The following is a 1,153,433-nucleotide window of genomic DNA, read 5'->3' as shown; positions in this document are numbered from 1 at the left end:
TCAGCCCATGAATTCAGCTCATGAATACTGCTAAGCATATCCCCTCCCCACCACCGGGTATTTTACTAACTTCCAGTTTTGGGAGGTTTTCTGGCTGTTTAGTTTCAAAGTCAGCATTAGAGCTGTTGCAGAGAAATGCCTCCACAATCTTGCTAGAGAAGATTTTTACTTATAGGGTAAGGAGAGAAGGAAGAGCATAAGACTGTATGTAAACTCACACTTGAAACTTGTATTAACAGAAGCAATGCTGATTTAGGCATGCGATTTCCCATCCTAACATCTTCAACAGCAGAAACCAAATATCCGACTTTTCAAAACTTCCTGTGTGTGGATGTTTCCTGTTGCCTACACAACAACCAGACGTAAACATGAGGTAAAACCAGTTATCAAAGCTGTGTTATACCCCTTACCATAAGTTTCACAGTGGATACAGAAGATATTGATAGGTAGGGATAGGGTCCAAAACTACATGCTATGATCACATTTCAGTAATATAAGATACTTTGAGTTCTCCACAAAAAAAAAGTTGTATCTACTTAGAGAAAAGTAGTAAGCTGCAATTCTTTTCTATAGCAGGATTTTCTGATAAAACAAGTGTGTGATCAGGTCACCTGCTCAGGGAAAAGCCAGTGTCTTACCACACACCTGCAGCTTCCAGGAGGATTCAAAAGTAATCATCAAACAACCAAAATTTCATAGGGTTGATCCACCCCACTGACCAGGTTAAATCTGGCCCTATTAGAATCAGTAAGCATGCACTCATTGGCTTCAGTATGGCAAAGATTTTACTTCAAACCTTCAAGGCATTTTACTAATATTATTCCATGGCCAAAATGCAACTCTCGAGGCTCTGTGGTCACCCCACCTTGATTGTCTCTGCTCTACAACAGAAACACAGAATTCAAAATGAATCTGCCTTTAAAATAACTTACCCTTTCCATCAAGTTACAAAGAGGCATCATATTTTGGAGGCTGTCAGAGTCTAAGAGACCCACAAAATTTATTGTACCAGGATGCTGCTGGTGTTAGTTCTTTTTCTGACACCGTCTAATGCAGGCTGCAATCCATCTTCCTCGGTTGCTTATTCCCAGCTTTATGTTTTGACAACTAGGTGCCTTTTCTTTCATCAACAATGTATCACCCTATCCTACCCAAAGCAGTAGCATAATGAATCCTCCATAAGACCACCCTGGTAAAATACTTCATAAAAGTTGCTTTAGGTTTCCTAAACAAACTACAGCACAATGTTCACAGATTCACTGGGTTGGAAAAGACCTTCAAGATCATTGAGTCCAACCCAGCCCTAACCTCAACTAAACCATGGCACCAAGTGCCACATCCAGTCTGTTTTTAAACACATCCAGGGATGGTGACTCCACCAACTCCCTGGGCAGACCATTCCAATACTTTATCACCCTTTCTGTAAAAAACTTTTTCCTAATATGCAACCTATATTTCCCTTGGCACAGCTTAAGACTGTGTCCTCTGGTTCTGTCAGCTGCTGCCTGGAGAAAGAGACCATCCCCCACCTGACCACAGCCACATTTCAGGGAGTTGTAGAGAGTGATGAGGTCACCTCTGAGTCTCCTTTTCTCCAGCCTAAACAACCCCAGCTCCCTCAGCTGTTCCTCACAGGGTTTGTGTTCCAAACCTCTCACCAGCCTCGTTGCCCTCGCTCAAGCGTCTCAATGTCCTTCCCAAACTGAGGGCCCAGAACTGGACACAGCACTCAGGTGTGGCCTCACCAGTGCTGAGTACAGGGGAAGAATGACCTCCCTGCTCCTGCTGGCCACACTATTCCTGACACAGGCAGATGAGACAGAGTAGCAGTTTCATTACTGTACCTTTTCTGCTCGGTTTGCCTGCTTCACGATGCCTGAAGAGGTAATAAGCAGCAATATGCCACAAACTATACTGTGGTTGCAAACAGATGCCTGCATTCATGAAAATAAATGCACCAGTGACAGGATACAGATTATATATGAAAACCATCTATATGCATATATTGGGCATAATGCCAATTACTGCAAACCACAGCACCACGTAGTTATGTGATAATTCATACACACATTTTAGTATCTCCTCTTATCCTAACGTTTCTTGTTAAGGTGCAGAATTTACTGGTGTCTTCTCCGTACCACACAGTTTAGTAAAAGCAATTTGGCTGTTCACTTGCACATGGAAGTGCTGCTGCTGCTCCCCACTTCACCCAGAGTTGCCTGTGTTGTCCCTTTCAGCTGCACGTAACAGCGAGAAATGTTAGAGCATAAAAAGCAGACAGACAATGTCTATAGCATCCTCAGTAGATTATGAGTCTAGTTGGGCTCATACAGATGTAAGTCACATGAGAGCTGATGATTCCACAGACAGGAAGAAAGCTTTACTAGGTATGGGGCAACCAATGTCCATCATCTCTGGGCTATCCCAGGTGGCCTAATAATTCTTGTCACATCAACTTTGCAGTAACCTTTATTTATTTCTCTTTATGACCATTAAAAGTAATTTGTAAACTACAATTCAGAATAATGTTTTTAAGATTTCATTATGATCTTTGAATAGTAGCCTATAAAGAAAGAGTACAGGACCTCCAAAGAGGGGGCCTGTTTATTCCTGTAGGATGTTACTAATAGTCTCTGTGAGTGACTACACTTGCATTAAACAGAGCCTCTTACTATAAAGGAAAAGATAGTATTCCTTGAGATTATCAAAAATTATATCAAATTTCTGCCCGTAAGAAATTTAAATTATAACCACTTCTAAAAAAAAAAATAGAAAACCATCAACACCCCACCACACGCACCTTTAATGAAAGAAGAGGTTTGTAACTGTAATACCTCAAGTAGCAGAAAGGTTAAATAATGATATTATAATGCTTAGGTTTTTGAATACCATTGTATTTGAAAACCATCAAAACCAAAAACTTTATAGAAAAAGTGACATGAAAAAATAGATCAGCACTATACACTATCTGTATGAGCACAGAACAGAAGTAAAAATAATCAAAATTAGCTGACTCAAACTTCAAAATGTCTGTTCTATACACTTCATTTTGAAGACTTTCCAAAGATAAGCCTTGAAATGCAATCTCACCCATGAAATTGCAAGTAACTGCTGTTATCTCCCACCATGTACAACTGCAGACCTGATTTTACCTTGTTTGCTATACTTGTGATGAATGACTTGATGTCCAGATTAGTTGGGCAACTCTTCTGACAGGGGGCATCTGCACACTTTAGGCATCTACAGGAATAAAAGAAAATGTGTCAAGGAGACATGGAATACAAGTGCTCCCAATAGCATAAGGTTTTCAAGTTAGCATGCTAAAAGATAAGTCACAAAGCAATAATGCATAACATTTTCATAGAATTTCTAAAACCTCAAAGCACTACATGATCATTATTGACTGTCATAAACACAGATTAGTTATGTTTTGTTGAAGGCAGAGGGTACCATTTACACACACACAGACAACATCTGTAGAAGTATTAGGCAACCCTTGAATTACAGAGAAGTAATGTTTTCCCTGGAATCCATGATTGCTAAACTGACCAGTTCATTTTTCTATTTGAAAAAATCTGTGTTGTGAACCTAAATTTATTAACTAAGTTCTGGAAGTCTCATTATGGATTAAATGCTGAATGTTGGACAATCAGATATACAAAAGCAACAGTATTTCCACAAAGGAAGGAATTACTTTTACTATATGTCCAAAGAATAAGAATAGCTGCTGAATTTTCAAGTCACTTTTCTTTGAATTTCCTGTGATAATTCTGTGACTTCTGAAAACAATTCAGTAGTCATATATACTCCCAACCAAAATCCCTAAGACATTTTCCTGTAATTTCTAATGACAAAACCTAACTAAGTAATAAGGTGACAAAACAACCTAAGTAATAAAGAATGATTTTCTGTTTCTGCATAGTCATACACAGAGGTGTAATGATCTGGTTGCTTGCACCAGTCCCATCTAAGAATTAAGTCCTCAGGACAGTCTACAAAACTTGCATTAAGCAAACCTTAAAAAAAAGATAAAAGTCAGCTGAAGGAGTAAAATGGCTCTCTATTAGGCACAAAGGTATTAGTACACAGCCTTGGTTTTATTGATCAATGATTATCGTAGGTCAAATGCCTCACTACTTGTCTCAGAATTCATTAGATTATTCCAGATGCTCTTTTGCTACTGCTTTAGTAATATTCAGAACTAATGCAAATTGTGGGTTTAGCAATCTATGGAAAACGAAATAAAATTGGTTTTTACTTTTTATTTGAGCTCAGATACTTACGTTAAGTTCCATAAGCCTACCCTAATTATTGTTATTCAGTGCTAGGTAACAACATTGTGGAACTGGCTGAGACAGTATTTTTAAACAGAAAAGCTGCAAGTGGCCAGTGGACTATATACAAAGAAATGAAGAGTCCTTGAAAGAAAATAAATGACTGGAATACCTGCAGCAAAATACTGTTCAAACTTTTTCAATCACACACATCAGATTTTTGTTTTGTTTTGTTTTCTCAGTTAAGGGTGGAATATGAGAGAAAGGAAAATCTAGTTAAGTAGAAGATTAATTAGCCTTTCATCTAATTATTCATTATTATCTAGCTGGGTATTCCGGACAATATGGCACCAGCAAAATTTGAAGGCACATGAGGTAGTGGCTTATTGGATTTCCTCACAAGACTAGCCATGGAAAAAAGGACATACCAGAGGATATACCTAAAGTAAACAGGTCTCACAGGCTGCAAAAGACAGGAAACCTGCACAAGCCAAACCTGGGTTCAACACCACACTGGGTTACTAGTTCAGCAAGGTGGGATGTCAGAAAAGCACCAGCAGGTTTAGCTGTGGCAGCTGAACACAACACTGCCCAGCACCACCTGTGACAGGTACATGTTAAAAAGGCCTTAACAAGGAAAGGTGGGACAGGGGGACCTCAAAAGGTTGAGAACACTGAGTCATGAGAATGCTTTTAGCATTCTAAGCAGACAAGAATTTCTTATTTGAAAGAAAGAAAAGTTCTAGTACTAGAAGCCAGCAAAAAAGATGTGCTAGACAAAATAACACCAGTATGAGGGCTCAGTTGAGCAGTTTGCCTGTGTAGGCAGTAAGGAAATAACAGAACCCAAAAATCATACAATTAAAAAAGATCCATTCAATTAAGACTTTTCACTTTCCTCAGTGTGGTTTTCTTTAAAATACAACAGTCCTGTATTCAGAATCAGAGGAAGCACACTGAACATAAAACACGTTCTGTGGATATATATAGAACAATCTCATGTCAAAACTACATGGCACCTGGCAGGATAAACTGTGTACAGATTACTCGTTCAGACTAGCAAGCATCTTTACCAAATTATTTCTCTTTTGATTTTTGAGCTGCTTCACAAATAACAGCTGTTGAAAATGTCAGCTACTGGGAGGGGCAGGTAATGCAAACTTGAATGTGAGCTTTGGGAAGGAGGGGAGTGTGTCATGAATATGCCAGTCCAGACTTTTTCTTATAATAATACCATCTTCCAGGCACTCTGCAGACTAAAGTGCACCAGGCTGCCATTAATCCCACTTATCACCATGACAGCTCAGTAATTACACTCCTGCTATAGCTAGGTACTGTAAGGTACTGTAGTCCTAATAAAACATCAAGCACTGTGCTGAATGCATGCTGGTGAGGTGTTTTATTAAACTTGGGGGGTTGATCATCAAGTGACATTAGTGTTGACCTATTTTTCTATCTGATAATAAATTATCCTTTGACCATACCATCATAGGTATTACAGAGTGCATTTACCGTACAAAGGAGCAAAGGTATTGCATTCTGGCAAATCAGGCAAAAAGAATAAATAAAGTAGTAGAGTTACACACCAGAAAGTTATTACATAAATTGCTGCAAGTGATTGATCCTTTCAAAAATCACAGGCAAGATACCCTGCTTAAGGAATACATGAGCAATTTCCACAAGCTTCAGTTCCACATGCATATACCCCAATGGAGAAACATTAAGTATTATACTTCCTTTCTTTTTCTTCAACTGCCCTCCTACACCCTGAGAAATTTCACCTTTCATTTTACAAGGCTATTTTACTACTATGATTTTGGTTCAAAATATTATAAACAAATAAGAAATTTAGATTAAATGTTTCTAATTCACCTGTTAGCTCCGAGCAAAGTAAATGAAGAGGTGCATTCTCACTACTAAAAAAAACTCAACATTCTGGACTACATATGGACCTGTGCTAATTTGAGAATATCTATCTCACCATTTCTTAGTAAAAATGTAGGAAAAATCCTACCAGCTATCAGAAAACACCCTATATGATGAACTTTTCTCCCATTGTTCATGGAACTGCATCTCCTTTAGAAACACATAGGCTGTTTTGAGTCTTATAAGACACTACATTGACTTCACAAGAATCTTAATTTCCATATAAAAGGCAACACCACAGTCTTTGCACTACAGAAGATAAAAGGAAGCCATAGCCAACACTAATTTTCAGTTAATAGCTTTTGTTGTACAGTTGTTGAAATATTACCCAATATTTTATTTTAAAGTTAAAATATCTGACCAACAGTCCCATTTCCAGCTATATGCCAGCTAACACACTTTTGCTTCTAAACAAAGAAGGGCAATTTATTTGTATTGTTACCTAAAAATGAAGCCAACAATTGTCTATATACCTGGCAATAAAATCACCTGAAGTGCAATCACATGAATGCTGAAAAGCCAGGGTGAAACAGATAATCTGGAGTAGTATTTCTCAACAAAATGTAGCTGATAACCCATCAAATCTTTATGTATCACAAAACAGACCAAATAACCTTTATTATGGTTACTGTTGGCAGAGGTTTAGAAGCAAATTGAATCCTAATTCATTTATGCAGGTTTCTGCAGGACATAAACAGTCATTTTGGAAAAAAGGCTGCCAATTCTATTACTTGTAGAAATTTCAAAAACTCCATCCACTGCTCAGAGAAATAGTATGTACTTCCTGAGGCCTTGGTCAATTAACTTTAAGAGAATGGTAAAGCTAATTGCACCCAGTAAATAAGAGGTCAGTTTGAGCAGGAGACCCAACTTTGACCCAACCAAGGCTCTTCTTAGTTCCAAGTCTCTCATGCCTCTCTAAACACTGAGCTGGGGACAGTAAGCACTGAAATAAGAAAGCTGCATGTTAGGAAGAAATGAATCTATTATTTCTAAATAAATCTAAATCCCAAGTTGAATGGCCCTTGCCTTTGATGGCAAAAGTGAAAAGCATTACACAGATTTTTCTCTTGAGGTTAAATCCTTTAATTACTTATGGCTAATCCTGTAGAATTTAGGCTTTCTTCTCCCCATTTGGTCATGCTTCTTACTGCACTAAAAGAGTGTCAAGGACAAACCTAAACAGAGATTTGGATGTATATAGACTCATTTAAAAAAGGTAAGGGAAGCCAGGATAAAGATCCACTACTTAAATGGTAAGCCATTGGAGACAATCTACTGCTGGCAGCTGAAAAATAAAAAAATTAAAAAAAAAAAGTGCCATTATTTTCCTAATTAAAAACGAACAAACAAACAAAAAACCACACACCCAAAACTAACATTCACAGAGAAAAATCCCATGTCCTTTTCTCTTTGCGTTCACTGCATTTCACAATGGATAGAAGAGGAGAAAATGATTATAAAGTAATCAGGAGATGTTTTGCCAGGTTTAAATACCAAAACATACAACAGTTGATACATGGGTTTGATGAGTACCAAAGACAAATGATACTTACAGGAATATTCCAAGTCAAGAAAACAGAAAAAGGCCATCTGCAAGGCCAAAACTCTGCTGTGTAAGTACAACGTGACAAAGACAACAAAATCTTAAATTAGAATCAACTATGGAAACGACTTTGGACTACAGAAAAAACAAATCTAATTGCCAAGAAAAGCCTCTGAACACAAAGGGCACCAGAAACTCTACAAAACACAGCAATGCAGACAAGTAGATATCCTGGTCCTGGATATGTAATACTGGGTGAAAGATAGTAGTCTTTTAGGTTACATTGCAAAATGACATGTGAAAAATTATATTTGTGAAAAACGTCTGGCCTGTGAGCATTGCATAGGAGCCATAAGAAACAAATCATTCAGTACCATGTAAATTGGAAAATCTAGTTCATATCTAAAGAAAGAAGGAAAGACTCTCACATTGTCACTGTTGCCTCTTCAGTCACCTGAAGTCTTGTAAGCCTTCTGCAGATCCATTAAAAAAATGGCACTACTTCTCTCTCAGTAAGTTCATCTGACTAGAGGAAGTAAATTTTAAATAGAGGCTTTCTACAAGATTAGAGACAGACATGGCATTGCTGCTGGCAGTACAGGACGTGTAAGGGAGGTGCTTTTTTATCAAAAAGAAGAAATGATCAGAGTTGAAAGTAAGCCTTCAGACACAAAAACCTCCTACCCTAGTGCAGAATAATGGCACTTACAGACAAGGTTATTTTTGGACACTTAAGAGGTGGTGAATCATATGGACATAGGCTCCAAATCATTCTATTCATCAATGCCTCATCTTTCCCTTTTCTTCTTTGACTCTCTACACAGCCATAATTCTTTTCTCATCTACTTCTGAATCCCCTTTGAGTGCAGGAACTCTCCTCTCCTCTTCGCTTCTGCTTGGCTGTCTTTCTGTTTTCTGTAGTCTTTCTTCCCCATTCATCTGAAACTTTTTCACTTCTCTGTCCTGTAACTTTTTGTCATCTTTCACCATAACTTCATTTTAATGGACAATGTTGGTAACATAAAAAAAGAGCCGGTGTCTGCCATCGGGTATCTATGACAGTGGTGTAGGAAAGTGTGCACCAGTCACTCTACAGTCCCATCTTCTGAGTTGTTGTCAACTAACATCCAGCCCTTCAAAACCTCCATTTCTGCAGTAAAGCTGTCATTGCCTAATGCCATGTCTTCTGCATACTTTGGACAGCACTATCTTGGTCTGTGATCATGCACACAAATAGAGCCTAGCAGAGGAGAAGTAGGTTTGAGGAATTTCCTCTTAACCCCTTGATGAGGAGTGAGAACACAGATGGCCTCTGTCCACACTGCATGGTGGGGACCAGCCTGCTCCACGTCAGTTCACAGGAAGTTATATTCTCCTTAAATTCCTCCTGTCATTTTACTGGGACAAAGGATTTTTCACAAATCATTTTGCAACATAACCTAAAAATTGCTGCCTTTCACCCATTTCATTTATATAACTTGTATATCATTATTTTAATCATATTTCTCCAATTTATAACATTGCTGAATAAAGCTGTTACATAAATTAGAGGGATTAAAAATAGAAAACATGGTTCTGCTTACAGAATATTGTAGCACAAAGCATGCATATCAGCTCATGCCAAATCAGAAAAACTGTATCATCCTTTTGGCATATTGGAAATCAATTTTTTTTATATTGATGGTGAAAATAATTTCAACCATCCATTACAGCAATGTTAATTCTAAGGATGGTCCCCTTTTCTTATTTCATAGTAAGCATTAAGAAAATGCTGTGTTTTCGACAGTATTAATCCACATTCAAAATTCATTAAATTTTCCCCAAAAACCTGTCTAGTTAAAGGCTTTATTGTTACCAACAAAATATATTTATTTAAATCCTAAAGTTTTTAGAGTTAAAAACTCAAGTACTTAACCCAAGTACAAAACCCAAGTACTTAAAAGTCAATCTGCAACTTCTCTGTTAACACTCAGTAAATTTCACACTACATATTAATTCGTATTTTCTCAACATCATAGTAACACAATATAGTTTCCTGCTTATGATAATAAACTTGATAGTACCCATACTACTCCAGTAGTGCAAAAGACACACAAGAAACCCACTTGTTGAGAAAACACTGATAATACCTATTTAGACCTCGCACTGTGCTCTTTGAGTCCTTGAAAGCAGCACTTTGCCCGCCAAACCAGCCACTCGTGGCCCAGCCACACCTCGCCTTATGGAGCTTTTTAAACGGGTACATTTATGTTTGCCACAACAGTGATCCCTTTCACATAAGAGACAGCTGTTACACGATGTTCAATATCCTTTTAATCCTCTATAGACCGCAGACAGAAAGGTTGACAGAACTGACAGTTTTTATTATGGCTTGTCCTGTACACAATAATCTTCTTTCGCCTGGACTACTCTCCCAGAAGTGTTACAGATTTTTTGACTTATATCAAGTCTCCTTTCTAGGGTTTTTAGGAAACAAGAAATTAGTTTTATGTGATATGATTCTTGTCCTGTGAAAATTACCTTTCCAAAACATGAATCACCTGTTGTCTGTTTATCTTAATGTCAAGAAAACTCATCTGGGTTCACTTCAGGAAAGATATACTTTACAAGTATAGTCAAAGATGTTTTTTCTCCCAAAATGCCTTCATCATCTATGCACATCATCCAAATGCCACTCTGTTCAATATATCATTAATATCAGGAGCACAAATCTACCACTTAACTTGCATTGAAAATCTTGATTAAATTTAAGAATTACATATATAAACAACCTATGACACAATATAACCTAACTAAAATGCATTAATTCAAAATTTAAGAAAATGTTCTCAATTAAAAACTACAAACCCAGAAGAAATGGATTTCCTCACTACAGCACCACAATCTGTCTTGCAATTTAGGCATGCCAGCAATTCTACCAAAATCAACGCAAGAGTGATTTAAACAAAGAACTTTTGTGGAAAACTAGTCTTGGGAAAGGCAGTAACAGCATAATGAGGTAAAGCTTCCCTTTTTAGGATCTGAGCACTACAAAATTCTCCACCTCTCTCTTTTGCATCACCCTGCGATTATCCACAAACCTGGCTGAATGCTGATCTAGAACCCTGCCTCACAAGTCAGGCTGTACTGCTCTCTGCACACAATGCATTACCACCATTTCCCAGCTCATGATGCTAATATTAGCAAGGGGTAGGAATGTGTGAGAAAAGGAGAAAGAGGGAAAAAGATCAGGAGGATTTTAACTTCGTTGGTGTCACCTGAACATTTGACCCTACATGAAGCATAACCTGGAAGCAGGCAAAAGCACAAATTAAATCACTGAATTTCAGATTAAAAATAAAAACTTCCAAGGTTCCAACTGCTCTTGTTTTCAGATTTGTAGAAACAAAAAAGAATTATCAGCTTTGGCTGCTACTACAGTTCAGAGCTCCAGAGAAAATTGAGAAGTCCGTCACCTTTCCACTGAGAACCTGATAAAGATACTTCTTCTTCCAATGGAGGAGATAAGTCATTGACCCCATCTGACCACCTTTCTCCAAGTTTTAAAACTTGGAAAGAAAGGCAGAGTTTCCTTAGTAAATAAAGCTCAGTCCTTCCAGACAGTGAACACTCCAGTTCATTATCAGACTGCTTAACTGTGCTCTATTTTAATATATGTAGTCCCCAGTGGGACCCAGTCAGACAATTCAATTGCTTATAATGAAAACGCTCGAGCAGCTTCTCATGCCAGCCTCATGCAAGTCTTCCAGAAGTGAGTTTCCAGCACTCCAGTGTCCTCACTCTTCCTCACCTTAAAATTGCTGCAGCTACAGAATTGAGGACCATGTGCCACTACTCCAGTCTTTTCCCTCTTCTGGAAACTGCAAGAATTCAGCAGAGGATTCTAAGATTTAATATTATGTCTAGAAATTGCACTTGCACAATGACTGTCTTTCATCCTCTTTTCCAAACGGAGAGGTTTGTCTAAGATACCTTAATAAGTGATCTGTAACTTTCTAATATGCTCTTCAGAAAGAAGGAAATCTGCCTGCTATTTCAGTTCTGATTTTCTATGCTGCAAATAATTGGTACATTTTTTAGTCACAAAAAAATAATGTTACCCTGTTTGTAATATATAAGCCTATTTTGAAAAAGGTAGGATTTTCTTACATGCTTTGGTGTTCAAGATAATTATTTGGCTCTGCTTTTCTACCTTGAATTTACTCAAAAAGTAAAGATTCTAAACCAGCATCCCCTCAGCAAATTAAAAGAGCTTTATGACACAATTACAGGAATCACAGAGGGAAACTAGAGAGGTGAGCACAGAGTAAGACAAACCCTAAACAAATTACATTAAGTCAATGTTGTATTCTTTATACTTCTATATTTAGAAATAAATATATATTTACTTCTATATTTATCTTGAGTTTAAAGATATAAGTAACACTTTAATAGTAGATAGTTGAAAATTCAGTCTTAATGGTTTGCAAGAGGGAAATACACTAAATCATTAAACTAACTGATTGGTCTTTAATGCACTATATCCAGATTTTGCTATAATCACCTTCACTAGGAAAATTTTTGTAACATTCATTCACTCATACTATGATAATATGAATAAATGACATAACTGAAAGTCACTGTCCAGACTTCACATTATGTGAAACCAATATATAATATAATTTTATTTTAGCTGTGCATCTCTTCACCTAAAAAATAGAAAAACAAACAACAAACCAAAACTGAATCAAAGCAATAAAAAACCTCATGAAACAAACTAAACAAAGCAAACAAACACACAAACATATATGGGCAGAGCCTTTCTGTAACTCACCAAATAAATTTAACATCTGACATCCTTGGTACAAGGCTGCCTCACAGAAGCACCCCACTGTATACTTGTACCTTTTCACAGTTGCATTGTCCCAGTGTAGAAATCCCCTACATGCAAACTACTTAATTGGAGAGAGCTGCTCAAGCTTTACAGTTTCACCAGGCTACATGGACAGAAGGCTGGACTACATGACCCAACAGGTTTACATAATCTCTGCAATTTCTCCTAGTATGCTGGATAATGGTTTTTCAAAATGGCAAACTTATGTCTGCTTATATATCTACAGCTGAGGTTTCCCACAGAGATAAGCAAACCCTAAAAATTTAAGAGTTCATGTCTGTCTCAAGTTATTTAGGACTAGAGGAGTGACATGAGTATTCATTTTCTGTATAAATTAAATCCTTATTTTAAGCACTTTACCAGGCACCCCAAAATTAGGATAAATAAAAAGGTCTGTAGTTAATAGTATCCAAAGGATTTAAATATGAAATATATACAAGGATTTTCCAAGTATAACCACATAAAAATCTTTTAAAAACAGTTTGATTTCTGAGCACTACAGCATGGCCTCTTAGGTTAATGTATGTTGGCAAAGAAAATTCCATCTACTAGCTAAACATAGAAAATACTCTGGACTCTCAATGTCAAGAAGGCTTTGGGAGCGCAACTAGAGAATGATCAGTGTTTGCAAAAATAGGACAAGTATTTGTTGCTAAAAAGAAGGCACAAAAATCTTGCATTTAAGGTTTCACCTTTACAAGCTAAGCATGGAGAATTTTCACATCCTTTTTAAGAAGATTATATAAAAGAAAGTATTTGTCACATTTTCTCCCATACTGAAGTTAATGGCATAGGAATGAATACATTTCCTGTGATGGCTCAGCATTTAAGTGCTGTCTGGAAAATATTAATAGAAATGTGGGGTTCTTTTCAGAGAAACACAGCTTTAAGAAATTTTAGCATGCATAAAGAAAATCAGTAATCTGTTGGTTTAAGATAGTTTGAGAGATCACTTGAATTTCTGGCATTGTTGTTCTTTGTACATGCTCAAATTGTTAGACCTACATCAAATACAGCAATCCCGGGACTGTAAATGTAGTGTGGCTGAAAAAGCACACTTTTCCCATTTCCCAAAGGCAATGCATTTTCAAAAACCTGCTGGAAGGATTTAAATATTCTCTTTTGGTAGATAGTTTTGCTTCCTACAAATGAGCAGATGTCTGCCTTTTGGCAATTCTCTTTTATGCAGTTATTTGAAAACAATTACAGAAAAATATTAAAATTTATATATAAAAAAATACTTCACAAAGATCTGCATTTCTCAGACTAGTCACAGATATATTTCAGAAAGGAATCAGTACAAAATGCTTCTTCTCCTCCATCCACCATTAGTACCTCCTCTACACAAAATTACAGAGTACACATTACCAATTCCCCAACTGTTCCTGCATCCCAGAATTAGATGCTCTGATTTTAGCACTGCTCCTTCTAACCCAGAAGCATTAGTTTTATGAATGCATGGTAACTTCCAGCATTTCATACCTCAGGATTTACAGGTTCATATGATGCAGCCCTATGATACCAACACAGTCACAGCTGTAGCTTACTTACCAGTGCCTCTCTTCCTTAACACTGAGGGCTGCCAATTGTTTCCTTTACTCCAGGTGAATGCCCAAGACTGCTGGCTGCAAACTCAGACAGCTCTTAATAAACTTCTCGGCAGTAAGAATCCTGAAGCTCTGTACCCATGCCCACAAATTAAGTCAACAAGAAAACCTCCCTGACAGCTACCAGTGTCAGTCTGCTCCATTCCTGCATCCCTGGCTCCAGGATGTCAGGAGGCAAGCCTACCTATTGTTCCCCCTGTCCTTGGCCAGGGTCTGTTGACAGCAGAATACATTCCAACTTGGGGTTACTCTAGACCAGTAATAAAATCAAGTTTTGATTATGAATGATGCTGCTGCTTTATCAGATTCCTTTCTGTCAGGACTTTCCTGGTTAGCAATTTTAAAAGCAGTTAGCTCACTTTCATGAAGGTATCTTGATACTGCCTTCCAAATTTTAAGCAGGAGAAGGAAAGATGCTTTGTGTTAGAATCCCACTCCAACCTCATTTCAGATATATTCAGGGGCTGTATTTTCAACAATGGGCTGGATGGTGTTAAACATTGTTCAGTCAAGAAATGTTCCCAAAGATACTACAGCTACTTAGGTTTCATCTTCAGCCTCTGACTGAAGTCAGTCAGTTCAACAAAAAATATCAATATAAATTCAAACCAACACTTGCATGTTTGTTGTGCTGTCAATATGTGTTCAAGTACAGAACACGAAGCAATGGAACAAAGGATAACAAATGCAACTAAAGGGTGTCACTTCTAATTTAGTCAATGCAATTTGTTTTTCTTTTGCAAGCCTAAGTTAGCAGAAAGATAGAATTATCCACTCTTTAATTTCCCATTTCACTAAGTATGTGAAATGTACTACTAGTCACCTTATCACTGCAAACAATTTCTTGGAAATAACCTCTACTTATTGTTTCCTACACTGTAGCAATTTTTTGCATAACCACATGGGATATTTTTCCAATCATAAGAAGTCTGTCTATTTGGAAATGAAGACAGGAATGAAGAACAGTAAAAGCTCTACTTTTTTTTCATCCCTTCACATCCTTATCCATGACCAGCCTCTTCAGCCCCTTCAAAGAGCGGGAGCTTTTCAGTGAGACAGGAGTTTGACAGTTATCACTCAAAGAGAAAAATTTTTGAAAATTTAAAAATCAATTCCCAAAATGCAGAAAACAATTCAACCAGAGTAATTAAGAGCAGAGTTCCTTACAGTGTTTTGGAAGAGCTCTCTACAAATCCATTTTGCTGTTTTACACATGCTAAGATCCAGCAACCCAAGTTATACTCTTTTGATTACAAAGCATGACCGGGCAAAAGTCTGTCCACAATTCAAAACAAAAGCAATAGAAATATGCAAAATATATTATGCACGGCAATACAACCTTCTCAGTTTTCAGCGAAGAGGAGGGAGTGACACTGCTCTGGAAAATGCTCTACTGATAGCTCAGCATGATCTTTCCTAAAATATACTTGAATATGTTTACTAGCACTGTGCAAGATGATGTACTAGCAAAAACAGTTAACACTGAAGCACGAATGTCAAAACAGACTAAGAACATTATGTGATACATTATCCTTTTTTTATTGTGTTTGTTCACTTGCTAATTTGCACGATTCAGTAATTCATAAAGGAGTCTCCCTATCATTAGTGCAAATTAGTAATTTTCTAGCACATAGTTAAAAATACACATCAAATTTTTACTATACATTGCATGTTTGTTGCCTTTGAGAAGATGAAAAAATATTACATGGTCATATGAAATTCTTGGGTGATTATTTTGAACCTGAAAATAAATAGCTCTACACAACCTCCTGACATATTTCTCAACATCAGCCTGGTGGGAGTATATCACTCACCAGCATTTTTCTGCTTAGCATGAAAATATAAAGCTATTTTTTTCTGAATAGCTCCTGATCGCACCACTATTCACATATTTTAAACTGAAGTAATTTCTTCACTGGATGAATCCTATTACTGCCACACCAGTAACATTATAACTGTCCTAATCCTTCTCTAACACACGCTTTTCCCATAGCATAAGCCTAAGTCACTGCATAGAGATAAATCTCAAATAGATGCAGGTTCCGTGAAAAAAATTTAAACATCATATTTTGATTTTAGATTCAGCCAAAAAATCATTCAACCATAGTTCACAGTATTGTTTTGCACGCACCATCATTTCTGGAGGAAGAAGGGTTCATAATACATCTGCCTCATTACTGAGGTCTCTGTACTATTTACACAATACACACACTACAAATAATATTATGAACGTTTTAACTAAGTTTTATGTTCCAAAAGAACAAGCAAACCAGACTTATTTTCAGATGTTGTGATTTAGTGTTACCTTTCTATTAAGACAAAAAAACTAACAGGTTCCAGCATTTTTAATATTCTTACAATATATGTAGCACAAGGTGTGGGACTCAACCCAACTCAACCAGAAGAGTTGAAATTAGTTTAGTCGTCAGCCATGAATTATGTGTGACAAATGCCCTCAAGTATTCTATCTTTTTACATAGTCAGTTCATAATGGCTCTTGCTAGTATCTATTAAATATTTTATGAATTTATCATGAATATAAAGTATGACATTACTACCTTATGCTTGGAGAAATAAGAAGATTCAATTACTGACACACTGTATCCAGGGGTGGGGAAATACAAGTGGGAAAAATGTCGATTAAGAAAACAAAAACCCAAAAGTAGCAAGCATTACCTAAACACAAACACCTTGCTAGGCCAAGCTTTTCATGCCAAATCTACTCCAAGTGGCCAAGTGCTTCAGAATGCTACAGTCACCAATTCTGGGACCAGTACTTACAGCACAGAAACTGACAGCTCTGTTTCAAACACACTAATGTTAAATTTGCTGATTTTTAAGAATGTCACATTCTCCTTTTAAACAAAAGCAGGTATTTGAATCATATTCCAAAATGCAAATGTTTACATTTGCATTGTGGTTTATGAACATGTACACTGTATTGTTCTAAATCATTATATTGGTCCATCTTGGATTATGTGACACACTTACTTCTGAGTACTGTTTTAACACAACTGGTCTGAATTTTTCTGCCCAGCTACTAACTGCTATTTCTTTAATAGAGACCAGCAGGTTTGTTTTTTTTTTGTAGACTCAGAACCCAGGCTTACACCATAACCTACAAATAGATGACAACTTGTGCCTCAGTAACCAAGAGACAATAGCGCAGATACCTGAACCAAGTATCATGGATCAATAAGCCACTTTTCAAAATTATTATTTTGTAAACCATGACTTCTTGCTAACATAAAACTTATCTGCATTGTGACTCCTGTCATTAGTGCTCATCCTGAAAATGGTCTGTTACAGTTTTGAATGCAGAAATCTAGTTCCTTAAAATGTAAGGATCTTTGACTTGTTTTGAGACATCTCTGCTGCCCAAACCTCAGCATTGTTTGGATCTGCCATCCTTGGGGAAGTGGACCAGATGAAAGCAAAGCCATAACCCTTCACTTTGCATCTGGAAGTAATAAATCTAGGTCAGTGCCCATAACCACATGAAATAATTAGCTCTGCCCATTTCTTATTCTGACAATTAATTTAGTATAATTCAGTATAATGTTGAAACATTTTGTGTTTGCTCATAGAGACTGTGAAGTGTCCATCATTGGAGGTGTTCAAAACCTGGCCAGACACAGCTCAGTGCAATCTGCTCTAGACAACACTGTTCTGAGTAAGAGGATTGGACTAGACAACCTCTCTATGTCCCTTCCAATCTCAGTGACTCTGACAGTACAAGAGATAACTAAACCATCTGCTTGCAGGTCATTTATCCCTGCCTGCCCTCCCAGGATCCCTAGAGCTATGCCAACCCCCACCAACACAGAACTCAGACAAGGCAATTTCACTCCTGTACAAGAGACTGTGTTTATCTGCCCACATTTACGCAGGCAGTCGCCCTAAACAAAGCACCTGAGCACCTCTCACTCTTGCTTTGTACTCCTCTCCCCATCCAAGACAATGAAGCATTATTTCAGTTTTGACAACACAAGACTAAGGTACAGAATACTTTGGCAGTTTTCAGCAACCTGCAGCACAGAAACCACTTGCATTCCAGTCTCCAAGACAATACCAGAACCACCAAGTTATCCCTCATTCCTGGGTGCTCCACTGGATCAATAAGTTCAATGATAATGTCTTTCCTAAGTTAATGAGAGCTTTCTGAAAATTTTTATTTAAAAGCCATAGTGATCAAGAGAACAAGTCTCAATCTGTTGCTCCAAGAAAACAAAATCATGATCCCAGGATGTAAATGAGAAATCTGTCTTTAACTTCTGTGTCCCACAAAGCCAAGTTATAGCACCATTGTCACAGTAAGGGTGGCTGCGACAAACTGAAGCCCCCTGACTTCAGGGCAGAGTGTGGCAAAAATAAATAGGAGCAAGAGCAATGGTTGGCACCAGGAAAACGACACTTTAATAAGGAATAAAAAAAATAGGAACTATGCCCAAAAGCCAATCACAGTAACCCAAGGAACTCCGTAGGGGACAGCCAAGCAAAGACAAGAACAAAGGAGAGTACAACAATATATAACCTTAGGGGAGAGACATTCTGGAAACAAAACCATGTAAGGAACACAACTAACCAATACAAGAATCAAACTTGGATCACTTAAGATCTAAAGCTCATGGGAGCAGAACTCAGGCTTGTCCCGAGTTAAATGAATGTTTCCCAGGGCTTAAAACTGTGGCTCAGCTTATCAGGGGTGAAATCCGGATGACCCTGTGTTTTAGTCAGGCTGACTCCCACAAACATTTTTGCTACTTCTACTTTTATTTGTTCTGAAGAGTGAAGGCAATTCAGGAGTTACCTGGAATTTAGACTGTCACTGAATATCAGCAACTGTTGAGTGTCAGATGAAGAATTCTTATCACAGATATTAATATGAAGAATTCTTGGCACAGACATTAATATGACAGTAAAAAAGAAAAGTTTTATTTTTAGACTTCTGTTGGAGTCTTCTACTGATTAGACATTTTAAAAGGCAAAATAACTGGTAAACAGAACCAGTACATTTAGAAGTCAGAGATTCAGTCCCTTAATGACATTTTTGAAATCTCCTTTGCTAAAAGAAAACGCCTTAATAAATAATGTCATGTTACATCACCTTTTTTTCATATCATACATTTGTGAATGAACACTGACTGGAGCACCAAGGTAATTGTATTTAACATTTGCATGAAAATGAACTGAAATACAGTTATTAAAAAACCCCTATATTTATACATGTCAAAAGAAACAGTTGTTTTCTAGTATAAAATCTCATGGTATAGAATATATCTTTTTTCAACTTCTGTTAGATACAGATGAAGTCCCAACAGTAAAGATCGGCATTATGCCATATAATAAACTATTTTTTTTTCTGTTTAAGGTGGCAGAGGTGTAACTTGTAAGACATTTCAAGTCTCTAAATTTTGCTTTTTTTGCTCAGAGAGTAGTATAACCAGCACTGTTACAAGCCCACGAAAATTTTGAAGATATGCCAAATTCCTGTTGTATTAGTTTAAGTTTATATTTAGTATTTAACACTTCCAGAAAACTAAATAGTTTTATTTGTATGGTTCTTCAAACAAAAAGCACAAAGTATGTTTAAAATTACTGGCAAACAGGAAAGACTGGATATCTTTACCCATTCAGAATATGCAGTTCACTTTACATTGTCCTCCACTACTTCTAAGCGCAGCAGCAATTACTGCAATAAAGAATATACTCTCACACTAATGAGAAATCCTACAGAGGACTTTTTGAAGTCTTTCCCTTAACGATTCTCTGATCAATTCACAATAGTAATCATACAGGGATTATCTAGTAGGTTGTACATCAGTTTCATGAAGAAAATAAGGTATAATTTAACACATGTACATACTGCATCATAACATTAAATAATTGTTTTATTTTACATCTAAGTTCTGGGGCTCAGTGTTTTGGGATTGTTTTTAAGGAAAAAACACAAAACAACCTGAAGATTAATTCATGTTAAAAGACTACATTCAAAATATGCTGAACAAAACAGTGATCTGAACACTGTGATTACCACATGGAATAAAATTATTTAACCTGCTCAAGTATGTCACCGAACATATCAGAAACAGTATTAAAATGAAGCTGTCATCTTTTTCAGTTAAATAGGAATTCTAACAATATTCAGGTTTTTTTCCAGAGAGTAACACAAATGTTTTCCAGCTGTATTAAACACTTCAAAGACAAATTCTGAATGGTGTCTGAATTTAATGTTAGGTAACTTTCTTGCTACACTGTTGTCTCTCAGTAGTCACTACACACTAATATAAGAAATAAGGATCTCTCGTGTGGATGAAATACAGTATGTCTGAGGGGAGCAAGCATGTGCATGTGTGTTTAAAATAGAATGCACAAATCAAATGTTTTATTTGGATTGGGGCTGGCACAAATCAGTAGCTAACAAAAGCATTACTGCTATCCCGAGGCTGCAGTCTGTAAATGAACAACTTTGAAAAGAAACTTCCACTCTCACATGTCATATAAAGCATCCATCTGTCTGATGCACACTTAGTGAAACTGAAGTTTGACTATGGTAGCTAATTCTATTGAATGACTCCAAAATTATTCAATAAAAGGGAATTCATTAGAAGGAAACAAGACCATTCTACCTAATGAGACTTAAATTCCCTCAAAATACTTTAGCAATCTCTAAATTAAACCATCTGTGGTATTAAGAGGCTCAGGGATGATGGGCCTCATAGTTCCCCTATTTTTAGCCAGCATTTTAAACAAATCTTCCTGACAGAGCCACACTGCTCTGAAAAGCAACTAAACTCCAGAGAAGAAGCTCTCCTGCCTCCAACCATCAGTCCCTTCTGAAAGTGCCTTTTAGTGCTACAATTTCCAAAGTACTTTCAGCCTACAGGCAGCCAAGCTAAGTGACAGAAGTGTTTTAAACTTGCACTACCAAGCGAGCTGCAAAGTCTGTTTTAATGAAACGTTGCACTAAGAGAGGGTAAAGTCTCTGAGAATGTCCTTATGAGGAGTAGTCTGAGGCTTCTGCTGTAGGGAAGCCTCAAATTACAAGACATTATATGTAGTCCAGAAGAAATGCAAGAAGCTAAATTTTCTGAATTGAGCTTTTTGAACTGTTCCTGACATTAGCAACTACATTATAAATTAAAACTTTGACTTATAACCTGGTTGAAAATAAAAACCACCAAAGAAAACAACCCAACAAGCCAACATGCTCTTTTGATTCATAATATATAATGTAAGCCTACCTTCCCTTTACATTTTTTCTCACCTTTTAAAGCATCAATCCTAGTGTTAACAAAAAAAAAAAAATATAATTAACACAACAGAAAGTTCTTGCCAGCTTTCTCCTGCTCCAGAAAAAGCCAGGTGATGCAGAGGATGCTTATAGGATGCTCACAAGGTTACCAGATCCAAGTCATAGAAGAACCCAGGAATTACATGAGCAGCTTTTCACTTGAACGATGGTCCCTTACCTTGACTGCCCAGCACGACAGCTGTGCTGTACTGCCCCATTCAGAAGAGCAGCATCACCCTACCAGCAAATTAAAAATCACTGGTGCTTATAAATCTCTCTAAAATAGGTACATGCACATCTTAAATGCTGCCCAAAACCAGGCACTTATACTGGTGAGTGGCATGCAGGCACATAGTGCATGAGCTTCTAAAAAGTTTGCAGGAAACCAATGCAGTTATTCCCCCTTCCACAAAAGAGTAGGTAATATACAGACTTCAGTGCTAAGCATTTATCAAGACCAAAACCCAAGGAAATACAAAAACCAGAATATTCCCAGATATAAGTCAGATGTATGAAACAAAAGCTGCTGCCAGTTAACAGAAGATGCAGACTGAGTAGGACTCTGTACCCCTCAGTACATGAAGTGACTTAAGAAGAGGAAAGTTCCTCCCAAAAGTGGTTCTCTTAAAACCTCCAACTAGGCTTGGAAGAATCTGGAAGCTGGACAACTATTTAGCTCCAACTGTACATACTTTTCATATCCTTAGTACATCTTCAACAGGGAAGGAATTGTCCACATGCAATTCTCACACAGCCAGTCCTCACAAACTTCACCTGCATCCTACCCTAACACAGCTAGACCTGCATTTCTAGGTCAGTCACACATAAGATTCATCCTTCTTCAGCCATTTGTCCAGAACCAAATTGTGGTGCTTCAGCCTCTGCTACACAAAGTAGCACATGAAACTTTGTCCCAGAGTACAGAAAACACACATTACTTACAACACTGAGTAAAGAGATGTTTTCCAGATCTTCTAAAATGAGAACCACATGTATTGCTCATACACATATAGGAGTGGAACAGACCATGCATCCACTGTAATGTCTATCCAGCAAGCAAGTTACAACCTTGCCTTACTTACAGGGTCTTTTACTCTATGTAGGCTTAAATGATATGTATCAGGATGATAAAGTGAATGCAGTAGTCCCCAAATGTATATCTAATTCAAGTGCAAAATAGTTTAATCCTAATATTTTTATTTTTTCAAATTATTACAGCATTCACTAGTTTGACAATATATACAATAAAAAGATTTTTTAAAAAATTAAAATAAATAATCAAAAAATGTCAAGATCCTATCAGTAGAAGAAACAGATAATTTATTTTAAAACACAGAGGGAAGAAAAGGAAGAAAGAAGCTATCAGTAGCATGAAATGCCATTTTCATACTGCACAAGTACTTTGGGTTAATTACTGGTAAGGTGGTTAGACTATTCAAGTTTTAATCAACAGAGCCCCACTCTGCAGCAGATGCTAACATCTGTAGAAGTTTTACCTCCTTCAGGCATTGTAGCACCTGGAGAAGCCACAGGGAAGGTAACATGGAGTCTTCTTGACATTATTGCAGCAGCTGTCAACTCAGGAGGAGGCATATTCTGACTTGCACCAGACAGCAGCTTTGTACAAACCCACACTCCCTCTTATTAAATACAGTCTATAAGCAGCACTAGGAAATCTGTACTGAGAACAGACTTGCCATATGAAAAAAATATCAGAATTTAGTGAGAAATACTTAAAGCTTTTAATTTTGTCACATGGGTATAGACCTTGATTTGGCAATTGTTTCATGTGCAGATATACCACTAACAAAATCATACCATTCATGGTGATGTTGTAACTCTTGTCTAACAGCGCAATATCTTTGATTTAAACACATAGATTTAACAGGACTGTTGTTTAAAACCACAACCAAAAAGCTGAAAAATATTTGTTACATGAACTTATTTTCATGACTTCTCTTTTAAGTGGGTCTGCTAACTGTAAGCAAAAAGGCACTAATGAAAAAACATTAGTACAAGAACCCAATAAAGATATACTAGACACTACAGAAAATTGTTCATCCTTCACCAGTCCAATCTTGGAACAATGGACCTACAGTTTATTCCTGTTTGAAAGCACATCCCAGTTGCAAGATGAGGATCATAAACTTCCCAAAGTGAGTTATACAGCTATAAATACAGCAGGATCAGTACAAAGAAAGAACTGCAGCCCTTCCCATGTGCAGGCGATATCACAAACACAAAAAACAACAAGCAAAAGCTTAAAAACATTAGACATGTATTCATTAGGATTTCTTTTACAATGGTATACTAATAAAGATGATCAATTTTCCAGGTTAGATTCCCATCCAATTTGTCTGCATGGAAATAAATGTTAATATTGGCAAACGACACTGCACCAGCAGCAAAGGTACAGAGCAGTGTCATCACTCCTAGGTTTTCATTTGCTAGTTACTCAAATCCTCTCCAAAGGCCCAGCATTCCAGTATACATTAATGAGAGAGGGATTTTCATCAACAACCTGCCCAGGAATATCTGGAGTAACAAGAAGTAAAGAAGAACTTATGTTTCTCCCAACTTCAGAATACCAGAATGCTATGAAATAAAAACAGAGCAGAAGGCTGGTAACTTCAATATGTCTCCCAGATCCACTGCAATAGCAGCATAGCCTAGCATGTCTCATAATATTTAATAATCTTGCTGAAAATCAGTGCAGCAAGAACAATCTTCCTTGTTCTTGCAATAAAATGCTGTTAGGCTCTTCCTAGCTACAGAAAACACTCTCTGAGTATTTCCACTGTGCTACAATAACTAACTTGAATACTAAAAAGGGCAGTACTAATGCTATGTACTAATATAACTCTGAACTTCAAAATTTTATACTCTTACAAGTCAATCTACTTCTACAGGAAAAATAAACCAGATTTCAGACTACTGTTCCACAAAAAATCTGTAGACATTAGGATTTTTAAAAGATTTTCTAGAAGGTGAGAGCAGTCTTTCAAATGTAAAACACACTTATGACACTCTACAGCGAAGATCAACTTCTTTTCTTTATCTCAGTCTGTAAACATAGGTAAGGCTGACAATTGTCACTATTATAGTCAATCACCCATTGATCTCAATAGGGAAATGCAAAACTAAAGAGAGATAATAGATTTTACAGATTACTGTATTTGTAGATACCAGTATTATTTGCTCAGTACCACATTATCATATTCAGCTCATGTGGAGGTGACAGACACACCCCTCTCCCTTTTTGAACACTGCTTTACTGTACTATTTCACTCATGGCTCTGCAATGCAGAGAATATTTCTGGATCTGTCTGCTACAATTCTCACTCTTCAGTGCAGACTCCACTTCCAGTCTCTGTCCAGAAGATCCAGTGAGATGATCACTTATTAAACACATCCATACACCACACATACTATGAACTAATAACACATACACCTAAAGCAATTGCCAGGCCTTATAGAGCCTCATGCCAGTGATATCAGTGGGAAGCAGCATACTCAGCTCCCAGTCATTCCTTACACATTCAAATCTCCACGTATCTCCACAGCAGTCTAAAACAGAGATGACATTGGGATGGCTCCTATCATAAAATCTCTCTCACATGGTCCAGGGCCAAGTAAAATATCCAGAAGAATTATTTTGATGGCTTGATGCTAATACTGAAATTATGATATAAAACAATGTGTTAGAAGATGTGTGTATCTAAAACTCAGAAAATACAAAACTTAAACTCATTTTACTTCAAAGGAGACAAAGTCAGTTACCCAGGCAGACACCCAGTTATTGCTCTACTCTCATCTGAAGATTTTGAATCAAACTATTAAATCAAGAAGAGCAAGAACTCAAATACGTCCAAGGCAGGGAGATGCTTGGGGGTTCTTGACGGATATGTAATTTTTAACACGGCTCTTAGACTCTCTGTGATTACCCTCTCCCGTTCGCTTACACTTGTGAAAAACAGAAGCTTTGGTATACAAAACAGAGAGATGTGAATGGGTACATAAAAAATACTTGTAGATACACTCTAAGGGGCCTTGAAGTCTAAACTGAACCCAACCGTCCGAGATGATATCCCCTTGAGCTGTTTCTAATTCACCTCAACACAAACAGAACTAGAATGATAACAGTTATCTTGAGAATTGCAGTATATCTACTTGCATTGCCACACAAATCAGAATTACCTTTCCTCAAATCACTCAAGTGATTTTAATTACAGGGTTAGGCTTGAAGATACAGAAGAAAGATAGGCTCTACTCACCATTCCAAAACTTTAGAGGTATTTTAAAATATCCTACTTTCTAAATATTACATTCAGCAGTATAACCTCTCATTCAGAGAATTAGCTTTTATTTTGACTGCTTGATCTTTTGTTTCATTCAGGCACATGCTACTCCTCTTCCATGAATTCAAAATACAAGTATTGAAGCAGCATTTTTGACTGCTGTTTCATCTTCAAAGGCAAGACTTGGGCTTTGAAGACCTACAGTTAACTAAAGCTGACTTCCTCAACCCAACTTGGATATTCAGGCTCCTAATACACACTAAATGAATGGACAGAGTAGGTAGGGGTATATGTAAGAGAGTCTCAAAAAACCAGCCAAGATAGTAGCTGCTGAGAGCTTACTTGCTAAATATCTGACAGAGTCAGAGACAAACCAGACCCACGTGTCTCCTTTACCAAAGCTTATCACTATGCACTTGCTCATGATGAAATAAATTTAAGCTCTGCTTTTCCATCTGAAAACAGAAAAAAATCACAACAGTTTCACAGCAACCATCATCAGACGACCAATGTTCAAGGCCTAAACTATGAAAGTTCTAAATTCAGGCACTTAGAAATCAGGAAGAGCAAGGGTTTGAACTCACATATTTAACACGTGAAATACTCCATAAATCTCTAGCCTATTGGCTTTTGGTATTTGAGAGTTTCTAAGCTCCCTCTGTACATCTGTCTTGGTTAACCTGTAGGGACTGAATCAACATGGAACAGGAAGAGCCCATTTGGAAGCCTACTGCAGAGGTCAGTATTGAGAAGCTCTTATATGGAAGTGCAGCCTAAGTACTCTGGCAGCCTTTAGGTGCTCTCAGGCTTTAGGAAGGTAAAGTGGCAACTCCTAAGTGACTTTAATAATTCCCCTCCACTGTCTCATAATTACCAGGTACTTTATCTGACCTGGTAATCTAAAAGATATTCTCACATGTTCTCAAACCTCCTCAATATAAAAACTGATTAAATAATCAGTCCATTTCTTTGAAAAATACTATATACTGTATATTATAGAAAAATACTATAAACTTGAAAAATAGATATATTTTGTTGAACAGATGTGCACCATTTCAAAAATCCCATTTCCAGAGAAAGAAGGTCCAAATGGATACTTCTAAGGATGCAAACTAGATGCTGTATTCAATAAACATATCTATTTCTGCTTAGAATGATACAAAGCACTACAGACACTGTTTTGGTGCTATATATGGTACATTACTCATTCTGAGAAATAGCTGAGTATTTTACAAATGGAAGAAAATAGCTACTTGCACATACATTTGTGATTCAAAGCCTTCATTTAAGCAATGATACCCCTCCATCTAAAGTATGCAATGGTACATGCTTTTTTATAACAGTTCTTTACGTACAATGAGAAAATCTAAATATACAACGTGTTTATAGCATATCAGGCAGTCTTTCTAGTACATCAGCCTGATGCTGATGTTGGACAAGCACCTGACAGACATCAACCATTCCATCATTCATTAATATATATATATATATATATATATATATATATATATATGGAGCTTTTAGAAAGAGACAGATTATCTTCCTATGGAGACCAGCATAGCTTGACTGTACTGATGGATGCCCAGTTTGACCTCTAAATCTCTGGGGAGCATTTCATAGCAAAAAAAAATTAAAAACTGATTAAGTATATTGTTTCCTCAACCAGACTATAGAAGGTATTTAAGGAATAAAACAGCCAACTTTTGTATGTTTATATTACTCCTAATAGTAAAAATTATAAAATACATTTTGACAGACTTTTTAAATAAGTTGTTACTATTGGTAGCAATTTTTTTTTCTCTCAACTGTTCACCTACAGATAGGCACAACTGACAGGAAGGATTCTGACATTTTCATAATGCCGTGAAATTTGAAAAAATCAAACTACCACCACTATTATTACAACCTCTCAAAAATCCAGTGTATCCATGATCCAGAACTTGTAGTAGAGTACAAGAAAGCATGCAGGCTTTACATACTTCCACGTAAGCATCTTTTAGTTTTGAGGCACAGAAAAAGCATGCTTAGCCTGATCTGAATTGCTGCAGTGTTCTTGTTAAAAATCACCATCTGTCAGAGATTATCCTGTTTTACACAGAGGGAACATGCATTAATTATTAATCCTACTCCTCACAGAAATGTACTCACACAAGATCAGGACTATCCACGGTGTTACAGGAGTATTAATGTTCTTAGTAGGTAGTCTCTGGATGAAACTCGGGATTGATCCATTGAGAACTTCCAGCAAATGAGCTGCTTCAGGGCAGGTCACTGGCCACGTGGCAGGGCATCATCTCAAAAGAAGCAACAGCTGAATTCCTAGGGTTTGAGTCTGTTTCCATGAGCCAACATAAATATAACATACAGTACAGATATTACATTTACTGACACAAGCACTGTGGCTCTATTCTGTGCACACACTGAAGCACATGTTCATGTTTAAGCACAAAGAATTTGGCTTCATTTAAAATTTAATGCAAGAGCAAGAGCTCTCTCAGTGTTGGCCAAAGTGCTCAGGACATTGCTGAGTCTTCCACGTGTGCTGAAGGAAGGGATTTCTAGCTGTAAAGCAGCACACTGATCTGCCAGATCTGATGTATCCACCATGAGGATCTGAAAATCGGCAAAATAAGAAGATAAAGAAAGCTTATCACAGATCTTAGTGAAGGACAATGAAAAGGGTTCATTTGTCCCTAAGGAATTCCTTAATCACTTAGGGAAGCTGGTACAGATCACATTTCTGCTCTAATACAGCTATCTGGCATTGTTTGATGCCAATATTTTATATAATATTAATATACAATGCCATATATTGCCTTCAGTTAAAGCTTCATTACTGCTGAGCTTATTGCCTTGGTCAGGGATGAGCTGACCAGGCAAATCATTCCATCACAAAATAACTTCTTGCAGGCTCTTGCATTTCAATGAGGAAAAAAAACATTAAGAAAGACTAAGACACTAACCAAAGGAATTGCAGGGCAGGGGGAGAGAGGGAGTGAGATAAAGAAATTTATATCATATGGAAGTAGCTGGCATGAGACAACTTTTAGTACCAGGCTTTATTTGATGCAAAGGGTGCCAGAACCTCTATCTCATAACAAAGAACAAAACTGAATGTTGATTCTCCAAAAAAGAATTAAGACATTGTCAGAACGTGAAGAACTCTACTGGCTAAACACAAAATATTCTAATACTCCATAAATCTCAAAACTTTGATGCCATTTTTAGGGTTATCTCTTATGTTACAATGTCTGTACCTTTCTGAGCAAGGAAGAGGTTAAAAATCTTGCTTTCTAAAAAACAGAAAATTCTCCACTGAAAAGCTGCCTAAGCTGCCAAGGATGTAGGGATAGTACTCCAGTTGGAACTCATTACAGACAACATAGGAGAGCTGATCCAGCTTTTTATTTACTGTAGAGGCAGAAATGACATGAACATCTTTCTATGTAGACCTAGAAAAATATGTTGGCCCTGAAGCCAAGGATCAGAACATTATCAACCCTGCCAAAATGAAATAGGTTATTTGTTTTTTTAATTTAGTGAGATTTGGCACTGATTTATGTATTTTTCCCTGGAGGAACTATTTATATTCTTCAGAGCACAGATGATAATTGTTAATTTTCAGTGGCCCTACATAAAGAAATACTAGGTTTATTATTTTGAAACAAGAAGACCACAGATTTCAATCTGGTAAAGAGCCACAATTTCAGTCAAGCCATTTTAAGTCTTTTAGAGAAGGTGGAACTTCCGAGGAAAGCTTTTTCAAGTAAGGACACAGCCAAGGTGCTCTCAGTGTCAGCACTTGTGACAAACAGGAAGGGGCATGCAAATTTCACATTAAAAGTTCACTTTCCATCAGGTGAAACGTAACAAAGGACTTCTCCCATTCTCACATGATTCCTTTTTTTGCCAGGATAAAGTCACAGCATGAAGCAAAAAGCGGTCAGTTATGAGAATATAAAAACAACAGGTATCTTGTCCTCTGATGCCATTTCCAGCAACTCACCTGAAAAATGACTTTACTCACCTTTACACACCACCATTCCAATACCACATCCACATATCTGTACTTAGAGGGAATACTACAGCTCAGGTTATATTTCCAGTTCAGATTAGACTGCCTGTGTGTGACAGGGGTCATGAGAACCTGTCAAAGGACCTTCCCAGGACTCTGCTTACAGACCTCACTTCAGAGGCTTAAACTGACCATGCAGCAGCAGAGTGACTCAGTTATTACGCAGGGTTTGACCCTCTGTAACTATACATCCTAATCTGCCTCCCTGGCTGTCAGGGCTGCACCTCAGTTCTCAGGCTGCTTCTGCTGAGAACTTTGACCACTCATCAATCACACAGAGATTGAAGAAAAATATCAGATCAGTCTGGAAAGCTACCAACTTTCCTGCAGCTATTCCATAAACAAAGGAAGAAAGATTACAGTACAGGACTTGGCTCAGTCCCTCTTCACTAGTGAAGTGCTAATGGGACACGTAGGGAACTACTAAAAAGTAACCTGGAGACAAAAAAAAGTATTTTAAAAAAGAAATAAAAGGGGACAAAATTAGCTGCCTAACACAAAAAAAGCCCACTCCTGGTCTCCCTATTAGGATATCTGAAACTGGTCATCGTGGATGAGGGGGAAGAAATCCATCAAAATAACCAGAGATCATACTCTTCCTTGAAAACATGGGAAGAGATCTAAACTTCCTTGCTGTTTTAAAACATCTATCTCAACATGCAGCACAAAATTACCATTATTTCTCTAGTAAATCTAAGAAACCATAAATAAATTGCACAAAAAGCAATAAAATAATTGATGCTACCTATTTTGCAAGAAAATTACTTTTTATTTTTGCTCAATGGCTTGCTTGAGATTTTTATGCAAGCAGTTGTGGTAGTAGGTTGTTTTAGGTGGGTACATTTTAACAGAAGAATCCATCATACAGTTCAAAATTACACTCTTTAAAAAAAAAAATCCTCAACAACTTTATTTCATTTACTTCTATTAAAAATCTTGTCAACACATAGCACTTATTCTAAACAGTGTCTGGGTCATCAGATACACAAAATGCAACATTTGACTTCTCTGATGAACTTCTACTTCTGGGTCACTAGTGGCTCCAGTAGAAGCTCGCTGCACTACCACAGCTACCCACCCTGATCCCCAAATCCTTCCAAAACTGGGAAAATGAACACCTCTGGTGGCTCTAAACCTTTATGAGTTGCTTTCACAAGGCTGATTCCTAACAAAGCATGCCAGGATTGCACCAGATCTTCCAGAAACTCTCGCTAAGCCCAACCTATTTCTTTTGAATGTAATTTATATGAGTTAAATACTACTGCAATAAAATTGCATTACTGTATATAAGATTACTGGGAAATAATGTGGCATCAAATACTGACTTAGCTCTTCAATGCATAAAACTGAAAAAACTGAATGGGGGACAGAGAGAAAATTTTTAAACAATCAGATTTTTCAGCATCTTCTAACAAAGCCTTACTAATATCCATATTAATTAGTGACCTCCTCATACTGCAATAAATATAGTTGTCAGCAAACCACTAAAAAGAGCTACAACCATATGATTAACAGGAGTCTTTCCATGAAGCCAGTACATTAATTACCACACACTTTTCCACCATTATTCATCACGTGGGTAATAAATGAACCATAATATAAGGTTTATTTATCTTGTGATTACTTCTCCCTAGATCATCAGTTGCAGGGGTTTTATGGTACTGCTATATTCCATCAGTGCAAAACCTGAGCAGATTGTGTTGACCCAAAAAAAAAAAAAATTCAGAACAAGAAAGAAACAGAACATTGCTTTTCTACAGACTTACAACTATAAACTACGGAAAAATACCCCAACTACTGCAGCTTAAATCTTGGTGATACAGTACAGACAGACATTTTTAAAATGTTCACGGACACAGATAGCTCCTTCAGAATGTTGCTCATATTTATTCCTTCACAGAAACAGGCTCATCAAGCTGTTCTGTATTTCTGTTCATGAAGTGAAACAAGAACTGAGGAAACAGATTCCTTTTGGAAGCTACTTGCAATTTAAAACAATATTTCAAAATTAATTAAAAAAATTATTTTGCAAAAGAGTATCTGAAAAGTCATAACTAAAATGAGAAAATGCTTTCTTCAATATAATTTACATATATTATAAAATATATATAAATAAATATAATATATTAAAATATATACCTTTTAATATAAATATATAATTATATATATTTATAAATATATATATATAAATAAAAATTATAAGAATGTAAATTGGGGAAAAAAATCAGAGGGTTTCATTCCATTAGTTTTATTTGTCAATGAAGTTTCACTAAACTAAAGTTTCTAAAAAAGAAAGAAAACTTGCCTGTCATAAAAATTTTTTCAGGGAAATTTATCTTTCTCTCAATTTTTAGAATAGTGAGTTATCTTACACAAATAGATTTTCTCCTGGTTGTGGACTTATTTAATCAAGTTTCATTTGCTCATTCTTCTCATGCAATAGTAGCTGCGATGTTTTTCTAAACAGCATGTCTCTGTAAGATTCTTTCTTTAATATTTAAACATTAAAAGCTCATGAATTCTCAGCAATTTTGAAAATCTGGTCATTAGCCACTTATCTAGAACAACAATTTTGAAAGGTTCTTACAGTGATACATAAGTGCAAGTTGCACATCCAAGCTCTCTGTAGGAATTTTTGAAAATCTCAGCCCATGGGTAGGAAAATAAAACCAAAACCACCTCACAGCTCTCACCATTCCAAAAACCTGTAAGCTGCCCTGCAGCCCCCAAAGCATGCTCACTTTTCCTGGTTCTAAATTACAAGGAAATTACGAGGAGCGCCTGTGCCAACTTCACCGCACAATCTGACCTGATCTTCCACCATCATTAAGCCTCAGCAGCTGTCTTGTTTTAACCAGGGTCCAATATCCAGGGCCAAGGATACATTCCATATTATTATACTGCAAACAGCATCTTAACCTCGCTCCACAATTTTTTTTTCCTACCTCTCAGTAAGAATAAATGTAATCAAACATCTCTTTACTTGTCCCTTTTAACAAACCAAAATGGCAGGAAAGAAACCTGAAAATGCCCCATAATACAAGTAACTAATGCAAAGCTCCCTTTTTGAAGGAAGGTTCGTTCATCCTGGAATGAGAGAATAACATTGTGCTTATTATTTTATTAAATTATCACATATTTGTAGACCTGATTCCAGGTGATAATGGACAGACTGCAATACATTTTGGTTTTTAGTCTCTTAACTATTGCTTTTCTCTTTTTAAGCTTTTCTCTTTTTTTGGTCAAGATATAACCATATTTAGCTTCTAATTCAAAGCAGAGCTGTAGTTTATAGCACATAAAGATGTCTGTGGAGCACAAAGTACTGAATCAGAGAAAGGAAAGCACATCCCATCCTACAGTGGTGACATGAGTTATTTGCATAGTTGCCACAAAAGTAATAATTACACTGTAACTCAATAGGAACAATGGTAATTTCACAGTAGCTCATGTTGTTGTTATCACCCTATATCCTGATAACTGTGAAATTAATTTGTGGCACCACTGTATGTGTCAGCTTTAAGCTGTTCCCTAGGTAACATTATGCTACCATAGAGAAGGAATGCTTGGCAGTAAAATGGGTAGCAGCAGATTGATTATACCAAAAGAATCTTCCTTCTACATACAAATAACTTGGCAATCAGAGACGATGATGAGAAAAAAATCCTCCCCACTGCTTTTTTTTCTTACATTTTTTTAATATATAAAAAATAAATAAAAGACTTAAAGGTATTAACTGACTGGTTTCCATCCATTGGAAGAAAGGTAAAATATAATGAGCAAACTACCAGACTATAATTAGTGCCACTGACCCATTGTTCCAACTGCAGCCAAGGTGCAGTATAAAAATGCTGAAAGTTTCCTTTCCCTTCTTGTAGTAATTTCCAATGTTAACCATCAAACTGTAATTTTAAATATAAAAGCAAATAAAACACTAAAACATATTTATGACAGCAACAGTGTAGGTTATGCTTTCAGAAATAATCCTCACTTCATCTGAGTGGTACAGTCCTTTCACCTCCCAACACTCAAAATTATTTTACCCTACTACTGTCATAAAGGATTTCCACACTAAATATAGAAGACAACACTGCCACACAATGCACAGAAATAATTACAAATTTACTGGTGAAAATTCAGTGCCACAATAATTGAAGGTCTGGAAAACATTAAATTAGAAAATTTAACAAGGGAATTAATGAGTGGTTCATAACAATAAACAAAACACCAAGTTTAAACTTTCCAGTCATTCTGCTTTGTACAGCAGTAGGTATGAGGCTTTGGATGCCTAGTTGATAGGCATCCATAAGATGCTATTTATTTTCATGGAGCTTTGATTTCTTTTTTTATTTCTAATTCAGGCCTCCTTGTAGCATTAGAAATGCATACTGTAATGATTCGTTCTCTCACTCTATGTTTGTTTGTCTGCAAGGAAATAGGTGAAAAAAAATCACAGCATGTTACTGACTCAGTGGTTCAGCCAGAGTTTTGTTACTGAAAAAGCAGCACCATCACAGTGTCAGCACTAGTCATCAAAGCAAAGCAAGGTGTTGAGCAGATACTCTCATCCAGGATATCCAGGGACAAGCCTGTTTTGTCACTCTGTGCTTTTGATCTTTATCTCTGATCCTCTTTTTGTGATTGCTGTGCCCAAAACCCCTGACAGGTGATGTCAAATGGGAAGGGGGGCAGTTGCTTTGTTTTGGTTTTTTTTACAATCGGAAAAATCAAAGCTCTGAAAGCAGCTGTAAGAGCCTAAGACTAGTTTGGACAATCCCAAATGTGTATTCTTCATTAAACATTGGCACATACTATGCCGAATTATGTTACTACTGAGAGGAAAATTTTGACCACCCCATACTTAATTATTCATCAGAATGGCACTCTTGATCATTATCACTATTGACCCAGGAATTCATCCTATGTCCTTTGCCAAATCAGCATGTACCCTCGTCCACTCAACACACTCTTCTTTCACTCCCCACTGTGTGAGGCAATTCTCATGCACAAGGACCCTTAAATGCTGACAACATACACAACACACATTTGTAGTCAGCAAGCTCACCATATTAACCGCACGGAGAATCTGTTGGTGCTCTTGATGTTAGTAGGAATTACTATGGGATATCAGTAGCGATTAATCCTCAATTTCAGTCCCATTAATAACTGTCTGCAGTTTGCTTTACTGGACCTGTGCAGGGTCTTGATGCTGAGCACTCTTTTTTTTTCCCCCAAACCTGACACTACTTCTGCCTGCAGGAGCATGGGCCAAGGCTGCTGGTTGGCTGATTAACCCCTGAGCATCTCCTGTGTTCTTTATTTTCCTTTATACATTCTTCACATGTGAGTGTTGAAACAACTCCCACCAGCTAGAACAAACACACCCTCTGGAACAATAAATACTGCCAATGAGAATCAACCTTCCATTTGCTGGATCAATGCTGCCAAAGGCATTCAGAAATGCTTCAAGAAAGGTGTATATATGTATATGTAAATACAGACCTTTGGAAAGCTTTAAGCCTTAGTAGTAATTATTATCTTTACTGTACACCCAAACTTACTACCACAGAGAAAATGTCTGTGAGCAAGAGGTGTCAGATACCCTTCTAAGAATACTAAAAAATGAGAGTGGGGTTTAAAAAAAAAAAAAAAAGCCAGAGATGGAGGAATTTTACCTTTATAATCATAAAATCAAACCAGGTGCAGTACAGCTGGTATTTTTACCTATGATAGCATTCAATAGCCTGTTTGGAATTAACTGATGTATTCTGAACTCTCTGTGGTTCACAAAAGGAAAACCCAATACTGTTTTTAGTATGCACTGACACCCTCTGTTCCAAGACTGCTAGTGAGGCTAAAGATTAACTCCTTAATTGTGAACTGTTTGCTAGTGCTCCATAAGCAGTGGCTGCTCCTCACCACATTTGAAGCATGAAAAGATATACCACGGAGCTGCTTATAAAGCCACTGCCATGGTATTTTAAATGAGTATTTTGCTGAGGACGGTTCAAAGCTGTAAAAATATTAATGTATCTTTAAGACAGTTGCAGTGGGTTGACACCACAGTGCAACAGTGATATTTACTAAATTGGGGAATGTCTTTAAAGGAATGTGAATGCTAGTCAAGAATGAGACCAACTGCAAAAATTCTGATTCCTATCCAACCCCCAGGTCTCTACAGCAAAATGACTACCAAAAATGATGCCTCGACATTTCTGGTTTCTCCCAGCTGCCAAATGGCTGATACATTATTACTTTCCACACTTCAAAAAGAAAGGAGACATTCTGTTGCTATCATGAATATATTTTCAGATAAGATTTTGTTTCAAATATATTCTTCCTGAAAAAATAGGACATTTTTGGAAGAACAATGTTCATAATGTGATCTCATTAATGGAGTACTTCTTTCTGATTTCAGAAGCTACAGCAGGATTTTTTAAAAACGGCATACATGATCTCTAACCAGACAGAAATTGCAATTGATTACTAAAACTACAATGCCATAAATACAGCACCTAAAGAGAAACTTTTTCATATATCTCTAGAATACCATGATATCTCAAAATTAAAATGTAAAATCCTTGCAATGAAACAACATCAAATACATTTCACGAGACAATTGTCGCATACATTCAGCAAGAGTTATTAGCTGGCACGCAAAATCTTGGAATAATTTCCATTGCACTTCCATCCAACTGTAAGCTTGACGCATTACCTTGGAAGAATGCCACGTTTCCCGCTGTGCTAAACTTACTGAAACAAATAGGAAAGCAGCATTGCTGCGTTACATCCCTGCTTTACTATTGTGTAATTGGACCACACTACAGGAACAGCACTTTATATTACAAACATTGAGTTACCATTATCAACTTGTGGCTTCGTGCTCTCAGAACAAAAGCAATGAATTCTTGTTTTACACCAAGAATTAAATGAGTACGATAGAAGAAAAAATATTAAGAGAAGTTGCATTTCAAGGATCTGTTTTCAGTTTTAAAACAAAATAAATTTTATGTGTTATACATTATTATACTAGCAGGAGAAAGAATAGTTAGCAATGCCAATAGCAAAAAAATTACTCAGACCTTTCCAAATTAGAGGTGAAGACTTCATTCACCCAGTGTAGCCAAATAGAATAAAGGAATAATGGAATAAAGGAATAAATATTGATCAAAGAAGCAGGGAGTTAGTTTTACACTTACTGAAACAGATCTATTTAATCTAAAAAAAAAGCAAAAAAAATTCTGTATAGTCCCTGCTAGTTAAAGGCCTTCCTGTAGCATAAAAGGAAAATTTGGGATTTCATCTGCAATTGGGTGAAGAGTGTGTCTCTCTCCTCTCAGGTGCTAACCAGCCTTTCCCTATGATTCTGGCCACAGGAGGGTTTATGCCTAGAATGGCTACATCTCAAATAGTAGAAGACACCTGAAAATGGCTGTGTCTGTGAGCAGTGTGGCCCAGAAGCACAGGGTTTCCACAGCAAAACAGCTGGCATTAAGCCTGACATAACCCTTCCTGAAAAGGACTTATTTCAGCTTACTTCTAAGCTAGTCCCGTAGGCCTGAGCACCGCCGCAGAGCTGCGTGTCCCTGCAGCTTTGTGCCAGGGGCAGCACGGAGGCGCCCACCTGTCCCCAGGAGCGCCCGGAGCAGCAGCGCATCCCCCGGCCGGCACACGCTGCCCCGCAGCCCTCCCACGGGAGGGGACACCGAGGCACCTTACAGGCAGGCCATGACCAAACGTGCGACCCCGCACAGGAGCCATTTGTGCTCGTCCAGCTACCCAAAGAGAGACGCCAGGCCAGATGCTGCTAATTGTGCAGCTGCACCTCAGTGCAGGCTGAAAGATGCACCCAAGAAACGTCTTCTGTTTGGGCTACTGCAGCCACATGGCCAGCAGCTCTCAGCCATTCCACCACAGCTCTCTTTAGTGGAACACACTCCAGCAGTTCTCAGCCATTCCACCACAGCTCTCTTTAGTGGAACACACTCCAGCAGTTCTCAGCCATTCCACCACAGCTCTCTTTAGTGGAACACACTCCAGCAGTTCTCAGCCATTCCACCACAGCTCTCTTTAGTGGAACACACTCCAGCAGCTCTCAGCCATTCCACCACAGCTCTCTTTAGTGGAACACGCTCAACAGACTCAGAATCTCTTTTAAATATAAAACCATTCTTGTTTAAGTCTTTTTAAACAGCTCTGCATAGTTCTTTAATTACAAGAAGAACAATTCCCAGCCCAATTAAATATTTAATCTGAGAAGCCACAAGGGAATACCCTTCAGGACAGAAGAGGGTTAACAACACCAGCAGTTGCCATGCGAGCAAATGTGCAATGGGAAGACGGAGGGGTGGATTCTGTGAGGAACAGCCCAACATGTAATAGCCAGCCAAGAGCCAAGCAAGTCACTGCAGCTCCCTGGGAACAGAAACTGTTCTACACGTGCTCAAGTCTATCTTCTCTTCATTAGAAAAACACATAGATAAGCAGGAAAAGGCACTAGGAAAGCCACTTTTTGCTCAAACAGGAAGATATGTCAGGGAAGATAAAAAGAAAAATTATTTTATAAATATATATTTTTTTAAATTTTAAAGTGTTCCTCAAAGAGTGTTTTCTTGTCTTTCTGGTAGTACTGTCAGATATCAATTTAAAAGTATTTTTCTTCATTTGATACATTACCAATTACAAAGGAAATGCTTGGTTAATACTAATTAATGAACACAAATGTGGAAAAACTTTCAAAGTTTCAGTAAGAAAAGCCTTTGTGGCATTAATCAGTACCAACACTACTATTTGATAGTAGCAATAAAAGTAATTGCCTTTACAAATATAGCAGCCATAATCACTTTATTAAATTTAAAAATACTATATATAGTAATAGTAATCACTAATTTTTAATGTGGCAATACTAGAAATATTAAATACTATTAAAAATAGGAGTTTAAAAAGTAGTCATACTATTTTAAAATAACTTACTTGATTTAAAAGATTATTGTATTGTAATGGTATAGGTTATAAATCAAGTCTTTTGTAAGTATTCTGATGGAAATCACATTAAAATTCTGCCCATTATATTCTGTTCCATATACAGATCAATTATTAAATTCATTTCAATGGGTGCAATTCTATGGTGGTATTTAGAACAGTTCAGGGTTTATTTTACAGAAGAAACCTATTTTTTTTTTCTTCCCAGGGACAAAAAAATAAAACCAAACAAAAAAAACCCCAACAAAACAACCAACAAACCACAAATCACCTTGATTTTTAGTATTGGACAAAGCCAGAACTAAATGCTGAACAACCTAAATACATTGAATACATACAAATTGAAGCCTTTTGGAAATGCCTGCTCCACAAAGAACCTTGTCACTGCCAATACTCTGTGCACCTTACATAGCACACCCCAGGCAGGCAGTCCTGGGTGTTCTAGATGGCAGGAGACGTCACTCGAGAATTTCCTTTACTATCTATTACATCCCTTACATTTGTCTCACTCTGTAAGCAGCTTCTTTGTACAGATTGTTGCCTGAGATCCTAACCTTCCTCAGTCCTGGAGATCCTAGAGATTTAGTAGCCTTGCCTTAGACACTAGCAGTGAAAGCCTCCGGGTGGTGTCCTGAAAAACATGAAGTCTAGGTCCAGGGCTTAAATGGCTGCCCGTCAGCTTTTCAACAGCAAGCTCCAATGAAACAGATTTCTATGTAAAACATCTTTTTTTTCAGAAGAAATAAGGATAGAAAACTGTTTCTGTTAAATTTTGCATCCAATTAGCTAAATGTATGGTACTGGTTCTTAGCAACTATCTTACTGAAAAAAGTCCAATACACTTCACAGACTTACTTTCAATAAACAGGTTCATTCCATTAAAACATTAGATTTAGATAATCTTTTTTTGGTCTCCCAAACAGTCTCAAGTAAATAAACAGGACTTAAATTCAGAAGTTTACACGGAAAGCACAGATTAATTTTGATGGAAGGTAAATACCTTAGGGCACAGCTGGACCCGCAGTTTAATCTCCAGAAAACCCTCACCCCCTTTGAAACACCCCACCTCATCCATTTTTCTAGGAAAATGGATGTTTGCTCTTATATCCAGAAACCACAACAGCCAGTATAATATAAAGCTAGAACTCTTGAGAGGCAGCAGAAAAAAAGTAAGTAGCTAATAACAGTCATTATAACCAAGGGGTTCTAAACACATGTCATGGTTTAATCCCAGCCAGCAACCAAGCCTCACCACTCATTCACACCCTCCTGATGGAATGAGGAAGAGAACTGGAATGGTAAAAGTGACAAATGGAATGGCTTGAGATAAAGCTTAGTAGGTAAATGGAAAGCTGCACATGAAAGCAAAGCCAAACCAGAAATGCATTCACTATGTTACATTGACAGACTAGTGTCTTGGGAATAGACAAAAGACTGTAATTCCCAATACCCTCACCCTTGTTCCCCCTCCATACCTGCCTGGGATATCCCTTGGGTCAGTTGGTGCCAGCTGTCCTGGCTGGGTCCCTCCCAAATCCTTGTGCACTCCCAGCCTCCTTACTAGGGGGTAGGGTGAGGAACGGGAAAGGCCTTGACCCTGTGCAAGTGCTGCTCAGCAATAGCTAAAACATCCCTCTGTTATCAACACTGTTCTCAGCACAAATCCAAAACACAGCCCCAGAGCAGCTGCTGTGAAGAAAGCCAACTGTATCCCACCCAAATCAGCACACCACCATAATTAGAAAATATGATTACTGGCAACAATGAACATACAATGGAAAGACACACTACCTAATAATGCAATTTTGAATGAAGATTGTATTTTTCCCTCAAACCCTTAGCTTTGCTTTGTGTCCTGAACTCCAAAGAGAATGTACTCAAAGACACCCATGGCAACAGAAAGTCCAAGGACAAGACAAAGGAGGAAAAAGGATTACAGTTTTTCAGACTTTTGAGAACTACAGTAAGTGAAAAGAAACAAGTACAAATATATGTAGAATAGCATTTGTAAAGAGAGATTGGTTTCTGACTGCAGACAAAACAGTAGAAATGGCCTTTGTTAAATACATGTGGAATGTGGTACTTTCAATAGACTGCCTACAGATTAAACTAATGATTCCTAAATAAAACAGCATGAGCTTCAACATCTTCCACTAAAACATCTGACTTCTTTGCCAAAGATGCAACACACCCAGCTCCTGTGTGCATTCCCAACTTTCACTATGGTTTAAAATGGTAAAATGCACCTTCTACCTAAACCCTCCAAAGCCCTGCAATATAAAATCAAGCATCAATAATCTATGAAAAGCCATGGCTCATGGCAAAACCACCAGCAAATTTTCTTCACTCGTATCTGTACTTTTTATTAAAATTCATATTTCACAAACCAAAACCTTTTTTGAAGTGTATAGGCTGGTAGTCCATATTGTATACATTATCTCTCTGCCAATCCAGAGCACTTCCTCCTGAATGCTAATGGCCGCGAAGAGCACATTTCAGAAACATTTTCAAACTTTGCATTTTAAAAAGTAACAGAGAGAACCCATGGAGTGAACTCCAGATTCTGTAGTGCAATTTTCTACTCTGCACACGAGTGGCTGTTAGTCACTGAAAGGTACAATGCTGCACCCCCTGCACGCCACCTTTGGAGTCTTTGTAGTAAGCCATCTGTCACAGTGGTTTTCAAAATCTCTTTCACCACCAACATCAGACAACATCTCCTGCAGTTTGTTAAAAACCAAATTTTGACTGTAATCCAATTCTTTTCTTTAAATCACAAATCTAAATGATTCAAAACCAAAACTAGGCTCTCTTCAGTGAAGTGACAAAAAAGTAGGGATTTTTTTTCTCCTCTCCCCTCTGAAATATTTCTTGGGAATGCTACACACAAATACCAGAATGATGTAATTACCATACTGAGAACAGACCCAAAGCATATTTCGGTCACAGTAATACATATAAAAGAGCATATGAGAAATATACAAGATTTTATCAAAAACGTTCATGTAGGATGTTGCCTAAGCACATTTCAGTGTATCAACAAAAGTAGCAATTATAATGCAGTTACCAAATCAATGAATATTATTTATTTTATTTTATTAATATTATTTATTTTACTATATTGCTTCCTATTTTGCTCACAATGCTTTTGTTCTATACCTGTGTTATATACACTACAAGGCATAATTCAAACCTCTGATGTAAAGTAACTGCAAATTTACACTGTGGATTGGAAGAGGAAAAAAATTCAGTACCCTTTCATATTTGCCATTCAGAAACATCATCAATACACTATTTTAAGTCAGTAAAAATTGTATTTGTCAGTTTATCCTGGCCAGGTGACTAAAGGAACATTCAAAGGAAAACAATCTAACTGATCTCGATCTCCTCCCCTGTAATATTTAAATAAGCCAGCCTATCACTGGACCAAAAAATAATAAACATATAACTCATAAATTAAGTAATTATATACAGAATTTTGAACTAGGTCTAGGCAGCAATCAGCTGACAAACTTGGAAATTCATTTCAGTTTTAAAATTTTGGGGGAAAGTATTATGAAGCTGATATTCAACAGAACAGTCTGTATCACAATCAAGCCCAAAACAAGGCACTTTATAATTTTCTTGATTTATACTTGAAAAATATATATGAAGTGATGCAGTCACATTCTTTAGTGCAGAAGTTAGGCATTATTACTAGTTCCACAAAATTTTCAGTGAGTTATACCTGACACTTGAAAAAATAGACTTAACATGTATCAGAACTTTCTTTTTCTTTTTAATTGCAAAAAGAAATATGAAGTTCTTTAATTCTCCATAGAAATGACAAAGACAATGCAAGTTCTAATAATTATCACAAAAATAATTACATTAATGCCATGGGTTCCTATACATGCTTGGTGCTACACCTCTGCAGCATCTGTCTGTAGACAGAAATTATTCCATCGAGGCCAGATCTGAGCAATTCATCTCAAAGGGTGGCTAGCGAGTGACTCAGAAGTTAGTTAGCCAACAAAGAGCACAGTAAAATCGCATGGGCCCAGCTTAACAGTGCTTTGTTAATGCCACTAAACAGCTTCTAGCACATAAGCAGCTTGGTTAGTCATAGTTATCCTCATCCAGGGCAGCCTTGTACTGCGAAGGCATATGGCTAATGCTTCGGTAATGCAAGGGATGTTGGCAATCTGTTTGATCTGTAATGTAAACTAAGAATGATAGTGAAGTTCTGATTTCAAAATGGCACTCAATATTAAGCTCTTATTAGCCACGTGGGTTTTTATAATGGAAGTACTATTAAAAGTTCTCAAGTGCTTCTAACATTATACATGCATTTCTATGCAACACCAAACGTGACTAGAAACACTAACATTTTGCAGCATCTCCTCATCTATAATATACTATTAATAATATGGTAAATTTATAAAATTGTGAAGATGCATATATAGAAAATAAATTCCAAGGAGAGAAAGTTAAACATTCCCTAAACTCCACTGCTTTATGGAATTTTTTGTTTTCACTCTGAGAACACCTCTGCAGTTAATGTTTTTAGGGAATATCTCTAAGCCAAATGCAGTGTAAATAAGGGTCTAAATCAATAAGCCAATCAGTGGCTTACCTAATGAATATGTCTTCTGTGGCAGAGGATGTTTATTTCTTGGTGCTGAGATAGATACGTCAGAGGAACATGAGCTGGTCACCCAAGAAGCAAAGTGTTGTTGCAGTTTGGAAGCAGCACAACATTTTTGTTAAATATGTAAGAAGCAATCACTTGATTTTCCCCAAAAAGCACACCCCAAGCAGCATTCAAGTAATTGCACTAGAGATAAATGTACATACAAAAGACAGCAGAAGAGAAACTTGGACTTATTCCCTCAGGCCCAAATAAACACACAAGGCCAGTGGCCACTTTCATAGCATCATTAAGTTTGGAAAACATCCCTGAGATCATTGAGTCGAGCCTTGGACCAAACACCACCCTGTCAACTAAACCACAGCACTAAGTGCCTCATCTGGTTCTTTCTTAAACACTTCCAGGGATGGTGATTCCAGCACCTCACTGAGAAGCTTTTTGCAATGCTTGACAAACCTTTCAGTGAAAGAGTTCCTCCTGATGTCCAACCTGAACCTTCCCTGGGTCAGCTTGAGGCCATGCCCTCCTGTCCTGTCATCTGGGAAAAGATGCCAACACCCTTGCTACATCTTCCTACACCTTCCTTGCAGGCAGCTGTAGAGAATGGTAAATTCTCTTCTGAGCCTCCTCCTCTCCGGACTAAACCCCAGCTCCCTCAGCCACTCCTCACAGGACTCACTCTCCAGACCCTTCCCCAGCTCCACTGCCCTTCACCAGACCTGCTCCAGCCCCTCAGTGTCTTCCCTGAAGTGATGGGCCCACAACTGGACACAGCACTCGAGGTGGTGCCTCAGTACAGGGGGACAATCCCTGCCCTGCTTCTGCTGGCCACACCATTCCTGATCCAGGCCAGGATGTCACTGGCCTTCTTGGCCCCCTGGGCACACCCTGGCTCATGTTCAGCAGCTGCTGACCAGCACCCCAGGTCCTTCTGTCCTGGGCAGCTTTCCAGACACTCTTCCCCAGCCAGCAGCGCTGCAGGGGTTGTTGTGAGCCAAGAGCAGGACCTGGCCCTTCACCATATTGAACCTTACACCATTGGCCTCAGCCCATCAATCCAGCCTGGCCAGATCCCTGTGCAGAGCCTTCCTGTCCTCCAGCAGATCAACACTCCCACACAGCTTGGGAGTCTTCTGCAAACTTATTGGGGGTGCACTTTATTATTCCCTTTGACCAGACCATCTACAAAGATAATAAACAGGACCAGGCCCAGTACTGATCCCTGGGGGACACCACTGAGGACCAGCTACCTGCAGGATTCAGCAGCATTCCCCAACACTCTGGGCCCGGCTGTGCATCCAGTTCTTAACCAGTAAAGGGTGCATCTGTTCAAGATGTGAGCTGCCAGCTTCTTCGGGAGAATGCTGTAAAGTACTGAAGGCTTTCCTGAAGTAAAGAACTTTGGAATACTGGAATTAAGTACAGACTTCCACATCCCCAGAACATTAAGGATTTATTTTAACAGACAATCTCTGAGACCTGGATCAAATCTTCACTTCTTTGAACTTACTTTCCCTTTCAATGTACCTGAGATTGGTCCTATCTCTCAGAACAGTTCAAGAACAATATAGGAAAGCAAAAATACATTTAACATGACATTTTCACTATCCTTATTTTCTTATACTTCATGTCTGTGTTTCTGTAACTTTAGAGCTCTGTGATGTTTTTTTTTAAATGGGAAATCAAGTCACCTGACTCAGAACTAGAATACGAACCCATATTTGCCACATCTTAGGCCTGAGCCCTAACAAGTTGGTTACTACGTATTTTGTAGTTTGCACTGCAGACTTGTTTTTGTTTATGCATTTAAATTTCCAGATTTTACTCTGCAAACTAATGAATACTTGTGAAACCCCAGAACTTCTTACACTGCAATTTTCTTGGGTTTTGCCCAGTCATAGAAACTATTTTTCAAATACATCTGAGAGTCTAGACCATATTAAAAGAAGTCTGATTATTACTAACCCCAGCTTGCACAGTTGTCAAGACAACAGTGAATATCATCATTAACAGAAACTGTTTCTAGCAAACTGGAAATCACAGTTGAAGCTTCACTCCCTTGTTCATATTATCCAAAACCATGTGCAAATACATGAATGCAAAAGAAAATTCTAAATGAACTTTGGTATCTTTTATACTGATTCAAACAGATAAGCAAACTCTCCCTTTTCAAAGTACGAATAAATATGTTTCAATTTTCCTTTAATAATAAGAAGACTACACAAAAATACTCAGCTTTAATTTTCACTTGCAAAGCTTTCACACGTACTGAGTGTTCACAAGACAGACCATATCTACATCCACCTACGAGTAGGACCCATTTACGTATTAACAGCTCACCAGCCTCACTGATTGCTCACTGCCTTAACCCACCATGGTGTATTACCAACTCAGTTGATAAGTAAGCAATTGTAACACTAGATTTGGAGTATGTTTTGCTTGAAATGCTATGGCTTCGTCACCAGGCTCATGAAACGTACGCTAGACACATGTCTAAAACACATAGTAACATATACACAGTGCTCAAAAGCAATCTACCACCTACTGAGTGGTGATACTCCAAAGGGTTGGGCTGCTGTTGACAGGCTGGAGGAACAGGCCTACGGAAACGACGTTAAAAATAAACAAAAAACCAAACAAGACCATCAGTGTATCCTGCCCCTGGGGAGGAACAACCCCAGGTACCAGTACAGGCTGCAACCAGCCAGCTGGAAATCAGCTTTGCAGGAAAGGCCCTGGGGGTCCTGAAGGACAAGATGAACCATGAGACAGCCCTTGCAGCAAGGTAGAGCATTGCCTGCAGGTTGAGAATGGAGATTCTTTTCTGCTGCCCAGGACTGGTGAGACAGATCTGGAATGTTGTGTCCTGTGCTGGGTTTCCCAGGCCAAGGGAAAGGGGGATGCACAGGAGCAAGCCCAGAAAGGGGGACTGAGGTGATTAAGGGACTGGAGTGCCTACCATACGAGGAGAGACTGATGACATGAGGACATGCAGCCTTGAGCAGAGAAGGCTCTGGGGAGAATCTTATCAAAATGTATAAATACCTGATGGGAGAAAATAAAGACAACAGAGCTAGATAGTTCTTAGCAGTCCCCAGGCAAAGGGCAAGAAACAACAGGCACATGCTGAAGTGGAATTCTGGTTTAAAAGAAACAAAGAGCTGGGAGGGGGGAGCAGGGGCAGTGTTGGTGGCTTTTTTGTTTGAGTTTTGCTGCTGTTTAATGTGAGGATGTTTGCCTAGACAGTCTGTGAAACATCCATCCTTGTTGGACACAGCCCTGAGCAACCTGCTCTACTTGACCCTGCTCTGAGCCAGAAAGATGGTCCAGCTCAATGATCTCCAAAGCAGAGTATGCACAAGACAAGCCATGTCAATGGTAAATATGTCAAAAAATGTTTTCTGTGCAAATAATAAACGTTAAAAAAAAAATTAAGTAGTCTTTATTTCATCCTTACCTGTCTTTTTTTTTAATTTCCATTCTTGGGTGTGTTCTGTAATGCACTTAAAATATTAGGATAGTGGTAATACATGTATAAACATACAAATATGGGGGATGCATGCTCAAAAATATTTTGCTGGTATGCAATCAATAAAATGCAGAGACCCCAGGTTTAGATCATATTCAACCTCCCAGTTTCATCAATTCTGATTCGCTCCCTTGATGACAACAATGAGTGCCTGTACACAAAGTGAACAGATTCAGCAGGAAAAAGAATTCCTGCCAGCCGATGTCTGCTGCTGTCTGAAATTTGTCCTTTTTAAACCCAGTAACTTACTAAACCTTATCTTTGCAATTTGTTACTACCTAATTTGATATTAATAACTGAGTTTAGATTTCTGCCATACTTTCCCTGAAAGTTACTTTATAATTTGAGGAGGCAGGGGTTTCATTATTGTTTCCTTAATTTTAAGACTCCTCAAGGCTACTCTACCCTACTTCTGCAGAGTAAAGGTTACTGTAGCAGTTCACAATCAGGTGTCACCACCTATGAAAAGACTACCAGTGTCAGCACCCAGCTACACTACTTCCTGCTCCTCAAATACTTACCTCCTTGCAGCAGACAAACCAGTCCTCCTTTAAATTCTAGATTCTGATGATTTGGATCCAGATTTTTCTCAGTGATTATGTATTAAAAACAAATTGAGCTGTGTTTAACAGAAGATCAGTGCTTTTACTTATGCAACCTGACATTATAGGTATATAGCTATTATTTTTCTGCCAAATTACTACATAAAATACCCAATTAATTTATCATATACACATTCAAGGTAAGCAAAGCAATAGTCTGTCCATTTATAAGCTCCAATTCAAAAAAACTAATGGATTTTTATTGTTTACTTCAGCTTTGCAGCTGCATTGAAATACAGTAATACATAAAACATTTGGAGTACATTAACAAAATAAGCAAAACATTAACTGAATTGAATGCTTTATGATTTTATGTGCAATCACAAGTAAATCAAATTCCTACAATACCACTCTTTATATACTGAATAATGGCAAACTACTATCAGCTCATTATCTCATTCAAAATCTAAAATAAATGTAAAGTAGAAGTAGAGAAAGTTCATAGGCATTGTAATAATTTCAAAACCCTTCAGAAAGTTTATTTGGCATACATCTATATACATAAACAAGAAAGATAATTTTCATGTAGTCCTTAATTTGAATACTGAAGAGCTGGAAACAGAACAAAACCCTTCCTGGATATTAATATTTGTTTATGCAGAGCACAGTGATACTCATAGACTAGAAGTGTACTGAAACCCATATTAAATTGACCATTTTTCTCAAAGATGAAGTTAAAATGGAAGGTCTCGTTCCAAACAGGAGCACTGGGAAAACGTGTTCATTGTATTTCTCATCTGGCAGACCAGTAGTACCACTCTGGGAAATCAGAGAGGATTTGGGCAGACTGCCCACTCAACTTAAGGCTCATCTGAGATCCACATATATCCACTTAGCTATCCAACTAGGATTTTTTGCTGCTGTTGCTTTCATGAACACATGATTTTAGTGCTTTTGTGCAATGTGCAGCCCGCTCCACAAGCTTCCCTTGTCCAAAGGAGGCAAGCACCTCATAATACTGAGGTCAGCAAATCTATGTCCTCCCATGCCTGGTCCAATGTCCACTCTTGTCATGGAAAGGAAAAGTGAACTTGAATCTATAAAAAGGTACCATTTGAATTACATATGTATAGATAATCTTGGGATCCAAACAGAAAAATGCAGCCACCCAGTAAATGAGACGACTATACAGCAGTTAAAAGAACCCTACAACCTAAAATACCAAGTGTCTTTTACACACATTTAGAAAAGTATGTACACCTACATGCATATACCTCTCTAAACATTTTGCACCTTTCATGTGGCACTCAAGTATCTTATAAAAACACACTACAGTATAAATTGAGTAAGTCAGGTATTTTCTTTGTCTCAAAATAAAAAAGCAGCTAAGGAAACAACCAACCATATAATACTGACTGCAATTAAGAGAATTCCAGCACTGCACAATATCTGTCACTCTTCACAATCAATAACTATTTCTCAGAATGGCTTGTACACCAGCAAAAATACCCAGGATACAAATTTATGAGATAGCAAAGTGCTTTTGCACAGCAAAGAAACACGAGAATCTTCTAAACAGGCATTGTAACAGAAACATGACCTTTGAAATGCCAAAGCTCCCCTTGCCATTCAGTGTTGATCACCGAAGAGCTGTCAGCTCCCAAGTTTTTAAAATATTATCCCTGCTGAGTCATGTATTGCAAGACATCACAAACCTGGACACTGTTACAGGACAGAAGCAACTTGAAATCCAGTTTGTTGGAAATACTAAAGGTAGCTTCATTTGCCAAAAATTCTCCAAATCTCTATTTTAAATCACTCTCCATTTACTGATGCTGCATGCAAGATTTACATACACAGATGACCAACCACCCTGGGAGAAAACCCTAAACATATGAAGCAATACAAGCATAAAGCAAAAATCACTATTATAAAGGTGAATGCCATTATTTTTACAGTTATTTGTAGCAGTGGTATTTGAAATGTTCAGAATACTTGCAGGTAAGAATACCTTTTCAAACAGTCAGTATACATGAGACGAGCATCATGAACATAAGTCATGCAAATCAAGTAATTCACACACATCCATAAATTTAATGGGACGGACACAGTCAAAGCAAAGAGGTGCATTTATCTTTTCAAGTAGATTCTTAGGGGGATTGTTGTTGTTTTCACTTTTTACTGCACTGCTTCAAGCGTAAGAAGTTACTCTGATATCAGGCAAGTGAGATGAAGCACTAAGTTTGCATCATTACATTTTACTATGCAATTTCAAAAGCTTTAAAAGTGAAGCTTATATAATTTTCTGATTCACAGATAAAACTATAAATAACATCTTCCTGATTATTCGCTGAGCTGCTTCAGAAAACCTGTCTTCAATTCCACCACCTTTCAGCACAGTAATCACTCCCTTTTCCAGGCACTATAGCTGGCAAGTTTCTTTGGAGTCCTGTACCCAAATACTCTGCAGTGCAAGTAAGGATGGCAGAAAATTCATCTTCTGATTAATTTTAACCTTTTCTAATAAGTATTAAGTGCAACAATATAATGATATTAAACAAAATATACATCTCTACAACACATAAAGGACCAGACAGATTTTTCACATTCCATTATCAAAACCAAAATCATGTAATTTTGGTGATAAAATCAGAGTACACAGGAACTACATACATAAAAACCAAATTCAATTTAAAGCAAATACAGGTTTGTTCAAACACCATTGTACAATTGCTTTAACACTTACAGAATTTAGATGAACAATATTTTCATTCACTCACAGTTTAGTATAAATATAAAGCAAGGCACCCCTTAAGCATTTTAAATAACAAATTAAACATTTACATTTTTTACTGTGCAGTCAGGCTTAACATTTATGCAGCTTCAAAACCAAAGTACAGCCTCAAGGGAAGCCTCTCCACTGACAAATTAATACCTTAGAGAATAGAGCTGAATGGTGGCAATGAACTCATTTGTTCCCCCAATAATGAAGAATGACTCTTTCTTTACCACATCTGTGACTGTTGCTATGGTGACCCAGACTTACCTCATTGCTTCTCGAAGTGCTCCTCGCTCACTAAGAGTCGTGTGCTTGATGTCATCAAAATTATTTTCCAGTTTCTCACAGTTCTGCAACAAATGGACATATCCATGTAAGGCTCTTAAACAGTTCATTGTACGTGTATTAACAGTATTCAGCATTGCGCAAACAAAACTGATTTATGTTACCTCAATTTATGCATTCTGTTTTAATTACATGAGAGTCATTAAAAAGACATTGAGAACTCAGAATTAAAGTAAACATGAATCTTATTATATGGTTGTCATGGAAATCATCTTATACATTTTCCATAATGAAATTTATAGAATTTTTACTTGTTCTTCCTTAAATTATTTTTTTCATTTATCTCTATATGAGGCTACAATGCTACTATAACACACAGATAGGCGAAGAGAAACTTTAAGTAGCATTTTAGAATTATAATAAAAGTTATAAATTTTGTCCCAATAAAACAGGGAGTGTTGTTGGAACAAACCAGTCATATTCAATTCCTATTCTATTTAATTTTTAAAACACAACAGAAACTGAAAAGATTGTTTACACAGACCTCAACCACAATGTTTCTTCCAGATTAGAAATCACCAATATTTCTAAACGCAATATGAGACCAACAATTTTGTCACAATAAATTAAGCAAAACTTTGATCTATTCTGTAAATTATTACTAAATGTGTGACTGGTTCCATTACTTCAGATCACTGATCCTTTCCCTCTGCCACCACAAAGACAGTAAAATTGATTCAGAAGATGCCGGGAAGTGCAGCAATTTGTGTCTGTGCTAAGTGAGTCTGAAATACCAGCGAACAACAATTCTCTAATCATCTGCAACTTCCACAGTATTTCTATATTCTCTTGAGAATATAAATACAGGAGGCTCTCAGTACCCCTGTTCTCCACAACAACTTTCTCCAATACCAGAAGTTACCTCTGGGAGGCATAATTTTGCCATATGGGTTCAAAAGAAACAAGTTGCAAGCAGAACAGCTCCTATTGCTACCTCGAAGGCAGGATTGCCAGGCTCTATATGTAACCATAATTTTAAAGAAATTATCGGCACTATTATTTGGCCATATTTCTTTCATAATAATAAGTGAATTAATTTTTAAAACCACAACTTGAAACTAGTTATAATATATACAATAAGAGTTACCTATTGTTTTTTATTTGCATTGATTCTTTGTTTTTATAATTACATTCAATCTGAGGTTACAAAAGCATTACTGAAAAGGAAAATATTAAATTCTTGTAAATGACCTAGCAAGATGTTTTAGCTTGTCCAATTAACATTAAAACCATCATTATTTTTACATAAGATTATAGACCTTGTAATACAGTTTTCATGCTTTAACAATACATTTCTGAGCAGAAACATTAACAGAGCCACACATATTTGGATCTTTTGACACCTTTTTTCTCCTTTGTATAAACTACACGTCAAAGTAAGTCTCGTCCCAATTAAGTTAAAGTGATTTGTTTGCTTGTTTGTTTACATTACAATCAGTTGTCCTTTGCATAGCAAAGTCATATTCGAAGAGTCAAAGGGATTACAAAAGAAATATCTAAGCTGTACAATGAAGTATTCCATTATTCAGATCACCATACACTGACGTTCAGCTCCAAGCACATACAGGCAGGCTGGCCATTTAAAATATATAAAAGAAAGCCAAATCAACGATACTAATTAATGAAGGATTCTCTATTCATCAATACTAAGATGCAAGTACCTGTGGAAGAAAAACTAAACCTCCCTTCCACCAGGAAAATAGAAGCCAGAGGAAATATAATTTGGAATATTGCTCCAAGTGCCAATGTTTTAACAATCCTGTGTCACCATGACAGGTTCAGAATATCTAAGCATCACACAATTCATTCTTGACCTTGTGATATAAAGCACATAAAAATGACAGACAATCCAAAGCACACAGATATTTATCAAACACAACTAACTCATCTCAAGATTGCACAAGTTAAAATAACTGGTCCTGTCCATGTAAAAAAATGCTGAAATAAGTTCAGTTGCTATTTGTCTATATAAACCATACTGTGTTAATTGGCTGAAGGACAACAAAGCTGGCCCGTATCTAAAGAAAATACTGTAATTATTTAGCCTTACAAACAAAATACTCCATCTCAACTACACATCCAATATAAGAATGAACAGATGAACAGATAACCCAGAACAAAAAAAAAAAAAAAACAAAAAACCAAAACAAACAAAAAAAACCAACAACCAAAAAAAAAACCCTCAAAGAATAGATGCTGTACCAATTCAACTGGCAAGAAGATGAACTTACTTCTACCATTTCTGAGAACTGTTTGTGGACAGTATCTTTCTCAGCTACTTTCAGCCAAATAGCTCTTATGCAAGGTACAGTAGTTGGAGAGTAAACCATAGAGTCATTAGAAGAAAATGAGCTAAAAACTGAGCCAGAAGCAAATTCATGAAGGAGAACGACCTCATAGGACCATGTCATCAGTTACTGTATTTGTTCTGAACAGAAGAGTAAGAAAATGCTGATCATACCCACTGCTTTTCCACTCATTCAAGCATTCTTGATCCTCTCAGAGGAAGGAGAAAAGGGTGTCTGAAATAGCAAATATAGGCGTAGCTACAGGTGCATAGATGGCACTTCGTATGTCTGAGTGTCAGCTCACATGCAATACTTGTAGATCATCTGAAATGATATCAGTTTCTGAGAAATGAAATTTTAAGCATGAGAATACTCTGAAGAATGTGTCTGGGAAAGAAAGAAACCTCCTTAGACCATGACTACAGTGAGTTTTACATTCTGATGTATTAAATCAGTAGCAAAAAGTGATCTCATTCTATTATCCATGCTACCAAGTAATTCATACGTATAACCATATTACATAGGACAGTGTATTTTGGCCCATAATACATAAGAGATTTAAGTCTAATGAGCAATTCAAGTCCAAGGTGTTTCTTTTTGAGCAGCAGCTAAAGTAAAAAATCAAAATGTAAGCAATGAAAATATTGCTTTTGGTGGCTCACTGCCAAGTGATTTTTTGTGGGTATAGATAGTCTAGAAGTTTTAATTCTATGACTCAATCATTCAGAAGTCTGTATGTTATCATTGTTGGCAGATCTGTAGCTATGCATGATACTAAATTAAATATTCCCCTTGAGAAGTTTGGGAGGAAAAATAAGTAAAGAGTTGCAATTAGGGACATGGTCATTGTAAGTCAAAATACCATTACATGGAAAAAAGCCACATAAGTCTAAATACTGCTTCTTATAGGATTCTAAGATAAATACTTGGAATTCTTTTAACTGTACCAAAAAGCCAGAGTGGTAAGCAAGTATTTATATTTTATCTATAAATAAATGTCTTATTTATCATATGAGATCTTAAGCCTCATGACAACTAGTTAAAAATGGAGATGAAGACTGGATATTCACAACTATCTGTGACATCACACACATTTTACTGGTAAAATGTAAAACCAGAAATGAGAAAGATGAATAATGAGCATATGAAGATGAGCAAGAAGGAAGATTAATGAACAATTTGAAAATCTTTTCCTCTCATAACCACAAAAATACGATTTTTTTTCCTGCTACAATTTATTTTTGTTAATAAAATAAACTGCAAGCCTTGGGAGCAAAGATTATGTGCTCACAATTCTGCATTTTCAGTTATTTTAAGTGACAAGTACAGAGTACTCTGACACTGATTGAAGTAATGTCCTGGTTTAGAGAAAATTTGGGAGAAAACTTCCAAAGGGATCTCTCTAGAAAGCAGATTCAAGCAGCCCCTCCACCAACTGGTTCAGGAAAAGATTTCCTTGGAGAAAAGTGGAAAAAAACTGTTTCTTTAACAAGCAAAGTATCTACAATCATAAAAAATGAATAATAGTAAACAATAAAACCTCTCTCTATTCTGAAGAGATAACCCCTTGTGGGGTGTAGCTCGGCTCGCTCAGTCTCTCAGCAGTCCCTCCAGAGATGGAAAGTGCCCAGGCCCTGGTGGGCCACAGGAGTGAGCTCCCAGGGCTTGGCTGGGGTTTCAGTCCACAGCAGGTTTGAACAGATCCAAGGAAAAAAAAAACCACAGTCTGGGGAGCTTCTCTGCCTCAGCTAGCTACAAACTAAGTAAAAGCAATGGAGAGCTCTGTCCCACTGTCTGTCCATGCTGCAGACACAGTCTGTGAGAGAGAATGCAGAGGAGCAAGTGCCATTTCTGAGCACAAACTGTGCCGCCTTCTTCCCCCTTCACTCTTGGAGCCAGCCTTAAAGGTGCAGAACTTAATATCCAGCTTAAACAAACAGTTAACTGGGGATACAAGCATTATAAAGTCACCCCAGGACAAGTAACCATCTATCTCAAGTAAGAACAGAAATAAAGAAACCCTCTAGTGTTAAATAAAAACCTAGGATATTCTGGAAAAAGTGAGGTTACACTTTTTTAAACCCATCTCTCAACATTCATCAGCTTAGCTTTCTTGCATATATTTTTGTCTTGGATGAAAAAGCCCTTTTTGTTGACTTACTGGAAAAGCAAGTGTTCATTTGGCCCCTTGAGTCAAATGAAGAACTTGGCAGAAGTAGCTCAGAAACCAACAGCAGTCTACTGCCTGGTGTCACCACTGAGGATGTCCCTAAATCACAAAAGCACTGCTGCCTCTGCTCTGCCACGACAGGAGTAAGAGTCATTCTTGAGAAGACTATAACTCAAACTTGTTCACTCTGTGATACAGTAGGGCTAAATATGACCCCACTCCCATTGAAATCAACCATAAATCTTCCAAGCATAAAAAACAAGAGTGGGATCACACTAAGCCATATCTTGCTACTTTAAATCTATCCTGAAATACTTCACAGAAGACTTTCAAAATTACAGATAACATCTCTACACACATTTTGAGACAGTTAAGAAATAAAAACCTTTTGTACTGACAACAGTGTAAGACCTATTCTAAGGCAGCCTGCACCACTGAAGTTGAGTAGATCTCTTATCCTTGTTGCTACACTGCCAAATTAAAAGCCCTACTTGAAATACCGTCTCTATTCCATGAAAGAGGTTTTTAAGGTTAGTACTATGATTACTGAATTCTTGGAATTCATTGCTTCTGCATGGTTTTAGAAAATTTTCTTAGAAAGCTTTAGTAAATCTCGCTTATTTAATGTCAAACATTCTGTGTATTAAACAGAAGGAACGTACAGCAATTGAAAGACAGAACAGCTCTCACCTATTCAGTTCAAATTTACTATTACTACTAAAACAAATTAATTTTTCCCATTTATTTTATTCCCATTCTTTATAATCCATGAGAAAGATTCCTAGAGTATGCTGTGTCAATTTCCAACTCTCTATGCAGACAAATTTAATTTATTCATTTATTAAGTGTATTTGTACCTCGATTTCTGAGTCCTTAAAATGAGACAACCTGGTCCAAATTCTAAAGGATTTACTAGCTCACTCTGATATTTTAACTCATTATGTTTAAGAAGGTAGGTTCCAACAACAGATTACCTAAACTGTTGGGGAGCTATAAAATCTACTGTAAGTACCTACATCCAGGCCAAATTCAGCAGGAAGATTCTCAAATTTTAGTCCAAGAAGTCCTTAGAACTGCAAGTTCCACACATGTTACAAGGGTGACCACATCAGATAGCTCTTTTGAAAACGTTGCCCATACTGTAGAAATGACCTCCTTTAAAAAAGTTGTTACAGAAAAGCTGACTATTTTCAGGGGACTGTGTAAAAAAGTGTAGAAAGATGATTTTCATATTGATCTTCTTATTGATATATGTGAAGTGTTAACACAAATAATCCGTTTTTCCAGAAATGTGAATTATTTCATCAGCAGAAAACTTCAGAAATAAAGAACTTGTGTTTTATAAACCTAAAGCAACACCATAATAGTAATCTAAACTGTAATATATTGCTGCAAGGATAATTATTAAGGGAAAACACAGCTGACATTTTCTGATTTATGCACACAATCAGAGATGGAGTCCAAGGACTGTGACATAATTATCTTCATGCTAACAATTTTTGTAAATCTCTTGACAGAATTTTAGCTAATTTTAAAATGCCTTCTGAAGATTAGCACTTAAAACTGTTGGGGAAAATAGCACAATTTATTAGCAAGGGTATAATTGTAAACCTTCCAAATACTCATTGTGAATATCATTTAGACAGTAACTCCTGCTTTAGCAGCTGGTATATAAGACTCCAGTTTATGGAATCTTGAAACAACAGAGAGAGTAGAATCTAATTAAACAGGATTACATGCCAAAGAAAAATATTAAAAACAGGCTAATAGTCAATTGTTATGAATTTGAAATATCACATCTTTTGATGTGAACTGTGCTTTATTTCAATGAAACCTAAATATTCTTAGCAGACTCCTCTCTTGATTTGGAACAGACTGTCTTTCTACACTGAAACAACACAAAAAGCTAAATGATTCCATTGATCTTCTCTCAATGACTTAAGCTCCCATCTGCTATAGGGTAAAATGACTTACATATATTGCATTTACTCTAATGTTATTCAAGAGCCAATAGCTGAATTCCATACAGGAAGCCTCCTGAAACTGTCTTCATTCAGAGCAAATAAATAAAACTGATGCCATCTGCCAAAGGGCCTTACCTTAAGAGCAATCTTAAAAACTAAACATGTTAAAGGAGTGTTTGATCCTCTCTGTAACATATTACCATCCTTGCACTGTCTGCTTAATAAATTTCTTCTTCCTGTTTGTTGTGACTCATTCTCAAGGGGTTCTTTTCCCAAAAAGTGGGAAAGAGCAGCTTCAAACTGCTAACTGACCAGTTGTTCAAAACAGGAAAACACATCCTTTAAAAAAAATTTAAAATACATACATATCCCCAATATCTGCAGAAAGTATATTGAGCCCTCAGGTATTTACACAACATTTGACTGCATGCCATTCATAATACATGAACATTTGTTATACCATTTTTTATTATATAATACAACCAGACAAGATCTTAGAAAAATATAGATATTAGTACATCCAAAAAAGTAGAATTCCAACAAAAAAACAGCCTAAGTGTTAGTAATCAAATAAAAATCAATAGAAGAATCATTAAATAGAATTGTGGGAGGCTTTAATCAATGCCTTATTAGCATAACCATGTTAATTTTCTCAGGGTTTTTTCAGCAGTATATTAATTTAAGGCACTAAAAATAGCACATATGCAAACTCAAGAACAAGTATCACATTTTCTCCACAAGCCGGAATGTATTGCTAATCTAGGATTGATACTAGGAAATACTGATGTATGTGCTGTTTTCTGATACTATAAGTGTGGAGTTTTGTTAATAATTATTACAGAACTACTACAGTTAAAGCAACTGGAAATTTTGAAGTGAAAGCAGACAATTTGGGATTTTTTTAACTTTTCCCAGTTTAAAATATGGCACACTTAATCCTTGAAGACAGGTAATAATACAGAAGTTAATTACTTGTTAAACATAGTTAACACTTAAGTTTGCAATTTTACTGGGCCTGTGAAAGATGTTCAGTTCAGAGATGGCATTCTGCTAACTTCCTCTTCATGCTGTTTCACGCACAAATTTCAAGCAGCAAATTTATCACAGCCTTCATGTTCACATAAGGGTATGGTATCTTGCTTGAATTCAACCTGCTGTTGTCAGAGCAGATGCAGACACCACGTGTTTTGGCAAGGGATAACACATCAGATAGTAGTGATACAGGGAGGGTGAGAAAAAACATTCTGAAAGGACCAAGCATGCAACACAAAGAACAGTAGACCAAGGAACTCAAAAGAATAAAGAGCTACAAAAGATACGCAAGAAACGAGAGGCACAGCTGGAAATAATAGTGGAGCAGAGAACACAGGTGATGCCACTAACTAGACATGACAATTTATAATGCTCCTTTCTCTTGTGGCTCAGCTTTAAAAGAAAGAAAACTTTTGGGGGCGGGGGAAAAAAAAAAAAGAAAACCCTTGCCTCTCACATTTTCCTCTCTCTTTGCAAAACAAATGTTAAACTTAATCAGCAGATGAATGAGAAGACTTGGCGACAAACTACTGGTCCCTCTGCATCTGAAGGGACACTTGCAATACTGCTTCCCTTTATGGGCCAGGGTTCTGTAGCAGGGAACAATACACACCATGATATCAAAAGCTTCATCTAAATACTGTCTCTTTTTTAATGTGGTTGTAGTCCTGCCTTTTTCCTCTTGGAGAGCCTGGTACTCTCAACATAAATTTACAATCCAATTCTTTAAGAGCATGACGTTTAAATAAAGAGACATGGGCTCTTCACAGAATTTCTAAATATCCTATTTCTACTTGATAGTGAAAATATAACTAATGACTAAGAAAAAAAATATCACAAATTCTGTACTCCTTTCCCCCCCTATTACTTTCACATACCTCAACCCTGCTTGCTTTTCCCTTGGGATTCTTTACTCTGCTTAGGCAAATATTCCATTGACTCATTGAGATTAAATAAAATGAGAGTATGCAGGTAAAGACCGGACTCATATTGAGAATTAACATTTACAGAGCTCATAACCTGGGAGACAAGCAAGAATCTTTAAAATGTAGGTAGAACTGTACTCCTAAGGAACAGATTATGTTCTTGACCTTCAACAAAGAGCATAAGGAAAAACACCCAAGAGCCCTTGCTCTTTTAGAACACAAATGATCAAGAATTTAAGGAATTAACTCCACATATTTGAGAGTACTAACTTAGAGTTAGTTACTAACTCTTATTTTTCATGCATAGCTAAAGAATTATCAAATATTATTTTTTTTTAATTTAAGTTACAATTAAATGCTTAAACACCATCCTGAAACAGTATGTTTGTCTTATGTAGAGGAATAAAAGCAAATTTTATGTAACAGGCTTGCTCCCTTAGCCCAAGATGCCACCTCTCATCTCTTACATGGTACATTTTATTGTCCAACAGCAGTATTTTTCAGACAGACCACAACAAAACATTTCTTTTCATCGTACTGTTGCATCACTATTTAAAAAAAAGTAAATAAAAAATTTCCCAACCAGTTCTGCAGAAGCTAATCTGCTTCAGCTATTTCTCATGGTTTTGCATTACATTCTTCCCAAAAAAACCTGGGTTTGGGAGGGCTAGAGTTAATTTTCTTCATAGCAGCTGCTCTGGGGCTGTGTTTTGGATTTGTGCAAAAAAAAGTGTTGATAACACAGGGATGATTTAGGTATTGCTGAACAGCACTCACACAGCATCAAGACCCAAGTGAGGAGGCTGAGGATGCACAAGGAGTTGGGAGGGGACACAGCCAGGACAGCTGACCCCAACTGACCCAAGGGATATCCCAGACCATATGGAGTCATGCTCAGCACATGAAGCTGGGGGAAGAAAAGGAGGGAGGTTCAAAATGATCATGGTTTAGTGGGCATGGCAGTACATAGTGCAAGGCTGGAGTAGATCATCTTGGAAATCTTTTTGAACTTCAATGATTCTGTGATAGTGTTTATCTTCCCAAGCCTCCATTATGTGCAGTGGAGCCTGTCTTTCCTGGAGGTGGCTGAATACCTGCCATGGAAAGTACTGAATGAATTCCTTGCTTTGCTTGCATGTGCAGATATTGCTTTACCTATGAAGCTGTCTATGTCTCAACCCAAAAGTTTTCTCACTTTTACCCTTCAGATTGTCTCCCCCATCCCACAGGGGCCAGGACTGTGTGGTGCTTAGTTGCCAGCTGGGGTTAAACCACACCGGCGAGGTCATACTGGGGTCCTTCTCTCCTAATCCTACAGACCACATCTTAGATCATGTCTTTCTATTGCCAGTTATAGAAACATGTGCACCACCCCCTTCCACATACTACTAAATTGTGTGCTCCTGATCCTCTCCAACATCTAAAAAACTTACATAAAATAGTACTTAATTCCCTTGGAAAGAGACTGAAAAGATGCTAAATACAATACTAATAGCTGAGGAACTGTACCGAGGGAGTAGACTCATATACAGGATTTGTGACTTCTGGGCTCTAAGCAACCCAATGCTTCTCTCTGGCAGGAGTGGGGAAAATCCCATCCTCGGCTTAGGAGGAGAAAACAGTAACATGTGAAATACTTCAGTGCTGTGACTGAAAGAGTTCCACAAAAAATAATACTAAGATATCACCAGGTATGTGACCAGGTGAATTATCCAGAGAAGAGTATATACATGTCAATTCTGGCTTACCATGTTATCTAAAATTAGCATCAGCATCACACTGCTACTTAAATAATAATGAAAAGAAGCAAAATTGGAAACTGAGACTAAATTTCTTCAGAGGAATAATTGGAAATACTCAATTCACTTGAGAAGTGTCTATCCAAATCAACCAATGTCTATCCAACCCTTGTATCAAGACTTGGTGCAGTTGTTTTACGTGCTTGCATTGTGTTTCAATTTTTCATCACTATCCACAGCTCATGAAAGCCTGAATAGTACAAATAGTAATAATTAAATATTTACTAAATAATAATAAAATCTGAAGTTAATTCATGAACTGTGGACACCATATGCAAACACCTAACAAGATGTTACCTCACCTCTTATGTTTTTAACTATATAACTGAGAAGTAACTGTAGGTGACAGGAGCCATGCCAAGAGAAGATATATAAATGAGCTGACAAACCACATCTCTCCAGAAAAAAAAAAATAAGCTGTAATTTCTCTTCTATTTCCATTTTCTTTGAGATTCAGAAGACATGTCCTTGCTCTGAGATGCCCAGAAAAGCCAAGTATTTAAGCACATTTTATATTAATTGCCTTCTAAAATAGTTAAATGAGCTATTTTGATAGAATTTCCTAATATTTTCTTTCTGTCTTCAAACTACCATCTAGAAAAAAAAAACTGTGCAAAGACAACTATAATTACATGTAACCCTTACTGTGCTTAGCAATGATGGTATCTCAAACCTTATTGCAAAAGAGACAGTAAGACAACAACCTCAGACTCTGTAACATACACCGAGTCAGAAAAAACAAATAGAAGTGCAAAATAAAAAAAGGAAAGCATGAATAAAAATGCAGAAAGACTCACAAAGCTGTTTAAGAGTCAACACAACTATCTATTTTTAAATATCATACATCAAGCCAAGTTAGTCAAAACAAAAGCTTACAGTCATTGCTAAGAAGGCGAAAAGTCATGTCTTGGCGGGGAGAGTGTGGGAAAGGAGCAACAAAGTAGGACAGTACAAACACCTAAAATGTTTTTTGCCTCTCAAAGACATATTCAGAAAATCAGAGGTATGAGGCTATTACAATGGTTGCAGATCCTATGAAGTTATCACCATCTGTTGTGCCATCTATTTACAGACACACAGGCATAATAAAACATTAGGGAAAACTGCTCAAATAAGTGCAATCTTCTTTGAAGACACCATACATGTTTAACAAGCTTTAGAATCTTCCAAAAGAAATTTAAAAAAATAAGTGGCATTGATTTATTTTCTGTAAGAAATTATGTGAAAAAGGACTTTCCTATACACAGAAATGAACAGGGCTTATGTGTAGCTACATCTTTCAACAAGGCATTCAAAAGAGCTTTAAAAGAATGCTGCTGTAATGCTGCTTGTTTATTCACATGTAGCTTGAGAACAACATCTAGGATAAATATATTGCCTCAGGTCTCAGTTCCATTTACTGTGTTAGAGAGAAGAGCTCTAACTACTCAATACCTCACTATCACACTATGCACTCTTCTAGTTCTGTATCTCATTTACTGTCCTTTTTGTAAGGTTTTCACTTCTTCAGAAGCTTTCATGTCTCAATCTGAATAGTTTTCTTCTCCCAAAACCTTCTGGTCTGCCCTCAGACAGCTCAGGCTGCTGTTTTCCCCTTCTTGTCAGTCTCTTGAAAATCGCTATGTTCAGGCTGAGGTGAACAATACGAGCATGCCCCAAAGCACCAGCCAAGCACTTTCCTAACAATTCCCAAGCAATCAGGACCATATGGAGCCAAGAAACACCAGAAGAGAACTGCCATGCAAGACTCCTCAATCTGAACGTGGCTTAGCACTCATTGGAAGAGTCTAATTCGGGTCCCACAAACAGTACTCAAGACATTTGGACCAGGTACCACAGCTCCTGAGCTAATTAAATGAGTCTTATCCAGGCTGGCTCTGACACAGAATTTTCCTCACATTGCTATGGTATTCAAGCCTATAAATGGCTCCAACTATTCCAAGTGAAGGCCTTTTAGTTCCCTGAACACTGCACAGGACAGACCTGACCCTGCTTACCATGTTTAACTTGGAGAGTATGAACAACCCACTCCCCCATGAGCAACCAGTGCTTGACCCAGCTCCCTTAGTACAATCACCCACATTTTTTCAATAAAATGCAATAACCTAGTTTTGAAAATGCTATTTCCAAACAGACAGATTGAATAATTTCTAAATAACACTGAAACTCTTACTTTAAATTATTTTTCCTCTCTGGGAACATATTGGACTTATTAATCAGTCCCCAGTTCCTGAGTGTCACTGCTACTATTGCATACGTGCAAACAGAGTAATAGGAATGAACAGGATGATGCAAATCAAAAAGAAACAAAAATCATCATTCTTTTAACATCATTACCAAATTTCTCCCTTTTCTTCTTGAAGTCATTTTTATCTCTGATTTTTAATTCTTATTCCTATGCAGCAGTTTCCCTGTTTCCCTTGTGTATATACTGTTTGAGCTTTCAATTTTTAATTTTTCTTCAATAGTGCCCTATCTTTTCTATTTTTTTTTTTCATAACTTGGGTTTTTTTATCTCCTGCTCTTATTTCCTCATGCTTGTTTACTTTTTCTCCCCTAGCCCTTACTAATTATTTCATGTCTCTTGGTCGTTTAATTATGTGTCATTGCTTTTCCTTTCTTACATTTTTACATTGCATTCCTTTATTCCACTCCTGCAGCTCTCTCATTTCTCTGTGCTTGCTTAACTATTACCCAAATGGCTCCAAGCAGGACACACTCAAACTGAAGAATAAATAAATTAAAAGAAAAATACTATCTGTGGCCATGCAGTGTTGCCTAGCAACGCCCTTTACCTCTCCACCGCTTTTCTAGAGCCCTGGTGGCAACAGAGCTTTTCAGACTTACTGCTACAAATATATGCAAGATCCTTCTCACACTGTTTGGCCATTCACTGACAAATAAATGCAGAGGAAAACATAAATAAGAAAAACTCCAGAGAAAGCACCAGCAACAGCCCAAGAAATGGCCACCTACTCCGATGCACACTGCCCTCTTGTCTCTAATGTACTCTGTAAAACATGTGCAACTTTCATGCCATTGCTGTTCATTAATACAACTACTGTTACAGTCTTTGAGAAACAGAATGTAAATAAGATTTCTTATGCAATTAAAATGTGTTAAATTCAACCAACTTTTAAATAGTTACTGTGAATGCATTACTAGCTGAGATTCACTGGCATCTTCCGAAAGCTTTACACTAAAAAAAAAAAAAGATAGACTGCAGATTGTATAGGGTAGGAAAAATAGTCCAAGCACGGTCAAAAATGTAGTGGAATTATAAGGAAAATGAAGTTTGTCCCCAAAAATTATGGCTTCAATATTAAAAGACTGTCAATGTTTATTATTTCTAATTACTTCAGACGTGACAGAAGTGAAAGCAAAGTGAATTCTCCCCCAACACTTCTCTTTGAAATGCAAGTCTATGGACTCCGTCTTCAAAAGTTAGAACCAAATGCTCATTAAGTCCACACTTCTCAAAGTATTGATGATTCAGCAGAAGTTAGACTGAGTTTCAGAGATACTAAGCTAGTTTCACCAAGTCTTTTTTTTGTTCACAGCAGTGAAAGACTCCTTTCAACGAGCAACCACCTCTGAGAAAGTAAGTGGATGAAATGATACTTATTCAAGGGACTAAAACTTTAAGGCTATTTGGAGTTTTGGAAGAGGAGTCAAAAACTAGAAATGCTAAAACAAAAGATAAATACATAATGTAGCTAAGGACAAACATATGATGAAGCCTCACAAAATGATGAAAATGTTTACACTGTATTTCTGAAGGACATCAAAAATCAGCATTCTTGATTGGAAATTTTATATATAGCTAAATCAGCCTCAAAGTAATTTGATGTCTGCATAGCACTTGCACCAGTAACAAGTGAAAAGAAAGCAGATCAGAGAGCACATACCATAAAAATGTATTTAACTGCATTAATCTACATCTATCAGCTACAACTTGCTACTTAGTAAAGATCAGCTGAAAATGATCTGCACAAATAAACAAAGGACAGAAACTAACATTCAGGTACACAATTAACCTCATTCCCAAAGTAATGTCAGTAAAAATAAAAGGCTGAAGTAAGATCCATAGAGATAGCTAGAGAGCACAGAAGAACCCACAGATCATACAGACCATAAAGCAAACACAGACACTGCAGAGTCAGGCACTTATATTTAAAATGCTTAAAAAAGGTTACAAAACTTTATTTGGCTCCTGCACGTACATGAATCAAACCCAGTTTTAATTATACAGTCAGATGCTACTTTACATAGAAGTGTTTCATGACTTAGAAAACACAACAGAGAGGGCTCACCTAGTCATTAGCCTTTCAACATTTTGGCTTAGTGTGCAGCCTTGTTTACTGGCCACTAACCAGATCCTTATTTGAAAGCAGACCCATTTTTCCCCATGAACATTTCAGCAACGCTCATCACTATGTATCTGATGAGACTTAAAAGCAATTTATTCTACTCACTATTAATTTTTCCTTTTAACAGGTAGCAATTGGCATAAAGAGTCAAATACCTGAGCATGCTCAGTCAGACCCCCACAGTCCAAAACATGAAAGCAGGACTTCTAGGAGACTAGAAGTGACAACTTGAACAATGACAGTTAACCTCTTGCTTTCACATTCAGTTCACATTCAGATTTTCTTCCCCAGTTCATGGAACCATCACCCTCAGCTGATATTTCTAAATCCTCTTCTTGCTTAATTCTAGACGTTAGGCTCCTAGTCATTCTCATCCTCAGCCCTTGGCTGTACAGCCTCCTAATTGCTCTATTAAATTTATTCTTATCTTTTTTATTCTAAACTTCAGTGTCACACGGTTCTTTATGATGCTCTAGTTCCTTCTGTATTGACACTGCCTGTCGACTTTCTTGTAACATGTGCCTAATATTTATGTCATGCTCATTAATGAAAACTAAATGTTATGAATCTGAAGACTGATCCTTCAAAAAGCTCTGCTAAAAGCCCAGCAGATCTTTTTTAAGCACTTCTCACTCTCATTTCCTCTCTAGCCAGTTCCTTATGCATGCTACTATTCTAATCTAAGCAGATGACACTTCATTATTAATTGGCAAAAATAAAAACCCAAAACACTTGTTAGTGTGTCGCTATTTATCCCTAAGAATAAAGTCCAAGCTCCTCAATCTGAATGTGGCTTAGCACTCTGGAGGAGTCTGATTCGGGTCCCACAAACAGTACTGGAGCTGCATTCTAGCTTCCGTTTTTCTTAATGCATTTAATAAATCTCTGCTTCAAAATTTGTTTTCAAAGTATTTCATGCTGCCAATATGAGACCAGCAGAGAGAGAGTTGCCCATCAATTCTCTATCTTTTAACACATACAAACTGCAATGGCTATTCTTTAATCAAGAACTTGCTCCACTACAAAGCTTGTAATTTCACATGTCAGTTTTTCTGTGATACTGTTATGGATGTTGTTCTGTCCTTTTGACTTCAAACATAAAACACTCCAAGTCTTCCTTCTGACCTGTCTGGGGTAATTTCCACTTCTGCACTTTTCTTCCCATTTAGCCACCTCTTGCTTTATTCCCATTTTACTGAAACTAGGACAACAACTTACAAAGACTTCAGACAATACCTAAGATGTTTAATCTTATCTTCAGACTGACTTTGCTTGTTCTTTTATTTCTTTTAGTTTAAATAGCTTAAGAATCTTCTACTATTTGTTTTAAATAGATGAATAACCTTTTACTATTTGTTTTAATTTTGTTCACCCAGAGTGACTCAACTTGACTTTTGAAAGTTCTCATTTTTCCTCTGTACTTCCTGATTTGCCAATCAATTCAATTTTTTTCAACTACTTATGGGTAATCCTCATAGTCTTAAAATTCTTTTTGTTTTACAGTTCAGTGTGAAACTATTCTTTACATATTGAGATTAAAATTCCAAATAACTTTTGTATATTTCTGTTAATAATAATCTTCTCAAAATTAATGTATTTGAACTGTTTAGCTCAGTTCAGAAGTCTAAACAGTTTTTTTAACTTCTGATTTTGTCTAGAAAACAAATTTGGCAATTCTTCTATAGAATTTATATTGAACTAACTTAAAAAAAAAAAAAAATTGATGAAAATTATATTCTGTGTTTATTCTATGGCTTCATCAATTTGCTAAATTTAGGGGTAAAGTCCATTCAGATTCATACCAGAACTGGTAAGAGTTGATACTGTTTTTAAAATTCTATGTTAGTGTTTCTGATTAAATGACTGGTACAAACAAAGTTTGTCAGTTATCACATTAAAGAATGCTTGCATGCTACCATTATTAGAATCTGTGGTTTACAGGCTGCATTTAAAAAGTCAAAGTGTGTTACAATCAATGACTTACCTCTCTAATAGATTACGATCAATTCTAAGTACAGAAAGTGGTGAGGATAAAAGAATGAGGATGGTGAACTTCAATAAATATAATTTCTGGTGCGTCTCCTGAGAGTTATACTGATCAGTAAAGGAAAGCAGGAGAAAGGGCAAACGTTACAGAAACTCACAAAGGCAAACTATTCCTAAGCAAAGCAAATAAAAAGAAAAAAAATAAACCACAAAACCACAAACAAATAAAACAAAACAAACAAGAAATAAACAAAACAAAATCTCATCCAAAAGAATGTTCTTAGCACTTTATGATCATACCATGCCTCCCCCCAGTAGCCTGGAAAATCAAAATCATAAAAGCAGGGAAACTATGACACATACCTAGAGTAGATAAGTTTCTAAGTAAAAATGAACTGCATAAACAGTGTGGGAATAAACCCAGAAAGTTATGCAAATTTAAGTTAAAAAGGAAGAGGAAAAAATTGTAAAATGATAGTAAGAAAACTGTTCTATATACATGAGAAGTGAGAAGAAAATGAAGAGAAGTACAGATTATGTACAACAAAGCAAATAAGTGATGCAGAATCAACAGCCCTCCCTGCTCTATTTATGAAGACAGCATGGTATAGACATAACTACAACTGAAAAAAAAATATTTTTAGCAAAAACATGGGATTTCAGGCTTAAGCACAGAAAAAAAGAGGGTTGGTAACTTATTTTTTTTTAATCAAACTGATGCAGCTCAGGTATCACTGAATCACCGAAGAACTAACTGAAGCAATGCATGGACCACTATGAATTGCACCCACTAGAAAGCTTGTGGTTCCAAAAGGTGAGAAGGGACAGACATAATGCTTCCCTTTACAGAATGGAATCGGGGAGGAAACAAAACAAAACAGAAACAAAACAAAACCCAAACAAAAGAAAAATTAAAAAAAAAAAAATTTAAAAAAAAGTGAAAATAGATATCATATCCCCAGGCAGAGAAAATGGAGTACATACATTAAAACTTATATTCTGATGCAAAAAGTGCCAACATAGGCATGTAAAACCAATGTTAAATCAATCTTATTTTCTGTCTTTCAGAGGATGAATGAACCCAAGAATAACTGGCAGGGTAGAAGTGGCAAATCTAGAATAAACTTTTTCTTTTCCCCTAAGTATTCCACAGCACATTTTCTTAAGCCAACTAAAAATGTAGACTAGATTAAAAAATACCCTGTGAGTGTGCAACTAATGAAAAAACAACCCCAGGTTGTTTTCTGTCACCAAAAAATAAACCAAATCAAGATGATTTGTGATTCACCCAATACCTCAGTGACTTGGTTAATTAGGAAAAAAAATACTGTACTAATGGTTTCTACTGTCATAATGTTGGGTGAAATAAGGGAAACAGGGAAGGAAGAGATATTAAACATTTCAAAAGGCAAGAAAAGAATTTCAAAATTGATCCAAACTAATGGATCAGAATTTGGGCCATAAATACAAGATAGTAGAACACTTTTGCAGAAGGAACAGCACATGTCTGATAGCTCAGCAGCAAGGCAAACAAATTATTTCATTCTAATTGGTGGTAACTAAGTCCCAGGTGAAAGACTGTGTAGTTTTTCATCATCATTAGAGAAAGATGTAAGAAATTAAAATGTAAAAAAAATTAAAAAAAAAAAAACAAAACAGTTTCAGAAAACAAGACTAGCAAAGAAGATCTGAAAGAAAACAGAGAACTGGAAGCATATCTAACAGGAATCTTCTAATATAAAAGAGTCATAGAATTGTTTGAGTTGGAAGGGACCTTAAAGATAATCTAGTCCCAATATAGCCTACCTGGCCTTGAATACTTCCAAGGATGAGGCATCCACAGACAGACAGATATACAGAGAGATATATTAAAGATTTTACAACAGATTTATACAATAAGTCAACAATCATCAATTTTTCTTCAAGTGTAGTAGAAGATGATACTTTGATCTTCAACAAAGAAAATACAGTATGTCTTTAGGAAAAACTTTACTGCACTGATCAAATACTAACAAGAATGAGAAGTCTCCTACATCATGTGCCATTAGAAATGGGTCGTACAAATACCTGTCAAGAAATGTATAGCTGGATTTCAATCCAGAAATTCTTTTAACTACCCCTCCCAAATCTTTATTTTTATGATTCTATGATTAGATTGATTTCTATTTACAGCCATTGCCAAATTTCAACCTGCTGTGTGCAAACATTATAGCATATTCTTAGCTCACAAGAAATGAGTTTATTATCCTCCCCTTAAGTGATTTTTATCATTCAGACTCAGTTTTACACTTGCTATTTCTTCCTTGCTATTTCTTAACATCTGTTGCTTTATTAACATAAAAATCTTTACCAATCTTTTCTGACTGGAGCATATCCTTTTAAAGCACCTATACAGGAAGTCATTTGGATGCTTCTTAAGTTATTTACTTGATTCAGCAATGTTAATAACAATCCTCTCACATGCCACATGAATAACAGTACTTCAGCTTTTTTTTTTTAAGGAAAGTAACAAAGACGTGAATTACAACTTGACAATTTTGAAATGGAATACAGGTGGCAGGATCCTTAGCTTTACAGAACAAAACATCTTCCAGTTCAGTTCACAATTAAGCAACAGTATATTGAAGTCCTCAGCAGTAGAGGAGAAAAGAAAGTTCTGCTGAGTGATTGCTCCAGATAATTGTTGATGAAGCAGGAATGACTGAGGACAGAAGAAATAACTGCAGAAAACACATACATGTTAATGTTCTGAAGACAGCCAGAACTGCTGGAACAGGGACACAGTCAGAAAGACTTGTGAGAGACTATGCCTCAACGAGGATCTAGGGACCTAGCATCTCTGCATACCAAAGAATCCCCAAAAGATTATTTCTGATGGCTGATTCTCGTGGGAAACCATGTCTATTTTCAACACTGTGTTCAAACAATGTATCAGTTTATAAAACAAAAAAGAAATCGTTTTGAAAATCTCAAATTATTTCTGGGATTCACAGCCAAAAATGTAGATGTTCCTGAAACCAGGACAGTACCATAAGTAAAGAATACTGAATATTGTGATGAGGCAGTTACCTGCTCTGCACCTGAGAACTGGACGTCGTGATAAAAATGCCACAGAAACTGACCAAGAGAAGGTTTTTAAAGCTTCTGGACAGTTCTGTTGCATTAATATACTTTTGCAATCTCCAGTTTGCTACACATCCTTGTGCATGAGGATGTCAGTGGGGTTTTTTTGAATATAACATTATCATAATGTTTTTAAAGACACTGCTTTTTCTGCCAGCCGTGTTCATTCATAATTAAATCAAGCAAATCATTTTATATGCATATATTATTGCATTTTTGATTTGCATAAAAGTAATGGACTGGTACTCAAAAATTTTGTCCAAATATATAGCAAAGTTGCAGATAAACTACAAGCAGGGTCTTGTAATGAACACTTCAGTGCAATGTAATACTGGACAGTGCTACAAGTCCTGCTTAAAATACAGCACTCAGCAAGCTATCCTGCTTCCTCCACACTAAAATTGGTCTCCCAGCTCCTTTTACTTCTACTGAGCAGGTGTCATCCAGGACTTAGATACTATAAATAGATCTGAAGTGAGTAATTACTAACAGGCTAACAGTGGCATGGGATCCTCCAAGAAACAAAGTACAAGCACTTACAATTTCTCAGCCTAAAGCTCACAACCATTTCTAAACAGAATGGAGAGGGCCTTCACTATAGAAGAGGAAGTCTAGTAGAGCAAAGAGCAATCTCGGTTTCAGCATAGGAACTAGCTTACAAAAGCAAAAAAAAAAAAAAAAAAAAGGTTTGAGTAGAAAGTCTGAAGAAAGAGAAGCTAGTCTTGATATTTTTTCTGTTTTCAAAAAAAAAAACAGCGTAAGGAGGCAGCTGTATCTCCATCCAGTAACCACAGGAAAGTATGCAGAAATTCACATCTGAAAAAATATAACACTAAGCCAAAGTTGAAAGTTGACGGTGAAGATGGCTTCTGATTCTCTCTCTATTCTGATTTGCTTAGGTTTAATAAAGGGGAATGAGTTAGACTTACCTAGAATTCAGCACTTTCAGCAGACAAGCATTTTTCATTTTGTCATGTAAGTATGTACAAAACGAAACAATTTGTAACTCTGAAACACTTCAGTTTTGAAATGGTTAAGATCAGAAATTCACCTGGAACTAAATGCTGCTCACTAAATGGTGAATGCTGCTCTAGAGGAGAGGAATCACCCAACACCAAGTAAGAGGAACACCAAACCTGAAGAACTCTGAACAGCAGCAGTTAAAAGGTTAGAGGTGGGTTTGCATAGCACTCCAGAAGAGCCACAGGGTGAGAAGGAACCTTTTGTGCAGCACTAAGAAAGCATTTGGCACAACTTGCCATCATCCAGTATTTGCAATTTAATACACAGAAAATGTGCATAAAACCACTAATTTGTTGCATCCAGGCAAGTTAGGAGCTATTGATATGTTGTAATGAAAACACCTTAAGATATTGAAACTAACATAAAACATAAAATTCAAGGAAATTCATAATATGCATTTCTCTAGAGCAAGTATAAGCAGTATCATATATAAACATGTAAACCACTTTATTCCAGTGAAAGGGTTATAAATGCCAGCATATGCTATCGATAAGAGAAAATGCAGACTAATTAGTTAATCTAAAAAATGCATGAGTAGGAATTTGACTGCTAAATGATTAAACTGGTACATTTTAAAATGTGTATTAATATTTAATTATTGACACTATGAGAAAAGAGAAAATCTCTTGATGTTACTTCTCAGCTCTTTCTGATACTCAGTAACACATGTATTATTCATATGAATAGTTTGTGCATATACAGTCAATCACTAGTTAAATAAAAGAATCATTCTCAAATTCCCTAATCACCTCAATAGATCCTAACGCAATATTTTCCACATTTGGGAATCAGAGCGTTTTATTTAAGAAATCAGTCTGGCCATGATGAATACAGCACAGCTCGAGCAGACATCAGTTCAAAGAATCAGATGTCAAAGTGCTCCCTCTAATGTCCCTTAATCATCACACCAATTAGTGGTTGAATAGTGATGTGATTAAAAAGACTGCTGCTATCCTATACCTATTCAGACTAGTAGAATTCTACATATGTTCTACCAATTAATGTTTGAATAGAGCAGCGATTAGAGAGACATCTGCCATTGTATATCCATTCAGAAAAGAGCTAAACTTGCATATTCATATGCAATGAGGACAAAAATAAATATTTGCAAAGGTAAACTATACGTTTAGATTATAAATATAATTGAGTTGATTTCCTTTAATGAGTGTTCTCTGTTTTATAATATTTGGGATTATTTTTTATTTATAAATATAGAATCTTTCATCAATAGATGTCTGGAAATGGACAAATTATTCACTGAAAAAGCATTTATTCATTAAGGTTCCTGATTTCAGGCCTTTGGTGAATTGGGTTTCGTATCTACTTGTTTGCAATTTGCACTATTTCTGCTTCAATCCATCAGTCATTTGTGAAATGCTAACTTGATTATTTAAGCACAATACATGATTAGGCTCAAAAATCATGTGAACTTTTTCCACCTCACTAGAAGGCAATACTTAGAGTAACACTGATTATGGCTGAGAAAGATCATCTTGTTTACAGATCTTTCTATGCCTTGGACATTTCTACATCCAGAGGTACTTACACACCATTTTTAAAATAATTTCTTTATACAGATGTTTAAATATAGCAATGACAGCCACAGAAATACTATCAAAATGAAAAGCAGTTTGAAGTTTTAGCAAGCTCTTATTAGTACTGTTTTAAGGGAGTACCCTTGTCCTCTGAACGTAAAGAGCAACATGAACTCTTACATCTTGCAAGGAATTGCAGCTCTCATGCTCCATCATTAGCACAACGCAATCTGGTAGTTACAACTTAATGTTGCACAGAAAAAGACAAGGTGAAGAATTTGGTTTTCTCTAATGGCTGGAAAGAATTATAGTACAATTAATGTCTCTTTCCCAAAGTGAGCCCTTGCCAAAAAAAAAAAAAATAAATAAAAGAAAGAAAAAAAACCCAAAACCAAAACCAGGTGAGCATCAAAATTATTTTGTTCATGGAAGAGAGGCTCTTTTTGCACAATGCTGATCAGGCTTAGCACATGTAAGGACAAAGAACAATGCTACAATTATTACTGCCAGAAAATCAATACTGTTACAGGCTATGGCAATTAGCTACAAACCAATTTAAACCCCATTTCCTTTTCACCTTCTTGTCATGTTGAAATACTTCCAGCATTTCCATCTGGAGCAAATGTTACAATTATTTCTAAATGCAGAAACTGAAGAAAATCTGAATACATAGGTGGATCTACATCAACTTCTCAGCTATCCTTAGTAGGTAACTACAAGATTTCATTACCAAAAAGAAGGCTGGACTAAAATATCCCACTGAATTCTCTAGTGAGAAGTCAATTTATAAAACTTGTAGAGGTTAATTTCATTTAAATTACAAACCTGCACATGTACAAGGTAAAACAAAACTCATCCTGTAATGCTTAGAAACCCTATTCATAAAGAAAGGAAATCAGTGTGCTGGGTGTGATGCAAATGCACACAATGTGTGCCCCCAAATCGGTGATCTAAATGTAGGTAAGCATAAAATACACACAGAAATGGATTTACAAAGAGTTGGAAACCACAAATAAAAATATTAATCCGAAGTCTAAACAATCCTGAACTACTTAGGAAAGACATGAAATCAAAGCAAATCCTCACAGTTTCACAGCTGATCCCTTTGCTTTTATCTGTAAATTGATGATCTAAAGTGACCTAAATTTTGCACCCTTCTTTAATGCTTACTATTAGAACAGCCATTTCAAAATTCTTCTACTTTTATTTTCTTCTGTACAACAGAAATCTTTGTTCCTCCAGATAACTAGAGGCATCATGTTTATACCCCTTTTCAGCATGACTCATAAGAAACAAGAGTGTTAATGCTTAGGCAGCAATAAAGAGTTCTCCTACTCTGGTACAAATGTCTGAGTTAAAATTTCTGAAGAAAAGCTGACTAATCTTGCACCTACAGCTATAAATAATTTTTACAGCAACACCTGGTTGCTAACAGAGTAAATAAACAATAGCACTCATTGAAACCATAATTGAACCTTCCTTTAGGAGAATACTTTTCCAATGCTGAGGAAAGATATTGACATTAAATTTCCACTTCAGAACTCATTAAATGGGTAACCCAAAGTGTTTCAGAGCAAGCTAGGAGTTAAAATTTCAGTTTTGTAATTATTCTGAAGAAATATGTAAGTCTGCCATCTGGAAGCATATTAGACATTACAAAGTCACTGTGTGCATTCCTCAGCAGATGCAGCTTTTGTTCAGAGTTTTGAGGGCTGTTAATTTAATTAGTTTTGTATTTTCATACTCCCACCTTCCTTTCAACAGTACTTCTGCAAAGGCAGCATCAGAACAGCTTTTAAAAAATCCAAAGCTATAAGCCAAATTCAGACTTTAAGGAAATGGAAACAAATAAAGTTCATATGGACTTCAAATGGAGCTTGATCTATTCATTAGCAGGCCTACACATTATTGCCAGTGGCTCTTCAGCCAAAACAGAAAATTGTGTTCAATGAATCCTTTTCTACATTAGCTTTCTTAATTTAAGGAGGCAAGGAAAGGATTCAACCATTTTATTTATTTGTTTTTTTTATCCAAACCACTTAACAACAATGATCTGGAGAATGTAAAAGGTCTCTTACTTTTTACTGATGTCTTTTACGTAATGGGAGACCGATAAATATTTGATTTTTCCTGCTATAGTAAGCTAATGGTAAGCTATGTGGTATAACTTACACAGTAAGAGTAAGCTGCATATATCTGAGTGAAGAGAAGTTTGTCAGTTTTAAAAACTACGATCATTTTTACCTATCTAAAAGTAAGGATGATCCCTTCACAGTTCCTTCTAGCACTTCACATTTCTTATAATAGCTTGCAAACCAAATTGTATGATGTTTCTACCAAATACTACATAATAATGCAGAATTAAAACTATCTGTGATGAAAATAGTTACATCTGCCCATGTAAACATTTATTTCTAACTTTTAATCCCGTAACTGTATCCCATAAGCAGGTTCCTGTCAGGGCAGGGTGCTAATAACTGCACAGATCTTCAAGCAGTATTACAGAACTAAAGAACTAACTTATTAGACTGTAAGCCTACCAAAACATCATCCTGAAATATTTGACAATGTTCAGAATTTCTTTCAACTGAAAATCCAGGCAATGAAAATCAAAAGGCAATAATAAGCTGGCAATGAACCCAAATCCATGGTGTTTGCACAGCCCAAGAAGCTCAGACCTTGGGAATCCAGGAATATTTGAGACACCATGAGGTACAAATATACAGCTAAGAGCGAAGGAAGAGCTCTAGACAATCTCTAGAAAACGGTGCACTTTCAAAATCAACAGCAAACATCAAACACTTTATGTGCAAACTGAATACAAAAACCAAGCAAGGCTGACAAGGAGAAGGAGCTCAGGGATAACAAAGAGTGATTTAAAAGCCTAGATGCTTTAGGAAATGTGTGTTACCACACCTACCAGTAAAATATGTCTGTGAATGTTACAGTTTAACTAACCAGGATAATTTACATTGGAACAGTGAATTAGGTTACTACACACATACCCAGCTGCCCTACTGCATGGACACCTGAGCTTCCTAACAAACAGTTTCAAACAGAGGAGTTTACAGCCCAATATTGATTTCAAGTCACCTGAAAACATGACAATGTAAACTGCAGCTGCCCAGAAGCTGCTTGCTAAGAAGCCCAACATTCTCTGCAGCAGGAGCAGACAGTTGTGGGCAGTACCTGCATCAGACATCCCAAAATAATCATCCAAGTTCACAAACAGAAGGTCTTCATGTACTTAAGTTTTTAGTTCACATAACATTATCTAAGCCAATAAATACAAGAAAATGGGAATATCAGCTACAGCAAGAAAGAGATTTTTATAATCAATACTATAAAACAGAAAACTGTACTAAGAGACTGCTGAAATACTAAGGATATCCTGGGTTGGTCCTCCCAGCCAGTATTAGTTGTTCATACTAGATTTTGTGATTTTAAGAAACTGAGGAATTCTGTGGCATTTTTTGTTGGGTTTGCATTTTATTGGGTTTTGGAAGACATAATTACAAACAAAATCAACTTCCAACCTGAATTTCCCTTTTTAGTGGGAGAAGGTGTTTTGATAATACTATGAAAAGAAACCAATATCATTATACCCATAAGGGAACTAGTACTCTACCTGAAAGGTTTCTGAATTTAGAAGATTATGTATGACAACTTGTAGGAAGACAGTAAAAACACTACAAACCTTCTAATCAGATGAGAGATCAAAGAGACAAAAAAAGTCTGATAGGATTAGTCAAATATCACACTGAGACTAGGAATTCAAATACCTAGAGAGAAAATAATGATATCTGATGACAGAAATACAGGAGAGTACAGTTTACAGCAAGAAAAATATTTATTCCAAAATCAAATATTTCCTGAAAAATACAATGCACAAGATTTAAAATCCAGAGTCATGTTTTAATCTAAGCTTTATGTATTTATCCATAAAATAGGTACATATGACAGGCTCCCCTATTTCTGTAGCAAATAGTCTCAGAAAGGACAGTGAAGTGCTGCTTTACCCAGCATGACTCTTGGAAAACAAAAAGAAAAGGAGGAAGTGGCAGAAGAGGCTACCAAGGGAAATCAGGGTGCTCAGCAGGGCTCAGGATGTGATATTTGAAAGGGATCAGACTCCATAACAAAAGGCACAAAAGTTGCATCAAACACTTACTAAAATCACCAGAAATGAAGAAAGTATGGAATGCAATAGATTCTGAAAAGTAAACAGCTCATCACAAAGTAACTTTGCATCTACATGAACAAACTAGAAGCCAAATGCAGCTACTGAAGAACACAAGAAACTCTAATTTATTTCTCCCGCAGCTGTGATTTCAGCCTCAATGATTGTTCCAGATGCAATGATAAACATGTTCCAGATGCAATGATAAACGTGCACTTACTGAACAGTTTTTGTCAGAATTCCTTTTCCACTGCTTCTTGACTTGTTTCTTTGTTGCAGTTGAGTGAAGATTCGCATGTGTTTGTTTTCGGGGATTTAAAGCCAGAATGTTCTGTAGAAAAAGAACAAAAGATATTAAAACATAGATTAAAATTTCTATAAAGATTCAAAGCCTCTTAGATCACACTTTACATACTTATTTACAAGGCTATGTAAAACCAAATGCAATTATTCAACATTATAGCCCAACACCATATTAGATTTGTATTGTCCACGTCACTTAGATGATGAATATTTAAAGACATTTCTAGGATTACTAGAAAACAGAATTATATTTAGTAGTTTTAATAATGCTTTCCATTCGCAGATATTTTTATGTATAACATATAGAAACAAATAATTCTGCTTCACTGTATCACTCCAAGTAACACTTGTAGAGCAAAACAAGCAAAAATATTTTAAAATATCTGAGCAATTTCTGAATCATTCAATTATAAACTCTGACTTCCCCATCAAAATAATCTCCTTCTAAGCTTAGTGAGCTTGATGAGTTAACTCATTTATCTTAAAATGCTTTTACTTGAAAGGACACAAAGAAATCTCAGGAATGCAGCCATAGTAGTGGTATACCACACAGTGGTGGTCTGACAACAGAGGCAGAATGAAGTTTGCAGTGTCTTTCACTATCCTACAGTAACTCAACAAATTAAATCCAATTTTTGGAACCAAAACTCTTTTTCAAATAGTGCAAGTAACAGATTTCTATAGCAAATGTGACCTCATTTATTTCAAGTGTGAAAGGCATCCAAGAGACAGATCTAGACTCAGGTCTGTGATGGAGAACAAAAACAGGCACATTGTTGGTTGTAACTTCTGGAATTAGTTTGCAAGTTTACCTATAAAAAAGCCTTGGCTTTAGCACTACATGTCTCCATGGTGGTGAGTAGCATGTTTTATTCTGTTACTATATGTCAAAGATGTGTGAGACTGACAGAAACATGATGAGTGTGATGTGTTTATGAATATTATATTGTGATTCTACCTAATTTTAAAAATCTGCTTCAGAGGGTGATAACGATGGAACACTCATCTCTTGTATTAAGATTTTATTGTGCTGATTGTGTGGACTTTTTATTTTAAATGTGAAGGAGTCGCTTTTACTTCAACTATTTAATGCCTTACTCTGAACTGATTGGTAATGAAATTTTCACACAAAACAGAAACCTCACCTCTTTGAAAATGCTACCTGCAAACAACAGCATAGTAACTCTCAGCTTGCCTGAAGCACAAAGGTAGAAAGTGAGGTACAACATTCAAAAGACATGTAGACTACATACTGTTGACTTTCAGAAGGAGTTACAGGATATTACTGGATGTGGTCCTGCAATTCCAGCACCAGAGACTCTGCTCCAGTTCAAGGTATTCCCCAGACGAGTACCTCAGGCAAGACAAAGCAACCAAATGCATTCAGTGGTGATTTATGCCCATTTATTTTACCCTTAATTAAAACAGAGCAGGGACATCCACATAAAGGATATCTCAGTGGATACTTAAATTTCTCAGAATGATCTAACTCAACTGTCAGAGCATTATCTGACAGTTGAGTGCCCAAATTATCCAAGCTGGGCAGTAGGTTCTGAATCACATAAAAACTTCAGCAAAAATTTGTCTACTCTCTTTTGTAATTGCTTAATGCTTGGCCATGAATATTATAATTATTTTAGCAAACTGAAATGAATTGCAAATTTCTAGCAATAAACTGTAACAGATGTACTCCACTGGGTACAGCACCAGTTGGTTTAAAACATGGAACAAATGGTGGGGCAAGCCAAGGACGGAAGAATCCCCATATGTTTGCTCCTGTTGGAATTCTGCAGCAGGAGCACGGCTCCAAGCGCAACAGTTGCAGAAATCCAAAAGGACTACATAGCATACCATGTCCCAGAATTAAATCTGAAATAAAACTGGCACAGAAAATACTAAATCACATATACAATATAAAAATTTCTTATATTTACACTACATAAATAATATACTACCTGCCTAAATCTTGGATTGCTGACCAAAGTGGCTGCTCTAGCTAGAGGTCCCCAGTGTTTAAGAAGAACTCAGAAGTTAACTGCTTAAATGGGAAAATAATGGAAATGCTCTTGGGTCAGTTGAACTGTCAGAAGTGAAATTAGTGAGGGTGGTTTCTTCCTATTAATTTCAGTTCCCTGGTTGGCTTTTCACAGCTTATGGCTAGTCAGACATTTAGTAAATTTAACAAATAAATTCAGATGGGTCAGCCAGTAAGTGAAAAATTACTGAGAAGAAAGTTCTAGAGTATGTATTGCAAGTAACAATGAATACACACAACTAAACAAAAATAAACCACCTGCATACGTAAGAAAGAAAACTTGAGACCTCAAATCTCTCAAACACACTGGTCATTAGAGCAGGGGAAGAGTTCATTGGTGAGGAGAATTATTCAGGCACCTGCAATCTTGCTTGTCTGAATCCTGTTCTTATTCTGCTATATAAATACTCATTCTTGCCAGATGAGCTGTTGCTTGATCTCTCTAGATGTTGAAAGAGCAAGACTCAATCTCCCCAATGCAGGATGTGGGTGCATAATGCATCCCTTTTCAAAGTACTATGAACTTTAGATTTCACATTAAGATGCTATTTGTATAGCAATGAAGAACCTATGAATTATATCTTTACAGTTTTACATAACTGGCTCCATTTATTTCATTAATAGTAGATATAAATCCATTATGATTAGAGGCTGCAAATCAGAAAATAAGGATACTTCATTCCAGTAGAAATCCATTGTGGTACTCTGTTGAAGAAAGAAACGGAGCTACGAGTAAGGACACAGAAGTGAACTGAGCCCACACTGAGTTTGTGACTCGTGGCATAGAAGCACAACACGCACAGTCGAGTTAAACCTGCAGCTCTGCACAGCGCTGATGATTATGGGCACCACCAAAGTATTATACTTTCCTTCACTATTACCATAGATTAATTTGAAGACTTCACTTTGGGAAAAAAGCCAAGGAGCCCATCTCTGTGGAACACAACCCAAATATATTTTGCAGAAGACTTCCTCAAATATAATTACCTTAAGGAATTCCTTTAATAATTACCCATGACAATGACTTCTTTCAGGTCTTTTAAAAGACAACAATTATTATAGGCTACAAAATATAGAAGAATGGTTCAATTTCAGAATATATCCTTTTCTAGACATTTGTTATGTCTAACAGATATTGATTTAGGTTGCAAGTATCCTAAAATGCAATAAACTACTCATATGTAATGTACATTGAGAATAACTAGCATGTGTAAGTCATTTTTACAATTTTTAAATTTTGAGAATTTAGTGATCGATGGTTATGTTGATCTGTGCCAACAGCAACATAGCTTTTTATATTAAACTTACCATAAGCTATTCATTAGATGTTTATTGCTTAGCTTCTACTTTAAATGGCATGATTAAGAAGTCTACACAAAAAATACTAGCTCTAATTTTCACTATTATCTATTAATGAAAAGGCTGTAAAAGTTTTGAAACAGCATGTTATATCACAGTGAGTAATTTATCAGGAATTTGAATTAATATTACTCCAAGTAAGTGATTTCAAAGCAGTCATCCAGGATAGGATACACTCTCCAGTTGGGAGTCCTGTCTCTGATACAGCACTTTCAGGTAAATCAAGACAGGTTTGGCACATGCTCTGCAGTGATGCAACATAAATTTCTAAAGACATTTAATTTTGCTTTTAATTTTATTAAAAGTGTCACACACTTTTTATTCTCATCTCATAAAGCCACTCTTCTCCTAAAATCAGAAGAAGCTGTTTCAATTAAATGTGATTCTTAATTAAGTGCATAGTCAGCAAAATAAAATATAAAGTTATGGAAGTACTATGCTCACTGGGAATGCTCCAAAGCCAGTGAGGACTGACAGAGAGGCAGAGAGGGGATGTTGTTAAGAAAAAATGTACGATTTAGAACACAGGTGGGACTGCAGTAACTTTAAGACAGTCATCAAACGTGCTGTGAGTCTAGGAGCCTCTTTGTAAATTGTATGACATTAATTCAAATTTTGAAAGCTTTTCTTTAAAGCACTACAGTGTGAAATGTTTGGCTTTTCTTTTTTCTCCCCAAAAGTAAAAACCTTAGACAGGTATCCTGGTTATGAGGACTTTATCTCTCACTCAAAACAATAAATTTGGAAAAATTCAGTAGTTAAAGATCATTCTTTTTTCTGGAGAGCCTCCTACTGCAACCAATGAGTTGTACCAGGAGCATTTAGTGCTTAGTAATCCTCATATTTGTTACTGCTCATTCAAAGCCAGAACAAGGATCAGAAAAATCTATCTTCAGGCTCTGTCACAGGTTGTGATATTAAAACTGTGTAAAATCCTTAAAAAGAAAAAGTAAATATTTGCTCATTTCAAGGATTCTGTGGACTTCCTGTAGCTTTTTGGGAAGGTTTCCTATGAACAGCCCCAAAACACCTCCTGAAGTTCAGCACAGATCAATAAGCGTACTGCCACAGTCAAGCTGTGGAAAATGCAACAGTTCACACGCAGACACTGACTGGGTATCAAACAAGGTCCCATGTGTCAATCTCCTTGTTTTAGTATACAGATCATTTCCCCAGCCCAGCCCCTGCAATACACAGGCTATATCCTGATTTAATCCAGTTGCTTAACAGAGTCTCCTCAGCTGAACACTTTTATATACGTCAATTAAAATTCGGGAGTAGGCCAGGCATGCTAGGGAATGCATGTGGAGAGCAATTTAACCCACCCCATTCCATTAATCTACCCAATTTCCTTAAAAAGAGTTGTAATCTCCCTCACAGCAAGTAACATTAAATGTATTGCAAGATACATATGGTCACCAAGTGAACATAATGAGAACATATTTATTTTTTCTAAGAGTAATGAGCATACTAAACAATTAATTTCAAAACTATGCAAGTGTTAATTCACTGACAGAAACAAATACCTGGGGCTTTACCACTAATATTTTCTAGTGTATCTGAATATGAAACTAATTGTATAATTGCTATTCAGTCAAAGACTAAAGAACTCAAACAGATGGGATTAGATGACCCACAATACAGAACTTGCTTGAAAAATCACATCAGTGTTGAAGAAGATGACCAAGGCATGAGCTCCTACTAAGATCTAAGCTGAATTGCTAATTCACATTTTACTTTTCACATCTACTGTACTTCTTGGAAAGTCCCCATTATGCATAGAAGTTTCATTACCAAATCAGAAAGAACAAGTTCTAGTCATAGGATAGTTTGTTACACTAGAAGATAAACACAAGATTTCAAAAAATATGTATCTATGGTGTCATGTCTTCCCAAAGCTAGCTCTGTGTTATTTTCCATTATTGAAAGAATACAGGACAATGTTGGGAATCTCTCCTATATGTTATTTAGGACAGAATATCCCACAAATCGATACTTGTGTCAAATGTGTATTTCTTTACTGAAGATCAGAACTGATGAGAACCTTTACAAACAATGTATGTAACCTGGCTGATAATGTATCTTATTCATGAATTCATGCAAAAATATCAAAAAGGTAAAAAGACCGTGCTTTCACAGTAGTTCAGGCCTGGTTTAATTGTGAAGCAACAAAGGCCAGAGAAAGCTTGATGAAATGTGAAATGAGCACAAATGTCAGAGGAAGAATGTGGTCAGCCTTAGGAAAATGCAAGGGAAACCCTCAAGAAATTATTTTTGTAAATTACCAGGTATGTTTTCTGTTAGTGAGACAAACAGCTGCACACATGAGCAAATTCACAACTGACTGTGAACATATTTTATTCCAATATATCACACATTGTGACAGAGTGTAACCCTCTCATCTCTTTCAGTAATGATAAACTCTGCAGGTGGCCCCCTGTCCATGCCTGTGAACTGGCCCTTTATACTACAATAGCTACAAACCCATCCTCAAGGTCAACTGAATAGGAAGATGGGGCTCCACTATTTTGAAGAGACAAGCAGCCTATGAACCAGTGCCAGGAGAGCAGCAGCACTGCAGCCTCTTGAGAGACAGAGATGGAGATGCCAACCTGCTCAGGCCTGACCCTGAATCCCGCTGTGCATATGGGCACAGGGAGCTCAACCCCAGCTGGAAAAACACTCAACTTTTAATCACAAGACAAATTTCTTCTGTGAGCCACACAAGCTCATAGTTTCCAAACAGAGCAAGAACTAAGGCCCATGGATGACCTAGTGATATGCATATGCTACCTGTGCACTGCCATATGCCTTTAACATAGCATTTAAGTGCTGTATCTTCATCTTTACATTTCCACACAGATTTAGATTTCCCCATAAGACAAACTGCTGACAGCAGAACTAACACCTTTCTGGTTTCTTGCATTCCTTACATAGCCTCTAATATTTAGAGAAAGATAATTTACCCTGTGACACTCTCATAGCATACCAGTATCCTAGAGGTGTCGTCCTAGATCCATTACTAGGTACTTAGTGGGATTTTCAATTTTACCACTACAGAATTTCTTGGTTCTCAGATTTTCCTGCTATATGTAAATACTACATCTTAACAAAATGAGCAGTTTTCTAAATCACTCCCACAAAAGTTGGGAAAGTCTTAGTCATGAATATGTCTATGTTAACAAAAGTGCTTTATACTTTATGTACTTTCTGTTACATAAACAAAGTTAATGCATTACACATTAACAAAGTAGCAAAATTACACAACCCTAAGCAAGGTTTACATAATCATGCTGTCACCTTAACTTTAAGACTTAGAGCTTGATTTCTTTAACTCAGCAATGCATTTGTGCTAGGTATTACAGTAAATTCTGAAAGGTTTATTAAAATGAAACCCAGAAAGTGTTACTTGTTTCCCATAGATACCAACCACTCTCGTCTATGGGAAGGGCTCTGGGTGGTAAATTATGCTCCTGGAAACTCTGCATGCTACCTCCTTGACACAACTAATCTCTGCAGAAGTTCCTTGACCCTTACAGGGAAAACCAAAGCAAATGCTCACCCTCCAGGCTTTACTGAAGTATCCAAGTAGTACCAGTATCAGAATCAATTATTCATGCATTTAACAGAAGAAAAAAAAAAATAAAATAAAATAAATATATGCAGCCTAAAGCAGGCTCAAACTTCACCACAACACAGGATCAGTTCTGAGGCTCCTCCAGGGACACCCTGCTCTGTGATAAGATCGCATTTTCACACTATAAACAATACACCACATCCAAAAACGTTAGCTTTTACATAGCAAACTCTGAGAAGACATAGCTGAGCACAGCTCTGGCTGATTTACTCAGCGTTGAATTCACTATATGTATTCATTTGGCTGAATAAAACATTATTTACAGCCTTTAAAAGTAGAAGGTTTTAAAATTTTTTACAGCTATCCTTGTACACATACAGTTCATATTTTAGTATTTTTTTCTCCCTAATTGGACAGTCTTTAATCATCCAACTAACTGTCAAAGTACCAAAAAACCCAGAGCAACTCATGTCACAGCCTTGACTCTTCGTTTCATGACTGCTGTTACTTTAGAAGTAAGCACGTATGGTCTCTAGTCTGCCATACCCACTACACTCAAAGTCACCTTTTTTCATTTTCCTTACAAAAACATCTTCCTCCTTTACAAATCAAAACTTAAACCTTCAGAAAAATATTAGGTTTGCACCACAGGTAGAGCAGAACTTTTGGTTTCCTCAGTATAAAATTGATTTATGTCTCAAATGCTTGCACGTTAAATTGCTCTGTCACATGAGGAATACAAATGTTATTTGGTAACTGCTCACTCACACAGAGAATCATTTATTGAAAGGATCATAGCAAAAAGGATCGTTATCATACACATATATTTACATCTCACTTCTATTTTTCTACAAGACAAACAGATCACAAGACAAAGCAAGTTCAGTTGCCTTTGAAAATAAACTTTGTCAGAATCAAAAAAAGGCCATTGTACCCCCCATAACTGAATCTTTGAATTGGACCCTCAATTGTGAATGTTTCCTTAAGCAAAACCCAAACTTGCATTAGAGACACATCTGTTAATGTCAAGTGAATGCTCTACTAACTTTTGATCAGAGGAGAGAAATTAGCAAAGTTAATAGTGCTTAAGTTTAATTATTGGCAAGATCAGCGGAACTAATTTTAGCTGAGCAAAGCAATATTCGGAGAACTTTGTTAAAAGGTGATTTTCAAAGTCCAATAAATGAACTTGAAATGCAAGGATGAAAATAACAATACACATCCAAAAGATCTAGTACATTCAGTGCTTGAAACAAATGTGAACATTTGTACTTGTTCCAAGATCATGCCAACTATCTATCAGTACTAACTTTCTAAATCTGTTCTGACATGAAGAAGCAGCAAGTAAACCTACCTTCTTGTAACTACTGTGCAAACTTGTACAAAAATTTCAGTAGCAGCTGTTTAATACAATGGTAAAATGCAAAACTGACAATAGGACTACAGATTTTCTACTAACTTTGTGTATGCACCAGAGCATCCTAATCAAAAAGGAAAAAGAGAATTTGCATGTAGAAACAAAACAGAAATGTGAAGGATTTGTTAATTGTATCCTATAAACAGTAAGTATATGTGAAGTAATGTTATAAAATATTAAATGCCTGATAATTGAAAAAAAACCCAAACCCACACCTAATTTTCAAGCAACAAAATTTGACAGCCCATGCAAGTAAGACAAGAGGAAACTGTTGCCAGTTTCTCCTTTTTGTTTTAAAATGTCATTGTCTTCTTTTGCAGAAGATGTTGCCACTTTAAGGAAAGAAACACGACACTCTGTGAGTATATGAGGACTCAAGTGTTATACATGAGTGGAACATAAATTGGTAACAGGAAATATAGAAAATTCCTTGGCATTCTTCATTCTTACAGTTTTGATTTTCAAATCTTACTGACATTAAATACTGATGAATGTGTGGGGAGGAGGCAGAGGTGATACTCTTAAAATAATGAGACAAGGCTGCCCAATCTAGAAACATGCCAGCAAACATTTGGATTCTGATCTATTATACTTTGTCCCATGCTTATAGAGAAAACTTACTTTTAAATACTTATTAAAGAGTGTTGTATGTAGAAGCAGTATTTTCTAATTATTTTACTTATTAAGCAAAATTACATGTCTGCTGTGAGACCTCTGAATGGGGAAGAACTGTTTTTATCATTTGTAAGGTTTTCTAAAATTACAGTGAAGTATTTCTCCTGTAAACATATTGTAATGATTCCAAGTCTGTGGATTTCAAGCTGGATCAAAGTATTGGACTTCAGAAAAAATAAAATTCCCATCTTGCTGGCAGGTCCACATTCTCCTTCCTAGAACAGAAGATAGAAGACCACAAAGCTACCATTCAATCAGGATGGAAGTATTAAAAACCATTTGTTTCAGAGCAGCATCCCTTTGTTTGCTGTTTGTTATGAGCAGGAGCACATACTGCAGAGGAACAGGAAAAGCTGTAACAGAACATTTTTTTAGAAATTATATCAAGGAAAGGCACCTGGGTTACTTTTCTGTAAGTACTATCTTCCTGAATTCCTGAAGCTTGACAGCTTCAGAAATGTGGATTTAGTCTTTACCTCATGGTTTGGGTTGGAAGAAACATTGAAGCTCCAATCCCCCTGCCATGGGCAGGGGCACCTTCCACTACACCAGACTGCTCAAACCCATTCAACCTGGCCTCGAACACTGCCAGAGATGAGGCACCCACAACTTCTCTGGGCCACCTGTTCTGCCTCACCACAGAGACTAAAATATTATAGTTTATGACTTAAACATATTTATGAAAGATTTCTGCCTATTATAGCAGAACAGCCCCTGAATGGGACTCTGAGAGGCCCTGGACTGTCCTCTGATGAAGATTAAGTAACATCTCAGGGATGGGGACATCATATACAAAATACAAGCCTAATACCTTCAGGGTGGAGAAGGCCCAGGGCTATCAGCTGCCAGGCTCACACAGACCCTTGCACCAAAGGGTGGAGGGACATAGGCTTTGGGTGTGTGTTGGAAAGCCTCTGGTCAGAGGCCCATCCTCTGATGTGCAGAGGAGTCCAGCTGAGGAGCCCTTCACCTGGGGGAAAGCTTATCCACAGCAGAGAGGGTGACAGTGACATGGCCCATCAAAGGGCCCCCCAGAGGAGCCCCCAGACCCTGCACCAGAGCACTGCAACATGATGCAACAGACCCTCTGTGTAGCAAGGGACAGTGTCAAACTGGCCCCCTGCCAGGGAGGCCCGTGGGCACTCCCACCTGGCTCACAGTGGGATATAATAATGGTATAATAATCCACGGGATTCTAACCTCTTTGGCATGTGACAACATGGTGCTGTGTGTGGCAGCCATGGCTCTCACCACCAAGAAGACTGGATGCAGGAGAGCAACAAGACATCTTTGAGACCCTTGGATGGAGGTAGGGATGGGTAGGATCCACCTAACCCCTGTCACTCTCCTCCTGTCTCCCCATGCACACTTCTTTTCTTTCTTCCTTTCTTTCCTTTCTTACTTTCTCTTTGCCTCCTTTACTATTAAACAAAATATATCAATTTTTTTTGCACCAACATCTAACCTCATTTGGTTTTAATCTCCTTTTTGGGTGTATTTTGAACCTTCTAAGTTCTTTCCAGTTTATACACAGAGACTTAGCTTTCTTGGCTTTTCTGCATTTAAACTGGATCGTAACACCCTCAAAGTATAGAATTTCTTCCTAACATCTCATCTAAACCCACTCCTTCAGTTTAAAGGAGTTAAACTGAACTTTAAGCCAATTTGCCTTGGCCTACTATAACATGTCCCCCTCCAGCTTTCTTGTAGGCCCTCTTCAGGTACCAGAAGGCTGCCCTAAGGTCTCTCCTGAGCCTTCTCTTCTGAACAACCCCAACTCTCTCAGCCTGTCTTCAGAGGAGAGATATTCCAGCTCTCTGATCATATTTCTGGCTTTCCTCTAGACTCACTCTAAAGAGTCCCCATCTTTCTTATACTGGGGACCCCAGAGCTGGGTGCAGTACTCCAGGTGGGGGTCTCACAAGGGTAGAGTGGAAGAATCACCTCCTTCAACCTGCTGGACACACTTCTTTTGATGTAACTCAGGATACGGTCACGTCATGTTGCCAAGTCATGTTGAGCTCTTTCCACGTGACTTCAGGTCAGCTCTTCCTTTAGCTATTGTTTCCTCCCTTCTCCTGAGTCAGAGCCTACATTCACAGACAGGTAAGCTTTGTGAGTAGAGCAGGTGACTAACTCCAGGAGTGGAAGTTGCACACCCAATTAAGCTCCTTACAGCACAGCTGCCAGTACACCAAGCAGGACACCTTAGCTCAGTGTGACAAAACACCAAAGAGACAGTGGTACACAACCACAACACAACAGCCACAACAGCGGCTCTCTCACCCTCCTGGACCTACACACCAACTGGCAGCCTCTAGGATGGTGGTTCTCAGCATGAAACTCTACCTAAGTTTAACCACTTACCTCAAATACATGAGATCCCTGCTTCCATTTGAAAAAGGAAAAACTGGGGAGGAAGACTCACAAATAATTAGAAGAACAGACACTTTTGGAAAATAGTCTAACCATTACTGGAGTCACCCCTGGAACAAGAAGGCCTCCATCCCCATGTTCCTGCCTTGTCCTGCACAGGATGGGAGGCAAACCTGGATGAGAAGTTGAACTGATTTGCTGTTCAGCTAAGATTATAATAGCAAATCAGAGAACAAACATGACAAGAATGCTGCTCCAGCACTAAAAGGGTTTTATCCCAACTCTCAAGACTTCTTATGTATTTTTCACTAAGGACTAATTGATTGAGTGCACAGAGAACATTATACTGGGAGTTAAAGATGATCTAACTTAGCTTTTGTGTAAATACCTCTTGGGGTTCCTAAATCAATTCATCTTATCTCCTTACCTAGTGCCATGATTTAGCAGCATGCAAGCTATTCTGCTTTACTTAAGAAGCAGTTCTTATTCTACAGTCTTCCAGAAACTCTTTCTTAGCATACTCTATCCTAACAAAAGAGCACTGGCCCTTCAGCACAGTATTGGTTACTGCTGACACTTTACTCAGACTATAGATACTTTGAAATAATATTTTCATTTTTTTCTGTTCTGTATTCATTATACTTCTGCATTTCATGACCAGCATTCTAGAACAGCTTCTGTTGTGGTTATCTTCCTTGCTTTTTTTTTCTCCCAACTCTTTTGTCGCTTTCTCACTTCCATCTGTTTTGAAAAGCTATGTTCGTGCTTACTAAAATCTTTCAAATTTTGCATTTTCAATTGGAACTGAAAAAAGGGCAATAGCAAACACAACTTTAAAATGGAATCAATAAGCCTGGGAACCACGTCTAATCTCCTATCTTGTGTTCCTGTAGCATACAGACATATCCACATGCAAGTGTGTGCATGAATTTGCACAAGGCTACTTTGTCCCTCTGATTCTTAAGTCTGTTGAAATTAACAGGGACATTCATCTCAGCACTGATGAACAGATTTGTTAAGGCTAAAATTAAATCTTGTATTCACCTGTAATTATATTCCAAAATGTTACACTACACATGATCTTTTGAGCACAGATGCTCACACCAATTACTGATAACCATCCATGAGAGTTAGTATATAGACCTAACAAGACACACCAAGAAGGACAGCAGGCTCTAATTTCATCAATAGAAAACCATGGAAAATCTGGTCCTCATTGCCATTTTTTTCCCTGAGCAGTAAATCTGCAGTATTCTTCAATACTGATTTAATTTAGAATTAAGAGTTTTTCTCAATATGATGGCTACACTCTATCTCACAAACCTAATTTTTAACCCTAAAATGTGACATAATATGAAAACCGCTGACACTAATAATTGACTGCTTTATTATAAATAGAATACTTGAAGTTATTTTTAAAATGCCTCATAAATCCACATTAAGTCTACTTTATTGATTTCAGAAAAGTTCATTTTATTTTCATAGTCATAGTCCATGATCTGTGCACTTAAGAAAAAACACTTTTTTCAGTTTTAACTGTCATTGAAATATCCTTCATTTCAAAGATATCAAGAAATTATCACTATTCACTTTCAATACAAAGCCTCTTACATTTCAGCTGTCATTTTCAAAAAATCATACTGAAAATAGTGTTTCTAAGCAGAGTTCAGTTGCAGTGTAATAAGTAATAATTTCATCAATTAGCAGTATTCAGCATCCACTGAGAGTTCTCTCACTATTATTTTATTCATAGAGTCCTTTGTGGAAGTAGCATACTAAAAAGATCCATTTATCCTTCAAGGTTTTTCATAAATGTGTCATACATCTTAGAAAACAATTGGTTATTATTCTTGCTCAATCTAAATAACTATAATAACTTCCAGGTGTAAAACCTCTCTTTATACTTCCAATCTTCTTTACTCCCATTATGGGTCTACATTTTTAATAACTTATTTTAACACTTCTACCTACTTTCACAAATGAATTCTGGAATTTTGCACGGATGCTAGACATGCCTGGATGGAAGGGTAGTCAGCTTATTGTTAAGAGCAGAATAGAGTTGGGTTTCATAGAATGCCCTTCACAGTCAGTGAAAACCCAAGAATTTTATAATGAGCAAGATGCTAGTATATAGATGCTAACAGTGCAACGGCTGGACAGGAAAATGCTGTGATTATTAAATTCAGCAATAGCTTGCTTTCAGTGCATATTTTATTTCTCCTTCCCCATAGATCTCTCCACATACTTATTAGCACTTTTTTCCTCTCTCAGAAGCTCATCCTGCCTTCTGTCTTTTCACTGCAAGAGTGCAAAGGGTTCCCTTCAGAGCACAATATTCTCATTCCTTAATCGACTGACAGAGATGCAGTTGGGCAGCACGAGGACCTCTCTCAAGGCTGGGCAGACAGCCCTGCACAGAGAGCACAGCTCAACAGAACATCTCTGTCTTGGGAGACATGCATCTCCTACACAGCAGCCTGCTTCATTCTCTCCACATTGGCCAAATGTTTTGCTGAGAAAAACCCAGCCAGGACAGTTCATTCCAATGGATGTTAAAATTTAAATAAAGCCACGCAGAGCACAGTTTAAAAAATCACACCAAAAACCAAGGCAAACATGCAGCAATATATTAATAAACTAGATACCACAACAATGTCTCTGCAAATGGCACAAAGTCCAATCTCCATGATAAATATAAACCTAATGACATTGAGTGTGTGACTAATTCTTGAAAGAAGAGTGTCCTTAGGAAGAACACATTAACATCAAACTTTCAAATTTTCCACCTTCTACAGTCTCAAAGTGGTGTGCACAGGTACCTCTACAAAAAAAAACAAACCACACACACCAACAAGACACATAAATCAGACAGGTTGGCTGCCTGGACACTTTGCTCCTTAATTACATATATAATTGTTTTTGAACCTGAAATTAAAATGTCAGAACGCACATGAACAGAAGCATGATTGCCTTTAACTGATGACTAGCATCCCATCTAAATGGAAATATTTAGATTCATCACCTAGATACCTTTTTAATTTGCTTTCAAATAGAGTCACAGGCAAGCATGTCTGCCTTCTCCCATTTGCACTGTTGATGTCAAGTTGAACTGGAAAGGCCAACCATTTCAATGAACTAAAATAAACGTAATTTTAAGGTCAAGTCACTTGTAACACTTCAGGCAGCAAATGTCATACTGAAAATAAAATTGAACCTTGGCTTGAGCAGAGATGAAAGGTTTGGCATTTCAAGGACTTCATTGTGTTTATCACTTTAAATCTACAAATTAAATACCAACATCACATACATTAATATTTATCAAACTAAGAATGCTTTCTGAAATTACATCTTTAAATACAGGAAGCATTATTAAAAACAAAATACTATTATAGGTGGGCTTACTCTTAATTCAAATGGTAAAGTCTCTGCAAGACCTAAAACCACTTAAAATTCCACATTGGCTTAGGGAGGCATCTATGACAACAGTAAGAACCCAGATGTTTCACAGGAAGGTCTAAGTATTTTGACAGAGGAAAGAAGTGAAATTGCCAAACTCAGACCATGGCATGAGAGAACAAGGACATTGAATATGTAGATTATTTCATTTGTGATTTATGATTTGGATAATATTCAGAAAAAACTCCTTTACACATCTTAACATAAACACTCCTCAAACTTACATGCTTTGTCATTTCCTTCTCACTGTGTCTTCTAAGACACAGTGTCTTTCTTTTGTTGTTACTAAGTTTTGTTGTTTTTTTCTACTCCTACTTGAATTTTATGTTCTTTGCCATATGCAATAGCAAAAAAAAAAAAAAAATGGGGTATTTATTATAGTTGTAAGAGTCTATGAACAGAAAAAAAGCAATTTGAAGTTTAAGCTATAGACCCAGTCTGAATTACATGTTATTTCATAAAAGAATATACCTTGCCAATTGAAAAGCAAAACATTCTTATTTCTAAAAAGCATGATTATGAGAAGAAAACCAGAGAATTTAGTTCAATTCCCCCACTTACTTCTTTAGCTGCTTTCTTCCCCAATCACAATTTGACCTGGATATACATGATTTTTTTTTTAAATTTATATTTTGAATTATGAAATTGCATATTGCATTATGGAACTGCATAAAGACCAAGAGGACAAAATGCCCCCCAAGATCTGTGTAGCCAATGTCTGTTGGCACGTTTCATAAACTGATGCTCTGCACATGTAGAGATGCCAGAGATTTATGCTGTGCTGATTTGCAAGAATTCTGCCCTTAGTATAAAAATGACAGCAAATGAAAATGAAAAGACTTTGAAAAACATGCCCACACAAACACCACCCTCTGTGCTTCTGATAAGGCATTTATGGCCAAAGGTTCTTAATCCCAAATGTTTGATTTCTTTGCCAAATCACAAACTTGCCGAAGTCTCATATAAAGGCACAAATCCTGCTCTTCTCAAAGGCGACAGCACAGGGCAGGGAGCACAGTGTGTAACACTGTACTGATGAAATAAAAAAAGGAATAGAAATCATATGCTAATAAGAGGAGGGAGGTTGCCAGGCAACCAGGGAGGGAGAGAAAGCAGTTTTTGATTTGAACTCAGTGCTGTCAAAGGGTTAGCATAGCCAGAACAAACAGGACATATTCAATCCAGCTTGTCTGCAGCCACCAGGAATTTCAGCTTTTCTCAATATTTTAACTAGAAGTGTGTTCCCAACCCAGTGCCAGTTACTTTTGTGTTCCCTGGGTCATTTTACTGACACTGGCAAAATGGTATAGGATAGGATGGACAGCAGAATTCTTCAAAGTGTTAATCTGAAAAACAGCAGCTTGTGTCTTTGGGTAGCACAAACTCCACTGCACGGGTACACCGGCCAGTAGGATGGAGAGCACTAAGTAATCTTGGGTCCAAGCAAATCCCAGTCCATCACACACAGCCACACCCCTCTGGGCTGCACTGAAAACTAGGCAAGTCCTGCCCTGCTGCTAAAACTGCACCCCTTCAAATGCATCTCAAATGCCTGCCTTGCAGTGCTGCACTCTTGTCACAGCCGATCGGCAAAATCCTGCCTCGTGGGCAGCAGCTTCCTACATCAGCATGTAGTTATACTTTCTTCAAAGACGTGACACTAAGCAGAGGAAAGAATGAAATTCCAGTTTGGTCTACAACATAAAATCATTATGAAATTTATTTCTGTAACTAGAAGAAAATTAATTTCAGTTCCTTCTTGTTTTCAGAGTTGCTAACTGCAGTGACTACACGTAAGTCTCAGCCGCAAGAAGGGTGGGAACAGCAGTTCTTAAGTGAAAGATGCTACAAAAAGAGTAAAATTCTAATGATGAGAGTTTAACTCATAAGTAACATTAAAACTCAAAGGTTGAAGAAAAATTAAAAGCATAAGTCAACTTTTTTTCCCGATACAATTATTTTGGAGGGCTTGACTGCTACAATCTAGCAGACTATCAGCAGTAGAGGCAAGACCACACATAATTCCTTGAGCATCAACAGGATTTGCATATAAAACGTGAAAATATAAAATGTTTAATTCAGAAGACTTTCCTTCCTACTTGCCAGATGAAATTTTAACCTGATGAGTAAATCATTCAATTCTCTAAGAGGGACATGATAATTGTGGTTTATAATCTTCCATGAGGTCTAAGCAATCATGCTATAACTGCTGTTCCACTCAGCTAAGAGTTTATTACAATAAAACCACTAGAACAATGAAAAGGCTTGAGAAATTCATTAAGCAAAAACAGCTAAATAGGAAGATTTGTTTTCTCACTGACTGCTTTCAAATGACCTTAGGAAGACACAGCCATCAATCTGGAACAGCCATCTGATCATCACAAGCTATAAAGCAGTAGCATAAAAACATTCTACATAGTAAAGCTTCATTATGGAACTTCAAAAAACTAACAGTTATCTACAAGAGAGAGAGACACTGCAATAACTGGGGCTTTTAAAAATAAAAGTTTAGCCTAGATCAAAGAAAGCTAGCTTCAGTTATTTATTCACATAACCTTTGCCTAACAGTCTTGTGAGCCATGCTGACTTAGTAGTGTTCCCTACTATCTTGCTGGAGGTTTCCTGCTTTTTACAGTATTCTTTATTTTTCAATCCCTGTCCTTCTTCCCACTGTGAGCATGCCAAGCCTAGCTCTCAGACATACCTTTCTACCTGCAGTTTTTCTACTGTTCTTGTCCATTTGCATTGGGAGAAAAATAAATCAGACAAGTGAAACTTGCCTACCTTGCTGTCCCAGCCCATGGTTGCTAACAGCTACTAAGTATATCTCAGGGAATGACAAACTGCCACTGGCTATCAAACCTACTACTTAAAACACTATGGAATTTGCAGGCTGTACAACAATGCTTCTCAAAGCTTAGGAGCACTTCTCAAGTGACCCTTCCATGCAGCAGGAAGCATGGCACAAGGGACTCTGCTTCCCCTGACTGACTCTGGAACCAGCTGCAGCCCCGGAGTGCAGGTGTGCTGCCTGTACCATCAGCTCAAACAGCCATAACCTCATCCCACTTTCATTAGGGCTTTCAGACAGCAGTGTAGAACTTGCTGCTGAAGGAACTCAAAATCAACAAACATGCTGCCTGCTGAGTATTGAAGAACTCCTGGAGCCTCTTGTGCTCTCACTAAGGTCAGCAGCCAATGGGCACAGTCCGGCCCTTAAGAAACATTCCTCTGAACCCTGAAGTAACACCAAAGAAATACGCGGGTGAAATGTATAACTTCTAAAATAAAAATACGTGATTTAAGAGCCATTTATACTTTCTGAAGCTAAAGTAAGAGAATGCCACTATAACTATGTTATGCTATGTTCATTGCAAGTGAAAGTGATACATATTTACCCTGATAATTCTCAGACAATTCCCAATTGCAATTTCAGAGCATGGCTCTAGCCCTTCACACCTTTCATTTTATTCTCACAAGTCAAGCAACAGTGCTGGGGTGGAAACAGCTGTGACAGCACTCTAGGTAGCCAGCTGCTGGTCTAGCAGGGAATTACCCACTCATCAACACCCAATTCGCCTTTAAACATACACAGTCATGTAAGAATGACAACGCTGCTTCATGCTAAATTGTGTTGGGGGCTGGTTTTAATTGCTGAATGTTTCAGGTTTGTGACAGAGTTTTCAGTTTGTGACAGAGTGGCAAAGCATCTCGACTCTGCTGCGAAGAAGCCCTCACCAAGGAAGGGTGGGAGACCTACTTACACTTTTCCCCAGATGTAGTCTGGGTGGCAACGAGCTGCAAAGTATCCACTACCCAAACACCACCGAGTGAAAAGACCAGAGACTGCAGAGCAACACTGGAACGAAGACAAGAAAACGCAGCACCCAGAGAACAATGCTAAACAATGTCATTCGAGATTATATCTGACACTTAACCATTTTGCAATTCACTGATTTCTGAGTACTTGATTTTACAACTTCAAATCTTCAAAGAATCCTGAAGATTGCAAAAGATGTAATTATATATGGTTTATACACAATGATAGTCAGGAATTAGGTGAAACAAAAGAGAAGGCAAAAGAATGGAAGACTTTCTTTCCCAGAGTATCACTGGGAAGTTTACATGAAGCCTATAAACATTCTCTGGAGCTTAAATGTACATTTAGTGATTTCACATCACAAGTTAGAAAGGGAATGCTGCCCTCATAGTGTAGATTTCAAAAATTCTTGTAAAGATTGAGAGAGATAACAAACAAAAATCCAAGGCAAGTCCTTATACCAGAAATCCAGGGTAGGTACTTTCACTTTTAAACAAGCTTTCATTTTGCTTAGAGCATCAGTGTCCAAGGAATATTAGCAGCACACTTTGATAGTTGACTGTATTCAAAAAAAGGCAGTGTTTGGGATTTGTGGAATTGCCAGTAGTTGAGGGGAGAGAGTTGTTTTGTTTCAGTATTTTGGGTGTTATTTTTGTTTTAGTGTTCAAAAATAAAACTGAAGAAAAGCACATATTTAAATCACAACACGCCTAGTCTTCCACAATTTGGAAAGCAGATTTTAGGAAAACAACTATCTATGTAATTTATTCATCTTCTTTAGTTAGGTCCAGAGGCTGAAGCTGCTGGCTAAGCCAAGCAAGGGGCACAAGATTCCTCAGACACAGTTTCCCAGAATTTTTCTTTTGCAAAGTAACTTGGAGAACCATCAGTGATTTTAGCTATTTCTAGCACAGATTCTTGTCTCTTCTTTAACCAATGACATGTCTTTTTTCCAGCCTTAACTATTAAATACATTGTAAAGTAGCACCAGGACTTCAGAGATAATTTTTAGTATTTTATTCCATGAACTTGAATTTGAGATACTAACCATTGAGATAAGTTCCATTAAATCATTGGTTCAGTTTTTATACTGTAGCCAAGAAAGTGACCAAAACATTCAAGTTGTGCTGCCATTGTTCATGTTGATAGACTCCCTCACTCAACAAACAAATTACTGAGACTATTTATCTACAATGAAAGAATTAGCTAACACGCACTGTACCTACTTCAAAGACAAAGATAAAATACATTTTTTGAAAATGCAGTACTTCCTCCCCCCAAAAAATAAAGTCCTATGCAGGGAGGGAAAAAAAAAACCTGACCAACCAACAAAAGCCACACAGGGCTGCAATGCTGCAATTAGATTATCAGTAATTATTGATATATTCATCTGAGAGACAAACCATACAACAGCTAAATGTATTCAAACAGATGGGGGAAGGACAGTACATTTAGTTAGAAGGAGACTACGCTGGTTTTCTTGCTAGTTTAAATGACCGCTGAAAACAAAAATACAGGAAGATACCGACCAAAGTTTCTATCTGAAGCCTCAGAATAAAGCAAACACTAGACTTTTCAAAATCCATCAACTCATCTCCTAAAATATGTAGTACTGCATACTATTACCAACACAGGATCCTACCATAACAATGTTCTTTGAGTCTGTCATAAGTATCTAGAAATGCAAAACAATGCAATACAAGAAATGTTTTGCATTAAAAATTTACAGAAAGTACTCAAAAACCCGAACAACTAAAATCAAACCTTTGCCACAGAAAAATTAACTTTAACACTTGAAGAAAAATCCAAGATTGGCTGCTCTGAAAACACTGAGCTGGTAAAAGACAGTGCTGATTTCATACCACAGTGCCTCCCTAATTGCCAGGAAGACTTCTATGATAGTTCATTCTTCCTGTCCATTCCATGCTTCAGTTTTACCAGAGTATCTGTAAGACCATTACTGGACATTAGTCATGGTTTGAACAGCAGCTCAGCTAGGAAATGGACTGAACACAAAAACTCAATACAAGAACCAATGATAAAACTCAGTCAAAATCGACCTAGGGATGTCTTCAAGTGTGTATTTGTGTATTATGTCTGGGCCTCAATGAACTGCAATAGTTCAACCGAAACTTAATATTTTACACTCCAATGTATACCACAACAAAAAGTTGTGTCAGGCTAGAACGAGACTATCAACCACAACTTCTTTTATCGTTGCTTTTGTTTTACTAGACTCTTCATAAGGAGCTGAAGTTTCCAGCCAAATGTGAGGTCCTGTGAGAGGTGGGAAAATGCTACCTTGAAGTCCAACCTTGCAACCTGGCTAACACCAGCAGGAGCTCACCACGTGTGCCACTGTCACACTCCACCTCAGCTCCGCCTTCCCAAGGCCAGGTCCGGGCCCCACTTCCAGCACCCGCTACGACCTGCAGCAAGGAATGTCATGCAAAAACCTTAAGTGCCACAGGTGAGAAAGCCACTTGCAGCAAGGGTGCTACTCCTGCCCTCCTGTTCAACCTTCCATGCATCTGTTTTGGCCCGAGGAGACTGGGCGCAGTCCGTGAGCGCAGCCTGACCCACGGCGGGACAGCAATGAGCCGGGTCCCGGACAGCTCCGCTGGCCCGTAGGCACCTACGGGACTCAGCCCGAGGCCATCGCCCACGCACCTCAGACCGTCCAGGGCTCAGCAGGTCACGGCTCCCGAGCAGCCCTGCCCCTCAGGAACCCTGCCAGAGCCGGGAGCCCGACCTCGCCGGGAAGACGGGGCTCGGTCACACCCTGCCCTCGAGTTGGCCGGGGAGTGACAGAAGGCGGCGAGGAGAGGGGAGGCGCCGGGCGCCACCCCCTCACGCCCCTCGGCCGGGCGCCGGCCGCGCTCACCGCGGCCAACACGGGGGCAGGGGCACGGCTGGAGCGGTGCGTCCGGCGCTGCCTCGGCAGCCCCTACCCGCAAGGGCTGCGGCTGCCCGGGGGGCAGGACAGCCCCGGGGGCCGGTGCCGGGGCTGCCCGCGGCCAGCCGGCGCTGCACGGCACGGGGCGTCGGGACGAGGCTCCGGGCACCGCCGGCGGGCAGCGGCGAGGCACTTCCTAACGCCGCCAAACTTTACCGGGCGCCGGCGCCGCCGGGCACAGCCCCCTCCCCGCTAGCGACAGCCGCACGTCCCGGCAGGGCGAGTGGGTACCTCAATGTCCACCGGGTCCCGGCTCAGCACACGAGCCATGGTGTCCGCACCGCCTTCCCCCGGCTCCCCGCAGTCCCGGAGTGGAAGGGAGCGGAGAGCGGGAAGAGGCGGAGCCGGCAGCCCGGGCAGCAACGCCCAGGTGGGCGGGCGCCCCCCGCGCCGGGCCGGGGCCGCCCCGCCGGGCAGGGCAGGGCCGTGCCGGGGCCGGTGTCCCGCGGGTGGCAGCGCTGCTGGCCCCATCCCCGAGATGCGGCTCGGCAGCCGCGCTGCCCGGGGCTCCCCACACACCGCCCCGCCGGGAACGGCCCGGGGCCCGCACACACAGCCCCGCCGGGAACGGCCCGGGGCTCCCCACACACAGCCCCGCCGGGATCGGCCCGGGGCTCCCCACACACAGCCCCGCCGGGATCGGCCCGGGGCTCCCCACACACAGCCCCGCCGGGATCGGCCCGGGGCTCCCCACACACAGCCCCGCCGGGATCGGCCCGGGGCCCGCACACACAGCCCCGCCGGGAACGGCCCGGGGCTCCCCACACACCGCCCCGCCGGGAACGGCCCGGGGCCCGCACACACAGCCCCGCCGGGAACGGCCCGGGGCCCGCACACACAACCCCGCCGGGAACGGCCCGGGGCTCCCCACACACAGCCCCGCCGGGAACGGCCCGGGGCCCGCACACACAACCCCGCCGGGAACGGCCCGGGGCTCCCCACACACAGCCCCGCCGGGAACGGCCCGGGGCCCGCACACACAACCCCGCCGGGAACGGCCCGGGGCTCCCCACACACAGCCCCGCCGCTGCACTTCCGCACGGTCCCTGTGCCTCGCCCCAGGGCACAGCCGGCCTCCTGCGCCCCTGCCGCTCTCACTCCCTGGTCGTGGACGAGAAACTGTGTGGGGAGGGCAAACGTCACCCAGGCTGTGTTTATCCACTCATGACAATCCCACAAGAGCAGCCTGGACACCAGGGCTGCAGCCAGCTCTGCTGCGCTTGGGCTCACTCTCCTGCCCAGCAAAGAGCGGTGGACCCTTGCCAGGCTTACATCCTTCCGAGAAGTACCGGCCTGCGCCGTCCCTGAACCTTCACCCTTGTCCCCACAAGGACAGCGACCTCCCCCACCCACTTCGGAGGCTCCTCGCAGAAGCCATCCAGCAGGTGGGAGTGGTGCGCGAAGGTCAGGTCACTGCCTACCAAACACTGCAATTGGTTAACACTAGAAACACAGTATTTACTATATCACGGAAACAAACATTCCCACCGCAACAGGCCTAAAGAGACGGCAAGTATTCTCCATTTCGGGAAGCAGCAACAACACCCAAACCAAACAGCCAACCAAGCACTGTAACATCTGTTTCTACAGTGCGCTTTCATTTAGCCACATCTATGATTCCTCAAAGTAAGAGCACTTTTGTCCCCATTTCACAAGGATAGAGGAGTTTAATCTTTGATTTCTTCCAACGTGCATGTCAGGCAACTTCTTGGGTTCTTCCTCCCCTTCTTAAAACATACTGCAGATCTGCTCTTCATTCTCTTTACGATATTCATTTTATCCAGTTAGCTTTTGTAATGCTCTCTTTAGTACAGCATAAAATATATATATATATATATACGCACATATATATATACATATATATATATAAAGGGCTTCCCACTCCTATTTACTTTACAAAAAGCCTGGAATGCTGCAAGTAGCTTCTGGACACTAGCAACCCTTTGGGTACAGTAGAGAATCATTTTGCCTTTTCCTTTCACATCTCCAGAAATAATGCCTCTCACAGCATGGAAATTTTTCTTTACCTTGTAATTATTTTATTTCTTTCCCTCTCTGTAAATGAGCAGTTTAGAGATGCCTAGTGGAGGAGGGTTTTTTCCCCTTGTAAGATGTGAAGAAATAAGGTTGTGGTCTTTTGTGTCTCAAGTGAGAGCTGTATTTTCTCAAGTCTCTGCTTCAGCACTATTGCATAACAATTCTTGCTGATTACAATCACCCTTGTAAAGCAGCTGAAGTGTTGGCAGGAAAATCAGAAGCAGGATCTCCTTCACTGCTAGTACTTATTTCTAGCAAATCCAAGAGCCTTTGGTTCATTTCACTAATACTGACATTGCTGAGCAGCTCAGTGGTGTGATGCTAGCTAGGGAGTTTTCTAGTTGTGCTTGCTCCTGACCTAAAGCACCGTATTATCTATGCAAGTACATTAGGTGCAAGTCATTTTCACAAGCAATATTTCCATGTACATGAAATAAACTGCTTCATGACCAACCACTTCGAGTTTGCCTCCATTTGTTCTAAATAGAAGAGACTAGCAGCAGGCACTGCACTCTCCATTATACACATCTTCTGTTTTGTTCTGCAAATTATAAATTTTTGGTTAGCCGCATGTAATCTAGCAATTCAGATCAACCTGACAGCTTTAGGATTTTTGACCAGTGAAACCAATAAATAGTGACACCAATTAGATTTCATGGAAGTTGAAATTTTTCCTACAAAAGAAGCAAAACTTACTCTGTCAATACATGCAAGTCAGAGAAAGAGATTCTGAGACCTAACCATACTCTGCTTTAACTCACAGCTCCTCTTTTTTCTGTTCCCATGCTTCTGCTGAGAATCAACTTACTGTCTTTAAAGCATGGCAATGAGCCAGTCTGTATCAGCCTGCTGCTGTTTGCCAGCTTTCCCCAGCAGTTTGGGAGAGCTGGCCTTCCCCTGGGACATATGAACCCTGAATTCTCAGCTGTAGTAAATAGTGCTTTTATCAGCACTGAGCATGTTTACAGCTGAACTTTGTTTCAGGAAAGAAACGGACAAATAGAGGGAGACACAAAAAACAGGCATCAGAATACAAGTATTTAATATTTTCTAAAGTAGCAGTTATAATAAGAGGTGTTACACAGCCCAGATATAGTTTGGGTTTTATTCATTAAGTGCTATGCCTCTGATTTTAATTTTTTTCTCCTGCCAGTAGGATTTTTAAAGCAACAGAGACAGAGCAGGGATACTAAAGACTTAACTTTCGCTTCTGACACAAAATGCTGTTGAGGCTTGGTTGAGTTATAGGCTTTTGAAAAATTGCCATTAACCTTTTGTTCCTGGTACTGTTCAGGTAAAATTTGCTCACATGCCAAAGAAATAATTGCATGTGAACTTTCTCAGAAGAGCTCCAGGCACTCACTGGTACCAGAGCAGCTACAGCCTCATGCTGGGAATGGTTGTCTCTCTGGGAGGGCAAAGGAGGGCAGGACAGCAGACGGTGAGAAAAGCCATGTCCTTCAATTTCAAACGGTTCCAGGAACACAACCTGCAATCTATCTAAAAGGATCCTCCTCCAGCCATTGCAGTAGTTAATATCTATGTTTAAAGGGTAAACTGTAAACTCCAAAAGTTCAGCATTCAAATTCTGGCAGTGATGTATTAGGGAGCCTAGAGATCCAAGTAAGGATGTGTGGTACACGCGGCTCCCCACGTTTTCATCAAAACTTCCCCTCATTCTTGTCAGTTCAAGTACTAGAGAGACAGACATTCCAGACTTTAATTTGCTGTGTAGTTGTACCTTGAACTCAGTGGGCACTCTCTAATCCCATATCATTTTTATTCCAGGATCAGATTCCTCACCCATTGCACGTGATGAAGAGTGATGGTTACAGTCTCACTGCTAGCATCTCCCAACATCTGAATGCCTGATTTAGCTATCCAGATTAGTCATTATACTTAAGCAAGTTCACCTGTCAAATTCATAGGGTTTGGGAAAGGCTGAAGTGAACTCAAATTGCTCTTTTATGTTCTTACTACTTATGACAGTGCAAAGATTCGTCTTTCAGTTGTTCGCTGCTTCTGCCCTCTTAATTTCGCTCAACCAAATTCAAAGCAAAGGTGATATATCCAGTATGCACAGTCTAAGAGAAATGGGATTAGCAAGAAAGTGCCACAAAGAATACAAGCTGCTTCTGAAGGCTCATAACAGTTTCTCAGATTTTTTTTTTTTATTTTTTCCCCTTACACTAAGAGTCATAGTTGCAGTGGTGATGGCTTTTACAGGACAAGGTAAATCGCTGTTAAAGCTGAAAGTAGTGCTGCTGATTCTAGTGTCAGGTTCATCAACATGAGATTTGTGTTGAACATCTTCAATGTATTTGTGTCAAGGAGGAAACAAGTGTATACACATGAAAAAGCTGAAGTATGAAAGGGAGAGGTTGTACTGTACTGTTTCTGAAAAGTGCATAAGTGAAAAGCCATAGAGTGATTGTGCCATCATTTGTCCTCCCCCATAGTAATCCAATATAGAAGGACTTGAATTCAAGACTTAATTTAGGGAAGCTTGTTCTGACTACCTCTCTCAAACAGCAGCACTGATATTGCAGTATGTAATTAAAACTTTGTGCATTTATTCACCAATTTAGGGAAAATGCTCAACTTAAAACATTCATAGCAGTGAAGATGTGCACTGCCTTTCTAACCTGCTTGTTTGTGACTGGATTCACTCTTCAGTGCTCTTCAGAGAAGGCAGCTACACAGGGTCACCCAGGATATGGCACAGTGCAGGAGTACCAATGCTCTTTAGGTGTGAGATACACATAATTACAAATTCTGTTTAGGAGGTAGCTCTGACCATTAGTCAGACATAGCCTTTGGGCATGAAACTGTAAAGCACCAATAGATAAGTAACAAAATGACCACCATGTGGTCCCAAATGCATTTAAAACTACAAATGAGCTGTTCTTTAGTGAGTCCACTAATTTATTCCAGCCATCTGTATCAGTGTAAACAAAAGCTTATCTCCTAAAGTGCTTAATAATTTTTAAGATATAGCAAGGACCATAAGTTTCAATATGATCATCTTGGGGGAAAAAAATTAAGAAAAATGAACCCACATATTTTCACACCACAAAGATCTTGTGATAACTACTATCATGCAATTCAAGAAATACTAAAAAGTAAAACTTGTTCCTGGCATGACATACTTATTCCTATTTAAATTCCACCAAATGTTTCATTAGGATATTTTAGGGGATGGAAAAATCTGGCCATTTTTCCTCCCTCCAGTCTCCAGTGATGACATCTATAGACAAATTCTATATTTATTACTAAGCCTGAGAATTGCTAAATTGATGTACTGGGTTTGTACTGCTCTGAGACTCTTTCTCTGTATGTGCCCAAATTTATTTTCAGGGTCTTAATAGTCTTCTCATATTGCTGGACCTTAGCTAAATGAATAGTCAAGAAATCTGAGTGTTTATAAGCTAAAAAGTGTGCACATTTAGCACAACTGGATACAAGCAATTACAGAGCTCGGATTAATATGGGATTTTGGACCACTAAGCATAAGAGAAAGAAAGCTGTAAGTACTTTATAGGAAGAGTATGTTTGGCTTAATTTTAGAGATTCTGAGCAGCCACTCAGTTACATCCAACAAAATTATAATTTTTTAAGAAAACTAAAATCCATTATAATATTTTTAAATTTTGAAATCCCTTATTGCCTCTGTTGCCACAATCTCATAGTTGTTGTGGTGGAAGGGGTGTCACATTCATCTTTCAGCTCCAAGTGTTAGAAGCAGAGGGTGTTGCCTTCCAGACATATGCATTTCTAGGATGAGGAGAAAAGTAAGTTCTATTTTGAAGGAATAGACAATTTGCATCAAGGCCCAGTACAGGGTATTATTTGCATCTTCTACATTCCTTGTGGCAGCAAGTTTCTGACAAGGGTGATGCCTGTCCTTTGAGTGAGACCTGGTTTGGAGCCATTTCATTGTGCAGCAGTGGAGTAGGAAAAATCATACTGGGCTCACATACAAGTCTTGTAGATATCAACTGGCTGGATGCTGTGTTAACCAACCTTCCAGTCCTCCCTCCCCTGGAAGAAAAGGTGCCCAAGTCTCCAAGAAGTCAGACTGCCAAGCTGTTATAGAATGGGTTCACTACATACCTAATTTCTAGCAGCAGCAAGTATTTCTTCATTCAGGTAAATGTTAGAAATAGTGAATTACTCTTTAGCTTATAATCACAAAAAATTAATTACTTCTGTGCTTGCAATTCTAAAGGGAAGCATGCAATAAGATCAGAGGAAGATCAGCTTCCAATATGGACAGACACCACCGATATATTCACTGAACTATTGACATGAATTCATCCTATCATCAACAGGAGATTTATTTATATTAAGGGATTATGTAGTTTTGTTGCTTTTCAGAGATACTAACATGGTATAAACCAGCCTCCTGAATTATTTACAAAATACTACTAGTTTTTAACTATTGGTCTCTATAGTTGCAACATAACTCATTTCAACTTTGATAGCTTTCCAAATGCCTCATAAAACAAGCATTTGACAAACAAAATGGTTACCGTTCCCTTTTTTAAATTACTATTTTTTAAAGAAAAACTGCCACCAGAATAACATCCTTGAAATGAACTTTGTGTTGTATCATTCTAAAATTAGTAGTTCAAAAAGGAACAAAGAGGTTATGTTTTTCTAAGAGAAATACAGTAACTGATAGTAATTCAATGTCCTTATAAAAAAAAACAGGTAGTCCTTTGTTTCTGCAATACATCCTTTTCTCTCATGGCTGAAATCCCATCCTGGGAAAATGACTGGGGACCCTGTGGACAGGTAACTGGGGTGGGGGTACAGTTAGAGGGAACTGAGGACTTATATTAGCATCTTAACAGGAGTTATAACAGTAGGGAAATCATATGGTAAATCACACTTGCTGCTCCCTGGATGGAAAGTGACTGGCATGACTTGAAACCTGTTCCAGGATGATTCTCCATCACCTCCTAACAGGGATGGAATGGAGGATGAGGCAGAGATGAGATGCCATGGCCAGGCTCTATGGTTCAGGGAGGGGAACTCAATGGTGCTTTTGAGCTGATGAACCACATACCACCTGTCAGCCAGGGGAGATAGGGGAAGATGTCCCACTGCTGAGCCAGCAACTGTGGTGAAATCCCTCTGCTTAGATGAACTTGCATCATTAAAGCCTAATAATAATAATAAAGCTCCCCTCCATCCCAAAGTTCCCCACCTCCAAGGTGGGACCACCCCTCACTGGACATGCACTCTGTATTCTTTTTGACTGTATCTTGAAAAGGGAAATAAGAGAATTTGTCACCAATCAGTAGGAAAGGTATGTTACTGACTAGTCACTTGAGCACCTAAACACAAAGAAATGGTATAAAAGTAAGTCAAGAATGGGGAAGAAGTTAGGGGAGACTCCATTACAACTGCTGGGATCAGTCAACAGGCTGAACCAGTCTTCTCCCCCATAGAATGCCTATTGGTTAAGAATCATATTCTGTGCATTCTGAACATTTTATTCCTCCAAGTATATTTTTGCATTCAGACACTATCATCAACACCCTTCTAACCTTAACCTGTCACAGTTTTATATTAATAGTGCTATTCTGTAAATTGTTAGTGTGAATCCTTTGTGGGCACTGGCAGTTGCTGGCAGCAGGTCACATGCCCAAATGAAGGGAAAGACCTGAGGGGTCTCCCTTACACTGCTGCTGTTTCCCTAGGTCAGTTGAACCACCCTCTGGTCCAGCAGGACTGCTCAGCAAAGGACCCCCCAAATGTGCCACTGACAGACTGGTCAGGCATGAGGGTCTCAGCTTTCCTGGGGCACTGATAGACAAATTAAACACTAAGAATCAAGTAAATCTCCCCACGACTACGGGTTGAGAAAGGACCATCCCCTTTTCACGTGATGCCAGCCTTACTTGGTAATGCCATTGACTGACAGCAGCAGTTTCAGGATAGGTTAGTACCTTTAATAACACCTCCAACTATGCACTGTGACCAAACAAAAAAAAAAATCTGCCAGTCATTGCAAAATCTATTATTAAAGCACTACTGAGAGCACTACAAATGAAAAACCATAGCAAATGATAGGAGCTGTATGCTAGTCTCATCATAAGTCAGCTTGGTAGGCAGGTTCACCAGAGAAGTCCTAGTTTTAACAGAAATGGCAAAACAAAAATAAAGAGGCAGTGCATCATTTCTTGCTTAGAAATGATGATAAATACATTAGATTAGTTGTTCAGCCGTGCTAAAACACATAATAGTTTTATATTCTTAGACACCTTCCCATTTAGGTATTATAGTACACAAAAATCAACATTTTCTCTTTCCATGTTGACTTCAATACATACTGGATTGCCATTAAAACAGCAAAGCTTTCCTCCCTCCACCGGTGTTGTACGTAAACATTAACAGGACTCTGCACATTTTTAACTGCACTCTTTACATTCCTGCAGGTTGCTTCCTACAGAGTCCCTGTGTGGAAAAGACTCATTTTCACTGTCCAGTAACTTCAGCAGTTGTGGCCATACACACAGTGAAATATATTGCTCCTCTTGCAAGATTTAAACACAATTAAAAAACTATATATTGAAAATTATTTTCTAATAGAGGCTATTGTCTTATACAGGTCTTTACAGTGTTCAGTACAACAAACCTCAATTAAAACTTAAATTTTATAATAGTATTTATCAGCCATCAACAATAACAGACACAAGTAATTTACATGAATGCTTTGTTTAAGCCAAGAAATTAAATATTGCTGAAGAAAAATGTTACATATTGCTTTACATTTAATAAAAATTTGCTGTAAAGTAACATAGTACTTGAATGTTATATATTGCTTTACATTTAATAAAAAATTGCTGTAAAGTAACATAGTACTTGGGATGAAAATTAAATAGAAGCCTCCAAAGCACTAACCAGTGCATCTTTTGCTCTCTAGCTTCTGTCACATAGGGCAAAGGAAACAAACACTTAACCAGGTTTTCCACGGGAGAGTTCAAGAAAATCTCTTCCCTACCTTACTATATAGATGACTTTTACCCAGGACCTTTACATTGCACTGAAGAAAGCAAATTCCCACTTATAATCTCAGAAGTAGCTGTAGCCCCCAACTGCTGGTGTAAGATCATGTGTAAAGACTATCCACAACCTCAGCTGTTGACGGGAGAACTGATGCTCAAATAACATAAACGACTTGTGGTACCTCCCTGTGTCCTTGCCGAACTACTAGGCTGATAGCAAGATGGCAAGCCAGTCATCTGTCTTGGACTGCTTTGAGTGAGTTCCTGAAGCTATTTCTGAACCAGTGAAATAGGCTAACTTTACAATCAGCAGCAGTTATTGCCTTCTTAGCAAGGTCAAAGTGAATAGAAAAAATTAATTCCTAGCCAAGGTCCCTGCAAAATATGGGCAAGACATTAATTCACTGCCATCCTAGCCTAAGGTAGCAATTGTCAATAGGACAAACAGTCTGCATCATCATTTTCTCTCTAATTTAATCAAGGTCATATTAGATCACTACATCAAATCAAGCAGAATCAATTTGATTTAAAAAGAATCTGAGCTAAACCAGATTTCTTTTGGAAATTAACCCTTTATAACAAACATTATCCATCAATATACGGCATCTTATTTCCACTGAAAATTACTACTGCTATAGAACACATATCGTGATTTTTTTTAAAAAAACCTTCCCCCACCAAATAAAATAAGATTACATTGTCTAATACCATGCCTAAATTTGTTTGTTTCTTTACTGTGTATTGCATATAAGTCTCACGCTGCAAAACAACAATTTTCACAGAAACTGAAAGATACGTCTGACAAAAAAAGTACTGTATTATGCTGGGTGTCATTTACCTCACACAAATTTAGCTTTTAATAAAAGAAAAAATAAACAAATCATGGATCTGTGGAATTGCCCCCTTCTTACACAAATGAATAAAAGGTTTTATGCCCTTTTGCCTATTTTTCCCTTCTGGTTGATTCTTTTTGTTGAGGTTTTGTTCATGTTTTTTAAAATTATATCCCGTAGAGCTCCTTCTAAAAATTCAAACCAATTATCACTTTAATTGCAGTAGGTACATATCCAAGATTTTAACTGCACAATAATCTATTGTAATGGCAACTGTTAGCTATGCTGCATTCCACCTTCCTGCAGAATGCTTAGGTGGATTACTGCCGTAACAGCCAGCTAGGAAAGTGTGATCTCTACCTGGCTGGGCCACAGATATAGCCCTTTTAGCCCACACAGCAAATTCCTGCTTCAAGCATTCAAAAAATTTGAAAGACCCTCCCGTATGTCTTTTAACACCTACATCAGTGACTTCTATAGCCAAAGCATTTTTTTTAAGCTTGTCAAATACTGACAATGAGATCATATACATATGCATACTTGTAATTTCATGTTTATTGCGGAGAGAACCTATATCATTGTCACTGGGTATTTGTTTTAAGCCTGAAAGGAGCAGAATACTATAGGATTTAAAGAGCCTTTTTATTTTTTAATTTTTTTTCTCAATCACAGAAGAAATTAATCATAATCCTACAAGCAAAGGTATTGTAAATACCGAAATCAACACAGCCTGGCTGAGGAGCTCCCACACACAGAGCCAGAGCTGCAGTTGAACCCCGTTGTAACAGCCTGGCTGGCCCATCTGTTTGGTGTATGCTTGTTTATTACTCTCCCATCGTATCCTCAAACTGCCAGCTCTGAGTTTGGGCTATGTGCTTTGCAAGTACATCGCAGCCATTTAAAGATAAGCTCCCCCCTGCTCCCACTAAAGCCATGGTAACGCAAGTTTCCTCGGATCTGATTTTGCTGTGCTTGAGCAATGTGTCACCAAACAAGTACTACTCACTACAGACGCAGTTGTGGTCTTGCGAGGGACAAGTCATGGCATCAGCAGGATGGATTTGGAAGGAGGCAGACTGCAGCAGAGAGAGACACACCTGCTTTTGTTTCTTCCAGTAAGAATGTTTTTCCTTTTAAGTGTGTTCCTCTATCTCATACTACTAGCACAGAAAGAAATTAAGAGAAGTAGACTAGAAACACTTATGACTAAGTGTGACCTCAGAGTGTTTTGAAATAGGAAGAATGCATTTAGGATTTATGTGCCGAAAGTTCTTTACAGATCTATGAATTTTGGTAAGCTGTATTGTAGGGTTTATTTTTCCTTTTAAAGTAGAAATAAAACACTCAACAAAACTCAAAATGCATAGAATCCCTTTGGTAAGAACACATTTGGTTGGAGGAGAACACAGTTTGCCATTTAGAATTGCTATGACCTAATTTATTTTTTAATATAAAATTTAGGACTCTTATCTATGGATGGTGACTTTTAATTTCAAAATCAATTATGGGGGGTGTTTTATCTATCAGCTATAAGATGTTGTATCTTAGCACCAAGATATTGTAATGAAACACTACTTTAAGATATAAAGATTTTTAAATCACTTTAAATATGAATTTGTAATTTCCTTTTGCCCATGAATGAAGGGAATTTAGCTCTTTTCAAAGCATATCTGCTACAGCAGAATGTCTGTCTAGGTGTTTGATGATAATTAGCAAGAAAATTAGTCTGCTAGAAATATTATTCATCAAAATACCATTGAGTCCTAGGGAGATTGCAAACCCCTGTTGGAAAGTTTCTCAGAGACAGGCTACTTGGTTGCATCAGGTTTAAATCACATGAAGAACTGATTAAAGTCTTTCTCAATTAACTATTGCAAACTTAAAACGTAAACCAGACCTTTCATGGCCCATTTTAAGGGAACATCTAGGTCCAGATTCTCAACTCTGTTAGGGCTGTTTTACTATGCCACAGCAGCCTAGAGGCTGCCAACCAAGCTTATGGTTGCTCTATTCTTCCATATCAAAGAGTAAAGAAAAGTACTCAAAATATGAATCTGTTTGGGCCAAGCTTTAGTACATAACATTTCAATTCCTACTTGAGTAAATGAGCATCTGAAGTTTCTATAATACAGATACCACTTCTGTCATCAATATGCGCACCACAGTAGAGTTTGCAGTTTTTTATTCATGACTTTTTTGAAGTGCCCCAAGCATACCCCTGGGGCTGCATATGCTTCTTTAGTCTAAGCTTTTGCTTTTAATATACCTTTGCCCTGTATTTTTATCCCCTCGCCTTCTCTCCATTCTACCACCTGTTCTTCATTCTCTTTGCTCACTTGCCCATGTTCCATGTGGAACTTCTGCTTTTAACTCTGTCATAGAACCAGGAGCCCTTTGTTTTCTTACTCCTCTGTGATGAACTGTTTATCTTTGAGTAGAAAGTCAAGCTAGTTTTTGTTAACTTTCAAGCAGAGTATAGCTGCTTTTTGCAGTATTTATTTTAGCAAATAATGTGTCTGCAGGACACAAAGCTGACTTTTAAACCAAAGTAAATCTTAGGATGTTAAGGAGAACAATCACCTTCTGTCTGATTGATCCTGAGTCTTAAGGGATAGAATGCATCTGCTATAAATTAGAATTATTCTGCTGCTTAGAGAAAAACCACAGGACTGGAAAATTAAAAAAAAAAAAAAAAAAGGAAACCAAAACTCAAAACCAAGCAGTCTTCCCATAAAGATGCTTTGACCATAATGAAATTTTTCAAACACAATGCAAGATACAAATGGGTTCTTTACACCCTGCATATTTCAGGTGGCTTCACAATTTCCAGGTAAACATGGACAAAAAGAAATATGCTAGTAGTGGAAAATGTTTTTTCTTTCCCCACTTCGGTGGGTAAGCATTTCCTATCAAGTTACTCTAATCTGTGTTGCATTTTATGTCCCATCAGCTTGACTCCTACATCAGGGCCTGAAGTTCATACAGTGTAATCTGCAATAAACTTCTTTTGCTCCATAGGGAACTATAATAATAGGTGCTAAACTGTTGCTAAAAGCACAGGAATTTGGGCATCTGTAGGACTTTCTTCCTTACGATTAGCATGCCTTGACACGATCCTTATTGTTGAAAAGGAGTAAACTAGTCTTTTCTTTAGTAAAAAGGGTAATGAAAAAGCTAAATTGCTTAGGATGTGAAATTAAGCAGCTCAAAAGTCTGCCTGTCTCTGACAAACTCAGTGCAAATCAATTGTATTTTAGAGCTTGACCCAATATTGGTAGGAAAAACCAAAAAAATAAAGTCAAAAGGCAGATTCATCAAAGTGACTTTCAGACATAAATTGTAATAGTTATCAGTTAAAAAGGAGAAAAACTTTGACAACAGGAATAGGCATGAAAGGATAACATTTGATAGCAGAGCTGGTGACATTTTCTAGTTTCTCAAAAGATATAACAGTGTAAATATGAGTGAAGTGAGGAGGAAACATTTTTTTCTATGACCTGTGTATTATGTACAGCATAAACAAACTATTACTATACTCTAAGCAAAGGTATCAGGAAAGATGAAAAAAAGTGAAATCCCAAACTCTTTAAATCAGCTGCAAAACATACCTCTAGAATGAAATTCACTAAAGTGGTAAGATTTCAGCAAAAACCAAAGATTAAAGGGTTCCTCCCCTCACACCAGAAAAAGCCTTTCATCCACCACGGACCCATTTCTGCTCACCTTGAGCTTCATAAGCTTTTTATGCCTGCTAGGCACAAATTGATTTCGTTGAGAGCAGGTGACTTAAATTAGCAAATTTAGTTCCAATTCATGACTAAATATGGAAGGGCCTATCAGAGGCAGTGACTGTTTTGTGTTTGTTGTAATCCCCCCTCACCAGGGGCATAGTAGGTGGGAAATTTCCTTCTTTTTGTAATATGAGAGTTATAGAGGAGGATAAGACTCTTGTGCTTTCCCCTTACAGTCTGCCCCTTGCTCAAAAGGGCCCTGCTCCACAACTTTCATGCAGTGAGTGTAGAATAGAGCAGCTCCATATTCCCGACTCACCACCTCCAAAGTGTGTGTAGGCAGCATTAGGATAGATCCATGTGATTGTGTGAGCCAGGTGAACTCTGAACATCTGCTTTTTGGTGCATTATTCCCAAACTCTGCCCACAGAACCAGTGGGATAATGTGGATCACAGTATTGCTCTATGGTTGTACAAAGATGTAGCACCCATTGATTCTTCCTGCATTTTCTTATGATCTTCATACTCATCACTCTTCAAATTACATGATATAATGGGACCCGTTGTAATCTACTTTCTCTTTTATGTCTGTTTTTACACTCTATAAACAATGTTTGAGAGCCTCTGTTTGCCTTCTTAATAACATAATAAAGAAAACTAAAGTGTGAAATGTTTTTTTAACAACAGCAAGAAGATTATTTTATTTCATAGAATCATAGTATCAATTATTTTACCAGCTGCTTCTTTTAATCCCATAGATTTGGCTATAGATCCACTTGTATAACTTCTACACGGTGCTACCAGAAGCATCCATGGTTTTACCCTGGCTGCCCTTATTGTGTAATAAAAATATGTGATCACTCAAAATTCCATGTGTATGTAAATGGCCCTTATAAATGCTGGTTTTAAGGAGTTTCCCGTGGTATTTCATATGCAATTGTCTTCAAGTCAGTCGAATATCAGAACCTCTCTGCCTCACCTTCCATCTTCCTGCTCTCCAAAGCATTGCCACATGCTGGGTAATTGAGAAGGTATTAGTAAATAATTATGAATGCCCTTTTGTGCCAGCACTTTTCCTGGTTTTTATTTTTTTATTTGAAGAATAGTACAGGTACACTATGAAGGAATGATAATGTTCATCTGGTATTTTTGGCATAAACAGAAAACGTGACTTAAGGCTTTCTGATAAATTCTATAAAATGGATTTCTTGAGCAGAATAATGTGTTATCTATGGGTATTTACCCATGAAAGTAGAGACTAAAATTCTGATTAGACATGTATCTTTTCCAATATATTTCTATCAGTGCACTGATTTGGCAAATATTTAGACCCAAAGGTCAGGGCTGTTCATAAGTCCCACTGACTTGAAAGTTGAATGTCTGCCCAAGATTAAACACAAAGAGGAATGTTTTCCTAAATCAATTTATTTAAGTCTGTATGTAAGTTCTCTGTTCAATCAGGGCCTAAAGTCAGCAACATATCAGGAAAGACAATGAATTTGGGTCAAATATGTGTATTAACAGCCAAAACATACAATGAGACGAATAACATAATTATTACTTGGATTTGGACCAAGATCCTTAAATGTACAAGTTAACCAGATTTTTTAAATTTAATTTCTTTTGAAGCTCTTAGCTTAAATCTAAATGGTGAGATATACGTTTACCTATACACACTGGGATGGCCCCTCCTTGTCTTCTGCTCTGCATTTGGATCTGCTTCCTGGAGAAGTCACAATATTAGCAGGAAAGGCAGTGCCTGCTTGAGTTTATCTGCTAGGATGGTACAGAATATATACCTAAACTCCAGGACTGGGAAGGGCTCTGGACTTCACAAGCTTGGGGCTGAAATCTTTTGTTTTCTGCAGTGTCTTCAAACTGAAGTTTATTTTGAGTTTCTGTATAAAGCAAGTAGAAAGTCATCTGAACAAACACAGGAGATTATGAATCTGGCAGAGCACAATGTAGATCAAAATGGTTTTAATCATTACTCCCTGTTTTAATTACTACTTGACACATTATCTCTATTGTCCCTCTACAAGTCTGTCTTTTGAATGAAATATTAAAGGCGAGTTACAGCTGAAAATATATGCAGTCTAGAAAGAAAATGGCTTTGAACTATTTGAAATGATTTATTGTCCACATTTCTTTATGAATATTTATTTGCCATAGTGAAAGCAATTCAATAAAGAGAAAACATGAGGACCAGTTAACTGAACATTTGCATACTCTAACAGTTAAAAAAAGGGAAAGAAAAATAGTATGCTGCATTAGAATGGTGTTAATGTTTGGTTTTCCTGTTTCCTGTAGTTCATTAATATGCAAGATTCAGATCCTGAAGAGGAGATACAAAAATAGCCTACAAGTAAGTATCCCCAGCCTTTATATATTCCCATTCAGAAGGAAATAAACATGTTTGTTAAGGGATTTTCAAGACCGGGGTGGAGACTATAATTTTTCCTTCCATACTGCTTCAGGTAGCTGGCTGTAAATCATGCTTTTTGCAACAATCATATATAATCTGAGTCCTCATCCTGTCAGAGGTCCCTCATTCCCTGGCACTCCTCAGAGGAGCAGCAGGCATACCGGGCTATCAAAATGAGACATGCTGATTATTTTAGTGTTTAAGCATGTCTATGTACACCAAAACCAAGACCACACACAGAGATGCTTCTTTCCTTCAATCCTCAGTGGAGGAACAGAGTTTTTCATGGTGTGCACTCTCATTTCTCCCTGCTTGAATTAATTTCATCGACCAAAAAGCACTATGTGTTAGACTTGGAATGAACTTTGTTCTTCAGAGCTTCTTAGTGATATTCTGATACCCAGACACAGATGGGGCCTTGACAGATTTTGTACTGATTTTCATGATTCCTTTTCTCTCTCTCTATTTTTTTTTTTTTTTTTTTTTTTTTAAAGCAGGACTGCTGCTGGAGAATTCACATGCAAATGGAGATGTTCACTGGCACTGTTTCACAAGGAGGCTTGGTTGGTTGGTTTTTAGAACTGATAAACTGAAGAGTATATCAAAGAGTATTTGGAAAAGGATAATCCTAATATATAATAGTTCTTTAGAAGGGTGATTACAGTAGTAAAACACAGACTTTGGACAAATACAGAATTCTCTATGCATCAATATTCCATTCTTCTGAGCAAGAATGATAATAGTACTATTTATTTATAGTAATAATTATCATTATTCTCTACCTGAAAGCTAGCTGTGAGGCTAGATCATTAATATTTTCAAATTATTTCACAGTCCTTAACTAGAATTTTCCCTGAGAGTACTAAATATAATAATTTTCTCTTTATGCCTATTTCATTTTCCTTTGGAAAAAACACACTTAATGTGTTTTTCTCTTAACATTTGTCTACATAAGACATTTTAAAATTCCAGCTGTTGAGCTTTGCTAGAAGTTAATGACAGGAAAATTTGACATTATTTTATTTATTGTTTATTTCTTCCTCTTTTGTCAGTCTTTTACCCCCACATAGATATCTCAATATCAGTATCATCTGGGAGCTTGTTACTGCATGTACAAATAGAGAGGTTGAGACCTACATTTGCTGTTTATTTCCTTGCCTGAATTTGGAATTGACAAGTAACCACACACTGGTTCTCTGAAGTCAGAGCTCTCTTGATGTACCACTTTAAATGTATTTTGTGTACAGGGAGTTTAAGTTGCACACAGTTAGATCCTACTCCATAGTACATGCCTGGATTTATTTGTAGATATCTCAAATGTTTTTTTCTTCCGCAGTTTAGCAGGTTCTGCATTTATGGGCAAATGTATATCAGTTACTCACAACTGAAGATACCCAGATCAATTTTCTCTAGTTGTTATCTGTTGGATAGCTAGACTTTAATGGCTGAAATCTACATCTACCAACATAAAAGCCACAGGATATGACACTGGTATCTTGTGGTTCCAATCAGCCTCCTGGTATTATAGTAGTACTTTTATTTAACTGTGTTTCTACTGAGTTCAGCATGCTCTGCCGCACTGGCTGTTTTGCATAGCATCTGCACTGTATATTGTGATAATTGAAAACTCAATACAGCCCGGAGGCACTAGCACAACAGGACAGGAGCGGGCTGGGGCATAACTCAAAAGAATAAGGCAGGCAGGCAGCAGCAAGCAGAGCCAGCCCCAACACATCTCCAGCAGCATCAAGCTGGGTCAGGTGTCCAGCAGCTGGGGGTCCCATGGCGTGGGGCAGCTCTGGGAGCAGCAAAGGCCCAGTCCCATCCAGCCTGGGATGTCCCTCCATCTGCCATCGCTGGGCTGTCATCTGGGAGCACAGACAGAGGACGTCGGCAGAGTCCGAGGCTCACCTGGAAAATTACAGGGACAGATCAAAACCAGATTCATGGCCATGCACTCCACTGACAGTTCCCATCCTGTGCATGCCCTTCCCAGGGTGGTTCCTGTTCCTAAAATGTCATCTAGGCATTAGCAGAGAATTACTCTGATATTTTTCCTAGTGTTTCAGAAGTGTAACATATATAAACAGATGTAACTTTCTATTTGAATGCTCATAATTAGAATTAAAACAAATTATTTAAATGGCTGGAGTAAGCCACAGCATTTCTTTCTATTAGCCTATGTAGAAAGAAAAAATTGCCTGGAGTGTAAAAAGGAGAAAAGAAGAAATAATGACAAAACAACTTGTGGCACAAAGAAGATAAATATTTCTTGCCTGTCCTCTTGGCTCTGTCTATGAAGATTTTGTCCAACAACCTCAGCCAAAACTATTTAGTGAGTGATTTGTGTGTCTGGCTGATGGAAGGCCCAGTTGTCTCAGGGGCAGCTTTGCAGGGTTTCCAGGAAGCAGACAAGTAGGTCTCTGCAGTGGGAGTCACGAGCTTTTCATTTCAGTAGCACACCTGAGCTGAAGGGATGATTCGAAGGAGTTAGATGTGGCCCTACCTTGTAGCAGCACCCCCAGAAAGTTGCTGATGTTAGATTGTCTCCACAGACTGAAGATCAACAGCTTTCCTTGCATCATTTGGCGAGGAAGGAAGGAAGGTGGACTACTCCAGGAAACTTAGGCTGTAGGGCTGTAAAAGTGAGAGAGGTTGAAACATTCCACCCATAGGGGTTCTTCCTTTAAAGTATATATAAGTATATACAAGACTAAACCACCCAGTATGTCTTTATAAGCACACTTAAAACCACCCTGAGGAGCAGATCACACCAGTTCCTGCCCTCCCTGGCATTCTGGCCTTGCTCTCCATTCTGCCCCAGTTTTCCAGCCGCAGCAGTTCAGCTCCCAGCCTCCTGCCCAAGGGCAGGGAAATGCCCTGCCCAGCCCCTGCAGGACACCCACACCATGTCACAGGGCTTCACCCACCACGGGCTCTGTGCCACCTCTTATCCCCAAGCTCTGCTCTCCAAACACCAGTGCCTCTGAGGCACAGGTACAGTGGGTACAAGTGCCAGTCTGGGTATGTGTTCATGTTTTCACCTCCAAAGTTTCTGCTTGAAGTGCGGCCTTTTAGGGCTCTCTTTGGTCTCTGCATTAGGGGTGTGATTATGTATATTTCCTGCTCATGGCATAGTGTTAGTTAATAATTATTTCTTAAGTTCTTTTAAATTGTCTGGCAGTAGCATCTATTATTTTGCACTGACTCTTCTCTTACCTTTTTCTTCTTCTATTTAGTATAAGAAGTCATCGGTGGTGAGCTGATTATAAGAAACTAATTTACATCATCAGTTCAGTAGTAGGACATAGTTCTTAAATCATCTAAGATAAATACTTTTAATTAAGCAAATGTCCTACTCAATTCACTGTGGACAATCCCATTATAATGGATATTACTTCTGCATGCTAAATCTTAATCTTCATCAATACTGAATGCACAACGCAAAACCATTATAAAAAAAAAAAAAAGTAGGCTTACTGTAATATTGCAATTTTGAAGCTGCCAGCTTTTATATTCATTAATATGATGACAACAGACTCCCGGCTAACAAATTTTACTACAGATCAGAATTTTTATCAGATATGTATATGAGATCAAATCTATGCTGGCCTATTATTTGCAGTTTTTATTAAAAAGTTAAATTGGGATTATTATAAACTCTCCTTGGATTCCTTAATAAAAAAAAGAAATTAAAGTTAAAATCAAATGAGATTTCCTGGAAGCATTTTAAAAGGCTGCAACAGCAGTAAAGTCAGCAGGCACCCCACAGCACAAGGAAGTATTTACCGACCAGAAGATGAATGTCTTTTCACCAAGAGTTTAACGGGTTTACTTTATATAGATTTTTGAGACACAGAGAGAGAAGAAAGCAAGAAAAACTCCAAACCAATGCTTTCCTAATTTAAGACGTCATATTACTTCCTGATCAAAGCTTTCAAATTCTGATGTAAATTGACTTCTTATTCTTGTGACCAAAGTCTCCTCTCTTTTCCCCCCTCCCTCCATCTGTTCAGGCTTGGATTTGGAAGTCCCTACTCCAGAGGAATAAAGCCTGATCCCTATTGCTTCAGTTATGGTGTTGAAACCCATTAATATTTCTCTGGCAGGTACCCTGACCCTGGTGCCCTTGAACATGCTCAAAAAAACATAGGGTATTCCTGAGCCTTTGTCCCTGAGAGGATTACCAGGGTTGCCCTGGAGCCAGCCTGAAGGTGCTTTAATAGGTAATAGGGGTGGGCTTCACAGCTGACTTCAAGTTTGCCTCAGGCTGCCCCTGCTCAGAAATACAGATGCAGCCCTTGAAATTAGGGGGTAAAGTGTAGACTCTGTGTATGAGTTAGAGTGGGAATCCTCAGAATCTCGTGGAGGATATCTCCAAATATATCCTTTCCTCACCAGGACAGGTGTCCCAATTGAGGGTACATGGTCTGGAGACATGTGCTGCTTCTGCCACTGACTTCTCTGACCTAGAGAGTTATTTGTCTCTCCCTCTCTCTTTCTTTCCTCTCTAGCCTCTCTTGTGCCTTATAAATTGTCTGAAGGAGAGACTGCAGAACTCTGTGTGGTTTTGCTGTGCTTAGCCAAGTAGGTCCCAGTCTCAGTTGGGTCCTGTGGCTATATCATGGTAAAAGTAAATAAACAGGCAATAGTGGTAACAACAGTTATCTTTTTTGTGTGTGAACAATAGGTTCCTAATGGAGGAGAAGCCTCTTCTCTGAGTTTTTTTATCTGCAAGTTAAAGTCTCTCTTTCCTCACTCAGCTGGAGAAGATACCACTTTTGTAAATCAGACAAAACTTATCACGTAAAGTGGAACACATCTTTGATTATACTGAATATTATCCCATCTGTAATTTACCCTTGCTGCTGCAAAGGACACAACATGATTAAGGTAAGAAATGATAGACTGAACATTATGTGTCAGGATGGTAAAAGATTTTTCCTATCTAAATAGGAAAGAATCATAAAATCCAGTGCAAATACACAAGAAACTGTCTTAACAGATGATAGACAAGCCACCCTGCTGTTGCCTTATTTTGTATCCCTTGCTCAGATTGCTGTGGATGCAGCAATCCTGTAGCCTACAATATTTTTTTTTTTTAGAAACTACGAACTGTCATGATTTTTTAATGATGTGAGTATCCTTCCTCCATAAGTTCATATGTACTGTTACCTGCTCAGTCTGTCATCTCTTCTGCATCTCCCTGGGTGAGTCCAGATCCTGCCAGTGACACTTCTCAAATTGTAGATCTGTGCAGAGCATTTCCCCATAGCTGTTAAAAGCTGTTACTTTACTTAATGACAGTGTTTAGCAGTACCAGCCATCACTCACTATCTGGTATACACCAGATACTCTGCTCAGGGGCAGAGGGGGCATTATGCTGATTTTACAGAGCAGAGAAACAAGGTGTTGCATTTGGCAGCAATTAGTCTGGAACATGAGAACAGGAGAAGGACCAACACACCTTCAGCTCGCATTTTATTCTTTAGTGTGTTACTCCTTTTGCTTCCTCCAGTATTCCCAGTTGCACCCTGCCCTCCTAACAGGATTTCAGAGAATGATCACAGTAGAGCCAAGTGCTTTTGCAATAACACGTTCAGATACTGCAGCAAACAATGTAACTTTCCTAATTTTAAAGTGTGACTTTGCCATGTATGGTGCTTAGTAACTTCTACCATATCTCTGATGATTTCTGGGTCTGCTGCCACTCCCATGATACATTCCTAGCCAAATTAGCATGTGATATTTTGTGCTCGTACTGCAGTGGTAAGGTCTGTTTGCTGTTTCCATATAGATGTATTTTTGACAGGAAGAGCAATTCTATAGGCCCATGATGAAAAGCCCATCAATTGAATTTGTACCTCATTACCATGGCAACAATATAATGCTAATGAAATTGTGACTGTTGAACTTGTTTTATGGAACTCCACAAAATGGGCTTCATAAAATGAGAAACCTTGTTGATTAGTAAATGTTTTAAAACGTGTTGAAAACCTGAGAAACACATGTGCTGTGACTAATTAATCATCCTCATTTAAGATAATATATTGCTCTTTGTATAAGGATAGAATAGTGCTCTCAAAAAATAAAATTTTATGGTAAATCTCTGTTTCTCCAGGTTTTAATATGCACCACAGAAAGACTCGCTCACCTCAGTCCCCTGGTTCACTGGGTCAGTGTGCATAGGTGTGTATTGAGTCATGCAGTTTTTGACACTTATTTAATCTCTCTCAGAATCTGTAAAATTTACTGCTACTGCAGCTGCAATAAACACCTTTCTGCAAGAAAAATGTGGCTTAGTTTATATAAAATTATTCCACAAAAACATATCCTTTTAGATTGTGCCTTACACAGAGAAGGGCTGGTAGTAGGAATGCACTCTTCACTTCCCACCTCCCTTCTTCTTGCCCATTTGGCAGTTTACTGTCATACAGACTCCCAGCACAGAGAGCCACCCCAGCTCTCTTTCCTCAGGACAGCAGCTCTTGCTGAAGGCAGGGTTTGATATGGTGCCTACTTTTAAACAAAAAAAATATGATGAGCACTTGAATTTCCTGGTCATTCATGTCTCTGGACAGGCTTCTGGGGAGGTGCCTCACCTTTAAGTGTCTGGGGCTTCAGTGCCAAGGTTTCTACAGCAGGATTTAATTTTTAGATAGATAATAGGCAATATTCCTCTTTGTTTTCACCTTGGGAATAACAGAGTGTCTCAGCCTATGGAGTCCATCTCCTAATTTGCCAGGTAAATCAGAACAGAAGTTGTGCCAGCAAGCATTGAGCTCAGTGTGCTTTCACCGTGTGGTGTTGTCTAGGTATTTAGTAGAGACAACAGGGGGAATACTGCTCATTTTAGTGAGGTCCTGATCTACATGGCACAGAAGTCAGCAGAAATCTTCACAACATTAGATTTAATGGGCTTTAAATCAGGGCTTTCAAGGACTGTTTCTGAAAGCTCCATGTTTGATCCTATTTGGAAAAGGAAGCTCTGTCTAACATTTCATTATTTCCATGGTTTTTGGGAAAGCAACACACTGAATTTCTGAGTTGATAGAAATATAATGTAATGTAATTTCCCTTAATATATATTTTGCACTGGCTGACAGTTTTATTAAGCAGAAGCAATAATCATCATTATTCAGTGTAATAACCATCTCATTAGAAATGGTCTAATTTTCCCTAATTTTAATTTACCTCTCCGACTAAGCTGTTCTAAAATTACTGAGGTGCCTACAGTTCAGTTTCATAAGACTTCAGCAGAAACCTAAGTCTTCAGAAAGCAACTTCTGACTTATTGCTGCTAAAATAGTGATACGCCAGACCTTTGTAAGAGAAAAGGAAGTACAGAAAATCCAGGTTAGAAAATTGCTATATCACTTTTTATTTCCTTACTGTCTTCTAAGTAGCACTTTCTGCAAACATTTTGCACAATGATAAATTGTACAGTTGCCTTCAAGCCTTGCATCCTTTAATAAAGGACCTGGCTACAGGTCACACCAGAGATTCCTGGTAAGGGGAAGCTGACAAGCAGAACTATTTCTTGGAGAAACAGAGAAGGAGATGAAGACACTGATCAAGTTTCATTATCATCCAATGAAAATAGGATGTAAACTGTGACATCCAGGCAGATTATATATGTCAGGCAAGCAGATGTGAGCAGAAAAATGTAGATGCTAAACCTTACCTAATAGGCTTACTCTGTGGATTATTCTCAATGAGCAAGGCTATATTAAGTGTGGCCTTGTATGTAGCTATAGTTAGTATACAGGATATAAGAAACATAAGTGAATCTGGAGACATTCCCAGCTGTGCTGAAGTTAATGCTCTTTGATATAGTTTGGAGCATCCTAAAAGCACTTTGAGTGTCATATACTTCTACAGACATCATAAGTAGCATTAGGGCATTTATATAGCTTTAGTTCCAAGATTTCAAAGGGCATTCTGTATTCTCTAAAAGTGTGCTCAAAAAATTCTATACTCAAACAGCACTTGTGCATGCAAACTGCTGTAGCAGTTTAGCTACTTGATTTGGTTGAGCCAGTTCTGAAAACACATTTATCAAAAGCATTTTGTTGCAATCACAGTGATAAGTAACCTCAAATGAACAAGGAAGCACTTTGCAGGTTATATTATGAAATAGACAAATTGTCTAAAGGTTTTGTTTATCATCAGATGTTATTCTATGTAGTTCCAAGTAATAAAAAATAACTTCTTTTTGTTTGCTGGGCGTGTTTTAATGTTCCCCTAAAATAACACAGAAAAGGCAGTGTCTTTTGTGGAAGCACTCTACTTATGAAATCTTTTCTCTTTGAAATTCTGAGCGTTTTCCAGCTGTAGTATTCTTTGCTCAGCCATAAGAACACAAAGTACAGCAGGGAAAAGCATTACACTATTATCCCAAGATAATTTGATAGTCCGTAAATCTATTTTCCTGCTTGTGGCTCCAGATATTATGCTCTCATTTGAAGTAATGATTTGCAGTTATTTATACAATTCAAGTTAGTCCACATTGGTTTCACCCTGAACATTTTACCTGCATGGTACAAACATGGCTTATTTGTAGATTGTGCAAGCTAGACTAGATGATTTTTGCAATCCACACTCGATCAGCAGTGCAATGGGATGCCTACTGTAGACAGCCAGCTCCTGCAGGAAGTGGTGCAGTGACTCACTGGCAGCTGTCTCCTGCCCACGTCAGTGGTATCACAGCCATGCATCAGCAGGAGTCTTCTGGACATGTTGAATTCTAAGTTCTGACATAAAACCATAGCTCTGATCTGATGTGGTCAGTAAATAGAGCATGACACTTTCCAGAAGTACTTACCCTGTTTTTCTCTTTTGGCTTCTGTGTGGGATGTGAAAACTCACCTTGAATTCCTCTTGCATTTCTGGAGTTTACCATACCATTCCCCCCAAAGCTGGAAACGAGTGGTCCAGTGCTAAGTGGATTGCTGTTTTACCCCCGATGCACCCACATTTCAGCGTTACATTGTTTGTTTGTAGAATTCACAATGTTAGTGAGTGTGGACACAAGGCTTTAGTTTTGCACAGGCTCAGAGTTCACCTCCCTTACTCTCACTTGGGAGCCTGTGCTGGGATGGGATTTACTAGGTGATGGTAATTTAGTGTTGGCTCGTGACTGGTCAGCAATGGATGGAGCACTCTGTGGTGATGGCAAGAACAAAGTCTCATTTGAATCCCTGGTGATCCTCCTCTGGGAACCCGGGGTGAATTCAGAGGAGCCATGCACTGGTACCTTCCATTGAGCTGCCTGCTCTCCGTGGGCATCAAAATTCCCAGCAACACAAAAGCATAAAATATGGTTTCCACTGTCATACATTCCTGAGTATCACCCTGGTTCATATTTGATATTGGGGAAAATATTAATGTCAAGGGAGTGAATTACAGAAGGGTGCAGTTCTGAGTTGGGGCAGTCAGCAGCCAGGCCAGGAACTTCCACCTCTGCCTACCTGCTTCCCTTATCCTCAGCTGAAATGGCCCCCCAGAAGGTGTCTGAGTGAAGTGTGAAAGATACTGTTCAAATAAAGCAAAGGGGGACAGTAAATATTAAGAAATTATTGTGTCTCTTTGTCTCATCTGTTCATGGTGTCTTGGATACTGTGACAATTCAGTCAGATTGTTTTAAAAAAATAATTCCAAAAACCCCAAACAAATATTTAAAATTCTTCTGTTTTGCTGAAAATCTTTAAAATCTTTTATTTTGAGAGAAAAATGAATACCAACATGTCTTTCCAGGACAGTGTCATTTAAGAACCGCAGCACTTTAAAAAGTGCAAGAATCCCAGTTTACCATCCTGATGCCAGTTTATGATAACATTTATGACATTAATATAATGGATTATGACCTTTCTTGGCTTGTCTGACTGACATTTATTAATATATAACACAGTACTTATCACCTTGGTCCTTCCATAATAATAATCCCTTCAACTTTCTGAGCTGTGTCATCAAAATATGTACTCATAAGTGTTGATCTCATCTCTGGGAGAGTAGCACTAGGAGCTCCTTTTGAGCTTTATGTCACCTAAAATCTAGAGTGAAATTGAAGACCAATTGCAGAAAAATACCCTGTCTCTAACTTTATCACACAGTCTGCATAATGGCCCTTATGATTTTAAATGATTCACTGAGTCCTGTCAAAATGCTGTGCCTTTCTGTGGTGGAAGTTATTGAAGTTCAGAAATGCCATTATTCTGTACAACTGGAGCAATCTTGAGGAAATACACAATAGATGGTGTGCTACACTTACTTACCTTGACCTTCCTATTTTTTTATTTTTTTTTTCTCTTTAATCTCCTCAGGATAGACAGAATAAAATATATTTTTCTTCAATATTTAGAGTGTGAATTTGCTGTGCAACTTGTACCTGCTTTCCTCATGCCCATTTTTACTAAGCAGGGTGTCAAGATAATCTTTTTAGATTAGAAATTTCACATGAATTGTATGTAATAGGTGAAAGAGGAAAGTGAAAATTTTTTATGTTTCCAAGAATTGACCACTTATCAAATACTAATTTGGGTAAGGGGTTGCTCTGAAATCCTGGGTTAGATACCAAGGCCTGTCACAATCCTGCTCTATAACTGTTCCTTCCCTGTTTGCACTGGGCCTCCCAGTGTGCTCAGTGAGCGCCGAGAAGTTCCCTACCATCCTCTGAGCATGGCACTCAGGCTGGGGCTGTTGCCGTGGCAAGAAAAAGATGCTCATGCCTCATGGTCAGGTCTGCTACAACAAGCATTCAACATACAACAAGCAGATCATTCAACTCTATTCAAACGAGGCTGGGAATTGTGTGAGGCGCCTCACAGCAGCAAAGCGGGAACGGGAGCGGGAGCTTGGAGCATGGAGGTGACGCCTGCATCTCCCTGAAACGTGGCAGGCTGTGAGCACAGCCACAACAGCATGCGGTCTGCACAGAGTACAGACCTTCTCATGCATGTAAGGATCCTTCAAACAATAAATATTTAAAAGAAATATTATGTCTTTAAGCCGGCTGAACAATTCCATATGCCTTAGAGTCACACAGAGGTAGGACATTCCCACTCACCATGGGGCTCTGCTTCCACAGCCACAGGCCTGTCTCTGCCAGGAGGGCTGAGGCTCTCCAGCCCTCACTGCTTCCCTGGGGCTACGCACCACTGTCATTCTGGCACAAACATCCCATCTACAGGAATGTCAAGTTCAAGCAAGGACAAGCCTCCAGCGCTGCGAGGCAGCCCTGGCACAAATCTGTGACTACGCTGATACCTCTGTCTTCTCCCCAGTATTTTGTCAAGAATGTGACATGCTAACTTTTTTTTTTGTTCCTAATTATTTTTTTAAAATCAACCAGCACTGTGACAGGGTAGCTGCATGCAAGGCAGGAGTACTGCTGTTCTGTGGGCAGAACAGAGGTGCTCTGGTGCTCAGCTGTCACCTACAAAGCTGCCTTCAACATTCTGAATGAAAATGGATCATCAGCAACATATCCTGGGCTGGCTTTTCAGGCTGGGTGCTGATGAGCAGCCATTTCTATCCCTGGGCCTGGTGATTAGTTTTATTCAGCTGAGAGACAAGTACTTGGACATTTGTCACTGTTTCTTTGAAAAATGTGTGCATGTTTTCCTGGGCTATCAAATGGGACATATGGGAGCTGGATTCCATCTTTCATTAGATCTTGGAAATTGTGTCCTCCTGAGGCAATTAATTAGCATGATGTTCTTGGCTGATAATGTTTGATTTCAGATTTCAGCAGCAACAGATTTGGCAACACAGATTTTGTAAGGATGGTTTAAGTTTAATGGTTTAGATTATTAGCTGTGACCTCCACACAGCTCTCTTCAACCCCTCAGTTTTTTCAGAGTTCCCTTAGGTGTGCAAATCCCATGGTTTCTGTCCATGTCTTAGCTCTGTCTTTGAAATTATATATAACAGCACTTTCCTGCTTCACAGGACATGTGCAGGACAGATTGCACCTCAGCAGAGGCCAGGCAGTGCCCCTGCAATCCTCTGCCACCCCAGCTCCATGATGGAGAAGATGCTCTGCAAAGCTTTTCTTTGATCCTTCCACAGTTTAAGGCAAAATAATTTACAGTAGAAATGTGTCAAATGAACACATTTCTATTTGTTTACTTTCAGTTTTCCCAGTGTAGATAACTCTAGGCTGTACACACCTTTACCTTTGGAAAGGACATGTGGAAAAAGGCTAAATGAGCTATTTGATGTAGGCTCATAGGTAAGGTGTAGCCCCTCAGCTGGTGTCTTCCATGTGTGATCATTTCCAAACCATACCCTTCTGAAATCAATGTGATATACAGCAAAACCACACATTTCTAACCTATGAATACAATCCAGAGATTGGATAATCTAGACTTTTTGCTTTGGTTTTATTACCTCAATTATATTCATGATCTTATATAACAATTCATGGCTAGAAAGCAGTGTTACAACTAAAAAAAAAAAGTTATGCCTTTCTCAAAGGGAGACCCAAGCAAAATACAAAATATCTATCAAGTACAGTAGATAACACATCCTCCAGGAGGAAGAACACATGCTTTTCTTTAGTATCCTCTACACAATAACAGAAGGCTGAATTTTCCAGGGCAATGGACACGACGAGCCTATTTCAGAACACCAAAATGCTGGTGACATTTTATAGATACATTTGTTAGTACTGTTACGAATAAGTTGTGTGTGTAGGGGCTCACTTAAGTGATCATTACTATGTGTGATTTGAACTCACAAAAGGCATTTCACAAACCTGCTTGAAACAGATGTGCTTCTACCCTGCATTTAAAATAGAGTTAGTCCATGGTGTTAATTTAGGTAACCTTTGCAGTCACGAATATACAGTCATGTGTATAATCACACACTTTGTAAGCATGTATGAAAGGCATTAGACAGAAGAAAACAATGAAGATAAGAAGAATATATCACTAAACAGTGTCTGCAATGTTTGATATTCCTTCCAGATACCTCATTCACATTTAAATTGAGTGAGAAAACACAAAACATTAAATGTAGTATTGCCTGTTTTCACTTGATTCAAACACTCTGAGATTGAACTTTGTTTTCATACCTGCCAGACAAACTTCCATTAATTAAAACTAACAAAAATACAAACAGGATAGCTGAATAACTTGAAGCTGAATGTATCCTATATATCCAATTTACTCATGCCATGCTTTTTTAAACTTTCTGCTACTACCCTTATTCTTCCCATGTTATTTTGTTGCAGTGCTTTTTCAGAATCCCTTATTCTTCCCATCAGTTCAAGATCCATTTCCACACCCAGCATTCACCTCCAATGATCTGACTTTCAAACCGTGTCTTTTGCAGACCACCAGGAAGGAATTTGCAGAACACTGGGTGAAAGACAATTATTGTGCAACTAATAAGGCAGGTTGCAATACCATTAAAATTCTGACTTCAGCTTTAAAATGCCTTGAAATCTGAACTGCAGCTCTGCATCCCAAGTTGCACAATTGCACTTAAGTACTGCCAATGATGCTGTGCAATCACAGGCTGCTGCAGCAGCTGACCCACACAGGCACTTTGGACCACTATAGCTTTTTGCTCAGGCTCCTGGTGGCCTGATCACCATTAAGGTTGCAGAAGAAAGCACCAAGCTAAAAGCTTAAGCTCTGCATTACTCTGCTAGTTTTACTTCAGGCCCTCACATACCACTGTCTTTGAAACCACAGGACCTCCCTCCCCATTCAAATATTTAGTTTTGGCCTCAATTTACACTTGCCCTGAAATTATTATCAGATGACAAGGGCAAAGTATAATGCCTAAAAAGTGAATATTTCATCCATCAGTTTCAAAAATTGAGGAGAAAACGTATATTCCATACTCTTCTTTTAAATCACTGATTTGAAAGCATTTGGTGAGTGGTTATCACATCTATTTGATGGGACCAAGAATTTTCAGTTGATGCATGGTTGGTGTGATGGAACTTAAGATCTGCTGTGTGGATGGAAGTATAAGTTTGAAAATTAAGATCCAAAGAAGCTGCATGAGAAAAATCCTTATGATTAAAAATTGAAGAACATTGATCTACGTTATTGACTGACAATGGTAAATCTTTCATTTTACAGGAAAGCTGCTTTCTAATTTGTACACAAAAATCTTCAAAACCATTGGCTCTTTTCTGTACAAGTTTTAAAAATATATTTAACTGGCATGAATATTTTTTGCATGTTGATTATGAGGTTATACTAAGCAATACCAGCATAAAAAAAAAAGAAAAAAAAAGAAAAAAAACCCCATATATTACAGTGGAATTGCTTACAGAGCCAACAGCCAGCCTGAAGGGAGCTGCCCTTATGACAAATGTCCATGCATGATGTAAACCTCCTTTTCAGTGATGGTGTAGTAATTTCCATTGCAAGTGGGTATTACATTTTTAATTGATTCCTAGCAGCAAAGTCTGTAACCTTCACTGATACGTGTCCATTTCACAAGGTTATTGACTTTTGACATATCTTGTTAGATGTGATGATGAGACAGATTTATTTTTTGCGCAGATTGATGTCTATTGATATTACATTAGTTCATCAAGGTTACAAATCGCACTGCATTTACACTACATTTCACATTTTCTGTATAATGACAAGAGGTTTATAATATTCACTCTGGGACATATAAAGTGCCTTCCACCCATCCCTTGGATAAATAATTTAAGAAATTGTTGGGAAATCATACCTAATTAGTAGGATTTGCACTCAATAAGTGCCCTTTGATTTAAATTGTATTTGTATTTTGATAGGTATTGATTTTAGGAGTAGGAGAAATGAATAATACATTTTGCATTTCTCCACTGTTCACAGCAATAATCTGACAGAAATAATGGAGGAACACTCCTGGAAGTGGCCTCTTTGGGGACCTGAGTGCCTTTCCCTAGAAAGCCCACGGGACAGTTAAAGGCACTCCTGTGTGGAATAGCCTGATCCCTTTTTCTCCCATTGATCTGCTGCATAATCCTGGACAAATCACTCAGCCTCTCAAAGCCTCTCCTTCTCCATCAGCAAAATGGAAACAGAATGGTTCCTCATCAGTTCGCAGATGGCCACAAGACATACGGAGAGAAGCAACAGCCACATCCCGGTGGGTACTATGCATATACATATATCTATATATACATATCCTAACTGGCACTGCCACGTGGAGCACGGAGCCAGCAAGTGAGGCTGTCCCATAGCAGGACCACGGTGTCACCACAGACCTCTGAGAGCAGCGTGGTGGAGCTGGGCAGCACACAAAGAGCACAGCCTGCCAGCCTCCTTCTGCACTCAGCTCTGCCAGCAGGAATGTTCTGGTCGGTTTGGCTACTCGCTTTCCTGGGTGAATTGATACAAAACTAATTTGGTTTCCTTTGGATGCTAATCCCTCAGAGTGAGGGGGGAACGAGGTGAAGTTGTACCATGCAGATAAGCTGGGTAACAGGCTGGTATCTTCCCGAGGCAGTGCAGCTCAGCGTGCAGGTAGGCAAGGGTGCTTGCATGAGTGGCCAGGGTTGAGGAACACAGACAGACAAAACATCCCTGAGCTGAAAACAAATCAGAATATATAGGTATTTACAAACACCGATTTCCAACACTTAGCAGCTGTAACAAATGCAGACTTTATGAGATAACCATAATTATAGAAAAGCTTTATTTTTGGTTTGGTTTTCTTTCACCCAGGATGCCAGCTCCGATTTGAAAGGAAAACCATAGGCTCAACTGTGCAACACAATAAACCATGGCATCAAAGCAAGCATCAAAGTGGCCCCTCGGCTGCTGGCAAACAGTACAGTCATAAGAAAAGAGACAATGAAAATACAATAAGTAGAAATAGCGCTTTTTCCCCATAACATAAACACCATAGACATTCTTTTAATACAAAGAGAAGCAGGATCCAATGTGACAGCTTTATATTTGCCAAGTATCTTGGGAGGACTGTAAAATACATCCTCCCCAAACCAAGCCAAAGGAGCAGAACGAGCCAAGATGTTCTCGTCAGAACAAAGACGTCCCTTTTCTTAGGTCTCAGACAGTTAGCAGGATTAATTTTGCTTTTTGTTTATTTAATCATCATCTCTGTTGCATGCTAGCTTCAGCAAGATGTGCCAAAATATCTATTAGTGCCTGTCTATATAGGTGCAGTCCTCTGCACCAAAATCACTTTATGTTTTCAAATAACAGAAATTATATCTAAGACATTTTTTTTAATATATAACTTAAAAAGAGATTCTTAAGTAGACAACTGAGAGCCAGGACTGTGCAACTCTGAAGCAGAGGAATTGATGTCACATGGAAGAGCAGATAACTGGTATGTGTTTGTATCCTCAGCCTCTCACAAGGGGAGATTTCAATAATGTGTAGTGGGTTTCTTTGTGATACTTTTCCTTCTCTTTTTTTTCAGTTATTATTTTACATTCTTTTAGAACTATCACCTCTTCTGTAAGCCCTATATTCATATAATCATTAGTGACATGCAACTTTTCTGTCTTGCCCTTCCACTTTCATGCAAATTTAGAGAAATTGAAGCCTGAAAACCCACAGCTGAGGTGCACAGGAGCAAACAGCTGAAAGCATAAAAATGGGGCTGCTCAAATGTATTTTTACCCTTCTCTCATTAAAGTTTTTGGAGAATTTTTGTGGGAGCCTTAGCCAGTAAAACAGCACCCATCACTTTTAGGTTCCCAAGCAGCAGGGGCACAGGGGAGAGAAAATATCAGATACACACAGTCTTTCTTCTTATGCCTGCTGTGCCCTCCCAGATGCAGTAATTCACCCTCTTTGTATCTTTTCATAAAAGACAAGCAATATTAATTATCCTGAAGTATTTTTAAAGAAGATGAATATTGGAGAAGTTCTTACTTATTTCACAAGACATTCTGCTTTCCATGTAAAATGTAATGATTTTCCATGTAAAATTAATGATTGTAATAAGTTTCATTTTAAGGCAGATCCCTCCTGGGTAACCTCTCTAGTAAAGCCTGATTCCAGGTGAAGCCAACATGAGAACCATATTTGTTTTTATGAATGCTGAAATGGTCCATGAATCTCAAATAGTATTGCACCCTCTGTTTTATAAATATTTTATGTGTTTTTCTTCAGTAAATACATATATTTTGCTTTTTGAATCTCAGGGCCCCTTTTGAGCTGTGTGGCTCTTAGAATGTTAATAGAGAAGTAGCAACATGAAACTGAAAATAAATGCTTTTAACAAACAGGGAAAGTCTATATTTCATCAAGGAAAGTGTGGTTTAAAATAAAACAGACTCCTGCAATGTCTAAATCCTGCATATTTTTTGCAGAGCATGCCACAGCTATTGACATGCTGTTGGTTTTATATGTCCCAGGATGCATGAATTATTACTGTCATTTGACATTTTATATTCCTAGTTCCATAGCCTATAGCAACACTTACCGTCAGCTGTGGCAGACTATAGCAGACCTCTGGCAATGCCTCTTATTGATCAAGCACTGCTCACTGTTTGCCTGCTCAGTAATGCAAAGACATCCTAATTCTCTAAGACAGAAAACCCACAAGTTCCTGCATTTGGGATTTCTAGTCCTTTCAAGAGACCCAAGACACGAAACACAGATTACAGATACCTTCTCCCCCACTGGGAGGCAAACTGAGTTATCTCACAAGCTTTAGGTACTACAAAAGAAAGCACATTGCGTGGCAATACTAAAGAGAAAAGCAGGATGCTAAGGGAATGGTGCTAATCTAACTGGTTATGAAGGGCACCTCAGGAATGAGAGAAGTGTTCTGCTGAGAGCCAGTGGACTTGTGCTGCCAGCTTTATTAACTTCTTTAGAAAGGACCTATACAAAGTAATACAGCAAAAAATTATGTCAAAGGTGCTTGTGCTTACAATTTGAATAAAGATAAATTTGCCCAGCGCTTACTTAGGTGAAATTCCCCCAAGACAGCAAGAGCCTGAGTTCATGTAAATCATAAAACAGAAATTGCAGATCGCAGGGCAGCAGAACATACTGTGACTGACCATATAAAGACCCGGCGCAGCAGTGCCTGGTTTCTGGGCCTAGCAAGCACACCCCCAACACCCTTGGGAGTCAAAGGAAATATGGCCTACTCTTGGCATGGAGTATTACCTGTCAGGTAATGCAGCTCACCACAGCAGCATATCAGCCTCAGCCCCCGCCTCAAGGAGCTGGTTTATCACCTGCCCCCTTCTCCCAGTCCACGCTCTTCCCCCCTCTGATCTGCCTCTCCTCCTTCCAGGGAGCAGCCGTGGCCCCAGCGTGGCTGCCCAGCACAGCCCTCTGTCTGGAGCGGGTCAGCAGGGAACAGAGGCTGCGGCCACCTGCTGCCCAAGGGGCTCCTCAGTGAGCCACCCAAGTGGGAGCACGATGGCCAAGCCCTGACAGTGGTAGGCTCCATGGCCATGTGCCCTTCCCACCCCAGCAGGGCACGGGGGCAGCCAGGAGCCAGCTCTGACCCACACCTGGGACCTCTGCCAAAGTCGTGACAAAGCCAAGGTAAGGGACATGCTTAGCTTGGCTAGCCTGAATCACCAGAGAATTTATGCGAGACCATCTTGGCTTTTGCCAAGACTTCACAGCTGCCCTTCCTCAGGGTCTAGTCCCTGGGGAGTATCCTGGCCCTCTGCCCTGGGCCCTACACAGGCCTCGGCTCACACTCAGGGCACCAGTGCATATTCCCAGCACATATTCCCAGGGCTAGCTGCTCAAACATCCCAGGAACAGCCCACCCACCTTTGCTTGGCTAAGGAGAGGCTTTGATGTGATGCTTGTGTGGTGAGTGTCCATCCAACAGTACCCTATCCAGGGCATTGTGAAGCCCCATTTGGGGAGAGGGCCTGAGGGCCTTCCTTGGTTCTGGGGACTCATCAGACCCAACTCTCAGGGTGATCCAGATGTTGAATCTGACCCCTGCAGCCATCAGATTGTGGCTTTACTCCTCACTTTGGCTGCAGAGACAGTGGCTGCAGTGCCCTCCTGGCATGCTCTGCTGGTCCTCAGGAAAGGGCTTTTCCTGCAGCTTTTGCTTTTTGTCCCACACCTTTGAGCACAAGAGTAAGCCTGAAGCATGGCAAAGGAGTTTTCTGCTTGCATTGAACCTTTCTGTTAATTCTCTCCCGCTGTTTGATCCTTTTGCTTCCTTTGCCTGTCCCACCAGTGTTACTCTGACACGAGGAGCCCCCAGCATGTTTTTTTTTCCTTGTTCAATCTCTTAGAAAGCATCAAGTCATGATCCATTTCCTCCAAACACTGACTGCATCTGCTGCCTTAGCACAATGATGGAGTTGCTTATACAGTCCAAACTTGCTGCAATGAAAAGCCACACCTTTTCAATTTATCCAGTGAGTTTTTATGAACACTTGAAATACAGCAGCACAGCTCTGCACCCGTAACATCTTCAGAGCCACTTAACAGCACAGCCAGAGAGCACGATTCCAGTTGAGCTCAGCTGAACACAGAAGGTGACTTCTGGAGCTGGAGCACTTCATCACTGAGGTAAGACAGGCTGGTGAGGCAGGCAGCATTTGACTTGCAAAGCCTCTTTCTTTGACATCCTAAGAGGGCAGCACGGCTGCACATGAGTTAAACCCTTGCCAGCAAACAAAAACATTTTGCTTTGCCAAAACCTTACAATGGTGATTTTGTTCCTGCCTTTTGATGGCATCAGATTTAAGTGACAGATCCTGTCAGCTCCTCAGCCAGCCTGAAGAGAGCTGGTTGATGACAAAGACCATTGGCATTCATGCAGTCCCACCTCCTTGAATGCACAGTTCCTCTTTGGCAGACTTCTCCCAGGGAGAAGCAAGTTTTCTGCCTCGCCCCTGGAAAAGATGGAAGGTGCAAACTCCAGCAGGCTAAATGCTGCTCTTCTCTGCATCATGAGGCTCAGCCCACTGGCTTCACATTCCTGTGATCAAATATGGCAAAGCAAACATCTGTAACATGCAAACAAACCCCCAAATTCAGACACCTGGTCATAACAAGGACAGGGAGGATGTTTGTGCTGCAGTTCATCCTCGCTAGGGTGGGAAGAGCTGCATTCCAAGCAGGACAGCCGGAGAGACTGTTACAGGCACTACTGGGACAGGACCTCCACAGGAGTGGCACAGGGCCAAAAGCAGCCTTTGATGCTTCATGGCAGTGCAGTATGTATGTAGGTATTTAGGTTTAGAAATATACACACACACATGCTCACCTACACATCATATGTATGTATAGGTGTATGTATATGTGCATGTGATGGTATCCTACATTTTCGGTGCATTTTTCAGCATATCATGTGCATCTGTGCAAAAAGATCACAGCTCCTGTGGATAATTTATCAGCTGAAATGGGAATTTAACAACCATCCAGATCCTTACTTTGGAGTCTTTCAGGGTTTTTTTTCAATTTGGGAAGATCTAATTTTGACTTATTGACATCAGTGCACTTTACTGAGTGAGAAGGACTAACTCCTACCATGGTTTCCTCTGAACCATCATATGAAGAAGCAGAATTATTCCGTTTATGCAAACACAAAATGTAGCAGTTTTAATAAGATCAAATGCCTTTAAATAAAATACTTCATATAATTTGATTTATTTGTAGTCTTGCTTCTAAGATTAAAAATATCTACTGTCTTCCCACGATCAATAATCCAATTTTTAAGGGGCTGTTACTTTCATTATAAACATATAAAAGCAATCCAAGCTACTAAAACCCTGTACACAGACACATTGTAAAAGCCAAACTACTTTTCACCCAGCAGGCAAAAAAAGAGACATAAACAGGTCTGAATTGTTGCAGGCATAAATATTTTAGACAGACTAGAAAAACCTTTGGGAATTTGAGACCATAATTAAGCCCCTTAGCAGACCATTCAGTAAACCCCAGCCTGAAGGACCCTGTGGTGGGTCCCAGTCATGGAGTGACACACTGAAAGGGTGTAAAAAGCAGCACATCCACTTCAGCCAGGGGCTGTTCACCTGCCACTGAACAGGTCACAAAGTCAACAATGGCTTCATAAGTGTGCCATATTCCCTGCTCCTGTGTGCCACATGGTGTGCTTCAGCTGACAGAAGAAAACAGAGAAGACATATTTCTCCTTTGTCTGCAGCCAGCTGGGCTTTCTGCCTCTCTGTTTCTACCTCTTTCTGCCCACCTCCTTCATCCCTCATCCAAGCTCTGTGAGTTTCCTATTATTCCAGACATTTAATCAATTTGTGTTAAACTATTACTGTTGTAGATGCTCTTTCTGTCTTCCTACTGCTCAGTAGGAAGTAGACTTAGTGGTGCCACCCGAACTAATGAAAGTTTATTTAAGACCAGCTCAAACCCACTAAAAATTAAAAAAATTAAAAAGCTTGATCCCACAGACCTGTACTCAAGCCTTCAAACTCCAGCCTGGATTGATCACTGTGGCATCCAAGAAAGTGCTCTTGGCAGACCCCACACTGTCTCAGACACATCTTTACATACATTATTTGCATTAAACAGATCATTATCACTGCACCAAACTACCTTCTGGCCTCATCACATGTTAAAGTTTCAGGACGTGCTTGGGACTGCTCTGCATTGCTGATATCTGTGAAGGTGCCATCCACAGTCACTCCGAGCCAGCCACTGCAGTCAGGCTCACGCAGCAACTTGGAAGTACAACAGTATTTTTAACATCCCAGAAACAGTTACTACTTCATCTCTGTTTATGGCTTTCCTGTAATATTCTTTTTATTCTTTGGTTTGTACAAAGCACTGTGTCTAGAACGTAAACTCTGGCTGCTCAAATCAGATGGGTTATTCCTGCTCAGTGAGGAAAGCCTGGACTTCTTCTTAAGCATGATTTTTAAATTGCACTGATGATGAGGAAAGCAAAGCACAAATTGCGATCAGAGCATTTATCAGATCTCTACTCTTTGTTTGAGGGTAGGCGATGTTTCTGATTACCAGAGGACAAGTGTGCTGCTCTCTCCAAAACACAAAATAAAGATTTACAGAAGATATGCTCTTAGCAGAATTCATTCTCAACAGGTTGGAAATGCTAAGCCAAACTCTTTCAAATCTTATCTTAACCTGGCTTTTATGAAGGCTGAATATCATTGACAAGTCTGCTTTTACTATCAGCAGTAGGACAAAACTTCTCAGGTTGCACTTTCACAAGGGCACTATTAGTTTACTCATTATTGAAGTTTATTGGGCTTTGGCTTTTTATAAGGCAGCAGCAAGTAATTGCAAGGAACACATGTTTTCATTGTCCTCATCTGTAATTGTAAGAGGGTACAATAAGAGCAGAGACAGACACCTTACAAAATAATCTTTGGACTTTGATAAGGATGTATTGATTTCAGTCATCTGGTTATTACTGAATCTTTATATGAAATCACTTTATATGATTATATGATATATTTTATTTTGAATACTTAGCTCCTCTAAATCACAAGCACTGATTTTTTTTTTCTTTTTGTCAGTGGCAAGAAACATCAGCTAGCTCTCCTCTTAGGAAAAAAAATATATAAAAAGAGGACCTACAGCCCAGTGTGTGGCTAGATAGGACATTACTTCATCTTTTGTCACGGTTTGGTAAACAGTAAACCTGCTGAGATTTAGCTGGGAACTGGAGCTTACTCATGTTCCTTGCAGACCTCAGGCCAGCTGAACGTGGATGAACATCAGACAGTGCCTGTGACCAGCAGCAGCTCATTAGGGCAGCCATGGGGCACACGAGCCCCCACAATCTCCTGCTTTTCATTCCCTTGTCTCCTTTTTTTCCCCATTTCTTCTCTTTGTCTGCTATTTCCAGTCACTGCTTTCTGCCCTGTTCCTCCTCTCTTTTCCCTTTGCTCAGGTGTTCTGTCCCGCTCCTCTGCTCCCTTCAGGAGAGGAGAAGTGGGTAATGCTGTAATTTAGTGCTTATTTCTTACCTAGCTGGGATAAGCAGCAAAAAAAGTAAGGAAACAACCAGTATCTTGTTTGGAAAATGTCACAGGTCCTTTTGGACCCTGATTCAATCCCTACAAAAAAAATAAAAAATCCATTGCAATTTTTAATAGGCATCAGATCACAACTCAAGGTACCACTGCTTAAATGCAATAATGAGTCAGCTCGTTCTAGAAGCTGCCGCATACGGAAAACATTACGCCGGTTATTCATGAACAATTCTACAAAATTAATCACAACCATTATTTGGTGAGCTCTGTCACATCAACTTTGCCATTATTCAATCCCCTTGTTTTTACATACCTATTCAAACCCTGGAAATAAAGACATCTATTAACTTAGGCACATCTTTCTGTACATTTGTAAAATGCAGTAAACTCTGGGTTTTCTGCCTTAAGTCAGACAAAGGACAAGGCAATAAGAGCTAACAAGAGTTCTCACAAAAACATTAGAGAGACTATAGTGCTACTATCACTTTTTTAATATGAGATAGGGTTCTACACCTCAGATTTAATGCACACAGAATAGTTGCAAGTACAATGGCATTTGGATAACAACGTTTAGAAACATGAAATTACAAGTGTACTGACAGGCTTCCTTATAGCACAGAAGCTGCTGCTCTTTGTCCCCCACATCCCCTGTGTCAGAAGCAGCCCAATACTAATAAATCTCAAATACACTTTTGAGATTCATAGCAAGGGCTGCAATACCAGGGTGGAATTATAAACATGTCTTAATATTGTTTCTGCGTCATGCTAGAGCACAGACACAGAAGGAAAGGTCTCCTTGCCCTGTTACTGGGCATCATAAATGAAAATACCTTCCTTCCTCTGCCTGGGATGTGATCCCTGATATGTGCAGTTCTAGATGGATGTGAAGGGGGAGGGTCCCCAACTCTTGCTGGAGCAGCTCTGGGCAGAACTGCGTGGCTCTTGTGACCAGTAGAGATGGAGCAAACATGCAGTGCCTTCTTCTAGCTCATTTGGGCAACCAAAGATCTTTTTAGGACACTTACTGTAAGTATTTATGAGTATTTATGTAAGGTAGCAGCAGGGCTTCAAAATCTGGCAGTGCCTAGAATTCACAGGCCTCAAATCTGCTACACAATTAAGATCTGGGGTTAGATTTCTTTTTAGGCATTTACATAACTTCAGAAAGTGCTTTGCTCAGAGCTGTCAGTCAGAGAGGTTCAGCATAATTTCTAAAACATTAGGGAGTTTCACACCCAATGTACAGCAATCTGTTTGGATCCGAAAACTAGAACATGCTGTAGTAAACATTTTTTTTCCTGATCTCATTTCATGTAATTGGGCAGGAAAACAGAGGGATCAGAGGCTTGAATCCTGCCTGGAAGAACAGCAATGGGCAGGGAGGGTGCTGCATGGGTCACAGAACTGGATTGTGACTCCTCAGCTCATCAGACCAATTCCCTCTACCTTTCTTCACCCCCTTCGCAATCTGATGTCCCCAGCTTGTCATTGAGCAGCAAGTTAACCCAGAGAACTTCAGAGATTTGTTTAATGCAACAAAAGCTTTTGTCTTGTGAATATCAGGCTTAAATAGTTTAATGGATATATACACTCTGGAAATCATACTCAGTCTTCCAGAGCTTTAGAGTAGCTCCTTGGAATCCATCAGTAGAAAGGTTGGAAGTTCCTAAAGAGAGAGGTACTTAGCTGCACTTTCTTTGACCAAGACTCCTCTCTCTTATGATTTCCAGTGAGTTCCTGCTCTCATATTCTAAAGGTAACAGCAAATTTCTGGGAAAGAAAAAAATCACTAAACTTTTAAGATTGTATTAGTGTAAATAACATAAGTATAAATATTCACCATAGAAAATAATTTCCTGGCTTCCTCAGTTTCCTTCCATGGAAACCCTCTTACACCACACGGTGCTTTATGTATATGCAAGAGAAAAAACATCCAAGGTGGAGAGCCCAGGGGCCCTGCTGATGCCATGGGGCCCCATCCCTTGGGCTGGGCAGGGCAGAGCCGCTGCCCCGGGAGCTCTGCACAGCCTCCCGGAGCCCCGGCTGCTGCCGCACTGCTCACCCGGGCAGGTCCTGCACAAACCTCCCTCCCAGCAGCGAGCACTGCAGCACTGTCTGTGCCCAGGCACCCCTTGTGCCTCCCTCAGAGCCACAGTACGGCAAAGCAGTGCCCACACTCAGCAGCGCACCCTGAAACGAGGGGCCACGGCATGGGACGAAGCCAGGGGCCATGGCACTGGCCTTGAGCATGTAGTTTTCTGCTGTTTTCCTGGGGGATCAGGTTGTATCTTTTCGTGACAATAATCCTGACCACTGAAGCTTCCTGAGCTCCCAAATGTCCTGGCCCCAGGTGACCCCACCTGGGCCTCTGTGAAACCCTTCCACCCACCACATGCACCTTGTGCTCAGCAGCTCCTTGTACCCATTAACCTTTAGCACCATGCACAGGGCTGTTGTCCTGCCAAGAACTTTTCCTTCCATAGGAGACCCATTTTTTCCCCCTTTTCTCCCTTCAGCTTAAAGAAATAAAAGGAAATAAGGGAAAATAAGGGGATTATGAAATTAAATTTACCGTCTACACACTTCCATGGGGGAAAACATTCTCACCCAGCACCACTTAAACTTCCAGGCTGTTGTAAAGGTACTGTGCTTGACCCTGGGGAGCTGATGGTACATTTCATACTGCCAGCTTACCACAGCACCTAACTCTGGGCAACACTGGAATACTGCAGAGATTCTGTTCACATGTGCCTGCACATACAGGTGCACACCTGACTGCAAAACACAGCTGTATTCTTAAAACAAACATGCTCAAATCACATCATATTAACAGAGTATCTTTTGGCTTGAAAAAAGAGTCACCCATTTTATATCCCTTATCAATCATGATATCTAAATTTGGAGCATCCAGGTATCATACTCACTGATTTCTCAGTCAGCCTCCTGCATTTTCATTTTGACAGTATTTTTCAACCCAAACACTGAGTGGAAGAGCAAGTCATGATCCGACACATTAAAAACAAGAGCAATTGCTCATGTACCCTGTGCAGCAGAGCTGCCATTCCACTGGGGAAAGCCTGGCAGCCTGCAGCTCTTGTGCAGGCAAGATTCCCACAGAGGGGAGCATGATTGCATGTTCCTAACACCATCACACCAGCCTTGCTTTTTGGGGACAGGCTTTTCTGCATGGACAGCACTTGGGTATTTTGTTGTAAAAGAGGATAAATGGCTAAAATACCAAACTTCCCAAAAGCTGTCAATAATAATAAGAATAATAAATCAGCACGTTTTTGTTTTCTATATAAGGGTATGTTGAACTATCAAAGGATGATAGATCTCTCTCTTCCAAAGAGAGCCAGGTGATGGCTCTTCCCATATCTCAGATTAGACTGGGATATTCATATCCTTCCTACTGCTTGTGCTACATATGTATGCTTTAATGTCCTTTTTGAAATGCTGCAAGTGAGGCTCCAATTGAGGTGGCCCAACCCTCAGAGCAGTTTCAGCTGATGCTCATGTAACATCACAAACTCAGCAGGGCTGCCCTGCCTTTAGACTGCTTTAAGAAACTTTGGCTCCCATTTTTCATGCTGTCCCGTCTTTCTCCCACTTGCACCTTGGCACAGAGAGCAAGAAGAGCGGCACAGGCTGTAGCGTGCACGTATGCTTAGTTCCCTGAGCACAAAACAAAGATGCAAGAGCCTGGAGCAAGGATCTGTCCTGAAAGAGGCTGGTATGGAATTTGTCACCAGATACAGGAAGCTGCAGATTTTTTTTGATTTTTTTTTTACATGCAGGAACTCTGAATTAAAATTTCTAGAACAAGTGCAATCTAGTAAAGATTGGATCATCCTTTTCATCATTGTTTTCATCTCCTGAATCCTTGCAAAGGCATTTTGGAAAGAGCTTCTCTGAGAGACAAAGAGGTTTTGTCCTGGAGAGCCACTTCCCAGCAAGGCAGACCTCCTCCTGTCACCCCCAGGCAGCAGATCCATGCCACCCCACGTCCTGGCTTCCCCTGACCCTGTGCCCAGAGGACCCACTGCAAAACACTTCAGCAATTCACACAGGCTTCAGCATCTGCCCGAGTCCAGACATCCAAGCACCAGCAACAGCAGACATTGCAATGTTTAAATTTGCTAACAAATAAAACAAGCATGGCAGCAATGTTCCAAATGAAAGGTAAAACTCACAGTTGGAGCAGGCTTAGGGCGGTGGCCCAGTGCACATTGCAGACTCCATCCTGCTGAGAGGGGACGTGGCAGCTGCCTGTTCCTCTCCTGTGGGGGTCAGCTCGGACCTGCCTGTGGCAGAAGGGATGCCACAGAGCCTGGCCATCCCCATGCCACCAAGGCAAGCCACAGCTGTTCCTGCCATCATTGGCTGCTGCATTATTTCCAGCCATTAAAGCATTGCTCTGCAGGCTTGGATTTTCATGTCAGAATCTAGGAGTTACAGAATAACCCTACAAAACAAATTACATGGCTGAGACCCTCTTTCTCCACTAGGGCAGAAACACTTTTGACCCCCATTTGTCCTCTAGCAGTCTTTTCCTACAGGTGAGTGGTTCACAATGCTTCACCACAATTAACTATGACCATGGCTTTTAGTAGCAATTTGTTTTCAATTACCTCCTTCAGGCAAATCTGAATGACTAGCACCCATTTTTTTCACATTTCTTTCTGCTGCCAAGTCCGTATCAAAGTGCTCAAAGTGCATCAACTGTTGTTGCCGCAATATTCCAAAGAATTCCCCGGTGAAGGCCAGGGTAGCCCAAGCCCTGTGTTGCTTTGCCCAACACAGATCCATGGGCATGGACAGAGATTTCTCCCCAGTGAGAAGTGCAGGTCTTAGTGCCACAGAGCCACCCTGGAGTCAGCTCTGCTGAGTCCAGGGGAAGTGCACACCTACTAACAAAATCACTATTGCCTGGGGCTGCAGTGCCAGCAGGGGAACCCTCGCAGCTCTGAGGTGCTCCCAATGCAAAGGGTGTTCACACAGGCTTGGATACACACTGCCTTCCATCCCTGGAGCATCTCCACCACTCTAAGGTAGCAGGGACCAGATGTAAACTGATCCTAACAGTAGTTCTTTCAAGGTAGGGAAATGAAGAAAGGAAACTGCAGTGCACTGTGGGTCCTAATTGCATTTGCTCTGCAGGCTCTGAAATGTCAGTCAAACAAATATGCCACTGCCTTTACTGCTCTGCAGTTGCCATTTACTATTTTACTGGGAAATTGTCCAGGAAAAGGATACTACCTAGAAGGGACCATTATGCTAGCACTGGAAACCAGCAATATTTCTGAACAACCCCATGGGCCCATTATCTGCTCCTACACTGCGGAAAGACAAGAAGAGCCAGAGCGAGCCAATTTGTGTTTGTGGTAGCAATTGCAGCAGTAGAGGGGATGGAAACAGCCCAGGACCCAGCGGGCACATCTGAACCGCTACACGCTCTGGAGCTGTGACAATTCGCACCAGAGAAGAGCATGATTCAGTGAGTGAAGAAGAAAGAAAAAACCATCTTAAAATGTGTTCTTTTATGAGCCTGACTTTCATTATGCAGCTTTATCAGAGTTTATGAGAATTGGAGTAAACAATATGAAGATGCAGAACATGCCCACTCTCCATCAGTCCACAAACCCAGTAATTTCCAGGACATGCAGAGACCATGGGGCAGATGGGTCTTGCTGAGGTGACAAAGCCCCTTTCCCTGGGAACAGCCCCACTAAAACCATCTCTTTTTCTCTGGCAATGCCCCTTGCCCTCCAGAGAGCTAAGTTCCTGCTATAGGCAGCTCCTTGGTACTTAACTACTACTCTCCTAGACTTGGAGTGAGGGATTGAGATATTTAATATTCATAATCATTCTGAATCACCCCATTTTACCGCTACTTTATTTCTCCTCCAAGTCAAAAATCATAGCGAAGGGTACTCAGCCCGCTTCTACTTACTGTAATTCTCTACCCGCTCCCAACAAAGAAACACAGATTTACCTGGACCAGATCCCATTGACTTCTAAGCAAAGTTCAGTCTGTCTGTCTGTCTGTCCTTCCCTCTCTTCAGGTAGTTAGTCCCAGAGGGTAATTTCAGACCTATTTATAGATTCAGCCCCTGTGGGCAGGTGAGCAGGGGCCGTGCCTAGCACAGGTGAGGAGGAAATGATCCATTGCCAAAAGAGGCAGCTTCCCCCCACTCTAGAAATCACCTTAGCCAGGAAAACCTCTTCCCTTCACACCAGCATGTGTGAAGGCCTGCCGTTTGCAGAAGGTTCAGCAACCATTTCATTTCTGACATTTTTTCATCGCGTTGTCTCTGGCACTGAAAGCACAAGTAGATCAGTGCTCGGTTAAACTCTTGTGTCAGGGCGCCCTGTCCCTGCTACTGGGGCAGCACTAACAAGGCCACAGAGTGTCCTGCAAGCAGGGGACAGGGATGGGGTCACCACCAGCAGTGCTGTGGCTGCTTTTTGGCACAGGGATGGCTGTTCTGCTGTGGGCTAGCAGCTGCATTCTCTGCCTCCCAGGGATGTACACCATGAGCATTTGGTCCTTTCCTAATTCTTTGCATAGTTTTTTTGGCTCTAGGTAAAGTTTCTGCAGATATACAAGCTGAATGAACACTTTTTTTTTTTTTCATTTTAAACAAAACAAGTACTATGTTTTATCACCACTCTCTCTCTGTCTCTCAGATTGGATTTCTTAAATTCACATGGGTTAAGCATTTTCATAAACCATATTGGCTGCAGTAAGCTGCATTTGAATCATCATTTAGAGAAGTGAAGATTTAATTTCATGGTGGAATTAAGGTTGACATTTCCTTTTTATTTACACTACACCAAGGATTAATAAGGTTACTATAACCTTAATCTTTGATAGCTCAACAATAGAATACTCCAGGATTACCGCAAAAGCTGGATTTTAACTCTTTTAATCCCATTATTGTTGATAACCTTATCAACACTGTGCTCCACCATAGAGGTGGAGTGGAAGGATCTCAGACTCTGAAGTTCCTTACCATGGAGCAACACTCATAGTTTAAATAGAAGAGCCAGAGACAATTGCTTGGTTGATGCCTGCAGTGAGGTTCACAGTTTGCAGCAGGGCTGCAATGCTGCTTTTAAGCGCCTTGTCAGAGATCTTTGCCAAGAAAAACATTGGTCCAGTGGCATATGTTGGAGGAGCAATGCAAGGTTGCTCTAATTCCCTTACTTTGTTTTTCCCTCCTCCCATGCGACAACTACTCCAAGAATCAGACTGCCAGTCTGGCAAGTTGAGATCCAGAAACTTACTGCTAATTACCATGTTTACAATTCCCAACCTGTCTGTTGGTGCCAACAATCAAACTGCATCCTCTTGAGTGCACCAAAAGACACTTGCTGGCAGTAGTTTCCTAAGGTTCCAGGCTGGCTACATTAATTACTGTTAACTTAATTTTTGCATATTGAAAAGCAGCTTTAATTAGCGATTCCATGGACCAAGATCATCCTTTTATGAGTTTCAAGGAATAGCAGCTCAACTTATAGACTGCTTACCAACCTATGAGCCTTTTATTTGGAAGCGCAAGTGGTAATAAATTTATATCTGGCCTAATAAATAAAGTAGGCAGAGGTTCAGTAAAAATCACACCAGAAAACAAAAGGTTACACCTTCCCTTTGAATTAAAAGGAAGCTCTAAAAAGGAAGGTTGGATATATTTTATCATTCTCAGTAAACATTTGACAGCACAGAATAAGTGTATTCTGAAGGTATATCACTGAATCAAAGTATTTAATGAATTAAAAAATAAGAACCCATGTAGTCTATGAACTCAGTGAAAGAGACCCCAAACTCAAATAACTGCTAGGCAGACCCTGAACAAAGAGGATTCCCTTTGTGCCCTGTGAGTCCCAGCCTGAGACTGCTGAGGGCCACCTGACTACTCAGTTGTGATCCCCTTTTGTTGGGCACATGCCTCAACCTGGCCATGGTCAGCAAAGCACACAGGGCAGTGCAGTACCTGGGAACAGGCTGCCTGCTAAAGGTGTGTGCCTGGGGCCAAGCCTGCAGAGCCCACCCAATGGCCACATTTCCACACACCCCCCCACTCCAAGAAATACATTTCAAGCTGGAATTTTCCATGGCAATGGGATTCAATCTCCAAGATGCTGGCTTTAAAATGTTGGTCTGTTGATATGAGCTGCACCACACCACCTCTCTGAAGATGTTTTTCTCTGTTTGCTGCCTTTCATGGAGCTAAAAGACAGAGAGCAGAGCTAGCCCAAACTCTGCCCAGATGCAGCTTGGCGTTCCTGGGGTGGATGAGCCACTGGCCACAGCACATGGCTGCTTTTGGTCACTCTGGCAGCATGTGGATGCTGGTGCAGCCAATACCTGTCTGTGCTGAGGCTGCAATCAGTCTCATCTCTTAGGGGCAGTTTGGTGTGTCACAAGCATCTGAACATGGACAGTTTTAAGAGGACTCTGCATTCAGAGCAGCATCTGCTTCTAACAACACTGGTCCTACCTGGCTATGTAAAAATAGGCCCAAGTGTCTGATTTTGGGCCCTTTTTTCTAAAAACTTGGTCTAACTGGTGCCCTAACAGTGAGACTGTCTTTTCTGCCCTGCAGCAGATTCTCCACAATCTCGTCAAGACCCAAGATACCAGCCAACCTCCCTGCTCTCCTGGCAGTGTTTCACAGGCTGCCAGCCACTGCCAGGCTCCTGCCCTTGCACCACAGTCCTGCTCTGTGAGGTTGCAATGGGCTACTAAGGAAAAGATAACCCAGGGCAAGATTCAGGCGTATGCAAAGCAGTGTGGGGTAGGGGAAATAGAGCCAGAGCAGGGAGTAAGCCAAGGAGACAGACACTAAAATCAACAGGCATTTTAACTTACAGGGGAAGAAGGTAAAGAAAATGAATCAGTGCTCCCAGAGGAGGCAGTCTGAATCTACTCTGATCCTAAAGCAAGAGAGTGGAAACAGGCATTTAAGAGCAGTTCATTTATACAAGGCATACTGAATATACCGAGCAAACTACCAAAGGAAGCAATAAACCTGCGTCTTGGAGAATGGTCTAAAAGGAGTTAGATTGGCACTTTAGAGCAAAGAGATATTTGAGGCTGCAAAAGCAAGCAGCAGTGCACGGAGACACGTGGACATAGCTCACATGGCCCACGGTATTGACGTGTTTTCCCTATCCCAGCCTGCTGAGCTTGATTACTTACATCTTGTGTAACTTACATAGTCTAAAGAGAGTCAGCCAATTTCCACTCAATTTATAATTTAGCAAGCAGAGGAGCTCGATTCTTCTAATTTACATAAAACATACATAAAACTGAAAACAAAATAGCTTTAGAGCATATGGGCAAAGTACACAAGAGCCACGGAGGAAACCAGGAGTGAAGAAGGATATGGAGCAAAAGCACTGTCTGGATTGTGCTTTGCTAAGGGGTTCTGAGTACCTTATTTATGATAAATATCTCACAGACAAGCAAGTCTTTATCATCACAGACATGTGCTGGTGAACAATTGGTACACCAAGATCGTAACGCTGAACGGGGCTTTTTTACTGCACCTTTCTTTTTCTAGGTAAGGAAATATTGTTGAAAACCTTCTGCAACAATATGGCAAGACAGAATCAGTGTGTATGAAGGCAGAACTGCCTTGCTCCCATTCTCCCTTGGACATGTCCTTTTCTCATGAAGAAAGGCAGGGAGCTGTCACCCTGTGGGTAAACCCAAGTCAGCATTCCACTTCCTGGGGAGCTGCAATGGGGCTGCGCTCTTGTGACCATTTCTCCTGCACTCCTCCTCCAGGATTGCCGGGCTCTGGCAGAGCCAGTGAAGGCATTCTCTGAGAGGAGACACCACCTGCCAAGTGTGGAAGCTGGTATTCCTCCCGTGGCATGGTAGGCTCCAAATCGTGCCTCTCCTCTCCATTTGCCTGAGGAGTCATCCTGGGTACTAACAATAGACTCCATGGAGGCTGGTGGAGCTCAGGCTGCCTCACCAACTTCTGTCTGAATTCAGTCATTTCCAGTGAGCAATGTATAAATAGATGCTGCCTCATTATTGATGTATATTGTGCAAAGGGTTTAGCCAGGGATGAAGCTTGCCTGCTTTCCTTTTATGGATGAAAAGCGGGATCCCAGAGCCTTTATGTGAGATGTCTGCACATATCAATCAAACCACACCAGGAGGAAGATTCTCTGCTCTTAGTTCCATGTTAAATGGCAGCCACGTGGCCACGGGAACAAAATGCATGTATGTGCATGTGTGTATAGGCACATTTACAAATATGCACAACAAAACGAAATGAAAAAATAATTCTAATGGTCGGAGTCTAATTTTTCTATTCCATTTCAAATCCCAAGACCGGACTGCAGTCTGGGCTACTCTGACACAAATCTCATTTGACATCGTTATAAACCACCGATTTACACTAATGGAAGAGTTAGCCTCTGATTTAGGAGGCAGACCTTAGCGGCTGGCCCAAGCCTGAGCATCGTGGCCCTGCAGCCTGGCTGTAGCGCACTGATACTTGCCGGCTAAATTTGATCGCGAACTCCAGCGAAGGCGAGCTATCGATATTTCAGAAAGCCATTCCTCACACTTCTGAGCAGCAAACGGCCCATCACTAAGAAGGCCAGACCCTTGTCAGCATGAGCTGACTTATATGAAATGAAACACTGACCTCACTGCTAGCTCCAGAGTTAATCTCAGAAGAGAGATTTTATTAGAGAAAGCAGAGCTATTGTTCTGAGCCTCTCTACAGAGCACACGTTTAATTTTTGCATCCAAAAAATGTGAAATACTTAAAATAGAGTTGCATTTGATAAAAAATAAAACCTGAAAACTCTAGCTAGGTATTGTGTGTGTGTGGATTTGATTTGTTTTCCTTGGATTTCTCATCACTCCCATTGAGCATCCCTTCCTCCACTGGAGTTTTTCCTCCCTCTCTACCAGGGAGGCTGGAGCAGAGTGAGCTGCAGCTCCAGCAAAAGAAAACTAAACATGTCTATGTTCATCTCTAACCAAGGGTCTGGACTGGTCCTGCCTTCTTTTCTGGTAAGAATTTACATAGACAGAAATGACGAGCATCTAAACAAGAGCAAAAGTGAGTGGGTTTAGCTCTTGCTTCCTAGAGCAGGACTTGCAGATCCAGTTTTCATCAAGGGGCTCTTTGAACAACTGAAGGCAAATGGATTTGTGTTATCACATGTGCAACACATGATGGGACAGCCACATGACGTCATAACACAACAAAGGACAGTGAGCAGTCAAAACAAAAAGGATTGTACTGAAACCTTGAAAGTAATTATGTTACTGTGTTCTGCATAACTCAGACCCTGGCAAACATGTGGGGAAAAAGGTGTCTTTCTTAAAAATGGAAAAATCACCACCTCATAAGCTGAAGTCTGAGAAAGTTTCCACTGCTCTCCTCTATAGTTCAAGACCTTCAGAAAAAAAAAAAAAAAGAAGAAGGAAAATAAATGATCCTGACATTTCTAAAATAAAACATGTTGAGAAAGAAAATCCCTTCTATCCCCTCAAATATTTTGCATGTATTGTAAACAAGAAGGCGGACAGAAAGGCAGCAGAGGAAAGCAGAGGAACAAGAAACTATTTTTATCATAGTGGTCATTTTTAACAACCATAGCATCAAGATTGTAGTAAGTGTTGCTCTAGTAGAAGAAGCAAGCAATAAACTATGAAACAGAAGAATGTATCATGGCAAATTGATGAAGAGGTAATATGAAATGCATTTTCTTGGAGTAACCAGGTAAGTTATCTCCTGAAGAATGATTCTTAGAGGAAGAGCTTCCAGATGGTAGGAAGCATTAGTGCATCAAGCCTCCCTGCTCTTACTATTTTCCACCTAAATTAAAGAAATGAAATAAATCCTTAATAATGCAGTAATTAGTGATGCCTTTTTATTTGATTTTTTTATCAGTGTCTTAGTAGGAGAATGTGAATATTTGCACAGCTATTACTATCAGATAATCTAAAAGCAGTCATATGAAATCTACATTATCTATGTAAATGCCTCTGTAAGATGCAGTGAGATGGTTCTTTTTTTGGTAACAGGCTGCACAATTGCATGCTGTACTGTTCTGGTTCAGAATGTTCCTCTTTCTCCAATTAGAGAAGACCAGCCCCATGATGATCACTTTATCTTTTATTTCCAATGATTTAGAAGATTTGTTTGACCTGTGATCATTAATAAACTTTGTGGTATTGTCCTGATTTGGTAAGGGAACTTCTAATATTGCAAACAAGGTTATGAATCAGCAATTGTTAATATTAAAGTCTACACTGAAGCTGTATTTTCCCAACATTTCAAGCCTCACACAGTAATGTGAAAGGGGCGTACACTGTGTGCAACTCAGATGAGCTGATACAGAACAACAGGGTGGTGACACCTGACCCAAAAACAGATAAAAGATCTACTTAATCTGCAATACTCTTGAGTAGTTTGGAAAGTGTAGGTTACCTCTTGTGGGCCTAGCCCTTTCTTTCTAGTGGTATAAAGTGCTGAGAAAGTGCTGCCGTTTCAGCCCCATGGAGCTGGGTCGCAGCAGTCGGAGCCCTCCCTGGACGGCTCTCCAGCCCTCCCAGGGTGACTACTGCTTGCTGTGTCTTGGCCAAGTTAATTTAACTTCTCCCAGGCAAGGGCTTTCCTGCCTGGAGGTTGCTCTGTTGCTTTATATCATCCCCACTGGCTAGAGGGGTATTGGGTTCACTGGAAGGAAATGTTTCTTGATAGCCATGCTGCATTTTCTCCGTACATAGCTTCTAGGTCTATTTGCACACACCAGGCTACACTGCTTTCCTGCAGACAGGAGAAATTCTGAACCCCCTGAAATCAATGGAAAATTCCCACTGGTTTCTACAGGAAAATGATTTCAAAAGCAGGCTACTAATTTCATTTACCTATATGGGCATTATTATGTAATTTTGGCTAGGTATGTAAAGTCATATATGTGTGTGTGTGTGTGTGTGTGTGTGTGTGTGTATAAAAATAAATAAATAAATAAATAAATACATATATATATATATATATATATATATACACACCACCTTTCAGCTATATATTCAAGGCTCTTATTTTTCCCATCAATCAACCCACTCTAGTTTCTGGAACATTTCACCTAATTTTTTGTTGTCTGTTTATAACTAGATACTGTTTTTCAGTAAGCAGGAAGCAAACTACCAAACTTGTATGACATTCCAGCCCTGGTTTCAACACTTCTGGTGCATACTTCCAGCGCCACACTGCGATGCCTCCTCACCTACAGTCCCTGGTGCCTCACCCTTCCTCTGCCTTCTGACTCTGAAAAGCTGGGTCACATCTACCTTCTACCATCACCTCTTAGACTCTTCTCTTTACCTTCCTCAGGATCCTGTCTGTCCTTTGCAGTCAGACTCTTTCCACCACCTCTATGAATTCTGGCTTGTTTTTTTTACTTTTAGACTACTTATTTTTGGACTGTCATTTAAATTTCTTTTGAGTCATTGTTATTATCGAGCCAACATTTATAAATAGCTCTATGCATTGCAGGTATGTGATAATCAAGTCCTTTGATTTTTGAGCAATTTGGTTACTAAATGATAGCAATAAAAAGCATGTAATCATCATGGGCATTAGCCCAGGAAATGTTTCTAGCATTAAAGCTTTCAGGAGGTAGATGATGATTCTGGTAAAAATTTATGGTTCTTAATAATGAGTGTTATGATTTACCTTTACAATACTAAATGGTGAGGTGTCATAACAGCTATGGGTAATACCTGGGGGCGATGCTTTTCAGAAAAATAGTAATCTTTTAAAAGGAAGAGAAGAAAAAGCCTTTTGTGTATGTAAAGACGTGATTTATTTTTAAAAGGGCATAAAAATCCAGTTGTGTACATTACGGCTAGTGTGATGTAAAAAGGCAGAGAAAAATGCTAGTTAGCTTATTCTTACAGCTGCAAAGTATGTGTAGAGCTCTGTGGATATATAGGTATTACTGTTTTCAGTTTCCTCAAGAAAACCCTATGAACACTAGAAGCCACCTAAATTGACACGAAAGACAATAACTTGTTATAGGAAGAAAACACACTTCCTTCAAAATCATATGTAGTCTTCAAAGTAGTAAAAACAGTAAAAAGTAAAAACATCTGCATAACTGTACACATCTACATGCAACACTGTGGGCATTTATTTTAGGCAAATTTGCAGCAGCAAGAGGAATCATAACACAGGTCATAAATACGCACTGCAACAGCATAGCCCCTGCTGAGGTGAGTGGATGTTGTGCCTCTGTCAGGTCTGGGAGAATGGGGCTTCTCTACTCTAGCTCTAGTCCCTCTTCAGAGAGGGGTTCCTGTATGTAGATATGTATATTTATTCCATTCAAGGATATAAACATATTTAAGGGCTTTAGTTTTAAATATTTCTGGAAAGAGCACCTGAAGTCCAATGGCAGTCCCTACCACTTAATTTAGGGTACTGCTAAGCAGAGAAACGCTTCACACTATGGGCAGACCCAGGCAGGGCTGTGGCCCTGCCTGCACAGGACAGTAGGGACCAAAACCACTCTTTGTTCTCCCTCTCCCACCACAGGGCACGATGCGCCATTGTGCTGGAGGACACAGCCCTTTGGGCAGCTCCCCGCTCCAGGAAGGCCCCAGCAGGGTGAGGGACAGCCAGTATCACAGTGTCACCTGCTCTGCACCAGGACCGTGCCACACCAGCGTCTGCTCTGCCATCAAGTGCCTGTGCCACTCTGGGGGCCCTGGCGTGACAATGACTTACCTATGGCAGCAGCCTTCGAGGCTACTCCAGCGGAGAAAATTACCCAGAGATATAAATCTTCATAGGATTATGGCCTTTAAAGACAAGGCTAAGTTCAAGTAATTATTTTTGGGGTAATTTTTTAATTCAATTTTCTACCAGGATGCAAAACCCATTTCAAAGCAGAAATTTAGCATTCTGAATTAATTAAATATGCCCTCACCAAAGTAGCTGTTAATGCACATTTGGTGCTGCCACAAACCTCATTCTAAAATGTCCTAGGAAATGCTCATACTGGCACAATTAAACCCCTTTATTTATAAAGTAATTTCTTACTGTGTTCCACTATAAACTTTTAGTGTGATTTTTGCCAATAATGAAACATCATTAGACTACTAGAGGCAGGGAGGTTTTAGAGTTATTTTTTAGCACACTGGATTCGCAATTTCTAAAGCAAAGTAGGAAGTGTAGCATTGTAAAAAATGTCTTTCACTAGGGGTCTAGTCTTTCCCACAGTGAAATCAATTGGGACTTTGCATTGGATACCAGGATTTGGCCCTAAATATTTTGGATGTAACATGAGCAAGCCTGCTTTCCTGAGCAGTCCTGTGGAAGCTACGTGCATTGCCACGATCAGATCCATAGCATGAATAGTCACTACTTGGAGGTCACTTATTCAGAAATGACCCCTTCTGTCCTTCAATGTATATATGTGACAGACCCCTGGAACTGCTAATAAATGGGGGGAGTCTCTCTGAGATCATGTTATAGGGAAACATCATCCAAGAGTCCACACTGAGCATTTACATAACATTCTAGAATCATTTTGGTGAGCATATCCAGTATTTCTCCAACCGGATCTTATACTTTCGCTCTTTTAACCCACATAGCATAGCAATTCCCAAAAGATTTTAGAGAAATCTACAATCATCAAAATGTTAATTTTGACAATGACAAAGAGTACATGCATTAAAAATGCATCAGCCCTGTCATTAAGGCATTATTCAGCAAAACCATCTCATCATGCTTTACAGAGAGCAGCTAGAGGAAACAAAGTATAAGGAACCATTTGCTAAGCTTGTGTTTATGGGTACCAGTCCAATACATACTACACAAGTTACTCAACCAAGCAAAGAGCAAACAAATCCACGCCCTTTATGTGATGAAATGGGAACTTTTAACAATATTCTAAGTCATGACTCAAGGGAAAATGTCAACTAAAAGCTCTGACCAGAGGAAGGTTTGTAATACAAACCTGGATTTTAAAATAGTGTTTCCATCGCTGTTCCTGCAGCACTTGAGAATGTGGCTGTGTTACGGTGCTGAACTGACTGATTTAGCAGCTGATCATGTCTTTTTAAAGCATAATTTAACATTATTTCTGAGGCTGTTGAACATACTAAACTACAAGGAAAAAAATCTGCTTTCAAGTGGTATTAGAGAATCACAAGGATCAGAGTGCTAGCATCAAAGATGTGTCTAAAGAATAACAGATCCACACGTCTGTGTTACAGCGAACACTCCACTCACTACTAAAGGCAACAGACTAAGACTGCTTTGGCAGTTGTTGGAAATTATTAAGTAGAACATTGACAGCCTTTCAATCTCTAAGCAAGAGACAAAGACATTCTCCATCAGCCCACCTGGTGCTCTCAATGATCACCCCACATCTGGCTTGTCCACATTAAAAATCATTCCTAGCCCCATCATAGCTGAGATTGGGGAAGGATGCATTCAAAAACGCTGTCTTATCACAAGACTCCTGGTCTTGCTTTAAAATGGCTTCTGATCTAATTCACTTAAGGCTAAAGGCTGAAATCTGGTCTCACAATTGTGAATACATGGCAACAAGACCTGGGATCATATGGGCATGTGGAGAGGCCTTGAACGGCAAACCACAGGGATGATCACACCCTGCTCTTTTTCTTTGCCAGGCTAGTGGGCAGAAGAGCAGGGAAAAAAGGACTGGAACTATGAATGCTATACCTGGATTTTCCTAAGCACAACATCTGAAAGACTGATCAGGTTTTAACCAAATCCTGTGCCCTGCTGCTGAGACTGGAGAGAAGGACCGATGCACTTTGTGTTAAAGGGATGGGGCATGTCTTGGCCAGTTATGGGAATCAACACTCCCTTAGTTGTGTCTCCCACCTGTCCAGCTGCAAGTAGCATTTGGGGAGTCCTGAGCTCTTGGAAAGGGCACAAATAAGCCACCACCTGAGCTGCAGAGGGGAAAAAACCCCTCAGCTCTGGCCCTGAGCATGTGTCTCAATCTGGGGCCTTAGAAGCTGATAAACACTGCTGGGCTGGAGCTGGTGTGAAGGTGGCTTCTTAATCCTGCCCTCACCAGGTCGCAGGGTGAGGATAAAAGAGCAAGAGGGGCATTGCTTTCATCGAAAGCAACCGGCCTCAAGCTGCTCCCCAGGAGCGGCCGCACCGGATGGCCGAGCCCCTCGGCAGCCGGGGAAGAGGGGCTTTCCCGGGCGCCCCGCGGCCGTGCGGGATGTCCCTCGCCTCGCCAGCACGGGCTGCTCGGCACCTCCCCGCCCTCGGGCAGCCCCAGCCCCGCACGACTCGGCTGCTGCGGCCGCGGGGCCGTGCCCGCCGGCGGGCAGGCAGCCCGGGCTCTGCCGGGGGGCGCGGACGGAGCCGGGGCCGCCGCGGCCCGGCCGGCGGGACCCCCGGCAGGCGAGCCCGGCCGACTCGGCTCCTCCATCCGCGCCCCACGCCGGAGAGGGGAGAGGGGCCGCGGACGGAGAGGGCTGGGGGCTGCCGACCGAGTGCCGGGGCACCGAGGCCGCCCGGACGGGGCGGGAGGCTTCCCCCGGCCCCGGCGCAGCCTAAAGAGCGCTGCCCGCCCCGGCGCAGCCCGCAGCGGCCGCGGCTCCCCCGGCCACCCTGTGCCGAGGAGCTCGGCCAGCCCTGCCGCGGCCCTCCCCAGCCCTGGGCTCGCTCCCACGCACACACACACACCGGGCACCCCCCTCCGCAAGAGACAGGGCGTTCGAGCTCCCCCCGCCCGGGCAGAGACACAGAATGAAACATTGCAAAGCGTAGGAAAAGATGGAAAAGGTGCTACCTTGGCAACTAGAGGAGGTGAGGAGCCAGCTGGTGGGCTGGGGGCGGTCGCGCTGCCTGCCTGCCTGCCCGCCGCCGGTACTCTCCTCGACTACGCGTATTCTTAAGCAATAACAACGTAATCCGTATTATCCACCCAAGAATACCCGTCACCGAAGAGAGTCAGAAAGCTGCTGCTGTTGCTGCTGCTGTTGCTGCTGCTGCTGCTGCTGCTGCTGCTGGAAGTGCTGCACCGGGACAATAAATCCATAACTATAATTCGCCTCTAGAAGAAGGAGAATCCACAAGGGTTGCCGAGCGATCTTGTCCCATATCCAGTGGACGCAGAACCTTCCCACCCTGAGGAAGCGAACGAGAGGAGCAGGCATTTAATACACACACGTACAGTCCCTCTGCTCTCCTGCTCCCTTATTGGAGTGAGCAAGGGCTTGCAGGCGAGGTGAAAGGAAATAAATCAAAGTAAGGCTGAGTTTACCTGGTGATTGCCTGGATTCTTCCTCTGTGCTTCTCTGGTATCCTATTCCCTAGCTGTATGCTCCATCAATTCTCTCTGGGAGCTTGCAGGAGATGTCACACGCAGCAACAGATTCCTGTAAAAGAGATGCACGGTTAAGCACACAAATATTACAAATCTGTTTGCATAGGTGGGCTTGGGAAAGCTCCGATAAAGCAGCAGACACGCCTGAGAGACTTTTCATCTGAGCTTTGGAAATGCATTTTACAAGTCCTGACTCACACTGACTCGATGTGCTACCAAGAGGAGGGAGGGCGGAAAGGAAGGCGATGGAGAGGAGAAAAAAAAAAAAAAAATCAAAGAAAAAAATAGCAAAGGCTCCGATCTCAGCAGAGGCACTCCACTGTCAGGCCTCCTAGCGCCATAAAAATCTAAGGCGAAAAAGGCTTCAAAGTACAAATTCTGCACTCTCCGCTCCCCGCGTGTCCCCGAACGGCGGAGCCCGGTGGCTGCGGGGCGCCGAGCCGGGCAGGCGGCTCCGCGGCGGGCGGGGGCGGCGGCAGCGCACCTCCGCCCTGACACCTGCCGCCGCCCTGCCAAGGTCTGCGAAAGGCGAACCGGGGGAAAAAAATAACAAGAATAAAAGAAGTTATTTCCGAATGGCGCCCGCGGCTCTGCCCGTCACCCGGAGCAGTTCCCTTATCAGCAGCGCTCGTGCCTGGGGGAGGCGGGAGGGGGAAGCTTTGTCTGATGATCTGCCGCGGTGATAATAAACGTTTATTGTTCGCCAACTAAATAGAAAGGATCTCTGCAACGTCATGGCACAGCACACTTCGCCTAGCGCTAAGGAACTTCTCGGTGCTATTTCAGCCCGGCTCCTGATGCTGAGAACAGCTTCCGTGAGTGGTGGGGAGGGGGCAGTGAGATTAGCACGGCGCCGTCCGAACCCGCGCAGAGCAGGGGGACTCCGCACTTCTTCAGCCATCAGCAATTATGCAGCACACACAGCCCTCATTAGCCACTGCACTCGGTGACTGACCAGCTTGTTGATTAGATTCCAACTGAAATTAATACAAGATGCTTGCTTTTTCTATATATTTCTTCCTTAACACGAGCCCTCGTCTCAGTTGACGTATTACCACTATGCTTCCTATGAAAACATACGAGAAGACAGCATTTGTTTTGTATCACAGACTCTTGCTTGAATTTGAAAGAAATGAGAAAAACAAAGAGAGAAAGAGAAAAAAATACTTTGATAGCTACATTACCTTAATTAATTAAAAAATCATTTCCAACACACTCTCCTCTATTTTAATCTAATTTTAGGCGTAATTTCCTATATCCTCTAACACAGCAAGCTTTCAAGTCGTATTCTAAATAGCAGCTGGAAAGTAAATAACAAACACTGTAATTTTTCCCCGCTGTGAAACTGAAGGCTGTAACCCCATTAGCTGGCGTTGGAACTCAAATATCTGATGCAGTGGGTTTCCTTCAACTTGAACAAAAGCCGTTTGAAAAAGTGAAATGCACCGAGTCGTGGCAAAAACACTGTATACTGATACCCTAGACCGATATTCTCTGAAATTGGGAGGCGCTCCACAAATGCATAGAGAATTAGGCAAAAATCCAAACTTTGCGTGGGTTGGGTTTTTTTTTTTTGTTTTTTGTTGTTTTTATGGTTTGGGTTTGTGGGTTTGTTTTTTTGGGTTTTTTTTAATATTAAAGAACGCGGTTCTCGGGGAAAAGCAGCCCCGCTCCGCCGTTCTCGCTGTGTCCATCTGACACTGCCCTTCCCCTCCCCGAGCATCAGCCCCCCCACTGCTCCCCGCCAGTACAGCGCCTGCCGAAACTTCCCGTGGCCAGCCCCGCCGCCGCCGCCCCCCCTGCCCGCGGGCCCCTCAGCACCCGCGGGGACGGACAGCGCCGAGAGCCGCCCGGCGCGCCGCTCCCGGGGCCGCCGCTGCCGCCGCCGGGGCCCTGCCAGCCCCGCGCCCCTGCCCGGCCCGGCCCCGGCGCTCCCGGCCGGCCGCACGCCCTCGGGCAGCGGGGCAGCGAGCCCCGCCGCGCTGCCGCCCCGCACCTTTCCGCGGAGGGCGGGAGGTGCCCGCGGCGGCGCGCCGCGGCACTAAATACCTTTGTTCACCGGCTCCGGAAAGCCATGTTTATCGGCGCTGCCGCCCCGCTCCGCGCCGAAAGAGCCCGGGTGCCGGAGCGCCAGCCCGGAGGGGCCGGGGAAGGGCCCTGGGGGGCACCTCCGCCTCCTCCGCCGCGCCCGCGGAGGGGGACGCGCACACCATACAACACACACACACACACACACACACACACACACACACACACAGAAGGGAGGGGATCGGATGGAGGGAATTAAACAATTAAGCTATCAGGAGCGCAGCTCTGAGCAGAGCTCGGACTCTCCACGAAAAGCAAATTTCATAGGGGGGAATACTGATCCAATCCGTCAATAGAGAGGCACGATGTCTTTTCCTGTGAGAAATTGTTCTGAATTAGGGGGCTCGCTGGTGAAAGAGGGGGACAAGAAAAAAAAAAAAAAAAAGGAAGAAAGGAAGAAGGAAAAAAATATTCATGCCCGCTCAAAGGGAGCCTCTTCTAAAAATCGCTGGAAGATCGCTCCTTTTGCCACCTACCCGAGTAACCACCAGAAATCCACCTCTATTGAAGCGCTTACCCTTTAAATCCAGGTTTCGAGCAGAACTCCAACTGTGTGTAAAGCCAGGGAGTCATCTGATGTGTGATGGGGAATGGGCTCTGGGCAGCAGAAAGCAGCTTTCTCTCCTGGTGCCGGATTACCATGTTAACAAACCCCGTGAAGGGACCCCGGCGCCTCTGGCTGGCCATGTCTCGTTGCTTTCACACATCGGCGGCTGCTCTTGCTTCCCATGTCCCCGGCGATCGCCTCTCAGATGAATGTGGGCTTCCAGAAAAGGAGTCGGGGGGGAGAGGAGGAAAAAAAAAAATCGCCTAATGCAATCAAATCGATCTGATCTACACCATCTGTCGCCTGCCACTACACACAAGCGTTAAAATAGGAAAACGGGAGACACTGACAGCTCAGGAAGGTTGTTCTGCAGAGTTCATTTTTAGCAGAGCATAATTGGGTATGGACAGCATACAGTTACCAAAGCTGCTGTTAACCATCCAGTAGAGGATCCCGAACATGCTAATGGTGGATTAATTGAGGAAGATCTGACGTGCAAGCTTCATAGTCTCTTATTCATGACTTCCCAACGGGAAAGGACCAATGCCGTGTGGGACTATGGTAACACAGAGTCAAAGAGCTGCTAAGAAAATGGCTCTGTGTTCATAGCACCTCTCTCTGATAACAAACATATGTCGACCAGAACCGTTTAGCAGGATGGGGAAAATGAAATTTTCTTAGCCGAGGTTAGCAATTCCCATCGCTTGCACTTAAAGAGAAGTGAAAAATGGTCTGCGGGTCTAAGGTGCTTTCAAGTGCTCGTGTCAGGCTTTGCAGCGAGTGAAAGCAGACGGATCCTGCTCAGATGGGGGGTTAAACCCCAAATTTCTTACTTCTTACTGTGACCAAAGTGCATCCTTAGCAAAGCTCTAAAGAAGTAGCTCTGCTAATTTCATCAGGAATGACGCAAGGTCGTTTTAATGCCAGGAACCCTTTTGACTTTTTCCAGCGGGAATGGCGCTTGAGCAAGACATTTCCGATCACTGAAATTTGACATAATCTCAGATAAATATGTTTGGGGAGGGGGGGGGGAAGGGGGCGGCGAGTGGGGAAGAGACGGAGTATGCATCCAGACCTGCAATCACCCCTGCTGCCAACACTCCAATTTGGTAGCGTTTTCTAGGCTTTCCTGAATTATGAGGTTATAGAGCCTTACGTGTAATTATTAAAGCCATGTATGTACACAAGCCACAGACGCCTACGGCAGCCGCGTCTACACACACCGACGGGGAGACAAAGTGCGCCCGTCGGGATGCTCTCTTCCACTGCCTGATGAATCCATCGCCAGCGGGGAGAAGGACTGCTGGGGCAAGCGAGGGCGAGTTCTCATCCGCCCGCGCCGGCGGAGGCTCGGGCAGGGCCGGAGCTGTCCGCCCGCCCGGTGCTGAAGGGCGACCCGGCCCCGCACACAATGGCCCCGCTCCGCCGCGCAGGGCGCCCGCCGCCTGCCGCCTCCTCCTACAAAGTCTGCGCGGAAGCCCTGACAGTCGCTACAGCAATTAGGAAAGTTCCCCTTCGTTTCCATCTCTACTGTCTGAGTAGCAAAGAATAAGAACGCCAATAATACGAATCCAAGCAGCCGAATGTAAACGTTCCCGTAAACAATTATCGTTTAGGGTAATTCCGGAGTAAACCCCATGATTCTCCTGGAAGTTTGTGTTAATATATTTAAAATAAATCTAGCATTTATGAATCGGATTAGCCTTGAAAACGTAGCCTATAGACAAATCAAAAGCTGTACCCGATCTTTTGTTTCAATATACATTAATTAAGCACTGCTGCCTACCTATACAGCATTCTCGGGTCCCGGCCGCGGCGCCGAGCCAGCGAGCCCCGCTGCCTTTGTTGGCATTTGCGTCCAACTATTGCCCTCTGCAGGTCAAGTCCCAGCCGCGGCGAGCGCTCCGCCGCTGTCGAGCGCTCCGCGGAGCGGAGCTGCCGGGCTCGGCACCACCGGGCCCCTCTTCCGAAAAGATCCAACTTTTGTTGGGTTTGGTTCTTCACCCACGAGGGCTCAGACGTGTTTTCTTTAGGAGGGGCTACGAATGGGGAGAGCCGGCACCAGCACTGCTCAGACCGTCCTCAGCCTCCATTCCAGCCCTGGCCAGGAGACGAGAAGGTGAGGTGCCACTCTGAAGAAGTGTTGTTTTCTTTCTCCCCTTGTCTCCGTAAGACTACGGCAAGCTTCCCAGGCAAACCCTGCCCTTCCCCTGGGTTTGCAGAAGAAGCAGGAAGGACCCAGCAACAAACAGGATTGAGCAGGTGGCGACACTCAGGATTCCCCCGACTCCTCCAGTCGGGCAACTTTTCTTCGGGCACAACTTGAGAGTTTCCTTCTCTCACTCCCTGTCCCAGGGAGACCTCACGGAAAGCCAGGCGGGCTGCAGCGGCGGCTGCGAGGGGACTGCCAGGCAGCAGCCCCTCCCTCCGCCCCAGCCCCTCGCCCCCCAACCCAAAGGGATGCCTCCTGCTGCTGGGGACAGCGGGAACTTTGGGCACCGCCCGGTGCCACTCCGGCAGTCACGCTCTGCCGTGCCTCCGCACGCATCGGCACCGCTTGCACGGTAATGAACAAAATTTCTCTGTACCAGAGGAAAAAAAAAACAAACAAACAACCCAACCAGCCCAGCGTTACGGCGATCTAGTTTGGGTTTCGCTACTTATAATTCAGGAGATTCAGTGCGTTATAAAAGGTGGCCGCTCCCTTTCGTTTTCCCATCACACCTACACACGGGTTTGGAAGGACCCGCTCTAACACCCGCTCTCCGCTTCCTGCCCGGGGTTGACTCCGTGCACACGGGCTTCGGCATCCGCTCGGGAGGCCGGCACGGGAGCCTGTCACGGCTCACATATGACGGTCTTTTCCCGGAGCCGCAGCGAGGCGGGGAGGGCGGCTGGGCTGCGGTCAGGCGGCGGACCCAGTCCCTGCCGCAGGCGGCCCGGGGAGGGGGAGCGGCCGCGCACCCCGCGCTGCCGCAGAGGCGGACGCGCGCCGGCCTTTTGTCTCCCGGCAGCCGCCGCCCATCCCGGCCGGGAGCCTCCGCTGCGCCGGTCCCGCTTCCCCGGCCCCGAGCCGCGCCGGGCGGGAGCGGCGCGGGGGCGTTCCGGGCCCGGCCGGCCCGTCCCGCACCCGCGGAGCCGCGGCAGCGCCGCCCCGGCGGGGGCTGCGGGCAGGCGGGGCGAGGGCGCTGCCGGGGGCTGCCGGTGCCCGCGGAGCGGAGCCGGGTCGGGCCCGGCCGCCCCAGGGCACAGCCCGCCTGCGCGGCTCGGGGCGGAGCGGCGGAGACCCCTGCTGGCCGCGCATGGCGCCGCAGCGGGGCTGGGCCCGGCCTGCCCGAGGAGCGCCCGGCCCCGCCCGGCCCCGCCCGGCCCCGCCCGGCCCCGCCCGGCCCCGCCCGGCCCCGCCCGAGGAGCGCCCGGCCCCGCCCGAGGAGCGCCCGGCCCCGCCCGGCCCCGCCCGGCCCCGCCCAGCCCCGCCCGGCCCCGCCCGGCCCCGCCCGGCCCCGCCCGGCCCCGCCCGGCCCCGCCCGGCCCCGCCCGGCCTCGGGAGCAGCACGGGGCGGGCGGCCCCGGCGGGTGAGAGACGGTGCCACCGCCCGGGGTGGTGGCAGGAGACGAGGGTGTGGGCAAAGCCGGGCAGGGAAAGGAGGCGAGCCGGGTCAGCCACCCCTTCCCTGGCAGGGCACAGTGGATACGGGGTTGCGCCAGCATCTGCAGCCTCCTGTTCCAGCAGCAGGAGCGATCGCCTGCCCTGGGAATGCCCAGGGAATGAAGGCGCTGAAGGCACTGCCAGCAGGGTCTCGGCAGGTGTCCCCTCCAGACGGCTGCGAGGTGGGGGTAGGGTACAGCCCCTGCGCAGAGGCTTCAGCCGTCCTGAAGAACACCCTGTGTGCTGCCTCGCCACCTGCCCCTACTCTCCCCTGCCACCACCCCGCTCTCCCATCCTCAGCAGCCAACACGAGGAGTTTCTCGTTCAATGTTACCCTGACCTGTTCCAGGACTGCTCCTGCATTGGCTCTTGAGAGCAGGGAAGGATTACCTGGAAATGTTAAATAACACCTCAAGTGCGAGGCTGGTGAGATAATCAGGGAATTGAAGAGATTCTGAACTGAGGAGCCTAAAATCCGAAATACACGTGATGGAATTTGAGACAGAAGTAGCCAGTCACAATGTTTTTTCCAGAGCATCACACGATGTTACATCTTGGTGTTGTCCTGGGTTTTACCTGGCTACACTGGACTTGTCTGGACTGACAGTCTGGTTCTCTGGTTTTCTCAGGCATGATAACCCAGCTCACAAACTGATTGAGACCCATTTAAAAGCCTATACTTTCTCTGGCCATACTATTCCCCTTGGAAAACTGTTCCAGAATCTCATGACTTGTCTTAAGATTTCCAGGCTGTGTTTATTAGGGGCCCGTTTATATCCATTTGTTCAGATGCCAATTTTGTCCTTGAACTTACTTAGTTCTGATATTTACTCCCCTCACAGTGTACTAATATTCCTTCTCATAATTTCTTTTGTTTAAATCAATCTTTTCGGTCTTGTCTCATAAGATAGAATCTTCATTTCCCTGATTATACCCATATCCTAGCAACTTATAAAAACTGGGTCATGACCAACACCCAGAAATTACAGTTTTCAAAAGGGTTCATTATTCTATCCATTTTCAGTTTGACCAAGACACAAGTAGGAAGAATGATTAGCATAAGGTCAGACAAACCACAATTCTCCTGACTTCAAGTTCTTTTGTAATCTATCAGGGACATGAGTTCTGAAAGGCTTGTGGTTTATAACTTGGCATTACATCAATGCACATTTATGTACCTATATATCATTTTCTGGAGGGGAAGAATGGCCTTGCAGTTAAGAGGGTACATTAGAAAGCTGGAGACATGGCTTTGAATGCCAGGTCTGCCATAGGCAACAGAGGTAACTTGGCCTGGTCCTTTAGTCTTTTGACACATTTCACCACTTTTAAAATTGGGACAGCAATCTTCCAATTCTTGCCTCTTTTTCTTTCCCATATACTCACCTGCATTTAAGGTCTCACACCAAGCACCCCCTTTCTGGGTACTGCTGGTGCCTGACACTCTGAAGTTGAAATATGTCTGTGACTCTTAACCAGCAGTAAAAAATAGACAATACTCTTATGAAATCTACTTTAAGGGTCTGTCAGAAGAGCTGTTAGTAACCATGCTAGGAACTGGAATTCCTGAGGTCTTCAGCCCATTGATTACATTAAAAATAGTCTATAAACTAAGCCCAGGGAACAGCAGTAAAGCCAGAGACATTTAACTGAAAATCTGCATCCTGGCTTCTGGTTTTCAAGTCTCTGCCTAGTTGAAAAACAAGTCAAATATTTTTATTATTATTATTACTCTTACTATTACTATTACTATTATTATTATTAACTAATTAATTTAAACATAGGTGCTATTTAACACATTTTCTTCACCAGTTTTCAACTCAGAAGGCATTTTTTTAACAGCTAATACTGCAAAGAAACAGAACTAGCCCTTGAGGCCCCAACAGCCCCATAGCTGGAGTGGTTCTGGTAACAACAAATGCTATCATTTCTTCCCCAGCAATCCAAGTACGGAGGGTTGAGACTGAGCACAGAAACAGCACTCTGTTGAGCTGAGGTGAAGCAATGATATTTATGGGAGTAATTATCACAGAGAAAAACTGGAAAAATATGATTACAGCAAATTGTAACTCGCTCAGATATGTTCTTCGTTGTTAGAAATAGCTCAGCTGAGACCAAACCAATATGAACAACAGACTGGGAGTGTCAGACACTGATTCTCTGGAGGCTGATACCATCAGACCCTCTGAGCAGAACATGATCCAGCTTTAGCATATTAGAGAGACTGGTGTCAGCAGCCTGCCTCTCTTCCCAGCCATTGCACTCACTTCAAGCAGCCCAACAAAATGCGAGCTGCTGCGCTCCCCACTGGAACAGCTGGCCTGGAGGTGCTGTCCCTAAAGAGCACTGGCAAGAGAGGCAGCAGCCGCTCAGAGCTGGGCAGTTCCTCTCCACAGCAGCTGCGGCTGGTGGGTGCTGCCGAGCAGGCGGCAGAAGATGCTCAGGTTTTGGAGCGTGGCCGTGTAGGTGAGCAGGGTGACAGGACCATGCCCAGCACCCAGCACTGAGCTGGCACTGCCTTCCCATTCCATTCCTTTCTGGGCTTCTGCTGCTCTGTTCGACAAATGCGCGAAACCTTCGGAGAGCTTCTGGCACGGGTGCAGCCATGGACTAGCCTCAGCCTGTGGGGAGTGAGGAGCACCCTGGCTGGAGGATGGGTTCTGCTGAAGGAACTACAGCTGCCCAAAACCTGTAATGGGGTGTTGAGTGTCAAAGATCTTAGAGGAAATGAACTATAGGCTCTGCAAGCTTGGAGGCTTGTGTTGAAGGAGAGGATATAGCTGAGAAAAGCATTTCTATGAGGCCTGTGTGAAGAAGGGTCTGAACACAGCTTGTGCAGACAGACTCTGTGCCCTCATATTCATGTGAAATCCTGGCTCAATGCAAGTCATCTGCAGCACGGTAAATGTCTTGCCAAGTCAATTGTACTTGGGGAGGGACTTTCACCACACTTTCATGGCTGAGCATTTTACATGTTTCATGCAACTAAAATCTTGCAACTGATGTTAAGAAACTTTTAGAAGCAATAATCAATATGGTGTAAAAACATAAATATCACTTAAAGCAGTCAACTCTTTTCATTTAAATGTACCTACCCCATGGGTCACATGCATCAAAGAAGTTCTTCAGATGTCTTGAGAGCTCTGTAGGTGTTATTGTTGCTCTTGGTCTGTGAGAAGAATTATAAATGCTATTTACCTTTTAATTAAAAAAAATATATTGCAAATTAAAGGCATGCTCTTGCACATCAAAATTTAGTTAGCATCCATTTTTATTGTGCAGACCATGGCTCTCTAACAACCTATTGGGCCCTCAGCCATCTGAACACACATTGCTGCTTCCCTTTTCCCCTATATTTTGGGAATCATGTGCTAGATTTTGTCATATCCGAGGGAGAAAAATTCTGTAGCTTACTGCTAATACTTAAGCAGATCTCCTGCTTAATATTCTTTCTGCTTACAAACCTCTCAAAATATATTGGTGTGTCCTGACAAAGGCAGAGGAGCAGTTTTGGACATTTGCGTGACATACATCTTACTATCTTACGTAGAAAATTTGACAGTGAATGACAGAACACCTTAGAAGGATCTAAGAAGATGATAAAGGCAACAGCTTTCACATGAATACAGAGTCTAGTTCCTAACAGTTACAAGCTTTTTTTATATGCATCCTTGTAATTTGACATTTATAATTCACTGTAGTGCTGAATCTCTGTCATTTCCTCACCATCAGGTTCTCTATACGTGGATGTACATGTCCTTTTTAATTAGTATACCTATTTGAACATTTAATCTCATCTCTCAACCTTATTATGCAGTTGTATATTGATCTGTTATGTGTCAACAAATGCTTTTGGAATAACATATACAGTTCTGTGTTGCTCCTCTCTCAGAACAGGTGCCTGTATCTTCTCTTTTCCTGGTTGTAAACCCATTTTATAAAAAAAAGCACATTAATTCACAGTGGATTTAATAACAGGTAAAAATAAATATCCTGCAATCCTGCAGAGAAACATTAACCCTTGAGATTACATATATACACACACACACAGAGTGAATATTTTATTGTGCATAGCATCTTCTCCATCGGGAACACCTAAGACCTTTTCTGGGCATTGATGCCTTTGCAACACTGATAAACATTAGACCTATTTTATCTTTGGAGAAGCAGAAATATTGCAGAACTTGCTCAAGGTAAGCAAAGAAAACAGTGAGACAGCTGCAGACAGAGCAAGCCCTGAGGTCCCAGCTCCTGACCTGAAGCCCACTGGAAAACACAATCAATATGAAAATCAGGTTGCATCTGCAGGCCCCAGTTCCAGGACTGACCTTTCACTGCTCACTCATCATTTTGCATTAGCAACTTGGGTGGTGCCATGCCATTGCCTGATATTCCTGTTTATTAGTTAACTTAGTTGAGATTTAATTCAATTGAAATGAAACCTTTTCAGTGTGGTGTTAAAACAGGCAATGAAGGACACACCTTTTATTAACGGTCATACTGATGTCAAACAAAGGATTTATTTTAACGTTTTAAATACTATGGCTTTGTATTTGAAATAGGGGGTATTCAAGTGGTTGTACTGCTTAAAGCACAGAATTAAAACTTCCCTTCTACTGGTATTTAAGAAGATATCTTAGGGAAGAATTCAAAGCAAACTTTTTACAGCTTTCAGCTGATCAGAAAAAAAATGTGTTATGTACAAATAACAAAAACCATTTTAAATGCTCTTAATGTAACTTGTGGTTTTGAGTGATAACAGGTTTACATTGAAAACAAAAGCCAGTAGCAGATCAGAAGAACTCTCCCATACAGTTTAGAAGAGTATACAATGGGGATAAAGAGTATTTTAAAGAAAAAGAGAGCAGGCACATGGATGTCAGTTCATACTGTTCAGTGGAAGAGCTGGGAGAGTTACAAGCAACTAGCTCTGTCCTGGCAGCCTCTGACTGGGAACCCAGGGCAGATCCTGCACTGCCTCCTCGAAAGGTTTCCCATTCAGTCATGCAGTATTTTCAGTGGGAAAGGAAATCTGCTCAGGACATTACTTTCACAAATATTGATCTTTATTTCCACTGATATATAAAGCAGCACAAAAGAGATTTTGTTTATGTATTTTTTTTTTTTCCTTGGGTCTCATTATTGGTCTTCAAAGTTCCACTTGGTTTTCACAAGTTTAATACAAGAAATGGAAGAAGCTAAGTTAGTTTTTTCAGCTCTCCAGTCTGAGCATCCTTTTCAAATGACCTTGATGGTGTTGGTTGGCAGTTTACCTCTTTGTATGGCTTTAAATGTCTTCTAAAATACAGTCCAAGTAGCACCTAATAAAAAAATTATTCTTACGAAGAGGTGCCCTGGAAAATATAAATAGCATCAAATAGCATCTAAATATTCCTAAATACAAAATGGAAAGCAAGTGATTAATTTATTCATTTTAAATTCAGAAGAAAATATATGCATCATATTTTATATTTATACTCTCACTGTGCTTATATACATATATATATGTTAATCTTTAAGAACCACACTAGAAATCTCTCCTTTAATATCTGACTTGGGAAAAATTCCTATTCAGTCAGTGAAGATTTTCAGTAAGCAGAAAATGATTAAGGATTTTAGAATACATTGCCTGGGTCAGAAGTGTCTTTGGAAACAAGACAAGTCTGTGAATTTTTAGGATTTTTTCCACAGCAGCTGAATATGAATTGGAGGGCTTCCAAATCCACGAAGAACAATGCATTGCCACAGCTTTACTCGCAAGAAAGCCATGGAAGAGTCCCAGAGAAACAGCCAGAAACACTATAGCTTCATTGCAAAAGTTTATGTAGCTTAAAAAGTAGGGTAAAAAGTCTTTTTCGTGAATGTGAAATATAGTTTTTCTCTGAAGATAATCTGTTTTTTTGATTAAGAGTTCTCTTGGTCCCAAGTCCCTTGTTTTGCTGACTTTTTTGTTTGGTCAGGCTTCCTATTGCCATTTCTGAGATCTGGGAGTGTGAATCTCCACTTCCAGCATCCTTAAGTGCAGAGTTTTTCCAGCATTTTGTAAGCCTAAATCAGGCCACGCAACAAAATTGCCTCTCGCGTTCTGCTTTATGGCAGAGAATCTGTGCTTTGCCCTGAGGCAGGTGGGCTGCCCCCCGGGGATCAAACAGCCAGGCTTCTCAGAGCCCATGCCTTAGCTCAGGTCTGCAGTAAAATGAAGTGCACTTTGTACTTGTGAACATTTACATACAGTGTACGAGAAGTGCTGCAAGAGAAAGTTCAGTAGTGTGAGCCTATGTATCATTCTCTTTGATATATCTCTCCTATTTTCTCATCCTATTACTTCAGATCAGCTCTAAGTCTCATATCTAAACAGTCAGTCCAAAGGGAAAGTGCCTATTTACAGGCTGGATTAAGAGCTTTAACAAAAGGCAAGGCAGAAAGCCATTCATTTACTATATAAGAAAAAGAATGTCTTTGTATTTTATCACTTGCCAGCATCTTCCAAACCTTTCCTTTGTATTGCTCCCCTTCCAAACATAAAGTAGAGTAAGAAATTCCTGTCTTGCAGAATGGATCAAGAAAAGGAAAAAAGCCTATTGTGCAACTTTTCCTTTTTGCCTGTAATAGGTTTAATTTTACTTCACCCCTTAGAGCTTCTGCATATGTGTTCAGCTGAAACCCCACACTGCTGCCTTGTTAGACCTTTTCCCAAGACCTTTTCTATAAGAAGCAGGCATTTGGAAGAGAAGAAGAATGGAAGATGAGGGAAGTGCTGGAATGAAGGAAGGCTGAGTTCCCCAGCCAATCCAAGGACCAGTCCCTGTCCAGAGCACAGGCAAAGGGAGGAGATGCCCCAGACACTGGTGGAGGGGACAGGCAGTGGGCAGAGAAACACTTGGCACAGCAAGAGCTGCAGCAAGAGAGAACAAAGCAGGTTTGGTCCCAAAGGGTCAATAACACAAGCCATGGAGTGAGGGTGGAGGGGAGCAGGGAGCCTCTTCTCTCAGGCAGCCACTACACAGCACATCCTGCCAGCACCTCCTCAAACAAGCACCACAAGAGGTGTACCAAGAGAGGGGTGAAAAAGGATTCCTCCATCTTGGGGGACAAGTTAAGATAGAAAACACTCAGGGGTTAGTTTAGGGTAATCAAAACTTCCCATTTTTGAGATATCTAAATGATTGCTTTAATTTCTTTTTCAATCTATTTGTTTGCTATAGAACTTTTTGAAACAAAATCCATAATTTCCAAATGGCTGAAGTTGAACATTTGTAATTATTCATGAAAACAATAACCCATTTTTATTTTTGTTAAATAAAGAAGAATCAGACTTTCTTCTACAAAAGTGATAAAACAGAAGTAAGAAAGGATGAACTAAAAAACAAGTTTTTCCAATGACATCCCTGAATGGAGAAAAATCAAAGGTGGGCAGAACAGAGTGGAGCCAGAGGCAAAGCATTACTTTGTGAATCTTTATTCAGGCTCATACCCCCAGTCTGGCTAAGGTTTGACCTGGGTGAGCTTACAAACACAAGGTTCTCATTGACCTTTACTCCTTGCAACTTGCCCCAAGCCTGGCTGCACTTTGTGAGCTGCACCAGGGGCTCCACCCTCCAGCCCCAGACGATGTTCGGGCACTGGGGCCCTTTGCCAGCACAGCCCTGGCAGGCCCTGCAGCCCCTCATTTTTTGTACACACTCCTGTGCTTCCTTACAGCTCTGATTCATGGCTCCCTTCCTCAACCCCAGCACTTTACTTCACCTTCTGGCAAAATTCCTCTGCTCCAAAATCCACCCTAGCAGGCAGACTCAGGCAAAATAATTCCCCAGTCTAATGGGCTCTTTGGTGTGTGTATTAACCCAAATCACCTGCCTGAGCCACCCAGGGTGAATGATCCCTCATTACCTCTGCTCTGGGAGATGGATAACACCGTCCTGAAAGCTCAGGGTGGGTTTCATCTCTACAGACACTTCTGTGATAAAACAATTAATCATGTCAGGCAGCATTTTTCATTAGAACATCAGTGTGGGCAGCATATTTTTAATAGCATTCATTTCTCATCGGTGCCTGTTTGCTTCATCTTACTTACATTCCCACAATTAACTGAATTACAGTTTCAGAGACTGAAGGGAATTTCTTCCATGTTCCTCCATTTTTTCTCAATTCATCACACTTGAGGTGTTTTGTTCTTACCTGTAGTATGACACTTCAGCAAGCTTTATTTAAGAGAATCCCTACCCTAGCATGTGGATACCGACCTTGTTGCCACCTATGGCTTGTTGCTGTTGTGGCATTTGATCTCTTGCTCTTTGTCTCATTAGCTGTGAGGCTCAGAGATGCTGGAAGGCCCACGGTATGAGGTGTGGTGTACAGCACATACTCAGTAGAAAAACACTTGACTGTAGCAGAAGGCAACTGGCTTTGGTGGCCAAACTGGTTTCTTCTCTAAAGAACTTCCCAAGGACCTCTCCCAGCTTCCACTAGAGCTGATGCAACATCTCTGGCTTATTCCAGCAGGAGATACACCAATCCAAGATTATGGCTTATTCCAGTAGGAGTTGTACCAATGCAGGATTAAAGCACATCCTTCCTTCTGCTTTCCTCCATTCAAGCATGAAGAGGTACATGACCAATAGGAGCTCCTTCCCCAGAAACAATAAGAGAAATCCTTCATTTTACTCTGCTTTTCCCCTCAACACATGCAGCTTCTCTTTTGCCTTGCTTAAGTCACTTGCCTTTGTACAAAACAAGAGAACTCATCACAGCTTTTAAGTGGTCATAGGCACTGCGATGCAAGGTACTGCATTCCACGTTAAATCAGCTTTAGAGTGAGGAGTGAATACAATCTACCCAACAAATACTTGGTCGTGAAAATTATTAAAATTCATAGCTTAGAGGTGTGAATGCTTCTTTAAGAAAGGTACTTATGTTATCCCCAAAATAGCACCAGTATCATGTGATGTTCCAGTTGCTATGGTTACCACAAATTTGTTATTTAATAGCAAAGAAAATAGATGCACAAAACATGCTAATTATAACTGGTACAAATTTTTCTAAATGTTTTATATGAATATGCATGCATGTTTTATGCATAAGGAATAGGAATGCCCTTTTTCAAATAATTCTTCAAGTTTTTAGAAGCATTTTAGTAACTGGCAGGGAAGTACATTGTATCATTCTCAGCAGCAAAGGAAAAGGAGACTGAAAAACTGAAGATGGGCACTTTGTCTAAAACCATGCAGTTTTCTATTCAAATAGCAGAAGAATCCTGAAAATGCAGGAGGTTTAAATTTGTTGAACCTTGTACTGTCCCAACCGAATTTGCTTTGTTTCTTCTTCTCTTTGCAATGTTGAAATTGCAAAGAGATTGAAGTGCCTTGAGAAACAGGTGCAGGGCCATTTGAAGCAAAGTTGCATTTTATGAAATTGTAATGTTAATATAACCCTGATACAGAAACCAAAGTGTTCCAGTCACTGCCAGAATCAATACTGCTCGATACAACTACAGCCTCGCTCTGCCTGCAGCTCCCGGGCTCCCACCTGTGTGCAGCGGTGCACTGGCTCCGCAGGCTGGTCCCTGCTGCTCCTGCTGCTGCTGGCTCACAGCAGGATGCTCCTCAGTGTGCCCCACTGCTGCAGGCTCCTGCTGCAGGGCCCGGGGGGCCTCTGTGGGCTGCGAGCTCAGGTGGCACTTGGCAGAAGCACAGGCTGTGAGCACAGCATGGAAAGATGCTGCTGTGGACCTGTATCTATTGCAAGGAGAAACACATGGGCTGGCTTTTGCTGTGCAGAGGAGAGATGGAAGGGATATGTATGCAAACAGATCTCCTATAATTCCCTTTTCCTTTCTGTTCTCCACCAGATGCTCCCCGAGGTAAGTCTGGGGGACACAGTGCATGCAGTACTTTGAGTGCTGGAACTGCAAAACTCACCAGCCTGACAGGGTCCTGGGGAGGAACAAGAGAAATCTCATTCCTTTCCTTGGGCAGTCTGCGGCCACGGTGGAAAGACTCTCAAGCCTAAACTAAGCAAAGATATGATGGTGAGTTGTGGGAAGAGAAGTACCAGGCTGATGGCTGGCGCAGGAAAGCTGCTGGCAGCGCTGGCAGTGGCACCATGTGCACAGCCAGATGTTATCCAGGGCTCCGCCGGGTCGGTGCCTCACCACCCAGAGCTGGGCAGCCCTCGCCATCACCCAAATTCCCAGCTCTTCCCAGAGAGAGGAGGGTGGTGCACATGTCTTTGGGGCAGGAGCATCATGAGCAGACTCTGCCGCACTCGGGGGTCATTGCTGAAAATGTCACCACTGTCACTTGAAATCAAGCCCTCTCCTCTCACAGAGGCTTTTATCTCTTCCCTTCCGAGGCCACACCAGCCGTGGGCAGAATTAAAGTTGTGTGCGTGCATTTTGCTGCCAAATGGCCGTACTTAATGGCACAGATCCCGAAGGCACTTTCTGATGCTGCTGGTTTCTCCCTTTCACACCCAGAGCACATGCTAGTGAGCTGCTGCCTTTCAAATGCCGGAGAGTGTCAGCGATACCGACTGAAAAACCCTCTCTGTGGCTTGCTGTCACGCCGTGATTGATATCAGCTGTAACAAGAAAAAATGTTATGGCACTGTAATTCTGCTTGATGCAAGGTAGTCTTTGATCTTTACCATTTTGTGACGATTATAATATTCACTTAGTTTTATAAATAATACCCTTTCACCAGAATCATGTAAAGTGGAAGAAAAATTGGAAACTAAACTTTTGAAACTTCTCTGGTGCAGCTTTTTGGGCTGGTTTCTGTGCTTGCATGTGCATCATAGCAGCAGCAGGGTGGCCAGCTCCTGGCAGAGGCACTGCAGCCAGGAGAGCAGTGAGGGAGCTGGGGGCTGCTGGGCCAGCTGTGACTCCCAGCCTCATTCAGAAGCAGAGGGGAATATTCACCCTGGAATATTCTCTGTAAGGAAATTCACCCAGAGAAATTCAGAGCTGTGGGACCCACACAGATAACAACGCTCACTCACTCATCTGGCTATGGAATGGACCCTCAGACAGGGATGGAGGCTCAGCTCTTCCAGCCTCCCAGGACAAACAACCAATAGCATATGATATCCCCAACATATTTTCTTCAAATTAGAGCTCTTTAGGTGAGCTGGGACTTAGGTTTCCAAGTGTCTTTCTAAAGATTCTAAGAAAGAACTTAAATTGTATTTTTTTTATTGCTTTTTAACTTGAATGGTTATTTGGATGTGGCAAAAATGAGCAAACCCCAGCATCACAGCCATGAGAAAGTGTTCTCATCAGGTAATCATTTATTAAAAGATTTTAACCAGCTGGTATGAATATGATTGTCACTGGAAAATGACAGGGAAATATGTGCACCCATCTGTACTACCAAGCCAGGAAACATTCCACTGTAGGAGTTTTTCCTCATTATCATTGTCCTTCCATACCCAGAACAGTGCACCTGAGCATGACCCTTCCCTTGGCAGGGCCTTGGCATGGGAGCAGAAGCCTCAAAGGGGAGATGCAGCCCCATGCACTCGTCTGCCTTGTGGCTTTGCACTGCTTTGAGCTGCTCGTCTCAGACCATGACCCACACACAGCCTGCAGGGCAGTGCAGTTTTATTTCACCCGAAGGTGGACAGCTTTTCACACAAACCTATTTACAGCTGAGCTCAGGTTTCCAGCAGGGGTTTGCCAGGGCTGTCTCAAAGGGATGGGCACGCTGGCAGTGGGATTTAGCAACCAATGGTACTCTGCCAAATCCTGGAAGATTTTGTGTGGCAAGTACAGGGTGTAACTCCAAGGCCATGATTATTTTCCATGTAAATGTCTGTTTCAGTTTGTGCTTAAATGATTATCTGTCATTGATTTGTGTGCCTAACTACAACTGCTTCAAGCTGTTTTCAATTATTCTGTTCTCAATATGATGCAATCCCAAGGATTAGCCATACCGAGTGCCACAAACCACCTTGCAGCAACAGAGTCATAAACTGAAGAGGATAGAAAGGATTTTAATAGGAGATTAAAAGGAAGAAGTGACTCACTGGATGAGAGAAAAGAGGGAGTGCGCAGGCTTTGACTGCAGGAGAGCTGCTTTGTGATGCCTCTGAGTGCACCGAGGATCCCAGGTTAATATAATAATTCTTCTTTCCTTATCATGCAGGTCTCGGGTAATGATTTCATAATTAGGGGTGTGCTTAAAAACAGGTTTTAAACGAAGCATGTGTTCTGTCTGCTCTAAGAAGAGGCGGCTAGTTGCAGGGTAACATTGCACAGGGCTTGTTTCCTTGCCTGCTAAATTCTCCTTGCAAATTTTATGCTTTTTTCTGTCTTTCTAATTGAAAACCTCCACTTTTGGAGAGAAGCTGCATTTCTCATTGACAGTCCTCACTTTCACTGGGGCTGATATTTTAAGAGTAAACAACGTTCATCTACGGCCAATCCTGTGTCCTCCGGAGGGGGTAACCTGAACTGTCCCAGACCTAGCGCCTAGGTGATACACAACACTGCTTGTCAACAGCTGCTCCAAGGTTTATCAGCTAGGATTGGTAGCATTCCTACAGAAATCAGGATCTCAGAGCACTCCAGTATTTCTCTTTACACATACTAGGAAAAGTCTTCGTGTACTTGGGCTAAGATCCTAACTGTTTCAGAGTAATTAACTGTCTACACTCCTTCGGTAGCCATTTGTGACAGTATCCATCAGCTGGGGAAATGTAACTGAATGTTACTGAATTTCTAAGAACAGACATTAATATTCTAACTTTCAACCAATTTCAATATTTGAACTTTCTGAGTGCACAGTTGAGATGAATAACATGGAGAAGCACACTCAGAAGGATTAAACCCTCTATGGATTCTATCAATACAGAGAGTAGAAAGAGAAGTTATTTGTCTGACATACAAATATATATATATATATATATTTGTAGCAGATAAAATCAAATGTGTTATCACTATCTGCACTCTGCTATGTATATTTTAAAACATTATGAGTGGATAGGTACATACACAGCAGTAGTTTACAAGAGATAAGCATCATTAATTTCCACAGAGCTATATGTTTTCATGGGCTTCTTAACCTTTTAATATTAAGTAAAATAGCAACTACAGCACTATCCTATATCCTTGGGAATATCACAGTTTTGAAACATTTCTCTTTAAAATACAGAAAATGCCACTGCAGTAAAGATTTGGAAAGCCAGGTACACGGTGTAGGGAATTGGGGGTTGGATTGGCAGCTGATCTTCAGGACTTGCCTGATGTGAACTGATCGAAGCCCCAGAGGGAGGCAAAATGCCAGCAGGAAGAGAAGTGCCTGCAGAGCAGGATGCTGGACCCAGTGCCACCTGCCAGGCTGCCCTGGCAGAGCTCTCTACCTGACCAGAGTTTCTGGGCATCAGGAAATCTGGTGACAATGTGGAGCGATAACTCTTCTGGAGACAGCTGTCTCACCTTGTATGAGAAACCATTTCTTCTTCTAGGCCAACCTTCAAAACGCTGTCAGATCACTTAAATCTGCTGAATTTTAAGCAAATTCAAATAAAATATGCCAGTCTCCAAAGCAAAGCCAAACTCTAAATGCCCCACTACCGAATCTATAAGATCAATAAAAACAACAGGGATGTCTGCAGTAGCTTTTTTAGAACACAAAGTAGTTGATTCTAAACAAAGCTTTTGTATAACGAGTTTTCCCTTGGTACATCATATCCTTGTAATCAGTCTTCAATCTCTTCTCTAACTTTCAGTAATAATAAGATGCACTGAAGTTTGCCCAAATGGGAAAAAAAAAGCAAAAAAGGACCAAGCATCCCCACAGGGCAGTGGTGGAAAAGTGTGAAACAGGATGTCTGATGCTCTCCTAATGCTGTATGATAGGGGGAGTGAACAACTATTTTCCAAAAAAGAAAGGTAGCTCAGTTTTTCTGGTGAGGTTCAACACATTACTACTTTTAAACTGAAAAGGAAAATGGGCTGAATAGAAACAATTAGTTGAAGTGGCATGGTAAATAGCTCAGTACATGCTGGAACTCCACCTGCAGAAGTATTTTAGAACCTATCAAGCTATGCTCTTTGACCTTCCATGTACCAGGATTGCATCTTTAGTGTCTTGAAGTTCTCACTGACACTTACCTTTTAAAAGAAATCACCTCATTTTTACACAGTCTGAAGTGTACATTGGTAAAGAAGAATTTCCCGAATGCAGATAAGTGAGCCCAGAGCTGTTTTGACATGACTCAAAGGCTGTTACAGATGTAACAAAAGGAGATGAAGAGATTTCTCTTACCTTGTGACTTGTACTTGCTTATTAAGACACACAGAAAAAAAACCCAGAGGCAACGAGGTGCCAGGGGGCACAGCGGGCAGCAGGGGGGAAAACACACCCTCATGGAAAGGGGATTAGAAACACCTCTCTGAAACGACCCAGGGGTGTGTATGTACAGTGGGTGGATCAAACCTCTGAGTACCCAGCTCACTTCTGCGCTGAGAGAAAGCTGCTGACACCAAAAAAGTGACAAAGCACTGAAAGAGATGAGAGACTGCAAGGGGGAGCGGAAAGAGATGGGATGCTCCTGCTGGTGGGGGCAGCCCCAAGCTGCTCCAGCTGTGGCTCTTGCTTATGCAAAGCTTAAAAGACGTGCACGAGGAGGCTGATGGGGAGGGGGGAGCATGTCTGCTTCCTTCAGCACCTGAAGTTCATCAGTAAATACAGAAACGCTTCAGTAAATACAGACATAGGGCACAGCCTGCAGTTCAGCAGCCTGAAATACCACTGTGAAGAGACTGCAAAAAGGAACGGTCAAAGTGCTATCACCTGTCCGTGTTCTGCACAGCAATGGCAGTGCTGTGGGTACTGCCAAGCTCTCTGCAGTAAATGCCCCTCTGGGGGCAGGCAGAGCTGCTGCCCCAGCTCCTGCCCCGTCCCCTCTCACACCGGGCCAGCGGCCATCTGACATGCCAGTGCACATCATCCTTCAATAACACAGCGATGGGAGTGCTTTGAATTGTCGTGAAAACGCCAGAAATGTCTCAGACTGATGCCCAAATACATGTGTTTAATGAGAATTGGGCCATTTGCTTGAGAAAACTCTTGAATTGAACAAGCAATTTATAAAGCAAAATATTTTATTTTTTTTTTACTGAATTCCTTGTCATTGGAAAGCAGTAGAGAGGCCTCACCTTATCACAGAGCTCCCCTTCAGTCACAGCCCTGGGGCTGCTAGATAGCTCATTCCTGTGATACACTTTAATGGATGTCATTCCTTTTTAATAAGTCCAAACAAAACAGTTAATAAATCCAAAGAGCTTCCTATCAGTATATCTCTAATTCTTGGCTTTCACTTCTTCAGCAGCACTGATCATCTTCTTGAAACTCATGGCATTCTCATAACTCTCCTGAAATAATGATCTGTGTTTCAGGCTTTGATTCAACAGTGACGCGGCTTTTCTGCATGTTTGGCTGCGCAGCGTCTGCCGCTGAGTCACATCTGATTTACACTTGAGATAAACGACATCATCCAGGGCAGCCTCTGACTCTGAGAGGAGCACCCACTAATCCACATTGCCAACAGGCTTTTCTATCACCATCAGTCTGGAGCATGCCAGCCCGCTTTTGGTCTCCATGGAGATTGTTATGAAATATATTAATCCATCATCTGTTGGTTCCCAAAAGGATCTTTGGGGGTTTAGCACCTCCATGGACCTCACACTCCCTGACAGAGGCGATAGCTATGGATTTCTCAGCAGGGATAGGGAGGACTCTTTAAGAAGTGGTCACCTTTGCCATGGCTTAGGGGAAATCTCTGCGAGAAGCTAGCTCTTCCATGTGTATACAGTGAATATATCTTTCACAGTACTTCTTCCCTCTTTTTTTTTTTTTGTTGCCAGGCCTTAACACTGTTCTCCTCCCCCTTTCTGGTGACATTGCAAAATATCCACATTAAAGTGCATTCTCTTAGCAAAGTAAAATGGCAAAATGGTGTATTTTAGGTGGAAGTGTAAATGATATACTTGCAAGAGCTGGTTGAAACCCAGAACCTGAACAACTGTTCATGGGAAAGACAACTATTTCACACCCACTGTAAATGAGAGCATCATCAGGTATCAAAATGTGCCAGAATAGACAAAAAAAAAAATTAAAAAACCTCAGAAAAGTCAGTTGAAATTTAGCAGTACAAACCTGAGATTTCCCAAAGAGGCTGTAGTGTCATGCTAACAGCAGCTGTGACTTGCATTTGCTGGATCCACAGAAACTCCCTGTAATCACCCTTTGCACAGCAACCACCACCAACTGTAGCATCAGTCTGACTGAACCTTCCCATCACAGGAAACTCCCAGCAGTGTCCTCTCAGCTTTAAATTCAAGTTTTGTTAGGGAGTTTGGTACTGAATTTTGAATGTCACAGCATCTGAGGTTGACCACGGAGGCTTCTGATACACCTCACGTGATGAATAAGTTCCCCCAACATATTCTGCAAATTATGCAATATAATTACTGTGATTTCACTTTATAATGTATTTTATTGTGCTAGATCTTATCTTAAAGATTAAAAATTAATAGTTAAAATCCTATTCTCTAGATCTAAGCATCTCTTCATTGTTTGTAATGAAACACTTTGACTCTTACCTAAGTTTTCTGTACAGTCTGTCCAAGAATTCAAGTGTTTCAGTATAACAGGAGTGGAAGATGTTTTGATCTAGAGATTAAGAGGCTTCAAATATTTGCTTAATAGCTATCAAAGCTAATTATTCAAATAAAAATAATAATATAAAAGTTGAGGATAATAAAACAGTAGAATATAAAATAAGTAATAAAAGGGCCTGGGTTGATAAATACCATGCCATATTCTCACACTAATAATATTAATGAAGAGTAACTGCTTATATTATCATAATGTGTATGTGTATGAGTATAATAAAATTCTACCCCATGAGATCTGATTGTGGGCTGAACTTCAAATTATTAGGGAAAATAGGAAGATGGTACATGCTCCTAAAGCCCTACAACATAAGGCAAGAGACAGAAGTGGGGTGCAGAAAATAAATGGTGTCATACACGGGGAAACAGGAGGATAGTGAGCAACAGGATAGGCAGCAAATGAAGAGCTCAGTGCCACTTAGGAAAAGAGGGCCCAGAGAATTTCACTGTGGGATGGGGAGGAGGATGCAAGGTGGCTGCTTGCAGGATGGTCCTCTCAAAAGTGGGAGGAGCTGGGGGCTCCAGTCTGAGCCCCCAGCATGAGGGCAAATGGAGCTGGCATCAGGGTCACCCCAGCTGGCACCACTGATAACTGGAACCAGACTGTGATAGAGCATGAAAAGGAGGACAAATAGTTAACTTTTGGTGCAATGCTGAAAGAGGAGAGGGAACAAGGATGGGCATAAAAAAGGGAGATTGATAACTTAAGAAAATAGTACTTACAGTGTCATTTTAAGTGGGCACCAAAAGCCCTATGTTGCATTTGTCAAGGCTGGATAAAAAATGTGTTGCACTAATTGAGACATGGAAGGTGCTAGTCAAGGGCCTCAGCCATGGGGATGGACAGGAAAGGCAACACCTTAGTGATGCTAAGAAGGAGCAGCCAGTGGGATTATGCCATATCCTGGATGTGAGGACCTGAGAAAGAGTCTGAGTCAAAGATGACTCACAAATTATGGGCCTGAGTGACAAGCAGGGTGGTGAGGTTGTCCGCTGTGATCAAAGAGGGGACTAACAGGGAAGACATGAATTGGGGAAGATTAAAAGTTCTGTCTCTTCTACATTGGGCTTGAGCTGACAGACTGTCGTCTACATGAATTGACAGGGAAACAAGCCCAGAGATGAGGCTGGACCGAGGAGACAGGTTGGGAGCACACAGGTAGATCTGCGAGTTCGTTGTGCAAGGACTGGTTGTGTGTTTGCAGATTAAATTACCCAGGAAGGTGCAGAAAGAGAAGGCAAAGAGGACCAGGTTCTGTAAGATGAGCACAGAAAATAAGACTAGTGACATAGCATAAAATGACACTGAAACAATAAATACACATAAATAATTTAATTCCAAAAGTGCTTTTTGGTTTTGATTTTATCTAATTTTTCCAAATAGAATTTTCCAAAGGTTCATTTGAAAAATATTATTCTTTTTTTTTAAGAAAATGTCATCAAAATTAACGTGATTTCATAAATATGTCAATTTTGACCAAAATCTTATTTTGCAGTGGAAAAATGTTTTAACAAAAACCCCAAAATTCAGAGCCATTTGTTTTTAGCTCTAAACATAGATCCTACTACTGTCAAGTAACATCTTTCATTATCTTCTTTATGTCTCAAACCACATTAAGAAGAGTCTAGAGGTTTCGCTGATTCTGTTGTAATCAATCCTGTCACAGCTGTTATTGGATTTATCTCGGGATCTGAACACTAGCATTTTTCATTGTTTTACATTTTCTTTATGGCTGTACAGCTAAACAGTCAAAAGAGTATATGAAAATCTAAAATATGCTAAAGTGAACAAATATATTCAATGACTATAAAAGTATCTATAAAGCTTTCTTGGGTCCAAGTAAACATCAGAGACTTATTTGCTGGACTTTAATGAAATTCAGGTCTATCCAGGTATGAATTAATTTTACAATTATATCAGAGTAAAGCAGGCCTATACTTACCTGTCTTCATTTGGTATAGAAGTTACTTTAGTTACCAAAATAATAGCATGAAAGTATGGCAGAGCCAAGTAACACCATGAATGAAACCAGGCAAATTCTTACACTGCAGAAACACCCACCCAAACCCAAGTGCCACATGTGCCTCAGCCTTTCAGAGCCCTGTATAAAACTGCTCAGCTGATGCACAGCACCGCTTATAAATCATGCATACAGCTTGTAGGCTTCAGTGCAGTATGGACAATAAAAGGGAATTAAGATGCTTAATGAGGTGAGATGCTTCTATAAACTGGTGTCTGTCTTTCCTTATTTCTCACATTGTCTATATTATTTTCTTTCTATCTTTCATTATTTCTTTGACTAACAAGTATCTCAGGCTTTCCTACCAAAGGATGTGATTAGTTTTTGCATTAGGCATATGCAGAAGATCTATCTTCCCCTTTCAGGTAGTATATGTTCCCTTTCATAACATAACCAGCCTCCCTGTATGTGTTAGACAGGTTTGCATGGGCTAGCTCTACTACTGCTGTGCTATTTCCCCAGAGCATATGCAGCTGGTTAAAATTCCCTGACTAAAGCTGCCCTCCCTGCATGCAGGGGACAGAAGCTGATGTGCCTGGCATTGCCTGTGGCTTGCTGCCCCCTCATTGCCCCTGTGCCATTAGACAGAGTCACATATAATATCATGTCAGTTGTGTCATTAATAAAATGACAAAATAAAACTTGAATTACCACACTCGGATGTGGTTTACTGGAGCATTAATACATTTCTTGGGCTACTGAAGTCATTCAGCCTTTGCAGTCATGGCTCACAATGCACACGATGTATTATTAATGTCCCAGTAAAGCACACCCTGTTGTGTCTTAATGCTGTGGCATAAGATGCCTGGGAAAGTAAACAGCTATGTAAAGCAGAGAGTGATGACTGCTGGAGAGATGAATGGGGGCACATTACGGCTTCGCTCACCGTGCCTGTGGCTCCGGCAGTCTCAGGGATGCCTCGGTAAGGTTTCACTGTGTAGATTCTACAGAGGGTTTTTTTCCTGAGTGTTTCTAAACATCTATTATTTATAAACCACTGCTGCTCTGCATGATACTTCATGGGTAAGTAAGGGAAACATTTCCTGCCCTGAGGAGCTGACACTGGCTGCTCTAGGTGCCATGCCCAGGCTTGGGGCCAGGCAGGGGTGCAGGCAGGACAGGTGTCTGTTTGCAGCCCTGGTCCCACTCTGCCCACCTCCCCACACGGGCCACGCCTGCCCCAGCAGGGAAAAGCCTAAACAAACGGAGGCAGCAGCATCATTCTGGGCTGCTGGCATTTCCATACTGCTTATGCAGAGTCTGCATCTGAGATAAGATGTACCTCTCCGAAACAAGTGCTCAGATAATCTGTATCCTCATGTAATGCGCTGCTATGCCTGCTGCCGCAGCTGCTGCTACACAATTTTCTCCCTCCAAAAACAGCTGTGGATCCAGCAAATTTCTTCGGTGTTGGAGGACAGAAGCAGCGGGTGGGAGAGAGGCAGCCAGGAGGCAGAGATGAAGGGGACAGCCAAGGCACTGTGCAGAGAATGGGAGGGAAGAAGGAGCCGCTGTGGGGAGTGCACTGTGTGCGCTACCTGACACACATACAACCCACATGCTGCCTGAATCAAAGCATCTTTTATAAATAACCCCTGGGAAGAAGGTCTCCACAACGACAGCTGAAAAGATTCAAAGCAAAACACACACGGCAAAGGCGATCCCGTACCTGAATATGAGAATTTCCTTTACTTGATTGACGGTGGCTTATAGATGTCCCCAGAATGACTCAGAGAAGCCTTTTGCAGAAGTCTGGAACCTGAGAGTCAGGAATTCATGAGAAACATGGACAGCCCCCACCTCTGAGGTTGCAGATTCCCAGAGTAGGAGGAAGACCACATCCCCATAGAAGCAGCCTAGGATCATGCCTTTGAGAAAAGCATAAAACCACTGAGACTGTGTTAATCTTATTTCTGGCATATTTTTTTTTGTATTAGTGATTTTGACCCAGTTTTTGAGTTAATGTATAGTCCTTTCTTCTTCTAAAAAAAAAAATGCAAAATGTGGGAAAGGAGTGGAAACAGATGACTACAGTTTGTGAGTCAGTCTGAGAAAGAAACAGCCAGTATCTACATTCAGTACACTTTGTGTATGTCACGGTCTCAATGGGTGAAGCTGGAAAAATAACATCAACTTGAGTTCTGTGACTGAAAAAAAACCCATGGTATTTTCTCAAATCAGATCAGTCAGTTTTTGTCATTCAACTCCAGACAAAGTTTTGCTTCAAGATTGGGGTTATTTAAATCCTTTCCATAATCTTTTCCCCTCTTTCAGTTCAGTTAGGAATTGATAAATACATTTCAAAGCAAAGAGTCAACAGGCTTGTGTTCTTTAAATATCAGAGTGAATTGTCTCAAGGATTTCAAAATTTCTTGCCACCTGCCACTTCCTGGGTATTTTTCATTGGCTAAAATGCGTTGTGTCTCACCTTAACCTATTTTGATTTCCCTGAAATGCTGTCTTCCAAAAGATTCAGTGTTCATCGCCAAAAAAATTTTCAATCTGCCCCTTCCTCTCCCCTTTCTGTGGGCCCCTCAGTGCAGTCCTCCCGTGCTCGACTACCCCAGGTGCCCCTAAGGCTCCCTGCTGGCATTCCAGCACCTCTGGGTCTAAAGCAAAGACTTGGAGAGGAGTAAAGCCAGCGATTTTAGGTGGAGGGGGTAAGAGCAATGACAGCCTGAAAAGGGAGAGGCCTGGAACACAGAGGGGTTATAAAGCAAAATACAGTAAAGGTGTGACCTGCTTGGTGAATAAAGTGTACGGGAAGAAGACAGTCCCCACTCTGTGCTGTAAAACATGTTGTAAAAGAACTGCTGAACGAATGGAATGATTAAATCAATATATTCTTCTCCTATTTATAAAGCCTTTGCTTCCAGTAGTTTTTGAGTTCAATAATGTATGTGCCGTGAGAAATACAGAACAGTCAATATTAACAGCCCTCCTCCAGCTGCAGTTAAACTTATTTTAAAATAATCTTCACATTTTCATATATGAAGTAGATGTTTAAAATTGATCAGAGTTCAACATATTTATATTAAAACAGATCCTTTTTTATCAAGGGGTTGGAGATTTTCTGATAGAGCCATGTCCTTTAGCTATCAATATGTTTTGTCCTTTGATGAGTAACTGCCTTCTACGCAGAGTCTGCATGGAAAAAACACTCTTCAGTCCCTCAATATCCCTGATTTTAACCACTTGTGAAAGACAAACAGCCCACAGACCTTCTGCATCCTGAGCTCACAGAACAAAGTGGCACAGTTCATCCATGTAAAGGGTGCTGGTCAGCCCTCATCCTGACCCTTTAATGAAATACTGCTTCCAAACAGAAAGGCACAGAATAAGTGACATCTGTTAACCTTTGCAGTGTGTTTGTGTGCTGCTATAGCCTAATCTCGGAAAATCAAAAGGGTGTAATTTTTTCAAGTACCAATTTGGCAGGCCCTTACCCCCACTTAACTCCTCTACACACTGCCTGCCCAGGGCAAGATTTCAGTGCTGTCCAGGAAATCTCAGTCTGCTGCCACAGATGATGGGCAACCAACCGCCTGCAACTTCCAAGTTGCCAGGACAAGTTGCAAAGATCACTAAACTCTGAGTGACAGGTGATCGATATGCTGAACAATTAGTATCAAATATACAGTAAATGATGCATAATATCATTGGTGAAAAATGTTCTATTTAGGCAGAATGTAGATTGATGTCAGAAAATGCTCTTTAGTGTGTGGAATAATCAAGTCAACTGCTTGATGGATGTACTATATAGTCTATTTACATAGCTTGGATTCAATACACTTACATGATATTTGCATCAGAAACATATCTATAGTCAACCAATGGGAAAGAATACATGATTTTAGCAACATGCTTATACATTAATAATATTACTTGGCAATCTGATGTTTCAAGACCCAGGGTGAATTACTTATTAAAAACCCATATACAGCTATCTGTCTTTATCTTTCTTTCTGTGTGAGCCATAATGGCCTTGATTGTTTTCAAAATTACATTTGGCCAGGATATGACTGTTACATGAAACCTCTTAAACCAATATCATTTCCCTCACTGATAAAATACATTATACTGCTGGGTGCATTGAGCCAAACCATTAACGAAGGAAGCTTAACCTAACCTTTGTGCTTCTGACCAGCCGTTCAAGCAAACTAACATTTCAGAAATTGTTTAAAAAGTGGAATTGACATGATTATAAATTTTTATATTAAGTTCACTCATTTCTTGGAGCTTCTCCTATCATCCTCACTTTTAATGGTTTGCATTTTGCAGGAGACTTAGTTACTTGGGAAGATACAAGGAAACGTACTCCATTTAACATTGTTTAGAAATGCAGGCACAAGATAAATTAGCTAGATAAGGTCAAATTAAGCAAGGTCCATTTTAAAACTTGAATTCAGGATGCATGAGAAGGAGGAGGAAAAAAAAGATGTGATGGATGTCATGGAAAAACCTGAAGTGAAATTCTTCATAGTAATTGAGGTGCTATTTTAATAAAACATCTCAACCCATGGCTGGTTCTAAGAGGTACAGCTCCCCAGACCTGCAGACCAAGACAACAGAGCTTGTCTGATAGGAAGCAAGTGACATAATGTCAGTGAGAAACACTATTCTCACAACAGCAAACAAAGCCATTTTCTGAAGTTAGTACTCAGCTAGATCCCAGTGCTTCTTCCTCTGTGCTCAGGTGTCCATCATGAGATCTCCTTGCAAGAGATAGGAGACTGACCATCATTTTCATGCTCAACAAGAAGAGCCACAGAACACAAGTAAAGGAAGGCAAGATTTACCTGTAAATACAAACACATAGCTCCTGCATGGCACTTTTTCTCTTTGGGTGTCCAGTGGCTTTAGGAGCAAGGTCATGGTCTGTAAGATCCTGGGGTAATGGCTTGTCCATGGCAGATACCAGTGGCAGAGATAAAAGTGGACCATCTCAGGACCACTAAGCAGGAGAAGGCAGAACTGGGGATCCTGGAAGAAAGGCCATGCAGGTCACTGTACATGCAAAGTGGCCCCACCGCAGAGCGATGCAGTCCTGCCACAGGCATCTCAGCTCACCAGTCTGAACAATTTCCAAAGGAAAAACATTTCAGAGGCTTGCTACTCCTAATTTTTTTCTCTTCCTTTGTTTTTCCTGTTTGTCTGCTCCATTGCCATTCCTGCAAACACTGAAAGCACCAGGCATATTCCCGATAGGACTACGTAGGCAGATGTAAGACAAAGCAACACACTGCTAATTGTAGGGCATGAAAGGTATGCAGCAGTTTCTGTGCTTGCCAGGACAGAACTAATTTTTGTCTATATAGCTGTAGTTTTTATCAGAGCAGATAACCAATTTACAGCAAGTAAAGCACTATTTTCTTACTCTCTGCATGGGAATCTGCTATAGCTCTGCAAGTATTTTGGGAGGCAAAGCCAGAGAAATTAGCTAAAGCACAGCAGTGTCATACAAACACATCTTTAAACCTGGATGCTCAGTACACCATGCTATACCATGGTAGAAGAGGGGATGGTCACATCTCCAGCAGGAGAAATTCCTGCTCCTAAGGAAGATTTCTTAACCTTTACAGCCACCATTTTTTCTTTTCCATGCTGCATCAGCCATCTTTGAAACCAGCAGAAAGAGGAAGGGGAGGGTGGTCTTCAGAGGAGCTGCAGGAGCTGCAGCTCCCCTCCCCTGTATCAGCCCACAGGCACAGACACTGCAGCACAGCTGGGCACCATGTGGCCATGCCTGGCCATCGTCCCTGCACGGTGGCATGCTGCAACAGACAGGGACAGGGAGGTGGCAGGAGGCAACAGCAACAAGTAACAGGCACCCAGGGGAGCAGGGGGTCTCCCTGCAACCAGGACATCGCGTGTAGCTGCCATCATCTGAGGCTAGAAACCACAGGCACTCCCCACACCATATTTCCTTCCATGTTCAGAGGAATTCACCTTCTTACAACACATCAGAGCAGCACCTGATTCCCTCTTTGATCTCTTCCCCTGTCTGGAAATAGTGCTTTGCATCTCAAATCTGGCTAACGGCTCCTGCTGAAATGGAGTGATGCTCTTAGTGCTCTAGTTAGTGCTGTCAAGCAATCTGAAATGGAAGCTGGCAGTTGTCCTTCCAAATGGCTATTGCTATGTGTAGCCCAGAAGTGGTAAGCTAAAAAATCTTTTTGTATTTGAACTCCTTCCAATTTCATTCAGCAGGATACTGGCAGGCCACTTTCTGTGTTAATTATTTCTGTCCTGATTGCCTGGCCACACAGAGCACTGGATCGACAGTATCACACTTCACCATTTGTTAATTCTTCCAGCTGAATGCAGAAAGAAATTGAAATAAAGAAATCTCACCTAAAGAAAAAAACTCCAAAAATCAGGAAATGGGAGAGAAGCTGCCAGTGGAGTCAGAAGATACATGTATCTCCCAGATCGACACCAATACCTCTGTGATTTTGGAAATCTTTAAGAGCAGAAGAGTGACACAGTATATTACTCATTGGAAAACGCTTAATGGGTCTGATCCTGAAATGAATTACACTGGCTTAAATCTGGAATGTCTCCAACAAAGTCAGAGATTAATCAACAAGAACTTTTAATGCTTGATTAGGAAAGACTGCCTCTGCATTGCTGGCAGGTACAAATGAGAGGACCTAGGCATAAAATTACCTCATTGCTCCCACAAATCAGTGAGCTAAATGGCTACATCTTGACATTCGCACCAGCAGTAAATTATTGTCAGGCACAAAAATCTCGCAACAATTAAATGTGGGCGCAAATCAGACTAAAAACCAGAGTGTATTTGAATCCTGTTAACACAAATATTACCTTCTAATGCTCTCCATATTGCCATGTCTTTCAGAGAGCACAATGAACGCAAGAGACAATGTTGTCTAAAAATACCGCCCTGGAAAACTGCTTAGTTGAATTTGCACCAGAACTTTCCTGTCCTTGGCTTCTCAGTAAGACTGCTGCAATTCCCAGCAAGAGAAAAGGAAATGGATATTTTCAGCCAGGGAAGCTGTCTACATGAAGAGGAATTTCTGTTTGTGTGGCACTCAAGTGCAAGTTCTGGCTGTACCTGCAGACCAAGGCCAGTCCGAGAACAGAATTCACACATGCCACAGGTCTGACGTTTTTGCCAACCATCCTACTGGCCATTGAGATAGATATCATGTAAGATTAATCTATTTCTCACACAAGCTAAGATCATCTGTCCTAAACCAAGCAAAATTATGTAAGGTCTGTGGTGCACGCCCTGTAAAACAGCAAGTACGTAGAAAAGTGGGCACCCTGAGCACACACACCACAAACTAAATCCAGACAGAAATGAAACTGCTTCAAAAATCAAAGTCTAATCAGCAGAATTTTAAAAAATAAAAATAATAATAAAAATCCCAAATGTAATTAGACACTTTCAAAACAGAAAAAATTACAAGTATCTTCAATAAATTTTAAAATTAGCATTGAAAGAGTCTACATAAGATGACCCAGCCTCTCTCTGAAGCACAAGCTTCTTGTTTTGACAATGTGTGAAACAAAGTGGTGGTGAAAAATTCATTAACTAGTTAGTTAATGCAAACCTATAGCCCTCAGCTTCATTGCTGTTGGGTTAAATAGGATTTTTTTTTAGAACACAGCTCAGTGTCCTGAAAGAGACCAGTTTACATCCAAGAAGTCATGAATATGTTCTGGCCAAAGCCTCAAGAGACTCTTTTTGGAAAAATCTAATGGAAGTATGCTGCTGGGCTATTGTATCAAGGCTGCTGACTTTTTTGATATTTTTTTGAGATTACCACTCACCACCACTATGGAACTGGTGCTGTTGTAGCAAGGGCACTCCAGAAGTTAATTGGGAAAGATAAAGGGCACGGCAAAGCACCAGGAGCACTGCAGCACGTGGCTTCCTCCCCCTACACTCACACTGCCAACAGTGCCCTTTGAACCAGAGCTTCCTGAAGGAAGTTGGTGTCACAAAACCAGAAACTTCCCTTTTTGGGCCTCTTCTCCTTGCACAGTAATTCCATTGAGACTGTTGATACTAGAATTCTGAGTGGTAATTAATCATGAATTTGTGGTTGCCAGTAAGGAGGAAGGAGCCCATGCTGTCCCACACAGCAGTCTTGTGTCCCCTCTACTCCCAGCCCCAATGGTCTCAGCATGGGAGATGAGCAAATACTTGTGCTTAGCTAATATTAAAAAGAAGAGGAAGGCAGGCTGGGTGGCAGTGGCACAGTGGTGGCAGGAGTTTACCGGTGTCCTGCCACAGGCATCCCCAGCACACTGACATGTCACCCAGCCTCCCTGTGTGGGACACCTCCCTGTGACCCACAGACAGTGTGTGTGTGTGTGTGTGTGTGTGTGTGTGTGTGTGTGTGTGTTGGCCTGTCTGTGAGATGGAGATAAGCTCATCAACGATCCTGTGGTGTCCATTTTGGTTCAGGAGTTTTGTGGATGCTGAGGTTAGAATTTCATCTCTTTTCCCTTCATGGATTTAACTAAATCTCACCCAGGATTTTGAAACATGCCAGGATTAGAGAAAAATCTCTTTAAACATGAGCTTATTTCTGACACCAAAATTTCTCCAGCTGGGATCAGCAGTAACAGCATCAGTTCTAAGGTCTCCATCTTTATAGTGGTTGGTGTTACAGGGCATACAATCTGTGCCTGGGAAGCCTGGGCTTTGCCTGAATTTAGCTGAGCTCTGGGTGCTCATTGTGGTGAAAGCCAGCGCTTAAATCCTCTCAACCTTCAATCCAGAAGTACAAACTGTGTGAGGAGAAACACCATCAACTAATTAGACTGTAAGCTCCCTTCCTCAGAAAATCTTTTTTATCTCAAAGCTTAGGAGTTCAGATGTAACATGATTTGGTCGCTATCATTTAGCAGAGGGAGAGTCTGAGTAAAAAGTAGGTCCTTGTGGAAAACCTGTGTGCACAAACTTAAAAACACCCTTGAAAAATGTAGCCAGGATGATGTGCTGTCTGTTCAGCTTAACTATAGGAAACACATCTCACCCACCAGATGAAATGAAACCATAATGAAAACCTCACTCCTGGAACAGAAAAGAGTTGCAGCTTTACAGCTGCCAACCACAGGTCAGGAGGTTCCACTGATGTCTCACCTGTGCCTTTGCTCCTCTCTGGCCTCCAGCTGCATGGTAACCCTGTCCTGTCAGACTTCCTGGCAATCACTGGCCAATTGGCACAGAAGGGTTAATTGCCATGTCTTAGTGTCCAACAGACCCTGCTGTTCCCAGAGAAAACTGCTCTGGGCACCCAAGGCAAGGTGTGCACGACCAGGTGGGGCCTGTTTCCATAAAAGTGACGCTTTCCAGTCCTTCGCTGTCCAGTCTCTCAGCACAAAAGCCTTTCTTTCCAATACCCTGCATCCCTGTTCTGCTTCCTCCACATCTTGGAGAAAAAAAGCTTTGGCCTGGCAGCTCCACACAGGAGGTCTGTGCTTCAGCCTGGGAGAACGGGAGCAGGTAGTGCAGTGCGTACTGAGCCACTGAAGTCTGGTTCAAACATACTTCAAAGCTTGTGGAAGCCAACAGGGGTCTTATGTATTGCTACTGATATTCACATCAATCTGGAGCACTTTGTCCAAGTCCACACAGTGGGATCTCTACAGAGTTATAAATATTACCCAACTCTCAGGACTCCCACTCCCCTGCTCTAAGTCCTCTTACCATTCCCTGGCTATATCTGACACTCCTGGATATTGTGTCTTACTTTTCCTCAGACTACAATTCACTCCTCCTCTTTGTACAGAAAAAGGAAAAATGCTGAGTTTTGTTTGGACACTGACTCATCTTTTTGTCAAGCTTATCCTTCTTTCCATATTCACATTGGGAAGTGAACTTTTAGACAGGTGGCTGGAGGAGAGAATCCCATCAGAACAGGGCATTGCATCTCTGAAGTCTCATGGAAATTTGGTCACACTGATACCTTTCCAACACTCATTTCTTACCACAGGTTCAGTTCACATCAGCTTCATGCTGCTCCAGCTCCACACATGGCCAAACCAGGTGTCTTTGTTTAAGGGTCCAGGATGTATCCTGCGCCTGGATGCCTCAGAGTCTGTAGCAATGTTCCTATAGTTTTCAGGAGATGAGGAGAAAGCTCTGTGTTCTCATTATATCTGGAGCTAAGCATAAAGTCTAACAGCAGAAACAAAGAAAAAAATACAGAGCAGCCAGTTTTATCCAAATTGTTATAGGCTTTTATGGAATCATAAAGATCAGTAAAATGGTCTTTGTGTAACATACCACAATTCCAAACATAATAAAACTAAAATCAATGAACGTTCTTTAAAATGAGTGAATACACCCACACAGTTCAAATTTCATTGTATTTAGACATGCAATAGATGTTCTGATACATCAACTTTGATTTTGCCTTCCCCTCCTCCTAGATATTCTTTTTATCAGGTTGCCTGTACAAAATGCATTGAACACAGTGGGGGGGGGAGGTGGAAAGCAGTGTTTGGTTTTAAGTATTCATTAAACATCTGTAGCGGTTAATACAAAGGAAGAGTCTTTGAATAAATCTAAAAATTAGGAAATTGTACTTCTGATCTTGACTTCGTCCTCATGCACCAATGAACATATTTTAATTTTGTTCATCTTTATTATGTGTAAACCAAACACTGAAAACAACAACCCTCATCTGCCTGTTATATATCATTTCTAATGACAGGGTACCTTTTGTTCTAAATGCACATGTAAAAAGACTTTCACTTTAATATTCTAGTTCTTGGCTTTTCAAGTTAAAATAGTGCTTTACAAGTGATCTCTACTGATAGTGACATACATTTACATTAGAATTCCAACCTGATTCTCTACCTTTCATAATCTACATAATATCTTTTGTTTTGTTTCAGATTCTTTTCTTGCAGGTTATGTAGATTTGACTGCAGTAGATTTTTCCCCCAAAGAATATCCAAAAATACATGTCTGCATAGCATAAAGTTGGAAGAACTGTTTGTCACAGTCTGCTTAACAAAACAAGTTGTTTTTCTGTTTGCAGATTATCCCTGAGAAGGCATCCAAGTTTTAGAAATGCATTCACTATTTGAAATCATTCTGTGAATTTCATAATTTAGGGCCAAAACAGAATATTAGTTCATTTAGTTTGACCTCTTGTACCATATAGATTACTACATTTCACCCGTGCTCTAAACTCAGAGACTTCATTAGAGTAAAACATTTCAAGTCCTAAGATTAAATTGTGCTTCACTGGTTGGGAACAAGACAGACAAAGCAGCCAGGAATATCTAAACCCCCTGGAATAGCAAAGAATTATTTAGATGAGATATGCCCAGATCATCCCAGCAGGTGAGGCTTAAGTTTAATGAGCAGTAGGACAGAGACACCTGAAGATCATCTTAGGAAAGATGATACTCTGCACCAGAGCACTCACTCACTCTGGTCCCAGGACAATTACAGAAGGATTTGAGTTCCTAATCATGAATGTCTAGTGCCACTTGACACTTCACATGGGGTAGCCTGCTATGCCTGAAAGCAGGACAGCACTGCACCAGCAGGAACCACAGCCCCAGGAGTGCCAGGGGAGGGTGAGAAATGCGAGGCAGAGACAAGGGGACCCTCTGTGACACAACATAGAGTCCCAAGGATGGGATTCAGTTCCACTAGCAGCCCCAGACTTTTTTTCAGTCCGTGGGGCTTTACACTAGACAGCAGAGGAGCTTAGCAAGCTGCTCAGCACCCCGAAATGCAGACACCCCCATTTAGTGAGCTGGCAGACTCCCTGGGCTCTCTTCTCTGATGAGCTCAAATCTCACCCTGAAAGGCTCTAGGGCTTTAGCAGGATGTGAGGATACAGCCCAGCAAGATCTAGGCAGGGGTGTGTGCATGCAAAAACTGCCTTTGACTGAAACCCTGACATACAAGTTTTCATTGCACACAGTGTCTTAACCCAAGAAGTGGAAATGCAAAGGTAATACTGACACCAATGCTGGCAACCCCCCTAAAGCCCATGACAGGACTCACCCAACCTCCCCCCGAGGCTGGCCACCCCCAGCTTCCCCCCAGTCTCCTTCAGCAAACACCTTCTGGTGTGCTTCCACCCAGTGGGTATCTTACCTGGGAGTCTGCCTGCCACAGGGCTTGGTGAGCAGGTCTTTTCCCCTCACTGTTTCCATGCCAAATAGAAATCTCAGGCATCCTCATTATACACCCTCAGCCTCTAGCTCAGGCACATACAATGGGCCTTGGCCATTTGGTCCCTGCCTCTTGTAGGCTTTGACATTTCCTCTCCCTTCATGCCCCCAGGGTTTTGCAGATCTGGCCTGGGAGAGCACAAGAGAATGCCTATTCCTGCTTAAGAAGGCTGGTTTTTCATGGCAGGCAGTCAAATTTCACATTGTCTGTGGAAGCCTAGATGTGAAAATAGTGTATTCTTGCACAGCTCTGCTCTCAGAAGTGCTAAGCAGTGAGCAGCTCCCCATAGCCCCACAGCTATGCATTTCCATAAAAAACAGGAATTGAGGCCTTATCAAGCATTGGAATTCTTTAAATCGTAGGTAAAACTAATCTGTATTCCAATTTGAAAAAAAGCCTCTGAAAGGACAAAACATGCATGTTGATGGCAGAGAAAAAAAATCATATGTCTCTCATTGGGGAAAAAAAATCCAAGAATATTTAATGTGTGAAAATAGGACTCCAGTTATGCTGTTAAGAATAATGAAATCTAGGGTGCTAAGTACTGTACGTGTCGCTGTACAAGTTAAGCTGCCTGAGGCAGTTTTAATTTCTCTAGCCAATTTTTCTTAAATTTTCTCTTAATTTACACACCCAAGTATTCATCACCTGTAGAGGAGGAGGCTGGATGGGGTAAGTGCAGCCAGAGATGCCCAAGGCAGAGGCATGCCTGGGGTCCCAGCCCAGGGGAGCTGGGCACTGGGAGCAGGGCTTGCCAGGGAGCCCTGGAACCACAGCAGAGCCTGGCAGCCACATCCCGGCTCCTCCCAGATCTGCTGGGAGCTGCTCTGCCTCCAGGGTGGTGGATTTTAGTCGCAGGCTTAGCTATTCCCTCCAGCTGAAGAGAAAGGACTGGTCAGCAGCCCTAGTGGGAGAGGGGTGTGCCCCTTACTGAAAGAAACAGCCTCGGAGGGAAGAGGCAGAGCCCAGGGCTGGCTCTGACACACAGCAAAACCACATTCCCTGTAGTTGCTTTCCTTGTCAATAGCAGGATGAAATTAACTTGTCAAAATTATTACATTTGAGAGGCAAACATAATCCAGAATTGGATAGCCACAAACAAGTGACATCAGCAAGATTGTACACTTACCTTGTGGGACTACACCAGACATTTGCTTTTTACTGGCAAAATAAACATTTACCTCTGCAAGTCACTGTAGTACTTGCTGTAATTTTACTTGCCAGGAGCCACTGAGTTTAAGGCAGAAGTCTGCTGCAGTCAGGTTTGCTCCAGCCTCAGCAGCACTTGTCCTGTCAGGACTTGGGAAAGGGCCTTCAGTGTCCTTTGGTCTCCACCTCGTACCCGTGGCAGGAAAATTTTATTTTAGATTTGCAAAATATTCACTGTTTGTGATCTACTATGGTGAGCTGTTACAGTCTGGCTGTGACTCAGAACACGGATTTAAGTGAAATAGTTGCCAGAGAAACAGAGGTAGGTGCTGTGAGACAATCCACAGGTATGCCCTGGGCAGCGAGGGCTGGCAGTGGCACGGTGCAGGATGCTCCATGCTGCTATCAGAGGCTCCCTGGCCAGGGAATGCACAGGGATCAGCCTGTGTCCATGACTTTGGACAAAGCCATGGCTGCTGTGTGCTGCTGCACACAGTCACACTGCAGAGTGCTGCAGAAGGGCCCTGTTGTGCACTCCAGCAGCAGCAGCAATGCTGAGGAGCCCCTGAGCCCCTCTGCCAGCACTGCCAGCACGTGGGGCTCTCATGCCCAGCAAGTGAGGGCCAGCTGTGCACAGCCTGCTCACTTTAACACACATCTCACCTGTCACACATCTCACTGTGTCACCCGACACAGCAGCCAGCCCTGGAAGCACCTGGTGACCTTTCAGCCAGCTCTCCGTATGTAACAGCTACAACCCAACAAACTATCAGCACAGTGACTGAAAAGCCCTTAATTTTCCTCTTTCCTTCTGTGTTTATGTTTCCTCAAACATGCAGGGCAGCCATTTCCACTGAGCTACATTTCAGACATTATTTGGGTTACAGAGCAGTAGCTCTGCTTGCTTGAGTCGCTAATCCAACCTCAGGTGTGGAGATTAAGCCAGAGCCCATTTTTATCACATTCTCTGAAGAAAAGGCTGCTTTTTCTGCACTGCAAAACGATGTCAGTGTCTGCACTGTGCTCCTGATTTACAATGTGCAGGCTGCATCTCTGGACAGATCCTTTGGACAAGGTGCTTTCATCATGTCTTGGGCACAGCACTGGGAGGAAGATCCAGCTTCTTGCTCATCCAGAGGAACAAAATGCACAGCCAGCAAAGGCAAAAGCTGCTCTGCACCCACGCCTCAGCAGCTCCTGCCTGGAATCCTTCTGTGGAGGGGAAAGCTCCTCCCCAGGGGGAAGGAGATCCAACCTTGGACCCTGATCACAACATTCCAGGGTATTCCCTACCAGCCCCCAGCTGCTGCCTGATGGAGGGAGGTGGCAGCAGGACAAGAGCCTAAAAAGGTGTAAACCAGGCCAGAGGACCTTGTGGAAGATGTCCATTCAGCTCTGGTTTTGTACCAGGGAAATTACTGCATTCATTTGCCTCTGAGGACAAAATGCTTGTATCTGTATCCTTCATCTCCAAGCATTACAATTTGCCCAAAAGCCATAGTAGAATTTATCTGCCATCTATATTGTGTTTGGGCACAAACCAGTGCAGAAGACCAGATTTGCCAGTGGCACAGTTTGACTTTCATATCTTTTTAATTTCTCTTGCAGTTGTATCCAAATGGCAGCAAAGATGGACCTCTTCCATATACTAATTTTCCAAACACAAAACTCAGAGCGAAGCAGATTATGTGTGTTTTTCTCCCTTTCAGATCCTCTCTTCTTCTCTGCTCCCATCAGGAACCAGAAAAGATCCTCAGAACTCTGATGGAAAGACAAGACACGTGAGGTAGTATATTATTCTGAATGGAGTTTCTGGAGCAACTAAAGTTTTGAGCTCATCTGCTGCTGTCTCTCTAGCTTGATTCAGAATCTAATTTGTCCAAAATTTCAACCGTGATGAACTTTCCCAAAACAGAAGCAGCAAGCTGCTTCCCACCATCACATACTTGGCCTGTATCCCGCCTATCCATATGCAGCAGATGTAAATATAATTTATTGGCACAAGCAGCTTTCTGCACATGGCATCTTTCTAAGTCTTCTTTAGTATCCATGTGGAGAAATAAATTGTTTTATTGATGCATTTGGAGGCCCCAATAATGCTTCACAATGACCTATAAATGGAGGTCTTTCTTAATATGCATCGATCAATAACTCACATAATTATGTCTCGTATCGTTTTGCTGAATTGTTAACAATTCTAACCAAAGTTACAATGATTCCTTGCAGACAACATAAGTCTTCCAGGAGTCACATTTTGCTGCCTTCTATATATTGTAGACCTGCACAGCTACAGATTTAGTGCAGGCACCAGTTGCATCAGCTAATTTAGGACATGGCCTCTTCTTTGGCGTGCCCAGTCACTGCAAGTGAAGCTTGCAAAGTCTCCTGCCACATTACAAGATGCCTTGGAGAACAGATTGGAGCAAATACAGACAATTCCTTTTTTTCTATCATGTTGAAGTAAAGTGGTTAGTGAGATGGTGCTTTAATCAGGGAGAAGACAACTATAAAGTCAGAATGAAATATTTTCAGTGGTGACAACCTGTCTGGTGGCAATGGGAAATCCTGCATGTCAGCACATTCATTCTTGGCTTTATCCTTGCTCACTGGATGTGACTCAAAGGAAATGCTGGGCTTCAGTTTCTTCATCAGCAAAATGGGGATAATATTTCCACTTATGCAAGTCACTTTAAGTGGAAAGCACTGCATTCATGCAAGATAGCTTTATCGTGCCAGTACACCACAGAGTTTTTTCACTTTCTGCCTGGTACATTTCATAAAAATCCCTCCACATATGGAACAGAACAAGTATTACAGACTTCCAAAAATGTGATTTTTAGGGAGCTGACAGTGCCACTTACATTTGTGCACTTTCGTGTTTCAAATACAGTCATGTTTGGCAACGAAATTCACAATCATCTGGCAGTTTGTACAAAAAAAGCTGACCATACTGCTCCAGGTTTTGCCAGCCTTGTCACAATTGCCCTCTGCACCAGCCCTGGCTGCAGCCTTGGCCGCTGCCTGGGCAGCAGGATGTGGCTGGCAGGCTCTTGATCAAACCCCCAGCTTCACACGTGGGTTTTGGAGCAGAGACACAATGTTTAGCACTTTAAATTCCCCTCAGCAGGACTGTGCTGCAGCATCAATTGTCATTCCATCACTCACCTTCGGCAGATGGAGAAAAATGATGCTCCAGCACCTTGTTGCTTTGCCTCATCAAAGTGGTGGGACCCGGTGCTTCAGGCAAGCTGCAGACCTGAGTGTCCTTCAGCAGCCCCACAGTCCCTCTGCACACACACAGCTCCCCCTCCACCACCACCAGTGGTTTGCTGCTCCTGGCCCAGCACAATGCTGCCAAGGAGGCACAGCTCTGCTTAGCAACTCGCTGTCCTCTTCCCAGTGCAGGCCTTTATTCATGTCAGGAGACTGATAAATGCTTAAATAGTTCAACTTTGTGCCACCCCTCCTCTATGAGCTTGGAACAAGACTAGTCTAGTAGGTGGACAAGTACCATACACGACACAGCTATCAAAGAAAGAAGAATTATATTTTAATTACTGTATTTATCTCAGAGAACACAGTGATTGGTTTTTCTGATGAAAATAAATGCAATGAAAGACTAACAGACTTTTGATAGCAGAACCATTAAATCCTCTCTGTAAATACAGTCTAGATATCTGGGGTGCAATTAGGACAGCAGCACTGAGTGCTTCTCTGGGTAAGTGTACGGATGCACTCTAACCTGAATCTAATTCTGCTCAAAGACCAAGGCAGAGTGATGCTATTTGTGTTGTAATGATTTAGTAGAAATGGGCACCATTATATTTTTAATGACTTTTGATCAACGAGCACCTTGGACTTTCAGTGCCTGCTGAAGACCTGATTGCTTTTAGCAACTCTTTCACAGAAGATTCACCATCAGAGCCAATGCAGAGCTCATGTGTGAAGTCAGACCCAAACAAAGCAGTGGGTATCAGGACAATAGGACACATAATATGAGAGCTTTTCTAGCAAACTGCAAAACTCAGACATCACTATTAGGCATTACTTGTAAAAACAGACCTGAACAAATAATTCAAAATGAATAATTTATTTGATTAATCTTGTCTCTTCTTGCTTAGGGAATATATATAAGCCAATCACACCATCTTGAATTTATTATTCAAATATATTCAGCGACTTTCTTTTCACTATATTTTTTTACTCTATGGATTAATCAGAATATTTAAAATTAAAAATACACAGTTTTTCTATGATTGGCCAGACATGCCACATGACACTACTTTTCTTCTGGGAGCAAGAGAGTGTGCCAGCACTTCTGGAGTAATCCTTATGCATGCAAAATTGAAAATTCAGTTTTGACAAATATTTGCATGTGCATCTTTGGAATTCACTTGCTGCCAAGAAAACTGTCAGTAAAATTCAGCACCTCTTAAATTTGTAAAATGTGAGAACTAAAACATGCATTTTAACATTTGCATTTAATTTTTTCTTTCTGTTTCATCTGGAAGTTTTAGAACATTGTGTTTTCCCTGAATGGATGCAGCATTGCCTACCAGGACTGAGTTACTGTTTTGAGCCACTCAATATCACTTGACTCAGCCAATGGTCTGCTGTCCTAAAAGCCTGTAGTTTCCTAAAAGGGAAAATGCTACGTGCATCACAAACAAGGCCTTCAGAAGTCAGGGTGGTTTTGCCTTGATGGATATGTGCATTATTCCTGTATCAAATAACCCCTCAATTACTGAATGACTGTAATTCTATTGTTAGGAAAAAGCAGATTTGAGAGCAACTCATTAAAAGCCTAAACTATGATGTTAGCATAAAACACAGGTGAAGGGAAAAGTTATTCCACCACAGAAAACTTCCATCTCAGCTTTCTAATTAGTGAAGAGCAGCTGCTAAAGGAGCCCTCACCTGTCTGGTGTGTTACTTTGTGCAGTCTCCCAGTCTGAGGGCAGAGCTTCACTTAGGGATTCCAGAGAACATCTTTTACTGCCTCAGCCTTCAGCTCCATGCTTCTGAAAACATGCTTGTGTGTGTTTGCCTGAGAACCAACACAACTATCTACAGGATTTATGTGTTAATATATCCCTTGGTCTATCTTTAAAACAGCCTCCATATGTTCATATGCAGAGACATGAAAAAAATTTAGGGTCTGTCTAATCTTCAATTACATCTGACCCACTGGTGACTTGGGATGGGGATGGAACTGAGTAAATCCCTGATCACATTTGGCAGAAGTCTTTAGGTGGAAACTCTGCCCATAGAGAGATACTTTTTAATATCCCTTACAGCAATCAAAAGCAGAGCCTGACATAGCCACTGATGTCCTGGCTCTGCAGGCTGCCCCTACTCAAGGCCCCCATGTCCTGTTCTGCTGAGGGCAGCCAGCCCAGCCTGGCCAAAGGAACAGACAGCATACTTTGGGACACCATCAAATAGCAGCCAGCAAAAGCCAGCCCAGAGAGAAGAAGGGTTATCTGCTGGAAAAGGTAAGCAGGAGGATAGCAGCTAGCTCTTTTAGGCCAGCAAGGAGCACAAGTGCAACTATAAAACTGTGGCGGGTAATAGGGTATTAACTCATTGAACAAACAGAGCTGATGCTCCAGTTACCATGCAAGATGATTTAAATGGCTTAATTTACACTTCACAGCAAGCCTTTCCTACTGCAAATCAATAAATTTGCATAGGTTCTCAAAATAATCAGCAACATGCTCCTGCATATATTTTTTAAATAGGTACAAAATTCCTTAATGAAAGCCAGAATCCCATCATAAACTCAGTTTTTAGTTCACTTTCTAGTTGCATTGATGAGAGAATATGAATATATTAGTTAGAGCTAAGCAGCAGCTTTGCAGCACATTTCTGCAGACAGCAGGACCGCAGGTTCCCATGGATCCAGGTGTGCAGCCCCCTCCTACCACCCCACAGTGGTGCAGACGGTGCTTCCTGAACACTCCTGGCCTGAGCAGAGGAAGAAACTCAGCTGAGATACCCTCTGTGCACACCTCTGTGTGTGCAAGGGACAGGCTTGTGGAGAGGGGCCAGACAGATGCACAGAGGTCAAGTTCCAGTAGGAGTAGCCTTTAACCAGATCCAGACACATTTTCTCCACATGATTTCTTATTTCTTGTTCACCTCCTTACCTTTGGTCTGGCTGGGATCAGAAGTAGAAGCTCCAGAATGGCACAGCAAAGCTGTGCTGACAGCAGAGGTGTGCACAGCTCCTGAGAAAGCCATTCCCATCAAGGTACCAATGTGATATTGCCAGTCCGAGGTTAAAAACCTTTGACAGAGGCGTCCTGGCACTCAGGGTCTCCCCTGAGCCAAGGCAAACTTCAGATGTTGTTGAATTATCCCCTTAAATATCCAGGACAGCTGAAGACAAGGCTTTGCACTCGCACAGGCTCTTCTGCTCCCCTGTCGTTTTGGTGCTCCCCTGTACGTGGCCACAGCGAGGTCTGACACCCCTGGACTTGAGAAACTGGCACAAGCTAGTGAGGAGATCTCACAGCCTTGCTGACCCTGGATAAACTCTGCACTGATGGGTCAGTGGGGCATGAAGGGGGTGGTCCCAGGGCATGCAGCAGCAGCAGGGCCAGGTTTCAGCACTGGCTGTGTGCAGGCAAGGTGAAGCTGGGGTTCTGACTTACCAGTCCAGTCTTTCTGTGCTCAGCTGTAAAAAACAAATAACCAACCCTCTAAAAAAACAAATTAAAAACCCAAACAAACACAAGCAAAAAAAACCCCACAACCCCCCCCCCCCCCCAAAAAAAACAACAAAAAAAACCCCAAAAAACCAAAACCATACAAAAAAAAAATCAAGATTAAAAAAGATTGAGTAGGAATATTTCTGTGCTTGTAGCTGTGCAATGACTAAGTGCTTTCAAGTTAATTTTTAAGCAGTTGTTTTTACTCCTCTGCTAAAACAAAAAACAAGGTTTTTAAACAGAGAAACAAAATGAGGGTAGAGGATGGAAAAAAATATGGGCATTCCTGCCAAATGCAAGAGAAGTGTAGGCAGGGCTTTGATGGTTTCACTACTGGAACAGGGGTGGCCTCTTACTCCTCAGGGCCAGGGGATCTCAGGGTTTTCCCTGGGCTTGGCATGAGCTAGCCTCAGGTACTGACAAATATTTGAGCACTCAGGCTTGCTCTTTCCCTTTTCCCAAGTGTGTCATGTCCCTGTGGGCCTCCACCAGGCATCCTGAGGGGCAATACAAACAGCACTCAGGTGTAACTCAGGACCTCTCCTCTCCTTTCTGCCCTGAGTCCTGCCCCAGCTCTGTTCAGGAAGCTGGGGAGCTGGAGCAGGACTCAGATGACCATCATCTCTCTCTGTTGCCTAGGACAGGACTGCTACCTGCCTCAAATCCTGGAGCAGACAGCCCTGGCTGCCACCCCTGCAGCAGCCCTCACTGTCTCTGCTGGGGTAGAGCTGCTGCAATTCCCATCAGCCTGTGCCTTGTAGGACAGAGAGAGGTCTGTGTGTGGATGATCATGAAGGCACCTCTGAAGAACAGCTCAACCCTTCATCTGTGTCCCTGCAGCCCCAACACAGACCCTGAGGTCTCCTCACTCAGACCACTGCTGCTGTCTCTCATGGTTGCAGAGAATCGGTGGATATGGAAAAGAGGCCCCTATTATGGTCACGTTTCCTGGCCTGCTGTCCCTCATTTCTTTGCACTTCTCATGCTTAATTTGTTTTTTGATTTTATTTTTTTTAATATTTATTACTCATGGCAGAATGCTGGGTTATAGTGTGTCAAACTTGCCAAAACTTCAAGCAGATAGAATGATAAAAAGTATCTTGAAAATCATATTTGCCCCTTATTAATTTAATTCTGTAGAAAGGGAAATCAAAGCATCAGAAATTGATTGCTGTGAAACAAATTACAATTATTTCCACACATCCAAATAAATTTACTAATTTTAGGCATCTGACTTGAGGCATTAGATGGAATATGCAAATGTGCATGTTGAAATGATGGCCGTGTCTCTAGAGCTGCTCACTTATTTCTCTGTTCTTACTGGATGCTCAACAGTTTCAGACTGCTACTGAGACAGGCAGTAAATTAGCTGCTCTTAAGCATTGCATGTTAAAAGTATTAGCAAACATGTCTGCAAAGCACAGCTGACAGTCTTAGGCAACCAGCTCTGGCTTAGCCTTTCTAGAAATGCAGACTAATGTCCACTGTCACTTCCCCCAGATCTGCTTCCATTTGGGGCATAGTGGTCAAGCTTCCCTTCACTGAAGCCCTTGGCCCTGCTCTACTTTTTAGAAAGGGAGTGCCCCATGACATGAAATGGCCCCCTTGAATACAAGTTTTCCACATACATTTTACAAAGTGTGCTTGTTCAGCTGTCACACACCTTCACATAAGAGAAGGCATCTGATATTGTTACTGACATACTGCTCTAGTGTGGCTTTTAATATTAGGCTTTTTATAACTCACAGGGATGGCAGAGCAATCTCAAGTAATCAAAATAAATGAAGACAGCCTGAATAATGCATTTATTAAGTCTAAGTAACATACAGTGGACACCTTTTAAAGCATTTTCCAGGAAAATGTGACTCAGGTGCAATATTGATTGAGAAGATAAAGACAGGTGTTTTCAATTCTTATATTATGGATGCAGAGAGGACTTTGATAATGTAACAATCATCTTTTGTTACTTTGCTGCAGTCCAATACAGCTAGAATCAATTTTTCATTGTACTCATTTACTGGAAAAAGGGATAATGGCAAGGACAACACAGCTTTAATAGAAAGAATAAGTCATGATTTAATTCAGATGTTGTACTACAGCTACAAGTTGAAAGATATATTTATATATACCAAAACATACAAAGGAGCCTGCATGCTTTTGAATAGAAGTCATGGCTCTGCATTTCTATTTATTGGTAGTTAGGTGGAATGATGCAGCATTATTATCCTGACAGCAATAAGCAGCAAGAACCTTTTAAAGTGCAAAAAGATAGCTGTAGGATTATGAGCAATCTTTATAGAAAAGCAAAATAAAGGGCAATAGCAAAAGGGCACGTTTAGGTCTTCATTAATATTTGTATTTAAGTAAAAATGACAAGCAGAAAAACCCAAAGAAAGGCTAAGTTCACAATCAATGTAATGCTTTTCTGCACAATTGAGATATTTCTCAAAGATCTCAGGCATTCTTGATAAATTTTGTTCCTATGGAAAGTACTCAGAATGATGATAAAATAATGATTTCTTTTTTTTTCCCCAGCAAAATAGATTGCTTCATGACTTCTTGAATGAAACACAAATCTAAGAGTGATAGTGTTTGGGGCTGGATTAGTCTCCTGGGGTTGCAGCCAGTGTATGAAATTTCATAGTTTTTCCAAGGAGTTCAATAGTGCTCTTCTCTGTAGCGAGACATTGCTGAATGACCCCTGAAAAAACACCCCACAGAATGTGCTTCAAAATGACCACCAAAAGCTGCCAGGAGTTAATAGAGCCTGGAATAGCCCAGAAATATTCTGCATGGCATATTTCTGAGCAGCACTCATTTTGCCAGCCTAAATCTGAATTTCTGCAGACTTTGGAGGAAATCAGGATCCAAGGCCAAGCTTTAGAGTTGCTTTCTACCTCTCTAATAGACCTGCTCTTGAAATTCAGACTCTCCTTTTAATGAGCAACTTCTACAGAAAAGCAGACAAAAGGAACAAAATCCTCTCCTGGAATCTCAGGCTTTTCTCCAAAAAGAGTCTGGTCTAGTCCTAACTCATCGTAAGCTGAGCCCACATTCCTCTCTGAGGAGCAAAGAGAAAAACTGAAGAGTAAAACAAAAATAAAATAAAAATCTGAGAAAAAATTAACTCCTTCCCCAGCAGCAGCAACTTCTCACAAGCATTTCACAGTCTCCTCTTAAGCTGATGGATCAGACTCAGCTGCATCTCAGCTGAAGTGGCTCAGGAAGGCATTCCAGCCTCCAGAGGACATCTGGGATTTATACCAGTGACTCTGCATGGATTTTACACAGCCTCTGAGATGCTGGGAAGCCTTGGGTAAGTCCTTTTTCCCCTTGCCAAATGAGGCACATGCTGGGTTATTAGTAGGCAAGGTGCAGGGCTCTGGTCACTGTAGGATCAGGGCATTTCTGTAGGATGCAGCACACAGAAATGCTCTCTGAAGCCTAAAAGGTGCAACAGGAGAGCTTGGGAGAGTCACAGGTGTCCTGCCAAGCAGAAGCAGAGACACCCCACCTCAGCATAGCTTGATACTAGCAGTCAACAGGGGCACTGCACTGCAAAAGTCTGGGATCCCATACTTCTTGAGGGTGGCCTTAGACTATAGTGAGTTTGCCCCAAAACTGCTAATATTTACAAGCAATCTTAAAGAAAACATTCTTTTCTTTACACTGCCATTTCTCAGCCAGTAAGCTGAGACTTCAGACTTTCCTTCCCAAGTCACAGGACAGGTGCTGTGTGAAACCCTGACCTCCTGGGTTCACTTGCACCCAGCTAGTCTGACCATGCAAGAAGAGTAGAATGGCAGGACCCTGCAGGAGACAATGAAAGCTTTGAGCTGAGCACCACTGGCTGCAGCTCTGCTGACTCCAGAGGGAACTTAGGACAATGGTATGAGCCTTATCCTCCTAGCCTTTGCCTGTGCTGCCATGGAAAGAGAAGCTATTTAATTCGGTTTTTTCTGGGCTGAGAAGGGATCAGTATGTCAACAGTCCTATACAAGAGGGAAAAAATGCAGTCTCAGTGGCTACCCCTGAACCCAACAGGGCCTTTAACTCTGTTCCCATAGCAATCCACAGTGCTAGACAATGAAGAATGATGGCTACCACCTTTTCCTTAGTCACTTTTCACATACCCTATTCAAGGTCCTGAGGCACTGGGAAGACTGAGCTCTTGCTCACTGCCTATCCAGCAGTAACACCTGGCAATAGTGAACAACTTTTCATATACATGATAGAATCATTTTAAGGAAAAAGAAAAACCCACTCTCATCTTCATCAGAAAGGAGATTCCAGCATACTCCATTTCCCCATCTTTGTAGACAAAGCTGCCCTTATGGGTTAACTTTACCTCCTCTTCACTCTCTTTTCCTCTTCCTCCCCTTTCTTTTTCAATTCTGTCTCCATTTTCTTTCTTCTTGCTAAAGGTTTCTTAATACCGATGCCTACTACTTTAGATTCAGATGGTCCACGTAGGTCCCTGTAAAACCAGATCTTTCTTCTTGGTGGGGGAGTGGACATCCAGGTTAGTACTCACCAAATCACATGAACTCAATTTACATTTTTGTCTTAGTCCTGCCTCAGTACAGAAAAAACACTGAACCAGCTCCAATCTAGCAACCACCTGAGCATGGCAAAAGCCATGCCCTTCCAAATGCCACTCTGAGCCCCCAAATGACTCTTGATCCCCCATATAACTGGAGTTAATTTTAAGAAGAAACTTTGCAATAGGAAGATGGGCTAAAATCGTTAAGGCCAGCTTTTCATACCTTGGTTCTGTGCCACTGTGAATGCAGTGAGGTCTGGAGCATGTTAGCAGGCACACTTCTGGGCTCAAAAGGATCCAAGATCGAAACACCTATATATGTAAGGAAGCCAATTTCCTGGCAAGAAAATAAAACTGATACAAAGCACACAAAGGACCCCAATATCAGCGAGAATGTCACCAGCAGTGCAATACATTAAAGAAGATCATTGCAACAAATCAAGTTCCTAAGCGTGACCTTTCCTTTCATGTAGAGAATGGACTGATTCGTTCCCCAAACAATGGAAAACTTTGTGGAGGCTCTGGAACAGATTGCTCTTTTTGCCTCCATTACTCACAGATCAGGCTTGCCACATTCAGCAACAAAGGCAAGGGCTAAAACTCATCTTATTCGTTGTCCACAATTTATGAAAAAAATAATCTAGCTCATAGGAAATGAGGTGCTTCAAGAATTTGCTGAAGTGAAAGCAATTCACTATCAGCATGGAGTCAGCTTCAATATGACTCATCTGATCTGTGCACTACTATGTTATGCTACATTGCTCCATCTAGGAATAATTGGGAAGACTTTCCCAGATTTTTTTACCACTAGGAAAAATGCACTGAGGCTGTGCTGTCTGTGCTATGCCTTGTGTCCCAGATGGCAGCAGGACACTGCCACTGCATTTTGTGGGCATGGGAAGGGCTGTTGTTTTACACATTACAGGCACTTCAGTGACACTGAGCAGTAGAGTCCTGTGTCCTGAGAGGAAAGCAAGATTTCTGCACACATAGCATTTCCTTCCATCCATGTCATACCCATTTTTGATGATTTTTTGTCTGCCACCACTTGGCACTGGTAAAGCATCATCTAAGCATGTAAAAGCAAAGGAAACATATGTAACCCATTCAGAACTGTCAGCATCTAACACTAATGCTTTCTGACTAACAGCTTTAGGAATCCTTCAAAAGGTCAGCAAATGGCTCAGAGCTGTCTGAAACTCCAAGAGAAATCTCTCCAAAGCCTAGCATACACACATCCCACCGGGATCCACATTTGACTCCCTCCCACCATGGAAGCTACAGCCACGTAGTGTGAACATGGCAGCCGGTGCTCTGCAAGGAGAGCCCACATCAGCTGTTCTGTGCAGATACTCCCACACCAAAAGGGATTTGTTTTCACAACACCATTCAGAGTGGGAGATTTCAGGCTCCCAAAGACCAACCCAGTCTGCATACTGTTTCAATAGCACTGGAGAGACTAAAGGAAGATCACCTATAAGACATTGCCAATTGCCCTTTCCCCAAATGATTTTAGTGGAATTTTGTGTCTAGGAGAAGCTGTACTTATAAAGAGATCATTCTTCAAACCGCTTAAGAAAAAGGCATAGAAAAATGGGATGTTCACTTTGATTAGAAGAATAAGTCTTTCAGAGACAAGTTCTCAGGCTCTTGGCATAATCCTAGCAAAAATTCCATGATAATCCATGTTTTTATTCAGAAGACCATTTTCATTGTTAATACATCAGACTTTGCTTTTATCTGACTTATGCTCAGTGATTATAACACAGACTCAGTGTTTGCATATGAAAGAGTAAGAAAGGAGTGAATGCTGTAGTCTGCAGAGGAAGATATGAGCATGGATGAATGTTTGCCTTGGTAAATAGTATTAGAAGTAATTATTTTTAAAAGTATTCAGGTGCATCTCATTTTGTTTCTGTGTAACTAAAAAGGAAGCAACTGATTTGCAACCTGGGATTTGAAAAAGCTGATAAAAAGCCAAAGAATAATTTTTGATGAAGTACTTGTTCAACAGCTGCAGCATCATCCAGTACCTATTGGGCAAGTGCCAGGCTACCTGCTCAATGTCTGGAGATTGATAAAGGTTCAGAATTTGATGAATGACAGATAAAGTAGACAAACAGGCCAAGGGATGATTTCCTTAAAATAAAAAAGTACAAGTTTTCAGTTAATTAAGACTGTGATCATCAGTCTGCGCTTTATTTATTTGTTATTTTAAGGTTTCTCTGAAAAAAAAACCAAAAAAGAAACGGTTCTGAAGGCATTCTGGCAAGTGCCCACTGATGGCTTTCTTGAAAAGAATTTGAATCCAAAGGGCTAAACTCTCAGCACCTCTCAATTTTTCTCCTGGAGAGCACCAGCACTACTTCATCAAACAAGCTGCTTGAATTTGCCAGTATTAACTCATTCTTTGCTTCTCTAATCTTTTTGTTTTCAGTATTGTCAAATAACATAGATGCAGAGAGAAAGATGTAGGATTCTAAAAGCCAGTTTCCTCTGTTACAGCACGTGTTATCCCTGGGGTCAAGGATTGTCTGAATCAATAACACACCAATCTCAGTAGCCCCATTTAAATGGTGAGTCAGTTCACATAATCCAACCACATGTCAGGTGAAAAAGAATGGTTTAGCAAACACTTTGCAGTCATCTGGTTTTTAGAACTTAGTAGTAAATTATTGGATATCAGTCTACTGTTGCAACTATATATCTTTACACAATAGCAATTTTTCTTACAGTTTTCTACTGCTCAGCTGCTTATTCAGTATTTTTATATACCCTATATTTATTTTCAAATACCATTTTAAAATTCTCACTGGAATTTTTCCATCTACAGAAGTTTTAAGGGACTAAGACAGTTCACAAGAACATTTCTCAGACAAGGAAAGCTGATACAAAGAGTTTTGCCATCCCAGTAATTCAGAGCAAAAAATGACATCTCTGGTCCAGTTCTAATTTACAAATAGCTTTTTCCTCCCAAGACAACTGCATTCAACTGTGCTGTCCTAGACATGCATGCTTCTGTTGGGCGTTTTAATACATACACTGGTTAAATTAAACAGAATTAATATATTAGCTATTTAGCACTCCATGCAAGAACACCTGGGAACTGTCAGGAGGGGACCTTGCACTGGAGAGGTCCCCCCCAAAACATCCTGCCCTCTAGCAGGAAAAAGGGGCCAAGAGCACCCATCAGGCACCTCCATCAGACACAAACCTGAATGGCCAAGCTCCCTGCCCCTGCTCTTGGACATGGCCACACTTATATACACCCACAGACAATCACTTAAAGAAGCTTTGTTGTTGCTCAAGTGAGGGGAATGTTAAAATTAGCGGCAGGTGGGGAAGGAAACACAAACAGAGATATTTGGCAGATAAACATTTATTCTAGAGAAAAGGCGAAACTCTCCTTAGTGGGCTAGGAGTCTTCTATAGAAAACAAACAGTCAATAAAAGAAATCTCAAAATATGTCTAAAGTAAAACAAAAAGAATTCCCTGATATCATGAAAGAGACATTGTCTAAAGCTACTTGTATAACTTCCTCTTTCATGGTTTTTTTTTTGGATTACACAGAAAAGATTGCCAATACTTCATTTAGATATTTGTTGATTACACAAATCCAGAAAAGCAGTTGGTGAACAGAATGACAATAACAAACACTTTTTTCAGAACATTCTATGTGTGGTATGGTTTTTAAGATTTCCTCAGTGATCACTCTGAGAAATACATGTAATTTGATTACCATTACCAATGCTCTAGGACAGAAAACCTTACACTTGCACCAGAGCAGCTCTGAGTCTATAGTCTTGGCCAGCACACACACATTTCAGACCTGGCCTTGAGCAGGCAGTGTGCTGTACCTGCATTGCTGGCAGAGAGCAGGCAGGAAAACAATTTCAGGGGAGAGCAGCACCAGCACCTGTGCTCAGGGCTGGGAGCGTTTGCTGCTTCCAAGGAGTGAATGGCACAGGGAGTCAGCTCTCCCATGGCACATTTTGTGTGAGGGCAGGCTTTCAAAAGGTGCCATACACATACTGCACACTTTCTGCCTACCTTGTGTGGTGTAGGAAAACCAAATTGTTTCTTAGAATTGAGGAAATGTAGCCAGCCACCATAGAGGGGCTTCATGCAAGTCAGTGCTGGCTCTCAAAACATGCTTTGTAGCACACCCCATAGGCACTGGACATCTGAAGAAGTGCTGCTTTTTACAGGGATTGTCTTAGCAGTTTCATGGGAAGGAGTAAGCTAAATTAATGCTGTGCTTTTTTTTCTAAGTAGCTGATTTTACAGGAACATGAAATGTCAGGGGAAGCAGTCAATGCCTAAGTTACTGCCTCCCTGTTGGAACTTACCAGCAATGGAATATATTGTGGCACCCTGTCTCAAGCAGGGGGATACCAAAACTGACATTAAATACAATGCAGCATCTGATGAATACTAGGTGAAACCTGGCACAAACATCAAACCATGAAATTTTTCAAAGTTGCACAGTAGAGATAAAATTTGCTATGAATGTTGTGTCTTTAGCATGGATATCTGTGAGTGTTGTTGCATTTGCACTCCAGGTAGGTCACTGCTGTCCTGATTTCCTGCTCATTTTCAGCATCTGTAAATCCTAGAGATTAGGAGCTGCCTGGTAAAGCTATGCTCTTACCTCTCAATTGGCTGCTGTGGAAACAGCAATTACAAGTTAAATTTCATCATGCTTAAAAGTAATCCTCTTTTTCCCTCTGATCTAAGGTTACCAGTCTTAAAAGAAGGCAGCAGCCAATTAGAAATGAAGGAAAGCAGAGCTTCAGGCTGGGACTTACACATGCACTCCACTCCTCCTTGCCCAGGCATTGCTTCTTGGCTCCAATGGCACCAAGAGCACCTTTGCTGGTGGCAAGGGTGGATTCACAGCTGAACCTCAAAAATTTTCCAGAACTCCCATATGGATCTGGACCTCCCTAATGGCCAGAAACTTTCAACAATGCAGTGAATTTCTGGGGGGAAAAAAAATGACAAATGAATGTCTCCATGGTGCTCCTGCTGTGGCAGGCAGAAGAGCAGAGCCACTTGAAGGAAGTGCAGCTTTCCCAAGGGACCAGCGAGGTGAACTGCTCCAAACCAAAGCAGCCCTCAGACAGTTCTGTATGGTCTGGTGCATCATCTTCAGCTTTGGTTTTCAAGTTAAAAAAACAAACCAATTCTCTCCCTTCTCCTGGTTACAAGCAGCAAAAGTGAAGGGCACAAATGCTTTGGTCTCTCATGTTAGCAGGCTGAGGAGACTCAGTTATGGCTTGAGATCTTGCAGTTCTCTTCTGCTCTTCCAGATACTTTTCTTTCCTAAAGCATCAAAAAACAAACTCGTAAATAGCTTCAAAGAACAAAACCATTTAAAACTGTAATTTATATTTGCATTTTGGTAAGTGCATGCATGCCCATTCCTTTGTTAATAGTATTTTATCTTTTATCATGTAAAGTTTTTGAAAATGAAATAGTAAATAGTTATTTCAGAAATATTTTTGTATGGAGCAGTCTGACAAAATATAGGGCTTCAGGCAGATATTCTGCATCCATCATGAAGAAATTTGAAGACTGGGAGAATTTCATATATTTGGAATCAGATCACTGAAGATGATTCTTGTTAGGCGTTTTTAGATGGAAATGCCTCTTGCTGCTTTATGTTTTCTGTCTGCATCTTTAGAAGAGCACTTTAGGAAAAAAAAATGTATATTACTTGCTAAACTTTAAGGAAGAGAACACAGGTGTTTCTTTGGACTGGTCCCAGAGAACAAAAAAATTGAGAACAAAACCCAAAAACCACTTCAGGTGAAAACTGAGCTCTTGAGAAGTTTGAGTGGTGGTGGGATTGCCATCTTACATTTAAAATAACAAATTACAAATCGTTATTTTTAACACCCTGGCAGCCAAACTAAGAACTAATATCATCAGTGGGAACCCAAGCAGAAAGAATAAGTGCTTAAACCGAGGTAACAAAGGCAGAATGAGGAATGAAGCCTCATGATTTTATGTTGGGTGCTAGATTGCAACTCGGCTGTTTGGAATGATATTTTCTTTTCCCTCTCTGCTAAAAACTTCTGTGTACAGTGCAGAGTCATGGCATTCCTAATGGCTGGACTACTTCTGACTTTTATGAGCTTTTCATGAGTATGAGAAAATTTTACTTCCTTGTTCTTATTCCTAAGGCATGTTTAAATATTATGGACTCAAAATTTAACTTTAAAACAAAAATATGAAGTTGTCTCAGTCCTTACAACTTCACTTCTTTACTAGAAGTGTTACATTTGCAAATTTGCCCTGTAAAAGACAAAATGGCATTAAAAACTATCACCAGTATGTATATATGGTATAAATTATTGAACAAAATCTCCCTGCTTTATCAATATCAAGAACCAGCTTGAAGAACAGAACAGGAGGTATATAAAATTCTCTCTTTACAGACTGTGTGGCACCAAAATGTCCTACTGCTTTTCAGAAGCTACCCACATCATTTAATCTCCACATCACTGAGAAAAAGACATAATCTGATATTTGCTTACTTGTGCATCCTGGTTTGTTGACTCTTCTCCAGCTAGACAAAACCAAGGATGAACACATTTCACATGTGAGTTTCATGCTCTGCAAGGAATGAAAGGTCAAAGGGTAGCAGGCAAAAGCTATTTGCCATTCAGTTCTAATTTCCCTCATAAATTATTAAACAATCCCTTATGCATTTCCATCTTTGATAGTCTTGTGGTATAAAGTGTAAGTCAATGGATAAGCTAATTGCAATAAGCAGAAGTGGTATTTAATGCACTGGACACTTTCAACAGCAAAGTAGTTCTAATTAGTGTTTCTAACTGATGTGACAGCAGTTTACAGAGCACCAAAATAGTTCCTCATTTGTCAAGTGGGTCCGAAGCTTATGGCAGCTTTCTGATCATCTCCCTTGCCGCAGGACCTGAAAGCACCTTCAAAAAGCTTTCTCTCATTGATCTTTAGTCAGATGCTGACTGAAAGGCACACAGCTTTGCCAGAAAGAAGATAGATAGATAGATGCTGTACCAGCATGAAAATGTCACTTACTTAATGAAAAAGGGTACCTGTTCCTAGCCCCTCTGTATGCATGTATGTGCACACACAAACATACAGAGCCCAACCCCAGAGAGGCAGTGAAAAGGGGCATTTCTATTCAGTTAAGCATTTGACATGAGTGTAAAGTGCTGTATGCATCAACTTACCACATCAGATCATAAGGCATATCCTTATATATACACAAATGCAGAGATTTTCAAAATTTCATTAAGTAAGCTCTTCCCTTCAGATTTTTCATGATTAGGCATGCAGTGCATCAAGTGAACTACATCATTAATTTCAAAATATCACAGTTTACTTTCCTTGTCTATGATTTCTTCTACTCTATCGATAGTTCAGCTATCATGCTGTTCTCTGAGGGCTGAGGGAGTAAATGATGGCATGTCAGGTAAAGAGCAAGTATTTGCTGAATACAGTGTCAAGAAAGTTCAGAACAGTTTTCTCTTTGTTGCACTTGTTTTATAGCCATCATTAAATTAAATATTGTGGTTAGTTATGGGATAAACTATGACATTTTCCTACATACCTCAGACAGCACTTAAAAGGGGCCATAAAAGCATTTATGATACTTTAAAAATAGTTTTTAAATTCACTGCCAAGCATGTTTGTCAAAAGCCACTCTTTACTGAAACACATGCACTACATAGCAGGAGCTGTGCTGATCCTTTAAGAAGCAGCATTATTTGATGGTACCATGTGTGTACCACAGCCTTACTTGGATGCTGGAGATGCAGCACTCCCTGTGATGAGTGTTCCAAACATCTCCAGAATTTCCCAAAATGAGAAGAGGATGCACAAAGAATTGTAACAAAACAGCTGAGTGGTACACACATCCAGGCTGTCCATCTCTGCAGTGCCTGCACCGCTGGCTTCTGACCAGGCACCTTGGGTTCTGGAGTTGTTCTGGCCATCAAACCTCCTGTGCATCCTTGCCCTGATGCCTTCCACCAGAAGCCCTTCTTTGCTGGATCTCTTGGGAGCAGTGCTGAAAAGCCAGCAGATATTTCAGGAGTGCTAAGCAGAACCTCCACCAGACCATTAAGGGAGATTTAGAACTACTTTTGGCTCTGTGCCTTATTGAGGGATAGCCTGTTCCACTGTTCAGCCTATGTACCTCCTTAAAAAAAAGCTAAATTGAAAGTGCATTATTTGTACCAAATTGGGTACAAACCAGTAAAAAAGAAATACTAATGGAAAAGATTTTGTAGTTATTCTTTTCCTTGAGAAAGAAAAGAGATCTTCACTACACATTTCATATCCAGATTGAACCCTGAAAAGGGCAACTACTCCTTTCAGAGACTTAGAATCTAGAAATGGAGAACTAAAGAAACAAAGAAACCCTGCATTTTATTTCAGCACACCCAGTAGTTTTACATCAGCATTTTTTCAGTCCCAAAGTCATGGTGTTATAAGGAGCTTTTTGGCTGATGTCAACACTCCTTTCTCTCCCAAGGCTTATACCCAGCCTGAAAAAAACCAAAACAAAAACCCAAACAAAATCCATTGCTACTATGAAGGGCTTTGAAGCAAGCACGATGACCAGCTGAGAATTAGGCCCACTGCTGTAGTAGGTGATCACTTCCTCCCTCTAAAGTCTATCTCTGTAGATATTCCATAGTTTTTAAATGCTCAGTTTGACCAGCTGAAGCCACAGTGTCCTTTTAAGTCAATCACAGAGGCTGCTACTCACACATCTCTCCTCTTGCAGGAGGCCACAGCTCATAAAAGTGTGTGGAAGGCGGTATCACTTAGTGTAGCACAGGCAATTAGGAATATGGAAGGGACTGGGTCAGAACACCAGTCAGAAATAATAGAGAGGATGCACTAATTGGAGAAGCTTTTTATTTTATTAGTGCTTCCATGTCAAATTAGTCAAATGTCTTAGGCACTTACTGAGAGGGTGAGCTATGAATGCTGTGTGCCTGCCCAGCACAGAGCCATGTGCAGCCTCCCATCTCACTACCTGCTTTTCCTCTTCTCTGCTTTCTGGCCTCAGGAGCCTGCCTCTCATGCAGTGCCTGTCTGCATCAGCCTGGTCACCTTTCAAAGCAGATGACCTGGTTCACACATGCAAACAATACTTGACTCATTGAGCCAAATCTTAGGTACCAAACCCCACTGGCTTTACAGTCTGGCTTTGCTGCAGTGCAAGGGAGGCAGTGCATCCTTAAATCCATAGTGCTGCAAAATCTGCCCATCCTTTCAACCTTCTACGATAAAAGACAAAATCAGTGAAATACTTCAATAAATTACAGTAGCCAAATTACAAGGCAAAAACCTGGTCTGAGCCAAGTGAGTGTGGAAACACCTAAACCACAGCACAGGTTCCTGAAAGAGGCAGATGAGCTAGAGGTGTAGTCTGTGGTTTACCAATACAGAATTTGCATTTGCACTGGTTTGTTCTAATTTAAGGCATTTTCACGCTGGCTTTCAGGCTAGGCAGAGGATTATCAGTGCCCCGTCTTCCCTTTGAAATTATCATACCAATTTTCTGAAAAATGATCCAGAATACTAGGCAGCTTTGTTTAGATTAAAAAACATTGCTGGAAAACTTGCTTTTGCATGGGAGTGCACTCTCTGCTGCTTCTGCTTTGAAAAGCAGATAGATTATGGGTGATGCAACAGGAGAGCCTGTTTCAGTTTCCACTGCTCTTGTTTATCATTTCCAAAAAGGCCTTGCATCCCACAGGACAGAAGCAGCCAAAGCATCATAGTTTTACTGCAGTTTACAATAGTGTCCTGGAGAGACCCCTGTGTCATGGGGTCCCTCATAGAAGCACTGCTACATAACTTTTGTCTCGCATGCTTTGAAAACTATTACTCTGTTTAGGTCTCTGACCTCTCTTCCAAGTCCCAGTCCTAATTATTGCTCTTGTATTTTCATTTCTGTTATTTGATCTACTTAGTGACTTTTTTCTCTGATGCCATTTTGTGTTGCTCTAGCAAGCCTTCCTATCCTTTTATCAACTAATGTCCTATACTTTCACACTAATTTTTTACTAAACAATAGCTCTCCAGTTTCTTTTGTAGGTCTAGATCTGTTATGAATATTAATAGCTTCTTGCAGGCTCTATTTGTGGGAGAGTGCTGGTCTTTGATCTGTGGCTTTTTCTTGAATACACTAGCATCTCTGCAATTGGGTTTTGGGTCCCTTTTATGTTTCCCTACCAGATTCCTTTCTTCGTTTCCATCTTTTGCTTTTATTGCAGTGTGTTGGAAGCTGTGGAAGACCTTTAAGCATTTTTCTTTATTAAGTAAGCCCTCTTATACTGGCACAGTCTATGGCGATTTCAGCCCTCAGTGTGGACTATTTCTGTACATTCCCTAAAGGCACCAAGCCATTCAGGTGGGAGCATGTAATTTGTTTTGTACTGTAGAATTCCTGCCATGCCTATATGTATTTAGACTACAGGCAAACCAATAAAGTTGTCATAGAAACAAAGCATTTCATGAATAAATCAATTCATAACAAACTTGTAAACTTCGAAGAATCCACTGTGCTTTAACAACACATCTATTATATACAAACACTAATCATGTTTGTAATGAATAACGTGCATACTCTGCACTTGTCCATTTTTTCAGTCCTGTTGGGCATCTTATAAATATTAAGTCTCTCCTGTATGTTGTGCATGTCTCCACAGCAAGAAAAGACGGAATTGGATACTTGCATGATAATGTATCAGCAGGAATTTTTCTATTACTTTTTTGATGTGTGAGGCGGAGGTTCAGTAAACTCTGAATGCCTTTTTTACATGCCAGAGAGGATTGAAAGTATCAGTGCAGTAATTCTTTTTCTAGTCACAGACAACTTAATAGGACTTCATCCACTCTTCCTATAATTATAAAAAAGCCCAGACGATGAGAGCCTGATAAAAGAAGCAGATAATATTGCTGAGAGCTGATAATACAAGCATAAGTTCACAGGCTGAGAAAATCCTACCTTCTTTTACTCCAGTTTGGTCTCACTGAAATACATGCACCTGTGGTGGAAATGCTGCCAGACTTCTCATAATACAGTATTGAAACTTCACTTTGCACATCATGCTTTCACTGGCACCTAGATGAAATGGGTGCAAAATACTACCTGACTGACACAGCACCCTGTTTGCCTGCATGGGAAGGGCCAGGCCAAACAGGACAGAGATTTTTTTGGAGTCTCAGTCTATCAGTTCAAATATTTCAAATGAATTGTCATGCAGTGAGGTAGTACTTGCTGCCAGTTGCACATGTGTTGGAACTCTCAGCTACCAATGCAAAGCCAAAGGAGAGATTTTCAAGTACACCTGTGAGAAACATGCCAACAAACAAGGTGAAGGAAAAGGAGCACATGACACAGGGGAATAAAAGAAATAGCACATTATTCAAGAAAAATAGTTAGCATTCAAACTCAGAGGCTGGGTGTCTCGCCAGTGATATACACACATGATTAAAACTTGGTCCATACAAGGACAGCCTTATGGAGCCCACCCACAGGGGCTCCCAAAGGCCAGAGCAGGTCCCCCCCACAGCACCAGACCTTATTTTCAATCTCTGCAAAGGAAGGGAAACCTGTGGTTTCTGTTACAGTGAAACACCTTTCTGCCTTCTCCATGCAATAGCACTTGTGGAAAAAGATATGGATAATAGTTGTAAGTATCTCTGCCAGAAAACACGTTCCTGAGCAACAAATTGCTAACAAATTGGTAGCAAGATATGTTATATATGGCACATGAATCTGCCAGATGCAAGGTGGAGTCCCAATCTACTGATCCCAGTAATTAAGCAGTAGGTTATTAGTTTAATTTTGTTCTATAACCCATTTATATTATGTAGACTTGATCACAAATACCCTTAACTGTATAGCTACATTTCACTTCAAGGAGTTACTCTGAAGCAGCAAGGGAAACAAATTGGAGCAATATATTTTATAACTACAAGTTCAAAAATGTCTCCTTTCTTTGGAAGTAATTGAAGTGCCTTTTCTAGTTCTCTGGAATATTCATTATTTGCCTTGCAGTTAAGAAAATGTCAAGTATTTATTTTATTATATCTTGGCTATTTACAGGAGACAAAGAAGCTTTCTAAAAAGAAAACTTCAAAACACATTTAGGTGGCCTGTTTCTCTGAAGAGTTTTCCCCTATTCACAATTATCAGGCTGCAAATAAAGAACTTGTCTCACAGACATATGCTGCAGGATGGGCATTTTTTGTGCTGCCTATGCACAAGACCAAAGCTCTCACTGAGTTAGTGCTGACCAGGAATATGCTATAGGAATCATAGCTCGAAAGCAGAAGTCATCTGCTTTCAAATTCAGAGCCTTCTTTTAACTATGTATTTTACAGATATGTTATTTCCACAGAACAATAAATTACCCAGTAATTACGTTCATTTATGGAATCAAATCAAGGCTGTCAACATTTATGCTGGGTAATGTTCTTCACAAACAATCCTCTCTCCTGGCTCCTCTGATTATTTTATGATTCCTCTTGCTTCTTGTCAGTACAGATTAAAGGTAACACATACAGCTGGGAACAAACATAATTTTCCAGCAATAGCATTTTGTTTTCCTTAATAATTAACAAGTGCTGCTGACTAACCTTCCAGTATAAAATGTGCACCTTATCGAAAGGGAGCGGACACAGGTTAGAACAGCTCACTTGGGATATCAAAATAAGAAGTGTGATTAAAGCATTAAAGATTTAGAGGTTGACGTTAAGGGATGAAAGGTGGAATTACTGTAAATATAAAACTGTTCAGCATTAAATGGAATGTGTTACACTTGAAACAGTCCTTCAAAGTGCTAACATTTCGGCATTAATTATTAATAGAAACTGACAGCTCATTTTTAATTTGAGCCTAATGACAAGGTTCCTTAAGAGATAAATACAACACAGTGGCTCAGAGGGTTTGTGGATCTTTTGAAAGGCTCTCTAGGTTGTCTAGACCTTAATCTGAAAATTCCTCATAAAATAACAGTCTGTCCACAGAGGTAAAAGGAAAAACCCAACGATTCAGTGAGTGCCAGCCTGCTCTCTCTTTGGGGACACGTGCCCCACATCAACAGAGTGCCACTGGCAGCACCCCCCACTCTGCTACACATCCAGATGGACATGGAGGAAGTCTCAAGAGTGCACCACCAGCCTTTCATCACCCCTTCCCCACCAGACAAGCTTTGGAAAATGTGTTTAGTTTTCTGAGTGCTTTTCTTACCAGACCACAAACATCATGTTCCCCCATCACTAATCACTTAATGTCTTTTGAGCAACTACCCATCTCCTTTTTCTGTTTGTCATAATTTTGAGTTATATCCTAAAAACAATGAGTTTTAGGACCCAGTTCTGATCCCAGCTCAGTCTCCATTACTCAGGAGTAAAGTCACTGCCATCAGTGATTAGGAGCACAAGACACACACCAAAAAGAAAGTACGGGACCACAGGTCAGCCAGGCAGAAGGACCTTTGCTAAAAACTCCTGGTTTTGCATCACCTTCATTGTTCTGAATAAACTTTTGAAGCATCAGCTATCATTAAAAATACCATTGTTATATTTCTGCTATTGAAACTTGAATTATGATACTCAATGAAAAAAAACCCATTTTAGATCTGAAATAGGATCTATTCAACAATATCTATATTACATAAAGCATATTATATCTTTTGTTAGTAGAAATATTTGTAGTAGCACTCAGCTGCTCCTTTGGGACACTACAACTCTCCTAGGAGTGTGAAGTTCTAAATAATCCATCAGAATGAGGGTCAAACGTAGCTCATTAGCTTTGGCAGGTGTAAAGACTCGTGAGTGACAGTGCACTTCCTTCCAGCCATGCAAACAAACTGCAGCAAGGAGGCTGAGTGAAGATACATTGCCATTGCATTCCTACAAGGGAGGTGGGAAATGGGGGAGATGGAAAGAAAGTAAATGGGGAAAGTAGAGGGCAAAATAAAAAGAAAGGAAACAAATACCCCATGTTTTAGGATATGGCTGAGAAAAATTTGCAGAAGAAAGCAGAAGGAACATGCTGATAGTTTTATCTGCTCTTACTGACACATTCAGAATTCCTCAGGGGCTGGAAAGAAACGAGGCAGTTTGCAAGCTGGGCTTTCACTGTGCACAGGCCTGTCTCACAATATGATAGGAATTAACTTGTGTCTACAAAAAGGCAATATTTGGCAAAGAAGGGCACTGAGGCCACGAGGCTGTCAAATTAAAGGACATTCAGAGAAGAAAAGCACTCATATACTGATTTAATTCGAGCATCAGGATAGAGGAAGGGTAAATAAGGGTAATAATGAAGAAGAGAAATCATTGCTTGAGAATACACTGATTTCACTGCGAAGCCTGCTGACATGAATATTTTTGGGCTTGGCTCTTCTGTTTACTCTGTGCTTTTGTTTTGCTTCAAAGGAATTTGTGCTAGAAGTAGCATGTTAGGAGGATCAAAGTAACAAGATGACTTTTGGGAAAAACATTTATATAAAACACTCAGAACTTGACTTCTGGTGCTATCTTGGAGTTAGTGTTCACTGAGATCTTTTTGGCACACACAGTTCCTATAGCTTATAGGAAATCTGATGAAGTCAGGTGTGTTCCCTATTAGTAGAAAACAATCTAACCCTACCTGCTCATGGTAATGTGCAAGTATTGTACCCAGAGTAATTAAAAATAACATTTGGAAAGTGAGTGGTTTTGGTTTTGTTAAGCTGTCTTACGGAAATTTTGCATGATCTATAACTAAACACCTGTATTCTGGTAAGTGGAAGAGCTGAGCTAAGAAAAGCTTTTCAGTTTATATACAAAATAAAATTGCTAAATTCACCTAAATGAACCATTTGAAGCAAATTGCTTTCCCAGTACTACTCAGGACTATTTGCCATTTAGGAGTTGTTAGAGAAGTATGAAATATACCTAATGAAATACACAGCCATACAAAAGTCAAGGCTTTTTTTATAAGTCATTCTTTAATGAAAGATGAGGCATTTTCTTGTAAAAGTGTTGCCAGTGTGTATATTTCTAAAGCATATTAAGAAATGTACAATCAGAAGCAGCATGCTGTTCTACCTTCTGCTCATTTCCTTGAAAAAGTTCCTGTCACAAATAGAAATGGTATCTGAAAAGACCCAGCGAGTGCATCTTTTCTAGGAAAAAGAAAAGATTTCCTCTTCATTTGAAGATTTGATTCCAGGGATGACAAGGCAGTTTGCAATTTCAGCATGTCTCCTGATTTTTGTAAAAGAAAGGAACAACAGCTTCAAAGGCCCAGCTCCCAAGTATGAACCCCTTTTGTAAATTTATCTCTTGATTTCTAAATATCTGCTTTAATAAGCTGGTGTCAATATGTACATTACACTTGTGCATATGAGGGTCACATATAGGTCTGATTGTTGTCCTGACAGCCTCATCCCATTCCAGCTTTCCCAGAGCCCTCTGGATTCCCTCATCATGTTTTACAAACACACCCCAATCACAAACACAAACTGCATCCTGGGACCCTGCTTCCTGCATGCCAGCACAAGGCAGCTCCCCTACCAAAGGGGAACACCCATATTCTGTGCCATGTTTGGAGGCTGCTCATACAACAGCATGTGTCAGTATTTTCACTAGCTACAAGACAGGATTTAATCTGTAGTCTCTGGCCTCAACAGATGCACACCACACAGAAAAAGCTGTAAGGTAATACCTACACATACTTTGAGGCTGCACAGCCTTCTTCTGCACCAAGTGTACACATCCCATTTTATGACATTTCAAATAAGGGCAGCAAGTGTGGATATTGCACATGTCTTACTACATCAGAGCCCTGTGACATCCTCTTGAGGACTTTCAAGCTAGCAATGTATGCTGTACATTATCTGCCTTGCATGCAGGCAAGAAAGGGTTCCATATCTCTCACCTCTCCTTCCCTCTTCCTAACCTCACAAACAGCTCAACTGAACATCTATAAAAAACAATAAGGTGACTTCAAACAGAAAAAAAGAAATCACAAACTCTGCTTTCAGTGATTGCAACAAACCTTGGCTGGCAGAGACTTGAGCTCCTTCCTGACTTCACCACCATACAGGACAGATTACCACTAGCAAATCTCATATACGCTTACAGGGTAATGCCTCATGCCAAGGTTTTAGAAGACAGCAGCAGCTCTAAGCTCATGAACCAAAGTATTTTATTTTTCTAACAATATATTCATCAATAAAACAAATGTGAAGGGTCATTCTAAAAGCAAAAAGCATTGTGTCAAGATTTCTCATTATTTTGCAGTGAGATCCTCTCCTGTGTTTGGCTTTTTCCTTCTGTGTCTGCAGTGGCTTTCCAAAAGAGGTAAAAGGGTCTCAAAAACTATCTCCTGGCTCGCACTCCACAGTCCCCACTCAAGACCAGCCCTTCAGCCAGCACAAACCTGAGCTACAGCCCCTGCTGTGCTGCAGATGGGGCTTTGGCTCCTGCACTTCGGTGCATGATAGCCCTTTCCAGTACACAATGCTTTATGGAGGCAGCATTGATGCAAACATGACTCCTTGCCCTTTTGAAGGGCAATCTGACACCAATAATTTATACACCTGAAGGAACCATGCTGAAATGGCACCAGGACATTTGTTTGTTATTGTTTCATCTTGTCAAGATTGAAAGATTAGAAGGTGTGCATTTTTGAAGTGGCACACAAAGGGTGGAGTAGTGGGAGTTTAGGAGGCTCTGCCAAGAAGGAATAATGCAAACTGCACGTTTGGAGCTCTTGGCAATAGGCCCTGCAAGTCTCTAGGAAGCAGCGAGACATGGGGAGCGAGGAGGAGATGAAACCAAAGCAAACAAGACAAGTCTAAGCCCTGGAGACCAGCAGGGAGGGGCACCAGGCATTAGCCTGGCAGGAAAGTCAAGAAGCTAAGTTCATCTGCAGTGTTGAAGGACAAGGGAACATCAATGGGAGATGTCCTGGGGACAGCTGAAGGGCTAAAATTTGGGGGTAAAAAATAAATTGAGATAGGACCTATCAAATAGGTGCAGAGGTTAAATCACATTAGAGGAGCTGGTAAGGAGAAAAATGGTCTTGTAAACCACTAGAATCAATAAAACAGAGCTGAGGAGGAAAGATGCTGCTTATAGCAACGCTGACTGAAAAAAAATGAATGGGACAATGAAAACCAAGGTAGAGCTAAGTAAATGTGAATCCCTGCATAAACTGGAAATCCTAGTACATATCTTCTTGAAGAACTGAGACAAAAGTCAGCTCAGCTAGTGTAAACTGGCACAGCTCCACTGAGAGCCAAGGGTACCTTTCCCACCACTGAGAAAACCTCAGCAATGCCTTTAGACTTTTTCAGGCTCCTTGTGCACTGTCCCCCAGTACTTTACTAATTATATCACATACGTGCAGGCACACAAGGCTAACAGAGCTGTCTTACCACCAACCTTAACAAGTGTCCATAAATTGTATTTGAGATGGCTAGTAGAAGTGGCATGAAAATATGAATATTGACTTTTATCCATTACTGACAGATGCTCCCATAGAGAAAAAACTAAGAAGGCTTACTGTGTAATTGTTCAACACAATGATTTACTGTGCAATCCTGCAAAGCTTATCATGTAACTCATTGCAAAACTCCCTGATTTACTGTGAACACAGCAGAGCTTATCACAATGCTTCTGTGGAAAAGACTTGGCACCAGCTTGGGATAGGGTTTCACAGACCATTAACGATGACTGACAGGTTCATTTCAAATGAGTTATAAAAGTTCACTGTACAAAATCATCATGCTTTGTGATATTCAGATATTTTAACTTCAGTGCTGTATAAATACTCCTTTCCACCAAGAAATTACAGAACAAGCACATATGAGATTGGCTTGGTTTACATCTCTCTCGTGTTTTATATATTATCATTAGAGTCAACCTTCACCTTTCCATGGTCTATACATGAAAAATGGAAACACTTCACTTTTTCTTCAGATTGGACTGGGTGAGATATGTACAACCCTTCAACTCAATTATGAAAAGTTAAATGCTCTCAGCTTAGGTAAAATATTTTCAAAATCATAAATCTGCATTTTTGAAGGCTGGGAGACATGTCTATAAAACACTAAGCGTGCATCTGACACGTCAGATAAAGCCCAGCAAAAAAATAATGTAAAAGCCACTTAGCCAAATGTTTGCCTGGTTTCCTTTTTGCTTGGCTGGGCACATTAAACTTGAACAAATAGGACAAACATCTGTTTTTTGTGGAATTCCTATGCTTGAGGCAGTCCTGACAAAACTGGAATCAGGTATTGGCTGCTGCAGGTAAGTGGGGAGACACCATCAGGTTTGTGTGGCTCTGAACCAGTGCCATGCTAGAGCCACACAGAAATAGCAAGTCTGCCTTGCTATACAAAGGCCTGAAAAGGAACAGATTAAAATGCCACTTGAATTACATGGAAAGCATGTTGAAAGTTTAATGCAAAACTGAAGAGGTCACCCAGAAGGTACCACCAGTTCAGGCCTGTCAAATGCACTATCAAATCTTGCATACAGCACAAGACTGACTACTTGCTGAAGCACTTTGCACAAGCCAACAGCAATTTTAAACATCCATTTCCCCCTTCCCCATTTTCTAAACAGTAACCTGGGCTTTAAAAAGATCAAGTCTTCATGTCACATGGCCACACTACAAATTGCACATTATTCTACAGTGGGAAAGCTCACGCATTAATCTTGTTATCATGAGTAAAGGGAAGATCAGGAAATGCTTAATGCCCAATTTATTTACAACAGCCCAGTGCATGTCATTGTATAGCACAGACAGGTGATCTTTCCTTGCATTGTTCAAATAGGTGGATGCTTGCTTTCCTTATACTGGACAAGAGCCAAACCTGCTGTAGCCTTCAGAGGCTTTCAGTGCACACTGTAAAGATGCCCAGCTCAGTCCCCAGTGTATCAGGGCAGGCTGCCTTTCCCACTCCTGCCAGGGCTCAGAGCAGCCTTACAGGAAGCAAAACACAACCCCTGAGAACAAATCAGACATCCCAACAAGATGGGCCTGTAGAAATCTCCCCCTCTTAAACTCTGTTTGGTGCTGATACGAAAAAGATAAAAGTGTGTCTCTGCTGCCATAGCTGTGACCATTCATATTCAGTCAGGTGCGGACTTGGTAAATGGATACAGGCTGTAAAAACTGCAGCTGAAAATGGCATCTGGATGCATCTCATGCATTTGGATGCATCTCAAACTACTCTGTGCTTCTGTAGAAGGGTTTGTTCAGGTAGCCCCATTAACAGCCCACAGCTCTTTAGGCAGTGGGATAAGAGGAAGAGCAAAAGCACGCTCATGGTATGGACACTCACACAGGACCATAGCAAAGAGGAGCTTTCCTTTACAAACAAGCTGAATTCACTACTAAGGTGTTTTTGGATCACACTGTGTTAGCCACAACCACAAGAGGAATCTAAAAGCAATCTGTTTCTAAAAAAAAACCCACCCAGTTTTCATTGTTTCTGTTGCAAAAAAGCAGTTAAACACATTTGCACTATTACAAGCAAAGAACACTGAACCAGCATAGCCACAGAACTGCATCAGCTTTCTTTTTTCAATGAATCAGTGATTTACTTCCATTATTTACACTGGAAAACAGCAGGATTTCCAACTTCTGCAATTAATTTTCAATACTGTAGAAGACTGAGCACCTGATTCACTGACTACAAAGGGAACCAAAGTGCATGTTTCAGTTTAAGCATGTGACAAACTGTTTCAAGCAACCAGGGCCAAGGAAGTGTGCAGTGGTATCTGCTGTAGGTGCTTCCACAGCACCATTTTCCTCCTCATCTGCTAACATGAATCAGTGCTATCTTGCCACTGGACTGGCTGACCTATTAAAAATGTATCTGGACATACAGCTGTACCCTGTGATATACAGTTAGCTCTGTTCCGTCAGATTGATTTAGAGAAAGGAATATGCTTATCTGGAAAGGTAAAAATCACAAGGCAGAAAAGGAACAGCTGGCAAGTCTTAAAGACAAAGGGGAGGCTCTCTTCAGACACTTTTCTTGTATAATTTATGCTGTAGACATTTTACTCTGTCTAATTGCCCCATTTCAATATAATGTCAGTTAATCAATGACTTCTGCATAGCATGGAGGTGAACCCTGGATGCAGAACAAATGCATAAATTTGGTCTGCCTTTTTGCAGGCTCTACTTACAGAGCCTCATCTTTTGCATTTGCTTTCTGGAATTGAAATTTCTTCTCTTTTGACTCATCCCCAGCAAACACCCACGCTCTCCCTCTTTTGAGTCACAGTGTTTTTGTATTTTTAAATCATGATTACACTTCTGTAAAATGTAGATTTTTGAAGTACCTCACCACTGCTTTTTACTACTGTTGTTTTATTATTCTGCTATTTTTATTTGGAAGGTCTGCTTCTCAAACCTCTCCAGGTGGTAAGATCCCAGATATATCATGAAACAAACATTGTGACTTTTTGCCTTGCTTCTAAAGTCTTGATTTCATGCCTTTCTTTCCCTTACTCAATATATTCAACTATACTTTTAAAATGAGAATATATTATCCCAAGTACTTGGAGGGACCCACAGGTTTTTTTAATCTTCTAGGCTAATCTATGTAGAGCAGTTGGAAACAAAAAACATTCAGAGATTATGCCAATCAAACCCCACATGTAAAGGATCTGATTTGGCAGCTGCTTCAGTCTACAACTCTGTGGGTGAAGCCCATATTGTTCTATTACTTTCACACTAATAGTACATTTAAACAGACACACATCCAAATACACTTGTAGATATCCTGGAGGAGAACCCTGCACCTATCCCAGAGAAGCAGGCTCTTTCTTCTTCTTCAAACTTGCCGTATCTGAATCTGGAAAAATAAGTAGAGAATGTTTCATATTTTTTTTAAGGAAAACTGGAAACCCTGCCCAAGCAGTAACTTAACTGAGTGTAAGGCTCAAAACCTTTAGGCAGTTACACTCTGTAATCCTGGATAAGCCTTGTATGGAGTTGGACAAAAATAGAGGGAAACCATTAAAGTGACACTGTTTTCCATATTTTTTTCTAAATGGTGGAGAAATGCAACATAAGGTGCTTTATTTAGCCCATTTCTTTAAATGGCCTACATGTGTAAGCTGTTCTGCTAAATGTATGAAACAACGCCCCAGGTTTCTTAAGAGCTGGATGTTTGTTGAGGAGGTATTTTGGAGAATTCTAACTTGATTCATTCTGCTGCAAATAACAGTAGTTCTTCTCTTGAAGCAATCCATGCAATTTGGAGATACTCATTGTCTAACCCTCTGTCCCAAAAAAAGAAAACTAAGACAAACCCTCCAGCTTCTTCCCAGCTCCCAGCCACCACCACCCCAAATATTTTACCATGGCCTGCACAAAACACATGCATACCAGAAGGCTTGTGTTTTGATTTACAAAGTTCTTGAACAGTAGCTTGGCTTTGCACAGAATAGGTAGACACAAGATCAGGCAGGTGAGCAAGCACCAATTACCACAGAAACCTGCTGGCTGCACAGGACATCAAGGGAGAGCGCAGCCTCAGCTGCAGCTGTGTCAGCTCAGCTTCCACCAGCTGCATCCCTGCAGGAGCTGCATCCCTGTCCCCATGTCTCTGAGGAGAAGTCTGGAACACTAGGTCTGAAAAGCTATTGCAGAACAACTGCTCTAACATATTAAATCTAGCTATTTTTTTATTCTCCTCAGAAATCTTGCCTTTCTGATAAGAAATATGTTATAGAGAAATGGGGCAGGGCAGGTTCCTCCAGCTTAAGTAAACTTTATTAAAGCATTTACTTACCTCAATTAACCCACATCTTCTTCTAGTGGGACAGAGAGGCAGGATCAGGACCAGCCACAAAACAGCTGATGGGGAGAGCAGGGCAGCCTCAAGTCCCAGCATCAGATACACTCTTAGCAACAACACAGGCCTGGGGGCCAAGCTTAGGGGATGTTCTGCAGGTCAGGGTCAAAACCAGATACCCTCTAGAGACTGCCAGCCAGATCCATGCTGCCAGGACAGCTGTCACCCAGCCTGGAGGACCATACCCAGGCCAGTCCACTTCAGCAGGGTGACAGGCCAGGAGCTGGACACCAGCAGCCCTACAGTGCTATCAACAAACAGGGGGCTGTGAAGGGCTGAGCTGAAATTCTGAGACCCTGGAGGGAGTGGAATACCCCAGGTGAGGCTGGTCAGGGGCATTAATATCTATCAGTGCCTCAGGGCACCTGACACCTCATTTATTGTTCAATTAATTTCTGTGCACATTTACAGAAAAGTGGGGGGTTAGACTGCATTATACAATGTGCTTAAAAGCAAAAAAAAAAAAAAAAAAAACCAAAACAAATAAAATAACCAAACAAAAAAACCCACCAAAGCAAACCCCAGCTACCCTAGTGAAAATATTGAGTGAGACTTCTATTAAAAATGCCAGCTGTGATATGGAGCCTCAGAAGAGATATGAAGTTTTATTCAGCATTTCCTAGTTGAACTCAAGATTCTGCTTGGGGAGCTACAGTAGTACACAATCAAAACCTTCTCTTATTTACCACAAAGTCTACTGCATTGTATCACACTGTTCCTGGTATAGAAATTATTTAATATAATTTTTTAGTTGCAAATTACAGCTAAAAATTTTCCATATGCTTTATTCAATACATATTGAAATCTCATGTTAATTGTTCCAAAATAGGTGGAATTTGTCATCAAAGAACAGATCAAGATCCCACTAACTTAAAACAGCCTTTTTCTTCTGCCTGAAAAGAGTAGGACTACCTGGGGATATTTTTTTCTTTTGCCAAAAGAGAGAATGAGACCGATGAGAGTTTGGCTCATCAGGAAGATGTATAATGTATTTTATCTTCAGTTTTTGAGAAAACCCTGTGTCAGAAACGTGTGTTGTAGGTGGAATAAATTCACTGCTGTATAAAATTAGAAATCATTCTGAGATCACATGTAAAACAAACATGGTCAACAATAAGGTTGTTTTAAAAGCTATTTGATTTGTGGTAATATTCTTCTTCTAATACACTACTGTTAGTATTTTATTGATCTCAAAGTTCTTGGTTTTTCAAAGGCTCTGATTAAAATTTTGTCTAAATATAAGAAAAAAAATCTATTGTACCAATTATATGAGCAATCTGATGTCTGTACTGTGTGCCGCTTTACAGGACAAAACAGTAGCAAAAGGAAATAAAAGCCAGTGTCAATCTTCAATGAAATTAACACAATTTAAAGCTGCTCCAGGCAAAACAATGAAATCTGTAATTTATCAGCACTGGATAACATCACCAGGAGAATTATTTAATGATTAACTACAGTGGGCTGGAGCCTGAGGTGAGGTGTATTGGCTTACGGCTGCTCTTGGAGTGTGCCCTGCCTCAGAGCAGAAACACTGGCCACTGCCACTGGAGAATAAAGCCCAGCAGGGCTGTCCTGCTGCCTGGGACACGGCCAGGGTGAGGGGAATATGGAGCTACACCAGCTTTACAAGTGTAGGAGTGCTCTGGACTGGCAATGAAAGCACTGATGCATTGGAACAGCTTTAAATGCAAAACCAATAAAACCACTCACCATGGGAAGGGCAGAAGCTGCTCTGTCACTGATGCAGATTTTATCATTGACCCTTGTAGAAACAAGATTTCACACCAAGTATTTTTCGCTATAAAGAATTGAAAAGGGGAAGGAGTTTCATGTTAGTATTTAATATTGTAACTTAAGTACTGGCAAATTACATTTCTGCGCTTCGTGGAAGCAATCTGCTTCTGTGACTAAACAGATTTTTGTGTCAGAGCTTAATGATGGGGCTCAGAGTGACCAGGGGAAGCCATGGGGAGAGGTGCCACGTTTATCAGCCTCCCACGGGGTGCAGAAACACACAGCATTCCAGAATGGGGGTAAAACAACCTGTCTGTACCCTAGAAATAAGGAAAAGGGGACTAACTATCAAGCTACTGGAATCACAGAGAGGCCAAACTGACGTAACCAAGAGCAGACAGCCTTGGGAGTGACCTAATACGGTTTGTGAGCACACTTGCACCTCTCATCCTTGCACACAGCTGGGTTGCTCAGCTTTGGTGACAATTCCTGGCTGTTCCACTCCCAGCCTCTCCCTGCACATTTCACAGCACCAGCACGGGCAGGCTGAGCCAGCCCAGCAGTGCAGGGTGCCTGTGGTCAGCACCCTGCAGGGCCACCCGTGTCCTGTCCACCCCCAGCACGGCCTCAAATGTTCAAAGAGAGGGCACAGCTCAGCTGGGCAAGGCTGACAGGTCCGTCCCAGCAGCGCCCCTGCTCCTGGGGGCAGCCAGGGGATCCCTGTGCACCTGGAAGAGATGAATTCCAAGCAGTACTTGGGAAAGTCAAAGAGCTGTTGGCTTTTCCATGTGGCTGAACAGCTCCCAGAGGAAGTCTGAGCTCCAGACTTGGCCCTGGCCCTGCCGCTGTTTCTTGGCTCTTGCCCAGGGCTGCTGGCCTGGTCCTGGCACCTCTCAGCTTTAGGACAGGGATTCTGATTGTAGGAGTGTGAGAGACTCCACTAGGACAGAGCCAGAAAGCTTTGGAGTGAGTGTATTTCCTCTCCTGGGAGCAGTACTCCATGAAGCTAGGCCTCTGCATGGCTTTCTATAGCCAATGAGCAAGGAAGACACCTAATTCCTTTTATTGTGTTTTGTAGCCTGAAGACAGTGAAAGTGTTGAGACAGAAATATCCTAGATCAACTTCTCCATCATGGTAATCAAATAGTGCATGGGCTGTTGATTTAATAATGCATTTTTGCTATAGAGATGCTAAGAGTGTGCAAAGTATCTTCATTTTTAAGTATTATAGTCATTGCAATCCATTGGGACATTAGCTATGTGTTACCTTTGTCATTTTGTGTCTGAGTCTTTCACATTTGTCATTTTTATGCACTCTCCAAAATGTCTTCAGACTAGCAGATCCTTTTTCATTGTAACTTCTGGGATGTAGAACAAATGAGAACAAAGTTCTCATTGCTACAATTAACAAAAGTAAGGCTGTGTGTCTCCAAAAGACAACTGTCAGTAATATCTATACACAGATTGTACTATTCTTCCTCTAAGCTTTGCTGCTGATTAAAAGGGTGGGTTTTCTCCTGAAGAATATGTTGTTTTTCTAGTTTGCTATTAGCCTCTGCAAATGACTGTGTGATGCAGTTTTGCGTCTCCAAGCCTACAGTAAATGAGAAACATTTTGTAGAATTTTCTTTTGCTCTTGAATTTTTCAACATGCACATGGGATAAGAATGTAACAAGACTCCAATAGAATTTTATAATTGGATCAAAACACAGTTCACCCACATATGAGCTGGATTGGTTGTGATAGATGTCAGGAGAAATTCTAAGGCAATACTAAAATTCTTTTATTCCATAACTGCCAAATAAAATAGTACTAAAAGCCCGTGAGCAAAAGCCTCCTGGTTTGGCTGGGTTTAAATAGGAAAAGAGTAATCAGATAGTGGATGAGGCATCAGTAAAATCAAATTATGTGAAGCCAAATGATACAATTGCCATACCACCCTTCCTACTCCATTTCTGTTACAGTTCTGAACGCATTAATCATGGCTAGATCATTTGCACCTTGAATCCAAACCAGGTATGCTATCCCATCTTTGGGAATGACTAAAGGCTGAAACCCCTATCAGTGCGTGTAATATCTCCTTGCAGCTCCTCTGGCTGATATTAAGACCTCATCAGATCTGGTCAGCCACCCAGATGGGAATGTGAATGTCTTTCTGGGTTATTTACACTAAAGCTGAAATTCTAACTTGCCTGCTTCCAAGAAGAGGCAGCGATGTTTCTTCAGGGCTCTACAGGCTGGTGCCCGGCCCCACCCGTCCGGCCTGAAGGGTCCTACCGGCCCCACACGGCAAAGCTGAAGCTTCCAGGGACCCCCTTCATCAGCCCTGCCCCACGGCAAAGCTGAAGCTTCCAGGGACCCCCTTCATCAGCCCTGCCCCATGGCCGGGCTGCTGCACAGCCCCGGAGCTGCCTCCTGTCCTCCTGGCACCAGAGCTCAGCCTCTTTTCTCTGCTCCCTGCATCCCCAGCCCTTGCAGCGCTGAGCTGTCCCACACAGCGCCATGTGTTCCGAGCCGGGGAGCTCAGGTGGGCGAGCTCCAGATAACAGCAGCCCTTCCTACACCGGCAGCCGGGGGCTGTGCACCGAGCCGGCTTCCCGGGCGCCGCAGGACCCAGCTCGGAGACACTCGGCTCCGAAAGCTTCAGTGCAGTCAGACAGGCGCTGCCGAAACGCTCCTCTTTCCTCAGGAAACACAAGGAGAAGCCGTGCTGGAGCTCGCGGTGTGCGCTCGAGGCCTCCGGGAGCGGCGCCGGGATGAGCTCAGGCCGGCCCGCGCGGCCTTCCCCCGGCGGGCATGGCGGCGGCCTGACCCCGCTCCCCGAGGACAGAAACAAAGCGCCGCCAGCCCTCCCGAAGCCCCGCTGCAGCCTCCCATTGTTGTGTGCACTGCCTGGATTGTATGTCAGCGATGCAACATAATTAATTAGATTTAGATTAGATGAGAATACATTAGACGCAGTGAGACGCTACCTTTCTGCCTGTCCATCCCTGCAAGAACTGGGCACAGTTTCTTTCCTTATGCATATTCCCTTAATAATATATTTGTCACAAGAATTCTTCCTACACCCATCTGGCATATAGATATTTTTCCAAATTTGTCATTTTTTATGTTCCAAAACCTATTTTACTTCAGATGCTTTCATAATGAAGCAGCAAAAGCCTGCCATAGCTTGATATATGGAGCAGAAATCACATCTGTGCCAGGCTGTTTTCTAATCAGATAAAGCACTGAATACCTGCAGTGCTTTTTCTTCTGGCCTTTGAATAGATGTACCTGAGTGTCTTCCAGTGCTCATCTAGCTTTGCATTCACAACTACTACAAAATACCATTCCTACTTCTAGCTTTCAGCTAATTTCAGTGCTTTTAAAGCAAAAGAAAAAAGAACCATTAGAATTGCCTACTGGTCCCCCGCACAATGCAAACCACGGAAAGTCATTCCGCAACTTGGGCATCAGCCCAAACACTCGTGCTTGAACTAGAGTGTACTCTTCAGAAGGACATTTGCCCTCATTTCTCCTTTTAGTGCTGTCAATCACACCATATAATTTAGGTATCTACTACTAGTGAGGAGTGAAATGGGCAACAGAGTGGGGACTTCAGTGAGTTTGTTCTTACCAAATTTGGGCTCCAGACAGAAGGAGAAAGAGGCGTGATGTCCCATTTTCACTAGCAGTGTAAGTCTGCAGTGCAAGGAACTTCACTTAACAGAGTCGTAGGAAGAGGCTTCTACTTTTCTCTGAGCTTTCACCTGCCCTGCAATGGCCTGGCTCCTCACCACTGCCTGGTTCCTTTGCATGCACTCAAACAACGGGCAAGATGGATTCTGCAGGAGATAATTTCATCTGAAGGCACATTAACTCCCCAGACACACTGTCTGCTTCTCGTGGTACATCCCAGGAGAGGCTTCGTTGGCACAGCAGAGACAGGAAGGCTGATGGTTTGTGGCACTCCCCTATGCCAAATCCCGGGAGAGACTTCCTCCTACTTTGAATTTCCTCTGTTCATATAAAGCAAAAGGACAATCTGAGGCATTGCTCTCAGTATAGTTCAAAACACAGTTTGAAGTGTGAATTTTTCAATATTTGAAGCATTGGCTTTTATGATTTATTTATTGATATTCCAGGACAAGCATCACAGAGTGAGGCTGGTGCCTACTCCAAATATAACAACAATCATTGAATGAATGGTAATATTTTCACAGACACTTTGTCCATTACTATGCAGATAAATTTTGTCTCTGTATAATAACACAAAGATACCAAGATGATAAGATCAAGCATGTTGGAGAAACACTAAAAAAACTCAGCTCTGAACCACAACAGTTCATATTATTTCATTTCTGACAACAGCATGTGCTTTATGAACAGAGCCTGGCTTTATAGTGGGTGTGACTCAGGCATAGGAGGTGTGCAGGGTTTGCTGTCTTTTATCCCTTGAGTCCACCTTGCAATATTGCTGGTATCCGTGTGTAACAGATAGTGTTGTGCACTGGGCTGGAAGATAATAAATAGATGTGAGCTGATGATTTACAGGAGGGTGCTTGGAACTCCTTGAACCACTGGGGAAGGGAAACAGTGCCGGTACAAGGTTGCGCTGTCAACCTCGCAATAGTTTTTCCTCTCTCCCGAGGGCAATTTCTCCAAGATGTAACTTGCTTCCTGCCTCATCATCTGGAAATTCACAAATCAGAGGAATTGTGGTTAATTACTAAAATGGCTGATCCATAGATCCTTAGCTGTCAGAGCCTGGGGGGGGAGGGGTTTAATTGTTGTTTTCCTCTGAAAAGATTCCTCCTAAAGTGATGAAATAATTCACATTAACGAAGATTGCAAATAGAAGACTTTTGTGATTATTTCCAGTTGTTGCAAGAATTGCTTATTTAAAATGCATTGCTTTCTTAAGTGAGGAAACTGAAATTTCTCCAAACATCCAGAATAAATTTAGTCCTAAAACATTCATAACGAAGGATGAATGCATATCCAGGCCACCACTGCATGTGATCTCTGATCATACAGTAGTTAAGTTATACAATCACAGTGATTTATGGTACTAAACTGTGCAGCCTCATATCTGCAGGGGTGTGGGTAAAGGGGTGGAACTCTCATCAATCAAAAGACTATACTTGTTCAGCATTTGGATAATTAAGGCAGACAGTAAAAAAGCATGAAATAATATTTTAGAAAATTAAATCAGAATATCTATTTGCATAGTGTTATTAAGCAATACTGTGCTGAGCCACCTTTTCAAAAAGCTTGCCTAGAAATCCACTTATTATCTTGTAGCACTTGATATATGTGTTCCTCAAATTCATGCTGAAGGTATTTGTAGAGTTCTTATATAATACAGATACTGTCCTCGACTTAAAAAAACAGGATTACAAATAAAGACTGTCTTCTCAGTTTATTCCAAGACATAAACAAAAAAAATAAATTTAAAAGCACAAGCAATTTTAAAGCGCAAAATTCTGAAATTTCACTCATCTTATTGATAGTGCTTTTCTTTCAATTCACCAGTCCCAGGTAGTCAGGCATAATGAGGGGCTAGCACAGGGGAACTGTATTAATCAAACAATGTTCAAAAAAAAAAGTTTAATTAACTGCATATTTTGTAAAAGCCACATTTCATTACTGTTTGTTAGGAAGATGGAAGCATGCACTGGAAACACTAATTCTAATTATTACTTGAAGTGGGAGTTTTTGGCAGAAGGTCAAGGAATAATAGAAGAATGTGTGAATCTGTGCTACTGCATAGCAGTAAGACTAATCATTTGAATACAGCCAGTTGCTTTTTCTTGGACTGTCTGTGTGCTGTTCAATGTTCTGGATGAATCTAACACAATCAGCCTGTTCTCTGGTGTATATCCACTTCCTGCTGACTCAGGGCAGCTTGCCTCTTCTGCCATTTATTAAAATGAAACATTCCTATTAAAACACCATTTTTCAGAGAGATGACTAAATAGATATTAGTAATGACATTATTAAAACTATTTTGTTTAAAATGAACTGTCACACTTTTTTGTTGCAAAGCAACACAAACAAATCTATTTCATTTAGTGAGAGATTGCTTTGAAAAGCTGGATTTCTTTCTTTCTGTTAGAAGATATTGCAGAAGGGATGTGATGTGTGCTCCAGGAAACCTCCAGCTTTTATAGCTATTAGAAAGGAGGAATATTGTTTCTAGTACTCTCCATAGCAAATAATGTATAATTCATGGATTTCATTAACAGGCAAATATGATCCATGGTCTCCAATGTTTATATCTCCTAATAATCTATTAATGGTTTTAAAAGTAAAGGGTAATAGAAACATTTTGTATGAGAAACATTCACTCGTGGCTGTCTGTGTTCTTTTCTAATTGTATAGTATAAGCATGTATAGAATTAAAACAGAAACAATGGGAATTAATTAACCCGTGATTCCCAAATAAATATTTATTGAATATAAGGTCTCATAGCCAATAATTTGAGATTTGCTAGTGAAAAACCCTATTATCATCTGATGACAACATGCCTTAGAGAAACAGTGCTAGGGAATGGAAAGGTACCCTTTGTATAACTATTCTTGCAATTTAGAATTTAGATTTGGAAATAGGATTTGTATTGAGATTTCAGCTCCCCCATCAAACATGGATGGGACAAGACACAAAGAACTTTAACATACATCTCAAAGACTTGGACTTTTTCAGTTCTCTTTTTAACAGCAGTAGATAGATGAGAGTTCATGGGGGTGCAACCTTGTTTAATGTTTTAAGATCAGCTACTCTTCACTTCCATGCTCTATCTGAAACATTAAGAGTTGTCAGTCTGAAAAAATGCCAAAACTCACTTCTTACTTTGTTAGAGCAAACATACAGCAACAGCAGATAATTCCAGATTCTTGGGGGTTTTTCTACTCTGAGCATTTGCTGCTTGCAGGTTTTCATGTTTTGTCTCCAGCTTTCTGCAGCACAACCCCCCAACCTGACACCCCAGCCCTTTGCTGAGCCACTCACCTTTCTCTCTCCACAGGAGGATCTGCCAAGGTAGTGATTCACTTCTGTATCAGAAACCACACAAAGAGAAACAGTGCAAGACATGGCCACATCTGCTCTTTGTTAAAAATTATATTTAAAGTAATGATGCTGTAGGCAAAAATAAACCATTTTAATCAACTAATGGAAAGAAACATCCTGTCAAGGACAGTTTTGATGATTTTCATTTTATAACCCATAAGCACTGGGCAGTATTTTAGACCAGGGTTAAGGACATTTTCTCTGAGTCTGAAGAGTTTGTCTGAGGATAAGGAGAAAAAAATAGTATGTCAATCTCCACAGCATCTCTCTATATTTCTAATAAAAATATTCCTCATATCACATAAATATGAGGAGAATGATGGACTTCACAACATTTATTAACAAATAAATATAGATTTAAAAAAATAAAAAATAAAAAATGCATCTATGATGTAAAAGCCCTTCATTGTACCAGCTATTCCTTTCCTAGAATGCTGATTTCTCAGAGAAATGAGAACAAATTATGTAAGATTGGGAAACACAGGCAAGACGTTGAATCAGCACCTTAGGTCACCCCTTTGTGGGTGATTCTGTGGCATGCAGATCTTGACCATAAGGTTGGGACAGTGCTTTAATCTTCTAGTGCAATGATCTTTCTCAGGCTAACAGTGACTAAAAAGTCAGTATCTGATCCCCACTCTTGTATGTTATACCTCTATTATAGCTTCCTCCCCTTTGGGGCATGGAAGAACACTTATGTACTCATAACCCTTCATGAAATGAGAATTGCCTGAAAGCTATGCTGTGTGAATTTGGGAAGCTGGGTAGTGGATCCACCATGAGTCAAGCAGTTCAGAAAACAGTTTATATGCTATTCATATTGACCCATGTGTGTAGAAAAATATTGTTCTCTTTAGTAGAGGCTACCTGTCAGTAAAAACAACCACAATCACATTCACAATGAAAATATGCCATTTTGCACAACAAAAAAGCCTGTTGGTACATAGACTTCACAGTTCATTACAGATTTCCTTAATTAAATGAATGTAACAAGTTGATTAGACTTGAGAAGCTCTGAGAAAAGTCAGATCCATTTATACTGAAAAGTAGGACTCAGAAATAAATTATTCACAGTTGATTAGACTAAGACAAGCATTTCTCAAACATTTCTCAATACTTCAGAAAAAGCGACATATTGAACTCTATTTTACTGTGAGGCTCAAAATGGCAATTAACAGTCCTAAGCTGCATATAAAACCCAGTATGAACCACGTTTACAAGAACATTGTGTGTGAATCAAATTACTTTATCTTTGGTTTGGAGAACTTAGAAATAATTGCCAATAAGTATTCATGTATAGGACCAGTTTTTTGAAACAAGTTATTTTAATTACTACTAGTGTCAGGAGTACGTGTAGGCGATTTTATTAGACTTAATGTGTTTAGTGAAACTCCCTGAACTGTAGCTGGTTTATTTCTGTAGAGGATGAAATATTTAATATAACTTTATTATTCTTATTTTCTAATATTGTATTTATTTCTAAATGAAATCCCAGCATTTGATGCTTTTGTTGTGTTCACAGAGAATACCAGGATGAAGCACAGCAATGTATTTGTCCTCCAGAACATCTGATCATCGTGTAGACATGGCTTTTGATAGACCCCACTTGTAAAATGCATTCCTTTCAAGCTGCATGTATTTAGAGCCCTTTCCTTTTGTTCCTACACCTGGACCCTGACACAATGATGAGCAGAAGCTCTTCCATGAAAGAATGTGAATGGGAAAAAAAATAGAGAGAGAGGAAAGGTCCCTAAGATGTGAACACCGCAGTCCTGAAAAATGATAGAAATCCTTGGTGATTTTCATTTAGCAGCTCTTTCACTTCTAGCAATATTTTTATCCAAAAAAAGTTCCTTGAACATTCCACATCCAAATTACTAAGAAAATTAATGAAGAGATTATATCAACAAGTCTGTCAGTAAATAATGCTAAGAAGGCAATACCAAGATATTTATACAGGTGAATGATCAAAGAATGATGTTAGACAGCATATGTCTAACAGCCTTTCAAATTACATGACTTGTGGATTTGCTTGCTTTTCTGTTTTCCTTACCCACTGAGGCCATGCACCCAGGCCATTTCCAACACTGCAGTGACAGTCAAGCTACCCAGAGCAGCTGCACAACTCAGGACACTCCAATGCATCTGTCATGGCTGTGGGATGGGCAAGGGCACAGCCTGCCTGACACAGAAATAGGCACTGAGGGGTCACAGGTACAGAAACAGGCACTGAGGGGTCACAGGTACAGAAACAGGCACTGAGGGGTCACAGGTACAGGCACTGAGGGGTCACAGGTACAGAAACAGGCACTGAGGGGTCACAGGTACAGGCACTGAGGGGTCACAGGTACAGAAACAGGCACTGAGGGGTCACAGGTACAGGCACTGAGGGGTCACAGGTACAGAAACAGGCACTGAGGGGTCACAAAAACGGGCACTGAGGGGTCACAGGTACAATGCCACTGTCTCCTCCCTCCTCCAGGAGCAGACTCCTCTGGCCAGCAGGAGGGTTGAAGGAGTAAGGCAATAAAGCAAAACAACGTGGCACTTCACCATCATCCATATTTTTCATCACCCAATTTCAAAGGTATTATCTTGAACATGTCAGTCCCGTGCAAAGGTTTACAGACGTCTGCAAACATTCATACTTCAAGGAGCACAACAGTTATGCACTTTGCTGGTGTGATATGAATTAGCAGTTTCCCACTCTTCATTGCCACAATAAATTGACACAGAAAGAACTGTTGGTATATACAACAACATCAAAGAGCCTGGAATAGAAATAGTGAATTGCAGTTATAAAAATAAATTCCTATAAAGAAGAGAGAAGTGAAAAGGAGACGAATGTTCTAATCTTACCTTCATCATAATCTTATTAGCATTTCTCAGTGAGTAGTTCAAGTAGCAGTCTATACTCTTATGAATCTGTCTCATAAATATGTCAAGTGCAAAGTATAGTTATTTTAATAGTCTGTGTTGGTGGGCCATCATGGATTTAATTAAGAGACAACTAGTGTATGAAATATGACACAAAAGCACCAAACTAAATGGAGAAATGTTTTACTGCAGATTTAAATCAGGGACACAGAAGTAATGATCATCTGGCCTTACAAACCTACCTACATTTAATTAATGCAGACCAGCACAGACCTGTTCATATAGAAAAAAAAAAAAAGGCATTAAAAATAATGATTTAAGTTATACTATGTTATGTATAAAGACATTTGCATTATCTCCAACAGCATTATATTATTCATAAATGTGTGCTGGTTTGTGGCTCTTAAATTAATTTTCAAAAGCTGGAAATGCACTTTGAATAAGAATTAGTAAAATGCTACTTTCAGCTATCTGTTTTTCCAAATTGGAGCCTTTATTAAGATTCCTGCCCTCCTTTGAAGGGTCTCAGAATGCTCAAATCATTCTGTTACAAAATTGTCAATATTCTTCTAAAGTTGCAATGAAAACTGTTATTTTCCACCCAAATCTGCTTTCTCCATCTTTCTCCATCTTTCTCCATCTATTCAAAAAATGAGGGCAAGCTCAGCACTGTGAGTATGCAGGATTAGATGTCTGAGCACTGCACAATCCTTCCTGCTATCATTTTGGTGCACTGCTTTGACTTGATAGAAGATTTGGCAAGATACACTGGTTTTAAGAAGCAGTGGAAGAGCATATATTTTCACATTTAAATTCCTTAAATTCCTACTTATGGGTTTAACACTATTTTAGAAAGAAAGAATCCAATAATTCCATGAAACCATTCCAGTATCTTGAACTGATCTTGCAAAATCATTGACTGCCAACAAAATCACTTGCACTGAAGTTGAAAGCAAGGCTTACTATTGATTTGTAAGGGCACAGAAGCAGACTCTGACAATAAACAGTTAAATATATGCCTGTCTGGCTCTAAGAATTGATACCTGGGTCAACTACAGGAACCATATTTATACATGATTTTCATGTCTAAGACTTTGCTTTTTATTAACCTGATCCAACAGGTACTAGCTATTTCATGTTAACTTTTATCAATTCAAGTGGCTTCCAGTCATTTAGAATAGAATAACCTTTAATTGCTTGGTTGGTGTAACAGGCAGTTAAAGTATTCAAAGATTTTACTAACCTTTTATTACTAAAGGAGAAGAAAAAAGACAGTAGCCAGAAAGCATCATTAAGTGAACTTGGTCCTTATTTTCAGAAAACTCAGAGCTGTGGACTCTAGGTGCTCTCCAAACACCATAATTTGGACTGCCAGGAATGTAATAAAAACTGTAAATTGACACAAAAATGAAAGTACTTGGAAGAAATAAATTCATAACTATTTTTTGGTGAAGAAAACATCAAAGGTTTGCAACTCAGCCTGGAAGGCAAAAATGGATAAAAGGATAGAGCCTATAGTTTCAAAATATTTTTCTCTTTAATGAACAGTTGAAAATATCCATAAATCTCTTCTAGTATCACTGTATTTAAAAAGCAGTCAAGTCTTTTGTGCCTGACATGTTTATAGTAAATCTATTATCATGTGTCGTGTCTGCATAAATTGTCCAAAAGTTCACCCTGTCTTGGCTGTCTTTCAGTATTCATTAGTATTGAAGTAATTTTTGGAGTAAATGAAGGGGAAAAATGCCCAGAAATTGAGATAATGCATAGAAAGAATGAGACTTCATATAACTAACAAGAACAAACAGAGCTTTATTTAACTAAATTCACAGAAATTTGTTTTTTATTGAACTAACCAGTACCTAAGTGTGTAATAAATAACCACAGACAATCAGGATGAAATTCTAAATAATATATGATAAGGTAGCAATATAATCCCAAATAGGTTTTTATATGGAGACCTAACTAATCAAATGGCTCTTGTCACAGGTCTGCTGTGAGCTGGATTTAGCATACCTTTGCACCTTCTTCTCATAGTAAGAATTACAGTGCAGAAACACAATATGAGTCCAAATCTTTCACTTTCTTCCTCAATTAAGAAGACAAATATAACAAAAACGGAGAAAATAACACAGACAAAGATCTGCCATAGCAGTACAGCCTGAAACATGGGGCTGGCTGAAGCTCCTGTCTGAGGGGAGGCACTGCACAGCTAAGGGCTCCCACCTTCTCATGGGACAGAGGATTTGGGTGCTTCCAGCCTCCAGAGTGTGTCCTGGCTTAGCCATCCACTCCATCCAGGATGTTCCCCAGCACCCACAGCCCACCTGTTTCCTCTCCCAGCCTCAGCACTGGGAGGTGTCCCATGGCCCTGCCTTGCAGTGCTTGGCTGTGCCATGGGTGTTTGCAGGAGGCAGCACAAGCACAGCCCCCTTCCCATCAGGGAGGAGGGAACAAACACAGACCTTTCAACTTCTCAACAAACACTATCAAATTCAAAAGCATTCCTCTCAGGAATAATTAGAGGCACTTTGGGTGGCAGAATTAGATGTGTTAGATGTGGAAGCACCTAAACACCTTTTAGGTTCCTTGTAGCACAAGATAATGATTTGATAAAAAGGGCTGAAAATCAAGGATATAATTTTGCTGAGTTACTCAAGTAACAAAGTACTCAAGTAACAAAGAAGTGAATAGGTAAGAAATAACTGTATTGCTTCACTGCAACCAAAGGGACAAGGAAACCCAGAGCTTTTCTAGACTCCCATGGAATCAAACATGAAGATGTGCAAGAAGAAATTTACCCTGGTCTACACTCAACACAATGTGTTCATTAGATTTTAAAATAAGAGGGCACTATATCTCTTTGCCTCAGGGCACAGTTTCTTGTGATTTCCATTAAAAGTCTTGTTGACAGCAGGATTTGTTCAATGAAGTGTGAACATAACAATGGTTTTACAGAGTTTTACAAAGTAACTTACATTCACAGAAAGCTCCCCACACTTCTGTAGCAAAAACAATTTGCAGAATTAAATATTTAACAAACAAGTTTGAGATCTGCAGTGATTAAATTAGTGAGATAATTAGCAAGATATTTAAGGTTAATGTTTATAAGTAGGTTAATTATATCCTTTCCCAAATCTCTGTTTTCATTTCGTTTGACACATGTTGCAATAACAGTGAAAGTGAGGCCACACTTGCAGAGGTGGCAGCCAAGGCAGCATGTGTCACCAAAGGTGACTAAATGCATACTTCTGAGGGAACTTTTCTCCAATATACAGTCTTAGAGCCTTATGTTCTTCCTGTCTCAGCAATTCTCCATCTTTTAGGGTGAATTCCTTTGAATAACACTTTAGATCTGTATAAAGAAACATTTTCTACAGGACTTACGGGATTTCCTAGCTTCAAGGTTTCATATAGCTCTCTGATGTTAATTACAAAAGTCACAGTGTTTAATGCTCTGTACTGAATTTAGTCTACATCAACAGCTCCTGTGTACAAGACTGCAGACCCAAGGCAATGCAGAGAGCTGAAATTCCTTCTGATTGGATGTCAATGAGGTTACTTCACGTTTATGGTAATGAAATGAAGAACAGAGTCTGCTACAATGATCAGCAGGATGGTTGTAGAGAATCAAGAAGGGAATCATGTGCTTCAATATAGTTTTAAAAAAACTATTTAGCAGCTATTTGTGCAGAGGCAACAAGACATGCCATCTGGATTAACTTACATAAAGCTATTCTGAAAACATGTCTCATCACTGCGGCCATGGGCTCTGAGAAGCCAGGGAGCACAGCCATGCATGCAGTGCAGTGCTCCCTGGCCCTGAGTCCAGGCTACAAGCTGATGCTGTTGAAGGGAAAGGTACTGAAGCTTTCCAGTAGCAGAGGAAACATTTTTCAAGGATCTGATCCCCGTTCCCTCTTCTTCCTGATAGAGACGGTACATTTGTCTAGTCCCAGAGCCCAGAACCAAACTTCCCAAACTCTGATGGGACTAAAATCCCTCATATGGGGATGAGACTCAAAATTTCCACCTCTAAAACAAGGGAAGTTGAAACCCAGATATTGTCAAACATTGCAACATTTGATATTCAGAGCTTATTTATACAGCACATGTGATTTGTAACCATTACATCTGCCGGGCACATTTTACAAGGTTTCCTCCTTGCTAAACATACAATGTGTAGTCTGCTGAAGGCCTTCTGGTCCAGCTGCCCTCCTCCAGCCACTGGCAGCCTCAGAAAAAGTTCATTTTTCATTAATTACCAATTTTTGATTCTTCCATCTGGAAAGACAGTTGCTTTTCCCATAGGCTCAGGGCTGCTGGGGGCCTGTTCTCATGTGGGATCCTGTCCCTTGGGGCGAGCGCTCTTGGCTGTCACTGCACAGCAAGGGAGCTCCTGGAGAGGCTGTGCTACTTCTCATTCTAACACAACTCCGGTGTGCCCATGCCCTGGAACTGGGCCCATTCCTCCCCAGGAGGAGAGTGCCTTCTGACACCTGCTTTTGCTCATGGGGACTCATGTCCCAGCCTTCCCTCAGGAGAAGCACAGGCCCAGCCTGCCCAGCTCCTCCATCCCTCCCCTCCACTGTGGGGTCATAAAGCTGTTAGCAGGAAAGCAAAGCACACTCGCCATGCCCCAGGGGAGGAGGGAAGCCAGGACTGTGGGGGAAAACTGGGTAAAATGGTTTGTGTAAAACTTTCTCCAGCTACTATTTTACTGAGAAAAGGATGGCTCTGGAAGTCTTATTCCTATCTAGGGAGGATGTGCTTTTCTATACATCTGCAGCTATAGGAATCAACCTTCTGAGAGAAAGGAGTCACCTTTTAAACTACAGAGAACCACAGCAGTTGATTCTTGGGTTCTGAATTCTAAGAAACTTGCTGCACTATGTTTAAACTTTGTTTTCTGAATTTTTTTAGCTGCAAAATTTGACTCAATGTTGTTTATTTGGTTTTAATTTTTTTTGTTTTATTCTAGTATGGTGCTGTTATTTGATATATTATTTGATCATTTTGCCATACCATTACAAAACATTAATGTGCCCATGCCTGCTGGACACTGCTGATAAGGAGGCTCACAAGACAGGAGCTGGTGCAAATCAGTCTCTGTCCTTTTGAAAAATTAGTTGAAGTAATTTCACATTTTTACTTTCCCAAAGAGACACTGCAGCCATTTCTCTTCCTTTCTTATTTACTGTTCAAACCACTGCAATGTAAACATATACTTCTCTATCCTGCATCCCTACTCCACAGACAAGCCCTCCCCTGTAGTATTTCAGGGGCAAGCACAGAGGTGGGGATGCTCTGGGCTGCACTGCATTTGCACAAGCGACTGCTGTGAGTATACTCGCAAGTAGAGCAACTGATTTTTGAAAGGCAGTTAGATACCCAACCAGTAATTGTGTGCACAATTACTGTGATTACACATGTAATCATGGTCATTGTGCTTTTAAATGATGCATGTGCTATTCTAAAAATTCGCTGCTGTATTACTAAAATTAATGGGAGCTTTGCCATCAATTTAAACTGATGGAGGATCAAACACTATACACTGTGGCAATATCTAAGATATGTCCAAGAGCAAATGCAATTTTTCCAACGCAAATGCTAAATTCTCAGTATATTGAAACAGTAAAAGAGGGATGGAGACATATTTTTTTTAGCATATGTGGGTATATATTCATTATGCATTCATTAATAAATTATCATTTTTGAATAGAGTTCTGGATTTGATTCAAACTACACTGACATCAAGAGAAAAACAGGGCTCTGGATCAAGGCTTCTTCCCCTAATGTTTCCAATTAGCTCAGGTTATAGAGCTGTGCATGCATTTGTCCATGACAAAATCTTGGGCTTTTGACTGTCTTGTCTTTCAAGAGTTAAACAGGATTTTGCAGTGAATACAACTATGCAATACAGTAGGTACAGTGATATGTAGTATTTCTCATCTAGTCTTTGTCCATGTTCTAACAATGTGCATTAAATGTGTTACTATTGTCTCTTTTTCCGATTAGTTTACAGCCCTGTAGTTCCAGCTGTTTTATTCTGAAACTCTAAAACCCTGTCACTAGGGAGTTCTGTGTAATTGCCCATAATATGCACCACATTATCCATTTCAGGAACTGTGCTGAAAGACAGCAGCAATAAGGGGTTTTCTAAAGGCAGTCTGGTTTACACTAATGGATCTAACAGGAAGGAAATGCAATTTGAAAGAAGCTGATGCATATGTTCTATTGTTGAATATAATGTTTGATTTAATTATTAACTGTCTGTGATGGAAAGTCAGATCCTGTTCAGTTCTGCTTACAGTTCGGTACTCTGCTACCAGTAAAAACAGACGAGATTCAGTCTTAGGATTTAGGAGTTCTTTGTAAAGTACTGACATTTAATTGTGCTTTTATAAAATATCAGCTGAGGAACTTCAATTGCACACTTCTTCCATGCAGACTGGCTTCCTTTTATCAAGCTAAATACACAATGTAGAAGCCAAGTCTCTTTCATTTTCCCTTGCATAAATCAGGAGACTCTCAAAGTTAAAAATCTGCTGTAATTATTTAAATAAATATGATCCAAATTGAGTTCATATTCACTGCTGTTCATGACCTATTCATTTTTATTTTATTTTACTTTCATGTCATACACATAGCACTGCAGTCAATCTACTGTATCACTGAGGATGTTCACAATGGACCCAAGTGAATTTTTAGGAAGGAGTTAAAATGTGCTGGCATGACTGTACCTATCCTTCTTTTATCAGGGACAGAGGATTTGGCAGCTCGTTTCAGTCCAATTCTATAATTGGTGTTTTGTGATGTCTAGTAAATTGTTGCATTGTGTTACAAAGGTCCCTAATTCCATGGGTGGGTGTTAACATGCTGTAAGGAATGAATTCATTATGGAGAACTCTTACCTGAAATTCCATTATCCTTTCCTCACCATGGTGACTCCTATCAAACTCATTCATACAACGTAATCTGGAAAGAAATAGGTACTGATGCTAAACAGCTGTATTTTCAGAGGAGCTTAAAGGTAAAAAAATCACAGCTCTTCTGCATGATTCAGACAAAAACAGCAGTTTAACACCACTAGTAAACAAAATAATTGAGCAACGTAATTTCAGTTTTGTATTTTGTATCTGTCTGGTGAAATTATTATCTTTGAAACTATCTTAAACAGATGCCGAACTGCAGCTGAAATTAAACAATAGTAATGATATTGGGAGTGCATCCAGAATGCAGCTTTTGTAAAACATACCTTTCAACAAGTAGTGCACACAACATTAGCTCTGTGGGATGTACCTTACTTTGCAAGCTCCAAAGAGATTGGTTATTTTTGTCAGGAGGGTAATAGAAAGAAATTAAGTTCCTCGGAAATACACCACCATGTCTCAGATCCTTAATTGATTTTGACAGCTTAAGAAAAAGTAGAGACCCTGTCCCTGGCATATTTGCATTCTTGGTGTCAATCAGTAAACTTCAGGCAAAGAGTATGAAAGAGCCATTAGAGCAAAATCCATCTCACATTTATCTGGAGAGTTTTGTTTGTAATCTGTTTTCTGTTGTAAGGATCAGAAGATTTTCTGAAAAATCTCAAAAATTTTGAATATTTTGTTTTAGAGAAATACCTAAGAGCTTAGATCAAAATATATCCAGACAGCTTTAGCCCATGGCTCCCATCAGAGCAGATTTCTGCTGGATCTTTCCTGGGTCAAGAACATCATAAACCCAGTCTTTCGTAGGCTGTTTCATGACTCCTAAAAAGGACTTCTGAAAAGCCTTGCCAGAAACCAAAAAATGCCAAGCTGTTCAGCTTCTTTTTAAAAGTTAACAACAAGCCCACAAAACAGGTATGAGCTGAGGTCAGCTTTTGTTTTGCCTAAAGTTTTCCCTTAGTTTCACTGTTATTCCTACTCCCAATTAAAAGTTTATTGAAGCACTTTGCATACTCTAGTGTATTGAAGAATCAATTGTTGGAGTGAAAAGGAAAACTGTCAGTTCTGAAAATAGCTTAGACTACTCATGTGTCATTATCAGTGTATGCTGAAATATCCAGAAAAACGTGGCTCACACTGCGGATTGCATTATATACTGACACATGTATAAGCAACTCTCTCCCCACTTTCTCCTTCTGAGGCTCATTTTTACAAGAACACATGGTTAGAACTGTGCTTTCTGCCATTGGAGTAAACTACAATGGAGCAGAGCACAAAGGAAATTTATTCCCCGTGTGTGTAGGATCTGCCTGTAGAGCTCAGTGTGAGAATTAATGGCAGACACGTGTAACCAGCACACTGCAGGGGAGGTGGGAAACAGCCTGCTTAATTTTCTTGAATCCCATGACCAGATCTCAGGTAAAACTGTATGTGCTGAGTGTCAGATCATTTGCAGATGACAAATGTGAGGTTCTTCTGCAGGTCCTGCGAGCTCATCCTCCTATCTCAGCTGTGCCAGAACCCATCTGGCCTGAGCATCTCCAGTGCACCCCCAACACACCTGTGTGACCAATCCATCCACTCGTTCTCTTCTTCCCATCTCAACATGCAGCACCCTGCACTGTTCATGCTTTGTCTTCATCCCAAAGTACTGCTCTGTGTTTGCTGGCTTAGGCATCTCCAAGAGGGGGATTGAAAAGGGTCTCAGCAGCTACACAGAACAGCCATGGAAATCATATTCACAGGAGACAGAACTGAACTCACGCAGGTGTTTCTCCATGTCTGCTCTGACTCCTCCAGGCAGAAAAACAGGTGAGTTTTCTGCATGCTAATCAGGAAAAAAACATCTGAAATATGCATCTGCACATGAGCATCTGTGCAGAGTTTCTCCAAACCAGTTCTCAGGTGCATTTTTTCCCCTGTATGGGCCTCTTTTGTACTTTGTTGTGCCAAGAGGCTTATTTTGTATAGGTGGAGAGACCCCTATCCACCAGTCATCAGGGAGTGCTATTAATATGCAACATCTTGAATGCATGAGCTGAATGACAAGCTGGCAGTGTTTGAGAATGTGTGGTCCAAGTTTATGTCTCTCCCTGAAGAGGCGAAAAGCCCCTTCCCAAACTCTCTGCCAAACTGTGCAAGAGATGAAAGAAATGAGAATGGGCAACCTATTTTTTGCTTCTCTTCCTAATGCCTTGACACTATTGTTTCCTTCCCCTGGCCACAGCTACTGTGAATGGCAGATTTCAAATAGTTTGCTACTGACTTTAAAATTTGAAACAGAACAGAAAAGCGAGTTTATTTTTTTAAAAAAATGCTTGTGGAAGACATACGAATTATTTATTAGACTTTTTATACAAAAATTGTCTTTTGGATTCATGTGTCATTCTCTATCCTTTTTCTGAAATGTCCCAACAAAAGTGAATTAAATTGAGGTCCTGAATTGGAGGCATTTTTGCACTTTGCTTTTGGTCACACAGTGTCACCACACAAGGCTCCACTCAGTGAGTTTTTAAGCCTGGAAAAACTTGCTGAGTGTTTTATGTGCCTGAGTATCAAGAAAGGATACCAGCATGTCTCATTATGGATTGAGTTTGATCTAGGAAGAATAAATGGGTGTTTCTTATACTTCTCACCAAGACAGGAAAGGATGCAGAGGGAAGAGAAGGAATCAGAGAGTCACTGTCCCTGGCCTCTAAATCAGCCTGTGGCAGTTCCTAGACATTATGCGGGGCTCAGGAGCTGTACTCTGCTTTGCAATTTAGCTGCATCTACTGAGATGTTCACCTAGGTCCTCCTGCACAAAAAATGTTCTGGATGGTGTTATGACATAATGTAGCAGAACAATGCTGTGGTTTGTTTTCAGCACTGGTACCTTAAACACATATATTTGGTGTCACCAGCTGTTCAGCTTTGTGGTGATCAGAAAGAATTAGAAAAACAAAGGCTCACAGATTAAAAAATTGCTTCTGAGTCTTGTGATAGAAGAACCAGAAGTACCCAGACGTACCCATGTAGTCTAGGAGCAATGTCTACTGTGCAAGCAGAACTGAAACAAGCCCACCCCAAAGATCTTTCCTCGGTACAATCACTCCCACTGAGTCCCTGTGGTCAATCAAGAAGCTGGTTTTACAGTTCTCCATGGCAGTGTGGAGTTAGGACCTGGTTTTGCTGTACTTTCCCAGCCGGCTGGGGCCTCCCAAGCCATGAGTTTCAGACCAGCATCTCCCCAGCAGTATCCTTGCTAGATCCTGGCCTGATCAGCAAACAGCTCCACCCCAGCCTCCACGCAGAGCAGTAACGGGAACAGCAAACTGGGCTTTTCAGACACCAGCTGTTTCCCTGGCATCGCTGCCTCCCTCTCTGCATGTGCCTTTGTCATTCCCTGAATCTCTGCCCACTGCACAACTCTTGGAATCAGTTAAAATGACTTTTGGGATGTTTTCCTCTTGCCTTAAAGGACTCGTGTGCTTTGTTTTTCCCTCAGTCACAGCAAAACATAGAAAATGGTCTACACGGAAAATGTGAAAGAGGGTTTCTATGTAAATTGAAGGTAATGTCAGCCAAATTAATTTGTTCATTCAACGTCTATAGATAATTTTGTATTCCACATTTACAAATTTATATTATTTCTTATGGGGAATCTATTTTCACCATATTCAATTCATTTTTTTAACTGCTCCAACCATTTTTCACCATTCCATAAAGCAGGTTCATTTAGAAATTATGCTTACCAATCACAAGGGAAATTACATCTTTTATTTCTTATTATGAGAGTGAAGTTCTATCCCTTTTTTTGGGAAGATTATGTAGTATCTTACCAAAAGATTCTTTTCGATTCAGGAACAGGGGAAAGTAGGAAAGGGCAGAAAAATGCTGCCAAAGGAGTGAAATTACTACGTACAATTATCAGTTTGAGAAAAAAGCTACAGTTTTTAAAGCAATGTGGAACAAGTACAAATACATACTTCTATAATGTTATGACCTTCCTTAAAATTCATTCATTCAAATTTGTTAAAATTTAGGTGCCTTATTAGGAATCCCATGAAAAAGACAATCTAGTAATGAAGAAGGAACTAGCAACATTGATGCTTTAAATCTAGGAAATACGGATTTTTATCAGCTTGCCCTCAGAAAGAGTGAAGAGATGTTCCAGGATAAGAGATACCTGAGTAATTTAAACTTTCAGGCTGACATATCTCTCTTGTTGAGTACATGTAACCTCCCCAAGATCACAGACAGGTGCTAGGCACAGGTCTTCCATAGAAGAGAAAATCAAAGCTCTGAATCATACATTCAAGGACTTCTCACTGAGAAAGAAGTGAAATAATTTTAAACAAAATTCTAGGTATTGAATTAACACCACAGCAGAACGGATAGCAGCAGCAGAAGCTGGGGGATACCTGGGCTGTTCCCCAGCTATGACCCTGGCTTTGCATAGTGCTGTGTCTGGGATTGGGACAATTCAAGCTGTGCCAGAGCAGGTGTGGGAGTGTCCCTACAAGCAGATGGATGAACCACCTTCTGTGTAGATAGCACCAACCTCTGCCCACTAGAGAGGCCATGCCTGCAACATCAAACATCCTTCCTCCAGGAACACTGTGGTGTTTTCCAGTTACAACCCCTCTGGGTAAGGCCAATACGCTTACAAACATCCCATTCCCTCTGTGAGCCATGGTGGCTTTACAGCAGCAGGCAGCACTGGAGAGAAAACAACTTTTCACAGTTAAAATGCACCATCTCAGCCTCCTGTTCAACTGCCCCCCTGCAAATACCATACATATCTTGGCTAGGGGCTCTTTTAATGACACCAGTTAGACTCCCCTTACCCTGCTGAGGGTATCCTCTGATGCCACTACAGTGGTGAATAACTTCCCCCTACACTGTCAGCAAGCCAGATGTGTATTTCTTCAAAATAATAGAGATCTGAAAATGAAAGGATATTGATTTAGGCCATCTTGTCAATCACAGGAAAAAACAGTCCAATAGGTATAGCATAAAGGGAGTTTGTAACAAAATCTGTTTTTACTTCTGAAGGCCAGCAGATATACGTGGTTTTAATGTTGGTTGGGCGGACTATAAACTTCCAAGCATTTCCTCTGAGACAAAGTATTTGGCTGGGGACAAGCAAGACCAAGAGACTTTCCACTGGACCAAAAAAAAATTATTCAAGCAACAACTTCATTAGCACCTTAGAAGGGCAGCAGCAGGAAAATCTGAGCAATGTGCTATACAGCTGAACAGAGCTTGGCAAGCATCTGGTACCTCTCACCTTGTGCAGATCCCTCAGCCACTGCTGGCACTCATGTATTGCCCAGGTTCCTGATACCTGGTTGTCTTGAGATTCTACTGACACAAAAGCCTCCACTATTTGGATCTTGCTGTGTTGCCCCTCATTCACAGCAGGAGGAATGCTGCCAGCTTCGGGCATGCTGCTCCACTCTGCTGAGTAACCCCAGATCCTACAACCAACAGGCATTTGCTATAAAATGCACAGGGAGGCTGCCCAGGGTCTCACAGTACAGGCCTGCACAGACTCACCCATGGCATGGGACACTCCACAGCCTTTATGTTAAACAGAGCTTCAAAGCTGCAAAAATATTGACACCAAAAAATAGAAGCATAAAAGTCCTTTAATAGCCCTATGCTGCTCTTGCCATGAGATCAAGCTCTTAGTGAGGAAGTGACCTTTACAAAATTATTGTTTATGATCTCTCTGTGTGTGCCAGTATAGGCACAAAGAGTATTCCAATTTATTTAAAAGGTTACATATCAAAACTGAATATGCAGTACAACTGTGTGATCACACTGTAGAGCTTTCACACAGGAAATCCAATCCTTGAGTATGACCTCTAGGCACTGGGGCCAGATTCTCTCACTATTCAAACTAGAGATGAAGAAGTAATACATAGCAAAATAATTTACTCATCCTACATTTCTTGTTTGTAAATTATCTCAAAATCACTCAGAAAATTATCCAAATAATTCCTGGCTTTAAATTACTCACAAGTTTCTTCCAATAAACAGTATTTTAGCTTGTAAAATATTTGAACATGGAATCCAAGGTACTCAATACCCTAGCAAGCCAAGGCTGGTTGTTCTGAAAAATTTGGTTGTCTCAGTTTCAGAACCTGATTCAATTTCTTTTGAGTTGTATTACCCTCTTATGCTACCTTATGCATCATAAACAATCTCCCCCTACCCTGCTGCTTGTTAGAGGCACTGGCTGTGCCTGCTGAGGGAGACAGACCCAGCACTGCCTGTTATCTGCCCTCAAGCTGGCTCCAGTAACTAGGTGGGAAATCACTCCCCTGCTCTGAGAGAATACCTGTGTGTGTGTGTATTTCCTTGCTCCACCAGTAAGAAAGTGCCCTGAATCAGCCATAGGGAATATGCCGTTCAGTTGCCAAGGTAAAAGATGAAATCAGGACACATTTAGTTGAGCAAAGTGCATTGTATTTAAAAATTTAGTAACAATTCAGTAACAAAATAAGTGGTTACACTCCTGTGCACAACAGTGGATGAACTCACAAAATAAAAACTAAACTGAAATTTAAAAGTACATTCCTGGACTGCAATTATCAATGAGGACCTCTCCTCCCCTGCAAGATTAGTAGCACAGGGGGCTGCTAAGGCCAGGTGCAAACCTCGCTCAGGCTGCTCCTCCTGAGCAGCCCCTTTCCCTTGTTCTGGGTGGGAGAGCTTACCTGGCCCGTGGCCTGCTGTGGCCACCAATGTAGGCCACCAGCAGCTTCTCCTCTGAGCCCCATGGATCACAGCTCTGGCCAGAACTGAGCCCACTGCATCCATGGAAGGGTCAAGTGTCCTTCCTGCTTCTCCTTGTTTCTAGGAAGACAAAAGTACCTGTGCCAAACAGGCCCACGTCCTCTCAACTCACCTGCTGGTGTTGGTTTCTCCTCCTGAGATTCTATTGTGTTCCTTAGTAGGAATATTGTTTTCAGCTTCAGTTCTTCCTGCAAGTCAGCGGGCTCTAGATAATGTTTAAACTGGATTCACCATGAGAACAGTTTTACACAAATATCTTATTAGATCTAGGACTTATTACGTGAAGTCAGCTTCTAACTGAAACCACACATACCATTTTGGAGCTGCAATGACAGTCATTGCATGTATGCCACTTTTTCTAAGCTACCCCAAACTATCAGCCTTTGCAATCTATCACCATCCTCATCTTCAACGGTAAAAAATCCAAACAACCACTTTGTTAAAATTATTCTGCTTGGACATTCAGTTCTGCACTGAACTTGGCTGTGATCATGGCCTGACAGCACAAATGAGGAGAAGTTGGCTTCTAAGATTGACTTCATGATGAAGTACAATATTCAATATTTTTTTTTTTTTAAATCCTCAACTGAAAATTGGAGATCAGCACAGTTTCTTATTTTCTTGTATATTCTAATTTGTTTCTGCTTCTTGATGAATCCTGTAATTCACAAGGTAAGGGTTTTCCAAAGTGTTCCATCCAGCTTAAGCCTTCTTGAAGGCCTTCAAATATGCAGTCCCACAGAACAGATCACAAATATCAAGCAGCATGATGTAAAATCCAAATTTCACAATTAAATATATCACTGCAAAATTATTTTCTGCAAGTATATGAAATATCTAGTTGAAAATTTGCTTTTGCAAATATTCATGAAAGTTAATTTCAAGTGCATGTATGCTTGTAGAGAGCAAAGTCATAAGCATGATCAATTTGGACTTAATTTCTGAATTTAAATGAATATTCATACACATTTTCAACTATTCGTTTAACTTCAATACAGACTCATCAGCCTTCATTTGCACCTAGTTTTTATTAGTGCAAATCAGGATTAAAAACACTGAAATCAAAAGTTGAGCATGTCTGAATTCCTTGAAAATCACAATTAAAACAGCCTTTCTTATCTTCAGAATGGAATAAATCCAGCTTTCTTTTTCTAGCTTCATTTTCTATCAAAATTTGAGAATGATTTGTTAACTTTTGAAGTTATTGTTCTGCTGTCAGCTAAAGCTATTTATATGCTTTGATACTAAACATTCCTTTACATAATGGTGTCTCTTCCTCCCAATTCCTTAAAAATTACTCATCCACAATACTTCTTTCCACATTTCCTTGGATTCAGTTTAAATGAAGTTTATAAAACTCTCATAAAATTGTCTATTTCAGGCTGATTTCAAATGCTACCAAATTGAATATTAAAAACTCTTCCACTCATGAAAAAAATTGACAATATCAAGTAAAAGGAGGATTATATTTTAGATGGCAAACTTAAGCAATAGGAGGTCAATGAATTATTGAACCATTTTTCTAAAGAGCAGCAATAGTCATACTTAGGTTACTTATATGCTTTGTGTTCTCATGTGACTGAAGGACTAGTGAGATATAATAATACAGTAAAATTGCATTTTTTAAAAGCTTTAGTCATGGCACTTTTTTTTCACATCTTATGATTTACTCTTTCTCAGTTGGAAGAGAACTCAGTAGTTCCTCATTTTATTTGTATCCAAATTTATCTGGAAACGCTAGGATGACCCCTTCAGCTGTTCAGAAAGATGGGATTATATTAAAGGTCATATTTTTAAAGATATTCTAGGTGAGTTAGAAGTGTAAAGGTCTATTCTCCTATAGGATTCAAAATGTTCTAGCCACTTCTAGAAAGGGCATAAATATGTGACTAATTGGCTCTTTTGACTGTCTCCCTAATATTACTTGATCGGAGCAATGCACAATGACATACACTGAGTTGCATCAAAAAAGCTAACAAATTACATTAGAGCTAATCAAGTTTGTGCTCTATGATATCAAACATAAGTCTTTTCAGAAAATCCAAGAATGAACCTGATGCCCATCATTCTTGAAGACAAACCAATGCTTTCTTCCTTCTTTCCCCTGCAAAGATGAAGAAAAGATGTAGAACATCATCTCTTAAGAATGCCAAAGCACTTTCTGGATGTCACAAATGCAATACTTGCATTTACTGTTTGCATTTATATGGAGCTAATTACTTAACTACAAAAGAATTTTCTGGGAAGTATTTGCAACAAATGACAAATATATAAAATAAAAATAAAAAAAAAAATAAAAAGAAAGAAAAAGGGGTTTCCACTCTTCTTTTATTTTTGAACCATTTTTCTTAGATTATCCTAACATCTAAAATCAATATTTTTCTCTCTACTTATTTTCTTCAGAATCCAGCTTCTGGGCATGTTTTATACAAAGCAAAGTGAAAGGCTTAGCTTTGAAGTCACAGAAAACTCACTGACCAAGTGTATCAACAATTCATGGAAATACATGTGAAGGCATAGACCAGAGAACTGGTACAGATCAGAGAAACTACCTGAGCTACTGTATCAGTTCAGTTTCATTTATTAAAAGGAATTGACAAGATACTCTGTATTGGAGTCTCAGATATATTACTTACAGAACAACAGGTCAAACTTTATGAGAAATTTCTGCTGCTGTCTTTGGAGGATGTAAAGGTCTTACTGCAGGAGGATCATTTAACTCCCCTGAGATAAGACATTCTCATTCCACCCTCTTCACCTTTATTTCCTAGATGATATTCACTCTTGTGCCATAATCAGTAATTATCAACAGTTCTGAAAATACAAACGAAACATGACATTTCCTTAAATGCTTTCCTATTATGAGAATACTGAGACAGTCAATGCTAATTGATTAGCTAAGACATGTCTTAGTGAGGGAAACTGGTTTAACAAGGGTTTTAATTTCAGTTTCAGAATTCTTCAGTGTTCTTTCTTATTCAGCAGAATTTTCATCCTTGTCCTCTTTGCTTTCTCATTCACCCCACAGCCATTTATTCAACTCTGTGGTTGTGATGATTGCTGTAGCTGTTAGTCCACACGAAGAAACTGTTATAGGCACACCAAATGGATGATATGAAAATATACCATTGTGATTCATATGTTTCTTTAGGCTAATTTATATTTTAATGAATTTGGTCATTGGGAATTGAAGTACTTTAGCTTCAGAAATAGAGCTTGTTGAAAACCTTTCACTGAAATACATAAATTTCAAGCAGGTTTTCAGCCAGCTCAAATCACTGTTGAGATCCTTTATTTAGTGAACCAACACTTCAATAAATAAGACAGAGATACAACTTTCGTGTAACAATCCATAATTTGATATATGAGAGATAGGGATAGCAGAAAAAGCCATGCCCACTGGGACAAGCTATTTCTGAGGCGCAATGCAGTTATAAACCACAATCTGAAAATTACTCCAAAATCACTTTGCCATTGTTTTGTTGCAGGAGTAGCTTCTTTCAGAAGCTAATTTAGAGAAATCTGAAAGATGCCATCAAGATTCAATAGACAAGTTCTGGTCATAATTGGGAAACACCAGAGTAGCTCATGCGTCAGACAGAGGCAGGAACAGCCTGATGGGAACACTCCTAAGGTGGGAGTGGTCAGTGTTGAAGCCTGGTGTCACCAGAGCTGCTCTGAGGAAGATTACCCATACCAAAACTCCCACAGATCTGAAAGAACAGTAAAACGAGCATAGTTCTTATGTTAGCATGCAACACAGAATTTTGGTGGCAAAATCCAGAACTCAGATTGGTGAACAGAATTCAGGCACTAATAAAACCACTTTGGGAAGGGGTGTAAGCCTTACCTACACCGGGTGTGACAATGACTAGCCAGTGCCTTCTGAATCCATACTGAGACTTCAAGGCATTCCTTTTCCCTGCAAAAAAAATATTGAATTTGAATTTCACCTAGGCTGGATATAGTCCAATATCTGCAAAATCGAGATTTCCATTGGCAACACTCAGCTACAGGAAATCTGAGCTTTTAAAGAAGCCCCTTGCACAACAGACATTTTGGAGTTCTGGCTCATTAGCTGTGGGTTACTGAGCTCACTGCTGCTGGAAAGCCTGTGCTGTCATGGTCAAGCCAGAGTCATCCGTGGTGGCTGCTGTTGGCTCTTTAAATAGATTACTTCAGTTTGGATGGAAAGAACATGCAGATTTAAGATCACAACCAGGAGAATAGGGAAAGACAGAATGAGATTAAGAGAGATATCACTAAAAAAACCTCACACGCTGAAAACAATGGCAGTAAAATCACAATGACAGAACAATCATTTATGTCATACCAGTTTGAGAGAACATCGATTTAAAAGGTGTAATCAGATCCATTTATTGCAAGGACTAAAAAAATATGGAAACTGTGAAAGTGAATACAAATACATCCTTTGCTGTATTTTAAATCAGTAGCATAGCTTTACCCAATTAGAATGAAATCCATCTTATAAGAAATATCTAATTAGATATGGTAAACTTATTTTATTTTAAAAGAAAGACATTGATGACTCCTAATTACACACATACATGTTCTCTAAGTAAATTACTCATTGTCTAAATCATTACGCCCAACTTGTCCTTATACAACACTGGCATCTAGTGGCCAGCGGCCAGGCTCTGCTCCAGCTGGAAGAGGGGGACGGTCAAGCGCAGGAGTAATAATAAACACCGGGTTTTTTGTTTGTTTAATAGATCCCATTATTTCAGATAACGAAATACTGCATGGATTATTATGCTCATGTTAATTACAGGCCTTTTAGCATCCTAGCAGAAGGCACGAACCGATTGATACTCGGACACTGGGAGAGGAAAGCAAAGCCTATCCACTGCCAGTCCAATGGAAACTAGGGCTGTGCCAGGTGCTTTCTGCCATGGTAGCAGCATCGACACACGTAGTCTCTTTCTGTACCTCCAGATTTGTTCCCTGTAGTCCTTTGGGTGCAGGTTTATCAGTGGGCGCTGGGCAGAGGTGCGGCGGCAGCAGGAGCCCCCCGGCAGCAGTGAGGGGCGCAGAGCCATGGGACACTCCGAGCTGCTCCATGCCCCTCACCTCTGACTGCAGCCAGCAAAGTCAGCCCCTTGGCTTCCTCTCAGCCTCCCAATGGCGCACTGCTGAGAGCCCGGCAGCATGTGCTGCCTCTGACTGCAGCACTAGAGATAAAACACACAGTGAAATAAATAATTACATTTTACGGACCTGCATCCTGGAAGTATTTGCAATTAAGGAGAAACAAAATAAAAAGTGATGTGATGACAACATGCCCTGAGAGCAATGCATCACCATGGCCCTGAGTAACCTGTTATCAGCTGAGCACTGCATTTACCAGTAAATCTTATTTTATGAAAACCAAGAACTTTATATTCTAGAACTAGCTAGAAGTTGTGGATAACAACATTGTGAGTATACACTCTTGCTATAGATATCTACCACAGGCTTCGGTGAAAGCAATGTTTTAAAAAGTATATATGCCTCTGAGATCCAATACTGATCTTATTGGTCCAATATGCAAATCCAAGTAGTACTTCTCAGGTCCTCATTGTAACGGGCTACTCCTATTCCCAGAAAAGCCTTGAGGCTTGTTACCTGAAGTCTTGACAAATCAGACATCATCAAATTGTCAGACTGGCAAGCTATGATCTTGGTTATCTGTGATAACCAAATAAAATTCAGATTCCACCTCAATTCACAGGAATGCAGTACTATTTCTGAGAGTCTACAAATTCTAACATATTCCTGGAAGATCTGAGCCCTTATTTCTTGACAAATATATATCATAATTGAGATCATTAATTAAATTTGGAAGGTCTTTTCTTGTGTTCTCAAAAAAAAAAAAAATCACAGTACATTAAACACAGATTTTCAGCATCATCCACTTATTAAAACTAGTATTGTCTTAAATTTATATTCTCCTGATCAATGACATTATGAAAAGACGGACAGAAAATCTTGTAGAAATCAGCTGCTTTGTCCAGTTTTTTTGGAGGTAAAAGACAAGTCAAGAATTTCATGCACCAAACCTGATCTCTAACCAGTCTGGGATTTTCCCAATTCCCTGCTGCTGGGTCCCACTTACCCGGCTTTTTCTCTCAATCCAGCCATCCTGCACAGGGCTGCACTAAGTCAGCATTCTTCGACTGGCTTGTTCCAGTGATCAATAGAGAAAGGACAATGATTTATTTATAAAGCAGCAATGCAGCACTGCAAGAATTAGTTTTCTTCTGGAAATGTTTCCCAGTTTACACATTGCCTACATAAAAGAATGCACAATAAACTTCAGCATGAATTGCAGTGCAAACTACATTTTAACTGTACTCCTTCATTTGCTTCTTTTTTGGGAAGTATTGTGTGGTTTTTTTGCTCAGCTGTTGGGGTTTTGTGGGGGGGGCGTAGGGGTGTGTTATTATTTATTTATTTATTTAAAGCTTGTTGTGTATTGATTTAGCAAGGAACAGGTAATAGCCATATCAATTTTGTCACAGTGAGATGTACTGGTAGAAAAACAATTTTATAACTAAACAGAAATGGCTGATCTATTAGCTAGTATGAGCTATTCTATTATACATAGATTATAGAGCTGATATATATAAATAACTTAAGCGAGATCTGTATTGTAGATATGCTTCAGCTAACATAGGCAGTATTGTTAAAAGCAAAAGGGCCACATCAGCAGTATAACATACACTAGAAACCAATATTTTGCATAGGAAATGGGATATATTTCTCAGAGTTCCTTATTATGTTGATTATTACATTTGGGAGAAATAACATTGAGTATTATTATGGCAGCTTGAGAAATAACAATGTATCTGAATCTGCAAAGAATACAGCTCGTAACAATCTGGGCACACACTCTGTTTCAGAAAAAGTAAATGTGATAGAAAGTGTGTTTTACATCTTCAAGAAGAGATCCCTCCCCCCCCTTTTTGGGTTGTATGTTTCCTCATAATCATCATTTTGCAATATAATGTCAGAATGAAGCACAAAAGAGAATTTTTTTCCAACAATTGGAATTGCCATGGCAACACCCCAGATCTCAGATAAAGTTTGGTCCTGTACTGATAGTCACATTAGCATTTGTTTTTTTGCTAAGCGCAATACTGCATGTGAAAAGCACCTCAGTCTCTCTAGTTATTTATAAGAAGATGTAGTTTGATTATTTCAGAAATGTGAAATATAAAATTTTGACAGCTCCACAGAAAGCTTCACCCTTTAAAATCATGTCTTTGAAATGACACAAATCACCAGAAGAAAATTAGGTACGGTTATCAATATTAAAAGCAGTTGCATCTCTAGTCTCACGCTGAATCTAAGTAACTGTCCACTGTCCCCTTCCCAGCAGCTCTCAACTTCCCTAAACCTACTCCTCTTTAGTCTTTCAATTCACATACATACATAAAGAAACTGATTAATTCATGCAACATCTACTAAAGAATCAAGGAGACTATTTTTACCAGACTTATTTATAATTGCCTTACACTAATGCAAAAAATCAGTTGAAGATAATGACAGACATTTCTTTTCTGACACACAAAAATCCTATCCAAACTATAAGGAAACTAAAAACCTTGAAATTACAAATATTCTATGCTGGCAAATCTATATATCTATAAAGCATATACATAACATTTAGGATTTATTCAGGAGGTTTTTATTCTGTATCATTACTCTGCAGGTTTGTAGAACAACCTACCAGAAACAAAATACAAAGAAACAACCATGACCATTTGAGTTGAAACTTGATTCCTCTCCAAGCAGAAAACAAAACCAGAATATACTTTTTATCATAGTACCATACAGTTCATATTTCAATCACTGATATTTTCAAATACTTTAAAGCCAAATGCTGTGTTTCAAAAAATCATGATGGAAATATCTACAAGATAATCATTACTGTTCCCAAATAAACTGTCTACAAATAGACAGACTGCCAAATCACTTATTATGAATTTTAACAGTTCCGATGACAAAATAAAGGGTAGAGAATGCAAGATGAGACTGAAATTCTGTTGCAAAAATAAGATTTGAGTGCAAATCACTGGGCAAATGTCATAAACAATAAAAAAAAGCAATTCAAGTATGTGGTCTTGCTATACTCAAGCAGGTACCACATACTCTGTAATAAATACAATAAAGAATGTACTACACAACATTTCCAGCTGGAGAGAGAGTAACTCAAATGCAAGATCTGTGTCTCTTTTCTCTTTATGGGACAGATAGGTAAACAACATTGGCTAGGAAAGGATCTTTCAGAGTCCTGACATTAAACAAAGCAGTCATGGCTGTCATTGGAAAGATCCTGAATCCTAACACTATTTGAGTATTCAGGGTCTGCCTGAAATACATGCTGGTGTTTGAACTGTTACTATTCTCCTGTTCATATACAGATACAACTTCATAGATCCAGGATGTAAAGCTTAACTCCTCAAATTAAAACCCTGACAAGCTGCAATCTATATTTAAGGGCAGAATAAGCTAATGACAAAAGCACGAACCTATGAAAATCAAAAGCCTAGGAACAGATACTGATGGCTGATGTGGGGCTCAATTTCTAAGCACCCAGAAGAACTTTTAAGTCCCTGTTTACTTGCCCCAAGAAATGTACATTATTCTTTACTAGGTATCTCAATACCTTCACACAACAGCATCCTACCCTGCTACACAAGTCCTCAGAGCTAGATGAGGAGTCCTGCACCACTTGTGAGACCAACAACCTCCACAGCTGCAAAATCCTTGGCAGATAAATTCTGCACATCCTGGATGAGGTCCTGAGAAGCCAGGAGCACATGCTGCACTAAAGTCAGCTCACATGTGGTTCCCTTTTAATATTTACTGTGGGATACTAGGGAAGAGAAAGGAACATTATGCTACAATTCCTCAACATCGTTTAACTTTTTTCTTTACCCTAATAATTTCTATCTTGCAGAATGGGCTGTGAGCTTTACAATCATCATTTGGGTTTACCCCTGCTTTAATGCACAAATTCTAAATTAAGAGACCTTTTTCAAGGAAAAGGCAAAGCATTCTGTTAACACACATCATATTGCACTCTCCCAAGCAAAATGTTTACTTTGTGCAGGTAAAAACTGGGACCTTTTTGAAGACATCGGCATACTTTGAATCAGCTTTTGTGTATTTGATATTGTTAGGCATTCCCTGTGATGTGAGGAAAAAAAATAAATTAAGCTATGAAAACTCAGTATTTTGGAGATCATAAAATGAAACAGAAAATTCGGAGTGAGATGGGAAGACAGACAGCAGTAAGACTACATCACTAAGCATCTGGTTTTTTTCACACATTTCCTTGCTGCCCTACAATTTTTCTAGTAGCTCCTCTTTGAAGGGAATAACACATAGGTATCTGTGTCACTGGCAGCTCTATCTGCAAGCAAGCAGTTGTGATTTGCTTATGCAGTGTTGTGTTTTAATAGCCAATTGAAAGCATTACTGAAATCCCATTGCACATTACGATGACTCTTGTTCCAGTAACTAAAGATGTAGTCCCCAGGAAGAGCCATTTGTGTCAGTGGAACACAGCTGCAGCCATAGGGAAGCAAAGGGAATCAGCAGCTTTGGTCTGATTTGAAATAGGATTCACCTCCTTTAAAGTATTTATTTGCAAACACCTTGCACAACATTTTTTAGAGGAGTCTCCATTTTTTCTGTTCTTAATTATTTATTTCTTCAGGTGTTTAGATTATTTTTCTAATCTTTCTTCATACAAATATACCTATTCCTTTTTAAAAAGTCTATCAGCTCTTTTTTTAGCATCCAGTATGTTCATACATGGAAGTTACACACTCAAAAACATATGCCCCTTTTCAACTTGTTCTTGAGCTCTAATGGAGGAAAACCAGAAACCTTTGAAATATCTTTCTTCCTGTGAAAAAAAGTTAGTTTTCTTTTTTTTTTCATTTTAGAAAAACATTCTGGAATGACCATTGGAAGCAATAGTTACTGAAACTGTTTCAAAGACATTTACAAAAGCCATCATATACAGTTACAATTATTTCTGTAGAGAGGCACAAAGATGACAAAAATAAAATTCAAGACAATTCAAAACTCCTCACCTCTTCCTAAAAATCAGGACTATGTTTCTGATGACTCCTTAATTAATAGGTTGGGCTAGGAATCTGCTTCTCATGCTGTCTAAGTTGTGTGTTGTGATATGGAACAGGTCACTCAATCTATATCTGCTGCTCTCCTCCCTTCCTTAGCTGTCTAATTTATACAGTGAAATATCAGGACAGACTACAACGCTGCTGCCAACACAGCACATAGGAAAATGAGACATGATCTTTTAAATATAGTATTCATTATAACACTGGCACTGGAAACATTTTACTCTTTTACAATGCAAATAAGCACATCTTAGTTATGGAGGTTACATATACAGATGTCACAAAAGCACATTTAAAGACAGGCAAATATATGAAAAATCCCAGAAGAATCTGAATGAAGATTAAATTTCATGGGGTAGAACTCTGATCACAAAGGACATTTTCTGCACAGTGCATAATGGAGGGTACAGTGTATTCATTTATATTCCTCAAATGTTTACATTTTCAGTGTTTACAGTTTCAGTAATTAGAAAAGAAATTTGGATGTTAGAGTTTACATAAATAACAAAAACCATTAAGATGCCTTTTTCTTGTGACTTTTTTTTCTTTTTATCTGCTTCATAATGTTTTAATTTCCTTTATACGATCTCAAGATATTAAAGTCCAAATCACCTAGCTATATTGCTGGCAAAATAAGTCATATGTCATGCTCAATTTTAGAGTCATTAGCTATCTGTAGACATTGTCTTATGCAGTGGACTTAAAAAACCTAAAGAGAGAAAGACAGAATATATCTGAGGGTAAAAAGCCTTTGTGCGTGTTGATGGGAGCATACGGAAGAAACCAGCAAGAACAGTGGATAATGGAAGATTGCTAGTGCAGGTAGTGGGCTTATCTATATGACAAATTGATGAAGAATGAGGAGGAAAACTATGTTGATTTAATGCTGGCAATTTGAAGCATAGGCTGCACAGCTGTTTCAGACAGAAATACTAAGATAAATTCAGAAGCAACCCCTGCTCTGACAGATTAATAAAAGACCAGGAATTATTTGAGCTTCTTAGAGGAAGGGATCACTAAAGAGCCCTTCAAATACCCAAGATATTGCACATAAGAATAGAAGAACAGTTCATCCAGCCTTTGCCTGTCTGTTATCAAGAACATGCTTTAAACTGAGAGTAAAGCTTTTCTAGCAGATATGAAAAAATACATATTAGAAGTTAAAAAGTAAAGAACCAAGTGAACACCTGCTACTGATACAGTTTTAGGAAAAAAAGCCATTAGTAGAGCCTTCAAACCGGATACCTAGTAAAAGGTTTACCTAACATAAATTTTTAAAAAAGCTATATTGGGTTCTCTGTTTCAACACATTTTTTTAAAATTATTACATGCAATAGGAACATTTATCCAGGTAAAGTGAAGATACAGACTTTTTACACTTCAAAAGTCAGACAAATCAACTCCATGTAAACATTTTCACCAGTGCTTTAAACATGCCTGTGAACACTGAGCCCTTCATTCTCTGGTCAAATATGAAAAGGCTCCTTCCCCTGGTTCTGCCAAGGGTGTACTACATGTCCTGCATGCTCACTGCTGGCAATGTAAGTCTACACAGTCATTTCAAACTTATTTTAGCACGTTTTACTGAACAGCCAGCCATGCTTCCTAGCTAGATTTCTGAAAGTTTGATTTACTGGCATTATTGTCCAGCACTATCAGAAAGGTTACACTGCATCAGCAGAGTTTTCCACTGCTCTGATCCAGAACCCTTTGGAAAAATTATATGGATTAATTCACAAACCAAAGGATCAGAACTGACAGTCAGTTCTGTGTTAGGAGAGAAGTATTTGTCCTATGGAAGAATACTTAGAAGTGTTAAGACGGCAAGGTAGCATTAAAAAAAGTAAAAAACCACCCCAAAACTTAAAGTAAGTACCTTTGGTATCCCTCCCCTCCTCCCTCAAAAGGAGGGAATACTTCAGTGGGATGGCTCACTAATGAATTATTCACAGAAAGGTAGGGCTTTCTTTCCCAGAGGTTACAGCAATATCAAGTGAAAACAAGTCAGTTTGCCAAAAAACACCAATGGTGTAGAACATTTCAATGGATGATGACACAATCACCCTGCTAATGATGTGAGCTCTTTTGGTGAGTGTATCTGAATTACATTTCTACAAAGGATGCCAGGCATTACCTATAATTTGATATTTAATTTTGGGAAAATTTAAACATTCACAAGCTCCTCTAAGCAAATTCTAAAGCCAGGTTTTATGTTTAATTTATCAGTATTGCCTAAGCTTATTATTCATCATACAGTCCTCTTCCAGCACTCTTTATAGAGTACAAGCCCTTTAAGCAATAATTTTAATACTAAAATGACTTAAGTTGTAAAAATGCCTACCACCACCTCATCTCAGTTCTGGAAACAACTCCTCAAACCTCAGTTCAACAGATAGTCCTAAACTGTGGGGAAGACCACAGGTCACAAATTGTGACTTACTCTCTGATATTTGGGTTGGGCCTATTTTTCTTATAGTCCCTGTAGATATGTTAGAGAAAATGTGGTATTTAGGATGCTTTTTGTTAAGCTGTTGGTTCTGATGGTCAAAAAGAAAATTCCTTTGTCAAGAAACCTATTGGGAAAAGATCTGTTCTGAGTTTTTTCACCTCATTCACAACACCACCACTTAAATACAATTTAGAAATAAACTTAATTTTTCTAAATAGATCGCAATCCACAACTTAATTTATGCCTAGTGCTAGTAAAAGGTCTAAAGCACCTACCTTACAGGATAAAATTTGAAATTCATCCAGTGGACTTGATTCTTATGTGAAAATCTTTGTAGACTCATGTGTGTTCTTCACAGTCTTTCTCATTCTCAAGAAGAAAGTTAAGATCACTTCAGAGTTCACTGCACTCATAAGTCAGTGGGAGGGGAATCTCACAGAAACTCCATGTCAATTCTGCACCTATATTAAGTTTTGGTGCATTGTATGAGAAAATCTTAGCCTACAACTGAAATTTATATTTGTGCAAATCTTGATCTGCCCAGTATGCATGAAAATTAAATTACAGGCAAGGAATTAAGAATAATTTCTAGACTGAGCCATGGTCAGATACTTAAAAAAAAAAAAATGTCTGATGCTACCTAAAGATCCAAATTGTACAGAAGTGTTCCAGCCCAAAGTTGGGATAAACTTTAGGATAACAGCATAGGGCTTCAAAACTTTGTTGCCCTCAAGAACACATGGTCTCTGGGGAGGAGTGTGTGCACTGCCTGCAGCACTGCCAACACCAGCAGTCCTGTGACAGCCGATGTCTATAACCAAAGCTGGAATCAGTCAAGCATTTATTTGCAGGTACAGGAAAGCTTTCCTTCAAAAGTTGTTCTCAAGCTTCAAAGTACGACTAGTGCACCTATAGCCAGTCCTTCTCCCTAATCACTGTGTATTTGCTGTCACATAGTCAGATATGAGACTTCATAAGCCAGTATCTTTCTGGCCAAGGAATTACTAATCGCCATCCTTCACTCCATCAAACTGCTTGGATCTTGGTTGTGATGATTTTTATTAAGCCTGTGGACTTATTCCTACTACATAACCTCCAATTCTCACCACAATCAGCACCAATGCCTGTAACGAAGACAGAATAACACATTTCATTATCTTTAAGGCAATACATTTAATCTCTGAACAGTGACTACATGTTATTCTTAATGGTTTGTTTCTTGAAGCTGCTTGCTTAAGGCTGACTAATTTTATCATGTTTAATATCCAGTGCAAGGTTTGGCTCTGCTTGACTTTAACTCACCTTACTCCTATCCTTCTCTAACTCTTTTGCGTATGCCTGTCAGTCCTCTCTGCAATCTTTTTCATTTTGCTAATTTACTTTTAATTGTTTGGCTATTGGTGCAGTTAAATTATTTCTACGCTTTTTCCTTTGTTCCAGGTATTAAGGCCAGAGAGTGTGAAAGCTTCTGAATAAGGAAGTTCCAGACCATTTCCGCATTTAAGTTTCAGGGCTTCTTTGGTAGATTGATTCACACCTGTAGAGTATCGAGCTTTGAAATCCTCAGTTACACACAGATTTCTTTTCCTCCTGTCGTTTAATTTTATCTGAACCACATATCATACATTCCTCAATCGGCTCATCTAGAATATCTTCATTACTTAAATGAAACCTTATTGATGAAGTTAAAAAACTGTCAGCTATTATCAGCAGAAATAACCAGTACTATCAACATTTGTTCTCCAATTTATTCTGAAGAAGTTAAATACTTCCATATGCAGGGCTGCCCACCCATATGGTCACAACTCCTAGTAGTACTTAAAAGCTTTAACCACGCACAGAATGTTAAAACATAAAATTCTTTAAAAAGATCCCTTTTAATATGCAAATTCAACCCTACAATATCCTACAGACTCACAAAACTAATAAAATTTTTCTATCATTCTCTTACTTTGAGGTGGTTTTGATTCAAACAATATAGCTACACTAAAGCTATTAATTTCTTTAATCTGCCTCATAATTTAATATTCAATTCTACCTTTTGTGATTACCATATCAGTTTTCTCACCTGTTTTTCCACTACATGCTTGTAATCCATCCAACCATTAAGAATTAAGAATCATAAAGGCTGGAAAAAACTTCCAAGATCAAGTCCAACCTGTAACCTAATGCACAATGCCCACTAAAACCTATCTCAGTGTTATACTACTTGAACTGTTTCTGCTGTCAGCTCCATCATCATTGGAAAACACTTGAACTCTTTGACTTGACTTTTTCTGTTAACGGGAGATAGGTTGGGCAGCCCAAATCTGTCTTAGCCTGTTTCTTGGCTTCAGACTCATTTTGTCTGTCATGCCAACTTCAGCTGCCCAGAGGCAGATTACTAAAGCTATTTCCTATTTTCAGTTTCTTCAGAATGCAGCAGTACATACCATTACCTACCTTTTGATCAACTACGAGATAATTTGTATCCATCCCACTCTGCATTGTGGTTACCTAAAAATTGACTTATTCATTTTTTAAATAGACATAATTTTGTTTTAAAATCATTTGCATTTCAGGCCATACTTTTACTGGAGACTCATTCCTCCAGCTTCTGTGCTGACCTGCATGCTACTACATAACTTAGCTTTTTTTGTACTAAAAAATAATGAGCAAAAAATTATTTCTTAATTAGATTATATTTTTAAATATGTTGCATAACCAGGGGACTGTTTAAATCTTTTTTCATCTGGGTTTAAGTTCATAACTACCATGTTTACTTTTATTGTTTCCTTTCACTTCCTTTCCTTACTCCTATCATGTTTCTTTGTTCAGTGTGCATGTAAAATTAAAGTTGAAGCATCCTCAAACCAGTAGCATATTTTCATGGAAACCTTCAGCTAATTTGCTGTCTCGTGAGTAACCCGAATTGGTTCTGCTAAAGCACAGGAATTAGGAATCTTCTTGGGGTGTGCTCCTAAAGCCATCAAAAGGCACACAGATATCAAAGCAGATTTGCTTCGATCTACTCAATGACTTTTTAGCAGAGGGAACAGCTGAAGGTAAGAATGACTGCAGCACTGTATCCAAAACTCTTCTGTATTGCCTTATCAGCATAGGGCTTCAAACAGAATCCGTACAGCTTATAGGAAATTATATGTGATATTTTTGGCAGAGTGGGAGCCAAATATAAGTCTTCCAAGTCTTGTATCATTTCTCCTGGTGGGTTGAAGGGCTTTCTGAAACACAGAGATACAAATTCACATGAAGGCACTCCTAAAGTATTCAAGCCTGCTGAAGAGCTGGAGTAATTCCCAGCTGGTTCAAAACCAGATGAATTTACCACTGAGACCCTTCTCCCAAGACTCAGCTATTGATTCTGGTCTCAACAGAGTTTGCCCATCTTAGATACACTCTCGAAGGTGCTAGAATGGTTAAACTGGAATTTCTCTTAAACAAAACCAAAGGTGCTTTCAGAGATGTTGCATATGGAAAATGTACCCTTTCCAACAGTTGTGCTCTGTTCATTGCTTTTTTCCTCATGTGTATCACATGAGAACAAGAAAAATCTAAAATTCTAATCTGTTTCAATAGTTTCATATACAGTTTAGAAATGTGAACAATTTGGTAGCATAAATCATTAAGCCAGTTTGAAGAGAAATTTTTACAGAACACCAAAATAACTATTATAGTAAATATGGCCACAGGCCACACATATAGAAATGCAATCTAGCAGATGGTCATTTGCTGTCTTAAGTGATATGGCATACAGAAAAGAAAATATTATTCTGTTAATGCTTCAGAAGCTCAACAAAGCCAAAATAGCATGCAAGTTTGCTTCACGGAAAAGAAAAGCACGATTACATACTTAAGGCAGAAGGAACTGACCTCTCTCATATCTGAACTTTTCCAGAGTATGGAGTAGGTTAAGTGTAAATATTGTACTACATGCCTCTTAAGTTCTTGTATATTCCTTCCTATAGTCTTCCTTTTTGAGGTCTACAACATCCTTCTAGCAATTGCTTATCAGAAAGATGGATAAAGAAGAGAAATTTAAAGTATTTAAGCTTTCATGTAATATGATAGGGATTTATTTCTTAGGAGCTGGGGAGGTACACCTACTCTCCCCTGCAGTTTCATCTTGCATAACAGCTTTTCAGTGGTAAACAAGTACCAATGCTAACTACAGAGCTCACTGCAATTCACTAGAACACAGTATTTCAATGACACAGTCTAGCCACAAACCTCATTTTAAACAGAAGTTCTCTTGCAAATCCACAGGGTCAACATCATCAGTGCATTGCTATCACATCATCCCTAAGTGAAAATTCTGTTGGATATAATAATGATCTAATTAATCCCATTGTTTCCCCTCTAAGACACAGACCAATCTGGTCTTTTTCATTTTCTCACAAAAGAGAAAACTGCAGGAAGCAAATGACTGCTTGTGCTGCCACTGTAAATCACATCTGCTGGGATACTTCCTTCCCATCTGATCTAGAGCTCTCACAGCTGCAGTCTGACCATACTGTCCAAAGTCACTCTATTCTTGTACTACATCATGGTATGGTCTTGAAATTTAAATTGTTTCCCTTGCTATTCTTTTCCAGAATTTGGCAGTAGTTCTCAGCATCTGGAGACAAATACGTCTCAGTTTTCAAGACACAGAGCCCACAAAATTGTACACAGTGCAAACACACTAAGACAAGCTAAGGGGAAATGAAAAAAAAATGCCAATCTACAAAATTACTGAAGTCTGCTCCTCTGTGCACTTGTTCTCATGCAAACACTTGCTATATAGCATTCCTACCAAATACATCACATGCCTTAGCTAATCCCAAGCATGTCATGCAGTGGTAAGGGAACAGACAGTAGCTGGCTTGTTGCTTTTTGTGTGTTCTGAGCAATGGCAAATAAATACTCTGTCACTTTACTGTCCACCAGAAGCAATAGATATTTTTAAATAATGAAGATATTTGGGGGGATTAAATATAAAACTAGGGCACGAGTGCCCTAATAGTTGTTGACTATACTACCAGTTTTATATGGATGTACTCTGGCTGGAAAATTTTGAGGTTTCCTGAGAAGTTTTGCCTAAGGAGTAAGAGATCAAGGCACAATGTAAAAAACATTCATTCTTCTATAAATCTATCTCAGCTCTTTTTGAGATTTAGGCATATCTCTTAATGGTGTTCAAACTATTTTGAACTATTTAGCGACTTTTTAACAATTAAAGTTAGGAAAGGAAGAAGATGTCACAGGGAGGAAGAATCTTAGACCAGTACAAGGGCTTTTCCACATATTAATCTTTGCTAAGAAAACTATCCTAAAGTACTGTAAACACAGCTGTTCCCATTTTAAGCTTGACACCTATGTTGGGTAAGCTCAGTGGTCATAAAGGACCCCAATATCTACTCCTTTGTATTTCTAAATTATTCACAAACCTGCTTCCCAACCAACCAGATTGTCTGATAAAATAGATTGTTCTTTGGTCACTTCTGAGTCTCACCAGTTTCCAGATTTTTAAACAACCTCCAATATTAACTAAAATGCATAATTTGTTTGCAAGGACTTAACAACAGCTCTTCATACACTGAGAACAGTTTATTGCCTTATAGATTACAAAAATAAAAAAAATAAAAAAAATCAGTCACAGTCTGTGCAAATGACAAGAAAGTTATCCATGAAGTAAATCCAGAATTTATACCCAAAGACACTTCAGGTACCCTGTCAGGCTATCTGGATTTTCCTTCAGCTCTGGCAGATTGTAATTGTTTACTTAACCTGGATATTGATTGTAGTTAGACTGCTGGCTCACTTCCTTCAGCTGCAATTCTCATTTTGGCAGTTTCACATACATCACTTAAAATTCCTCTCTGCAGCCATGCTGTTCACATTCTTTCCTCTGGGTCATAATTACTAAACATGACCATATTTTTATTTCTGCATTATGATGATGGGTTTTTTTTAAATTTTCTGATCTTTGTGGAACAAAAAGTGGAAGCTTTTAGCAAGAATGACCTTGAATCACCATCCTATACAGTTAGTACTATACAGAGTTTTATGGAAGAGCTCAGTTAAAAGTGAGAGATTCTCCAGCAGTGTAGCTGCAGTATGAATTTTCTACATGCTTTATGACTACCTACATACATGTATACCTTTATAGACTTTTTATCAATTAGTATTAAACTGTTAATTAGGTTGCATATTCTTTCAAATTTTATGTCAATAGTTCATATGTGAATTTGAAAACTGAAAAAAAATCTCCTTTATAAAACTTTCTTAGTAATCATCCTGGTAGTAATAAACTAAGGCAAAAAGCACACAAATTTACTATCTAAAAAAATAAGCCTATTAAAACATCATGAATATAGAGCGTTAATTCAACCACGATGTGTCTTCCGTATTGGTCTAAGAACTCTCACCCACCACAAATGTACTTAGGCTCACCTACTAAAAAGTTTTGAGGATTACTGAAAGCATGTGAACATTAAAGATTGCCAAATCCATATAAAGCAATTCTATAAAGGCTAATTAACTTTGAAATGGTGGCAAAACCTGTGCCTAAAACGTCAAAAAATGATCATCAGTTTGCATGATGTTTTCAGAGACATTACACTGTACCAGACAAAATACAGAATTCTTCAATGTAAATGGATTACAAACAGACACTTGTAAAGAAATAACATTCATATCAACCACTGTCACTTTTCTTAAAATTTATTTAACAAGCAGGACTACACCTGGTCATTGATAAACAGGATAACTGAGGTCCAGTATTAATCCAGTAAACGCTTTATCTAGAGCTCCAAACTAGGCATGAGAAAAATTAACAATAGAGAGAACTCTAATTCCTGTATCAAATTAACTCAATAAGCCTTTATATATGTGTAATATATGAATATTTTTTGCATACTTTCTGACATACTTTCTAGTATTTCACTTAGTACATTTCATACAGTATGGATTGCTAAATATACAGTTCCTCAACAAACAACGACAGAAGCATTTATTTGAAAACAGGAAACCATTTTTTCAGCAGAAAAGATAATGCTGTATTAGAACAGATAGACTCTATTTGACAATATAAAAGTATTATACTCCCCTCACCCTCTCCAAAAAATCAATGCTTTCATATCTAATGAAGCTTGAGAACTGCTTTTAAATATTGTAAAATACATGAAACCCAATAGTGCTTCACCTGGAATATTTTTATGTCTAAAATTTGGCAGTAACATAACTTAAAAGGATAGCACATCTCCAGATATTGATCAGGGCTTTGTACAGCTGCAATGCCATAAAAATGATCTGCAGCTATAAAAGAGATAACATGATTATGAGTACACTGCATTGTAATTTCCTTTGGGCAGTCAGAAAGGAAAAACAGTCTGATAGTCCCTGAGAAAAATAAGCTTGCAGGATATCCACCATCTGATAGATGAATCATTTTACAATATTCCAATTAAAGAATCTTCCAAACTTCAATTAACAACAACAACAAAAGTAACCCAAGAACTTAACAATTACCTTTCAACCACAAAACAAGAGGCAGCTGAAAAGCTAAGCAGCTCACAATGTAGAGAGCTTTAATGTCGCAACTTCCTTGCGAGTTCAAGCACAGAACATAAATAGTTAACCTTATTCTGAGCCATTAAATGGAGCTTACTAAAAAGCTTGCTCTAATAAATGGTATGATATGAAGGTCAGCCCTTAATTCACCATCAAAATATCTTCTGGGTGTAAACATAATGACTTCTGCTTATGCACTACACAACCCTGACAAGAATGCTACTTGACAATCCATTTCAGACCTAGAAAAACGTTCTCATTTGCGTCAAGGTGCTGAATGTCAGCAGATTCACTAACACGCTTATTTGCACTGCAGTGGTGGAACAGAGTAAAATACCATGAGTCCTCCATACCCCGCTGCTGCCTGGCTAGGGAGATGGTGAAATAAAACAAGATTTAATCCTGTCCATATCACTGTGCAGTTGGTGAAACTTGACAAGTCAACATTAAGTATTCAAAGTGGTATTGTGGCCTAAAGGGATCACATGCAGCCTGCACATAAGAGCAAAGGAATAGCTTGGTTCTGCTTCGGCGTTTGTAAATTTAATTTGTTCAAGGAAAAGCAACTCTGGAAGGGATTACTAGCTAGGATCAACACTCTTACCAAAGAAAAAGAGAAAATGCAAGAAGGAATAATATTGACGTTTTTGTAATACAAAATAGCTTTTTGGGCTTAAGTGAATAAATAAAATTTGGAGGCAATTGTAGCTCAACACCAGCATATGAGAATATTCCACTTCCTGAGTAGGAGGGCCTGGGAAGCTTGAGTATTTCATGGAAAATATATAGGAATTTAGAAGACGCCATATTTTACTAAATGTTAAAAATCTATTTAGCAAAATATTGTCAAGCATTGTTTTGGCGCAGTAAGTGGGGCAACGGCATTCATGGCATAAAATCATCTAATATATTGACTTTTAATTATTGCCAGGATCTCATTCCACAGGTTCAGGAAAGGTTATCTGCAGTAAAATTTGTAAACCCTTGGTGCCCAGGAAACATGGAGCCTGTGAATATACACAAATGGAAATGAAGAAAAACCAAGATCTATAGCAATGCACTTCCAAAATAAAAGTACAAGAGAAACCTGCAAAACCCCTTCGCTAAGTGTAGCTTTGTATTTACACTATCTGTAATATCTTTGAATAAAACAATTATTCAACTATTTAAAGTAATCTCTGATCCTATAGCAGGAAATGAGCACAAAATTCCTAAGTCTGTAAAATGTCCTTTTTGGCAAACAATGCAGGGGAGAGGTGCTGGCAACGACTCTGGAACTCAGCATGGGTGGGAAGGTGCACTGAATATGTATTTGTTTACTCAGCCCTTTCAATAGAAATTAGGGACAGCTGGGGTAGAGGGTGGGGAGGGCAGTTGAAAATGATCAGAGAACAGTCTCATATTTTGTTTTAGCAGGGGTCCTTTTGATGATTAAGCCTCCAAATGACTGTTAAATGCAATGCATATTTTTCTAGAGTGAAGGACAATGAATACCTTTTCCTTATAGATTGATACTTCAAATATAAAGCACAGAAAGATAAGCGCTGCCAGCAAGGAATCTAAAAATATGTCTTCTTAAGCTTGATTAATGAGCTAATAAAAAGGTATAATAAGAAAAAATCCAATTAAAGCATCTTGTGATATTTCTTTCAAACACAAATAAAGAATCCAAGAACACGGTAAAACTTTGAAAAATTAGTATGATTCAGACAACAGCCTCAGTATTCATGCCTACAGTACATCAATTTTATACTTTCTTTGACTGGCTGTCCTTTATTTATCATCTCTGATGTGTATTGTCTGAAATTATGATCCTTGATGAGTTTTATTTTGTTATTGCCTCACAAGCATCTGAATTTAAATACAGACATATTAAAATCTCGGGCATTATACAGGTTATAGGTACTTTGTTCAGAAAACCTGCAGGGCTCTAGCAGAACATGTGGAAATAAGGGCAAAGCCAGTGGAAACTATATACTATCAGCTACATATAAAGTCAGAAAACAAACCAGCTACACTTCTCTCTGATGGACAAAAGACAGAGTAGAAAATTTATATTGTAATAGTCACTTTTCATCAGTCTTTGGTACCTGAAGGTAATCAGAGGACACGGGAGCAGCGACGATACTGGAAAGGAACTGTAAAAAACACAGAGGGAGGAAGAGCAGGAGATTTGACGCCCGATGAGAAGCTCCTGCAGCACAGGCCCCAGCAGGCCCCTTGCAGCGGCTGGAGGCGGGCAGCCCCCAGCGAGGGCCCGTGGCAATCTGCGGGGAGAGCAGCGCTCCAGAGAAACCCCGAGCTCCTCAGAGGAGCAGAGCTGAGGCACAGCAAAGAGCAGGAAGGCAGGGGCAGACTACACAGGGTCGGGAAGAAAAGCCTGGGCATCTCGTACCAGTTGTTATTTTAGTACTACAGAAACTGTTTATGTTCACTTACTGAAAGGTCTCAGCCACCAGCGAGTGTCCGAGGCTCCAGGACAGGCGGATCCCATCTCCCTCTGCCGGCGGCTCCGCGCGAGAGACGCCCTGCAGCAAACGCTGCTGGCACCTCAGGCGTGGGGCGGGCCGCTGCCCCCGGCTCCTCAGGAATTTTAGAGGATTTTCTAAACAACAATTAAAATGTCTTAGTAAACTCTCTCTAATTAGGCAGACGTAGTCTTTATCTCTTTGCACAGTTCAGTGAACATTCGGTGTTTTTTATTTTAATCCCTTTATTTCAAGTTGTGGTTCAGGACTTCGCTGAAAAGCGTGAAATATCAAATGCATTTCCCCATCAGCTGCCAGCAGTGGTTCACCAAGGAATACTTTCCAAAATACTTTCGTTTGATTACGGGGTTTTGCCTTTTCTAGTTTGACAGCAAGGGAACCAAGATACACAAAGGCAATGTTGTATGTGCCTGTTTAAGAACCCGCCCACGATTCCTGAAATTTACATTAACAACAAAGTTGACTTCAGCTATTTCAGGCGGCGCCTGGAAAGACGTGCCCCGTTCCCCACTGAGCAAAGGCGGGCCTCGGTGAGGAGCCGGCCCCGCAGCGGAGCTCCCGCGTCCGGCACAGGCGGTGTGAGGGAAACGCTGAAGGGCACGGCAGCTCAGAGCTGCCTTCCCCTGCCCGGCCCTGGCCCCTGCAGCCAACAGCGCCCGCCATCCCTTCAGTTCAATACTGGCAACTTCGAAATTACACAGTTCCGATGGTTTTGCTTTTGAAAAAAAAAAAAAAAAAAGGACAGCTTTACTGCTTTTAAATGTTTGGTGTCTATCTCCCCGCTGTTCTTCTTATGTAGAGTGGTGTCACTTTGTTCTCACAAGCACATTTCTGACACCAAAGTAGTCCCTGGCCTCAGCAGCAGGACACACGCCTGACCCCAGGGCGAAGGGGTGCAGAGGGGAGCAACACAGCGACTGCCCAAGAGAAGATGTACGAGAGGAAAGAGGCAAAGCAGCGACGCGTGGGTTTTGGCTGCCGCCCCGGTGGCGCCTGCCAGGGGGGCAAAAAGACCAACTCGGAGAGCGCAGGAAAGAAAGCCTGGGTACGTCCCTGCCGGGCCCGGGGGCTGCTAAGGGCAGAGCCGGCGGCTGCCTGGGAGGGCACGGGGCTCTCCAGACCGAGGCACTGCATACACTTTCCAGCGGCTCCGGCCAGCGGCAGTCCCGGGGACGGCTCGCCCAGTCCCCCGGCAGCCCCGGGGGCGGCCCGGGCGGGGTCCCCCGCGCCGCCACGAACACGCCTGTGGGCGTTGAGCCGCCCCGTCCCGCCTCCGCAGAGGCCGCAGTCGCAGTCCCCCCGCCCGCTGCCCGGGCCTGCCGGCAGGCTCTGCAGCTCCCGGCCCCGCTCGCTCTCAGCCCGGCCCGGTGGCGCGGCCCTCCCGCCGCCGCTTCCACTCCTGCGCACTGGGCGCGCCCCCCGGGCCGGCCGCGGCCAGGGGCGGGCGGGGGAGCCGCCAGTTGCGGTCCCGCGGGGAGCGGCTGTGGCGGGGCCGCCGCCCGCGCTCGCGGGGCAGGATGGAGGCGGAGGGCCGGCTACCGGGGCCGCCGCTCCCAGCCGGCGGGGAAGGGCCAGGGGTCGACTCGCATCTCGCTGAGGGTGCCCTCGGCATGACCCGGGGACCGCTGCTCGCCGCCGCCGACGTGCTGGAGCTGGACGATGAGGAAGACGACCTGGAGGTGTTCAGCAAGGTACGGCAGCGCCCTCCGCGCCGGGGTTGTCCGGGCGAGCTCGCCGGTACTTTGCCCCAGCGGGCGCCGGGCGAGCCGGGGCGGTGCGGTGGGCCGGGCCGAGCCGGGCCGGGCCGGGCCGGGCCGGGCCGGGCGGCGATCGCGGGCTCTGCCCGCCCGCCCCTCGCACGCATGGTGCTCCCCGGTGCCACCGGGGCTCCGTGACGGGCCAGGCTGCCCGAGGGCGTGGGGCCGGCCGGGGCAGCGCTCGGCGGTGCCCGTAGTCCCGGGTGACTTCTCGGGCACGAAACGCGGAGTCGTTGCTTCGGACCAGCAATGCGAGTCATGACTGCTCTTACCTTAAATATGCCATCTAATCTGGACTCGCTGTACCCTTATCAGCACTTACGTTCGTCAGGTGCCATATATGTATCTGTAAATTAAATAAACAGTCGTGTTTAGTAATTGCAGCTGTGTTTGAATGTGAATAAATATTTCCAAGTTTCACTTTGAGTTTTCTTTTAAAAGATGAAGTCTCACACCTTCATATAGGAGATTTGAAAAGATAACATCTGAATTTTGATGAAGAGAATAAAATAAACGTAACTGACAATGTATCAGGGTCCACGTTCAGAGAGCACACAGGTACATGTGTGCCAGTCTGGCTGATAGTGCTGGTTTTAATTAAACCAATGAAGGGGGGATATGGCTTCCACATATATTGTTTCTCATTTAGTCCTGATTTAGGACAGGTTAAGACAAGACTTACCTCTTGTCTCCTCAGCAGTTAAAGAAGAGGGCATGTCATGGATCTATTTGCCTTATCAAGGCAGCATCTAAAATAAAAGTGCACACAGAGAGCTAGGGTGGAAAAAATATATACGGGGCTAGGGTGTCATTCACCATTTGAGACTTGTGAAGTTCTGTGACAGAATGTGTGCCATGGGAGAGAAATAGCAGTTACATTTCCGATCTGAAAAAGTGACAATGTATTTCTATTCAGTAGGACAGATTGTCATAGGGAGCAAATGTTTGGTTTTTATATTTCTGTAGGTGAGAAACACTGTTGTGGTATGTATGAATACAACTGTTGGAATAAGGACTTCCTTCTTAGGAGTTATGTATTTAAACTCTGACTATAATAGAATTCTTGAAACTCATGGCTTTTAAGGCCAGAAGGGACTCTTAGGTGGTTTAATAAATAGTCTGTAACATGCAAGAGATTAGGCTAAATTTCACTAAGTTACCTGTATTTTTCTGAAGCATAACTAGGGTTGAGCTGATTTATATTTTCTTGGAAAGCACCAGTCCTGATTTGACATAAAAAGATGAATGATTCACTGAACTTGCATGCAAAAGCAGTGCTAAAATATAATTTTAGTTGCTTATGCTCACTTTGCATCCATTTCCTTTTATGAGTGAAGTTCAGGCAGTTCTCCATGAAGGTATCTGCATATCAACACAGTGGATTGATGCTTATGCTGCTTGCTTGTCAAGAGCAATTCTCCTTGGGAATAAAAGATAAAAACAAGTGGAGTAGATACAAGTTACTGCTGCTTTATAGCAAATATTGAGATCTTTACATTTCTACCTGGATTCATGCCAAATCTTTTTACCTGTATGAAATCTTAACTGCTATTAATGCATGCTACATGATAAGTTATTCCTGCAAACAAAAAAAATTGTCATATTATATGAAAATACAGCTTTCCTTCCAAAGCTTGAATACCTGCATGTAGTGGTTGTATATATCAACCAGAAATTCATAGTTTGTTTTCAAGTGCAATTTGAGATTGATCTTCTGAGCTGTTGAAAATCTGTGAGGTTGTTTGGGCTTTACACCCTATTTATTCATGTTCCATATATTCAAAGGAATCTGACAGGCTAAATGTAGTTTACAACTAAGTCTTGTAAGACTAATTTTTCCATAACATACTGTTCCAGGACTACCTTGTTTTAAATTGCATCTTAATGGGGCTCCTCATGCAGTGTCAGTAAGGCAGTGGTGTTGCCTTTGCAGGCCAAGCAGGACAGCAGCAGCCACGCAGAGCTTGCTGCTTGCCACTCTCGTCAGCTTCATCTTTCTCTGTCAAGGCAGTGCAATGTGCCAGCTAACAAAATGGTGAAAAATGAGATTCTTAAAAATTGTCAACCTCAATACCCTGAGTTATTACTCAGAATGTAAACGCTGGGCTTTTATTTTACAAAAATCCATAGGTGTTTAACCTGATAGTGTTATAAACCATTGACCTGGTATCCTCTAACATATCTCAAACATTACAGACCAGCATCTTCAGCAGCTCTGATAAAGCATTTCATGATGTGAAGTGCATTTCACTTTATCCTAGTTTCCACTGCCACTGAAAAAGTTCTGAATTCTTTTCAGCAGAGACAAATTCTGGGAGCGGAGTTGTGAGTCACACAGATGGAATGTTTTCACCCTGCTTTCTTCCTTTAGCTTTGGAGTACTGCCTGTATCACAAATATCCATTCAGTTATCTTTTGCATTTGTTGATAACTGATATGTAGCATTGACAAAGCTGTCAGCAGTTTAGTTAATACTTAAAACCTTTAGCACCTCTGCTTTCAAACTCTGTTTCACAGTGTTTGTCTGCATTTTATAATTACAGAAAACTTAATGATATTTCTGAAAAATATGTATATGCCACTTCAGAATTGCATAGAGACTAATTTTTCTTCAAGATTCATCTTCAAGTTCATCAAGGATTTGAGACAGAATAGTTTACTGGCAAAAAAATTTACTTATAAATCAGACATCCTGAATATCTTTGCTCTTTGAAGAATGCTCCAACATCCAAGCTATTCACTTACAAGACAAACTCGGCCCCGTGTTCTTTATCTCAAGACCTGTTTTTGGATCCTGGCTTCAGATTATTGCAAGCTCTGGATCCTTGCTGGGCGGTAGGGATGGATGGATGGATGGATGGATGGATGGATGGATGGATGGATGGATGGATGGATGGATGGAGCACAGAGGTAACCTTGGGTCAAGGACCTATGCTCTGGGAGGGAGCATTGTTTATACAAACCCCCAGGCTCAGTGTCTTCTCCAGAGTTGCAGTCTCAGCTGTGTCTGTCTCAGCCTGTTTTGAGGCTGCTCCAGCTGTGGGAGTGTTTTCTTCCCTTATGTATTTTGGAGTGTTACTGACCAGTTGCAGTCAAATGTGAGGCTCAGATAGGGTAACTGCAAGTGTTAGAAAAAGGACACCCAGAAAAAGGCCCTCAAGCTGCTCATTGATTTTCTATCTCTTTGATCTCTTGGCCAGTAAATTAAAAGGCATGAACCTGTTTGTGGACTGGCACACACAGCTATGCCAACTGCTCTGTCAGGAGGGAAGGGGCTTGGAAAGGGCTACTGCAGGTAGGTGGGGAGGGGCGAGGTGTGGGAAAGGACATCATTTTCTGGGACAGGACCTTGATGCTCTTTGCATGGATGAGGAGGAAGAAGGTTACACAACCCAAGGGCTAGAAGAATTGTCTATTTTTCCTGTGCAACAGAACTCCTGCCCTCATCTGTATGAACACAAAAACATAGTTCCAACCACAAAATTACAGCTGTATAGAAAGTTGTCATGGTTTTTTTAACTGTGTTTCTGTGATGACATCAGACTTAGGTCACATGGACTTCAAGAATTACTGGAAGTAAACCTGAACTATCATGAGGATAAAGAGACAGATGCTTGTTTAAAACTGGTCGTATTCATTCATGTGCATGTGAATACTAGAGCTGTATTAAACAAAACCAAAGACTTGCTTATTCTGTGGATTTTTATTGCCCATATTTTGTTTCTCAAACCACATATTCATAAGTCCTTCCACATAAACATATACTTTCAGACACCTGCATGAATAGAGCAAATTTTAGTAGCAGCCTGTAAGAAGGAATGTAACATTAATATATTAATGCCCCATGGAAAATGAGAATATGAAACACATTTACCTTGATCCAATTTAGGCCTTGCAGAGTCATTACTCCTCAAGTTATATGGCCATTTAAGTCCTTCCTTGCATGCATATTTCTTTCCCTGGAAATTTCCCATTGCCTCAGCACTTTGAATTGCATGGGCTGCTCTGAGCTAGCAGTCCTCATTCTTCATCTAGACCATGGGCAGCCGGGGTGAGTGGGCTCTGGGAACAGCTCTGTTTATTCTGCATGACTCAGGATAGTGCTGGCTGTATAGAAACCATGTAGAAACACACTGGGTAAAAGTAAAATGACTGACAGGTGTACAAGGAAGCCACTGTGTAATATTTAAAGTGTTGTCTTTAGTCTTCTGTGTTGCTTTTGTCTCCCTGTTCAAAGAACTGCATGTAAGCGATAGGAGGAGAGCTGGTACATGAGCACTTTCTGGGCATAATTCCTCATGTAAATGTCGCTCCCATATTTGTGGGAGTACATTGATAAATCCAAAGAAAAAGAACAAGATAAAGTGTTCCTTTCCAAAGAAAGTTCTGATCCAATTGAATTCAAAGGCAAAAAGCAACTCTCACCCAGTTCAGCAGCTCTACAGTAGGGTTCTCTTCATTCCTGTGAGGTCAGCCTTGGGATGGTGCTGTGACTCCAGTTAGTGAGGACTCACACACACCTTTCCAGTCCTGGAATTTGAGCAGTTTTCTCTTAAACTACATCTCTGTTCTCCTTCCTCCATAGTTAACGAGGCACTGGAGAGGGCAGCTCTTTGCCACTCATAGTCAGTGTAGTCTAACTCCCTTTTTAGAAAACTTCTAGAAAATACATTAATTTTAAAATTTGTTATGGAAATAATTCTTTGCATTGCATATATTTAAAAAGCCATATACAGTATTTGATATTTAAAATATAATGATTTCTTTCAATTTATTATTTCTAAAGATTTATTAATTTGTTACACTCTTTTATTAGTAATTTGAGTTAGAAAACTCAAGTCATTTTCATGATAACTGTATCCTTCAAGATTCTAGATTAGTGGATCTTACCCAGACTTGTATTTAAGGAAGAAAATGAGACGTCTTGCCTGTCTCCAGTTTCCACCTCGTTTCTCAGCAGACGGAGCACCACTGAATACACTAGCAGAAGCAGTTGCTATGGGGACATATTCTTACAGAGTTGTGTAGAAGTGGTCAGTGCTATCAAAAAGTGGTTTTCACTCCAGCAAAACAGTGGTTTGACTTTTTTTTTAGAAATGAAGCAGCAAATTTGTACTGCATCTTTACTTACTGTTTTCCTTAAAAAAATAAAAAAGGGGTTAATTTATGTACCTGTAATTGTTTTCCATTTCAAATTTTATTTTAAAATAAATGCAAACTGAAACATCCAATTCCAGTAAAAATTCTGATTTGGATTTTGCCTTGTTTTTTTTTGAATCATCATTTTTTCATCTATCCTCTTCAGGTAATTAGAGATAATTCAAACATCATAAGTCCTCAGTAACTGGCTTCTAACAATTTTAATAAAACTGTAAGTACCCTACACAATTAATGGGTGCTTAGTTCATAACTAATTTTACTGTTCATAGGCAAGTTCTTCTAGCTATGCATAACATTCTTCTGAAATGGTAGTATTTTGTTCTTTCATCCTTTTTAGAATAAATCCCATTTCTTCCATCTTCACCAAAGCAAATACTGATTTGCTACATACTACATAATTTTATCTGCTCCCAGTTTCATCTGTTCTATGACATTATTTTAAAGCTTGCCATTTTAGCATCGGAGATGTATGTTTACAAAGATTGTTGATATGGATGTCCTCGTGTCTTATCTGTAGGATACGTCTCTGGCTGAGGTAAACTCATTCAGTCCTTCAGTGCCAATATCCCCCTCATCAATGATAAACCAGTATAAATTTGAAGATGGGCCAGAATTAAGAGATCTCTTCATTACAGTCGATGATCCTGAAAGCCACATTACAGCCATCGAAACATTTATTACATACAGAGTAGTCACAAAGGTAAGTATCTGTTCATGGTTTAATGGCTTACTTTGATAACAATTAGCATTTTCACTCTTCTTGCACATCATTCTCTGGGATATTACTAAATTTAAACTTTAATTTTGCCATGAGACAACTAAAACTGCATGAAAATGTGCTATATAATGGGAAAAATTCAGTGTGAGTCTGCATACACAGATGCTTAGATTATACATGCTTAGATTCTTTATGCTAAGAAAATAGTTAATAATGATTAGTTAAAAATTTAAATAATAAATAGTTAATAATTCTTCAATGGCAAAATGAGTGCTGTGAGGCAATAATGTTTTCTAATAATGTGATTTTAGCAGGAACAGGAAACAGCCAAAGGACTGATCCCCTTCGAAGACACTATATTAGTACAAGTATTGATGACTTTTGGATCACTTACAGGCTACCAGTCTTACATCTTGCATAAAAATTGCCTCCTACAAGACAAAAGTCTTTCAATTCCATTCTTTTCTAATGGCAGCATCCATTAACACATGGATGATTGCTTCCCATGTGCAGTTGCATGCGATTTCTGGGGAAATTGCTGCAATTCTCTAATGAAATAGTATTAGGAAACAATTAAGTGTATTTTTAGTTGTCCTGAACGTAAGTTATTTACAGGAAATAAGGAAGAAAAGTCAGCCTTGTGAGACCAGTCAGGTCTTCTGAGATTACCAGTAAATCTTCTACAGGCTCCATTTCGAGAATTGCGCTGTTAATTTATTTTATTTTGAGTTATTTTTAAAAGATACATTTAAAAACACATTTTCAAATGGGAATTCTTCATCTTTAAATAAGAGGAGATATCAATTCCTCATAAAATATTTAATGAGTAGGAAGAGAGCTATCTTTGTTAGGTTGCTAGCAATAATTTTCACTTTATGCTTGTTTCTGTAGACGAAAGAACATTTTTTCTTCAGGCAAGTATGAAAGGGCTGTGAGGTGGATTGCTTTTGCTTTTTCTATCTCTTCTATCCTTTCTTATCATATTTAATTTGGAGTGCTGGTTGTTGATGATAAAGTAATAGCATTCCTCCCACGTACCTTGAAAAATTTTTATTCAACCCTCAAAAATGTTGAGATTACAAAAGCATGTTTTGAGGTTTTTAGAATTTACTTGCATTGTGTTATAAATCTCTGTGCAACAATGAATGCTAAATAGCACACGTTAATGAAAACATTGGCTCTTTGTGGCTTGCCTCCAGAAGACAGAGCAGTGCTAAAATAAATCTCACGGTCTGACAATTTTGTAATCTGTAATAAGCATTTTTTGTAGGCATTAAAGGTTTGTTGGCAAGTTCTAACAGGGGCTGCAAAACTGGAATTGATGATGGGCCGCAGAATCCATTAAGCAGTGCAGGAAGTGTTATTGCTGTGATATGCTGAAGTTTTCGTGTTTTGAATGTGAGGATTATTGAGCAATGTCACCAGGTCCCAAGGACTTGTGTCAGCTCTTTGGGCTTTGTTCAGAGTAGATTACTAATTAGTTTAAAAGAAGTGCCCTTAAAGTAACGAACATACCTGTGATTGCTGAAAGAAAAATGCCACGCTAAAGTAATTACTGCAATTATTTGGAAACATTGTGGTAAAATAATCATTATACTGCACAAAGTGCAGCTTATTGCTCGCATTTTTTTTTCCCCAAGAAAACTTTGATGTGTTGCTGAAGTAGGATGTGTTAACTTTTAAAATAATTGACCACTGTTATTTAAAATAACAGCAAACCAGTAACGGGGATGAAATAGAACATATGCATTCCCTCAAGTAATGTTTTCTCCAAAATCTAAAACTTTTTTTTTTTTTTCTGGTATTGTAATCTAAACCTGTTTTTTCTGCTTTTGGTTTTCAGACAACCCGTGGTGAATTTGACTCCAGTGAATATGAAGTTCGAAGACGATATCAGGATTTCCTTTGGTTGAAGAGCAGACTTGAAGAAGCACATCCAACACTGATTATTCCTGTTTGTTTGCTAAAACTTAAGTTATTTTTATTTGTTTATAAGATGGCTCCGGTTTTATACAGAGATGTTTGAGGTCTTTCTTCAGCTTCTGAAGTATCACAAACGTTAAGCCAACCTATTTTCCCTAGTTTTGTATGTATGTGACAAAAAATCACATAAATGTATTTCTTAGGTTTTTAATTGTGGCATTTGAAGTACTTTGCAGTAATTTATGTCCTTTCTTAGTTATGCTTGTCTGCACTGGATATTACAAGAAAAATGGTATACCTTAGTTGAATATGGTAACTTTATATAGCTTTTGGGTTGTTGATGGATTTTACAAGGTATATCTATGCTTTTTAGTAAGCAGAAGAACTGTTGTAATACTCTGAATATTATGCAATTATACAATATATTTCTTCTTTTTTTCCTTAGCCATTGCCAGAAAAATTCATAATGAAGGGAATGGTGGAACGATTTAGTGATGAATTCATTGAGACTCGAAGAAAAGCATTACATAAATTTTTGAACCGGATTGCTGATCATCCAACTTTAACTTTTAATGAGGACTTCAAAATTTTTCTTACTGCACAAGCCTGGGTAAAATTTTATTTAGTTACATGAAACCACATGTTGTGTTAGTAGGGTATATCAGGAGCCTCCCTGGTTCAGTATTCAGTAGTGTCATCCCATGGCTTGTTACAGAAGTGGCAGAAGCAGGCAGGGATTCATGGAATATTCATAACTTGAGATAACCATTTCTTCAGTGGTTTTGGTAATCATGCACATGACCATAAATACAGCTGTACCTTCCAAAGTTGTTTTTGTTTCTGCATTTTGGATTTTTGTTGCAAATTCATAGTATTTCAACTCTGCATGTTTTTTGGTACGCATATGTTTCCAAGATTATGAGGAAAATAGTGGTTTTAATTAATTATTGTTTTTGCATGGCACTGTGTTTTGTTTTTTTAATTAAGTTTTACTAATCTCTTAAAAGAAAAATACAGGCTTTTCCTGCTGCATTGTTGTAAAACGTGTCCAGTTGCAAACTGGAGTTCTGTACTCAGAAAAGCCTGCCTCTAAATTTCAGCAAAGTTTATTCTAGTAACATATAAAAAGAGTTAAAAAATAGATTGTTACTTCCTCTAGTAGGAGCACTGTCTGCTTTTCGCAAAGACTTATTTCTGCAATCATTACCTCTGCTTTCCTGTTCAAAAAGCTAAATGGCAAACTAGCTAACTCACCCTGAGGAGTGAAGGGGTGAAGGTTCTTCAACCATTCTTTTGTTATACATGGCATGCTTGTGTTTGCTCAGGAAGGCTTGGCTAATAAATGCACAGGACAGGGATGGTTCTGGCATTGATCTAATAATGATAAGATTTATACATTAAAAAGGCAGGTTTATGTATGTAGTTTTATTTAAAAAAAAAAAAAAAAAAAGAAAAAAAAGGCACTGTTTATTTTTTTCAGAGAATTAACAAAAGTACCTGGAAATAAAGAGAGCTTGTTCTGTCTTTAGGAACTCTCCTCACACAAGAAGCAGGGTCCTGGTTTGCTGAGCAGGATGGGACAGACCGTCAGAGCTGTAGCATCCTCAGTAAGAGGAGCAGTTAAAAATCGCCCTGAAATGTTTACAGAATTGAACAATTACATGGAAACATTTAGTCAGAAAATAAACTTACTAGATAAAATAGCTCATAGGATTTACAAGGAAGAAAGGGGTAAGTAGAAAACGTGTCAGTTTTATTGATTTAAGTAATTAAAAAGTAAATTAGTTTTCATTGTGGCAAACAAAATATGCTTTCCAGCAAGCAAGGAAAAAGGGAGATTTCTATGTTTATGTTGTGGGTTTTTTATGGTCATGTTTTTGACAGACCCTCAAGTTTGATTAATTTTTTTTTGATAGGATGTTTTAATATGTCATTCAGCTACTTATAAGGAACTTAGAAGAATACTTTAATGTGCTCTTTGGAAAGCTGTATGGCCTTTGGTTTTTAACTTTCAAGGGAATGTAGTTTTCTGTGCAATCTCATAGTGACAAGAGGCTATGTTGATTCCAGGTCTCTAAACATCTCTGTTCAATTTTGTTCTGTACCTTTTTTCCATTGACAAAGTAGATTTTAATTATTTAATAGTTTTACTGTTGGCCATAATTTTTGTCATGGCAAACTGTGCCTACTAAAGTTTTCCCAAGAAGGATGGCTTAATCTGATTTTTTTCCTTAAGCAGGGCAACACTACTGGAATTTTTGTGATACAGGGAACATTCCTGCTTGCAGTACCTTAACACGGGGGGTTGATTACATCTTCCATAGAGGGCTTTTTTTTTGTCCAAATAATCTCAAAGTAAACATTACACTCTTTATGTCATATGATTGCTTTCATCTTTCTTAGGACATTTCTTCATTATAAATTCAGTAGTGACAAAATTGCATTTTCAGTGCATGACCAATGTGTTTGTCCTGTGAACTGCAACTTGCCTGTATTTAGCTGTACCAAATGGCACAGTGATTTGTGGGCCTTCTGTCTGTTTATGGATTATCACTTGGTCTAGAAACATAAGAAAATTAATTAATAAGATACCCCTGTGTTTAAATTAATAAAAACTACTGAAGGAGGTACCTGCTGAGCAGGAGTGAACTTCAGTGTTTCTTCTGAAGCTTTTGGGACATAACAAAGCTTCTAGTTTTAATAACTGAGACTGTATTTGGAACATTGCTATTATCAAGAACCAGAGGAATTCAGGGCAGTAGAAGTCAGCAGGTCAGACCAACTGCTGTGGCTCCTGTTGCTCTGTATGAAGACTGTGAAGTAATGCAGGTCATTGGTGTCTGAAAACAGCTCTTCAAGTCTACTCGAGTATGTGTGTCATTGTGAAATGTCTGGGGCGTTTTTGCTGATAGATTTCTCAAAGCTACTTAATTACATCAATTGATTAGTTCGTTCATAAACAGTGAACTGGAGTTTACTTACCTTGGTCATTTGAGCAAATTTAAACATTAGCATCAGTATCTTGTTTGGTTCACAGTAAATACAAAGTTGCAATTAGTGTCACTTAGACCTCTGTTAATGAAGAAAAGAATAATAGGTGTATATGTTCCTTTTAAGACTATTTTAATGAAATGAAGGAGTACGGCCCCATCCACACACTGTGGTCAGCTTCAGAAGAAGACATAGCAGACTCCCTGAAGGGCATTGCCAGCTGCATCGACCGCTGCTGCAGGGCTACAGAGAAGCGAATGGCAGGGCTCTCAGAGCACCTGCTGCCCATTTTACATGAATACGTTCTCTACAGTGAAATTCTCATGGTAAGGTTTCCTGAAGGACTCTTTCTGGCTCAGTATCGAATTTGACTTAGTCCAATGAAAATGTCCAGGAGAGAATCTGTGGCTGATGAAAATGACTTTACAGTCCCTGTATTTACTCAGTACAAAGCGTGCACAGCATACGATACCTGAATGTTATCAGGAAATCCAATTGGTCCTGTTTCTCTTGCTAATCAGGTAAGAGGTGCCCCTTCCAAATAAGAAGAGCTTGATAGTTTTGCCTGACAGGCAGCCCTGAGTAGCTGTGCTATGGTGTCTAGTTTGCAGTCTTCAATGAGCTCTGCATTGTAGCAGTGAGGGTTTGGGGACAGCAGCTGAGAAAGACATGAACTCATTGAGTAACAGATTGTGTGTGGGAAAAGGAGTGGAGAGGTTTTTCCCTTTCTAGGAGCTCTTCCTAAGTATGTTTTCTTTTTCCAGAACAGCTGGGAACTTCCAGTCCCTGCGCCATTACATAAGCATGTGTTAGTCTTTGCCACAAGCTACTGCTCTCAGTTCCCTTTATGTATGTATTTTTCTTAGACTTAGAGAGGAAGTAAAAAATCAGACTCCAGAGTTAATATAGTCAGTGCTGGTGGATAATCAGCATAATTAAGTAACTGAATTCAGTATGTCATAATTCCCACTTAGCTGCCTACAGAAAGCAGAACATGTGTACAAACCCCTCTTTGTCTAGGTTTTGAGCAATGCCAGCTGCAGAATCTGTTCTTGTCTTCCTGCTGGGAACCCAGCTCCTGGTTTCAGTAGGGGCTGCAAGAGTCTTACAGTCCATGAGTAGAGCAAGACCCAAGTTAACTGAGCCTTTGGTGGCACTCTGCAGGGTATTGCTACTTTTTCAGTAAGGCTTAGCTACTGAGAGTTAGGAATTCCTGCTGCAATGACTGCTGTCTTTAAAACAAGCTTCACAGGAAAAGGGGCCATACAAAATGTCCTGTATCTCACAGGCCTCATTATTTGCTGCTGGATGGAGGTAGGTACTGCATTGCTTAAAGATCTGAAGAGATTATTGTCGTAGCAATTGCAGGTCATCTCCCTCACTTCCAACCTTATTTTTCAGAATTTCTGTGGTTTTTACCCATAAGCAATTTTACTCTTCATGCAGCTGAGGAGATGCTGCCTGCCCATTGCCTACCCTGTGGATGTCACCCAGTAGTAACACACTTCAGAGGTGTGTTTAACCCCTCATTGCAGGGACCTTGGTGCAGTGGTGCCAAGATCACATGCAAATGTGCAGAGGTGTGATCTAAACAATACAATCCTTACATTTTCCAGTGTTGAGAGTTCAGCCTCTAACTGGGAAAAGAGTTGAATTCATAGCTAAAATATTTACATCTGGACCAACCCCTTCCTAACTGACCCACAGAGCAAATTTGCTGTCCCTCAGGGTAAAAATTACAGCAATAATTAGTTATGGGTCCATATAAAATATTTGTGGGTGGCAAGCTACCATTAAGTATTATACAAAAAACTTGTAAAAGTATAATAATATGTTTTAAAAATAAAGTGCCTTTGTTGGCCACTAGAATTCAGCACTTGCCTATAGACATAGCACATTAATATTAAAGTAATTGATTTTGTCTTGTAATTTAAAGTGTATGTGTGATAAATGTTGCCAGGCAGTCATTAGAAGTTTTAAAAGAGGAAAAAGAAAGGAAGAAAGAGAAAACATTTGTATTATGAAGAAAAGCTGTTCCAGACATTTGTTTTGCTTCTGTGCTTCCAGCTAAATATTTTCTGTATTTATCTAACCAAATGATTCCAAGCTATTAATGAGCATTCATCTGTATTGCTGATCTGTTGTTCAGAAATGCTCGAAGTCAAGTCTACCAATTTTTTATAGTGATTACCTGTTCAAAAAGAAAATTGAAAAATTATTTGAAAATTAAGCTCTTAAATTATTCTATCATGTTTGATAAAGTGTCAAGATTTCAGAGAGAACTCAGTCAAATAAGAGAGCTAGAGAAGGTAGAGCTGCTTGTGGCCTGTGCTGTTTCAACATGCCCTATGCTAGAGGTGAATACTGAACATCTCTGCAGAAGAAGCAGTAAAACCAGTTGTGGCAAGGTAATGTAAAAGAAGGTTTTGAGATTTGTAATTATGTATGTCCTGCTTCTGATTTTTTTTCAAACAGACAAAAGCCTTGCAACATTTCTGCAAGATAAGCATACCTGAGTGTGCTTTTACAGATCAGGAAACTAAGACAAAGAGACATTTGTAAGGCTTCATCAAAGTCTCAGAGCAAATGAGCATTAGAGATTGAAATTTAATCTGTAATACTGTTCCTGTTTTGTAGTTTAACAAGTAATATTCCTTCCCCTTTCTAATTATTTTTGACATTATGCTAAAAACCCAGTACCTGATAAGACAGTTTCAAAGGAGGTAAAAATTACATATGCTGAAAATAAGCACATATATTAATGGCAGAAAAGGTATCATCCTATAACTTTTATCTGATTTTTCTGATTTTTTTTTCTGATTTGCCAGAACTATATTTGGCACTTACAAATTTAATATTAAGGATTGAAGTCACTATTTCAATAATGCTTTGTATACCATTTCTAGTCATTCTACTTTATATTGTAAATTTTACTCAACATACTTCTGTTCATGATATTTGGCAAACTCATGTTGCTGTTTTTAAATGAATATATAGTAAGTTAAGCTGATACCAAGTAAACTGCTGTAGCAGTTCTGCTCATCCAACTGGCAGTGATATTGTGTATGGCAGATTCTTGTGGTACTGATTTTGGATTTAGAAAGATTATTGAAAAACCTGTAAGATAAAATACAGTCTTGGAAAAATAAGTCTTCATGATTTTAAATTTTTTTTTATAAAACATGTATCATGTCAAAATTATTAAATGGTGTAATTCTATGATCTTGTTTATCAAATAGTCAAGTTGTTTGATGGTTTTCTGAAAGAGCTAAAATTCGCTCTTAAAAGCTATGTACTTTCTTTTTTTTTTTTTTTTCTTTTCATACTAAGGGTGTTTTGAAAAGGAGAGACCAAATTCAAGGCGAGTTGGATTCCAAAGTTGATGCTTTAGCCAGTAAAAAGACAGAAAAGGATCAGGTGAGTATTTTCAGAAAGCTGGGCCGTATTGTAAGAGCGGGAGACGCACAGTAGAGGGACATGTGTTCCCTGAGGCTGTGTGCTGGGACTGGGTGCTGTCTCTGGTAGCTCTCTGTGCCAGCCAAAGGCATCACAAGAAAGAAGCAGCGCCTCTGGAGCTGTGCTGCTGGAGGGAAGGGCTGGTCGTGGTGGGTGACCACTGGTCTTTGTCAACACAGACTGTACCACAGCTTATTTTTAGCTTTTCTGTTTGCTTCCACACTTGGAATTAAAGGAAAGTAACAGTTGCTGTAATGCTCTTGTAGCTGCTGCTTCATTGATGTAGGAGAAGTAGAGGAGGTGATTAGAATCAACAAAGCTGTTCATTAAACTTATTTAAATTAAAATGTTCTGCATTCTGTTCTTTCATATTTCTGTTTTTTCTAGTTGAGCCCAGTGATATTTTTTTTTTCTCCCAGTATGAAACTTTCATTCATTCTAGTGAAATCAGACTGTAACTGATACCCCATGGGGACAGGCATCCCCAAAACCACCAGCAAGGCTCAGTAGCCAATTAAAAACAACTTCTGGGAGGAGAATCAGCATTTTTAAAATTTTTGATTGTTAAACTCTCCAGCCTAAATAATGTCCTTTTAGCACAGTATTAATACCAAGTGTTATACAGTGTAAATAATATATAAAAATGACTATTAACTTTTTAGTACATCAAAGGAGAAAATCCTTAACATTTCAGATACTTTTTATTAAGCTTATTGTAATTAGTTTCCATGTGAAGATGAGCTGTTTAGATAGTTTTTGGCACTTGAAATGCATATTTTCATTTAGGTGAAATAACTAATTAATTAATTAATTTAGGTGAATAACTAAAAATATATTGCTGATTTCTGATATCTACAATGGCTATGGTATATTATGTAACTGTTTGCCTCTGTGTACTGCAGTGGGACATTAAGTCAATATCTCTAGTTTTGGGGGTTTTTTCCTGAAGTGGAAATTTTGTTTATTTATTGCCTTTGTGTTCTGTAATTTTCTTTTGTTTCTCTACTTTCTTTTCTGTTTTTCCTGTCATTTTTCTGTAGTTTAAAGCCTGAAGCTCTTACAAAATGAACAGAGGATGGTGAGTTGGAGAAGCCCCCTAGGCTGGGAGTTGGGTAGCCATGGCAGGTGCACTCAGTGACGAATTCAGCTCCATACAGCTTGTTTAGCAGCCAGACTCGTTTACTGTAGAAAAGACACCAATGCAACCTTTTAGGATGCATTTCTGTTATAATCTGATGGAGTTCTGAGACAATGTGCATGCACTCCCTTTTCCTGAACTGTTACAAATAAAAACAAAGAATATTTGTATTTTAGCACAGAATGATCATTCCATGTTGATTTGATATCAACAGTGGTTTACTCCATCATGAGATGTTTGTACTTGCTTCTAGTAAGATTTTAAAATCAGTTTGCCCAAACTTATTTTTTTCACTGTATATATGTTTCCATATCTGCATTTACAGTTTGGTAAAGGCTTTGGACACTGATTACTCAGGTGTTCAGATTTTGCTTTATCTTTCCAGCCCCTCTATTTCTTATTAATTTCAGAGAATCCTGTTCTTGAGAGCCTGGTACTCCTTACAGTCTCAGAAGAGCAGTAAAACAGATGTCTGTTAGTCTAATCTGATAATAAAATCCTGTGTTCTCTAATTGAGTGGCAGCTGTATCCTGAAGCCTTTTTCTTAATTAGAAGCTGAAGCCTTTTTCTAGTAAGGATAGTTTGGCAACAGAAAACGGTGTACTGTTATTTTTAACCATTCAAGTGACTTAACTATTTTCTTGGTATTTTTTTTACTATGTTTTAACTTTTATTATGAGTTGAAATACTTTTCTGACAATTCTAACCAGACTTACTTCATAATGAAAGGTGGTCATAACACAGGTATGTTGCTGGAACAGGTGTGAGACACCAAGTTTGGGTGTATTTGCACATGTCTATTCCTAAGCTGAACTCCTGTAGCTTCTAATGATCTCATAGATGTCAGATTGAACTTGTCAGTGCAATCTAGTAGCCAGAACTTCTGCTGACAATGAGTGGCATGAACCTTAATCTCATTTGAAGTACGTTTCCACCACAGAGAAGGAGTCTCAGACTGTCATTAGAGCTGATAAAAGGTTGTGAGATATTTAGCACTGGTCATGGCAAACAGGAAATGATTTAATGAACACAAGGTTGTACAGCAGAACAATGCAAAACATCCCTAAAGGTCGGTGCAGATGAAATAGGCTGGAATTGTAAATTAAACCTTATGGGACATTAGGCTCATCAGCTGATAAAAAATAAGTTTCCTTGAGCTGTGTTAGAAAGCTGCTTGTGGTGCTGCTACAGAAGCCAAAACCTTGGTTTTTACTCCAAAATTTGGTCCACAAAGGAGGTGGTTGTTCAGGGTATGGATGATTTGAAGACTGATTTTGGATGCAGGCTCTGACAGAGAGATTGGGCAGGACTTTGGTACCCTCCTGCTTATCTAGACATTTCTTGCCTCCAGAGCTGCGGCTGTAAAGATAGTGGGATATGCTGCTCCATGACTCCCACACTCCATCCTGGAGGTTACACAGAAATGCTAGTGTATCTCTCTATGGTTTGGGCATTTTTAATAGTTTTAGTCTTGCCACTAGGGCTGATAATAATTCTGAAAAAAGGTTGGTATAAATGTGCTCTGACAGAGCGAGATAAGCATTAAATGCCAATTTAAGGATTCTAGTGTTTAGGCTTGAAACTGAGTAGTAAAGAGATGAAATGCTGAATTTATTACATTCTGAATATATTTTGTGTTTTAACTCCAGGCTAAAAAGGAGTTAGTATCACCAAGCTGTAGGATTAATTCATGTAGCAGATAGAAATTCGTGCTATTTTGCATAGTGAGATAGTGTAAAATGCTGTGTCACTTACCATGTAATTTGGCTATTGGACCAGGTCTCTCTGGCTACAGTCACATGGTCCATGTCTGCTAACACTCTGCCCTAGCAATGCCTGGCTCCCACCTTCCTGTGCTCTGGTCCCATGTCTGATTAGTCCTGTGCTGGCCTCTGGCCATCACTTATGGGATATTTCATTTCTCACACCAGCTGCCTTAGTGAGATCAGTGTAAGAAAATGGATTCAGAATCCTGTTTAATTTGCAGGATCAGTTGTAACAATTTACACCTTGTAAATGAGAAACACACTAGGTAGATGTTTTTGTTAAGTCCAAGCCATTCTTTCATTTCTGCTGTCATGGCAGCTAAAGAGAGTAGCACTGATGAGTTATTTCAGTTTTGAAAAAGTAGACCTTGAACATCTCTACTTGACACGTTGACATGCGGCATAATGCTTCCTTTAGACCTTGAGTCCAACCCTTGCCTTAATACAATATGTGGTTTCTTTGGGGTTTTAGAGTGGGATGTTTAAACTGCATATCCAGGCACAGTTGTTGTCCTGGCTGAGGGAAATTGTGAGAAAACCTCTGAATGGGGTCTCTCTAGAAAGCAGATTTAAGTGGACCGTCCCCCAACTGGTTCAGGAAAAGATTTCCTTGGAGAAAAGTGGAAAAAACTGTTTATTTAACAAGCAAAGTATCTACAATCATAAAAAATGAATAATAGTAAACAATAAAACCTCTCTCTATTCTGAAGAGATAACCCCTTGTGGGGTGTAGCTCGGCTCGCTCAGTCTCTCAGCAGTCCCTCCAGAGATGGAAAGTGCCCAGGCCCAGGCCCTGGTGGGCCACAGCAGTGAGCTCCCAGGGCTTGGCTGGGGTTTCAGTCCACAGCAGGTTTGAACAGATGCAAGGGAAAGGAAAAAACACAGTCTGGGGAGCTTCTCTGCCTCAGCTAGCTACAAACTAAGTAAAAGCAAAGGAGAGCTCTGTCCCACTGTCTGTCCATGCTGCAGACAGCACAGTCCAGAGCAGGATGCTGGGGAGCGAGTGCCGTTTCTGAACACAAACTGCATAAGCAGAACAGTTGGTTTGGGATAAAGCATCATAAAGTCACCCCAGGACAGTTGTATAACAGAGTCTACCTGTCCATATCATGTTCTGACTACAGTATGGAAGAAATTTGTAGTTGCTAGAAAAGGCTGGAGAAAAACAAACGGTAAAATAACTTACTTAAAGTTAGAAAGTTATAAAGAACGAGGTCAGGGGAATTTGCTGCAGCCAGGACTTCTAAGTCAGAGAAGTTCTTTATGTGTGTAGACTAGTGCATTCCCATATAGAAACTTTCTGCAAAAGCAGGGAATGGATTCAACTGTCTTTCCTACGCTAAATCATCTTTAAAATGTCATCACTTTTGGTATTCTGTGTGCATTCATTTTTTGGTATTTGAAGGACAGGCAATTAGCATTGAACATGGTCAAAATACCAAATCCAGTTGTCTGTAATTCCTTTAAAGGTAATTCCCCCACGATTAAACTTTGGATTAACCTTTTCATTTTGAATGCAGTTGGTAGTTGAAATTACACTTGTCTGTAGCTTGATTAGTGGTCTAGCCAGATAACTGAACTTGGGCTTTTCAGTGAAGTAGAATTTTTTTTTTTTTTTCCCCATTAATAACCTGTATTTCATTAATCTAGAAATGTGGCAAAAAAAATCAGTGTCAAAATCAAATCTAACTAAAAATGTATATTATTGGCTGTGGATAACATTGATTCAGATGAAATTTTCAGTTTAAGTAGCTAAGCAGTTCTTGGCTTCTTTAAGAGCTGAATGGGATCCAGGTTCTGTGACCATTTCAGGCAATGTTTGATGATTCAGTTTGTGGCTGATGGCAGCATCACTGCTGTTGCACTTGATCACTGTATTCCCCTGCATGGTCCAAGCTGGTGGCTGTGCACCCAGACTTTTCATGTCTTGCTGTGAGTTCTGGTGTTTCTGTGTTCTACCAGGAGTGTAAACATTACTTAAAAAATCCTGGAAGTTAGTCCTGGAATCCTGAACTTCTTATCAATGAAAACACCAGCTCTGCAGAAAGCAAAAGCAGCTATCCCACTTTACACTTTACTCTTGAGGTAATGAGGAAGAAACTATTTGCTTTATGGCAGAATATAAGGATGAAGAAGAAATGTATGGAGCCTGAGTTGCAATGGAAGCAATTCAAGGAATTAAGTTTCCCTGCCTGATCCTCCTTATTTTGGTGGTGTTTGTGCCTGCCCTCCCTCCTGCTGCAGACAGTGGCTCTGCAGTCCCATTCTGCAGCAGATGATTTTGCACTGTAGCCACAGGAGATGTACCTCGTTCTGTAACCTGGTGCCAGCCACAACAGACACAGCTGATTAGTAAATGACAATAGGTAACCGAATTACTGAGAAAACCAGAAAAACTCATTAATAAGACAAGGCTGCTGTCCACTTACTCCCATTAGTTGGCAAGTCAGTTTATGCATCTACAGTAATGAGAAGCAAGTAATGTCTGTAGAGTAGCCCTCAAGGTTTTGGGTCCTGGATTACTGTAAAAGAGTTTCTTCTCCGTAGAAGTTCTTCCATTTAATTTATTTCTCTGCTTCTGTGTTTCTTCTTCCCTCATATGGTCACACACAGTTCAACAAGAAAAGATGGCAATGTGACAGGCAAGAAACCAGAAAGTTTGTGATTTTGATTTCTGCTGTCTTCTCCTCATTCTGTTTTCTCCTGTTATCAAAGATTATGTCAGGATTTTCTCATTTTTTCTAGCCAAATCTAATTTGTACAATTGATTCTGCTTTAGTAAAGCCCTCTATATATTTCTTTTTGATGCATTAATGTCAAGTGCTAGTGAAGAGGTGCCAGAGTCTGTAACTTCTCAGTGAACAAAAATATCTCCAGGAACACTTTAATTCTGGTCTGTATTTTATGTTATTAATATTTCAGAAATTTTAGTGACTTATTAATTAAGAATTAATTTTATCTCTGGGGAAATACTTTTTTTGCTGAGTTAAATACAATCTTGGTTCTGCAGTTCTCTTCATCTCTGCTAGAGTCAATTGATTTCAATAATTTTGAAAATGGTGATTTTGCTAATATTTTTTAATGTTTACAATTAATATTTAGTTCTCAGAAGAGATTGGGAAACTTGAAGACAAAGTTGAACGTGCCAATAATGCTCTGAAAGCAGATTGGGACAGGTGGAAGCAGAACATGCAGTGGGATATGAGATCGACATTCATTAATGTGGCTGAGAATAATCTCCGTTATTACGAAGAGGTAAAACTCTTTCTCACAAAAATGTTATCTTTTCATTATTTCTGTGAAGAAGTCCATGGGTTCTCTGTAAAGAGGAAATTTTATATTTTAGCTGAAACATTTGGTAACTTTGGAATCAGTTTCCGTGGGAATAGTGAGGCAGTTACCCTGAATTTGACAGATTTCAAGCAGAATATATTTTATTGTGCCCAAGTTGTTGATCCTGAGTTCATCATCGACAGAGGGCACTCTTGTTTTACTAACCACAACAACTTGGAACGTGCTTTTCAGTTCAATGTCAGCTGCTATATTTCAGTTTGGAAACACTTTGCTGTGAGAGCATGAAGAAGCATTCTGGAAGGCTCAGACCTGTATGAGGAAAACCTTTAAATACGTTTCCATCAGATTTTTATTTTCAGCTCAAATGCCAGAGGTAATATTCTTGGTGAGAATTTCCAAGAATATATTCTAGGAAGTAGAATTTGAAAACATATAACAAAATACATTAAGCAGTCTCTGAAGTTTCCTCATGGGTAACACAATGTTGATTGAAATGTGCATTTTGAAAATATCCCAAATGTCTGAAGTTTTAAAATAATTTTTCCTTATTTTGGGGGGAAAAAATGGAATGCACTGAGCAATCTATTAATCATAAATTAGTCATTTTCACAGATATATTTTGGTATCTGTAACTTCGGTCCTGTAGTCTGAGCTTTTTCTAGATTGTGCATTAGCCAGTGGCAGTGCTCTGATTTTGCAAATCATTTTGTTAAAACATGGTTGAAAAGACAGAGCTCTTGATCATCAAGTCTAATTAATTAACATGCAGTCTGTGAGATGCATGGACATTGACAATCTGTTGTTACATGTTAAGATCAAAATATTTTCAGAAATCAGCCAGCAAGCTTTTGGCATCCTCTAACATTGTCTTCATTTATTGATGATCTCTGACTTCTGTAGCAGCAATAATGTATGTTAAAACAATGCTGAATATATTAGAAAATTTTCTTTGTGAATGATTAGCTAAAAGGTAAAAATAATTATTTGGTTCTTTTTCCTGTCTAGAAATGCCTTTTTGCTGAATTAGAAGCTTAATTTAGAACACCAAAGCTCATACCATATATGAAATTACTATTCTGAAGCCACAAACCTCAGAAAATTATTCAGCTGTCTCTGTATCTGACAGAGGTTCTTCTTAAATATCCTCTGAAATGCCAGACAAATTGGTTTATATTGAGACACAATATTTTGTTGGTGCTTTCCTTGAGTATTGAAATATTCAATAAATGGTTTTCCTGTTAGATCTTTGTAGATCCACATTTTAGAAAAGGCACCTTATCTTACTACAGCAGTTGCAATAATAAGCAACATTGTGCCAACTATCACTTCTTGTTTGCAAAGTGAGCACTTACCAACTTTTTCTGTTTTATCAGAAAATCACTATCTAATCCTGATATTCAAAAGAACTTGATAAAGTTAATATTTTGATTGGGAGTTTTGACCTAAAATAGTTTATTCAAGACCCATGGTTAATGGTGATGGTTAATTCATAGAGAAATAATTACTGATCACTGTCAGAGGCCCTTGTATCTCAAACTACAATTGTGTACTCCTGAAAGCAGCAGGAAAAGAAGCTCTGGCATCTGCTCCTACTGTTTGGGAGTGAAACTCCAGGAAGGGAATCTCAGAGACCTGAGAAGCAGAATATTATTTTTTTTATAAATAGTAGGAAATATAGTAGTTTCAGTAGGAAAGAGAATCCAATCTTAAATGTAATAGTTTGAGTCTGACTCATTAAGCTCATGCACAAACACAGAGTCTGTTACAGTGTTTTTTGCTTGTTTAATTATTACTTGCTTCATTAGCATTCTTTCACATGTCTGAAGTTACTCATTCAGACTTTTGATGCACCATTTGATGCTTACTAAGCCTCTTCTTGCTCTAACATCCCTCATGTTATTTCCTGCTTTTTCTGTTCCCCAAAGCATGTTCTGTGCATTTTCCAAGGCACCATGGTTGCTATGAATGTGATTCGGTTGCCCAGTTCTTCTATCCAACTCCTATGAGGAATCATCTTCTGCTTTCTCACTTTGTGTCTACCTGCTTCTCATCCTTTCCACAACTTCCCCCACCCCTCAGTTAAACTATTCTTGCCTCTCAACAAGCAGTGTCCCATTCTCTTCTCTTCAGCAGCATTTCACTGTGCTTCTCATTATTCCTCTTGCTGACTGCATTTCCCAGGCATACAACCAAAGAAGGAGTCATTTATGTTCACGGTCATTCTCTGCTTCCCTTAAATTTTGGGAACCACAGAGAGACAGGCATTTTGTATTTTCTGATGGCTGCTGCAGTAGAGAATGCAGTCCTTCAAAACTGTATCAAACCCAAGCCAGTGTGGTCAAAAACAACATAGCAGCACGTCAAAGTACAGTAAAATTTCTAAAATGTCATTTAATCTTTGTCACAATTTGGGCAAAGAGTATTACATTTGTTTGGGTTTTTTCTTAATTGTAGTTGCCTAAGGATTCTGCTGTCAAACTTGTCAAGCATCACTTAGCTAGCGTAAAAGAGTATGTCTTCCTTAAGCTGAATTACTGCTCACATAAGTGTTACTCTAAAAGTGTTACCTGTAATTATGTTTCTGCAGATTTATAAATTTAAGAGTTATTCCTGTAGTCTTCCAGTTCATTGGGTATCTGCATTCATTATACTCTAATAAGAATTGTTCCTTTATTTCTATAGCTGTTTTGTGTCTCTCAATGCTGTGGTAACAAAGACATAATAAAAGCCCAGTGTTGCAGATTTACAGACTGCTCCTGTGCAGGCCTATGAAAATGAAAGCTTTCAAGTGACAATGCGCAAGCTTTGTTATAATGTATTTTAAATCATTAGGAGCCAAGAATTACTATGACTGACCAGTCATTTGGTATTCCTGTAGGTGGTCTCAGTGGTTCATACAGTTCTGTACTTCTTTTCCTCTGAAAAATAGTTGAATACATCCTTAAGTCTCTCCATATTCCACAAAATCCTAAGTCCAAAAAAATACAGTATTAACAGTGAGAGTAAATACAATGCTAAAATAATGAGGACTTTCTGAAACAATATGAAAAGGTTTTAATTTTTAGAAGTTCATAAATTTACTCCTAATTCTGAAGTAAACAGTATTTATTCAGCACATGTTAACACTATACCACTTATTTTATTCCTTTTCATCAGGCCTTAGTCATGACACCATTGTCTGATAGCTTAGTCCAGAAGATGTATCTGCCAAACAGCTGGAATCACAAACTGTCCACAGGGTGGAGCTTTCATCTGAGAAACTGATTGTCACCATGAATATTTTCATTAATTTAGAAATAGATGTTCTAAAGATGCAGCATTACTAAACCCAAAGCAGGATACAGTTAGTGGTGGTGCTGGCAGTGCTATTTAGCTGGCGGGTTTGAAGTGTTGCTGCTGCAGACTAGCAGAACTAAACCAGGCACTATTGAACTCTGGCTTCAAAGAGCAAAAGCAATTAAACATATGCTACATTTGTCCTCTTTCTCATGTGTTTAGTATAGCTAGTATATATGCAGCCAAAGAATTTTTGATATCCTGTTCTTTTCAGGAAAATCACCAGAATAAGTGGCTAGATTTTACAGCCCAATGCAAAGACTAGTTAGACATTGTAAATCCAGCAAATATACCAGAGTTTGGGTTTCCACTGCTTGTTGGGTACTCCAGGAAATGCAGGCAGATTGGTGTTTTTTCCTAATCTGGGTTGCTAATTAGTTTTGGCATTGAAAGAATGTGGTTTTTTCTTGAGCGTGGATGAACATTTCTTTTAAAGTACAGCATTTGATTTTATTTATTGCATGTGAAATTAATCCTGTTAATCCCTTGCATCTTAATCAGATAATCTGTTACCTTTGATGTAGTCACATTCTTGTTGGTATTGGCACACCTTACTATTTTTCACGTATATAAATAATTTCCTGATTTTCTTAAGTATTTCAAGTACAATTTAGTATATTTCTGTGACCTACATTGTTGTACAGGAATAAATTGATCCAAAACATTCATTAGAGCAAAACAATACTTGTTCCCTATTACAGTAACTTGCCTCTAACTCCAAAGCCCTTGTGTACTTCTCAGTTTTGTAAAAGCTGTAGAAAATAGATGAGATTTGTTATTTGCCCTAGAGGCCTCTGCAGTGATGCACTGAAGCAGTTATTTGGACATGTAGCAGAAAGTTGGCTGCTCCTGCGTGCTGATCTCATCCCATGCTTGGGAGTTCTGCTACCAAACTTCAGGAGATTTTCAAAAGCTCCCCTGTCTGAGCCTCTTTGTCCCTGTGCATCTCACTTCAAAGGCAGATCCATCTTTGAACCCTCATTCGCTTCAGCCTGTAAATTTTTTTTAAAATAATTTTGGGAAGACGTTTTTTAGAGTGCAAATAACTATTTCTGTGCAGTCTAGCTTTTGTTTCCATGCACACAGAAATAATGAAAATATTTTTTGTTTCTCTCAGACACAAACAAGACTCCATTTTCAGATTCTACTCCAAAAAATGCCATCATAAGTGCTATTTCTAAGGTATCAGCCACATATAACTGGGAACATGGCATGTGACACAACTGCTTCTGCTAGCATCCTTACTACATGTTCCATTTTTATATCTCCTTTTTCATTATATATGCAATTGTACTATATGAAAAACTTTTTGCTGCTTTTTCTAAGAATGATGTTGCAGAATAGGTATGTGTCCTCCAGTAGTAATCAGAATATTTTAGGTAAAGTAGCCTTATTTAAGTTCCTGCTATTGCATTTTGTGTATTTAGGCTTTTTTATGTTTTCCATTGGGCTTTTACGAGTAATTGGATTATGAATTTCAATCCTGGGCAAACACATTTAATTTCCTCAGTTTGGATTTTCTGGGGTTTTTTTTCCTTTCTGTCTCCTTTGTGAAAACTGGCTGATCCTCTATTTAGATCTCCATTTTCAACCTCCCAGGAGACTGGAGTAAAATCATTCTGTAATAATGTTGAAGTATACATCACTAACAAAATGTCGTTTATGCAGTTCATGCTTCACAATATGAAAAGCTTGAGCCTAAGGCACAGAGACCTAGTTTAGTTTTGGTGTGGTTAATTATAAAATTTGTCAGCTGTAGCAACACTGTGATGTCTGACAGTGAAATGAGCCAACATTGCTCTTACATTTTGAAAAATGTGTTTTGGTTATATAAACAGGGATAAATGAAAAGCCAAATAATTTGTTTGAGAAAAAAATGCTTTGCATCTTTGTCTGGACAGACTTCAGTAGATCATATCTATCTGGTTAAGCAGTGTATTGTGATTGCATTTTACCATGTACAGCTTGCCTCTGTGTTGAAAAGATAACACAAAGCCATTTTTACATTGCAGTCTGTGCTGATACATGTATTTTAATTCACATTACTGAAATTACAGAATAACAAAGCATGGACTTATGTGGTAATTAAATCAAACTGTGTCTCAGAAAAAAATCTGTCATTGCCAATGAAAGACCCTTCAAGAAAAAATGATGTTTTCTTGTACCACACCTAGAAAAAGCTTAGAACAACAGCTGCACCTTGCAGCTTTCTAGGGTGGTAATCCAGGCTGGGCTCTAACAGAAATTGATGAGTTTGAGTGCCACAGTGAAGACACATTGCTAGCAGCTGCCTCACTGACATTTCAAAACCAAGAGGCCATGTTCCAGCTCAAGCCTCTCAGACAGACTCAGCTGCCACAGTGTCACATGAAGTAGGGGAGAATCTAATGATCAAACTTAAAGCCTTTATACAAAAGATCAAAAAGACCTTTTAAATCAGAAACCAGTTTTCAACAATTCAGTTCACTCTTCAGGCTGGCAGTATCTTCAGTTTCTCCCTGGTGTACCATTTCAAAATAAGATTTCTCCAAAAAGTCAATGAAGAAAGCAAATTTCCACTTGAATCTCACCCTGTTAGTTCTCTCTTTTTACAGTAATTCAAATCTTAGATATACTCTGAACAGCAGCATAATGTTGTTGTGTGCAATAGCAGCAGAATTTACTTGGGTCTTTTGTCAGCAAGATCAGAAGAGATCATGGCATCCATAGTCTATGGGGCAAAATGTGGATAACAGGAGTGATCTCTACCATGCCTGATAATAGCCAAAAACCTGTGCAAAAATAAGCTCATACTTTTTCTTGGTGATCTTTTAGTTCAGTTGGCTGTTGTAACTGCTTTCATTGTCTTGCAGACCCACATGTTCTATTTTCTCATGTCTTCAGAGACAAAGCTACTGCTGACTTTTTTTTTTCTTTTTCTTGTTATTTTGTCACCCTTAATTTTATGGGTATCCCTGTTTCTGTATCCTTGTGTTATCATGGATTCCCCCAGTCTCCAGTCATTCTGTGTGTATTCTTTGTTTTTCTCTTTGAGCTTATATTTAACACTATCAGATCCTCCCACTCATCTGCTTACACACAGACATGCACCAGGACCTAGCTCTTCAGTGTAGTATGATTAAATCTCCATATTTAATGGCAGAGTTTGGAAGTCATTCACAAGAAATGTCTAATGGAGTTAGGTGGCTGCAAGTTCAAGCAGGGTCATTTCCACATCTCCTAAGCAATGACAGATGGAGACGAGGTGTTTCAATGAGCCGGGCTTAGCAAGTTGCTGTGGCTTAAATAGTCCATGGCAAAAGATTTCAGTTAGGAAATAATGCTGTTTTCAGGGCACTTATTTAATTCAAAGTTTAGGTAAATAGAGTGTGCTGTCCAGGTTTTAATATATATTTCCTGGGAAATTTCAGAAGACTGATTTATGGTGCATAATAAGGTTTCTTCATGAAAAAAAGCTGTGTAGAGTAAGTACTAAATTGGATGCATTGTCAAGAACAATAGGTATGAATTTATAAGTCAAAATTTTGTAAGAACATTTCCATTCCAAGGGCTTTTTTTCAATAGCATCAGAACAAGAAAATTATTTCAGCAATTTGTCTGTCCTGTTCAACTGGCAGACTTGAAATAGTAGAAACCTGGTGCTTTTGGTAACAAGGATCAACACACTACAGGATACCTTGTGATAGCCTTGCCATGGCTCTCAACACTTAATTTATGATTTAAAATGGCTTGCCAAGCTGCCAATACTCATTTAAACCAAATTGAGCCAAAGTCATTTAGGGGTTTTATTTGTTTTGTTTCTGGGGTTTTTTTGGTTTTTTTCATTTTACTGCCTGCAGAATTGATGCTTCAAATAAAAAAAAATAGTTTTTATAATCGTAAATGCATTTTTCCATAAGCTGAGAAATACCACTTGTAAGGATAACAATTTCCCTACTACCAGCCCCTCCCTTTCTGGTTCCATTTCTTTCCCACTACTCTGGGGAAAAATGAATCCTCTCCTTATTTAGGAAAAAGAAAAGGTTTAATTTAACTTGGAAGGAAAATTTGGTATACATTAGGAATCCACAGGGATTACAAGGAAACAGTGCCCGACAATGTGCTTTCTATTTGGAAGAGATCTTTGCCTGTAACTAAAGGAAGAGATTAAAGAAGAGCATAATTAATGTTAGCATCTTCCATGCTACAACATACAATTACAGTGCTCACAGTGTGTGCTTGTCATTATGTAAAATTGACCTTTACAGCTCACTCAGCATGTTAGCTAACATTTTGCATATCACTGAGCTGCCTAGGAAACCTTATTTTGATCTCACGTACAAAAGCAGCTTGTGACAATGTGTATGTATTCTGCTGGTTTTTTTACTCATTTTCTCCTTGGCTAACAGTTTACAGAAATCTCTGCTGTGCTCATATGTATGTCTTTGGATTTTTTAAGTGCCTTGCTACATGGGAGTCCTTCCTGACATCTCAAACAGTGGATCTTCATGTGGATGAGGATTCTGAAGACAGGCCTTGAGTAATATCTCTGCTTGATCACTGCCTTTTCCATGCAGTTTCTCCCAACCAAAGTGCTTTATATGAGATCGGATACATTATTAAACTTAATTGTCAAAATTAGTGAAATGCAAGAAACCAGCTTATTGAACACTCAGGTATTCTAGCCCTGAAATACATTTTGAAACGTGCTATATATTGCTTTATATTGCTTAGCTCTGATTTTACATATTTTTATGCATTTGCATACAATTGTTTTCATAAATATTGTGTAATTTTGATATGAAGTATTTTAAATATGTAAAAATAGCTCCATTTTAATAAAAAGTTGAATAAGGAAAATTTGTCATCAGTCTGTATCCTAGTCTTTTTTAGAAGTATTTTGGTATTTTAGCATGCTTTTTAGATTCATTTTCTTGAGTAATTTCTTGTAGAATTACATCACATAGTCCTCAAGGACTAGGACTTTAGGAGTATTTTAATAGATCTTGCTAGTTGCCCAATGGCAACATAGGACATAAAGATGCCAAACATGTTCTGTGAGATTAATGCTGCTTTAAAGGGTTGCTATTTAGTTTTCAGTTTGCAGTATTTATATGTTTATTAGAAATCTTCGACATTTTTTAAAGGATAAAGAAAAAAGTGACAGTTCATGAAACACTGTTTGTACAGTGATACCATTAGTCACAGCACTGATCTGCCAACACAAGAACTTCCATGTGGAATTTGTAGGGTGAAACTCTGCTCCCATGGCTGACCCTCCTGTAATCCTTAACTTCTTTCCTCTCTAGACAGTCAATGTGGAAGAGAAGGGGTTAATAAAATAAGAGGTTTGCATTAAAATGATCAGCTGATTCACTCATGCAATATGCATTAAAGTCTTCCACTCACTGAATGATTCCACCCAAAAGGTCCTCCAGTCTGCAGCTGTAGTTTCTGCAGTTCTCCCTGGTGGTTAAGGTCTGAGAAAGCCACAGGCTTTACATGGAAAGAATGAGGTGCAGGAATCAGAGACAGCCTAACCAGGGCTCTGGCCTTGTAGAAGAGCAGGGCTTCAGCCATCACCTGCACCTTCTGTGGTTGCATTTTGTGGGCTTGCTCTGGTCAGTCACCTAACGGCTGCAGGGGACAATGCCAGAGCACATGGCTGCTGCTCCTGGGTGGCTGTGGACCTGTCTAAGGTGGGCAAGGATTTGGTGGCTTTGATCTTAAAAAATGCATATTGCAAGACCTGGAATATCAGCATGACCTTTTCAGCAATGGTAGGAAAAGTGCTCTCATGCTGCCCCCATGAAGTAGTAGTGAAAGCTCAGCTCTTTTTGTTTTGTTTTTTTTCATCTATGAAGTGTCAGTTAAGATGCTCCTGAAATCCTGCAGGGAGCATGCATCTCTCCCAGTCTGGACAACTCCCCATGCAAGGTGAGTCTGTGCTAGGAGGCCAGTGCAGTGCTGAAGAAGCCTCACAGGGTGTTCTCCAGTCATGGCAGTGGATCCTTGCCAGAGGCAGGGAAGAACTGTGGCTGAACTGTGCTCTTTTCCCCTGTGCCTTCCTGATGATGTTTTTTAACATGACAGCTTCTATCAATGTGCTTAATAGCCTTAATGGTTTTCCCTTTTTTTTTTTTTTTTTCCATCTAAACTCATAGGATTTTCCATGCTGAATATCAATGAATTCCACAATTTGTATGTAGGAAAAATCAATTAATTTTGTGATTTCCTAAACCAGCTGCCCAACAACTTCAGGTAATGCCTTCTGCCTGTTAAACTGTGAGAAGAGATGAACAACTGTTTCCTATTTGTCTTCCCTGTGCCACTCAAGAATTTACAGACTCCTAGTGTGTTTTCCAAGTACTGCCTGTTTTCCCAGAGGAAAAGCCAGAGCTTAATACCATATTGTACAAAAGGCACTTCATATCTGTGCTCATTCTTACTGCTTTTCTATGTATCTTCTAGTTCTGCTGCAACCAGTGTTCAAAATGCAGACACACCAGAAATGTACATGTTGTCATAATTATGCTTTGATTTTTGTCATCATATTCTTAATTTATTTTTTGAAGTACCACTGAATGCTGAGCTGCCATTCCACAGAACTGTCCACAGAGCTATTCTGAAGGTTACTGAATAATTTAATATCCATCAGTGTGTATATATAGGAGAATTGGCTTTTCCCCAGTGAGCATTTATTTGCATTTATTAATACTCAATTTAGCCTGCTGTTTTTAGCTCCTAATCTCTCTGTAGTGTACAGTTCTATAAACAGGATTGCAACAAGACAGACAGCAGTAACACTCTGAATACCAGACAAGTGGAGGTTCAAGGTTTTGAGTTTGAATAGGCTTACTGGAAGGATAGAAGTACTTGAGTGTAAGCAAAAATTACTACCATGCTGCTAATTCAGGCACCTCTAAGGACATATAATGTCTGGTTAGCTGAGATGGGGTGTGCCAATGTGTGTTGCATTGATTTTACCTGCATATTCTGCTGGACTAGAACATTGTTACCTGAGACAATTGGAAATCAGAAGCACCACTGAACAGTTTGCATTCTTGGTAGAAATGTTCATTATATTCATTATATTACATTTTATTCATTTATTATATTTATTTATTTATTATATTTATTTTTCATGTATTTTTCTCTTAGCCCATTGCTTATGGGGGAAAAACTTTAGCAGTCAGTTTTATAGAGGTCACTTCTTGTGACCATGTATTTATTTTCCTGATTTTTTTTAGTAGCTCTGTCATCATGTAAAATAAGGTCTATTGTTAAATACAATAAAACATTGTCCTTTTTTTTCATGCAAATATTTCTGAAACTTACAACTTTAGAAAGTCTATTGCATATTTAGACTTATTTCCAAAGATTTTTCTTTTATTGAGTCTTACCTTCCTTAGGCTTATGATTAGGAAGTGCTTAAACTATTTGATTACTGAAAATCAGTCTGCCTCTTACTGGAATTTTATGCTGCCTCTGTGTATGTCAGTGGTTCATATCTAGGGCCCATAAACAGTGCATCTCTCTCTCTCATTAAACTGAAAACATATGAAAAGGAAAGAATAAAAACCTTCTCTGGTACCTAACAGGGGAGATGTCACCAGAGCAAATTCCTGCCAGTAAAGGTGAAACAGGGATGTAGGTAAGAAATCAGTGGCCCTAAGCACTGAATCATTTTAAAGGGTTGCCTGATAACAGACTCTATCACTTTACAACTGATCTATGGCAACCTGCATGTCCAGAGAAAAAAGAAATAAATACAGGTTCTTCTGCCTCTGCTTCTGCCTATGCCTAAAATAGTGACCATTCAAAAAGATTTGTGTGCTATGTATTGAATTATTTTCATTTACCTGATGGCTACGGGCAGGATATCACTTCTAGTATCACTAAAATAGGGATAGTGCTGGCATAAATTAATCATGAAATCAACCTTCGATCAGGAGCTTTGCCAGGCCATGAGGAGTATCAAGTAGTTTTCTTTCATATGTCTAAATCATATTTTAATATCACTTATCAGCACTGCCCACTATTTTGGACAAATAGTCCCTTGCAACTTCATAAAGAATGGATGAGGACAGAGGTGTGTGTAATAGACTACTCTGGTTTAGATTTACTCAAGGGAAATGGCTAAATAACCCCTTTTCTAACAAATGGAGGAGCTCCTACCTGCCAGCTGTGTGACTGACTTGAGTGAGTAGAGGACGAGATTGTAAAACCTTTGCAGAAAGCACCTGGACAGCAAAACATTCATAAAGCACTTCATAGCTTTGCAGCTTTTACTTGTGTGGACCTGCTGTTAACTGGCTGTATGTCACATAGCCATCATCTTTACTCTAGTCCTGCCATCACTGTGGAGAGAGAGAAGCCTTATCTATGCAATCCCACAGAGGCTTCTTACTGATTACAGAGTGATTGAAAGAAGTCCTGGCCAACATGATGAACCATAAACTTCACAAAATCCACTGTGCTGCATTTTCAAGCTGCACCACTGTTTGGATGCAGCCCTCAGTATTGATGCCACTGCCTCACTGGGACGAACAGAGAGGCAGCAACTCACCTGAACCTGAAAGGGACAGACACAAACTTTCAGCAGATTTGGGAGGTTCTGGAGACCTGAAAAGTGAGGATACATCCTGGTTTAGGTAAGATACACAACTGAAGAAATTAAGAACAGTAAGAGAATGTCCTTATCTAAAATATAATTGGAAAAAAAATATCAAAACCCATTGTATTCATTTTCCTACAGGCAGAAATTCTTATTTGAGGTTAAAATTTTTGTACCTAGACTGTGACATGACTGATTTTTCAGCAGGAATAATTCATTTGATAGTTGTATTGCTTAGAAGTTTACTTAAGGAATAAGCATTATTATGTCTGCATTAATATTTAACCAAAAGTTACCAGAAAGTCATTAACTCTTAAAACTATACTAACAAACTTCCTTGGAATCAAAGCAATAGTGAATATGTGATGTGGGGAAGATTGACTGTTCTTTAAATAATTTTTATAACACCATGGCAGCACAAAGAGCAACTGAACTGCTTTTTTGAATTAACTTCTTTAATCAAAAAATAAGTAGCTGCAATGTTACAATATGATTTTCTCCCTTTTTTTTTTGCAAAAGTGAAGCATCTCACCAGGCTCCTTTTGCAAACAAAAGCAAATATGTTTTTTTTTATTTGTACCCTGGAGTGTGTTCATTTAAATAATAAACTAAGCCTTCACAAGGAGGTATAGAAATAGGATGTAAAATGAGAACTGAGCAAGGTGCTCTGTACATGTACAACTGTCACAAAGCTCCTCACTTCTGTTTTTCTCCACTCTCAGACTCTCACACTCAGACTCTGACACTGCATTATTTGTCAGGTTAGAAGACAAAGCCAGAGCTGCTCTGAACATCAGGACCTCCTGCCCACGAGCCTGTAAGAATTGCTGGGGCCTGACAAAGCTGGTACTGAGCCCTTAAGGCTGGCAGGGTCTGTAAAGGAGCAGCAGCTCACTGGAGTTTCAGAATCACTACTGCTTTTCCATCTCTTTTCACTGCTTGATTCTTCAATAACACAGCACAAGAGTCCAAATTTTCTATCTAATAAAAGGTTAAAGAGGGAAGTTTCTGAGGGTCCTTTTAAACCTAGAAAATATTTTAGGAGTCTATGAAATAGAGTGGAAATTGACAGTAATTATATTATTAAGAGAAACATTATTAAAATTCAGTACATCCTCTCCTGCTTTTGTCCATCAGCAATACCTTTTGCAATAAACAAAATAACCTGGCAGGTACTCAGCTGATACAAAAGTAAATCTAATGCAAGGTTACAAAAAGATTTGTAATTTGGTTTGAGAGAAGATACCTAAATAAGAATAGCTCTTCAGAGACTGTGTTCATTCACTGACAGGACAGGACAAATTTTATAAGTGAATTAATTATGACAGCTTAACATTGTAAAATAAGTTATTCAGTATTTATTGGTGCATTCCAGATGTTCCTTTGTTCCTATGATTGCACCTGTTTTGTTACTATCTTGTTGTAGGAAAGAAAATTAATAGAGAAGTATAAAAGAGGAGGCGCTAAAGCAGAAAATTCTACTCATTTCTAATCTGATGATGATTGTGCACTGTGACATGCCATTGTTAAAAATAATTTTAATTCTACAAATACAGTTGTGCCTCATTTTCTCACATATGGGTACATCAAATGAAAAAATATACTTCTGCAAAAGCTGAACCTAGAACATTTTATTTCTATTAGCCTTTGCTTCATGTGTGAGTTTTTGCAGAAGCAGAGACCCTCTCAGTACAAATGATCACCAACCCTATCCAGAGTATCTAATACAGAATGGCAGTACTGGGTCAACCTGGCAAGTCTCAGCCAGGTTCTTGCAACCAAACAAAAAACCTATCTGGTTACAACACAGAGACACCACCCCTGGCATTTTTTACCCATTTTTCCCCCTTCCCATAAGGGCTGTAAAGCCATTTCTGCCCCTGGTTCCTGCTCAAGCGCTGAGCACCTGGCCCAGGTTTAGTAAGGACTTCCAGAGCCATGCTGGGACAGTGCACAATGCCCGGACTGAGGAGGTGGCACGAGTAGGCATGCAGGGCTGGGAGCCAGGCACACGCTGGGCAAGGGTAACTGCTTTTCTCCTGGCCACCCCACTGCTGAGAGATGCTGAGCAGCAACAGGAGGAACTGCACTTTGTCTCTTACTCAGGTTCTGGGAGTGGCACAAAGATAACTGGCATCTGTCACTTGGATTGCAATCTAGACATAGATTTCAGAATATAGAAGATCAGAAAATAGGATGAAAAGAAAGAAATACCTTGGATACAATTAGAAGGATATTTGCTTTCATGGTTTAAATTATATTTAGCTTAGTTTTTAACCCTTAACTTGAAACGTTCCTACATTATATGGCTTGCTACCTACACTGAATGTGTATGTGAAGTTTGTGAGGGTTGCCATGGGAATTCTGGCTTCCATGCCTAGAAAATCATCTGCAATTTGACAAAGCTCATCAATGCTATTGCTATATATGTTCACTTTCCCTTAGAAGCATTTGTCTTGTGGAAGACCTTTATGGAAAATCTTAATATTTCATCTCTGCTTTGTAATATGTAGTCTCATTTATCAAAAGTATTTCTTCAGGGTTTTGAAGATTTTTCCTTTGGAGTTCCTCTCCAGTAACATGGCTCCAGATGTTAGACTGTTCTAATTCATTATTTGTGGTACAGCTATTTTATTAAGTTATTAGTATTCGTTTTAGTTTTAAAAAAAAGTAAGATCAGAGCAGAAATTAGTCTCTGAGTAATTCTAAGCATTCAAATGTATTTATATGGTGCCTCTTGGGTTTTGTGGTTTGTTCATTCATTCTGAGATACATGAACATTCTCAATATGATTGCTGACCACACCATCACCATGCTCTGATCCAGGATCCATGGAAATGAATGAAGAGTCAAAGACTGTCTCCCAACTGATCAACATTCAAATTATTTGTATTTGGGGAGAATTTGCTCATTGAAAAGAAATAGGAGCAGAAAACTATAATTAGTATCTTGACTTACTCCTGTATTTGGCAGTGACCACAGTCTTTCTGCCACCTTTTTCTAAAAGGTTGGAAAGTGATTTTCTGGGGGAGGGAGTAGCATTTTCCATTGTTTCATATAAATTATCTCAGCTGTTCTTCAACAGCAGCAAAGTGTTTAGAAGGGAAGCAATAAAGTCTTAATTATAGGGCAGTGTAACAGCTACAAATGCATATTCTACTGCTACATGTTCTTCAGAAGAATGTAATCAATTCACACTGTTTTTGAATGATGTTTCATATTGTCATCTTGTAAACAGATCTTAAAATAGCCAGTTTATAAAGAAAGCCAAGTCTCTATGAGAGCTTTTCTTTTTTCCCAGTTAATCATAAAAGAATAGGGGGAGCCTGGAGGTGCAGCAGCTTTGATTTTGAACCCCCTACTGAAGTAAAAGAATGCTAATAATTTGAAAGTGGGTTTATTTTTTTTTTAAGAAAAATGTATAGACATTAAACAACATACACAACTAAATGTAGTATGTCAGAGATGAACTTAAAATGGAGTTTCTGTAAAGCTACATCACCATGACTTTGTTCATGTAGTGAACAGTGACACATTGTTTTGGATTTCAGTAAGAAACATGAAAACAGAGTTGACAGAATTCAGTCTTTTCAGAATTCGTTGTGTTCTGTATTATTTAACTAGTGACCAGTGGCTTCTGACCCACACTGTGAGGTCCTGTTGAAAGCTCAGATCTCTTGAGAATTAAAATATAATCTTGGGTTTTAAACATGCCAGCAAGTGAGGTTGATAATGTACTATCAGTGCAAAACCTAATTAATGTTTCATTACAACAGATTTTGAGAAAAGCTGCAAATCCCTTGCCATGGAGATGGAACTGTCCAGAATATATGTCAGTCTTTGGGGTGAACTTTGAACAAGCTGGATCAATGGATAAATCACAGTTGTAACAGCTCTGTTTCAGTATCTGCAGCAAGATAATTACTACTGTCTAGTGAAAAAAAGGATCCTGAATGAAGTCCAAGGGAGTTACATCATCCCTCTGCTCATCCCTTTTGCAGAGACATGTCCACTTGATGTAGGGGCTAAACACTGGTGCACATGGAATAGTTCTACCCACAAGCCAGTGGCACAAAGATGCCATTGAGCCAACTTTCAGTTGCTGAGGCAGAGCTCCATTTTGGATTGTAAGTCCTCTCTCCTTTGCCACTTGCCAGCAAACTTGAGCAGAGCTGACAAAAAGCTGATCAACAAACAGAGAGTTTCCATATCTGCTATGAGTGCCATTTGGTATAGTGAGAGCTTCTCATCTTGGACTCCCACGTCAAAACTTCTGATGAGACTCCCTGTCCATCTTATCTAATACTTCCTTGCAAGGATATGTTCATAGTATCAGGGGAAGAAGGTGTCCCTGTTTGGGGAATACTGTGTATTTTTAAACTGTAAATTATTGTTTCAAAGTGATCACTATTAGAATAAACTATACATTGCTTTGCCTTATCTCTGGAAGCTGCTTAGGACACGGTGATACCCCCACCCTGTGGCAGAGGGCAAGAAAAGCTTCTCAGTTTCCTAAGTCTTCAATGAAATATGCATAGTAGGAAGGAGAAAGGCTGTCAAGTCTCTCGGCCTTTTCTGTTTCTTAAGTTTTATCATGTACTTCTGCAGCATATGGGTATAACTAATTACATTTTCTGAGCAGATGTGCAAGAGATGGATTGATATGCCAAGGTTGGTAAATGTCCAATGAGGAGGCAACTGGTCTGCCCATGACAGATTTTGTAAATGAGACATTTACGGAAATGACGAATGTAAAACATTTCATTTTAATATGTTACTCCTGAGGTTAAAAGAAGCCCAAGTCCATTGTCAACAGGACAATGTGTAATATGTCCCCATTTCTATTTTAAAAAAAAATTTGTTTCAGAATCTGTTTTGAATACAACAGGGTTTTTCAGCTTCTTTCTTCTCTCCTGTTTTCTACTTACTGTTGTAAAAGAGAGGTCAATAGGAACGCATTTGGAAGAAAAAGAAAGTTAAATTCCTCTCTCACACAAAAATAGAATCTAAAAAAATGGGGTTTTTTGAATATTAAAATGAAGAGGCAACTGATGAGACTAATGAGAATCTGTACACACTACATCTGAGCAGAAGAGCAAACCTGGAATTAACATTGTTGCTCCTTGATGCAGTATGTCAAAGCAGGTCTGACTGACCATTCAGATGTCATCAGTGGCATAGCAGCTAAAGCTGCTGAATGTGTACCCAAAGCACAAAAAAAAGCCTTATGGATTCTTTCCTTAATACACAATCCTGTTGTCCTTCTTCAGTATTAAGCTGTTGATAAAAGTCACTTTGCAAAATAAATAAGACATTATTCGATATTAAAAATGGCATTTTTCTCCAAATATTACAGCCCTTTTGTAAATCAGCACCTCTGATCATGTAACTCCCTTAGCCAGATCTAGATATGTTCCCACCTGGCTGACTCTAGGGGGTCTTCTTTTGTTTCCCTCATTTTGTTTTTAGACAGAGCTGAAGGAGGTTTGGGAAGTTTGTGTATTCTCTGTAGAGAAAGAATTAAAGATGAAGAGTATTTTGCCTCTTGATGTGACTCAGAGTTGTCACCCTTTTTATTTCCCCCGTTAAGTCTCTTCATTATTATTCACATAATTCAAATCTTTGTATTCACCTTCTCCAGTTTTCAGGTGCTTTTCCTTCATAGTTAATTTCTTTCTTCATTTCAAAATTCTTCATTTCCCTCTGACACCATGTAATATTTATTACATCAGTGCTAAAGCTGCATGAATAATTCATCAACTATTTTTCTTTCCCTATTCAAGTATAGTCCGTAATAATTCACTTGAAATATTCATTATTTGAAATGTATTGCTGAATAATTTTTGCAAATAATTCTTAGTCTGTGTATTGTCCAGAGGTGCAACCAAAAACCCAAGTGACAAAACCAACTTTCATCCAACCATCCCCTGATGGAAGCTCTTCTTCCTATGCAATGTTTAGTGCACTGGCTCAAGATGTCCCCACCTGCAACTGGCTTCTTGAAAATGCTCCTCAACGTTCACTTCACAAGTTCTGATGTAGAAGAAAATACCCACCAAATAAGTGAATATTTTTTAGGCTGCTTGGAAATGAAGGACTTGAGAGTCAATGGGCTGTCATGCTCTCTTCATTCACTTACTGCCTTTGCTCCTCAGCACCATCAAACAGCATAGGTTACACCAAGTGACAAGTTTCTTAAAAGTTCACAATTTACATTCTTCTCTGTGAGGGCAGTGAGGCCCTGGAATAGGTTGCCCAAAGAAGTTGTGGATGCCCCATTCCTGGAAGTGTTCCAGGCGAGGTTGGTTAGGAACCATGGTCTAGTGGAAGGTGTCCCTGCTATTGCAGAGGAGCTGGAACTTGATGATCTTTAAGATTTCTTCCAACCCAAATCATTCTAGGGTTCTATGATTCTACATAGCCAGAGATAGCGCTGATATAAAGTGCAACAACAGTGCTGGGGTTTCCCTTGCAGCACTGATCCTGGACTGAAGACATATAAACCAGAGATTTCACTTATATTCAGCCATGTATTTTTCAGCCACCTGTAGCAGCCAGGGTGTTGTGACCTCTCTCTGTTTACACAGATAAGGGATACCACACTCTGGAGAGTGAGAGGCTGAGCTTTCAGGAGTTTGAAACCTGGTGAGATCAGGAGGTCACATTTCTACAACTCATAAGCAGGTGGCAGTGCTTTCTTGGCTGCTTTGGCTTCCTGATTGAAAAACTGGTGCCAGAAATAAAAACGTGACAAGTTTTAGTAGTTTATAGTTGTTTCCAGTCATTTGTGTAAGCACCTGTGTAAACACTGCAATCCTTAGATTGTCAGCTTTCAAGGCTCAGGTATGTTTCGGTTTTGTTGAGAAAGCATGAACACAGCAGCTTCTGCCCTGAAGCTGGAACTCCTACTTGCTACCACAGTGGAATTAATATTTACCTCTGCACAGATATTTTTGCTATGTCTTAATGTGCAGGCTATTTGCATTTGTAGCAGAAGCAAATACTCACTGCAAACTCAGGGCTACGCCCTATAAAAGTGTTACCTATAAACTGCAGTAAAGCTGTTTGCAAAATACTGTCAGAAGTTAGTTCTCAATGACATTTCTCTTGCAGTGAGAAGGTTGCTTTTAATTTAATTTCAAATTAAAAGTTCAATCATTTACTGCTTAATATTCCCAAGGTAGCACTAAATGAACATTAAGCGATATAATGGCTGCTGAGGTCCCTGACCGAATCGTAAAAGGAGGGATGGGGGCAATCTTTCAAAGCATCAGGGCTTGGTCTGTGCTTATGTCAGTTTTCCATCTCCTCCTTTGATTAGTAATGCTAAGCTGAGAGTGCTGACCCTCAGGGTTTGCTCCTCTTGAGCAACAAAATTGGAAGTGAAATGCGTGTGGCAATCTGCTGCAGTCTGAGAGCAGCCAGCCATTCCTGTGCTCTGCAGAGGCTCCAGGACTGTGTCCAGGGCAGCAGGGAGAGAAGCACTGAGAGGGTGAGACAACATGTGTCTAAGGGAGCTGTGCTTTGAAGAGGACCAAGGGGAGGTACTGTGTTACACACCAAAGCAGACAAAGCAACTACGTTAGAAGACAGAGGAAAACAAATAATTTTTTTTTCTTCTGAATTCCTAGTAAAACCTTGATACTTAGAAATATATACAAGGAAGACCAAAAAGTAGACAAATGGCACTGAGAAGTAGTCTGCAAATTACTGCCTATAAAGCTGTGACTTTTTGGAATCATGTCCTTTTTTCTGTTAGGAGGAGCTGTCACACACCACTGCCAGATTCTGTGGATGAATGTCTATCCTGTAATTAATTATTACTTATTGTTTTTCTGACTGACCCCTGGAGTTGGTTTTTGCAAACTGCAAATTGTCAGAATCTGACTCACACTCTGTGCTACTGGAAGTGGGAAAGATCAGAAGAATTCACTTAACGAATATAGATGGTAAAATAAAATGTCACATTTTATTACATACTTTCATTCCATCTGTCTGAGCAATTTTAAATGCCAGATTTAAAGAAGTGCCAGCAGGCCATGTCTTTCAGGGATGCTTGCACATGGCTGCACTCACTTTTAGCATTTCCTTTCTATTAAGAGGATAATTTGGTGGCATGGTAAACTCCTAGAAGGGTGCAAGAGCACGTGTGTTTGCAGTGGGATGCTCGCTCACACTCCTGCCTCTGTGCTAGCTCCTGGGGAGTGCACTGGGAATCACCACCTCCTGATTTCCCTCTCCCTAGCTCACAAGATTGGTTTTCATGGTACTGCCCTACCAGGGAAACTGCATCATGGTTTCCATACAGCTTTTGAAAGTCACCATCACTCACCTCCATGCTGCTTGCTAGTAAGACACTACTAAGAACATGCCTCTTACTGTGGGCCTTCTATCATTCACAGATTTCTCTTGTTCACCTACCAAATACCGAGGCTTGGGAAAATTTCAGATTATGTTTAAAGTATTTCTGTTTCCATCAGTGAGGCAGAGGAATAGTGGCAGTGGTTAGTTATGAGATTGGGGTGCCTTTTTTAGCTCCAGTGAGTAGCTCCCACCAGGCTCCTACTGGTTTTTGCTGAGGACAGCACCTGCCCTGCTTGCCAAGGCTGTCTGACCAGCCAGGTGCTCTGGGCCCACGCCATCCTCCTCATCAAAGAAATAAGTGAATCCACATCAGCCCAGAAGTCCCTTAAAGACTATGTGTTTTAAAGTTCCCTTCAAACTCAAAGCATCTTTGATGTATTTCTTGCTTCAAAAATGTGAAAAAAAATCCCAGAAAATAATAGGAAAAAATCCCAGAGGAAATAACAGTAGAGAAAAAAAGATTGGGAAATGGAGCACAAGGAGGTAAAATAAAAAATGTAGACTCACCAATTAAAGAGTAGAGAGAAGTGATAAAAAGATAAAATTAATAAATAAGTGGTACATACTACTTGTCCAAGTCCTGCTCTCTGTGCCTGCTCAGTGGCACTCCAGCTCTAATGCACAGAACTGGCACTGCACAGGGAGGAGAGGTTTTTTCTCCTTAGTAAAATCTGACTTCCAAGAGGGACAATGGTATTACACAGAACAGTATGCTACTGCCCCAGTATTAGTGCAAGTAATGTATGAACCAATGAGCTGACAGTAGTACCTCTTGCCACATCTTGCCCATGGATGTGGATGATGGATGTGGACAAAATTCTCATTCCATTCTTCACCCTTTGAGGTTGTCATGGTTTAACCCCAGTTGGCAACTAAGCAATTGGGCTGCTTCATGTAAGGCTTGTCCTCCTTTGGTTCAGGTGGTTTCTTCCACAGTAATAAATAAAATACAGTTCAACAACTTAAAGCTATTTCCATTACAATGTCCACTCCCCATTCCTTTGGACTAGACCCTCATTATTAATGTTGCAATGAACCTCCCCTTTCCCCTGCTCTGGCTCGGGTTTACCCAGGGACTGCAGTTCCTCAGGGCTGTACGTGCCCCAAGTGCAGGCATTTCTGTGAGCCACGGGCTCTTCAGGAACACACCTGCGGCTCCATGGATTTATCCACAGCCACAGGGGCTCTGAGGGGCGGCTGTTCCAGCACGGCCCTGTCCATGGGCCTCAGTGCCTCAGAGACAGATCTGCTGCAGCACGGCCCTGTCCATGGGCCTCAGTGCCTCTGAGACAGATCTGCTGCAGCACGGCCCTGTCCATGGGCCTCAGTGCCCTCGAGACAGATCTGCTGCAGCACGGCCCTGTCCATGGGCCTCAGTGCCTCAGAGACAGATCTGCTGCAGCACGGCCCTGTCCATGGGCCTCAGTGCCTCTGAGACAGATCTGCTGCAGCACGGCCCTGTCCATGGGCCTCAGTGCCTCTGAGACAGATCTGCTGCAGCACGGCCCTGTCCATGGGCCTCAGTGCCTCAGAGACAGATCTGCTGCAGCACGGCCTCACCCACAGCCGCCGTCCCCTCAGAAAGCAAACCCGCCCAACAGAGCCTCGGCCCGGCTGCAGGCCCTGCAGGGTGTTCCTGCTCCGCTGGGGGTTTATCCATGGCCACGCACTTCCAGGTGCTCCAGCACGGCCTCATGAGCGGCCCCCGGTGCTTCAAGCTGTACCTGCTGCAGCACGGGCCTGTCCTTGGGCCCCGAGCCTTCAGGGCTGCCCCTGCTGTGGCACGGACAGCCCCGGCCACGGGCACTTCCAGACGTGCCCGCTCCGCTGTGGACTTTTCCGTGGCCAGAAACTGTCCCAGACGTACCTGTGCCACCGTGGAGCCACCCCAGGGCACCGTCCCTGTGGCTCGAGCGCACACCGGAGCTGCAGCGTGTCCGGGACAGCGGCACAGGAGCAGCAGCGCCAGGTGCCAGCCCAGGCCATGGGCAGCGCCGGGATCAGACCGGCCCGGAGGGAGCGGATCAGCAGCACGGGCTGCAGCTGCAGCCGCAGCACAAAGAGCCACTCATCAGCCCTGGGCTCGAGTGCACAGTGAGCCCAGCGAGCCCCATGGCAAGCACAGGAGCCTGTCACCTGTTAGCCAAACAGCAATAACAGCTATAAATTCCATCGAGCACATTCCAATCATTATTTCAAACCCTTCGAGCCCCACAGTGAGCACTAAAAAAGGGCTGTTGAAGTTTTACCCTGGATGACAGCTAAGCACCCCACAGAGGCTCACTCACTAGTCCCTGGTGGATGGGGAAGAAAGTCAGATGAGTAAAAGTGAGAAAACTCATGAGCTGAGATAAAAACAGTTTTATAATAAAGCAAAAGCCACACATGCAGGCAAGCAAAGCAAAAGAAGGAATTCATCCATTACTTCCCATGGGCAGGCAGGTGTTCAGCCATCTCCAGGTAACCAGTGCTCCACCACACATAATGGTGACTTGGCAAGACAAAACATCATGACTGAATGTCCCCTCCTCCCTTCTCTTTCCCCAAGCCTCATGTGCTGAGCATGACTCCAAATGGTCTGGGATATCCCTTGGGTGAGTTGGGGTCACCCGTCCAGGCTGTGCCCCCTCCCAACTCCCTGTGTACCCCCAATCTCCTCACTGGTGGGGTAGGGTGAGGAACAGAAATGGCCTTGATGCTGTGTGAGTGTTGCCCAGCAATAGCTAAAACATCCCTGTGTTATCAACACTGCTTTCAGCACAAATCCAAAACACAACCCCAGAGCAGCTACTGTGAAGAAAACTAACTATACCCCACCCAAAACTAGCACTGTATGCTAGTTTTGGGTGGGGTATCATCCGGTATGTAATTCCCTTTGAGAAGTTCCCAACTTGTCAAAGCATGCAAAAAACCCAGCCATGTTTCAGACTGGAGAACAGACAGTTCCCTTTACTTAGACACACATGCATTTCAGATGGAAAGACCTTGAAAGGTGCAAAATTTCAGCCCACAGATCCTTACCACTGACTGAAAAAAAGATTCTCTTCTCATATCACAAATAAGCAGCTACTTGGAAATATAGGCAAGAAGTTTTTATGTAGTCTTCCAGGAAAATTTAAATTGCATTTTGAAGTTGAAATTGGCACTTATTTACACATGTTCACAATATCTTGCGTTAAAAAAAAAGTGGTACTCCAGTTCTTTATAGGTGCATGTGTGGAGATAGGCATAATTGTGAAGGCATAACCAAAGCTATTTATTCCTCTTGGGACTTAATTCTCTATATTGAATTAATTAGACTTGGACTTCCCAATAGCTAGAAGTTAAACTTTCATATTTGTGAACTGGAAAGCAAGATGGTAAATTGCCTTGGCTGCCTTTGAGGAATATAATGTATTTTTCAACCTTTCATTTAAAAGCTGGCAGTACAATGGTGATGGTCAGAGGAGAAGATGCCAAGCATTTATCAAGTTAAGGATCATTTTAAAAAAAACATAGCAGAAAATATGTATACTGGAGCCAAATATGTCACATATTTTAGCAATCACTAAGCACAGTTATGCTGAAAGAAAAACTGAATTTATTAAATATTCCATCTTTCCATACTAAACCTTTGTAAAGACCTTGGTTTCTTTTTCTTGTTTAAACTTTTATCTTGATGCCTGATCCCTGCACATAATACCAGAATAACATAGATTATTAGGGGAGGTAACTCAAGTATTGGGATTTGAACATGAAAACTTTGCTGACTCCAGGCTACTATTAGTTTTGCACCCTCCCTGTGAGCAAAATATGGATTAGACTTGCAGAAATACCCCCAACTATGCTCATGCCTTGAGGAGGATTTAGATCAGACTGATTGTTCCAATAAGCCCCCAGTCTGGTGAGAAGTCACACTAGTAATTTGCATCTTCATAAAAGAATCAGCAGAGCTGTTGCTTTGAAGTTCAATTATCCATGAGCATGTTTAAAGCAGAGTATTGGAAATGCATTGTGCTGTTTGCACAGCTGCAGAGAGCTGAATACACGGAATGTTTGCAGGTTTGCTACTGAACTTTGCACACACCCAGGGAAACAGGGCTACTGGGAAGTCTGCAAAAGGCCTAAACCCATGGGCAGGCACTGAAGAGAAATGAAGCTCTAAAGAAAGTTCACAACTGCATTTGTGGACATTGAGGATAAATTCAACTGCTTAAGTGTTATGAGGTGCCAGCTGCAGCTCTATAGTTAAGGCTGAATTGAGCTTTGCATTTAAATCAGGGGCTCATGTTCACTATTTCTCTGGATGATGTGGTTTCCTTTTTTACCCTGTCTCATAATTTACAGTACTTGCACTTTGAGAACATGATGGATTTCCTATTAAATAGAAAGTAAATCAAGCAGTTAAGGATTCAAATCAAACTGTAAAATAGGCCTCTTGTGAATTTAATTTTTGTTCAGAATACTACTGATTTTTTCACATTGTTATCACTGTTAAAATTCAGTTATAACACAAAAATAGCTGAAAAACACGATGAAAATAATTAAGTCAATGTTTATACAATTACTGTGATCAACACCTCATTTATACTTATAGGGGTTATTACAACATCAAAGCTTATGCACCCTATTATCCCTCCTTGGCAGCAGAGCCATTCATTGCCACTGTCCTCCAGGTTCCAGCTTTCCATGCCCCAGTACTTCCACCCAGAGGAGGGCAAGGGCCACCTTGGCCCAGCCATTCCACCCTGTGCCACCTGTGAGCTCCTGCCCCTGTGGCTGCTCAGCTGTGGCTGACCCTGCCCAGCTCTGTCACACGCCCTGCTCTGGCACAGCCCTGCACTTCCCTGAGGGCTGGTGGGAAGTTTGGCTTTTATAAAACTTTACAGCCTTGTCCTATGGACCTGCCTCAGCTCTCCATGTGGGGCCAAACAGTCCTAGGGGACGCCTGGCATCACATGTGGCTCTGGGAGCAAAGAGATCACTGGAAAATGCACGGACATTGGCCTGCTCACCTCAGTGAGAAAGATGCCACAGCTGAATGGGGCTTTAGAGAAACAACACAGCCTAGATTATCCACTAGGAAACAGGATGCACTGAGAGAAAAACTGGTAGTAAAAAGATTGACCTAGGTAAACTGCAGATATTGCTGTCCATGCAGGGCACTTGATAGACACATTATTTTATGTCCTTCATCCTTACATAATATTTCATGGGCCAGTCTACTGCTTGCTACCACTCTGCCACGTGTTGGCTGCTGGTCATTTTTGCAAAGAAAGGGAGGGATTGCTTCAAAAAAGACAGGCATGACACATAATATTTATCTATGAGAGAGAAAGATGTTTTGGAATGACTTCCATATTTCTTGCTAATGACTAATCAAAGTTCCAGCTTGGCATGAGAGGATCAGCATTTCTAATTCACTGGCTGCCCATCTCTTAAAGCACCATCTAACATTAAGGATTCTGCAGCCTGTGGCATTCATTATGGGAAAGTATTTCCTTGAAAACCTAAGAGAAACAGATAGATCAGCTCAGAAGAAATACTACAGTTGTCATGTTATCACAATTAAACGACTGCCTTTGAACACACTAATATTCCTATAGCAAAGACAATTATAAAGGGAAATACAAGTGAGGAAGGTTTTTTAAAATGCAGTAAGGAAGGAATTTCATGTATGAAAATCCAGGATGTTCTCTACAATTTCATGCACTGATGAATCTTTGCCAAAAGGAATGGAATACCTTAAGCTTACTACTGTACATGTAATTAAGCACATCAAAATGATAACCCATAGGAATTCAATAGTTTGCCCCAAAACATCATGTCCTTGCACATTGTGGCAAGCTATATGATATACAATAAGCTTAAAATATTACAGTCATATCTGCTCAGTTCACACAGTATGTTCAGATAGCTGTGTCTTCTCTAATGAAAAACCCCAGAGTGGAAGTGATAACAATATATTTTAGTTTATTAAACTAAAACTGATTCTCAAAGAACTGAGTTTGGGGGCAGTCAGATTTACTGCAGTTTATTACTTTTAATGTAGGAAATATTGGAAAAGCATCAGCCTGGTACAGTCAAAAGCCCTGAGTAAACTGCTAATCAATATAAAAATCAATCCAGGCTCTTTCCACAAGAGTAAATGAAGCAAGTGAAAATGTTATACAACTTAAACTAAAACACCCCAAAAAATTAACAATATACCTGATTTCTAGCTACAGCTAAACACCTCTAGCCCTGAAACCACACCTCCATTAAAGTGCACCACAGTCTCTATGCACTGCTTTTCAGTGATTCATGTTCTCATAATATGCACAATTATTAATTTATTTCTATTTAGCTCTGCAATAAATAATGCCTTTTATTTTTTATATCTATATTATAATTTCTTTATTACTCCATGCTGTTCTCACTAGCCTTGAAAAAACAGAAAAGAAAAAAAGTTTTCCATTGTTTTTAGTATTAGAAGGAATTCTGTCTGGCAAAGAAAACAGCGTGTAAGAACTTGCAGTGCATTACATTATGCCCCACTATGATTTATGTTATTCTCCTTATCTGTTTATGATCCACAAACTGCTTTCTGTCTGCACAAATCATCTTTGTGAAACTTGCAATATTATTGCCCCCTAATGAAATGACTTGTATTTTATTACTTACAAAACCCACTTTAACAAAAGAACTTAAACCACAGGTCTGTTTTAATAAAGCACCTGTATATTTAGTCAGGCAGAAAGCAGAAACAATTCCTGATTTTCTCACTTCCAGTGAGGACAGTTTAAACTGTAAATACTGCTAAACATCAAGGTAAGTCCCCAGTGAGAAAAGTCTCAGAGAATAAAGACTTGTCCCAACATGTGCACATTGGGGATTGGCAGCTACAAAGATCCCAGTTTCAAGTTCAGAAACTTCAACTTGCAATCAGAAACTTTTCTGAACCACTCTCGCTCACAACAGCAAGTGATTTCTGCAATAGAGTATTTTACATCTTCCCAGTAAAATGTCTAATGAAGACTGTGGAGGCCACAATTCCTGCTGAAACAATAACTTTTCCTTGAGAAGCACCAGTGCCAAGCCCCAAGGAGCAGTCGGAGGGTGTCCATTGCACAGCAGGCACTCCTCGCGCTGCTGCGGCAGGACAAGGGGACAGCGCATGGGTGACAGCTTGAGTCGTGGCACATGTCTGCTTCCAAACCCAGCAGGAGCAAAGAGGAGGCAGAGGAAATCACTAGGGTAAAAAAATTAGCTCTCAGAAGCCCACAATGACATTTGTAGAATTAAAAATAAGTCTGTGGTAACACCCACACGCACAGAAGGTGTACTGTGGACAGAGTTACAAGCGGTTATGAACAGTACATGGTTCTTAAAAGTGTCAGCAATAACCATTAAAATAAATGTTCACTAATATCTTGGAAATAGCTGTAAAAATTGTGCAAGGTGCATGATTGAGCAAGGTTAATTTTCCTATATCATTGCTAGCATATAAAGCTACTTCTACTCCCAATCACCTTAAAAAATAAATTGTTTTCTAACTCCTGAAGGGGAAAAGATTCAGTTGGCACCAATCCAGTACTAGAGATAATTTATTGACATTAACAAAAACAAAATCTCTGCATGCTCTGTTTGGTTCCCCATCCACATGACTGTTTCAGGAAGGTGATGTGGGGAGGAAAATTGTTTAATTTGATATCATTACCTATAAACTACTAGGTAGGTCCTGAGGTGTTTTGAAGTAACTGTAAAAGCATATGCAGTAAAGAGCATGAAGAACATAATTCTTTGCTTATTTACTACTTGGAAATATTTTAAATCTTGTTTTTATTTCCAAGTGATCTCAGCCTGCAAATGTACAATGCACCATTATAACAGCTGCAGATGATATTAGAAATGAATTGCAAGTACACTGTGCAGCACTGCAGTGAATCATCGATGAGTCCTGGAGAACTGTTCTTCCATTATTTTAAATGTGTACACATTACCAAATAAAATGAAAATATCATGTATTATTAACACTGTATTACAACACAGTGGGTTGCATAAAATCCAGAAAATTATAACCAGAAAAACTCTATAAAGTTAGAATATTTTAATAAAGTTTAAAGAGTTTAACTCATTACCTGAAAAAAATTACAAAAATGAGATATAGATATAGGATCTACCCTTAATGTCAGAAAGAATTTCATTATATTAACTGCATTACAGAAGAAACTTGGCTTTTCCATGATTTAATTTTTTTCGTATTTTAATCATTACAGGCTTCTCTAAATTAAATTGTATGTTCAATTGTTTGGACAAAGAAGCATAAATTATTGCAAATACATTAGAAAGTATTTTTAATAAAATCCTGCTAGGCTCTATAAATGAATGGTGGGGAGGACAGTAAAATTTCTTTTTAAAATGAACTCTTGAACATCAGAGAAACATTCTCATGCTTAAAAGCAAGGACCAGATTTTTCTCTAACATGGGAATATTATGCAATAAAATGCTGTTAATGCCATTATATGTCATAAACACAAGTTAATACTTCTTTTCCATTAGAGGACTGCTTGCAGGCACAAAGATAAACTTATTACAGCAGAACCATTGGTGCTTTCAAATTTAACACTTGACTGCATTTTCATTTCAAATTTTCTTATTCTATAGTTTGTACTTTGATTAATTTGCCCTGGACCAAAACATGGTTCTCAAGAACTACTGGTGGCGACCTCATTTAACAAAAAACATTTAAATATGTATTTTTAAAATAGTGGAAAAACATTTTCAGTGACTGGATCCTGATAGCTTGTGGCAATCACTTGAGAATGCAAGGGAAATTGATAGGGTGGTCAACATCCACAGAGGAGGATAACTATTTCCTTTCCAGCAGCATCACAAGGGCTACCAATCTGGCCCTGAAAATCCCTGCCTATAGGAGCCATTGCTTTGTTTTACCACCAAGAGGAACAATTCACACTGGGAAAACATGAATGATCATCCATGCTGTGATGTGTGAGTAATCAAAGCAGGAAGGGTTTTCTGTCCTCTGAAGGGTCAGTCACCCTCCAGTAACTCCTCTTAGATGCCTGCTCAGTAGCTGTGGGATAAGTCACAGGCTTTTGGTTCCCAGTGACTTGCCCTGGTTTCCAGAGAGGTTAAAAACTCCAAACCTCCAACCCTCAGCCTACACAGCAAAAAAGAACTCAGCTCTTCAAACTTTTTCTTCTCTCGTCTACTTCCAAAAGGTATTCACCTAAACTGGAAGTTTCGTGTCAACATCAGAGATATTGGAAAATTAAGCCTTGTGTTGTTCTCTTTCTGGTTTATTCAAAGACAAGTAGGGGCAGAAGTACTACTAAATTGCTTGTGCTAAGTGCAGCAGAACTAGGTTTCCCACAGAGAATATTGCAGACAAAGGTCTTTCCTGTAAGCATGGGAAATCTCCTAATGCACACTAGAGTCAAAATAAAGACTTTTTTCCTTCAGAAACGATATTCCAGTATGGAATGTAAGAGCTTTTAAAAATCCACAGACTATGATTTCAAGAAAGGGCTCTTCACAACCCGTGAATCTGCCATTTAAAATCCTCAGATGAATAGCACAAACTGTGCTTTTCATAGGCATACAAAATCTTCTGAACGCCCATCAGAAACTAAAGTATTTGATATTTGATTTCTACAGACTCTTTAGCTAATCCCTCAGCTATGGTGTATAAGCACCTTTTCCCAGCCTAGAGAAACAGCCTCCTGCAGACACTATTTTATGGCCTAGCAGGAGCTGGCTGGGCAGTCTCGACACTGGGGCCAGCACAAACACCTCAGAAGGAAGAAGCAAGGCCACTCCATGCAGGAGAGCACTTCTTGCCATGTCTGTCCTCAGAGCACATGCTGGAAGGGGGAATTCAAGGCCTGCTTTCTCCACCACCCTGCTGGAAGGAGGTATAATCTCTGCTTTTATACTTTTCATTCCTGGGAATCTTTCCAGGCTAATCTGTTCTGCACGGACTGTTTGGGTCGCCTCTGCCCCCACTAAGTGATGAGGTGCTCACTGCTTTCAGTTCCTGCTGGCTGTGTCGAATGAGCTCATCAAGAGCTTGAGAGAAATCCAAATCCTCAAGCTGAGCTCCTCAGCATGTCTGGAAGCCCTTCACTGTGTCTGTCCCACCATAATGTATCTCCACAGCACAGCATCCTATGCAATCATACTTCACTGCATAAAGCCAAAAAAACGAAGCTTTTCAAGCTGACCCCTGTAGGATCATTCCAGCATCAGCTCATAACTGCCAGCACATTAAGCCCAAATCCAGGTTTTTGGCCTATAGACTAAATATATTCTATATTAGACTCTAATATTAGACTGCTTTATCCGGACATAAGCACATACAAGTAGATATGGGCAGTTAATACCTTTGAAAAAATACTAACTTTTGAAAGTTAAAATGCATTTGAAAATTTCGGTTCAAAGACAGAAAAAAATTAAAATTGCTACCAACAGTCAGCTGTAACTCACCTAAGCTAGCTCTACTACCATCTGTTCAGGCCTAAATTCAAGCTTACAGTAATCAAAAAGAGATCTATCAGTATAAAAATAGCTATATAAATAAAATTAAGCACTTCTTATAAGCACTTTGAGAACTTTTTTGAGTTTACAAAATAATAAAGAACAACCCCATACAAAACACAAATCAGAATGTGATTTCTCTGTGAAGAGTGACATTCAAAGCACAGGCATCTCATTCTTATATGCACTGCTTTCCAGACTGAATGTCCTGCTCTAAACATGCTTTCCATATTTCCAGCTCTGTATTCCCAATCTATCCCCTTGTTCTTTCCCACTTTATAAAAACATTTCATGTATTTACCTCACTGTTCTTCAGTTAAGTCTATTTTCTATAGTAAGACAGGTACCAAGGTGTGAGAAATCTCAGCCACCGACCTCTGCCAAAGACTTCAGCCAAACCCTGAGAGGCATCACTGAGTGGGCTACAGAATATGCAAATATGAAACCTAGTAAACTACTGATGCCTTTCAAAATTAACTTAGGTTTCTTCCTGCCCATAGACAGACCTTTCCTTGAAATATTTCTCTTATAGTTCTTCTTCCTGCTTTTTGAAACTCTTTCCAAACAAGGTAAACATGAGGCAAATCTCATGCTCAAAAACCAGTTTGGACACAGTTTATGCACCTGTCATCTTTGTGAAAGCTTTCTAGGGACCTTGGCAGCAATATCCCCTAAGCTGGTGAGGCCAGACCACCAGCCAGCACTGTGCTGCTGGGAGTTGTATGGCTGGCCAAGGGCCTGCCTTCTCAGCCACTACCATTTTGCCTGGGGACCACCTAGAATTGGCAGGTCTAGTGCTGGACAACATTATACCAAATTGAAGTACAGGAAGCAAAAACTCTTATCAGTCTGTTGGTGGCACTGAGTAAATTAAACCAGGCAGAATATACCTGGAGCTTAGCCAGAATACAAAATGTACTACAGATTTTCTCATCCAAATGACTAAGATCTTGGATGACAAATCAGGCTAAACTCCATTTAGCAAAGGAAATAAGACAAAACATATCTGCAACTAAGGTGACCTTTAAAACACAGTTTTTGAAAAACAGGGGAAGAGAAAGATGGGCTCAGATCTTTTTGCTGTTGTCTGCAACGTCCTGCTTCTTTGTTACTAGCTGGGAGGACATGGAGACCAGGAGAGGAGAGGAACAGAAAACAGGAGCAGTGCTCATTTCTAACAGCTGCCTCTTTGCTACTGAAAAGGGCAAGTTTACAGAGGCGTAGAGTTCCCCACGGCAATAAGCAGTTTTTAATTAGAGTCAGGGGAGGCCAGCCAAAGGACCAGGTCCTTTGCTATCAGAACTAATGCATAAGGATCAGACTATCTGGTTTTGCTGAAAAACAAGCCAAACTGTAATGTGTTCTACTTACCTGGGTGACCACATTGGTCAATATCCAGACAACCAAAATCCCCTGCTCATTTTCAACATCTGTTTAAGCATTATAAGCAAGCATATATTTCAGATTTTTTCCAATTATTTTAGGATGGAGTTAGGTGAAATAAACCAGAACTCAGGAAAATAAAACAACTCTTAAATGGTATTTTTGTTTTGAGGAAATACAGCTTTATGTGTTTCTTCTACATTTAGTCTTTGTCGTAAGAGTGTCCAGTAAATCAACAGGAGAAATGCATTTAAAATTTATATTTAAAATTTTCAAGAAAATTCAATATATATCCTGTAATTTTAATGTCTGCTTCCAATTCTTAATGGTTTACTTATCTGCCAACTCAAGCCAAAATTTTCCATTTTCAGGGTCTTGCATTTCCACTTCCCAGTCTTTGGTTCATCAGGCTTACTCTGAGGTCAGCTACTAAAAGATGCAGAAGACAGCTATTACAGAGAGAAAAAAATTCCTCAGTTCCTTCAAACTGAACTTTCACTTCTCTGGAGTCTCCGAAGTGCTTCAGAAATATCTGTGGGCTGGGCAGGTGTGGCAGGGAGCAGATGAGTAGACTAGGATGAAAAATGATCTCTTACCATGATGTTGCTTTTAGATACTACAGTGACCAAATGCTTTAATAGATGAGTGTGAACCCTCCTATGGCAGCTTCTAATAGCTACAGAGTCCTGTAAAGCTGAGTACTTTATCCAATAAATGGAGCCCCACGTTGTTACTCAACAACTGCGTCGTTACTCAAAATGCTGTAAAAGTTCACATGCCTGTACAACTTTTTCCTGATGTTCCCTCACTCTCTGCCTGACAGATCTTCCTTCTAGACCTCCCCAGAAATAAATGAGCAGCAAGAAACATCAGAACTCTGACAGCTAAAGTCAAACTGCACCCAAATTGACAGTTTGATTGTCTAGAAGCCTCTAATCACTGCTGCAATTAGAAACTGTAATGCTAATAATCAGCAGTCAAAATTGCTATTGGTCAGGTCATAAATTGAATGATTTAGTAATATCTTTTGGTAGGAGCATGGTTATGTGATAAGGGAATCAGGGAATGATGGATTCAGTAGTCATCACCCCCAGCTGCTGTTTTTAATCTAGCTGATATCAGGAAGTCCTGCCTGCAAAACCATATTCAGCAAAACTCCACTTGATTGCTCATAGTGATCATGATGAGCTCCATTCAGGGAACAGCAGGTCAGAAAACAAACCCCTGTTACATAACTACAATCCATAAATACAGTCAATTTATACTTTTGTACACTGATCATATACTGCAATTTTCTGCAAAGGATGGCACAGCAAAAGGCTCAGTCTCACAGAAAAGGCAGAAATCTATTTGAATTTTTCTGAGTTTGCATTGTTTCTTCAGTAAAATGTTTGGAAAGCTCCCTTTTTGGCAGAGGTTCTCTTCGGTAATTTTTCATCTGATGTGCTTATCACGGTTTAATCCAGCCATCAATTGAGTACCACAGACCCACTCACACACTCTCTCTTCCCCAGTGAGGTAGGGAGAAGAATCAGAAAAAGGTAAAAACTGTAGGCTGAGATAAGAATAACTTAATAATTAAAATGAAATAAAAAAGCCCAAAACAGAGCCAAACAAAAACACGCCCAAAACCCCAAATATACCTAATAACAACAAGAAGAACAGAGATGAAAAGAGAGGACTAAACCAAAAGAAACACAGGTGATGCACAATAGAACTGTTGATCACTGTCTGACTGATGCCAGCTCATCCCCAAGCAGTGATCAGCAGCTCTTGGCCAGCTCCCCCCAGTTTATTTACTGAGCATGACATTCTGTGGTGTGGAATATCCCTCTGGCCAGCTCGGGTCAGCTGTGCCGCTCTGCTCCCTCCCAGCCTCTTGTGCACCTGTTTGCTGGCAGAGCATGGGAAAGTGAAAAAGCCTTCATTTAGAGTAAGCACTACTTAGCAACAGCTAAAACATCAGTGTGTCACCAACAGTATTCTCATCCTAAATCCAAAACACAGTTACTAGGAAGAAAATTAACGCTCTCCCAGCTGGAATCAGGATTCAGTAAGCAACTTTTCCCCTTCAAAATCTCAGTATCTAAATAGCTCTTCAAATATTTAGATAAATTTCTTGCTCCTTCTTAATTTAATTAATTAATTAATTTCATTTTCATGCCTTCCCCTTTTCACAGAAATCTCAATTTTAATCCTAACAGAATAAAAGATGTGCATATATCCTGGCTACTCCTTCAGGTTTATAGACTGGCTGGAGCATCCCTGTACTATATCCACTGTTCCAGATTTGCAAATACTATGTTCAGCAGTGGGATCCAAGAGCCATGAGGACACTGCTGCCCAGGCCAGAAGGTCTCTCTCTGCTGTTGGAAAGTGTCACATTTGTCCTTGCCTGTACTTCTGCATTGAAACCAGCACTTACAACCAACAATACAGCACATGGTAGAATTTCAGTCCCACCATTGCCACAGGGAGCCAGGAGCCCAGGTGTTGAAAAGTGCAAAGAGAGTAAGTGTATTTGTCTATGATATATTCTAAGAAATTATAAACTGCAAACCAACATAAAACAATGAGGAAGATGAAATGCTTAAACACCGCTGAAGTGTAAAGCTCATCAGAAAGAAATGGCGTTGAAGGGAAATGGAAAATTTTTGATGACAGGTTAATGTATGCTGCCATCTGGAAATAAGAGCAATAAACCAACATGGAAGAGTGAATAAGTTCAAAAACTAATCAAGAACAAGGAACTGGCATATGAAAAAGAATACATCATCTGTTAAAGAGAATGAATAGAAATCACATCTATTTCATACTCAGGGAATAAGGAAAACTGAGAGCCTATTCTGATAACATACTGTCCTGGAAAAGGGCTATGCCAGGACATCTGGAAGTTTCTGGGAGCCACAGCTGATAAATTCTCATCATAATTCTAGTCTCCATCTGGCAGGTGAAAGAGCTTTCCCATATTCCAGGGCTAACCACTGACTGTGGGAGCTTGCAGCCTCTTTTAACAACCAAGTCTGTAAGGAAGAAGGGTACCAGTGTAACAATACCAATGTGCAAGCACTCAGCAGCAGCTAAGACCAGGGCATGGCTTCCCACAGCACCCTGTACTGCTGAGGACATTTGCTACCCTGTTACCCCCGCAGGAGGAAGCACAGCTGTGTATCTCAGCTCTGGCTACAGATCAGCAGTGACAGGGGAAGGTGCAGCTCTCCCATGTCCTCCTCAAAGCCAATGCAAAAGCTCTGTTTGCTGATGGTCTGTGAGCACAGGCTGGAGTAGGCAAGAGCAGAGGAGAGATGTGCAGGAGAGGTGCACAGGAGAGGAGGCACTACTGGATGTGCAGCAGGTGGCCTGCATCTGAGGTCTAATTCAAACCACATCAGGATGGGTATGGGTCACCTCTCAAAGCAGGAGGATACATGTGGCTGTCCAATTTGCAAATGATAAAAAGATACAAAACCAGCATCCCCCCCTCCCTAACTCCTGCCTGGAGTTAAACCAGAATCAACAAAAGCACTATCTAGGCCTTTCTTGACCAATTTTCTTTCCTGTTATATTGCAGAAGGTATGATACTCACAGTCCTGAACATCTTGGCTTTCCCATTAGTTTTTGACTCGTCACAAGTTCAGGCCATGTTTGTGTCTATAAACATAACTGTCAGACCACTTCCTGTGGGACCTGCAGTGTCATGAATTAATCCAGTGTGATCTATTTGCTTTAGTAGCTGCATAGGAAATTCTTATTTACTGTCTAGAAAGTCACTGCAAGTTGTGTCCTTTGAAATCTCACTTGTATTCAGAGTTCTTTGTAGTTGAAATTATCTCACTCACATTTGTTACCAAATTTTCATCACCACCCTTCATTTTTTTTCTGAAACAATCTAATTTTCTGCTGTTGCTCTACTCCCATTAAAATAATTGGTACCACACCGTATTTTTCTATTTTTATATTCATTCCTGCATCTGAAAAAGCAATTTTATGCCGGCAAAGGCCTAAGTCCAATTTACTTGCTGGTTATTACACAATGGGACACAGCAGTATGTGACATCTACTGAGAAATACAAATGCCAGAAGCAGAGTCAGAAAGTGAAGACTGGGCACAGAGCCATGTAGCAAAAGGCAGTAATGCAGGTATACTAAAAGCTAATGAGGATGAAGAAGAAAGCCATAGTACTGTTCTCTTTTGTGCTAACATGTATACTTCTCAATAATCTTCTTTCCAGTTGAAACCACAACCACAGTGCAGTGAGTGGGACATTGGAAAATCAAAACACATGTAATCAAGCAAGTCATAAAGTGTCACAATATTGTCACAGTACAGTGACTGGACAAGGTTAATCTGGCCATAACACAAGTCCAATTCGGCTAGCCTAGTTCATGGCAGAATAAGTTACAGGGAACCCTCAGCCATCCCCATTCTAGCTCAGTTGCAAGCACAGCACTAGACAGAGATCTGGGCAGAGAGATTCCAGCCACGAGCTATCTGAGCCCAGGAGCTCTGAACTGACAAGTAAGCTCCAAACAATAAAACGAGGCTGTTTTGTCTGATGATCAAGAGGACTCGAGCCACAGTTTCTGTCCCCAGCCCACAGCCTGCACGTAACAATAAAGAGACTCCTAGGTGAGCAAATTCCTGCAATACCTTCCACCACAGTGCTTAAGATTTGTAGCTGTTCCATTCAGCCTGTAGAGGTGAGTCTTCTCCTCAACTATAAGTTTTTAGTTTCAAGTTTATAGCAGTATACAGGTAGAAGTGAGTTTACAATCCCAAATTTCAAAATAAATTACACCCATGAAAGAGATTTTCTTAAGCTCTACATGCAAGTCACCAGATTCCTGAAGAAAAATTTCCTTTTATTAGTTTTATTAAAATGCAGTATACAGCCTTTTACCTTCAATATGCAGGGAAGCCAGGTCATCAGGCAGAAAATAAAAGGCAGCAGCATAGTGTCCAATGCCATGGGAATATCAGCTTCTCTTAATCTGACAAAGAACTAAGGATCAAACATCTCACAATTATCTGTTCCTCTAAGCAAAATGTTAATTGAATGAAACATATACATAATAAGCAGGCAGCATTCCCATAGGAGACCAGGATGACAGAATTCTTTCACATAATCAGCTGATATCAAGTCTCCCTACTCATTTGGTTTCTCTCCTGAAAAGACACAGCGTGGGGAATCTCTCACCCGCCAACTGACAAGAAATAGATTATTTAGTCTTTCTATTCCTCCTCTACTGGACTGCTGTTCACTGGCTTTGAGAGTGACTCCACAAAATATACATAATACAAAACCAATGGCATTCTATGTTTTTCTTTGTAAGATTATATGATCCAAGCCAACATCCTTACAATTTTTTCTCTAAATTCTCAGGGGACCAGAAGAAACCAGAACAGTATTAATCTCAAAGGATATCTATCACCTTGTCTTGGTAACATTGTAAACTGTTGCCAAAAGGCAAGGGTCTTATCTTCTTCTTGGTGTTTCCTACTAGGATTAGCTTCCAGTCCCCTCTTCAAAGAGAACAAAAGGACATTTTCTTTTATTTTGCTAAATAAGCACTTTATTCTCATCACATCAGACTTATTTTTAGAATATTTGAATAGAATATCTTTGTCAGTTGCTACTTCATAAATAGAGGTTGCTAAGGAAGGAACAGTAGCTGCTTTTCCTTAAGGAACAGTAGCAAAAGAATATGAAACAGCAGATGATTTCTTAGCAGAAACAGCAGACTAAAAGTAGCACATATACTGTGGTATTTCAAAAACATAGAAATGCCATTTCTAGTTTTTCTTTTACAGTTGTAGACATGGTCACTCCCCTTTTTTTAGTATTATTTGCCTACTTCAGAGCAATCCTAGGAATTCATGGCTTAAGGATCTTGCATTCAGAACCACATTAAAGATTGTGACCAAAACTATGAGGTCTCTGTACCTGCAGAACACATGTATTTAGGTTTAACTTTGGAATGTAGGAAGAAATTTGTTAGAAAAGGGATTTGGTTTCTTATTTTTGTTTATTTATTTTGCTGTGAACATTGTCAGATGAGAACACTGGTGCCAAGAATTTGGTTTTGGGGATTCAAGCTCTTTAATGGGCCTACTACACCCCCATTTTAGAAGACGGATTCAGTAATTGTTCAGGAAGCTGACTGCTGCACACTGTTCTGGCTGTAGTCACTAGGGGAAAATATTAAAACAGCAGACCTACTCTGGGGGAAAAAAAAAAAAAGAAAGGTTTGGGACTTGTCCACACAGGGGACAATTCAGGATGGTTTTTCTGAATTAGCTAGAGATTTGCTGTGGATTAGTTAGAATCAAATAAAACCTCTGGGTGTAAACTTTTGTTCAGAATTAAACTGTCCTAATTAAGTTAGATTAGCCTACTTCCAAATGTTTTACACAGCTAGTCACAACAGACCAGAGTAGAAGGCATGAAAGGGTATCTAAAATGGTCTGCTGATGAGCACAGCCACGCTCCCCTTATGCCATCACATCTCACAGCAGAATGCAGTATCAAGAGCTGACAACTGGCATGGAAGAAACTGAGTTCAAGGACACGACAGGCAGAGAATGGGATGTCAGTTCTCAGAAGACATGCAGCTGGAGCCTGTACACAGGCTAGTTAGAGTGCTTCCAGCTACAGCAACCACCAAACACCTGGAGCATAGGATGGTTACAGGTAGGTGGAAGCTAAGCACCTTGGAAGGCCTAATGACACCACGCTTACCTCCCCTTGCTGACTAGAAGAGCATCAGCAAACACAGGGGGCAAGTTTCACACAGGATATGCTGCACTTCCTAGGGCTCTTTACAGAGGAAGAACAAGCTCCAGTACTGACCAGAGAACCAAGTACCTAATCCTCTGTGCTGGAAGGGGACTGAGGCTTCATGATAAGGCAAACACAGGCAGCTTAGTATGAGCAACAAACCTGTTAAAGTCATACCTTGGTCTGGGAACTCGGCAAGTGCAGAGCAGAAACCAGGCTTATCAAAGTCACACGAGGGTTTTTTTCTGGGTGTTCACAGTGTCTTCTGCCCCGAACATCAGGTCAAACCTGGAAACTCTAAGAAGCTTTATCAGCCATTTTCACACAAGAGAGGATGACAAAAAGGCAGACTTGTGTTATACTGCAAAGTTTCTAGTGGCCAAAAGCAAGTGTAAAGCTTTAACAATCCTAGGCATGCAGCAGAAGTTCAAGTGGCAGAGACACTGTAAATATTTGCTTTTCTTTTCTTTGTGGAAATCCCTGAAAACCAAAAGGCCTAGAAAGTGGAGAAGAAGGCCAAAAGCTGAAGCCATACTAGGTACTCCTTTAGCTTTCCCCTTGTCCAAGTGAGAACTAGGCAGCCACTGGTGCCAGCTGCGGTTATGCCTGTAGTGCACTTCATGATCTATCCAGTCTCTCAGAGGTGCTTGAGGGGAGAAAAAAAACTCTGCATGCTGGTGTACAGCAGGAAAATCCGGTATGCTGGGGCTGAGGCAGCTGTCAGAGGCAGAGCTGGGTAAAAATGCTCTTGATGTGCCTGGATGGAGGTGCTGCAGGGCTGAGAGGTCTGGAGGTCTGCTCGCCCTTCCGCCTGCAAATGCTCCTGAGTGTCCCCAAGGCCCAGGCTATGCAGATGGCCAGGGACGTATTTGATCAAAACAGACTCAGTTTATCTGCTCCTAAAATGTAATGCACTCTGCTTTCTGATGGCAAGCCTCAGAAATACCAAAATTAGACTTCAGAAGAGTATAAAAAGCTCCCCGCTAACATAATGTGCAAATGAACTGTTGCACTTACTGTGATCTTGGGCAGTGACAAAATTAGAAGGCAACATCAAACAGCAAAGAAAATTGCAGCTAAAAAATACCAACATTATCCTCTTTTAATATATATTGTCAAAATTAACATTTTTAAAATCTGAAGAAATGTGAGCCCGGATGCTATCACCGTCTGACTTATGCAGTGCCTGATTATAAATGAACAGCAGAATCCATATAAGAGAATCTGAAATGGTATGGATAGGAGCCCAGCTGGTGTCCCCATATGCCTTAGAAATTCCATTTTTAGGAACACAGCAGCATATAACATTAGGGATGCTTCTCAAACATCTCATTTATAAATAGAGCAGAGCTGTTTCACTGAAGTACACACGGAAAAGGTCCACAAGAATAATACAATCAGTTGCATTCAAAACCACTAAAATGGCTCAACCACACTGTTTTCAGTAGGAACCACTCTGTACCAGAATATTCCCTGAATGAGGAATGATGCTTGCTCATCAGTGGGATTTTTTTAAAAACAATCACCAAAAAGCCATTTTAGTAAGAAAAGTGACAAATTACTTTTGGTTTTGGCAAACTGCTCCTACTCAAAGCTTTTTTGGGTCCAGAATGGAAGAGGTAAAGTGTCACCCTGAGAATCAGGCCTTTTGATATTGTTTTCATAATTTCTAGCCACTTTCCCAGGAAAGTAACAATAAACATAGGTGTTTATCCATTCCATTAAAGATTTGCCTTTTAATGGACATCTTTCACGGCCAGTGTGGTTGGGAAGGTGGTGACCTGACTGCCCAATCCCTGATCGTTGTGGAAAACCTATAAATACTGAAAGAACAAATAAACTTCCTTCTTCTTTCATCACACTCGAACTGCATCTGTGTGAATCATTTCGTGTCCGTCAGTGACAGTAAAGCCCAAATTTCAGGGCAGTGCAGAGCTAGAGATGTGGGAGGGCAAATTCTTGCCACTTTTGAGAATCAGTCAGAGCAGTGTCTGGAGCCTGGCTAGTCCACATTCTGGGGAGAGACCTTCCCCAACAGGCTGTGGACTCTGCAATACAGCTCTTCTCATGCTTTTCAAGTTCATCAGAACCACCTCTAAGGGAATGTCATTAACTATGGGGATTTCTGGTTAATTGGGAAAGTTATGTCACCAAATGCAATTCACATAAAATCATAATTTCATTATAGTCACACTATCAACCAAAACATAAGTAAAGCAAAAATAATAAAATAATAAAAAAATATACACTACATATGAATGAAAAATTATTTTATTTAAAAATACATTATACAGCAGAGTGTCTCTCTTTTTGTTTTCTCACTGCTGGTTCACAGAGATAGAATGATAAATTTAACCCAAATATTTGACTGGGAAAGATCCTGAGAAAGAGACCAGTTACAAGCTGATGATGTACAGTACACTGAAAAAGAGTCATCTCTTTTAACATAAAAGAATCTCTTGGTAATCTTATAAATCAGATATAAAAAATGCAGATTTGCTACCATGCAAAAATGAGTGAAGATTTCATTTAAATCTGCACACAGAGAAATCATTAGTACCTCGGAACCTAACTAGCTAGACTAAGAGCAGGGTAAGTGAGCTAACACGGTGATACAAACTTTGGATCTACTACAATTTTGTAAACACAGTTGATAGTCTAATAAAGGTGGATTTTCAATCACCTAAGTAACCTAGTTGTAGCTAAGGACTCTATTCTAGGTTTTTTCCTCCCCACAGATATATTTCTTCAGTCTCTTAATTCTCAGCTTAGCACAATGACTTCGTGGCATATGCTCTATTGCACTCAGAGACAACTTGGCCTTGCCCTGTTTGCCAAGCACTCTTTAGGTAGTTGTATTTTAGTGAAAGCAAAGGCTAAAACAAAAAGTAAAAGCAGGCATTACCTGATGACTATGTGAGAATGCATTAAAATTCATCATAGAAAAAATATACCTGATTCTACCTTGACTATACCTTGTGTTTCAAACATACTCTAACAATGATTAATGCACAGGAAATACACTGAACTCTGGAAAATTTAAGGCCTAAAATACTCAACAGCCTCCACTGACCAATAGCATTCTCAGTGTTTCTATAGTGCTAGCATTTTACTAGCTCCTGCCAGAGGGAAACTTTCTGGCAGATATTAAGAATGTCTTCAGTATTTACAATGTTCAGATTCATCTGGTGCTCAATTTTTATGGACAACTTCACTATGAATAGTCAGCAAGACTCTTCCAAAGGGGAGGCTTAATCTGAATATTCACAGCAGTAACAGAGATATGGTAACACTGGCTCATGCTGAAGAAAAATCAATTCGTCAACACCACGCAGACTGGCAGAGGATTTTTTTTTTTTCTTTTTTTTAAGAGTATGAGCCTCAAACACAAACAGAGATAAAAAGCTTTGTAGAGAAAGTCTACCTATCCTGGTCAATTAGGCTGAAAAAAAAATTTGTTTTTTCCAAGAGTCTTCCATGAAAATGGAGAGTAGAAACTCAGATGAACTTTTCTCACTAAGTTGGTGACCCTCTTCTTATCTTAGCACCCATACTCCCAGCATAGTATCAGGGAGTATAACAATCATGAGAAGATGCAGGCTGCCTTGAATAATCTGTTTAAATGATTTATGAATAGCACAGCTTCCCATCAGATATGCTAAGCTAAGAACGAAGCCCTTAACCTTTCATGGGATATCATTAGTAATAAAGAATATATCAAAGATCAAACTTTCTATATGATTCTCATTTCTTTTAACCTAGAATACATATATGTATGTCATCCAAGACATTCAGGAACTACAAAACAACAATTCAACTACAATTATGTCAGGAAAATATCCAAATAAATAAACTTTTAATTATGATACAATACTTATTACAGTAAAAATTGGCATTTTTTTTCTCTTCAAAAGCAGAAGCACCAGTCTTACATGTAACATACTGTTTGAATGATATCTTACATGGAATACAGCGTAATACAATGTGCAAACAGCATTTTCATACAGAACATAATATTTGCTAGTTTTTATACACTGAAATTGCCTCAAATGGAAACAAGTTCATGCTGAATTAAAAATGTAGATTTTAAAAATCAAAGTTAAATCAAAATACAAAGTACTGCTGGAATAGGTACATGAACCATTGAAAACAATGAGAAGCCAAAATAGAGGGAAAGGTCAGATAATTAGTGCTCAGTTTGTCCCATTCCATCATAAAAGTAAACAGTTAATATTTCTGCTAGAAAGTAAAGTGACGTTCTAATATTTAAGAATTCTTCAAAATGTTGGTATCCTTTTAGTGATGTAAAAATCAAGTCAGAAATAGGACTTCTAAAAATTTCTTATTTTTGATACACTGCAAATATCATGTGTGGGCTGTGAAAAGAGATGAAGTCCAATGGAGTGAATATACATCAGCATCATCATGTGACTTCTGCAAAGGCCGTGATGTGGTTCTACAAATTAAAGGAAAAACAAACAGATAAAAACCACAAAACCACACAGACAGACAGCAGTCACCATTGTGAAAACTTCTGCCTCCTGTGCTTGAAGGGCAGCCTTGTACTTGGAGACTATTGCAGGATGATAACTGATTTTCACTGCAGTGCTCTCACTCACCCCCATAGCAATTCTGAAAGACTGGATAGGGAAGCATGCTAAACAAAGTAATTATGTGTGATGGTGCTATTATATTTTAATTTTAGATGATTTTCATTTGTTTTAAATTAGGTTTAATTTTAAATTACATGTGAAAAATTCAGTTAGCTGTACTTTTATTGCTATGCTATTCATAATTGTAAAAAAAATTCCTAGAAATTAAAATGACAGTTTCTGACAGATTATAATACTCTCCGTGTAAATACAATTTCAATATTCATTTTTTAAAGATTATTTTCTCCCCACGAGCTCAATGGCACTGAATCAAGTAGCAAAATACTTGAAATCACATGGCATTTGGCAGTAAAGAACTTATATTCAATTTTTTTTTTCAGAATCACCAGTGTCCAGTTGCAATCTAAGAACATTTTCCTCTTTCCTTCAATGGGACAATTCTTAGGAGCACTGAGATGTGTACTGGAACACAAACATTCTACATACAACTCTAAAACCCTACAGCATCCCAAAGAGCTTGGCTACTTTTTCATACTTAAACCCAAGCAAGTGACTCTGCAAACACCTGAAGGGGAAGGTATCACTGTCACAGTGATGTGCAGGATCCAGAGGAAGTGTATTTCCCTTTCAGCATGCAGTACCCTTGACTGCCACCATTTTTTACAAAATATGCAATGGTGACATTAGTAAAGGCAGCCTTGATGTTAATGTGTCTGTTCCCAAGCACAAAAATGCACAGAGGGTAAAACACCAAGCAAAGCACTGTGTATTTTTCCCATCACTTTGCCTCCTGGGGCAGATTAAACTCAGAAGACAGGAGATGTGAGCTGAAGGAGGCAGATGTGGATAACCTGGGGAGAATGGAACCTCCCATTTTTTGCTTAAGGGAAGTCCTTCAGAAAATCTCTTATCACACAGCATAAAGAGTGCTGGAGTGAAACAATGCCCACCATATAAGTTTATATTTCTCAGTTCTTCTTTAAACTGCCTGAATATTTGTCTGTCAGTCTGAGCAGGAGATAGGGAGAGATAGGCAGGCATCTTTTCACATTAGACAGAGGAAATTAGAAATACTTTGATTGGAGAGCTGCCTCTTATGCCTCCATCTCCAAGCCAGGCTGGCAGCTTTGTTCCCTCTCTCACTGTGCCATAACTGTTCTATGTTCTTCTCCAAGGGGAGAAGCTCTCTTCCACCTCCCCTACATTATGCATTGCTCTAGCAATGTTCTTGCTGTATTTTATGACAGCTTTCATAAAAGAATACTACTTAATAGCAAGAATCTATGTATATTCTTCCCCAAAACAAAATCTATGTATTTTAAATAAACAACAATTATTAAACCATAGCCAGATTCTTTTTTTAAAAATCATTAGAAAAAAAAAGAGTGCAATTTTCAGTAAAAAATAGTAATAAATGTTACTGCTTACAGATTTTTATTCTGCAGAAAAAAATGCAAAATTACACTTCCTAATTAGAAAAAAATAATCAACTCCAAGCATTTTTTTTTTGGCTGGCCATCTTCTGTTTTGAGTACTCAAAATACAGTGGGAAAACTCAATGACTCTGGAGTTGCTGTGAGGCTATGATGACATTTTCTTCATAGTATTTACTTTATTTTCTTTATTTAGACCTCAAAAGTCATCCTGTCAACTTAAACTATCCTCAGTCTAAAATTATTCACTTTTTTCATAAGATGGACTAAAAATGAGGAATTGGAAGGAAAAAATAATTCCTCTTTATTTCAATCAATTTTTCAAGTCCTGCTACATGCCATCCTTGTCTCTAAGTGACACACATTTGTCTGTGATGCAGAGAACCAAATGCTCTTTCATGTGGCATTAATTCAAGAGTGGATAACGATTATTTAGGGAAAGGAGAATGTGGTTCACACTTCTGCCAGCTATACTTCTAAAATGAGCAGGTCACCATCCTGGGAAAACATGCAGAGCATGGGATCTAATAGCACAGAAGAAAATCCTCCTTCCTCAATAAGCCCTCAAAGACAACTGCTAAGCTGCTGATCATAGACCTATTGATTTGAACCCTGCTGAAGGCCTGTCAATTCATTTCCAATGGATTTAGCAGGGTGCTGCATAACTAGGTCAAAATTAATCACTTGCTGATGGCGAGAATCACTGATACAGATTCATGCAACTGTCTAGTTACTCGTGCTTTTTCATGCTATTGTCTCAGGCAAAGCTACAAATCAGCCTTGCTGAGACTCTACAGAAAAAAACCCACACAAATAGCATTCCCCTGGAATAACTACATTTCAACTCTTTTACTTCTGCTCAGTTTTGCTGTGACAAAGGTTAGAGTGAGATACTATCTACTATCAGCAAACAGATTCACACAGATGCAGGAAGGCAAGCAAAAAACCATGCACAAGACCTCAGCTTCTCCATGGGAAATCATTTTCCCTAGAGTTCTGAAAAGAATCAGAAACGCTGAGGGTCTACTCAGTGGCAGCAGTCTCACAGGCAGACCAGCATTTGCACCGTCCATTCCAAGAGGACAGTACCAGGCTGGTGAGCAAAGCATGCATCGTAACTGCGCTCTCACACCACTAACAAACAATGGAAAGCCAAAGGTTAAGCCTTGAGTGCAGGTTTCTGGGGGAAATGATCCACACCTGTATATCTTCTGTTAAGTTTTAATTAATTTCTGTTGATAAGCAATGCTATAGCTTCAAAGCATTGAAAAAATACATTAAACTTTGTGATTTGCAGTTTTCATTACATATAGTAAATATTTTTAGGTTGATTTTTTTCTTTTTGCTTTGTTCTTATTGATACAGTTAGAAACATTCAAAAATAGTCATCATCCTAAAAAGATTTTTCCTTTTTTTGAAAACAGAAATTTGAAAATTGTTTGTAATTTTTCCCACAATAGTTTGTTAAATAGAAAAATACTACCGTAGTACTTTAGGCAAATGATAATTGATCAAACAATAATAATAATGTTATCACACAACTCTCTGAGTCAGCAGAGTGTATTTTCTGCTTCTGCTGGAGAAATGAGTTTTGTGCAGAAGGATGCACTGAGGCGGAAGCGCCCCGCAGCCCTGCACAGAAGGCGGGCCAGCCGCACACGCTCACTCGGTGCGCTCCTGCGCACATACGTTATTGCCTTAGAGGAAGGGGCTCGCAGCGCTCCGTCCCCGACAGCCACGAGAAGAACCTAAGGATGCGTGCTTTGAGGGAGGTTCCTGGCAAAGCATCTTCTTGACTGTGACTAATGCCTTGATTCTGTAACACCTACAATATATATGTACATTTGAGGAGCTCACACTGAATGTATTGTTCCACTTCCCGTGTTTAGGTATTAGTTTATCTGAGCATAAGATGCAGTGATCACCGTTTGCATTCAATCAGAAATAATTCTTGTACAATCCCCCAGAAGTAGTTTCAAGCAGAAGAGTGGGACATGAATACAAATTCAAATGTTTGACATTGAAACAAAACTGCTTATGATTTTTTATGAGCTGACTCTCCTGGGTATGTGTTTGTGGTATGTGTGTGAAGCAATGTTGTATTATATCTCCTTTAACAGACTGTATTATCTAGAGAGAACAATTATGACAAAAACTGCCTGTAAGATGAAGTAAGCACATGGGCTCTCATCATACCATCCTGGAGAAACAAGTATGGACACCCACAGATGCTTTTGGACATCAAACACTACAGTGTTTGGAGACCTCTCAACTAAAATATTTCAAAGCACCAGACATGGACACAACCCTCTCCCCCATCCACCCACAGTATAATGAGCTAAAGCATCCTTGTGTTTTGCTTCTAGCTGTGAGCTCAATGAGAGGTGATCCCCCTGGAGAGCTGTCGGGAGCAGGCCAGGCTCCCTGGGCCACGGTGCTGTGTGCACACCAGGGCACATAACTATTGGAGACTTGGTACCAGCATGCTTAAGACCAAGGAAAAAGCAGTAACATTGAGAATTAAAATTTTATGACATTGTGAAGAAGCTGTTCTGTGTCTTGTGAGTAATCAAGATGGAGACAATAGAAAAAACAATACTCCTTAAATTCTGAAGAGGAAAGCTTTCCCAGTCTTAAAAATACTAGCAGAATTCATATCAAGTGCAATATCTACACTTAGAATTGCTAGAATGTTTTACTGCCATCATTGCCTTTGGCATATATACAATAGAACAATTATTGCTGTGTCAAACTCAAGAAGATTTCTGCAAAAGTTAAACCTGATAGTCACTAAAAAGTGATATAATGGGCAACAAGAATGTCACATATTGCAAGAGGAATTCCAAATACTTATGACCCTTAAAACTTGGAAATGGCAGGAGAGAGCACCTAATCTATCTCTTTCAAGTTCAGTTAAGCTGGATAGTCAGTCCTACGGGGGAGTATAAGAAACTTCATTGTAACAAGGAACAGTGACTGCATTTGGGAAGGTTTGGGCACTGCTGACAAAAGTAGCAGTAGGAAGGAATGCCAAGCAGAACCTTGGGGAATAAATGCAGTTTAGCTGTCAAACAGAGCACTGCCAAGAACCCACTGTGCATATAAGTAATACTGAATAGCTACAGAAAGCACTGATAATCACACACTGTAATTATCTCAACTCACAGGAGATGAACCATCTCCTGACCCAGTGCTTCCTTCTCAAACTTTCTATCTCAGTATTCTATCTACTGCCTCCATTAGTCCTGACATGCTCCATGTTGTATTTGATTTTTTTAAAGCTAGAATACTTATAAAAAATAAATAAGACTAGCAAAATCACAAGCTACTACTAGGAGACCTCTGTAAGCCTTGGCCAATTTCAGGTGACTTTTGCATGAAATAATGTCAGCCTCCCCTGAAACAGGAAACACAGTTTGAGACTGCACTTGAATAAAGCAGTTGATCCTTCAAACTCTTCCAGGTACTATCCAGAATATTCCCATTTCTCAGTAATTCCTGAAGAAGAACAGAACTCTCTAACCTTGACTGTGGTAGGATGAAAGCTTCCTCTCTGTAGGAGACTTCCAGCTAACTGAAACACCAATTGTCTTGTATGAGATGAAGAAGGTCAGAGACAAAAGAAAAAGGAGCAGATGAGTGAGTCATGAGGTTTCTTGGCTTTCATTCTTTCCATTAATTCTGAGGATGATTATAGTTAAGGTAAAAGCACTAAGTCTGCACTGCTGAGCAGGCTCTGGCAATGATCCCTCAAGGAGACACTGCAGCTACAGCTTACCCATGCAGAACAGCTAAATCATCTGCATGCACCACAGTGAAACAGAAGTGTCATGCAAACAGTGATCTAACCTTGTCACTAAGCAGCAGCATCTCAATTCAGAGTACTACAAGGACTCATGCCTATTTAAGTGCATTTCAAATGTAGCTAGACCTCCACCAGAACTCAGACAGTGGCAGCACGGTGAGCATGCCAGGAGCATTTGATCTCCATGGAGAAAGCACTGAAACAGCAAGCAGCAGATCTGGAAACAGCAAAGTAATACGCTTCTGGGTCTGTATGACCCACTCATCCACAGGTGAATTTATCACAAAATAGCCATTGAGTGGGGCCCTATCTGGCAGGCATTTCCAATGAAGTCATTCTTTAAAGCAGGAGTTTTTAATTGCTTGCTCCCAAATACCTATATAGTTATTATTTTTTCAGTACCAGTCACATAGTTGCATTGCTTCCTACTTGCAAAGGCCGCTTGCCTTGGCTTTTGATAACTTCAGACAATTAGGATTTGTGCTACTCCCAGTAGCTAATTTCTTACAGTAACCCGTCTTTAATATTGGCACAGGAGCTTGCAGACTGAAAATAAGGAAAAACAGTTTTAAAATAAGCAAAATGCAAATCTATGTGCATTCAGAATATTGAACTGGAACAGTCCTAACTGAAATGTAGTGAAAAGTAATTAGTGTCTAAAGAAGGAAGAGACAAATAGTACACAATTTAGCATCACTCTCTCTCCAGTGGAGAAAAAAATGCTGTAAAATAAGAGAGTTAAAAAGCATACTTCAAGAATTCTTGTAGCAATGGTAGTTAATTGAGACTAGCTAACTTAATTTAGACCTTAGTTCCCTGAAGTATTATTCTTAATGCCTTTTATTTAACAGGGTCTGTCTTCTAACTGAAACTTTAGATTAAACAAAAAAAAATTTAGATTAAAAAAAAAGGTAAAAATATCCATAGAAACTCAAAACCTAAAGCACTCACATGTAAGTAACTTCTTCATCAATTATTTCCTAATTAAATTCTACACTTTCTGGAAGTGGAAGCAGAAGAAAGCATTTCCAAGAAATTAGCAGTCTTCACCTTACTGTCCTTGCATCCCTTCCTCTCTGAAAAAGAGAAAGGCTTTGCAACACAGATAAAGATGAATCCATAAAATGGGATCTCAGCAAGTGATATCACTTTTTGGTCAGTCCCCAGTTTGATTCTCTAGAGAGAAGTTGCATGACAGCAAACATCTACTGCCATAAGAATATGGGTTCAGAAGGGAAGTAACTCATTCATATAACAGAGTCCTGGACAGTGGTTATCCTCAAGCAGAACAAACATTATTCTGCCACCATCCTACCACACTCTTCCATAGCTTTCCCCAAAGCATCTCAAACTAGGCCAAGTCTCAGGAAAAGAACATTGTTGATCATGAGTGGTTCTCAAAATAGGTAGAAACATGAAATTAACATGAAGTCTTTATCCCCAGAAAAAAAAAATAAATTGAAATTTCAATATCCAGGGAATGTATACTTAATACCTATGATGGCTTTTAAGCCACAGAAAATGCTTCTATTGCATGAGAGCCTAGCACATAAATAAAATATGCTCTTATTAATGTGGTATGTTTCAGGTCAGCTGACAGCTTGTTTTGTTTGAACATTTTACAGAAAGTTTACTGAATGGATTATTTTGAAGATACACATTCATCATCTAAATGCTTGCTCAAGCAAATGAGACTCTGACCTCCTTATGACAAGGAATCAGTGGAAGTAACTTAGACATACTTGGTTCAAAAAAGGCATGTTAGACTATTTTGAAAAGAAATCTTCTTTCCCTTCAAGGAAAGGAATAAAAAACCCAGGACTGGCAGCAATTCTTACTAAAGGACAACTTCCACCACTTTCAAGTGAATAAGACAGATTGGAAAGTGCTTGAAAACCTTTCTTCTGTTTAACATTCTGAAAAAAAAAAAAATCATCTGAATTGATTTGGAATTAAAAGAATACCACAGAAAATATATTTGGTGCCCTACCCAGTGTAGAATTGTTTGCTATCTTCAAATATGGGCATAATTCAATAGATTTTAATGAATAATGACAGAAAAAGTCATTAGAAAAAACAAACTTTCTTTTAAACTGCATTACTAGTTCAAAGTATCCCCTTGGTAAACTATCTAAAATATTTTCTCTATTTGGTTGCGCTATCTATTTCAGTATTTGTTTTCTCATAAAATTAGTCAGACAATCTTACCTAACATATAGTACAATATCATCATCAAAAAAATATAGTTTTCAAAGTGAACTAAAATAGATTTTATTGTGATACTTAAGCAAAAAGTCTTGGCATACCCAGGAGACTCTCACTAGAATGTCCTAGTCTAAAATCCCTAGTGCTCCGACAAGAGATCCTGGGGTTAGTGCTGTTACTGTATGGCCCACTGCTACTCTCACTTCCAGGAGGGTGCCCTGCCCTGGGGCTAGCAGGTGTCTGATGATGGAAGCCCCACAGCTGATCCAGAAGGGACTGCATCCCATGCTCTACACCAGACTGAGAACACACCACAAACAAACAGGATAAATGCCACTTGTATATGAATTGGAAAGCCCCTTGGGACAGGGGTTAGGGGCTCTTTCTAAGCATTCTAAGAACTTTCTATGTTCTGTGGACTATCAGGCAGAGTATTAATCACATTTACTTGAAAAACACAAGGGAATAGAGTCTCAGACCTACTTGGCCTGACTCCATGGGCTTAGCAGCAGCTATGGCAGTGAAATGATGACATGAAGAACCTCCTAAGGGGCGTCACTGAATTAAATTATTTTTTTCTTTCTCCTTCACTGACATGTTTCTTTATTTTAAATCTGATTACCTTGGCACTCTTGTCAGGATAGTTTGTGATAATCCTTCCAGGAAAGCTACGTTTTAATTGTTTTTTTAAAAGTCAGACATTACCTTTTCTAAAGGGCTTTCTACTCTTGGTATGCTGATCATGGGCATCTGGGTCAGATTATCCAGATGAGAATGTTCATGTTCTGGCTGACGTCCTCTGAAGTTATTTACCACACAAACAACCTAGAAGGGATTACAAGATAAACAGAATGCTTAAGGAACAACTCACTTTTTCAAGCTTTGATCCAGAAAAATATCATTAGGCAGAAATGACACCAGCTTTAGTCACAGCTTTACAGTAGAAACACTGAAATGTGAAGTTCATGTTTTACAGAAAATCCTTAATTAATATTTTAAGACAAAAGACCTTCTACCAATTTATTGGTACATGCATCATTTGAGAACCAAAAAAAACCTCTTATCTAAAAGAAAATCCATTACTGAAGCTACATAATATAACAGCAATTACTATCAATGTCGTGAAGAGATGTCTTGCAGCATCACATGGCATTAACCTTAAACTCTTGGGAAGGCCAGTGCCATCTCAGTTTTGATCAGCAAAGACTTTCTCAAATGAAGAGTAATAAAGGGAATAAGAAGGCAAGGACCATGCCCAAGTCTGAATGTAACTTCAAATCTGCTCAGGGCAGCAGATTCTCACAGTAACTTAGAAACGCGACGTGTAACAGTTTGTGTTCTACTAATTCCAACACTCAGCTGAGCAGCAATGTTCACCAACTGCATTTTTTTCAAAACACAACTAAATTTGATATCATGCTACTCAAATGTGTTTATGCAACATACATGACAAAATATAAGAAAAAATGCTGGGAGAGATTTCCTCTCTATTCTGTTCTCTTTTATTAGTTATGGGGCATTAACAGAATGGAAAATCTTAAATGTGAACAACCAAATGTAAAGCCTGGACACCTTGTATGGAAGGGAATGTTTGGAAATGCAAGCAGCTGTATTTTAAAGGAGACTTGCAGCTACCCTTGCATGTCTAGAAGAGTGAAAACACCCACCCCAGCCATCCCTGGGTGGGTTCTCAGCCAAGCCATGCTTTCAGATGCAAGATCTTGAGACCAAGACCCTGCAATCCAAGAGTTAAACTCTAAAGTGTTTTCATGGGGAAAAAATTCAAAGGTGTATTTATTACTATTACAAGCTGCCAGACAGACAAACCTAGAGACATTAAACAGCAATGACTGCTCTGTTCTATACATGCAGTCTTGCACTGCAGATATTAGTGAAGGTGACTGATAGATTAGAAACAGTTTTCTGACACAGTAATGACTGGCAACTGCAATTAACTACCTGGTTTTGGAACACAGCTCCAGAAAAGGAAAAGGCTAACCAAAGACTTTTTTATACAGAATAATATGAAATTTTAACATAAACCTGAATCACTATGAAATAAATTCATCAGAGTACTGAAAAGCCAGGAAAAAAACCTGCTACCTATTCTCTGATCAGTCTGGGTACCACTCTATCAAATTTAATACTTTATACATTAAATCATACCTATGCATTATTCTGAGCAATATATACTTCCTGCAGGTGGGCCTTGCTGCAAGAATTACTGTTTGAAATTGTTGTTGGTTTATATGGAAGTCAAGAGAGATAACTGGATCAGTCTTTTCTTGACTTCATATTTCTGAGTGTATGTAAACATTACTAAGAAAACTGATGACTAATTAAAAAACCTAAGAAATGTCTTCTGTTATTTAGTTACTTGAAGGCTTTTTTAGAGATACAAACTTATATACTCATTTTTTTCAAACAAAAGTGACACAGACACACACTTACCAAAAATACTGCTATAGATATTCCAATTACAAATCCTGCTATTACATCTGACCAGTGGTTTCGATACTCTGCTACTCTGTTGATTCCAGTAAGGAAAGCCAAGCACATTAAACCCAAACACAGAACAGGTTTTGCAAGCCTTGTTCCTCTGGCTTTCACTGTGTTGGTGATATACATCTGAAAATTAGAAAGGAAGAAATTGTAAGATTGATGGATATCTCCCACTAATTGGTGAATAAAAGCTCTGTATTTTATTTTAATAGACTATGTGTATTTGGTGCTTTTTTTCCAGAGTCAGGGGAGGGTGTAAGGAAACTAGGAGGTAAGAGTAGTAGATCAAGTCATCACACCCTTTTCCTAGGGATACAGAAAAATAATCAGACCATACAGAAAAACTGCATTTTACATGAACCTAAAAAGCCTACAGAAAAACAGGCAAATTGGACAATCCCATCCAATTACTCTCAGTCTGTGTATTTATTTATTAATGCATAGAAGTAAAGAGACTGATTTTCACTGTGCAGAGTTGACAGTAACAGAGAAAGATTTTTACCCTGAAGTACTATTAGTACTATTACAAGCTGCCAGGCAGAGTAAGAAAGGGAATACATAAAGACCTTGTTTTTCTTTACAAAAGCCTTTCCTCCTTATACACCACTTCTTCATGTGACTAGTGATTTGTCAAAAATCAGTGAAAAGGTAAAAAAACAGTGTCAAAGAGCAGTGAAAATGGAACTAAATCCCAGCATCTACTTTTATAAACACAGTGTAATAGTTTTTTAACTAGTGCTGAACTAATACAACCCTGTGCTTCACACAAACCAATCTAAATGCTGCAGGTTTTATGCATCAGACTGAGAAATCCACTTGTCCTGCTGCAGTCTAATTCTCCCTGTGCAATAACACTGAATTAAAAGCAGGGCCTGATAAAAGAGCAGCTCTTCTACCCTAAGAGTGCATTAGTGACTACCAGGTTTAACCCAGAACTTTCCAAGCTCTGATGAGACAATGGAAGAAATTAATATCAAATATTTGACTTTCCATTCTCTTGAATCTTGGCATTAAGACCGCTTGCAACACTCCTCCTCCCCACCTGTCAAAAATTCATTACTGAATTGTAATAAACTACAGCTAACAAGATTTTGGACCAAAAAAGCTTCTACTCTCTGCAGAAGATGTTTCTGTAATTAAACCACTGAAAGCCTAAATCTTCAAATTTTAAACAGGATTTAAGTTTTTGAACTGAGGAATGCAAATATTTCCTATGGAGCCTCACTAAAGATTCCAAGTTTGTAATGCCATCACTTTGAACTGCAAAGGAAAACAGATGGGTCTGCATTGAAGAAGCAGTACCACTTCTTTGGCCAACAAATGGGCAGTCCTTTGGGTAGGTTTGGGTTTTTTTTTTTACTGTCTGAAACTTCAGTGGAATTTACCAGGAATCAGTTTACGAAGTGCTGCAATAATCCAGCCAAGAAGCAGTTTAGAAAGTGTGGTTACAGTTACAATAAATTGAGTTAAGAAATAGTGGTCAGCACTTGTCTAAGAAGAGTAACATCTCTGACAGTAGTTTTGTTCAAAACACTAGAGAAAGATCCTTGGCTTAGAGGATGAAACAAAGGTTAATCTTAAAATAACATCAGAGAAGTGCAACACACAAACCTTCAATGTACTTTGTATGATGAACAGGAAACTAGTAGAAAGATTTCCACTAATTCAGAGCAAAGTTTTAGAAAAAAAAAGAGGTTTTGGGTTTATCTCCAAGCCACATTCTCCTCTCTTCTTCCTAGACCATTTCAGAAACTTTCTCCCTTTGCTGATTATTCTTTTATCTTAGCTCCTTGTAGTTTTGCAGGCTGTCTTCAGTGAGTTACTCTTTCCATGCAGAAAGGTGATAAGAGGACTGCAAATTTAATTTCCAGCTTTTTAGTCCCACTGGTTTTCTTCAAGCTATAGGCAGAGTATTGCACACTGAATTAACTCAGCAGCCAACTATTTTAGTGAGTTTCACTGTTCTCCTGGATACTAACACCATTATCCACATTCACACTACATGTTAGGACAGCTGGTGCTAGGAAAAACACTGGAACATTTTTAATACACAATAAGAAAATCAAATTTCAAATACAGCTTTTGGGTGAAGCTGACACAGGGGAGTTAGCAGGAAGCTATTTCACATTTAATTCTGTACTGTGTTACATTAAACTGAAGTGACTACTGAGAAGGAAAAACCTGACTGTTTAAGGAAGATCATGGTGACATACTTCAGTTATCTTTGAGAACCAACTGGTCATTGCCCAAGAAGATTATCTCAATTTTTAATAAGAAAACACGTTATAGTACAAATAATTGGTTCTGCAGTACTTCAAATTTCAACATTTTTAATACAAAGATGAACCCAAAAAATGTTCTGCAAAAAATTCTCTGAATGTTTTCACAAGCAAGCATGTCCTTCAAATCCCTACTCAAAGCACTAAGAAAAACAACCACAGATTCATGCTGTGCCTCACATGAGTAGAGACCTCATTTGCCAAGTCCCCTCCTTGTATGAGCAGTCATGGTTGTCAGTTCATTATTAGAAATAACCTGAGGGTTCTGCCAGCAGAGGTACCAATAGGTACCATTTCTGTCTTTTCTTTAAAGAACAGGTACCACTCATGTAAGGAACAGCATTATATTACAATACAAGAGAATCAACAAAAACAGGCCAAACCTTCCTGAAACAGTGTGACAAAAAGTCTGTATCTTCAAAATTCTATACAGCAAATATAGCCTCCTCCAAGGCAGGATTCACAGATACCCATTTTTAAACTTGGCCTCTTGCACCTCTAGTATAATATATTAACACAGTCAACTCTGTCAAAGACCTAATTTACACTAAGAATAAAATATAATTAAGCAGCTGTTTTCTTCTTGAATCTGGTGGAAAAAATATAAACCAGCACACTCAGTAATTGACAAACAATAAACAACCTGAAAAGATGACAGGATTCTTCACCTGCTTTTAATAAATATTAAATGCAGTATCAACAAAGGAAAAGAGCTCAGTGATTTAAAACATTAGTAAGAATGAATGACAATATAACTTTTTACATGGCTAAAGATGTTTACTGAACAACTTCACCTCCATTCCTTTAAAGAACAGGAATTCAACAGCAAGACCAACAGCAGAGATTTTGTATGTACATCAAGGATTGATACAGTAGTTAGAATTAATATAGCAGGCTGCACCTGCTTCTGCAACATCAGAACAGTAGTGAATCTTCTCTCAAAGAACGTCTACCACAGTTCTTTTTTCCTGAAATAAGATTTTAGTATGAAAGATACAGAGCTGTCACCAGTAAGCAGACACAGACAGACAGGCATGTAAGGAGGTGGACTGTTACCTGATCACACAATATAACAATATTTATTCAATTTTCATAAAAACACAAATATTTGACCTTCAGTCCTCAAGATACTGGAAGTAACTGTAAGAGAACTTCATCAATTGAAAGAAAACCTTTAATTTAAGTGGGTTTGAAAATATTAATTTTAAAGAAATTATCACCACCACAGCTGTGAGGTTTCTGATATGACTGGCTCAGGCCATAGCATAAGGAACAATCACAGCCTTGGCATTCAGCTTATACTGGGAAAGTACTTCAAAAGTGTCAGATTGCAAGTGGCCAGTGAAGTTTGTCCTAAATCTAGTACAAATAAAATCATTCCAAAACATGCTAAGAAAAGAACAGGAATGGTATGTAAAGTGCAGGACAAAGTGGATTCCTGGGCTATGCTGCAAGCTCTTTCTAGGCATCTTTCAGCTATCTTTAGGCCCACCCACACCAACATCTATGCACACAAACACAGGTGTAACAGGTCTCAGAATCCCATTTTAGTTACACTGGAGCTACTCATCAGGCTGGGTACTCCAGCCAGGAGGGAAGATAATTTTCCTTGCTGATTTCATCAGCCTGGGGCCCAGGGATGCAGGTAAAGATCCCTCCTGTGTCTTCTATTTTATTCCTCCCTAATTTAGACAGCCTGGGACATAGAGACCAGTCCCTCAGCAGGCAGTGAATAATGACTTGTAAGGCAACAAGAAGAATGAGGAAGAAATCATTGTAGAGGCAACCATCCCAGGCAGTACTTCAAGCATGAATTATCTAATGTTTTCTTTTTCTTTTACAATGTGCTAGCATTAAAGAAATAATCTTGAACTATTTAAGTAGCATAAGTAATGTTATAAATGTTCCACCCAAGGAATTTGCAATATTCATCAGACTTACAAGGAAAGAGACACTCATATCAAAAAGCTGAAAAAACAGTGGGATGTTGTAGTCTATAAACAGGCTCAGTGTTTAGTTAGAATCCTGTTTGACAATCTAAAATCTTTTCAGCTTCCTTCAGTAATAATTAACGGGTCAAACTACTTCTAGAGCAAACCAAAGTCATATTCTCAAAGCATCTGGGTCCTTCTGCAACTGTCCACTGAAGATTTCTTTCAGTGTTTCTGAAGCCTCCTCCAGTTTTCTCTATATGTTTTGATCTAATTATTTATGACCCTAGACAAAAGTTAGCGTTCAGAGTCAGGGGCTGGCTTGGAAAAAGGAAAAAAAAAGCTCTAGAATTCTGGACTTCAGCATTAAATGCATTTAGCATTTTCCCACTATAAGCTCCCCACAGCTGTAACTATAAAACAACTGGAGAAGGAAAGAGGTATCTTTCAGTATACCAAGACCATAAGACTCACTTATTACAGAGGCTGTTTTCTTGAGGAACTGAATTGTAATGAAGAGCTGACTGACATGAAATTTAGAGGTCTTTCAATAAATACCTGGATCAAATGGTAATATTATTTTATAATTTGTCTGAAAGAAACCAATACACTCAATATGTAAAGCTCATGACATGTGTTTTATTATCAGTATTGAGGGATATCTGCTGCACTGAAAAGAAATTCCACATTCCTAGCACTGTCCCTGAAAGGCAGCCAGAAGAACCCTTTAATTTCATAATAAAAAATGGACCACAAAGTCCATTTTTGACCACAATGAGGTGGCTCTGCCAGTCCTTTCCCTCCTGAGCATCCCCTTAAGCCTGTCTGAGAGGCCTATCATGCCTTCACCAGCAGCCCATTTAGCTGGAATCTAACAGGCACCTCAACACAGGTAAGACTAGACCTACACCTGTAACTGGGTCAGGGAGTGACACTGAGGAGAATGTCACTGCATTCACTGACAGCACTGTTACCCTGACTATCTTGTTGTCTTTTCCCAGTGACTCACAAACACACTACATGATAAAACCAATGTAGCAAAATGCCAGGAGCAACAGCCTTGCATAAAACATGATTGTTGGCCAAAGAAAAGCTCTGCAGAGAGGAAAAAGTTATTTGTAGGCTTTACAATCTGCTATGTCTGCTATGTCTGAAGCCATAGCTGAGGCCAAGAGTTCACAGTACAAAGCAACAAAAGCTGCCTACAGACTAAAGGGCTATATCAGCTATCAATACATGAAGCCTGTTCCTCCATCATTACAAACCCAAGGCTGAAATGTGTGCAGTAACACAAAGTTCAAACACTACCCTACCAACTGCTTTTGTGCAATGCAATAAGAACAACAACAAAAAAACAAACCAAAACTTTACAGAATGAATTAAGATTTCTTTTAAACTATAGCTAGTAATGACCAATCCCCTAGTTCTGCAGTATCAAATGACAATTGTTAGTCATACATCTTATATTTAAACCTATGGGAATAGGCTGACTAAATCTTCATATATCACTTTGAAATCCTACCAAAAAAAAAAAAAGACTCATGACTTCCATTTCCTGTGTCTCAGTTGCAGAAAACACCCCAAGTATGTGCATACTTGGCTGTTTCAAAACTTATCTCTAATTGTCCAGGCTATGTCAACTTATGCATATCAAAATGTGGCTTATACAATTATATATTATTTAATAAAGTTGCAGTGTTTGCCTTATGCAGCAAATACTGTTCCAGCTGAGAAAGGGTGAATTGCAATGCTGATAAGAAATGAAAGCAGATGCAGTCAACTTACTAACCCAACTCAATCAAGGACAAACAAAAGATCTCCAATGAGATCAGTGCTGACACCTAAGGAAAAATCCAGGCACCAGCCAGATTAGTTAAAGATTTCAGAGCAGATTTACAGTAATTAATTTTGAAAACAGTGGTACACTGGAAAGAATGAACCTGAAATTCTGAAGAAGTAAGGCAATGCATTACTGAGTGCATCTGTGTTTGGAGCAGGGTAGAGAAAACACCTAATCACAGCTCTGCCGTCAACATTTCCAATGCTTAAGTCTCTACTGAAAGGTACTGGAAGTAATGGAGGCAAACACTACAAAGCTCTAAATATTAGCAAAACAACTGTTTGAAAACGACTGTACATTCAAACAGGAGGGGAATTCTGAGTTACCATAGCAGCCACCCACTCTCAAAAAGGGGGAGAGGGGATAAATGGAAGAGTCAAGAACTTAGATGAAAAGAGAAGCTATTGTTAACAAGACAATATGCACAGATGCTAGGTGAGAAGGACGTGGATGCATTTAAATGGAATGAGATAGGGGAATTATCAGATAAAGCATAGGCTCTGTTTCTAAATGCATTGATTGGTGAAATCACACAAGTCTCAAAGTATTTATTTCACCGCCTCAGAGAGCAAGGACCCTTGGGTCAGCTCTGTATATTTTTTTTCCTGTAAGCTGGTTTTGTTTCATGCACAGCTATCTGAAATAACCAGGGAGGATTCCATAACCATATTTCCCTCTCTTCAAAATTTCTGTTAACCAAAAAGAAAGCACATTTTGTAGATTATATTCTAATGAAACAGCAAGTAATATATGGAGATCTTTATGTCTGTGTTCTCAATAACTGTTGTAGCATGGCTCATACAAAGACTAGGCTACTGTTTTAAATCTTCTACTCTAGTGAACAGCAATGACAAAATTGTTATTTAGGGCCAACTATCCTCATAAACATCATGGCAGTGTAAGGACATGACCCCAGTACTGGAACACTGATTTTTTTTTTTCCTTTGGAGTGTTAATAAATGGTATTTTTAGCTTCAGTCATGCAATAGGATTTAAGTAAAAAAACAGCGAACCTGCCAATATTGTAACAAGAAGCTACTGTGGAACTCAGAAGTCCTGAGAGTAGTTTATAGTGCTCTAGTTAAATGATAGCAGTGTCCAGCACCATGCAGTAGTACAGTAATAACATAGGATATATTTATTTCTATAGTTACTAAAGGAGCAAATAGCAATGAAATGGATCTTAGCATCTTTAATTTTTTTATATTGCTAACTGTATATTGACCACAGACAAGATTTGCATGAGGCATTCTTGCTCATGTCAAAAGCCACTTATATTAGGTATTAAGCTTTACTGATGCCTACTTTTTGTTTTTAAAATGTATTAATACTATTTTACTTTCTGCTTTGCAGTAGCTGAATAGCTGGTTTCCTAGTTACTCTGACTCACGGCAACAGTGGAAATCCTACTTTACAGATGGATGAGAAAAATAGGAGCAATTAAAATGAAAAATTCTGAGTATTTTCTAAAACAGCTTGCATCAAATTTAGAGTGTTTCATCCTTAGATATTGCCCCAAATAAAGACAATACAAGTGGAAGACATACTTGCCTCAAGTTAGAATAGAGTATTATTGTTCATCCCTTATTTACAAGCACTTGTCTGCACTAACTGATGATCAGCATCTCTTAAACAGACATTGCTCACAAGGAACCTGGTAAATGTTATCATCAGTGCTGCAGATTTTAAGCAACTGGTTCTAAAGCCCTGTGCAGAAGCACTAAGTCGACATACTGTCTGTGGATGGGGCTGGGATCTTTGCCATGTTGGCAAGCATCAGTTTCCAGATCAATCAGGAACTAATTGCTGGCTCATTTGGTATGTGCTCAAAAGCAATACACAGTCACACACCTGTATATCTACATGTGCATATAGACACATCCACACACATCTATGGGCAGGCCACTGCTCAAATACTGAGGGAACGTAAGGGCTGACTCCTGCCATGACCACAAAGGTACACACACCTGCCTAGTTTCCCACTGACACTATGAAGGCAGCCCTGGGCTCATCCCAAGGCCTGCAGAGGGCTGTGATTACCAGCACAGGTCAGGTAAGACACTCCCACAGGCATGTGCTGTGGAGAACTTGTCCCCAGCAAAGGAACAAGATGCACTTGCTCTTGCTTAAGGCTAGAATGATAACTCCAAACTAAGCCAGAGTTACTTGAGTGATATTAAATGGTGACTCTTCCTCTCCCCTGCCCCTCCACAACCTATACAACAGCTCTGATCCAGGCAGTAAACACCAGGTTTTATCCCAGTGCTGTTCATCACTCCCTGTAAAAGAGAGGAGAGGAGAGGGGAAAAAGGGTGGATTGTCTTGTAGCTCACTTTATTACGTAATCAGAGCCAAACTGACTTTGAATGAGGTACCTATAAAAACCAGTTCTGGTACCAAAAAGACACACAGGGATCTTGAGAAACATGCAGACATGAGAGACATACACATAGCTCACCCTTCTGCTTCACCTCACCAAAGAATATGGCCATGTGTGATTCTACTGATCTGCACTGGGTTAAAACACAGAGAGGTACCACTACCAGTCTGAGGAAAACCCCACCCTTATTCCCTAGCACCCAGCAAAGGATTGTCTCACACACTCTGGAAATGGGGAAAGAGTAAATCAAACCCTTTAAGGACAACTTGCCCTCTCTTAGCAATGTTTTGGCCTCCAAGGCTCAGAAACCACTATAGCATGTCAGAATTAATCCAAATGAACCATTCTCACAGTAACTCACAGAAGGTTTGCATGCAGTAAATCAGCCAATTTTGGGCCTTATCTTCTACTCATTCCTCCCTCCTCCCCCTCACATGGGCAAATGGTGCCAGCCATTTGCCCTCAAAAATACAGTGTTATTAAATAATATGATATACTTACAGCCAGATACATAGCTGCATATATACTTAGTGCTGCTTCTTTGGATGGGAAAGTCTTTCTGGCTTTCATGATAAGGTCTGGATTTCCAGTACAGGCATGTACACCATTGATGAACTGTGTATACTGTTTACATCCAAGTGCTGTATAGTTGGGTTTACAAAGTGCAAGAAAATGGGGTGCAAGATTCCCTGTTACTACTTGTCCAGCATTTACAAAGATGTCCGTAGCAAACAGTCCAAATGCGTAAATTCCTAAAGAGGGAAACAGAGAGTTAAATTTCCTGACAATTTATAGTAATTATCACAGCAAAGTATCAGCTTCTTCCATTCAAGAACATGAAAAATCCTCCCATGTACTGTACCCTAAAGACCACGGCTCCAACTGGAGATGGTATTTTCCCACAAAACTGCAGCAGTAACACTGCAGTGTACCCACACACCTGATGTCTCTCCCATCTTTCACAGGAACACTCATCCCTTGTGCAAGCAGCCTGCTTCCCTAGGCCCCATAGCCATGCACATCCCCTGTCTGGGGTACCTGGCTTTACTGGTACCTAACTTTTGCCCATGTTCACTAAACACAAGTGACAGAGGGAAATGATTCACCCAATAAATCTGCTTGAAAACCAAGGTCAGACCCTGATGGATAAGTAACTTGGAAAGTCATAACACAAACTGGACAAACTTTTATTTTCCTTGCATCTGTAAAGAATCTAAAGTACTGAATAATTCAGTATCCCCATGCACCAGTTGTCTTCATCTGCCTGCTACTGGGTAAATCTCTATGCATGGCATATTAATCACAGTATCAACACAGTGAGCTGAAGATTTATATATTTGAGGAACTACTTATGCTAAGGAGTTTTTTAATCAGACATACCAGCAAAGCATTAAGCACATGTACTCATTCATTAGAATGTAAATGTATGTATCTGATTACTTAAAAGAAAACAGATTTCTGCTATAAAGAGGTCCCTCTATCCTTTTGTAAACAGAGAAAGAGCTCTGGAAATACATGCAAACACAGCAGCCTGACCAGCAGGCAAAGCCAGTGGGCACTTGTTCCAATTCCACCTGAGCTAGAGATTTCCTCCTGTATTTCCATGGGCAAATCACTGTACCTTTCCCATACTCTAATCCACTGTGAATATAGGGTGAGATCCGGCAAATCCCAATTTCATGGGGTGCTATGAGGAATTTAATGGATCAATATCACAGCAGACATAATTCCACAGAAACATGCATTCATTCAGGTCAGGTTTTTAACTTAGCAAAGCTAGAGGACCAAGGATTTCTGGGATCCTGGCTGGTCAGCAATGTCACACTGATGTTAATTCCTCCCAAGATGTCAGAATGTGGTGAGCAGCACATTGTGCCTGGCCATGTTACATCACAGGAGGGCCTTTCAGCCAGTCTCAAGGGTGTGCACTGCACAGCACAGGTGGACACATCACTCTGGAAGAGCGTAATGAGTAGCAATGCTTTGTCTGCTGGAACAGCAGAGACCTTTATTCACTCCTGCCACCTCTACCAAATTTTTTTTGCTTCTATGAGCTTCTATTTTTTTTGCTTCCCTATGAGGAAGGAAGGGACCACTTAGTGGGAATAAAACTCAGGCACTGATTACACAGAGAGGAACTGGAGTGGGAGGAGCTCCTCATCATCACTCCTGACCTCCTCCAGACCTATACAAGACAGTCTCCTTACTGGGAGCAATCACACTCCGGGAAGGGAGGCACAGTTGTTACACAAACACTGCGAATGCAGACTCAGCTGCACATGCCCTCCCTCCCCCTGAGACTGGGGTACACAACAGGATTAGCTGCCCCAAGGCTTCATTCCTCCAGCTGTTTCCTTCAGATGCAACCATGAGAGAGAAGCAAACAGGAGATTTGAGCCCTGCTATGGCATCCCTACATGCATTATAAATCAGCATCTGGAAATGATAATACACATTTTGAGTGGTGGGATTTCTCCCTCCAAATACGTTTAGAACAAACTAAGTAGAAAAGATGACATCTCATATCTACTAAAGTCAATGGGGGAGTTTCAGCCAAAACCAATGTAGCATAGATTTTGTACAATTTTCTGCTAGAGACTACAATACAATATCCAGGCTAAGAAAGCAGCTAAATCGGCTTGGCTTCAAACACATTTATATCCCAATGTCTTCAACTTTGGTGTGTGTGTGTTTACTACCAGCTATAGATATGGCACAAGGATATCACCTTCCTCCACTTCACCCCTGCTGGCTGTTTATTCCCCTAGTGGTCCCAGTTTTTTCTATTTTTACTGCTGTTTCTGCTATTGTTTCTTTAATCCAAACTTCCAAAAAGCTTCATTTGCTACCTAAAAGGAAAACAGCATCTGAGTTAAGACTGCACATGACATGTTAAATGGCTATCTAAATATTTTCCCCAGATCAAAATTAAGACATAATTGATCACTCTCACCATTCAGAAAATGAAAGCAGTAATTTTGCTCATACCAAGGAATCTGATGGTCCTGCGCACCAGTGGATTTATATAACAACAGTCTCCAGTTAATATTGTTTTCTCTTGGTTTTCAAAATCCTTTGTAGCTAACTGTAGACAAAAGACTGCAGTTTCTCCAACGATAATCTTAGGGGAGGAGAAAAAAAGGGAGAGAAATGGTGCATCAGATTACAGCAAGTAAAATACACTAATATTACAGAGACAGACATCTCATCTTAAAGAAACAAGACCAAACCAGCACAAAAGACAGCATAAGTGAATCAAGTTCTGTACATTAATCTTCTTATCAGGAAAATATGCCTTATGGCTTGCTTTACTTTATTTGCCTTAAAAGAGAATAAATTATTACAACGAGGATTTGTAGGCGACATAACATAACCTAGTTTTCAGGACAAGGGGAAAGAGAAAGAAATCTGTTAGTTCACGAACAACAGATCACATAATGCACAAGATCTGGACCAAAGTAAAGGCCTAATCTTGGAAGATGCTGAACATTTCAGTTCCCACATGACATTCCCTGACACTCAGCACTCTGCAGAGTTGAACTTTAAATTTTGGACTATGGTAGAGAGAAAGGGGGAAAAAAATCCTAACAGAGCTCCTGTTCACATCAGAGGTTTGGTTTGCCAGGAGGCACTTAACAGGGTTTGATTCACATTTTGCTAGCTAAATTTATCAAGTCTGGCTTTAGCTCTGCTCCTCATGCTTGAACGAAGTGTCACCACTGACATTTTAACATTAAGAACGGCCTGTTTCACATTCACTCCACCCCAAATAAAGTTCTCATGTCTATATATCATTCACCTTATGGCTGGCAAAAAACCATAAAAACCACCAAACGAGAAAAAATATATTTTGAATGTAAAACATTTTCTCTAGGTTATGTATTTACCTGTACAACAAAGCATGGACCTTTAATTTATTCACTACAATTATGGACAGACTCAAAAGCCAAAGGCAAGACTTAAGCAGATATCTATCTAAAGCTACGACACTGAAGCTTTATGGCAAGAATAATTGAAAAGCAGAGCAGAAGGGTCACTGACCACTGGATTCTAACCTGGGTTCACTGTGGGGCTTACAGGCAAGGCCCTTCCACTCCTCTACATGAAAAACATAAAGCTTATTGACAGGTAGAATGAAGACTACCAAAGTGAGATCTTAATACTCCACAAATGCAATCAATAATGCCATCAAATCTGATTAATAGCTGACATTTTTCTCAACCTTTGCCCTAACAAGAAAATATAAATATTTTCACATATCATAATAGGTGTGAGCAGTTCTACAAAATAAATAAAATAACCTGTGGGCACTAGCTCACGCACACATTTTCTTGTCAACAGGAAGGATGCAATTAATGACCTTCCTTAGTTGTTTGTAGATTATGCAGATACCCTTGGGCTAAATTGTGGAGCAAAGTGCTATTCATAAATAATGTGGCACAAGCAACAAAAATAACTCTGGAGGCAAGTATGTAAAAAGCAAAATTTAATTTGGTATCAAAACAGTCATTATCTATTACTTTAGACTGGCTTCAGATCCTAGTGGAGTTTTTAGATAAAAAAGAAATTTCAGTACCTGAACTAAAAAATATCCTCTCTCTATTGTGATGCAAGCAAATTTTCAGCCCAGTGAAGTAGAATTTCTTCGACTATAATTAGCAAATTATCAATATACATGAAAAATAATTCAACCTTGAATTCAAGATCATCCAAATTATGAGAAGGAGAAATCAACCCAGTGATCCCTATAGCTCTCATGAAAAAACATACCAAAAATACCAGTTTAAATGTGATTCATAAAGGTGAGAACAGAAACACTTATACTTTTACTGTGAGTCACAGTAATGCTTTTGTTTCCTCTCAAGGTCTAGGCAACCTGAATAGAGACAGATTCAGTCTTTAATTTTTTCTGCCAAACTCAACAGACTTCAGTAAAATTTTCACAGATTTTGAAATTCCAGGAAAAAGCAGAATTCACCACAAAGGAAGCATCTGTGAGATACAGTGCTCAACCTTTTACAAGAACACCAAGAGTGCCAGCAAGCTCAACTCTCCAGCTCTGAGCAGAGACTGAATCTGCTGATCTAAGAATAAAGATTCTGTTCTTGGCTGGTAGGGAAGCTGGGGTTAACTAAAGAGAGAACGGCTTGTTCAGTTACAGAAAAGGAGATCCTCACTTCCAACAATGTCTTCATCGGCTGTATCTAGATCTTTGCTGCTGCCAACAGCTTTTCCTTGTTACATTTCCTGTCTTTGATGGTGACCTGTATGAAGAAAACCCTCTGTTCCAAGAACAGCAGCATTCAAGTTCTTAGCTGAACAAGAATAAGGGTGGGCACGTAGGTACAAGGGTCAGAAGGATGTGGAATTCAGCTAAAAACAAAATTTCTGCTACAGAAGGCCTAGCGCTCTACTGTCAGAAGTAATAAGAGTCATTGAGCACACAAGGCATTCATCTCTATGCTTCCATGGATTCACTTTGATAGAATCCTTCTAGAATTTGGCAATAAATACAGGTTCTTTATTTTTCTGTACTGGCAGCTCAGCTAAAGCTGTTCTCCTTCCTCCATCCTTCAGCACAAGCACTGCTCATCTCAATAATCAGCCTATTGATGTTTCAGAAATGGAAGAAAAATCCTTTTCAATCTCAATAAATCCCAGGAGAAATTCTGCTTCCCAGTGCAATTCCTTCCCTTTCTTCTCTCCAGCATCACTGGCAATAATCAGCTCTACAGGGCAGAGGAAAAGGAGAACGATATGCCCCCTGTACTTTACAGCAATTTGCCTGCCAGGTATATTCCTGGAAGGAGCGATTTCTGTATTCCTGCTGGCACAGGAACCATCATTACCCCTTCCACTGCATATGCAAGTTGTAACCAGCCAACAAATGACATTTAATTCAACAGAATTACTTGTGTTCTTCTATAAGTCTTGGGGCAAAAAGCTTTTGGAATATTTTATTTGGCAGTTTCACTGCCAAAACTGGGAGTTAAAGATTACAATGGAGAATCTGAATGTTCCGACAACATAAACACCTGGACAAAACTACACAAGTTCAGGTATAGAAATATGATTGCAACAACAAATAGAGGGTATTAGAAGCATCTTTTATCTTATTCTAACAGGGTCATACTACTTTAGATCATTGTACTAATTTGCCACAGGTATGTATTAAAATTCTTAGCTCACAGATCTTTTAACAGTTGTTAAAAGCAGGGGAGGCCATCCTTCCATTTTGACATACAGCTACAGCATATATAGTATAAGAACAATTTTTATCCAAAGTCTAACAGTACAAAGTTCAGGCTCCCCAGTATTCTGAAGAACATATGTATAAACAACTTGCAGAGTCCTTAGATAAAAACACCAAGTATGTAAGTGTTGAAACAAGGAACACAACAATGATAATTTACTCTTATGGAAGCACATAAATATATTAGCCCAGCAAAAATTAAATTACAGTTGTTTTTGGAACCATCTCTATAGCAATTATATCCTGTCTGTGATGTGACAATCCATTTGACAGCCAGGAACAGAATTTGAGATGGGTGAGATCTAAAACTAATATTTCTTCTTGTTTCACCTCTTAACTCCATATCAATATATAAACTGATTGATTTTCATGGTGTATTTATACTAGTAATACATCATTTTGCATTTATTGCTATCCACCTAATACCTTTCCCTTTCTTTGTTTTCATCTCAGGATTCTTACAGCATTTTGCACACATTCCCTACACTGATTCCTTCCTCCCAAGTAAGTCCAGGATTTTTCTGTATTAGTCATTTTTCTGAATCCAGGCAAGCTGTGCCTAGTTTTAGCACTGCATGTCAATTTAAAAATCTAATTTGTCCTTCCATCCAGTATATTCTTAACTTGGTTCTAAATTCTCCATTCTTTTCAACTCAAAATGTCAAGCCTGACTCATTCCAAATATTAGAGCTAGAGAAGTTCTGACATTGTTGATTTTCCAGTAAACTGACTCCATAAACAAACTTCCCCTAGTGTCTCCTATGTTTTACAACAGCCAGCACCTATATAAATAAATAACCTTAAATCTGCACTTCTTAAAATACTAATGAGGTTTACTTTATGACCTACATTCTCATATATATCACATAAAGCCCTATAAAGCCCCAGGACTCCAGTGAGACTTAAATATTCATTTGCATTACAAGATATCCGAGGATACATTAATATGGTTAAACAAGATAAATCCTGAAATATAAGTTTGATAATCTCTATTTGGGATTGGGAAATAAATTTCTGTGTATACAGCCATAGACCTTTCCAGCTAACATCTACACAAATGTTCAAGAAATATTTCACACAGGCTAGGGAATGTCATAGAATACACGATTCCCTCTCTGCCAATTCTCAAGGTTATGCTGTAACTACAGCAACCACTCAGATAGATGAGTAACACTGAAAAGTGGTTACTGCATTAAAAAGACCACTAAATATTCATCCATGTGCTCAACTCGTCAAGTTAAGAAGAACATTTCACAATACTGTGCATTGTAATTTCTCTTCTGACTTAGTTTCATTCATTGTGTTTCTCCCATTTAGGTATGACTTGAACAGTAACCAAGACTTCTAGGAGACCATCTTCAAGAAATAACCTTGGGAGAATGAGCATCTCAGGCACCCCATAGCTCTGCTTTTCTCTCTAGAATGAACTTCCTCATTCTTCCTTATCAGGAAAGAAGGGAAGGTAGGAAATAGAGCCAAAAATTCTGGGAATTATTTACATATCTCTAAGAGAATTGTTATCAATTAAATTGCATGGCTTCCTTATTCATTTTGAGTTCCCACATAGTGTGGTGCAGATCTCTTCTAAAAATATGGCTTCTACATGCTTGGTTATTCCTGCTCTTTACCTTGTCTTTTTAACTTTTGAGACCATGGGCTACTCCTGGCCTATTTCCTATTTAAAAATGCCATCCATGTACCAATTATCATAGTGACCTCAGAGTTTGAGAAATCTTGGCCTTTAGTGATGCTGAAAGCTCCACTCTCCACTTGAAGCTAAAATGGTTGAGTGAGGTGACAGCCACGGCAGGAAAAGCAGCAACTGTGTTTCCAGCAGTAGCAATTTCAAGCTCATTATGCAGAGCTTTCCCTTGAGGCCATTTTCTTTGTGTTTTTCTTGTTCTCATTGCTTCTTGCTTGCTTAAACTGACAGCACATGCCCTGGTCAGTTTTCAGAGTAGTACATTTTCTATGGTAAAAAATGACCAGTAGTTTTGCAGAAAATGAAAAAAAATAAATCCTTGATAAATCTGTGTGGTATTGATTAAATACAAAATATCCTCTCGCATTCAGCATGGGGATATAGGACCATACTGCATAGAAGCTTCTGAAAGTCTACAGAAAAGATGTGAAAAGAAAATTGGTTTTCTAGAGAAAGAATTTGGAAAAAATACTCAGCCTTTTTGTGCCTCTCAATTTTTTTTTTTTTAAATATGTATTCCCCATATTTTTTAGAGAAAAATACTAAAATTTAATATATTTGGTCATGTCCATTTACAAAAGAAAAATAGCAGTAAAAGTTTACGTATCTAATAGTGAAATATTATCTGCTTTATTTACTTCTCTGTGGCAGAGTATGGCTATATGCTACTAAAGAGTAATTTTACTTTTGACGGGAACAAATACTCTTTATTGCCCTTTTTAATACATAGTAACATACTGAGTATGTCTACAATGGTAAAAGCTGCTCTCTTCAGGAAGAGTTTACTTGTACTTGAAAGCAAGAGGCACACAATAACCAAGCATTTATAAGCAGGAAGCCAGAAATGAACCACATGAGAACATAATCAGAGACATGGACAACTCCATCTTCCACCAAATTATCATCATTCATTACCATGAGAGGAAAAAAAAATTAAATATTTTGAAGTCTCTTAAGAGATTCCTTTTTTCCTTAACTGAGCAATTGATCATGTGTGCAAATGACATCTTCTCTGGAGCCCATCTGTGGTGTCCAACAGGCAAAACCTGCAGCTCTCCAGGCTATCAGGAAAGGCCAGGATGTGAGGAAAACACGCTCAGGAATGCCGGTGTGGCAGTCTGGGGACCAAGAAAGGGCCTGGCCCCTGGCTCTAAAACTATCTAAATGCTGGCACAAGTATTCTTGCTGAACACGTTGCAAGCGGTTGTAGATAAGAGACATTCATGAGAATTCTTGCCCATGCAGCAAGCTTTTCTAATTTTAAAAAATAACATAAAAAAATAGGGAAAAAATGTTCATCTAGGGAAAATCTCTACATCTAAAAAAAGTCCTAGTAAATGGTGAGGGGAAGAGAGAAAAATTAATTCAAAACTGCCTTCTAAAGGCATAAATTCACATTTCAAACTGTGAAGTTACTTAAGGCTCAAATACTCCAGATAAGGTTCTTATCATAGGAAATTCTTACGGTTTTTAAAGTGCCTTCATTTTCATTTTACAAAAATCAAGGATGCCATCATGCAGTTTCTGAACTCCACACTTTACAAACACACCTCCTTAGGAAAATGAGTTGTAAAATGGCCAGATACCACCTGATTTTAGTTTCCTGATCTCTGATTGATACCATGAAAAAGGTTGTTGTTAAATATAATTATTTCATGAAGGAATTTGAAAAATAATTCTACATCAAAATTCTTTATTTTTCTCAAGCACGTAACTTCAACCTTTAAAACACTGATATTTTGTGAAGGAAAAACAAAGTGTTCAAAGCTCTATGATTTATCTTCTCTATGAGAAGATGAATTTCATTTATGTTCATCTCTGGACTCGGCTGTATCAAATAAGTCTTCCACTGAACTTCAAGTGACACATGTGGAAAAGACTGTGGTTCTTCATGACCCAGCCTTGGTGAACCCCTTTGTTTCTTCACTGGCCAAGAAAACTGTACATTGTTCTTCTGCTGAGGCAGATGGGTGTCCTAACCCTTCTGTGCATATTGAAAATGTGATTCCCTGATAAACACAATACCAATGCATCTGACACCCATACCAGTGATCATATCCAACAGCAATGTTACTTTATACTTTAAGCCTTAGGTGATGTATGCAACTGCACTTTTCTACCCAGGATGAACATTCAACTGCAAAATTCAGCATGAAGGGGCTTTCATCCCTGTTTGAAAAAAAAAATCTGATCACATAAAAGGCACCTCTTAATGATTCTGGTCACAAAGTAGTGGTTTTACAGTCAGTATATGAATGTAGCCAACTGTTCTCAGAGGCTCAGAAGGAGAATATCTCTATTTCTCACTTTTCCCACTGTCTTACTTCTAGCTCACTTCTACTCAAGGCCAGATATGCTTTGCAGATATATTATTCCTGAGATCAGTTCAAGGAAAGCCACTTTCACTGAATTGCCATTGCCATCAAACAATGGAAAATGGAGGACCACACACTGGAACAGTATAAGTACCCTCTGTTTTAACAGAGCTATGAGAATAACATGCTGTAGAGAAGATTAATACCTGCAAGATTCAACAAAAATTGATTTCTGGACTTTTGTGGCAAAATATGTATGTTTACAAAACATACACACAACTGGCTTATTACTTATGTTTATTATTATCAACCAGTATTTGATTAATAATGATAAATTTATACAGACAGCTCAATAAAATAATTCTAATTTTTTTATTAAAAATGACCTTCAAAATAAAGCAGTTGTCTTTGTCATCACATAAGTAGCTCCACTCCTACTAACAATGGCCTCTGTATAAGCACCTCTTCCCTTACCATTACCTTAGGCTACAGTATAATTGCCAACAAATGAAATACATCCAGTTGAAATCAAAGGTAGCAACCCCACTAACTTCAACAGGAGCTGGATTAGTTGTGAAATCTATGGCACTCTAGGTTAAGAGCAATGCCTCATCCAAAGTCTGGAAATAGGTATTGGCTATGAATACTGTCCCAAGAAAATAATAAAACAAAACTAGGAAGACAATCCAATTTTACAGGGAAGCAGTACTAAATATTTGAGGAAGATGTTTAACAGGTCAGATAAATCAGAAAGATAAGTCAAAAAATGCAATACCCACTCCTGAACATGTTAGCTTATAAGTCATTCTTCTAATATACTTTGTCTTTACATTGTAAGCATTACTGCAAAGAATCCAGGTGTCACTAAAAGTGAGTTTAAAACACTTTAAAAACCCATGCATGGAAGTATTCAGTCTAAAACTATGTCTTATTCTGAGATGTCTCACATTAAGGTAACTTGCAAAATAAAACATAAAACCAGCAGTAAAACTACTCAGTAAGAAATCCTGACAGTATTAATCCATACTTCTAGTGCCTCTGAGAGCCAGGAAACAAGTGACCAAATAAAAGCTTTCAGGGAGAGAAAAGTAGAGACTGCACCTTGTACTTACACTTGAGTAACCCAGTCAAAGTGAATGACTCTACAGAAGTTAACTTTTGAAGCTTCACTGACCAGGTAGACTCATTATTCTCAGAAAGGTCACTAGAGATGCTAGTGATCAAGGAGAAAGGATTCAAAAGAAAAGAGGTCAGAAGTGTCTCTTCTAGCTTCACCTCAAACAACTAGCAAGTCCAGACACAAAACAATGTGTGGCCATTCCCATGCACCTCCTCCCTCAGACTTGAAAGCTGTAATCTCACAGTGTGCCATTATTTCTCCTTAAGAATGTTATTATAATAAATTAAGATACTGAAGTGATGTTTATTAGAAACATAATCTTAATGAAGTCATAGGATTGGGGGTAGAGGCCTGTTTATGAGCACCAGAAGCTTTAATACTTACTTGCCTCTGCTCTAAACAATGCAATGGGAATGAATTAGCCAGCAAGGTTTTTCACCAAACACTGCACAGCAGTAGCATATCCCATTTCTCTTTATTTGCAAAATGCACAAGTAGAAAGACCTTTTCAATAACAAAACTATATATTCTGCAGATCAAATATGGTGGATTTTCTTTATGGTGGGTTTCTCTATGGTCAGTTTTCTGCAAATATGATTTGCACCACTTCTGTCACTCTTTCAGCTCTGCTACACAATGTCTATTTTATTGCTCCTGCCACAAATCCAGATGGCTGCAGATGTGCAGCTGGCAACACTATGTTGTCTGACCCTGTTTAGAAGTTTACACAATGCAGTGCTTGAATTAAGAGGAAGTCCCAAGTGCCCTCATTGGCACAGCAGCCAATGAGCTGAAATAGGAGTAGCAAGAGTGGCAAATTTCAGCAAAAATTTCCTAGTACAGGAAATGCCTACAAGACAGAGGGGAGATTGTATACTTTGCTGTGAAGGCAGAAGAGCATAAAAACAGCTCTTTAAGGCATGCAATGGTATTCTGAAAACTAATTGCAAAGTCTATTGGCCAAAGTAAGCCCAGCTACTCTTCTTCAATATGTGACTGTATCTCTGTCCACTCATGAAATAGTGCATAATGATTCACCCTAACAAGGATCATCTCCTTCGCACAGATCTGTAAAATAATACTAAATATGCTGCTGGCTTTATCAAATATCTTGAAAAAAGCTCTCAAGTGGTGAGAGAAGTGTTTTAAGGATGAATGAGTCTATTTAAAATTTTTAGATCTTCTGAAGCTCTACTGACTGTCTTCAAGGCAGACTCTATAATAGCTGTTTTTTTGGTTCACTCTGTGAAGACAATAAAGGATATAATATAAAATACATAGTTATGTAAATGTACAGACATACGTTTTTAGCCAGTGTTCTGCAATGATAGGTGCTTGCACACACTCAGTGATAACAATTTAAGTATTCTGGTGTAAATGAATCAATTCTTAGAGCCATTACATTTTTGCCATTGGTGTTCAAGGTCGAAAGTACATATGAACTAAACCACAGATACAAGTCAACCATGTAAACATGAATTTTTCTGGCAACACATTGTGCATACACACTTGCATATGTAAACATACTTAGTTTTTCAAAGAAATAGTCTCTGCTTTCTGATTTCCCTCTAGTCCTAATCACACAACAATCACAATCAATTCAGAAACAGAAGAAATACTGAGTAAAACTGCAGTACCAGCTACTAAAATGAATGTGGTTCCAGAGAAAAATTCTATCAGCACCAACCATTCACACACAGCACTCCACCTCAGGAAAGCCTTGTGATTTCAAGTAGTACTGAAGCATGTGATTAAACTCCATCAACAGCAAGATAATTCATTAACAATACCAAGATAACAAATTAGCAATCCAGCTCTGGTATAACTGTTCACGCACAATCTCCCAGTGCTTTACACAGAAGCCTCATTTCACAACTACCATTTGACAGCTGGGCATTAACAGCTCCATGTCCATCCCGCCTGAGTGGGCAGATCCCTTCACCAAGGCAACGCTGACAGCTCACAGCCCAGCTCTGTACATTCATTCTGCCAGCTGCAGATGTCCCCAAACCACTGGCATGCCCCCCAAGGTCAATCTGCTTACAAACCTCATCTGCCTTTGCTAAATGCTCTGGAAAGAGTCCCCGTGACCGAGTGAAGCGCTGACTCCAGCCAGGCGCGAGCGCTTGGCAAAGAGGCCCACGCTAAGAGCCGGAACGTCCCCACGCCGCTCCCGTGGAACGCGCTCGTGGCCCCCAGCCTACGGCAGCAGCGGCTCCCCAGGCCTCCCCCCGGCCTCTCGGACTCGTGTCTGTGCACTTGGAGCGCACAGTGGCTGCAGCCTCAGGCCTGGCCTCACGGCTGGGCCCTGATACACCCCAACAGGGCCAAGGATGCTCCTCACAGGAACAGGAAAAGCAGAAACCGAGAAGTGGAGAGGCTCTGGACATCAGGCTCAATCGATGTAACTATGATCAAAGCACTATGAAGGATGTGCCGAAGCTTGGGCACGTGCACACGTGGCTCTGCATGGAGCTGACCTCATGCACAGAGCGGCACGTGCTAGGTCAGGCACCAGCTGCACTGGTGAGGCTCCTCTTTCCCAGCAGAGCTGAGAACATGGACAGCCTCTGCACCCGCTCTGTAAAACCCACAAAACTAACACATCCTGGGCTAAGTCTTGATTAAAGCAGGTCAAGTTCAAATACTTCACCTCGTGCTCCCCACAGGCTGCAAGTCCACGGCATTGGTTACTGCAGCTCAGCTGACCCATGATTAAGAAATCTGTCAGCATAATTAATTCAATCGTGTCTGAGCCCTAAATTGCTATAGACAGATCACAGAAATCCCTGTTACTATACAAAATAACTACACTGGGAAGCTGAGTTCCACTTGCTGATTCTAATATTCAATACTTGATTTATAAGGAGGCAAACTATACATTAATCAAAGAAATCCTCATAATATTACTCAAAATTCGAATGATAAAAAATAACTAGGACTGACCCTTTTTAGAGACAGTATGAAACCTACCAACCTAAAACAACAGGTGTTTCAATATGCTGTATAGAGAAAGTAAAAAATAAAATATAATAGCAGAATTCTGTTAGGCTGACTTCTGCTCTTGGTAGCTGCTTTTTTCTTAATCATTATTTAGAAAACTAAGAACTCTGAACGCTCTCATACATACTCTTTAACCTGACATGGATGAGAGGCAAGAAGTAATAACAGCAGAGAAAGAAAAATAGTATTTTTAAAACATAGCTATACTGCATTTATAATTGGCTGTACATTAGCAAGTGCCTATAATTAATGACATTTTCATATAAATATTCAATGTATAACAATTAGACAATGGATATTTATGATACATTTACACAATACATACGAAACTATAGATAACTGTATGTTGACCAGACTGGCAACCAGAAGTGGAATCCACAACCCGAGTTTCCATACTGTAGGGCCAGGAAGGTTTTCTATGGTACCTCACAGCCCAGGAAGTGGCATCCAAAATTAAGAGTCAGTTTTGGTTCTATATTGAACAATTTTTTACACTAATAGTAGATTATAAAAAGCCTTAATATATACAGTAATTTTTCTACTGCAGATTTCTTAGCACTTTACATTGAAAAGAAATATTTTCTGATCCACAGGTAAAGTGATCATAAGAAGTGATCTTTGCAAAGGCAGTTTGCCCATCAGAGATAGCAAATGTTAGAACTTCTGCTTTCCTAGTCACTGTCCAACACCATGTTCACTGAACTATGTGCAAACACAAAGGACTTTGTTTTCAATAGATATTCCTCCTTAAAACAGTATGTCTCATGTGCAACTTCTGAGTGCCAGAGATACGGGATATCCACTTCAGCTGGACTTTCTACTTGCAATCTTGCACTCTCTGAGGTTACCACATCTCTGCTAAATACAAATCATGTGTGATGAAAGCTGGGCCATCATGAACTTCAGTGGCTCTGAGGGATGCTGCAAGAGCATATAAAGCTTTTTAAACACCACTCTGCTTTTAAGGCTGAGAAGCACAGCTAAAGCTACTTAAAATTCTACTTTGGCTGTCATTTATTATGTATCATATGGACACCCATCTCCTCAATCCTGCATGATGTACAATGAGCAAGAATTGTTTAGTTGAAAAACTGATTATTACTTCAAGCCTACTATTTTAGATTACAAACAATGATACAAATTCCTTAATCGTGCAGGATTAGTTGGATTAACAATTTCTCACTTAAACATAAGTGCATCGTTTGTAGGACAAGCAGGCATTTAGCTGTTGCAAACAGAACCCTGCCTGCCTTGTTCACATCTGCTTGCCACTTTACTTCTAGAGAGCCCATCAAAGGATGAAGCATATGGCCTCGATATTGTTAGTGTTTGTAAATCACATGCATACTAAGCACAGCAGAAATACATTCAAGTGGAAGTACAAATATAACTTCTGCAGGCACCACTCATGTATGCCATCACACCACAACAGGAACACAGACAGATAAAGAAGAATTCCCAAGAAAACACACAGTGATTCTGAATTTTTAATTGTTTCTCCTGGTTATAGCTCTGTTGGATTAGGGGTTTAATGCTGAGATAAAACCTGAATCAGACTATCAAATCATGTATTTGTTTTTCTATGTGTCCCAACAGGCCAATACTGACATCTGCTACACAAAGTTACTGCAGACCTAACAGTGTGATTTATTTTTTTATTCTTCAGTAATGTCGCAAAGCAATTATCCATTCACATAGGAAGAGCATGAAATAAACTGTCCCTTAGCTTTTAACTCCTCCTGCATTCCATAAAAGGGCATTCCTCTTCTCAAAAAAAGTGGCTTCCTGAAGTCCCCAGCACTTGCATATTAAAAAAAACAAAACAAACAACAAATAAACAAAAAAAAAGTTTTATCTTTCCTACAAACACGTGGGAATGGAAGAAGAAACCTATCAAGGAAAGAAGTTGCAGCTGTGCACACAGGTTGAAACAGAGCTACGATAACAGGGACCAAATGAGTCCTACAACAATGTGATCACAGAGTGAACAAAGTATTTTGGCAATTCCACATTCATGCAAAGTTGTAACAGCTGAAAAATGTGCCAGCAAGAGAAAGGCACATAAAGCTAAAAAGCTTTAGCTTCTTGGTATATAACCTATTTCAATAATCCTGGAATTATTTTCTTTGATTAGCTAACTAGTTTATCAAATAAAACCATTTCCATTTGATTTCAGAGGCTGCTTAGTCTACCCAATTCATATGATTCAGGATTTAAAACTTTCTTCTTCTGTTGCTTTATCACTGTCTTATCAAAAACAGCATCATGAGTTGTTCAAATATCATAATAAAAGTTCACTGTTCTCAGAAAAAGAGCACTAGGGTAGACTGCATAGCTTGCTGAGCAATTCCTTAACTTTCTCAGTAAGTTGTACATAAAACTGAAAACTTGAATACCTTGCTATGTACCCTTGGGATTTTCTGCCCTGTAACACAGCTGCTGGCAACTGTTCATCCTTGCATTATTTATCAAGCTTCCCAATTCTCTTCTGGCAGAAATGACAAAACACTTTCATCTCCTTCAGGATGCACAGAGGTCACTTCTTCTTCGAGCAGTAGACCAGGAGAAAAGCCTGATCAAATCTTAGAATCATAAGATGGCCTCAGCTGGAAGGGACCCTTAAAGATCATTTGGTTCCCAGTCCTGCAGCTAGGTTGTTCAAAGCCCCATCAAACCTGGCCTTGAACCCTGTAGGGATGGGGAATCCAGTTTTCCTGGGCAATCTGTTCCAGTGTCACATCACCCTCACAGTGAAGAATTTCTTCCTAATGTCTGTTCTAAATCCACACCCTTTCAGTTTAAACCCTTGTGGTATCACTGTGAGCCCTTGTAAAAAGTCTCTCTCCAGCTTTCCTGTAGGCCCCCTTTATGTAGTGGAAGGTGTTCTAAGGTCCTTCCAAAGCCTTCTCTTCTCCAGGCTGAACAACCTCAGCTCTCTCACCCTGTGTTCACAGGAGACCTGCTCCAGCCCCTTGGTCTCCTTTGTGATCCTTCTCTGGACTCACTCCAGCAAGTCCACCTTATCCTTAGTTGGGGGCCCCAGAGCTGGATGCAGTACTCCAGTGGGGTCTCTTTAGTTTTTTCCAAGACTATCAAGGTGTCCACAGAAGCCAAAGTAACTTGGTACCAGCCATGAAGTAAAAAAAATAATCAGCCTAAAGTAGATTTAAGGAACACTTGTGAAGGCAGTAACTTTTTCTGACTAAGGTGAGGAATGAAGAAACAGCTCAGGCATGAGGCACAGCAAATCCACAGAAAATATTTTCAGGACTTGGATTCTAGATGATGCTTTTTCTCACATTATAACAGACAGCTAAGTATTTTGATGTCCCAGATAGCACAATCTAGAACCCTTTCTCATGTACAGCACTAAGTTACACACTAGCAGAATAGTTTCAGTGAACTACAGGTTAACTAAAAGCTTCTCTGCCAGCAGCATTTTGAGAACTCAGTCTGATAAAATTTGATCAGTCCCTGATGCCACAGCACATAGAATCATGGATGTTAGAAGGAAAATAGGTACTAGCAGGTTCAGAAAGGAAGACTGAGATGGGAGGTGATAGTCACATCAGCTAGATCTATGTGCTGGAAGTGGTGCATCTCCTTCAGGTCTCTGCATATTCTTCAACTGCTCTTGAGCTACTCAGACCTGGAGCTATTAAGACAGCAGCAAAGACAGTGAAGAAGAAAAGAGACTTAGGAAAACTGTGCAAATACTTCAAATGGTAGCTTCTCTTTTTCAATTTTCACAGAATTTTGTTTTTTTCTTAAACATCAAGGTACAGTAAATTGGATAAAAGAACAATGATATTGCATCTTCCACTATACAGTCTTTCTTTTGCCAGAATTCAAAATTTCTTCCTCAAAGGAAAAGGTTTCTGGCTATAGCTAGGCTCAAGACAGAATATCTGGTTTTCAACATCCATTCCTTGTGGATGTGCCAAATCTAAAGATTCCTCCAGTCCACTGGAAAAAAATAATAAGAAAAAAATGCAATATTTCATGTCTAAATGGCAAATTTTTTTCAGTGATGACATTGAAAGTATTATCCTAAAACAAATTAGTCTTTAATTGGTTTGCAGGGAAAACACAAATATGTTAGGAACTCATCTAGGCAAACAGAAGTGTATATTTTATGGATAAGTACTGTAATCATATATTTTTTACTTGAAAATAAAAACAAACAACATTTGCGTAATAGAACTGTTTAAACATCTTAATGAAAATGTGTCAGTATCTCCTCCTGGTTTTTATATGACAGTCAGCATACATCTTAGGTCCAATACATCACATTTTATACCACTTATTGTTTAAATAGTTTTGACATTTTAAGTAATCTGTATTAGCATGTGGAGTCACTAAAAGAATCCTTAAGTACACTTCACAATATTTTAATGAGGCCAAAATTATTAACATCTACCAGAAAGAAATAATGCAGAACTGATCACTCTACAGATTCTGGAAAAATGAGACACTAGCCTCACCGTTCTAGAAATCATTTCTACTGGAAGCTAAAGGATTAGACTGACGTGTATTTCCCAAGCTACATCTGTCATAACAAGTTTAAAAAAGCAACCAGCCCACTGAGCAAGAACTGGCACTTTGGGAAATGGCTTAAATAGCACTGAGCCCTCAACTAGCAGTTCTATGCTTATTACATATTTGAATAGACTCAAATCAAGAACCTACTTCCTGCCACCTTCACATTTGACTTTAAGATTAAAAACCAAAAAAAAAACAACAAACCAAACAAAAAAACATAAAAATAAAAAATAAACCCTGTATTGAGAATTGCTCAGTATACCAGAGACTTCATGATATTAGTGCTATGGACAGTAAAAGGATGGGAGCACAGAGCCAGCAGTACTCTTTCAAACCTGACACACAAGGGGGGGAAAAAGGGAGCCCACAGGGCCACTGCTTCTGCCCAAGCCTCAGTATCCCCTCATAGAATATCATACTTGGGGGTTTTCACTCTTCTAATTGCAGTTTCCACCTCACCTACATTTTTAAAAATATTTTACTGCTTGTGTGCCTAATGCTCCTTACACAAACACATCTACCCATTCAGGTCATTACCTGCGCCTAAAAGTATGACTTAGGAGACCATCAACAGATAAAAGTCTACCATTGGAAGGGACCATATATTTTATTATATGTTAAGCTGCAGTTGTTTTTGGTACTTTTTTAAAAACAGATTAAACAAAAGTAACTGTTTGGGCCCTCAAAATTCTCCTGTGGAAGAACCCAAAGTACAGATTTGGCAGATAAGAAACAGCGCCTACACCCTTTAGAGATAATCAATCCAGAGTAAACCAATATTATAATGCATCTTCATTTCATGGAACCTATATAAAAGCTAGGAAACCAGCTGGAAAAAGGGAAAAGCAGTAACCCTTCTCATCCTACAGAAACGTTGATGGATTTCTCTATGGGTTTCCTACAACTGCTGCAATACCTGTGAATCATAGAATGGTTTGGGTTGGAAGAGCCCTTCAAGCTCATCTGGTTCCAGCCCACCCACCATGGGCAGGGGCACCTTCCATAGACCAGGCTGCTCAAAGCCCATCCAGCCTGGCCTTGAACACTGCCAGGGAGAGACCACCCACAGTCTCTCTAGGCAACTCTGAAGTTAAAGGGGCTTTAAGCAGAAATATCTTAGCAGACAATAAATTTCTTACAGCCAAAGTGAATAGCACAATTTGACTCCTTACTAGATCCTACACAACTTATGGGATATTTAGAATAGAATTATTCAGCTGGGAGAGATCTACAATAATCATCTAGTCCAGCTGCCCACCAAGTCAGAGCTGACCAAATATTTGGTAAATAATGGTAATTACTTGACCAAAGACCATAGATATACAAACTCAATCCCAAGTACAGAGCACAAAACTTTTCCTTCAGTCACAGTTTCTCTTTCCCATATCAGAGCACTTGACTCTAAGATAAAGATTACAAAAAAAAAAGAAAAAAATAAACACCCAGCAACAAATAAAAAACCCAAAAACAACAAAACAAGCAAACAAAAAAAAAAACACAGAAAAACCCAAACAAAAAAGCCAAAACCCCATCAAAAAGTCAAGCATTTCAGTAGAGCAAGAAGGCTCTGCTTCTGCCCTGGGACTGCACTTCTCAGATCACACTGCTGAGCACCTGTGCCTTGCCAGCCAGCTGCATCTGTCCCTGGATGGCAGGGGGGCAGATGGGCTGAGGAAGCAGATTGACTCAGGAATGAAAGCCTGGCAGCAATGCTGCACCAGGGCTGTAGGAATGGATGAGCAGGAAGCAGCACTTTAAAGACTATCCAGAAAACTTCCAGGATGAATGCAGTGCTCACAGTAGATCCCTGTCAAATGACACAGGTTGTTATTTAGGTCTCAGCACATGCAGGTTGCTGCCCTGTGAGCAGACACAGCTCAACCCCATGGCTTGACACTCAGGGCTGCTGCAATATCTCTGATGTGGCACAGGGGTTTTGGATGAGCAGCACTGTGACAGCCTCACAGCAGCCAGAGACCCACTGCTGATGAGATGCTCATCAAGACAGGTCCTGCTACTGGTGCTTCAGTTTTTTAGTTTTCTAATAGCAGGCATGTAGAAAGGAAAATCATTAGAAAAACTAATTTTTTAATGATTTTTCAGCTACTTCATTCAAACTCAATGCAATGGAATGCATTAATTAAGTCACATTAAGATAAGTCAGGTTATCTTGAACCACTCTATAGCTCCAATTCAACAAGTACCATCACTCGAAAAAAACCTCAGCTGATGTGAGCACCAGTTCACATCTTTTACCTAGGCAAGATTCTGATGCTCTACCTCCAAATTCCAGAAAGAACATTAACTCCATACACCAAACAAGCAGGGAAAAAAAAAAAAGGATTTTAAAAAAACCAACTCATAAATCATAGTATTTAATATCCTATGTTCAAGGACAATACTGATTTTGGGGAAAAAAAGTGAAATTGCATTCCATTTCCTTCACTAGTCTATATTTGCATCTCTATAGACCAAAATATAGCTATGTTACATGATTCATTTTTATATTTCATTTACAGAAACAAAATTACACAGAACATGTATGTCCAAAATGTCATAGGCAAGAAAAAAATGAAATGGAAGAGAACCTAATCTCTGAAACCTACTACAACTGAAAACATACAAGCTATTTTGGTGAAAAAAATCTTACTTTCACCACTCCTTTCAATGAAAAGAGCAAGCAAAGACAATGCACAACTCTGGCACAACTGAGTGAGTGCCATCCTGGGTAAACACTAAGTCCAAGAGGATTGCCCAAGACAAATCAGAACAAAACTCTATGCAAAACCTGAAAAATCTATCTATTTAATAAAGTTAATCAATAGACCTAATGCTGTCGAACTCATGAGACTCCCAGGAGCTGAATTTTTTGTTTAATAAAATGAAATAAAAATACTTCTAAAAAAAGTGAAACACAAGCACCAACAATATCATTTTCCATGCCCTGACATCCCAAAGCATGTCATCTGCCCAAAAGACTGGTGATTGGGAGATGAAGCACAGTTAAGTATCATTAAATTCTATTATTAGCTTTTTAGCAAGGCTAATTACAAGACTGCCAACCCAAAATGTCACAGAGATTTCTCTGACGTAATCATCTAGCACCCAGGAAATGAATGGAAACTACCAATCCATCTTCTGACACGTATTAGGAAAAAGAGATGCTCAACATGAATACTGACATAATCTTTAGAACTTCCTAAGGCAAACAAAGGAAATAGAATTAAAAGCAAAACATCACAAACCAACAACAGAGAAACATTTCCAAAAAAACCAACAAAAATTCCCTTTCTTAATCTCAACAGTATTTAGGGGTTCAAAAGAACAAACAGGTAAATAAAGTGGTCAAGTAATTGATGTTCAAATCAAAAGAACCAAACAAAGCCAAAATGCTACAAAACAGGTTTTGTTAAATGAAGAGTCAATCCCTTGGGATAAAAAAACAAAAAACAAAACAAACAAAAAAACCCCCACACAAACATTTAAAAAAAAGAACCAAGTCTCAATATTAAGGCTGATCCTGACCATAAGGTTTTATGTCTGATACCATCTGACATCTCATGATGCTACAAAAGCAGAAATGTGTCTGGGACTACCATAGCATTATCCTGATAAGGCTTTTTCTACTCCTATTTTGTTACATTTCCCTGAAAAAATAATTATTGTGGTAAAAAAATAATTCCTATCTTAAAAGGCCTCTTTGTGCTGCATTTTTTTTATTATTCTAATGCTTACAGTTGATTAAAATCAACTCTTACAAGGGCTTTCTGTATGTGTAACTGTGGCCTGCACCTGATAAATTCTATATATAATCCATCCCCAATAAGCAAATGTTCCCCTCTAGGTCCTTCCCCTGTGTATGGTCAGGGATCACTGAATGATGCTAATGCCCTCGTTATCAACGAGGGCAAGAGTACCTTCAACACCTTGAAAGGAATCACACTGCTTTTCCAAAAAGCTTTCTCTTAGCTGTTTTCCAAAAAAGACCCCCAAAGAAAATCGATTAAATCAACCACTTTTCAGACACACCTCTTTAAAAGTGATTGACGGAAGATCATGTCCAAGCAGACACACAGGTTTCGTTTGCACACACATCAGTAACTGTGACATACGGAGACAACTAAATCAAGTAAAACTGCCCCTTGCACGTAGCAGTTGACTTTTAGAGAACAAAACTGACAGGGGTGGTATTCTAATTAGTACCGGGTGACACATCAGTAAGCAGTTGCTAAAAACCGTGTTTTCCTCGGGTTCTCCATCTATCCGCAAGCGACGCGCGTTTCGAAAAAGAAAAGATAATTTTTTTACCAAAAGGAGTCGCACGGGGCTGGAAATACAGGCACCGGCAGTTACATAAACCGCCGCTAAAAATACACTTGAGAGGCGCGGTGGGCACGCCGGGGCAGGGGCCGGGGCCGGCTGCGTTGCCCGCCGGGGCCCCGGGGCCGGGCCGCGGGTCCCGGCAGCGCCGAGGGTCCGGGCCCGGCCCGCAGCCACCGGCGGCACCGCTCCGGCCGGGACCCGCGGCCCGGCCCGCCAAGTCCCGGAGCGCGGGCACGGCCGGCCCCTGCTTACCACCAGCACGGGCACGCCTGCGGTCAGCGAGTAGAGCAGCACCGGCGGCACGGCGCTGCGGTCCTCCGGGCCCGGGTAGGGCTTTCGGTACGCGCCCTCGTAGCAGAAGAAGCCTTGCACGTTGACGGTGAAGGTGTCCGTGTACTCGAAGTAATAAGCCAGCATCACGGTCCCTGCCATGATCACCATCTGGAAGTAAAGCATGCTGGTAAGCGGAGAGGGCACTCGCATGTACGTGGGCTCCGGCGGCCGCGGCAGCCCCTCTCCCCGGCGGCGCGCTCCGCCCGCTCCCCGGCGGCATCCACCGCGGGCGGGGGCGGCTCAGCGGCGGCCGGGAGCGCGGTCAGCCCGGCGGGGAGCGCGGCCAGGCCAGCGGGGCACGGCAGGACAGCGGGGGCCCGGCCCGCCGCTCCGGCAGCGGCTCCAGCGCGGGCAGCGGCTCCTGCGGCGGGCGGGCGGAGCGCAGGGGCGGCCCCGCCCCGCCCCGCCCCGCCCGGGAGCAGCGCCCGCGCCGGACCCGCCGGAGAAGGGAATTGCTCGACCCCCGGACGGCTCCCACGGCACAGCCCCGCGGCCGTGATTGTCAAAGAACCCTCCGCGCTTTCCCCCCGCCTCCCGCGGGGCGGGGGCCACCGCGGGTCCCTCTCTGCACCGACAGCCACGCCTGCACGGGGCGCGCCCGGGGCCCGGGAGCTCCCGCAGGTGCTCGCTGGCCCGGCCCGGCCCGCCCAGAGCCCGCGGCCACACACTGCCCACAGCCACAGCTCGCACGGGCCCGGGCGCGCACACGGACCGCCACTGTCGGCCGGGTGGGAAGGAACTCAACGTGGAATCACAGAAGGACAGCATCAGTCAGGCTGGGAAGGACCTCTGAGATCCAACCTACGGTCTGACAGCACCGCATCGACTCGACCGTGCCGCGTCCGGTCTTTCCTTAAACACCTCCACGTATTCCTGTCTGATTCTGTGATTTTACAAGAAAATTGTTCTTCATTTTTGCTCTATGGTTTGCCAGACATTTTTATGGCAGCAATTTTGGAGATACGGTGTAGTTAGGTATGAAGAAAAGAGACCATCGCAAGGTTTAAAATTAGATTCCTTAATATACCCCCAACTCAATAATTTTAGCGTATTTATTTATATTAAAAAACCTGTCAATACATAACACTTATCCTGAGCATATCTGCTTGTTCGGGTCATCAGATCTGTGAAATGCCTTTGACTTACACAATCAGCTTGTGCTCTGGCTCATTTCTGGCCACAAAGAAGTTCTCCACAGTCGAACAACTACCCACCCTGATCCCCCAATCCTTCCAAAACTGGAAATTGAAATGCGTAGTCTTTCGTATATGGATACCTATGAAAACAATTAACATTTAAAGCTTTTAATTAACAGCTATAAAGAAAATTGGTAGCTGGCCTTGAATCTATCCTCACTCGAGTAACATCCTAGAGTAAGAGGAGAGTCTGCACCACTGCTGAGAGAAGTCATACACATAGGAACACAAAAGAGTTCTATTTAAAAATACATATACAGCAATACACATAAGAATAGACAACTGTGCCCAAGGCTTGTACAGATTCAGGCATGTGTGGGCTCTAGTCTGGATTCCCAGAGCCAACAGATAAAATACTTACTTAAAGGTACACAGCCCACCCCAAATATTACAAGGGTGGAAAACACTCTTAATGGACACTTCAGCCATAGAGTCCACTTATTTTACATAGAAAAGGCGGTAAGAAATAACAAATAAGATTAGATCACCCTGTTTTATAATGAGTAATCATTCTCCTAGTGTTGTACTTCGGCTTTAAGTGTTCATTTTCCTCCCTTTCATGAGAATTTTTTCAATATTCAGTGATGTTAGTCTCCGTGCATTTATTTTTAATCAGCCCTTGAAGAACACGCTCTTCATGTCTGGATTCCACATCCAGTCTATTTTTATGTGCTTTTAACACACTCTCCAGAAGAATCTAAATCATGTCATTCTCACTGCACTCACCAGACTTAGCTGGATAGCTCCCTACCTTTGTGAAAAATCTGGAGTGAGACATGAGACATCTTGTGGTGAATTCTGCCTAGCACAAATTTTATTTTCCCCATTGCTTTAGCACAGTCTAATACACATTACCACACACATAAAAATCATAATCCCGGAAATTGCATACAGACACCCTCGTTGTTAGGATGTATGGCCTGATCCAAAGACAAAAGTCAGCAGCTGGACTCCAATGAGCACAAGACTCAGCTCTTCAGTTCTGTTTGAGTGCATGCCCCATAGAAATGCTGGTGGCATATTTCTTTGAAAAATTTGCATTGAGGAAAATAAATCTTCCAGAAACCAGCTGATAAAATAGTCCTGCATTTTGCTATCACAAACCAACTTCTGTTTATAGATGTAGCTGATCAAGTAAAAGCAGAGATAGCTTTTTGTTATAATAAACATGATGTCTATTGCCTGCACAGCTGAATATGCAAACATATATTAAATCAAACATATAGAAGCATAAGAACACAACCCCTAGTGACTAATGCAACCAGCTAAATATATTCTGCAGCCGCAGTGATATGCACAACAGAAGAATGGCAGAGAAAAGCCCAGAACCCACAATTTTTGTTTCAGAAGGCTATTCATACATTAAATTGTCAGCTGAAACTCGGATAACTGACAGACTTTTTTTGAAATTAACTTCCTTGGGAATAGTGCCACTGATCTCAGAGCAAGAGTTCTCCCCTGATGTTCCTTGTAGGTTTATCTTGTTATTTTTGTTTGCTGCCTAATTTTAAGTGAATTTTTAGCTCAGGAGACACAATGTAGAGCAGGGTAGACAAAGAGAAACCTTAGACACAGTTTTGCGATATTTTGAAATCATGACCTTTATTACAAAGATGTAATTCCAATTCCAAACCAAATTCACTAACCTTTCATGTGCTTAGATCACCACTGCCTATTGCATTTTCTAGCTATAAAACACTGCCCTGCCAAATGCCAGTAAAGAAACAGAGCCAACCCAACAAAGCCTTCTCAATAGGCAGGAAAATAAGAATTGATATAAAATCATCCCACTATTTTTATCTTTCCTGTTTACCTCTTTCATGCTTTATCAGAGTGTCAGCAGCTTGAAGCCCCATGACTGTTTCACTGTTACATCTCCACATTGCTACACTAATACACTAACCCAGCCCCTTCTGAGAGGAATATTGCATCTGTTTTGGTGGCACAGCAGTAGGGAAGAGACAGAATGAAGTATAATCTCTACAGATATTTTTAAGAGACAACTAAAGGGACATTTTAATTGATAAAGTAAATTGTTTAATGATATGCTCTGATTTAAGTCCTAAAACCCAGGACATTTACTTCTAAAATTTATGCTTGTAGGACCATGATAATGCAAGGTAAAAATGATTTCCTAGCAGCTGGAGCAGCATCAGCACAGAATCAGAAATGGGGGCTTGCCCAGAACACTTGCTGCATGATTCAAACAAGTTTTTCATATGGTCTTAGTATGTAGTTCACAGAGACAATTCCATTAGGTGACTAAGCTCTACTACATTAGGGCAGCATGAATCATCTTCTGAAAATGTCATTCATTACATCCTAAGAAGTACCAGCCTCTTATGATACCACTTGTAAGAGTAATGACACAGGCTTTGATGACTAGCTTAGACTAGCACCCTTCTTTTAAAGGGCTGTGGTGAGATGTCATCAATCCTACTCTTAACTTTCACTTACACATAGATAAACTAGCTTCAAAAGAGGAATTATACTTTCTGAGACTCAAACAGGGAGAAAATTGGCCAAATTAGTAGCAGCATAAGCATTACTATTATATTTATATTGCAGTATTATGTAGAGCTGGACCATATTTTTCATAGAAGATAGCATTTTGCCCCAGTAAGCTTGGGTACCTCATATGATGCAGTGTAAGTAATATGAGCGAGTGAGCAGATGGAGATGAAACAAATGAGGAGGAGGACAAGGCAGCAATGAAATGATTGAGTTTGATATAATGAGCAGCAGTCATGGCACATTAGTTCCCTAGTCGGTATTCACATCAATAATATAATTAATATTTTAAAAACTGCTTTCTGTACTGAAATTAAGAAGTATTATTGCATGCAAGTTCTCCATAGGTTATAACTGAAACTTGGGATTCCAGAGGGTCACCATGTACCTAAGGCCTGTACATTCTCAGAATTAAAGCCTGTAATAGCATATCTACCACTATTTATTATAACAAAAATACAGACACAATCTTGTCAGAGTGAAATTAAATAAATCACTGGTACTTGAAAGCTCAAATAATAATTATTTAATCTTTCCTAAGATAAACATAGGAAAAAGCCTATCACTCAGAAAATTACTACCACAGCTACAAATTTATTTTCATTGATAGACACATTTTTGGTAACTGCAATGCTATACAATCTGACTGTAAACTTAGCAATCTTTGGCATAATTGGCTCAATAAAAATCATATGACTAACCTCAGAATATATGAATAAGCTACCTCACCTCATTCACCCAGAATTCTTATTTCTTGTAATGAGACAGCCACTTCCTAAGGTAATTAATGATACCTTTAAGGACTGACATAGCAAATTACTGCACGATATTTGACATAGCACTAGCCTATTCATGGTGCAGTATTCAAGTGGGGGAAAAAGAAAAATCACACAGACCTACCCTGTGTAGGACACTATGTATTTGTACAGCTGATTTTGTACATAATCTAAAATTAGTTCAGACATTTGAACAATGCCTGAAGGTTTTACAGACTAGTTCAAAAACTTCTTAACATATTACTGAATTAATTTCACTCATTTGAATATGACAGTTTTCTGCACTGTAGTTTGCCTTCTCCTTTGTAAGTTTTTATTATAAATAGTGAGACTAATTAAGATAATTTATTGGCTGAAGATTCTGTACTGCCATTAAGGGGATACACTGAAAATAAATGTTTGCTCACTCCTCAAGGTTCTTTGTTGTTAGTATAAATCTCTTATCAAGCTGAAAATCCAGAAGTGTGAAAGAAGGAAATAGTGAGCTCATCAAAATCTTTCTGGGGTACTTTATGCTCTCCCCTCCAGTTTAGCTGCCTAAAGAAAACAGACCTTAGAAGTCCCCAGTGTTTTTACAGATAGTTTAGAGACATTGCTCGAGGATCTATGAACAATAGCTGAAGTTACCAGAGAGATGGAGACAAACTTCTGTTTTAACTGAAGGAAACCCTGTTCATTTGCTGGAAAACTTGTGTGAAAAATCAGTCCTTGTCTACTCATAGACTGACTGTTTTAGTGGCCAATGTTGCTGGTCTCTACCTGGACAAATCTGCCCTCTCATTTTTAAGTTCCACACTTTAACAGAATTATGACAAATTTTTTAGCTCTGCATACTTGGTATCACTATCTTTTGCTAAGTCCATGACTGAAGAATAAAATATTTTGCAATACTAAGGGGAAATGTAAAACCATCCGAAAGTGTGTAAAGAAATCAGATTGTTACTTTGGACTCTGCATGGAACTGTGAGGTCTTCCTTTCATGTCTGATGATTCCTCATTTTGGTGGCAGTTAAAACTTTCAGAGTTCCCTCTTTCCTTACCCCAGCTTGGTCCCTAGCTGTTGTATCCTGGACAGGGAAGGTATACAAGACTTCACTTTCAAGCACAGATCTGGACATAAGATTAAATTAACCCACTTACTGAATTTCTTTCAGAAGGGAAAGACAAATAGACTAATATAATAAATTATGCACCAAAGTCACGAAATGCTTCTAGCTCTGGTTGTAGTTTAATGTATGCAGCTCATGCTGGCAGGAGTCCCACACCTCCTCTGTGACAGTTTCTGCTGGGTAAGCTCACACACAGTTGTGCCCTAGAACTACTTATGTTCTTACAAATTATACCAGACATTTCTCATTAGCATTACACCTGAAATCCCATTCCTGAGCTGGACATTATCTGTTACTTCATAAAATTACAATGAAAAGCATAGAAAGAACAAGTTCAGGATACATTTAGGCAGCAGTTCAATGGAAAAAAAGGAAAAAAAACCAAACCCAAGCCCAACGATTTTACCAAACAGAATTACAAACCGTATCTATTGCTACCGGGTAACTATTGAAGAAAACTAGAAATAGAGATTATTATTTTCTTAGATTACTTTGAAAAACCTAAATATGAAAATTATTTAATGTCCACTTCATAATACTCATGAGACCTGCTCTTTTGTACCCTCGTGTATCCCTCTGCATTCATGATCCATGGAAATACAAGAAATGTGTATCACATATTTCATTAGACACCAAGCCATTCACAAGGCATTGATGTTATATTCATATTTTCAAACATGTGCCTCTGAAAAATGCCCTTTCTTTTGTAGCTTGTTCATGAGGATGCAGCAAAGACAGAAAACTCAAGAAAGCAGAAAACCCAAGTGACAAAAGTCGGCTTCAAAGACACAAAGCATTTGTAAACCCTGGGATTCTGCCATGAAGGACACAATCACCAGGCCTCTGAGGATACACCTCACAGGAATTTCCTGCACTGTTTTGTTTCCTAAAGCCACACTTTTCATGCCCCCTGCAGGACAGACACCTCTGCACTTCGAGAAACTCCCATCTTCTACAGACATCTCCTCTACGCTATCCTTTTGGCTACAAGGTTAAGCCCAGAACAGGACTAAAAAGACAAGCATTTTTAAGGCATTAGGCATGCTCTCACTGAAATTTCTGTGTTTCTCCAAATGACTGAATTCCTAGAAAACAATCACTTCAAGAAGCATTCATTTCCATCAATCATTATTCAGATAATTGCCTCCTATCAAGGAATTTCTGTCCTTGGAGATATATTCAAAACTTCATTTATGAGGATTGGAGGAACCTTACCAAAAAGTGAGGTCAGCCCTGCTCTGAACCTAAAATTTTCTCTGGTTCTGCGTATTACATTTGATTTACTCAAACCCACTATCTTTAACCTTAATGGTTACCATCTGTTCTGTATGGTGGTTCACTGCAATTATTGTAATTCACTTGATTATTGTAATTCAGATCTAAAAATAAAATCATGTTACCTCTAAATTGGTTAGATTTACAAATAGAAACTAACAGATACAAATAGAAACTGCCCATCCAGTTACCTAAAGTGGTAGCAAGAAAGATACTCTTAATTTTCCAGTTTCTAAAGAGACAGTACTGTGTGTGTGTATATTTATACATATATATGTGCTCCAGTAAGGTGCTATAAAATCTGTTAGAGGATTGGTTGTTAAAAAATAATCTGAGATTATGCCTTTGACTTAATCATAATTTCTCATCATAATTACCTTTCAGGCAAAAACTAAACTCTCAAGCTGCCAAGCATTTGCAAAAGATTCATGAAGGCAGTAAGGAACTAACTAAAGCATCAAAAAGTCTCTTCTGAGAGAAGGAAATAGCCTTTGCTGCTTTCAGAAGTGAAGCCTGAACTGAAAGTAACAGTTGGAAAACAAAAAGCCATAAAAATAATAAAATAATAAATAAACCAGCTTTTGAAGATTCTTTGTGGTAACTTGGCACCATGAATTATTAATAACCAAAGCTCTCAAGCTCTGCTAAATTAACTTACATAAGATCGCTCTCCTCATTTAAAAACATTCTGTTTAACAAATCGTTAGGCTAAAGGATAAGAAAATTATTACATTAGAATATGTCTATCACTGATATAATAGGGAACACTGTCAAATTATTATGTAACAAAATAAATGCTTGTTTGGTTAATACACAACTCTTTACTTTGATCAGTGCTGCTGAAAATCCTTACTCATTCCATGCCTTATTCATCCAGCTGGCCAGCTTAACTACAGACAACTGACTGTAGTAAAATAAGCAAGTGGCAAGTGATCATGTGGGAAAAATGATTAGAAAAGGAAAGGTGGGGAGCAAGGGATGTGTACAAGGGTGCATTTGCAAAGTTGGCAAGTATATCAGAAGTTGTAATTACAGGTTTCTTGTGGGAAAATGTGGTAAGTGAGGGATTCTGGAGGCTCCTGCCAGGGCAAAAGGATTAAAATGTAGGAGCTCAACAGCTCCTGCAGGCAGCTGGGGACCAGCGTGGGGCAGGACAGTGTGAGGAGAGCCTGAGTCTGCACAGGCTGCTTGGCTCTGCACAAGCCTGGCAGGTGATCGAGGGGTAAGAAAGCTCAGTCACTGGGACAGAACCAAGCAATGTGGAATGTCTTCAGGAGTCATTTTGGGAAAAAATTAATATCTACCAGAACTAAAATTAATATATAATTTCTGTTATGACTGCCTAGTGGCTACTTTTATGCCCTTAAAGCACCATGCAGCTTTTACACTCTTCATATTGCCAGAAGCTATCATTTTTAGAGGCATATAAGGCTCATTTCCTTTGAAGTGACTGCTATGTGGTAAAGCTGTAAATGTAGTACAACTAGCTCTGAAATAGAAAGACATTAAAATATTATTAGTGTTTGGTCTTTCTCCCCTCTCCTGTAGGAATTCTGCTGATTTAGAGAAATTAAAATCAGTAGGAGAGCTGAGAACAGACCATAAGGGCTGCAGAATCCTGTTTTCCCTAAGCTGGCACAAAAATTAACCTTTGGGAAATTGAATGGACAGTTGTTTAAAAGATACAACTACTATAGGACACATAATTTTTATGGCATTAAAGTTTTCTTCATATAGCAATGCCAATATCTAACATTGGCATGTTAGACATGTTGAATAACATGTAGCATACTGCTTCTACAATGACTAGACAGCATCCAAATTGGATTTAAGCAAATTATTTAGCTTATTAGGTATCCTAGTGTCCTGTGTTTAATTTCATTAGGCACAATTAAACTTTCAACTAGCAAAAACAAAAGAAAACAAACAATAAAAACCCAACCAAACCAAACAAAAACAACCCAAAAAAAGTAAACCCATAGAAATGAGAACAATATTGGAGTAGATTTGTCCCTGAAATGAGAACAATATCAGCTAATCTTGGTATTACACAGCCAAAGTCAACAGTAAGCTTAGGGAAAGCCAGGTATGATGTATTATGTCTGACTTTAAACGATGCAGATCATCCACACAGGTTTTAATCATGCACTCTCCAATTTATGTCTCAATTTACAATAGCATTGCAACTAGCATCTCCAGAAACAAGCATAATGTAAATGCATATGCAGAGCAGATTTTGTCATATAGTCTTCCCCAAAGATAGAAAAATTCCTGGATGGAGAAATTTTCATTGCTGTTGATATAGACCAATTTAATTCTGCACCAGTAACTGAATCTCACTAGTTTCATGCAATTAATAGATACTTCTACAAAATCTTTTCATCTCAGTTTTCAAGAAAAATTCCAACAGTGTGGATGTTTAAAAGAACTGTAGAGTAATAAAGCCTATAAACTAATTGGGGTAGTTATGTTACACAAGTTCTTAGAAAAGACTTCCACTGTCTAAAAGTGTCCCTAAGCATACTAAAAATATCCCCCAGAGAAAGGAAAGTTCAACTACATGTTCATGTCCTGTAGGTACACAACTCAGTATGCCCTCCTTTCTAGGAGGCCAGCAGGAAAGGTAAACCAAAGTGCATTCACTGGGTACCAGGAATTTTCTTCTCCCTGCATTCCTCAGGGTAAGGGCTGAAAAAGTCATTGCACGACAGAGAAGAGCAAAAAGCCTGGGAACCTCTCCAGTCTCTGAGACAATTCCAGAAAAAAAAAATCATTCATTAATTAGTTTCCATCCTAGCATATCTGACTTGGATCCCACTGTCCTTGACACTTTCTCTTCTTGCCTTTCTGTGCTTTGATCTATTTCTTATAAGGAAAAGAGGCACTATGAAAAGCAGGGGAACAGTACCTGCTTCTTGTCATAGGTTGCCACAATCAGTCAGTCCCAGCAGGGGAGGATGAGCAGAGGGGGGTGGCTCCTCCTGCATGGCCTGGGGTGACCAAGGCAGCTCCCACACACAGGACATTGCAGGGCATCTGCCTCTGTTATACAGGTCTTAAACAGCCTGCTAAGGTGCAAATGCTAGGGTCTTACTGTTACTTATGAGAGCTAGGCTCAGAAATTGATTGGGAAGACTACAAATAAAGAACATTTATTGAATTACTATGTTTTATCCATTTCAAAGCAGCAGAAGCTTTCCAACGCCTGCCTTGTCAGTAGAAGACATTGAAAACTTGCATTAGCACAGTGCTTTTCATCAGCATCAGCTTGTTCTCTCTCAGTTGCACTGCTTTCAGTGAATGATTAATGTTGAAATCCTCTCCTCTTTGAATGTTTAGCTATGGCTGGAAGTTTAATTTTTCAGGGCACTGTCAAATAAAATGCATTGTAGTTCTTGAAAGTTAAATGCTACATAGATAACCAGAGCCTCCCCTGTTTATAACAGCAGATTATTCCTTTCTAGCAGTGACAGAACTGATCTGTATTATAGCAGATATATTTTTCATTGTAAAGCATTTATAAAATGAATAATATAAATTAGCAACTGAAAACAATTGTGAAGGAATAACTTCCATGAAAGGTAATTTCAATCCAAAAGTCCCTTAGAGGAACAACACAGTAAATGTAGGCTAATCAATATATCGCAGTAAGTTTCACATAGATCAGAATCTGGATTGGTAAACTTTGCTATGCTCAAAAAGCAGAAAAAGAATCTACTGGAATGGGAAACTCTCACACAGTTTCCCTCCATGCTCTTTGAAAGACAATTGAAACATAAAACTCAGCAAGATTCTAAAAGAACCTGTGATTTTTTGTTTGTTTTTTCTTGGAATCGGGTTAGAGGACAGTCAGTCACAAGAGCTGTCTTGCAGGATGATCTCTGTAACATCCTGGACAATTTAATGACAAAAACTGCCTAAGTAATTCACTTCCTAGTTCAAAACTCATGTGTTTCCCTAAGCAACTTCTTTGTGCCAGATACCCTAAGAAATATGCAGGACAGTGAAAAGTGTGTTTTCCCTAAGTCAAAATGAGCCAAAGGGCTATTTTTAATTGAAGGAGCAACTCTAAACCAAAGACAGTTAAATTCACTGAAAGTTTTCGAGTAGAATTTTCAGTTATAGTTTATTTATTTATTTTCTATTTAATTCTGTATAACTTCAATTCCATCCAATATTTGTATATAATTGTATATATATAGTATGTATTTGATACTGTCCTGGTATTTTACATTTATCTATGGTATTTAAAGCACTACATTGTTTTGAAATGGCTTTCTTTTTTTACAACATTCTTAATAGAACAGCTGCATATATTTTAAAATTATTGTTAATGTTTTCCTTACTCTTACAGAAGATTTTATATTATAATAATATTTATACTTTTTGTAATTTCTTTCAGGACCTACATTTTGCATTCAAATTGTTATGCAAAGCTTTAAGGACTAAATCATGGGACAAGATCAACAATATGTAAAGGTATTACTAGAAATTATTAGAATTAAGTCTGCACAAGATTTCAGAATTTTACAGCCCATTTCATGTGCTGTTTCATGTCACACTGAAAAAAAAAAGAAAAATCTTACTCCCCTCCTAAAGGAAATTACAAGCCTTGGAATGGAAATAAACACACAAATAAAAGAACCCCCAAAAAATACTTAGTAGAAGAAGAAACCATACTTTTTCATCTAAGAGCAGATTCCAGTAAACATATCTAGTGTTTCACTTCAGTGCAATATCTTTCAGGTCCATTTAAAAAAAAAGAAAATTCTACATTGAAAGAAGAAATATGTTTTCAGAATTATAAATTCAAATATAGATAATTTGAAAAGTTGACATTTTGAAGGCTGGCTATTTTGATGGGTGATATGAAATACTATTGTCTTTCCAGGATCACCGCAAATTCACACATCTAGTTTTAGCATCCTATGCTAGAGGGCCTACTGGTCAGTTTTTACAGATGTTGAAAAGCTACTTAGATATTGAAAATAGAAAGAAAAAAAAGGAGGAGGAGAAGAAAATGGTAAGATCAGAAAAATTGCACAAGAGAGAGATTATAAATTATGTCCTTCTTAGGTAGAAAATAAATCCTTAGGATCCAAAGGGTAAAGGAGAAACTAAGATTGACCTTCTGCTGTTGAATCAGCTCTAAATTGTCTGAGTCATCTTGATTCTCAGCTATAAAAAAGCCCCCAATTCAGTGGAGAGCAAATTTCATAAAGAACTCTGCAGAGTGTATATCCAAGGCAGAGAAATGTCAGTCGATATCTCCTGAGAACCATGAAAATAAGATATTGCTGTATTGCTACAAAATATATCCTCCCCAAAAACCATAAAAAGGACAAACGCCTGTCAGTGTAGCTAAGCACAGTTCATAGCTCTCTGCTAAGAATTCATAAGTTCCTTGCACATTAACAGAAAATTTTCACAAAATTTAGATATGTAGCATCACAAGAAAAATCAAGCAGGTACCCTGGTTTTCTTATCCCTGAAAGTTTCTGTACATCTACTTAAATAATTTCTCTCACAAGGTTAGAAATTAATTAGGAAAAATTTTCTGAATATTGTTACAAAGGGCAAAAGCACAGGAAATAGATTTACCTATTATAACATCATTGCTTAGCGGATGAGCTATGCTTGTGAGCAAGCTCTAAGTGCAGAAAATCTAGTTCTGCCTTGTTGCAAGACAGAAATTACTCTTAGTATTCCTCTAATGTAAATCACTCTGATCTCCACCTTTCTTTTCTTCCCAACTTGCATGTTACTCATGAAAAAGGAATATTTTTCTGAGGAGAATGAAATAGAACTTGACTAACCTGTGACTATTCCCTGCTGTAACTTCCAACAAGCACATTCACATTTCCTTGCTGGGCTGAAGTACTTGCTGACCATCTTACAGCTTCCACTGTGCTGCCTCACGCTGTGCTGGCTCTGCTCAGCTCCAGCCACGAGGGCCAGGCCAAGCCCTGGCTGAGGGCTAAGCCCCTCTTTATCCCCTGCTGGAGAGCTCTGGAGAAACTGCTGCCCCGACATCAGTGGCATGGAGAGCAACAGCATCTCCAACACCCTGCCCTGAGAAGCAAGCTAGTGCTTGTGTACAGCCCAGTCTCATATCCTGCAGCCCATTTACACCTTCTCAAATACTCTCAGAGTCAAGCCAAGAGTCAACTCAATGCAGACTGGTAGACTTTCAGAAAAGCAGATTTGTACTGGGTTCCATGCAAAACAGATACTTGAAATTCAGGCTGGCAAAACCACACACTTAGTAGCCACTTAGTTACTGCTGTGCCTCTGCAAATAAACAGTTTCTCTGACAGATAGCCCAGTCCTATAAACTGCAGACACCTCGGCTCACTCCAAGCAATCACCACCAAATGAGCTACAACTGCTGCCTCTGGCACCTCATGGCTGCTATTCCCTTTCAGTGGTAGGGAGGACACATAATGAGGCTAAGGAAGGCTGAGAAATCTCACAGACCTTTTAATCACCCAAATACCTAAACCCAGATATGTAAATTCTGCATACTTTTCTTATCAAGTTGCTTTTAAAAAGGAATTACAGACAATATAATATTTGGATCATCTTTAGATCCTGGAAAACAGTGATAATAACAAGTGTTTGCAGACTAAAATCTGTACAAAATATTTGTCATTTTCCACCTGTGTAACTTATCTAATGTGGGAGTAGAATTCTTATTCTGATTTTTCAAATTATGCCATAAATGGAACAGGGCTAACTGATTCCCCCCAACATTCAGGAAGAGAAATCATGTTTCCTAATCTCCATCTACTGGTCTAGTTGCTCAGTACCATCTCCCTAATTAATTTCATGACAAATTTTATAATCACATCATGACATCATCAGAGTCTTGGATCCCCTAATGCCATTAGATTTGATGATACAGAGGCCACGAGTCTTGCCGCTGTCTCAGTGTGACATAGCACAAGCAAGAAAAGCCAGTGGATCTGTAGTGATTTGTGTCACAATGGATCACAACATCACTTGAAAATGGTGAACATAAATTGCCAAGTTACAAAACTTGCTGAAATTACATGACAGAAATAATGCCAGACAATGAAGCCATTTTCTATCCACATGGAAATAACTTCCAGAATGCGCTGATAAAAAAACCTTAAACTCCTTAATTCAAAAGGCAAAGAAGGCTTCATGACCCCATTGAGGATGAGAATTTCTTCAGGAAAGGTCACTTAAATCATAATGTTTACACCATAAAAACCTTCTGCTTGACATGATGCTATATTCTCCCTCAGTCTATGACATCCCCCCCTCTCCGTTTATCAGCTGACTCTAAACGTATCACAGAAGGATACATGCATCCCACAGGAACCACAGCACTGCTTTCTCACTGCCAGTGTGAGGTAAGGAGATAAGTACCAAGATGTAGAGTCTAGGAATTAGATTCACAGGGAAATCTTAAAACTTCCCAAGTTTTACTTCTGAAGTCTAATCCTAAGCACCACTGAAATCCCTAGAACAACTGATGAGCTGAAATCCGGGGACAACAATTCCTAATTGCCTCTGCAGCAAGGCCCGAGCGGGTGCTCAGTACAGTGCATGAGTCTGCAGCTGAGCAGAAAACTGAATACAAATGCCCCACTCAGTCTAAGAAATGTTTACCTGAAGAGGTTCCACTTGGATCTGCCGGCCACAGAATCCAATGCTACTAGTGTGCACATGCAAGTCAGGAAAGACTGTGTTGAAAATACAGCTTAATCATTTCCCTCAGGCTCCCTCAAACCAAGTCAGCTGGCAAACTGAGAACAACCATCAGGATTTTTCATTATAATTAGCATGCACTAAAAGATAAGAAAAACATTGCTTGAATTTTTTGTGTGATTCAAATATTTAGAATGTAGAAATGGCTTTAAAAAAAAGGAGAACAAAACCTCTGCCAATATAAAGAAGCACAACTATTCTAAATTGAGTTACCTGTGTAAAACATGCCTATGGAGAGTTACATTCTCCTTCATAGCAATATTTTGTTGGATTCCACAAGATATGCAACTCTCAAATGTAAAGTGGTTTTAGAATGAAAAGAATTGTAGATTCATAGAGTATTATTAAGATTTAATCACTAAAATTATGTGTCCAGCTCAGAGGTACTTCACTTCCCTGTATTCTGGCTCTTCAGAACATCACAATCACTTAAAATTTAATTGCAGGCATAGGCTCTCAATTCCTTCCCATGAAAGAATATTATAGGAATAGGAATTTCACTCCCAGCTGCCACAAGTGATTGCTAGCAGAGAGCTGCCCATAAGCATATTGATAGCTGCTGAGAGTATCTTAATAAAAAATACACCCAAGAACTCAGCAATGTATCTACTATATTTTCCTACCTCAACTAATATGGAGCACAGCAACATCAGGTGGCTTCTCTGAGAGTGATGCCTGCTTCTGGAAATCATGTTCACCTGTGGAGGAAACACAGGATATTGTATCCATCTGTCAGAAGCTGGCCTTGTTTGTAATAATGTGTTGACAGCAAACTGCGAAAGGCCAGCTTAAAACACAGGTTTGTACCAAAATAAGGAATGGTGAACATTACATAAGGGAAAAGGACTGTTCACGTGCAGTTCTTTATTCCAATATGAAAGATCTTCAAGTTAGTTTAGATTTTACTATTTTGTTACATAGATTACAGCAATTTTTGTTCCAAATAATAGTATCTGTACAAAGATTTGTATTTAAAATTGAACTAATTATATGCCTGCATACGTCAACAAAACAAATCCTATATCTCTTCTTGGCAGAGCTTTTCTAATTCTATTGACTTCAAAGAAACTTAAGCATGTTCTTATAGTATAAACAAGAGGATTTTGCTGAAGAGGCATTAATTGAAGGCTTGAAGGTTTTTAAAATTTAAATTTTAATCTATCAGGCTTCTACAGAAACATGGGAACACAGGACTAAAAGGAAGTACCAAACTGTGAAGCTGTGTCTTGCAATCTCAGTACAGTGGATTTTTGGTTCTTAAGGATGGATCCACAGAATCCTTATTCTCAGCACTGCACCTACAAAAATTTTCCTATTCCCTTGCAAGAAAATCAGGATCTGTTGTTAAAATTAAAAAAAAAAAACCAAAAACAAAAAACTGCCTGAGAGAAAAACCTGCACTACTAATCTCTGTTATAGGAAAAAGTAGAGCAGAAAACAAACTACTGTGGATGGAATGATACTAGGAAACAGCCTGTGACTGATATAGTAAATTGACTAAAACCTCTAGAGAAGTTAGAATCTTCAAGAATTAGAAAACTTTGAAATGCTGGGTAGTCCCTCTAGATTGCTCTCTTCTTCCTTAAAAACACCCTGTATAACCAATATAACCACTATTTCTCTGATTATTTAATTTTTAAAACTCTACTTTAAAAGCTTTCCCCTAGGCTCTTCCTAAAAGATACTGAAATAATCCATTAGCTCTCTTCTGTTTTTCCCAGCTGTTCCCTTCACTGTTCTTCATTTATGTCTCACCAATCACCCATTTTTTATGCTCTCTCCTTCGGGTGTCCCTGTATTCTCCCTCCAGTTTCTCTTTAGTCTTTCCACATACTCCTTTTCCTTCATTCCATTCCATTTCTCTCATGTAGCACATTTTACAGCATCTTGGATCTCCTTCTCTCTCTCTTCCATGGCCTCCCAAATTCATCTTTGATTCTCTTTTTTCCTCTGATGCTTTAGTAAACTGCATCTGACTCCCTCTCATGCCCTGCCTGTGCATGTACACATTTCACACAGGGCTTGGGGCTCAGCAGTCCAGGAGTCAGAATGCTAAAGAGAAGAGAAAGCAGATGCTTCCAAGCAATATCAAAGAACCAAACTGCTCTGTGTGTACAGCCTGGCTCCCAGCAATGCATGGACCATCTCTAATGCTCTGCTCCCCTTGTGAAGGAGGCTGGAGGAGCCTGACCTTGTGCCTCCTTCCCCCCATGAGGGAATCAGCAGCAATGTGAAGCAGAGCGATTGCTCAGTTCTGTCAGACTTAGGCATGCACCAGACAGGTCTCCCTGGGAGCTGCGAGAATTTCAGCTGTGACCCTGTCACTCTGGACATTTTTAGCCCTGTCTTTGGTGCTATAAAACACAGCAGCAATTATCTGCATTCAGCTTGTGTTTATCCAAAGCAATGAAAAAAAGTGCTTCGTAAGCAGGCAAATATGGCATATGTTCTTGAAATTTCTCCCAGATCGTTAGAGGCTGAACTTATTTATCAATTATATAGAAAATGGTGCTCTACTGTTGATCAATTCACTTCTATGAATCCAGGGCCAAACTCTGCTGTTCATTTTCTTTTCAAATCTTCTCTCAGGCAAGAGTCCCAGAGACTCCTTGACACTCCATTATACAGTTACATAATATAACCATTAATATTGCATATGGAGATGTGCATGCACAGCTACTGTACATTGGGACTACAGGCTCAGTTCATTAAAGGCACCAACATAGCAGTCATTTATTATTTATTGAGTGCTAACAATACATTGAAGAAAAGGGAATAAGCTTTGAGAATTAAGGACCAAGATGTGTCTGCTCTTCAGCCATTAGCTCAAGAATAAAAAGAGACTAAGATTCATCTTCTTCAGAATAGCACCAAAGGAGCATCATGTTCTTGTTAATGTTGTGTAAGTACTGCATATGTGTATTGGCCAGTGTCAGAAGTTTTCAGTGCACTCAAATAGGGATGAACTCTAGAGCCTGAGATGTATCCCAGACTTTTTTTTTTTTTCCATAGCATGGAGGTAGGCACAGGTCAGAGCCTGAAACCCCTCTTTACACAGGATAAATGCACAATTATGTGAAATTGCCTTTCCAGAGGTTGCTGCTAAGAGTTTGGAGAAAGATGAGTGAGCCTGAATGAGACATCAAGAAGCCATCTGTGAGAGCATGGCTGAAATGTTACAAGCATCCCTATAAATATCTCTCAATAAGGATCTAGTTCTGTTTTAGTGATGTGAAGTCTTTTTATGTCAGTAGTTACTAGGCAGCCTATGAAACAGTTTCTCTGTATGCATGAGGCAGCCTGTCTCCCTCGAGCTGCTGTTCTGGGGGCATGCCTAACAGCAACCTACAGGATCCCTCTCAGACAAGCCTACCCCTGCCACGTATCATCACCAATCTGCCTCGCTGCCAGACTAGAGCATCATGCTCACAGCTGTGCTGGTTGGGAAGAGACAGCAAGCACACACCTCCAGGAGGAGCTCTGGACAAGAGCATTTGGCTGAGCAGCAGCAGCTCTGAAGGACGGCAGCATGGGAGCCAAGGATGAACTTCACGCTTGGCAGCTGTAGGCTGCACTTCCTCAGTACAGTTGATGCAAACCTGCTCTCAGTGTTTCTGATCCCACTTGGATCAAAACTCACTCAATTTATACCTCTCCTCAAATGAGACAATTGCACTCGTGTTTTAGGGCAGGGTTTCATAGAATCATTGAGTTTGGAAGAGACCTTTAAGACATCAAGTCCAACCATCAACCTGGCATTATGACTGTAACCCCTAAAACACCAACTCTTGGCTCCCTAAAAAGGGGTGGGAATTGGGCAGCAAGACCAGGGCCATAACAGCTAAATGTTTTTACAACAAAGTAGTTACTGCTCTGTGTAGGGTCTAGAAATCAATTCTATGGGCAATTTCTAGGCATATCTACTGACTCAAGTACTTCAGATGAACAAGGAGACATCCTCTTAGGATGTAACATCAGGGGATCTTTGAACAGCTTTCAATGCAAAAAGATGCCTAGATTTTAATCACTTCAAATTTACTCAGAAACAGAAGTACTTGTGCTCATAGCTTGCATATGACTTCAAGGGATTTATTAAATACTGCATTTCACAGCCAGAAAAGTTGTTTCAAATATCCTTAGTTCTTAAATGGAGTTCCCTAATCTCATTATTTTGCTACTTCTGTTATCCACAGTTGCCATCTGTATGTCCATCTTCTGGCATTTTTGGTGAAAGACAGTGTGCTGTACAAGTTCCAAGCACATCAAAGGCACTACTGTATCATTACTAGCTGTCTGTTTCATCACAGGTTTCCCTGTGACTTAGGATTTATCTAGAAGTACAAATGGTATATTCTATTTCATTTGTTTCTTTCCATTTATGGGTGAAGTTCACCTATACCAATGAAAAAGTGCTTACCAATAAATCAGGATATGTAAGATATGCACTAAACTGAAAAAAAAATCTACTAAAATTCAAATAAAGCTCACTGGAACTATCAGTAGCACTTATGCTCCTCAGTGTGGTAAAAATTTAGTGGCTCGTGAGAAGGTAAACAGAGAACGTGTCTGGGGAAAAATGAATTAGTCAAGGAAAAAGGAAATAAGGTCACTGTGCTGTGAAGAAAATCTTCATAGTAAGAAACCATTTTATGTGCCAAATCTATGAAGCCTTCATAGAGATAATGGAGAATAGAGAAGATTATGACGTTCTAATGAAGAGAAAGAGAAAGAAAAATAAAGAATGCTGATACTTTACTCTGAGTTACTGACATTTTTATCTCCAATTTGTATCATATCTATCTATTTATCATCAATATCTATTTGTCAGGAGGGTGAATGTGCTGCATTAATATCATGCAGGAGAGCTTAGAGTATGTGGGCTAGAGAGTATTTGTATACACTTGGATCAATTTTCTAAGGTGAATCACCTGAGGAATTCCTGGAAGGTCCAGATTTCCTGCCCAGCTGCTAATGAACACATTGAAACACATAAATTGTTCTGGGCATGGCAGGGGCTGCCTGGGGGAGCCTTCAGGACAGTCCAAAATTCCCACCAAGCTAGTTCCTGTACTAATTAGTCAAACACTTTGCTGTGAAGGTGGCTAAGAATTCACTCAAGCACATTATCTCACCTTAGCCCATTGTTGAAGTTGTCCACGGTTTGGTCTCTGCAGTTGGCTGGATTGAGAGTTGCTGCAGCATCCAGTGGTGCAGATTGGTGAGCACAAAGGCACAGCCCTGATACCCAGCTACACAAGAATTAGAGTTGCTGTGCAAACTCAGGGAGTTTCAGACTTACTACTTACATTTCATGGCTCTTGTTCCTGCTGAATGTCATTGGGGTGAGAAAAAAAATTTAATCTTTACAGTAATTGACACTCTAACTATGAAAACCGCTGCTAGTGAAGATCTTCCTTTTGATTTTTATCTCAATTCCAGCTACCTCTCAGTTCCATGCATATGCACATAGACAGGTGCTTTTTCAAACACCACTCAGGCTTTCACAAAGCATCCATTCTTATATCAGAAAGAATTCCTACACAATCTAAAGGTGACAAAAAAATCAGCCTTTACAGATTTTTTTAGCTTTGCTAAGGCTGAAAAAAAATGATCAGAGAAAAAAATACTGTAATAACCTGAACCATATTCATGGTGGAAATACTGAAATATATTCAGAACAATCTTTGGAGGAACAGAGTTCATCAAGTTATTCCACATATTCACACTTTTATTTCTCTTTCTCCAAGAGGATTTCTCTTACATTTTAAGCTTGGTGCTGCAGTAACCAAAATTCTCTTTTCTCTGACATGTATATTAGTTTTGATCCCAGGGTGTAAGGACAGAGGACAGACAGAGCAGAGGGAAGCTAATTCTGTGAACAGCAAAGGCACTCTTTGAATAACTGACAGAACAGAGATGAGTCTGGTATGTAATGTAACCTGAATATCAAACCAAACTACAGAATATCAAAGAACTCATCTGCAGATAGGACTGATAAAACAGAGAACTTTGTACACTAATGTCTATAGCTTTTCATGTAAAATGCTAGGGAGTTTGTTCTCAGCCAAGTATGTGACATTTCTAAATTGCCTTTCTCTTACAAAAAATACTGTAAAATGAAAACTTAGGAATGATGATAGTTTCAGGCTTTAGATCTGCCAGAGAAACACATGAGAGGCATTTCTCTCCAATAGGAGAGAGAGCTTATCTCTATATACATAACAGGAAAAAGGAACAGAAGAAACACATCACATACTGATGGTAAAGATGCTGAGGGAGAATTAGTATTTAAGATAACTTGGATGCAGATCATACAGATAAAGTCAGTATTTAATGTATTTTCAAAAGTAGTGTGAAACCAATGACATAAAATGAGCAAGAATAGGTTGCTATCAGCTGAGAGACACATGAGAGAGAGCAGTTGCAAATCACTCTGATTAGAGCAGGGAATGACACACTTGGCTGCTTTTGCTACCTGAAAATTCATGAGTGCCACTATCTGGTGAACCTTAGTAATGAACTCAGATGCTCTTTCTCTCTGAAACCCAGGGCATTTACTCTCTTTGCCACTTCCTTGAAATAACCTTCCACCTCACAAGTGTATTAATCCACAGGCAACAAGGTCCCTGTAACATCTGCCAGGCTGTCAGTGATTGCCAACACACAGCAACATCTATGTCAAGAGTAAATGAAATATGGGGGGAAATGTCACCAACAGATTGAAAGCAGTGCAATATATACCAACACAGCATTTTCCCCAGTGATTTCCACATATGTTGCACAAATGTTTTGTTACTTCATTCTTTGCTGACCTTCAGATGGGTGTATCCTTTGTGCTGATACTGAAAGCTAAATGGTGCTCTCCAGTTTTGAAATCAAACAAAATTAGTTTTTAAAAAACTGTAAAATAGTTGGAACAGCATAGAGTGACAATCTTATTACCATGAAAGATGAAAGCCAGGAAATAGAGAAACTATATCCCTCTCTTTCTTAGATTACTCATTATCTGAAGATTAACATTAGAAGGACCTAGAAGCCTGTCAAACACCAAATTCAAAGCTCCCAAGGAGTTCAGACAGTAAAAAGTGTTATCAGCAACAAGAGGATTCATGGGATTATGTTTGTTGCGACAGGATTAAGTTTTGCCCAACAAGTTGCAGTATCAGAAATAACAAGGTCATTTTTCTGTTAAGAAGATGAGGGAAGAATGCACTTGTTTTGCAAGCAGACAAATTAATGTGGGATTAACCAATAAAAGAGTTCCATAAAACTACTCCACTTGTGAAATCAAGGCAAATCTTAATCCTATAATTTTGTACATAAGAAAAGAGTCCACTGGAGTGAAAGAGCACTGGTGCTGATTTAAAATCCACCACATGCACCATGGATGTGACGGCAACTCTATCATAACAGGAAGCCCTTGCCACTCAGACGGCATCTACACAGACACCTTCCCACACAGGCAGCTGCCTGTGGGAATCTCTGCAGAAATTCACTAGAATAGTTACTGCAGTGTAACAGTCTGGAATAATATAGATCTTGGATTGGCTTTTTGTCTTCACTTTGCTCTCTGATTTAGAATCAAAATATTCAAATATGTGGAATGCTATGTCTTAGTCTGCAGCTTCCTCTCCATTCAGGAGAGGATTTACAAGGCCAGGCCAAATCAGCTGCAGTTCTCTGTGTGCATTACCAGTGGCCAGGGAGGTATGAATGACACCAGCCATGCAATGGGGTATTTATACTGGGTTTTAAACCAAATGGAACCAAGCCTTCAATCCTAAAAGCCCTGAGCAAATAATTCACAAATAAAACATGCAATTTTCAAGGGATTTGTTTTAATTACACACTGATGACACCAGAATTGCTGCCAAGAGTTCCTCACAGGCATGGCTGGAGTGCTGTGGAAACAATGGGTGAGTCAAGCTTGATTGATATATCCATGGTGGTACCTACATATGACAAGCATCTGTCCACAGTTCATTGCCTCACTCAGTGCTCAGCTAAGTGCTCAGAGTCAATGAAGTGTGGCCAGCCACTCTTTCTCTGTTCTTTCCAGCTTGGGCACTCCTTATCTCAACTCTGGGAGTGATCATTCACAGCCACTACCCAACAGTGGATGATGAGCTCTGTGAGTGATGGACATTGACTTGCCTGTCATCATCTGCAATCAGATGTCAGACGGCTGCTGATACAATTTATCCAGTTGGTTAGTGCACTTTTTCTGTGTCTCATCAGCAGTATTACTAGAACAAAACTTAGCAGAGTGAGGCCATACTGTGGTTTCCCTAAATTTATTCAGTACTGTCATTTCTGTCCTGATTTTTAAAAATTCTCTTAAATGACAAATATTCAAATTTTAAGTAATGTTTATTAGTTATGAGTAGACATATCACACATTATTGTTTTTGTTGCAAGGATCAATTCCACTTCATATTAATTAGAAGTTACCTCACATGTCAGCCTGTGAAACTTACTATTTCCAAATATTTTTTTCAGAAAAAGTCAATTCCACTAGTATTCACCAAAAGTACTAAAAAGAACCATAGAGTCACCACAATCACATGTATATCCAAACTAATTTGTATTTAAGAATAGCTGCATCTCCAGTTGTCTTGAACTGCTGATCTGCAGAATTTCTGATGGTGGTTTTTGGGGAGCTGGGCTGAATACACTGTAATGGTTTTCCTCCCAGCCTTTAGCTGCTGTTTTTCTTTCAACTGTATCCTAAAATATATTAAGTACTTTCCTCATGTGATTATCTAAGCAAATTCTGTATTGCCAACAAGATGTGATACAACTGCAGATGGGAGCAGCTCTCATTCTTCTTTTTCAAGATCAAAGCGGTGCACAATGTCAGCGCTATGAGAGTCTCTATGACTTGCTGCATAATAATGTATCATTTATTTCCCATTTAGAAAAACTTGATGGAGGCTGGCATATATAAATCTCTACATGCCATTTCTTCATATTCCACTTTTTTGTTATATTTCCTACAGGCCAAATGGACTCAGCTAATCTAAGACTAAAACCTGGCATCATTTCTGCTGAAATAAAATTCACTGACAGTTTTCAACTTCTGCATAAATTTGTGCATAATAATGTGTGCAAAAAGTCACAAACTTCAAAAGAACTTAACCATGATAATCATCTTTATATTTCATTAAAACAGCAATAATTTAAAAATTTACTGAATAATTGTAAACTTCCCAGCCAGCTTACGTACTTTTTATTTCTTCCTAGTCTCTGTTCACAAAAAAAAAAAACCAAAACTAAAAAACTAAAAAAAAGAAAACAACCACAAAAAAACACCAAATCACAGAAAATAAATTACAGAAAACAAAGAAAAAATTTTGGTGGGGTTTTTTTTCCACTGGGGAGGTTTGAGTATACACCTGTATGTGAAGGTATGTGAGCTGATGAGCTGTATTCTGGGCCTGACTGAATACCAAAACCCTTGCCTACAGTGGCCAGCTGAATCATTCAGGCTCCTCAAAAAATTTTACAGATTTAAAAAAAAAAAGTGAAATAGGGCCTCTATGTTGTCTTTACATTTTTTGGTGATAAACTATGTACTTTTTATTCAAGCAACTGAAATACATCACTAAGGGTGGGTGTGAACTGCTGGATTTTCCATCTACTATCTAACAGCATGTTCAAAGGAGTATATAGCCATACTATAACTTTAGGCCAAGTAAACAGAAAATATAACCTCAAGATGTGTTTGTGCTTTGGATCCAACCACAAAAGATTCATTGTCTAAATATGTCATTGCAGCCAGTGATTCAGAAGTAGAACACTTCCATCTGGCAACAGATGGTCAAGAGGGATCTTATTTGCAGGAGAGTCTTTTGCTAAAAGAACTAGTCTTCACGGTCTGGATAATCAGATAAGCAGGTTCTTCCTAGTATTATGGCCATGAGAAACTGCACCAGAACTTTGTCTCACAAGTTCAATCAGCTCTGTATACTCATATACTCATGCTTAATTAAGCATCCTCCTACGTAACATGGCCACTTCTGCACTTCACTGCTAATTTTCTCATTGATAATGTGCACGTTGTATAGGTAACAGCTGTACAGTTCTCCTCACACATTAGTAGGTGCTCTCTATCATTCTGTGCTGTGATGAGCTTATCAACAGCTGTCCTTATGGACTGAGGGATTCTTGCAGCTTCCTACTAGCATTTGCCAAGGATTTGCAAAGCCATCCCCTCAGACTGAACCTCCTGCATTTATTCACATTTTCAATCACTCATTCACCAGAGACAGTGTCTGTGGGAGTGACAGATGGCTGCTAAACAACTTGGTCCATCCTATTTCCTCCCTCACCATACCAGGTATGTGGTGCCCATCACCAACTCTCTTCTCTAAAGGTGTGTGGAAGAATATTCCAAAGCTCAACACACCATAAACAACCATTCAATATTTACTCTTTGTAAAAATCCAACAGGTTCTGTTTCATGATAACTAGGAAAAAAGAAAAAAAGATTACTGTTGCTGAATTACGTGTTATTTGGGAGTTGTTCACTCAGCTCCAAAGAAAAGGGCTTAAACATCAGTTCTACTGGAGAGTTATGAGTCATCAGATAAGAAAAATCAGCTCTCCCATTTTTATGTGATGTGGTAAACAAGAAAAGCACTGCAGAATTAATTCAGTGCTTGCTTTGGTCACAGAATCTGAAGTGGCTGTTGCCATGGGTACATAGAATCAAGTATTTAAAGGGGATTTAAGGACATAAAGGAGGAGAAATGACAACACATCATGGAAGATTCAAGAACTGTAGATGCCTGAAGAAAATGATGATCTGAAACACAGAGACACAGAAAAGTAGCCATTCATGCAATGAGCGCAAGATAAAAGACAACTCACTGTGCTATCAAGGTGGAGAAATAAAAAGCAGAAAGTGGCAGGCACAGCAAGAGGCAAACAGGAGCAGCTAGCTCCATAAGAGGAGGAAGGGGCAAGGAAATAAGCAGGATCATGAAGACAATGAATTGAGTTATACAGAAAATCATAACAGAGACAAGAAAAGGACAATAACGGATAAAGAAATAGCAGTTAGAGGATAAGGGGAGAAGCAGATTTACAACTCGAAAACCAGGTCTGAATGAATGATCAAGGATTTTCATTGAAGAGTCTATGAGCAAGTCATCAAAGCTGGTCTGGAGGAAAGCAAAGATGATTGGCAGGAGCACGAATACTTGTCCTGAGCTACAATAAGTTATCATGGGAAAAAAAAAGCATTTATTAATCCTACTTCATGCTGATAAATGTCACTGAAAATTTTCATCAAGAACAGGATCAAAGAGCTTCCAGCTGGGAAAAACTGCCTTCTCTGGTCTTTAATGGAATTATTCCAGGCCCAGGAGAAGGAACATATACACTGCATTAAATAAACTGCAAGGTGACTCAATGTCTAATCTTAGAAGGCAGAGTTTAGGTTGCTTGTCCACTCAATAGAAGACTTTTTTCTGATGAGAGACATTTTAAGGAAGGGACTGTAAGCAGATACAGAAGATAGTATAAAGTATTATTATCAAGTGAATCAGTGACATAGTTGCTAAAATCTGACTTCTAAGATATAGTTTAAAAAACCCCAACAGTAGGCAATATCTGAAAAGTATTTGCATAAAAGAAAAGAACCTCTAGAGGGAAAGCTTGTTGAAACAGCAGTTGTGATGAGGATACCAGCATCAAAAAGAACTTGGTTGCCAGAAAGGGGATATAAATGTAAAAAAAGTGAAATGACATTTCACAGTTAAGGATGTGACAAATTCTAAAGAAATAAGAAGACCTACTGTGGATGAAGCAGAATCTAGGTGGGTCAAATCAGTGTGTAAAAGCAGTTCTAGTGAGTAGTGTCAAAATCATCTGATCACCACATCACATCTGATCTGTTGGGTCTTTGTTGCGAGATCAGAAAATGTCCGTGTAAGTGTTCTTACCTCAAGGCACTTACTAGAAAATGCAAGGCTTGTAGGCAGCTAACAAAGACTACTGGGACAATGGCAGTACTTGAAAATGTGCAGTGACTTCTATTCATTTGAATGAACCACTGAAAGCCTTAGCATACTCTGGGGGAACAGCTGTGTGGGCAAAGAGGGCTGCTGCCTAAGATGACTTCTACGAAATAAAGCACACAGCTCATAATTTCACACACACTGTGTTGAAAACTGGCCTTCTAAAAAGTTTTAGACTATGGATATATGCCATGATCCATCTTCACTTTAGCTACAGCTATGAGTTATATTTCTACTTCTGGCTAACTTCCCTAAACAAAATGAATAAATGCTAAATGCCACATAGTAAAAAAGAGTGTAAATGCACCCCACTGCCACAGACAATCACAATTTTTTTCTGGTTTTGTTTTAACTAGCATTAATATAGTGTCTGTTCCTGAGGTCCAGATGCTATTGCAATAAAAACAGTACAAAAGATAGATGGAAAGACAAATTAATATCTTGATGCATATCTTTAAAAAGAGTGTATTGTGAATAGACTTTTATCAAGGTAGGCAGTAGTAGTAATAATAGAACAGGCAGTGACTACTTCACACTGAAATCTGACACTGACATTTGAAGGACAACTTGAATTGTGATATTTGAAAGATTCTGGAAGAGAACTTAATGGTTCTTGATAAGGGCAGTTTTAAATTTCTTTTTGTCATCTTAGAAAGAAAGACATTATTATTTAATCAATTAAGGACTAATGACCTTGCTTTTGCTGTTGAAATGAATTGGACTTTTGGCCTTAATGTGCAGAAAGACAGATCTTAAGATATTGATATTTTCTGACCAAGTTTATGGCTTTACTTTGGGGTTATCACTTTGCATACTTTTGTACATAATTTCAAATACATGGTGATACGATTTTTTGAGGTATAATTCATACATTTTAAAATGGTCTTTGGAATTGTTTACATTGGTGTCCATCCAGACCTACTAGTTAGTGAAGTGATAGCTTCAGCTGTCTTGAAAACCTGCTTGTTACATATAGTGAATTTTAAAACAGATTTCCAAGTTGTTCAGAATGAGATTTTAAGTGACAATGGATTGATCTCCTGGCACTTCAAATAAGTACATCAGAAAAATTTTGAGTATACAGCAGATAGGAATTGGAATGATGGATTAAAAAAGATAGGGAATAAATACTGCTGACACCACAACAGTGGTGTCACTCACCACATGAGTCTGTCTCTGGGTGGTCTTACTCTGGCTTGTTTTTCACAACCTCCTCACCAGTCAATCTCTACCAAGATGTCTCTCCATTTCAGCTGGAATAATTACCTTCTTCAAATTATCCAAAGATACACAAACATGTAATTGATGATTTTGAAGAATAATGAATTTTTCTAAGTATTTTTAATGTACATAAAAGAAACCTCAGGGTAGATAGTAGAAAGCAAGTAGGAAGCTGAAGGTTATAATTCCTATAAGAAGACCCATTTGTGTTTGGATTTTATGAATGGTACAAACAATGGCATGCATTAGAAAATATCTCTAGTAGAAAAAAATTGCATTGTCATTACTGGATAATAACATACATTGTCAAGGCTGTTTCCTTTCCAACATGATTGACTATGGCATTGTAGAAGTATCCAGGGGGAGAGGCTGGGCAAGAGGAAGTTGAAAACAAATTCTGTAAAATTTTACATAATTTACATACTTTCCCAATAGGCTTTACTGCAAGGAATGACATTTGTTTTAGAACCCCATATTCCTGCATTTCACACATACTAAGCAGCCCTCAGCTTCAGTATTGAAAGTTTTTTCCCAAGAAACTAAGGCTGAGGAATGTGGCTCAAGAAAGATGTCACACAGAAGATCAAGGTCTTCTAGCTACAGCTACATAAGTGTAAATTTGAAGAAACTTGAGCTAGTGTCCTTTGTGCTTCCATCCATTGCTGGTATCTATACCTGCATCTGCTCATGCTCCCAAATACCTTTTGTTTCCTTCTGTACCTGGACCATGACAAAGGCACAATTTTTCCTCAGATGTCTCAGCTCTGGGCATACAAATTGCTTTGTTCTTCCATCATAGACCAAAGACCACATGCTAATTTCCAATTAAGATCTCAGTCATCATTGGGATGTCATGCCACAGCCAATTGAGAGCTGTGTCAAAACCAAGATGCACAGTTTTCTATCACTAGAGGACACAAAATGATTCACACGAACGCCTCTCAGTGTCAGAAGAGAAAAAAGCACCTTTATTCTCTGACTCCAGTATTTATAGATTCTCAACAATGACCAGGGATTGGATAATTAAGTTACCACCTTCCCAAGCACACTGGTCATGAGAAACATCCATCAAAAGACGTTTCTTAGAAGGAATGTGATAAACAACTTATGTTTATAGAACTTGTGTGGGAAAGTAACTAAAACTATGAAAACATTTTCAGAAGGCTTTAATTTTCAGGGTGACAGGTTTCCCTAATTTGGTACCATCCTATGGGAAGAACACCCTGAGCATGATCACAGTGGTTGAATCCAGTATAAAATCAATAAAGCTCCCTTGAGTAGGGCAGGAGGATGGGTGAGTAGTGGGCAGATAACTGCTCTGTGGGACAGGAATGGTACTGTGTGACTCTGTGATTTAGAGAAAAAGTGATATGTGATACAGCTATTGAGAGGAAATCACCCGTAAAACCTCGGTCTGGCTTCTAATGAAAATTTTAATAATAATTAGGAAAGTAGTTGATTTATAATCCATCTGAGACACAAATAAAATTCTCACTTCACCTGGTGCAATCTGGCAAGCATTTTATTCTAGAACTGTGGAAATGATACATCTGGTTTGGTTATCCTACTCACTATACAAAAATAATATCCTGACCAGAAGAAGTATGTCCATTTGGCATATTTTGGGTCACTTTATTGACTGTTATTTTAGTTGGGAAAAAAATATTTCAGTAATAAGAAATTTAAGCTCTTCCTTTTCAAACTGTCTTATTGGATCCCATTCTGGGTGTCTAGCTTGGAGTGGAGGACTCAGTTAGGCATTATGGTCATCTAGCTCTAGATCTGAATAAATCAGGGACTTCAGCAGAAATGCTTTGGCTACTGAGGCATTTAATGGATTTGCTGTTTCTTTTTCTATTTTCAGAGAAAAAGGCTTTATGAAAGGGAATTTTTGGTGGCTGGAAAATGAAATACGTTTTACCATTTTTTATTGATAAATATTACTGAACATTTATTTAATATTCTACATTTTTATAAAGCTAATATTCTGAACCAAATCCTAATACTTCAAGATTTACCCAACTGCCTTCAGTGGAAACTTTTGTGTAAATTATTTTGTGGATCAGCATTTGCAACAATCAACATTTCTTTCAATTTTAGCTGTCAATAGCAATTTAGAAACATTGGAAGCGCTATGTAAGAAAAAACTAAAGACCTATCTAGCTTTATATCTTTTCTGAGCAACCACTGTTGCTCCAGAAAACATTTAGCTTCAATAATGTATTGTTTGGCAGAAGGCTGAACTTCTTTCTATTCTCAGTAGCTGTTCATTTTATGCCCCAAGGCTTAAACATTCTTGATGCTACAGTACATGCAAATATATGTAAAGTTCAGTATGAAAAAGCATCATATATAGAATTGAACAGCTATACTGCAGAAAACATCTTCTGTCAAAATCGAAAAATCATTTGTGAGTTTGCATATGTATATTAGTAGAAAAACCTATTAAAAAAAATATACAAATATAGATTTAAAAAAAAAACAACACTCCATATATTGCCTTCCAGTACATTTTATTCCCTGCTCATGAAGCCCTTGAAATCAGCAAAAATATTCCTGTTTACATCCTGCAAGCTTTGCACAGTTTCATCCTGTTAGATGAACACCCTTTGAAATCAGATTTCATTTTTTCCAGGGAAGTTGTATCCAGTTTTGCTACAGCTGTGTGATGCTTTGGCTTCTTATTTACATACCAATCGATCACTCACTGCATGCAAAAAGCATTTTGTAAGCCATACAAATGCACATGTACCAGACTTCAAAAAAGGTAAAGTCTGCTGTATGTCCTGCACTCTGAGATTTCTGAAGACACAGCAAAGCTGCACATCAACCTCTGCTCTGCAGAGCAATCTTTAGCTATAATTAGTCTTCCTAAATACTAATCAGCATTTCATCTTTGTGAGTTCTTATAATATATTCAATTCCCCAATGTATTAAAAAACATTTCACTGCATATTTCAATCTCTGGTTCATTTCTTCCAGAGGACAGATAATTTTAGGTAATTAAAAATATTAAAAATTATTACCATCCTCAGCAACATCAGTTACTCGTTATGCCTGTTAAATCAACATTAATAGAACCAGGTAAAAAGTAACAAGAGTCTTTAGGAAATATCCATATGCATTAGACATTTATGTACACAAACTACCTTACATGCTTTTCATTAAATGAAATGCTTGTGTTGAAGGAAAATAAGGTGCCCAAAGTATTTTAAAAAGGCAATGAAAGGAAAAGGCAGGGAATGGCAGAGCACTGGACTGGGGAGAGTCAGGATGATGGGCAGCATGGCGAGAGCCTGCTCTTGGTGGCTGTCTGCCCTCACACAGCTGCTGCCAGGAGTAAGAGGAATAATGGGATAAACATGAAAAGCTCTAATAGCATGTGACTGCCTCTACATTACGTGAATTTACTGAGAAAATTAAAACAAAACAACAACAAAAAAAAAGGCCAAATATTTGAGGCCCTTTTTTTACTGAGCAAGTTTGATGCATAGTCACTTCTGAATGCACTGTGTTGATGCAGTGGAAAATCCCATTAGGAATTGTTGGTGCCAACTGAAACAGGATTATGCACACATGACTGACAGTCACTCACAGCTAAGTAAGGAGCAATGCAAATCACTGTTGATTGATTTTTATAAATCAATTATGCTCAAAAGACAGCAGACTTCTACCTCCCATAGAAGAACTCCTGTTTGACTGCCAGGACTCCAGGGCTCGAGGCGGACATGGGCCTTGGTGTCACTCTGTGTCCCAGGCAATGCCACCACCTCATGTGCTTGTCCCCACAGCCCCAGCCTGGGCCCATTGCACTCAGCCTGCACCGCACACAGATCCCCCTGACCAGCAGTCTGGAGGCTGGATAGAAACTCTACTGCCATGTTCTTGCACCAGGAAGAGGCACGAGGAGGAAATGCAGAGCCTGGCAGGGCAGGGAGCAGAGCTCCAGCACCCATAGCCGCACACGCTCCAGGGACAGAGCCAACGCCAACCTGCCTGCACATCGCGGTCAACCTGTTGGTTGACTTGAAAGAATAAATAAGCTGCATGCTTCCTTTCCATACAGTTGCATGGAGATCATCCTTTACCTAGCAGAAAATAAAGCTCTGTGGTGCTCCTGCACTGAGGAACTGCAGAGACTGAAATAAAATGGCTCATGTCCTTTTTGTTTCTGTGTGATATCCACCACACAGATAAAAGCAGACAGCAGAGCAGGAAGCATGCTTGGGTTCGTGTGCCATTAGTGACATAGCGTAACTGGTTCTGCTTGAGTGAACAGAGTGAAATACTTGTTCTCTCTCTTATTAAAGATGCTTTTAAAAAACATGCCTGGATGTCAGCCTCTGCTTCCATCTCCTCCTTTACTGAGTGCTTTCTAGGCTACAGAAAAACAATGAAGGAGCCAAATGCAGACAAAAATGAGCCTTAGTACTGAAGAGCGGTACTATCTTTGTGGCTATTGATAATACCACCTCAAAAACATTTGAAACAGCCACTTAATAGAGCCTAACATGAAATACAGAAGCAATCTGACTGGCCTGATTTTGAGTGTGCTGGGATTACTCATTGCAGTACAGTTGCTTCTGAAGTGTGCCACTGCAAGTAGATCAGCTGAATTCTAAATTAAACCCTCTTCACAGGCATATTCAGCCTATACCCCACCCTTTATATTGTGCCTTGCAATATATGTTCTCTAGAGGGTAATACAAACAACTATTACTTCTTTTTTATTACAGTCATTGTTAGATATTAAAAAAAATAGCAAGGTTTCTTTATGCTTAGTGCTGTCTGTTTATCCAGTGAGTGGTGCACCCATTGATTGGTTTTGGGTCCTTAATTGTGCAGTAAAGGCTAATTGTACAATAGAGGACAAACGTACATCCTTTCCCTCACTTCCCCTTATACATTAACATTTTTATTCTCAGGACTCCAACAAGCAGGCTAATTGCAAGTGCATGAATATGAATATGGATTGATACACAGGAAACTGGGCAAAGTTACAAAGGAGCGTGAAGTACGTACGTGGGCAACCTTCACGTGCAGTATGCACAACTGAGATGCAGCAGTCACAGAAGCTGACATCACTTTATCTGAACTGAAAGCTGTCTGCAGCTGTAACTGTAAAGAAGACCCCAAGGACTCTGATGATATATTGATCCCCCATGAGAAAATGTCATTGAATTTAGTGTATGCTGGCACATTTTGTACAGTTTTGTAGTATTTAATATAGAACAGCAATGATATTCTTACAGAATTTCACATATTTTTACTTTTCTTTAAGATCTTAATGCTATTTCTCTATGAGATTGCCCACTTGAAAAATAAACATTTTCAGCTTTTTCCAAATTTAGAGAATTTTGCATATGGGATAGCTTATATTCATAATATTTTTCTTCTTCAGTATACACTGTAAAAAAACAAGCCTCCAACCTTCAATAGCCAGTCTAGCAAGGATGAAATCATACTGAGAAACTCTCAATTTATGACTCGTACCCTGAAGATGAAGGTTTTCTCTAGCAGAGATACTGCCCAAAATAGGGAGATTTTATACACTCTTCATGATGTTCAGTGACACATGCGGCAAATAATTTGTTCAGAAGGTAAAAAATCCAGAGGGAAAGAGAAGTGCCCTAATGTCCCCTGTAATACGACAGACCAGTGGTGCAGAGTGCTGTTGGTGCTGTGAAGAGACAATCTGCAGGCAGAAGATGCCCCGATGTCACAGCTGTAACTGCAGGCACACAGTTCTGAGCAGGCTACAAACAGCAGGCTTTCCTCAGGCAGCATCCATAGAATGTATCCATGCAATGCCTACAATGGTCACCATCCCTGCTCTTGGGACTACACACAGGAGAGATTTGTATATTCATTTTCCTGCTGAATTTGAAAGATTAAAAAGAAGTAAATTCAGCATTGGAGCAGAAGTGAATTTAAGGGAATGTTGGAATTTTTCTAAATTAGTATAAACAGGGGTTCTTCACTCTTTGGCCTGAAAATTCAATTTATTTCAATAAATCTATTTAAATTAAAACAGGAAAATTTGGAATTCTTAAAATGTGTCTCCTTATTCTTCTCTGACTGTTTTTGTTAATAGTGATATCTGAAGCAGACCGTGAAAACAGTATATTTACATATATATTTTATATACATATATTTATATATTTGAATATATATTTTATATTTATATGCACAAATGAGACTTTGAGTGAATATAGACGTAACAGCTTTTCACAGGGTAGTACATTAGTACATTCAGGACTTAAGACTATCATTTATTAAAATATCATAGCCCTGTAAAAAGAAGCAGTATGTAATCCCAGTAAAAATGTCTATTTTAATTACACCACCAGCAATTTGAAATTGAAAATTAGCATTTTAGAGTTCATTTTAGAGCTAAGGATGAGAGGTGCTAAAAACACACAGTGCCATATCATGCAGATTTTCCTCTTTGGCTAGCTTTGTTTCTGTGGTAATGGGAGTCAATTTTTTCTTCTCCTTTTTTAGTAGAAAACTATCAGGACCAAGTCAGTAATTTTTAAGGGGTCCATTATCCTGTTACAGAGACAGAAATGTAACAGGTTTTTTTAGGTATTTCAGAGCAAATGTAGCCCTGCACTGAGCCTGCATCTTATGATGCAGTTCATACCTGGGAGTTTAATCTTATTGTGCAGTTAAAATGACCAGTTCTTACCAAGAAAGGACAAGAAGTTTAACCCCCACAGATTTATCACATCTTTTATCCCTGTGAATCTGTGGGCAACAGCAGGGTCCATTTTGGAACAAGGAAGAGGGTCTCTGCAGTGAGCTGAATGCAGCATTTACCATGGTGGGGCAAAGAGCCATGAAATCAGTGCTGCCTGGTGTGCTCTCACAATTGCAGTGCAGATAAACCTTCACACAAACACAAGCTGCTATAACAAGAACTCTACTCAGTGAAATACGAGCTTGTGACTTCATATTTCCTGTGAAATGTAGTATGTGTGTGTTTCCACCACAAACAAATTTGACATGACATTAATTGAAGATATGCTGTAAAGACTGCAACTCTCAGTGGATCTTAGTTCAGTGCTATATATGTGGGATGCATTCTTTTCAAATTAATCCTGACACTCTAAGAGACAGACATTCCCTGGCATAACCTGGGGGAAAAAATACATACCAAGGCCTGGGTTTGTCCAAATTCAGTTATTTAACTTAGCCTCACCTAAGGGCTTCCAATTATAACTTGTTGACTACAAAAGTCAAAAATCAACAGAGCTTAGGGAGTACATTAGGTCCTCCTGAAACCTGAATTGCTTTCTGGAGATGCCTCATTTTTACAGAATGGGAGACACCCATTCTTTCCATTGACATAAGGAAAACTTGGGCACCGAGTATCAAAACTTGGGCAGAATTAATCTGTGCCCAAATATCTCACCCAGATATCTGCGGCCTCCCTGTGACATGGAAGAATACAGCACTAAGGGAGAGCAGTGTTGGACAACGAATGGGAGAACAGAACAGTGCTCATGAGACATCCAAAAACTTTGGGTACCCATCTCACTGGGAAGATAGCAAATTTAGTAAATAGCAAAATTACCTCTCTTTTCTTCTGTGAAAGACGTTTAATACAATTTTACTGTAAGTCCTTTTTTTCTTACACAGCTACTTTCATTAAATCCAGATTACTGCACTGCTGGGCTGATAGCATTAAAAAGAATTCCAGTTGACCATCAAACACTCCATAATGACCAGTTTTCTTTCCAGCATTATTAGGCTTTATATAAATTAAAATGCTGTTATTCTCCAGGTGATCTTATGTATTTTCATCACATCACATATCCCTGAGAATTTTTCATTATCGGTACCCAGACAGTCTTACCTTTTCAAGTAGGAGGGGGGGAAAACCTGACAGAGGAAGATGAAGACAACTTTATATATTTCAAAGTAAATATTCCCTTTGATCCTGCATCTTCAGAGCAACTGTCCCAGTTTTCCCAGATCTCATGTTAGGGGCAAACACACAGGACATTCAGAGAAATATGATCTTATAGGGTTCTTTGTCTATTTTGAATTTTAAAATTAATATGACCTAAGAAATATAGCAAATAAATGCCTAAAACACACATTGTAAAGGAGAGAGTATTTTGCTCTTATAAGGTGTTCCAAATGTTCTTCTGTCTTATAACCATACTGTCAGCTCTTTTACTCAGTGGAGCTCTACAAATTTGCTGAACTGGTAACCTTTTCTTTCTGTAATGTATATTCTGAAGAGACAAAAAAACCCAAAACACTAGACTATGTTCCCAGACCCTACTAGAAATAAAAAGAGCTGCTCTGAAACAGCAGGAAGCAATATTTGGTTCCTAGTGGGTTTTGCTCACAAGGTGGCTATGTTTTGAGTAGTTCCTGCCAGGAAGGTATTTTGAAAGATTCATTAGATGCATTGACTTCAGTCATATGCTATTTTCACTGGCTCAAAATAAAAATGAAGGCAGAATCAGGCAATTTTCTGGTTCAGAATCCAGCTGTCCTGATGGCATAGCTAATTAATTTAATAATAATCAAAGCACTCTAAACCAAGACAGTCTAGCAATTTCCAGTTGTCCATTATGTTTTTTGTTTCCCCTCATAATCAGACTTGATTGAGAGAAAATAGAAGGGAAAAATACATATATAATGCATATGAAGTCTGATCTGTGGTGGTATTTCCCTTCATTCAAGAAGAGAGACAGGATCATTTTCTCCTGGCTATGCCTTCCTTCCTTCCTTCCTTCCTTCCTTCCTTCCTTCCTTCCTTCCTTCCTTCCTTCCTTCCTTCCTTCCTTCCTTCCTTCCTTCCTTCCTTCCTTCCTTCCTTCCTTCCTTCCTTCCTTCCTTCCTTCCTTCCTTCCTTCCTTCCTTCCTTCCTTCCTTCCTTCCTTCCTTCCTTCCTTCCTTCCTTCCTCCCTCCCTCCCTCCCTCCCTCCCTCCCTCCCTCCCTCCCTCCCTCCCTCCCTCCCTCCCTCCCTCCCTCCCTCCCTCCCTCCCTCCCTCCCTCCCTCCCTCCCTCCCTCCCTCCCTCCCTCCCTCCCTCCCTCCCTCCCTCTCTCCCTCTCTCCCTCTCTCCCTCTCTCCCTCTTCCTCTCTTCCTCTCTTTCTCTCTTTCTCTCTTTCCCTCTTTCTCTCTTTCTCTCTCTCTTTCTCTCTTTCTCTCTTTCTCTCTTTCCCTCTTTCCCTCTTTCCCTCTTTCTCTCTTTCTCTCTTTCTCTCTTTCTTTCTCTCTTTCTCTCTCTCTTTCTCTCTCTCTTTCTCTCTTTTTCTCTTTCTTATGTTTTATAGTAATGATCCAACATTCTATGGTACTGAAGTGATGTAAGCAATACCAGTGGGGCAGGAAATATTACAATAAAGGTAATGCTTTGAAAGCTGAATCCAAATTTCAGAAAGGAACAGTCAAAAGATATCTTTAAAAAATCTCAGGCAATTCTAGACAAAACTGCCCTGTATGTATATCAAATAAATGTGAGTTTATTAATGCATCATTTAACCTTTTTCTCCCTTTTACCTTTTTTTTCAGCATAGAAAGGGACCATGGATTCATTTCAGTAAGCTGTTTCTTTAGAAAGACAAAGGAGTGCAGTTCCTCATTAAATACTTTAAAATATAGTTTGACTTAAGTTTTTACCTTCAGTTGGGCCCAGATTTTTTTCCTTTATGTGTAATAGAGTACTGATCTAAAAAGTCATCATATTAAAATAGTCAGGTTATACATGGTAGATTACTTGTATTGCAATATTGGGTACTTTCCATTAACCATAGCCACAAAATTTTTTCCTTTATTTCTTTACATCTCCTAAGAAAACATGAAGGAACCAAACACACATTTTTGCTTATTTGTTCTTGCTCAGCACCATCCTTCACTGAGCACCACATTTTGAAGGGATTGTGGCTGTTTTACTAAATACCATTAATGTCCCAGGCACTAAATAGAGCATAATTGGCTGAAAATTTTGGAGAGAGAATTACTAAGTGAAGATATAAAGGTTTCCCTTGATGTAAAGGTTTCCCTTAGGCATTCCAGTGGAACTTCTACTATGTGAGCTGGGCAATAACCAATATTTCCATGCACACCCTGCCTGCCCTCGTACAGAACAAGTTGATCAGGCTCAATTCTCATCAATAGCTCTCTCACAAACCAGAAGGAAAACAGCACAGCACAGGGGGCAGGTCAATATCCTCTGAAGGCATTGATGATATCAAGTATAACTGAGTAACTGATGTCATCTGCAGTATTTAATTGCAGGTGAGGATTCATTGGAGCAAAGAACTCAGCAGGATTCTTCCATCCAAGGTTTAGTAATCAAGACTGGAAGTGAGGGAAAACAACTGCTGTTGGTTTTCAAAAATTTTTACAGAGAATCTCTTGAGGGAAATGATGTTGTCCTGACATACTCATTACTGTAAAATTCATTCCAGATAAAAATAGCACTTAAAGTAGCATTTTACACCCAGGACTTTGAGGTTGAGGAAGTGGAAAGGTCAAAGATGAGGAACAGCTATGAATAGTTCCTTTTAATTTTTGCATTTAATGCAATATTAATGTATGTCCCATTATAACAGGAGTAATCTGCACTTCTCTGCTCTGTATCTTATCGAAATTCCTCTTTCTTGGGGTGGATTAACTAGTAGCAAATAACTCAGAAAAATGCTCTCTCCTTTTTCTTATGAAGTAACCTATTCTCTATAGATCTTGTGGTAGCAGGGGTGAGTTTTAAATCAATGCGACTTTCATCTACAGAGCCATGTGGGGATTGTCCTCTCTCCTATCCCTAGAGTCCACAGAACTCCTGAAGTAAAAACCCACAGAGGAATACTACACTTAACCTGGCAAACTTTTATTCTTACATGCCAGAGTTACGTTTTTAGGAATAGTTTTTATAAATCACAAGTGACTATAATTTTTTTTATATCATCACTTAAGAATAAGCTTCTATTTGTCCCATATTCATCAGTTTTCCAAAATAAAAAAAGCTGATCTTACTCAAAACTGATATCCAAGACATTTGATCACTACATTGCTAACACTACTGATTCATCATATCTTCATAACAGGAAAGAATTGGAAAAATAGCTGATGGATATAAAAAAAAGTCAGCATTTCTCTGCCAACTCTTATTTCTTGTCTTTCCTATTTTACATTTTAAAACACTCCTTAGAGATTCAGAATATATTGAGGAAAAAAGTACTTGAGAATTTAAGTATAGTAAAAGATGATAAATTATTACATACATAAAATAATCTTATGTGTTATGTTTAAAAGGAAAATCTATGAGATAATTCATAGAACGGTGCTAATAATAATAACTCCTGTTTCTTATTTTGTGAAATTTCCACATGAAAAATCATCCCATTGTGTCATTTAAAATGTGACATTGCATTAAAAAAGACACTAGCCACAGAAAATACCCATTGGAAGTCACAACCTCAGGTTCATTTTTTCCTAGGAGAACTTTATATATTATTTGGAAATTCTTCTGGAGACACAGAGCTAAGAATTGCTGTGTTGTCATTCAGTGGCAGTGTGACCGGGAGAGATTAGACAGAGGAGGGGTTGGACCTCTTGTTATCACACCTGATCCTAAAAATTCTAGGGACAGGAGAGTCCAATAGCTCCTCTGGGAAGAGGACTCAGTCAATGTGGTTAGAAATTGTACCCAACTGAGTATCTTTAGAGTTACAGAAACTCACAATAAAAGCAACAGACTTTCCTCTAATGGCCTCACAGTACTTGACTAATTATGGTTTACATAACACTCATACCATCTCCTAACACAGCAAAGGACATTATCTCCATTTTACAAAGGTTAAACTTCATCACAGAGAGTTTATGAGGGACAAAAAAAAAAGTGTGGAAAAAAGTTGATGACAGAAACAACAACTTTTTTATATTTTGTGCCAATGTCACCCTTCTTCTTTTTAGAAGTTGAGTTTATAATCCTATTTTTCTAGGTTTTGGGAAGATCCCTCCTGGAAAGAGCCACATAAATAGTGGAAAACTGAACCTCTTGAGAAACAAACTAAATACACACTATGAATTGTCATATGTAAAAATTAAGCAAACTGAAAAACAGACAAACTTTCCTCTGTGTAGAGATGTTATTTCATCAAACTGATGATGAAAATATTCCAGACAAGAATTGAGCCTAATTAATTGAGAATGCCCATGAAAACAAATAATTGTTTTGAACAAGGAGAGGTGAAGGTTGATCCCTTGTACCTGTCAATACCTCTCACCACATCTTTGATACACCAGATATCCATTACATATATTCTAAATAAAAGCTTGGGTCAACAGACTGGAAAAGTGTGCTTAGGTGACAGTTCACAATATTGATAGCAATGCACAGAAGCACATTTTATATGTATTTTCCCAGCACTTAAAAGCAATCAAATTGGATGGTATGAATTTGATGTAGAACAACATACCTGTATATCTGAGAAATCTAAGCAAGGGATTAGGGAAGCAGGACACTGGTGATCTGTTTGGAATTCCATCTCCATGCATAAACTGCATGTTTCTTCTGCCAAACCTTGCAATAAGAGATTCGGCTTTCCACTGTGTTCCTTATGTTACCCAGCTAAAGCGGTGTTTGAGCTGCCTGCACTGCAACACCCTACTGATTCCAGCACCCTGAGATTGCTATCCTGGATTCCATTAGCTGGTCACAGATAACATATACCGCCCCACACACAGCACTGGAGTTACTAGGATGAAAGAGAGGCTTCCTGGCTACAACTTCAGTCACTTTCTTGAAAAGCTCCATGCTAAAATGCTGAAGGACAAAGAGATAGAAGTACAGGACAAAACAGGATGGGACAAGACAGATGGGACTGCAGCCATACCTTGGACAGCTCCTCAGCGTCACTTCTGCCGGTGAACAGGGGACCGTGCCGCTGGACAGCCGTGACCTGAGTGCAGGTAATATTTCGAGGGCTATGGTAAACACAGGGCATGGGCCCAAGTAAAGAGAAGGGTGTCATATTGCTCCTCACTTGCAGGCTCAGTCTCCTGGTTTCTGCTTTGTGTCTCAAATAACCCCTGCCCTAAGCAGGGCTGGTTGGCTGGCAGTACACAGGAGACAGCACAGTAGAGAAAAAAAGAATTGGAGCGCTAGGGAGAAAGGTGCAGGGAGTTTGGAAACAGATATGCCAAAGGTATACAGAAGAGGGTGAAAACATTAAAATGGAAGAGTGGAAGAGCTGGATGACAGAAAACTACAAGCAAGGGAAGATGGGGAGGAGGCAAGAAAAGTAAGAAACTGTAGAAGAGGGAGCAAATAAGACATTGAGGTAGAAGAAAAGAAAATAAAAGGTTCATAGAAAATTGAGTGATAGAACTGGGATGGTGAAATGGCAAGGGAAATGGGGAAAATATGTGAAAGAGATACAAACAAGAGACACACAAGCAACTAGAGAACATAAAATAAAATGCGAACATACAAAAATGTGTGGCAAGAACTGAACTACTGAAACATGTAATCCATATGGGCAGCAATACCTGCTTCTGGAACATCACATCGAATCTCCAAACCTCTCACCTATATCCCAAGACAAATCAATACTTATTATTCCAGCCACCAATCCATTAACAAGTAAATGGACACACTTCAAGTCCTGGGAAAATGTTAATACTTTTCCTCTTAACAATGATCACATTCTTGAAATAAGAGTGATTTAAAATGTGGCATTTTAACCTGTTTCATTTAGAGGATAGGGGTATTCATTGCTTTTAATTTTGCTTTTGTGCTATAAATGAACTAGCTGATGACATCCAAGAGTCATAAACAATTCTGGTACCAAAGATGGTGACAGGGTTCATCTGCATATTCATCAAGTTGCGTGCACATAAACAAGAAAGTTTTGCTGATTACTTGCCTTACTTCTTCTACTACAGTGAAATTTATAACATTAGGATCTTTTAACAGCAGATAGACTAAATTCCAATGTGAATGAAAGGAACTATTCCCACACTCTTATTTAATTAACAATTAAATGTAGAATATTACATCAAAATAAACTTTTCTGTTACCAGAGCAGTAAAAATGTAGAAAGATTAGTTGAAACAAATTATTGCCATTAGAGAGACAGATGAGCCCATTCAAAGAACAGTAAAACCAAGTATTAAGCAGTTACGAAAATAATACCTCCTTCATTTATTTTCCTTGGATTTAGATATATAATTTGTCACTGGTCACAGTTCCCTATATATCACTAGAATTCGTATCCAGAAAGCATTCTACTGGAGCAGGAAGGCAAACAGTAGTAATGAAAAACACATGAAAATTACATTCTACCAAATAAGTACTTATATTGATATTCTGTTACCAAAGTCATTTAAACTCCAAACAAATAAATCCTTCAATCAACATAAATTAGCTCTTGGGAAAGATGAATAAAGCTACACTATTGTGTGTGTGAGTTAATCTGGAATTAATAACATTTTTGTAAGGTTTTGCTTTGAAAATTCATCAGTTTGCTTTTTATTTTGAGTTAGATTAAAGCTATCAATAATTATGTTTCAGTGCAACTCAGGGGTACTGCTGAAAACTGGTCAGAGTGATGTCCCTTTGTCCACAACGGGAGAACAGATTTTAATGAATTTCTGGTCTCTAATTAAGCTGCCATTTGAAATCCTAGTATGTAAAAATGCTCTGGGCCTTTTAAGATAATATCTCCGAGAAGGAATGCCTTATTTTTCATGGATTTGCAAGTGTTTGGATGAAGTTAGTTGTTCTTGAAGTTGTTTTAGCTCAACACAGTTTTACTAAAGCAAATCGCTAAGGGCTCCCTTAACCTACAATGATCTGTTGCCTCAGGCAATGCACAACTCCTTGCACCTCAGTTAACTGACAGCTGTTTGTCTGTCCATAAAAGCCATTTATTCCCACAGCATTCAAAAGGAACTTTTCCCCTTTTGTAGATCTCACCACCTAATTCATAAAGCGTCCCCTCAGGGCGGAACTCCCTGGAAATGGCAGCTGAATTTTGCTGAATTTGAGCTACACAGCTTCTACTCTCTACTGTATCTATAAAATCAATGACAAAAACTAATTCCTCCTAAGTTATATGAGCAAAGCTTTAGCCCCTCATTTGGGGGTTTCTTACACTGATATTACAGAAGCCACAAAGATGTCAGATCACCCTTTGGAGGCATTTCACTAGGCTGGGGGACACAGTGCAGAATTACAAAGCCAGAAGGAGAATTTTCCACCACCCAGTCTACAAAGCAGAGTCTGCAGGAGTTATGCTTACTGTAATATTTGGTCTTTCTGAATGCTTCCATGGAATGTTGTGCAGGCAACAAAGTCGAAGTGCACTTGAGCTAAGATAAACTTCAGTTTATCTTAGGTAACACTTTGAGCCCTAATTTCCCATTATTTTATATCATTTTCTCTATAGAATGTGTCAAATTCAGGAGCAACCACACAGAGGAAGACAGGTGCTGACTGGAAGAACCTGAAGCTAAAGGCACTCATTAAGCCATCAGATATGTCTAGTTTTTCAAAAACTTACTGCCACACTATGCCATGACCTGCACACAGCTCAAGCATACACAGTCTCCACTTCTGCTTGCCCTGTTGCAAAATCATCTTATATCTTCCAAATAACTTCATTTTTTTCTGCAAGTTACACCTAATAGTTACAATTCTTGAAACTCAGTGAGAACTCTTAATGGCTTGACAGTGTTTAAGATATTCTAGCCAGGAGAGATGAAGAACTGCACCAGAAGAATTACCCCTTTACATTATTGATATCTTATTATTTTTACAGTTGTCATTACAACTCTGTTCAGGCTTTGCACTCTGAACTTTAGCAAGATAATTCTATGGTGAGACCTGTTGACTGTTCACATCTACATTTCCATTCTTAATAGACTTTTCCACATTTAATTCAGTAATGGTTGATTTTAATAGTCTTCTAAGCATGATCACAAAGGGGCTGAAAGCCACCTGACAGCTCTTCACTCTCACATTACAGAACCAAGGTACAAAATTATTGTATAATCTCTTATATTTTTGCCCAAGTGTTAATTTTATAAAGAACACTGTCTCTGGGAATATTCAACTATTTTTTATAATCCATGTATTTCTATTCAACTTATTCATAGATCAGATTTTATTCACTTTTATTCTAACAAGATGATAGACTGATTCTTGTACCGTGCCATTTCTGCATTTACTCAACTTCTACTGACAATGAGTTTTTCTGTTGCCTGATGATATTGATTTTTTTCAAGGAAAATGTTATACAAATAATAAAATAAGTATTTCATGGTTTTCTCCTTTCTGTTAGTTCAGTCAGAGTTTTCTGGAGCTATACAATATAAATGTTAGTCCTGATATATATTGAGTGCTATTGTGGAATTGCAGTCATTTTTAGCTGATGTGATTTCACTCAATTGTCACATTGCTTTAAGACCTAATAAATACAAAACCCCATATTTATGTACATATGTACGCATTGGGTAGGTTTTTATGCCTTGGTTTTACTAACTAACAGTGAAAATTAATATTTAATAGTGTGAGACAGGACTTTTCTTCAGTTGTGAGTCTACGTCATTTGTGTCCTTGACAACAAACAGCACTATGATTACAGACTTCCAAAATAATAGATGTGCTCGTATGGAAGTTAATACCACACTTCAATATTATAAAAATAGAAGATTTTTGTCTCTTTTGAATTTGGAGCATTTAAGAACATTCTGAAAAATACAAGTTTTAGTATTTAAGATATTTTTCTGCTACCCCCTATGAATAAGACTATCTTGTGTTGTTACAATTCCCTTACTAAATTTCCTTTTCAAAGTCATGCATGCAGTTTGCCTTTCTCAAGGAATTTGAAACATGCATTTTTAATAAAAATTCTCCATTTTGAGAAGGAGTTTATTTAAGCTGAAAAACGTGACATCAGGATCTTGGATATGGCAAAACTGTGTTGAGAGGCAAGTATGTGCAGTGGTTAGAAAGGGATGGACTAATAAATATCAACAGTCTATTGCAGTCCTGAAAATGTCAGCCAAGTATACCAGTTCTTTTTGGACATGGTATTTCATATAGACTGCAGGGCAAAGAGAATTTCTGCTGCAATTCCAGCATTTCCATTTAGACAAATGGGTTTTGTCTAAATTGCATGACTGTAGTTTCTTACTCAAACTCTCTCTGCCTGAGCTCATGCACCAAATGGCTGATATCTAATTAGCTGGCTGTAACCTGCCCAGATTCAAGCAAAATATTTGTGACAGGTCATTGCACAATAATCCAGATTCATTTTTTGTTGATATCTACACAAAGTTGCTTTAAAGAGGCATTGATATTCCAGAAATGGGCTGGGAATTTCACATTCTGACATTTTCATGCCTTCATGCCTGTAACTAAGATCTTAAATACAGATGTGCGCAGGTAACCAAGAGTCTACCATTATCAGCACAGAAATAAACACGCACTGGGCACAGGCCAAGTGAACACAGAGTCAACATCAGCCAGCCACAAGGCAGCTTCACTAAAAAGCCACATAATCACCCAGACTAAATCTGACTTAAGGGAAAGCAGCCCATACAAACCACAGTCCAACATTATGCTTCTGCAGCCACATGGCTTGCAACCTATAACTTGCCTAAGGCCAGAAAATATGGGCATGTAAGTCTGAAAAATACTATGTGGATGTGTTCATAAATAATATTTTTAAAATATAATTTATATATAAATTATAAACATTATAAAACGTGAATATAAATTCACAGAAAAATGAACCTAGCAAGAGTCATGAAAAATATGCAAAATTCATTTTTCAAACCAAACACTACAGTGTAAATGGCAGCAGGAAAGCCAGGAATCATTCAGAGTCATCTGCTACTTTAAAGCTGTGACCTATATCTAGCAGCCAAGGAAAAGACATTAGAAGACAGAGCTTTACAACAACAGGAGATTATTAGGCATAGCAGAGAAACAATTGCTTGTTGTAATTACAACTTCAAAGCAGAATTTAACTCTCCCATCTGCACTGTGCATCTCTTTTGTATGTTTTGAACTAGTTCCACTATGAATCTCCCAGTGCTGTCACATGCCATCTATCCAAGAGTGCTGTGTGCTGCCAACACGGGATCTACGGATGGGTCAAAGAGGAAGATATTTCCCTAACATGAAAAAGCAAGGAAAAAGTCCTGCACTTGAAGAAAGCTAATGCAAGTGCTGATAATTAAGGGAATGCCCTTGATACAATTCAGCTGTAATTTTTCCCTTTCATAGCATTTATCACGTTCGTATGTAAGGTACCTTGTTTGCCTGCTGGAAAAGATGCTGCCATGTTGTCTGACATGAGCTTTGTCCTGGGAGCCAGAAGTTTTTTTCCTCTAAACAACAGACTAGACTGAGGTGGTTGCACAAATGATTAGAAAGCCTGTTCATAAAATATCCATAAAAAGGTATCTTTCTTATGACCAAAACAGTCTTTGAAATGAATGACTTAAATAAGCAACATCCCCTCACTTGCTCAGCCCAGATTTACCTATGGAATAACATGTGAATTCAATACACACAAGAAATTCCCCCAAACAGATTTTCTTGAGGGACTGGGGGAGTGGGGTGGGGTAGAGGAAAGAAAAAAATATATATACAAACACACATTGCTGCATTTTTGAATTCTGATATGGCAAGCAAAGCAGAACAAAAAACATCTGTCAGTTCCACACAGCAAAGCCCAGCTCCCATATGCCACCCTTTCTCATGAGAGGATTACTGTTTTAATATGCTGAGTTCACATCATCTATTCTGCATTTAGTGGGAAAACCAAACAAACAAAAGAAATAATCTATATAATATGATTTAACCCTGATCCATGCACACAGCCCCAGAAGTGGCCTTTCTGGGGGGAAATTATGAGGTGACCAGAAGAAAGCAGGTTTCCTTAGGCTACTAAGCAATGGTAACTGCAACTGCAGCTGCTGCTGCAGCCTCTGGCCAAACTTCTGCTTGCTAGAAACCCCCAGAACCACTCTCTGACCAGGTAATCTGCATAGCCATAGACTCACCAGCTCCTCTAAATCTTTGTCATAATATTTCATACTGCTTTTTCAAGTTGGTTTATTCAGTGATGTAACACTGGTCCCTGCTTCTGCAGTATCCTTTCTGTTGCCATGGAAGCAGTGAAACCACAGTCATTGCCTGTGTCCAGCACTTACCAAAGCCTGGGAGCAAAGGCAGACTTTGCTGCAGAGGGAAGACAGCACCTGGACAAAGAGACAGTGACCTGCAGTCACATTTAATGCAGTGTAACTTTGCCAGATTGTATTGGAAAATAATTTCAAATCATGTTTCTAACAACTGTGGCATCTTTTGTCTGCCTGACAAGCACAAAGAAAGGTGCTTTATTCACCTAAAGAAGTTTTACCAACAATGCTTCTTTAGGGGGCCAAATACTTGGGTCCAACTGAGCTCTAAAAAATCATCTTGCACTCTCCAGGGGCACCCACTGATTCCTAAGTTTTCTTTTTGTTGACGGAAGAATAAATCACTCCTAAAAACTCACTCTGGGTGAGTCAGAAGAGGCCTATAATCCACATCTATGAATTCCATCTTTTAGCTCTCCAGCTCCTTTAAATGCTTTTATGAACTTGATTTGTTTTGCTGAAGCAAAGCATAAACAAACAATTTTATGCTTTATGCTAAATGTTCCATGACACCTCTCTGAGTTTGCTTGAAGGTGGGTAGAAAAGCTGTCAGGAATAATGCAGATCCTGTTCATATGACTATCCGACACATAGATGCATTCGTAAGTCACACATCACCACACTTTCTTGTAAGACTATCACGACTGAAATGGACAGGAGGTGTTTCTGAATTAATTACCACTGACACATTTTCCTTTAGGAGATCGTGTGGATGAGAGTCATTGTGCTGGACTGCCCCTAGACAAACCCCAGGTGTCTACCAAAGCCTCTCCATCACTGCTCTCCTCAGCTTGAGAGGGGACAGAAAATATAACAAAAGGCTCATGGGTCAAGAAAAGAATAGAGAGATATCACTCACTAGTTACTGTCTTGGGCAAAACAGACTAGACTTGGTGACATGAGTTTAATTTAGTATCAATTTGTTAGCAAATTTATTGCCAATCCTATTGGCAGCAAGGAATCCATTGCTGGCAGCACACCAAGGCTGAAATGGTGAAGCGGTGCCTTATCTGTACGTTGGTTACTTATTCTTGAGAAAGCGGTTGTTGTAGCTGAGTCTCAAGTGAGAACCTACATGAAAGCCCAGAGAGAAGGTGAGAAATGCACCCTAGACATGTCCATACTTACTTATCAATGTCACCTTTAGAGCAGTGCGAGACAGACCTGCCCCACGCTGGGACGCAGGCATGGGTGAGCCTTCTCTCTGACTAGAATCACGTAGCTGCCAGTCACTGAGCCAGCCATGCCAGAGCACACTGACAGTAGATGTGGCAGCTGTCCAGGTCACAGGTTTCCAGGAGCACCTGATGCCTCTTTGTGAGGCTGGGGATGACGAACAGTTCTTTTGTAGAAGGTGTGCTGTGAGTGAGGAGCTGTGCCACCAGGTGAAGGAACTATAAGAAGTGGACAGGCTACTAAGTATTTGAGCAAACGAGTGGGAGATAGATTGATTCTTTTCAGAGACACTACAGTCTCAAGATTTTTGGAGGTCTTGAACCTCCAGTGTAGTGGAGAAGCAGGTGGACTGAGAACCCTACAGGGTAATTAGTCAAAGGACTGTTAGTCAAGGGTCTGTTAAAGATGAAGGCTGGAACTGGGTCACTGTGCATACCAGGAGGAAGGCTCATCTTCCTTCTCAGCATTTGACTGGCTCAGGGAAGTTGTCAGAGCCCCAAGCCTGACAGAGTTCAAGAAGCATTTGGACAATCCTCTCGGGCTCATGGTGTGACCTTTGGAGATGGTCCTTTGCAGGGCCAGGACTTGGTCTTGATAATCCTTGTGGGTCCCTTCCAACTCAACATGTTCTGTGATTCCATGGCAAGGTCTATCACTGACAAAAAGCAACCACTTCAGCTAACTCACATATAACCCCTCTCCTAGCTCTATCAGAAACAAACACAGAGAATTAGCACAACTCTTCCTGCCCTTCCAGCAGTCACACAGCTTGTATGGTATCCTTCCCACCGGACACAACTTTATAGGGTGTTTGTAGACTACAGGCTAGCTATTACCTTTTGTTTCACTGTACCTATCATAAATGCACTCTTAACAGGCCTTTAGGCAGTCCAATGATAAAATATAATTTATAGGAGGAATTTTTCCAATTTCTAAAGTTACATCATAATATGAGTTTTTTTGGTTCATTTTGACAGAGAAGCACCTGATCCCCCTGATTTGCCCAGAATGAAGCAATTGTGTGTGAAACAGACAGAACAAGTACTCTTGAATAATTTTTATTAGAGTGTGCTGATCCTTTTCAAGCCAGATTCATGATTTCACAACAATCAAGGCTGATACAGTAAATGCAATTGAAATGGTATCACTCACTACCCACTCTTCCCAATAATATATTTGGCAAGAACAAAATCTTATAACAGCTCCTCAGCTCTTGGTATTTTACTTGGGATGACCCACCAGCAAAATTAACAAAAAGAATCTTATTTTATTTAAAAGTTAGTCTTGTACTGATGAGTATGAACCACTACTGGACATCCCTACACCACTTAATTTCCTGGAATTTAGTGCTGATAGACAGGCACGAACAGCTCCTCTGTTCCCAGTAACCCCCTTGACTACCTCCACTACATGCAGGCCCCTGACCTGCCTTTTACGTGGCTACCAGCAATTGCCCTGACTCCTGAGCCGGCAGAAACTCTGTAAATCTTTCCTAACAGAGTTAAGACAAGAATATGTGTTGGTATGGCAACATGTGGTGCAGCTCTGAAAAGTCTTTTTCAATGATTTGGAGTCAGACTACAGATTTGCCTTCCACACCTGCCTGCAGGCATGAAGCACGTTTTTGATTTTGCCCTCTCATGTAGCTTGTCTACTCAGTGCAGAGCATGGATTGGCATATCCACTCTGGATAAATGAAAAGAGAACAGATAGAAAAGAAAAGGGGCTGATGAGACTCTTCACCTCCATTGCCATAGCAGCTAAAATACTAGCAACCATCTGAACAAGAACAGCAGGTAATTTCTATTTTCCCCCAAAAGGAGAAAGACAGGAAATAAACAATGACTGCTTGAGTCACACTGTTCTCCTTGTACATTAAAGCTGAACATCACAACGCAAGAATCAGCTTTTAGGTACAAGACAACTTTTACAGACCTTATTAATGCGCTACAAAGAACAAAAATGCTCTTTCACGAAGAATTTCCGCAGGCTGTATCCAGGGTACCTCTCATTGACATCAACAGGAGCTTGCCTGAGAAAAGGCTGGAAACTTTGATCCATAAATAGGATCTTAGCACATTTCACCATGGAAACAATTGCTCAGGTTAATTCTGTTCTGTTCAAGACTGTAGCAGAAACTGCACCAGATACTTCAGGGATCAGAGAAATCACATGCCTCGGTATTGCACATGGGGTTGAAGAGCTCAGTTTGGCTCAGTCCCAGTCACACTACTCCCCCTGACTGGCACTAAGACTGAGGTGAGCTGTCATTAGCATCCTGATTTCCAAAAGAGAACACCTGCGAGAAGAGAACATTGGTTGTATAGGAATGCTATTCCCTGGAGCCTTCTACCACTCTGTTTCAGAAAACATATTTCCCAGAAACAAGATAAACGCAGCAGACTCCTCAAGGTGCATCCCGACCACCCCGGCGGCCGCAGGGATCCTGCTGAGAGCTCTCAAAGCCGTACGTGCGCGCACAGATCCGCCGCAGGCCGAGCGGGCGGTGTGTGCGCGCTCGGCGCGGGGCTCCCCCGGGCGCGGTGCCGGCCGGCCCGGCACGAAGGAGTTAAGCTGGCCGGGACCCCCGCCCGCCGCCGAGCGGCTCCTGACGTCAGCCCCGCGCAGGGCGCAGCGCTCGGCGCGGCGGCGGCGGCGGGCGGAGGAGACCCGCGGCGGGCGGGCGGCTGCGAGCGGCCGGGGCAGCGCTTGGCCGCGGGGCCGCCGCCCGCAGCCCCGCCAGCATGTCCGCGAAGGAGCGGCAAAAGGGCAAAGTGACCAAGGACAGCGTCACCCTCCTGCCCTGCTTCTACTTCGTGGAGGTGAGTGGCCGCTACGCCGAGCGGGCTGGCCGGGGGCTGGCGGCGGGCGCGGGGAGCGGAGCCGATCCGCCGGGAGCGCCGTGCGCCCGCGGACAGCCAGCTCGCCCCGGTGCTCTTTCCGCACCGTCTGATGCAAAACCCTTACGTGACGCTTTGGCTCACCGAAATCGGCATCGAAGCTCCCTATAAGGAGCAGGCATAAATTAAGCTCATCTTTCGAGCCTTTTGAAGCAGGAATTATTTCTAGGAATTACTCGGAACATGAAGGGGTTGCTCAACTGAATGGGGCTATGTGCTTGGGAACCTCTCGGGAGGAAGACATGTTTCAAGAAGGGCTGGCTTCCAGGCAAACGCCGCTCGCATTGCTTTGATAGAATAAAAACCACGTTCATAAGGGAACGCTTAGATAAAGAGAAATGTTCTCAATAGGTAATCACTGATATATTTTTACTGACCCCTGAAGTATGAGTTTCCTCTATCAGAGCTGAAAATGTCTGTTTGGAAAACAGAATAAGGTTCCCGGCACATCTTCTAGGGCAAAACCTGCTATGGCTGCTCAGCTGGTAGCAGGTGGAGTTGCAGAGACACTGGCTGCTTGGTGTGTCACTTGGAGGCACTTAGCCTCCCTGGAAAGTACAGTCACTTCTGGAAGACCATGATTAGACACAGTTTAAGCTTGAAGAAACCATTGTGATGTGGATTTGTTTAACGGCACAGCAGAAAGAGGAAGGTAAAAATGTTTTATGGGTTGAGTAAGGTGTTTCATGTGACCCTACTCACAGGGAAATGAGCTTGAGGCACTTTGAGGTACCTAACTTAGATAGGAAACAGATTGTGAAAATAATGTGAAGAATCTAATGGTAAAACACGGTGTAAATAAACTATACCTGTCACTCAAAAGCAGAATATATATATATATATAATACTTAATATATAAAAAATATTGAAATATAAGCATAGGGTGAAATATATTTTTCATATGAATATGAAACAAAATATATTTTCTCTCAGATGCTCTTGAAGGGCTCTGAAGGTTCTCTAGAAGGTAGAAGGGGGTTGGGTTCAGAAGGAACTTTAGGTAACAGTGGGGTGTCTGTTCTGTAAGCACCTGGATATGGTCAGCAGCAAGCACTAAGCTGCACCAGCTGGAAAGCTTAACAGAGACTGGTTATATGGAAGCATCAAGCTCATCCTATCAATGTGATTAGGCCTGCTCAAGGAAAGCCCCTTGATGGAAGGCACTTGTACCATATATTTTATATTACTTTGCATTAGGAGGGAGAAGTCAAGCTTGGAGAAGCCCCTAAGAAAGGGTAAGGGGCTTCTTCACTCTCTGTGCTCTCCTTGCTGCTTTTGGAATCCATGCAGGAAGGGTGGTTGCTGTACTTCAGCCTGAGCAGGACTCTAATGCTGGAAATGATATAGTGGTCCTGCAAGACACAACAGAACTTGTGCTCTTAGGTGGGCTGTGCTTTGGCCTGCAGCAAGATGGGATGAAATGCAGAGCAATAGTACAAAGTGTGTGCCTGCTGCTCTTAAGAGTTGCCTTATGTAATACTGACTGCATACATACACTTTCCCTAGAAGCTCCCTGCAGCTGTTCCAAAGAATAAGGTAAAGGATTCTGTGAGCAGTAAAGAACCTACACTGAGCTCTGCTTTCAGTTCCCACATGAGGCAGGAGAGTTCTCCACTTAGGTCTGGAATGTTAGGTCCTTCAGCAAGACATTTCAAGCTTCATTTAAAAACAGGTGGAGATCTTTCCAACACCCAGTTGCTCTGAGGTAGTCAAAGTCCTCAATTAACAGAAAGGTCTCTTAATGAACTTTTAAAGCTTCTATGTTATTCAGTCACAGGAGCAGTCAAGAGCCTGTGTGAGCCCTTCCCCACCAAGAGTAATTTCTAATAATTGAACTGCAGACTTACAGCCCCTCTTGAACTGAAAAGTAAAAGCAAAAGAAACATCAAGAGAAAAGCTGACTGCAGTACACCTAAACCTAAAGGTTGATTTGGAAACTTTTTGGTGAGTTATCAGCCCTGTCCCATTACGTAGCAGGAGGATTTGAAACCATTTCCCACTTTTCAGTTGAGTACTCAAATCATTTAGGTGAAAGATTAACAACAATTCATGTGATACTTGAAAGGAGCATGTAGCTTGTGTTCCCTGTGAACGCCCACTCCGCATTTGCACACATGCGCACTAATTCTAATCAGACTAACGAGAATGCCTTTATAAAGCTTTGGAGCACAGTAAATGCCAGCACTTCAACAGCATCAGGGAAAGGACATGATGACTTAAAATCTTCTGTTGTGATTGGCTCAAACAGAACCAGGTTAAGTTGTACTCCATAAAGAGGGATTTATTTAGAGATCATTTAATTGCAGTGAGAAGTTTGCAAGCGTAAGGGATAGAGGAGTCACCCAGTATGGTTGATGGCCATTACCATGTAATAAGGATTTCTTTTGTAGGTAGGAGGTAAGGTCCTAATGCAATCCAACAACAGTCAACTACTTAAACCCAAAATTTACCTACTTTAAATAAGGCTTTCTGAATTTAAATCTTTTACTTTCATAAATGGATGGTAAGAAGCAGGCTTTCAACATCTTGTCTTTGAATACTGTCAATTCTTTTATGCTTTTTTTTTCTTTTAGCACTCACCCACTTTTATTCTCTCTCTCCTGTTCATAGCAGACAGTGCCTTCCCACTCTGAATTGCAACAAAAAAACCCATAGCCCATTAAGTTTCCACCTTCAAACAAGAAAAGTAGGGCTTGCTGACATCCACTTTCCAGCAAGACCTATTTAGGAGGTCTAGGCCCAAGGAAAAACACATTGTTTAGAAAATACATTTCTAAAAATGTGCTTGTTTTTTCCTTTTGAATGCTAGACAAAAGCATAGACTTGGGAAAAAAATGTTGAGTTGAAAGTAAAATTTTTTTCAGCATGGTAGGAAAGGGATGTATTCATGTTATACAAATGAAATATACTTTAAAGAGTGAAATGAGTGAAATAATACATGTAACAATCAATATAATGCAGGCATGCAGAACCTTAGAAACAGCAACAAATACAGTTCTGACACTTAGGGGTTTCAACAGTTAAGATCCATATGAATGTATTATGAATGAGATTAACTCCAGTAAACAAATGTGTTTAGTGGCAGTGACTTTCAGGCTTAGATAAAAATATGATTACATAGAATGTAGGCAGGCCAACTGCCCTGGAGAAAAGGAGACTGAGGTAAGACCTCATAGCTGTCTGCAGCTTCCTCACAAGAGAAAAGATGAGGGGCAGGTACCAATCTCCTCTCTGGTGATAAGCAACAGGACCCAAGGTGGGAAATTTCGTCAGGGGAGGTTTAGGTTGGACATTACACAAAGGTTCCTCACCTAGAGGGTGGTTGGGTTCTGGAACAGGCTCCCCAGGGCAGTGATCACAGCACCAGCCTAGCAGAGTTCAAGAAGTGTTTGGACAGTGCTGTTGGGCACATGGTGTGACTCTTGGGGATAGTGCTGTGCATGACCAGGAGCTGGACTTCAGTGGTCCTTGTGGGTCCCTTCCAACTCAGGATATATTCTATGAACTTACAAAGTCAAACTGGCAGGTGTTTACAACAAAAATAAAACTAACATGCTCCTCTTAAGATCATTGGAGGTAGTCTTTATTTCCATGGGAAAAGCAAAAAGAGAATCAGGCTAGAGCTTTGAAAGACAGGGAAATGGAAAGAAAATGAAGAGACAACTTCTGAAAAATGTGGATGGGTCATTCTCTAAAAGCATTAGAGGCAAAAAAACATTATGATGTAAATCTCAACACATTTTTAATTACATGTTTTCAAGTTTCATTACTCATAAAGTAAAATAACTTGATAACTTATCCTGTGTCTCCTAAGAATGTTTTAGAGGTTATTTTAAAGGACTGGCAATAGTTCTGCTTAGCAGAACCTCTGATGAGCACACACTCCCAAGAGCTGAATAATTTTAGATTGCCTTGTGCACACTTACCTGAAGGACATGGTAATCATCACCGTCAGGCAGTTAGGCCTCTTTTATTCCTAATTATGCTTACAGCATTTTAGGGTTCTGTATGGGTTATCTGAATTTCATTTGCATAGTTGAGAAAGACAAAGCTTTCCATGAAAATTCATAGTCCCTCTGGCCTAGTGGAAATTACTTTTCATGATAAAAAGTCTACATACCTCTGGGAGATCTTGAAAATAAGTATTCCTGGAATAAGTTTCGGGTTTTGTTAACTGACTTTGTTTTCAGCATATTCGGAGTATATCATTATTATATTCACTTAGAGAAGAAATATTGATGTCTTGAATTTTAATGTCAATCTGGAAGACTTCCAGAGTTATACAGTTTCCATTCCTGGCAGAGTGGTCACACTTTGGAGTCAGGAAAGACAGATTTCTCTCTGTGAAGGAAATAGACTGTCTTTACTCATGCTCTCCCATTTCAAGAACTCTTGGTTTAAATCCTGTTCTCATGGAAATTGCATAAATTTTGCTTTTGACTTCGGTGGCATTACTGCTTCATCCAGTGCCTAATATGTGGGAAAGCAAAAGGTCAAGGTGTTGTCAATCTGCATGACTCAATACATTTATTCTCCAGCTTAATTGTTTTGTTGTAGCACAGCCTTCATCTGCTGGTTGTGTAACTTCCAGGGATTAAAACTGGAGATATTCTAGATGCTGTCCCTTGTGCAGTTAAATTTTCTTCCTTATGTTGTCTTCTAGAATCTGTGTTACGAATGCATATGGATACAACTTCTTTTTCTACATTTTCCAGAGTTCAGTCAGACCTTAATCAGTTTGGAAATACTTCTTCTAGTAGTAGAAAAACACTTACTTTCCTTGTTCCCCAAAGGAGCTGGAATTCTAGCCAGCAGAAAGCACAAAGATCTGTTATCATTGCAGAACTCCAGGCTGCAGAACTCAGGAGGTCATGAGACCCAACTGGAATAAATGCAAGGGACAAGTGTCTCAGTAACAGGTGCTTTTCCTCCTTTTGTTTCTAATTTACACTGAGAGAGCTGGGCTTGAAACATCATTTGATACTCAGTAGCACTTCTGAATCACATCTGGAATGCTTTTCAGCTGTTCAGCCATGCATGACCCACAATATTTAAATTACAATGACCTGCAAGTCATGTATAGGTGTGACTGCAAAAGACAAAAAAAATCAGGGGAGCGCAGTGATTAGAATAAGAGAGAGAATAGGAGGTAGGAATAAATCTTTCTTCCTAAGAATGGGATGTTTGGATCTAATGTAAAAATTAAACTCTAATGCTGTGCCTTGGAGGCACAGTGGAGTCATATTCCTCTCTAGATTGGCTTTCTGTTAAATTAACTGGGGGCTGCACCCAGCAAAGATCCCCAATGGCAGAAGATGAAATTATCCCTTTGCTACTGTCAAAGTAGCATAATATATTCTAAATACATCTTTTTCTCTCAAAAGAGTCAACCATGTGTGAGAGAAGGAGAAATACACTTAGCTGTGTGCTCATTGAGCTGACCCAGACATGTGGCTGACTCTCAGAGTATAGATGTCAGTTGTGTTTATAAAGCTGCATTACAGACCAATATCCCCAAAATTAGGGGGCTGTCTGAGACCTGAGGAGGCTGCTGTGCATTCAGAGCAGCTGTATAATTCGTGGGCCAAGTGATCAATGTTGCATCCCTCCCATCACTTCTGTGCTTATGGAGGAGCTATATAGTCTAAACATTACCAGCTTTTGGCAGAAGATGACCATACAAGAGGAATGAAAAGGGAAGTGTCGTACCTGTGCCAAGGCTGTCTTTGGAAAACAAATGCCAATACCACAAGCTAGATGTCCCTTCTGGTTTTGGCTCTGTGCTTGGCAAGTGTGGAGTTAGAGTAGTTCTCAGTGAAAGAAGGCCCTGCTTCCTTTTCAGTCCAGCAACATCCTCTTGACCTAGTACTTCCAGCAGTAAAAGAAAGGCTGACTATGTTAGATATTAATGGAGATACATTTTTCCAAATTACTACCTCTTCCAAAAATTTATTATCCTACTATCTGTGATCTTCTTTTATAGTTGTTAAAAATCTATTACCCTGGAGCCAAAGTTAATAAAACCCAGCATATTATGGAGCCTTAACATGCACAGGAGCTGAGCTATTACAAACATGGTATCTTGTCTGATGATCCTGTCACTTAAAAGTTCAGTTTGTAGGGAGTTCAGAAGTGGCTGAACAGCATGGGAGGAAGCCACTGGAGAAGGGCTGGCACCTACAGGATGAAATATTTTTTTGTGTGCATGGAAATCAGCATGCTTTAGAGAGTACAATAAATTGTAGCATTGTGTAGGGACTATCAGCTTTGTCCCTTTGAGACTGGGTTTTTGAAAAAATGTCTAGCTGAAATTTCATGGCACTGCCTTTTGTTGAAGTGCTGCTGTTCTTGATTTACCATAACATTGCAGCAAGAGCATAAAATAAATTTTGTAATCAACAGTACATGTAATGTCCTAAATCTCATTGTATGTAGTTATTAATTGATTACAACAATAAATTATTAATTGATTGTTATTATAATTGATGTAATCAAACAATAATTAAGATAAGGGATCATAAATTATGTTTGAAGTCACTCTGAAGAAAATGCATTACTGATGTTTTTGTGTTTTAAACTTCTGCCTGAGGATTTACTTTAAACATACATTTAATCTAATATATATATATAAAATATATAATATAGAAAATTTGTAAAGTATTTATAGATTATTCCTTCCCAAAAATATTTTTGTTAAACAATTTTTATTTTGTTGGTTTCTCCCTGTGTAATTGCTGCTTTACATATATTTATAAAAACAGAAAAATAAAAAAAACACTTTTAGGGTTACTGTGCATTCAGCATGACTGAGATTTCTGAAATAAATAGGAATTGTATCATATCATGTATCTGTACATAACTTCCACAGAAGTTAGAAAATGGTGAGGCACAACTACTTTAGAGAAAAGACTAATTCCATATAGCTTGTGGTCAGATGAAACCTTCATCCAGAAAAGCGACAAGGAGCAGCAGAAACTCAAGTTCAGGCAGAAAAGCAGAAAGACTTTATACAGATGGAAGCATTTCATTTCTGAAAAGACTGAATGTCTTCTTTAATAAGTCTGAGACATTTAAGAATTAAGTTTAGAATATAAAAATAAATCTAAAAATCTCACTTTTTTGTCAAGCCAGTCCCCTGCTCTATATGCATCTCATGCTTAGTCCTCTCTCTTCAGAGTCAAGGGTTCTCAAAAATGAGAAAATGGCAGAATTTGGCTGATTCCACTTCTTAATACTGACCTATTCTGGAAGCTGTCCAATCACAGTAATGACCTCAGTATTCATCCCTGTCAGGATAAGAGAAACTTATTCTCTTTCCATTCTCTCCTCCTGTCCATTGTGAATCTCACAGAAAGTACAACAGGACAGCAACCAGGGAGGGTTGAAAGCTGCAGTTGCTGTTAGTAGCTGGCTAAGAACACCTTGTCTCCTCCAACCACTACAGCCGTCTTTTTTGTCTCATCCATCTGTTATACCTTGTCATTTAGACCATGAATTCCTTGGCACAAGGATTGACATTTATGATAAATAGAATCTTCCACAATGCCACAGCCTTGTCATGGGAACTAAACATAGTTACTAATTAGACCATCCTTCTCTCAAAGACTTGGCTGATATTTTTTTTGTGCTGGGAAAGCAATGGCATTAATTTGCTCTCTTTGAGGCAATCCTGTTTATTTACTTTATTGCTTACAAAGATTCCCAGTTCCCAGAAAACAAGAGAAACATCAGGAGGCAGCTCCAATGCTCAGGAACCCCTTGCTTGCTGTGGAAGGGTTGCAGAACAACCTAAGAATCTGAGAAGTTCCTAGCCATCCAAGTCTAAAAATTATTTACAAAATATAAAATATCCCAACAGTGTATCAGTCATCCCATAACCCCTTCTTTTGACAGCTGGGTTAGTCATACCATCTTCAGTCTGCATCTGGCAAACCATATCTTGACTTTCTCTGAAAGCTACATACATGCTGCTTCTCTGTTTTCTGCCTACCTCTTATACAGGCAACATCACCACAGGATCTGGGAGAGAATAAGTGAGAATGCCCAGACAGTTTAGCAAAGCAAAAGTCACATAACTGCAACCTACAAAACAGGTTCAGGTATCTGAGTATGTGACATTCCACGTCTGAATTCACAAAAAGCCCATGAATTTTAAGATGTTATTTTCCTGAAGATAAATAGGGACTTTTTGCTTAGTTAAATGTTGATGTATATGAGTAAAATATAAAACTAGCAGTGTACAATTTTAGAGAATTTATAGAAGCCTGATATTCCCAGGTTCTATCCACTCCAATAAGACTTCCCTACTAAGCCTTGACCTTCCACTGACCCATTTGCAAGACTGCTGCCATCACACCAGACCTGTAGCTCTGCATTACAGAGAGTGCAATCTGGTGGAGTTGTAGGTGTAGGGTAGGAGATGGGGCATGTACTGGTACTGGAGGCCTCAAGGTTATAAACAACTGACCCAATGGTCAGATAAAGAAATGCAGAACTGCAACTGGCAAAACTGAAAGGTAACAGAGAGGTCAAAAACAAGAATCAAACATATGTGAGCCATGCCACATATAGGAGATTGGGATGTAATGTGGAAAGACAAATCAAGAGAGAGGAAGGTGTAAACATGCATTAGCAAACATAAAAATGAAACAAAGTGGTTCCTAAAGTGAGGAAGAATCCCCATCAATGTTGTACTGCTCCTGAGAAAGGATTTGGGATGTGCTACACTCCGGTACATTTTATACTAAATAGCTACTTGTTATTGCTAGATATAAATACAAAAATCATGCAAAGATGTACCATATAAAGATATGAAAATAAGACAAATTAGCCATAGCCTGATTTCTAAGGTTTAAGGACAAAGCCTGTTTGATGAGCCTCCGTTCTGAGTCCTCACAAACTCAATACAAAACCTGTAGCTTGTTAGTAGGAGTGATGATGCTGTATTTAGTGGGCTATAGCTCCACAGGTTCCTTGTTACATACATTCAAAGTCATGGAAATCTAATCTTAGACAGGTTTTAACTGAAGCATTTCCATGTACCTAGGGGTGCCCCAGTAATTTTGGGTCCAGAGATTAAGCAGTAACCAACTTCTGAGTTTTGGGCAGGACCAGCATGGCTTCCATGCATAGGCTGTGCCATATGATCTGTTGCAAATTGTGCCTGCACTGTGCATCCTGGACAATCTTTAATCCTTGCAAGTAAACCAGAAGCACCCCAAAGTGACCCCCAGAGCAATCACAGCATGATCCACGGAAGAGATGAACAGCCTGGAGAACTTTTATCCTCCACCTCTGAACTCCTCTGCCAGCCATCTCTTCTTTCAGATTCTGTGCTCTATCATTGTGGGGGCTGTCCTGTGGCTCTTGGCCCAAAGGAAGATTTGTTACATGCACCCTCATCTCAGAGAAGTTGTGCTGCTGAATGCTGCTTTGGTTTGTCCTGCACTATGTAACACAGGAAGTTTTCTCCTTACAACATCTCTGGGTTGAACTCTTGGGAACAGAGAACATCTTTTCTGATACTTGGACTCAATACAGCAAAAGCTTTAAAATATTGATAAAGTTAATTATTATTAATAGCAAAGTTCTGTGGTTTAATGAGGGCTTTTAACTTACAGTTTAAGAAAACAGCAAGGAGGGAAAAACCAAAAAAATCTCACTTTAAAACTATGTTAAATAGTTTGTTAAATGTTAAAATAGACCACAAATCAAACTTTTTCAGCAGCTGTGCTGATTAACCTTCTGACTTTAAGACTCTAAGCCAAACAGGGTTTTACCATTTGGGTCAAGCTTTAAATTTACAGGTCTAAATTAAAAGCTAAACAGGCATCTTTCTCCATTAGCCATCCAAGGAACTATGAGTATAAAGACTTATTAGTCAGGATTAGTCAAGAATTGACATTGGGGGTTTTATTATTCTAATTAGGCAAAGGAAAATTCCTATTTCATTTTGTAATTAAAACAATACACATTCTACCACCTAATTATATTTGACATTTTCAAGGTGTTGGGCGCTGAGGTCTATAATTACAGAAATGCTTCTGCCTTAAGCAGAACACTCCATAAATATTCATATATTAAATAGCCAGTTATACTGTTTAGAAGACTTAAGAAACATTTGCCTTTTCCTTTTTAGAAACGTTAGACTTTAAGAAGACACATTTTATATTTGTATTTTTAAAAAGATGGGAAGAGAAATGTCCTTTGGGATCTGACATCTGTATACAGCAAATTGACTACAGACCTACTCATTAGTATCGTAAGCAGTTACGCCAGAGATTCATAATCCTTTAGAATTATATCTTTTCTTTAGCAGAATAGATAATTACCATCAGAAATAATATGGGAGTTCTGTACTGAAGTCATAAGACACTAAAATGCAATTCCTAAAATTCCTTGATTTTTTTAACTAATAAAAGAGTTACAGTTTACATACAGGAGTTTAAAGAAAAAGCTATTCCCTACTTTTATTTTACTGTTCCACAATAATACTACTTCAACTATTGCCTATTTTTGATTGTTGAATACTGCCATTTAAAACAGTTGCCTGCCTAAAAATATTGTGATCCAAATAGAGTTTGCCTTGTGGTTAATGCACAAGCTATTCAAAGAAAGACTTTCCCTTCCTGGTATCAGAGAAATGGAAAAATACTGAAGATTAAACTCTGAATGCAAGGTGTTCCATGAGTGGTTCTGCTCTGTGTTTCCTCTCTGGGAAATTAACCATTGGGCACATCCTGATAAAAGGGCATAATTTCTCAAAAGAAGAGACAATAGGCATCTGCTTATTTTGTGCATTTAGCCCACTGGAATAAGTTTGTGTCCTGTTGTAAGGTGCTTTGCCCAATGGGACATGGGCCCTGACTAAGTCATTCATTGCAAATATTTTAAGAGTTAAATGTAGTGCAGAAGGGAAGTTGATGTTTCAAATGCTGTACAAAATTTCAGTGTCCTAGCAAGAGCAGCACAGAGTCAGTGCAAGCTCCCTGCACACCAGGACAGGGTCCACTGTGGAAGCATTTGGGTCCAGAGGCCCCTAACCCCAACCAGCAGGGTCTCTGTGCAGGCAGATGTTGAGAGAAGGGCACCCAGTTCCATACTCTAAATTTTAATCTAAATTATTAATTTCAAGTATTCCCAGAGAATGGAGAGTTCAGGGAAGTCCTATTTCATCCTGCACATCTATAATGACTGGAAGCAGTCTAGCCCGTGTTGACTAATCATGCATGCTTGCATTATGGTCTGTCAGGCTGCATCCAGCATGAAGTGAGGATTATATTTTTTTATATATATATATATATAAAAATATGTATTATATAATGCATCCTGCTAAAGAACTGGACTTCTTCCTGTGATGGGCAAGAAGCAGGACTTAATTTAGTGACATTGTATGTAATTATTCCATACATATTTCTGTCAGTTTATATAATTGTTATCTATTAGGTATTCACATAATATATATTACATATGGTGTATGTTATCTGTTGTACATAATATGGATGGATGATATAATATGTAAGTGCAAATATGGATGTGTTTGGGTTATACATATATTTAATATACACATGCACACTATTTACTGAGGCAAACTTCCTAAATGCCTGATCTTATTTCTGTAATGCTCACAGCACTTAAGGATGCCAATCCACATTTTCTCCCTTTGTACACAATCATGGCCCCTATACTATGTGACCTTACAATGCAATCAACTTGAACACAGATATAACCAGACAAGCAACATTCTTCTATTCACCACCCTCTTCAGATTTTGCTTGGAACACTTTGAAAACTCACCGTTTTCAAATCAGCACATCAAAGACAAGCTGTTCTTTTTAAACAAAAAGTCATATTAAAAGAAGTTTTGATTAAATTTAGCTAGAACCCTCCTTCTTTAATCATCCAGAGTTACATTTTATACACAAAAACCTGAAACCTGAGTTTTATAAGCTCAGTACTTAAAAATCAGAAAATAGCTTGTTAATGCAAGAAACCATTGTTCATCTGCCATGTAGAGTAGATTTTATTCATCATTTTCCCAAAATACATATGGATACTATTTTATATTGCATTGTAGAATGGGATGAATTACATTGATTTTAAATAATCAGATGTTTTTGTAAATGTGAACTGAGCATTGCAAGAATGATATAATTTAAGTATGCCCATAATTCTTTTAGGACAGTCGCTGTTTCTCCTGCTCTCAGTTGCTGTTACCCACAGGTACCCTCACTGCAGGACAGACAGCAGGAAGGGCTCTGCATCTCAGTGGAGGAGCAGCAAGTTCTAATATTGCCTTGTTCCTGGAGGACTCTGGAAAAGAGGCAACAGTTGTTTGTTGCTGAGTGTTTACTAAGGAGGATGCAGAGAGTATCACATCCTGCTGGTCACCTCTGAATGCCCCAATGCCCATCTTGGGAGCGGGGCTGCTCTTATTGTTCACGGATAAACCAATAGCATTAAATGCCTTTTTGCTATAGCTTCTCTTAAATTACTTCCTTCCACAGAGATTTAGTGTTTGATCCTGTGCTTTAAGGAGCTCATGGTGAGCAGAGGTGAATTTGGGCTCCCAGAAAGGCCAACTCTGCTCTTAATAGATTAGTGGAAGTAATTGCAAATGGTTAGATAACTAAATAGCTAGAGGATAAAAGAATCGTGAACCATAGGCATGAAAGTTCTAAACAGACTGAGTCTTGCCAAAGTTAATTGCTTTTTTGATAGAATTGCAAAATGGATGTGCATTATCACATATATAGATTCCAGGGAAGAACTGGATACTGGTTTTCATTTGCAATTACTTTGAAACTTAATGCAAAATGACTTTGATGTAAAGACTGTCATACATGACAGAGAGTTGCTAAAGAACCAAAAAGGGTGATTGAAGAACAGCAGAGTGCTGAGGCCTCACATGGGAGACTGCAGTTCTGATACTTTCCTTAAAAAAAAAAAATTAAATCAAAGTTTTTCTATTAATGATTCATAGATGAAAAGGCTAAATTATATGTGCTAAAGATTGGGCTGGGTGTTTTGACTAGCTTGGTATGCAGCAGGATTATTGATATCAAGTGAACAGTATCATATCTCTAGAGAATTAATTATTTAGAGATAGTAAAATAGGCATGACAAGGAGCAGTTAGATATAAACAGCAAACATCAAAGAGATTTATCAACACACTATGTTGTCTTTGCAAAAGCATTGCTATTCCATTTCCAAACAATAATTTGTTGCTTTCTTCTCTTCTAGTTGCCCATATTGGCATCTTCTGTTGTTAGCCTCTATTTTCTTGAACTTACTGATGTCTTCAAGCCAGTTCACTCTGGATTTAATTGCTATGACAAGAGTCTGAGTATGCCATACATTGAACCTACACAAGAGTCTGTTCCCTTCCTGATGTTGCTTAGTCTGGTTTTTGCTGGACCATCAATTACGGTAAGTTTGAAGTGCTACTGTCACTTAATAAAGAATTTGAACAGAATTTCAGTTAGTATAAAAAAAGTAACTCCTTTGGTTTCAGTTAGGCTGAAACCTAACTTAGAGTGTCAACCAGGCTAGTTTCCTTAGGATTTGAAATCCATATTTCATTCTTCTGTAACAAAAGGAGATATACTCCTTAGAACATTCCTTGTAGCACTTCATCTACTCTCACTGTCTTGATGGTGTCTTTCTTCAATATTAAGAAACAGCATCAACAGTTGGATGAGAATAGCTTGAATCATTCTGTTACGCTGTACAAATATTTGAACTTTTACAGACAGGGCATCTCCATACTCTCAGATACATCAAAAATGAAAGATTTTATTTTTTTTGAAATGCAAGCCTTTCACAGCCTTGCCACTTTTGTTAGAACTAGCTTCATTCAGAGAGACGGGGTATCAGTCTTGTCAGTGAACTCAATTACATTTTCCCAAATAGCACTGAAACACCACTAAATTGCAAGTTAGTCATTAAGAGCAGGCAAAAGTGGGCTGGTTTAATCATTCACCCGAAGGGAGGAGATGATTTCAACAGAACAGAAATATCCTGTCAGAATGAGCAGCTGGGTCACTATTTTACAGAAAAGAAATTGTCATACATGTATACATAGGAGAGAATTATTTTTTTCTGATTTTAAGGAGTTCAGATGGGAGCGCTATGCTCACAACACTCTTTCTCCATTTGCTAGACAAACTTGCCATTTATCTGGCAAGTGGACAGAGAAATTCACCTTGAGTGGGTGATTCTATGCACCTAAAAAACCTTTTACGATCAACCTTTTGAAACGGTCTTTTCTCCCCCTGACAGCAATGACTACACATCTGTTAGGCACTTCTCGAAAGCCAGCTGCAAATAGAACCCTGCTTCCAGCTCCTCTTAATTCCCTTAACTTCAACCAGTTAATTCATTTCATAATACTATCCAATTTACCACTATAAAATCTATAAAATATGATGCCTGTATAAAAATTATCAAGTGCTGTTCTCTCTTTGCTTTCCAGAATATTTTTTCTTCATTTGTCCTTTTTTTTTTAACCATTTAAAAATCTTTTTTTTTTTTTTTTTAACAGTTTTTACTGCATTTGGTTTTCGTTGCTTTAGAAACCATTTCTGAAGGATTTTGCACAACCACCAGGCTAAAAATTATACATTTAGAAACTGGGAGCTAAGACTATCAGTGATCCTGGTACAAATGATTGCTGCAAATACCATGATAAAAACAAAATGTTAGTACTGGGGTTTGGCTGGGTTTCCTAAGTGTTTCTGCTGACAAAAAATTTGACTTTTCTGAAACAGCTATTGAAGGAATCTATCTAGGCTCACTTGGGCCACAGTAGGTGGTAAAACCTGGCTTTTACTTCAGAGAGTTTATGTTAAGCCTAGATAATATCAAACTCCTTAAATCAGGATAAAAGATGCTTCTGTAATTATATAGCGTTTGTTAAGGGCTTTGATTATAACTCAATTCTTTCAGCATTGCAGGAAATTTTGCAATAGAGAATGTTATTCTGCTTGAATCTTTCTACTAGTAGTACAGAAAATTAACCATAAGCATGCCATGTGTGGAACTCAAATCCATACTTGAGCATGCCTATAAAAAAGAAAGTTTGATAAAGAAAGTAAATCCCAAAGCTTCAAAGCGCAACTGGCTAAAAGCTGCAAGCCTTAAGAAGGTGTAGTTCATTTGTATTTGTATGAGCATGAATGTGATGCCTGTGTTAGTTAGAGGCTGGGCAGTGACAGTGCAAAATACTCAAACTCCTTCAGTGAAAGCACCAAAGGCATTGACTCCTTATTATTCAATACCACTTTGGAAGTAAGGAACTAGGGGACATTTTTGTTCAATCCTTCCCTTTTTCTTTGGAAAAACAGGCCGGTGAAGCTCAGTGTATAAAGATTGTAATTGTGCCATTGTCATATTGTGGAGTTTAGCATTTTGTAAGTTGGTTTTCATGAACATTTCAATAGATTGCAAACTTTATGAAACCTATGAAAGATAGGAAAGAAAGCATGAGCTATGTGAGGAATTGAGGATCTCCAGAAATGTTGAATATCCTGGCCTCTGTCCACACTTCAGGGACTTACGACAGTATGAGGCAGAAGGTCATCAAGACTCAATAAAATACAAGTGTGATTAAGCCACATTTCAAAGAGTATATATAAGAAGAAAAAGAAAGAAAGAAAAAGTGTGCATGGGGAAGAAGACAAGTAAATTCTAGTGTCAATCCCTCTTTTAAACCTTATATAAATACTAGAATAGGATTTTTTTCTGTTATTTTTGTTGGTATAATAATTTTCTCAAGACTTAAGAACATGTATCAATCTACTCACTTTAGACTAATACTTTATTAAAAAAAAAAATCTAACATTTTATGACTTATTTTCCTAAGCCATCATTACACAAGGATCTGTTTGGCTTTGAGGCTCTGCATTTTGGTTTTTCTCTTTGGGTTTTTTTTCTTGTTATTATTAAGTAGCAAATGCAATTAAACAGGTCTGTTCTGTAGCCCTGAAGGGCTAATATCCTGTATTATTGACATATGTCTCATTGCTTGTGTTTTAGATGAAATTTTATGTATTTATTCAAAAACTGCAGGGGACTTCAGTGTGGAACACCTGGACCTGAAGAAATTATCAAGATGGATATTTTAGGTCTGGACCATAGATATACCTGAATTACAGCATGATTTCAATTTGCTTCAAAGAACTCTGAATCTGATCCTCTGATAGATCTTCTCTCAAGTTGCTCATTCAGAAATGTTAGGACCTGTAATTTAATCATATCAGTGAAGGTTCAAACTCTTATCAGCCACTGAATAAAAACCTGCTTAGAGGTAGCAATGTCCTTTCCAACAGAGATCGCTAGGACATTAGATCACATTGATTTGGGAAATCATTCTCAAAGAGAGAAATTCACTGCTGGAAGTTTCACTCCTACTGCCCTCTCTACTCTGGGAGGTTTTTTTTATGTGGAAACACCAGCCTCTGAATTTTCCTTGACATAGGCCTTGTTGTTTTTTGCTCTATCACACAAGCTAATCCATCTATCTGGTGTTTTCCCTCTACCAGAAATTCCCTAGAACTTGGCTAAAAACTATTGGAGTTTTTCAGAGTTTTAATTTTGGAATACTGGGTTTTTCTGGGAAGCTTCAGCAATAAATTGATCAAATGTGGACAGATAGTAGTGGCCATAGCTCTCAGCTAATTAGAATTCCTTAAATAATCCTTACCACTGGCTTTTCAATGTCATAGGAGAACCTTCACCACTTCAATCTTCCTGGTCAAGAAATTTCAGTTTATTAAAACTTCAGTTAATAGGAGTTAGACTAAGCTTTTCTGCTTTACCTCCCTTTTCCTAGGGTGGAGGTGTTAGTATAGACAACCACCACTGGTAATTACAGCACATACAGCATAATTCAGATGCTTTGGCATCTCATTGCATTATATCTTTATGAATTGTATGGACCCATTTTCAATGCTGCTGTGGATAGACAAAGTGAATCGTCTTTTGCTGGTGAGAACTGCCTCATTAATTGCAATATTTCAATCCAACCCTTACTCTGAACTCTGTACAAACCCTGTACAGAATTCCAAATAGTTGCATTATTGAACAAGGAAAATGATAAAATCTGAGACTACAAATGTATACATGTGTCTGGATTTTCCAGCAAGTGGTGCAATTTTTTATTGATATTCTTCCTTTCATAAACTCTTGTCTTGGGTTTTGGTCATAATCTGTTTTGCTTGGTATGTTGCGAGGGACCATAAGGACAGAACTTTTTCTGCTGCTGTGGATCTGGTTAAAACCCAAGCCAAATTAAACAAATACAGAACAAGCTGTCACATAATTGGAAGCTGCTCGGGATTGCTAGGCTTGTGGCCAAGACTAAATGCTAAAACCACTTCAGGAGCACTAAGATATTGCAGTGGCTCTGGATTATTCTAGAGGTGATATTTTATAATTACTGTTTTATTATTGTAGAAGCATCAAGTTTCAGCTGTAGATCAAGGCCTGGATACCACTGAGCACTGTATACTGTATGCCATTTGCATTTAATTTCAGAACCATCTTCTTGCCTGCCCTCATTCAGGCTAAGTTGCATTTATGTTTACATATTGATATAAATCTTTTAAAGTTGAGTGAATGACATTGGTTGGGTTGCAGTTATATTACAGCCGTTTAAATTCAATCAGGATCTTCTGAGTAAGTGCTACATTCAATTTAATGGCTCCTTTGTCATTGCAGATAATGATAGGAGAAGGAATTCTCTACTGTTGCCTGTCCAAAAGAAGAAATGGGATTGGAACAGAGGCCAATATTAATGCAGGAGGATGCAACTTCAATTCTTTTCTTAGAAGAGCTGTCAGATTTGTTGGTGGGTTTTAATTGTTACTCACAAAAAAGAACTTTCCATATATACTCAGTTTTCGCCATGCAGGTTTGCTTCTCTGAAACAGCCTTTCAGAACAGTGCAGAACTGTCAGTAGCACAGATTTTCTGCTAGAAAACGTGAGAAGAAACTCAGACTGCTACAAAGCAGGCCCATACTCAGTAATGTTGCATCTATTCTCTCCATTTTCCCTTTCCTCTCCTGTACTACTGTCAGTATTTCTAAAAGAGTAATTTGTTTTTCCTTCCCTGCCTACCTCGAGCTGGCTGCTTTTTAATTATTTCAGTGTATAGCTTCCCATGCCTGTCTTCAGTGCATCATAAGGAGTCAACCCACCTGTCACAGTATTCAGCATGACAGTGAAAACTTGTCAGAAACTCTCAGTAGGTTTGACATTCTTTTTCTGGAATGTCTTTATCTGCCTCTCAAAAAGGGCTAGAATCTGGCAACTTAAATGATAGAGGAACATGTTGAATTCTTTCATTTTACTTTGTTTTAATTGTCATTTATGGAAAACTCTACTTTGAAAGGCAGCTGGACTTTGATCCCCTTCTTACTGTTAATTTCCTCTCCCAAGGAGTGGCTAAAGAAAAGGTTTCTTCTTTTCAGAAATTTTTCATTAGACAAGGCAGCCTAGGCAAAGACAACCAGCAAGGCAGCAGATTGAAAACCTGGTAGGACAACCATTCCCTGGGTTTTGGTAGTCTGGCAAACAGGGAGGTAGTGACAAGCGAGGTTATGCAATCTGTGACCAGTAAAGGTTCCTAAGAGCAGCAAGGAGGAAGTAAGCAGAGGGTTTGTAGATTACAGCATGAACAAGAGGACTGTAAACATACCTCCACCTTCACTTCTTCTCCTGTTTGGTATTCCATCACCAAAAAAAACAAGCTCAAGGACACATGAATTTCATCCCTAATTCCCACTCTGAATTTGAAGTATTTTCATATTTTAATGGCTTTAACATTCTTTCAATTTTAGAGATGAAAAATAAATTTATCTCTATGAATAAAGGTAGGGAATTATAAGTAAATCTTTAGGAGAAGAGCAGTTGAAAATGTCCAGTAAAGCAATGGCATTACTTCAATTGCCTTGTGAATTTGGCATTATTAATCAGTCTGAAGCATTGATCCCTTATGAAATAGACTTAAATATTTGGATTAGTGACAAGGACACAATACTCAAGAAACAACAGAGGTGTGAAGGTAGCCAAAGTTATCACCAGCTGCTGATTCTGTGGTGGCAAAAGAGAACAGGTCTTCAGAGCAATGATCTAATGGGCAGTTGTCCATACTACTAAAAGTCTGTCTTCCAGTAGGAAACTCCAAGGACTGGATAAGCACATATGCTCTCCTCAAAGCTGGCTACTCTTTAATCAATTCAGAAAACTTCTTTCCATGCTGAAGCAGCTCCAGTTTTGGAGGACATCAAGCCATTAAAACAAAATTTTAAGTATCAACAGGAAGAAAACAAGCATAAACTACCAAAATTTCTATATTAAAGAATTCAACTTTGCAATAAGCTTTTGTTCTGCATTTAAATTCTCTTATTCTGCATTTAAATTCTTTCAAGTCCAATAACAAAAGCCATCAGAGCTCTGTTGAACTTAGCTTGCATGAGTAATCAACCTAATTATTGCATATAATAAAATTAACAAGCTCTGTTGATTTCTTTCCTAGGTGTTCATGTGTTCGGTCTTTGTGCAACTGCTCTTGTTACTGATATTATACAGCTATCAACAGGATATCAGGCACCATATTTCCTGACTGTTTGCAAGCCTAACTATACATCTTTAAATGTATCTTGCTCAGAGAATTCATATGTTGTGGAAGATATTTGCTCAGGAGCTGATCTCAATATCATCAACGCTGGAAGGTTGGTTCTGTTCTTCATTGTGTAAATTTTAAGCATTTATTTTCTTTTTTTATTTTCTTTTCCAATTTCAATATTTTTTTTCATAGTTAAAGTCTGAGTTAAAGGTGAATGCATAAATATCTTTTTAGTGATGTTCAATTTTCTCCATTAAGATATTAGTCTAGCAGTGAGCTTTGGAAAACTTTGTCAGGTTCCAAAGCACAGTCAGGGCAGCTGTTCTTCCCCTTCAAAGGAGGCAATTTCCTATACAGTTGTCACTATGTATAGCTTCTACTGCTTTTTGAAGTGATATGTGGGTAAGTTCCCTGTAACAGGCAGGGGAGGAAGTCTCCTAAGTGCTTGGTCTGAGACCTCTGTACAACATACATTACAGTTCAGGTGTTTCGGAGTTGTTGGACAAGTTTGTTTCCTGTTTCTGTGATTAATTTTTTTATATTAGCAACATTGAAAAGAATCTATTTTTAGAGGAAATACTACAACAGTATAAAGCTTTGTGTTCCCAAACCTGTCTTTTCTTGCATGGTACTTCTGACAGGTTTTTTATCTCTTTCCCCATAACCATTTGCTGTTACTGGGATATTGTCAGTGAAGCCTGATGCTTGCAAGCAGTGTCTTGCAGCTGCATGGTGTCCCAGGAAATCAGGACACGATTACATAGAAGCAGGCAGAAGCATTTTCACAATTAGATCTCATTCATTTCATTATCTCAAATATGATGTCTACTGCTTTGAACTGACTGCCTGTAGCCATTCCAAAACCACCAATCACTCCTAATTTTAATTTTAAATACCATCACTTCTAAAAGACCAGTGAAATTAGTTGTAACATATTAAGACTAAGCAATCAGGTTTGGAGTGTTTCTGTTTCTCTAGAAAAATCAGCCATATATTGATATCTCAAAGTTATTCTCATCATAGAGGATGCATTTGGCAATCTATAATATTCTGGCACCACCCACAATTTCTCTTTAATTCAATTTTATTGCATTTTTCCTTTATTATGTTGTTATTTCCTTATGCCAGTCTCAACTTTACCACAGCAAAGCAGGACTTGCTACTGGTTATTCAGTAGCATTTGTTACTTTCTTCAGTCACCTATACAGAAACTATGGTATAACTTCTACAGTACAGGAGCTTAATTTGACTTCAATAATTTCAGTTTGGAAGGAACTTTTTCTGTGTTTGTTAATGGCATTCCGGGTACTTCCCAGAAACTTTGGGTCCGGAAATTTGCCTATGGACTTCTGTATGAAAAGTATAGAGAGGAGCACATAATTATCCAGCTGATTGTATTAAATCATTTTTCTGCAACATCCCCAAATATCCAGTGGTTCCTATTGTCCATCTTTTCCTCTACTTTCTTGAAAGAGCCTTTTCAGCCACTTTTGTTCAGCTCTCCAGTGAGGTCTCTGTCCTCTGTCATCTCTGATGTTCTGACTCTGTATGACTCTCTCTCTCAGTGGGACTCTCTCATTGTTGTTCCCTCTCTACACATCCTCATGCATGAGCATTTAGAGTGATACACTGTCATCGGAGTTCAGGACATTTTTTCTTTGAGACCTTTGTTCACCTTTTCAATAAAGAGCCATACAAAAAGGCTACATATTTTTAGCTGGAGTTATTTTCATTTTAGATTAAAAGATAACAGAGGAACAAAAGCAGTGACACCATTAGAGAGTACAGAGAGTGCATTTAGTCTGTGTTTGCCCTGAAAATCATGTGACTAGAAAAGATAATAAAGAGAAAATTGACTGTGCCATTGTGGCACACCTTATATACTACAAAAATGCCATCAAATTAAGGTTAAGTGGTAGAAAAGTTCATAGACTCAAGTATACACATCAGATCCACAGAGACTCTAAGCAGATTTATGCTTCATTAAAACCTGCACAAGGTAATGGAGCTGATTAGCTATTATAAATATTTACCTTTTTTTTTCATGTCTTTATTCCTTGTCCTCAACCCTGAGCTTGTTCCACAGGAATACTATTTGTGAAAGATTTGTTCAGAGAGGTCAAAAATAAAATAAGATAAAGAAGGATTTAGAACTGTCTTTAGAAATGCAAAAGGAACCATGTAGATTTCATCTTGGCCAGAGTCATGAACCTGCTGGCACCATAGGCTCAAATTCAGGTCACCAGCATGGCATTCACACTGAACTACATGCACATTTTTAACTGCCAATTAATTATGTAGAACAGACAAGGCAAAATTCATAGGAAAGAAATTTAGACTCTTCTGCTTTTCAGAACAAATGTCTGTCTAAAGTTAAAGGACCGTGTTTCAATCTCTGCTATTTTAAACTAGCTCACTCAGGTGTTACTAGGAAATTGGCTATATGTGGAGCTCAGAGTGACAAGACCCATCTATAAGCCGAATTATAGTTTAAGTATTTATCCCAAGCTGAGCTTTCTCAGGTGAAACTTGCTGTTGTGACTGCAAGGTAGACATACTCTTCTTCACTAAGACATGCAGTATGTTACATTACATATCTATACCATTGTAAAGAGAGAAATCCTCACTGTATCTGTCTCATTCCTAGAGCTCAGAGGTCACAGACTTTTTTAGGGTTTCTGTGATCTAGATGTCCACTGTGGAACAGGTACTACTGAATTCAAACCCAGCTTTTTTTCTGTCTACTATGTAAAAACCTCTTTTGCATTCACATCACTTTTCTTTACTTGTTTTTAGAGAATTGAAATGGGTCTAGAATAATAATACTAAAATGTTAAAGAGCCTCATGTGATGGCTCTATGTAGCACCTGCTTGCACAAAACTTCCTTTTCTTGTCAGAGAAGTAGAAACTGAGCTGTCACTTTTAAATTTCATATTCAAAGTTTGTAACTCAAGTCCCAGTCCGCATCATTCAAGTCTCCAGGTTTTCAGAGGGAGTAGAAGGTCCTCAGCAATTTCAAGAGCAGACCTGATATTGCCTACTGTCTCAGAGTTTGGACATGTTTTTATTTATTGTCCTTCTCTGGCCATCAAGAAGGGGCCCAGTAATTCTTAAAATACCTTCCCCATCTTCTTGTGCTCCATTAGCTTCTGTCAGGATGTAAAGTGCTGATTTTTTTTAAAAAAATAAACCTATAGACATAGCAAATAAAGATGTAGTTTGCCTCTCTCTGAGAAAAATGTCACCTGATGACAAATGTTACTGATAGATCACATGTTGCTTAGGAAGTATAAGATGGCTGTACCACCCAGTGTTTTTTTCAATGAGCACTAACACTGTGCATTTGAACTGAGAAGTATAATTTGAGTGTCCTTCCTTGGCAGAAAGTCATTCCCCTCTCAGCATGCCACCCTGGCAGCCTTTGCAGCAGTGTACATTTCGGTGAGTAACCAACTCTGTTCAGTTTCATTTATACAAGACAAAAGTCAAAAAGTAATTTGCTGTATATTGTAAAATTATGTGTTGCCTGGATATCATGGATGGATGGATGGATGGATGGATGGATGGATGGATGGATGTTTTTATCCTACCAATTTGAAAGCAAAATAAAATTACTAATAAAGCTGGTTTTATTTCAGCTGTTAAAGAATAAGGAAAATATTCAACTGCTTCATATCCTTTGTTAAGAAGCAAAAAAAAGTATTATGTTAAAGTATATTTGATGCCACATATTATCCTCATATAAAATGTTTATCTGTCTTACAGAGTGATATTTTAACTTACCAGTCAAATTAACTGTTATGTATGCTGCCTTTTCTTTGTTGCTGTCTTCACTTGATTTGCTGCTTTTAAACTTGAGTCATTAAGGGCCATGCATTGACGTGATGTAGTTTGGTTTCACCTCCAGAGATTTGCAGCATGGATGAAATGGCACAATCACTCCCAGAGGCCTTCAAGGTGTTACTGCAAAGCAAGTGAATAAAACCCATCAGTCACTAGCAGAGAATTGTGGGACATGCTGCAGCAATCACAGCTGATTTTGCATTTCCAAGCAGTAATATTTCTTCAGTATGACCTGCAATGTTTGTACTAGAGACAACTTACTTGAAGTTTAAAAAGTAATTCCATCACTCGTGCTGTAAAAATCAGAGGAGAACAACAGTAACAACCAGTTAATAGCATTAGATAATTGTATTGTGCATGTACTGAGAGCTTGTCAGTATTTATTCTGCCCAGAGAAAGGCCAGAATTTGGAATAACACTAATGAACCACCTCCACTTAATTTTTGTGACCTCCCTGATATTATGGCCCTCAGTTGAGAAATGGCTCTCTAAAGCATCTGGTGGTAGCTTTTGTTGGAAGAGGTTATTGCCTTCATCTGGCATGACATCTGGCTGCTGCATTTCACAAGCGGTGGCTCCTTAGTCACATTTATAGAACATTTAGGTGCTAATTTGGAACAGTATTGAGGCATAAAATACTTATCCTAATTGATGTCAATAAGCAACACTGCCTATGTTTTTGGAAATCCATTCCTTGTGATTTCAGATCTTTCTGCAGTAAGTGAGCAAATTTTAATAGGGCTGTAAAGTAAAATTAAATAGATTACTTGTAATATTACTGTGTACTAGTGGTCTATATATAAAAGAAACACTGAATGTGAGAAATTAAAATCCTCTTAGGTATATTTAAGTTTCTTCAATTGCTTCTTTATTTCTTTCTTTTTCAAGATGTACTTCAATTCTACATTAACAGACTCCTCAAAACTTCTTAAACCACTCTTGGTCTTTGCCTTTATCATCTGTGGAATTATATGCGGTCTGACTCGTATCACCCAGTATAAGAATCACCCAGTTGATGTTTACTGTGGCTTTCTCATAGGAGGAGGAATTGCTCTCTATTTGGTAAATATAATAGTCATGGTTAAGTTTTAACAAATTAAACTTATAAGGCTGGAATAAGAGTACTGGTTATTTTTATGAAAATTTTTCATCAAGCTCACATGCCATAGGTATAAATAAAGTCAATATGTGTTGAAGATGATGAATTAGGGATAATGACTTTAAAAGCAAAGACAAAAAAGCAAACAAGTACTTCAATGTGAAGTTCCATAACAGTGCATAAAGTAGAATATAATCATCTGGCATTGTATACAGAAACAATTCTAGCTTTATGTGATTTATTAAACACTTAAAAGTACTCATCTCTTCTAATCCACACTTAAAATCATAGCACAAGAAAAATATTTCATTAATTGGTATTTGTTGCTGACCTGAGTTGATACTGACAGTGTTCACTTCATGATCTCAAAAAGTTATTGAATTAGTATGAGCAACTCAGCTGAGTGAATTGCTGAACCTTCAAAAAATTTAAGGCAATATTACACACTTGTGGTTCTTTGAAGTCCTTAGGGAAGCCATGAAGGGGAAAAAGGGTGGTCAAATCAGGTTATTCCTATGCTTTTGCTTTCTACTGTGTCAGAAGAGATGGAGTACCTTGGAAGGGTCCTGTAAAGGAAGCATGTAGGTCAGGCCTGATTATACCTGTCAGGAGGAAGCTCATCAAGCACTTGCTTTTGCTCACTGCTCTCAGTATGTCTCCAGCAGGAATTCTCTGCCCTGGCTGTTCAGAGAGCAGCACAGGTGGCTGGGAGCAATCAGAGCTTCTGCTGACAATCAAGCTTCTGCTTGAGTGTGGGCAGGTGAACAGAAGAGTCTTAACAGCCAGTGGCATGATTTTACCCCCAAGAAGTCAATGATGAATTTTAGTAGAATACTAAAATTAGTTAATTTCCTGACCCCATTTTTCTGTGATAACATAACCTAAGGTATCTGCAGATGGTCTGCAGAGGCAACCAGGGGAAAATGGCTTTCACAGTGGCAGAAGAAACAGCAGACAGGGTAATAACAGAAACCCCATGAGCTACTAAAGTTAGCTTCTGTGATTGCACTGTGAGCAGAAAGGCACTCTGTTGAGAATATTATTTCAAATTATTCCCAGTTGTAGATTTACCTAAATGGAGGTGTTGTCCCCATGTCTGAAATACCCAAAAAAGTATGCTTTGTTAGGTCTTCATATTGCTGTGTGACATCATGCAGCAGAGAGTACGGTGTCCTGGATAGCCAGTGCTCAGTAAACCTGCCCTCAAAACTATGCACCAGCAGGAGGATGGGGAAGGGTGTGAAACTACAAATAATTCTGAAAGGAGTGTAAAGAACAAGTAACTCAAGTGATCAAGTCAGATATTTGACCCTCTCACAGAATGCCCTCAGTGGAGTCTTTTTTAAATGACAGCATTTTACAGTGAGTCTACTTATTAGGAAAATGTTTTATAACTAAATCTTATTAAAGTTCTGCACAGTTTGGAAAGCAATTGATTTAAAGTTGATAAATTTTTCTATGATGTAGATATTGTATTAAATGGTTATTGTGCAGCAGAAAGGGCAGAATCTGCTAACATCTGAGAACAACTCTAGCTGTAACAAGGTTTGGTAAATCAGAGTAGACAGTAGTATAGTTGTAAAATAGTTTTGCCTAAGAGACTACAAACATCTATTTTGCTATTTATCTAAGACATTATTTCTGTAGCTGTATCTGTTCCTTGGTAAAAAGAAGAAAGCTCATGACTGCTTATTGCCATGAATATTATGCTTTAGTTACCCTAGTGAGACTACTTTATACATACGTAGAGGTACCAGACTTAGGACAGAACTGGGACTGAGGCTATACTAGTGAGGAAAGGAAATTAAGCACATCCATCAGTTTAGCTGAAGTAATTACGTCACTGAATTCTATTTAAAAGCAAAATAATGCAATGAAAGTACCTTAAAACGTGTACTTTACAACTTTCTTAACCGAGTGTTGATGCTTCTGTCCAAATATCAGGGCCTGTATGCTGTGGGGAACTTCTTGCCAAGTGACGAGAATGCGTTTCACCAAAATTTTCACAGAGAACCTCTAAGGTCATTGACAGACCTCAGTCAAGATGCCAGCAGAATCCTGCCAGGTAAAAACGGTGGCAGCAGCGATGGCATTGTCTCTCACCGTACAGAAGGTATCCTGAATAGAAACCACAGAGATTCAGGCTCTCTGACCAATCTCAAGAGAGCAAATGCTGATGTAGAAATAATAACACCACGAAGCCCAATGGGAAAGGAGAACATGGTTACTTTCAGCAACACTTTGCCAAGAGTCAACACACCATCCTTGGAAGATCCAGCAAGACGAAATGCAACAATACATGCATCAATGGATTCTGCCCGTTCCAAACAGCTGCTGTCCCAGTGGAAGAACAAGAATGAAAATCGAAAGTTGTCACTGCAGGTAATAGAGACTGAATCTGGCCAGTCACCACCAAGGGCTATCGAAATGAGGTCAAGCTCAGAACCCTCCAGAGTGGGTGTAAATGGTGATCATCATGGCCCAACTACCCAATACCTGAAAATCCAACCTGGCAGTGTACCAGGTTGTAACAACTCAGGTCTTACTGGTGGGCCAAGGGTCTCTATTCAGTCCCGTCCTGGCTCATCTCAGCTAGTACACATTCCTGAAGAGACTCAGGAGAACGTGAACACATCACCTAAAACTAGTTCAGCTAGAGCTAAATGGCTGAAAGCTGCTGAGAAGAGTGTTGCATGCAGGAGTAATAGCCAGCCAAGAATCATGCAAGTAATAGCCATGTCTAAGCAGCAAGGGGTGCTTCAGGGCAGTCCAAAGAGTTCAGAGGGAAGCACAGTAACCTGTACAGGAGCCATCAGATATAAAACCTTGACAGACCATGAGCCAAGCAGCATTGTTAGAGTTGAAGCCCATCCAGAAAATAACAGACCTGTAATTCAGATGCCATCAGAAGGTGAAGGAAGTGGGTCATGGAAATGGAAAGGTCCTGAAAAAGTCACTCTTCGTCAAACATATGAGCTAAATGATCTTAACAGAGACTCTGAGAGCTGTGACTCCTTAAAAGACAGTTATGGGTCAGGTGACAGGAAAAGAAGCAACATAGATAACACAGAGCATCATCATCATGGAATCACTACGATAAGAGTCACACCAGTGGAAGGAAGTGAGATTGGCTCAGAGACTCTGTCCATTTCTTCTAGCCGGGACTCAACACTTCGAAGAAAAGGTAACATCATTTTAATCCCTGAGAGAGGGAGCAGTCCAGAGAACACCAGAAACATCTTCTATAAAGGCACATCCCCCACACGAGCATACAAGGATTGAGAGGAGACATATCAACTGGTCCATACCACCACGAAGTAAACACATCTTGACACAGGTTCTGCTCCCTTTGTTTTGAGCTGATATTTACCTTTATGTGCCAAATTATTGACCAGCAGCCCTGCATTGCTGATGTGCAATGTGCATGAGCCTGTGAACAGCATGTGGTGGGGGGAAAAGCACAATGCCAGAACTAATGTGAAGCATTTTCATGCAACTTGTTTCTTCAGATTCAAAACATATATCTGAGGGTGATGATGTCAATTAAAAGAATGGTCTTGAACACAGACACTGTATTTCCTGAATGTGCCAACCTTTTATTTCATATTTGTGTCCAAAATTTACTGACTTTTTCACAGCAAAGGTTGTATCAGTGGTATATATTCATCTTGGCAGAATTTGCACCAAATCTTTAATACAGGATGGTGCTGATGATAACTTTACATGTTTTAAAAAATTGCATAATTATTAGATTCTGCAAACATGACATATTGATGTGCAGTTACTTTACAAGTAATATTGCTAATACTATGATGATGCTGGCTGCATTCATTTAGCGTAGGAAATATTTACAGCTTTGTTATAGTGGATCTGTCACATTCAAAGATTGCAAAGGTTTTGTGTAGTTCTTTAAGATGTCTACTGCAACAAAAAATGTGTGGGTGACATTCCATTAGAATGGAATGACTATCTATTTTGAATAGTTTTGCTGCTACTGCTCAACTTTTGTTTAAGAACAGGTGCTACTAATGAAGAGGCTGCTTCTTAGTGGGCTAACTTGTAGAATGTTTTAAATTACGTTTTTTAAGGGGTCTTATCAAGTACTACAAGTCATTCAGATTTTACATTTTTAAACTTGTTATTCTGTCCTTCAGCAACCCTTCAATTTTTCTATTAGTTTTTCAACAAATAATAGGCAGGACACCAATAATTGCAAGATGTGCAAATGTGAAAGGTGCGCCATGAGTAAATAAAAATAGATGGCAACTTTCCTGACCAGCTTCCAAGGAGACAGGAATTAATATCATAGCTCACACTTAGAAGCAGTCATTCACCTCACTTGCTTAGTATGCCACAAGAACAATCACAAGTTTCACCCCAATCACCATCACGTAGGGAATTTGTGCTTCGCTTTAAAGAATGGAATGCCTTGGTATTGCAGAATCACTGAACAAGTGTTGCATTGTGCCACTACTACAGTTCACCTCCCTTGAGACACCCTCCAGAGCCTTCTTAAGCATATTTTTCCCACCACTGCCACTTAAGAATATAGAAGGTCTCTGCAACTGAGAGAACATGAATTATTTTAACAAACTGAGCTTTGGATATAATGAAAAAACTTGCCTGCTAAAAATCTCCATTGCCAAAAATATATTGAAAGGATAAGCTCTGAAAGGAATAAACATGGCATGTCCTAGAATGGGCCTGCTAGAAGAAATGTTTCATTTCATTTGGGTCTGACTTAAACCCTGAAGGAAGCCAGGGGCAGTGCTCACACACTGCAGCTCTTCATTCTCTCCTATTTCTACCTGAAAGAGAACTACTCTCAGACACCTGCCAGCTCCCCTGCTAGGAGGGGAAGGGAATGCCTTAGCAGTCCTCTCACTGAGTAAGAAGTAGCAGATCAGGTCTGTTCTCTGGCTTCTTGAGAGAAGTTTTGGTCTAAATCCTCTTCTCATTTAGGGTATCAGAGAACCAGATACTCTCTATACTTAAAACCTGTCTACAAACCCTACCCCACAGAACTCTAAGGAAAAGCCCACCCTACCCCAGCCAACTCGGAGGTAGAAGGAAGAATCATCCTGTTCAAGAAGATAAACAGCACAACACAAACAGAGACCAAAAAAACCAAACAAAAAACAACCAAACCAACCAAACATCAAAACAAAAACCCAAAAAAAGACCTCCAAACCAAAACAAAATCCCAAACCCAGCCCCAAACCTAAGCAATTTCACAAGTATGAGGATGGTGTTTGTGAGTCAATGGAAAGCTTTATATGTACTTCCCAGTTTTACAGGTGCTCCAGGCTTAGCTGAATGCTTCCTGTCAAGCCAACTGTGCCAAGCAATGCTTCCCTCACCTGCCCATCACCCAGTGCTGTGGAAGAGTGTCAGTCCTTATGGAAATGACCACACTCTTTCTGCTATTGATACAAAATTTCCCCATCATACTTAGGATGATTGGGAGAAAGTATTCTGCAGGTTGCATGTAAGAAGCTACCCAGTAGGGTTGCAGCATATTGTGTATGTTAAAGGCATTGTATGTTGAAGATACACTTTAAGGCACATCAGCTGGGAAAAATAATCATAGATACCAGGAGAAAAAGAAAAAAAAAGTATTTTTAGAAATAAGTTCTCAGATGCTAGTATTTACGAGTCAGGATTTGTTTTTTTTTCTTTTAAAAAGGATGTCTCTTTAGTCCTTGGTATTTAATATGAAATTTTGTACAAGATTCCTAGGAATTACAAACACTTGGACTGTCATGAGCAAAACCCTTTGGATTTAGTTTAGTCTAGGTACAGGATAAAGCAGGTAGGATTAGCTTTAAAGGAATGGGTAAGACACAAACACTGTTGGCCTATCAATGCAGGGAAATAAGATGCAATCATTTGTTAGTTTGTAAGTGCAGGGGAAAAGAACATAAGTAGATGAACCTGGAAATAAAGGAAAATTGAAATGGAGAATAATGGCAATAAAGCAAAGATTAGAAAATGTTCCCTCTGGCAATTTAGCTGTTTTGGAAACAGCAGGATTCCTGGTGGGAGTGTTTGTTCTTTATTCCTTGGTTTTAGTCAGATATATATTGGCATATATGTTGCTTTTATTACTCTAAAACTTGCTGCACTATTTCAAGTGCAGCGTGATATTTTTCCTAAAGTTTCCTATTTCTTAAGAAAAGATTTTAAAGCTCTTGTGTAATCATTGAAATTATGTTCTATACATAAATATTGATATATTCTTTTTTACTCAAAGTGCCAAAGGCTACTGTTTTTAATAATGGCTTATCAAATTATATTACGTTAGAAAGCAGAAATGTAATAATATATACATTGGAACTCAGACCTCTGCATGTATATTTGATAAGGAGCCTTTTGTAAAATTACTCTTTGTTTACATTCCACTGGTACCTTAATTTAAAATTAATCAAATAAATTGACAGGTGACATCTTCTTAGTGTTCTGATTTTCTTACTTGCTAACAGGCACGAATTTCTTTGTTAGGCTGTGCTTTACTGAGAAAAGAAAATACTTAAAAATAAAATATGTTTTTAAATGAGAATTCTCTATATAAAGTATTGTGTTTAATAAAATGTTATGCCATGTTTTCAAATGGAAAATAATTTGTAAATTGCTATAAATGTATTTTGTTAAATAAGTACAGATCAATGCTACTGTGTGAGTTTATTGTGCTAACATCATGAAATAAAGATAAAATTCCTCATTTGTGTTTGTTTATATCTGTGGTGAAGCAAAGTCTCATCCCCCCCCCCCAGATTATTATTCAATATTAGCTATCTCATGGTGTGTTAAAGTGGTCATCAGTGAGAAACCTCGAGACCTTGCACAGTGGTAAGAATTTATAAAGAACAGTGTCCAAACAAACTTTAACCACAAAACATTTTACAAAAAATCCCAAGTAAATTAGGAACTTTAAGTCATCTGGGAACGTGCCTGCTCAATCATTCCACAGCACCAGCTGCATTGCTAAGCCCCTAATGCCCCTAAACCACCTTGCTAGTGTTGGGTAGAGCTGCCAGACATGGTGAGGTCAGCCTTGGATTTGTGAATGAGAACAGGACAAATGTCAGAGGCAAACCTGAGAGGACAGGCTCTCCCCAGGGGAAGAAGTTAGGATGCAGGAGTCAACAGGTGCCATACACCCTTTGCTGGTAACAGTGAAAAACCTTATGTGCAACAGCACACTTTAAAAAGCAGTCTTACCTAGAAGGCACACAAGGTAGTGTGGTAAGTAAACAGCAAAAACTGTCTCCAAGCCTGTCTTGAAACACCCTGAAAGCAACAGCAGGACCAAAGTGCCTGGGGTGGAAGACACAGCAGTAACTGAGAATTGCCAATGGCCTAGGATGGACCACAGGGAGTAGCAGAGTCCCTGCAATGCATGGCAGCGCAGCAAGCTGACTCTGAGAAGCTTTCCCAAGTGTGCCTGGGCCTTTGTGCAGGCTGCCCCTTTGTACTTGTGTGTCCTTGGAGCAGATAACATGCTGTGGCTGGGGGCACTGGGCAGCTGCTGTCACTGCAGACTCCAGTCAGGCAGCACAGTGCTGTGTGGTACAACATCACACATGTGCCGTGCTCCACGCCAAGGCACGCGGGCTGCACTGACATCGCCTCAAGCTGTGGTGCAAATCTGGGTCACTTGGCAATCCCTGTCCCATGACCTTCATGGGAAGTTAAGATGGGAGCCCTCAGGCAAAAGAGAATCAAAAACCAGTATGCTGTCTCTCAAAGAAAGGGAAGTGTCTGTACAGTTGGGATACTGTTCCCTCTGTGGTGACAGAAGGCACTTCCTTCTTGAGAATGTCCTCCCCCACGGTGTGAGCAGGCAGTTTCAGGAGAGGCCTCTCCTTTGGCCAGCAGCAGATGGACTGTGGCAGTCCATTATATGCCTTGAGTGAGGCTGTGTGAAGCATAAGGGTTGTGGCCCGAGGTTATGGTGTCCCATCATCTGGGACACATGTTGGTAGCCTGGGAAAGCTACAGGCAGTGATGTCTGGTATGGCTGAGAGAGACCCTGTGAAGGATGCAAGAGAGAAAACCAGACTAGGGTAGGACTGCTGAAAGCTGACATGTAATGCAAATCTGATGAGCTCTCCCTTGGGGATGGCCCTTTCCATGGATCACAAAGGGGCCAAAACAATTAGTTCGAACATTTTAAAGGGCACATTATAAACATCTGAATTTAGGATAAAAAAAAGTCCCCCTTTGAAGGGTATCTTTGATGTAGACATTATATTACAGAACTTCATCTAAGACGAGAAAGCACCTCTACTGACAAACTTTGTCACATTCTCTTAGACCATTCTGGCTACAGCAAAAGTGTCATTAATTTAAGAGAGCTCACTGTGATCCAGATTGATGACTAATGTGATCACACAAGGTATGATTGATTAAACTAAAACTTAAATCTACTGTGTACTGGATTTTTTAAGAGCTTCAGAGGCCTTGGTATAAGAAGTCACATAAGACAAGACTGTACCGTTTGGTACAGATTTTTGAAGACCTTTTGTGTGACAGATCCATGCACACCTAATTTGGCAGGAACATTTTAAGGCCATTAGAATCCTTGTGCATAAAGTCATGAATAAAATCTTTTCACAAACCTTAAAGCCCAGAATGTATCAAACATGGGATAAAACTTCAAAGTGTCTCCATGCTCCACATTCAAAATGAAAGTAAGGGAAAGCCAGCTGCATACATGTGCATACAAACACATAACACAAAGTTAACATGTTCAAGGCACGGTTTAGAAGGAGAAAGCTAAACCTACAATTTAAATCAAGGAAAAAATTGTGGCAAGGCTGCAAATACTCTCTCTAAAATTTCTCTGCTTTGCCTGCAGTAATGTCTTCATGCATTCCAAATATGCAAATAGACATCATTTAATTATACCTCCCATATATGAAATCTGTGATATTGCCATAAAAGATAACATAAATCTTCACATTCAGCGGCCTTATCAGCACATTCCTGTTTAAAAAAAAAAAAAAAGCTAAGAACTTATCCCTAGCTAAAGCAATTCTGCTCAGTCCTAGAAAGCACTTCTAGCACTCCACGTTTGAGGGAAAAAAAAAATATCCCCCCTCCAAACCTCTCCCTGCCTTCAAAGGCCAGGTGCCATTCATCTTTTCCATACTCTGTTACTTTTCCAGGCCTGCCCAGAAAGAAATGGGAATCATGGGCATTTGTGGATCTGTCAAATCTCTGTAGCTACTAAATGATGCATAAGAAAAAGCTCTGCTCTCTCACCAAATCATTCAGAGGAGACTAGAGCATATCTGAGTGCAATGTGATCCTGCTTCTGCTCCTACTTCAAACAGAGTTAGTGGACTATGATGTCTGTTCCTACCAAGTGCCAGGGCCAGAACACCATCTCTGCTATGTGAATAATATCACACAACTGGGAGCAATAGCTTTGCTCATTTTCACCTGTAAACTATATGACTACGCTTTGTTAACAATAGCCATATTTGAATTTTCTCTAAAATTAGCCATAATGTGTTCAATTAGTACAGGCTAGGTCTATCAAAGTTCTCAGTATGCATTGTTTTGGTGTTCTTTCATGTACGTATTGACGTGAAATTTTTTTGCCTGAGCTACATAATTGATCCTGTGGGCCAGTCACCCTGAAATTTGTTTGCTTCAGTCAAGGAGAGGTGTGGACACTTACCAGAGTCCAGGTGTACACCTTTTTCATAGAGCATCAGCAGGGGCTGAAAACTTGTGCATGGTATAGTTGCAGTCTCCTCTGATACTACTTGTCTTCCTGTAGCATGTAAGACAATTTTCTTTGCTCTTGTAAGAGAAGAGAGTTTTCACAGAAGTGATTCCAGCATCCTATATCTCCCAACACTGATTATGAACCAGCCCGGCAGGGAATAGTTTCAGGCTGTGGCCACTTCTAGGCTTCAGTTTCCTGAGAACTACTAAATAGTATGATGGGTATGATGACAAGCTAGTGCCTTGGTTTACTACCAAAGAATGAGCAGAAAAACTGAAGAGAAGCATGCAGTTTAAATGATCAGGACAGCTTCATATAGCACATTCAGACTGGTAACACAAAACAAATGTGCTGTGAGCTCTGTGTGCCTAACAGATTGCAGACTTGTCTAACCTGCTAAACCAAGGCAGACGGTGGGAAAAGGTTTCTTAAAACACTTGTATTTTTAATGAAATGTATGAAAGAGTTCTCCATTCACCAACTTTTATGATGCAAGTGGAAGAATTCAGATAAAAGCCCAGAAACTTATACCTTATCCAAGAAAAAAGTGAGTCAGGAGAAAGTTGAAGATGCTATACAAAATGGAAGAGTAAGCAGTACTGAAAGAACAAAATCATAATTTTTGAATTTGCATGTGATTTTTATCAAGCAGTGTAGGCAGCTAATTAGTACAATCAGTGCTTTCTTAATTCCTCTTCAGTTATTCATTAAATAAATGGAGACTGGGTCACTGCAACACAATTAATTTTCTCCATACTTAATATATAAAATGTGACTAGTTTGAAAAGCCCTGAGCTCTTGTCTTTGAGAAGGGTAAGGGGAGGAGCCAAAGGAATTGATGAGAGTAATCTTAATCTGTGTAGTGATGCAGAAGCTACATGGATACTTTATGATATTCAAGATCAAAATTTTTGAAAATTACAACAAGAGTAGCTCACCTACCACTGGACATGCAGCTAACACAACCAAAATACTTCAGAACCTCTGAAGGAACATATGACCAGTGAAGCTCACTGGGTGGGTTTGTAACAAGGCTGGTTAGTTGGACAGTATCAGTTGTATGCCACTAAACCATGTTAGACTGTACAAACAGTCTGTTGTTATAAAGGAAAATATGTAGAGAGACACAGCAAGAGATCTGCTGCCATAGAAACAGATGTAGCTGCTAGATGTGCTGCATCATTGCTACACTGAGGAAAAAACATGGATCAGCAGTACACCACAGACTACATCTAACTTGCTTTGTTCAATCAGAATTTAAAATCTGAAACATAAATTATAATCAGTTATTATTTATAATATAATGTAGCAGCACAGGCTTAGCATACTTTCTACCAGGACTTAATAAATAGTGGAAAACTGGAATGAAAACTAAAAATTAAGGAAAAAATATAATTCAGAAGTTTTAATCTGATGTTCATAGTGGTTTTGCATTCTCAGAAAAATTAAAAAAGTTATAGTGCCTCATAGTTCATTTCTTATCCAGATATTTCTCCTATACCAGTTAAAGAGTGCTTTACTTTTGCAGTGTTTGCTCCTAAATTCTAGAAAATGAAGTTGAAATTACATATTTCTAATCCATCTCTCCTATTCCAGTTGATGGTGTTTTCTTGTACATGAGGAATCTAACTGCCAGAAACATACTCTGCAAGAGTGCCCATTCCATCTTGTATTACACCCAGTCTTGTTCCAGCCTTGTAGTGAGCTAAGAAAATTAAGAAATTAAGATTTTAACTAAAATAAGAGCAGCTTATGAGAAAAAATTAAGTAAAAGAAATGAAAAAGTATTTAAGATAGAAGCAATGTAGGACTAAGTGCTTAGTTAAGGCAAGCCTATACAGGTCCTGCTTGCAAAGGGAATACAATGTAGCCAACAATTGCCAAAATGAAGTGAATGGTCCAAGAATGTATATTTCATTCCACTTGTGTTAAACTGTATTTGTAGGAGACAAGAAGGCTGGACTATTGTGAAAAAGAAAGAACTGTGTCTACACCTGAGAGCAAGGGATCTGAACTATGTGCAAGAGAACCAGGAGAGCTGCCAATAGGACACAGCTGAAAAGTTCAAGCCCGAGGAAAAGGAAGATTTCATTAAAAAGACCCCAGACCCATGTCAAAAGAAGAACAGAGCATGCTCAGAGAGGTGTGGAGCTCATTACCATAGGAGACGAGAGCAGGGGGAGTCAGGCAAGGAATATAGTATGAGTACACTATATTATTATATACAATGAGTATAGCTGTACTGTGTAATGCTATGCATATGTAATACTTTGGGGAATAAACAGGGAATGAGGGGCAGTGGGGGGCATGCACGTTTTTGGGGGATGACTCCATCATGTCAGCTGGCCATAATAAACATATCCTCCTTAACTTAAAATAGAGTCCTTTGCCCTTGATTTTATTGCTTCAGTAGAGACTTAACCAGTCTGTTTCACCTACAGTGCAACTGCTTTATGCGGAATCAATGAACATTTTCAACAAATAAAAATAAGCTGCTGTCTAAATTCTGACTGCAGAAACAGGACTTTACAGTTTACTTTTAGAAAAATTATGATGACAACAGTTCAAGGCTGAAATGTTATTTCTCTGTAGTCAGTATCTCATTATTCATAATTCCCTAGAAAAGTGCAAATGTATTTCTGCTTTTAAATTATGGCAACATGGAGCTTTGGATTATCCAGAAAGAGTTTAGCACTGATATATAGCTGATAAATTGAATTCTGAGTCCACCTGATTCTCACTTCTTAAAAGATTGGACTACATAAAACAAAGTAGTCATATAATAAATTACAGGCAGAGATGTAATATCTGTTATGTGTATAATATTTAGGGCACAAGGATGACATTTGGTAGATGCCATAATCTGCAACTGTATTAATCTTTACTGAGTGCTGCCAGTTCCTGGTAGAATTCTGATGTTATCATGTAAATAGGAAAAAAATTGTATGTTGGAAAATTATTCCATTTTTCTCTCTTCTGTGAGACAAAAATAAAGCGCTCCATTTAAATGCACTCCTACATGGTTTTCACTGCATAATGGTACTCTGTGGCAGCAGCTTGCATAGTAATGCTGCTTTCTACTAAAAAGTATGAATTGACCTTATGTAAACTGCAGTAATTGTTTCCTGCATAAATGAAAAGATCCTTCATTTATCCAGAAGAGGAAATTCAATTGAACTGAGGTGCTGTGAATCCCTAAGTTCAGATATTTGCCCTATTTACATGTCTCTGGTGCCAATACCATGGAACAACCTATGCAAGCAGAAGCTTCTGGATATGCACATCACAGATCTATCACTTAAGCATAAAAGTGTTGAAAGTACTTTATGTCTTTTTAGCATATACTTTCCAAACACATATTTTTAGATGTTTTACTGAGCATCTAGTTGATTATATTGTCTCTTCACTGAACACAAAGTTCAAATCTATGTCTTCTACTACCAAGTGCCTGAAAGGGGTCTTAAGATAAAAACACTTTTATTCAGATTGGCCTTGTTTTTACTCCTTGAGAGCGCTTGATATATATCAGAGTAATGAGTGCTAGTGCTTATTAAGAAGATAAGACAAAAGGACAGAGGATTTTTATATTGTATGCTTTTTCTTTTCCAACTGTGATATACATCACCTTAAAAAATATTTGAAACCTAGAGGTTTTTTGGGACAGTGAAGAGTCAATTACAATAAACAAGATCCTTTAGCTGTCATAGTGAATGTTATAAATTTCTGGAACTCTATGTGTTAACTAACATAATCAGTCTTTTCAGTATCTGAAGTCCACTGGAACCAAATCAATCTTCAGGAAATTTATACCATCAAGATGAAATAACCTTGTATGTTTGAAAACTAGCAGGAAATTTTTCTAACTGTTGCTACGACTTCCCAGCCCAGGTAAGCAATCATAATGTCAAAATATGGCACACTCATAGATGCATATATGATTGATGGGAGGATTAAATTAATTTCTAAACAATTTTTAAAAATAGAAAGAAATGTTCCCTTGATTTTGCCAGAATTATTTGGTAACTGCCAGTAAGAAAATCGTTGCATTATCCTTAGTATGACTGTATGCATAGTATGCAGCCCTGGCTATGCTTGGTCCAGCATAAATAGCCTGTGTGAGGCTTTGGACTTTGAAAATTGTTAGCAGTAAAAGCCTGGGAAATTTTAAACCTGGAATAGTAGTAGCAGCAGGGTCCGTGATTAACCAGCATGACAAGAATATGGACAGAATATGAACAAGAGGGGAAGACAATGAGTTGTGGAAACCTTTGCTGTCTCCAGTTTTTTCCATTCTCCTTTAATGTTCTTAGAAAAGTGGAAATCCACGTATTTTCAGATTTTATAGCACCTATTATTCCTCACTGTAGTATTAATGCCATGTCCTGGTACCCTCTCTTGTTTCCTCACAAAAACTACTTTCATTCAACAATTCAACAGGTTGTTTTCACCCACTTCTTCCTTTTTACCACACCGTTACTTTTCTTTCTCCTTAGATTGTGTGCATCCTGGGAAGTACAATCTCTTCCTGTGTTTGCCATTACACAGTGAGAAAGATCATGACAGTAAGCTGTATAGATGGCCAAAATATGGATGTTCAAAGGTGACCCCAGAGGCTAATCTTGGCAGACAGGACTCCAGGGAGGGTTCTGTATCACCCAACACAAACTGCTACACCACAGCCCATGGAGACACTCCCAGGACCTGCTGTATTGGCAGCATGAATCACTGACAGCATTGTGCCCCTTTTTTTTCTTTTTCTACAGAAACAAAAGCTGACTGACACACACTTCTAGAGTTCTCATACTTTTACAAGGTACCTATTTTTATTGCTCTTCATTCCTTCTCTCTCTTCTAAGAAAGAGCAAAAATATTTTACAGGAGCAAAGTGCACAGTGCAGTACCAGCACATTTAGTTTTCAGAATAGGAGTGTCTTCCAAAGCAAATCAAATAATCAGCACTAACAAATCCATCAAATCAAGCAGTGGCTAATTATTAACCCACACCAACAAACTAAAGCAGAAGCATTTCAGCTCTCCCCTTAGTGTAAAAATTCAAAACTGTGGAAAGAGAAATGTTCTAGCTGGAACCTCACAAATGTCCTAACCCCATTTCTCACCAATCTGTCTTTCCTGCCTGTCAAATCCAATTGACTGACAAGCAATTTGTATAAGGCTTTGTACTATGAAAGCTCCAGTAATTCCTTCTTTAAAAAGCCTTTCACTCCTGCTCACTGTAAGAGGTGAAAAAACGTGTCTGTGTGAAGAAAACAAGCAAATTTGTCAGAAAGGAACCCATCGACTCCCATTAGCACTACTCTTGGGTATGGCAGCTGGGATGGACCAAAGGCCATAACTGGCAACTTATTGTTTTACTTCATCTCTCAAGAGATAGTGATGAGATCTTATTGGCCCAATTAGCATCCAAGTCCTATCAGACTCTTTTAGATCAGATTAATCAAGATTGTTTGCTTAGATGAAGGTACAGAGCTAAAGAATACTGAGAATGACACACTTCGTGACATGAATTGGTCATTTCTTCAAGGAAGAGGAAGGATTATTTCTCTCTCTCCTTTTCCCTAGCAACCGTGAAATTTTTGGGTTCTTTTTCACTTACAGAAGAGCCTTGATTTCAGGATTGCCAGAAAATAGAAGCATCTGCTTGTAACCAAGGCATTTTCTGAATAGCACAATACCTTCGGTTAAAGCTTTTTAGACCTTATGTCTTATTATGGCAATTATTTCAGCTAAAAGGAAATTACAGTGCCTGAGGTATGGGAAGGCTTTCATCACACCATGGAATGCTCATATTGTAATCCATCCCTAGAGATTACAATAGAGAGAACTTGCTTGACAAATACTATAAATGGGAGCTTCTATAAGAGGATAAATAATTACTCATCTGCTGATCAATTCTGACAGATCATCTTTCCTATGCAGCTTGAGTGAAAAAAATAATCAGAAAGTCCTTGATCTGTTAATGGGCTAATAGCACTCTAAATCCAAACTACCTTGAAAAACAGTGACAGCTTTAAAATGTTATTTTACAGTTTTTCCTTTTTCTGTGAAGTAGTATCACTGAACTCCATGCATCATATTGGTATTGTACTGGGGGTGTTTCAGTTTGGCTGTGTGGTTTTTTATAATTTTTCACTTAATTAATGTTTAACAGGTTATTTTCATTCCCACTAACTTCAGCTTAAATTCTCAAGTAGTGCTTTTTGTCAGGGTGGTTGACCAATGTGTTAGATTGAGTTAAATGAACAAACATTTGTTACCTAAATTAATATACAAAATTTCTTACCAACTGCTACATTTGTTCTTTAAGTCAGAGTCATTTTGTGTCAAAAGGACAAGCAAGTAATAAGAAGGAAAAAGGAAAAAAAACACCTCTGCAACCTCCAAGTATAATCCCATCACGCAATCATTGCTGGAGACTTCAAACCAAGAATGTCAGCCAGTCACATTCCTAAGAGAGACTGAAGAAATTTCTAGGCAAGGCACTCAGGTGACTATACAAGCACATGTCATTAAAAAGAACCCAGAAGTAGAAACAGATACAATTTCCACAGCTTCTTTACTTCTGCCCAGACAACTTGCAGAGACAGGTGGTGACTAGTGCTGAAGAGGAATGACAGAAGTATTCCTCCTTTTCTGCCAGACCAATTATTTTATAATCATTGTGCTGCTGAGAGCTTGGGGCCTGCTGTGGTAGTAGATCTGAAAAATCAGAATAACACATCTCTAGTATGCAAAGGGGTAATGATTTTCAAAAGATTTAAAAATGCATGAATGTCTAACAACCTGCATCCTGAAAGTCTTCCACTGAATCCATTGGGGGAGGTAGCAGCAAAGTAATAAAAATTTTAACCATGTATGATGGTCACATTTTTTTAAGATATTTATAGATATTTTGTGGAAAAGACTACGGCTTGGGTTTTTTACCATTTTGCCGTGAAATGAAACATATAAAATAAAATTAAAATGAACCCTCCATGACAGATCTCTGAAGCATAATGATGCTAAAAATAAAATGTTACCAGGGAAACCAAATGGAACTGAAATTAGCGATAGGGCCTGATCTAAAGACACTGAAATAAAATGAGAACAGGATCAAATTCCACTGAAGAAAATAAATCAAAAGTAAAACAGTCCTTCAACAGCAAAAGCTTTATTCTGGTAGTATCTCTGGTTATAAACTAAAACCAATATAAGACTCCTAGAATGGCTTTTTCCAATGGTCTGAGTGTCCTCATACAGGGCTGTGTGTGTGTGTACAAGACTCTACATCTACAAGACAACACCTACTGAGCACCAATAGACTACAAGGGGTCCCCTGCCTGCACTGCACTGATTTCTCCCTTAGCATAAGAGCTAGTAACTTGAGTCAGCTTTACATAACTAAAATTTCATCTGTTCTATCACTTATGTTGGCAACTCTTCCATCTTATGTTTTTAAACTCCTTTCTGAGAAACTTAAAAGGTGGAAAATTATTCAAGATACATTTCATTAAGAGTCTAGATACTCTAATTTCAGCATACAGACACATGCATTCATAAGGAGCATAGAGTCACCTACCACAAAGTAAAAATCCCTGAACTTCTCTATTTCTGAAAATGTTAGTCTTCTGCTGTAAAATGGCCAAATAGCTATTTTCAGACAGAATAGATTACTTCAGGACTAAATTATTTACAGAGAAGTACAATGACTCCAGACTTGACATCTCCATCCTACATTTGTTAATTTTATCACCAAGCTCGAGTTTATTTCCTCACTTCACCCACAACTTCACTGTGGTATTGATATCATATGTCTCTGCCACAATATCCATTCTTACCCAGTGGTGGCAGGAAGGCTCCCCTGTTTGTATTATTGCCCTTCAATTACAGAAATCTTAATGTTTACATCCACCTTCAAAAGAGAAAAAGATTAATTGTCACCAAAGCAACTACCTGGCAGCTGAGCATTATTTTCTCTAAGGCATTATTGTTTTTTTTCTGAAATGGGACAGTTTCACAGTATAGGTGATAATCAGTGATTTTTAATGGTTATTAATTTTACTGATTTTTGGTTCTTGGTCCAGATTTATACTGGATATATATCTATATATGTCTATATATATCTATATCTATATCTATATCTATATCTATATCTATATCTATATCTATATCTATATAGGTATACATATATATATATATATATATATATATCAAACCCAAAGATAGATCAATATTATTTGTAATATTAATCATCTGTTCAGGGTTGTAATTGGGAGCTAAAACTTTTAAGTTGATGCCCCAGGGTTCATAAACAAATTTGCAAACTCAATGATGGATACTTGACTGCAGAAAATTATAATGACCCATAGTTCACATTTACATAGGGAAACACATATATATATATGTATAAATGGAAATTTTACAGTTATTTGTATATCAAATTAAATTCAGTTATTAAATGTCATCAGCCTTTTATTTTTTTTCCTTCTATATATTAAACTTATTGTAGATGACTACAGGGCATTTCCTTTGAGTGGTAACTCCCATCTATATGCCCTGGTCCAACATATACAAACTACATAAAAATAGATGGTCTTACATTAATTTTAATAATTTCCAGACCTTCCCCAAAACAGCGCATATGTAAAACTGTAAGGCCTATAACCCCCTAAAGTCTTTTAAGAATACTGTAAGCTTACCTTCTCAATAGCTTATTGCTCATAATTGCAATGCAAACTTTTATTTTTACTCACTCTTACATAACACTGGCTTTTCAGTAAACAGTGCTGTTGAGCAATGTCAAAGTTTGAGGACCTGGCCTAGATTCAGCCTCTCTAAGAACAGGTCATAGAAGAAGGGCACATCAAACTGGGTTCCCGTGACTTTTTTGGGAAATATAAGCAGTTCCACCTGGCTCGGGTTCATTTTTGTACAATCAGAGTAGCAGGTCACCTGCCTCAAATTCATAAAATCAGCCTTTAATTTTCAAGGGCACACAAGGATCTGCATTTGAAAGTAGTCATCTGATGTTTGGCTTCCTGACTCCACTGCAAGTGGCTGTGTTGAATAAAAAACCCCAGAGAGATACAACTCACTGATATCCAATGATTAGCTTTTTCTAACAGAGATATACCTGAATTTCCCAAACTTATTATTGCAAGTAGGATTGCACCAACTGAAACAAAGTCCTTCATTGACTCATTTAGACTGGAAAGGACATCTGAGTCCAAGCATTAACCCCTCACTGCCAAAGCCACTAACCAAACCATACACATAAGTGCCACATCTATACATCTTTTAAATATTTCCAGGGGTGGTACCACAACCACTGCCCTAGGCAGTTAGTTCCAACCCCTTCAGTGTTGCAATTCTCCTTCCGGAAGGATTGCAACACTTCAGTGAAGAAATTTTTCCAAATATCAACTCTAAACCTCCTCTGGTGCAATTTGAGTCCATTTCCTGTCATCCTATTGCTTGTTACTTGGGACAAGTGACAGACACCTACCCAGCTCCATTCAGATACTTGTAGAGAGCAATAAGGTCTCCCATGAACCTCCCTTTCCTCCAGCCTGAACAGCTGTAATTCCCTCTGCTGCTTATCATCAGACTTGTGCGTCCCTAGCTCTGTTATCCTTCTGTGGAAGCTCTCCAGCACCTCGATGCCTTTCTTGAAGTGATGGGCCCAAAATTGGACACAACAGTCAAGGTGTGGCCTCACCAATGCCATTTACAGGGGGACAATCCCTGCCCTGGTCCCGCTGACCACACTATGCCTGACACAAGCCAGGATGTCCCTGGCCTTCTTGGCCACCTGGGCACACTGCTAGCTGTTGTCCTGCCCCATGATGCTCCCAGATTTGGTGTCCACACTGGGCACCTGAACAGCAAAGGTCCATCACACTACCTTTCTTTTAAGTGACCCCTGTCCTTTTAGTTATATGCTGAACCCAAAGAAGGAGTGGCCTTGATGGCAGACACCCAGGTCTGCCATTGTCACAAGGAAAGTTAATATGTCATCTTCATGTCAAGGCGTATTAAAAAAGAAAATGTACACCTTTGTTTTTGATGATTTTTGATGTGTAAATGAGTATAGCAGTGACACATCTATGTTTTATTTATAAGACATAAACAGAATTAATCTTGAGAGTTATTCTAAAGCATTTTGTTGAAGTGGGTGGTCTACTATCATGTTATAGAACACAGAATAGCAACATTTACCTTAAAAAGTTCACTTGGAATGGCATCAGGATTTAAAATAGCAAACCTCTGGCTCAAATGATTCCACTAACAGCTCATTTGTTATTTCAGTGTGAACAGAGTTAATTTCTCTTGTAAAAACTTTATTTAGAAAAACAAATGTTCAGAGAAGCAGAATTGATTCAAAATAGAAACATTCCCAGTTGTAGTTTAGAGCTTAGATGTTTACTAGTTTTCTTGTTACTCATTTATTATTATTTTTAGATATTATTTTATATATATAATCTTCATTATTTCAAACATTAACTCAGTCTAGATGATATTCAAGCATCTTGCAGACTTTTACTACCCTGAATGGGAATGCAGCTGCTGAATATGTCAACGAAGCCAAGTGGCAGCAGCTGTCTAGATTCCACTCCTGGAAAAGGCTACTGGAAAAGGTGGTTTATCAGAAAGAAAGAAAAAAATCCCATGATACCCAGGTTTTATTCTCCAAATCATTTTTTTTTAAATCCTACACTTCAGTAGAGTGGAAAAAGAAAGCTTACTGAACCTGACAAAAGCAGATTTCTGATTGAGATCAAAGCAAATGTACAGTCAGACTTGGAAGAGCTTTTCCTCTGCCAATGAGCTCACTTGATAATGGAAATATCTCCTGTATGTTCAGAAAATCTGAAGAAAAAGAGCTGATTTCTGAAGCAGACTGGACAGTTTGAGAAAGGCATTGGTTGCTTGTTGAAAATCTCTCTTTCTATGCAGCACTGTAGCAGCAGCCTGGCTGGTTGCAGGACAGACAGACAGCTGGATATCCACCTGCAGACTGAAATAATTATACCACCAAGGATTTCTGACAACAGCACAATACAAAAACCATTAAAAAAAATGTACCCTCCTACAGTTGTACCAACACATTTTCATAGATGCTTTAACTGAAATGTAAGCCTGGCAATAAAGCACCCCCAGTGTTTGTGATTACCAGCTGCCTATTACCAGAGACATACATGACTCAACATTTCTTCAAATCCAGGACTCACCACCGCTTCTCAGTGTTCTCAATCTTGTAACTTGGTAAAACAAAGCCTAGGAAACTCTACCTTTGCCATCAGCTATGGCTGATACACTCTTCACACATCTAATGTACCATATTCAGATTTCCTGACATTCATCAAGTTCTTTGAGACTAAATAATCCTGTGTGTTTGTGTATCTTGAAATCAGGACTGAGTGGAGCTTCAAAATGAAAATTAAAAGTGGTACAAGAATGCTTATGATGCTAGAATGGCTTGATGGAGAAAAATATCTCACGATATGGAAGATGAAGCAGAAATATCAATACAATGATGTAAGAAAAATCTCAACTGCTGAACGGTTCAGAAGGTTATCAAACAACACCTTTGTGGTAATACACAAGGCCTGTTGCAAACTGGGTTTAATGCAGCCATGTTAAAGGACTGTGATTTCCTAAACCAGAGCCATCTTTAACAAGTATTTGATTTGAACCCTTGCAAAAACATCTACTCTACAATTTTCTGACATTTTTTATGCAATTAATTATCATCTACACTTTGGTCATGGATAAAACCTTTCTTCTTCGAAACATACAGCTCTGCTGCTCTTCCATTCTTGCTATTATTTTCTAAGAAAAGTGCAGCTGCCACTATGAATACATTAAGCTGATGTACATGAAACAGCTGTCCTTAAATACCTCATCACACCTCTCCATAGACAAGTATGGCATAAAGCCATATTGCTCTTTTTGTTCTTTTCATCCATGTCAGTTACAGATTAGCAAATTCATACAGACATTTTGTGATAAACCTGATGAATCTTGTTACTCTTGCAATAACTTTCACTTCAAAGTGCAATCGCAAAGCACCCAAAAGAGAGAAACTAGAAATAAAAATTAGCAAAGCAGACATACTTCGGCATGGTTCCTAATGGTTAAAAATGCAGACTCCTTTAGGATTACATCAAAAATATTAATGATAACTCCCCTTTTTTTTTCCAGATGAGACCTTGTTTACAGATTCTCCTGCAAGAAAGTCTCTGAAAGGCAAGTTGGGAAACACAAAATACTAAAAGTCTGAGTTTTACGTCTCATTTGAAGCAGTAACACAATAATAAAAGCATCCAAGTGCCTGAAAAATTAAGGATTTACAAGAAAATTTTGTTTAAAAGACAAAGAGTGATCAAAACATAAAGTAGATTAAAAGCAAATATAATCTGTCCATTTCTATGACTGCTAACATATAAAACAGAAATTGAAGAAATAGAGCAAATTTTTCTGCAAAAACAAAGTAAATATTTCTAAATCTTGTCTAGTATTTATCTATTCGGGGAATTTTCCCAAATTAGATAGATTTGACAGGAATCCAATCAGTTCCATTAGGAAAACATTAATGTGCCTGAAAATGTCCAAGAGAAACTATCCTAATCACAAATTTATAGAGCATGTCGCTATTCCAAATATCCATCTAAAATACACCAACAAATAATTTCATTGTTCATGACAATGTGTCAACAAAATTACACTTAGTAACAGATAAAAACACAGACTGCAACTGAAGGGGAATGCATCTGAATTCACCATTAGGAGGATGTGGCATATGCCCACCGCAGGCCTCATCCCACTCACAATGTAGGATGACCTTCGGATTCAGCTTTAACACATCCCTAATTAAATAAACTTAGAAATAAGGGAAGGGGGCAGAAAAAGGAAATGGGGGTTGCGGGTTACCCACAGATCTTTAAAGCTGAATAGAAGGTAGGGAAGAAAATGGACACAAAATCTTCCAGTCTCCTGCTCAGATCCAGTATGAAGACAACTAAAAGCAGTAATTTCCAAATGCATTTACAGCAACCCTGTAGGCATCTTTGTATTAAAGAAAATGAAACAAATAAAACAAAACAAAACAAAAAAAGGATTACAAGGAGAACATACAAAGATATGGAGATTTGAAGTTCTTACAGAAGTAATCTTTTAGTAACCTTCTACCTTGCTCTAGTTGACATAATCACTATTAGCTACTGTCAGTGCAGAATACTGATTTCATGTGGGTTAACATGTCCTGCATCAATGTTATTTATGTCCTCTTTCTTCCTTTTAATTTTTTGAAGATGTTTCAGAATTGATTACACATGGCAAGAATTTAATGAGACACTTTGTATCTTCATCATAGGTTTGTACCTTAAAATCACATCTGTTATGGGACTAATTTCAGCTGTTATAACTACAAAACTCAACATTTGTCATCTTTTAACTGACCTTGGTTATGATTAAAATGGTTTCTAACTGTAATTAGATAGTGATAAAAATATTTTATGTTTATATTTTATGTGTTTTCACAACGGATTGATTGAAAACACACCTGCTTTGTCCTCTACATAGTAGAAAAACCAAAGCAAGGCATCAATCTTATACAACTGCTGAAAAAGTTTCTCTCCTGGACTTTTTTACTTCTCTGTCCATCTATTCCATCTTCATGGCCACCAGGTTCATTCTAACCCCTTGCTTATGCTGGTAATGTCGATTCCAAGAGTCAGAACTTTAATTTCTAGAATATAGTTTTCAGATGGGTTGCCATTCAATAGAAAGAACCAGCTATCATTTATGGTTCCCACTTCCTAGCAGAATATCCCCGCACCATAATGTGAGAATGAAGATTTCTGTCTCTTTCTCTTCAACACACTAGATTTTTTCTTGCTTTCCAACAGTTAATGTCACACTCAATTCACTAAAAGCTTCAGACAAAACTATTCATAACTATTCATTATTCATATTCTTTCTTTGGCAAAAAATTAATCAAATTTAACTCATGCTGCTCACCTACATTATGCATTACAAAAAATCCCCAAGACAACAAGTTTAATATATTGGGGGATGGGGAGGAGATGGGCAGGTTCACTGAAAACTTTTTCATTGTTTACTTGGGGTAATTTCTTGTATTTTTCTTTTGCAGTTAGAATAGCACATATTCTGTTCAGTTCTAAATAAAACAGGCAGTAAGGTTAGTTATTTATTTGGCATATCAGATGGCTAATTTATATACGAAATGTAATTTGTAAAGCTTTTTAAGCACTTCCAGAAGCTTACATAGATTCCATAATGTATTTCAATGGATCTCAACCATAAGGGACAGACTAGGGCCCACACACAGGTATAAACAGGATACTGTGAAATTATATACAGAGGTAGTCAGGCATAACCAGAAAATTATTAATAGATACAATTTTCTTCCATCAGTAGTAAAACTCCAAGTAGCTTCAGTTAAAGCAGCATGTCTGGAAAATCAGGACCAGAAGAGTACTGAACATCATTTAGATATGTCTCCATCCATACTTTTCCCTTGAAAAATGGAAGTGCAGGTATGACTTGAGTATTTTGAACTGCTGTAGTCTGTTGTTCACTGTCCTTTGTCAGAGCATGCGAGTTACTCATAGGTACAACAGTATCTCACCTAAAATTTAGAATTTACTCAGTTAACAAGAAACTGTAGTGCCCAGGATGTAGGTGCTGATAACCAACATTCAGCTGTAAGGTGATTTACATTAAGAAAAAAATAAATTCAAATATAATTTTGTATATCACCTATGTTCTCTGTATTGCCAAAATGGGGAAGTAATAATAATTATAATACACAGCCTCTAAACAACAAGTGAAGTGATTATCCTTTTTCCTACACTTTGTACAGGTCCTTTCACTGTCACACAGAAGCCATCAACAGTAACTGACACAGATTTTGTACAAAATTTTTACAAATGACCCCAAAAATTACATTAGAAATCCAGATGCAATGTCTGTGGGAACATCAAGATTTTCAATACTTCAATATTCCTCTCCAAAAATTTACATTCAAAATTGTGTCCAGTACTTTATGCATGCAGTTATTTAAACTGTCATATGAAACCTCAGATTTGCTGAAAGAGATTTTTAATACCTTCTCTTCAGCCTTCTACAGTAAGAAGTATTATTTGCAGTCTTTCCTGCAAACAATAACACTAAAAGCACAGGGCTGACAGCTCGGTAAGAGTAGGTGCCTGTCATATGCAATGACAGATAGTCATCCATCCACCCATCTATAATGATGGAGCCTAAAATTATTATTTTTAAAAATCATTTGGTGTTCTTAATATGTCTTTCAGAGAATGAACCATAATTTCAAGAAACCCTTAATGTTAAGAACCAATTGAAACAGAATTCTTTACAGTATACAACTTTTTTCAATTTCATTTGAAAAGCCAGAACTTCAAGAAAGCAGACATTTTCCATTTGCTTTTATGAGCCTAAAATGTGTTTTTTCTTCTTCATAACCATAGGAGTGATCAGAGCTAAATACTATATTATGTTGGCCTGTCTAAAGAACCTTGATTATTTCCATCAAAGTCACTGTGAAAAGGTACATGTAATTAACAGCCAAGCTGTTCAACATTAATATTAAGCTACAGTGGTTTTGATCTGATTCTTTGCCCATAAAAGAACTAACAAAGGCCCCCCAAAGGGCACAGGATCACCTTAATAAAGTAAGAAAAACTTTTAAAGAAGTGTGCTGTCTTCAGTCTAAGTTGTCACAGACAAAGTATCTGATCCTAAAATATAATTGTGTTTGGGATATTTGTCTTTATGACAATGGATGGATAAACTCAAAAATTCTCTCTGTGAGGGGAATAAATATTCTGATCATGACTTCAGTAACATTAAAAAAATAACATTTCTTTTAGAAGAAGCGAGAGCGTTAACACAAAGAATAATATAAGCCAAATTTTAGGAGCAAGACTGAAGAGGAGAGTACTTGGGCACTTAAAGGCCAAGGAAAAGGAATCTCAATTCCCTAGGAAAAAAATACTGTCCTAAAAAAGCCACCAATCTATCAATGATTTCACTTACCACTGCTATCTTTCAACACAGCCTTACAGAAACATTTGTAAAGAATATTATAAATAATATATGTGAAAAGTGGACAGGTCAATTTAGATACATCAGAAAGAAGAAAATCCACAGCATTAGGAAAATTATTTGACCAGTTAAAGTCCTGAAGTCTTATTTTTCTTTAACAGACACATCTAATACACACTAGGATGCATAAACTAATATGGAGATGCTGATTTTGATTGGAATAAAGGAAAGATTACTATATTTTAGTCTAAAATTAAAATAAAATTTGGGGTTTCTGCAAATACTAGAAAATGTCTGTGTGTGTGTGTGTGTGTGTTTGTGTGTCTGTCTGTCTGTGTCTGTGTCTGTGTGTGTCTGTGTGTACTACCCTTGGTGTCTCAAGTCAGGAATAAATGCACATTTAAACTAGCCATAAATGGGATTGTAGTAATGACACTCCTATTTCAGTGTACTACCTTGCCATAAGATGGCCATGACTATACTACACCTCACTGTGTGTAGAAAGATATCATCCTTTAACATTTCAGTATCATTAATGTAGTTTTAATACTGATACAACTTTGTACCAAAGCTCTGATATCTTAATATAGAAGCCCACTTCCAGATATTTAACTTAGCTGAGTCTAGCTTCCCAGCTGAGAACATTCTCCAGGTTTTTGGCTGTGAGGCCAAAATTGTAGAGCACAAATGCTACATAGACACCTGGTGTCCAGCCTCTATTTAATTATCTAGTTTGGATTCATGGTGCAACTAAAGGTATTACATTTTAGCTACTAATTCTCATGAAGCATAATTTCATTTTCTAGAGCACTGGTTGCTTACACTTTCTATTGAATTTTATGAAAGCATTGAATAATACTTAGTTATTTTTTAGATACCTGAATTTGCATTAACTTCAAAAATAAAGAACTTCAACTAAAGAACAACAAAAAAGGATTATCTGAGTTGGGAAAGATCAAACAAAGAAAGATTAGAATTATTTTACAAGATTTCATTATTACAGCACCTTCCTAGCACTTAGCAAATGCACAATGATTCTAATTCCCTGCTCAAGGAACCATATAGCCTGAAGTCATGGCAGATTTGCTTTTCACAGTCGGCTGTCCCAACAAGTTCTATTGAATTAAGAAAATCTCTCTGTGCTGTTTCTTAAAGAAGGTACCTATGCACAGCTGTTCTGAGTATGCTCAGTCCAGGGAACTGGGACTGAGATTTATGCTAATAAAAACTCACTTTAATCTTTAACACCCTTAAGTGAGGATTTACATGAAATCTTCTCCTTAATGTTTTAATTCTAAGCCAGGAGGAACAAATTCTGATCCATGGTGTCCATGACAAAAATTTAATCCGTTCAGAGATCAGGATTTATCACACCTACAAAACATTAACCATGTTATGGTGTGAAACAGCAAAACTTTCATTAAATGCCATTCTTTGGCAGAAAATTTGACAACAGTCTGTCTGGGATCCTTTAAGGCTTTATACTAGTTTAGTGTATTTTGAAGAGACCTCATTGAAAATCTAACCAATGGAGCCTGACAAATTGCTGATCTACAATAACTTCTGTTATTCCAAAAAGACAATAAAACTCTTCTTGAAAAAATCATCTCCTTGTCACAAGCAACATGGCCTTAGCATGGCATAGAGCCCAAGGGAGCTGGGAGAAATTAGTCTGGAGGAGACTGCCAGAACTCAGCATTGCTACATAAACGGAGCACTGTACCTCAGAAACATAAAAGAAATTCTGAAGTAGAACACATTTGGTATGTTTGACACCTTCTTGTCCTACTTCACACAACCAATCCCCTATAAAATGTTTAATTGTTCAAGTGAATGCTTAAGCAAGAGTCTGAAGCTTCACTTATCTTAGAAGTACCATAATTTGGAAAACAAGTGATGAAAAAATTATGACAGCTGATGGACTTCATGAATTAAACTAGCAGAGACTTTAGAGCTGATTTGTGGGTGGCCTTCCCTAAGTAGGTGTGTTGCAGGCCACAGTATCTAGCATGCAATATGCACAAAGAATACATCTCTATTTCTGGTTCTTTTGTTTCCCCTTGGAAGGATCTAAAAACTAAACTAGCAATTCCAGCAGTTATCTAGAACACTGCAGGCAGTATCATGAAAAAAAGGGTTGTCTCATGGTACATGTCAAAGCTCTCCAGGACCCAGCCTGTGTCTCAGATAAGAGATACAGCAGTAGTTCATCTAGAAAATAGCTACAGTGAAAGTCCAGAGAAACTGCTCCTGTACTGTGTAAGTTGCCTGCTTAGTACAGTCAGGTTGTATCTCCTGTGCATGGGACTGCCACATGGCCCTGCTCTCCTGACAAGGGTCCCACGGCTCTCAGCCTGCCAGGGTCTCCTGCTGCAGGATGCTAATCCATGAAGGAATATTTATTCCCTCACCTTTGGTCCTATCTCTACCAGATGACCCTACACTTTTTACAGCTGACAGAAAAATGCAGGTTTTTACAGTGGGCAATTCTCAGCCCCTGAGCCCTGCCTCAAACATGACATCTGGAAGGTCATCCCTCTCCCCATGAACAATGCCAGGAGTCTGAAGATCCAACAGCCTAGCAACTACATTAGGTGACATCCCCTTGTTGCTCAGCCCCTGTTTGCTGGTGTGACTAACAAGGTGCACCGGTCATGGATGTTGTTGACCTAGAGACACATCTGTCATCACAATTTAAGTGTCTTGTTAGCTATTTCAGAGAACATTTTCTCAATGAGCGAAATCAAGGCATGTAGCATTCTCTGCTACAGAGAATATTACCTTCTCACTCCTATATTACTTGCAGATGTCAATTATTTTTTGTATTCAGCATAAGGCCACCTTCAGCATAGGCATAACCTATCCTAGATAATTAAGTACTGTGCCAGTGTGAAACCTCTGACAGAAGTTTTAATTATCATATTTTGGTGACTAAACTACTGCAAAGATCAGTAAAATAGTGGGTCTGCTCAGTACTCTGAAATAATTCAAAATATGGTAAATATTGTCCCCTTTTTTTAAAAATAAACATCAGTAAACAAATCTAATATTGGTTGGTTCAGAAATGGATATAACACTGAAGTCTGTCATGCAGGTAGATGAGAAGTCTTTGACTAAATATTTTTAATTTAAAAGATGATATTTTCAGAGCAAAAACATTTTGTGAAAAAGTATTTCTTGGTTAAGAGAAGTGGAAAAACATCTGTGGATATCCAAATAGTTTAAGCTACTTTTTCAAAACACAGAAAATACTGTATCTGGTTAGAATTTATTTTTATATCTGTACATACAAACTTAGCATATAAAATGAGGATAAGAAATAAATTCAATATTTCAAAGTCATTTCAATTAGATGTTTCAAGTTTCCTAACTGCATTTTTCCACAATATAAGTTCATTAATATTTTAAACTGTCCAAATTTCATTATGAGAAAGAAGGTATTTAAATTGCGAGTATTTATAGGGATAGAAAAAACAATTTCCTGCCCTGCTGTACAGAAATTGTGTCTATTAAAAATGGCTTGGCTTGCTTTAAACCATATACAAAGTCATGCTTTTATTCACTCTAATTAATGCATCAGTAAATAAGAAGTTTATCTTGACAATCATGACTTTTGTGGCATAAATGTTATATGTAGGGGAGAAAATTGTCCCACAAAATCACTTCATTTCCAGCAAGTTGCTTGTTGAGTATCTTATACACAAAAAGCCCTTTAAATTGCTTGTCTTTTGTACTTCTGTAAAATGCACAATCACTGGGGAAAAAATGCTGAGAGAGATAATGACAGGCAGGCTAAGTATACAGCAACTGGCAAGAAATTTTTTTTCCAAATCCAACAAATTTGGCAGGCAGGTCTACAGAACACACATATTAGCTGGCATTTATATTGGAAATCAGAAGAATGTTCTGGTAACAAGTACAATCTTTTACATTCTGTCAGAGCCCAACATTTATTTTGTTCAACCCAATCAACTGTTTCTCACTTTCTGTTATTATTTCCTAAGCTCTAGCTAGAGACCCAGATGGTAGACATAGCAACATTGAAGCCAGGTAAAAGCACTAATGAAAGAGCTGAAAACAATGACAAAAGCATCAGAAAACACATGGATTCGGTAGTGAAGAAAAAGCATGGCTGAATTTTCAAATCCTTCCTGGTTCATTGATTGGCATGAGAAATTCAGATTTTAGAAATAAAAGGCCAGTTCCCTGCTATCCATAGGTTAATATTTAATCAACCCAAAGTTCTCAGCAGGAATTCTCTCACATGATGGTAATGAGCTTTATTAAAGACTTGGTGGATTAACTACATGGATTTTTAATCATGTCATATCTGTCCAAATCCATACGGTAATTTAATTTGTGTCCAACATGCTATTTTCTCCCTCCAAATCAAGCCTTTTTCCTCCAAATAATTTTTCTTTGATCTTTTCACTACCATTAAAAAAAGATTTCCATACTGGAATCTCCCACCACTGTCTGCACTTGACAGTGTGCCACCCACACAGTTTTGTGCAAGCATTAAGCCTACTGTATTCATAAGCTCTCTAAACTGCAATTCAGAATATTTTCTACAGCAGATGTTTTTCCTTGCCTCTGCTTTCATATTTAGTAAGATTTTTAAAAAATAAAAAATCAGCACATATTAAAAATAAAGATGATAGAAATATAATTGCAGCCAGCTGAAGACTGGAAGGAAAAACTCTATTCAAGGACATCTAAACAATCAGCATCCAGGTCTAAGCTCAGATGCTCAGATGCTAAGAACTGAGAACATCTTCTACCCCCATATTTTTACTTCCACTGAAATGATTAAGAGGGTGGGAGCTGTTTGATACACACCTTCTCTGTCTGCATTGCTGTCTTTTGGTGTGTGTATGCAATGATTGAACTTCTGTGTACAAATCGAATAATCAGAGATAGGCCTGTTCTCTGCATGTTCTAGGCAGTAACGTGCGTGAGCATTTGAATTCATGAGGGGACAATGAGGCTCCTGCTGTGCCCTTGTGTGAAAACAATTTGTTCTTTTTTATATGATGAATCTTTAGTTTTTCCATTGAACTCACAAATGTTCCAAGATTACTGTACTTGTTGCACACACTTCAGTATTCTCAAGTAAACACAGTCACAGTGCATGTATCACTTCCTTCTTTTTTTTGGTGGGGAAGGTTGTCAACAAATAAGCCAGGTTCTGTTGCAGGGTAAGCTTGAGGTCTAAGACTCAAATCCACATTAAAATATTTTGGAGTAAGGCTTATATATGTCACTATTTTACATTTCCACAGTTCTATAACTTTGTTCAGTTAATGTATTGCTATATATCAAACTCATCCAACAGATACTGAATTTACTAACTAAACTCATGATACCACACTCAGTGATGATATAAACAGTTACAATTCATTAATAACAGATGTAGAAAGTCAACCACTGGTGTGTGACATAAAATAATTTGTCTCACTCTGCTTTTAGTACCACTCTTTATAATCAAAGATAAAAAACTTTCAGCCCTGGAATTAGTGTTATTCCTTATCTGACTACAGGTCAAATAAGGAGGAGGAACAAACCGATCTAGAGAGTTAATATGTAAATAACTGCAAAACAGTCATTACCTTGCTATACTTGAGATCCTAATTTTAAAGTCACCCTTATATTCAGGTACACCAAATGTGAAAGGGAAGCATTAAGTCTTCATTGGTTGTGAACACATTAATACCTCTGTTATGAGAGGCATTTCACCAACATCCTCTCATGCACACTTCACATCCAGACTGAATGCCAGTGTGAATGGAATTAAAAATGCAAGAAAAATAAAAACTTACCTATTAACTTTTGATTTGGTTTGATTTTGTTGGGTTTTGTTTATTGTGTTTTGGGGTTTTTTTCCCTATTTGTTTTTAATTTCTTTCACATACACTCAAGAGTTTGTAAGAAAGAAAAAATACTACCTGCTTATTCCTCCTATAAAACCTGAATTTATGAAAGCTTGAGATTTAAAAATAAAAAATACTCAGGGATGCTTCAATGCATCTTGTTTGATGCAAATGCTGTTTCACATACTATTACATAACATTTGGGAGGGACACAGGTGAAATAAACAAATGGTGCTTCAAACATCTTCCAATTCACTGGCAACCTGCCAGGGCCTGCAAGCAGATTCCCGTAGAGGCAGAGCCAGGACCTTTACATTGGTGCATAGCAGGAAAGTGTGAGGTGGTGGGGATAAACTGAAACAAGAGAGATTCAGGCTGGTTTTAAGGAGGGACTTTCCCTCTGTGAAACCATCAGGTAATGAAACAGGTACCCCAAGGAATCTGTGCCATCTCCCTCCATGGAAGTTTTCAAGACTGAACAAAGCCTTGAGCCATGAGGTCTGAGTTGACGTCTAACTGTGCTTTGAGGTTTGACCAGGTATGCCTGTAATTTAATCATTGCAATAAGATGCTATAATGGCAAGGTGCCTCCTTTGCAGTTGTAAAGATGTGACCAAAGTTTTCTTCTCTATACACAATTCAATCTGTTAAGAGAGACAATTCTCCTACTGTATTTAGCTTTGGTACAACCTCACTGTGCTGTAGGCAGCTCTGGGCTCCACCATTTCAGAAGGATGTGAAGCTACTCAAATGCATCCAGAGCAGGGCAACAAAGCTGGGGAAAGGGCAGGAACATCCTTTGAGAGCAGTAAATGACTTTGGGCTTGTCTAATTTGGAGAAAGGGAGGCTGAGGGGTGAGCTCATTGCCCTATACAGCTTCAGGAGGAGGGGAAGTGCAGAGGAAGGTGCTGATCCCTTCTCCCTGGTATTAAATGATAGAACACATGGGAATTGTTGAAAGCTGTGCCAGGGAAGGTTTAGACTGGAGCACTTGTTTACTGAGAGGGTGGTCTTGCACTGTCTCAGGTTTCCTGGAGAGGTGGTTGCTACTCCAAGCCTGGCAGCATCTCAAAATTTGGACAACGCCCTTAATAACTGGGTTTGACCCTTGGTCAGCCCTCAGCTGTCCAGGCATTTAGATAAGATCATAATTATAGGTTCCCTCCAATTTAAATATTCTATTGTAATTCAAAAGGCAAAAAATCCTCCTGATCTTAGCTAGGTTACTAGACCAGTACAACTAAGACAGACCAGCTTGTACTTTACCCAAAGGAATGATTCCATTTAGCATCACATCTGGTCACTTTTGCCATCCCGTCCCAAATAACGCTTTACCATAAACCAGACAACCATTTGCAGATAGCTCACGTAAAACAGTCCTTAGGACAAGTCCAGAGTGAGGCTTGAGTCATAACCAGAAAAATTAATCATTCTGTTTCATGTACTTCCATGTATAATTACTATTACAGACCTGAGCTGAAGGCAGTTACACAATTTATCTACAGTTTCTCTCCCACGCCTTCAGTGACAGCCTTAATTAAGAGAATCCAAGAGCAACTGACTGCATTTGATTTCAACAGCAAATATGCTCTGTTTTGGGACTGACCAAGCCTGCTCATGTCAGGGAGCTGCATAATTATCCTGGAACTGTAATAGAAAATTTAAGTTTTGTGTGCCAATTGGACAACAGACAACTGACACATCCATGTAACTGCATTACCTGTGGTCACTTTGGATTACACTAGGTGCTCTTCCTCTCAAACACATCCTTCTGCAAACATATCTGAATATTTATTTGCCTAGAATTATTCAGAGTACACACTATCATCTTGTTCATGTGTACAAGGTGCTGAACTGATAGGTTAAAATCCTATAGAGACAAAGAAAATAAAATAATTACTATAGAAACAAGTACTCCTCACAAGAGCAGTAACCAGTAGAAAAATTATCATTTCTTCTCATTTATGCTCATATGAATTGGCTATGCAAACACAGGAGTAGATATTTTTTCATAATGGTTCAACACAAGCTGCTATTAAATAAGCTCTAGAGAAAAAGTGGTGAAGCTGAAGTGCTACAAGAAAATCTCATATATCAGGTATTTTATGTCTCAGTAGAGCTACCACACAGTAATGACTAGTAGAGAACTTCTCAGATCAACAAATTTCTCCTGAATATTTCATCAGGGACGTACATCTTACTGTCCTTAAAAAATTTGGGACAACTGTGTTAAATTAATTTATGAAGTAATCTCTGTTAAATGTATTTTGGAAGACTCACTCTGCCTGCCTGTCTAAATTTTAAAAAAATACAGACAGTAGTGTTCAAAATTAAGTCTAGAAGCATTATTCACATTAATGGGCAGCATTTTGTTTGGCTGATAAGCACATGGCTAGTCATGGGCTGAAAAAAAACCTGTTTACCCTACATTTTTTGTACAGTATTATATTTCAGTTTGTTGAAATAGACTAGATATTAATCTGATGCAATAGAAAACAAAAGCCAACAAAGTTGTTAAATTAGTAAAATTTTCTGAAGTGGGTATAGGTGTCTGTGAGAGTTTGCACTAATCACTGTTAATCTGGTTTTTTTACTGCTAGGCTTCAATTAGCACCTCAGAGAAAAAACAAAACACAAAACTAATTCATTGCAAATTTTTCATCAGAGAAGACTTTCCCTTCTCACTAACTGTGCAGCTAAGCAGTGTACTGATCTCCAGCAGGCAAGTTCCATCAGCCCCAAGGAAGTGCAAACAATGGATACTAAACTAAGACACCTGGTGGTTAATCAGTTAGCAATTAAAAAATACTCCTTAGCAAAGTGTAAGATAAATAAGATGTACTATGGCAAAACCTTACCCTGACAATGGAGTTGAAACCACTCAGCTCTACTATAGTATTATTACACTTCTACACAAATACAGTTGCTATACAATTGAAAGAATAGGGATCCCTTCAGAATAGAAGTATCTTAGGGTTAAATATAAAGTATTTAATAAAATATTGCTTCATTCCTCTGAAATGAAATTTTTGGAGCTCTGTCATATAGAGGACTCTGGGTTCTGACTGCATATATTCAGGATTTTTGTAGATCAAAAAAATAAACTATTAGGAAATTACTACTGCAATTATATGCATGGGAATTTGAGGGCAAAATATAGACAGAAAGAATTTCTCTATTTCCATTTACAAAAGAAATAAGTGGTTTTTTTACAGTGCTGGAAAAGGCTATATAAAAGACCTGCAAAAAAACTAATACTGTAATTAATGCTCTTTTAAAAATTTATTTTTCAGAAGGCTGTCATTGTCTTAAGCCTTCTCTTAAAAGGAGATTCAAAGCACAATGAGAAAAAGAAATAAACAAACATGTCTCAAAAAGTAAAGGAGTCCATCTTGCTCATTTTGATCAAGAATAAAGATTATTTTAATAACTATGCAGAAGGATCAGCAGGGATCTAAGCAGACTACTGCATGTCAAGGAGTATTGTGATGCCACGGTGTGCTCCATTCAGGCAGCAATGATGGTGTATCAGTGCTTTTGCTCACAGCAGTTATTCCCATCAATGTCAGTCTTTGAGAGCTAAGTATTCTCCATTTTCATAACACCACCATAGGTATCAACAGATGAAATTGTCAGCTGCTGAATTTCTTACCACAGTAAGAAAGACAGAGGCTGGCATTCAGTCTGTAACAACATGATATCCTAGAAGCACATACAGATTTACTCTGCTCAGTATTCAATTTTCCTTTCACCCTGCCTGTTAGGAAAGGTTCACAACTCCTACTGCTCTCTGCATCCCATCCATGCCTATAGGAATGGACCACACCATGCATGGGCATGTTCCTGCATATTTAAGGTATTTCCTTCCATACCCACTCCATGCCACTGTGGGAATCTGAACACATTTTGCACAGGAAGGGACCATATGGGCTGTGTTTGTTTTGCTCTTTTTTTTCCCCCCCAGAGCATCTCCTAGGGACAACAGCTTTGTGCCTACTGCTGTTCAGAACAGTCCGTCCCAACAAGAAATACAACACCAGGGAAGAATTGTTTACTGCCATATAGAAGAGATTTCAAAGTGAGCTACTTTAATGAAAGCAATTTTAATAAATATTAGCCAAGATATCTAAAATGACAAAAGCACGGCTGCAAAATTACTGAATTTAACAACACATTTTCCTGAGATTACAAACAATTGGCAGATGCCAAAGGGGGGAAAAAAGTGGTGTCACATATTGCAACTTTTTATGACAGATGGTTTCAAATGGTTTAATGAGGTGAGTGTTGAATTTCTAGGTTGTGGTTAATATTTAACCTCCAGTCAGCAGACATCCCTAAGATATTTATACCTGAGTGGTCAAGTGGCCTACCCAACTGACCTGTTAGAAACACTGTTCTAATTTTAAGAGTATCTACCAAATAAAAAGGAAGTTAAAAAATTGTGAAGTGGGGAGGGGATTAGAGAGACTTTGTCACTACATTGTTGCAGAAACAGAATACTTTCAATACTTTTGATACAATTCAATACTTTCCTTTCCTTCTGAGAAGCTGAGGAGAGACAAATGACATGAGCTCATATTATGCTGTGTCAGTCAGGAGGAACACTGCTCCAGTTTGAGGGAGGTGATCCAGCCCCTCTACTCAGCCCCATTGAGGCACATCTGGAGAGTTGCAACCAGTTCTGGGCTCCTCAGTACAAGACAGACAGGGAACTCCTGGAGTGGGTCTGGCAGAGGTTGACAAAGACAAAAAAGGGACTGGAGCATTTCACCAGGAAAAGCTGAGGGAGCTGGGGCTATTAGCCAGAAAGAGATGACTGAGGGGACCTCATCAATGTCTGTATCTGCAGGGAGGTGTCAGAGGATGCACCAGGCTCTGCTTGGTGGTGCTGAGCAACAGGACAGGGGCAATGGGCATGAACTGAGGCACAGGAAGCTCCACCTGAATATGAGGAAGAACTTCTTTCTTGTGCAGCTGATCATGCACTGGAACAGATTGACCAGAGAGGGTGTGGAGTCTCCCTGACTGGATATTCCAGAATCATCTGACACAATCCTGTGCCATGTGCTCTAGGATCATTTGAGCAGGGAAGTTGGACTAGATGACCCAATGTGATCCCTTCCATTCGTACCCATTCTGTGGTTCATCTGCAATAATGAGTCTTCTCACTGCATTTAGGTTATCACAGAAGTTACTTGCTTGATATAACCAGCAGACATGGCCTGCTTCAATACCTTCATTATCTCCTGACCTTCCCTGTTCATTTGGCGAAGAAGTTACAGTAAAGAGTATCACATTACAGTAGATAGAACCTTTCAGATATGAAAATAAAGCTGAAAAACAGCTTGAAGCAAGACCTAAAATCAAGGATTGCATCTTAACCAATTTGAATTTGATTCATATCTGTAGGGTTGTTACTTAAACACTTCACTGTGATCACTAATATTCAATCATTTGTATTTTCAAATTCAAAGGTGAATGAGAGGAAAGTCAAATGAGAAATAGTAACATTCTTAGTGCAAATATTTACCATCCTAAAAAAAAAATAATTATCAGGACATTCCATTTCACTACCTTCCTCCTGAATTTATTCTTTTCCTGGAATATAGATGAACTAATTCTGAAGTGACTGACTACTATATTGAATATCCTGCATTTCTCCAGCAAAATGAAAAAAACAGTGCCTGGTCACACACTCTTATACTGTAGCTATTTACACAGTGTCTGCTTCACAGACAGTAGGCCTAGGCATACCATAATCTTTAAGAGTACAGGGAGTGTTCCTTGTTCTCTAATAAGTTAGAAAGAGATGGAGAAAAAGAAAAAAAAAAAAAAGTAAATTAAGAGAAGAACAAATTCCTTTTGGTTTCAAAATTCTTAAAGAGAATACTGCCAAATAATCTGTGACAAAACAAGAGTGATACTCCTAATTCAAACTGCAGTCCACATATCTGTACACCCTTCTTTACAAAAAATTTTTGTACAAAGCATTCATTTCTATTAAAAGTCGTCACATAAATTGTTATATAACATATTTTTTAAGTCTTTGAGAAGAAAAAATACATATGCATGCAATATACATAAATATAATATATAAAAACGTTTCATATGTGTTTAATATTTTATATAAGATGTATTTTTATGTAAATAAAAATGCAGAATATGCTTCTTGATGACTAGCAATATCCTTAACACTCGCCAGATTTCTCTATTGTGCTCTGTTTGAACATGTTCCAGGTAGATATTCAAGAAGTAAAACAATTAGCCAAACTGGAATACACAGTGATTATCTGAAATGGTACTTAGAATTCTGCTCTAATAAATGTGATGAAGCCCTTAATGATTTCAAGCAGCAGGGGGGGAGGGGAGATCGAAGAAGAGAGTTTGAAGCTGTTTCCATTATGAAAACTGACAGCTCTTGGTTCCAATTTCACCCCAAACTGCCACAGAGATTAATATTTTTCTTTCAAAGACACATTTTTATAAGAGATTACATTTTCCTCTGAAAGCAGAAGAGCTCCATTCAAAGATATGCCCATTTGTTGTTGTCAGCTTCTGCCTAACTGGGCTGAAAGCCTACTGTAGCTCTGCGGATCTGTGACCTGCACTTCACTCCCTCCAGGCACTATAAATAATTTCCATGGAAACAGCACTGAAGAAGATATCTGCAAGCCAAGAAGATATCTATAGCCTTTCTGTTGGATTTTTGTCTTTAATTTTATCCTCTACATTTTCTCAGTGAAATCAACATTAAATACATTTATTCTATAAGATATGTTACACACAACACTAAAGTAATAAATGAAATGAAAGATAAAGGAGGAAAAAAATAAAGAAGATTCTTACTCCACAATATATATGTATCTATAGATTATTTTTATATCCTGTATTCTTCTTTGTCCCAAGGAAACAGTACATCCACATTGCACTTTTTTCACAATGGGAAGCATTCTCCCTAAGTCATAAGGCATGAAGAGGTATATGATAATATCATTAGATATTTAATGAAGAGTGTTGTAATTCACATCTTGATGAGGCTGAGAAGTAGATATATATGAAACCACAGCTGATGGGCCCTGATACAGCCACATCAGACCACAAACACAAAAGACCACAAACTGAACACAGTGGAATGCACTGCAGTTTTGCAGTTTTGCCACATCTGCTGTTCAGGCCATGCAAATCTTCTCTTCAATCCATGAAAAGTAATGCTCATCATGAGAATTTAGTAAGGATAATGTGGAAATGTACCAAATTCCACTCCCTCATGATCCTGCAGTTCATGAGGGTCCATGTATGTTGGTGTGCAGTACTTCCCCTTTTGCCTCCTGGCCACCAGAATACCAAGGCTTTAGGCCCACCCTGCAAACTGTACAGCCTATATTGTTCTCTTTGTCCACTGCAGATGACTAGTCCCAAATTATAGGAGCCTCCTGACTCCAAGATCAGTCTACAGATGTGGGAAGAAACAGAACTTCTTTCCTTTGACTGAGCTTGTGCAAACTGCCTGTAGCTTAGGGGATGAAGGAAGTGAGTCAAAGAATCAAATCAAAACTCAGACACAAGCACCTAAGGAGAAAGAGTAATCCCTCCTCTTTGGTTTTCTTTTTGGTACAAAAATAATGGTCATTGAATGCAACAAATTTAAATAGTTATTCTTAGCTGTGATACAAGTATTTTGGAACTGCATTTCCCCTCCACATTCCTCCTGTAGGATCTGGTTTATCCTCATATGTTTCGAGTGCTGACTATGGGGTTTCTCTTCATTAAAACACATCAGATTACATATAATCTCTTATATTATTTCCCATATGTTTGTTCTCACAGGAAGAATTCATACAGTTCATAGGAATATGAGCACTAGGATTAAAAATAACCATTTAGGCATCCTCAAGTCACTGCTCTAAAGCAAAGATTTCTTTGAGGAAATGTTGCCTAGTATTACATAAGCCCTTAGCTGTAATCATCCTTTAAAGCTTCTCTCTATATTAAAAATAATAAAATTTTATTTGAGAAGCAAATAATCTATTAAAATGTTTTGATCCAATGAAGTTTAGAAAAATATCAGATAAAAGCTAATTCATCATAAGAAATACTTGTATTTACATCTTCCAACAGCTACTGAAATCCAGATTCCTTTTAAACTCATGCTTGACAGCTTTTAGGCCCAGTAGTTAGAAGAAAAAGAGTATTCAGATTAGAAAAGTTATTTCTTGCTCTCAATCTAAAATATTCTGAAGGGGGCTATTTTTTCAGATTGTTCTCTTATCCCAACTCTGTTAGAATTCTCACTTTAACTACTTAAGGTGCTACCAAAGTATTTAACATTATGTACACTGCTTAACCTCTGTGCATTTTCTTACCATGAACTAAAATGGAAGGTTCTGACTTGATTAGGAAAATAGTTTTTGACAGTGGCAGGAAAGGAAGCAGTAGAATGGACTGTCCAAGAAGTCTCCAGACTTGGAGGCCTCAAAAATCTGAGGAACCTGCCTTGAACTCAGTATAGATCATGCTCTGAGAAGTGGTTTGGGCTGGATGCTGGATCCTACTCAGCCTACATGACTTTGTGAGTCTGCGTACTCCTAAAAGTACAGATTATGAAGTGTGTCAGACTCTGGACTTTTACTTTTTTTCCTATAGTTCTGAGTTATGGAATGCAAAAGACATCCCAAAGATACATAGAAGAAACATATTCAAAGTCTCTGGCAGCTTTGGAAAAGAACTGGCAGATGATCACAAACATGTCATTGTGACAGAGGTGTTACTTGACTCCAGCACAGGGGCCACTTCCTGTAAATACTTTCATCAATACAACCCACCACCACCCAAAGCAGTTGTTTAGGTTTTGACAGGGCAGAGCACAGTGCTGAGATTCACAGTTTCAATTTAGAACTGATAGGTAAGAAATAGCATATATCAGCCTCCATGCAGTTATTTACTCCCCTGAGCATTCAGACCTTCCACATCTGTTTGCATTTATTCTAACTGCCTGTTTGACACAGCTGACCTACCTGAATAATTTATCTCTCAAGCCAAATGCAATATTGAAGCATAAAGTTTAAATGAAAAACAAAAACTCCAGATATACTCAAGTTACTGGAGTCTTTAATTACAAGTCACAAAGAGAATTTTTTTTCTCTTAAGCAAGGGGAGCACTGCTTTGCTGGTGACTGCTAAAACACAATCTTTAAGCCTTTCCTTCAGCAAAGCTAAGTGTATTGTTAATTTTAAGTTGCTTTTTCACTGCCAAAGCCATGAGGGATGAAAACCCGATTCCTCTCCGCACAGTTGCTGGTGTATGACAATTTGTTCCTGTGGTATTATACATGTAAAATCATGACTGTTAGTAACCCACAGGTACCTGTTGCAGGCTTCACACCTCAGCTGGTGGTTTGGAATGGCCTGGTAACTAGATGACATATTTCTAGTCTCAGATGATTCTCACCTTTTACAGATATTAAATTTTGTGATGTAATTACTAAAAAGTCTCTCACAATCTTCTTGCTCTGAGATGAGTACTCAAATCACCTGGGATTGGGCTATAATTAATTATGAACAGCATTCATTACAAGCGCTTCTACTTTCATGAACAAACCTAGTTTTTGCATTGAGTTTTGTTCCTCATAGCTAAGCATGACTTATGGCTGGGCTAAACAGCCTTCAGTCAGTGATCTGCTCCCATCAGAGCACAAGTGGGTCACTGCAATATCTTAGAAAGTAGGCTACTTCTGCATTATTCCTAGACACAAGAAACACTTAAGACGTCAGAGTTCTCCTGCAATTTGGCATATGACAAGCCTCAGGCTCCTACTATGTTGTTTTTTACGAAGAATAATATAATGCTAGAGTCCTGAATTGCAGTATCTTCCAATTTTGTTTAAGAAAAGTGATAGCTAAAACACTGCAGAGGGAATTTAAAGAATGACATTTTTACAAGGTGTGAAACAAACAGATTTATTATATAGCTCTACATAGTTAAAAAGTGCTTCTATAAACAGATCATAGGAGTTCTGTTTCTGAGGACATACAGTACCTCAGATGCAGTGATGTATATATTCATTGAAACAGAAGCCAAGCATGGTTTACATAACTCCCCTTCAAAAATAAAGAAAGCAAACCAAAAATCAGAATACTTGCTTTCACCTAGATAATCATACAGCTGCAGAGCTTGTACCTTTGGAAAAATTGAGGTTGGGGGTGCTTAAGAGCAGGGCTGTTGGGTTTCTCCCTTTGACATATCTTAATTTTTGTCTCGTCCTGCCCCCTGGTGGGAGCACAGGCCTCAGGTCTATTGGTTTCACAGAGACGTTCCTACAATGCAACCCCAAACTGCACTAAAAAAAGCGTTTCTTACGTTGCTTTTTGTGACAAAGGATGTGTTTCGATTAACATACTAATTATTTCATTTAATAGTAACGGAAATAAAACATTATTGCTATTATTTAGTTAAATAATTTCTTTATCCAAATAATTAAATAAAATAATTGCTTTCGCTAAAACTTAAAATTCACCTGCAAAATATTCACATTGCAATAAATAGCCTATCTGTTCCAGAGAGATATTTAGTACTTGTGATTAAATTAGAATGATGAGAATGAATAATAAATTTTATACACACACACATATATATATTATATATATGTATATTATATATATATGTATATATATAAATAAACATACTGTGCTTATTATTCAGTGGTGTTTAAATAGGAGCTCAGGATATAGTACCATTTATGGCATGAGAGTTTCTTTACTTAAAGATTACATAAATTCCTTTCTTTTACTTCTAGAAGTATCAACAAAATGATAGCACAGACCTGCACTGGATTACAGCTCAGTAGTCAAAACAAAAACTTAAGCTCTAACAGATGGGAAGAGACAAGCAGAATCACTGGCCTTAAAGGTGTTAACACTTGCCATCCATTTAACTGCTGCAATTCTACTCTCATTGAATGATATCCTCTAAGAGTAGCAAAATAAGATACTAGCAGTGCAAGTAAATGCTAATTTTAACCTCTTCAGCCATATTTAGATTATTTGACACCTGTATTGCAGTTCCTTCATCTCATTTAAACTCAAAACACTTCTGTATAAACTGTTTCAGGTAGCCAGGTCACCCACTGGCCTTTGAGGTATTTCTTGTCCCAAACTCCATGCTCAAAGACACTAATGGTTGTGGGCAGCACATTCTACTGTTATCTACACTAGAGCTGTAGTGGAGGTGGGAAAAAGCATTCAGCCCCACCCAGACCACTGAACTGACAGTGAAAACAGCAGTACTGCAGTCTCTGAGTGCAACCCAGCCACTGAGGTAACAACGTTTGGCTGGGGTGTGACACTGGAGTACACTCACCCTTCAGTGCTCCAGGTGCCACCATTGGCATCTTGATAAACCAGATGAGTCTCAGCAGCAGCCAGAGCCCTGTCCAGCCCACTTTTTTTAGGTTCATCTGCCAAAAACCAAAGGGATTCTTATACCATTCCTTGTTTTCCTACTGCAGAGAGCAAGAGTTACTTTTGAACACATATCTGTACATGCAAGATGATAGAAAAACTCAATCTTGTTTGCACCCAGACAGTACAAATCAGAAGCTGCTGTAAAGGCATATAGAAGGACAAAACATCAAAGTATCAGAAAATATCATAAACCATAGCAGAGTTTTTATGATTTCCACATATATTTTGGCCTGGGTTCTCAGCTGGTAGAGCAGCACAATTTCCACTGCCTTCAATAACTGTTTTGCAGTCACTGAGAATCCAGCTATGTGTGACAGCTTAGGGCAAAGGGAGATTAGACATCTTCCTGCAGTTACATAACAGTTTGCCTAAATGGTGAATTTACAAGTTGCAATCAAATTGGTCTACCCTGCAGAGGCGTGTGAAAATGCCTTGGGTTATGTGACACAGAACTACATAATGTCCCTGACTGATCAAAAACCCAGTAAGAAATGGAAGGTTGCAGATGAAGATAAACTGCCAGCTGCAGTCTAAAACCAAAATGTTTAAAGAACAATTTCTTATGACTATATATTACCACAGCATACCCTTTTCTCTACTTAAGCATCCAATCCAGGCTGATTTGTGGAGAAACATTTAGGGATTATATGTCTTTCTGAACTCCAAGTACTGGGGTACAAAGGATTGTGTTTTAGGGCAGTTTGATGGCTTATCTTAATTATGCTCTAACCACAAAATTAAAATCTTATGAGATCTCAATTTGGATAAGTTCAGTTAAATTGTCAAGGGTACAAGTATGAGCTGTAAAGGCTAATTAAAAAAAAAAAATTTAAAAATCCCAAAAAAACTCTTTACACATTGAAAAACAGAAAGGATTTTGGTTCATCTTCAGTGACTATAATTGATTTAATCCCTGATTTATACAATTTATATTCTCAGTAATTCAGATGAGGACCTGATTCTGCAATCTCTATTTATGTCAAGCAGCATACATTCAGGTGACTAATAACACTGATTTTAATATTGTAGCTGCACACAGGAAATAAGTAGGAAACTTTGCAAGGTGAGAAAGCAGCTTATTTTTTGTGATACTTTGAACACACTACTATACTTAAAAGTTGTTTGGTTGGGCCATCTACCCCGTAAGTAGTTTACTTGACATGATCAGGGAAGAGGTAGATAGTCAAACCCTGCCTACTGACAAACAGCCTGGGAAGCTGGAGCAACCTTCCTGAAGCAAACAAGAGACAGCACAGGTCTGTCCCTCCTCTAGGCTGCAGAAAGGACCCCTCAGGTCCCAGCCCATGCTAAATTCTGCAGGAGCTGCATGTGGAAATTTACAAAAACCATTTGCATTGACATTCTTTTAGGCTGTATCAGATCTAACATGTTGTACTACACGATGCAAATTGCAAATATTTGTTTTCACTATAAAGATAGACAAACTGCAGCTAATTAAATATCGCACTGCCTTTGGAAAAGCAAACAGGATAAGAGGAGGCTGTGGGCTATCTGTACTCAGGCTCTAGTGATCAGAAACTGTAACTAAAGGAAATACATCTCTTCTAGCACTGGGTCCTGCTTCGTGATTTCACTGCAGGCTGTGGTCTGTGGCTGGGCTCTCACTCCTTGTAGCCTGACTGGAAGTGAATCCACCTCATGGAAAAACTCCCTACAGAGATTTTGTGGCAATGCCTAGTGTGAATGATGACTACTTCTCAGACTCCAAGTGCTTTAAGAATTATGACTAAAAAGTGAATGACCCAGTTCAATAATGAAATATCGTTAATACTTGTATATTTTCTGTCTCCTAGGCAACCACACTTTTTTGTTTGTTTCAGAAGATTTAAAATACACACATATGATGAGATTCAGGCAAGAACACACATTAGTTCCTTCAGAAGGACATGTATTCTCCCACGCCTGTGGTATTTTTTTTGCCATGGTTTGTAACAAGCAAGCGCTAGGAAGACATTTGCATCACCTCATCGGAGACACTTGAGGGAACCTGCTGCCTTGCTATGGAGCTCCCGTCCAGTTCACGGATCTCTTGGGTCGCCTCCTCCTGCCCTGACCTCGGGGGTGGCAGGGCTGTTTCCCACACTTTTCTCCTCGCTGCTCGGCACCTTTGCGGCCTCTCCTCCTTCCTTAGGGCCCTGGAGCGTTCCCCGAGGGCTCAGCGGGCCCGGCCTCCCCTCAGGGCGGCGGCCCTCAGCGCCGAGCCGCCACGGGCCGAGCAGAGAGCACCCAGGGCACTTTCGGGACTTCAGTGATGTGAAAAGTGCACCGCTTAAGAATGGCAAAACTCTTGTTTTCCTCGAAGGTAAATGCCAGATTTCCGCCCTCGCAGAAGGGCTTTTTTTTTTTTTTTTTTTTTTTTTTTTTTTTTTTTTTTTTTTTTTAGGATTTTTCTAATTGAAAAATTGAATTCTCCATAGTGAAATGTGTCATTGCAACCCTTCACTCGAATTCCTAATCATATCCCACCCTGGCTAACTATTTGAGCTGGTCAAAATTACAATGAAAAAAATATACCATCAGCTAAAAAGCACTTGCATGAAATAAATGAATACAATTTGAGAAATAAAACCATTCCCAAGTGACAGCTGTATTGCCTGTTAGCAGCTAAAGAAGCACCAAAATTTCCAATGTAGTTCTCCTAAAACAGAGTTGTTACCCCAAGAGAGACTGCAAACTCTTGCTTTTTATCTTAATTCAGGATGGAAAAAAAAATCTTAAAAAATCACTTGGATGTTTTCCTGGAAGAAATGTCCATTTTCCAGTTTCCTATCTCCTTTGAGCAGTTTCTCTCTGCAAAACCCTTTTTGTCCCAGAAGGGAATATTTTAATGGAATATGTTTGAAACGTATGTTCATCACCCAAAAGACACAAACACACATCTTAGCTTCCCTGATGAGCAATGTAATTCTTCTTTCAGATCAGCCAAACACAAACATAATTCAACAGAGCAGCAAACAAGCTGGACGTTCCTTGCCTCTGCTTTTCCAGCACACACTGCTGGAAAAATGCTCCCTGTTCACTTGAGGAAGTGCAGGCTTAGCAGGACAATAAAGGATAAGTGAATATGCAAACAGGAGTCTAATCCATTTCTTATCTGCCACTTATTCATAAACTAAAAAGTAACAGCTTAGAATTAATTGTTGAGGGTTCTCAGCAATTAAGAGAGAAAAAAAGAGTTAGCCTTGGATCAAATTTTCTTCTAGAAGTTGCTATATAGAGACAAAACTCTCCTTTTGTACAAGTTTTATTTTAATCTTTGCTAGATTTTTAATATGGTTAACATATAAAGTCTATAAAGGGCCATTAAATCCTCTAATTTTATATTTAGAAACCACAGAATTTCTTCAAAACTGACAAGCATTCATTTTTCACTTGAAGGCATTTGAAGTTCATCACCCTTTTCCTGGTTCCTCTTAGTCATTAATACTTCTAACTTACAAAAAATTCACCTGAAACACTATAAACCCACACCAATATAATAATGAGAGTTGCCTTCTTTACTGCAGCAGGATTAAAAACAGTTGTCCTCCTAACATGTCTGTAAAATTGTGGTCCAGCTTTTTAGTACTAAGGATTAAAGAATTGGTTAAGGAATTTTTGCCTGGGTTTTATAGGCAAAACCATGCTTTATAAATCATGTGTGGCATATCCCTTCAGATCCAAGTGCTGTCAGGAAGCCTGGGTTCCTTTTCCTACCTTCACCACATATACCATTATTATTGGTTTTGTCTTCCCACCAGTACTGAAAGTCTCTTCTGCTGCTCTTGTGCATTTTTTAGTAGACTTATGTAAGTTATATTGCAGGAAAATGTGGACCTTCATTAAAGCAAAGTAATGAGGTAACTTTTATACTTGCATTCAGTTATAAAAAATGCACCTATTTTTAGGAAGTAATTTCTACAGAATTACAGAATAGGCTAAATTAGAAAGGTCCATCACGTCCAACTCTTCTGCCTTGGTGTAATATCATTCCTTCATTTCTGTGAGTTCTTCAAGAGAAAAAAAAATATTTGTACTACAGTAGTGATTATATCCCCCCCTAAGAATGTCTGACTGTGCTAGGCACAAGTAAATGCATGAAACAATAAAGTCACTTCCTGCCTCAAAGAGGTACACTTTAAGCATACATGACAACAGATGGAGAAAACCCTGGAGTATTAATATTGCATGCACCAGAAGGGATTATTCTCACTGTGCGTGAATTAGAATGTATGCTGTTGCTACTTGTATTGAAAGTCCTTCGTCCAGTACCACATCTTGCAGGACTGGAGGTGGAATAAAATTTCCCTTCAAAGTCTGCAGATTGAGTGTTCCCTCCCACACATTTCTTTATACTGCTGTCAAGGTTCATTCTCACTTGCATTGTCATTTTTATCTTGAAAATGTTTTCAGAATGCTAGAGGCTGCAATGGAAAGAATCACTGACACAAGTTTGGCATGCTTTTCTGTAAGCAGTAGAAGAAAGCTCTGCCTGCATTGTAGGCATGATAATCAGCATATCCCATGGGTAAGTACTTGTTTCCCTCATCTGAAGGCATCCCAGAACATAACTCTACCAACAGTTGGCACACACCAGCGGTCAGCAGCAGGAGAAAAGGACAACTTAGTAAAATATATCATGTTGTCTTTTAATATGCAATGTCTGGAACATTTCTGTAGCAAACTACTGACCTGAAAGTCCAGATGGTTTGTAAAAGGTGTCCTTACAACCGATTTTCCCTCTCACCAAGTTCCTTTAAAATCTGTGATACCAGTCTCTACTGAGAACAGTGTTTGGCAAATCTCAAACACATTGTAGAGTGGGTTTCATTTTTGAGAAGCTTTGTTTCTTCTTCTTATGTCTAATACATTTGAACTTGCATAGAAAGACTAATCAAACCAAAAGAATACTCTGTCATAGACTGTGTGTGGACCAGATGTGCTTCTGTTGATGTTGCCGAGAGATTTTTCCCAGTGGATTTGAATTGGGATTTGAATTGGGAACATGAAGGGGCCATATGGTAGTAAAGATAATTTACATAGAACCTTTTATCAACAAATATTACAAAGGATCCTGCAAATCACCTACTGTACAGGAAGAATTTCACTCAGAACTGAAACATAAATACCTCTGGGGTATTGTACTTGGAAAATACATAATAGCACACTGTAATGCTATGAAACAATTTCTAATTAGTTGCGAAAAAAAAAGACACAACAAACTGAAATCATGAGAGGAGCACAGGTGGACAAATTCTATTTACGAATCAGTTGCAATATGCACAGTTTCACCCTATGTGTGAAACAATAATTTATGAAAAGTAGTTTATTCCGTTTGATAAATGCAACTCTGATAAAATAATCTTCAAATATAGACATTGAAAACAGAACAGAATAATAAGTGGATAACTTCATTTCAGTTTTTCAGACATTCACTGTACATATGAATAGTAAATGTGTGTACTTTATCTTAATCTCAGTGTCCCAGCAGGTAATGTGGCCAATGAAAGTCATACTATTTTTTGTATTTGTTGTATGTAGGAGTGTGGGAGGCCCTGGACATTTTCCAATACTCTCATGAGCGTCACTACTGAAGTAAGAAAAATCAAGAAGAAACAATTGTTTCAAAGACAATATCATTTTCTTTCTATCTATCTTAGGGAATATGAACAGTAGGAGATAGAAAATGTGATAGATTTCAATATGCATTAGGGTTAGCAAAGAAAACAGCCATAATTTTCAAATGAAACTACGTAAAGTTCTTCAGTGAGGTTTATTATTTGAAAATGTTACCTTCTCCCAACCTTAATTCCAGGTTGAACCTTGTTTCAGTCCTAAATCTGTCTAATGTGCTGCAGATATATTCAAATGATGTTTATCTGCTGTAAGAAAGCAATTCTAAATGCTGCTCAACAAATCAAACAAGTATAAAGTAGACATACAACAATTTATGTTGTATATTTATAGAGCTCCCAGAAGAACTTACTATAAAATCATTCACTGCACTTAAAATTAAATTTGAAACATAGTTTTATGTAAAGAGACTTTTGGAAAGAATTTTCAAAGAATCCAGAAAGTTCAGCTTCCAGGTCCTATCTTTTGATTTTCTAAAAACTTCTGCCCATCCACAGTAATCTAGGCCTGGTCACACAAAGTTACAGCAGTCTTAATATCACATTTATTCTCATAACCCAGCCATAGCAGTCCTTTCCATCCCAGAAAAGATAAAGACAATGTTACTGATTATATAGTAAATGATCAGCAGCTCTTTTCCTGATTCCAGTGTTGCAGTGTTTTGTAAGCAAGAGTGCAATGATTTTCAGCATAGCCATGTGACAGCTGCAGAATTTTTGTGTGTTAAACTAGCTGCTAATTAGGAGTAAAAAGTTTTCTTGAAGCTGTTCAAACTCTTAAAATTGACTGTGCCAAGATCCATTGTCCAGATATTCCTGCTCACTTCAAAGGAATAACAGCAGAAACTGTACTGCAGACACACCAGTACCTGAAAATTACAGGTTAGGAAAGACACCAAAGCTTTCATTAATAGAATTGTAGATCTCTGAGGGAGAACAGCACAGCCAGGTGTGGAGGTTCTGTGTGCTTACCCCTGACATGCAACCACTTAGCATTCCTGGAACATGGGCACTAGCAGTATCGCTCCACAATTATGATGCCCATTTTCATGGTCATGTTTTGTTCACCCTCCTGATGGCAATACTTTCAGTCAGAGGTGTGGAATAACATGAGCAGTGTGTGCTCCTACCCTCAGGAGCAATTTTCCTTTTTTTTATTTGTATAGTCATATGCACAAAAAGGATGTGAAAAGACTATTATTAAACTACCCTTAAATATGTTTGATGACACCACATGCTGACTCAGAAATTCCTTTCCTCCAAGGCCATTTAAAGCTGAGGGTCTAATTGCAAATGTTTTATTACTGTGTTGATAAATGTACCGTATCATTCATTCCTTTTCAGAAAAATTTCATGCAGGCCTTTTTTAATACAATGTTTTAAAGATCAAACTCAGTATATCCATTTAGAAGAGCAATCTCAGCTCTTAGCTGTAGTAAAAGTAATAATAAAAACACTTACTGTACTTTACATCTTCAAAGCACTGTATGGGTATTAAGCAATTTGTCTCTCTTGGCAAGGATTTTAGTTTGCATTGGACAGTAAATAGCAGCAGGTATTTTGTTTCTTCTATTTTCTTTCCTTCATTATTTTCTCCTTCCTGTCTTATTCCCCACAGGCTAGAAGTGTGTCACTTCTCTGTTTGTGGGAATTCTAGAAATTCCTTACTGGTGCAACTGAATGGTTTGAATTTGCTTTTACCATCCAAAGCAATCCATCAGATTCCTATTATTTGTGAGATATTTCAGAAACAGAAAGAAGAGTCAACTTTCTTTTGAAGCCTGCTCTGTTGCCATAACATGGAACTGTCCTGGTTAAGTTTCACAAGGAAATATTGTGGGTTTGTTTTTTTTGGTTTTTTTTTTTTCCCTAGCTCAAATGTCCTTATTTACTATCACAACTAATAGAACCAGAATAAGCAAGAATCTTGTCTTTTGCAAATGCTGGGCTAGAAAATCACAAGTGCGGTCCCAAGGATGATGTTTCCACAAATACAAGGATAAACACTATTGTTCTTAATGTTTTGCAAAGTAGCCCAGTGAAACAGGGCTTGACATCCTTGCTTTCCATGGGAGACAACCTCCTTTCTAGGTGGCAGGAGAAAGTGCAAGCAAAAGAGCCAGTTCTGCTTAGAACTGAGGGTCAAAGGTACAGCAAATGAGATCTGCAGAGCCAGAGCTTGTCACAGTAGCAATGAGACTTTGCCATTCCAGAAGTCAGTTGTACTTCAAACTTATTGCACTCCCATTCCACACAGAAACTGCTACAGTCTCCATTCCTCTTTGCAGCAACTCTTCTTTCTGTAAATGTTCAGCATTGTAAATTGCTCATGTCCTTGAAATTTCTAATTAAATCCCAAGGAGACTGAGGAGTCTGCAGATGTAACAAGCATTAATTCAGTGGTCTCTGTTGTCAAAAAAGCAGTCAGTGTTTAAGTGCATTACAGACATTTATCTTTTACTTATTCAGGAAACTATTTCCATAAGCTTGTGACAGGAACATTTTCAATAAATATTAAAATAAAATCATTGGAGCAGTTTGATTTGTGGAAATTCCCCAAAATTGAGAATCACCAACAAACAGAGGTGCAATCTCACTTCTAAGTTGTATCAACATAGATGTGAATCATATTCACAGCAGCTGTGAATGTGCTGTGACTTGGTGTTGCTTCACTGTCCTCACTTCCTATCTCCTAACAGTGCGTGACCTGGAAGTGCTCTGCCACGTGCACCTTCCCCAGAACTGCATGGGTATTTCTGCAGAAGCAATTCTGAAGAGCTAAAAACCCAGCTCTCCTCTTCCACGACCAGTAGATCTGGAGAGACCAGTCCTTGCCCAGTGATCAGCTTGACCTTTGCTGGTACCATTGAACAGTGCTCCAGGAAGAAGCAGGCTGATGTTTTGCCATAGAGACAGCACTTTTCTGTCACACAACAAAAAAAGACATTAGCTCCTTAGATGCCCAAGTCAATCATCTTTGATTCAGACATGTGTTGTTAAGTTTTCTCTTGAAAAAATAACATGCACATAGTTTATGTTTCCTATTATATCTAGAGATATATTCTGAATTCTCCTTTGAAGGCTTCAGTAGCTATAGATTAGGTTGCTGACAAGAAATTAAGAATGTGGATGGTAGGACTTGCTAGAAGAAATTATGCAGCTGAGGACAGAACACAAGACTTCAAGGTCTGAAAGGGTGAAGCAGAATGGTTTATCTCTCATGCCACATAGAGAAGATTTCTGAGCTGATTTATCGCTTAGCTTTTGAAAGATCAACACAGTCAGATAGAAAAAAAATCACTGTTTTCTTTTCTTCTTTCCAGAACTATAGACCTGTATTTCAAAAGCCATTGTTGAAGTGGAGGATTAGATGAAAAGGTTGATCCCTGACTCAATTTTCAAGGGCAGGTCTCATGCTACTTAACCCAGGAATTTCCCCAGTTTTCTGTTGCATTCTATGCTGCCATCATCTGGCTCTTTCTATAAAACCTGACATTTTCTAAATCTCAGTTATTTCCAGGCCTGAATTTCTCTTTGGGTAAGAATCTACAATGTTTTTCATGATGATCTCTCACAGTATGAATTTACCTTTTTTCAAACAGCAAGCATCCATCTGCAGCTACCACTGCCAAGATATTTACTCAGACTCTGGGTGGGAGATGCAGCTCCCTTTGCCTAACTGAGCTCTCAGGATGGAGGGAGAATATTAATTCGTGTGTCTGTTCATACTCCAGCATACCATTCTGATTCTAAATCTCTTCAATCACCCAGCAGAGATTTCTTGAAAGCAAGCCAGTTACTTCTAGCATGCCAGCCACCAGCATCTTGACTATGCCCTTCTAACTCAGGGAATGCAGACATTTGGTCATGGAAAACACATCTCCTCCTACAGTAAAAGGGTGTTACCAACTCTCCCAGTGATTTACTTAAATATAAACAGGTTGTTTACTTCAAGGCATATCTTATCTTCTGCCTGATGGAACAATAATAAAAGGTGACAGAAGCTTTCCAATCAGCTAACACAGATCCAAGGCCATGCTGCTTCCAAGACATCACAACCTTCATCTCATTCTCGAATGTCTGGCAACCAGAGTACTGTGAAAGGTTCAGAAACATTCATCTGGCTAAACTCAGGATTTCTGATGGCAGGTAAAACTCTGAGGGAACTGTGAAAGCACTGGAACTAATACAGACATTGGGGAAGAACAATACATATGGTAAACTTTGCTTCATCTTTAGATTGCAGCATACCACTCTGGGTTCTGAGGAAAGGCTTTTCCTGGAGCATTTCCAATCCTTGGATTTTTGTCTACTCTGATCTTCCGAGAAGACTCTGTCTCTGTGCATGCCAGGCAAAAGTCTGTCTAGCAAAACATGCTCAGCTGCTTTGTCTTCCTGTTAAAGGATTCACCTAACCTGTTCTGTAGGTAACAAGGACAGGAGAGCAAGATTGCCTCTCTGCTGCCCAGCCACACCCCAATTCCAAGTGCAGAGCAGAAAGATGCTACAAAGAAGATTTCTGTCATACATGGAACTGCAAATAGGCAAGCACAGCACATCCCCTTGTCACAGCACACATCAATCAAAGCATGGAGTTCCTGATAGGATGCTAATCAATCACCATAGAGAGACAGGAGAATGGGGAGACATTCCAATATGTTTTCCTTCATTCTTTTTCCTGAAACAGGAGAAGCAGGTTAAATAAGGCTCTGCTGGAGCTTGTGATGCACATTTTTCAGGGTATGGGAATTATTGCATACAAAGGAGACCTTAAGGCCTGTAAATTAGAATGAACAAGTCTTGGGGCAAACCAGAAAGAAAAAGGCATATTTACTTAGGGACTATAAGGAGAGATGAAGAGACAAGAAGATTGGAAACTCAGTCTTAGAAATGATAAAAATGTCTTCTTGGTTTTAATTTCCACATCCAAGTCCTGAGAAAAATCTACAGAACCAAAACCAAAATTAAATAGATGTTTATTTAATGAACAAAGCAAAACCATGCCAAATATTTGGATATGCAGAAGTGACCACTTATTTTACCTGCTCACTTCAAATGACAAGTGCTGAAACTTACAGATTCTGTATTTGCTATTTATTTTTGTAATGACAGAAGAGAAGTGGGACAAAGTGGCTGGACAACTGTATGAAACCTCCATTCTGAATTCAAATCTGAATTGGACCTGAACCAATACATGCAGGTCTTGAGCACCACTGCATGTCTCCCTTAAAAACCTTCACTGCTCTGAATCCTGGATGAATGTCTCCTTATGCATCCTGGCAGAACTGAGCTGAGACTTTCAGACCCACTTGAGAACTTCCAGAAGTGGAACTGGGCTCCCAAGGTTTAAAAGCAGCATCAATCCTAATGAAGCAACACAGAAAGTAAATATGTACCTCTAAAAGTACTCATATAAGCACAATTAAATATTGGAGGCTTGAGGAAACACCTTTCATACAGTTGCTGGTAGAAGAAATACAGACAAGCCCTAAATCGGCCCTATATAACATTGTATTTATTTCTTACACCACTGCTTTTCATAGCCTTGACCTGTGTAACTGTAGAGTAAGAAAAAAAATAAAGAAGCAAACCAGATAGAAATACATGCCCCATGTTCCTCACTCAGGGATTAAACAAAACAAAGAATGTTTCATTTCAGTTTTCAAGCAGGCTCTCTATGCTTCTGAAGAGTGCTGATGCCCTGTGATTTCTGAGCAAGACAGCATTAGGACTGTACACACTGTATTCCTCCTTGCTTTATTAATAAAACAATAATGAACTCAGTGGTGCAGAAGCAACAGAACATGCTGCTATGAAGGAGACCTCAAAGCCCACTCAGCTGCTTCACTGGTGTATATTAAAATTAATGAGTTTCTGCTGCAGAAAGAAAGAGGTGTCCTTACAGAGGAATGAGATCTATGATCTTTATATTGCAGCACAACCACTGAGAAGCACAGAAATCTGCACAGCTCTGTCTCAAATAACAGATTTCTTTTTACAGGGGGAAGGCAAGGACAGGCTGAATACACTTGCTATACCTATTGAAAGAGGGGAAAGGAGAGTTTTTCATTTGCATCTTAAGAACCTTCCCACTAGTAAAAACTGGATCAAAAGCTCTCTCACTACCCCCACGCCCATTTTTATAGCTAAGAGAGAAAAGCATTGGCAATATTGAATGCCAGCCAGCAGCTGAGGCTGTTAACTCAGCCATTATAACCACAATATTTAATAGCTGTCAGTTAAAGATCCCTGATATTTATACATGAGAATATACATATCTGTAGGTCAGCACATTTCATTAATATTTTTGTTTATGACACCCTTCACATTGGTTTCAAGCTTTTAATGCTTTCCAGTTAACAAAAATCGAGTTAGCAAAATTTTGAAGCAAATATTAGGTTGGAAAATATTACAATTTTTAAAATGTTGTTTCATTAAGATGGCTCAGTTTTTTTTAAAATTCTTCAAGGCTCTCATTTAACTGCAAACAGGAGTTAGTAACACACAGCTACAATAGCATCTCTGTGAAATTTATTTCCTGCTTAAGAGCTCCAATGGGAAACAGAAGTTACTAGCATGTTTCATATCTAAAGCACATCAAGTATTTTGTGAGCCCAGTTCAAGCCACTTGTTTGGACTGAAGTTGTAACTGGAGAGTACTTTTACCACAGATCATCCTAATTCTATAGAAAAATTACCTAAAATCTTAAGGAAGTTAATTTTCTTACCACTTCCTTTTCTTAGGTGCTGGAGATACATCAACCTCAGATATATTAATGAATGCTAGCTTCAAATATAGTTTAAAACTACAAGTGCTAAATCATGGTAAAATTTAGAAAACCAGGATCAACTCAAAAGTTCCCTGAACTGTCCTATAGGTACCAGGTATTCCCATTTAATGAGGATATTTGATCTCATTGTATTCAGATTTGATTTTTATGCACTTTCTGTTCCAGGAGTTCATTGCAATCTACAGGGACCTGCCACAGAGCAGGGAAATAAAGAGGTGGGGAAGGTGGGAAGGGGACACAGACAACACACAGGATAGACAGGACCAAACAAAAGCACCAACCAACAAAGAAACAGAAAATACCCACACCAAAACCAGATTTGAGGAAGCATTAGAAATTCAATTTCCTAATATATGGCTATGATTTATACCTAAAATCCTTACTGTGTCACTTGTGTAGAGCTTAGTGTTTTCCACAGCATATCTACATCTCAGCCTGCAAACTGCTTCTGTTCTAATTTAACCAACTTCAGCCTATTAATAATATCATATAAAGGGCAGCATTTTTTTATCTCATTAAAATCCAGAAATTTGCTGCACTGCCCTGCCATTAAGTCCCTGTCAATCCAGAAGCATTCTATTGGGACTGCATTAGTTTATTATTGAAATATACCTTTCTTTTAGCCTTACTAGAGTCAAGCTTTATCAAAAACATCCTACATGAAGAAACATGGTATCTGAAGTTCAACCTCCATCACTTCTGCTTTGGAGAAGGCTTTTGGGAAGGCAAGAAAAAATACAGAAATAAAAATCTATCCCAGAAGACTCCAGAAATGGTTATTTATATGACATAAAGAGAGGATGATCTATTTTGTTACTTGCAAATCTCCCTTTGTGTCTCTTTCCACTCCCCTACTTTTGTAGATCGGGAAAATTTGAAGTTAAGCTCCAGAAAGTACCTGGGAAATGCTCTGATTCTGGGCATAATTTGAACCCAAACACAGCCGATTCCAGCTTGTCCAGTTTAAGCAAAGCAGAACCTCAGCACTGAACAATCTGATATGTATGCAGTATAATCTCAGACTGGGCTCTGACAGAGAATGTATTTCCTTCCTTCTTCCCTCCTGTTATAGAGAAGGGCAGTTGGGTGTGTGGCCCCACTGAAGCATAATTTTTAAGAGACTTTTCCACAAGTACTTTCAAAGCCAAAGAGTCAGAGACCCCCTCTGCTAAAAGGAACCATGACAACAAGCCAGAGGCCACGTACACATCAGGAAGGACTGGGATTCACTAGAAACAGAGCTGTGCAATGAGACAGTTGGTGCCGATGACCTGGCTTGCTACCATGAATATTTAATTAGGGTTTATGTCAAAAAGGAACAAATCTGGTCCCACTAGGGACTGAATGCAGTCAGTGAGCATTGAAAATGCTCTTGGAAAACATTATCCTTTCAGTTTAATCTGAAAGAGATCCAATAAAGCACCCCAAGACTGCTCCATGGTATGAATCAAAGCACATTTACCAGGGACAAGCAGATTAGCTTCAGAAGCACATTCCTGATCTGAACTAAACTACTAATCTAGACACACTATAAATTCTTCTGCATGAGATTCTAACAGCACAATATACAGAGGGAAAAAATTATTTGGTATTATGCTCAGAGATGCACCCCTGAAAACTGGAATCAGGATCTTCCAAAGTAAAGTGATTCTATGTAAAAGCCAAACAGATGGGCAGGTAATTTTTTTAAAATCAAAGATAATGGAAGGAGGCAATTTAAGGTAATTTTATTCCCTTTAAGAGTAAAAATTGCTTTTACATTTCAATCAAATGAGAGCATCTATGCAATATAAGTCAGAGAGCTAAGCATCAAGCAGTGTCTCCTCTACTGTTTTGGATGTTCCTCCAGTGACATTCAGCTGGCAGAAGAAAAATCAGGGTTTTTTACAGGCTTAAGACCTTTGACACTCTCAGCTTTTTCTGGTTTTTTTAATCTAATCACACAAAATAAAAACTGTTTTTACATGCCTCAATGGAAATAAAATTCTTTTTATTCAGACAGAAATTAAATATAGTAACAAAACTCCAAAACAATCTATTTTCAGCACTCTGTGAGGGGTTAGAAGACAATAGAAATTGTGTATATTTATCTGGAAATGTTTACAACACACTTAAGAATTCCTTTCTTAATCAAGGAATTTCAAAGATACTAATATCAATGGTGATCTGGTGCCAAATGAAACACAATTTTTATCCACTGCAACTGCTCAGTTCTTAGTGATCATGGGTAATGCTTGCAAATCTGTAGAGACTTCAAGTCAAGCTGTGAACTTGCATTTCAATATCTCAATATTTTTACTCAAATTTAACAAAGTCTAAATAGGTATAGCTCAGCTCTTGACTGACTTAGGTGGCACTACATGAGAACTGTGTAGAAAAGCTGAGACTTTGCACATTTTGCTTCTGCCTCTCAGACCTGGCCAACAGAATAAAAAATAAAAAAGCATAAATCCATTGGCTGACCTGAACAGTCCAGTTGTTTTCTGTTCTGGTTAAATTGAGCAACTGTGAAACAGAGGAGGAAAAGGTGTTCTTCTGCTTTGAATTGGTTTTGGGTTAAAATTCAATAATAGCAAAGGTCAAAAGAAAGTAATCAAGAAAGCATCATGACATCTATAGTACTGTGTAGCACTCCTGGGAACAAAAATCACCTCTTCAGACAAACAAAATTCCTGTAGACCAGCAAATAACATTAATTTCAAGCTACAGACACTAATATATCAAGACAAAAGTCTAGTATAATGTAAAGTCAAAGTGGTCAGTGGTCCTTAATGTACATGTGTGTGTAGTTTTGATTGTAAAGCACTGACGGAATGATCCTGCCTTATGCACCACATAGATGCAGATAATGCTTTCATAAATAAGCAAAAAAAAAATTGATGATATGGAGGTAAATTTTCCTACCAAAGTCTGGCAGGTCCATCTCCATGCCCGTCTTTTCTCACTATTTGTGTAAGTTCACTACATTCTCATCCCGGTTTTAATATCATCACTCGGGCATTTTTTTACTCAAAATTGACCAAACCATTCACAGTAGACCAGAATTAAACCTTTGTAACACTTGAGCATGGCACACTGTAAGTCTTTATTAAGTGTATATAAATGATACAATGATATTATTCTTTACCTTCTGACCCCCTTTGGAAAATGCTGATAGGCTTGTAGCAAAAGAATAATTCCAGGTGTGCATTTTTAGAGATGATGTACGAGCCAATTGCAGAGCGGTAGTGACAAGCAGGCTGTGCGGCCGCCAGAGGGAGAGCTGGCCGCGGCAGAGCCGGGGGGGCCCCGCACACACGCACTGAGCGCCGGCGGGACTGCCGTGCACAGAACTGCACAAGGAAACGGCCGTAAAATCACACCATTTGGTGTGCAATTTAAAGATGCAAATCTCCACTGAAGGAGTTGATCCTCAGTGCCGTTCAAGATTAGTCTTTTAAACTCATTTAAAATTATTTCCTTACTAGCAGTTAATGTATTTTTCATATCTTTTCCTGAAAAAAAAATAATTTGGGCAACACAGAGAGGAGAATAAAACTATATGTAGGAGTTCTACCTGGCCAAGTGAAGAATGGACACCTACAAAACCGTATTTTCCACTTGTTTTATGTTTACCTACCCAAAAGATGGGAAGAAGTCAGGAAGGAAATCTAGGAGGTGGTACTGTGACACAGTTCACCAGCCTTCAGTCTCTGCTGGCAGGAGGCCAAACTCTGTGACTAGTGAGCCTCAAAAGTCAGTAGATCTCCCCATCAGCAAGGAGCAGACCTGGAGCCTCAGCCAGCAGGAATTACCTCTTGGAATTGGGACACTCTGCTGATAGAACCCAGCTGAGATCAGCCAAGTTGCGTGGACTTGGTCACAGATTGCCACACAGCTGGTGTTCTGTGCTAACCAAAGCCTGTGCCAACCTACTTTTACTCACGTTACAAAAAATATAACAATATTCCAGCTGGCCTTCGAATATTTCCACACAGCAAAGAGATCCCACATTGCCAAAATGGAAAGAATTAAAAAGACCACACCTTTCTGTTACAGTACAGAGATTTACCAGTCCCTGAAACCTCCACTGCAAAGGGCTGTGGCCCCTCACATTTCTAACCTATTCACCGTCTCCCTGCTTCCTTAGCTCTTTGTTCCTGACATACCTGTTTAGGAAAGCACCTTTTCCAGATTATTCAATTTGTCTCATATACAGCTTGAATAGTTCAAAATGAATATTCCTTTGGTTAAATCTCCTGCATATTTGAGGGATATATTCTCTGTTATGGAAGTGTATGTTGAATCCTGAAGACTGAGACATGGCTCAGAGGGCATCCTGTCAAAAACAGAGCCCTCTTCCCTCTCATTCTTCCCACACAACTAAATGGATAAATGCAGGTGTCATGAAACTTGAGATGGGAAAATACAACAGGTGCCATGAAATCATTGCTTTCAAAGCAATTTTGCATGAAACAAAACATGTATTGATTACATATCCAGTATAGAATTCTCATTGTATCTCTAAGAAAATTCAGCATTCCTTATCACATTTTAGTATGCATTTGCTGTGATTTTTCCTGAGTACTGTCAAGACACAATTTCATTTAAAAGAGTTCATCATATGAAAGTTTCTAATTTTTTTAAAAAAACAACCTTCAGCACCTGCCCAGCATTTTTATCTGTTCAGAAATTACAGTAAATCACAGTCTTTACCTCACCCGCTAATTTAGCTAGGATATGTCCAGAACAAAGGGCCACAATAAATGCCAAAGTGAGGGCTACACCCACTTATAAATCACACAGCCCCAGGTCTCTTAGTTAGCAGGTTAAAAATTTACTAGATTTTAACTGACACACAACACAAGTAGGTCCCTTCAATGATAACTGATTTATCAGAGGAAAAGTCTTGAGCAAGTATTCTTTAGCCCACCACAGCCATTTCTAAAATATTTGTTTCTATCTGTTTATCTTAGCCCCAAAAAAGACTTCACCTGGATAGATACATTCATGAAGAAAGCACAATAACAGCATCAAAAGGATTTATAATCTCAGACTTTGCTGTTTCCAGTCCTCTACCTTGTTGTTAGTTGGAAAGTGGTGGGAATAAATGTGACATCAAAATGCAGTCTCACACTTTGGTTGATGAACATCAACAACAAAAAAGGTAAGGTCACTATTTCTTAAAATTTATTTTCTTAAGAAACATGTCTTTCAAAATCTGTCTTTACATAGTATTTTCATCCTGCTCTTCATTCTGCTTTTCTTTCCTACTAAAAAACCCTCATAGTTTATAAATCTACAGTTGTGATGTGGATCTGGAGTACGAGTTCTTGTGCTTTCGGATGTGGGAGGAAAGGACAGAGAACTATTTGTGTGAATGCACTGTACCTTCAACGTATTTGTGCCAGCTCACAATGGATGAGTATCTATTTCAAAGGCAGAGCTCCACAAATCTTAAAATATATGTGTGCCTGTGACTGCAACTATTCTTGAGACAAGGAGAAAATGGTGAGAGAGAATAGAAAAACAGATGGAAACGAAAGAAGATGGTGTTATTGAAATGTAGGTGGATTTAATCTAATTGTTCTAAACCTGCTTCTGTGACATGAAATAGTATTAGAGAATGACTTTGAAAACAGAAAAATACAGTGGTCACTGTGCTGATTTGGCCATGAGCAAAGCAGCAATACATAGCAATAATTCCAATTTACATAGATACACACATCCTGTGGCCTGGCTTTAATTTAAACCAGACTTTTTCACTGTCATAACTAGAATAATTTATTTTAATATGTAAGTCTAGTTAGCCAGTTCTAGTTGTTTAAACATTCTGAATTATCAGGAAAAGCATCAAAAAGCACTGTGAGGAGAGCCATCACCTAATATTAAATAAATTAAGTAATAACAAATATATATGTATAACAAATGTATAAATAAATACTGCTTTTGCTTTGCTCTGTGCATATTTTTCAGACCTCAGAGCCATATCCAGCAACGGATAGTTTTAAACATCCCCCACACTGAGTTTCTTGCTGTCTCATGTGACGATTCCATTATCAGAAATCACATTTTCATGAAGATTTTGTCTGACCTAACTTCTCAGTCCCTAACCTCCATAAATTACAATTCCTGCTCAGCTTTTCTCACTCTCAAAATTGGTTATTTCACCTTTCAAACACTCTAGCACCTTAACCTTCTCTTTAAGTTGCTGCAAAGGTAAAAAAATTAAAAGGTATTTTAATCTTCTCCTTCTAGCCTCTTTAAATTATATCCTCAAATTGAAATAAAAGGACAATTTCAATTTTCTCTGTTGTATTTTGCCCCTCCCTTCCCTAGCTCCTGACCTGTCTATAGATGTCTGCACAGACAGAGCTTTTCTTTTGCATGGAGATATTTCCCCTGACCATTTACCTTTCTGTCACACCCTACTTTAATAGAGATACACAGAATATTTATTTCAGATTTAAGCCTCAGAGAAGAAAATTAACCACAATGACTTTTGCCTGCCTGTGGTAAATTACAGCCTTGGACATTCATTATTTTGGATCTGTTTTGGTAGAGATATTTGTCTGTTTTGAAAACAAGCAGATGAATTAGGAAATGGTTGAGAAATTGCCAAGTTTCCCCCATGCTTTCGCTACAAGTATATAGTTGGTGTTCATTATTTTACTTAAATCATATATATAACATAAAATATGGTGTTTTTTTCCTTTAATATGTTAAGTTATAAATCAAAGTGTTCCTGTGCAGATTATCTAGGAATGTAGAATCTCAATTCCACTGTCAAGCAACTCACCATGCACATCACAATAGAAATATTGATGCTCACACAAGGCACCCAAATGCACAGTGTGAAAGGGCACAAAGATGAGAACGGAAATTCAAAGCTGATCAATGTGGTATGAATTCTAGGCCACTTTGCTGAAGTCTCTGAAATCTACCCTCCTTTTATGCAAAGCTTGAACATGAAACTGGTGGAACGACATTTTCCACAAACTTCAAAAAAAATACTGGCATAAAATTAGTTTAATCTCAGGATACCTATCTCAAGAAAGAACTCCTCCACTAAGTTCCTGTGAGAGGTATTAAGAAGATGCAGGTTAACGTTGTGAAGATTTTTATTGGCTATGGTTTTTAAAATACCACTTATTTTAAAAATTATAATACATCCAACCTCAGGCACTGAGAATGCGGAAATCAAATTCTGGCAATTTTAGTCCAACAAATGGCCATTGATTTCTATAGCCTTTTTTTCCTGAGGAAAGAACACATAAAGTTGTCTCAGAATTTGTCTGATCCTGTTGGCTAAATACTGTAAATTCCTCTCAGAAATCCATGATCTAGACAAACACAAATGTTTTCCAGATTTTCAGCAGTGCTATAGTGCCATTCTTTTCCTAGTTTGCATCAGAAAGATGTTTTTAAAAAAATTCCTGGTGGGAGTATGTCAGAAGTGAGAGAACACGGCTCTATAGAGCAAAAGGCAGCCCTGTGATTGCCTGGCACTGTCTGTCACCTTCAGCCTGGGACTTGGACAAATCAGTCACAACCAGCTCTGCAACTGCTAGCAAGGTTTATGTGCACACAGCAACAGGAGCCTGTATGAGTTCACTAATTTAAGTGAATTATAGTATTGGCATTATAGCGTTGCCATGAAAGTCTGAAGGTGAATATGATCAGGGGAGGGTAGGAAGGCTGTGCTGAGGGGAAGTCTGGACTGACTCAGAGTGACAGCAGTAACAGCCTTTTCCACTGTGCTCTGCCAGCACACACAATTTCCAGCAGTGCTACAGAGCTGGACTCCACAGTGGTAACCATAGCTCAACACCTTTCCAGCTGTTTCTAGGTGGTATTTTTTGTAACAAAAGAGAGTTATTTTATGAAATCATTTGAATCAGAGTAAACTGGCACTTGCTGAACGTGATCACAATTTAAGAGAGATGTTTCTATTTGTTTAAAGACAGTTCAAGTTTTGAAATTTCTGTGGGATTTCACAATCTGCAAAGGTAATACAGTGTCATGTTTTCCAGTATTATGCATTTCCATACATGCCAAAGGACAAACTCCTATCAAACACTACAGAGGTGTGGCTATAGGGCTTTTCCTACCCATAGTTTTCTACATGTAGCACCAAACCTTTGCTTATTATAAACTTAGAAATTCCTCTGCTTATGCTAAAGCCAACACACTTCTATCCCTTTTAATTCCTGCACACCTTGAAGTAGCTTTGTTCATAGTGATTACTAAGAAGTCTCCAAGAGCCAGGTTTCCTGGGGGCTGATGGCAGACAGTGAGTGTGAAAGGGAAGCTGCCAGTAAACAGCACCTACCTATTAGCTAGGGAGACTCCCACTCCATCTGTTGCCTGAGAGATATTTCCATGGAAAGATTACCCAGATTTGATAAGGAATATTCCCATCTTGGGAAGGAGTCATGCTTAGTAGATGGTAATAATATTAGTGTAATATTTAAAGTGTGCAAACAGGTTAAAATATATCGTTATGGGTTTGCTGAGGTATAAATTAACTCAGTGGTGCTATGTTGATAGTTTAATTGTCCAATTCATGTGTCATTTTCTACTTTGGATGAGTTAGGCACTGACTGAAATAGTCAACATAGACCTGTGAATAAAAATAATTAGGGAAGAGGCAGTGAATTTTTTCCAGGTTTATTTTATAACACTATTTACTTTCAGTCTACAATATAATTCCTGAAATGAACATACCACAGCAATTTTCAGGCAATTAACACATATAAGAAAGACATTAGAGAGAGCATTGACACAGCAAGCGCTTGACAGGCCTGCCAATGTCTGTTCTTATGGAAACAAATACATAGAAACTACTGGAAATTCTTTCTCAAAATGTCGGCTGGGGCCAGACATCAAGGGATGGATGATTTGTCACACACTATTCCCACAAATCAAACATTCTGAGCAATTACATAGTCTATATAAATATGCAAATAAACTTACATGAAACAGGACATTTTGCTGGTGTTTTTTACTTGTACTTTTCTGGAAAATGGCACATGAAAGCTACAGCTACCCTGATTACGAGGCAGGGAGATCACAATATCTAAATATTAGACGATGAAATCTAGTCTGTCTAAAGCTTGTTACAGTAAGTTGGAATATTTTTTACATGTCCATTTACTGATAGTTTTATCTGTGCAGTTCTATATTCAAATGTGCAAAACTGCCTCAACTATACAGTTATTCCATGTAGTAGGTTAATCTGAGAAATAGCTCAAGATAGCACTTTCTACCCAGAACAAAATACTGTGCAGCTCTGGCTGCAAATTACAGAAAAAGAATAAACATTGGTTGTGCTTTTTTGGGAGACCTGAAAATGCTGCCTTGAGAGCAAAAAAGGCCAGATTTGTAGGATCCTGAATCCCATCAGAAAAATTACACAAGACTTCTCTTAAGTAGGTTACAGACATCTCTGTCACTGTGGATGCACCCATAATATCTGACCCACTCCCAGTTATAGAACAGGATCAACCAATAAAAAGTATATCAGGACAAAAGCTCAGAGATCCTTGCACTTTAACAACTGTACAAAGAGGTGGACAAGTGGTCCTTGAGCCCAGTTCTGAAGTTACTGCTGATGACTACAATGGAATTTGGGTGTGAATCCGTTCACCTTCAATTCCTCTATCTTGAACATGATAAGACCAAGCCAACAATTCAGGCTACAGCTGTGCTTATACTTCAGTGCCTTCTTTTCCTGTTTGCCACATTTCCTCTTTTAAAATACTATCCTTTGGGAATAAAGAGCTCAAAAGTAAAATAATAACCTTTTGCATTTCATAATGAGATGTTTAGAACACTCATCTTCCTTCACATTACCAAACATTTTTCCAGCTATTTCAAAGATGTATTTGAGATCTGGGCACAAACAGTGCTTTGTTTCTGTATTTATGGTAAGATCTTTGTACATAAAGATTACAGATGTTTTCCATTTTCAAATAGATGGCATTGCAACTTGCTTAACTCAGAAGAAAGTTTCCATTAGTCTGGAAACAGCCAATGTTGGCAGTGCTAGCTGAGCGAACAGTAAACTGGAAAATACAGCAGATGTTACATGAGAGAGAATAAAGTAGGAAAATTAACAAACATTTGTCTCTATGCCTGGGCTTGCCCATCAGTTAGTTTCACTGTGATGGCCTCCCAGAAGCAAGTACTTGAAGGCAAGTATTTGTCTACTAGATAAACTGGAATGCCAAATATTTGCAACTTGCTCTAGGTTGCAAGATATGTGAGTCAGTCCTGTTGAAATCATTGTAATGTGATGCTAAAGTTGGGGCATTGGGGAAAACTACCATGGGGATTATCAGGTACAGAAAAAGCAATTTCCCAAGAAAAAAGCCATCACAAGGAATATAAAGCAGCTAGTGGAAAAAAATCTGAACAAGGATTATGCTCTTCCTTGTGGGATCACACAAATGTTTATGCAAACGACTTCCACTACTTTTTGTATCAGCTAAAGGTATAGATAAAATAAGTCCCTACATTAAGTTCAGGGAAAGGAGAACAAATATTTTTCCCTGCTAGTAACCTTGACTGCAACCTAAGTGAAAGATTGTAGACATCAAGCCTACCATGACTTTTTACACACTTTACTACCATTACTTTTTACAGCAGAGAGGATGAGGTAAAGTCACAGCAACCAAATAATAAAAGGAAACCTATGAAGTCTTTTGGGCATCAAGAGACTTTTAAATGCAATGGTAGAAACAAAACATTGTCATAGAAATGCCTTTTACCCTAGCTGACCCATCTCCTCATTTTCCCACAGCATACAAATAGGCCTAGGCATGATTCTTAAGTGTTTCATGAGATTTCTTTCATGTTTCACTGAAAAATGAGAAAAAACAAAACCACATCTTTGCAAATGCAGCTTTTGAACAGGCAGCAGCATGACTCATCACAAATAATGAAAAGCCATGCTAAACACTGCAACCATTAGAGAAAAGCTCTGAAAAGGGGATTCTCCTGTGAGATTCAGCACAGTCTTTATACTAAGAAGCCTGGGACTTAGTACAGTTATAACTCTTCTGACTTCAAAGACACCCAAAGAATGAATTTGACCCTGTTTGTTTTGGTAATGGCTGACTAACCAAAAACAAAACCCAAAAGGCTCAGGAAATGCCATGATAATCTTATTTCCTTTCCCCCTCATACAGCAAGTATAGAGCTCCCAGCTGACTACATAAAACCCAGGATGATGTGTGCCTTGACTGTCATTTGCCAGTGCTGCTGCTGCTGCTAGAAATCAAAGATTTATGTTCTCAAAGAGCTTTTTGGCAGAAACTCCCAATTGCACTGCAGGGTAATTCAATATACTGAAGTACATCAATGCAGTTTGTCTTGTGTATTTGCCCCCTGCCCAAATAGTCTTCTGTAGACTTAATGCTTAGCTGTCATTTCCCATATTCTCTGTCTCCAGGCAACAAGCATAAACTTGAATCTGCCCAGACAGATTTTGTAATTATATGTTTTGAACAACAAATGCTTAATTTAAAGGTGCTCTTTACCTCCTCAGCTCCTGCATTGAAGAGATTACCATGCCCTAGGATTGCTCAACTAAGTCCAAAAAGAGTCAGCAAATTCCTTAGAACAAGATGAGACTTTTTTCTAATTAATCCTTGTATTTCAAGACATTGTTTTGCATAGTGAAACGTAGCTAAACTCTATCAACATATTACTCTACTTAAGAATGAGAATTCAGAGATGCTTAAACTAGTAATGGATGACTGCTGTTTTGGTATTTGCATTGTGATCCATGCAAAACTGAGCATAAAAAGATGGAGAGAGGCCATTCCTTAAGTGGTATTTTTGCTTGAAGTTCAAGAACCTTTTTTCAAAATAAACAACTTATTTTCAAGATGTTCACAATGTACACAGAAATTACCTTCTTGAAGTAAGAATTGCAGAAAGAAGAGATTAATTCCCATCTACTCAGAGCATTTCAAGGGCTTCCAAGCAGAGGCTAAATCCTGGTTATTACTCTAGAATATGTCTCAAAACAAAAGACAATGACAATGTTCCCTAGAAAGTCGATGCTAGGGGAGTGAAGGTTGTATTTGTACGTGTCTTTACAAAAACATTCACATGAAATATTGTTTTAGAAAACTATCCCCAGGAGTCTGTGAATGAGCCAAAAACTACCTTAAGCATGCCACTGAAAATTACTTCTAGCTTTCCAGGCAATTTTGAGCACTGCAAGAGTCATTTTCCTTTGGCTAACTACCTCAGTGCAGATGAGGTGCTAAACCCTTTGGCTGGCCCCTCCATCAGCCCAAGCTTGCAATATTCCAATGGATGCTGTAAAGAAATTACATTGTACAGCCAGAAGCTTCTTTAATAAATTTGATCTCTAAAAATAATTGATCTACTCCCCGCCCAGCCCCAAACCCCAGGAGCAAACGTTGTTCTATGCCTCAGAGGACTAAAGCTCTTTGGAACCTCATGCTGCTTGACAGTCCCCAAGGCTGCTCACAAACAGACCTGATTCTGTGCATTGCTGACAGAAAATTGGAGGTTTCACATCAGTTTTAGGGAACTTAGACTAGATGGGAACTGGTGAACAGATACAGAGGGTCAGGCTCTATAAACTGAGGTTTCATAAGTTTTAGGTTCTTAAGTCCTAGACACATTGAGTTGTTAATTACAATTTCCCCATGCTGCAAACTGGAAGGATCACTATCAGTCACTATGAAGTGTGTGCTAGTACCCACATGGCTCACAGGTCATGGTGTGAAGCACCTACAGATACTTCCTTGGCAACATTAGTTTAATCCAGTACAGAAAGCAAAGGGGGCTGCTGGTATCCTCAGAAAGAGCCATTTATCACTCAGGACTCCAAAAGAGGAAAAACTGTCTCATACATTAGATGCCATCTCAAGCAGTGTCTTTCTGCTCTCAATGAGTTTCATGTGGTCTGATGATTGTTTCACTATGTTGTTTCCACACAGCTACTGTGTCATCCCATATTTACCTGTGAGAACACAACACAGCCCTCTTTCATAGGCAGTGAAGATGCCAGGGTCTGACGGAACATGTCTAGAATCTCCCCACCCACCACAGACAGACAAGCTCTACAAGCCCTAGCAGGTTCATCCCAGGAGGAATGCCAGTTTCTGTGTTTCCTTTTTTGAAAGTGCTTCCTTTGCTGCAGTTGAACAAGTAATACTAGATGTGCTGTTGGTTAAGCTGCCCATGCTCTTGCTTCTCCTGTAAACAGTGGTTGATAGAAGTTTACTACTGTTTTTACTGTTGCCACACCAACTCCTGCTCTATGTCCCTCCTGTAACTCACTTTCATTGTCAGAATGAGGTATCAGCTGAGTAAGCCCTGCCTCATTCCCAGTGTGGGAGCTGAACTGCTGATCAAAGAGCTTTCAAGCTTTGTTATTATATACCTGATGAAGGCCAGACAAAAGGCCAAACTATAGATCACGAAATTGCTTCTTCAGCGACTTATATTCTCATGTATTAGTTCTTCCTAGTGTTCATCTTGATCTCTGAACTTCATGGTAACTTCCCTGGTTTATGTGTTCTTGAGGCTCCAATTACAATTAGATGTCTTACAGAAGTCCGAGCATGATCTATTTGAATGTTTCCAGAGGTGTTAAGGTACCTCTATAAGTTAGTCATTGACATGAAATAGTACCACAAACAAAATGAAACCAAATCAAAAGCCAGTAGCAGGCTTCCTGTATGCTTTCCTGATTTTTTCTTTTTCTGGTCTTAAATATGCTTTCTGGGGTTAATTCTCCCTTCATGTTGCTAATTGTTAGTACTGCAGCCCAGAAAAATGTCCCACTACCAATGACCTTCACTAGAAACATCCATTTACTCTCATATTTTGTGTGTTTGGGACCATGACACACTATGCTCTATCCTTTCTATTAAATTTTGTAACCTTTTAGGTAGTAAAATGTTCTGCATCTATCCCAAACTGGAAGGAATTGTTAGGAAAAAACACCATAAACACCCTAAGCTAGGCTATTGCCTAGAATAAATACAGACAGCTGAGTTGGAAAATGAGTTCTCTAGTTACAGCTAAAGTTAAGGGAGTAGAAGGCTAAGTAATTCCAGCTAGTTTTACATGAGCTTTGGTCACAGTAAACACTGAATCATGTTATGTTATTTAAAGTACACTAAGCATGTTTTCTAACAGCACACTTCACTGGTATTGTTAAAGTATCTACCATTATCAGAAAAGGTAGCATATACAAGGCATCACTGATTCAAAGCCAAGACTTTTATGAAGACCCCTTTCACTTTCTTAGTTTATAAGCTCACCACTGTCTGCCCAACTGTTTGTAAAACACCCAGTATGACTGGGCCACAATATGCAACACCGGGGGTAAAAGACTGCACAGATTGTGCTCTGTCAGTGGTCAGATCTCTGAGGAAAGGAGCAGTTAATTTATAGAGATACACATGCAAGAAGAATATTTATGGATTTTACATTCCCAGATACACATTTTAGTAACATACAGGCCTCATCACCAAACCCAGTGCTGTCATCTGTTAATGCATGACATCAGTCTTGTTGCTCATTTAGAAAGGGTAGCAGATGAGATCACAGAGTCATTAAGGGCTGGAAAATACCTCTAAGATCAGCTGAACTACAGGCCTCTCTGAAGATAGCCTGCTACACTCAGTGTCAGCATGCAATAAACTGAGAAGTCAGCCAAGCCACAGAGACCTTTTTTGAGAGGGGCTAAATCACATGACAGGACCTCCCCCTGGCAAACTGACAGGGCCAGGCTGCTTTTAGCAAGGACAGCTACTCCTGAAAAAGGATGGTAATGGTGTAAAATGATTAGCATAGGAGACTGTTCAAGGGCAAAGCACATTTGCTAATGATGACTATTGTACATTAGCCTGCTGCTGGGTCCATGCCATCAGAAATAATTTGTTAAAAGGTAAAATTCTGGAGACCAATAAGGCACAGAGGCCTATTCCAACAGAAACAAATTAGAACAGAGACATCCTTTGAAACATGGGCAGCTTATACTTCACTGTGAACACTTGCTTATGAGTTCCAGGCTTTTCAACAAAAATCAAGCAGATGTTTCCATTCTCTTCTGGGCTGGGCTGGCCTGAATTTTGGTAGCACACTTTTGGCAGTATTCCATTGTTACTATGGCTGTTTGCAGTTGTTATTTTGCATGAACATCTATAAATCAAAAGGCTGTTCAAAGTGATTTTTTTTCCAACGTTTATTTTACCAAATGAACAACCATCATTTAAAGTACATTCCAAATTCAAACATCACCTAAATGGCTGTGCAAGGAACAGTCCATATTCAACAATGGCACACTCCTTTGTGAGCTAGGAAAGTACCATTCTGCCCATCTGTCAGATGGAAAGCAGGAAGTACACAGAGAAGCAGGGCTGATTTTCCTGACTTACACAGATTCATTCATAATTTGCCTTGGCTCATGGAAAGACACCATCTTTATACTCACATTTCTTGATTCGTGACACCAAAAAGAATGGTAAATTCAGTCCCTATTTGAAAATCACTGGTTCTGGGTTATAAAAGGTTACTACTTAAAATGTACAAAGTTCCAAAAGGAAGGGTGCAAGCAAGTAGATCCAGCAGCAACTATCACATGTCTTGTAAATACATTCTGTAACCTACAGGTGTGTAGATGATGTTATACTGACAGCCAAAATAACCATCTACCCAGGACAAATAGCAAATTCTGAACTACTCAGATTTTTAAGAATTTTCCCAGGAAATGTGAAAAGTCAGAAGGAAATTAAAAGAAATATCAGTAAGAAATCTTTTTTAATTGCCCTTGGTTAAGCCATTTTTTGTATCATCTAATTAGTCACTTTCCTGAGCATGCTAAAAATGTTCTCAGGTTTTGTGATAGGTTTCATCATTTTGCTTTTGTCACTGCCCTGGAATTATTGTCCCTCTTAAAAATCTCTTTGTGCAAGAAGTAATTTTACCTTTCAACATCCAATCACTGAATGTAGTTATCATTTTGCCTTTTACTGTCAAATTTCCATCAGTAAGAAACTGTGTCATCCTGAACAACCAATTAATTTCTATTTAATAAGTTATACTCATTTTGTAGAACATACTTTCTATTAAATTCTTGTATTATTCTTCTCATAACATCCCAGTCAGATTTCAGCATCCCTCTTGAAGTACTTCCAGCAAAATTGGACAATCAATTCCCCACAACATTTGCACTCATCCCCAACTCAGAGGAACTCTCAAACTCTTTAGAACATTAGCCATTCTAGCTACAGGTTTGCTATCACAGTTAATATTCATCTGATGATTCAGTATGACTTCCAAACTCTCCTCAGAATCTTGAGATATCAGGGCATGCCTTAATCTGAGGAATTTCATCCTTCCTAGACACACAGCCCTGCTTTCGATAGTATTCTTACATGTGTGAGCCTTAAAAAAAAAAGAAGATTCACTTTCTTAGAACTACAAAACACATATAGTTTGTCATTTCTGTATTGCAGAGGGCCACAGCAAAGGTCTACTTGCCACATTCAGGCACTATTTTCAGTGAAAAAATATGAAACACTGCTAAGGAAGAATCTTCATGATATGCAGAAGTGTGAAGGAAAATAGAAATCTTCAGCTATTCCTACATTAGGCTTTGTTATTGATATAAGCCTTGTGAACCAGAATTTGAGAGAAAAAAAAGCCCAAAACCTTTTTCTAGCAAATCCAATTGTTTTGTCATAAAACAGATTGGAGGAAAAAGCCATCAGAGACTCTCTGTAGACTTCTGAAGTGCTGAAATTAATCCAGGCATACTACTAATTTAGTCTACACTTTCAGAACACATGACAGATCTGAAACTTTATTAATCATCCCACATAAACATGGAAAGAGAGAGCACCTTGTTCATAAATTATTGTAAATCTTTTTATTGCCTAGGAGGATCCAATTATTTTGAATGTTTAAGTGACAAAATAATTAAATTATCAAAGTCGTACAAACCAAAGCATTAAACTAATTCCTATCCCACCTTTGTTTCTGAAACTGAGAGTATCTAGGTAATAGAGGTAAACTGGAAATTAGAGAGATTAGGCATTGTTTTCAGTAGCTAGGAGTGTTCCTGTAAATCAGGAAAAAGTTTGTTGGCAAACAATTCACATGTTTAGGAAAAATAAGGAAATGAAAGTCAAAACTAGATTTAGAAAATACAACTAAAATGATAATGGAGGAGAATAGATTGTAGGATCTAACTATTTTAGGATTCATTGACAGGATGTGAATATCATTAAAAGGTGGGGAAATGGAACATAAAAATAATTCCAAGATGTTGTTTTAGCAGAGGAGGGTTTGTGTCAGATTCTAGCTTTTTATATCAAATGTTTTTGACAAGCTCTACTACAGATAGCTTTTACATCCAAGAATTGGAAAATCACATGTGAATAAGTACATTCAAGAAAAAGTTAATTAGAGAATTTAAAGTCATTTTCTGCAAGAGAAACAAGAAGAATCAACAGTCAGGATGTTCTTCTGATGGAAACGTCTAGGTAACCAGGATAGAATCCCATTTGCTTGAGTCATGCTCATGATCTTTCAAAGTCTGACCTATACACCACCTCTTGTACTATTCACGTTGTTTTCACTACTGGCATTTAAATTACACTAAGTCAAAGGCAGTCCTATACTGCAAGCATTATACACAACAAAACCAAAAGGACCAGTATGTAAAAAATACTTTCAGAATGTCTTATGAGCACTTAGAGCTGCCCTGTGGATTTCATAACTGCTTGTTAGGGACAAATAAATGGGGAGATTCAAGCCGTGGTCAGTTTTTTGCAGCCCATCAGTGCAGACAGTGCACAATGGGAGCTGTCACCCTGGACCTTCTTCATCAAATACTGACAGAGGTAGGCAGATTTGCTCAGGGTTTATGGGATTAACATGGGATAGCACAAAGACTGAGGATTAGGATAATGTCTAGCTGAAGTAGGAGTAGGTGGAAGGGGTTGAGGCTCTCACAAGGTTTTTTGGAAAGCAGGCGTTACCAGTTTGGAGAAAGTGCAAGCCAGAACCTGAGGCATTGCAGTCAGTTCTGATGAAGACATCGTAATAAGGAAATTAAGGAAAAAGTTTGGAGTCAAAGGAATAAGGATTTGGAGGAACAGCTACTTTCCCCTAGTGGGAGCCACAAAAGAGACCTATTCCACTACCAACACTGCTAATTCTAATTGCTAATTTGCATATGGTAGCACTCAGTTGCAGTGTTAGATCAGCACTGGAAAACCCTATAAGCGCCAGTGCAGGACATTCACACAGCTCTGAAAACCCCCAACAGAACTATTTGTCAGGTCAAGTCCCTGAGTCACTATCTGGACAGAGAAGAACAAACCAAATTATGATAGGAGTTGTGGTCATAATGTGTGGAAATGGTTCCTTTTCTAATCTGTATTTCACTTATTGAGAACTCAAGCACTTATTTTATGGAATTATTTTAGTTAGCTGCAGAAAGCCAGTGATCAGATTTCCCAGTAACAGGAGATTTTTTCCAAAGTTCCCTGAAGTCAAATGGTTACTAAAAATCACTTATTGCCTTTGCCAAGAACTGTCATCTCTCAAGAGATCTCTTATTTGCAGAAGTTGTTCAATTTGTGATGTTACAGTGATACTCTTAAGAAAATGCAAATTCATTATATTTTTTTAACCAGCCATGATACAACAAGTATTCAAAACAGAAACCTGAAACCACAGCCTGATGGTATTTTATTGAAATATTTACAGAATTATTAAATTAATGAGCAGCTAGAAGATTATTTAAGAAATAAGCCTATTTGTTTAAAAGGCATTAAGTTCTCAAAATACAACACATATGAAGTCAAACTGTGTCAATCATGAAACACATTCCATGCACTTAAACTGGTAAAAAGAGTCACTTCAGAATAATACAACATTGACGTAGGACATTTCTTAGAACTAAAGAGAGCTAAGATCCCTCACTGTGTTTAAGGTTCCATTTCCTTCAGACAGATCATTAGGTTCCCCCAAAGTACCTCTCTCTTCCAGCTGGATGTCCAAATTGGTGTTATTAAAGTTTTTGATCCATCTAGCTTTAGCCATTTCTGAGCTATAGCATTAAACAAATCAATAACAAACCACTGCAACAATTACTGAGATATATGGTATAAATTCCAAGCAACACTAATCTAAGTGGCTGTCTCCTAAGAATCAAGTATTAATATGAACGTATCAATTACTTCATACAACTGGAGAAAGGGGATTTCCATAAAGAATGTTCCTGAATCTCAACAGAAAAGAATACACATATAAATAAATTCATTATTAACTTCTATTGGTTTTTGCAATGTAGACTATGTGAAAAGATATTGATACTACTTACACTGATGTGTGGTGTTCCTTCACTGAAAGGATAGGTTGCTGTGCCTGCTACTCACATTTTACTTCTCTCATTAATGACAGCCCACTGGAAACTGAGAATATAGAACTTATCATACAAACACTGGTCAGTCATGATGTAATGACAACTTTTGATCGCAATCCTGAGCTGCATTAGCCAAAAGAAGAGAACACACCAATGAAATTAGAGGATGATAGGTGCTAACTGGAGTGGTTGGAGTGTTCCTGATTTTTCTTTCAAACACCAACATCATGTCCAACTCAGTGTGACTATAAGCAAGATATGTGAATTAAATTTCTAATTCAAACCTCAAGAACAGGTTTCTTAATGTCTTGTAACTGCATCAGCTGTATGCCTGACAAAACAGCTAGATCTATTTGGCTAATATAATAGTCAGTGAAATGAGTAATAACCTGACAAGCCCCTTTTCCAGGTTAACACAATGCATCAAACCCTCTTCAAATAGTCATTTCACCTACAGGCTATACACATCTCCAAATTTTCAAAGATTTTGTTAAAATAAGTTATTAAAATAACTCCAGCTTTTGCAGACCATCTCCAAGTGCATTTGGACAGTGAGAAATCTATAAAGACCATAATGGATCTCCAAACCAACTACAGGTCCTACTTGCCAGGCTGCAGAGAAATTTGCAAAGACACTCTTCAGAAATTATATCTAATGAAGCAGTGCCATCACATGCAGATTAGCTTGGCTCTCCTTAAGTCACTGGGTAAAGAGCCCATTCACATCTTAAGAAGATATGACACGAAAAGGACTTCTATCGTCCCCAGAATATTCTTTCATACAACCAGATTATTCTTTGCATTCATGAATGGTAATAAGGTATTAACCTTTGATCTGACAAAAGTGTTTCCAAGGCCTATTCAGCCTCCAGGGGGGAAGAAAAGGAAAAAAAGATAAAGTTTCCACATATTGTGTTACATAGCCTGTAAAGGTAAATTTACATTTAACAGCTTGGTTTATCTAACAGCTTACCATCACTTTCCCTTTCTTCCTACTTGTCCCTCTTCTTCCACTGCTCTTTCCTGCGCCTTTGCATTTTCCAGTAGCCACAGTTTCACCTTCTATCCTCTCTCTTTACCACATTTTGGCACTCATCAAGCTTCCCTGGGCAATGATCTGACTCATCAGCATAGCAATAGCCACCTTTTAGCTTGGTTAGTCTCAGTCAGCTTAGTGAGCAGATTCAATGAGCAGCCAGCCACGTTAACTGTGGGAATATGGGATATATGGGATATAGAGACAGAAGCACGATGTCTCCTTTCACCTCCACAGAGCCAATAGATCAGTTCAAACTTCTTTCAAAATTTCACCATAAGTGAACACCAAGTAAACATCAGAAAGTCTCTAAGAGGATCCACTTCAGATTCAGGTAAAAATAAGGACAATAATACTTTTCTGATTAGAAAATGTAGCTATGAAACAGGTCTGAAATCCTGACAATCAAAACTTACACAAAAATAAGGAAACTCTATTATACCAAGTTTTTTGCTCCTAGTTAATAATCACCACTCTAAGGTAAAGGGCTAAGTAAACATACAGCACTGTGTGAAGCAGTAGTGTAGTATTTGAATCTGTTGAAAAATCTGAGTTGGTGACATACTGTCACAGGCATCCAGATGACTCCTCAGGTTCAGCTGCTTGCGCTGCATCGCTTGGCACTCCACACAGCCGGCGTCAGCTGGCCAGAGCCCCGTGTCATTGAGATGACCTCCCTGGCACTGGGAACAAACAGGGGACAGCTGATATTAACAGTTTGAGTGACTGACAAGATGAGAGTTTTCCCTCAGCCTCTGCTTCCAAATAACAAACTCCTCAGCAAAAAACAAGAGGTCTTCACTGAAGAAACCAGGCCTGTATTTGCAACATGCATCATCTGACATAAACAATCTTATCACCTCTGCTAACAATAAAGCTTTGCATAATCTTATCATGATTTGCTGGGTTTTTTTCCATTAATGCTTGGAAAGGCTTACGCAAAACAAATTGTATGTGGGATATTTTTTGCCCACCCACAGTGGAGGATACTGAATATCTGGAAGCACAGGAAGGATTGCCAGAGTCTGAAGTCATTGTGTTTTCACAGCAGTTTGAAGCTTCAGATAAATAGTTAAGCATACATGCTTATCATACATGTCAGCATGAGGTCTCTCATGGTCCCTGGACCACTCAGTAAGGTAAGACTGAGGCCTGCAAGGTGGCTGAGTTCACCTCTCAGCTGCCAGAATTCACATTTCCTACATCTTTCTCCTCTTGCTGCTTGTCTCCTTATCAGAATGAAGAGTTTTTACTCCTTATGCTACTGTTCCTGTCATCTCCTATTGAGCCTATTCAGCTCACTGACATAGTAGATACTCATGGATTTTGGAGTTAGGTTTGTATTCAAGTTTTCTTCTTAATTACCTTCCTGACAGATTAGCAAATATAATTGCTTCACAGATTAATCAGATGAAGGGAAGTGACAGGAAAATGTGGCTGGAAGTGTGGGAGGAGAAAGCAGTAATTCCTCTTTGCTCTCTGAGAGCTATCAGATAAGGCTGATCTCATCTTGCAGAATGTCTGAGCTCCAGTGCTACAGGCACAGACTAGTTGTTGGGCAGCTTCTCAAAGGAGCAGCGTGAGAGCTCTGCCCATGCCTCAGGAGAAGGGAGCCAGCTGACATAACCCACACAGGCTGCTGAATGGCTTCACCACCTCCAGTCTTGTCCCTGCCTCTTCTACACCACACCCTCCCCAGCTCCAGCTGCAGAAAGAGCTCTTCTCATAAGGAATTCCTACTTCAGCTGATGTTCTACAACAAATGATCTGTACTTTTAAGGCTTTCACCAGCAGCACTTGGTACTATGGCACCAGTACACCTGGCACTAAGTGCTCACAAAAATAGGTCTGTAAGGCCCTAATTCTGCTCTGCCGTCTTACTGAAGTCTCCTAGATCCAAACACCACAACTGTTCTCATTGTGTTCTCCAAGAGAATCATAAAAAAAGAATCAGAAGAATATGAGATGTAATTTCCTGGTTATGGAGTGGTTTATTTTCACTCAATTAAACATAAGCAAACTATGCAATAACTAAAGCTGGTTCTCAAAGTGCTGCTAAAAATTCCCCACACAGCTGGCTAGATAGGATTTAAAACTCTGCCCCATTCTTAGAAGTCCATATCTTCAGCAGTTGGAAAATGCTAGGTTGCAAGCAATGCATTCCACAACATGTTTAAGGTACCCACCCTGAGCATTTCAGATTCTTTGTGGGTTTTCTTGTTTCAGTTTACATTTAAAAAACAAAACAAACAAAAAAACCCTGAGAAAACCCCCCAAACCACCACAAAACAAACACAGTCCTATCAATTACCTGGGCACTTGAACACATTCTATTAAGAGTCTCTCACTGGATATCACCACAGTAATTACACTTAAACTATTCGCTGAAGAGGGATTTTTAGATGAGACACAACAGTGTTAAAGGTGCTTTGGAAAGCCTCCCATATCAAGAGGCTCATAAAATGCACAAGTCTAAGGACTGACAAGTCTGGGAACATGAGAAGGGCTACACAAAACATGGTTAACTGATTAAAAAATAATGAGTATACTTCAACAAAGTTCACTGTGTAATTTTAGAAAATAGGGGCAGGATGGTCCATATTTAGCACAATAGCACTTTTAGCTGGATTCAACTCTATCCTATCGACATGAGATAGACCCCTACCACAGAAGGGACATCTAAGCCTGTGCTGCATTCTAAAACCTCTCCATAGCATTGAAAGATGTCTGAGCAGTAGATGTATCACAAAATATGATTTTAAAAAAAATCAATGTGTTAAAAAAACCTGATGATAATGACAAATAGCAGGTTTTTTAGTATGAGTTTAAATAATTAATTAATTTATAGTTATGAATAGCAACAGGAAGGGAGTTGTACCAACTGAAACATAATAGTCCAAGGCTTTTCCTCCCAGAGATTTAGGGTTTGTAACTACTCAAACAAGTACATGAGGTAGAATTCAGCTTTATAAAATGGTACAAATCTGAGATTTTTGGATATTGTTTTGCTTCAGTAAGAGGACCCAAGAAATTCATTATGTTAAAAGACCTGCCTAGTAGGGCATTACTTCTCCAAAAATTGCCTTCAAAGCAAAATTTAATCCCTCCTGAGAGCTGGCAGGTGTTTTGCTATAAACTTCCTCTAAGATCCTAAAATATATACAGTTTTTAATAATTTCAAATGTATAATTTGATGGAGGGACATAAGCCTTATTTAGATTTTCAAATTTCTATTCCTTGTTAGTTTATTTTTCACCTGTAAAATGCCAAACTGTGTTTCTAGCTGGAGAAGAGACTGCCTCTCAATCAGTTGAGGCACCCCCAATAACAGACTTTTGGGCTAATTGACAGGATGGCTGCAATAAACATTTGTCTTGAGAGACCTTCAATGAAATTTATCTCCTCCCTATTCCTGCTGTCAGAGTCAAGGCTACACGTAGACAAATGCATAGGGGCAGTACATTTGCTCACTGTAAGAATATAGAGTTGCTTTTTGTACTAAGTCCAAAACACCCTTCTTGTGTTTCAAACACATTTACCAAAGGCAGCTCATCACAAAGCAAAATTATCAAACTAGTTAAGATGAACAAAATGTGATTCATTAACTCAGTAACCACTCTTTCCAGAAAGTACAAGCTATGTTGTCAGCTGATAACAATCTAATCAACTCCATTCGCTTCAAACTCGTGTTTTGAAAAAGTGAAAGCTTCTTTTTCTTACCTTTAATGCAATGTTTCTTCTCAGACACAATTGTTTGCTACTAAAATAATCTATGTCTCACTGTACCTTAGGCTAATTCTGTGTTTCAAAAGGCTGATGTTGTATGTAGAGTGTGGCCAGAGAAAGCCACTATAGCTCTGAAGACCATTCCAGGACTTAGACATTGCTCCAGAAATGAACAACAGGACTTGCATTTTCAGCTGTGAAAATGCTTCTATGGTTCTTCTAGATTTTGGTTCATGATATTGCATTTTTCTAAATTTTCTGTAAGACTTCATAATGAAACTCTCTCACCTTGTGCTGTAGATTTTCATTATTATTCTTAAATTAGGTACACAGTGCAAAAGGGAAATGAACAAAGAAATAAGTGAAGCCAAAAAATCCAACCTATATGACTCATTATATGATATGAAACACTTTCTGCATCACTCAGAGAATCTTTCCTACCAAAAGAAAAATAAACTTTTTCTTAAAGTTGCAGAATAGGTAGATAGTTTCCTCTGGACATGTTCCTGGCAGGCAGGTTCTGAGAAACCTTGTTCCAAGAACCCTGTGGACTGAAAACAGCTGTTCAGATTTGCTGCTCTAAACTTTACTCCATGGATACTCCTACTGGCAAGGCAGGCTTACCGGGCAGACAAAATGACAGCTGGTCCATTTCTTCTCTTGCACATAAATCCCATTTAGAATAGGATTAAGATAACTGGAAAACAACCTATTGACTGAACAACAAATCCTGCCTAGCAAGGGGATATAGATGATTCAAACAATTTAAAATATTTGAAGTGAGTTTTAAATAATTTCTTAATAATGGTCACCTATAAACAGAAGCAACATTCTAGAAACCTTCTTCAGGTTACCTCAATTTACTGGTGTAGATTAGGGAAAGACATATGTTAAATACTTTTCCAGTCTGTAACTATATAACATCTACAAGTAGTGTTTTAAAAAACAATTAAATAGTTTGCAATCATAAATTTATGAGAATATTTTAGATTATAAAAATTCTAAGCAATGCAAACCCATTGATTTTAACTTGATCTTGAAATACAAATCTAATTCCTCCACCCATTGAGTGTAAATCCCATTTATTTCAGAGTACAGATTCTAGCCTCAGACATCCTTACTTCTGATGTAATCCCTTGCTGCTTTAAATATTTTTTTAAACGTTCTGAAGTCCACATACATACTTAAAATTTAAGATGAACTTCACAGGGGACAAAGGTAAAACAAGTTGATTTTGGCTTTTTCAATTTGGTAAGGCAGACTATCTTAACTTACAAAAACTTAAACAGAAAGACTGTCTCTCTATTGGCTTCTGCAGGAACAATATATTTATTTCCACGGGGTGGTTGAATTTATTCTCTTATTCATAAACAAAACTTATTTAAACTCCCATGTAATCTGTCTCTTGATACACCTCAATATTCTTGTATTTAAACTTTGCATTTGCTTTAATATTGTAATTTTTAAAATTTCAGGTGCTGACCAAACAAAGCATGTATTAATATGTAAAAAAATAGAAATTAACTCTTCACTGGAGAATAAAAATGGGATCTTTGCAAGTTTGAACAAAACCTCAGGGTGGATCAGAGTATAAAGAAAACAGTAATGAATCCTTAATCCCCAGTGCAGAGGGGGAAAATCTGCTCATGCATATGGAGGAGTGATGACATACTAGAAAGAAGAAAATTAAAATTAAATATTGGTTTCAATTGAATTATAAGGCTGTAATTTCACCATCAAGTGTTCAATTCTGTAGCCTCTTAGAATTTGCTAATAATGAGCTTGATTTGCCACTAAGCTTCAGGTCACTGTACCAACATGTAAAATAAACCCCATCACCAAATCCTGCTGAGTTGAGTCATGCAGTGAATTAGCAGGAAAATCCCAAACATGCTGACTGACTCTTCTGCTGGTGTCCTTACAAAGACTAAAGTTACATGATACTGAAGGTAACAAAGGGATTTCAGATTCCTATTACACCTTTATGTTGTTTGATTTGCTTAGAATTTTTTCCACAACTGGATTTTACTAAGGCAGTTCCACTTGTTCTGCAAGTTCCCTAGATTGATTTTGGACGGCTGACTCTCACTCAGGTAAACGGAAAGGTCAAAATGTGCGCCATCCCTTAAGGCACAGAATGCTGTTTTCAGCACAAGTCTGCAGCAAGTCAGCTGAATAAAAATCCAGCCTGAGAGCCACCAGCATTTTAGATTCATCTTGGTAACACTGCAGTGATGATCCTGAAATCCTTACTTAGACAAATCTTCCCCTGAGTCCCAGATAGCTGACCAGTAATTGCACAGATTAACACTTGCATTTAATGAAAGACCTGACTGCTTAAAGTTTATCTTACTTCAGGTTAGCAGTTCTAAAACTCTTCCAGCTATGAATACAGGTTTTCTAAAAATTTCACCTACAAAACTAAATTGAAACAGCCATCTCAAAGAACTCCATGCCAATTACAATGCTAATATTACAACAGGTTAAAACATACTGGTGAAATAAGATAAATAATTTAAATAATAAACTTTATCAGTTTAAATAAACTTAATAATTTTAAAATCTGTTTATCACCAGAAGCATAGAAAAATAGAGGAAAGAGAAATAGGAACATAATAAAAGTTTACTTCAACCATGGCCCTGTAAGAGTCTGTTTTGGGCATTTAACAGTTAAAGAAGCAGTGGCATGCTAACCGAGCACATTAAAACAAAGAGTTGGCAGCTCCTGAAGGAAAAGAGCTTGTGCTCCACTGTTCCAACTTGTCAGTCAACTCATGCCAGCACTCTCCTTGTCTGCCTCTTTTCCACACCCTCATTACATGTGTCTGTCTGGACTGATCTGCTCATCTGTTCAGGGACTCTTCTGACAAGTCAAAAATTCTGCCTCTTTCTGCTCTGGAATTGGATCAAATCACCTCAGCTTTTTTTTTTGTAGTCCCACCAGGAGGTTTTTTTGCTTATGGTCTTATTCTGTTTGCCTTCCCTACTTGTCTGTTTTTGATTTGTAGAATGGAGGAAGCCGAATTGCTGAAAGAAAGATTCCAGGCCATAACAGTAAGTGCTCATAGTTATAATTCACTATTTTTAAAAAAAAGGCTTAGAAATAATATTATTAATTAGCTGCTGTCTGTTTGCTGAATAATGATTTATCTCAGGACAGTAAAAGAAAATACACTGTCTGCTTGAAATTGTTACTTAATTCTAGTTTATAAGATATTGCTTTAAGACAGCTAAGTTGACTGTGCTGACTTTATTATGGGTTGTATCAATTGTATTGCACTTTAAAATTAAATTCAAAGCAGTGAAAGTGTGTGTGCAAATCACTACTGGACAGTCTAAAACACACATTACTGTCATCATACTGAATGTTTGCCTGAAGGTCAAAAGGCAACTAAAGAATTCCAGAACAAATCAATTTTCACATTTCACAATGTGAGATTACAGATTTTTCATTTGCACTGTGGAATTAAATACAATTTCAGAATTATTAATGATCTGTCTTAAGTATTGCTGTCTGAAAAGTAAAAAAAAAGGAGAAGCTTGGATTAAGCAAATTCCTACCTGTCACTTTTCAGGACTCACTGAAGTTTATGCTGGTGCCATTAGAAAACATTTTCAGTTTCTCCTCTAAAAGGAAATCTGAGTGATGATTTCTAGTATGTAAAAGGAACAACTAAACTGTTTTTAAACTAATACAATCTGATGTTATAAAACTTGGCTGAAGCCAAATTCTCCTCTGATTTGATCTCCAGCTGAACTTATTCAGTTACAAAAGACTTAAACTGAAACAAAATTTGGCCCTCTGAGATGAAAGGAAACTTCCAGAAGGATCACTCATTCTCTTAGTTAAAAACAAATAATGGAAAAAAAGGTGTTTGTCACACTCCTAACATGATAAATTAGTTGTGAAACCCTACTAGCAGACTAAATGGTGGGCAGAATTAAAAAATAACTTACAGGAATTTAAAAAAAAAAAAAAAGTGAGAAAGCGTAACTGGAAATCTATGGGACTCTAATAGGTTGTGTTTTAATTCAGTTGGGTTTTAATTGTGGCACTTGATAAAAGCCAACAGGACCATTTATAGTATTTACTTGAGACCTGACACAAACCCACAGTAAGGTAATTTGAAACATTTTAGAGGGTTTAGAGTACCTTTGTTTAACTGCAATGTTGCCTGAACCAAGGTCATAACCTGGACTTTGTCTCTAGTGTATGGACTCAAAAGATAACAGCTTTGGCACTCCAGTGAAGTCCAGGCCTCACAATGTTTTATGTTCCCTGGGACCTCCAGGAGCAGGAATGGAGCAGCACTCTTGGCTGATGAGGACTCCTATGAATATACTGAGGTTGGCGTCCTCCAGCTGCAGCTTTGATTCCAAATGACTACTGGAGCAGTATTGTTTTAAGAAACTGGGCCTTCCAGTGTCTTGCACTAGAAGAAATAGGAAACCATATTTGGGTTCAGCCTATGACTTCATTTACCACACTTGATGTGTAAAGGAGCTAATTGCTCTCTACTTTCATCAATCCAGAGCATTCAGATGAAATACTTGGAGTGTTCTGACTGCAGAAACAAAGTAGCCTAAATAAGGTGAAGTAATCAGCCCTACAACCTGCAGTAAGAGTAGTCCAGGGAAACAACACACTGCAGTTACACTGGCAAGCTCCTCCGTGGCTCTGGGGAGGTTTGGCTCAAGTAAAACACCCGGGAATTTCAAGTGCCACCTACCTGATGTTTGCTGTATAGGACCTAACAGGATAGCGAGGGGCACTCAGAGCAGTCAACAACTGCACCTGCACTAAACCTTATTGGCTTCTGTTGTTAAATACCTGTATTCTTGACAGCAACAGAGCCAGTAGGAGTTTCCAAAGCCTTTTCTCCATATAGCAAGCAAAAAGGAAAACATGATTATTGGTTTTGTTCATGATATTGTTGTTATTAAATATTTTGATGCTCCCACAGCTCTGAATAGGAAACTTCTTCCTTTGTTATGTAGCTACCACCTGCTTCTGGTATCTAAAATGTAAAAAATCAAATGCCTTCATTTTGTTAGCAAGACTTTCATATCTTAAAATATGAAAACTGTAATACTATTGATGCTTAATGAGTTTTAATATCTGAAAAATTACATGAAAATAAAAATACCTTAGCTAAAACATTAGCTGCTCCATGGAATTTAACAGTATGTGCCATTAGCCAGGGGACTAAGACTACCAACTTTGGCACACTGTAGAACACTGACACAAGGTAATGGACTTGGCAGAAAAGGTATCTCACAAGACACTGCTCTGTGATGTGATTCCCTTTCTTTCAGACAGATCCAGTTTAGAACACAATTCATTTCTGTGCACAGTCAGGAAGGAGTCCCACATGTTTCAGTAAGAGTGAAAATTAACACCAAGTCTTACCTTGCACAACAGAAAGGAATGGCTGAAGATGCTCTATCATAAAAAGCAAATCCTGCTCACATTAACAAGAGCACAGTAAGACAGGATTCAAGGACTTCTGCCAGCAACATGAGTATCTGCAGGGGCAGAGTGTGAGGTTTAATAGAATCATGGCTTCCTCAGCTATCCAGGAATAAACATTTATTCCATTAGATGTACAGTCAAAGCTTCATAAAGACAGGATGTGCAGCCAGAGCATAGCAGAATGCACTGTAGAAAGTGTTCTAGCAGGTTTTTAAAAGTTACTTTGGCACACAAGGTTCAAAAATATTCCTCATATTTCTTAGCTTCTGGAATTAGACTGAACTATATAGATAGACTAGACATATAAAAGACATTCTATTTCAGCCAATTTAATCTGGATAACTGTATAATGGATATTTAACACCATTCAGTGAAATTAAAACATGCTAGAACACCAAAGGATGGATGCAACAAGAAAACTTTCAGAGAAAAAACATTGGACATCAAAGAAATATGGACCTAAAAAAAAAAAAAAAAAAAAAAAAAAAAAGTAAAAGTTTCCTTACTGAATAGATTCCTTATTATACAGCTAGTTTAAAATGTACTATTTTATACCTTTATACTCAGATTTCTTGCTGCACAGTAGTTTATGTACAAATACTCACTTCAGACTGGCCAAAATCTTATTACATCTCCACTGATGAAAAAGAATATTCAAATAGACTTAGAATATTTTATAATAGTATAAACCAAGTAACAGTTCATTCTCTGGCTAAGAATGTATCCAGATCTTTAGTAAGTGCAAAAAGAGTTTTCCTTAAGAATTGTAATAACCTGTAAACACATGCTCATCCAACGACGGGTTATTTAAAGGCCATTTATACCATAAGATCAGGAATATTTCATAAGAAAAGTGTGAAGATCAGAGACCAGATACTCTGTCTTCAGAATCAGGACTAAGAAAAATCCAGCATAGCAGCTTTTGGATAAAGTGTCACACAAGGGTCATTGCAGAAAAATTACGTTGTAGGAATCCTAAATCAGTAACTTTGTTAATTACAATAAGGAGCATTGGCAAAACACAGAGCCACTGCAGAGATAAAAATAGCATGTATTTTGAGGAAAGATCCCCACCTGTTCTGTTTGGAGTATTAAAAAGGCATACTAACACCATCAAGGAAAAATTGTAAAGGGTTTATAAATAAGTACCACACTTTGCAGACAGTGAGAGATCAGTGACACTCTGATGCTCACCTCCTAAATCCCAGCATAGTATCAGTAGTGCCTGGCCAGCCTGTATCCTGCCCTCGGTCCCCATAAAGCTTGGTGGCTTCTTCCACTTCCTTTCCTATCCTTCAGAAAAGTGTCCTTAGAGCCTGTGGCCCTGCTGCTAATTTCTAATTTCCGGTAACAATGAAGTGATTCAGCCAAGCACACCACTCTTCCCGTTTCCAAATCCCAGATCCAAGGGTGTGGGAGAACACCTCCCAGCATTATGTCCAGCACTTCCTAACTGACTTTCTCCAGTCCTTAGACACAGCTGGTTCCTCAGGTGGGCTGAAACCACAAGGCTCTTCCTCCATGAGGAGGTTAACTCCTTCCTAAACCATACTTGTCTGAAAACAGACTCTTATATAAAAGCTACCACCCTTTTTTAGCAGAGCCAAACTGTTCTAATTGAAAAGGAAGATGGATTAGCCTCCAGTCAACAAACATTTCTGCACAGGACAACAAAAGCTTCCATTTATTTCCCTGAAATGTATCAAGAAACAAGAACAAATGTTTCTTGATGGGCATATGGCAAGGTGCCACACCCAGTAACAGAATTTTATACCATTAAGGCTAACCAAGATAATAGCCTACTAATACACCTTATTAAAATTACTTTCCTTTGGCATGATATCTTTCCCCCTGGCTGCTGAGGACACAAGGTACTAAATCAGTGTTTGGCCTCACACAGAGGAGACACAAGGTTACTCCATGTGACAGTGCTATCCAAAAACAGGAGAGGTTCAAGCACTGCCAGTGTTCAGATATTGTTTACCCATTTCCTTTTTTCTCTAATCTGTAATAAAAAGGATTAAGGTGGCACTAGAATAGACTAGCAATACATGAGGTTTTTCCTTCTAGAGATCAGCAGCCATGAAAACAACCTGAGCACAAGCAAAAGTTTTTTTAAACTGAGAGGTAGAAACATTTATGAAGTACATTACATTTATATTTTCTCATCTTTACCATTATTTGACTAACAAAATAAATTTCTTTTTTTATTCCTCTTTATTTTAGCTATTAGCCACAGGATACATAAACTCAGTGCTGGATTCACTGACAGCCCATTTCGTTTCGTGATGTATCACAGCTGCTCAGTGCAGACCATGCAGACTCTTTCCTCTCCTAAATGATCGATGTGTGGGCTGCCTTAGGAATTTTGGTCAGGACCCATTTTTAGTCTCTGCACGTACAATTCTGCTCAGCTATACTTTCTTCCTGTTTTTGCCCCCCTGCCCTTCCCAAGACGAAATTATTTTTATTTTGCCTCATCCCTCCTTTGTGCTCATTAACACATTTAAATGTCCTTTGGAGAAAGAGCAGTGGAAACCACACCTGTGAAGGATCAAGTTATTGCTGCAAAAAATTATGAGACTAAAGATAAAGACATTAAAAGAATTATGCCCTGCCTAAGCACCACATAAGCTTTAAAATAAGGCTTTATTTGCATGAATTGATTTCACCCTACTGAACAATACTTACATAATAATTTTATTAACAAGTAATTTCTCTAAACAAAGTTTTATTGTTCTTAATTTTAGGATAAAAGAAAACTGCAAGAAGAAATTGCACAGAAACGTCTAAAAGTAGAAGAGGAAAAAATGAAACACCAACATTTAAAGGTAAGTTTAGTGTTAGATTTATGTAACTAAAGATAGCTTCAAGTCACACAGCATGAATAAAGGTTGGGGATTTCAGAATGCAAATCTTCATGCATTTAAATCGTGCTTTTACTGTCAAATTTTCACAGCTTTGTGGAGTCTTGCCAGGACTCCATTTGACTTTAATAAGCATCACTCCTTGAAAAAAATTACACCAGAGAGCTAATGTTACTTGATCACTTTCATGGCATAAAATGAGATCATAACCAGGAAAAACTCACAGATGAAAATTAAGCCTCACATTTCAGACTAGGGTGTGTTCACTCCCTAACCCCACAACAGCAACCTCACTTGGTACAGGGTGCAGCACAATCATGAGATCTGAGTTTTTTCCTAGAAAAAAAAAGCCCAGCCTATTTGGCTATAGGCTTCTGTCAGCTTGTTTAATTATTCTTTAGTAAAATAATGCTGTTCCTTTGTATATTCAACAACACAACAACAAAAAAGTAAAAATGTTACAAATATTTTTCTCAAGTACGGCCTAGTAAACTCAGGATTACAAAGTTGAAAGGTATAAGAAACCTAAAGATCCACCTCTGCAGAGAAATGAAATTGCAGTGATTTCTACTCAACACTATTCTTAAAATATTTATAGCAGTTTGGCAGTACATGTCATTTAGGGAGATGAGACAAAAATCTATGCTTCTAGAAATATGCAAGACTTGGTCTTTTACATACTCTTTTTATTATGTGATCAGGTAAAGTGTCTCAAGAAAGATATATTGAATCTAACACCAGGAGCATTATGCATTTCCTCCAGCAAATGTGAGAGAAGCATATTTAAAGCAGACTCCTCTTCAAAACAGATACTAGATCCTGGGTATCATCCACCCTTTTCTTTTGTGTCAAGCCAAATAAATGAAAAGCCATGATAAACTAGTTCACTGGGCCAGGCAAGCCAACACACATCCATTCCCAAGTTTTATTGGAAGGTGGTTACTACAAGGACAGGCTTGACCATTTGTGTAACATCTTGTCTAAAAGGGAGGGGAATATCTTTTCCAAGTCCTGTAAACTTTGAGTAGCAAACATGTGACTCCTCCATCATGGTACATGGCTACATTGAGTACTGCAAGTTATATTTCAACTTTCCATGTCTATAAATCCAGAAAACTCTTTTGGCCTTCTTTATAGAGGGATAAACTGATCTGTTGTAGACAAGCAGCTAATCCTCACTACTGCTGTGTGCTTAAATGCTGTGTGCTCTGTGTGCAGAGCCCTAGGGCAGTTTCCTTACAGACTTAGTATCTATTTGTAGGTAAAATTAATAGGTTCAGTGGAGTTTAACAGGTTAAGAAAACACAAACCAACATTGCACTTATTCTGAAGAAATTTTATAGAGGTTTCAGACAGGCTAAAACACTCCTTGAATACTACTGAAATACTACTGAAATGGTTTTACATTGGAAGAGAATAGAGGATGTGATTTCTCTGCCTGTTGCATGAGAAATCTTACAGATATCACACAGAAAAGCTTTTAATTTAAATCAGTCCTATTGCATATACAAGGCAAAGCAAGGATCTGTTGAGGAAATTATTCACTTGGAAAAGAAGAATCAAGCATACATTTAAATATATACTTACATATACACGTATGCTATATAAATGCATACAAATCATTAGTTATTTGGAGCACACAAAATGTACACTACTTTTTCCAGCTCAGGAATAAGACAGGCACCTAATATCAAACACATTAGTACATGAACATCTTTTGCTTTATGCCCCAGAAGCTTTATCCCTTATTGAACATTCTTGCTTCAGACAAATTCAGGTATTTCAACAAAGTCAAACAAAAGGATCCAGTACATAAATTGCTTTAAAACAGATTTAGACTTCTAAAATATTTAAACACTGCAGTAAATTTTATTGAGGGGTCATTTCCCTAGCAATTCAGGCTGATTCCACTCATTTATACACTTACCAGCTTAGTGCACGGTGAAATCCAGAACTCTATGATCTATTAACATAACTCACACCTGTCCCCTAGGATGCTATTGCAGGTTAGTAAATCTCACAGTCATAGAGATGTTCGTACTAGCTGGATGTCACTATCCTGTTCCTCATTTTATCCTTCCTATTTATAAACCTTAGCAACAGGTTTATTAGAAGGCTGTTGGTTTGGTTTGTGGTTTTTTTTTGACTGGAGTTTTTCTTTGGTACATTTTTTGTTTGTTGCATAAAAAAGGAAGTTTTAACTTCCTTTTTGCAAACAGGAATCCCTGCTCTGGCTTCCCAATGACTTTCTTTGTTGTCCCCAAGCAAACTTCTTACTAGAAAGACACAGATGAGGTATCATGACAGATTTTGGTTAACTGGTAGAAGGAACATTTATTCTCTACATGTGCACTTCTCTCAGATGAAGCAGAGGACATGAAAGCAAATGCACCTGTGTGGACAGGGCTTCACAGAACTGCAAGGGGTATAGGGGGCTGCTATAGGTACAGGTACAGGGGAATTTTTTATCCAGTATTTCTAGATGCACCAAATCTAATCCTTCCTTCTACCTGGAATCCTTCTCACAGAAGCAACAAGGGAAAGGACCAGACAGAATTGTTTGAAAAGTGCTGTCAGCACTGATGTGCATGTACTTTCTAAGAGCTTTTACAGTTTAGCTTATTAATTTTCAGGCTTCTGACATGCCTGAACTCCATTAGTGCTACCTTGCAGGTGCTTGTCACACACCTCTTCTTTCCAGTAGTTAACATTGTTGAACCACAATTTTTTTGTTAAAAAAACATGAAAAATATTTATGTTGTCTCCAAAACAGTAAGGCAAACTGCCATATCCCTGGGAAAGCAAGATCCACAAAATCAAAACAGCTTTGCTTTCTAGTGAAGGATGAATCTTTCAGTGCTAGTCCAGCCTTGCTAAAGATGGTCATGGAGTTATACCTGGAGTACACACTGTAAATTATTCAGAGAATCTGCAGGATATTGTCATAGCACTTTTGATGTGACCATGAACCACAAAACAAAGTGATTACTTCCCAGAACTCTGGCCCTTCTCAGGGTTTTATCACATCACAGTGTACAAGTATCCCTTTCCCTTCACACATGGAGCCCAATGCAAAACAAAGGTGTTTTCATGTCAGTGCTATAGCACAAGCACAACCTGGTTCTGAGCTAGAGACACTTTGTCATGGAAGGAAATGTTAGACAGCAGGAAAAACCCTGTCAGGCCCAAAGCAGCTGCTCCTGCACTGCTCCAGCAGCGCTGGCTTGTGTCAATGCCTGGATGGAACAGACCTGAAGGCGTCTTTTATTCAGAGGGTGTTTCCAAACTACACAATGTGTCTTTCTTTCAAAAATGGCCAATTAAATGAAAAAGTTTACATGGCATTTGGTTGGGAGCAGCAGCAAACTGCTCTAGAAACATGGAAAAATAACACTATTGTGTTATGCTTGTATTTAGGGAGTTTGTTTTCTTGGGCCCTACCCTATACATACAGAAGCTTTTGTTGATTTCAATAGATGGTATCAATTTCTGAGGTCTAGAGTGCCAGTCTTGCTCCAAATCTTACAAGGAATTATAAATGTATTTTTGGAGACATAAGCACTAGACTAACATTGTTCCAGCCAAGATGAAAACATGACTTTTCTAGAAACCCTACTTATCATTAAAATCCAAAGAGTGTGACAGAAAGGGAATTAATAACTATGTGCCCTCCAGCTAGAGAACACAGTATTTTGTGGTCAATAAGAGTTGTGCCAACATCAGACTACCTGCATCAACCAGATCATGTAAAAATATACTGTATAAAATCTGCACTTATTTCATTAGAGCCTGAAACACAACTACCACAAAGTGCTGCCAATTCTACAGACAGAGTCAAGGCTCAGGACATCGGTTTTGAGCAACCTGTGTTTACCAAGATTTCCTAGGATCCAGTGTTGAGAGAGACAGAATATTGTCCTGTAGGCTAAGGCAACTGTAAACATTGCTCTTACATCCCACAAGTAAATAAAATTAAAAGCACCATGGAGTGCACAAACTTCTCAGCATGCCTGTTTTAGACACACTTTCTATGACATTGTGTGTCAAGTGGAAAATTGCTTTAAACTGCAGTAAGGTGCTACATATATATTCCTCTGCCAGTTGGGCCTCAGTAATAACCTCATGGAAAGTACACAATAAATAGAAAAGTGTAGGAAGCAACAGCTTAAGTGACTCAACACAGGATGCAGGCAGGGATTCCAACAGCCCCTGCAAGCAGCACTGAGATTAATGCAGCGTTCTCACCAGTGCTGGGCACACTGCCTCAAGCAGCAGTTCAAAATTCAATGTAATCTGCATCCACATCCTGCAATTAACAAAATTGTATAGGGGGGAAAGACCCAAAACTTAACATGGAAATTAGTTCAAGGAATCTAAATTGGAACTGGGACATTCATGGTTAATTAAAGACTTTATATGTGTGTTCCTTTTTTGCCTGTTGAAAGAGTATTTCTAAAGAGTCCCAACTCCTTCCCCAAGGCAGCAACTGCATTTATACCCCTGAGTTAGACTGAAAGGAGCAAAAAGAGTGTAAGAAAGTTGGCATAGTTTACAAGTTTTAGTCTACAAATATGAACCTATCTCCAAGAATATTTTTTTTTTATACCAGGGATATTTTTGAGAGCTCTGATGACTTTCAAGTACCACCTTACCCAGTGTAAAGCAGCTGTAGGACGCAATCAGTGCACACAACCAAGTTTTTCAGAATTTGAAAACACAGCTGAGAGACACACTTGCCTGTACACATGCAATACTCCCATTTGTAAGCCACCACTGCACAGAAAGAACTCCACAGGCACTAACCAGGTCAGGACCTAAATACCTGAATTCTGGATTGCCCCTGCAACAGCAGCTCTAAATACACAGCAGGTCTGCTGAAACACTAACCAGGCACCAGCTACCCATGTTCCACCTTTCCACTGCCCCTCTTACCCCACACATCTTCACCAGCTGAAATGTGAGTTCACTAACCTAAGTACACAAGATCCTTTCAAATTCCAGGGGTAGCATTGCATTGCTAACTCACTAGAGCTCTCTCACTCTTATACAATCTTATTTACAGAAACTTCTCATCTTTTATACCTCCTTCTAGAAGCTATGCAATGCCAGATCCCAGAAATTAGGCGGCTTCTGTTGTGCTTCTGACTGGAGCCTTTTGCATGAGTCTGTCACATGTACGGTTGTACAACTGGTTTGCTTTATTGAAGACACACACAGCACTGGATCCACTTACCAGTATTAATCTGCTATGGACAACAGCTGACATACTCTACATTTTTGTTGGATGAACTAATAAAATGGGACATTGTTCCTAAAGATTTTACTTTCAGTCAATCTCAAAAAGCTGTTTAGTATTTCTCTTCCAGTGGCACTCACTGAAGTCAGGTTGCCTTATGCTGGATATATCACAATGCTGTGGCTCACATCTGTGGCATCAAGACAAATACAGCAAATGGTTAAACACCCTAACTTTTAGCATTCTCTTTCTTGTCTGTTTTCCCCCATCAGAAAAAGGCCATGAGAGAAAAATGGCTCTTGGATGGCTTTAATTCTATGACTCCAAAAGAAGAAGAAGAAATGCAAAAGCAGAATCAGGAGGACCAACAACGGACTCATGAGCTGGAACAAGATATTTTCAGGTAGGGAAGTACCCTTGTCCTTGTGTCTGGGTTAAAATGGCCCTATATTAAAAGTTCTACCTCATTTTGTTAAAGATGAAAATGTCAGCAAGTGCTAAACACATGTAGAGTAAAGCAATTTTTTGTCATGTTTTCTATTCAGTCAGAATTAGAGAATATAGAATGCAATTTTCCATACCATAAATTGTAACAAGCTGCACAGTAACTATATTGCACAGTAACTATATTGCACAGTATTTGTTTCTCTAATTCCAGATATCCTTTCCATGCTGTCTTCGGTAGATGTAAGCCACAACATAAGGGGCTCTAAGATAGCAATTGTTGAATCAGAACTTCAAACAATAAATTTTGAAAGTCCTTCTGTTTCACTAGGTCCTGGCACAGCCTTTAATATCTCACTTTCATTATAGCAGCACTTCAGAATAGTGCAGGCTCCCCAGCCCTATCAGTAACACTTATCTGCAGTTTTCTTTGTATTTTGTACCCTATTTAGTCCCAGAAACCTGCTATAGCAAAGGTCTTTTTCACCTTTCATTAGAGATGTTTCTACAAATCTCATCACCTAGTGCTTCCCTATCACACAGGACTACCGTGTAACTGCAGAGACAGTCTCATGAAAGACTCTTATTTACCATGCACATGGTTCCAGGTGCTTATTAGCTCCAGTTGGCCCTTCTCAAATACCACAGAGCTGTGTACACGGTCAGCTCCTGCCCTGGATCCAGGCATACTGACTAGTACTACCTTTCAGCACCCACAGAAAAGGTAAAATGGTCCTGTTCCTTTAGATTCTGGAAAATTTTATCAACCTTTTTCAAGGCTTCTTCCTCCAATTCAATAGCATTTTCCTCTCTACTTCTCTTCCACTGTCCTCCTACACATTCTTTTGGCAAAGCTGTCACCACGATAATGTTCTTCGGTGATGTCCCATCCTATTCCCTCCTTACTCCATCTCTGACACAGATAATAATTCTCTTGGCTGACAGGTAGCAGCCTAGTGCTAGTTTGTCCTATAATTATGCTGACTTCTTGCTCAAAAGCACTTTTCTCTACAGAACATCTTTTTACACACCATTGTTGCAGTGGTAGGAGGCAGGCAGCATGCCCTGAAAACATCCCAAGAGACTGTCATTTTGAAGGCATGCAAGAGGGGTCCATACAACCATGTGAGCACCAGAAAAGAACAGTATTTATGGCTAGAACAGGCTAAGGAGCAACAGGGAAATGGTGCTGAGCAAGCCCACTGGAAGTTCAGCCCTTCTCTAAGTAGTGAATGGAAAGACTAGATTCAAAGCCCTGTTGACCGTGACCCAAGCCTGAGGTAAGAATTTAGGCAGGCTTATTCACATGTCTTTTGATATAAATTAAATTTCCTACCACTCTGTTTAGCAAGGGCATCTAGAAAAATATCCACATTGCCTTCCAAGTAGCATTATGTTGTTTATACATACCCAGGCCAGTTTCAAACCAGCCAGGAGTGAAACAGAAACCTAGGAATAAAGTCCACCAATAAATATAAAATATGCATCATACATTTCTTGCACAGTGTTTTTGCTATGCCATAGATATCACCAAAGCTAGCAGCCTGTCTGACCTCTGACCTACCCTGCAAATCAAACATTGCTAAACTGAGCATGCAGACACATCATACAGTAGAAATAACTTGAACTGAGAGGCTCCGTAGAATTCTTTCTTCTAAGCATCTGACTATAAAAGAGATACTCAGTTCACACTGTTGATTATTCTGCATGTATTTTATCTTCAGTTTAAAATGTCATGAATCGCCTTAAAGACTTTTTGATTACCCTTAGATAAGTCTTTTTTTCTTTCTGCTGAGAGGACAATTGCAATTGTTGCCAGATTATTTACAGTAGTGGTATGGGCCTTGCCATCACCTTCCTAAATGGGACCTCTGTTTTGAAACATTCTTTGCTTGAGTGTCAAATTGAGCTGGTGTAGATCTGCCAATCAGTTCAGATTTGAGCATTTTTTTAAAGAAGGGAGAAGTTCCATTCTTTGTATAAATGACAAAACAGTGAATAGCAAGCAATCTGAGCCACCTTGGAGACAAATGGCTGAATGCTTTGGTTACAGACAAAACATTGCATTTACACTATCTGTCCTATTTACCCTCTTTACATGTTAGAAGCTTCAGGGAACCAAGTGAGCATATCCTTGGGTCGGGGTACAAGCTAAATGAAGATTTAGGAGTCCTGTTTTCTTATTTAATCTTCAACTAATAACACTCATTCTTGATGGAACTAGTTGCTAAACACATTTAAAAATGCAAAACAACTAAGGTCTATTCAATTGCTTGTGATGTGATGCATGAAAGCAGACTCAGGCTATGCTAAGAGGTGCTAAAGCATTTGACTCATCTCAAAACATGTGAGGACTTGCTAAACTGCCTTTTCCCCTCAGTCTGGAATCCTTCAGGTTGGTAGGAAGATAGGATAGGAAGATCCTATCTGCCTTTCATTCTGGAGCCTTTTTTTTTTTCTGGGGTGGCAGTGATGCCAACTCCAGCAGATCAGCTGGTGGCCAGCAGCATCCAGGCAATCTCCATAGATTTCTTTAATTCAGCTGTTACCTTGGCAAAGGAACTTTTCATTTAGTTTCTTGACTTCTAAGGTTTCTTCTTTCATCCACACCTCCATACTACTTATTTTCCCCTCTCAAATAATCAGTGCCACTTAAAAAGAGGATGAATATTCAAAGGATTGATTTAATACAGTAGCTGTGTCATGCTTCCATTTCTCACCAAAAAAATGCAGTGCCCTACAACAGGTAGTTTCATATAATTGCTAGAATAGTTACTAGATCCTTTCAAGACAAACTGTGATATAACTTAATAAAAATCTCACTTATTTAGAAGTTTCTAAATATGTCAACACACCGCAAAGATCCTGGCCTAACTTTTCAACTGCATGATGTTATAAGGGCTTCAATTTCTTTGAACTATACAAACTGCATCTCCTAGAAGTTTTCTTTCTGCAATTTCCAGTATGCACACTCACAACATGCTCTGAAATGGAAACATAAAATCTGTTTTTGCAAGTATAAATGCAAAAGAGATGCTTAGAGTCTAGATGCAATTCCCATTACATGGGTATGAGAATTTCTCTCTAAATCCACTGAATCAGGTCTCTTAATTACCACATAAAGTGGGTGTTGGTATGGGGGTAAGAGCACATATAAACTGTAATTTGTCTCTTGATCATCCAGGCAAACACATGTTGTTTGTAATCTTTGATTTATTTGGGGTTTTGTCTTTTTCCCCACCACTCTTTTTTCAACTGTCTCCAAGATTTTCCTCCTCTTCTTACACCTGTATGTCTAGGAGTGTTTACAGCCAAGACTGAAATAAATCCAGAGTGTAAGTTAGTGATTTTCCAGCTCTTTATGCTTCTGTGAGTTTTTAATGATTTTCAAATTATGATTTTGTGATCAAGTCTCATATAAAAATAAAACATCTCAATATATTAAACAAAGACTGTTTCATAGGAAGTGCAAAAATAACGACACATGGTCATTAGTTTTTTTTTAATAGCTGTCCAAAAATATTTATCCCCTCGGTAAAAATGTTTACATTTCAGCACTGCAATCAGTACCTTTGATCAAGGTTTTTGATCTAAGGCCATCTTGCAGAGCTCAGGACAAAAGTGTGAACAGCTTTAAAATACATTTTTTAGCTTTTGCTTTCATCCTGAAGGTTTTTTTTTCCACATATCTGTTCTGAGGTCTGTGATACCTTTGTATATCAAGAAACAGGATGTTGTCACCAACGGGTAGAAGTCCACGTAGCACACTGTTAGTGTAACTGTACATATCTGAGTTTAAATAGGGCAAGAGCCATAATGGTAATTCAGATTCCTCAGCCACACAGAAGAAAATCAATAATGCTTATCTGTCGACCTGCATTCTGCTTTTCTAGTCTGGTTACTTCAAAAGGATGGTGGACTTCAATCATTCATGACTTTGTGCAATATTGTGAGTCCTAGCACACAGTAAGGAGGTCAAATTACAGTAAGGAAGTCAAATTACAAAAATAAAACACTTCTTTCCCTCGGGGTTATAGGCCAACACTTCTATAACCCTGTCTGTAACTTTGTCTCATATAATTTATTGTAACTCTTATGACTGTTCTCAGAAAAGGTAACATCAGTTGCCCTTGCCTTAGACCTACAGTCATTGATTTCCAGCATAGATTAAAACAAAAAAAAAAAAAATAGAAGGCATATTGCATTCAAATATGGAAGTTTTTGAAATTTCTTTTTTGTCTTAAAATTAAAAGAAATTCTTTTAAAAAGTACCAGTAAAGTTATACAGCATTAACCTACAGCATAAGACATTCAGTTTAAGTCCCACCCCAGTTAATTCTGTGTTAATTCTCAGTTAATTCTGGAGTTGGATTCTAGATCTTCATGGCAAATTGACTTCCCAACTACTCAGCTAATAAGGCAAGTTCCATCTAAAGCTCAACAAATATGCACTTATGTAGAAAAGAGTAGTCCTGAGTAGAAAGAATAAAAAATAGGAAAAAGGACACCTGCTTAAGTCACTGCCTTACTCAACAGAGAAAAATTTGATCAAGATACTTGAATTAGAAGTGTGCTTTATACTCAGACAACCAGGAATAGCTTTCTTCCTCTCTGACATTGAGATTCAATTTTTATATCTTGGGCCTTTCTGTCTAGAACTTTTTATCATATACTAAGAAAATAAAAACTCTGATCAGGAAAAAAGATACCTTAATTGTACTCAGCTTTAACATGCAAGAAACCATACAACATAGACTTCAAATACAAGAAGAGCAGGGAAGGGGGCTGTAACACACAAACCTACAGTAAGTGTCAGTAGCCCAAAAAAAATTTTGACTCCTGAGCTGCAATATTCCTTTCACATAACAATAAAGATTTTTAAAAGAAAATAGTTAACCCATCAGACAAGTCCTAGATGGCAAAATAGTCCACGTTTACACATGGAAGGCATTGTTTGTTGTTGGGTTTGGGGTTTTTTCATTTTAAATGAAAATACTATTTCATACTTATTTCTCAGTGTGTGTGAAATTTTAAGTTGATCTCATAAGATCAAAGTTTGTCAAGGTAAGTAGAACCATCCCTACTAATGTCCATATTCCCAGTGCATCAACACTACAATGTTGTTCTTTGCAACTGTGATTGCAGACTGGAGAAGGAAATTGAGGCTCTGGAAAGACAGGAATTGGAAGTCTCAGCTAAGGAAGAAGCAATTTTAAAGAAACTGAAGTCTGTTGAGAAAACAACAGAAGACATAATAAAGGTTAGTGCTATATTATTCCAGAAATAGAACTTATTACTCAATCATCATCATATCCAGGGAAAGAGGAACTAGCTGGATCCCACGAGTGGTCATGAGCTTTTGGCTAAGTGACAGCAGCTCAAACACCAGAGGGATCAAGCTGTTACATTGTTTAAGTGCCCATATGCCTACATTTGCTTATTTTTGGGGGTGGGGGAGAAATTCCTATCTTCACTCATGCACAGCACATCTCTAAAAACAGCACTGCCACTGACACCCAGCAACTTTACATCTCAGACAGACACACCAGGTACAGACCAGGTACAGAGGCTGGTCTATTCTTGCTCCTTCAGGTGTTGTGCCCAGCGAAACTGCATCATGTTTTCCACCAAGTCCCTGATAGAGATTATGATGCATTTTAATGTTTTCAGCCATTAGTCTTTGTCAAAAGGCAATTTTAATATTTTTAAATGGTCTTAAACCATCTCCAAAAATAGAGTGATAAAACTAAACTTCAGTTCTCCAGCTGTTCTGACATACACACATATTCTCTGAAGATACACAGGGAGATAAATAAAACTGGAAAGCCAAAGTAGGACCTTTAAAAAAAATCTTTGACGCCAACCAGGTTGGGCCACGGTGGGAAGCTCGGTCACTGTTTGACACTTCATAATATTTTCATCCTTCCCTGTGTGACTTGGAATCATATCAGCAAAAGACCACAGAAATTTCCCTTTCTCACTCACCATGCTCCAACTGAGCACATTCCACTTTTAGCCCCTTCTCTGTATGAAGCTGTGCACACAAAAGGTTAAAACTATCAGGGAAACCAAAGCACTGTCTAGTTAGCACCTTAAAAGTAACTATCACATTTATTGTTAACGGTTCTCTTTCCCACCTAGTCTGTGAAGACTGAAAAAGCTGGATTTGAAAAAGGTACGTTTAGTGAAAAGAATATTTTTTAAAAGGTTCCTGTAGAAGTAAGTTAAAACATACTAATGCTTTGTGGATCTATGGATCTTCTTTACTCAGAGGCAGCAGACTACATATATGCCAGCATCCCTGACCTTCCCAAGTATTTCAGACCTTCTACACTGAGAAGTACAGCACATGCTGACATGGATGACGAAGAAAAGAGAAAAGGTACTGCTTATTAGTAACTCCTGAAGATGTCAGTATGTACAAAATCTTCCTATTTATTGAATCTAATACAGATTAAGCAAAGAATAGACATTAGAGATATGAAACGTTTGTTCTTATTTAAGCAGTGTTACAGTTAGCTCATCAAAACTAAGAGGTGAGACAGTGGTGTAAGGTATGTGTCACTGAGGATAACTCTCTTCACCACTGACACTTCTTTCCAGCACTTCATTCCTCTGCCTGTCATAACTAAGTAGAGACTCCCTTTATATCACTCATTTTGCATTTTCTATCTGCACTTACAGCTGCTGGGTAGCCAGCAGTAGTCTGGTTATTTCCCAACTACTATAAAGCCTCCTAACCCTTCAAAGTACCCAAGACTCTCTGGCATCACAGCATATGGAGCTCTTCTGCTGCTATTGCCCAGCATAATGCCAGGGGCCAAGGTTAAATCTGGATTTCTCAGTCTATCCTATAATGAAAACTCTCTCCTCAACAGCTGATTTTTCCTCACAGAATGATTTTTTTTTTCGACAAGGATTAAAGGGGACATTCAAAATGGGAATCTAATATATTGGTTGTGTATGTGATAATTCCACATATTTAATAATTCATTCTGACAGCTGTTCTCTATCACTGTCAGAACTCCTATATTTCTTGCAGCTACTGCATGACCAGTTTAAGCACTTGTTTCTTTCAACAGCATTGTTTGCCATGGAAATTAAGGTTGAAAAAGACATGAAGACAGGTGAAAACACAGTGTTATCAACAATACCCCTTCCCTCAAAGGAGTTTAAAGAGACAGGAATTAAAGTCTATGATGATGGCAGGAAGTCAGTCTATGCAGTGTCCTCCAATGGGAGCACAACACAAAATGGGATGGATGAACTTGCTCCTGTTGAAGTGGAAGACCTACTACGGCAGGCAACTGAAAAAAATTCTCAGTCTCCCACAGAGTACCATGAACCTGTGTTTGCAAACAAATTCTGCAGGCCAGTAACTCCTCAGAAAGACAAATTAGTCCCTGGACCAAAACCAGAAGGCACTGACAAAAAAGAGGTGAATGGATTTAGCAATCATCAGACAGAGTTCTCCTCCAAAACAGAGCCCTTTAAGCAGCAAAACAAAGAGAATGGCCTTGATCTTCCAAAGGTAATACAACAAAAGTCTCTCTCTTCAGTAACTTCCACTACAGAGAAGAAAGTGCACACTAATCCTGAGAAAAGGATAATCCATAATGAAGAAAGAAATGCTGCACATGAGGAATTGAAACCTTACCAGAATACAAGGGAAAGACATAGCGAAACAAGGTTTTTAAATCCCTGTCATCCTAATGAAGCACCCCCTGCACCTCAAGATGAGGAAGATGTTCGGTACAACATTGTCCAGGCTGTACCTTGCTACGTGGATGAGTCTGAACCTGTAACAATGGTTTTCATGGGTTATCAGCGCATCGATGATGACGATGCAGAAGCAAACCAGAAGCTGTCCCGATATGATGGGGTTATCCGTGCAGAGCTAGTTATCATTGATGATGATGATGAAGATGACAGCAAATCTGAGAAACCAGCATATCATCCCATAGGCCATTATAGTCAAGTTTATCAGCCACCAAACAGGAAAACCACAGAAGCTCAACAGACAAACCCTGTGAGCAGTCCAGGTGCAAGGCTAAACAATGTACCTCACAAAAATTCCATCTCCCTGCAAGAACAAGAGGAACGCTTAAGCTCACCAACACACCATGCTCATCTTCACAGCCAGATGTCTGGAGATGGTACAGAAGACCCCTCGCTAACAGGTAACAGAAAAGGAAAATCATGTCACTGCTGTTTGCTCATGTAGTAACCAATAGTGCTCTTATCTGCTAGCAACTGTGTCATTTACATTGTTTGGATCGTTTCAGACTAATATGCTATTAATAACAATTTTTTTGCTTATTTGTTAACAAATACCAATCTACATTTTGGATCTGTTGAATTATTTTGTCTTTAGCAATGCACTAGTTACCATATCAAAATTTGGAAAATAAACTAAACTATCGCAGAAATGCCATTCCGGTAACCTTCAAAAATTAAAAGTGGTTCTCTTTCAAGTTCCATTAATGCTACCAAAATTAGCAGAATTGGTTTTCATTTCTTGCAGGTAACTAACAGCATTGCTACTTAACAATTCCTCCTCCCTCACTGGCATGTTTTTCTGCCTGTCTGCATTCCAGCTACTTCCTAGATTATTCAAGTTACTCCTTAAATGAGAAAGACTGTTTAATAACCAGCTTTACTTTGTATTTTTGAGGAATCAACATTTCCAACACTGTCTTGATAGTGTTCATGCACATTTCTAACATTTTTTCATTAACTCAAGTTAGACATTTTTATAGCTTCTGAGAGATAATGAAAGAGTTTTCATCACTACACACTGTTAGTCCAGCAGTCCACAGTTATTTCTGAATACTTTTAAATTCTATTAATACATACAGTATCTATTTCTTACGATAAAGTTTTATTATAAAAGTTTTAAAGCAGTAGCAAAATATTCCAGAAACAGAGAAAACTTCTTTATGATTATGTTGCACTTTAATGGATACAATTAAACTCCATTTAAGTATATTTATAGAGCAGCAGATTTCAGACAGTAGTCACATTCAACTTGAAGGAAAGAATACTCTGGTTGAATTACAGGGATATCAGGGGTCCTGATCCCACATTCTCTCCTCTAGACAATTTTCTGCGTAAATGTAAGTTTGGGCCCTGCCTAAAACTGTATTGACAAGCCAGGTATTCTTTACACTACATGTAAAGCCAGGAGAGGGGATGATATTTAGATAATATAAGAACTTTCAAGTATTTTTGCTTCAGTAGAGGCTGATTGGGAAAAGCTGCTCAGCAAGCAAGGCTCTGGCTTTTAGGAGTATCAACATCATGCAGTCATGCACACAACCATCAAAAATATTCCAGCAGTGCTTCCTGGCCTCTCTCATCAAGAAGGCCACTACACTTTTCCATTTCTAGAGGACCTTTGCTTTCCTCAAGCACCATCCTGCCATCTGTATACTTCCCTGTGTCCTCCAGCACCAAGGGCTCCTGCCAGCAGTTCTTATGCCAGCACCTGGATGCAGAAGTAGTTACTACAGGCAGGATAAATCACTCCAGAAGCTGTTCCAGCCCATTATATTTTGGGGATGGTCCCTTCATCCCCCCATCACAGAAGTATAGGATAATGGAGAAGTGACACTCACCCACCCACCAGCAGGATTCTACTGAAACAAGTCACTCATCCTACAGCCTGCTGAATGGGTGCTCCTGAACACATGCTGGGAAAGGGTTTTCTAAGTAGTAACTACAAGCTGGCAGTACCATTCAGGTGGGCCATATACAGGCCATGGGATGTTAGCTGAGCACCTCTATCCATACCAAGCCCCACTTATTTTTGTCTCACAGGAGAACCATGTGAAATGTCTATATTTTTCCCTTTCCACTTAGACACTTCCCAAACAATCTGGGTTCTCTCCCATTTGAGGTTAGCAGAAAACAAATGCTGAATTTCAGGAAAGGGGACAAAGTTCAAATATAGCAAAGATATTTGAGAATCTGTCCTGTAAATCTGTATTTGGTCTCAACCATTTACTTACAGCTATTCCATTGATAAGAAAAGGGCCAATTGGGAAAAATGGATCCCAGCTAAATTAAAAGGAGTTCAGCAATTGCTTCAAAAATTCCCCCAGTCAGCACTGCATCCAAGTGAGTATCTCCATGCCTAGTGGAATTTGGAACTAAGCCATCTTCTTCTTTAGCCCCCCACTTATTTATTGCCACTCCCTGGGACATTTTTGATCAGTGGAAAAAACCAGGAAGTGACTCAATCTTTCCCAAGCAGCACTATAATCCTACTGAGACTCCGAAAAGGGAAACAAAACCAGGAAAGCCTCTCAATCTAGAACAATGCATTATACAGAGCTGTTTCTTAAAGAAATATATTGTTTTCAAAGCAGTCATTTATCCCTACCTAGCCGGTTCACCCTAAATGCCACCAGAGAAAAGAGTGAGGTCAATCACTTTTGGTAGCTCGTCATTCTTTACTAAAACAACAAACAGTAAAACAGAAGAACTAATCCTCTTGGAAACTAAAGCTTTGGGAAGCACTTGCAGCACTTAAACATTAAACAAGCACCGAGGACTCTGAAAGACAATGGAAAGCAAAGAAGCACAGGACAGACCAGCATGATGGCCCCTTATGTAACAACTTTTCTTTCGGAAAGAAATGAACCTTCAGAACAAGTCACTGAATTACTTAGCAATGGCCAAGGACAAGGAAGCAGAGGCATTGTTCAATGTGCCAATCTATATAGAGACATATCAGATTAAATTAGAAGGTTTACATACCCACAATCTTACAAAGATTGAGGACATACCTCTTCCCATATAGCAGCAATTACCCTTCCCCCACAAGCAATTCCCCTTTCCCCATAAATATCCCAAAGTATGTGCCCTCAGAAAAAACATACAGAGAAAAGGATGACAGCAGTGTAATTGGTACACCCATATTTGCATTATTACAGCTTATTTTCTTCTTTAAATTTCAGGCAAATTAATTCAAGTGCAAATGTTTTGAAGATTCAATACTCATTAGGGAAATGAAAAGTCCTTGGGAGGGAACAAAGACTAGACATAGTGAAATGAATAAGGAAATGCAAAACTAAAGCTGAATAAGCAGCAAAACCTACTGACAGTGGGGAACAGGCTCTCATGGGACAAAGGTCCAAGGCTTTTGGCAGCTAGCTAGTCTAGATGAGCTATTTTGTTTTCCTCCCACTGGAAGCTTTGCAACCTTCAAAAGACAAAATGGAGACAGCTCCATTTGTGTTGAAGAAAGTAAAATACAAAAATCCTTTTTAATTCATGTACACCATCTGTTTCTGTAATGTATAGAGCAAGACAAAAGCAGACTATGAGCTATATGTGAGGCAACAAATTAACTGTTCTCAAACCATGTCCAGGGCTTGAATCCTTCAGAATTCCTCTGCCTGTAAAAAGTACACAATGTCTTTGTAAGAGCCAAGGTTAACATCAGTGGCTCCATGATATAAAGTTACACTCAGATGCTTCTATGATTTGCATCAACTTCAACATTCAAAACATAACTTAAGTTGGACATTTGCTGACATGTGTGAATCAAGTAAACAGCTGTTTTGACCCCTCTTGTCTCAGCAGAGAGACATATGCAGGAATGAGACATGCTATTTTTGGTGACTCTTCAAACTAACAGGTCAGAGTAATGAAGATTACTCCCATTACATTCTCAGATCAACAATGTGCTGGGGGAAGGCTTTTACATATCAAATAACAGCATTATATTGCTGTTCTAAAAATAACCTTAACATTGAATCATTGGCCTTGCTCTGTCCCTTTCAAACTTACCCACATTATACCCAGATAGACAATAGCCATACTAATGTTTATACAGGTACTGTTACTGCATCAGATGAAATCAGGAACATGACTAACTCCTGCTCTGACTCACAACACCAGGAAGAGAGGAAAGTTTTCTTTGAGCATCACAGAAAAGGAAAAGGTTTGCAAACAGTTACAGCTCCCACTGAGGAGTTTAGCTTAAACAAAGAGTTTGTTTAATTATTCATGCATCCTTTTAATCTGTCAGCATCCAGTCAAGGGCAAAACCAACTCTATTTAATGTGTTAGTGATGGGAACAGAGACAAAACAGAAGATAGCTGTGCTAATTTTTAAATAGCAGTTATGGAGTAATTTCTTAACATGTTCACTTTATTGCAAAATTACCAGAACTAACACCTTCTACTGATTTCTTTCTATAACAATAAAACAATGCTTATTCTGCTGGATTAACCATCGGAGGTATGTGTATTCTTAATTTTTCTAAATAAGGAGATTTTGCTTCAGAAATAGAAAGAAAGACTTAAAATGCAATGGCTTTGTTTGTTTATTTTTGCAGCTCTGAGGATGAGAATGGCAAAGCTGGGGAAAAAGGTGCTTTAACAGCTATAATGACATGGAAGTAAAATTTACCACTCAAAGCAGACAAAGCTAAGAAGACCTTCTTCCACATACTTTTTCTGGATCATAATGCTTGTTTTGTTACTCTCTTTCATGGGCTATTTTGCCCTCTGCAAAATGCAATGGACTTCAACAGACTTTCAGATTTGACCAACTGCCACATACACACAAATCACACCCTGGATTTAAAAGTAGTGGGAAGTTACCTAAGGCCATAAATGCAGTGTATATACAAGTATAAAGACATGTGCATACCTGTTCTCACAATCAGAAATATGCTGTTGCTATATACACAGAGCAGATAAAACATTATCTCCATGGAACTTCATGGGACATTGTTTCACATTAAAGTGTGCCAATCTATCTGATTTTGACTGAAAATGCTGTTCCAGCATTCTTTTTGTAAAAGCATTGGTTAACAAAAAGCAAAATGTGAGAGAGGAGCAGGAAGAAATGTAAATATAAAAAGTGCTTTCCAATTATATTACCTTGGATGAAATGTAAAGCATTCCTTTTTAAATGATAGCAGAACAAACCAAAAATAATTAAGCCAGCATACTTAAATATTTAGCCACCTTCTAGAGCTCCACAGTCCATTCACCCTTCTATGTTACATATGACAGTGTAGCCATCCTCACACCCTGCTCTCTTCACCATCCCACAAACATGCTGCCCACCCACAACCTCACAGATCAATCCTGTGCTTAAGGATGGAACCTCCTGACCTCCTGAGCATGGTTTCACCTCCCAGCTTGCCAAGAAAGCCCTGCTTTTCCAAGAAACTGGTTGCCAAACAGGCAGTGCCTGTCCATCAGAAAAACCCAAACAAACAAAAAACAGCCAAAAAAAACCAAAAACAAACAAACAAAACCAAAAAAACACCAACAACCATACTGTTATACTGTTTAGGTTTCAGTTGGCTGGGGAGCTAAAATCAGGCAAGCCTCCCATCAACAATACCAAGTTGCCAGTGGCTTTTCCTGCAGCTGAAAACAAAGATCTGTTACAGGTACAGCCTGTAACTGTGCTGGGCACAGTTCTCCAGCAAGTTTCAAGGCTCCCACCAAAAAACAGGTTAATTCTTTCCACATGATAGAGGAGGTAAGGGCCCTAAAAGCAGGTTCAATCACACCTACAAAAATCCCATCCTAGTCAGATTTTCCAGTGCATAGTTCTTGGGGAGAAAAAGTGCCTCATAGCACACTACACCATTATATTGAAATCAGTACAACAGCTTTGATTCACTAGGTCTTAGCCTTGTTTGTAACACTAAACAGATAAGGCTCAGTTTGTGTCATTCTGGTATACCTGACTCAAATTATGCACCAGCAAAAAAAACCAAACAAACAAAACCACCAAAGAAAACCCACTAAACTATAATTTTTCACTGATATTTTTTTCAAAGCAGGAAACCAAAGTTACTACCTCATACTGAGGCACGCTGGTAGTAATTGACTGATTTGTAGCCTCTAAACATTTGGTGGCTCCCAGTCTGATGTGGGCAATATTCTCAAATTTTAACACTTTACCTGGTTACCTGGAGAGTAGAATAATAAATACAAACAAATAAATTTTATTATAGTACAGTTCCTCTGCGTCTATCCTGTTGTTTGTTGTTGTTGTTTTATAGTGGATTTTTTCCTTATGCTTCTTTCTGTTATTTGCTGGTTGTGAGAGCAGAAGGCTTCAGCCTCAACTCTTAAGGATACACCAAAAAACAAAAGTAGGTGAATGATATGAAGTAGTCACAAACAGTTTTTGCTACAGCAGCAGATGACTAGGGACACTCATCCTCTGCTCCCCCAACAACCTGTTCTATTAAACTTAAATAATATGGAAAAAGGGAGCAACTACCATCACAATACTAGTCAAAGTAGTTTAAAGGAAAGACTGAAAAGTTTTGTACTTCTGGAAAGTAGGAATGTTCATCATCTGAGTGCTACAGCCCCAGAGTTTTCTTGCGTACTGTATCAACAGGAACAGAAAGGTGGCAAATCATCTTTTCAAATGTCAGTAGAGATGGCATGCAAAACTCTAATTCATCATTAAATCCAAGTGATTTCTAAGGCCTCACAAGATGAAAGTCTCTCTGAAGCAAAGCTGAAGCTGCAATTCTTAAGTGCATATCATTTGTGTGGGATGATTGTGATAAATTGCTGGTTCAGTGATGCAGTTTTGTGGTTTACATTATGTGAAGTCACTGTTACACAGTAGAAGGAAGACCAACAGAAGCTAAACAGTGGTTGAACTAGGTCAGGTATGAACTAAATCCAGGTGGTTCCAAGCCTGTTCTGAAGAACTTGTCCTGTGCCACTTCCTCAGGTATACACAACCACTTCCTTCTTCACACAAACCCCTTAGAGAATGAATCAGATTTATGTGAGCAAAGAGTTTCTCAGACCTACTAGTAGATCATCCCTGTTAACCATCCTTCCATTCACTAGGACACCACTTACTACAGCCTGCACCGAAGGTCTAACACCACTGAGGTATTAACTTCTGCACAGAAATGCAGAATACTGCAGTTTCCCCTCAGTGATCGCTGTTCATCTTCAGTTGTCTGCAAAAGGACAAGACCCACATGACAAAAGAAAACCATCCATACCTGCTCAAACAAAAGCTCAAGCATGGATGTCAAGCAAACACCCACTCCAGAATGTCTATCTGTATGAGTTGGCTTGAATTTAAAGATTGAGTTTTTTAATTCCTTAATAATACCTTTAATAAAATAATAATACTTTAATAATACCTTAATATACCTTGAGAATTTTTCCAATTAGTTCATTTAGGAACACTTCCTATTTTGGAAAGCCTCCACATGTCAGCCTCTCGCTGACAGTTTACAGAAAGCGAGCAGAACAGAAGTGCTGTTATTTGAACAAGGGCGCCACGTAGTGTTACAAACTGATGGAACACAAAACAGGCAATCTCTCCTTAGGCTTCCCTGGGTAAAGCTAAAACATGGCCATTATTACACACAACTGGGAGTCTCCCCAGTTTGTGATTTTTTTTATGGAACAGGAAACAATGTAGCACTCAGTGTAAGAAGGAGAAATTAAATACACCTTTCCGTGGTTCGTGCTGCAGCCTGAAATGTCAACTAGCTAAAAATTACTAAAAGTAAAACAAAGTAGGTGTGAACTCCATTGCATTTGAACCAAGTAATTTTAGTTCAAAGTGCACACAGGCAAAGGACGTGACTTGTAGCTAAGGCAAGAGCAGATGACCGGTATTTGAAGGCTGCACCTAACAATCAAAACAATAAACTACTTGTGACACTAATCACAAATTTCTACCTGCCATCTATGTTCCTGCCAATATCAAACCCTTCCACAGATTTTTTTTCAAAGGAGTACACAAAAAACTTTGGAAGACACTGGAATACAATGACACATTAATTCCTCTAACTAGTTATTCAGGAAAAGGGCAGGAGTGATGGTGAGAACAGAAATGAGGTAAAAATAGCAAGTTTTTCCATTAATTTAAGTTACAATACTGCACATAAGAGCTCCCATAAGAAACCAGACAATACTGCAAGCAGTAGAAGAAGAAGAAAGTAACCCAGAGCAACTGACAATTTTGAAGATGAATTACATGTGGAACAAGGACTTTTTTTCTTCTTGAGGAAGAGAAACTCCTTTAAAAAGTTAAACTATTTTAACATTAAATTTCAATAATCATTTCTCCAGGAAGGATTTACATAGTTTAATGTATAAAACAACATCTACAAAAAAGAGACAATCCATTCTGCTCCTAAGCAAGACTTTTCTAGTTTCCTTGTGACAGCATTTTCACATCACTAAAAATGATAAGAACTTCTATTGAGATATTTACATTCATGTTTTAAAACCCATGTTCATTGTTACATGTAAATTAAACAACCCTCAGTACAGCTTTTGTATTACAGAAAGGATCTGGCATTAATCTTAATTTAAAAAGCCATCAATCATGTCTAGGTTGAGTGATTTTTCTTCCATAAACTCACAGCAGATGAAAGAGTCCCACAAGATTTTAACAGTAGATGAGCCTGAAATTCCCAGGCTTTTGAGATCAGAGTTCTCTAAAAAAACCCTACACTCACAACCCAAGCTGAAGGACAAGAAGCATGGGGCCAACTGTGTAACTCATTTCTTGGTAGTCCCCCTTTCCCAATCTGCACATGACTTTTCTAAGGGAGATGATTCAACTTGGACTCACTGGCAGTCAGCTGCTGCTGACAAAGGGATTAACCCCAGCTCCATAAATGCCCTTATGGCTAAATCAGATATCTGAGCAGCCAGAAAGACCACTGACTACAAACAAACACGTAGCTTCCTGAATATTACCTGTCCATGCAACAGGCTGCACTATGGACTTGGGAAGGTGGAGGAGGAGAGAGAGCAGACAGCTTTGGTAACTGCAGAAAACCACCACCTCACCCACACCTACAAGTATTTTAGAGCTGGCCACACTTGTAGAGATGTTGATGTGAAAGTCTATACCAAGTCAGGCCTCACTACTCACTGTTCTATTCAATACTCCCAACACCTTCATTCCCAGCTGCCTTAGTAGCCCTAGCCTAAAAATGTACTTTCAGTTGTTGCAACTAAAAAGCAATACTTTTGAGTAAGAAAAATGAAAATGTGTGGGAGCAAGCTGTTTAGAGCCATGTAACAACTGCAAAGCACTGTAACTGCACAGTGTATTAAGGTTTCATTTTAAAAATGCCCTTTCAAGAGTATCCTTGCATACTTAGACAAACCATGAACCAAAAAAGTTAAATATAGTCTCTTTCTAGTCTCTGTACCTAGTTCATATATTAGCAGAAACCTTTTGTTGTCTAAAAAATTGCCCTCCAATATTCTTGCAGAATTGTTATATTCTTATATTCTATAATTCTTATAGTTCTGTCTTCTAGATATGCCAGATCAAAGGGCTCTCACTTAACACTAGCAGAAGCTGCTTTTCCTGAAGTTGATCTAGCTCCCAATTTATGTTTTGCTCAATAGCACAAATACAACTGCAACATTCCAGAGCAAGTATTTTCATTCCCACTAAAGCATCAATTGGCATAAAGACATCTTATTCACACAGTCAAGTAATTCAAAGCAACCAAAGACAGTAAAACAGAAATCCATAAACACAGATAGGTTCTTCCTAGCTGAAGAAGGTTTGAATTTGGGATAAGTTAGAATAGGTTTTAATGCATTTATATTGAAAACATGTTTTCTCTTTATGATTTAGAAGCACCAAGAGGGTTGAGACAGAGCAGTATTTTGAATGAGGCAAATGATGGTTTTACTAAAGGACTGAAGTTCCCAAACTCCTATATTTGTTGTGTAAATACACTGCTCTTAGAGCAGACAGTGCTTTTCGCATTTTACTTTTATCTATTTAGCTCATTCATCAACCTGCATTTGTGACAATTTTTCACCAAGTTTCACAGCTTGTTTGGTTAGGGATTTCCTTATGCACAAGACTGTCAAGAGCAGGAAGTTGGCACATCACATATTATGAGAACACAAAGTGGACAGACTGATCCAGATCAGTCATATCTTGCCAGTTCCCCAACAATATTCACAAAAGGTTTAGGGAACTATCAAAATAACATTTTCAGCACACCTTCTCAATCTCCTCTTAACCTATATAACTACTGTGCTTAAAAAGTAGAGCTTTCATTCTTTACTCAGGCAAAGGTTCATTAAGAGTCCCATCAGAAGACAGCTTTTGTAGGACTGCAGTATTCCTCTCTAAATTTGAATTCCAGACCTCCCTAACACTGAGCATGACATGCACGTGCAGTTATTCTTCAATTACATCTTCAGGGATGTTGAAAAAAAAGGACATGTTGAGAAAAAAGTTGTAATAAAAGGTATTTCTTGCAGATTTTTCAACTGCACAGTATTTTGTCACAAAATTCTCAAATACTTATTTCATACTTGGTTGGTTGCTATCAGGAAGGCAACAAGGAATACTATATTTCCACAGACATAGATGGTTAACACAATCTGTTTAAATAGACGACCCTGCAAGAAAAGGGGAAGAAAAGTCACTGAACAGTCAGTATTTTTATTGGGTTAAACAAAGAATCATCCCATCTCACAGTAGTTAGTTACCAAATTGTGACTCACCTCTGCTTCTGCAGATGTTAGTGACTGCAGTATCTGTACTCTGTCATCCTCTATCACTTCAGCTACTCATGGGAAGAAAAAAGAGAAGTCAAGTCTGATCTTAAGAGGAAGGGGATTTTCATTTTTATACCAAAGTCTTCCTTTTATGCCAAAGTCTTAATCCTATGACTAAGTCTTATACAACATTCCATCTGAAAAAGGACCTGGAAGTCTCATTTGACATTTCATGACCTGTTACTGTCACACTCGCAGCACAGATTAAAAATTATTCTGGAGCTGACCTACAAAAAGTAAATTCTGAACATTGAAGTCAAAAAACATTTTGTCTCTTTTGCTAGATTGAATAATCAAAACACTGAGTTTTGAGCTAACACCTTTTCTTTTTGTATTTTGAGATAACTGGATTTCATTAAGAAGTATTTTCATTAGCCAAGATGTGAACACTCACTGTCCAACCATTTCGAGTTGATTTCCCTATTTCTAGTAAGCAATTACTGCAGTAAAATTCAAATTCACATCTTTTATAATCACTCCCCCTCCACATGCCACCTTATACACAGTTAATCACACTTCTTCAATTCTGCAGCTGTCTCGTCTCAGCCTTAGACCCAGGTCATTCACGTGTGCAGCTCCTCTCCGTGACACCAGCCAGAGATGATAACAATTTCTAATGAAGTTACTACCCCCTCTCTTCCCTAGACATATTGGAGTCAGGATTTCATATTCCTTCCCCAGTTAGTCAAAATGGCAAGCATTCAAACTTGCTCCTGCAATAACAGCAATTTATCAACAGTTAAATGCAGATTAAATCTGCATTAATTAATCTGGACTTAACCCACCTGGGATCAAAATTATGGCAAAAAATAAGAGTCTCAGAAAATACTGTCGCATTTCAGTCGGCACATTTCAGTCCCCTATGAACTGTAGTTTGAGAAATGAGAAGCTACTATTTAAAATGGCACAAAACCCACTCTTCTAGAACAGTTTTGTCTTGAAAACTGTTTTTCTTTCATATTCATTTGTCTACAGAAGATAGGATACTATTACTCAAGACTTACTCCCTTTCAGCATCCATGTTAGAGGCCAAAGACCTCCTAAAATTCAATCCACACTGGTTTTATGCTCAGCAAGCAAGGGGATAAGAGGAGTTGTGCTAAGTTTGTACCTTTACGAACAAGACAGTAGCTGTGTATTTCCAGCAGAACATCAGTACCAACATGCCAAGCTACAAAGCCAATCATTGCATAGGTGTCCCATGGGTCTGGCAGGTCAAGTGCAGGCAGATCCATTCCCAAGAACATAGTCACAACTATTCAGTAAAAACAAGATTAAAAAACCAATAAGAACGTGCCAGTGTGCTTTAAAAATGCTCTCAATGCTTTTGTAAATAGATTTCTCATTAATTACCTAAAACTGCTTGAGGAATGAGGTTAAAGGAGTTCATACAGCTGAAAGTTGTTGAGGGTTTTTTGGGGTGGGATGGGGGTTGTTTGGGTGGGGTTGTTTTGGGGTTCTAGTATTGTGAGGGCCTACGAGGAAGAAAAAGGCCGAGATAATTTTCAACCGGCTTAGTGCCCCGTCAAATTACAGCCACACAAACACCAGCATCTGTGTCTACCAACAAGAACAATCACCACAATATTAGCATTTAAGGTTCCTGTGGAAGCTTGCCTCTATTATTAGAATTAAACCCTGGATTAGAATTATTAGAATTAAACTTCTGGATCTGTAAGTGAAATTCCTGTCTCCCATTCAATAACATTGAAGTATGCTACTGTAAGAATGCTCATATCTTCCAAGACAAAAAGAAATTATGAAGGTAAGGAGAGGTCCTTATTACAGAGAAATTTCAGATTTGTCAGTAATTCCCTTGATTTTGAAGTCACTTTATTTCTAAGTTGTATCCAATGGCCCCTTAAAACTCACAGAAAAGATGGCCAAGAAAAAGGCACTTCAGACATGCCTGGACTGGATGTCCATAGATGGTTTAGAAGAACAACAGCCCAGAAGAAGGACAAAGCTCCTTTAAATCAGTTAAATGGGAGTCACAACTATTACTTCTACTCACCAGCTAATATTCTAGCTGTTGTACCAGTACTCCAGTGAAACCAGTTAAACAACTGCCTCCTGCAAAACAATGAAAAACATTTTATTGATTACATAGGTGGAGGAAAGGGGCAGAAATCAAAGAACATTTTTGCCTACTTTCAAGCTGTAAAAGCTTTCCATTGTAAAAAGAATGTTTAAAGAAACAGTCACATTGAATTCCTGTGGCTGTAATTTAATGAGTCAGTTGTACCTTGGCGAGTGACGAGATGGTCTGAAACCTGCCATAAGTGGTTGAAAGATTGTCAAAGCCATCACAGCACAGCCAAGATAAGGATGAAAACCTGCTTGCTAAACAGAGGACATTTTTCTTAAATATAATGTCTATATAAACAGACAGAAAAGACACCAAAAAGTTGCAAATTTTATTTTTTCTTGTATTAGTAAGTTACAGTGGAGCAGCACTGGCAGAGGCAACAGGACACAATAAACTGCCCTACAGACACATGGAGATTGTTTGCCTTGGTAGCAGATGCACTGGTACATCTGCTCAGGGTTTGTCCCACCTTTTGGCTTTATTGAGAAATTCTACCAGCTGAAGATCAGACTATAAAAGCCAGAGTCCAAGCTCTCCAGTCTCAATCCTGTGTCTTCAGGATAAGTCTATTTTATAACTCTTCCCAGCACTGGTCTTCTCTCTCACCCTAAAACATTTTATTCAATTTCCCTACTTCACACACATGTGACTGTAATTCTCCCACCTTGAATTCAGATACTCTCTAGACTTTCCAGCTTTTGATGTCACCTTGCATCAAAAAAAAATACAGGTGACAGCAACAGGTATATAATCTCTATCTAGCTACTGATCTAGACTACACTTATCAGCAGATGCAATTATGTCTAAGTTCACAAAAACACTTATTCCCAGCAGGTTTACCATGCTAATATGTCAGCCATCACACCCTTACTCCCCTCACAAATTCATATTCTCTAAGGAAACAGTAAGACCAAAACAGCACATAAAAATACTGCAAGCAAGGAATTTTTTTAGGAGAAAGAGGAAGGAAGGAAAACACTGGAAGTTTTCAGCTGTAGTTTAAAGGAGACAATTTTCCTCTTGTGTGTTGCTAGGATTTGAAATCAGCTGCTTAAGAACATCTTTCAAAAAGAAAGATGCATCTAAGCAAAAAGAAATTTGCTTAGAAATAATCATAACATATTAGTTGTCACACACTTCCTCATTCATTTAGTCCCACCTCTACCCCTGAGTTACCAACAAGACAAAAAGTACACACTTACTTGGCTCCAACCTCCTCGGTATACAAAAGGCAACACAAAAGAAATGCTTGTCAGCATGACTGTGACTAACATAAGCATACGATGCACCTAGAAAAGTTAAGTTTGCTTTTAGAAACTCTACAGCTCTCTTAATACATTAAAAAAAATTAATTAGATCTACAGTTAAAGTATTATTAAGCCCTACTTTAGACTTTATCTTCACTACTAAAGTAGGTGTTGTAATTGTTCCACTTTATAGGATTAAAGAAAGATGTAAATCATAGCATGTTTAGTCTATTTCTTGGATCTAGTGGTTTATAATTCTGCTTGCAATAATGCTAGAAAATACAGCTGGAGATATGTGGAGATTCTGCCCACCTGAAACCACAACTCCTTTCCAAGTAGGAATGAATGAGACCAGACAGGTTTGAAGAATCGTGCAACAATAACACCGATACTAACTGTGGTAATCCAAGCAACAAACATTAGTGCTCCTGAAAATAGAAAAAACAAACAATCCAACAAGGTAAATGATAGGTAACTTAAGTGCACATGAATACAACTTCCAAGACTATGTAATAGTTTAGTCCATACGCACATGGTCAGAATTTACCCATGATTAAAAACCTATCACCTGGTTCAGGCTACAGCTTCATAACCTTTATCTTGCTATAGGACCAAGATATCCATGTAAACGATAATCATACTTTGCCCACATAACACAACAGAGCAGCTCTGACTACTGCACATTTCACACATGCTAAGTTTCACACCACACTTTGTACATACTGGTGAGAGAAACCATTCTATCACCAACTCAGACATCAGAGGATGAAAGATGTCATTGCTACAATCTGTGTGACAAAGAATGAGTGGCAGTTCTATCACAGACCTTTATTAAAGTCCAGTAGTGTGGGAGAAAAAAATTCCCATTAACTTCAGTGGCTCCAGACTGCCAGTCAAGTGGTTTCTCATTTCAAATAGAACTAAATCAAAAATGCAACTACAACAACTTGAAATAGAGAGAAAGAGATAAACAAGTCCAAATTATAAATTTAAGGGAAAGAGCAAGGGCAAGTTCATTTTTCTGGGAAAAAATCTTTCAACACCGCTCTTGAAACAAAAAATTAGTAATTTCACTCTGCCAGCAGTATCAGATCTCACTAGTCAACAGAACATACAATGTAAATGCCAGAAAAACACAAGGGAATACCAACTCTGCAATAACCCTCCAGTCTCACCAAGTCTAAAACTGGAAGACAAAACTAGAAAGTGCAGCTTACCATGAGCCTTGATAAGCCGTGGGGCCCGGGAACCTCCAATATCCTGAGGAAGACCCGTGACATTGTACAGTCCATTGGTGACAAGGGGCTGACGATGATGTTTGTATATGAGCCCACCTGAGCAATGACAAAGTGGTTTATTTCTTGCTAATGAAAGCCATTGCACTTGTAAGTGTGCCCATTCCTCATTCATGAACTCAAGCCCTGTTGTGACCACTGCACATAATCATACAAACTAACACACAATATGGTAAGAACCTAACATCACCTAAGCTATCCTGCATGCTTAATGTGCAAAATGCAACTCACCCAGCTACAGTAAATACCTTCTTTCCTCCACTACACACACAAGACACGAAGAATAATTCCCTTTGATTCTAGTTTCCATTAAAAAAAATAAAAAGAAAGATGTGGCCAGTTCTCAAGAAGTTATTGGTTCCTAACATCAAATGAGCATACAACACATATATGAGTAAATGTGCAATAACTTCCACAAGCAAACCCATCCAGAGTTTGATCCAGAGAAACAGTAAAGGTGACTAAATTAAAGGCCTCAAACTTGGAAACCTTAGTTTGGACACATATTCTCATCTAAGCTATATCTTACAGAAGGGTTACTAACTCATTTGGAGCTGTTAAATGAAAAGCAACCATATGTAAGTCAAGTTTACCTTCACCAGCTTCCCCATTTGCCAGAAAGATGTAGTAACTGGTATCCAGATTAAATCTCCCTTTATAAGCAGGGAGACGGATACTCCTTCTGAAAGAACATTGAAGAAGGCCATCTGCAAGCCTCCATGACATTTCTTCAAGGGAATTCTGTAAAACAGGAGATATTTAATACCCAGTGTTTTCAGACTGGCAGAGTAATTGGCTTAAAAGTAACCCTACAAGAGAAGCACTGATATATAAAGAAAAAAGCAAATGATCGAGGGAAGGGGGGGTCCCTTCTAAATTGGCATGCAAGAGGTATGTCACAGCAAGTCAAAATAGCAACTTATGGTTTGAATTGGTTTTAACTAATTTTTACAGCCCATAATAATGTTTAACCCAGGACATACCAGTTGCAGCTGCAGTTCTAGCAAAGGGACAGACCAATATTAAGCACAAAGTTTCTAAATAGACTAAGCTCCCATCATGTGACTATCTTTACACATTAAATTCAGACTTCCAAAGTTAACATTTTCTAGGAAGTAAGAGCCCAGCCAATCTCACCTTAGAGAATTCTGGATCCACCTCAGTATTTACACCTGCTGTGCAAAAGAAAAGCACAAAGCAGCAGCATACCTTACTTCAAAGCTACATCTGTGAAAGTGTCTGACTTGTTTTAAAATGTACCTCTGAATCCAAGAGAGGATGACTTCGCTCCTTCAGACGGGCAGCGCTCACGTGAACACGGTGATCCTCATTAACACACAGGTAAGCATCATCACCACCCTGCAGAAAAGAAAAATATCTATAGCCCAATAAAAATACTACTGGGCAGTCTTCAAAAACTCTGACTTAATAAAAGCAGCAAGACCTGAGAGATTCCTGTAGTTATCAAGCTGTTATTTCCCATTTTTCAAACATATCAGTATTATTACTGAGAAACCATATTGTCAAGGAGATGACACATAGAAACATGCATAATGATTCACACTCCCCTCCCAGAGTAACAACCACATTATCAGAAGTTTCTTTCATTATTTAGAATTTACTAAATTAACTAGACTAGAGATGGATGTTGGAGCTATTTAAACATCCTCTTCAGATACAAGATTTTTTTTCCTCCACAGATGTAAAAAAGTGTTGTTAAGAAACAAGTGTTCCTGCACTAGGGATATGAATATAAACAGCATCTCCTTTGTGCAACAAGTAGCTTATAGATTATGCATTTGTCAACAGCATCATCCTTTCACTTTAACATAATTTAGAATGAAGCATCTTTAAACATCTTTAAGACTGTTTGTATAGAAGTAACATTCAAGGATCAAATGCAAATGGTTTTCAGAACAACAACTCAGCTTCTGAGGGGTAAGATTTTTTTAATGGGTAAATAAAGATTGATTTAACCAGGAATTTCAGTCAGACAGGCTGAATTCTGCCATAAGAGATATTCATAGGGAAATTCTACTGCAATTATTCGTTCCTGAGATAACTGTGAATATGTGTGAAAAGTGAATATCCACCTATAAGAGAAAACCTGTGTTTTAGCACTATAGGAGAATCACACCTTGTTCTATTTTCCATATGTATTTCCATTCAAACTTGACTAACATCACAAAAACAACTATGGAAAATAAAATAGAACACTCACCATCCACTGGTCATGGGAAAATGCAAATGCTAAATATCCTTCACTTGGACCACTCATTTCAATAAAAACTGAGCTCTCCTCTTGTTGGAATGATAGAAAAAAACAGGACGCACTTCCAGGATCACAGTTTGTAGGGTTCCTAACGCAGAACTTCATAATTCCACAACTTGATGCACTAAACTAAACAATTAAGAAAACAAACAATTTGTGAGCAATGAGAGTTTCTATTCTCTTCCTCCTTTCTACCCATGGTAGATAAAAAGCATACAAGGAACAACATCATTATGTCAATACACCAATCTCTTAAACCGTGTCTACAATTACCCTAGGACTACGAAGTAAAATAACGATGAACTCCAAGATAAATTTGATTTAAATTTCCACTTTAAAGACATTAAAATAGAAGAACATCAGAAAGTCAGTAAGAAGTTCAGAAAAAAACTTCCTCTGGTTTAGTAGTTGGAGAGGTAATATCAACTGTAAGATGAGAAAAAGAAGAAGGGTTCTACAGCATTACGCTTGCTTTTTAAAGTAGAAACTCCACTGATACACATTGAGAAAATATATTGATTTTAAGTCACAGTTATCCTGGATCAAATAGCAATGCTTGCTTGATCCATTCAAGACTCAGTAACAGAAGTCAGTAACACAGATGAACTCTGAGAAGAAAGCTTCTGAGCCTGCAGTTGCTAAATAGGAAGTCATGAGTCAAGACCAGATTAAGTCTTTTCTCATCTCTCATGACCAGTATGCACAATATTTTCTGATCATTAATTTCTGAATGTTCTGGTAATCTTCTGATCTGTGTGCAGCACGAGAATATTTGACCCTGCAAAGTTCAGGCAACTGAACTGAGTAGCTGTCATGTTCTTAGCCTTAGATATCAGTTGCTCATCCATCATCTTACATTTTCTGTTAATAGGCTGTATCAATGTCATCTCATTAAATTCCATTCATCACAAGCATTAAAGAAAGCCTGATTTAGCTTGATAATTACTTACTGGCTTTGATATGTAGGAAACTGGGTGTGAAGTTGACATAGCCTCTGTCGTTGCATGCAAAGGTGGTGTTGGGGAGAGGACATCAGGCTGGGAAACAATGGGACCTGGAATCTTTACCCAGAAAATCCTGTATTTCTTCACAACTGTCGCTCTTAAAAAAAAAACCACAACACACACAGAATCATTATTGTATACATTAATAGCTACCTGCTACTTTAAAAAGAAAAAAAAAAGGAAGAATCTATAGTTCACACAATTTGTAAAACCCTCATCTTTATTGAGACCTCTATCATTTTCTGGAGTAGGAAAATATCTTAAATCTCAGTAGAAAAAGAATTTTAAAACATAATACCACATGCTGCAGTGGATATAAGAAACATTCATGCCTATGGCATTGATTAGAACTTCAGAGAAGAGTTGCCTTTATCCTGTAGTTCACAAAAAGCTAGTAGTCTAAGAGAAGAATATACATATCATTTGGTTAGGTGCAGCAAAGAAAAAGATTCTTAACAGTGTATATTGCAGGTATGAGAAGTGAGAAAGTAGCTAGAAAAATTAAAGAAAACAGTCTCCAAATCCCCTTATACTTGCCGTGAGGAGAGAAAAAATAAAATAAAATTTAAAAAAAAAAAAAAAATCAAGCTCTCTCTAAAAAGTTTCTGCAGCAAATAAGGGGTGTTGAATTTTCAAGCCATTGGACCCAAGGGCTTTTCAGTTGCTGGACAACATTTGACACAGACAATGGTACAGGTTTACCTTTTCTGCATTTCAATAAATTAGAATTGACATTAAGTTTACTTACAGAAACTGTACATGCTTTGGAGCATCTCCAGGAGCAACCCAATAAACTTTCATGTCTTTCTTTTTTGCTTTACTTGTGTGACTGACAGCTGAATTCTGGAAACACACACATATCAAGAATTACATAGTGGATACACATTTTGTTATTTAACACAGTCAGCAGAGCCCGCAACTAAATCTTACAGAGACACTGCACAACCCCAGTGCAACTGGCTTTTCCTCAGTCAGTCACAATCAGCTCAAGCGAGGTGTAGCACTGCAACTTAGTCATAATAACAAGCTTCAAGAGTAAAAGGAATGAATTTCAGTCCAGAAGACTCCACCAATGAGGCAGAGGTCCCTGCAGCATTTATGCAGAAATAGTGATGTTTTCTTAGTAAGGAAATGCTCCACTTTTTGACAATAAGAGGATGAAGAGACAATGTGCAAAAAGAGTGCAATGGCTCCTCCTTTTAATATTAGGAATACATAATGTTCATTGTGTAAAATTTGCATTACCAAATGCTGCATCTTACTGCAGCAGTCAACAGCCTTCTGTCACCAGGACAGTTTAAACAGCTCATAAGAACAGTCCAGAGCTGCAGTGAGTCATGCCTTTATACCCCAAGTTGGACCCATTTTCCCAGAGACTCACTGAATTCATGGTAACATGGGTTAGCTCTGTCCTATTGCAGGCATATTCCAGTACAAGCCCCTCCATGCCCAGTGAATCATTTTAAGGCACTGGACTCTACCTTGGTACGACCACATGTCAGCAGCTGAGAACGTCTCCGGTCAGCCAACACAAAAGAACCAACTGCAGGGCTATCCAGATGTTCTGCATCCCGGGCTTGTATGAAAAATCCTTCAAAATCTGGTCCAGACAAATGAACTAAAGCAAGAAAAAAAACAAAAGCAAGTTTAACTCTATTCCAGAGGAAGAAGGAAGTATTTCAACAATGACTTACCAGATGCTCATTTTACAAGTACTGAATGATGGTTAATGGATTACCTAAACAAGATTCCACTGCTTAGATAAATCCAGTACAGAAAACTGAGGAAAGACATACTATAATACAAAGAAGCAATAAATTAAACTCTTCAGCTATAACTGACACAATACCTTCTATGCTGTCCCCTGGTTTAAATTCAGTCCCATTCACTGCAATGGTGTGCTCAGGTGACAGCTGAGGAGAGCTACCATGACAGGGTACCATGCTAGTACAGGCTTCTCTTACTTTTCCATTTGGATAGCCAACCACAGATGCATAGAGGCAAACAAACATCCAAACAGCAACAGAAAAAACAGACATATCCATCTGTATAAAATAAAATTTACAGGTAGTTAAACACAATGAATATTTATATTATAGGTCACCACTCCTCTTTAGGAATCAGTTGAATGGTAGAATACAAAATCACGTTTAAAAAAAGCATTTATGAGAAGACACCACTCGCAGCCGCTGAGTAACTTCTGCTTCTGATAACTGCCAGACATTGTTAAAATTTTCAGAGAACATATTTCAGGCCATCTACAGGTGATTGATGGATCCCTCCATCCGCTGGGTGGATTATTTCCCTCCATGCATTTTGACAGCACTTATTTTAAAATGTCTTTTGCCAATCCCTCTCCTGTTCTCTCTCAAAACAAAGGAAAATAAAAACTTCAAGTTGCACAGGACAGATGGATCTTAAAATGTGCTTCACAGATATATAAAGGTCAACAGTATTGAGGAACTACACAGCTAGTATCAAGCCCACTTTTATTAATCATAGTTTCAAATTTTGCATCATTACAGACTGCCTGTTGTTTCCACAACCCATGTCTATTTCCTCACATATGACAAATAATTCCCCAGTAAAAAGTTCTTCTTTCTGCAGGAAAACTCAAGTTGGCAAATTCCAAAAATAAATTTTATACATGCAAGAGTGAGAATTTGGTATGAAGATTTAGACAAAGAAATATGTATGTTTGTTGTAGACAAGCACAAGACTTCTCCTTTGAACCCTTCCTTTTGGATATTGGACCTCTAGACAATTAGTCAAACAATGGATTGTTTGTCACACTCTTGTCAAGGGAACAGCATGCAAGAAAGGCGTGGGATGGTAGGACCCCAGATCCTAAAACAGTTATGTGACCCCTTAACCTCAGCTTTGATTACACAACACTGTTTTCATAAAAGCTGTAGCAATTGGTTTGCTGCACAGTAGTATGGAGGGCTTACAGCTGTACTGTGGTTTACAGAACACCTTGGCCAACAAAAGAAAATGTTTCCACATCCAAAAGGTAAGGAGAACAGAGATAAACTTCCTTTCAATCCTTAGGCACAAGAAGTGAGTTATCAGCTCTGGTGGAACATGGACCAGGCAAGTTGGTTAGCCTTCTGGAAGGGCCATGCCCATTTTGCAGCAAGTGATAAGAAGTATCATGTTATGAAGTTCCCTGACAGCATGGATGGACATGAAGATATAAAACACACAGAGCCATTTCAGACTGAACTCTTGATACCTAAAATGCAGTCAAATGAAGACAAGGCACATCATAAGTCTAACACAACAGGAGTCATCAACATGAACTCCTCCAAAGTTCTCATACATGGAAATCCACAATTTCCAAGGCAATGCTATATTTGTACTTCAACATATAGGCTCCTCAGCAACCTTGCACCACTAAATAGAAGAAAATCAGAGGTAAGAGTGTGTTGCACAGTTAGGTTTCAAGAACTAGAAAATAAAAACCCAACATTCAACTCCTCCCAAATATTCAAGATAACATTACGATAATATCTTTCGCATTTAGTTAAAGTACTTCATCATAGTTCCAGCACTTCTCCAAATTGTCAAAAGTTTACATCTAATTGATTTTATACACAAGTTAAAGATGCCTATAGAAAGCTAAAGGCTAAGGTTCAGTACAATTATATGTACCAGAGTAATTCTCAAAACAAGGAGAAGTAAGGCTGCATATCATAGAGACCAGAAAAAGAGTAGGGCAGTATTCTGCTTTAAGTAGCAGAGGATGTGGTAGGGATGTAAAATGAAACAAGAAACATTCTTGTCAGATTCAACTGACTCAAAAGCTGGCAGAAAAAGATTAAGTAGAGATTAATAGAATTAAAAAAAAAACAAAGAAAACCCAACCAAAATCTGAAAAATATTTGGATAAACGGAGAGCAGTAAGTTGCTTCTTCCTGTGTTGAAAACAACTCCTACAGTCCCTGCAGGTATCAACAGCTAAGAAAGCCATGGTAACCTAATTGCTCATCAGCACAATGCACACAGTCCAGCTCAGGATCTCTTCATAGAGCTTATCTTCTTCCAGCTGTTTAACTTCATTAGCTGTATGGTGTAAAATCTAAAACTAACATTAGAGAGGAAGAAAAGATGAGACAACAGGCAAGGCAAACATACTGTCAGCTCAAAGGTACAAAAACTGCCATCAACAGAAATTTCTCCTGAGCACCATCAGACAAGAAGGCAAACAGAAAAGAGCCACCTGAAGAGAAATAAGCAATATTAATATAAGGGGTTTATGAAGCATTCCTTTAGAAATAAACCCCTACAAAGGGAAACCAGACAGTCTTGCTGCCTAAGAGTCACCTCCCTCTGAATTAGAATTGCTCTTTAGCTTTGGTTGGCCTCTTCTGCTTAGTTAAACATGGTCATTTCACAACAGCTGGACTGAGCAAGGATTCATAATAATTCATTACTTTTAAAATACAAACACACCCACTCAGGCACATAAAACAACAAAACATACACACCTCAGCATCTTGTTCTTTCTAGGAAACAGAATTTCAAGGGCATATATGTTTCAAAATTATTTTTTGTAATAGCTTGAGCGTAGGTCCTTACCTTACAGCCAGTCCTTCTGTTACAGTGACGAAGACTGAGTGAAACTGCCATTGATTGATTCTCTGCTTGTAATAAAACAACTTATATTATTTTGTAAGCTCTTCTATTTTGCTTGTATCTAATTGTATTAACTTTTACTGTACCCAGGAAGCTTGTCTGAAAAGAGAAACGGTACACACACAAAAAAAGTAAGTTTTATCAGAGCATCTTTACTCCAGGCACATATTTTTTACAGCTTCCCCACACTTCAGCTGAAATGCAGAATGCTGTAATGAAGCACTGACTCTGTAGCTTCCTTTACTTTGTCAGACACTTCCCCAAACCTCAAAAAGCCTCACACTAAGTAATCACTTAATTATCTTCTGGTGCAGTTAAGGATGGGCAGGGGAAACCTACAATCAACTTTTAATATTTCTTTCTCAATTTTCAACAAATTTGCAGCATGATTTTAAAGCTCACTATGCATTTACTCCCTATCAAAGAGATAACTTTATTTTAAAATAAACAATTTTTAAAATATAGTGACTTTGTCTTGTTTCCATATATCTCAGCAAGAATGAACAAGAAGCAAGGAGTTTGCCCGGTTCACTTGTTTGCTTTAATGATTTTATTCGGGCAGCTGGTCTGCATAGAATCTTCAAAGCCCCACCCTTGCAAACTTTTATGTATATAAAGAATCCAAAGCTAGAAACTGACCTAAAATGATGCAGTTTGCAACTTCAACTAAAGCATCAGCATATTTACTGTCACAGTTATCATAGAGCCATCTCCTATGCACATTAACAGAAAAGAAAACAAAATAAGAAACTAATATTCACATAACAAGAAGCAAAAAAGATACCAGAGGAACATGGCAAGGCTTCCAGATAAAATAAGCCATAGCTTACCTTTACTCATTAAGGCACACAGGTTTAGGAGTTTTCTCAAAAGCAATTCAGAAATCTTGCATGAAAGGCAGCAGTTACAAGGGGCTTTAAAACCGCCACCAGATTTTAGTTTGCTTCATACCTACTGCAGATAATCTATTAATCAAATACGCTTTCCAAAAAGCTCGCGATATCCACTTTGTGCACTCACTGGCATCATTTTAACCAAAGTACTACTACAAAGTTACAGCAGCTCCTCAGCCCCACTCTCCTCTCCGGCACCTCTCTGCTGCGGCAGAAAAGGGTGAGCGGTGCAGGGAAGGCAGGCGGCCCCTCGGTCTGCTGCAGCCTCCCCCGCGGCCGCGGCGCTTTTCTGGCTGCGGGGGCGGCGGCACGCGGGGCCCGAGGGGCGCGCAGGGCCCGGCCGGGCGGGGCGCGGAGCCGCGCCCGCTCCGTGTGCCCGCCCCAGGTGCTGCCCGCCGGAACCCCCGAACTGCGGCTCTGGAGGCTGCTAGGGCGCCTAATTGCTTTGGAGCTGGAGGTCTGGATGGCCGTCCTGGGTTAACTGAGTTTTACTGAGAGATTTGCCTCGTCATAGCTTACAGAGTTCATTAGCGGTGCCGTTCTGTGGACCCAAAGGTGGTCACATATAAAGGCTTGCAAAATCGGGCCTTTCTTATCAAGAAAGCAAATAAATACTGGCTGTAACTGGGACTTTGCTGGCAGAAACTGCAATTGCTTACACAGGCTTCTCTGACTGCTGTATTTAAATCCAAGTTCTCAATTGCTCACAAAGTGGCATAAAATGACAATTACTTAAAAATCCAATGGTAATTTTGCCCTCCCACAGCACAGAAATACTGTGTTTTTGTTAAAATTAACACCTGTTAACTCCTGTTAGCACTGGAGAGCTCTAGTGATTCAATTGCTTACTAGTAGTTCTGAGCAGTTCTAGAGATCTTAGTACTATTAATTCGATAATATTTTCTAAAAAAACCCACAAAACTATCTACTAAAATATAACAGACTAGGAAATGTTCTGTCAGCGTTCACTTTTCTCAGTTTCTATAAAAGCAGCATTAACCTGTGATACTATATTAAGAAATATATTTAATGTGAAAAACAATAAGGGATTACTTTGCCTAATCAGAAAAATTATTTGACTGTTACACTTGTATTATTGTGTTCATGGGAGTCACTGGGAAGCTGAGATGTCACTTGGTGTTCAGTAACTTAAGAAACAAAATGCGTAAGTAATAGCTTGAAGTGAAATATGGCTATTTCCCCCTAGATGGGAGAAAAAAAAATCTGTTTACAACTACATTCATAAAGTTCCCTTATATGAAAAAGTTTGTTACAATTGCAGGCCTAAGTACATAGATGCTTTATTATGTGCTTGTGTGTTTTAAACTAATACAGATGCACTATTAGTAAGAGAAATCATAAAATAAATATATTTACAATAAGAAAACTGGTGACCAGACGGACCAGTATTCTTGACAATATTTAGGTTCGTAACTTTCACTGAGTATAGTGGAATTAATACACAAATATTTCAATATATTATTTTAGGGTCTTGGCTCATTGACAGAATGGGGTATATATGTCTGAAACTTTATAATATATATCAATAAATATGGAAGTAATTTCCTCATTAAGACTCACGAGGAGGGATGAAAATGCAAGCTACAATTCTGTTGGAAATGGTAATCAGAGTTTAAGAAGAAAAAATAATTTTTCTGTGAAAAGTAAAGAGGGTAAGGGAGGGAATATTGTTTTGCTTATCATTGTATAGCTTCTCTTATTTCAAAAGATGTTAAAAGACCTAAAACAGCTAAAAAGCTGTAAAGAGCTAAAGAGCTATAAAGCAAGAAAATCAAGAAAACACCAAGAGAACCAGGGAGAAGATAAACTAACTCTGTAACTACTGAGTACAAGTCCCCATACTACTGCATGGGCAATCATCAATCCACCTGGAAGGGCTCTTTTCAAACACACCAGTCTCCTTAAAAAATAATAAAATCAATAATTCTGCAGCCTTAATGAAAATGTTTCTATGAAAGGGTACTGCATGCTAATTTGTTAGTGTCATATCCAGTATAAAGTAAATAGAATGCATTAGGGTATATGCACTATAAAAAGTCCACAGCTACATCTTCTTTGTAAAGTGTACTGCAACTGTTGTTAGTGTGTTCATAACAACTCTGTATTTATTACAAAGCCAATGTTCTAACTTAACCAAATGAGATAGACATAGAGGGCTGGGGGGTGGGTTTGAATCCTCCTGCAAGCCTGAAGAGACAAAGCTCTGTAACCTGCTATTCACCTGTGTCAGAGGATGAGGACATCAAGTGGCAAACGAAGGGCACATCTGACATGAAAAGAAGATGATGAGGTTTTTTTGCATGGTTTATTATAGACACTTAGGAAAGTAAGTGAAAGTTTATAATATTGAAAGCAATGGGAATTCCGTAGAGGAGACTTCATTCCAAGTATATAAAGAGGAATTTCTCTTGCTTAACAACCGAGAAAGCAATTAAGTAAATATATGTCATTTTGGAAATTAACTATTGTGCAGTCCAAGGTTTATACTGATAGCTATTCTATTTTTTAAGCACAAAACTACATGGAAAACAATAAGCCATTGAAGAGAACCCACGTTACTATGTGATTCCTTCTAATCAACTTTCCTCTCGGGTATTAAGCTAACTATTCAGCAAAACTGTGGCATTTTAGGTCAGACTTTGCTCAAGTTTCATATAACAGCATTGAGCTCTATGTTACTAGCAAGGTTATCACCATAAAACATCACTGGAGTTCAAATTCAGTGATGTGCAAAAAGGTTGCGTCTCTATTGGATAGTTTTGATGATGGATAACTGGATCAAAGAATTTTTTGTTGCTAGTGTTACCTATTTTGAAATACTGAAATCTGTTTGAGAAGTTCATTTGTATTTGGCTAAATACATGCTGGATACTAGGCTTTCTCTGAAGATAACAGTCCTAGCACCAATACTTACTCCCCTCTCTCATGTAAACTACATATATAAGACTATGCATTCCAAGATTTTTCAAGCTTTCAGCATTTTTCAAGCTTTCTGGCACTATTTTCTTGGTTAAAGATGTATTAGTGAATTAATAATAATATTTTTATCTTAGGTTTGAAGAATTCTTCCTATCAAACCGATTTGTATATGTTGGGGGGGTTTTGTCACAAAGAGAGGGGGATGTTGAGTCCTTGAAACAATCCTTACCATCTAAAAGGAAATTAAAATTATGATAAAGTCACAATGTAGGATGAGAGATTTTTCCCTATAATTAATAACTGATCTTCTCTTCAGCTTTGGCGCTGTTTCACACCTACCTGTTTTACCAACTTACTTTTAATTTACAAACTAGATTAAAGTATTCCCCTTATGCTCAGAAATTTCCTTCTACTGTATGCAGTTTTTGGTTCTTCACGTTATTTTAAATTTTTTTTATGTCACACATAAAATTCAGACTTGGAACCGTATTTATATGGAAATACTTGTTTACCTAGAGGTAAAAGGCATTTTACAGTTTTCAGTCAATGACTGTAAAAAGCCGCCTGGTGGCAGTAGCCAATCAGTCACGTAAGGTTTGCCAGTCGACTGCACAGGAACCTGCTTTGGTTTCGCATCTCTATTCTGACACAATAGGTGAAGTTCCTGCCCCATAGCTTTCTACCAAAATGTGTATTCACTTTGACTTAAATATTTTTTTTAAAAAAAAAAAAAGTACTTCCTTACCTATCTGAAACAAAATATTTAAGATTGGTTCCCTGATATCAATTTGAGACAGGTCTGTATAGGTGTTATGAGAAAATGACACACAACCTGTCACTTTTCTGAGAGTCTCCAATTGTGCAGTGCACAACACACCTAAATTGATAAAGGACTTCACTAAAATCATTTCACGACATTCAGGTGATGTGGGCCAGTGCTTTATCTGTTGCACACAATCAAGTTTTATCTGATAAAAGTACTGCATTATTAAATTTGAATTTTCTTTATTTTCTGACCATTGCTGTGACGCTTTTTTAAATTATTGATTTTATTATATCAGCAATATTTGATAAGTTTTTATTGTTCTGCTTTACAGGGAGCAAAGAGCTTGCTGGCAAAGGCATTGACCTGCAAGTGTTTCAGTGTAAGGCACTTTAGACCCGATTACAAAATTCGTAATGTGAAGCTAAGATTAATTGAAATCTTGTACAATGTTATCTCACACACTTGTCAGTTTCCTTGCCAGCCAAAATAAATTCCACCATTGCCCCCCATCTTTTCTCTTCTGCCCTTTCATTTGGATAAGGAATTAATTTTCCTACCCTTTTTCATCTCATCTCGAAAATCCTTTCACAGACAACCCATTTCCATTTCTTCACCTTTTCTCAGCATCTCCTAACATGACTCCTCCATGGTTTCTAAATGCATTCTTTGTTCAGACCCAGCACATCTGTGGGTTTTGCAGCTGCTCTGGGTTCAAGCACAAGCAGTCCTGCTGGAGGGATGATGCACAGCACTGTTAGTTGTGGCAACGTTCTAGTTAGTACATGCCCAGTGCCCTGTGGAGGAAACCATGTGGTGATGGTTTGAGTCTCCATGGGAAGGGCTGCAGGGATTTTAGCTGTTACTTTACCAAGTCTCACCTAAATGTTTGCAGAGACTTTCAAAAGCTAATAAATCGGTCACACCATAACAGAGCTAGTAAAAGGCACATCCAACATTGTGAGCTGTGAGAAGAATAAGGGATAGAAGATTGTTTTGCACCAGTTTTCAAGTGCTGTAAGCAGCAATCCTTGATTGATGAGCACAGGGGAATATCAAGCAAGGTGTAAAGGGTCCCAGTCCAGACATGCTATGGAAAGCTGCCTCCTGCACAGTCAAGATAGTACATGGTCACTTTGGAATCCAGTACCTCCAGGGACATTCCAAATTTTCTCAGAAGCAAAATATCAAAGCTGTTGTATTGCATGAGACATTAATTCCTCCAGCTGAAATGGAGAGCCAGTACTTTGTGCAGAGATAGGATACTCAAAAAATCTGGACAGCAGCAGCAGTTTGTCCCAAAATACAGCAGTAATTCCTAGGTTGTGGGTGTTCACATAGGAACCACTGCCCAGTTATGGGTAAACAACTTGTCATCAGTAATCCAAAACAAACTCATGGATAACCAAATGACCTGATGATATCAGTGAGACAAACACTAAGGACTTTCATTTTCTGGTAGCAGCATCTGGAGATGGTTCAACTGTAAATGTTGTGCTCTGATTGCTGTATAGCAAAAAAGATTTGCCAGTCTGAATTCCAGCTTTGTAGCACTCTAGTGCAAACCACTCTTATCTTCTTCCTTGTTCTTCCTGCTTATGTTTAATATCTTTTAAAGCAAATGCTTGCGGTAGTCAAACATTTGGTGAAATATTTTCCTTCTGCAATATATTGCACCATGTTAGCCTGCTCAAATTACCCTGGCTTGAATTCTGCCCGCACTGAAAGATTAAAGAGCAGAACTACAGTCCCCAGTATCAGCTTGCAGATAACTTAATGTAATTATTTATTTGATTAAAAATCAGTTGTGAAATATATAGAACAAAAAAGCAAAATCAGTTGGTTACCACTTGAACTCGAAGTCCTATCTAGGTAAGACTTAAGGATTATTTTAATGGACTAGGAAAATATTCATGGTATTCTCAGTATAGTTTGATTTTTTAGGAAGAAGCATCATAAAGGAGATGGAGTGCAAGAGACAGTCTGAAGATTTATTTTTGAGGAGGAAATAGATCTGCTTGATAAGACACTGCTACAGTTCATTTAGGAATAGATCCATTGGAGTCTTAAATCTCAGCACTTATGTGAAAAGCTATTTTATATGGTACTCTTAAAGATATTTGCATTGAATTTTACAATTTTCTATTATAAATTAAACTCTATTAAAAATTAACTTTTTGTGGATGTTAGAGCATTGATTGTTTGAGGCCACACAGTAAAAGAATGGCCAAACTGGAACTGAAAACAAACCCAAAATGTTAATATTTGAAAGGTCAAACCAACACTGTCTTACATGAAAGGCCAGTAAGGACAAACTAAATAGGTTTTGTGTTCTAGCCCCTCCATCTCCAATAATTTCTGACTTAAATAAACATTTTCATTCCAGCCTATCATTTATTCACTGCCCATCAGGATATTGCAATATGTTTAGCCATTTAGAAGGGGCTTTTTAAAAAAAGCTATAGGTGGTTATGTCAATGTTCTCACTAACATTTTCACTCAATACTAGATTCTATTGTCCAAGAACATACCCAAATTTCTGCTGAGCATGTAACTGTCTAAGAAAGCTTCTATTTTCAGTCACTGCATAGCAAAGCTCTAACTCAGAAAAGACTGAAGTTTAACCAAACTGCAGAGACACAGTTTTAAAGAAAAGGAACCTTCTTGCAAGTTTGCATTTCTGGTTGAGAAATGTCCATTAGAAAACAAAAGCTAGACAGAAGACCCAACACCTCTTAAGCTTCTTATTGTTTAAACAATAACACAGTGTTAATTAATGAATTTCAGAGCATGAGTGTAGAGCATTGAGAAAAAAATGTGCTCACTTTAAATTTTATAAAGTCTCTTATTTCCTGTACACAGGCCAAAGGAATCTGCTTTTAATTTTAGTTAGATGTTCAGTTAAGTTCCCTCTGTGCCAGCTGGCTTTTACTATTGTTATTGGGAATTCTTTTTCTGTTACTAAAAATAAAAAAATCACTGCCAACATGTAAATACTCTAAGTTTTCACACTTTACAGTGTGGGAACTTAGAGTATTTTTTACCCTTTAAAAGTACTTAGAGTACTTTTACCCTTTAAAACATAAGCAATATGACATTAGTGAGATGTGATACCCGGTGAAAAGCTCTCCAAAGTGTATTGACACCACTACTAGGAAAAGTGCTCTGCAAACACAGAACAGTTCTTGCCTCCTGTTTTGTGTTACAAAACAGAAGGCAAGAAAAGAGGACCACTAGGAAGGTGCATGTAAAAGGACTGAAGAATTCCAGTTTGGGTCTATTCAAAAATGCTGCAAAATTATTTCCTGATGATTAACATTGATATGGTATGCACTCTTATTCTGAAGCAAGTATTGATCATGTCCTGCTGTGGTATATCATAATCACACACAGAGAAACTGCAAACTGAAGATAAAATGGCACTGTGAAAACCACCCCTTAGATGCCAGTATAGCAAATGCTCAGTTGGTGTTGGCTATGTTCTAGACAAAAGTGCAATCCTCAAATGTAGCACTTGTGCATTCATGTTTTTCTGGTCTGGTTTTTCCATACAGAGAAAAACTGCTCAATTTACATGTAGTAAATGAACACAGACACAATATAAGGGGTAGGCCAGCACAAGAGATGATGCCGATGGAGATAGGATTAGAGAAGTCTGCTCTGTTCCTTATTAACATCATCAAGAGACCTGCAACATTCATTATCTTTGAAACAGTGTTTCTTTTACACTGAATTGAATGCAAATTAAATTATACTGTTCCAATTATTAAGTGATTTCACAGTACCTAGGAATTTTTTTTTTTTGCTGTGTCATGAATCAAGGCCTTTATTTACACTGTTGACATCTGGTTTAGCTACAGCCATATATGATGTCAAAATAACTGGCTCAGGATTAGTTTCCTAACAATTTTTGTCCAAGACACTAAAAACAATTCTTTTTCATAAACCTGGGTATATTTCAAAATCTGTTTCAATGCATAGTATGAGATATATGCACACAGAGATGTGCCAGTGCAAACTTAATAAGAGTAGGGTGAGTTTCTGTATGGAGTACAGAAATCAAAAGAGCCACATTTTAAAACTTAGTAACAGGAGAGAAACTGTCTTCAACAATAACCTTTTGGTTCCTATCTTGCTTTTCACAAAGTATTCAACATGCAATTTAGGATAACTATTTATGGAGAGGACTTGGCTACAAAGGCATTATTTGCTCTCCCTCTATTAGAGCTGCTCTCTGTGTAAACACCTCATGAAATTTCTAAATGCCAGCCCATTTGTAGTATGTGACAGGACAACAGCAAGCCTGGAGGAAAAGACTTGAGCAAGGCTTTGTGGCAGACCAGCTGCAGTCACTTCAAGGTACTGAAGATTGCAGAGGACCCTAGAAAAAAGATGGTCCAGATCTCTTTCAATTACCTCTGTTGGTTTTGTTCCTATGACTTCCATAACTGTTGAAGCTTCTTGTATTTCCCATTCCTATGTTGAATCATCTTCTTTTCTCGGACACATCCAATTCAGAGGAAACAGCCAGCACACCAGGAGAGCCAGGGTTCTGCTAGGTGCAAGTCTGTCCAGTATATGAATGCAGGCCAGCAAGATGAGTTAAGAATAAGGGGGCTAGAAAAGACAAAGGACAATGGGAGAATTCTCATGGGCACTGAGGAAACAGCCATGTGAAATAACTCAGATTGTAAGTATCACATCTGAATCATATCTGAATGAGCCTTGATGAGGTGAATCTTAAGGGAACTGCACTCACAAGGGTACTTCTCCTTTTTTCCCTCATTCTGTCTAGGAATCCTAATATATGTCAAGGGCATACAACAACTTGTATTCACCTACACCAAAATGAAAATCTTTCTCAGTAATGTCAAAAAACATTAACTGTAATGAGGAACAAATAGATTTCTTGACATTTTCAGAGAGATGAGCAAGTGAAAGAGGAAAATAAAGGAGAAAAGCTACCAAATGATTAAAAAAACTTCAGTTTGAAATGAGTGGAAGCATTTCCATGAATATCAAGACCTTTGGACTTCCTCTAAATGCACTGTAATTGTATGAACACCCTGCAGTAAAATAGACTTATAAGGGTATGCATGGGATGGCTGGCAGTCAGTGGTTAAGCCTGAATTGTTTTGCAGACTCCTTCCAGTTCCACAACATATACCACCTTTGAGAAGAAGAAAAAAAAAAGGAAAAGCAAACTCAGTATAACACAGTCCTATCTGACTGTAAATTGAGAAGCACTTTTTTTTTTAACGTATTTGTAGGCAATAAAAATAGACTGACCTTCCAAAGCTGCAAGGCTGACCTTTACACTGGGGTGCAGTTAATGACTTCGGTCGTGAGAGGCCTGGAGCAACCGTCCCAGGTGTTCTGCAATACAAAGCAATGGTAAGGGCTGCCTGGTGTCAGCAGTTCGGATGACAGTATGCTGCAAAACAAGGCGGCCGGAGTGGACGGGGGGGATGTTCTGGTGTTTGGGATTTTTTTAGAAACCATGCTACCTCTTGGTCAAAGACAAATCCACGGAGTTTGTAGTCTTGTCCACACACTATATATAGCACTTAAACTCTGGCTGACATCATGTTTTTTTCAGCAGCGCAGCCTATCAGGATGGAGCCGGCCGCCCGGAGCTGGGCGCCGGCCCTCAGACAGCGGGGCGGGAACGCTGAGGGAACTCGGCGGAGCGGCGCTCCAGTGACGGCAAGAACGGCGGAGCCCAGAGGCATCGGCCGGGATACTCCCGGCAACCTTTAAAGCCGCCTAGCCCTCAGTAGAGTGCCCGCTAAACCGCACAGAGCTCCTGACTCAGGTGCCCGGGCCCCGCAGGGACACCTCTCGGCGCACCAGCCGAGCGTAAAGGCGCAGGTGGTGGCTGTAGAGGCTGAGGTATCACCACGCCGCGCTGTCTGCAGGGCCCAGGCTTGCGGAGATCAGCCCGCTCGCTGCCGCAACAGCGCGGGGCAAAGGGGAGCCCCTGAAATACCCTCTGGGAGAAGCCTGGGGTAACCCTAAGGGAACTCTGGGGTAACTCTGGGGTACCCCTAAGGTATCCTCGCCCTTCAAGGCGCGCTTTGCGGGGCCGCCACCGGAGGTGCGGGACCGGGAGCTAAGGGGCGGGCTCGGCTTGGCAGGGCGGGGCCGAGAGCGGAAGAACGGGGCCGGGCAGGGCCGGGCAGGGCGGGGCCCGGAACGGAGGGGCGAGATCGACGGGACGGGACCAAGGCCGGAGGGATGAGGCCGGGTGGGGCCTAGAGCGGAGGGGCGGGACCTGACGGGGAGAAAACGAGAGCGGAGGGGCGGGGTAGCCCCGGCCTTGCCACCCCGCAGCGCCTCCTGGGCGGGTCCTGGGCTCTCGCGGGAGCTGCGCCGGCGCCGCCCGTCTTCGAGCGCGGCCGCCGCGGAACCAATAAACTTTGTTTAAAAAGATAAAAGGCAAGAAAAGGGCAGGAAAGGAGCGGTGCCGCGGCGGCTGCGGGCAAGTGCGTCACTGACCGCCGAACCAGCCCGGGGCGGTCGCTGCGGGTAGCTCCAGCCCCGGCTCCGCTCGGCCTCGGCAGCCGTCGCCCTCCGCGGAGAGCGGCGCCTCCGCCGCTCTGCGGGCCCGCTCGTGAGTATGGTGGAACGGCTGCGGTGGGCAGCGTTTCCCGCTGAGGGCGGCGGGGCGGCCGTGAGGGGCCTGGCGGGGCACTCCGGCAGCGCTGGGGCGGGCGCGAAGAATGACAGGTGTCAGGCTTCCCCTCCCCGGGGGCACCCCTGTAGCTCTGGCTGCGGGCCGGGCCGCGCTGTGGGACGGGAGCTGCTCCGGGGTGCTGCCGGCAGCGGTTCCAGCCGGGGCAGGACTGGGTGCTGCCTGACAGTTCGTCCCGTACTCGCCTCCCCTCCCCACCGCCCTGCCCTGCAGTGCTGTGTCTCCGCGCTGCCCCGGGACCGGGGAACATGTAAGCGGGGCCGGCGGCGTGAGTCGCTCCTGAGCGGCCGCGTCCCGCCGGGGGTCTCCGCTGACCCGCCGGGTTTTGTCTGTGTTCCCTCACGGCAGGGCTCGCCTCTCCCTCCCAGCACTGAGAGTCCCGGCGCGGCGGGAGCGCCGAACGGGCGGCTGCAGCCATGCCGGGCGGTAAGGAGACGCGGCTGCTGCACCTCGGCGAGATGGAGAAGCTGGACAAGACCCTCTTCAGGCTGGAGCAGGGTAGGTCGGGGTGCTGGGGCCGGGTGAGAAGGAAATGGCCGGGACCTCGTCATCGTCTTTGCATGGCAGCAGAAAGAGAGCTCAACCTGAAGTGGTGGGATGTGCGGGGTGGTGTTGGTTTGGGTTTGGTTGTGGGTTAATTTGTTTTGTTTTGATTTGTTTCTACTGCAGAACTCTATGGGCTCTGCACACAGTTTAATCTGACTCGTTAAACTCCTAAGAAATGAAGAGCAGATTGGCCAAGAGCTGTCAGTCTTCACGGGACTGAAGCGCAAGGCATTTTTTAGACAGGCCGTGTCCTTCTCCTTTTATAGCCTGTACTTCAGTGACCTGAAAAAGCCCTCATAAGTCAAGGTCTCCAGTGTTTATCTTCTTACGTAGCACCCCGTGTTTTAATATTGTAATTTTGAAATCTATCAGTAATACAACCATTTTGCAAAGTCTGCAGGTTTGAGGTAGTGTTAAGAATATAAGCTCTTTAGCAATTCCTGAATCTTGTTATCAGATGTGTTATGTTTTCAGAGCTATGTATCCTGCTGCATACTTCTAAGAACTTGATGTTATTTCTCCCTGCAAGTGTCTATTTGTAAAGTCTATTTGTAAAAAAAACTCCAGACCCAGAATTGGTCTACTATGATGTTGGTCAGCAAATTTAGACTATAAAAGTTCTTGTCTTTAAAAAACATTAAAAACTTTAAAAAACTAATTTTTAACGGTGCAGCAATTTTTATTAAGAGTTTTTGTGGATTTTGTTACTGTGTGTTACTAATCTAGGAATGTAAAGGACCAAGATTTTGGTTCTTGAAAATAAAAATTCTCTTCAACTATATTGATTCCAAAATCTTCTGACCAGCCTAATGTAAGGAAATGTCAGTAGTGAAGAAGTGCAGAGTTGATCCTAACTTCCGTTTTTAACCTATCCATCCAGTTGTGTAAATTTTCTTGAAAGGAGGGACGCAGAAGTGCATGGCTGTCAAATATTCAAAGTGCTTCTGCTGGTAGCAGTGTCTGAGAGGGCATAGCTAATTTTGAGCACAGCATTCCTGATGTCAGTGTAACTCTTAGAGGAAATAAGATATCAATGGCATATATCCCTGTGCTCTAATTTTAGTAATCCCTGTAACAAAATGTCAGGCCAGTGCTGAAGAGAGTGTACTTAACCTTCCAGAAGTGGTTTTATACATATATATTGCATCCAAATGAGTTTCATTTTACCTGACAGACATTCGGATCTGAAAACAGCTGCTTTGCCTGGTTGGTTTTGGTGCACTGGTGATTTTCTTAATAAGAGAAACACAAAGCTGGATAACACTTATATTTAAATGTATTCAGACGTTGAATTCTGGTATTAGAGTCTCCATGATTCTACTTAATAAACAAGTGGCTTTTTTGACTTAAGATATTGGGACTTGGTGTCCAGAATTGTTTACACTTCAATTCATTATCTGTGTACTTAAAATTTTGTCCTTTTTGGTTTTTTTTTTGAGAGGTTTCTTTTATTCCTAATTTTGTAGACTGCTAGGGCTATTAGGTGATTTACTACACTTATCTACATGACTGGCATGTACTGTGTAAAAGCCGACATCTGTTTCATTCACTTGAAAGAACCCTGTAATTAGTGACTTGTGATAGTGACCCTCATACCTGCAAGTGGAAACCTTTCTTAAAACCTCCTAACTAAACAGAACTTTTTATGTCTAGCTCAGTAGACTGCATATACTTTTAGGTTCTAATTTTTTAACTTAATTTTTTCTCATTATTACAGGTATATTTAGCTTACCTCTTGCTATGCGTGTGTGACCTGCAGCACATATACAAGACTCCTTTTGAGTTGTTGAGATCTGTGAAAGTTAAACAATTCATATATTGTAAATCACACACAAGTATATATAATATTTTCAGATGTTTTCATGGGTCAGCTTACTATATAGACTTGGTAAACTTATATACTTAAAGACTACATAATCCAAAATCAACATAAAATTGTATGTTAGATGATCATGGTGTTTTGCTGTATTTTTTTTTAAACTTTCTATATAGCAGAGAGAAACAAATTGAAAGGAAGTTAAATGGTGCTATGTAAGTAAATGAAAAAGGATATATGTAAAGTATGCGAAGAACAATGTTGGGAAGGAAGGGAGAGATGCAGTTTTTAGTGCCACAATAAAAGAAAGGTTTAAACCTGTTAGAGTATGTCCAAAGATTAGCAGTGAAGGTGGTGAAGTGCCTTGAGGAAAAGCTGTGTGAGGAGTGGCCGAGGTCACTTGGCCTTCTCAGCCTGGAGGAGAGGAGACAGGGGTGCATTGCAGTCTGCAGTTTACTTGTGAGGGGCAGACACCAATCTCTTCTCTGTGGTGACCAGTGACAGGACCGAAAGGAGCAGCATGGAGCTGTGCCAGAGGATGTTTAAGTTGTATATTAGGAAAACCAGCCAGAGGGTGGTTAGGCCCTGGGTTAGGCTCACCAGGGAAGTGGTCACAGCACCAGCCTGCCAGAGTGCAAGAAGCATTTGGACAATGCTGTCAGGCACAGTGTGTGATTCCTGAGGAGTTCTGTGCAGGATCAGGAGTTGAACTTGAGTGGTCCTTGTGAGTGCCTTCCAGCTCAGGATGCTCTGATTCTGTGCTGTAGAAATATATAATTCTCCTGTAATTCTTTGCAGATATGATCATGTTATTAACATAATAGCAAATCAGGAATTGTAGTAAGAGACTAGAAATACCTAATCCTCCTGATCAAGTGATTTTACCTTTTTGCTTTTTATTTTTTTATTGAGGTTTTGAGCTACAATTCCGATTGGGCCCAACTCTTCAGGGCAAGCCCGTTACTGTGTACACAAATTACCCAGCTTCTGGAGAAGTGTTTGATCGCCACAAGTTTAGGACACTACTGTGGCACAATCCCACAGGAAAGGAAGATGACTCTGACAAATACTGCAAGTTGGATCTCCAGATTTCTGGGTCATACCAGTACTATTTTAGTCTTGGGTAAGTGACATTTGTATACCTGCAGCCAAATGCATTTTTCTCCCTTGGTCTACTTCTTAACCTGAAACACCCCACCCCACCCCCTTTTTTTTACCACGCATTTTTCAAATTGCAACCATGGGACCAATTAGAACCACCAATGAAAGACAGTGCCTGGTGGTTAAATAGTACTTTCTGCTGCAGAGATATTCTGGAGAGTATACAGAACCGAGTTGATCAGCTTTCTTTGAAAGTTGGAGAGGCAGTCTGTTTTTACAAGTTTTCAAATTCATCAGCATTCTGAGTATCTCAATGATTATTTTGTACTTTCTTCATTGACTTTGATGGCTGTTTTCTATCTAGCACAGTGGTTCTGGAATTCCTTACTTGGATCCTTTACTTCCTCTTTTGTTTTAGTGGGACGGCTGCAGAGGAGAATGCCACTATCTGTGATAATTGTAGTCTGGTATTTTGTGTTACTGGGCATGGGTGGTTAAATTCTTCCAGACATTTAGCTTGGGTACATTCCTGAGGATGGGGCTCAAAATGTAGATCTACGTGTAATAGATGGGTTTTCTGTGTTTTTGTCCATATGCCAACAGGAGGAACAAGTACTCCATCTCAGAAAATAGCAAAGGTATCTTACTTTCCAGAGTTTTAAGCTCTGTGTCCCATTTTCATTCTTTTAGTAGAGAGATGATGCCTAAGAGATCAGCATTTCAGTGTTGACTATTTTCTTCATGTGTCATGCAGTCCTGTTCCCCCTCTCCCTCCAGCTACTGTGTTTCTGAAAACCTATGCTGTTTGAATTGTCTCTCTGAAACCGACAGGTACAATGGGTGTTCATTATACCAATGAAAATTATTTTTTCCTAGAAATGAAAAAAGTGGTGGAGGTTACATAGTTGTGGATCCCATTTTGCATGTTGGAGCTGATAATCATGTACTGCCTTTGGATTGTGTTACGCTCCAGACATACCTTGCTAAGTGTCTGGGACCATTTCATGAATGGGAAGATAGGCTTAAAGTGGCAAAAGAAACAGGTAATGTACATAACAGCTAATACACATATTCAAGGATCAAAGTTTTTGTTTTATGATCAGAACCCAAAGTTATGGAAGAGCTTCAGTATAAACAATTCATAGATTCTTTGTTGATGATATATTTTCTACTACATTCAATTTTGTTAACGTATTAAGTCAGTGAATTGGTTAAAGTATTGGCAGAGGTGCAAAAATTCAGCAATTTCCTAGTACGGGAAACCACTTATTGTATTGTTTTCATTTCAGATCGACTTGGAAGTTTGTATTACTGACAGGGTGTTTTTTAAAGCTTGTGTTCCATAGAATTTCAAGGGGAGGATCCAGATTCATTTACATTGGTTATTCCAAACAATAGCTCTGTTTACATAAGTGCAGTTTACTGTGCTTCTTTCAATTAACTTTGACTGACTTCTTTTTTTCTCATTAAATAAATGGATTTTTATTACATAGGTTACAACATGATTCATTTTACACCACTACAGAAGCTTGGACTATCTAGATCATGTTATTCATTGGCTGACCAGTTAGAAGTAAATCCTGAATTTTCAAACCATAATAAAAAGTGCACTTGGAGCGATATAGGAGCACTTGTGGAGAAATTGAAAAATGAATGGAATATGCTTTGCATCACAGATGTAGTCTACAATCATACTGGTATGATTTCCATGTGTTACTAACCAGATTGGTCCTATAATTATATTTAATTATTTCCCTTAATTTCTCCCTCTTGAACCCATTTTTTGTGGCTGTTTTAAACAATGTAGTTGTCTTTGTCTTTGAGTCTCTCAAATCCAGGACAACTCCTTGCAGTTATAACTGATACATCTCTGGAACAGGTATAAAAGAATTTAGTATTGCTACTGAAAGAGTGAGAAGAGCTCTTCTTAAAAAGAATTAATAATTTGTGTATCTGAATTTATACAGTATGTCTATCTTCATGATCTGTGGTATGCAGTTCCCATATATTTGAACAGAGTCTGTATTATGAATTGTTTGATGAGCATAAATTTACTACTCTCTTGTTAATCAGGGTATTATGCTTGCAGCTGCTTAGAAGTAACTGCTCTAATTTGGGTCTAACATGCAGACTAGAAACAGAGGGGCAAGAAGGTAGGATTAAGTAATGGGGAAAATGTTACAGCTCAGTCTGTGGAGAAAGAAAGAATAGACCTTTGTGTTTGGGGCAGGCTTTTTTTAAGCATAGATATGTTAATACATCAAAGTATTTTCTTAATTGTGTGAGGGACAGTGGATTTTCTTCTATGTGATTTGATGAAATTGTATTTTCATCAAATATGATGTATGAATGTGATTTAATTAAATTGTCCATACAATACTTAACAATCTGTAATTTTATTATTGGATAATAAGTTTTCCGTGTTTATACAGTAGTTGCTACTGCATACTGTAATCCTGAAGATCATAATTACCCTTCTTATAGCAGAGACTACAACATGGGGTTATGTAGATTGATGTCTTTTGAGGCTTAAAAATGCCTAAACATAAATAATTTGTAGATTTCAAGTTTTATTTGCTGTAGTTCTTTGGTGTTGACTGCTGCCACACATTCCTGTCAAGTCTGCCTGCAACAGTGCTTTCCCTGTCTGTTTGTTGAAAAGTTACTAATTATAGTTGTTTGCTCTGTGTTTGAGGGAATCAGGCTTTTAAACATCCTCCCAGTTCTGAATAAAAAATTTCTTACACTTTTCAACTGGAAGTCCAGTTTCTCTTACAGATGCTTGAGATCCTCTCATTTTTAGCAATATGTATTTGCATGCTATTAAAGAGAATGCTTTTTGATGGACAGAAAGATCTAACTATAGTATAAGATCTAACTATAATAATTACACACATTTGAGAAGCAAAATTTCATGTTATTTGGCTACATTTGTAGAAGGACTTTTTCAGGTTACATTTAGAGTTGAAGTAATCTTCATTGGGATGGATGACTCAACATTTGTACTATGGTAAAAAGATGTTCAGAGGTGCCTTCTAAGAGGATGGAAATAGTCAAATGACTGTGGTTCTTAGATCATTAAGCAAGGTATCCTTGATGGTTTTATTGCCTGTCATGACTCCTTACCTTACAGTGGTTGTATCTGTTGATAGTTTCTGCTTTCTAGTGGAGACCCTTGCATAAATATGGCAGTGCTTCCCCTTTGCCCTGTGGGAGGCAGGCAGCATCACCTGCAGGATGAAGCGTTAAGCTGAGATGTTTGGTGTTCTCTCTCTGGTGAAGCCCACACTGTGGGCACAGCAGGGAACAGTGGGAATCAGCTCTGGATCTCTGTGAGGCTCTAATGAAAGGCAGTGTCTGTAGCCCAACTTGAAAAGTGAAGTCATGCAATGATGTGAAATCTCTCTGAGCCTTTGGCATCTTCACAGGAGTATCACAGATAAACTTGCAAACCTTCTCTCGTAACTGGGTATATTCAAATAAGAAATATGTTCACATTTACTTTTCACCAGGAGACAAAAAAGCACAGTTGGAGTTTTTTTTCTTTTCTGAGTTTTCCATGGCTATAATAAATTGTATAAAGTAGTAAAAATAAAGTGAAGTAAATTATGTATTCCTTTTATTTTCACAAGAGGCTACCATTGTACAACTGCAATACAGCACTTGAGTAAATCTTACTTTCAAGCACTTAGTTGTATCAAGCACCACCTTTTCCCAAGAAATATTGGGAAAAATAAATCTTGGGTCATGAGCATCACAACTAAATATTAGGTTTGTGTTTAATTTATGTAAAAATGAGTTAGTCACTCAAGAAAATAATTTCAGATTTTTCTAAGAAGAATGTAATGAGTTTAAGAAAGTTTTCTGTAGTTCCTCATCTTGGTATTTCCTTATTCCTATACTTTATTCTATATACATGTTCTTTACTGTTTTCTTATTTCTTTCTTATTTTTCTTATTTCTTTCTTATTTTTTCCTTAGCTGTAGCAAATGTAATCACCAGTGATGTTTTGGATAATTTTTATTCTGCAGGATTAGATTTTTCTTGGTATTACATTGTGAATCACTGGATCTTACCTTCTGATCAGGAAACATCCTTCTGTTTTGTACCAGAATTAATGGAAAGCCTGTTGATTTTTTATTTTTTTTTTTAATACTAACCCCTTAGGTTTAAATTGTGTTGTCTTTTTAGAATTAATTGTATTTACTTATGAAATTCCTTTATAGTAAATTACAGTTCTTGTTAGAAGAACAGAACAAGCTGGTTTTGCTTTTTGGAAAAGAGTATTTTTCAGAAATCATAAGGGATAAAGAAGAAAAGAGTAGGAGGGAATAATCTGTTTGGCTTGGAATGGCATTTAACAGCCTAAGCTTAATATTGCCTTACATAACTTTAAAATATGGTGGATTTGGGGTAGGTTGTATTTAAATCATAAGGATTTTAATTTGCACAAATGGTTTGACCTTATAATGATGGGATTTTGCCATATCGTGAGATACAATGCAAAAGAAGAGCTGTTCACACTATAGACTGAGGTAGTACATTTTTTTCTCCTTTGACATTTTTGTTTTAACTTCTTTTGAACTAAGCAGACTTGGGATTTTAAGTGTTATTTGTTCTGCTGTAATTCTGGACACATTAGTGATTCTTCATGTTTTCAGTATAATAATTTGTTATATATTTTTTCATGTGTGAAGTACTACTTCTGGTTTTTTCAGCTTTACTGAAAACCTGTTGCTCTTAGACATTCTGTGAGGGTTTCTTTTTAGTTTTAGTTTTATAATTTAGTTTTTCAGTTCAAAATATTCATTCAGAAGAATACATGAAATTTATTCTCAATTAAACAGTGTTGCAAAAGAGTTGCCAAAATAGGAAGAAATTAATTACTGGATTTTTCTTCACTGTCATACCTCCAAAATCAAAATTCTGTGCCATGTATAATATTTAGCTGTACTCCTACATGCATGTTGTCTATATTAGAATACTACACCTGTGTTCTTGTGAAGGTTCCTTACCTTCTCTGAGTTAATTTTTAATGTTGAGCATGTCTTCTGGTGCTTGTTGATGCTGCAGGGGAAGCTTGGCAAATAGACACAGAGCGTAGTGTTTGGCCCAAATGAGTGTTCCATTTGCATGCACCAGACAGTGCACTCATCTTGCTGTGTAAGACTCAGTGATGTTGCTTCCTCCATCTCATTCTCTTTCTGTGGACACAAGTGTCACAGCTAATCCTTTCTTAAGTGCCCATTTAACTATATTTTGCATCAATTATTTTTTGGGTTTGTGCACTCTTCCTCTCTAGCTTTGTGTGGCATCTTGACAGGATGAATATTAAAAAATAAACAGGTTTATATTGTAAGTCTGGGATGTATGTTTGGCTCAACACTCAAAGAATATTAGTATCTTACGTTCAGTATTTAATGTATTTAAGTGTTTTAGAATTAGTGATACTATTGCATATTTTTATGTAACAGAAAGTTTTTCTGCAGTCTCTGCAGCTGACCAAAAATGTCAATCAGTAATAACATTTCTGCACAAGATAAGATTTTTCTGTTGAAATGTGAATGAACTGTATGTGCTATAGTACCTCAGCTTCTTGGTGTTAAGATGTTTGCAAAATACAGTGAAGAGTTCAGCTGATGTATTTACATTTTTGTTTGGGTTTCTTCCCCCTCCCTTTCTTCATTAAGCTACTAACAGTGAATGGCTCAGGATGCATCCAGAATGTGGCTATAACCTTGTAAATTCTCCTCACCTGAAGCCAGCTTGGATCCTGGACAGAGCTCTGTGGCATTTGACTGGCATGGTGGCTGATGGAAAGTGTATTGCCAAAGGGGTCCCTCCCTTGATTGAAAATGATCAGCACTTGAATGTAAGTGAATGTGGACTAAGTATAAGTTAATTAGCTGCATAAATAATTGAATTAACCTTTAATATTTCTAGGGTTGTGGAAATACACAAAAAATGGTGTATACCTTGCAGATACATTCAGTGAAATAAGCTCTTAGTCCCCTTTTCTTAAATGTTTCTTAATTATATTGACAAACAACTGTAGTAATTAATGCAATTTTTATTTTTATAGTGTTTACGTAAAATAATTTATGAAGATATTTATCCAAAAATTAAACTATGGGAATTTTTCCAAGTGGATGTTAACAAAGCTGTGCAGCAATTTAAAACCCTTCTAACTCAAGGTAAGGGAAGATTTTGCTGCTGAGGTATATGAGTTATATACTTACAGTTCAAGGGGCATAGGTAAATTTAACAGTTAGACAGAAAAACAGATAATGCTATTTTTTGCGACGTGAGACATCTGTTGTGCTGATTTAAGCATACAAGAATGCTTTGAGGAAAATCTTTAAAGACTTTGTACCCTTCATCCACCCACATCTTGGCTATGCTAGAATTATAGAAGTTGTATGTCTGTTAAATGTAATTCCTGTTTTTACTTTCAGTACTAATTTCTATGTTGTTCTCAGGCAAAATGGGCAATAAATCTGATCCAAATCAACATCTTCAAATACTTCAGGACCCTGATTATAGACGACTTGGCTGTACTGTAGATATGAACATAGCACTGGCAACATTCATACCACATAGGTACCGTGTTACTGATTACAAGTTAAAATCTAAGTGAAGCTAAATTTATAAAGCCAAAAAAACCAAATTATTTTCAATGAGGAAAAATTAATTTTTGATTCCTTTTTAGTAGTTTATCCTGCATATTTTGAAAATATTTTTTCTAATTGTTCTTTGCTTTTAATGTCCTCATAAGCAATGGACCAGCTGCAATAGAGGAATGTTGTAACTGGTTTCGCAAGAGGCTTGAGGAACTAAATGCTGAGCAATACAGACAAACTAGTCACCATCAAGAACAGGTATTGAAATTACTGTTTTAATGCTGAATTGTTTAAAATTGCAAATAAATGCAGACATTTCAGTAATGTATAATTCAATTACTTTCAGGCTGTCAATTGCCTTGTGGGGACTGTGGTTTATGAACGAATCGCTTGTAATGGTCCTAAGCTGGGACCTATCAGTAGAAAACATCCCTTGGTTACCAGGTATATATGTGTTTTCTTGTTTGTTGGAAACTATTATAATCTATCCAGGGAAAGCAAGTTCAAAGTTCAATAAAAGTATAGTTTTATATGTAGAAATATATGTTTTCTTTCACATGGACAAATGCCACTTAGCAAATTGACAGGGTTTTTTTAAGCAACAGCAGTAACTATTTCATAAACAAATGTGATCAGAAAGCATGAGACAATACTTAGAGCACATCAAAACCTTACATAGTGCAAATTGCTGTTGTAGGTGGAAGAGGAGTGGAACTAGAAAAGTTTACACCTTTCACGTTTTATGTACTTGATGCCACTCATATCTAAAGAGCTATGGCTTTAATCTTACATTACCAGCTGACACCAAGATAGTGTCAGCATCTGTTCTTGCTCCTTCAAAGCTTCCTTCAAAATAGAAAACTCCATAATTTATGCAAGTTGCTCTTTTTTATCTGTGTTATGTACAATCCAGTTCGTAGCAGATACTTTAATTTCAAAGACAATGAATTACAGTTTAGGTTCCGTATGTGTTTGGTGCTCATCTCTTTGTTTTCTCTTTTAATTGCCTGTCTGTTCCGTAGGTATTTTACATATCCATTCAAAGAGCTCACTGTAGAGGAAGAAGAAACTATGATACATCAGCCAGATAAAGCTTGTTATTTCATGGCTCATAATGGCTGGGTTATGGGAGATGATCCTCTTAGAAACTTTGCAGAACCGGGTTTGTAAAAGAAATTTGAATTCTTACAAACCATTTGATATTCTAGCCAAAGCAAAAAGGATTGTATTTAATCTGTCTTTTTTTCCAGATGTATTCTGTTGAAGTTGAAGAATAGCAGATACTAGGCTTATAGCACTTTAATTTCCCATTCACCATACAGATGAACTGTAAGAACTGGTATTTGAGGTACAGTTTTACAAGATTTGAGAGGGAAATTACCAGCTTTTTGCCACTGAAATGGGGATGTCCTGCCTCCCCACTTTTGTCATTGTCTTTGTTGCTTACTTTGTACTTTGTTCCAACACCAGTGCTTGTTGGCATTTCCATGAGACAATGACAGTGTGGCAGAAAAACTAATGCAATGAAAAGGTGAATAGTATTTTACTGCATTAGTGAGCAAAAACTGGATCCTTGAAAAGTCCACTGAGTGGCAGTCAGGCAGTCAAGAGATGACCCAGTTAATCCAAATTAAGTATGCAGATTACTTGTGAAGGTAAAATAGGGCATGAAATCACCATGCACTAAAATATTGCAGTCTAAGTCCTTTGGGGACAGTGTTGATATCCAATAAAAGCAAAAAAAGCTTGTGTTCAGAGTAGCCATTCACTTGGTAAACTAAATGAAACAAAGGCCAGTTTAATTGTAATTAAAAACAGTTTGAAAGTTTGAGTCTGCTTTACAGGTTAATGTGATCATACTCCAGAGTGATCTACAGTTAGCATTTAATTTATGCAAATTAATCTACACCCCTTTCACTAAATTTTATTTACTTTTATTCTCCTTCTCAAGGATTGAGATAATGTGTTTCAAGAGTGTTTTTGCTCAGTTGCCTTCAGATTACTGCCCTTTCCTCTAGGCAGACTTTTGTATGCTTTATTCCTCTCAGTCACTGGCTTTAGTTAGCATTCTTAATTTCCATGACTGAGGTTTCTCTTGTAACTCAGCTAAAGATTTTTGAGTGCTTTATATTTGTGTTATGCCTTTGTTTTATGCCACACATTATTTCAGCTGAGAGCAAAATGTGAAACTGTGGTACAGAAAGGCACAATAAAGGAATTCCAAAACAAATGCAGCCAGTTCTCTAAATTATCCTTTGAAAAAATCACAGCGTACATCCAAAGAAGCACAGTTTTTTCTCTCCATCTGGCTGTGCTGCTGTTAGTGAAGAAGGTTGGCTGTGCTTACGTGAATGTTTTGGGAATTTGTGGTAATTTACAGTGCATGTTTTTTACTTCCTGGCTTTAGAAATCCATCGTAGTCTGCTGTTAAAAGAGGAGAAAATTGTAAATTCTTGCTGTGACAGATTATGATAACACAGTGAGATTCTTTCTTGAATTTGGCCAGTGTGAAAAACAAAACTACTAATTTTGTTCATTTGTTTGATGCTTTTTTCTTTTTCTGAAGTACAGTTTTTATACTAGTTTGAAGAATTAAAACAAGTTTTATTTCAATCTGAAGAATTCTTTCAGTATCACTATAGAAGCTAAATATTCCCATGGAAAAGTGTGAAGTTGTACATCAGTGTAGTGTATATAGATTTTTGAGTTGATGCAAACAGTAAAAATTCTAACAAAAAACATTACAGATTTTTTTCTGCTCTCCAGTAGTAGAAAATAAAATGCCACATTTTCATTGTGGTGCACATTCTATACTATATGTGTATACATAATAAAGTGAATTCATTTCCTTTACAGGCTCAAATGTGTACTTGAGAAGAGAGCTCATTTGTTGGGGAGACAGTGTGAAACTGCGTTATGGTAATAAACCTGAAGACTGCCCATACCTCTGGGCACATATGAAAAAATATACTGAAATCACTGCAAAATATTTCCATGGTGTTCGCCTGGACAACTGTCACTCAACGCCTATTCATGTAGCTGAGGTACGCCAAATTAAGCATGTTTATTATAAAGCAGCTTCCTGTCTGTGGAATAGATCCTGCAGATTTCACAGCAACAGTGCAGGAGTTAGGTGGCAGAGTTCAGGTGGGAATGAATCCTCCTCATAGCATAAAAGCAAGTTTTCTTGTCTGGTGATGTTCAGAGATGGTTTCAGCTATGTTAAATAGCAGAGTGGAGTAGCTATTGTATCTTTTACTTCTCTGCTTTAGCTGAAATACTGTGGATGTGGATGGGTCTGGCTGACTTTTCTCTCACTGAGCTGTGGACCTAGTGCAATGACTGCCAGTATCCAGTATGTCAGTTTGAGCTGGAGTCATTGCCAAGACTTGATTGGAAGTCTGACTGGTTTATTTTTTTGCCACCTATGTCTTGCTATTGCCAAATTAAGCAGGAAGTGGTTCACTTCACAGTATTTAAAAAGTTGTAATGAACTCCTGCAAAAAGTTTAGTCTGGCAGGTGTATTGCTAAGACTAGTGCTTCTTGTTTTCCATGTAGCTGACTAGATCCAGAAGTTGTACTTGCTTAGTAAATTAACTTTAAATAGGTTTGGAGTAGTACAGCTTGTAAGCATGTAGTCTTAACTTTGTTACAGAGCTTACATAAATCTATGAAGAGCTCTCTAAAACAAATTGATTTGCTCACAGAAATTGTAAGTAGTTCTTAAATGCAGCCGTTTCAAAAATTCTGCCATTCTTTTGTTTAGTGTTACTATTTTTGGAATGGTAACTGCAAAGGCTTAAACTGAAGTGCTGCTCAGGTTTCTTAGATCAAGATCTTAGATCTTACCCAACCTTTGCTCTTGAATTTTGAGCTAAGATTTTGTTTTGAAACAAGGTAGCTTAAAGTCTGCAGAAAATTTCCTAGAATTACTCAATCCATAAGTAACATCTGTAAAATATAACCATGGTTTTCTGAAACTTAAATGTTATCAATATTTTTAATGTGCTGCGTATATGAATGAATCATTTCTGTTCTGTTAACATTCATGTTAATGTTTGTGTATACATAGCTGACAATGGATGTCTTGCATTAAAAATATATTATGATCTATAGGAGATGCTAGCAACAGCCAGATCAGTCAGACCTAATCTTTATGTGATAGCTGAACTCTTCACGGGCAGTGAGTACATTGACAATGTTTTTGTCAACCGCCTGGGAATTACCAGCCTGATTAGAGGTACAATAAGCAGATGAAAATTATGTAGGATTTTCGTGTATGGTTTGGAGTTTTAAATGTGAAACTAACATTGGTATGCTTTTTTATTTTTCTTACATATTCATGTTCTTTGCTTATGCGATTACCTTTTCTTCTTTGTGTTCCATTTAACTTCTCCTGTGTTGTATGCTAATTCTTGGTTTTGCTTATGTTATGTTATGTGTGTCCTCTTCTATGTAACAACTTGTTTTGTTTCTTAATTTTGGCTTTCTGTTTATCTTTGCTGCATGGCATTTTCCTATTGTCCAATCCCTGCCTAGCTTTGAAACTTGTCCTTTTTTGTATCTACCTTTCCCCTTTCTGTGGCTTTTTTGGCTGTGCTTTTTGCAGTACATGCTGGACACAGCTAGAAAATTGCGAGCCGATTTGTATGTAGTGGCTGAACTGTTCACAGGAAATGAGGAGCTGGACAATATCTTTGTGAATAGGCTGGGCATTACCTCCTTAATAAGAGGTAGGCTTGCTGCGTGTGTGGTCTCTTTCCAACGAGAGATTATAGATGACATGCTTTTTCCAAGAAAAAGTTTTCTACTGGATTATGCACTTTAAATTTCATACTCCATATAATCAGAAGTACAGGTTCTGTATTGTGACTTTTTTGATACTTGGCAAAAAATACAGTACTAGCCATAAAATAAGAGAAGACCTCCTTTGTTAGTTTACAGAAGGTTAAATATTTCCACTCTTGGTGTAGTGAAGGAAAAAGGAGTTGTAGCACAGTTCTGCTATGTAAGTCCTGCATCATGTCTGATTTTTGTTGCATGAGTTTTTTAAAGCCTGTGAGAAATGTTTTGATCTCTGCTTTTTGATCTTTTTTTTCCAATAGCATTCTCTTTCTTAATATATTGTAGTAAATGGAGTATTCCAAGGCTGTGTTTCCGCACTAGAGAATATAGCTGTATGTGTTTGATTTTATGATTGAACACACCAAAATGACAGCTTCTAAATGCCACATTTAACATCTTTGTGTGCTGTCCTGTGTGGTAGTTATTGTTATGCAAATACTTAGGTATTCTGTTCTTTAGAGGCCATGACTGCCTACAATAGCCATGAAGAGGGGAGGTTGGTCTATCGGTTTGGAGGCGAGCCTGTGGGATCTTTTGTTCAGCCACGTTTGAGGCCTTTGATGCCAGCTATTGCTCATGCCCTGTTCATGGATATTACACATGATAACGAATGTCCAATTCAGGTGAGCACCTAATAAAAAAAAAATATTTACCTTTAATGTTTTCTGAAGTAATACTTCTGAACTGTGGGAGGGCTTGATGCAATCTGGATATCCTGAACAATATTTAGAACAAATGCAATTCAGTTTAAGCTTTCATGCACAGAAAAAAAAATTTGTAACAATAGCCTCTGACATGCAAGATTTTGTCTTTTAAGGGGAGAAGTATATGAAGTTAGTAATTAAGCTGGTTTGAGTATTTCTTCCAGCTGCTGTAGATGGTTCTGTTTCTGCTTGTTGACCTGTTCTCCTGAGCTTGTTTACAGGCAGGAATGAGAGAGTGGTGGGCAGGGAGTGCTTCTTTTGATGATTATTTTGAAGTGGCTTTTCATAGTTCATTCATAAAAAATTTCTCTAATAATTGTATTGTAATTGAGGAGATGATGACCATGGGATTAGCACTTCCTTTGTTAAATTGAGTGTATCTTCTATATGCTGAATTGGGAGGATTGCATTTTCTTGGTTTCACTATTTATTACCTATGTATCTTCTTATGCAGCACCGATCGGCATATGATGCTCTTCCCAGTGCCATGATTGTTTCCATGGCATGCTGTGCTACAGGAAGTACTAAAGGCTATGATGAGCTAGTACCACACCAGGTATGTGTTTCCAGTTCAACTCCGAAGCTACCTTTAAAAATACCTGTCTTTCTCATCCTAGAACACATATTTGAATGTTGTTTTTTTGAAATTCCAGGCAGTTTGCCGTCTGGCATTACTTCAGATTGTCCAGCTTCATATGAAATTTGAATTTATTATACAGTTCAGACCTCAAGGTGTGGTAGTTTTTATTTCTTAGAGTAGTTCATATTTGCTTAAATTTTATTTTTTACAGATCTCTGTAGTATCTGAAGAGAGGTTTTATGCAAAATGGAATCCAGCAGCACATCTGACCTCTGGTGAAGTTAATTTCCAAACAGGAATTCTAGCAGGAAGGCTGGCAATAAACAGACTGCATCAGGAGCTGGGTGCTAAAGGCTTTAATCAGGCAAGAAGTTAGGGTAACAGTGCAATTTCTTCATATGTGTGCTCTGAATGAGCACAGTTGCCATGTTATGTCTTTTGTAGGTGTATGTAGATCAAGTTGATGAAGATATAGTTGCAGTGACAAGACACTGCCCTAACACACACCAGTCTGTTGTGGCTGTGTGTCGAACTGCCTTCAGGGATCCTAAGACTTGTTTCTACAGTAAAGAAGTGCCTGAAATGTGTATCCCAGGTAAACAGACTTCTTTCCAAGAGCTGTTGTCATGTACAAAAATTTAAAATTATTCATGCTTTTTAACTTCAAGCGCATGCACACAAAATCCATATGAGAACTTTTAGTATATAATGCCCCTATTATATGTACGAACATGTATGTCCCAAAAGTGGTTAAAGAGCCAGTAACAGACTTGTAGTGCTTAGGGTTTTCAGAAACATTCCTGTTGAGTATAGTCCTGCTGCAAGCTCCCCTTGAGGGTTTGTATGGGGGGGGTGTTACGGTCTTCTTTTGTGAGCTAATAATAGTTAATAGTGAGAGCTTATTTGTACAGAGTTGGGGGGATTACTGTTTATTCTGTTGTACTGAGGAGAGAGGCTAAAATTTTATCCTATCTGTTGATTCCATTTCTGTTCAGCTTTCAAATATATATAGCTATTTTGTGGCTTGAAAATACATCTTGATAAGAACTCTATTGAATAAGTTAAAGACAATATGTATGCAGTATATACATAATTAATTATGCCGAGTATTTACTGTACTTAAAAGAACCAAAGTATAATGATTTCCGTGCATTACTTGGAAATGTTTCTGAAGAGAAGCTTTCCAAACTGGCTTTTTAAATATACTCAGTTCTTTGAGTGCATGTGTGGGCTTGATTTTAAAATCAGTTCCATTATATTTTAAGATATTTACAAAACCTGTATACCCTATGTCTGTAAATTATTTAAAGGGTAGAGAAAATTAAAATTTGTATATTAATAATAAATTGTTACCCTTTGAAGATAAACCATCTGTAGCTGTAGTTGGAGAGCAATCTAGCATAGTCTCCTAAAAGGTAATAGGGAAACTAAGAAGGCTGATGACCAGTAGAGACAGGTTGTTATTCTCTCATCATCTGGTTTTATGATTAATTTATTAAAAAAATAATGAAAATTGCCATTTTAAATACAGTACAGCATATGAGTGTGTAATTAATATTTATAGATATTTAAAATCCCTGCCATGTGTTTCTGTTCCTCTGCTGTACAACAGAGACTTATACATTGAATATTCAGCTTTTAAATTTTAGCTTCTGTTTCATTATTTTGAAATAATCACTTTTTTTCATTTCAAATATCCTAAGAGCTGCAACACGGTTTAACTTTTTCTAGGAAAAATAGATGAAGTAGTACTTGAGGCAAGGACAATTGAGAGAAGTGCTAGTCCTTACAAAAAAGATCTGCATTTTATAAATGGATTGCCTAATTTTACAGTGGAACTCAGAGAGCATATCCAGGTAATTAGCTTCCTTCACCTATGTTCTGATGTAATAATTTTAATTTTTTTATATTTTATATTAGAAAAAGCGACAGTGAATTTCAGTTGCAAATATGTTTTCTTTTTTAAGATAAAGGACAGTAAAATCATAAAGCAAGCTGGAACTGCTATAAAAGGGCCAAATGAATTTGTTCAAGAAATAGAATTTGAAAGATTAACACCAGGAAGTGTAATAGTATTCAGGTACGTTATAGTAATTGCCGTATGGCTGTGTAAGTTTGAAAAGAAATATGAGCCTGGAGAATAGTTCTTCTAAGTGCTTTATTTCTATAAGATATACATTCTTATTTACAGAGTTAGTCTGGACCCAAAGGCACAAGAGGCTGTGGGGATACTCCGCAATCATTTGATCCAGTTCAGCGCTCATTTTAAATCCGGAAGTCTTCCTGATGATCACTCGGCACCAATATTAAAAACACCATTTTCTTCGTAAGTATTCTTTAGGTTTCTGACATAGAACCAAGAGAGCTACTAGGGGAGCAAAGGATATTATGTACATGTACTGAGGGTTGTTGAATTTTGGTGGTGGTGATACAGATGGGTTTGAATTGTCAGAGTGCTATGAAAACTCAGAGATCTTCACGTATGTATAATACTAAGTGGGGTTAATACTGAAAAACTTCCCAGTTTCTGTAAGTTGCTGCCTAAAGTATACTTTCCAACATGGTCTGCATCTTAGTGTTGGGGTGTGATTGTTTGGGTATGATTTTGTATTTAATACAGATCTAAATAATAATGTTTCTAAATTATCACTGAAACATCCGAGAACATCTTGGAACACCCAAAAAATCAGGCTCCTAATTTCCAAGATGAAGTGTTGAGAGAACTGTATATATTTTGGTGATTTAATGTAAGTCTGAAATGAGAATTGTTTGTGAAATCCTTTCCCTGTTTCCCTACTGATGTTATTTTGCGGTTTTTTGGGGTTTTTTTCTCCCCTGTTTTTTCAGAATTGCATCTAAACTAACTTTGGCTGAACTAAATCAAGTGCTGTATAGATGTGAGGCAGAAGAACAGGAAGATGGTGGAGGCTGTTACAACATACCAAACTGGTCCCCCCTAAAGTATGCAGGCCTCCAAGGTAATAGTTTCAGCATTATTTTTTCTGTTAAGTAAAAATAGTAAATAAGAGCTGCTCGATCTGGATCACATCATAATGCTATTGTATTGCTGCTGCCATTGTTTGGTAAAAAAGGTAATTTTTTTTTCTACTTGGCTGTGCTACTAATTGGTGTTGTACCCAGGAAATCTTATACTAGAACAAAACCCCTCTCTCTCAGTGCTTTGAAACTTAACACTGTACCCCAGGATGTGTTTTAACACCATTGCCTGGACTTTTAGAGTAGAAGGAAAACAAATATACTCCCAGTGAAAAGTTGCATTAATTTAACCTGAGGCGTTACTAGATTACTGAGGAGTGCAAGTCATTTATCACACATACAAATTCCATCATGCTGGTTATTTGCAATAATTTTCATAAGTCTCTAGGATCTATGCAGAGGAAACTGGAATTGGGTTGTAGTTTAACTTGTTATGCAGGTGGAGAGGAGCAATCTAGTTAAAGCATCTGTTGCTGTGTACCTTTTCCTTCTGAACTGTAATTGCTGTTTGTGATAATGGTGTGTCTTTTAATACAGAGTTGGGTTTATATCTTCAGGGTTAATGTCAGTGATGGCAGACATTAGACCAAAGAATGATTTGGGTCATCCATTTTGTGATAATTTAAGATCTGGAGACTGGATGATTGATTATGTCAGTAATCGTCTGATTTCGCGTGCTGGAGCCTGTGCAGAAGTGAGTAAAAATACTTATTTGGTAACTTTGGGGTTTTAAATTGCTAGTTTGTTTCATTTTCAATTACTGATATATTTTGTTTAATTCAGACTAATATTTCTTCCCTCAAACCTATTAAAGAATAGATTGCAAAAGGGAAATGAAAAATGTGAAGGGCATGGAGATATTGTTAGCTCTTGCGTGAAGGCTTGCAGGGGTCCCTCCCTGTTTTACTTTTCCTCAAATAAAAAATGAAATTACCGATACTTTTTTTCCTTAGGTTTGGGGGTGGTTTTTTTGGGATAGTTTGTTCTTTAAGTACTTTCAAGATGGTGCCTAAATACTAATGCATACATGAGTATGATAGTTACAGTCAGCCAAGCACTGGAAAGACAGGAATTTCTGCAATTCAAAGTTGGTTTATAGCTGCATTCCAGTGCGGTCCTTTTCTTTGACATAGTTTATTTTCCTACATGCAAACTGCTTTATTTATTTCACAAAACCTGATTTTTGTAACTTGCCTAAAAATACAATAATAAGGGCTTTAATATTCTTACTTTGTTTAATTCCTGAAGTCAAGTCTAGTAATACAAAGCAAAAGCACAGATAAAAAAGTCTAATGTACTGAGGCAAATGCTGAATTTGACCCAAGAAACAGAGCTTTTCTAGAAAACAAGTTAGTCTAATACTTGCCACATTTACTACTCATCAAAGACTACTGCTTTTTTTCCTATGTATTTTTGAGTCCTTAATTTGTAATGTCTCATTCAAATACTTAAGTCATTTGAAACTAAACTTTATAATTTTGCTGTTAGTATAGTCTCATTATGTGATATTTTGACAGGTGCATTCTTTATCTGCAGGGCTTAAATCTTTAAGTGATTTGCTAGAGTTGTCATTATGTTATCTAGCAGGATTAGAAGATAAGAAAAATAATTTCCAGATGTCAGATGTTTCCCAATGATGTAAGGATGTGAAGCTGTAGAATCCTGAGTCAAACACACACACCTGCAGTCATATTGCCAAGTGACTCTACATAATTAAGCTCTGATAACTTTTTATTCCTGGTCTTAAGCTTTATCTCTTCAGTCTTGTTTTTTTAGCAATGTGAAACTTCCTTCTTATGCTTAGATTATAGTGATGCCTTTTGAGTTGTGAGTTTTCCTTGTTACTTAATTTTAATAAAAATTTCATGGTAGTTCATTTTTCAACTGTAAGTCTAGCAAAATGTAGTCTCCTTCTATACTTCACATTTTGGCCTATTTAATATAGATGCAATACACATTTTTGTCTAGTACTCTTCTTAGAGTTCATGTCTTTTAGCTGAATATTTGGAGCAGAAGAGTACAGCATAACTGGAGTGTAATACATATCCAAAACTGTAACAAAATGGATCCTGAAAGCACTGGCTTTTGAAATTCGATGGATCGAGTTCTAATTCTGTTGTATGTTAATAGGTTGGTAAATGGTTGAGGGCCATGTTTGTCTACCTAAAGAGAATTCCACGTTACCTCATCCCATGTTACTTTGATGCCATATTAGTGGGAGCATACACAACGCTTCTGGATGTAGGATGGCATCAGATGTCGAGGTATGCTTGGCCTTTTTATCAAAACTATAAAGGCATTTGTATATACCAGAACCTTTTATGGTTTATCTGCTGGAGAATGTAATTTGAATATTTTCATACTCCTCTAATGTGAAAGGGTACAATTGGTAGAGAATTATCAAGTCCATCTTCTAACAGTGGTGGTTTGGAAGACTGAGAGTTCAGACACATATACAGGGTTTCAATTTATAACCATGGTTGTCATTGTGCAGTGGAGGAGGAAACCCAAAGCCAGCATCTTTTTTACGAGTCTTTAGAAGCTTTTTTTTTTTCTGGCTGTAACTGCAATGATTCCTTAAAGTTCAGGTAACTAAGAAAAATCCCCAATTGTATTTGATGCTGATGCTTTGTTCAACACTTCTCTACAATGATGCTTTGTTCAAAACTTCTCCATTATTACTCCCCATTATATGAGCAGTCTGCTTACTTTTTGAAACAACTGTTTCATCTTCAGAGTCTGCTTCTTTTTTCTTGCAAAGGAAAGGGAGATGCATTTCATGGAGGTTTTATTCTAGCTATGAATATGCTGACCAAGTGGATATCTTGTGTAAAAACAGGGAAATTAAAATGGGAATAGAATTTGGTATGGCTGTGAAATCATGGAGCGTAATATATTTTATGAAAAAATGCTTAGAGAATGGAGATCAACTATTTCAAGCAATGCCTTTAACAGACTTTTTGATTTGCAAATTTTGGATATATATGTAAAAATATGGTCTTTAAAAATACTGACTAGTTTTGACAAACTTTTATTCATAATAAAATATTTATTATATTTTTGAAATTTTAGGTCTGCGTATAGGCATTAACTAAACCAAAACAACTTTTTTTTACTTTTTTCTAGAAATATATATTATAAACACTTCCACTGGCATTAATCAATTGAGATTTGACTCCTAATGTTGGGCACCCATTTCAGGAAAATGAGTGATTTACAAATTGAATCTTAGATAAAAAATCAGTTAATGAAAAATGCTAGTATTAATTCATTGCTAGTTTTTTATATTTCTTATATGTAATGCTTGTCATAGCCTTCTGTTAATGAAAAAAGGTACATTTTATAGACTTCTATTGTTGAATGCAAAGTTATTTTAATTTAATTGTTTTGAATTACAGCTTTGTGCAAAATGGATCAATGTTTGTTAAACACCTTTCCTTGGGTTCAATCCAGTTATGTGGGATAGGAAAATACTCTTGTCTGCCAGATCTGTCTCCTTCCTTACATGACGTTCCCTATAGGCTGAATGAGATTACAAATCAGAAAGAGCAATGTTGTGTTTCCTTGGCAGCTGGTAAGTGAGAACAACCTTTAAAAAAAAGAAGTCTTCCAAAGCAGTTAAACTGGTTTTAGTAACTATATTGAATTTTTCTGCATCATGTTTGAGAGCCATATGTCAGAAACTGTATAAGATGCAGCACTTTCACTCACTTTTCCCTTGTGTTTAAAGTCAAAATTTCCTCATGTTGAAAGTTTGGGGATTTTCTCTAGTAGTACTCATGGAGTTTGGTAGGGAGATGCTTTATTTTGAGACTTTTGAGACTTTTTTTCTATATTTGTTGTTACCATATATAGAGGTCTACAAATATGTTTTCCAGAAGACTTGCTTGAAATGAGTATACTTATCATAAGGGGTTTTAGTTTATCTTTTATAAATGTGAGTTTAAAAAGTGAATTGTAATGGAGTAACAAGAGTAAATTTATGCTTTGCAAGTTCTCAGAAGGAACCATTAGCAGACCACAACTCCTGATCTGAAACTGTCTCCAAAGGGAAAGAGCTTAAAAGCAGTCAGCAAGTAGCATTTATACCTCCAAATGTTCTGCCAGCATCTGGCAGTCTTCCTATGAGCATTTGCCTATGTCCAAAGTATTATCTTCTGTGGCTTAGAATTAATTTGTTTTGGTTCTGAGTTCACTCATTCCTTTTCCGAAGCCATGGAAACTTTTAAATATCCACAGATGCAGTGGCATCTCTGAGTGGAGTGCTTTTCTTCTTTTTGCCATTACTCTTACCTAAGTTTATTGCTTTTAGTTTCTGGATTTTAATAGCATTCCATTTGCCTGCTTTAGTGTTACCTGGATGCACAGAGGCACAGTATTCCCTTAAGCTGGTCATAAAGATTAACTATACTGACGGGTTTGGTTTTAAATATTCCGTTCACATACTCACTGGTAGTTGTGCCTGAGATTTTTAAATTCTACACAGACTGTCATTCTCAAGTGCTGCTGCCATGTACTATAAATTTGCAGAGATGTGGAGGCCATATTTGAGAATTAGCAAATACTTTGTTAAAGTAAGTGATAAAAAGTGAAATGTTGTTCTGTCAAGCAAGCAGAAGAGACTTCTGGTTTGGAACCTTACCATGTTCTGTTACCATTTCTGTTTAATAGATCATAAAAGGAAACAAATGGAAGAAAAGTATGGACCTTACTGTTTTAATTATTAGAACTTATCAGAATCATTCCTAAAGCTACATGTTAGAATGTCTGCAGTAAAATGTATAGTTCTATAGGCAGCTGGAAAAGAGAAGCAGGATGTCTTTCAGTGTCTGAGAACAAGTCTCATCCTCTTTATGCTGCTGAGATGCCACAACTCATACATAAACTCTTACCAACAAAGTGTTACAGTCTTGTCAGAGTTCTGATTTTTTGGTTAGTTTTTTGTTTCTTTTAATTAACCTTTTTTTTAAGTTGCCAAGTGATTTAATAAAACTTTAAATGTTATTGTTCCTAGTATGAGAAACGGTTTCATGTGATCTTGAAATTCTAGAAGATGTTGTTCTTGAATAGGGTGTATTTAATTCTATCAAGAACTTGGTATAGGAGATTGTTCATCTAATTAATTGATACAGCAGAAATCTCCAAGCACACATGTATAAAATAACCAGGCATAAAAAATTTATCCTCATTTATAAGTTTTTCTTAGATTACAATATTTCAAATAAACAATGATTTTTCTCTTCAGGTTTACCTCACTTTTCTTCTGGAATTTTTCGTTCGTGGGGAAGGGATACTTTTATTGCACTAAGAGGTCTACTGTTAGTTACTGGGCGCTATCTAGAAGCAAGGTAAGACTGGCCTAGCCTTGTTCTTCTTGGCTTTGTAGGCAGTTAGGAGAAAGCAATGCTCTCAAAACCTGAGCTGATGCACAAGCTCTTAGAAAAAGTTGATGTGCAGTGTAAAACTTTAATGGCACTAGACATATTTGGGAGCTTCCTCTAAGGGGGATTAAAAATACTACTCAAATACTCTTTTGCTTTCTTAGCACTGATACAAAGTTGGTGTTCTGTAGAGATAAGATAGATTTAACCCCAGCAATGCTACTGTTTGACTTTGGACAAAGTGATTGTTTCAGTAATACTTGCATCATTGTTTCTGAGCAATAATTTCAGAATTATTTATGTAAAAATTTGAAGTATCAAAAGAGAATACAGTTTTAATCAGAAAGGCATGAATGCAGGTCTGTCATGGGTTTTTTTGTAACTGCTAGTATTTGTTTGTTGATACTAGAAATCAGCTAATTTTGCATTGCAATCTGGTAGCTGTAAATATTTAACCTGACATGAGCCATACATAAGGCAGATGAATTTGATATTTTGATGAACATTAATTTGAATGGAGCTTAACACATAATAGAAACATAAAAATTATTGACGTAAATCAGCATGTATTTATGCTGTTATACATTTGGCCAACTGTTAGCTTTCTCATGCAGAGAGATCTGCAGTCAACTAGAATGTGTATTTTGCCTTTTAAAGCTAGTTGGAATCCGTGTTTTCTGCAAGGTATGCGCAACGGTTCTCAAATGAAACTTCTCATAACCTCAGTTGCTGTCACCTCTCTGTATTTTAATAGGAATTTCCCATCTACTCCTGCCCTCCGTCCCCATTCCACCCCACCCATCAGAATGGATACCAGGGTAATCATATACAAGGTCAATAACAACCTTCCCTGTGACCTCAGTGGGATTATATATATTAGGATCTATATCACTACATATTAAAAAGCAGATTATCTTGTCCATATGAATAGATGATGAATGTTTTGTACAAACTGATTTAAATGTATTCATATTGAGGAATTTGTTATGGAATGGGTGGTTTTTTATTGCAAAAGAAGTTCATGCTAAGTTGAGTAATTTGTAGCTTTCAACAGCAAACTTTTGTCATCTATCTTTAAAATCCTGTTTGTCTTCTTGTTATTAATGTAACCCTATGTGCTTTGTGCTTGATACTTGGTCCAGTAATGGCCTTGAAGGCAACTTAGTCAAGACTGCGATTTTCTTTTCTTCTAGAAACATCATTTTAGCATTTGCTGGGACTTTAAGACATGGTCTCATTCCCAATCTGCTCGGTGGGGGGACACATGCCAGATACAACTGTCGTGATGCTGTGTGGTGGTGGCTTCAGTGTATCCAGGAGTACTGTAAAATTGTTCCCAATGGATTAGACATTCTCAGGTGTCCTGTTTCTAGGATGTACCCAAGAGATGACTCTTCTCCTCAGCCTGCAGGCACTGTGGTAAAAATTCTTCTAATTTAACAAAACTGTTATGTTTTAATCAAAGGATGTAATCTTTTTCTAGCTACAAGAACCTGTTTCTATCTCTTTATGGTGAAATTTGATTATAGCAGGAGAATTCCATGTTTTAGGCACTTCTTGCATCACCAAGTGCAAGGAAGAAAAAAAATTTCATCCATTTCTAAACCTTTTTGTTGCTTTTTGTCTTGAAAAGAATGTTTATATGAGAAGTTGTATACAATGTATTGCCAATGCCAAGGATGCTACTTGAAAATGTTTGATGGTTTGGGAGTTTTTTTGGAATATCATATAAACTAGAGATTTAAGAAATGCTTCCTACTCATTTTTCACCTTGCCTTTCACATGTCATCCAAACATGTAACAAATCTAGGATCAGCCACTTTATGAAGTAATACAGGAAACAATGCAACGACATATGGAAGGCATAAATTTCCGAGAAAGAAATGCTGGTCCTCAGATTGATGAAAAAATGAGAGACGAAGGTAAATACACAGAATACTTGTTGTGTAAAACAGAAGTTGATGAGTATATTTTGTATTCCCTTTTTGTCTTATTTTGTCTTTCTACTGATCATGTTTTTTAAAATAAAATTATATTTATTGTAATAAAAACTATATTACTTTATGTACATGTAATATTTTTGGAATGCCTAAATAATAGTTTATTGTTAGCAACTGGTTATATGTTATGGTGCAAGTTATCTTTAAAATTTCACTTAAAGTACAGTTTCCTTCAGAAACCTACCTCAGGTCTTGTTGGAAGGTCTTTTTGTTTATTAGGATGTTTGGGTTGGAAGTGTGGATAGTTGGGGTTTTGTTTTATCTAAGAAATTAAGTTAATACCTGATATTCTTTCTTGCCAGGTTTTAACGTAACTGCAGGCATTGACCATGAAACTGGCTTTGTCTTTGGAGGGAACCGCTTCAATTGTGGCACTTGGATGGATAAAATGGGAGAAAGCGACAAAGCTCGCAACAAAGGAATTCCAGCTACTCCGAGGTATGAAAGCCAGGCTTTAGGCAGGGTTTTTTTAAAATTTTTTAACTTAAATAATTCTGCAGAACCACTATGAGTTCTACTGACACATCTGAGAGATGATCTCTCAAATGTTCTAAGTGTTTCTACTTGCTAAACTGTTAATGGAACTTTTTTCTTTGTGCTGATTTGAAGTCAAAAGCTGTGTTCTTGGGCAGGTGAAGCCCATGGCTTCTGTCAGTCTTAGCTCCATGCCAAGAGTTGACTTCTGAATTCAAGTAGTAAAATATAATTTATGAAATACTGTATACTTGTACTACCAGGACTTTGTTATTCAGACTTCTCATATGAGTTATATATTGATAATTGTGTTGTTTGAATACTTCTTAGTTTGAATTCAAAAATATTTACAACATCTACATTTTTAGAGTTGAGATTAAGTGTTTTGAAATAGGCTCTTTATTATGTGCTAGCAAACTGCTGCAGCATCCTTGCTTGAATTTAGTATAGTATCAGCTTCAAATCAATTGCCATCCATTTGTGAGAATTGAGGAAAATGTTATTTTGTTTGACAAGTCAAGCATTTTAATTGAGAGCCAAGAGAGACTGAGGAACTTCCCAAAAGAGGCTGAGTTGGTGATGTGAGAGAGAAATTTCCATCAAGTAGACAGTAAAGCTGAGTATGATACAATATGAAATACTTGTATATATTGATTACATGAATATTATCTGAAAAAAGAAGCAAGTCCAAGAAGTGCATTAAGTGCTTATTTTAATCCCTCACTTTTGACTTGAGTAATCTCTTATGGCAGAACTATTACTGAAGTTACAGAAGTGTATGTGCAGTTGAGAAGCTTTGTATTAAAGACCATTTTAACATCAGAGGACCACATTTTGCATTCATCATTTTTTCATGTTCTTAATCGCTGGTATAAAATTATCTTCCATTTGTGCTAATTAGCTGGATACGATAATACCACTTCAAATAAGGCTGTTGGACAGAAAAAGGTATTTGCTACCCAATTTACAATCAAGCTCATTCCTTGACTGAGAAACAGGGGAATAGTAGGCAAATGAGAAAAAAGAAATTGTCTAAATAAGATACTTACTAATCTAAATTTTTCAGTTACGCATTGAACTTTAATAGCCTTCTTAAAGTAAATAATGAGGGTTTTCATCATCATTATTTTAGAGATGGCTCTGCTGTGGAAATGGTTGGCCTGTGCAAGTCAGCTGTTCGCTGGTTGATGGATTTATCTGGGAAAAACATATTTCCATTCCGTGGAGTCACTGTAAAAAGACATGGTAAGAACAGGCACATCTCATAATTGCATTACTGGGCTACAAAAATAATGAAATAGTGACCATATAACCTCAGAAGAAGGTTTGGGCGTAAAAGGGCAAAAACTTGAGAAACTATCTTGTATGATCAAAATCCTTCTGTTACTATAAAAATTTATTAGGAATTTATATTGTCTTCTCAATTTTTCAAATAGTTTATTCAGTGGATTATAAAGAAATTTCAGAGGCGAATGCTTTTTCTCAAAATGGATATAAGTGATAAGGTTACTGTGTATTATGATGATTCTATCTTTCATTGCAAGAATGCAAACTGCTTTTTAAGTTTTAAAGACAAGGACACTTGTCTTTATTTTCTCTTTCTGTCCCTCTGCCAATATTCATAACACAGAAAAACCCTTGCTGGGAATATTTACATAAATATCATTGGAAGTCCCTTATGTTTTAGAGGGAATACTCTTCTAATCACAAAGTTACTTTAAGCTTAGCCAGCCCAAGTGAATATGTGTCCTGTGGAGACTTTGATCTTGTTTTAGTCTCACTAGAAATTTCAGTGAGCTGTTGCAGTTTCAGTGATCTGTACAATTTGCCTTAATGTAGGGAATAACAAACTGAGAGAGGTGATTCTAGGTCTGCTTCTGTTATATTCTGTAATATATTCTATTATATTCAGGAATTCAAGAAGCATACTTCTGCTGTTGTCACTGTGGCTGATTGCAGAAAATTAAAACTGTATGTAACATCTTACAGGAAAGGAGGAGATTATCACATATGATGAGTGGGACAGGAAAATTCAAGGACACTTTGAAAGGCTATTCTTTGTCTCTGAGAATCCAGCAGATCCTAATGAAAAACACCCAGATCTTGTACACAAACGTGGAATTTATAAGGACAGCTATGGAGCTTCAAGTCCATGGTGTGATTACCAGCTCAGGCCAAATTTTCCAGTAGCAATGGTTGTGGTAAGTGTGGGGGAGTGGAAAGAGGACTTTGCACTTAAATGCAAGCTTACTTCAGTTACGAAGAAAATTTTAAGGTCCATCTTCTTGGCATTCTATCAGGAACATACATTGCTTGGAATAACTTTGTGAAAGCAGCTTTTTTTCCATGCTTTTAATATTTGTCCATCTTGGACTGTCTCCTAAAAATGTATCAAGACAGGACTTGCCAATTTGTCATGTTCATTGTATTCAGAATATCTTTTATGGCTAGGTCTGGGAGGCTGCTTTTCCCATCAAATTGGCTAAAAAGGATGGATTCTTTGTCTTCATTGTAAAGAATTGTAAAGATTTATAAAGAGCTTCAGTAATAATATTTGGCCAGGGTATATAAAATAAAAACAAAATTTAAGAAAGCACTGGATACCTTCTATTTTCTTGTTTACTCTTTCAGATTACAGAAATTTATTCAGTAATGCAAAACTCAGGCTTTTTGCTGTCTTCTGCATTTGTATACAGCCTTATATATGTATATGCGCAGAGATTATTCATTAAATCTTTATTTTATTAGGCCCCTGAGTTGTTCACACCTGAGAGAGCTTGGAAAGCTCTGCAGATAGCAGAGGAAAAGCTTCTTGGTCCATTAGGCATGAAAACCTTAGACCCGGAGTAAGTACAGTAGATATAAGATCAAGTGCTAATTGCTAAAGATGATAAGCATGACAAGTAGGAATTATTTGATGTAGGATGGGAGTGGTGGTGATGATGTGAAATCTTCATTTATACCAATGAAATAAGGCTGCAGGAAGTACTTCCAGAACAATTGTTTTGCTGTTCTAGAAGTCCATGCAATTGATTTCTTTATATAGGCAGTGGCTGGGTGGTTTTGGATGCCTCACAGTAAGCAAGTCAAATTTGGTATCATACCAAAGATGTTGAATTTGCATCCCTGGACATATGGTGTTTGATACAGTATATAGCACTACAGTTTGAGTAAAAGGGTAAAATTATGATTCTTAAGTCCTTTCAAGACGTTGACCATTTTTCTACAAATTTAAACTTTACTTGGAATTCCACTGTCAAGTAAAGTACAGAAACTGGTAGAGACCTCCCTAACTTAACCATCAATGAATGTAAATGACAACTTCTTCAGTTAATTTCTGTTTTCCTTTTATGTGTATAATTTTTAATTAAGACTTTACATAATACATTTTTTTGTTTCTTGCAGTGATATGGTGTACTGTGGAGTCTATGATAATGCTCTTGACAATGACAACTACAGCGTATCCAGAGGGTTTAATTATCACCAAGGACCTGTAAGAGCTACTTGCTTCAATTTTAGAAGTGTAGTCGACTTTTCAAACCAACTGCTTTGATAATCATCTCTTGTCCTTCTTTATTTAGGAATGGGTGTGGCCGATTGGATATTTTCTTCGTGCCAAACTGTATTTCTCTAGGTTGATCAGTCCAGAGATATATGCAAAAACTGTAGTTATGATTAAGAATGTTCTTTCTCGCCACTATGTTCATCTTGAAAGGTAAGGTAACAACAAACACAGATTCAAAATATTCAAAATACCCAGCTACTGGTATCTACCATCCAACTGCATTTTAGAGTACAGATCTATAGTATAAAGAGGATCTCTTTTCTAGATAGGAAGTTGTCTGCTATATGTACCCTTGCAGTTTTCAAGTCAGGTTTCAAATACAGGTGAGATCTAGTGCCTTTTACAAATTACAGAACTCCTAATACTTACCCATTCAAAGCTTGGGTGAAATAAATTTTATGTAAAAATTAGGATCTTATTTAATTGAATAGTCAAATTCAGAAAAAAATGTTGGTGAGTTGTTTTTTAAAAAAATCAAAATATATAAAAACAAACTTTGTAGAACATAATGGTTAAAGGGCAAGTAGTGGCAGATTAAAATTGCAGCAGATAAAATGATGAAAAGTATTGTTAGGATTTATTGTGTTCTACTTGAGGAATTTAAGATCTTGAAGCTGTCATACTAATAAACCTTGATTTTCTAATTTGACAGAGGAATTTGCATTTTGCGTTTTCCCTCAAACCAAACCACCAAACCTACATGCTGTTTTTCCTCTTTTGCTGTTTATTTTAATTAATGAGGATTTGAGACAAGCTAAAACAAACAAAACACCTTGCCCTTGATATCTCTTCCATATAATCTGTTCTGTAGCACATGAAACACATATTTATCTTCACCCAACAAAGTAATTCAGGACTCATGATATAAAAATTTGTCTGACCACACAAGGAAGAAAAAAGGATTTGTGAAGCAACATTTTGCCTTACATGGTATTTTGATCAAGTTGCTTGTTTGGTAGCATCAGAAATAACTTGCAGTTTGGTAACACTTGTTGCTTTTCTGTCTTACTGAAGTACTGTGTGTATATATATAATTTTGTTTTTCTCTTTCTCTGTTTTAATACTTTGTTTCTGTAGAGCATATTTAATGTAGCAATAGGCTTTGTTTTTTTGTAACTAGTTTTTTTTGTGCTAGTTTGTGGGAGGGTTTTGTTCCTAAGGAAGAAAAGAAGGTTTATGTAATCATGCCATCTTCCAGCCCTTGTCACTTTTTAGCACCATAATAAATTTCAAGTGTAGTTTGAATACCATTGGTACCTCATCTTCCAAATGCAAAACTACCAGAATGAGAAACAGGAGCAGCACACCCATTGTGTAAATTTAGTTATTATTAGTAGCAGAGAGTCTGCTTTGAAGAAGAGGCACTTCCACTACAATTAACAACTGCAGGTGAAAAAAATTAGATCTCAATTATTAAAGGATATACTGTGGTTGTAGGAGAGTAGACCTTTAGTCAAACTTTTCAGTTTCCTAATGAGTTTATCTCCCAAAAGGCTTTAAAATGAAATGTTCTTTTTATTTTAATTAATAATCTAACAACAATACTCACTTGTGTTTTCTTTTGTCAGATCATCCTGGAAAGGGCTTCCAGAACTAACCAATGAGAATGGCCAGTATTGTCCTTTTAGCTGTGAAACTCAGGCATGGTCGATTGGTGTTATCCTTGAAATCCTTTATGACTTGTAAAAGTTTATTTTGATTGATTTGATGAAACTTCTGTGTTCTTACTATTGGGCATAAATGAACACTTGGCTTACACTGCAAGGGAAATTAACTGTTCTGCACAATCACTTAAACTGTGTCCTGACTTTTAGAGATGCTGAATGCCATCATCTTCTGTACCCTATAACTGTGTGGGGCTTCAGGTATTTTGAAAATCAGGGCATGACAATAAAATAAAACTGCAGTGCACACTCGATGCAGAAAGTTTTACTAAGGAGCAATTTTAAGAATATGCACAAACTTAATTTTAAGTAGCTTTGGTTTTTTAGCTTTTTGAAAACAAAATGTAACAAAGTAAGTTTGTTCCTTCCTGAGCTAAAAATAAGTAGCACAGATCTTATGTTTGTTTTTTTTCCTGTCTCTTAAAGAGTAAATGAATGTTTTTGGAAATGCATGCTTAAGGGGGAGTAGACTAACCTCCAGCTTTCTGAGTTTGGTATGCTTTGTGCTCTAGCACCGTGCATTAATGAAGGCATAATATGTTATCTCTCCATTGAACTGTATAATGGGGATGTTTTTGTATGTGTTCAATTGAACACTCCACTAAGCAACCTCAGAAATAAAGTGTATGAATACTGTAATAAATCAACTTTTGAAGTTTTATATAAAATTTTGAGAACTTTGCTTTGAGAGTTAACTCAAGCAATAATGAGGTAATTAATAATGTTAATCTGTCTTTAGATTTATTTAAATACCATGAGCAATATAGCAAACCTGTTTTTTCATTTATATCTGGTTTTCACCATGGGTAATTCATAAGAAGTGTGCATACAATGCACAGCCTATATTTTAGGGAAGGCCAACATGCTTGACTGCTAATTAAAAGAATTTATTGAAGAGATAGGGTCACCCGAGCCCTTCTTTCTTGGGAAAATCCTAGCTCTATTAATCAGGTGGAAATGCTTATCACAATGGAAAGACATAGTAGCCTACTGTCAGAGAGGAGAATATGAGGCTTCTGGGCCTTTTGAAATTGCACCAATAACAATATGCATGCTACCTCTGTGTGGTGTCCTTTGGGAACAAATCCAGTGAACATGATGCAAAATGTGTTTTTTCGTATTTGGATGGATGCCTGCATGTCCTTACTAAGTTCAGGGTTCACAAACTGAGATGAGAGCACTTGGTAATTCTCAGCTCTTCATACAATTTTTCCATCTTAATGCAATAAATAGGGAGAGAGTGAGGTTGACAACACTTCCCACGTCGCAAGGCGGAAAAGCAAAAGCACTATTTCATAATGTTAGACAACATATGCTGAAAAAATAAATACAGGATGTGATTATAATGCACTAAAACACATAGCTCAAGATTTTATCATGTCTGCATTTTAAAGTTTCTGTGTTCTGTGTACAGTGCACACATGCTGTCTTGTTCAGGGAGATGTATTTCATGTAGATACTGTAAGGGCAAGTTAACAGGTTCAAGAGATGAAGTGTAAGAAGTGGCTATACTCATATACTATTTGTTTGAAAGGTTAATAAGAATTTTAACTTCCCTGCTGAAGTGGTCAGTCCTTAGAAATTAGGAATAGGTAATGTCTTTATTACACCTGAACTTTAGAGCTGCAGTACCTGGGTTGGGAATTTTTTATTTTCTCAACACAATGCATAAGAAATGTCATTTGATCAAAAATGTTACTGAAATGTCAGCTACAGATTTTTTTTTAATGTGCAAGAGGCATAGAAAGTATTTTTCATACTGCACTGAACTTTCAAAAATTCTTGATAATTATATTGAAGTTTATGTCCTACTGTTTCACTAGCTTTACTGTTTTCCTGGATACTTATTTCTTGTTTATTATTTCAAGGTATGTTTTATGGCTCCTGCAGCTTAGAAAGCAGGAGCAAAATGGCAGAAAAAAAATTGTTCTTACTTCATGAAAGCATTTTAAAATTGAAAGTGAAGCTTAAGAGCTATGACTGTTGAAGATTTCCACCAGGTGTCAAAATTATATTCATTGGCAATAACACTCTTTAAGTGTTGGAAAAAAAGACCATGAGAAAATTTTCATCAAAACCTTCCTATGTTAGGTACAGATTGCTTTTGAATTTTGCAACCTGCACTGCTGATAGAGACTGCATATTTGTCACTACTAGGGTTTTTTCTAATTTAATAGTAAAATTTTAAAGATAAATCACCACTGTGTACACAAAAATACATACGAAACTTCTAAACATGCCCATTTATAATTTTGCTTCTGCACTGATTAGTTGAGCATAGTTTTAGTAACAAATATTTTAAATAGGGAGATAATATGTATTGGTTGACTTTGCTGTTAAGTAGCAACAAAAGTAAGATTTAAGGTTATTAACTTTCTTGGAGGGTGGAGGTTTATTGGTTTGGGGGGTTTTTGTTGGTTTTGGTTTTTTTTTTTCTCAAAAAGCTACTCAACACTTTGTCAAGCCAGACAGTTTAAAAATGGAGAGGGAAGAAACAATGTTAAATCTAACATAAAATGAGCTGATATCCATATAGATCAAGTCATTATCCCCTAAAAATTGCTGATTTATATTGACTGATCCTGAGCTGTATCATTATAATTTATATTTTATACTCAAAAACTTCTAGTAATGCAAACGTATAATTGGTAAAATAGAAATAAACTATATAACTCAGTAGGAACTGTGCATCCATTGTGTTCCAGTTGGTGCTTCTTGACCTATATTGTATTAATAATTATTTTTCCTCCCAATTGAAATGATTTAACTGTTATCAACTGTTCACACAGTTAATAGCTCTTGATTTAGTCAAATATGATTAACTTAAGAATTCAAGCAAATTAATGTATCATTCTCACACTGCATGTTGTAATGTAAAATGGAAATATGAGCTTTACATGTCTGTCTATCACAGCAACAGCTGATTTTAGAAAATGTCATTATTCATTTCTGAAATGCACAAAATAAAATTCTTTAATTCAGAGTTAACCTTTTCCTGTGGTTTTGTTTTTTTTTTTAAAAAAAAAGTCAAACTTTGCAGCTGATGTTGCTTGTTCACTTCTTTCAATTTAACATACAGGGGAGAGATTGTTAAGTCCTCAGGTTAAATGTTAAAATGTGCTAACAACACTTATTACAGAAACAACAGCTTACTAAAGAAAAAAAAAGCATGAACTTGAGATTCTTATATTGGTGTCCTTGTTAGCTGTCCTAGCTGAGTTTGGGTTAGCAGAGACCCAGGGGATATAGTGATTAACTTTTGGAGTAAAATTCCTATCCGTATGGAGAAGGCAATTTTACTTCCCAGCTCTGCTTTGTAAAACCGAAGTCTCCCTGCACAGGTGCCTGGTATACTGAATATGTTTTGCAATGTCCCCATTTTATTTCATGCTTTATAAAAATAGGAAATTTTTTTCTAATTCTCTATTCAGCTATTTTCTTTAAGTAATTTATTATTCTACTGTATATATTTTTAATAAACATTCTGTTGAAGAATGAAATGAAAATGTAGAAATGACAAATCAGTGAGGGGAGATAAATGGTCAGAGCTGCCACCTCAGCCCTCATGGCAGTTCAAGCAGCTCAGTCGGGGAATAGATGGATGGAATGTTAGTGGTGACTGGCAGCTTTCTCTTGAAAGCTCCTCTGGAGTTTGCAGATAGCAGCTGGGGCAGTGCCTGCTGTCAGGACATGAGCTCTGCCCGCGTTCCTGTGTGAGGTGAGGCAGGGACCCTTCAAGAGCCCGCTAACCTGAACACCAAAGAGAGAAAGAGGGCTTCCTCCTCCTGGGCGGCTGGGGCGAGGGCCAGACGGGACCACGGCCACAGGGACTGGCGGGCCCCCTCAGCGGCGGGACGGGCTGGACAGCACCGGGAGGGACGGGACTGCCAGGGCCCCTCAGCGGCGGGACAGCGCCGGAGGGACCGAAGGGACCGGGACTGCCAGGGCCCCTCAGCGGCGGGACGGGCGGGACAGCGCCGGGAGGGACCGGGACTGCCAGGGCCCCTCAGCGGCGGGACAGCGCCGGGGGGACCGAGGGGACCGGGACTGCCAGGGCCCCTCAGCGGCGGGACAGCGCCGGGGGGACCGAGGGGACCGGGACTGCCAGGGCCCCTCAGCGGCGGGACAGCGCCGGGGGGACCGAGGGGACCGGGACTGCCAGGGCCCCTCAGCGGCGGGACAGGCGGGACAGCGCCGGGGGGACCGAAGGGACCGGGACTGCCAGGGCCCCTCAGCGGCGGGACAGGCGGGACAGCGCCGGGGGGACCGAAGGGACCGGGACTGCCGGAGCCCCTCAGCGGCGGGACGGGCGGGACAGCGCCGGGGGGACCGAAGGGACCGGGACTGCCGGAGCCCCTCAGCGGCGGGACGGGCGGGACAGCGCCGGGGGGACCGAGGGGACCGGGACTGCCAGGGCCCCTCAGCGGCGGGACGGGCGGGACAGCGCCGGGGGGACCGAAGGGACCGGGACTGCCAGGGCCCCTCAGCGGCGGGACGGGCGGGACAGCGCCGGGGGGTGCGGCGCCTCAGCAGGGGTCTGTGCACACCGCCGGCTGCGGGTGGCTCAGCTGCGCACTCCTCAGGAAAACTGGTGAAACCTCCCCCACTTGACAACTTGTTTTCCTTTTTTGAATGTGCCTGGAAACAGTAACAAGGAAAATGTACTTGCCTGTGAGCATCGGGGATTTTGTGCAAGCTTGGGAGCATGTACGCCTCTCGTTTTAATGTAGCAGTACAAGGAAGAGGTCATCTCTAGTCACATTCTGCAAGATTTGCCTATGCATTTGGTGTTTCTCAGAAGATACTGACTAAATTAAAACAGAGGCTTCCCAGTTCTGAATTTTACATCAAAGTGCAGGTGACCAAGTGAACCAATAGACGTTTTTAATAAGGAGTGTTGATTTCAGAGCACAAGCGGCTGAACAAGGCACAAAGTTGACATTAAATGTTTTAGCGATAGCTGTTTTTTACAGGGTCAAATTCTGAAGCAGAATTAACATATGGTGGTACAAAAGTGAACGTGAGAATAGTATAGGAAGCAGACTGTGGCTAGTCAGGTAGCAGTCTGAGCCATCTGTGCTATTCCAGGCTCTTGTGTCTCTGTAAGCACTTGTCCAGTCCCATTGACCTGTGACACATTTGTCGCATTGCATATTACCTCCTTGAATCTGTTTCTTTCAGAAATCTTAATCTCTGACATGTGTCTGCTCTGTTTGCCTCCTTTCAGCCACAGGTGGCTGTTCATCCTGTGTAACAAACTCAGTGTTTACACAAAATTCAGTACCACTGACTATATTTGACAAATAATAAACTTGTTTGCCTCAATTCACATAAGCTTATGCAATCTGTGAGATCCACGAGCACTTCCCTTCCTTTGTGTGCCACAGCAATATCTCACTACAACTTCAGACAGAGACTGTTCTTCATATAGTGCTTTTTTGCAATGAGAATGAATGCTGGCCATGAAAGAAGAGAATTAGGTTGCAGCTTGGCAAGAGTCTTAAGCTGGATGACGTGGACTCCACGTACAAATGGAGGTAAGTTTCTTGTGAAGTTTTGTATTTCTGAGTTTGGACTGGCAAATAAACTGGAGCTTAATTTTGTGTGGTGATGAGAAGCATAAGATGAAGTCTTCTAACCAGGTCTGAAGGAAGATATTTGCTGTCACATGATAAGTACAATTATTTTAAAGCATGTTGCTCTAGAGTAGGATTAAATGGTAATAGTGGAAGTCTTTCTTTTAAGATGACTTTTAGAGTCACAACCACATAATTTGAGAAATTTGAAAGATTAATTCTTGCAAGTGACATCTCGAGAAAAAGGTTTCTACAAAATGAACAATCCGTTCTTATGTGGGATACATTCAGGGGCTGTTTATTAAATTTATTCGTAATTGGTCTTATCACCATTGTCTATATGGGTCCTAGATACAGCCTAGACCTGGAGAGGGGTACCTGTTTTGATAGTATGCTATGAGAAATTGCTTCCAAATGCAGGAGTAAGGCTCACAGCTGCTCGTGTAACACCCTGAAGAGCAGCCAAATAATGAGGTAATAGTGTTGTAGCAAGAGCAGTCGTTGGAGGGCAATATTAGGATAAATGTTGCCAAGATGTGCTGTAGTATTATGCCTAAGGAGAACTTGGGGGTAGGATTTTGAGGTTAGTGTATAAATTTTGTGGATGTGAATGACTGATTAAAGTGTCAGGGGTGACATGTTAGAAGGGATTTTACTTGAACGTATGGTAATCCAGGGACTATCACGGTGGGCTGGAGGTGAACACCTAAGCAAAAAGCTGGGAATGATGGATGGGGTAAGAATAGTGCAGCTCTTTATTCTAGATAAAAGTTCACATTTCCCAGCTGGCAGCACAGGGTGGCGCCAGTTGGCCCCTGCGGCATGGCTGTCCGCTGCCCAGGCTGGGCGCTCCCTGCAGGACTCTGCATCTCTCTGCTGCGCTCGCTGGGCTGCCCTTTATCGGCTCCAGTCTCCATTCCCGACCCTCAAAATCATAAGTTTTTAAATCCTTAGAAAATGCTTCGGTAATATCTCCTCAGTTAGGAGAAGTGGGAGAGGAATAAATCTTTGATGGTTTAGTGAAAGTTTGATTTTTTAAAGGGATAACTGGAACTAATTAGTATTTCAGTATTAAAAAAACCTAGCAATCTATTTCTCTGTTCTATTGCAAAATTCAAGAATCTATTTTTCTCCTAAAGAATGGGAAATTTTAGGATATGAAACCAGGTGTATGTTGTTAGGCATTTATTTATTATTTGCATCATAGTTCATGTAATGCTTCTGTAATTGCATGCAATTTTTTTCTGTTTCCTTAAATACTTTGTTTTATGCACAAAAAAATGTAATGCAAAAACTGAAAGTAATTCTGCCTGGGTAATCTTTCACTAAAGCTGTGGGTATTTTAACTTAAGTATGTTGTTACGTGGATATTTTTTAGTGGCATTCATTGTGTGTTTAACGGGCTGCATTTTCTAGCAGTTATTCCACTTGCTGAAATTGCATGGGAACACCCATATTTTCAAGGTAATTTTGTAATTTGTAAAGCCTGTAATCAGACCTACTGGAACAGCTGTTCAAGAGCTGGTTTTGTTTTCCTGTAATGACTGCCTGGCAGTACTGCTGGAGGTCTCCCTGCAGGCCTCTGGAGGGCCAGATTCATGTGTTTGGAACAGTTAGGCTACTGCAGAGCTTTTCCAAGACCTCCGAGCAGTATTTAGTTAAATTTAAGAACCAGATGCTGCTATCACTTGGATCAGAGTAAATACAGAATAATTTCCATGCCTTGAATAATTGCAGGTTTATTTTTGCATAATTTTGTCTTTAGACAGTTTATACACTTTCTCCCGCAGCAGTTAAATGTATAAATCAGATGTAGCAATGTGAAACAGTTGTTTGTTCCAGGGTAGGGAGTCTGTACTGTGCTGGGGTTCATTGCCACAATAGTTTCCTTAAAGCACTAGAGGGATTTTTTGGCTTCCTTGTCAGTACCTTTGCTGCAGTCTAACAGAATGTACTCCAAATTCTGCTGTATTCCCAAAAATCTGGTAGAGTTTTGTACTTTGGATTTATCAAATTGGTGAAAACATTCTCTTCAGGAATATCAAAAGCAAATAAAACCTAGTTGAGGATCAGGTGGGGAGGGTAGTTGGGGGGTGGTAGTAGTAGTAGTAGTAGTAGTAGTAGTAGTAGTAGTAGGCAGGTGTTCCTCTGGTTATTTTCATGATGATTTTAAAGATGACCTTACAGAAATTTGTTAAAAGCATTAGGATTTGGAAATTTGTATCTGTCTTATTCAAACATCTTGTTTTATCTGTGATGAATGGCTGAGCGGAGAAGTCCAAAAGTTATAATATTTGAAAGGGAATGTTTATTAGTTTAGTAGCTGAGATAAGAAGCGTTCAGTTAGATAATTAACCATTTCTTCCAAATTTCAGCAGATACTTTTAATTGGTTATGAAGTAATTGTTCTAAACTGAATATTGATATTCAATGTCACCTTGTTTTCTATCCTTCTCCCTGATTTCATTCAACATTAAAGGCTCCATTTAACTGAGGGGCGCGGGTGTTTCTGTGTCTACTGCTATTCAAATTATAAAGCACTTCAATATTTGTTTAGACAGAGATCTGCAGTGTTGCTCTTTCAAAAAGAATCTCTTGGAGGGCAGAACCCCAGTGTTTGAATTTTAATATTTGAGTGTCTGAAGGGCAACATACTGCTTGGTGATCAGTGAATCCTTCAGGAAGGTCAGAGGTGGGGTGATGGTTGAGGATGGATTATGACAGAAAGGGAGAAGGACTCCTAAGTGAACATCCAAGAGAGACAAGGAGTATGTTTCCTCACCTGTGAAGTCTTTCAAAGTGAGGAAGCAGGAAAGAGAGGAAGTTCTGATTTCTGGTGTGGCTGCATGCAAAAATGATGGAGAGGCAGAAGCTGCAGTTTACCTCAGTCTGGGCCTCCTGGCTGGTTTGTATGACCCTGTGTTCCAGTGGAGCAGACAGCAAAGCCACAGGGCTCTACTGCCGTTACACCAAAATGCAACATGCCCTGACCAAGAGTTCTGGACCACAGAAGGGAAGAGCAGCTTGAGAAACTAGTTGTAATCACAGATGACTAGCCAAACTTATTTCAATTATCACCTGGTTTTCACTTCTGAAAACTAAAAACTTTTAAAATATTGAAATCTCATGGGGAAGAGAACTCCTGCAGAGGCTAAAAAAACATTTTCCACTTTTCTAAGTAAAAGTTTGGCATTATTTTGTCAGCCCTATTTCCACCTCTTCAGCCAGTTCACTATGTTGTCTTAAAGTGGACTCAATTTCTGCATCTTTCACCATTCCTCAGCATAGCTAAAATGCTACTGTGAAATTCACCTAAAAGTTGTCAAAATCCCTGGAAACATAAGTAGTACATCAGACTCAAAGGTTTTATGTGCTTGAACATAACATTTTAAAGTCTTTTGATGTCATATACAAAAGGTAACTCAAAATAATAATTGCTGTAATAGTATATTTTGTCTCATAAATTTAATTCCCAGCGTACTCTATTTAATTTTCTCTAATTATATACTCAATGTCCTGCTAATAAATATACTCTTTCAACACATATCTATTTGATGTATATATATTTTCAAACATGGGGGAAGCAGTAGAAGTCAAGGATACTACATCTTTAACATTTCTCACTATTAATGCTTTGTTAAATATCATGTTACATTAAATTTCTTTTCAGGAAACCGACTTGAGGATGGTTTGAAATGCTAAATAGTCATGATAATGATTAGTACACACCACTCACACTTGTGCTAAAAATTTAAGGATTGCTCTGAATTGACTGAAGGGACATTAGCATGTAGGTATCTCTGTGGCCTTATCTTACATTTTTTGGAAAATTGTGATTGCTGTACTCTAAGAACTTTTGGTATCTCCAGAACCCATGGAAAGTGGATGGCAGGTAGTAGTACTAGCTGGTGGACATGCTTCTTTTTGGAAAGTTTTGATATTTGTTTCTTACTTGGTCATTTTCTCTACCCCTCACAGTTAATCAGTAACTATTTTCTGCTGAAAATGAGAACCCTGCTAACCCAAATCCTACTTAGCTGAATCTAAGATAAGAACCATTGATTTTTCTGCCACTGTTGCATGTGATTTTGAAATGCTGTTTCCATTGCTGGAGGTACTATTAAAAGGAAAAAACCCTCATATTGTTAACATATGGATGAGGAGTGACTGGTAATGGATCATAATTTTAGATAGTGGCAAGTTCAGCAGAACACAGATATTTAAACACAGGAAGTCCAGAGTTAGTTTCCCATCTACAGTGTTAGTGTTGCAGTGTTAATTCTGCCTGCTTAGGTCACTCCCACAGTGCCCCAATAACATGGAGGTTTCGTCTGAGCATTGCCCTCCTCAGGAGCTGCTTCTGCCTGTCATGTTGTCAGGATCCACCTGTATGTGCTTGATCTGTAATCCCACTGTAAGTGAGCCGGGATTATTCAGTACTTCAAACTTTGCCAAATCTCACCATGTTTTGCAGCGTGTCTGCTGGTGCATGTGCCTTTAGATTGTACTACCTGTAGTTAAACATTTAGTTTATAAAACATAAATACTATTCTACAGTTTACAGTTCCTTTCTTCTCACATCTGTCACATCACATGTTCAGCCTTCAGGAAACCTCACACCCTACCATCATGTCTGACCTAGCTGTACACAACAGCTTTCTGGGTTCTGTTTTGAGCATGGTCTACAGACTGAGCTCTGAAATGTGTCACAAAAGTTTCCAGAGTAGTTCTTTCTTCGGATCATCATATGGTTTTTCACAGTGGAACAGCTCAAATATTCATTGTATGCTCTTGGAGATATTATTCACCATGCCACATTATACAGAAAATTACAAGGCATATGAGGAACTAATTAATAAAAGTTTTGTCTATATATATTACTGCTACACAGGTTGATTTTTAAAAAAATTATTCCATAATTTTGATCTTTGGATGTGTAGACCACAGGTTTATCTACTGTGCTAAAAAGCCACATTTTTGTTACTGGAAGCCACACATTCCTACCTTTGTTTTACTTCCACATTGATAGAGAAAGCACTGAAAATATAAAAAAAATTACCTAAAGATGAAACTCTTGTTTATGAGAAGCTTATGTTTGAAGTTGAAAGTATCTAGCTCCACAGCTAAAGCCTGTAGACTAACTATCTATGAGATGTGTGCTCTTCCTCTTGACTTCTGACTTGAAATGGGTTTCCATTTTCCTTTTCACCCTTTTCCTATGCTGTTTCACAGCCCTTTTTCACTCTCAGTTTTATTACGTCATTTGAAATAATGTTGGGAACCATTTCAAGTACCTTTCATGGATGTGAATGCTTAACCCTTTTAAAGCAGAGCTGCACAGGCATATCTGTGCCTCAGCACTGCACATGGCACTGTGGCTGTAGCACCTGGGATAATGTATTTTCTTGAGTGGCTGTGGAAATTCTCACTCAGTGCTTCATGAATCACTACAGAGTGGTGAATCACAGCAAAGTGGTCCTTAGACAACTGACCTTGAGTTGACTCTCCCAAATATTTTCACTTACTAAACCTAATTAAAAGATGCATTAAGGATATTTATATTGCTGTATCTCTATAATTACAGTTGCTATAAGGATGCTATTCTTTTGTGAAAGGGTGATAAGATGTTAATAAATAGCCTGTCTTTCATACTGTGGATAACATCATACTAAGCTTGAAAGTCTCTATAATAATGGATTGTAGTAAATTAATACTTCTCCATAAGGAAGGTTATATATCATAATTGTTTTCAAATGTATAGCAAAAAAATAATGCATTCTGTAAAGAATTTATTTAATAGATGGAACATCAGGTTGGAGGAACACAAGAAAACTAATTTTTCAGTCCTCATGAGCAGAAGTCCCCTGATTGTAGTGATCTGATGGCCCTAAGAAGTCAGAGCAGTAGATTCTTAGTGCAGAGCAAAAATTAGAGGATTTACAATTTAATTTGCCAGACATGCTACACAGTAACTCATTACCCTGGCCCTCTGTGCACCCAGTCACTACAGGTCTAGCCCAGCAGTGAGGGATTCTGTGCCCACAATAGCTTTGATGGTCAGCAGCTTCTCTGCAGAACCATCCTTACAGAAAATCCCACTGAAGACCAGCAGTGGCCCAGGCCTGCACTCCGTAGGAACATAAAATATTGGATCAGAAGTGTCATGGAGCTCAATTTCTGGTTTTGTCCAAATTATTCTGTATCTCAATGGTATAACAGGGCTTTCACGTTCCATGTGGAGGGGCTTTTATATTGTGAGGTTAACACCTTGTGCTTCTTCACCCTTCTGGTAGAAAGCTCTATGGCTCTGACTGTTCCTTCCGTAAGAGTCACCTCCTCCTCCCTGACCTCTGGCTAAATGGAGGAGTGGATTACTAGCAGAGGAATGTAACACTTCCAATTTGCCAGGTAGGTGGTAATTGCTGCGTTCCAAAGAGGTTACCACAGCAACCCCCTCAGAGATACACATACTTGGTGCACTCCACTTCCAGAGTTCATTAAAGTCATGTCATTTTTAATGTATACTTGGTATACTTCCACTTAGCTATTTCAACTCCAAGGAAAACCCAAATAAAAAACCCTGTTTTCTTAGGTGACCAGCTTCTCACACTAGTTTTCCCCACCAGTCCTAATAGAAAGTAATTATTATGATCTCAGCCATTTCCTTTTCCTCACCTTCCTATTTTCCATTACACAACTATAATTATTATTGATTATACCTAATTAGGATTCATTGTGCTTCAAAGATTTAACACTTGGTCTTTGCCTCTAAAAGGTTGATTAAATCTTGCATTTAGGCTTGACATCATGAGTAATACAAGAGACAAGGGGACAATCAACTGTAAGGACAAGAGCAACCACTTCAAAAACACATGATCTTTTCCTTTGTTAACAAGCTAGTTGTCTGTAATTTAGTAAAGTCTAAGTTCAAAGCATTTTCATGACTAGTATACGGAAGGGAATAGTACTAGTGCAAAGCTTATTTATTTATTTCAGAAAAATATGTTGTCTTGAGGGCAGCAGTATTTATCTGTATAGAGCCTGTGTGCTTCACTGGTCTTGTAAATTGCTTGGCTTGCTTACACACCAGGGACTCCTTTTTCCGTTGCACAAAAAGGTACAAAATCAGTCATGATTCCCTGTAAACAGATACTTTTAGATGCCCATCCCTCACCTGTTTGCAGCTCTTTCTTGTTATGTTCTCTTCAGTTAATTTCTGCATTTTCTTCTATGTTCAGGTCTTTCTGTGCACTTTATATCCAGGGTTATGTGGCACTGAAACAATGAGAGGACTTTGTATATTCCATTCTCATTGTCCTCCAAAACAGATTCTCCTCTTCAAAATACCAAGAGCTTTGTGTATTCTCATGTTATTACTTCATCTAGGAAGGTGCATGTCATTGTTAACGCTGTTAACATTTGCCTTATCCTGGAAAAGGGAAACTAAAGAAATTGATTCTTGAATACCTGAGGGAAAAAAGGGATTTTAAAGCCTAGTTAAAATTGTCATCTCTGGCTTGGTCTAAAGGATAGAAAAATTTGGCCTGGTAAATCAAGCCTTAGGATTGAAAGTCTTGGCAGAAGAATATGAAGTTTTACAAATTGACTTGGCCAATAGGAAGTTGGTACAAGCTGCAGTTCACACAGGAAGAACATGTTCTGTCTGATGGAAGAGTCAGTGATGTAGGAGATGGATTAGGAAGTAATAAAAAAATATATAGGTCAAAAGGCCTCTGTAGACGTGTTTTGTCTTCAGCCTCTAGATCCATTTTCTCTTATTCTGCAAACTGTAGAAAACAGTCTTTGCAAACTAGAGCTATTTGCACTAATAAAGCATGTATTACCTTAGTTGCCCTGAGTCTATTACTGTACTTCTGTGTACTTCTGTTAATACTATCTATTACCATGCAATGGGAATCCCAAAGAGTAGCCAGGTGCTTTAGTTTCAATAATGAATTTGTGGGCATTGTGGGGATTGTGTTGGGAAGCATTATTAAATTCTATCCCAGTCAAACAATGGCAGACTGGTGAGTAGAGAAGTGCCTGGAAATGCAGATATTCTAAATATACTGCACTTCTAATTATTTCAGACATGAATCCAGGAATGTTTACTGTTTTGAAACAAAAGGGAGACATTGTTCCAGTTGCAAGGAACTGACTATTTACAGAAAGTGAGTTGTTTCTTTTTCTGTGCAGTAGCTTTTAAATTCACCATAAAAAAATGTTATAAACACTGAACAAAAATTGTTATCTGACTATTCCTAACAATGTTAACTGCTGAAGGAACAGGAATTCACCTGCTTCTGCATTTGAAAGGGAAAACTCTGTGCAACCCAGGTGACATGAGAACACATCCTTCAGTGACTTCTCACTGCTATGCAGAGTGAAAGGAAGGGCTTGGGAAACAGTCAGGGAATACCTCTGGAACTATCTGGACTCTGATTGACTGACAAGTCCACAGTGCCAAGACACATGTCCCAGATCTGGCACAGCTGGAGGAGACCTGTAGCATCAGCTCCTTCTAATGAGAAAGGCCAGAGTTTGTGGGCTTCTCTTGGGTCTTCCAAGTGTCTATCAGAAAATTAATATATATATGTGTATTAATGCTTTCTCTAGAAGCCCCAAGAAGGTCTTGATTATGATGTTGATTATGATTAAGCAATCATAACCCTTGTTCTGGTAAGCTTACTAAAACTTGCAGACATTTTTTTTATTTATCTAATAAGTGTCTTTTTATTTTTACAAATTTAAACAGTCTAAGTGATAGAAATGGTAATTCACTATCAAGTGAAATAAATTAGTCAGTCTAGTAGGAATTTAATCCAATAGATACATGTAGCATCTCCATGTTATCCACTCACTGTAGCTCATCAGTACCTTCCGCAAAGAAACACAAGATAAATCTTTGACTGTCTTGCACTTAATCTTTGTGTTCAGATCACCAAATTCAAGGTATTTCGCATGAATGAGTGAAGCAACTTCCAGACTCTAAAACATTTCAAAAGTCATTTGCATTTACACAAAATGTAAAAATTTTGTAAAGATTCCCACCAGGAATTTATTTAACTTACACATAGAAGAGTCCTTCTTGATACCGCATGAAAACTATCTCTCAATAGAAGAGTGTAAGCAGCTAGTGAGAGGTGCTGACTTGGCCTAAATAAGGATCAGGCAGAGCTGGGCATAGTGTAGTTATTGCCAAGGTCAGCTGCACTAGAACGACATCTGCAAAGTACCTAAAAAAAATGAGAATAAGACAGGTTTTGTGAAATTCATGAATACAAGTGCTTCAGGAGTGATGTGAAATGTACTCCTGGGCTGAACTATAGCATTAATTTAGGTACAGACAGATCTTGCTTAAAATCAGGAGGGCTGCCTGAGATGGAATTGCCCTAATCAGTCACCTACTCTGGATTATAGTAAACATTCTCAGATTTCATCTTGGATCATTAAAATCTCCTCACCAAATTTTTGTTCAAAATATTAGTTGACAGTGACATATTTGTTTGGTTTGTTGTACAAAGTTTTCAACATGTTTTTGCTCAGTTTTTGGTATTTGGATTTTTAATCTACTGTCAAATTTACAAAACATTATCCAGTCCAAGGTGGGGACACTAGGCCACAAGGGAGACTTTTTCAATCTTAGATAATTTTTTCACTTTTAGGGAGTTCTCAGATTGGAGGAAAAAGGAGTATCCTTTTATGTGATCACATTCATGTTTTTCTACTTCAATTATCAATAACTCTTTACTAAATTCTTATTTAATTTAGCTAAGTTAAGATACTGATGCTTTTAGGAATAGAGTAGGTACACCTTTACCGATCTCCTTAATTTAAAAGGCTAAATAGTCTAGTGCTTGAATTTTATTTTTATTTTTTTAACCATCAATGAAGCTAGCATAACTAGTTTATCAGAAGTAACCAAGTAATAATGATAGTATTTTTTCCAAAATCTGTAATGTAGGAGCAGATCTTTTCTGGATGCTGTCTTTCAAGAACTAATCTGTTGTAACAGTTATTTTGTTTCTATATTTTTTCTAAACTCATTGTTATTGTGGTGAGAATCAAATGATTTTCTGAGAAACGAGTCATAATAAAAGCATTTTCTTCAGTTGTTCTTTTCTTTGTGGTTCCAACTGCTGCATCTATATAACAAGATTTGCATTTTGCAGAAAAGATCACTTAAGTGGTTATCTTTTCAAAATGTTAAATCAAAGTTTTTAGTCTTATACATAGTTTCAAGAACCAAAAGTTCTAGATATAATTCAATAGTAATTACTGTAAATTTTAAAATAAAGGTTGTATATTTATGTTTGGCTTATGAAAGCTTGTTGAAAATGTAGATGGAAATTTTAGTTCCTGAATAACCATTTTATACATCAGTTTTGAAAACACATCAGCTTATTGTGAGTACATGATTTCTTGCATAATGATGTTCTATTGGATAGTCTAGAGGTAGCTCACAAGATGAAGAGATAAAGAAATTATTGACCATCAATCAACAGAGCTAAATTGCTACACAATGCTCAATCCTAACATGTGCAAGTAGCTCATATCCAAGAAATGGCTGTTGTTCCAAGTCATTGAGAAATCTTTGTTTATATAAATTAGCTACCTGAGCTACCCAAGCAAGTTTTTTCTTCTGATGCTTGAAAAAAAAGATTAATAAATGGAGATGAAACAGTTACTGTTATCTTCAGTTTCCAACCTGACCATGTTAAGATACTGGTATGCATCAGACTTCTCATATGTTATCATTAAAGAATAAGTCTACCATGAGCAGTGTCACTGATCAGTGCCACCTGCCTCTTCCTGAGACATTTGTATTTTTCCTTATCATTTTCTGAAAGCACATTTTCTCTCATCCTACTACTATCAAGTGCTTTGGGATGAATCTTCTTTTGGAACTGTGAAAATGGTTTGGTTATAAATTAGAAGATGGAGCTCTGATGCAATGTCACCTAATCAAGTCCTGAAATAATTATCACAGGACTGATTTCAGTGCAGTGAGCTATCTGCAGAAATGATAATAGGTGTTGCTCAAGCCTGGCACACCTAACTTCGTGTTTCCCAAGCCACATAAATAAATAGTCTTCTTTGCGTATCCACACCTCTCCTGTCACACCATTTCTGAGCAAAGAAGGGTCCTTCATCTAGATTAGCAAATAGATTGAAGCAGACACCCTCCTATTTTCATAATACTAAGCATAATTTTGCTATGCTTGCAAGTGTAGAGTATAATTATCATTATCCTCTGGTACTATAAGTGACATTGCTGTTATTGGTTCTAAATCTTCATTTTTAGGAACCTGTTTTTATCCAATACCACAAAAAAAACCCTACTTTAAACTTCAGCTCAGATAATGATAAATTTTCTCTAACATTAAATTAAACTTTTTATTATTATATACTTGCATTATAAACTCTTTTTTTAGGAAAAGCAGTCTAAGAAATAGCTGATTCTGTACTTATTAATTTGCCTTTAGTCCTTCCAATACATTGAACATGCTCTACAGATAGTTTTAGCCTTGTAAATGAAAATTACATTAGGCCCTCATATAGTATATGCTATGTTTTTAATTTTAATTCTTCATTAGGCCTTCCATTTTTTATGGTCCACTGGATTTCTGCATGTCAAGTAAAAAATTTTTGAAAAATTCATATTTTTCTCATTCTAAGCTACAAAATAATATCAATAAATCATAGTTGAATAAGTAGGAAGTAGATGAGATTACTAAGGTGTGTTACAACCTCCCCAACATTTCAAGTCGAGACTAATGTGTCATCTAGAGCTTTGGAATGCAGCAAATAATGTGCTTTACAGACCATTGATGAACTTGAAAATAGTTTATGACTTAGAATTATCATCAGTTCAGTGCCAGATTCTGCAGCACAAAGCCAGGAAAGGGCAGATATCCTTAGGGTGCTGCAAGATCTGCTCCAAAAATTAATTGTAGGGTAAGTAATGAAACTGTTGAAAACAGGATGTGATGAAATATGAAGCACTCCTTTGGCTCCCTCACAAAACCCTCCCTCCTCCTTCTATATTCTCTCTCAAAATAAATAGCTGTGACTGGGTTAAAACCGGAGTGCCACTAATGCTGCGCTTTCCATTGTATTTTCTGTGTTTCTGTGATCATTAAATACTGGAGACTGAGCCATATTTCAATGAAGCAATTTTCAGCAATCTCCCATACTTTTTTTCCTTCTATCCTGATTTTGGAGATTACCTCAGTTATCCACCATGAGTGTTTCTTTAGGCAGAAATTCAGGGTCTTACTGGACCCCTATTTCTGTGGGACAGTGTGGACTAAACCTGCTCCTATGCTGCAGTAATAAACTCGTTGGTGAAGTTCCAAATTCCACCGTAGTGAAATCTAATTTAGTAATGCTGCAGCCTGTGTTTCTCAGTCTTGTATTGCAAAAATTGATGAAACAATGTCACAAGGTTTCTGATATACAAGAGGATGGTCAAAAGGGTCTGACTAAAATGAACACACCTAGAAGTTTGTCTTGAAGGCATTTGAACACACTTTTCCTGTTCTAGCAATAAGTGGAAAACACTGATCTAATTTAGTATTATTTGCATTCTTAAAATACATGAGCAGTTGAATAAATTGTAATTTAATGGTATGAAATTTCTCTCTCAACTGTTAACAGGAATTTCAGTTGGTCATTTGCACAAGTGGCATTGCAGATCAATAGAAGCAGCTTGGCTGATGTCCTAAGCTAAAGCCATGAAATCAGATTTTGGTCCAACCCTAGTGTCTGTGTGAGAGTGTTGGACTACAGCAGCAGTCTCCCCTTTAGCTAGAAAAGCAAAAGCACTGAGAATCCAGGTTTTAAAATTCAACCTTACAAACCTAGGGGAGTGGAAAAATAATCCTTGTTCTCGGTGCTTAAAATACTGACAATATTTTTCTTTTTTGGGGGGGGCAAAAGCCCATCAGTTGGATGTTTCAAAATTAATTTGCCCAGAATTTCTGTCAATTTTTTCTCATCTCCACATCAGCTGCTACAGCACACTGACACACACGTGTATCCAACTAGTTTGTGTTTCCACAATGAGGGAATTGAAATCAAGGTTACCATTAACCAGGAGGGCAGAAGAATTTGTGATGTGTCTCCACTGGCAACAATATTAATTCATAATAAATTAAGGGTCATCCCACTTCCCTAGGGCTCCAGGTCAGTGTCAACCTTTGAACTTTGTATTGAATCCTTCCAACAAAGTGGCCCTCTACAATTAAACATCACTTAAATTTTTCCAGAATATAAATTATAAATGTGTAAAACTTCAGGTACCTTGCAGCTAAGTACCTAGACATTACAATTTGAGGTTTATTATATATATGAATAATAAAGAGTGAATTTCTCTACTCTGTACTTACTAATACCATATATTACAAACATGAATTATAAACTTTCTGTTGTTGCTCATTAAACATTTAATACTGAGATAGGAAAAAAGGGAAAATTTAATTCAGAGGCTATCTAGGCCACTAGTCATTTTGTTGGTCATCTCTCCCTTGCTCTTGTAACTCTCTGCATGGGGATTTATGTGGGGAGAAAATAAAAAGCTTATGACTTTCAAAGACCTCTAATTGCTCTTACAAAAAGCTGACAGGGAAAGAGCTGCATATGAAGGCAAAGTCTAGTAGTATTCTCAGTCCTTTAGAGCTACATTAGGGTCACTCAAACCTGAAACTTTGACAATGTGAAGGTGGAAATTGCGTTTTGTTTGCAGCTTACTTCGGGAACTCAGTCCAGCCCGGTCAAATACTTGACTTTGCTGTCTCCTTTTCTCCCCTTTTCTCATTTCAGTGTTTATATGATTCTGCCTTCTTACCAAGGTGCAAGAGTTTGTCCAAATCAAGAGCTCTGCAATCTTGGTATGGTGGTTTCTGTAGCTGCATGATACAGAGACTTTATGTCCTTTATGTTTTCACACCGTTCAAATTAGATGGAAAGATAATCACCTGGGAAGTTTGAGAATAAGCTGGTTGGGCTTGATACATAGTATTATATCTTTCTCCACTCATCTAGCCAAACAGATTTTAAGAGCAAGATTCAGGGAGAAAAAAAGTAAACTGTAACTCCTTCCTTCAATGTTTTAAATGCCTTCCCCCAATTTATTGTATTTTTTTTTAAAATTTCTAATTTGCATGAAATTTACATACACCTTCTTCCTAACACTTTTTTTAGAGAGTGGTTTATTTCTGCTATTTTTTAGATATCGACTGCACGGTAGCTTGTCCCTGTACAATCCTTCTGTAAGCATTTCATTAGAAGAAATAGGCCAAATTTTAATACTCTCGACCTTGCCCATTCCAGTTCATCCACTCCCAGCTGTACATCTAATGCCTACCTTAGTCATGCCAAGCTCACATTTTTCTCCCCTGAGTGTTAGGTCCTGCTGGCAGACATTGCCTTCTCAGTTAAAAGTAGGGCTCATTCTCAGCTATAAATCTCTGCGTTGTTCTAAGTAAGTGCAGACATGTCCAGACCTGTCAGCGAGATCAGCTCAGACAGAGTAGTTACTGCATTCCTTTTGCTGAAAGCAAATATTTGGAACTTAGATGCCCTGATGTAATTTTAAAACTAGAGATTCTAGAGTATAAACACATTCTAGAAAAGTCTCAGCTTTAGCGGATGATCAATTTTAGGTGTAGCATAGGTCTTGCCCCAGTTATCCATTTTTCAGCTATCTACAAAACAGGTGAATCTTCCTGTTTTAAAATTTAAGGTAAATTAACCTGAAAGTTTTCAGAGATTTTATGCTGTCTCCTGTAGCATATCTTCTATCATTTATCTTGCAAGAGTCAGAATTGAGCACCTTAGTATGAATACATATTGGGATTATTCTTGTTGCAAAGGGTTTACTGAGCATAGAACCAGGTGGAAAACAGTAAGATAAGTGGAGCAGTCTGTTCAGGTATTCCTGCGTCTAATTTCCAATCTTAACATAATAGTTAATAATTTATTATTATTTAAAGTACTGAAACTAACAGAATCAGCATTATTCAGATGCTATGAAGCAGAAACATTCACTTTCAATATGTGCTACACATTCCTATCTCAACTCATTTATGATTGAGTTTTTGAAAATTGCCATAGTAGATGGTATTTTTTTTCTTTTTTTAGGGATTTTGACTAATTAGATCATGTGTGTTTCTTCATATGCTACTTGCAAAATGAATATTTTAACCTGCTAACTCACTGTAAAAGCTCTGAACATTATGTATGATAATTGGCGTTCTGGTTCGCTTGTATTAATGTGAACCAACTAATTTAGTGATAGAATTGAAAAGTGCAACTAGCTACAAATCTATTTAAATTACACCTTTTGGCCCTACTCAGAATTATTCACTTTCCAATGATACAATAGTTCAACAGGCACCAGTATGATGTTGTGGAATGTCCTGATCTTTAAGATATGACACCATGAAATGTGACAGGTATGAGAGGATCCTTATTCAGCTGTACTGCTGTGGACAGATTTCAGTACACCATTGCAAAATGGAGTGCTAATATCCTAAATGCTGTTTATCTAGCTAGCTGCCCTGTGTTTGACCGAATATGTGAACATCGCAGTTGTTCCAAGATCTCATATTTTTTTCTCAACTGTGGCTCTCCTGCACACAGATAAGGTTTCCTAGAGAAAATTCAGTTAGATTTCAAAAGTATTCTGAATTGAATGGACCAGTGTTACAGTTTGTAGTGCCACTATGATTGGAAAATTTTATTTCTACTATGATTAGAATACATACTTATAATCCTGTGAAAGACATGCTTTACTTTTGAGAATGTGCTCTGTAGACAATGATTCACGAATAGCTTTCTCTGTCTCTCACATACTATGTTCTCAATTGTATAATGTTGCTGTTCTTCCTTGGTATTTAGTAACACGTATTTGGTGAAAGGGAATGCTTGATTAAGTTTCTTTTTCAAGTAAAAAGGTGGCTTGTTATTTCCTGTACTCAAGTCACTTCCTGTGGTATCAAGATTTTTCATCTGTGGGCTAATGGCTACTTACAAACAGTGTATATAAACATATATATTTGCTTCAGGATATGTTTTAATTTGAAGTGGAAAGAACACTTAGTCCTGGACATTTTACCAACATTAAAGTATCAGAGAGAATTTAGGTGACAAGTATAATTCCTTATCACAGACTAAATGAGTATTGCTATAGTGAAAGCAGCAACATTAGTTTGAAGTTGTTGCCCAGAAATGTGTTACAAATCACTGTCAGCATGAATTGTTTGAGGTTGTAGGAGATAGTCATCACATTTTTCATGGCCAAAAGCAATTTAGAAGTATAATTGATATTCCATCATCTTCTCAGTTAAAGGAATATAAACCTTAAAAAATCTATATCCCAGAAAATACAGATAAAAAGAGAGATGATGGGACACTGAGGAGAGGTGAAGCTTTGGGAAATTTGAACTACTGAGTGTGTGTATCTAGTATGAGACACCTACCTCCACAGGAGTGTTCCAATAAGGTTATGTGGGGTTTGTTAGAGATCCTAAGATGCTGTGGTTTCCACTGATTCACTTTATGAATTAGATATTTTTTCACAGATGTGTTCAGATTCCACAGATGCATTCCCATCTAGGAATGTGTGAATGTCAGATACATTAGTTCAAGTCCCTTTACTGTCAAGAATATGAGAAGGAAAATCAAAAAAGAATCAATATATGTGCTACTGTTTATGACTGATCTGTCACATGGTGGGTTGTACTAACCTATAGCAGATTTCAAAGCCCATAGACATTTTTCTAAATCTTTCATAAGCTGGTATTTGCAGTTAGATTCTAAAAGTAGAAAAAGGATGTGTTATTTACCAAAGACCGTATCTTTTCCCACGGACTTACAGAGCATTAAAAATACATCTTTATTTTGGGGTCCAGACAGTATGCACAGATACCACAAACAAAGCAAAACACAAATTTCTCACTAAGTGATTCACTTGCTTGGCTAATCTTGTCTGTGTAATGCAGAATTGTGATATTGTTCCAAAGTGACTCTCCTATAACCTTCTCACCAAACATAGTCATGCTATTACTGTTTACTCTGATGGCAGCTTCTTTCCATCCAAGAAGCTCAGCAGATTTCACAACCATTAAGCCTCCCAATGAAATAGTTAAATGTCATTATCTCATTTTCTAGATGAGGCATATAGAAATTAATGACTTGTTAGAGTCATACAGGAAATCTGTGACAGAGCAAGGAAGAGATGGCAGCTCCTACAGCTCTCATGCCTATTTTTTCATTTTTAAAATTATTCCTTTTTTCCTCAAATAAAAGGCACTCCTGGTTTTGGAACATGGCTATAAATAATTGAACTGAAAAGCTTAATTACTGAATAAGTGGGAGAAAAGTACCAAGAACAGCTCTGCTACTTTTCGAGCAATATAATGTAAGAACTGTGCTATTATTGGCATAGGATTGCTTTTAAGAAGAAACACACTAGAATGCAAGAGTCCTAGATCTCAATTTGAAGAAGGTGAGAGAATGGGAGGAGGACCTCGGTGGTTTGATATAGCACCAGAAACCTGGTGAGCAGCATAGAAGAAATGTTGAATGAAGAATGGTTGATTTGCTGTCATGCCTTAAATCTGCTGATTCATCACTGGGCTTTTTGATTTGGATGAATCTCAGTATTTCTGTTTAACCTGAGCAAAAAAGCAGTGTTCACTGTATGGGTCACGGTTCATTTAAGTTTCTCACATCCAAAGAAATCCCCATTAAGTCCACTAAATTTTCTGATACACAAACACAAAGAAATAAGATGTGAAATTCATCACATTAGTGAAAAATAATATAAATACATAAAATACATCTGAGATTTTGTTTGGAAAGTTACTGTAAAAGTGAAATACTTTAGGATGCGTGTTTTAATTTTTTTATTATTCTTACTATTTTTTACTATATGCACTTAGATATTCCCATCAATAGTGTAACACTACCCGTACAGGAGGTATTACACTGTCTGTATGTGTGTGTGTATATATATAGACATATCCACATTGTATGGCATGAATTTATGAAACTTTGAGCTGATTTATATTGTATAGGAAAGGATGGTGGAGGGTTTTAGATTCAGGAGTAGAAATGATAAGGTTTGTGTCCTGACAGAAATATTTATGAATTTTCAAAAATAATTACTGCATATATTTATTGTATGGATATTATCCTGCCCACCTACTTAGGTTTAAATTAGAGGAGTCCCTTAGGAAGAATTTCTGGCAGAGGTGAAAATAAGGTATAAACCTGTAGATAATCAAGAGTCATAACCAAAAAGTAAGAAAGCCAAGAATCATGTTCAGCCTGTCTCTGACCTAGACTGGTGAAGTTTCTTCTTCCAGTCAAGGTTACGGTGGAAGATGATACTTATGAAATCTTAAAGATGCTGGCCTACGCAGAGAAAGGGGTTGAGTGAACTTTTCAGGGAGTGTCACTGAGTGCTGACAAGGACTGATGCATACCATGAGTGGCAGCAGACTTTCTATATGACCTTGGCTAACTCATTTAATCCCTCTGTGACTTGGTTTCTTCATCTGCAGAACTGGGTATAAACAGTAATACTTCCCTGCCTCACAGGGAGCAGTGGGGATTACTGCTTTATTGTTTGCAAGGTGTGTTCAGAGACAAACAGGAAAATAGAGTGGAAGTGTTACTATTTGTTACTGGAAACCTGTAAAATATCAAATGCCTTATTCATCATGTCCTGGAAAATATATTAACTGGCTTTTTTGGGGGGGAATTGGATATTATTGGAAACCACATGAGCCCATCATACCATCCCTCTTTGCTCTGCTTCCCTTCTGCTCTCCAGTAGTTGTGTACACGTAATTAGACAAAATCTAACAACCTCTCTTCCCATAAAAAGTATGCCTCTTTCTAGGATGATAGCATTTTGGCTTCTGTAAATGATGAACCTGGGACTCCCCAAATCTGAAGTCACATCCTCTTACCTAGGAACAACCTGGATAGATAAGTAATCTTCTTCCTTTAGTCACACTTTTAAAGGAGTGAATAGCAAGTTTAAAAATTGATTTTGAATTCCAAAGGAATGTCCAGTAGTAAGGATATCTCCCTCTTGGCCTGAGAGATTGAAAGAAACTCTTAGAAGCTGCAGGTCTATGTTTATTGATAACAGATCCATGCCTATTTTGATCACACGGTGGTGCAGGTCTCATGGGTATCTATTACAGACATGCAATGATGTGTCCCCCAAATTAGCCAAAATTCAGTTAGCCTAGACAGCCAAAATTTTTAAATGACTGTGTGTAAATCAGCAAAGGAAGTTTAAACAATTCATTTTTGTGTCCTTTATCTATGCTGGTTTTGATCCTGTACTGTTGGATTGGAAGAAGCTCTAAAGCTGAACTTACATGTCTGGATCCCAGCAGCTCACTCTAGAGTGGACCATAGATGTGCACTGCCTTAACCCCACTATGCAGGAGAATTCTCTAGGCCACAGGGACTTAGAAATAGCCTGTAAACATATTTCAGTGGTACTTGCAGTATTCTGGATCCAGAAATATAAATTACAGTCAGAGAATTATTCAGTAATAGCAGTAAGTAATGCATGCAAGAGAGACCATTTATCTTCTCCATGACTGGGAAAACAGTGAATTTTCATTGTTAATATTATGGCTCCAGTTTTCTTGTGGACTGTATATCTTACTAGCAGAAACCCTCTACTATCATTTCTTCCATTCCATCAACGGATATTTAGGCATACTTAAATCTGAATATAGTGTCTGGTAAATCACTAACAAATGGTAGTCACTGTGGCTTATATGAAGTGTTGCATATGTTTGCAGCCACACCCAGGCACTCGCCTTAAAAGCACATAGGGACAATACCACTTGTTAGCTTGCACAACGCATGAGATAAGGTGATGCAATGTTCATATGTCATTGCTCTTGTATGTGCTGTTCATGTCAGGTGTTTCTCCTGGGCAGCACGTAAGTGCATGGCACCCATCAGCTCTGCAGTCTTGTTCACCATCATCTCTACTGGGACACAAAAGGTTCAGCAGAAGTAATCCATTTGATCACTCCCTTTCTACTCTTATGTCCAGTTAAATCAAACCTTTTTTTTTGCTCTCTAATTCTCATGTAAGGCTCCCAATGACATCATCTATCTGGGACTCTTGAGGTGTGAACTATTCTGTTATTTATAGATTTATCTATTTATTGCACTGATGTTGGCAGGGTTTAAATCAGACTGCAAAAGTGCTAACATGAACAAAACCAAGACATTAAAGAAAGAAGAAGTTGAATTTTTTTAATACTTAGGAAAGGATAATTTTCATATCTTTTTTTTCTAGAAAAATGTGGTTTTCTGAATTATCAGAGTTATATGTTTATCAGGAAGACATTTAACATACTTCCTTAGGAAACCAGAATACACTATGTAAATTTTAGTTGGCTTTTTCAATGTATTTTTTAATGTAGTAGTATTTTTGTGAAGAATAACACTATTTATAGCTAGAGCAATATATAATACTACTGTATCATATGTTGATGTATTTTTAAGAAAGGAATTTTTTTGAGCATAGGAAGCAAAATGTGCCTTTATAAATATAAAAATGTGCCAATACTTTAAGTCCTTGGAAAAATGACATAAATCTTAACATGCTAGTATAAGACAGAAGACATATCAAATGCCTTGTTGATGCCTTGTTGAACCAATACCTTGAAGGAAGGAAGAGTAAATAAATCTGTATTTTAATTTAATCATTATGATATCATTCACACAGCTGCTAAGAATCCTTACCACTAAATTTAGACTAGATGTTTTTGAAAATAACTTCAGCTGAGTACTCTGAAGTTATACACAGAAAGTATGCAATGATAACCTCCTCCTATCACACTAATACTGTATACTGAGAAAACCATTTACATTTGGAGATTAAATGTGGGATATTACAGAAATTTCTCAAATAGTCAAAATAGATTTGAGGAGAACAAATTTGATGTCTGTCATTTGCAGGGATTATTCTTGACCTTCCCTGTTTAACCAAGGAAGAAACAAAGAAAAGGACTGGGAGAGCTTGGTAAGGCACCTGGCACTTAAGAGGAGTTAAAGATGTCTTTTACTGTTCCATAGAGTCAGCTTGGACTACTTAACAAAACACGTAGATTGTCAGATCTGTAAGAGAACTCGTTATGTACATTTTCTCTGAAATAATTTTGGAGTGGCTACTGTTACATCATTCATTGTGTGCAGCACATGGGAGGTCTCTGAGCAAAGAGTTTGCCAATTCTCCTGCACAGGCCAAGACTCAGGGGTATATCACCTATGGGAAACATCGAAGCAGTTTGATAAGGATACCAGACCCTGATGGAAATAACACCACCTATTTTACCGTAGTATTTATATAGGTATGTTGGCATTAGCTGATGGGTTTTTAGGCTTTCTAACATTTCCAGTTGTAAGGAAAACTGCCAGATTAAAAATAATCTTTGGCTCAGGTGCTGCAGTGAGCATACAGAAAGCTGCTGAGGGTCATGAAGGTGGCTGGAGGTCCTGATGTCAGGGAGGAAGAAGGAAGTGGACTGTTTACTCTGATTTGTTTTAAACAGCTTTTAGTAGAAACAAAGTAGTACTGGAAATTCTGCAAGAGTTTTCAGTCCTTTATTCAAGGAGACAGTCTTTTGCTTATGTGAGCAGCTGGCTTTCCCTGTGTCCATCATGTGCCATTTAAACTTTTCACCCACTTCCCAGTAAGCATTTACTTCCTTTCAGTGTTCTGTACTCTGGTCTCTGCCACGTTCCCTGGCTTCTTCCTAAAATGAATTGGCCCACTGTTGGTGGCACAAATCTAATGTGATTATTTTAAAGAAAGACCAGCTAACTCCTTATGAGCAACACACAATCAGAGATAAAAAAAAAAAGGGTAATATTCCCACGGGAATTTGCATTGAAGGCATTCCAAGCACAAGGGAAATCCATGTGCACACAGTGTAATGTTGTTCTGCACAGGAGTTTCAGTACATAGCAAACTTTGTAATCATGGTTTCACTGGAGTCGGGAGTTTACCACTTGTTCAATTGGTATTTAAATTATGATCTCAAAATTGTCCTTTCAAGTATGTAGACCTGAAAAGGACTTTTTTTTTAAACTGACATTTTGGAGTACAGGTAAATGAATACTGAATCAGTCTCCTATATTTGATTCAATGAGAATACTGCTCCTGTGAAATAAACCGCAAGTAGAGTGTTGTGTAAGAGGGACGCAGGTTTACAACTCTCACATTGTAAACTAATGGTCTGAGTCTTTACCAGCTTATTCACAGTAGTATTTTATTAGTGCTACAGCCAACAAAAGCATATTGCTTGTGTTATCTGTGCTTCTTTATAACCATATTACCAAGATTACAGCAATTCATTGCCTGACATTCATCTATCTGACTGTCAAATCAAATATTCATGGAGTATTCACTGCTACTCAAAGTAGCCTGGAGAAATAGTTCTGATCCCTCTGGTTACCTCTCAGTATCTCCTAGCTGATTGTGAGGGAGGTCTTGCCTTATGCATTTGCAAGATCCCATCTCTTTGGTTATGTGTTTCTGGTGTGAGCACTTATCATTCCTTTACTGTGTAATTTATTTGATGGTGTTACTGGTATGCTATTGCATTTGTGGTGTGCAGCATGATTTTGCATTGCTATTTATAACATTGGTATTAATGGTAAATTTGGTGGTATAGTAAGAGAGGAAAGATTATGATCTCTTCCCCAGTGGATAGCAGCAGATAGGAAATAATGTATTTCATAATGGAACAATGTAAATAAAATGCTACTCATTAATTAAAGGTAATTAACTGAAAGAGAATACAGTTAGTTAAATACACAGAATCCTAAAAATAGCAAATATTCTTAAAATTCTATGAATATTTTGAATTTAAATATATTTTAAATGCATGAACATTAAGGAATTGAAGAAGGTTCTTGTGAATAGTCTTTGGTTAAAGGATTTCCATTTACCAAAGACTCAGATTAACCATTAACCATGGACTCTCAGATTCACAGAATTCCCTGGTTAAATAGGAATGTCTGTCATATTGTTAAGGTCCTTGAAAGTATCCAGAGGAGGGCAACAAAGCTGGTGAAAGGGCTGAAAGGAATGTCCTGTGAGAAGCACCAAAGGATTTTGGGCTTGTCTAGTTTGGAGAAAAGGAGGCTGAGGAGTGACCTCATTGACCTCCACAACTTCCTGAGAAGGGGAAGTGGAGAGGGAGGTGCTGATGTCTTCTCCCCAGTGTCCGGTATAGGACATGTGGGAGAGAGACATGTTCAAAGCTGCTCTGGGGGAGGTTCAGAGTAGACATTAGGAAGCATTTCTTTACTGAGAGGTTGGTCATGCACTGTAACAGGTTTCCTTGGGAGGTGGTCAAAGCCACAGGCCTGTCAGTGTTTAAGAGGTATTTGGACAGGCATGAACTAGACAAATAATTGTAGATCACATCCAACTGAAAATATCCTATTCCATTTTATATATCATTCAGCTTTTGGACTTCTCTGAATCTTCAGTACAGACCTTGTAAAAATGTTTCTGAAGAGTAAAAACAAAAAAGGTTAGTTTTGAGTGCAGTTCAATAGCAATAACTTCAGATTCTTCCCACAAGGTGCATGAGAAGAAACAGCTTTATTTTTGCTGGTTTTGTTTTGGGAAAATGCTTGGAAGTATGACAATCATTAGAATTTCCCGAGTCTTTTCCAACTAGAAAAAAGGAGTACAGAATTGAAAAAGCAGCAGAACAGATTTGTTCCACTGTTATCTCAGTGGTAACAGATTAATAAGACGAATAGTGAATATTTTACTACAATTAATTATGAAATATTGGTATGAGGTTTTTGTATAGCATAATTCTTTTTGATTTTAGTCAACATACTGGTTTACACTACCAGCCTTCAGAAGCCCTGCCTGTGCCTGATGCCTCGATAAAGGTCAGAGGGGCGTGACTCACCTGTGAGGAGTGTGTTGTCACCGCCAGCTCTGGGCAGGACAGTCCCACCTGTGGTGTCCCAATTTCCAGGGCAGCTGGCTCGGATTGGCTGCACTGGCTCCCACCTTGGCACGGATTGGCCAAGCCTTCCACCTCCTCTGTCTCATCTTCCTGGGGCACTGGCACTGCCTGGCTGCAGCTCCTCCACACTGACCACAGAGGGACCGGAGGATGCCCACGCATCAGCACTTGGTCGATAAGGTGTGTTGGTGGGGATGTGGCGGACAGGGTGCACACTAACTGGTGATGCTTATTCTCAAAGGCTAAAGAATAAGTCTGTGGCTCATCAGAAACATCTAGGAGAAGGAGAAAAATACTCATAAACAATGGGAATAGAAAGGGGTGTACAGGACTTAGTCTTAAACTGTTGGCAGGACGGGCTTGCAAGGACTGTGTTTTTCAAATTATGGAAAGGTATTTATCATATTAAGTAAACGCTCTATATTTAAAAGCTTTTAAAACAACTTTTGTCTCTATTCAGAAGTTTGCCCAAGGCTTTGGAGGAGCAAACCACCAAAGTGTCTCTTCCCAAGTCCAGTAGACTTTGAAAGCAGTAGCTAACTAGCACTCAGGGATTTAATTGTTGGCCTGGAGTCATACTAGGCTAAATATGAAAGAGGATTCTTAAGGTAGCAACTCAGGTGTTGGAAAGGTAAGGGTCATGTAGACTCATAGGAAGAAAGGTTTGAGTCTGTGATAAAATAATTAGAGTATTTCCATCAGATGAAGGAACTGAGGATATAGTCAATTTTTCATAATTATATTCCACTAGAAGTTTGCAAATAACGTTTATTTGCCAGAATTCCCTATGCTTCTATTTATAAATATTTAATTTTTGTTTCTTTACATTTTTCATGGGGAAAGTGTAAAATACGTAATACAAGGTAACATGATTGCTTTGAGTATGTATTGGATCTTGGAGCCCATGGAAGTTTTCTGCCTCAAGTCTGGACTTGGAATTTTTTAAGATGCTAAAAAGATCTCTCTTTCTCATCTCAAAGCTAGTTCCAAAAGATGACATGACGAGACTCTTAGATTACCTCTTGAACAGTTAAATCAGAGAGCTAATGCAAAGAGAAGGCATCTCAGCTGTGTTTCAACTCGTTATATTTGTATTTCTGGCTCTTTTCTAGCAAGAAAAAGAGGAAAGATTTCAGACTGGCTTTCTTTCATGGCAGAGTGTAGTTCCAGACAAATTTCCAATCCTAGCTAAACTAGGGCTTTGCATTTTGAAATGGAACATCTAATTAGAAACAGACTTTTATTTTCCCACCTCTCTATGAGTCAGAGATTTCAACAACACACAGACTAGTTCATATTAAATCACTGTTTACCGCATCTCTTGATATAATAGCACCCACATGCTGTATTTAAAACTTAATTAGAGGTGGGCCACGTCAAAATCGTCACAAGAGATTGGATAACCGCACCCAGCGTGCTGATACCAAAACATGATGCTTACCAGGATCCCTTTAAAGTGACACTTTGATGAGGCTTTAGAGAGGTACAGGCTTCATCTGCTTTAAAGACATGATAAGTTGCATCTATCACTTTCCTGGTTGCTGGTCTGAGTAATTGTGACACCATGGAAACCTTCATCATTCTACTTGGAAATCTTTCAACAATTCACAGTCACCTGCTTTATTATTTGTTGACTAAGTGGCTTTTTAAAAAGTTGTTGAAGTTCAGAGTTAAGTACATGAGTGTTCAGAGTTGTGTATTTTTCCCCTCTTCCAGATGTTTCTGTTACTTACATTCATTAGCACATACAAAACCAAATGATCTTACACTACACAGTCATGAATGAATTGAGATATAAGGTAGATGGTACAAATTGAACATATCTCTTACACTGTGCTTGAAATGCTTTAAAAAATCTCAAGTAAATATCTCCATTCTTTCTGTTACTGTGTGTGTTGTGTCACATGAGGCAATCCTGTTGCAGACAGCATGTAAAATAGCATTATTAAATACTTCTGAAGATTTAACAGTTGTATCAGCAATTTTGTAGCTGGAAGAGTGAGTTGTTCATAAGATGTAATGACCTTTTAAATTACGTAGTGTCATAGTTGAATGTTTAGACTTCGAGCATGGGCTGGAAAATCTGGCAGTAAACACCTGAGAATACTATTGGGAAATGTTTCCTTTCTTTCTTGGAAACAGTTTATCATTTTTGTCAATTCTGCAAGTGAACTGTAGAGAAAATACATTTTTTCTTCACAGTCGGTCCTGGTAGATTGGACTTCCGTCTTGTCTCTTATTTTTGGTGGATTTCTATACTGGTTATGGTTTATTCTTTACTAATAGGAAGAATGCAATTTAGTATTTTAAAATTGTTTAGAAGTTCCAGAGGACTTTGCAGAAATCTTTTGTTAAGTCCTTCAGGAAACAAAGACTTTGAAAATCTTTAGAAGTACTCCAGGGCATTTACCTAGATTTCTCAACCATCCCTTGGAGGTGAGAGTAGGGAAAGCGAAGGAGAGCATGCTAATCATGGTTACATCCACAATTTCAGAGAGCAAGGATTCCCTCTGAGTTCTTGCATAGCCAAGGAGCTGAGCTAAATCTGCCAGTGCAACAATGTTTTAAGGACTTTTCTAGTTCAAAGGTATAATGCAGCAGACATGGCTGTTAATGGATTGCTGACATGTAACCTGAAAATTTAAACTTCCATTAATAATTCAATTTTTTAAATTATAATATTTGTGTCTCTTATTGCACTTTTCTGGCAGTGTATATAAGTATTTTAATTTCTTTTCTTCAAAATACATGAATGCAAAGAAAGAGCAGCTTTCTAGACTTGCTTTATTTTCTGTCCTGGAGAAAAGCAGATATTTGCCAAATGTGGGAATTACTTAAAAGAAGTTACAATGAACTGTATTGTCTTTTTATTCCACAGATGAGGAGACACTCCTGCTTTGTTTTTTTGTTCTGTGGGATATTTTTGCCTGGAATCCTTGGTTATCCACAGACAAATACCTCAATTGATTGTGATTCTCTGTTACCAAACTATGAAGCTGAACCACAGACATCTGCACCACCATATATTATTGCTGTATCTTTTGATAGCTTTGAGCCAGGAAATGAAGTCCAAGGTAAACAATCTGAATGACATAAAATCTTTTTCTGCATCTTCCAGAATTATCAATCTTCATAAAAATCCCCCCATTTCCCGCTCAGTCTAGATCATTTATTTTTTAACTTTAAGCTTGTTCCTGAGTTACAGATACCTGAGTTACAGATAAATTATTTTTTGTTTTATATCTGTATATACATACTTGTATAATTGGAAATGCATTCTTTCTTTCTTTTTTCTTTATCTAATAAACATATCTTAACTTTATGCTGTAATTTTTGTGACAAAATTAAAATTATGTGGGACAGCTGGCCAAACTGGACTAATAATTAGTTGCTCTTTAACCTTGTATTTGAGTATTTGCTGTTGAATCAGTCCTCTGCAACACAAAGGGATCTTACTCATTAGCTCTTCACATGCTGTCATCCTACGGGAAAATAAAAATTCAGGGTGCGGTATAAGACAATTTAAGAGTGATACATTTTGAGTCACCCTTCTAAGAGTTGCATCCCAGATTTATCACATTGCAGGAGGTGGAGCTGTTGTGGTTTAAACCACCTTTTTATCTTCCTAATCCTAAATTGCTCTCTGGATGGAGCGTCTTAAGAGCCTTGTTCCTCCACACTATGATGCCATCTCATGGTGCTGTCCCACTTCAAGTAACTTGTGAATGCTTCTTTTTCTAGTCATTCATGCTAGAAGAAGCATTGAAGTGGAAGGAAGTTGTGACTTGTTACATGTCTTTTAGATCTCAGCAGCTGAAAAAAAATCATTATTCACAAGTAGCTATTCTCTAGCTGGGATTCTGTTTTACTTGAACCTAGTAGCATGGACGTACTTCCATGGAGAATGATGTATAGGGAGAAGAATGAAGGAGCCTTAGAGTCCTGTTAACACTGTCCTTCTTGGGAAAACATGTGAAGATCTCCTTCAAGGATGGGAGGGCTCTTCAAATACTCTTTAAATATTTAAAATTACTTTTGACAGAAAAATGGTGGATGGATTTAAGTATATGCAGACTGTTCAGCAAGTTAAATGAGATTTATCTTGACAAAAATATTGAATCCCAGATGCTACTAACCTTGCCTTTTTTGTGCCTTTTTTCCCTAATCATGGCCTCTTTTAGCAGTCCTTTTTTTGTGCTCCCAACTGTAAGCACCCAGTACATGGTCCCAGGGAGCTGCACTAGGTCCCCTTCCACTGAGACTGTTGCAGTTTCACTGTGACATGCCAAGTGCCATTCCTACAAATCATCCCTGATGCATTTAGCCCTGCATTCAAGGGCTCCATGTCATTGCTTCTAGGAGACCTGGGGAAAATTAGTGAATTACAGCTGAAATCTGATGACAAATTGGAAGGCTAATTATGCAGATGTTTGGAAATACTAGATTATCAAGATATGATTGGTCTTTGCCTTGATTTTTGTGTCATTCCCAGTTCATCTGCCCTTGTCTTTAATGCTGATAGATATTTCTGTTCATAAACCATTATTCTGATTTTGTTTGCCAAAGTCCCTAATAATGGAATAAGCAGAGTCCCTAATAATGGAATTAGCAGCAAATTTGGATATGTCATTTGAAATCTAATTTCAGTTTTGATACACACAAAGCATGAAACTACTCTCTAACATATTTTTCTGAACTCCTTCAGTAGCAAAATTTGAGTAATATTGATTATCTCATGTAATTATTAACTTTTCATATTTAATGTAGAACATGGAAGCCAAACTGTAGTTCCTATCTTTCCAGCTGTAATACATGAAAAAGTTTCTGCATTTCAGCCTTATGCAAAAGCTAATTCTTTCTTTTAAAGTAGAGGTAGAAAGAAATGCAATTCTCCTTCTCCTGTAGCAATTTTGACTTTGTAGGCCTAATTGGACAGAAAATAAAAAACCTTTTGGTCAGGAAGGCCAAAGCTCATTTAGTAGAGCAGAATTCTTTTTGAAATTGTCAGTAAATCATAAATTTCATGTTACTTTACAGAGAAGCACCTTTCCAAGTAGTTTCCTTTACCTTTACTGTCATTCTTCTTATAATTAAGAAAAGTGTTTTCAATGTTTTTTTTAGAATTTTACAGGGCTTAAAGTAATTTCTGCACTGTGCAGCATTCTGCACAGTGCAATCTTGTGCCCTGGAGTGAAACAAATTGCAAGGTAAACATTTAGGCAGTTTTAGTGGTATATGAAATTTAAATTTCTCAAAATGCTTCTTTTCACAGTAACTCTAGAAGCACTTGGAGATGCTGGGTTTAAAGGATTTAATCTACAAGCTCGAGAAATAGATGGAGATGTTCCTGTTGGTACTTTTAAAATTACAGATCCAAACACTAAAGGCTTGGAATGTCATAACGTGACGGTATGTGTGAAGTCTTTGGAATACTTTTGGAAGCTTGGGTTTCTTTTGAATGATAGAATAGGGATCATTCTTTATACAGCAAAGTTATTTCATCAGTAAAGTTTAAAAGGTTTTCTCAAGAACTCCATCTATCCTTTATATGTGGTGCAAACCGGAGGTGGAAATTCCCCAGCTCCGTATAATAGGACATCAGTGTTACCTGTTGCAGTAGAGACAGTTTCTGTAATAATACAGCTAAAAGACACTCTTGCATCTTATATAATTTTATGTATTTCTTTTTAATTGCAGAATTCAGCAGTAAGTCATGCCAATTCAGATGTGAAACAGAAGATTACAACAACATGGATTTCTCCACATAATATTAGAGAGCTTCAGTTTATGTAAATAGTTGTTTTTCTTTTATCTTTTTGCCTTGAAATTTTATTTCTGAGTTGAGATAGACCTTTATGGCTGTTTCAGATATTCTTGTCCATGAGAGTTCTTTTCCATAATTTTCTATAACTTCACATCAAGTTCATTAAATAATATGATTTCCATTTCAAGATTTAATTGTAAAAGTTAAAGTCCTAAAGATCTTAATATATGTAAATAATTCCAGTAAGCATAATGTTATTAATGGATCTTCAAGTAGCCATTTTTTACACTTTGAATTCTTTAATTATAACAGCAACAACATATGAATGTAACTTCTTCCCTGAAAAAATGAAATTCAGACTCTATTCAGTTATACATTTCTTCATTTTGAACAGGATGGCAGAACATTTTGGCAGGATAATAATTTGATGTAAATTCTTCTAATATAAATTTTAAAGTAAGTGTATGACCTATGAACTAACTCTGAAAACAGGAGAAGACATATTTGGCCTACTTTTAATGCGACATTTTTTGCAGATGTGAAGCTTGTAAAAAGACCACCTACTCTAACAAATACATGCTTGAAGTATATTGGATAACATCTAAATACTTGACAGCTTGTATTGTCTGAACTGCAGATTTTTGATAGGGCCATCTTTGCCTTGCTTCGTTAATTCTTGAGGAATACCAAGAACAGGAAAAAGTATAAAAAACCACAATTGCTTCCACTTGTTATTGCCATGAGAATCAGTTCACCATCATAGAAACATTGTCAGAGCATGCGGGACAATGCTTATGGACATTTGTGCCAATGCTCCTCCCTGGAGTCAGTGCTTCTTCAAACAGTGTCTATTCCTCTTCTGCTTGTTCTCAGCATCTGTTTTAGTTGTCTTCAAAATTATGCTGGATGACAATACAAGTCACTAGAAGGAAAAGCATTCTGTGAAACTTGAGCTGCAAACACTTAAAACCAGAATTGAGGGGATATTCTTGGCTGGGAGCAAAGGGGGACTAGAATTTATTAGTAATTTTTATTGAAATGCTTTGATAAAAAATAAATTTTTTTTTGTTTTCTTTCTAGTGCAACTGTTGTTCAAAATCTAGAGAACTTTTGGGTTGGAATTCAAAGCAAAACTCTCACACCTACGCATTCTGAGTCAGTTAACGTGACAGGAAAAAGTAAAAGGAAGGTACGTTCCAGTGTATTTGAATGATAGATATTAACACAGTAATTAAGGTATCTTTGGCTTGATACAAGACAAGCACTTGTTGTTATTTATTCATTAACTAAGATGGCCAATATAATTTGATGTTTTTAATAATTTAATTTAACTACCTAATCCTCTCATTAAAATGATGAAAAAGTAAAGTGAGTATTATTTTTCTTCAACAGAAATGAAGAAACTAATAATCTAGTTATCAAAACAATCCATGTCCTAAAGCAAAAAAAAAGGAAAATAAAATTGGTTATAAGGAGAACTGTACTGTACTTCTGAGGTACAGTGCTGTTCTTAAATGCTGCCCCAGCCCCTGGGAACTGTAACTGTAGCATATTCTTGAAAGGAGTTGGTAAATATTTTTGCCAGGAATTATGCTTATATGAAACATACTAATCATTGTAAGCTCAATTAAAGAAAGTCTCCTCAAATCTACTGCATTGGACTGCACCAGCACTGATTTATGTGCACTTGTGATGTAACCAAGAGTGAACACCTGTCTTAGGTTTCTCTCTTCACCAAGTGTGTTTTCTGTTCCCTATAATAAGATGCCTTTTTTTTTTTCAGTAAATAATGCTTCCTCTTTTTTTTCCCCCCCACAGTTTATGATAGAATTAGAATGCAACAAGGTAAGAGCAATTTTTCTTCTATTTCCCAATGTCAGTTACCTCAGCTTTAGAATTCTTCTCCTACTGGACCAGTTTTTTCACGTTTGTAGCATGAAGATTCTATTGTACCATTCAGATTACTTTCCTAGCAAGATGTCATTCATGCTTTCATTTTTGTATTCAGTTTTGAATGTATTTTTATTTTGAGTTAGTTAACATCAGTTTGCAGATGAGATTGTTAAAATGTGTAATATATTGTCAGCAATGAAATCGTTGATTTCTTCACTCAGACCATCAATGTGGATTCAGTTGATTTCCTGTTTAAAGTAATTTGATATTTTTACACCAGTCAATAAACAGTAACTGGAACCTGTATTCTCTTGCAGCGTGGAGGGACCTACTCAACAGGCCGGTGCATCATGGTAAATATTCTTTCTCCAAAGACACTGACATGCTGTTAACTGCCCAAGATCTCAAAGCCTGGTCAAAAGTTGCTTCTAGACATGTCCTTATCCCCTTTGTCACTCAATTTTGTTTTCTTTTTGTTAGTTTATCTTTGTTGATTTAAAATCCAAAACTGTCTAAAGGGTTGTCAGCTTTGTTACCATTTCCTTCTGCAGATTCTTTCTGCTTATCTGAAGTAGTTCTGTAATAGAAGTTTTCCTTTTTCTCTTTTCACTCTTTATTCTTAGTGTTTTCTTGCTGTTCAAGATCACTTATTTGAACAGCTCAAAAACCTTGCATTTTGCAAATCATGATCTAGATATAAAATACAGCTATTTGATTTTTTCCTTTGAAACCTATCACTGGCACTCAGTTCTTCGCTTTTTTACAGCAAATATGCTAAAGATTACATAGTCATATTAGTAAAAATCTTCCATCTACTTTTTAATGATTGTTACAGTGTCGCTCTCCTCCTCAATGGTGAACATCAAGTGTATGAGGTCAGATAAAAAAGGATGCAAGCAGCAGAATTATCTTATTTATACAGCTGGATACAGTTTTGTTTATTTGTCTTGAAAGTTCTCTGAAATAATTTTAATAGTATCAGTTGGTGGAATGAAGTCATAGAAAACTACTCTGTGGATTCTTCCTTTTCCCACCAAGTAGAACTTCTTTTCCTGAAAATCGCTTATATAAAAACAAATTTTCATCAAGATAATAAATACCAGTCTGTTTTCTTTGCAGGTTGGACCTTCCAGTTCCTCTCAGAGCACCTATTCAGGCAGTCAGGTATGAGTCCTAAATTTCCAGCATTTGTATGTTTTCCTTCAGTAACCTTGAATCACTAAAATTCTGTAACTACAGAGTAGTGAGGTGATATAATCCTGTACTGAAATCTCTTCTCTGCTAGTTAACACAGAATGGCAGAGGTATTTATCCAGCAAACTGTATGCTTGTACCTAAGTTCAACTACCTCCACTCTGTTGAACTCAACAGCTTTTTCCAGTTTAATGTCTGTATTGCTTTTAACACCAGACTATATTTGCAGTTGAAAATTTGGGGATATCACTGTCTACTTAGACTCTTAAAACTTCTGGGGTATGCGTGTCTGCATTGTCACCACTTTCGCTTCATTAATCACAACAATGTATGCTTGGTTTTTCGTTGATCTCCACCACCATTAATACACTTATTTTCTCTTTGACTTTTAGATACTTTCTGATATGACTCCAGTTTCTTGAACTGAGCTTATCAAAGACATATTTCTTACTACTTGTTAGTGGTTATATTTATTAGTGAATTATCTGGTAATATTCCATTTCTTCAATCTTTACTGCTCATAATGATTTGCCAGATAAAGAGAAATACAAATTATTTTGATATATATGCTAAAACCTGATTTTCTTCCTTGTATGTTTTGAGTTTCTCATCTTGTCATATAACTATTTAAAGTTATTATTTTTTTATAAAATATGAGCCATTCAGTAAATTTTTGAAAGATTTTATGACAAGTGACAAAGATGATGAAAGTTATATGAAATACAGATGATGACTAATGTCTCACACTAAATTAGAATTATTACAGGCAATGCCAGTGAAGTTGTAACCTCTTTATTTGCTTATCCCTTGTTTGCACATACACATTGCCAGCTGTACAGCTTTTCATGCCATAAACAGCATGGCATTGGGTTTCTTCTGTCTTGCTTATATGAGTTTTTTATATGGAAATAATTGACTTCTGTTTTTATTTCAGGGTGGAGTAGTCTACACAATAAGCAAGAGTGGATGTGGCCCTGTAAGCACTATTTTTACATTTTATTTTTTCTCCCCAGAATAACTATATTCATAGTAACTCCTAGCTTTCAATGGCATTATTTAATTAATGTTCTTGTGAGAGTCTCTGTTACAAAAAGGAAATACTGCTGAGAAATAACTGGTTTATTTTTTGTCTTAGGGAGGTGCCGCTGGTGCATACAGCCAACAAGCCTGCAGAGATGTAAGCTGGTTATAGATGTTTTTACTGATTGTCTCCTACTATGCTCCTTAACTGATCTCCTTATTTCAAATTGCCTTTGAGTCTCTTCTGTAGAGCTATTGAAGTCTTCCTAAATATATTCAGGAAAATAGGGTTATCTTATGGTGTTATTCTGAGATTAAAACTAAAAATTAAAAGGTTTTACACTGCCAGTTCGTCAAAGCCTAATCATTTATGTTTTAAGGTGTACACATAGGTGATAGATAATATATCTGATTAGAAAGTCTTAATTTGTTTCCCTACTAAAATGTCAGAATTCTTACTGTGCAATTTTTTTTATCAGGTAAAATCATTGTCTTTGGATGTTGCATATTGTGGAATATTATTAGGGGTTTTTTACAATCTTTGCATATTAACTCTTTGATTAGTAGAGAAATTTCTATTTTCCATCTTATTTATTTTATTTTCACATGAAAACAAATTAATAATTAGCAAATTATTGTATAAATAAATACCTGATCTATATTTTTATTTCAGAGTGCATCTTTATCCAGCAGTGGTCTTACTTATGGCCAGGTAAGTGTGTTTTCCAACATGTTTTTAGCTTCTTAAGGTATTCAAAAGCTAAGCAATTTTGCTCAAATTTACCAAACAAAAATTAAATTTGTGGAAGGGAATAAAGGCAAACTGTCTCCAAATGATTTAGTAATTATCATATCTGGAAATAACTTCATCAGATGAATTACATATTTGGTGTTTGTTCCTATATCTCTACTTCTATTTTCCACCAAAAATCAATTATATTTATTCTATAAATGGACACCAGTTACTTTTATTATGCTTTTCCAAAAGTCAGTGCTTTTTTTGATGCCTACAAAGAACTAAAAGAATTTTACAATTTAAAAGTGGTTTTTGCTTATGCAACTGTACTTACTGGTTCATGAAATGCAAAACATCACATTATTTTACACTTCATTTGAATAATTTATTTAAACTTTAAATAATTTATTGTTATGACATATCCCAGTCTTTCCAGATTCTATTGCAATGGTAGCTTTTCTAGTTTTGAGAAGATTGTCCTGGAGTTTGGGTTGTTTGGGTTTTTTTATTAAGGTAGAAGAGTTTATTTTTTTTTTTTTCCTAGTGATAGATTATTTTTACTACAAACAAACTTCCAATTTGATGTTAGATGAAACATTTGCAGCTTTCGTACAGTACTCTATAAAACTAGCAAAATAATTTGGCTTTTAGAAAAAAATAAAACCAGCTGATTTATTACACTTGTTCATTTATTAACTGCCAGTACACTCATTTTCTTCAAACTCTTACTTTGATGGTACTTCAGGAGTATCATGTTAGTATAAGGAGAATAGATATACATTTACCTAAGCAACAAATGAATTCTGTATTCTTTACAGTCTGTCCCTTCAAGCAGTTCAGATTCCAGTAAGAAGGTAAGCCTGCCTTTTTTCCAAAGGGAAAAGCCTCTTTTTTTCCAAAGGGAAAAATTCTTACAGTTATAACTTGGCATGACTCCTGTTATTTCAGTCAAGATTTTTAAAGGTTTTAATCCAGATCAATTCATATGATTTGATTTGGTTTGGTTCTTAGAGGTGGGGAGAGCTCCTAATGAGAAAACAACACAGCAGAAGATACAATTATTACATTTGGGTTATTTTTTTTAAAAAACGAATTCAGTATCAAGTACTTTTTATTTTTTATCTTAATACTGAATAAAGACAAAATAAATTGATGTTCTAGTTTGAGGTAGAAAGTTGAGGATCAAAAAGGGCACACAGTTCAGGCCAGTAGATATGGTACAAGACATGAAATCTTGCTTCTGCCTCTATGGCTGAGTCATTATGTGGTTTGGGGCAAATCTTATATCTGGTTATACTCTTGGTTAAACTATGTATAAATATGTATCATTCTCTGCTTGGTGATGTGCATTGATTTTTTTAATAAAAATACTATTTTATAAAAGGGGATTTTCCATAGCATTATTATCAGAGTTTGTAAATTTACATTTTAGTATTATTCTTCATTTTTCTGACATATTGAAAAGCTTAAATAATCTCTATGGCAAGTTAACAGCTCCCTCTGGTTTCTCCATAGGTAGTGGTTGTTGCCAACAGCAACCCTTTTCCACCTGTGGTAAGCTGTTTTTCGCTACAATACATGTTTTCTCTACAAATCATTTTGACTCAAAAACTTTAAAATATCTAAGTATTTAATTTTTCAGAAATATTACAAGAGACAATTTTTTGGCAGGCAGGATTTACTCTATGTGTATAGTTATCTTCAGGGAAGGCTTATCATAAGATAGGTACAAACTTTGTGGTACTGTGATTGCTGTTAATACTTGTAGGGACAATGGATTAACTGCAGACATCAGGTCCCTCCATGTATGCAGTCTCTGTGTTCCTGAATAATTTTTGATTTTCTTTTTCTATTGCAATTTTCTTCTGAAAGTTCACTTCCATTCTCATTTTTAAATTATTACATTTCCACTCTGCTTACTTGGAACCAAGACTAAGTTTAGCGTTCAGGTACTTGAAAGTGAGCTTTATAATGTAATATTTTATATATGTTTAATTTCTAATAGAACATATTGTTCTAACCTGAATAAAGGTTAAGATGCACTTGCTCTCTATCATCCTTTTTATATCATTCCTTCACATTCCACTATTTATCACATCTGAAATATGAGGGCCCATTTTCCCTTTTTCTGCTGCAATATTCTGTTTGGGCAATCCCTTGTGCAAAATAATGAAAGATTTTTCTGTTCTTTGCAGCGTCACACCTTCCCTCAGGTAAGAATACTTTTTCTTCTGATTCCTGTAGTACCATTATAGTTCTATGGGTTCAAACCAATTGTCTCAGGATGGTGTGTGTTATTCTTTTACATTTGTCCCTCATGCCCCAGAATTCAGCAAAAAAATGCCAGGATGAGGAAGAGGGTTTGTATGTGTTGATGTATGTGCAGTGCAGGTGACAGTGAAACAGGTTGGAGGGGTGATGATGTCTCAGCTTCTCTCCCCACATTTGGAAAAGCCAAGCTGACTGCTAGTGCAGAAAGGAAGTGCACACAACCTGTGCTCTGCTGGTCTCCACAGAAAATGTAAGAGTAGAAAATTACTTAGTGGGGTCAGTCTGCATCCCCAAACCTTCAGAACGGAGAATAAACTAGCTTAATGCTGGGTGTTAAGAACTGATACACAGTAACACATACAACCTTTCCCTCTATTCTCATGAACTGAATAATTTAACTTAGTATTTCTGTTCTAGTGCACTGCATTAAACAAATCAACTAAATGTGCTATATTATGTCTCTTTGTTTCTGGATTTATTTCTTTTCAGAGTTTGGGAAGCTCTGCTACGAGGATCATAGTACAGGTAGACATTTTTTCTCCATTATACTTGAGTTTTAAATGAGGATTTATCTGAGTAAACTAAGTAATAATTCCTCTCTTAGGGAACAAATAAGTGTGGATAACTTAGAATTATCTTAGATGTCCACAAACTACAGTGGTGCAGTAGGGCATTTCTGTGGCTATAACAAAGGGGATTCTTCACTGGTTGCTGAATAAAGACTATTGCAGCTGTTTTCCACACTTAAAAAATTTGAAACCTTCTGTATGAAAATTCCATTGTGCTCTCAAAATTGGCAAAATTTGAGTGTCTTGGTCTGCTCAGGAAGGGGGATTTAATTCTAGAAATAAAGCTTGAATGTTACTCTGTATCAAAGCAAGTACGAATTGCAACCTGCACAGTTCTATTTTCATTTAAACAGTCCATTTTTTTAATGGAAACACCCAGTTCAGAATTACATTTTTACATGTAAAATGCCTTTAATGCTTAAGTGAATTGCTGTATCTCTAATGTTGCTGCTTGATAACCAGGCACTTTGAAAGCTGATTGCAATCTAATCTCATTACAAATATGCTTATAAAGTATTATGAATATCATTCAGACATATTTGTTTGCCATTTTAGCATCCATCCCACTCTTAATGGCTAGTCAGTCCATTAGATGCTAGTCCATCAGACTACAACAAATTCTCACTTTCATTGAAAGATCAGTCACAAGTTATCCCAGCTGAATTTTGTCTTTCTGAAGCCATTGCTTTCGAAATGCTTAGCATTATTGTCTTCCTTGACTAGTGATGAATGCTGGCAAAGAAAGGAATAATATTTCCTTGTTATTTTGTTTCTGACTTTAAATGCACAGTGTTTTGACTATGCAGGTTAACTGTTTTCAATGTGTAAATATAAAAAATATTTTTTCCTCTCATAATCCACATATTTTGTGGAAATCAAAATACATTTTGCAGTGACTTTTCCTTACATTAAATTGTAACTGTGGATTTTTCAATTTTTGTTTTGGGAAAGCCTTTGCCAAAAGTTTGTTGTGCTTATTAATGAAAAAATATTTTATTTGTCATAATACAAATAAAAAAAGAGTTTAAGGCAATTTGTGAGGTACATTTGAAAGGCAGAATTCTTTTAACTCACTTCAAATAGCACAGTATGATACAAAGATGTATTATACATTTAATTTTCATTAAGAAAACCATATCAAGATACACAAATACTTTTAACACTTTATTTGTGTAGGATTTTTATATACATTTTATAGCACGTGGAGATGGCATGAAGTAAGAAAGGGTGTCATGAACTCTTTGTGACTTTCAAACTGTCCAGCAGAAAGATGGACAGAGTTGCTTCTTGAAATACCTTAGTGCATAAGAAATTACTCTTAAAAATAAATAACCATTTATTTCTTTCCTAAGCAGAGTGGACAAAAACAGCAAACCAGCAGCAGTACTTATATTCAGGTAAGAAAACTTAAAAAGTGTTATAAATATTCTAGACTTTACTACAACAGGGCCCAGCACAACTTAGAAATAAATTATTTTCTGCATTTAAAAATGGATTTCTCAGGTGCAGGTATTTCTATTTCCCTGGCTTTTGCTCATGAAAATAACATCTGATGTTGGTGTTAAAATTATTCTGTTCATGATGCTCACAGATGCATTTCCATGTGTGACAGTCTGACATGAAATGAGTGTATTCCACTCAGAGCATAAAGGCCATGGCTCTGGGAGGAAATAACTCTAGGTTCATTATCACACCATCAGCCCCATACTGATAGATTCAGAGCCCATGCATATTAGACTTCAAATTCCAAAATTTGTAAAGGGTAGTTGCTGAGCCATATCAAGAATGATGAAAAATCATAATCATGGAACTATGTGCAATGTCTTCCAGCATTGCTTAAAGCCATGAAGATAAAGCAAATTGCGTGAAAAAAAAAAAAAGAAAAGTGAGGGAATTTTAGAAAATACACAGTGACATCATAAATTATTGCAAACTAAAACTTAAGGATATTGATAGCATGAACTCAACTATGAAGACCCTTTAGGTCCTCCTCCTCTTGAGGGCTGTAGGTAGGAGGGATGCAAAACTATCAATATTCTCTATAGCAGTACATGCAAACAGAAAACTGTTTCAAAAGGGTAGGTATGACTTTTAGGGATCAGGGCCACAGGGAGGCCACTGCTCAACATCACAAATATTCGATAAACACAAGGTTGGCAGTCATGGCTTCTGATGAGAATAGAACAGTCTATTGCAGGGCTCTTAGCACACTGCTCTATCTCCTTTGTATTTTTTGAGATATCCCTATGCAGCTGTACTTCCATAAACACTACGCTCTTTAAAGAAGCCTCCTTGTCAAAGTGGTAATTATCTTCTCTTTATTTAAAGGGTTCCCAAGGCAGCCAGTCCTATGGCCAGGTGAGACTTTGTTGCTGAAATGTGTTAAGCTTTTCTGTCAAAGCCTGTCTTGTAAATGGGCTGCAGGGTGTGGGCAGTTTTCTTCCTTTCTTAATGTCTCTGAGTGGTGCTTAATTTTGGTTTGTATCACTGAAATATCATGAAGGAAACATTAACAGAGTACAGAGGAAATGCACTTTTCTGTTGCTGCTGCACTGAGACAACACAACTTGGTTTACAAATATCTTCCTACCTTCCTTACAGGGCTACAGACCTCAAAGTGGCAGTTCCTATGGTCAGGTAAGCATCAGTCCGTCACCAGTCAGAACTGAGCATTTCAGAAATGAAGCACCGTAAAGGCACTTAGCAGGCCTTCAGAATCTGAACTTTAAACAACATTGTCTCTGAAAGTGTCTCTTCTCACTCAACATTTATGCATATGCTACTTGTTGATCTGGAATGCCAGTGTGTGAAATCCTCACACTCAGCATCCTCCCGAGAGCCAGAAGACGCCTGGCTCTGCATACTGCCCTGCATGGCTTTAGGATGTAGTTGCTTGCTGTTGCTAATGCAGGCTGGATCCCTTACTGAAAGGGAAGTAACCAAATGGTGTCCTTGTCTTAGGGTGGACCAAGTTTCTCAGGCAGCAGCAGCTCCTATGGCCAGGTAAGCCAACTGGCTGCTCTGCAGGAAATTCTTCACTGATCTCTCTGGCATGACTGGCAGACTTTTGAGAGTGATGTTTCTTTTGGCAGTCTGTGCCTCAACTTGAGCTGTGGCTGCTGCTGAGAGTAGGGCAATGTGCTGCACAGATGTCCAGCTCTTAGCATGCTGCTCTGTGTCCTTTAGCACAGGAAGAACCTTTCAGGGAATTCTGCATGCATCTGTATTTCCATATGCATCATGATCTTTAAAGAAGCCTCCTTGTCAAGGTGTTAATTATCTCTTCTTTATTTAAAGGGTTCCCAAGGCAGCCAGTCCTATGGCCAGGGGAGATTTTGCTGCTGAAATGTGCTGAGCTTTTCTGTAGGAGCCTGTCCTATAAATGAGCTTTGGGGTGTGGGCTTCTTTTCCCTCTTCTGAGAGGTCCTTGACTTGGTTTGTACCACTGAAATAGCATGAGAGAAAAAATAGCATAGTACAGAGGACCTTTAATGGAAGTGGGCTTTTCTTTCTGGTATTCTGTGATTCTGCTGCTGATGTGCTGGGACTATACTTACACAGCTCTTTTTACAAATGAATTTGTGCCTTTCTTACAGGGCTACCAGCTTCAAGGTGGCAGTTCCTATGGACAGGTAATTGTCAGTCAGAATAGAACATTTGGGAATGTGAAGTGCTATTGCCCTGAAAAGTTACCAGATTTAAAAATGTTCTGTTTTCAATTCATATGGAATTCTTAACCAATGTATCTCTGAATCCATTTAAAATATTTTGTTGGGAATGTGTTCATTGTGATTTTCATGGATAGATACAGGAATCCTAGATTTCTTCTGCTATCTTACCTTAACCATGGGTTTGAAACTTCAGAAATTTGTGGTAGAAATAGTCTTTTTGATGATGTTCCCATTCTGGCTGATGTCACAAATTTATAGTCAGTTCTTGCTGCCTCCTTTGCTCTCAGCAGAGAAGTATTGTTGAGAAACTGCAGAACATGGGGTCAGGTTCTCAGCTGAATGAAGGGTTGGTCTTGGAGCCTGCAGGCAATGAATGTCTACCTCCCTTCACATTTTTTGTGTAAATTAAAGCAGCCCTAAAACAGCTATTAATTTTGTCAGAATCTCTATGTCAGATAACAAAGATAGACAGGATACTTCAAATACTTTTTGGTAATCCCTGTTTTCGAAACTCTCCCAGGCAGCTGGGCACAGGTCTGCATGTACATGAAACAACTGCTCTTTTTTGAGATTATATTGAAAGCAAATTGCAACAGCAAGTTGCAACCACAATACCTTTATATTACTGATAATATTTTTAAAAGTGTGGTCATCCATGGCAAATTTATTCCATCTTTGGATTGCATTGGTTTGTTTACATTTTATGAACCTACATTTTTTCTAAGATTATTTTCTAATTTTTAAAAATTATTTTTCACCCTGATTTTCTTTCAGAGGCAGGAATTTTGCAACTGGGGCCAAGGAAAAATATGAATACATGAAATCAATATTTACCTAGTATGCAACATTAGCCATCTCATCCCATTGGCTGAAAAACAGAAGGAAAAATAAATATAATAAGAAAATATTGTGTCCCTTTCTGGAAAACTCTCATAAGATTAGAATAATGTCTCAGACAGATGTCACTCTGCTCTATGATTGTCACTTAGTAAACACACTGTGATCAACTATTTCTCCAGAATAAGAAATATCAAAGTAACTCCAGTTAAGCAGTAGTCTTGTTCTGTTTTCTTACCCCAGAAATAGACATTAGAGAGGCATCTGCTTCACATATACAATAACTATGAATCAATCATTAATTTCATACAGGGCTACAGACCTCAAAGTGGCAGTTCCTATGGTCAGGTAAGCATCAGTCCGTCACCAGTCAGAATTGAGCATTTCAGAAATGAAGCACCATAAAAGCACTTAGCAGGCCTTCACAATCTGAACTTTAAACAACATTGTCTCTGAAAGTGTCTCTTCTCACTCAACATTTATGCATATGCTACTTGTTGATCTGGAATGCCAGTGGCATTCTCCTGAGAGCCAGAAGACGCCTGGCTCTGCATACTGCCCTGCATGGCTTTAGGATGTAGTTGCTTGCTGTTGCTAATGCAGGCTGGATCCCTTACTGAAAGGGAAGTAACCAAATGGTGTCCTTGTCTTAGGGTGGACCAAGTTTCTCAGGCAGCAGCAGCTCCTATGGCCAGGTAAGCCAACTGGCTGCTCTGCAGGAAATTCTTCACTGATCTCTCTGGCATGACTGGCAGACTTTTGAGAGTGATGTTTCTTTTGGCAGTCTGTGCCTCAACTTGAGCTGTGGCTGCTGCTGAGAGTAGGGCAATGTGCTGCACAGATGTCCAGCTCTTAGCATGCTGCTCTGTGTCCTTTAGCACAGGAAGAACCTTTCAGGGAATTCTGCATGCATCTGTATTTCCATATGCATCATGATCTTTAAAGAAGCCTCCTTGTCAAGGTGTTAATTATCTCTTCTTTATTTAAAGGGTTCCCAAGGCAGCCAGTCCTATGGCCAGGGGAGATTTTGCTGCTGAAATGTGCTGAGCTTTTCTGTAGGAGCCTGTCCTATAAATGAGCTTTGGGGTGTGGGCTTTTTTTCCCCTCTTCTGAGAGGTCCTTGACTTGGTTTGTACCACTGAAATAGCATGAGAGAAAAAATAGCATAGCACAGAGGACCTTTAATGGAAGTGGGCATTCTTTCTGGTATTCTGTGATTCTGTTGCTGCTGCTGTGCTGGGACTATACTTACACAGCTCTTTTTACAAATGAATTTGTGCCTTTCTTACAGGGTTACCAGTCTCAAGGTGGCAGTTCCTATGGACAGGTAATTGTCAGTCATTTATAGAGCATGTATGTGATGTTCCCATATACGTATTGAGAATTCTGTGGTTTGTTACTTGAAATAATATAGTAAGCAACTCTTTAGAATTAAGTCCCATAATTTTTTTTTTCACATGGCTCTGGCAACGATAGCCTCACTGGAGCATCATTTTCCCCCGTAGAAAGGAGTGCATGCAGGTGTCAGCTTTCTGATGCACTTTAGTATTCAACATACTCAGCACTTTACCAGATAATACACAGTAGTATATAGTTGGGTTTGAAGAAGTCTGACAGCTAAAGCCATTGAAAATTCATGTATGTGTTTAAAATACAAGGAGAATAGGAATATTTGGATCATGAGCTATTCTTTTTTTTCCTAGCAGGGCGGATCTGTTTCTTACGGTGGCAGCAGTGGTTGTGGACAAGTAAGATGTTTTCTCCAAACTGTTTAAAAACCAGACTGAGTTTTCTTTACAATAATAACATGTTTTTATAATGTTTCTTAGTTTGAAATGTATTGTTTTCATTGTTATGTGAACTTATCTAGCACAGAGTTCAAGAAATGCTGATATTGTTTGCCATTGTAACCCATATGAAGTGGCTCCTCCCATTTAGAGTTACACATGGAAAACAAACAGTTCATCTGTCTCCTCAATAAGAATATAAAATCTTTGCACAGGAATTTTTGGATGTTACTCCATTTATTTTCTCTAGAAAATGATAGGATTGGAGAGTGGCTCAAATGGAGTAAGAATTAGATTAGTAGTTTTCGTCCTGGTTCCATTTCAACTTGTATGTCTAAAATGGTGTAAAGACATTGTCTTCGATGATGAGATCCTAGGTGAAAACAGCATAAATGAGGCCAATAGTAAACTTACCTTTGAATAAACATATTGACCAAATCAACCAGAATGAAAGATAAGTATGAAACCAGGCGTTTTTAGAAGTATTAGGATTGATGTGAGTTCGGCATGAATGGAAATGCATCTGAAAGCATCACAAGGAGCAGTACAACAAGGACACAGTTACCAGCAATGAAACTGATAAACACTGAAGAATGGGTGATTTCCACTATGTGGTGTCACAGGCTGACTTATCAAAAGAATTGCTGTAATCATGGGAGGGTGAAAAACAGGGAAGAACTCTCTCTGCGTACTCTTCATCCTTTTCTCACAAAATATACCCAGGCAAATGAATTGCTCTGAACAGAAACCTTGCCTAAAATCCATGGTGGTGAATCTAGCCTGAGACTGATGGTCACATTTAGATAGATGGTCACCCAGCTGTAACAGTTACTTCCAAAAAACCCCACCAGCAGTTCATCTTCACCAATCAAGAGGAACTAGGATGATGCAGAGTGACATCAATTATCAACCTACCTCTTTCCATGTGGCTCACAAGTATTTCTTTGATCATCTATGTGCAAGGGTCTTGATGCTTGTATGGGGGTATGAGAGTGACAGAGGGTAAAGCCACCCACTTAAAGGGTTAAGTAAAATTAAACTCACCCTCTGTAAAGTTATATGTTGAGTTTCGTTACACTGATTCTCACTTAGGAAAATTTAAGGAAGCTAATTACTTTGCAAGAAAAATGTCATTTATCTTTTTGTTTGGTTGTTTTTTGACAGGGTGTCTCCTATGATAGCAATCCCTGTCACCAGGTAAATGGTCTTTCTCCTCTTATTTTAGGATGCATTAGAAATTAGTTTTGCCACTAAACCAATTAGTTCAAAAATTCAGATTCATATTGCACAAATCTATGTAATCTTATACATTTTGAGATTAGAATTCACTATCTTCCTATTCACAGGAGCGTCACGGGGGCTTTGAAGTCTTTTTTGCCACTTTTTCCTAGCATTACATTTTGAAATGTCTAATTCTATAGAACATTAAGGCCAGATTCTGGAAAGAAGAAGTTTGCTGCAGAGTTGTTCCACTGGCATGACTTAAATCAAGGCTGGAGCTCACCAGCTTCTCTCTTCCTGTCAAAATCCAGAAAATATTTTAGAACCGCCACTCAAGGTCCCAGAAACAAACTGAGTTTGTGCAGTGAACTATAGATAGCCACCTCTGTATTTGTTACAAGTGGAGCTGTACAAACCACTATCCTAAAAGATGTCAGCTAGGTTTAAAGAAGTCATCTGTGATGTTAAAAATTAAGCAGAAAATGGCAACAGATCAGTTCCTTTTTATTCATGATACTTCTTTTGATTATTACTGAGTTTTCACAAGAAACAGTAAAATTGGACAGATTAATTGCTTCAACAAATGCTGTTTTTTAGCATTATTATATATATATACTATATATAAAAATATATTCTATATTTATATATAGAATATAAATACTTACTATATGTATAAGTATGCAAACAATATCGATGTTGTTACAATATATTATTATAATGTGGTACAGCATATACAATGCACTGTACGTAATATATTATTGTAACTTGACAGAATTATATATTAAATAGGTAGATATTATTTTATAACAGCTTTTAATTTTTAAGAGGACTTTGTTCTTTTTAAGACTAAAGAAAATGCTTAAATTTTATTCTAAAATCTTCTAGGACATTGAAAGATAATAATTTTCATTTAATTTTTCATTCAGTGTTCTGAATGAAGCCTCAGTCCCATTTTACAGAATGGCAAATATCCCACTTCAATAGTTCATTATTTCACTATCCTATTTATGCAAATTTGACACTAAAACTTCTACAAATGTCTTTTCTGATTTCACTACAAGGAGTTACATTCCTCTATAAAGAGGGCACATTGAAACATACTGTGTGTTTTATTTAAAACCTTTTCCTCAAGGCCACTGTATCTCAAAGGTCACAGCTTTGTGTAATAATGCTACCAGGAGAATTTGTATTAATTCATTCCATTTGTATAAATTAGGTTTTCTATAGCAGAAAAAAAATGATACATTCTCTAGAGACTGTTCAGAATGGAACTCATCTGTGCACTAGACATTAAAGTTAGATGTTTGACTTCTTTGATTTATGTCTCATCTAGTATTTACCATTGCACTACTGGCAATCTGTGCTCATTACATTAGAAATTATATCCATATTGTATATCTGCCTCTGCTTCTTACTCTTCCTAAGCAAGTATCATAGCTTTCAAAAATATTCCATGGCCAAACAATGAGTTATAAAGCATTTTTGTCTGATTTACAGGGTGGATCACAGGGTGGTCAGGTGGGTACATCTTTATTATCCATTGGTAAAAACTTTTAAAGCAAATCTAATCCACACTACAATTCTCTTGCGCATGGGGATATAGATTCTTGCAGAGTCTCTCAGTGTCCAGTCTGTAAGTCATTCTCCGCAAACATACTTTTTATTAGCTCTGAAATTCCACTTACATGAAAGTGGAAGTTGCATAGAACTTCCATAGAACTCAGCAACTTAGGATATCTGTATGCTTTCAGATAAAATTCAGCTTTCCAGCATTATGACTATTGCTGTTTTGTTTTCACAGGGTGGTTCATATTCCTCACAAAACTATGGTGGTAGCCAAGTAAGTATTGCCTCACCACAGAGGTTTTATGATGGCTTTAACTTCTGTGATGACTGATCAGGAATATGGTAATCTAAATTCTAATTATTTTGTTGTTGTTGTTTCTTAGCAGAGTGGATCATCATACTCCCAAAATTATGGTGACAACCAGGTAGGTAGACAGTAAGAGAAAACCTTACCAGATTTTCTCCTGATAAGAATTTTTATAATACTTGATAATTTATCCAAATGTCTTGAAAATTGTATTTGTTCAAAACAACCTAGGAAATTGTTTATTCTAGCTTTACAGCCTCTGAACCAAATCACAGTTTCTTCTGAAATAGAGTTTATATTTGTTTGTTTCATAGGATGGATCCTACTCACAAAACTATGGTGGTGGCCAAGTAAGTAATACTCTATTTCACTACTTACACATCTCTTCATATAAACTTTAGCCTCTGCTCAAAATCAGGTTTTCTATATTCTAACTTTCTCCAATTTTGATTGGTTTTTTTGTTTCTTTTAAAGGGTGGATCATCCTCAGACACCTATTATGACAGTCAGGTAAGTAGTTATTTCTTTCTCCTAGTTACATATTATTTGTAGTCCCTGCATCAACTTTCTCAAAGATCTAATAAAACATAATTGTTTCTGTGCTCTCTGTGGTTTAGATTTGTTTTGCTGGGGTTTTTTTCTTTACTGAAGATTGGAACATTCCCTGTCAGCTACTACTGCAACTATGGATTTGGCTCCTTTTTGTCTTATAAAGACCCTAATTAAATTTGACTCAGCTTCTTCTTTGCATGAGCATCTCTTCTGTCTTGTAAAATAAACATGAAAGTGCATTTTTAGCAATTAATTTTTGTGAGGAAATAACTGGTATCTTATCTCCTTCTAGGAGTCACAAGATTCCTCATATGATAGTAATCCCAATGCTTGTGATGATGTGAGTATGCTTTCCCTAATATATTTTCATTACTATATTTTTCACCACAACATTTTTCATGTAGATGAGAAAATATTGCTCTGCTAGATGCAGTCTTTGGAGCAAAATGATCCAAAGTGCCGAGTTTCCACACTAACAGCTGTTTCAGCAACTGCCTCTTGCTGAAAATTTTCACATATATATTTACAGATACAGATAGTGTTTTTAAATGCTTTTAACTTGATGAAATGAAATATGAATAAAAATATTTCAATGGCTTTGTAGTAACAGATATTTTTGTCAAATCTAAGGGTGCATTTTACATTAATGTTATTACAATGTTTTTCAGATTGGAATGGTAGAATTTCAAACTAATTTAGACAAAACTGTGGAGAATGGGAGCAATAAGTAATTTTTGTTATGTCTGTATGTAGCATCAGAAACAATTTGTTTTCTTTAAGCTTACTTTATTTAAATAATTCTTAAAAAAAGGAAATCATGTATTCTTTTCCAGAATGACATTACCTATAGTGCCAATAGTCAGGTAAGCACTTTGTTTGTTCTGTAGTGTTCAAATTCTAATGATTAATGACAGTGTTAGTAACTGAACACTTCTATATTAGACCTTTAGTATATGATTGCTTTATAATACTCTTCAAAAAGTTAATGATTTCTCAGTACTCAAGGCTGCTGCACAATTACTTCTAATAAGATATACATTTTCTTCAAAACTGATCTACTTTGACTGGATAATTTGGGAATTAACCACCTGTGTACATGAGGCATGTAGCCATCTCAAGCTTTTCTCACTTGTTCAGATTTAATGTTACTTACGTGCTGCTGTTGTAAAATAACATTTGTGCCTGGTATTACCCACTATTACTTTCTCTGTCAAGATTTTCCATCTGTCTTACAAGCAGAAACAGTGATTAACATGAATAGATTGTGACCAAGCAAATACGCTATTGTGTAAATAAATTACATTTTCTCTATTTGTTTCTGTTCATGAAGCTTATTCCATCTGTCACAGCCTCCTTTTGTTTTACTGCCATCTAGAGTAACCTGTCATCAGCTACTTGCCTTTTCAGTTCTCAGCCATTCACTATTCTGCTTCTTTGTTTTCCCTATTTTAACTCTGTAGGACTTAAGTACTGCACCAAACTTATTTTAGAAAGTACAGAGGCCTTATGAAAACATCTTTTGTTTTGGCTTGTATTTACCCTGAATGCATTGCACTAGGTTCAATTCAAAATGTTCTGAAAAAAAAATCCTTCATCAGCAAGCTCTGTTTAGGAGCCTCCTCACTTCCTCCTTTGTTCATGAAAGATGTTAGTATTCCCTTGGTTATCTCCATCCAGTCTGTATGGCTGGACTGCATGGTAAAAGAGTTGGCTTCTAAATTTTCTCACAACGAAGGACAGGGAATGCTAAAAACTTTAAAAAAAAAAAAAGGAGAGAGAGAGAGAAAGGATACCGATTGTATACTAAACTTACAGTGGTTCAGCTGAGGGAGACTCCCCTAAGCAGGAACTTCTGTTGGAAGAGAGAAACTGAAAACAGAAAAAGAATATGCTTTTAAATACTCTTACTGCTGATAAAAGGAAATCTCCAGACATTTGCCTTTTTTGCTTTTTCCAAACATCACCTTGACAAGTAGTAGATTTTTGCTAAAATATTTAATGTAGACAACTACAGCTATAAAGCACTAACAGGCTTGTGGCTCCTTTGCAGCGTTCGGGTTGTACAAAGAAGAAAGTTGTTGTTGCCCGAGTAAGTAATACTTTTTTTCTTCTACTTTTTGCCTGTTTGTAGGATTTTAGTCCCAGCTATACCTAATCTGTCTTAATTATACCTATCTTTTCCCTAATCAGGTTTATAGTAGTTAATACCCTCCTACATAAGGGAAAAGTAAAATAAAATTACTTGGGTGTTTGGTCTTTGGATGAATCTCTTTAAAGGAGGTATTTATATGAAAAAAAAAAGACATGAAAATCATGCGTTGAAGTATAGGGCAGCTCAAATTTCTGTTCTTCATTAAGCACGTACAGAGTTGGTCCAAGCTTAAGTTAAAATTAAATGAGTATCGTACAAACAAGAACAGCCAACATTTTAGCTGAAGGAAGACAGAATAATAAGTAAGAAATAATAGTGTTTCTTAATTTATTATGCTCACTAGTTGTGTAGGAGATACAGACACCTGTATTGTATAGTTGCAAGTCAGACTCAGCAGTAGCCTATAAAAACTATGTGCAAATAGCCTTTATTTTATAATTATGCTTTCCTACTCAATGTATACAATAATGGGTCTGGAGCACTTATAAAGATATTATAAAGAAATAATATGGAAGGAAAAAAAAACTATCACTGATCATGGAATTTTCATCTTCTAATTGTAAATGTTATTGTTTTTTAACAGGACACATCACATGTTTTAAGCAGAAGAGCCTATGATGTACAGGTAAACTATTCCTGTCCCTTTTTCTGAGCTACTGCTGGTAGTAGTAAGCTTATAGCTCCTAGTGTATTACCTACAAAGCAGAAGGATCTAGTGTCCACAAAAAAGAACTGATTCTCTTTAGGGTTAGGTAGCTTTTTTTCCTAATAGAACTATGCATTTTATTTTATTACACTTACAGACACCTGTCATTTTTTTTGTTTCTTTACAGAATGCATCTTCTTCAAATAGCAGCCACTCTGACATGCAGGTAGTAATCTAGTGTCAACTGTATGATATCAAGGAGTTTTCTGATAAATTATGTTTCATTTTGAAAGTTATACTCCAGTAATTTTTCTGGGCTGAAGGATTCTGTTTTGATTTGACAGCATTTTCCCTATAATGTTATAATTTTGCACAGTTGTAAATAGTGATATTAGGCTTACAATACACAGATTCTTCTATTCCTTCACCCCACTAAGCAGATAAGTATTGCAGGTGTTTCTTTGCATAACATTTTGTAAAATTAGTTTGAAAAACATGAACTATATAGTTTCAGATTATTATTTTATAAACATTTTTGCATTCTTGATTGTAATGGCCATACATAGTTTCATTTTGCATTTGGTAAGTAGGTACATCTTAGGGATTACATACTTCTATTACAAAAGTAGGTCCAACTTTCATATTCTGTAGGATTATGTACTGCTGCAGCAGTGTTTATATTAGAGAATTAATGTGAAGTTTAACTGATGCAGAGTGGCACCTTGTTCTGCTTTTCTTACTATCTTGGATTTGTACCCAACAGCTTCCCAGGAGTTTGAAATCCTGCTACACCCAGTATTAAGTAGATTTAACAGTAGCATAGTCCTCTGTCTCAGAGAGTTTGAAGTTTAATTCAATATTGCAGACAGATCTGTGAGCTCTGGAAGGTTCTTTAATTAGTTTCCCTAATGCCTATTCCCTGTGAATTGTATCAAGCCACTTAATTAGGTTTCATCCAAATCTATATTTTCACAATAATTCAAAAGGTTATGTTAATTGGTGCAGGGAAGTAATAGAGTTTGTAATAGCGTTTTTCACTATTTAGTTTTATACTTTAGATTCTAATAAAATGCTTTAATAAAACATAATTGCTCCTTCACAGGGTGGATCATTTATTGCAACCAGTGGATCAAGTAATCAGGTCAGGATTTTCTTTATTTTGAGCTAGTCTTGTTCAGATAGCTTCCAAGTAATTAAACTAATTAAATTCAGAAATAGGAATTTAAGTAATTTTACATTGGAAGATTGGTGATGCTATCCATTAATTTGTAAATGAAGTGGCCCTATTCATATTAAATTTATCAGAAATGGCTGTCTGAAATAACTTTTTAGCACTGTTTCAATATAATGTGTTTTACGGGTGATAGCTCAATGGGATACTCCTGACCTGAAACTTCTCTCTTGCTGAGGCATCTGCCATTGAGATATCCCACTGAGAGATGAGCTATCAGACTGACTTCCAAAGCAAAGGTTAACTGTACAGCTGTGCTGTCCCCTCACTTGTTCTAGGTACAGCAAAGGTCACACCTCTGCAGTCCCACAGACTTTCTTCCCTTAAACAGTTTTGCATCTGAAATAAGATTTTATTTTAAATTTCCACAAAGCAATAATTGTTTCCTCTTTTTAAAAAAATTTGTAGGGTGGCTGCATTTGTCCTGATGGAAGCAGCGGTCATAGACAGGTAATTATTTTCCTGTGTTTATACTTCCTTCTACATAATGGAGTATTTTGAATTAATCACCTTGTAAATATGGACATTTGGTTAACACTAATGACGATTTCCTTAGTATGGGTAGAAGTATATACAATTAAATGAAAGAATGAGCTCCACTTAGCTGCATAATTACCATTTGATCACTAATTTTCTGTAACTATGCTTGGTGATCCACATGCCCTGTCACTTGACTATTGTGTGCCATCTATTAATTGTTTTCAGAAACCAGTCAATATACCTAGTAGTAACCACAGTACTTAATTGTATCCATCTTAGTTTCCTTGTCCTTCTCACTGATGCAATAAAATACTGTGACTAAAAATATCAAAATATGATAAATATTTCAAAATACAATCTCTTAAATAAGCATTTAAACCGTCCTTTCCCCTAAAGAGAATCACTGAAATTTCAATGTCAGTTGCACTGGATAAACTTTTCTCTTAGGCAATTACTCTGGACCAGGAAAAAGGCCAAGAAATGTGCTTATGTGGGCATTATAGGCTAGCTTTACCAGGCTTCTGGCTTTTAAAGCCACCTTGGATTTCAAAGTAACCTGTCTTGTACCAGGATACATACTTCTGAATCTTTTATTGAAGCTGTATGTAACCAAACCCACTTGAATGGTGTAGTATTTTTTTAGTTTTGGATTTCAACAAGAAACATGTTGTGAATTATTCTTTCTGTAAAAACCCCCAAGCTATTTAAATAAACTAATTGTATAGAGAAATTACTGCTTTCTGAACTTAACTTCATTAACTTAAAATATAGCAACATCTATTTTGGTCAGGTACAATACTACCTCTTTGATCTAATTGAGGCTAAGCAGCAATCATGGCCTACATGCTTTAAAACATAAACTAGGCTATTAAAATAAATAATACTGAAACTTTATTAAGGAAAAAACTTTTTATTTGTTGCATGATTGTATAAAAAAATCCATTTATAAGGAAAAAGGTGGAGATTTTTACGCAAGTGTTTTCATTCTAATAAACATTTTTCTTTGCACACTTTAATTGTTGCAAAAAATGTTTTCAACAGAAATCTAGCACAGCTTGATTGAGGAGAGTGTTTTTAGTTGCTATCAACAAAAATTTTCAACATGAAGAAAATAAGACATCAAAATTGGACAGATTAGAAAACCAGTTCTCAATGCAGATGTGTCAACTTTGATAAACAAGAGACTTATTTTCCAATTTGCAATCTTATCAGCTGATCAAATTAATTTCTGGTATATTATGTAGACTTGATCTTTGCTTTTGTGGTCTTATTTTAATTTTCTGTCCAGGGCCTCCTACACATGGTAGCTACAGTGCTAACAGTAGCATGTAAACAGATTGGCCATGATAGGTTACATTCTAATAACAATAGAAAAGCAAGATATAGGTAGATGTATATGTCTAAATAAACTAAATCAATCTTACATAAAAGAGAGAGTCATCTGCTTCATAGGGAAGTGGTCACAGCACCAGTCTGACAGTTCAGTAAGTGTTTGGACAATGCTCTCAGGCACATGGTGTGACTCTTGGGAATGTCCTGCACAGGATGAGGGGTTTGACCTGATTATCCTTTGGAGTCCCTTCTAACTCAGTTTGTTCTGTGATTCTGTGATTCCTTGAAGGTACTTCAGCAGAGGAGAAAAATTTTTGCAAAAAGCTTTCTTTTAGATTTAAAAGGCGGGAGTTACACAAAAGTCTCTTCAAACTTGGAGAATATTATGAATTAGGAGTCAGAGCTGTACATATTTAAACCATCTGGTTTCAAAGGAGAAAATGGGTTTACTTATGTGTGTCCCCAAATTCCTCTGCAATTATTCTGCTTTTTCTCCAAGCTTCATTTAAAGACAAGATCTTAGTCTAAAAGTAGTCTCAGAGGAAGCAGTCTAACCATAGAATAATACTTCCCTTGTTTTGTATATAACAGGTGTATATATATATAACAGAGTGAGTGTTAAGAACTGGTAAATAGTCTTCTCCTTTAAGCAGTGAGCTGAAAAATATGCTCTCCTAAATACTCTTTACACTTTCGAAGTCCCGTATTCTGGCAGTTTTTAAAAAGACCATAAAGATCATGATCATCTATGAAAATACAAAGTCTGCAAGGTATGATACAGGATTCTGCAATTAGAAAGAGTAAAACTAAATGTTAGTGCTATTCAGATCTTTTAACCTGAACAGGAAATAACAGAACCTGCTACAGGTTTCCTTATCTCTATAAAAAGTATGAAACCAGCATTCTTTTTTAATGTTTGCTGTAAAGTTTTATATATATTGTAAATATTAATATATAAATATTATATATAGAATAATAGAATAAGAATAAAGAAATTCACAGTGGACTCATTTATGTAAAAGTCTGTTTGCAAGAAAATAGCTAGTCTGTGTTTTCATTTCAGGGAGCCCCAGGTTCTTCATACAGCACATATTCTGGTAACCAGGTAAACATTCAGATAAAATGCCCTATTCAGCAGCTCCATCTAAAACCTCCCCTGAAGGAGTAGCCAGATATCAACCAGTAACCCATTCTGTCTTCTGCACAGGGAGGGCCTTTCTTCTATCCTGGAGGATCCTATGGACAGGTAGTAGTTCTTCCTCCCTCACCAGGATAATACAGACTCCCATCCTCCTAGTTCCATTACTCCTAATATTGTGGGTGCTATGACATACTAAAATAAGTCTTGACTGTTATCCCTTAGAGCAGAAAAATTAAATTAACTCTGATGTAGCCTGGTGGTGTGAAGCTCAACAGAGAACAGTACAGAATGGTTTCTGCAGTTTCTTTGCAGTATTCAAGTTTCAGGAGGCTAAGAAAATTGCTGCCGGAAAATTTCTTCCACTTTAAAAACAATAGTCTTGAGTTTTACTTAGGCACATAAAAATTAGCTCTAAACTAGGAGAAAGGATAAAGTGAGAACCAGATGTGCAGGTATTTAAACTCTCATCTGCAAGAAAATAGCTGCTCTGTGTTTTTCTTTCAGGGTGGCCCAGGTTCTTCCCACAGTTCTTACTCTGGTAACCAGGTAAATATTCGGGTCACTGTGCCTGCACAGGAGCAGCCTAGAAGTGCTCTTTGAGAGAACATTCAACTACAAAAGAGTAAATTTCTATGTTTTCTCTGCAGGGAGGGCCTTCCTTCTACCCTGGTGGATCTTATGGACAGGTAGGTGTATTTTCTTGTTTGTAGATAATAACAGACTTCTTTAATCTTCATTCCTATATTCCCCATGTAGTGGCTGCTGTGAAATATATAACACACAAAAGTTGAGTCTATCATAACACCTAATTATTGTATCAGCTGTCTGTACCTTACAACAAGAAATCTTTCAGATAAGAGGACTAAATTTCATTAGTCTTTTTTCATTACAACTTCCATGGAATGACCTTTCATCTAACTAAAAAATTAGTGATAAAAAGTCCCTTTTTGTTTAGCAGTATTAGCCTAAAGTGAGATTTGGATACATTGGTATTTACACCACCCTGTCTGCAAGAAAATAGCTAGTCTGTGTTTTCATTTCAGGGAGCCCCAGGTTCTTCATACAGCACATATTCTGGTAACCAGGTAAACATTCAGATAAAATGCCCTATTCAGCAACTCCATCTAAAACCTCCCCTGAAGGAGTAGCCAGATATCAACCAGTAACCCATTCTGTCTTCTGCACAGGGAGGGCCTTTCTTCTATCCTGGAGGATCCTATGGACAGGTAGTAGTTCTTCCTCCCTCACCAGGATAATACAGACTCCCATCCCTCTGGTCAACAATGGTCTTGAGTTTTACTTAGGCACATAAAAATTAGCTCTAAATTGGGAGAAAGAGTGAAGGGAGAACTTGGTGTGCAGGCATTTAAACTCTCATCTGCAAGAAAATAGCTGCTCTGTGTTTTTCTTTCAGGGTGGCCCAGGTTCTTCCCACAGTTCTTACTCTGGTAACCAGGTAAATATTCGGGTCACTGTGCCTGCACAGGAGCAGCCTAGAAGTGCTCTTTGAGAGAACATTCAACTACAAAAGAGTAAATTTCTATGTTTTCTCTGCAGGGAGGGCCTTCCTTCTACCCTGGTGGATCTTATGGACAGGTAGGTGTTTTTTCTTGTTTGTAGAGAAAATAGACTTCTTTTATTTTCACACCTATTCTGTCATTAAAAGATGGAAAACACTTTTTTTGGGAGAATCAAATTAATCAACTTTTTTTTCTATTTTCTGTGCAGGGAGGGTCTTCTGCTTATGATGGCAGCAGTGAATCCTATGGTCAGGTAAATACTCTTTTTTTACTCTTTGTGTAAATGTTGCTGAGGGCCAATACCCTGGGTGAAGTAAATATAGAGTTATATCTGTATTTGCTCTCTCACTATATTCTAATGAAAGTGATCTTTTCTTTGAGGAATGAGTGAATTTGTATATACTTTTAACTAGGTAGCCTGAAAGTTTATAGGGAAGTACAAGGTAGGGTGCCTCCAACTTTTAAGGCTTATTCTCAACAATGCTAGGTTTAAATTACCTGCAAGATGAAAATCTCTTCAAAAATGGAATAAGAATTTGAGTTAAAAAACATGTAACATTAGTATTTTACAGAGAAATAACTCTGAGTTGCTTAACAAATCTGATAACTAAGTAAATAATAATTTTTTAAGAAGATCCCCACAGTAAGTATATATATATATAAAAAAAATAGCCTTTTTACAATATGAAAATTATTTCTGTTTTCTGAACAGGGTGGATCTTCTGCTTATAGTGGTTCTGAGACTTATGGCCAGGTAAATGTTATTTCCTCCTGCATCAAAAGCTTATGCTTGCTATGTTGGTAATTATGTGTACTGTGTTCTATGTTTCAGTTATTTTTATGCTATTTTTCAGGACAATGAAAATGCCATTTTAACTTTTGTCTCTCTTTACCTTTGTAAAAACTCGAAATGTTTCCTTAATTTACAGAACATGAGGCACTATGTATGCTTTTTTAACTATGCCTTGTGATTACTCAATGCTTTAACTCCTTTATTGTTCATGTGTTAGTTCATTCAGAAGGAAAATATTTTGTGCATTTACTTTACACACCTTACTGTTGAAAGTTTAAATAAGGGGATTTTTGAATATAAAGAATGATAACTTTGCAAATTAATTTAATGTAAACATTTTTCATTATAAAAATGCATGTTTGCAAGGAGGGTTTTTTTCCAGCCTCTTCTGCTTAAGCAACAGGTAAAGTTACATATTTTGTCTTTTCTTGCATATTTCTTAGTTTAGGTAAAATTGGACATTTTAAGCATTTAGTTAGTTTTATTCTTCTATTTTATATCCCCCACAATTAAGAACATGTAAGAGTCCTTTTTACATGAAAATCTATGTTTTTTCATTATTTTATAGGATTCAGCTTCCATGGGAGCCAGTGAAACTGAATATAGTGTAAGCATTTTTTCTCAACAATATCAATATCATAATTCACTACCTTTTAAAGTATGTAGGTACCTACACAGACCTTCACTTTATCTGATGTCACGTGATTGTGCTATACATGATAAGGACTTCACAAATTAAAATTGCAGTTACAACACTTCTGACTTCTAACAATCAAACAGTTTTTGAATTGGTTGTTACAAGCAGCAATTACAAAGAAAGCTCTCATTTCACAATTTCCATCAAAACTCAGTATTAGTACATGACTACTTCCCTCTTTTCATTAGCAATTAGCACTACATTTCATTTTTTTTCCCAATGCCAGACATAAAATATTCAAATTCCTTCATCTATATATTGCATAGGAATGGTCTGGTTTCATGAAGTGTGGTGAAAAAATCTGCTTTTCTTAAGAAGATGCCTTGTCTCCTGACTAAAATTTATTTCCTTAAATTCTGCTGAAGCTGTTTATAAAATTTGACAATTCCAGTGTTTTCCAGGGTCCTTTTTAGTAGGAAATTGCTCTCCACAAGTAATTTTAAATTCAGCTGTGCACTTTGGTCACAAGTACACTGTGTTGATAACTTCAGTGCTGTCTCTATACCAAATCATCATATGGATATTCAAGAAAGCTAAAGTATGACACTACAGAGGGCCCAGAAACCCCTCTGAAAGAAACCAAGGTGTAACAACAGATGTGTACCACATCTTGGTCTTAAAAACCAAGAAAGCTTTTAAAAGGCTGATGTTTTCCCCCGAAACATTCTAAAGGAAAGAAAGTAGAGATGGGACCTCATTCCTTTATTTCACTATATCAGGATTCAGCTTTCAAAATAAAGAAATGCCATTCTCCAGAAATGAGCAGAGAAAGAATTTGTAGACTTCTTATCCTACAGTCTTTATCTTCAGCCTTCCCATAAACAGTTTATGGAACTTTTTCTTCCCACCTTTGCTTAGAAAGGAATAGTAATATTTGCCATGGCAATAATAAGATTTTGATATTTTTTAGGATTCCTCCTCACCATCTGGTAGCCGCCAGAGTGAACGGGTAAGCAATCCTTCCTTTATAGTATTGCCAGGTGCCAGCCCCAGTGCTTGGCAACAGCAGCACCTAATTACATCTCCTGTGGAAACCCTGAGGCAGTTCCAGTGTGAGACAGAAAACCCTCAAGAACAGCAGGAATGAGGATATGGATAAAGAGTTAAAGTACTGCTAGAAACCCCAGCTGATGCTGAGGTGTGCTCTTGAATTTCAAACTCACATCACAAATGTGATAGCACCATTTACTTGTTCAGGACCTTGCTCTTTTAAAATCATTGCTTGACTGCAAAGAGCTTCAATACCATGATTTGTCCAGCACTTAGAATAAGTGCAACCCTTTGCTTTGTTGTGCTGTAAGACTTACTTATGAAGGCTTCCATTTTCCTATCATTTTTACATGGCACCTGCTGTGTTTATTCTAATGACACAGACTGAGGAATTATTTTGTTAGAGATAGAATTCTTTCAGCTGCTGTATCCTAGAGAATATCTACCACCAAAAGAGCAATTATCAATAGTCATGAAAGGGTGTGTGCTGTTTTATACAGAAAGACAGCAGATTTTTTTTGTTTTTCTTGAACAGTCCATGACAGAAAATTAAGGAACGTGGAGAAGGAAAGAGGAGTGTTTTTCTTCCACTCTGATCTTTCCGGTTTTTGGGGTTTGGTTTTTTCATTTAATTTCAATACATTTTTCCAGGATTTTTATTCCCCAGGAGGCAGCCAGTCAGGTGGACATGTAAGCATCTATTTTATTTATTATTTGAAGTTCCCTTCAAAAATGGCTGTACTATTTAAAAATTATCCCAGTGAGTAAATGACACCAAACTGTTTCTTTCTTGGAATTTGTCATGACATCTGGTATCATGCCTTGTGAAATCTAATTGCAAACTGTTTGAATTTAAAAATTAAAAATTTAATGTGTATAACAGTCTTGTTCTCCAGAAGCCATTTCAAACAAAAAAATATTGGGTCTGCTTTTTTCAGGGGTCATCTTCTCAAAGTGGTAGCTACTCCAGTGGACAGGTAAATACTAAATCTTTGTATTTTTGACCTCAAGTATCTGCCACAGAAAAGTTGGAGGCCTCATGTGGTATTACAGCAATTTTTAAACTGTGAACAAGGTTGATTCATTTTTCCTTACAAATCTCCATGTAAAAGCCCAGATGCAAGTGGAGTAGTCAAACATACATTTAATGTATTAACTGATGTTTTAACACCAGGAAAAATGAAAGTAATAAATATTTGGCATTAATTAATATATGTTAAACATGAAGTAAGTGATTTTTATATTTTCCAGGACTCAGCCTCATCTGGAAGCAGCCAGTATGGGGGGCAGGTGGGAAATTTCTTCTTCTTCGTTGTTATTGTGATGGGTTTTTCCCTCAGTGTATATGTTTCAAGAAAATATTAGTAAATTGGCAATACCTAAGCTTCCAGACTACTCTGTGATTTATTTTATCCTCATTAAAATTACTACAGATAAAATTACTTTCTCAACTAAACAGATCTTTTCAAACTTAGTTAAAAGAATAAAAGACAATATTTTGTATTTAAATTCATGTGTCAAAGAAAAATTTTTAAATGTGAATGTAACATTTACAGGGTTCACCTTCCTCAGGAGGCAGCCAGTCTGGTGGACAGGTATGAATTTCTTTCTCCACAGTCTTCAGCTGGGCTCATGTCAGGCACTCAAATTTACTTCTTTTATCTTTCCTTCACAAGAACTGTTTTCCTTCACCACTGTCCTTTGTGCCCAAAGCCTCAGCAGTGCATTGTTTCCTTTTGGAAACAATTTGGACATCCTGCAAGCCAGAGTAGCCAGTAGTAACTGTTTGACATGTGTATTGTAGCTTCTGTACTTGCTTTGGTGCTAAACAAATTTCATGCATATTGAACGTGGAAAGTGAGACACTGAATGAACTCCTGGCCACCAACAGTTAGTTTTATCAGAGATTAAATCATGTGCTTTCTGTATCATCTGTAACATGAAATAGTACTGCATGTACTCCTGGTGCTCTGGCCTGTTTAGGAAAAAAAAGTCTTTCTGTGGTGCTACTCAGAATTTTTTACTCATCCTTTTGATAGGTAATGTTTTTAAGGTAAAAATTGTAGGTAAGAAAACTTGAAGACAAAATAATTAGCATTTTGTTGCCCCATCAGAGTGCAGAAATAGTTGCATAAGATGAAATAGACTCAGTTCTAGAAACTGGGCAGTTAAAGTGTAGCTTTATGGTTTGCATGCCTGGGATGGTAGAATTGATTTGAGTTGTAACTAAAATCCATTTCAGTCCTGTGTTCTTGATATCTTAAATACTTTCTGCATTTTTACAGGGTGGATGTGATTGTTCTGGGGGAAGTTCTGTAAGTGCTACTTGTTCATTATACATATTCTTTCACTAAACAATTTAACTGGAAAATTATGTGAAATCCTATTTATTTCCAACTTACTTATTTGAATGTACTCTTAATTTGACATTCATTGTTCCTTTGGTGACTTAGATGGTTCTGATATGGTAGGAGCTATTTCTCATTATGCCAAGATTCAGTGTTACAGAATCATTGAACCATTTAGGTTGGAAAATGCCTCGAGTCCAACCATTAACTCAGCACTGCCAAGGTCACCACTAAACCATACCCCTAAGTGCCACATGTACATGCCTTATAAACACCTCTGGTGGTGGTGATTCAGCCCCTTCCCCTGCAACCCCAGTGCTTGATAATCCTTTCAGCGAAGAAATTGTATACTAAAATATAATCTAAGTCTCCCCTGGAGCAGCTTGAGGCAATTTCCTCTTGTTCTATTGCTCGTTACTTGAAAGAGAGGACCAGCCCCCACCTGGCTACAGCCTCCTTTTAGGGAGTTGTAGAGGGTGATAAAGTTCCCTGAGCCTCTTTTTGTCCAGGCTAAACAACTCCAGCACCTTCAGCTGCTCCTCACAAACCTTGTGCTACAGACCCTTCCCCAGTCCCGTTGCCGTTTTTGGACACAATCCCACACCTCAATGTCCACCTTGTAGTGAGGGACCCAAAAGTGAACACAGGACTCAAGGTGGCAGCCTCATTAGTCCCCCCTTGGTATAGGGGGGCAATCACTTCCCTAGTGCTGCTTGCTGGCCACATTATTTCTGATAAAAGACAGGAAACCCCGGAGTTGGCAGTGAGTTGCATTTCTGAGCAGTGATGTCCGTTGCCATACAGTATTTACAGAGATGTGTATCTCTTCTCAAAAAAACCCAAAAAGTCAATTAAATACCAGAATTAATTGACAAAAGATCTATCATTAAAGAAAGCTAAAATAATATCCAGTCAACAAAATTGCCAATCACAAAAATTTGTGTAAAAAAATCAATGTTTACAAAATTTAAAACAAACAAAACCAAAAACTGAGTGACTTCTCACTTGTGCTTTTAAGGCCATATGAAATTACTTAAAGACTGTGAAATAGGGTAATCCCCTTTTTCCAAAGCGAATCATATGTGGTCAATCAACATGTAGCATGTAAAGGACATTCCTGCACCTTGGGTAATACTCTTATTTCCTAGGCAATGAATTATAGGCAGATACAATATGATACTTCATGATTTGTGGTCTTCTGGATCAGAAAATAGTTTTTTTCTCTCTTGACAAATTGATAAAAGTAAGTGAAGTGTAAGTGTAACTAATTTCAGGCTGTGATAGTCTTCCTTTGGATGCCATGGAATAAATATTCTAAGGTTTTGTTTCATTTATAGTTTATGATCAAAGACAAAAGCTAATTTTTCTTTTCTTTTTTTCCTTTATAGAGCGGATCCCCTACTTTAGTCAGAAGTGATTCCTCTGTAAATGTAAGCAATGTCCATCAGCTTTTAAGATTTTTTAAAAAAATTTTGTTTGTTTTATCAATATAATGGCTAGAGAGAATAAAAAGAGTTAGTACCTAATAGAAGTCATACACTTGTGAAACTAATCTACTTTGGTTGCAATTTAAAATACACACAGGCCATTCCTTTTAATTGTAACAAAAAAATGCACACAAGGCATTCATGCAACACTCCCAGTTTCTCTTTCCATTTAAAATAGTTTTCATTCAAAGAGAAGTCTTACAGTGAAAAATATTGCCACAAACACTGGCAGATAACAGTATAGATATTTACTTTGGGAGTCAATTCCATTGGCATCCTTGGAATTATGTAAAAATATCCCCAAAGGACATGGATTTATGTGATTGTATACCTCTTAGATAATTCACTGCAAGAAAGTTCAGTATTAGTATTTATGTACTACTGTATTTCAAGAAATTTTGCTTTAAAAGAACAAAAGTTTTGTTTCTTATGGAGTAAAATAATTGGTGGTTCTGTTTGCTTTTTTCCCCAGGACTCGTCTTCCTCTGGAGGCAGCCAGTACAACAGCCAAGTAAGCATTCATTCCAAAAGGAGAGCCAGTTCTGAAAATGATTGTTAATCCATTCACTCAAATTCAGTTTTTATATGGGAACTGGGTAAAAAGAGCAAAAGCTCTGTAAATTAAATTCATCATTGAGGTAGATATGGACTAAAAATTATAACAATGGGATTTATAGGAAATACTGTCCTTGCTTTGGAAAAATTTGCAAAATGAAGCTCACAAAAAAGATGTCTGAGAAAAGAATAAATCAAATTGCATAATTTTATATTTCTATTGGACCTGATTCCATTGTGAAGAAAAACAAATCCAATCTCCCCTCTTTAAAGAGATCCCTTGTTGTATGAGGTTTCAGTATTTTTTCCTAGTTTGGTTTTCAGAGTCCTGTTAGGTAGCCCATATTTTACCCCTAAGTCTGGTCCAGCATTCCGTTTTCCAAATAAAAAAAAAATGCCACTCTCCAGAAATGAGCAGAGGAAGAACTGGAAAAAGTACCACTTTAACCTTCCCAACATGTCACACAAACAAAGCACCATGTCTTTGTCTCCCACCCTTGCTAAGGATCTCAGGTATTTTCCTAACTTACTTTGCTCAAATTCTAGTTATTAAAGCATTCCAAAGTCCTGCTCACCTGTCTCCACTCTTACTTTGCTCTCTTGCTCCTGCTGTCCTGGCAGAGTCATGTTTTGATTTAAGGAAATCCAACTCTTATCTGGTATTCTTTACAGGATTCGTATTCCTCTGGAGCTAGCCAGTATGGAGGACATGTAAGCTTTTCCTTTTAATATTTTATATTATTTTTTATAAATAGTTGACTCATATTAAGGATCTCAGTTTAATATATCAAGAAAATTGACAGTGGTCTGTATTCTGTAGCAATATTATGAATTCAAGGAAGACAAAAAAACACAGAGTTTATTCTGGGATAATTACACACAACACTCAAATAACAAAGTATAGACGTCTTTGCCACTTCTTTCCATTAATTAGTTAATTAGTTAGTTTCTGTTAATTAATTAGATGTTCAGAAATAACTGATTATCATTTCTTTCCCAGGAGTCATCTTCTTATGGAGGCAGCCAGTATGGTGGACAAGTAAGCATTAATAGTCCCATTTTTGTAGTTTATTTACTGTCCACCTAACTGACTGTATCTTAGCTTTAATTTAAAATATTTTCGGTAAATCTTTTCTGAAGTATTCTGATGCTACTGTAATTAAAAAAAAAAAAAAAAAAAAGTTCAAATGAAGATCATTATCTAAGACTAAGATAAAACAGAATGTGAAATACATGGTTGACTCATTTGAGTCCTGAAATTTGCAGGTTTAGATATCATGTCTCTCTGAAGTAAATCAGTACTTTACAAAGCTAACAAGAATTTTTAAATCCTCACAAAATGATTCAATGAGTCTATGAAATAAGTGTAAAAAGGTTTCAGTCTCCATTTTTTATTTATTTTCAGGGTTCGGGAGGCAGCCAATATGGTGGACAGGTGAATATTCTTCCCTTGTAGTGTTTACTATTTTATCAGAGAGATTTGGTAGTTCTCTCTGTTAAAAAAAGTTAAAAGAACATTTTAAAGAGGTTGGGGTTTGGTTTGGGGATTTCTATCCATTTTTTATCTAATTTGTTGCTACGTATATAATGGTTATAAATGTATGTGATACCAAGCTACAGAAGAGTTCTTAAGATGGAATTTCTGATGCATCATGGCAAATGCAGATGAGCCTCACCCCTTTTGGCATAGTCTTGTTTAGTCCACCTGGAGTTCTGCAGTGAAGGAAACTGGACACTCCATATGGAGCATGGTTTAAGGGAATACTATGACATAGATATAAAGATAATTTAATTCTTTTTTGTTCAGGGTTCACCTTCTTCAGGAGGCAGCCAGTATGGAGGACAGGTGAGAATCTACTCCTATGTAGCTCTTATTCTAACACACAGTTTCTACATCAAAACTTGTTATTTTTATATTGACTGAAAAAATGTTTTGTGAAAACTCTGTTTATCTGATAACAGATAGGCATCTAAAGATATATGATCTGAAGCAATACAAAAACTATGGCTTCTGTTGTATTAAATGCAGTTCTGGCTTTGTTCTACTCTTCAACCTGCCCTGCTGCTGTCAAGGTTTCTTAGCTCTAGCAATTAGGAGCGGCTGGAAGCAGATTCATCCCTCCTCTAGCTCATTTCTTTCAGCAAAATGCAGTAGCAGAAGTGATATCTGAAAAGCAGCATGGTTTAAATAGGAAGAGGGGAGAAGGTGAGGAGTTACTAAGATTCTTCATGCCCCTGTGAAATGAAAGATGACAAAATTCCTAGTGCTGCCTGGAGGTATAGCCTCTAATATGGAGTGACACATAAAGCAATAGGCTGGTTGTTTATTTTTGTTGTGCAACAGAGGAAAAAGATAGAGATTCTTTAAAAAGCACTTAAAGAAGCTTTTTGATTTGAGAAATAATTGGCACCTTTGCTACAGGGTCCATCTTTGCCAGGCAGCAGCCATTATGGAGGACAGGTGAGAATTGTTTTTCTGTTTATGGGTTGTTTTTTTCCATTGTTCACCTTTTTTTTGTTTTTGGTGAAAATCAGACCATTTTTTAAAGTGTCTTACAATTAAACAGTGTTCAGGCAGAATAGACAAATATCTGACTTTCTGCTGTGCCAGCCCACTCACATAAGCAAAGCATAGAAGTCTGTTGTGAGCATACAGTCCAGGGCAGCGGCACTACTCACACCTGCCTGAAGATGACTTTGATTCAAACTTCATTATTCTGTTTAAACAGCAGCTGCTGTAAAGGCCAGTGGATTTCAGTATGGTTATAAAGTAAATGTTCATGTCCCTGTGGCACTTAAATCCATGGAAAACAAATAAAAGTGTGTTTTTCTGTGGCAGGTTGTAAGTTGAAGAATGTGCAACAAATATAAATACTTTTTCATTTCTTTAGGGTATAGCTTCTTCAGGAAGCAGCCAGTATAGTGGACAGGTAAAACTTCTCTTTTCATGGTATTTGCAGTTTGGGTACACAGTTCATCAGACCTTTTTGCAAAAAAAGGAACATTCTAAGATAAAATAGCTTTAAACCAAACTGAAGGAGAATTGCTAAGTATGATTCTGTCTGGTATTTCAGAGCAAATGATGCAGGGGCCTGTGACACTGCATGGAAATGTTTCTTCAACATACCATGGTTTAAAAGGACAATTTTTTGTGTTATCTTTAAATGAATTTGAAGACCACAGAGAACAAGTGAGAATGTTACTCAGTAATACAGAAGTAATTAAGTTTCTCATTTCTTCCAGGGCTTTTCTTCAGGAGTCAGAGAGTCTGGTGGACAGGTATGCTTTTCTTTCTCTGCACTGCTCAGTTCTGCTAGTGTCATATACTCACAAATTGCTCTGTGTAACTTTCCTTCACAAGAACTGTTTCCCTTCACACATTTCATCCAGATTGAAAGTGGAGATACTGAATAGTGAACGTCTGGCCACCTCTTACTAAGTGTTATCAAAGTAAAAGTTACCTAATAGGCCTCCAGTGAAAGTCTGTATGTATCTATAGGATCATAGAGTTCCCTAAGTTGGAAGGATCCTCAAGTCCAACTCCTGACCCTGTATAGGACATCCCATGGATGACACCATGTGCCTGAGAGCACTGACCAAATGCTTCTTGAATTCTGACAGGCTTGAAGCTCTGGTATCCTCAAGGGAAATACATGAGATCTGTATTACTGTTTAAATTTTTTACTTACCCTTTTTTGAGTACTGTAAATACTTTTGTGAGTTACTGTAAATATTAAATGAGAAGTTAAAAGATTATATATAAAAATCTAATCAGTAAGTGCACAGCTAGCCTAAAAGGGCAGGGGAGAGACAAAGAAACTACCTTTTTAAATGGAACTTGATAAATTGATGAGCAATGTTTTATAGTCCATTTTCATAGAGTAGCAGAATGTGAGTTTGATTTACTAATTCAGAGGCCTATTCCAATCACAGACCCAGGAAAGTAAGTTTGGTTGTGTTTTGTACAGGGTGGGTGTGTGTGCCCCGGTGGAGGTTCAGTAAGTATTTTTTGTCTTTATGTATCTTTCATAGTATGTACACATACTGGAAAATTCCCAAGGAATGACATTTCTTGAAATGATTTTGTCAGTGAAGTTCTATGTATGATGAAAGCTTTTTCCACATTATGCCAAAGTGAGCAATTTTGAACTTGCTAAAGGCAGAAATATTAAGTGACTTGCAAGCATAGTATTGTGTTCAAAACTAGCTACTCAGTTTGTAAAAGAGAGGTCAGGGACTTTTCTAAGAATCTGTTTCCCAAATATCTCATAGTGTACCTGTTGGGTTTTGAACTTTGCTCTTATGATAGTTATTAACAGTATGATTGAACAAGTGAAACTTAGATTAAAATCTTGGCTCCAGATTCTTTCAGAATGGAGCAGAGAAACACATTTGGAAAAGTTAAAGCTATTTCCATTTTTCTATCTAATTAGTATATTTCCTAATTCTTTGCAAATTTCTGAAAATGAAGAAAACCCTAACATACAAATTCCGCCCCCCCCCCCCCCATCTTGCTGAGATTAGGTTAATTTACTCCTGAAGGAGGGTTCAGTTATCTGGTTTTTTTCACAGTCAAAACTGCTTGGATCACTACTCCTCTTTATTGGTCTGTGTAATCAAGCAAAATGGCATGCCCAAGTATATAACCCAGGTCATACATGCCAATTCTGATAATCAAAAGTGTTGAAAACAACATATAAATTAGAGTTTATATAAAAATATTATTATTATAATAATAATAATAATAATAATAATAATAATAATAATAATAATAATAATAATACATATCTATTACTTGACATATAAATCAAGATGAATCAGAATAAAAGTAAGCAGTATAAATGACTTGATCATTGCAATAGGTCAGTGTGTTCTCTTGGTTTTCCTTTCTGTGACACTGCAGTTAATACAGAGTAAACATTGGTGTTTCTGTTGAATGCAGGGCTCTTTCTCAGGAAGCAACTACCATGGTGGACAGGTAGGCATGTCTCTGACATTTACACAGATTGGTTCCTCAGGAATAAACATGCCTCAGTTGCCAGAAGCCATTAAATATTGAGTTCAGTTTAGTCACAGAGATAGGTAAAATAATTCCAGAGAGTGCACGGGGCTTTTATTCAATCACTCTTGACATTTCAGTTATACCCTTCTATAGACAAGAGCCAAGATTTTACCTTGTAGTTATAGAAGCTTTCTTGCCTTAAAAAATTACTGAAGAATCATTCACTGAGGTCATCTCACTGCATAAACCACCCATATGATGTGTGGATAATTAATCATTTGCCACTGCATTAGTAACTGTATAACGTTCTTCAGTTAATAATGCAGTTATGTGTATTGTCTATATTAGGTTCAGGATTTTTTTGCCATTTAAAATTTTTGATGCTATTAAAAAAATTATTTATAAAATTTTTGCATTCTTTTTACAGGGTTCTTATCCTGGAAGCAATCAGTACGGTGGACAGGCAAGCATATTTTCTTTGTTTTCAAGATCTTCTTTCTACTTGCAATTTATTAAACAAGAAATATCATGCAGTACATACACTGACAGTTTTTTGGGGTCATTTTACTCCTAATAAATATTTGAAAACAGGACTGTCAGTAGCTAGAGTCTACTTGAAATGGAGTAGCATGAACGAATTTCCAAATAAAGAAATTCTGTAGAACATAATTCAAGTTGTTTTACCTCAGAATGACTCTTATCTCAAATTATTATTTTAAGTTTTAATTTATATGAATTTTCATATTTACATTAAATACTTGGAAAATTTGGTACAGAATAGACCAATAGATACTGCTTTAAAAAATAAAAATTCTGGTCTCTTACACACAATAACACTACTTTCCTCTTCAGCTTCAACTCAAGACCCTTCCTGTTAAGTGTGTACCTTATGCAGACTGTTTGCCACTGATTCAGAAACGTTACTAGTGCAAACAGCTGACAGATTAAATGGATAACTAACTCATACGATGGAGCTTCTTTTTTATTAGTATTACTGTGTTTGCAATGTCTCACTCTACCATACTAAAAAAATAATTTCTTTTTACTCCACTGGTGAGCATTGGAGTTCAGTATCACTCTATTAAAAAGATAATCTCATGTAGAATGGAGAGGATTCTCAACAGCTGCAAATCAATTTTTTTTTTTCCCCAAACTACCTATTTGGTAATATTAGCAATGTTTTTACAATAATACACATGATGCTCTCTGGACATGTTTGACATAGTAGAAAATCACAAATAAAGTAGATTGGTTTTTTTCTCTTGAATAAAGCCAAGACACTTTTGATCCATTTCTTTATGTAACAGAACAACCTCAGCAGGTGTTTTGTGACTGTTTTCCCAATTTACTACTTTCAGCTGTTGAAGAACTTAGAGGCATTGAAGTCAGAAGTCTTTCACTGCATCTTTTTAGATTAATATACTTTCCAGATTATGACTGAGATCTGTCAAAAGTTCTGTGATGTTTCATTCTGCACAGAAAAACAAAAATTAACTGATGTTAATTTTCTGTGTTTGTTTTGTTTTGTTTTTTTTAATAGGGATCTTATCCCTCAGGAAGCAGGCAATATGGTGGGCAGGTGAGTATTCTCTTTCCATCCCAGCACTTCTAACTCCTTCCTAACATACTTTCTAGATCAGGTCAGTTATTTGATGCTGATATATATATTAATTTGGCAATTTTATTAAGTTTAAACAGTGGAGGTAATATGAATTGAAGTTGTTTCAGTAAGGTGAATAAAAGACTTGGTTACAATGAGTTACTGCTCTGTGTAAAATATTCCTTTGAACATTGTAAAGTTGCCAGGCTATATTTCATGACACTGCCTGCTTGATTCAAATTGCCACTGTTGTGGTGTGGAGTACAGAGTGTAAATTTTAGGCACCCCATTTACCTTATTTGTTCAAAGAACACTCAAATAAACTTGTCCTAAGTACTGCAGAAATTCTCTCAAGACAGTAATAGAAGAGCTTTCATTCAATTAATACAAATTTGATTGACTTCTTACAGGGCTCATATCCTTCTGGAGGCAAGCAATATGGTAAACCAGTAAGTACAAAACATTCAAATTTACATTTCTCTTTTCTTACACACCTGTTAAAAAAAACACTATATCAAGTTAGTTATGGACTAGACAGTTTTCTGAGAATTACCTTAACATGCAAAGAGTGTCACAGGAGTTACTTATCTGGGATACGCTCAATAAATGCAAACACAATATTTATTTTTTCACAGTTTTGAAACAGCATTTTACTATGCAGCTGAATTTGTAGTAATCACAGAAGGACACCATTAGATTTTTGTGTATGTGTGTATGTAAGAAACTTTTGAACAGCTATTTCTGTTTAAATACATAGTAATCATGCACTTCGTGCTCAGAGCTCACTTTTTCATTGATTTTGTATGAATTTCTCTTAAGTATATCTGTCTTGCTCAGAAGAAAGCACTTTTTCTTTTCAAAGGCAATAATAGTTGCCACTGAACTATGCATATATTCAACTTCTACCATTTCAGACTACTCTTTTTACTATGTAATTTGGACCATGCTCTTGCCATTCAATAGCAGTTGATACAAATGTTTTAGCTTATCTCTTACAGAAAAGATGTTACTTGTTATTAAACAGTGGCTATAAATGTTACATTTTCTAATACATGAATCCTAAAGGCGAAACATTTTCTGTACCTATTCGATGGCATTTCTTAAAGATTCAATGTTTGTAACATTATCAAACCCCAGATTAGGCAGATAAACTAAAATCCTGTTGGCAATGACATTCAAATAAGCAGAGCCACTTCACCAGAAAACTGATTAAGATGCTTTCAGAACATCTAATTTTTCTGTACCCACTTTTATTTTCAACTACCTTTCTTATTAGCTTTCTTTAAGCAGGGGCTGTAAAGGCATCTTATAATTTACCTTTTTTTGTTGGAGGTGTCTCTTTTTTCCCTCAAAATAACCATAGACTAATACCAGGAGAATGATTGTTTAACTGGACCTTATTACTTTTCCCATTCCATATATTAAACACAACTATAAAACTTTCTTCTTGAGACTTTTGTATTAAATTGTCCAATACAACATTTGAAAGAACGCTCAGAAAGATGTTAAATATTTGAATTTCAGATAAGGTTTTCCTTGGGATTTTTGGATGACTGGATGCAAAACAGTGTTCATTCTTCTGTGGTCTTTAATTACAGATAGCAAAAATATTTAAGCACAAATAGACTTAGAGTCAAAAACAGGTATCTTTTTTCAGGGTTCCTCTTCCTCAGGAGGCAGTCAACAAGGAAAGCCAGTAAGGATATTCTTCTTTCAGTATTCTGCAACCAAATTAGAAATGGGGATATTGGGTTTTAAGACAGATAACAACAATAAAGGTGACATTTCAAATTATGTTGAAATGGTAAATGTATGAGAAAAAATACCAATAAAAATTGGAGTATTTTGTTCAAACCTGCACCTTAGAATGAGGCAGCATTTATTCCTCCCACAGCAAAGTTTTGACCTACTCTGTTTCTTACTCATAGGAACATGCTTGGGTCATTCTAGTAGGAATGATGTATTTAAATATCAGGGTAATTGTTTCAGTTACCAACTCTGTAGCTCAGACAAGACACGTTGCTTTGACCCATCCCTCTGAAACTCTTCATGTAATGAAAAGAACATAGCTGTGCTTATTTGAGACCATTCAATTAAAAAGGGGGGGGAAAGTGCAGTGAAAATGGTAAAATCAAGATCAGACTGGCTAATACCCAGGGCATTTTCAGAACTGCTGTGTGTTCTTTGGATGATGTTCACTGCAGCCTTGTATGACAAAATTAAATGGTTCGTATTACTTCACAGGGCGGCTCTAGCTCAGGAAGCACTTACTCTGGAAAACCGGTAAGAATATTTTCATCACAGCGCTTTAATCTTCTTTTCCTAGTAAACAAAGAACCTGGGTGGTGGGCAGAGAAATTTTGGGATGATTTGGTCTGAAGAAAGCATTCTGTATTAATATTAGTTCAACCTTCCTCTTGAACAATTTAAAACCATGCTGTGGGTTAAGCTATTAAAATCTCATTGATCACAGGAAAAACTGTGTTCAAAACCATTGGCTAGAAACACCTCTATAAATTTATTTGTTTGTTTGTTTGTTTTCAGCATTCACCTTACTCAGGCGGCAGTCAAGTGGTAAGAACTTTTCCTCTTTGTAGTTTCTACTGGTTTCTTCCTTCTAAATGTCACAGAAAACTGAAATCTGTCAAATTTCCTACATCTGAATAAATGTTTGAGAACACATGTGCAACATAATAAATGAAATAGTCTTAACAAAAATGAAAAGAAGTGGGACCACACAGGTGCTTTATACTTTTGACCATGACAATCACTGAAAAACATGTGTTGATATGAATGTGGAACATGATCTTTTGACATCAGGAATGTCTACATAATAGGTGGGGCTAATAGAAAAAGATTTTTGTGAAAATTTCTACACTTTCATAACAGCAATGGAGAGAACTATTTAGAAATGGGTTTATCAAATTTCTCTCTTATTTTTTTATAGAGCTCTGCTGGGAAACACTCCGCTCCCCAACTCCTGATGTTATTCAGCATTTTGAGTGCCTTTGTTCTCTCTGCTGCTGTATCAAAATGGTCTATATGAACTTCTGAAGTATTACTTGACATCCCAAACACGGATTATATTCCGTATTATTAGATTACTTAATGTAAAGAAAAAAATACCATTAAGTCAAATTGGCAGATGCTACTTGGCTGTTATGTTGCATGTCTAGCTGGTATGTCATGCCCCTCATTAGTTTACCTCTGGTTTTAGTCATTAGTAGATACCATTAGTTGTGTCAGTGTTTTAGGCATCATTTTAAGAGAGCACATTATACCCTACCTATATGATTTATTTTTATTTCCAATAGTGAATGCGATGAACACCTACCTGAAATGATTGGTGTGACAAATGAAAACTTAGGAAATATTTGGTTATTAACCAAAAGTAGACAAGGTGAAATAAATTGTTGTAAATGCAAACTGAACATTGTGCCTGTTAATCATCGCATAAGACAAGGCTAATGTAAACTTCTGATAAGCAGTTCTCCATGGGACAGAAGAAAAGATGCTGAAGTAGTATCAGAGTATTAGTTTTAGTCTTTTGTTATCTAATGTAAATTCAATATGGAGATTGCAAAGCAAAAAAAAATAAAAAAAAAAAAAAAAACCAAACCACCAAAACCCAAAAACTCCACAGGACTGAATTTTTTTGGGTTAATTAAAGTTTATTAATTAGAAAAATGAAACAGCTCAGAGCAAAGACATTATGAACTCCATCCAAACCAACTTCAAATACACAGAATTCTGTAGAGAAGCATATGAGGCAAATGTATCCCAGATTAGGCTGTTAAACTCAATCTGCTGAAAAAGAAAGTGGTTTTCCTTGGAAGGAGTAGAAAATTAATTAAATTAATAGAACAAATACCATCTTGGCTCCTTTTTCCAAGTATTTAATCTAACCTGCGATACCTTGTATATCTGAAAGGTTAATTTCATGAGTGATGCGTACATCTGCAAGCAGGTACATCACTGTGCTCGCTGAAGAACCAGAGCCCATTTTTGATTCAGGAGCAGTTCCACACCTTGGAGCAAACCCTTTTGGAGCTCTCAGAGCCACCTTCTGTTTAGTGTTAACAAAGCGCATTCACCTAAAGCATACTTGTAATGAATGTGTTAGTGAACATGTGCCTGCTATTAAAATTACCATTATTAGTAGCGTGCTTCCCTGTCACGGTTTACAATTGTAATTGGTGGGAGAGGTTTCCATGCAAGTTTTCCTGCCAACTTCCGTGGGGCCAGGATTTCACCCGGTTTTGATGTGCAGCACTTTGCCACCCATCGGTAAATCAACCTGTAATTGAAGCACAAAGTTATGTCTTTATACAATCTTCAAAATTTGTTTTGACAATTTGTTTCTTCGGACAGCACAGTAACGTTCTGTTTGAGAGGTCCGTACCTTAATTTGAATCAGCCCTGCCATTCTCTAATAAATTTGTGATGGGTTTCACACAAACGCTTGTGTCAGCGGCTGCCGAAGTTTCCCGTTCGTGGTTTGGGGGGAACACGGCCCGTGCCGCTGCCCGTGCCGCAGGGACTGCAGGCTCCGGGAGCCGCCCGTGCCCCGCTCCGCTGCCCCTCATGCGGCGGCCCCGCCAGGCCCTGCCCGGGCCCCGGCCCCGAGCCCGCCCGGCCGCTGCCGGCTCTCGCTGCAGCCGCGGTGCTGGGAACGGAGCGGGCGGGGCTCGGCTGCAGCCGGAGCCTTTGCGGGACGGGACCGCGGCTCCCGGAAGCACCGGGAGCCGGAGCGAGCCGAGCTGGGCCGGCGGTGAGCGGGGCCGCCGGGCGGGCGCGCAGGTGGGAGCAGAGCCCGGCCGGGGCCGCCCTGCCGGGAGCGGTGCGGGGCTCTGCGTGAGGGGGAGCCCGAGGAAGGCCTGGGGGCCGGAGGCGTTTGGGCTTAGTGAATGGGGCGGGAAGCAGGGCTGGGGAGGGAAAGGGTGGGATTGAAGAGACACACCGAGAGAAGTGTCTGGAAATGGAGCGGTTTGGGCAAGAGGGAGGAGAGGGTGAAGTTGAAGTTGCTGTGGGGAAGCGGCCGTGTGTGAAGTTGGGAAGGGGCACGGATCTGGCCAGAGCGGTGTCAGTGCTGCTGAGGTTGTGACTCCCTTGCTGGTGCTCAGCTGAGAAGATGCTCACTATGTGTGATGCGGTGCTGGATGTGAAGTTCACAGAAATGCACATTTTACAAGCGTTTGCATGGTTATCATAATTTCATACCAAATTTTTGAATTGAGAAACGCTCTAGCAGTACAACACTTGTGGATTAAGCAGAAACTCAGAGATAGAGAGATAACAAATGTAATAATGCATATCGTGGAATAAACCAAAAGGTAAAAGATAAATATCAGAAGGTACCCGAAGTTGTTCTGTTTTATTAAATCCTATAAAGTATGTTTTAAACCAGAGGGAGGAAGATTTGGATTCCAGATGAAATATTTTAAAGTTGTGATTGGGTGGAGAAGACTGACACAGCTTTGAGCAAAAGAGGGGTGTGTTATATGGAACATAAAGAACGTATGCAACAAACCTTTCTAAAACTGAGTGAGCACCAGGGAAATTTTATTTTTCATGGTGGTCTCTACACAGGAGGATTGGGATCTAAGACAACCTTTGCTTTTCAAAGACCATATGTACAGAATGACAAAGTGGGTCTTAGAATTAACATTAGGTAATGAGGTAATGGACTGCTTTTCTCGAAATCTGTGGGGCTGCCTATCTTCATAGGCACTGCACTTATCAGTGTGCTCACTGAGTTGAGCTGCAGGCTTCAGGGTGAGTTCGAGGGAGATGACAGTTGTGGAGAAAGTGATTTACAATAATCTCTCCCTTTGGAAACTGTAGTTCATGATTCCCTTGTACATTGTTAGGCATTGTGAGAAGAACTTGTGATTGAAAATCACAGTTCTGGTAGATAAGAATGGTTAGATAAGGATTGTTTTGGGATGTATCATTTTCTGATTAGTAGAAATAGTATGTGTAGCAAAAACACTGGTTTGGGGAAAGACTGGTTCTAGTAAGTATAAATTTGCTTTCTTTAGGGCAATGTATTGTTAGGAGTAACTGCCTCCAGCAATCCTACAGGCTGCCTACACAGCCTGATTCCTTATTCTGGTGACGCTATTGTTTGCAATAGCAAGAGAAAGGCAGGGATCATCTGAGCCAAGTACCTGTGGAATTCAAGTCACGTGTCCCCTTAAAACAGTTCCGGATTTGGCAGTGTTAAGGGAGCACAACACGTACTTATCTTTGGGACGGGCTTGCTAGACACAGTATTCCTCCCGAATTGTTCTTGAATTGCTTGCTGCCTGGGCTTGTTCTTCCCCGGTTACTTCAGTTCCTGCCATATTCAAGCTGCTTGTGCAGGCCAAGTGCCTTTGCTGGAACTCAGGAGGCTGCACATCAGTGGAGGATGTCTCTAGAGGGGAGGAGAGATTCTTAACATCTCTATTTCTTAGGATCTCGCATGATAATGTCAGATGGTTAGAAGTTCAGGATTTTGCCACTGGATTTCTGAACCTTGTCTTATATTTATACTGCTTCAGTGCTGTTCAGCTGTCTCATTTTATTTGTAATTACTAGCATGCTGCAGTGCCTACAGACTGATTTTCCCTGTAGGATCTAGTTTGTGTTACTGTACTCCAAGTAGGTCACCTTGGCTGAGGTGTTTGACACTCTGTGTTGCCTTGAGCACCCAGACTTGACTCGTAATTCATAAATAGCATACATGTAAGCTGCAGCTGAACCCCAGCTGGATACAGTGTTCAGTCTTTCAGCATCTTAAGTCAAGCTCCTTTGTTGGCTTGATACATCTGCAGGAACTGCATTCCAGCAGTCCTTTGGTCCATGGCGTTGCACTCCTGTGTGCTTTTGGAGGGGCGGGCACTTGAACTGAGATTGGAAACTGAATGGCTCCTTGCTCCCAGAGTCTGAATGTGGCTGCTGGGATCTATCTATACTGTGATCTATACAATGAACACAGTGTGTGTGCTGTGTGAAAACTGGATTCAGTTCAGGCAGCTTGTATCAAATTTCTGTGCTGGCAGGCAGAGTTTGGCTTAGTGAGTGTTACGTCAACATAAAACTAATGCTCTACTGAGCAGAGTTGAAGTCTTCATTTTACAAGAAATGCTGGTGTTAACATTTAGCTCAATGAGGGCCTGAATTTCCAGAATGCTGAATATTTTTACTCAATATGTGATTTCTGTAGTATTCATCAAACCAAATTTTCATCAGTCAAAAAAATATGATCTCTGGATTCTTAGGTTTGGTGCAAAGGATAAAGGTAATAGGCTTAAAGAGCACTTAGCCACAGATTCCATATTTTCAGATTCACAATGTTTTACTCTTCCTGCCTGAGATTAGATTAGAATGCTATTTTTTTCCCCACAAAAGAAAGAAACAAGCAGAAAACCTTTGGGAGCTCATAAAAGAACTCACCCAGGTTCCCTTTCTGCTGAGTTTTCTGTCAACATGTAAGAAAACTTGGTTTGAGCCCCCAGCAATTTATAGCATTCACTGAAATGAGACTTTAGTTAATAGTTAATATGTAATTACATTCCCTTTGTTAAACTTGGCAGTGATGGAATTTCCTGGTTGAGTGATATATATGGCCAGTGAATCACTGATACAGCCTCCACTATCTTTGGCAGAAGCCAAGGTTTTGGAGCAAAGTTGAGAAGAAATGACTGGTTGATCATTAACAGTTACCATTTAGTGTGTAAATCCATTTAATGTGTAAATGTAGGTGCATTTGCCGGTTTTGAAAACCATCTGCATGGTTTTAAAATGGCCAAGAGTTGTGGTTTAACCCCAGCTGGCAACTAAGCACTACACAAACACTCGCTCACTCATCCCTGGTGGGATGGGGCAGACAATCAGAAGGGTAAAAGTGAGAAAACCTGTCTGTTGAGACACAGACAGTTTAGTAGGTAAAGCAAAAGCTGCACATGCAAGCAAAGCAAACCAAAGAATTCTTTTACCATGTTCCATGGCAGGCAGGTGTTTCAGCCATCTCCAGGAAAGCAGGACTCCATCATGTGGAACAGTGACATGGGAAGATAAACACCATCACTCTGAACCTTCACTCCTTCCTTCTTCTTCTCCCAGTTTATGTACTGAGCATGACTCCATATGGTCTGGGATATATCCCTGTGGTATCTTGAGGTCAGCTCTCCTGGCTGTGCCCCTCCCAACTCCTTGTGCATTCCCAGCCTCCTCACAGGTGGGGTGGGAGGTAGAAAAGTGTAATTCCTACTCAACAATAGTGAAAACATCCCTATGTTATCAACACTTTTCAGCACAAATCCCAAACACATCCCCCTGCCAGCTACTGTGAAGGAAATGAACTCTACCCCAGCCAAAACCAGTACACGAGATACGGTTGTGCATAGGGAACAAGATGACGTTGCAGGAGCAAGGTCCACCAGTGATCTACTGTGTTCTACTTGATAAGCTTGTCTTCAAAGTATCATTTGAATGCAGTTATGTTTTTAATCCTTTTCACCAATTAAGGTTTTTTTTTATGTAAATGGAGAAATCGGAAATACTGCCTGAAGGAAACCTTCATGTGAAAAAAATCTTTGTTCCTCTGTTTCTGCTCAAAGAGTAAGGGAAAAACTTTGCTAGAGGATTTGTTTTTAACCACACTTCTGAAGAACTGTACAAGCTCCAAGAGAAGCACAGTTTTGTTGGTTTTTTTACATAGCATACTTAGTGCACTTTGTCGCCAGCGAGAAAAATGAGTAAGAAACTGGAAAACAAAAGAAAGGGCAAGGTAAGTTTTAAAATGATGAAATGATTTGCAGTGATTTAGTTGCAAAGTGCCAGGTATTTGGGGAGCTGGCAACTGTAGATAGCTTATGGGAGGGAACAAATAAGAAATCTGTTCACAGTATGAGGAAAATGGAAAACACAGTAGTGACATTTTAAAGTGAGAAATACAAAGTTTAAGATTATTAAAAATATTTAGGACGTGCTTTACTACAATTACAGGGTTTTGTCATGTGGTGGTGAGGGGAGAAAGAAATGTACTGTCAAATTATAGCACTCCAAATATGGCAGTTAAATTATCTGTGTGTATGTAAAATCTACTTCAGAATGCAGTTTAGCACCACTTAACTGGATTTGGTGAGGTCTGTGCACCCTTTGTACCATGTGGGATATTTGTCAAAAAATCATAGAGTGGTTTGGGATGGAAGGGATGTTAAAGATCATCTGTTTCGAACTCCCTGCCATGGGCAGGGGCACCTTCCATAGACCAGGTTGCTCAAAGCCTATCTGTCCTGGCCTTGAACACTTAACAGTGATGGAGTTTTTCCAGTTCTCATTCTCTCTCAGGGCAGCCTTTGCCTGAATTAGCCCAGCCCACATCCAAGCTCTTGCACTTGGCCTTGTTGAACTTCATGAGGTTCCTTCCTTCTATTTCTTTCTATACTTAAAGTGTTTGCTGTATTATATTAGTAGTATTATATACTACTTCAGATAAATACAAAGCTATATTCACTCCAAAAAAACCCAAACAAACCAAAAACCAAGAATATTTATGGAATAGAACTTTCCTCTGAGGAATGTAGTTGTGTGGCAGAAAATGACATGTTACTTTTGTGTTATCCAGCACAGGGAAGAGGGCAATGCATGTAGAAAGTAAGCAAAGCACAGAAAGAATTCATAAAAATAGGTTCTTCAGGTTCTGTGAGTTAGCTCTTACTCCACCTTCCAATTGTGCTTTTCCTTTGTTGACAGCTTACTGTATTTGTATAGGTGTAGCATCAGCACTAGGTTCATATTTCATTAGAGAAATATGAGAACATCATCCTGTTTCTTTAATTGTTATCCTGCTATCAATAAATGCCCAGGAGATGTGTCCATACCCATACCACTGGAATGACACAGAGGCAGACTATATCAGTGTTTATTTTCCAGCAGATCCCAAGTGGAGAATTTGGTGTAGTAGCACAGAAAATTTAAACTTTGCCTTTGGCAGTTTTGAGAGCCTGGTCGTCTACTTCTGTGTTGGGCTTTGCATTTTAACTAATACACAAATGCCTTTTATTTGGTTGAGCAATGTTAAACTGATTAGTCATAAAATGGAATAAGACCTAAGAAAAATAACTCCTGTAACTTGGCTTTTTTATTCTAAAAGACTGTCAGTGATGTCAGCTAGGCTGGAAAGAACTTAATTCATGTAATGACATCACTATGAAGATTTGGAGCATGATACTAGTTGTTTATTTATTTTTTTTTTAATTAAACTTTACTTGTGACAGAGTATGGAGGAGGAAATAAGTAGCTTCTAGTTTATTTTTGTCAAATATTTTGGTGAATTTAACCTACATTTTTGTTATGAGACTTGATGGAATTTGCTGTTAATTTTTTTCTTTGTCTGTCATCTACTTCAGATAATGTTGAGTGCTTGGAGTTTTTCATATAAATTTCTGTGATACTCCCTGTAATTCTGATTTTGAGTCCTTCAACAGAAATTTTGAGTCCTTCTACGAAGTTAAGAATAGAATCAGTTCATAAACTAATCCTTAGTTTTTCACTGGATCTTGCAATGGTAGATACTTAGCAGCTGAAAACCTGGAAAGTTTATACCATCAGATCTTTATAAAACAAAACCTTAACGTTAAGAAAAGCCCCATAATCTTACTGCTCTGTAGTAGACTGATTAATATGAAGGAGTACTAGTGTGCTGTTCATTAAATCAAATTGATTATGGCCTAATTTCATCTGCAAATATTAGAATTTACCATTATTTTAGGAGGGAAAGTGTAGGGATGAAATAAAAGAAAAATGTAAAATATTAAATTTTAGCCTGGGTTGGAGGTATTACAAAGAGAGATGAAAAGTCAGAAATGTATTCATTTTTGAATTAATATTATGAGCTGGAAATATGTGATTTTCTGGTTTAAAAAATCTGCTTCCTTTGAAGAGTTATTCTTCAGCCGTTGCACAGTATGGTACTTTGAGCTGAAAATATTACTTCCTGTATAGATTGCTTTGCTTTGTTCTGTGCTCTGAAAACCTTTCCAGGGCCTTTCTCCTTTTCACTTTCAAGGAGAACAGCTGTTCACATAGAATCCGTCTTATCCACCTGTGTGTACTGAATCCCAATGTTACGTGGCTGTAAATCCCACCTTGGCTTCCTGCATATTGGCTCCCGTATAGGGCTGCCTTCCATGTGGCTGCAGGGCTGTCCATGGCACACTGAAGAAATGTGTGAAGAAATGACGCAGAAGGGGCTGATTTTTATTTTTTTTAACATAGACTAACAGAAGAGAAATGAGCCCAATCCCTGAGATGAGTTATTTAGTATTATCGTAAGGGAACTGCAGGTCCTTAGCATACCCCACTGTAAGATAGAGTTCAAAAGACAGAGTTCATGTCACCACTCAACTTCCAGTCTTTGAATCAGCAAACCTGAGTCTGAGTTTTCAAACAGATGCATCCTGCAGAGTACCAAGGAGTGCATCCAAAGCCCTGTAAGAAACCTAAGTTGTAACTCTGTACAGGAAATACGGCGGGAACTTCAATATCATTGTTGGTTTAAGACAGTCCAGGTGTGGGCTGTTACTGAAGACAATAGTTCATTGTTCTGTGACTGCTGTGAGGGTAGCAGAGCTCATGGCTAAAACTGGGCGCTTACAGCTCTGATAGTCACCTGTAAATCTAAAGGTGCTGTGAGACTGGAGTTGAAGACAGCCCAAGTTTAAAATTTAATATTAAAGTTCAATATTTTTCTCCTTTTGTGGGTTGTTCACAGTTTGCACAGAGGTCCGTGAGCTGATAAGCAGGTGTTATAAAAGAAAAGGGACCAGGAGAGCTGATAAGGTGTTCCGTGTGCTTAGGAAAGACTGGTTATATTATTGGCATATGTACATTTCAGATCTCTAGTTCCTGCTCTGTGAACCAACTTGTAAGTATAGCATGAGACTTCACACACTTGCTGTCTACAAGCCTGTCTTGTTGACCACTGACAGGACAACTTTTAATAAATACCCTTATTTCAGCTATCATGCTGGACACTTAAGCTCCATTCTATGTGAACATATGAAACTTGGAAATGCATTAGTGATGTACAATAAGGAAATATTTCCTTCTGCTGGTGCCTTTTTGAGATATATCATCTGGGGAAAGTTCTCTTTTTTATCATGACTACTGAGGAAGACAAGACAGAAGTTAATGATGTGGTATGCATTCTTTATGGCTTTACTGATGGGCTTATCAAACTTGTGCTTGTTGGTTAATTTTCTTGCTGATTGCCTTGGTACTTGCTCATTAACAGCATACTAGTGATTTATTTGCAAAATTACATTTTAAGTTGCTTCATACATAGATGGCTGTATTTTAGCAAAAAAAAAAGTAAACATTATTTTTAATATTATTACCTGTTTTGAAGGTTACAGAATTGATATCTGATGATTTTGAAAATTCATAAAACTGTCATTTCACAGGCTGACAGAATGCAGAAATTTGCATCTGAGTCAGGAGGAATATGTGTGTTCTCATAATCTGTATTTTGTTATGAAGCGCTTTGAAAACTAAAAAAACAAAAAAAAAACCCCAACAAAACAAACAAAAAAACTTAAAACTTAAAGTTTTAAAGACTTATTTATCTGTAGGTTTGCTTTCATGAAATTCAGTGGTTTTTGTCTTAGCAATATGTTGGTATTTATTTCCAGTTTCTCAGGTCTGAATAGTAAAAAATGAGATAGATGGAAATAGTGAAAGAAATTGTTTGTTCAAGTTGACTCATAAATGCAAACTCAGCTTTCTGTAGTATCATAGGCAAGCCTTTTAGCGAAATTCAGTTCTGTATCTTCTTTCAGTAGGTTGTTTTTTTTCTTTGCCTTTTTCTCCCTCTGTCTTCCTTTCGTTGCTGGTAGTTCTCCAGAAAGCATGGTCTCTGAACGTGTATGTCCCTTCTTCATCCCTTTGCAGGAACTGTTCTTTTTCTCCTTCTTGTTCTCAGCTGTAGCAAATTTATTCTTCAAAGCTGTTGTTCTTCAACTAAAAAACAGATCATCTCAGTTTTGTTGTTTAGGATGCATAATTCCAGTTAACATCCTTGTGTAATGGATTATTCCACCAGAACCAGTGGAAAACAGCAAATTTTGTCTGCAGCTTTCTTCTGCTCCATAGTTTATATTTCTGTCTGATTTATACTGCTCCGTGCAGTTGTATCTTTAGTATTTGTTTCTTCAGAAGTTAAATGAGATTATAGTTCATACAGAAGTATCTTCCGTTTTCTTAATGGAACCTTGTGTGTTTCTTCCTCAGTTGCTGCATCCTGTTATCTTTTTCTTCCTTATTTACCAGTATTGCCAAATATTGCTTTTACAAATATTTTTACAATGGTATGATTTTTGAGATAAACAATTTTATTGTGTAGGATTGAAATGTGTACTTCATATCTTTGTGGCTGTTGATATTTCACTTCTGTTTGCAGGTTACTGCAATGTCTTTTAAGTGTCATTGTCGTATAGATAATAATTTGACTTCGAATACTTGACTGGAGAAAATCTATAAATGCTTAGAGACAAGATAAGGGCAAGTCAGAAGTTTTTGAAGAGTGTAACTCTCCAAATGCCTACAAAGCCAGCAAGGAAATGCATCTTGAGCTAGAGAAATGTAGTCAGCAGGAAACTGCTTCAGTTCTAGCCACAAATATTTAGAGGTACCAGCACATCCTTGAGCAGCGTGGATAAAGCTGCATAGTTAATGGGTCAGAAGTTGTGTGCCTGCAGGTGTAAAACATGAGGAAAGCTCTGCCATAAGCACCCAGTCTAGACTGTGCTTATGTGCTGTGTCTAGACTTCTGAAATTGAGAACCATGTGCATTGTCTTGGCTTATTACTCTTCTTTTGCTTGTAAACGTAGTTGTAAACTTCTAGTTATTGGTTTGATTTAACTTTGGCACTATAAAAAATGGCTCTGTTTTTGAGTAAGTTGGCAATGAGGGGAGTAGAAGTTTATCTTTTATAGAAAGCATTAGTTTCTGTGTATGGAAGTTCTTTATATGAAGGATAGCAAAAATTATGTGATATTCTAGTAGCAGCAAGCTTTTTAAAATTTCCTTGCCATATGATGTGTTTGCAAAATGAAAATTACTGTCTCTATTAGTCTTCTGCAATTAAGTTAATCCTTTAAATTGGTGACAAATTGCAAAGAAAACTACATTATCTTGGTGGAAGTTCCTAGTAGAGATTGGGATGGTACAGCTTTACTAACATAAAGTTTGTGGTAGTCTCTGCAGCCTGAGAAAGCAGTTGCAGTCAACTAGTCATCTATATTCAATGAATTTTTTTGTGAGCAGGGTAGTCAGCAGGACAGGTTTTGTGCTGCCTCCCCTAAAGCTTCTCCATCCCATGTCTTCCTCTCCAACTGTGCTTTCCCACAACTCTCCTTGCCCTTCATTGCCAGGCATACCTCGCATTTTCATTTAAAGCAGCCCAACCCTCGCCCTTCTTTTGCTGGCATGGTTCAATCTGGCAAGGCAGAGACTGCAACCTGACAGACTTGGGAGAGGTGGAAGAGTGGGAAGATCTCTTCAGTCTGGGAACAGCTCATTGCAGCAGGAGTACTGGGCATTCTGCTGTACCGCAGCAGAAATACCTTCACCTTAGAAATACCTTCTGAGCCTTCACCTAGATAAGGAAATCTGTGATTCCCAATATCTGCAGTATTACCTTTGGGTTTGTTTATTTTTTTCTGTTTCAGAAAAGAAAAAGTCAAGAAATGTCTGCCAATTTAAAGTACCTTTCCTTGGGCATCCTGGTTTTTCAGACCACAAGTTTAGTGTTGACCATGCGCTATTCTCGGACACTGAAAGAAGAAGGCCCTCGTTACTTATCCTCTACTGCAGTAGTTATTGCTGAACTTCTGAAGATTTTGGCCTGTGTTCTATTAGTCTACAAAGACAGCAGTATGTGTCAAATTTTGCACCAAGTAATTTTCCTAATCAATATGCTGTATTGTAGTGCCAACTGCAAAGCAGCCATGTGAGTACAGGCGTACAACAAAGCATTTCCCTTTTCCTTGTGTAAGAAATAGTCTTGGAAGGACAATAATCATACTGTATATTTGCTTAAGAGAATGTGGATACTGAGGAGAGCAGGAATAAATTTTTTTGCCAACATCTCAAAGTTTGTGTTTGCTCAGGCATTTTAAGAAATCTGTATGTAGAAGTAGGAAAAAATGAAAAGCTTTTTGTGTGTCCAAAGCATGAATGATAATTTAGAAACCTGTGATAAGCAGCAGACACAGAAGGGAAACAGCAATTTCATTGTTCCAGGAAGAATCATAGTTTTAAGCTAAAAAAGAAAACTGTATTCACATTTACTCTTGTTCTTATTTTGTATATTTAAAACTGAATTTATCTGGTTTCTGTTTGATTTTCAACAGCTTAAAAATGTCATTGTGCATAAATATTGGTGACTCTGTAGGATTCTAAACATGCACTTTTTAGATTGTACTCTTTAATATATTATCTTAAATTATTGATACAGTTTCAGTAAGTTTAACTCAAAGTATTTTGAATAATCATTTTCATTCTGATATTCCAGGCTGCAGGAAAACACTGCAGGAAGACACAAGATACTTCCTTACATATCCAAGGCCTGTGACAGTCAAACTAACATAGATGGTATTTTCAGGTCTTGGCATAGTGATAGCTATAAAAAGGGGTAACAGTTTAAGAACAGAACATTGCTGCTTCTCTTTTTTTTCACTCCTTTCCTTTTAGTGAATGTCTATTTCTTACTGTTTCTTTGGGTAGAATGCAATTTACGGACTCTGAACAGAGTGCTACACGATGAAATCCTTAACAAACCCATGGAAACTCTTAAACTTGCTATTCCTTCAGGAATTTACACTCTTCAGAACAACTTGCTATATGTAGCACTGTCAAACCTAGATGCAGCCACATACCAGGTATTGCATATTTCGATTCTCTGTAAGTTTAAAAAAAAAAAAAACCCATGAATTGTGGCATAGTAGTAGTAACTTAGTAACTGTTCCTGCTTCTTCTAGGTTACATATCAACTGAAAATTCTCACCACAGCCTTGTTTTCTGTGTCCATGTTGAGCAAGAAGCTGGGTGTATACCAGTGGCTGTCACTAGTAATATTGATGACAGGAGTGGCATTTGTGCAGGTAAATATTAGCAGGTGGTTTGTGGGGTTTTGATGTGTTTATTAAAGAAACATGGATTTCTATACTGATTATCCAGCTTTCTGATTCTACCAGCTGCACATGAGCACCAGAGTATAGTCAGGAGCTACGAATCACAACTGGCCAGGTCTGGAGGACACCAGAAATGGTTCAAAGGCAGAAGATAACATCTCTTTTGTAACCCAGCGCTCTGCTGTAGAATATGACAGGGCCTCTGGAGCAACCTGCAAGTAATAATGATAGCAATTTTTATTAGCACATTTCTTTAGGTATTAAGAATTCACAGAACTTTTCTGCCAGTACAGGCTGTGTTCACTTTGTACTGTGGATTCAGCATGGCAAATTTACTTCGGAATTTCTGGATTTCAAAAAGCAAAATTTGCCTCAGTTCTGAATAGTGCAGGTAGCAGAGTTCATAGTTTTCAGGGGGCAGGATCATGGGATAGAAGACTATTTAAGAATTTTTAGCAAATTTTAGTATATCCTAGAAATTTTTATTTTAAAACTTAAGGATTTGGAAAAAGATATGGTGATTAAATTCAGTAATGATAAACAGTCTGACAGTATTTAACAGACTCCTAAGAAAGTTTTTGTCCATGGCATTGCATTTTATTCAGTTAGCCTTAGACACATTCCAAGATTTAATTGGTCAGCACAATCACCAAAGAGGAGCACATGAAAAAGACAATTCATCCCATCTTAAAAACAGATGGTGTAAGTAATTTTCTATCTGTGCTTATATTTGCAAGGTAACCAACTGTTGGGTGGCACAAGTTGGTAGTAGAGAATGACCATGATAAGTCACACTGGGATTTAAAAAAAAGTTCTTGCTTATAAATCCTGCAGCTGTTTAAACTGATGAGTATTCTCCCAGTTCAGGCACAGTTTTACTCCTTACAAATAAGTTGGAAAAAAATTTTAGCTTTGCAGTCCTTTGAAAGTATTTATGGTGCAAAATACAAAACTTGACAAGTATGTGGTTGTCTGTATTTAGTAACTGTTACTGTTGGTGGAAAACAAATTTGCATTTTGTAGATGCTCATGGCTTGATTTCATCAGTGAATTTTGTGTAACTGTTTTTACATCCAGTGGCCTTCAGACTCTCAAGCAGCACCTGCTAAGGAGCACTCAGCAGGATCACAGTTTGTAGGCCTGATTGCAGTTCTCATAGCGTGCTTTTCTAGTGGATTCGCTGGGGTTTATTTTGAGAAAATTTTAAAGGAAACTAAGCAGTCTGTGTGGATCAGGAACATTCAGCTTGGTAAGTTTAATTTTAATCATCTGTTAGAGATATTGCATTCTGAAGCATTAAGATAACTGTGCAAAATAAATGTATAAATAAAAAATACCACCAACATTTTAGTATGCTGCATATATGTTATTTTGAAATGAAAAGTCAACCTCTGCTAAATGGAATTATAGCAGTTATTTTCTGGTTTCAGTCTAGTTCTTGATTTACTTTGTTAATAGAGTATCTGTACATTTGTGGAGAAGCTGTCAATTGACTTTTTTTGTACTATTTTTTAGAAAATATAGGAATATTTAAACAAAACAGGTTTCCAAGTCAGTATTTTGAGAGGTTTTAAAATTAACACATTTTCTTGCTTGTGCCTGGGTAGGCAGCTTTTTGAATTAAAAGTGCAAGCTATAAAATCTGCTTTGTTCATGAATAAAGTTGAGGTAATTAATTATTGTTATTTCAATACAAAGGTCAGTTTCTTTTAGTTGTGTGCATAATCACTAGGGAGAGGCATATGCAAAAGACCAGTTCATCTTAACTGTTTAAATAGCTGTACCTACTGTGCACCTATCAGTGAGAAACTACCTTCTATTCCCAAGGTTGTCTTGGATCTTCCAGACCCTAGATATTAAAGGCAACAGAGTTGCTCTGTGTTCCTGAGCGAGTTTTCCCTCCCTTCAAAGCAATCTTGTCCAGTTTAGAGGGTTGGAAACATGACATCAACAATATATTTTTGTTCCTGTTTTACAGCAGGAAACTTACTGTTGCCTTTGCTTCTCTAATGGAATCCCCCCTAGTCTTCACCTGCAGGCAATAACTATTTATGTCATTTTTGAATGAATGCATTGAGCAGAATTTGACCTTTCCAGCACCTTAGAATGGACTAGAGATCAAATCCACAGTGTAAAGTTAAGTCATGAGATGATTTAGTGGATCAGAGCTGTGTACTGAGTCTGGTAGAATGTAGTGCAGCACTATAAGAACAGGAGATGATGTGGCTTCTTTCGTAGTTAGTGGGTCAATAAGCCATCTTTTTTTCCTTTATTTTCCTACTACTGTATTTTAATTATAAGTGATTTCAATTAAAAATGCAGAAGTTGATTTTGAATGCATTATACTATTTTTACATGACCATAATGTTTTGAAACCTGAGTATAGTGAAAGGATTTAAAACCTCTCCTTATTTTCTGCTTGTATTTATAGAAACTGTGTATTCAAACTAAGTTTTCTTGAACAGGGTGTAGGGAATACATCAGGAAATGTTATGTTAGGGAATTTTGGGGGCAGAGAAGGGTTGCTAGCTAGGGATTGGTCCAGGATTTAAGGTAAGAGCTGGTGTCCTGGGTGGATCTGCAATATAAAATCCATTTCCAAGGAAAGCTGATTATTATTAATATTATTACTCTCAGTTTCCATGCTAAAAGTGCTTTCATGGGCAATAAATATCTGCAATCATTTCCAGTCAGATTCCATAATTGTTGAAAAATCAATAATCTCTTCTAAAACATTTTCAGATTTTTCTGCAGCACACAGAAGTATGTACACAGAAGTATGTTTGATCAATGGCCTGGTCATATGTTGAATGTTCCAGTAATTGCTTTGTGAAACAAGGAAATCAGAGCAGACACAAATGTCTGATTATAGTGAGAATCAGGTCCCTTGAGTTTGTATTTACTTCTGTAGTGAGCTTAATCTGCCTCAATAGGAAGTTCAGTAGAATGTGTTTATTATTGAGGTTGTTTTCAGTTCAAAAATAATGTTGTCATATTTCATAAAGTTTTTTAAAACTATTTAAATCCATAAATACAGTTAAACAATAATATTAAATACATATAAAACCATCAGCTTTTATGATACAGCTTTCACAAAATACATAAAATGTGAAATTGCATTTTCAAAAATAGGTTGGTGTCTTCTTTCTGCAAGTGCAAGGTAGTTGCCCACTTCAGACATTGTATTATTCAGAAGCAAGGCATTCATAAGCAAGAGCTCTGAAACAGAGCTTTTCTTAAAATACAAAAAATCCATATGTCCAACCAGGTTTTCATTTTCATGTCCATAGAGAATTATTAAAACTATAGAAAATAATGGGAAAATAAATTAGAATTGTTTTAAAAAACAGTTTTTAAGGTGCACCAATGTCATAATAAGGATGTATGAATAGGTGATTGTATTTATTTTAACAGATCAATTGGAAAATACAAGTAAATAGTTTAATCTGAATGAAACCTATGTTTTTAATTCTGCCTACAAAAAGAATTATTTCTTGTAAAACAGAAGGTGTTATTTTGTTCAAAATAATTCAAAATTCTGCCTTTTTCAGATGCTGAGAAATGTGATGAAAATCACTTTTTCACAGAGAAGGAATAGTAAAAAGTGTTGCCCCTTTCCTGCTCAAGCCTAGAGCAGACATCAGTCACAGAATAGCTGCTTACATTATGTCATGCTTCAGGGGTTAGGAAAAGCTTCCCATTTGGCAAAACACTGGACTCACCAAATTAAAAACTCTGCAGGCTCACCTCAGATTCAGCTTTTGACATTAAGTCTCCACTAGTAAACATTCACTGTGCTTGAGACTGGCTCAGGAGAATCCCATTCTTGTCTGAATTGGTGAACTGTTAATTGCTGCTCCTGCTATGCCGGAGACGACTTCCTCCACTGCGTGTTTTCCTTGTTTTCTCTCCAGGTTAGAGGGTGACTTCAACCTTCAGTCATGACTAGTTTCAGGAAAACTGAAATTGCATTTAACTGAATTTTGCTGCATGCCATAAGTAAAAATCACTCCATTCCAATAGAAAGCAATGGAAGATAAGTATATAAGGATATCTTAATGGAAGCAAACAAAACTTGAAGTGTCAAGCGTGGAGAATAGCTTTTAAAAGAGAACAGCAAACTGATTGGATTTTGATGTGACAGTATTGCAAGTGACTGTCCAGTTTTAAAATCAGAAATACATGAGTAGCCTTTAAGGACGAGGAGCCCATTTGCATGTTTTTCACCTGAAGCTTTTAAACCAATCTTATACTTCCAGGATTTTTTGGTAGCATATTTGGACTGATGGGTGTTTACATTTATGATGGAGAACAACTGTCAAAGAATGGATTTTTTCAAGGATACAATAAACTTACTTGGGTGGTGGTTGTTCTACAGGTGAGACCTTCTGTTGTATGTTTCTGTGAAAGCACTAGGGGATTTACTCTTCTATAAGTAACTGGAGAAACTAATGGGTGTCATTGAAGCTGCTGAGAATTCTATAGTCAAAGAATCATCTATCATTATTAGCATAAACCTCTAAATGAAAATCTGGGAAATATATAGCAAGTATGTGATTATGTATTGTGCAAATTAAAAGCATGAAAGCATTAGTGATTTTGTGATGCTTAAAATGATCTCTCTGTATGCCCTTCCTCATGTGGCTAAAAATGTACAGTACAAGCATTTCCACTTATTTAATGGTGCTAATGTGATCAACAATTTCTTCAATGGGGAAAGAACTGCTCCCCCAATATTTATTTTCAACAGTGCATATCCCTAATATAAAATAAGTGGTTGGCATTTTCCTAAAGTAGGTGCATGGTGTCAAAATAGATGCTCTCAATCAAATTACCAGTTTGTGAATCCAAACCTTGCTATTTTTCCAGGCACTTGGAGGCCTGGTGATTGCTGCTGTTATAAAATATGCGGACAACATTTTAAAGGGATTTGCAACTTCTCTCTCTATTATACTGTCAACGTTGATCTCCTATTTCTGGCTGCAAGATTTTGTCCCTACAAGGTAAGAATTATTTTCCTAAAATAGTAAAAAAAAAAAAAAGTTGAAAACTTATTGCTTACCAGATATAAATGCGAAAATAAATAAAAAAACAAATTCCGTCCAAGCCACACTTTCAGAATGTTTAGGTCCAGCTGGCACATCAAAGTTTAGCCTCATCCCATGGCTAGCAGTGAGTTTTTCAGGCGGGTGAGGAGCCTCTGGCTCGGGGTCCCTCGGGGGCCGCGCTCCCTGCGGCAGCAGCCGCTGTTCCGCCCGGGCGCGCCCCCTGCGGCCCCGCGCGGGCACTGCACGCCTGGCGCTGCGGGGCCGGCCACAGGGGGTACCGCTGCTGCTGCTGCTGCTGCTCCGCTCCCGCACCGCGGGGCCGGCCACAGGGGGTACCGCTGCTGCTGCTGCTGCTGCTCCGCTCCCGCACCGCGGGGCCGGCCACAGGGGGTACTGCTGCTGCTGCTGCTGCTGCTGCTGCTGCTGCTGCTGCTGCTGCTGCTGCTCCGTGTCCCGCACCGCGGGGCCGGCCACAGGGGGTACTGCTGCTGCTGCTGCTGCTGCTCCGCTCCCGCACCGCGGGGCCGGCCACAGGGGGTACCGCTGCTGCTGCTGCTCCGTGTCCCGCACCGCGGGGCCGGCCACAGGGGGTACCGCTGCTGCTGCTGCTGCTGCTGCTCCGTGTCCCGCACCGCGGGGCCGGCCACAGCGGGTACCGCTGCTGCTGCTGCTGCTGCTGCTGCTGCTGCTCCGTGTCCCGCACCGCGGGGCCGGCCACAGCGGGTACCGCTGCTGCTGCTGCTGCTGCTCCGCTCCCGCACCGCGGGGCCGGCCACAGGGACATGCCCTCTGTGCTGCCTTTGATCGCCCGCACCGCAGGCTCTGACACAGGTCACTGCAGTCACGCACCCGTAAAGTGACGCTGCAGCGCTGAGTTGCCCAAGGGCACCCAGGAGGCCAAAGGCAGAGCTGTTTCTAAAGGCAGTGCTACGTTTAGTAGTGAGAGCAGCCGAGAAAGAGAAGTGCTTGCTCTGTTCTTCTCGGCCCTGTGCAGCGTCCAGGTGCTTTGGGGATCAGAATGTGGTGGCTCTTCGTGCAAGAGTTTTACACATGGGTAGAATGAGAGCACTGCTTGTCTTGGCAGTGCATGTTCTTGTATGGAATGTAGAATTAATAATACCACTTCCAGATATAGGAATAGGATTTTGCTTATGACTGACCAACACTCCTTGCATATATTGCATGTACTCATAACATAAAAATATTTTGAATAATAATTACGACTTTTGTATCTGGTACAACGAAACATCTTTTATCTAAAAATACATATTTGTAATACTGTGGTCCCTTCTATCCCTATTCTGTGATTCTGTATTATCAGGGCTTTAAACATTCAAAAAAGGAAATGGAATAGCTGTTTAGGCTTAAGAAGTGGAAAACATTGAACTTAAATTATAAGTAGATTATATTTGTCCCATTAAAACAAATGTAGAAAGTGTTTTAAGAGTTTCTGTGTGCTCAAATGGAAAATTAATAAGTAACTTAACAGCTTCTACAAACATATTGAAAATTAAATAGAGCCAAGTAGTGGTATGTAGAACTTGAAGCCATCCCATTTAATAGAACTTGATTAACTTAAGTTAATCAAACTTAATCTTTAGTACCTTGCTTATGCTAACAATGCATTTGAACTGAAACTCTGTAATTGTTTCTATCATATCAACAAACAGTTTTGATTGGGGTAATAGGTGTAAAGTACTTAAATGCTTGAATATATTGCAAGGGGCCATGTCCCAAAATAGGCTAAATGTATTCTCTGAAGGATTATCATGTCATATGCCACAGTTTTTTTAGCATTTGGTTTGGAAGATGAACCTGTTGACATTGCCATGTCTGTGAGAAGATTCTTTTCTAAAGGTCTGCTGGCTTCAGTTTCTTTGTCTCAGACTTTAACTAAAACAACTTGAAAGGCCAAAATGTCACAATAGAAAATATGCTTTTATTGTGTTTTCATAAGACAAATCTTTCTGTATCTGCCAAAAATTAGATTATACTGACTTGCAAACTGGTTCTTGGGCAGCAGTAATTTGTTTTGACACAAGCTTTGGACTTCAAAGCAAACACAGCTTCAACAACATGATGTATGTAATATGTTAAGAATGGGTGGGTAACCACAGTAGCTGCTTTTCTTCAGCTTCTGCTTCCATTTTGCACACATCTTTAGGTAAAAATTCAGGGAAAAAAGGATTGATCTGATTGCTTTTGCCAATTGTTCCATGAAAGTGTAATTTTAATTTTCAAAATATGTTAATATAATGATACATTAATTTGTAGTTACAGGTTTCTTACCTCTACAACTTTCCTTATCCCACTAAAACAAATGCATACAAATTATTTTGCTCTTTATAAATTGGACAAATATAATTTATCTTCCTATTTTCCTCATGAAAAAATGTCCTTACTTTTGATTATATTGCATAAATAAATTTGCATCAACTAAAACAAACTTTTTTTTTTTTAATCCCTATTCAGTGTCTTTTTCCTTGGAGCCATCCTTGTAATAGCAGCTACTTTTCTATACGGTTATGATCCCAAACCTGCAGGAAATCCCATTAAGGCATAGCAGACTTCCTCATCAACCTGCTTCTCGAGATCATGCACTGGGGGCCTTGCTGGCACTGGCATTTGGAAAGTGTCACTGTGCACTGCAAGGGAGGATGACTGCCCTGAATGTATTGAAGAAATGCTGATGAGTAGTTCTGAACAGCCAGAGGGGTTACAGGTGGAGGGTGATGCTGTCTGTAACTGAAGGGGGGGGAAATGTCAGGGGAATGCCCAGTGCAAATTGCTAATAAAAACTTGAAAGGAACCAAAAGTTTCCAAGAAACTACAATTAGGAATGTTTACAGCTTTGACTAAGATTGCATCAAAAGAATTACTGTATTGACTGCTGCAGAAATATGTCCTATGCACTCTTTGAAAGAGCACATGACAACATTGTCAGATTGTATGTTTTTGCGATTGGATTCTATTTAATGTGTATGTTTTTAACTGTTTGTCTATTTACGTGAAATGAGCTGAGTGTCATAGTTCTAAAGTGATGGTTCTAATTAGGTACTCCTTATTAAAACTGTGAAAATTGAAATATGATTGAAAGACACTTTCACAATATCAAATATTTTTATATTTTTAGAAGGCTGATTTAATAACAAATCTGTTATTAAATGATATTATTACAATTCTGTTGCTTCTATAAAACTATTGTAAGACTATTAACATTCTCACTGAAGTACAAAGGGAAGAATACTCCAGCCTTCATCAGCCTGTAGCGTTGGAGCAGATGGAATAACTCTGGGATCACCGGCTGCGCTAACCTGGGAGCAGGAGCAGGGTTATGATGGGTGCTTGCTCAGATGTAACGTTCATTCTTGTTATTTTACTGATTATAAATCAGCTTTTTGGTAGAACCTTAAAAGTAGTTTTTGTGCTTTAAATAGCCTCTGAAGATTTCTTTAAACCATGATTTAAAAAAACAAAGAGCCCATAATAAGCATTTTAAAGGCATTATCATTGTCTGTAACAACTCCATCTGGAGATATTATGGTATGGCATCTGTATACTGTACTGTACTTTATTACAGAGGTGTTTTTAAATAAGTATTGTTTACTCATGAACTCTTCCAGGCTTTTTCTGTATACTTCTATGTAATAGCTTAATTAGAGTTTTAGTGGGGGTTTTTTTAATTATTATTATTATTATTTTATTCTGGTAGTCCTTGAGCCAACAGACCAAAATGGGTTCTCTGGACCTATTTCTTCTATTAGTGGAATTACTTTAATAGGAAATATAATTAAAAAGCAATTAATTGTGCAATAGGTAAATATAAAAGCATGCTGTTATTGTGTTTCAAACAAACAAAAAAAAAAACTTCACAAAAAAACCTTGCTGCAATAAGATCAATTAGACTGTTATGAACACTTCACTTGAATTATTTGCATATAGTCAGAAATACTAAAAAAATCTGGAATTAATAAACAAAAAACCTGTCTTAAAAATCATTGTTTTTCAGGAGACTGTTCACAATGGATGTTAATGTCGGGTGACTCGTGTGACATCTGTGATGGTGCATTTATATAAAAACATATCAGGAGTCCCTTACCAGTAGAATGGCAAGTAGTAAAAATATCTTTATTCCCTTGTTCCCCACCACCACTCCGTTCATGCTCTTTCTCATATCTGCCTTGTACTAAAGAAAAGCGTGTAAGAGAAAGGTGTTTTAAAATGTTTACTAGAATTAACATCTGATTGAGAAGGAGATTCTCAGAGTGCTCTGAGATTTCTTAGTGAAGTGTTGTAAACAGGAAAGGAAGAATTCCACTTATGTCAGTCAAGTAAAAATAGTGTTTTTCTTCTGTTGGCAATTACCTGTTTTATCGACATTTTGTTTGTTTGTCTTATCAGAGCAAGACATTAAAGAAATGTCAGAGCTCTGCCTAGGGCTTGCTAAGTTTTGTGAACTGTGAATCTGTCCCAGCATGTTGTAATTGCAGGAGCTTTTCTACTTGGCAGTCAAAACTATCTAAATGGGCATTCTGTGTTAATATAAAATCTTTTACATGTAACATTCAATGTGGCACAATCTTTGAGAAGTCACATTTGGCTATTTCCTGGGGTGCAGCCTGTGTGTGTAGAGCAGCAGCTCACGGCAGTACTGAGTGCAGAATGGGAACTGCATGGCTCTGAAAGGAGGTGGGAAGTGCTGGTAGTAATCTCTCAGTTGGGGTTTGGCCCTACACAGTAATACTTTTGATTTCATGAATCACAGTAGTGGGATTGTTCAAGTGATGTAATTGGTTACTTTCCTAAGAAAAGTCTCCAAAAACTTAAAGAAGCAGGTTGAGAACACTGTAAAGCCAGTTGTACAAGAAGAGACCAAAAAAGCCTAATAATTACCACGTGGCTCGAGCTCTGTGACATGTAGCCTGATTTCAATATTTCAGGTGCACCTGCCAATATTTACCAGTAAGGATGTTTAAAGGAAAGACCAGGAATATGTGTTCTTTGCTTTGGAATAGGATGCCATGCAGCTTTGGAAAACTGCCTGCTGTACTAAGGAACAATAACTGCTGTCTGTGAATCAATGACTTCCATGCTTTCACTTGACTGTCCAATTCTGTTTTCCAGCAGAAGGATAGAGCTTGTCATAGACGTGTTGCTGAAAAGGAAAAATGAATTTGCATTTTAGCTGTGTTTCCTCAGCCTTTGTTAGGCTGAGGAAAGCCTCTTCTCTGAGGTGTGACTGGACAAGGGGAGGTAGCACGGGTTTAGTGAGAATAGAAGGGAGGGCTTACTGATTTCTGTAACCTTTGCATCTGAGAGCATATGCACATTTTCTCACTAAGATACTTTTGTATTTGGATTTTAATTTTTTTTAATGGCTTTAAGTCTATAACTCATTAACTAACCAAAGAAGAATAGCTAGCACAGAGCTTTGGGAAGTAGTGGATAATGTGCTTTGAGTTTGCCCTGAAAGCAAATGCTATAGGAGTCTTAACTTCCCAGAAATGAACTTGTCTTTCTGAACTACTTCTCTGACTTTTAGACAATGGTTTTGTTAGTTTAGTTGTATATTTAGGAGGCTAACATATACTTAGCAGAATTTTGTTTAAATATTTATGAAGTTATAGCTAGGTATTTATTTGCAATAACTTGAATTATGTGATTTTTTTTTTCTAGACATATATTGGATGTACTAGTATTTATTGAATACTTGGATATTTGGTAATTTTATTTGAGAATCTCTGGGATGCGTGATAAATGGTCAAATAATGATTACTTTAGGACTGTCTTCAAAGTAAAATAGATCAGATCAGTGGTGAGAAACCTTGAGTCTAATAAAGTAAGATAAGCTTTTATTTCAACCTTGTACTTCTAAGCAATCCACAAGTGCCCAAAAAATTTATTTTCTCAAAGAATTCAGATAATTGTATAGTTTTGTTCTACTTCATTGTTTTAGACAAACTTTAAGAAAACTTCCCTTTTTATTTGTTTCAGTAAAGGGTAGATTAATGTTCTAGATTCAATTTCTACAGTAAAACACCTTTGGTTTTTTATTACAGTGTTTTGGTAACTATTGTTCTCTTTTTCCTCAAAAGACAAAATCTCATTTTGCTTGTGTTTCATGTGCATATAGGCCTCTCACAGACACTTAGTAGTACGTAATTCTTTTGTGTTTCTAACTTGTTTTTATGGCTGTAATTCAAGATACTGTTATAGATTTTGTTCATTTTTTTAAAAACTGATAAATGAAACATTGCAATTCTTTTGGTTTTTGTTGTCAGTAACTTTCATATTTGAATGTACTTCCTGATCAGCCCAGCATGTTCTGTTGTATTTAAGCAATTGTCATTTTCCAAATTTGAATTTGTTACTCGTTTTTCTCCTTCTGACAATGTTTCTTGCTGGATATTGTGTTGAGGAAGATTATTCATTTCTTTAATATCTGAAATCTATGTTTTGTGAGAATGACTTATTAAAAAACAGGGAGTTTTCTTTGTGTATTAGAATAGTAACATTTATCTATAACATGATATTATACCATATATGTGTAATGTGTCATTACCTAAGGTGGTGCATTACTGTGAGAAAGTCCAAGTAGTGTTTCCTTGCCTTTGTTTTAATTGTTCTTTTCATTTTTAATGCTGATTATTTTCAACAGGAAGAGAGTCCCACTCTTTCCAGGTAAGCTCATTGTATGTTTTTAGATATCTAGAATTAAGACATTTTACTAAAGAAAAATATAGGGAAAAATGCAACAAAATACATGGAATTGATTAGATCATATCTTCTGCTTCAGTTACTGTCCGAAGTTCTGTTCAGTTGAATTCTTAACTTTTTCTAAGTATTTCTCAGCTGTATTTATAACTCTTTCTAGAAGAAAAAAGAACCTGTCCTGATTTGTCATTCAGTGCTTGTTCTCATTCTTGAATGTCTGCTGCACATTTGCATCCAAGAGAAGTGGCACATTAACTCATCTTCACCCTCCCATCATCCTTCTGACTGTAATTAGCCATATTTAATTCATTAGTGATTTGTAGCTCAGTAAGAATTGCTTATATGTTAAGCATATGTTTATATTTGCTGCCATGACTGTAATTTTGTTTGATTTTTTTAAACTTTGTCCTTATTGTCAATATATGATCCCAAATATAAATCATTTATTCAAACATTGTAGCAAACTTTTTAAGGTAGTCTTAGTTTTTTACATGTTGATGCTGATATTTGTATGTGATTACACTGAATACAGTTCTAATATATGGTGTTTCCAGACAGTTTGGAAAAGGTTAGTTTTTTGATGTAACACTGCTGAACACTGGAATGCATCTTACATGACCTAGCACAGTCCTTTTTTTAATTTTTTAATTGAGGTAAAATACTGTATTTTTTTTTTTCTTCTATACATGTAGATAATGCCACTGTAGTAATAAACTGGTTGAAATTAAGCACTGTCTTTATTAAGAATATGATTTTTAAAAAGTTTGAGAGCTTTGTTAAAAGGAGAGGCTTGCCTTGGGCGTATTTTTGCAGAAATAAAACGTTTTAGCTAACGTTTATTATTTCACAATATAATTTTAGCATAATTTCCTATAAATTCTAGAAGGCTGTCATAAGACTTTTGTTAATGTTGTCTTTTAACATACATCTTACTGAATGTTGCCAGCAATTTAATTTTGACTGAGACATGCTTCTTTTTGATCACTGAGTCATGACTTGTGAATCACATTCAAGAACAGTGTTCTTGTGACACTTTGAGCTCTTCTGGCCTGAAACCCCAGGTGTGCCCTGAACCAGGGAGCACCTGGTATCAATACCAAGTTGTAGTGTGTGGTGTGGTTGTAAAACACTGTAACGCTGTAAGCAGCTGTGAATAGTTATAATCTACAATGTATCAAAGACCTGAAGAGAGTTTACAAGCAATTGCAATAGATGATGGATATCATGTTTCTCTGCCCTTTCTGCGGTTTCATATACTAAAACTGGGTCATTTCACCAGCAGTTTTCAGGGCATTTAATTTCTCAGTTTCTTTTGTCAATTTTGCCCTGCTCTTAACGTTAACATGTAACATGATTTAAACTGAAAAATTTATACCATTAGGTTAAAAATTAGTTTCTCATCATCTAGGGTGAATATTCTTCAAGATTGGTGTAAAAGCACTTCCTGAGGAATCTTATCTGAAACTAGTGAAATCATCGTTGCCTGTGCCTTGGAATCCCCTTAGGGAGATAACTACTCTGTCGTTTTTCATCCCTCTTCCAAAATGATGATAATGGCTTCTATGGCTAGCAGGTAGTAGTATGCATTTACTTAGTACAGACAGTCAAACACTGTAGGTGTTCAGATGTAACAGACAGTTCTTGTTTCTCTTCCTCAGGAGTTTGTGTTAAATAGTAAGGTTAATGTTATGTTAATATATAACATATGTTAAATAGTGTTAGAGCAGATTATGTGTGACTTGTGTAGGTGAGTGGAGTTTAATATTTGAAAACATGTAACTGGCTGAAATTCATGACAATAACAGCAAGTTTCTGCTACATTCTTATTATTTGAGTTTATTCTACATTCTCTTTATTTGAATCATCTGCTTTGTCTATATGAGCAAACTTGACATTAAATGCATTTATTTTGAGATAATGACATCAATAACAGATGTTGGTCTAATATGAAGGTGTGGGTAGAAAACCATGTTGTGAGCCTAGTTACCAAATGACTTTGCTGACACTGTAGTTGTGTTGACTTTTTACGAGTTCCTTACATGTCACATACATGTCTCTGTGTGACTTTCCCACCAAAATCTAACGGCACTCTGAGGAATGGACTTGAAACTATGCCAACATTTTAGACCTTTCCCGTTTTCAAGTAGAAGTGGGACAGAATTGTCAAATACTTCATGTGACACCCTAATACTTGTAACAGATGACTGATAACAGCAAGCATCCCAGGCCCGCTAGACGCACTCTTTGTTTCCTGAGCTGGAGTCTGCTTGTCTTTGTCTAGATCCATTGGTCTGAGTAGGTCTGTGCCTCTGCAAATTCTTAATTCCTTACAAGGTGCTTTATGATGGGATAAGAGGTGCTTGATCTTGAGGCTAAGGGTTTAACTTAAGCCCACATGATCTGAAGTGGTGAGTGATTGACACCCGTTTGGTAACACGGTGGGAGCTGCAGTGCCCATCTGTACGTCAGGAATGAGTTCCACTGCTGGTAGGGACAAGAAGCTGTTCATGTTTAGCTGAGGTTTTGGGAGAAACGGTGATGTCACAGCAGCTGGAGAGATGGAGATAAGCGGCAAGAGGGCTGAAAGATGGAGGACCGAGAACATAGAGAACAGACTGATACATGGGTACAGCCATGGAGACTTGTGTCTGTGTCATGCATGTGATAGTACAGCATGGACAGTTGTTGCTCCTTAGTGAGGCCAGACATCAACAGTGGATGAATTTATAAGCCACAGAAAACCTAATAATGCCAGCCACATATTTCGAAAAGATTTTCTCCGCTAATTGGCATGCTGCCGTGGGGAAGCTGATCCCTATTATCTTGTTACTTGCAGGTGTTGTGGCAAATCAGAACCTGAGGTGACCTGCCGGTTTGAAGATGTTGGAACTTTCATAAACTAAGTTTAAAACTTGATAGTAAGAAAGAAGAATATGTATCTCCAAGCTGTATCTTTAGGGTGGATTATATCTGTGTTTGTGTACTCTGGCTCTAGGAATGTCAGGTATTTCCCGCAGGAGCTGCCTTCCTTTGCTCCTTTTTCTCGGGCGCCTCAGCAGCTCCGGAAGGGAGGATGCGGGGCCGGGTGTTGAGATTCGGGTGGGAGGGACGGGTGATGTTTGGGGGGCCGGATGAGACTCCCGCGGGGCGGCGTTCGGTGCTTTAGCCCGTGGCCTAGGCTAGGTTTAGCCGTGTCAGGCTGGGGTGCCGAGCGGTGGAGGCTGCGGGGGCCGCCCGGGTTCCCACAGGCGCCGATTTCCCGGCGCGGCCCCGCAGTTCCCGGCGCGGGCGGGGCGGGGCCAGCCCGATGCACGTGAGCGGCTCGCGGCCAATGGCGCGATCGCGTGATGCGCAGCGCCGGCTGCGCACGCGGTGGGGCTGCGCAAGATGGCGGCGGGCGCGTGAGGGGTGGCGGCGGCCGTGCCGTGGGGACGGAGGGAGCCGAGGCCCGAAGGGAGCCGGGAGGGGCCGCTGGTGCCGCCCCCGGGGTGCGATGGTAAAATGACCCAGGCGGGGAAGAAGAAGAAGCGTGCCGTGAACCGCAGCATCATGCTGGCCAAGAAGATCATCATTAAAGACGGCGGGACGGTGAGGCCGGGGGCGCGGGGCGGCCCGGGGGACGGCTGGCGGTGGCCGGGCTCTGTGGTGATGCGAGGGCCGGCCCCGGACGGGTAGGACCCGGTCCGGAGGGAGTCAGTGGGCCCGCGGGCCTCGGGCGGCACGCTTGTGTCGGTCGCGGTGCCCTCACGGTCGCCGCAGCCCCGGTGGCCGCGCTCGGCAGCCCGGGCTGGAGTCCGCGGGGCGGCTGCCCGAGGAACACCTGTAAGCGTGTCAGGCCGCTTTGCTCCGCCCGCAAACGCGGTTTGTTCCTCGCGTGGGCCGGGTTTTGGGGCGCGGGAGCGAGGGCGGCCTCAGGCGCTGGGCCTGGGGCCCGACGGGTCGTTACGGGCGCCCGAGGTGAGCGAAGCGTGTCCGAGTCCGCCCTCGCCGAGCGTGGCTCCCGTGAGTGGCGGCTGCGGGGGCACCGTGCGGGCAGGGCCGCGGAGCGCGGCTCGGGTGCGGGGCTGCCGGCGGGGGCAGGGACCGCTGTCCCCGTGGTCAGACAGAACGGGCCCGCGAGGGGGACAGACGTCAGTGCCTGAACAGTTCCGCAAAGGGCGCCTGGAAGAAAGGTTTTGCGTTTCTTGCCACTGTTTTGCTTCCTCTTAAATACATAAATTTGAAAAAGGAAGGAAGTTGTTAAAGTGTTTTGGCTGCTGGAGCTTAGAGTTGGTTTCGGTGGGGTTTTTTTGGTTTTTTTATATTGATGAGTGCTATTACTTCCAATGTATCGTTGCCCCTGGATTTTTTCCACTGTGTAACACTGTGTAGCTTCGATGTTCCCTGTTCTAAATATAGTGTCATTATTTCAAATAAGGAGACAACTTGACAGACTAAATTGCTGGTGGCCCTTCAGTTTGTCTTTTTGGAACAATAATGGAGAAGAGGCAGGTGTCAGCGTCACTAGATGTGTTCATTGAGGTGGCCGACTGGCTGGATTACTGAAGTGGTAGGAAGCAAAACGAATTCTGGTGATTGTTGTTGATGTTCTCCAAGATGTGTTCCTGGTGTTTGTAAAGATAGAAATGTGTGAGATTACCCTATACAAATGTTAAATGCAAGTATTTTAGATTGAGTAGTACAAGGAGAGTAAATGTTGTTACTTAGGGGACATGGTGCTTCATTATTTCTCTCTGGAGTCATTGATTAAGATGCAGCATGTTGTGTTTCTAAGCTTCCCTAACCGCTCAACTTTAACTTCCTTTTGCCAACAGAGGAGAAAGTATGTTACAATTAACTGCATTCTGTGATACTTGTAGTACATCATTCAGTGCCTGCTGCCAGTTTCAAAAGCTGAGTGCAAACTCCTGTGAGTTCTGTATTAATTTATTTTTTTTAAAACACATTAAAATGAGCCAAAAACATTAGATGAAGGTATGTAGATTGTTGTTAGGCATCAAAAACTTCCACTTGTGATACTTTATGCCTTCAAATAAATGTTTGGGAATTTGTTTTAAATACATATTTTTAAGTTATGAAGTGATGATATATGTTATCTCTTATGAGAGATATCATATGATATATCTTACTATATCTTATAAGAGTGTTCTTCATAATAACAGCAGAAACTTCATGCATGGAATTTTTTTTAATATTTGCTGAAATGTGAAGTTTGCCTTTAGTGTTCAGTGTCCTCAGCTGCTTTCATTCTTTGCCCAGCGTGGTGTGTGACACTGTGGGAAACAGGTACCTAAAAATGGCCCCCATGTCTTCAATATCTCCTGCTGGCAAACCGGTAATTAATCAAGCATCTTCATGTTCACGTTCCCAGCTGTTTGGTTTATTTTGGAACTGTTTGACATCAAAGAAAATTGTGTGAGCCAGAAAAAATATACAGATGGTTAATGAGGTAGTGGCACAGGCAGAAATTTTCTGATTGGAAACCAAAGAAACCCCAAACAAGCAAAAAGGAAAACCCACCCATTGTTTCTGCAAAGCCTCTCCTCCCACTGCAATTTCTGCTGGGTCTCCTTGACAAGGCAGTGGGTGGTGCAGGAGCTTGGGTTGGTGCATGGTGGTATTTTTGTGTTTTTCTATTTGCAGCTTTAGTAGCTGTATCAGAGAAGGAATGTGTAATGGTGTGTTGTACTCAAGTGTGTGTTGTCAGATTTCACCAAAGGAGAGGCAGTAACACCAGTGATGTGGTTTCACAGAATCATAAATGGTTTGGGTTGGAAGACACCTTAAAGATCATCTATTTCCAGCCCCCCTGCCATGGGGAGGGACACCTTCCATAGATCAGGTTGCTCAAAATCCCATCTAGCCTGCCACCGAACACTTCCAGGGGTACGGCAGCCACAACTCCTGTTTCAACAATTTTTTTTCCCCAACAATTTTCACTTTTCCTTCCCTTATATATTCATCTTATGTATGATGATGCATTTGTAAAGCAGTCATGAGATGAATTAGAGATTAGGACTTCATTTGGTGCTTTTTCTTTTCCAGCAGAGGAGCAGCAGCTGTGGTCTTACACACGATGCCTTTGTTGCTTTGATAGTTAATCTGTTGTTGTTGTCAGGTGGGTGTACTTAGGCTTGCCTGGCATGTACAGTTTTTATCACTGGTATAACTGACAGTACAAAATGTTTGATTAAAAGCATCTTCTCTATAACCAGAGGAAAAGGTGTTCTTGAAGCCCTGTTTGTACCGTGGGTTTAGCCAAGCTCAAATACGCTCTGCTCTGGCTGCTGATAACAGAGGAGGGTTAATGTTATTCTGATTGGAACATCTCAGTTCCAGCTTGTTCACATATGGCCTCTGTATCTTTTCTCTCCAGGTGTAGGGCCTTCAGATTCAGTTGCACTTTAGAGCACACATTGTGTTCAGAAAGCTCAGGAAGCAAGTTTGTAGGGTACAGGAGGGCAAGACACCCAGCACCTGCACCACACCTGTGGGCTCGGACAGTGCGTCAGGCTGGTACCGAAACCTTGTGGAGTGAATGCTTGCAATGTGTCTTAATACACTGTAGTGTAACTACTTATCCTTCCCTTGCTTCACCTCAGAAGCATCCTTGCTACTGGATAGTTGCCACCACCTTTAAAAATAGCTATAGAGGTGATGATCTAAATGTGACTAAATTACTTCCTGTTTTTATAGGTAAGAGCAAATAACAGTACCTATGATATGTGAGCACTAGCAACAAGAAAGCAGGGAAGCTGCACCATAGTGATCTAAATGTCACTTCTGGTTTTTTTGTCAGCATGATGGAAAGCTCTGTTGGTGCTGCTTACAGCTGGGTGACATGGCAGAGGGCAGCAGTGACCCACATGAGGCCTCTAAAGTCAGCAGCAGTTCCCTGTGCAGAACAGCCGCTGCTTTCATTCTGCTGTTTCGCTTTGTGCGGGTGGTCTTGGAGCTGCCCGGAGCTGGATGAGGGCAGCGCGGGCACAGATGGCCTTTGAGCTCACTCATGTTTGCTGTGAATGGAAGTGCTCCTGACCCCCATGCTGGGAGGGGTGGGATGGTTTGTGACATCTCCCTCACTGTCTGTCACGCCTCAGGGGGTCACAAGCCAGCAATGTGACAGGAATCTGGGGACTATCAGAGTGAACCTGATTTTATGAGGCCGAGTCAAACAGCTAACATTGATACTTGCAGTTTGTGCAGAGCTGGATAAATTTTTAACCCAAAGCTAAAATAAGGATTGTGGGTGGAAAGGGAAAGGAATTGTGGGAAGAGAGGATAATTATAGCCACTCTGTACCTACAAAGACTGTTAATTTGCATCCTTGGGAGAGTAGGCAGGAAAAAAAAAAACAGCAGAAATATCTGTATGGTATGTCTGTATTTACTGAAGAGGGCTTGGGAAAGAAAAACAGCACAATGGTGAGGTACTTCTGTAATTCACCTTTTACAGACTGATATGGTCACTTTCAAAAAATATGATATTTTCTAGCAATAGGAGTGAGTAGGCAGTAAGATTTTCTGTATTTATTTCCTACATTTTTTCACTAAGCTTTTTTTTTCTATGTTGGAAATACTGGAATCTGGAAAAAAAATCTAGGTATGGCTTGCATAAATCTCCTAATTAAAGAAAGACTCCAGTATTACCTAACTGCAACTTAAAATTGTGTAGTATTTGAGGCTGGAAGGCACCTCCAACATCACTAATCCAACTACCTCAGTCTCTTACCCCAGACAGAGTCAGCTGGAGCAGTTTGCTTAGGGCTGTGTCTAGTGGGGTTTGGAGGATGGCAACTCCAGACTTCACTGAGCAGCCCTTTTCAGGAAAGGTTGCTTTTTTGAGGTTCAAGTATAATTTCTCGTATTTCAGTTTGTGTCTCCAGTCCTGTCACTGACACCTCTGAGAAGAGTCTAGCTTTTGTATTTACTCTTCCATCAGCTGCTTATACACATTGATAAAATCCCAGTGAGCCTTCTTGGGGAGCAGCTGAGGTCCTTAGCTTGTGTGTGTGCTCAGTGTAAATGCCAGGTCTGATCATATCACAGCCACTCTGCTAGTAGCTCACCTTCGCACAAAATTGGCAAAGTAGATGTTAAGGCAGCACTTCTAAGTTGAAAGAATGCATATGAGATTTCTGAGGAGTTACTCATACTGCTTTCATATGAGAATAATTAGTGAACCCTATCCTTAATTTGCAAATGTTGAACTGTGGCATGTTGTTTGACAGCATTTACAGTCTAGGAGAAGAGCAGGTTTTCCCTCCCATGCTCTTTTTGTTCCCTTCAAAAGCTACTTCTGATTCTACCAAACTGCTGAAGAATTTCAAGTTCCTATTGTCAAATCTTTTGCATCTCTTCCTGCATTTGAAGCACACTAACTGATAGGCCTGCACTCAGTATTTGCGAAGTGATCAGTGCTGGTCCTGAGATTTGCTTCTGGTGTTCATTATTTGAGTTTCTTTCCTGGTTTAGGGCTGTGGTTTGTATGGAGCACTGTGCCTTTTAGTAACAGAAGAGCTGTTTGATAGACCAGGTAGTGAGACTTGGGGATAGCTGAGTGTGAGCACTGCTGTGTTTTGAAGCCATAGAAACTTGGTTCCATATGGCTTTGTGTAGACTTAAGCACTTTTCTCAGGGAAAACAAACTAGTTGTCTGAAGAAGAGTCTGTTTTCCCTGTAGCATGCTTGTTTCCCGGATTGGAAGTGTAAGTGGTTAATTTTTTGAGATGGCAGTGAAGGATTCCGCAGCATAAGAGTAGGACACTTCAGGACATTAGCATCAAAGGATTAAAAAATGGAGTTTCATTCCATACCAGTTAGTTGGGCAACTATTCCCAAGTTCTGAGTCCTGTTTCATTATTAATCATTCTGTTTATAGTGTTCAGATGCATTTCTCATGACTGATAGATGATCAGATGTTTTAATCACCTGTCTTTTCTCCTGTTTCAGCCTCAAGGAATAGGTTCACCCAGTGTCTACCACGCTGTTATCGTGATCTTCTTGGAGTTTTTTGCTTGGGGACTCCTGACAGCTCCCACTTTAGTGGTAGGTGATCCTCAGGTGCTTTTTCTTGCTTTATGGGAAGTGGGACAATTACTGCTAAGGCACTGAGCATCTTCTGAATTATATGAAATGAAAATTACATATCACTGAGCTTCTCTGTTGTGCAAGTGAAAAGTTCTATATTTTTAGATGGTTTCAGAAATTTATTTTATTATAGCACTGTAATGGTGTGGCACAACTGTTGACGTGCAAGTCCGCTAACACTCAAGCTTACATGCAAATAGTTTCTGATTGAAAGGTGGTACTTGAAATTAAGGTGGTAATGAAATTATCTTTCCTTTCAAGATGCCATAAAACATTGACATATTACAAATGTAAGGACAAAAATACACTTTGAATGTGGTGACATTATGCAAGGGAGGTCTTTGCTGACCTGGCTGTGTTTTAAGCAGAAGCTTCAGAGCACAGACCCTGTTGGACCAGTCAAAGCATCCCTGTGATTAGTGAAACAGTCATGCCAGTGTGTTTGTACCAAGGTACTTTCTCATGTAGTTGGTTGCTTTTAATTTGGATTTAATTTGTGAATGATACATGATGACAAATTAAATGGGCGGGGGGAGGGGAGGCTTAAAAATCTCCCAAAGCAACTCTACTTTAAAAGCAGTCTTGGTGCTGCTCTGAAAGCTGATGTTACCCATCAACAGTCTCTTGGGTATGAACTACACATCGTCACTGAATGGAATTCCTCTCATCTAAACACAAATCAGACTGAGACAGTTGCATTTCTGGATTCTCCTCACCAAACTGAGAGCCACTTCAGGATGAGAGGACATCTCTCCTCTCTCTCACCCCAGTCCCCAGCAGATGACACAGTAACATTTGGAGAATCTGGTCAGAGATAATTTTGTAGGTTCTCTGTGGTTTATTTATATTTCATGCACTGAAATCTCAAAATGCCTTCCATGCAAATATTAGTTGCATTATTTGTGGTTTGCCCTTTTTTCTTCTATTTTTTCCTCTGTATTCTATGAAAATAAAAAACAAAACTGCTGTACATCATAAAGTTGGATGTATCATGAGCAATATTTGTAGTTGATATTGTGTAAATGACTGTATTTCCTCTCCAGGTTCTGCATGAAACCTTCCCAAAACATACATTTCTAATGAATGGTCTAATTCAAGGAGTAAAGGTAAGTTGCCAGATGTTAATCACAAGTACAATTTAAAGTGAATGGTGGGAGGCATATAGAAATAACTGCCAACTGAGAGAAACAGTCAAGAGGTTTTTCAATATGGCTTTCACAGTATGAATAAAATGGGAATAAATTACTGCTGAAAGTGCAAATGTACATCTTTTTACTTTCAGTAAGATATTGCTTGGTCTGTATCTACTGTTTGGGTTCAGCAAATAAAAAGGTAGTTGCTTAATCCCAAATGATGCATACGGTGCTGAAAGTGGATAATTTTTCACTTGGAGTTTGTTGCTCCAGTAGACTCTAAAACACAGTTCATGAAACTGCTTGTATGACTGGGTCATCTGCATTTTGAATTTTGTGTAGCTCTGAGATAACAGATCTCAAGTTTTACGTAACCAGACATGGGATAGAAGATCAGTGATGCTTGGCCACGTTGCCTTTGGTGCATTGCACTGTTGCTGTTGGCTTGAATGAAATCAGAGCCTGGGCTGCTCTCTTTGTTGCTGCTCTGACTGTGTTGGGGTCAGGTACCACAAGTCTGACCTCTTAGTTCTAACTTCAGATGTTTTGTTTCATTTAGGGCTTATTGTCGTTCCTCAGTGCCCCACTCATAGGTGCCCTGTCTGATGTGTGGGGACGAAAGTCCTTCTTGCTGCTAACAGTATTTTTCACCTGTGCACCAATACCACTAATGAAGATCAGCCCATGGTTAGTAAATTGTTCCATGCCAGATTGGCTGTTGTTTTTCAAGGTTGCCATCTAATGCTTATGTGTGTAGCATTGTTGATAAAATGCTGTTTGTGCTTCATGGAAGATTGAGGCTTTTGTATTATTTCTGTGCAAAGCTGGAGGAATAGTCAACCTGAAGCAGCTGCCATGAGGCCAAAGGCCTTGGTCAGAATTTCAGTAGCTGCTGATTTTGATCTGTGCCGTAAGCCCTACTTCCAGCACATCTGCCAAAGCTGGAGAATGCTGTCGGGTGAACTATGCAGGTCTGGATTGTGGCCGCAGTTCTCCCTCAGATACCAGCCAGCAACACTGAAATCAAAACTTTACCTGATCAGGGTGCATGAGGTAACCTACAATGTTGCAGCACTTTTACACTTTTGTTTCTCAGATTCTAAAATCAACTGGCTTTCATGCTTCGTGCACCTTACTGACCTGTTAGCTGGCTGGAACATTGCCCAGGTAGGGCAGGAGTCAGAGCCCTGGGCTTGCTCCTGACCCATGCTGTTCCTGAGGGTGGAGCAGCAGTGGCACAGCCTGCAGTGGCACAGGCTACAGCCAGCTGCTCATGCAGATCTGTCACCCTTTCCCATCTCTTCTCTGGTCACGCAGGCTGCTCACCCCTCTTCAGAAGGACCTTGTTTTTTCAGTGTAGATTAAAGTTTCAAATGCCAAATGTTAGTGTCTGTGGCACAAAGATATGGCTAATGTGGAGGCCTTTCAATGACCAGATTCTCAAAATACTGAGGTTCCTAATTTGCTTTGAGTCATAGACGAATAAACCCAAGTTTATTAGCTGAGCACCTTGTTTGTCATTAGTACTTAATTACAGCAGCTTTTTGTAGATGTTACAAAATCATGCTGCTTGTACTTGGAGCACGTAAGAGTTACACAATTCTATCAAGACACAGTCACATTGGCTTTATCCAAGATTATCTCAATAAATTGTCAGGATAAGTTGGACAAGATGATTTACTGTTTAACTGCACTTGGATTGAATACTTTTTGTTTCTCTTTAGCTATTCTAATTTTTTTATTGTATTCTTAGGTGGTACTTTGCTGTAATCTCCGTGTCTGGAGTTTTTGCAGTGACATTTTCTGTAGTTTTTGCATATGTAGCAGACATAACCCAAGAACATGAGAGGAGCATGGCCTATGGTTTGGTATGTATTGTTTGCCTCTTTTCCTGTTGGTATTCAGTACTAAGCCCTTCAGTTTGTAATGCTTTTCAAAGCTGTGTATTTGTTTCTTCTGTGATTTTAATTTGGACTCAGGTTTTTCTGTTTAATTGTTCCTGTCATCCAGTCTTGTATCTCTTGAATATTCTGCTTCTAAATGAAACAAAGCATAACCATATTAAAAGCTGTCATGTCTGTCTGTCTTAAAAGCTGCTATCAGTCTTAATGATGTAATTTGAGGAGCTTTAGTTATTCTTGCATCATTGCCCACACTGATACTACTCTGTCATCTCATCAGAAATCTCACCTTTTGTTCTGGAACTGCCACTGTGTGATACTTGACTGCCCCTGCCTGTGTCTGCAGTCACTCTGCTGAGCTGCAGTTCAGAACAAACATAGTTGAGTTACTTGTCTGTTTGAAGTTCTTCCAGCTCACCTCTGTTTCTCCTGATAACCTGCCAGCTCTCAGGAGCCTTGACAGTCTCATGTTATTATGGATTAGCAGAACTACTTGTTGTGTTTAGGTTACAGAATCCATTACCATTCAGCAGGAAGAACTGAAAGCAATGGATATAGAACTAAAGAGTTTCCTTGTGTCTGTACACATCAAAGATTGAGATATGTTGAGAAAGTTCTTTCAGTTTTTAAGTTAATATCTTTCACAAGGCCAGCTGATTAACTGATGACTACTGAGTTGGATTAACCAGCATATTACATTTAATATACCCTTTGTACATGTGCACTTTTTTTAACAGACATTGCCTGTTTCAGTAATATGAAGATTAAATAGAGCTCATTGCTTCCCAGAGGTATCAGCAGAATCTACAGTTAATTAAACCTAATTATGTCAGTACATGAGTACAGGAGTGCTATGAGCCTCACATTGTTGTCCAGGTAGCAGAAAAAAAAGTTTTTCTTGAAAAATTGTGATTGTCTAAAATCACAATATATACACAGCTGCTACCACATAGGCATAGGAAAAAGGTTACTTTAAATCACTTTGTGATTATAATGGTCAGGCTTTTGAAAAGAAGGAAATGAGGGTAATAACACTACTGATTTGTCTCACTGAAAATCTTACCAACTGTTATTTATTTCAGGTTTCAGCAACTTTTGCAGCAAGTTTAGTCATCAGCCCTGCTATCGGTGCCTACCTTGGCCGAGCGTATGGCGACAGCCTGGTGGTGGTGCTGGCTACAGCAATAGCCTTGTTGGACATTTGTTTTATCCTTGTTGCTGTACCGGAATCGCTGCCAGAGAAGATGAGGCCAGCATCCTGGGGAGCACCCATTTCATGGGAACAGGCTGACCCCTTTGCAGTAAGCTACTTAAATAGGGAATATTTTGTTATTTGTAGATACTGATCTTTGGATACAGGGAAGAGACTGAATTTACAGTAGTTCAGGCTTGAAAAACAAAGCCTTCAATTTCTTCAAGCTTGACCTTGCTTCACTGGCAATACTTTTGCCAACAATCTTGCTAAACATACAGAGAATGCTTTGGTGGTGCCACGTAACAACTTCACTGTCAGGCTTTTCAGAGCCCAGCTAGGAATGCTTTTTGGAAATGAAGGTGGAATGTTTTGTAATTCTTTTTTCTTGCCATAGTCCCTGAAGAAAGTCGGCCAGGACTCCATTGTGCTGCTAATCTGCATAACAGTCTTTCTTTCCTACCTCCCAGAGGCAGGCCAATATTCCAGCTTCTTCCTATACCTCAGACAGGTAATGTGACATTTTGGTATGAATTTGAACAGGACTTCATTTACAGGATTTAAGGAAGTTTTCAGTATTACTGAACTAATACAGAAAATACAGATAACTTACGTAATTTAGTAGCTCCCAGCAACTGATTTAAGTCCCTTTGTTGTTCTGTTTTTCTCTTTTAGCCAGGCAAAAATAGAGGGGAGTGATGAATGAGTTATAAAACAATTTCTTGTATTTTGTAATTATTTGTGTTATTCTCGGACTGTAAGGTTCAATATGTTAAACTGGTATTATTTTCTGAGGGAACAATTTAATTGTTTTTTATTTATGCCCCTTTATTTCCATTTACTTGTTTGATGTAATGGAAAATAAGATGAAGAGCTGAATAGTACTGGTCCTCTGCATTGTGTGTTCCCTCACTGGGGTTTGTGACAGCATGACACATGGTTTATGGTTAATAATCAGATTGCCTTTTCTATTTAATATAGATAATGGGATTTTCATCTGAAAGTGTTGCAGCATTTATAGCAGTCCTTGGGATTCTTTCCATTATTGCACAGGTGAGTTACTGCTCTGTGTGTCATTGATTTGGCAAGTTGAAAAGAAGGAAGCACTTTGGAGAATGGAGAGCACTGTGGTTCCATAAATGTAACTCAGCTTTCCTGTGTCTGTTTTCCTAAATCTCTAAAAACTGGTTAAGACACTAACTTAGATAAAAACATTTGATAACAAGTGTTTGGTTCATTAAGGGAAAACTAAATCCTTCGTGCATCAAAGAAGGGGTAGTAGTTTGGTCATATTACTTGCTAAATGACTGTCCTCTTTTTTTTTGGTAGAGGGAAATACTGCTTTTGAAGAACACTAAAATAATTTCTGCATGTATTTGACATTGAGAATAAAATGTTTTCAGGGTTTTTTTATTTCTTTTTTTTAACTCATTAACTCACCAGCATACTTGTGTTTAACATTTAGAGTAAGATGTTACTTTTCTGACATTTTACTTTTGCCCTCTCTGTTAGACAGTAGTGTTGAGTTTACTGATGCGGTCCATTGGAAATAAGAACACCATCCTGCTGGGCCTGGGGTTCCAAATACTGCAGCTGGCCTGGTACGGCTTTGGGTCGGAGCCATGGTACGCACATTTCACTTTGGTCTGGCTGATGCAGGGTTGGTCTGCATTTTATCCCTTCTCCAAAGGGTGCGAGTGCAGGATAGCCAGTGCAGCATCCCTGCACTCCCAGGGCAGAGCTGCAGCTCCAGAGCAGTCACTGCAGTGTGTGTTTTGCAGGATGATGTGGGCAGCTGGTGCTGTGGCTGCCATGTCCAGCATCACTTTCCCAGCTGTCAGCGCCCTGGTCTCAAGAACCGCCGATGCTGACCAGCAGGGTAGGTTTGCTCCTGATTCTTGGCATTCTAGTTGAGAAATACTGTGCAGACCTATTGGAGTCTGGGCTTAGTGCTCATCAGCCAGGCTGAGTCTTGGCAGGGCAGCCCAGATACCTGAGCCTAGGGCACCACGTTAAATCCATGTTGCTTGGAAGGTGCCCTGTGCATGTTCTGCGTAGTTCTGTGCAGAGGGAAATCTTAGCAAGGCCCTAGAGCAGCAGAACATTCAGCAAACTGTTCCTCGGTGTTGCACACAGTGCTCTCTCCTGTGTGAGACAGTGACAGCGGGGATGGTGTCCATATCCCAGCCTCTGACCTAGCTCAGCATGGCAGGCACTGCCCTCTGCTAGAGGCGGATGGAAAAACCACTGGAATATATGATAGCGACAGGCTTTGTGCCCTTTGTTCACTGCTACACCATTTGCAGCTTTCCTACTTGCATCAGTTTAAAGTCAATAAAGACATTAGAAATAGTTAATTATATAACTATAGATAGATAAGAATATGTATTTTACTTTTGCCAGGTGTTGTTCAAGGGATGATTACAGGAATTCGAGGACTGTGTAATGGTTTGGGACCAGCGCTTTATGGTTTTATATTCTATATATTTCATGTTGAGTTGAATGAACTGCCCATGCCCGAATCATCGTCCGGAGGTAGTGTGGTTGCACAATACCATTTACAACAGGTAAGTTTCTTTTGTACTTACTGCTTCCAGAAGAAGTTAGGAAGGGCTCCTGTTCTCATCAGTTCTCCGGTTTGATGCTGTGGTACATTTTGTTACACTGACTATAATTGGAGGGCATAGAAATGGGTTTCTAAGTCCCTCTAGGGGAGGGTTGTTTAACTGATCTGTTTTAGTTTAATTCTCAGATAGCTACAGCTGACAGTCATAGACAACTGTGACTCTTGGGAGAATACCTTGAGGGAAGGGTGGACAGACAGCAATGGTGAATGTGTTTGTTTTGTCTTCTTTTTACTAAGCTTTTTTTTTTTTTTCTATTTTTTTTTTCCTAAATAAAGTTTTTGGGGAAACTCAGCAGGAAGAAATTGGCAAGCATTAAAAAGAATCATGTGCTTCCTTGTCCTAAGTCTTAGGATGTAATGTTGTTCCACATTCCTTCTCAGAACTGGTAGTGTAGTCATTAGTGTGTCAGGCAACAGCTCTTCCAGCTCTTGAAAGTGGGTAATTAGCAATTGTAGGCTAATGTGTGTCGAAAGGCTCGATAACACTTTGTTGTTTTTTCAGAATTCCATAATTCCTGGACCCCCATTCTTATTTGGAGCGTGCTCTGTGCTGTTGGCACTTCTTGTTGCCTTGTTTATTCCTGAACACACAAACCTAAATGTAAGATCCAGCAACTGGAAGAAACACTGTGGCAGCCACGGCCATCCCCACAGCCCACAAGCTCCTGGTGAAGCTAAAGAACCATTACTGCAAGATACAAATGTATGACAAAAATCCAGGAAGACCCTTTGGACTCTTCTTTCATCAGCAGTTTGGGATACACATTCCAACTCCATCAAAATGTAATTTCTTAAGGTAATCTTAAGAAGTATCTTTCTGCATGAAATCTGTAGGAGTTGAAACAGGAACTTTCTCCAAAGATGTTGCCATTGAACTAAAAACTTACTCGCTTTTATAAACAAACTGTTGCGTACTTGTCTCTTGCCATGAAATGCTATTACTGCTAAACTTTACATTCTAGTTCAGAGACAAACAATAGAGTCAAGGCATGAGCATGTGTCCTTCTGTTTCCTTACGGTGGTGAGCTTTAATTCTAGTCATGCTACGTCTCAATGAGACAGACTGGCATCCATGTGGACCCATCTGTTTTAATGTTGTAAAATCTTGGGTCAGATGATTCAAAGCCTTAATGTAAATGTACTTAAGTAGGGAGGTGAATTGGTATCATTTCTTTTAAAAGTCACATGGCAGGTTTTTTTTAAGTTTGTACTAATATAAAAATCACATGGGCACGCTTGCTGAACAGTAAAAGTTATTTTTATGTAAGTGCATTTACTCTTTCTATTTTTGAAGAAACGGTCGTATCAAACACTTGTTGAAATACAAAGTGGGTGTTTTGGGCCTGCAGATTTTAATACCGGCTCTAAACCTCTGCTTTCCTCTGTACCGTTTATTAAACCACTCTATTTCTGATGTTTGCATAATCATAAAGGATCTCGAAACTTGAATACACAGACTGAACTCTATAAGCTGATAGCCTTGAATCTGTCCATGTGCTATATAGTGGCCTTTGAGGACTGTCACAAGAACCCTTTTGCATTACAGAGCTAAAGTTTTAGTCCTAAATTTTAAGGACCCTTAGTACAGAAGAGAGCTTTATACAATTACTGATGTGAATTTCTCTAAAAGTGTATATTTTTGTGTCCAGTTGTATTATTTAAGTGTTCCTTTGTATAAATTTGTGTATAAAGTATTGTATAGGTTTAAAATGTTTTCATCTTGTGGTTATTGCTTAATGCTTTTTTACCTTTGAACATTCACCATGGTTGACCAAGAGCAGGAAAAAAAAAATGTAAATAATCTGTTAATAAAGTTGAATATTTTAATGAATTTTTAAATAATTGTCTATGTGTCTTCAAACCTTTAGTGAAGTTCAGTAGTTTGCATGTGTGTTATACTTCAGCAGGTAGAAAAAGTCACCTGGAGCAGTGATCCAGCATGGAGCTTTATGTATTAGCTAGAGCAGCCCTGAGCCCAGTGGAAGGGTCCCCACTGTCCAGCAGCACAGGCTGCCTGCAGCTGCTCCTCGGTTCCTGGGGATCCCGTGGGACAGGACAGCCACAGATGCAGGCTCCAAGGAATGAGCCAGCTGCACACAGCCAGCCTGGCCAGGGCTGCCCAGGCCCACAGCACTGGGGTTGGTTTTGATTTAGGTGGCCTGGGAGGTGCTGCCACACTCCTGTGCCAGCCTCCTGCAGCTCCTCTGCAGGGTGAGATGAACACAGCCTCAGGCACTGGCACCAAAGGATGGCTGGAGAGAGGAGCTCTGCAGGGCTGGGCCTGTGCACAGGGCTGGCCTGGGGCACTGCACACCCGGGGAACAACGAGTGACACGGAAAACTGCAGAAAAAGGTAATGAAAATAGAGCTGTGCTGCTGCTTACCTCAGCTGGGAATTTCACTACAGTGGAGATGTTGGTTTGTACTCCTGAAACATTGACTAAGCAGAGCTTTTGATAAAAAACATTTAATATTTCCATTAAAACATACACATGGCAAAACCAGGTACTATACATTAACATGGTACTAATTTATAAACAAATTTACACATTTCACACAGCAAAACAAACCACTGAAATGTACAATCCTGTGGGTGCACTTGAGCAACTAAGGTAAAAGGAATGAAATATCTTTACCAAAAGTAAGGAATAGTCATTATAAGGGTACTTTTCCTGGCAGGATTCCATGCGTGCTCCTCCTGCAGGGAACCCCCAAGTAAAGATGGCACAGAAGGAGTTGTTACATGATCCTAGCATCTGAACCCAGACAATACAACAAGCTGCATAAATGTAAGAGTATCTGAAATTTCTGTATAGTCTTACAGTTATAAAGTATGAGTTATAAAAATAAAGTTTTAGGTGTTGATACTTGTCAACAGTTAACTATTCAGCTACTTCATCTTTTAATGTTTTATGCGTGGTGGCCTGTGGACTGTAATACTGAGAGAAACAGAAAAATTAGTCTTGGTTCCCCTAAGAATTTTCAATTTTAATTTTATACCTTCAGTGAAATAATTAAGCATTTTGGTATGAAATTATTTGTAAGTCTATATGCAATTCAAATAAGCTTGTTCCAAAATTAAGCAAGTTTTTAAAACTAAACTGTAAGGGAAGGTTAGTGAGGCAGTCATGCCCCCATATGAGCTTGACCATTACTAAAATGGACAGCAGAGTGCAGTTCTCTGCTTTCCCTTCACCTCATCCTTTCTCTGACAGGAGTCAAGAAACAAATTCAGGAAATCGTTCTCACTCACGGAATGTACATTTCACCTGGTATAAAACAGTCAAAGCATTTTGATGAGTTTTAGGAGGATTTACAGGTCAACAATAGACTAAGAAAATTGTGTGCAGCCTTGGTGTTGTCAGTGTTGTTCCTACTAAGGCTCCTTAGGCTCAAGCACCATGAAACATCATCCAAGTCAGTCAGGATCCCTTCCTCAAAGAAAATGGCTCATAAAACTCTGTCAGTTCACACTGATGCTTTACTAACAGACCATTGCAGGACAGTCAAAAGTCCCCCCAGTGGTTTAAAGAGGACTCTTACTGTAAGAAGCCTGTCTATGATCCAGGAAAATAGGCTGAGACTGGTGTTCCAGCAGCTTTTGGGGACGCCTGGGCTTTGGCTGGCACGTACGGTCTCAGGTACTCTGTAGAACAGCACAGGACACTGCATTGCACCATGGCTGTCATTGCCCTTCAAGTACATTTCAAATAAGGCCTTGTTCTGTTTCGTACTTACCCGAGTTAAGTGTGTTTTGACTAAGCCCTCGTAAAGGAATGCTGTCATCTTTTTTCTTGAAATACTTCAATTCCAACCCCAGCTGATCACCACTAGAAACAGAAAAGCAAATTAAAATTTAAAGCAAATGCAGCTCAGTGCATAAGAAAGAGGGCAGCTACAGACTTGCTCGGGAAAACCTTCACTAGAAGTGCAACTACTGCATTTCTATGACCTTTACCATGTAAAGTTAAACCATCCCTGAGTAGGTTAAGTACAGCCTAAAACTAATTTTTTCAGTGACCCAGCACCTGATGCCTTTGATCTGTCAGCAGGAGCAATACTGAACTGTTGTTCCTTGGGGCCCACTCCTGCAAGCACAGCTCTTCCTTTGGTTTCAACAAACCAACACAAAATGAATTAGCATGGTAACAAAGAATGGCAGATCACAGAACCAGGCTCATACTAGAACCGTTAGTCAGTTCCAAACACACCAAGATGACGAAGGGCTTTTTAAATGAAATAATCAAAATACTAAATTGCAGTAGCTGGCACTCACTTCTCCTTGTTTGCTGTGTGACCAGCTGCAGACACCCTGTGGGCATCGGAACATCGACTCAGTTTTGAAAGCTGTGAGTTCAACTGAACCTGCAGAGACAAAGAGCTGCAGGTCAAGAGTTACTCCAGATCTGACAGTCCCCTCCCTCAAGGGCATTCAAAGCCAAATCCCAGGGATTCCTGTCTCTACACCTCACCAGCCCTGCTGTGCAGCAAAGCCTTCGAGAACACACAGCCTGAAGACAAGCATTAGCTATGAATAATAGGCATAATGCTCAAAGCAGGGACCCTAAGAGTAAATACAGTAACTATTTATGCACTTTGAGAAATAGCCAAAACATGGTGCTTTGATATTTTATACTGTCACATTCTTAATCAAACAAAAAAGTCCAAGTGCTTGCCTTTGGTACTGGACATTGGGAATTCCCATTTTTGCTTTGTGTCGGTTCCAGATAGTTCTGGAAGGCGTAGAGGGGAGAAATGGCATGACTGACTCCTGAGCTGTGAAAGGATGGTCGGTCAGGCTGTAAAAGAAACAGAAACACAATATTTTACTGGGTTTAAAATACAGTATTTTAAGTAATTGTAGAGATTAAAAACTGCAAAATTAACAACTATTTGCCGTTACAAAGCCAACACTTATCCGAGTCTTCCTGATGGGAAGAAAACATCACTTTTCCAAGACCTGCACACTTAAGGAAAACATAACTTCAAAAAACTTAGACGAGGTGAGCACTTAGCTAGTAATAAGCTACACACTGTCATTGATTAAAGTATCCAGCTACAAGTCCAGAGACCTCTTGGTATGAACATGCCCTTCCACTGTGAACCAGCAGCTCATCAATTCCTGTTATCCTGTACAACACAGGGTGAGAAGCAGCACGTTACGGTATTCAACAATGACTGCAGGCAGCATTCCTTAGCCCCTGACTTTCCTGTTTCTAAAAACCACTAGTTAAGAGTATTCAAACAGTATACTTTGGGTTATAACCATTACAAAGAGAATTAGTAAGTTAACCTCTCAACACAAAAATGCCTTCTTTTTTTGCCTTCATTATGCACTTCATCTTCTCCAAGCTAATTCTGTATTGCTTTGTGTATTTTATGTAAGCAAGACCTTAGATTCTCACCCACAATGCCCAGCATATCAAGAAGCACCCATCAGGGTTTTATGTTGTTGAAAATTAAGCAAACAAAGAATGCCAAACCACACCCACCCAGAACTGTAAGGCCAGAAGAAGATGAAAGCACATTGGTTTTATTTCCTTTGAAGGCCCTGTGTTTTAGCAACTGATGCCCACCTCACCAGCCTGTTAATTACACCTCTACTTTACCATGCCAAGAGGTGAAACAGCAGCCCTCCCACCAGCATGGGCACTGGCAGGAGTGTCCAGCTTCTTTGCCATCTGAACTTCACTCAGCTGTCTGTTCAGCCACGAGATAACTGCAGAGAGAAGAAAAAGCTCAAGTCCATTTGCTCTCTTACCAGCTGCTTGAAATGGCCAGTAGCCCATCCTCACAAAAAGTGGCAGCTCACTGGGTATTTCCCCTCCCTAGTCCCATGCAAAGCCATTTGTTGAAGCTTCCTGCCCCCCTCCAGGCCTCTGAGCACCCATCCACAGCCCCAAGGAAAGGCTTCCCTCTGTGCAGCTCTTGGCTGTTGCATGCCCACAACAGCCAGAGGCTTGTTTCCCATACATGACATAATGGCAGCTCTTCACAAAAACCCCAAATGCTGCTTCTATCAGTTTCAGTAGTAGTGAGATCACTGGGTCATTTTTACAGAGGGACAAATCAAACTGTATAAACCTACCATTTTCATTGGTTTTCAGTAACTGCTTACTTTCTTCAAGTTTTTGTATTGTACTTTCTAGCTGTTCTTGTAGCTTGCAAACCTGTAATTCCCATAATAATTGTAAAACCATCAGGAGTGTTTTACTACTAGTGTTCTACCAGCTACAAACAACAACAAAAAAAGCATTTATTAAGTTACTCTAAAATTGAAGAAGTTTGAACTCAGTTTGTCACAAAAGCAACATGGTAATTCTTTTAAAGGAAGCTCTGCTTTCAGCTAGGGTTTTGACAAGGTAACAGCCAGAATCCTTTCTGACCTTTATTTTTCCACTATTAAATAGTGCAAGGACTCTAAACAGGAGAATGTCCTGTTTAATGGAATGGAAGCAAAAGGTTCACTCTGTTCCTGTTCTTACTCCCTTCACCAACTTACACATGAATGTGCCTTCTGAAGGGTGCTGATTCATCCATTACATTGCTTTGTTCTCTTGAAACAATTTTGGTTGCCTTCCATACAAATGGATGGCTTTTACAAATCAGGTTAACATTAAAAAACCTGAAAGTTGATGACACATTTAAATAAACACGTTAAGTAATCAAAAGAGTATATTCTATTGCATGGAAAGATTTAACCCCTATTGCTGTAATTAAGTTAAACCCTACAAAGCCCAACAAAGGCCATACAACAGCATTTCCAGCACACAAGGTTAACCCATCAATACCTCTTGCTCTTTCATTTGAAGGGATTGTCCCATCTCCTGCGATTCCCTCTGCTCTTTTTGAAGTTTCTCTTCTTTTTCTGCCAATAGTTTTTCTTGCTGAATTGTTACTGTATTTTTCAATTTTAATTTACTCATTAGAGTTTTCAAATCTCCTTGTAACTTCTTGATAATTTCATTAGCCTGTTAAAAAACCCCAAATTATATATTACAAAAACAAACAGAATAAGGGAGATGTTGCACAAGGGAAGTGCCATGTTCAAACAAACCTTAAGGAGTTCAGCTGACAGTGACTTAATCGTTGTCTCTAGTTTTTCAATATGCCTTTGTTTTTCCTCTGTACTCTCTTCCAGTATCACCTTGAACAGAATGTTACAAAATATAATAAGGCTGTGATACACATTGTTAATGATTTCAAGTAGACTGTTCATAATTCTTTGAGAACTATCCTTACAAGGAACCAGCTGGTGCTTTTCACTCAAATTTTACAGAATCTGTATTAATTTTTTTTTTTTCTACCAAAATTACCAAAAATTATTACTCCAGTATCACAACATTAAATTTGAACCCAACATACTTTTGATGCCATAATTTAGTATCTTAACTACAATTGAAAGCCGACTGGCTATATTCATAAAAACTGGTCAGCAGCTACTCTATGGAAACCACAATTAGGAAGGCTAAAAAAAATTCAGTAAGAAACCTTTTGCTCCTGTGTTGCATCTAAGACTTCTTTTGTTCTGGTGACGAGCTGATCTTTGTCTTTGATCTCTTGTTCCAAGACAGCAACTCGTGTCTGCAGCTGATTAATGAGTTTCTCTTTTTCATGACATTCAGCATCCAGAGTTGTGTTCTCCCGGCGCAGGGATAGCACCTCCTGCTTTGCTCTTTGACATTCCTAAATATTGGGAAGGAATTGAATTTTATTTTATTCTTCAAGAAAACCCATAACAGTAACTTAAAAAGACCTATTTAAATAGCAAGCACAATATGGAATAAAGACAAACTAAATGAACTTAATAAGCTGCATTTCCTGACGTGCCCAAGCAGACACTGTTAATGCTTTGACAGTAATAAGCTTGATTTTGGGTATTGGGAAGCCATACATCTTCTAATCCAGAAAGCTTTGCTTTCAGTTCTCTGACTGTGGAGTCTCCTTTGTATCTCCTCTCTGTTAGGTCTTTATTGATGACCTCAAGTTCTGAGAGCCGATTCTGCAACTGCTGAATACTTTTCTGATGCAAATTTTCCAATTCCTTCTTCTGTTGTTCATGCTGTTGTTGGTACTGAGTTTGTGCCTGTGAGAAGCAACAAAACGAAGCAGTTATTCGATATATCTGACTATTCCCATACAAGAATCCTGCTCATTCTTTCCAACCATTGTACCTGGAGAGCTCTTTCCTTCTCACTTGTCAGCTCCTGCGAGTGTTTGTTGCTCAGAGCTGTAGTGTAGGATGTCCATTCATTTTTCAGTTTGTCCAGTTCCCGGCTCTTCTCTGACAAGCTCTGTTTAAGTTTGACAAAGTATACAGAGTTCAAAAATGTAAGCATTTCAGCCAGTACTAAGTGATTTTTACTGTTACTTACTATAAGAACATGGACTTATTAAAAATAAATTTCTGCTAAATTTCAGCACCAGATGCTGAAATATGTTAATTCTGTGACCAGGAAAAGTAAGGCACTGAGAAGCTAAAGAACCCTGTTCTAATGTTATGGATAAAATTATCTTAATTTCCAATTGCATTTTTTTCCAACCACTATTTAAGAGTGAAAAACAGCCTGCTGATGCTCCCTACCTTTGTAACACACAAAGCACTCTACTAGGTGGGGGAAAAAAAAAAAACGTTCTTCAGCAGCATCTTTTCCTCTTTTTGATTTGTAATTCTGCATTCCAATTTAGCAAACACATTTCAGTAACTCAAACTGAAGTTGCAGACATGAAGCAAACAAATATTCCATTCCAAAACCAATTCTTAACAGTTTTAATGCATTTGTTCTATTGCGTTCCAAAAAGTCACCTTGATAATTGCAGAATCTGACCCAAATCATTCTCTTAAAATACATAAGTGTTTACTATGCTGACTGCAAAAAAATCAAAAAAGGAGTAATTAAAATCCATTACTTCCAGTTTATTTACCATAGTTTCACAATTTGTTTTAGAAAAAGGGTTTTCACCAATTCATGGAATATATGAAGTATATTTATCATTTATCTTCACATGACCATATATTTAGTCTTCAATTTGTATGTGCATACATAGACCTCTGCACAAAATATAGTAAAATTCTGCTTGAATACTGCAAGAACTTAATTTAATTCTTCAGCTGTAGCTGCAGGCTTTACTCACTCTCTAGAAAAGCTACAGTAGACTACTCTCTTCAGTCATATCTTGGTTATGTAGTGGCTAACCAACCAGCCTACAAAAAGGGACATCTTCCATAAATCTAAAAAAGCACAACACACAAATGTTCAAAATTTATGTTACCTGTTGAGTGTAGCTCAGTTGTCTGGTAAGATCCTCTTCAGTTTTTTTAAGCCTTTCTTCCAACATCGTTTTATCCTCCTATGAACAAATTGACATCAAGTCAAATCCTTGGCTCCCAAAATACAAGTAGCATTTAGCTCCCATTTAACCAGCACAGCCTGCCTAAGCACCATATACTCACTGTATTTGTGAAAAGATCATCTTGTTAAATAAGTGTCAGACTCAATAAGATATAATTAGCAAATTCAAAAGAAAAGGCATTAGCCCACAATGTAAAAGCCCAAATTAAATTCTTACCAAATTTCTACAAGGAAATAGTATCTTGTTTACAAAGGAGTTACCTAAATAAGGGATCAAAATAATACACTCTAAATACTCTAAATCTCTGAAATACTCTAAATCTATGTTATTAAAATGGCTTATTAGGTGCCCAGAAACGTGACAGCACAGCAAGACAGACAAATCCCAGGCTATGAAACTGAGACAGACAACAATTGAACTATGAGGCCTTTAATTTCTCATGAAATCAAACCTAGCATGCCACCAAACTGCATCAACATGCCAATTTAATTAGCTATTTATAGCTGTTAGTCTTTTGAAGACCACCAAGCCTGACAACTACCAGCAGCCTGTGCTTTCCTACAGCCAAGTGCAGAACAGAGACTGAGAGGTTCCACTAAGTCCTGCAGCTGCTCTGGCCATCAGTACAGGCTGTGAGCAGGGAAGAGCAGCAGCTGCACACCACCATGAACTGTGTGTAGAACACCTCCATTCCTGCCACTTCAAATGGCACTGCCTGCCTGAACATACAGAAAGCATTTTCATTGCCAGGGTGACAGTAACAATTCAGATTTTACAACATGCACCCAAGTAGCTGCATGCAACAACATATTTGGGCTAAAAGGAAAAATAAACCAGAGCGTACAACTTGGTACAGACTTCTGAATTATTCAGAAAGAAAAAAATGCTTAAGTACATATAGCATCAAGGCTTAGTTGCAGTTATGATAAACTTTCATTTTACCTTAAGGCATTTCAAACAGTTGGCTAAAAACTTCTTTATTTCTGCATCAGTTCCTGGCAGGAATTTTAGAGAGAGATGGGTAAGGTGTTTGAAAGGGTTGGTCTCCACTACATTTAAAGAGACAGGTGTGTGATCCAGAGCAGGTGCTGAAGAAACTAACTGCAGCAAAAACCTAGGGAAAAACCAAGAAAATCAAGTGTTTAGCATGTTTAGTTTTTTTCCTGAAACTACCTGTAGATCCTAAGCTATTTCCCATTAAAATGTATTTTTATATGTGCAGTAAAAGGCTGTCCAGTTTTTGCTCGAGAAAGAATTCTCCTCCTGAGACTCAGGTTTTGCCAGTTACATCCACCAATTTATATTTGGGTCGGGGCAGGTCAGATTATCCTTTTCTTCTGACTCTTCTCAGTCTGAATGGCTGACAAGCACTTTAAGAATTCAACAGGTACACACAGAGTAATGTGGCATACACTTGTGACCTACCTTGGGATATCTTTGTTCTGCTCCTGAATGCATTGCTGAAGCAGATCTATAAATTTCTGTGGGAAAGCAGAGAAGTCTACCAAGAGACCTTGCTGGGATTTCAAACTATATGAACAGACAGGGAAAAAAATATTAACGATATAGAGAACTGTAGTTTACTTCCTATAAAATATTTTATTTACACTAGTAGAAAGAACCAGTCCTGATCATGTCGTTAAAGTTTACTAGCATGTTATTTTCAATCAGAAGTGTGTCCACATATCACAAAATCACAAAAGTGGTCAGGCTGGAAGGAACCACAGTGGGTCAGCTGGTCCAACCTCCCTGCTTGAGCAGGATCATCCTAGAGCATATCTTTGATAATAATCCCCAGAGGATATGTCTCATCACAAGAGCTCTTGCAAACAGACTACACTAATTGAAAACCAGAAGTTGCTGTAGTGTAACAAACTGAGCAGGCATCACCCTCACAGGACAGTGCAGAGCAGTGATGGCACAGGGAACAAACACAAGACAAGGAGTGGAGCCTCAGCCATCACCTCTGTCCCCTACTGGTCCATTCCTCTGCCTCCCTTCTCCACAGACACAGCAGAAACATCCCACAGTGCACACACAAAGCAGTGCCTCCATGCAACAAAATATTCTCTTGCAAACACTGCTTTGCTTTTGCCTTTTGATCCACACACTGATCACGCCTCCCTTTTTAAAAACAACACCAAAGCCACTCCTCCCGCCACCCCCGCCAAAACCTCAAACAAAAAAAACACAACAAAACAAAGCAAAAATTAAAATAAATAAAAAACCAAAGGAAACAGAAAAAGGAACTCTTCATCTGTTCATGCCTGGAATCCAAATTTGATGATTTGCTCAAATTCTGAGCAAGTAAATGAGACCTAACAGTACAATCACACAGGAAACCCCTAAGATACAGGCTCAGGTTTGTAAAACCACGCCCATGCAAACAGACTTTCTTCTTGTAATTATTTCCTGAACTAGTTCACTCTCTCACACACACACACACACACACTAGTCTGTAAGAAGCAGTTAGGATAAACAGAAGATACCAGCAATAATATGAACTGTGGTACTGTGGCACTGTCTCCCTGAAGGGAACTTAACATTGGGATCTCAACATTCCTCTGTGTAACCTGAGCCAGTCACCCTCCTGAACCTGGCTGTTTCACCCACTGGTCAGAGAACAATATTGACAAAACCCCACAACTGAAAACTGTCAAAACCTGAACTCTAACATAGATCACTCTAAGCTAAAAACATTCTCTTGTTCTTTTCGCCATTTAGAAATGTTTCACAGCGAAAATACTGTATTTTCACATACCTCTGAAAATCTTCCTCTGATATGACAAGGTTATAAAGGAAAAAAGGATCAGTATCATCAGTCAATCGAACAGCTAAGTCCTGAAAAGATGTACATTTAAATATTATTAAAATACTATAAGCTACCCAAGAGTCTTCAAATATTTAAACCAGCATTGCAAACAGTATTAAATGTTTTTACTGTCAAGTCAAAAATACAACAGAATTGTGCCAACTTATTCAGAATGTGTACAACATTCCCATTTAACACAACTTCAAATATTACAGCAGGAAAACAAGGAAAACTCTTTCACAAAAACAAACCAACTCAAAATCTTAAACTTTGAGCAGCAAAGTTTTGGAATTCAGTGCATATCCTTCATTTTTCAGATAGAAAGTTATTTGCTATTTTTTCCCCCTCATGAAAGAGGTGTAGCACTAGCAGCCCACTGTCACGGTTTACTAATACCTCACTCCCATAACTGGAAGGCTTTCAGAGCACACTGCTCCTACAGTTTATGAAACCACCAGCTGATTTTACACACTTTAATACAGAACTCTGCAGATTGGATGCAGCTGAATCCCATAATCCCATATGGCAAACTGCAGCATTATGCTGCTTAGCTTTTAAATAGATACTCTTCTGTTTACTGGGGGTCTAGAGAGTGTTTTGGAAAAACTGCCTTCTCCATAAGCACTAAGCCTTGATTTCCAAGGAGGGAGTTATGTGCTACATTAGGCCCAGGCAGCTGCTCCCTCTAACAAGGCTCGCCCCTGTGGCAAGGATACCCCCTAGCAGAGGTACAAAAGTAAAGTAGAAATGTGTCAGCTGTTCCAGGGTAATGAGGTGTGACACAGCACTGTATAGACACAACTGAATCTTGTTTCAGTAATTCAGGTGCCAGTAACACCAACAGAACTCAGCTGGACACACACAGACAGTTAAAATTAATGCTACCCCAAGCCAGCTGGGGTGGACTGATGGGTGGGATTAAAATGCCTGCTTGGTCTGATGTCCCATTAGCTGATCAAGCACTGGAAGTTCTCTCCTTAGACTGCTCACTCGCTGACAGGCTCAGCAGCATTTCCAGGCCTCTCCTAACACAGGCTCAGCACACACTTCCACCTGAACTGCTTCTGCTCAGAGAGAAGTACCATTATCACTGCCACCAGCAGCAGAATCTGACCAAATACTGCTGTATTCCTTTACAAACAAATCTTTATCCAACATCACCAAAATCAACCCATGACCAATCTTAACATTATGCTGGGGGATGAAGACTTTGGTGACAGATCAGACATAGAAGAGATTACAAAATCTCCAGTGGTGGTCTCAAAGCTATTTTCCCTGAGAATTTTTTTTTACTCCCAATTTAGTACCTTGATCTACAGGTACTCTTAAAGCTTTCATGTTCCCCTGAGCATCTCGAAATACTTCTAATGTGCAAGCCTGCTAAGACCCATCAACAGCCAAACTAAAACAGAGGGCTAAAAAAGGCTGGGAGGGGGGGGCGTGTAGGGACAGCAAGCTGCAGGGGTGGAAAAACACAATACCAAACCAACTAAGTTATTAAAAAAATTATATAAAAAAATAAAGTTAAATGGCAAACACTAAAATACCATTTTGCTTTTCCTACTTATTCTTTTATACAGTGAAATTCAGGTAATATCTAATGAATGACAAAGATATAATTAATTTACAAACCTTTTTATGAACAGGATTAGAAATTGACAGTAGTTCAATATTCACTCGAATATTTAATTTCCTGTGTATAAAAAGATGAAACTTATTAATAAACCAAGAAAACATTCTCCGAATAACAGCTGCATTACAGGAATCAAGGACATTTCCAAAATAAAAATTTAGGCAGAAACATTAAAAAAGTTCCCACCGATGACTATACCTAAGATACAAGAGTTTCAATCATTGCAGCTCTTCAGTCAGAGTTGGTTTTTTTTGCTGCTTGCTATCCACCAGACCTTAAATAGCAAGGCAGAAGTTCTGAAACTTCATCCAGAAACTAGAACTTTTGTAACAGCCTGTTAAAATTTATTAACGGTTGCTCAAACTCCTGATTATCTTTAATATAGTGCTATCCTGTCTTCAATGATTTCTTGTCGAGAACTAAGTCACCTATATTACAACACACAGACACATCAGCCTTTCCACGCCCTCTCACACAGGTGAGTCGGGCACACACGGTCTAATCCAGACAGGACCCACAGTGCCGAAATGAATTCAATTTTGAAGACACGCTTCAGATACGGAATGTCTGGGCTTCCCCAGACGCCACCGACGAGAGCAGCCTCGCACAGGTGGCTCAAACCCGTGTCCCTGGGCCGCGGGGCACTGAGGAGGAGCCGCGACTGAGGAGCCTCTGCGGCGGGAGAGAGGCGGGAGAGAGGCGGGAGGGCCCGCGGGCAACGCTGCGGCCCGGGAGACGCCAAACACCGGGCGGGCCCGGCAGCCACCCGGCCCTCGGGTCGCCTCAGCCCCGGGCACAACGTCGCTTCCGCCGAACCACCGCGAGCGAGCTCGGCTGCCGGCGCCCAGCCAGATTCATTCCCTTGGTGAAGCATCGACGGCGACCACCCGGCCCTCGCCGGCTGTCCCGGGCCTCGCCAGACCCGGTCCCTCCCTCACCCAGAGGGTGCCCGCAGCAGCCCCAAAGCGCAGCACCGCAGAGCGCCGCCCAGCAGCGCTCAGAGCACCCAGGAGGAAAGAGCCTGTGACTCGCAGCCCCCCTGAGGAGCGCAGAGAGACTCCTGCACTCACCGCTCCTCGCAGCCGCAGCCCCGCACTCGCACCCACAGCGCCCGGTCGAAGATCCGCTCCGCCGCCATCTTGCTCCCGCCCGCGGGGCGGGGCCGCAGCATGGCGGCGCGGGGGCCGCCGGGAGCGGCGATGGCGGCGCCGGAGCCGGAGCCGGGGCGATGCGCGCATTTCGTGCTGAGGAAGGGGCGCTTCTGCAGGATGATCCCGGCGCCCGGCAGGCGCTTCTGCGGGGAGCACGGGCACGAGGAGGTGCAGGGACCCTTCTCCGGCCGGGAGGGAGGGCGGGCGGGCTCGGGGCGGCCCCGCTCTGGCGGCGCGGGTGGGAGAGGCAGTGCCTGTGCCTTCCCTGGAGCCTTTCTGTGCCGGGCACTCGCTTCAGCCCAGCAGTAGCTCCTGCCCTTGCGTTAGGGGTTTATTCTTCTAGGATCCAGTCAGGTATGAAGTTCTTGTCTCAGTTTCTCCGTTCCGGTTAACTCACCTATTCTGAATAGATGTTTTATGAAGCTGATGCCCCTCAACAGCTTCATTAAAACACAACACTGAATGCATGCTGAAGTGTTTTCTAAAACTTTTCTAAACTAGGAACAAAATGACAGAAAAAGAATTCCGTGCCCTCTTGATCCGAAACAGTGAGTATATGTAAATGTTTTTCCCGTTCTTTGTCAGTATTCACATTGATACTTACTTATCTCTCTATTTGGCTTTTAGCACTGTATATGAAGACCAACTACAAAAACATTTAAAAAAATGTAACTCCAGAGAAAAGCCAAAGCCCGTAAGTGCAGTGTAATTTCAGCACTTCCTCTTGGATTTAAGACCTTAAACATTACAGCCCTTCAGAGAATTTTCTGTGCTGACAGCAGCTGTGAGCTGCAGGGCAACAGTTCTACCAAAGCACTACTGTAAGGCAGGATGGAAGCTCTATAAGTACTTGCTGAAATGCAACTCACATGCCAGTCCCCTTGTATTCTCTGCCCCTTCTCACTGTAATCTGGTACACTTTTTCAGTTCTTGGTTACCAACAAAAATGATGAATTCATTTTTCTCAGAAGCGCACCCAGGGAACCCAGGGTCTCACCATGCCATTCATTTCAGAGGCTGGGTGAGAGGTTGTCCTGTGTAAGCAAAACGTGCAGGGAAGCTCTGGGTATTCCAGCCAACTGCCTGCTCCACTCAGGCTGGCAGTGAGCCACAGAAAGCTTGGCTGGCAGCTGCTGAGGCTGGCAACAGGACATGTGTTTAAACAGCTCTTCCAAGAAAGCAGAGGATGGCTTCTTTATTGCCTGCCTTTCTGCCTTATTAGAATTGCACCTTTAGTATTCCCTGGGACACCTGAACACAGGTCTCCGGAATCTGTCTAGTAAGCACAAATTGCTTAGCTCTTATGAACATGTTCAGTCTTGTAAAACTGTGTCAGAAGAGTCATTTCTGGCTGGGATTCAGGATCACACTATAGGAAAAAAAATACTTGTAAAATCTTTACAGTGGATTCCTATTGCTACATACCTTACCATAAGAACATTGAAGAATTTAGCTGTTTGCTTCCTGGTAATTAACTGAATCAATTTTTTTCTTTTGCTTTTTTGAAGGTCTACTTTGTTCAAGATATTAATGCTGGTTTAAAAGACATAATAGAAATACCAGAAAAAAAAGTGAGTACATTATTTGGTTTTAGGTTCAGTCCTTACTTTACACATTGCAATTTATGACTACAAAGATACATTGGTGTCACTTTCTTTTTCCTTAAAAGGTTCCTCTATCTTCTCTATCTATTGAAGAGCTACAGAATTTAATTATCAAGTTGAAAAAAGCAAGCAATGGTGAGCTTAATACTAAATACTAAATATAAGATGTTTTAAATTTAATTGATTAACTATTTTGTTGTTATTTTTGTTGTTAGATACCTGTAAAAATATGAGATAGATGCCAAAAAACACATCTGAAATAATTATCAGGCAGACCTCCAATAGCTGAATTTTACTCCAAAAAGTAATCTAGATTGAAGGAATGATAAAACTCCAATCCTGTGTTCCTTTTGGTTTTTTTTCCTCACTCAGATATCACTACAGATAACAATACAGCTCTGTTACAAACATACAATGATAGATTTATGCTCCCAGCAGAGTGTTTTGTTAGTGCTACAAACTGAGCTCATGTCACCATTGTAATGTGTGTTAGAAACTAGGAACCATTGGAAACTTGAAAGCTGTACCTAAAAGTTATGCATTTGCCTCCAGGCCTGGAACTTCATCTTAAGGAACAAATACTGTCCCACCAGGCTTTACAAGAAGCCTTAAATGACCCAAAGAATGGGGAATCTGCTTTCAAACACCTGAAACAACAGGTTTGGTCTGACTTACTAGTAACTATAGAGGGGTTTGGACATGGAATTGTGCTGCTGTAAATTTGAGTGACTGTTGCTTCCTGCAGAGGAAATCTGATATGGTAAAACATAAGATATAATCCCTTTCCTCTGTACACACATCATCTTTTCCCTAATCCCTCACTGAAAGGAAGGCTTAAAAAAGTTTTCTGCAGTTCAGTGAAGGAATAATTGTTCTATAAGGCATTACAAAACACAGGGTATATATTTTCTTGGTTCACAAATAATCTTTTGATGTTTTTAGGCTTCTATTTTAGGTAACATGGAAAAATTGCATTTACTTGGTCCAGGAAGGTGTTTTGTTGAGTTTGGAGCTGGGCGAGGAAAGTTGTCTCATTGGGTTGATATTGCCTTAGAGAATGTTGAAGGTGTTCTGTTTTTGCTTGTGGAAAGGGCAACCACAAGATTCAAGGTAAGAGGATATTGTTACATGAGTAAAGTATAATTTTTAAACCATTGCCATTGAATTTGTTAGTATTTATTTTTTATCTTCAATAAATTTGAATTTTACAAGTTACACATTCCATACTTCACCAATGGCAAATTTATTTTTAAAAATCCGATTTTTAATGTTGGAAATTCATAGATGTCGACTTGACAAGAAAAAAGTCTTGACATAAATACCTGGAGCAAAATTATAATTATTAGTGGCCAGCCCTATGTAATCCCTTGTTTTGTTTAAACAGGTGGATGGAAAACACAAAAAGAGAGATTCTATATTTGAGAGGCTTCAAGTAGACATTCAGCACTTATGTTTAAGTAAGTTCCTTCTTGGCCTGTGTCATTCGGAAATAGATGCTTATTCTTAAATTTTGAATTTGGGTTCCAGTCAGTTTGTGTGTAATGTGCTTAAATGTACTTGGTTCTGAAGATTATTCTCGCTGGTTGCTTGGACATGTTGATGCTGTGTGTATATACACACAGGCATGTGTGGATATATATACATATAATTTAAATGGAGTTTTAAAGTTTTCTGCTTCTCTACTCATAGGACATCATTACAGGTGAGAAGTACCAAAACAAATACATTTTGAAGGCTTTTTAGCACTTGCAGAATTAAACACGTTTGCATTGTTTGTTTTATGTGTAGAATTAAGTAAGTGTTGCACCGTCAGTGCTTAGAATTGTGAGAGCACCTGTCAGCACAAGGTGCATTAATGTCATATTTACCTTTCATAGGCAGTATAGAAAGGCTGAAATGGTTAAATGTGTTTCCCAGCCACAGCATCCTGTTCTTTTAATTTCTCTTAACAAAAGACTCCTTCTTTTGAATAGCTTATATCTGAATGTACCAATCACTGTATTTTTAGTAGTGGCAAACATTTATTTCTATATGTGCTGAAATTATATTAATCAGAAAATAGAGAGTTGTGGATTGGATTGGGGTTTGTTCATTATGGTGTTTTTTCCCTCCAGATAAGGTACCTATTTTGGAGAAGAAAAAACTACCATTGGTAGGAATTGGGAAGCATTTGTGTGGTGCTGCGACAGGTAGGAATTACAGATGTGTGGACTGCAGAAAGGCAGGATATTAAACCTTACACTCTGAATGGACTGATCTTCCAAACTGTCCTTTTAAGCTGTTCTCCAAACCTTTGTTGGTGAACACAGTAATGATATTCTAAATATCTATTGACTCCAGGGGAATAGTGAAAGGATAATAGATATAAGGATACTTTAGGCAGAAGTGAAGCCCTTCTTGGTTTTAATAGATTAGCACAGAGAATAGTATGTGGTGGCATGGGTCATGTATTTGAGAGCGCTTCTTTTAGCACAGTTGCCTCTTTCAATTTTCTTTCTAAATTTTTATTGGTTGTTTGACTACATATCCCAAACACAAATATGTTTGTGTTTCTGTCCTGATAAACTAACACAGTTTTTCTAATGTTATATGGCTACTATGTTGAGAAAGACAGACATCTCAAATATGACACCTTTATAGGTAGCATGACAAAGATGACACAGTTAAGCATTTAAGAAGTACATGTGAATATTAAATAAATTGTGTCCTAGATATAAAACTTCTAGAGCAAATACTTGTGCATTTTACAGGGAGGAGATTCTCCTACAATATGCCAATTTGTTAACAATACTATTTTAAATTCACTTTTCCAGAACAAGTATTTCAGAGGACAAGCTCTTAGAAGCTCCAGAGAAACCACAATTAGGGTTTTCATGTTTTCAAAGCATGTTTATAATTTTTAGGTATCACTGAACTTGCTTTTTGGCTTAGTTTGTGATGTGTAATTTTATTTTTTTTAGTGGGAAGCACATTCCCAACCATGATAGAGCCTGTATAATAATGGCATGGCATTTATGCATATTTTTCATTGTGGGGGGATGTATTTGTTCATTCCCAGATCTTGCTTTGAGATGCTTGGTTGAAAGTTACACCACTTGCTGTGATGGAGAAGATGAAGAGCCTGCACCAAAACGCTGCAGGGCTGCTCAGACAGAGGTGGCTCCTCACAAATCTGCTGGTAATGAAAGCACCACAGGAGACCATAAGCCTGTAGCTGGAATTGTTATTGCTCTGTGTTGCCATCACAAGTGTGACTGGACACATTATGTAGGCAGAGATTTCTTTAAATCAGTGGGACTGGGACCAGTGGAATTCCATTATTTTCAGAGAATGAGTAGTTGGGCCACTTGTGGCATGCAAGAAACCACAAGCAAAGCTTCTGCAGGTGAAGGCAGTGAAGATCAAACTAATGACACAGAAGAACATGAGGAAACGCTCAGCAGGACAGAGAGTGGTTCTGATACTTTACAAGGGTATGTACATTTTTTTTCCTAGCAAATGGACTTCAGCAGAAAAGCTATGTAATTAAATTGTTAAATTGTTTTGGGTCCTCAAAAGGGCTGATTTTGCAGAAACATTTAATTACTAAACTTACAGAAATATTTTAGTTTGAAAATACAATTTTCGTGGACATACATTTGAAAATATTTCAACAGTAATTCTTGCCTGACTGAAATGAACTTAAAATGATTTTGGTAGTTTTTCTAAGCTTAACTATTAATGTTAATTACCAAAACTATTTTCTGACAGCTGTTCTTTCCTTCCCTCCTGCTCTGGAACTAGGATACTGAGTGTTGAGGAGCGAAAGGAGATCGGTTGCCTCTGCAAACGGCTGATTGATCATGGACGGATTGAGTATTTACAACACCAAGGATACAAGGCTGCACTGCAGTATTATACAGAGTCTGCTGTGTCCTTGGAGAACGTCCTGTTGACAGCTGTCCCAAATCCTTCTTTGATACCAGAGCCAACTATATGATAGGAGATAGATTTGGAATTGGTAGGGGAAAAAAAAATAAACCCTATAAAACTCATTTGGGTATTTTTTAAAAAAGGTAATTCACTTCTTAGCAAAAAACCCCATTTTATCATTTTTCCTGTACCCAATAAAAGGTCTTATATTTTCCAGTCTTACTGGGAATTACAAATATGCAAACCAGTTCTCATCAGTGGAAAAATAAAATTCCCAAGAATATTTGAAACCTGTTGTAGCCTCTTTGCTGTGAAGAAGTGTACTTGATAGTTTTTTCATTCACAGTTACATTCTTTATTCAGTAGGATTCATGACAGCAGGAGAACCAGAAGTACAACTTTCCACATTTCCTGAAAGACAATACATTAAAATAAGAAAAGTTGACATACTTTATTTTCACTTTGAAATTCAGACTAGCTTTGTATTTCCTCTTAAAATATTTAAGTAGGCCTAAGTACTTTCATCAGCTTATAGTGCTAGGGAATCTATTCAGAAAGAAAACTTATGTCTAAAGTGTCATCTTGATATATTTTTGTTAATTTGGTTATTCATGCATGAAATATTGATAAGAAAAAAACTGGTTTAGTGTTCTAACTCAAGAGCATTTCATTCATTTTTTTAAGCCTTCATAAAACACAGAATGAAGATCAGAGAGAACATTTTATGTCTGCAGTGAAGTGCTCTCTGCAAGTAATAGCTGCCAACTGAACATCTGTTCAAAAGTGCTTATTTGGGTCTCTTACTGCAACATTAAAACTGTTACTCTGGAGACAATGAACAGCAAATTTTTGTCATGTTTTAGAAATGGGGTGAAACTGGGCATTTTGTTTAAATGACTCTGTCAGGAAAAGCAAGTTGTGAGAAACATCTGGTGTTGATAGTTCATTGCTAAAAGATGTATGGTGGGAACCTAGCTTTTGTCCCTTAGTCTTCTTCTGGAAGTACCATCTGGACAACATCCAAAAATAGGAGAAGTTGAGCTTCATGAATTAAAGGACATGAATTAAAAGACAGTCATCAGCTTCTAGTTACCCATGGTGTAGGTAACTCAGACACTATTACAGTGCTCCATGGTTCCAGTGTGTTCCTACCAGAATCTATGCTGTTTGTGTGGAGACCTTACTGTACCAACTACATTGAAAGTGCCCCTGCCCTCAGTAAAAGCCTGTTTACAGATTTTTTGGAAAACATTACTCATTTATTAAGAAGGTTATTCACATTTCATTTCTATACATATCCCAGATTTTATTTATCCAGTTTATCCCTCTCTTCCTCACTATATTGTGGAGAGATAAGAATTGATAGAAAAGCCATGCCTGTTTTTTTGAGTGACTCCTGGATATACATGTGCATGAAGTCAATGCCAAACATTTCCTGTTGCTCCTCCTCATCTGTGTTCTCACATGGAGGGAGTGTTACCTCTAGCTCCAGTGGGTTGTCTCTGAAGTTGACAAATCTAGGAATTCACCAGAAAAGGTTACTCCTGCAGTAAGTTTTGTCCAGAGAAAGTAATTCTTTTGAAACTGAATTAAGATTGAGAAATCTAGTTTCAAACACTATTGTAAGCAAAAGCAAATTAAATTCTTGTTATACTAAACTCAACTCTCTATCGGCAGTATTAAGTAAACTAAGCTAAGAAGATGCTTTAAACAGTAACTGGTTGTGGTGGGAAAAAACATTGTGGTCCTCATCATTTTGTCTTCAGTTTCTGACCCCACTGTCAGATATGTTGAGCTTTCACAAACAGGTGAGTGGATGAAAACAGTTCAAGTGGCTCCTCCCAGCTTTGCAAGGCCGGAGCCAGTCCTGTCACTATCCTGGGGCCTGTGCATGTATCTATTTAGTTAAGGAGGTGCTTCCAAAAGAGCCGAGAACAGGAATTGTCTTTTTGGGTTAGGCATGGTTTATGCAGATTAGCATTCTTTCTCTAAAATGGCCAGCATCCAGTAAGCCAAATGAAAATGCTAATAGTAAAGTTTCTGTCACAGTATACTAAGGAGTAGTTCAAATTCTACCAATTAAGAATTTACATTTTTTATTTTTCATATCAAGTACATGAGAGTTTTATCCATGTCCTTAAACCTAAAAATTTTTGTTTAATTCTGAACGATTGATTTCTCAATGGCCAATTTCTGCTTTTTGTCATTTTTATGCCTGCCACATTTTTCTGCAAGTTCTTGCCTTTAGAGAACGTTAAAAAAGGGCAAATATAGGGGAGGGTATGATATGAGAAAATGTATTATAATCTACTTTTTTATGTGAGACTGTAGCTATCATAATTTACTTCTTTAGCTAAGTTTCACTACACAAAGCTTGCTTGACCAGATCCTTAATTGTTGTGAATCTGTGTAGTTATGCTGATTTATTGTGTCCATCTGTACAACTGAGGTAATGCCTTTTCCTCTTCCTTGGTATCACTCTGTGATACACAACTCAAGGGAGGCTTTAAAAATATTTTCTAGTATTTTCATTTATAATTTTGGTGCTTTTTCTTACCTCAGATTTGTCAAGTCTTTCATACAAGCTGGAATATTCTTAAGTTTGTTGTTGCTAAGAACAAGAGTATTAAGATTTTTCATATTACCAATGGTTTCTGGCAAATAGTTTATTTCATTCCTTTGGAGCCATAAAGTGTGGAGGTTTTCCATTCTGCAAAACAGGTATTTGTGCAATAAATCAAGATTTAGAAAATTAATCTTACCAGACATTACTATAAAATAACTTTTCAGGCATATAAAGTACATAAAATACAACAAGTCTCAAGGGAAACCCCATATCCAAAATAATCACCTACTCTCTGTTGAAAAATGACATTGACAACAAATATTTAACCTCACAGTTGATACAGAATTTATTGTTAGTTGAAAGGATTATTCAGTCTTATCCAAAACATCACATTAGGGCTGATAAAATCTTGACTTCAGAGTGAAGTTAATATAACAATAACAATTACCTTTTGAAGTAGTATTTATTAATTAGAATTTCAATGTAATGGAATTGCACTAAGATGAGCTTTGAGCTATATTACCTGTCAATTGCATCAGGAAGCTGCTGGAGTTTGTTTCCCCCCATATCTAACCATTCTAGATTGGGCATGTTGAGGAGAGCTGAAGGGATGGCAGTAAACTGATTCATGCATAAATCTATGTGTGACAGCTTCTTTAAGTCGCTGAGCTGAAAAGAAGGGGAGATGTAATGCAACTTTGTGTAGTTGTTGCAGCAGTACTGCAGTAATCTAATAATGCTGAGAAACATTACAACACATTTCGGAGCCAGTAAACACAGAATGGTTTTGAGTTCCCATAGCTGATAGTACCTAACAATAACAATTTTGCCTGGAAGGTAGATGGGTTGGGAACTGACAAGGCAGCAGAACTTTACCTCCCAGCCAGCAGCTAGTGCCCTAACTTCTGTCTACAATGCAGATATGCCCCAAGTCTTAAGAAAAAGAATTCTAAAGACAGCACTGTCCTTAGTATTTCATACTGCATGCAATATGCTATTTTTCATTTGTAAAACATTTAGATTTTTATGTATCAAATTGCATGGACTGTATTTTGCAGTGAATCGTAACACCTTCCATGCTGCAATGTCTACTTTGGGGCAAGACATTCTGAAAATGCAACATAGTATCACAGCACCTAAGTCCTTTGGTGAATCATGCCTTCAGGTGCTTTTGCAATGTTCAAGTGATACAAAGACATTTTATAGCAGATCTGGTGCAACCATCTAAAGACTGAATGCCACTCAAGTGTACATAACCAAAGCTTCCCAGTGCTCACAATGCTACAGTCTCCGTAAGACAGAACTCTGGATTTTCTACATTACACCCTGCAACCTGTATCCACATAGATTTTGTAAATTGTGGATTTTGGTTAATAGTGTATATTTCCATTTGAAGATTCTATGTGGGCTATTGCTGTTTGGACTCACTCAATTTTGCAAGGTACTGATTGCTGTCAACTATTGCCATGACTGATTTCTTAAAATCAATTAAAACAAGTAAATACTGTTACACACTTGTAATCTCTGTCTAAGAGACTAATAGTTACAGATGCAGGTCTTTCACATTTCAGTCTATTCCAACTGAAGTTCAATAGTAGATGAGTAATTATTTTCCTTCTTTCATAATTGTTTTCGACATTTGAGAACAACAATTTTTCACCTCTGCACAGGCAGTTGTATAAAACACACCACCCCTTTTCAGATCTAGCTGTTCTGGTAAAGATGCTTACAGCTGTGTCCTGGCATATGGTATGAATTTGTACTCTCAACTGCAAAAGGGAACTTCTCTGTGCTAAGGCATCAGATTCTTAGTGGGGTAAATCAGTGACATTAACCAGCCTAAACAAATTGATATGGAGTGTTTCGTTGCCCTCTATGCACTGCCAAATCATTTAACTGCCTGAAACAAAGACTGGCTCCATCAGCTACTCAGGTATGTGCTTCTCATATGGCTTCAGTTTGACAAGTCATAGAAAGGTTGTTCACATCAGTGTTTCTGTGGATTACTGTGAAATCGCAGCATCACAGCAAATCTGAAAGCAGAAATGCAATGAGTAATAACAACTGGCTTTGGATAAATTCAAAATATGCGTTAAACAGAACTAAACACTCTGTCAAAACCTGAGGAGGAAGATCACAGATGCTTCTGTTGACAGCCAGTTCCAATCTTTCCAGACTGATGCAGTTACTTATTTCCTTAGGAACAGATTTTATTCTGTTGTAACTGAGAAGCAGCTCTTGGAGACTGGTCAGCTGGCCTACAGAGAGCACAAATGAGAAATGTTCATGTTTATTCTATTTGAGGCACATATTATTTGTTTTGGCTTATCCTTTTACTGTTATATAAATGCTCTGTTCTCTCACTAAACAAAAATAAATCACTGAACTGCAAATAATGGCACTTCAGGGCTCTTTAGTACAGGACTGCACTCGAGTTGAGTGCTTCAAGGAAAAACCCAAAACCAAAAAAATGACTAGGCTACTCAAACTGTGGGCTCAGAGCATGAAGTCTGGTTTTCAGTATCACTTTTCTAGCTGCATTCTGATGTCTAGTCCCTGCTGTGCAAACAGGTCCTTTTTTTGTCATGGGGAGCTTTCATAGAGATATGTCTCTTCCATCAGCCCCATTCTTAGTTTGTAGGGAATCTACAGTTTGGAGATCGCTATCTCACTGTCAGATTTAAATCATCTGTTTTCTTACTATCAATGGGATTGTTAGACAGGCAAAGGGCACAAAAATGGTATATTTGTGAGAGACCAATTTTCTTAGAAAAGCAGCTTAAAGTAAAAGAAAGCACAGCTCACCAATTTCTTTAGGTACACTTTCAATTGAGTTCCGGGATAGATCCAGAACAACAAGGCTGTGAAATCTTCCAATAAATTGAGGAATTTTCTGCAAACTAGTTCTGTGAAGCTGCCATTCCTGGAGATGGATTAGTTTCAATAAGCATGAAGGTAATGTCTACAATAAGAAACACAAACCAGAAAGAATTCAGTTTAGAATACAGGCTGAGGCAGAAGTTTTATTTGAAACACTAACAGTCTGTCCTTTTTTTAAGCTAACATGTAGGTTACAAAATGAATCCTGATAACTGTTTTCTAAAATATGCTAGAAATAGCAACCATAACTGATACAATTTTAATATCATACATATTAGGAAAAGGTTTACATTTACATACATACATCAATATATTAGGTAAAAATTCTTCCACCAGAGGGTGGTTGGGCACTGGAAAAGGCTCCCCAGGGCAGTGGTCACAGCACTAGCCTGACAGAGTTCAAGAAGTGTTTGGACAACACTCTCAGGCACATGGTGTGACTCCTGAAGATGGTGCTGTGCAAAGCAAAGAGTTCAACTTAATGAATTCAGCATATTCCATGATCCTGAAGTGAACACCAGTGTGGGTTGTCATTCTGATCACAGATTTAAACTGGCCACTTATGGCTCCTAGGATTTAGATACCTGCACTACTGTCATTGACAGGCTTCAGGCTTCCCTTTCCCTTTCCCTTTCCCTTTCCCTTTCCCTTTCCCTTTCCCTTTCCCTTTCCCTTTCCCTTTCCCTTTCCCTTTCCCTTTCCCTTTCCCTTTCCCTTCGTCTTTTAATAGATAAATAAAGGGGCATCTAAATTATATTTCCTATTCTGTCAATAAACAGTGAGCAGCTGAGAACAGAAGAGCTGAAGGATAACAAAACTACAATATCTATATGCAGCATTCTGAACCAGGATCACTGGCCTGCAGACCACTGGAGTATGGCTGGGTCTGGGTGTCATGTTCTCACTGGCCTCAACATGAACTAATACCCGTCACTCTCTAGGAGCTGGTCTGTGCATTTCTGCATGGCTCAGAGCACTGCTGGCCTTCCCTCTGCCAGCATTAACAGCAGATTACCCCTGTGCATGAAAAACAACAATAATAGTGTTCTGGGAATATATGTCTCATTTTCACTCTTAGAAGGAGACAACAAACAATAATAAATACCTTTATGCACACAAACACAGAGGGTTTTCATCTTGATGCATTTCATTAGTTCTGGTGTGTGAATGTTAAATGAGAATTTACATAATGAAAATCATACTTTACAGTGTAAATAATTTCTAATGCAGAAAAGTCTTTTAGGTTTTGTTTTTGCAGAGTAATGCTTAATACTCAGGACTAAAAAACACCCAGCTTGCTTTTACACTCACAACAGTGTGTCCCAATTCACTGTTAGCAAAGCACAGTGAGTAGTTAATAGAATAAAAATAGTACCACTGTAAGTGTAAAGTTGTAAATAGCAGTTTTCTAATGCATCAGTCATTCAACACAAGCAACATTTATTCCTATCAACACTACCTTCCATTCTTCTTCCTCTATCCTTAAAATTGCTCTTCCACCTTCATTAATAACTTTTTCTTTGAGCTTTGCTAAAGCAGCTCTCTCCTCCCAGACAAGAAGTAGCCTACAAGGGAAAGAAGATCTGCCAGTGGTGCCACAATGAATACAGCCAATAATTCCTATCCTATCTATTTTCTGGAAAAAGAGACCATTTCCTTATTGCCAAATAATATTAATTATATCTGGATGTTAATATACTATCATATAATATACTATCATATGATACTACTATAGTATATAATATACTATAGTTATAGCTATAGTAGTTACACTATAGCTATATACTATATATTATATACTATACTTCTAAGGAGAGAAGCCCTTAATGTTTGGCTGAGGTAATTTATAGGAATTCTATTTTACAGTTCTTCAAATTTACATACAGAAGGAGGATACATTCAACATGTTACAGCAGGGCCACAGAATACAGTATCATGTGGAATTACGTTCCAAATCACATTTTGAAGCAGTCTCCTAAAATGAAAGAATTCCATTCCACCACATATAAGTGCAAGAAAATAGGTCAATCAGCTTCTTTTAGCTTGATTTCCAAAGGGGTCCTAAACAAGAATTATTACAGTCTTCGGAAATGTTTCATATGGTTTAGCTTTTCAAATACTTAAAGAGCTACAATTTACCTACCTTCCTGCAGACCTCTGCCTGAATTCCTTTTCTTTCTGTAATTCTTCATTTATCTTGTGTATTCTCACTTCCCAGAGTGTCTTCACAGCACTGAATGTTCCCAGGCAAACTGCAGTTTCAGCCATGGTCCTTTACATGTTCAGATTTGCCTGCAGGAATCTGTCTGAATTTTAGGCTCAATGCACCACTTCATGTACAGGTTACCAGATGGGGACAGTGATGTGGAAACCAAAATACTGCAATACTCACTTCATTATGTTATTAAATTAGTTAATGTAAAGAACTGACAGGATTTTATCAACTGCTTTCTCTTTATAAAAATAGATAATCGCACCTAGTTAAATTTTATTAAAATAAGAAATGATACTTTTGCAGTCTCTGCATTCTTATTCAGTGACCAACTGCTTCTCTCAGCTCCTTCCAAAGGCAGGCTAAGTATTGACCATAACTATTAAATGCAGACTTGAGCATTCATTCCCATCCCAGGAAGAAACGAAGCTGTTACCTGCAATCTAAGGCAGTTCAATTCGGACAGCTGCATTCTGGTACCTACCTGATATAAATACTTGTCACTAAAGGAGTTTTGCACTTTACAAACACTGAAGTATTCCTGGAAATTAATTAGTATACTTTAGGTGCATTCATTTTCTTCATAGCTTAACTCATTATAATGTATTTTATAGTTAATAATGCATTACCTTTGGGAAAATGCATTTAAATCCTTCTGATTTCTCTTTGAATGTTTGTGTATCCCTATTTAGTGTCAGAATTCACATCTAAAATTAATTTCAGTCTAAAAATTTGAAATTATCTATTCTTTAGTGAGATGATGAATACATATTGTCCTGAAGAGCAGCAAAAGAGGATACTCACTCATCTTAATCAGTGCATCCCTCTAATATTCTTATTGCCATTACTGGAGCTAAAATACTGATATTCAGAGAAGCTTGCAGGGCTAAACTTCATGCCAGCAGCAATGTACTCTGAACACTGATGATCTGAATGCTCCCTTTCTAACTTTTCACTGACACTTGTAGTGGCAAGTAAGAAAAATAGCCTATGTCTGTTTCAAACTAAAAAAAATAACTTTCTTCCAAACAAGAGAATAGGTAACAATAAAAGAGGAATTTTATGTCTTTTCATACATATATTTCCCTACAATAATTGCTGCAGGTCCGTCTTTTAGAATTTATTTTTTTTCATATTTTTTCTATTATAATTTAGTGTGGCCTGGATAAGCCACAATTGCTTAGTGACCATTTTTGTGTTCAAACTGTCAATCATTCTATTTAATGTTTACTATGTCTTTTGCTAACATACTAATTTGTAAAGTCTGTTTATACTGAAATCAAGTTAAAAGTGTAGGCAAATAAAATATAAAATGTCAGGATTGCCTCCTGTTGTAAAGACAGCACAAAATTGAATTATAAAGCTTGAATAAAAAGAATCTGGCCTAATATATTTATATTTATGATTCTTATGTGTTCTCTGTTTGTTAAGGAAAAATGGTAGGATTTGATAAGTGACACAAATGGCAACCCCAGTGTGGCACAGTGCAGTCTGGCCTTTGGATTCCTAGAGAGAGACTGGATTTTTTCCTGTAAAGAGAGGTCTGTATACTTTTCCCCTCCCCCACATAAATGTGATCACATTTACTAGTTTGAAGGATTAGCTTCTCTTTCAGTAGTCATCAGAGTACCTATCCTTCCCAATCCCCATCCCCAATATGCAACAGTAATGCTAGGTATGCATGAGGTTTTTTTGCTCCTGTCAGTGGTTACAGTTCAAAATGTCTGATTTTTTCAAGATTAAATTTCTATTGAGACCAAGTGATTAACTAATCTATCATTTCTTGTTGTTTAGAGACATTTTTTGAACTACAAGCTGTTTTAGGCAGAAAACTAGAAATCTTTTTTATATAAATTGTGCATAAAAGAGACATTTGTTAATAGTTGTACTACCAAACCCAGTGTCATACTATATATATAGTCAAACTAATTCTTATTTCTAGTAAAGCTTACTCTGGGCAACTATCTTCTGCATATTATTCAACAAGTACTTCCTTAGAACCATGAAATATCAAAGGATCTAAGTATATGACTACTTTCATGATAATTTCATTACAGTTATATAATCCATCAAAAAGGTCTTCTTCTTAGATCTTATGATTTGTCAAGAAAATAAAAACCAAAATAATCTTGCCATCACAGCCAACAATTCAGAAGTGAATTCCCAAGCATGGCTCTAAAACTACTGCAAATTCACTCTCAAGTAATCATATCTCCCAACAACTTCACCTCCAAGCATCAGAAAGAGTTTAACAACAACTTACCTCAATTATTTGGTGTTTTCAAGGATTTTCTGTGACTCATTGCTTTCTGGACAAGAGCAGAGATAAATTATGAATCTTGTCTGCATTACCAAAGCCATTTAAAACTCTCACTCAGACTCCAATGCAATGTCAGTCTAGTTCTAATTTTAACCTATGCTGAGAATAGAAGGCATCACATGAGGCACTTTTGCAATCCCCCCAAGTATTTACCACTGTTAAATCTTCCCAGTTTGCTGAGTGTGAATGGACCCTAAATTGGACTCCCATTAACAGAAATTGTGAACAAGAAGAACAAAGGAATACTTGTTATGCTACACAATAAATTTGTTTTACATTAAAAATGAAAATTAGAAACAAAAAGGTCAGTATTGAATTAAAAATAACTGCTTTCTTTAGTAATGTTTCTCTGCAAAGTAACTGAGCTTCAAAGTGCTATTAAACAGCAACTTTGACCAAACAGACTAGAAAAGGTATTACATCACTAAGTATTTTACTCATTACTTTTGCCCGTGCTGAAGAATTCTCTTGCTAAAGAATTTTACTGCAAATTATCGAAGTCCAGACAGAAAAGCAATCTTTACCAAGATGTGCAGAGGGGTTATTACTCACCCCTTTTCATGGTTCCAATCATGAAACATATTTAACATTCTATTTCTTCAAATAGCCCTTGGGGAGGATAAAAGGAGAACAAGTCTGTCGGTATCTTTTTCTTCAATCAAATGGGAAGAGAGAAACAACAATTATCACAAGTCACTATTTGAGGCAGAAGCCATAAAACTGGATGGTTCTAACCAATTGCACTGGAGTACAAAATGTGAAGATGAAATTTTAAAAGTATCATTAATTTGGTTATAACTCTACCACACAGAACTTTATAACAAAAAAACCCCAACCCTCTCCAGTCCACAAACAACTAAATACATGAGTACCAATACCTACTTTAAAAGACACTAAGTACTTTAGCTTTCTATCTTCTCCTTTTGTCTTAATCTTCTCCTATCCTAAGTATTTCAAAGTAATTTTATTACTTTCTTTCATATATTTCTATTTCCTCAATTTATTTTCTCAGTGGTCATTAAATCAAAAAATATCCTTAGCCTTTAGACTGAGCCCTTACCAATAATATACTTGTAGGAAAGTAGACATTAGGCTGTGTTCTTTTGGTAGCCTTGAGTACAGTATGTTCTTTAAGGCATGAAGAAAGAGTTTCAGTCACCTGTACAGGATTGCCTGCATAAAATTCACAAATAAAAACAATACTTTGTGGCTTTATATTTTTTATTAGGAATAAATAAATCTGATAAAAATGAAATAGGTGATAAGCATGATATATTAGTCAAACTTTGCAAGAAATGACCTTTATATAAAAGACCCTTATACCACAATAGAAATATTAATAGCACCTTACATGGATGCGCCACACTCCCCTTCATACATTACCAGCTTTCCTCTTACTCAGTTTCAGCATTATAGACAGCAGGGATTCTACCTCTGGTAGCCTGTCTCACATCTTCATGGCTAAATGCAATAGACAACTTTGGTCTACAATTTTGAAGAATGCTCCTGCTTTTGATATATCTAAAAAAAGGAGAAAATGTCCATTTTGTGCGTTACAAATTCATATTTAAGGCTATGTAAATGTGTTTTCTCATGTTTGTGTGAAACTTATGTGTTTAGAAGGTATTCATATACAACGGTTTTCTTCATATCTCCCATTAAATCAGCAGTGCAATTCTCATGATCTGTTTAGTTTACCTTAAAGCCACATAAGTTTTCTGTTCTAAAGACATTAACTTGAACTGATTCATTATGTGCCTTGTATCTGAGTTTAAGAAGTCTTTATCTCACAGTATTTTAAAATATTCATTCTTCGTTGAATCTGATTAATCTATCAGATTCTAGTATCTGAATATCAACAACAGAATGCAAGCTTTTAGATCATGATCAGCTTACTGTCAGGCTTACCTAATGGCAGAATAAAACAAGACCCTTCTTTTTTATTTTTTCTCTTTTTTCTCATTTGGTTTTAACAGGCAGATGCTTTCTATAAGAATCAAAAATAACTGTAAAGCATTAAGGGCTGAAACTACTTCCAGCCTTTAAAAATACAGGATATTCTAGAGAGTATTAAGGCCTTGATAGTTATCAATCAATGTTGTCAGTAAGCATTTGAATAAATATGGCCTCTTTGTTTATAGTTTGATAAAGAGTACCTGTGCAAGTAATTGCCAGAAAGAGTGGACTAGCAAAAGACTTAAGAGGTTTACTCAGTTAAACAACAAAAAGCTCTCTGGACATCTTACAGCAGAAGCATTAAAGGCATTTTATTTGTATATGATTTTTGCACAATCCCTTTAAGGAATTCAGATATTCTTTGTTAAAATAAATTTACGTGTCCAAAATGGAAGAACTGTGAGTATTCCCCTCCAAAATTTTCCTTCAGATTATAAATACTGCAGGTGTAGAGCAGTGGCACTCAGTCATACCAGCCTGACAATCATTCTTATTGTAAAAGGCAAAATAAAGACATTCCACCACCATATTCAGAAGCTGTGACCTATTCAGTTTGACAGTCTGCTGTAGAGGAAATTACAGCAATACTAAATGAAAGAAGTAACAACTAATTGAGACTGATCTCAGCTGTTGAGAACTTCCAACCACATAACATTATTATATAATGCACGTAGCAAAGGGCACATGTTAGCAGAGACAGCTTTTATAACTATTCAGTCTAATCCACAGAGTTTAAAGGCATATTCTAGCCATGGTTTCCTTTATTTAAGGTCTAGCAGCATCGAAGCAGGGTTCTCCAAGTAAGATTTCCACAAGTTCGAAAACCGGGCCATTGTAGCTCCATCAATGATGCGATGATCAGCTGACCAACTCACATTCATTATTTGTGCTTTAAATACTTCACCTTTGCCATTAAATCGAGGAAGAACCTAAAAATCAGAGGAAGGACAAAACCAGAATTATTAAATACTTTCATTAGAAAATCTGTATATTTTTTTTTCTTGCAAATTTGCTGATCTAAATTAAAACATTTTGCTGAATTAGACAGACAGCAGTAGCACCATGCTAAAAACCAAGACCTTTCCATTACTGTTTGTGCTGTGGATTAGAATATATTGCAAGCCTGCATAATAAACAGTCATAGCCTGCTTCCACCATCATGGAAATACTGAAGTAGTAAAAGCCTTTCCTGACTCAAAAGTTTCTTCCTGAATAGTTTATTGCACTTTTAGTTCTCAAAGTGGTAGTTTCCTTAAAGCATCTCTGAAAAGAAATGCTCAGAGGAAGAACATAGAATTTCAGTTAATACTAATTTCATTTTCAGCATTGAGCTCAAATATCTATATTAAAGAATTAAAGCCTGAGATTCAGAAAATATAAAACTGCCTTCACATTCAAAATTCTACATAGATTTCAGCTACCTGGCTCATGAAATTAAACTTCATTTTCAGAATACTTCTCATGTTTCCTCCCTGCTGATAGTAAAATTGGTATTGCCATGTTGCAAAACTTGTAAAACTGTATTTACATTGTTTCTTATTAACCAGAAGGCTAAACATGGATGTGAGGGAAATAGAACAGGATTCTGGAAAATAAATATGAACTTATGGTGTAAGAGACATCTAATTAAAGATTTGGTGTGTGCACAGTCATCTAAAAACATCCCAGCCTTTTCAGTCATGAGCTATGCATCTTCTCTGCAACAAAGTTGTTGTCCATGTTCAATTTGCTTTACAGATGACCTTAGCTAACACTCTCATCACTTGAGGAAAAGTTAATATACCTGTATCTTTCCAAGTGCTCCAATAGCTACTTCAGGAGGTAGTATAACTGGTTTGGCATAAGTGCCACCAATCTACAAAAGAAAAAAGTGGGGATATTATTTAACAGCTTATTTTAAACAGATTGCCTCTTAAATTAATTGCTACAGATTTTGTTCTTCACATATTAAACTTCAGTAAAGTTTGCATCTCAGAAGCAGATTTCAGAAGCAGCTCCCATTTTCCCTGTACTTACTGTGCCAATATTTGAAAGGGTGAATGTTCCCCCAGTGAGGTCACTTGTTCCCAGCTGGCCTGCAGAGCCCAAGGACTGGAGGCGATTTAATTCCACAGCAATGTCAAACACACTGCAGACTTGAACATTTTTCACGTTAGGGACAATTAAACCTTGCTCTGTGTCCATTGCAACTCCAATGTTGTGTGAAGCCTGCAACAAGTGTCATTAACCAGATATTAATATAAGCTGTCAACACAAAATGTATTTTACATAAAAGGCCACTTCAATCACATTTTCCTTATTTGTCTTTTTAACCTGGAAAGTGCTGTATTTCATTAGCAACTCCTGCATACAACTTTAAGGGGAGAAAAGGATGTCATTTTTCTTTAAATTAGCATCACACCTGCAAACTGTAAATTGACGTTGAAAATTTCACCTTCAGAGAATACAAAGTCCTGGAATCAACTTCACACTGAAAACATTGCACTTTAGGATGATCATATGTGTAACAAAATATAAACTGCAGATTTTAAACAGAGCACTGCAACTAAAAAAAAATAAGAAAAAAAAGAAAAAAAAAAAAAAAATTTGGTGTGTGCATAGTCATCCAAAAACAGCACAAACTTTTCAATCGTGAGCTATACAGTTTCTCTGCAACAAAGGGAGACTCCATGTTCCATTTCTATTAGAGATGAACTTAGCTACCAACCACATCACTGAGATCACCTGCTTTTCGTTTTTTGGAAGGAATATAAAAGGATTCTGAGAGATATTTATAAAACAGCACAAAAAGAAGTTTGTACTGGAAGGAGCAAATGCACATCAGGTAAGAAAATAGACACTTGCTTCTCAGAAGTATCAATCCAACAGCTTTTATAAAAATTATGTAACCTTTATCAAGAATAAACTTTAATATATAAGGTTGGAGTATTGGAAGAGTTGAATCACCATGCCGTTACTTAAAAATTGTTGTATTAGGTTTGAAATGTACTCATTTTAAAAGCTTGGCCCATATTCAGATGAAAAATAGGAAATTAAGATATTAATATGCATTTTTGAGGCAAGTCTGAATAAAAAAGTGACTCTTATCTAACAAACTACTGAAATAAGACCAACAATAAATCAAATCTAGGTCTCAGAATTTGAACACACAAATTATTTTCCTGCACAACAGCATAATTCTTGGTTGTTACAATTAGCTCAGACATTCTGAAAAGCCCCTGTTAGATTAGACTTTACTTTACACTTTCTGCTTTCAATGTTTATCCATAGTTTACAAACCTTATATGTGACATTTTGACAGTTCTCATCCAAAGAAGCATTAAGAATGGGATACTGCAGCAATCCCAGAGAGGCTGCCTGTTAAATATAACAAAAGAAAACAAAATAGATTTTTATATTTTATAAGCAGAGAGATCCATAGAAAAGAAGTAATGGTAGGAGAAAATTTAGATTAATAACTATATGTAATGAGTGTTTAGGAAGCACTTTTTTACTGGAGTGCAATAGCATTACCCAAAGTTTCAGACTAAGCTGTATATGCACTGTGCATGAGTGCAACTGCCTGCTTTTCTGAACAAAGGGACAACAGTGAGTGACCTAAGGAATTCATTAGCACTACAAAGATAATAATATTAACATCAACAACAATAATGATGCATTTCATAATGGTTCATTTTAAAGGAGTTAAAAAAATACTGACAATTTCAAAAACTTGTTTTGTGTGATTCAAATACCTGGTGATGCTTACCTCCATATTGAATGATGCTAAAGGCACCTTTCCCATTACTATTACAGAAAATTTCAATGATATTACATAACTAGCTGTAATTTCAACTGTAAATTGATAAATGGCTCAATAAACCAAAAAATAGTTGAAAGCTTTCCTATGATCTGCCATAACTCAGATGACAGGTGCTCCAAGCTTACAATAATCACTGAACACATTTTGGCAAAACCTGTGTAAGTATTCCATATAGAGCTCTGCTGCATGCCTTACCTTTATGAAGAAGGGCATAAAGGAAAGCTTAACTCCACGGATTTCAGCTAGAGGTTTCAACTCTTCTCGCAGCTGAACAAGTTGAGTCAAATCAATCTCATCAGAATAACCAAAGTGGGGAATCTTCAAGGCTGCACTCATAGTCTTTACCATGGCCTTCTGAAAACCTGGAAAATATTCATTGTCTTCTTAAACCAACAAAATGAGCTTCTGTGAAGCTGTGGTGAAATGTCATCTGTTTCTATTACCAAATTACACAAATTTAAAAAATCAAACCAAAGCCAAACCATAATCAAAGAAGAACAGGGTAAAGAACACTTACTGAGTTATTCAGCTCATAGAATTAAATTTTGATGTCTGTAATACTTCAGATTGTATTACTGCATCTCTCTCCTATATATGTATGAATTTGAGATCAAAATATGATAATCTGCATTATGCTTCCCAGAAAAACACTGCTTGAAAGGCAAGCAAAAAACTTTCATCTTCCCCTTTTAATGTGATTTTTTTTTACCTTAGTGTCTTTTATGGCACTGTTCTCCAGAACAAGTGTGAATGCTACTCACATAATAGTGCAGTATTCTATTATTAGGCATGATAAACCCTTTAATTCACTGCCCTTTGCCACTAATTGCACAACGATTCCTACCATGACAAATCTGTGTTTAGATTTCCTACCTGTTTCAACATACACCTGAAAAATGAGCAAGTGCAATTTGCAGCCCAACTCCATCCAACCAAAACATGAACCAATATTTCATAAAATAATTTCAGCAGAGATGTTTCTTACAGATAATGTTTTCCTAAATACTCACTTGCATAAGAATAACATGAAACACACTCCCATCAAAAGGAATCAGCTGTTCACAGTGCAACAGTTACTGGTAATCTACTGTGACCATGGTCTCAAGACTTTATATTTCATGATTTACCTGTTACAGGTTCAGTTTTATCTTTTCCTGAAAATGCAATGGGTCTGGAAACAGGTACAGGGATTTTACGTGTTTTGTCCTTTGGAGCAGCTGGCACAGCCTCTGCTCTCCGCACAGGTGGGACAATTTCAGCCTTCGGTGATGGAGGCAAAATAGCTCCTGTTTGTTTGGCCAAATAATTGAGTATATCTTCTTTAAGAATTCTGTTATCCTTCCCTGTTCCAACAACTTCACTCAATTTGATCTGAAAAGTACATAACAAGTTGTGACACTTCGGTTTTACTGCAACATAAAAGTATCTTATATTGGGAGCTATGGTTAAAAATTATTCCTATTTCTGACCCAACGTATTTGCAGTTTTCCTTTCTATAATTTATTAGGTATTCAGCACAGTTTAAATCATCCAAAAGTCCCACTAGGTATTTGACTGCATATTTCAAGGAGGAACTATGAATACTATTAACCTCCTAATTACCTCACAGGATCAATAGTGAAATATTAATTTAAGAAAAGCTATTTTTCACTTAATTCTCTCCTAAAAATGCACCATGAGCTTTCAAAACCAATGGAATATTCATATAAAGGAAAAGAGGTATTAGAAAGGCATGTAAAACATCAGCTAGTATATCATCTACTCTAATACAAATCCAAACAGCAAAACAAGGTGTGTTTTTTTATTTTTATTTTTCTCTCCTACTTTCTCTATTGAGATTCTCAGAAATCTCCTCTGACAGTTTCTTATTTTTATAAGAATTTTATAAAGGTTTTCTCAGTCATCAGCCTAAAGCCTCCTAGCTGTGTTTTAAGCCCAGTCATTCTTTTTCTAGCCACCATAATCATCAGAAAGCACAATCCTCTTCATTTTTACAACAGTTTCACACATTTAAAATGTATTTTAAAACAAGTGTTTTTCTAGTCTGTTAAACTGCCATATAAAAGCTGGGTAAACTGGACCTTATTCAGCAAACTTACATTGTTCTCCATGGCCAGGCGACGAACTGCAGGGGTTGCTAATGTTTTGTGACCTTTTATCTCTTGGTGAGTGTGCTCTTCATGAGACATAGGAGGTGTTTCAACAACATCTTCTTCCGGGGAAACACCTGCAAACAAAAAGAAAATAGTTAACTTTACTACATTATAAGCATTTGTTAAATTCCAACCTCAACCATTCTGTGACAGCTGAAGTTTTTATGATTTACTTTGAGCTAATGTGGATGGGAACACAGCTGGCTAAAGGCTGCTGCTTAAGCTAAATATTCAAGAGGAAATGTCAGGGAGATTTTAAACACTAATGAATATCACAAATTTCTCTACTCAAATTTCTTGACTTTATAAAGGGAAAAAAAGCTCTGGAGATTTTTGGGAGAAAAAAGTAAGCTTCTCTGTCACTGATTGTTTTATGACAACAAACATAAAATATGCATGAGAAAAAAATGGCTTACAATACCTTTTGAAGCATCGATTTCAATGTCCACTAGTGGTTTTCCAACAAAAGCAATATCATCTATGCTGTAATGGAGTTTTCTGATGACTCCATCGTAACGACTGGTGATAGTAACAGAGGCTTTATCACTCTGTACCTCACAGATGCTGTCAAACTGAGACACACTGTCACCTTCCTTTATGTACCTGGGAGGAAAGACAGAAAAACACGTTCTCTGTGTTCCTTTGGTAAGTTCAGTAGTATACATCCCACAATGTGGAAGTGCATTCCAGATGAGAAGACAAATTCTACATATTGGATATGTATGCCTTTCTGCTTGCCACAGAACTCTTTGTTAAGTGAAAAGACAAAATTATTATGAATATCATTACACACATATTACATTTATTTTAGTAAAGCAGAGTTTTCCTCTCAGATTAGAAAGCATTTAAGAATAAGAATGAGCCCAGCTTAATCTGTTAGTTCCTAGTTTCAGCTTGTCAATATACAAAGAAGAGGTATTTGTACAAAGAACAAGGCCTTTCAACACTGCCTTCCTTCACTGTACACTTTGATTTTGTTTAATCCATTCATCACTGGCTTTTTACAAACAATTTTAAAGTTCAAATATTTTACTAAAAGCAATAGAGAAAGGGTATAGGATAAAATTATGTGGATTCTCTAGTCATTAGTTTCTAAAGCTCAGTCTAAGTAAACATAACAAAAGACAGGCCTCCTGAACCCAAAAAACATTAATCACTGAAGGAAAAGCCTAAACACAGGTGCATCCCATTCCTTCCACTTTTTTTCACTCACAAATCTATCAGACTGAAAACAAACACAATGTAAATCTCAGTATGTACAAGGTTTTGAAATGTGCAAAATGAAACCTGGAAAACTTCACTAGTAACCAAAAAAATATTCTCAGATAATTCATTGATCATACAGCTAAAGCAACTAAACTACCTGCTGATTTCTTAGTGTATTTCCAGGAAAGCAGAGCTTACCATTCTTTTACAGTCACCTCTGTAATTCCTTCTCCAATGTCAGAAAGCTTAAACTGGACAATTTGGCCACATGAAACTTGAAACAGAGAATAAAAAAATACAACATGTTTAATATGAAATACAAGCTACCAGACAGAAAAGTCTGAATGCATCAGAAATAGTCTACACACCAGCCATATGCAAACCTCTAACATAATACTCATAAAATAGTAAAATAAATTATTTTATTATGAAAAAGATTACCAGCAGATGTTCTGAATAATCGCTGTTGATGACTAAACTTGAGGGCAGATTTGTCAAACACGCACACATATTTTGATTTTATAAAGCGAATGCTGCTGCACGATCTAACACGATGAATGCAAACCTGGGGAGAAAAGTCTCAAGGGTTAATACAATGGACTGAGGATATAGTGCTCATTTAATACTCCTGATGTAACACTCATACTAAAATAGTTTCATTCTAGTCTATATAAGAGAAATTCTTATGGAAACACAATTACACTGAATACATTCTTGAATATAAAATAACCTTTACATTAGCAAAAGCTTTGCTAGTTCTTTAACTTCTTTCACTAACACAGCACACAGGGAGATCAAAGCCACAGTGACATAACCAATTAACAAAAATCATGACAGGATTTGGTGAGTGATTCATTGCTATTGTTTCTCTCAGGAATTAGCTTAATCAGGGCAGGCACACAAAAAGCACACATACTATCAACTACATCAGACATCTGAAGTATTCCTATCCAGGATGAATGCTAGAAGTCTTCCCTAGACTGCAGGGAAAACCAGCATATTTGTCTTCATTAGTTCTTATTCCGATCAGAGGTTGATCAGAAGTACTGATCAGAAGTACTAATCAGAAAGGAAATTCACACCAGAGGGCCCAGAGAGTTGCCCTTTCATTTTTTGTTCGTATATAGGAGGCAATTGTCTTCAAGTAAGCATCATCTCAAATCAGCTTCAATGATATTTTGTAAGAACTGGCCATGAGATGGTTTTCTTTAATGGTTACAATTTCATTTATCCAGAAATCAACTTAAAAGTGTCTACAGAATTTTCTGAAAGATTCTTTATGCTTTAAAGCTTCTTGTAATCAGTCATGATTGTGATCAAAAGCAAAGCTGGTAGTGCTTGCATTGACATAAACAGGTATTTTATTAATTTCAACACGAGTTAGTTCAGACACGTTCTTATTCAGTAAAATTTATTAAATTTAATTTAATAATAAATTTAATTCTTGTGTTATGTTTTCTTAAGAGTGCTGTAAAATTTATAAAAATAACAGTTTCTTTGTAGATACTATCTCTAACTAGTTTAGAGATATGAAAAAAATTCAGGTGCTACAATGTACCTCAAGTAGCTCAAAACTGTAAAATTTAGAAATTATCTTCTTAGAGGAGCCAGAAAACAGCACACCTGCATGGGAAAGTTCATTTTAACTTCTTGTTTAAAAAATCCTTTCAGTAATTACAGAGCATATGAAACTTCTTGTTTCCCTCCCCACACCCCACGGTGTTCAACTATTTGCTATCACAGTCCACTTTTTAAAAAGTACATTATTCAGGGCCACACAATTCTGAACTGACAATGTACTAATTTTCTGTATTATTTATCCTAGTACTGTATTATATTTAATATCCCCTTTCTTTAAAAAACAAACCTTTTATACAATACCATCTATCAAAATGGACACAACAAAGTTCCATCATTTGAGTTACCTTTCACTGCCTGCCACTAAAATGGTACCTACTGATCTAGAATGAGCATTTTCCTAATTCCTATAACATGCAAACAGAAAATATTTTCATTTGTCCTCCAAATAACTTTCCATATTCAACAATCAGATAGCATGGCAATTTCCAGCTATGAAAAACTGTATTTTAGGAATACATTTAAAGTTCTCATTAAATTACAAAACTAATGTACATCTTCACAATCCTATTTTCTCCTACTTTAATTCTGGGTTTCTTCCCAGTTGAAGGTAACATGTTTACATTAAAATGTTACTGAAAAAGATGTTCAACTAGACCTTTTTGTCACAAACTTGCAAAAACCCTCTTTTCTCTTTACACGACCCTAAATGAAAAACATTCAGTATTTACCTGTGAAGATGATCACAAGGAGCACAAGGAGCACACTGAACTATTTCTAAATGTGAAGTTTCACAATGATTTCCATGTGTTTTTAACCTTTGGTTACCAATGCAGGTAGTGAATTAGTAATGTCACTGCCAAAAAAAGAGACTGGTGTTGTTATTGAAGAGTGACCATGCTGTTTCATATTATATCTGTAGGAATAATTCAAAACTACTGCATTTTTAAAAAGGAACTCTCTCTAGTTTTCAATTTTGCACATTCTCTACTAAAAAGTTGCTGTGCTAGTATGTTAAAGTAATAATGCAGGACACAATCTCTTCACAGAGCAGTGTTCCTTACTAGCAAGGAAAAAAATCCATTAAACAAAAAGACTGTGCTTACAAATTCAGCATTTAATCACCACAATACTGGTGTTATGCCAAACAAGGAAATAAAAACGGCACCTAAAAGACAAAATTAGCTCTAATATCCATAGCATACCCATCTACATATTTTGATGTCTGGAAAAATCAGTCAGTAAACTCCAAACATAACTGCTAGTAATGAGTTTGTAAATGTGGCTACTATTACACTAAACAGCAACTTAAAGGCAATAATGTCACATCAAGGTAACATCTTTCCTGTGCAAGTCTCTGATGCGCAGTGTGACTCTGGCAAAAAGGAACCAAGGGCCCACTCAAGTCCCTCTCTGGGACTGAGGCTGGGACTGAGCCTGGCTGACAGAGCCGTGCTCTGACCCGAGCCAGGAGGGGAGCTGAGTGCACTCAGGGAGAACTGCCTTGGCCCTCTGGTTTAACTTTGGTTGTTTCCTTAAAAACAAGACAACTCCAGCTTTCTAAATTACCACTGATCCTGAAAATGTATTCTGGCCTCAGACCAAAATATTTTAAGCAGCTTCCAGAGAACTGATTACCTGATGGATTAACACTAAATTTCCAAATCAAATTGAGCAGCTCATGCTCACATGCAATGATTGTGCATTAAAGGATACTGCCCTGCTGAACTCTCTAGACTTCTGTTCCATGGAGTCATTTTAATAAATATTTCCTCACATTGGATGTGTTCTGCATACATATTCTGTATTTCCAAGGATATAGTTACCAATATACTATACTTAATACTAAAGCAACATCTCTGGTAACATGTATTAATCTGATGTCATCCCTCATCTAAATACCCGGCACATGTCCCAGTATCCAGGTAACCGCAATTTCCCTGCCACTTAACACAAAAGCCCCCTGGCTCAGGTTCAAAACGTGCTTGCAGAAAATACACACTATAAACCAGCCAACTCTATAGTTTAGCATGCACATAGATGAGTGTTTTCATCTTACCAGACTCTCCCTCTGCATTTAAGAGTAGATGGTTAGAAATACAACTTAAAAGAAAGTGCTATTTTCAATGCTCTTAATTAGCAAAATTATTTAAAAAGTTACTAGCTGAAAACTGATTACAAAAGTATCATTTATAAATTCCTCATCCTTATACTTTATAATATGAATTATTAAGAGAAAAAAAAAATACTAGAAACTGGAACTGATCCTTAATTTTGTTTCCTAAAATTCAAAAGTTATTTCTTCTCTGACATCCCACAATGTAGGGATGATAGAATAATAAATCAACGCTCTTCACAACAGCAAGAAGACTATAATACAAGAAGACAGAAGAAAGCATGGACTAGGTCCACGTTCACGAAATTTTAAGTATTCCAGAAAGGCAACCAAGTAGATTCGCTTCTTATGGTAAGGTATCTCAACTACTTTTCAAGCATCAAGGCTCCTGGAATCCAAAGAAATCCGTTTCCCGTTTGTGTACGTGTGGCCACACGGTCCCCGTGCAGATGCGGTATACTAAGAGAGGTGATGCATGGGCGGAGAAGCGTTGATGGCACAGCAACGTACAGGCAAAACAATAATGGGATGACTTAGAAAGAGCAGAAGAGGACGTGTCACTAGCTTATTACAGAAAGGCACACGTTTCTCTCACAGGGAGCACGGGCAAGGGCAGGGCACTCCGGGGGCTGCGCGGGGCGGAGGGTGCTAGTTCTGGGGGTCCCTGTGCAGCGCGGGGCGGGCGGTCCCGGCACGGCCGGGGGCTCGGCCACCTGCGCGGAGCACGGGCAGCGCACGGCGGGCAGGGAGCTGAGGCGCCGCCCGCCCCCGGCCACTGCCGAGGCGGCAGCTCCGCGAGCTGCAGTGGCGCGGTGCTCGCTGTGTGCCCGCCGGACGGCAGGAACCGAGGACAAGGGCTCGGGGATGCCGCGCGTTATTCCTCCCTCCCCGGCTGGCCGGGAGCGCCGCCGCCAGCGGGGCTCCCGCTGCCCTTACCAGGCGCCCCGCGGCTCGGCAGCTGCTCCTCAGCGCGGTCACGGCCGCCATCTTGCCCGGGCAGAGCGGCCCCGCACACACCCCCGGCTCAGCCAACCGGCGGAGGCCGCGCCGCCACAGCCAACCAGGAGCGGGCGGCGCTCGGGCCCGGGCAGCGCGGGCGGCGCTCGGGCCCACGCACGCCCACGGTACGGACCGGGAGAGCGTCCCCTGTGCGGGGCCCAGGGCCGCGGCTGGCGGTGCAGGGCGTGCGGCTTCCCCGGGCCGCAGTAGCGGGAAGGGCAGCGCGAAGAGCCCGGCCGTTCCCGATACGCGTGTAATAAAGTCCCGAGCGCGCCTGCCAGACCAACACGCCCGTGTGTGTGGTTCTGTGAAAAGTGATTGTAGCCAGGTCGACCTCTTCTTCCAGGTGACGAGCGACAGAGCATAGTCTTCAGATGCTCCAGGGGAGGTTTACGTTGAACATTAGGAAGAATCTCTTCGGAAAGGGTGCTTAGACATTGGAACGGGCTGCCCAGGAGGGTGGTGGAGATACCAACTCTAGAGGCGTTTAAGGAAAAAACTGGACGTGGTACTTAGTGCCATTGTCTGGCTGACATGGTGGTATTCGTTTATAGGTTAGACTTGATAATCTCTGAGGTCTTCTACAATCTAATTCAGTCTGTGATTCTGAGGAAAACTAGTTTGTAACGAGGAGGGCAGCAGTCCGGCCGCTCCCCTCCGTCGGCAGCACTGTGCCCACGGTTCTGACCTCGCAAGTGCAGCGGTTGATACCGCTCCGGCCCTCAGGACAAAAGGTACTGCTTTCTACGGGAGGCCGGGACGCGGTCAGTACCGCGAGCACAAGGCAGCTACCCCTGCTGCTGCTCCCCACGGCGGAGCCTCCCCGGCCAACCCCGGCGGGCGGGCAGGGAGGCGCCTCCGCTCTGCGCCTGCCCGGCACCGCCGCCCGGCACTACCGCCCGCCCCCAGCGCCGGCACCGCGGCATCCCGGCCGCGCCTCCGCCGGCAAGCTCTCCTGGCCCCCGGGGCTGCTTCGCCGAGGACTCGCAGTATTTAGGGCCCCGCCGGGATCCCATCGGCGCGGCCTCTGCGAGAGACACCGCTCATCGCCAGCCATGGACGGGGACAGAGTGGAGATAGACGGCGGGATCATGGAGGGGGTGAGAGCCAGCGGGCCGCGGCTTACCTGGCCCGGGCAGCGGGAAGGGCTGGCGGGGTGGGCGGGAAGTGCCGTAGGGCCTGATGATCGCCGTTTCTCCCTGCAGGGCGGGCAGATCCTGCGGGTGTCCACGGCGCTGAGCTGCCTGCTGGGGCTGCCCGTGCGGGTGCGCCGGATCCGCGCCGGGCGGAGCCAGCCCGGCCTCAGGTGAGACCCTCCCCGGGCGGTCCCGGGGCGCCCAGCCGGTCACTTACGGTGTGGGGGGCCTTCCCGGGCCGGGGCACGGCTGCACAAGGCCTCGGCTGCTCTCGTCTGAATCATTTGTGTTTTCCATTGCTTTAAAAGGGCCTTTTTACTAGAAAATCCCGTCTTTGGCTCACAAGGAGTGAGAGGGAACGCTGGGGCATGAACTGGCCTGGGTTCCCTCGCCGGTGCCCTCAGCGCGGCTCCCCGGCCCGGGGCAGGTGAGGGCGCGGCCCGGCCGCAGCCTCGGAAATGGTTCTACGGGTGCTACGTGGAACACACGGCTTGAAACAGGGAACACACTCATGTAATGCCTGAGCGAAACATAGCTTACCGAGCGTACAGTGTTAAGAACAGGGAGTGCATATCCTAGTGTTGCTACAGTTAGTGTATTTCCAGTGTTAAGAACAGTTGGTGTGTTTCCTATTTAAATTACCTTAATAAATGGAAACAAGCACAAGGCAACTATATAGCAAACCTGTTAACTCTCTTGTAGCACTGCAACCGGTTCTGGCTCAGCCAGTATTGCCATCATTAGCCCGCTGCATTTCTGTCCAAGCATTTATCACATTACGACAAGCGACTGCTCCTGCATCTCATTTATTTGTCTGTACCCATTCTACCCATCCCAGTATAGCCTGAATGCTGCTCCTTTGGCTCCTGTGAACTCAGAAGTACTGTAGCAACCAGAATGAATTTCTGATACTTGTCTAATCCAAAATTTGCATTTGTATTTTTTTAGTTGGTTTTTAGTGGTTCTTTTAATGTAACATGAGCATGTAGTCTATTTGTATGTGTCTTTAACTGTTTGTTGTCACTCTAAGACCTCAGCATCTGTCTGGATTGGAGATCATTCGAGATCTGTGTGATGGAAAGCTGAATGGTGGTGAAATTGGCTCAACAGAAATAACCTTCACTCCTGGGAAGATCAAAGGTGGAACCCACGTAGCAGATACAAAAACAGCAGGGTATGTCTTTGTACCAGCTTCTGATAACTTTAAAATTATCACAATAGATTAGGGGGGAAAAAAGAACATTTATGCTTTGGTAATGACCCAGGATATGTGCTGCCTGAGCCAGATTTGTGTGACCCAAGAACCTGTAGTATAGGCAGGAGATGCATGAAGTACATGCAAAGTTTAAAAGCATGATAGATATAAAAGCTGAACACTTGGTTCATGTTATGAAAAAAGCAGGTGCCTGTGTCTTTAAAACTTTAGGTGTAATTTCTTTACATTTACTGTGTTACATACCAGACCAAATGTATTAAATTAGATAAGTATCTCACATCCATAAGGTCTGAAATAATCATCATACAATAAGGTAATTTTTAATATTTTACTTACACTTATAGTAGCACAGTCATATTAGTCTTTTGGAACATATTCCATCCATGTAATAAAATGTTACTGCTGCCAAAGCCTTTTCTGCTACCTAGGCCCACAGTTTTCATGGTCCCATCTGTATACTAAAGGAGATACATAACTTTTATTTCAGACAGAAGTATTAAAGTTACAATTATTGTGAAATGAAAACCTTCATATTTAGGCTTGCTAAGAACGCCAAGTTTTAAATTAGTATCTTTTAAGACTAATAAGTTTATAGATAATTTTAAAAATAAAATGCAAAAGTAGATGCTCTGGAAGGTCATCTGCCTTTGATATATAATGATTCTATGGAATTCTATGGATTATGAACATAGTCTGACATTTGAGTATCTTATAATTGCTTTTAGGAGTGTGTGTCTACTGATGCAGGTAGCAATGCCCTGTGTGCTGTTTGCTGCTTCCCCATCAGAGCTTCATTTAAAAGGTGGGACTAATGCGGAGATGGCTCCTCAGATAGACTACACAGTCATGGTAGGGAGAAATTCCTTTGTCTTGGTGCATCTTCCCTGAATATATGTGCAATGTAACTGCTGTTCCTCTTACTGCAAGTCTATTTGTGACCATAGAATTAGGCATGGGACTATAACACTATTAGTGTACTGGATGTAGAGAGCAACCAGTGTTTCATGGAATTTCCTGAAACAGCAAATAGTTTCTTTGGTTTTAATTACTACAGAAAATTTCAGTTAAAATGTATTCTTTATCTAGAAGTGCTAGAGTGAATTACTCTTCTTTTTTTCCATAAGAAAGTCCTTTTACACAAGGTGACATTGAGAATGAAGTATGAGAAATATCAAATAAGCTATATGGATGAGACTGGCTATCTTTTTTTTTTCAGTAACGTAACTGAATTTTTTGTGTTTAGCTTTTTTTTCTCTTTTAAGATTGCATAAAATAATGGGAAAATATTAATGCAAAATAAATTCACTCTGTGTTTTTATATGTGTTTATTTTTCAGGTTTTCAAGCCAGTAGTTGAAAAGTTCAACTTCACATTTAATTGTGACATAAAAAGGAGGTGAGTTGTGGAGCTGTGCAGCAGATCTGGGCCTTACTGAACCTGTGTGTGAGCAGAGGCACACACAGGGGGCTCTCAATCAAACTGAGGGATGAATTTATAATACATGAACTAATCTGCATTAGCTGTCCCTGTGTGTACTGTCACCCTATGATGAATGGGATATGATTCTTTGCTGTCTTCTTTTTTCCTTGCTGGGTCCACAGCTGCTGTGTAATGTTTCCTGTTGGCTCCCCTGAGGGGAGCACATGCTGAACAGGCCGTGCATTACTAACCTTTTCCAAGGTGCCAGTTAGGTTAGTGTTAGGAAATTAATAAGATGTGCATTACAGAGGATTAGTGTTAGAGAACCCAATTCCATCATAAGAGTTTCTAAGGCACACATCAAGAAAATTTGTATGTTACAGTAGCAGGGAACATAAAAATGTATGATGAAATATATGAAGAGCCTCCTGGCCCTTTTCTTGGTTTCCTTGTGATCATTGCATTTAGTTACATACAATTACTGTTTCTAAATAGGGGTTACTACCCTCAAGGAGGTGGTGAAGTTGTAGTCCAGATGTCTCCAGTCAAAGAGCTGAGCCCAATAAACTTAACAGAACGTGGCACAGTGACAAAGATTTATGGAAGGGCATTTGTTGCTGGAGCACTGCCTATCAAAGTAAGTGCTTATCATGGCTCTGGTAGTATCCAACTTTATATAGCTACATAAAATTGCATGCAATCTGTTTAACATTTCTCTACTCTCCTGTCTTTTGCAGTCTTACACAAGCTAAGCAACCTTATTAAACTGTTTTGATTATTCAGGCTGTAGAATATTATATTTGACATACCTAAAATTCATTCATCACACAGCAGTGTAAAGGTGAAACAGGAAATGAGAACAGTATCCTCATCCTTCACAGGACTCAAGAAGTCTTTAAAGACTTCTTTAAAGACTCAAAAGTCTTTAGCATATATTGAGAGATATCTTATATCTGATTTAGGTATTCTTCATATTCATGTGGATTATTTTAAATCTGAAATTAGGGCCCTTGTTCATGAGCACTCTAATAGGTGGAGGCCAGACTACAACAGGTTTTTCAGCCATTGCTAAGGGTATTAGAACAAGTTAAGGGTAGGTTTAGACAAAAATTAGAAGGAGAGAAATTTGCTCCTTTATATCTCCTTTCTGTTCTTCCTGTCCTGAGTGCTGAGATCTCCTTAAGGTTCCAGCTCACATACAGGCTAGGAATTAGTAGAGGAAGGAAGAGGAGAAACTGAATTACTTTTCAAAAAGCTGTGGACTGCTGGTTTTGGTCTTAAAATCTCCAAATCCATGAATATAGCTATGATTAGATCACAGGATTGGGATAAGCTTTGTATTCCCCCCATTTGCTTGTGATGTAAAATTGTTATTTTATGTATTCTCTCTTACAGAGTATATTCTGTACATAATTATTGGGGGGGGGTGGGAATTTTGCACTTGTTTTTGGGGTGGGCCATTTTTAGAAGCTAATGTTTTGCAAGAAGACTAAAATCAAATACTTTTCTCTATGAATGAAGAAAAGTTCTTGAATTTCTATTGATATTGAAGTTTCTGTATACATTTATATAACTGTCATTTGTACAACATTTAATGTTACCTTAATTTTGTAGAAAAATTTTCAGAAAAAAATCACGTTCAGTTCTTGTAGGGCTTTATAACAATCCTTTGTTTTTCTAGTTAATAAAGTAGCCCCTTTATTCAGGGATTAACAGTAATAATTGAATTTATGAGGAAAATGTATTGCTATATTACATAATTACTGGGTTTATGTCTTGTCTTGTTAGCTGGCAAAAGACATGTCAGCAGCAGCAGTGAGATGCATCAGAAGAGAAATCAGAGATCTTTACATTAATATTCAGCCTGTCAGAGAACCTGATGATCAAGCTGTTGGGACTGGAAGTGGAATAATGTAAGTTGAATCCAAGCTGTCTGTTGTTAGCTCTAATCTTGTTGGTTGATTATCTAGATCTTGATTACATATCTGGTAAATAAACTGTAATATGAGTGATTTTGTTCTTATTTTTAATTATGTTTGTTTTTCTGCTTAGTATTATTGCAGAGACTTCAACAGGTTGTTTGCTAGCTGGGTCAGCACTTGGCAAGAGAGGTAAGAATTCCATGAATTCTTTGAGACTTAACTGAATAAACCAATAACAAATAGGAATCTGAAGTATAATCTGTTTAATGATCTGATGCTTTGAATGTTTCATTTTTAAATGTATAGAAATAAAGGACAGCAAAAATTAGTAGATTTAAAACATAGTAAATGGAAATTTACAAAAATTACTGAACTGTTAACTTTACCTCATATCAGAACGGATAATCACTGCAAATATTTCCGAACTTTAGGAACACAGGCTTTGTGTTCCTTTACATGTGAAGTTTTTGGTCAAGAGTGAATCTAGATTAAAATAAATGGAAGAATAAATTATTTGAATCTAATGTTTTTCTGACTAAATGAGGCTACTTTCTTTCCACTGCTTAGGAAGTATAGACTATATATGAGCATAAGATGGGAAGGGTTTTTTAAGCAGACATTTGAGGCAAGAGCATAAGATTTAAAAAGTTGATAATTCCTTGGGTTGTTTTGTTTGGTTTTTTTTTTTTTTTTTTGTATTTTTAAAATTTTAAATAGTAATTTTCAGCTTTCTGATTTCTCTCTTAGGAAAAAATGCTGACAAGGTTGGCATTGAAGCAGCTGAGATGCTGCTTCAGAATCTTAAACATGGTGGAACTGTGGATGATTCTCTGCAAGACCAAGTAAGGTTACTATATGCATTTACATGAAGTTGAAGTAGAAAGAACATGTATGCACTACTTGTAACCAGTACAGATCTGAACAGGGAAGGAACAAGATGTTAGTAGTCTCAGAGCTATGTAGTCACATCACTAGAATTAGCAAATTATATACAGTTTTTAGGAACCACAAATGCTTTTAGCTTTGCACCAACACCCTCAAATTTTCCCTTTCTCTAACCCCAAATAAGTATGGAAGAAGGAGGCAGGAATTTGCTTCTATTTGGCATTCCATGTAGTGCAGTGATAATAGCTCCCTCTTCACATATATAGAATGATGCTAAAGGAAGGTATCAGAGAATATCTAGGACATGCTCCTGATTATCTTTCTCCCCTAATTTAATTTAAAAATGAAGGCTCTTCACTGCCTTATTTTAGCCTGATAAGAATCTTGGGTTGGTTTAACTAGGATGATGTTACCTCTTAGCTGTAAACACCTGGGCACACATGAATATTATGTAGTATAATAAGTATTTCAGTCTTGGATTCAGCCTACTTTTTTCAAAGCATTCAAGTACAACTGATGGGAACAAGCCAGAGTCACTGTGTATGAGAACTGCAGAGAGTTAATCACACCTTGTAGTATTCTTGTTATGGTGATGTTTTTAAGTCAAATCGAAGGTTTTCAGGTGCCTGGTGAATATGTGATCTGGAAGTGTTAGAATTAAAATACCTCTTCCTGAGTTTCTCTCCATATAGGTAATCTATTCTGGATTAGTAGATTACCTAGAGTATTTAGTAATCATTAGTACCTACCATTAGTAATCTACTAGTAACCATTAGTAATCTACTAATCTGGAGTCTGATGTGACTTTAGGGGAATATACAGTGGGGGAAAGCAAAGTTAAATGTAGTAGGGATTCAGGGACAAGCTCCACTGTGGAAAAGTAACCCGTCTGTAATGGGCATTACAGTAGCAATCTCCAAACTTCTGGAGCCTTGGATCACTCTTCAAACTAAGCTTCATGAACTTTTATGAAACCTAGAAGACAGTATTTTTATATCTACAGACATTTTGCATGTTTTGGTTGGGGTTTTTTTAATCAATAAATTACTGGAATCTGAAGAATGATTTAATAATTACCTTTCTCTCCCTTTCAGCTGATCATTTTTATGGCACTAGCAAAGGGAGTGTCTAGAGTGAAAAGTGGACCAATTACACTTCATACTCAAACAGCTATACACTTTGCAGAGCAGCTAACAAAGGTGAGTCCATTCCAAAAGGAAGTTCTTCCAGTAACTTGGTAATGTACAGTTCATCAGGCAGTGTGAGCTGAACTTGATGATGGAGGACAAGCATTGATAAAGCAATTGCTATAATATTTAACTGGGAGATTACCTGTAGAAAGTGAGCATGCTCTAGAGTTAAAGGCTTTTAGAATGGTTAGATACTTTTATCACCTTTATTTAAATTTAAATGGCTTTTTGAATTAAATCTGTCAAAGCTGTAATATACATACACATGTGGCAGTACAATTATTGGACATCAGATATTGAATATCTAAACTGCTCTATGTGATAATTTAATTATCACATGTAAGTGATGTATTTCTAATCCTCTTTTAGGCCAAATTTACTATAACAAAATCAGAAGAGGAAGATCCCAGTAATGATACCTACATCATTGAGTGCCAAGGAATGGGGATGATAAACCCAAATTTATAGTGTTAAAAAAAAAAGGCAGTAAGCTGCCACAAGAAACACCCAGCATACCTCAGTGATGTATTGCACTACACTTCATTGGATGTATAATCTGCCTGAAGAGGAGGAGCCTTCTGTCACATCAGAGTGATTTAACTTGAAGGTTGATGTCAAGCTTTTCCTTGGTATGGTGAGAATCAGTCATGTGAAAAATGAAAACTTTACTTTTTTTTTTTTTTTTTTACTATTTGCAGCAAAATGAGTAGCAACAGTACAGCAAATAGAATATACTGTATGTATGCAAGAGCTTCAGTTAGAAGCTTTGAATTTTACCCAAGTAGAAAATAACTATTTTAGTTCAGTATTTCTTTCCCTTTTAACAAATGAAAGTTTTGTTCTCTGGAAACCTTTATGTTATGAGGTACATAGAATGAAATACACCATCAAATCTGTATTGCTGTTCTTCCTTAGCCATTTGCTAAATAATAAAGCAGTATCACCGTCTAAAAGGCTTTATATGTGCTGTTATCTCAGTAGGTTGTGAGTGGGAAAGGTGGATACAAAATAGCTTTTCAGCAGCATAGTTTATTTTTCTCCCTACAGAAAGAATCAATGCATAAGATAATATTTTAAATCTTTTTTCATCTATTTTAAATCTTTGTTTTCATCTATTTTATAAAGCCTTGTCAGGCAAGCTTAATCAATCACATTACAGCCCAGACACCAAGTATTAACTCCATGATATGATTTTATTTCCTAGCTCTAGTTGTCCTTGTCACTTAGCATACTAACTGAGGCTGTATTTTCACTGAAGTGATGTTCTTTTTGAAGGGAGTACTTAATTTCATCTGAGATTAGGGTGCTGTTGAACACACATATAGACACAGTAACTATATGTATGGACATGGAGCACTGTAAATACACATAATTTATGTGGGCATATAAAATCCAGGTGTGCTATCCCCATCTGGGGATTAAATAGAGCTTCTACCAGGCTGGTGTTGATCATGCTACAAAAACTTTTTCTGAAGTAGAAGGAAGGTGAAAGGAGAAATAGGGCACAATTTGTTTTGCATATGAAGACCCAAATCACAGAGTTGGAATCACTTAACCAAAACTGTATAAATGCACTCTGTAAGCTTGAATTGATTTCCAAGTTTCCCAGCCTCTACTGCAGCCATTGCTCTTAAGATACTTTTTCCTCAGTTGTGACTACTGAACCTAACTGCTCAGGATGCAATTTGAGGTATTGTTTGCTATACTAATTAAGATAATTACTTAATTAATGCATTACTTTGCTTTTCTAATACCAAGAAAAACCTTTGCTAATATCCAAAAAAATTCACCAACTATCTACTTAACAATACCTTTCCTCTTAGGGTTTTTCCCTTAGTGCAAAGGAAAGCTCTCAATTTCCAACTAATTATTTTTCTCTAGTACTGGGAATAGTCTGAAGGGGGCAATAGACACCTGCTGAAGTATTTTTGGGACACAGCCTCGACATCCTTTGATAAGCACCTCTCTGAGTTTCTCGTCTGTCTGTTAATGATTTTCAGTGTTTCCTTTTTGAAAAATTCTGAATGTGTTTTTAAAAAAGGCTTGAAAGAAAATCCCAAAGAAGTTGCTGTCTGTGCTTAAGAAAACAAGCTCTTATAAACCACATTTGAATAAATATTTATCTGTTTTCAGTATTCAAAAAATTCATATACTTAACTTGGTTTTTAAATGTGCAGACTTTTTTACCAGTGAAAGTTTAAAAATATTTTTTTTAAAAAAATCACTAAGTACAACAAAATTCAGTTGAACAAAAGAATCCCATTGAAAAACTGAAGTGCAATTTTTGTCTTCCAAATATAGAAAAGCATGTAAATTCTCAGCCAACACATTTAACAAAGATTAACAAACCCAGGTTACCAGAAATATACCTCTTGGTAAATGTGCAGTACAGGACAGCTCAGCAACCCTGACACCTCTTGCTGCTGCTCCCTGAGCTCCACAGGTGTGTTACAAAGAGCAGCTGTCATTACTAACTAGCAGTCCTTGCTGGTTTCCTGGCAGGCCTGGTCAGGCATCCAGCCCTTGCTCCTGTGGCCCAGGGGCCAGCAGTGGGCAGGGGAGAGGCTGCAGAGCTGCTCTGTCCTTGCCTTGTCAGGGTGAGAGCTGTTCCCTAATGCCATCCCTGCTGTGCTTCCTGCCTTGGGGGAAGCTGGAGCTCATTTGACAAGGATTTACATGCAACCTTTTTCTCCTTGGGATTAGAAAATCTTTAGATGGGAGTCATCCACAACAGGTTTTACTCCTCAATGGGATTAAATTCCCCAAATAATTGTTACCCCCTGCTACACACACACAGACACATAGAATTTTGTTATCTGGGCCCAATTCACATCCTGTCACCACACGGTTACCTCTTACCAAGAAATGTTTATCATAATTCCTCTTCTTTTTCCACGTATCATAATTACTCTTCATTACATATGTAATTGTAATAGTTCAAGAAATTGAACAAATTTTAACTGAGATGGTAAAAACCAAAATGAATTTGGGAATATGGGTATCATTCATATTCTACCAGGTTCCTACCTTTTCTTTTCAATGCAGTTCTGCACCATAAAACTTAATTCCTCCAGGCTTACATTTACTTTCAATTCACTTGATTTTAAATCTACAATTCAAAATATGAGCTGCAGACCTTGTTACATCACACTCCTACATTGCACATGCTGTATGTACTTAAGCTTAAATTTTACAGCATAAATAATTCTTAAAATTAATGCAGTGTATGCAAATTATTGGTAGTTAGTGGTGCAACTTTTCTCTTTTTTCAAACATCCTGTCCTTTTTGAATATTAACTGATATTTACAGGGCATTACTTGAAGCTTTTTGACTTTAATTTTTATCTATTTACAATCACATAATTTTTAACTATAAGGTTGGATTAAGTCACTTGTGAGAATGTATTAACCTTTTGTTCAGGAAGAGATGAGAAATTGCTTGCACCTGCTCCACAAATATGCACAGGGTTTTCTTATGTTAATCAGGCACATTTGAATCTTATATAAAAACTTCAGTGTGGGTGTACAGATACAACTAAGATGCTTACATTTAGTACTGCTCAAACAAGTAGTGGCAATGACTCAGAAGTTCTATGTAGCAAGGAAATGGGATAAATCCTCTCCAACTGTGTATCTCTGGTGTACTTGCACGAGAGAGAATTGTGTTTGGATGGATGCAGTGATCAGAGGTATACCACTCAGGTATATGGGGACTGGAGTTGCAAGACAAATAATACAGGCATTATATGCAGCCAGTTACAAAATTTTCTCCAGGAAGTGTGCACTCTGATTCTGGCTGAACTCTGTTCCTCTCAAAACCTTTTCTCCTTTTACACCTTAGAACGGACTGGTGACTGTTCCTCTTCTGAGCCCCCAGGCATTTTGTTCTGGTCACTGAAATGTTAGTGACACATTCACTATTTTCTAGCCCATGTTGGGAATACTGCATCTAATTTTGGGCCCCTCCATCCAAGGAGAACACCAGTAGTGAAGTTGATCTGGGGCTGGAGCTCTGTGAGGAGGGGCTGATGGAAGGGGACTCGCTCAGCCTGGGGAGGGGATGGGCTCAGACACCTACCAGCAAATGGCCAGCTCCTGCACAGAGGTGAGGGAAGAGATGGAGTCAGTAGTCCCATGGTGTGTGGCAGAGGGTGAGAAACAGAAAGGAGAGATGCTCTGGCTGGCCAGAGCCCTGACTGACACAGTGTGAGCTCAGGGCTTATCCTGCATTGTGCAGCAGTTTTGACCAGTGCCCACCTGTGATCCCTTCCCACCTCATCCTATGATCCTGAAATCCTTATCTGGCAGGTAATGATCATCCAAATATAGTGTGGAAGAATTCTCTAAGATATTCCAGCACAGATTATCTATAATTAACAATGCTAAAATCAACCAGAGGTTAAATAAAACACTACACTAAACAACGGTGTATATAAGAAAAAATTGCCAACACAAATTCTTTAGAATGGTAAAAATGAAGAAATTTTAGAATTAGAGCTACACCTTGAATTCAAAAGAAGTGACTGCAAACACAGACATCAAATCTGTTGGTGATTGGAGAGAATAGGAAGCAATATCTAATAATCAAGTAAAATAGGTGAACTGAAAAGTGCTTCTCTAATATTTGACTGCAGAAAGGTCAGTAAAGACCTTTCTTTAGTGAAACAGTGAGACCTTTCTTTAGTGAAAAGTGAGTGTACAGGACTGTGCACAGGACTTGGGCAGAACCAGATTTTTTCTTTTAATCCAAGATTTTCTACTGTCTTGAAGACCAAAGTTCAAGGCTTAAGGAAGCCTACTGATAAGTGCACTTAAAAGCTAAAAGCTCTTGTGAAGTGTGCATATGGAGAACTTCCCGCTGTAAGCTGTGAGACTTTGAATTTTTGTCCCACCCAACAGTCTCTCCTCTGCCCAGGAGGCTTTCTGTGCAATGCTTTCCAAAGTATTTGGGATCCCATAATGATAGGACATCTGCTAGAACAACAAACTCTTATTTGAAAATCACACTTTCAAATAATAACTGAATCTTTTTTTCACATAAAACTTTTTTAGGATTAAACTTTAGACATTTTATGTCACACTGTACAAGTTTTCAAAGATCTATAAAAAGAACAAATATTAGCTCAGAAAACATCTAATGTTATTTTTCTTTCCTTCCAGAGATATTTTTCTAGCTACTTAAGACTTTCATTACCAAGTAAATGATTCCTATATGAAAAGACAATTTGTGAGAGAATTTAATGTGTTTTTTTTTCATATGGAAACCTCTCTATAAACAGAATTTTACATGCATTGCACTCTTATAGTTTATACAATGCCAGCTGACTTGAAGTTTATCCAACTTTTGTAATCCAGAAATGCTCTTGTAGATCATATGTTTTCCCAGCTATTAATATTTGTAGCATCAGAACAATCTGATACTTTTTCCTTATATTGGTATTCCATTCCATTAAAAAAAAAAAAGTGATGAATAAAGCATTTACTTTTTAACAGAATGGGTCTTACATAAAATGTCTGTGCAGACTAAGACAAATTCCAGTATACTGTGTTTCGGCTTCATTGTATTATAATAGCAAACATTTGCTTTTAATATGATGAAACTATGACTATAGGAATTTACATTTGTTTAACTGAAGATGGAACTTGGGCTGTAGACATAAATTAAAACAATTATTAGATTATATAATTTGGAAAGAAAGGAAGGGAGAGTAAGCAGTGAGTCTAAACATCATTTCCATCACTTTTATTCTACCATCATCTACCCCAAATTCTCCACAGACAAGTATGATTTTGAATTCTGTTTTGCTGAAATGGCTTGCTCAAAAATACTTTACAGCAAATGTTTTATGCTCACTGAATATACCTTTCAGCCATGAAAATTTACCAATTATATTGCTTTTTACAAAAGTTAGCCCTTTCTTCCCCTGCTTTGTTTATCAAGATTCCTTAGATTTTTCTTTTCTCCCTGATCAAGGATAGGTTAAAAAGTTAGGTTCTCTATCAGCATCTCTCTATTCTAAGCTGCAAGCACAAAGAAAGAGTCTCAATTCACAGCAATTAAATTTACAGAATATCCAAGTAAGTCAAAATTGTGCTCTGAAGCAGCACTGGGAAGCACTGGCCCTGACTGAGCAGGGAATATCAACATGTGCTGACAAGTCTTAGATAGCTACAGTGGACTCGTCATCAGAAATGAGGATAAGCACATGGCCCCCTTATGTTTAAGTGATTTGGTGGTGCTGTATAAATATCTCTTATCAGAACAGGATTGCTAGCATTCTCTGCTATGTGGGAGAGTTCATTTTCATAATCAAATTATCAGATGTAAAACTATAAAGAAAGACTGTAAGCTAAGCTGAACTCAAAACAGGACTTAAAAATTAATTACATTTCGTAAAGACCAGCAGATCTTGGGCCTTCTATCTATTCAAACCTTTCATCTTTTTATCCCCACATTATAGCTCTGGGCTTTGAACTTCAGAGTAAACTCCTCAGTTTTACCAGTGATCTTGCTACACACTATTGAGTTTTCAGCTGAAATGTTCTTAATATTACCACTTCCAAGTTTTTTTCCTTTTTCCATTCCAAAACATAGAAGTCTCTGCTCTCAAAAGCATTTTAAAATACCTCTTAATTCTGGTTTTGTGGGTTTTTTTAATCTCTTTTTCAGTTGTAAAATAGAATTCCATTTTAGGAAATAAAATTTTATTTCCACTTAGACAAAAATCTGTCTAAGCTGCTGATTTTGTTGGAGGGAAAGGAAAGACTTATGCAGCCATTTCATGGAAACATTCAGACTTGCTGATTTCTTTCACCTTATTAATTACATCTGGAAAAATATTTTTAAACTCGATAGACTTCTGGAGAAAAACAGTTAACTGGTTTAGAAGTTTATCTTTTTCAATAGGACAGAGCCTGCTGCCAGGTAAAGCTGAGAATACATACCTGCATGAAGTTTTGATTCCAAAGTGGCTCTTTGTGTTCTCACTGAAGTTTACAATTGTAGTGTGCTCAGCTCCTCTGAAATTGAGAATATATTTAAGTTTTCTTGCCTTTTTTTTAAAAATCAGTTGTAAAACCTGCACAGCTGAAGAGAGATTTAATTAGTAACAATGAAATAGACCATTCAGAATGGGTTAAGATAGTACAAAAGCCATATACTACATTAACCCTTTGTGCTTGCAGTGAGAAATTAAGGTAACAGAATCAATGATAGCCACCTTCACAGAGGAAAAGGTCAATGTGATGGTGAACTAACTTCCTTTTAACATAGCATGGTCAGTCAGCAAAAAAAGTTTTTAAATTGTGCTATTAGATAGTTTTGTTTGCTTCCGTCTCATAGGATGGTGACCTCCAGGACAAGATTTATGTCCTCTGACTGCAAGCCAGATTCCTGTATCCTGTTTATTATTTAATATGTGCTCTGTAAAATAAGCACAATTCAAATGCTTTGCCATTCAGTCAAGAATCAAGCCCAAGCCCATATTTAGACAGAATTTAGGTGTTTTATGCAATGATTTTTTAATGATCCTGAAACAGAACCATTGAAACTTTCTTCCATATGAACATATAAACACCCCAGTCATCCTGGTTATCATGCAGGAAAAAAGAACAGGCTCTGTCCCACAGCAAATTGGACAGCTAATGATTGTTGCAGTTTGGAGGGAAAGGTAGTTAAATCTCTTCTGGCAGAGGAAGAAGTTACACCTGAGAGATGCTTTAATGCACATATTGTGAAAAGAAGGAAGCCCTTCCACCTCTTGTCCTGACTGTTAAATGATTACTGTGTCTTTCTGATCAAAAGGCTGTTGTCCCCCAAAATACAAGATCACAAATGGAAGGAATGATATTCCTGCAGGGTGAACTGAGTTTTGAACTTACCCCCATACCACTTGGGCTCAGTAGCAACCACCAGGGGTTCAGATGGTTTCCTGCTCCACTACTCATGGGCTGCACAGTGAGCCTGGGAGCACAAACCAAGGCTCACTGTGCAGCCAGGACTCCATGCACTCCAGGAATTTGAGTCTCAGAGCCAGCCACCACAATCTAACCATTTTTACTTAAAGCTTCTTCTCCCACATATGAGTGCATGAAATTCAAGTTTCCAGTAAATCATAAGCAAGCTGTTTCAAAGATCCACTACTCACCTGGATGTATAGTATAGGTAAGAGAAATAAAGACAAAATTCAGCAGAAGGAAATAAGAAGACCTCAGCAAAAAGTGCAGTTTTCCATAGGATCTCATGACATATTACAAAATTTCTGACACTTAGCAAGTTTAAATTACCCTATTTATCTAAGCTTGACTTTCTTTCTTTCTTTTGTTCATTTGTTGTAGCATGTGAGTCTGTGAAGAAGAGAGCAATGCCCATTTCCTGCACTGCAGACTATCAGTGTCTCCATCTTGCAGACTCAGTTGCAGTTGAGCCAAGTACTTATGACAATAGAATCAATTTTTTTTAATTGTCTTTTTTACTTCTTGTTTTTTCTTTTATTTCCTTTTCTGCTTCTATTTTTATTTTCTATGTTCTGCTTTCAAGTTCATTTCTTTCCTGTTTTATGTGCATTTCTCACCTTCTCTCCAGCTTTCTAGTTCCCTCATTTCCCTTTTCCCCCTTCCTCTCACATTCACATCTACTTAGAGAAGCATTACAATATCGAAGTATTGTTAAACTACAGAATTAGAAGTACAGTCTGGCTCCAGCTAACCTTGGTCCTCGTAAAACCACTTTACTTCCTGAAAACCACAATTGGAGATGCAGAAAATATTCAAGGACATCTCTGGAAGCCCCTCCTACAGTGTAAATGAGCAGAGGCTCAGTTCCTGTGAAAGCAGCACCAGGCTCTGCCTGCAGAGACAGCTGCAGGAATGGTGGTTCATGAAATCTTATGAAATAGAGGGAATACTGAATTATGGGATGCATGTTTTTTCTGCATAGATAGAGAGACACATCCTCCCACAGAGCTGGCTTGGGGTTTTCTGCATCAAACAATTTGTTATTTAAACCACATGAAACTGAGGCAAATTAAACTCGTACATATAATGCTCTAGCTGAGCCTATGTTTATGGTCAAGTTCCTGGAGCCAGTTGCACCCACAGAGCCTGGAGGGATAGACTTTCATGGGAACCAGGCTATCCTCATGTCTGAGTCACTTCTCCTGGCAAGTTCTTGGCTCACCCAACTTACACAAAGTGAGATTTAATGTGTAGGCAGGATGAATTATCTGAGAGTTGTGGCTTAAGGAACCAAAAAACTAAAGCCATTCAAATACCATTCTATCAAAAATGGATCCCCCTTGTATACATGGAGATTTGTGAGGGCCTGTAATTCCCTTCCAGTCCTTAGCAAAATAAGTCACTGGTCCATAGACAATAAACAACTTTGAAAGAAAGGTGTTTTTCTTTTAGTACTCCTTGTCTAGGTGGCAGAATATTCTTCAGAGTATGACTATGACCATATTTAAACTAACGAGAAGATGGGATGGAAATTTCACAGAATTACTTGTATGAGATTCCTGAGGTTTCCCAACTTTATCCAGGAAAAGAGCTAGACTGATTATTCTCACATAAATGCAAGACTTGACCTTCAGTTAAACCAAGATACACAATATCCACAAAAAGCCCAGAAATAGATTAAAGAAAATACGTTCAAATTGTAGAATAGTCCCTTTCCCAGCATTTTACTTCTATATATGTTTTATCTACCCTGCACTAAAATTACCACCATATGAGGAAGAGCACTCTTCTGCCTCAGCAGAAGTAATAAACAGACCAAAACCTACTCTGGTACAGCTTTACAGCTGTATGCAGACAGAGATATTATTTCTCCCTTTAATTTTAGAAGCAAATAGTAGTAGTGTTGGTGGTGGGGACAAACACCCAAATTTAGGTCAGGGGATGAAATAGCTGCGAGGATGGCTGGCACTGTAGTTATTATCCTCTAAAAAGGCACTGCTGTTGGTTGACATGAATTTTGATGTTACACACATATGTGTGTAAAGAAGCTGACTCTAGAGTATCATGGAAAGTTATTTCTAAACAATTTCTCTATGAGAAGTAAGTAGGAAGACAAACAGCAACTATTTGCAGATTTATGTGCTCAACTCATGGATTTTGACAGAAAGTTTTGGGGGGTTTTGGCATTTGTGTTGAGCAAGTGAGTGATAATACAAGACAACAGGAACAAAATGTGTTCTTAACTAATTTGCTGTTTCAAAACAGTGCTGGGAAGATGCTGACATACTAATATGTAAAGCAAAACTGCTGAAAGCAACTCAGAGCACCCATTCATCTATTCAGCACTGTATCTGTTCCCTGGGCTCCTTAGCAAGAGGTCCTGACTCCAGGCTTTCTCCCGGGGCAGTGGGCGCTGAGCCACCATGATGCAGCTCACAGCCCTGGCTTTGTGCTGGTGTCCTGTTGTTATTTCACCCAGCTGGGCTCTCAGTGAATGCATATGCTAAGATGGAAGCCACTGAAGAGGTGTTACACCAGTAACACAGGGAGGCACCGGAGTTCATGGGATGTGACTGAAATGGTCACATGACTCTAATCCAGAGCAGATGTACAAGTGGGAATTTTCAAACGGGAAAGGAGCAGAAGAGGTATTTCCTGTAACTAATACTGAACAAGAAGTGAAAACTTCTCTTTTATTCAATGCTTATTTATTAAAGCCAGAATATTCTGACCTTGCCCTACAGCAAAGAATCTTAGGTCTACGTTTTCATGGGCTTTTGATTATATCGGTGATTTATGGATGGCTGATCCTAAATGCCATTTGCAATAAGCTGGAAGGGGATATGGCTGCAAAGCACTGCAGGGCAATTGTAGGAGAGACATAGCCCATCATTACATCTTCCTTTGTAGGAGATGAATTCTGTATCTTGTGTAATCTCTGACAGTCTCATTAATCTTTACAGTACAGGCCTCTGCACTTAAAAGAATATAAAGGCAATCTTAAACTCTTTCTGGGAATGCAGATTTACTTGCATATGCTTTTCAATCAGGGATATTCTAAAGGAAGTCCTAAATGTGGTTATCAAATACACTGAAACTATTCTGGGAAATGGAAAATATTTTTCAGTCAACTTAGTTGGAAAATCCAGGTCAGGCTTTATAAATATCAAAGACTTCCAGAGAGCAGCTAACAGGAAATTTTTGCTGACATGTTGAACAATGACCATTTAGATGAAGTTATTAATAAGCAGGCAATTAAAAATCACTTTTCTAGGTGCAGTAAAAGTCTCTGCTGACTGTGCTTCTGTGGTTAAAAAAGGTCAGCTAGCAGGGGTAACAGGTCACAGACACTTTAAACTGATGCAACAGTGGAAGAGATGGCTCTGTCTTCATCCTGATGGTCACAACCTCTGCCTTGGTTACACTAGCCTAAACAAATACAAGATCCTATAGCAATTTTAATCCAGGACCTGATCCAGTCAAAAATTAACCCAGAAAAAAAGAAAAAATGGAGGGGTGGATGAGAAATTAGTTTTCTGTAAGGGGCATACCCTCTTTTTGGCTTGCTATGGGTGATTGCAATTAGAAACTATGGATATCAGCCAGACCATGTCATCTTAAGACAACAATATTACAAAAATATTCCAATGCAAGGAATGAGATGCAGAATAATCCAAGAGACGTTATAGCTCCTTTAAGGTGAAGGTTCATTTGGAATAAAAAGTACCACACTGATAAGTGCTTATGAAAGGTGACACTGCACTAGAGGTTTTAGAGAGGGTGACAGATTATTCAGAAACAAGAGGACAAAAAGGAGAAGTATTTTAAACTGATCAAAGGAAATACTCTTCACAAAGTGTCTTATTAAACTGTGCAATTCTTTTCAACAGGAAGTAATTAGGAGAGCACTTAAAAAGGAGTCATGAAATGACTGGACTTTTAGACTATGACATGGATTTGGAAGATAGACTGTTACATCTGCATTCAGGCAATATGTATCAGATTTTAAGAAAACCCTTAGTAAAAAAACCCAGTAGTATGCTGGTCTTAAATCTGTCTTCAGGGATGTTTCTTACATCCTCCTGTGAAACTTTGGCTGCTGCTTACTGACAAAGAACAGTGTCTGTTTAAATATTTTTCATCTGATCTCATATGGGAACTACATTGCTCCTTATCAAAAAACAATGGTATCTCATGGAAGCCTCTGTCATGCATAGTTACAGAAAAATTTAGGCAGGGATGATCACAGGAGATCAAGTCCAAGTGTTTCACTGGAAGCAGGGCGAACTTCATGGTTAGATTAGATTGATCATGGTCTTTTCCAGCTGAATTGCAAAAAACCCCAAGGGCAGAGGTTCTAGAGGTACTGAGGTCCTGTTTTGGCTGCTGAACCACCCTCACCATGTATTTGTTGCTCACATACAACTGGAACTTCCCTTATCACATGTTTTGGCCATATCCCCTTGTCATTTTACTGTTCACCTCTGAGAAGGCACTGGCTCTGTGTTCTCTTTAATCTCTGATGACTGGAGCGATATTGAAAGGCTTCCGTCACTCCAGAAACACTTCTCACTTCTAAGACACATTTTTTTCCCCTAGCATGAGCACTTAGACATATCTGCATTTTAAAAACATCAAATTGTAGAACAAACTAAATGGCATGGAAAAGTAAGCCTGCATTTGCCACAGAATTTCTCCTACTTTGCTTTTTAAACTGGCCATCAGTGTATTTTTGGAAAAGTCATGTTTTTAACTCAGTCTATTTGTGCCATCTTGAATGTTCATAAAACAAATTATCAAGAATTAGGTTGGCCAAGCACATTAAATGAAATTTAAAGTACTTATTTGCACAGTTTTTGTTTGGGCCATAATCTCGGGGTGACCTAGAATGTGCATTGCACTACATTCCTTCAGATTGCAGACTTCTGTCTCTTTCTATCCCAAGAACAGCTCTTTTAAGACACTCAAAAAACATGCTTTCAAGATGTCTGTTCTTGACAGTTCAACTGCAGGAAAGATAACTGAAAAGAGGTATTCATCTTTTAAGTACAGGCAAGGATGTTAATCTGGTGGTTCAGAACTGACAGTTTTTCTTTTCAAGTGTCATAGACTTGAGCTCTGATTACACACTCTTCAGAGGCTCCAACAAAAGAAGCTCTTGTTTCCTCTGTACTTCATGCTGTTGGTCTATTGTTTCACATATTCGTTTTGATAAATCATACAAAATGCTACCTTGAAATTAAATTTTTGTCATTAACAGTGGAAAAAATACCTATGTAAACAATCTTTTACAAAATTCTATAAATTTTTTTTAATGTTCTACCAATTCAGCAAGAGTCCAAATATTCCTCTCTTAACTGTTTTATAGTCTTTACCATGGTTTATTATTACTCTTTTTAAAATAAGAGTAGAACATTTAACAATGCATCCGCAATTCATTAATGCTCTCTGGTCCAGATTTTTACATACCAAAAACATTCATCTCTCCTATAATTCAAGTAACCTACTTCAAAAATTTTCCCAGGGTTTTTGTGGAAACCATTGGGAAGGTTTTCATTTTGTTTGCAAAGAACAAAATCAGGTGTGGTGGCTGGTCTTGCTCCTGCTAGTCCTGAACACGACTGTTACAGCCATCCCCTGCTTCATTGTACTTGAATATTAAATGTACAAGTGAAAGCTCTTCAAATGTTAAAGTAATTGATTACTCACCTGTACCATGTTAAATACAGTAACCTGCTATATAAATTGTATGCAGAATTACTCCTTAATAGGCCTTGAACATTCAGCTCTCCAGTGAGGTTGTGGGATCGCTGCCAAATCCCTCTCTCCTGCTGCTGACAGATTGTGGCAGTGCTGTGCAGAGTTCCTCACACTACATTCTCTTGTGTCCCAGACATTATCTAGAAATCTAGATAGCTCAGTGTTGAAAGATGGCTCAAATTTTCTCCCAGTTTCTTCGTTGAAAAGAACACAAACCAAGACTGTGTAATCCAGAAATTTCAAAAGCTCCCAAACATACTACCATAAGATCTCAAACTCAGCAAAGCAGTGCTTCTTCTCTTGAAAACAAGATGTTGTGCATGCTATGGATTTACATGATTTCAAGTGACAAAACAGAAAAGAAATCCGTTGCAAGTTACTAAATGCAGTGAAGAAAATTCTGACTCAGGAAACTCCTGAGCTTCAAAGCAGCTGGAGATGGGAGTGAATTTAAAGAGCATATTACTATGCTTGTTGATTTTACAGCATTTTTTAGGCATTCAGTTTTACCTGCTGCTGGTAAAAAACCTTGGCTTGACACAGTGTGGCCATTGTTATGCTCTACATCATAATGAACGTCATTTCCCTTTCACTGAGTCTTTCTACAATTATCTTATTACTTCTTAATTTAGTCTCATTCAAAAATTATGTATATGCTTCCATAAAAGACTGCAGAAACCTTGTGGGTGATCCAGCAGTAAGCTCACACAGAATTTATCTGCTCTTCCCTATAAAATCAAGCCCAAGGCCAAACAGGTGCCTTGATCACCTCTACTCACCTGTCTCTCATTTTTGCAGCAAGAGGACTTTGCTAATTAAAAAGCAAAACAGCTTTTATAAAGTAGATTTTCATGTTTGAAGAAGCAAATATTGGAGGTTTATACCTTCTCATTTTACTGAATTAACAGTGAGCTAGATACAGGAAGGAAAACAGGAATAATCAATCACACATATATCCTACAGGTAAAGTGAGCTCTTCAACTGCTTGCTACCACAGACACAACTAAACAGCAAACAAGAGTGAGAAGACTTTAGTTCTGACAGAAAGTTTATACATGCAATAAAATAAATGGGATATTTCAGTCCATTATTGTTTTGAACACAGAATTTCAGCCTAGGAATTTACTTCTAGATGTGGAATTACATTCTCCTGCATTCTATTAATTTCTTTATCTGCTCTACAGATATATCACTTTTTAGGCTCTCAGACAAAGAAAGCAGAGCCTGATTCTTCCATATTCTTGCTTTTTACTTCCCCTCAGACAACTTGGGAAAAGTGACTTATGCCAACATTGTCACAATTTCTCAAAAGAAGTGATCTTTAATCAATACAAACAAAATCTTGCTATCTGCTCCATCCCTGCTCTGTTATCAGCACCAAGACATTGTGATTATGAACTAGAACAAGAGCCTCAACAACAATGTGGTGCTGGAACTTCATGTTGTTTGTAAGAAGGACATTTTTTTCTTTTCCCCAGAGCTTATTTTCAAAACCTAAATTAGCTCACTAAAATATTTATTTCTGCATGGTTTTCAGATACAAGTGCCTGAATGATTATTCAACAATGAAGAATCATGCTGTCTTGACTCACTCAACTGTTTTGATGCTTGAGAATAAATGGACAAAATATTCAATTTTAGTTAAACAGGAAATCAACAGAACAGTAGATATATTTTCAGTGTCTTTTTTAAAACTGAATGTAGTTGTGTTTTAGCTCTATTTTATATGTATTCCTGATATTGAAACAAGCAAATGAATGCACCATTTGTGGTAACATTTTGTTGTGTGAGCCCATTAGTTGAAAGTCAAGTAAATATCACAGCCCTATGCTCCGAAGTTCTCTGAACAGCTGCATGTTAGCAGCGGTGCCAAAGGGTCAAGTGCTGTTTTCTGCCCTGTACACCAAGTGCTTGGGAAAGTAAAAAGCTAGTTTAATCTACCAGGTTTGACTAGCAAAGAGCCTCTGCCTCAATTGGTAGCAGTGTCTCAAAGTTACATCACTGTAAAAACTGATGGTCTCCATCACTGGAAATCTTCAATAAATATGAAAGAACAACATGATTTATAACAGTTGGAAATATGTGGGAGTGTTCAAGACATGACATCTGTGTTGGAACATCATATGCCACCATTTCTTTCAGCTGCTGAGAACAGATGTCCCATATCTGCCTCTCATTCAAAATGAAAGGAAAAATATTTAAGAGAAAAAACTAGCAGCATTAGGACAGAACATTTTAATTTTTACAATCACTCACAGCAAAGAGGATTAAAGTCAAATGATCTCACTTTTCTCCTATGCTCCTTTCTCTTTTAACACATGTGGATATAATGTTTATTACTGCAATTAAAAAAGAGAAAAGGAAAGTAATTATTATTCTCCTTCAAGTCATGTAAGCACCAAGTGCCAGACTCCATTATCACATCTATTTATAAAATATATATTTGCCTTTTGAAGAAATAAATCTTCAGATTTAAATTTCTCAATTTCTATACATTGCAAAAAGTAAAAGGTGCCCTTAAAGGGTAAATTTTCAACCTGTCAAAAAACTGTTTCCCTGGTTCATTTGCAATGAACCTTAAACATAGCAGAACCACTGAGATTAACCAAGGACCTTGTAAACAAGGGGAACTTCACAGCCCTGTATCCCACAGCCAGACATTTGGCCATCCTGTGTACTTCAGCAGCACCAGAAGGACTCCTCAGGTGGGAAAGGCAGAGGGACAGAAAGGAGATTCCTGCTTTTGTACCCAGGGACTTGGAAAAAAAGACTACTAAGATGCCTGGTAGCTAACAGCAAAGCACATCACTCTTTTCACAAGCATTTCCATATTTCTGGAAATACGGAAACTGCACCACTTTGGTGGCAGGATATGTAGCATGTGGATCCCAAAAGACTGTGAAGCTTAAAGACTGTTGAGCTGCACAACAGACAATGGAACAAAAGAGGGAGTTTCCCTGATATAACCACTTCTCTCACTTCTTTCTTAAATGTGAAGTGACTTTCAAACTGAGTATAGTGTCAAAAACTCTGTCAGGTTTTGATTCCTAAGTTGAATGGTCTAGGTAAAATTCGGACTGGTTGGTTTGACAATGTTTTTTTGCCTCATGTTAAAAGGTATGTGTAGTGCTGGAGGGGATTTAGAAGAAAGGACAAGGATTATTTACTGCTATAGAAAAAGCCTGATAAATGTAGGCTTCCAACAGCCATATGTCTTTAGTTTATCAAAGACATAAGAGATGACTTGATTACAGCATGCAATTATCATTTGGGGAGAATGGTGTAAAAAGACAGAAAAATTAGATTAGAAAATAGGCCACATATATGTGGCAGGAAGGGCACCTTGTAATCAAGGACAATTGCATACTCTCTGTGAGGAATTTCCAGATCAGATCCCTTACAGGGGAACATGCACTGCATGAAAGAAATTACATGGTCCAGCACAGCAGCAAGTCCATAAAGCTGAATGGCCTGCCCTGTTCAGAGACACCAGATCATCATTTGGCTTTAAATATCCTGATCAGGCCTTGCTAGTCCCTGAAAGCAGGAGGAGCCTCCCTTCAAATACAAGGCCACCAGTGTTATCTCCAACAGATAACAGCACCTCTCTCATGGGATGTATTAACTGTCGCCTTCCATATACCTAAAAAATTATTTGAAAGCATTCTTGGAGACATGTAAAATATATATTTTTTCCTGTTTGATCTTTACATGAAAGAATACATCCTGAACTGACTTCAGGGAGTGAGATTTTGCAATTGCCTGTTAAAATCCAGACTCATATGAGCATTGCCTAGTAGTATTTTTGGGCTAAACTCCTGAACACAAAAAGACAAAGCTATGCTTGAGCCAAAGATCAGACAGAGGAAAATGCAAATATATAACTTGTGAAATGACTTTATAGAGAAAACCTGAGAGGACCTGTCAGAGCACTTTGCTTTACAGACCACTTTTTTGATCATAAAGCCAGTCCATGTGGCAGGGATTCTTACCTAGACCTCCAGGCAGCTCTGAAACCACTTGCTGGGCTGGAGCTGCTATTCATGACTTTTTGCCAGGGCAGAGGCTCTTCAAGTTGCCTGATGAGAAAATGTGCAAGGAGAAGCAATGATCCTTCTGTAATTTTGAATAAAAGGAGAAGTTGTTTGACTGTGAACTTTCAACCTCCGTGGGACAAGCTTGTACTGATATCATTAAGTTCCCTGGAAAATACCGAGATTCAGGCAGTAGGGGAGGAAATCCCCTGGCAAGATCCTTCTTTGTGATTTCACTGCTAGGAAGCTCACTGCCCACACAAGAGCAACCTCTCCTAAAATGGGCACTAGAACTTCTATATATTCACTTAAAGTTTGTAGGGGAAAAGCTGGCCCTGTTGAAATAAAAGAGCAATTCCTATTAGCTTAAATCACTTAATACCTTAATGGAGGTCCTGAGAGGGCAGACAAGCCACATGGACATTAACATCTGTATCTGTATGGGAAATACTGAAAAAACCAACAGCTGAAAAAATACTGGAAACTTGTGGAGGAATTTTGAGTAAAGACTACTCAAGCACCAAAGCACTGTTGCAAGATGGCTCCTATTTCTCTTCCACCTATCTTTCATCTTTACAGTCCACAGGAAAGGGAAAAACAACACAGGAACTTTTATGCCCCTTCTGCAAGGTCTGGCCCATAGCTGGGTGCTCATAGGAGGAGTAAGAAGACAAGGCACACATTGGCTGGACTCACCAGTAACCCACCAACACCAGAATGTCTTCAGCAGTGTAAGACACTATTTCAGGATATCATACAGTGGCCACTTTCTCTGGAATATATCCTGAGAGTTGATTAGCATCAATGGACATTGAACTAGGAATGTTGCACAGTCCATTTCTGTCTACTTGCTTTCACTTACGTTTATGGACCTTTAGCCCATTCGTTTTTCCATTCTGCTTTTGAACCAAGTGATACTGTTATCCTGCTAACCCTTCTGTAGAAGCTTCCAGGAGATTAACATTCACCCTGTAAAAAAGTACTGCTCTATTATTTTTGTTGAACCACTTTCTCCTTAGTTTGCATGTCCTGTAGTTCTGGAATTACATGATATGGCAAACAGTTTTGCATCTGTTGTTTGCTATCAACTGCCTTCACAATTTAGAAAACATCAGTCAGAGCCCCTCCTCCTTCAGCATTCTCTCTCCAAACTGGAAAGTCCCAGGCACTTTCATTTGTCCTGTTTACCAGTCCTCCTCTCTATCTTTCCTAGCTATCCTTCCTGCAATCCAGACACCAGAACCTCACTGAAAAGGCAAAATGTGTATGCACCAAAGTTTTGCACAGTGCGAAAAATCTTGCTTTCTGGTTTATTCACAAGACAGCACTGAGACAGGCCTGACATTATTCTGAATAAATATGCCTGGCACCACCTCCAAGAAATTTATGTCATGGGCCTGTCAAAGCTCTCCTCCTCCTCTGTCTTCAATCTTTTCTTCACCCTCCTACTGCATGCTCACATTCCTCCAAGCCAAGTCCACACTGCTCTCCCATTTTTCTGCTACACCCCCACTTTCCAAACCTCCCTTTCCAATCTAGATAGACATCTCCATGAACTGATTTATTGTGCACAAAACTACTGAACACACTATGAAAGAATATGGGAGATGTGCACCACTGCCTCATCCCAGAGCTAGCACCCACATTTGCACTGCTGTTGGCAGCAGTTGTTACCATGTGTATAATGTAAAGACATATTTTCACATTTCTCTGCTTGAGCTTTTTGTGTGCAAGCTTGGAAGGGCCAGGCCTACCTTCCTGTGCTTAACACTGTGGATCAGGTCACAGTACATCAGGATGCATTTCAACATCTCAGCCACAAAGCCTGTACCTCCCACAATCCTGCCTTAGGTGCTGAAAATCAGCACCCAGATGAGTCAAAGCACCACTGCTAGTCAGGAGAAGGGAGGCAAGGAAGAATACTATCAAATTCCACCTCTCCTTCCCTCATCTTTGCTTCTGCACCAGAAGTCTGCTATTTTCACAGCCATTTTGCCTGAAAATTTCCACACTGGAAAGTGTGTGGTGAAAGAGGCACTAACCAGAATGAAGCATGCAGACACCAGTTCTCTGTTAAAAAGAAAATTGTCAAGCACGTGGTTTAGATTTCCATAGTGAGTAGCTTGGGAAGGGCATTTCTTCAGGAAACAACTCACCCATCATTGCTGACATGCACAGATTCTGGCTGTGCCTCCTGCCTATGCCTTGAGGTTGCTGCCGGCCTTATTTGTGCCTTTCCCATGACACCCACAACTGCTGCTGCCAAGGACAATTTCCTTCCACAGCAATGTGCATTCTGGCATAATCTTAAACAAGCAACACTAGGGAGATTTAGTCAATGAAATCTACTGGTAGTTTTATTTTGCAGTGGAAATCTGTAAAGCATATTTACAATCCACTTATATTTTACAAGAAGGGTCTGATTTGGCTCATCACAAAATAACAGAATTCTGACATTGATCTGAGAATGATTGAAACCAGCAAGAATATCTTAGCAGTCCTAGAATTTACTAGATTATAACCCCAGACATTTTTTTGAATAATATTTAAAATAAAATGTTTCCCAAATGAGTCTCAAAGGCTTAAATTAGTTTAAATTTGTTAGAAATGCATAGCCCAGCAATTGTGTAACTTCATTGGAGGTACAGAGTTTATGGCAATATCAGTGAAAAGAGAACATTTTCCAAACATTACCACAACCAGACAAATTATATAAAAAACATTCATGCTGCAGAGTAATACAAAATAAAATCATTGATTTTTTATGAAAAAGCCAATCACCTGATCAGCTCAAGCAATATTGATTTATATCTCTGAATTAACAATTTTTTTCTGTACAGTTGCAATGAGACTTCAGTTTCACAAACTGATATCTAGTTGAACATATTTATAACACAAATTATACACTATGTACAAACCTAGTTCTCCACAGAGCTCTTTGTTCAGAATGCTTCAACACAGAAGTGATTTACCAATTTCTAGGTCAGGATTCTAGCTCTTCCTTTAATTTAAATACCAAATCACTTATCAAAACATGAAAATAAGCCCATTTGTTATCACATGGTGCTGTTCTTAAGTCATTTGTTTGTTACCATATGTTACAGAAGAGTAGAACCAGTCACAGCAATAAATAAATGTGCTTATTATCAACTAAAGACTTATATTAACATAATCAGACTTTCAACCTGAGTGCTTTTACAAGACTGTAGGATCCATTGACCTTTGCTTGTCTTGACACGTAGATCAAAATTGCAACTGCAGGTACCACTACTGCTGCTACAGATGAGAATGCGATAATCAATGGTATCATCTGCACTGGTTCTTCCAATCTTGCTGAAAATGGAGACAAAAGGAGAAAAAAAATGTGTAAATATTGTTTGAAACAGATACGTGTGCATCACTGTAAAAGCAGTGTTATTAACGACCTTAATTTGGAACATATTTCTGTTTTCATGCACAAAGCATACTTTTTTTTCTTTTCCTTACATTTTTTTCTTTAGTAACTTCATATTACATACTGTAATTCCTACCCACTATCTTGGTCTAGAATTTGCTATGCAAGTTCAAACCTATCTGATATCATTTACAATGGAGAATACCATGAAATTAATGAAGAATACAGGAGGAATACCACATATTGTACCCAGGAGACATTTGTGTAGGTTTCAACCTCTTGAAATTCATCCTTCAAAGGAAGACCATGTTTTAAAAGCTCAATATTTAGATTTTTTGTGAAACACAACCTTCTCTGGATTAATCTCACTGCCCATGCACGTGGACAGAAACACAGCCAGGAATCACCTTTTTATGACCCTAGCCTTAAAGCTACCACACCAACTCAGGTAAGAGACATGAAAGCCACACTGAAAGGAGGTTAAAATACAGCTTATTCTGACCAGGTTGTTTGGCTTGATTTTAGGTGAGGGGTTTTTTTAGGTTAACCACAGTACTGTTGTGGAAGGACTAGCTATGATCTAGTTGTGCTCACCTTGACACAAATTCCACTAAAAGGTACAAACAAAATAGGTTTAAGGCAATAGACCCAGCTACCTACAACAACTATCTCAATCTCTGTATTGTTCCAACCTCACTGAAAACATATATATATGAAGGGCATATATGCTTGTATAAATTTTGGTTTCATTGCAGAGTATAAAGCTTCCATTCACTGAGGGCAGAATAATTTCTTATAATGGTCTTTTTTTCAGGACCATCTCTGAGGGTACATGTGCTACATTTAACAGTGGTATTTTCTACTTCTTTAACATTTTCTGATGGACATACTAATAGTAATATTTTGGAGAGAAACTGAAAAGAAATGCAAGGTAGGATTTAGCAACAAACAGAAGCAGAACTCATGAGGCATCAGCAACTTTTACATGCAAAATACTAATCCAGTTAATGGGCCCACTGTAGTAGTTGAGCATGTAGCTTTAGACGCTGCTCTGTCACTAGCTATCCTTTAGCACTGAAACCAACAGCAGCTGGCAAAAAGAACGTTTTATCAATTGATAGAGTATGTTGCATATGTTTTACATTATATGAAGCCTCTTTTCTTATTTCAAATTCACTGTTTATTTGTTTGAGTTCATGAAAGGGCACAGACCAACAAACCCAGAGGCTGATGTCCTCTTTCAACAGAAGAGAAAAAAAGGCAAAGGGCCTAGAATTGCATTTTTTTTTTCACAAGGTTTCGCAATTTTATATCCTGTTTTCAGAAGATGAAGTGGAAATACGAAAAATTTTGAAGCAGCAATTATTTTATGCATCTGCTATTTTGGACAGAAGTTTTCATTAGCATTAAGACCCTATCACTTATGACAAGTACCTGTGCAACTCATTTCAGTCTTTAAAAGACAATTAATTCTTCATGAAACTGAAGATGTCACTCTGTGTAAAACAAATCCTAATATGAACACTGGACAGCAGTTATATTAACTAACCTTTGACATAAGTACTGTGTGCTGAGACTGCTCCCTGAGTTCATTAAAGATATACATGTGTATTTGCCTGCATCCCTTAGCCGAGCCCTGTCTGTGGTATATCTGCTATCTACTGTTTCAAGGGTTGTGAACCCATCACCAGCTTTCTTTTACAGACTACTCCTAAGAGATCTAACATCTGCAGATATGCAAGGAATGGTAACACTTTGTCCTTGTTTCGCTTTGCTTGAAGGGGAAATCAAAAGTGTATTCTTTAGTGCAGCTATAAAAATAGTAAAGAACAGGGAAGAGAGCTGAATTGGTGGCAGAAGTGATCCCTAAGCAAGACACTGTTGCTATGCAATAGGCAGAAGCAGCAGAGCTAAAGCAGAGAAGTCTGATTACTATTGGAAATTAAACATTGCTATCATTCCATCTAAACTGAGCAATCAGCATTTCTTGTAGCTTAATTGCAGCTTATAAGAGCAGGAAACAGAGTTGTAGCTTACGGAAGAAGCAAGGAGCTGTAATACAGTGCTTGTACGGAGTAGCTTCAGCAGATACTGTCTCCTTGACTCTTTCCTATGCAGTTATGCACTGAGGCCTGCTTGGAAGGGTATTTCCTTCCAGGCATTGCGTATCTTCTTTACCTCATGCACACATCTGTCAGTTGGAAGGAGTCTTGGAAGCCCTGCCGACTTAAGAACTTTTCGTAAGCTATCTGTACCGAGGCAGACGTCATGCTTCATTGTTTAAAGCTTCCTAAATCACTTAGTGACATTATGGGCACCTTTTTACTCCACTGACACCAAAGACACAATTACCTCATTCTTCACAAAGAAGATCTGGACCTAAACTATATAAATCAAAAAACTTGTTTTCCATCTTGTTCTACAAACCTTGAACATATAATTTCACAGCTTTTTCTTCCTTGCCAAATGGATTACAAGCTTCACATTCATAAAGCCACAGACCTTGACTTTTCAAGTTCTGTATAGTTAAAGTTGCATTTTTAGAAATTTTCTCAGACTCCCCCGTGGCCTTCTTTTTCTTCCAGGAGATCACAGGAGCTGGATTACTAGAACTAGTACATTTCATTGTCACAGTTTCTCCTTCACTAAGAGCAGCAGTAGGGATAACAGTGATCATTGTGTTCTTTGGTCCATATGAAAGGAAAAATCCTATAGTTAATCATCACTGGATTTTTTAGGGATGGATCCAACATGTCCTATTGAATACTAGATTGCCACCCTCCCAAAGGTAATTGCTTTTTCATTCTCAAAACAAGAGTAAAGCACGTGGTATCAGAGTTTCTATACAAACCTTCCATAACCTAAACATTCTAACCATGTAGATCTACATGAAATGTTCTAGTTCTGGTAATCCATTCAGATCTGTACTAAAGACTATCATCACATTAAAGATTTCATGACTTTGTTTTGTTCATTACCACTGCTCCTTTCTTAGGAAAAGCATAGGACTATGATGATTTTTTGTTCTCATACAGTTTTCTTTAATTTGATGGTTATATTTATCACTGAAGAACTAATTATTTTTAAATGACTGGGAAAACTTTATGCATACTTACATTTCACATTGAGTGTGATTTCCCTTCTACTGTTCCCAAACTCATTTTCTGCCATACATTCATAGTCTCCTGCATTCTGGAACATCACCGATGGAAGAAGAATACGCCTGCTACTGTAAGGCCCCATGTTTGCATTGTCAGGTTTTCTCCTTAAAATAATCTTGGGAGGAGGGTTACTCTCAGCAGAACATTGTATGGAAACATTTTCCCCTTCTTTAACTGTTGTAGAAGGTTCAATGGAGAGTTTTGTAATGACTGGGGCACCTTCATGAGAAAAGAAAAGGCGGTTAGGTACTAAAAGAAAATGCAAAGGTACTAAAGGTGGAGAGAGTTTTAAGAAAGCAGGAATTGCTTGCTCAAGGATCTGTTAACTTTGTTTTTGATCCCAGATTCAATCTAAGACTTTTGGCTCTGTCAAAACAGTAGCAATCAATCAATCATAAAATATTACAACAGCAATAATATTATTATGTCCAAACCAGTTTTACTATTAAACATCTATTAAATTTATTATTGACCAAAACTGCTAGTTCAAAGAAGGAGACTGATGTCCTGTGAAACTGGAACATGCATTATATTTCAAGGAAATAACAGTGTGTGTTGCCTCACCACTTTCTCAGATTCTTACATGACTTTTAGTGTTGTATTGTGGGAAATGTATAGAAGTGTGCACGTACAACAGCAGTACAGAGAGAATTAGCTGAAAATTAATATAGAAAGAAAAAGTACAGCCCATGAGGAGCAGCCTTAAATTGAAGCTGAATCCTGAATATGTAACAAGGAAGGCTCCATATTTTCCTAATTTTCAGTGTTTCAGCATCTTCTAACCTAACAGAGATCAGCCAGTTAGGTACTGGATAATACAAGTGAAACTCAAGGAGAGTTGTACCTTGTATAATAATGTCCACAGTTGCTTTGTCTGTTTTATTAGTTACCAGATTAATTACTTCACAGATGTACTGTCCCGAATCACTGAAATGGACATGGGGAATAGAAAGAACATTGTTTTTTATCAGATGCTGAATGCTTTCTTCAGCCGAACGTTTACTCCAAACTATTTGTGCTGGCGGGTTACTCTGAGTCACACAAGTGAGGTTCAGAGAGTCTCCTTTCATTGGCAAGTTGCTTGGAGATGCAGTAATGGTAGTATTTTGTGGACCAACTGTAAGAGAACAAAAGGAAGACAAGATCAGTATGTAAATGAAGAATGACATGCACATCTCTAACACTAGCTTTTCTAGAGGTACACGTCACAGAATACCAAGAAAAAAATGAATAATGTGTATCCCAGTAGCACAATAGAACAATTTTCCCAGACTTTGTTAGATGTTTTGCTTGCAGCTTTGAAAGTTAACTAGCCAAATCTCTTGTACAAAAATACTTACAATTTGCATTAAGTATTACAATTTGCATCTGAGAAGATGTTCTTTCTTTGGGTTCAAAATCCATATCAGCAATTGGTAACCTGGCCACACAGGTGATCTCTTTCCCAATATCTTCAGCCATGGGATGAAATGTGTATGTCACAATTTTGGTCTCTAAATTCATGCTGTCATCATCCTGAAAATCTTCCCTATGAAGAACATGTTCATCTTTCTTTAGAAGAACTTCCAGGTGATCAGAAGGATACACATCAGGAATTCTACAGATGACAGTGGCTTGTTCTCCAGCAACTAAGGATGGGCTGATCTCAATGATAGGATCACTGGGGAAAGCTAAAAGAATAAAATTAATTGCTTTAGACTAGGAGAGATGAATTGTAGGGTCAACATAAGAGCAAGATCCAGACACCAAATATCGTCAGTTTAGATGACATTCTATCAACATTATTACAAGACATATCTTGATCTGAATACTTACAAGTCCTTTATTAGCAGTTCATGTACTAACAGGAATTTTATTTATACAATTGCTGAAATGTGATCACAAAAGATCTAGTAAGATTCAGCACGGCACCTAGGCAGTGATACAACTGCCTAACTACAGGCATTCAGAGCAATCCATACAGTAGTGCTATCCTGTTTTCTGTGCTGGTAGGTTTAGACATCTGAATTACTCCCCTGCAAACTACAAAGGCCTTGATTTTTTCTCTCCAAGCTCTAGGAAAGCATCCAGGCAGTGTATGTTTTGGCTTTCAAGAACTATCAAAAATAAGAATAAACAATCTTCAATGCAGAAAGATAAGCAAGAAAGAGCTAAGAAAGTGCCCTGAACAGACATACAAAGAAATCTTAGAAGGAAGTACATGTTGAGCTATAACAGACTCATTATTCTAGAATTAAAAGTTAACTAGTAACTGGTAACCACAATATCTAAAACAATTGTTGAATTTTCTATCAACATGTACTATTTAAAGAGAATTCTACATTTTTACTTACAGTAAAGTTCAACTTTGACACTCTTCTCCTTTTTCTCCTTTTTCTCTCCATCATCACATATGACAGTACAAAGATAAGAATGAGAATTCACAATGCTAACTGGATTCATAGTCAATGTAGAATATGTCCTGTGGTTGCTGACTTTTCCTCCAAGGGGGCTGTCCATCTGTGTTCTCCAGGAAAAATTTGGTGATGCACAGCCAGTAGTATTGCATGTGAGTATGAGCATGTCTCCAATCTGTGCCACAATTCTCTCAGCAGGTATAATTTCCATTTCAAAAGCTTTAACTACAAAAGTAAAAGCACACATCAATTCAGCAGCTTTCTCAACTTTTATCTTCCTATTTCTTCTCAGGTTCTACTGTGACATGAGGTCTTTAAGCTTCAGTTCTTTATGGTTGTGTGGAAATTAAACTAATAAAGCTCATACAGTGGTTTACATATTCAAAACACCTCATAAACCTTGCTATTTTTGTCAAAGACAATACAGACTCAAATGACTAACAGTTTTCATGTATAAGATGGCATAAACCAAATTCAAATAAATTCATTGGCATAATATAACTTTTTTTGTCAGGCGGACCTGGTTCTAAAGCTTTGTCACATTTGAGGGGAGAGGTAGCAGGTAGATAGCAAAGACAACAGCAGAAGCACTTTCAACAGGACATTTAGTACTAAACTCGCCTGATACTGTCAGGAATGACAGTAAAAGAAAATCGAGCATGCAGTGATATATTGGAGTTGTCTCCTAGACTGTCTTTTACCAAACTCAATAGGAAAACGACTGAGTCATTGCAGAGCACAGAAAAGCTCAAAAGTAAATGTCAAAAAAAAGGCTTCCTGACATTTTGACAGAACTACTTAATTGACAGTTGTATTCACTGAAATGAAAAGGTAACTGGAGAAAAGAGAAATAAAGATCAAGCAGTAAATTTTAGGTCATTTTACATTTAAAAAAGTTAAAACACTAAAACAAGCACCACCAACTCCCACCTTCTCCAACTTACCAGTTCTTAACATACACAAAATTACCAGCACAGCCTGGTTTGTTCTTCCCATCTCTTTAAATATACGTAATTGCTGTTACTGGGTAATTAAAGTCAATTAAAGTAAATTCAAAAATTTACTTTCTGTTTTCTGTGAAGAAGCACTGTGAGATCTTGCTGCTCTGCAACAGTTTATTACAAGAACTCTAGCGTGCTCTTTATAAAGGCTCTCCTAAGGCAGAGTGGGAAATCCCTGGACGGGGAAATCCAGAGCAGGGAGGAAGAGACTCACATCGGGCGGTGTCCGTTGGCTCAGCGCCCTCTGCTGCTTTTGTGAAAGCCCAGGAAAATAAATAGTAACACTTGTAAATACAGCGTCTAAAAAATCTGTTTCAGATCTGATCCTGCAAGCAACCGATAAAAATAAAAGGATGTAGGTAATGCGAAAGTCCAAGTAATTGAATGCAGCTCTATCTCAGATGAAAAAGTTATTTAAATTTGCTTTTAACAAAAATGTTTTTGTGGGACTGAGTCCTCACAACACTTCTAACAATGCTTAGCTCTGTAAATAACATTGCATGACTCAATATTTCCTTTGAAAATGTGCTACCAGTTCAAGAGGTGTTTTCATGCATGTTCCTAAGTATTTTTGATCTCTAAAAATTAAGAAATACATCAGATAACAGAAGTCTGGAGATCTGACTGCATTGGCTTGAATCAGGCTCATACTGTTCAACAACTAATATTCCCAAAGCCACTTTGCAGCAGATATAAAAATCCAGTTTGGAATATTTCTGAGGACAACTCTTACCAGCTAATACAACAGCTATGTTAGGAAAAAAAAGTAAAATAACATTTTCTTTGTTTCATTTTGGAAAATGCTGTGAATGCAAAGAATGGGTAAAGGTTTCTAAATCTCAGCTGTTTATTTATACAACAACTTAAGTAATTTAGGTACTACAGGGGGATCTGGACAGGCTGGATAAATTTGCTGAGGCCAATTGGATGAGGTTCAATATGGTGAAGGGCCAGGTCCTGCTCTTGGCTCACAACAACCCCTGCAGCGCTGCTGGCTGGGGAAGAGTGTCTGGAAAGCTGCCCAGGACAAAAGGACCTGGGGTGCTGGTCAGCAGCTGCTGAACATGAGCCAGGGTGTGCCCAGGGGGCCAAGAAGGCCAGTGACATCCTGGCCTGGATCAGGAATGGTGTGGCCAGCAGAAGCAGGGCAGGGATTGTCCCCCTGTACTGAGGCACCACCTCGAGTGCTGTGTCCAGTTGTGGGCCCATCATTTTAGGGAAGACACTGTGGGGCTGGAGAGTATCCACAGAAGGACAACGGAGCTGAGGAAGGGGCTGGAGCACAGGTCTGATGAGAAGTAGCTGAGGGAGCTGGGGTTTAGCCTGGACAAAAGAATGCTCAGGGCGGGGCTTATAATCTCTACAACTCCCTGAAAGGAGGCTGTGGAGAGATGGAGGTTGGCCTCTTCTCCCAGGTAACGTGACAAGACAAGATAAAATAACACCAGGGAAGGTTTATGTTATATATTAGGAAAAATTTCTTTGCTGAAAGGGTGGCCAGGCATTGTAACAGGCTGCCTAGGGAAGTGACAGAATCATCATCCCTGGAAGTGTTCAAAAATGGGTGGCTGTGCTAGGTGGGGAGATGATTTGCTGGCGATCATGGCAGCGCAGGTTTTATGATTGGATTTGATCTGAGGGTTTTTCCAGCCTAAAGAATTCTGTGATTCTATATTGGTCAATTAAAAATCACTAAATAAAAGCAGCAAAAAATTTCAAATGAACGTATGTTTTTAAAATGTCTCTGGAAAATAATTTGGTATGTAACAGTTTGGTCATTTGATGTCTGTATTTTATAAACAACACAGATTCAAATACCTAAGTAAGTGAGTAATAACTTGGAAAAATAAAGGCTGAAGTAACAATGCTGTAAATGTTAAAGAAATGTATTTCCTGAAAAGTTGGCTATACATCAGTACGTGTTTTAAGTCAGAGTGTCTATGGTTAATAACCTCACGCTAGCTCCAAAATACCATGCTCAGGTGAGAGTTGTATCAGAGCATGTAAGGGTCCTGCTTCCTACAGGAGAATGTTGTCTTCAGGAGCTATTTTTTATAGCTTTTTACCCGACTGCAGCTGCTGCCATACCTTTACATCCTCATCAAAGGATAGCTGGACAGTACAAGCTGCCACAGAAACACGCTGGGTAAAATAAGAAGCATCAATGATTTTTTTCATGCATTCATCCTACACTCATAAATAAAAAAGGGATGAAAGATCATGAAAAGATAAATTTTTGATCTTAGGCAGAAAGTATGTAATAATAAAAATAAAACATAAATAAAAATGTTATAATAATTATTATTTTAAAACCACCCCAATTATTATTAAATGAAAAACCACCCGAAGACAGTCCAAGAATTACCCAGAAGGCAATAAAACAGGGAAATCTGAAGCATCTAGAAATGCCTAACCAAAAGTCACTAAAACTAAAATTAAATTAAGTTGTTACAGTGAATTCTGCCATAATATTTTATTTTTATTAGCAACATCATAATTTGTTAGAGGAGGAGGAAAAAGAGGAGGAGGAGGAGGAGGAGGAGGAGAAGAAGGTGGGTAAGGAGGTGGAGAAGGAGGAGGAAGAATAAAACACTCCTAAGTGTCACATAATGCAAGTAGAGTACTGTTCTGGAAGTATGGCTATCAAATCCAGAAATCCAAAAGCTACCCAGGATAGGAAACAACACATCTACACAATGTGATTTCACTGCAGAGGAAGTGATTTTGTTGAAGGAAAGTGTACTCTCTCACTTAAGTTGAAAATAATTACTTTTAAATCATAGTCAGAAAGAAGCAAGAAATTAAACTCTTCTGCTTGGACTGCTTAAATAATCATCAGAAGCTAAGCTGAAAGAGAAAGGGCAGTATTTCCTTGTTTCTGGGAAATCAGTTTCTAGATAGGAAAAAAATTAAGATGCTATACCTGCATACTGGAAAAGTTTAATCAAGTCCTTCATCAGATAACATGAAATAGGAAATAACTCTAATCCTGTAAATTAAACTGGACAGCTGCCATTATCTGTAATGGAGCTGGATCCTTACCAGAGAGACTACTATACTGTGTGATAAGACAAATTCAACTCAGACAGTTTAGGTAAGAGCAGAGTTAGCCAACAAATATTACTAAAGGAAGTACAAATCTGCCAACAATTTAAAAAGTTTTAAAAAAACTTTCCCTTTACACAAACCTCAAACGTGAACCTTCGATGTATTCTAAAAAGAATATGTACATTACTGTTGCTCCTACTACCCTCAGCATCAACCTCAAAATAGGAAAATGGGGCACCAAGTTGGTTATTTTCAGAATTGTCTGTTCTGTCTGTAAACAGAGACAAGCTGACAAGTTTTAGCACTTAATCTTGAGAGTTCAGATTATCTAGCTTTTTATTCAAACAGCACACAGGAGGATACTGGGGGTAAAAATAGAGGGTGCATTTACATCCACAGTGAGATAAGTATTACAGGATCAACGAAGGAATCTTGACACATGCAGAGTATAATGAGGACTGGAATGAAACAAGTATTACAAGAATATTACTAAAGGCAAAAAGGTTAAAAGAATTAAGCACTGGGATGTAACTACATGTTTTTCAATACATCTAGTAATCAAAAGAGACTTCTAAGGCTTTGATGGACAAACAAAGAGAAAGCAATTATTATGTGTCACAAAAGGGAATTTGGAAATACTGAACATAATTTTTGGCCTGGCACAAAAAAACACAAGTGTCCTTCAGGAAACTAAAATTTACATCAGACTTGTCTGGAATTTAAGAGAAGAAACCATTTTAGAATTGTGCTAAGAATTTGCTTTAACTCATACTTCTGCAATCCAATTCCAATATGATTCATTTATTAGTTTCCTCTAAGTAAAAGAGATAACAAATTCCTGAAATCTTACTGAATTATTTTAACAAAATGCACATTATCCAACATGTTAGTTACCCAGCATTTATACACCGCATTCTCATTTTTATTATACTGCACTGTGTAATAGAAATTATGCTATTACAGGAAAGCTGAAAGGCTAACCTTTTGCAGAATTTGGACTCTTAAAACCTTCGCCACTGGTTTTGTGATTTATGGCCAAGGAACTGTGGGGAAGAGAGGTGATCCTTTTGACAGAGGAAATTTAAGAAAAAAGAATGTATAAGGAAACTCATCTAATCTGATATACTGTTTCCTGTGTCAGCAATACAATTCTTCATGGCACTTCATTCCTGTATATGCATCTATTTTGATTTAGTGGAAGGCACAATTTGAGCCTTCCACTAAAAATACTCAGTTCTGAAATCGTAACTTCTGCACAGGACCCCAACACAGAAATGTATCTCTATGTCCCATCAACTTGAGAGGCCAGAATCCTTCTGTGGAAGGCTTGACATTCTGGTGAGGGGATGCAGCAAAGTCTGACTCAACAGTTCTTCAGCTTCATATCAAAGAGGTGTTACAAAAAGTCCATACTTAGGTCTTAGGTCCCCCATTCAAACTGCAGCCCTCACACATCTCAGGAAAGATACTCTTGGGATGTGCACTGGGGGTCTGAGTAAAGAAAGCCTCTTACAGAGTTTCAGATGCTTTACAGAAGCAGCTGGGATAAAGATCTTCCACCCCATGCAAAGAGTGCTTGATTCCTCTGCAGGATGATCATAACTAAAGGAAAAGAGCTAGAGGACTGTGCTGTAACTCAGATGAGAACTAATCTTGGAGGGAAAACTCACATGCATCAACAAAGAAGGAATGACCTTCAGGCACCACATGCAAATAGTACCTTTAATATGGTCGTATCTTGATAAAGTAACTGAAAAAAAAAGGTAGCTAGAGGACATGTATGAAGACTGCTGATTACATGGCTAACTCAGAAGGAAAGGATCTGCCAGCCTCAACATTTTCAGTTCTCAGCAACCTGCCTGCTCTATGGGTTATACACTGTCTCATTCCTCAGAACACCTGGATTTTTGGTTCCCAAAGCTTCCCCAACACTTTGCTTCTCCTGACTCCCTCCACCTGCTTTCTCACCACCTGACAATAATACAACCTCTGTATAGCCCCAAGAGGGGGAGGAGAGCATCACTGACTCCCTATAATTTTCATCTCCGGATGGGAAGGATGAGATCTACATTCAGATCTATTTAAAGGGTTGTGTCTGTTTCAGGAATTGTAACTTTGTACCTAACTACAAAAAGAACACCAACGCATTACCCTGTAACCCACATCACACCTCACAATTGTACTCCACATCTAACTTGTCATCTATTGCAAGAAGGAAAAGAAAAAGAAACATCTTAAGAAAGTTTTACCATCTGCTTCTTTTCCTTTTCTGGAATTTCTTAAATACTGTATATAAAAATAAATGCCTCTACTTCCTGCATTATCTTTCTCAGGCACCAGCTTCTCAGTTAGGACACTTCCTGTCTGGTCAGTCTGAAGGCAACCAGAATCCACAAAGGTGCCAGATAAAATAATAGAGAAGTGTGGTAACTTGAGTAGATTACAGAATAGCTAATTTCTTATTTTCTTCTATTCAAAGGCATTGTCCACTTCACAGAAAGAGAAAAAACTTCATCTAATAATAAATAAAAGCCACTAGAGAAAAAAGTCCCTACTTTTTATCTCAGTCTTTTGTTAGTGGAAAAAACCATGCTGTGGAAATTCCAAACTTTATTTCTAAAAAACTGAAAGTATGATTTTAGTGGTGCTGAATCTAAAAATGAAACTGTTGGATAGCCTTGAAATCCACATAATTAAAGTGCCAAGTGCTGTATTCCAAGCCAAACTTTATTTGTTTGGATAGCTGAGCTCCTGTTGTCTTCATAGTGACACAGGTAAAAAGAAGTTTACGTCCTGAAATACTGTCTAGTGTATAATGAGAGTCAAATACAAATATGAGCCTTGGAGTATTCAAAATGTCTTTGGAAATTCTGAAGTAAGGCTTCAGATCTACTTTTATTTTGGTCTGAATATACCAAGGCATACCAAAAGCATTTGTTCTCACTGGAGAAAAAACAAAAAAAACTCCAGACAAAACTCATTTGAAATGGGCATAGTGAAAAAATAGAGTGGGCTTTGGGTCAACATGCAGATGATAGCTAGAACTTAGGATACAGCAAGGTAAAGTCAGATGAAAACATTTAAGAAGGAATATGAGCAAGTTACTTAATTTCCCCAACATTCCACAGGAAATTCCAATACCATTAAATCTTGTTGTGTACTTTATTAAGGCCAGTATTTCACATGGTTGGAAGAAGTTTATCAAGACAGTGGTGGAGAACTTTTTGACCAAGCTTTTTTCTTACTCACCAGCAGCAGCCGTCCAATACATTTGTAGGTCAGTCACTTCCCTGTTTACCACGTCCTTCCTCCTCCCTTCAGCCATGAGGAACATGGATGTCCCTATGAGCCAAGAAAGAAAAAGGGCAATGATGAGAGCAAGATCTATAACAGACCTGCAAGAAATACAGCACTTGGATTATCCTAGACAGGATACTGAGAACTGCACTGCTACTAATTGATTGTCCTTCAACTGATCTTCTAGCATATATTCTTTTTTATTCTCTTACAATGGTTCATATTCTGAAATACTATACTTGGCTGTGTATTTTTGTTGTCAAGTGTTATAGAAATGTTATCCTTGTTGTTCCACAGTGGACTGGCTCACTAATATTAGATAGAAATATTACACAGATGTCAGAAAGTAATTAAATTACTTAACTTTGCAGGATTCAAGATTCATAATTTTTAAATCTTACATATAGGTTAAGAATTACAGGGATTGCTCCACTTATTTTATTTCTTTTTTTTAAAGAACCACAAAAAGGAAATATTTCTTTGACCTAGATTTTGTCACCTTCCCCACTCTGCAAGTGGACTGGAAGTCCTGAAGAAACTGACCTTCCAAATAGAAACAACTGGGAATGAAACAATTTTTACTTCCATCAAGCCAAAAAGACAAATATTTAAGAGGAAGCATTTTGCAGTAGCAAAATAGGTATGTTAGTGTGTCTGTAAACAAACTGATAAATCAAGTGATGCTTGAAACCAGCTGCAACTCTATTAAGGCTCTGGCACCTTGCTTTTTTCTCTTGAATCTGCTCTACCCTAAATAAAAAACATGCTATTTTGTCATTTGGACTATTTCTGTCTCTTTTTTCTCCCTCAGACCATTAGGTATCATCTTAACTGCTTTGTTTGTTAACACTTCCATGAAAGCAATATGCCAAAGTAGGAGTGGCTAAGTGATAAAAACCATAAGCAGCTGAATTTTTTTCGACAGGCAAGAAAGATGTGAGTTACTGGAATTTATTTCCCCTTCCCAGACAATTACTTGGCTAGGCATCAAAGCCCTTGTAGTCTGATACAGACAACTGAGAAAGAATGACTTTCATAGTTGTGTCACCTTTTATCACAGACCACGTTACTCTCTAGTGATAAGAGAGGCAACTTGAGAAACGTGTCACATGTTTGGAATTGCTCTCAGGCAGGATAAAAGTCTGTGCTGAATTAGCATGAGAAATACCTGACTTCCAACATTTCGATACTTCTTAGCCAAGGGTCTCCCCAGAAATTTCCCAAGAATTGTATGTGAATACCAAATCATAAGTAACAGATGTTTTAATGACCCTCTTGGTTGGATACATTTTGCCTTTTTCCTGTTATTTCTTACTATACTTAGCTCCACACCATGAGGAATGGATATTGGCAGCTCTCTTTCAACAGCTCAGCTCCAGGCAAATCTACGTGTCTCACTTGCAGCTGAATGAAATCACTATTGACTTAAGTGAGAGGACCTTGCACCTACTGCCAGGGCTTTCACTTGGAAGCTGGGACATCCTAATGAGAAAGGGAACAATTCTGTGCAACCCACAGTTTCCAACTGATAAAAAGACCTAAATATTTCATAAGCAGTGTTGAATCCTTTTGTAGATCAAGGATCGACCAGTTAAGTTCTCATGGGCTCATGAGCTCAAGATTAATCTTACCTCTGCAGCACTTTTCAGTACTCGGGATATCAGTAGTATGGTGACTTGGATCTGCAACACCATCAGGATCCAGGCACAGGAATTTCCAGAGATGTATGAGGGTGAATTCATTAAGATTTTAAGCAAATCATATTACACCGAGTTTCCTAGGTTATTTGAATGAATGTAATACAAACATCTCACACTAAAAATAAATACACTCTGTGAATTCTGTATTATTGATTTAAAGTGTTTGATAGAAACCCATCAGCCTTTAAGTGATTTATTATTAGATTTTATTATACTGATTCATCTGCTATGGCACCAAGATCCAGCTGCTGACTTTGCTTTTCTTGTACTCACTCTCAGGTGTCTTCTGCCATGGCTATTGAATTTTAGTGGCATACAGAGATTTTCATTCTACCTGTAAGGTCAGCATATGGATACTGCTGTAGCTCACGGTTTCATAAAACATCATCTTACATAGCAAATATAGTCTATCAACAATTTAGGATCTCAGACAATTTAAGAAAAATTGTTTCATTTATCCTGCATATTGTAAATATTAATGGGGAAATTTAAATTTATTTTTCTGATTCATTAACTGGAAAAGTAATAAATAAAAATTATATTTAAAGATTACAACAATATTTGCACATCAAACATAAAGGAGGGCAAATTTCCAGGTCTAGTCTATAGTATAGAATGATTACAAGAATGAAGAGAAATTTATCACATGACTGAAAAGTAAGCAGTGTATATGTTAAAAACTTCATAATTACTCAAGAGGAAAGAAATTACTAAATTAATCTGCACTATTTACTACTTCCTACTAGCTCACCATATTCCTTTTTTAATAAAAGAAACAACTGTTTTCTAAGTTTTTGAAAGGATTGTACAGTTGATAAATGCCACTAATTTACACTAAAGCTGCAGATAGTTATAAAGATGATTAAATGAAGAGACAACAGTTCTGCACAACATACCTTGTGAAGTTAGTTTTGGGTTTGTGAATCACCTGTAAACTTGATCTTTTATTTTCTTACTCTTCCTAATAAAATCTAAATGTTTCAATGAATGCATTTCATATTATGGCACTAAGCCATTTTTGTGAGGATTTCAATAATGTGCCATTTAAGATTCAGTTTATCCTTCCAATGCCGTTTTAGACAGAAAATTAAATCAAAAACTCAGACAACCACGTTAGTGTTTTGACTGGCAAACACAATTACCTATGGGACTTGAGTGCAAATAGCACTTTTCTGGCACATGGCTGTAAAGCAAACCATTGCGAATAACTGGAAATCCTGTCAGGATCTAATTAGTAAAAATAGGACATAAAACCAAGTGAGAAGTCGTCTGTGATTTCTTGATAATCTCATGATTACAGAGTGACATCAGTTGCAACAATTTCATAGTAACTCCTTAAAGTCACCAAGGGTAAAACACAGTGCAAGCCTAACTTGATATGTGATTGCAACTTCAGGTTCACCTTGACTGTAATTGCTGGCTGTGTCTCAAAAGTGAGACCTCTACATTATTCAGAGAGCTCTCTGGAGCTCATGGAATGTCAAGAGCCTGCAGGGAAGGCGAGTGTAGACTGGATTGTCACTTCTGGGTTTACAACACACAGAAGTGTTCAGTAACAGTGAGAGCAGCTTGATGCTTCCCATATGAAAATAGAGGAACTACACAGGAGCCCAAGGCAGCTTTAAAATCTTGCTGTTAAAGAGAAATGAAATCTGCTATTCCTGCCAATGTAACAGTGCTTTACATAGAGATAAATTTCAAGGATTCTTCTCTGAGAAACTTACTACTCAAGGTATGCATGAATGTCAGACTCTGCCACAAATGTCTTTGTAAAATTTCGAGGGTCCACATATTGAGAGGCTATTTGAAAGAGTGTTAAAACAATTTATTTTTAAAATTTTAAGTTCTCCCTATGCTAAAACTTAAAATCTTTCTTGAAAAAACAGGAATCACCATTACTCCACAAAACACAATAAATAGTGCAAATAGATAAAAGAACAAAAACCAGAAAAATGGAAAATGGGAAGTAGTATTAGGAAAACTCTGAAAACATTATTACATAATCTTGCTTCAGTATCTCATGTACTGCAGGAAAACTTTTTTCTTATGAAGTAGCTCAACTGAAAGGACAAATGGTGCTAGCACATACAGTTAAGATAAAAAATATTATTGAGAATATTCCTATTCTCTTATTATTATTTCCACATATTACAAAACACATTACATGTTCTGTGTTGGAGATTACACTTTTTAACTTCTTTTACCAAAAGGAAACTTTTTCATAAGTGCTGCTGCTGTTTCTCCCTTACATTTAGAACTACTTGCTTATTATCTTTTCCAGCGTGTATTAAAAGAAACGCAATCGTACACCAAAGTGTTTGACAGAAAGGTCTGATTTTGCAAGAGAAAGAAGGTTTTTCTAGTTAATTCAGTATTCCTCTAAACCTTGGTAAGAATCATGGGCAGTAGGCCAGAAGCTGGCTAGTATCTGAGATCTCACCCTTATTGCCCCATTTCCAGTCTTTTGGAACTGAAATCCTGTTTGGATGTGCTCATCAGTGCAGTTGTTACAAGGAGACAGAGATGGACAGAATATGCCTACAGTGGGTCAGTAGAATTTTTCAAGCCAGAATCCCATCCCTGACACAGGCCAAAAGCATATTAAAAGATAAAATCTTGAGACTGGTGGAAGCACAAGTGATACAATTACTTACACATGGACTCAGAGAGACATGGTCTCTGCACTGAGTCTGTGTTTTTGAGAGCATAATTCAATACAAGAAAAATCCTACGAGGAAATGAAATTTGAGAAGTAGCTAAGAGATTTGGAAATACAAGTTTATGGATGTATTTCTAAAGCTTGCAGCCTTTTAAAACTTACCCTAATCAGCATAGAGAAATAGAAATTAATAGTATTAACTTGTCGCTGTTGGACACAAAGTAAGTCACATGGATGCAGCTCAAGATATGATGAAGGAAAGAGAGAACTTTATTTCTTCTCTCACAATTTATAGGTTTCTGACCATGGCCAGTGATTGGATGGTCAGGATAACATCTTTCCAACCGCACTGGCTGTGAGAGATGTCCATCAAGAGACTGTCACCCCAGGACAGAGACGTGTAACAGAAGGAATGTACACATATTTATGTTTATAGTTACTGTCCTGGGAAAGTTCGTTATCAACTATGTCAACAAGCCCCAAAGCTGAGTTTTCAGGGTGACATTAACTAACATTATTTCAGTTAGAACCAGGAATCACATGCTCTGTTCTGCCACTCTAAAATCAGCTCTGCTGCTTTACTCTCCTCTTGCACTACTACTGCAAAATCTTTTTCTCCTGCAACTTCAAAATAATCTCTGTCATTTCTGAATCTAGAATGCCACTGAACTTTATCAACTGAACTCTTCTTGTTATCCCAGCTTAGCACAGAGCCTCTATCAAAGTTTTGAATTGTCCCACAGCTGTTGCTGCCTGCCAGTGCACTGTTCTCAGGCCATCTCAGTCCTGTTACCACAGTTTGGTTGTGTCACCATCCGCTGAAATTGCACCACAAGTGTCACAGAGCTGTCTGTTGGAACCCACCTGTAAAGGTAAGATTTCCCTAAATTAATCATATCACCTTCTTAGGTTTGCATTCTGGCCTAGTCTAAAGCCCAATGGACTCACACAGTCTTCTAGATATACTATTAGACTTTGCATTGTCCTCTTCAGCTGTGTAATGACTTAGTAAATTATTTTTTACCACTGAAAGCATCACATTTACTAACACTGCAAACTGGAATGACTGAAAGGCCAAGGAGGTGCTTTGCTTGCTTCTTTGCAACAAGGATTGGTATTACCAAATCGTGAGGAACATGACAATTTATAGAGCTCTGGCTATGCTGGTCTGCCCAGCTCATGGCTCAAGTGCAAAGCACAGATGTAGTTCAGAAGGCTGTCTTTGCCACAGTAAAGAAATTTGCAAATTTTATAACAAGAATACATATATTTACTTGAAGAGTGGAAGTTGGCTTAGCAAAACAGCTTGAAAATCATGTCAAAACTGATCTCAAAATGAAAAGATGTTTCAAATGAAATATATGAAATAGTGAACCTCTAACGCATATAATCAAAATCACCTTTCTGCGGTGTTTCTTTCCATTCTCCTCTTGGGAGAAAGTTGGCATTTATCATTATAGTAGCATCTATTATCTCTCTTTAAACAATTCTTAATTTTAGCAGAGAAGCCTCCACCTTCTCTCAATACACAATAGATGAAACCCCTCTAAGGCTTCGACCCTTTTCAAAAACCCAAAGTCACATATGGGATAAAGAAAGAAACAGGATGTTCAAGTAAACTAAACAAAAATAGGAAGAACACTGTTTATGAAATGGCAACCAGAGTCCTGACATACACAATATTCTGACTGTTTTTTCCTTTGCCATAAGTTTTCTGACCCTTCTGGTTTTTTGTTTGGTTTTGTTTTCTTTCTGGCTGATTTATTCATCAGCTTTTTCTATCACTATGGCAAAGGCAAATATCCTCTGGAAGGAAGACGTTTTCCCTCCTCCACACTTCCTCTAGGACAGAGAAGAAAGAACATCAATTTATTATCCTGCCAAAGATGGACACCTGGACAGAGACACCCACCATTCTCAGAACAGAAGTTCGAGACTGGAGTGTGCTTTGGCAAAATCTGCCTAAGGAACAGATCATTTCCCACATTTGCCTTTACTGTAGGTCCAATGTCTGATTTACAGCAATATTTAACAGCAGTGGCTTTAGCTTTGCTCATAACCAGCAAAGTTCATCATGCAGTTCTTTAAATAATGTCATTATTTGCTGAGATTATGACTCCTTGTTTGAGGTATGACTTCCTTCTTTAGCTTGTCTTACTTTACTGCAATTATTATTCCTTCAACAGTGAAAAACCATAAAATTGTTTTAAAAGACAAAACCCATTCAGAACGAACAATGCATACAAACACTGGTAAATACCGGTGCATATAAATTTGTCTAATTGGAACATTTTATCTCTGAACAGAGGAAGAAACTTCCCAAAAGTTTCCCACCTACAAATTATTGTATAATCAGACAGTATCAGTTTCAGAAATCTCAACATACTTAAATCAAGGAAATTCAAAACATTTGCTGGAAATGAGAGGAATTTAAATCACAGTTCATGCTAATCTTCAGATTAAAAAAAGTAATCTTCCTCATTTCATCTATGCTGTGATATTTATAACATTTGCACTGCCTATATTTAGTCTGTGACCTTTACATTTGACCTTTAATTAAAATAAGTCATAGAAAGGCAGATAAAAAGATATTTTTTTAAAAAAAAGAGGAATTTAAGTTTTTTTTAGCTATTTATTTGTATACTTATTTATATACTACAGATTACTCCTGAAAATGTCCTCTGTACACTACCTTTATTAAAAGTACATAAACACAAACTTGTTTCCTGGTGCCACAAAAATGCTAGATCTGCATCTATTTTGTCAGGATTAAGATTCATTTTAACAATTAATTTATTAGTCCTATTCTCCACACAACAGGGAATTTATAGCTTAAATCATCTCAGGTTTATTTAAATCTCAGTTAATTTAATTTTTTTTTTCTCAATTTGTGGGTGAATGCCAATATCACCAAGGTATTTGCATGCATACAAGTGGAGGCCAAGGACTACTCTTTCTGATGGAAACTGTCATTTGACTTGCCGAATAAGCTCAAAGGAAATGGAAAACACTGTAAATGAACTACTCAGGAAAGTTTAAGACTTATCTGTAGTAGCAAGAGGAGGGAAAATGCTTCAGTATTCCAAGTTCTATTGGAATCCTTCTGGGCAACTCAAATGTTGAACCAATGTATCTATATGCTGAATTACATCAATCTTCAAAAGTACTGTATTCCCTACAGGCCACATAAAATCCATATACAAACAATTAAGGAAGTCATTATCAATTTCACTTCTCTAAAAAATGGTTGAAAAACCTTTTTAATTGAAAACCAATAAATATTCACCTATCTTTTCTTTTGATTTTGATGTAGCTGTCGTGTGTGTTCTCCAACAAAACACAGAATTTGTCTCCATGATGCAGGTACCAAATTGCTTTCAATATCCTGGCTGAATTTTTTCCTTGTGCAAAACATTCCATTTCTTACCATATTATTATAGTTGGGGTCTTTTAGTTTATATCTTAGTCATATTTTTACAAATGTCTATCAGCACTGTCATGTAGTAAAGCATCAGAGATAATAATAGTAACAACAACAACAACAGTAATAGTAGTAGTATTAATTTGGAGGGGAAAAATTAAGGCAGTTGAGAGGCACTAAAATTTCTTATTTTCTTTATGGAGAAATGTGTGACCAGGATGATTTGGCCCTACCAACATCCATGAGTCCTCCTTAATGAGGGCCCTGTAAATAGTGCCACCAATCAGGTATTGCAAGTTCTTTATTTACAATAACTTTATAAAATTATTGACAAGGATTAGCACTAGCCATTGAATTTTGATTCTTTTGGACCAATTCAAAGAGCCTTGTCTTCCTTTGGAAGGGCTTCAAAATTATGAATGACTGCCGAGAAAAGCAGCCTTTGCTAGGAAAAAACAGTACAATGCAATAGGTCATTATGCAATAGAGGAAGTTTCCCTCTAAATTTTTTTACATGCAGCCATCTAGGGAGCAAAGTGGGGGAAGGCTTTCCATTTGAAATAATAAACCCCAACTACATTCCAGAAACCTATGGTTACAGAAACACAGGCATTCACACTATTATGTTAAAGAACATTAGGTGCATCTGGAGTCTCCACCCTGAAATGGTTTCCTGTTTTTCAAAACCTCAGCTACTGATGCTAAATGCTAAAAGATTTGCTTTAATGCAGCTCATTTCATTACAGCTCCTACATCCTGTTTGTAAATCTGTCACTGAAATTAAGCTTTCATCCAGCTGTGAAGTATGTCCAAACTGACCACTGTTACATGCTAAACTAGAAACCGGTGTGAACTTTCTTGACTTAAGAACGTCTTCTCATTTTCACTGTGGGACATCTCATGTTTCTGAGATCTGACAGGAATAATTAAAAACCTTAAAAATACAAACAAAAAGGAAAATTGAACCACTAAATTCATCTTGTAATTCTTGAAGAATCTGTTTGTACAGCTATAGGGTTAGCTATAGACTTTAAAAACACTCATTAAAACCATAAAGATACATTTACAGAAACACAGCTTCACAGGATAAAAGCAATTAGTCACAGATCAAATACTGTTAATAAAATGGAAGTGCTTTGTTCTTCCAAACTTGTTCTTGTGAAGATGACTATTGATCAAAACACTTTCTTAGAAACTCCCACATCAATAGCTATATGTAGAAACAAAAAAAAATTACATAGTCAAATCTGTATTGACATCATTTGATTAAACAAAATCCATCTCAGGGTCCTTTCCAAGGCATATCTCTGTTCTAGCCCATTTTCTCTCTTTGATAAAAAGAGATTGAATCAGGCTTATAAGAAACCTGGAGAACAGGTTTAGGAAGTATTGCACTTCCAGGTTATGCCAAAGATCTCAGAAGACTTTCAAATTATTTTTCCCCTGACATCTCAAGCGAAGTCCAGGCTGCAACAGCATGAAATCCACTTAGATATGCACCGTTGCATCACTGAACTGATCTGATTTTCAGACTTTCATATAACCTCCATGCTTAAAAAAAAAAAAATAAAAAATCAGAAAATTCAAAGCCTCACTCACTATTTTTACAGTTCATGAGATAAAGCTCATTGATGGGAATTACTGTATTTTTTCCTATAAAGGCTTTTTGGCTTTGAGGTATCCTCTGGCAATTTAGATAATTTTTGAAATTGTCTGCACTCTTAACTCCACTTGATTGTGTAAATTTTCCATACTACCAACATCCTTAAAAATCACTACAGAATCATGTCCTAGATAAAATCTGAAAATATTCAACATCCCTTTTGATATTTTTATTTTTTTTTCAATCTGTTAAGCATTGAATCATGATAATTTCCTACACAAATTAATGCCTGCATAGATTCATATCTTACAAATACAGCAGAAAATGTGTTTTACAGTTCTTGCTCATTTAACTATATTGGAGTTTAAATTTATATCACCCCTATTTTAGCAAATCTCATGAAAAACAGACAGGTCATAGCAAAGTCCCCAGTAGATGTCATGGTAAAAATGCTACTTTTACAAAATAATTTTTAATATCCTGCATCCAAAAATACATAGTTGTTCATATTTCTTATTTTAAGATGCTCCTTAAAGCACTCACAACTCTGCAAATTTTCACTGTTTTAATTTTTTTTTTACCAAAAACTTCAGTTATTTCCAAATGGAGGTGTTATCCAAGTATAGTGTATGACCAGACCATACACACAACCCATCAATCCTTCAGAGCTAATAAACCTGTCTCAACTCTTGCATGAATGTGCCCAGGATAGTTCTAAATGAGCCTACATTGTACCTCAACAGCACAGCTGGTCTGCTGGAGGTGCATCCCCATGGTCTCTGTCTGTGACATCCTATGAAGGAATTTTTGCAATGACACATTTTATATAAAATTGTTATTAAGGTTGCAAACCCACATGCTATAAAATGGAAAAGAATATAATTGAAGTTTGTATGTTTGTATGTTCCTATATATATATATATATATATATTTATTTATTTATTTATTTATTTATTTATTTTTTTATTTTTATTTTTTTTTTCCCAGGAAATCTTCCGTTTCTATACTAAAAGAAATAAATTGATTGTGGTAAGGAGTGAGGGGTTGGACTATGAAGGAGACTCTTTGCACCTGTACTTTGTCTCATTTAGCCACAATTAAAACTACTGAACATTGTCATTTGCCTAATTAAAGTAGTAAGGAATGTTCATTACTCTGAAAATTCAGGTGTTTAACTTAGGCAATCAAAATTAATAGAGTTGAGGTGCTCCAGAGAAGTGGGTAGAAAGCACCAATAAATTAATCAGTGGCAGTTGTCTTTCATGTTTTGCTGATCTACATCAAGTATGTTGGCCTAGGTACAATAAAAACACGCGTTCAGTTCAGTACATCTATTATCCTCTGAATAAGCTGCAAAGGAAGAGGTTTTTGAATCCTGTTACTGATAGGAATTGCTGTAATATCCTCATGATTATGAGGAAATGCTTTGAGATTACAGACAAAAAAGAAGACATAATAACAGAGCTACAGAGAAAAACAGTTTTAGGCCATATCCATCTTCTAAACATTTTTTTACATGAGAAGTAACACCCACTTTGTCCCATTTCCTGCATCCACCACCACTTCTATGCTTGGGGTGCAGTGATCATGAAATTATAGAGTTCTCAATATTTGGTGAAATAAGGAGCAACATCAGTAAGACTTTTACATTAGATTTCCGGAGGGCAGACTTTGGCCTGTTTAGGAAGCTTATTCAGAGAGTTCCTTGGGAAACAGCCCTTAAAAACAAAGGAGTCCAGGAAAAGTGGGTATGATTCAAAAGAGATCTTGAGGGCACAGGAACAGATTGTCCCTGTGTGCCAAAAGATAAGTCGATGAGGCAAATGTCCAGCCTGGATGGGCAATGAGGTCTCAAAGGAATTTAGGAATAAAAAGAGGATGTACCATCTTTAGAAGGAGGGTCTGGTTCCTCAGGGAGTATTTAAGGGGGTTGCTAAGGCATATAGGAAAAATATTAGGGAGGCCAAAGCTCAGTTCGAACTTAATTTGGCAACTTTTGTAAAGTTATTTTTACTTTTTTTTTTTTTTTTGTAAAAAATGTTTTTACAAATATATTTATGGTAAAAGGAAGGGTAATACCAACCTTTTTTCTCCATTGGATGCAGGAGGGAACTTAGTAACTGCAGATGAGGAGAAGGCAGAGGTGCTCAATGCCTTCTTTGCCTCAGTCTTTAGTGGGAAGACAGCTTGTCCTCAGGACAACTGTCCTCCTGGGTTAGTAGATGGTGTCAGCGAGCAGAATGGTCCCCCTGTTATCCAGGAGGAGGCTGTCAGAGAACTGTTGAGCTACTTGGATGTTTATAAATCTATGGGACCATAAGGGATCTATCCCAGGGTGATGAGGGAGCTGGCAGATGAGCTTGGGAAGCCACTCTCCATCATTTACCAACAGTCCTGGCTCACTGGTGAGGTTCCAGATGACTGGAAGCTGGCCAATGTGACACCCACTTACAAAAAGGGTGGGAAGGAGGATCCTAATAATTTTAGGCCACTCAGCCTGACCTCAGTACCTGGTAAGGTAATGGAGCAGTTTATACTGAGTGTCATCACACAGCATGTACAGGATGGCCAGGGTATCAGACCCAGCCAGCATGGGTTTAGGAGGGGCAGTGTCGTTCTATTGGGAACGGCGAGAAGAACGACACAGACTCTCTTGGGAGTCAAACTGGAGAATTTCTCTCAGTTTATTGCCTCAGGTCTTTTTTATAGACTGATATGTGAAAGTACAGAAAAGAAAACTCTTATTGGTTAGTAAACTAACACATCACTATCATTGGTCAGTGGGGTACACCACACCTCGACCTTCTCTTGCAAGAAAACAAGGAACAGACAAACAGCACCTGCAAGGCTGTCTTCTATCTCTGAGGATTAATTCCTCCTTATGATTTCCCAGGCCACTTTCTCAGGCAAGACTGAGAAAGTTATGTGGCCTTCTATTCCACAGGCACTATGATGCCTCCTTCAGAGTTAGCATCCATAGGTTGTGTCTGACCAATCTGATCTCCTTTTATGACCCAGCTGGTGGATGCAGGAAAGGCTGTGGATGTTGTCTGTTTGAACCTCAGCAAGGCCTCTGACACCGTTTCCCACAGCACACTCCTGAAAAAGCTGCAGCCCTCGGCTTGGACAGGAGCACTCTGTGCTGGGTTAGGAACTGGCTGGATGGCCGGGCCCAGAGAGTGGTGGTGAGTGGGGCTGCATCCAGCTGGGGGCCAGTGACCAGTGGTGTCCCTCAGGGGCTGTGCTGGGGCCAGTTCTGCTCAATATTTTTATTGGTGACATGGATGAGGGTATTGAGTCCTTCATTAGTAAATTTGCAGAGGACACTAAGCTGGGAGCATGTGTTGATCTGTTGGAGGTTAGGAGGGCTCTGCAGAGAGACCTGGAATGGTTGGATGGATGGGCAGAGTCCAATAAGATGAAGTTTAATAGGTCCAAGTGCCAAGTCCTGTGATTTGGCCACAACAACCCCTGCAGCGCTGCAGGCTGGGGATGGTGTGGCTGGACAGTGCCCAGGCAGAAAGGGACCTGGGGGTGCAGGTGACAGCAGCTGGACATGAGCCAGCAGTGTGCCCTGGGGGCCAAGAAGGCCAAGGGCATCCTGGCCTGGATCAGGAATAGTGTGGCCAGCAGGAGCAGGGAGGTCATTCTGCCCCGTACTCAGCACTGGTGAGGCCACACCTGAGTGCTGTGTCCAGTTCTGGGCCCTCAGTTTGGGAAGGACGTTGAGACGCTTGAGCGCGTCCAGAGAGGGCAACGAGGCTGGTGAGAGGTTTGGAACACAAACCCTGTGAGGAATGGCTGAGGGAGCTGGGGTTGTTTAGCCTGGAGAAAAGGAGACTCAGAGGTGACCTCATCACTCTCTACAACTCCCTGAAAGGTGGCTGTGGTCAGGTGGGGGATGGTCTCTTTCTCCAGGCAGCAGCTGACAGAACCAGAGGACACAGTCTTAAGCTGCACCAAGGGAAATATAGGTTGGATATTAGCAAATATTTTTTACAAAAAGGGTGATAAAGTATTGGAATGGTCTGCCCAGGGAGGTGGTGGAGTCACCATCCCTGGATGTGTTTAAAAACAGACTGGATGTGGCACTTAGTGCCATGGTTTAGTTGAGGTTAGGGCTGGGTTGGACTCAATGATCTTGAAGGTCTCTTCCAACCCAGTGAATCTGTGATTCTACAAGGAAGAAACAGCAAGAAACAGCAAGCAAGACCCTCACAGCAATTTCCCTTGACAGAAGTTCCCATGTTTTGCTATACTAAGTACACCAAATTCCAGACAGCTCAAGGGGAATGACATCCTTGAGCAGAGACAGCGATTTTAGTCCCTGGAACAGCACACCTGTGGAGTCCTTTGGTTACACAAACAAAACACTTATTTTTTAGAAATAGGCTTGATAAAAAAACTGTTCTGTGACAGGCCATCTTTTAAAACACAGTAAATCTGAGATCAATGAAGTTTGCATGAGGAGGGACTCACAGATAACAGCCCAGCACCTGGAGAACCCAGGTGCCTGAACTCAAGCATCCAGCAGTGCCTGTTGTGAGCCCCTCCACAGCACAGACTCCTCTGGGTTCCTATGAGAAAATCTTACAGTTAACCATTAAAAATCCATCCAGAGAGCTCATCAAGCAAAGAACAACAATCAGACTGTGGAGAAAAAAATCTATTAATTTAGATTCAACATTGATTCCTAACTGTGGGGGATATTGTGTGATGCAACACTTGTAGTATGGAGTTTCAATAGGGAAAAACTACTGAAATTGGGCCTGTTTAATATCAGATAACTTTATATTTTTTACCATAAATAGATTACAATAAACACACAAAAGTATATGCTTTGGAGGTTTCAAAAGCTTCAGAATATTCAAAGATTAGATTTAATCTTGGAGATATTTTCCAACCTTAATGATTCTGTGATTATTATTATCTCCATTTTCAAACTCAGATGGACCTATGCTATGAGGCAAAACTTTGCTCACATTAGACTCTTTTGCTGTAACTAGTTGTGGTACCAGTCAATGCAGCTAGGCATCCCACGAACAACAGGCTACGTTATACGATGATAAATATAAGAGCCTGTCTTTTAACGTTTTACATTGTGTATGTTTACAACATACACAATTTTATGTACAATACTTTCCTTTTGTTCTTCTCCTTTTGAACGGTCTGAAGTTGTGAAAATGCCTTCCAAGTATGGCAGTGGTCTCCACTGAGGCACTGAAGAATAGGAAGTCAGTATAAATACCTAATGAGCACAAATATATAAAAACCTTAAATAAAAAATCATAAATACCTAATGAGAAGATAGTTACAAAGAGAAATGCACCCCTGGGAAGCTCTCTCTCTGCCAAGAAGTTTTGCAACAGCAAATGCCTCAAGTTATTTTGGTGAGATCAAAACTGGGAAAGCACAGCTGTGTAAAGCACTGAAACAATTTACATGCTACTGTCTGAAAAGTATCTGCACAATGCTCTCGCAAGCATATAGATCTCCAGATAGAAAAAAGTGTTCTCTGACTGAAAGGAACTTAAAATATTTCCTCCTTCACTATCACATGTCTACACTTCCTTCTTGATTATTATGGGCACAACATCCTCTGGTTCTCTGCAACTGTTGGGCACTTGTGTCCATGCAAACAGCCTAGAATGATGAAGACAATCTGTTGAATAAGGTAACTTGTTCTGACACTCTGTCTTTACAAATATGTAAAATTCCAAACATTGGCTATTCTCCTGCAGTAGATGCAAGTGCTAACATTTAAAGTCACAGCAGGTATATAAAACTTCTGAACCTTTCTTGCAGTATCATATCTTAAGTACCTGAATTCTCCTTTTTAAATTTCCTTTCAGCTATCAGTAAATTAAGAGTTATTTTGAAATTCTTCTTTCTGGTAATTAGTTTTTCATCTTATTTTCAGTAGTTCAGTTTGACTATCTTTTTCTTAATTATGACATCACCTGCACATTTATACACTAGTTTCAGCAGACCCACTTTTCTTTTGCATATTTATTTTCTCTTCCCAGTTAATCAGAGGGTAACTTCAAAACTGCTTTTATTTTCTTTAAAGACTCTCTTCTACACTGACAGGTCTCACATTTCCTATCGCCATAATTGCTCTTGGGACTTTTTCCAGTCATCTCAAAATCACATGCTAAATGTTCCCGTTTCCTTTCCAACATGCCTTTCCAAAAGTCAGTTTCTTACACTTTGAATTACAGCCAATCTCTCATTCATTATGCTGAACACCTCTCTTATGCCTTTGCAAACACTTCCTCACCAGCACCTGGAAAAAGTTAGCAAGATCACTCAGATGACTACATTTTCACGAGCCATTAATGGTTCCAGGCATTGCTGAATGTAGCCTGCAGTTGCCCTGATAGTTAAAACTAGCAGAACTATAAAATATTTTATTGCAGGCATATTTGCAGGCATTTAACCTCTTTGCATGTCCTATAACTTCCAATACTAGCTAAATTCTCAAACTCCTTGCTTCCAAATACTTCTCAAATCAAGCCCTGTATTATTTCTTAGAATTGTGAGCTCACACTATTTTTTTTCTACCTAGCTTCTGCTTGGTCTCTCAGTTACTTCATTTGTACAAAATCAGTACAATTAATTAAGATTTCCTACTATTCTTTATCTCAGTTATCCTGTTGGAATGCCCCCACCTAGTTAGAAACATGGAAAAAAATTTCTGAGGTGTTGAAACTGAAACCTACTCCAGGAAAATAAAGTAAAAGAAAAAAAAAGGATAAAACGTCATATTTGTGAAATGAAACAAAGCAAGATAGCATTAAAAAAATATTCTTTATACTAAGTCCAGTGTAGACTCTCAGCACATCACACAATCTCTAAACTGAAAAGAAAATATTAGATGTTACTTCACAGGTATGTATTTCTGATTATTAGTTGTGTAAAATACTGAAATATATGCATAATATCAGTAGAGGGTATTAGTTCCAGTTAAATGTGTAATAGAAGCTCCATATATGCTTAAATGTTTTGCTAAGAAAATCCTTACTGTCATTAAATAAGAATCATTAATGGAGGTATAAAAATGCAAGAAACCATCCCTTTAGTTGGCAGAGCATTCAGCAATGAACTCAGAGGCTCACAGGCTTTGTGTAAAAAATCTCTAACATTTTCTACAGGAATCACATCTTATTAACTCTGAACATGTTTTGTACATATGTACTAGAGCAGACACTGTTTAATGAGGGTTTGAAATCTGTGGAAATACCCTTGCAAAAGAGAGGAAATGGAAATCCCCTTTGTGTCCATTATTACTTAAAAATATTTTATATAAAATTGATATTGTAGTCACGATGGAGTTCAATGTTTGGAGATACAGAAAAATCTTCCTGTATTCTGGATATTTTGTGAGGATCTGTAGGGACCCTTATAGTTCCAGAAACTCCTGCTTATAACTACTTTCTCAGCAAAAACTTGATCTCTTTTAGATATTGGTCCCTTTAACTTATGTTGGAATAACTCCAGTATTTTGCCTAGAAGACTAGACTAGAACTGAAAGAAAAAGAAAAGTAATGTACGTGTTTAAATAAACTCATGCTTCAAGCAAGTGCTGCAGACAGACTAGGCACAGGGAGGGGAGGCTCTTTCCTCTGCCTTTTTACACAGGTTATGAACGTTTTCATCTTTTTCTTCAGTCCTCACCTGTGCTGGAGCAAGTTGCTTTTTGACATTCCTGCTGATAATAAAAATACTGCAGCTTAGAACTTCAGTACTGGTCAAACCTTACATTCAGAGAGAAAATATAGAGAAGAAAAAAAAAAAGAGAGAGGGGGGCAAGTAGGAATCTCTGTCCTTGCCCCACAGTGTGGGTCCCGGGAGGAAGGCCGCTGCTCCCGGGAAGGCGGCTCCTGCCTGAGGAACTTCAGGGAGGCTGTGTTTAGTCCTTGGGCAGGCAGACGCGGGTCACTGCACATAAACCTGCACAACAATATCAGCAGTTGCAAGGAGAGATGAAAAGAAGGATTGTGTGGCTTTGCACAAGCTGTCCCTTAACCGCAAATGCAGTAGCAGGCTTGGGTTTGAATCCCAAACTGAGGCAAGCAGAAAAATGGTCTTTCAGCCTCAGCTCTTACTCTGTGCTCCTGTCTGCCTTCCTCAGCAGGCAGCCTGGGACACACACTGTACCAAATTAGGGCAACCAGCCTAGGGTGTCTCTGGAAACAGCGAGCCAGCACTGGGAATTTGTCATGGAATTTGCAATGGAATACGGCAGCATATATTTCCAGATGATTGAAATAAACATAACTAATTTGGCACTTTCCAATGATGTTAAACAAATTAATTTACCAGAAACTAATTTTTATAGCAGAAGAGTGATTTTCAAGTGACTATAGCAGTACAAACGTATTCATAATAATAATCTGAAATTCTGATCTGCTCTTCAAATCAGTATGTTGCAAAATGCCATGTCAATGAAGAGCCTATTCAACATCCCATTAGAATGCTGTATATTTCTAATGCACTCCTGGCATTTCCAAGAAACGATCTTCATTGTAATAAATAATTGTTGATTTATTCAGAGCAATTAACAACTTCAAGAAATGTTAATGTTTTCATGTACTGTCTGTGTCTTCTGCTAGAAGATTCACAAGGCTCTAAGCCTATTTCATAGACCCTGTTCGGACTTACTGTGAACAACCACCAGCCAAAATTAAACTATCCTGCTACTTTTGGTATTTTATAAACATATAGCCCTTAAAATACACTGCTTTGATGAACCATCTTGTGAACAAATTCATACAAGGATAGTAAAGTAAAATAAGCGGTTTCAATGTGTGATGAGCAGCTTTAAAAATATTAATGTTTAGAACTCATTTTTAAACACATTCACAGATTCAAAGTACATGAAATTTATCAACTCATGCTATCTTCAGTTCACCTATGACACTAAATCCAAAAACAGTCATGCTGGATTTCTTGCTGAGTGTGCCTATTTTATGGCTGTTGCTGCAATCCAAAATTAGTACAATATATAGTATCAGCACTTTCTTGAAAACAAATACAAAGTTGACAGTTATTTTTAAGAATGTGCTGCATCACACATTTAGAAAAAACAAATAATGCCAGCAAACATGAAGGAGATGTACCTTATAGAGTGTCACAGGAAACAGAAATCTCACAGAACAAAAACATCTTCCTATCACCAATAACTAGAATTTAGACCTATTGTTTATTTAAAACATAGGGAAACTCTGCTTCCTCTCACTATACATGTATTTTGCTCCATATACAACATGACCCTTGACTTACAACAGACATTAGAGAACTCCTTGGCTTCCACTCAGTTTAGCCACTACAGGGTGAACCTGCAGAAGGTTCAGCCAACATCCACACTACTTTAAAAGGATTTGATAAATCATCAGAAAAAAACCAAAATATGAGTTTCCTTGAATTCTAGGGGGAAAGCACTCGAATGGCAAAAAGAAAAAAAAAAAAGAAAAGGACAGAAACGTTGCCAGGTCAGACAATCCTGTTCCTTGCTGCTGAGGCAGCACAAAGCAAAACTCCCAGCTGTACAAGTACTGCATTAGCCCTACCATATTTCTTAGGACTTTTGAAGGCTGAAACCTGCAGTCAGTTCTCCAAAGTCCAGAACCGAGTGGCAAACTGCTTAGTACAGTCCCCACTAAGGGAAAAATGTGTCATTCCTAAATAAAGTAATAAAAGAAATTTAAATATTAAGGCAAGTTTTTAATAAAGCAGCAGGAATCCACTGTTAACTAATGACAAGGCTCATGATCTGCCATGTCTGAATACAAGCTGGAGGAACAGTAGTACTCACTGTATGGTGCTCCCCTTCCCAGGTAATCTACAGCATCTCTGATGCAAATGGGCAGAGCAGCAAGCAGGTGTTGTCTCTAAAAGGTGTTAACAGGAACAAGAGTTTTTCACATGTTGCTGACAGAAGGGAAATATTTAGTAACTTATAATTTCCTCTGAATTTTATTCCTAAATCCCACTTCTTCACCATTTTGGTGATGGAGGCCCTTTATGTTTTCCATCTCTTGGGAAGCATCATTCTTCCCATTAAACTTCAAGTACATCCTTCTAGCACACTGATCAAGTACAGGAGTTAAAAAGGACTCTGGAATGACCAAATACACAATAAAGCAGGAGTTGTCAAATTCAGTGTATCTTGAAATGGGAGGAAGATGTAAAAAAAAATGCTGTGAAATTAATTTTTTTTCCTTATTTTTAAACAGACTGCCATGCTAAAAGTAACTGATTTTTTGCTCTTTGCTAACCTAAAAGATATTTTTTTTGCTACTACTAGTTGTTCTAATAACCTTAGGTTCTTCAAATTTGCAATCTCACTGCCCAAAATAATATGCATCTACCTGTCTGCACACTTTCTACAAACTTTTGAACTTCCTCCACTGTGCCTTCTGTCAACAGATGACTCCTTCTCTCTAGCCTCTCCTGAAGCTTAATAAACTTTCTGTTTTCTTGACAGTGTTGACTACATCCTTATCTCATTTTCAGTTCCAAGGACGTGTCTTGCTCTCCCATTACTTCTGATCACGTTTTCTCCTCTTTGTTCCTACTTCTTTGCTCAATTTGTTTTCCTCCTTGTTCCTTTAACACTGTCCTTGTAGGATTACCATTCTATGAATTTGCTTCACTGACATTCACATGCTGTCCTGCAAACATGCGAGCATTAAAATTCAGCAATTATATTAAGCTTTTATAGTCATATTGCTCATCCTCTTTTTGCAGGATTTGCAGAAGTTCTGCAAGTGTCTTCCTAGCAACTACTAGCTATGAAGCTTTCCTAGCATTTCCAAAGTAGTTACATGCTCATCCATACTTCTTACTGTCACATGAGTGACATACTGAACTCTGAAGGAACACTATGGTATTTATTAGTTACCTTTCTGCCATGATAAAATCCTACTAAATCAGTTATTTTTCGCATCTCCTTTGTGACAGATGCACATTTGTGTCATTTGTACAGCAATACCTCACCTCTAAGACAAAAACCATTGAACTCCTCTAAAACAAAAGGGCTATTTCTTTAGCAAAAGACTGTGGATCAAACATGACATGCTGCTGTGCAGACCCCTTCACTGCATAAGCAAAAGATACAAATGAAAAAGCCTAGAGGCTGGCTTTACTACACATGCCAAGTTGTTTCTCTGATGGGGTTCTATTTACTTTCAAACGTCGAAACTTTAAAAAAATTATAAATTAAGACCTCCCCAGATTTCCAAAGCTCACAGATGGTTTTGTTTATTTTTTTTTGTGTTTTAGCAACTTTGACATTCTCCTAAGGAATTCTTAAGCTTAAACTGCTTACTTGTGCAGACTTCCAAAGCTTCCAGATGTTTTTGTTTATTTGTTTTGTGTTTCAATAACTTTGAAATTTTTCTAAGGAGTTCTTAAGCTTAAACTGCCTACTTGTGCTCTTAAATAGTAATTACTGGTTAGGTAAAGGCTTTGGCTTGCCTTACACTTTTAATAAAACCTATATTAGTATATTCTTGTCTGTCTTTCTGATAAAAATACAAATAAATGAGTTACACATATTCATTAATTACAAAATAGTAAAAAGTAGAGAATAGAGAAACTGACATATCATAGTGAAAATAAATGTATATAAAGACAACTTAATGAGTGTCTTACAATAACCCAGATATATGCCTGAATGAAATGTATACTTTGGTATTGTAGGTCTCTTTACCTCTATCCTTAAAGTTGTAAAAGGAAGGTTTAATGAGCACTTCAGGGTGGATTATTTTTCCCCTCTAGGCTGCTGGACCAAATCAAATGAGTGTGTTGATTTCCTGTAATTGTACACATGTGGCATGTGGCTTATCTACTTCCATAACTAATAACATGTATAAACAGATATATATGAGCATATGTTTAAAAATCACCAATATGTTTAAGTTATGTTAAGGCAATGATGCATAAACTATTTCTCACAGCTTTATCTGTGTAGGCAATCTTAAAGCCATTTTACATCTGCTTTCTTTTTCATGTCTATATGCTTAAGCCTGTTTGTGTTATAAAACCCAAAAGGTAACTAATTGTATCAGCCTGTTTGATCCCTAATTCCACTCCAAAAATTCTGACTCTGTCTTTGCTGATATTTATTGAATTCTAGAGGCATTTTAGACCAGTTAACTCTCACAGCTTCACCCTGTTCACCAGCAGCACATGATCCCTTTGGACCATAGTGCCATCTAGCTTCTCTTTTCCTGACCTCAGTAATTCCACATGCAGAACACAGTTGAGTGATGTAGCAAAAGAAGGGCCAGGGAGCAATCATTAATAAAATTGTCAAATTTGTTGACTATTTATCTAGACATACAGATGAATTAGCTGACAATAAACCCCTCTTTGATAATCCAAATGTGAGACAAAAGTATGTATTTTCCTTTGGAATAGGTCTTACTGCTTCCCTTCAAAAACAGGAAAATCAAGATCCTTACTAATGCTCCAGGCAAGCTACCAATGCCTTTGGAAAAGCTCTGGCACCGTATCAATAGTAATACACACTTTACAGGACAGCAAGGACAACATGGCTAAATCCTCACACATTGCTGAAGGCATTTTTCTCCTATAGAAAAATCTCTGCTTTCAAAGGAGTAAAATTTGAAGAGACTGGGAACATTCCTTGAGATACCTAGAAATAAAAAATGCTAGAAAAAGTATCTTTCCCTTCACATGATGTGGTGGTAGGGTACTGGACTTCCTTGCATACATATGGAATCTGAGATCCACTCAAAGATGCCTGGGTTTCATTTGCCTTTGCAATATGTACAGGATCTAACTCTATGCAACATACCCACTAATCTAGTCCCTTTAATGAGGGCATAACTTCAGAACTAGAGCTGCAGTGGTAGAACAGAAAAAGTCTTTTCCAGGTCTAGGTCTGACTCATGTTCTTGGCAGCTTCTGGTGAGCCAGGTCTACAGAAGATCCAATCTAGTTTGCTTAATCTTTCCTTCTAATTCACTGCTGTGGTCATTAGTACCAGGAGGGATAGATATTTCCTGCTATGTCCCATGTCCCTCCACTGGCACCATTACATGAACTTCTTAATACTGGAATGCCAAGCAGTTAATGCTGTTAATATTTAATAGGAAAATAGCTGAATCTTCAAACATTTACTTCAGAATGAATGTCAAGATACAGATTTTCCTTGAAATCCTACTAATCAACCAACCATTAAATGATTGGGATATATATATAAAGGCCTTAATCCCTAAGTAATTAACAAATTAATTGAGATTTCACTGGTTCTATTCTTTTCCATTTAAAAGGAATTTAAACTTATGCCACCTTAAGTCTGTGAAGAGATGAGGATAAATGGGCTACTGAACATATAAAGGTGGCATAAATGTGCAGCTCTTGGAGATATGCAGGAATTGTGGCCTTTTGCAATGGGCTTGTATGAGGGAGGGCAACTCAGATCGCTGGCTGGCCCCTGTTGAAGAGCAGCTGCAGCTCAGCTTGTTCCCAAAATGCTGACAGACACAGCTGTCTGCACTGTGACAGCTTCCACCAGCATCAGACACCCTTGGCTAACAGCTACAGACAACCTTGGCATCACTGAATATTTTTATGGAAATTCTTGCCAAAAGCTTGTTGTCCATAGACTTTCTGAATAAAATTATTTATACAATAGATACTTATTATGCCATCCTAAGAATGGCTGACACATAAACAGTTTCGTAGACTTCTGTTTGAAACCAAATATTGATGTCAAAATATTACCAAATACATATGACAACAGTTCACCAACTTTGTTCTCAAAATCAATTAATAGAAAACAGTATTTCAATATAGTACTGTGTAAGTGATGAGAATAAGAAACGAACACTTCAGTATTTCAATAGGTATCTCATTTACATATATAAACTTGTATGGGCCATTCTACCCTGATTAAGTTGATCACAATTACTTTCAGATTACAGGTAAGAATAACATAAAATAAGCTATTTTATTCATTAGGGTAACATAACATTTATAGTGTTAGATGTTACTAAATGAGAAAATGGTTACAATATTCTTAGTTTAACATATAGTGGGTTTTTATTCTGAATTATTTGCTCCACAAGTTGCGCTTACACCGATTCCTCAATATGCTTTTCCTAGAACCTTTTTTACATTTGGGAAGAGATGGTTTATACATTTGTATACTTATGAGATCATATTTTTTCTTTATAATTTAATGAAAATTGTCCCTGAAATCTAAAAGAAAATAGGCCAACTGTATTAATAAAATCTGAAGAAGCTACCAGATAATGACTTAATTTTTTTTTTCTCAGAGTTCTGCCATACATTCTACAGAAATCAGGCATATTTTATCCTCTGAGAAGCCACATTCTCTCTGCCACCCACAACCTTATGCAGTAAACGTGTGTCTCCCAGGAGTCCTGATCTCCTGATCAGCTTCTGGACATTAGGGCTCACCAGCTTCTGACATGACAGAGACCTTGGGAGGAGCAGCCCAAACACCTGGGGCACCATGTGCTCTACTGCAAAAGGGTATGGGCTCATCTACCACTCTGACACATGCTGTCAAGCAAACAAGATTTCTCTGAGTAATAACTCCATTTTAAAAATATTCCTAAATTCCCAAACTCAGCCAAAGGGATGCTCATCAAGGGATATGAAGTTCTGACAAGTTTTGTCTACCTCAAATAAAATAAAGCCATGATTCAAAAGGCTACATATTTTGTAATTACATACACATATATGTACATGTAAGTACATAATTCTTGAATGTTAATAACTTAGTAACAAAATATCTTCCCCTCAACAGTCTCAAAATGTATTTTTGTTTGGGCTGATACCAAGTATGGGGCACTATCATCTCAAGGATTTTTTTAGCATAGTATGACTACATTGCAGAAGGGACTATAATTATAATCTTGACATTACCATAACGACCGTGGTTGCTATCAGGTGACAGGTATTATATAGATAATCAGTAGACAGCAATATTTAATGATGCATGAGATAAAAGAAAATTAATTCATGCCTTTAATTCAGCTCAGAGCCATCATTTCTTAAATCTGCACGTGACCTAATCCTGTTCATATGTACATAACAGTTACATTAAACAACAAAGAGCTAAGCAAAATATCTGCTGTGAAATTTAGAGAGCTTATATTTACTCTTTCTATACAATGAATAATTTTTGTGTTTCTATTTATTTCTATTTTTAACACAATAGAGTTCTACTGCCTTGATTTAATTAGCATACAAACCAAACAAAAAACCCAAAGAAACAAACAAAAAACCCCAAAACCAAACAAAAAACAGACAAAAAGCTAGTAGCCACAGTGAAAGGTATAAAATTATCTGTTTGAAATCAAATAGAAGCTGTAGTGAGGCTGGATATTTTTTTCCCATGTTGCAAACTACCAACTCTTTCATTTAATCTGTCCGACAGAAATAACGCCACAAACTGAGAAAAACTAATCTAGAGTAAGGGAAGGTGTTCTGTTGAATGAAAAAGGGACAATTATGCTCACTGGAGGAGCTAATATGGCTGAAAATTTCAAATCCTACAAGATTTTATCACTACCTTTATAAAACAGAATTAATTGAAAGAGAGATTTTTATGGATAAGGATACCCCTGAAATGAAGCTATTCCAGTATGTGTAGATGGCCATGGGTGACATGCAACAGAAGACAAAGGAGTAATACACAAACATAGATATGAAGAAGCACTACTCACATATCTTCACAATATTTCTGGTTACTAACTCTGTTCAAACCTTGGTGCTCCTGTCTCCACAGCGACAACACTGCTACAGCCATCTCACTGAACCTTAGAATGGAAGATGCAAAGTTTATAGAGAATCACAGGAACAGTGTTTAATGAAATTACATCAAACTCAGTGTCAGAGGTTCCAGGCTGAGAAGAAACTGGCTATCTCAGCACTGTGGTACACAGAGGCAAGGCAGACAAAGGCATCAGAAGAAAACACAGAGCATATGCAAACACACATGAAGCAAAGTGTGCACAATGTTTTATAAAATTGACTATTTTTCAATGCATCATCTTTGTCTCTCAAGCTCTTCCTTTCACAGTTTTCCTCTGTTGCTAATGCTCACTTTGTTACTTTGTGGCTGACATTACACCTCCATCATATCATCAGCTTCAAAACAGAACAGGAGGGATGCAGCTCTTGCCTGAAGCATAGCTGTGTTTTTAATTCTGCCCTGAGACTATCACACTGCAGGTGAAGACAGCCTGAACACAAGGCATCTTTGGTCTTAAGTGAAGCTTTCCAATAACAGCAGCTCTGTTCTTGTTCTGTGTGCCTTGGCTCTTGAACCACCAGAGCTGATTCTGTCCAGTAAGGATGAGATTTACTCTTCATTTCTTTGTGTGTTTTTAGTAATTAATACTAATTATGCTTTTCATCAGCTGTCAATTCTAGAGCAGCAATAAAACTTTGGCAGCAGGAGTGAATCTCACAGAAGTAAAGAGAAAAGAAACATTTAAAAAATGCTGAAAAAATTTGGCAGAGGCACATTTTTATTATTCATTATTTAAACCATTGTCTTCCAAGAGGATAAGGTCAGCATGGTGAAGTCTAAGGTGCTACACAGCTCCTTTGACTGGCTTGAGCTCCCCTTCCAAGTGGCAGTTTGCTTTCCTTCTGAACAACTCTCAAAAGCTTGGCTCTAAACTGATGACAGGACTGGGGTTGCAGGTTAGACATCCTACAGTTTTCCCTAAACACCAGTTAACCTTCCTGAAGTGGTTATTATGCCCCTTCAGAAACCCAAAGCTTCAGGCAAGAAAGCAGCCACAAGTGTTTTTTTCTCAGGATTGTTTCCAGTTCTTTATTTTCATGACTATCCATCCATGGACAGTGTAGGGCAGGCTGCACAGGGACTCTTACCATATTGAACTCCATGACAATGAACAGACAAGGTGGCCCACACTCTTTAAGCACAGCTATTTTACTGTAAGGTCATGTTTTCCACACCAGAAGAGATCTAATGATCTAGTGATCTAATGATCACCATGTATGGTAACAGACTGGTTCGAATACCTGCATAACTGTGCTTATTCTGTAACGATGTCGCTTTTGTTAAGCTACTATGATTGAACTCTTCAGCCAAAAAGGTTTGTTCTCTAGCATTCAAACTATTTTTGGATTTTTTTTTTCATATTACCGTTTTTTTACACAGCCTTACTCAAATGCAAATACCTGTAAATACAGACAAAGAATTTGTCTACTGCTCTGCACGTAAAAGCCCAATTTCAATACCGACTCACTCTTTAAATAGAAATTTAAGTATGTGGGATTTGTCCATCATTTCTTTAGTTTACAATTGTCCCCCAAAACTTACCCTGCTCAAGCAGTTGTGCCCTGATCAGCAGAATCAAGAACTTTTCCCTTAGTGAAGAAAATTACAGAAGATACTGAAGAAAGAAGAGAAGGAAAGAAAATAGACTATTACCCTGGTAAAATGATGACAGTGCATGGGAAGGATTGACATAAAAGAGCAAAAAAAAGTAGCTTTCTTAGAAGTTAAACAGTCACGAGAAAAGCTATTTTCGCTGCCATTTGAGAAAGGGACTTCTGAATTTAAAGAATATTGCAATAATCTAGTTATGTGATTTAAGATGAAATAGAAAGCTAAAGTATATGTTGTCACTTTTTTCTTTAATGAAATGCTACACTTAAATGTCTTCATTTGAAAATAATCCGTATGTGGGTTTTTTTAAAAATAGCATCAACTTGGTAGTTAGAAAAAAAGTTCACAGTGTGCTTATGGCTGACTGAATCTGGAGGTTAGCTAAGATGTTATCTCTGCTTGTCAGTCCAGCACTGCTGTTGAATGCAGTCTCCACAAGACTGCTAATGCAACTCATACCTTTTTTGATTTCAGAGTTTAAAGAAAATTTGCTGGTGTACAGAATGTTTTGTTCAAGGAAGAAATCGAGATTACAAGTGCATGCTTTTATTTATTAAGAAAAGCATAGAATTCTATTTCCTTGCATACAAAGAATCAAAGAATTTGAGATGGTTCATTTTATCATAATCCCAGATCTCTTCTGGCTTTCAGATTTTTTTTTCTGTTGTTTCTCAGGATCAAACTCTTAGTGCCTCTGTCCTGCCTTCTTCATCTCCCCTTGTCATAATTTCCCAGCTTCACCTTGCTCCCTGTACTTTTTTACACACCTTCCTTGAGGGCAGTGATTGCCCAGTTTTGATGGAAACTCATATTGTTGTAGCTATCTAACTCCACAAAGCAGCTCTACAGTTTTTTATGACTTTTTTGAATTAAGGGTGACTTTAAAAGATTGAATTCAAACTCACTTCAGGAACACACTCTACAAGCAATTTTCACAAATAACCCATGCCGCAGGAGGTATTTTGAGGCATCAGAATTTAACTTTCAAAAAGCAGGTCCCACACGTATTTCTGCATGGACAATCCACAAACAGAGTGGCAGATTTATTTGGGCCATAATACACCACACGGCACTTTTCAAGCACAGCAGTGCAAGTGGCCACAATTCATCCAGACTATTACTAACTCCTACCTGCTCTTGTTTCCAGAAGCCCTGAGGAAATAGCAAGGAATAGGCAACTATTGCACGTGAACAGCATGGCTGATCTGCATTACTGTATCACTACTGCATTGTAAATCAAATGCTTTAATGAGCTCTCACCTCCCATCTAAAGCACATGAAGCCAGCTAATACATGTCAATGCCAGCCAATCTAGGAAGGGCAGCTTCTGGCCACGCTCAACTTGCTTGGCACAACACCAGAGGAAAGGAGCAACTCAGTTCAAGGAAACCTCATTTGAACTGCTGACTGAATTTTCCATTATCTTCATTTACACCTCTAGAAAGAGTGTTTGGTTGAGACATTTTAACGGATAATTGTCAACATATCCCTTGTGTCTGTAAATTAGTTGTTCGAGCACGACAGAAATTCATGTTGAAGAAAAGTCACCATTAAACTAGCAGAGGACACATATAAATCATCCGTAAATTAAACCATAGAATGACAAAAACTGAGAATGAAATCCATTTCCTTAACCAAGAAGCAGTACCACAGAGCCAGGAGAACTTAAGCCAAGCTGAGCTTCCATTGCAATTTACCATGGAGTATTTACAATGTGGAAATACAAAGATTATGGCTGTAGAACAAAGCATACAGGACTTTTCAGAGCAGTAATTTCTAAGAGAAACTGATCTTGAGACAAATACTCTTTCTTAATTACTTTAAATTAAATTTTCGTCTGTGTAATGTTATTTAGGTCACCTGAGTATATTAAAACAGTCAAAGATTTACAGTCAGATGTAATTACATCAAACTTTCCAAGGGATTTCCAGTTGTTTTCTGGAATTGATGCATAGCAAAAGGATAGCTGTCTAGTGTTTTGTACATCATAGCATTTTTATACATGTTTGCATTTAAAACGTGGTCTATATAAAATGCAGGCATTTCAGATTTAACTTGCATGCTATTTTACAGGGGAAGATATCCAGAAGTTCCAGTTATCTGATGGTTTGGACATTGAATTCTGAAACATGTTATTGCTTTAATTCCAGACTAACGTGTTCCATAGCCAAAAACAGGGGAGAGGAATTGTCTAATTTCTTTAGAGTTTTTATTTATTTATTTATTTATTTATTTATTTATTTCCTTATGTATTTTTGCTCAGTATTGAGCTTTACCAAGTGTCTTGAGTTCCTTTAGCCATGGTGGGAAATGGCAATATGCATTCTTCTGTGGGTTCCAGCCTAAGGATTATTTTGTAATTGAACAGGGTATTACACTTGGGTGGCCCTTGGTTGAACTTTATTTTGGAAGTGAACCAGGATATTTTCCAGTATTGGGATGAGTGAGGTCAAAGCAGTTTTCCTTCTCCATTTGCTACACAAAGACATCTAAAACACGGCCTCTGCGATTAGGATGAGATATTACAACAAGGATATAGTGGCTCCTTTACTCTTCAAGATATGTGCACAGTGTTAACAAAATAAATCTTGCATATCTTATATGTTCAATGTTTCCTTGCTGGGCCTCCCCATCTTTCTGATGCCATCACTCAGAGGAACACTGTCTCCAAGATGAAGAAGCCTTCTGTAAGCCTCAGACTCAAGGAAACTTGTTTTATTTTTCCACAGGTCCTTGCAAGTGGCTAAAGCTGTTTTCAACACGTTCATACATTTTCAGGATGTCAGCTTAAAAAAAAAATAATCCTTTTGAGGCCTTCATTGTTTGTGTTTTTCAAATCATGATACTTAAGTATCATGTAAGCATTCAACAGCAGTACTTAATAAGTATCACTTCTGTGATGATGGAGACTTTTTTATGCAGGAAACCAAAATATTGGTATGGAGCTTTTAAACACATCATTGTATCACAGATACCAGCAGGTCTCAGTCTTGGGAAAAATAATAAATTATTCCCTTTCTCTTAAAGCATTTTTTGGGGAAACTCAAACTCCATCAGGTAAAGTAAGCAAAGTGTGTGGAGCATTATAAAATATGGCCAAAGGGCCTTTTATGTTATTACTTATTGTGCATGTCTTTTCCTTGTTATTAAAATCATTAAAATACCCTCTTGAAAGCTCTAAGTTTGTGTTACCCAATGCAACAAACTCTTGTGACAAAGTTTCCTATGTTCCCACGAGTCCATTCTTCTCAGGACAGCACGATTTAGGTGATACTGCTTGTGGATGCAGATTCAGAAAACAACTACCTTCTCCAGACGTTTGTGCCAAAAGGCAAACACAGCACTAAGTATCATCACCATGAGAACAACAGCAACTGTGTTGGAAAAGAGGGAGGAAGTCAAGCAACAGAGAAGGAAATACAAGGATTTTAAGACCATTCCTGGGAGGAATGGGCATGCAGCACTCACCACTGCAGTTTCGGTGTGAGGAGTTGTCTCCTTTCCAAATGCCACACAGAATCTATTATTTTGTATCTGGCAGAGGCTGTGAAATCATAATTCTGAAATAGTATATTTAAGAGAATCACAACAAACTGGTAACTGAACAGGTGACAAGGTTAGATGGACAACATCAGTCTTCATATTGCATTGTATTTTATCGTGTACCCACAGGCAGAGGCCTTTGTTAAAACAGGCCTTAAAGAGCATTCAAAACAAAATATCCAAACGACATCACCACAAAGGTGCATATGTTTTTGTTTTTAACAGTTTCCACAGACAGCATCATCCTGAAGTTTGCCAGAGAAAGCTGAAGGAGGGTCTTGCACGGAGCAGAGAGATCAGGTATGCTGGGGGAAAGGAAGCAGCTCCTGATATCTGTGTGCGTGTGTGTGTGTAATGAGACACCTGCCAGCTCTTCACAAACGAATCTTGTGTTCAGGGAGCTCACTTCAAAGAACTACTTTAAATGCTGGAAGAATTACATCGATTTTATAAAAACAAACTTGCATATGCCTCAGAAAGAGCTGTCTAGTTGCCTGTCTCATACTGAAATCTTTAGAGCATAACAACAGTTACGTGCGTTGCCATATTTACCGGTTATCCCAGATTCCTATATCCACCGCTTTGGCTGGAGTCCTGGCCGGCTCCCGGGGGCGGGCAGCAGCCGTGCCGGGAGCGGGGCTGAGGGGGAGGGCGGGAGATCCCGCCCCAATGTCCGTCCCGGTGCCTCGGGAAAGCGCCCGGCGCTGCCTGGCCGTGGGGTGGAAGAGGGAGCGGGCAAGAAGTGCGTGGTGTCAGACAGGAGCAGCAGGAGAACGTGTAGAGGAAGAAGCGCTACCGGGGCGGGGGCCGGGGCGGCTCGGCTGCCCGACGGGCGGTGGCCGCCGGCGGGGGTGGCGGAGCGGCCTGAGGGGCCGCGCTTGTTCCCGCGCGCGGCCGCCGGGGTCCCGGCGCTGCCCCGGCCCCTCAGCGCGGCGCGGCCGCGGCGCTGGCGCTGCTCCCCGTGCCCCGGCGCCGCGGCAGCTGCGGGCAGGGCGGGGCGCCGGCGGGGCCCGCGGCGGCGGCGGAGGGGCGCGGGGCGGCGGCCGGGCCCTCGCCGCGGGGCAGGACGGAGCGGGCCGCCCGGCGGAACTCCTCGCTGCGCCACGTGTAGAGCAGCGGGTTGAGGGCCGAGAGCGAGCAGAGCAGCAGCCAGCTGGCGGCCTGCAGCGCCGGCGGCGCCGGGCGCAGAAAGAAGCCCAGGAGGCTCACCCAGACCAGGGGCTGGGTGCCCAGCAGGAACACGCAGCAGAGCAGCAGGACGGAGACGCTGCTGAGGCGGCGCTGGGCGCGGCGAGGCGGCGGCGGCGCGGCGGGGAAGGGCAGCTGGTGCAGCAGGTGGAAGTTGAGCACGCTGACCCGCTTGGCGCTGCCCCGCACCCGCCGCACGATGCCGAGGTAGCAGTGGAGCAGCAGCGCGGTCTGGCCCAGCACGGCCAGGGCGAGGAGCAGAGCGGTGTAGCGAGAGCTGCCGTCCGACTGGGCAGAGCCCAGGGTCCAGAGCCCGGGCAGCAGCGGGACCGGGAGCAGGGCGAGGGCCCAGGAGAGCCCGATCATGCAGCCCGTGTGTCTCCGCTGGTAGAGGGCCTGGTACACGCTGGGCAGCTTGGTGATGAGCACGTACCTGTTGAAAGCCACCAGCAGGTGCGAGGCCAGGGAGACGGTGAGGCCGAGGCCCAGGAGCCCCCCTCGGAGCAGCCGATACTCCGCCGAGCGAAGGGAGGAGGAATTGGGGGGCAGCAGCCCCAGCACAGCCTCCTGGGGCATCCACAGGGCGCACACGCTCAGGTCTGCCGCACAGCCGTTCACGATGAAGGCATTGCTGGTTGTCTGCAGCTTTTTGAAGGAGAAGACTAAATAGATGACCATCACATTGGATAAAGTCCCTGAGATAGCTAAGACTGCGTAGAGCAGCGACAGAAAGATGCGGGTCCCGGAGGAGTCCTCCCAGAGCAGCAGCAGAGGCGAGCTGGCACTCCAGGAAGAGGCGTTGGGCATCTCGCTGAATGCAGCTCAGTTTTGACTTTGCCCTGTAAATCCCATCCTTGTCTGGGTCAGAAGTTCTGCTGCAGGAGTCCTCACCAAGCACACGGGAGGCTGTGCAGCTGGGGGACTCTAAGGCAGGTTTCAGTCATAGAAGCTGTAAGGTCCAGAAAATGCTATTTGCAGTAACTATCCAAAAACCAGCAGTGTCCAAGGCAGGTAGGCAGCAAGAGAGTCCACAGATTGTAGCTGGTGAAGGTGGGTCCATAGGGAGGCAAATGGCTGTTGGCAGACCAGCGCACGACTGAGGTTTCTGTAGCTGTGAAAACAGCAAAAGCAGCAGCACCTTGCAATCGGCAGCAGAAACGGCAGCAACTGATACAAAGCTTTGCAGTTTCTCCTGTGCCACAGTACGTACACTGTATATCATTCCAGGAAGATTCAGCCCTTCCACTCTTCATGAATTATTCAGCAGATTTTCAACTTGTTAAATCAAGAAGGGAAAAAAAAAAAAAAAAAAAGCCAAACCCTATCATGCTCCAGAAATACTCCAACTACACAGTCTGACTCTTTTCTCCCTGCCTTACCAGTCTTCTGGGTCTAACCCATTTACACAACTTCCATTTGAAGCAAGGTTTTATACCAGTATCAGTCACTTCTGTCTGAAATACAGTCCATAAACTGTAGAAATTCCTCTGCTGGATACTAGCTTTTTAACAGAGTTTTTCCTGATCTTATTTTTGTTAAGAGAAAGCTCAGTATGTTTCAGCAATTTTAATTTTAGAACTGGTCTATTATAATATACTTTCCAAATCAAATCTTTCAAACACAGTAAATAGAACAATCATTATAAGACAGTACTTATTTGAGGAAGCTGGTTCTCAATCTGAACATTTTATGTCTCTTCATAAACCTCAGGCTGTCTCAACCCATAGGAAATCCTGCATTGCCACCCTGCCAGAGGTGAACACTGGTGTTGGTGAGCACACAGGTAACACAGAATCGGTGTAGTATTTGAAACTCCAAAATTAGTTCCTGGAGAGATGAATAACAGCTCCTGAGGTGGACTAAAAACTGATTGAAGAGAAGGCATGAACAGTCAGTTCCCAAATGGAGAATAATTAGTCATGGGATTCTCCCAGGAACTCTACCCTGCTTTACTCGAACAGGGACAAAATATTAATTGTCCTTAACCTGGACAAGACTTAATAAAAAACTCAGTAAGAGAACTTACATTTACTTTGAAAAGCTTTTCAGATATGGAGTGCTGATTAATTTTATGATGAGCTTAAGAAAAAAAGCTGCTTTTTCAGCTAGGTTAGATATTGGCTACAAAAGCAAGCAATTGCAGTTTGTAAGGTATTACCTGTACCAGAGACCTTCAGAAGGCATTCTTAGATGCTAACAAATGGCAATACCAAAATAATATATTAGGAGGTAGTTCTAGTTGCAGTATACATTTTTTCAATTTAAAAAAGTTAAATTGTGTGGGTTAATGGATGTTACAATACAGCACATCTTTTATTTGACAAAAAGGCTCATGTTAACAATGGGCAGAAATATTGATCCAAAGGTGGATTTGTTAAAAACATGAATATCTATGTTCACTTTTAATTAATTAGATGGCTCATGTGCTTAAGGTTAAAGACATACCTCAGTGATTTACTTGATCAGGCCCTTAATTACCATATTTTTTGCCTGCTGCACTTTACAGTGTAGATCTAATCAAGTGTCAAACCTTTTGAGGCCTTTCATTGTTTAGCTGTCAGTAAAGAACAGTTATTATAGAAACTAAAATCCTCCTCTTTCTGCAGTACTGTAATTGAAAAATAGTCTCTGAATTTGTAACAAGAAATATCTCCCTAACTGAAAAGCTTCATGAAGCATACTTTAAAAGAGATGATGATTAACTGTTTCATAAGATGTTAGCCACAGAATAATATGCCCAGTAGAGACCTTTAGATTTATTTAATCCATCCATTCGTGTTTTTAGAGATCTTGTGTGCTACTGCTTGTTCTCCCAGAAGCAGATATATTCATATTTGAAGGGACAGAAATGGTAAAGTTCAAGGACAAGTGAACACAGGATCTGAAATAAATTTCAGGCTATTTCTTAAAAGCTACAAGGTTCTAAAAGACCTTATTGACGTTTCACTGTTCCAGTTTTTTTTTTTTGTAGTTAAGTTGATTGTTGCAGAATATTGACTTATTTATGAATAAAAAAAATTGTACATAAGCTGGTATTTATGTATTTCATCTAATAAATCAATAAAAGTGTAGAAAAAAGGCCAAGAGGTTGAGTCCTATGTATTACAAACCCTGTAATTACCTGCTCTTCCTGTATATTATTTACTCTACACATCCAAATCACCATCCATTATATGCCCAAATGCAGTGGCAGAAGCCTTTTGTTGTCTTTTTAGATCAGACTGTCACCAGAATTTGGACAACTTAGAAAGCATCTGCTCTATTCCCAGCTTTCCCATTCCTTTTGAGTAACAGTTACACACTGTCCAACTATTGCAAGAGAGGCTGATAGGAATACTAAGCACTAGTAAATAATAGATAAATAATCACGTAATATAACAAATTTGCTGAAAATCAGCATCAGAGTTAAACAAATGTTAGAACCATTTGTGACTACTTTTAAATTGAAGGAAGGAAAGACAAAAAGCTAAAGAAAGCTACATTGTTTAGATTCTTATGCACAAAGAAACTGCTGTTGGTGGAACTAAGGGACCTGTTGCACATGCAAAAAAGTCAAGGTATATTACACCTGTATAACAAGGGGCCTCACCCAGGAAAGATTCCTCAGTTCAGACACAGCTTTGAAATTACCATATTTTGAAATATAACCCCATCATCATAATTTCAACATGTTGATTAAATACCTGGCATTTACAAAGCAAATACAAGAAGGTTTAGAGAGATTGTTAAAAAAGGTCTCTCTCTTGTTAATGGCCTTTTGCAATGTCATCCTACTTTTAAGTACATTACATGGTGTACAGGAAAGAAGGTGATTTTGAAGAATTATATTCCATTAGAGATCAAATAATCAAAAGATCTAAGAAAAAAACCCATGAAACAAGGAAGTTTATACAGGCATTTTATTATCAATTAGCTGTATGTATATATCTACATTTCAAAATTAATCAGTATTTTATTAAGGAAAACTATTTATAACAAAGTACATGAGAAAATTCTTTATGAGAGGTAGAATTACCTTACCATTCATCTATAATTCATATACAGTATATTGTATATATAAGCACACACATATGCTACTTTGTGCATGTGTTACATATACACAGTTGCAAAAATGTACAGTATTGCATGTAAATTTTTTTCAGTGATTTTGATTTTTATAGCTGCTCTCAGTATTGCTTTTTAACACTTTCAGAACAACTTTCCATTGCAATTTGTGATCTGATCCTTTTAAAAAAAATATGTAGCAGTTGAGTTGTAAAGCAAATGCATGGTATTCACAGGTCTTCAGGAACAAAGGTTGACAATTCAACTAAGTTTTGTTTTTCTGCAGATTTTCTGCAGAATTTTTCTGCAAATTTCTGCAGATATTGGAAAAACAACTGGATAACAAATTAGTTTTTGTCTTGTACATGGGGGGAAAATCAAATCTTCACAGCTGCTTGTATTATTTTCCTTACCATGCACTTGTGAGTTCTGAAAATTTTACACATGATCTTTAGTACCTCCCTGTAACACCATTTCATCCTAAGCGTCATTCCTATACACATCTGCCTGAACTGTACATTCCACAGAGTAAAGAGCATCTTTACTATGACAAAAACCTTCCATGATACAGGAGGCTACCTCAGCCATTTGCTTAAAAGCAAATGTAAAGATTTATGAAGCATCCAATTGATAGATAAAAATTTAATGTATGTCCAACATTTACTGTGTGTTGCTAAGGAAATTGTACACATACTGCCAAATGTAGGTTAAAAGCATGCAAGTATGCAGCAATACCTAATTCATTGTACATTTTTACCAACTTCAGTTTGGTCTACCTTCATTCTGCAGCATATATTGCATAGCAAAAGTTAACATTCTACACTGAAAATAAAACATAAAACCTTTAACACAAATTGAAAGTGTGTTAATTGTACAATTGAGTCATCACAATTTATTTTTTTTGCAGTAGAAGATGCAATTAATTACATCACATCTCAACAAATATTTTCCCTTTATTTTTCTTTCGTAGTGTTTCCTTAAGAAACATTAGCAGCTAGAAGTGGAAAGCAGACTGTGTATCAAGTGCTTTTAGTTGATATTGTAATAACAAGTCTCTTACTAGTTAGACTTGCATCAAATTACCAGAAGATCAATTAGTAAAAAAGTAAATTACATTAGGATTTAAGCAATAATTATGGACCCAAAAAACAAGAAAAATCTCTTGTTCATAAAAAAATTGTATCTTCGATAAACATGTACAAATTCTTTAAAATATACATTTTTGTAGCAAAGTAGACCCTAAATTAAAATATACTCTAGTTTTTACATAATTTTTATATATAGTTTACCAAAATATTCTCTTAATACATATTTTAACACTGTACACAAGTTAATAAATGTCTTAATGGAACTCATTAGAAATATATTTAAGCTGTCTCAACATAAAAAAATTAGATTTGTATATAACATGGGGTAGTAATTTCCATAAATTCAACTTCAGTGCATCTGCAGTAGTCATTAACAATAAATTTCTGCCTGTTAAGAAGTCTTCTCTTGGTGTTAAGATTTTAATACATCTTGTATTGAAGGTTCCTCCTTTAATGAGCAGCTTCATTTCTTCAGTTCTTCTCCATCATGAAGGACAGACTTGAAGAGCTCAGCAGGTTTCACCAAAGCAGCAAGGCTTTAGTACTGAACATATTCAGACTGAAGGGACTGTGCAGAGAAGAAAAACTGATTAAAACTCACTGGAGAGGTTTTATTTGTATATAACATGTATTTTTCACTTAAAGAGTAGAGGAAGGACAGAAAAGAGAAAAATAAAGAGTTGAAGGAGGACCTGAATCTCTACATAGGTAAAGATGAATAAAATAGAAGAAATTAAAATCTGAGTAAAGTCCATAAATTTTCCTATATCTACACTTAATTTTTCAAATCAGTTTCTTCAGAGTATTAAAGAAAGTGCTACAAGTCTTTTAAAATGCTACTGTAATTGAATTGTTTCCACTTATCCTGAATGAGAATCCAACTGCTACTGTAAGAGTCAGCTTACTTTAGATGTTGATTCGGGTAATGATATAGGGAAAACATGATGTAGCTCATTATTGAGGAAAAAAGTCAGTAATTACACAGATGGATAAATTTATGTATGATTACCAAAACCAGATGAAAATGAAGCACTGCAAATGGTTCATCTGGATTAGTAATGAGTCAGTATAATTAACAGAAAACCATAATGTGCTCTACTGTATTTATTTACATTTCTGTTTCTACTAAAGTTTGAAGTTTTATTAAAAACTGATTAATCAGCTTAGACGGTATCCAATCATTTTACTAGCTCCTATACAGATGTTTAAGAAGTCATTCTGATGAATGTGAATCTTATACAGTGATGAGCTGTTCCAGATTAGTATGGTTATAACTAAATAGCAAATAAAACCCCTAAATGTATTTTAAAACTGAATCAGTTCTTCAGAATTAGAGAACTATGGGAGAGCAACATGACTCCTATGACAGACTGGATTCTCACAGTCTTCTCTTCCATTTTCCTACTATTCCAAACTAATCATTATAGAAAATGCTCTTTGGCACCCACAGTGGAACCTGCCAGTAGAAGTGTGTAATACATTTATAGATACCTTTACAGCTCTAACGAGTATCACCAGCTACTTTCCCCCTATATTTTAAGTCTCAGTGTGTATTTTCAAAGTTGTCTTTTAAATGCATGTTCACATCTCAAAGAGCTGAGACCATCTGGATATTCTTCCCTAGGTAGAAAAAGTGATGTCAGCATACAGATTTGAATACCACTGACTAAAAAATGTCTGTTTTTAGTAAGAGCAAGGCAGAAGGAATATCCCTTCATTAATGGGCACTTGAAACTTCTCCTCTCTTAGTGATCCTCAAAGGCTTCGCATTTTAAGAAATGTATTTTAACAACTGGAAATATGGTTACACTTAATTAGCTAATCAATAAACACTTTAAAAGGCAAGAAATGTAGTTATTTCCTCTCATATGTTACACAGTAATAGATTACTTTATGCTTTGACAGATGAAAGATGACCAGAAAGCACTGTACACTCTTAAAAGCACTTAGTAACAAAGAACTGAGAACACCAGCCCTTCACTCAGCACACAGCAGTAACCAGGAATTCTACATAATGATTTTAATAAAAGAAGCAAACCATAAATGAAAGATTTTGAAGTTTAAACTGTAATTCTTAAACTGTTAGTAATCCAAGTTACAAAAATATGAGAAAAAAAATCAAGAAAACATATAAAAAACTACCCAATATCCAGCAGCATATATTATTTGGAAACAGGGTAGTGTGTTTTTGGTAATTTTCGTTACAGATGGGTAGGCAGAGTTTGTTTACTTTCAAATGGAGAAATACGTTTTTCAGTGTGTTCCCACCCTCATCATAACTCTACTTCACATCCCTAAAATTTCTTCCTAAAGTCTTAAAATCTTTATATAGGGAAATAATTAAATCTGAACAGCACTTTTTTCAGATTAATCTATGTGACTTCACATAATTTTTTATTACTAAAAGCATAGTGATAGGTGTAGCAACTGAGCTATTGTAAAGTATGCAAACTCACACTTGAGTTTGAGAAATTTAAATATAGCAGAAGAGGCTTGTTGTTTTGATTTATTTTGCACTTTAAGAGCATGTATTACTTCTCTGAAATCTCTTCACATGTCTGAAGAGATTGATTGTAAAGTTTCAAAGCCTGTAATTGTGGTTTTCTCTTCCTTTTTTCTTTTAAATCTTTTGAGCAGTTTTCTATTTTAAAATTTACATTTGCCATGACTCAAAGTATGGCCTATGGTTCTGAAAGCTTTATTAAAAGCAAACAAAAAAATCCAATCCCTTTTTACAATTTGCTGGATTTAAGACAATCTTGTTTAAAACTGAGTTTCTTGTTTAAAACAGAGCTAAAAATAAAAGAAAAAAAATCCAAAGAAAATTGACTGCTGAATTGCAAAAATGAGAGTATAAAATCAGTTAATGGAGAAGAAATCTCAGCGTGTATTCCTACAGTGGTCCCATGCCATGTCAAGCTTGCCATTTTATACTCAAATAACAGACATTTATACAAAGAACTAAGAATTAGATAGTTTCACTACAGTTAAGGATATCTAATGAAGTTTATGCTGAAACAAGTGCTTAGATCACTTTCATTTTTCCTCTTCAAGAGAAGGCACAGAAAGCCTCGTGGAAGAGAATATAAGCACCAAATCTGCTGAGACACTAGAACTGTATTTGCAGACATGAGACTGCAGGACCAAGTCAGCCTGAATTTGAATTCTGTTTCAAGACAGAATAACCCTTATAGCATTTAGGCTTATTTTTCAGGATTTGAACATGCCCTTTTCCGAGATAACTGCAAAAATGTAACTTATGTTTTTGAATTGTGCAGCAGCTCTCTCAAAACATCGTTGCAATAGGAGTGTTGCCACAGGCAAGAACTACTGTGAATACACAAGAGCCACTAAACTAACTCAGGATGCATTAGAGAAAATGCACACACATGAAGTGATCCTGACTTTACACATCAGCAAGATGCACTGGTGTTTGTCTGGTTTTTGCAAAGCCTGTCCTATTTTCATTAATGGTAAGTTCTTATTAAGAAAAACCATGCTACAGGTAAAGATTATGTACATGAATTTTAAAACACTGCCAACACTTCTCAGTTTTTGGCAATGTTTCCATCTTGCCAGTTTCCATGACAGCTATAGAAGCAAAAGGTGACTCATCTCTAGACTACCCAGTTACATATTCACCAATAAAAATACATTTTAAAGAGCGATATTTGGATTTAGAACTATTGTAAGAACAAAGCAAAAACCTTATAGCAGTACCTTAAGTGTAATTATAGCTGAAGAGAATAATTCTGCAAACTGTTATTGTGAGAGATTCTGTTAATCAAAACACACACTTTGTAAAATAAAATATTTATTCTATTTGACTGAAACAGCAAGTTTTTTCTTTTCTTTAAAAATCAAGCTTTTCTTCTAGCTCATCAGCATAAACATGATAAAGTGGTTTATAAGTTTGCACTGATGAAGGACAAAAACCTTAGAGAAAAATACATGTCTGAAAACAATAGTTATAGTCATGGTTATTTTTTTTTTCTTCCTTTTTGTTAAATGGAATGTGGAACAGCAGCATTAATGCCGTTTCACTGCAAAACAAGATTGGTGAATAACCTTCTCCTGCATACTGGGGGAAAAACTCCCTAATGAGTTTAGTGAACATAAACTAGAACTGAATAATTGCTGTCCTAGCCATCTCAAAATGCTCCTGAACCACTCGTGATAACAAAGATATACAAGTAAAAGTGATAAGGTGATTTTCTAAAATAAAAGTACTGCATGATTACAGCTGGTTACCTTGCTATCTAACCGAGGGAAGGGAGATTTTGGCAATTAAGAGAAAGGGAATTAATCAGTATCATTCAAGAGTCCTTTGATGAGCCTAGTGAGTAAACAAAGCACCAGGACATGTAATAGACTTCTGTCAGGTACATCACCTGATGTGCTCCAATTAGAAAGAACACAAACACTGCAACAAGCCTAGGCTGGGCTGTCACGACTTTCAAGTAATTTCAGCATCTAAAGCAGTGAAGTGGAAATGATTAAACAGAATTCTGTTTTTAAAAGAATTCTGCCAGAACTGGTATCTTGATACTATTCTGTATTTTGCCGATAAGCTTCAGACCACTGCTAAGTGCCACCAAAAGCAAAACAGCTGCATGTCTGTGGCTGAAGTGGTAAGGAAAAACCAAGCTTCCTTGGTGGGTTAATTGGTCCCAGAAGAAGAGGGGAGAAGAAGGAGAAAAAAACCCAAAGAACAAAAACCAACCAAATAAAAATAAAATACATGATGCTTTTCCACAATTTCACATGAAAAGAAAAAAAAATCCCAAACCAAAACAAAAATCCCTTGAGGAATGCAGGGCATGGCACTTAAATACAAGAAACAGAAGTCACTATTATCAATGGCAAAAACTTTTTTTCCCCCATGGGTCCCAGTGCATTACAGTCAAAGAAAATAAAAGAAGCTATGTATTTATAAGCAGGATAGCACTGAGTAGCAGCTTTCTGGACCAGAAAGATTTTAAAAAACTGAAGAATTTGAACACTTTCCAAAAGTATTTTTGAGCTAACTTCACTTATCAAAAGAAAATCAAGTTGAGATGAGTAGCATGAGATATCTCCACAACAAGAAAAGAAGATAACAAAGGGCTATAGATAGAGAGATACAGGAAGTTTCAGGTTAAAAGTGAAATACTTTTAAGCATGACTCTCTTGAATCACTGGGACTAATCTTTCCGAAAAATTATGTTGTCCTCAAAATAAAGCATCTGAATTTGCCAGTAAGCTGCTCACTACCTGAAAGCATTCAGAGATTAAATGATTGAAAAACCTACTCTTGTCTTAAACCTCAGGACATCACAGTAACTGCACTCAGTCAATTGTGCATAAAATAGGTAACAATTTAATGCACTCCTCTGTGACTGGCAGAGATGCACAGGGCTACAGGGTACATTTAGAAGTGAATGCATTAATCAGAACATATCTGAAAAACATTACAAACAGGAACACTTTTTAGCCATTATTATGTATTGAAAAAATATTACTTCACAGGTAAATCATTGCACTTTGTTACATAGACTTTGCATGGCATGACTTGCTAAGAAATGCTGCTTCTCACATCATAGCATAAAATATATAATATATAATACATAATATATAATACATAATATTTTTAGCTCACCTCACTCTTCAGAGAAAATTAGAGATAGAATTTTGTTTAAAGATCTTGCTGCATTTAACTGTGTATAACCTCTACTCCTCAAGAGCAAGCAACATCAAGCTAAGAATTATTCAAAGTTATATCCTTTATATCCCTTATATCCTTCCATGCATTATTAAAGTCATTAAGATATGTAGGAAGAAAATTCTAGATGTTCTTAAAACAGGAGATTTTTAGAAAGTTTTAGAAGGTGTGCATTTTAGAAAGTTTTTTTTCTTTAAAAATGTTTTCCATTCAACCTAAAACTTTACAGTATGCCTCAGATATTTAATTTAATGTGTTAAGTGACTTAATAGTTCTACTGCAAAGAGACAATTTCCTTCCTCACTGTAAGCACCTCTCTGCTGTGAACTTGGCAATTTCACCAGTTCATGAATTGCTCCTTTCTTCTTCCTTAAACTACACAGTAACCAACATTCCTTGCTTTTCTCCCCATTCCTAAGTCATCCTTAACTAAGAAAGGCATGCTACAATTCTGGAAGTTACATTGTAAACCACCCCCTCTCCCCACACAGATTTGGGGAACTTTTGTGCCAATGCCAACTATATTGTACCTCGAGGGTTTATGAGATTAAGGAGAAACACAGCACTATCCTAAAATTTTGTAAATATCTAGACACAAAATCCCTGAAGTGTCACACATACTTAATTTCCTGTCCTATGCTTATGGAACAAGCCCAAAAACTTGGCTCTCACTGTTAAAAAGTATTTGTAGAATTAAGTTACAGCAACTACCTCTCCAAAGGAGGTGACAGTTCTTAGCTTTTAAGATGTTACATTTACATTCAACCTTTTAAGCTGCTTGAGGAAAACAGGCTTACTGGTTCTGTAATGCTTTACATTATCATTTGGTATATCCTTGTAAATTCTGGGCTATTGTGAATGATGTCAGCTTATTTTCATGACTAAGTCACATGACAGTTACAAGGAATTTCTTCCTCTTAGGATGCTGCATGTAATATCATGCATAGTATGTGGTTCTAAGTAAAATAAGGAAAAAAAGCCTTTAAAATGCTGCTGGCAGCATATAATTTACAAAAGAAACAACTGAAAAGAATGGGAATGGGCTGACTCTCCAAAGCATTACTGTTCAATACATTAACTATGAGACAGTACTGAAAGTAAGACATTATAAAAAAAAAAATCAAATCAGCCAATTTACCATTTATTCAGATGAGTGATTGCTCTCACCCACTATTGGTACACTGACTTTTAGTTCCAGTATACTCAACAGGAGCAGAGGACCAAACTCCTGAGGACTGAATTTCTGTAAGCATGTTGAATTAAAGACTGGGAACACCTAAAAAGGATGACTTTACAGAGCAATAAGAATGCATGAACAAATCTAAGACTCATCAGTGTATCTCAAACATTCCTGGTTTGCTATACAGATTTTCGCCTCTCTCCTCATCTCTATGCCTGAAGCAATTAAATTGAATTAGTTCAACAAGAACAGTCCTCTTGTTCTAGAACTTGTTTGATCATAGAAAAACTATGATTTCTACATCTTACTTGAAAAATCTCAATTATATATAGTTTATTACAATCCCATGTAGTAGGGAAAAACAGAGTCAAATTTAAGAGATGAAGATGTGGGAACATTCCAGAATTCCGTTGCAAACAAATAAATTACTGCTGCTGTTTAAAGTAAAGTTTAAACTCAATGCCAAACAGTGATTCTAAGAACATGGAATATCAGCATTTATTTCTAGATAAACTGTAGTGGATAAGAAACTAATTTTGTTGGTTTTTTTTAAACAAGGAGTCTGAAAGCATCAAATATTCTGAAGAGCCACTTTTGGTCAAGTAGATTCTGCCAGGATAGAAGTAGGAAGAACGCATTGAGTTAGAAAATACAGAATCACATTCCCTCAACTAACTTTAATGTTTTGTTTATATAGATTAGGTTTCAGTCATACATGCAATTTAATTCCACAATGGAATAATGAGATTTTATTTCCTACTGTCATCTGTCCTCAGAAATAGCAATTCATACTCCCAAGCTACAAAGATGTGGCTTCTGAACTGTGAGTGCCATAACTGGTGCCACAGCTCAGCTGTTAACAAGAGAGGAGGGTCTCCACTTCTGCAGGAAGAAAACACAGGCCATGAATGACCTTTCTCAGGACACCCCAGTTATGTGCAATGTATGTTATTAGCTGTCTTAAGACAGAATCACCACACAACACAGCAGGTATAATACCAGAACTTTTTTTATACTGAAACAATTTATCAGTGGTAAGGAAAAAGAAGAGTGATGCGCAATACTCCAAAATTCATTTTACACAAAACCTATTTTATTCCCACCCAGTAAGAAAAATAAAAATCCTAAGTGTCAGAACCAATTGAGAGAGGCTGACAGGCTCCCTTAATCATAGGCAAAATCTTAAAAACAGTGTACTATTTTTTATAATTAGCAGGTTATCAAATCCTGGGAAACCAGGTATTTTAAATTGGTTTTATATTTATCGTAGTAGATATGATTATTTCTTCCCTAGAATAGATGAAGCTATTCCTGATTTCATAGCTGAAGTTTCTCTAGTCTCTCTTTGAATTTTGTATAGAAACACTTTCAAGTTGCATTAGTTCATCTGTACATCCTCTTTGTACAGACTTTTCTGCAGAAAAAGAGCACAAAATAAGCCCAAGGCAGTAAAGCTGTCGAGGGATGAAAGCTGCAATGTGAAACCATTAGAAATATCTTGTTTATAATACTTTCTGCATTTGGTGTTAGCAAAGGAGTAGGTTTCAAGTTAAGAGCACTAGTTGTTCAAATAAGCCCTATCTTTAAGGATATTCTACCCTCTGTTTACTATGATACATACTAAGGCTTCTTAGAACCTGTTACTGCACAAAGATGAAGACACATAATTAACTTACACACTGTGTTAAGGATAATTTGAAATAAAATCTAAAGGGTAAGAAGGTCCATAAAAAAAGTTAGAAAAAATGTTAAGCTTAGGTGTGATTTATTTTTACGAAGCTTCCATATAATAGATACTTAGAGGAGATGGAAAAAAATGCAGCTGAAATGACAGGTAACAGACAAAGGTGCTGTTCAGAAACACCAGCGGAAGTCGGAAAATTATGCTGAGTTAAGATTTTTTTGCAATAGTTTTGCTCTCAGAAGCAAAGGAGAAAAGCATCAGCAAGCTGCCTGAACGTGCTGTTGGAACTTACAGGAATGGACTCTGGTATCGTGCTGGAGGACTTGTAAGGCCCATAAAGGAAGGCTGGTGCGTATTCATCTGTCACGGCGCTGTGAAAACTGCTTTGGCTGCTCAGGTTGTTGCCACTACTGCTGTTTCTGTTGTATAAGTTGTTGTTCAGTTCATGATTTTTTCTGTGTGGCAGCTGCAAGCTGCCATTCAGGTGACTGGAGATATGGCTTATAGTAAAACCTGTCCTAGAGGACAATGATGTCATTTTGCTCTCATCATCATCTGAAGCAGCATACAGGTTCCCTAGAGAACTGGCTAGTCTGGAGTTTATGGAAACGCTGAATGGAAAACACATGCAGGGAAAAAAAAATATTCACAAGGTATGTAGAGATATATACAAAAATGCAACAGCCAATTAGTAAACATTAGGTGAATAACACAGACCATTCTGAAATAATCTGTGTTTGCACACAGGTTCACTTTCTAGCTCCTAAGTAACGAAAAGCAGAATTCCTTGCAAGGACTTTCCAAGTTTTGCTTATTCAAGCACTACACCATGGCCACCTTTCACCTCTGTCAAACCATACACACATGCAGGAGATGGTGTTAAAAAGGTTTAGGCAGTATCTGATTTACACCAAAGTACTTTGTGGACGTGGAACAGTTTAAGAACTCTTTTTCTGGTTCTAGCAATCAGCTTTGTGATACAAGCCTTCAAGCAACCAAGAAGTAATATAAAAAAATTTGAGACTAGAAGTAGGGTGTCCTGAAATACCTCAAGCAGGTTACTCTGTTCATGCAAATTTTTCTGCACACAGTTATTAAAAATGCATCCATCATTCTGAGTGTCATTTAATATATACAATTATTTTGGACAATAGTAATAATGGAGCTAAATAAATAGTAATAATGGAGCTAAATAAATCAAGGGTTCATAAAAAATTATCACTCAGTATTCTGAGAGTAATAGTATATAGAGTTGTGAGAATATGTGCAAAACATTTGTAAAATGAGATAAATGAAAGAAACCTTAACAACCCACTTGAGCAAGACAGCACTGTTTCTGATGACACAATCTCAATAAAACTCTCAGACTAGTAGGATAGATTTTGGGTTTTGCTTGTTTTTAAATCTGCAGGCAACTAAAGTTTGGCTAGAACAGCAGATCACTGTAAGTAAATTTAAGTCTTCTTGTAGCAAAGAACAGCAAGGGCTTCATAGGCTGCAGATGCACTGATAGCCAACCACTGTATGACACTGCAAGCATTTGTACCAAAATGAGAAAAAGAAAAAAACCTTTTAAGGTTAGAGCCTGAGGACGCGGAAAGTCTGCTTATTCTTTCTGCAGGTGGTGAAGTAACTGCCAGCACTCTGGAGGCCTTCAGAGGAGATACGGGTCCTTCTGTGCTACCTGAAGTACTGAGCCTAAAAAAAGTGCAGAGTTCTACTAAGAAGCAAGATTTTACAATTAGAATATACATCTCCAACACATATAGTCTTTCAGTACATAGACTGGTATTTCAAAAAGTGTGAATTATCAACTCTGAGAACTCAACAGCAAAAACTCAAGTTTCCCTGCTTAAACTTTTTTAAAAAAAACAAAAAACCAAAAACTTTCCAGATATCCACTCCAAGTATTTCCCCTATGGCACCTTATTAAAAAGTTACAGGCTATTTTCACCTTGCTAATTTATGCAAGCCAAGTGTCTATTTTTTATAGATTTAAGTTTTATCACAAATTTTAGAACTTAAATGTAAATTTGATTAAGACTACTTTTTGAGTTTGTAGAACAAGTACGAGTAGAAAAACCCAAAATTTTAGCTTTCATGAGGTCAGCATCATTTCCAAATGACAAGTTTCACAAAGTTGCACAGAACATGCAGCTCTTTCTAGGGTGGGATTCTTAGTGACAAGGTTCTTCATGTGTTGATAATGAGCTGTATGTATGTTACACTGGACTACTCAAATTATTACTGTAATGGCTGTCCACATTAATTAATTTAAAAATGAGTTTTCTTTAACCCTAGATCAGGGGATACAGCAATCAGACCTTAAAGGATGAAAAAAACTTGGGTACAAGTCTCCAGCTACAAGCATAGAAGAAAAATTACACTGAGCAGCTTAAATTACACATCAAGAAAGGGTAAAACATTTGTTTCCAATGCTAGACATCTGGTGAAATCCAGGTCACAAAACTGAAAAAAAGGTGCTCTTTTCAGTATTAATACTTGATAATGACAGAAATTTTGTCTTCCATTTGTATTTTAGATTTAATGGGGCAAGGCATGCAATTTGCAGGCATTTAAAAAGGCTTGTTACCTCCCTATGCTCAGAAGTCTGAAAATAGTAATTACATCAATTGATTAGCAATAATTCAAAACACTGAAAATTAAGACCCTATTCAAGTGATACACATTTAGAAGTAGAATTTTAAAGTCAGTACCTGAAGGGTTGTGATATTGACCTGGTGTGCAGCTTCATGTCTTGAAGCCTAAAGAAACAAAAGCAGCAATCTTTATCCAAGGATAAAACACCTTTCCCCTCTGCCAAATCTTATCTGTGTCTCTCAGGTTGGCTTAAAATATAAAAATAAGAGTTCGAATTATTGACAATCGGTGTTTTAATTTACAGTTAAAGAACAGACAGTTACTTCAGGTTTAATTCCAAAGTTCACATTTTTACTGGTTCTGAAAAACTCTTAATTTCTATAGGGAGTACCGAAAAGTAATTACAGAAAGACAACTAAGTTAGATTAAGAATATTTTGTTCAAGTTGTAAGTTTTAAAATACTAGATATAAATTTGAAAATTTTGAAGTAGTTTTTACGTTATCTTTTATCGCTACATAGTAAAAGGTTTCCCTAAACAGGGAGACAGAGGTTAAAAAAGGAGAGAAGATCAACAAACCAAATGTGCAACTAATAGATACATACCTGGAGAAGTTTCCACCACAGAAGGTGGTACAGGTGGTACTACTGCCTTAAACAAGAGCATGTACTTACCACACAGATCTGATAGCATGGAGAGAATTTAAAACTGCAAATTACCTCAGACTGGTATAATTACCTCAGGGCTCCAGCTGTAATGGAACAAGGCTGTCGCCGACTTTTTAAGGCATTCAGCTTATCTCCCTGTGTCAACCCATCCTGAGCTTCCACATCTTTGTCTTCACAATCATTCTGGGAAACAAAAGTATGCAAGCAAGGGAATCTATCAACTCCTGGCGGCAGTGTAGTTTCCAAGCACTGAATATCTCCTTTACAAAGATCAGAATCCAGAAGGCTGATCTGCTGTCTTCTGCAGACATGGCACTACTCTGCATAGTACAGGTACATTAAATGTGCCTCTGTACAAACATATTCATGTAGGGCTTTTGCAGAATCTAACCTCAATCAGTTCATGATGCTCAAGCCTAATGCTAGCATTTTTTTACTTCAAGGAAGTCTGTTGGACATCTATACACGCCTGCATTTTTAGTTAAAAACTTTGAATAAGCAGATTTTTTGTTTCCAGGAGGGAAGCTGGCTTTTTGTTTTCCTTAATTCTCAAGAAAACAAATTAAAATCCTGAGAGAATGACTTGAAATAATGCAAACCTTTTGAAGCTTGAAAAATTACCTGTAACAGTTTTAAATATTATTCGATCTTTTTTATTTTTTAAGTGGATATTTGTTCTAATTATGGCCTATAAAAAAAGCTAATCTGAGAAAAATCAATCTAATACTAATACAAGTCTAAAAAAACCCACAAATCTAGAAGTTATCTATAGCTAGTTATTAAAAGCTCAGCTTCAGTCTGTTTGAAATTTTTCCTAATAACATTTACCTCCTTGTATTGATCCAGGTCTTGTGCTTTATTCAGACTGTCACTGATGGAAATGTCATTCAAGCCACAAAGAACTCTGTTAATGTTTCCATCAATTCCTCGCTGTTTCTGCTTTGATCGGATGAGATCCCCCTCCAGCCATAACATTGCTTGCTTCCTTCAGGATACAAAACCAAAGCCATTCTGATCAACAAATTTGCATACATATAAAAAACAGTATGAAAACATGCATACAGATTGCCAACATCTGAATCTTCTGTACATCTTCATCTCAAAAATAATTTACATGTCTATCACAAGAAATTTTCAAACCTCAAAAACAACAACAAATAACCCTCTAGAATCACCAAATAAGTCTGTTGTCACCACAGTACTAAGACTTCATTTTATCAAATCTTCTGGGGAAAGAGGTTAACTAAACAGGAATTTGTAACCATATTTTAAAGGCTCTTAAAATACAACTTAATAATATAAAACAGCGCTTTCATAAACATCATGTGTAGCAAAACTGATGATACGAGACTTTGTAACTTACTAGCATGAGTTTTCTGGATACAGATACTGTGCAGTGAAACTACAGCTGACCTGTGCAGTACAAATGGATGTAGTCATCTAAAGTCCACCAGGGCTTTAATATCAACTTTTAGAAACTGAAAGAATATATCCTTCACACAGGTGGTAGAATAATAAAAATTTCTTCACTACCACGTGCATGGGCAGAGCAGACCTTTTTGATGAGGCAGCATTATTCCTTGATAAGGAAGTTTGCTGGGTAGGCACCAATCATGCTAGCTCCATCCAAGAACTGAGACCCTATTACATACTATTGAAGCATTAAATTCCTACACTGAACAGGGGAAAAAAAAAGTGAGGAATTAAATCAGAATACACTTTCACAGGAAACTTTTGTTTGGAAACGAAATATTATGGCAAACATTAAGAGCTAAGGGATCTGAGCCAATTGCTTAAGCTTGCTCAATAATAAATGCAAAGGTAAGAACTTCAGAAAAAAGTCATTACATCCCTAGTAAACATCATGAGAAGGCAGAACAAATGTGTGGGGGCTAGAGGGAGTGCCATTTAGTCCACCTAACAGAAGTACCCTATGTTGGGGGTTAGGTGTCCTTTTAGTTACCTGTGGAATTTTTACCCATTAGTTTCGGGGAAAACCTAACTGCGGGTACTTGGTGGGTGCTTGAAGAACACAGAGTTCGGCCGGGCCCAGGGGGGGAAGGGGGCAGGAAAAGGGGAGGGTGGGGACAGTTTGGCGGCTTCTTCAGCTTTGGAGAAGGACACTGGGGCGCAGAGCTGTTGCGGTGGGGAGAAGGGAATCTCGCCATCACCCAGACAGAGCTGCTGCTTCTTCTCTGTTCGTTGGTGGCCTCGCTCCCCCTGTCCTGCCGGGACGTGTGGCAGTGCCAGGCACTGCTGTGGAGCTGCTGATCCACCTCAGCCACCAGCCCTGGATCTCTGCTCATCCCTGCTGTTCCAGCTGAGTGTTCCTCAGAGCCCTGCAGGAGCACCGGGACTGACTGCCCGAGGGGTTTGTGAAAACAAAACCTCTCCTCCATCCCTTCCTGTCTCGGCCGAGAAGGCTGTCACAGGGTCCCTGGTTCTGTCTTCTTGCTAATGCTGTAGTTATTGTTGTTTGTTTGCCTTGTTATAAATACTAGTAAAGAACTGTTATTCCTATCCCCAGACCTCTGCCTGAGAGCCCCTTGATTTCAGAATTATAATAATTTGGAGGGAGGAGGTCTACATTTTCATTCCAAAGGAGGCTCCTGCCCTCCCTAGCAGACACCTGTCTTCCAAACCAGGACACCCTAGAAAACATGCTTGAATTTAAATACCTTTGAAATCTTTCAAGATTATTGCATACACAGTATGCAATTAATGTGTTCTGATACACATTTCAGTGGAAGAGTTTCTATAAAAAATGCCCCTAAACTAGTCAAAGCTCCCTTATCAAACCTCAAAGAACCTAAGAGATTAGGCTTTGACACCTATTAAGCTTAGGAGATTGAAATTGCAAGATGTTACCTTTTTGTCAGATGCAACTTTGCAGCCCTGAGGGCAAGATACTTTATACTAGAAAGATGTAACTGACATTCCCAATCCCATTCTGACACCATTGGTGACATTACTGGGCTTCTGTTTGATTGTTGAAACAGGTATCTACTACCCTTAAGAAAGTAGAAAATCCTTACTGAACAACACTACAGCTCTCAGCTATGACAAATGTTGATAGATCTGAAGGACCTTTGCCTGTCTATAAAATCAAGCCAAGTATTCCTTCAGTCAAACCAAGAAAAGACATGGGCTTTGTTTTTCCTATCTTGTAACATAACCTACTACCTTTCTTGTAATTTTGCTCTACTGTGCAAGTCATTTCTAAGAGTGTATCATCCAAGCATCAGCACTGTCTGAAGAAGACTAATCTGGCTCCAGTGAACACCCGTAGTTAAGAAAACTTTGTGGTCTGCAGTATTTTGAAGAATAGCAAGTCACCTCTCAAACAGAGGAGTATCCATTTAGTTGCACTGGAAAATAAACCCCTCATTCATGCTCTATTTCTCTTGAATTACAGTAATTACAGAATTGCAGTAATACATCTTTATCTCCAATATCCTATCAATTTTAAGATGCAAGGTCAGTGAATCTTTTACAGTATTTACACAGTACCTAGCAGAGTTGATGAATCCTTTTTCCTACTTGTAGTGGATTTTTGAAAAATGTTTTGTCCCATAAAAGTGAAAATGCCTCCAAAGTAAATATCATCATGCCATCAACTCAAATATATCAGCATTACCACTACAATAGTAAACACACAACACTTTAAACTTTCTGTCTACATTACTGTCATTCATTTCCAGTCAGGATCAAATCTGAAGCTGTATTAATACAATACATTTGTTTGGCACCAACTGCTAGTTCCAAATGAGAAATGTTTCATACATCATGCTGAAGAATCTGATGGAGATCATAAGCTCTCTGCCAAGTAATTATTTAATCTTTAGTTACAATAAAGAAAAACCATACAAATTGTACCATTTTGAGATTAATTTTAAGTGCAACAGATGATATATAAAGTATTTAAAGACTACTCTTTAAATGCTAATATTTAATAAATCCTATTTGTTGATTTAATCTTTTGTACACATCTGTCCGCTTCCAACACATTTGTCTAACTCCTAAATTCCCCAGAACAGAAACATGCAGTCTTGGGGTCCTGTGCCCCTTTAAGGGAACAAAATGCACTGAACTCCAGAGAAGCTGTCTGCTTCTGAGTAACTCAGATTAAACACATATTAACTAACCTTAAATATATTGAACAGGCAATAACTTAAAAATGTCAGTAGACAAATTAGACCCTATAAATAGTTCAAGATGGATAGGGATGGAGAAGGGCAAAGAAAGGATATATATACATACTCTTCCAAGAAGTGCTGCTGAGGTCCTATAATGGAGCCTGGGCGACATATTCTTATCCAAGCAATGGCTTCAGCGTGTGTGAACTTGTAGTGCTTCATTATGTAACAGGCAATCAGTGTTCCTGTTCTCCCCAGCCCAGCTGCAGAAACACAAGTATCAACAGCCACACATGAAGGGATGAGCATTCCAGAATTATCAAATAAAAGTATGGGATGTAAGAAAACTTCCATGCAAAGTTATTCACCACATTAGTATTTGAAGAAATAATTTCTGATTCAGTGTCCCATTTATCACATAATTCTATTTCAATGTTGTAGAAATAGGGATGAATCTTTCATACTCAGGAAAAGTTCATGTTTAAAAGAACACCGGTAACAGCAATCACTCGTGGCACTTGAAAAATTCTACTCCGACCTTTGTTTAAGAAAAAGGCCAATATTTTTTAAAATGCCATGATCAGGCTGGATACCAGCTTCATATTTATAATACCAGTAAAAAAATATAACCATAGCTCCTTTAAGAGACCAGCACAAGTACCTAAAAACCATGGTGCAAACAACATCGTATCTCAACAGAGAGCAACTCAGTGGGTTTTTCTTTTTGAATCAGTTTTGTTGTGAAACCCGCACATAAAACTATTCACTGCTATCTATATAAACAGAAATGACTGTTAACCAGTGTGTAATTTTAGACAACAATAGTTTAAAATAATTTAATCCATTGCTCAACAAATCCCAAACAAATCCTGTTTTTAAGGGGACAACAGAGACACAGAAAAATTAGCTTTTACTAACTGTAAAATCTCAAAATACAGAGTGAGAATTAATCTCTTTCTAGCTCTGTGTGCCATCTACTAGTAAATTGCTTCCCCATTTAAATCTTATTTTCCACAAATACAATATTTGTAATTTACAGTCTCACAGTAGCCTACTATTGTTTATACACCAACAATTATCCAAATGGAAACTCTCCAAAGCAGCCAGACATCTCTGCTGACAATTTTATACACAACTACAAGCTCTTCACATTTAACCAGTAATTAACTGACTTTTTTGAAAGTGAAGATTTAGGTATGATGAAGGTAGAAGTTCACACATAGTGAAGTCCCATAACTGTAGCTTGGCTGACAAGCTCTGAAGACTCATTTAAAAGGTGAAGTATTGATTTCAGTTCTTTCCTCCAACATTCTTCTAATGCACAAACTTTCAATTACAGCCCTTTGCAATTAACTGTTCTATCTCATCTGAGACTAGCAGTTTCTAGTGTAATAGCTGTGCCCAGGATACCTCTGCAATATAACTCTGCTTAAGTAAAAACTGACTTAACTGTTATTGAACACTGTAGAGGATTATTTAGATTGGTGTAAAAACTAAAAGGAACAAGATTGCTGATTTGCTTACTAAATATTCAGACAAAAGACCAAAAATACTTCAGTGTAGAAAGCACATCTCTAACTCACTACCAAGTATGCCATCCTTTAGCAGCTAAGCCTAACAACCTCTTGCTAATCAATAGCTTATACTCTTATTTAGCCAATTAGCAGATGCCCAGCTTATCAATGCCAGAACTTCTGCGTTCTAGCAACAACTTGTTGGCAAATAAATCTGTTTAACTTTGATATCCATATTTATTGTTCATGGGAAAATTATGAATAGTATTATTCTTGCTTCTGACCAGGCAAGACAGTCTCCACAATGTCCTTACACAACTCTAAACATAAATCAAGCTGAACCCTTAAAAGCCTTTGTTAATCTCTCTTGACTAAGCATGTTTTGTGTATTTGCTGGCTGGTTTGCTGAATTAGGCTGGTTTGAAATGCTGGCATCAAAATAACTCACATCAACTTGAAATGTAGAATTCATACTCCACAGAAAAATGCAGAACAGTCAAAAAGCACAAAGAAAACCTTTTAGTGTTTTGCATTTCCTAGCTAATTATCATAATGCTGTGAAAGCATAATGCAAAAAAGAAACCAGCATCAACTAATCTCGAGTTTCCAAGTCACATTAAAAAAACCCACAGAACAATGAACAACAGATTGTCAGTTCCTGCAAGTAACAGTGTAGGATGTAAGGGCTTCATATACACAGGAAAATAACAAATATTTGGCATATATTTAGTCAAGAACCATAAAGCATTATTACTCTCACAATCTGAAAGTGTTCTTTAATGTTGTATTTCTGGGATAAACTCCATATATTTATACTTCTTTTGAATTTCAGTCTGAGAAATGAATAGGTGCATATACCTTTACAATGTACTGCAATGGCACCATCAGCATTTTCACAGATGTTCAGGAACCTCTGGACTATACTGTCACTTGGTGTGCTGCCATCGATGAAGAATAGATCATAATGCTCAAAACCAGCATCAGTAAAGCGTTTTGCCTCATAAATTTTTTTGTTTAGTCTTATGATTGATGTGACATTATGCTTCTTGAAATAGGGAAAGTAGGCTTCAGGTGCATGAAGAGGATAACCTATAAAATAACAAAGCCACAATCATTTAAGGTTTCATAAAGGTTCATGAAGTTCAAAATCCCACTAATCAAAAACTTTTCTGAATTATAAAGACACTAATACTAAAAATGCTTTAATACTTTATTCAGAATAGACATGTTAAATATTATTAAAAAACTGTCCAAAAAATGCTTATGAAAACCACTTTTATATAGAAAGAATTAGGAGTTAAAAAGTTAAAACAGGGTCTATATAAAACACTATACTGTCTCCCATTAAGCCCCCATTCTTCTCTGCAAGGGGTATTTTTAAATAAAGCTGGGGACACGTATGACATCAGTGTTCCAGAACAGCTGTTTATCTAGAGTCAAGCTGCAAATCAAAGAATAAAAGCATGCTTGAAGAGGAAACACAGTTTGTAAGGAAAAAACTGGTACTGCAGTTTATCCAGTCAAAAGATAAACTGCAGTACCAAAAATACTCCTGTCCTACTGGGAAGTACGAGAGCTTTACTGCCTTGATTCTCAGTGGAGAAACAGAAGGATCCTCTAGATGAAGATGGGGGACAGGGAAGCAGGTCAATGACCAACCACAAGACAGCTGTTCAGGACAAGTCATATACAGATTAGTAAATACAATTCAAGCCACAACCTAAGGAGAAAAATGTACTTCGTAATGTGTACTTGCAATCACCTGGGAGAGGGTTATTTATAGTTGTGTAACTGAATTTTGAGTGCATTCATTTAATAATTTTCAGTTATACATGTTATAAATAAAATACAGGTTTTCCAAATTCCATAGAGCAATTTAAATAAATTTAGAAAAAAATTCTGCAAGAAAGGGCTGCTACAATGATTGGGGAAGAAACCCAAATCAAAATATTTTCTTTCTGGATTTTGTTTACATTTTCAATGGACACTATGTAACCAGCAGCATTTCAGTCATAAAAGAAACATGAGAGAGCAAAGAACAGCTTGGGGAGGGAAGGTAGATATTCAGAAAATATGCTCACATAAATGAAAGGACATGGTACAAATAATATAGTCAAATTCAGAAAAAAACTGGTGACAGAATTTTCCTTTTAGCTGGACCAAATCTCTACTTTCCCTCTGTCAGTCAAACAGTCAAGTTTCTCTTGTTTCCATTCCACTAGAATCAAATTCCCTAAGTTCTTCACATCACCCCAAGTATCTTCAGTAGGAAAGGCAAGCTTCTTTTAAAGGTCTTTCCTGGTCTGTGGTACAAAACCCTTAAAACAGTATTCTGTGTTTAATGCAACTCACCTTTAATTCTGCACACTTACTGTATCAGGTGTCAGGTTCCCTGAGAATAGTAAAGCGACCTGAGTCTCTCAGGCACTTTGTCACAGGATGAAAAGTCACTGAATGTCAGAAGAATTGAAATTCTTCTGGCAAAGAAGAATTCCAAAACGTTTTGAATTAAATTGTTTGAGCATATATAAAATGCTCACTGGATGACTATTTCTGAAGATTAAAACTGATTTATAACCCTCTATTAATCTTCTGCTCATTTGCTGTGATGCTGGACATGCTGGAAAAATAAGATCATAGCACTGCATTACACATCATACCATTTTCAAGTTTGCTTTTTGGGTGTGGTCCACTAAAAGCCAAAAATTTTCCTGGAATAATCCAGTTGAAGTCGCCATTTTCCACTCTCTACAAAAATTTCAGAAGAGAAAAACATTTTAGTATCTGTATATACAAGGAAAAAATAATTACTCAAGATTTTATTTTACTCTTTACTATGTTCTTGTTGCATTAAAACAAAACACTTGAAATGCAATTAACTAGCTTTACTATATGGCACAAATTAATCACAAGCTGCTTCTCAGATCTATCTTAATAAAATGAAATGTAAAGAAAATCTGCTTAAGTTTTCCAATAAAAGCAGAAAGATCCTTTATGTAAGGTATTTTTCCTTGAGAGGGTTCATTGTTTCAGGACACCTATTACTAACACTGACAAACACCAAGATTCTTCTATGTTTTAATCAAAAGTCATGGAAAAGTGCTTCCTTGTGAGGCACTTCCTAAAAAACCCAATTCACAGAAAACAAATTAAAAACCAATTAGCCTTCAAAACAATTACCCTTTGCCTGTAGAAAATAAAATTTACATATTGGCATAAGCTCTGATGAGCCAGTAATCACAGAATGAAAAGTGTAAATTAAATAAAGAGACTAGATTTTAATAAAACTTTCAAACTATGACATTTTGCTCACTTTTAAATGAAAACCTAAAAAGGCTCTTCAAATTCTGTCACTGCTGAAAATGAAAGCTTCTTTGGAAATATGTAACATGAACTGTAGTTCTAAACTGCCTTCTTTTCTTTCTTTAATTGAAGACTGTTCATTCCTCATTTGGCAATGCAGTTATTCTCAGCATGACTTTTAAGGACATGGCACTTGGTTCAGCTGCATTATTAAGCTTGTGTTTTTAGCTCTCAGCTCATGAGACCATCCTAATGAGTGAAAGGTTCTGATAATGGACATCACTGTAATCAATTCAGCAACTGTTTGCTTAGCTGAGCCCATTAGGCTCGCTCCCAATGTCCCTGCACAATGGAAACTCCTGGAAGTTGCCCAGGTTGCATAAGGACTAGAGAACCAACCTCAGTGCCAAGCCAGGACCCATGCCCCCCGCTGGTATCACACACTGACATCTCAGCACTGCAGCACCCCTACTCCCTTTAGGAAAGAAGTCCTGTTCAGTAAGCTAAAAATATTTTTGTATTTGTATCACCAGTTTTATTTGTGGATTAAATTCTTTACAGTTACAGGAGTCATGGTGAAGAATTTCAATTTTTATCAATATGAACTACAGGTATCTCTGTCTATGTGTGTGTGTGTGTATATATATATTCTCAACACTACATGCAAACATCATTATTACTAAAAAAAACCCAATCAGTAATTTACTTTCAGTCCAACAAAAGGGGAATTAGCTGCCTTGATAACATAGTAAGATGAAAGAACTGCAAACATTAAATAAAATTTCCTTTCAGCTGCTCCATTTAAGTCGTATGCAACTTCTGTCAATATAACCACACATTTGAAGACCTAACATAGCAAAAACCTGTAACATTTAAAGTTTTTGAAATACAGCACGGGACATAACTAAACACAAAGCTGACCACAATGTGTCAAAAAAATGAAGACATACCAAAAAATGGACAAAAAATTAAAGATGATTCCAAATTCTTGCTTCTTAAACTCAGCAAACAGCATACTATAAACATCATTCACATGTATGTACTTTTCACACTCTAAAATAATGTTAAGCCTTAAACAAGATAATGGGATAGCTTTAGTCAATTATTTTAGGACTCTTTTTTTAAGCAGACTAATGCCGACTATACGTACAGAATTCCAAACTACCATTTGTTTTTAGTTTTTCTTTTTGTACACAGAGTCAACCAAAAAGCAAAAAGCAGCGATTTCATATTTTAAATTTCAGTTCTGTTCATTTAATTCTGTAAAGAGTATACCAATTTTTTTAAACATAATCATTATGGAATATTGCAGGATACAGAAATCCTTCTACAAATGCTTTCAAGTTTAGGGAAATAGGGAGATTTGTGGTACAGACTGCCTACTGCAGACATGTACAGTATAGATGTGCTGTCAATTAATTTTTCCCACTGTTTATTCCACTTCTGACTTCTCTTTCTTGAACTTTCATGAAGCATTTCAGTATGTACATGAAATACATACAGCTACAGGAAACGCTTTTAAAATGGTTATTTTCAAACTTAGCAACTTTACTCTCATTACTTCCAAGTTTTCTGAAAATTGCAATGGAGGGGAAAAATACGGGAAGAATACTGGCTACACTAAAGTACATCAAGTTTAAAAAGAGATTTAAATTTATATTCAAATATTTAGTACACCTCTAGTTTATAAATCTTTCTCCTTAGCCAATACAACTGCAGGAATTTATAGGTGTTCCAAAGATTATGTCCAACAAACTAAATGATTGTCACTGATTCAGTAAAAACCCTTTCCCTTCCTTTAGGTGAGACGTGGTATACAAAGACCATGCAACTCTTTTGGACCAGATGCATGTACACTTTCTGTGCCTGAGAGTTCCTCTGCACACAGCCTAGTCCACAGGTACAGCATGGAATATTTTTAAAGCTTCTCTAAAGCAATGTAGCTTGGGACAATTTTCTACTACCAGCAGATAAAGTTGTGCATGTTACAGAATCCTAGAAGCATTGAGAGCCAACCAGAGTATCTATGCCTAGGTGGTAATAAAGCTGGCAGAACAGTAAATGAGACCTGTTAGCTTTCTGGGACTTCATTAGGGAAATATCATAGCTGTACTTCCTTTAATAGAACTCCTCATAATGCATCCTTACTTAAAAAAATCCCTCAAGATCTGCTTTATCTAGGTAGCTATAAAAAATTCATCATATATTTGGGACAAATAGGAATGGAAGACAGAGCTAACAAGTGCTGGAAGAAAAGATATTTTGTGGGTCAGCTGAGAAACCTTGGATTGTGTCCTGGGAGAAGGTTGGGAAAGCATGAGAGAGGTCCAGAAGCCAGAAGGGCTACAAGAAAACATTAGATTTATGATATGATGCACTGAAATTGCAAGGATAGTAATCCTGCATGTTCTTCACCAGGAGCAGATAGGTTTCCATGCACATACCTTACATATGAACACTGGGTTTTACTTGAATTAGAACGTGTTTCCAGTGTGTTTTAAGTTGGGGGATACTGTATACTCTTATTTTAGGTAACTCAAACACATTCAATGCATTATTAAATGTACAAACCTCATAGTGTTCATATTCATCCACATCAAATGTCTTAAAGTCAAAAAATCCATGCTGCAAGGCCTAAAAGGCAACAAGGTGTCAGTTTACACTGAAATACAATATACAATCTAATTTTATAATACTTTTTTGAGCAAAACTACATCCCTAAATGTTTGTGGTTGTGCTTTATTGAAGCTTTTACAATAAGACAATATTACATTTTGCACAGATTAACAACACAGACAACAAAAACTCCAACAATGTCACTGAAACATGTTAGGCTCAGTATTTCCCCTCCAAAGACATGAGGATGGGACACAAAGTTGTTGCATATCACTTAAATCGTAACATTGATTCTCCACACCCCACCATGTGGGGTTTTTTTTCTGTAAGGCAGATGACAAGTTAAAAAGCAATTCCCTTTTTGTCATGCACTTATTTAATGATTCCTATGCCAAACATATTTTCATGCAGCTGGACATAACAAAACATTGAACACTGGAGAGTTTTTTTATTTTCTGCACTTAGTATGATACTCTGGTTGTACCATCATAATACCTAGGCAAAACAGCATATACAGAATGCAGTGCCATGTATAATCTCTATTTTATTATTTATTTTAATACATATTTCACAGGTACAATAAAGCCCACTAGACTACATTAGACAGTATTTATTACAGGACTGAAAGAAGTTTTATATTCAATTACCGTATTATTATTAATTATGCTACTTCTGTACTGAAGATTTGTATATAACAACCATATAGAACCATATTCAATTCTATGAATATGAAATTCATAGCCAAAATTTATTCCAAATGGGTGGAAGACATTTCTGCAGCATGTATTTATACTGAACCTATTGCATTTTGAGAAATACAAGTATTGCACAAAATTCTGGAATTAAGATGTGATAAGAACACATCACATATCTATGATTTAAAACCAATTATCATCAGACTGCCATTGTTTGCTACATACAGAGCACCTTTTTAGGACAAATGAAAAATAGCTTTGTTATAGACAAAATAATTTTTTTATCTTGTTCAGTGACTGGACCTGTTATGAAACCTAAGATACTGAGAGGTTTGTCTGAACAGCTGATTTTGAAAAATGTATTTCATTGAAGCATGGTTGGCTGGCTGCACTCTGGAACTTGCAGGCCCCCTGAATTACATGTATATGACATACACACATACAAACACCAAATTTATCCAGGTAAATTAAGACTACTTTCAATTAAGGCTTACATTTTCTGCCCAAAGTGTTTTAACCTCTGTAAGTGAACTAGACAAAAATTCAATAATAAATTTCATGAGAACAAAGGAGGAAAAACTGATTCTCACCGTCCTTTTGATGTATTAGCTGCAGATAAATTACAGTGACTGCACTGACTACTTCAGATCTTCAGGATCCGTAGAATGCCTCACAAATTACAGTCTTTCTGGTAAATGACAGCTCCTTTCCCACCCCCACAGAACTAAAAATATTAAGCTTGATCTCTCTTTTTCCAATTTTTAAAAAATACTTGTTTTGCCATGATTTTAAGAATTACAGGTGGTCTATAAAGCGTTTGTACAGATTTGTTCCTATGGCTTGCTCCCTTCATCAAGGCCAATGGAAATGAACAAAATTTAAATGTCACCAATTAGGAAATTTTAAAAAAAAATTTTAAAAAAATCACAATACTGGAACTTAGTATTTCAGGACTACTTAAAATGACACATCAAACCACTAATAAGACACATTAGTTTTCACTGGTGTTAAACAATTTTGAAAAGATCAAACACTGAACCAAGTGTTTTGGGGAAAGCTGGGGCCAAGTACCTGCAAAAACTGTTCTGATTAAATCACATAAATACTTAGGTATCTGTTTCACTTGACTTAATCAACCTGTCATTCCCTCTCATCAATGGTTATAAATGATCAGATTTAAATAATGTATATAAATACATAAATTCATCTATCTATCGATCTATCTATATATACATACACACATTATATATATGTGTATCTTAAATATCTATATATACACATTATACATATATAAATACATATATATATATATATACAAATCAGATATAAAGGATCAGATTTAAATGCAGACTTAGCACAGTGTCTTGCATTAAGAGCTGTCCCCAGCCAGGCCTGGTGCATTCCAATTCATGAGGTGAAGTTCAAAAAGCTGTTAAAGGCCAGGCTAGACAGGTCAAAGTGCAGCCTTCCTCAGCTATCAGTACTCAAACACAGGCCTCAGTAACTTAGGCTTCATCACTACTCATTCACAGAGTCTGCTCTGAAACCGTGTTTTATAATCTATTTTATATTAATATATATATATTTATAAGCTCTTTTAACAGTATTTTTCTTCACGTTTTAAAAATGAATTTAAACCTGTTTTGCAAGGAAAAAATGTTGTTACCTTATTTACTCCCTGTAAACAGTCCAAGATCGTAAGATTGTATGTGCAGTTCCCAAATGAAGCATCCCTACAGATTTAATACAGATGAATTTAATATACACAGAATTATTTTAAGAACTAGGGGAAAAGCAGAACACAACAAAATACATTCAAGCTATTCAATCCCCTTTGAGAACTCTGAATTAAAGTTCAGACATCTTTTTAGAAGCTTTTTCAGGCTAAAGTAGTCCCCTGCCCAAGATGTAGCTCAGACTAAATGCAGTTAGATATTGCAAGCTACTTTAGGTGCACATTTTACAACAGGTAACTACATGCTCTTTACAAAATTATTTATGCTATCCAAGAACATGAAGGTTTGCATCCTCTCAAAGACAGTAGCAAATAAAGTACAGTTTGCTTTAACCATTATTCAAGTCTTAATTGAGTGACACTAACGGGCAGGCAAATAAGACTACTAGCTTGGAATTAATTTACAGGCTTTCATTTTGATGCCCCATTACAGATATGATTAAAAGTTATCCCAATATAATTAACTTTAAAATTACTTAACCTTAGTTTACCACATGAAAATTACAACTTGTATGTAAAAGATGAAGTGAGATTCAGCACCAAACACACACCACCAAAAAAAAGCATTGTGGAAAAATGAAGAACTACTTTTTAAGTGTGCTTCAGATCACTCTCATTTTAACAAAACTCTGCCTGAGCAGATTATTTCCTTACTACTCTTTAAGGAAATCTTTTATAGCTGTTTTCTTAGCTACCTTAGAGTCTTAAGAACTGCAATTTATCAGAACAGTAAAATTTTATGCAGACAGATACATATATAATCTCTAATTTATTCAAAATTTCAATTTCATTGAAAACTTTCCTTTTTTGATAAAACTTGCTATAAGTAGTATGAAGTTTTTCATATGCTCCCTCAATTCTCAAGTACTTTAAGAGAAGAAAATTCACCCCTATTCTTTAAGAGCAGAATAAGTTTAGCAGTTTTGAGCAAGCAGTACTCTTAGGAAATGATTTTAAGAAAATTAAAAGCTACTATTTTGGTAGTGTCATATTGCAGACAGGCCAATCTAAAAAGGCTTTCAAATCATTACATTATTAAAACACTCTTAACCATAATGTTTTGGAATGGTAACTTTGAAATGTGTATGAATCTTCCCTTTTCAAATCCAGCAGAGTTTTAAAAATGAGAAGCCACAAAGCATTTTCATTACATGGAATAAGCAGAACATATCAAACTCAATATATGAATTTTGCAGACAATACATTTTTGACTGATAATGGATTAACATTAGTATTTTGAATATCATATGATAACAGATCATTTTAGCACACAATTATTTTAGCAAACAAAAATGTCTTTTGAGCAAAAAAATCAAGGGCCCCAATGGGAGCACATACACAGCAGAAGGGGTTTAAAATCCGTACCAGTTTTCTGGAGGGGCTGATAAAAATAAAATCCAAACAAATGGAAACCGCAAAATTATATGTTTAAAGAAATAGGAACAGAAGATATGGTCACAGAAGACAGGTTCTATTTTATATTTTATTTTGCTGTAAGAAGCATAACTTATATTTTATCTGTATATATAATTACTTCTTTGGCTGATAAGGCATCTGATAGTGCTGTATATAAAAACTATGCTAGGAGAAAAGAAACACATAATCCTTAATCCATTAATAAGGAATACTATGAAAGAGGGAGGATGGTGAAGCTGACCTAGATGTACAATTCCAGGTGTACAATATTCTCAGCTACAGTTCCTACAGCCAGCTGTTACCAGTGACCTGCAAACAGATGCTGGCATCTAACACAAATTGCCTCCAGCGTCCTTGTCTCAAATGTCTCATTTCTGCTGATGTGCACCTGACTAAAGTAGGTTGCTGATTGTGTTTTATTACAGTATTCTTCCAGTTTTATATGCCCAAATGAATCGCCAGCTTACTTTTCAAACAGTGACAGAACTCCACTCACTTTCAAAATGAGAAAAAATATAAATATTTCTAAGAGATACAGATTCACTATGAATCTGAGCTGGCATTACAGAGCTGCATATCCCACATCCGATTTCACAGTTGTTTTGGCTGACCTCATTACTGCATAATGCTTTCCCTTTACCCAAACCTCTAAATACTGTCAATAACAAAACAGTTTGTTTCCCCAGCATTTGCCAATAAAGAAACAACCCCCAGAAGCTATAAACCAAAATCCATCTTTGAAATTCACATAATTATTTAGAGACTGAACATAATAATATTAAAATATATTTGTTTTTTCATCAATACCGAGTAGTTTGAGGTAAAAAATCTGAAACTGCTTCTCAGTAGGTAACTGGTATTCATGACAATTTGAAATGGTGCTAGCACTGCTTCTTAAATGGAAGTGAGAAGATACAGTATAAGATCTTCAAGAGACTAGAGCGTCACCAAGTGACAGTGAATCAGCCAAAAATAAGACAGAAGTGTCTCAAAGACAGTAGTGCCTTATCCTGGCAAGTTATCTTTAGCTTTTCTATTATAAAAACAAAACAAACAAATTTCCATGAATTTTGTAAGAGAAGTGATCTGATTTTTTTCCACCCCTGAACTGTATTTGCTGAAGCTGCCTTTAAATGAAGTACCAGCTGAAGAGACCTAAGCCGATTAGGGCTTTTTGAGGTCACTGAGCTACATGAAAGTAGATCAGTTTCCCAGTGATCACTTCATGTAAACCCACCTCAGTACTCCACAAAGAATCTGACAGCTTACAGCTTTTCCCTATCAAAGCTGTCTGGTTTTTTCTTTTCAAATAGAGGACTCTTCAGGTATCAAATTAACAAATTTGTTAAGCAGTCCAGTTGTAACACTGAACTGATCATTGCTCACTAATAAACTCTTAAACAGTTTAATTCAAGCAGAGATGACTTATACCACAGAAGTTATGTAATATGTAAGTTCCAGGCTGCAAGAATAAACTCAAGTCAATAAATACTGAACAGCAATAATTAGTATCTCCACATTATTTCCTTCATAGACCTTAGAACATAAAGAAAGAGGTAAGGCATTTGGGTTATGCTTTTAATTGTACGTAAGAGTTATTTTAGTCCTTTTGCAAGGCACTAAAGGTGTGGAAAGAGTGCAAACTTCCTCATAGCACCAACTTCTTTCCTCATAGTACAGCCTGATGCCAAGCAGACACAGTACCTAAGGCAGAGCTACTGCTTCCAGCACAGGTTCAATTGTTTGAGGCTCTGTACTATGCTACTTTTTGCAACAGACGGTCCAAATGTCTTGGAACATGGTGGGGGGAGGGAGAAATATCTCAAAGGCCTTGAAAAACCAGGGAGGATGAATAAATTATTGCTTTCCCATTTCCAGCTAATGTAGATGGTCCCACTGCAGGCCCTCATCAGATCCTGCCCTTCTCTCAGCACCAGTAATTTCTGAAGTTCTTGTATATACCCATCTCTACCTATAAATTCAACACCCAAACAGCCCCTCCCTATCAGACTTCCCATTTCTCATCTAGCTTCTTTTCTTATCACAATCCTTCTGTTTATTTCCTCACTGCTCTTTGTCTCCCCTCCAGTACAGCCAGATTACACACCCATCTTCCCCAGCAGGACAAGCTACACTGCAGGTGACAGAATCTGCTTAGGCTCTAATCCACAGCCACGACCTGACGTAGTCAAAAGCAGAGCCAAAAGAAATGTAAATGCTTTCCAGTCCCACACCATGCAAAAAAGAATGCTCAAAAAATCAGGAAGTTTAATTCTTCTAGCAAAAGCTGCTAACGCTGTATTCCTTCTAGAGACAAAAAGGCCTAAGAAGAATGTCTCCCTCTAATGTTGCCAAAGCTTTGAGTTAAAAAACCTCAAATGAAGCAACAAAAGCCCTAACATTTACCAGATACCATCCCACAGCAGACAAAATCTACCACAAAAACACTGTAATTGTCAAAGGCTTTAGTTGCAGACAATCATTTCTTTCACAGCAACCTGGGGTTTAAAACACATGGAAAAAGACTGCAAACTAATGTTTCAGAATATCCTACTCTATGAATGTATTGCTGTCTTCTCCTGAAGCTGACAAATGCAATTAAGCGATGATTCTTCTGTAGGCATTTTTCCAACTCAGACAGCAAAACCCAAGTAGTTCCTTGGCTGGACTTTGCCTTCTTCAATGTTTTTGCATAGCATACTCTTCCCAGCGAAACGCAAAAAGCTTTTTTGTATATAATATGCAATTATCCCCAGAAAGTCTTGCTGTTTCTTCTATTTTTTTGATCCCTCCTTTCACGATTCTAGAGTAGCTAACTATTCTATTGTGGAATAAAATTTCATTAATCCAAACTCACAAGGATTATATATGAATAATCAATTAACACTTAACAGGAAATTGTTTTATGTCATTAAATTTGTTACTGTGGTTCCAATCAGCCTCACAAGAAATCAGAGACAATTACTTTCACTAGTCCTTACCAGTCAAGCAGAAAAAGCATTTTCTTATCATTGCTACTACAATCAATATCAGTATTATAAGGAATTAATTCCAAAGCAAGACTCTATAGTCTTTGATTGCAGCAAACAGGGTCCTGTAAGACTGTTCTGCAAGCACACTATTCCTCCCAAGTTTTCCTACAATTTTGGGATATGACAACTAAGTTTCTTCACTTTGTCAAAACCTTTTTTCTACCCACCTATATTTTCACCTTGGCAGGGGTGAGAAAAACAAAGACATTCAATTTACTACAATTTCAAACAGCAGATTACTTTAATTGGTCAACAAGACACAGCTATTCAGCTATGGGGTGTGATCAGAGGTATCCCAGGATCCTGAGGGAACTGGCTGTTGTTGTAAGGCCATTCTCCACCATATTTGAAAAGTCACAGCAAACAGGCCCAGTCCCCAGTGACTGGAAAAAGGGAAACATCGCTCCTATTTTTAGAAAGGGTAGAAAGGGAGAGCCAAATAACTTCAGGCTGGTGAGCACCACCTCTGTGCCTGGGAAGATCATGGAGCAGATCCTCATGGAAGTAATGCTAAGGTACATGCAAGACATTGTTTAATGTAGATCATGACCCCTGTATCTTACACAGAATTTGGAGATGTTAAAAAACACTCACATGCTTTAAGTAACTGGTACTTTTAATGCATTGTACCAAGTATCTTTTATTTTAATTAGCTGAAAAAAATTATGGATACCAGTAGCTCAGTAAACTTCTTGGGCTCTGGAGAGCTATCAATGACCAGGTCAGCGTACAAATTCTCTGCCAATAAAAGCTAATACTGATTTAATACCTTTTTTTAAAATGTAGCTGATGGTTTAAGATTTCATAGTCAAACTAGTCTTGACATAAAAAAATCTACCACCCCAACAGTTTATATTGCATCTGGCTTCTGTGCAAAGTATGAAAAGAGACAATCTGATCTTCCTTTGCTGAGTGGCTGAAGAATCAGAGGAATTTGATATAGACAAGGTAGGTCTACATTTACAAATGCATTGGCTGACAGTGAACACTACTTGCAAAATGCTGATTCCTCTAAAAGAGAGGATATTGACCTTCTTGAAGCTGACTTTTATTGCCAGCGTTTGCATAAGAATACCATGAGGTATTCTCATTCACAAAGCATAAGGGCATTTGATAGCCCACACGTGAAAAATATTTGGAAGTCTCTATTAGATAGGCATGATAGCTAAAATTCCTTAGATTCAAGCCTCAATGTGACCTTAAGAGAATAAAGACAGATTGATAGAAACTATGATTCAGTGAAAACATTCCGTGACCTTAGCATCAGTACCCGTTCTGTAAAATAGAGAGAATATAACAGCATAAAACCCCCTTCAATCCTGTAAGCCTCACTAGCTAGAGACTAGGTAATGTCAAATATTTTAATGACTTCCAAATAGTAGAACAAGATGCATTATGAAGAAAAAGTTTAAGTGCTAAATCACAAACTAAGAACTACTTTCACAACATGACAGTTTGGTACACTGAGTTTTAAGTAAGACTTATATCAATCTAAATGATTTATTATTCCCCACAAACAGCAACTAATTACACGAGGTGCAAAAAAATTTTTTTCTGGAGATCGGTCATTTTGATACAATACCTGTATCAGACATGAAACACCTTTTTGAGAGGCAATCTAAACCCCAAACTTTTAGCATATTTCAAAACAGAGAAGGTAGTCTCATTTCTTATGTTCACGTACCTAAATGGAAGATATGGTGGATTAGATCCAGATAAAAGCATCCTGTAAGCTTCTTCTGGTGTTTTCTTCAAGTATATAACCTAAAAAGGATGGGGGAAGAGGGTGGGGAAGAAAAAATATAATCAGCCCTGCACCTGGCAAAGTCTTTAACCAGATAGCAACTTTCACCAGCACACTAAACTCCTAAGAATGCATATGATATTCCTTCATGACATACATAGATCAGAAAAAGGCATGTCTATACAAAGAAAAGATTCAGATATCAACAGAAACACTCTGTTTGGTGTTAAAACTTAAAAAAACAAAAAAAACTTGAACTTAAAAAAAACCTGACTTAAAAAAAACAAAATTGGAAAAAAGTCACATACTGCTACAACTGAGAGACTGGAATGTTGCATGAATTACTGTAAAATAGCTTACACTTAAAGCCTAAATTTTTGCTTACAAAAGATCCTTAGAGGGTAGCTCAGAGAACTTTAGGAAAAAGGTGAGTTTCCATCTTATCAAGGAATTGTGAATCCGAACTAGGGGCAAATTTGTTCCACATTTTTTCCCAATACTGCAGGTTTTATTTGACAGAAGTTCTGGCCCTTCAAAGCTGTGTCTGTTCAAAGACATGCATACATGACACTTGGAACTAAACTCTGGTCATTGTCTGTTCACACGGCTCACAAAGGCTCATAATAAAGACACCATGAGGAAACAGAAAAAAGATATTGAGAACACAAAATGAAAGAAGAGAGGGAAAGAAAGACTGAACAAGGTCCTGAAAGAATCAAAAGTATCTCAGATGTCAGGAGGAAGGATAATGAAAACATTACAGTATGTCTTCAGCACCTAAAATGTAGTGAATTCCATTAAGAAAAAAATCAAGGAGACATTTTCTGACTCATCTGTATCAATGAAAAGTCAGCAACCAAAACTAAGCTTCATTTTTAATCTAATATGACAAATCTTCAGAGTGCTTTCATTCTACAACATACACAAATTAAAAAAAAAAAACACCCTAACAACCCAAAAAGCCCATTGTGAATAATTTGGATAAAACAAATTTATCCATTTGGATAAACTGGCTAACAGAACTGGCATCTAAAAAGCAATATAAAAGCTTAAAAACTTACTTTACAGATAGTAACTATTCTCTTAGATTTTTTAGATTTATGATTTTTTTTTTTTTTTTTTTTACAAGGGACAAGGTTTTCTTCCCTTTCCCCACTGTCATTGCTGTAACTCTAACCATGTGCACCACTACTCGTAAAACCTAGATTCAATAAATACTGAACATGAAATATTTTTTCTCTGACATCTCTCTACACAGGCACATGACATGTAGCAACACTGGCCCCATGTACTCGCTGTCAAGAAAACTCATATCATATTTCCTAAAAAGCTTACAGAACAAAAAGGGAATTAGTATTTTCCAAGTCCACCTTTACACTTAATCCCCACAATATTTCAAATGCAATTAGGATTCATGTTTTTCCCACCTGCAATTTACAATCAGAAGGGTACAGAACAGATCCCCTCTAGAGCTGCTTAGATTACCAACAAACAAACCCTTCATGTTTCAAGTAGGGCTGAGTTGTCCAATTTGAATTTTTAAATTTGGAAAAAACACTCCTGCAAGCAAATAACTGGGCATGCCAGTAGTTTGCTATTACCCAGTCATTATTATATATTAATAAAAACTACAAACTTAAGAACTTAACAGCTTTTTTCTCCCATCAGCATTACAGAAATCTAATAAAAGATATTACTACCAAAATACACACTTAGAGGAATCATAAGTACTATGTCCAGTCCATCTGCTACATAAAAGGGAAAGGAACAGGAACCTGAATAAATAAACCAAACCTCCTCAATTAAATTTCAAACACCACCAGAGCTGTGGCACACTGTCTATTATACTGGGTAGGCTATGAAAATTAAATGAGAAAATAAATCAATTCAATAATTACTATGCCTCTGGTTTAGTAACTTTAGGAAGGCTGTAGGAAAAATCTTTTCTCCTTCCCAGTCTGAATCTCACTGATGACATGAGAAGCAATTCATCCTAACATAGGATTAGAGGAAAGTGATTTGGATTTTCAACATTCAAGAAAATGGTATTCTATGGAAAAACATGCAGAGATCTGCCAAAGTCATTCCCTGTGCAGTAACATAAACTGAATTAAGGGATGATGACCAGATTTCCCTAAAACTCATACAACAATGTTTTCAAAGACAACTTAGAGACAAATGAAAAGACCATCTGCCCATCTCTCTAAAGCAGCACCCCTTGAGAAGCCATTTTACACAAAGGGGAAGTCCCTTAAGGAAGGTTAAAGTATCCATGTGATCAAAAATACTTACAGCATATGCACCTATTAAAAATGCTGCATTCGCTCGTTTCCGCTGGTCAAAACTGGTGTAGTACACAATCCTCTTTCTTGATAGACTAAAATACTGTTTAAAAAAAATAAACAAACAAAATAGCATATTTACTAAGAAAAGAATATGCTTTAAGAATACTGCAGCAAAATCACTTTTCCAAAACTGCAAAACAAGTCAGAGAAAATTCTTATCAAGTGGTTCTTAAAATTAAAGAAGAAAAAATGATTGATACTCTGAACAATCTTCTTATATCACAGATAAATAAGAGTGCAGGGAAATAGCCACTGTTTCTGGGCAAATTTCTTGGTTAGCTATACAAAACCATGCTATAAAGTAGAGTTGAACCATATCTTCAATATAAAAAATTGGATTTTTCCTCCCCAAGTTTAAATATTTGAAACACTAGCTTATGAACACTGATCAAAGACATTGAAATTTTCAAACTAAAATATCCTCCTGTACATTAAACCTCTTTAGCACATAACTCCGTGGAGTTAAGACAAAAGAAAAACTCAAGCAATCAACTTTACAGCCATTTTATAAGTTAAACACTTCCATCTACACTTCTTTAAAATGGGGTGACGGACATCTTTAGAAACCTTCAACAGCAAGAACTAAAAAGGAAAAGAAAAAAATGTAGAGGAGAAAAGCCTGAAGGAAAGGCTAGGCAAGGACAAAACTAATTACACTTGAAATTCTTCTTTCTTTATGAAGAAGCCTGTGTCAGAATCCTGTGGACAAACCTCCCACTGAAAACAAAATCAACAAGCACCAGAAAAGAACAATAATGACAAGCTGCAGCAAAACTAGTTAAAGCCAGAGAGAGACAATATTGCCACTTAAAAATGGTGTTGAAAAATTTACTGCATTAACAATTTTTAAAACTTCATTAATTGCCACATTTCCATTATACTCTGCTACACCATAGCATGTTTTTCCAGACAGATTTTTACAATATCCTTACACTTTTGAGGAAGTCATCAACAGATATATTAGATTCTGTTTCTAAATATTTGAAACGTTTTTCTATTTTTAAAAGTTTCATGTTCTATAAAATGTCCTAATACCAGTGCCATTGTTACCCAACTTCAGGTTTTTAACTCTTGACACTTGACATGGGGAGATAAGGTAACTGCTGCAGAACAGCATTTCGTTTGTAGTGCCAACTGTATTTCACTTGCAGAAATCTGTCAATGTCAAATCTCATCTCAAAACTTAATGCAAATTTTAGAACAGTTTTAACCACAGAATCAAATTTAAAAAAAAAAAAAAAAAATCAAACAGCCGATCAACTCGGGAGAAAACTGATGTAGGTACCACGGTGAGTTTCTTACTCCCACCTCCCAGAGAAGCAGCACCTTTAGTCGCAGTTCTAACTGTACCTTCCAGTCTGATCTTACAAGCCACAACTTCCAGAGGTGGAAGGAGTGAGAGTTAATGTGACTGAGTGTAAAACAGGACTGTAATTCCTGAAATAGCTGGTTGCTGTAGATTGGAAGAGGTTGTATCTTGAGGCCAACAGCAGCATCTCTCTCAGTGTATATGCAAACATACAAGGCACAAGTTGTTACTTAATTAGTGAAGCATTCAATTATTATTAAAACTTGACAAAATGAATCCCAGTACTTTAAGATTCCTCCCTTATTCCCCCTCCTCAATTTTTTAATTTTAGTGTTCTCTAACTGCAATTCCACCCATGATGTGTAGGTGGGATAAGATTACAGTAGTTATGCAACAGTGACAGAACTTCAATTATAACTTATTGACTACTACTTATTTTAAAGCAAAGTTCTTTGCAGCGGTTTACAGTTCACCTAAAACACTATTTTAAACTGCAAAGCTAGCTAGTGAGAAGGAAGTTCAATGTAGAAAGACCACGTTTCTTGAAGATTTTATTTCATAGAATGGATTTTTTTAATCATATGAATATATCAAGTCATTCCAATTTTAAGACATTTTTGTACCCAAAGTAGCCATAATCTGAGGCTTCCAGAATATTAAGATGAAAACAATTGATCAGTTTTATTGCATCATTTTCAAAATGTAAGGGTTTAATCCTTATTATATGAAATATTTAAATGTGTTTTAAATCCTGACTAAAGCTTTAACAAATTTAACAAAATTGAAAACTGATATTAACGCCTTATAGCATAGCAAGCAGTGGAACACAGCAGCACAGTTTAAGTCTTCAGAAGCCTATAAAACAAATAACTGTTTTTACTTGCACACTAGTTACAGAAAATTAAGTTTTACAGTACGTGTTTGCTGAAACATCAATGCAATGCATCTGTTAACATTAACATGCAATTTGTCAACTCAGTGCACTTTCATTATCAAAACTAAGCTATATGATCTATTTTTTAAAAAATACTGATTTTATGACCATATTTAGTAAGCTACTTCTACTCCTCTGGCCAGGTTCAACGATGAGCTTTCACAACAGTTCTGGGAGATTATACTGTTTTTACAGCTCCAGAGCTCCACCTGAACAGATCAGAGCTTTAGTTCCCTTAGGCACTGCAGAACTCCGAAAAATCAGGAATGTTTCAACAAAGAATTTTTCAATACAGTTTATTTAGGCAATAACTACAGTCGCAGATAACAGTTGCCAATAATATTTTTTTTCCACAACAAAACTAAGGTGCACACACTATGAAGTACTAAAAATATTCTTTAGCAGTGATAAAATTTTATCAGTTTCACACATCATTAAAAGATAAACTTTAACAGCATAACCTAACAGTGTCAGTCAAGGTATCTCCCAGAGGAACATAATGATAGACAATCTTGTGAATTAAAAGCAGAAATTACACAGAAAGTGTAGAAGTCTTTGCTTTAGGTAATAAAACAAATACATAAGATGTATGAGAGGGTCATAGAATATTTACTTTCACTGTAAGATTATATTTTTTCTTTTTTAAAAGCTCCCTATAGATCTCAAGAGAGACTTATTTGCAGAGAATCAATGACAGGATTCGAAAGTGCTGCGGTGGACAATTACCTGATTGATAGCAGCATAAAATCAACCTATTATTTGACAGTATTTTATATAACGGATATGGTTTAATATAGTTGCACTGCTCAAGCAAGAAATTACTTCAATGTGTTTAATGAGCCTAGATCTATGCAAATTTTACTTTATATATATACAAGTATGTATATATAGATAATAGGTACTTGTAAATAGAAGTGAATACAAGATAACTCAATACAAAACAATAAATTTAAACACGTGCATGCAACCCTGCCTCAAAATCTAGGATGTCCTAAACGAGATGCTTTGCAATTACTATAGTTCCATGTGTATGCCCAGCAGTTTATTTATATTAAAACAGACAAACAAAAACCCCAAATCCCTTTATGATTCAGCAGCAATACAGTTAGCATACAAAAAGTTAACCCCATAGTTTATAAGCCTGCCAGTAGATTTCCTCTCCTGCCTTTGATCTTCAAAATTTCTATAATTTCTATCAGCAACACACCCCAATTACTTCTGCTCCTAATTTACTGAGAACATGTAAGGCTATGCATAGATAAAACACAACAGTTTTTTAAAAGCAGATTTATGAGACCATGAAACCAGACTTACTTAAAAACAAGAAAAAAAAATTCTTCCAGAAATGAAGCCCAGTTGCTTAATCAAGTGTTTTCTTCCCTGAACAGAATTCAAATACCAAGCAGCAAGACAGCACAAACAAGCATTTTTTCCTTGCTGTTGACTTGGATAGCGAAAATCATTCTCACAGCAATCAACAATTGAAAAATTACAAACACAACAAGGTCAGAAAGGTTCTCCTATAAGGCACAGCCAAGACTTTGCCTCAAACTTTCTTGGTAAATGCGTATCTGAATAAATTCTTCACCTCTTCAGAAGAGAGGTATTCACTGTCTAAAAAAAATAAAATCAGTCAGCATAAAGTTACAACAGTTTACTTTAATGCTGATCTGCCATTAGCACATTTCAAGCCAGTATCCTTCCTCACCCGTCCCCCATGAAAGGGGAAGGAAAGCAGAACACTGCCTCATGTTGAACTTCTCTCCCAAAACAGAAAAAGATATAGCCGAAAGATTTGAAAGAGTTGCTTGTAGGGTTTTCTAGTTTTAATGAGATCTTATACTTTCACTTCTACTGTTCCTATCAATAGCAGTTTTAGAATCAAAGGAGTCTTAAGTCTTTGAGACACCATATCCATACCAAAACCCTCACGTTTGTGAATAATTTATTTTTGTGCCATACTTCAAGACTCTTTTCTTAAGAAAATACACTAAGTGCTTACCCAATGAAGCACACCAAATCATCTGGGCTTAAGCGCTATGATTGTTTCAGGACCCCAAAAGTGTTGCAGTATGGCAACAGCAACCATCCCATGATAATCTGCAGTCTTTTTACTTCCTATGATTAAATAATTCCTGCAACTGGTCACAGGGCATCCTTAAGGCAAGGGTGTGCAAGCAGAAGTTTCCCAACAGAGCTCTCTTTCTGTCCATAGTCTGGTCTGCATTTCCCATCTCTGCAACGCTCATCCCAGGCCGCTTACACATCACCTGCTGCCTCATGAGAATGACTATACTTCTGCTGCTGCAGGGCAGGTAAGTCACAGGTCACCAACTTGTGAACGCCCTAGTTCAGGCCCCAGAACTCCTCTTGGGGACCAGTGTGAAGGATGGACATGATGACTAATTCTCATCAATTGGGGAAGCTGAGCAGCAATCACTATAGCTAGGCCTAAAGTTCCCAGCAGATGCACTCCTCTGAGGCATGTAAATACACATGCAGAGGCAGGCTCCAGCCCTGGGTCTCCATCTTACAAGCCTACTTACCCACTGCAGATGGCATCTAAATTGACACAGAGTGTGGCACAGATTTTAACTACTAGAAGAGCAAAGCTTACATCAGCCTACCCCAGGGGTAGTGCAAATCAGCCAGCCTGGAGTCCATTCATATGTAAGCTCCTATACCACTTTGGCAGTACTCCAAGCTTTAGCTGCTTGATTCCAGGTATTACTTTCCAGTGGTTGTGCTATCAGGTTACCCTTTTCTCTCAGGCACTAGGAGTTTTATTTAACCTATTTGGAATTAGCCTCTGGCAAGCTCAAAGTAACAAACTGCACTTCCTCCCAGCGGAGACCTCTCTGTTCTGGTCCTAGCCAGCTGTACCCTTCACCCAGCAGTGCAAGTACATTCACTCTTCTCAAAGAATAGAGAAGCTACATTAAAATTGACATTACAGTTTGCTAAACCAACTCCACAAATATCAGGGTTAATAGTTCAGTTCCAATTTAGTTCCCTTGCTTTTTTAATCCTTGCAACATCCAATCTTCACGACCATGCTTACAACACACTTCTGATGATCAGGTTGCCTCATTCAATGAGCAAGATAATGGTCTTAGTAAAAGACTAAATACTGCAGACACATTCCTGTTTAATACCGAACCATGAAAAAAAAACCCTGAGATATTCATTAGTTGCACACTTATTTTCTAGGTGAAACTCTCGTTACCTAAGTTCAAGACATAATAAAGACAGTAATATATGAGACTGTATTAAGGTCCCAAACTGATCACAGTCACAATCTGAATCTGGAAAAGACAGAACTGATCTCTCTAGTTCCCATGGGCATAGTGAAGTTAGAAAAATAGATTTATTACTGGTTCTTCTCTGGAGTAACTGCTTTACAGAGCAAGCATTCTCCAGTTTTAATAAATATATAATATAATATATTAAATTATAATAAACATAAGATCACAAACAGCAGAATTAAGGTGGAAGAAAAATAGATTCATACTGAGTAAGAGTCATTGGTCAGGTGTTTGAATGGAACAGTGGCACTGCAAAATAGGGCGACAATGAATTTATAAGGTGCCTGGTGTTAACAAACAGCAAATTCATTTTCCCAATGTGAGCACAGCCATTCAAAATTACAAATAATAGATTTTAACTTTTTATAAATATCTTTATTTAAGTAAGAAGCAATGTAAATTTTCACTAGAAGCACTTCTTTTCCCCCAAGAAATTTACAGCAACTCCACAAGTGCCTCAATTTGCAGAACTTCCACTTAAGAATTCACAGAATTCAGCATACCCCTAAAAGCAGCAGGTAGCATGAATCAACTTAAGAAGCATTATTTCTAGGGGCACAAACTTTAGTTTGTGCCCCTAGAAATAATGCTCCTTTTTTCAATAAAGTGACCCTCTTAACAATGGCCAAAGCAATTACATCTGTTGTCCCATATTCCCCTTCTGTCAGTAACAGGTCTTACATGATAAAGATTTTAAATCTGTTATACTTAGTGAAGGGTCTCCTCACTATTTGCCCCCAAGTTACATTAATCAGCATTTTGGAATTAAAAGATCTTTTAATGCCAAACAACAGTTGACAATTTTTCTATACATCCTGCAGATCACTTCTTCACAGATATCTGGAAAAGGTGAAGCCTGCAGCTGTACATTATATTCAGAGGGTCTGGCTGCAATGGAACTGGGATTTAGGCACAGCAGCCAGCGTGATGCTGTGATTTAGATTTGTCATCAAAACCGTGTTGATAACACATCCATGTTTTATCTACTGTCAAGCAGAGCTCTTATAGTCCCAAGGCCTTCTATTTCTCTCTCTGCCCCCTTCCTCTTTTCTGAGACTTACTTTAAACAGTGGGATTTCAGGACCCATGTTTTGTTCCTTGAGTACCTGTTTTTTCAGTTATTCAGACCAGCATACACACTTCATTAGCTGCAAACCTATGACACAACCAGCAGCTGTTAGTTGTTACTATTGTCTTGAAAATGTTAAGGTTATTCAAAAAGATGAACACAGCCTTCAGTTACCTGCCTCACCTCCTAAGCAGAAATGAGAGCATATTATTTTCTTCCACTCTTCAGAAGGAAAATATCTCAGAACAAAGAATATCCTTAAAGCTTAGCAATAACCATCTAGCTAGTGAGCACCTAACAACCACTTTCAAACTGGCTAATTTTATTTCAGTTTGAAAATACAAAAATATAGAAACTTTGTTTTTAAACGAAGCTTACCTTTAATTTCTTATTTAGTTTACAGCAGTATCTGTATAACATTGCCAAATTTAAAGGTCCAAAATCTCCATAGAAACTGAAAAAACAGAAAAAAAGCAGTATTATTTATAAAAAAGACCTAAACAAATGTCAATATGCATGTTGTTGATAACTAAAGCTGGAAATAAATGATACTAAGTAGCCAGTACATACAGAACAACACATACAACAACAGATAAGTCCTTTATTGATAAATTTAAAAGTACAATAGTAACAATTCATTTAAAGTTAATTGTAGCTTTAGTTTAAGATAGTCCAGTAAGTACTTTTCCCATTACATACACACACTAACTACAGAATTTTTTTCTTCATGACATGTTATCCAGTTAGGTTTTGGCCAAAACCACACAGTGAAGAACCTGAAGACACGATATACATTTAAACCATGCTGATGTCATCATAAAGATTCTACAACTGCTTAAGATGAACTACTATCAAGAATAAGCCAAATAGAATTTCTTATGGGTGATAAAATTTATTTCATAACATCTAGTCTTGATCTCTGACTAAAGTTTAAGTTAATTTCTTTATATCCATTCCTTCAATATTCCAGGGATTAGATATTACATGCACACTTTACATCTAATTATGTTTCAGTTTGTCCCCTAAACCCTGTTGCCTCTAGGCTGTTCTTCCAATTTATTATTTATTTCATGTTCTAAATATCAACTTCTCCTTGTTCTTGTTTCTCTCTTCCACATTTTTTAAACTGTTTTACCTTTGAACAACAACCTCTGGCCTTAGGAGCTAGTAGCAGTAATCTGTACAGGAAAATTATTGCACAACAGGAGTTCCTTGCAGTGATTCAAAGTTCTCTTCCTAACACACCCACTATATAGGCACCTTTACAAATAACAGCAGTCTTTATGCAAGCAACTTACAGCAACATCTTCTAGAGCTCCCTCTCCAACAATTGTGCAAAACTGGTCAAACTTTAAGCTGCAAACTTCCTTCAGTAATTCTCCTGTTGTGTATAAAAATCTTAATCTCGATGGTCTATGCAGATTTGCTGAAGCACACGCTATGAATTACAGTGAGAATGGACTACTAATTAAACTGTGTTAATCTGATCTGCCTTAAGCCTTTTTGATAAAAGTGACAGGAAGCTTCCTGCCTCCTGATAAACAAAACAAGCAATCAGCATCTGAATACAGTCTATTTGGGGAATCACAAAGGAAAAAGGTGTTCTGGACTTAGTCTTTGAAAGAGTAAAAACGAAAAGAAAGAAATTACATAATAGCTTGATAGGTACTGCCATCTATTCTTTTCCCCATGGCAAAAGTTTATTTTTCAGGAAAACAAATTAGATTCCTGTTGAACATAAAAAGAAAACTTCCACTTTTGAGGGCAATAAAGCACTGGGAAGCAATTGCAGAGAGGTGGTAATATCAAAACCGAATTGTATAAGGATCTGAACAACCTGCTCTTGTCAACATTGCTTTGAGCCCATGGGCTGCATTACATATCTGCAAATGTGCCTTCTGCTTCACCCATTCTGCGCAGACACAAAAATAATTAGGAGTTCTTCATCTTTTTAGTGCTTATAACATCATTTATATCCTCCTCCCCACATTCTCTCAAACAAGAAAACCAAGACCAGTGCAAAAAGAGACAATCATTAGTTTGATCACTAAGACAAGTGCCCTTCCTGCCACACCAAGGCTATTTCAGTATCATCTACTTCACAATATCAAGGAACAACACAAGCGTTGGTTAAGATTCAGTTCAGCACAAAACATTTATGATGTAATTACAGAAGCTAATTAGCTGGGAAAAAGACCAAACTGTCCAACTACTAGAACTTAATTTGCATGTTGGACAGAAGTTAACCTAACCAAGAAGAAAGTGCAGCCCCAGGAAAGCAGGGTTTAACTTCAGAATTCATCATCTTCTCTTGGATAAGTCTGCCAGATACAGTCAATAGTTATCTTTTAAAAAACCCCCCCCCATACAGTTTTTCATAGAGATTAAATAAAAACATTCTAAGTACAAGTACGAGTTAAGACAAACAAGAAGTTAAAACTGGAGCTCTAACAACACTGGAGTGAATGTAGCTACTAAGAAAGTCATATAGAAAGTTTCCTAACATCTCCTCTCATACAGCTGCACTAACACATGACTCAATACCCCCCACACTATCCCACTCCAACTTTAGAGCATTCTTTCACTTAAATGTAAGGTAGGAGAGTAAAACTTATGTAAATAAGTAATACTTTTTAAAGTATTTTTCCAAAATAATTTTAATACCATAAGTTTTACTTTTTAAAGTATTGTGGAAAAACATGGAATGGGATAGTTACTATAATACAGAATACTTTTTTAAAAAACATTGCAAGCAAAGTATCTGAAAGATATAACTGAATACACAGTTCATCTAAAGAACTTAGGAAGTACAGCCATGCTTTTTGATAAGATTTATTACAATTCATTTGCTAGAAGTACATCAATATAAAGTCATATATCCCCACTTCTACTTTTCCACATGATTCAATTTGAACAGTAGTGTAGGAAAAGTACATGAAAATCAATTTACAAATTTATCCACAAGACAAATTACCATTTTGGTGGGTATAAGGATAAAATACATTTGAGTCCATCCAGGAAGCAATTGTCTTCCTACAAAATGACGCCATCCAGCTTCTCTCAGCCCCCAAGTTAAAGATGTCACAATCTTTGACTATTTCTCCTTCACTGACTACCATTAAAAATCCTATGCCTCTCTTAACACAGTGGAGTAAGGGGTAGAAGTATCTGTATTTAAGACTTGGATACTACCCCTATTTGTCTATGCTGCAGAAACAAGGTATTTGTCAGAATCCAAACACAATCTAAGGAAAGGCACTTTCAGTCCCTTCTGCATCAGCATTACTACCCATCCACAAAAACACTGTCAATTCCCAAGTTATTTCCCTACTACCACAGAGGCTGTATAAATCAGCCTTTGCTGATAAAACATTGTGGTTGAAATGCAAGGCACAAAGTTAAAATCATGTACGTAACATAACCTTTCTCTATTTTATACCTCTAAACTGGAGTAAGTTAATTATCCTTTCTTTGATGGGGCTAAGTGAAACAAGTGCTTTACAAATCCTCAAATCAAAAGAGTCCTTTGAAAGATAATACAAGGCTCTGTACTGAAGTCAATGAACTCTGATCTACAAAAATCTTTCTTCAATTTACATCCCTAGACCTAATACAGTTTTTGACATGTTTAAGCAGAAGGATTTAATTCTATGCATCCTCATTACTTTTTCTACAAAAGGCCATTTTTATACTTGAATTAGTGACACTTGATCCTGATTCACCCAGAGGATTTTCATCTCAAGACCAGAATTTTAAGTAAATGTAATTGGAACATGGGAAATGGGCAGGGTATAGGGAATGGGGATGAAATGACACACCAAGTTGCCAGCTGAATAAAGAATTTTATTTGGCAAAAACTGAAGATCAGCATAAGAAAAGTCAAATAGTCCCTGATAACAATTCATCCAGTATTATTTTACTTCCATCTCTTTTACATCTAGATGTTTGAACAAAACATTTAAATACAGTAAGAGAAACGGGAATGTCTCTGAAACTTAAACCAGTTAAGAGAAACAACACTTACAAAGAGAGAGTAATTTACAACAGAGGTGGAAACCAGAGGAACAGAAGGCAGGTATAGTATTAATTAATATTTAATTATATTTTGTTTTAATCAAGTACCTAGATGACTCCTTAAATTATTTTCCCCCACATCTCATGGAGACTTGCTATCCTTATGCTTCTCAAACCAAGTAGCAAAACCCCAGAATATACTAGCTGAGCATTTAAATACTCTACTTCAACAATAATATCATGATGCCACCTGGAAGCAGTAGCATAAGTTTCTAGTATCTGTTTTCTCCTTAGAATAGACTCCTAGAACCATTTCTTCCTACCTGTAATTTGTTGCAGTATAATATCTGGGGCATTTGCTGTACTGTATCATAGGAATCATCATCCCCCAAGAAAGGCCAGCCCATTACTCTACTCTGTCATGCAAACAGTTACTGTAAATTCTTCCAGGGAATTTAATGGTGAAGTAAATGCAGCCCACACCTCTTTATTAAGTTGTTCCTAAATGCAGTTCCATGGCATGCCACATGAAGGTGCCACGAGTCAGTTCAAGCCTAAACCAGCACTTCTGAATGCAAACACCACTTCTCGCTAAAGATTTGAGTATCTGCCCCTTGTGCTGGAGAAAAATGATAAACTGATTTCCCATCCTGAATGATTAGATGGTTCCATGCAATGAAGGAATATCATAGCCTAGCAGACTTTTAACTGAATTGATAACCTCCACAGAATCACAGAGTATGCTGAGGTCCCTTTCTGTGGTGTTGGCCTCCAGGCTCTCGTTCCCCAGTCTGTCTGTACATCCTGGGTTGCCCCATTCCAGATGCAGCATCTGGCATTTGCCCTTGTTGAACTTCATACAGATGGTGATTGTCCACCTCCCTAATTTGCAAAGGTGCATATTAACATCAGTCAGTCTATCAGGCCAAGAGACCATGTTGCAAAGATAAATTGTATTACTTGTACTTTACTCCAGATGCCTGACACTTTTTCCCTATAGAGCAGTAGTTTTATACTGCCATTCACTTCCCATCAGGGCATGATGTTTCTTGTGTGCCACATTATTCAGTCATTGGTTTAGTAACTTGAAAACAGAGACACCATTTAATAACTGCAACAATTTTCTGGAGTACCTATCCCAGAACTGGAGCAAGAGTACTCATTAAAGTATGAACTTTGCCTTCTTAAAAACTTTTAATCATATAAAGCCACTTTTCTGCCAAAACAGGAGCCCCTCAATCTTGCAATTACTTAAGTCAAAAGATCAAATCCAAGAACCTGATGAAGTAAAAAAAAATACTGCATCCTAACTGCAAAACTTGACTAGTTTTTCAGCATTTTACAAATGTCCAGCTTCCTATTAAAATTAAGCAATGAGACTGTTTCTCTTACTGCAATTCATTCTTCTCTTGCTCCTCCCTCCCTCTTTCCTACACAGGAACATTCAGGTTACTAACGCCTAAGAAGGGCCATGCTGCATTGATCTTGAGCCTGGTCATTAAGCACTACAAGGCCCAGGTGCCGCACAAGTGGCCAACTGACTCTTCAGCTACTTGCTTCAAATAATAAGCTGAACACTTCTCACATGCAACAAAGTCTCTGGATGAGAGAGGATCAGTCTGTACATTCATTACAACCAAACTGCTGGTTGGGAAATTTTATCTATTCAGGCTTTTTTCTTCAGCTCCTGTTTCCTGAACTGTGTTTCTCCTCCCCACTTCTCAAGCAAATGAAAAAAGGCAAGCACTGTTTTCATCCTCTAGTCCACTGATTCCAGTAACATGTGAATTGTTAGGAGCTTTCTTAACTGGGCCTACACAAAATTCCTAACACTTAACACTACTTAGAGACCGTGTGCTTCTGAAAAGGGGAAGGATGATACAGCAAATAGACCCCTGGAAACATCTGAAGGTAGGAATAATGCAGAGGCCTTGGATTATGCAGAAACCACCAGGTATTAAGTACATTTCCTCTTGGAAGTTCCAAATCCTCCTTAAGATCCTGATTCTTCAAAATCCAACAATTCACAGATTCAAATCATAGATAATTAAAATAGTTATTCCAGATACATGATTTTTTAATCCAGTGCTCCTTGATAACAAAAACAAATTAAAAATGAAGGGGTTCTATCATAAAAAGTTGCCCTATAACCTTCAGGTCATATCAGAAGTGTAGTCCCTTTGGGAAAAAAGTCACCTTGACAGAGGCCAAGATGCACATAAGGGGTTTCCTAGACAAGCTACATTCCCATCCAACATAAAACTGGAGCTTAGAAAGCTGCTGTTTTATCCTGGTACTCTTTTACTATAAACAAAAGAAAAATCTCCTCAGTATACTACTAGCAAACACTTTTATCTTTTACTTACAAAAAAGTAAAGACAAAAATGGTAAAGCAATGTATAAAATTAAATTGAGAAATTTCCTTGTTTTAATTTTGGACTTAAATCTTGCTAAGTTATCTTGGTCATCCAGTAGTCAAGGTTGAGTCTTCAAAATTACTGATGTGAACAAGGAAATCCTTGCTTTCTGTGTGAAGTGACAGCTTTGTTTTAACAAGGCTAAGTTTACTTTTTCCTTTCAAATTATTTAAGCCAGAGAAATATTGAAAAGTTCAGGTTTCCTATGCAAGTACTGCTATTGGAGAGCCACAGAAAAGCAGCATTTAACCAAAGCAAAACCAGACAGGCTAACCCTTACTCTTCTCACAGGAAAGACAGACTGCTTCTTTGCATATACACACGCAGCAGAAGAAACAGTACTCATTTAATATTGCTGTAACTAAGCACTTGAGTCTTGCTCTACTCCTACATAACTGAAATAGCTCTCAAGAAGACTGCTGTGAAATGGGCAAGTAACATACCATAGCTTGAAAGAATGTTTCAGTGTAAAGGATAATTTACAAAGACTATCATATTTACTACTTCTATAGCTGCTTACACCACGTCAAAGATTAATTTGCAAAACTTGTTTATATAAGAGATCCAAAGTCAGAACAAATGACTGAATAAAACCATTAAGATTTATGAAAGCTGTCATTATAATTCATCAGTAAGAGATTCCTGTTTCACATATTCATATTTCGACTTTGAGAAAACTACTCAGAAATAAAAAGGACATTAAAGTTGCTTTGATAAAACTATGTGAAAGCCAAATTAACCAGTCAAGTGTAGTATTCTCAACCCAGATCTGCTTACTGGAAGGTGAAACGTGAAAGACGCTATTCTTAGAGAATAAAAAGCTTCTTACAGGTGCCTAACTCATTAACCGAGGTCTTGCCAAGGCAAGGTTTGTCTATTTGCCAAATGACAGTCTTCATCAAGATGGATTGTTTCTCATTATTTCCATTTTCTGAAGCAACAGTTACCTGCACTACACTATCCTGAACGACTGTGTTTCCTTATAAGAAGTAGTGCAGACTTTCTCAGGAAGAACCTCAAAGAGTCTCAGAAAGACTCAGAAAATCTCACAGAAACAGAACCATCAAAGAAGAGATTTCAGAATTGCATCATTCCATTCAGGTTTCTTGTTCTCTTTACTGAGGAATCTGTGTATCATTTCTCTGGCATAATGGGTTCAATTGCAGCACATTTAACTAAAATAGTGACAAGTCCTAGTAGCAAGTTCCTAGTCAGCTAGCATTTACTCAGCTTAAATGGTTTTAAGAACATCTTTATTATCTTTTTAGTGTGAATGTTTAAGTTAGACAGTATTATGAAGTCATTAGAACAGTTGAAAACTTCAAGTGAGAACTGAAGGCTAAAGTGCTCAAGATTACATAACCACACTTTGTGTATAATTCAGTGACAAATCATGTGACAAGCTACAGGAGCAAGTCAACCCCAAACTTCCCAAACCATCAGATCTAGCACTACAGCTCTTTTGTTTAATAAATGGGGTACAGTACTAACATAAAAATTGCTTTCTTATGTCTCTTCAAGAGTGCAGGGGGAGGGGAGGGGGGGAAGGGAAGCACGGCAGTGAGTTTTTAAGTACTATGTGATCCAGTAATAGGCTCTCTGTAATCAGGAACTCCAAACCTACATATTCATGAGGTTTTCAGATCAGATACTGCTTCAGTGAAGCAAACTGACACCTCTAAATTCAGCCAAATAAGATTCTGTAACAAAGAAAGCAATTTAAACAGAAAAAGAGCTGAAATAAAAGCAGTTTACATCCAAGCACAATGAAGTAGCTTTGTCTAGTCACTACAATGATGCATCTAAGCAAAGTTAAATCAATAAACAACTGTGTTAATGTAATTACTTACATACCTCACAGGTGCTGAGGATTTCATGCCTGAGTAGACATCTCCTATCCCTCTCCTTGGAACACTGAACAAGTAATGTGATTAAAAAGGAAAAGTAGCTGTGGAATTCTGACCACAAGAACCACCCAGGCAGGCCATTTCCATGAAGACTCTGCAAACCACTATTCTGAGATACAGCATTTCAAAAATCACTTCCAAATATTTATTTAGCTATCATACAACAAATACTTCTAATCACTTTCCCAGAAAGAAGACTTTCTGCATTTCTGAGGAAGTGAGGAGACCATCTGATCTAAAATTGTACTAAAGTTGCACTCTACTACTACTTACAGACAAGCACTGTCATGCCCCCCATTTTGTGTGCAGCCTGGGAAACATGATGTACTGATGTCAAAGTTGTTGGTGAGCTTAAGGGAAGCTACAGTAAAATTAGCACTTCCCCAAGAACTGAGTCCTGCATTCTATTCCTCAATTTACCTCTAGCCTTCCAAATCCAGAAAGATATTAAAAATACACCTAACACGGTAACACTACTGACTTTTTTATTTCCCTGAGACCATATAAACTTTCTTAGATATGAGAGAGAAAAAAAAAAAAAAAATAAGATCAGGCATGGGTTTATTACCAAATATTGCATACACTGATAGGGATGAGTGCTGCAATACAAATACCAGGGGAAAGTTTAGCAATGATATGTATAAGGTCATTACACAATTCCTCGGTACCACCTGGTAACTGTCACTTATTTTCATATCACATTTTAGCGTTTTATGAGCACAAAAGAGAGAGTATCTTTATGGTATCAGATACAGGACAACTTTAAAATGGGCCAAACTGATTAGGAACCATCAATTCAGAACATGCATCAGGAGTTACACATTCAAAGTCTTTAAATACCTAAACATAAAAGAAACTTTGCTTCCTTCCATTACCTGGTAACTATATCTGGTATCAGGTTACACCCTCATCTGTAGTTAACATTGGGCTAAGGAATATAACTACAGAATTTCCTGAAGTGTTAAAGAAAATTACTTCCCCCCACCCCCCTCAAATTTCTCAGTACTTTTTTTTTTTTTAAATGCCATTGTCCTCACACAAATGTCTCAGTTACAGGCCTTGGTTTGTACAGCCATCTCTAAATAACAGTACAGAAATGCTCCCCTTTCCTACCCACAAGATCAAATGCTACAAAAGATTCCTTCACACTTCCTAAAAGCAAATTAAGAATTAAAATGTAATGATGCAGTTTGGAAGATACACAAGCTTCCTTTCTTAAAGGAAGTGGAACACTTTCATGGCACACAAATTGCTCAGGACCACCCCCAGCTGAGTTCTGCTTTCAGTATTAGGTCAACCCTCCCTTAAGATACTTCAAAGGTTCCTTCCAATCAAAATTCTTCAATGATCATTAAAGAACTTACTCCCAACCCAAGCAATCCATTGCAAAAGTCAACTTTCAGAACGAACCATTGGGAGCTCCAGTAGAAGACATACAGGTTAAGATAAGAAAATGTGTAGAAAAGATACCCTGAAACTACAAGCTGTGCATAGCAAGTGAGCTAAAAACCAAGGAATACTGGTTTACATCTTCACAGAAGCAGTAGTAGTCACTGGAGAAAGGGAAAAAGAATGGTAGATACCTGCAACTGCTTGAAACCATTTGGAAAACAAGTTATACTTGAAATAGGAACATGCTTTTTGTTTCACTTTTGCAGCAGCAAAGCTTTGTCAAACAGATAGGTATGTATCATCACACTGGAAACAGTTGCTTGGGATGCAGTCCAGAGCACCAACTTCTTAGCCACAGCACAGAGTAAATACTTTCTTTGTTTGATGTTTTTAATGTCCTTAAATAGTATTTACAACTATAATCAGTTTTACTTTTACATTCCATGTGAAGTATCTAACAAGCATGAACCTTTTATTTCACAGAAGATATTTTTCCTGCTGTTCTAAAATATCAAAAGCCATCAAGAAGTGCTATATCAAAACTCTCTAATAAAACCAGAGTTATAAATAAGTTGCAGATGCTCTTCAAGAGCACATTTAAACATCACATTCTTATGGTTCTGTAAACTTCATACTCTATATACAGGAAAATACAAACTACTGCTTATCTATTCATATCCAGTAAGTTTTCTATTTAAGACACCACCCGATAAAGTGTGATTAGTCCTAACAGACCTCCATCTTTCAAACAAATCTTACAAGGCTCAGATATCCTTCTTCGAGCTCAACTACAATTTAAGCCATTTAACTGGCCTTGCAGTTGTTTTTCAGTCACCTTGTTTAACTAGTTTCAGCTAATAAAGAAACACATTCGGACTAACTAACTAACTTCATGCTCATATTCTATACAAGTAACTCAATGGGCCAAAAATATTCTATAGTAAAGTGTGTTGGGAAGACTCTCAGGTGTTCACTTTGAACATGCAAATTACAACACTTACTTTTCATAGACCAGTTCCTCATCGGTACAGAAGTAATGGGTATTTACGGTACTTTTCGGTTTAGCTCGTAGAGTAGCGAAGTACAACCGATCTGAAAGACAGATTAGAGACACAGCGTCGGACAGCGAAGTCAGCCGGCCGCCGCCTCGGGGCACGCCTGTCACCGCGGGGCGGAAGAGGCTCCGCCGCTCCTTTTTCTGCTGCGTGAGCGGCGGCGGGAGCGCCCGGACCGCTCCGCCCGCGGGCCCTGCCCCTGCCGGGCCCCCCGCACTGCCGGGCGTCCCTCGGCAGCGGCTCCGACCCAGCACAGCAACAGGTGCCGGTGCCGCGCCTCGCCCAGAGAGCGGGGAAAGCAGCGCCGGAGTGCCGAGGCAGCCGGGGCGGGCAGCCCGCGAAACCCGCCGGGCAGAGGGGCCGGGGCCGAGCCGGGGAAGGGCGGGAGAGAAGCCAGCGGGATTCCTCTCTAGGGGAGGCTCCAGGACCCCGCGGGCAGGGGATGGGGCGGCTCCCGCCCCGCTCTCACCTTTCACGAACTCTGAGGCTCCCCCCAGCACTTCGGAGGCGGCGGCCGCCGCCGGCTCCATCTTAAAGAGGGCGCGGAGCAGCGAGGTGCGGGGCGGCTCCGAGCTCATGGCGCTCCGGGGCAGCGCCGGCGGGACCGGGGCGCGCTCGCAGGGACGCGACCCGCTGCCCGGAGGGGCCGCCCGCCAGGGCCCACGGTGCTGCGAGCGTGGCGGCCGCAGCCCGCATAGGAGCGGAGCTGAGAACGAGCCCCGGGACTCGGCGGGCAAGCGCCCGCAGGGACTCCAGCTCCACCCCGCCCCCAGCCAGGAGACGCCCCCGGATAAAGCGGCAGCGGGCGGTTACCAGGCGACCGGAGGCGCTCTAGCAACCGCGTTACGGAGCCTTTGTGTCGCCCGGCCCAGGGCTGACGCTGCGAGTGACCGGTCCCCCGCGCTCCCCCCGCTCTCCGGCCCCGCAGCGCCCCTGCTCCGGCAGGCAGCGGCCCTGAGCCCGGAACCGCCCCGCCCTCCGCCCCGCCTTCCAGGCCAGCGCCGCCGCGCCCCGCTGCGCTGGGGCTGCTTTTCCCCGCCCGGGGGTGGCCCGTGGCAGGGCGCCCCACGGGCTCCAGGCGGGTGTCGCGTACCCGGAGCGGGGCTGAGCCGGAGCGCTGCCTTAGCACGCGGGCGAGCTCCGCACGTGGACGGTCGGAGCGGCGGGGCCGCCTCAGGCACGGGGGAACCGGCGGAGCGCCCATTGCGCTACCTGGGACAGACACCTTTTGTCGTGACAGACAAGCCGGTTGACCAATCAGAGGCCGCCCTGCTACGCCTGCAGCCAATGAGCTGGCGGCAGCGCGGTGAGCGCCCCGCCCCAGGCCCCCCGGCGGCCGCCGCTTCCCGCCCGGGCGGTGCCGGCCGCCCTCGGGCGCGGGGCTGGCGGGGCCGGGAACCGCTTTGCGACCAGCGAGGGACGGCGCGCACGGCTGAGGCGCGGGGCTCTCCTCACCCGCTGGTTCCAGCGCCGGGCGCATTCTTCCGCCTCTCCCCTTTAGAAAGAATTGGTAAGAGCCAAAGAGGGCAGACGGGCCGTCTCAGTTTTACAACTAAAGCAAAGATTGCAAAGGAGAGGCTCCTTGAGGAGAGAAAAAAAGGGGATAAAAAAAGTTACGCTTCCCCCAAATAAACAAAAAATCCACTCTTGAAATACCTTTAAATGATGTTGTAATACAAAGCCATATGCAGCCCTGAGGTTCACATTAGTATCACCAGCTTTCCCTAACACTATAAATAACCTACTGTAAGCACCAGTTCATATCATTAATCCTGGTGTGTCTGCTAGTGAGGCTAAACATGAGCGTGAAACACTTCTGACTCTCCAGTTTTTAATCTGGTGTCATAAGCACTGGATAATCTTTAAAGCTTTACAAATAAGGTGAAGGACTACAGAAGACAGTGCAGCTGTTTTTGTATTTGCTTACTTAATTTTTGTGTTAATTCCAATGCTTTCCACCTTATGTTATTACACTGCTTTTTTTTCAACTTTTTTGGAAAAGCTCCAAAACTAATGTGCTAAATATGACAATAATTTGTGACTGATTTCTGAAACCTGAGAAAATCTCATTTTCAGTAGTACGATTCCATACAAGATGCTTACAAGAATGAGACTGCAGTCTAACATAGCAGCAACTTAAATGAAGGTTGTTGGAGGGTATTTGCTTTTCATGGAAATCAGTGTTAGTTTTTATTTAGACTGTTCTTTACAACTTTCACTTGTATGTAACTCTTAACAGAATCTAGTCTTTCACAGATGTTTTTTTATTTACAAGCAATTCTCTAAGGAGTACTATATCCTGTGTAAGAGATGGGGTATTAAGGTATATTGTCCAGTTTTTTTGATGTCCTTTTTACTCAGACTTTCACTACAGTTCAATGTAATACATTTCTAAGTCAGTGCTGCCTTCTGCTTAAGGGGAGTTTGAATGAGCAGACTCAAAATAGGTTTAGCAACACTCTTTGGCAACAAAAGGAAAGACAGAATGGTCTACAGCTTGCTATCCAGTATCTAAAATCTATAGAAACAGAGTTTGTGTTCAAGCCTAAGATATGTAAACCCATCCAGCTAGACTGGTGAATCAGGAGGCAAATACTAGACTAGAAACTGAAACTGAAGCCCAGCTGTTAAATTTTTGTATACTGCTTATGTGACTTCTGCAAAGTTAAAAATAGCTTTCATTTGCAGAAAAGTTTTCATTTGTGCCAATTAGCCTTTGTAAGCATCAGAAATAAACTAAGCTTTCTTTTCTTCCCTGTAAAAATATGTGCAAAATAAGCTCTATGTTTTTTCAATTGCAGTATTGTGTCTCATAGTTATTGATATGATTATTTAATGAATTTCATTTTGTAAAATGCTAGCTTTAAGAACATTTCCAACTAGTACAACTTAGTTATTCTAATGAATACTATGCACTCGTTATAACTTTTGAGATCAAATATCAAGGCTGCAGTGACATCTTGTGGCATTTTTTGGTAAAGAAGCAATTTTCTTGTGCTGTTGTATGATTTTAACACTATATCCTGTTTTTTTATGAAGGATTTTTAAAATGTACATTTAAATACTATGTTTAAAATGCTGTGTTGCATTAACAGTAATTTCAACAGAACATTCAGAGGTGGTAATGATTCTGCTTAGATTCCAAAGTATTACCAAATGACATATGCATAATCCCTCAGAAGAAATAATCACATGCATATTATTTTTGTTTAAAATACAATTTTTTAGTAATGTGTTTTCAGTAAAGAATCTTAAGGTATTTTTATAATTACCAAGAGATAAAAAAAAAAATCCACTTTTAAAAAATAATCAAACAACCCCTTTTTGGTTCCAAAGTACAATGAATTATGGCTGGAGCTTAAGTCTCATCTTTGTATTTTCTTTGCTAGGTAAGAACAAATGATTAAGGTTGTTGGTTTTTTTTATGTCTTTTCTTCCTTCATAAGAAGGCCTTACCTCAATTAAATGAATGTATGTGCCAACAAATACACATTTTTTTAAAAAAAGAAATCTTGGTGCTGCTCATGAGTATGCAAACTGTGAGCTTAGTTTAGACATCTTAATGCTGAAAAATTTGGTCAATAATCTGAAAATAAACACATCAGAAGTTTGCTTTCTGTATTTTATTTTACAGTGGTGCAAATTAAATTTAACAGTACCATTAAAAGCTTGTTCTATTAATTCTTTCACTGATACAGAAGAACAAAAAAACACCCCCCCAAACCAAAACAACTCCTTCACTCCAATAAGGAGCCCAATACTAAGACTTGCCTGAGTTGACACTTCATTTCACATTTCAAAAGTAAGGTTAACGACAACTGTGAGTCTTCACAACTCTAGTTGATACTGCACAGAACAGAAATCATGGAAGAAGAGTAAGTAAATGAAATACAGTAAACTACCACTGGGAAATTTGCAATTCTGGAAAGATCATAGGCCTGTTTGTATACTATTTATCACTACAGCACAATAATTAAAAACTACTTTTCACTATTACAACAAAATTAAGCAGATTTTACATTGCCGTGTTAAGATTCTGCCCTTTAAATCTTACAAAAGTACTAGGAAGACTTCACTGAACGGAAATCAAATCCTTTAATACTGATAGAAGAAGGTAAAAGAATCCTTCATTCCCCCTAAAGACTCACACCCTGCTGTAAAGAACTTTTCATATATTTCACTCTTTTTTCAGCTAACTTATTACAAAAAATGATAAAATTATACACCATTTTTGCAGATGCTATTTGTGTACTAGGTATTAGCTGTGACTGGTTGCCCACAGCTACCTTTGAACTGATTCTAAGAATCAATTAAAAGCTGATGCAGAGGAAACTAAATCTGCTTTGGATGCCAAATCTGATTCTGTGATCCAGGAAAATCACTGTCTTTTATTCTCTCCTCCATACTGTAAAAAAAGCCCAACCCTTCTGCAACTTCATTGGAAAAGGTTTACCCTTTCTATGTCAATAGAAGGTTTCCAGGACTAGAAAGTCCCAATCTAATAAAAGCCATCAACAGCAGCTCTGTTTCTTGCTATAAATAAAGTCAGGGAATTCAGAGACTGATAATAGTCCATCCCTGTCAAATATCACTGTACCTTAAAGTACTTTTTTTGTCATAATGCTTTACCTATTTATTGTACATTTTAACTCTGTTGTCATAGCCACCAAAAACAGAGGAAAAAAGGAACTAAAAACTAAATACTCATTGAAAGAATAGCTAAAAAAACCAATAGACCTGTAAAATCACAAAATGTACACAAAATGTAATAATGTTGAACACCTTGCTCTTACTAGAAACAGTAAATAAGAAATTTTTAACAAAAACAAAATTAACAAAGTGAAGATTTTCCTGGGTGCATGTTTGTAACTACTGTATATGCAAAATATGAAAATAAAACTAAGTATTTAAGAGAATATTAATAAGTAACATTCCATCCAATTCTTCTGGCTGCTTATATAAGTTTCATATTTCATGTATTCATGTTTCTTGTATTTCCAACCACTAGGATTTACCTTCAGCTGCTTGCAGTGTTTCAGCAACTCTAGGCAAATCAATAATAGAAAAAAAGCCACATCAGAGATCATTTTCCATTAACTCAGCAAGAATAGATATTGTAGGCAATGGTTTAAGGACTATCTGAGATTAAGGTGAGGTACTCTTCTGGCTTTCATAGCAGCTTCAAGAACGTCTCAGAACACCAAGTAGCTTATATACAAACTTCAAAGGGGTTTTATACAGGAGGCCAGAAGCCTGGCCAGCAGATCACTGTAGCTCTTCTACAGCTTCACCGGAAACTGGGTAGGAGCAGGTGAGGAGTGGGAAGGCAAGGAAGCATCTCAACATATAACTGTCAAAAATATGCCTAGACCTCATTTGACAGGTTATGTATACTCCAGGAAAATAAAATCCAAATGTTAAGATCTGAAGAGTAGGAGTGCATTTTTGTCTGCATATTTCTGAAGAACTGGCCTAATTAGAGTAGCTTTTCAGGTTTTAAGGAAAGAGGATGATTTTATCACAGCTAAGCATGACTTTATATTCTTTAATAGAATGTATATTTTTCTATATATTCTTTTCTCAAAACTTACCTTTGTGAATTAGTTAGAAAGGAAAGAAAATACATAAAAAGCCTAGTGGAGAAAAATCAGAGGCAACAAAGAGGGATGGCCAAGATGCAGTAGTTACACCTCCTCTCCTTGAACTCAGTACAATTCACTGAGTATTGTTTAACATTTAACACCTTAAATTTATTGGCTTATATTTTATTTTTGTGATTGGCATAATTAGGAAAACCAAACTGAGAAATCATGATATTAGAATATTTTAAGGGCATGCCATCATAAATATTAACCAGTTTATTTACACAGTAGGATCTCTGTAACAAATGCTCTGCTCGGTGCCACATTCCAGAATAGCCACTGTTAGTGTCTTTTTCTAAATTTCTTATGTCAACAGGCTTCACAAACACTCCTGAAGGCTTTCCAGTATGCTTGGCTACCAGAAAATTCATGGCAATATCATCACAATTTTGAGTTTCATCTATTAAGGCATAAACTGCTTCTGGTTGCTGTTGAAAGTCTTCTAAATACCCACTATGAAAAAATGCTGCACCGATAAGCACCATAGAATACTGATCTCCATTCCCAAATCCAGGGTTCTGCAATTCAAAGCTGCCATAACTGTATACACCTGAAGGAGTAGAAATATGCTTTCTAGGAACAAATCCCACTATATGCTCTGGAAATTGCTGAAAGAGAAAAAAAGAAATTCAACACATACTTCACAGTGGGGTTCACTTAAGTGAATTCATAAAAGAGATTTATGCATTTTTTAAATGAGAGGACAACATTATTGCCAAGTGAATTCATAAAAGAGATTTATGCATTTTTTAAATGAGAGGACAACATTATTGCCAAGAAACAAATTGTTGGCATATAGTCCTTTGATCTGCATAAATGTTTCAATTAAATGCAGTTTCACAAAACTGACAGTCTGCCTCATTCCACATCACATAGTGCCAACAAAACATCTACCCTCAATTGGCAGCTGTGTATTTGGCACTGAAAATAACTTTAGAGACAATTTCTTGTGTTTTGCAAAACAAAAAGCACAGACTACTACACATTTAAATAAATTCAGCAGTTAACAATTTCATGGTTTTGTAAAGTAAGAGTTAAAATTTTAAAGTTATAGATTACAGATACTACTAAAGAACAATTTTGCAATTTCTACTATTCAACACTTCAAACTTCCTAAAATCTAAGTTTAAAGCTAGGAAACCAATGGTAAAATAGTATGGATACAGTATTGCTCTAATTAAAACTACTAATATCAAGTGCAGCTCACAAATACTGTCTGCCAAAGCGCAAAACATTACCTGCCAAACAGAAAAGGCAAAAGCAAGGTCATGAGCACTGACTAGTGTGTCATCATCCATCATTAAAACAGCTGAAGGGAAAAAAAGAGAAAAACTTTCAATTGATCAATTATAATATATGAGCACAGTATGCAGCACAATATTTGAGAAATGAAACATAAAACTTCTACAACTATTAAGCTGAATTGCAATTCATTGAAAGTAGATTGATAAAACATAATTAGATTTCAAAGCTAAAGCAAGGTTACAGCTTTGTGGTAACTGGAAGCAAACCTAAGTTTTAGATTATTTACCAGGCTGTTACAAAACTCAGCAACCTTTGATCATCTGTACTACAGCTGGAGAAATATGTGTTAGAAAACTTAGGAGTGTTTGGCAAAGCAACTTAAAATTTTACTAATCTTGCGTAAAGATATAACTAGAATAGAGTTAGATACTTTTCTTTAGGATATGAGACTTACAAAGGATTCTTAGTATAAAATTTTACTCATCTCACTACATAAGCAAGTTAAATTGCCCAGGCAACATTCAGTATTATTAACTACAGAAGGAAGACTGTTTGCCTTACATTTTAGACATAAGACTACCAGGAAGTGGAAAAGGAAGGATATTCTTAGGTCTAAACAGCAGATGTATTAAAACTTTTGAAGTTTACAGATAGCACAGATCTTACTACAGTAAATAAAACACTTGGGAAGTTGAAGTTTCCAGTGTCTTCCCAGAAATCATGTGTTTGGATTTACAGGCATGATAGAAAGGGGGCAGTAAATACAGTTACCTTTACTAATCATCAGTAAGGTCAGGTCTGTAATGCAACATATGGGGTTTTTTTCCACTTGAAACATACAGGATTTATTGTTGTACACCTCCTAGAAAGAGCTTAGGAAGAATATTTAGATGAATACCCAAGAGACTGGGGAAAGTACGCTTAAATCAAAGGGGGTGTAATTTGAGATAGAAAGCCAGACAGCTAGGGAGAGAAGCTTCTCAGAAGAAAAGAACATGCTTGAGAACCTAGTCTTAAGAGGAATGGATTAAATCAGGTCTTTAACAGATGACTTAAGTCCAGTTTAGTGCAGACATTCAACAAATATATGCATTTTGAATTTCAGTTTATACGAGAAGGAAGAAAAGTTGAACTACCTATGTCTGCCTCACAAAGGAATGGGAGAACTGTTGCAAAAGACCTTGAAATGCATTTAACATCCCTTTTTTTCCCTTACTCTTCACTGACAGCCTGGTGGTGGTGTGCATCTGATATCATAACACAGGTTTCCTCTATACTACCCACATTCTATTAAGTGACTCAAAAGATCCATTGATTTATTACACAGTATAACTCAACCATCTCTCTTTTAGCATTCAGATTTCAAGCATGAAAATAATATTAGTGATATGAACTGCTGATTACCTTTTGTTTCCAGGTCAGGGAAATTCTGCAGTCTGTTTCTCATACGATTTACAGTTTGAACTTTAAAGACAACAGGGACAGGATGAGGCCCCAAAGAATTCCACATTTCCTCTGGTGTCTTCTCACCAATGTTGTTCCACACAACAATTACTTTATGTAGGTGGGGGATTGCTTGATAATGATTTAAAAGCTTTAACAATAAGTCAGTTCTATTGTATGTCTGCATAATAAGAGTGAATGAATCCAAGGCAGACTGACTCTGGGTTTTTGGTTCCCTTCTTGAATTGGGCAATTTGTCATCTTTGATAGTGGGAAGCAAAGCTGTTAAAGCCCCTGCCACAAGAAGCAAGACAATGATCACCACAGAGGTGAAGCGTAGTAGGCGGATTCCCATAACTCTTCCTGGAAGCTTACAGAAGTGAAAACACCTTTAAAACAAGCAACAGGAAAAAAAAGTCATTAAGCCCAGGTACAATTTTGTCTCTTGATCAAAACTCACAAAATATTAAGTACATTTTAATTTAAGTAAGTAAATAAGGAGGACTTCAGCACTTTGGCAAATTACTTTCAACTACCAAGACAGGTGTTTCTATGTTTACTTGCTTTTTATGTTTTTTGGTTAACTTTGGATTTCATTATTTTGTAAAAATAAATCTAGAGTAGTTCTTTAGAGTGTTCATTGTTTCCTGTTTTCTTACTAATACATTTTTGATTGAACATTTACATACCTCACCAAATCTATCCAGCTGAAAGTAGAAAGCAAATTTGTACAGAGATTCAGTGTTTTCAGCATTGCAGGAGCTCTACCTTAACTGGGAAGCAAAAAGCAGAGAAGGTGCCATCTGAAAAGCTCTGGCAGTAAGGAGGAAATAAAATGCTCACTCTTTTTCTGTTGCTCCAGTACCACGCAGAAGGAACAATCTTTATAACTGATTTGCTGGACATTTTGTCAATAGTTTGTATATCTGCTTGATAACAGTAATCAGTACAGAAAATGTGATACTGATCATACAAAGGTTGTAACACACAGGTGGAGCAAAAGAAACACGCCAAATGGAGTAACACAGGAATGCAACAATCTCAGCAACACTGAACTGATACATCTAGAGCTCCTGAGAAAATGGCAACATGTTACCTATCAGCTAACTGGGAGTGCAGATTTCATTTCAGTCAGAGCTTTCTGAATCCTTGTGATCTTGAAACTAAACAGGTCTTAAAAAGCAGCTTCTAGAAAGACAGTTCCTCAAATGTTCTCCACAGAGTGATAGGATATCCTGAGTTGGAAGGACTCATGAGGATCATTGAAGTCCAGCTCCTGGCTCTGCATGGGAAAGCCCCCAAAATCCCATCTCACCATGTGCCTGAGGGCATTGTCCAAGCACATCAGGCTTGGTGCTGCGACAATTTCCCTGGGGAGCCTGTTCCAGCACCCACCCACCCTCTGGCTAAGATGGCTCAATATTTCCTAATACCCAACCTAAACTCAGCCTCATGCCATTCCCTCGAGTCCTATCACTGGTCACTACAGTGACCATTACTATTAGAGAAGAGATAGGTGCTTTGCCCCTCCACTTCCCCTAGTTAGGAAGCTGTAAACAGCTGGGAGACCTCACAGACCCTTCTTGCCCAGGCTGAAAAGACCAAGTGACCTCAGCCACTCTTCAGACGGTTTCCCCTCAAACCCTTCACCATCTTCATAGCTCTCCTTTGGACACTCTCTAACGGCTTTATATCCTTCTTATACTGCATTCTTATAAAACTGTACAGAACCACCATGAGGTGAGGCTGCACCAGCGCAGAGCAGGACAATCCTCTCCCTTGCCCAGCTGGCAATGCTGTGCCTGGTGCCCCCAGGACAAGGATGTCCCTCCTGGATGCCAGGGCAACTTGCCATCGAGGGCCCTTTCTGCGGCACTGCTCTCCAGCCTCTTGTTCCCCAGTCTGCCTGTACATCCAGGGTTGCCCCATTCTAGGTGCATTTTGGCATTTGTCTTTGTTGCACTTCATACAGTTTTCCTTTTCTCCTCCTTTACTTGCAAGACTAGTACAAATTGAATAGAAGATGAACATTCTAAGCTTGCTACAAACTCAATTTACATATTATTGTAATACCATTACTCATCTATGCATATTATTCATGTTACTCTGTGAGTAATTTCTAGGTTTTCAGCAGGGAATTCTGATCAAATTCAGTGGTCCAGGAGAGCCAAACAAGTACAGTTTTTGAGAGAGTATCTGTGTGGTTTTTTTCATAGAATTTTGAATCATTTTTTCCAAAGTGCAAATACCATGCTTAAAAATCTGAATGTAAATTATTTTAGTCTAAAATGCCTTGCAACTTACCTCATTGTTGCCACGTAGGATTGTTTTCTGGCTTGTTTTTACTGGGCAGTTGTTTGTGATCCTTGAATCTGCTGGAAATTAAAGGGACTCTATAACTGGAGTTGTAACAACAATTATCCATATGCTACCCAGCATTCTTTGACAAGTAGAAGTTACTCTCAGTTATTGACTGATACATGCATTCATAGCAATTATCCCATTCTTTTTCCTATTGCTCAGTTGAATAATTATCTCTGCTTTTCAACGAACACTCCTGAAAGAAGTCATTACACCAGATGGTTAAAAAGAAAAGAACAGTCTGTTTCTCTGCTTGTAAAATTGCTGCTTTGTGACAGTGCAATGACTGTGTGTTCCATCCTTAAGTTCAGCTATGGAGATACAAGAAGGTCTCCCGAACCTGACAGCTGTTCTTTTGCTCACCAGACACCACTAAAATATGTATTTGGCTACCACAGTCAGGCAAATAACATGAAATTTTATCCCAATAATATTTTATTTTCTGTGTCATCCCCTTCACACTCTCCTTTCACTAAGATTATCAGTTACATCAGAGGTTTAAGACACAGTGTTTTGGTCTTCCCAAGAGGTTTGGCAGCTTGGAAAAGATGAGTGCAAGCACATAAAAGAAGAATATACAGGATGCAGGACAGCAATATAAAAAAGCTGTGCTCCTGGGTTGTTGGAGGGATTTTCGTTCCTTTAAAACTTGGTGTACAACCAAAGTCATTAATTTTGATTTGAGAATGGTACTATGAAAACTTAGAGAACAAGAATTTGTTGAAATTGTTGAATAATTGAACCTCTGTGGAATTCCCTAAGAGTAATTTGTTTGAGCTATATAATTTTGCTTCCTAAAACTACAGATTTGTTATTTGTGTGTATACCAATCTGAATATGCCCACATATACAGGTCTTCCCAAATCTGAGATCAAATCTTACTATTACTATTATTACTATTACTTTGTGACAAGAGGTCACTGAAACTATTTCCAGAAGCTAATTGCTTGTTCTGGTTGCTTCATTTCATAGGAACAATCATGCCTGACTTCTAAAAAATTATTAGCAGCAGTGGCAATACAGCATTTATGAGCTCCACTACATCCCCATCAAATGTGCTTTTGAAAAAATGAACTTTAGATCCTCTTTCAGCAGTTTGCATCCTAGTTGCAACACTTACCAGTGCTAATGGAGTGATTAATTAAACTTTAAAAGCATACCTAAAACGAAAATATAAATACTGTTTAAGAGACTTTACTTGCCACACCTTCTAGTATTTACAATAGGTGTAGTGATAGGCAATGATATTATTATATATTCTCAAAATAAACATCTATTTAGGTGTTTTAAAATTAATATCACGGCACTTTCCAACAAGCAAATACAGATAAGTTTTGCCAATTAAGTTATGGAATTGCAATGCCAGATTGACCTCTTTTTAAAAACCCTATAACACTACCTACAAAGAACATAAAATTGACGAAAATAAAACACCTACATCAAAGAGCAGTATTTTAACTCTCGTTCCAAGAAAAAGAGCTCTCGAACAGGGTCCCCTCCCTTGGCGGGCAGCGCCTTTTAACAGCACCCCGCAGTAGCTGGGCACAGCACCGCGCAGCACCGCACGCCCCTCTCGCCGCCCCTCGCCCACAGCTTCGCTCACGTTCCGCAGGCGCCGCTATCCTCCGGCAGGGCAGGGCAGGGCAGGGCAGACCCCCCTCCCAGGGGTCACCGGCAGCACGGCAGGGCAGGGCGGAGGAGGTGCCGGCCCAGCCCCGCCGCTCGGCCCCGCACAAGCCGCTCCGGTGACTCAGTGCGGCCGTGCGGGACCGCGGCAGCGCTACGGCGGCGCCGCCGTGCCCCGCTTCCTGCGGCGCGTCCCTGCGCTTCCTCCCGGCAGGCTCCGGGTTGTAGTCCGGGGTCCTGCGGCGGGCGGAGCGCTCCGGCGGCTCTGGCTGTCACGTACAGAGCGCTCTGCTCCGCCGCCCCCGCCCCGTGCCGAGCGCTGCTACAACAGCTGCACCGGGAGCAGCCGGCATCGCAAGCGGGACGCGAGCGAGCGGCTGGCACGGGATGGAGAAGAGTTTACGTTCGGGGCGTGTTGTGTTTCATTAGCGGGCGGCGCGGCCCCCGACGCGCCCCCTCAGCCCCGGTGGCCGGCGGCGCAGGCGCGGTGGCGGCCGGAAGCGGCGTGTGGGCCGGCCGGGCAGCGCTCCCGCCCCGCCTGCCCGTCCTGCCGGTCCGGCGCGCCGCGGCCCCGCCGCCGGAAAGATGCTGCCCCTCTCCATCAAAGACGATGAGTACAAACCGCCCAGACTCAACCTGCTCAGGAAGGTGTCTGGCTGGTTCAGGTGAGTGGCCCAGGGCGGGCCAGGCCGGGCGCTGCCGGCGTCGCGGCCGAGCCCCCGCGGAGGGGCTGTGCCGGCTGGTGCCGAGGCGCCCGGGCCGCCCGGCGAGCGGGTCCGGCCTCCTGGCGCTGTACCGGCTGCCGGTGACCCGCGGTGTGCTCCCTGCACAGGTCTATCCTGGCGGACAAGACTTCTCGCAACCTCTTCTCCTTCCTCTGTCTCAACCTCTCCTTCGCCTTCGTGGAGCTGCTCTACGGCATCTGGAGTAACAGGTAACAGGGGCGGGGGCGCGGCGGGGCGAGCGCGGCTGCAGCGCGCAGGAAGCGCCGCGTCCCGCAGGCCAGTGCCACGTCTCCTCTCGGCGGGGCCGGGCCTCCTGGCCCGCCGGCCGGAGGGGCCGCTCGGTAGAGCCTTGGGGGCCGCTGGCGAGCTTCCCTCGACCGGGACCGCTCTCGTGGGCAGCGACCGGCGCCGCCGTCCCCTCTGCCGGTTCCCGGCGACGCGGGGAAGGCGCTCTGGCGGGGGGCCGCGACTCGGCGCGTTGGGAGGAATGCTGTTTGGAATTGCCATTGTGCTCTGTGCTTTGCTGAGGAGTAAGCCTGGCCTTGGCCCGATTTACGGGACTTGGGAGCTGTAGCTGGTGCTTGCCACAGAGATCCTCTGTTAGAGAGTGTGGCTTCATCTGTAATTTGATACCTGGATATCGATGCCTCAAACATCCTTGTCTTGAGGGAGAAACAGGATTTGACACATTCTTGTATAGCTGAGTGGTACTTTACATAGCACAAAAATTCACAAGAGTGGAAAAAAATTGAGGAGACCTGACTAAATTGCTACTGAAAAATCTGTAGCTAAATATAAGCAATGCAGAATAATTTCAGTACTTACAGTATAAAGGTAGAGAACAGGCAATGGTGCTAGTATTTCTGTCATGCTTTACTAGTGGTAGAGAAGTTGTTTTTTGATGACTTCTCAGTCTCTTAATAGTTCAGTTCAGAGTGGAGTGGTGTGGAATGTCATTTAAGTCCACCACTGTCCTCCTTACCAAAAGCTGTGTAGTATGGACACAAATTACCTACCAAATTACTCCTAAAAGTTCTGAGTGAATGCAGTGATGTGGATTTGGAAACAATTGCTTCCTAATGTTTACCATGTTGTTCTGAATCTCTCAAATGACACTATAAAATCCTCAGCTGTGATTACAGTAATCGTTACTGTGGCACCAGTGAGCATGCAGTGCTGTCATGGGCACAGACTATCCTGGCAGCACCCAGACCATTCTGAATGTCTTTGGTTTTGGCTTTGATGTTGATTCACTTTGCGGTTGTGTATTATTGTGTGCATAGACTGCCTATTTGAGTATGGACTTTTTTCCTAATAACTCAGCAGATGTAAATATTTTTCTTAGCTGTTCTGATATAAAGAGCTTTGTGTTCATGTGACTTTGTTCTGATGTCTGCATTTTAAACATAACAGGTTTTTTTGGTAGCATGACCTTAAAAAGTCCTGTAGATGAGATAACTAAACTGAGAAGCTTCAGTGACACAGAACTTTGTCACTGAAAAAATATGGCATATTGAAATTCAGAAGACACTTATTTTTGTTCATACTTGAGATTAAAAATTAGCATTTACTGCACAGTTTTTGTGTATATTTCAAGTCACTAGTTTTGGGTATCTCTAAATCTAGATTTTGGGCTAGAGCAAAACAGTGCCTTAGCAAGTGCTTCTTTAGTAGAGAGGGGTAGCAGAAATTATGATAAGGAATGTCTTCAAAGCAGACAGGTCCTGCCTTGGAAGAGCAAACAAGTAACAAGCAAACAAGGAACCCTCTAGGGAGAATCATCTTGTCATTTTGAAGATACAGTTCCATTTCTCCTCACATGAGAAATTCTCCTGAGCTTCTGTTTGCCAAATAGATTGTTTCCTGAGCTCACAAAAGAGGGTTGTCCAAATGCTTCTTGAACTCTCTCAGGCTTGGTGATGTGACAACTCCCTGGGGAGCCTGTTCCAGTGCTCAGCCACCCTCTGGGTGAAAAACTTTTTCCTAATGTCTAATCTAAACCTCCTCCAACTCAGCTTCATTCTGTTTCCTTGAGGTCTGTCACTGGTCACGAGTTGCTGGCTGAGAGCTTGTTTGCTTTTTAAAGTTGAAATTTGCTACTTGTGCACATTTCTTTAATTTGATGTAAAACGAATCAGCTGTGGAAGTTTATTTAGAAACAGTATGTTTGAGTACAGGGTTTCTACTAGTTTACACTTTGGATGATGTGTTTGGTTCTACAGGGGTTCTTGCAAGCATCGCATGTTGCTGGTGGTTCATGGTATTGCTGGTCATTAACTGGATCACTTGATTACTTTAGTAATCACTTTGCACCCATTTTTTCTAAGATCGTGTTACTTTACAGGTCACTTAAAAAAAGCCTCAGATGTAATGAGATTGGTCTCTTACCAGGCTTCCTGACATTTGTGCAGCTCAGTCGCTTGTAGCTATACCTAGGGTACAGAGCACAGTTATGGCATGAGGTACAGATGCAATTCTGCTGACCCCTGCTGATAAATCCACGTGCCTCTGGCCACCTGGAATTGTTAGCTTAGGTCTTGAAAGCAGTACATCTGTATTGCTGTTGCACTTAAGGTAAGTCTTGCCTTACTGAGATTTGCAAGTGTGAACACAGCGCTGTGGTAACTTGCTGCATGATTTCTGGTTCTAGAACTTGTATGGATTTTTGTTAGAGTAGCAGTCCTTATACACTTCTTTCCCAGAAGGTTCTGTAAAAAACAAACAAACAAACAAACAAAAAACCCAAAAAAAACCACCAAAACCCAAACACCTTAGAAAGTAGTAGCTCTCTCTGCTTAGCCATGCTTATTCCTTCCATTTCATAGTCAGTACAACTTAGGGTTACTGTCTCTAGTTACCTTCTATCTGAATGTTTGATGTACTTTGTGGTGGTTTTTTTTCCACACAGGATCTTCATAACTGCTTAGAACCAAACCCAAAATGAACTATTTTCCTAAAGATGTCTCCTGGTTTTGGGGAGGGGGAAGATGTCACCAAAACCCTTCAATAATTTGATAGTCAATTCCATTTTGCTACTTCACAGGCATGCAGCCTATGAGTCTTGTTTTAAAGTTTGTTCAGAACAGCTTTATCTCTCCTGCTTACAGTACCTAAGTACGATATACCATGCCTTCATCCCTCTACCCTAAATGTTACAGTTGTGTGTATGTATAACTCTGTATGTGTCCATAGAGTATTTATAAATATATAGAGCAAGATACTTGGTCCTTCCTCTCCTTCAAACCTACTTTCACTGTTGAGATTTTAATCTGAAACATTTAAGATTAATTTTGTAATTGTTTTCAGTAAGGCTGAAATGGTTTGGCTCTTCAATGTGAAGTGGTTGGAACTTTGGCTAATGAAACTTTGTATTTGACTTCAATTGGAATATGTTTCTATCCTCTAGAATTTGTTAAACCAGTAATTGCTACTTGTGCTTCAGTTTCCAAGAACTGAGTTGTATTTGCAATTAGTCTTATTTAACCAAAGAACTGGGAAAATGGACCTTTCGGGACTGTTGGTTAGCAATTGGTCAAGTATCTCACTAGCAAATGTCTTTTAAAATATGAAGATTTTATTTTAATTTCAATGCACATTACAGACTGCAGACTTACAGAGCCTGTTCATGAGTAATTTGGCAAGCTTTGGCAACACTTCTGTGTGGGATTATCCCCAGTTTACCTATAGCTTATAAACTGATACGACTTCTACTGACTGGCTAACTCATGAACTAATTTAAGTTACTTTGAACTTTTTAGCATGCTGTAATTTTAACTGTCTTTCTCAATCAAGACTGACAAACAGTTGTGCATTGGTCTTTGAAATAAGCCATTGTGGTCTCTCAGCCTTCTGTTCCTTCAGCCTCTAGACCTCAGAGGTGTGTATCTCCTAGTCAATGCCTTGCCACTGCTAAGGCAAAGATTTAAAGTTGAATTATGTTGATGAGAGATGTGGCTGTGGGTACATCTACTCCAGGTACTTTGGTTTGTGTCTGTGGAAATCACCTTTCACTATCACCAAAATCATATGCTAGGAGGACTTTTTTGCCGAGTGCACTTTCAAAGTGCCTTCTCTAAGCTGTCAAAAGCAGTTTTGGCATCATATTTGTGTTGGTGATGAAGCATGGATTTCTCCTCTGTGCTAGCAAAACCATGCCTGAAACTTGGAAACACAGTGTATTCTGCTAGTGAGAAAAGATTAATGTCTGTGGGGTTTTTTTTTCATACTCAACATGTGGCATATGGAACGTAACACTCTTTTTCTGTTCTCTTTCAGTTTAGGTCTAATATCAGATTCTTTTCATATGTTTTTTGACTGTACTGCTCTATTGGCTGGATTAGCAGCTTCAGTTATTTCAAAATGGAGATCAAATGATGCTTTCTCATATGGGTAAGAAACTTCAGGCTGTTACCTTAATGTATTATAGTTAATGCTTAGGTAGTCATTTTTCACTTAAAATAAAAGCCTTTTGCAGGACATGGAAAAATTATGTTGAAAGTGAGGGGTTTTTTAAGGTGAGCTATGTAAAGATCTAAGTTAATAGAAATAATAAAAATATGAAAGCATTGCTTTTGGGAAGAAGGTTTATCACTTGCAAGATCTCTGATCATACTAGTGGAAACAAGTTAGAGAGCAGAAAGTTGCCCGGCATTGCTGTGTATTAATGGCAGCAGTGAAGAGCAAGCAGCCACATCCTGGGTTTGTCCTCACAGTGCATTGAGGAACATTACAGGGATTCCCAGACTGCTGGTGCCCCATTTCTCCTTTGGAACAGAAAGCTACAACTGAAAGGAGCCAAGTCTCAGTGATGCTGCACTGGAGATGATATGCCATGATTCTTGGAAGCAGCAGGATCCAGGAGCTGTGGCTGCCATTAACACAGATCCTCAAGGCTGAGGTGTGTCATCCCATACTGCCCTTGGTGGATTTACCTGCTGCAGCTGGCATTTGACAGGCACTTGGTTCCACTGAACATGGCAGTTGTGCCCTATAAAACAATACTGGCACAATATTATTAATTGGTAATGATTAACAGCAAATAAGTTGTAACATGAGCATTCCCCATAGCATTACTGACCTGTCAGCATTTAGCTTCAGCCACCTTGCTTAAGTGTGAATCATGTAGTTTGAAACTTAAAGCACAGTTCAATTTAGGTGGAAGCTCCAGTGTGCATAGAAATCAGTTTAGAGAGAATCATACCATGAAATAATTGCAGTGAAAGCACGTTCTGTATTAATTACTGCTGAGCATTTAAACAGCTGGTGTTTCATTTATCAGAGGACAACCACACTTTATTGTCTGATGTTTGCTACATTGAAATTACATATTATTCTAACCTAGCAGTTTGTTATTGTCAAAATTGGATGTTTGAAGTAATTAATCTTTACTTAAAACTTCTACTGAAAGTCTACCTTTTAGAGGTGAAGCAAATTAATACGTGTCTGTTTGATATTATAACACCAGAAAACTTTGATTGGATTTTGCATGCTTATCTTAGTTTGTGGCTTCCAAATTATGTTTATACCATAACTTTGAGTAGACATAATCTTAAATGGAAAAATTTTGACATATTGAAAGATTTCTTTCCTCTAGATCAGTGAATGGCTGATCTGGATCAGGTAGTTTTCTGTCTGAGTACAATGTGGTCAGTTTTATATGCTCATCCCTAATTTATGTGCCATCTTCTATTTAGCAAATTCCTATGTAACATAACTGCTTGAGAGCTAGAAGATTGCACTCCAGTCTCCTAAGTTCTAATTTTCAGCATGTAAATGAAAGTAATAATATCTGCTATTACTTTTTTTTGTTTCTTGCAGTTATGTTCGAGCAGAAGTACTTGCTGGTTTTGTAAATGGTTTATTCCTCATCTTTACAGCATTCTTCATTTTTTCTGAAGGTGTTGAGGTATGTTATGAAATCAATTACGCTATTACGTTCTATAATTAATATGGATAAACATTTCTGGTTTTAATAGAATAAATTATTGAAATTAGTGAATTGGAAATTTAAATTGTGTTAATAGTTGATTAAAAATCTGTGATTTGAACAGAGAATAGGGCCATCTGAAGTTGCTGTTTCATGACAGAGAAACCCAGCTTTTTCAGTGTATCTGTACTAGCTTCTTAAATTGTATTTTGTTTATGTGTAAAGATTCTGTGAGATGGAGCCTGTCCTTTTTTGCAGCCAGTTAAGGATGTCTTAGAAAGATCTTCCCTTCTCATTGTTAAAGAACAAATGAGGCAAAGAAAGGCCCAAACTAGTCATTTAGAGAAGTTAGTCATAAGTAACATGATGAGAAGTTGGACCAGCTTGTTAAAGAAAGGGCACTGTTCTTCAAATCTTGAAGTCTGATATATATGGCAAGTAGTAATAGCTTAAACATTTACAAGGGCTCTTTTCTTGCAGTTTGTTTTTTTGGTCTTTTTTACATGATGGTTTGGGTAATAATTTCAAGATTGAAATTTAGACACTAAGGGCAACATCAAGGATTAAAGTAAAACTGATAACTATTTCTAACCAGCTTGAATTAATGCTTGTACTTTTTAATGAAAAATAGAAATAGAAATACACTATAAATTTGTTTAGACTTTTAGTTCAGAAAAAGTCTATCAAGTTTTTCTTTTATTAACAGAGAATTGGGAAGAACTTTTTCTACATTAAACGTTTTTCTACATTGATAGGCTTATTAATACTTCAAAATCAGTTAAAAGTTAAAGCTGGGCTGAAATTACCTAAAAGCCTGAGAAAGCTTCAAATCTAGTAACAGGAGAAAAACTTACTAAAAAAATTTAAAACTGTGAGAGGGGAAATGGTAACATTGAAGCAAGATTCTCTTCTTGCTGATCTGATCTCCCATGCTAAGTATTCTCTTTGCTTGTGATGGTGACTCTCTCTGTTACTTTAAAATTTTACTGTGCCAAATGTTTTGATGTCTTGCTATTTACTGCCTGTACCTTTCATCCTTGTGCAGAGATGGTGAATGTTTTTCTCCTCTATCAGTAATAATTTACACTCCTCAACACTTAGCTTGAGACACAAATTGTATTAGATTTGTAATGTCTCATTGAGAAAAAAAATTCCAGAGGAAGTAGGGTAAAAAAAGGAATTGGAAAAAATCAATCTAGATTTGAGAATTTATAAAAAATGTCATAATTTGTCCCGAGTCTTAATTTCATTCCCCTCATTGCCTCACCTTTCTAAGGAGAAAGGAAGAAATGGCATTCTAGACTGTTAGAAGGTGACTTAAGCAATCCACATACTGGAACAAACCTGAATATTTTCAGATAGTGTTGAGCCACATCCCACAGCATAACCAAATCTCATGATAAAGCTGAGCTAGAGTCTCAGAATATTCTACTGTACTTTCACAGCTTTAATAATAGAACTTTATTTTCAGACACTGAGAATTGGTCTGTGTATCATCCCAAAAACTGGAAGTTCTGAGTAATTTCTAATTATATCTATATATATGTTACATATAAGAATGCTCCTTTATCTAAGTAGTTTGTGGTGTCTTTTATTAATGTAAGGGGATTGTAAAACTCTACATTTGCTTTTTGGTTTGTTTTTTTTTTTTTTTTCAGAGAGCACTTGAGCCTCCAGATGTGCATCATGAGAGACTTCTTCCTGTTTCTATATTGGGATTCATTGTAAATCTTATAGGAATATTTGTTTTTCAGCATGGAGGTCATGGGCATTCACACGGCTCTGGTAGGGTGTAACTTCCAGTACTGTTTCCTTTCTTGGCAGCCTGTGTTCCAGGGCCTTATTATGCCCCAGTAAGAACCCCAGTATTGCATTTGATGTCTTGTTAATGGCAATTCCAGCCACACGTGCATGTGACCTCTTGCTGTGTTGACTTCTGTGTTTTATTACCAGCCCTGGTAAGCCACTGTTGTACTTCTCATGTTAATATCCATTAACTGAAACACCTAGGGGTCCAGAAGCTGCTTCCTGGAGTTCATGCACTCTCCTGCACCTTATTGAAAGAGATTTGCAGAGCACCTTTTTGGACAAATTTAAGCTGGTCTTAAGCAAGGTTCTGGCTGGAAAATTTAGAAACAGTATTTGAACCAAATTTTAAGCATGAGATGATTCTGCTTCAGATGCTTCTCAACCCAGTGTCTTTTGAATTGAAATGCAGAATTTATTTACCTAAATACACATGGTAAACTCTCTGCATTTTTTTCTGCAAAGCCTGTGGGTCTGTCTTTGAGCTTAACATATTAACTTAGACTGGTGGAAGAACATAGTCTTTGGTCTTCAAGCAGAATCAAAGCTTGAATTTTTAATTATTGACTGTCATTAATGCAAATGACAGTCAATTTTTGCTTTCTTAAAACAGCTATTTTTAAAGTGCTTATATCTAATGAAGTACGTTTTTCAAATTATACTAGAATCTAGCACAACAAGTTTCAGAAATGGGAATGTATAAAACTACTTGACTTCTCAAACCTGGTATATTTTATGTGTCTATTTATATATAAAATATGTCTGCACAGCAGAGCTGTAGATGAAAAACACCTTGTGCTAAGTTTCTTATTTAAAGCTATACCTTAAGATGACCTAAAAATGAATAGGTTTTGAGTAGCTGAGAAACAAATGTAAGGGTACTTTTATTCATCATGTATGTATTCACAAATTGACCCTGATGGTGGTATTTGTCTATAGGGCATGAGCACAGCCATTCTCTATTTAACGGTGGTCTCAGCCATGGGCACAGTCACGGAGATCATGGACACAGCCATGAACATAAACATTCCCATGGACACACTCATGGTCACGGCCATGGACACTCTCATGGTCAGGATTATTGTCATGGTAAGTACTGAGCTGATATCATAGACCATCCTGACTCAATCTAAATAACTTAGAGAAAAATAAAAAGAGAGTGTTGTCAGCTTGTTGTGATCATACATGGAAGTAGCTTCATTGAATGTCTGGTATGCTCTGCCAGCACTGTATTTTGTGACTCATTTTGTGTGTTTCACTTGCAGTAATTTCAATGTTAGTTTTTAAAGATTTTGCTTTACCTCTGGTTTTTGAGTGGGCACTGTAATGTTGCATGTTGGCAAAAGATGGAATAGCTGTATGCTATTGGAGTATAATGAAATTAGTTATCAAGTGCCCTGTTCCAGTTTTTTCATTAAAATAAATTGACAAAGTTATGCTGTTTTGCTACTGTTCTCCATTTATATAATTTTACAACTCAAGGTATTAGAAAAATGAACTAGTGAACTTTGGGTACTTATGGATTGTTAGTTGGTACTTGGTTAGTTGTACTTGGTTTGTTATCTCAAATATGACTTTCTCAATTTTGTGTAGTTGTAATCTGTTTTAAGATGGTTATGGAAAAGATACTTATTATGTCAGCTATGCTGAAATCTTTTCTATGAAGGCAAATGATATGAGAAGAGACATTCATGTAAAATATGGTCAGTAGCCTTCACAATGGGAGAAGAGCTTGTGTAGGTACCACCTATTTGAAACAATGCAAATGAAAAAAGCCTTGTGGTAATGCAGGATCATCAGTCCTTCCTGCCTCAGCCATAAGCTGAGATCTGTCATGACTCAAAATTCAGAGCAGGGAATAGTGTGGGAACTGGCAGACAGGAGGTGACAGAGTATAAAAATACTTACTTAGCCCTTACTTGCTATTCTTAGAAAACTGGCATTTCTTTTCCAGTAGTTCTCCTGGAAATTGGTTGGAAAGCAGGAGTTCCCTGCTTCTGCCTCCTCCTTGCCATCCACATGGCTCCCACCCCTTGATTGTAGCTCAACCAGTGATTGTAGCTATCTGTCTTGTGCAGTTTGATATTCAAATCAGCTGTTGTGTAAATTATGTATATCTTCACTAGAAGCCTATTGCTATTCTTTAACAAGTTTTTCTCAAAATATCTTTCAGATTAGTGCTACAGAAGCATTAATCTGCTTGGATGAGAAGATTTTTTTACTCACTTGTTCCTTCTCTCAGTCTTATCCTTGTTTTTTACATTAGGTATAAATGCTTGCTTAAGTGTGAAGTATTTCTAGTTAGCAAATTTGTTTGAATCTACTCTTCTCGCTTGCATTTATGGCTTGAGTTCTTGAGGGGTCTTATATTGCTATATACTAGCAAGGTCTTACCTCTCCTCTTGTTTTAATTAAGAACAAATGTAGATAATTTATGTTTATATACCTATGTAGAAGTATATTGTGTAAAGTGATATTATATTTTAAAGAAATGCATTTTAAGACTTTTAACTTAATTGCTGCATTAAAAAACAATAGCTTGAGTAGAAGCTGATCATTGTGAGCAGCCTGTCTGTCCAAGATATTTCAGAAAGGAGGAATGTAACAGAAGGACCACAAGAGAGAACCTTTGTTTTGGTTAATATGTCAATAATTGCCTTCACAGATGACCATTCCCTTGAAGTAATGGCTGGATCCAGCAAACAGATCTTACAAGGTATGATGAGAATAAGTGTGATGGTTTATTTGCTTTATCACAGTCTGCCTGCCTGGGTCTGTCACACATCTGTTTTAGAGGGTTCCTCTGGATAAATTCCATGTTTTTCTTGAAGGAGCTATTTAATGAAGTTCCATTCCCCCTGTAAATAGCTCTGCTGTATCCTGTGCATGACTAGGTGTTGAGACATTCACAGAAGCTAAATGTAATGCAGTGTCAACACAGTTTAAAAGAGACATCCCAAAAGTGGGATTCAGCTTCTGTTATTGATGCTGAAAAATCAATAAAAAACTAAGAAAGAGTTAGGTTAAAACCAGAAACCTAAGGAGCCTAATTGCAATATTTGTTCTGTAACATGAAGATACAGATTGATGTAATGCAGATTGATGCAGATTGATATAATTGTTAAAGAGTACCTGAGCTTAAAACTTGCATTTCATCAAGCTCTTAGAGTTGGTTTTTAGAGCAGATGGTAATTCATCTAAATTTCTTAAAGTAGTATTGGAGTCCTGATCTCCTGAGCATTAGTTATGGATAATTTAGATGTTGGTTTTGAGCTTTGGTTGGCTGTTTGTTTGTTTTATTTTGCTTTTGTTATGTTAATGTAGTGGTTTAGATTTGTCAATTTAATTTCCCGGCCAACGCACCAAATAAATGTCATGGTTTTAAAGCAATAATTAAAGAATTACTAGAAAACTTACTTATTTTTTGCTGTGAGATGTGGATTAGAACAAGAGCAAAACAGGCTTAGATCTTAAGGTGGTGTTCACAGGTTGATCTCACTTTTTCAATGGTTAAAACTGCTGTCAATTCTTAGAAATGGCCAGCTGTTGGATAGGAGAAAAACTCCCATCAGTCTCCAGCGGTTTTAACTTCCTGAGGTGTTTCTTTTTGTTTTCTTAAATGCCAATCTATCACAGCTTTTTTCAAATGTTCAGAAGTTAAAGGGAGACAATTATGAAATGCAGGAGGTAGTAATTATTTGGCATACCCAAATGTACCAAAATAGGTTTTTTTGGCATACCAAAACCAAAATAGGGTTTTTTCTTGTTGGATGATTTTCTGGTTTGTTTGCAGTCCTTGAGAAGGAATATTTACAAGCTCTTCCAGAATTTACAGTACACTGTATTGTGTTTCTGAATGACTTCCAGTCACTGCCAGCAGAGAGCTCCAAAGGCTAAACTTTGACTAGCTGCAAAGTATGTGTTTCTTTGTACTTGAAGGCAGCGTTATTCTTAAGAGTAAGGCTTTCCATGCCTGCAGTATTGTTTAATTCTCACAACTATTTGTCTTGGATTTCTTTGCCAAGTAACTTCTAGAAGGTGTTGTCAATTAAACATTAGCATGTAGTATCAAAGCTTTGCAGAACTGTTTCTGTTAACAGTCTGTCCACCTTATGCAGAACTCACGACTGTAGGCATCAAGGAATATGAGTTTCTGTACTAAAATAAAGGTGAGTATTGAGTGAAAAAAGTCTAGCTGCAGCTGTTAATCATTGTACAAGTTAGTAGCCTTGCTATGAAATACCCATTACTGCTAAGTGCATAAAAGAATGTAAATTCTTCAAATGTCCCATATTCTATAAATACATTAAAATCTTTGTGTGTTTGACCCAAAACTGACCACAAACTTGAAAAGTGTAGATCACATTATCTAGTTCTTGAAACTCATTTTTGTAAAACATCTCTGAAATGCTCCATTAGCTTTAAGAATATCAAGTTGTAATGGTATCACTTGATCTCTTACAGGTGTATTTCTGCACATTGTGGCAGACACACTGGGAAGTATTGGTGTAATCATATCTGCTATACTGATGCAGAACTATGGTCTAATGATAGCAGATCCTATTTGTTCAATGCTGATAGCACTACTTATAGGTGTAAGGTAAGTATTGCTATCACTGGTATTCGGTAGGATTTTTGATGCTAATTACAGGAGAAATCACAGCTCAGAGGAAAAAGGGGTTTTGTTATGCTAATGACTTACAACATTTGCTTTTCTTCCAAGAGTGGTGTGTTACTTCTGTTCTATACAGACATTCTGGTGAGCTCTTACGTGAGCTATCTTTCCTTTTTCTACAGCTACAACTTTTGCTCTTAAATCTGCATATTTTGTCCTTCTTTGCATAGTACTACAAAAATGTCTTTCAGGTTCAAACTGTAGAGCTTCATCTCTGTATTTAGTACATGCTTATATAAACCAATGTACTCCAGTAAATGGAGCAGAATGGTTTCAGGACAGCAGAGTTGGGGCTGCTGGCACAGGATATGTGCCCTTCTCCTTGACAAATCAAGGCTGTTAGGTTTTAATTTTGTTTTCTTATCTCAACAAGAATTGCCTTTTCCTTTGTATTTGCACTCTTTTTTTAAGATCTGATGGAAATGCTTCACGTACTTCTGGATTTCACAGTTGTTTCTTACCAAGATCACTGTGAATGTGAAGCTATTTGGATCAGACTGGTCAAGCAAATATTTCATTCAGTGATGTTATGAGGCTTTTTTGGCAGCAGTTTCTATGGTGCCATAGGGCAGTGTGCCACAATTCTAGTTACAACCTAATAACTGAATACCTTTGTCTGTTCAGCAGTGGTGAGTGTCATCTGATGAACTGGAGCTATTTCTGCTCCTACCATGTATGGCATGTTTATGGCTTTGCATGGCAGCATTCACAGGATTATTGATGTGAATCTCCCTGTTAGTCAAAGTAGGGCAGCAGGCTTGAGATACCGCCCACAGAAATGTCTGTGCTAGAAATCACTGTGAAATCACCACTTTCATGTAAACTTCAGAGATTTTGACTGCGACATTCTGTAATTTCATTAAAGACAAATTATTACAAACTACTTCTAGTACTGAAATCTCAAGAAATGGGAAAGAAAATGTGCAAGTTTCCAAACAGGAAGAAACTGTTGCTGAGGTAGAGGTAGTAGCTGAGTAACACACGGGTTTCCATGCATGTTGTATTTTAAGGGTCCAGCTTTGTGTACAGTAGAAAATACCACATGAATGATAATTCATTTTTTTCTTCCATTCATACAGTAGTTGAAATAACACTGAATTCCATAATAGAGGTGTCATAATAATGCTGTTTATAGGTTTTCTAGCACAGATAGAAGGAATGTTTGAGACCCATGTTCTATGCTGAAAATGCTGGAGAAGTTCACTGTTTGAAGTGTCTTTTGATGTGATGCCAGACTTCAGCCTGTAATGCTGTTTTGTTGGTCCACAATGCTATAAATGATCAGTAGAATAATCCTGCTATCAGTGTAGTCAGCTGCATCATAGCTGATAGAAGCAGGCCTTCATTTCTTGCCAGCTGACACATCCTGGCACATCAGTGGAGCAAACACTAATAGCAGGGTTGGGTGGTTTTGTGTTGGTATTTTATTTGTTTTCTAAGCAGTCCAACAGACTGAACTGTTGATGGTTTTGCTTGAAATGCACTTGAATCATAAATAAGATTACTGGCAGTTTCAGATGACTATTGAAAACTTGAGTCCCTTTTTGTGGTGTTTGACTTTAGTAGTCTTCATTTATACTTCTGGATGTAGAACCACTATTAATTTTGCCTTATTCTTCACTATGCTGTGTTTGAAGTGTCCTTTAAGAATTAGTGCAAAAGGGTTTCCAGATTTTCCCATAAGCTGGTCTTCTGTAACAGTAACATGGGAGCCCAGGTGATGCTTTCTAGGATATATAATACTTTTGTACTTAATCTTTTAAAGTTATCTAAATCTAACCCAGAGAAAAAAACCTACTGAAGTTCTGTGAAATTTAAAATTTGAGGGGAATAACATTGCAAAAATAATTTAAATTGGTAATGGCAAGAGCTGTGTCTAGTTCCAGCTGGGGACGGGGGGGGGGGGAGGCAGGCTATTTGGGTTTGGGCTTTATTTCTTTGGATTTTTAAATTGTCTGTCTACTCATGAGATACTTGTGTATTTGAGGTGGGACAGACTGGGATGTTCAATTTCTAGTACAGGAGTTGCTGTCAATTTCTGTGGGCCAATTTGAAACCTTGATAAATAATTTTCAGGGTAAATTTGGCTTCAAATTAAATAATTGTCTTCTGTTTCAAATGAATATTTGTTGATTTTGTTTGTGTGCCTTTTACTGTTAAACCAACTTTAATAAGGTAAAGTGGAGTAAGAGTATGTGTGTGTCCCAACAAGCAGACCCCATTCATGTGTGTTTAAAAATCAGGATCTGTTCTGTATTTAGGATCTTTGTGGCTGTAATAAAAGATTCATAGTTTTGAGCCATAGATGCAAAAGCCAGTCTGACAAATTCATTCAAAAGTTTTAATGGTGTCTGAGGACTTTGCCCTACTTGGAACTGTATCCTCCTAGTTATTGCTTAATGGTCTGAGTTTGACTTACAGAGTCTGCAGGGTATGAGTAGGGGCTAGGTTAGATGCAAGACTTCTGATTCTCTGTTATTTTGTTAGAGTGTTTTGTTGTGGGGTTCTTTTAGTTTGTTTTAGTTTGTGGGTTTGTTTTCATTTTTTTAATCTGTATTCTTTTTATGATACTTTTGTACACAAAGAGGGAATAATGGCAGAACAGCAATTCTTATTACCTTTTATGGAATTATGTCTGGTGAACCAGTAGAATATCAAAGCTATTGCATGAGAGTGCAGAGGAAAATCATTGCTCTTAATCCAGGATTGCTTGTGTCTTTGTGAGATAACTATTCATTTGTTTTATATTGAGTGTTTGCTTGCTTCACTGTTGGGCAGCTCTCTGGTTTATTTGAGTCTTGTCTCCTCCTATTAGTGGGTCTTCTCCGTTTAGGTTTTTGAAATGACAGCCACACTTGCCAAAGAAATCACAGAAATACCTGTATAAGATGACTAAAAAAATTCACTGGTGCAGTGTAAAACTGTACAGATTTCACCTGTTTTGCCTTGTGCATGTACAGAAGGGTTAAGCAATGCTTCTTCAGAGAAGTCAAGAAGTGCTTTTAAATCAAATGGTTGAGCCTTCTTGTAGACAGCATCTCTAATTGGTGGAAATTGTCAGCTGCTGACACAGTTGCTCTGTTGCTTCTGTGATCTTTTGCTAAGGGTGCTGTAGGGTGACATTCTCTGCCTGACTCCTCATGAGTTAGCACAGAACATTCTCACTGCACAGTGAAAATCCTGTGTGGCATCTGAATTTTCCTGGATGCAACCACTAATATCTGACGACTCTTTCTTTGATAACTTTGTACTGTTTCATGCAAGTAAAGCATAAATAGGACATGCTTAAAATAGACAAGTCTATCTTACCAGCATTTTAATTTTTTTTTTTTAACAAAAGCTTGACTATTTCACTGTAGTTTAGGCTGACATTCTTTAAGATTTTTCCAAAGTGTTGTTCACATAATTATATGTGCCTTGACTCAATAAACAATTTATCAGGTCTCTAAACTGCTTTTAATATTTAAAACTCAACACTCATTTAGTTTTTAACCTTAGTATTCTAAGCCTTATTCTGAAATCTTGAAGCAATTTTAGTATTTCAGTCAGCTATATGAAACTAGTCATCACGCAAAAGCCACAACTCTGGTATAAATCAAGTTTGTCCTAAACCACTATTAGGCCCACATGTTTCTAGAAGGGCACAGCATACTAAATCTGATACTAGATTGCACTAAGCATGCAGACTTCATATTAAGTGGTCAAAGAAATGAGGCAATTTACTTCAGTCATTTAGTGAAGTTGTTTCCATGGGTTACATAATCTTTTGCATAAAATCTTGAGCTGCTTCAACATGATATAATATGGAAGAGCTTTGGGGGAAGGTGTGCCAGTAACACTGGGAGCATTTCAAGTTTGGTGCATAGCAGTATAAAAAAAAATACTTTTTTTAAATGAAGTGCTGCATTCATTAAGATTCAGAATGAATTTTATATAGGAAAGCTCCTCCAAACTAGCATGTTTGTTGTTGGTGTTACTTTAAGCCATTATTGCTAAATGTCAAGCACTGCCTTTATTTACAGGGTAATGGTACCTGCCAGCCTTGCTTGAAAATCAACGTACTACATTGTTATGAGAACAAAGAATTCAAAATCAGTAAAGCAAATGTTAAACCTGTGGTCCTCGTCTTGAGCAAAGCTTGCAGTCTGACTAAAATTGCCATTGCCTAATAAAAGAATTTTATTGAAGTTCTGAAATAGGCCAACAGTCTTTACATTGTGGATATGGATGGTGGCTGGGAAAAAAACCTGGAATTTGGAAAATTTGCTGTAGATTTTGAGCTATACTATTTGAAGAACCCTTGCTGGTCTTGATCCTCAGCAATGTTTGTTTACCTTCCACAAAACCTGTCACAAATACCCCCTATTTTCTGTAGTGCTGAGAGCACTGAATGAATTTCCTGCTGCTCTCTGAGTGCAGTGTCTGTCTAAAGGGTTCTTTACCCTGAGTTGTTTTCAGCTTTGCAGTCCAAGATTGTGACAGTGCCAGGGTCTTGCTGGCTATGCCTACAAAAACAGTTGCATAAATAGGATGGCACTGGAAGGGGCAAGAGTATTATCTGAATTTGATGCAGGTTAAATAAGAGTCTGATGCTTTCACTCCTAATTTTTAATCAATCCATGTGTATTAGTGGCGGGCTGGATTTATCAAATTCATATCAATAGTTTGTTTCGATTTGTTTGAACACCTTTCACTTTTTCTGTAGCAGTGTTGTGTGCAAATGTGATGTGCTGTAATGTTAGCTGCCTTTGCTTTTCTGGCTTTTGTAAAGGATATGTTATTTTATTCCAAATCTTGCTGTGGGTTAGTTCCTCTTTCAAATTTATTGTCTTGTAAAAGAGTGTGATATTTTAGATTTAAGGCTTGGTAATCAGAAAGCAATGGAATTGTGTTAATAGCAAAGCTTACTGACTGCTTATGCATGAGAAAGCTTTCCACTTAGTGAGAATTCAGCATTATTTGTTTTCCTCAATAATCTTATAAATAAAAACAAACAAGGGGGGAAGCACCAGTGCAATCGTTGTGGAGGCAGACACTTTTTTTTTCCCACTAATGACTAAGCCAAAAAAAAAAGAGAAAGCTTGGTCAAGATCTCTAACTGTATTTTCAGCCAGCTTGGTTTTGTCATCTTCCTTTATGTTTTCTTCAGTCACATGATGTAGAACTGATATTTCTATTGCCTCTTAGTGATTAAGTAATCTTGGTTTTAGTTAATGTTTGAGAAAAGAGCTCATCTGTGGAGTTCTGGCTTTTATACTGATGGTTTTCTACTTCAGTAGTATTCATGAAAAAGTGGAAAACATTAGGCATCATAAAACTGGATTCTGTTGTTTGTTGTGTTAGTTTGGCTTACAGTAAGATACCATGTGAATTAGTATCCCCCTGGATGCAGAGGGGCATCCGTGGCTGGTTTGCTGTGAACAACATTTGTGAGGGCCTGTCACATCACTGCAGCTGTCTTTTGGCTTTTCAGCTTTGCAAAAGACAAACTTTGTATCTTGACACTGGCTCTAAGATAGAGGAAGAAGGTGTGACCTGGGATAAGCTTCAACTTTCACCAACAATATCAAGCCACATCCTGACTTTTAAGATGTTCTTGTTTCATAGCCTGTCTCATCTAATCTACTTTACAATTAATTTCTCTTCCATCAGATAATGTATATCAGTTTTATTAAATACTGTAAATAAATTGTACAAATTAGACATTTTTATTAGCTTTCTTTCATGACTTTTCTCACTCTTAGTGGAATGTCTCAATAAAAAGGCAGACTTACTACATTCTCTATTCCTTTAGTTGTTTCCCTGGGAAAAAATTCAGCCTGTACGTGTGTGGTTTTTGAAATCTTTGGATGCATATGCTAGAGAGGCCTTGTTAAATTTATGGGAATGGAGTAGTGTTCAAAATTCTTGCATGCACTTTGCATCCTGAACTGGTGTATTGGTCTTTCAAGTTTTTTATTAAGAAGCAAACCTGCATTTTAAATAGGGAGTTAAACTGAAATCAATTCATCAGTAGAGTGTGTTGGCAGCTCCAGCTCTCTTTGATTTAATGCTTGTGACATGGACATTATTTAGTGAGATCGGTCCATTAATAAGAGAACCTTTTTTCCCTAAACTTCTGTAATCCACTGTAGAATGTGACACTCCAATTAAGCTTCCTTTAGACAGATTGACAGTTATTGCATTGCTAAATGTTTGTCTTGGTGACAGGTCTAGTTTAGGCAACTCCTGCTTGCCCCTAATTGCTTCTTCCTGTTTCTGAACCAATGCCTTGGTGGCAGTGCAAACGTGGGAGGCCATGTGCTGGAGAGCACCAGGCAGTGAATTTGGCTGGAACAACCATTGTGCCTGCAAGAAGACTTAATTTTAGGATGGTGGTTTTTGCAGGGGTTCATTAGACAAGAGTCACGCAGCCTCTTGCTCCCTCCTACCTTGGCCAAGGTTTAGCCAGGGAGTGAGCTGAGCAGTCCAACAGCCAGCACTGCCCCATGTTCAAATGGAAATACCTTTCTAAAAATGATTAGGTCATTTATTCACATCTGCAAATACACAGCTGGTCTGTGCCATGCATTCCACGTCACTTCATGAGATTTTAAACAGAGGTCCTCCAGTGTCCTTTAACAACTGGTCCAGTTAATCTCTTACAAATGTTTCAGGTGTGCTTTTAATCCCATAACTCCATATACTGCAGCTGTGATGCCAGTGCTGAACTCTGAAATGCAGCTTACAGTTTCTGAAATATATAATCATTTTCAGTCCGGAATGTTAGGACTTGTATGCTCTTGAAATGTAATCGCTATTTAAGCTTTACTGTTGGACTACAGATATTTGTTATGCACTTGAAAATTTTATAATGCTCTGCTGAACCAGACATGATGCACTACTCCTAAACAAAAAAATCACCACGCTGAGTACTTAGTAAGAGTATAACTTACTAGTGGTAGCTTCAGGGTATAGGCTTACTGGTCTCCCTGTTTTATTAAAAACCAGAAAGTAATAATAATAAAAAAGGTATTAAATGTCTTCTTAGTTTGCTGATTAAACAAGACCATTTGGCCAGGAGGAGGGAACCTCTAATTGCTTCAAAATGTTTAACCCTTGAGCTTGGATGAGACCCTACACTTAGTTCACTTCAAGAATATGCCAAGTTGTCTGTTTCTGACAAAATAACTCTGTTGTAGCTGGACTGTTCCACACTAATTTTGTTTTAAGATTACCCCATTATTATCTTAGTTCATAAGAAAAATATGCCTTAAACCAAACACAAAAGCAAACGCAATTTCAGTTGAGTATTTTTATGGTTGCTTGTGAATGATTTGCCATTGCTGTTGGTTTTGAGCTATACAGCTGCTTTGTTGTATAACTTCCAAGATACCAAGAGATTTCATCTCAAGTCCCATGATTAAACTACTAATCTTTTGTGACTGACCACCAGTTGACTCTGGAAACGCTGGGAGAGAAATAATCTTGCCTTTGATAGGACACCATAGCAATTTTGTCAATCCTTTTATTTTCTGCACTGGGTTTTCGTGGTGACTTTCTCAGCTTCTGGTGGAGGAACTAAAGAAAAATTTCTCAGCATTAAGTAATCTTAGGTTGCTCCTTGTACCTTTTGAAAATGTAATAATAGCCAATTTCCTTTTTTTCTTTCTAGTATTGTTCCACTTTTAAAAGAGTCCATTGGGATTTTGATGCAGCGAACTCCTCCTTCCCTGGAAAATGCCCTGCCTCAGTGCTACCAGAGGGTGAGCTCTTAAGCTGGTTTTGCTCTGACTGATCAAGCTGCTGACTGACTGAGCCTCAGCTGGGTGTATGACAATATTTTATGTTTTTCCAGTAATGTCATTCAAAGGTACCGTAGAACACACAAATCAAGGTACCAGTTTAATTTATGTTAGTTCAGAAAAACAGATCCTGAAGCTATTCCTCAAAAAGTACTTGTACTATAAGTATAGCACAAAAAGTACTATACTTATAAATTGTGCTTATACGTAACATTGGAAGTGTATTTATAAGAAAACAAAGATGACTCTGGATTTGACCTGTTCTCCTACTTAACTTTTCTATCAGTATGCCATGAAGTGCCTTTGCAAAGTTAATACAAAGCACTTGAAGGAGTGCTGCCTTTCCTTGGGAGTTACAGGTTGTAATCATCGCATGGAGGGTCCACTCAAAGTGGAAGATGAAAAAACAAAGGGATTGGCAGGACCCATCTAAACCCTCACAAAATTGTAATTGATATATGAATATATTTCTGTTAAAGTCAGAATCTCACAAATTGTTTCATGGCAACATTTGCACATTTGCAAAACAGGCAGTTTTAACTGCATGCCATCTCAAGTCCAAAAACTCTGACTTTTTGCTCGTGGATGCCTCTATTTTCAGAAATTGTCTCAGTAAAATACATCTAGAAGATAAATGCAGCAGGGTGCAAAATCACAACACATACAGAAAATCGTGACATGGGCATAAATCCATATGTTTTCATCTTCCTTACAATAATTGAGATAGTAATAAGAAATTTTGGTAAAAGATGACAAAATGCACAGTGAACTAGAAATAAAAGAATGCATTGGCTTTCATAATACTTTCTGTAAAAAAAAAATAGTATAAACGTCTTTCTAAAATTTGCCTCTATTTTTAGGTGCAGCAGTTGCAAGGAGTCTACAGTTTACATGATCCACATTTCTGGACCCTCTGTACTGATGTTTACATAGGGACTTTGAAGTTATTAGTAGCTCCTGATGCTGATGGAAGGTGGATTCTAAGCCAGACTCACAATATTTTTACTCAGGTACGTCTTATCAGTGGAAATCACATCTCAAAGTGTAAATTGCTTGTTACATTATGTGACAGTGTAATCCATATCATGAAAGGTTAAGTATTTCTGAGTTTGATATCTGTTTTGAAAAGCTTCCCTGCTCCAGCTGTATCAAACAATTCCAAAATACTCAGTTGTGTAGATGAAATTACTGTACCTCTCTGCATTAGTTTTTCATGCCACTTTATGAAATAACAGATGTAATTGTCTCAGGTGTATCAAATGGGGTTGATCTATATTGACCTATAAGGAACTAAGAAAACAGACGAGCCTTCTCTTAGGATAGTTTCTCACCACAGACTGGACCTACTCAGGCTTTTCACTGCATTGGCAGCTTGCACATGTGATGGCTTTCTGGATAGATTTGTAATGTAGAACTGGTTTGAACAAGTCCCACGTTATGCTCTTGTCCTTAGCTCCATTTTAAACTGACAGTTCTTCAAGCAGCTTGCTTTTCAGGAAGTTAAACTGGCACGAAAGAAAGAATTACTTTTGTGCAGCTTCACATGTGGCAGTTATTTAGGATGAATCAGAAGAGGTAATGTGGCAAAGCTGATGTTAATACATCATTATCTGTGTGCACTTGACTGCGTGAAGAACTCCTTATTCATCAGGTGTTCTCTGAGTGATGTGCTAAATGTGGAGATGAATTACAGAAAAATAAGATGTTGAGTATTTTTGCTAGGTCATTTATTGATGTGGGCTGATGCTCAGGACAGGAAACTGCTTTGACTTTACAGTGCTTTTAACCCTCCTTCCCTTTTCCACAGGCAGGAGTAAGGCAGCTTTACATACAGATCGATGTTGCAGCCATGTAGTCATTTTCTGGAATGGTGCTGTTGGACCAAAGTTTTCAGTACTGTACTGGTGTAACAACACTTCTTGAGACAGAGCCTGCCTCCACCACGTCTGGAATCGACTAAATAGATTTCTGCCCTCGGGCTATGGAGGGAGTTCACTTCTAAGGAGTAAATATTGAATGAATGTTATGGACTTTGGGTCTTGTTTTTTGGGGGGCCCCTAAACTTGGAAGTTTTTGAGGGTTTTTTACTTAGTAAGAATGTGGTACTGGAAACCCTGTCATGTCTTCAGTAAAGCTGCTGAAACCACTGCTCATTCCCATAAAACCAGTGTTATCGGCAATTGGAAACTTGTTTTGTAGACAATGTCACAATGGCTGACATGCTTCAATATAATTGTATGTTTGTACAATTGTTTGTACTTTGCAAACTTAATGAACCAAACCATATTGGGTTTTCAAAGTGCCTTTTATATCAGGAGAGCTATTTGCCAGCATAAATATGGAGCATCAAAGGGTTTTATTACTTTTACAAATAATCTTGTATGCAGTCTGATTATTTACTAGTGATGTATGCGGGGGGTTGTGTACTTACATAACTGTAGATGCTAGACTTCCATTATATTTGCATCTTACCAGACAGAAAAATTCTAAATGTAAAAGACAAAGCTGTTGTGAAGAGACTTGCTTCTGAGACAAGCTGGGTATTTTGTTGCACATATCTTGTGAACATTATTTTAGTCCAAATATTAGATTTAACTCCAGTTCTTAGTCTCTTCATACTGTTGAGAGTAATGAGACATTACATGATGCTGTTCATGTTCAGTCACTTAAACAATGGGCAGTTGAAGGAAGATGCTGGTGATGGAAGCAATGCTTGACGTTTTTTATTTTCCAGATTATGTGGTGGAAAAAAACTAAATCCTGAAATTGTGAAAGCTTAAGTCTCCTTGATTTTAATAGGTTGTTATAATGTTTATTAAAGTGATCAAGTTCAAATTTTTGCCTTTCCAAATGTTGAAAATAGTTGTTTCTGGCAGTTATACCCAAAATGGAAATAAGGACCACTTTTCATGCTGTTTTAGCTTATGTTTTTCCCAGGTTGACAAATCTTACATCTTTGACTATTTTACTGTAGCCTTGTATGTTTTCTTAGGGGAGAAAGTTCTCAATGCAGTAAAGGTTGTTAGATTGGGTTTTTTCCAGAAACATTCTTCTGTCATATATTTTCTAGCATTTGTAATCACTTTACTCAGCTATCTGAGTATCACTTTCAAAAGCAATCTGCTGTGTCTGGTGTTTCAGATGATAGTTCCACTATGCTGTAGTAGTTCACTTAGTAACAGAAGACTTTTTAAGAGGACATTTTACAAACAGAACATGTTGAAGTAAAAAGACAGGCATTTTGCTGAGAAATCATAGCTGTCACTGATTGGTGCATATTTTATGTTTATTTTGGTACTCATCAGAGGTCATAGTAAAATCAAGGCCCTGAAAAGCTGACAATGTCTGTGTAGTAAGTGCTAGGCACTATGAAATAACTGAAGATTGATTTGCAGAAATTGGTTTGTTTGCCATTGATATTGGTGAAGCAATCAAAGATATGAAGAGTTTCTTGCACTCATTCTGTTGTTCCTATATAGCACCTGATTTCTTTTTATGTGAAAACACATCACTTGCCAAATTTGATGGCGGTTCCTGAATTTTCCAGTTGAGATACTGAAACATGAATGTTGATTTTGTCCAAATATTGCAGGTGTACTCTTGTGCTTGGAACTGGAAACTGAGTGCAAAAAAATGGTAGTACAAAGCCACCTTATAATACTGGTTTTAATCTTTGCTGCCTCTTCCAGTCTTCAGCTACTTCTATTAACATTTCCAATCCTGTTTGCCTTCCCTGGGCGTGCAGGCACAGAATGGCTCCCAGCAGGCTGCGTGTTCCACATCTCTCTCTCCTGGCCTGCCTGGCATCTCCCTGTCCCACCTGGCAGATGCAGTGCCAGGCCAGAGTTCCTGACTGAAAGATGGAAGTTACAAGGCACAGGGTGGGGTGCAGGAATCTGTAGAGCAGATTTGAGCGCTGCAGTTTATGTCTATGTGCATGTATGTTCACAGACAAGGTGATGAAAATCTGCTTATGATTGGAGGGTGGAGGTACTGTTTTGTAGTGTGGTGCATATAGACTGCTGCTTGCTGGCTGCCAGCAGGACTTCCTCATTTTTTAATAGTTACTATTACTGCTATTTGAGGCTAGAGAAGATCAATTGATATCATTTTAAAGGCAAGCACCAGACAGATTCATTGCAACTGTGTCATGATCCAAGAGCAGGCTTTGGTTTAAGTTATCTCTACACCAGCATGTTTCATGACCGACTGCTCCAGGACTTGTTGAAATACTGTAGTGCTGCCCAAGTTGCTGAGTTTGGCCACTATTTTAGTTTCTTAATGAAAAGACAATTGCTACAATTTGTTTCCAAGTGGGAACCTGGCAGAGTAGCTGTCTGATGGTGGTGATAGTGTTCTTTTAAATGTACATCTACCAAATTCTTAAAATGGGAAATGGAGTGAAAAAGCTTATATGCCTGTTATAATTGTACAACTATTTTAATAACTTTTGATAATTTTTTTGCTTATTATGATTTAGCTGATTGTTGGAAGCATATGTACAAGTCTGAGTTTTCTAGCCAAGCAAGATAGCACTCCATTATGTTTAACTTTTATAGTAAGAAATGTATTTGTTTGTCAAATATAATTAGGGATAGTGTAAGGAAGTCAGTCTCAAAACAGAAATTAGCCTTTTTAGACTTTCTGAAAAAGGATAAGCATCACAAAATTCTACAAACACGTTTAATCAGCAACTGCAGTGACATGTAATATGTCAATAACCAAGGGACGTCTGATTTTATTTTTCACCTCCTAAGGGGATACTTGCTCAAGTTTTAGGAGAGTACAAACCATGCAGTTAAAAGCAAAAGTGCAGCTTTCCTAACCCTGAGAGCCAAAGCACCATTATTTGTGTTTTGCTAATTACTTAGCACTGGCTGCTTATGTAACACTTTGCTATGACACTTTATTGGAGATGCAAGGCATGATTTAAACAGACTTGTGTGAATGACTGACATCCAGAGTCGGGTGAATGTCTGCAGATTGTGTGCTAAAACTCAGCTTCCTGGTATCCACGTCTTAATTTTGAATCAAGTTTTTAAAGTGTGGTTTTCTCATATTTTCATGTAGCTGATATTTACAGTAGGGTTACTGGTCTGTCTTTGTGGGTTATTTTTTTCTGTGACTGAAACCAGTAACTTAAAACCCTATTGTTCCAAAGACCAAGCCTGCAAACTGCATGATTTTTACCACACCTACAGCAAAATAAGAAGATAAAACAAATGTTACAGTGTGTCTGTATTAAGATGCCTCAATGTTTTTTTGTGCTAAATAACAGTGGAAGAAAACTCCTCTTATGAAAATGCACAGTAAGGACTGGTCCTTTATAGGCTAATCTGGTAAGTGTGATTAGAGCTCTGGATAGACTGGCTCCTTTCATCAGGAGGGCCCCTACAGAGAGCTGAGTTACTTGTGTGATTTGCTAAGCTAAGATGAAAAGTAAATAAACGACTCTGCTTTTTATGTAATAATGCCTACTAAAGCAAAAGTTCAGTTCCATCGTTAGTAAAAGCTGCTGACACTATTTCTACACAAAAATTGAAGCTGCTACTACTAATAAAATGGACCTTAGTGACCTAACATTTTTAATTTACTTTTGTTTTAAGAAGTAAAGCTGGGTTTAAAGGTGAAGGAAAATTAATGGTTTCTGTTTTAACTGTTTTAAGTGAACCTGTTCTGGGAATGTAAACAAGATACAAGAGGGGAGAATCTGCTGCTGAACTGCAGTTTTCCATCTCCTGCACAATGTGCAAACAAATTGTAAAGTCCATGGCTTTCCTTTCACATTGCAGATTTCAGTTGCAGTTGTGCATTGCAGATTTTCAGTTGCGTGCTTTTATAAAATGCAAACCCTTATCTTTCTTCATGACACGAAGTTTTTAAATATCTGTTCAGAGCAACAATTTTAGTTAATAATTAAACCCTGTCCTGTTTTCTCCAGCAGCCATCAGATTGCTGATTCTTGATTATCGCACCCCTTTAAGCAGGATATTTTTGTTTCTTTCTTTTTTCTTTCTTTTTTTTTTTTTTAATAATCTCTCTGATCCTCAATACTGACTCAGTAGTTAATTCCTCCTTTACAATTCCGTGAAAATCCTTATCTGCAGCTTACTGGGGTTCCCTTTTGGATTTGTCCCCTGTTCAAGCTTTGTTGCAATGTCCATCCCTGTGGGGACTTCCTTGGCCAGACACTGCTATAATGTGAAGCGATGCCAGCCATGCTGTGCCTGGCATGCAAAGCCTGAGTCTTGCTGTGTGCAAATACTGCTCAACCTACTTGTCTGTTTCAGTGAGCCACAAAAGGTTCCTGCCTATGTTGTAATTTGGCGGAAATAATGTGTAAAAAGAGCTGGGTATTTCACTTCCCATGTGCATTGAAGCCTCTCACATGTATGCTGGGATCTTGTACAAGAGTTAAGTGAATCGCTACAGTATCTTGGCTGAAGTGTAAAATAATGTGAATGAAGCAATTGCCAAAATCATTCCTGGTAGCATACAGCATATTGCTTGCCTTTACATTACAAGAATTACTCTTGGCAGTGAGCTTCAATTGAATAGCAAAATGTGTCAAAGTACCTGTGAAGAAATCTTGCAGGTAACACAAGGCAGCTCACTAAAATTCTGAAGATTATATATGATTTTGTTCTGGAATGGTAATGTCAGTAGCTTAGCCACGGCTTGTCCCAAGTGCAATATTAAGAAATTTTTAATGTAATCTTTTCTACTTGAATACAGTCTATATAAAATGTTAAATATCCTATATTGCTGAAACAATATGGGATCAAATTTCTTTCCAATAAATCTTCAGTTAAAAAAAAATATGCATACAGGTCTGCTTTGTTTTCATCATACTGTGAAGAAGAGTTGAAATAGCAACCACTATCATCTACAAGCTGATTTTTAAGAGAATTCTTGCAGTCTGTTTGCTGGGACTTGGCTTGAGGTCAATTGTGGTTGCTGCAGTTGAGTCTAGCTCTTCATAAATGCTAGCATTAACATCTGAAGAAATCCAGTTCTATTTTAAGTTGCAGTCTTCTGAACTAAGAAATTCTGTGCAGATTCTCCCCCCTCTTTCACCAGCTGTCCTAAGAGAAGGTTCTTGGTTTTCTCTGGTTTAGAGCATTCTCACCTGTCTGTACTCTCCCAAGGCAAAGATGGACACAGACCTAACAGGTTTTGCACACTAATGTTCTCTATTGGTAAGAGAACTCCTAAGTTTCTGCAAAGATGAAAGGCCAAATTTAACATATAATGTACTTACAACAATGTATGCAGTAGGCTGGGTTAATGCACTACAGCAAGTGATGCCACACAGATACCTGGTACTCTTATCCCAGTCAACAGTCCAAGACTGGTGTGGATGTCAGTGACCTGAATGAAAAGTTTAGAAGTTTCTGGCAGTGTCTGCAGGGTAGAAGCTTACACCAGCAGGTGCAGTTTGGAGCCTTGGGTAAAAGCAGGTCCATGGTCCTGCAGTGTTGTCCTCTGAAGCAATATACAGTCTAACTACAGTTAGACAAGTCTTAAATAGTCACAGCAAAACTTTATGCTGGTATGCAATTAAAGATGGAATAAAAATGTAAATGCCTCATTTTTATTTAAGTAGTCCTTTGACATGCATTATTGTCAAAACTGGAACTATCTACAGAGAAAAGTTTAAGCATTTCCAATTCCAGAGGATGCATAGTGCCTGTAACAATTAAGGAATGTAGTGGATCACCCAATTCCACAGTGGACATCTGCTGTAGTGTGCCTGAAGCAATCTTCTCATCTAGAGCACCTACACGAGCAAGGCCAACACAAATCGTGTTTTCAGTAATTTCTGTAAGAAAGAAGATTAAATGTTTATTGACTAATGGTCCTATCATAAAGGAAAAAGTACTCAAAATGCTTAAACCTTAACACTGCTTTCTTAAACCTCCAATTACTAAATTAATGGAGTGGCCTAGAAAGAAACTTCCTCTTCAAAGAAAATAAAGCTTAAGGATGTTGATAAGGAAGAAAGAATTCATTCAGGAATTGTGTTCACTTTGAAGAAACTGCTGCTTCTAATTCATTCTAAGTAAAGGATAAAATTAAGTGACTTTAATTTTAACAGTATTGAAGGAATAAACTTTTTAAATGAGGAGTAAAGCTAGATTAATTTGTTAAAAAAAAAATCTGTGACACAACTGCATCATCTTTATTAGTTCCTGTGATTTTACCCTTGGTCTCAATAAATATTTCAGTTTGCTATTGCCTAGTGTTAAGAATTCAAGGTGGAAATCAGTTCTGCATCTTTGGGTTAACCTCTGCTGGTGTTCACATAGAGCAGAGTGTGACCAGTCTAAGTAAAACCAGAGCTGAGATTTTTTTTGAAGCTTGACTGATCTAAAATGCTCAGAATCCTTCTGCCTCCTGTAACTTTAATGGCTCAAAGAGCTCACAGCTCCACATGGATAGAAACAGTGCAGGGTTTCCTGACTGAGGCTTTGACTGGGGCCACCAATGCACCTTCATTGATGCTCACTGAACTGTGCTGTGCTCAAGCTTGGCCAAATCCACCTCGTGACTAGGCTTTAAGACAGCCCAAATCCTCTGCAGAGCAGAATTCTGGGAGTCAGAGGAAGGGAATGGGGTTCAGAGGCTCATCAAGAGATGTGACTGGAGAGGGGTGGTAGCAGAGAGAAGCAGTGCAGTCATACCTGGTTTTAGTCCTTGGAGCCTTCTGTTTTGAATAATGGCAAGGAGCTGTTCTGCAGCTTGATTGACGCTCATGTAGCGCGGTGGCTCATAAATCTTTCTTCCTCTGCAGGGAAGGAAAACAGAGAAATTTCACATATAACCCATTTTCTTATCCCCAGAAATCTTACAGCTTATTTCAAGAGATCTCTAGACCAGCAGGTTGAACTTAAACAGGCCCAGGCTCTCAGTTTGGGTCTTTTAGACAAGAGTAGAATTTTTAAAGAATACAGAAATCTCACCACACCTGTGAAACAGCTGGGCTCCAGCTGCCATATCATTTAGAGCCTAAAAGCAAATTCAGCTGCTAGAAGCAAGATGCAGGTTTTGCAGATACTCTTGAGGGCTGTATTAGACTTAAATCCAAAGGCATACAACTGTTTTTCTGTTAAATGCCCTGTAGACAGATGATTATAGACTAGAAATATATTCTTAAATGAAATGCTGCTTTCTTTGCCAACTGTGGATTCAGTAAAACAGATTTTATTTTGAAACTCCAGAATAAACAAACCTCAATGATACTGTGAGACTTCACAAATGTTAATTTAGACCAGTTACAGCATGTGTATAAAGGAACCATTTATATTCACCACTGTCAAACCATACAGATTGCAGAGATGAGTAAGATGTGGCAAAAGCTTTTTGAATACAGTTAAACAGGCATAAGAGCATTTTCTGTATATTGCTTATTTAACTCTTTAAGAAGGGTGTTATATATTCTGCACTTTGCACTGTTCCAGCCAGCTTACGGAAGAATAAATTTAGAACACTTTTTCAGATATTAATGTTTCAGGAGGTGACAGAACAGTAGAGAAATAACACTTTCACTCACCTACCCCTTTCTGACTTAGTGCTTCTCACAGGAACAGTTACAGAAAAGATTATGTTCTGCTGCAACTCAATTCAGTTACTGTAAATAAAGCCAGGCCCTATTGCAAGGAACAAGAGTTTTACCCCTTTTAAGAAACAAAAGACAGTGGCCATTGAGAAGCGCTAGAGGAAAAGACAGGTAAGTTCAGTATTAGACTATGGGCAAAGAACCTTTGTTCCTTGTACAAAAAAACCTTTATAGGGGCACTGTGTATTTCTATGTATTTTCAAAATGGTGACTCACTTCATGAGATTCTCCAGAGACTGCTCCTTCACTTTAATATCTGTAGAACAAAACACATTAAAACACAGGTTCCCTACAAGCTTACCACTTAGTTTTCTATGTAGTTAAAGTTTTAACAACATTTTAGCTATTATAATATTATTATATTTAGCTATTAGAATATGAATCACACTGTACTGTTTCATCTGTTAGTTAATCACAAAATCCTGTGACTTTATGCACATGGTTTTACCCAACAATAGGACTAATTTCACAGATTTCAGAGCAACACAGCCAAATAAAAGTCCTGGTAAATATACAAATAGGCATATTTACCATAAGATAGTTAAATACTAGCACATTTAAGCACACCAGTTCATTGGGTCTACTCTTAAATTATGAGCACATTATGTCACAGAAGGTAAAACAGTTTGACTGCTCGACAGTGATTACATCACTGCTAATGCAGGAACCTGACTTTCGTTAGCACTTCCTTACTGTCCCAACCAAGATTTAGAACAAGCTTCTGTTATGGGAAAAAAAAGGATTTGGGCAAAACTGAAATAGAGAAGAGGTCAGGTAGGTAAGACTCTGAACAGCTGCAATTTTATGAAACAAGTTGACCATAATCTTTCTAAGAGGAATGCAAATGTTACCTGTGCTCAAATGCCCCCCCCAAATTATCATACTGAAAGCTGGATACATTTTTAACTGTGAATAAGCATTCCTTGTTGCATAATCAACTTCTAAACCAAAGTGACCCAGATGAAAAAGGTTAAAATGCAAAACTCCAAGATTGTAAGTGCCCAGTTTACCAAATTGCTTCTACATCCATGAAGTCACTTTCAGTTCAAAAGTTTATCAGCACTAACCTTTTTAATATTACATTTGCTTATCTGGTGATCGAGTCAGCTGGGTAAACACTCAATACATAGACTAAAAGGCAGGAGAGTGGCTGCTGCTCACCGAGTAAGCACAGAGTGTGCATTCCATTCTGACGGTTCTTCTCAATCTTGTCAAAGAAGCTCTCTGGCTTCCATGTATCTGTCCAGAACACTATGGAAACCGTTTCTCCAAAATTGTACAACTGTAAAACAGAGCAAATGCAGTAACACACATGTGCAATAAGAAAAAATAAGAACATGCAAAAATGTTAAAGACCAAACCATGAACTACCTGTAAAGTTTTTACTGCATTCACCTTTCCAATGCATAATTAGTAACTTTTAATATACTTTCTATTGTTACTTAATTCTGAAGTTCTTTTAAAGGTAAAAACTTTGTAAGATTAACACCAAAATTATTATTTGTTATTTCTTACTTTGGTTAAGGGGTTTTTATTTCTTACTTTGCTTAAGGTTAGACAGTTTTGAATAATGCCATAATTCGATGTTTTGGTTCTACAGATACAGTAGTGTTTATATTAAAATGGCATTTTGCTGCAGATGGAAGCTCTAGCAGACAAAAGAAGTTACAGTCAGGAGAAGGAGACAGTGGATATGAAGATCTGAAGACAGATTGTGCAGGAAGCAGAGAGGTACAACATGGTTTATGCACATATGGTAGGAATATTGCTAGCAGAACACTCCTAGCAGATCCTATGTCAAGCATACTCACTGTCTCTGTTCTCACTCTTAAGACATTCATTACCCTAAGTCCCTCATCTTGGTGAAGCCATTTGAAGCAATAGTCTTGCCAGTCATCTCTGGTGATGCAAAAGTGAAAGTTGTAAGAAAAGTTAAAGCAGTATTTGGCTTGGAAGCAGTTTTTGCCATGAAATAGGGGAAAACCATCCATCAGTTTTGGTCTATTTAGCTCTGGAATGGGGCCACCCCAGATGGATTTTACAGCTTGCCAATATTCTGTCTGCTCAAGCCCACCAGAGAAACAACAGCTACATGGAATACCCTTCCCACTTTCTCTGTACTCCTGGAAGGAAAAGCTGCTTTTCCAAGCCCAGAGCAGGAGACAAAGGCACTGTGTGTGCTTTGGCAGAGGACCCTGCATAGAAGCAGCTCTGGCAGCCCTGTGCCATGTGGGGATTCCCCTATACATACTTCTCTTACTGTGGCATTAGGCTGTGGCTTTAACTCCTTTATGCTGGTACAGCAGAACTTGAATCACAGCAGAAACATGTTTATTTTTAAAAGCTCAAATTTTAACCATTCATGCTGATAAAATTTATTCAAAGATTCCTGGAATAAAACTGAAAACATTTCCTCTTTTTAAGTATTTCATTCTAGCACAAGGACAAGAACATACTGTGTACATTTCACAACCTAAAGGTTCTTCCAGTAAAGTAAATACAGGTTGAACCAAATAAGTTGCTCCTGATGCAACTTGTTAGCTATTTCAAGGCTGTGTTCTAGAAAATGAAAAAAAAACCAAAAAACTATGCTTTGCCTATTTTTCATGTGGCTGCCTAGAACTCATTCCCATTTTGTACCAAATCTTGAAAACTAGTAGTACAAGAAGTTTCTCCCCTTCACTGTTACAGCATCTGGGAGCAAGATACCTTTAATTTCCCTGGTAGCATTCCTAGCATTCCTGCAATCTTCCACTAGTGCTGCAATGTCTGATACCAACCTAAGTGCTTGCCTTCAGCACCTGCAACCACTGCAGCCACCTCCCTAAAGCTGCAGTCCTTGTTCAGGACAGAAAGTGCCCTCAATTAACCTTAAATCTTACCTTGTCCCTTTGGCATTTAGATAACCCAAGGCAGGAAAACTTCCACTTCTGCCCTTTAGGAACGGAAAGGATGTGCAGAAATGGGAAAAATGTTATTATCTGAGAGGTATTTTGTTGGGAATCAGAACTCCTAAACTACTCTGCCTCATTCTGTTAAGAATGAGTTGGACATTCAACTTTATAGCCTACAGTGCTTGTTCCAAGTGTTCTCTTTTCCATTACCCATTACAAAGATTCTCCATCCTCTTTGCCAACAAGAAATTAAACAAGTTATCCAGTCATTCACTAATCTGTCCTTTGTTTACTGGGTTTTGCATTAATACTGAAGCCTGGATGTCAAAAAAGAGTAAAACATTTTGTTGCCTGTCTCTTTAGTAGAAACACCTTCAGAACACCTTCATGAAGTACTGACATAGTAGAAAACTATACTTAGTCTCAAAAAAATACACCTGTTTTCTCAGCACCTGGAAAGCACAGAAGTAGTTTCTTCACTAATAAGATAAAGTGGGACATATTTTATTAACCTCCTAGAAATGCTTTTGCAGTTTACACCCCTCTACTAACTAAACTTGTGAAGAACAGATTTCCTAGGATTAATGCACACCTGTTTTTACTTTAAATTATAGAGGGGGGAATACTACTTTGGAAAGTCCCTGGTACACCATCAATCTGAATGCTGAGGAACTGAAGCAGTAAGTGGATATCTCTATTTTGCTTGAATACTCATAACCAATTACCTTTCAAACACTTCTACAGACACAAACCAATATTTCTTTCTCATCCAGTATTTGATCTCTGCAGGTGTGTGACATTTAAGCAAACAAAGGAACTGCTCTTCACCAGGGCAAGCCTACATTAAAGAAGGAACTCATGACTGTATCAGAACTTACACTTAAAACACTCTCCCTGTATCCATGCAGAATTCAATTTGTTCCTAATTTAGTTTCCTCTGCTGTGTTATAATTTCCACCTCTTGAACTTGTGCATGAAGTATCTGACTTTCAAGAAAAGCCCTGTGGCAGAGAGAGCAGTAAATGCCAAAAATTGCACTGCTATCCTAAGGATACAGAAGACAGCAGGTCCTCTGAAGACAAAACCCACTGAAATGAAAAAGCATTTTTTCCACCCACCATAGAAGGCTGCAGAGGGTCCCCAAAATTCCAGGAATCATTCTTTTCACTGAAATAGAACTGTCTGACATGTTTGTTAACCAAGGAGTGTTACAACACAACTAAGGATTACTGCCATGCTTTGAGACTGTTCACGAGTTCAGTAAGATGATGAGCTGTGCATATTTGCAGAGACAGGATCAGGCTGTACAGTGGCTGGCACAGCTCTAAAGAGAGGCAAGAGCAAATGAAATTTCACAGCCAACTTGTGTGTGCTGCACTCTACATGAAGCATGTTTAGGAGCGGGCAATGTGTGTTCTGTACAAACCCAAACATCTCAGGCATCACACTTGCACTGATGAGCAGATCTGTTCGAGTGCCTACATTCTGCTCAGGCACAAAAGTGCCAGAATTTCAAAGGGGCGCAGTGAAATGGTTGGACAAATATTTTGTGTTTTCAGCTTGAAACCAAACTTCTTACCTTCTCATCAATGCTCAAAAACTTCACAAAAGTTTCAAAAGGTCATTTTGAAAGACCTCAGTCTTTGGAAATACCCCTTTCTCCACACCCTCCCCTCAAGTAGTAACTGGCTTAAGTAAAACTTTGTGCACTCAAATTTTGCAATGCAATAGCTCAGGTCAGCAAAGGAACCCAGAACTCTCTACTCTGAGGCAATGCTCTGCTGCTATTTTGCTCACAAAATACTGCAGAAAGCTCTTCTTCAACTCATAGTTACATCACCTCAGAACAAGATGTAACTTCCTATTTTATTGACATGAAAGAATGATCGACAACTTTTGGTGCTTGTTTTCTGATAGTATTTTAACCCTTCTATTAATGCCATTTCTTATTTACTTCTTGTTTATGCAAGCAGAATTGATTGCAAATTGAGAGGCCAGAATGAACTGTGAAAGTGCTGTACCATGATCTCACCTTGGAAAGTCTTCATGCAAGTGGAATTTCAATGAAACTGCTGAGTTACTTTGTTAATGACTGGTCTGAATGATATCAGATACCTGAAACTGTCCTGATCAATTGTCCTTACTTGAAATAGTGGTGTGGTCAATCACCACAAAAATTTAGAGCATAGAAGACGGAACAAACTGAGACTAAATAGGGAAATTAAAAAAGGAAGATCCACCATCCTCTCTAAAAAGTACTAAAGCAAGCAGGAGAGAAGATGCAAAATAATATTAAAGGTCAGTTGGCCAACAGCTGCAGAGAAACCAAGAAGTAAACATTTCAAAACACAGACATCTATTTTTACAGCATCTTTCCCAGAATTATTGCTGTATCAGCTTCAATGGTGACACAGCAATTTTTCACTTATTAACCTCCCTCCTTTCCTAACATTTCAAATAGCTTCAGGACTGGTCACATATCTGGGGTTCTACCCAAAAAAAAATGAGTTATTGCATTCTTCAGACCTGCCAACCTACACAGCCAAATACCTGAGACCCTGTAGGGCTGAAATGCTATGGAGCTATGTTCCGGTCACAGATTACATTGCAGATAGTTCTCACAGCACAGGTGAATTATGGAAATTCAGATTCTTCTCAGACTAATCACAACCCACTGGTAGGAACTAAGAGGCTTTTTCTCCTAAGACTATTCCTCAATGGATTTAGAGACTGCAGAGCACCTTGCATTATCCAGGTTACTTCCTGATAAATCTCAATGAGCACACCCAGAAAAACTAAGACAGATTATCTTTGTCATAGGGTTTCTGATATAATGCTATGCAATGTTCATCCTCAAAGATAAGGAACCTGAATTAGGTTTTTCCCTTTATTCTGCCTAACCTGTTAACAGCCCTCCAGACCATATACATCAAATTAAAGGGCTCCTACTGTTTTTTGTACTATCTATTGTTACTTGATAGCAGCTTAAGAAGTAGAACAATTGTCAACAAAGAAGCAGCAAGAATCACTCAATCTTTTTTTTTGCTTGGAATTGGTCATATGAAACAACCACAAGCCTAGCTCTAGCCCTTTACACTACCTTATTTAGCACCACAGACCTTTAGCAACTTCAGATGCCTCTCATGAGAACTGAACTTCACATGAAACTGAAATGTTTTACCATTCACATATATGTGCCTTTGTCTCCTTTTTGTACTGCAAGCCAAGAGATTGCCCCAGCTGTCCCAAAAACTTCCAGTCCCCTTAGTAACCCCAGAGAGAAAGGAGCTGTGAAGAAAACACATTTGGCTGAGGGAAATCCACTCCACATAATTGCAGTCTTTAGAAGGCAGCTGAGACAAATCACATAAAATCAGTTGGAGGGACAAGAACATTTTGCTTTGGCTGCTTCTTGGATCTGCTTGGGAAATAGCCACTCCACAAGCAGAACAAAATTCAGCTATCAAAATACTGAGAAAATAAACTTGAATAGGAGAGGATTCACCCCCCCAAGGTAATGTCACTTTATCTTTAAAAACCTTCTAAGATTCTTTCCATCAATATCAAGCAATATTTCCTTCCTGCCCTGAAGGTGACTAAGGTTACTAATATGAAATTAAAATATCTAAAAGAAAAGAAACCCCCAAACCTGATGAAACAGATGTTTCTGGGCCATGTTTGCTGGTGACAAATGGCACTAAGCTGGACAGCAATTGTGAGTAATGAAGTAGTGTGACTAGCACTGATCTAACATTTAATTGGCTTGAGACACAAATGCCAACTTCTTAAAGGCTCAGAAGCTGGTAGTAACTGAAAAAAAAATCAGTGATGGAAAACAGTTTAACAGTCAGTCATTTTGTGTAAAGTCTCTCCTGTTAGAGCAAAGAGTGTTTTTAAAGATGAAGGCACACCAAGGGTGGGACTCCACTCTTGCAGCTACTACAGGGTTTCTATTTGACTGTGAGCACAGTAATTAATGATAGCATTCTTCAGCTTCTTCATCTTTAAGTAGTATTTTTTTAACTTGACACTGGAAATGTACTCACCTGTTCAGTGAAAACTCAAAAATAAAACAGTAAGCATTGACTTTGCATTTAAGTGATCAGCTGCTAGCAAAAAGGCTATTTTCTAACTAATTGTCTTACAAGAATTAAGTGGACTGCAAACAAAAAACCTGAGATGCGTCACTGAAAGAAACAAGGGCACATGCAGATGTTTGTTCTGAAGCTATTCAGGTGGAAAGTGGGTACATCTCAAAAGAAAGGCAACTCTCTGCTAGAACATGTTTTTTTCCTAGCTACCCAACCAAAGGCTTTCAAAACAAGCAACATCAGAAACACTCAGAAAGGAGCGTCTCATTTTAGCCTTTTATCTCATCCTGTGACTTGCCTCCAGCTTTCCACTTCAGTTCTCAATCCTCTTTCTTTATGTTAATGTCATGATCTCAAGCCATTTCAAGGTGCATCATTCCTCCACATGCACCACAGGTCAGCATGATGCAGAATCTTCCAGATGTGTTTGACCACCAATAGTTCTACCTCAAGGATACATTACCAGCACTGGGTCAGAGAATTTTGTCCTGAGAGTACCACTCTGCCCAGCGACCTCCCCAGACCAACCCAGATGTCATGCAGATTAGAAAGGAAGGAGAAATATGCAAACTAGAGATCCTCAGTTTCCTGCATCTTTATTCTAGGCCTCAAAAACCTTAGCAATCAGCCCTATTCTGAAAAGCTGAGAGTGGGCACAGGTAAAGCCTGTGCTTCTTTGGCAGTGTGTGCAGATACCAAAGTGCCTGACTATCCTCCACCACAAGTGCCTGGTTGTTCACCACTACAACAGAAGTCAGAGTGACAAACACACCCACGTAGCGAACTCCAGACAAGGGGGTGAACCTGCAGAGAACATGCTAGGAGGCACTGACATAGGAGCACTTTTCTTGGTTTCTTTCCCATAACCAGATTTATTTGTTTTTTAAGGGAAAATAGCTTCTTCAGCCTCAGAAAGAAAAAATCTGGTACAGTGAAGCACAGCAAAAACAATATAGAAGAGGGAGGCACAGAAAATCACAGAGCCTTATGTGCAGTCAGACTACCAGTTTGCTGAGTTACACTATCCCAGCACAGTTTATCAATCTGTCAAAACTTCCAAGAAGTTTAATTTTCAAAATTAAAACCCCACTCTTTTCTTCAGTATTCCGAAACAGCTTCACTAATTCTGTTACATGAGCAAGACAAAAAAAAAAAAAAAAAGTATTTGAAAATAGATATGCACCCCTCTTTATTATTTGGCAAAAACTACAGCTATTGAAAGGTAACAAACCATCACTGATGCTCTTCACTAAATCACTGTACAGGAAAACTGCACAGTACCAGAATGTTGTTGGCTGCACAGAAACATTGCTCTGATGACCAGAGACATTCTTTTGTGACCAGACTGTGCTGTAGCTGCATTTCACTGATGGCCTAATCAGCAGTTACAGCTCACTACGCACATGGCTCTCTGAACGGCGCATAAAGGTGTTTCCTGTTTTTCTCTACTAAAAAGGAGAGAGGGTTTGTATTACAATCAGATTAGAACAAGAAAAAAAGCAAAGCCTTTTCTGTGGTGAAGCAAAAGAGGAATCCCTCCTATACTTGACAGGAACTTTACAATTTGAGACACAATAACTCCAAAAGTAAACCAATGGAAGTAGAAAGCCATGAACTTAAAGGCTTTTGAATGAAATTATAAACTTTCAACACAACTCTAGTTAATCAAAGGCTGTTTTTTTGTGAGATACACCTCACTTGCTGTTTATGCCAGTAAGGAGCAATCAAGAGTTAAACATACAACTGATTACATTCTGCCTGGCAATACAATCATTATTTCCTAAAATGCCTTATACGACAACAGGAATGTTGACTTAGGAGAAGGCAGCCCCTCCCAAGCCAGAATGGAAAAGGGGACTAATGCCAGACTGAATAACATCCCATTTCCTTTATGGTCTGCTCCCTTCAGCATGGGATAAGGAAATAGCAATCTAATCTCAAAAACTCTGCATATGTGAATAACCTTAGGGACTGTTTATAGTATACTCACATTAGGTTTCTGGTCTATTTTTTTTAATTAACCTAAAAGCTCTATACTCCTCCTTCCCATGCCTGGCTGAATTGTGGGGGAAGAAAACTTCAGAAAACTTAAAAAACTCTTTGGGCCTTGCATCTTCCTTCCTAATGAATGTAAGAGAACAGTAAAAAAGAGAGCAAGTAGTAGAAGCTGCTTGTCAACAGCCTGACAACAGAAGCAAACTGCACCACCATCAAGACAAAAGGGGAAGGGTGAGCCCCAGCCACAACTCTTGTTATACCCACCCCAGTAAGTGCAGTCATGTGGCAGCTGCTCTCTGTCTGTAGATTTTAGACACCAAGAAGCTTATTTCCTTCCTAAATGATAATTTTGCCCAAGTCTTGCAGCAATAGGCAGGTATCACTAAGAAAGTACTCACAAGAAGAATTATTAAGAGTGTGAATGCTGTGCAGCATTCCCTTTAGCATTAGCTAATGGGACAGGTCAGACAGGGCAAATTAATCAAACTAATCAAAACCAAAGATAATACCCAAACTCATAGCAATAAATTTTCTGCTGTTGGCCAGCATTATTATTTGAATGGAGTTTGGAGTACTGGAGTTAGTCAGTGGAAATTTGAAGGTACCAGGTGTTTGCTGAAATTAAAATAAATTGTGTTCTTTTGTGTACTGCTAGGAAGGAATTCCTCCTTCCTGGTGATGGAAAGACCCCCAACTTGTCTGTAGTACATTTACGTTCCTGTGCTTGCTTTGGGCTTTTGTAAAGTGGGAACTTGGCTTAGGGGTCCCATACACAGGGAACCATTCTAAACCTTGAGAGGGCAGGTTCTATGTTAAAGTGATGAATAAAAACAAGAGGGGGAAGCTTCATCTAATTCATATGTGATTAGTTATGATTTAAACACTGCCACAGTATCTTTCATGCAGTAAAAGTAGTAATGGAGCTATACGTGTGTAAAAGGAAATACTTTCTTGGGGATCACTAGACCTTTTCTACTTCAGTCATTCAAGATGCACAAAAACTGTCATTTGTTTTATTAGTCCTTGGCTAGGCAAATCCCTCCTCCCTCATCAGATGGGCAGAAAAGTGGAGACACATCAAATTTATTAGAGAAAGAGTGCATCATATTCTTTGGAATTAGTTATGATCTAAATTGGACATATATGCAGGCTTGTGCATGTATTTCTTATATGACAAGATCAGCATAATTCTTTACAGGATAACAACCTTATTTAAAAATAAACTTATCAGGTATTACCTGATACCTGATGCTACCATTGGTGGTAGAAGGAAGCAAACATGAGCAAAGCTTTATCTGTAAAATAACTTTAAATACCAAAGCCTCCTGGGGGCAGAGGGAAGTTAGAAAGCAGAGCAGAACAGAACTGCTACTATTAATTTTCATGTGAGCTCACTGAAAGGGGCTTTTGCTGACATGTGGCATGCTAAAAGGAAGTGTTAACAATTTCTAACATTAAGTGTACAGTTGGTACAGATCTTCAAAACTGGGATTGCAACATGCACTGCCACAGCAGTAGGAGGAGCTCACCAATTCTAAGCTTAGCAGCTGTGAAATAATATATATGCATATAGAAAAATATTACCTGTAAACCACAGCAGCCCACTGCATTCATTATTGAAGCATTATGAATGACCTTGTAAGGAATCCCCAATTTTACTGCACGTAGCACTAAATCACTGTGTGTTGTGGCCCTGTGGTAAGAAAAGGAAGGAATTAAACATTGAAAACATGATGTTACCAAGTGTTACTACCATTGTAGTTTGTTTTGAAATAAAATTAAACTCTTCACAACAAGGACAATGCAGAGGTGGCAAAATGGCAACAATATCCTATTGGTTACAGGAAAATAAAAACTCCAGTGAGGCTTCCATATGTCATCTGCCACAGATGAAATGCCAGGCATCCTCAGTATGGTACAGCTCTTTGCAACTTTCTGGCATCATTAAAACTGTAACACTTCTACAACTGTTACTTTATAAAGTAGCCTTGGCAAGTACTTGAAAAGGAAAGTTCCATGTATCCTTTGTCTTCTGCGGGTGCCTGTAGAACACCCGTTGAACTGTAAAATGTCAACTCTGGCACAAACTTCCACAAAACTCCAGGATTTCACATTACTGACTGCACAGCCAGGCCCTCTCCCATCTGCACCAGTGTGTGCCAGGAAAGCTCCATGCTCAGACAAGAACTCTGAACAGAGGTGAACTGCATGTTTACTTAGAAAAAACATCCTTAGACTGAATCAATTTTCATATTTAATCCAGATTACTCAAATTAACAATGCCTAAATCTGAGTGATGAAGTTTATTCTGAAAGTCAAAATACTGTTGTTTCAAACAGAGCTAAGTTCAGCTCCAGGTCTAAGGCTCAAGAAACACCTTGCAGTGATTAACTGCTGCAAGAATTACTGGGTTTGCAGTTCAGCAGTTGAGATAGTGCCTTTCTAAAACGGTCAGTATACACAGATTGAGCAAATCTTTGAACTGCAACAATGTTTACATATGTATTTTGCTTGTATGTATGTGAAATATGAAAATGCACCTACCCCTTGCCTAAATTTATCAAACCTGATCGATGACCTTAGACATCTCATTCCCACGATGTACCACACACTTTATGTAGCCATTCCAAGGAAGGAAGGAAAGAAATAACATATGGCCATCAGAACAATGAACTAGGAAAATTGCTTTCACCCCGGCCTTGTTCAGTTACCCTAACAGAATTCCCCTGGTTTTAGCCTGATAATTTTGGTGCTGTGTGTCTGACCAGCACCCAGTCAGCAGATCAGGTGCGTCAGACTGGAACACAAATGTGGCAGCAGCTGGCAAGGCTGTAAAGATCAATACTGAAAAAAAGAACTCAATTTCAGTGGAGGAACAAAAAAAAAGGAATTTGAACTTGGGAAATCTGAAACCCTTACACAAACAGGCTCCCAAACCTAGGAGAAGCCAGTAAAGTGATCTGAACCAATACCTTAGTTACTACACAAACATTGTTCCTGACTTCTAGAAGCAAAAGTGATGTAAGAATGTCTTCTCTAAGAGAAGAGGAGACTGGTTTTACAACCTTGTGTTATTGCCTGCACATACCAAGGACAAGGAGCACTGGAGGATTTTGTGGTTATGCTAATAATGACCAAGGCATCAGCTGGCTTTATTCATTGAAATTTGCTCCAGACAGCATTTTTTTTCTCCCAGTAGATCTGCCTATAATGACTGTAGCTAAAGGCAGAAGTGCCCTTATGAGCACTCAGTTCCAACACCAGGAAAAGTTTCATGAAGTCATCCCTCCACAGCTAAAACCACAGCAGTATTTTCTGTCACTAATACAGATGTTAAGTTTGATGGGTAGTAATAATATGAATGTTAACACCAGCCTAGAGTGGTGGGCTTTCCACTGTACTACTCAAGTTGTCGCACTCTTGTAGCACATCCATGGGTGTTATCACATACACAGATAAAAACTTGCAGAGAACAACAGTGAGGATGACAGGGCACAGCCTGCTTTATTGTTTTAACCACTAACCACCAACGCCTGGCATCTCCTGTGGCTCCCAAGTACTCTGCTCTCCTGCAAATATACTTGGAACTCTGTGATCAGCTGCAAGGGGCTTCTATCCTCCTCCCCTCTGGCCTCTCTTAGGACAGAAACATTCAGTACTCTATCCTAGTAACCTCACAACTCCCTAAATCCTTAGGGTTCTATGTGAACATAGGAGCAGTTCTAGCTGTGACAGCAAGAGCTAAGAACATGAACATTTATAGAGAAGCAACTCATTAAAAAAAAAAAAGGTAGTTTTTAACAATTATGTAGTATGTTAACCATAATTGAAGTATTTGGACATTGAAACTAATGATAATGAGACAAGTCAGAGTACTGCTTACAAGTAGCAGCTACATTTCAATCCATGTAGTTTGTATTTTTCATCTTGAATGCTCGTATCAGTCATGGATCAGAGCACAAGGGTCCAGGTAATGTGGCTCTACACTCTGCACAAATCCTAGTTTTAATGTAAACATGGACTGCAAGTATTACTAACATTTCTGAAATACAGGGTCATCTGCCCATAATTAATAATATAATGATATAATAATTAATAATAATATAATATTCTCTTGCCAGTTGCCTTCAACCTGTATTTACACAAATTATCTGCTTTTGACAGATGTGCACATTGCTCCTTTTTACATAAACTCCATTTTCCCCCTCACAAATAAGGTGCTCAGATTTCATTTTTCTTGTGCCCCTTGATACCGTGGTATAAATCCTACATCACCAGCTGGAGATGAAAAGCTCTTCTGCATGGCTTGACATTACAGATTGATGATACCTGACCAAAGAGACAGAAGGAGATCCTTCTGGTCATAGAAAAAGACTATACTTTCCAGCAGGAATAAAAAGTGGAAACAAAAGGCCTAATAAACCAACATGAGAAGACATTTATAATGACATAAGTGATTTTAAAAACTAGCATATATTAAAGCAGACAATACAACCAATAATCTGTATTGATTCTAAAACAACGGAGTATAAAAGCTCAAGTTTATAAGTTCAGTTATAAGAATATTCCCCCAAAACAGCACATTTCTTATTTATGTCATAACCTAGAATTTCTTCTGTTATAAGACAAATAATAAGGCAAAGTATTTGTTATAAAAGGTAGCACAGAGAACAAAATGATAATGAATGAAATTATAAGTATCTGCTGAAGGAAAGATTCACACATCCTGGAGGGTCCACATTCCTATCTATAACGGACATCTGGGAAAGGAAACTCCAAAGCAAGAAAAAGCGTAGACAACTGCACATATATTTTTAATACAATAAGGAATATACAGACACAAAAAGTGTTTCTGGTCTGAAAATCAGTTTCCTCATAAAGAATTAGAGTTACAGAGATGGCTTCTTCCTATTGAAAAAAGTGATGAAGCTACAGCAATTATTAAAATGTTGCTCTGTCTTACCCAAAAGGATCACCAACCACAAGAAATGCAACATCACAAACATCAGCTTCTTTTAAAAGGCTATCTGCTTCTTGTTCCACCATTTCTCGGTCAGCCAAAATCAATTCTTTTCCATAAAACTCTTCCTAGAAATTGAAATTAATAACAAACATCAAAATAAGACACTTCGGAATGTTTTTGTATCTCTCTGAGTGCCCACTCATGAGCACAGCCAATGGACACTGGAATAGGTAACTTCATTGTTCTCCCCAGCAACCTGCCCCATGTCTTGGTGAACCTCACCTCTGCTTGCAAGAACACCTGAGCTTCCCATAAAGCAGCTCCTGAGCTGACAAAAAATTAGTGAATGTGAACTTTATCCTGAAACCAACTTGATTTTCCATGCTTTCTGTGTCAGTTGAGGAGCTGCACCTAAAGCAGCGCAGTCACGCTGAAGGTACCTGGGTGGACTCCATACAGAGTTAATTTAACCTGCTGCTGTAAGGCATCCCCTCTCACAGCCCGAGCCTAGTGCTTAGGCTACCGACAATACTGGCACCAAACCACATACAAATACCACACTAGCTACACCACAACCTGTTCTCTCAGATTTTTCCTTAGTACATTTTAGCAAACCACATCTAAGGAATGACTTCATAATAATCCTTCATCTTGAACTCTCTTTAAGAAGTACTTTACAAAGTATACAGGTAAACATGCATTTGATCATGTCCTTAATTTTTCTTCAGCAGCTCAGTAATCATTGTGTCTCTTTGTACATTTTAAATGCCTTTATTTCAAGCATGAACTTCACACTTGTATATGAAACTTCAGTTAGTTCTAGAACATATTTTCTGATCATACTGAAAATATCTGCCATGTTGTGTCACCATGCATTTTACACACTCTTTACATGATTAAATTTTTTTTCCAGGGCAAAGACCAAGAGAGGTATTTTTGTTCTAAGTAGTAGTCAGCAAATTTGTGTGGTATTATGAATATTAATAGATTGATAAAACTATTAAAGTCAATTATCACCCAGAAAGGTCTTCCTCTGACTTCTGTGACTTTGCCCACACAGAACAGTGAATTGATGGAGGAACTATCACACCTGTACAGAAGCAGAGTGGTGCTTCCATAAAAACATCCATCCCATAGTGAGAGTAATAGGTATGGGACCTCTGTTACCAGGTTACATTCACTTACCTGAATATGAATTCCTGCCCACTTTTGGGTAGGTTTTCCTAACTCTATAAAATCAGGATATTATTTTCCTCATGAAACAGACTGTAACTTGTACAGATTCAACAGAGATGGGACCAAATAAATGTGTAAACAAATCTTGCATCTGTGATTTGGAACCACTGATGGTCACCCTGCAGTAATGCTGAGATCTGTACTAAACCAACTATAGCAAATTTTGACACCCCACTGGTTTTCATTAGGTACCTCAGCCCAGATGCACATCAGCACAAGGGGAGCTGGTCTGTAAAGCAGAGCACTCCATAACAACACCACACATCCCTTTCCGTGGGCTGCCATCGCACCAGGCTGGCTTTGGCCCAACACTGTGAGCAATGCACACTCCAGAACAGATTGGGTGCAGTCTCAGGAACACACCTTTCAGTTTGGCTTCATCCAAGGGAATCTATTTGCATGCTTTGAGACTGCTCCACAATGCTAATCACAGCATGCTAAGCAGAGAATATACAGAAAGTAAAATGTAGATTCACTGGGAGCTCACTGCATCCAAAAAGTTCTTTCACCAAACTCAGGGTGGATTTGGGTGGTCAACATCAAATAACTTTTAATAAATATTTTAGGCCAACCCAATAAACAAGCAAGTCTTGTCATTTGACTTTTATAGCCTGATTTTAATACCGCCAACATAGGAGGATATCTGGAAAGTCTCTGCAGACAAATATCTGCTCTTTACTACTTGAGAGTTTTCATCTAACTTTTTGTGGTGCTTAGGAGAGACTGACCTTCAGATTAGTAAATAAACTATTCAGCATTGTCACTTGTATGTAAACCAGGCTGTATTATAAACACTTGGTTATTAACTCCTAAAGTCCCTCTTGGGACTTTAAGTGTTTCAGGTAAGACAACTTTTTTACTTTGTTTTTATTGATCTTTTTTCCCCAGTCATCTTATCTTTGGCATCTCAAGGTTTGCAAAAGCCTTAAAACAGTAAGAAATATATGACAAGAAAACCCAAAATAACCACATCAAAAATCATCAGCATTTTCCTATTATTCAGTGTTTTATTTTCAGACAGATAGGAATCCATTAATTTTTCTTTTGATAACAAATGCTTGTTTTGAAAAGTAAAAATCTCTAAGTAATCCTTTCCATTTAGCAGTTTTCCAATTATCAAACCACAAAAAAAACCATTTTGTTTTGAATGGACTGACTACAATTTAGACTGCTTCAGTGTACTGAAAAGAGACATAAAACACAGAGCATATCTTCATATAGCAGATAAGCCAGAAATTCTTTCCAAATATTCTAGCCTACCTTGTAGATGGAAACCACGTAATGCTGACTACAAGGTAAAAGTCTCACATACTCTATGAATATGCTGATCTGCATACAGGTACATTATGGGCATACAGAACTCAAGACCCAGATAGCATCAGCTTATTCAGAGGCAAGATCTCTGGTCTGTGGGCAGCTATGCTATTTTTTGGTATTATTGCAGCATTAAACTTCATCCTTCTGTGACCATCTGTGAACTCCTCAGAGCTATGTTTTGCAAATTTTTACTACCCTTGTCTTCCGTGAGGTGTGTTTACTAATGAAAACTTTATCTCCACGTTGTCCAACAGCCCATCTCTGACTGATCCGTGCCTGTTCGGGGAATCCCAACATGCTGAGGCAGCTTGGCCCACGTGGAAACGTGAGATAATCAAATTGTAATTCCCAGCAGGCATGTCATAACACCTCCGGCTGATACAGAGGTGCAGGGTTTCAAAGCACGTATTTTTCTGGTATGACTTTTGAGTTTGGTTTTTTTTTTTTGTTGTTTTTAAACAGATTAGACACTTTCTAACCAAGTCCTCCAGTATCTCAAGGTCTGCACGTATTGGTAGGTTTTGAGATGAAAACTTGTGCCAACAGTTGTAGGAAGGAACATTTTATTTTTGCTGTAGTCTTCTTGCATGGCAGCAAAACAATTTCTCCTATAAAACACAGTATGTGAAAGTCACGTACACACTTCTCCCACGGACCCACCAGCCCCAGCACGGCCCCGGCTCCGTGGCACAAGAGGCCTCGGGCCTCGTGGCCAGACCTACCAGCGCTTCCTTGCCCACGGTGAGCACGGACGTGTAGGCCTCCAGGTACACCCTGCGGCAGCGCCGCACCGCCTCCAGCCCCTTCACCGTGATGTCCTTGGCATCCCCCAGGCCCAGCCCCACCAGGTACAGCATGCTCGGGGAGGGCCCGAGCCGCCACCTGCCTCAGGGGGGGAAACGGAAGTGGGGTCAGCCGGGGCGCCCCACCGCTCGCCGGGAGCCGGCCCCAGGTCCGGGGACAGCTTGGCTCCCAGCTGCTCGTTTCCCGGCTCCCAGCTGCTCGTTTCCCGGCTCCCCGTTTCCCGGCTCCCGGCCGCTCGTTTCCCGGCTCCTCTCGCCTGGCTCCCGGCTGCTCGCGGCGCCGTTGGGGCGCAGGGGCCGCCGGGAGTTGTAGTCCCGGGCCGCGGCCGGGTCATGGCAGCGGCGGGTAGGCTCGGTCCGGGCGGTGTGCCCGCGGTGCCGGTCGCCAGCGGCCACAGCATCCCGGTGCTGGGGCTCGGTAAGTGGCGGTGGGCCCGCCCAGAGCCCGCCTCCCTGCCAGAGGCGCTGTGAGAGGGCGGGGGTCACGCCGGGGCCCGGCCTGGCCGGCTCGGCAGGCTCCACTCTGCCCTTGGCCCGCAGCCGGACTCGCCTCAGGCAGCCCGGACCGGAGGCTCCTGCCGAGCTGCCCGCGCTGAGCCGGGCAGGCCCGGCGCTCCTCCGAGAGCCCCTGGGCTGCCGGGTGAAGCCTCGTGCTCCTGCCAACAGCGACCAGCTGGGCCTGCTGGGGAGCCGTGCTGTTGTGCTGCCACCTGACCCGGGGCGATGTGCGGTGGTTTGGTGGTTTGGGTGTGTTTTCTTACCAGGCTTGGGAGCAGACTTTTCTTTAGAGCAGACTGTCATGATAGAATTAACCTTACTGCACCTGTGGAACTGAGATCCCGTGTAGGAACCTTAGCATCTGTGAGGCACAAGGGAATGGTAGTTGATGATGATGAATATTTGATGCAGCTTAGTATTTCTTATACAGTCGCTGTGTAGAGCAAAATGGCTTATGTTGTTCAATTACTTGAACAACAAGTACAAGTAGTACAACTACAATTAAAAAAAATGACTATTTTTTTTTTCTTTTGGTGTTTTTTGGTTGATTATTTTAACCTGCAATGCTTACTGCCAATTTACTTTCCTTGGAGATATTTTTATAACATTAAAGGAAAAAGAATGTAAATAGTCTTTTTTAGAGAATGGACTTGGTTGTCATATGTTCATTGTTTCAGTGTATGCTGAACTGTGCTTCAGACTGTCTACAGAAACACCTTTTTATTGGAGGTAGTAACACATTTCTTGGGTTACGGGAAGAATAAACTGACTAGAAAGTAGACATGCAGCCTTTGTGTTGTCCACCCAATAGCTGCTCCCTGTCCTTTTGCTGTATTGGAAAGTTCTGAGTAGTCTATTGTTACACCTGAACTCATACCGCAGTGAATGGGTAGTGGCATACAAGAAAATCAAGTTTGAATTTTTCTGGCCCGGTAACTTCTGGCAGGTATGGCTTTCCAGGAGCTTCTCTTGGCTTTCAAGGAACTTCTCTTGACTTACAGTGGTGGTGTTGTCATGAGCAAGATTTGGTTCTTTTGATTTCACTTGTTTGTCTTGCTAGAGTAACACTTTACATATTGCTTTGTACGGTCTGCAGATCTTTGAGGATTGTGTAATAGATAAGAACCAGTCAGGTCATTTTAGGAAATCCCTGATATATGCTGCAAAATGCTGAGAATTTAAGAAGGGAGAAAAAAAAAGTTGAAGACTTGCCACAGTTGCATTTGTGGTCAGGCTATAAATACCACAATATGCAGGCTAACACAATGGGATCTTTATGGTAGCTGTTCTCACTTCTCTTTTCCACATTAATTGCTTATTTTCCTTTCAGTTTTACTGCATTAGCAAAAGATTTACTTGGATATGAAGTAGAAGCAAACTTTCTTAAATGAAAATGCATTTTCTGCAAGGCCATTTTCTGCAGGATTTGTTTGTCATTTCTTATCCCTCTAAACATGCAGACCTAATTGTTATCTCGTGCCTCAAAGACAACTTTAATAGATACGGATGCTGCCTCTATTGCTAGATAATCTTTCTAAAAGCTTCAGAGAGATAAATATGCTAAATATGCATAAAGATGGTTTCAACTATGCAGTTGTGTCACCTGGAAGGCAGCTCAGATAGCTTTGCAAGTTATTTTCAAAGTGATGAAACCCCTTTTGTAGTATCTGAGAGCTGAATTAGGAGACAGGTAGTGTGTTTCTTGGCCAGAACATGTTACTCAGGAGAATGCAACAGCACACTGGAAAAGCATTCTGTCAAAAGTATCCCTTCTTCTTGTTCAAGTTTCAGTTATCAAAAGGTATTTGTGATGGTGGTTTTTTGGGTTTGGTTTCCTTTTTTTAAATGGGTTTCCACGCCACAGCTTATTTGTCATTTGTATACAAGTTCTGTAAGTTGATCAAGGTTTGATGGAAAAGGGGAGATGGGGGGAAGGAGGTTAAGTCTTTCATTAGGTTACCATTCTCTTTCTGGGGCTCTGTGCTCTTGCATAAACTGTTCGTAATGAGAAGGATCCATTTCCATTAAAATCTCTAGTGGGCAAGACAAATTTTTACACCAGAGAAGGCCATGGAGTATGCAAAATTTGTGTTTAGTCTGAAGGGCTACTTGGAATAACATGCCAAATTGTGTATATCAAAAATTTCCTGTCTACTTAGATGCATATTCTTAGTGTCTTGTGTCTGGCAAAAAAGATCAGTCTACTTGCAGTGGTAAAGCAAGCTGACTTTCCTGAGACACCAAGCAATTATATTATAGGGCAGCTCACCTTTATGCTAATAATGTGTCGTATAACTAAAGTTTTAATTAGCAGATAAAAATAATCTGCATCTTGATTATCATATGGCTATGAAAACTGCTGGTAACTTTATGTTTCATATGGTTTAATGCTAACTGTTTTGTTAGCCAACATTATTCATGTGCAGAGGGTCAGGCATGTTTATGGTCAATTTTCATTACAAAGGCTGCTTTCTACTTGAGTAGGCTTAAGTCTAAAATAAATTGACATTTTGGCCCTAATAATTGTCTCAAGTGTAAATCTATGCCCCAGACAGTACATTACCTCACAGTGTCTGTAGATTGCCTTAGAAAAAGGATACATTTGCTATCTTGCTAGTAAGATTGGTGCGTGGCAAACAACTGATATAAAATGTGGCACTGTTTAGAAGTTACAGATGTAGTTACACTTTTTTATAGGAGCTACATGCGTCTGAGAATCTGATGGCAAGACTTTGTACTATAGTAGAAAATTATATTCTTACAGTTTTCTAACTGCAGAATACTTGGTGCTTACCTAAAGCAGCATCCTCAAAAATGTATCACTTGTCAAAATGGCATATGCAGTATCATCCTTGTCAGGTTGTGGAATAAAAATGCAAAGTTTGAACTGTTCATGCTTACTTCTGTTAAGTAGGAAGCTCTCACTTGCACAGTTGTCATTTCCTTTTTTTTCAAGTCTGAGGAGTGAAAATGCCACTCTCTATAGCATTTTATTATAATTCAGTAGCACAAGGGCTTTTCTTCCTGTAACTGAAACATTACAACCTTTGTCAACGTCATGTGCTGAATTGTTGACATCTCTTCAGGATTGTGTTGGTACTTTCTATTGAAACTCTCTTCATCCCCTTTATATGGCAGTTATATTCCCATTAGAGCAGGGTTTTGTATGTGTGTGCTTTTCTTTGTTAATTTGTGTTCGTTGTTTTGTTTTGGCTTTTTTTTAGGGATGGTAATAATTAAATTCAGGTGGCTTGGTCAAGTAACCAGGGATTTCTTGTAAAGATGTGCTGGTGATACCAAAAATGCATAGAATCTTTTTGTGTAATGTTGCTTTCTATGTAATCTTGGGGAAGCTGGAATTAATAACAACTTGATGATATAAAAAGTCTCAAATGATACCCTCCAATTAAAGAATAAAATTAATTGCAATTACATTGTTTGGGAAGGGCCATCAGGATGCAATTATTAAACAAAATAATCAAGTATTTATATTCATTTTGCATTACTCAGGTTAAACACAGTGAGTATTTTATCAGTAGTTATAATGTTCTTTACAGAAGGTCATTCAAGGTTGCCCAGCATCATTATTATAGGTACTGTAGCTGGAAAAACAGTCAGGTACTGCTTAGAGCAGCTTCTGGTCAAACAGCCAAAGCCTGGAGGAAAGTAATACACACACAGTCCTTCCAGACTCAAAAGAATCCACTAAAATATTTCTGTCCTCATTTCAGGGTGTTTCATAGATAATGTTCCTGATACTCTGCTGTACCTTTGTCTGAGTAAATAAATTCATAAAAGTAAGTTTTGATTGATTTTTACTTTGCTGATTGCTTTAAGACATTGCATCATTTGCATTGCAGCCACTCAGGACTTCTGGTATTGTTCCCAGCTCTTTTCACAGCAAATAGACCTCCTGGCAAAAAGCACAGTCAGATTGCTCCACTTTCATTACATCAGGGTTGTGTTGGGTTTTTTTTCATCAAACTGCTACATAAATTTAATGCTGAATGGAAGTATTTTAACATTCCATTATGTATTACTAATCCAGTTACTTCTTAATTATTAATCCCAGAGTTGCTTATTCTCATTTTTAAGCTTAGCTGTGGTCAAAAAAATACCCGGTGCTGCTGGACTGGAATAAAATGAGATTTTTCTTTTCAATTCAATGGCAGTAGAGTCAAGCCTTTACTTTTTTTTTCATTTCCTACTGTTACTGCTTTTTTTTTTTTTTTTAATTCATGCCTCCTGTTTCTTCATGGCTTTGGTTCTTAAGGAAATTTATGGAACAGTGGTCCTGGTACCAAGACCTATGGCACTCACTGCTATTAATCTTATCCTGTAATAAGAATTGGCTGTTTATTTCTTCCCTTTGTTTTATGTCCTAACCATTTTTTTTATTCTCTTGAGGCTCCGCTTTTCACCCATGGTTACCAAGTTGCCTTAATAGCCTCTTGTGATGAACAAAATGCCACCTTTATAAATCTTTCTGTCTCAATTCACTCACTGTTTCAGTAGATCTGACCTTGAGAAGTTGTACTTGATCTTTGGGGGCCTCCAGATATTTAACTTCTCTCCTGTACAGAATGTGGCCATATCCCAGGCAGCTGGGTGTTTGTAGACAGTGGAACAAAGCAGTGTCCTCTCCCAACCTCACTAAACCTGGTGAGCTCCTACCTTCTTTGCTTTCTTCCAGCTACACCTCCTTCCAGCCTGGTGCTGTTTTACTCCTAAAAAAAGACTGAATGCTCTACAAGTGTTGTTCTAAGGGATACTAATAAATGCATCTGGAGCAAAATGTCAGGCCAAGTTTTGCCTACATCAGAGTCTATACAGTACAGAAATATTCTCCTTTTTTATGAGGGAATTTGCTGCTTTGTCTCTGCTCTCTTGTACACCTACAAATCTATGAGGTCAGATTTTTATATGTTTGCTGGGGATTTTGTCTTATATTATGGCATATAAACTGTGATTTAATAGCAGAAAAATAGCTTCCTTTCTCACACTGGATTCTTTTTGGTAATCACTGTATTGCTGATGTGATACAGATGAATTTTAGATGTCCTTCACTAAGTCTAAGTAATAAATCAATTTAGGTTTCTACCACTGTTTAATAATTGAAACTTCTCCGAGTAAAAGCAGAGGCACTTCATGTGTATGCTTTTAATGTTCCTTTGCCATTAAGACTTTTAAATGTTACAAGCGTAATTGCCCAAGAGAAGAACAAATGATTCGTAAGTAGTTTGAAATTAACAGAGAAGCAAGCTCCAGTATATATAATTTTTGTGTTTCAGTGTGTTCCTTTAGTGTTAAAAAATTATATTAAAAAGAAAAATAAAATATAATATTAAAAAAATAAATTGGGGGATGGGTGAAAGAAAGCCAAGCTTTATCTGTCATCCTTCATGCAACAGATTTTAGTCATCATACCTTTTTTTCTTTGCCAGAGCTTGCTAGCATAGTGTTTTGGCAGCGTTGAATGGTGATGTCACATGCTGCTGTAACCTGAATTGCAGCAGTTCCTCATGCCACCAATGGGGAGAAGGGAGGTACTAATTCCTGAACTCTCTTCAGTTCTAATGTTTATGCAAAGTACAGCACAGAGAGTAATACAAAATCCTTGTTAAAGGGGAAGGAGGGAGAGAAAGGGGAAAGCCCTCTTTGTGGCTTTGCAGCAGTTTCATAACTTGAAGGTCTGTTTGTCATTCTTAGTGCCTGAATGGAGGCGCTTTGCATTCTAATGTGTAAAGTTCTAAGGCTGAATGTGCAGTGTGAGAGGAGGGGCTAGAGAAGATGTTATTTGTCATAGAAACTGTTAGAAAATGCATTTTAAATTCTAAAGATGACATGGGGAAAAATAAGCATTTATTCAGCAGTTTTCTTTATTGTTGCACTAAGAGGAGCTGGGTTGTTGCTGTCCTTGGAGCTCATGAACACAATTAGTTACCAGTAGGACACGTGGGTCTCAGCCCTCATAGTGTCAGGTGGTAGTGCAGGAGGAGGTTCTGTCATCATTCACAAGTGCACTTTGCAAGAAAAGGGCACTGGTATGATGTCAGAAATTACCCATCAGCTTGAATTACAGTGTCACAATGCTAATTATTGTACATATATTTTCGCTGTGTAAAGCTATGAGTCACTGCAAATCACAGTTCTCTTTGTCTTTACAGTATTTTAAGTGGCTTTGACTTACTGGCCTCGTGTTCAACTGCACATCTTAAATTTGCTGTCTGTCTACATAATTGGATGTTGGCTATGTATAATCATAAATCATTTATATAACTTATTTTTAAGTCAATCTTTCATAGGCATGATTTTGATGATGTTCTAATTAAGTACAAAATATGGGCTTAGTATTTTATTTTCTTTTGATCATTCTTTTTTGTGGAAGTTTTATAGAGGAGAAAAAATTTGTCGTGGGTTTGTAACATTGGGAGTATTTGTCTCATTTGTAAAATATTTCCAAATGTCTAATGTTAATTAATCAATGTCATCCTTATCAGGTAGAGTGGTCTAAGTACATGTTTTAAAAAGGAAGGAAATAATATTTTTGTTCAGTCTGTTTATTTGCTGCACATAGTAAATATCCTTAATAGTTATGAAGTTAAAGTTTTTGTCCAGGTATGGTAAGTATTGGAAGTAATTTCAACTGAGTTAAGGGAATAGAATGAAAATAATTTAAAACTGCTTCACACCAGCAATTCTTCGTGCACTATTAACTGCTAAGATCTAGTCACAAAACATTATTCTGAGGAGAAAAGGTTTAGTGAACCCTAGAAATTGGATTTGATTTATGCCAGAAAATCTGCCTTTTCACTGCTTGAGATTTCTATGGAAGGAAGCCACAGTCTTTAACCAAATGGTTTCTAAGGTAACATCTTATAGCAGAGCATCTGAAACCAATTTGGTTGTTAATGAGAAATAGTTCTCACGGTGGTGGGAAAGTGTGGAGTGAAAGAAAGGCTTCAAGATTTGGCAGTCTGTCTGTAAAGACATTTAAATAAATGTGTGTTGCTGCTCTGCTTATGAAATTTGTACATGAATTACACATTCATAATTGCTTTCCAAATATATAGGTCTCTTTCTGGATTTTATTGATAGATCCTGCATGATTAAAATATTTGACTACTACTACTACAGATGAATAATATAAATAGCTGGCACTTTTCCAGTGGAAATCTCTTTACTGTTGCTGAAAAGAAAATTTGCATTTTTTGGGGTGATAGTTATTTCTGCTGCCAGAAATTCATTAATGAATTGGTGCCATATCAGAGCAATAGCATCCCCCTGATACCAGATGCCACTTGCAGACTTTCTGGGAGTGCCACAAGACACATTCTGAGAAGTTACTCTTGCACCTATTCTCTGTTTGAGGTTCTGAGGAGATAAATGGTGGGTCAGTGAACAGAAATGTGTGGTCATTTTACAGTAGATGATCTGAATATCCTTTACAGTCAGAGCCTCTCTGGGATGGAGGGAATAGAGTGCTTCTGTCAACAGTGGCTCATTGCCATTTCTTCCTTCCTCTCAGGAAGAGAGAAAACCTGCAATTCTGGCTTCCCTTTCCCTGGATACATAATAAACACGTAATGGCTCTATCCTACCCTCATGCCTTGAGGCAAGGCTGTATTCCTGCATTAGTATCTTGGTGCCTGTGTAGACTTGCCTGAGTAGAATTGCAGAGTTTAAAAACATGCTTACTTTTTTTGCTCATGTTACTGAACTCTATTAGTGTGTTCTGAGTTGCACAGGGTAGAAACACTCCCAGAGTGACACCTTTGCACTAAGTAATGGATCATATATAGCAGACAAACAAGCAAACAAAAGAATGGGAAGCATTACCGAAGTAAAACTTAGATACTAAAAAACTTAAACCATTCATAATCCAAATAACTTCTACAGAGGCAAGAGAAACTTGCCTTAACTGACTGAGTTTTAGATAAACCAGTGTGCTGCTTTTGCTCTGACCAATTATAAACCATTGATTACAAAATGGGAGTCTGCTTAGTGTCTTTAAGTTATTGTTGATGGTGTCCTTCCAGTTTTTCCAGAAGCCCTTTGTCTCCGTAGGCTCCATTCCCTCAGGAGTAGCTGCCCTATTTTATATGTGCATTGGGTGCCAGTTCTGTACTCTGAATAAAATATCCAAGTTACTTTGTAAAAGTAATTGTTATTCAGTGTGGATCTCTTACCTTTAAATAGTCTCTGGTTGCCTCATGAGAATTGTAGAGTGTGGTAACCTCATAGTGAGGTTGACTTTGGTTTCACCTGCTGCAGAGGGAAGCACTACACTCTAGGAAGAGAGAGGATCCTTGTCTATGTCATCAGAAACTGCATAGGATTTTCAGAGTAACTGACCCTGTTAGATAAAACTATGCCAAATAGTTTACTATGGCAGTAAGAATCCTTGGGTTTTAGTGCTGCAGTAATAGAAAGTTAGTGTGACATTATCAGCTTGTCTGAGAGCAGCTGTAGGGATGGTGTTGGGGAATGTAACAGAAAGAAGGGCTTCAGGAGAAAAGTTCATGGAGAAGGTCTTTCTGGTTCTTTGTTGACTGGCTAGGACACAAGTGTGATTTTAATTTATTTTTTTAAATTTGAATAAAAGCATTTATTAAATCAAATTATTTAACTGCTGCTGCTAAAGGGGGAACTTGTTTTGCTCCATCCCTTTTAGTGGGTTTCCTCTCTGAGGAATTATTCAGGTTCATGAATAATTCTGAAACTGTACTCTCTTTTTTTGGCCATTTAGCAATCTTAGTCAGCTTGTCAGAGGATCATATGAATACAAAATCAGAAGGAGGATATAAGACAGACAGCAAGTAAGGATTGTCTGTCCTTGAGCCTTTCCTCAGAAGAGGCATGTGGTTATGTGAATGCATTAGCAACCTTGAAATGTGTTATATGTTCATTTGCATTATGTATTATGTTTTATCATCACATTTTCTCATAAGGTAATTTGGAGATCAAACTATATGAACACCAAAAAATTCAATGTATTCATAAGATGTATTTTATTGATGTAAGATTGAAATAGTAGAAATAAAACTAATAGAATCAAATATTTCAAGCCCAGTATGATATACAATACCATATATACACAATGAGTGTGTAAAAGTTGAAAAAAGAATGTTTGAGCTTTTGCTTTTGAGAGTTTTTAAGTGATTACTTGGAGATAAAAAAAAACAAGGAATGGTATTTTTACAGGTGTTGTCCTTGTCAACTCTTTAAAATTTACTACTGATATCAGAAGATCATTAATCTCTGATGTGGTCTCTAAATATTCTGGCTGGGGTTTTACCAGCTGGAACTTTCCTAATGTTGTTTCACTGGAATCAAGTAGCCACAGTTATTCATGTCACTGGACATTTTTATGTATTCAAATGAATAATTGTTTCACATTGCCACAGAGAGAGGGAGAAAGCAGGGAGGGAAAGCAGATCCTTGCTCTGTTTTGAAAAACTGTTGGTGCTTTGGATCTCTCTCTGTAGTTCTGAAGCTTTGTGAGGGAGAACAGAAAGTTTAATGAGGCTGAGCTTGTGCATAAATCTGGCAGGGGGATAGCGGGTGGCTTGTTACTTGTTTTACATATTTGGTGGGGTCAGGGGTCAAGATGTTGCTGATTTTCTGTTTCTGAGGTGTTGGGGGTGGTGTTGCTGAATGACATGTCAGGTTTTTTTTTCCCCTGTAGCAGCTGCATTGTAAACAGGAGTCTGTCTTTCTAATAATTTTTGTATCTTTTTATGGGTTGTCAGAACATCCTCTCACTCCAGTTTTGATGGCAGTGTTCTTCAGGGTACTGGGAAAGTGATGAGTAACTGTGACAAAATAACAGCGTAACCAAGTAAGCCTGCTTTCCATGCATTTGTGTCCTCAGACCTATCCATATTTTCACTGCAGTATCCTTGTCCCTTACAACCACCAGTTTTTCACAAAATCCATAGGAATGTAATGATCTTGCACGTCTTGCAATCTGTCAAATTTGGCTTAGTTCAGTCAGTGAGGTAACAGTGCTATTTCCCTAGGAAATTAGTTAAAATATTAGCTAAAAAATAGGAAGCGTTCCCAAACTTACTTATATTTGAGATAGTTTCTTGAAAGGAATTCCTATTTCTTATCAGCAAATTCTAGGGAAAAAATGTATTAAATATTTTTAGAAATAGGAAGAGGATGGAAAGGGTGCAGGTTAATACTAGTTTTAAATGCATGATTATATTCAGTCTTTAAGTAGGTATGTTCAGTGTGAATTACATCTCTATGAGCAAAGGGGAATGAATCCCAAACCTGTAAAAATGTTAATGAGTTTAAATAGCATTGTTTGAATTTCTAATAGAAAAAGAATTAGTAAGTTCAGTCACTTCACTTTTGTCATCTTTCTATATTTATGACTTGTAACTTCTTTAATCACATGTGTGAACATGAGAAAACTGTGGTTTCTGAAGATGCAAAGTGTTATATTTGTAGCAAAATTAACTTATCAGCCTATTGTTAATGATTAATTTGGCTTGCAAAGTGGTGATATTAAATAATTGTTGATTCCTTTTTAATTACTGTGTAGTGCACCAGGACTGTTGTAGTTCATTTTTAGGCATAGAAATTGAGATAATTTCCTCCAGCTTGATCTTGCTGTCTTTATTTCTTGTGTAACGAGTGTGTATACCATCACTGAATGGGGAACAATAACAAAATTATTCTGATTTTTCCTTCTTAACCATTCTCTCCCTTTAAATTAAAGGGTTAAATTAAGAAAAGAAAAAAAAAAGTTGTTTGTCCTTAATGTTCTTACTGAAATCCATTATGCATGAAGAGTCTGAGTCCATTTGCAAGACCTCTAAATGAACTCCATTCATTCTGTGTTTAGAAATGTCCATTCAGCCAGAAACAGACACAATAGTTACAACCTCATTTATTTTGCACCAGTACCAGCATATTAAAAGTGAAGGGTTTGTTGTGAAGAAGTATAGTAATTTTTCTGTGCTAGTTATATAATTCTGTAATAAAATTCCCATAGGATTTGACTAATGTAAAATTGCATATATAGTCTTTGCCCATAATTGTAATGTAGTAGCATTGTAATCATCTAAAATTCTTAAACTAAAAATTCTTAAAATTCATGAGGATTTTGAAATAGCTATTTTGAAAACCAAGTTGACTTAGCTGAAGTTATTTTGATGTAAAACAAGTTTTAGAGACATTTATTTCTAGTTGGCTCAGAAGTTAAGCTAACTAGTAATCATTATTAATGGCTTTGAAAAAAGAAGATTTAAAGTTTTGTCTTTTAGAACATGAAAACTTTGTTTATGTTTGGAAAGTAAATTACTTATGATGGGCATGTCAAAATTGTAGGGATGTAATATTACAGTTTCATCACTTCAAAATCCATGAAAATAAGTCAAGAATTTACTACTCCACATTTTGTTGGTCTCAAATGAAAAGTGAAAATTGTCCTTTTGTGATCAGAAGGATGTTGTGATCCTGATGTGTTTTGGGTGGGAGATCAGACCATATTGTATCTTAGTTTAAATGACTTTGAGCATTGAAATAAGTACCATGTTTGGAGGGAAAGAGAAGCATAAGAGCAGGTACACATTTCACTTTAAATAATTCTTTAACCTGGAGCCCTTTATTCATTTATTTAGATTTAGCAGTGGCTGAAGCCCTGTTGCTGTGGCCTGTTCAGGGCCTTGTCTCAAGTCTGTGAGGAGCTGTTTCGTGCTGCCTGTTGTTTATGGCGTGAGGGCCTTTAAGTACTAATCAGCTTGGAAGGAGGTGACTTTGGGAGCTGACTGGAACTGGCCGAGCATTTCCTCCAACAAACTGTAGAAAATACTGTTTGTGGGAAGTGTGTGGAGTGAGGGTGAATGGGTGAGGGGCTTATGGCAGGAAAAGCAACTAACAGGAAAGGGTAAGTAGAAACATCATCCTCCTTGCTCTCAACCAGTTCTTTATCTGAAGTCCTCCTGCTGGTTGCTCTTCCTGCTGAGTCTCCTCCTCCTTCCGTCCCCTTGACATGCAAAATACACGTCCAGTGAATCCCCACACAATGACAGTGTTACAGGATTTTGTTACTGAAACTTGCTGCATGCTCATTCTGTAACTCATTTGTAGGATTCCATTGTTTTGGTTACTGCTGAATTTGACATTATGTGAATGGCACCTGCACTATGGCCCAGCCTGGGATTGTACAATGCAACAATGATCTCAAGCTACCAGGAGTTCAACAGAGTAAAGATTCCGGGATAGACTTTTTGCAAAGTAAATGACTTTAAAAGTTGTTGAGGTTTTCATGTTTTTAAAAATATTTTCATCTATAAATGTTATGCTTCTGTATGAAAATTAGGAGACATATACTAAATTTCCATCAAGTATGTTTTCTCTTTGATGATATTCAGCCTACTACCTCCTTGAATCACTTTTCTACATTTAAATGCTGCTGATACTTGATTTTGATGGAGCTGCTTCTGATCAGCACTATCTTCTCCCACTTCATGTATTTTCCAAGCCTAAAGATCAGTCAGTTCCCATTTCTTTAGTATTGGGAAATGAAAATTAAATAAGAAGGTTTTCTGACAATATATTAAAAAAAAAAAAGAAAAAGGAAAAATTTAAAGCAATTATAAAATATGCCACTCATAATTCACTGCTGACAATTCACTTCTGCTTTTGTGTGTTTAGGTACTTCCCACCAGGGTGGCTATTCCCATGCCGCAGTGGTCCATGCCCTGAGGAAATGTGGCATTCGTCATATTGACACAGCAAAAAGATACGGCTGTGAATCGCTCATCCAAAAGGCCATCAGAGAGAGTGGTGTGAAGCGAGAGGACCTCTGGATAACTACCAAACTGTGGCACAGTGATTATGGCTATGAAAACACAAAAAAGGCCTGCTTGGAGTCATGTGAAAGACTTGGTGTTGAATATCTTGGTACGGATTTTTACATATAGCTCATTTATTGTGCTTTCCAAGCTTGCAAGGAATACTTGCAAGGATGAATAAATTCTGAAAAAAATATTTTTTGTAGTACAGATGTGTCATGAAACCCAAATTCTACCTTTATTTACACATTTGCAGGTATCTTGTTCTGCTCTCTAGAAGTTCGCATGCATGCAGTTGAGAGTCCAGTGTTTTTTCTTGTTGCAAAGGTTTTGTAAAGGTATTTTTTATTGTTAAATTATTTGAGGAGCAACTACATTAGTTTTCTATATTTTGCTAAAAACACTCAAAACCTATGAAACAAGGATTCATTAACTTTACAATAATATATTTGGAATGGGGTGACAAAGATGCTGGTTTCTTCTGTGATCTGTTTTCTTTTTCTCAAGGAATAGAGTCCTTTCTAAAACCTACTTTGTAGATCTTTTAACTTTTTAAAATTCTGAATACCGTCTTTGGTTTGGTCTGTTTGATGGAATATTCTTTGGAGAAAATGTTAGAAGTATCTACAAGAATTTAGAAGACTAAAAGTTTAACTAACAGTGGATTTGTAAATTTACCCAGATCATAAACTCCTTGTCAAAAATGTGATATTAGTACTCCCTTATTAGATAGGCAGAGTTGCAGTAATGATGCCAATTAATTCTTTGCAACAAATCATGGGAAAGGAGGTACATGAAAATACACATGATATTTGCTTATTTTATCAATATACTTCAATGAGGATGTGAATTTTGCTGAATTAATAATGTATAATGTTAATGGCAGCTGTCTGCTGTATTCATTGTCTTTTTTTTACTTGAGTACTTTACAAGGTGAACAGGGGAAAATCTTCTATCTGTTAAGGACAGAGATACTTGTATGCACATTTTTGGCTCCATTCTTTCTGGAAATGTATTCCTTAACTTCCTCTACAGGTACAGAATAATGCAAAATGAATGAAAATTCCTTTTTGTTTGTCCTGTACAAATGCAGGTCACTGCTATGAGACCCTCATAAACAAAGTTTCAAGCCCTGAGTTTCTCCTTTTAATTGAGAAATAACATTATTCCTCCTCTCTGTTTTCTGCTTGTTTCATTTTGTGTTTGCTTTCTTTTTTCTTCTGCTTGCTCTGGCACTGGTGCTGAATGTTGATGAGAGGAAAACTTGACTCACTTCCAAGAAGTCATTTGCAGTGATTCCTTCTGTAAGTTGTACTTATTATCTCAGGTAGTAGATTGGACTAAATGCTTGCACAAATACAGAGTTTCTGCTAAGCAGAAATTCCTGAAAGAAGAAAAAGAATATCTGAGAGCGAGAAATATGCTGTCTCCATGTGAGTGAATCCTTGGAATGGCATAAACAGAACTTGTTTGTCAGATGTGTTCAGACCTGAGACTTCTTGTGCACATATTGCCAAGACCAATTTAGGAATGTACAGCTGCCTGCACTATTAGTCTCCATACTGATTTTTTCCTCTTTTTATATTTTTGTTTTTGTTCCTTAATAACCTCGTCTATCTTACCTTCTTCTTCACCCTTCTTCCACTGATGTGGAGATGTCTCAAAAATTTATAAAGCTGTTCCTGAGCCACTTAGTCTGCTATAGTGACCTAAATCAATGGTGATCAAATAAATCAGAATTATCTAATTTCATTCTATGGTATTAAACAAGTATGTGGGGGTTCACATCTTCTGTAAAGATACATAGTTTGTAAAGAAAACTGAAAGATCCTAAATAATATATCTGTGATGTTAGATCTTTATGTTAGAGGGAAAGTTAGTTATTCAGAAGAGTGCAAAAAGAAAAAGCTACAGGAGCCCTGGCAGCTAAATGTGCAGCTAAGGTATTTGTTAATTTTCTTGAGTGTTCTTATGAGTTACCCTGTTCATCCATAAAGACTGAATAAGAAACCTGAGAAATAATCTAATAGGAATTAATAAATCTGTGCATTATCAGCATATGGAATGTGAACTGTTGACAGCAGTCACAGTTTTTTAAGATAAAAAGTGCTCCATGTAAAATACTTTTTGTGAAACCTTTTCAGTGAACACTTTTCAGACAAATGGTACTAGGAGACCAGTGTTCCAAGATTTTCATTTGAGCTGGTAGATTATATATCCATGACATGATGGAAATTTGTATTATTTGTGGTCAGTGGTTGTAACAGATACTCTGCTCCTTGCATTTTCTAAATGTGATCCTCAACTAGCAGTCACAGTAAACCAATATGGAATGGCAGCAGATTTTACAGGTTTGGCAGTAGCAGAATACATTCCTTTGGATTTAGATCCAAGCTTCTAACTTCTTGAATGCTGATTTGAGGGTTACCAAATTCATAAACAATTTTATTTTCCTTTTGCCTGTTCCAAATTTGTCCCATTCAGGCAAATCTGTCCTATCAAAAATTCCCAGCTGGAGCTGGACAAATGCACTATCAGCATCTTCATTATAATAGATGAACCACATGAAATTAGTTTATTATCATAATTCAGGTTCTGAAGTGCTTGAAAACACTTTGTAGATTGTTTCACATTGATCCTTCTTCAATAGAAGCAAACACAAAACAAAACAAAAAGGACTGAGTGAGAAAGAAAAATACATCATATCAATATTAAGTTCAGTGACTGTTGAGAAAAGCAAGGAAATATGATTCCCAGCATTAAGACAGCTGGGAAGCATTGCAGAATATGCTTTTGCTTTTAGACTTCATAGAAGGCTGGGCTTGTTTTTCATGGGACTTCAAATTTGACTTTTAAAAAAACATTGTATTAGGAATTTGCATAGAATTGCAGAATTTTATTTCCACAACAACATCATATTAGCTTTTAAATGTGTAAAATGGCCCTGTACTTTGCAGTTAAGAGGAAGTGTGTTGATTGTAGGTGCTGTAACCGCTAAGAAGCAATAAGCCATTCTATTTTAAATGTGTGTGTGAAAGCAACTCAAGTGTTAGTTTCCTGCACCACTGTGCATTGACATTTAATGACCTTCAGGCCGCTGCTCACTGCTGCACCATTACAGCATGACTGTCTGCAAAGGATGTTTTAAAAAGCTGTTAAATATGAAACCAGATTGTGAATGTTTGGAGGTTTTTTCCTTCTTTCTCCTGATACTGTGAATCAAGGTGGATTTTTTGATTTAAGATTATTTTTAAAAAATACATTGTTAGAAGGCATCTCAAGATATTGATTAATCTTTCCCATGCTGCAAGACACCAACCTCATTCTCAACAAAAATGTAGTCTTTTCTTAAAAACCTTCAGTGATAAAGTTATATATTTCTTGATTAGTATAACTTTAAGCTATTTCAGTCAATGATTTAAAGGTAATTTCTTGCCTCCAAAAGGAATTTAAGAGTGTTTGTGTTCTCACAGTAGCCCAGGAGGGAAAATACTTTAAGCAAAAGAAAATGTGTGTGTGGGTGTAAGGTGTGAATGTGTGTATAAATAAGGATGAAATCACAGACCTTGGTTTGTGAGGTGCTTGTTTTTATTGGCCTGCAGGTATGAGGGAAAGTTTTCTAACAGCTGCAACAGAAGTAAGGTCCTGGCTGTGCTGGGGTGCTTTACACATGACTGGCAGGACTATTCTACTCTTTGTCTATTAGATAAAGCACCTTTGCCCCACATCTTTCATGAACACTTTTTGCAGTCAGGAAGACTGTACCTGGTGATCCAGGAGATGCTTTCTAGTCCTAAACGCCAATATTTTAAAATGTGAAGTAATTTTTATTTCAATGAAAAAGCCAAAATTGGCGTAAACATAATTAGATGATATGGGCATGGTGTACCTGGTAAGAAAACCTTTCTACAATAAAGGACCAACAGCTAGTCTTGTTTGCATCAGAGGCCTCAGACACTAATACAGAGAAAGGGGATATGTTGCATTTTCTTGGATGTCCAAGGCCAGAGATCTTTCAGTTATCAAAGCTCTTGAAAGTCTTTCTTTGGACAATGTTTCAGTTTCCTGAGATGAGTACAATGCATCTATGTCTGTGGAAATCCATTATGTAACTATTTCTGTGAGTATTTGCAAACTCTAGTGTCTAACTGAATTGTCAGGCTTTTGAAGCAGTAACTGGTGGTGAAATTCTGCTGAAGTTTGTTTATTTTTGCTAAATGACTTTTTTTTTTTAATAGTTAAGCAGTTTTTATTAGTCTTGTTTAATTCTGGTGTAATTCTTACATTTTTCTGGGAGGTAGGTATCAGATCCCAGTAATTTACACCTGCTTATATATGATACTTGCTTTGTACAAGCAAAAAAGTTTAAAAACAAGCATGGCAGTCTCTAAGCAGTAAGTAGCGCCAGTAGCATGTATCATTTTGGATCAAAATGATCACTTGATATTAGCAATTCTTAAAGGTAATCCTTTGGGTTTATGTCTTATAAATCAGTAGAAATTTTATTGGCAACAGGATGTGAGTACTCCTGAGTTTTGAACATAACTTCACCAAATGCTTTAATCAATATCCCTATACTAGTTTTCAGTTAAATGTCACAGAATTGGTTTTTATTCCAATACCACATATTGGTATTTACTTTTAACAAATACAGCTTCATTGCTCAGAGAAATTAGTAAAGAAGTAATTTAGATAGATTTAGGTCAATAAGACTGCATGTGGAATTGGAAGTGGATTTTATGGATAAAATGGGAAAGAGCGAGCAACTTTTTCCTTAAATGTGATGCAAAACCAGATGCTGCAGGTGATCACATATGAGTGATTATTGGCTTTTCTGAGCTAGTGTATGTAAAAGTCTGAGAGTTTAAAATTGTATTTAAATGGGTGGTTGATATCAGGAAGTGCAAATGGAACTTGTGGATTTTGTGACACATCCAAAATAACATTTTTCTTCCTACATCTTTAATGTATTTTCTGTACAGAATTCTGTACCGTTCTAATTAGATTCCTAAGGTAAGTAAAGCACTTGGTTGTTGCAATGATGTACCAAAATTGGAGCTGGTATATTATAATTAATTTCATACTACATTTCATCTTAAATCAAGGTTGAAGTTGTATTTTTAGAGGGACCCATGGTTAGAGTAATCATTAGTGTAATCCTTAAATTGTGAATAAGAGGAATTTTCTTCTTTTTTTTTTCCCCATTTTGTGATGATTCCCAAAGCAGAGGATCTGTATTTTCACAAAGAAGTCCTGTAAATGAACGGCGTTGTGTATTCAAAGAACAAAACATTCTTCTCATTGCAAACAAGCTGGGTTTTTTAGTTCTTTACTCTATTTGAACAGCCAGAAAAGGAGTATTATAAAAACACTCCAAAAATGGTACACGTTGCAGTCATCTATTTATTTTCTTTTCCCGTTTCTCATCAGACTAATATATGCAGCAAAGGCCAAAACCTGTTTTACTTGGATACCTGCAGTTATCTGTTTAATCTGCAGTTAGAATTTAAATAGAAATGTAATTGTTTTCCAAGTAGCTCTAAATTTCTCCTTCAGAATGTCTAACAGTGTCTACAAACTTGTAAAGTAGTTATAGATTTGTGATTTTTTAAATTTAAATCTGACTTGGAACTCTTGAGTCCAGTACTTATACATTTCTTAATTTATGTTGGAAATGCTTCCTTTTTCAATCGAAGGACAGTCTTCTCTTGCAGGAAGACAACACAGAAAGAGCCTCCTCACAAGGGGCAGTGGAGGGGCAGCACTGCTCCCTTCTCTCTGGTGACCAGTGACCCAAGGGATGGCATGGAGCAGTGTCAGGGAAGGTTTGGGTTGGATGTTAGGAAAAGTTTCTATGATAATTTCATTAGCAGTAAATCTTAATTGTGTTTGAAATCATGCTAACATTCAAAAAAATGTAATAAAGCGTAATTTTGTTCTATTAAAATACGATTTAAAAAAATTTCTTTAAAAATTCACAAAGGCTGACATGAAACTTAGACAAAAACACCTGCATAAAGAATGTGCTATAATTTCCAACAGAAATTCGTAAGTATTCTTTAGAAAGGAAAAAGACCCACTACTGAGGTTGTATAAAATATCTGCAGAACTGTCAAACATATTTATCTTCTGTGAAATGGAAGACTTGCAGCACTTAATAAGTAGTAGTCCACTCATAAGTCCAGTGACCAAAATACTTTTGATTTAAATAGGGCCTGTTATGTGTGGAAAGTTATATTAAGTGCATATGTGACCATGAAATTCTTACAGTGACCTAAACATGTGGAACATGTGTGAGTTCGGCTACCCTTAGCTGTTAATGTGATGTTATAGAATTAATTTATTACAATTAACTGGATACATCCAGTAGTGACTACTGAGTAGTAATTGGAATTATTATGATGATCATGTGTTAGGGACCACTGTGGAGGGAAAATGCTGTCTCATGTGGTTTGATACATTTATTTTTTGGACACTTTAATAAGCAGTCTGGTTCTGTTTCTTTTTTAGATCTTTATTTGATTCACTGGCCTGATGCACAAGTTCCAGGTAAAAGCAATCGAGAGGTCCGAGCTGAAACCTGGAGAGCGATGGAAGAGCTATATGAGAAAGGTGATATAATAACAAAGCCTGTCTTAGAAGAAGGAATTATAGTGTGCTTTGGGATTGGGAGAATCATAGTGAGAGATGTTCAGAAACTTAATTTGAACTGGATGCTCATATTTCAGTGGAATTTGGGTGTGTAAGTTTTGAATATCTCTTTGAAAACTACAGTTTTATTAATTGGGTCCTGCTTATAAATAATGTGTTGTCAGATTCTATCCATGAGATCAATAATGATATTCCTGAGGCAATCTAGTGATTCATTGAAATCTCTATGCCACCACAGAACACTATTGAATACTACAGAACATATTTCTAGTAACCTTCTCTTTAAGTTTAAATCATGCCAAGTTTTGTCTCCATTAGATTTTTTTTTTATAATTGAATGATACCATTTTCCAATTTATCCTAAGTTGTGCTGTTTTATAACTGCATTTGTGTTTTAAAAGTTAACAAAATAAAATGGCTAAATAAGGAACAAATACTCAACTGCAGATTCTTTGGTACTAACTTTCGGGAAGAATTTTCAAAGAATGGAGCTACTCTCTCAAGTTTTTTAACTCACTTTGATTTTCAGTGCACAGCAAATTTCTGTTTATGTTCATAGCTATAGGAAGAGTAGACTGTAGATTTAAGAGGATTTTGCTCCTTGAAGTATGCAGAATTATTAGAAATTATGTGAGAGAAGATCCTGTCATGCCATTCTTGGGCCATGTGGACCTCCATGTTTAAAGCTTCAGAGAAGTTCCACAGGTGGGGAGAAGATTTCTTGGGTAAAGCAATCTGTCCACTGACCCAGAGCTACTGAAACTAAGTGCTTGTAGCAGGGGAGTTGTACAAAGGCAGTTACAGGCTCTGTGTCACTACCAGCTTTCCCAGAGCCTCTTACACTGCAATCCTTTGTTTACTTTTGCTGTGTCTCTGCAAACATAGAAGTGAATTATCTTTGTACATCTTTTGTTCTTTTCATATTGGGCATAAATTGCTAAAAGTGTTTTCTACCATGTAAGACATTACAACATTCAATTTTTAAAGAAGTGCTTCACTGACCTAGTATTTCAAAGCATGAATAGCACTTACATCCAAAGATGGATTATTCCACAATGCATTTCATGTTTCCACTGTGAAGGCTTTTTTTTTAGGAGTGTTTCAGTTACTGCATGCCATTTGTGCCTATATGTCATCCTAATTTGCTGCAAACAGGTTGTATTTTCCACGTTCTATTATTATTCCTATCCTCTGGGTGTCATACAGGATCTTTCTTTCTCTGTATCTTCCTAATGGAAAAGACTATAAGCAATTCAGTGGTCTTTTAATAAGTCACTGGAAATACTATTGCTGTCCTCACAAACAGAGGGGAAAATTGCTTTTGATCTTTGTCCCTATGCATGATACCTCTTTAAAGACATATCATGCTAGATTTATTTTTCCTGTGGTTGCATTACTTCAGTATTGGTATCCAATGTGTTTTTTTCAATTTCCAGGTTGCTACTCTCAGTCTTTTTCTGAATTTAACCATTCTGTAGACTCATAATTTGTTTAGCTGAGGATAAATTTTCCAGCTCTGGTTGTCGAAATTACCTCAGATCATTTACAGGGGAAGGAAAATGTAATGGTCTGGTTGAGTCAAGATCCTTAGAACCTTAACTGCCACACTTTTGCTTTAGGGGATACAGACTGTGGATGTCCTGACCATAACTATGTGCTCCTGAAATGACATGCAGATGTTAACCACTCTGGAGTTAGAAATGCAATGATTCCTGAGCAAAATGTTAAATAATTTGTTTGCATGGTTAACCACTAGATTTTCCACTGAAGATTAAAACACTTGCTGCATATCTTTGTGACTTGCTATGTGTTACGTGAGCAACATGGTAGCCTTGGTTTGAATTAAATGTAGGATTTGGACAAAATCCTTACTTGAGGAAAATAATAAAATCTTCATTGATTAGGGGAAAAAAGTGCAATTTCTATGAACAAGGGAGTTCTTTGTCTTCTCTGAACTTGACATTAGTTTAGTTCAGGTAGTCATTGGTTCGTGTTTGGAATTCTGTTACTTTTTTTGGGGAAATGTTTATTCTGGAAAAAAAAAAATGAACTAAATGCTTCACATTCAAAGATTGACATATTAAACAAGTAATTTCCTTCTGAAATCAATTCACAAAGGTAATATTGAAATTATTCAGCTTGGTAGTGGGTTTAGTAGCTAGCTGTGTCCATCCTGAAGAGCATCTGAAAGTGCAGAGACAATAACAACCATCCTCTGTAGAAAGAAAATTGGTGTTGTGGAACTGTCTGGAAAAGTCATGCAAGAGGGTTAAAGGATGTCAGTATTGACCTAAGTCTTTGATCTGGCTGAAATTACCAAGAATTTCTTTAATCACTTCTCTCTATTCACAGATAGTTTGTGTGCAGTTATTTGTAAATCTCATTCTTCAATTTAAATCCAGGTTAGTATTTGTTCTGCAAAATTCCATCTACCTGGGGCAGGAAACATTATTTTAAGGTATTCTAAATGATTAATTATCTATTATTATTTTCAATTACACTAGAAAGAGAGTAAATAAACTCTTGGTACTCAAGACTGTAAAAGTATTTAATGGAGGGTTTTTTTTAGTGATTATATTAACTTTTAGACTGGTCAAATTGGTCAACAGCTGACACAAGCAAAATACCAGCTCCATCTATATTCAAAGCTTGGAGAGGATTTTTTTAAGTTATGTCTACAAAGATTGATTCAGGTTCATCTGAGAGCCCACACAGCTGCTGGGACACAGGGTTGTCATATAATGCCTTGCAGGGCTCTGGCCTCAAATGTCTTCCTACCTGAGGATAGACAGAACTTCTGGGTCTCTGCCCAATCCAGGCAGTGTGCACTAATTTATAAGACCATGTCCCCAGATAATATAAACTTTGTGCAACAATTTTTAAAAATCTGAATATTTTTCAGAATTATTAAAATAAATATTTTCGGAAGCAGAAAACTTGCATAAAGAATTAAACAAAACTCATACTATACTGAGTCTGATTTTCATAAACTCCCAAGTACCTCTGGCTGTAGAGGCTCTATTGCCACAGGTTTATTGCTATTTGAAGGCAGCAGGTACCATTGAACTTGTGGAATTGTTAGATGTGCTTTCATTGAGATGTGTGGGCATCCTTAAGTTTACTGTTTCTTAATCTGTAGCTGCTTAGTAATGCTACTTATATGTACTGCTAATGCAGGTTTGGAGTTGAGCTGTAACATCAGAATATTATAAATAGAAAGTAGTAGTTTCAAGTGATGAGAGAGATCCTTTGATATCACTGAAAAATCCCCTCTCTGGCTTACCGCTGTTTTTTTATTTCATCAAAAGGGATTTGAGGTTAGCATTTTGTGAAAGACTCTTTTGTCCTGATATGATATGAACTGGAATTATGAATTATTTAAAATGATAATCTGAATAGTGTTTGTAGGGATCTGGTTACCCTCTCCAATTGATTGCTCACCATACTGAAGTTTTGGGCTGCACTGCTTGGATCCAGCATGATTTGGAAACTAACTGGAATGTGGTTACTGCCCCAAGGCTGGAGTCTTAGGAGCACTTGAAAGAAGGTTTCATGTTTTAGCACTCTCCCCTGTGCTTGAATCCACTGTTTAGCTGCCTAAGGCAACTGAGCAGCTATCTCAAGATTGCACTTCAGGTTAAAAACAATTTCCCAGAATCCTCAGGGGTGCCATGGCAGATAAGTGAGCATACCCAAAAACACTCCTAGGGATTCTAAAGCCAGTGTTGTCTTTTACTGTAACACTATGACATACTACATTAATTATCTGTGTTAAAATAACACACCCTGGAAGTTTTACTTGTTCAGGTGTTTTAATCCTCCTGAATTGCATCTGGAATATGGTCCTGTGTCTTTCTGGTTGCCCTTGAGTTAGCAAGTCTTTTGCTAAACATACTTATCTTTTCTCCTGGCTAAATCCTTCAGTAGTTTCTTAGAGTCTATTAAACGTTCTACCAGCATCTTTCCCACTTGAACCTAAAATTTGTATTTTTATAACCTCTATCTTCTCTTTGCTACAAAGGCAAGATTATACTTTCAGTCTGTTTTTGTAGTATTCCTAAAGTATAGACAGAGCCAAGTCATTAAATTCGCTGGTTTCCATTAATGCTTTTCCAGGAAAAAATGTGATAGAATTCTGGTCTGCAAAGGTAGATAGATATTTATGTGGGTAGATATTTATGGTGGTAGCCAAACATATAGCAGTTGTATCATTCCATATCATCAATCAAACAGGCAAATTTTATGCACATTTCCCCAAATCATACAGAAATTATTAGAATGCTTGTTTATCATAGTGATGAATTACAGCACTGCTTTATTTGTGAGACCTTCATGTGCTGATTAAGAATTCAGTGCAGAGATTTCTGTTTTGTCTTACAGTCTAACGTACGTCTTCAGACCCTGGGATTTGCATGCATTTAGGCCTGACCTTGCCTCCAGAGGGAATTGAGCCAACTCTTACAGTAGCTCGGTAGCTTGGGGATCAGAATTCTGTACCTGGTCTTGGTAGTCAGCCCCAGTGATCAGATTTTTTTAATGAACAAACTCTTGAGGAGCTTCTACTGATCAGCCATTGCAACTTCTTAACATTGGGAGTTAAAAACAAGTGAATGGCAAAGAAGAATTATTTTCTTTACTGGTTTTAGAATTTTAGTAGGTACCTGAAAATATAAACTAAAGGAGTTGGAATGGAATATAGGATAGTGTTTACCTGAACTAAAAACTGCCATTAAAAAATCCTGTGAGACTTCTGATAGACCAAACTGATAGCTCTCTATTCATAGCAGAAAAGATCTTGTTGCTAAACTGACTTCTAGTACCTCAGGAAAACATAGTTTTAATAATTAGTTTATTTGAAAGCTGTTAAATTCTTTTTTTAGTATTGTTATCTTCTCTAACTTTTTAATCTGCTCCAGTTTGATTGGAGCTGTTTCACAGGAGCCAGATTACTCAGGTCACAGTCAGAGTGAAGAAGACTATCTTTACTGCAGTGCTGAGAGGTAGAGAATTCTAGATCTGTGTCTTTGTTCAATAGCCTGCATTTGTGTTTTCCTTTATAGAGTCATGGAAAAAACAGTGCTAGGGAAAAGGGAGGAAAAAATTTCTAAAACTTGGTCAGTGAGACATTTGTGCATAATAACTGGTTATTTCTGTTGTAACAGCTGAAATCAACTAGAATACTTGTAATATCAAGGCTATGGTTTAAATTTTTGCGGTCTCAAAATTGTCCTTTTGTGGAATTCTCCAGTACCTCAGAGCAGAGGCCAGGCTGCCTACAGAGTCCATTCCAAGATACATACATTGAGTCATGTATTCCTTTGACAGCTGCAACATTCCTATATAGGCATTTGTCAACTGGCAGATGAAAGCAGGGTGGCAAACTACTCTGACATGGGGAATAGTCACTGTATGTGCTCACTGGTAATTGGGCTGTTCCTAGCAAAATGACCCTTTCCATAAGCAGTGTCTTTGATGACCTTGATTTTGACATTGTGGCTAGCTCATCATCTCAGCAAGCTTTTCATACACATATGCACATGATTACTCGTCCCTCTATCTAAAAATGCTGGGAAGAATGAGGGCTTCCAGCCAGGGCTTTTGCCTGAAGTTGGCAAGAGTATACTGTGGTGGTTGTGGGTTCAGATCCCACTAGAACTTACAGCCATTTTACTAAAATTGTTTGCTTATCTTTTTAATGTTTAGCAGTGCAGCTTATGCATACACAAAGTATTCTTACTTGCATCAGAAATTACTTGATGTGTCTTGACATATGTTTATGTTGTGATTATGTGTGTGATTTGAAGAGAATCTCATAAAGTAACAGAAATTGTTTTTGTAACTTTTTTCTTGCAAAAAAAGTAGTTTTTTTAAAATTCCAAGAGAGAAAAGATATCTAATCCACCTTAATATTCTTATCATCTTCACTGTTTGGTGTAGACAGTTCTGTCATCATATTTTCTTCCTCCATTATCTATCTGTTCTTAAAAGTAGGAAGGAAAAAGGTTCAGTGAACCAAATTCAGTTTTTGTGCAGGTGGCACACATTTCTAGCACATCCTTTGCTAGGTGACATATTCTGCTTTAAGTCTATATGATGAACACCTGACAATTTGAACTTGTGTTATAGCTCCACAAAATGTTTGCCTCAAGTGTGTTGATGGTGGTAGAAGTCAGATGTGAATGTTCATAAGTGGCACTGAAGTTTTAATAAGCAAAAGCACATAACTTATTTGCCTAGAAACGGTTCTTTTTCATGTTGATAATATTCTGGCTGCATAAATGAGGATGTCTTGTGGGTTGTTATTATGAGAAGCACAGTTCAGAGATGTGTTTTCATGGGGAGGTGGTTGCAGGTTGGTGAGGATTTTGGTTTTGCACCACACCCTCTTTAGCAGATAAGACAGCAATAAAGACATGGAAAAAAAACGTTGCACATATTTATGTTAAAGATCATACCGAAACCTTCATAATTTTAGTATCTTATTTAAAAATAAGAAATTACCATAGGAAAAGTTCTTTTGGTGCAGATGTAAAAGTGAGAATGAAGATAAACTTGCATTAATGTATGTGTTCATTTGTTTTGCTCATTTTTTTTTCTTCATGTCAAGGACTTAATGGGTAATTCTAAGTGTAAAAAATAAACCTTCAGAAGACTTTGTTTCATGACTTATTGTAGTGTATGGTTTATGCCCTTTCTGCTAGCAAGTGAATCCTTTTTGTCAAAATTGTAAATAAGCAAGCTAAGCAAAAAGATTTAAAGCAGATGTTCAGAGTTGTGCAGCCATACAGATGTGCCAACAGGTCCCAGTGTGAATATAAGAACTCTTGTGAAGAAGGCAGTGTTGAAATATCTTTCAAAGGAAAGTCCTTGTCCAAAATAACTTTTTCTTTTCTCAATAAATAATGTACACGATTTGTGGAAAAGGCATAATTTATCTGTTTTGCTTATGTTGAAGTAAAGTCTTAGATTCTTAACTATTTTAAATCAGTATTGATTTATTAACATTAGTTAGGTTGCTGTTATTCATACCACTCGGGAATCATTATTTTCTCTGATACAGAATTCCAAAAGTATTCCAGTTCAGGAAGCTCTGTCATCATGGTTATAGGGGGACCAAACTATTTAGAATCTTAGTATGTGCTGTCTGTAATACTTTCAAAGTGCTACTTTTAGGGGTACATATTTTATTAGCCTCTAGACAGGTTTTGATCACATTTTCACATCACAGTGTGTAGTGGCATTAGTGAATTAATAAGTGAATTGATTTTGTCCCATGTAATGGATTGAGTTTTTTTATCTGGTCTGATTTGTAATGTCAGCTCTAAGGATAAAAATACGTCAACATAACTAAAATAACATTTCATTGAAGTAGTTAGAATGAGCAGCCAGGATCAGAGGCAATGTTCATTAAGCACTATGATGCACTAATATGAGTGCATTAATGCACTATGCTGCATTGTGCTCTTTAGTTAGCCATTTAACTGTTGTGGAAACTGCCTACTTGTAATGAGTTTTCAGTCAGGAAGTTAACAATTGGGCTCCTACTCATGGCTGCTCTCCTCTAGTCCTCACAGTTTATCATGATTCACATGTGACGTGTAGCAGGAGTAATGGTCACACAATTGCAGACAAGCACCTCTACTGTGGCAGAGAATAGGCTAAAAAGAAATCCATTGGAGGAGGAAGGACGATTTGTGTATTTGCAGTTTTACCACAGTCTTCCTGTGTGTCTCAGAGAGGGGCACTTAGCCTTCTGGTGTCTGTGTTTTAGCCAGTGCTGTGGGAACACGTGCTGTTTCACAGATTTAGAAGTTAATTCCTCATTGGTTCTGTCTAAGAGTAGTCTGCTTTATTTATCAAGGCTTTGGCTTTCAGTCTGCATGTGGGGCACTCAGCCTTTTGATTTAGCAAGTTATGCTGAAATCAAATCTTGTATGGTTTGTATGAGTAGTGCAATTTACACCCAGAGTGCGTATCAGAGAGAGTGTGGACCTTTCCAACCTGTGCAACCTTCGTTAATAAAGATACAGTGACTGCTGTTGACCTCTTGTGAAAAGTAGATCCATTCGTGTTTTTATTCTGTGGCCTGAATAGAAGATACAACAGAATGGGCACTGTTCACTCAACGTGGGAATTCTCTGTTGCTCTGACTCATGTAGAGCAGCAGGGAGGGGGAGGAAAATGGGCTCCACACACCCGGTATCCAGTTTTGTAATTTACAAAATCTTTTTGATCTAAACTTTGCACATTTAATATTCCAGAGGGTATTCGTGAGTTTGATAAAAGTCTGTAGTAGTGCTGGAGAAAGATAAGGCTCACTATTGTACTAAAACACTGTTTTGGTGCCAAGACAGTTTATTATGCCTTTCTGTTGCAAGACTAATAGTGCCCATCAAACTTTGTATAATTTGGTATTACACAGAATAAAGATAAAAATACACAATCGTTCTCTAAGTTGCAATACAAAATACTTCAAGTTTAATACTCAACTATATTGCAAACCAGTCCATTAGCATGATGTAGTGCTTCACAGTAGCTGGGAGAAATACAGTGTGATGAAATGTACCAATGTGGCAGGGACCAAGTTATTTTTGTGTAGAATAGAAAAGATCCTTACTTTTTCCCCCATTCTAATCAACTGTTATTTTGCCCATATGTTTTCTGATGTGTCTTGCAGAGTTTCATGATAGGCTTTCAAAGCTGGATGAAATTTTCTGTTCCAGCATTGTGGTCAGTCAGTTTTTAGCATGCATAAAAGAACCAGTGTTCCTATGTTTTTCTTTGGGCCTGTGAAGTCAGAGTCGCAAGGAATAGAACAAAGCCTCAGAAGATATAACAGGAGCCTTTGGGAGCTAGTGGGGAATTGCAAACTCTTTGTTTATTGCACCTGGCACTTTCTCAAAATCTGCTTCACAGGGGCCAGACCAATCATTTCCTCAAGCAGATAAGAAGGATGCTTTCTCTCCCTGAGTCAAAGCTCTGTGAGTTTGTAAATAAGACAGTAAAAATGTCTTATTTACAAACATTCTAGAGGGATTATAGATAATATATTGCAATATATTTTATCTCAGAAAACCTGAACTTCAGGACTAGTTAAAATGGTTAAAAAGTATGGACTTTAAAACCACCTGCAATCACAAGAGTTGTAACAACATGCATTGTGCCTTAATTGTCTGAAATGAGATTTTAAGCATTCTAAACAGATATTAAATTGGAACAACAAAAAATAAAAAGCCGGCCCCCATTTTCAAGAGCGTTCTGGTGTATTTGAGACCCGTGTCAGGAGCTCTGGGGAACTTACCTCTGTTGGTGCTCCACAAGAGAGGAAATAGAAGGAAATGTGTCCCCTACATCTCCCAGGTTGTTTCAAGGCAATGAGTCAGGACCATTTTACGCAAGTTTCTTAATATGCATATTTTTTATTTCTGCTGTTGATATGATTTCATGGATCTTGTTTGATAGACACAGTCACAAGTGTCAATCTGTCAGATAAAGCCCAGGAGCTAACCAGACCTTCTGTTTCTTATCCATCTTTTCTTAAATCTTCATTCTTAGGAGTTAATCCAGAAGATGTAAATATGGAAGTAATTCTGTATAATCTTCTTCTTAAAGGCAGTCTTTCAGAGATTTAGACAATGCAGAGCAACTGTTTTAATCTTCCATCAGGCAAATAGAAGCAATTCTCTACAGTAGAATCCTTTGAGTGATTGTTCAAATTTAAGCTCTATTTTCCAGTATTATGAATTTGAGTTTCCACCATGGATTGAAATAAGATTTTTAATACAGTTAGAGTGTACAATTGTTTTATTATTTTTTGTATTATATATTGTAATTTAATGCAAAAGTCCAAACATTTTAACGTTCATATATTAAACTGTAAATAACACCAAAGCAATGGAGTTGAAATGAAGAGTTCTAACTTCACCGAAACCAAGTATGTGTATTTAATGAAAGTAAATTGTTTTAAGTGTATTCCCTTAAGAAAATACTGATTCTATAAAATCACTGAAATTCTAATTATTTCTCTGTTTTCTGGGAAAATGTTACTTTCTTGGCAGTTTTAAATTAAGATTTCTCTGTGAGACATCATTCTAAACACATGAATACTATAATACTGATTTTAATAGAAATGGTTTAGATGGCTTTTAATGCAAAACATAACTGACCTGAAATTTCTTGATGGGAAATCTAACATGATGGAACAGACTTCAAAGTCTCCTATGAGAAATATGCTAGAAGCAAAATATCTTAGAGTATACTGTAGGGGGAAAAATTGAAGCTTTTCATGGAAATGTAGTATTTCATGTCTGTGACTGAATTTTGTTTCATTTCAACCTGAAATGAAAGCTTTGTTCTTCAAGGGCAATAATGGCATGTTTTTAGTAACTCCTTAGCTTTCAACAATAGTGTATAATATTTGGGTTCACCATTGTGTTAAAACCATGTTTTTCTGTGTGGCAACTGACTGCTGTGGCATAATGATTTATTAGTGTTGACACTCCAGGGTTGTTTGTCAAAAGCTCAGCTTTTGCTCCTTCTGGCACATTACATACAAATTATGTTAATCACTATAGTGCAGATTTTAACCTAATTATGTTATACATCTTGAACAATTATAATTTCTGTAAGGGAAAGATGTCTGGCATTTTATTTGTTAATATATTTTTTCTTCTTTTGGTATTCCACAAAAGAAGCTGCATTAAAAAGTGATAGTATGTGTGGAGGTTTTTTTGCTGCAGTTTATGTTTTAGCTTATGCTGCTAAAATATGTGAAAGCTGATTTTATTTTTTAGGACTTTAACAATCTGTTTATATGAATTAGCAGTAAGCTGTAACTTCACTTTCAGAATTTCACAAAGGAGTAGCAAAATGTAATTTCTTTTTTTTGTATATAGATAACACACGTCTGTGCATCTTAAAGGATTGGTCTGCTCAAATCTGGCTTAACAACAGTGATCAGACTTCTGTGTTCACACACAGAGACAGACTTTCCATCTGTAGCATTACAAACTGAAATGCAGCTCAAATCAATCCAGACAAAGTTCACATACTGAAGAAATTAGTCTGAGCCATGGTCCAGAGTGCACAGCCTAAGGAGACCCCTCCTAGCCTAGCCCCAGCTGCCTGCCTTGCCAGCTGTGTTTAGCAAAGCAGAAGGACCAAACTATCCCAGGCAAGTCAGGGCTGAGGGGTGGTGGCAGGCCAAGACTGGGAGTTGGCCTTTATCATATCTGAGGTTTGAAGGAAGACATCTGATTTCTGGCCTGTCAGCTCTTAATTTGTACACATGCATGCACACCTGAGGTTTATTTAAAAAATAGCTTTCATATCACCTAGGTCCCATTTGATTTCATTTGCATGTCAACAGGAGCTGAGAAATCTAGCTACATTTTTAAGCTTCATGGTTCTTGCTAGCTACTGCTCATTAAATTGAAGATTTTAGACTGAGTTTTACGTAACATCTTGGAATGATCTAACAGAAAATAGGCAGTTCATTTGGGCTGCGTGTCCTTGGGTTGTATTGCTCACACCTTATTAGTCTTCAGCAAATGTTCTACTTTCCTTTAGTTTTGGCAAGCTGCTTGGAACACCATTTCCTTCTTTTCATTCTGGTGGAGTCCAATTGTTCTTTGCTTATACTACATCAGCCTTTCCCAGAATTTAGCCTGGAGTTTTTATACACTGGGGAGTTTCCAGTGTGTTTAGATTATAAAATGATTTCCTAATGTGACTGTGACAGAACCACGCTCTCAGATAACACTGTCAAACTAGATTTCAGTGCTGTTTTTCTGTGTTTCTTTGTGGTATTTTACCCTACAGAAATGATGTGAAAAATAATTTTGTCTCTTGAAAGTGATATTTTTCAAATCATCCACCCAAGTAGTTAGGATTGTCCCAAAACTTTTTCTTGTTCTGTTTTTCTTTAGGTTTGTGTAAATCAATTGGTGTAAGCAATTTTCTTATCAGCCATCTTGAACAACTAAAGGAGGACTGTGTGATTACTCCACATGTTAATCAGGTGAGTGCATACATGTATTTGAAATATCTGGGTTTGGGTTTTACTTTGGTTTTTTTGGTTAGCAACCTCCTCCCCTCTCCTATGCATGAAAGGCAACACCCAAACTATTTCCTTAGTCATACAATTTCTTTTTTCATTTCTATTTACATATTGAAAACCATTCAGGAAGATGACCCGAAGGGTAGGGAAGTCCTTCCTCATATTTTCCCCACCCAGTTTCTCACAGGCTACTTGGTTGTGTCTGGGTACAAGACACAAATGACTGGTCCCTGTGACAGTTTTTTGATGATAAAACTGTTTAGAAATAAAATTCAAGAATCACAGAACATTTAGCATCTTCAGAGAGAACCAGTTTTTAGAAAGCATGTGTTCAAAAACTTTTGTACTTCCTGTAAGCAACACTGAAAACCTCAGTTAATTATATATCCATGTAAGGGTGCCCTTCCCTTGCTCCCCCCTCATTTCCTATTTCACGTAAGTTCAGTCAACTCCTCGTTTAGGCAGGTGCTGTGATAGTCCTGGCAGAATTTGTTTTGCTGCCCTAGGCAGATCTAGGACGGCCACCTCCATACCGGCAGGCTGCCAGGACACTCGACAAATGTTCCCTTGTTGCAGGTTTCTGCCTACAGCTGTGCTGGAAGTTCATGCTCCCATTCCTTCCACCTCCTGCCAGAGAAAGTGTGTGTATGCTGACAGGGATGTGGGAACTGGAATGGATGGAGTGCAGGCACATGCTTTTCCCCTTTGTACAGGTGGTCAGGATTTCTGGCAGCTGTTTATGGTTTAATGTCATTAACAGCCATACAAGGCTTGCTCAGAGTGTGACTATCAGAACCAAACAACTCTGATTTTAGCTGTCCACTATGCTAAAGATTACGAAAGGACAATTAATTAATGTTAAAATAGCACAAAACCATATAAAATATTTAAATTCAATTATTTAAAATAAACCATTGAAATAAATATATGTTAAAGTGGGCAAGTTGATGACTGCTTAATAACTGGTGAATTTAAACAAGGTTCAAGAAACATCTTCAATACACATCTACGAAGACTTACTAGAGGTTGGCATTAAATGTTACTGCCTGTTAAGTAATAGTAGCTTTTCAGTGTTCTACTAAAGCACTGCAAGGAAGAAATAGTGATTTTGTTTTGAAATTTCCTCTTACCCACAGTGTCAAAATGTGTCCAGTAGTACTTTTTCAATGGTGTTCATGCATGGAGACAAGCTGTTTCCTGGTGCTATTTGACAAAACTCCCTTCCTGAGGCTAGGAAAGAGGAGACGAGAAGTTGAAGTGGTGGTGATACTGAGGGGCAGGAGAGGGCCCTTGCTAATCATTTCTTTGAAGTGGTACACAGCATCGTTCTGAATTGAAAGCAAAAATCAACCCACACCATTGCCAAGTGCTCCACCTTAAATAGATCTGTTATAGCATTAAGTTATACATTTTTTAGAGTTAAAGGAATTTTATAAACCGTGCTTCAGCTTGTCCTCAAAAAAGTATGTATTCTGTTTTTTGCCTAGTGTTGGAGAGTTACTGAGTCTGATGGTAAGATTACTTAAGTACCATCAAATAAATAATGAATTTCTAAATTCAAATTGGGACTGGAAATGCTCTACTGAGTTCTTATTTCACTGTCCACAATTTATAGTACAGGTTTTTTACTATATTTATGCATAAAATAGTGTACTGTTTCAATGGACTTAGAAAAATATAAAACATTTGCAAATAGTCATTGTATACAAAGTCTAAATATTGAAGAAATAAGTGGAGAAAAAATACTTCCCTTTTGGAATTCAGGGTGTTCTTACTGTTACAACAGTCCCTTTATGATATTAAAATTGAAAGTTGGGTTTTTTCTGTGAAGAAGAGAAAGTAGGAAGGCAGGAGAAATAAGCAATTCTTGTTTTAAAAGCCAAGTTTTAAGTACTGCCTTTCTTCTCAGTTCCTGGGGAAAAAACAGTATCATCATGTGTTTTAAAGAAGTAGGAAAGGCCTGTCTTTTCAAGAATATGGTATTGCTAAGTTATTTATTATTAAGCAAGCACCTTTTAAAATTTCAATATACAATTAAAAGTACTGGTAAGTACTTTATTCTAGCATCATGTAGAGTGAAACTTACAAATTAGAAGTTCCAGGTTTATGTGCCAGAGTTTTGTAATTAACTTGGCAGTAGGAAGTTTGGATTTATGCTCAACTTTGAAGTCTCTCTGAAGGCTCATTGCCCCTGTCACTCACTACAGGAAAAAATATATTTTATAAATATTTAATAAAGATATATGTTTCATTTACTAAAGTGATGTGCTGAACCCAAATATAAACTGTTCCTCTATGAATTCCATGTAGGAATGTTCATCAATATTTTTCCGGTCCTGGAGAAGTGTGAATTACTGTGTAATGACCTCAGAGAGACTTGGTTATGTTGTTGATATTGTCATTTATATTGAGCTCTGTTGTGTAAATCTGTACAAGTTAGAAATTCATAGGAGACATCAGAAAACAACCCCTTTGTGTGTAAACTCACCTAAACTGTTCCTCTATATAGAAAATATTCATAGACTTTCAGTGTTTTCAGTATTTCAATTTATTAAAGAGAAAAAATTGGAAGACAGCATTCCCAGTGAGAAAATTACTGAATTCCAGATGTGCAGAAACTTTATCACATGAAAAGGACCACAGCAGGGTGGAAAGAGTAAGGCCTCTGTGCACCATCATCTGAGGTATGACTTTCTAGGGCCATGTGTCGAGGTTGTTATTAGGCTCAACTTTTCCCCACTTGATATGACTGTTGTAAAAAACACAGTGCTTTAGTTGGGGGTTCCCTGTGGCTGAGCATGTAGCAGCTGTGAAGTTCTATAATGTGAACTGCATACTGTTCTGTTAAACAGATGCCAGTTTTTACATGCCAATCAATCAGGGTAGAGTGCCTGAAAAGATCGAGATCTCCCTCTGCCATCATGTGACAGCCCTCTCCTGAGAAAAGTCTGGTGATGAAAATAGCAAGGGTGGGGCAAGACAGGAAGCAAGAATTGTTATTTTGAGGGGAAGCAAATGTTGACCACTCACCTTATGCCTCTTGTGGCTCAGGATCCTACTGCCTTGCATTCAGCTGCTGCTAGAACCTTCCAGAATTTTTTCATTAAAAATAAATTAAATTCAAAAGTGCTTATTTTATTTGATGCATTTGATTATTTTAATAACATATTTAAGAAGAAAAATACTTGCTCCTACCAACACAAAACTGCATGTGTCAAAATTCAATTCACAAAATGTGGGAGTCTCTCGATTCAGTGAAAGGCACAAAGTATGATCTTTTCAGGTGGAAAATAGTTGTTGCTATGTATTCTGCTTGTGAAGCAGGCAGGTGGTATCTCAGCATACTGCTCTTGATTTAAGCACTTCTGATGTAACCTGGAACTCTGCTGCCTGGAATCTTACTAGAACAGCAGGTAAATTCTACTTGCAGTTTAATTAGTAATAGATGCTGAATAAGTCACATGATGCCGTAGAGGCACCGCAGATGTTTCATCATTTGATCCTAAATACATCATTCTTTATTTAATATTTTCTGAGCTACGCTATTTGCTATACTTACTGTAAAGAAGATCTGCTAAAATTGCTTATTACTCTTGTAATAATCTAATAATACACCCTGCTTGTTCTTCCATTTCTCCCCTCGTAGTTTTGTGTAGACACAATGAGACTATTTCATGTCCAGCTTAGTTGCAAACAAGTGAATAACTGTGTGACCTAAGCACTGCTCTTACACATATAAACATGAAATACAAAGGGTACTCAAAGGTCAAGAAACATCAAAGGTTGAAGACATGGATGTCTGCTGCTTGAACCTTGTTCCCGAGTCCACCTAGTAATTTAGATCATAGCAGCTTTAGGCTGACTCAGCCCAGCCTTCCAGGGGCACAGTTTTTTCTTAGCTCATGTTGAATGACTGCCAGCCTATTGTTCCTGACTATTGTTGTCTGAAAAGACAACATGTACTAAAGATGAGAAACAGGAAATGTTCATTTGTCCTCTTAGAGGCAGAAGAAATTTTCCAGATTCCATGTATTGAGGTAATTGCTCAGAAGAGTATTTTTCTTCAAAATGCGTAAGAGTTCAATCCCTGGAACAATGCTGATGACCAGTGACAAAAATGCATCACATGATTTTGTATTTTGTAGAGGAAAACACTACCCCACTTTGATCTAAATGCAGAGTAATGTATGCTTCTTACAATGAATAGACTGTGAAATACTTATTTAAATAACTTATTAAGGAACATTATAGAGTTTCTTTTCTGGCTTTAGCTACATGCCAGAATATGTCTCTCCTCTGAAATCATTAGTGTCCAATAATTTCTTTTTCTCCCAACTACTGTGTCTTTGTAGTTTATTACTTTTCCTCTTTTAACTGGTTCTTGGAAATTTATGATCTTCCTTCCTACAAAGGGTCTCCTTCACACGTCATTCCACAGCATGATTGCTTCCCTGCACACGCTGATGGTGACACCACTGAATACGGGATTTGCCGTGTGCAATCCTTGCCAACAGGCTTTGTGTCCAAGGTCAGGTCCTCACCCTAAGCAAATTGTTCTGGTTGGTTGCTTGCAAACCCAGCCCCTGCACAGCCCCCTCCCCGCACCTGGGCAATTCAAAGATCATTAGAAAGAATCATTAGTAAAGAAACAGGAAAGGACATAGATTCGGGTAAGGGAGAGTAATCTCAAAGCACCAATGAAAATGACCTGATGCTGACTTCCACTGTGCATTTGTATATATTTCTTAAAAACAGAGCAATAGTGAAAGTCCAGCTGCAGGTCAGGCAGACAACTGCACCTTGTTTCTGAGGGAAACATAAAATATAGTTAACTGTTCTGCCAATTACTGGTAAAATACATGATTAATACTCTTCATCTATCTTCTAAAACTGATACCTTACATCTACTTCCCAGAAGCAGTGACTTCATGCATGTTCTATTTTTAAAACAAGAGAAAAATTCTTTTCATTTTCATTGCTGTTTTCTACAAAGTGTACTCTCAGGGTTTTTACTAAAAGTTTATTTCTATTTATCTAAGGTTGAATATCACCCTTTCCAAAGACCTCAGGAGCTGGTTGATTATTGTAGGAGCAGAGATATTGTTTTTGAAGGCTACTGTCCTTTAGCTAAAGGTGAAGCACTCACTCATCCTGCAGTCATTCAGCTGGCAAAGAAATATGGCAGAACTCCAGCACAGATTTGCATACGCTGGAGCATACAGGTAATGGAGGGTGGTAATAAAAACATGTCTCCTTTCTCAGGAAAAAAAGGCAAGTAGTTTGGGGTTTGTGCATCAAAACAGAATTTATACAGAAGGTATTTCTGCTTTATATGTTGATATTGTGGAAACTGATGTCTGTGCTGGAAATTTAGAATGTAGTACACAAATCGTGCCACTATTTCAAATATTATTTGAAATTATCTGGTTGTAGAGAATAAGAGCCACCCCAACAAGAGATGTTTCCAAAGTTAATGTTCCAAGCAGTATCCCTCATCATTCCATTTATGTCATTCAATACGAAGTACTAAGCAACAAAATAGTGTATTGAGTTGATATACACCATATAATGTGTTGGAAATCAACACACTGTATATAACTGCAGTTGCAAATGGCATAGAGAAATCTCAGTGTCCCCCAGAAGATGAAAGTAAAGCCTCAGAATATGTGAGGAATTTCTCGTAATGGTTTGAAGATAGACAATTTTCTTAAAATCTGCTGATTTTAGTGATGAGAAACATAATTCTTTTCAGAATGGGATTGTCACTATTCCAAAGTCAACAAAGGCAGAACGGATAGAGGAAAACTGCAAGGTAAGATTTGGTTATGCACTCAAGTCTGACTAACATCTGAGTAAGAATTTTTAATATGTTGGTTTGCTTTCCCATTTTCCTTCCCAGGAAGGAGTATACTGGGGTAACTCAGTCAAAATTGGCAAATGATGGTAACATGAAATGACCCTAATGTAGGAAAAAAGTGTAACTCCCAAATATCAGAAAAGACCTGAAGAGCTAATCACTGTGTATAAAGAAAAATCCATAGAAGACCTTTTGTAGTCGATTTTTGTAATTATCAGTTCTATTTATTGTTTGTCTAGTTGTAGGACATCCTAATCTGGTTATGGTTACGTTCTTTATGTGATAGGCGCACAGGTCAAATGGAAGGATTTTGGATGCTATGCATAACAGTTTATGGAAGCTTTAAAACTCACTTGGGGATAAGTCCAACATGAAGACCTTCTAAGGAAATCATAGTCCTGCCAGAGCTGACTCTTCCCCTACCTTCTCCTTCTACTCAATGTGCAGAAAAGCTTCCAGCATGAAGGGGCTGGACAAAGAAAAGTGGGAATGAATGAGAATTGGCAGTGTGATTTCTCCCCTGCAACTTTTTAAAATTTCCTTTTAATACCAAATAGTTTTAATTCATTACTTGCTTTGTCTCTCTATTTCTCTAATCTGAAAGTCTTCTTTCTTTAGGGTAGGCAGAACCACAACTTATTTCCAAAAATATCATAGAGTTATGAACTTTTACGGCAAATCTGGAAGAAACTTTGCAAGAAGACAGGAAACTTCTGTCTGCTTTTTATATTCTTCTCTGTGTGTGTGGAGGTGTGAATCAATACACATGTAATGAGGATTTCTGCTGGTGGCCATGCCCGTTTATACAGCTCCTGCTGTTGATTGTTTATTCTGAAATACACACTGCCTTCTGTGGTACAAGCACAGCTGCTTGTGGTAGTGTATTGGGAACCAGATCAGAGAACAAAACCAGTTTAAAAATCCTTTTTTTTTTTTTATTTTATTTTTATTTTCCCTGATAATATTTAAAATCCAGATTAATTTCACCTTTTACAGAGTTAACTCTATGGCATCACCAATTCACACAACTGAGAGTCTGTGTTACATCCAAACTTAAAACTCTTAAGATGGAGAGTGGAAGAAATGGGCACAGTCAATTGAGTGTTGTTTATCACATTTCCCTTGTTTCCCTCATGTTTCTGTGTTGGCCTCTCTATCACTTCTGGTCAAGTTGGTCCTCATTAAACCCTCAGTATATAATACATAGGGTTTCTATGACTGGTTTAAGCTTAAAAAGCTTGAGAGAGCACTGAGATTTGAATACAAGAATCATTCCAGAAGAGTGGTTGCTGGATAATGTAAGATGGGAGGAGCTCATTTGGCTACAGTTCAGGCTCCACAGAGTCTTTTTATTGAGCACAGAGCTATGACAAAGAGAACAGAAGCAACTTCCTGATGATAATGTCTCAATAGACCACCTGCTAAGAGAGCACTCACACCATGGTTCACATGGCAGGTGTGGCCACTGGAGAAAGCAGTGGCTCTAACAACTTGTGTTTGAAGACAGGTGATTGCTTTCAAGTTGGAGTTAGTACGGAGGCACTGTAGCACTGTTTCTGTATTTAGGCGATTTGTGAGAGTTTTGTCAAAGTAGAGTCATAGAGAAGACAATCTTTGGCTTGTTAGCTTTGTGAATGTCCTGATACCTTCTCTTTTTTCTGAAGTTCTGAGAAAGAGAACTGTAACACTCTAAACTGACCATTGGGATGTAAGTGAAATACTGAGCTCATTCTTCCAAAGAGATTGCAGTCAGGGTATTCCTTTACCTACCTCTGGCAGTGATAATAGAGAGTGCTGTCAAAAACAGCTTTGATATTCCCCTTGTCCTGCATCCTTGCCTGAGGCCAATGTGCTACAAAATCATCTTAACATAGTCTGCAAATAAAAATGAGTCACTAAAGGAGCAAAAGACCCAATGGAGCCTGTCAGCTTGATGGAGTATTTTTCTATGAAAAAATATAAGAAGAATTTTTTGAACAAAAAATATATAAAAATTGGGCCTCACGTTTAAGTGAATCTTAGTCAGTTAAACACTAGAATATATATCAGGTTGTTGATTTTCTCCGTGTTCATGATGTTAACTTTATATATGTTCCCACAGGTGTTTGATTTTACAATAGCAGAAGATGATGTTGAAATTCTGAATGGAATGCATGATGGGAGACATGTTTCCTGGGATCCAACTTCTATTGTGTGAATCAAGGTTGGAGCTGTTTTTGCTTTCTCAGGGATCAGTGAGTCACACCATGTAATTTCAATTCATGGAAGGTTACAGTAACAATCTAATCAAGATAGTGATGTTTGCTAGTAGTTATCACTGATTTGAAACGTTTAACATTGGCAACAATGTTAACAAAAGATATTTTTGAGGGCAGCGCTTCAGTACAAGCCTCAAAGAGATTTTATATTTCCATTTCAAATTCTGTTCCTCAGTTTACTGAAGTCCATACAAAGACTCCTATTTATGCCACGGACCCTGCATCAGGCTGTTTTATTCAAATGGGGAGGTACTCCTTGAAAAATGTAGGGCAAAAGTGCTACTTGATAGCATGCAATATAGGTGTTGGGAATGAAATAATTTTTCAAGTACTTCATAAGAGAGATACAAAATATAAAGAAGAAAAAGCTGGATTAATAAAAATGGTACTGCCATTATCATAACAGTATTTATGTTGTACAATGGATTGCAAATCTCCATCAAAAATATAATCACCAAAAAGGTTTTATGCATATCACAGCATTACTATGGCATTGACTCAGAGTTCTATGCATATTAGTTACTAGCCTGCACATAAATCAAAGTAGAAATCTTTCCAGACAAGTCCAGGTCCAAATAAACTCTTTGCAGGGCCAAGAGATGAGCAGCAAGCTCAATGAGACAAAAAGACATCTTTGTTATTACTTACTGGAAATTGGGGTGAGCTTCTTGTAGCTTTTTGTGAGAATTTGTTTAGATTTCATTTTGGGTTTGTTCAGGAAATCCCATTAAGAGACTATACTGTTCCTCAGATTTTCTTATAAAATAGGTATCACTACAGAGTGATGGATATGGATAAATGCAGCTCACAGATCTGTTTTGAGCAATATACCTGCAGAATCTATTGGCTTAGTATTCAACTTGCAGTCACATTGGTTTGATATTTTAGGAGTTCCTGTGTCTAGAAAGGTATGGAAAATCTGATTATGATTTATATTGTGTGTGGACTTCCTGAGGCAGTTTTCCCAGTGCTGTTCTGCTTTAGTCATATTGTGAAACAAAGCTCCTTAGCTTTTTATCAAGAAGTGACTTACTGCAATCACATATTCTAGCCCACATTGTTTGTCCTCCAAGTGTAGAGCTTCTATACAGCTTGGCTAACAGATCATCAGAATTAATGTCTAGTTCTTTCTGGTAAACTTGTCCACAAAAAATTTATCTAGATTTGCCTCTAGAATCATTCGTATGAAAAACAAGATAATGTTTGAAATGCTGTTCACTAATACCTGCAAACATGTGGTGTTCTGAGAAATACACACAGTCTTCAGAGCAAGGTTATTTTCTAGTTTCAAGCATGGCCTGCAGTCTAGGAGCCTCCAATACCTGGGGATACCACTCCAGGTGTCTAAGAACAGCTCTGTACCTGACTCAGCTATTGTGATGAGGGATTCCATAGTTCCAAACAGTAAGGCTCGTTTATAAAACTGATGTAATTTTTAGGCTTTTTTTTTTTTTTTAGCTTTTGCATAAAACTGTGGCTATGACTTAGTGAAAGTTGGAAAGATTGTCCAGAAATAAACCTTTCTACCAGGAGCTATCAGCTCATACTGCTTTTGAAAAGTCTCTTTCTAGAACAATGCTTTAGCAATATGAAAAAAAAATTAAAACTGTGCTGTTGAGGGACTCCTTGCTTCACAGTGTAAAAACAAGGTCTAGAAGTGAGTCATCTGCCTGATATTCCCTAAATATGGCTTTTGGCAGGGATGACTTTCTAAGAATTTACAAAACACAAGTTGGAGTTTCACCTCTAGTTCTCTCTAAAGAAACAGACATCACATCAACGTACTGCTTCCAACATAAATGATGTGTCAAAGGAATCAAATCTTTATCTAGGTTAACAAATTCTAGCTCCAGTATTACCAGAACAGGGTCAGTTAGGACTAGCTACATGGCTAGAGCCCCATGCTTGTTAGAACACTTTGGGGTTTTTGCACTTGATTCTCTCATCACCTCCCTATTCTGAGCTAATTCGAATTAAAACAGATATTCTTGCAAATGCCCCACATAGGTGGTGTTAGGCTACTGTGAGAATGGCTTTGAATTCATTAATTTATTTCAGTGTTCCTTCTGTCAAAGAGATTTTTCGATGTTTTTGGTGTCTGCACCTGCGTTTGCGAGGAAGGCATGCCACCATTTTCTCAGTCTAGGTCATGGTATCTAAGCAGTTCACTGATTAATGAGAGGAATAATCAGGTATAGTATTACTAAAAAAACATTCTTAAGGAGCAGCTGTGGCATACTTTTCTAATTACATTCAGGGTGAATTGCTGTTGGTTCAGGACTTTTTTCTTTGGTGAGTTTTTTTTTCTTTATTTTATTTTGTAATCTTTCCTAGCATTTCCATTGCTGCTAATTAGTGCTTTTAGAACTAAAGAAGAGTTTAATTTTAGCTGTGTACTAAGTGAGGTGTAATTTGAGACAACACAAGATTTTAAGTGCTGGGACTCAGCTGACCCAAGCTATCTTTCTCCCAAGTGTGATGAGCAGTTTTACACATTATGCCTCACTTATAGCCATTGTTTTCTGCCAGAAGCTGTAATTGCCCAAGAGACTCTGAAACCCTATTATCTCCTGTGGCCTTGGGATAGATCACTGAAGCATCTTCCTTTGACTGTGGCATTCACAAGTTTAAGATCGTGTTTGTTAATTTCCAATCATTGTGCAAGTCCTCTTTCTTTTGGCAAGGTTGCAGAAGGAATGACAGACTCAGTGGATTCATATTTTATGCTCCAATATACAACTACATTTGCATTACTCTGGCAGTGATAATTTTCTTCTTAAGCAAAGGCTGCTGAAGAAGAAGTCCACATCACCTCATCTAAATAAACCTTTCTAAAGTATTCCCAACATTGATCAAAGAAATAAGACAACTAATAAGAAATTGGCAAGTGAACACTAACAAGATTTAGGAGTAGCAGGGAGGATTGATTTATGGTAAGAGATGCAGGCCACAGAAGATCAAAATGGTATAAAAGTGCTGGACATACAAAACCAGAAAGTTTATTTATGTATTTTATTTCTTCTTTGGTCAGTTAGCCTAGAGGTGTTAATTTTTTAAGATTTTGCTTTGTTTTAAACTCAGAATTTATCCCTCAAGTGAATTATTGGAATTATATGCATATTCTTCCCCAGGGTTGAAATTCTTCCTCTTTTTTTTATTTCTCTAAAACAAACTTCCCCTAGAGAGAAAATTTGTTCGCCTTTCTACAGTGACCCTTTTAAAGATAGATTTCATCTGGGTAACCCATCATCTTGCCAGTAGGATCAGGGAATACACCAGAAAACTAAATTCTTCCCTATCATTATGTCATTTATGGTAGTGACTGATTGGGACACTCCTTTTCAGTTGAGATAAACCATTGCTTAAAATAAGATGCAATTTATCAGTGCTATCTACCTAAATGCAGTCAGCTGCCTTTGCAGGAGCTCTGTGGCTCCTAATGGAAGGAAACTCTTGAAACAAACAAGGAAAAGAAAAATATAAACTAAAAATCAATGGAAAAGGTGATGCCATTTTTCTGTGCAGCCGAGTAACTTCCTGACTGACTTTGAGTAGATCCCTCTCCTATTTTTTTTGCTTCCTTTTGGTTTTCATCTCTTACATTATTGGAGATGAAGGCACCTAAGAATGTTTCATTGGAAGATAATGGAAATGGGTTTTTTAAGTGAATATTCAGGAACTTTTTTTTAATGAGGCTGCAGAAGTGTTTCTATCATACTTGTCCCCCCCAACATGACTTCCAAGGCATTATTTTCTGAGTAGCACGGGTAGAAGATAAACTGTAATACTGATAAGTTTGCAGATCTAGTAGGCCAAGCCAACTGGATGATATTCACACCTCTGTGGTTAACCCATGCTTTTGAAAATGGAGTAAAGGTGGTGTAGCTCTTGCTGCTACTGACTGAATCCAAAGCAGTTAACTCTTTCCACATTGCCTCCCAAAGCTTTGAAGCTCACCTCTCACTATTGTGCATTGGGTAAAAAGAACAGATAAGCCAACCTGATAATTTTTTATGTTGCTGTGTTAGGAGACTTTCTCTGTACCTAGTTTCTTTAACTTTCTGCAGCCTCCAGTAAGATACCTACACACTTGAAAGAAAATGTTGAGTATTTGCACTGTGTGTTGCCAGTGTTGTAACAGGTAGCCCTCTGTAAGGCACTGTAGGTGTGGCCAGAGTTGTGGGATGTGCTGCTCAAAGGAGCACGGCATGGACGGATTGGAGCAGGTCTCAGTTGCTGTGCCCAAGAGGAATGTGTGTGATCCTAATAGTGGCTTGGCCAGCCAGTGCCCTTTGAGGAGCATTCTGCAGCTGAACTACTAGTAGGAACTTATATATGTATGTATGTTTATATATATATATATATATATATATATATATATATATATATATATATATATATATAAGCAGTTTTATCATCCTGTTAATGATTTCTCCATATATTAAAGTGTGTTACAGTTTTGGATACAATGATATCCATGCAAACTATTGCATGTCACTTTCTCAGCTACTTCAATTCTTTCCCTTCAGACCTAAGCTTTTCCTAATTATATATTCAGCTTAGTGAGCTAAAAATAAAGTACATATTCTCACAAAAATGAATATAGTATAGCTTTTTACAATTGCCTTTTAAAACAAAAGGCCATTTAATTAATATTATTTATCAATATCAAGAACTTAACACCAGACCATTTAAGTTATAGAATACTGTTACTGAAAAAATGTGTGCTTTAGTCTTTGCAATTTTCTTGTGACTTTTTCTTTTCTCCAAACCAGGTTTTTGATTTTAATCTGAGGAAAGAAGATATGGAATCTTTGAACACTGACTATCAACAGAAAATTAATTCATCTAACCTATTCCCTGTGGAAAGAATAATTTAAAACCAGATTGTTCTAAACTGGAAAAGTGATGTAACTGAAACATTAACTAGTTTTAAACTGAACAATAAATCTGAATTGTTCTATTAGGTACTCAGTATACTCAAGAATCAATATAAATTGTTTGTATTTACTCTTATGTTAACAAATTAATAAAATAATTTACTCTTTGTAGCTTTGTTACAGATACAGAAATACTTTCAGCATCTGCTCTCGTAGAACTTTCTGGTATAGTCTCCCATGGGTTGAGTTATCTCACAATATTATAATATTATAATTTTCTTCTACCTGCATGTACTTCATTTAAGGTGTCATTTGAACCCATTTGAACAAATCAGTTAGGCGTATTTTTTTCCTTACAGATTTTGAAAAGTATCAGTTACTTGCAGGCACATGAGAGCATACTACATTGCATGTAAATCTTGACAAATAATTCAAAATATAGAATATTTGTCCAGGGATTGCAGCAGAAAAATTAATTCAACTTCTGTATTTCTTCTAGTCATGAGAATTTTGGGGAATTTTGCAGGCCATTCTTGATATTTTCTTGGTGACCAAACCTGCACTCTGATAGTGTTTCACAGATCTCCTGTCATGACCAGCACTTCAGAGAGGAATGGCTCCCTTTGTGACCTAAGTTGCATCAGACTGAATAAAAGTATTTTTTGCTTATATGGACAAAGATTTTTGAAGGTGCAGAAGAATGACGTGTTGGAGAAAAATCCTTTGCTAATCTCTCTTGCAGGGATTGTCACTATCTTTTCAAGATGGATAAGTGCTCAGACACTCCTCTGATGCAATTGTGAGTTGTCCAGCTGCACCGGGAGAGTTGGGTCTGGTGGTGTCAGAGGCCACTAGTCTTTTGATATGCAGGCATTGGGTGGACCCCAGCTTACAGCTTCTTTTCTGACGAGATCAAAGCCTTTTCCTGCAAGGAAATTGCTCTGTGACTAGCCAGGTTTCTGCAATCTTCACCACACTAAGCTCTCACTGGAAGTTCCACAAGAGCTTTTTCTGTCACATAGTCAGTATTATTTTCTTGTTGTTCATGACATTCCCTGAAACGTGAGTTTCTTCCCATCCTGAAAGCTACCTAAAAGCATATACATACTTAGGATCCATGTGAAAAATGCATCTGCCTCTTTATGCTAGACATGTTGCAGAACTTTTCTTTTTTAGCCAGTTTAGCCAGATGAGGTGTCTGTTACGTATCAGTTTGGTGTCCTGATGTGCACAGCTTTCCTGCTGGCATTTGACCGAGGCTTGCATTCTGGTTATTTCTGAAATGCATGCATAACATTGTGTTGTTCTTCTTGTTCTGACCATAGGCAATTCTAGAATCGAGTTCTCAAAGGAACTATATATACACTGGATTTCTGTAGTAGAAGTGCAAGCTTCCTTATGAGTGGACCAGGCAGTTGGAGAAGGTACCGAGAAAGAGTTCTTGTTCTCTTGGTGGCTTGTTCTCTGGGTGAGGCTGTAGTATATAACCCTGGTGTAAATCCCCTTGCTAAACACTTACCAGCAACTACAGTTTTGGTAGAGTTGGCTGGACCAAACTGAGTCCTGTGTTTGTATTTTAGCCCTTGTAAGCAGGTTAGAACCTGTGTAGTTGAGCCATGTTAACCTATCTTCTAAGAGGGTTTAGACAGCCTTCAGTGCAAATCCAGCTGATCTGGCTCCATTTGCCTGTGAAGAGTGAAGCTGTATTTCAGTTTTCTCACTGCCAAGATGTCAAGAAAGCTGTAAATGTGTGTGGTCGTCTAAGTTTAATGATGCTTTTTGTGATATCCACCTTTTGGAGTGGAACATGCCTGCATATTTTGCCCAGTGCTGCACCTGGGCTGGGGAAACTCCTTGTATCACTAGAGGCTGACAGGCAGAGATGAAGGGCTTGGGGCACTGGTGGATGAGAGGCTGGACATGACCCTGCAATGTGAGCTTGCAGCCCAGAAAGCCAATTGTATCCTGGGCTGCACCATAAGCAGTGTGGGCAGCTGGTCAAGGGAGGGGCTCTGCCTGTCTGCTCTGCTCTGGTGAGACCCCACCTGCACTGCTGTGTCCAGCTCTGGGGTTCTCAGCAAAGGAAGGACATGGACCAGACATGGTCAGAGCAGGTCCACAGGAAAGATGCAAATAATGGTCACAGGGCTGGGATACCTCTTCTGAGGAAAGGCTGAGAGAGTTGGGCTTGTTCAGTCTGCAGAAGAGAAGGCTCTGGGGCTACTTTGTGGCGCTTAAGTATATGAAGGGGGCCCTACAGGAAAGCTGGAGAGGGACATTTTACAAGAGCTTGTAGTGTCAGGACAAGAGAATAGCTTCAAACTGAAAGTGAGTGGGCTTAGTTTAGATATTGGTAAGAATTTTTTGCTGTGAGGGTGGTGAGGCCCTGGAACAGGTTGCCTGAAGAAGGGGTGCCCATCCCTGGAAGTGTTCAAGGCTAGGTGGATGGGGTTTTAAGCACTCTGGTGTAGTGGAAGGTGCCCCTGCCCATGGCAGCGGAGTAGGAACTGAGTGATCTTTTGAGGTCCATTCCAACCCAAACTGTTCTATGTTTCTGTGATTTTACACAGCCTCTGAAAATTAATTTGTTGGATGTCACATCTCTGAGCTGGTATCCTCTCAGTTGTTAACCAATAGCCTGAGCATGAAAGCCTGCACATCTGACTAATGAAACCCTGAGTCATTCTATCCTTTAATTAAAGCATGTTCCTTTAATATATTCCTCTTACTTAAAATTATGTGAGAATTATTTCCTAGAGGAAAATGCCTAGTGAATGCACTTTTATTTAGTATTTGCTATATATTAGATAAATAAGGGGGAAAGCTTGAAATATCTGGGGTCTGTCAGGCAGTTGCAGGGGATACATATGTCAGCCTCAAACATGATTTATCTTGTGTGCCTTTTCTGACAGTTGTGACTTAACGGCTATATTTTCCTCCAGGCTCTCAGGAGGCTAAATATCTTTTCAAGTTTCTAGCTTTGTGGTGGAAGAATAAATGTCTGTTTGCCAGTGTAATTTATCTGAGTCATTCTGGGAGAGGCGTGGAGTAATTGAAGCGTGACTATTAGCATAAATAAGAGAGGGACCCTCTTCCTGAGGGTAGAATACTCATGCTGTCTTGCAGAGGAAAGCTGCTTCCCCATAACAACTGCTGCTGCTAATTGAAAGGCACAATGCTTTAAACCAAAAGACCCAATATATTGAGTTTTGGAATATTGTGATATTCTTCTACATTTCAATTTGGAGTTAACAAGAGCAGAGCAAGGAAGGAAGAGAAAAATTTCTGCAGTAAGTGCAATGGTAAAATACCACCAGAGCTGGCATTTCACATATACCAAAGGTGGTTTTTCTTTTAAAAGTTTAAAGGGAGAAGGAATTATAAAACCTAAATTCACTTCTGTGTCTGTCCTTATATAATATAGTGGTATTAGTATTAAGTAGTTACCATTGCCAATTTTGTTTCTAAAAAAATGTATTTAAAACTTTTCTTCTTACTTTCAAACATGGGTATCTTACAGCATCCTCTGAACAGAAAGAGGCTAGGTTTGGTGGGGGCTTTTGGGGGGGGGGGGTGTTGTTTTGTTCTGTGGGGGTTTTTTTGTTTGTTTGTTTTTTGTTTTCATGTGGAAACACCAACACCTGGTGCTGTTTGACGGTGGCAGGAACTGAGTTTATTCCCCATGGGCCAGTTCTAGCTTCTACTCCACAGAGTGCAGCCTGGCACCATCCTCGCCCCATGGAGCTGCTGCCTTCCCGTGGGGGGCAGCTGGTGAGTCACTCTGCAGGCCACGAGTGCGGCTGGCAGCTACCGGGCCTGCCACGGCAAAAACACACCTTGTGTAGTGACAAAATGGAAGAGCTTCTTCCAGGTGTTTCCTTAAACACGACTGACACTGTCCTGTAAGAGGGAGACCGGAGGTAGCATATAGGATGTTCCCTTTAGCCGCAGCCTTTCTGTGGCTACACGGGGGCAAGAAAGACGGGCGGGCGGGAAGCTGTCCCCGGCACCCCGCGAGGCGCAGGAGCCGTGCTCGGAGCCGGCCGGGCCGTGCCAATCTCTTCTTCCCTGGAATGCCGGGTGCGCCCGGTGGCGGGAGGCGGCGGCTCCGAGGCCAGGCACGACTGGAGCCCGGCCGCGGCGTCTCTCCCCGCGTCCCCCGGCCGGCGGGGCGAGGGGGTCCCGTGGGGTGTTCGCCTCACGCCTTCCTGCTCCGCCCGCTGCGGCCCCGCGGGCTCTGTACGGGCCCGGCACGGCAGCGCCCGCGGCTGCTCACGCCCCGCCGGGCGGGGCTGTCCCGCCGGCGCTGGCTGGGCCGGGCCGGGCCGGGCTTACAGGTCCGTGCTGGGAGGAGACAGGGAATCGGAAACGGGGCGGAGAGCGGCAGCTGCAGAAACATTAAAACCACCGAGCCCCCCAGCCCGCCCACCGGAGTTGCTCCGCGGGCACGCAAGATGTGCGGGGCCGGTCTGGGCTCCGCGCCGCGCTTGAGCGAGGTAAGGCTCGGGGAGCCGCGCACCCCGCACCGCGGGGACGCCTCGAGTCCCAGCGCTGCGCTCCCTGCTCGGCGCGACCCCCGGGGGCACGAAACGAAAAAGAAGGGGTGGGGAGGAGGCTGCCTGGAGGCTGGCATGCCCGGTGCGTGCCGCGTCCGGCGGAGGCGGTGCGGGACGGGAGCCACGCGCGCTAGAGACCGAAGGGGAGCAGGAGCCGTGCGGATTTGAGCTCGGGAGCGGTGCGGGACGGGAGCGGTGCGGGTTGGAGCCCGGGAGCGGTGGGGTTGGAGCCCGGGAGCGGTGCGGGTTGGAGCCCGGGAGCGGTGCGGGACAGGAGCGGTGCGGGACAGGAGCCCGGGAGCGGTGCGGGACAGGAGCGGTGCGGGACAGGAGCCCGGGAGCGGTGCGGGTTGGAGCCCGGGAGCGGTGCGGGACGGGAGCGGTGGGGTTGGAGCCCGGGAGCGGTGCGGGACGGGAGCGGTGGGGTTGGAGCCCAGGAGCGGTGCGGGACAGGAGCGATGGCAGTTTTTGCCCGGGAGCGATGCGGATCGGAGCCCGGGGACAGAGAAAGAGGTCGAACCCACTGGTCTCGCATCTCTCGCTTTGCCCCGCTGGGGCTGTAATTTAACAAATCTGCCTGTTCTTTCCTTGCATCGTATTATGGGTTTAATTTTTTTTAAATGTCCACTGCAAAACCTTTATATGTAAAGGGAGTTTCCTCTATACGTGTATTCCGTAATTATGCCCATTTCAAAAGCTTGCAATACTAGTTATTTAAATGCAAGGGGGTTTTTTTGACATTCTTTGTTTCCGACCCATGGAAAGGGCTTGCTCTCTAGCTTAATTACATATTTTTCTTGCTTTTCTAAACTTTTTACTGCTGTGGATTTTATAAAGCATGTTCTTACTTGTATTTATCAAGGGCACCCCTTACCTGTTTACAGCTTTAAGATGATCTCTTGTTTATATTTACATCAGTGAATTTACCACTGTTTGAGATGGTATCAATAAATTGCATAACTTTTCCCCTTCCAAAATGTATTCAGACTTTATTAATGGAGGAGAATACGGGTCTCCTGTCAAATAATTTCTGTGCAGACTTTCATACATTTGGAGTTAAATTTAATCAAGCAAGCCCTTTCCCTTTTTAAATCTCTGCTGTTGTATTTCCCCCTGAAGAAAAAAGACTGGAACTTACTGCTGGGGAGCTTTGAGATCTTCTGTGTTGGAAGAAGTCCAGTAATGCAGTCCTTGCTGACTCCAACTTGTTGAGTTCTGCGTGACAGAACTCTTTTTGTCTTATTGGCTTTATGTATTGAATATGCCTAACCACCTTTTAAACCTATTTTACCAGCTGAATCAAACTGATTCATGTGTGAATATATTTATGACTCTGATGCACAGTTAAACCAGCAGATTACCTTAAACTCTTTAGCATTTGCTATACTGTTTGTCTTCCTTCTTTAAAGTCTGGGTTTTGTGCCTCTTGTTCTCAGGGCTGCAGTTTGTGAGGCCGTAGAGCAGTGCGGGCAGACTGCGGGGCCAAGGAGCTGCGGGACAGCCACCGGGCTTGCGGTCGGCGTCACCGGCCGGTGGCCACTGGGGGAGCAGCCCCTGGCCAGGCACCATGAACTCCGGCACCACCGCCCCGCAGAAGGTCACCAGCAACCCCACCAACACTGATGTCAACTATGTCATCAAAGAGCATTATAATTACACAGGAAAGCTAAATGAGAGTGTGGACACTGGAATTAAAGTGACGTCGGTGGTTTTTATCATCATTTGCTGCTTTATAATCTTAGAGAACATTTTTGTCTTGCTTACCATCTGGAAAACCAAGAAGTTTCACAGACCCATGTACTATTTCATTGGGAACTTGGCTCTTTCAGACTTGCTGGCTGGTGTGGCTTACACTGCCAACCTCCTGCTATCTGGACACAAAACCTACAGCCTGACCCCTAACCAGTGGTTTGTAAGAGAAGGCAGCATGTTTGTTGCCTTGTCAGCTTCTGTGTTTAGCTTGTTGGCCATTGCCATTGAGAGATACATCACCATGCTGAAGATGAAACTCCACAATGGCAGCAACAGCTTCCGCTCCTTCTTGCTGATCAGTGCCTGCTGGGTCATCTCTGCAATCCTTGGGGGGCTCCCGATCATGGGCTGGAACTGCAAGAACCTCTTGTCCAACTGCTCCACCGTGCTGCCTCTCTACCACAAGCACTATATTCTCTTTTGCACAACCGTTTTCACTGGCCTTTTGTTATCTATTGTGGTCCTCTACTGCAGGATCTACTCCATGGTGAGGACTAGGAGCCGCAGGCTGACATTTCGGAAAAACATCACCAAAGCTACTAGGAGCTCAGAAAAGTCACTGGCCTTACTCAAGACAGTGATCATAGTCCTGAGTGTCTTCATTGCCTGCTGGGCTCCCCTGTTCATCCTGCTTTTACTGGATGTGGGGTGCAAAGTGAAGGCCTGCCCAATCCTCTATAAAGCAGAGTATTTCTTAGTACTGGCCGTGCTCAATTCAGCCACGAACCCTATCATCTACACCCTGACAAACAAAGAGATGCGAAGGGCTTTCATCAAGATTTTGTGCTGCTGCAAATGTCCCCCAGCAGATTCTGGGACCAAATTCAAACGGCCAATCATTGGGGGGATGGAGTTCAGCCGGAGTAAGTCTGACAACTCCTCACACCCACAGAAGGAGGATGGTGACCATCCTGAAACCATCATGTCTTCGGGCAATGTTACCTCATCTTCTTAGGAGTAACTATGGGGTTGTATTTCAGAGTCTTCCTCTGAAATCAGGGAGCTGGGACGCCTCCTGCTCACAGCAGCAGCATTGGGCTGAGTGAGCAAGTAGCATTAGTTCTAATGAGGCAAACGGTGCACTTGCGAGGCTGGAGTTCAAGAAATGGGACAGACTGTTCTGGCTTGAAAATCTTTTTCCCTGGAGCATGTTTTGTCTTTGCGCTGAAGCAGCTCAGGATTGTCAGGCGCATTCATATCCTGAAATCTCCTTAGTAACTCTGAAAGACTGATGCCTTGGTGAAATGATGCCTGGTGTGTGTGAGAGAAAGAGAGAGGGGGAGGAGGGAAAGGGAGAATGAATCTTTTTTTCTTTTTTCCCCTGTGAGAAGAATGTGAAGTTTTTTCTCTTCACAGCAAACCACTGACACAAAGATCTTTCTGTACTGAATTTAGTGGTGGCTCTGGTATCGTTGGTAATAAGTGTGTTTGTTTAGCACATAACATGGAAAGAGATCACACAAGTACAACTTAGACCACATACAACCATAATTGGCATAATTTTGCAGAGCTTTTAGTTAAGTCATAAGGTTTTATTTGCAGAGTCCAAAACTCTTGGGGTTTTACTTAGTAAGATCATAGCTGTGAATTTTTGCTGTCAGTCTGTATTATATTGAAGACCATGAGCTAGATTCTGCAGTTACTTTCGCCTGTACAATTCCATTGGCTGGATTTAATGAAATAGCTCAGAACGGCATTTGGCCCCATATTTTGATTGCCTTTTTATTCTATAGTATTAAATAAACTGCATTATCATGAAAAATGCAAGGAAGAACTAAACATCATTTCTCTTCAAGATGACTTGAAAGTCTACAAAATAGTAAAAAATACTATTGACAACAGTGGGATTTTTGCCTAAGTAAGAAGAGCTAAAAACTGAAGGTGTATTTCAATGTCAGGTTCACAGTCTTTCCAAAAGTAAGGATCAGCTGGAAAATCAGAAAAAGAGTACGTTGGTTTCAGAAAAAAACAGAAAGTTGAAGTGAAATGACTATCGATAAATGCACTTCCATAACAAAATGTAATACATTTTGGCACATTTTATTAATGTTTATAATTTCAGCAAAGATGTCTGTATTTAATCGTGGAAGAAGTACCTGTTGTTAAATTGAATGTATTTGTTTTACAGCATCATTTTTACTTCTTTATTTTTCTAACCTGTGCTAATGGGGTTGAATGTGTACAATGTAAATAAGATACAGGAGTCTTCATGTGCCTAGAGTATTGCTATAACAAACGTGGTATATCTGGGATAGCTGAGAGCAATTGACTTATCTACAGTCATCAGCAACTCCTAGGACTGGTATTTTGTAAAGAAAATGTATTGCCTTTGTAGTAAAATTTTCAGTGCAATTAAACTGTTGGGGTTTTTTTTTTTTCTGGTTTAAAAAATAGTATTTAAAATGTTTCTGACTTTTATTGTTCAATTTGCACATACCTTTATTGACTTCTAAACATTAATAAACTGATTTTTTTAAATGATTCTATTATCAGATTACTAGAAGTTTTTTTCTATTGTGGTGGTTTCATGCCAGGTGTGGTTTCCACTGAAGTCAATGAAAGAATTCCTTGATTTTAGGGCATGCTGAGATTAAGTCCATTCTGTGGGGACATAATGTGTAATGTCACAGGATCGTGTAAAACATAAACTGAATTTTAAACTATAACTTTCTTGTCAGCATGTGCTGTATGGCTGAAATGCCACTAGAAGAATCTCTGCAATAGCAATCCTTCCCCAACAGCCAATGAAGTACAAACAGAAGGAAAACCAGATGGCTGCCAGTTTTACTATGACTGCCTAGAGTAGAAACGTGAAGTAATTCGCTTGTATCACCAATATAATTTGTAAGTTCAATTCTTAGCTTATTGCAAACGTCAAGGAAGTTTATGAAGCACAGAACGATGGCCTCAACTGTGTGAGTGCTGCAGCTGCATTGGGTCTGCCAGCGAGGACCGTAGCAGTGTAGTTGAACGGATACTGCATTACTTCTTCCAAAGGTTTGACTTCCATTTCCTTTCTTGTGGCTGTTCCCTCTCAGAATTACTTTTAAGTTCCATGGACCTCATACAGGATGCAGTTGGAGAGTGAAGATAAACCTCACCTTCTCGTACTGTATGTCATCACTGTGCAGGGTTTACTGTGGGAAATGAGAGCCTACTCACCGAGGAAGGTTCTGGGTCATAACCTCACTTCCTGAAGGAAATTCCAAAAATGCCCTGAAGACAAAGGAGTGGAAACAGGCTGGAATTTCTCTCCATCTGTCTGCCTGTATGGAAGGAATGATTTCATGTGTGCTCACTTCCTAGCCTTTTAATTAGTGACCTGAGCAGGGCTGGAAAAAGAGTCAAATCTGTATTTGTGCACAAGATAAAGTGTCTCTTGGCTCAGACCTTCATTTAGGCAGGGATGATTTACCTTGGGTGCTGACAGTCATGAGGGAAAGCACTGGTTTGTCCCACGGATAAAGTCACTTCTGTGCAGAGTACCAAAAATGCATAGACCATGGAACTTAAACCCCTATGCTACCTGTGAGTAAATAAAGACAATGTACCCCATACATTGGGGATGTATGAGGCATACATGAGGCAATGCATAGGGACATCTGAGTTTGTAGGGGTGTTTTTATCAGAGGGGCTGGGGCCTTTCTGCTCCTGAAGCCTTACAGGCATTAAGGTTATTTGTCTCACACATCTGAGATCCTATGACAAGGGCTGAGCTGTGTCATCACAGCACGGTGCCACTGACCCCTTGTGACTACCACCCCATTTCTGTACTGGGAGCTGGATAGCCCACAGGTGAGTCATTTCCCTTCCCTTTGCTGGTATTTCTGTATCCCTTGCTTACCTCATCTATGCACTCTGGGCCTTTGTGGAAAGTGACAATTTCCCTTATGGAGATGACTGTGTGATGGGAGCCCAGTTCTGGGAGGGAACTCAAAGCCCTACGAAATTCATGTGATGAAAGATGTGTACACCCCAGAGAGTGGCACTGGGCCATGGGAAGCATTTCCTACACTCCTAGTCATGGTGACTGAAATCTACTTCCTCCATAGACACTCCACATGCAAGTAGACAAGATTCAGACAAGCAAAAATAACTAATAAAATAGTAACATTAGTAACAGTAAGAGTTCCTGCTGTGAAAAAAATGTAAAGGCCATTTAGTCCTGCTCCGGTGGGGGGGAACCCTGCAGCTCCTCAGCCATGGCCATACATTCCCACACCCAGGTTAGGCCAGAGGTACCGCACGAGTTTTGAGGCTGCAGTGTAGAAAGCACCCTTCCAAGCCCTGGCCTGCCTTCTGTGTGCATGGAAAGGGCATGCAGCTTCGTCCTGGTAATGGCCATGTGCCAAACAGGCAGAGAAAATGAACTGAGAACTGAAAAGGTGCATTATACTGAACGTCTACCTGAAATAGAATAGCCTGAATTATTCAGAGCAACCTGGTCCTTTGATGTTTATTCTTTTTCCTAGCTGTTCTTCCTATGCAAGGAATAGAACAGGGATAGAAAATGATCATAAAATCTGTCTGTTACTTCCCTGGAAACTCCCTGCCCAGGTATTCTTGTGTGAGAGGCAGGTATAGCAGGGTGCATATTGAGCAAGAGAGAAGCTGCAGCTGGAATGCCCCATGGATCACTCAGCGGGAACTAACCTTGGGCTTGTATGCCACAGGCTGCCAGGACTAAAACTAGGGAACAGAAATGTGTAAAAATACTGTTATCCATCCTTATCTTACCTGTCACCTAAGAAATAGAGGGACTGCCCAAATGTAACATTTCTTAATTCCTAACTTGGCCTGGAAGACCTCAATACTGATTGCATTTTGTATGGGCTGAGGCGTTATCAGATGTTGTAAAAAGGGTCAAACTGACAAGGCATTGAAAAACATGGATACTCGAACTAGAGCTATATAACCTGCTCAGCTCTGAAATGCTGGAAATTCCCCAAGGTTGTCAAGTTTGCTAGGAAAACATCTATTGTATTTCAATAATTCCTCATAGGTTTAGTTTTTTGGGTTTTTTTCCCTTTTGAAAATTAGATTAATTCAATAGAACTAAAGTGTCAAGATTTAAGAAACAAACAAAAAAAACCCAAACAAAATCCACCTTAATTAAGTTCCTCTAATTTGCTTTCACAAACTTTTCTAATCCAGTCTTTCTATTTACAGATGGAAGGAGTTTGCTTATTAGCTATCATCTGATTTATTCAGATAGAACCTTATTTCATTTTACACAGTTGGCAAGAATTGCATAGGGTCACAAAATCTCCCTCCAACTATTACTCTATGCAAAGGATTTCCCATGGTAATTAACAGTAATTAAATCCACTCTGCACACAGGAGCTATAAGAGCATGTGGTGCAGTAACTCGTACAAGTTTTCTGATTAAATAAGAAGTACCTAGAGAAATCTCAAAGCCAAGCAGCCAATATAAATTATGATATTATCCAAAAGGTTGTTTGGGTGTGTCTGGGGGGTTTTATTTGTTTGTTTGTTGGTTTGAATTTTTTTGGTAAATTTGGAACATAATTAGTGTAGACTTACGTGATCCTCTTAGAAGGATGACAATGTTAAGGACTATCTCCCCTGCAGCAGCAGGATGACACAAACCTTGTGTGTCACAGGTTTGAAATGTATCAAAGCAGCAGCAGCAGCAGATACTTGTGCACATACAATGCAACATTGGGAGCTCCCCAAGCCCTCTCGGTACTGCCAGATCCCTAACTGTGCTGAAAAACCCTAAACGGCAGCAAAGCGGGAAGTGTTTCCTTGCACTTGGAGTTTCCGTGCTACCTTCACGAGACAAAAAGGCAGGAAATCCCATCAGCCACACCCAGGAATGATCCGGCTCGGAAAAGTCCTAATAAAGCAGGGCTCACAAAGCTCTGTCAACCTCTGTGAACCTTCCACTGAGCCTGGGGTAGCAGCCACATAATGGAAACCTGATACAAAGGCCAATATTTATTTTGAGCTTTTGTGAATGATTCCTTGGAGAAGACCCATTTTTAGGTGCACGGTACAATGACAGTACATAAAAACAGCTCGTCAGAACGTGTGTGACCCAAACCCCATTAAATATTGATATGTCTGTAGCAATTGCAGTGTTTATTCAGAATCACTCTACTCATCTAAAAGTTGGATTAAAATACCAAATGCATGGCTTTGAAAACAAATAGACATTTGGAAAACGGAGGCTAGAGGGAAATCACCAAATAAATACTGGTTCAAATTATCTGCTAGGCTTTGTGAAATCATGGATGAAAACTGTTTCACTACCTGGGAAAAATCTGGTGTGAACCACAGCTGACAGCTGACACAGGTTTTGACCTGAGCTGTCTGCTCAAGGTAGACTTGCTCTCTTAAACACAGAAACTCTTGGCATAAGCCTATTGCTGCTGGAGACAAATAGATCACACAAACCCAGCTCAAGGTGTGGTGAAAGGAAGAGAGAACTTTATTTCTTCTCTCACAATTTATAGGTTTCTGACCACGGTCAGGGATTGGATGGTCAGGATAACACCTTTCCAACTGCACTGGCTGTGAGAGATGTCCACCACAAGACGTGTATCAGAAGGAATGTACACATATCTATGTTTACAGTTACTGTCCTGGGAAAGTCTTTAGAAAACTATGTCAGCAAGCTCAAAAAGCTGAGTTTTCAGGGTGACATAAGCCAAGACTTCTTGAATTAGCAGGGTAGTGGTGTAAATTGCTGGAATGCTCTCAGACAGATTTTTGCCCATACTGAGCAGGCAGAGCTGAACAATGTGAAGGTGAGGGTGTGAATTACTTTAAGCAATAGAAATAGAATTTATATGGTTACACATAATGTGCAATAACAATTTTCATGATGTAATAATTGTATTTGGCTCAAGACTGTGATTGAGAGTGTATGGGAGAACAGGCTTCAGGGATAATTTGGGATTGCTGAGGGAGGGAGCTGAGTGTGATATTTTCCACTTGAAATGAAGGAATCCTCTGTGATAATGCAGACACAAAGCTGAGGATTTTGAGAATTTTCTCTTGTGAACTCTATCCTTAGATCTGTAATTCTTTCCTGAGCAACTCTGGGCAAGGTCTGATGAACACTCCCACACAGAAATACGTATAATAGACACACAGGGATGTTTACAAGTGAATACTTTGAATTTTGTGGTACTATTCAAAGAGCTGGTATCTGTGTCATTTTGAATAAGGGTGAGAGTCTGCCAGGTCAATTATTACCCAGCTACTTGCAGTGTTTCCTTGTGCTTTGATGAACTGGATGCTGTATCAAGTTACTCTAAAGTGGAAGAAAAAAAAATTCTACCAACATGTGCAACCCTGTCATGTTTGGAAGAAGGATCAAGATGTTAGCTGGAAAACATGTTCTGATGAAGTGCTGAAAAACAACTCATCACAGCCTGCATTGTTATCTTTCTTGCTTTCAGGCAAGACACAACTATGGTCTAACGATTTCTGCTAATCTGTTCGATGCCTGTTGCACAAGGAATTCATGTGAGCCATTTCCCAAACACCAGGCATTTTTACTTGTTTTTTATTTCCATCACAACTCCCACTTCTGCTGCTGGTTTAGGCATAAGATAAGAAATTGCTTGCAGCTTCTCTCTCTGATCAGGGTTATATGATCCATGCACCTTTTGAACAAATCCTCTGTGTTGGCACAGAGACATAACTTCAAAGCAGCCTACAACTCTACTCCAAACAGTGTAACAACTTCTTTTTTTCTGACGTTATGCAAAATTCAGTACATTTTGCATTTTATCAGTTCTCTTGCTGGTTTTGTATGTCATATTGCAAATGTTGTTTGTAGAAATCTTTCAAATTAACATTCATCTCAGAAACTGTCCATTTCTAAAGCAAAAATATTTGAATTTATTCTTCTAATAAGTAACATAGGTGTGAGGGAGAGAACTTGTCTGCACAACTGAGGTGACAGTGAAGAAACAATGTATCTTTCAACTTGAAATAGTTCGTCAGTGAATGTGGCTCTAGTCAGGACTCTAATGATACAGGGTGAAGTTTTTCTTTTCACTAAACTTGCTGAAAAATGCAGAGGCATTAAAGAGGGTTCAGAGGACAACAAAGCAAGGCGCTTTAATAGGATGAACCAACATAAAAGGCTCAGTGAGCAAAGCCTTTTCCCACCACATCGGCGAGAATGGGGAAACACAATACTCAGCCCAGCAGCTACGCTATGGAAGTATGCTGGGTGGTACAGAAAGAAAACGTTTTAAAGCTCCAGACAAAAAGCAGAGTCTGTCTATAGAAACCAGAACCAGTTAAAACATGCAAAGTATTTCAGAGTATTTTCAAAGTATTTTGATGTTTGAGGATTCAAAGTACCTTAGTATTTCAGAATACAATTAAGCGCGGTTGGTTTTTATTGTTATTTTATTTCTTTTAAGCAGCACGACTCCCGCACTTGAGCGCAGTCACAGCCCGCCACCCCCCAGCTCCGGACACACGGCCCGGGCGGGCAGCGGCGGCTCCCAGCCCTCGGAAAGGCCAGCAGCGGCTCCAGGGGCACGGTGGGAGGTGAACACGACCCTCCCTTCCTCTCCGAGCCCTTTCGAGGCCAGCGAGACCGCTCCCGCTGCCCTGGCCCCCGGCCCCTTCCTGCGTGCTGTTCCTGCGCTCCCCAGGGTTTTCCTGCCGGCCTGGCCCGGCGCTTCCTGCGCCTCCTTTCCCTTCCCCGGCGCTTCCCGGCGCTGCCTGGGGCCGCGGGGAGCCCCCAGCTGCGGCGGGGGAACCGCAGCCACCCCCGAACCGGCGGGACAAACCACCCCGAACAGTCAGAAAAGGCACTGAAAATAGCTTCTCTCTTGGTGATAAGCACACGGAAAGAAGCGTGTGCTGTGACGGGGGAAGTTTAAAGGGTCTCACAGGAGGCAGAGGCAGTGCCGGGCTGCGGGCGCGCTGCTGCAGCGCTCACAAGGTTCCAGCAGCGCCTCCGAGAGCGTGAAACGCCGCCCGGGCCGGGTCAGGCACAGGGTGCTAAGCCCAAGCCCAAAAGGTGAGAAGCCAAGAGCGGCAGCTGTAAAGCTGGCCAGGCTTTCACAGAGACAGTGTTTTCGCTGGTGCTTAAGTACTTAAAGAAGTCTATTTACTGCAGGAGCACCGAATCACCCCCTCCAGAGCAGCCTTTGAGGGGCGGTGAGCGGCGCCCCTCAGGCCGAGCGAGGCCCAGCCCAGACACCTCCAGCCCCACGGGCAGCCTCTGCTCCTGCCAGCGAGGGGGAGCGTTGTGGCAATGTCAAAACAACCAACAGTCTCTTCTTTTTCTTACTTTTTTTTTTTTTTTTTTTCTCTCCCCCCCCACCCAACTCCAGAAGTGCATTGCAGGTCTAGGATTGTCTGTGAAAGGATTTTTGTTGAAAGCTCAGTTTTTATTTTCACTTGGCTGAAGCAGCACCAGCTGAGCCGCCGGCTGTAGGAGGTGTCAGGGCCGAGGCCGGGCCCGGGGCCCCAGCTCGGCTGCAGCCCAGCGTGGGCGCTGCTCCCTCCCCCGAGGCCCGGGGGGAACCCGCGGGCCGGGCCCTGACGGGGGCGGGCAGGGCTGAGGCCCGGCGCAGGGAGCCTGGGCGAGGCAGGGAAGGGTCTCTCTCTCGGGTGCTGTGTCCAAAGAGGAAGGAAGACCGCTGGTCTAGGTTGATTTGTCCCCACACTGTAGGGGGGCTGTGGTGTTTGTGTGGGAACCGTGTAGATTTACAGTAGCGGTGGTGTGTTTGTGTGCTCTTGTAACTATTTGGGGCTACAAGACAATGCCCCTGCTGAAGTGCAGGCAGAGTAGATGCTGCATTTGAAATTAAAGCCCAGAGTAATGAAGTCTGGGTAGCTGGAGTTTAATTACAAAATTCATTGAGCACACGTGTGAAAGCTGAGGCACAGATCATAGACAAAGTGTTTATTTCAGTCTTGCCTTTACTCTGGTTCAAACTTATCTGAGTGTTATCTCTGATCCACCTGTGGGCAGCCTTCTGGGAGCAGGTTACTGAAGGCACAAGGCACAGAACAGGTACCACCCCAGCCTGACACCTTGGGAATTATGATACAAATTAGTGCTCGCTCGGGGAGAGGACCCAGCTTTCTCACACTGGTTATCAAGCAACCTTCACGCTAGCCTTTGTTGATCTTGTGTGCATTTATGCAAATACTTTGTTGATAAAATAACCATTGTTTTGATCTTCCCTCTTGAAGAAGTTTCCTTGGGACTGGTTCCTTTAATCAAAGTATTTACTTGTAGGGATAGAAAAAGGACTTCAAACAAACAAAGTCACGCAGGTACACTGGAGAAAGTGTAAGTATTCCTAGAGGTCATGCTTTCTGTCCTGACTGTGTCCCTGCATGAAATGAGGCTATTATGGCTCTGATATACACTTCTCTTCAGGGTGAAGTTGAACAAATAGCACTGGATTTTTAGCTGTAGTTAAAGACATTTTGATATGTGCCTCTTGCAGCCTCAGTCTTTTGTGTGGCCTCTACTCTCTTTCTGTTATGGGAAATCAGTGTAATAAAACTTCTCCTTCCCTTCGAAGTGAATGTCATTGTTATAGTACAATGAGTCAGGAAAGAAACAATATTAACTTCAAAATAATGGCAGTCAGAACTCACCAGCATGAGTTCCCCCTCCTTCCATCAATCAGCTGGAATGCCTTAACTGTGTTTCCTCACTGTGATCAGAATTTGGCAATAATTTAATGAAACTGAAAGTGGAAGAGTTACCACAAATCAGAAGTAGGATTTTCACTGATATGATTGCATGCATGAGACCTCCTATTCAGAGTCAGGAAACTGAAAAAAGTTTGTCCCCTGGGAGCAGGTCCACATGTGCCAGGGTTTTGGAAGTAATATAATTACGACTTTAACATGTTCTGAGTTTTAATGGCCTTTAAAAGCCTGAGAAACTTGCACATTCAGGCAACACTGTAATCCCTACATTTTGCTGGGTTATAGGTGTGGGATGTTAAAAAATGAACCTGCATGAAGAGAGAAGCAAACATGTCTTAGGTTTCTGCTCAGTTCTCTTCTAGGGTGGCTGGCTGCTGAGCTGGCTTTGGTTCTGATTGTGACCCTCTTTGCTTCGTGGCATGCAGGCCTGGAAATGCTATGTAAATTGACTGCCTTTAGAGGTTGTTTGTACTCTATCATTAGCCCTGCTGTTAGACTTGGAATTTTAGACAAAGGTGGAAGTTGTGGAGTATAAATAAGTCCTGCAAATTAAATAAAATTTTGGTCTGAGATGGTCGCAAACGTAATTCTTAAGGGGTTCATGAGCAGATTTCCCACGTGGTTAGGATGATACTCAGGGGTGCAGTCACTCACAGACCGTGTGTTACTGCTGTGTCCATTACAAAGAAATGTCTGGCCTGTTTGACTAGTTGTGGTTGAGTTACAGCAGTTTCTGTCGCTGATGATCTGTGAGAGGAGAGTGTAAACACTGTCATTTGCCTTTGACTCCTTCTTCTGAGTGGCTGTGTGTGCCTTTGCATTTCAGTTAAACGAACTTGATCTGGAGAGTGATTTAGGGAAGAGGCTTCGACTTTTGTCTGCCTTGATCCCAGCAATCGCTGAAATGCTGCCGCAGTATCTTGTGAATTTATTAGTTTTGCAAAGGTGAAGTTTGAAGAGTAAGTTAGATGAAAAGCAGAAGAAGACCAGAAGAACAGGCTGCCCTTCTTCTTTCCATTTGTAGCTACACGTTTCTGGAGGTTTGTGTTTGAATTTAATTTACCTTTCACATGGAAGATGTGTCAAGTGCAGACACGTCTCCTCTGTGCTTTGACCTGGTCAGCTGAGCCTGAATGCTGTAAAGCTGAGTAACCACAAGGCAACCTAAGCTAATGTATCATATTTTGTGTGGCTTACAAGTTTCAGCAGTGCTAACATGGCTAGCTTCTGTCTGGACTTGATTTCTCTTTCATCCCTCCAGCCGTAGATACTCTAATTTATCTGCCCCCAGGCATGCAGATGTACCCAAAGCTGTTTTGATTGCAGAGGCATTACTACAGTTCCGTTTGTGGTTTCTCTGTGAATTTCAAAAGCAAGCTTTTATATGTAAAGTTCTAGGGAAGTTGAAATTAAACTGTTTACTTGTCTTCTCTGGAGAAGGATGAAAGTTTATATTTTTTGTCTTGCTTTTCATAAGTGTTTTCTTTTGTTGGTTTGGTTTTTCTAAGCAGCTCAGGTGTCACTCTATTATTCCTTGTTCAGTGGTCTGTCACAGGACTCTGCTGATTGGTCTCTAAAAGGCACTTTTGTTTAGTCTTAGTTATTTTACAACAGTTAATTGGCAGTGGGACTATGAATGGAAAGCATCATGAAGCAGAAAGGATACTGCATGAGTAGTGCAAGGATGATGCTCATTTAATGCAGAACCTACACTCAGATCAAATTTGTTCTTGAAACAGGTGGAAATTGTGGATGTTCCACCAAAATTGATAGAAGTTCAGGTCACTTAGACAAGACCTGCATCTGACACTAGGTGGTCACAGCCTAAGACATTGGCACTGGCTCTGGTTCAGACTTTGGACTCTTGATGTCAGTGAAAGATTCTCTATGAGTTTGGATGGAAGTGGTGTTGGAACTGTTGTGAAAATGAGTGACTGATGCATTGTTATTACTTTTCCTCTGCTGCTCCTTGCATGCTGTCTGTGTTTTTGCTCTCCAGCATGAAAGGGAAATCCGGAAAGCTGATCATGCCTGTGAGTTTCAGAACAACAGTCTGAGATATTTAGAAAAACCAAAACTTCAGCCCCACCCTGTCAGGCATAGAGCAAACTGGTGGTTGAGCAAACTCAGCCTGCATCAGCAAGAAAATAAGCAGTTTTTTTGCTCATTCTTGAGAATCCAGAATAGAGCAAAACAAGTGAATGGCAGCTGTGTGAAGGTCTTTTTCTTTGCATGAAATGGATTCATGTTATAGGCACAGCAGTATTTTGTGAAATAAATATTTGTCCCAGTTTAAGGTACAGAATGAGCACTGCAAGTAGTGGGGTCCTTTCTCTGAAGGGGGTGGTACTTAACTGAGTTGTAAGCAAACTCAGTCTCTGCTATCTCAGTTAACTTGCACTAAATCAAAAAACCACAAAACAATAAAAAGGGTAAGTCCAGGTTGCTCACAACTCCCACCCTGTAGGAGATTTAACAGTTAACCAGTAGTTTAGGAGTTGAAGTTGATGGTTTTCCTGTGGGCCAAGGACATCAGCACCCATCTGTGCCAGCTAGAACTTTTCTGTCTCAAGCCTTCACACATCATAAGAATGATCGGATTATCCACTTAAATACATTTTATTTTTCTTTAATCGCTAAAAATGTGTATCTTTGTTTGAAACTCAGGTTGTGGGGAAGGTGAACTCCTTCTGATTCTGTTGTGATTTTGCTCATTCTTAAACTTAGGTGATTCCTGGAACCTGGCTTCTGTTTTTCTTCCAGATTTTGGAACCTGCCTCTGCCTTTCCTGATTCTGCCAGGTATGAAAAGAGAAATAGTGAAAGTCCATTAAAAATGAGCATTCCAATGGGGTTATAGTATGACTGGACACAGGGGAAACACTGTTGTATGTTCCATTAGGGATCAGTCAAGATGATCTACAAAGTTGTAAGTTATGAAACTCGCAATACCACTAAAATCTTAGTCTTGTATAAACTCATGTAACAGAAAAGATGATAGAAAAATAACCTAATATGTTGTTTTACCTTTAACCATAAGGAGGATAGGTCATCCTAGAGACATTTTTAACTTGTTTAAATTATCTTTGTGAAGATTTGCAAGTTATTTAGGCCATCTATAACTTTGCAATCCTTACCACTAAAATCCCTAAAATTCTCTTCTTACAGTTTAAGCCCATCACTTCTTATTCCATCTACTTTGCCAATAGAAGCTACTCTTCCATTTGCAGTTGTGGAAAATTTGTATGTATTTAAAATGTGGCAAACTGCCACCTCATTCTCTTTGCCTTTAGACTAACTTATGAAAATAATCATTCCTCAAAGGTAATTTTTTTCCTAAACCTCCGCTGATTTTTATTTTTTCCCTCTGGACTCTCTTTAATTGAATAGTACTTGATGTGATCATGCATATACATTTTTTAAGAATAAACTACATGGTCTTAGAACTTTGAAGAGAAAGCATCATGCACAGCAAATAACAATGTCTGTGTGAATATATCATGTTACTAGTTTTAAAAATGTCTTTTGAAATGAATGAGAGCACCCCCTTTTAACACAAACACCGGTGAAGAGACTACACAGGACTGTTCCAAAGGCAAGCAGATTGTGTCATCAGCTTATCAAAAGCTGTTGCATCAGCTCAGATGAATGAGAAATACTGGCTTCTAATGGGGACAGTTTTCTAATAAAAACAGGAGAAATGTTCCTGCCTGCATTTGGATTTGTCTACAGATGCCCTCTGAAATCGTTGCCTGGTTCTTCTTGATACTTGCTAGTGAAAACTGATGGAATTCTGTGCTACTGGAAACTAATTGTCTCTCTTGTTTGGTACTTTGCTTGCAGCCTGTGCCCTGTAAAAAATTAAAGAGAATTTATTCAATCAACTGAGTGTATGACAATTTAGCAAACAGGAACTTTTGCTGTTTTCATTGTTTTCTTCCCCAAAATCTAATTTAAACCCACGTTCCTCTGTGACTGCTGAGGGCAATGGAATGTGTTTTCTTATAGATATGCGTTCTGTGCCTGCCCAATGCAATAATTTCTACCACCCATATCTTTGTTACAGCCTTCTGACATCTCCATATTCCAGCAGCCACCATGCTCTGGAGGGGGCTTCTCCAGGATTCAGCAATAGGGACAGCCCCGGGAAATCCCACTGCTCCGGCATCTTCCTGTTCCTCCAACCTTCACCACCTGCCGGTGTTCACCCCCTACTTCTAGTCTTACCTGCTTCTCCTTTTCCATCAAAAGCTCACCCTGTAGGGCAGAAGAGGGCTGGCAGGAGGGGATGCAGCACTGATCTGGGGGAAAACAGAGGGAAGTGAGTCGCTACCCTGGAGGGGGCTGGCTCCTGCCCCAGCTGTCAATTTTCCCATGAGCCTGAAACAGCTGTCAGCAGACCTTTCCCCATTTCTGTTACATTCCTGGTTTATCCTCCCACTCCTCCTGCGTTCTCTCTAGAGGTGTTTAGTTTGACCTTACTTAGATGCCAACTTACATACCCAGACAAAAAAGAGGAGTCAGCTCTAGAGCCTGTGATTAGGCAATGTGTAATCAGGTAGCAAGTGATTAATTAGTTCACTTCCGAGCTAATATCGCTTACAGGTCTTGGGTGCTTTAGCCACAGTGGCTGAAGCAATCCCCCGCCGTGACTGCCCTTGGCCTTCAGCCACGCTCCGGGAGTGGAAGGAGCCCGTGCGGGAGTGGAAGTGTCCCTGGATGCATCCAGCCACCCTCGCCAGCCTCCAGTCCCGCAGGGCGGGCGGCTGGGGTGGCTCGGGATGGATCGGGATGGCTTGGGATGGCTCGGGATGGCTCGGGATGGCTCGGGATGGATCGGGATGGATCGGGATGGATCGGGATGGCTCGGGATGGATCGGGATGGATCGGGATGGCTCGGGATGGATCGGGATGGATCGGGATGGATCGGGATGGATCGGGATGGATCGGGATGGCTCGGGATGGCTCGGGATGGCTTGGAATGGATCGGGATGGCTCGGGATGGCTCGGGATGGCTCGGGATGGCTCAGGATGGCTCGGGATGGCTCGGGATGGATCGGAATGGCTCGGGATGGCTCGGGGTGGATCGGGATGGATCGGGATGGATCGGGATGGCTCGGGGTGGATCGGGATGGATCGGGATGGCTCGGGATGGATCGGAATGGCTCGGGATGGCTCGGGATGGATCGGGATGGATCGGGATGGCTCGGGGTGGATCGGGATGGATCGGGATAGCTCGGGATGGATCGGGATGGCTCGGGATGGATCAGAATGGCTCGGGATGGCTCGGGATGGATCGGGATGGCTCGGGATGATCCCGGGGCTGATCGCTCCATCGCTCCCCGGGCGCGGCGCCACCGACACCTGGCGGCGGGACTGTCGCTTCTCCTGCTCCCGGTCCCCGAAACCGGGGCTGTCCGTGCTGCAAGCCGGGGATTACGGAGAGCAAAGACGTGGTCCCCCGCGGTATTTTGGTAAAGACAGAAGTGTGATACAAAACCAAATGTATGCAGGAAGGGATTTAAAATAATCTAAAATAGGTCATAAAATGTCTTTGTTCATAGGAGAACTTTGAAAACTCAATGGTATTTAACGTTTCTGTTGTTCTGACTGTTCTGATTTAGTTAGAAAACAATGGAGATATTAACAGAAGAGAGGATGCTGTTATCAGATTTTTTTTTTCTCAGGCAATAGAAAAGTTGAGACAATCGATTTTACAAATGTCTCGTGAGGCTGTGACTGCAAATCTATTTATAGATTAGCCAGAACGTGCCACTGAATCTTATGGAATCTCATTGGAGACAGTAATTGTCCCAGATTCCTAGGAATTTTTATGGAGACTCTGTATATGGTACTTAGATGCAGTACTAAACTGTTAAAAATACATGTATCAACTTTATGCCTCTATTAATGATATTTCTTAGTATTGCTATGGGCCATTTTCTTCCTTGAAAACAAGCAATGTTCCCACTGGAAACAATGAGAAATAGTGAAAGTGGCAATTTGTAATGAAATTATCTGAAATTACATTTGTCAGCTTCATCTGCTAGGAGGAAACAAAACAAAGCACAAAAATGCCCAACATTAGGCAATGTAAAAATACTATCAATTTTCTACAATTTGGTTTTAAATGTTACTTAAGTACACAAGTTCAGTGAGATTTAAATACCTAGAAGAATTCTGCTACTCTTATTAAAGCCAGGACAAAACTAGACATTGAATCTTGTAGTGATTAATCTCAGTTACCTAATCTACAAATAAGCAAGGATGTTGGAGGCAGATTAAAACCCTTTGTTGTTAACCTTATTTCAGAACAAGCTTTTTACATTGGACAACAACCTATGCACAGGGAAAGATGCAAATGCAATGAGGGGAAGCATTAAAGATGTCAGTTTTGAGGAGAACAAAAGGTAGTGCAGGTGTACAGCAGTACAAAATCCTTCTATCAGCACTCCAGATTTGAGGGTTGTTGACATGTGACAATTGAAAGCAAAAGAGGTACACTAAAATGCTGCCTGGAGAGTTTCAGACAGTCTGGCAATAATACTGGACTTGAGGTGTGATTTTGAACCTGTCTGAGCATCCCATGAGAAGTGTGACACTGGGTCACCTGTTTGTGGTGAGACAAGGCTGGCTGATGGCTGGGAGACTCCATCCAGCTCTCCTGTCTCTGTGTTCTCTGCTGTCCCACCCTGGACAATCAGGAGGAGTGGGGGCTGCCTGCCTGCTGTGCCTCTGCAGAGCTTCTGGCCTAGAATAAGTTACTGCTGCTTTCATATGGATGAAGGAGGGTTGGTGTCCTGAAACTGTAGTCTGTATCCACCTGCTGGAACTGTTGAATAACACTGCAGTAATTACAGCCCATACTTGAGAAATTTGAGACTCCACTGTCCTGACATTCTCTGGGAGGAGAGTAGATGCTATTTTGTCTGAGACACTCTGTGTATGCACTCTTTACTATTTTAAAAACATTTATGTATCAGTCCTTGATGTGTACAGGTTCTCCTCCCTGTGTACTGAAATGTGGACACTGGCACATGCATGGAGGTCAGGAAAGGTCTTGGGATGCAATTAAAAAAGGGAAGCTTAGGCTTAACACCAGAAAAAAATCCTGCAATCAAAAGTATTCTGTAGTGAGCCCAACCTCCTTAAGAAAAGAGGGGAAGTTCCATTCACTAGAGTATTTAAAACTACTGTAAAAGTCAAATAAATATGCAGTAGGAAAAGTTTTGCCTTGGCAGTGAAAGAGAACAGATGGCTTAGCAGATATCATCCATCCATAACATCTATGGTTTTGTCAGTGAGATGTTAAGTCTCTAGAAATAGCCTGCACAGAGCTTGTGTCAACTGGAGCTGTATAAACCATTACAGAAATCCATATCCCTCTGGGGTTTATTTAGTTTTCCTTTTAGAACAGCAGTAACAGTTAAAGTACAGGGTATACACTGGAGGTAAGTAACTAGCTGGGATTAATGATGCTTGGTTCTGTGCTGTGCCATCAGTTTTTGTCAGCTGATCATGAGCTGAAAGGGTAGAACTTCTGCCTCCGTCACAATCACTTAACGTTTTTCTTCCTTCCGTCTGGACACAATCAGCATGTAAAAACTCATATGATCACCTTGGTCCAAAAATAATCAGGTCAGAAGTTGGATGCCTGTTTCTATGTGTTTATGTAATTTAATTGGCCCAGACATTCTTGGCAATAGCTTAGAAATGTACTGCTATGATAAACAGTCTTAATAAGTATTTTGCATCTTTGTTCTAAAGAATAAATCTGTACTGGACCCCAAATCCTCTGCTGAACCTCACCTTAGGTGCTTTGAAACAGTTGTTAACCTGAAATATTTAATTTTGTTAGTGTTCATTTTTATGGCAAGACTCTAAAGATTGCAGTGGAAATTGTCCTGGTAGAGAATATAACAACAATATTAAATGTTTTTGCAAAATGCACATATATTTTCATACATCTTATACTGTTATCATGCAATCACTTCATAAAGGCTACCTGGATGTAATGTTAATGTTGTAAAGCCAAACACTGAAGAAATCAGAAAGCCCCAAGTACCCCTTGCACCCCAGGGGAGCCTTGACTTTGACAAGGGACTCCTGGGAAGTCCCATCCTGGGTGTTGCAGCCTTGTCTGTTGCTGCTGTTTTTATGGTTTCATTGCCTGGTAGGAAGTGCTGGAATGAGCTAGGTGGGAGAGACTCCTCAGAAACTTCAACCACTAAAGTCCATTGCATTTTTTATGGATTAGCATTGATGAAGATTTTAAAAAATTTAGTAGGGTTTTGATGGTGACCAGGTCCAACAAAAGTATACTTCTTAGCTGGACCCATTTCAAAGGTAGAGATGTTAGAACTTCACATTGAAAGAAAAATTTGCAGAAATGAGAAGGTGATTTGAGTTCCTTTGTGTTTTTGCTTTGTCTTTTTGATTGGTTGTTTTTCTTTTTTTTCCTTCTCCCCTCTCCCCTGCAAAAATCCCTACAAAAACCTAAAGTCAAGCACTTAGTCTGATGCAGAAAACTCAGTGATAAATGAAGGCAAAATGTCTAAAATCTGGCAATGAGAAGCAACAGGAGAGTTCAGAATGGAAAGACAGTTGCTAAGCAATGTTAGCTGTGTCTTTTGTCATTTTTATGTATTAGGAATCATTGACCTCTTCCTCTGCTTTTATGAAAGAGAGAGCTTCAATCATACAGAACAGGACCCAACTTCACAGCAGTGTAGCAAACTGGCTTTTAAAAATACTTGTATGTTTTGATACACATAAAATATTAGGAGAAACTTCCTAAAATATGTGTGGTAGATGGATTCCCAACTGCTCTTTGCAGCTCTGAAAGCCTCCTGTTTAATAGAGAATCCCTTCCAGCAAGCTCAGAAGACTGAAATGGACTGTAATCCAAAGCACAGTGCAAATACCCCTCTAGAACCTTGTGAAAAGGAAGAGCATCATGGTTGATGCTGATACCAGAGCTAAACATGAATTAAAGGGCTGCTAAGGGGTAGCTTTGGCACTCTGTTTAAATTGCCATTTTAGAAATGCCTTTAACAGTATGTGATGAGTGTATGTTTAAAGGGGGGGATGTATCTGGGGTAGGAACTGATTAAAAATTAATTTACAATAACAGCATGAAAGGTAGAAGAGGACATGCTAATGTTTTATTTAAATGTCTTTACCAACCCATGTCTCTGCATTGTAGGTTTTGTTATGAATCTGAAGCCCATAGGATGCAATTCAGTCACAGCCTCATTGGGGCTGTGTGTGTGAAATTTTACTTTGAGGAAAGCAAATTATAAAAAAAATTCTTTTATAGATATAAGACTAGCACGATCAAAGCATCATGTAGAGAAAAAAACCCAAACTAGGAGGCATCTGTGTTAGTTTTGAATATGATGCAGTTTCCATTTAGTAAGAAAAAAAGCACAAAGGTTAAAGTCACTGGATGAAGCCAAGCCCAGAATTGCTGCACGATGGCCAGAGTAGTATTTTCTATTTTTCATGATGATAATCCGCGCCATCTGAATGCTGAAGATCCACTACCATGCAGACTAACTGAATTAATGTCAAATGCATACAGAGTGCAGCACAAAGAACAATGCTGCTCATATGCCTCATAATCATAAAGGTTGTTTTTGGAAAAAACATCTGGGATCTTTGACGTTTGCCTGGTCTGAATCAACTTATAGGAGATGAGCAAAATGCAGAGCAGGCAAAAGAAGTGGTGTGATTTTTAGAATACAATCTGCATGTTAATTAGTGGGTTGTTTCTGTCAGTTTGAACTAATCATGCTTTTTCCTATGCTAGCTAGAATTCTGGGTTATGATGCTGGCCTAACAGCACAGCTGGACCAGGGTTAAAAAAAGTAGTAGCACTGCAAGACTGCAAGAAAATCTTCTCTCTTATGACTGCTGTTATTTTAACTATTAAGTTATTGCAAAACTGCTGGAAAAATATATGTTTCAGTCAGATAATTGAATCCTTGTGTGAGTCTTCCCTCAAGAAACCCTCAAAAAGTCATGGACTGAAGTCAAGGAATAGAAGCAAACTCTTAAGGAAAAGAAATATTTTCTGATAATGTCAGTTATGGGAAGGAATGACTTCAGAAGAAGGGTAAGTGTAGTAATGGGGCTGGATATATTTGGTGTTTTTGGCAGGTCCTTTGCTTCCTCACAGTCCTAGTGGTGGCTGGTATATGCAGTGCTTCTGCCTGTGAATGTGGCAATGTAAATTTTACTAGTTCCATTTCTAACAGTATAATTAAGCATTCACTTAAATGGTTTTCTAAAGCATAATTTCCTTGATTTCCACAGAGATGCTTTTTATTTACCCCAGTTTTTGAATTCCAGAATTTATATAGAAGAGTAAGCCAATACTGAACAACCAAGATAAAGTTTATTTTGACTGGGTTCATTAAACAAAATCCAGTCTGTGGGTGTGTAACTGCTGAATCCACGATGAAGTTGATCTCTATGTATTTCCAGCAGAGGGCACATAAACACACCTTTTCCAGTCTCTCTACTATCTGCAAAGGAAAGCTCCACTGTGAAAACAGGAACATCAAGTTTTAGATATTGCAGATATAGACCATGAATATGTGAAAAGAAGATGAAGTACAATCAAAACAAGCTTTTCATATAAAAGTAAGGACAAGTGAGCAAAATTTTGCAACATCAGCTTTTCAGCTGATGCTTTAGTGGATGTGAACCTTTTTTTTAACATTAATCTCATGACTTTGGCTGTTTTCTTTCCAATTTTTCCCCTCTTTGGATAGTAATCTTCTAGTATTATGTAAATGATACATAAGGATGGGGAAATTACATTTACTTTCAGTGTTCTCTATTGTGCAAAGTCTACTCTCTATTTTTCCTTAGCTGCAGATTCTGATTATCCTCAAGTTTCCTGCCAGATTTCTTCCAGCTGGTACTGCAGCACTCATCCCATGACCCAGCATATGCTTCTCCCTTGGACACCCATTACTTCTTTCCTGAAGCACAATCTGAGTAATCTCTGGATCTGTGGCTTTCAGTTTGGTGAGTTATAAGCAATTTACCTGACCTTCCTTCTCGACATCTCACCAGAATGACCCTGGTGTCTTCCCACATAGAATCTGTGCCTTCTGGGAGAGTGAAGGATGTCACTCTTGATGTGAGATTAATTTGCTTCCTGCAGAAAACTGATTCCCCAGCCAGGAAAAGGACTTGACAGAAGGAAAATTTGTAGCTGCAGGAATTTTACAATCCTGCAACTGTCATGCAGAGAAATTTCAGATGTTCACTTCAGCTAGTGATACCTGGTGCTTGTGTCTCAGTCTAACTCCATGTTTCTTGTATCCAGATCACCTCTATTTTCCTGTCATGCAAATGCCAAGAGTTTGCTTTTTGCTTTGAGAAAATATTCTGAAGTAGTGCTCACATGAACAAATTTTCTATTTTCTCATATTCATGTGAGGCACAAATGCATACAATGGGAGCATTATGACTTTTACTATGTCATTGTAGTTTGCTTCATATGTCCTGCAGTGAACATGTCCTATAGTTTCTGGGACCTAAGTCAGTATCAGAATCCCCAGGTGATTATTTTCTGTATTTGAAACAGACCTGAATTTTTTTACAGGTTTTAGCTAAGTGTATCAAAAAAAGAAGACACTTAACTTACAGCTCTTTAAATGTATGTATGCAATATGGTTGTATTTTCATTGCATTCCATGTCTCCAAGTGATGTTCAGGGACTCCAGATATATGTATTTCATCACAGTAAAATACTTCTGTGACTTTGGCAATCGAAAGTGTACAATGTCAGTTAGTAGCTGTTGTTATGAATATCAGTAAATGAGGGATATTTCCAAAACCAGATGGACTTTGTTGTGTTTGTCTGCATGCTGGTGTTACTATTTATAGCACCAGAATGTCTACAAATCACAGTGACAGACATCTGTGCTGTGGTGACACCCAGTGAAGGGCTGCAGTCTATGTCAGTAACTACAGATGCAGCAGAACAACCAACACTCCCCTGTTTGCATAATCCCAGGCTTTGGCAACAAGGGGATTATTTTGATAATCAAGTGTATGACCCAGACTCATGGGCTTTGAGAGTCACGACCTCTCCTCTCTTGGAAAACACTGGCATATCTAGTCACTTATAACAAGTACTGATTCATCATATGGTGGGAAAGGAAAAGTGCTTGGGCTGCATTTTCCACAGCTGATGGTCACTCAGGGTTGCTGTTGAAGAGGAGCCTAGGCTAAAAGCCTCTCTCTTCTATGGTTAGTTCAGAAATAAAATCACCCCAGGCTTCCCAGTCCTCTGTTTTATTAAGCTCTAACAAGTGGCAACTGTCTGAATAGCCAATGAAGAGAAGGAGAATCTAGAAAATGGCAGATTTTTTTTTTTTTATTTTTTTTTATTTACCTTGCTATTCTGTTTGTGTTTACAGTGTAAATTAGTAGCCTTTTACTGAAAATTTTGTCTTTCACGTGCTTGTCTTTTCCCAAAGGCTTATGGTCTTCTGCATTACGTTAGATTACTCCTGTAACTAACAACTGAGTTAAATATGAAGGACTAAACCTGTAAAAGGAAGCTGGAATAGAGGATAGATGCTGGATCTGGCATAGGAGGAGGCTGTTTGGCTGGCTGCAGCCCTAGGCTGTTGTCCAACAAAAAATTAGAAATTAAATCTAAGGCAAGCACTCCCACACAAATTGCTCCTCTGGCCATTTTCCTTTATTTTTTTCATGGCTCAGTTTAGTGTCACATCCATCCATTTTCACGGCCTGAGAGAGCTGAAAGTTTAGTAATTGCATATTTGTAATTCCTAAGGCATTCTGACTGTTTCTGTGGCAATGGGAGAAGAGTAAGGTGTATTCTGTAATAGAACCACATTACTTCAGTAAGAAAAATGGAGAATATTTTTGTGGGGCAATAGACCAGCTGGATGTTAACTCAGAGATGTCAGATGATGTCATACCTGCATGACAGAGACAGGCTGTTTGCAAGCCACAGGGCTATTTTTTTCTCCACACAGGACATGTAAGGCCATTTGGATAATTTTTTATGGCTTACAGCAAGGAGGTGGTGATTTCTGTGCTAAATGGGACAAGATTTTGAACTATTTGGAACAGATGGAGAGACAATTGGTCTGCTGAGATAAGAATGTGAAGTTTCTATGCAGATGGATTAAGACCTTTATAATTTAAACTGTTTTTTTCTATCTCCCACCTGTGTCCAGCAGACAGCTAAATATTTGCATTACCTATCCTAACATATGCACTCATTTGCCAAGCCAAATAGTTTTCTTTCACCTTTTCTTTCAACTAGCAACACCCTGAGACTTATCTTTCAATTCTGTCGTAACCAAGAAATACTGTTCTGCAAATGGAGGATAAAGATATTTTAAGAAAAAAATGTAAGAAAAACAAAAGCAAGATATTCTGGTAAAAGGAATTTGTTTGTCTAAAGTAAGTGATATCTAAGACACATGCCTTGTATTTCTGTGGCCAGTGAATCAGGAGGAACTTGTTTATGGGAAGGGCGATGAAATCATTGGAACAGGGAGTCCAGGGAGGTGGGGAAGTCACGTCCCCAGAGGTATCCAAGAAACCACTGGATGTGGCACTTAGGGCTGTGGTTTAGCTGACAAGGCAGTGGTTGGTCAAGGGTTGGACTCGATGGTCTTAGAGGTCTTTTCCAACCTAAATGCTTCTGTGACTCTGTAATTTGGCTGTAAACTTGTCCTCCTGTGGAGCTACCAGGGGAACACAGCAGTTCACCTGCAGCACCAGGAGGTTTGGTCACTCCCAGCATGCAGTTCAGTGATTTACCGGTGCTGTTCTCCAGCAGCAAAGAGCAGAAAGTAAAAGAAAAGTCACAAACCCCTTGCCTGCCCTGTCAGTGGGGTCAGTGAATGGTGCTTTCTGCCAGCTGTAAGCCTTGGGATAGCTGCTTTTGCAGGACTGACCTAAATTACTGCTCTAACTATAGGCTTTCAAAATATTCGCCTCAGTAAGCGGAGGGGACTGAAGACAATGGCTGTAGTTTTAGTTGCTTCTTCATAACTGGTTTCAGATTTTTGGACATTTTCTGCGGCCTTACAAGATGACCATTGCTTGTTTGTTTTCTGGGGTCACGAACATATTTTTTCAACTGCGTTTCCCTTACACAGGAATTTTCAGATTTTCCCACAACAATTAGTAAATATTTGAATGTGTTTGTGTGAGAATCTGTAGGTCTGATTACTTGGCAAAATTTCAGGAGCTTTTTAAAAAACTTTTAAGCATTTCTCAATCTGGTTACCTGGAAAAAGGCCAAACAATAATACCCTTACATATCAGCCTCCACAGTAGCACGAAGTCCTGCTGTTTCTATGACAACAAATAGCTTTTTCAGCTCCCCCAGATCGGTTCTACGAAGTACAGTAAGTAGCCTGTACAACAGATTAGTGGGAAGATGACAAGCCTTCTGGATTTGAAGGTGTCCAGGCACCTCTAAAGGTTTGTATTCCTGAGACCTGTGTTATGCCAATGCTACAGCAGCAAAACGCAGTGCAGCAGGGAGGTGCCTTGGGGAGCTCGGGTGCACACAGCAGCCTGCCAGTGCATAAGGCACTGTGAGTTCAATTGCTCTGCTGACAAGTGACTTGTGCATGTTGGTTTGTCTCGTCCAAATGATTCCCACCGCAAGGAAGCTGTAGTACAGAAGGGAGATATTCTTAAAGAAAAGCTCTGTGATTGTCTCTGTCCTGTCAGCATTCAATGGTGTCACATACCACACTAAAAGAAATCACTTCTGACTAGGAACAAATTTTCAAGTTTTCCTCAGGTCTTCCCATGCTTTTGCTTCCACATTTCTGAGAATTCTTTTTACAGCCTGTTCCCCTGCTCTTCCTAAATCAACACTGAACAGGTTTTTGCAATCTCACTTCTTTTAGCAATTTTTTATTTATTTAATGGTCAAGTTCCAGGTTGCGTTGTCCTTCTAATGCCTTCTCCTACCCTTGATCATCACTATTTATTTCTCCCTTAGCTTTCAAAACATGGCTTATCCCTGGAGGCTGCTTCTCAGAATCTTCTCTGGCTGTGTCTGTTCAGAATACCAAAGCTGTGGCAGTTTGTGGGGAATTCCTGGCTGTCCTTTGTCCCTGGCAGTGGCAGTGCTGATAGCATTGGCCTGCTGCTCTCCAGGCATGTCCTCTACATCTGCTTCATGGAGCTGCCAGAGTAGCAGGTCTTTGTGAACTCTTTCTGATGCACATTCCTTGAAACTGTACAGAGGAGAAAACTCAGGCAGCTTGCCTTCTCTGGTGGCAATGAGAGCAGTGAACACAGCTACATCTACCTGCACTTTTCACTCTGCATCCAGGACAAACACACTTGTCACCCATCTGTTGTTATGGCTTCAGAGGAATCTTCCTTTGCTGCCTGACTAGGCCAAAACACTGATATTTGTCTTCAGGAGCTCAGGATCTCTGGACAACAAACCAATATGATTTCACAGAAGCCACCTGTTGTTTACATTACACACCTATTTATACATTCTAAAACTACTCTTCACACAATCACGCATCTTTTCATCGGTGCCCCTGTCCTGTCCACACGCTCTGCACGCATCCCTCAGGCTCAGGACAGGTTACAGTCCAGGTGTTCAACTGCCCTCTCTTATCTGGCTCTTGTGGTCCTGTTTTCTTGGTTTCCAGCCTCTTCTTTCTTATTTTTAGAATAGTCCTCTGTCTCAGCAACCTTGAGAATTTCCAGAGGGCCTGATAATAAACTCTAAATATGGTTTGGCTGGAGCACATCATGGCCCAAGCTATTCAGATACGTTGCTACACTTGTCCACAGGAGACAATCTTTTCTTCTGTGTCACCTATTGAGATTTTAAGCTTTGAAAAGAGCAAATTGTATCAAAGATGGTGCTGAACAGACTGTTGCCCTTACCCAGTTTTTAGTACTTTGTGCTGTGAATGTACATCTGTAAATGTCATTCTGTGTTCTATGGAGAAAAGACTTCCTCTTTAATCTATTTTGTTTCAGCATTTGCTGTACCTTATTTGTTGAAACCTTTTCAAATTGTAAACTAAATCAAGAAAACAGGTTTACCCTACTGACTTTTAAACCAGCACTCATTTATTAAAATGTGATTTCTTTACTCCCATGTCATGGAGAGACAAAATGAACCAATAGAAAAATGCTATTAAAAATCTCTCCATGAAGGAAAATCTGCTAAAATTCCAGCAGGGTGTGATACTGACTCTAGTATAAATTATATTTTCTTAAGTGCAAATGTGCCAGCTGTACTCTGCATTATGTCCTGCATTTTTCACCTAATAATGTGGATATAATTATCAAATGGACTGGAATACATGCAGCAAAATATATTAGTATTCCAGAAGCAGTGATGGGCCAGGGTTGAAATACTCTCTTGTTCCTCAGGGAGCCCCAGAGTCATGCCAGCATCCTACTGAAATTCAGGTCAGGTATTTAAAATATGGTATGAAGACAGAAAATGAAGGGGGCAAAAAAAAAAAAAAAGAGATTTCAATATTCTTAATCAAAATAAATGAAACTTCCCCTAGATGAAACTGTCTATGCAGGGTTTTTTTAGGAAGAAAAATAGTGCTACAAACTCCTGTGGTAGACTTTATGTGTGGAAAATCTTTGTCCAGCCAAAACCAAACAACCTGGATATGAGATGAGAGACACTTAATTGTAGTGTAAGAAGGAAAACTTTCAAAACCTCCAATGTGATTTTGCTATTTTCCTGATGAAATGTCTGAAGAGAGGTGTCCCCATGGGCTGGGGATGCAGAGGGCTAATGAGGACAGGCTAGGACACACATATCAGGTGCAGTGAATACAGCACCAGCCTGTGAGACTGCAGTTTGCTTTTTATCTCTGCCCCTCAGACAATTTTCAGAGAAGGAGACAAAGAGTATTTATACATGCTGAGGTTGCCAGTGGTTGTTTACACTCTTGAAGACTGGTCAGATCCCTTGGTAGGGCTTGAATTGTTTCCAAAGACTTCAGTTATGCTCAAATTCCAGGAGCAAATCAGTAATGTTACAGACCTAATATATATTCTCTAATTGCTGCATAATGTGATGGGCACTTGGAGGTATTCTGGTTAGGCACACCTACCCATCGTGCCACAAAATCATGATGTGTTGAATATGAAGATGATTTATTCATGTTTTTTTCTCTCAGACCTAGGAATGAAGTCCAGTTGTGTGTTTCTTGTTAATGGTATGTTCTGTTATTGCCCAGGTTGATGGTTTATACCCTCCCACCCCACATTGTCAATCTACCATGAGTTTCCTGTCAATCCTACCTTATCCCCACCACATGTTTTGAATTCCACTTTGGAAATCCCCTAAGTTTGGATGTTTGATTAGTCCATGTGACCCAATTTCCCCCTCTACCTCCCTCATTGGATGATGATTTTGTGAACCCTGCCTTTTGCCCTCCCCAGGATATTTCTGATTAGCTGATGCTTTGTACCCTCCCTTTGAACTACCTCCCTATTTCAGCTGTTGCACACTTGCATTTTCTGTCTTTGGCCCCCAAAATTCCCCAGAGCAATAAATCTTCTATTATCCCATACAAAAGACCTCCCTCCCATCCTTTTCTCCTCAGAGCCCAGACTGACAGCCAAAAAGCCTTAGAGCAAGTGCTCTAGTCACAACTGGGGTCATCCTGCTCCTGGGGTGTGACCCACTCCTGGTACTGGCTGAAGTGGTAGAGCCAGATAAGCTCTGGCCCATGCAATAGAGTTGCTTTTCAGTATAAGAGAAGAAACAAACATTCTTTAGTGGAATTTTAAATTATGTCAACCAGAAGATGTCCTTTGCTGTCATGGCAGAAAATGTCAAGGAGATATCCAAGGGCAGGAAGATTGATGGAAAAGGAATTGTCAGGGGAAATGTAGCAGGAGCTTAAAGAACTGTGTGTGGTAGTAAACATATTATATTTTTTATTTGCCTTCTGTTCTGAGACTTACAAAAAATCAAAGCAATTTTCCTGGCTACAAGCTAGAACTGTAAACCTCATGAATACCAAATATATAGATAATCCAAATACATTTGCAGTCATGGTTTGTACAAGTAGATAGGCCAGTTCTGTGAGCCATTTGAGGAAATTTGCAGGTGATATGGTGGGATTTGACCTTGCCAATATTTTATACCAAAAGAGGGAAACTTGCCATTAGGAGGTGCAGACTTGAGAGGGAAAGGTCAGATAATTCAGTAAAGCCACTATTTAATGTAGAGTTTGCTGAGCATAAATGTTGATATGTGAGAAGCAGTGTTGATTAAATTTGGTGTTCTAGGTCCCTGTTAATACTGTACCACTTAATGGATTGCCATGGAAAATTATAAGCAAGAAAAACCACAGGAAGAACAGCATGATTCTTTAATTATGCAAGGAGTAAGAGGGTCAGCTATTTTTCCTAATCAAAATCGCTAGCAGCTAGAGAAAATGGGAGTTGTGGTCGTTTAAGATGTAAGTAATCTAACTCTCCTTTTAAAAATTCTCCCTGCTAATGCCTAGTGCATGACACAAATACTCAGCAGGCCAGTGGGCAAATGCTGCTAATTCTTGTTAGAGTTTCACTGCCACGGGGTGTGTCAACAGTAACAGTAGGACACGGAGCCCTGTTTCAGCACCCACCAACACTTTTGACATATTCTCTATTACTTAATAAATTAATAATGACCCTGTCAGATCTGCACTGCCCTCTTAGGATTTGAGCCAGTTTGTCAAAGTCACTGCCGTGTTCTGGGAATACCTTTGGAGTTTGCAGCTTAGGTCATGATCAGAGATGAGGCAGGGCATGGAGAAGTTTGCATCCCACTCATTCAGCCTATCAGTGGTTGAGTGGTCCCTTGGAACCTGCTGTGATACTACACAGATTAAAGCAAGCCTTGGCTGCACTGTAAGCCTGAGACAAACTCCCTGTATTAGCGTTTGTATGAGCCTTTTGAAACAGAATTACAACAGCAGCAATAATGAGTGATGGAGCCTTGTGTCCAATGTAAAGATCTGTAATGTGTGCTGTGATGAAGATAAACAGAGCACTGATTTTTTAGACATAAGAAGAATTTTCCACAAAGTGAAAGTTTCAATGACTGTGCAAACCTCTGCTTTCTCTTTTGATTGATAGACTGGTCTCTTTCTGATTACATCACACTGCCAATCTGGATTATTCTTAGGACTCAGATTAATTTTGGGTTAGTACTAGCTACATAAAGAACAAAAGACTTGTATATAGTTTTAAATGCTCTTTTACTCTGTGGAGTTTTGTAGCAAAGCCTTTCTTCTCCCTGCCTTATCTCTAAGTTTTGATGAGAGTAGAAACATGTCATAGTTTCTTCATCAGGTGCTTTTCCAAGTATTGATTAAGACTGATGTAAATTTCAGGGATTCTGAATGCAAGCTAAATTTTAACTACAGTTGAATTTTCTCTTTTCATGAGATTGCATATCAAAATATTATCTGTCATGCTTACACAGTAATATAGCAACCAAGAGAAAAAAGCAATGAAAACAAACATACCAAAGCTGCTTTTCTCTTCCATGTTGCCAAATCGGCTTTTTATGGCTGTGGCAGCAGCAAAGGGCCAAATAGTAGAAGAAATGCTCAGTTTGAAAGGAAGAATTACACAGATCCTTCAGTCTCTTGAAGTTTGTGAGCCAAAGCTAATATCGCAGGGAAATCCTTCACACTTGGGATTTGTATGTTAACTTGAAACTGGGTAAATTACATGTTGGATTTAATTGATAGTAACTCTTGTAGGGCCATGCCTATCAGCACATCTCTTCCTTGTAACTTTGCTCCCTATCTCCATGAGGTTATTCTAGAGGCACAAGCCTAAGGGGAAAAGACTGCCATTTTTATCCAGGTCCATCAGATTTTTTTTTTTAACTTACATCATTTAACAGTTGCTTTTCAGTCTTTTCCTATTTTCTTACATCTGTTCTTCTACTTGACAGGCTGGAAGGTCAGACACAGAGCTCTGACAATCTTTGCTCCTCTGCTCCAACATGCAAGTTAAATGTTCCAACAGAACCCTTGCCTTGGGGATTAGAAAGAGAATGTGGCTGTAACTCCTTTTTGAATGTTGTATCAGCTCCTAACTTAAGGCTGGGTAGCATTCACAGCAACTCAAACCCCACGGTCTCACAAGTACCACTACTTCATTTTTCAACATCTCAGAGGCTTTCTCTTGATGTCACTCAGCATTTCACAGCTAAATATTGTGTGACTGCTGCTGCAGGGTGATTTTAATCCCTTCAAAAGATGTGTCTGTTTAAGGCATATCATGGGTCTGCATTGTTCACAAACCCGTTTATAACAGACCCTCAACATCTCTTCACACTCAGGTGTTAAAGGGCATAAGTACTTTGCAGAGAGTGCTCTAAAAGACAAAGGTATGGGCTCTGTGGCTCCTTCACCCTTGGAAACAAACACTGTTGACTTCCATAAACATTCACAAACTCCAGAACTGAGAACTAAAGCTTATAGTTGTTTCAAACATAAACTGACAAGAAAAAAATAGTCTTAGCACGGTTTTTGAGAAATGCTTGCTATTGTCTTAACATAATGTCTCATGACAGTGACAAAAGAGTCATATAGTAATTATCCACTTTTAATTTTTAAATTAAGTTATAAGGGAACAGGGAAATAATGGCCTTGCTCATGCACTAGCAGTTATCTTCTGTTTACCACTGCTCAGAATATCCCTGAGTCATTTGTTGTATCTGTTCTCCAACTGTGTTAAAACTAGGACAACATTGCACTGAAATTTGCATGCAGAAATTTGGTTGCATCATGCTAACTCAAGATATAAGTATGGACAGGCTAAAATACAACTAGCAAATAAGAAGTGTGAAATTGAAACAGGAATAAATGCCAGTTTCACTCAGAAGTGTGCTGCTAATAAATACAGTCTATTAAAAAGTGCTATGCATAACTTCCAAATGTGTTCTCCAAATGCTATAAATTTGCAGAAAACAAACTGATTTACACATGCAACTAAAATTATAGTTCTTCCATTTGTGACACATCACTTTCAGTGTTTGAAGATAAATAAAAATCTGCCTTTGGTGTTAAGCCAAAAGCCCTAAAGAAAGAACTGTTGGAAATGTGTTAGAGTTTATAGATTTGCTATTGGTTTCATAACTGGGAATTAATAATATCTTTTAAATTATTATGTCACTATTTGACTTCATTAGAAAACATGCATGAGTTAGATTAAAATTGATCTTAAATTACAAGCACTTGTTTAGAAAATGTTCTAAAACTGATGAGCTGTGAAACTTTCTGCACATTGTGTCATTTTCAAACCACTGCAAAACAAACTGTTACTGTGAGTTGATTGTTCCAGACTTCACAGATTAAAATGCTGGGTGATGCTAATTCTTGTATAGGTTAGATTGCTCCCTATAAGTTTGTGTGCTGTGGAAATTAAATGATGGAAATAGAAAGAAAATTAATTTTGAAATATATTTGAAAGGTCAGACCATTTTATGCTCAAATTAAACCAAACTATGCAAGGGATTAAGGATAGGCTTTTTGTGCTGAAAGAGTTTTGGACTAGGTTTTGGAATTCTTCCTCTTTTCTTTACTGTGTTAGCTCACCATCTGCAGTCTCTCCAAATGGCTCCAACAGCAGGGTACAGAAAATATACAACTCTCTCAATAAGAAGGTGACCTTTCTCCTCTGGGCCCAGTGAGTTAGCTCAGGTCACTGTTATAAATGCATGCTTTGCTAGAAACTCTGCTGGAATCACTATGGATTGAATAGTGACTGTATTATATTTGTCTTTTTGGTTTTGAATTCTTTATTTTAAAAAAAAAATTTAAACCCTGCTGACAGCCAAACACAACAACTAAAAGATAAAACAGTAATGGAGAAATTGCTTGGATGGAAGGTCATATAAACAACCTCAGCCATCTGAACATATGTGTTTATTAGACACATCTGCCAGATGGAACTTTCTCTGAATTTTATTGGTTCTTTGGTTGCTATAAAACAATTGCCTTTGTAGAGACCTCATTGATTCTGGAAGAGATTGATTCTCCTTGGGTTTCGAGTTTTTTTATTTTTTCCATTTATACATGAGCACAATCTAGGTTTCATTCTAAAAGTCTTGTAGATAAGAAAACCACCTGTCTGATTTGTAAAACACTTTGAGTAGTGGTGTAGAATGAACTTAATGGAAACTCATCCTGGTAGAAAGAGCCAAGTCCTTTCATTTTTACTTTTTGCTGGGAGCTGTGCTGTCATTTGAGCAAAATTCTTTCCACACAAGCACTGGGAGGGGTGGTAGCGGTAGGTGAGGAAGTGGATGGAAACCCTAAATCCTAATAGAGCTACTTAACTGTCATGGAAATAGGATTCAGACAGACTGAGAGATATAGCAAATTAATTTGTTCCTTGTTCACTAAAGATTAATTTTCTGATTTCCCTGTAATGACACCATGATAAATAGAGCACTGACAACACCTTAAAATTTGTTCATTTCCAGCTGTAGTTCTTCAGGGTGAGCAACATGCTTCTGCCAACACTGAGCTTCAACAGGGCACCTTCCCCCTGATTCACACTGTCGAGTGTCCTGGGTCACTGATAAGAGCCTGGACCAGCCTTACTGGGGCCTTCCACCCCAGGAGCAGGATTTAAACTCAACCCTGAGCTGCCAGTGTCTGTTTAAGCAGTGCTTCCAGCTGCTCTCCACCTTAGGCACTGCTTATCTTTGGCCATGGATTCTTGCCCTCACATGGGATTCCTGGCATGGTGGTAGAGCTGTCCTGTCACTGTGGGTCTGTCTGGAAATCTCTAGGCTGTGTCTGACCCATTGACCAGTGAGCCTGGCCTCAGACTTGCCCTATCACCTTGAATCCACCTGATGGATGGAGATCCTGGTTAAAGCTGGCTGCCATCTCCAGAGCTGCCCTGCTCTCTGTGTCAGGTGGTGTGGGATGGGCCCTGCTGCCATCCCCAGTTCTCTTCCCCTTGTCTGGGCTCATACCTCTATCTTCAGACCTCATATCTTCTTCTGCTTAGGTAGTTCCTCTACATATAACCCCACATTTATTCGAAACCAGGATCTTAAGAAAAAATGTTCTTAAGCTCTTTTCAATTTAGGAGAACAAAGAATCATTTAGCATATATAAATTGCAGAAGACAGATGCATAATATTGATTACAAAGACAAAAAATAATTTTTTTACATTTTAAAACTGTAAAATGTTAGCAGTAAGAAGTTCTAAATACCCAATTGCTTTAATGCCTATGTTCCTTTGGTGGCTCTGTTGGATTTAGGGTATTTTATTTCTCATATTGGTGCACTAAATTTCTTCTAGTTTCTCCTAACCCTAGTATCTGTTTCTAATTTGATTTTTCAGAATACTTATGAGTCTGTATAACTAAAAATAATAATGTATCCAAGTATATAAATCAGATCACTAGAGGCTAAAATATGCCTTTATCCATCTAATCTCCTTGCTTCAATATCTGCAGAAGCATAATGCAAAAATACCACTGCATGACTTCATAAGTATAGTGCAAGCTAAATTGAAGATAATTTCACCTAAGCAAAGCATTCACAACAGAAATACAATTTGGCTATAAAAAAAGAGGGTATTTGGATCAGGGCTGTAATTTGGCTTGTTTTGAAGATGTTGAAAGGTGTATTACTTCAGTCAGGGAAGACAAGACATGCTATTTATAACTAAAGAATTAGAGCATGTTGTGTATGCTTAAATATATATTTTTTTTAACAAGTCTACTTATGTTCATGTGACTTTCTGCCAGCATTCAGGGTTATTCTGAACAGGGCTGGAAATATAAACTAACTGGAGTTGAAAGAGTGCTTGTGAGATGATAGACTCCACAAAATGCCAAGGGTCCTTGAGGACAATGAAGCAATAATAAAACTTGTGATTTGTTTTTGTAGCCTCTGCTGGTCTGGTGAGGTTTATTCATCCTAGACTTGCAGCTAAGATCAAAGGGAACCTTTAAAATGTTGGCATAAGGAAGAGGAAAGATTGAGCAATTTGCCAGGGGCTGCCCCATGAGCCTTTCTGAGGGCTGATGGGAATGCAAAGATAAATGAGAATGACATCAAGTGAAGTAAACTGTCTTTGCCCATGGCTGAGATGTAGATAACTGGGTTGAATAAGAGCTACTAGGACTTTCACAGCAAGGTTAAAGTTTAGGAAAGGGTCAGCATGCAGAATATCAATAAATAACACAGGATATCAAGGCATAGTTGAACTAAGTAGTAAAGTATCTTTGTGTCAGTACAATTTCCCCTGTGTAGGGTTTTCAGTGATCACTCCATTATAATTTTTTTGTACAATGAGTGAGTGTTCACTGTTTGTCTTCTTTTATCATTTTTTTAATTGACTCAGACTTCTATCCAGAGTACCATTTGTTTCTAAGCACAGAGGAAACTTGTCACCCATGAAAAGGTAGTCTAACTTCTTTATTGAAAGTTTCTTTAGGCTGGATTTGTGAGGAATTGTGAGGAATGACATACGTATAGCTGAATATTTCTTTATGTCCACTTTGAAAACTGATTCTAGATACATTGGAAGTTAGAGCTATGGATACATTTTTGAATTAAATTTTTAACTTCCTAAGAATCCTTGTTTTGATGGCTTAAATAACATTCAAATTTGAGAAGTAATTTCAGCCAGTTGCCCTCCTGCCACACTGAATTTGGCTCAGCATCCTCTATGCATGGTCCATGCATGAGGAAACAGGAGTGTGGGTTTCCAAAGTTGGCAGTCTGTTTTGTGCTGAATTCCTGTGGCTTGTGAAGACAGATGACAATACACATGGACAGAAACAAACCAACCCCAGTCATACTACAGTCAATATTTATTTTTAGACTGTAAGCCTTCCTGTATTAAGTGACTGGTATTCTTAATTGGCGTCACACCCTTCTGATGTCTGTGGATTATGTTATTCTTCCCCATAGCCACTAGAAACCACCAAACCATCTGCAAGTTGTAGTTGGAACATGCTGGAATCTCATAAATTCATGAGTTTCATATTTCTCCTTTGTTATCCATTGAACCCTAGCTCTGGGATTTTTATTGACTGTCTGGTCCTGTTTGCTGCATGCCCAAAACAATGTGATGCAAGACTGGCTGAGGCAAATGCAGGTACATACAGAGGCTTGTGGATGGGTACTTGAAACTTCACTGGGAGATGGTCAGGACTTTGTAAAGCAACCCCTCTGTGAGCACTACACAACCATTTTTGCAGCAACACTGCTAGTTCCCCTACTACCCCCACAGGAGGTTCAGGTGGGGCGGGGGAAGAGACAGTGTAATCCATCTGTCCTCCTCACCATGGTGTTGCACCTGGAGCCATGAAATAAGCGTCACATAGCATTAGAGGGGTTTTCAGCAAATGTTCAGCTCTGCAGAACTACTGCAAACTAGTGGTGGCTGTGGAAGATCAGGCCATCAAGATTGCTGGCTGGAGATATGTAGTGGGATGACTGTGTACTACAACCAAATGCCTACCTAGCTGCCCCCTCATTCTCCTTGTCAGCAGGATGAGAGGGCAAAATGAAATAAAATGAAAATCTTAGAGGTTGAGACAAAATCCAGATCACTTATCAACTACAATTACAGGAAAAATGGATTTAGTTAGGGGAAAATAATTTATTGCCAATTAAATTAGATTTGGATGGCCACAAACACAGGAAATGAAATAACACAGTGAGCAATATAGAGGGGATAGGGGATTGTAGTCACTTCATAACAGTTACTATCTGCTGCTCCTTCCTCCTCATTCTTGTCTCTGCTCCTGTGTGCCCTCTCTACAGGCTGGGGTTTCCTTCAGGGCTTCTCCACCTGCTCCAGTGTGGGCTTCTCTCTGGGTTCTGTGCTCTTTGGATGCCTGGAGGACCTTCTTGTCTTTCCCTCCTTCTCTGACCATGGTGGTTGCAGGGATTTTTCTTCCCCTTTTTTCTTGCTGCCTGACAGAGTTTTGCCCTTTCTTCAATTTTTTATTGATTTATTTATTTTTTCCCCAGAGGTACCATCACCTTCTCTGAGGGCTCAGCTGTCTGGTTTGTGGAGCCAGGAGGAATCAGCCCCAGCCTCCACTCACAGTGGCCATTCCCACTGCCACCTGATCCAAGGTGTCTGACAGGGCACCCTGGAGCACATGGGTCTGCCCAGCCCATGGCTGGCTGCCCGTGGAGTCAGTGTCCTGTGGGAGCCCTGCTGCTTCATGCAGGTTCTGGCTAGGAAATGTTGGCAGCTCTTTGGGGTTTAGTGAGCTAGTCCCTGCTGCCCTGTGAAAGTCAGTGAAGCTCCAGCTTCTCCAGAATAAAAGTGAAGTCCTTGATCAAAACCTGGGTTCTTCGTGAAGAAAGGCTTGTGATGCTGGGGTCCAGCATGGTGTTGGGTTTTTTGTTTGTTTGTTTTCCCCAGGTGCCTTAAGTGAGAGTGCTGGTCATGGCCCTTGTTATTCTGGGAGACTCTGATCACCTGATCATCATTAGTCTTAATTGCTTGCTGCTGATTTCAATCACAGATACAAATTGGGTGAGTATATAAGCAGCTGCAGAATAATAATGTGATGGGGCTTGGGGGAGGTTTGTTTTGGCTTGTGAGAGGACTTAAGGGTTGGTGAGATGAGGGTTCTATAAGAAGATGTTGAGAGAGTCTTGTCAAAACTACTGAGGACACTTACTATGAGTACTGGAGCTGATTTTAGTGACTTCTGGAGTTATGGCTATGGTATGTATTTCTTAGTGCTTTATGAAGCTGTCTGGTGTTAACAGGAATGTTTCATGAAAGCATTTTGGAATATTATTTCTTGACTATTTTTATGAAACCATAATTGGTTTTGTTAGAGGTTAAGATTTTTTTTGGTATGTGAGTTATTTTCTGCAATCTTTATGAAAAGCTTGTGTGTGTGTTTATTAGAATTTTGTCTTCAACTTTTATGCTCCATTTATATTGTAATAAAATATTACTAAAGTTGAAAAGATAATAGGGATGTAGTCTGGTGAGTTCTTAATGGATATTTTTCACAAAATTAACGAAATCTTTAGGTGAAAACAGCTTATTTGTTTAGTAGTGTTTTAATGAGAATTTTAATAAATATCAATTTGAGCATTTTTCTTCAGTGTTTCCACAGAATATTGGAACTAGTTTATGAAGTGTCATGGATAATGCTCTGGAATTATTTATAAATATTATTTAATGAGTTTATATAGGGATTTTTTGTGTTTGATAGCTTCAGCCAGTTTTGGTAGTTCTGGCTATTGTGGACCTTGAATGAAAATATTGGTATCTTCTCATAAATACAGATACATATATGTACCTACACAAATACACTAAAGTTATTAGTATTTGTTCTTTAGCTTTACTAAATGGAATTCTTACAGTTTTTGTGATTGTTCTGGGGCACAATCCCAAATGTTTGTGTCAAATCTACAGCAGTTAAAATACTGGAAGCTGGAAGTAGCAGAGTTCACGTTTAGGTACTCAGTACAGGAATATGCCAGTGCTAGGAATAAAAAGGTGCTGACAAAGGTTTCTACTGTGCAACTTGCTTTCAGCTTGGCCTGCTGCAGGAATGTGGGTCAGCTGTGGCAGAGAGCACCAGCGCATAGCTGGAGGCACTGGAGGGCTCTGGGCAGTGCCAGGGGCTGGTGGGAGGCAGGAGCTCGCTGGGACCAGCTGCTTCCAGCACTGAGGGGCTGCAGCAAGCTGCTCGTGGAGAAGCAGAGTCTTTGCCTGGAGCATGGTCTCAAGCCAAGTGGTCTTTTTGTTCCTGAGCTCCTTGCTGTTATTTTCCACTGAGCCCTGGCTCAGAGGAAGGCTCTCTGCAGTGAGCTGTTGAGCAGTCAGGCTGTTGGCTCTGTGGCTCTGGTGGGTCCTGCTGTGTCGCTTCGCTGCCTTCTTGGCAGGTCCAAGCTTCCTTGCTGAGCTGTCTGGACCTCAGACTTTGGGGGGCATCTTCAGTCACATTTTTCCCTTCCTTCTCTCAGCTTCCCCTGCAGATCCCTGTGCAGTTTTTGAAATACTGAAAGGCAAAATGTTGCATCATTCGATACAGTGTCCACAAGAGAACTGGAAGTAGCAGATGGTTGTTATTTTTTCCAATTTCCAGCACAAATTAAGAAAAAAAATCTTTTATTTGAACTACCGCCCCTTTGGACTTTTTCCAGTATTGAGACTAAAGATTTTGGGTTTTAATATCTCTTCTCTTATGGCTTGTATTTGAAAGAAAATTTACCCCTTGTGTCTTTGTATGGTATGCATTTGTATGCTTCTGTATGGCTGTTCAGGCAAGCTTGGTGCTGAGAGGGGCAGCAGGGTGGGGGCAAGCTTTAGCGTGAGGGGAAATGTAGGAAGGGCTCAGCTTGCATTAATGAGGTTGGCAACAGTGTAGGAATATATTTTGAAGAATTTTTTTTTTTTATATTAAGGAAATCAGAGGGTTGATTGTTTAGAAGTAAAAATGGGTACAAAAAGATACAGAACAAGATAGTTTGCCAGACTACTTCCCCTGAGGTACAGAAAAAGCACAGTGGTCTAGTCTAGAGCAAGTGGTAGGGCAGCTCTGCTTTGCAATGTCATTACCATTATGTAACACTATTTCTTAAAATTCCATTTGATGTCTTGGGGAAATAAGGTAAAAATACAGTTCTACAAGAAATGGCTTGAACAGAAGGGGCTGTTTGCATCTTGTTCCTACCACATAAATACCTCTCTATTTTTGCAGATTCTCATGTGAATGCAAATCACTGTTCTCCCAAAAGAATCTCTTCTGTCTATTAATGTATTGTGTGACATGAAATATCCTTTTAGAATGCTGTAAAATACACTTACTAAGGTGCTGTGATATATGTTTTGTACTGTGGAAGGGTGCAGTGCTATGAAATGCTCCTCCCTAGTTCCAATGTGCAGTGGAACCTGTCCCAGCCTGCACAAACAAATGTTTTCTAACAAGGGTTTTAGACTGCCTCTGGCTCTTGTGTTCATCTGAGAACTGGAGTAGAAGTTGAAGTCTTTCCCCCATCCCCAGCAGTTTGTGAATCCCTATCCTCATTGACCTGTGTATTGTGGCTCTCATCTGTGAGGGGATTCTATCTGTGCCCTCTGATATTGACCAGCAGCTTCATCCTTGCCAGAAGTCTGCCTGTCTTTTTATGATTTGTTCTTGGCTGTCTTAGAACTGTCATTCTGTTCTTTGATCTGGAGGACCTTCCTGTGACCCCTTTCAGCCACTCCATTAGCAGTAGCTTGGTATGGGCTCCTGTTGTGTTATTTTTCTGAAAAGCTGCTTTTTTATAACGCCACAGGATAAAGAAGAATGTTTCAGCCTGACTCCTGCTGAATGTGGGAGTGCTGCAGTGCTGTGGTGATGACTGTGGTTATAAATGATTGCAAATGGATTTCTCCTGCCTGCATCGCTGTGGCTATGGAGCAGCAGCCAGCCTAGAGGTACCTGTGCTCTGAGCCACCCCCAGTGGGATGTGGAGTACTATGTGGTGGTAGCAGATGTGGGTCTAAACCATCACGGCTGACTGCTGTGCCATGGTAATTTTATAAGCAGGGAATTTAGCGTACTCCAAGAGGAGCTTCAGAGGCAATGTCGTGCCAGATAATCTGCCTGAGGAACTGTGTTCACACATAACTCAGTGGAATTATATTGAAATTTATGCCAACTCTTTTCCTCCCCTTTGACCTGAGTGAGCTCTTTGAATCACAGTTAAGTCAGCTGTGACACTAGAAAGTGCCCCTTTGTTTTTCTGTATTTCTGCAGTTGGGCACAGCAGAATGTGTGCTGTGTGATTTGAAGGAGGGACTTATTCTGGCATTTGATGAGGTTTCAATGTAATCTGCTGCTGTTGGAGTAGTCCCTGGGGGATTGTGTTGGTGCTTGGCTAATTTGCAGAGGAGGAAAAACATGCAGATTTACTCTGCCTTTCTCACAGAGGATATTAGGATTGTTTGGATTGTTCACATAAGGAGAAGTAAGCATTTTGTATGGAGACCTTTGTGAAGTGCTTTAAAAAAAGTTCTTCTGTGGAACTTCTATGCAGAGACTGATTTATGTGAAGAAACAAAGTCCCCTGTATAGGGAGTTCTTGTTTTCTAAACCAAAGACAAAAAAATTAGCAGTACTTTGAGTAAGTTCAGGGGAAAAGATAGGAATCTAAACCAATTAAGAGCAGCTTAATGATTTGTCCATAGCTGAGTCAGTAGGTAGCTACTCTCAGCTGTGGGTAGGCTCTTTCCAAGGCCATGCTAATACTCTAAACCTGAGGGGTTTTGATGCTTTGACTGTGTGACTACTGGCTTAGCTTTTTGTTCTCAACAACAGGGATCTTTTTTGACATTGAAATAATTTTGTGGGGGAAGAAAGAAACCCAAATATGAAAACCCCAAGCACAAGCAACTTTCTTATTTCTAGCATCCATTACATGCTCTTCAAAATGTTTCTGGCATTTCCAGAATTTACATAACTTGTAAATGCCTTTGTTAGGTAAGTTGTTTCTGTTATCCTACATCAAGGATAAACTTTTCTTGTGCTGTGAAGTAATAACTTTTAAGTAAAAGGATACAAATATCTGAATAATATAGCATTCTATTCTATATTATCCTAAATCTTTGGACACTTTGGAAACTTATTGAAAGTTTTTAGGCTGTTTTCCCAAGTACTAAGCAGGTCAAAAAGAAATAAGAAGCAAATGGAAAGCTGAAGAGTGTGGCTGTGTTCTCAATTACTGATGTCAAGAGGTATCTCAATGTTTGGTTTACTAATAGCCTTTCTCTGTATGTGGAAGAGCATGTAATTTTTTCAATACATATTTATTACGACTGCCTATTGAGAACAACACTGAAATACCATATCTCATTTTGCTGTGAATGAGGGCAAGAAAGCCTTTCAACATGGTTTGTTATTTATTAGAGAATAGAGCTGTACAAATTATTTTATGAATTCTGATTAGGAAAGCTTTTTTAGTTATATGTACTGTTTGTCAGCCAGTCCCAGCTTCTGAAAACCCTCTTGTAACACAGAGGTCACTTAGTTCTTTTTAGGTAGTTGTGTGAAAGTGATGCCTTGAGAAGGTTGACTTAGAACAGAGACTAGACAGAGTTAAGAATAAAGAAGGTATTTATTGAAGAGCCTTAAAGGATACACCTTGGGCAGTACAGGAGCCTGGCCAGGGCTACACCCAAGATGGATCCAGAATGGTCACAAAATAGATGTCTGGTCACGAGGTCTCAGATTTTTATAAGTTTTGGTCCATCTGCATATTGGGGTTAATTGTCCAGTCACAGCTTCAAGTTATGAAGTCCAATCCTTCTTGTTTTCTCTCTTCAGTCCACTGTTGTTTATGCTTTTGGGCCTGAAACTTATGTTTGTTCTTGGTGTCAAGAGAGGAAAGGAATTGTTTTGTCTACCTACTCCGTGAAGAGAGCTCATTAACACTTAATATAAAGCTCTAAACTACAGACCTAGGCAGCACGGAATCTGAAAAATATGAAAGCTAAAACTTAAGGCATCAAAAGGACTCAGAGTGCCTGGCCCAGTTTGTTTTTGATTGGACAGCTAACCTAGGGTAGGATTTGAGTTCTAAATGCAGTTGCTAGTTTTCAGGGCCTTGGAATTTGAAGCTTCTGCTTTTGACAATGTTGTCCTGTCTTCTTCCACCCCAAACTCCAATGTCACCTAGATTGCTCTGACAGGTGAATATCCATAATTTTGATGAAATACATTAAAGATAAATTGTTTAAGACACATCCCCCCAATTCATTCTGCAATGCTATCATTAGAAACTATGGCTGGATATATGTGGCATCATTTCCTATGCCTTCATGGAATATGAGGAATAGAAATTATATTCCTAAAAAACATCTTCATTTTATGTCATATCTCAAACTTTGTGTGTGCCACTGTGCCAGAGATATTTGAGCATGCCTAAAAGGTCTTAAGGAATTTGGGGAGTGATCTGATTTTCACAAGCCACGTGATCCATCCTATGTCTGTCATACTGTACTGTAGAAAATGAAAATTAAGAATATGCTTATATTTAAAGAGATCTGGCTATTAGCTTTCTGCTACTTTTCATGGAAAGCTATGCTGTTTTGTGACTTTTGAGAAGACCAGTTTTGAGGTTGGGTGTGCAAGGTGGTGTTTAGAGATGGTTATTCCTGTGGCAGTTTGATACATTAGCAAGTAAATCATGTGGAACCTATGAATTGTAAATTAAAATATTGACTGTTTCTGATTTCTTTTTACTGCCTCAGATGCACTTACATCTGGATCCATTTACATGAAAGAATCTACTACATCTGTAAATCCAGTTTTTTAATGTGTCACCATTTCTGTAAGGAAAGACGTTGTTCTTAAAATGGAATAGGGTTTTTTTGCAGTAAATATTACTTGTCACCTGTCTGGTGATATTGGCTAATCAGCTGGCTTTGACAGTCATTGTTCCCTTCCTTCAGATGTGGAAGTGTGTGTGTATTGCCCACACAGCTGTTTCCAGCTGTCCTGGGGAAGGCTGCAAGGCCACTTGGCAGTGAGTGTGTCCTTGGCTCAGGATGTGTGCAGTTGTGGGGGTAATTGTCATTGCACCAAGATCATCTGATAAACCAGAACTCTGAGAGAACAAGAGAAGGTCTAAAGGATTGAAGGTCAAGGCTTTAAAATGCTTAGATGGGCAATCTGCAGTGGAATGACATTGCTTGCATGGGAGGAGGTTGCAGAAAATCTGACTGCCTTTAATGTCAGACCTGTCCAGGCCCCAGTGGGAAGCTGTTCCCTACAGCAGCTGGATGTGTAAAGCAGCTTGAGGATGCCTGACTCCTACAGGATATTGGCTTTTAAAAGCAAATAATTACATGTTCTGGGTACCATAGTCAGGAACACCATGAAAAAAATGTTCTGTAATCGTTTGAATACAGCAATCACTTATTCAAGTACTTTATATTTAGGTCCTAATGAGAAAATGGCTGCATGTTAAATTACATAAATCCACTAAGTGAGAAAATGATAATTTGAGGATTATCTTTGGAATGGATGTCTATTTTGTCAGATGCAGAGATGCTACCTGAAGTTTGTGCTTTGGCAGGCAGTCATTCTTTAACTGTGGTATTTTAACAGTTGAGTTACTGCTTCTTTGATTGTGGCAGCTGGCAGATATTTCATTATCATTAATAGCTGTAGGTTGTGGAGACCCATATATTTTTCACTCATTAAGAATTTAACATATTTCTATTTGCCTCATGGGGTTGCTAAAACCTTTTGATGAAGGACTGAGTTTAACTTTTTCTTTTGTAGCATGACAATAGAACATTTGAGAACTGTTTTTTTCCTAAGGATAGATCAAAAACACTATGTAGAGATTCTTAATCATTCTCCATCTCTAGAGATTTGTAAATGAATTTTGTGGAATTCTGTGTGCCTTTTTCCTATGAAATTTTACAGAACTTACTTGTGTACAAGTTACATTTAGACCTTTGGTCAGAGAAAAATCAGTGTACTTGTGCTAAGTTCAGTAAAGCTATGTAGATTTCTACCAAGTAAGGATTAAATTTAAGCAGTCTAATATTTTCAATATGTTTTAGAGTTTTTTTAAAAGAAAAATTTAAAACCTGGTTATTAGTTCTTATCACTCAACAGTGCATGTTTTTCTTTGTCTGCAATTTGCTCCCACATATGCTTATCAGAACCTTTGAGTTGCTCCTATTTAAGCTGCCACCTTTCTGGAGAGATGCAATGCTTCCAAAAGAGAAAAAGGAGCAAGAATCACTTCTTTGCTGCATCCCAAGTGGTTTTCTGGGTTGGTGACACCCATTTCTTCCTGAGGGTGTGGGTGCTGGATCCCCAGCCATGCAAATCAGAATAGTGCTTGTTCTGAGCTTGGTGTGGCTGCAAGTTGTATAGTTGGTCCCACATTATTCTTAAGACCATGAGGCTTAAGCTTAAAAGATCTCAGGAAACATCCCTTTGGCAACTGCTAGTATGAAATTTAAATCCAGTATATGCGTTTTCATTTAAGTTAAGGCTGTTGCTTTTCCTGGCTCTGACTGCTTTTTCTACTTTGGTAGATTTTCAGATGGCAGAGCTAGGCTTAGAGTTTCTAGGTGTCTGTGGCCATCCATTTTGGCTGTATCCAGCACAGATATAGTGATGCTGCTGGGATTTTCCAAGCAGTAGCAGTCCTCAGGTACTGCCCTTGATGTAGTGTGCTGTGGTTAAGCCCATGCTCAGGTTTTCTATAAATACCCTAAGATCTGGGCATGGCAGAATACCTGTCAGGTATTTGGGAACAGGAATTCACTACAGGTAGCAAAAACAGGGGACCTGTAACCACGAGATGGAGCAGCTCTCAATAGACCATTGCTGGTTTGGAAATCTCCAGTGTTCCTTTGCAGATTCAGCTACGTGTATTCCTCACCCAAAAAATTGCCTCTTCTTGGCCTTTAACCATTCCTATTTGTTAAATTGTGTCCTTTACATGCTGTTTATTTTATAAGCATTTCTTGTGATCACCTTCCTTGTACTTTCCCAGTTCTATGCAATGTAATCACATATCAAAAATATAATTGATGTTTTCAAGTTGGCAACCTAGAGAAGGAGCTGAAAGGTGGAAGAACTGACTTTTTAGAGTTGTTTCTTGAATGGGCTTTGGTGTCTGGTCAAATGTGGTTTTGTGTGTGTAACTTCAAGCTTCTTTACATGGTCTAATATCCCAGAACTAGGTCTTCAAACTTGACATCCTTGGTGTTTTAATGTCTGAAATACCTGTTTAAGGGTCACAGTGACACTCTTATACACCATTTTATATGGTAATAGATCTGGATTTATGGAAGAAATTGTCATCTCTGGAGTCAAAGCATTTATTTTCTTGATCCTCTTCTTTTGTGTGAAGTCTAGTCTACACTTTTATGTGTCAGTGTGTGAGTTCAAGTTAATTACATTGACCTTTTGCTGGACAGATGGCTAAATAGATTGCAGTAGTTATAAACCCTTTTGTACTGACATGTTTTCCTTATGTCCATAATAACATCGTGTTATAGGGTGCTTTTTTAAAATCTAGTCCACATTCAGCCATTTCAGCTGAACACTGTCACTGTTAATATTAAAAAAATTCTGATTTAGTCAGAAATGTTTTCCTGTGATCAGTTACTCCTCGTAGCATCCCTACAGGTGCTTTTGCCAATAAGTGATTGCTTCCATGTGACAGGAGAATGGCTGTCCTTGTAGTTAAGGATAGTGACTGCCAGCCCTTGTGTACAAGCTCAAGATCATGAATAAGTGCCTCATGTTTCTATTTTATTTCCTCCTAATTTAATGTTCCTGTTGATAGCTCTCATTTCAAGGGTTATCCACCTTATACCCACTGTACAAGTTTATTGCTATGCACTAGCCTACTGATTACTTTCCTTCCCCACAATTTTATTTCATTGAGGGTGTGAGTTTAAAGTATTTCTGAGTTTTAGAACATTTCACTAAGGGTTTACTTGTTTGTTACAAATCCTGCTAAGAGTCATATCTGATAGTCTACATCTTATGAAAGAGTTTAGAAACCGAGGCCTCCAACTATAATTACTGTGAGGGTACAGAATACACTGAACAGCTCCTTTTTGCCATGAAGAAGTTATTTGTTTTGTAATGGATTTCTTAAAATGAATTGGGATACAAAGTTTCTTTGCTGTAAAAGACACTTTAAATTTTATTTTGAAATCTGAATCAAATGAAAACCTCAGTATATTTGAAAGAAGTAGTTTTCTGGAATTGCTTGTTTTGGAATAATAAAGATTGTATGACCAGGTTATAGGAACCAGATGCCAGGGCTATTATGTGTTTGACCTTGAGCATCGTTGCTGTCCAAAGGAGAGAAGTTTTCTGGAATTGCAGCAAAATGCCACCAGGACTCAGACACGCAGAAGGTGCAGAATTCTGCAGGCTGTGCTCATGTGACTGCTAAAAGCTCTGCTGGGGTGTCTGGGGGCTCGAAGGTGGAAGAGGAAGCTGGCCTTGGCTGTAGAGCACAGCAGGACTGTGTCAAGCATTCAGCAGCACTGAGGGGGAAGGCAGCCTTTGCCCCCACCTGGGCCAGGACTGTGCTGGCAGTGGCCACCAACTCCTTGTGCCAGCCAGAAGCCCCTGTAGAGTGATGGCTTTGGCCAAGTTCACAATGTAATGGATCAGAGGGCTTGGAGGCTCTGTACTTATAGAGTCTCTATATTTAAAGATACTTGAATTTTACTATACAGTTTATGGTAAAGTTAACTGGATGCAATTGCTGAATCAGGTTATAACAACCTTGCCCAACACTGGCTGAAAATGATGGAACTTAAACAGTGATACAGTAAATGACAGGGTTTGTAAGTTCAGTTTAGAATGATAAACAACAACAACATCAAATCTGTGTTTTGCAATGTACTGGTTCTTTTTTTCCCCTGAAAATGTTGTCCTTATTGGCTGTCAAATTAAACTGTAGTAGAAGAGAAGCCATTAGGTTTGTGTTCCCATCTTCAAATCTAGTTTCTTTTAATAAAGAGGAAAACAATAGCACATATGCTAAGAATATTTTTAGGAATTATTTGCAATGACCATATGTAAGTCTCTGGGAATTGAAGGAAAAAAAACTCACAAAAAGTCACAATAGCTTTGACTGTTGTCTTGGAGTAAAAAAAAGAAAAGGGGGGGAAAAAATGAAGCTCCTGTGGAGATAATTGAAGCTGAAACATTTCTTGTGCTCTTGAGACGAGCTGCAGAAAGCAAATTATATGAGAAAAACAAAGGGGGAAATGTCATGTGTCAGATCTCCTCATTTTCTTCTTGGTTGCATGCCCAGTCTCTAAACTCATACTAAGCTTTGCCATGGCAACAATATCAGTGAGGTGCTTTCCCATCCGGAGTGGTGTTCTTGCTGCAGGTTTAGGGAGTAGAGATTTGGAAATGGTTTCTGTGATCTTATACTTCACTAAATGTGAGCCTTTGGAAGAAGTGGGTATTCTGTGTGACAAGAAAGGTTAAAAAAGAAAAAACAAATTACTTTCAAAAACGCAAGTGGAGCCAACTCTGCATTACAATAGCTTTACAATTTTTCCTATGGAAAAAAACTACAGACATCCTATGCTTGGAAGGGCATGGAAACAAAACCAAGTTGTGGGTTCTCTGATATTCCCTACAGAAGAGAACCACAGCAAGGCATTGTTTAGAGCAGCAGACTGAGGATCAAAAGGGTGACAGAAATTCACCAGGAGAACAGCTGGTACTAAAGAATTTAAAGCTATCTAGACACATTAATTTTCTAAGGACAGGGCATTGTATAATCTTATATTATTGTATAATCTGGATTCTGTCATTGAATTGCTCTATAAAACCTGTGGAGACAAACTTTGAAGAGGCAAGGATACAGCTCCTAGCTGCAAATGAATTCATGCTGAAGCTATACAAATCCAGAAGTATTCCATTTTGCTGCCATGTTAATTCATTGAGAAGTAGCATTGAAAAGGAATGATTTCAGTATCAAGTGTCCTGAAATTTTGAGGAAACAAATACAAGATTCCTTAATTTTCAGTTTGTACAACAGTGTTTTGGTGACAAATCCAAAACACACCCTGCCAGATACTCTGAGGAAAGTCAGATATAACCCTGACAAAACCAGCAGTCCTTACATTTCCTCCCTCTTAGCAGCTGTGCATTTGCAATTATCCAAGAAACTATTTAGTGGTCTGAGTTAGGAAATGGAAGGATGAGAGAAAATAAATGCTCTTTTACCAGGAGAACCATCTCCTTATGTGGTTGGCAGTACACGCTCACAGAGTTGTGCCTCCATGAGTGAGGCAGGACTGGTTCACCAAGGTGCCGTTCATCAAGGATGAGCCTAACAAGAATTTCTCAGATCACAGAGCAGCATGGAAAGGGAATAAGGATGCACCACCATGAAAAGATAGGATTTTTTGAGGAACAAAATGTATTCAGCTTTTGCAGTGAAATGTGATTGCATGTTTTGTTCAACAAAAATTGGGTTGAAATAGCAGTTCTTTGTTAATTTTGAAATACATTTCCTTGATAAAAAGGAAATTATTTTCTTGTATCAGAACTCAGAATAGTGTGCTTCAGTGTAACTGTTTCTATTTCTGACATAGCAACTTTTTAATATAGACTATAGAAGCAAATATTACTGTTACTGCTGCTATTTACCTGAAGGACAGGTCTGTTTTAAGAGCTCTGGATATGGACATGAAAAATCTGTCTCATTCTGAGCTGTCATGTGCCTAAAATGTACTCAAAGGTAATAATGTATTATGCCTCTTTGAGAACCTGTATTCTCAAGGGCAAAACAAACAATAAGGATTTGTTAATCACTCTGTGATTCACTAGTAAATAATGCTGTTTGAAAGTTAAAATTATCTTTTGACATTATCAAAACTTCTTTAAAATATTCTTTATCTTGACTGGTGTAGGTACTAATCTCATTTCTTGGCCAGAATCTATCAGCTGGGGAGATTTTGACTTATTCACAGCCAAGCCATGGAATGGCTGTATCTATTGGAGGGCAGACGCACTCTCCTGTGCCCTCTCTTTAGGCTGTCCCCTCCTAGATCCTGTCAGTGTCACATTACCCAGCCAATATGCCTCTCCTTTAGAAAGAAACCCAAGCATTTGAGCCAAATGATGATGGGAAATGAGAGATGTACCTCTAAGTTTTTACTGGTTTCTAACATAGAGACAGCTTATCACCCAGGACCATGTAAATGCATTTTATTAAGCTCGTAGATTCCCAAACATCTTCATCACCCTATCAGCTGTTAGTGCTGAGGCAGCTTGTAGAGCTGTCAATGGGGATTAGGGCATCAAATGTTTAGCAAATACAATTTAAACAGTGGTGTAGATAGTCAGTAGTTCAGGCTGACCTTTCCAGGTAGCAGCTTCAAATTGAAGCTCAAGCTCCTTCAGAATGGTAGTAGCATTAAAAGCCTGCTCCCTCCAAAACCCCCATGTTTCTTACCTGTGTGTGCTTGTGTGCATAGTTCTACACAAGAATTAATAATCTATTAAGAACAATAATAATGAATGTTTAATACTCTTCTCTTTCTTACATTTTGAGTTTCATTCTTATTTTACTAGCTTCTTTGCAAGTTTGAGCTAGTTCCTTCCAGAAGAATCAAAGACATGTATTCACAGGAATAATGCATAATATAACTGGTGAGGCCACAGCAGAATGAGACCATATCAGAGCCAGGAAACCTGGATTGATGGCAGAGCTTAGCCTGGGTGCAGCAGAATAATGTAAGGCTTTATGATGCTTCACTGCACAATATATATGTCCCAATAGTGCTTCTGCTAGTTTAGATATCTCCACATTGCACTTCATTTTGTGATAGAGACATGCCTGAGAAAATATGATAGTCTGAGGTATTATTTTGATTGCATATATTTCAGTCCATGATGCAGATAGCCCTAGCAAGGAGCACTGTAAAATTTTGTATTTGGGTATTGCTTCTTCCTGGAGGGAAAAAACTTTTGTCATTTTAACATGTAAACTTTTTCTGATATTATATAATTAGATGGGGGAAAAAAAATGGCAGTTTTGTTTTATAGTCACTCTGGAGCTAAATGAAGGATGTGGAGAAGGCCAAATGGTGACTGGAAGCAATGATTTCTCTGAATGTGAGATCATTCTACTTCTGATACTTCTCCTTTTTTTTTTTTAAACTTACGCAGTAAAAAGTCTAGCCAATCAGGTCCATGCCAAAGCATCTAATTAAACAGTTTATTTTCCATAACTAATAAGGCAAATAAGAGCAGATGGTTCTCAGCACTTCAGAAGTTTAGGCTGTTCCTTTCTGGTCATCAGTGCAAATGGAGATGTCTAGCTTTATAGCCTACACTTCAAAATACTGATCTTGCCCATTAAATACTGTTTCTAATCTATTTGCTGAGTATGGCCCACAAAATGTTTAATGTACCTTTCTGCATGAAGGGACTCAATGTCAGTACAGAATCTTTTTATAGCTCTGTGCTGTTTCTTTGCCATTGTTTCCTGTGAGGGTGGGTATGTTCCTCAGCCTTCACTTACTAGTATGCCCTCAGCAGTGGGTACTCATGAGTGCTCTGTGGTGCCACTTGCATGACACTCCTCAGTTGGTGACACTGAGTGAGAGCAGGAGACCAATGAGACTGGGGCTGGCACCTCTGAGAGAAGAACAAGAGGCTGTGGGAAGGATTGAGCAGTGCCAGTTTCAGGGCTCTGGAAGGACTGATGAGGGAAACAAGGAGTTGGGGTAGCAGTTGCAATCAATTTCAAGGCAAGCAGATCTATTGTGTAGATAATTTTTTTCTGCCAACAAAGAAGAAAAAAATACACCAGATGCTGTGGGTAATGTTCTGCCCTTGGTTCTGATGTGTTTACTGTTAACATCTCTTCTGTGATGACCCCAGTTTTGGCTTGGAATATTTCTCCCTATCTCTGTACTGCTGCAGTGATACTAGTTCCACATTCATAGAGCCCAGAGATTCAGCTGTGCTGATGTAGGGAGGAGTAGGGGACTAAGTCTTGCTTCTGGTGAAAAAATTTGAGTCCCATTGGAACTTGAAATAGTATTTTTAAATAGAAGAAAAGTGAATTTGTAGCATGGATACCTTTGACTGTAATGTATTCTGAAAGTAGAAAGTGGGTTTTTAATATTTCCTTGGTATCTTGTCAATACCTTGATAGTTATAGTTGTTGTCCAATAATTAGGTCACACATAAGAAATCACAAATTTGGCATTGCTGTATCCATTGCTATATCAAGTGAAACAGAACAAGTTTTGTTGGGTTGTTTTGGTTTTTTTCTTTCCTGTGCAGCTATTTGAATGCTTTTCCTTGTTTTTCTTGCAATAAATGAGAAAATTATGACAAAACCATCCTAATATCTAGCATTTGCTATCATCTCAACAATTCTTTTGAAAGGATTATTGAAACTTATAGCAAAGTGCTAGGAAGACATACTAAGTCCCAGGACTGTTCTATGGAGACAGGTCACCTCATAAATGCTTAGCACCCTACATAATGCGTTTTATTAAGATGTCTGGTTTGTACAAAGTAGCCCAACAATAGTGAATTGTAGTTCATTGCTTGTTAGTAAAGGGGGCCCCTGGCCTCTAGTCACTCACTTTTATATCCCTAAAGGTTGCATTCCTTTCGTAATAACCCTTTTATTCCTTTTGAATAATAAAAGGCCTGCACTTGGCTGGTATTGTCAGGAGAAGTGCTTTGGTCTGTTTTAGAAAAGGACAAGGGTCACTGTCTTAGTGTGAGAAATTGCCTCAGAAAAGTTCTTTCTTTGTATTATGTTTTTTTTATGATTTGTAGTTTCAGGGAAGTGTATCAATTTCCTCCTTGTCTATTTCTTGTCAGCCCAAGAAAGAAGGCAAAATTCAGTTTTGAGCCTGGATGGCTTCCTGATTGTTGTCTCAAGCTTGTGCTGTTAACTAATGTGCTGGTTAGGGTGGATCTCCTGTAAGATTGTGAATGGCACACATTATCTGGGCCATGATGGGATTTTGCTTCAGCTCTAGCTTCTGCTCAGTAGTTGCAGTCTGTCATTTTATACATGCTGCATATTCCTTCAAGCTAATAAAGCAGCTCTTTGCTATGCATGATCTGTTCTGTGGTGTGACTGATAACTGCAGCATCTTAAACCTGGCACTACATTATTAGACCTGCTGCCAGGTCCTGGTTATTTATCAGAAATATTTCTTGCCACTGGAACTTCAGATGGATGGAAAGTAATTTTATAGGGTCATTGCAAACTTGTGGGATGTAAAGTGCTGGGATGTGTCACAGCTAAGATATTACCTTACAGATGGGGAGATATGTGCTCCTATGAACCCCTCCAAACAATGTGTTCCCCATGATACTATGTCGTTCTGTCTGTATCAAGTATGAAATCACTTCAGCTTTACTCTTTGCTCTACAGAAATTTATCTAGCCACTGAGAGACTTTCCCCCCAAATATAGATACACCTTAATGTGAGACAGGGGAATATAGGAAAGCTGTATTCCTGTCTTTGATGGAAGTGTATTGCTTTTCATGGGAGCTAGGTCCATTTTGCGCCTTAAGGAATAAATCTCTTCAAAGGCGTCTGTGGATGCTAACTGTGAAACAGAGAGCATGGTGCCTGTGGCAATTGCAGGCCGCATAGCTTTCTCAGTCTTGCCTGAGAAAGTGGCCTGGGAACTCATGGGGAGGAATTAAAACAATCCTCAGAGATAGAAGACAGCCTTGCAGGTGCTGTTTGTCTGTTCCTTGTTTTCTTGCAAGAGAAGGTCGAGGGGTGGTGTACCCCACTGACCAATGATGGTGATGTGTTAGTTTACTAGCCAATAAGAGTTTATTTTCTGTACTTTTCACGTATCAGTCTATAAAAAAGATCTGAAGCAATAAACTGAGAGAAATTCTCCTGATCGCATCCCTAGAGAGTCTGTGTCGTTCTTCTCACCATTCCTAATAGAGCGACATCTGGTGACCCCGACGTGATGTGCATCTGGTGACCCCTGAGGTTCAGTGCAACCAGCAGACAACGAACCAGACGTTTCCCCCACAGAGGGGTAAGTGAGAATCTCCCGGGCTCTCCTGGAGGGAGCTGGTTTTTAGACCAACGGGATAGTGGAGCCCTGCCAGTGAGCGGGCTTGGAACTGCTTATCTTGATGAAGCAGAGCTTAAAGTTCCTGGTTAAGCCACTGCGTCTGCATCATTGCATTCATGGGCTGTCAAGATAGATGGTTCTCGCAATGAAGAACTGCAATTCAACTAATGATCAGCTTGTCTTCCCTGAGTGGCAGGATGCCTTGTCGCACGTGGGACTCGATATTTCTGAAGATGTTATGTGCGCTTTGTTCCAGTGGGTAAAAGTGCAAAGTTTTACTGTGACTCTCGATAATGCCTTTAACCTCGAGATTTGGCTGTCAGTGGGAGACTGCCTATGGTCTGAGTTAGCTGCAGGAGATAACAGCGTGTGCAGCTTGGCAGCCACCTGGGGCGTGCTCTTTAAAGCGCTGGAGTGGTGCCAGTCTGGGGACGGTAATACCAAAATAGAGGCTTCAGATGCTGGGGGTGCCTCTTTTGTACACCATGAGAGACTGGGAGGTGAGACCGAGAACCCGTCACCTGCGGAGCTGGGCGCACAAGCCTCGCCAACAGAGAGGTGGCAGGAGAACGGAGACCGCCCGTCCCTGCCTGCGCCTCCGTCTGTGGCGCCTTCACCAGCGCCGTGAGCGCCGCTGCGAGCGGCCGTAGGGGGCCCTTCGCTGTTGATGGTGTTCTTCAGCCCCCCCACTCCCTCTGTGTTCCTTTCTCCTGTGCCGCAAGGGACAGCATGGACGCCCCCCCACTGTAACCCACCAGTGCGGCGAGAGGAGTGGCCCCCCTACATCCATCTGCGGAACCGCTGGCGTGGAGCGGGGAGATCAGCTTTCAGCCCCCCGCATCCAGCTGTGAGACCCGCTGGCACGGCGGGGGGAGATCAGCTTTCAGCCCCCCGCATCCAGCTGTGAGACCCGCTGGCACGGCGGGGGGAGATCAGCTTTCAGCCCCCCGCATCCAGCTGTGAGACCCGCTGGCACGGCGGGGGGAGATCAGCTTTCAGCCCCCCGCATCCAGCTGTGAGACCTGCTGGCACGGCGGGGGGAGATCAGCTTTCAGCCCCCCGCATCCAGTTGTGAGACCTGCTGGCACGGCGGGGGGAGATCAGCTTTCAGCCCCCCGCATCCAGCTGTGAGACCCGCTGGCACGGCGGGGGGAGATCAGCTTTCAGCCCCCACGTGTCCAGCCGCGGAACCTGCGCATGCGCGAACCTTGCCAGGACACCCATCGCTGCTACCCTCATCAGAGGTGTCCCCTCTGGCCTCTGCACAGCCCCCTGATGGCAGCGGCACTGCCCACCACAGCAGAAGCAGGCATGGACTCTCCCCTCTGTGCCCAGCCCGGAGCAGGGGGGCAGACAAGACCACAAGCAAAGCTGCTACCCTACCTGTGCTGGCCACTGCAACTTTGTTGCCAGGGCAACCACCGCTGGAAACAGCAGCTGAGCAGGAGCTTCAGCGAGCTGCAACACCAACAACTTTACAATGGAGTCAACTTAACAGAACTACAGAGTATGCAAGCTTCAAACCACTCAGCAACACAGCTGCAGAACCTGAAGAACAACAACATGATCCTGATGAAGCAACCATCTCTACACCGCAGATAGCTTCCCTGGTTACTTCACTGATTGCAGAGAGTCAGGAAGCTTTTGACCACAGCCATGTGAACTCTACAAGTCCCTCAATCATATTTGAGGGGAAAATCCAATGGTCAACAACAACAAAAAAAAGGGATCAAAGCATTGTGAATTACATTGTTGACTGATCCGTAAAAACGTTTCTAGATGTTACATGGTAAAATTGAGTAGAGTTTCACTGGGTTTAGATCTAGGTGTTCTTAACTTAAGTTTTGTCACTTTAGTATTCTTTTAAACTTTCCTGTTGATAAGTTAGACTGTCAGTTTGAGCAGACTAATGATGTTTTATTTGCTGTGTGTGTTAGTTCACTGAACTAGTTGTATTAGAGTCAACCATCAAGTCCTTACAAAGAAAACAATCCTTAGATATCAAGAACATAAGCCAAAATTCTAAATCAGTATCCATTCAAGGTTCTGTTGAAGGAGACCTCTTGTGCTGTGTTTGTTCTCTTTCCTGCAAGGGCCCAGCAGGAGATTAAAAACACTGTTTTTTTATTTTAAAACCAAAAGGGGGAATTGTGGATGCTAACTGTGAAACAGAGAGCACGGTGCCTGTGGAAATTGCAGGCCGCATAGCTTTCTCAGTCTTGCCTGAGAAAGTGGCCTGGGAAATCATGGGGAGGAATTAAAACAATCCTCAGAGACAGAAGACAGCCTTGCAGGTGCTGTTTGTCTGTTCCTTGTTTTCTTGCAAGAGAAGGTCGAGGGGTGGTGTACCCCACTGACCAGTGATGGTGATATGTTAGTTTGCTAACCAATAAGAGTTTTCTTTTCTGTACTTTTCACTGTATCGGTCTATAAAAAAGATCTGAAGCAATAAACTGAGAGAAATTCTCCTGATCGACTCCCTAGAGAGTCTGTGTCATTCTTCTCGCCATTCCTAATAGAGCAACAGGCATCCTTATACATATTTAAGATAAAGAGTGGACTTGGTAAATCTGATTTAGTAGTGCCTGTTGAAGATGTAAACAATGTTGGAAAAGCCTTCTTCCCTTACCAGGGTGCCTTAAGCCCAAAAGAATCCTACTGAAGAAACCACCTCTTTCCTCTGACATTCAGGGTTAGCTGATATCTTCAGTCTGAGTTCTGTGAAATACAAAGGCAAGGAAATGTCTGGCAATATACTCTATACAGGGAAGTCTGTCTGCCTTTTCCAGGCCACACTTGTTCAGAAGGGCTTGTGAAGGTAAACTAGGAGTTACTGGTTCACTGAGGAAGACAAAAGTGAAGGCGAACTATGTTTGCTTTATGCAAAGTATATAAAATATTTCTCTTGTTAAGCTGTTTGTTAGTATATGAAAGTGTTTCAAGAATATTTATTATATTTTCCTTGCAAGAATGGAACTACTAATTCAGACTTCACCAGGAATGACATTTTGTGGTGTGATGACCTTTGTTTATGACTGCCAAGACAGGTGTTTTGGGGGTAACAAAGTTTCTTTAGTAAACTCTTTCACTTGCTTCATTGTCTTAGCTTTTGCAGGTAATTAATAAAACAAGAAAAAATATGTTAAATAAACATGTAAAAAGCTTACAATGATGGTCTATTCTTACTGGAGAGAGGTTCTATGTAATTTTTTTCACTCTAGCTGAAAAAAAGGGATCTGAGTGTGTTTCAAATGAAACATGACAGTAATCAAAGCAATGAAAGTTACCATGATTCACTGTTTTATGGTTTCTGTGTACTATTTTCTTTGTAGTCCTACATCAGCCTAAGTAGGCCCTGCTCTCTGACCAGGTGTTTTTTAAAGACAAGCCTTACATCAGAAGGACTTCTCTGGAAAGAAAGTGGAGAAATAAACATGTTACCCAGTTATGAAGGCACTGAGAGGCATTTGGGGAAAATCAACCATGTGCTGAAATGGAGACACATGTGACTTACTTGGTTTCTGTGTAATGATTTTTTTCTAGCCTTTCACTCTGTTCTAATGTAAAAACAACAAGTTTCAAAAGGCAGACTTGAAAAATAGCACATTGGTCCTGTTTAGTAGTTTCTAGTCATGGATAAAGCAAGCTGTCAATAAATAAATAGCAGAGAGTATGAGAATACAGAATAGAAGCCATACATGTGCATGAAGAAACTACTTATAGTAAAGCATGCATTTACCTTACATATGCAAATATCCTTAATTTGTTACCACAATATGTAAATACTTCTTGAACATGCTGAAGGCAAAGACCTTTAGGGTATGTGGAATATCATATACTCATAAGCAGTACTCACATCATCCTATTAGGGACTCCCTGGAACATCTAATAACAAAGTAAAAATACAAAATGGAACAGCAGTGGAGGATCTGTGAATATGAAGGACTGTTACAGAGGCAGGCATACGTGGCCTGTGACTGCTATGCTCTAACCCAAATATCAGATTTGCTCTGCTTTTCTGAATGGTGTGTTCTTGAAGAGAATGGATGGAGAATAACACACTGACAATAAAATAATTTAGTCTTATTTTCCCTGTAAGTGTAGGCAATTTTATAATAAGTTGGTGCCAAAGATGGAGAGTCTAAAGTTTAGATGATTTGACTTCTGACTGTACATTATCACATGCATGAAATTTGCTTTATTTTCAGGGGTGCCAAATGCAGAGATAAATATTTTTATTTTCATAATTTGTAATGCATAATGGATTTTGAAACTCCATCCAATATTAATCTAATTTTCCTGCAAGAACCATTTTCATGTTAAAATGGTACTCCAGTTCATGCTATTTTTCATTATAAGCTTTTTGAATCCTGAGTTGCAGTGCAAAATAATTATAGTAATTTGAGGAGTCTTAGTATATGAAACAATGGCCTTCTGAATTGCCTCATGGTGGCTGGGAAAATGAAATGATTAATGTATCTACTTGAAAAACATTTTATAGAATGTCTGACCCTGAAAGAGAAAGTAGGAAATAAACCTCACTTTTCTTTAGACAATGATGTCTATTTTTTTCTCTTCAGTGAGAAGTAATCTGTTTATAGTCAGTTACTAGGTGGCAGATGTTGTACAAACATAGAACAAAGGCAGGATCCCTGTCCCAGAGACTTTATAATCTGTGTACAAACAGGCAGCAGGTGGGTGCAGCAGATGTGTAAAACCAGAACAATATGAAGAGAGGGGTCAGCACTGGCAGGATCAGAGCTGACTGTAGGTTGTTCAGGTTTAGATGCCATTGTGGTGAATGGCTGCTTGGGAAGACTTGCAAGGGTATAAAGGGTTGTTCTGGAGAATCCCAATTTAATGGTTACTTATGCTGCAAAAGCAGTATTAGCAATTCAAAGCAGAATTCAAAATTGGTTTGACATTGTTTCTGCAGATCTCTTTGGTGGTTTGAGGTAGAGCTTTATGGAATGATGTGTAAGATTAATCATCAGTGTCTCAATGCTAATAATCATTTAGATAAGATTGTAGTATGCTTCTAATAAAGACATAATTTGCAGTTCTTACCTGCACCTGTTTATGGCTTATCTTTCTGAAGTCTGTGGTCATATCTTATCATGTGTCATTCAAAGTTTGGGTTTCTGAGTTAATGTACAAAATCTGATCAATGCATAATGGGATTAAAGAATATCACATCATGTTTAGTTATTCTGTTATTGTGGCCAAAATATTTGGTTAATTACTTATTATTGCATACTGTTTGTGTTGAAATTCTTTGACTCATTTTCAGAAGCTTCATCCTTTTTTCTGTCTTGTCACACTTTTTCTTCCTCTTGCCATTAGACCTCCTTTCCATTCCTTGCTGATATGAACTCGGTTTCCCTGTAAACAGTAGCCATACCTTACATTTTTTACTCAGTTATTAGTGTTCACAAAATTTATTTTCCCTTACAGCTACAATATTGTTGATTCCATCTAGTCAGTTTTTGTGACATACCTTTAATAGCACATAAACATGCTTTTTAAAACAGCTGCACAATTTGGTGATAATGCCTTTCAGTACTAGTAGGACCTTTTAGCTTAGGATTTTCCTACTAATATATGAAAAATATGTCTTTAAAAAGCAAGCTGTGAAGGTAAGAAAGGGAAAATATTCTGCTTCTTCCTTTGAGTTTATGCCTTTTAAAAATAGCAATGACTTTCCTCTTTGTGTATCGTATAATCAGCATCACCACTCAACAGTTAAAGCTGCCTATTGCGAGATATTCAGCATTAAAGTCTCAGAACAATGGATTGTTGGAAGTTGAGGGAGATTATTCAGAGGAAACATCATTCCACACTTACTCCATTTTAATGCTTTTGCTGTTGTTGGCTACTGCTGTAGGGGAGGTAAGATTAAATGAACTTCTGGTCTGACACACCAAGGCTGTTATGCTCTTAGTGCACATAGATGGGAGAAGTGTTTTTGAGGTTCTAGAACAGAGAGATGAAAACTTTCCTGTTATATTTTAATTTGATGGTATTAGGGTTAGTCTGTCACTTCACTAAACAGTAACTTTTTGACAAATCCAATTACTAATTAATATAGTTATTAAATGAGGGAAAGCAGGGGAAATTAAAGATCTTTGAGCCTTAGGGAGAGACTTTGAGCCCAAGGGATCTGGTATTAGGGATGAGCTCTATGGTATGTTTGAGGAGTCCTTATTATTCCAAGCCTCAGTTTCTTGTCTGTAAAATGTGCCTCATATTATTTCCTTCCTCACTTCTTTCATTTATTGGGAGCTCAGGTACGCAGCTAGTTTTATTAGCCTTGACTTCAAGTGGAGCCTGGAAGCTCATATTTCATTTTAACTGCTTATGCTAAAGCAAAGTAATCTACCTGTTATTTAGGACATACAATGTAACCTATGTAAAGTTAAGGAATCTAAGGACATGCTTTAAGGAATTTTTATAAATATTGAACTATATGCTATAATTCTAATGCTAAGCTTTTTTTTTTTTTTTTTCTGGGAGAAAGCTCATGTATTCAGGTCAGCTCAGTAGGAATTTTATCTGAATAATGACGTCAGCACTAAGTCCAAGGGGACATTTTCCAAAGAAGAGGTTATTAGGTTATTGGTGTAATCACAGGTTGCAGGATTAGGGCCTTCAGGTAAAGGTAGTCAAATTCTGTAGTTGAAGTGGAGCCATAGTTTATTTAGTTTATAGTTTATTCTGTATTTCTCTACTTTTACTACCGATTCTAAACTTCAGACTTAAACTTTTGGTGCAGTTTATTAAGTATATGCTAACAGTCACTGCACAATCTATTCTGTTTGGCCAGACTCAAACGCTTACAGACACCAGGTGATAAAGTGTGAATGACAGCTTTTTTTCAAGTATAACAGCAAAAAGATGAAAAACTGGTAGATCTCTTTAAGCACACATTTACACACACTTTTAGCCTGTGTGGGAGAGGCTTTTGTATTTTCTCTTTGCTTACCTGTGCACATTTATATTGGTACTTGGAAAACTGAGTTCCCACTCAACCCAGTGCCAGGACCTTAAATGTATCTACAGTTTTGCACACAATTGGATATATTGATATCTTACATGACATTAAACTACTTTTAGTGAGAGTAACAGCTGAAGCAGAGTGTTACTATGTTGAAATTACTGAGAAGTTTTTAGTTTTTATTTTATAATAGTCAAAACTTATGAAGCATGCCAGGATTGTACCAGCCCCTTGTCCATAAAATAAGACAGAAATCATATTATTTCTTTAGGGTTTTTTTCAGAGTTCCATTATGTATTCTTACCACCTTTATCCTGTGTGGGTGTATTTTATAATGCTTTATCAGTGGTACATGACATTTGCATTCCAGTCAGTACCTACACCACACTCAGCTACTCTGTTGCAGGTGGGATAAGGCAGAGGAATTATTGGGGTGCTGGGTTGTTGGAAAATCTGGCTGGGGACATGACAGGAGAAAAAACTGCAGGCAGGGGATTTTTGGTTCTGAGGTATTGTTGGAGAGAACAGTGAACAGGGTCTTAGGAGAGCTGGGCTTCTGATGTGCAAAATAAATAAGGAAAGCAACTGGGAAAATGAAGAAGAGGATCTCAGCTGGGAGACATTTCTTACTTCAGTTTTCCCAGCTACCTCTCCCAGCAGTTGTGCTGCTTAAAGAAGTGGGATGCTGTTCCGAGGGTGGAAGGGGAAGAGTGTAATGTGAAGACAGAGGCAGCTTACTGATGAGGAAGAAGCTGTCAAACTTGATAAATTTAAATATCTGCTCCTAGTTGTGCTTGACTTCCTACACATACATGGTGTATGCAAACGGTGACTTTGGGACTCTCATGTGCTGTTCATATATAAACATAATATCTTCTAGAAGAGTTCTTTTCTCACTGAAACTGTCACTCATTACCTCTTTATGCTTGATGTTATTCAAATTGGATGCAACGCTAGAGTTTCTTCAGAAGTTTCTATTCAGAAGAAGAGATCCTGGAAATGCTGGATCGCATTCATGTGACTCAAAGACTGATTTGTATTCCAAAATGGAAGAAATTTAAAGCTGTACTTATTTGGAGGGGACCCTCCATCCTCCCAAACCCTCTTTTGAAAGTAGTGCTATTAATTGAACAAGAGAACAAAAAATCAGCATTCAAAAACATTTATTCAGCAAGAATTGATTTACCAACTTAGCCTTCCATAGTCTGAAATCCCACTAATGAAAGTAGTCTTCAGTATCTGTTTGTGTAGCCCATTGGTTTAATAGGGCACCAAGGGTTTCTGCTTTCTTTGAAAGATCTTCAATAGGTGTCTATGTATTGGGAAAATGTTGCTAACCTTGGCATAGCATTTCAGTGGGAAGAGCTGTAGAGTGATGATAGGTGTTTATTCTGAATGCTTTCAGAAGGGAAATGAGTTATGAGAACTGTACCCCTTGTCATTCTTAAGCAGCTGAGAATGAGCCTTTATTTTGCAATGCTACCAGGTTTGTCAACTACTGTATTATATAGGGTTTTTAGTTATGTTTTGGTTGGTCTTTTTTAAAAAAAAATGTTATTATTAATTTGAACTGAGATGTTCTTAAACTTATTTGAGTATTGGCACTTCTATAGGACTGGTTTCTTTCACTGGCGCTTGTGTACCCAAGTATCTTTAAAAAACCATGATCCAGGCACTTGTATGCTTCTTTAAGTTTTTGAATACCTTTACAAATAGAGTTTAAAATGCCTATGCAGCTCTGTTCCGCTCTCATCTTGAAGTGCGGAAGCACAGGAAGCTACTGGAGTGTGTTCTCAGGGAGATTGTTGTGGCTGTCTCATCAGAGATGCCCTAGAGCCCTCTTAAAAGCTTACTGAAGTCGATGGAAAGAATCTCTTTAACCTTGTAAGCTTTCTATTTAGCCCATGAGCTTGTCAGGCCTGTAGCTGTCACTTCATTTTACATTTGTGCACCACAAGACTATTCTTCATTGATCTCTGGGCACTGTCACAGCAATATGCAGTTAGCTTAAAATATCAAATTTTTCATTCATTATTTATTATATCTCGTTTCAGTTGTGATACTCACTTTGCTATACTTGTGTGCTAACAATTTAGAGACAGGCAGTGAAGTTCAGCTTTCTGCTTCTACTCTGGTGACCTTTAGGTTCTAGAAAGCATTTGAGGTCACAAGTTGCAGTTTTGGAAATCCATGAAACTGCAGTATCTCCTTTTACTGTAGGCTGGAATAAGAGCAGACTGTGTAATGCATCACCAACCTTGCAGTGGCATGGCCATTGGTTCTAAGAAAGGGATGGGTGTTGTGGGAATCTCCTGGAAGCAGACATGGATCAGGCTCCTGGCCTCCTGCTGATTTCTCCCAGCATCTGGAGAAATGGCTGGTTTGCTGTGACTCCTGGACTCTGCTACAAGTTGTTCCAGAGCATCTTATCTGTGCTGGGAACAGCACACTGCAGTGGAAGTGACTGGGACTTAAGAAGCTGTTGTCATGCTGCTGCCCTGTTACAGAAGCAAAATGCTTCACCTTGGTTTCTCTAAGAACAAATGTTCCTTTCCTCACAGAGCAGGAAGAGTGGACTAGAGCAAATGATTCATAGAAACTCCTGAACTCCCTCGTGTTCTGATGATTTCTCGCAATGGTGAATGCTGGTCAGGGTGTTGGAGAGAATGTAAAAAACACCTGCGGGGGAAAGCTAAGTTTTATGCCCGTGCTGCTGTAAGTTTTTGTAGAAAAGATCAGTGTCTGTTATACTGTAGAGTAAGATAGGGAGACAAGACTGAAAATCAAAGAAAAGGAAGCTTATAAGGCAAGACCTCCAACAGTTTAATAGGTGTAAACTTAAAGACTGCTCTGGAAGCAAGGGGCCAGACTCCAGGTGCTCAGTGTGTTCTTGGGCTATGTGCTAAAATAGCTGTGCATCAAGCTGACCTGACACACAAGACTGTGGCTGAGGCTTTGTCATGCTGGCAGGCAGCAAAGACCCTCTCACTGGCTCAGCTGCCTCCCAGCAGCGGGATCTGGCTGTAAAGTCAATAAGGATGCATAAATTTACAATCCAAACCTCCTAAGGATTCAGGCCTAGGTCTTCCCCATAAGCAGGTAGGATTTTCTGTCTGGATGAATTTTTGGCTCTTAGGTCTTGTACATCTCATTCATGCCATTGTGAGCATCCACAATGTTAAACATCCATATACTCAACCACACATGTCTAAGCAGTTAATGCAAGAGGTCTGCACTTTCCTTCTGCAGCAATTTGGCAGTGCTCAGTATCTGTTTGTATCTTGAGTCTGACACAATCCCCTATTATGCATAATAAGGATGTTTCCATAACACCTTAAAACCATGCTCAAAGTGCTGGAAAAACCTTAACAAATACCTCCAAATAACACTTTATTTAGCAAAGGAAAAGAAACTGAAAATCTCAAATCTCCCAAGAAAGCAGTGATACAGTTTTAAATATTTAGAATTTCATGACCCTTGGGGTCTGCTATCAGTGTTTTTGGACACTAGAGCTGGTAAGAGGGTTAAAAAACTTAGAATTGACACTCAGGTAAATATACTGCTTCTAACAAGAGGTACTGCTTTTTCTTGGTCTAATTTACTATTCTACTTGCAGGGAATACTTGTGTTGCAATTAGAAATAACACCTAATTTTGTGTGCTGATAATTTAATTTCTGGATATTTTTCTCTCTGTAGTTTCTGCATTAATTAAACATTTGACTTTTGTAATGAGTTTTAGGCTCAGGGATGGAGCTTGTAACATACTTCTCTCTGTAAACTGGGCTTAATGTCTATACATATGTCTATACATAATGTTGAAGAGCAGCTATCCTTGACTGATTAAGTAGACAGCTGTATTAAAAGTAGTGTAAGGTTTTTCTGCTTATCTCAGAAAATAGAACTTGTGTGAAATTACCTTTTCATACTTGCTTCTCCCTTTATTTTTATGAACACCTGGTCACAGCTATAGTACAGTTAAAGTTACCACATTCGGCTTTCTATTACCTTCATCCAGCCTCTGCAGGGGCAAGAGTTGAAAGCTTTTACAGTGAATGGTAAAACGTGCCTGATAATAGCCCTACTTTTGAAACACTAACAAAATGTAATGTTGGTGGATCTGGTAAATAAAAGCATGCATAAAACCCTGAGGCTGTACCCACAGTTTTTCTCACAAATATAAAATTCCCTAAACTCCAGCAGGTGGCAGTGAGCAACAGTCTGAAATTTGAATGCTGCAAAAAGGAAGAATAATTTCCACCACTCAAACTGGAAAGATACTGGATTCATTTAGGAACTAAATGACACAGATGTGGCAGGTACCTGAAAACATCTAAACAAATGAAACACATTTTTCACAGACTGGTAGCTTCTAAGTCAGCCCTCAAAGGTGACATTTTCCTCTTCCCTACATGGCCTCTATTTTCTCCCTGGGCAAGTGCTACAGCTTTATGGTGTGATGCAGTGCTGTGCAGGCAAGCGTTGTTGGCTTTACTGCATAGAAAACAATTCACTCTGTTAGATTAATAGAAATGCAGAATGTGTTTTGAATAGCTCATTTTACATCTAGGCCTTTTTTCATGGAAGGCATAATGAATTGGATTGGGATAGGCAATTTAATTTATTACAGCTGTCAGCCAGTGAGCACTGCTGCACTTGATTTGTATCACTGCCTCTTGCAAGTTGCTTCTGAGGTGGTCGTCATTATACTTCATTTTATGAACTGCTCAGGTGGGGAGAACACATAAAGCAAAAGGTTACTGGACAGAAGGGAGCAGAGCTTCCTTTTCTGTAGATGTGAGGAAAGCACTAGGAGAAAAAAGTCATGTTCTGGTTAAGCCCTTTTGTACAGAGGTACACACTGAGCCTTTGTTTAATTATATGACATTTGTGGTTAAATCAAGACCTAAATACATCCTGTTGTTCCCTGGTATAGTTTACCTTGCTCTATAGGGAGGAAATAAATACCTTCTCTATTAAGCAAAACAGAACTGAAAGCCAGATTTAGTAACTGATTTTGTTATTAATTTGTTTACCAGTCTAAATATAAGAATCTAGGTCTTGGGTGCTACTGAAAAATACATCTGTGAGTGTGGGAGTTAATTTTCTGCTCTTCTCTAGCTAGGGCATCTGGTCTTCCACTGAAGGGGATTTTTGTGTTTGAGGTTTCCTGAAAGGTCACTGATTTTTTTAAGGATCCACACCAACTCCTTGTGTCTGTAAGGTGAGACAAGCTGTCTTGCAGATGTAAAGAGCTGTGACAGTCCCTCTTGCTTAATTGCAGTTGGATTAACCTGTGCTCCAGAAAAAGGAGATGGGATTTCTTTCCCTTCTGTCTGGACCCTTCCTGAAAGTCAGTGTGCATGTGCTCCTTAGCCCATGCCATAAAAGGAACCTACACCTCTTCTTGACTAGAGTTCCAGTGTGCTTGAGCCATACTTGTCCTGGAAGGAGCATGGCTTAGTTTCAGGGGATAAAGATGTGGTGTAAAAGGTGAAGGAACATGTTTCCTTCTCTCCAGTCAAATTTATGTGGGAAATTGTGACTAAGAGGTGCTTAGCTTCTGCTGTATGTCATGTGGTGAAGGAAACTCTGCTGCATAATGGTGCTGTTGGAAGTAAAATGATGTGCAGGAAACCACATCAATAGAAAGTGGCAGCCATGGCTGGAGCTCCTTTGGTGGGATGGTGAGATGAATTGTATGACCATAGTGTAAAACCCCCTGAAGTGAAGGGGGTAGAAATATTTCCTTTGGTTCTTAACTTACCTCTCTGGGGATTAAAAGAAATTTCTGTAGCTACATGTGTAGTTCTTCATGTAGGAAAGGAAGATTGTAGATGTGATTTTTGTGGATTAAATAAAGTGGAAAAAAATTCCTGTGGCTAGAAAAAAGAGAGGGACTTAAAGTAAGCCCTTTCACTTTGGCATAGCATTTTCAATATTCCAGTTTTTCTAATTTTCTCATTTATATATGTAAAAATGACAAAAGATGCAAAGGGTAAGTCACTCAAAACAAAAACTTTCTGGATTTGTTTGAATAAAATCTTTCAGATTGAGCAAAAACAAATGTAGAGAGGTTTTAGTTTGATTTAAGATAGCATGCTTTGGTTCTGTTACTTAGTTATTGCCATGAAAAAAAAAAATAAAAAAAAAAATAAAAGAAATATCTAACCAAACAGCTTAGCTTACTATTTAGCAGTGCATTTGTTTTAATCAGGTTAGCTTGTTATTGAGAAAAGCATCACTCCTGTGTAGTGTATCAATATATAGATAATGTATTTATTGGCATCCTAAGGAGCTGGTTATGAACGTCAGAGAAGGGCAGCCCTCCTGTTTCCAAATGTAAATTGAGCAGCTGGTTCTAAGCATGTAACCAGAGCTGGACAGGTATTGGAGGATTTAATATACCAGAAGTCCTTAATTTTATGGACTAAGTAGTAGTCCAGAAGTACCAGAAGGTCTTAGTCTTTCTGTAGGTATACACACCTTTCCTGCCATGACTGAGTGCCAGTGCCCTGGGGAAAAACAAAATCCTCTCCTTTCAACTCTTCTTAAAATTCTAGTTATACTTTGGGAGCAGTGAGAACCCTTCTTTTCCTGGGTGTGAGTCATGAGAATCCCTGCATTTGAGATGAATTAAGTTTCATATCATGGCATGAGAAATAAAAGTGCCTCAGCTCAGTAACTCCAGATGCTGCTTTTTCAATTGCTGGAGAGGTGGCTGCCTCAGTGACCTCTCCTGCCATCACCACTGCATCCTTCCTGAATGATGGATTGAAAGGTGCACTTTGCAGCTTCACATGTCAAAACAAACAGAGCAGTTTCAGTCATGAATACAGCAGCCAGTCTGAATGTAAAGAGAAAAGTGAATTATAAAAGATGACTTATGCCACTAAGGTCATCATGGTGAGCAGAGCTGAATGTTCTTTTCATAAACTGGAATACTGTAAGAAGGACAATGAAAAGCCCAGCTCCTGTTACATGGTGTGATTCTGACAGGGCACTGGTGAGATGAGTGCATCACTGTGCATGTGCTAATTCAGCACAATACAGCCTGGAGAGAGTTACACTGAGAGGAACTGATTTATGTGAGCTTCAAATACACCTAGGTGATCTGTGTTTAAAATTTTTATTGGATTCAAGCTTTGGAATTTGTGGAGACAGCAGGCTTTATTACTAAGTTGCTATGGATTTTTTAATCCATTTTGAAACACAAACCCCAACACCTTTTAGATGTGCATTCCCATGCATGTGTTCCCACTGCAGTAAGCTGGAAGCTTTTCTGTGAATGTACTGTCAGTTCCACACAGCACTGTCTTTTGGGAGCTGGTGAGATTATACAGGTGGCATTTTGGACTTTGTCAAAAGTGGAAGAGTGCACTCGAACCTAGCTAATCAGTGAAGTAGCATGTGAGCAGACTGTGAGGTGATGAATCCTAAATAAAGGTGATGAATTGTTTTTGTGAGGAAGTAGATATTATTTTGGACATCTTTTATGTCCTAAAAGAAAACATGTTTTAAAAAGTTGTAATTAACAAAAGTTTAAATGCCTGGAGCCAAAGCTTGCATTTTTGGAAAAATTAAAGACAATTATTTCTTTATAAGCTCAAGAAAATGTTTTATATGGCAGATTTTATACAAGCAGCTTCTAAGTGGTGCCTAGCACTGTTGAAAAGGTCAATTTTAATTTTCCTCTAGGATTGAATAAAGAAAAAATTTTTGAAGAGGTACTTTGACTAATTGTCTGTCTTGCTTCTGTCCCTCTAATTTCAGCTAAATTTTGACTCACAGTAGAAAATAAATGGACACCTGACTGCCATCTTTCTATAGGGCTGAGACTCATAAAGTTGGGTTTTGTTCAGTCTCTGACTTGAAACTTATAATAACCTGTCTCAACTGTCTGTTGCAGTGAGTCCCTTTTCTTTTGAGTCTTCCCAGCATGTTAGTTTTGCACTGACAAAATCTGAAAACCTCATCCAAATCTCCCATGCTTTTTAAGATTGTTCATTGTAATTGCAGGCTTGGTCTTAGGAAAAGGACTTCATTTTGGTGTGGATGGAGCAGGTTTCTATTAGTTTTCATTTTTGGAGCTGTGTACATGGGATATTTTTGTTTCTATCATTGTTTATCACTTCAGTTGAGCTCTTTGGTAATCCCTGTTGTGTCTTTCACTTAACTTTATGCATCCAGCAATATAAAACTGAGTGGGCAGAATCCTGCACAACATTAGCAGTGAATTCCAACAATATAGTTCAGTAAGCTCTTAGTCATCAAAAACCTATATTTCCAGCATATTCTAGATTTGTTTCTTTGGGTAAAACAAATCTTGCTTAAGCCTCTTCTTGAATTAGTATTTGAAAAATAAAGGAGAAAAATAATACTGAACAAAATATTTTTTTGGCTATGTTAAGAGAAACTGCATGTTTTGGTTTATTTAATATTGAGACTGTAAGTGGAGATAAATTACATAATTTTAGACACACTCAAGGATGAAGCCAAGGACTGGTTGGAGATGCTGCAAGCCTGTCAATACACTCCTGTGAGCAGCTGCTCTGTCTGGATGAGGAAGACAGAGATGCTTTAATTCTTCAAGCGTTTTAGATTATTTATCCTATATAAGAGTGCTAAGCACCAGAATGGATTTGGAGATGCTTCTGCTTTTTCTACTATTTGAGAAATAGAGTGATGGGAAAGCATGGGTTCTAATTAAAGAAGTGCTTGGATTCCAGTCCAGAGAAAAATGGATATGTCTGGCAGTTGTCACAATTTGAGAGTGTGGCTCCCAACCCACATCACTGAAGAATTTGAATTGCTCCCTGAGCAGCTCTGTACTCCTTTGAGTTGTTTGTTTGCGTACAGTCCTTGGTTTAAAAAAAAATAAAAAAAATGAAGAAGAGACACAAGGTTGCAAATAACACAAATTAGCATTCAGAGAAGTAGCTGTGTGGTTTGCTTAATTCATCTTTTAAGATGCTGGGAATTAATATAGAAGTATTGATGTTTTTCTGAAGTTAGCTGCAGTAGCTAGAGTCTTCTTGAGGGCCTGCTGAACTTGCTGCTCAATCCTTAGAATTACAAATATTGGGACATGAACATCTAAAAGGATTTGATTAAGTAATCTCATGTTCAATGCTTTCTGAATGGTTCAATAGGCTGTTTGGGCTCAGACCGAGTGAAGGAACCTGTAGTACATGGCATAATTGACTGTGCTATCATCTGGCTGAAGTGGTATTTTAGTGATAGGTTTAGATGATGAGCAGATAGGGGGAAGGAGTATTGAATATCAAGAAGGAAGGTGAGGTGAATCCAATTATATTTCATTTTCTGTTGTTCACAGTTTTGGCCCATCTGCTGCTTTTATAAAAAGAATAGGTTGGCTGCAGATGCATGTGTTGTTGTAGTTAGCAGTGCAGCGTGATGTGAAAAATTCAGTCAAGTGCAGAAGGATGGGTGCCAGTCAGACTTGGCTTTTTTGGCTTGCTGACATCTTATTGTAAGTGGCACTTTCATTAGCTCATTTATTGCACCGCTACTTCTGTAAGTGATTGTCAACTAGGAGAATATATCAGGCTGTTTACTGCAGCAAGGTGATTTCAGGATGATCAGGATTTTTTAGCCTTCTCCCTTTTTGTGAGGAAGGCTGACAATCAGTCCCAGCCAGTATCAGATTGATAGCTGCATTGAAACCATTTCCTGTCAGTTTTAAACTGATGTGGCCCCTGGGTGGCTGGAGGATTGAGTGGGCACAGGAATTGATGGTACTAATTTCTCTAGTGGGGTTTACTTCTGCATTTGCAGATAAGATGCTGTTGACTAGTTTTAGGAGTAATTTTATATCTCACGTTTGAATTACTCAGCTGCTTTTTGCCAGAGGCTTTTTTCTGTAGTTAATTATAGGATTATAATTGCCAATTAAGTGATAAGCCACAAAAGAGCTTGTATTCTTGAACTGCTAGTGCTTGCATTCAGTGCAGCACAAATAGCATAGGAAGTGGCATAGGATGCTTATGGCTGTTTTGTACAAGACCCATCTTTTCTATAATATATTCTGTATTTAAAAAAGATAATATGTGGCAAGGAGGTAGGATTCCTTTATGGACAGTGCAATTACAAATGATAACATAAACAGGAGGAGGAAAGAATGATTTTTATTTTCTCTCCCTGCCAATTCTCCCTCCCTCCCCTGCTCTGAGTCAGTCCTTCCTTGTGGTTTAACTTCAATTTGGGCCACCTGGGGTTCAGTTCTGTTCAAAATACTGTTTAAGTGGATATACTATATCATTCTTAGGTTAAATTACAGTGGTAAGAAATGAAAGTAGTAGAGGCATTTTCTTTATATCATTCCTTGTGTCCTTTAAAGATCTGTTGCAGCAGCTCCAGCTGAGATGCTCCAGCAAAAATCAAAATTGACCATTGTCTAGCATCAAAAATAGTGCAATTTAGCTGAAATGCTTATTCTGAATTTGCTTCTTCTCCAAGGCAGCAGAGCAATTTAATTGGAGTATTGCAATGGAGGAAAGTGACATTTCTTATTTTCATAGCACAAGGTGGGAAAATAGCTTTCCTGTCCTCTAAATGTATTAGACTTGAAAATGTGTTAATCTGCTCATTGATCACAAAGGGATGTCTTATCTTGACAGAAAATGTTAAAGGAAAACTTTGTTGTGAGAAACTTGATACAAAGGAGTTGCATTTTGTGTGTGTGTGTAAAATAATGAGGGGTGGAGTGAGGAGAAGCTTTGTCATTCAGAAAAGTAGAAATTTTCTGCAAGAAAGAAAAATAAGCAGGCAACTTTTACTGAGGTGTTCAGTTGTTTCACTTAATTATGAATGAAATCAATACTAACAAAGTTAAGTTGTGGTAGTGTGACAGTAAAGTCACATCCTGATTTAACAGCTGTACTTCAAAGGCAGGATGCCGGGTTAAATGTCCTCTCTGTGCAGAGTGAAGAAATTGAAGCAAGAATTTATTCTCAATCAAGTATGATGTTAACCATCTGGTCAAAGGATTATTACTAGACCAGTCACAGTGCTAGCAATATCCAAATTAGCTTGTTATTATAGCTCACTTGTGCTGATAATATAAATATGTACAAACTTTGTCATCTCTGTTTTTGGCATTGCCCTTTGTTCCCATGCTATTTTAGCCCCTAGTTTGCATGAGTTAATTTTCCTAGAAAGGAAGGGAATGTAGTTTTCAAATGAATTGTCAGCACAGTGAGCCCTTTGCTGAGGGAAATGTGACGTTGGTTTCCTCCCCCATGATTTTGCATCTCCTTTGGCTTCTTTTTGTGTGACTGCTGAACCAGTCTGCTCCCTTGCTTTTCCTGCAGTCAGTGTAAGTGATTTTGTACTGAAGATCTGTTATTTGTGTTATGTTTTACACATGATAGCTGTTTTTTCTTTGGTACTTCAAAACAGGTTTTACCCAGCTCCTAAACCTGCATGCATATAGTGACTGTAAATCAATCTTTTGTGATTTGTTTTTGTAGTTCTGTGGTCTCCGTTGTCATTCTGTGGTTGCTGTTTCAAAGCCTCTCTTATAATTTTCTCCCTCTATTTTTGGGCTGGTACAACATCTGTTTTTCTTAGATGTCAGTCAGGCTGAGGTTAACTGATGTTCTCTGAGCACAAGAAAGGCTTGTGTTTCAGTTCTTGGGTCACTGAAAGTTCACTCTAAAAATAAGAGATCCACTAGAAGACACACATAAATAGAGACACAATGCTTTGGTACCTCCTTGCTACAAATAATCTTCTCCTAGTTATGCCAATATCATTTCTATGTTATAGAAACTGCAGCAATAAATGATCATAAAAAATTGTAGTGGCTAGGCAGTAAGAATTATTATTTGAATATATTAGTGAGATTGTATGCTTTGAAAGTAGGATATAAAAGATGAAAAGTCATGTCTGAGGATGTGCATCTGTGGAGTTTATTGAAGGGTGTGTAGATGATTTTGCTATGTCAGCCATCTTTATTGTGCCTTATGAAAAGCAAGGTATAAGGAATAATTTGATTTTAGCAATAAATTTAAACTCTCCTTCTGGACCTCATTTCCAGAATTCTGTAATACTTTATTGTGACTGGTCAGAAACAAGCCTTGTAGAAGGAACTCTAACATCATCGTTGCTTTGGCATGAACAGAGAATTTAAGACAGTAAAATTCTGAGTTTGACTCAGAATAATAAGGCTTTTTTTATCTCTTACAGTTCTTGGCAATTACAGAACACCTTTCTTGACAGGGAGAATGCTTTTCTGTAGATTTTTCATCATCATTAATATATTATTGCCAAAAAAATAATTTTCTTTCCAGTAAACAACATTTTCTAGGCATATATTTTACTGTGGAATTCCTGGTCTTGTCTAGTTTTTGTGCATCTGGACTCCATTGAATTCCTGTTAAAAGGAATGCAAAGGTACCCAGGAGCTTCAGAGAATAATTGAGTAAGCATTTGAATAAATCAGGAAAGTGGATTTCAAAGATCATAAATGTGTACCTTTTTGAAGATTTAGAGGGACTTGGGCCTCTGCTAAACAGCTCCATTTCAGAGAGAGGCATTAGAACAGTTAAATCTGAGCATGGAAAGCTAAGCACAATTTCTGTATTATGAATAATGAAGTGGTGTAGTTCCAATTAGGTAAGAGTTTCTTACCACCAGGTTCTGAAATCTGGATTTTAAATCAATACACTACTGGAACTGAGAGCAGTGCAGGCCAGTGCATTTTAAATGTTCTGAGGAACTGTTTTTGGAAGACAATATTGATACCACTTACTAAAAAATTTTATCATAAATGCAATTCTACAAAGAGAATGAAAGAGAAATAACAAGTTCTGTGACATCCTAAAAAAAAAAATTCTGTCTACTTCTCTTGTTTCACAGGTATGGTTTTTCCTTTTTGTCTTATCAATCATGTTTTCACTATTCATACAGATCACATGCTTCCTGTGCAGGTGCTGTGCAGTTTTACCCTAAGATTGTCTTCAGGCCAAGAGATTTAGGACTGCGATCTTGCGCCACATCTTTGCATATTTACATGAACCCCAGATGAGTTTGAAAGAACTAAGAAACTTTATCCATCACATCGTATTCATCCACCCACACAGCTGGGCATGGCTGCAAAAAGGGTTATTACTGGGGAACAGCATCCATTCCTGGTAAGGTGTAATGCTGAAGCTGTAACTCTGACTAATAAATGGAAGGTTAGAGCCATAGTTGTTCCCATTAATAGGAAAGTTACTAGGACTTAGAGGTTTCCATTGGGGAAATATAAAAAATGTAAATGTTAGAGGCAACTGGAAGTTTATACATTCTTTTTTCTAATGATCCAATCTTATTTTAGTCACTTTTCATGGGACAACCCAAATGCCCAAAGATGTATCTGGTACTGCAGTCAATGTAAACTTTATTTCCTTTTATTTGTGTTTTTGTCAGAAGAGAACTTTAATTTTGCTATTGACATTAGTTTACATGTATCTGCTCTGCTTATGACTTTGAATGTCTAGAGTGATCTGAGCAAGAGCACTTGTAGAGTGTCAGATGAACTGTCATAGTAGTGTTCAGCTCTGCAGAGCCATGATTCCAGCTGCAGATTTGGCACAGACCATCAGGATAATGAGCAAATAAGGGCTTGTTGATTGTGATTTCTTGCTGTAGGATTCCACATCACTGTGGGAATAATGGCTTTAAAAGCCAGCAGGAAATCCTATGATTGGCTATGGGTTGCATGGCAGAGGCTATGCTGTTTAAAAATTGATAAATCACATAATGAGAAGAAACGCTCAAGGGCTGCCAAACCTGGGGCTTGTCTTGGTCACTTGATACACTGGGTCACTGGCAGTGGGTTCATGGCTCTTACTGAATTCCTTTTAGCACTGTTCTTGATGCTTCATTATTTCCTTATTGAGCCAATGGCTCTGTGCCATCTTCAGGTGAAGTGTAATAATATTTTATATCTTTAGTAGCTGGGGGGATGAAATAAACAAACGCTTGGTTGGTTTGTCATTTTCAGCTTTCCTGTTTCAAGTCTCATTTTGCCTCTAATTTGATTCTGGCCTTTTTTATTCTAGCAATAAACTAATGACATAAAAGCATAATGAGCTGGCATTGGCTGTTGAAAGTCACAGATATTGCTTTTGGAAAAGAAAAGGTTGGTGGCAAACAACTATTTGTTACAAAACTCAACCCTTTGGTGACTAGTGCTAGTATGAATATGTTGCAGTGTGCTTCTTAATGGTATATTCTGTTATTGCCTAAGTTGATAGTTTGGCCCAAATGAGACCCTCCCACCCCACACTGTCAATCTACCTTGAGTCTCCTGTCAATCTGTCTTAGGCCCACCACATGCTTGGAATTCCACTTTAGAAATCCTGAGTTTCCATGTTTGATTAGTCCATGTGACCCAATTTCCCCCCCCTACCTCCCTCATTGGATGATGATTTTGTGAACCCTGCCTTTTGCCCTCCCCAGGATATTTCTGATTAGCTGATGCGCTGTACCCTCCCTTTGAACCACCTCCCTATTTCAGCTGTTGCATTTTCTGTCTTTGGCCCCCCAAATTCCCCACAGTAATAAATCCTCTATTATCCCATACAAAAGACCTCCCTCCCATCCTTTTCTCCTCAGAGCCCAGACTGACAGCCAAAAAGCTGTAGAGCAAGTGCTCCAGTCACACCTGGGGTCACCCTGCTCCTGGGGTGTGACCCACTCCTGTTGCAGGCCCAAGTGACAGAGCCAGATAAGCTCCAGCCCATGTGTTAGGCAGAGGACACCATTTGAGTGGACTTGGCTGTAACAGTGGGGCCTACACTTACCCTCAGTTCTATCTGTCTCAACAAGAATTTTGTTGCAGACTTAAAATGAGCCATGATCATGTCTTGGAATCTGGGACAAATGTGTTGATTAAAGGGAGCCACAGTTTGTAAATAGTGTTCAGTGTTGTCAAACAGGCAGCATTTTTTAGCCAGAGATTTTCTTTTCTGAGCAAACTGGAGAGGAAATCTCTTGTGCTGTCTAACAAGTGTGTGAGGGACTCTGCAGCAGGGAAGCAGATGGCCAGAGCTGCGTGGGCCCGTGTGCCGTGGGACAGACGGGAGAGAGCTGGGAGAGACAGTGAGCCTTGGCTGCTTTTGAATGGCAAGCAGTTGGAGCTGGAGCTTGTTTAGCTCCTGAATAAAAATGCTCATATTTCATGAACAACAATGGCTTTTGTAGGAAATTTATACTCTAAAACATAGGAAGGTAAAGGAATTGAGACATCCACAGCTGCTGCGAAAGAGTAAAAAGGCATTATGTCATTGGCAAGAATTGTGAGTAAATTTATTGTGCATTCATAAAATAGTGAGAGTTCTTTGGCTGAAAAGATTTCCTTACCCAAAATGAAATGGCACAAAAAGGTGATATGCTAGTGAGAATAATTTTTTGTCAGTAATTAGATTTTTGTCTTCAGTTCAGTTTTCAAATAAAACATTTTTTTCTGTAACACAATTTAATGATTTCTCCATATTTATTAACAAGATTTTCAAGTTCAAACACACACAACTCTTTCTTACTCAGATACAAAAATAACACTCTTTTTAATCTTCAATTATTTTACATGTGAAATTCTTAGAAGATTGGGGAAATTTACTGTTCCTAGTTCTTAATTGTATCTATAACTCAGAATAATGCAATTACATGATAAATGTGTTAATTTAGCAATAAATATACTTACATGAAAAGTCATGACCTACCTTTGTTTTAAAAAAAATAACCTTGTGGCTGAATTACTCTAAAAGTGCTTAAACATGCAATTTGGAGATCAATCGTATTCTGAATATTAAGTGGAGGGGCTTTAACACAGCAGTTGCTGGTAGATAAAGATTGCAGATGTCTGAAAATTCTGAACAGATCCTGAGAACAGACTTGGTTGGTACTTTTTTTTTTTCCACTTCTGGAAAATGGAAAAGTGTTCTATTGTAGACCTGAGTTAAATTGACAGCTAAATAGTGAGCTGTAAAATAGGTGTCTTATGTTCAGTATAACAGCAAAGAGGTTCTCATCAGTCTGAGCAGAGTTAAACATTTTCTTGTAGTTATTGTCATCAACTGGAATTCTGAGAATGGCAGTGCTGTATTTTTATGACTTTGGAGGCTCAAGATAAAGAGAAAAATAAGATGCTAGATATTATGAATGAGTCTTTCAGTAGTCTCCTGCTAATATGTTTTATTCAAATTGTTGTTATTAGTCCTGCTAAGGTCTGGCGTAATTTATTCTGAGTCACAGAATGTTGTAATTGATTTCCATTAATCAGTGCTACACCTATATATATGTGGGGTCTGAACAATATAAAGCTGTAATGAGGCATGATGTTTACTCTGCATTTTGCAGGCATACTCATCTCCGAAAGAAATGGACTGAAACTTCTTTCGAGGGGTACTTATTAATGCATTTCACTGAATATACTTTTTTGGTCTCACCTCCCATAGGAGAAAGCTTTTTTCCTTTGGTCAATTGAGTATGGCACAGGGGTAATAACAAGTCTAATGAATGCTGTAAACCACCACTTTTTAATGCATAATGTAATTGAATCAGAATATAGTGTCTAGACTGATGGAGTCCCTGGTGCTTTAACAACTGAAATTATGATTAGAAAGATCCAGATAATGCTGACTTCTCTTATATTAAGCCCCTATTATACAATTTCATTTCTACAGCACATCACTTTTACTTTTGAATTATGTAGTGCCATCTTAAACAGTCTAGTATTACACTGGAATAAAATTCAGAGGTTCAAGAGAGCTTTATAATTTCTGTGGAAATACATACAGAATAAATTTGTAGTGGTGCTGTATGACTAATATTTCCTCCATACGGCTCTCACATCGAATTCTGCATTTAAAATTGTGTTCTTTGGCAGAAAGCTTATTGTAAAGTCAGTTCTCCTCTGTTGGCCATTACTGAACAGAATGAAGAGCAGAAAGTGCCTCTGCATTGTGTGCTGAGTGTAGGTGATAGGGGTTTCTGCAGGCTCTGGGATAGCTGAGCTCTTTTCCTTTTATCTAAAGGACAAAATCCAAAGGCTTTTCTGAAGAGAAGTAAATGGGAGATAGTGCTCTTAAAGTTCCACAGATCATCTAACCAGTGAGCTGCACATGAAATACATTGTGCTTTGACAGAGAAAATTTCTATATTATTAGCTGACAAGATTCTTCATATAGATGGTAAAAATAAAAATGTCTAAGGGCCCAGCCCAGGCCAAGTTGTACATTTGACACAGCACAAGGTTAGCTGCGAGCTGAGCCTCAAACTCCTTGATATACAACAGGATTTGGGTTAGGGTCACTGCAGGAGGACACACCTCAAAAGACATTAGCTAGAATAGCACAAGCTGCACGGATAAACTTTTCTCAGTATTGTATACTTTGAAATAAGTGTGTGCCAAAGTAGGGAATATTTTATCTTGGAAGTGCCTACTGAAAACTGGCTAATCACCATCCCTCTCAGTTCTAAGCCTTCAAACAGTAACTAGGTAATTATACTCCTTTCTGTTGTATTGGACTAGAAGATATGCCATATCAGTTTTCCTGTAGTAGGTGAAGCTGTGGTGTGATGAAAATGAGCATTGGCTCATGCTGGCTCCCTTTCAAATCAGCAAACTGACCTTTTACTGTGGCTTGAGAGAGGTAAAAGGGTTTTGATTTATGTGGTAAGAAGTGCTATACCTTGAAGGAGAAGACTACAGAGTCAGTGGACAGTGTTTAACTTTAGAGAGCTGGAGAAAACTATGGGAGTTTTCATGGGCCAGAGCACAAAAATTTTCAGTGAATTGACAATGAAATCCAGTATGAAAAATCTATTGGCCCCGAGAACATAGACTTAAAGTAGTACCACTTGGTGTTATGTATTCTTGGAGAATTTGGCATAATGGGCAGAGGCTGAAACTTGCTTTTTAAATCTTAAACCTTTGGGATTTTAGTCTAGGATTTATTCAAGAAGCTACTTTCATCATCTCAGTGGATATAAGACCCAAGCTTTAGTGAATCAAGCATCTATGTTCAAATTAAAGTAATGAAAAATTGCATGAACATTTGAGGTGGCTGCAAGTATACAAGAAAGTTGTAATGAAAAATGCTATGAAATACAGCTGCTGGATTCATAGTTCACGTGCTAGAATTATCACTTCTGATCATATCATATCTGATAAGCATGGTCTTCAAAGAAATCTGTATTTGTATACTTAAGAATGCTTTCATCAGCACTGCGGGCCAAGTAAGATTTTAACGAAGATCCTAAAATTCCTAAGGAGCTCTGTACTGAGAACAAAAGCAGAAAGTTTTGCTGAGTGAGCATTTTAGGCAAATTTAGGCTGACAAAAACCATCCTTTATCTGACTGAACTGTCTAAGAATGTGGAGGTCATACTTAATTTTCAGTCTCAGAATCAGAGCTGCTTCTTTTCTAACAGAATGATACAAAGATTCTGGTATATGCATCTGTTTCTATCATTGATGCTGTTAAGATCAGCAGGCCACATCTTTTGGAGTTGAATGAAAAGAATAAGTATCAGGTATGCTCTGGAAACACTTGTCCTGCACCACTCTTTGTAGGCATCTGGAAGTTTGTGATCTAAGGCTCTTATTCCAATTATTCTAGATGTCACAGAAATAACACAGAAATACAGTATGAAAAATAAAGCAGAATGTTCCTTTGCTTCAAATAGAGCAGTGTTTTGTGAATGAGAATCTTCATTTTAAATGATGTGAATGACTGAGGCTGCAGCAGCCCCATGCCAAAAACAATCAGCCAAATGGATTGGCAAGTGTTCTGATAAATTGCTTTCGCTGGCAGTAGTTCTGTAACTTCAAATGAGTATTAACCAAATGACAGTCTTAATTTTTCAAGTACTAGCTGGAAATAAAGGCTTTCAACTCTATTGCCCGTTCAGTACACAAAACAGTAGGACTGTAGTATGTTGTGTGTATGTATACAAATAGATTCACAAAATCAGTTCTTAATACATTTGTGACTGTAAATCCCTCTCCATGGGGCTCAACACATAGCACAGATGTTGCTGTCTATTTTCCTTTCTACAGAATTGTTATACATTATGGAATGTCTTGGGATGTTTTTGCTATTCAGTGTGTATTCCAAGTTCCTGCTGTAAAATCTTGTTCTTGCTTCTCAGCAGCATTTTCCCCCCCCCCTCACAGTAACAACATTCCCCAAAGTCAGCTATCACAAGGGTAAGTTTTATCTACAAGGGAACACATATAGTCTTGGTGAGATTGCTTGTGGCCTCTCAAGTCTTAAGTTTTTAATTAAACACAGGTGGAAAAAATGAGACAAGTTCACATTCATGACATTCAATTCCTTCACATTCATGACAAACGCACCACCTCATGCTTGTGTTGCAATCCACGTGCAATCCCTACTGCCCCATTAGAACCCTACAGTCCACAGTGGAACATGTTGGGCTTTTCTACATGAGAGTTTGAGTATTAATCCTGTATATCTGGAAAGTTCCCATCTGAGGTGGTGTGTGGGAGAAGATGGGGAAGCATTTCTAAATGTCTACTGTTTCCCTCCTTTTTATTGAAAGAGACGACTAGTTTGTGTGGAGCAAATCCACAAATTTTCTGGTTCAGTGGGGCTGTTTCTTTTCTCTTCCACACACATTCTAGTACAAATCCCAAACCTGTTTTTTCAGGTGTTAACCAATAGCATGGGTTATCTGTCTCTCATCCTGTGGGATGAGACATGAACTAGAATAGCGGAAGGAAAAAAACTTATAAATGCATGTGCTAAATTATACAGCATCATATTTGTTTGGAATTGTACCAGGGCATACAGATATGCACATTACCTGTATTGATTGATCTTTTAAAATATTTTCAGTAACATTTAGCTTTCAGGAAATGAGGGGAGCCCAACCCCAGGGTATTTTATTAAATTCTGCAGTGTTTGATTTTCCTAGTCCCCAGAGACTTCACAGCCATCACAAGAGATGGATGCATTTTTGTACATTCTTCCTTGGCTGCAGTAATCCTGTGAAGTTAGTATATATTCTCAATCATAAGGGAAAAAAGTGAAGAAAAGAGTGAGGGAAAAACACAGTACTGTATGCCTGATTCTCACTCTGTCTCTGAAACTAGCTGGGGCACTTGTATAAATGCTGAATTTATTTTGCTCTAAGACGCAATGAGAGCAAAGTTACAGTCTGCAGCAAGCTGAGAAACAAATTTCCTTAAAAGTTCTGTTGAGCAACACTGGGGTTTTCTTAATGCTCGTTGCACTGCTCAGGCAGCAAACTTATGCTTATAAGTTAACAAAAAAGTACAGAAAAAATTGTCTTTTTGACACTAATCTTAGAAGTTTAATATTAATTCTTTTAGCATATCATTTAGGCTTAGAGTAGTGTTAAGGAATGTCTGTAATATTCCTATTAACAGTGCTGAGATTTTGACTCATTGATGATGAGATGCTTGATAATAGCATTGCTTAGACAATATAGTAAAAATAATAAAGAATTAAATCTGAGAAGTGGAAAAATAATCAACCCTGTCAATCATTTAAAATCATAAGCCATCCCAGGAGATGGTAAGTAAGAAAGGTGGATTATAAATGCTATGTATGATTAAATTCATCAGGTGATCTTAAGCAGTTGACCTATATTCTTATGATCTCTTAATTGTAGCAATAAAAAAGGATATAAGATGATATCATTCAAGACCTTCTTTGTATTAAGCCTAAGAAGCAGCTTTGAAGTTGATAGACATACTCATGTATGTGGTGGTATGCTACTTGAAATGTTCTGGTGAACTCTAGCTACAGATTTTAAACTCAAGATCTTGAAGTGATTCTTGTGCATGCAAAAATAGTAAATTTCAGGTATCATTGTATACATGGGTCTGTTCTCCCTTTTTTTGAATAGTGAAGTCTCTTATAACTCATTCAGTAAACTTTGTAACAGGTCTTTTTTCTAGGGATGACCAATGATAGAAATTCTTGATATTTTGGAGTCTTCCCACAGAAAAACCTGTTTAGTTTTGTGTGTATGAATGTATATATACACACAGCTCTGTATTTCTCAGCTGTGCATGTGAGTTAGTTGAGGTTGTAGAAGTGAAAAGATATTTGCATTTCTGCAGAGCAGGTGTAAAATCTTGCATCTACATTTCCAGTTCCAAAATAACTTAACTCTGAGACCAGGAAATTTATTTTTTCGTCTTGGGTTTCTCTGGATTTGTGTTAATTACATAATAGCATGGTGCTTAGTGATGACCCAAACATGATAGCCATTCACATGAGGGTGTAGGCTAGTTTAATAAATTTAGCTTCTATGTTAGGCAGCTCTGAAAGTTTTGGATTAAGATTCTCAATTGTCATGGCCACCAGCCAGATCAACACTGATTCATGCTCAAAGTTTGTCTCTGTTGTACCTGAGCTGCAGGCAGATTAATTTTTTCACAAATGTATCTTTTGCTTTGCCATTGATTTCATCAGAGACTAGGACCTGCATATTTTTGTTTAGTGTAATCTTAGGGTTGTGAAAATCAGTCCTTACTTGTATGAGAAGTGGAGAATGTCTGCAAATTTCTAACTATAAAATAATTTGTTCAGCTTGAGTTATTAATGTTCAATTGCATTTATTTTTGAAGTGAGTGTGCTCAGTTCCCTAGAATGTGGTACAAGGCGTTCTTTGTAATGTAAATTTGATTTGATTGAAGTTAGAATCCAGATGTATTTGGCAGTGATCTCAGGCATCTTGAAATGAAACCACAGAGATGACATAAAAAGCAAACCACTATGTTTATCTGTGTACATTGTTTGGAAAAGATTTCCAAGGATATTTAAACTAGATACACTTAGAAGATTTTTAGGGCTCCTTCCAACCTAAACCTTTCTGTGTTCTAATTCTTTACTGTATTCGTTTGCTAAGCATTAAGAAGGCTATCACATCCTTTCTTCAATATTTTAATTAAGATTATGATTTTCTTTAAATGTTCTGTTATCTGACTTCAACAACCAAGTTTTTTTCATGTAAAACTATGCCAGTAATTTTAGTAATTTACATTTCAAAGTATTCTGTCTACCACAGAAACTGATAAAAAGAGTTAAAAAATAGAAATAATAAAATAAGAATAAATTGTAAAGGAAATAAAATAGCTGATTTCATTCTTGGGATCTGCTGTGTCATCAGCCTAAGCTAGAACAGTCCTAGTGATGCTTATGCTGATAATATGTGAATGGCACTTATTCTATCAGCATGTGACTTTGAGGAGGAGAATGGTGTACCTGTAAAAAATTACTCTTCTGCCTGAAAAATAGTGTTTGCAGTATCAGTGGTGTTATTGGCAACCTGTTAAGGTTATACAAATGTAGTGCAGACCCATATTCAAACACTGGCAGCGTGGGAAACAAAAGAATGAGGTGCTTTACTAGTGTGATGCCACGATCTACTTGGGGAAAATCCAGTCATCCTTGGATGATTCTGCTACAGCTCAGCCATATGCTATCAGGGCAGGCAAATACTGAGAAACAGAAATATGTCTGTATTTGGCAACTGGCTTTAACACTGTCAAACTTTAAACTTCCTCTGAGGGAATAGCAGTTTCTCCTTCTCACGCCAGTAACAAACTTGAGAGCGTGGAGGAAAATGCCATCATTATGTTCTGCAATTAATAAGGACTAAAGCATACAAATGAGAAACTCTTAGTCTGACATTTAGCCAATGGTCCTGGAGTCTCAGGGGAGTGTCTATGAACAATTATCTATCAGAAAACACATGGTAACAGCATGCAACATCCCTCTCCAATTCTTTTTACTTTTAATGTATCATCCAATTGGTTTACTAAGAAAGAAGATTTTCTTCTATTTTCTCTCAACAGGTGAAGCCCAAAGCAAGGAATGAATAAGTTATAACACAAACATTGCATCAGTTGGTCACTAGAGTATTAATTATAAAAAATCAATTATGTTTAACACTGGAGAAGATGAAAAAAGAAAAAGAAACCTCAAGAAACCTGACCCAGAATAGAACTATAAGGAACACTCTGGAAAAGAAAGAGGCAGGCAAGACAAGCATCAAGAGGTTTTGAGGTGAAAGGCAGAATACTAAAACAGAAAAAAGGGAAGTCACCACATATGAATGCTTATCCTCAGGAAGTGGCAGGATAATAGATTTTATAGTCTGAGTATGAGGCTTCCAGAGTCATTTGTAGACCAAATGACCAGATCCTGTGCTGGATCTCTTCCCAGCTTTCCCCCCACAACTTAGTGTGAGTCCTGGTTGTTTCTTGCTCCCTCCCCCTGACCTGCTGGTTTTCCCTTCACAGCAAGTGAAAGATTTCTCTTTTTTGTTTATTGTATTCCTAGAGTAATTTTTTTTTTTCCCCTCAGGCCTAGATATTTTGATAAATTTTGCTTTGCAACAATGTCCAGATAAAGTTCTCAAGCATCATAATGTTTGCTTTTAGGAAGTGTGATTTGTGTGGAGTTTTTTTGTACTTTCACTGCAGTAGGTGCCTACAAATACAGTGGAAGAAAATGAGATGTCATGTTTTTTGTAAAGCTATTTGTCAGATGAAAGATTTATTTCTCAGAAAGATGGACAGCTGAATGCACTTGCAAAAATAAAACTGAATTCTTTTGGGACACTAAAGCCTGTGGCTCTCAGAAAACGGAATCTGCAAATAAAGTTTTTTGAAGGCCTGCACTCATATTTTGGCTTCTACTGAAAACTGTATCTGATTGTGACATACCTGTAAAAATACATATTCATGGGACTGCCAAAGTGTGAGCAGTTTTGGTTTTTTAAAAGAGATTGATGAAGAAAAGAACATCTAGCTTTCAGTTGTATAATATGGACATAGTGTGGTGTTTGATTATGTGATGGCTGTGCTTGGGTTATCTTCCTTGAGATGGTGCAGAGGCAAACTGAGGTCCTCTTCCCTTTTATGTGAGAATGGACAAACTACTAAACATGAGGAAAAAAGTCTCATATTGAAGAAGAAAAGCAAATGGAAATAACTTCTCAAATGTCTGAAAAATTAGAGCAAGATAAGACAACTTTTCCAACTACTTCCTTTATGATGCTGCAATGATGTAATTCTTGAGACTGCCGTATCCTTTGGGCGTCACATCCCATCCTGCTCTGTCCTGCTCAGCTGCCTGTGTAACGTTTTTCAATCTGTTCACCTGAGAGAGAACAGAAAAGATGGGCTGCCTGGAGCTGGCTCCTTTATTTAAAGTGCATTGTACTATATACACAATTTATGGATGTTGCTAATAAAGCATGCAAATAATTCATTGCACCTACAGAAAAATATTCTGAAACAAAGATACATGAGGAAAAAAAAGCAAGACTTGAAAGCAGCAATATGAGAAGATATAAGTTAACTTACAGCAGAATAGATGACATCTAAGGAGACAGATCACTTTTTGCATTAGAACCATACTGGGTGTAAGTTGGTATTACTGGTTTAATTATTTTTTTTACGTAGGACTTGCATCTATTGTTGATTTGTATTCTTACTATTAGAAATAGTTGACTTGTTTAGAACAGTTATAATATGAATTCAGTTTAAATATTTTTTGTCTTGAAATGGCTATTGATTTCTAGGGATCTATTTGTAATTTAGCAGTACTTGCCAGACAGCTCAGCCAATACATTTGCATGATTAGGTTGTTTGGGAGCTGCTCATTTTGAATTTTCATGGTGTGTGACTAGTAACTTAACTCATGCATTATTGCTTCTGTTCCATTTTTCAGCAGCAAGCTTTAAAAAGCAGGAGAATAAATGGCAGAAAATTTATAACACATACACAGAACATCTTTTCATGTGAACCTTAGGTCTTCTTAGATGCCACCTTTGAAAAATTTTAGGCTCAATGTTTCTGTGACTAAACCGAGGCTCTAGAACAACTAACAGTGAAGCAAACGAATTAAGTTCCTATATGTGAAAAAAAGTTGAAAAAATACCTGAAGAATTGTTTTTCCCAGATGTACAGTGAGATGGGGCATGTGAAATATTTTGTGTATGTTTGTATCAGTTATGTTTCAATATTCCCTATATACTTGTTTATAAAAATTGTGGAGCTGGTTATGACTGAAACCACTGGACTAAGTGTGGATTAGTGAATGGTTAGATTTTCCTTGTTTAATTCTCTCCAAAAATAACGTACATTAAAATATTTTTAAGAGAAATATAACTAAATCTCTAAAATTGCATGTGTAGCTTCAAAAATCTTCAGAGGCTATTTAAAGGTGTTCTTCAAATAGCAACTGAAAAAGATGTGTTTATTTCCTTTTATTTTACAAGTCTGTTATCTTAAGCAGACTATACTGGCACCAAATTCTTATGTCTCTGTGTAGTACTCTGAGAAAGAAATATTAGACTGAAACAAAATCTTTCCAACTTGTTAAAGAGTTGCTTTAGAGTCATCCCTGTATTTGCTGGTGGATGCTGACAGAGTGAAGTTGCAGTAAGGAGTGTTGTTGATCTGTTTGTTCTAACAATTAGCTTGGTTATATCTAAATTTAGAAAAATACAGCTTCCATTTACTTTTAGCTAACATTTTTAAAATAATCCCCTAATGTTAATGCAAGTTATCAGTAATGGACTTGTTCATAGGAATTAGTTGCTGCTTAGAGATTTATTTCAGATGACATTATGTTCATTGGCTTAAGCAACTGATGAAGTTTTTGAAGAGAAAGTCTTTACAGCTCAGTGTTAGCCTGGAATTCTGACGAGTAACAAGCTTTAAGTTGAGCTTTGTCCCATCTGCTTTGTGCTTGTGTTACTACTGAGGTCAATGGATTAAAAAATAAAAATGTAGAAACTGTGAACTTTACAGACTTTTGTCTCAATGGATTGCTTTTTGCAGATGTATGAGGCCATATTTGTTCTTTAGTCATGTTTATGGAATTTACTGAATATCATGGGGATAGTACTGGATGTACTTCAAGTAGGAATTAAAACCATGTATTTTCATTGTTTGGAAAGGAAGACTCCCTTCCTTTCTCTAGTGTATTCTGTAAAGAAGTATTAGACAAAGAAAATAATATCTATGCTGTATAGGTCTGACTCTGCTCCCATTTGAGTCAGTAGTAAATCTGTTGCTGAATTTAATGAGGGTCACTTGGGACAAAACAATGCCTGAAAAAAATAATTATTTTAGGCAATTTAATAAGAAACTGTAAAAACATGTTGAAACAAAGCAATTATTTTGGTGGCCACAATGGAAGTTACTGCTTATATGTGCAGGTTTTAGAATGGGTTTATCCCACTTGTGCAGAATTAGGCATCTGATCAAGTGTAGTCATCTGGACCTTCCTTCTGATGCCAAAATGAAGCTGAACACCCTGAGTGGGTTAAAGGTAATTCTCCTTTCTTTATCCCAAGAAAATCCCCTTGCAAAAGTTTTGATGTGGTTTTGTTTAGCTGCAATCCTAATTTGTAAGTATGAAGAACTTTTCTATAGTCAATGCAGTCGTGATGTTACAAAGGTCTGCAAGAATATTTAGACTGCAACTGATGTTTTAAGGCAATTACTACTGTAGAGTGAGAGGTAATGTTTAACACAAAGTGTTAATATTAAATATCTTCTCTTGTAAACCCATAAATTTCTTTGCAAATGTATTTCCATTATTCAGTGATTAACTTATACAACAATGAAGTGTATCTGAGAGAGTAACAAAATGAACAGTAGAAGGCAGTGTTTGTCCTGACACTGTCTAGAGAAGGTTTGGACCAGTGTGACGAGCACAGTAGGCTGTGCTGGAAGGGAAAAGGGTGGTAATTTTACCCAATGGTTAGGAATACTGATGTATATTGTGATTGACTACAGTACACTGTAGTAAGAACAGTAATTTGAGATGTGTGGTACATTAAGCCAGACACTGATGCAAGGCAGAAGTAGGAGAGCATGACTTCCTTTTCCTGAAAAGGGCAGTCAATTGGCATTAAATGCCCTAAGCACTGGAGGTACAATCAGTCTGACAGTAACCTATAAGAAGTAATTGTTAGATAAAAATGGCAGCACACAACTTTGAAAATAAAATGATTATGTACAGTCAGACACAGGATCAAGTGGTTCTTAGGAAGCCATAGTAGTTAATATTTACAGTGGTCTTAACTATCCTTCCCAGAGCTGCATCTATCTGTGTGCATGTAAAAGTCCTTTCTTCTTTACTGCTTTTTATTACGGGATCCTGCAAACAAGAAGAAAGTATAATAAGGAAAATCCATTATCTTGTTTTTAGTTGTAGTTTTATTTCTTCAACAGTTTTCTATGGCTTTTTTTATTCAGTTTTCTCTAAATGTACAGGGTCCTGAAATAAATACCTGAGGAAAAAAACTACAGACACTATTGAAAATGACACAATTTTTTTTTTTTTAGAGTTTCTTTTTCTCCTTGTTTAAAAGATCCTGTGATTTAACTCTACTCAGGTAAACAACACTGGATATAGAATATGAGTCTTACAGTCAACTTGTTTTGATCTGTACCCATCCATCTCTCACTTGTCCTATATGTGATTTGTATAACCTGGGAACTGCAGGGGAGGGGGGTATTGTGAAGTAAAGGAAAAGCAGCCCTTTTTGTTCATAGAGAATATAACATTCAAGAGCAAAGAAATGGCATGTTCAGCCTATTCTGGAAACAGAAGGGAATGTCTGATTCATTGCAATTTCTTGCACACCTATTTAAACATACATTGATTATTCCAGTTAGCAGTCTCTCAGTATGCGGTGGTGATTTTTCTGGTATAAAATTTGGTCTTTTTTATGGTTTTTCATCACAATGAAGAGCTTTTTTTTTTTCTTCCCAGTGGATGTTTTGAGGCTGGGCTATTCTCTACATGTTCTACATCCTTCTCATAACTTCTCAGTGCTCTTCATATTTCTCTCTTGTGTAACAGTTGTTTCAATTTCTGTCCTTTGACTCTGATGTCAACAGATTTTTTAATTATGCAAATACCTTGCCTCAGCTTTGATTGGTAACAGAAAATGTGGATTTTTTTCTTACTTGCTGTTTTATTCCACTGATGTCTTTTCAAGCATTGTGGTTGTTTCATGTTGCCTCAGCAGATCCTTTTAATTTTGAGCTCTGCTACACAGGAATTCTTTTGATGATCAGAAGTGCCCTTGTATTGATGTCTTACTGCCTTCCAATAAGATATTAGTTCAAAATTATTTGTATTCTCTCAATTTGTGACGCTGATTTCATTTGGAAAGTCAGTGTCAGCAGAAGTTCTACTAAACTGGTGCTACTGATTGTTTCCAAGTAACACTCTAATTACTGTCTGACTTTGTTTCATGTCCTACTTCTCTTTGTAGAATACCTCATCAATACACTGCTTGAATACAGCGATGTATTTGGATTACGGATATTCCTAGAACTCAGTTGTGGATGCTCCTTTTCCATCCTTATAAAACAGATGTTGTCCAACTGCACTGTGGCTACAGCACAGGCACTGGTACTGCATTTCCTTAGAATTAGTGTCTGACAGAAGGTAGCAGGGAGGTTTCAATAATGTTTGATTCTTGATTTTGCGTTCTGTGCTGGTTCAAGCAGAATCATCTGAAAATGCAGTTTTATTAAATTTAACCTAATTATAGGAATTACATAAAAAAGATCAAAATATATGCTGAAAACTGTTTAATTCTGATGTAGCTGAAATGTTTAATTTTTTTTGTCCATCTTGACCCTTTTATGCTTTGGTTTCTATTCAAAGCTTTAATTAATATGATACTCATTCCAGCTGCCACATGTTTGATACTGTAGATATAGCCTATATATGAAATACAGTAGTTTTTCAGTGTTACAGAGTGCCCCAATTAGACAAAACTAATTTATATTAAAGTGTGTGTTTTAAAAACTTAAATTCCAATTCAAAAGCGGAATGAAATTACGGTGTGTAAGTATTTCTGGAAAACTTAAATGGTTGTTTATGAGATTCATAATGGAATGTTACAATATAAGGCTGGGACTGTGTTTCTGATTTAAGTGTTTGTTCTGTTAGTTTGACATTGTGTCTGGTTTTAGGGAGCTTGTGAATGAGGCTTTCAAATGGTTTTATATAATATTAGATGACCTATATATAAGAAGATAAAGCAAAATGTTGAGTTCATAGGGAACTGCTGCTTTGCAGAACTTCAGAGAAATGTAACCAGGTGTTGATGCACATGTTGCTGTAAAGTCTAGGACAAACTTGAAATGTTTGTCCTGGATTTTACTTTAATTTTGCATATATTCCGTGTTTGATACAAATACCTATTAATCCAGCTGTGATGGAATTGGAGAAACAGTCACCATAAATGCCATTTCTATGCAGAATTAGTCTAACAATTAAGAATACCTTTAAATACAGAGCATCATGTTCATCTTTTCAACTGATGTCTACTGAAGTTCAGTTTTTATCAAACAGATAAAGAATAATTGTTCCCATTGTAGTAAATGTTTACTGTATATTCAAAAGTAGTAAGGTTCTTCCAGTTGATCCTTTCAAATTTTTAACATTTGATTTTAAAATGGCAGAAGCATGCAATCTCTCCAACTCTGTCAAATCCTGGTCTATCTGAGGGCAATGAACTGAGTGGCTTTTGTGCCCATAGTTTGGCCACAAAATTCTTCTTTTTCAGCACTCTTTCATTCTGTAGTGGATCGAGACCTGTGTTTATCCTATCTATACATGTTAACAGTTCCAAATAAAGTCAATAGAGCTGCTAGTAATCATCAAATATGAATAATGAAGGCAATGAGGTGTACAACACACAAAAAGATCTTAAGTTTTTAGGCATCTTGTGATGTAAAAACCATCAAAATGGACTTTTCAACACTATCTTTAAACCAAGGCATTTATATGTATGCATAAATCCTTTCTTGACCTTGTTCTCATCTTTCAGTGTGGAAGTACCTTGGAAAACACAGATTCAAGACCATTAACAACTTGAAGAGAAAGTGAACACACATAAAAATAGCAAATTACTCTCAAGTAAAGCAGTGATTAATCATATCAGTGTTCCACTCTTATACCTATGCCTTTTATACCTATGCCTTAAATATTTGCTTGATTTCTTTTTTTTGGTGCTTTGTTATTTGCTATTCAGTGTTCATAGTTTGTTTTTGTCTTCTTTAAACCATTTTAGTCATTCAATAGGAGCACTAGAAACATTGTTTTTTAATTAAGTTGGCCAAACATTCTAGGCATATAAAAGAGTAGTGTGCTACTGAGGCAAAGATTTTTCAAGCATCCCAAGGACTCAAAATTGTTGACATAAAATATTCACCAAATGCTTGCAGGTAATGAATGTTTGAATAAAATGATGGTCATTTCCTAGACAATTTGAGATAACAGAGGGGACTAAAGAAGAATATGGTTCACAATGAATAATTCAGTTGAAGCAGAACAAACATTTTAAAGTTCGGTTTCCTTCGTGTTTCATAAATTTTACATCCTATCATTTATTTACCAAGTGCTCTTCTGTTCTAATTAGTTTTCTAGAAATCTGAATTCTTATCAATTTCACAAACTTAAAATAATAAGTTTCTTTGCATGGTTCTTGTTTTCCTTTGAAGCTGGTTCTGTGTTTTTGTGAGTATGAAAATGTAATTTAATTTGTCCTGATGAAGGGAAAAGATATTTACACATCTGCAGAAGGACTCTCTGAATACATTAAATAGTAAACTCTAGAAATTCTGGTACCTAGGTGTCATATTAAGCTTATTTTGGTGTCTTTTGATATTTTCTCTTTTGATGAATGAGAATAATTTATCTTAGTTTTTTTTTTTTTATTCCAGGAACAGGAGGTTACACTTGGGTTGATGTTAAAATCATAAATTCCTTTTTCTTTTTCTTGCTTGTCATGAATTAGTTGACAACGATTAGAGACATTTGTGCTTCATGGAGGACACAATGTATTCTGTGTATTTGTCCTCTTTTAAGCTTACAAATTGCTGATGAAGGTGTTAGCTCATTTGTATTTTTAATTATTTTCAAAATAGTTCTTGATCTGCAGAGAAACAACGGTACAGTGTTCTTAGATTTCCTATAAAAATATCTGATACCAGCAACATCTGTGGAATGGGAGTTTGCCTCATTAAAGGCAGGATTCTGGTGCAACTTCTTTCAGGACATGTTCAAAATTAACATTCGAAAATATGGTGCCATAGTTTATTTCTAATTAACTGTCAGTGTTGCTTCTGCCTCTTTTCCAGGTTCTCACAGACAGAACACAGATGTAGCTGTTGAAAATTCCAGGCTGCGTGGGAAGTTGTTTGATGTAAATTTCAGATTAGGCTGTTGGCCTCTGAATATCTTTAGATTAAAAGATATGAGTTTGCTTTAAGTATGACACCAGCTTATTAGGAGGAAGACTGAACTTCTATCATATTTTTAACAAGATTGTAATGATAAAATGGAGAAAATGAGATTATTGTATCATGAAGCATTTAAGCTTGAGGCAGCTTTAAAAAAAATTGCTGTAATTAGTTTAACCATAAATATCATAAAGCCCTGTTGTGTGTGTGTTGTATGACAGAATGTGCAAATCAAATTGTAGAGACAGTGGTTTAACAACTCTTACCTTCAGCTTCTTCCCTGTAACATCTGATTTCAATAACGTGAATTAAGTGGCCACTTCCCTAACTGGCAGAATTATATTATTTCTTTGGTTTCTGTTCTATGGACACAAAATTGCTGACAAGTGCAGCAGTGGCAAGAAAGGCTGCTCAGGTTGTGTCTCTGTAATATTTGTCAGATGCCTCTTCATGAAAAACCGAGGTGCCGGAAAGGCGTCGGCTCTGCAGAGCCAGCAGCAGCAAAGGCAATGAACACTGTGATTACCTGTTAGAATACAAGAGTGCAGTAGCATTTTTAGTGAACAAAGATATCAGATTTGCTTCCTGCCTCCAAGTTTTTCAAAGATTTAAAATAGCAATTTCTGCTGCTCTTCCCACTGTGATTTTCAGTTGACTTTTGTGAGATTTTTGTAACAAAACGCATGGAGAGATGGGGCAGCTGAGGAAATACTGATGTAAGGAAAAACAAAAGTTTCATAGCAATAGCTTTCTCTAATGTGCTGCAGTTAGTCTTAGGTCTATTTCTCTTGTATAATCATACAGAAATAAGAAATGTATAGAAATTGAGCAGCTTTAAATTTGAGGACTAAAGGATAGGCTCCAGCTAGAGCTGGCCCTCACCCTCTAATTTGTCCAGTTATGATGAGTCACTGTTACTCAGATAAATCAATACAAAGAATATTTTTATACAGGGTTAAGAAACAATTATGTTCTTCAGAATGTGTCCCCTGTAATTTCTGCAGATTTCTCTGCATACTTTTCAGGGCTGTGTGTCGTGAGTTCTGATGTTTCCTAATTGCACATCAAGAAAATTTGTCACTTTAGCCAAAGGTCTGAAATAACATCTTATAGAACTAATTCCACTTGAACTCACTGAACATTAAAATCTACTCAGCTGTTCATGAAAGGAATTCAAGTTGCTCCACAAGACAGAGTCTGAGTGGAGAAGTCAGTGATGGAATCGGGAAGGTTTCTATTTACTGTAGCAGATTTTGGATTAGGCATTTTGCATACAGGCATTTTAATTAAGGAATTTTTTTTTTTCCTTTTCCCTTGTATGTGCCAGTGGGTAGGGGATAATTTTGCTGCACCACATATTTAAAAGTCATTGTTACATGCCTGATAACACAAATTTTAATTTCACCGGATACAGATAATGAAATCATTAAACCACTTCCATTCTACAAAGCTTTGCTTTTGGAAACAATAGGGACTACTGGGTATACCAGAATGGTTTGTGAATATTGAAGTAAAAACCTGTGATGTCTGTACTGCCTTAGGGCTTTGGAAAAAGCAGATAAGGGTATCTTGGACCAGCAAACTCGGATAAGGTGACGTAAATTCCTTGATTCTCAAGGAAGATAATTACTCCTTCTCTTTAATCTCCCAAAGTAAGTCTCCTTATTAATAATGCTATATCATATACCAGTTTGTCCCTTATCTAATGTAACTGGCTGATAATTAAAATCCTCCATTTTTCTCCAGCTGTTATCTTCCTGAGTAAACAAATCACCGAGTTTGATTGGCTTCCATTTGCACTTCATTGCCCCTTGACAGCAAACACACTATAAAAATGAGCTGCCTCAGGCTCTTTTTAATCTCCAAAGGAGGAAGGAAAAAATGCATACATCCTTTTTTTTTAATAGTTTTCCACAAAACATAGTATTTAATTTTGAGTGCAAAACCATTTTTTCAGTAAGCTAATGTCAAGGTTACAATAATACGCTTTTTGTAGACAGGAAGGCATAAAAGAAATCTATCAGTGTTTCAAATCCATTTCTGTTACAGTCCAAATTGTCTTCCAAGAGCAGCAAGGTAATTAAAAGACCAAAACAAGGCTAAGAAGTATATGGCTTTACTTGCATGCAGTATTTCATTTAGAAATAACTCAAAGCAAGTTAAACAGTGAACAAGTTCTGCTAAAATGTATTTGGTTTCTTTCCTACATTTTTAGGGGGCACAAATACATCAAGATTTCAAATACATACAGCCTTTCCAATAGGGAATTATAATGTGGGTTTTTTATATTTCTGCTACAATATATTAACTTCTTTGAATCTTTCTAGCTCATTTTCTTTACCTATCTGGTCGGGGTAGATTATTACTTGGTAATTAGTAAGGTGTTAAGGAACCAAATTTTTAAGAAGGTCTTAGAATTTTGGCCAAGAAATAGCCACAAGCTGATAGTTTGCTAGAGCAGTTATTTTACCTGTGAAACAAAAAGCATCCCAAATTGTTTCAAGATTCCCTAAAAAAATTGAAAAAATAGCTTAATGTTTTGAGCTATTACATATTATTTCCTCTGTAATCCTTGACCTTTCAAGACATGTTCCATTCAAGAGATGTTATGAAATAGTGAAGATAACTTAGAGTAATATTCTGGAATTCCTTTTTTCTTCTTTTTCTTTCTTTTTTTGTTTTTCTTTTTTTCTGTAAGGCAGTAGAGCAATTCAAGGTGTGGGGTATTTATGTCTTTACACCTTTATTGGAGTTAAAGGGGTCTTCACATGATTTTTGAGTGTATACTGCTTGTAAGATTGAGGGAAGGATGGCAACTGGTCATCCTCCACTTTGGACATAACAGCTTTTCCTGCTGGAAGATCAGGGTTGTGAAGATGTTCTGCTTATTATGGTCTGCAAAGTTCTTTAGCACAAAGATGTTGATGAAATAGAATATTTTCTTGTTTCAATGAAATATGTACAGTGGTAAGAATACCTCGATATTATCAACTTGTTCAGTGAATTTTCTAAATTAGATACTAATCAAAAACTCTAGAGGAGTGTATTTTATCTCTGTTATTAAAAAATGGGAGCTAAAGTAAACTTTTACAAAATCTGTATTTCCTATGAATAATTTAAAATTGATTGAAAGACTATGAGATCTTAAACTCATATAAAACTACTGCCAAAATTAGTACAATTACCCCCAAAGCTAATGCAAAACAATTGCCAATTTTCAGAATCATAAGGTTCACTGGCACTGGTTAGAAATACAGATGTGTGTTCTGTTTATTCTGTCTGTACAGTCCCTTGCTGCTTGGTTTCTTAACCTCCATTCTGAATGTAAGGCAAGACTTCCCCCTTATTGACTGGTGCTTGTTTATATAAACATGAGCTCATATGCATATAGTAAAATATATGGAAATAAACATGCATATATGGTTCTTCCACCACATGTGGGTATTACTTTTGCTGTTGATGAAGTCTGCACCAAAGGTGGTGTAGTAGGTGTTATTATCTTGTTTATGATAAGGATGGCATGGATGTGGCTATGAATGGATAATTTATTTGCCTCACTTTTTTTTTTTGGTGCAATCATATTTGAGTTTTTTAAGGAAATTATTTTGTGTTTGTGAAGAGGTGCAAGAATATATTAAATAAAAGCTCTAAGAATTAGAGTAGAAACTTTCAGTGTCTTCAATACTGGAGTAACGTGAGTTGAAAGAGTAGGAAAATGTCCTTGAATTTAACTTTTTTGAAGTGGAAGAGCATTCAAACCCAGAAAACCTGAAAAGCTGGTAGCATGCTGCATGTACAACCCATGTCATTCAGAAAGAACAAGTGTCCTTTGCTGGGGAGGCAAACTGACTGAAGTAGTCTGTGAACATCTGTCAGTAGCTAGCTCAGTCTGTTCTTGTAGGTCCTTCATCACACCAGACCCTCTTCTCAGATTGTTGTGTTATATTTAGTTCTTTTTTTTCCTGTAGAGCTTATGGTCTATTGACAATCTGTAAGATAAAAAAAGAAATAAGCCAAAAATGAGTAATATTGCCAGTCTGATGTATTCTCTTTAAAATGATCCCTTTTGGTACCTGTCTGTACTTGTTTTCTGTTGTTTGATATTTGATCTGTACCTTTATATTAAGACTAAATTAACAAAAAACCCTCCAAACCCAATTATATAGTATGATGGTTTAACCTCAGTGCCTTTACAGTGTTTCAAATATCTTTTTTTTTGGAACTGGTTTGATTCATGTGTGAGCTAGCTGGAAGACTCATTAAGAAAGATATATCCAGGTCTAGCTATATCCTTGCTTTTCTTTCTGAATATAGCAGAAACATTTGTGCCAAGGGCACAGGAGAGAGAAAGGGTTATCCCAAAATAAATGCTACATGAAGGATAGGAGCCTGCAGAGGGCCAGCCCTCTCTGTGAGCTGCCTGGATTCCTGTAGGGAAAGGACTTGTCTTCTTGCACTAAGACCCGTAGCCTGATGAGGGTGCAAGGGGCATTCTGGCTCCCTATCCTGGGGACTAACTCTGCTCTTCTGACTAGGCACTCTGTCCAGAACTAAAGAAATCCTTGTTTTATATATACAAGATATAAAATGCTATTTTTTAGCAAACTGCCAAATGTTGGAGAGGAATGCCTTATTGACCCAACCAGGTCAAATTTATGTATCAACTCAATTTTAAAAGTACTATCAGCGCAAAAATGTAGGCTGCAGTTGTGAGTATTGATAGGAGAGAAATACTGTGCTTTTACCATTCTTGATTTCATTAAATCAAAGAATGGCAGGCAGGGGTTCTCCGGTTTAATTATGCAAGAGGTAAAAAGGAAATTAAAAATGATCTCTTTGGGGCCTATTAAAGAAAGAGGGCAGGGAATACCAGAGGCTAATGAGATTACTGTAGTGTTGGGAAAGGAGCAGAGGGATAGCTCTGATAGGAACTGGTAATATGAGAGCAGAAATAGGTTTTTGAATATTTCAAGGCTGCAGTGTTCACTTTGGGGAAAATACTCACGCAGCTAATGGAAACAATTATTCATTAATATTTTATATAGGATATTTATGCAAGTCATGTGTTTTCAAGTATTTCCAGGCTATTTCTATGAGATGGGAATGCAATGAGGCAGAAGAATTGAGGAGCAATAACGTATCTGAAGGAAGTTTGCTAATTGAGTTTGATCCAGATCAGCCACTTCAAACAGTATTAAGGGAACAGGTTCTAACTGTAGGTTAATGCTTGTTGCAGCATGGGAAATCCCTGCAACTCATACCCAAATAATCCCATCATTCAGAGAAGGGGAAGAGTTGTGGGGTTCTTGTCACACAAGGTATTTCTGTGGTGTATTTTGACAGAAGTTAACAATTCAGGAGCCTTTGGAGAAGATTGTTCTTAATTGTCAGTAATGAAAATGGACAAATACAGCTACAACTGAGTTGCTGAAGTGATCTGTGCTTTGCAGTTTTCTGCATGTGGGATCCCAGTAGGGTTAATATTAAGGAATGAATGAGCAGGAGACATGCAGTAGAAAGAGGAGCCGTGTACTTTTCCCCTGTTCTGCTTGTCTCCTCTGCTTTAGAGCAAACTGTCATAATAATGACTTGGTACATGCACAGCCTTATGTTAACAACTTTCTGGAGATGATATTCGATTCCCTTTGGGCAGCCTGCATGCCAGCATTTGACATATGCACAAAGAAAGGAACTGAGAAAGGGAGGGTGGGTAATTCTGTGTTCAGCAAGTAGCTGGGAAACTACAAGACAGCAGACTATTTCATACAGCTTACTGATAACTTGATATTTTTTCACTCCTTTTCTTGAAAAGATAGAGAACCTACTAGACTTCAAATCCTTTTTTTAAAAAAAGCTATAAAATAAAAGCAACTGACAAAAAAAACCCCCAAACCCCAACCAACCAGCCAAAAAAATCACCTCTAACCAAATCAACAGCAAAAAAAAGCAAACTAATCCCTCCTCTTCTCCCCCTGAAGAACTAAGCCCACCTGAAACTGTATCCTACCTGCTTTTTTTAAGGAGTGTTTGACCTCAATGGAGGTCAGCTGAGGTTTGGAAAAGCCTTTTGCAGAGGTGTGATGGATACCCTGAGGCTGCCCTGAGTGCCCAGAGGTGAGGCTCTCAGAGCTGCACTGCAGGACATGTGAGAATAGTGCAGGCTGCAGAGCAGTCTGCAGAACCTGAATCACCCAGAGCTCTGAACAGCTTTCCTGAGAGCTCAAAACATCAGTGAACTCATGTACACAGTACACTAGTAAGATAATTCATTACAATTATTTTTCTTTATAAGATCCAAAGTATACAGATGAGCTCAATTTTAATTCAGACTTTTAGTTTTTGTGTCAAGAACAAAGGTTATTGAAAAAATTGATGTTTATGCTGTAGTCATCATCATGCTCTGTTTGGAGTTTGTTTTATTTTAAGGTGGATCACTGAAGACAGTTCCTAGCATAACTTTGCATTGTAAATATCTTTTTTGGGTATGGAGATGAATAGTCTCTGCCTCTGTCAAGAAAGTGGAGATTATTTGTTCCATTTACTCTGGAAGTGGCAAGCCCTTAAATTCCTCTTAGTCAAAGTTTGTGATTTCTAGATATAATAGCCAAGTTCTACCAGTTTGCTATTGTTCAAAATACTTGGTCCATTTCCTGACATCTTTTTGAATAATGAGAAAATAAGCTCAAGCAAACATCCTTCTGATATGGGCTCCTGACAGTATATGAGCACCACTGACCACATTTACAATCAATAAACCCAGATCTTCAGAGACCTTCAGATTTCTGTTGTGTCCTGGCTCAGTGGGAGCTGTGTACCTTCACACACCTTGAAAGCTTATATTACAAGAGTGTGCTACATTGTTTTTTAACTCAGTAAGCCAAAATATAAATTCTGGCATAACAGCTATGCTTAAATGGCTTAAATGCTATTTCTCAGGAGGTTAGGTAGCTCCTAATATGTTTATTTTATTTTCATGTGTTTTTTATGTTACAGGTGAACAAGATTTCAGCAGCTGCAACTGTTCTTTGCTCTGAACTAAACTATTGTCTCAATTTTACATTGTCTAACCAAATTGAAAGGAGAATGGTTGAATAGCGTGATCATTTATTTCACTCATTCTTAAATTCAAAGGGAAGTGTACTATTTCAGAATAAATTTAAGGAAAAAAAAGATAATTCCAACATATTTACCTGAGGTTTCCTTCATAATCTGTAATGCAGAGGGCAGGGGTTTTTCAGAGCTTAAAGTCAAATATTTTCATTCCTTTAGTGTTTGGTTCATCCCATTATTAAGAATTTCCTTTACCAACAGAAGTATACTGTTTTCCTTGACTAGCTTGATTCTGAAAAATTTAATGTTTCCTGAAAAGCAACTCTTGAAATAATAGATATTAACAACAAAAAAAGTAGGGGTGCTGTCCATCATGAAGTTAGCAACAGCTTATTGTCATAAAAAACATAGATGAAAAGCTTTATGTGCTACTCTGGGTTGTCTGTTTCAGTGAGATTTGAAGTGCTGTGTTTTTGTTATTTCAGTCTGAATTTGTGCTAATATTCCTCACTTTCAAGATCAAATGTAACTCAGAATAGAGTGCAAAAATAAATTTAAGAGTTTGGAGTATAGTAGCACCTGTAGATTAGGGTTACAAATGTAGTAAAAGCAGTGTCCTAGCAGAGTTTTAGACTGCCAGACTCTGCTCTGACAACTCATAAGAAAAGGCAATAATGTGTTAAGTGAAGCTGTGTAAATGCAGTTGCTATGGGAACAAGCCTTGGGTTTGGAAGTTCCTCGAGTTCTGTGGACTGAAATTTGTCTCAGCAGTGCATCAATATAGTATTTTAAATAACATCTCTTTAAGTTATCTTCTCGAAGATGTTAGAATTGTCATGGACATTATTCAACATAAAATAACCTCTTCTGCTATAATTCTTATTAGCACACAGTTGTATGCACTGTCAATCTACCCAGAAGTAAAAAATTCCACTGACACTTTTATATGATGTTTTTTTTTGCTTGTTTTAAATTTCTTATAATTTTTTAGATTTTATATTTATTTTTATAGTGAGTGCTAAATTCTAAGAATTAACTGATGTGGTACTTCTTACAGAGCAACTTAAGCTGTTATTTTTGAAGGCTTCAGAGAAAATGAACCATTTTTTATCTTAGTGTTTTTTGATTGAGGATCATGCGGTACTCCATACAGGAGTCACTGGAACATTGCAAAAGAAGCAACATTTCCTGATTATAGGCAAGGACAGATGCAGTATTTTGGGATTTATCCATGTTCTGTTTATCCATATGTTATTTATCCATGTGTTGTTTCTGCAGACCAGAATGAAGAATTGATGGTTTTAGCTGAAGATTTACATCCTCCATTGATCCTTCTGGAAAATACCTTAATAGTCAAAGCCATTGCCTTGCCTCCGCATGCAAACTATCCAATCAGGCCATTGATCAGTGGGTGAGTTTTATCTATTAATGAGTATATGGAAGTTCATGCCACCTGGGTGGAGCAGATAAGTCATGATAGACCTGTAATCACCTGCAACTTGACATATAACAGCAAGACGATCTCAATCCAAGGAACGATGGACACAGGTGCTGATGTCACAGTCATCTCGCATGTCTTCTGGCCTCAGAAATGGAGCTTAAAAACTCCCTTGAGTACCCTTTCAGGCATTGGAGGGAACATCATTACAGGGCCAAGAAAGAAGATGGCCATTGCTCATCCTTTTGTGGTGCAGAGACCTTTCACAGTATGGGGAAGAGACATTTTGTCCCAATGGGGAATGAGAATAGAAATGGATTTGTAATAGGGGTCACTGAGGCACTCACCACCTTGAAACTGACCTGGGAAACAGACAACCCTATTTGAGTGGATCAGTGGCCCCTGGGAAGAGGAAAATTGAGTGCCCTCAAAAAGCTGGTCAAAGAACTGCTGCAGAGAGGCTGCATTAAGCCAACAACCAGTCCCTGGAATTCTCCAGTTTTCATGATTCATAAAAAATCTTCAGGTTCATGGAGATTGATTCATGATCTCTGGAAAATCAATGAGATCATTGAAGAGATAGGACCCCTTCAGCTCGGACTTCTGTCTCTTTTGATGATTCTGAGACATTGGCCAATCATGATCTTTGATCTCAAGGACTGTTTCTTCAACATTGCACTTCATCCAGAAGATGCTCCTCAATTTGCCTTCTCTGTTCCAAGCATCAACAGAATGAAACCTCTGCAGAGATACCATTGGGTGGTACTACCCCAAGGTCTCTGCAATTTGCTGACAATTTGTCAGTGGTTCATGGTGCAAGTCTTGTCTCCAGTGTGGGAAAAACATCTGAAGGCATTGATCATTCATTTTATGGATGATCTGCTCATTGCAGCTTCAACACAGCAAGAACTAGAGGAGACTTGCAGCAGCATGTTTACAAAAGATTCAGAAGGCAGGACTTCCACTTCAAAAATTCAGGAAACCTCACCATGGAGTTTCTTGAAATGGAAGATCACAGCACAAGTGATATGGCCACAGAAAATACAAGTGAGGACTCAGGTCAACAATTTGCAGGACTTACAGCAGCTCTTGGGTGAGATCAACTGGGTCAGATCAATTTTGGGAATCACAAATGATGAACTTCGGTCCCTTTTCAATCTACTGAAAGGAGACAGTAATATTAGATCTCCCAGATCTCTCACACCTGAAGCCCGAGGTGCCCTTGAGAAGATCACTGAAGCTCTCCAGCAAAGACAAGCATGTCATTTTTCAATGACTCTCCCCTTTTCCTTGGGGGTGTTAGGGGAGGGCATTCAATTGTATGGTTTTATATTCCAATGGGATGATTCAGAAAGATCCTTTGTTGATAATAGAATGGGTATTCTTGCCCTACAGATTTCCTAAGATAATTTATACTCTATTGGAAATGGCAGCCCAGATTATTACCAGGGCCAGAACCAGATTTCTAGCAATGGCAGGCAAAGATTTTGCTATGATCTACCTGTCTCTGAAGAAAAATTATTTAGATTGGGCATTGCAAAAATCAGATGATTTGCAAACTGCATTGCTAAATTTTTCAGGTGTTTATTCAAATCATTTCCCAAGCCACAAACTGCTGCACTCAAAATTAACTTACAGAGAGAAACCTAAAATAAGTGAGGTACCGTTGGATGCAATAGTGCTATTTACCGATGGTTCAGGAAAAATGCATAAATCAGTCATAACATGGCAGGATGCAACCACAAAAAAATGGGAATCAGATATTCAGACAGTACAAGTTTCACCTCAAATTGTGGAGTTAGCAACAGTGGTCAGAGCATTTCAATTATTTCAAGAATCTCTCAATTTGATCAGATTCAGTCTATGTGGCAAACATTGTGAAAAGGATACAAGGATCTCTTCTGAAGGAAGTTGATAACAAGAATTTGTACCATTATCTTGTGAATATGCAGAAATTATTAGAGCTAAGGGAAAATCAGTACTTTGTTTCTCATATCTGAGCACATTCTTCTCTTCGAGGGTTTTTGGCAGAAGGAAATGCCTGAACAGATAAGTTAACCATGTTATTTCAGACACCTTGCCAAACATTTTCAAGCAGGTGAAATTGAGTCATGCATTCTTTCATCAGAATGCTCAAGCACTGATGTGCACTTTTCACATTTCAAAGGAGCAAGTGAAAGCCATCATAAGTGCTTGCCCAGATTGTCAGCTGGCACAGCCTCCTGTATCTACACAGGCAGTGAACCCAAGAGGGTTAGAAAGTTTACAATTATGGCAAGCAGACATCACGAAATATCCACCTTTTGGAAGATTCAAGAATGTCCATGTGTCTGTAGACACTTTCTCAGGAGCAGTTTTTGGCTCTCTTCACGCAGCTGAAACAGCAAAACAGGCATGTAAGCATCTTTTGCAGGCATTTGCATCATTAGGTATACCTTAAGAAATTAAAACAGATAATGGGCCAACTTACAAGAATTGCACCCTTGACAAATTCCTGAGAAAATGGGGTGTTTGCCACACTACTGGCATTCCCCCATTCTTCCACAGGTCAGGCAATTATTGAAAGAACACATCGTACTTTAAAATCTATTTTATAGGCAGAAAAGAGGAGAGGCAGAAGTTACACCTCAGATGTGATTGAACAAAGCTTTGTATGTTTTAACTTTGTGAATAGCTCCTTTACAGAACCTACTGCACCAATTATCAGGCATTTCTCAAATAGTACCCAGGCAAAGCTGAAGGAGAAATCTTTGGTTTTGATCAGAAATTTGGAGTCAGGACAGATTGAAGGTCCATTTCAAATAATCACCTGGGGAAAAGGGTATGCTTGTGTCTCTATAGGGCAGGATCAAAGTGGGTTCCCACAAGGCACGTGAAACCATATCACACTGAGAAGCAAGCAGACGGAGACCCTGGAAACCAAAAAGCAAGCACACAGATGTGATCCAGCATGAAGACAGTATCTGACATCTTAAACATCAGACAACCTATATGCAAAAGTTTATGGACTGGGAACTCCATGAAGGAGGGTTGTTTAGAGATCTGGGAATTCTTAGGAAAGATAAAGTTTTCTTGGCAAAGAGAAGGGGGAGATGTTGGAGTCAGAGGCACAGAGTGTGTGCCCTTATCTCTGATACCTGACTCTGACATCCAAGAAAACACTGAATTTCGTATAACACCATGAAAACAACTGTTAAAGTTAAACAGGAAAACTGTGAGTGCGTAAATTAGACAGTTTTCTTAAGTCACTGGGTGAAAAAGTTAAAGTTTGGAGTTTAAACTAGTTTAAAGAACAGAAGACAAGATGGACGATTTAGGGTGTTGGCTTTTGTCCTTCTTTCTTCATCTTCTTCTAGAGGTTTTTGGGTAGTAGTAGGTGATTGGATAGAGAATGCTGCAGTGCAGCATACAGCTGTTGGGTCATTGGGTCACTAAGGAAAATAATTTACGTGTCTATTGTTAATTGGGTGGAAATGAGTATAAAAATAAGAGCTGTGTGTTTCGGGGCCATTTTGCGCCATTCGAGCCAACCGATGGTGGGTTGAACTTCAGCAGGAAGTCTGGGGAGGACTACCAAGTCTTTTGATAATATATTATTAAACATGAGAAACAAGAACCTAACAAGCCTTTGGAGTATTCTTCCTGACTCAGAACTACGATAAGCAAAACTCCCTGTGGAGGAGTATCCTAAGAGAACTTGGCCCAGAAGAGACTGAGATTCTGCCTCACATGTAAAGCAATTAAGGAATATGCTTTAAAAGCAATTCAGAGGAAATTTTTTCAAGCGGTGGTTCGTGAAATAAAAGATATATATATTTTCAATTCTTAGTTTCTGAGCTTTTCATTAAGGATTGAAGGTCAGATTCTTAAAACAGCACCTGTTTCCTAGATTCTGTTTACCAAATTTTATCAAATGCTTTGACCAAATTTTTCAGCTTAAAAATGGATACTTCTTAATGGTTATCCTATGAAAAATGAAATGCCATCATGGTAATTTTCATCAGAATTTTTAGAGACCATTTTTAAGAAGAAGCCTTTTGAAGAGTCACTTGTGCTTTTTGTTCTCTTTTCCAAATCTCTTCCTCAGAGGCTCAAGTTGATCTGTGGTGAGGTATCAATTAGTGCTGTTGGCAGAAACACATTGTGCATTGAAATATGAGAGCTTGCTGGGTGAGCCCTCCACCCAGGACCTGCAAATTTCATTAGCTGTGCTTCCACTCTGTATTAATATGCAGTGGCAGCTTGTCCTGTGTCACTGCATTAACAAGGTGACCTTCACAAAACCTTTCCTAATCTATTAGAGACAGAAATAATGTAAATATAATCCATTAGAAGTAATTATGTGTGTGCTTTCTCCATTACTTTGTATCACGGGAAGCTATACATAACGAGGTAATAGCACAATGCAGATAAAAATGAGGAAGTTATGGAGTGGTTGAGCATCTTGCTCTCTCTGATTGCCATTCTACGTTGTCTTCCCCAAGGCAACTGCATTATTTCTTCATTGTTATTGCAAAAGGAAGTTAGAAATACTGGGAGATAATCACCAGGAGAAATAAAAGTCAAAGAGCATGTAGGAGATAATGTGATCCTGCACAGTGTGGGGAAGGGAGGATGTGATGGCAACTCTTTTCCTGACTAGCATAACAGATGCCATTTCATGGTATGTATAGCAGACCACTGAACTGAGCTCCTGTCATTGTTCTGACAGCCACTAGGCTTTCCCTCTTCCTTCTTAAGGAAAACTTTGTGCTAAAGGTGGACAGTACCCTGTGTTTTGCCACTGAGTGTAGTTTAAAAACAAGCAGCAGGGGTTTTGTGATATCTAGTGCTTCGAAATTCAGCAAACTGCCAAAACAATGGTAATAACTGAGAACTTTGAAGGCTTTAATGTGCCAGAAGGAAATACATCTGGACAGTCATATCCAAGAGTAGCAGCTGCAGCACAGCCTTTCCGCAGTTAGGTTTCTTCTCAAAGTATGATTTCAAAATGCAACAATACAAAAATTGTATTTTTTAATGGCAAAAAAGCCTGGCCAAAAATACTTCCATCATTTCCTAGTAGCAACATATGGCCCAGGTGAAATAACAGGTACATGGTGATATGATCTGTACAAATACTTCCATTTCAGTACAGTGATATGAGGAGTAAGATACTGCTCAGCATGATAATCAGAACCTGGTCCAGAATGGATATTCACAAGCCTTTAGACTAAAGTTTCTGATTGCTGGGACAGACTAGTCTCAGGGTTCAATCTGCTGCTTTGTGCTTGGTATTTTTTATTTTCATTTAAATTGGGCATCTGAGATGTGGCAAGCAACACTTGGGCATGTTTTACAGAAAGTGCTGTTCAGACACTTTAAAAATTGTGTTTTGAAAAGAAAAACTATTTTCTGTAGAAGTACTCAAGCTTTGCATGTTTCTATGATCTTGAGCTTTTTCTCCATTGACCATGATTAAAAATGCTGCAATTCTCTGGTAGGCATGATGAAGGAAACCGGACTGATTGTGGAAAAGGATATTTCCCACCTGAGTTAAGAAAGAACAATAGGTCCAATAGTGCTCACATTTCATCTCTCTTGGAGGCTTACCCCCATGAGCTTCCTTGAGGCTATACTGGGTCATATGAGAAAGATGAAGCTCCTAGATCCCTCTTCATAACTTTGAAATCTAATCCCTCCTGTGGGAATTCAGCCCGTGCAGAGGCTGTACTCTATTCATTACTCAGTCACTACTTTTGTTTGGTAGACCAGGGGTAACATAGAAGCATAGGCTGTAGATAAAATATTATCCAATCCTCTACAAAGGATTGCCAAGAGAAATCCTAATTTCTGGAGTTGCTATAAAACACTGTGGAAGTAGTCCAAACCTGTATAACCAAATGTTAGTGGTAATCTCTGTGCAGGTGCTTTAGTACCTTGGAATGTTTTTGAAACATTTCTTCTGGTTTATTGCAGTATCTCTTCAAGAGTCTGAAATGAACTGTGTGTCACTGCACATAATCAAAAATCCCAGTTGGGGTTTTCATAAAGAAATTGCTGCAGCTGAGTCTGGGGTGAAGTGAGGCCTTTTCACTGTGATCTGCCATTTTTAAACAACTGTGTCCTTTAGATCAGTGTAAGAAAGCACTCACCATATAACCTTCATTCACACTGTTTTTCAAAAACAAATCTACATGTCTAGGACTACTAAGTTATATGTGTTCATTGTGTTAAAAATGAGAGTCTTGCACCTAGTTTAATTGGACAGCTAAGGTAGCCTATTGGTAAAATAAATCCCTATGCAGAAAAAAGATAGGTTAGCTTTTGTTCATTCTTTTGTTCTTTCATTCTTTTGTTCTTTCTTTTGTTCCTTCCTTTTTGGAGTATACTGGATTGTAGCAGCCTTTGGCAGGCATAATTTCCTTGTTTTTTTCAGAAAAAGTGGAATTTAGAGTATCTCTGAAGCTATTCTAATTTACATCAGAGAATTAGTATGTTCAGTGTGTCCCTGCAAGACTTTTTGTTAGGTCAACAATATTCCCTTTTCCCAACCTCTGGGTAAAACCTTTTTAAAAATACAACAATTTGAATATTTTGGGCTTGATCATAATGCATCTATTCTAGAAAATGTAAAATTCCTCACAAAAATAAAATAGGAAGCCCCCTCAAACATTGTTCTTTCACTTCCGTTTTTCCGACTGAAATGCTTCAAGGTCTCTGCATGAATGGATTATATTGGAGAGTTGGAAAAAGGATCTATTACCATGGTCACCCTTACTGTAAGATACAGATGGGGCCAACCCAGTTTTTGTGTTTGCAGTTCAGGTTCTGTGCTTGTACCTTCATTCACATCAGAGGGGTGATGAAACTCCGACCTCCACTCTACAGATTGTGTGCACACTTGCAAGCATCTCACAGGGGATGAGACTGTCCTCCAAACTGTTTTTCTTTGCTGTGCAAATGGCAGCTCATTTTTGCTTTCTGATCTTGTCTAAAACATCAAGGAAAGACTTGGGTTTTCAGTACCCTGTGGGTTTTGGGAATGTCTTTGAATGAACTCCACATATCAGAATTTCTTTTACTTTGGGCATCCATATTGGAGTAGATGGGGATGCGAAGGATTTTCTAACCTTAGATTTTCTAATACCTTAGATGTATTTTTAATAAAGTATGACTTTAGTTGTGCCTGCGACTTCAGCAGGTGAGATACTTGAATAAGATTTAGTAACAGAGGAGAGCTGGCTGAGTCATGGTTATAGCCCTATTAATTTTGGACAGATTATGTTATAAAACACATGGATTGCTGAGTGATTTTGTGTTTCAGCAAAGAGAAGTAGTGAAAGGAGTAAAAACCAACAGACAACATATCTGACCATATCTGCCATCCCTATTTTAATCTGTTTTTAAAACATTGTAGCACAAAACATCTACAGAATTTTCATGCCAAGTGGTTTCTCTTTTTGTCAGCATTATATTTTTAAGCACATTTTAAAATATTTTAGTCTTTGTATCATTCTGAAGAATGTCAAATGCCTCATTAGAAATTCACTATTTACATTTTTTTGTTGATGTGTGTTTTTCACCTTTTTTAATTTGCTTGTAAACAAGTATTTTTATCAACATTAGGCTGCTGTTACTGGTGTCGAGTTGCCGCTGCCTTTCCATCCATTTCTGTGCCTGCACTATTCATGGAAAATTAACTACTGAACAAGCAATTAGCCTTGGGTGTCTTCATTCCCTCTACTTGTGTAGGGCATCCAGAGAAAGAAAAACCTGCAAAGCTTGGAAAAACTTGTGTTGAAGAGATGAGCTATCCTCTCATCTTCCATAGTCTAGAAGGAGACATTGATCTGATCAGTCTCTGTCAGGCAGCTTTTCGTATAGGTATAATGGAGGCAATATACACAGTATGTTATGCTAAAGAACTGAATTTTAACTTGACTTATGCTATAGCAAAGTCTATTGTACCGTCTACTTTTATAATATTTTTACACCATTTAGTAAGTAAATGCATTAACATTATTTGATCAGCTACACAAATAGTGTTATAAAGGACCAAAAATTAAGACATCCGTGGCATATTGTAGAGCATTTAAAATTGTCCTTTAGTGTCATGTTGCAGCATTTGATTGAGAAGTATTTTTACAGCCAAATGTTGCTGAAGTTAAAGGCAGATGCAGCAGTCAGGGTCTGGAGAACACACAGAACCTGACTCTTACAACTGCTCATGTCTCTAGCTGCTGTGCTGGGAGGAGGAACCTTAAAGGCCAAAGAGCCCCTACCAGTGTAGATCTGTAACTTCTCTTACCAAATGCGTAGATACGGTGTTGTCTGCTTAACTGAGTGCAGAATTAAGAGTTTCTCATCTTGCTTCTTATTCTCAGTTTCTTGTCTGAGATCTGCCTTTGTAAAACCCCCATAGCAACCTGCTCCTTTCCTTTCACTGCTTGTTCAGTAAGGGTGAATTGAAATATACTCTGTAGACTGCAGTGCAAGTTTTGTGTTTCCTTTATACTTTCCTCCTTCCAGCTTGACCAAAATTAAAATAGAGAAGAGCCAGACAGTAACATTGTGCTCTCCCACTAGTTATCTGCCAATTCTCATCCTTCCTGCAAAGGAATGTGTAAATGGGAGCCCAGATGACTCTAAGGCTTCTCATCCTGCCCCAGCTCCTGCCGACCACCTCCTCGCAGCTGGTGTGCACACAGGTCTGCTACAGCCTCGTGCTCTCCTGCCAGGCCACTTCATTGCAAAGGGAGTCATTGCTACCTTAGAAATGGGTAAGATTTCTCTGTCATGGAGAACCCTTTGGCCTTGGAGATAAGTGTGCAGAATATTGTGCCAGTATAATACCAGCTCAGGAAATATTTTCCTAAGACAACAAACACAGCTCTAAGTTTGTGTTGCTTCTGCAGTTCTGAAGTTCTTACAATATCCTCCAATTTTTGGACTTAGAATTGTCTGGGTGTGTAAAACATCCTGGCTGGTACTTCAGTTTATTTGTGGTATAATTTAATTTATTGTTTATCTAAATGGTATTTTAAATTTCTAGGATTGGGATTGCAATTTAGGGCTGGTTTTTCATGGTCTGAAACTATTGCTTCCTAAACATTTTGGGAGGAAGAGCAAGGATATTTTCTGGCTCATTGATTCTGTGCTTGCATTATATTCAGTACTACTTTCCACAGCTAAGATATTAAATATATTTTGATTTTAAACACCTCATTAGAAATAAATGAATTGTGCACTTGGTACTAGAACTGACTCTTAGTCTGGATACAGTTGAAGAATAAAGCTGTCAGATCATGTAGAGAGATCCCTAACAGCAGTGAAAACAAATCCATTAGTGTCAAGTATGTGTGTGTTCCTATAACATCATTGCAGCACTAATTATTTCTAACATGCAGTAATAAAATTGTACCTCAGTAAGGAGATAGTCTATGGACTATATATAAAACTGTATAAATGATATATAACTATAGAAATTTAAATAACTTTGAATCAAAAGGATCTTAAGTTTAAATAAATTGAATAGATTGGCTCCATGTGTCAACAACTTACTGATTAAAGAAGCAGGCAATCTACAATGAAGAGTTAATGAAATGCTTACTATAGTAAAACTTTTTTTTTTATTGCCTGAATTCAAGAGAATGGTTACACATATTTTAGCAACATTGATTAAAATCTTTTTTTCCGCAGGATATCTCTCCTAAGTGAAAAACTTTGGCCAGAATATATTAAGTATAATCAGTGTACAGCATACTATATTGAAATTAATGTGAGGTGATGTTTCCTAAAGAAATGTTGAAGATGTAGTGTTTATATTCTCAAAATTAAGAAGCTTGTCCAGTAAAACTCTGTAAACTCAGATAATTTCAGACAGAGTCTAAGCTTTACAAAAGTGTGGAAGCAGTAATGATCATTGTCCTATTTTACAGGTGAAGAATGGTGGCAGAGGGAAGAAAACCCCACAAGACTTTTAATATCTAACTTCCAATTAAAAACACTTGTTATCTGGGAGGCTCTGTTATATATAAGCAGACAGAAGTATATGTTAATATGAAATTTGGCCTAGTTCTCAGCTGTAATTAACAAGATATCCAGAAAACCTAAATGTGAACCACAGAGGTGTTTGCTGTGCATTTAAACATCTGCAAGCACCATTCTCTTCTGCTTTTTTAGCATTCAAATGTGCTCTTTGTAATGCCCAAACATAACACAGAATGAGCAGCTATTCACCAGTACAATACCAGTATGGAGCAGCATAGCCGGAAGGTGGTATAAGAACATCATAAATGGGGTGGAGGGACAAGCTCGAAACTGCAGTCCCAGTGTTGCAGAGGCTTGTAGAAGTGTTTGAACTCTCAAATCTGCAGTTGCTCTGAATGCAGACCCATGGGCACTTTTGGATGTTGTCTCCACTCATGCGCACCCCCGTCAGAACCAGCTGCTGCCTCAGCAGCTGCTACTCTGGCCTTACAGCTTTCAGGAGGAAATGCTGGGTCAGAATCCAATTTTGACGTGATTTTACCAATATGTCTGCTTTATGAATAGCAACAGTGGATTAAATACATCAATACAATCTGCTCATTCTATTTTAATTCAACCCAAATATAATAAAATAGGTATGGAAACCATTGCTTCACTTACCAAGTTGCATTACGCAGTCACAATGTGTCAGCATGTTGCTGATCTTTTTGAGTACTCGATCAAGTATTTAGCTGTGACATAGTCTATAAAAATTGTTAATGTTCATATTTAGCTGTCATTTGTTACTGGCTTTTTGAGAACCTCCCACCTTAGCATTAGTCAATTTATTATCCAAAAATTCTTTGAACTGTCAAAATAAAAGATATACCTATAAAAAAAAAATCAATTCAAAGTACTGTTGGCAATGTATATCTAAATCTGCTCCCAAGATGGAGGAGTTTTTCTCCTTCTAAATTCAGAAAGATAGGTAATTGAAAACCTTAACCCTAAGAAAAATCCCATCAGTTTTGAACTAATAGCCCAGGTACAAATCTTCAGCCTGAATTGATTTGAAACTGTCTGATAGCAAATTTGCAAAACTGGGGGGCAAAATTCTTCAAAGCTTACAGAGCTTTGCTTGAGCTCTTGTCCAAATAATTCTGAAAAATAAAGGGTTTTGTTCCCCCCTGTGTTTTTGCATTTATCTGTAAAATATTGCTTTTGAGGTAGCTGCAAAGTGAAGACAATTATTCTGTGATGCCCTGTATTTTCTAGATGAGTGCAGGGCTAGGATTCATAGCTGTTTCATTCAATTACTGCTTTCAACAATGTTCTTACCAGGATATTGCTTTTTGGCCACTTAAGAAAACTGAATAAAATTGGATTTTATGTAAGATGAACCATAAAGGAAAAAGCCACTCCACCAGCACAGGGTTATCGGCCTTCAAAACTGTATATTTTAGCTTAACACTTGCTGTCTCATGGAAGGTCTGCTATTTAGATTTTTTTTTAGTATCAGGAAAAGAAAAAATATGAAAAATTAGCATAATCCACATACAACCTATTAAGCAGTATAGTAATTGACTTTTATATGTTTCAAAACACACATGTTGTGGTGGCTTCACATTGATTGACATTTGGGAAAAAAGTAAGAAATTATGTCATTTCCTTAAGAGAAGCTGCTCAGAACTTCCTCTGGCCTAGGCCAGTAGCTGGCTCGTTCTGAGAACTGACAACATTTTGCACCATTGAGAAATTAGATCCACCTCTGTGAGATCCACAGTTTAAAACCACAAGCTCCAGAACTCTCTCTTTGCTTCCAGCCTCAAAAGGTAGCGGAGCTTTGGTGGGGCTGGCCCCGCTCCCCTGTGGCCGGTGTGCCCTGGGGGAGGCCAGGCCGGACCCCAGCAGCTCCTGGGTGAGGGATGGAGGCTGCAGGTCCTGGCCCCAGGCTGGGCTGGACCAAGGCTGCTGACATCTCACCTACCTTATACCTCCCCCTTCCAGCAGCTGCCAGGTGAGGGAGGTGCCCAGCTCAGCCTGAAATCCAACACCGTGACTGTTGTGGCCACTGGGCAAGGTATTGACCCTTTCACTACACAAATGAGACCTGCAGACCTTGTTCCTCTCTCCAGGGAGAGAAAAGGACAAAGTGATGACAACATGAAAACACCAAGGTCAGTAAAGAAAGAGTCAATCCTCAGATGATAGGAGAATGAGGAGATGCCGAATGGGGCTGAAATATTCTTTTGGTTGGTAGGGCCATGGAGATGGACAATGACATACTGAAATATCTCCTTTAATTTATGAGGGAGTATGGGGAGATGAAGTATTCAAACTGTAGATGTGAGCAGAGGCATCCACTGATGAAGCCAAGCAGATGTTGGAGTAGCTGTGATCCCATGAGAAGCTTGAACAGAGAGAGATGAGATTCGATGAACACCCTTTGCCCCTGAGAAGAGAAGAAAACCTCTGTTCCCAGAGATGATCACAGAGAGAGATGAAAAGAACCTTTGCCTTTGAACAACTCATCCTTAAAACAATACCCCTGGAGTTCATGGCCCATGGACGCACCTCTAGGAGGACTGTGAAAATGGAAGGAATTTCATGATGCAGAACATTTTTGCCTGGGTGGCTGCTATTTGTGGAAATGAAAAGCCATGAGAAAACTGTTTCTTGTAGAGAAGTGTCCATGGTATGAGAGGAGAAAACTTCTCTCCCCACAAGGACTGATGAAAGACTATTGTATAGCTGGAACTGCGTTAATGTCCCAGGTTTTGTCTCTGTGTGGTCAGTTGGGAAATGAAAAAGTTGGGTAGGAGGAGGAAAAGTGTTCTGGAGGTTTTATTCTGATGCTTCTTATACTTGTAGTCCTGTTAATAAAGTTTCTTTATACCTTTTAAGTTTTAAGCCTGTTTTGCCCTTCTCCTAATCCATATCTCACAGCAAGAAATGAGTAAGTGCCAGTATTAAAACCCACCACACATGTGGTTCTAATTTTAGAAAAAAATGAATGTATTTGTTCTAAGCTGTGGAGGCTCTGGAGCCAAGGGCAGTAATGGTGTGGAAGGAGGCCTCTAATGTGTGAAGCTCAAGCACAGAGAGGTTTTCCCCCATATAAGAACAGAAGGTAACAAATCTTCTCCCGCAGCTCTTTGCACCACCATTTCACTGTTTCCCGGTCTTATGTACCCAGTTGGCCTGTGGGCCATCACTCCCCTTTTTACCTTCTATGTCCTTTTCCTAGAAAGTTCTCCCGTCCCTGTTTTCCCATTGGCCCCAGTTTGGTGCAATCCTCCCCCCGCTTTATCCCATTGGCTCTCCCTCTCCCTGCCCCTCCTATGCACTGCTTTGCCCTGTTCCTATTGGACCCTGGCCTGGATCCACCTCTGCAAGCCCATATATAACCCTGGATCCCTTCAGCGTGTGGCTGTAATAAACACCGCTGGAATGCTGTACGGAGACCTTTCCTGACTCTCTGCTGTTGCACATCTAACCATGGCACACTTATGAGTGTGAGTTTGATTGCAGCATGCCCAGATGCCCTTCTCCCTGGAGGCGTTTTTGGGAAGGTAGCATCACCTTACCAGCACCACCTGATGCTACACTAAGCACTATGGAATTGCTTTTGATTGGCTGAAAAAAGAATAAATATATATATTCTGCAACTACTGCTTGTAACATTAATTTCTGCTGTGGAGATTATGAACTCATTAAAATATTTTTTACTCTTACCTCTTTTTGCACATTATCAAATGGGAAACAGCTATATCAGCACTGAATCTTCTTCAGGGGAAAAATCCTAAAACTATAAAAGTTGGTGGAATTGTTTGCTGATGTCTTCAGTGAACTATGTACCTTTTTCATGCCTAATTTTTTTTAATTTTTTTTTTTATTAACTCATTCACTTCAAAATATGTGAGAGTTGGCCACATATTTAACTTACTCAACTAACAGAAAGATAGTTGAGGGTTGGGAGTTGAAGCAGCTTGTCTCTTTAGTGAGAATATTTTCCATGGCCTGAATTTCCTTTTGCCGTTTAAGGTTGTTGCTTGTTCTTCCCACAATGAACATGGAGTTAACTTGTATCTTCTTCATTGCGGTTTCATAAACACCCGTCGTCATCTGACTCCTCAAGTTTTTATTCTCCCATACAGTAAAGAAACCAAACTCTTTCAAGAAGAGGCCAGATTTTCTAGATTTCAGATGATGTGATGATCTGGGCTTTGCCCTGTTATTTCTCATCTTCCTTGAACAAGATGCTGCAAATTAGATCCAGCATTACAGCCCATGTGATGAATTCCCAGAGCCTTTAGGATTTGGTTCACGTATTTGTCTAACACCTCTACTTCTCTGTGACTTGTATCAACATGCACATTAGTAAAGTTGATTATAATTCTTTTTCACAGCAGGAGAGTTTTAATATTTTTTGTCAGCTGTAGAATAACACTATAAAATTTCTTCCTTCAGAACTGCCATCGCTATCCTGTATTTTCATAGTAGATTGAAAGTACTACTTAATCCTCACATTTATTGCACTATAATGCTTTTATTTCATACCTTTTTTTCCCCAAGAATAGAAGAAGCATTTCTTAATGCAAATAAGATTAGAGCTGAGGCATCTAAATGGCTGTTCATTAGAAAGGTTTTGTTCCTTGGGCACAATAGGCATGGGTACTGTCTGCATGAGCTATTTCTGGGCTTCGATGAATGGAAAGCAGTGTGAGACAGTTTGGTGGGTCTTAATAACTGATCAGGCAAATTCTGAATTGTGCCTGTGCCTGTATGTTTATTTTCCTCTGATAATTGTATTCCTTTAATAAGTAGCAAAATAGCTTCCTGAGTGTGAACTTATTTTCAATTTCTTGGTGTTCTGCAATACCTTTCAAGGGGCCTCTCCCCAAAACACAGCCATGAGCAGACACCTTTGATATATTTGTGTGCCCTGAACCTTGTACTGGTGCAGATGGGGATCGGTTTAGCTCAGCTATCCCTAGGCAGGGAACTGCAGCACCAAAATTAAGATTAGAGGTCCCTGAAGCTGTTATCCTGAGGGATTAGATGAGTTCATATAGCTGCAGAGTTTAGGGTTACCACATCTGTAGGTTAATAATTTTGGTTAGTTACTTAAAGGGGTGGAAAGGCTCCAGGCAGAACTGACTAAAACTGCCTTTCTTTAATGAGGTGCTATCTGGCTGCATTCAGATTTGGCAGTGTTTGACCTCATTGAATTAACCTGTACGCATGGAGTCTAGGGCTAGGAATGCATTTGCATTACTTGTTCTGCTTGTCCTAAAGGGACAAAGTCTGACAGAGGTGCTTTATGTATGTAGCAAGGTTTTCTAGCAATGATATTTGCTATAAATGAGAAGTGCTGTACCAAAAGCTGCTTTCAGCACAGTGCCTCCCAGCTAGTGCTAACAACATGTCCAATTCACTTCACACAGAGGTAAATTGACTTGATAGTAAAGTTGGATGTTATTATTAGTTTTAATTATTTAAAATTAGTCTACAAGGAAATGTCAATGGAAACAAATATCAACAAACAAAATATCTTCAGTAGATATTTGAAAATTTTCAGTAGATATTTAAAAATTTTTGCTTTTAAATCACTCTCATTGACTCTGTGAGATGTCAGTAGTTGGACAGATTTTGATTAAGTGTCACATATGATCACTATCATGAACATATTAAAATTTAGAGTTTTTACTTGCTTTAGTAAAAAATTTTTTTATACCTGTCACTAATCCAAGAAGCAGTGTATGCTGCAAGATGGATTAAATCCCTTTGATCCTGGATGTACTGTTCTAATTATTTTCTTACTCATTGTCAGCCTGTGATTTTACAGACTTGGAAAACTGAATGGAATATTAGAGAAGCACATTTGTGCTTCTCCTACACCCTGAGGGAGCCTATGCTCATATAATTGTAGTCTAATCAGTGGAAATGTCCTTACAAGCTTGGAATCAGTTTGGCCTCTTAAAGCTTGGTACCTGTGTGATGAACAAAGAACAGGAACAATGAAATACAGGAGCCTGTGTATGTGGTAAATGAGCAGATCTGAGAAGCAGTAGTTTTCTGGGCAATACACTGGAGATGAGATGTCTCTGAAAAGCCTTGTTAAGAACTCTCCTTTACTTTGTACTTAAGGCAAGATTTTTGTCTGGAGGTTTGGAACAGTTCCTGTTATGCTTAGAACTAACATTTCATTCAACTATGCAAATGGAGAGGAAATGAATAAACATTGATTAAGAATGAGAATGGGTATTTTGTGTTATATCAGGCACCCAGGAGACACTGTATGTTGCTAAAATAATTACTGTTGGCATATATGCATAGCTGAGGCACAAATGGGAGAAACTGAGGAAGCTCTAAATAGAGATTTCAGCCGTTTGCTAACAGTGTGACTCCCTCACCCTTAAGTGTTCTTTACATTCCTAATGCTAATAGATTTTTGTTCCCTATGAAAAAGCTAATGAACTATTTAAATTAATGACCTATCAGGCTGTTTTGTTTCCTCAAACAGCTATGTTATTGTTATAAAACACTTTGTCACTTTCCTAGACCTTTGTGTTTACTCTATTGAATTATTGTTTGAGAGATATTATTGAAGGATTGTAAGCTTGTAAGCTACTTGTTAAAATATTACTTCTTAGGGTTATTTTAAAGTATTTCTGTATGATATTTTTATCTACAAAAAAAAATTTATGTCTATTGTAATATTAATGGATATTAATGATGTTGCTTCACACAATTTTAGATTTGAACAATGAGAAGAATAGTGTGAGTATGCACAGCTATGTGCAGCAGCAGAGGGGCTTTTCCAGAGATACCAAACCAGTGTTTTTTTACATATTTGTTTTTCATGGATCTGATTTCTTTGCAGGGTAACCACCCTACCTTAGAGAATCAGTTCTGTACTGTTTCTATACATATCTGAAAATTCTTGTATGAAGTCATAATTAACTGTGACTTCTAATACACAGCATTTGATTTAAGCATTTGAAATAAAGTTTGCCATCTGAAAAAAGCCCTCTGATTCTTAAGTGAGGGGTTTAAGATTTTTGACATGGAATATTTCTCTTCAGGCATCTCTGCTCTTCCAAGGGTGGGGCAGCTTTTGGCCAGTGGACTTGTTAGCAATGCTTAAAAGGCTGCAGCTTGATCAGACACCTGAGGATGAAGTTTATCATCTAATCAGAGCAGCCCGTGGTCACCTGCAGGTGCATAACAAAAGGCTTGTTTCCCTTGGAACTGTGCTTGAACTGATGTGCAGATATTGCAACGTGTACATAGAGTGTTTCCTGAAAGGACAAAGCAGGAGGAGTTCTCAGGGATTTGCTGTGCTGCAGAACTTTTATCAAATATCCAGCCTGAGTCTGCCAACAGGCTTGCAGGTATGGTTAATGGCTTTAAATTTTCAAAAAACTTCAAATGCCTGTGGAAGTAGACAATAGACATCAGCCAAGAATATCCAAAAAGTATTTTGAACTCTCCCTATTTTTTCTAAATGCTGATGGGGACAGAACAGAATTTAATTTTTTTGTTAATTTGACATGGACTGTTATCTTTCAAATGTAGACTAGATGAATATTGAGCTTTTGTAATGCTTAATTAATTACTTTTTTTTTAAAAACCTGGATATTAATTTCAGTCTATGCCTCAATAAGCATATGTATACACATTTGAAATGCTGTGAATTTGAAATATGAGTCTATGAAATGTAGCAGATAAATTGGCAGTAAGAATGAAATTTATTCTTCTTTCTCAATAAGGGAATAAGAAAATCATGCGTTCAGTTTTTTATTTTATTGGAAAAATAACAGTGCAATTTTAATGCCACAGTCTGCTCAGGGGCAGCATTTTCATTTACTTATGAGACATAACTTCAATAATTTCCATATGCTGCAAGAAAACTTCTGTAAGTGATATATAATTACAATAACCTGTGACTATTTCCACAGGTGTATTTCTGTGGACAAAAGATGATCTGCGCAGTATATCCCAAAAGGAAGTAAGTGAATACATGCTCTACAGCCACAGCTATGAAATGTAAATAGAATTAAAAGTCCTGGAAAACAGGTAGGCATTGCTCAATTTTGTCGCTTGTTTATTTTAAATCTATACTTAACACTATGCTGTGTTTCACAGAGACTACCAACTTCTCTGCAGTGTTTGATGAGGCATAACTAAATCTTTCACTATCTATAACAAGAGCTTTTATCATGTAGAACCAGAGAACTTGCACAGAGGCTGACAGAACTCTCTAGTGACTGTAAACCAGTGTTTAGCTGCAGGGAAGTAGGGAACAAAGAGTCTTTTAGTGGCTTTATTGATCTCCTGAAATAGGTGGAGAGATAATGAGACAAAGCTGAGTATGGCCCGCTGTGTTCATGGGACAGGAGGAGCGAGAGGAGGTGTTGCTGGGAGGAGGGATGATGTGGCACATGTATGTGGTATCTGTTTTTCATTCATTTAGCTGATCTGGTTTGCCTTTTGTACCCCTCAGCTTCTGTGTATAAATGGGAACTGAAGGCACATGCTCTTATCCCTTTTTTTCTCTGCAATAGTGGGAATTCCAGGGTGTAATGTTCACCACACTTCTACTCTACTGCTCAGTGTGTGTAAGGAATCCTGTCTTGGAGAGGCTAACCATGGGTTTGGGAAAAACACCAGCACTTGGAGTAGCCCGGGGGTCATGAGGGAAGAAAGGACAGAGGGTGACTCTGTCCTTTGCTGTGTGAGGACATGATTGCAAAGCACTCCTTGTTCCACAGCTAAAGTCAGTACTCATTCTTCTCTTTGCTGGTTTCCAGAGTGGAATTTTAAACTGCCTGAGACTCTATTGCCACTCTGTATCAAAGCACAGAAATGCAGGAAAGACACTATGCAGGTGCAAAAAGCCAAATTAGTTCCAGCAGTCTAAAGTGCAGGAAAGTCTCATTAATTAGAAATTAATTTTGTTACAGGAAAAATTGATTCTGGATTTATTCTACTGGGGTTTTTTTGGCTTTTTTTTGTCTGACATACGACACTAACTACTGGATAAATAAAAAGGAATTAAAGTAAACTCTGCTAAATATTTCTCCTTTCAATTTGAACAATAGACGTTGTCTATTGCCAGATATTATGTAGCAAAATAACACTTATTTTTCAATCATATTTAGCATTTATTGGAGGAAATAATAAGTTTGTGTCTCTGTCTACTCATATAGATACTGTAAATTTCCCTTTCGTTTTTCCAAAAGTGAAAAAGAATTGTGGCACTTTGATTTTCAAAATATTTTCCATTTCATCTTTTAAAGAAAGATGGGTGTTTTAAGTGCATTCAGCTACAGACTCTTCTATTTCAAAGAAGGGAAAAGAACAGATACAGTACTTGGTATTTTTTTCTGACTACTCTTAACACATTGTTTTTTTCTTCCTGCTGTGGCAGTTTAAATTTATGTATGGTAGTACTGTCAATGCAGTGTCTATCCATCATATATGCCTGATAAAGGTCAGAATAGAAAAATGCCACAGCTTTAGGACAGGAGAATTAAAAACATTTGTCTGAGCTAAAGCACTGGAAAACAAGACCTAGGTTCAGTCAACTACCGTTTAACTATATATTTTGATAAAATTACTTAATTTAACTAGACACCTTGTAGGGTAAATGAGCTCTATTAAAGTAATCATAACTGATGGTTTTGCAATGCACTGAAGTGAATGAATGGACTTCAGTGTTAGTTAACCTTCACTGCACATTTCATTTTATGAATATAATTGACATTAGAGTGCATATTTTATCTCTTTGTCTTATTTATCCTCATGATTAGTGATGGCCAAGGTATGGGACTCTGTATGATGGTTTGGCATTTAAGAAAAAAAGTAGAAAACACAGAAATGAAAGTTTTGAGAGAGGCTGCTGGGAGTTTCTTCTCTGCTTGAGACCTGGTCAATAGCTGGCCATTTCTGAAAATTGACAGTATTGTTCACCACTCAAAAAGTGAGATAACTCTGTGAATACCACCTTTTAAACCTAAGCCTGGGAACTTCTAGCTCTCTTTGTTTCCGGCTTTGGAAGGTAGCAGAACTCCGGCTGGCTCCCGTTCCCCTCCCAGGCCCATGCAGGGGCTGGACTCGGCCTGCCATGGCTCCCGGGGGGGATGGAGCCTGTGGGAGCGGGGGGATGGAGCCTGTGGGAGCGGCGGGGATGGAGCCTGTGGGAGCGGCGGGGATGGAGCCTGTGGGAGCGGCGGGGATGGAGCCTGTGGGAGCGGGGGGGATGGAGCCTGTGGGAGCGGGGGGGATGGAGCCTGTGGGAGCGGGGGGGATGGAGCCTGTGGGAGCGGGGGGGATGGAGCCTGTGGGAGCGGGGGGATGGAGCCTGTGGGAGGGGGTGTTTGAAGCCTGTGGGAGCAGGGGGGATGGAGCCTGTGGGAGCGGGGGGATGGAGCCTGTGGGAGGGGGTGTTTGAAGCCTGTGGGAGCAGGGGGGATGGAGCCTGTGGGAGCGGGGAGATGGAGCCTGTGGGGGGGGCTGGGGGATGGAGCCTGTGGGAGCGGGGGGATGGAGCCTGTGGGAGCAGGGGGGATGGAGCCTGTGGGGAGGGGGGGATGGAGCCTGTGGGGATTTCCCCCTTCCCGGGGCTGGGGCCGGGCTCTGCTGCGACCCTCCCGGGAAGCCTCCGGTTCCTGTTCCAGCGGGGTGTTTGAAGCCTGTCCCAAGGGTC

The 1,153,433-nt window shown here is 38.8% G+C and overlaps 24 protein-coding genes and 13 long non-coding RNA genes across 158 annotated transcripts in view; 20 read left to right on the top strand and 17 right to left on the bottom strand.

Annotated features, from left to right (window-relative positions):
* DPYD (dihydropyrimidine dehydrogenase) overlaps positions 1 to 102,022 on the bottom strand; it is a 347,633-nt gene extending 245,611 nt beyond the window's left edge. Inside the window, exons 1-4 of one of the 6 annotated variants that reach the window (XM_086842923.1) lie at positions 101,916 to 102,022; positions 77,317 to 77,427; positions 50,623 to 50,705; positions 3,153 to 3,240 (exon numbers count right to left, since the gene is read on the bottom strand). In XM_086842923.1, the coding sequence (XP_086699049.1) occupies positions 3,153 to 3,240; positions 50,623 to 50,627 (93 nt within the window). In that variant the 5' untranslated portion in view covers positions 50,628 to 50,705; positions 77,317 to 77,427; positions 101,916 to 102,022. Of the gene's footprint in view, positions 1 to 3,152; positions 3,241 to 50,622; positions 50,706 to 77,316; positions 77,428 to 78,652; positions 80,454 to 98,784; positions 99,083 to 99,301; positions 99,459 to 100,342; positions 100,472 to 101,915 lie in introns of those variants that run through there. The other 5 variants (XM_086842920.1, XM_086842919.1, XM_086842925.1 and 2 more) reach the window with 5 other exon arrangements.
* LOC147651636 (uncharacterized) lies at positions 100,032 to 105,655 on the top strand. The gene is made up of 3 exons (XR_015274168.1): positions 100,032 to 100,455; positions 102,402 to 102,548; positions 102,896 to 105,655. It is a non-coding gene; the product is annotated as an uncharacterized LOC147651636 (long non-coding RNA).
* Positions 105,656 to 114,094: 8,439 nt separating this feature from the next.
* Positions 114,095 to 160,903, bottom strand: LOC111944523 (uncharacterized). 2 transcript variants are annotated; one of them, XR_015274164.1, is made up of 7 exons: positions 160,806 to 160,903; positions 158,990 to 159,235; positions 156,322 to 156,436; positions 155,848 to 156,185; positions 118,332 to 130,659; positions 117,619 to 117,749; positions 114,095 to 117,023 (listed from the first exon to the last, which is right to left on the bottom strand). It is a non-coding gene; the product is annotated as an uncharacterized LOC111944523 (long non-coding RNA). The 2 variants fall into 2 exon arrangements; XR_015274163.1 differs by lacking the exons at positions 118,332 to 130,659; positions 160,806 to 160,903 and having other exon boundaries at positions 155,993 to 156,185; positions 158,990 to 159,920.
* On the top strand, positions 130,653 to 149,513 carry LOC147651635 (uncharacterized). Its single transcript, XR_015274165.1, has 2 exons — positions 130,653 to 139,771; positions 141,642 to 149,513. It is a non-coding gene; the product is annotated as an uncharacterized LOC147651635 (long non-coding RNA).
* A 43,752-nt stretch (positions 160,904 to 204,655) lies between the features above and the next one.
* On the top strand, positions 204,656 to 216,476 carry LOC147651634 (uncharacterized). Its single transcript, XR_015273749.1, has 3 exons — positions 204,656 to 204,729; positions 208,462 to 208,532; positions 210,695 to 216,476. It is a non-coding gene; the product is annotated as an uncharacterized LOC147651634 (long non-coding RNA).
* Positions 209,320 to 232,026, bottom strand: LOC111932765 (uncharacterized). 3 transcript variants are annotated; one of them, XR_015273745.1, is made up of 6 exons: positions 231,781 to 232,026; positions 229,564 to 229,651; positions 227,791 to 227,855; positions 226,754 to 226,848; positions 212,500 to 212,578; positions 209,320 to 211,282 (listed from the first exon to the last, which is right to left on the bottom strand). It is a non-coding gene; the product is annotated as an uncharacterized LOC111932765 (long non-coding RNA). The 3 variants fall into 3 exon arrangements; XR_015273744.1 differs by lacking the exons at positions 229,564 to 229,651; positions 231,781 to 232,026 and having other exon boundaries at positions 227,791 to 228,170; XR_015273743.1 differs by lacking the exons at positions 226,754 to 226,848; positions 229,564 to 229,651; positions 231,781 to 232,026 and having other exon boundaries at positions 227,791 to 228,171.
* A 5,922-nt stretch (positions 232,027 to 237,948) lies between these two features.
* LOC147651633 (uncharacterized) lies at positions 237,949 to 244,098 on the bottom strand. Its single transcript, XR_015273748.1, has 2 exons — positions 239,069 to 244,098; positions 237,949 to 238,923 (listed from the first exon to the last, which is right to left on the bottom strand). It is a non-coding gene; the product is annotated as an uncharacterized LOC147651633 (long non-coding RNA).
* Positions 244,099 to 252,893: 8,795 nt separating this feature from the next.
* Positions 252,894 to 276,481, bottom strand: LOC111932763 (uncharacterized). 4 transcript variants are annotated; one of them, XR_015273739.1, is made up of 7 exons: positions 275,840 to 275,964; positions 266,125 to 266,973; positions 259,356 to 259,529; positions 258,191 to 258,432; positions 257,091 to 257,162; positions 255,877 to 256,054; positions 254,383 to 255,344 (listed from the first exon to the last, which is right to left on the bottom strand). It is a non-coding gene; the product is annotated as an uncharacterized LOC111932763 (long non-coding RNA). The 4 variants fall into 4 exon arrangements; XR_015273742.1 differs by lacking the exon at positions 259,356 to 259,529 and having other exon boundaries at positions 275,840 to 276,177; XR_015273740.1 differs by lacking the exons at positions 258,191 to 258,432; positions 259,356 to 259,529; positions 266,125 to 266,973 and adding an exon at positions 276,336 to 276,481 and having other exon boundaries at positions 252,894 to 255,344; positions 275,840 to 276,005.
* A 722-nt stretch (positions 276,482 to 277,203) lies between these two features.
* SNX7 (sorting nexin 7) lies at positions 277,204 to 306,267 on the top strand. Of its 2 annotated transcripts, XM_086841842.1 has the most exons (9): positions 277,204 to 277,580; positions 283,324 to 283,506; positions 285,368 to 285,478; positions 285,893 to 286,057; positions 286,977 to 287,178; positions 288,565 to 288,764; positions 291,769 to 291,855; positions 297,901 to 298,053; positions 305,867 to 306,267. In XM_086841842.1, the coding sequence occupies exons 1-9, from the start codon at positions 277,407 to 277,409 to the stop codon at positions 305,945 to 305,947; spliced, it is 1,356 nt and encodes a 451-aa protein (XP_086697968.1). In that variant the 5' UTR covers positions 277,204 to 277,406; the 3' UTR covers positions 305,948 to 306,267. The 2 variants fall into 2 exon arrangements, with proteins under 2 accessions (XP_086697968.1, XP_086697967.1); XM_086841841.1 differs by lacking the exons at positions 297,901 to 298,053; positions 305,867 to 306,267 and adding an exon at positions 292,935 to 293,056 and having other exon boundaries at positions 277,331 to 277,580.
* On the bottom strand, positions 281,331 to 287,079 carry LOC147651632 (uncharacterized). The gene is made up of 3 exons (XR_015273746.1): positions 286,945 to 287,079; positions 286,702 to 286,821; positions 281,331 to 282,305 (listed from the first exon to the last, which is right to left on the bottom strand). It is a non-coding gene; the product is annotated as an uncharacterized LOC147651632 (long non-coding RNA).
* Positions 297,594 to 438,955, bottom strand: PLPPR5 (phospholipid phosphatase related 5). 6 transcript variants are annotated; one of them, XR_015273738.1, is made up of 8 exons: positions 383,569 to 383,866; positions 363,047 to 363,179; positions 360,560 to 360,810; positions 351,578 to 351,754; positions 349,832 to 349,951; positions 309,977 to 310,032; positions 300,939 to 301,060; positions 297,594 to 298,117 (listed from the first exon to the last, which is right to left on the bottom strand). XR_015273738.1 is itself a non-coding variant. In XM_086841846.1 (7 exons), exons 2-7 carry the CDS (start codon positions 398,943 to 398,945, stop codon positions 341,494 to 341,496), a joined length of 783 nt encoding a protein of 260 aa, XP_086697972.1. In that variant the 5' UTR covers positions 398,946 to 398,951; positions 438,880 to 438,955; the 3' UTR covers positions 339,326 to 341,493. The 6 variants fall into 6 exon arrangements, 5 of the variants coding, with proteins under 5 accessions (XP_086697972.1, XP_086697971.1, XP_086697974.1 ...); XM_086841846.1 differs by lacking the exons at positions 297,594 to 298,117; positions 300,939 to 301,060; positions 309,977 to 310,032; positions 383,569 to 383,866 and adding exons at positions 339,326 to 341,526; positions 398,877 to 398,951; positions 438,880 to 438,955; XM_086841844.1 differs by lacking the exons at positions 297,594 to 298,117; positions 300,939 to 301,060; positions 309,977 to 310,032; positions 383,569 to 383,866 and adding exons at positions 349,177 to 349,426; positions 398,877 to 398,951; positions 438,880 to 438,955.
* On the top strand, positions 309,974 to 314,462 carry LOC147651631 (uncharacterized). The gene is made up of 2 exons (XR_015273747.1): positions 309,974 to 310,061; positions 313,801 to 314,462. It is a non-coding gene; the product is annotated as an uncharacterized LOC147651631 (long non-coding RNA).
* PLPPR4 (phospholipid phosphatase related 4) lies at positions 434,502 to 466,053 on the top strand. The gene is made up of 7 exons (XM_023931877.2): positions 434,502 to 434,681; positions 448,003 to 448,188; positions 452,479 to 452,608; positions 454,300 to 454,495; positions 457,774 to 457,831; positions 459,122 to 459,295; positions 461,277 to 466,053. Exons 1-7 carry the CDS (start codon positions 434,604 to 434,606, stop codon positions 462,612 to 462,614), a joined length of 2,160 nt encoding a protein of 719 aa, XP_023787645.1. The 5' UTR covers positions 434,502 to 434,603; the 3' UTR covers positions 462,615 to 466,053.
* FRRS1 (ferric chelate reductase 1) lies at positions 438,321 to 595,516 on the bottom strand. 50 transcript variants are annotated; one of them, XR_015273736.1, is made up of 25 exons: positions 594,327 to 595,181; positions 594,109 to 594,195; positions 593,845 to 593,989; positions 593,236 to 593,436; positions 584,863 to 584,936; positions 584,167 to 584,228; positions 581,435 to 581,630; positions 581,067 to 581,203; positions 580,334 to 580,428; positions 579,532 to 579,682; positions 578,531 to 578,710; positions 577,570 to 577,668; positions 576,903 to 577,050; positions 576,232 to 576,348; positions 575,327 to 575,442; positions 574,970 to 575,056; positions 573,924 to 574,021; positions 573,693 to 573,751; positions 572,790 to 572,933; positions 571,625 to 571,686; positions 571,433 to 571,519; positions 544,496 to 544,611; positions 458,174 to 458,353; positions 440,469 to 440,627; positions 438,321 to 439,848 (listed from the first exon to the last, which is right to left on the bottom strand). XR_015273736.1 is itself a non-coding variant. In XM_086841815.1 (22 exons), the coding sequence occupies exons 7-22, from the start codon at positions 584,215 to 584,217 to the stop codon at positions 571,427 to 571,429; spliced, it is 1,833 nt and encodes a 610-aa protein (XP_086697941.1). In that variant the 5' UTR covers positions 584,218 to 584,322; positions 584,863 to 584,936; positions 589,437 to 589,552; positions 593,236 to 593,436; positions 593,845 to 593,989; positions 594,109 to 594,195; positions 594,327 to 595,181; the 3' UTR covers positions 569,195 to 571,426. The 50 variants fall into 50 exon arrangements, 42 of the variants coding, with proteins under 42 accessions (XP_086697941.1, XP_086697923.1, XP_086697943.1 ...); XR_015273735.1 differs by lacking the exons at positions 593,845 to 593,989; positions 594,327 to 595,181 and adding exons at positions 589,380 to 589,549; positions 595,318 to 595,422 and having other exon boundaries at positions 438,480 to 439,848; positions 584,167 to 584,322; XR_015273730.1 differs by lacking the exon at positions 593,845 to 593,989 and adding an exon at positions 589,437 to 589,552 and having other exon boundaries at positions 439,692 to 439,848; positions 594,327 to 595,162.
* Positions 504,099 to 565,895, top strand: PALMD (palmdelphin). Of its 2 annotated transcripts, XM_023931884.2 has the most exons (11): positions 504,120 to 504,811; positions 506,902 to 507,016; positions 519,868 to 520,058; positions 542,094 to 542,139; positions 547,309 to 547,389; positions 552,934 to 553,064; positions 558,251 to 558,365; positions 559,247 to 559,280; positions 559,377 to 559,487; positions 560,188 to 561,285; positions 565,453 to 565,895. In XM_023931884.2, exons 3-11 carry the CDS (start codon positions 520,015 to 520,017, stop codon positions 565,494 to 565,496), a joined length of 1,704 nt encoding a protein of 567 aa, XP_023787652.2. In that variant the 5' UTR covers positions 504,120 to 504,811; positions 506,902 to 507,016; positions 519,868 to 520,014; the 3' UTR covers positions 565,497 to 565,895. The 2 variants fall into 2 exon arrangements, with proteins under 2 accessions (XP_086697966.1, XP_023787652.2); XM_086841840.1 differs by lacking the exon at positions 506,902 to 507,016 and having other exon boundaries at positions 504,099 to 504,811.
* Positions 594,475 to 630,795, top strand: AGL (amylo-alpha-1,6-glucosidase and 4-alpha-glucanotransferase). Of its 8 annotated transcripts, none has more exons than XM_086841791.1 (34): positions 594,475 to 594,634; positions 595,862 to 596,011; positions 598,788 to 598,998; positions 599,853 to 600,019; positions 600,470 to 600,673; positions 604,667 to 604,848; positions 605,059 to 605,170; positions 605,456 to 605,576; positions 605,752 to 605,854; positions 605,943 to 606,040; positions 606,619 to 606,758; positions 608,453 to 608,640; positions 610,207 to 610,330; positions 610,902 to 611,065; positions 611,601 to 611,702; positions 611,938 to 612,090; positions 612,171 to 612,321; positions 613,458 to 613,582; positions 613,694 to 613,806; positions 613,918 to 614,052; positions 614,574 to 614,704; positions 615,281 to 615,417; positions 616,854 to 616,987; positions 618,122 to 618,297; positions 619,969 to 620,071; positions 621,298 to 621,523; positions 621,915 to 622,026; positions 622,407 to 622,542; positions 623,711 to 623,823; positions 624,568 to 624,779; positions 625,327 to 625,424; positions 625,984 to 626,071; positions 626,160 to 626,293; positions 627,712 to 630,795. In XM_086841791.1, exons 2-34 carry the CDS (start codon positions 595,930 to 595,932, stop codon positions 627,827 to 627,829), a joined length of 4,593 nt encoding a protein of 1,530 aa, XP_086697917.1. In that variant the 5' UTR covers positions 594,475 to 594,634; positions 595,862 to 595,929; the 3' UTR covers positions 627,830 to 630,795. The 8 variants fall into 8 exon arrangements, with proteins under 8 accessions (XP_086697917.1, XP_086697920.1, XP_086697916.1 ...); XM_086841794.1 differs by lacking the exon at positions 610,207 to 610,330 and adding an exon at positions 609,714 to 609,837; XM_086841790.1 differs by having other exon boundaries at positions 594,479 to 594,711.
* A 556-nt stretch (positions 630,796 to 631,351) lies between these two features.
* LOC111932716 (uncharacterized) lies at positions 631,352 to 707,254 on the top strand. 11 transcript variants are annotated; one of them, XM_086841748.1, is made up of 76 exons: positions 632,340 to 633,344; positions 656,912 to 656,980; positions 657,290 to 657,613; positions 660,312 to 660,507; positions 662,706 to 662,842; positions 663,131 to 663,222; positions 664,278 to 664,386; positions 665,016 to 665,042; positions 665,408 to 665,443; positions 666,210 to 666,254; positions 667,219 to 667,260; positions 667,420 to 667,461; positions 667,978 to 668,016; positions 668,859 to 668,894; positions 669,556 to 669,594; positions 670,236 to 670,253; positions 670,801 to 670,836; positions 672,233 to 672,277; positions 673,209 to 673,238; positions 673,482 to 673,517; positions 673,842 to 673,883; positions 674,178 to 674,209; positions 674,479 to 674,512; positions 675,701 to 675,736; positions 676,042 to 676,083; positions 676,378 to 676,409; positions 676,682 to 676,715; positions 677,092 to 677,136; positions 678,340 to 678,372; positions 679,894 to 679,914; positions 680,198 to 680,236; positions 680,346 to 680,387; positions 680,584 to 680,619; positions 680,744 to 680,779; positions 681,114 to 681,161; positions 681,655 to 681,684; positions 682,872 to 682,910; positions 683,557 to 683,598; positions 683,807 to 683,845; positions 684,722 to 684,760; positions 685,259 to 685,300; positions 687,726 to 687,767; positions 687,870 to 687,908; positions 688,308 to 688,349; positions 688,451 to 688,489; positions 688,847 to 688,888; positions 688,991 to 689,029; positions 689,218 to 689,259; positions 689,361 to 689,399; positions 689,532 to 689,576; positions 690,036 to 690,077; positions 690,685 to 690,723; positions 691,724 to 691,762; positions 692,455 to 692,493; positions 692,742 to 692,780; positions 693,055 to 693,093; positions 693,360 to 693,398; positions 694,089 to 694,118; positions 695,540 to 695,581; positions 696,111 to 696,149; positions 696,866 to 696,904; positions 697,194 to 697,232; positions 697,599 to 697,628; positions 698,001 to 698,039; positions 698,616 to 698,654; positions 699,085 to 699,123; positions 699,437 to 699,472; positions 700,162 to 700,191; positions 701,136 to 701,171; positions 701,623 to 701,658; positions 702,736 to 702,774; positions 703,206 to 703,244; positions 704,453 to 704,491; positions 705,040 to 705,078; positions 705,340 to 705,369; positions 705,743 to 707,254. In XM_086841748.1, exons 3-76 carry the CDS (start codon positions 657,584 to 657,586, stop codon positions 705,839 to 705,841), a joined length of 3,222 nt encoding a protein of 1,073 aa, XP_086697874.1. In that variant the 5' UTR covers positions 632,340 to 633,344; positions 656,912 to 656,980; positions 657,290 to 657,583; the 3' UTR covers positions 705,842 to 707,254. The 11 variants fall into 11 exon arrangements, with proteins under 11 accessions (XP_086697876.1, XP_086697878.1, XP_086697877.1 ...); XM_086841750.1 differs by lacking the exons at positions 656,912 to 656,980; positions 673,842 to 673,883; positions 674,178 to 674,209; positions 676,378 to 676,409 and adding an exon at positions 631,352 to 631,525 and having other exon boundaries at positions 633,195 to 633,344; positions 657,290 to 657,353; positions 657,443 to 657,613; ... (1 more) ...; positions 676,680 to 676,715; positions 677,095 to 677,136; XM_086841752.1 differs by lacking the exons at positions 673,842 to 673,883; positions 674,178 to 674,209; positions 676,042 to 676,083; positions 676,378 to 676,409 and adding an exon at positions 631,352 to 631,525 and having other exon boundaries at positions 633,195 to 633,344; positions 674,477 to 674,512; positions 675,701 to 675,757; positions 676,680 to 676,715; positions 677,095 to 677,136.
* On the bottom strand, positions 705,110 to 707,303 carry LOC147651630 (uncharacterized). The gene is made up of 2 exons (XR_015273728.1): positions 707,198 to 707,303; positions 705,110 to 707,092 (listed from the first exon to the last, which is right to left on the bottom strand). It is a non-coding gene; the product is annotated as an uncharacterized LOC147651630 (long non-coding RNA).
* Positions 707,239 to 731,470, top strand: SLC35A3 (solute carrier family 35 member A3). Of its 8 annotated transcripts, none has more exons than XR_015273727.1 (9): positions 707,239 to 707,595; positions 717,517 to 717,721; positions 718,574 to 718,728; positions 718,828 to 718,950; positions 719,027 to 719,198; positions 720,058 to 720,229; positions 723,240 to 723,358; positions 723,850 to 723,983; positions 726,501 to 730,287. XR_015273727.1 is itself a non-coding variant. In XM_086841776.1 (8 exons), exons 2-8 carry the CDS (start codon positions 717,535 to 717,537, stop codon positions 726,589 to 726,591), a joined length of 981 nt encoding a protein of 326 aa, XP_086697902.1. In that variant the 5' UTR covers positions 707,391 to 707,566; positions 717,517 to 717,534; the 3' UTR covers positions 726,592 to 731,470. The 8 variants fall into 8 exon arrangements, 6 of the variants coding, with proteins under 6 accessions (XP_086697902.1, XP_086697897.1, XP_086697899.1 ...); XR_015273726.1 differs by lacking the exon at positions 719,027 to 719,198 and having other exon boundaries at positions 707,501 to 707,595; positions 726,501 to 728,137; positions 728,969 to 731,470; XM_086841776.1 differs by lacking the exon at positions 719,027 to 719,198 and having other exon boundaries at positions 707,391 to 707,566; positions 726,501 to 731,470.
* Positions 731,471 to 733,279: 1,809 nt separating this feature from the next.
* SLC71A1 (solute carrier family 71 member 1) lies at positions 733,280 to 748,522 on the top strand. Of its 3 annotated transcripts, none has more exons than XM_086841765.1 (12): positions 733,280 to 734,330; positions 739,694 to 739,789; positions 740,875 to 740,937; positions 741,524 to 741,651; positions 742,718 to 742,832; positions 743,948 to 744,166; positions 744,455 to 744,568; positions 745,039 to 745,110; positions 745,570 to 745,682; positions 745,839 to 745,936; positions 746,461 to 746,624; positions 747,186 to 748,522. In XM_086841765.1, exons 1-12 carry the CDS (start codon positions 734,244 to 734,246, stop codon positions 747,390 to 747,392), a joined length of 1,476 nt encoding a protein of 491 aa, XP_086697891.1. In that variant the 5' UTR covers positions 733,280 to 734,243; the 3' UTR covers positions 747,393 to 748,522. The 3 variants fall into 3 exon arrangements, with proteins under 3 accessions (XP_086697891.1, XP_086697892.1, XP_086697893.1); XM_086841766.1 differs by lacking the exon at positions 733,280 to 734,330 and adding an exon at positions 734,689 to 734,914; XM_086841767.1 differs by lacking the exon at positions 733,280 to 734,330 and adding an exon at positions 736,788 to 736,860.
* A 612-nt stretch (positions 748,523 to 749,134) lies between these two features.
* SASS6 (SAS-6 centriolar assembly protein) lies at positions 749,135 to 761,783 on the bottom strand. 2 transcript variants are annotated; one of them, XM_086841761.1, is made up of 17 exons: positions 761,553 to 761,783; positions 760,482 to 760,542; positions 758,799 to 758,878; positions 757,463 to 757,567; positions 756,980 to 757,151; positions 755,957 to 756,034; positions 754,858 to 754,977; positions 754,578 to 754,769; positions 754,175 to 754,369; positions 753,741 to 753,830; positions 753,475 to 753,654; positions 752,772 to 752,853; positions 752,293 to 752,402; positions 751,360 to 751,482; positions 750,960 to 751,048; positions 750,422 to 750,513; positions 749,135 to 750,349 (listed from the first exon to the last, which is right to left on the bottom strand). In XM_086841761.1, exons 1-17 carry the CDS (start codon positions 761,651 to 761,653, stop codon positions 750,321 to 750,323), a joined length of 1,899 nt encoding a protein of 632 aa, XP_086697887.1. In that variant the 5' UTR covers positions 761,654 to 761,783; the 3' UTR covers positions 749,135 to 750,320. The 2 variants fall into 2 exon arrangements, with proteins under 2 accessions (XP_086697887.1, XP_086697885.1); XM_086841759.1 differs by having other exon boundaries at positions 749,135 to 750,329.
* On the top strand, positions 761,652 to 767,439 carry TRMT13 (tRNA methyltransferase 13). 2 transcript variants are annotated; one of them, XM_086841770.1, is made up of 12 exons: positions 761,652 to 761,801; positions 762,135 to 762,181; positions 762,261 to 762,327; positions 763,142 to 763,204; positions 763,303 to 763,372; positions 763,790 to 763,896; positions 764,180 to 764,347; positions 764,622 to 764,694; positions 765,352 to 765,426; positions 766,296 to 766,415; positions 766,623 to 766,710; positions 767,021 to 767,439. In XM_086841770.1, exons 1-12 carry the CDS (start codon positions 761,652 to 761,654, stop codon positions 767,214 to 767,216), a joined length of 1,224 nt encoding a protein of 407 aa, XP_086697896.1. In that variant the 3' UTR covers positions 767,217 to 767,439. The 2 variants fall into 2 exon arrangements, with proteins under 2 accessions (XP_086697896.1, XP_086697894.1); XM_086841768.1 differs by having other exon boundaries at positions 766,296 to 766,710.
* Positions 765,726 to 778,648, bottom strand: LRRC39 (leucine rich repeat containing 39). 9 transcript variants are annotated; one of them, XM_086841785.1, is made up of 13 exons: positions 778,560 to 778,648; positions 778,188 to 778,300; positions 777,680 to 777,736; positions 777,071 to 777,116; positions 775,292 to 775,348; positions 774,739 to 774,887; positions 774,055 to 774,160; positions 772,521 to 772,677; positions 771,837 to 771,973; positions 770,239 to 770,384; positions 769,707 to 769,859; positions 768,527 to 768,666; positions 765,726 to 767,560 (listed from the first exon to the last, which is right to left on the bottom strand). In XM_086841785.1, exons 6-13 carry the CDS (start codon positions 774,861 to 774,863, stop codon positions 767,505 to 767,507), a joined length of 1,020 nt encoding a protein of 339 aa, XP_086697911.1. In that variant the 5' UTR covers positions 774,864 to 774,887; positions 775,292 to 775,348; positions 777,071 to 777,116; positions 777,680 to 777,736; positions 778,188 to 778,300; positions 778,560 to 778,648; the 3' UTR covers positions 765,726 to 767,504. The 9 variants fall into 9 exon arrangements, with proteins under 9 accessions (XP_086697911.1, XP_086697908.1, XP_023787716.1 ...); XM_086841782.1 differs by lacking the exon at positions 778,560 to 778,648 and having other exon boundaries at positions 774,739 to 774,897; positions 777,680 to 777,779; XM_023931948.2 differs by lacking the exon at positions 778,560 to 778,648 and having other exon boundaries at positions 777,680 to 777,779.
* DBT (dihydrolipoamide branched chain transacylase E2) lies at positions 778,413 to 791,037 on the bottom strand. Of its 4 annotated transcripts, none has more exons than XM_086841763.1 (12): positions 790,875 to 790,953; positions 786,686 to 786,809; positions 786,443 to 786,518; positions 785,460 to 785,641; positions 784,985 to 785,112; positions 784,013 to 784,256; positions 783,081 to 783,247; positions 782,363 to 782,440; positions 781,100 to 781,291; positions 780,867 to 780,938; positions 779,959 to 780,012; positions 778,413 to 778,648 (listed from the first exon to the last, which is right to left on the bottom strand). In XM_086841763.1, the coding sequence occupies exons 1-12, from the start codon at positions 790,923 to 790,925 to the stop codon at positions 778,613 to 778,615; spliced, it is 1,404 nt and encodes a 467-aa protein (XP_086697889.1). In that variant the 5' UTR covers positions 790,926 to 790,953; the 3' UTR covers positions 778,413 to 778,612. The 4 variants fall into 4 exon arrangements, with proteins under 4 accessions (XP_086697889.1, XP_086697890.1, XP_023787447.2 ...); XM_086841764.1 differs by lacking the exon at positions 778,413 to 778,648 and adding an exon at positions 787,803 to 787,867 and having other exon boundaries at positions 779,370 to 780,012; positions 790,875 to 790,972; XM_023931679.2 differs by lacking the exons at positions 778,413 to 778,648; positions 790,875 to 790,953 and adding exons at positions 787,803 to 787,867; positions 788,554 to 788,678 and having other exon boundaries at positions 779,370 to 780,012.
* RTCA (RNA 3'-terminal phosphate cyclase) lies at positions 791,024 to 799,658 on the top strand. 2 transcript variants are annotated; one of them, XM_086841777.1, is made up of 12 exons: positions 791,024 to 791,283; positions 791,492 to 792,037; positions 792,143 to 792,243; positions 793,104 to 793,247; positions 794,015 to 794,138; positions 794,626 to 794,684; positions 795,204 to 795,345; positions 796,497 to 796,621; positions 796,761 to 796,819; positions 797,378 to 797,472; positions 798,610 to 798,714; positions 799,075 to 799,658. In XM_086841777.1, the coding sequence occupies exons 2-12, from the start codon at positions 791,993 to 791,995 to the stop codon at positions 799,171 to 799,173; spliced, it is 1,098 nt and encodes a 365-aa protein (XP_086697903.1). In that variant the 5' UTR covers positions 791,024 to 791,283; positions 791,492 to 791,992; the 3' UTR covers positions 799,174 to 799,658. The 2 variants fall into 2 exon arrangements, with proteins under 2 accessions (XP_086697903.1, XP_086697905.1); XM_086841779.1 differs by lacking the exons at positions 791,024 to 791,283; positions 791,492 to 792,037 and having other exon boundaries at positions 792,218 to 792,500.
* A 19,888-nt stretch (positions 799,659 to 819,546) lies between these two features.
* Positions 819,547 to 826,411, bottom strand: VCAM1 (vascular cell adhesion molecule 1). The gene is given in 11 exon segments (XM_086841786.1): positions 819,547 to 819,788; positions 820,506 to 820,551; positions 820,553 to 820,685; positions 820,687 to 820,743; positions 820,745 to 820,763; positions 822,277 to 822,558; positions 822,966 to 823,229; positions 823,855 to 824,127; positions 824,351 to 824,680; positions 825,344 to 825,631; positions 826,351 to 826,411. Coding segments are annotated over 11 exon segments (1,905 nt in total). The 5' UTR covers positions 826,403 to 826,411; the 3' UTR covers positions 819,547 to 819,627.
* A 37,622-nt stretch (positions 826,412 to 864,033) lies between these two features.
* On the bottom strand, positions 864,034 to 867,375 carry GPR88 (G protein-coupled receptor 88). The gene has a single exon (XM_023931684.2). The coding sequence runs from the start codon at positions 865,102 to 865,104 to the stop codon at positions 864,034 to 864,036; it is 1,071 nt and encodes a 356-aa protein (XP_023787452.2). The 5' UTR covers positions 865,105 to 867,375.
* A 2,300-nt stretch (positions 867,376 to 869,675) lies between these two features.
* On the bottom strand, positions 869,676 to 922,173 carry CDC14A (cell division cycle 14A). 4 transcript variants are annotated; one of them, XM_086841732.1, is made up of 16 exons: positions 921,671 to 922,173; positions 921,148 to 921,238; positions 910,795 to 910,870; positions 903,747 to 903,839; positions 901,395 to 901,474; positions 895,194 to 895,260; positions 892,788 to 892,850; positions 889,574 to 889,661; positions 887,772 to 888,002; positions 885,524 to 885,662; positions 882,092 to 882,248; positions 881,334 to 881,446; positions 880,712 to 880,759; positions 879,564 to 879,692; positions 878,287 to 878,605; positions 869,676 to 869,997 (listed from the first exon to the last, which is right to left on the bottom strand). In XM_086841732.1, exons 1-16 carry the CDS (start codon positions 921,777 to 921,779, stop codon positions 869,968 to 869,970), a joined length of 1,833 nt encoding a protein of 610 aa, XP_086697858.1. In that variant the 5' UTR covers positions 921,780 to 922,173; the 3' UTR covers positions 869,676 to 869,967. The 4 variants fall into 4 exon arrangements, with proteins under 4 accessions (XP_086697858.1, XP_086697861.1, XP_086697860.1 ...); XM_086841735.1 differs by lacking the exon at positions 878,287 to 878,605 and having other exon boundaries at positions 921,671 to 922,164; XM_086841734.1 differs by lacking the exon at positions 892,788 to 892,850 and having other exon boundaries at positions 921,671 to 922,163.
* Positions 922,174 to 924,809: 2,636 nt separating this feature from the next.
* EXTL2 (exostosin like glycosyltransferase 2) lies at positions 924,810 to 934,025 on the bottom strand. Of its 4 annotated transcripts, none has more exons than XM_023931958.2 (6): positions 933,496 to 934,025; positions 933,013 to 933,052; positions 931,836 to 931,906; positions 929,493 to 929,920; positions 928,082 to 928,152; positions 924,810 to 927,451 (listed from the first exon to the last, which is right to left on the bottom strand). In XM_023931958.2, exons 3-6 carry the CDS (start codon positions 931,838 to 931,840, stop codon positions 926,960 to 926,962), a joined length of 996 nt encoding a protein of 331 aa, XP_023787726.1. In that variant the 5' UTR covers positions 931,841 to 931,906; positions 933,013 to 933,052; positions 933,496 to 934,025; the 3' UTR covers positions 924,810 to 926,959. The 4 variants fall into 4 exon arrangements, with proteins under 4 accessions (XP_023787726.1, XP_086697873.1, XP_023787724.1 ...); XM_086841747.1 differs by having other exon boundaries at positions 931,836 to 931,903; positions 933,496 to 934,010; XM_023931956.2 differs by lacking the exon at positions 933,013 to 933,052 and having other exon boundaries at positions 933,496 to 934,002.
* SLC30A7 (solute carrier family 30 member 7) lies at positions 934,000 to 961,253 on the top strand. The gene is made up of 11 exons (XM_086841740.1): positions 934,000 to 934,183; positions 934,351 to 934,452; positions 938,519 to 938,632; positions 940,061 to 940,148; positions 941,828 to 941,954; positions 942,915 to 943,064; positions 944,641 to 944,691; positions 946,440 to 946,575; positions 954,305 to 954,395; positions 955,295 to 955,444; positions 956,242 to 961,253. Exons 1-11 carry the CDS (start codon positions 934,104 to 934,106, stop codon positions 956,287 to 956,289), a joined length of 1,137 nt encoding a protein of 378 aa, XP_086697866.1. The 5' UTR covers positions 934,000 to 934,103; the 3' UTR covers positions 956,290 to 961,253.
* Positions 961,254 to 962,006: 753 nt separating this feature from the next.
* On the bottom strand, positions 962,007 to 981,715 carry DPH5 (diphthamide biosynthesis 5). Its single transcript, XM_023931965.2, has 7 exons — positions 981,275 to 981,715; positions 978,000 to 978,124; positions 974,621 to 974,729; positions 965,215 to 965,335; positions 964,270 to 964,309; positions 963,119 to 963,222; positions 962,007 to 962,256 (listed from the first exon to the last, which is right to left on the bottom strand). Exons 1-7 carry the CDS (start codon positions 981,407 to 981,409, stop codon positions 962,033 to 962,035), a joined length of 858 nt encoding a protein of 285 aa, XP_023787733.1. The 5' UTR covers positions 981,410 to 981,715; the 3' UTR covers positions 962,007 to 962,032.
* LOC111932727 (putative oxidoreductase ZK1290.5) lies at positions 981,476 to 1,026,540 on the top strand. Of its 6 annotated transcripts, XM_086841743.1 has the most exons (9): positions 981,792 to 982,102; positions 993,959 to 994,105; positions 994,526 to 994,774; positions 1,001,176 to 1,001,277; positions 1,013,244 to 1,013,335; positions 1,018,414 to 1,018,596; positions 1,019,127 to 1,019,186; positions 1,021,333 to 1,021,434; positions 1,026,265 to 1,026,540. In XM_086841743.1, the coding sequence occupies exons 2-8, from the start codon at positions 994,015 to 994,017 to the stop codon at positions 1,021,426 to 1,021,428; spliced, it is 873 nt and encodes a 290-aa protein (XP_086697869.1). In that variant the 5' UTR covers positions 981,792 to 982,102; positions 993,959 to 994,014; the 3' UTR covers positions 1,021,429 to 1,021,434; positions 1,026,265 to 1,026,540. The 6 variants fall into 6 exon arrangements, with proteins under 6 accessions (XP_086697870.1, XP_086697872.1, XP_086697869.1 ...); XM_086841744.1 differs by lacking the exons at positions 981,792 to 982,102; positions 993,959 to 994,105 and adding an exon at positions 981,476 to 981,773; XM_086841746.1 differs by lacking the exons at positions 981,792 to 982,102; positions 993,959 to 994,105 and adding an exon at positions 981,664 to 981,773 and having other exon boundaries at positions 1,001,176 to 1,001,403.
* Positions 1,026,541 to 1,026,621: 81 nt separating this feature from the next.
* On the top strand, positions 1,026,622 to 1,035,158 carry S1PR1 (sphingosine-1-phosphate receptor 1). Of its 3 annotated transcripts, XM_086841739.1 has the most exons (3): positions 1,027,695 to 1,027,793; positions 1,029,496 to 1,029,659; positions 1,032,362 to 1,035,158. In XM_086841739.1, exon 3 carries the CDS (start codon positions 1,032,493 to 1,032,495, stop codon positions 1,033,630 to 1,033,632), a length of 1,140 nt encoding a protein of 379 aa, XP_086697865.1. In that variant the 5' UTR covers positions 1,027,695 to 1,027,793; positions 1,029,496 to 1,029,659; positions 1,032,362 to 1,032,492; the 3' UTR covers positions 1,033,633 to 1,035,158. The 3 variants fall into 3 exon arrangements, with proteins under 3 accessions (XP_086697864.1, XP_086697865.1, XP_086697863.1); XM_086841738.1 differs by lacking the exon at positions 1,029,496 to 1,029,659 and having other exon boundaries at positions 1,026,622 to 1,027,793; XM_086841737.1 differs by lacking the exons at positions 1,027,695 to 1,027,793; positions 1,029,496 to 1,029,659 and adding an exon at positions 1,030,580 to 1,030,865.
* A 6,232-nt stretch (positions 1,035,159 to 1,041,390) lies between these two features.
* LOC147651629 (uncharacterized) lies at positions 1,041,391 to 1,050,223 on the top strand. The gene is made up of 3 exons (XM_086841731.1): positions 1,041,391 to 1,041,693; positions 1,046,076 to 1,046,149; positions 1,047,953 to 1,050,223. The coding sequence occupies exon 3, from the start codon at positions 1,048,149 to 1,048,151 to the stop codon at positions 1,048,875 to 1,048,877; it is 729 nt and encodes a 242-aa protein (XP_086697857.1). The 5' UTR covers positions 1,041,391 to 1,041,693; positions 1,046,076 to 1,046,149; positions 1,047,953 to 1,048,148; the 3' UTR covers positions 1,048,878 to 1,050,223.
* A 19,723-nt stretch (positions 1,050,224 to 1,069,946) lies between these two features.
* Positions 1,069,947 to 1,121,962, top strand: LOC147651627 (uncharacterized). Of its 2 annotated transcripts, XR_015273724.1 has the most exons (5): positions 1,069,947 to 1,070,105; positions 1,105,914 to 1,106,137; positions 1,107,050 to 1,107,129; positions 1,115,848 to 1,117,421; positions 1,117,730 to 1,118,811. It is a non-coding gene; the product is annotated as an uncharacterized LOC147651627 (long non-coding RNA). The 2 variants fall into 2 exon arrangements; XR_015273723.1 differs by lacking the exons at positions 1,115,848 to 1,117,421; positions 1,117,730 to 1,118,811 and adding an exon at positions 1,121,298 to 1,121,962.
* Positions 1,084,565 to 1,088,465, top strand: LOC147651628 (uncharacterized). Its single transcript, XR_015273725.1, has 2 exons — positions 1,084,565 to 1,087,003; positions 1,087,171 to 1,088,465. It is a non-coding gene; the product is annotated as an uncharacterized LOC147651628 (long non-coding RNA).
* Positions 1,121,963 to 1,146,151: 24,189 nt separating the features above from the next.
* LOC147651626 (uncharacterized) lies at positions 1,146,152 to 1,152,341 on the top strand. Its single transcript, XR_015273722.1, has 2 exons — positions 1,146,152 to 1,150,116; positions 1,150,684 to 1,152,341. It is a non-coding gene; the product is annotated as an uncharacterized LOC147651626 (long non-coding RNA).
* The last annotated feature ends 1,092 nt before the right edge of the window (positions 1,152,342 to 1,153,433 follow it).

Source organism: Cyanistes caeruleus, chromosome 9, assembly GCF_971803275.1.
Source record: "Cyanistes caeruleus chromosome 9, bCyaCae1.hap1.1, whole genome shotgun sequence".
In the NCBI taxonomy this organism is placed as follows: domain Eukaryota; kingdom Metazoa; phylum Chordata; class Aves; order Passeriformes; family Paridae; genus Cyanistes; species Cyanistes caeruleus.
Note: the sequence above shows the minus strand (reverse complement) of the source record. Positions and strands in the feature narration are given on the sequence as shown.

Bases quoted from the DNA above. Each gene is read 5' to 3' on its own strand.
- SNX7 (XM_086841842.1), top strand. From the start codon at position 277,407: ATGGAGGCGGAGGGCCGGCTACCGGGGCCGCCGCTCCCAGCCGGCGGG. The intron at 287,179-288,564 runs GTAAGTAGAAAA...GTTCCTTTTAAG, and splicing joins GATTTACAAGGAAGAAAGGG to ACTATTTTAATGAAATGAAG. The intron at 288,765-291,768 runs GTAAGGTTTCCT...TTTCATACTAAG, and splicing joins TCTACAGTGAAATTCTCATG to GGTGTTTTGAAAAGGAGAGA.
- PLPPR5 (XM_086841843.1), bottom strand. From the start codon at position 383,799: ATGCGAGTGCCCTCTCCGCTTACCAGCATGCTTTACTTCCAGATGGTG. The intron at 360,811-363,046 runs GTATGAGCAAAA...TTCCCTCTTTAG, and splicing joins CAGGACCATCAGATTCCTTG to GAATTTACGCATTTGGACTG. The intron at 349,952-351,577 runs GTAAGTGTGTGT...AATCCCTTCTAG, and splicing joins TATCTATAGCAGTATTTTTG to GTTGTTTGTGTGGTAAATAA.
- PLPPR4 (XM_023931877.2), top strand. From the start codon at position 434,604: ATGTCCGCGAAGGAGCGGCAAAAGGGCAAAGTGACCAAGGACAGCGTC. The intron at 454,496-457,773 runs GTTGGTTCTGTT...CTTCCTTGGCAG, and splicing joins AATATCATCAACGCTGGAAG to AAAGTCATTCCCCTCTCAGC. The intron at 457,832-459,121 runs GTGAGTAACCAA...TTCTTTTTCAAG, and splicing joins TTGCAGCAGTGTACATTTCG to ATGTACTTCAATTCTACATT.
- PALMD (XM_086841840.1), top strand. From the start codon at position 520,015: ATGCAGTCTCACACTTTGGTTGATGAACATCAACAACAAAAAAG. The intron at 547,390-552,933 runs GTAAGTTTAGTG...TTCCCCCATCAG, and splicing joins TGAAACACCAACATTTAAAG to AAAAAGGCCATGAGAGAAAA. The intron at 561,286-565,452 runs GTAACAGAAAAG...TTATTTTTGCAG, and splicing joins AGAAGACCCCTCGCTAACAG to CTCTGAGGATGAGAATGGCA.
- FRRS1 (XM_086841798.1), bottom strand. From the start codon at position 589,459: ATGTTAGGAGATGCTGAGAAAAG. The intron at 576,349-576,902 runs GTAAACTTGACT...GTCATTGCTCAG, and splicing joins AAATGGGGAAGCTGGTGAAG to GTGGGCTCATATACAAACAT. The intron at 571,687-572,789 runs GTACAAACTTAG...TCCCATGAGTAG, and splicing joins CTACTGTCTTGTTCGTAAAG to CTGAAGTGATAGAGGATGAC.
- AGL (XM_086841791.1), top strand. From the start codon at position 595,930: ATGCCGGGCGGTAAGGAGACGCGGCTGCTGCACCTCGGCGAGATGGAG. The intron at 623,824-624,567 runs GTAAGAACAGGC...AACATCTTACAG, and splicing joins AGTCACTGTAAAAAGACATG to GAAAGGAGGAGATTATCACA. The intron at 624,780-625,326 runs GTAAGTGTGGGG...TTATTTTATTAG, and splicing joins TTCCAGTAGCAATGGTTGTG to GCCCCTGAGTTGTTCACACC.
- LOC111932716 (XM_086841748.1), top strand. From the start codon at position 657,584: ATGCCCACGCATCAGCACTTGGTCGATAAG. The intron at 681,162-681,654 runs GTGAGTATGCTT...ATTCTTTTCCAG, and splicing joins ATCCCAATGCTTGTGATGAT to AATGACATTACCTATAGTGC. The intron at 697,629-698,000 runs GTGAATATTCTT...TTTTTTGTTCAG, and splicing joins GCAGCCAATATGGTGGACAG to GGTTCACCTTCTTCAGGAGG.
- SLC35A3 (XM_086841772.1), top strand. From the start codon at position 714,948: ATGACTACTGAGGAAGACAAGACAGAAGTTAATGATGTG. The intron at 718,729-718,827 runs GTATTGCATATT...TGCTTCTTCTAG, and splicing joins TAGATGCAGCCACATACCAG to GTTACATATCAACTGAAAAT. The intron at 718,951-720,057 runs GTAAATATTAGC...TTTTACATCCAG, and splicing joins CAGGAGTGGCATTTGTGCAG to TGGCCTTCAGACTCTCAAGC.
- SLC71A1 (XM_086841765.1), top strand. From the start codon at position 734,244: ATGACCCAGGCGGGGAAGAAGAAGAAGCGTGCCGTGAACCGCAGCATC. The intron at 734,331-739,693 runs GTGAGGCCGGGG...CTCCTGTTTCAG, and splicing joins TCATTAAAGACGGCGGGACG to CCTCAAGGAATAGGTTCACC. The intron at 739,790-740,874 runs GTAGGTGATCCT...TTTCCTCTCCAG, and splicing joins TGACAGCTCCCACTTTAGTG to GTTCTGCATGAAACCTTCCC.
- TRMT13 (XM_086841768.1), top strand. From the start codon at position 761,652: ATGGCGGCGCGGGGGCCGCCGGGAGCGGCGATGGCGGCGCCGGAGCCG. The intron at 764,348-764,621 runs GTAAGAGGATAT...TTGTTTAAACAG, and splicing joins GGGCAACCACAAGATTCAAG to GTGGATGGAAAACACAAAAA. The intron at 764,695-765,351 runs GTAAGTTCCTTC...TTTTCCCTCCAG, and splicing joins CATTCAGCACTTATGTTTAA to ATAAGGTACCTATTTTGGAG.
- SASS6 (XM_086841759.1), bottom strand. From the start codon at position 761,653: ATGCTGCGGCCCCGCCCCGCGGGCGGGAGCAAGATGGCGGCGGAGCGG. The intron at 758,879-760,481 runs GTTTGTAAATTA...ACATCTTTTCAG, and splicing joins CTAATCCTGTTCATAAAAAG to GACTTAGCTGTTCGATTGAC. The intron at 754,770-754,857 runs GTACAATGGTTG...TGCTTCTCACAG, and splicing joins AGAAGGAAAGAGCTCTCCAG to GCACAAACTCAGTACCAACA.
- LRRC39 (XM_086841785.1), bottom strand. From the start codon at position 774,863: ATGGCTGAAACTGCAGTTTGCCTGGGAACATTCAGTGCTGTGAAGACA. The intron at 774,161-774,738 runs GTAGGTAAATTG...TTTCCCTTGTAG, and splicing joins AGGCAGAGGTCTGCAGGAAG to GCTACTTCTTGTCTGGGAGG. The intron at 769,860-770,238 runs GTAATATAGCTC...CCTGTTTTGCAG, and splicing joins CTTCCTGATGCAATTGACAG to AATGGAAAACCTCCACACTT.
- DBT (XM_086841762.1), bottom strand. From the start codon at position 790,925: ATGGCGGCCGTGACCGCGCTGAGGAGCAGCTGCCGAGCCGCGGGGCGC. The intron at 784,257-784,984 runs GTAAGTTTGCTG...TGTACTTTTCAG, and splicing joins GCCTGGCCATGGAGAACAAT to ATCAAATTGAGTGAAGTTGT. The intron at 781,292-782,362 runs GTTTGTAAACTA...CACTTGTTGCAG, and splicing joins GTCAAAATGTCACATATAAG to GCTTCACACAACATTGGAGT.
- RTCA (XM_086841777.1), top strand. From the start codon at position 791,993: ATGGACGGGGACAGAGTGGAGATAGACGGCGGGATCATGGAGGGG. The intron at 796,820-797,377 runs GTAAGAATTCCA...TTTCTCTCTTAG, and splicing joins GTCAGCACTTGGCAAGAGAG to GAAAAAATGCTGACAAGGTT. The intron at 797,473-798,609 runs GTAAGGTTACTA...TCTCCCTTTCAG, and splicing joins ATGATTCTCTGCAAGACCAA to CTGATCATTTTTATGGCACT.
- GPR88 (XM_023931684.2), bottom strand. From the start codon at position 865,104: ATGCCCAACGCCTCTTCCTGGAGTGCCAGCTCGCCTCTGCTGCTGCTC.
- CDC14A (XM_086841732.1), bottom strand. From the start codon at position 921,779: ATGAGCTCGGAGCCGCCCCGCACCTCGCTGCTCCGCGCCCTCTTTAAG. The intron at 903,840-910,794 runs GTAAGCTTCGTT...TTTTTTAAACAG, and splicing joins AACTAAATAAGAAATTAAAG to TATTTTAGTCTATCAAGAAA. The intron at 888,003-889,573 runs GTATGATGTGTA...GTTATTTTATAG, and splicing joins AAAAAGCAAACTTGAAAATG to GTTATCCTCTTCATGCACCT.
- EXTL2 (XM_023931958.2), bottom strand. The intron at 928,153-929,492 runs GTAATCAGCAGT...TTTTCCCTTCAG, and splicing joins CCCTGACCTGGAAACAAAAG to CTGTTTTAATGATGGATGAT. The intron at 927,452-928,081 runs GTAATGTTTTGC...TTTCTCTTTCAG, and splicing joins TTGCCTTTTCTGTTTGGCAG to CAATTTCCAGAGCATATAGT.
- SLC30A7 (XM_086841740.1), top strand. From the start codon at position 934,104: ATGCTGCCCCTCTCCATCAAAGACGATGAGTACAAACCGCCCAGACTC. The intron at 938,633-940,060 runs GTAAGAAACTTC...TGTTTCTTGCAG, and splicing joins AATGATGCTTTCTCATATGG to TTATGTTCGAGCAGAAGTAC. The intron at 954,396-955,294 runs GTGAGCTCTTAA...CTCTATTTTTAG, and splicing joins TGCCTCAGTGCTACCAGAGG to GTGCAGCAGTTGCAAGGAGT.
- DPH5 (XM_023931965.2), bottom strand. From the start codon at position 981,409: ATGCTGTACCTGGTGGGGCTGGGCCTGGGGGATGCCAAGGACATCACG. The intron at 978,125-981,274 runs GTAGGTCTGGCC...TTCAATTTCTAG, and splicing joins CCGTGGGCAAGGAAGCGCTG to GAAGAGTTTTATGGAAAAGA. The intron at 965,336-974,620 runs GTAATATTTTTC...TCTGTTTTACAG, and splicing joins TGGGCTGCTGTGGTTTACAG to TTGTACAATTTTGGAGAAAC.
- LOC111932727 (XM_086841742.1), top strand. From the start codon at position 994,015: ATGGCCCAGCCTGGGATTGTACAATGCAACAATGATCTCAAGCTACCA. The intron at 994,775-1,001,175 runs GTACGGATTTTT...TTTCTTTTTTAG, and splicing joins ACTTGGTGTTGAATATCTTG to ATCTTTATTTGATTCACTGG. The intron at 1,019,187-1,021,332 runs GTAAGATTTGGT...ATGTTCCCACAG, and splicing joins GGATAGAGGAAAACTGCAAG to GTGTTTGATTTTACAATAGC.
- S1PR1 (XM_086841738.1), top strand. From the start codon at position 1,032,493: ATGAACTCCGGCACCACCGCCCCGCAGAAGGTCACCAGCAACCCCACC.
- LOC147651629 (XM_086841731.1), top strand. From the start codon at position 1,048,149: ATGGCTCGGGATGGCTCGGGATGGCTCGGGATGGATCGGGATGGATCG.